This window comes from Lutzomyia longipalpis, chromosome 1 (assembly GCF_024334085.1).
Source record: "Lutzomyia longipalpis isolate SR_M1_2022 chromosome 1, ASM2433408v1".
NCBI lineage: Eukaryota > Metazoa > Arthropoda > Insecta > Diptera > Psychodidae > Lutzomyia > Lutzomyia longipalpis.
The window spans coordinates 12836954-13990386 of NC_074707.1; the positions used below are offsets into that span (position 1 = coordinate 12836954).

At 35.1% G+C, this 1153433-nt stretch overlaps 91 protein-coding genes, 5 long non-coding RNA genes and 1 other non-coding gene across 216 annotated transcripts in view; 50 read left to right on the forward strand and 47 right to left on the reverse strand.

Moving 5' to 3' along the window:
* LOC129788750 (uncharacterized) overlaps positions 1–4130 on the forward strand; it is a 4752-nt gene extending 622 nt beyond the window's left edge. The window contains exons 2-10 of one of the 2 annotated variants that reach the window (XM_055825075.1): positions 803–1181; positions 1241–1558; positions 1630–1790; positions 1875–2073; positions 2361–2552; positions 2610–3152; positions 3217–3434; positions 3492–3745; positions 3809–4130. In XM_055825075.1, the coding sequence (XP_055681050.1) occupies positions 803–1181; positions 1241–1558; positions 1630–1790; positions 1875–2073; positions 2361–2552; positions 2610–3152; positions 3217–3434; positions 3492–3745; positions 3809–3976 (2432 nt within the window). In that variant the 3' untranslated portion in view covers positions 3977–4130. The remainder of the gene's footprint in view (positions 1–802; positions 1182–1240; positions 1559–1629; positions 1791–1874; positions 2074–2360; positions 2553–2609; positions 3153–3216; positions 3435–3491; positions 3746–3808) is intronic. The other variant, XM_055825084.1, reaches the window with a different exon arrangement.
* A 237-nt stretch (positions 4131–4367) lies between these two features.
* On the reverse strand, positions 4368–6553 carry LOC129790661 (cardio acceleratory peptide 2b). Of its 2 annotated transcripts, none has more exons than XM_055828286.1 (4): positions 6299–6553; positions 5406–5531; positions 5108–5314; positions 4368–4855 (listed from the first exon to the last, which is right to left on the reverse strand). In XM_055828286.1, the coding sequence occupies exons 1-4, from the start codon at positions 6387–6389 to the stop codon at positions 4740–4742; spliced, it is 540 nt and encodes a 179-aa protein (XP_055684261.1). In that variant the 5' UTR covers positions 6390–6553; the 3' UTR covers positions 4368–4739. The 2 variants fall into 2 exon arrangements, with proteins under 2 accessions (XP_055684261.1, XP_055684268.1); XM_055828293.1 differs by having other exon boundaries at positions 4767–4855; positions 5086–5314; positions 6299–6535.
* Positions 6554–7990: 1437 nt separating this feature from the next.
* Positions 7991–13663, reverse strand: LOC129790669 (transient receptor potential protein). The gene is made up of 17 exons (XM_055828306.1): positions 12906–13663; positions 12729–12824; positions 12521–12663; positions 11782–11983; positions 11486–11662; positions 11175–11409; positions 10810–11108; positions 10472–10712; positions 10266–10389; positions 10013–10208; positions 9785–9949; positions 9503–9725; positions 9120–9282; positions 8896–9059; positions 8627–8814; positions 8435–8560; positions 7991–8367 (listed from the first exon to the last, which is right to left on the reverse strand). Exons 1-17 carry the CDS (start codon positions 13236–13238, stop codon positions 8179–8181), a joined length of 3264 nt encoding a protein of 1087 aa, XP_055684281.1. The 5' UTR covers positions 13239–13663; the 3' UTR covers positions 7991–8178.
* A 1030-nt stretch (positions 13664–14693) lies between these two features.
* LOC129790673 (uncharacterized) lies at positions 14694–16524 on the forward strand. Of its 3 annotated transcripts, none has more exons than XM_055828332.1 (3): positions 14694–14917; positions 15439–15554; positions 16114–16524. In XM_055828332.1, the coding sequence occupies exons 2-3, from the start codon at positions 15452–15454 to the stop codon at positions 16446–16448; spliced, it is 438 nt and encodes a 145-aa protein (XP_055684307.1). In that variant the 5' UTR covers positions 14694–14917; positions 15439–15451; the 3' UTR covers positions 16449–16524. The 3 variants fall into 3 exon arrangements, with proteins under 3 accessions (XP_055684307.1, XP_055684316.1, XP_055684296.1); XM_055828341.1 differs by having other exon boundaries at positions 14694–14910; XM_055828321.1 differs by lacking the exon at positions 14694–14917 and adding an exon at positions 14925–15177.
* Positions 16525–17253: 729 nt separating this feature from the next.
* On the forward strand, positions 17254–24952 carry LOC129790685 (uncharacterized). Of its 2 annotated transcripts, none has more exons than XM_055828353.1 (9): positions 17254–17653; positions 17732–17811; positions 18060–18301; positions 18404–18552; positions 20758–20990; positions 21187–21327; positions 23499–23583; positions 23689–24246; positions 24312–24952. In XM_055828353.1, exons 1-9 carry the CDS (start codon positions 17583–17585, stop codon positions 24562–24564), a joined length of 1812 nt encoding a protein of 603 aa, XP_055684328.1. In that variant the 5' UTR covers positions 17254–17582; the 3' UTR covers positions 24565–24952. The 2 variants fall into 2 exon arrangements, with proteins under 2 accessions (XP_055684328.1, XP_055684336.1); XM_055828361.1 differs by having other exon boundaries at positions 17271–17653; positions 18060–18223.
* A 2-nt stretch (positions 24953–24954) lies between these two features.
* Positions 24955–26712, reverse strand: LOC129790702 (basic salivary proline-rich protein 4-like). Its single transcript, XM_055828373.1, has 2 exons — positions 26475–26712; positions 24955–26409 (listed from the first exon to the last, which is right to left on the reverse strand). The coding sequence occupies exons 1-2, from the start codon at positions 26626–26628 to the stop codon at positions 25052–25054; spliced, it is 1512 nt and encodes a 503-aa protein (XP_055684348.1). The 5' UTR covers positions 26629–26712; the 3' UTR covers positions 24955–25051.
* A 43-nt stretch (positions 26713–26755) lies between these two features.
* LOC129796780 (uncharacterized) lies at positions 26756–29982 on the reverse strand. Its single transcript, XM_055838860.1, has 3 exons — positions 29779–29982; positions 29487–29710; positions 26756–29422 (listed from the first exon to the last, which is right to left on the reverse strand). Exons 1-3 carry the CDS (start codon positions 29871–29873, stop codon positions 26913–26915), a joined length of 2829 nt encoding a protein of 942 aa, XP_055694835.1. The 5' UTR covers positions 29874–29982; the 3' UTR covers positions 26756–26912.
* Positions 29983–30361: 379 nt separating this feature from the next.
* On the forward strand, positions 30362–32892 carry LOC129788193 (probable ATP-dependent RNA helicase DDX43). Its single transcript, XM_055824255.1, has 3 exons — positions 30362–30499; positions 30635–32287; positions 32358–32892. The coding sequence occupies exons 2-3, from the start codon at positions 30654–30656 to the stop codon at positions 32653–32655; spliced, it is 1932 nt and encodes a 643-aa protein (XP_055680230.1). The 5' UTR covers positions 30362–30499; positions 30635–30653; the 3' UTR covers positions 32656–32892.
* A 64-nt stretch (positions 32893–32956) lies between these two features.
* LOC129788194 (pharyngeal muscle protein 2) lies at positions 32957–37191 on the forward strand. Its single transcript, XM_055824257.1, has 7 exons — positions 32957–33286; positions 33684–33835; positions 33911–34304; positions 34368–35018; positions 35420–35649; positions 36817–36967; positions 37038–37191. Exons 1-7 carry the CDS (start codon positions 33182–33184, stop codon positions 37068–37070), a joined length of 1716 nt encoding a protein of 571 aa, XP_055680232.1. The 5' UTR covers positions 32957–33181; the 3' UTR covers positions 37071–37191.
* Positions 37192–37521: 330 nt separating this feature from the next.
* LOC129788195 (uncharacterized) lies at positions 37522–38986 on the forward strand. The gene is made up of 4 exons (XM_055824258.1): positions 37522–37903; positions 37974–38160; positions 38413–38435; positions 38512–38986. Exons 1-4 carry the CDS (start codon positions 37730–37732, stop codon positions 38926–38928), a joined length of 801 nt encoding a protein of 266 aa, XP_055680233.1. The 5' UTR covers positions 37522–37729; the 3' UTR covers positions 38929–38986.
* A 185-nt stretch (positions 38987–39171) lies between these two features.
* On the forward strand, positions 39172–40844 carry LOC129796841 (uncharacterized). Its single transcript, XM_055838960.1, has 4 exons — positions 39172–39439; positions 39981–40238; positions 40311–40363; positions 40440–40844. The coding sequence occupies exons 1-4, from the start codon at positions 39257–39259 to the stop codon at positions 40627–40629; spliced, it is 684 nt and encodes a 227-aa protein (XP_055694935.1). The 5' UTR covers positions 39172–39256; the 3' UTR covers positions 40630–40844.
* Positions 40728–43537, forward strand: LOC129796822 (PDZ and LIM domain protein 5). Of its 4 annotated transcripts, none has more exons than XM_055838949.1 (5): positions 40728–41171; positions 42135–42286; positions 42837–42949; positions 43027–43121; positions 43237–43537. In XM_055838949.1, the coding sequence occupies exons 1-5, from the start codon at positions 41037–41039 to the stop codon at positions 43366–43368; spliced, it is 627 nt and encodes a 208-aa protein (XP_055694924.1). In that variant the 5' UTR covers positions 40728–41036; the 3' UTR covers positions 43369–43537. The 4 variants fall into 4 exon arrangements, with proteins under 4 accessions (XP_055694924.1, XP_055694896.1, XP_055694905.1 ...); XM_055838930.1 differs by lacking the exon at positions 40728–41171 and adding an exon at positions 41418–41638 and having other exon boundaries at positions 41877–42286; XM_055838940.1 differs by lacking the exon at positions 40728–41171 and adding an exon at positions 41418–41529 and having other exon boundaries at positions 41877–42286.
* On the forward strand, positions 43237–44592 carry LOC129796851 (uncharacterized). The gene is made up of 2 exons (XM_055838972.1): positions 43237–44378; positions 44435–44592. Exons 1-2 carry the CDS (start codon positions 43825–43827, stop codon positions 44502–44504), a joined length of 624 nt encoding a protein of 207 aa, XP_055694947.1. The 5' UTR covers positions 43237–43824; the 3' UTR covers positions 44505–44592.
* A 2402-nt stretch (positions 44593–46994) lies between these two features.
* On the reverse strand, positions 46995–47818 carry LOC129786859 (protein D3-like). The gene is made up of 2 exons (XM_055822108.1): positions 47291–47818; positions 46995–47225 (listed from the first exon to the last, which is right to left on the reverse strand). Exons 1-2 carry the CDS (start codon positions 47773–47775, stop codon positions 47087–47089), a joined length of 624 nt encoding a protein of 207 aa, XP_055678083.1. The 5' UTR covers positions 47776–47818; the 3' UTR covers positions 46995–47086.
* Positions 47819–48601: 783 nt separating this feature from the next.
* LOC129786860 (protein D3-like) lies at positions 48602–49552 on the reverse strand. The gene is made up of 3 exons (XM_055822109.1): positions 49311–49552; positions 48906–49249; positions 48602–48828 (listed from the first exon to the last, which is right to left on the reverse strand). Exons 1-3 carry the CDS (start codon positions 49455–49457, stop codon positions 48690–48692), a joined length of 630 nt encoding a protein of 209 aa, XP_055678084.1. The 5' UTR covers positions 49458–49552; the 3' UTR covers positions 48602–48689.
* A 2396-nt stretch (positions 49553–51948) lies between these two features.
* LOC129796787 (proteasome subunit alpha type-6-like) lies at positions 51949–53014 on the forward strand. Its single transcript, XM_055838873.1, has 3 exons — positions 51949–52134; positions 52222–52398; positions 52468–53014. Exons 1-3 carry the CDS (start codon positions 52059–52061, stop codon positions 52953–52955), a joined length of 741 nt encoding a protein of 246 aa, XP_055694848.1. The 5' UTR covers positions 51949–52058; the 3' UTR covers positions 52956–53014.
* Positions 52996–53560, reverse strand: LOC129796796 (probable small nuclear ribonucleoprotein Sm D2). Its single transcript, XM_055838885.1, has 2 exons — positions 53424–53560; positions 52996–53353 (listed from the first exon to the last, which is right to left on the reverse strand). Coding segments are annotated over exons 1-2 (360 nt in total). The 5' UTR covers positions 53426–53560.
* A 310-nt stretch (positions 53561–53870) lies between these two features.
* LOC129786919 (attractin-like protein 1) lies at positions 53871–65561 on the forward strand. Its single transcript, XM_055822176.1, has 8 exons — positions 53871–54167; positions 54336–54557; positions 54897–55202; positions 57290–58893; positions 58964–59936; positions 60000–60213; positions 60302–60383; positions 62017–65561. Exons 1-8 carry the CDS (start codon positions 53941–53943, stop codon positions 62169–62171), a joined length of 3783 nt encoding a protein of 1260 aa, XP_055678151.1. The 5' UTR covers positions 53871–53940; the 3' UTR covers positions 62172–65561.
* Positions 65562–69195: 3634 nt separating this feature from the next.
* LOC129786804 (uncharacterized) lies at positions 69196–97107 on the forward strand. The gene is made up of 10 exons (XM_055822044.1): positions 69196–69683; positions 85666–85814; positions 90532–91302; positions 92221–92445; positions 92808–92890; positions 92960–93398; positions 93468–94661; positions 94753–95103; positions 95317–95841; positions 95914–97107. The coding sequence occupies exons 2-10, from the start codon at positions 85715–85717 to the stop codon at positions 96840–96842; spliced, it is 4617 nt and encodes a 1538-aa protein (XP_055678019.1). The 5' UTR covers positions 69196–69683; positions 85666–85714; the 3' UTR covers positions 96843–97107.
* A 399-nt stretch (positions 97108–97506) lies between these two features.
* Positions 97507–113270, forward strand: LOC129786805 (serine/threonine-protein phosphatase 2A 56 kDa regulatory subunit epsilon isoform). Of its 4 annotated transcripts, none has more exons than XM_055822049.1 (8): positions 97507–98116; positions 103149–104459; positions 104588–104787; positions 106036–106230; positions 106331–106521; positions 106590–106923; positions 108353–108582; positions 108715–113270. In XM_055822049.1, the coding sequence occupies exons 2-8, from the start codon at positions 104321–104323 to the stop codon at positions 109013–109015; spliced, it is 1590 nt and encodes a 529-aa protein (XP_055678024.1). In that variant the 5' UTR covers positions 97507–98116; positions 103149–104320; the 3' UTR covers positions 109016–113270. The 4 variants fall into 4 exon arrangements, with proteins under 4 accessions (XP_055678024.1, XP_055678023.1, XP_055678022.1 ...); XM_055822048.1 differs by having other exon boundaries at positions 97508–98116; positions 103146–104459; XM_055822047.1 differs by lacking the exon at positions 97507–98116 and adding an exon at positions 98213–99000 and having other exon boundaries at positions 103146–104459.
* Positions 113271–114202: 932 nt separating this feature from the next.
* LOC129786922 (gustatory receptor 23a-like) lies at positions 114203–118559 on the forward strand. The gene is made up of 3 exons (XM_055822179.1): positions 114203–114458; positions 114758–115173; positions 118335–118559. The coding sequence occupies exons 1-3, from the start codon at positions 114203–114205 to the stop codon at positions 118557–118559; spliced, it is 897 nt and encodes a 298-aa protein (XP_055678154.1).
* A 34-nt stretch (positions 118560–118593) lies between these two features.
* LOC129786850 (elongation of very long chain fatty acids protein 7) lies at positions 118594–138161 on the reverse strand. The gene is made up of 7 exons (XM_055822099.1): positions 137544–138161; positions 137398–137483; positions 124420–124560; positions 120789–121140; positions 119700–119836; positions 119458–119613; positions 118594–119374 (listed from the first exon to the last, which is right to left on the reverse strand). The coding sequence occupies exons 3-7, from the start codon at positions 124558–124560 to the stop codon at positions 119180–119182; spliced, it is 981 nt and encodes a 326-aa protein (XP_055678074.1). The 5' UTR covers positions 137398–137483; positions 137544–138161; the 3' UTR covers positions 118594–119179.
* An 8298-nt stretch (positions 138162–146459) lies between these two features.
* Positions 146460–149640, forward strand: LOC129786853 (integrator complex subunit 5). The gene is made up of 2 exons (XM_055822100.1): positions 146460–149162; positions 149236–149640. The coding sequence occupies exons 1-2, from the start codon at positions 146559–146561 to the stop codon at positions 149497–149499; spliced, it is 2868 nt and encodes a 955-aa protein (XP_055678075.1). The 5' UTR covers positions 146460–146558; the 3' UTR covers positions 149500–149640.
* On the reverse strand, positions 149520–151357 carry LOC129786854 (serine/threonine-protein kinase stk11). The gene is made up of 4 exons (XM_055822101.1): positions 150908–151357; positions 150117–150811; positions 149896–150059; positions 149520–149815 (listed from the first exon to the last, which is right to left on the reverse strand). The coding sequence occupies exons 1-4, from the start codon at positions 151232–151234 to the stop codon at positions 149664–149666; spliced, it is 1338 nt and encodes a 445-aa protein (XP_055678076.1). The 5' UTR covers positions 151235–151357; the 3' UTR covers positions 149520–149663.
* Positions 151358–152179: 822 nt separating this feature from the next.
* Positions 152180–160905, reverse strand: LOC129786855 (elongation of very long chain fatty acids protein AAEL008004). 2 transcript variants are annotated; one of them, XM_055822102.1, is made up of 7 exons: positions 160634–160718; positions 159958–160418; positions 159331–159521; positions 158219–158299; positions 157174–157336; positions 156951–157087; positions 152180–153137 (listed from the first exon to the last, which is right to left on the reverse strand). In XM_055822102.1, exons 2-7 carry the CDS (start codon positions 160067–160069, stop codon positions 152961–152963), a joined length of 861 nt encoding a protein of 286 aa, XP_055678077.1. In that variant the 5' UTR covers positions 160070–160418; positions 160634–160718; the 3' UTR covers positions 152180–152960. The 2 variants fall into 2 exon arrangements, with proteins under 2 accessions (XP_055678077.1, XP_055678079.1); XM_055822104.1 differs by having other exon boundaries at positions 159958–160905.
* Positions 160906–173850: 12945 nt separating this feature from the next.
* Positions 173851–190643, forward strand: LOC129786857 (elongation of very long chain fatty acids protein AAEL008004). Its single transcript, XM_055822106.1, has 5 exons — positions 173851–174420; positions 187574–187763; positions 187971–188439; positions 188541–188643; positions 189211–190643. Exons 2-5 carry the CDS (start codon positions 187703–187705, stop codon positions 189502–189504), a joined length of 927 nt encoding a protein of 308 aa, XP_055678081.1. The 5' UTR covers positions 173851–174420; positions 187574–187702; the 3' UTR covers positions 189505–190643.
* On the forward strand, positions 176922–178660 carry LOC129786924 (uncharacterized). The gene is made up of 2 exons (XM_055822180.1): positions 176922–178496; positions 178583–178660. The coding sequence occupies exons 1-2, from the start codon at positions 176922–176924 to the stop codon at positions 178658–178660; spliced, it is 1653 nt and encodes a 550-aa protein (XP_055678155.1).
* On the reverse strand, positions 190121–193824 carry LOC129786856 (elongation of very long chain fatty acids protein 7-like). Its single transcript, XM_055822105.1, has 5 exons — positions 193615–193824; positions 192565–192817; positions 192395–192481; positions 191141–191283; positions 190121–191029 (listed from the first exon to the last, which is right to left on the reverse strand). Exons 2-5 carry the CDS (start codon positions 192811–192813, stop codon positions 190573–190575), a joined length of 936 nt encoding a protein of 311 aa, XP_055678080.1. The 5' UTR covers positions 192814–192817; positions 193615–193824; the 3' UTR covers positions 190121–190572.
* Positions 193825–196607: 2783 nt separating this feature from the next.
* Positions 196608–198756, reverse strand: LOC129786326 (elongation of very long chain fatty acids protein 7-like). The gene is made up of 3 exons (XM_055821254.1): positions 198567–198756; positions 198156–198484; positions 196608–197087 (listed from the first exon to the last, which is right to left on the reverse strand). The coding sequence occupies exons 1-3, from the start codon at positions 198625–198627 to the stop codon at positions 196617–196619; spliced, it is 861 nt and encodes a 286-aa protein (XP_055677229.1). The 5' UTR covers positions 198628–198756; the 3' UTR covers positions 196608–196616.
* LOC129786322 (elongation of very long chain fatty acids protein AAEL008004-like) lies at positions 198727–201663 on the reverse strand. The gene is made up of 4 exons (XM_055821252.1): positions 200646–201663; positions 199929–200037; positions 199283–199854; positions 198727–199196 (listed from the first exon to the last, which is right to left on the reverse strand). The coding sequence occupies exons 2-4, from the start codon at positions 199987–199989 to the stop codon at positions 198900–198902; spliced, it is 930 nt and encodes a 309-aa protein (XP_055677227.1). The 5' UTR covers positions 199990–200037; positions 200646–201663; the 3' UTR covers positions 198727–198899.
* Positions 201664–202912: 1249 nt separating this feature from the next.
* Positions 202913–203983, reverse strand: LOC129786328 (calcineurin B homologous protein 1-like). The gene is made up of 2 exons (XM_055821256.1): positions 203792–203983; positions 202913–203591 (listed from the first exon to the last, which is right to left on the reverse strand). The coding sequence occupies exons 1-2, from the start codon at positions 203856–203858 to the stop codon at positions 203092–203094; spliced, it is 567 nt and encodes a 188-aa protein (XP_055677231.1). The 5' UTR covers positions 203859–203983; the 3' UTR covers positions 202913–203091.
* Positions 203984–204092: 109 nt separating this feature from the next.
* LOC129786320 (putative RNA-binding protein EEED8.10) lies at positions 204093–206548 on the forward strand. Its single transcript, XM_055821250.1, has 5 exons — positions 204093–204355; positions 204427–204497; positions 204562–206004; positions 206070–206232; positions 206297–206548. Exons 1-5 carry the CDS (start codon positions 204271–204273, stop codon positions 206353–206355), a joined length of 1821 nt encoding a protein of 606 aa, XP_055677225.1. The 5' UTR covers positions 204093–204270; the 3' UTR covers positions 206356–206548.
* Positions 206545–211362, reverse strand: LOC129786321 (heterogeneous nuclear ribonucleoprotein M). The gene is made up of 5 exons (XM_055821251.1): positions 210503–211362; positions 210041–210167; positions 207946–208776; positions 207740–207875; positions 206545–207004 (listed from the first exon to the last, which is right to left on the reverse strand). The coding sequence occupies exons 1-5, from the start codon at positions 211024–211026 to the stop codon at positions 206949–206951; spliced, it is 1674 nt and encodes a 557-aa protein (XP_055677226.1). The 5' UTR covers positions 211027–211362; the 3' UTR covers positions 206545–206948.
* Positions 211363–211426: 64 nt separating this feature from the next.
* LOC129786318 (elongator complex protein 1) lies at positions 211427–217625 on the forward strand. The gene is made up of 5 exons (XM_055821247.1): positions 211427–212395; positions 212459–212712; positions 212769–215271; positions 217076–217160; positions 217361–217625. The coding sequence occupies exons 1-5, from the start codon at positions 211535–211537 to the stop codon at positions 217423–217425; spliced, it is 3768 nt and encodes a 1255-aa protein (XP_055677222.1). The 5' UTR covers positions 211427–211534; the 3' UTR covers positions 217426–217625.
* A 985-nt stretch (positions 217626–218610) lies between these two features.
* On the reverse strand, positions 218611–220380 carry LOC129786329 (uncharacterized). Its single transcript, XR_008750111.1, has 2 exons — positions 220264–220380; positions 218611–220183 (listed from the first exon to the last, which is right to left on the reverse strand). It is a non-coding gene; the product is annotated as an uncharacterized LOC129786329 (long non-coding RNA).
* LOC129786319 (receptor-type tyrosine-protein phosphatase zeta) lies at positions 220276–235102 on the forward strand. Of its 2 annotated transcripts, none has more exons than XM_055821249.1 (7): positions 220276–220796; positions 229682–230079; positions 231215–232961; positions 233045–233215; positions 233284–233426; positions 233675–234268; positions 234342–235102. In XM_055821249.1, exons 2-7 carry the CDS (start codon positions 229724–229726, stop codon positions 234574–234576), a joined length of 3246 nt encoding a protein of 1081 aa, XP_055677224.1. In that variant the 5' UTR covers positions 220276–220796; positions 229682–229723; the 3' UTR covers positions 234577–235102. The 2 variants fall into 2 exon arrangements, with proteins under 2 accessions (XP_055677224.1, XP_055677223.1); XM_055821248.1 differs by lacking the exon at positions 220276–220796 and adding an exon at positions 222729–222937.
* Positions 234987–235961, reverse strand: LOC129786327 (heme oxygenase 2). The gene is made up of 2 exons (XM_055821255.1): positions 235752–235961; positions 234987–235647 (listed from the first exon to the last, which is right to left on the reverse strand). The coding sequence occupies exons 1-2, from the start codon at positions 235849–235851 to the stop codon at positions 235040–235042; spliced, it is 708 nt and encodes a 235-aa protein (XP_055677230.1). The 5' UTR covers positions 235852–235961; the 3' UTR covers positions 234987–235039.
* A 78-nt stretch (positions 235962–236039) lies between these two features.
* On the forward strand, positions 236040–237231 carry LOC129786323 (putative tRNA (cytidine(32)/guanosine(34)-2'-O)-methyltransferase). Its single transcript, XM_055821253.1, has 4 exons — positions 236040–236224; positions 236285–236536; positions 236600–236809; positions 236868–237231. Exons 1-4 carry the CDS (start codon positions 236104–236106, stop codon positions 237203–237205), a joined length of 921 nt encoding a protein of 306 aa, XP_055677228.1. The 5' UTR covers positions 236040–236103; the 3' UTR covers positions 237206–237231.
* Positions 237232–239290: 2059 nt separating this feature from the next.
* Positions 239291–245273, reverse strand: LOC129786330 (uncharacterized). Its single transcript, XR_008750112.1, has 3 exons — positions 244895–245273; positions 244752–244822; positions 239291–241012 (listed from the first exon to the last, which is right to left on the reverse strand). It is a non-coding gene; the product is annotated as an uncharacterized LOC129786330 (long non-coding RNA).
* A 1055-nt stretch (positions 245274–246328) lies between these two features.
* Positions 246329–248066, forward strand: LOC129786334 (uncharacterized). Its single transcript, XM_055821261.1, has 2 exons — positions 246329–246526; positions 246593–248066. The coding sequence occupies exon 2, from the start codon at positions 246607–246609 to the stop codon at positions 247927–247929; it is 1323 nt and encodes a 440-aa protein (XP_055677236.1). The 5' UTR covers positions 246329–246526; positions 246593–246606; the 3' UTR covers positions 247930–248066.
* Positions 248022–249720, reverse strand: LOC129786333 (putative GTP-binding protein 6). Its single transcript, XM_055821260.1, has one exon. The coding sequence runs from the start codon at positions 249718–249720 to the stop codon at positions 248119–248121; it is 1602 nt and encodes a 533-aa protein (XP_055677235.1). The 3' UTR covers positions 248022–248118.
* On the reverse strand, positions 249720–250043 carry LOC129786338 (transmembrane protein 141). Its single transcript, XM_055821265.1, has one exon. The coding sequence runs from the start codon at positions 250041–250043 to the stop codon at positions 249720–249722; it is 324 nt and encodes a 107-aa protein (XP_055677240.1).
* Positions 250044–250200: 157 nt separating this feature from the next.
* Positions 250201–263451, reverse strand: LOC129786331 (DNA-dependent protein kinase catalytic subunit-like). Its single transcript, XM_055821257.1, has 7 exons — positions 263319–263451; positions 263072–263247; positions 261789–261957; positions 259776–261716; positions 251805–259712; positions 250619–251740; positions 250201–250560 (listed from the first exon to the last, which is right to left on the reverse strand). Exons 1-7 carry the CDS (start codon positions 263449–263451, stop codon positions 250268–250270), a joined length of 11742 nt encoding a protein of 3913 aa, XP_055677232.1. The 3' UTR covers positions 250201–250267.
* A 285-nt stretch (positions 263452–263736) lies between these two features.
* On the forward strand, positions 263737–265010 carry LOC129786337 (UMP-CMP kinase). Its single transcript, XM_055821264.1, has 2 exons — positions 263737–264105; positions 264169–265010. Exons 1-2 carry the CDS (start codon positions 263737–263739, stop codon positions 264511–264513), a joined length of 714 nt encoding a protein of 237 aa, XP_055677239.1. The 3' UTR covers positions 264514–265010.
* On the reverse strand, positions 264968–272733 carry LOC129786335 (tRNA (adenine(58)-N(1))-methyltransferase catalytic subunit TRMT61A). Of its 2 annotated transcripts, XM_055821263.1 has the most exons (5): positions 272193–272733; positions 271967–272123; positions 271624–271896; positions 267329–267498; positions 264968–265294 (listed from the first exon to the last, which is right to left on the reverse strand). In XM_055821263.1, exons 1-5 carry the CDS (start codon positions 272388–272390, stop codon positions 265157–265159), a joined length of 936 nt encoding a protein of 311 aa, XP_055677238.1. In that variant the 5' UTR covers positions 272391–272733; the 3' UTR covers positions 264968–265156. The 2 variants fall into 2 exon arrangements, with proteins under 2 accessions (XP_055677238.1, XP_055677237.1); XM_055821262.1 differs by lacking the exon at positions 264968–265294 and having other exon boundaries at positions 266472–267498; positions 272193–272490.
* A 324-nt stretch (positions 272734–273057) lies between these two features.
* LOC129786332 (PAS domain-containing protein cky-1) lies at positions 273058–330571 on the reverse strand. 2 transcript variants are annotated; one of them, XM_055821259.1, is made up of 11 exons: positions 330553–330571; positions 325283–325480; positions 313349–313530; positions 306154–306215; positions 299772–299861; positions 291609–291827; positions 289462–289646; positions 283571–283677; positions 280750–280903; positions 273825–274765; positions 273058–273721 (listed from the first exon to the last, which is right to left on the reverse strand). In XM_055821259.1, exons 2-11 carry the CDS (start codon positions 325291–325293, stop codon positions 273693–273695), a joined length of 1980 nt encoding a protein of 659 aa, XP_055677234.1. In that variant the 5' UTR covers positions 325294–325480; positions 330553–330571; the 3' UTR covers positions 273058–273692. The 2 variants fall into 2 exon arrangements, with proteins under 2 accessions (XP_055677234.1, XP_055677233.1); XM_055821258.1 differs by lacking the exon at positions 330553–330571 and adding an exon at positions 328705–329164.
* A 1515-nt stretch (positions 330572–332086) lies between these two features.
* On the reverse strand, positions 332087–334408 carry LOC129796772 (MOB kinase activator-like 1). Its single transcript, XM_055838848.1, has 3 exons — positions 334218–334408; positions 333739–333905; positions 332087–333669 (listed from the first exon to the last, which is right to left on the reverse strand). The coding sequence occupies exons 1-3, from the start codon at positions 334229–334231 to the stop codon at positions 333185–333187; spliced, it is 666 nt and encodes a 221-aa protein (XP_055694823.1). The 5' UTR covers positions 334232–334408; the 3' UTR covers positions 332087–333184.
* A 1344-nt stretch (positions 334409–335752) lies between these two features.
* Positions 335753–342849, reverse strand: LOC129785822 (1-acyl-sn-glycerol-3-phosphate acyltransferase alpha). Its single transcript, XM_055824435.1, has 2 exons — positions 342495–342849; positions 335753–337528 (listed from the first exon to the last, which is right to left on the reverse strand). Exons 1-2 carry the CDS (start codon positions 342674–342676, stop codon positions 336850–336852), a joined length of 861 nt encoding a protein of 286 aa, XP_055680410.1. The 5' UTR covers positions 342677–342849; the 3' UTR covers positions 335753–336849.
* A 485-nt stretch (positions 342850–343334) lies between these two features.
* Positions 343335–344192, forward strand: LOC129788198 (NADH dehydrogenase [ubiquinone] 1 beta subcomplex subunit 8, mitochondrial). Its single transcript, XM_055824261.1, has 3 exons — positions 343335–343500; positions 343603–343823; positions 343899–344192. Exons 1-3 carry the CDS (start codon positions 343419–343421, stop codon positions 344112–344114), a joined length of 519 nt encoding a protein of 172 aa, XP_055680236.1. The 5' UTR covers positions 343335–343418; the 3' UTR covers positions 344115–344192.
* Positions 344153–356599, reverse strand: LOC129788197 (actin-histidine N-methyltransferase). The gene is made up of 3 exons (XM_055824260.1): positions 355674–356599; positions 344831–345091; positions 344153–344767 (listed from the first exon to the last, which is right to left on the reverse strand). Exons 1-3 carry the CDS (start codon positions 356408–356410, stop codon positions 344290–344292), a joined length of 1476 nt encoding a protein of 491 aa, XP_055680235.1. The 5' UTR covers positions 356411–356599; the 3' UTR covers positions 344153–344289.
* LOC129788196 (uncharacterized) lies at positions 349028–355647 on the forward strand. Its single transcript, XM_055824259.1, has 3 exons — positions 349028–349508; positions 351771–352720; positions 353418–355647. Exons 1-3 carry the CDS (start codon positions 349269–349271, stop codon positions 355009–355011), a joined length of 2784 nt encoding a protein of 927 aa, XP_055680234.1. The 5' UTR covers positions 349028–349268; the 3' UTR covers positions 355012–355647.
* LOC129788199 (28S ribosomal protein S10, mitochondrial) lies at positions 356585–357389 on the forward strand. The gene is made up of 3 exons (XM_055824262.1): positions 356585–356670; positions 356733–356974; positions 357042–357389. Exons 1-3 carry the CDS (start codon positions 356668–356670, stop codon positions 357298–357300), a joined length of 504 nt encoding a protein of 167 aa, XP_055680237.1. The 5' UTR covers positions 356585–356667; the 3' UTR covers positions 357301–357389.
* Positions 357390–358769: 1380 nt separating this feature from the next.
* LOC129788200 (uncharacterized) lies at positions 358770–361377 on the forward strand. The gene has a single exon (XM_055824264.1). It carries the CDS (start codon positions 358974–358976, stop codon positions 359853–359855), a length of 882 nt encoding a protein of 293 aa, XP_055680239.1. The 5' UTR covers positions 358770–358973; the 3' UTR covers positions 359856–361377.
* A 328-nt stretch (positions 361378–361705) lies between these two features.
* LOC129788201 (Kv channel-interacting protein 1) lies at positions 361706–385169 on the reverse strand. 2 transcript variants are annotated; one of them, XM_055824265.1, is made up of 6 exons: positions 384835–385169; positions 367824–368188; positions 366295–366364; positions 365654–365724; positions 363689–363883; positions 361706–363464 (listed from the first exon to the last, which is right to left on the reverse strand). In XM_055824265.1, exons 2-6 carry the CDS (start codon positions 367977–367979, stop codon positions 363336–363338), a joined length of 621 nt encoding a protein of 206 aa, XP_055680240.1. In that variant the 5' UTR covers positions 367980–368188; positions 384835–385169; the 3' UTR covers positions 361706–363335. The 2 variants fall into 2 exon arrangements, with proteins under 2 accessions (XP_055680240.1, XP_055680241.1); XM_055824266.1 differs by having other exon boundaries at positions 362842–363464; positions 385099–385166.
* Positions 385170–387069: 1900 nt separating this feature from the next.
* Positions 387070–408466, reverse strand: LOC129788202 (protein neuralized). The gene is made up of 3 exons (XM_055824267.1): positions 408161–408466; positions 391218–392722; positions 387070–388451 (listed from the first exon to the last, which is right to left on the reverse strand). Exons 1-3 carry the CDS (start codon positions 408189–408191, stop codon positions 388194–388196), a joined length of 1794 nt encoding a protein of 597 aa, XP_055680242.1. The 5' UTR covers positions 408192–408466; the 3' UTR covers positions 387070–388193.
* Positions 408467–408665: 199 nt separating this feature from the next.
* Positions 408666–410205, forward strand: LOC129791092 (ADP-ribosylhydrolase ARH3-like). The gene is made up of 2 exons (XM_055829037.1): positions 408666–409566; positions 409628–410205. The coding sequence occupies exons 1-2, from the start codon at positions 408896–408898 to the stop codon at positions 410013–410015; spliced, it is 1059 nt and encodes a 352-aa protein (XP_055685012.1). The 5' UTR covers positions 408666–408895; the 3' UTR covers positions 410016–410205.
* Positions 410206–416215: 6010 nt separating this feature from the next.
* Positions 416216–427457, reverse strand: LOC129791020 (RING finger protein 44). 3 transcript variants are annotated; one of them, XM_055828929.1, is made up of 7 exons: positions 427073–427457; positions 423016–423289; positions 420120–420210; positions 419359–420039; positions 418343–418886; positions 416705–416817; positions 416216–416609 (listed from the first exon to the last, which is right to left on the reverse strand). In XM_055828929.1, the coding sequence occupies exons 2-7, from the start codon at positions 423171–423173 to the stop codon at positions 416541–416543; spliced, it is 1656 nt and encodes a 551-aa protein (XP_055684904.1). In that variant the 5' UTR covers positions 423174–423289; positions 427073–427457; the 3' UTR covers positions 416216–416540. The 3 variants fall into 3 exon arrangements, with proteins under 3 accessions (XP_055684904.1, XP_055684896.1, XP_055684887.1); XM_055828921.1 differs by having other exon boundaries at positions 426886–427457; XM_055828912.1 differs by having other exon boundaries at positions 426741–427226.
* A 664-nt stretch (positions 427458–428121) lies between these two features.
* On the forward strand, positions 428122–431541 carry LOC129791130 (uncharacterized). Of its 2 annotated transcripts, XR_008750669.1 has the most exons (3): positions 428122–428493; positions 428608–430206; positions 430490–431541. XR_008750669.1 is itself a non-coding variant. In XM_055829094.1 (2 exons), the coding sequence occupies exon 2, from the start codon at positions 429507–429509 to the stop codon at positions 430035–430037; it is 531 nt and encodes a 176-aa protein (XP_055685069.1). In that variant the 5' UTR covers positions 428159–428493; positions 428608–429506; the 3' UTR covers positions 430038–431541. The 2 variants fall into 2 exon arrangements, 1 of the variants encoding a protein (XP_055685069.1); XM_055829094.1 differs by having other exon boundaries at positions 428159–428493; positions 428608–431541.
* Positions 431542–437575: 6034 nt separating this feature from the next.
* LOC129791035 (T-complex protein 1 subunit eta) lies at positions 437576–442307 on the reverse strand. The gene is made up of 4 exons (XM_055828943.1): positions 442166–442307; positions 440665–441877; positions 440409–440597; positions 437576–437982 (listed from the first exon to the last, which is right to left on the reverse strand). The coding sequence occupies exons 1-4, from the start codon at positions 442166–442168 to the stop codon at positions 437753–437755; spliced, it is 1635 nt and encodes a 544-aa protein (XP_055684918.1). The 5' UTR covers positions 442169–442307; the 3' UTR covers positions 437576–437752.
* Positions 442308–442376: 69 nt separating this feature from the next.
* Positions 442377–444604, reverse strand: LOC129790985 (techylectin-5B-like). The gene is made up of 3 exons (XM_055828847.1): positions 444494–444604; positions 443953–444296; positions 442377–443890 (listed from the first exon to the last, which is right to left on the reverse strand). The coding sequence occupies exons 1-3, from the start codon at positions 444503–444505 to the stop codon at positions 442531–442533; spliced, it is 1716 nt and encodes a 571-aa protein (XP_055684822.1). The 5' UTR covers positions 444506–444604; the 3' UTR covers positions 442377–442530.
* A 280-nt stretch (positions 444605–444884) lies between these two features.
* On the forward strand, positions 444885–453627 carry LOC129791043 (serine/threonine-protein kinase PAK 2). The gene is made up of 2 exons (XM_055828954.1): positions 444885–445986; positions 451506–453627. Exons 1-2 carry the CDS (start codon positions 445261–445263, stop codon positions 452316–452318), a joined length of 1539 nt encoding a protein of 512 aa, XP_055684929.1. The 5' UTR covers positions 444885–445260; the 3' UTR covers positions 452319–453627.
* Positions 453628–461079: 7452 nt separating this feature from the next.
* On the forward strand, positions 461080–462974 carry LOC129791114 (uncharacterized). Its single transcript, XM_055829068.1, has 2 exons — positions 461080–461137; positions 461391–462974. Exon 2 carries the CDS (start codon positions 461441–461443, stop codon positions 462365–462367), a length of 927 nt encoding a protein of 308 aa, XP_055685043.1. The 5' UTR covers positions 461080–461137; positions 461391–461440; the 3' UTR covers positions 462368–462974.
* A 751-nt stretch (positions 462975–463725) lies between these two features.
* Positions 463726–478135, forward strand: LOC129791102 (uncharacterized). 3 transcript variants are annotated; one of them, XR_008750667.1, is made up of 4 exons: positions 463726–463869; positions 463944–464384; positions 465397–465916; positions 478117–478135. XR_008750667.1 is itself a non-coding variant. In XM_055829048.1 (3 exons), exons 1-3 carry the CDS (start codon positions 463791–463793, stop codon positions 465861–465863), a joined length of 987 nt encoding a protein of 328 aa, XP_055685023.1. In that variant the 5' UTR covers positions 463726–463790; the 3' UTR covers positions 465864–466809. The 3 variants fall into 3 exon arrangements, 1 of the variants encoding a protein (XP_055685023.1); XR_008750666.1 differs by lacking the exon at positions 478117–478135 and adding an exon at positions 465999–466806; XM_055829048.1 differs by lacking the exon at positions 478117–478135 and having other exon boundaries at positions 465397–466809.
* LOC129791061 (uncharacterized) lies at positions 473157–497564 on the reverse strand. Of its 5 annotated transcripts, none has more exons than XM_055828986.1 (5): positions 497046–497564; positions 491855–492235; positions 485202–485324; positions 475817–476772; positions 473157–473868 (listed from the first exon to the last, which is right to left on the reverse strand). In XM_055828986.1, exons 2-5 carry the CDS (start codon positions 491901–491903, stop codon positions 473599–473601), a joined length of 1398 nt encoding a protein of 465 aa, XP_055684961.1. In that variant the 5' UTR covers positions 491904–492235; positions 497046–497564; the 3' UTR covers positions 473157–473598. The 5 variants fall into 5 exon arrangements, with proteins under 5 accessions (XP_055684961.1, XP_055684951.1, XP_055684968.1 ...); XM_055828976.1 differs by having other exon boundaries at positions 491855–492258; XM_055828993.1 differs by having other exon boundaries at positions 491855–492258; positions 497008–497564.
* Positions 497565–498770: 1206 nt separating this feature from the next.
* LOC129790994 (BOS complex subunit NCLN) lies at positions 498771–503509 on the reverse strand. The gene is made up of 5 exons (XM_055828860.1): positions 503034–503509; positions 502833–502911; positions 501822–502761; positions 499204–499535; positions 498771–499133 (listed from the first exon to the last, which is right to left on the reverse strand). The coding sequence occupies exons 1-5, from the start codon at positions 503200–503202 to the stop codon at positions 498992–498994; spliced, it is 1662 nt and encodes a 553-aa protein (XP_055684835.1). The 5' UTR covers positions 503203–503509; the 3' UTR covers positions 498771–498991.
* A 1370-nt stretch (positions 503510–504879) lies between these two features.
* Positions 504880–509440, reverse strand: LOC129790969 (uncharacterized). 2 transcript variants are annotated; one of them, XM_055828838.1, is made up of 8 exons: positions 509325–509440; positions 508853–509108; positions 508596–508775; positions 507741–508538; positions 505576–506488; positions 505337–505482; positions 505162–505252; positions 504880–505090 (listed from the first exon to the last, which is right to left on the reverse strand). In XM_055828838.1, coding segments are annotated over exons 1-8 (2457 nt in total). In that variant the 5' UTR covers positions 509327–509440; the 3' UTR covers positions 504880–505019. The 2 variants fall into 2 exon arrangements, with proteins under 2 accessions (XP_055684813.1, XP_055684807.1); XM_055828832.1 differs by having other exon boundaries at positions 507741–508775.
* Positions 509441–509484: 44 nt separating this feature from the next.
* On the forward strand, positions 509485–511546 carry LOC129791053 (regulator of chromosome condensation-like). Its single transcript, XM_055828964.1, has 4 exons — positions 509485–509668; positions 509894–509989; positions 510046–510712; positions 510775–511546. Exons 1-4 carry the CDS (start codon positions 509524–509526, stop codon positions 511376–511378), a joined length of 1512 nt encoding a protein of 503 aa, XP_055684939.1. The 5' UTR covers positions 509485–509523; the 3' UTR covers positions 511379–511546.
* A 1807-nt stretch (positions 511547–513353) lies between these two features.
* LOC129790859 (A disintegrin and metalloproteinase with thrombospondin motifs 20) lies at positions 513354–577883 on the forward strand. 10 transcript variants are annotated; one of them, XM_055828704.1, is made up of 25 exons: positions 513354–513429; positions 515496–515963; positions 527273–527580; positions 546957–547193; positions 547721–547863; positions 548244–548384; positions 555091–555268; positions 560262–560452; positions 560545–560650; positions 561949–562189; positions 564383–564535; positions 568036–568186; positions 568995–569179; positions 569267–569514; positions 569594–569667; positions 569747–569852; positions 570090–570777; positions 570892–571105; positions 572310–572480; positions 572897–573040; positions 573827–574354; positions 574432–574647; positions 574736–574900; positions 574966–575726; positions 575793–577883. In XM_055828704.1, exons 3-24 carry the CDS (start codon positions 527376–527378, stop codon positions 575683–575685), a joined length of 5205 nt encoding a protein of 1734 aa, XP_055684679.1. In that variant the 5' UTR covers positions 513354–513429; positions 515496–515963; positions 527273–527375; the 3' UTR covers positions 575686–575726; positions 575793–577883. The 10 variants fall into 10 exon arrangements, with proteins under 10 accessions (XP_055684679.1, XP_055684671.1, XP_055684688.1 ...); XM_055828696.1 differs by having other exon boundaries at positions 513388–514203; XM_055828713.1 differs by having other exon boundaries at positions 513388–513524.
* Positions 577884–579208: 1325 nt separating this feature from the next.
* On the forward strand, positions 579209–589994 carry LOC129791000 (organic cation transporter protein-like). 4 transcript variants are annotated; one of them, XM_055828899.1, is made up of 5 exons: positions 579890–580712; positions 580844–581074; positions 588464–589134; positions 589198–589615; positions 589684–589994. In XM_055828899.1, exons 2-5 carry the CDS (start codon positions 580958–580960, stop codon positions 589903–589905), a joined length of 1428 nt encoding a protein of 475 aa, XP_055684874.1. In that variant the 5' UTR covers positions 579890–580712; positions 580844–580957; the 3' UTR covers positions 589906–589994. The 4 variants fall into 4 exon arrangements, with proteins under 4 accessions (XP_055684849.1, XP_055684874.1, XP_055684857.1 ...); XM_055828882.1 differs by lacking the exons at positions 579890–580712; positions 580844–581074 and adding exons at positions 583881–583964; positions 584058–584239; XM_055828874.1 differs by having other exon boundaries at positions 579209–581074.
* Positions 589995–590311: 317 nt separating this feature from the next.
* LOC129791087 (pachytene checkpoint protein 2 homolog) lies at positions 590312–592094 on the forward strand. Its single transcript, XM_055829024.1, has 5 exons — positions 590312–590500; positions 590556–590805; positions 590866–590979; positions 591052–591403; positions 591477–592094. The coding sequence occupies exons 1-5, from the start codon at positions 590409–590411 to the stop codon at positions 591983–591985; spliced, it is 1317 nt and encodes a 438-aa protein (XP_055684999.1). The 5' UTR covers positions 590312–590408; the 3' UTR covers positions 591986–592094.
* A 297-nt stretch (positions 592095–592391) lies between these two features.
* LOC129786925 (uncharacterized) lies at positions 592392–593457 on the forward strand. The gene is made up of 2 exons (XM_055822181.1): positions 592392–592764; positions 592832–593457. Exons 1-2 carry the CDS (start codon positions 592392–592394, stop codon positions 593455–593457), a joined length of 999 nt encoding a protein of 332 aa, XP_055678156.1.
* A 5310-nt stretch (positions 593458–598767) lies between these two features.
* On the forward strand, positions 598768–602699 carry LOC129791123 (uncharacterized). Its single transcript, XM_055829080.1, has 2 exons — positions 598768–599672; positions 602312–602699. Exons 1-2 carry the CDS (start codon positions 598803–598805, stop codon positions 602321–602323), a joined length of 882 nt encoding a protein of 293 aa, XP_055685055.1. The 5' UTR covers positions 598768–598802; the 3' UTR covers positions 602324–602699.
* A 3351-nt stretch (positions 602700–606050) lies between these two features.
* LOC129790914 (RIMS-binding protein 2) lies at positions 606051–639997 on the reverse strand. Of its 9 annotated transcripts, none has more exons than XM_055828774.1 (20): positions 638534–639996; positions 632951–633058; positions 630014–630112; positions 629432–629593; positions 628477–628836; positions 625372–625864; positions 625008–625128; positions 624730–624875; positions 624289–624483; positions 622830–623020; positions 622492–622738; positions 622237–622391; positions 621408–621669; positions 620366–620628; positions 618529–618690; positions 616426–616911; positions 616055–616321; positions 615478–615790; positions 613199–613266; positions 606051–608651 (listed from the first exon to the last, which is right to left on the reverse strand). In XM_055828774.1, exons 2-20 carry the CDS (start codon positions 633053–633055, stop codon positions 607971–607973), a joined length of 4776 nt encoding a protein of 1591 aa, XP_055684749.1. In that variant the 5' UTR covers positions 633056–633058; positions 638534–639996; the 3' UTR covers positions 606051–607970. The 9 variants fall into 9 exon arrangements, with proteins under 9 accessions (XP_055684749.1, XP_055684758.1, XP_055684741.1 ...); XM_055828783.1 differs by having other exon boundaries at positions 628519–628836; positions 629411–629593; XM_055828766.1 differs by having other exon boundaries at positions 620366–620622; positions 629411–629593.
* A 4417-nt stretch (positions 639998–644414) lies between these two features.
* LOC129791137 (uncharacterized) lies at positions 644415–653243 on the reverse strand. Of its 13 annotated transcripts, none has more exons than XM_055829160.1 (6): positions 652560–653207; positions 650440–650596; positions 650094–650285; positions 649333–649524; positions 648774–649194; positions 644415–645185 (listed from the first exon to the last, which is right to left on the reverse strand). In XM_055829160.1, the coding sequence occupies exons 3-6, from the start codon at positions 650183–650185 to the stop codon at positions 644973–644975; spliced, it is 918 nt and encodes a 305-aa protein (XP_055685135.1). In that variant the 5' UTR covers positions 650186–650285; positions 650440–650596; positions 652560–653207; the 3' UTR covers positions 644415–644972. The 13 variants fall into 13 exon arrangements, with proteins under 13 accessions (XP_055685135.1, XP_055685100.1, XP_055685199.1 ...); XM_055829125.1 differs by lacking the exon at positions 650440–650596 and adding an exon at positions 652140–652295 and having other exon boundaries at positions 652395–653207; XM_055829224.1 differs by having other exon boundaries at positions 650375–650458; positions 653164–653192.
* A 4994-nt stretch (positions 653244–658237) lies between these two features.
* LOC129791184 (alpha-tocopherol transfer protein-like) lies at positions 658238–665385 on the forward strand. Its single transcript, XM_055829236.1, has 5 exons — positions 658238–658509; positions 662987–663134; positions 663254–663399; positions 664525–664646; positions 664728–665385. Exons 2-5 carry the CDS (start codon positions 663006–663008, stop codon positions 665210–665212), a joined length of 882 nt encoding a protein of 293 aa, XP_055685211.1. The 5' UTR covers positions 658238–658509; positions 662987–663005; the 3' UTR covers positions 665213–665385.
* A 1266-nt stretch (positions 665386–666651) lies between these two features.
* LOC129791197 (vacuolar protein sorting-associated protein 37B) lies at positions 666652–667626 on the forward strand. Its single transcript, XM_055829262.1, has 3 exons — positions 666652–666896; positions 666984–667155; positions 667218–667626. The coding sequence occupies exons 1-3, from the start codon at positions 666780–666782 to the stop codon at positions 667538–667540; spliced, it is 612 nt and encodes a 203-aa protein (XP_055685237.1). The 5' UTR covers positions 666652–666779; the 3' UTR covers positions 667541–667626.
* On the reverse strand, positions 667583–668476 carry LOC129791190 (dnaJ homolog subfamily C member 30, mitochondrial). The gene is made up of 2 exons (XM_055829250.1): positions 668087–668476; positions 667583–668028 (listed from the first exon to the last, which is right to left on the reverse strand). The coding sequence occupies exons 1-2, from the start codon at positions 668373–668375 to the stop codon at positions 667637–667639; spliced, it is 681 nt and encodes a 226-aa protein (XP_055685225.1). The 5' UTR covers positions 668376–668476; the 3' UTR covers positions 667583–667636.
* Positions 668477–668559: 83 nt separating this feature from the next.
* Positions 668560–669725, reverse strand: LOC129791210 (probable 18S rRNA (guanine-N(7))-methyltransferase). Its single transcript, XM_055829282.1, has 4 exons — positions 669582–669725; positions 669479–669516; positions 669234–669412; positions 668560–669172 (listed from the first exon to the last, which is right to left on the reverse strand). Exons 1-4 carry the CDS (start codon positions 669618–669620, stop codon positions 668601–668603), a joined length of 828 nt encoding a protein of 275 aa, XP_055685257.1. The 5' UTR covers positions 669621–669725; the 3' UTR covers positions 668560–668600.
* A 164-nt stretch (positions 669726–669889) lies between these two features.
* Positions 669890–675103, reverse strand: LOC129791203 (protein unc-45 homolog B). The gene is made up of 2 exons (XM_055829275.1): positions 673549–675103; positions 669890–671680 (listed from the first exon to the last, which is right to left on the reverse strand). The coding sequence occupies exons 1-2, from the start codon at positions 674701–674703 to the stop codon at positions 669980–669982; spliced, it is 2856 nt and encodes a 951-aa protein (XP_055685250.1). The 5' UTR covers positions 674704–675103; the 3' UTR covers positions 669890–669979.
* Positions 675104–675353: 250 nt separating this feature from the next.
* On the reverse strand, positions 675354–676502 carry LOC129791220 (cytochrome c oxidase assembly factor 7 homolog). The gene is made up of 3 exons (XM_055829292.1): positions 676302–676502; positions 676029–676201; positions 675354–675953 (listed from the first exon to the last, which is right to left on the reverse strand). Exons 1-3 carry the CDS (start codon positions 676399–676401, stop codon positions 675492–675494), a joined length of 735 nt encoding a protein of 244 aa, XP_055685267.1. The 5' UTR covers positions 676402–676502; the 3' UTR covers positions 675354–675491.
* An 11695-nt stretch (positions 676503–688197) lies between these two features.
* LOC129791230 (uncharacterized) lies at positions 688198–707428 on the reverse strand. Its single transcript, XM_055829302.1, has 2 exons — positions 705866–707428; positions 688198–688730 (listed from the first exon to the last, which is right to left on the reverse strand). The coding sequence occupies exons 1-2, from the start codon at positions 706630–706632 to the stop codon at positions 688508–688510; spliced, it is 990 nt and encodes a 329-aa protein (XP_055685277.1). The 5' UTR covers positions 706633–707428; the 3' UTR covers positions 688198–688507.
* Positions 707429–708485: 1057 nt separating this feature from the next.
* On the forward strand, positions 708486–708647 carry LOC129788217 (U1 spliceosomal RNA). Its single transcript, XR_008750330.1, has one exon. It is a non-coding gene; the product is annotated as a U1 spliceosomal RNA (small nuclear RNA).
* A 17710-nt stretch (positions 708648–726357) lies between these two features.
* Positions 726358–824889, reverse strand: LOC129791433 (TLD domain-containing protein 2). Of its 41 annotated transcripts, none has more exons than XM_055829616.1 (21): positions 788473–788640; positions 785052–785449; positions 784514–784818; positions 759978–760040; positions 757275–757378; positions 756694–756740; positions 756380–756602; positions 753074–753733; positions 751713–751839; positions 750860–751322; positions 750644–750777; positions 749230–749390; positions 748432–748467; positions 747166–747328; positions 746005–746140; positions 745843–745902; positions 745281–745358; positions 729864–729985; positions 729586–729745; positions 728568–728737; positions 726358–728502 (listed from the first exon to the last, which is right to left on the reverse strand). In XM_055829616.1, exons 2-21 carry the CDS (start codon positions 785328–785330, stop codon positions 728367–728369), a joined length of 3627 nt encoding a protein of 1208 aa, XP_055685591.1. In that variant the 5' UTR covers positions 785331–785449; positions 788473–788640; the 3' UTR covers positions 726358–728366. The 41 variants fall into 41 exon arrangements, with proteins under 41 accessions (XP_055685591.1, XP_055685582.1, XP_055685607.1 ...); XM_055829607.1 differs by having other exon boundaries at positions 785052–785452; XM_055829632.1 differs by having other exon boundaries at positions 750860–751304; positions 785052–785452; positions 788473–788639.
* On the forward strand, positions 758003–758952 carry LOC129792821 (mitochondrial fission 1 protein-like). Its single transcript, XM_055832195.1, has one exon. It carries the CDS (start codon positions 758099–758101, stop codon positions 758543–758545), a length of 447 nt encoding a protein of 148 aa, XP_055688170.1. The 5' UTR covers positions 758003–758098; the 3' UTR covers positions 758546–758952.
* LOC129792896 (uncharacterized) lies at positions 775011–777695 on the reverse strand. Of its 2 annotated transcripts, XR_008750853.1 has the most exons (4): positions 775855–776660; positions 775384–775557; positions 775208–775309; positions 775011–775145 (listed from the first exon to the last, which is right to left on the reverse strand). It is a non-coding gene; the product is annotated as an uncharacterized LOC129792896 (long non-coding RNA). The 2 variants fall into 2 exon arrangements; XR_008750852.1 differs by having other exon boundaries at positions 775384–777695.
* A 1181-nt stretch (positions 824890–826070) lies between the features above and the next one.
* Positions 826071–827610, forward strand: LOC129792564 (zinc finger protein 239-like). Of its 2 annotated transcripts, XM_055831752.1 has the most exons (3): positions 826071–826353; positions 826579–826985; positions 827070–827610. In XM_055831752.1, the coding sequence occupies exons 1-3, from the start codon at positions 826175–826177 to the stop codon at positions 827423–827425; spliced, it is 942 nt and encodes a 313-aa protein (XP_055687727.1). In that variant the 5' UTR covers positions 826071–826174; the 3' UTR covers positions 827426–827610. The 2 variants fall into 2 exon arrangements, with proteins under 2 accessions (XP_055687727.1, XP_055687717.1); XM_055831742.1 differs by having other exon boundaries at positions 826077–826353; positions 826579–827610.
* A 1759-nt stretch (positions 827611–829369) lies between these two features.
* Positions 829370–832052, forward strand: LOC129792735 (uncharacterized). 2 transcript variants are annotated; one of them, XM_055832089.1, is made up of 4 exons: positions 829430–829529; positions 830116–830502; positions 830807–830859; positions 831546–832052. In XM_055832089.1, the coding sequence occupies exons 2-4, from the start codon at positions 830341–830343 to the stop codon at positions 831961–831963; spliced, it is 633 nt and encodes a 210-aa protein (XP_055688064.1). In that variant the 5' UTR covers positions 829430–829529; positions 830116–830340; the 3' UTR covers positions 831964–832052. The 2 variants fall into 2 exon arrangements, with proteins under 2 accessions (XP_055688057.1, XP_055688064.1); XM_055832082.1 differs by having other exon boundaries at positions 829370–830502.
* A 1209-nt stretch (positions 832053–833261) lies between these two features.
* On the forward strand, positions 833262–834107 carry LOC129792728 (uncharacterized). The gene has a single exon (XM_055832069.1). It carries the CDS (start codon positions 833384–833386, stop codon positions 834020–834022), a length of 639 nt encoding a protein of 212 aa, XP_055688044.1. The 5' UTR covers positions 833262–833383; the 3' UTR covers positions 834023–834107.
* Positions 834108–838063: 3956 nt separating this feature from the next.
* Positions 838064–856389, reverse strand: LOC129791398 (TATA-binding protein-associated factor 172). Its single transcript, XM_055829556.1, has 6 exons — positions 856044–856389; positions 855438–855530; positions 850923–852431; positions 843557–846319; positions 839056–839613; positions 838064–838976 (listed from the first exon to the last, which is right to left on the reverse strand). Exons 2-6 carry the CDS (start codon positions 855446–855448, stop codon positions 838304–838306), a joined length of 5514 nt encoding a protein of 1837 aa, XP_055685531.1. The 5' UTR covers positions 855449–855530; positions 856044–856389; the 3' UTR covers positions 838064–838303.
* Positions 856390–856776: 387 nt separating this feature from the next.
* Positions 856777–953105, forward strand: LOC129791356 (unconventional myosin-XVIIIa-like). Of its 6 annotated transcripts, none has more exons than XM_055829507.1 (21): positions 856777–857706; positions 866300–866551; positions 870156–870857; positions 871625–871762; positions 897087–897455; positions 908540–908726; positions 909012–909178; positions 910689–911001; positions 911202–911500; positions 911702–912553; positions 912645–912833; positions 935055–935189; positions 935338–935565; positions 945167–945363; positions 945702–945870; positions 946020–946298; positions 946773–946958; positions 947092–948050; positions 950933–951127; positions 951200–951361; positions 951594–953105. In XM_055829507.1, the coding sequence occupies exons 1-21, from the start codon at positions 857575–857577 to the stop codon at positions 951658–951660; spliced, it is 6177 nt and encodes a 2058-aa protein (XP_055685482.1). In that variant the 5' UTR covers positions 856777–857574; the 3' UTR covers positions 951661–953105. The 6 variants fall into 6 exon arrangements, with proteins under 6 accessions (XP_055685482.1, XP_055685476.1, XP_055685490.1 ...); XM_055829501.1 differs by having other exon boundaries at positions 856781–857706; positions 866294–866551; XM_055829515.1 differs by lacking the exons at positions 856777–857706; positions 866300–866551; positions 870156–870857; positions 871625–871762 and adding an exon at positions 877564–883857.
* An 8494-nt stretch (positions 953106–961599) lies between these two features.
* On the forward strand, positions 961600–987546 carry LOC129791404 (NACHT and WD repeat domain-containing protein 2). Its single transcript, XM_055829570.1, has 8 exons — positions 961600–963094; positions 965889–965977; positions 973933–974123; positions 974208–975300; positions 976782–977419; positions 977682–978939; positions 982192–983964; positions 986571–987546. Exons 1-7 carry the CDS (start codon positions 962992–962994, stop codon positions 983926–983928), a joined length of 5109 nt encoding a protein of 1702 aa, XP_055685545.1. The 5' UTR covers positions 961600–962991; the 3' UTR covers positions 983929–983964; positions 986571–987546.
* LOC129791388 (protein mini spindles) lies at positions 986656–1015065 on the reverse strand. The gene is made up of 10 exons (XM_055829549.1): positions 1014894–1015065; positions 1012191–1012518; positions 1007993–1010193; positions 1006437–1007697; positions 1005742–1006340; positions 994627–995731; positions 991722–991931; positions 991425–991637; positions 987946–988080; positions 986656–987852 (listed from the first exon to the last, which is right to left on the reverse strand). Exons 2-10 carry the CDS (start codon positions 1012452–1012454, stop codon positions 987775–987777), a joined length of 6066 nt encoding a protein of 2021 aa, XP_055685524.1. The 5' UTR covers positions 1012455–1012518; positions 1014894–1015065; the 3' UTR covers positions 986656–987774.
* Positions 1015066–1033593: 18528 nt separating this feature from the next.
* Positions 1033594–1034048, reverse strand: LOC129792913 (uncharacterized). Its single transcript, XR_008750855.1, has 3 exons — positions 1033960–1034048; positions 1033758–1033782; positions 1033594–1033671 (listed from the first exon to the last, which is right to left on the reverse strand). It is a non-coding gene; the product is annotated as an uncharacterized LOC129792913 (long non-coding RNA).
* Positions 1034049–1049929: 15881 nt separating this feature from the next.
* On the forward strand, positions 1049930–1055533 carry LOC129792532 (hyaluronidase Tab y 2.0101-like). Of its 2 annotated transcripts, XM_055831669.1 has the most exons (9): positions 1049931–1050055; positions 1050128–1050922; positions 1052403–1052507; positions 1052797–1052975; positions 1053064–1053203; positions 1053290–1053462; positions 1054636–1054843; positions 1054953–1055038; positions 1055133–1055533. In XM_055831669.1, the coding sequence occupies exons 2-9, from the start codon at positions 1050816–1050818 to the stop codon at positions 1055245–1055247; spliced, it is 1113 nt and encodes a 370-aa protein (XP_055687644.1). In that variant the 5' UTR covers positions 1049931–1050055; positions 1050128–1050815; the 3' UTR covers positions 1055248–1055533. The 2 variants fall into 2 exon arrangements, with proteins under 2 accessions (XP_055687636.1, XP_055687644.1); XM_055831661.1 differs by having other exon boundaries at positions 1049930–1050922.
* A 23518-nt stretch (positions 1055534–1079051) lies between these two features.
* LOC129792354 (uncharacterized) lies at positions 1079052–1105747 on the forward strand. 9 transcript variants are annotated; one of them, XM_055831302.1, is made up of 8 exons: positions 1079052–1079668; positions 1087937–1088538; positions 1091628–1091958; positions 1094092–1094206; positions 1094292–1094517; positions 1100149–1100332; positions 1101187–1101323; positions 1104618–1105747. In XM_055831302.1, exons 2-8 carry the CDS (start codon positions 1088361–1088363, stop codon positions 1104776–1104778), a joined length of 1332 nt encoding a protein of 443 aa, XP_055687277.1. In that variant the 5' UTR covers positions 1079052–1079668; positions 1087937–1088360; the 3' UTR covers positions 1104779–1105747. The 9 variants fall into 9 exon arrangements, with proteins under 9 accessions (XP_055687277.1, XP_055687337.1, XP_055687266.1 ...); XM_055831362.1 differs by having other exon boundaries at positions 1104621–1105747; XM_055831291.1 differs by having other exon boundaries at positions 1088006–1088538.
* Positions 1105748–1112457: 6710 nt separating this feature from the next.
* LOC129792905 (uncharacterized) lies at positions 1112458–1114363 on the forward strand. Its single transcript, XR_008750854.1, has 2 exons — positions 1112458–1113488; positions 1113580–1114363. It is a non-coding gene; the product is annotated as an uncharacterized LOC129792905 (long non-coding RNA).
* Positions 1114364–1147863: 33500 nt separating this feature from the next.
* Positions 1147864–1153433, reverse strand: part of LOC129791330 (uncharacterized) — a 14868-nt gene continuing 9298 nt past the window's right edge. The window contains exons 1-7 of one of the 5 annotated variants that reach the window (XM_055829472.1): positions 1149893–1152154; positions 1149603–1149779; positions 1149209–1149527; positions 1148967–1149098; positions 1148742–1148887; positions 1148437–1148661; positions 1147864–1148264 (exon numbers count right to left, since the gene is read on the reverse strand). In XM_055829472.1, the coding sequence (XP_055685447.1) occupies positions 1150357–1151976 (1620 nt within the window). In that variant the 5' untranslated portion in view covers positions 1151977–1152154 and the 3' untranslated portion in view covers positions 1147864–1148264; positions 1148437–1148661; positions 1148742–1148887; ... (2 more) ...; positions 1149603–1149779; positions 1149893–1150356. Of the gene's footprint in view, positions 1149528–1149602 lie in introns of those variants that run through there. The other 4 variants (XM_055829463.1, XM_055829490.1, XM_055829481.1 and 1 more) reach the window with 4 other exon arrangements.

Sequence of the window (1153433 nt, forward strand, 5' to 3'; positions counted from 1 at the left end):
CACTAATTTTGATGCAGTTGGGAATTTATGGCATCCAAATGTAGGGCAATTTCAGCTTTTCGCCTATATGAGTGATTATTCACCATTTTTGTGGTTTGATTTACCTAATTAATTTTATCTGCTAGAACCACTATAAATGGGATTTCCCAGACTATGGTAACGTTTGTAAAACATTGATCAAACTATGGGAGTTGTTATAGCAGTAAAAGTACCCCCATATATGTATATCATAAAAGTTCAAAGCTCTATCATAGGAAAATAGATATTATCTTGTAGTTTGGGGAAATGCTTTGCATGTTCTTATGCTAATTCTTTCTTCTACATACCCTTGTTCAGAAGCGTGTTTTATGTATTTTATAACATAATCATGCAAAGAAAGATAAGATATTATAAATTGACAAAAGGAACTAAAAATATTTTCAAGACAAAAAAGAAGTGAAGAAAATAGAGTACAAAAATAAATTTTAAGCTACAAAAAATTCTAAGGGTATCAAGGGTTGTTGTCTGTTTATTTCCTGTAAACAATTCAAGAATATTTAATCAATAGTGAATCAATTTTTAGTCTATGAACGGTTTGGTTTACCAACCTCTTCATTCATAATGTTGAGCATTTTCGACACAAACCTACTACTATCACGGAAGTCAATTAGATTTGGAATTTACGTTTATTTTGACAAACAAACAACATTCTTCGTGTCGAATTGCAAACATTTTATTTTACTATGAGGTCGTGAACTCCATTCTTGCATTTTGTTTTAACTTTAGTGAGCATTTAAAAATATATTTTGATTTATTTTTCTAGGCACTAATTTAAATGGCAACACACTCCATGGATCAGAACAAGAAATTAATTTGGAGGATTTTTTCTGGACTGGATCTGGAGACGGACCACCAGCTTATCTGCGAAAGTCCTCAAGTGATTCAGGACCAACCCAAGTACGACATACTTTCATTAAAACATCTACCGTCCTGGCTACTGTCTACATTGATGGTTATGCAGAAACCGAGGGGGATCCTCTTTGTGTATTTGATTGCTCCGCCGAGGATACTTCCTCTGTGAATTATTCCCCAACAGACCGAAGGTATTGGTTGCTAACGGTTGTAGCGGGATTTTTTGGTAAAAGAGATTTCAAGATGATCGAAGAAAAGCTGGCTAAACTCTACAGACTTGCCTTTTCTCGGTGAGATCAATTACAAATATAAATGAAAGAGAATTATTTAAATTTTCATTTTTTTTTAGTCAACAAGCTCGACACCTTGGAATAACAAATTCAACAACACAGCTACCAATTGAAAGGAATTACCGAAGAAAACGTGAATTGAAAGATACAAATTTGTCCATATCACCAACAAAAACTCTTCAAGATGAAGCAAAATTTACTACTGATCCTCAACTAAAGGCAAATCTAACTATGAAAAATAATACAAAAAATTTCTACAGAACTTCTGATCAATCTGGGCAAAGGACAGTTAGGGTAGTAATTCATAATTTCACCCAATGGACGGAGTATGAGCTGAAAAATGCAGAAAACCTGGTGGATTACATGAATGAGAGACGGTAAGAATTTCTGGAAGTTATACATATTTAAAGACATCTTATGTTAAAAGTTAAATCTCAATTTTTTTCAGAGGCAACAGTGTTCCTCTTTCAAATCAGACCGAGTTCATTTACACGGTATTCGTGGGTCAGAAGCCCGTACTAGCGGTTACAGCAGCTGATGATATGAAATTAGTGTCTCAGCAGGAAATGGTGAAAGTGATGGAGAATGATGTGTATACGAAAGCTGAGCGTGAGTTTGTTTGCAAAAGTTAAAATTTTGACTACTCATGAAATGTTTGCACTACAATTTCCCCAATATGTGATTTCTTTCTAGCTTACCTGAAGGAACCCTTAGCCACACCCCTAATCCCCTCAATTTTAGTGAATGGCAGTTCGAACATTTTCCAAGTTGCTACTGAAAATCCAATTATGTTTGCAATTATTTGCACGTCGTTTTTCCTCCTCATAATTCTCCTAATAAGCCTTGTGCTAATGACGAGAGCTAAAAGAAAGCGGAGTGCCGAAGTTCGCAGGTGAGAAACATTCAAAATGTGTGGGGGAATTTAAGGGGAGGGCACGGTGTTAGTGTAAACATTTTACTACTTCGTCACACATTCCTTTGCACTTTTTCTGCACACCATTGACTGACTTACCTGCAGGATATTTAGAAATTGCTATTTATTTAAGAGCGGAACTGATGATGTTAACGATGACCTGCTGAATAATGAATTTTATTTGCAAAAAAAAGTTCTTTAGTGAAACAAATTAATTTCAACATTCTAATAGATTATTAAAATGTACTTTTTTTTTTTAATTTCAGACTCGCTACTCAAGCATTAATATCGCAGAATAGCACACCAACTGAACACATGCATTCATCTCATCAACGAGTGATTGGAATAGATAACTTTGGATTCCAGAAGTCATCTCAGTTTGGCAATGGACAAAAATTGGAAAAGGGCAAACCACCCACAATTCTATTCCCATTGCCACCATCATCACCGACAAGCAGGTATTTTATAGCATGAATTATTAATTTAAGGGGAGTTTAGTTGATTAATTATCGTAGCTCCACGTCAGATTCGTCAATCTACTATCCTAAGAGGAAGTCTCACATGGATATCCAAGATGTCCTCGAAGAGAAGTCAGCGTCTCTCTTCAACAAAAAGAGTGTTAAGGTGATTGATAGCAAGGATGGGCAGGAGCATAGTGATCACATGTATGCGACAATTTCAAAATGTCAGTCGAGCAAGAAGAACAAATACAAGAGCAGGAAGAACCGTTTGCCGGACAATAGAGTTGGCTCAATAAATGATGCTGGTGTCCAGACATCACCTACATCGTCAGATCGTAGTGAAACCACCTACGCCTTGCCCTCACACAACGAAGATTACAACCCCGCTCACTACTACAGTGAGAAGTATGCTAAAAGTGAGATGTATCCGGAACACCTAAAGTCAGAAGACTTTGAAGTGGCTAGTTCGGTATTTGATTCACCCAATGAAGCCATAAACCGAGAAATTCTCAGAGTCCTGCAAAAGGGGGAGAAGTCACCCGGCAGCGGAAGTATTGGGTCCTACCTCAGTATGGCTTCTGTTAAAAGTTTTCCAAAGTAAAATTTTACAATTTTATTTTTATTTTGAAACATTTTTTAAGTAATAAATTTTTACTTAAAGATGCAGTGCTCCAGAACCTCTTAGTCGCATCCTGGAACCAGTTACAGTGACACATTTTGACATGTATGACGCTGAAGAAAGGATGAAGGCTGAAAATGGATCAAATGGTTTACCAGAAGATATTCAATTGATTAGAAGTCACAGCGATGGAACTGATCCAGGTGTAACAGGACCAATTGTTTGGGAAATACACAAAAAAGAAGTTCAGAGAAAGAAAGGTATTTAGCATGTCCTTAAATAAGTTATTATTGTGATAAATTTATTTTTTTTAATAGCAAATGCTACAAGAAAAGATACCGAAGATGGAGATTCCATGCCTAATGTTAGTCTGATGAAACCAGGTGGAGCTAAAATGGAAAATCGAGGAAAATCAGCTACAGTAACGAGTGAGAATGAATTATTTCACCACAATACGTCAGACCTTATGAGGCCAGTTACTGCGAGTATTCCTCAGTCTACGATTACGGAAGAAGCATCACCCCCTACACCTTCGAAAAAAGCCTGGAGCAGCACAACACCATCTCCTTTGGTAATTATTAGTTATTGGTAGAAGTGGAAATGATTGAATTAATTTAAAATTTAAATTTTCCAGGTACGACCTCTCAGTGCTGGACCTTTCCATCGACCTCCTGCGCCAGTGGTTGATGTAGCGAGAGTCTTAGCGCCACAGGAAGCTGATAAAACGAATCTGTCATCGGCTCCTCTTATCGAGGCCATACAGAATGAACTCAAGAAATTTAACAGAGGAGATAACAATTAAACACAAAGCATAATTTCTATAAACGTGCGGAATTTTAAAAGATCCAAACATACGATATCTATCTAAAAATAACCATATGTAAATAAAATAATATCATATCATACATCAATTTTATTTATTTAAATATAGGTATAAAATAAATCCAAATAAACGATATTAATTTAAACTAAAACATCAATAAAAAAATTAAGTAGGTATTTGTAGAGATATGAAAAAGAAACATAAATTCATTAAAAAAAAAGAATTTGTAGTGTAAAAGTAGTATTTTTAGTATCTAATACCAATTTGTGACGAAGTTTAGATAAATCATAGAATGTATAACTTTTGTATGTAATTTTCATTTGATAAAGAGAAATAAATTGAATCGAGGATCAACAAAACAAATCGAGAATCTTATGCATTTTTGCATTTATTTGCCAATATACATATTTTATACATAGTTAACAAATATTAGTTTTGATGCAGAATTAATACGTTTATTGCAACTCTTCAGCACAATAAGTAAGAACTTCATCAATACAATAATAAGTTTCAATAACTTTTAAACATTCCATATACAATTAGAATTACAAAAAAATGTCTGATTTGCTAATCCATCGCAATAAGACTTTAAATCTTTTTTTATAAAAACTTCTTTTTTTTTTTCAAAGAAATTTTCACCAGCCTTGATGATTTAAGATCTCATTGTCAGAAATAAATTCATTAAAGTGTTTTCTTTTTATTTATACAGTGAGAAGAGGTTTTCTTTTGGTAATTAATCAACTTAACTGAAGCTCTTTAAATTCGGTTGAAAGGGTAGTAGTTCGTAGTATTCTGTGCTCTCTAGCTCATCGCTTTCACGTCCCAGTCGAGGTGTATAAATATCATGGCGGCTCTTTACTGTAGAAAAAAAATTGTACATTTATTCGAATTTTTGTCCTAATTTAAATAAATAAAAAGCCATTTAGCGGATGGATTTGGAACAACTTCGGAAAACTTATCTCGCCTCTATGATTCATAGAGGTTTTCATAAATTTTCCGAAGTTGCATTTTAGTAAGATTTGAAAAATTTTCTTTCCATATGGAGAAGAAGCCAGAAGCATTTTAGATATTTTCCATCAAACATTCACCTTTACACCTTGTTTTGTTCACCTTGGATTGTGTCGTCATGTTCGGGACTACGTTTCTGAATTCGTCCCAGACGTGGTCCAAACCAAAGTCCACCATTTGCTCCAACACCTCCTGTCCGTTTACCATATTCTTCCCTGGCAACTTTTGACCACAATGTACCAGTCCTGGATCGCCCTACTCGTGGGAATGGGATCAAACCTTGGCGTTTCATCTCGTATTTTGGTATGTCTAAAACCAGATGATTTTATTTGCATAAAATTTCCTTCTTTCCCTTCATACGAAAAATTGTGAAAAATAATTTAAAAATTTTCAAAAATACCGTAGTCTTCTAATGAATTAATCATTGCGTCGTAGGCAATCATTTCAGGATCGGATCTGCCAACTCTTGGGAAAGGAAAGAGACCCATATTTCCAGATCGTCTTGGCTTCGACTCCTCAATGTCGGCTTTTAGAGAATAATATTTTTTTTATTATTAAATATAATTTTTCCTCTACTCTAATTCTAATCCCGCTTAATCTAGAACTTTTCAATAAAAAAAATTAAATAATATGCTAACAAATATTCAGATCAATTTATTCATCATTGATTTTTCTGATACATATAAAAAAAAATAAATATTTAACAACTGTGCAAAGTAGACAAAATTATCCAATTTAACGGTTAAAGAAAGATGATGAAAATGAAACTATTATTATCAGCAAAACTTTGAACAATATAGTTTTTTAAACTTAATTTAACTCTAAAAATTTTGCATTTTCACAAAAAATATAATTTATTAAAAAATATATATTTTCTCTCAATTCACTTACAGTTTTGTAATCACATTTTACAGTTTGTAAAATTCTTCAAACAAATACTTAAAATTCTTTTTGAATATTTCTCACAACTTTTTAAACCAAGTCACGTCAATTATGAATACCTTTAAACCAACAGATTTTTTTTAAACTTTGAATAAAAAAAAGGTTATCAAATGCCTTTTCAGAAAAAAAATCAAAAGAACTCTTTTTCTTCCATATGGTTCTTTGCACAAAAAAATATATTTTGGTGACTCACGAAAATCATCATTCTGGGAAAAGACTTTAGAATATTTTAATTTCTACTTAATTTGCTATTTTCACATAATATTTAGCAAATTTTAAACTTTTTAAGCACAAACTGTAGGTAAAGAATTTTTTCACTTTTAGCTTTGATTTTATTAAGAACATACTCACCATCAGCTGCCGTAGCTAGATGCATAGGCAGAAGAATGCAGAAAATTGTGTAGAGAATAATGAGTTCAATTCCAGATGCTGATCGAGCCATTGTACCCAATTTGTATTTTTTTATAAAAGGGGTTAAAAAGGGTCACTGTTTTCCACCAAAAGTACAATCACTGCTTATCCAAAAGAGTGGAGTGTGAAACACAAAGTGTAGCACTTTTTCTCCTTCAGGTGTTGCTTTATCTGATGAAAAGCTACAAGTCGTTTGTTGTTGCCGCCACAGTACTTGAGCTTTTATATCATCCCGCGGGAAAATGTTGTCTAGGTATTTACGGTATTACGCTTGCGTAGTTTCCATCCTGTGGAGGTACCACGAACCCCGCTGCACCGGCCAACGTCACAAAGGAGTGAGGACATAACACAATTTGCGCTAAAATCACATTCATTCTTTTCTTTCTCTCCCATGTTGTATATACAGGACAAATATGATCTTATATCCATTTAAATCCACTGTGTAGGATGGTAAGTATCATTATACACGGTGTGATATGATGGCAAAAAAGTAGCATATTTGTAGGGAAAGGACAAAGCTCCATATGGCATATGGCAGTGTGGGTCGGAAAAAATTTAATTTTGTCCATCTTCTTTCACACATGGAGACAAGGAGGTATCTAAAAATATCTGAGGAATGGCCAATTTATGCAAATCTTATCAGGGTTGGTAACTTCCCATTGATTGAGGCCACACACGGCGATGCACAATGTCTATTCATGGCTCCATTATGTACCTCCATGGTTTGCCCATTCTTAAAGATGACGCCATCTTATTTTACACCCACTAATTTCTCCAAGTCAAAGATCAAGAAATTAAAACAAATTATTTTTATCTCAATTTCATAAAATCTGCATATTTCAAGAGCCATAAAAAATATTTTAATTCTAAAATAATATTTTATTAGGTGTAATCAAATTATTTAATTCTCCTCCGCAAAGCTCTCTCAAATTCCCAGAAAAACTCTTTACTGACCTTTTTCCAAAAGCATTTATCATCCGTCATTTATTAGGATAATCGCAATTTATCAAGTGTAGGTGCAAATGTCCTTATTTGGGTGTGAATTGATACATCAGTCCGAAATATCGGGAAGTGAAATCCACCGAGAGAGTTTTATCCTTTTCGCAAAGGAGAAGAGAGCGTAAAGTTGAGAATGTCGGACGAATGATTAAATGGGGGATGGAACACCAGAGATACCAACAACTGGGCGTAAAAGTACTTTTTCTAAATTAAGCTTTTAAATTGTGTTTGTTTCGAATGCCTTGATGACGACACATCCTTTCAATTTATCCCCATCAGTTTGATCTGACTCACAGGAGGGGAGATGACGTGGGATTAGTTTGCGAGGACTCAAAGATTCCTTGAGAAAGAGATTTTTATTTATACTTTAAAATGCTCCGAAAGAAACATGTTTGCCATTAAAAATGTAAGAGATTTCTTCATCGATATGTCTCGAACTTTTCAAGCACATCCGCATTTACCACACACTCACATGGTACGAATACCATTGGAGTTGGAGAAGAATCTTTTGTCTACAAATCTTTCTGCCAACGCACGAAAGCGGGTGGTAATCTCACCTAATCGGAAAAGTTATTCGTGTCCCTCCAATTTGGGGTAGTATCATCGGGAAAGTGCGATTAAAAATACATTCACTCACACCTTTCGAGCAAAGATATCTCAAACAAGCATTTATTGTATGTTGAAATGTGCTTAACCACATCGAATCAATATAATCTTTCTCTACTCCTTCGTCAAACATACAATTGTCATGTTATTTAGTTTAACTGCGAATATAATAATAAACAGCCAAATAAACTTTATCAAAGTAAGTATATAACACTTTAAATCCATCCTGAAGCACTTTGACCTGCGAAAAAAGATTTTCCCTTTGAGGTTGAAGGTTTGGCTTTCGGTGTACTTGATGAGTTTTCCTGTAATCCCTTCACATCTAAGGTTGAAAATTCAGTTTCATTCCCGGTCACAGCGGAAGAGTCACTTTTGGGTGTATTTTCCTCTTCTTTCGCAGAAGGCTAAATGGTATAAAAATAGAATATTTGATATCAAAAATTAATTCTTAATATTATCATAAATTCTTACATTGCACTCTGGTGGTTTTTCAATTGGATTTTTAAGAATGGGCTTGATACGAATTTTTCTCTGGCTCTGTTGATTACTTGAATTTCCCGAATCATTTTCTTTTTTTGATGAGGATTGTTCATTTTCCTGTAAGAATAGATTTTATTTTTTTTTTATCATTTACTTTTGTACCTTTATATGCACAAATTTTACCTCCTCATTTCCCTTATTTTTGTCTAAATTTTCTTCAGAATGTAATTTTTCTGTAACTTGTGAGAGCTCCGAAATTTTTTCTAATTCCTTAGATTTACCCTCTCCATCTTTCTGCATTGCCTTCGACATAAATTTTACATAAGCAACACGAGTTTTTGGCGTAACGTCCGATAATTTGGGATTAATTTCTGAAAAATAAATTCGACAAATTAATATAAAATCTCTGACTGGAGACACGTGACGGTTAAGAGGGGAATTAATTTATTTACCGAGAATTTTTTCAGTGTCCATAGACATGCCTTTGTCAGCATTTTCCATAATATGCCGCCTGAAGCTGCTCTTACTTCGTCTCATTTGGAAATTCTGAGCATTTCCAATTGGATCTCTTGCAGCAGCACCACTGGACACCACAGCGTTCCAATCTTTTCCACTTCTATAATTTTTTTCATTTACAATATATTTTAATAACTAAAAAATATTCAAAACTACTTACGATCTCTTCTCCCCCTTTCCTCCGATTGCTTTGGCAATCTGAGTGAAGACATCCTTTGGTCCTTGACTCGAGTTGAGGCATTCACTTAATAGCCCTTCGACAAATCCGATTTGGAAATCTTTTAAAATCCTCCTTTCTAAGACACGTCCTTTTTTCCCAGCAACTAATTAGCTCGCATTAGGTGTTTCAAAGCAGCAAAAATGGAGAAAACAAATAAAATTTCATTAGATATACTTTGAAGCTATTAAAAAGGATGTCTCGTATGTGAGATTAAAGAAATTTTCAGCCTGCCCTTTCTCTCCTTTTTAATTGAATTAATGAATTTAATTTTTAAAATTTCAAACAAACAACATAACATGGGAGAGTATAGAGAAAAAACTCACTTGCAGAATCCTTTGGGTCAATTCTTGGAGTTTTCATTCCATTCTTATGCAAGATATCAATTAATTCATAGCGGAAGCTGTTGATATCCTGTCTTATTTCCATAACATCATCTTCGGTAATACCAAAATCATCACGTTTCCTCTGTTCTGCCGTCACATACCGACGGACAAGTAAACGCATAACGTTATCATGACGCTTTTGTACCTTCTCTCGAGATTTTTTCTGGAATAAAATGTAATTGATTAATTGATTCTGGATTGTATGTAAAAGCAATAGTTTACAATTATGCTCCTTGTGGTTCGTGGTTTCTTCATTAATCCAAAGAATCGGAACACGATTTTGAGTGAAGGGATTAAATTGAATGGAGGTGGCAATGTTGATCCATCCTCAAAATAGCTCATCCATAGCTGAGTACGTGCAAATTTCCATTCAACATCAGCTCGTTCCTGCAACATAATTAACGATTTATATGCTGACGATGGCACTACTAAATTTTAAGTTAAACTTACAGAAATAATCTGATAGGAATTGCTCATCATTGCAATTAGCATATTCAGCAGGACTATGATATTGATGACACTGTAGGAACCGAACATAAGAAGTGCCCAAAATCGTGTAAAGCTCTTAATTCCCTGTAGCTCAAATGCCATTAAATCAACCAATCCAAATGATGCCCAAAAGAGAGATTGAGATGTTTCAAATAAACTGAAAGAGAATCAAATATGAGAAATACAATTTAATTTAAAATTATTTTCGTATTACTTTGCAAATCTTCTCCAGATAGAACAAGCTTTCTCATGATTATCAAAATCAGGAATTTCCGCCGAAAGGTGGTAACATTTATTCTTTTCCAAATCAGCATAGTACCACATTAATTGATTTAAACCTGAATTTTAAAATAATAATTATGTATATGAAAAAAATAAATTCTGAGACTGAAGTAAATGTTAATATCAATTGATTCTCACCACATCCGAAGGCAAAGAGCACAAGTGTGTAGATAAAGAAGAATTTAATGATGTCGATAATCATTCTTCCGAGTGACACTTGTAGGGGACCCAAATGAGGATTAATTGAGAAAATGTGAACTAATTTGAGAAAGGAGAAAATCATCCCTGCTGCAAAAGCCCCTTCAGATATAAGCATCGGGTCAAAAGGGTCCCATTGCTCTCGTGGATACCACGGATTGAGTCCAGCTTTTGCGTCTTTCTTTTAATAAATAAAAATTAATATTTTTTTTATTAATTCGAATTCAAAAATAATTTATAAATTATGTTGGGCAAATGTATGTATTTTATATTATTACCTGTACTGTGTACCAAGATGAAAATCTCAAACTAATCCACATGACGTAGAAGACATTCGAAATGAAATCCACGATATTCCACAAGTCTTGAACGTAATCAACCAAACCACCTTCCCATAGAGCTTTCATTTCTCCGTAGATGAGACTGATGACGTAGAGAATGACGAAGCATTCGATAAAACCTGGCATTGCTCCACGTTCGTGTTTCTTCCATTCATTGAGAAGCGAAAGAAGCCATGGAGTGCCGATAAGTTCGAGAATTAAATATTCCACCCGCTGCGAAGCTAATCCCAGAAGAACTGCAAAGAATCACAGGAATTATGTTTATATTCGTATCACATAACTCTATTAGGCGAGAAACTCACGGAGGAAGAAAGCGTAACTCGATGAATGGCATATGAACTTCACAAAAGGTTTCTTCATAAATTTGCCCATTTGCGAATTTGGGGCGAGCATATAGATTACGCTGTAAACGGGAAACATTGCTCCTAGTTTCATAACTTGCATTAACTGCCCCACCATCCCCTTGCGTCGAAAGCCAGGGAGTCCTTCATACCAAATAGCCGCTAGAAGTTGCTGGACATTGGGATGAGCGACAAACTTGTGGAGAAAATTTAAAGAAAATATCCTTGATAGTTTTCTTACAGTGTATTATTTTTTTTTAAGTTAATCTCACCTGCTTTTCTTTGTACTTGATTGCTAATTTAAGACGTTCCAGTGTTTGTCTTTCCCCAGGCTCCCAATTCTCATTACCCAATGCCCCATTGAAATTGAGCATAATTTCCAATTCATGCGAAGTTCTAGTGTGATCCAATAGACTTGTCGAGAACTCCTGGCAATTTTTTCTCATATTCTAAAGAAAGAAAAAAAAGAAGAGGATTTTTATTTCTGCGTGAAAAAAACTCCCACAGAGCCTGTGAGGAAAAAATAAAAATCCTTCGCGCCGAAATGGTGTATTAAATGAATCCCTACATTGTATTCCATGCGGAATTCCGTCTCCATTCGACTTAGGCGTCTCAGTTCCCATGACAATTCAAATGTAGTCAAAATAGGATCTCGAGAACTCAACGCTATAAGAGAACTGGAAGACAAGGCCTTGTATGCATTTATCCTTGACTGCGAATGCCTGAGAGAATCTTTCTCGCTGGAAATCACGCACTCATCACAGCCACACCTGAAAGAAGATTAAAATGTAGATACAATTTAATTAAATATATTTTTTACGCCTCCCTTTTAGCTGGTATTTAATAATACCATGGAGGATGCTGAGCAGAAAAAAATGCAGCATATATGATTTTGATTAAATATACCTATACCTACTGCAAAGTAGCGAATGTAATGAGGTTTTATGGTAGAAGATGATACCTATCAGGAGTTACATTGTGGTATCCAATTAACACGTACTATTGTACAATGTGTAAACAAATATGCGTGTTAAACTCAACGAATAGTGCAAGTTTCTAAGCAAACACCTTCCATTCTACAATATTCAATTCAGGGAGCATTGTAGAGGTCAAATGAGATTAATACAAAATTTAATTTTATAACATTCAATGATGATGCTTATATTAAAGGTACATATAAAGTTATAAAGGTGTAGCTATTTTAACAATGTTAAATAAATTATTGAAAGAGGAAGAAACTTTTCATTGAAAATTCCCTGAGAAATTGTTGAAAAAGTTTCCCTTTAACATAAAAAAACATAAATTACCTAACATCATGTGGGACGGGCAGTGTTGCCCCCCTATCAAGAAGTAGTTTGAGAATTTCATAGTTGTTCTTGTGGGCAGCCAGAATAAGAGGTGTGATGTCTGCTGTAAAAGTGCTCGTAGCTTGATTCACTGCCTCCCAGCTCTGGTGAATTAAAGAACAAGATTTAAACTCAGGGGAGAAGGACCCACAAAATCAATTAGGCTTACATAGGGCGTGCCAGGTTTGTGATGTTCCTCCTCCCACAGAAGTAAAGTTTCCACTCCTTCGACATATTCCTCTGATATAGCATGAAGGAGAGCATCCTGGAATTTTTATTAAATGTTGATTTTTTTGGTGATTTTGATGTAAATTCCTACATTAAAAAAATTAAAGAATGATCGTACCTTTACTTCAATACCCTCACTTAGAAGCAATTTTATAAGATCAATATTTTCATTTTCAATGGCTGATATGAGGGCTGTTCGCATAAGAGGATCCACGCAGTTGATATTGAACTCATCAGGTTGATTTTTGTATTGTTCAATAATATTCTGCACAGTAACCGTGTCTCCCCTTTCAGCACTTAGAAGAAATTTCTTCTCTGCTGGTGTTAATTGTAAATCTTGAACATCAATTTCTGCATCACGACTGCAGAAATTGATAAAATCCTCATTAGATTTCTCCTCAACTGATGTGGATTTAACGAGTTCTTCCCTTGACTCCGATATTCGCTTCATTGTGATAATGCGCGCGTATATGGTGTCCTATCGAGCTGATTTGTAACATGAAACTTCACTTTCAACCTCCTCTAACACAACATTTATACTAATTTAATTAATTTTATCGATTGTCTATTTTTAAACATCCACATTATGCACTGTCCAATTTGCATCGACTAAAAAAAACAGGTGGAGCCGAAACGCGAGGAAGAATAACTTTATTCCTTTGAGATTAATTAATCACAATCCCCCTAATTACATACTATTTCCATCACATTCACTGTCACATCTCTATTTTACACAAAAAGAGACTTTTCCTATTTAAACGAGGAAATTTATTTGCAAATTTTTCACTTTTTAGGATTTGGAAAATTCAGCTCTCAAAAATCCTGCAAATTTTTCCAAGAATTTTGTCCGTCCATCGTAACTGACCAAAAAGAACTGAGTGGCACATTGAGGAACGTTTCGAATGACACCCACTAATCATATTAGTGGATGGCATATTTGTATATATTACATAAGACAAATCCAGAAGACCTTCTTCAGCAAATATGTAAACAAGGGCGAAGTATTTGGATTATAGAGTTCATTCGTCTGGTCTAGTGAGTCGTCTGCTTTACGCAAATTGATTATTTTCTACGGATAATGCGTTACACTTTTTAGAATTATCATTTAAATATTTTAGGGACAGAGAAATAAATTTATTTTAATTTTCAAATCTTAAGAATTATGTTAATTGTCTAATAAATTGCAAAGAATATTTATTTTCCGATTAAAACACGTGAAGAAATGATTTTTTAATGATTAAGAAAATTTTCTCACAGTGTTTCACAATATTTTCCTCGACCGCTGCTCCCTATGTTGAAAACACGTGCTTAGAAATAAAAGCAAAGCAAAATAGTATGAAAGAAAAAATCCTTATTATCCAGAAGACATGGTAATAAGTGTAGCACATGTGCACCGTGAGGAATCATTAGTCCGTCGCGGCGGTTCAAAAAGTCGCGTGCTTGCCGAGTTTAAAATTAGCCAGAAACTAAAAATAGGCCTTTGACAAAGAAGTATGTGAATAATATACGCTTTTTGCTGAAAAATTTCGTCTCACAGCTATCTCCACGGAATGCAAAATGTGCAAGATTTTCCTTCTCAGAATAATGCACCCATATGTAATCCATTACCTACGCAGATTATTTTACCTCTTTGTAGAGAGGAAATGCGTACAATCGCAATATATTTTTTTTATACATAAAGATCTTAGATTAAATTAGTATTTTACTAAATTAAATAAATAAAATGGTTTCCTCTTTGTTATGTTGGTGCTTTAATGTTTTGCGTGCTCATTATATACCTAATTCAAAGCTCATTTTCGTGACAATTTGTATCTGTATGTCCTGCGTACGTGAATATATTTATAAATACATATATCTGTTTCTGGCGAGCACGCTCTCAATATAACTCTAATATCTTCTTACAAACAGTCGCTTCGTAGAACTATGGTGAGCCGGCGAAAAGCGCGCTTCACATAGAATTTTCGCATTAACTTAATTCTCTCTGCTCGTCTATTTGCTCGCAAATATTCCAAATATCATCATATTCAATCAATTAGTTTACTCTCACCGTGTCATGGATAGTTTCAGTGCAAATCCCTGCGCCTGTGTACGAATAATCTGTTAATCTCTCGAAGCCACATCAAGTTGAGTGTAATAAAATACATAATTTCTCAATGAGTAACCATTTTGGTGTGCCTTCAAATCTGTGCTGCAAAAAAAAGTTTTCTCGTCAATTTGAAAACGCAAAAATCAATCAATGAAATGTTATATTTATTTCAAATTGACCGCTTTTAAAATCTATTAATCCAAAGCCTAATTAATCATAAAAAAACTAATTATTCCCTAAAAGTGCTACAAAGATGAAGATGAACTCAATAAATTTTTATTGGTGAACTAAAAATAAATTTGAGGTGTAAACATGTATTTAGGTGTATAGATAAATATTTCTACTAAATTTTCTTTTTTTTTAATATACATATATTCTGCCACTAAAATTATCCTCCTCTGAACATATCGGAGTGATTTATGAATACATACATATTCTTCTCAATGTGATTACTCCATACTAATATAAATATACCGCATGATTCGTTGTTGTTCTTGCAAGAATAGAACATTAGGAAATAGTGTTGAGAGCAACGTTTTTTTCTAACGATGCAACGAATTTTAAGCTATCAAACGGCAATGAGCATGAGGGCAACAAGTGGTCGAGAGGCACGAGAGTACATCACAAAGAGGATATGCATTAGTTTCGTGTTCAGTATTGGATTTTTTACCCTAATTGCAGGTAAATTTATAAGCCAAAGTTCTCAAATAAATTATGAAAAATTTAATATGAATTTTAATTAATCATATTTATTTAAATTGTTATGAGGAAAAAAATGAGCCTAAATCTTCCTTATTAGTTGAGCTTTCCGTTTTTGGACACAGAAGTTGAATATTCTTTAAAGTTTTAATTGAAAATGCAAGAAATTTTATAACAATTCTTATTGGAAACTTTTCGAATCTCTTGTACGTGTCGAAAAAGTATAAATATTAGAAAATTTATATCCGACAAAGCATTGCAATTAAATGCAGGGAACAAAAAATTATTCTCCTTCATACCGAAATTTCTTCTGTAATATACACAAAATAATTTTAATACTTTTTTCAATTGAACCAGTTAAAATTAATTGATAGAATTTCAATTAAAAGAATCGTTCTCACTCAAAATAAAGATGAGAATCGAAAGAATTTTCAGCACACCTAATTCAAATTAAGCTCAATGAATGAAGTTTATGTACAATGTAATTTTCCACAAAGAAAGCCAAATGTTCTTACAATTTTCTCGTGTAATTTATCTGCAGGGTTTTTGCTTGGAAAATTCACAACAGATCGGCAGTACTACATAAAACGTTTACGAGAAGCAGATGTATCAGCCGTAAAGGAGCTCGAGCACACATTGGAAGACCTCTATGGCACCGCCAGAAACATCACAGTTTATCAGTCGACTCTCCTTCAGCCCAATTCGAATGCCAGACTCTGGGAGACCTACATAAAATGTGGCTGCCTGTTGCAGAAGAACGCCGATTTTGATGAGAAAGTGAGCAATTTCGTTGAGAATCTCATCAATGCACACATAAAAAGTTTCACCGATTGCCTTAAAATTTTGGATGAACTTTTGCATACAATCGATGACTGATGTAATGAAGAAAAAATGTATTTTTTTTAAACACAAAGAAATATCCCGGGATTTTTAAAGTAAATTTTTAAAGAAATTTGAAAGTTTTTCTTTTTTGGATTGTTTTTAGGATATCTCCTATTGATAGTACGCAGCGGATTTATTCCTCCAAAAAGGCTCCAAAGAATATTTTAACTTATCCCCCACATAATACTTCCGCAATTAAACCTTAAAGAAAAGCTTTTTCCCAACCCTAAAGAAAACTTTTTATTTTATTTTTAGTTTTATTAAAAAAAAAAAAAACATAATTTTCAAAATAGTGGTGCGTTTCTTCACTTTTTCAGCTTCTGGAAAGCTTTTCTTAAATTTTCCTGCGCTTTCTCGCGTGGAAAATGCAGTTTTTAGGGTATTTTCTTACATTCATTTATTTTTCTTTCTTCTGATGCAATTTTCCGGCTAATTCTACTCATGAGGAAGGTAACATTGGTGTCGAAGAACGCGCATTTTGGGAAATTTCTCATTTTTCGGGAAAATTTGATGAAAATGTTCGTTAATTTTCTAACGGTAATTTTAAATTAAATCATCGGCCGTTGCGAATTTTCAAATATTTTTACCAGAATTGATTTTTTTGAATTGGCGATGCCAATCGACGCGGCGTTGCCTTCTAAGCACGATAAACCCAATTTTTACTGAAAAAATTGCTGGGAAATACGAGAAAATCGCGAAAAACCGGCCGTGCGAGCGAGACAGTAATAGTAATGTGTGAATGAGAGAATCGGGAAAATCAAGGTGAGATGGCACGTACGCAATATCCATTCGTCTCGCTTCCTCGTCAACCAACAGCGCCCGTATCTTGCAGCGGACACTTGGACAATTTTCGTTTGTTTTGCTGTGTCGTCTTTTTTAGTCTAAAAAAGTCTCTTTAGTTTAATTTTAATCTTCAGAACATTCCGTGTTTGCCCAAGAACTGAACGACATCGGATGTGCCGTGAAATATTTGTGGGATCACAAGAAAAGCGCCAGTGAAGTGTGAGAACAAAAAAAAGTTACCTTCACAGCAAAGTTCGGATGCGTTTTTGTTGAATTGAAAATGAAATGGGTGTAAATTAAATTAGAGGACGCAAAATTGCTAAAGTGGTGCTACTTCTCTGCTGAATGGTATTCATTGGGAAGGAAAATGAGAGGAGTTTTCGCGATGTAAATCGACGGGTTTTGAGGATGGACAGGTGAGTGTGTGGGGGCGGGGATCAGGTGAGCTGGCATTTAATAATTCTTGTGTTGTTGCACCTCTGTTGTGTTTGCAGGAAGAACAAGATCACAAATAAGATTGCGGAGGAGAAGGAGGGTGAGGGTGGCGGCAAGGTGATGGATAAAAATGAAAGTGGTGAGTAATTCTTAAAGAGTAGAGACGACCTTATTCCGCAAGCGAAAGCCATAAAAAAGTCGTGCACATCGCGCACCGGAAATCACAACAAACGCGCGTTTCGTTGCACATCAATACTTTTTTCGCGGTGGGTTTCCATGGATTACGCCAAACATGTTTTCATGCTCTCAACAATGCCATTCCTCACCAAGTTCCCTCCTAGTCACATGATTTACAGCCAGTCTGGTGTTGTGGGTGCGTTCTTGCAGGTGCTGCCAATTGTCTGGGGAAGCGCAAAAAGGGCTCCAGGACGCGTCAGGGGGCATCAACATCAACGAGGAGCTGCACAAATTGGAGCCTGGATAAGTGGTTGGAGAATTGTATGCACCCCGACAGTGGAATCTCCAATTCTTCACCATCAGCAGCTGGATCGGTAATACGCGAGAACAATTCTTCACCAAGAATTTTTCCCACAATGTCCCAGGTGTATGCTGCTAATGCCTACGAACCGGTACTTTGCACAGTGAAGATGTCTTTCCCCACCTCCGTGAGAAAAGACGCGATTTAATTCACATTTTTCTTTCTTTCTCTCTTAATGCATCTCCCCCGCCAGGTGTACAACCATACACCTCTCAGCTACTCCACACCAGACACTTCTGCGCTGAAGAATGGACCCGGCAGTCCTCCAAGTGAGCACGACCGAGAGAATGCCCCAAAGTTGCCGGAGAACCTCCAGGGGGCGGCGGACATGGAGAAGAACAGGTGAGCCTTATTTTATATTATTCATTCGCGCTGTGATCGCGCGCTTCAGTGGCTACGCGAGAAAGTCAGTTGAGGCGCAATATCGATTGATTTTTCCCACCTTTCCCAAACGGAAATCCATCATATTGTCGCGTGCTTTTGGGTGCTTCTTCCTGCCAAATGGTGGGAGATATCGCTGGCGGGTAGAATTTATTGATTCTCCTCTAAGGCAAAAATGACTCTCTTATCGATTTAATTAGACACCGTGGCCCATGGAGAAATCTATCTTGACAGTGGAATACTCACAGTCGCCCGCTCAAGGTTGTTTCTATCATAATCAACTTCTTCTTCAAGTGTGTAGTGATTTTATTTCAATTCAAAATATCCTCAAAATGTTATTTCGTGAAATATTCCCAAAGATTCTGCAGCAAAAAATTAAGATTCCTGTGAAATCAGTGAAGAAAGAGGATTTTAGGATAGTCAAAAAGGTGAAAAGGATCAAGCAAAGTGCCTGAATTTTGAAACCTTTAACGAAAAATTCTTATCAGGTCATGATAACCTCGCGCAAGCTCTAATCAAAGCCAATTAGTGATTAGAATTATCAAACAAGTGACGAAACTAAAAGATTCTTCTTCACGCGCCAGGATACTTAAAATAGCAAATCGATAAAATCAAATGTTATCTCTTTCATTTATTAATCCTTAGTCGTCATTGTTATGTGAAATGTGTAAGAGATTTTAACGATTTTCAAGGGAATTTCCCATTGCAAAAGTGATCTAGAAAGGAACTGAATTTAGAATTTTTTCCTCATAAAGTTCTCAACAAGGAAGGGTACAGAAATTAAGTCAAACTCTTCCTTTTCATTAAAACACAGCACAAGGTTTAGAGCTTTAGTCATAATTGTTACGTGTTTTTTTTTACACTCACAGATAAATCGAATAAATACCAGCAATTATTTAATTTAGGTGAATTGTGCAATACCGTGTTGATTTTTTTTCAATTTAATTGCAAACACATTATTAATTGATGGTTTGGTGGGGCTGTAAGTTCTGCAGAACTGTGCGAGTGAAATCTGAAAAATTATTGGCGCCACTATTAAATTGCAAACCATCTTTTGCTTTATTAATCAAAATAACTAAAAAGGAATTAAAAATATTTTAATTAGAAAATGCAATTAGAAAATTCAAATGAAAGACGTGCATAAAGTAAAAAGTCTCTGCATTGGTATCGCGCGCAAATTAGCATACAATAGTTAACGTTTATCTGTATTGTTTGTTTTCTCTACATAAAAATATACTACTAAAATCAATTTTTAAATCTTTTATGTTATTTTTATGATAAAACTAATAAAATTGAATATTATTTAAAACCAAAATTTTATAGATTATCAAGGTTAAAATACATCTGCGTGTACATAAAAACCAAAAAATATTGGTATGAAATGTTTAATGACCTTTCAAGTGCCATTCCCCACTAAAATTCATTTAAAGCACCCGCTTTTTTCAAGGTCAGCAAAATATTTTTTATAGTTTGAATTTTTTCTGTTAAATTTCATGATTCTAGGCCAAAAAAATACAATTGAAATTTCATATTATTCAAAAGTAAAAATCGCCATTGACTATGTAGGTGTAACTGCTTGTTAGAAAAGGTAGATTAATGGGAAACAAAACTCTGTGCTTGAATTTATTCATGAAAGCATCTTCAATTTAACATTTTGTGCGAGTTTTTTCGTTGTTTCGTGGGGTTTTTGTATGTGAAATGTGGATCGCTAAAGAATTAATGGTTCAAACAATTCAAAAGAGGATTAGACTTTCAAATGCCTTTCATGGATAGTTCTGTTGAATTAAGACTTTTGAGAAGAAATTTAAGGACATTTTATAAACTTTTAGCTTACGAAAATATTCAATTTGTTCTAATAAAAGAAAGAGAACAAAAATGAGCATAAAAATTCCCCAAACACTCAACAATTCTTTTTAGCATCAACTAAACCATTTCATATCGCACGACCTCATGTTAATTCCAAAAATCTGTTGCAAATTTACGTAAAGAAGAGGGGGGAGGGCTTCGTATACAACATCAAAGTAAAGTGGAGGATTTATGTGCGAGATAGAGTCTAAAGGTGTGAGGATTGTGTTAGCAGTGGTGGAGTTAATGGATTTATTTTCCTTCACGTGAACGCAACTATTTTTACACACCAAAAAAAAATTTCTCGTTGCTTCATTGCAGATTCAGCGATTTAGGGATGACAAGTATGTCGGACAATGACTCCAAGGAGCGTGATGAGGAGGACGAATTGAGTCCCACAAGCTCAAGAGATCTCTCCAATAATACAAATACCCGACCACAGATTGATGGGGCAACGGCAAAAGATGGAAAACTTCTCGTGACGCTCTTGGAGCAGATATCTCTACTTCACGATACAAATGCAAAAATCTGCCGAAATTTGCATGAGACGAAAGGTGAGATGAAATTGATATTTTTCTTCTTCTTGACGCTTTTCTCCTTGAGTTTTATCCATATTTTATGTATTTCTTCTCTATTTATCTCTTTTGTGTTTTTCCCACAACATTTCGGAGACTTTGCAGCGTGTGTGTGTTGTGTTTTATTATTATACTATTTTATATACGATCTTTTCTTCCCGATTTGATCATTCAGTTGAGATTGAGGCTTTGAAACATGCACCTAATTGGAATCTACGTCACCGTAGAGATAGTAGCGTTAGTGGATTTAGCACCCACAGTCAACCATTGGGTTATGTCTTTGGCACACACAGTCCAGCACCAACGTATCACTCAGGTATTTTTTATATTGTTGTTGTTTGACTCTGAAAAAAATTTTTACCATTATTTCCATGCCTTTTTTGGGAGGCGTTTCACAGTGTGTAGTGTGTGTGTGTGTATGAGTTCATTTCCCACGATAAAAGTCACAGATCAAAGCAAAAATGACCCACGCATCGTAAAAAAAATTCATGCTACAATCTCCACTCTCAAAGAAGATACAAAAACGGCGCAATTTCACACAAGAACAAAACTGTGATCATCATTTACACAGATAATGCATGGAATGAAGACATTTTCCCCAAGATTTGAAAGTCAAATATCATAAATATTACCTACATTTATGCGAGCTTACGAATGACGGAACAAGATTTGATCTTATGGAGATTTTTTTCGTAGTTGCTAAATTCACAATTTAACGGAACAAATTGAATTAATACTTAATCTAATTTATAAATTCTATCTTATGGATTAAATTTACTAATTGTGCCGTCAATGCAAATTTTTTCTTTCAATCATTTCAACACACTTTTGTGCTCAATATGAGGAATTTTTTTTTCAAGCTTTAGCAATTCGTTTTGTGGATTCATTGAAAATTCATTTTCATTGAAATTTTGTGCACTTTAACCATTTTATTGTATTAAGTTTTCACTGGGATTGCCATTGCAATGTGAAGCTACAACATATACAAAGTTAGCACATAGATTGAAGATAAAAATTTACATGCACTGCGAGAGAGTTTTTGATTGATTTTGAGCTTTGATGATCACATTTATTTTGTCTCAAAAAAAATATATGAAAGGAAAATCATACAATGTATGGGGTAGAAAGATGCTTTCAAGCAATTAATTCATCAGCGCATCATGTTTTAAAATGATGAGGAACACTCCATTGCATCTCAAAGATGGGTTTTATAATTTATTTTGGAGTCTTGGGAAAGCGGTAAACTTGTGAATGTAACAAATTGTTATTGCCTAAAATATTGTATTACATTATATGAAGGTTTTAATGATATTAATGCATTAATTCATTCATCAAGGGAACTTACTGCATTGAATTAGTCATGTTTGCACCATACAGTACCCACAGAAAGTTCCGGATCAAGTGAATGTTGAAAAAAACAACAACTCATGCAGAATTAAATTCTTTTTAAGGAAATCTTGGATTGATTTATTGAATAGAATTTTATGTTTTTCCAAAGAGTAAAGCAACAGGAACGTGATAAAGTAAAACTCTCAAAGAAAAGAGCTTAAAGACTATTATTTAGTACACTCAGAAATGTTTTTATGTTGACTTTAAGGCCCTAAAAGTGGCATTAAAAGTTTTAATTTTCCGGAAAGTAAAAAAGAATTCGGTTAAAGGAGAAGTTTTAAAAGTTTTTAAAAGAAATTTTAAATCCTGTGAATATCAGACCTAAAATTAAAATATTCCTTAAGGAGTTTATTCGTTTCTATATGAGGAAACCTCTCGTTTGAAGAAGTAATAAGATCTCTTTAAAAAGGATCAAAAATTGAATAAAAATTGTCAGAAACTTCTTATTTTTCATTAAAATCAACGACGATGTATTTTAGCTGTGTTTTTTTAAGCTTCGTCTCTTTGTGGGTGTTTTTTATGAAGTGACGTCATTGTTTGCATTTTTGGGCAAATCATTGCCGCCTTTTCACCGCGTTTATTTTAGTGGAAAATGAGAAAACTCTTTGGGGATTTCATATTCTCTTTCTATTCTTTAAAAAATTATCCGTATATCCGGATTAATCTTTAAAATGAAAACTTTTTTCCATTTTCTTGTACAGAAGCACATAGACTCCTTTAGAATTTTGGCTCAGTTTGCTCATTTAATAGTAAAAAACATTTCATAAATATTGGGGGAGCTCTTATAATTCTTATCTCAAAGACTTCCGTTCCAGCCTCGTGCATTTCTTCTTTAAGTAAAACCAAAAAAAATCAAATAAGAGTCAGTTTTATTTAAAAGCAAAAAAGAAAGCATTTTGGACCTTTTTTGTAGAGGAAAAGAAAAGATCTTTGTGATGCAAAATTGCGCCATCCATCCCAGACGATTTTTTTTAAAGTGAGAAATGAAGATTGTAAAATGAAATTCCGATGGGGAGATTAGTTTTTTTTGTCTAAAAGAGTGAGAGTGTTAACAAAATGTTTACGCGCGTTGGTTCACGCTTTTGTTGTTTCCGCCAGGTATGTACACACCAGGAATGGTGACTGATGTCATCCGTGAGGTTCGCGATGGTGCACGGATACGTGAAGAGGCCATGATTCATAAGTGAGTGGAAAAATGATTTCTCCAAAGCAAAAAAAAAAATTAGATTAAAATAATTTAATTTGCAAATAATATCAAAAATGTTTCTTTTTTTCTTCTTGTGCACAGAGTGAAATCCATGCTTGAGGAGAACTCGTGGGCTATGAGTGAGATGAAGATCAAAATGATGATGGAAATGGAGGAACTGAAGCGAGAGGTGCAGCATTTGAGGTCGGATAAGAAGGAATTGAGCAATAAGGTGGTGAAGATGGAGAATGAAATTGAAGCATTGCGGACAATGGTGAATAGTCATCCGGCAAAGCAGCAGCAGAAGAGCAACAATTCGGTCGAAGGGGAGAAGCATTTACTGAATAATTCACACGTAAACTACGGCGTGATTAAGCAGGAAGAGGGAGAATTCTACGAGGTGGATATTGTTAGTTCTCCGGGGAAGAAGTATTCGCCCGTCTATGAGAATCGTGTCGCGAAGCCTGTGACGGTGAATGCGGATCAGAATCGCTTCTACACACCCCAGGTGCTCAATAATGGTAGCAATCGTCCGCTGGATGTGACGAAGAATTTTTCATCGGGACATTTGGTGCAGCAGGAGAAGGATACGCTGGAGCTCAGGCGAGAGCTGCAGGATGCAATTGCGGGGAAGAAGAATGCAGAGAAAAGAATTCTCGAGTAATGAGTGAATAACAAATCTTTCAATTTAATAGAATTTTAAAATAAATTTCTCTTTAACCTAGCTTGGAGCGTACTGTGGCAAATTTGCAGAAAGGAACCCCTTCGCGCTCAAGTCCTCCAACAGACGGTTCACCGGACATCACGACAAATTCCAGCACAGCTAAAAGTGCCGAAAGGCATTCATCACACGTAAAAATTGATCTTGAATCACCAATTAGCAGCAAGAATTCCACAATTATTCCAATTGCCTCGCAAATTCAGAGTGTCGTTCCAAAGGGGAAAGTTTGTCTCACGGGGATGGTAACGGATCTTTAGGGAAAAACACACACACAGACACACCCCCCCCCAAACACAAATCCTCACCCTCGAATAATTCCAAAATTAAAAACAATTCGAATAACTGGAAAAGGGTTGGAGATGGAAAATTCGTGCCATTTTGTCTTTTTTTTTTTTTTACTTAAAAGGAAGAAGAAAATTCTTGATTTTTTTTCTTCACATAATTCACATTCACACGACATTTTTTCACGTACAACTCATTGATGTACTTTTATTTTAATTTCTAAAAACTAATATTTATATTAACGCAAACATAATTATAGTGCCTTTAATTATTATATTGCCTTCACATAAAATGGAGCGAGAAAAGTGAATAAGAAATATTTTTGACTTCTTTTGGGAAATATAGAACATTACGTAAGAAAAAGATTTTTTTTTACTCATCTCCGTTTGTTTTATTCGAAAAGTCTCATTCAGAAAACAATCTTCAAGCAATTCTAGAACTGAAAAATTAATTAAAAGTTTGTCATTGGAGTTTGAGGGAAATTGCTCTGAAAAGCGCCGATTGGAGATCTCGAAAATTGTCAGGAGTGAGTTTGGCCTTTTTCACCTGCTGAGATACACTCTTGAAGAAGAAATCAACTTCTCCGAAATCAATGTTTGACTGATCGGGGATGTTTTGTCCAGGACGTGGCTCATTCGATGGTCCAGCGTGGCTGAAAGAGTTCATCTGCGGAGGGGATGGCTGCATTGGTGGTCTGTTCTCATTGAAGGATGGTGGAATGGGTGGTCCATTGCCAAAGAAGGGTTGATGCGGCGGCCCCGGTAGTCCTGGTCCTCCATTCCCAAAGGGATTCATCTGAGGTGGTCCAAAATGTGGATCGTGTGGAGGTGGACCATTCCCAAATGGATTCATTTGAGATGGTACAAAATGAGGATTCTGTGGAGGTGGACCATTTCCGAAGAAATTCATCGATGGAGGCTGCAGTGGAGGAGCAAATTGATCATTCCCAAAGGGATTCATCTCGGGAGGTCGAAACGGTGGCCCTTGTGAAGGTGGGCCATTATTCCCAAAACAATTCATCTGAGGAGGTTGAAATGGTGGCTCATGTGGAGGAATACCATTCCCGAAGAAATTTATTGGTGCTTGGGGCTGAAATGGTTCATTCGGTCCATTCCTGTAGGGGTTCCTCGGAGGTGAGAAGTTCCTCGGTGGAGAAAAGTTCCTCTGAGGATTGTTTTGACCACAATTTCTGAATATCGCAGGTGGCTCTTCCCAAGCTCGTGGTGGGGAATTCGTTTGTCGTGTCATCCGAATGGGAATTGGTTTGGTTTGCTCAATTTTGGGTGCTTGATGTTGAGGATTCTTCGGCCGAGTCTGATCTCGACGTGACTGAGCTTGTGAAGAAGATGCGGGTTCAAATACCTCAAGACTCGGATCTGGAGCAGCAATTTGTCCCTGCCATATTTTTGGCGGTGCTACGCTGCTTCCGGAACCACTAAATGATGACTGTGGTCCTCCTCTTAGTTTTCCACGAGCTGCTTGGAATTCTTCCTGTTTCACTTTAGCCTTGGCTTTTCTGACTTCAGCCCTTTGCCTTATTCTCTCCACCTTTTCGGCTTTTCTCTCCTTCCTTGTTTTTTGCTCTTCCACAATTCCAGCTTCTATATTTCTCTGCTTTACAAAGTGCTTCATTGTCATCTTTACGCGTTTAATGGCTCTCGGTAGGTGAATGTGATCCTTGTAGAAGTTCACCATGTCATAGAAGTACCTAAACTCCTTCATTGGATACCCATCCACTACCAATTCCGGATGCTTCTTCATGGCATAATGTTGACCAAATTCAAAGTACAAATTCCTATACGTTGTCTTGCAGTCTTCTCCTGCAAAGGATTAAGGAACATCCCGTAAATTCTCAAGGAAATTAAAGAAAAAAAGAGGTTCTTACCATTCCTCCCCATTCTGTTCCCAATATCTTCCCATGCTAAATCATTGAATTTATCGTGAAAGAACAGCTTGTGCGTTCGATCAAAGAGAATGGGATAGTCCTGCACAATCCTTATTATCTGCTGATTAAAATCTCCAGGATAATTCCTTTGCATCCTTAAAACTTTTTATATTTTGTAAGTCTTGTTTTGTAAGTTCCGGAAAATCAAAACAAACTAATCCGGCTGTCAAACTCTTACAGCGAAAGATGTCAGAAATGGATTTTGGAGGGAAAATAAAAGATTTTATTCCAGAAAAATAAAAATTCCATTTATTAAGATTTTTACTTCAAAGATGATTCATAAATTCAATAGTTATTTAACACGAAGAAGATCTCTTAAATCAGGATAAAATCCTTTGTCAATAAATTCAGAACACTTCATTGGAAATCTTTGAGTTTTTAGAACTTCCTGCCACGATGAATTGGCTTCCTGCCTTGCTTATTGGTTGCGTTTGGTCCATCCCTGTCATCATAGTAGCGCCTTATATCATAATACAGCTCACACACAGCTCGAATCAGCAGAAGCCTGTGCTGGACGTCATGAGAAACATCTTGAGATGCAAAAATATCGCTATCAATCATTTCTCTCTCCACCAACATGGAAATCCTCTTTGACTTCTTCTCTGCATCAAATCCATAAGTGTTGATCATTCTCTCAGTTAGCCAGCAGATCTCTTCAATTGCCTTATTTGGGTACTTAATTGTCTGCCACTTCTTCTGCCACATAATACGGTAGCCATGGTATGAGCCAGTTAGGGCTGAACCGCAATCCAAGCATTTGAGTTTATTTCGAAGCAAATGCCCAATGAATCCTCCAATGTAGCGCATAACATTCTTCCTGTACTCACTCGCCTTTGGTAGCCTGAAGAGTGCCTCAAAGTTGTCCCAGAAGTCATTAGTTGGACTCTCCTCCGCAGGCAGTTCGACGCATCTTGTTGAAAATTTGAAGTATCTGTCGGAATAATTGATGGCTTTTGCTGCTTTAGTTGTTTGCGCGTGAAGGGCACTGAACCAATCAGCTGGAACGATTTCTCCACTCTTTCTATCCCTCCTCAGCCAATGCACTGAGAGATCCTTGTAGTTGTTGTAGAACTTCCTGATGCGTACAAAGTAAGTATTTGATCGGCCAATCGAAAAGAGCAATTCGAGCGGATCCTTCGTGAAGCTGTCCAAACGAATGAACGGCAGACCATGCTCATGAACAGCATTAACGTAGATTATCGGGAGACTCCTCAGAGCAAATACCAATCCAATGAATCCCGTATTCTGCTGCGATTTCAGCAAACGCACGCCCTTTCGCAAACGCATGGAACGAATGTACGTGCACACCGTAATGATGAATGCTTGAATTGCCATTGAATTCTCTGAAGAGAAAATCTTCTCTCCATTCCAACGGCCATTGAGGAGCTCCATTGATTGAGCAATGATACGCACGAAATTTGCCGTAGCACACGCTCCCTTAAACTCAGGCAATTTTAGTTTGTCCTCAAAGTATTCAAGGGCATCCGCAACGGATTTGTGCATGGTGTAGACGGCAAGTTTTGTCTGAATCTTCTTCCTTGTGAGGTACATTTGTGCCGCACGAGTCTTCTTGCACAACTCCGCACCCTCCTTCTCCTGAAGCTTCAACAGATTATCCAAGTACATCCATTCAATCTCATTTCCATCCCCATCAATGAATGGACCGTAGTGTTGAAAGGAAAATCTTATGATTTCCAACACATCTGCCGGATCCGGGAAGAATACCATTTCCTGGTCCAAAAGGGAAAAATTGCTCTTAGCATGGGGGTACTGGAACTTGCATCCGAGTGCTGTAAAAGCAGGAATATTTTCGTCCAATGGCATTGTTACTCCTGTCACCTTTACACCCGTCTTCAGCAGGAGTATGGTGCAAATTTCAATCAAATTCGCGACAATTTCTTTATCTGAGCCCATTTCATCGCAGGCCAGGAATCCAAGGGGAATCTTCCATCGTTTGGTCACGCTTGAAGCGATAAAAACAAAAACTCTCTTAACAACGCACATATCATCATCAAGACTACCCTGTCCGAAGTTGATGTACTCCAATTCATCACAGGCCATCTTGTCGTGCTCAACGCGCAATTCGTCAAAGAGAATGTGGACAAACACTTGCGTTGGAGATGATTTTTGTTCAGCAGCGATAGCTTCGAAGGACTCCTTACTGAATCCCGGCATGAAGTCATTGGTAACATACCAACCTGCTACAATTGCCTTTGGTGGTACAACACCATATTTCTTCTCCGCGTAGTCATATCCCCGTGGGGCGTAGTAGTTGAGGAACACGGCAAACTTCTCCATTTCTTCATCATAATCTTCTGAATCTTCTGAGTACTGTGGCAGTGGGGAGGAAGTATCATCGGGGAAGTACTCAAACATCATTCTTGAATTGTAGTCAATCAGATTCTCCTGGGAGAGTTCACTAATCAAGTCTTCAGCGCTGATTTCTGGTTTCTCCATTGCGGAAGCATTTGATGCTCCTTTTGTCTGTTCCTGCTGATTCTTTTCCGAGTCAGAAGGAATCCCTGAGGGTGGGAAGTTTGCACTTAAAAGTGGAGCTTCAATAGATGCCCCTTCATCGCTGCAATCCATCAACTCATCGGACTCATATTCTGAGGAAAGTGTCTCATCGTTACGTGTCATGATTGGAAGATTAGCAAAATCAAGGAGATCCATGGGAAAATCAGGTGGAAAGACCCGAAGAAGCGGAACTTCAGGCAATTCCGATCTGTCACTATCAGAATCAGTCGAATCACTGCCTTCACTACTTGAGGAAGTAAAAATAGCCACTGATTTTGCAAAAGGATTATTCCTGGGGCACGTTACTTTTGGCGTGCTGTTTGTGAGGAAGTTTGGGAGCTTGAAGGGCTCGTCCTCGATATCAATCCAATCTGTTGAAATTAGCAAAAAATTACGAAAGTAGAACAAAGAAAATTAAAGACTTCAGATACCCACCATCATCTGACATGTCATGATCTTCATCATTTGCAGCTGCTGCTCCTCGATTGATCTGGAATGGCTTTGGAACAGCACCTGGACGCAGTTTTCTAGATCTGGGGTAGAAGCTTTCCTTCGCAAAGTGTCCACCGCAAACTCGTCCACTCATATTATCAGCGTTTATATCCATTCCCAGATGATATAGCCACCTTATGGTCAATACTGTGTCGTTCAAGGGCATTCTACAGACCAATTAAAAGAAGGATTCATCAGCTTCCGGACATTTCTGCGAAGTTTTTTTTTGGCTTACCTGTGGAAGCTTACTTTGGTTCTTCCAGCTCTCTTGAATCCACTTGTCCTGGTCCAACATCCAGGTACTACGCATTTCCTTACTCTACCATTCATTTTCACTCGTTTTCGTTTCCAAAAAACGCTTTTTATTTAAATTTTCGCAAGAATTTTGAAGATTTCTTCGAGATCACAAAGCAAGCCGGAAGAATGAAGAAAATTGAACATGGCGTCGTCAACCCGGTGGAAAATACTTCACGTTCGATCAAAAGTCATTACACGTAAGTAGTACGTAAGAGATTTATCCTTGATATTTTTATGCTTTTTATGCATTTTTCCTTGCTTTTCTTTGTTTTTTTTGCGTTTTCTTTCTCACCTCAAATTGAATTTTCCGTCTTCAATTTTCTATGCCCAGTCAAACAGTGCCAGAATCGCAGAAAAATTAACTTAAGTAAAAAAAGAACAATATTTTCTTTCTTTAGAAAAACCGGAAAAACCAGAGAAAATCAATTTTTAGTTTAATTTTGTTTAATTTCCGTTACCAATATTTTTCTCGGTAAAAAAATTCTCATACAAAATTAGTACTCACCTAGTACGGAAATAGTACCATAAGTTCTCTTCAACTGTCCAGCCGGGATGTGTAGTTTCGCGGAATAAGCAAAAAGAAAAAATTGGAGGACTCTGAGAAAAAATTCCCTGACACTGCAGTTAAAAGACGTGATCACATTGGAGACTAAACTACCGTAAGTTCTGAATAAAGAGATTATCAAACTAAATCAAAATTGGCCTTGGAAGAGGAGTTTTATTATCATGCAGACAGTCGCCCCATAGTCCATAACCTGACTTTAAGATCACATTTTATCCTTTTGGGTTTCTAGATTTAACAGAAAAAGAAAGATGGCTGGGAACTGGAGGGGAGAAGGGAAGCAAGACTTCCGTGGGCAACCTGGAAGGGTTTTCACAGCCAAACGACCAATGCAGCACGATGGGGAGCCCTTCCGGATGGAGATTCAGAGCGGCTGTACGGGACGCGTGATTGGTCGTGGTGGCTCAAAGATCCGAGAAATTCAGGATCAGTGCAATGTTCACCTGCGCGTGGATAAAACGACAATGGATTCGGGAGTTGTTGTGGTGGAGATTCAAGGGGATGCGTCTGGGATTGATATGGCAAAGAGGATGATAAATGATGTTGTCAATGAGCACAGCAATCAACAGGAGAATGGCCAGAGAATGAGGCAGGATCGGAATTTTGGTGACAATCGCCGTGATCGTCCACAAAAGAGCTACTACAACGGTGGGTCAGACAGGCAGGCTCAATTTCAAGATGCCCCACAGAATGCTCCCCAGCAGGACTTTCAGCTCATTGACTGGAATTCAGTGAATGAGGCACAGGATAAACTCCAGAAGGAGAAGCTGAAGACACTCCCGCCGCTCATTAAGCAATTCTACGAAGAGCATCCCGAAGTCAGTAGTCTCACCTCGGACCAGATTATAGAATTCCGGAAGAGTAACAACAACATTATGGTTGATCGGACTTTTGCCAAAGATTCCAGCGATAATGTTGACATTCCGAAGCCAATCTTCAAGTTTGAGCACTGTTTCTCCGCCTATCCGGATATTATGGAGGAGATTAAGAAGCAGGGCTTCGAGAAGCCGTCTCCCATCCAATGTCAGGCTTGGCCAATTCTCATGAGTGGCGAAGATCTCATTGGGATCGCTCAGACTGGGAGTGGCAAAACGCTGGCCTTTCTCCTGCCCGGTATGATTCACACTGAACTCCAGCCGATTCCCCGGAGCGAACGGGGGGGTCCCAATGTGCTGGTCATGGCGCCCACGCGTGAACTTGCACTTCAGATCCGTGATGAAGTGGCAAAGTATCACTTCCGCGGCATGAAGTCCGTCTGCGTGTACGGTGGTGGGAGTACCAAGGAGCAAATTCAGACAGTGGAGAGAGGTGTGGAGATTGTCATTGCCACACCGGGCAGATTGAATGATTTGGTGGCCAGGGGTACCATTGATGTCAGCTCCATCACTTACCTCGTTCTCGACGAAGCTGACCGGATGCTGGACATGGGCTTTGAACCGCAAATTCGTAAGATACTCCTGGACGTTCGCCCCGATCGACAGACAATCATGACAAGCGCCACATGGCCACCGGGAGTACGTCGTCTGGCACAGAGCTACATGAATAATCCCATTCAGGTCTACGTGGGCACATTGGATCTCGCTGCGGTGCATTCAGTCAGTCAGAATGTGGAGATTGTAGATGAGAATGAGAAGTATGATAGAATTCAGCAATTTGTACAGGATATGACGCCAAAAGACAAGGCAATTATCTTTTGTGGCAAGAAAGCTCGCGCAGATGAACTGGCCAGTGAGCTCTGTATGGTTGGCTACAATTGTCAAGTTATTCACGGAGATAGGGAGCAAGCGGATCGCGAGAGAGCGGTTCAGGACATCAAATCGGGCTATGTAAGGATCCTCGTGGCGACCGATGTTGCATCTCGTGGACTTGATATTGAGGACATTACGTGAGTACCTTTACTTCCAGCCTTTTAGATTCATTTTAATCAAGACTTTCTTTTTAATTTCTCCCTTTAGGCATGTCGTCAATTATGATTTCCCCAAGAATATGGAGGAATACGTCCATCGTGTTGGGAGAACCGGTCGTGCAGGACGCACGGGTACCTCACTGTCCCTCCTAACGAGGAAGGATTGGGGTTCAGCTGCAGAATTGATAAAGATTCTCGAGGAAGCTGATCAGGATGTACCCGATGAGCTACGCTCAATGGCAGATCGTTTTAGTGCAATGAAGGAGCGCAGGGATAATGAGAGGGCTGCCGCCTATGGTGGGGGTGGGGGTGGCGATAGGAGGTCTCAAGGACGTCGTTACAACTAAACGACGATGTATTAAAAAAAAAAAGAAATCTCATGTGTTCCATTTTCCGCATTCGTGCGAAAAATGTTCCAAAAATTAATTTAAACATTAAGATATTTTTTTTCTATATTTTTTTCATGAAATTCTCTGAATTTATATTTTTTCTTTATACTACTTTCTAAAAAAGCCTGTGATCCCCAATGAAGGCACACATGGTACAAAAAGAACTGAATTAATTAATAAAATGGCAAATTAAAAGAGGATGGATTTTCCCTTCGAAGAGCGCATGCCTTTGACCGTGACGATCGCGTGAAGCTCTCTCTCTAAAATAAATCGATCGTTTGAGAGGACTGCGAGTGGATCGATTGCGAAGAATTAAATACCAATCGGTCGCTAAGCTGTTCGTGTCCAAAGAGTAATTGTGCCAAATTCTTTGGCCATCCCTCCGTGGTGGTTGGAAGGAAACGAAAAGAAGTGAATGTGCTTCGGTGGAAGGGTGATCTTCAAGTGATCTTGCAAGTTTTCTGTTTGTTTGGAAAAGTGCACGATGATGACGGTGATTGATCTCAAATTTTCAAAGTTCAACGACACCCCGTGGGGTTTTCGTCTCACTGGAGGAGCGGATTTTGACTTTCCTCTCACTGTAATAAAAGTTAGTTGAGAAAAGGGGTCATTTACAAACACTTTGGGGCTTTTCTTTTCTATTAAATTTATTTTAAAGCAAAAAGTGTTTGAAATTAAATGAGTCTGACATTTTTGTGGCGAATGATCAATGGCATTTACACAATTAATCTACATTTTGTGTGAATTTCAACAACAGAATCAACCTCTAAAAATCAGTTCAAACACACAGAGTTTTCGAACGATGTGACACCCATTTTGATAAAGATATCACTTGCATCGCGCAAATGATCTCAAATTCTAAATTCTTTTGCATTCATAGACACTAAATTGCTTTACTGCATCGATGTTTTAAACTTCTCACTTGTACAATATAAAATGTATTTTTGTATTTGTTGTTTAACTCTCTATTTTCGTTTGCCAAAAAGGTGACCGAAGGCAGTTTGGCGGCACAGGCAGGAATGCAACTTGGTGATGTCGTTGTCCGTATCAACGACACTCCCGCGAGCAATTTAACGCATTTGGAAGCCCACAATGTACTCCTTGCTGCTGGGAATAATTTTATGCTCGGCATCCAGAGGTTTAACCCATGCAAAGCCACTTAATCCTGTCTGTCTCATTTCCAGCTAAAATTTCCCTCCGTTTTTCCTTCCAGAGAGATTGAGAATGTAGCCCCACAGGTTGCTGCAGAAAATCCTCCAACTGTTGCACCACAGCAAACAATTAATGAACCAATCATCGAGGAACCAGCTGAAGAGGCAGCAACGGAGGAGAAGACAATGGATATTGCAGTGACTGATGATCAAATTGCCGAAGTCATCTCCAGTGAGGCTGAAGTGTTGAAGGATCACAATGTTATTGGGGTGAATTTCAATAAAATCATGCCACAAGCCATGGCACTGAAGACAAGTGAAGTCTTCAAGACACTCAATGCAGAAGCAGTTAAAACGAAGGAGGATAAAATTCAGGAGGAACGCAAATGGACAACTTTCCTCCAGAAACCAAATCGTCCTATCCCCAAATCCAAATGGGACATTGAACAGGAGAAGGTGATGAAGAACTTCCTTTTTCCGTTAAAATTTTCCAATATTTGAATAAAGTTTTCTTTGCAGAGAGTACCCTACAAGGTGAGAATTGTAAAGCAACCAAAACCAAAAATTGCTCCTGATCGAGTTCCAACACCAACTCCAGCCCAGGAGGAACCGACTAAGAATCAACCCACGGAGGAAGCAAAAACGGAAGAACCAACTAATCATACAGAAGCGGAGGTTGAAGAAGCTCAGCAGGAAAATAATGAAGAAGAGGAGGTGAATGAAGAAGAATTGGTAACTTCAACTGCTGACAATGAAGTTCCGGATTTGGAGGAGCCGCATCAGGAGCAACCGGAAAATCCTGATGAAATGCCGAGAGAAGTTGAGGAAAAGCTTATAGAAGTTCAACGACAATTGATGTCACTCTCAAATCTACCGCACGCCATTAAAAGCACATTGGATGCAGTTACAGAGCAATTGTCGAAAATTGTGCCAATTGAGAAGGACGAGCCAGAAGCTGAAGAAGCCCCTCAAACTGAAATTCAAGAAGAACATGTTGCAGAAGATGAGAGACATCATGCAGCGGAAGATCAGGAAGTTTCTGATATTTGTGGAGAAAATGAAGAACAGCAGCAACATGAGAATCAGGAGGTGAATAACAATGAAAGTTACCATCCGGATGATCAAGAAATCATGGATGACATAAGAAAGAATATTGCAGACAAGGGTCAAGTAAGTTAAAAAAAAAAAGCCTGAAAGTTTTTTGAGCAAAATTAAGGAACTGACTTAAAACGTGAATTAATTTTAAGCGCTTCAATGTTGCTGGAAAATGGAAAATTCGTTCCTTCCGCTTCGACGTAAAATTTTCAGATGATGAACTTTTCATGTAAAATTCCCTTTTTGCAGTCAAGAATTTTCTTCTTTTTTTTTGCTTTATATGCTGCAATTAACATTTTACTTCTTCTCCATTTATTTTGAATATAGTTTGTGAAATGAAAAAGCTTCGATGACTAAAATTTTCTCGATTTCCTCTCTACATTTTATTCTACGTGCATATTTTTGGATTTTTTTTTCTTTTGTTCGCCTCTTTTTTTGCCCTTTTAATGCTGTGTGATTTATGTTGGAATTTGCAGGAATCGGAGGAGGAAATGGAGCAACAGCAGCGCCTTATTCGTGATCGAACCCCCAAAATACCACCAAAGCAGAAATTAACGTCTGCATTTGGTCCACTTGTGCCGCAGGAAAGGCCAATCTTTCTCCCCGGTGGACGCAAGTGGCGCAAACCGAAAGATGCCTTCAACGATGAATTCATAGCGGAAGTTCTCAGCTCCCAGGCGGAACTCATTGTTGGCACAACTCTTGGGTAATTGCGCAATCATTGCAATTGAATTTATCTTCAATTCGTGCAATCACAAATTGTTCAATTCACATTGGCGCCCATTTCTTTTTTACAATCAAACGCAATAGCGCCATACATTCGTACCCATTTGCCATTTATACATATCATGCCTTTTTCCAGGAGCACGTTCGAAAGTCCTCTTCTGCCGTACGACAACAGGTTGTAGCATCATTGAAATTTCACTTAATCTGTAGAGAAATATTCTCCGCACAAAATATTAAATTTTATCATTCATTCAGTGTGTCATCGTATGTGGGCAAAGAAAACCACAGGGCATTTAGTAAATAATTGAATCCTGTGTTCTTTATTTCTTAATTTATCCATTATTGTTCTCATTATTAACCAAGATAAATTAATATAGAGGTAATTTGTTATTACATTTATATCTAATTTTTCAATTTATCTTTTACTAAAAAAATTAAGAACAGAATGAGATTTTTGGTAAGTAATGAATTGTAGAAGAAAAAGTGATAGAAACTTGGAACTTTTCCAGGAGTTTTCCTGAAGGAATAGGATTCTAAATCGATCATTTTTTGAACAATTTTCTTTTAACGGTAGATCAAATTTTTTTTAACTTTCCCTGAATCTTTGTCTTAATGAAAATGATGAAAATTGGAAATCGTTGAAAGTCAAAATTTAAAGCTTCTAGGAAGAGCTTTTTCAATAAAAATTCTTTGACAATAAAATTCATTTACTTGATTTATTTATTAAAGAAAATAAAATTAAAAAAGCTGTGTCTGAAAGAAACACAGCTAAAATTGCTTCCAAATGGAAGGACGGCCTAAAGATCACTAAAGATTTTCCTAAATGGAAAATTTCTATCTTTATGGACAAATTATCGTTTAATCAAATTTAAAAAAAAAGCTTTGCTCTTAAAACTCTTAAAAAAAATTAAATCAGAAGCAAGTAGTATTCCGATTTAGGCTTTCCTCCCCTAAGTAAGATCTCAAGAAAAGTTCTTGAGACGTGAGGGCTTGTTGGCTGAAAGAAAAGTGAGTCAATTTCTGTGAAAGCATTTTATTCATTGTCATTAATTGGAATGCAGTGTTTTCATTTACTTTACCTTGAAACCCAATCTATTTCGGGAGAGATGGGAGAATAGAAATAACAATTGTATGATTTATCGTACAGGGTGAACTTCCTCAAGTATCAGAAGCCCGAGAAGAAAGTCGATCTGAGTGGGAGTGAGGTTTACAGAATGATCCACTGCATGGATAAGGTGCCAGCTCATGGAATTGCAGCACGACCCGAAAAGGTCTTCACAGCTGAAGATGTCCATCGCGTAAGAATTTCCTGAAATCTTAATAAAAAATACAAGAAAAGTCCTAAAAAGATTTTTTTTAATTTTCCAGTCCTCCTCGCCTCTTGCAAACTGTGGCCAGTAGGATGCTGACGAAGAAGGGGTTGCAGTTGATTTAAAATTGCGTGCGGTATTGTTTGATTGTTCTTTTTTTGTAACACTTAGCACTCATTATAAAATTAAAATAATTGATAAACGTGGGGTAAGCAAATTGTTCTTAATGTCCTGTCCTTGTGTGTCGTTCACTTCGGTATACTGACGCCAAATTGATCATGAGTTTATGTACCTACCTATTATTTTTATTTAGAAGCATCTTTATATAAAAATAAATCATTCAACAATTAATTAATTTAGATACATTTGAATGACGACGTTGATGGATAAATTTGGTATAAACCATATTTAGAAGTTTGATTCAGTGGAATTGTCTTTTGATGATTCAGATTTTATGGATAGAAGTTATCAATGAGCCAGGAAAGTGGTGATGAATCCAAATCATGAGGATTTGTTCGTCTCTGGCTAAAGCACGTGCCATTGAGGCATCGTCACTTAATCACATTCTAATTGCTTTCCCACTGGCTAATTGTAGCCACATCCTTGACGATTACGTGGTTGATTGAAATTGATAAATAGCCAGCGATTGCGATCTCCACGCTCAATTAGCTTTCAATCGAGTAACGTGCAGGACACGGTAGCAAATTGAAAGGAATTAATTAAAAAGTGCATCAGAAGTTGACGAGGAAGATGGGTGTGGATAACTTTAGGAGGCTCTTTGCGGGAAAGTTCGGAGAATCACTGGGGAATTTGGAAACGAAAGAAAAGAGGCCCTACCACCCATTTCTCTATGTCGAAGTTCTGCGTGCCTTTTGCACATTCGTCAATGGCAATGAAGCCCTTGCCCCTCTCACAGTGATCGGAGTGAGTGATTGTGGATGATACGGAAAAATCTAAAGAGTGATGTCTTATGCAAAAAAAATCCTTTATTCAGGTCAGGCGAGGGGGACTACCAACACACGAAGGAATCTACGATGATGATATTATTGTGAAGGTTAACGATATTCCAGTGAAGGGCATGAAACTGAGAGAGGTCCAGATGATGGTGCGGAAATCTGGGCGATTTGTTAAAGTCCTCGTGAAAGACTCAAATGACGATGCCCTCAGTGAACAGTTAAGAAGTGAGTTAAAAAACTAAAAAAAAAAATATTAATAAAAAAAAACATTTTTAACGTAATTTTAAGAAGAATTTTGATAAAGCTCTCTTTAATATATTGGAAGCTTTTCTTCAATTTTCTTTTAGGAGTGAGAATGTCTTGTTGATAGCATTTTAAATAGAATTTAGAGATTCATTAAAATAGCCATCAAATGAATTAAATTTAAAAAGAAATCTAGAATTATTTTTCAATAATTTTCTTTTATTGGTATTTCAGACCAAAACAGAAGAAAAGCAGCCGTAAGTTTTCTCATAAAATCAATTACCATTTCCAAGATGAATTGATCGAATTTTCTTATCTTTTCCTTTATTTTAGTGCGATTGGGAGAGTGTGTTTCCATGGAATGATGTCGAAAAGCCCATTTATCACGAATCAAACTGCTACATGGTCCCCAGTCAAGCTATAGAGCGAATGATGAGAGCCCACGAGCTGGCAATGGTGATTGAGGAACAACGACAAGAGGCAGAACTCAGGCGAATTGCAGAAATAATGCGACAAACGGAAAAGGAAAAACAGGATGCTGAAGCAGCGGCAGAAGACACCATCATAGAATCACCACCTCCTGAAATTATAAGACTAGATGAAGTTTTCGAAACGATATTCTACCTGCAAAAACGCGAACCCTGCTCCTGCGAACATGTTACCTATCTCGTCTATAAAATCCAACTACCCGAAGGAAGTGAAGATATTAGTGAAAAACTCATCAAAAAACACGTACAATTCGCAGAATAATTTTCTTTTTTTAATTTACAAAAAATTTCCTCAATAAAAATAAGGCCATTTTCTTAAACGTTTCCGTTTTTCTCTTTACCATGATTACTTAACAGCATTCACAATTGATTCGCAATCAATAGCCAAAATTTATTTAGAGAATGATTCGCGAGTGAATTCTTTGATCTTGCCTCTCGCAGCACATCACCTTGAGGTAGTAGAGATTTGTCACGTGTGAGAATGAGGAGAGTAAATAAAAAGCCACAAATCCACTTGCAATCGGATCAATAAGTTGGCGATCGAGTCGCAGAACTCGTCAGGTTGTCTCATCCACGTAGTCACAATCGCGATGGTGATCGAGGAGAAAAGTGGTGCCCATCTAGTGCCTCCAGCATTCGAGAATGTGGAGTACGTGATGAGGATTACCTACACACTCTCAACGGATAGAAGGACCATGTCCTTTGTGGATTACCTCTGGGGGATTGAAGTTACGGGTGGTGTTGATCAATATGAACCTCTCACAATAATCAGTGTAAGTAGTATCGTGTCGTGTTGAAGCATTTGTGCTGAAAGAAATTGCAACAATGAAAGAATAAAGAATGTGAATGAGAAAAAAATCAAGTGAGAACCTTTCTAAAAATGGAACAAGTTTAAATTGTTAATGGGATCATCTGCATAATATTCTTCCACCTGATGATGCAATCAAATGAATGAAAAATAATCCATTCAGTTGAAACGATAATTGAAAATAGATTAAATTAATGAAGATTCTGCTCATTGTGCTGGAGGTGCCAGACAACCAGGCGTCTCCATTGTGATGTTTGACTTCATGTGCTTTTAAGGGAAAATGGAGACGCCGGGTTAAAGCAAAAATAACGATATTAACACTAAATTCCGACTAAATTCAATGCAAAAATGATCATAATGCGAATCACCAGGCGTCTCCATCGTAATTTACAATTATTGGTAGTAAAAGTCGAAGCTTTAGATTACCAGGCGCCTCCATTGCATGCAAAATGTGGCGTTTACACAAAACTTTTAATTAAAATTTTATTTCCAAATTTTTTGAGCAGGTCAGGCAGGGAGGTTTAGCCCACAAGGCAGGCATTCAAGTGAATGATACCATCATGAAGATCAACAACACCTCAGCGGACAAATTGACCCTAATGGAGGCACAGCAATTAATAAGAAAATCCGGAAGATCAGTTCGGATCATCGTACAGGGTGATGACAACAGTGAGAGTGACTTTGGCGCCGAAGATGAATACACAGTGAACTTTTGGTTTACACCTCCGATTAAGCACAGAGGAGCGACATCCAACTTTTCAATAGTAAAAGCTTTTCACTTTCAAGCTTTTTTTGATTGGAAAAAAGTCAAAGAAGAAAATTTTTCTTTATTTTAGGGAAAAATTCCCGATGTCTTCCCATGGAATGATCGCCGAAAACCAATATACAAGTTAGAGGAGAAGAAAACGATGATTTAGTTTGTGGCGAGAAAATGCTATTTGATTTTCCTTGGGATTCTTTTTCAGGGAATCCAATTGCTACCTTGTGCCCAGCATTTATGTGGAACGAATGAGGCGAACGTCAGCCAATAGGACGATCATAAAGTCTCTCGAGGAGAAAATAGCAATCCAGCACAGTGAGATTAACACGAGGACGGAACCCAGTGATATTTACTATGAATTAGAAGATCTACCCCACTCGTCTCGCACTGCGTAGTGCACCACGCACCTCATCGTGACAAATTCGTCGGTCACCGCCATCGGATTCATGCCTTGTTGCACTGCAAACTATTAATTGAATGGATATTGACGATCAGTTCGGTTTGGTAATCTCAGGCAAGATCATCGTGGCGTGTTGATTAACATTGTAAAGGATCCCCCGATTGTTTCCCATATAAAGTGATTGCGAAGAAATAAAAATATTTTTTCTGATTTAAATTTTTTTATTTAGTGAAATTGAAAAACTTTTGAATCATTTAGAATAATATTTCAGCACATCATCATTGCTGGCAAATTAATGTGGTGATTGTTGGTGATCAAAATTTAAAAGAAGCTATTAACGCAAAGTGTCGGTTATAAATAAATTGCAATTTCGTACTACAAATCGCTAAATAGGTCAACGACATGCCGGAAGGGAAATGTTTTTCAATTAATCTCGAGGATTGCAATGTGCAGGACAATGATTGTGCCAAAGAACCCAAATGGGGCTTCCAGATAACCGGTGGAGCTGACTTTGGGATGCCAATAACAATTTTTCAAGTAAGTTTTCAACCTCAGAAATAACACACAAAATGCAAATAAAAAATAGTGTGTGTGGAAAATCACAGCCGATTTCCTCGTGGTGTTGAGAAAATGCCTGTTGAGGGGGGGTTTTGTATTTCATTTCCACACAACCAACACAAACATTTGCAAATGAGAATATTTACAAACTGGGCGGGGAAATTTGCCTCTGTTGTGATCACTTGAGCTATTGTCGGCTGTTTTAATTTAGATTTGGTTCAGAAGTTCACAAAACGATTCCCTGCACACATCAATTGTTTTCCCGTGGATCTCATTTATTGTAATTATATCGTCTCAATAGTTTGAGTATCTTTTTTTTTCTTCTATCACCAGAGTAGTGGGTCAATTTTGTATATAAAACGATTTATTTTATATAAATAGTGATAAAACAGTAAATATTCACAAATTAATACATTTTTTTCTCTAGTTAAGCGTGGTATTTTGTGGTAAATTATTTTAATGTGAAAAAAATCAATTAATCCACATTTTATCATATTTGATGCGCAAAAGAAGATTTTCTTAACATTTTCTTGTAGCACATAGAAACATTCATTTATCCTGGCACACCCACTACATCTCAATGCACACATTAATAATGTTTGAAGAAAAAAATTAAATAAAAAAAGGGTTTTCTTTTGCGTGTGATGTGAATTTAATATCTGTGTCTTTTTTCTCTCATTGAAGGTGACTAAATAAAAACTCTCTTGCACCCATTATCACTGTGTGTAATCCATTTAGTGTATGTGTTACTAAGCACCGTACTGATATAAGGGGAACATTTGTAATAAAATGGATAACGAAGCATCGCAGAAGGTTCCTCCGCCCTTCTATAAGGCACCCGCGAAGAAAACTTACAATTATGAATTTCCTGAGAAGGATCGGGAGATTAAAGTCATTCAGCATCGTTTCACACCTCGCACTGCCTCTACTTCCTCTTCACAGGTCACAGAAGGAGGTCAGGCCAGTCAGGTGGGATTAAAGTTGGGCGACACTATTACCAAGATCAATAACGTGGATACATCCGAAATGACGCTGGCTGAGGCTCATGCGAAAATTGAGGGCGCGGAACAAGGAGTAAAGCTTTCTGTTGTGAGGTAATTTTGTAATATTTTTTTTATTAAAAAAAAACTGTTGAAAGAACAAAGTTCTGAATGATAAGAATTGGTCGCTTGTTTTTTATTTAAAAATTATTTTATGATTTTAATAAAGCATCAATGCTTCAAAATTTACAAAACGTCTCAAAAACCTTCTTGCAATTTTTCAAAAATAAAAGCTTTTTTTCAATTCTGGTAAATATTATTTTAAGCTTTTGCCATATATTTTGTGGAGATTAATGGCTTGTACTCTCGTTAACCATCATAATTTTGTTTTTACGCTACAATCTGGTATTTTGCTTGTTAAAAGCAACAACATGTTGAAAAGCCCAAGAGTAATATTGCTCTTTTATCACAGAACAGACTAAAAATATCTCAAGAGTCTGGCATTGGGCATCATCCATAAACCACACTTTGAAATAAAAGATCCGCAATTGTTTGCTTGAAACATTATTCCTTCTTCATTATAAATTTTAATTAATTTATTCGCAAACAATTGCCTTTGAAGTTTTATCCTCAAAAAGAATTTTATTTAATTTATTTTCTTAAGTTTCGAAGACGATGAGGAGAAAGTAGCGGAGGAACGGCAAGTGGTGCTGAAGGCGAAGAAAGAGGCTGAAGGTCCGAGAAAATTATCTGTGGTGGATCTGGAAAAGCCAAAAGGTCAGATAGGTGGTTGATTGAGTGAGAGTGGGAGCACCATGTGGTTAAACAATGTGTCCTTATTGATCCCCCCACAGAGAAAACTTGGATACCACAGCCTGAAAGAAAAGTCTGGCATCCAATCGTGTGGCAGCAACCTCCGCCACCCGTTGCACAAGAAAACTATGGCCCAGTAATTGATAAATTAACCACCACTGTTTTTAATCTTTTTTGTGTTCCACCGTGTATTCCTAACCGATCGTTTTCTGTCTTCTTTTTCCGCTCTCTTCTCGGCATCTTCCTTTCAGGATGCGCCACACAAGAGGATCGTCCGCAACATCCGGCGTCTGCTCAACGAAACCGAAGATCAGCCCGAGGAACGTTGGAAACATATTGAAAATATGCTTTTGGCCCTCCCCACGGCCTCTAAAACCAATTGATCTGCGATGGGCTAATTATTTTAGATTTTAAAAGCAATATAAAATATTCAATGTCCTTTCTTGAGCTTCACACAAATTTACTCCAATTCAGTTTCAGAAAAATTACTTACTACTCTACCTAAATACCTGTTTATCTAGTCTATTAAAAGTTTGTTTTAAAATGGAAAAATGAGCATTTCTTTACTCATACTTTTTATCTCATTGAACCTGTTCCATTCATACATGTAGGTGCTTGTTATACAAAAGAGAAAATTTTTCGAAAATTATTTGTTGAAAAATTTACGTATTTTCTTAATTACGTAATTTTATCAAATTAATTAGATATTCTATTTTAGAGAAGATGCTACACAAATTATAATTTACCAATTTAAATTATTTTCCATTGTTAAAAAATATAAACTTATTTGAAATTAAAAATTGATAATATTTTTTTAATCTTGTAATTGATTTCGAAAAATGTTCTCAAAAACCAAATCTACCCGTAGTTTTTTCTCAAATTGTTGTACCCCTTCCTCAGGCCCCACACTTGAAGATCAATTGCGTGCAATGCAGAAACGCTTGGCGGAGATTGCCGCAATCCCCATCCAGATCCAAGCTACCCTGGAAAATGTCACGAAGACCATGGAGAAGCTCCTCCCGCCAGAACAATCTCCAGAAGTCCTGAGTGAGGATGAAAGTGATTATGGGTACGAGGAGATTGAGCAGTACGATGACTCATATCGCTTTGATCAGAACGAGAATGAGGACACAGCATCCGATAGAACTGAAGATGCTGTTGTTGATGAACTGGATGACTCAGAAGATTATGTTGAGGAAGAACAGGCTGTCGTTTCCTCGGCATCTGTCTCCGAGATTTGCGACAATGAGCCAGAGTCGGGATGTGTTTCAGCAACGCCAGAAGATCGTTCGGAGGGAGTATGGAGCTCCTGGCCGTGGTCTGAGCCAGCTAAGGTTGTGCCTCGGAGATCTAACTGCCATTTAGTACCACGGACAAGCATGATTAAAAATCGGTAAGAACTTTGGGATTTAATTTTGATCAAATTTAATTGAAATTTATATTTTTTAGGATAAAACAACTCAACGAGAAGCAAGTTTTAGCGCCATACACGAGAAATGAACAAAACGTGGGAAATTGAATTTATTCTTGATCACCTTTTTGGCGCCTTATTGTTTAACATTCAAGTTTTTTTTGTTGAGAAAATAAAATAAGAATTAAAAGACAAATCTTTATGTTTATGAAGCAAATTAAATTTAAAATAGTATATTAGCGACAATTTTCCTGCATTGATGATACATTATATACTCTTTATCATGAAACATTCAATCATAAATCAATCAAAAAAAAAAACTTCATAATGTTTTTATGCCTGTAAATTACTTAATAGCCTGTGAGTTTGTGAGCACGTGCTTGCGTTTTTTTTTTACAATTTTTCTGCTACTTCACTTAATTCCCTTTTAACATATAAAATTTTCAATGTTTACCTACAAATAACTTTCTACCATATTAATTTCAAATGCATAAAAATAAATAAATCCATTATTTAATGTGTCAGAGTGTCATGACATTTCAACGTAGCTATATTGATTGAATTAATAATTTGCAATACCTACACTTTGCTTATATTTATATAATAAATCCAAATGAGCTTTCTTTCACTTACGTATGCCCTACCTTCATTAAAAATGTTTTAAGTATAGTAACATTTTTTTAATTTTTTAGCTGTGATTCTTTCTTCAAAGAAGCACAGCTTCTGTGTACACTCAAAAATGCAAAGTCGTCAGATCGGGCTCAAACTTGGGATGAGCACGAATTATGGTCCCTACATTCCAAAAAACGTTGGCGCCAAAAATTGTTCCGGCCGGCCGGCCGTCCGTCCGTCCGGAACCTTTCGCTTAATTACAAGAGAACGGTGATAGATAGAGACTTGCGGTCAACGGCAAAGTTCATATATCGGGTGGAAGACATCCGATTATGAGGTTAAATCCAACCCCCCACCCCCGCGACCGCCATTTTGAATAACTGTCAAATTTTGTTTTCGCTATATCTCAGCCCCTGTAATAGCTAAAAATCTGAAATTTTTATATGTTGTAGGGGCCATCAAGACCTTTCAAACGATACCTCATTTTCGAAAATCGGCCAAGCCGTTTAGCCAATATGGCCGTCACAATTTTTCATCGAAAATCGGGCATAACTCGAGAACGGCTTGGCCGATTTTGATCAACTCGGGCTCAAATGAAAGATATTAACGAGCCCTACAACTGCTCGGAACATTTCAAGTTCAAAAAATGACCGCAAGTGGCGCTAAAATCGAAAACAAAATTTTCGATGAGTTTTCGATGAATATCTCGAACATCGCTTTATAGAATTGCTTCATATTTTGATATGTTATAGTTGGCTATAATATCTTTCATCATGCCGAAAATGAAGAAAATCTATGTAGCCGTTCCGGAGATATCGCGTTTTAAAGTTAACATGTCATATCTTGAGTTGCATAAGACCAACGCCCCGCGAAGCGGGGCGTTTTATATATACATATATAAAAGTAAAGTAAAATATATATAAATGCATAGATATACACATTATATATACATATAAAAATGCAAAGATAAATATTAAATAAAAATATAGCATGGATGGAACAGTATAAAGCGAAAGAACGGTAAGTAAAACTTACGGGCTGTGATTCTTTCTTTGTCAGTGAAATGTGAAGATGGCTGAAAATTGAGGATGAGCAAATTTTGAGGAGAGACTTACTCGTGAGCCGAATCACAGCCAACGCCCGCCACGATTAAGGCTTTCTTCAAAACTGCGCGTTGGCTGTGATTCGGCTCGCGAGTAAGTCTCTCCTCAAAATTTGCTCATCCTCAATTTTCAGCCATCTTCACATTTCACTGACAAAGAAAGAATCACAGCCAGTAAGTTTTACTTACCGTTCTTTCGCTTTATACTGTTCCATCCATGCTATATTTTTATTTAATATTTATCTTTGCATTTTTATATGTATAATGTGTATATCTATGCATTTTTTAAATTATGCAACTAAAGGAGATAAAGATGATTGAGTATAAAAAATGCGTTTAATAATATTTTATAATTTCGCGTTTAAAATCCCTAAAAGAAGACGTGAAAGAAAATAAAAAAAAGAAATAGAATTTATTTTTCATTTCTTTTTATTTTTCAAAAATAAATTTTTCATTAAAATAATTAACAATAAATCTTCATTATAAACCGATAATTTGCATAAAATTTTATATTTATTAAAAATATTCATTATCTAGATAATTGCAGTGCATTAATGCATTATTTAGTGCATTTAAAGATCCAAAAGTGATTCAATTCGTGATTATTTAATGCCCAAGAGGCAAGTACGATGTTTTTACAATGTATGAACATAAATCACATTGTTAGACAGATTTATTATTATTATTATTACAACTATGCATTTCTAAAATACTTCACAAAATGATATATTTACTAATAACTGTGTTTGAAACAATTAAACCAATTAACTCAAATTAACACTTTAAATTATATAACACAAAAACTTATAATTTTAACTGCTTTCTTACCTTATTTTCTATCCAATTGTTTTCTTTAAAAAAAATTATTTCCAGGAGAAAGAAAATTTCCTTTTTTTTTAGTTTTCTTTATTCTATTAGGAAAATATTAAAATTTATCATCTTATCAAACCCAACGAAGCAATTTTTCAGATGTTCTCTAATTTTCCTGAAATTGAGCAGCTAAGATTGGAACATAGTCATCGTACTGTGCCTGATAGAAGTTCCCACCAATAAGATGAAGCGAATATTTTTCAGAGAAATCTTGTGATGAGAAAAATATACGATTTTTCACACTCCTGAAAAAAAAACTCAAAAATTAAATAAATGCAAAAATAAGAAATATTCAATTTTTGCTTTTTACCGCATGTCTGATTTTTCCTCATGAGAAAAATCAATTTTTTCTGGTTGCATGAATACCAAGAAAATGTACCGATGTAAATCCGTATTCTTAGGTGGGCCTGACCCAATGTATTCAGCTATTGTTTCACCTTCATCTAAATTACTTCCGGGAATATTAACCACCATCCAGTGCTTAATTTCACCAAGTCTTCGATCTTTCCTGCTTGGTGCATCCGGATCCGTCATAATTAGGGTGTAGTAATTATCAGGATTTGCATTCCAAGTTACGGAAGGTGGGTCCTTGACGTCCGTTGGTGTCAGTTCCTCGCCATAGTTTACTTCCAATCCACTTGGATATTTTACACCGACCTCAATTAAATTTTTAGGAACTTCCGTGAAAACGTCAGGAACAATTTCGAAGGATTGAAATTTTTGGGCAACATTGTCCTCAGCAAAGATTGTAGATAGTAGAAGAGATAGAGCTAACAAAATGTTAATTCTCATCATTGTTCTATAAGCAACTAATTTTCTCACTTTTCCGATCACAGTGTTATTCTTAATGAAAAATTGCATTGGTTTATATATAAATTTTCCGCGGATGGTATATTTCGTTAGAGGAAATCAGACAAACACGCAGATTAAGATTAAATTATATGGATGGTACAATTTGAAATTAAAGATAAATTTTAATGGGAATTTAATAATTAGGTGGGTGCTGTGTTTTTTTTTGCATAACGTTGTTTATGTTATAAAAGTTCAGAAGAAACAGGAAGGCATTTCAGTACAAATGAATTTATATTAAAAATAAAAATATGGTTAGTTTTTAATGCAAATATTTAAAATTTAAGAAATTTTAATGAGATAAATCATATTCTATAAAACAATATTTTAGATAACCTCCGTTACGCTGAACACAAATTAATAAGAAGAATAAAAAAATACATTTCTTCCGTCCTAAAACGTAACAATAAAAAGTGATTATATCCAATGCAATAATATTAGATTTATGAAAGAGTAGGTATGAAGTATTTTTACTGCTGCTGATCAAATTACCTCAACCTTGCTTTATTTTATAATTGCACAATGGAAAAAAAAACTCCCTACAGTTTGTAAAAATTTATTGTTAAACTTTTAATAAATTACCTTGAAGAAATTAAGACAATATCGAAAAACAACAAATCATGAATAAAAAATGGTTATACAAAATTTATTTCATGTAATGCGGTGGAGATGTTAATATGTTTCTGTAACATTTTCTTTAAACTCTAATTTATTCGTACATGCTCAAAAACATGGTAAAGAACAAAAACTAAATGATGTGTAGAGTTATATATAATTTCGCAATCAATTTTATTTATTTTATATTTCGCACATAATGCAAATAAATGTACAATTTCATTGTATAAGAAATCATTTAATATTTACTCTGAAGACAGTTGTGCGTGCAGTGTTGGAACGTAATCATCGTACTGGGCCTCGTAGAAATTACCCGCAAATAGCTCAAATGAGTATTTCCCAGCAAATTTACTCGCGGAAAACTTTGGACGTCCAGCACGGCTTCTGTATCATAGGAAAATTCACAAATTAATACCTCATAATAATTTTTTTTTCATTTCATTCATCATGTATATGATTACTTGTTGGAAGTTTTCTGCTCCGCGGAGAAATCGACCTTTCCAGATGGTTGTTTGTACACGAGGAAGACGTAGCGATGGAGACCGGTTCCCTTGGGTGGGCCCGATCCAATATATTCGGCAATTGTCTCACCTTCAGCTACGCGATTTCCCGGGATGTTTCCCACGGTCCAGTGCTTAAATTCGCGGAATGTGGGTTCCTTTCGACTCGGTGCATCCGGATCCGTCATGATGAGAGTGTAGTAGTCGTCTGGATTAGCATCCCAGGTCACATAGGGAATGTCTTTCACATCCGTTGGTGTGAGTTCATTGCCAAAGTTCACTTCCACGCCACTTGGATATTTTATCTGTAAAAAAATTAATTTGCTGTGAAATATATAAAGTATATAATATATTGTTCATTTTCACCTCTATTGGTTTATTTGGAGCACTTGCCACTACATCAGGGACGACCTCGGACGATTGAAACTTTCCCGCGACATTGTCATCGGCAAAAACTGCCGAAATAGAAATAATAATAAAAAAAAATAGAAGAAAATTTTTAAGATGGTACATGATTGGAAGATGCGACTTGTTGTGCAGAGAGTCACCAATGCAATGATGAAAAGTCGAATAATTCCTACTCTACAGGTTGATGAGGTTGATGACGATGACGAAGCGCACACGCAAACATAAAAGAGAAAATCCAAGGTAAGAGAACTTTGTAAAATACTCACTAAATGATTCGTTGAATTACGGGCATCAAGGTATTTTTTTTTCTCGTACACAATTACTTTGTTTTTTGTTTTTCCTCCCAACCCTTCTTTTCTAGCCACACAGCCCTAGGGCTTGGCACCTTTTCTCTCTGCGTATGGACAACCCCTCACTAATTTATCCCCGTTCTAAAAAATTGTAATCCCACAGGTACCATACAACCTAAGAAGGAGCTTTCCATGGTTTTGCTCTGGAGGTTGGTTATCGACGCTAAGTCGGCCATGGCCGCAGGTGAGAGTTTTCCATCGCAGATGAATAAATAAATAATCTAATCTAATCTAATTAAAATTTCTTTAGGTGTTCTTTTGAAAATATTATTTTATTTTAAATTTACAAGAAAATTAATTTGTAAAAAATGTCATACTTTTAGGAAAATTTAGGTGTTTGAATCGATCATTAGCATAATATTGGAAACTCTCAATATCAATAAGCGGGATGAAGAAGATCAAAAAGCTGAATCGCGCATCATCATTAAACAAGTTGGTGCTTTTAAAACTCTTATGTACACATCAATAAAAAAGTTTACAATGCTACAAGCATTTTACTTTTTTTATGTAATTGACAAATATATTTCAAGAGGATTGAAATAAAATGAAGAGAAGCTGATCAATTAATTCGATAACTTGTGTTACATACCTACGCTACTTATGTACGGTCCCAACACTAAGCACTGTGTTTGATGAGCAATAGAACATAAAATTAGAACTAATTTATCATTAACTGGATTTTTCCCTTTAATTAAAGATATTTACAAAATAATGTAAAATTAAGAATCTAAAATACGCACGAAAAATCACTTTTTTGGTAAAATCACACACTCTATGTTAATCCAAGTCGAGTACGTAGTCCAGGAACAGATTCATCCCATCCGGCAAAAAAGAAATTCCCCGCCACAGGTCTTCCAAGTTCGTATTTCCGAACAAAATTGTTTATGCGGAAAAAGGGCCTAAAGTTGAAATCTCTACTTGAGGTGTAGGGCTCGTTAAAGTTAATTGGGCCCCAGGGCTGTTCGTAAACCAAGAAGATGTATCGATGCAAGCCACTACCAACTGGAGGAGCACTGCCCACATAGTCTGCAATCACTGTGCCCCTGGATACATCATTCCCAGGAATATTTCCAATCATCCAGTGCTTCACTTCACTAACTTCTCCAGCATCGGGATCAATCATGATGAGCGTATGGAAGGTGTTTTTATTCCTCGGTTCCCATTTCACAATTGGATTTGATCTCACAAATCGGGGCTGTGTCAACGTGCCCAAATTCACATTCACCCCACTTGGATAGTTTACCTAAAAACACAGCACAAAATTATAATCAATCTTCAACAAAGATTTTAAACAGATTAAGCACCTCAACTATCCTATTTGGGGCATACGGGATAATATTAGGCACAATCCTGTAATTCCTAAAGGCCTGGGCAACTGGGGTAACCGGGCCAACCGTGGGATTGGAAATGGTGAAATAGTTATTTCCACCAAGAAGTGAATTTAGCTGGTTAACTGGCACATTTGTTATATTTGGAGTATTCTGAATTAGGTAAAGAGATCCAAGTAAGAATAAGTACTGCATTTTTGCTCAGTAAATCGTTATAAACTGATTGTTTTTGGTGGATAGACGATATTTTTATATGTAGTTTATTGCTTCACTATACGAGTGGGTGGGTGGGCGTGGGGATTAAAAATTATTGATTTGGAACAATGTCTTCACGGTCTTCGGGAAAAACAAGGTGCGAAATAGTTTGTTATTATAGAATAGAATAAAATCTTACCTTGAAAATTTTCTTATGAGTTTTAGTTCAAGTCATTTAATTAATAGATAATCTATAATTAAACTATTGAGTCCGTTTAAGGCGGTTGTAATGCTCAATATGGCGGTGGCGTGGCGTCCTTTTCGTTTTCTAAAGATCAAGACTACTAACGAGCCTAAAATTTTGTTACTTTTATTGTTATATCTTGATCTTACAATTTTAATCTTATTTAATTAGATTTCTTAGAAATTTTTCAGAAAAACAAAAAATCGCATTTTTATGAAAAAAAATTTATTGTTCGTTAAATTCAAATAATGTCTCGAGACTTGTCCTGCTAGTTGTTCCGAGACATAACGAGATAAATTCCAGGAAATTATCGTAAATCTGGACTTCTGTTTATTTTTTTATAATTCAGGGACCGCAGTAACCGGAAGTGCGCTCTAGAAACCTCAAAAATGCGTGTTTTGCTAAAAATTGACAGAAAAACAAAAAAAATAATTTTTGGAAAATAAATTATTGTCCGTTAAAAGTACAACTTGCATGCTAGCGAAGGCAGCTAACAAGATAAGAGCAACATAACCCAAGATTTTATTGTTTTCTCCTGAGCAATTATTTTCGGTATTTTTGTGAAGAAACAGGAAAATCCAAGTGAAAAATGTCTCGCGGAAGTTCAGCAGGATACGATAGGCATATTACAATCTTCTCTCCTGAAGGGCGATTGTACCAAGTTGGTAAGAAGTGCAAAATATGATTATTTATCCCTGACGAGGTTAGGAATTCCCCGAATGACTATGCCAAATTTTATGTATTCTTCCCAGAATATGCATTTAAGGCCATTAATCAGGAAGGATTGACTTCTGTGGCACTCAAGGGGAAGGATGTGGCTGTTGTGGCTACGGAGAAGAAGGTCCCGGATAAGTTGGTTGATCCCAAAACCATAACTCATCTCTACCGGATCACGAAGAATATTGGATGCGTCATGACTGGGAGGATTGGTAAGGAATTCCTATTGGTTTGGAGACATTTTGTGGAATATTGGGAGTAACTGGATGATTTTGTTGCAGCTGATAGCAAGTCTCAGGTGCAGAGGGCTCGCTATGAGGCAGCCAATTGGCGCTATAAATACGATTATGACATTCCGGTAGATGTTCTGTGTCGCCGGATTGCGGATATCAATCAAGTTTACACCCAGAACGCTGAGATGCGTCCTCTCGGGTGCAGCATGATTCTCATCTCGTATGATGATGAGCAGGGTCCGTGTGTTTACAAGACCGATCCCGCTGGTTATTACTGTGGCTACCGTGCGGTCTCTGTGGGTGTCAAGCAGACCGAGGCCAACAGCTTCCTGGAGAAGAAGTTGAAGAAGAAGACGGACTTTGGGGTGGATGAGGCCATTCAGCTGGCTATTACATGCCTCTCCACAGTCCTCACGGCGGATTTTAAGCCGTCCGGGATTGAAGTGGGTGTCGTAACAAAGGATAACCCAGAATTCAAGATTCTCACGGAAGATGAAATTGATATCCATTTGACGGCAATTTCCGAGAAAGATTAAGATTTTTTGTACGATTTCTTTTATTATGATAAATACAAAATTATTTGCCCGCCACGGTAGCCAATGGATTTCTCAGGACGAGAATAACTGAGTCTCCGCGGAGGAACATTTTTGAGATGAAGCGATCCTTATTCACGGGCTTTACTTTCTTCTTTCCTTTGCCGGTCCGGGGAACTTCCGTCCACATTTCTTTCACATTTTCAAGGACCATGTTGCAATGCCGGTCGAATGCTTTTACGCGTCCCAGAAGCTTCTTGTTGTTGCGGCAGTTTATGAGTACCTGAGTGTTGTTCTTCACAGATTGCGTGAGCACAGAAAGGGGCCCCGTGTTGAATTCCTCCTCCTCCTGCCGGGCCAACTCTTCCGGGGTTAGTTCAGATTTCGGCTTAGCCAGTGCCCTTTGTGGATACAATTTTATGTTAATACTCTTTCTGTGTATTGTTTATTAGTTAATCTAGTCTTACTTACATGATTTATTGTGAAAAATGCGAGAAAATCGAAGAGGAATTTTCCAAAAAACGCCACAAACGTTTTGTTTGTTTTCTAGAGACGCACAAGAAACATTTCAACACACACTTCCATAAAACTCATGCACACCAACTCATTTTTTGTATACAAAAACGAGTTTTGTTGCATCAACAAAGGGGTTCATCAACATTGTAAATAAAGTACGAATGTTTGATTATTTTTATAAGTTAATTTTAAGTTTTCTTTCCTCTAAAAAAAACTATTTGTTTTTTTAGTTTAATTTGACCAAAGATATTAATGAAAAAATGTTGTTTTCTTTGCGTATACAAAAATAAATAAAACACTCAATTTTCAATTGAAAACCTCTTGCAGAAGAAACACATGTTTTTAGGGGATGCAGCAAACGTGAAACATTTCCTATGCACGTACGTACACAGGGTTTAGTTGTGTGCGTGTTAATACGTGTCAGTGTGCGTGAAGTCAAAATGTTTCTGTCAAAATAATAAAAATTCGGGGGATGTTTCAATTTATCTATTTAGCAAAATATCGGCGAAAATGGGTCTGGCTCTCTCCCGTGGTGCTCCTAGTGGTGACCCTGTTCGTGGAAGTGTCCACAAAGTGCAGTGAACACGACGAAGACCCCAATGGCTCCTGCATGAATGGCGGATTCTGCAGGAATGGGACTTGCGTGTGTCCGGAGGGCTGGCAGGGTTCAGAGTGCCAGTTTTGCGGTGGAAAAGTCAGGTAAAATATCCTCTCTTCATCCTCAAGTCGTGGACAGTGTGAATTAGTTGAATCCGGGCGTGTGGGAGTGGACAGAGTGTCACACATTTGGGGGCGATCGATAGTCTTTGACTTCTTTGTGTTCCACTTTTACCCCATGCTAATCCCCAATTCCTTCTTATCCAACAGACTCACCCAACCCTGGGGCAACATCCACGACGGCATCGGCAACTACTCGATCGGTGTAAAGTGCAGCTGGCTGATTGATGCCCGCGACCACGGTGTGACGGCCTCCCGCAGGCCATCGAGCATCCGGATCCACCTGGAGGAGTTTGCCACGGAGTGTGGATGGGACCATCTCTATGTGTACGATGGCGATAGTGTGGAGTCCCCGTTACTAGCTGTGTTCAGGTGGGCATCGCCAAACTGTAAATTTTGCCAGGTTGAAGGTATATTCTCTCCATAGCATGGAGAGTCAGGTGATTCATATTGACACATTTTCCACACACCGAGTCTATATTATGTACCTCCCATAGAAATATGCTAATCTTCGATATCGAGTGGTTTGCCTCTCGTTTAAGAAGAGAATGAAAAAAAAATCAGCTGCAATTATTTTTTTTTCTAATTAATTTATTGAATAACAAATGGGCATATAAATATAAATATTTCTCTACAAACTCCATGACCGTGGACAGATATTTTGAGATAATCATCTTATGCGTTGTTACTTCTTATCGTTCTCACTTTCAGTGGCCTCATGTACAAGCAAAACTTCTCAATTCGTCGCGTTCCGGACGTGGTGGCGCACTCGGGATCCGCCCTGTTGCACTTTTTCAGTGACGACGCATACAATATGTCGGGCTTCAATATTTCCTACAAGATAAACGGATGTCCCACCACTGATTCGCATCTCGTGTGCTCCGGACATGGTTTCTGCGACGAGGGAATTTGCAATTGTGATGCTTTTTATATTGGATCCGCCTGTAATGTGCCAATTTGTCCAAGCAACTGTTCCGCCCACCTTGGCCAGGGGGTCTGTGATCGAGAAGGTCATGCGTGAGTATTCTTCTTTTATTTTTTTTAAATTTATCCTGAAACAAAACTCTTTGAACCATTAAATGAAGAATTCAGCTGTCTAATCATTCGACTCAATGAAGCATTGAGAATTATCTAAAAGGTTCAATTAAATAAAAAGATACTGAGAAGTCACCTATGAGGGTTATTATCTGGTCATAAAAGAAATCTTTCGTGATAAACGAATTAACAATAAAATACTAATTTGCAATGCATTTTTCAAAAAGCTCCTTATCGGTGCATTTTCTTTTATCTTTAAATAAATATCATATGTTAGCATAAGGTATGAAAGAAGCCATAAATGGGGTTAAATAAATCACTATACAAAGCGGATTGCGAGACGAGACGAAGTTAAACGAAAGCCTTTAATTACTCTGCTTAAGCCTCTTTCAGGAAGTTAAAAAAAAAAAACAGAAAAATAATTTATAGTAAGAGTGACCTTGAAATACCCCTACTGTCGTGCATTTCGAATGTGTTTACCTCTTTCCTCAGGCTTATGAAGAATATTTGAGGGGGATAAATTGTTAAAAACACGTTTCTTCTTATTTACGACGAACGCGGAAATTTTGATGATATCACGCATTCAAATCAGTCTCTTCTACTAATATTTTTACTGTAAAAGAAATAGCAGAAAAAAGACCTTAAAAAACTATTAGATGAAATGCTCCAGAAGTTTTTCATTAAACCAGAAATATCCAATTCCAAGAACAACACACATAGCCATTTTGTCCCATTACTGGGGTTGGCTTCTCACACACAAATTTTGGCTTTTGATTTTAATGACCGGCTGCCGACCTGACGTCAACCTCAGAGAGGCATTTTTGTTGCATTGTGACTTTGTGTTAGGAATATTCCTCATTCATAAGTTTTTATCACAAGCAACGGTGCAGAGCAGTCAATATCAGTTCAAGAGTTGCCCCTCGTTGTAATATTGCACTGGTGGGAACGAGTGGGGGCATTCCTGACCGAATGAGATCTTTTTTCATATCTGCATTACAGCCAATCGAACACCACTGAGCCTCGAACCCGCCGACCCTCCCAGGGACAGAGCAAACGGACACTGGGACCGTCTGCTTTGCCACTGCTCTACTGGGCCGACCTATCCAATTCCAAGAAGATACATGTTTTTTGTTTGCATTCCCATTTTGAGAGTTCTCAAGAAGGAATAACAATATAACATGAATAATAACCACTAACAGCGATTAAAGAATTATTACTAATTGTTATTTTATTAACATTTAATAACAAAATTTCCTTATGATTGATTTTTTTTGACGAAAACAAGTTAAAACTATTCGTTGAATCATTCAAATTTATTGTTGATTGCAAATCAATTTTCCTTTCACACATTTTTGTGACCTCTTCTCTTGCTATTTTGCTAAAATTAGTATACAATATTTCAATATAAACATTTTGCTAAATCACAAATTTATCGTCTATTGCGTTTTAAGCTCCAGTTTGGCATTTTTTTTTTATCATTTGAATGTGAATTTGATGGTAAAATGTTTAATGTTGAACTTTGGAAGACTTTTCTCGTGCTAAGAGATCAATAAAATGAAGTTTTTTTTGGAGCATAATAGCAAAAATATTTTCAGCAAAAGGAAAAGAAATTCTTTTATAACTCTCTTCTAATGTTCTTCTTGGGTTATGTATGAAGGAACGGTGATGAATCAAGCTTGTTTTTTGTATTATCTTGATTGCATGTTGTACGAAAGCCACGTGAATTCATTCATTTTAATTAATTCATGTTAAACCAGTAATTTGGGGAATTTAAAGAAAAAAAAAACAGAAAACTAAGAACTTCCTCTAGTTTTTCCATTACTCTCTAACATTTTCAATATACTGTTACACCCAGAAAACTGTTGACTCTTCAGTTGGGAATTTTAATTGGGTATGACCGCTGCGAACTTGCGGACTGACCTAATAAATTCCCTTGTTAGAAAATTTATTTGCATTGCAAGAAAAAGTTGGCACTCTCCTATTTTTTTTTTGGATGTGGGTTTGTTTCGCTCCCCTGGAGATGTTCCCTCTAGCCCTTTGCTTAGCATTGTTTAAATGAATTGTTGCAGATGTTCGTGCAATGCTGGATTTGCAGGGAGCGATTGCTCTCAGCTGGAATCACTCGGGTTCTTTGATACGGTTGAACCAGATTTCGCCCCGGAAGGTAGTGCCTCGCATGGGGCAGCTGTTTGGCGCGATACACTCCACATAATTTCCGGAGAGAGCTACGGGCGTGGTCAGTTGCTGACAATGTATGATTTCAATGGGAATGTATGGGAGACGGCTCATGTGGAGGGAACAAATTATCCCGAAATGCGCTATGGGGCCTCAACGGTGATGTATGGGGATAAGATCTTTATGTATGGGGGTGTAATTGGCCACAAGGGGGTGTGCGGGGAGTTGTGGGCATTCGATGTGAGTGCACGCAGCTGGGAGAATATCACCGTGAAGATTGATCAGTGCAATGCAACGTACGCCATGTGTGGTCCCCTAAAGTCAGCGGGGCACACAGCGACGCTCATACCGGGCTATGATAATGGGAAGAAGGGCAATTATCAGTACATGGTGGTCATTTTTGGGCATTCACCGCAATTTGGGTACCTCAACACGGTGCAAGAGTACAATTTTGGCACGCGTGAGTGGAAAATTGTCACAACACGAGGATTCCCGGTGAAAGGTGGCTACGGACACAGTGCCAGCTATGACTGGCTGACGGAGAAGATCTACGTCTACGGTGGGATTGTGTCTGAGAGTGAAAGCAATCAATTGCTAAGCAATAAACTCTACAGCTATGAACCATTCACGAGAACATGGACACTCCTCACGGCTGCATCGACGGCGAGATTCCTCCATACGGCGAATTTCATCTCACCGGGTCTCATGATGGTATTCGGGGGGAACACCCACAATGATACGTCACACAGCTTCGGTGCCAAATGCTATAGTCGCGAATTAATGGTGTACGATGTGATTTGCGATTCATGGCACATTCAGCGGATGCCAGAGGAATTGCGTACTGATCTCGCACGTTTTGGCCATTCGGCGGTGATGTTTGAGAAATCCCTCTACATCTACGGGGGTTTCGACGGGCAAATGATTGGGGATATGCTAAAGTACACACCTGGCAATTGTCATAGTCTCCAGAAGCCGGAGGCGTGTCTCAATACACGTCCCGGGGTGAAGTGCGTGTGGGACATTCAGAAATCCAAATGTCATGCTGTTGCGGATGTGCAGAAAACCGTTGTCTTCAGCCGAGATCAGGATGTCTACATAACCTGCCCCGAAGTGAGTCGCATTAAGATGACGCAGCAACATCTTCATGATGCTGAGCGATGCGGAGAGCTGAATGATTGCCAGAGTTGCGTATCAACGTCATTTGGATGCACGTACTGCGGTGGAGGGGCATGTACGAAGGATAAATGCCGTGAACCATTGCTCGATGGGAATGCATCGATTCCCGTGAAGGAGATTGATCAGTGTGTACGAGATCCCAATCCTGTTTGCCTGCAATTGCATGGATGTCAAGCATGTACGGCTAATACGCAGTGCCATTGGGATTACGAAGCGAGTAGGTGCAAAGCGGCTGGGAATCGTACAGCTAATGATATTGTCGATACCCTACCGTGTCCACCGGCATGCGCTGCCCTCACGAGCTGTGAAAATTGCACGCAAGGTAGGTTAATTGAGTGTGAGTCATTAATTATAGATAAGGAAATTAAAGTTTTTGTCTCTTTCGCTTTTAGGTGAATGTATCTGGTGCCAAAATGAACAGAGGTGCGTGGATAAAAATGCCTACACAGCTAGTTTCCCGTACGGGCAGTGTCGAGAGTGGACTACATTGTCCAGCAAATGTAGGGCTGCTGTGTCCGGAAAGTCACAATGTGGCTTCTACCGGACATGTTCACAGTGTAGGGATGATCCAGCATGCGGATGGTGCGATGATGGGTCACGCACGGGTTTGGGTAAATGTCTCCCAGGGGGTGATAGTGGACCTCAGGAGGAGATGGAATGTCCAGCACATCGTTGGCACTTTACACACTGCCCCAGCTGCCAGTGCAATGGGCACAGCACCTGCTTAGATGGTCATGTGTGTCGTCAACCCTGTGGCAATCTCACCACAGGTCCTCATTGCGATAAATGCCGTACTGGCTATTGGGGCAACCCCGTCAATGGGGGCACATGTCAGAAGTGCGAATGCAACGGACAAGCAACGCACTGCAACAGTGAGACGGGCAAGTGCTATTGCAGCACAAAAGGTCTCGCGGGGGATCATTGTGAGAAGTGTGATGCAACAAATCACTACCATGGGGATCCAAGCAAGGGTAGCTGCTACTACGATCTCACAATTGACTACCAATTCACATTTAATCTCTCCAAGAAGGATGATCGACACTTTACACAAATAAACTTTCGCAATTCCCCCATGAAGTCAGACGTGGATGCTGACTTTACCATCATCTGCAGCGTCCCGGCGAAAATGAACATCACAATCCGTACGGCTGGAGGTCCGGAAAAACCCCTTATTACCGGTGTCAATTGCTCCACATTCCGGCATCGCTTCTCAAAGACAGAACATCTCTTTGGTGTGGAGGACAATGTGACCCTAACAACGTTCTATGTGTACGTGTATGAATTTCAACCGCCACTTTGGATTCAAATAGCTTTCTCGCAGTATCCTAAATTGAATCTTCAGCAATTTTTCATCACATTTTCCACGTAAGGATTTTTTTTGCTTTGTTTTATTTGATTTTTGGTTTAAAAGCTAAACTTCTTCTGCAGTTGTTTTCTTCTCCTTCTCCTGATGGCGGCTATTCTGTGGAAGATAAAGCAAAAGTACGATATGTTTAGGAGGCGGCAGAGGTTATTTGTTGAGATGGAGCAAATGGCTTCGCGTCCCTTTAGCCAAGTTATTGTGGAGATTGAAAACAGGGATTACAATGAACTCTCCCCGGCCGTTGAAACCATTGCGACTGTGCCGAAGAAGCGAAAAAAGGTAAAGAGATTTGTGAGAAGAGCCAAGCCTGCCAAAAGCTTATCCTTCATTTGATGACATTTCTTCTTTCAACTTTTCTCTCCTCCAGGACGCACCAAGTCCAATCGCCCTAGAGCCATGCAGCGGCAATAGAGCTGCGGTTCTTTCACTTCTAGTCCGGCTACCGACAGGTGAGTGAAAGTTTCTTTCATTGTTTCTAATTTGATGCAGGAAATGCGCGCAAACATTGCGAAAAGATGTTAATTATTTTAAGCAATATTCTCGCTGGTTTAAATTGTGCAAAATTTCAGTGCTTCCAATTTGAAATTTCGTTCACTTTCATATCCGACTCTAGGTCTTTTTTTTTCTAACTTTTAATATATTTTCGTGGTCTATGGAGTAATGTTGTGGTGTTGATGATCTAAAAGTGACTCATTGCGGTTGTGTGCTTAATTAATTCTACTTTGGGGAGTTGCGAGATTTAGATCGCAATCAAAACTTGTACACACTTATGGTTTATTCATGAAAATAACATTTTCGGATGCAGTCCCACGTAGAGAAAAAAGCGAAAAATTATTTTGCAGCATTTATTTCACGTGTTTATGATAATTTTATTCTTTTAGTTTGAAATTAAAACTCTCCTTGCAAATTCAAAAGGGGAGGGAGTAAGAAGAATTTAAGGAGCAAAGACTCAATGTGAAACATTCTCAAAGTGGAGAATTTCAAATTCTATACCCTTTATATTTTCTAAAAAAGAAAACTCGCAGTGAATGAATTTAACAAAGTGCGCCAAATTTCTTAGAATTATTACTTTAATTAACGAGGAGATTAATCATCAAACCCTATCGTATCATAAGAATTCTAATCTTGAATTCAGCTTTCGCGATATTCTTTGAAACTTGACGCTGTATCGTTTATTCGAGAAATAAGAAATAAATTAGAAGCTCCCAAAAAGGCTAATTCATGACTTTAGATTTCTTTGAATTTCTTAAATAATTTTGCTCAAAGGTTAAGTTCTAATTGTTAAAGAAGAGAGTTAAACCACAAAAAACAGACGTTTACTCCAATGAGATTCAAGGAAAATTATATTACCTTAAAAACTAAATAAAACTTCAACATTTATGGCTTTTAAGGGCCTTCTTATGTCCTTTTTTTTCTCTTTCCTTACAATCTTCATCACTTCTAACGTTCAACAAATAATTTGCCCTACAATGCCCTTCAGAGACTTACTAAATGCTTTAATCCTAGAGATACAGAGGCTTATTAAAAGCTTTCAATTTCAAGCAGAAATCTCCAATCTTTCCAACGCAACGATATCAATTTATTAACACACTCGCTATATTTCTAATACCACACAATTACCATATCTGATTTTATTTTTATTGCAAAGACTCTACGGTGTAAATACGCATAATTTTCACGATAATAATCTCATGTGGGAATAACAAGTTTTTAGATGAAAGTGAACCAAATTTCGTTGGTTTTTTTTTCTTTTTCTTGGAAAAAAAAGTAAATTGTAGAGATTTCTTGATTGTAAGAAAGCATTTATCATTGCGGCCAAGCGAAATTTCTTTTTAAAAGCCTAAAATAGCTTTAAGAAAAAAATGTGTGCAGTGTGAATTAAGTTTTCTATCTCTGCTGGGTAATTTAAAGTGTGTGTGATTAATATTAAAGAGTAGAAGTTGTTTTGTTTGGTGGGTGAACTTGAACGAGTTTTTTTTTGTCTTGAAAAGAAATACGAAAGTCAAATTTTTCCCATGCGATGCCCAAATTGTTGTGTTTCTCTTCCCAAATTCTTAACTCGTGAATAAATCTTATTGGAAGGTGGCCATCAACATGCTCCGCCAGGGCAGGTGGCTGGATTGGCGGTGGCAAGTGCTCTTGTGACTCTCGGCAATCCACGAAGGCCATCCATTGAGCACCCCAAGGAGCCTAAAGCTAAACGAAAACAGAGTCAACATCCAGACAGTTGTATATAAAAAATATATATTATATATATTTAAAAAAAATGAGAAAGAAAAAAAAAGAGGGACAGAGTGTTTTATGCAAAATATTTTAACAAAAAAAAAAGATTGCGATTATGATATCTAAGAAGAACACAAAATCTCTGCCGAAGGAGATAGAGAAGAAAAAAAGAAAAAAAAATGTGTGTGTGAATGTGCAACTAAAGTGGAAAGATTGATATATACATATATATTTAGTTTAACAATACTTATATAGGATTTTTTTTGAATCTTATGAAAAGAACTTCAAACTCTTATAAGTCTATATTTAGATACAAAATACCTAAATACTAAATAACTATCAATTACACAATATTCCCACATATTTAACCATCTAACAAAAGGTATATAAATATATTTTTTAATAAAATTGTGCTACTAGAACAACAACAAGAAATATTAGGAAAAAACAAATCAAATTGAGAGTAGGTTTTCTGCAGACGATGTAGTAAACGAAAAGACATTTTACTGCTGCCACTGATTAAAAAAAAGTTATGTAATAGAAAAACAAATTAATGAAAAAAACTGATAAAATAATATTTACTCCCATTTTTGCCCTTCCAATGTGTGTTTTAAAGGGTTTTATTTTCTCATTTTTTTTTAAAAATATATTTTGTTTAATAAATTCACGGAAGATTAAACAGATACACACACAATTCACGTTTCAAAGTGAAGAGAATATTCTAACAATTATAAAAAAAATAAAATTTATTAAAGAGACGTGAAATTTGTGAGAGAAAATAACTACAATGTAAAACATTTTTAGATAAAAAAAAATACTCAAGAATTTTAATTTTTAATTTAATGTGATAGTATTAGATTTGTAGGGTTTTTAAAAAAAATCGTCATATGGCAAGAAAGGAAGGTAAAAAGAAATATATTGTGCTAAAATCTGCAGCATCTAATATGAATTTTCCTCCACAGGGTGGCATAGTTGGATTGATTATTTTGTAAACTTAGAGACTTTTTGTGCTTTAGTTTTAAACGTATTGCGTAATTCCCGTGATTAATGATCTCTGACATTTTCTGATCGCAATGTTTTTTTTTTCAGTTATATTTCAAAAAATAAAAATTCTTAACGTCGTTTCAAATATAATACCCTCTTCATCAGGTAGGGGAGGGCGGGGCTAATAAAGTCACTTAAGGGTTTGGAAAAAGCTCAAAATATCATATTTCCTAGCTAGATAGAACAAAATGATCTGAGAAAGAGTTATAGAGCAGTAAATTTCCTAAAGAAATGAGCTATACATTTCGCTTTATCTGTTTGGGAAATATGATATTTTGAGCTTTTTCTAAACCCTTAAGTGACTTTTTTAACCCCGGTCTCCCCTACCTATTAATTATGGAAAATTATGCAGAGGGAATTGAGATATAAAAATTATAAAAGTAATAAAATAAATAAATCATTTATTACGGTGCAAATTGTAATATATTTACACAAAAGAAACTACTAATTTATTTGATTCTCACCACAGAATAAATTTGTGGGTAATGCAAGTGCTTTTATGCTTTGATAGTCATTGATACTAACTCATTAAAATTCATGAATTAAATTTCATGGCATAGAAATATTGTTTATTTCATAAAAGACTTTTAATAATTCTTATTATTTTATTATTCTGAAATTTTGTGGATACCTAGCAGTGCCACCCTGTATTATCCATACCCCTACATACAGTGGGACCCCAGTACAACGACGGCTTGGTTGAACTACTCTCGCGCATTGAAAATAATGAGTGTGAAGAGTATTTCCGAGTGGTCGTTGTACTGAGGTCCCACTGTATTTTATTATTTGCCCATAGGTATGATTATTAAATTTAATTTTTAATAGCTGCATTTTTAATGCTTTTATCATCACTACTATACTTAATACTATAAATATTTTTGCACATTCTGTGCAATATAATTTTATATTTTTTGCTGTTTTTTTTGTTTGTCATGCAGATAGGAATTATAGTTTTATTTTATGACATGAGAAAAGAAATGAAAATGATAAACAAAATGGTATTTGATTGGAAAGTTAGGTGGTATGTAATATCTGTATTAGGTAAAGAAAGAAAATGTGGTTGAGAAGTATGCCGGAAAAGGAAATAATCATGTGGAAAAAGGGTACTTAGGAGTTAAAAGAGAATTAAATGAAAAATAAATGATAATGTGTGAGAAAACAAGAGAAAATATTGTGTAAAAAATAATACAGATAAAGGCTGAATAAGTAAGAATTTTCACAAAAAATGTACGTGAGAAGGAGAAAATTTATATACCAGAGTATAAAATAGGTATAGTGTTGTCCCTCGTATAAAAAAAAATACAAAAGGCTTGGTCAACGTATTTCTCTGCATATTTTTTGCTCAAAACAACTGAAAGACCCTCTGCAAGATGCCTCAGACACGAATATTGTGTTTACCCTGTGAGATTGCTTTAAGACGAGCTGATTTTTTTAGAAGAAAATTTTTCTATATTGGGAAATGCAGGAAAAAATGGGATGAAAATGTGAGGAAAAAATCCCGAGAAATTTTTAAAAGTCTCTCAAATGTAAAATATAAACAGAGTTCGTGTCTGGAACATCTTGAAAGCTCTGTGAGTAGTAAATCGAGTAAATCTCACAGTAAAGAAGTAAAAAACAGAATGTGGATAAAAAGTCATTTCAATTGAGTCAGGTGAGTTTGGAGATTTGATGAGAAATAGTTTGTACGATATAATTAATTAATTAAACAAAGAGAAAAATCAATTGTTTGCCATAGTGCTTGTCTTCTTTTAATAGATTTGTTACTACTCCATTTTATGACCTCCCTTGCATATCAACTTGTTGGTCATTCTGTCTCTAAAGGAAAGTTCCCATTTGCATAAATTTGTACGCAATGGGAACTTTATTAGTTTGAACAGAATTCAGTTAACAGTCACAAAGTGTTCATGCAAAATATTTTCTTACAAAATAATTTTCAAACTAAAATGCATTTTTGTTACACTCCTCATGATTTTTTTTTAAATAATTCTAATATTGTGTAGGTAATACCCTTTTTTTAATCTCTGAGTATTAGGATTTTATGTATTTTTTTTACAATATTAGATGAGTGACTATTTTTACGTTATTAATTGGTTTTAGTTTTTTTTATGAAAAAAAAAATTCGGCAACTATATTTTTATACCGGAAAGGTCTTTTATTCTTTTATTATATTAATTTTTTTGTAAATATTGTGTTTTTTTAGGAGTAAAAAGATATTTTTTTACGTTTATTCAATGCATTATTAGGCAAAATAAATCATTACACATTAAACAACATTAATGAGAAAAAAAATGTAAATAGACATTACAATAAAAGGAGGAATCAGTTGGAAAATGATAATAAAAGCATGATTCTTTATCATATTTTTTGTGTTTTCCTTTTCACTTAAGAACGAGAATTTTATACAAAAAAAATCTTTTTTGGGATCTCTTCATGAGCTTCAATATTCATTCAAGACGACGTAAAGAAAGTTTGTTGAGTGAGTGAAGAAAAAAAAATCCATTAGTTACTAAATCCAAAATGCTATTAGATAGGCATTGCATTTGGAATGCAATTCACGAGCTTGTCTGCTAAAATGTTGGATATTGAGAAAACATTTTTTATCCATTTATCTTGTGCGTTTATACATTGATGTACACTTTAGTATATTTTATAGCTCTCTAATGAACAATAATTATGCAACAATTCATAGAGAAAAAAAGTGTGTGAGTGTGTGGCAAAATTATGAAAGCGTGACTCTCGTGTTGTTATGGATTTGGTATGTTGACGACAAAAAATGAGTGAAGAAGTGCACAACAGAAGAATTGTTCTACACACCCAGTCAGCCTATTAATAATATCGTCTCATAGAGACTTTTATTTTCTAAAAAAAAACACCTTCCATCTTAATTGGCTCTCCGCGGACAATACGTTGTCGCTTGTGCAACAATTTCCATGTGAAGGTTAAACTGAGCGATATGATGGTGATACATCGCATATTAAACCTCATTGGGAAGGCATGGGTGAGGAAAAAAAAATATGTTGTCACTCTATTTGATGGTTAATTCCATTGACTGATCGCACCATCAAGGAAACGACGTGTGTGCTCATTTTATCACTTTTGGATTTTCCCGCCAAAAGTATTCTCGCCCCCAATATCCTGTTACAATTTCGAAGAAGCGTGTAAAGCACACAAAAAATTGTAATCTTAATATATAAAGCTGAAAAGTTTGTTTGTCTGTCTGTGGCACATGAACTCCACCTAAACCGCTGGGCCGATCTTGATGAAATTTGGTATGGGGGTACAGGGGGTCAATACGAGTTGCAAGCGCTATATGGGATTCCGCCCCAACCCCCCTTTGTAGCGCCCCCACAGAAAAACTGATTTTTCCCATTTTCTACCTGCTGAATGGTCAGATAACGGGATTTTTTTATTTTTAGAATTTTTCGGGGTACCGTATTATTCATCCCCCCTATTAATATACGCCCCCCTTTTATAGCTTAAAATGGTGATTGCTCACACGTGATTGGGGGCTCGGGTTGACTAGTTGCTAATATTTACTCACGCGGTGTGCTTTCATGCGCGGGAGACAAACTTATACAACACCACGTACAAATCGAGGAATAGGGCTTCTATTGCACCCTGAACAGTGGATGTAATGAACATTAAATAGAAAGGAAAGTAATCGCTCCGGAAAATCCATTTTCATCATGCTCTGCATTTGAGAAAGGAAAGCTATGCGATGGGGTCTCTAGCAGGAAGCCACATTATGAAGATGAAGTAACAACAATGAAGCACCGTTGCGGCGTTTGGTTGAAATTGGAACACGGTATAAACATCTGAAATTCCCCGGAAAGCGAGAAGGGGCCAGCAATGAGTTTAATACCCGGATAAGGTACAAAAAGGTGAATAAATAAAATCTCAGAGACCTGCGAGTGAGCATAAAATTAATTTTAAGAGCCACTTGCAATGTTTCTTTACCACATTTTGAATTTAGTAGGAGAAGAAAAAAAATGAGAGGCAAAGAAATCGACCGAAAACACTCTCAACTCTTCCAATCGGGAAGTTATATGTTATAGACGTATTGGATTAGTAACCTCAAGAATTTTTTAATTCAACACTTCCTCATGTAATGTAATAGCAAATTAAAGTGAGGAATTTTTTTTTCTTGAGTAGGAAAAATTGTCTTTCTAATTGTAGGAAAAAATTCAAATTGATAAGGAAAGTTATACATTTTAAACACGAGGAATTTTCATTTATTAACAGCTGGAAAAATAGATGAGAAATGATTTTTAAAGACAAAATTCAAACTAATATAGAATAATAATAAAAAAAATATTTTGAATTTAATTAATTTGTCTTTTATTTCTTTGACCTTTGTGTCACTCATTGCTCCACTATCTACTCAATCAATGCAATGGGGAGCTTTTTGTTTAATATATAGGTTACAGTAAAGAGTACATAAAAAATATTTAATTGCAATTAGTTGTAATAAGCATAACATGAATGTTTCAATTGAGTGATAATAATGTACCTATATATTCATTTATTCATTACCGGATTCACCTCGCTTTTTACGAAAAAAAAATAGCCGTAATTCCCACTCTGGCGGAGTTGGTGAATGAGAAAGTCGGTCGACGATGCACAGCTCGATGTTCGTGAGAATTTTTGGGGCCAACATGGCTAAACTATACCACAAATTGCTTCTCGATACGGGTAAGTGTATCGAGTGTCCCCCAAAAAGTTATTCTCTTTTGTTTTTATGATCACCCGTTGAAACATCCTCTTCCACGGCAGCCTCTAAAATGCCCTTATATTGCAAAAGAACAAAAAGAATGATGAAGAAAAAAATCAAAAAGGCAATTCATGCGAACTTATACTGAAACGACTGAAACATACTGATCCAGATATTAATATGTTTATGATGAATTTATTTATATACGAATCCTCTCCACGAGTAAACAATTTCAAATGAATTTGTGGAAATTTTCTATTTTATTTGTTTAACACTTTTATAATAATAATAATAATGATATTTAACACTTTTATGTTGTATTTCTTTTGTCTTTTCCATCGTTGATGGAACATTCTTCATTATTGAGATGAATGGAGGAATGAAAGCCAAGTGACGAATGTTTGCACGCGGTTGTGCTCGAGAGAAGACGGACTTCCGTTTAGCACAGATTGAGCAACACTTTTCGGGGCGCGGACTCTCGCTCGGATGACGTTATCGTGAAATGTGCAGGCATTTCGAGAATCCACAAGACCAAAAGGAGAACTCCGCGGGTACCGAAACGCCGGCATTCATCATCTTCGCGCCACTCCACATTTCTCAATCTACCTCCGCGAGTGCTGAGAGCAAATATAAGTATACATTTGCACTCGGAAAAATTGATGTGTGAAGCCTGTTTTTTAGGACTTGATGTAAGCCTAATATATAAGGCCTTTGGAGATAAAGGTAAAGTTTATAGATTTAGAAGTATAATGATTTTTTATCTCATGTCTTAATGGCTAGGCTATCTTAAAGAAAGCAATTTAATTTTTAAGTTTCCATAATTTTTCTTTTTTGCATAAAAATCTAACTTTTTCAAAAAAAAATCTCAAACAAAGATTCAGATTATGATTATATTAAATCTAGGATTGGTTTGAATATAGAAATTTTCCTGGAACTTTAATAATAATTTAATTAATCTTTTTACAAAATCGGACAATCAGGAACTTTTTATAATGATCAAAAGAAGCCTGCTTAGTCAGAAACCAAAAGACAAGACATCAAAATCAACACTTTTCTTTAATTTATTCCTATCTCTTTTTTTCCGGAGTGTACTCGCGTTGTTATAGTCCATCTGTGAGAGCCCAAGACACGACTTACCGGACCCCACCAAGAGCCACCGACGACGTCACTCTTGGAAGTCCAACTTTTTCTGGCATCATCAAGTTGTATGAGCTTGCCAGGGCTGTAGCGATGGTGACGAGGAGAAACCGAAGCGACTGCCTCCCAGAAATGAATGTGTGAAATACGAGCAATACCAACTTCGCAGTTAGTTGAATTTCGCTGCTTCACGGGGAAACATGCTCAAGAGCACCGCGAGATTTTCCAGTTCACCAGTATTAGTTCCACACCTCAATTGAGAGCGTTCCGCGCGCATAAGAGACACATTTTCCTTGGGTGGTGATTTTGTGTGACCTCTCCCTGTTCAGTGCTACATCCTCATCAGATGTTTTTTTGTGATACCCAACCAACACCACATGTGCTTTCCAGTGATATAGGAATTTTCCTATTTGGGGTGCTTTTGTAAAAAAAAAATTACAAGTGATACGAATTTTACCGAAGAGGAATTTTCTCGGCAAAGCCAGGTGATCTTTTAAAGTGACTCAGTTTGGATTATCCCATTCACTTTAGCCATATCTCGAGGATACACAGTACGAGATCACACAGCTAATCAGCATTTGGATATTTTATTTTTTGGATTAAGTTAGAAATCGGGGCAGTTTTTCCATTTTCGGTGAGTTGTTCGTTCAATCTATGTTAATATATGAGCTTATGTACCACATATGTATATATGTAGCTATGGCAAATGATCTCAAAAAAAAAGTTTTTTTTTGAGCACACATACCCTGAATACCTCAAGTTGAGATTTCGATTGAATATCGTATCGAAAGGTGTTAAATCACGTACGATTAAAAAAACGCACAGACGAGTTTCACTTTGTTGCCCGTATGACCGATGCAAGAGAAACGTCTCCTCAACTTGAATTGCTATTGGGCCTGAAATGGCCTGAAAGCGAGCCCAAAGTCATTGAATTTTTCTTTAAAAATTATATTTATAAAACATCATTACCATACAATGAGGCACTGATGAAAGTCGTCGTTAGAATCAATCCCGCCACGATGACACCATTGTATCGAGTCACAATTTTTCTCTTCTCCCTCGTAAGCAACCAGAATTAAAATTCTCCGCATCAGTACAAATAATACATACATATATGGCATAATGATAGGGCTCAAGAGTGTTATGATCTGCCGTTGTGATGAAAAAAACAACACTCCAACAAACCAACAATTGACGGTGATTCTTTTGGAATTCTCTGAAATTTCGTGGATTTCTCTCCCACCCACAAAAAAAGAAGCGAGAAAATTGCAGAAAAAAGGCAAATTCATCGCAATTCAAGACACGCGAAACGTCTCTTGGGTAGCACCATTCGCATATATAAATTTTGATATTTGCTTACGATTGTGATTTAAATATTTTTTAGGCTTGGCTTTTGGGAAGATTGAAATTTCAGAAAACTTAGGAAATTTTTTAATATAAAGCTATTAAAAATTATATAGTTTTCTTTCAGTCCCGCGTGTCTGATTTGGTTTAAGAGTTTTCTCAAAGGTGATTTATAGCCCTTTGTTTATCCTCTGTCAATCTATGCTGCGAGAAAAACATAAACTGGTCAGAGAAAATTCAGCATGAATTGAAGAAAATCGTTTTTCCTACTTAATGATAATTTAAATGCGAAAATTATAGCATAAATTGCTGAATAATATTGGAAAATATCTTACAGATAGCGTAGCTAGGTACCTACCTATATAATTAAACTCCTTGAAAGATTCGCTTGAATTTTTGTTTTATGAAAAAAATTTTAAAAGAAATTTTGAAAACATAAAATTTCTAAAAGTTTCTAATGTTAAAATTTTAATTACAAAGCTAATATTGAAAAAAAAAAAACAATTCACCTAAATGATTTTGATGACAATGCGTTATCGTAACCTATTGTAGAAAATTATTAGGAGAAGAAAACAATGCCCTTAGTTGTTTATGTGAGGTTGAACAATAAAAATTAGTGGCAAATAGGTATGAAATTAATTTCAATACATTATAATTAATAATTAATTTCACTGCAATTAATATTTACCACTTACAAAAAATTATGAAATATTGTCTTTCATCTCCAATAGAGTTACGTTTTCTCTTTATGTGCAAATCAGTATTGTCTGGAGAAAATTAATATATTGGAAAATCCCCCGATAGAAATTGCATTTAATTACGTATTCATATTTAAATTTAGAGAAAGAGAAAAAAAAGTTAGTGACCTCTTTCTGCAATTAAAACTTTTGTATCCAAGCGGTTCAATGGTTTCTTGTAATATAGAAAATTTCAAGAAATTTGCAATACCTTCGAAAAATTTTGCATTTATAGAGTGGACTTTTTAGCATTTTACTGGAATCGCAAACCACTTGTATGGTTAAACAAAAAAAGAGACGAACGCTAAAAGCCTGCAAACAATTTTATGTAACTGGAGGCGGTGAATTCTGTTTTTAGCGAGGAGTTATTATTTTTTTCTTGTATTAATTTTTATTGTTTGCTCACCGAGAAAAAGAGTGTGCATTTCGTGATTCTTTTCTCTTTGGCAATTTTGATGCTTCAGGTGGCGTCCGCGAGAGACCCCACAGAAGAGGGAGACGGGGTGGTAAAGTACCTATGTAGCCCATCTTTCGTGCAAAATTCCACAAAATGAGGTAATCAATGAAAATGTTCCGACATGGATGATTATTTAAAACGATATGGCTGATCAAATTTCAGCTCAAAAAAGGTATAATCAGACGTGTACCTATTATTATTTTGCTGATGAATTGGGTGTGTTTGCGCAAAAAAATAAAACGATATAAGGGTGAAACGAGATTGCAGAAAATGGTATCCGCGTGTTCTTGTGGCACGCTGGTATAAGAAAATATTTTAATGAAATGCATGATTTATATTTTGTTGCAAACGCGGTGCCAATTAAAATAAATCAGCAAATTGAATTTATGGGGATGTGTGCAGAATTCGAAATAAATGCCGGGCGATTGTGCCCGGTGAGATGAACCTTTAGCACCTGACTTTTCAGCAGCAGCACCTCTTTCGCAGTCTTTTTATCGCATCACCCGTGTCCATTGACTATATGCCTTTGGATGGAGAGACAGAAAACTTTTACAGTTACGCGATGTGCAAAAATCACCACAAAGCTATATATATCCGCAAGATCCTTAAAAGGAAAGTTGATCTCATCTCCTTACTTTGAAGCTTGTTGGCATTTGGGAATTTTGCTTCAGGTGAAACTTGCGGTGTTTTTGCTCAATTTTAATTTAAAATTCCAAAATAAATAAACTCAACTATTTGTTCTTTCTCTTATTTTAGGTAAGTTTGACAAGAATAAAATTTGTTTTCGGGAAATTATTGAGAATTAATGATAATTAAATTCAGAAGCTTTTTATAGGGAATCTTGAAATTAAATTGTTTCTTTATCACAATTTATTCTCTATTTTGAGAAAATATTCTTCATGATCCTATTCCCAAGATTTTGTAGGAGTTTCTCTAAAACACGCAAGTTTTCCCAGAGACTTCAGTGTATCACAGTAAATTTATTTTCTAAATATTTTAAATTCTTCAAATAAAATATGAAGCTTCAAATAGAATAATTACTCCATTGCTCTTATAACTCTGTAACCCACAAAAAAGAGCATCTTTTTTCGCACTCTACCAGCCAATCATCATTGCTAAAGATGCCGGGAAGTTTTGCACGCAATTCCAACAATAGCATGGGTATATGAGAGAAAAATGCTGTATTGTCACAACTTTCATTTATTATACACAGAGTACATTGCCATTGACCTCCCGGATACTGTCTTTCTCTCCTCCCAATTTCCATGCATATGCGACAAGAATCTCCATCCGGGTCTTGGCACCTCGTGTGTGGATAATTGAGAAGGAAGTCTGTGTCACAATTGCATAAATACCATCACAAAAATATTATATCCACACTCACTCCGGAGTGACGATCTATGCAAAAATGTTTGCACACGAGGAGATAAACATGGTCCAAATAGTGATCACTCCGGCATTTGATTATATAGTACCATTTTACTATTTCTTTGCACTTCATTGTATACATATGTACATATGTCTATATATCATCCAATCTACTACATGTGATTCATGTCTTTCGTGGCACTGTCTTTTGCCCAGAGTGCGTGGAGAAAAACAAACACATGGCTGTTGGGTATGTAAAGTGGGCTTTAAGCCATCGAAGGCCTACTTTCTTTCTCCATCGCGTACAACTCTTGGCTCATGCTCTTTCTTGTATTTCAAACTTCGTCACTACACTATACGCTATGGGGTACATCAACCATGATTTTCCATGAAACATTCAGATATTAAATGGTTATTCATCTCACGAAAGAATCAGAGACGGATTTCTGGGGTTCTGTACTTCCCATGGACAATGTGTCTCTCTCCATGGATGATAAAACTCTTCTGCCATTGAGATTCTCAACACGAAGAATAGAATGTGAATTGTTTACAACCATTCTAATTAAATGAGGTCTTTTCTACTTCAAATTCACTTTATTCTTTCATTCTATCTTCTGGGTCTTTCTCAGGGGCCTGACATGGGCTCTATTTCCATAGGAATTCAGTGATCCCTAGGTATCCCTCGACTTTCGAGAAATGTGTCACCCAGAAAAATGCCTCAATCTGAAAAATTCTACCATCACTGGATAGATAATTTAATATTCTATCGATTGAGGAAGTTTGGTGGGTGGCACATTCCTATTAATGCACTAATATTGACTTTAAAAATTTCAATGCACTTTTTAGAAAAAAATCACGACATTTTCTTCCTTGGTGACAACCGCGCCATCTATCGGTTAGCACTTTAAACGACGCCACGTATATTTTGTCCCTTTTTTCAACGGCTAAATCAAAAAAAAAGTTTAGGTTATGTCGTCCGCGTCCGTCGCGTTTGTTGTTAGATTGATGATATTTATTTCTCCGCTGTGATGAGGTGTTATATAAAATCATGTGCAAACAGCTCGCGAAGCACAAAAAGCACAACTAAAGTGACATACCACAGGTGAGTACAATGAAAAAAATTCAGCTTGATGTTTGTTTATTTTTTTAAAAAATAGTTCCCGGAATGGTTGAATATGTTCCTGGTCAATGCCATAAGTGGCTGGAAGTTGTGCAGTCACCTATTCCATTGTATCAGGAAGTGTCTAAGGATTCTTAGAAAGATGCTTTTCAACACCCGGCTGATCCTTGAATTCCAATTAGGGAGTTTACGACAATACTACCCTGAATTGCAGAGAAGCATTCTCTGAATCTGTCCGGGTGTAACTTTAAAGTTTCTATAACTATTCTAATTTCTCATTCAAGCATGTGACATAGAATATTTTGAAAAAATGATGAGATTTTTCCACAATTTTATTACATCTTCAAGTTTTTGGGAGAAATTTTCATCCGGGAGTTTTTGTGGCAAATTCCGGGAGTAAATATGTATAAAATAATTGTGAAAACTTTTGAGGGTTTGAAAACTATAGAGAAATTTTTCCTTTTCTCAATCTTTATTCTTCGTAGATGTCAAAGATTTTACGAAATCCTTTTCAAGATATTCAGAAATGGAAAACAGACTTTTCCGGGAGCTCAATTTTTTAAATCGATTTATGTGTATTTATTTATTTTTTTTTTTAGATTTCCAGCCGCTCCAGGTAGACGAGCGCAATGGAAAAGCATTCTGAATCTCGATGACGCAACAGTTGACAACCCTAATGCAACTATTTGCTCCGACCATTTCCCTGAAGATGCATTTTATTATAAAAGGGATTCTCGACGAAGAATCAAGAAATTACTTCGCCAAAATTCTTCTCCACAAAGTCTAATAGTATAAACCTTTTCTTAAAACTTTTTTCAAAATATTTTTTAAAATACTGTTTACAAATCAATCTCATGTTTAGAAACCCCACATAAGTCAACAAGGATGTTTAAGCACCGTCAATCCAGAATTTGCAATGGAAGTTGCAGAATTATCAATGGAAGTTGTAGAATCATCAAGGGAAGTTCAGGATGAAGATACAGACAATGATCTAAATGAGCACGTATTTGAAATGCACAACGTCCCTGAATCCCAGGATTCTTTTCCTCTACAAGAAGTAGGTTAATTAAAATTTTAACGTTGCTACAAAAATCTCCACAATATAATTTTGTGATTTTTAGGAGTCCCACAACAGTCAGCATGCTTCACCAAAGAACGTAAATCCAGAGTTGGGACCACGTCTCACTTTGCAATTATCAACGAGCTTAACGGGTATTCAGGATGAAGATATTGATGAGGATCTGGATAAAAATATATTATACTATACATTCCAAGAAGCCTTCAACTTTCCTGAATCCCAGGATTCTTCATTTCTGCAAGCATTGAACGATGTAAGAAAATTTCTATATTGCTCTATAAAAAACTCCATTACATAATTATGTGACTTTTAGGAATCACACAGAAGGCAACATACTTCACCAAACGTAGATCCAGAATTGGGACTATCATTTACTTCCCAATCAATGGAAGTTCAGAATGAAGATATTGATGAGGATTCCGATAAAAATGTATTGGATTATTCATATCTGCAAGAAGTGCTGAACGATGTAAGTATATTAAAAATTTTAACATCGTATTTTGGATTCGAGCTAGACGCAATTTTATTCAACTTTTCTTCTAATTCTCCATCTTTTTTTAAAATTAATTTGAACTGTGAATGAATTTTTAAAATTTATTTGCAATTGTTTTTTATGCTATTTTTTCTTTAATTTCCTAATTTCACCAAGGCACAGGTGATGTTTTGTAAACACCATTAGTTCTAGGATAACATTGTTTTGTTTGATTAATTAGGGATTCAAATTAATGATTCTTTTGATCTTTAAGGGGGGTCTCTTTTGAGAGCTGATGAAATTTAATGTTTTTATTTTTCTTAAGGTTTTTCTTAAACTTGGTTTTCAAATGTTGGTCACAGTTGAAGACTTATTATTGAAGAATAAGAAAATCACTTTCCGCCATTTTAGGTCCGACGCCATCTTGAGATTTTCCTCAAAACACAAAGGTAGGTTTTTCTCAGGATCTACTGGATGGATTTTGATGGGGTAAAAAGCAAATGAAAGAGGAAATACCAATGCAGATTTTGATGTATCAGAATTTTGAATTTTCATTCTGGAGCTGAGAAAAGTGGGAAAACGTCAAAAACTTGTGAACAAAAGTCACATTTTTCCACTTTTCTCAGCCCCAGAATGGAAATTCAAAATTCTGGTACATCAAAATCTGCATTGGTATTTCCTCTTTCATTTGCTTTTTACCCCATCAAAATCCATCCAGTAGATCCTGAGAAAAACCTACCTTTGTGTTTTAAGCCAGTTCTGTGGAAAAGTTGGAAAATCACAAGATGGCGTCGGACCTAAAATGGCGGAAAGTGATTTTCTTACACTTCAATAATTAGGCTACAAATGTAACCAACATCGGAAAACCAAGTTTAAGAAAAACCCCAAAAATTGCATAATTAAATATGTGTAAATTCAAACAATTTTCCCAAGAGACCCCCCTTAAAGTATAATATTTAAAATCCAAAGCTTCTCTAATTTTTGCCAAATTGTCTTTTAAACTTTTCATTTAACTTTTGTTCTATGTTGTTAAGTACCGTACACATATTACAGTGGGAATCCATACCCATACCCACTGTATATCACATTCGGATGGTGATCGCTTGCACAAAATCGTGTACATTATAATAAAGATATTAACCAAATTAATAACACTTAGTGAATCAAGGGTCATATCGATAACAAAACTGCCATATGAAAAATTAAAACACATACATACATACATATATTGGAGTTTCATCATTGAGAACAATTTATAAATAATTATCTTCAATACAATTATTGCCCCACAGAGGCTAGTGGAGATAGTGTGCATTAAGATCTTCAATTATTATAAAATGTCTGTGAAGTTAATGTAAAAGAAATTATGAGACAAAATATTTAAACGAGAGTTAGGTGGAATATATAGATTACCATTAACTCTTTCATCCTCTCTAGCTTCCACATACTAAATCTCATGCTTTTTGCGAATTTTTGAATTTCGCGTTAAAAATGTATGAAAATGGTTTCTTCTCTTTGCAAATTTTTCTTTTGGGATTGTTAATTGGCCCCAATCTACTTATAAATCATCATAATTTTCTCTACAATTCTCATGGAGCGAAGCGACAATTTACCTCGTTTATATATTTATTTATTTCTTGTAATGAATGGACCTTTCACATCATCCTATAATTAAAAATGAGGGGAGGTCTCAAGTCGACTTTATTCAAAAAGTTTTATTAATTTTTCCGTCCCCTCCGTTTATAAGAGAAAAGAAATAGAAATATGTTGGTTTCGTCTATTTGGTAATTTGAATGTATCTGAACATATTTAAAATAATTCTTTGTAATAATTCAATTGTTCTTGAATGATTGGATAAGAATAATCTCCATCATTGTTTGCCACAGTATTCAATTCATACATGGTATTTATGAACACTTAATTCTATTAATAAAAATTTAACTCTTTCTAAAGATATTTTGAATTTCGGTGACTTAAATTTTATTAAATTAGTTTTTGATCATTCTAAACATGTTGGACACACACATTCAAATTGAATTTTTGGAAAATAATAATAATTTTCATAACATCTGTTTTTTTTAATACTTTCCTAAACAATACCCATTTGCTTTCATTTAGTTTTTTCTTTGGTAATAAATTTCTGACTCTAAAAATTATTTCAGCAATACACGGAATCTAATTATCAAGTCCTAAAGGACACTGTTAAGACGCTGTGCAATCAGGTTGCTGCTCTAAAAAGGGAGAAGAAGAATTTGCAACTTAAGCTAAGACGCAGAGATCAAATGATCTCCAAACTGAAAGAGGCTTTGAAAAATGCAGAAAGGGAAATGAAGGAAATGAAAAATTTTACAAATTTCGAGAAACTTTCCGGTGCTGCAAAAGCTCTTATAGAGCGACTCTTGTCTGAGCATAATTTGCCTTACAATGAAGAACTAAAAAAGTTTGCTGTACTCATGCATTTCCTCTCGCCAAGAGCATATGGGTATTTTTTTTTTATCTTAAAAAGCTTATTGAATGGTTTTTAATGTAAGTTATTTGAATATATTTTTAGGGAATTGAGGGAACAGTTGAGAAGTGTAAATGGCTGCCCCATACTTCCACACCCACGTACCATTTGCAGATGGTATTCCAATTTGCATTGTGAACCGGGGTTCACCCCTGATTCGTTGAGAACGGTGAAAGAGTTGGTAGAGAGAGAACACGCTGCCGGAAAGCATGTGATCTGTCAGCTTTCGTACGACGAAATCCATGTGTATTCGCGTATTGATATCATTAATGGCCTAAAGTATGGTCACCCAATTGCCGGTAATATGGGTTCGGCACCAGAGCCAAAAGCCAGAGAATGTCTGGTGTTTATGCTTTGTTCTCTCGACTTAAGCTGGAAGTTGCCACTTGGTTATTTCCCTCTCATTGGCATCGAAGCTGAAGAAAAGTCCCGTTTGATAGAACAAGCGATTTATATATCGCAAGAAGCCGGAGTACAGGTGATTGGCGTGACCTTCGATGGAGCAAAAACGAACTTTTCCGCCATGCAGCGATTTCACTCAGATTTGTCTATCGATCAAGTGTCATATGAAATTAAACTCACTCCAGAGGATCATGAGTCAATGGAAGGAATTCCTACTCCATCAGTTTCTTCTGGTGACACGGACAGGATATTCATATATCCTGATCCGTGCCACATGATTAAACTTATAAGGAATACAATATCAAAGTATGACCTTATCGATTCTGATGGCGGAAAAATTCAGTTCAGTTTTATTGAAAAACTGTATGACTTCCAAAAAAGCGAAGCACTGGGTTTGTCGTTTGGCAACAAACTGAAAGAACAACATATTCTTTTTTCGAAGAAAATAATGAATGTACGCCTGGCAGTCCAATTGCTGAGCAAAAGTACAGCAGATGCACTCGACCACTGTCGAATGATTGGGGCACCCGGATTTGAGAATAGTGAACCCACTGCGAAATGTATTCGTATGATTGATACTGCATTTGATATATGTAACTCCCGCAGTATCTCTGAAAACTGGTAAAATTTCATTTTCTTTAAAATTTTATAAGTAAAAAGTATATTAAGAATTTAATTAAAGCTGAAAAAATGTATTTAACAGTTTCAAAAGCAGTATACATTCTGGGAATATCGAAGTGATCAAGCAATTTGCTCGGGAATTCGCGACGTACATAAATTGTCTAAAGATTGTTAAGGGTCGGAGAGAACAAAAAATTGGCGACTCTGTAAACAAAACAGGATTCATTGGATTGCGAACGTGCATAATCAATCTACCCCAAATGTATGAAGTGATCAAGAACCATGTACAAGAGCAAGGTCTCAGCACCTACGCCCTAAACCAGGACCACCTGGAGGTTTTCTTCGGATGCATCAGAACCAGGTTGGGAGCAAACACAAATCCAAGTGTTTATCAATTCATGTCAGCCTATAAGAGGCTCATCACATACGTGCAACTAAGAGCCAATGAGAAAGGAAATTGTGCAGCTCTAGTTAACGTGAATGTCCTCTCTATTAGCTGCCAACAAAACCTCATGTCTTTGAATAAGGTACGGGAGAAAAATTTTTTTAAAGATTTTTTTTTATATAATTTGATTATAAGAAAATACAAATACTCATATAATATGTACATTTATTTTTTTGATTTTCTCTTTTTAAATCTTAATCAAAGTCAACAGGATTTAATATTAAAAATTAATAATATTTTCTATAAAAATTTATACTTACATTAAAGGGAAGATATTTTTTTTTAAGAACTTTTAGCGAATGACATTATATGTGTGTTATATAAAAAATAGATGCAAATTGTTAACCCTGATTACTAACACAGATTACTAACAAAGAATTTTCCTTTTTGACTTTGAGAGCCTAAAAATGACATTAAAAAGTTAATTAACTAAAATAAATTTTAATTGAGAATGAACTTTTCTAGACAATTTGGGCAATCTGGGTTAAATTCACATTTTAGTTACACTCCAGTGCCGCTTTTTCCCTTCATTAAATAGTATATTTTTAATTGAAATTAAAAAGGTCACCACTGAAGAACAAGAGGAAAATCAAAAGACAAATGAGGAAGACGAATTGGAGTCCCGTGTAAGCAATCTTCGTATTCCTGATGATTGCTTTTCAAGCTCAATGCAAACAATTCTCGAGTACATGAGTACTGAACTTCTTCAGCACATTTTAAAAAATCTCAAATGTTCCTCGTGTCGGAGTGAGATCACTGGGGAAATAAATAAGGAAAGCCTTGCTTACCGAAAACACGGCATGGAGTGGCAGCACCCATCAAAATTCTTCATGGATGTCTGTAAAACTGCTGAATGGGAATTTGAGAGGATGATTGCTAAAGACACAGAAGAAGAACAAGAAGAAGATGTAATTACTGTCGAAAATTTTCGAGTCGAAAAACTCCTCATTTGTCTCCTTGAGGCGTTCCAATTTTACATTTTCGAAGAAAATATGGAACATTTTCAAAATGTTCCAGATCACTTCACCAATTTGATTCTTCTTATTGGAAATCTTTTTGGAAAAATGAGGTTTAATCAAGCAATGGAAATTATAAATGCAAAATCATCCGACCGAAACGTTTTGCACAGGCTACTACATTTTAAAAATATGTGATGAGTTACTTTAATGAACGTACAAAAAATGTGTCCATAATATGTAACTGATAAAACCGATAAAACGAAGAAAAAAAAATGATTTATAAAAAAAGTGAATTTGAACAAAACTTAGAGAATTATTTCATGCTAAAAAAAAATCAATTCAATTTTCAAATTTCTGTATTTTTTCAAATTGCTGTGTCATTTCTCTCAATTTTTTAAGAATAAGAATATGATAAAACGAAGAAAAAATTAAAGCATGAAAGCGTGGCAAAACGAAGAAAAAAAATGATTTATAAAAAAAGTGAATTTGAACAAAACTTAGAGAATTATTTCATGCTAAAAAAAAATCAATTCAATTTTCAAATTTCTGTATTTTTTCAAATTGCTGTGTCATTTCTCTCAATTTTTTAAGAATAAGAATATGATAAAACGAAGAAAAAATTAAAGCATGAAAGCGTGGCAAAACGAAGAAAAAAATGATTTATAAAAAAAGTGAATTTGAACAAAACTTAGAGAATTATTTCATGCTAAAAAAAAATCAATTCAATTTTCAAATTTCTGTGTTATTTCTCTCAATTTTTTAAAAACAAGAATATGATAAAACGAAGAAAAAAATTAAATTAAATATTTTTTTAAATAACTCCTTTATAAATATCGAAATGTTGACGTACCAATATTTATATGCTTTAAGTAAAGATATTTACTCTACCGTATTTTAATTTAAGATTTGAGATTAAGATATATTTTGGTCTTTTGTGAGCCAATGATGAAGATTCATCTTTATATCAAAAGGATCATTCGAGGAGTTGAATGTTTTATGAAGTTCGTTCTAACCGTTCTAACTGACCTTGCCACTTTAGAATGTTTCAAGCATAATTTTGAGGTTGGGTATAAGTTTTTTTTATTTTCTGTGATGTAAAATGAAACTATAGAACATATTTTTTTCTCATCTACAATTTTCTACCTATGGCGTGATTCTTACTTATTAGTTGGTGTCCTACTTCGTGGCCAACACCAAGTATTTTTATTAAATTTTTAATTTTTGAAGGCTTTTATTACAATTTCTACCTTAGGAAGTTAATACCTATGTATATACTTGTTGCAGTCATTTAAATTTCCGTCTTTTTCACAATATAAACAATAAATAAATAAATTTTACCAAATTATTAAATTTTGTTTTTTTTTTTTAATAAGGAAGACTAGGGTTGAGTTAATTATCATATAGAAAATAAGTTTAGTAGCCTTTTGAAATAATTCATGGTCTTGAAATATAATGGAAAAATCATGGGAATTCATTTGATGCATGCCTTTTCTGTAGTATCCTTTGCAAACCACGGTGCTTAATCTTGATCAGAAAGATTTTAGAAAGTATATTGAAACTCAAAGGTTTTGCGGTTTTGTTCAATATATTATTGCCCTTATCGATGTTGGAATACAAAAAACTATAATGGCGTTCAATAAATATATTCATTCAGTTTCTGTAAAATGATTCATGAATTAGAGCTTCGTAACAAAAAAATTAGTAATTCAATTTCAGCCTGACTTACAAAATAATGAATTTAAACGCATTTCCCGTATTGAGAATTTCCTCGCCAACTCTTCCCGTGCTGGATCTCGATGCTTTGACTTTCTTAGAGGATTTGCCGTAGAAAACATGGATTTTACCACTCCAAGATCTTCGTCGAAAAATGTACTAGTAGGGCCGTTTCTGCAAATGCGATGTGCGAATACGTTTGCAGGAATTGAAGAAACTCGTGAAAAAATGTTCATCCTTGGAACTTTCTTCTTAATCTGTCCATGTAAATGAATCACTGACTGATCACAAGCAGGAACAATTTTGGTAATTTTTACAGTCTCGTAAAGGTGTATCAATAATTCTTTTTCAAATTCATCTACAAAACACTTGACGGGGAGATCGTTCTTGATTCCAATGAGAAAACCCTCAAATCTATGGGCTGGATCGGCTGAAGCAGCGTGAATGGGCCCTGTTCTTATTGTTGCTGTAACAATTTATTTCATGAGAAATTAACGATTGCTCTGCATTTTTTGATCTTGGAGATTGAAAATTGAGGAAGACACCTCTGTAGTCTTACCCGTCCCATGAAATCTCTTAGATTCATCCTTCTATACTGTGATTTCGGTGATTTCCATGATACACTCTTGATTGGAGCTCTCAAAGTCCAATCTTTGCACTATTCCCGGACAAGGATGCTGTGTACTGTGGATAATTGTCCATTGCGTTGTTCTCTTATTTATTTTGCAGAATATCTATTTTCCTGCCACTCGAGTCCTGCCTATGTGAAATTTCCGGGCTCTCTGGTGGTGATCAACCGCCTTGTATGATTTTTCTGAAGTATTTTTTTGCACTTTCTTTTAAAAACTACACAATTTTTATCTAAAATCACTTTCTCTTACCCAAATTACCGGTCTTTATCACTTGGGGACGATAAAATAATTTAAAACTAAATAAATTAATTAAATATTCTCGATTCCGGACGTTTTAGTGGAAATGTAAACAAATTTTGAGGTTATGTTAAAATTTCGGCGGTGCTAACCAATAGATGGCGCTGTTGAATGATAGCAGAATTTTCCTGCAAATCGTCCGCCATTAATTTGCTGAGTTCGGGTAAGAAGGGACTTTGTCAGGCCCCTGGTCTTTCTAAATAAAATATATGTATGCCTGTAGCTCGATATATATTAAAATCATTCCATGAAGATCCGGGAGCAAAAGGTTGGAACATTTCTTATGGATGTTGAAGTATAAAAAGCTTTTTTTATAATAAATTCTTTGAAAACTTGTGATTGTCATTTATCAGTCTTATCATAGTTTTCTCTTAAGCATGGAAATTTTTCCACTTTATCAAAATTTATTTTGTTTTATTGAATTATCAATTTTAAGATACCTACACAAATATTTTTTTAGAGCGTAGCATTGGTGCCGAAACTTATTTTTTCAGCTTGTCATAATTACAAAATTCCCCAGAATATTTGGATCAATTGCAATCATTGCTCTGTCTAAATAATTTTGCAATTAACCCAGAATCATTAATAAAAAAATTATGGGGAAATTTGTATTGATAACTAAAAAAACACACACACTGAAAACAAATCAACCTTCAACTTAATTCTAGATAATTGCTAAACATTCTTTTTCTCGAGGGGAGTTTGAATGAAAAAAAAAGTAATGAGAGAGACTAGTTCGGGTTATATAATTCATTCATCGGTGGAGACATTATCAGCTCACAGAGGAATTTAAAAGCAAAACTCGACATTGAATACAAAGTCAGTTCTTTTTTTTTTCAACAATGCCTATACCTTTAGGAAAATTTACACAAGACTTTGCTCACACAATCATTCTCTTATTTATGATAAAACGATAAAACCTCTTGGTAGACTATTTTTAACAAATAGTGATTTCACTGACGGAATTTTTTTTAAATATTAGATTGTAAAACAAACAATTCGCGGTGAGAGATTATTGACAATAAAATATTTGACTCAAGGTGTACATAGCGTTTGTTCAATAAGTATACAAGCCAGACAAATCAATGGATTTTTTTTTCATATAAGTTATACTCAAGTTTTTTTTGCATATTTCTGATGTTTTTGGCTGTTCTTTGTTAATTGTTAACGCTAATCATGAAATGGGTACAATTCTTTGGAGTTTCCTCTTTGAATTTAGTTTTGTGAGAAAATGCCGATTAGGGCTAAGTTTCAGAATGATTAGCAATTAGATTTTTGTTAAAAGCTTTCCATAAGTATGTACCTTTATTGTACAGACTGTGCTTTTATTAGACACAGCATATTCTTTATGTTTCTTTTCCTTCACCAATTCATAGCATATTACGAAAAAAGAAAGAAAAATTTCATAATATGGATAAGAAAGAAATCAAAAATATATTTATTTTATATTGCTCACCGAATAAAAAGAGATAAATAATAAATGTCGATTGCTCCAACGGTTATTAGGAGAAAATTTTTATATAAACTCACATTACGTTCTCTGCGCGAATAAAAACAAAATAATTTCCGGATTTATGGTTGAAGAGACACCAAAATTGGGTAGGGCTTTGTTGAAATTCGCTACTAAAAGATTATTTTTTTCTTTCTTAAGATCTGCAAACTGTCTACAAAAATTTATTGCGACACCATCTAAAATGACCTCAAGCCCCTCAGGCTTTGTTCAAAAAAATCTTGTGAGGTTTTCTGCATTTTTATCCGTCTGCTTTGTCAATTTTAGACGCGTTATGTTCTTAAAACAATAAATTGCAAGAAATGTGTCTATTTATGGGTTTTTGTCAAGATTAAAATTCCCACCCGCTTGGAAAACAGTCAATTCAAATTTTCAATAAAACTTTTGTTCTTTTACTACAAGAAACGGAAAAGCGATAAATTTTCTCTTGAAAGAAAATTCATTTTTCAAGCAGAAAATATATTTGTTAAAGGATGGTTTTCTGAATGGCAAATAGAACAAATAATCTTGCAAATTAAGCACGGAGAAATATATTAGAAATCCTATGGAATAGGTAAATAAATGGTAAATAATGGTAAATGTTCTTTTAATGTTTATAATGATGATAACAGAGTGATCACGATGTGTTTAGCCTCAAATAGATTGCCATGTCACCGCAATTATTGCGTTCTCATAGTTTAGTAGAGCTATGTACCGAAGTCGGATACAAAATTGAACCTTGCATAATGTAATTCTCACGGTCGAAATACAAAGTGGAACTTTTATCGTCATCTTACCAAATGTTTGTGTTTTGTCGCTCTTCCATCTCAAAACGGAATCACTAATTTCTCAATTTGTGTGGTTACTACACATAATTTTTTCCTTAAGCGCGAGTGTTGGCATTTTGTCATATATGTATGTATGTATGTAAAGGTAAGAAGGGCATATTATAATTTCTTATCTTATGTTGTTCCAGTTTAAACAACATCTGCACCATACCTATGGAATTATTGTGAGGAAAAAAGATGGCCCGTTATGATACCAATTGGAAAATAGGTGCATTACTTCTTATTGTTTTCGTCATTTTCACGGAATTACCTGTTGATGGAGTTGCAGGCAGCAGAGGTGAGTGAAATTACAATTGTAATAAATTGCGTCTGTATGTACCTAATTCCAATGCTGAAAAAAATGTTCAGGAGAATGTTTAATTATACATAGTGAAATGCGATGAACAAATTCGCAATGCAACTTTCGATAAATCGCTGATTAGGAAAACCTCCGCCTTTCTTACCAACAAGTTTTTTTTGCATAAAATCTCCAACTATTACTTTGCGCATACAAAACTTTTTCCTCTACCTAAATTACAAAATTATGCATGCTGATTAAAAAGAAATTACGGAAGATTAAATTCCCATAAAGTCACGTTGTCGCGGATGTAAAACATCGCATCTTGTATGGGATGAGTGAATGATGACAATAAATGCTTGGTGAGAAAAAAAAATTCCACGTCAACTTGAGAGAAATTAAATGAAAAAAGACAACTTTTGTATAATTAGAAAATGTGTAAAAAACGACAGATACATAACATTATTGCATCGCAAGATATTTCAATTTCTCCACATAAAAGCCATTTCATGAGTTTATTCACTCGCACCCATTATAGATAGGTAGTTAATCAATATTGAAGTCTTCGGCCATGGAAAATCCATCATCTATCGTGCCTTTTATTCAGTCTACAACAAATGCTTATAGTTACGTGTTTTTTCTTTCTTTTTTTTTTTTCAACAAATAATGTATTGACGAGGAAATTTCTCCTATTGATAAATTGCATTGCGCTTTAATTTTTAGTTATGCTTTTGTCAAGTTGATTTATATAAGTGATGGGAAATTATTTCACAAAAGGTAATTTTGTTTCAAAATTATAAATAATTTGTAAAATTTTCAATAACGATTATTTATGAATATGAAAAATGAAAGATTTCGCTACAAGTTTTTGAACAAAGTTTTCAATTAATTGCTTTTACTTTACATTATCAAATAAGTTGAAATATTACATATAAATTGCTCGCGTACATCATTATATTGAAAATCCCTCGCAATGTGATGAGAATTCCTGAATAATTTGCACAAGGCGACTTTTGCAACAATGCATTGCAGAGAAAATGCAAAAAAAAATGATTTGATAATTTAACGCAAGCAGCAAAAAATGTCAAGCACGAAATCTCATGCCATAAGAGTCTCGAAAATTATTTATTCATCAAAGAAAACTATACAACAGCCTTCACATTCCAAATGGGCAATGAGTCAAGACTTTTCACGTCACCACAACAATCGTTTAGCGTCCGAAGATGGACCTGGAAAAAATTCGTATAGAGCTTTTATTGAAATCACATCATGTATTACCATATAATGATCATAGATTCTCACAAATGCCAACAACTACTGAATAAAGCATCTCTTAAATTCTCTTGTGAATTTATACAATTTAATTTTTCATTTCATTTCTTTCACCAGACATTACTGCGTAGAAATTGTGATTTTTGGTGGAAAGTGTTGACCTCCCTAAGACCTAGTTTAATTGTTCTCACTATTTTCGCAATTTTTCACATTTTTTCAAAAAAAAATTTTTTGTGAAAATTTTCACTTTTCTCGCCCAATTGAGATGAGAGTGAAACAAGAAATGGCCTACAATACTTTTATGTAGGCTTATGCTTGAAGAAACTCTCTTTTCATCTGTAAATGTACAAAATAAACTCTTCGTGAATTTGTCTATGAGCACGCACCATATATCACAGAATTTACATTTTACAAAATATCTCTTCCATTCAAAGACACACCTTTATTTTGCATCTACAAATCCATACCTTTTCGATGATATGTAAACATGTTGGAGCATAAGGCAATAAGGCGAGAGATTCAGTGACATTGAGCTTTGAGAAGATACTTTGTGGATAAACACACAATCTGACCTTTGAGTATTAAACTGAATAATCTTATTAACCCTAAAATAATAGTTAAAGAGAAAAAATCTCCTGTTTAAAAAAACGTCCAGACATTGTAAGATGTTATGTAATTTAAAAGATATGCTTCCATTGAGCTTTTAAAAAAAGTTGCAGACTTGTAGTTTAAGAGAGCTTCACTATACCTTTCTATTGACGTTGTTGTTAACTGTCCAAGAGTACACACCTGTATGTACCAACTGCCTATCCATATTTCAAAACTCAATGGTATCTTAATGATCGTGATGCTGCAAAGTACCAAATTGAATTTGCATCAAAATAGAGAAAGAAAGAAAAAAGAAAGTAAAAGCTTTTTCTCCTGAGAGTAGGATGATGATTTTTCTCTAAATTTTCATGCTTCAAATGTGTGCAACGCAAAAAGAAACTGTTGAATTTCCAGTTTCTAATTTTGTTTGCTCGCACTTGTTGTTTCATCACAGAGACTCTAACACATCTGAGATCATAATCTAAAAAGACATTTTGCAATGGACACCTGAGTAATGAAATTATATTAGCATGACTTACAAAGTGAAGGGTGTTCTAGAGAGCAATGTGTTTGCGTATCATCTTGTTCGTATATTTGGAAATTAGTATATGAAAAACATTTGCAAATGCAAGGTGTATTCAAAATCAATGCATATTTGCCAATTTTTTCCGTGCATTTTGCAAAAATTTACTTTTCTCAAAATATTTATTTACCTGTTGCTATTTTTTTTATATAAGAGTTGCTAAATTGGAAAGTCGCAGCAAAACAACTCAAAGTCCACGCATGTTGATTTTTTCTTTGATATAAAATTTAATTAACACTCCACGACAATCATTGTTTAATAAATTGTCAACTGTTTAATTTGCTTTCAATTAATTACAAAAAAAAGTTTCAAAATTGATCTTGTTTTCTTAAAAATATCTTGTATTACCAGGATGGGTACCTTGAGACAGCTCAATTATTCCTGCAGTCAGGAAAATAATATTGTTTGACCCTCTGTCTAAATCTTTTCAATTTTATTTACAAAAACATGATGATCAATAATTTTGTGAGATTGCCGACAATCGATCTAAAGATGTAGGAGGTTTAAAAAAAAAGCCAATAAGAGCAGAAGATCGCATCCACCACATTATTATGAGCACACAAACAAATATTTAAAGAGCCGTTTCACTTATATGTTGATTTCCTAAAGTCTGAAAATCTTAAGATATCTTGTCCTCCTTTTACTTTATGTACAACTATTTAAACAAAAAATAAACCTCATTCTTCCGCAAAAAAGCGTTCTCTGGAGTGACTGAGAATTTTCTCTATTCGATTGTAAAATATTAGTTGAATACAAATATTTCCAATGCAAAAAAAAACTGTTGAGACTGCAATTATTTGCTCATTATTTCCCAATAAAACGCTTTGTTTCCACCCCCTCCTTCCAGCATGTGGAGTGGAGACATTTTGCTGAAAAAAACGAGAGAACTGCATGAAATAATTTTAACAAAAGTCGAGATATGAAATGCTGTGGAACGTCGTCAGTTCCGCCTGTTGTTTGCTCAATAAGACAGAAAATGGTTTGAAAAGAATTTTTACATAAATGGTGCAAAAATATGCGACTCTTGCTGATGGTGCACATTCTACATACATACATATGTACATGAAATGCAATTAATTTACAATTGTATTAACAATTTAATTTTAATGTTGAAGCATTTTGTATTGAAACCAAACCACAAGATTCCGCGATGGCTTGATGATTTTGCCGCGCAATCTCCTTTGCTTGCGCTTCTCTTCGCGCATAAGATATGTATACAAAATAATAAAAGATGTATAATCCGTTATTCCAGGTTGTGTGTCAGTCGGTCAGTTAGTTGCTGAAGAGATGTAGTATAATAAATAAAATATAATACCATTTTAGCGTTCAAATTGACGGCGATAAAGCAAACTACTGCTATACTTTTGCACGAGAAACTAATGAGAAGAAGTGAATGATGGAGGAAAATGCAAAAATAGAGAATGGGAGGATTTCTGCGTGTTGTATACCATCCACCACATTCTATTCTTCTGCATAATCCGTGGTGCTGCCAACACGGAGCTGCTTAACAATGCAATCGTGCCATAAAGACGTTATTGTATAAATTGAACTACAAAATTGATCTACAAAATCGATCACGTGCTCTCTCACGATCAATCCCAAATAGGCAAAATATTTTGCTCGGAGGAAAATATTTAATTTTGCAGAAAAAAAGAGTGGGAGATGGTAGAAAAAAAGAATTCTACAATGCAATATAAAACATTGAAGGTGGAATATCTTCCCACATTATATTTTTAAGAATTCTTCTCACATAACCATCTGTCTTATTCTTTTCAAATGAATTCGATATTTTCATTTTCTCCTCCTTCCATTGTTCTTAACTAAAACAAACATATTAATTTTCTGCAGAAAATATTATACTGAAGGTCTTACTATTTAGGTTACGCACAGATGTGCACCGAAAAAAAAACTTTTTTTTTTGCATTTTCAAAGAGACACACATTAATTAAAAAGTTTAAGAAAAATGAAATCGCATAATTTTAGTTCTTAATTTTCAGTGGAAGTATTTATTTCTTGTTGATTTTCTCACGCAAAATTTTGTGTGTGTGTTTTTAAATTTATTGCAACTCCCACAATCACATGTCAGTCAAAATTAATTTAAGAGCAAAGATATTGTTTAATTCTTTTCCTTAGCATTTGTTTTAATCTCTAACAATTCTTGGATTTAAAACGCAAAAAAAAATTTCTTGACCTGATGAAGATCACAAAAGTAATCGAAATGTTTCAAATCTGATTTAAAAGCAAATAAACTACTTGATCTCGATTTTTTTGCAGATCTCTTAACCGCATGCCAGCACCTGAGGCGAGCAGAGTCACGTCGATCCCGAAGCCTTGGTGATCAGGGATCAAAAACAGTTCGAGTACCCAGATGCACGGAAGCTGGTGCTTTTGAACCAGTTCAGTGTTCCAACGACATCAACAACACAGAATGTTGGTGTGTAGATGAGTACGGAGTTGAAATCGTGGGCACACGACGGGCAAAGGAGGAAGATGTGAATTGTTCGGCAGTTGGTGATCAGTGTCCAGCATCCTCGTGCCGGATGTACTGTCCAGCGGGATTCGCGCGTGATGCCCGCAGTGGGTGTTCAGTGTGTCAGTGTCGTGACCCATGTGAGGGTATCACATGCCCTGGTTCACTTTCGTGCCACCCACAAGAAGTGCAGTGTAGCACAGAACCATGCCCACCGGTGCCCACGTGCAAGAAGGCACGAAGTCTCTCCGAAATGTGCCCTGTGGGTCAGCCATTGAGTATCGCGGGAACCATTCGGCCGTTCCTCTGTGGCACCGATCCCGGTAAGCCCACGTGCCCACCGCTCTACAAGTGCCTTGTGCAGCTGGGCAATGACTACGGGGTGTGTTGTCCAGCATCGCTCAAGTATGAGAAACCTGGACAATGTCCGGATGTTGAGCATCAGGAAATTTCTCCAGCAGCTGGGCTTGTGTGTGGGATTCCATGTGGGCATGATTTGGAATGCCCTCAGCTCCAGAAGTGCTGCCAAACAAGTGGATGTGGGACAAATTGCCAACAACCATTTAACGTAACTGGTGAGTTCTAATTTGTTAATATGGTTAATATAATTTGAAAAAAAATCAATATCATGATTTGGAAAAAAATAGAAATTTTTTCCAATTTATTTATAAGAATGTTAATTGGAAAATGAAACTTTTTCCCTAATGAGGTGTTTCGCATTTACAAAAGTTTTATAAATCAGTAGAAGAAAAAATTATAAGAAATTGCGAGCTTGGTGCGTTTTTTTTTCTTCATGAATTTCATGACCAAAGTCAAATTTCTTCACCGCGTGCATCCAATTTGTGGAAAATAACAGAAAATCGGCATGTTCCTCTTTGAACTCGATGTGCGTTTTGTGGTGAGAAAACACATACATTTTATTGATCAAAATTATCGATAATTATTGTATTTTATTTCCAATAATGTACAATTTTGGTTGCAGATTTCAATCACATTTCCTATTCCGCGTATTACATGCTGAAAACATTGCACGGAGTCGCGGTGCGTTAAAATATTTCTGGAAATCAATGTTTAAAGGCAATTAAAATACAATTTGAATTTCTATTTTGTCATTTAGAATTTATTATGTACCACCTAACACCAATATGTTTTGTCCACAATGGTACAAATTGATGCATATACCTTGTTAGCTGACTAAATTACTATTATTTGCCATGAGAAATTACGTTGAGTGCCAGAGAGCGCGAAGAAAATCCAACATCCAACATTGATTTTGCAGTTGGGGGGAATTGCAAAGAAATCCGCAAATTTTTAGTACGCAGCAAGATCCATAAGAAAATTTCACCGCAATTGATAGTAATTCCCTCATACGGCTAATGTAGCCTCGTGCACATGGAGAAAGTTCGATTGCAAAAGGCGCAAAATCAGTGAAATGTGGCAGAGGATTGCTTATATTTGAGCTGATTGTGAGAATTGCTCGAAATTTATTGCAGCGTGCCATCAAGCGAGAATGCTATCGGAGTTGCTGTCTGTGAATGAACGCGAGGGGAAAGGTTACATTCCGCAGTGCGATGGACCCGGTGGACTCTTCTCCTCCAAGCAGTGCTCCCGCAATGGGCTTGTCTGTTGGTGTGTTGACACCAAATCTGGGCACAAGATTAAGGGTACCATGGGGGCGGCGACCCTCGTTGACTGTGAAGGTGCTGAGAATCTCATTGGTGAGCATTTCATTCTAAAATAATTTTCTAATTGCGAGAATGCTTCACTTTTGTATCAAATATGTGCGATCGCGTGATATTAAAAGATCTGAAAAAATGATCATGAGATCGCAAAAAGATCTGTATGCAAGACTTGATTTTAGGGAGCAAGATCGCCTGATCTTTTATTGATATTGTGAAAGATCGCCTAACGATCTCAATGAATTTTTAATGATCGTAAAGTTGAGATCGCTTAATTAATTAATTTTATATACAAAGATCGCATCATGCATCAAGGAAGAATAATTTTCAGAGATCGCATTAGGCAATAAATTAAGATCAACTGATTTTTTTAAATTAAATTTATTTTACTAAATTTTTAGCGCGATCTTCTGGACGGAGCGTGGACGCTCCTCAAGGATGCGATCACAACATCTGTGCTGCTGTTTGTGAATACGGATTTAAGGTATCTACCACACAAAATTTCTCCGGAGATTTTCAAGAACTCTTTTCTATAAAACCATATTCCTCGTAGAATGATCACAATGGCTGTCCCACGTGCGAATGTTCGGAACCATGCGAGGGCTACCGCTGTCCGATGGGCTCTCATTGTGAAGTAGCCAAAGATCCAGATTGCGTATCGGGATCATCGCTTTGTGCCTCTGAACCAATTTGCAAACCTGATCTGGTGTATTCAAATCCCTGCGAAGAAGGTACACCATTGGCTGACAATGTAACCGGTGAAGTTTTCTTCTGCCGCATGGATTCTATCAATACGGAAGACTTCCAAACACAATCCTTCTTCGATACAGTCCCAGAAGAAAACTACGGGCGTGCTATGACTAATTTCATTGCATGCCCACGTGACTACCAATGCACCAAATTGCACAAGGAGACAAATAATGTGTGCTGCCCACAAACCCTTCAGGCATCGGCGTCTAAAGAAGAGATTCAGATTGATAGACAGCAGACAAGTAAGTCTTCTTCAGAAAAATTCTTTTATCTAATCTTCAATGAACAAACATGAAAATGTTCTTTTCCAGTGTGTGAGTATCTTCGAGATTTCTCAGATCGAATGGAAGGTACGGAGGAAGGCATGGTAATGGCCCTTCCGAGTCCACGTTGCGACAAGGAAGGCATGTACCTCCCACGACAGTGCGCTCCGAAGAAGATGAAGGTGACCCTTGCGGAGCAGAAGCGTCTTCTGGAGGAACGCAATGTACGCCAAATGAAGATGCTCCTCTCGCGTCCAAGGAGAAGTTCATCCATTGAAGACGTGAAGGTCGTTAACATGGACCAAGCAACAGAATCTCTACGTGCTCTGCAGGATCTCAATATAAGGAATCTCGTGGATTTCCTGCGGCAGAAAATTCTCAATCCTGCCACACATCCCGAGGAGCTCTATTTCGCTGAAATGATTCTCAATAATCAGGACATGGGTCTCGAAGGACGTACAGCCAAAGTGATTGATTTCTCACAACCAAAATCACAGGCAGTGGCGGATGAGAAGAATCTCTTCAGCTTTGAGAAGCCCAAAAGGAAGCCAACTCCACCCGCTGCTGAAAATCAATTGGTTGAGATGGAAGTTGAGGAGTGCTGGTGTGTTGATGGGTTTGGAACGGAGATCCCCAGAACAAGGGGTCTCAATACTACGCAGGAAGAATGTGAGAATCTACGAGAGACACTGGAATGCCTAGATCTGACCTGTCGAATGGGATGTGAATATGGATTCATCTTGGATTCAGATTCACGTTGCCCATCGTGTCAGTGTAGGGATCCCTGCGACAATATTCAGTGTCCTGAGCATCAGGAATGCCGAACTGTAGATGTTTCCTGCGATGGTGAGTACTGCCCGCCTGTTCCAGCTTGTCTTCCACGAAAACCCGGCCAGTGCCCATTCCTCGTTCCACCGGGCAATGATGATGCCTGTGAGTATGAATGCCGGTCGGATTCTCATTGCGATGGCACCAAACGGTGCTGCTCCAACGGATGTGGTACTCAGTGCGTTGAACCACAACTGAAGACTGCCTGTCAGCACCTCCAGTCAATCCAACTTCATCAATCAATCGAACTGGGCATCCCGGCACGACAGAAATACATTGCTCAGTGTGATGAACGCAATGGTAGCTGGAAGGCGGTTCAGTGTGGCCCGGATGGGGTTTGCTGGTGCGTGGACAGTTTGGGCAACGAACGAAGTGGAACCAGAACAAATAATTCACAGCCCAATTGTGATGGTGGTAAGTCAAATGTCTCAAGAAATAAATTATTTAATCAATAGTTTCGCATGATTGCGCAAAAATATTAAAGCTCCAAACAATATTTTTGCAGAACCCATAACCGAGTGCCCCCTCTACAAATGTGCAACAAACTGTGAGCATGGCAATCTGCTGGACAGCAATGGATGCAGCACGTGCGATTGTCGAGATCCATGCTCGGAGATCTCCTGCCCGAATGGCGAGAAGTGCAATCTTGTTCAGGTGGAGTGTATTGATACACCCTGTCCGAGGATGCCCATCTGCGTACCCTTCATGGACAGCGTGTGCATCGAAGGGGAACCACTGAGGCAGAACGGGCAGGAGATCACATGTGGGCCACAGTCTGCTGGTGAATCCTGTCCCTCCACGCACGTTTGTCAGATCAATCCGCTCAACAATAAGGGTGTTTGCTGCGGAAAACAACGTAAGCCCAAATCCCTTGTTGACTCATTCTGGCTCTTCCTGCACACACTTTCCCCGCAAAACTTTACCCCAACTCTACTCAATTTTAACTTTCTTTAATTTCTTTTTGCACATCTAATAAAACACCTACAGACTGAATTTTTTTTTCTTTCTTCTTACAAAAAAGTTAAAAGATTTCTTTAAAGGATTTTTAAAATTTAATAATAATTTTCAGGTGATGTTTGCTTTGAGAGCTTAGAACCAGGATGTTTAGATACAGACAAGGATGAGAATAATTCAAGTCATGTCCATCGATGGACTTTCAATACCCGGCTCAACAAATGCGTCTCCATCAAATCCACAACTCCTTGTCAGAGCAAGAATCTCTTCCACAATGAAAATGCCTGCAAAGCAGTCTGTCCAGCTCTGACCCAGTGTGAACGTTTACGGCTGAAGAACTCCTTAGCAGCCAGGAGAACTGGTGGTCAGACACTATCTTGGTTCCAGCCACGATGTGATCCGGATACAGGAAGCTGGAGTCCTGTGCAGTGCCTCGGGAAGCCGGTATCAGCTGAGACGCCCAAGGGTAGGGCTTTCAGGGTGGATGTTCCCAGTCAAGATGATTTGGGAATTGGAGTATGTTGGTGTGCTGATAAGAAAGGAGCACCCCTGAGGGGATCGCTAACAAGAAATAATGAACCAATTTGCAATCATCGACAAGCCAGAAGGAGGATGAATGACGATGAACTGCAGGATCCAGGTAAGAAGAAAAAAAGTTAAATTTACCAGATCTTGTAATTCTGATCTTAATCATTGAACTCTTCCCTTTCAGTAATGGAGGAACTTATCCGTCAGATGACCATCCTTGTGGAAGATAATCTCGTGGAAGACGAGGCAGAGATCACGACTGAGAGTCTGCTGAAGCACATTTCAACAACTTTGGCGCTCAATGATAGAATTCTGCACAAATCCACAACATCAAATCCACGCCAGGAGCGACTTTCCAGCACTCGTCATCTCGTGGCATCCTCCACTAGATGCGAAGCCCTGAAACAGAGCGCCCCGTTCCCCGTGGCGTGTGACACTGAAGGTGGATTTGCACCGATGCAGTGCAACGGTGAGATTTGCTGGTGCGTTGATGCTGCAGGGAATCAACTTCCAATGTCCAGCACATTCAAATTGGGAACAAAGCAGTGTGTCTACACACCCATTGATCTCGTTGCCATTGAGTTGCATCTCAATAATCCCGAGAAGCGAATGTACAGCAATGTATACGAAATCCTCCGGGATGAGCTGACTCAGCTTCTGGGCGACACTCCAGACAATTTGCGTGTGCACGAAAACACCGATGGGAGCATAATGGTCAAATTTGATCTGACGGGCATCCGGAAGATTGACGAGGCATTCGCAATTGAGGAGATGGTCAAGCAGAGCAATCTCCTCCTTGTTGGCGGTGAATTGCGACCGGACATTACGTTGTCGCGATTCCTGCATCGCAATAGCAATCTGCCAGTTCCTCAGCCCGCATCGGGAATTCCGGAGACCACCTTCCAGACAATTGTCTTCATCATGGCCACCGCTTCGGCCTTCCTGGTCAGTGTCTTTGTCATCTTTGTGATGCTCAAACGTGGCCGAAGTAAGAATAAGCAATTCCACGGCGACAAGTTTACAATGGGGGATAAGTACCTGGACTACGGATCCCCAATCTTCGTACTCGCCGCCAAAGAGCAGCAGGACGCTAACAAATTCATGTCCAAGTAGTGCTTCCCAGATTTGTGCAGAGAGATCTTTTTTTTTTCGGAGAAAAATTGTCCAATTGTGAATTTTGTACATAAATTTTGTGAAAATGTAAGGACGCCTTGAGGTTTAATGTTGATAATTAAGTTTAAAATTAAAATGTGATACCAATCTTTTATTCTATTTGGGAGGATTCTTTCGGTGGTGGAGTCTTTATTTTATTTATTTTAAATTCTTCCACTTAGCTAGCTTTTTTAGCTTTTCAAATAAATCAATCAATATTAAAAAATCGCGTTAATATTTTTTTACTGTTTTTAATTTTTTACTTTGAGAGTTTGCGCGGGAAATATTGGCGCCTTTTTTTTACGAATGTTCGCCATTGTGGCGAAATTTTCTCAAACCGCCAAAATTATTGTATTATTTTGAACTAAAAGTTTTCGTTGATAAAAATCCGTTGCGGTGAAAATTTCGGGAAACTAGCTATTCTAAACGCGATAAAATCAATAAATTGCGCAAAGGAAAGCTGAAAATTGGAGAAATGAAAGAAAAATTAACAAACCGCCTACATTTTCCGGTGGAGCACAACAGTTTGTCACTATAAGTGTCTCATTACGTATCAGGACACTTCCAATATTGTGTACCAAGAACGGGGACATGGAGAAATTTTGTGAAACGCAACAAGAGAATCAGAGAAACCCAAATGAAACATTGCCATAAAAAACATGAATGGCTTCTAAGCAAAATCGATTTTGCTAAAAAGTGATTTTGCAGGTAGTGGAAAGTGAAAAAGTCGCGAAAATTGCATATAATCGGTGCATAGTGTGCCCTATTTGTGGAATTTGCTTGTGTTCGCATAGAAGTGCATTGGGTTGCAGGTGAAAAGAGTGTCGGAAGTTTCGCGAGTACGCCCGCCATTGAGAAAATGGTTTAAGCAATTTTTGTTTTTCAATTCTGACAGTTTCCAGTGTCCGCGGATTGCCCATAATTGCGTTTCAACGTACTAAAAGAGGACTTTTGGTGACAAAATTGCAAGTGCGGAAAAGCATATATTGCGCAGAAGAGATATATCGTGTTCCCAAGTTAAATCTGGAAGAGATTGTATTTTTGGAAATTATTACACATTTGAGATTTTTCTTCATCATATTGGAATAAGTCGGCGGACGGAGAGAAAGAGAGTGGAAAAGAGAGAAATTCTCTTTCACGGGCGTCATCATGTTTCATTGTGTATGAGAGTGAAAACATGTGTTTCATAGCGGTACGAAACACGGAGGAAACATCTTTCTACTTGCCACTTTATGGTGAGCTGAAAAAAAAAATTATTCTATTTTTTTTTTGCAGAAATTTTGGAAAATTATTAATCAGAGTGAATTTTCCAAAGTATATGTAGTCATTGCTGGCAATAATATTGATGTGAACTATGAGTAAATGGGTGTGTGTGAGGAATGTTTCATAGTACACCACAGGAGCAAATGGCATGTTTCTCAATCGTTTTCCAAAAACATGAATGAAAATTTTTGCATTAGTAGTAGTGTGGGGGAGCCACCGAGAAAAAACCCAAAGAAAAATTCCCAATGAAAAAAATCACCTGGGCCCCACTGTGGACTTAGCAGCGCTCCGGGAGTTTCGTGACAAAGTGCCGTGTGTGATGAAAGACGGTGTTCTCATGAGAAATTGCCCTTTTTCCCCGACCCAGTGACTCTGGCGGAGTGTTTCTTTCTCAACAACGCAAAATTGTTCCCCGAGGGTTCTCTCTAGCGGAAGAAGATTACTTCAACGCCAAGTACTTGACGCAGCACACGGGTCTCTATGTGAAAAAAAGAAGAGTTACGAGATCGGCGGAATCCGCGAGAGTGTGTGGCCACCCTCTCCAGTAGTCTCCACAGTACAGTAGTTTAGTTGACGAGGAGTGAAGAAAAGTGTGTGGCAAATATTCATTTTGTGCCACAAGAAGAGACTTTGTGTTGCGAAGATGCCTAAAGTGGCGAGGAAGTGCCCCTGACATCGGTTTGAAAGACATCAAGAAGCACTCATCAGGGGGGGCAGACTGCGATTTTCCGGAGGGAATATGCAAATGACACACTCACAGTGGCTCCCATCACGAATGGAGTCGCCATTTTGGTGAATTTATTTACATATTTCCGACAAGAAAATCCATTAAACTCCATTTGCTGCTCTTCCTCGGGTAACTATCATCGATGGGAAAGTTGTGTAATCATCCGATGGTTATGAGTATTTGTGCAGAAAGCTGATGAATTGTGTTAGATCTGTGTGACCCTGATCACTTATTTGTCATGAGACACCTTTGAGGTTATGGGCACGGGCAATCTATCTCCCCGCGACACCTGCTCCCATTGAGCCTTCGGGGTCCCTCTGTCGTGGCCCTTTTGCGTGATTAGGTGCTGTATGTTTGCAGGTGAGGTGGACAGAATGGGAAGGTGCGTGTGTTTTGTTAAAAAAAAAGTGCGTCTGTTGCAAAAGAATGGGTACACCTGTTCTCTCATCAATTTCCCCGGAGGTCTCTTGTGCCCACATCTCAACTATTGGGGAGGAGGAGCGTTACCTTTAAATAGATGCAAAAATTCAGCCCAATACTTATTGGTTTTTTTTGTTTGTCGACAACCGTAGCTATTATTATTACTTTTTATTTTGCAGAAGAGAAGTGCAGGAAAAATCGATTTCACTCCACAAATTGAATTCTCTGTATCCAGCAATAAAAAAATTGTAATATTAACTTTAGCAAGATTTCCGCCTTCTCCACAAAAGAGAGTTTGTTTTTTATTGGAAAATTGGGTAATCCAGAGAAGATTGCCCGAAATATTTAATCACCAAGTCGACCTCCATTTGCACAGTTTTTCATCCTTCAATTATCACATGAGAAAAGAAGATGAGAATTGAGACGTTGAGATGCATAATTGATAGTGTGAATTATATTTCGCGATGATGTTTACTTTGTCATCTCGCCTAAGGCACTCTATAGATGCTGACCGCCCAAGTCCACTGCCGAGCGGCTTTTATGAACGAAAATACGATGAACGAGAGTGAAAATTTCACACACAAATGCAAAAAGTCGTGTAAAAAAAAAGAAAAATATTTAGATTTTTTTTTCTTCAAAATAGTTTAGCACAAGGAAATCAGAAGAATTTTTCTTTAAGCAAGAAAATTCAAAACTGATTAAATCAATCAGAATACAAACAGTATGAGTATGCAAATGGAAATGTCTCTAAAGTTCTTCGCGGCAACTAGAAACTAATAAGTTATATTTCCATGAACCTGTCAAACAGGCAGGATTTTCATCTGACTGAGTTACGAATGACTTCTTCCAATAGGAAACTTAATAAAAAGAAAAGTAGGAAAGGAGTACAATATGCCACTCACTCTTGCTTTTGTCAACAGTGAGAAAGTATTTGACACTGAAGGATAGACTAGAGACATTCACAAAGTTCCTTTAAAAGACTGCTTAAGACTCTGGAAGGAATTTTTAAATGGCTCAAGGGAAAGAACTTTGTCTTTAATAAAGAGGTTCTTGGCATTTATGGAAGCTTTTGTATTAAACTTCTCTGTTTTTTTTCGTAAGGTATTCTTATGTTTCATCCAATATAAAAGCCAAAAAAGGATCATTGAATTCATTTTTAGTCAAAAATAAAAATAAATCTTCATATTACTTTATCAAATTTTAAGAATTGGTTTTCACAGTTAAAAAAAAGGTTCTTTTAATATTAAAAAAAAATCTCCTAAACTACCTGAAAATCACGTAATGTTACATTGAAATTAATTCTCGATTTCATTTGTGAACAAGCTGTCGATTCCATAACTCAATCAATAAAATAAATTCTCTCAAATAAAAGATTTATACACGGAAAAAAATGAATAGCCAAGGTAGACACAAAAAATATGTTTCCCAGCTATTTGGCGTTAGAATATAATAATGTCCAGGGTAAAAATGAATTATGTCTCTCCCAGGCATTTGAAATTTCTAGCTCAGAAATTTTAGAGAAAAATCAAAACATTAAAAAATTAGGTTATGTGATGGTGTTGTTGACTTTCTCTGAAGAAGTGCAATTTTCCTGTGGACCCATTTACAATAATATCTCATGATTTGTCGGAAAATCTCACAGTTTTCTCGGTGACTTATGAAAATGACCATGTTTATATGTGTATTGGGAAAAAAATGACAAAATTTGTGAGGCAGTTAAAATTCTTTTGTAGCCGAGACTGGAACTATAAGTGGCTCAAGTACAAATTATGCGTGGCAGAGACATATAAGAATTTCTGGCTTGGATATATGTCAATTTCTGTACCGTACAACTTTTTTTTTTCCGTGTAACAGAAGGTTTTAACACTTGGAGGACCCAGCATTTGGCACAACGCGGAGGATCAAATTGGTAATAAGTACCAGTTGATAAAATATGCTCAATAATTAATTATTAATCAGTTTATTGAACAAGGATCGATAGTTTCACTAATTCTCAATCTCCTTCAAGCATTCCTGCATCTAATTACTAAATATTTAATTGAGAAAATCGTCAGTGAAAAAAAAATTGCGTAGAATCGATGCAAAATTGCCAATTCAAACGATTTTTTTAGCTACAATTTTACATAATTTATTATTGCGCCTAAATCATCACAAACTTTGATTCTTCAAGTAACTTTTTAGTCACTTCCGGCAATAAAATTAGTCCCATTAATTATTTTAGACTGAGGAAAAGTGAACAAGAGTACTTTATTTGGGAAATATGGGGAAACATAACCTCAAAACAATGGCAAAAATGTATGGGATTTTGACTGGTAGTTATTACCAATTTGATCCTCCGCGTTGGATTCTGACTTTGACCTCAATTATCTTCCAAAAAGAAAGCTTTTCTCGGGATTTTCTTTCTGCTATATTAAAGTAAATAAAATTCCCTACACATAGATGCTAAATTCATCGAGATAGGTCCAATAGATTTTATTCTGTGACGATTTTAAGGTTCCAATTGGTAGCAATTACCAGTAAAGTCCTCCGAGTGTTAAAGGCTCCAACAGATGGACGAGAAATTCCTCGTGCGGTGCGGTGCGGCGAGGATTTCGTGGCCCATCGTCGCTTCGGATTGGCCGAAAAACGTTCTCGCACGGTGCGGTGAGAGTGCGTGAGCCATCTCTCGCTTCTGATTGGCCGAAAACCTCGCCGCACCGCACCGCACGAGGAATTTCTCGTCCATCTGTTGGAGCCTTAATTCAAAGGAATATTTTCTGATAATGAATTTCCTCGATTTCATTATTGCATTCATCTCTTATAATATGGAACATTTTTAATTTCCATAGATTATAGTTATGCTCACTCAAATACTTTTTCACATCCTGACGTTAAAAATTTAATCTAAATAATTAAAAAAAAATCATTTAAAAGATATCTAAAAATGTTTTGCAATTACATTCTGAAAAAAAAGTGCTAAATTCCTCTATAGCTGACCTGAAGCAATTTCTTTTCTGACTCCAGCATTTTTGCCATCTGGTACTTTCTGTGTTAACAAGTTGTAGAAGAAGGAGCAACGAAAAAAAAAATCTCTAGATAAAATAAATGGCAAGAAGATGAGGAAATTGAGTTAAATAAAAGAAAGGGGTGAGTGAAGAAATTGAGCTCGTTTGTGACCTAAAAGAAAAGCAAGAGACAAGGAAATTTGAATAAAGTATATTGTAGTGCTAGTGCGTGTTATGTACTCGGAAGCAATATTTAGTGTACAATGTGGTTATATTTTGTAAATTGAATTTAGTTTGTACTATAATGCTTAAAATTGCAGAGAGAGAGGTTTGTGAGAGAGTGTGCGAAAGGAGTGTGTAACTAAATCGGGGGCGATTAATTTTATAACGTCTTTGTATATTTCAATCAACTCTGCTTAAATATTTAAGTGGATTGCTTGGCAGTTTGTGTGTTTGAATATATATTTTTTCTCTCTTCTCTCCTTTTTTCTTGTGGCGCTTTTCGCGAGAAAGTCTGATTTTCCCATACTAGATAAACATTCTCGGGTGCGAATTTTCGGGGGTAGGCTGTATGTAGATTAAATTTGCCGCCATAGAACAGAGAAGAATGAGCGAGAGATGTAAGAAGAATGATAGAGAGAATGTGTAGAAAAAAAAGGAAAAGAGACACGCTGACCGATAATCAATAGTATAAATTGACAATCATGAGTGCAAATTGTGTGTAAATTTTTCTGTACATAAGATAATATTTTTTTTCACTATGTATTTAATTTATTTTTCGATGGTTTTTCTTTGCATTAAACTCAACTGATTAGTTTTTCTCTTATTTATCTTTCTCGCTCTCTGGGGGTATTTTTTTCGGACTACCAGCAGGATTGGAAGATTAATCAGTTGGACGACGCCTGAAGGAGATTAATAAGTTTCCGATATCCTTTTTCGACACGGACACAACTGTGTAAGAAGACAAGAACAAAACAAACAAAAAAAAGTGCACAATATATCGCAATTGTAGCCGTCATTTTTGCTGAGCACACTTCACATAAATGCATCGCAATAATAATATAGTGTGGCAGATCTCTTCATCATCAACAAATAGTTGAGTTTCGTTGGACACCATCGAAAGTTGTGTATGTGTGTTGTTGTGAGATCTTTTTCTCTTTTGATATCAAAAATCTCCCCCTCTTCTCAACTACTCTCGAAGCGATATTGTCCTCCCGCGCTGTAGGGAGTGACGATTGGCGAAGAAAGTGTATTACATACAAAATACATAACACTCATAATATAATCTGTTAAAGACACAACTAGAGCAGCGGCGATAGAAAGGACGCCGTGGACACCGTGTCAGTTGTGTGCAATAGTAGCGAGAGTTTTATAATTAATAATAAAATACGGAATAAAATCAAGAAAGAAAAAGATAAAGCAAAAGCAAGGACGTCCGAATGGTGCATTGACGAGGAAATCTGTAAAAAAAAAGAAAATCTGTTGCTGTGGGAAAGATAGTTGTGCTGTAATATCCTGTGAATGTGTCACTGAGAGTTAAAGCAAAAATAGTTTTGTGCGAAATAATTTCGAGAAACGAAAGAAGAACATTTACTCCAAGAAAAAACAAAGTGAAAGAGTGAAGAAATTTATTCGATTCTTGATATTTTTCGTTTATCATAGACGCACGTTTAATTGTTTTCAAACAAACAAAGAGAAAAAGTAAGAAAAAAATTGTGTCCTTTATCCCTTTTTTATTCTTTCTATCATTCACAAACAAAAATCCTTCCCAAAAAAAAGTTGTTTGCAAATAGCAAGAAAAAAAAGTCCAACCACCACAAAAATCACAAAATTGTCGTTCAAATAAGTGTCACATATGTAAAAAAGAAAGAAAAAAAAAACAATTTCTGTGTGTGTCCAAAGCAAAATCCTCTTAACTGTTGCTCTATATTATATTTTTTCGTGTTGATAGTAAAGAAAAAAAATTAAAGAAAAAAATATAATAAATAATAACCTAACAATAACGTTATTGCGAAAAAAAATATCAATATCAATCGCACGGAAAAATGTCGTCGGGAACATTTGTTGATCGAATTGATCCATTTGCAAAACGATCGCTCAAGAAGAAAAGCAAAAAGTCTCAGGGATCGTCGAGATATCGGAATTCTCAGGATGTAGAGCTACAGCAACTTCCACAATTGAAAGGTAATAATTACATATTGAAGTGTTATCATTGATAAGACAAACAAACTAGGTATATAGCTACAAAACACATTTTGTCCAGAAAAGATGATTTATTGATGTCATTATATTCTCTCGTGCTCATCCCACAGTGGATTGCTCGAGTATGGAGCAGGAGGAGCTTTTTATACGAAAGTTGCGGCAATGTTGTGTGTCCTTTGACTTTATGGATCCCGTGGCGGATTTGAAGGGGAAGGAAATCAAAAGAGCCGCCCTCAATGATCTGTCCACATACATTATCCATGGCAGAGGTGTCCTGACAGAGGCTGTGTATCCAGAAATTATACGAATGGTAAAAATTGTTTATTTTTCTTTGCACTTTTGCTACAAAGTTACAAGTTTAGTTGCTTTTGGGTGAGTTTTGAGAAAGCAAAATTAAGCGAAATAATTAAATTTTAATAAATATTTTACCTTTTCATGAAAATGTTAGAAAGCTTTCAATTTTTGGTTTGAAAACTGATTAAAAGTTTCTGAGTTACCTTAATTTCTCAACCTTAATCTACCTTTTATCTAAATGAAATAACAGCAGAATTAGAACAAAGAATAAGATGAAATGTTAAATATTGAGTATGTCCAACACCTTCATGCAATATTTTGCATTTTGAATGGTTAATATTTGATTTTTAACCATTTTGGAACTAAATCAAAACACAAATGAAAACAAAACAGCCGCAAAATAAAACTGAGAGACTTCTTATCTACAAAGTTGAGATTTAAACCAACAATGTAATGACATACTTAACATTTTTAGGCAGATAAATTTGTAGGAGTTGAAGGAGGTACAAGAAAAGGTGAAGAAATTGAGAGACAAATGCTTAAGATTTTTTATTGACCTGATATCATAATAAAATTCGATAGCTCGCTCTCCTTTTCTTTTATATTTATCTGCTAAATAGTTTATTATAAAACCTAATTTTTGTCATGGAGATTTTTTTTCGTTCTGAGAATCTGCATTCGTGTTATCGTATTTATTGATATATTTTCATTGCTATAAATACCTAATATTTTATGTTATCTATAGTATTTATATGATAGTTAAATCATTCAACGTGTATGAGAATTGAGTGTTACTATAACATATCTCTTTCTCGATAGAGTACAATGTCATGTAGTATAGAGGAGAATGTAAAGCAAAAATTGCAGTATGGGGTCTTTTCTGTTCTGTTCTGTTCTTTTTTTGCTTTGTCGAAAATGGAAAAAATAAGATGTGCTACTAATAAAGATAAAGAACGAATTGCTGTGTGCTGTCTTCTCTCTCCCGAAGAAAAAAAAATCACAGAAAACTTGAAAAGTTATTAAGTATAGTGGCGTTCTCTTTCTCACTTTCATACCATGAACATGATTAATGGGTTTTAAATTAAATAAATATAAATCGTGCGGCAAAAATATTCTTTACATAGGTGTATACTACGTGTAAAAGAATTATTTAATTTATAATTCTTGAAGATTTTTTGAAATTCAAAATTTACTTCTTTTTCACGCCTTTTTATTTTAATTTTGGAAGTCTCTAATGAATTTTGATGTCTTTTTCTCTTGCCAGATTTCGTGTAATTTGTTTCGTACACTGCCACCAAGTGAGAATCCAGACTTTGATCCGGAAGAGGACGATCCAACATTAGAAGCATCTTGGCCACATCTTCAGTTGGTCTATGAGGTCTTCTTGCGATTTCTCGAATCACAAGATTTTCAAGCGACTATTGGGAAGAAAGTGATTGATCAAAAGTTTGTTCTTCAAGTGAGTATCACTACATAAGAAAATAAAAGAAGATATACCTACTTCACAGAGACATGTGTAAATGATATCCTATTGTACTTTTTGCGGTGTTTTTTTGCAGCTACTTGAGCTATTTGATTCAGAAGATCCACGAGAGCGTGATTTTTTAAAGACGGTTCTCCATCGAATTTACGGGAAATTTCTAGGACTGCGAGCATTCATCAGGAAACAAATAAATAACATATTTTTGCGCTTTATTTATGAAACAGAACATTTCAATGGGGTCGGTGAATTACTGGAAATACTGGGAAGGTATAACAGATGAAAGCATCCTTCGTTATTCAGTTTTTTTTTAATCATCTTATCTCGTATTTTTGCAGCATTATCAATGGATTCGCTTTGCCGTTGAAGGCTGAGCATAAACAATTTTTAGTGAAAGTACTACTGCCACTCCATAAGGTGAAGTGCTTATCACTGTACCATGCACAGCTGGCGTACTGTGTGGTTCAGTTTCTGGAAAAGGATGCCTCACTCACGGAACCAGTGGTTCGGGGTTTATTGAAATTTTGGCCAAAGACCTGCTCGCAGAAGGAAGTGATGTTTCTCGGTGAAATTGAAGAGATTCTCGATGTCATAGAACCACCACAATTTGTCAAGATTCAAGAGCCACTCTTTCGACAGATTGCTAAATGTGTTTCCAGTCCACATTTTCAAGTAAGTTTTTTTTTCATTTTATTTTCTTCCTTTAATCTGTAGTTATTTAAAAATGAGGGAGGAGGTACTCTTTTAACATGAAATTGCTCTGGGGATTAATTTGGAAAATTATTGTGGGAACGTGATGATTATGTTGTGGTGGTACAGCATGTATCACTTCAGGTGTCTCAGTAACAGATATTCAAGTTAAAATGCATTTAATTTCAATGAAAGACTCTTTAAAGTTTAATGATTTTGTGGTGTTGAAAAGCATTTAACCTCTAGGCCGCCAAGCGGGGTCGTTGAACGACCCCAGCCCTATATTTCGTGCTATAACTTAATAAATATAAAAGATACCATTCCCATCTTTTGGAAATAAGTTCTTTGGTTATCTGAGGAGGTTGTGTAAAAATTTCAGCTCAATCCGTCCACCACAAGAAAAGTTATTAAGGAAAATGTAGAAGAAGGGAATTCAAAAATTGGTGTAACGGCCATGCTGCGGAAAATTTCTTAGAATGAAGTTAGTCACATCATAAATCATATGGTTGAAGAGGGTTGAAGGGTTGTGTTTACTTTCTCACTTTACCATCTCAGTGTCAGAATTATCGCGAATAAGTAACATAAACAACATAAAACATAATTAGAAGCATATAAATGTGCAAAACAATAAAGAATATTCGAGAAATATTGCCATTTATGACGGTGCGGGAAGTGAGGGGAATGTGGGGAAGTAGTGAAAAAAAATAGCAGTTGCGGTCAACTTCGTGGCAAATTTCTCACGAAGAAAGTGTGAAAAATGAGTGAAAAATATTTTTCCCTAATATCTTCTTCTGCGTGTTTCCGGGTGGCGAATTTGTGATGCAAGGGACAAGAGGACTATATAAGGAGTCTAAAGGTAGTGACCCGACAGTTCCCGGTTTTATAGTTTATGAGAAAATCGACTTCCTTCTTGGGGTCGTTCAACGACCCCACCTTGGCGCTCTAAGGAAGCTCCAAGGTCTTGGCGGCCAGCAGGTTAAATAAAATGAAAGATTTATTGTTTTTAATCCAACCCATTTTACTTTAATTTCCACACTAGGAAATTTTTTTTTGGTAATCTTCACTGCATAAAATTGACAAAGGAAAATTCTTATTTAAAGAAAAGTCGAATAGATTCGGTTAGAGGACGAATTTAAGAACTTTTTATGTGAAATTTAAAGAATATTAGTTGACTTATTTAGCCAAATGAAGTGCAACTATGCTTAAAAACCGTAAAAACTAGGAAATTTAAATTCTCCAAGATATAGAATTTAAATGAAAAATTCTAAATATTAAATTATTAGAATTTTTCTAAAAAGACACCTGAACAGGAGCACCGCATAAAGCGTTTAGGGAGAGAGAAAACATTTTAGAATTAAGAGATAAAAATAAACATATTATAGGAAAATTGCATGTAATTTGTTTTTGGCAGGTTGCAGAGAGAGCGTTATATTTCTGGAACAATGAATATGCAATGTCGCTAATTGAGGAAAATAATGCTGTCATAATGCCAATAATGTTTCCGGCACTGTACCGGATCAGCAAAGAGCACTGGAATCAGACGATTGTGGCTCTAGTCTATAATGTACTAAAGACTTTCATGGAAATGAATTCGAAGCTATTTGATGAGCTAACGGCAAGCTATAAAGCTGAACGACAGAAGTAAGATAATTTTGTGCGTTTATATTTCTCTCTGCAAAAGTTATTGCAATATAACTTCCACAAATATTTGTTTTAATGCATCTTGTGTGTGTGTGCGTCTTTTTGATGCGCCGTTTTTGGATTTTTGTTTAGGGAGAAGAAACGAGAGCGGGAACGTGAAGAGTTGTGGAAGAAGTTGCATGAATTGGAGAATAATCGTTCAAGTAGTAAAACATCACTGAAGAGTGATGCAAACAGTGAATTGCTCACACAGCAAACAAACAATATGACGGGAAATTTAAGTAATGCCACAAATTCAACACTAATGTCATCGTTATCGGGCAATGCGCCATCATCGGGAGGTACTGGGGTATCTGACAAGGTGTCCGCCACATCAGGTGGGTCGAGTGTCTCATCGGCCACCAATTCACTAACATCGGCAGCGAGCAAGTGATGCACTGATTGACCTTAATATAATCATAAATCACATACTTCTAGTTCACATGATGTTACTGCTAATGCTCCCAGTAATAGGAAGAAGACAAAATCATTTCTGCATAGAATCATATAACAAATTTTACCATAAATTAAAGAAGAAAAAAAAATGAAAAATCTACTCCAAAATTCGCTCACACATTGTTTCCTTTTCTTTTGAAAAAAAAAATTATAAATATATTAACAAAAAAAATTAAATACAAAACAAAATAAAGTCGACAGCATATTCAAGGATTTATCCCCAAAATAAATAGTAAAAAACAATAAATTAATAAAGCGTTGAAAAAAACTAAAACAAAAATAGTAATTTCAGGAGTGGAAACATACAACAGGTGACTATTGAATTTCGCTTGTGAAATGCCGAAATATTAGATAAAAAAAAGAAATATCTCTAGTGCTACACGATAAAACATTAATACAAAAAAAAAGAAAATATAATTTAAATAAAAAAAAATTAGCGAGAAAGTGAAAAAAGTAACAATAAGTGAATGAAAAATATTAAAAAAGAATGAAAGTAAAAAAAATATTACCTGCTGCTGTCGTCTCATTCAATAATTAGCCCAATATTATCGATATAAATGATGAAAAAAAAAAGAATAAATCATAAAAAATAACAAAACATTAATGCATAAAATAACAAAGAGAAAAATAAAAGGTTTTAGATGATTATATTGTCGTGACAGAATGAATAAAAAATATGGAACATAATGTAAATGTTAGGGTAACCATAAGTAACATATAGAAGAAGAAAAAAAATGAGAAAAAGAGCAAAAAAAATTGAGATGACAAAATATCTTCATTTTATTATTTTACTTAAAAAAGCAAACCCAAAAATTAGTTTTTTTTTGTTTTTCTTTGCCGTAAAATTGACTTTTGATAAGAAGATTTAAAAATAATAAACAAAAAGTAATGGACAAAATATCAAAGGTGATAGAAAGTTGTGTATGCTAGAAAAATAAAAAAAAAATCACACGCATGTATTTCAATTTTTAAACAAGATAATGATGAAGAAAAAATGCAAAAATAGTTGTTAAGTCAGCAATACTATAGGAGGAAGCTCCCCACTGCTTTCTTAGTAATGATGACTCAAATATTCAAATGTATTTTTTAAAAGAAAATGAAAGTGAAAGAAATAATTTTATACGGCTAGTCATAGGGTGGATGAGGTAAAAAAAAAAACAGAGAGAGAGTTAAACGTCGTAGGGTGCAGTTTTAATGTGAAATAATCCCCCAAAATAATATTCTTTCTTAAAAAAAAAAAAAACTAAATAAAATAAATCTAAAACCATCCCATCCCATTTCGTGGCTTTACGGGGAAGTAAATTTGTAAAGAAAAAAAATCTATAGAAATGATTTTGAGAATATTTGACAAGATAAAATATTTTAAATGGATTTTCTTAAACGCTTTTTATATTTAATATGAAAATGTGTAAATAAAAATTGTATACTAACTCTTTTTCATTTCGGACTTAAAAAACAGTTGACAAAAAGAATTTTTTTCGAGACTTTGAGGAAAACACGTAATAATTTTGAAACTTTTGAGGAATTTTTTGATTTATTACGGTCATTTTGATTTTCTTTTGCTTAAGATTTAATTAGAATTTCTTTCAATCTAAATTCCCTAAATTATTTTAAACACGTTGATTTTTTTTTAAACCGGAGAACTTTCCAATAAACATTACACATACAATATGAAGGAAAAGTAATAATTCAATGAATCAAATGAACATTTTCCAGTGATCAGACTTTCTGTTCAGAAATTTTATCATTGAGTATCTATACGATAAAGTTTTATTAGGTAGCGTAAAATTTTTACAACTAATTTTTCAAAATTATAAGTGAAAGGCAATAAACGCTAATTGTTGCAAAAGTTTTAATTCTTTCACCTAAAGTTTCTAGTTTTTCTTCCAAACCATATGCTCAAACCGGAGTATTTTAATTCAATGAAAATACTACTTATTATTATATCTCTAAATTAGTAAAAGTTTGCAAAATTAAATATTCTCTCATGTATTCGTTGGAAAAATTAATATTTTCCTTTCAAATGAAGATGAAAGTGTTTTCCCCCAAAGCAATCCCCATATCCATGATTCTCTAATTTTCCATTAAATACAAAATCTATAAAGAAGAAAAAATCATAAGTAATCGGAAAAAAGTAGAGTAGTATTCATAAAATGACTACATGAAAATTAGCGTTTAAGGATATTGTTGTTTTGTTTGACAAAAGTTAGAATTAAACAAAAAATGAAGAAATTAGATGGAATCCAAAAAATAACCGATAAAAAATATAATATTAAAAAAATTATTTTTTAATTTTCACAAAACACTATTTTTGCGTAAAAATATTTCAATAAAAAATAATAGAAATTGGTTGATCAAGTGAATGCCAAGGAAAAAAAAACATTTTTGTATTTTAGTATTTTTGATATAGAAAATCGATAGATTCTTCTTTTTAAATAAATAAAAACATCTAATAATTTTGTGACTGAAATTTAGAAATATATTATAAAAAATGGAAAAGAACAAATTTATAAAAGAAAAAATTCCATTTTCGCAATTTAGGCGAAAATTTGGGATAGAATGTAAGTCAAACTAGCAACACACACACACACACATTTAGGTCACTAAATAAAAAAAAAGAAGAATTTTGAAAAATAAAAAATAATCACATGATGGAAAGAAAATAAGAATTTTTAAACTGACTGTTCGTTTCGTTTTGTTTTCTCTATAAAAAAAAAGATAATTTTTTTTAATAAAGAGAATCAATTTATTTACATTTTATTTTCACATCTTATTTATTTAACTGTATAATGAGCAAAGAGCTGGCGTTAATTGTAGGGATAATTTTAAAGTTTAAATGATAAAAAAAGGTTTAAAAAAATTAAAAAATAAAGTGGCACACTCAATAATTTGCTATTGAATAAAAATGAAAAATATTCAAAAAAAAAAATAATGGGTGAATTAATAAAAAATATTTACTGAAAAAAAGAATTACGCTAAAAAAGGAAAAGATAAGAATTAGTGTGAAAGGGTGGGGCTACTTGAATTCTGTATAGAAGAACATGTGACTTGTATAAAATATTAAAAAAAAGTAATTTAAGATGAGAAATTAAAGAGCATACGTTAGAAAGTAGATTTTGCTGAAAAAAATATTTTTCTGCATTTTCTTTTCGTTTCTTTCATGAATTTCAGTTTCCGTGTCCGTTCACCAAATGAACAAAAATTATATTGTAATATGTAAAATGAAGATCACTCCTAAGAAGAAAAAAATGAAGAAAAGAAAAAAAGCTAGACCTTAAAAATATTTGTATAGTAATTGAATGAAAGATAAAAAAAAAAGTTGAGGAGAAAGGAAGAAGAAATATAACCTATTATGAAAAAAATGGTAATGTATCTATATTATGTAACGCTGATATGAGAAAAAAATAACTAATTATGTATTTAAAGAAAAAAATCATAAAAATCGTGAAAAAACTGAGAAAAAATGGATAAGTGGAAAAAATAAATATAAAAGAATGTTTTGTAAATTTCTAAGAATTTTTAAAACTTGTTAACTTCAAATTAATGCAAGAAAAAAATGTAACAAAATTGTTTTCTCTTTATTTTTTCCTTTCTTTTTCATAGCTGAGACGAGTATGTGGTGGTGAGGAGAAGAGGAAGAAAAATGTGTAGAGAAAGATAAAAAAAAATGCGTAACAAAATGATTAAGAGAATACCTTTGTTAATAACTAATATTAATCTATTGCTACATACATATATATTTTCTATATAATTAAGTACCTCCACATAACACCTAAATTAAAAGAAAATGAAAGAAAAAAAAGCATAATAGGCAGAGGATCGGAGGAGATTTAAAGAAGAAAAAAAAACGTGAGGGTGAGACATAAAATAAGAAAATTAACAATAAAAGAGCGAAAGAGAAAATGTTGGATATGAGTAAACATGAGCATAAGTTATAACAGAAAAAAATGATTTATAATTTTCTTGAAGATTAAAAATTGCATCAATGGAAAATAAAAGAAAATGCATATTTACGTGAAATTAGAGGAATCATTTTAACGGCACCAACATTAATATTTTCTTTTGATGGAAAACATGATAAAACACGGGACAAAATATGATAAAAAAAGAATAAATTGTGTGTTGAATGATGATACATAAGGAAAAAGAATATAAATATATCTATATATAAAAAATAAAAATATTTAAAAGAATTTTTTTTTCTTATTTCATCAATTCCCAATTTTGCTGAGACAATAATTTAAATTAATCTATTTCTGCTGGCTCAGGTTGGAATGGAACTTTAAGGACTAAAAGAATATATATTTTTAGAATCAGCCAGGTGTTCTTAGGTCATCTTTTAAGTTAAATTTCTTTAAGATTGTTTAATAACATAAAGACAATTATTCCACTTTAAACAAATTCTAATCCTTAATTTTCTTTATTCTTATCTACAAATTTTTCTCAAAATTGATCTAGTAAATTATTTACGATAAATGTAAATATGAGTCTCGGTCCATTCAATCCCTTTCAAAAAATTTTCTACTGACTGAAAATTAGGGATTTTTTTTCCTGGACATGGTATTTAATAGAGAAATTGAATAGCTAAGAAGATTCCATGAAAAAAAAAAAACAATTACTACCCGAAATTTTTTCCAGGTGTATCATAAATGCGCCGAAAATTTGAAATGGAAATCTTAAAAGGACATAATGCGCAAAACTTGTTCTAATTAGCCAAAATAGAACCCTTCCAGTTCTTCTAGAAATTATTAAATAGTAAAATTGCTTATGTAAGAAGTCTGACATTTTCTGAATTTGTGGGAAAACTGAATTTCACAGAATTCCCACGCTTTTCTCGAATATTTTATTATTATAATTTAATAATTAAAAATAACTAAAAGTGCTCCAATTTTGAAACATGCCCCAAATATTGTGCACAACGTCCTTTCGACAACAACCCGGGTGAACAGAAAAACGTCCTTTGACTACACATTTTATTCAATTTGGGGTCAATTTAATTAAGATTCTCCTGACTGATACCTTCGTTCGGTATAATATCTCTTGATTTATTCATGGTGCAATTGTGATGGACAAAGGAAGGTCCTTTTGTGTGCCAAGCACAGAAGTTACTGAATCATACGAAAGAATGGATTTACTTTCTGCAATTCAACTCAGTATTGGGATTCAGTGCGCAATTGGGGTATCTCCCTTTATTGTGAGGAAGAATCATGGGGTTGTTGTGGCCAATAAATTCACCATTATTCCGGGAATTTCACTATTTCTCTTCAACATTGTCTCAGTGTATTTTGGATCACAAATTGATATTGAAACTCAAGCAGGATCGGCAATGTTCGATAGGACACTATCAACAGGATCAGTTTTGGCTTTGACCATGATTTTGGGTGGAGTTTGCCAAATGCTCGCTTATTTATTCACCTTCTTCATTGCATTTTTTTACCGACATAATTTTGTGAAATTTTATCGAAAACTTCTCAAGATTGGCGAAAAAATGAAAGAACTTGATATTCCAATGGATTTTCGACACATCTATAGGTAAATACTATAAGATTTTCCTTAACATCTTATTTGATATCTTAGTAAGATTTTTTTTATAATAGGCAACATTTGGGAATAATTATTGCCCTCGTGGTGTACCACATAATGCAGACAATTTTTGGTATATTCATTATTTGGGGATCAGCCGAACAAATCCACATGGCTTTTTCTTTCACACTGGTTTACGTGTCCAATGCCCTATCGGCCAAAGACTTCATAATGGTCTGCCAGGTGGTAACTCATCACTTCCGGTGCTTACAAAAAGTTCTCAAGGAGGCCCACTTGGAGCACGATGAACTTCCGCATCGACTTGAGACCTTCTACATCATTCACAGTGATCTCTGTGATTGCTTCGACCTGATAACCGAGAACTTTGGCGCACGTGAGATGTCCAACATTCTCTCTGATTTCATCTTTATGACCTCGCAGCTCTTTTTCGCGTTTTGGTCCGCCAATGCCTTCCAGTTTGTGTACGTTATATTCGACTTGATCGCTATATTGCTACCGAGATGCCTCAAAGTTTTCTACGTCATGTACAGTGGTGAGGAATTAATTAGAACAGTAAGTATTGCGTTGATCTTTCCTTTTTATTATCAAAACTTTATTTTTTTTATCATTTAAATTTTCCGCTAAAGAGGTAAATTTTCCGTGTGTCGCCCTCCCCAATGACATGACTGAAAAACAAGGTGAAGATTAAATGTTTATGCCGGAGTCTCTCTCAATAATTCGTTTATTTCTTATTAGAGACTCAAAGCTAAAAAAGCTCTTTAGCTTTTCAGCTCAAATTATTATGGGGAGTTTATGTTGAATTGTCGATTTTGAAAAGGGAATAACTTGTATTATTTTTGTTTATTTTTTTCGAATCGCATCTTTAAAATGTTAAGAATTAATAATTTTTGCGACGGAATGTAAAAATATTTAACACAAAAAAAAATTAGGCAAGAGAAGGAAAAATAATTTTTTAATAATAGGTTAAAGCTATTTTTTAGCTAAACTATTCACATCTAATGTGAATTATTTACAAACATCATGATTTATCACAAATTATGATGTTTTCTTTTTTCAACCGTTTGTTTTGTTTAATTAGTATAATGAAGACTTTTCAAGAAATGATTAGTAGATATTTATTTTTAATATCTTTAGAACTTACTCATCTATTTGATACTCAGGAGATTATTGAATAATATTGGTTATTTATTTAGCAATTTATTCCATTAAAATTCATTGAGACGAATTTTTTTAGTAGGTACATTATTTCAGTAATTTATGAACCTTCAAGATAAAGACAGAATAATAAAATTTTCATTAACGAAATTACTAAATTTAACGCTTAAAAACATTAATTAGATGGTATTAACGGATCTTCTGTAAAGAAAATTTTAAAAATGATTTAAAGAGAGGATAAAAAAATGAAATATGAATTAACTTCTTTTTTTTTCAACTTTAAATTCAAAATAAATTAAATACAACCTCCTTAAATATTTTCTTCTTATAATTATGGTGACAACAATAAAGTCTCAGCTTTTCTTATAAAAAAATTCTAGTTGCTATCTAAATTGTTGTCCAAAAATCTATAAATAAACGAAAATACAAACACCAGCATAAAAATTTTTGCATAATTTTGGCTATGTTTTTTTTTCTTAATCATTGTCTCCTAATATGTGATTTAGTAGTAATTCAAATATTAAGCCAAAAACGAGAGAAGATTTGCATAAAAATATAGAAGGAGCTTTGATTGGGGCTTTTTCATCGTTACTGCTTAAGTCCTTCATACGATTTTATAAAGATACACCCCATAAGGGGAATTCACGTGATTTACTCGAAAGTCTATTCTCTATCTCCGAATCTACTCCCATATTTGAGAGAAAAAAAATTTGGCAAAACATGCAAATGAATCCAAATTCATAGCTCTTGAACCTGTCTCCTCATGTATTCTCTGACCGTCGTGTTTTGCTTTTGATTTATGATCATAACCACCTGCCCCATAGAGCACGAATTTTCATATATTGCAAACAAGAGCAACAAAAAATATGCTATACAACGTGCTCCATGTTGGGAGGCAGAAAAAAAGTAAAGTGAAATATATATATAAATGTATAGATATATACATTATATATACATATAAAAATGCAAAGATAAATATATATAAACTGCAAAGATAAAAATTAAAAATAGCATGGATGGAACAGTATAAAGCGAAAGAACGGTAAGTAAAACTTACGGGCTGTGATTCTTTCTTTGTCAGTGAAATGTGAAATTGACGGAAAATTGGGGATGGGCAAATTTTGAGGAAGGCTTTCTCGCGCACCGAATCACAGCCAACGCGCAGATATTTTGTGAAATGCCTTAATCGTGGGCGTTGGCTGTGATTCGGTGCGCGAGAAAGCCTTCCTCAAAATTTGCCCATCCCCAATTTTCCGTCAATTTCACATTTCACTGACAAAGAAAGAATCACAGCCCGTAAGTTTTACTTACCGTTCTTTCGCTTTATACTGTTCCATCCATGCTATATTTAATTTTTATCTTTGCAGTTTATATATATTTATCGTGGGCGTTGGCTGTGATTCGGTACGCGAGAAAGCCTTCCTCAAAATTTGCCCATCCCCAATTTATCAATTTCACATTTCACTGACAAAGAAAGAATCACAGCCCGTAAGTTTTACTTACCGTTCTTTCGCTTTATACTGTTCCATCCATGCTATATTTAATTTTTATCTTTGCAGTTTATATATATTTATCTTTGCATTTTTATATGTATATATAATGTATATATCTATACATTTATATATATATTTCACTTTACTTTTATATGTGTATATATAAAACGCCCCGCTTCGCGGGGCGTTAGTCATGCAACTCAAGATATGACATGTTAACTTTAAAACGCGATATCTCCGGAACGGCTACATAGATTTTCTTCATTTTTGGCATGGTGGTAGATATTATAGCCAACTATAACATATCAAAATATGAAGCAATTCTATAAAGCGGTGCTCGAGATATTCATCGAAAACTCATCGAAAATTTTGTTTTCGATTTTAGCGCCACTTGCGGTCATTTTTTGAACTTGCAATGTTCCGAGCAGTTGTAGGGCTCGTTAATATCTTTCATTTGACCCCGGGTTGATCAAAATCGGTCAAGCCGTTCTCAAGTTATGGCCGATTTTCGATGAAAAATTGTGGCGGCCATATTGGCTAAACGGCTTGGCCGATTTTCAAAAATGAGGTATCGTTGGAAAGGTCTTGATGGCCCCTACAACATATAAAAATTTCAGCCCTCTAGCTATAATAGCGGCTGAGATATAGCGAAAACAAAATTTGGGGGTTATTCAAAATGGCGGACGGGGGGGTGGGGGAGTGGATTTGACCTCATAATCGGATTTCTTCCACCCGATATTTAAACTTTGCCGTTGACCGCAAGTCTCTATCTACTACCGTTCTCTCGCAATATACCTTTATACTCCGGCCGGACGGACGGACGGACGGACGGAACAATTTTTGGCGCATACGTTTTTTGGAATGTAGGGACCCTAATTCGTGCTCATCCCGAGTTTGAGCCCGATCTGACGACTTTGCATTTTTGAGTGTACACAGAAGCTGTGCTTCTTTAAAGAAAGAATCACAGCTAAAAGAAGATTGCGAGATTGTGCTTAAATAGTGTGGTCATTGTAGGGTATGTGTACTCTTTGGGGTCATATTTTAACTGTGATATTCTTTTTGTAGGCACATACGACCTCCAAGATGCTGGAAAAGCTCGACGGGCCTTTCAAGAGAGCGGAATTCCACGACTTGGCCCACAATTTCGCCCTGCAGGTGCTCCATTTGCAAGATTTGGACATTACAGCGAAGAATTTCTTCTCGCTCCGTCTCACTTTTCTCTTCACTCTCTGCTCCGCGTGCGTGATGTACTTCATAGTTCTCATTCAGTTCCAATTGCGCGAAAACTGAACCACCCGGCGCCCCACTGCAAACACATTTGGGATGTCTTGAAAAAAAATTCGTATAAAATTTATTTTAAACCCACAATATTTTTTGTACATGCACACACATAAAATAGTTCAAGAATATATAATTTCAATGAAATTCCATATTACTATTTTACAAATTATATACTTTTGTTTTCTTTCTCATAGAAACACCTATACAAAAAGGATAAAGGGAAAAAAGCATGAGGATACGTCTGCTTGCTTTCTAAAACACAATCGATTTTTTTTCGAGGGTTTTTCTCTATAAATTCTTAGAAAATTCCCCAAGAACTTTGCTTCGCATTCGTGTTCTTTTCTTCGGGCAATATATTATTGAGAAGATCCTCATTTAAATTCATTATAATTCCAAATAAAAACCTAACCGCAAACATCGATTAATTCTAACGGAGAGATTAATGTGTACCTTACAAAGTACTACAAATAATATCCTTAGCTAGAGGAAACTATTTATCTTATTGGATAAATGCGAGAATGTTTTACAAACTCCCGCACTGAAAGTATACAAAACATTTTCTCTTCAATTCTTTAGTCTCTCACTTTTTTTTTCAAAATTGGAAATTGGTGGTACGAAGTGTTGGTATATCAGTTGATATTAACAGGCTGGCAAATCCAATTATTGGAGGAACCCACAAAAACTCGTTGCCGCGTCGTTGAGTAGCTATCCTCAACCGTGCCGGGATTCTCATACATCTGCGTTTTCCCATTCATCTGCTTCGCATTCCCATTTTCATTGATTTCCTTCTTTTGCGCAATCAGCCGCTTCTGCTCGGCGTCCTTCTGCAGCAAAAAAATTTACATATTGAAAAACAAATTAATTTCTGCTTAGATGATTTTCTCTTTTCCTTCCCTAATCAACATACTTGTTTCTTAGTGTAAGCCTGCCTGTAGAATCCAGAGAACAGGAAGTAGAACATAACAGCGTGTGCGCCAATAAAGTAAGCGAAGGCAATTGGATAATTGCAATCATTCTTGAAGAGAAGCTGGAACGCATGAACCATCACCAAAATGAATTGAATCTGCGAAAAAAAAATTCATTCTCATAAATCCATTGCGGAGGTGTGAAGCATGTGAAGAAAGACAGAAAAAAAAGAGATTCACTGACCATCTGAAGAACGGTCAAATACTTCTTCCACCAGAGATATTTCTGCACTTTAGGTCCCATCGCTGCGAGCATGTAGTACGTGTACATGACGATGTGAACGAAAGTATTGAGGAAACCAAAGAAGGAGCTGTGACCACCTGGAAGTAAACGGATTTTCTTTGTAAAATCTCTTTTTTTTTATACAAAGAGAAGCTGAATTATGAGCATTTTTTCGGCCTCTTGTACCTTGTCTTGTGCAATTCACATAAATTAAGGCAGAAATTCCCATTAGGCTTTTAAAATTTCATGAAAAGTTTCTATGGATTTTAAGTTGTTAAGAAAAAAGCTTTGGAAGCTTTTATTCGAATATCTAGTGAATAAGAAAAATGAAAAATTCTCAATTGAAAATGATAAAAATTCAGAAATGAAAATATAAAAGAAAATTCGAGCGCTTTTGGTAATTTTTGAGAATATTTTGCGTTTTCGTTTATTAAAAAATAATAAGAAAAGGATCTTTGCAGTATTTTAGGTTTTGTTGAAAAAAATATTGAAATGATTAAAAGTATCATTTTGGACAATTTTTTTTTATTATTACGGGTTCCATCAATTCAGATGATTTCCCTTGGACAATTTTGTACTGCAGAATTTCCGTTATAGGAAAATCCTTCTTAATCTCTATTTAACCAAGATTTGTCCTTAATTTATACGCTTATTATTTTTTACGTCGTTGTCCTAAGCACCAGTTTGCAAAAGGCATAATAAAAATTTTATTCGTTCATTTTATTTTTTACATCGTTGAATTTGAAAACATAGGTTTGTAAATGGCATAAAAAGCTTTTATTTTCGGAAGATTCGAATGAATTCTGTTCAAGAGAATTAATAACTTTTTGTACAAAATTTGAATAATTTTAGGAATTCACTTTCCAGGTAATTTTGTAGTTAGACTTGCTAAACCTTATTAAAAATCTTGTTCAAATCTGGATCAATTTTTTATCAAATTTTCATTCTATGTTTTTTTTTCAATGAAATTTAAATCCCAATGTTGCCGAAATTATCGCGCGCGCCCAACACAGCGGTTGGTGTTAAAATGTATAATATATTAAATCTTACCTGGAGTAAATTTGACGCCCCACCAGACGGACACGGGCATAATTCCGTGATGAATCACATGGAGTGTGGACACTTGATCATACCGTTTGCGCATCACAAAGAAGAGTGTGTCGAAGAATTCCGTGAATTTGGAGAAGTAGTACCACCAGCATCCTCGTGCCATCCTAAGTGCTATGGGGCTCGTTGAGTAGTCAACTGGTTGACACCGGTAGCTGTAGTCCGTGAGCCATCCTGTTACGCATGCTTCGTAGAATAGCCATGTGCTGAACACCACCTGAATGGCATTGTAGATGATGAGGACGCTGCGCAATTGAAATGGTTTCCTATTTTCCATCAGCCGTGGGCCCAGGACCTGCAGCAACAGAAGAACATTAACAGTGGATAATAGCGAGGAAATTACGACATTTATGTGCCACAGTTATACAAGTTCAGTGAATGATGCAGAGAAATTTGTTGTTTTTCTTTTCAGTGAAAGGCACGCGTTGTATATTAATATTCTCTTTCATTCTGTATATATTTTCACATTAGTGAAATAAATATAATACAAATACAGACACACACAAAAATGCATATAAAATGAAATAAAAAAATTTTGGGTGAAGACAAGAGCTCCACTTTTTGGCCAGCTGACGTTATAATGCTCCATCCAAATTGATTTTTTTTATGTAATGAAAGCTCAGCTGTATATAATGTAGGTATACATACATACCTTGACCAAATACAAAAATAATGGTAAAACTTTCTGAATGGAGTTGTAAAGCTAAAGTGAATACAGACACTAGTCAAAATATTACACCCACATATTTTTGTTGCTTTTCATTATCGGGCGTAGAAATCTAAATTAAATTAAAATTGGAAAATTCATTGAAATTCCCTTGAATTCGTTTTGCACGTGAACTATATATTTCAATAAAAATGATTAGAATTTAATAAGAATTGTTTTATCTAAATCGCATTTGAATTTCTATTTTTTATTCTTCTTCTCCTTACAATATTTCTCTTTAAATTCTCTGCGCCAATCAGCCAACAAATCATTTTAGTTCATCTAAGGAAACCTTTACTCAATTAATTTGGAAAAATCAACATATAAAAAATACTATGTATATAGAAGATTGATTTGTTTAATGCTCGTTGGTGTAACGTAATTTTAAGAGCACAAGTTTTTTAAAGGTTGCTCCCTTATTTTCTCCATATATTGGTTTACTAAAATTAGTTATATAATTTAAATTTTAGCATCAATTAAAACAAAAATTGTATTTTTTGACTCTTTAATAAAAGCTAAAAATAAACTAACAACAAAAAATGATTTAAAGAAAAATTAAATAAAATAAAGAACAGATGTTAAAGTATGTAGGTTAAAAGCTACATACTAATAAAAATTCAGAGCTTTAACGAAATAAAAAAGTTTTGTAGTTAGATTATAATTAAAATATTAATGCAAAATTTAAATTTGTCATACCTCAGTTTCTATTCGAGATACAAACAAGATAAAAAGTAAAAAGAATCATAGAAATTTAACAAAATAGTTTACATTTGGCGGATGAAACTGAAAAGACTTTACTCCATTTTCTCACATCAACGCGACATCTCGAGGATGAGGATTTTCTTCATCATCCACGCATAAAAAATTCGTCTGCATTGCATTCGCATGTAGACATTGTGGAATCTCCCATATATTGCTTTTAAGTGTAATTGCATTATTTCTTTTAACAACATTCTCTCACGGATTATTATTTTTTGCCTGATGATGAGGGAAACCTTGTTCTCGAAATGTCGCATTTAAGTGGACTTGTGAAAAATTGGGAAATAAAAAAAACCCTTTGCTTACTTATTTATTTTTATGTTTAATTTTTGAAATATGTGGAATCGGATTTGTCCTAATTTGTTTCAAAAATACATCTTATTATTTAGTTGGTATACCACAATCGTGGCATACCAAGTATTGTAATCATCGGAAAAACCGACCACCTCAGATCGGGCTCAAACTTCGTATAAGCACGTTTTAGACATCCCACATTACGAAAATGGTGGTGGAAAATTTTTGATCCGGCCGGCCTGCCGTCCGGTGGCCCAAACTTTGGCTTATAGCTCAAGAACAGTAACAGATAGAGACTTCCGGTTTGAAGTTTTCTATAGAAATGTGGGTGTAAAATTTCATTTTTTCGCATTTTTAAAATCCAAGATGGCCGCCGTCCGCCATTTTGAACTATCGTCAACCACTTCCCTTATAGTTAGAGGTCTGAAATTTTAGTATGTTTTAGTGCTCAGTGAGACGTTTTCATCGATAACTCATACTTGAAAATCGGTCAAGCCGTTTAGCAAATATGGCGGTTTAAAGCAAAAAGTGATATTTCAATATAACTAGAGAACGGCTTGACCGATTTTGACCATCTTGGTATCAAATGAAAGGTATTGAAAAGCCCTACAACTGTCTAGAACATTTCAAGTTCCAGAAATGTCCGCAAGAGGCGCTAAAATCGAAAACAAAAATTGCCTAACTTAAAGGGGCAATATCTCCGAACATCTGTTATCGTTTTCCTTTAAATTTTGATATGTTGTAGCCTGACTCAATATCTATCACCAGTCCGAAAATGAAGAAAATCTATGTCGCCGTTTAGAAGATATAGCCATTTGAAAATTTCTGGAATTTGAAAAGTTCTAAGAGCTATATCTCCTGCACTGCTTGACCGATTTTGCTCATCTTAGTATCAAATTAAAGGGTTTACAAAACTCTACAACTTTTTAGAACATCAGAAACCTCTAGAATCATTCCCTGAGGACAAAAAGTGCAAAAAACTGTTTTGATCAAACAAATAACCGCCATTTTGTGTTCTGGAGGTGACCTTGAAATGTATCGAAATATATGTCAGATTATAGCTTATTTCAATAGCTTTCCATAACTAGTCAAGAAATTTCTGTAGGTCTAATAGAACTAAAGATATAATCATTTTAATCTGTCAAATTGCTAAATTTTACAAAAAATAGACTTTGCCTACTAATACTACTCACAAATTAAATTACAACGCATAGACTGACCCATCCGCGTTGTGGTATACCAACTCTAATAACTGGACGCGTTATGATTGACTTTAACAGTGAAACAATAAGAAAGGAATAGAATATTTTCTTTATGTTAATATCACCATTGTTATATCAAAAACTTTACTCTATTGAATTTGAGTTATTTCCCCGAAAAAATTCTAGGAATTCACATTTTATCATAAATTACAGTAATTTATTCATTGAGATACTAATTTATTAGGTATGTTTATATGAATAGTTCGGGTATAAATATATTTGACTAGTGACTGTAATTGATGGGTAGTACGAGAAGAATGCAATCGTGAAGAGATTACATGAAATTTTGATGGGAAATGCATCGTGGTCCAAGGTGGCAAGACAAAGTGAAAGGATTCTGGATGAACTTGATGTCATGGCGAAAGTGAGAGGAATGCCAAAAAATGGTGCAGCTTTTGCAGCGTTCATTGAGACGTGCATTGCCATTTTGGATGCAGAAGGGCTCGAAATGGCATTCCTCGCAAGGACACACGGGTGAAAGACATTCTGCATGGGTTCAAGAGCTCATCTTAAGCACACCATACCAGCATTAAACAATATACGCATGACTTACCTTAACGAAATATGCATAGGAGAGACTTATTGCAATTGTGGGAAATGGAGAACTCATGAGGGGCCAGTCTTTGGTGCGTGGATCGGATTTGTTGTCCATGAGATCTCTGTATCCATCGTAGATTGATTGTAGGAATGACATCTGAAAGTGAAAAGGCAGACACGTGAGTTTAATGGTCGGCATCTTGCATTGATAATTTTTTTCTCTCCATGTCATCATGGGACAGCGTGAAAAATTTATGTGACCTTCCGAGACGCACCTAACGGATCTCACAGCATCTCATCGTTATATTATGCAACATTTTTTTTTGGGTTTGAATTATGTCGCTTAGAGAAATGGGGAGACCGTTCCAACTCTCTCTGGCTACTCCGATTAATTTTCTCATCATTTATTCTTTTCAGGAAAATTAAATTTTGAAAAGATCGGAGGATGAAGATTTTCATTTAAGATTTTCCTCAAGTATGATTCGAATTTTCAAAACATATACCTACCCATAATATATTGTTTTCTTTTCAAGACCATTAGCCTGACTATTTTGACTCCACTGCAAATTAATTGGTTCATTGATGGTTTGTGGGAAAGAGGTGGCAAAATTCTCACACCAAGTTGTTATTGTTTTTTTGCCATATACTCATTAGAAATGCAAATGATTTCCACGCGGTTCAAATAGGGAGTTCAATGCGGGGTTCTCGTCGCGGAATTCAACATAATATGAGTGTCAATTTACTGCACTTTTCCTGAATCATGACCACAAATACACTTAGAGCGTAAATGTGAAAAAAAAAATCCCATTAAAACTAAAGCTGGTGACCTTTAGTTATAAAAACTTGTCCGCATAAAGTCCAGAGAACGTCATATACCGTGTTTTCCAAGCCACACCACAATCACTAATTGAGCATATTGCACGCAGACCTGACCCACTGTTCTTGTCCAATTTGTCAGTGAAAAATTTGACGAGCACCTCACATTTGGCAGCGAATGCCTCCCCAATCTCTCTTCCTAATGGTTCCTCTTGTCTCCAATTTGTCACGTGCAAAAAGCTCGAGTATGACGAGATTATTCAAATACCACACAAGGAAAAAAAATAAATATATTTTGTAATATCTTTTAGGAGATTTGGCACTATGAGTTATTTAGCATCCCAGCTTGTGGAGGTTGGGAAAGAAGCCTCGCATTCGATGATTGGATCTTCTCACCATTTTATTAGCACGTAAGACCTTGAACTTTTCCCTCGTTTGCTGGACGAAGCTCACATAAAGGAATTTATTTATTTATTATAATCAAGGTATATCGAGAAATTTCATTGTAACTTTTACACACCCATAATGGTGTGATAACATTTTATCCTCACATTTTTGTGGCATTTGAAACAAAACAAAAATTGTACATTTATGGAAAATTATTAATCGTTGGAAATTATTAATGATTCACCGAAAAAAAATCCCATCACACCCTCGCACTCAGAGGCAGAGCTGAGAAAGTTTTGTTTTTAACAGAATTTCATCTTAATCATGCGAAGGGAAAATTCCTCCAGGATTTACCTCATAATCAGCGTAACGTATAAAATAGCTTAAAGTAATGAATCTGTTTATTAAAAATTATCACGTGTATGTACACGAGACTCTTATTTACGTGGTAGACTCGAAGAATTCCGCACATCATTGTAGCAATTGCCTAATTTCATATAACCTGCCGACTTTCCACGTTCATTGAAAAGCTTGAATATAATTTATTTTTCAATTTATTTTTGTACGAATTCTCGAAATAAAATTTAAGGAAAATCGTTATAACTTAACAACATCGTTAATTTTTAAGTTTTCACGGAATCATTTTATGCGGTCACAGGAGTTAAAGAAAAATGTACTGGTAAGCTGACCAAGCTTACGAGAGCTGTGTTTCTTTCAGTGTACCAATTTTGTGAGAGCAAACTAGAGCGTAAATTAATTTAAATACGCGCAAAGTCGGGAAAAGTTGAAAAGTCATTCCTCAAGAAATCTTTAAAACGCCATATCTCGAGAACGGATCCATAGATTTTCATAAATTTTTTTTTGTTTGAAAGGTATTGAAGTCAGCTATAACATATCGAAAAATGAAAAAAATTTATGTCGCCATTTTCGAAAAATTCGAGTTCGAAATTTTCGAAAACTTTGTTTTTGACTTTAGCGCCTCTTGCGGTCATTTCTCGAAGTTGCAATGTTCTAGACATTTGTAGGGTTTCTCGAAACCTTTCATTTGCGCTTGAGTTGATCAAGATCGGACTTGTAGAACCCGAGATATGACATGTCAAAGTTGGAAGGCTATATCTCAAGAACGGATCCATAGATTTTCTTCATTTTTGGCATGAAGCTAGATAATATGGTCAGCTACAACATATCAAAAAATGAAAAAAATTTATGTCGCCGTTTTCGAGATATTAATCGAAAACTCTTCGAAAATTTTGTTTTTGATTTTTGGCCCCCTAGCGGCCACTTTTGAAACTTCGGATGTTCTAGAGAGTTGTAGGGTTTGTTGAGATCTTTCATTTGACCCCGGATTGATCAAAATCGGTCAAGCCGTTATCGAGTTATGGTCGATTTACGATGAAAAATTGTGGCGGCCATATTGACTAAACGGCTTGACCGATTTTCGAAAATGTGGTATCGTTGGAAAGGTATTGATAGCCCCTACAACATATCAAAATTTCAGATTTTTACCTATTACAGGGGCTGAGATATAGCGAAAACAAAATTTTGAGGTTATTCAAAATGGCGGACGGAGGGGTGGGGGGGTGTATTTGACCTCATAATCGGACGTCTTCCAGCCGATATATAAACTTTGCCGTTTACCGCAAGTCTCTATCTATCACCGTTCTCTCGCAATTTAGCGTTATACTCCGGCCGGCCGGACGGCCGGCCGGCCGGCCGGAAAAAAAAATTTTTGGCGCATACGTTTTTTGGAATGTGGGGACCCTAATTCGTGCTCATCCCAAGTTTGAGCCCGATCTGACGACTTTCGATTTTGCTCGGTACACAAAAGCTGTGTCTGAAAGAAACACAGCTAAAATCCATTAAAATGATGATTAGGAGATTGAACTTGTAGAAAATTGAGATGAATTTTAATTACATTTCTTTGTTTACATAGAAAACAAGTAAATACATTAAATATAAGATTTTTCTCAGTGCACATAATGTATCATGTGTCAATAACAACTCAATGTAAAAATAAAAATAAGAAAATAGTAATTAATTTATTTTTCGAGAGTTACTTTCCGTTCACCCCTAGGGGAGGGGAGATTGCCCAATTTAGACTTGTGATAATTTTAAAGAGAATGGAAAAAATTGAATAACAATAAAAACCAATATTTTTATATTTAATGCCATTTTAACGTTCATTTAATACCCTAATTTTGACCATAATTCTTTGAGTTTGAAATCTAATTAATAATAGATCAAAAAAATAAATAAATAAAACCAAATTGTCCAAATTAGACTCTACTGCCCTATATAAACCAGTTTAAATAATATGGTAAAAAATTCTAAAAACAAATCTTTTTAGGCATAATACTACCACTTTGTACAACATAAAAAACATCAGATTATGCACAAAACTAAAAATAACTTCACCAAGGATTATTATGGAGAAAAAATTGCACCCATAAATGTTATGCAAATTGTTATTTATTGTGTTGTTCCTCATCTTGGGACAAACGCTTGATGGATGGTACCCAATAAATTATGGAAGGGGTTGTACGTGTAATTGAATTATGTTTGCAAAAGGCAAAAAAAAGGTTTATATTGTTTTATAGGCAAAATACGGCGTGGTAGGTAGCAAGAGTAGGCATTATCAGTAGTGTATAGTTTTTCGGCATTTAAAATGCAACACGCAAAGCAAAATATGTCTAAAAAGTGAGTGACGCGATATTTATGCCGATTGCATGCGATTCTGAGTGATTTGTTGGAATCTTTCGGGTGGTATTTCATGAACGAATTGAAAACAAAAAGTAATAGGAAATATGGCTCGTCTAGTTTAATTCACCAATATGTAGTCGATAAATGAAAAATAATAGTAAGGCAGGTACCTCTCGCATACGCATTATCTATCAATTTGTATGCGCGGACCAATGGAAATCATATGGTGCTAATTTGAGCGAAACATATCGCAACATTCAATGCTATTCCAATATAGGAGCAATGGGGGCGACTGGTGGACGAGGGAGCAACACCACCGATTTATTATTGTCCATTATTATCAAATATTTTTGTTTTCAACAATACCATTTTGGTCTACCAGTTCAAATTACGAAATTCAAGTACAACTCTATTTGAACATATGAGGATGAATACATATTGATTTAGCAATGAAAATCTTTTTTTTTCTAACACGTCGATCGCCTTTACTATGCCTTCCCCGCGAAAACTCAGCAAGTAAACTTCCACAGAAGCATAAATTCACATTTTTTTCCATGCTTAATGTGCAAATTGTTTGTTAACATAGCGTATGGGCATATTAAAAAATTTACACCTTTGAGAAAATGGGCAAAGTAAATTTGCAGGAAGCTCTTCACTAGCATACGCACGTTTTCAAGATATCATAAAACAATACACCATCCAAGAAACTTAAGATTGTTGCAAAAATGTAGTATATAGGTATATAATTTCAGGAAGTTTCCAGTAGGGGAAGAAAATCTATAGCACATTTGATATTTTCAGTAAAATGACTTTTCCTGCATTGGGAAGGTTAATCTGATGCAAACTGGAGAATATATAAGAATCACATTACCGGCATTTACACCTAATTGAATAATGAATTTGTTCTAGTGATTAGTATATTATACAAGTATGTAATGTGCGTCACACATTTTCTTCAAGTGAGCTTTCAAATTGTTTTTTAACTTTGTTGAATTTTATTATGAAAATTAAAATGTAAATTCTCAATAACTTCATTATTGTACATTGCAACCTAGTTCTGTGGAACATGTTTTTTTTTAGAATTTGAAAAAAAAATCTTCCACGAGTATCATTGATTTGTGGATGATAATGAAAACGAGGCGTATCAAATCTAGATTTTGTTTCCGCCATTAATGTAGATGAGATGAAATTAAAATAATCTAATAGATTCTTAAGATAAATTAGTAGTTTTTCTAGGAATTCTACTTTTATGATCTACACTTTACTTCGCAATATCATTTTTAATAGAATTAAAACCTCTTTAAGATTATTACCTTTTTTAGATACTGCGCTAAATGTAGGATGTTAAATTTTTTTAAACGATCGTGGAGGAAGTTGTTAGAATATTCGAAAAAGCAATTATCAAGAAAATTGCTGGTTTGCATGAAAAGAAATACATCTTATTACCTTCCATTTGACCATAATCTTTTCAAGATTTTTCCAACAAAAAATGTAATAAAGATTCGTTTATTCGTTTCTCCCAAATTGTCGAAGGAAAACTAAATCATTAATTGTTCTAAAAAACTATGCAAACTAATTGGGTTAACTAATTAAAGTCTACCAATAATGATCATGCTCTATTCACTAATTGTAAGTAGAGCTTTGAGGAATATTTTAAAGCTCAATGATGCTGACAAAGAATATTTTACATTGCTGAATGTATGAACCTCTTAATCACTTATGGTACACTAATAACTAACCCAATTCATAAGATAAATTAATAACACAACATTGTGGAATGTAAATGTTGCATTGGTCAGTGATTTGCAGAAATTATTTTCAATATACAATCAGATAATAGAATTTAGTAGAGGTAAATGCGAGATAATCGCAAAAGTTATTTTCCATTAACAAAATGGATTTAAATTGCCTTTAAAACAAAAAGGGGTGGTGGGAGCTTCAGGTAATGTTGCTGCTTTCGACAATCTCATGTAATGCAATTAGCATCGACGCCGAAGAAATCAAGGCTATCTTCAGTGTTGGAAATGAAGAAAAAAGAAGAAAATGAAATTGCCAGAGAGCTTTCGGAAGATCATTCCATTGTTGCGGGACTGTGGAATGTGTCCCCACAATGAATATCACATGCTATTGTTAGTCCGGGTAGCCGCATGGAGAACATTGACCCGCTCTAATGATAGATAGGTGATTGCGCAGAATTACCACTAAATGGCATGTCCCCCTATTTTATGTTTCGGTTCAGCCCAATTGCATAAAATCTCCACCAAGTTCGTTATGCAATATTGCACTTGAGGAGAGCTTTCATTGCATTACAGCCACATGTAGCCGTGTCTAATTGCCATCACCATCTAGAGGTGGCTCTTATGGTGTGGATGGCAGTGGCAGGTTTTCTTGCAGAGAGACCCATTTGGATTTCCACCTTGAACTGAACAAGAAGTTGCTTGCGCGACCACTGATCTCTGAACCAAACAGGTGGAGACATATCCATCCACATTGTATTGGGAGCTTTTCAAAGACACGCAAGCTTACGCTGTGCACATTCTTCTGCAACAATTAAGCTTGGAACACCCACGGATTTGATGAATAGATCTTTTGTCCCATCTCCACATAGACCATCATTATGATTGGATGTTTTTTTTTTTAATTTTCTTCTTTTAAATATCTGTATACATATAACGCATGTATATAACGCATCCATATATAACACATCAATAGAGACGAAATGTCTTCAGTTGTATCACTGTTAAATAACCAAACGGACTCATCATCAGCATTTATATGAGACAATTTAAAAAAAAAAGCTCTCAAGAAGCAATAAAAATGTGAATGTTATGAATTTATTCAAAGAGAAGCTTGAAAAGGCAATTGATACATATTCTTTCACATATTTTACTCGAGTTTGCATAACGATGCACAAGAATTTGGATCGGCAGCCTGTGGGGCATTCAAGAAAAACGACACGGTTGGAAATGAAAGAGAAAAACCCGCCAGAGACCTTGATTTTAAGTACATCCATTGCATGTAAATTGCGTAATTCCAATATAAGGAATATTGAACAGAGAAGAAAAGGTGCGCTATTTTGTACAATAATCTCTGTCCATCGTTCAAGTGAAAATTTGATTATTTGATTATATTGCTATGTTTGAATACCAATCAACATGATGATAATGATAACTCTGCACGCATGCCCGCTTTATATGCAAATGCCCGATACATTTTTTTTGTTTATTTTTTCGCGGCATTTATACTGGATTTTTGGCAATGTAAACAACAGAGATACAAGATACTGGAATACCATTAAGATTATTTTCATTTTTATTGATGATTTTCTTGGGGAAGGACAACCTCATGCCACAAAAAAAAATTGTGAGTAAATTTTTGCATATAATAACTGCTTTTTTTCACTCTCGTACTATTTTCCCCCCATTAAGCATTTTTTAGCATGAACAATTTTCGGTGCAAAAGTCGTATTGTGGTGTTTTTTGTAAAATAAAACAACACTCATGAGCAATTCTTTGTATACAACATCGATTGGTATTTTCACGTGAAAAAAAATAAACACTCTAAAATCTAATTTAATATACGAACATGATCTTGACCTCACGCTAAAATTGTGAGTTTAGTGGAGATGTAAAAAAAAAACTTCTCCCATCTACTAATCTTGGTAACATTTTGAGGCAATCAGTGTCAAAATTTCGTTATTGGCATTATTGACCATAAAATAGCCACTTAATTAATCTGTCAACCATAAATTTCCAATTGCCCGCCAGCATAAATTAGGGCGGAACATTTGTTTTAAGTTCTCGTCATCAAGTTTAAGTGCATCTGTCTTTTCTAGCTACACAACCATTAAAAACTCTCCAGCTACAAGCAATTTATGCCTTGCGAAAGTTTCAATTGCCTCCCCTTGTGTGTGCTAATTCAACAATCATAAATTTACCTGGCGGATGAAATTAGTGTCAGAAGTTTGCTTAGGAATGAAACATTTAAATATGCACACTTTTCTTTTCCGTCTTCCATCTATCTCAACTTTGCAATTTGCCGAAGAATAATTAAATTTGTACATTAATTTTACAGTGAATTGCAAAAGTCACTTTAAGGGCATTTTCTTGCAGAAAACATTTATCTGTGTGCCACTTTTCCTGTGGCTTTTTTCATTAAGAAAGATCTCTAATGTACACTAGGAGATCATCGCGCATTTTCATGAGATTTGGATACTATTTAATTGCATTTTGCCACATGCAGGTAAAACACGTAAAAGTAGATAATAGATAGTATTCTCTTTACAAAAAGTATTTTTAATTAATACATACTGTGAAAATGTACACGTGATTTCCTAAAATATCAAGTAAAAAATCTTTATTATAAAACTTTAAAAAGATTTATTTTGTCTGTTGTTTTAATAAAAAGCTATTTTCTTATATTATTAAATTTTTAGGGTCGATAAAAAACTAGTAGTGGAACAAAGTATTTTAATAGCTCGTCTAGTTTATGCTAAGACCTTTTTGCAATATTTAATTATATCTTTTAAGATGATAATAAATTAACACAAAATACCTAAAAAAACGATTAAAGTAATTCAAAACCCATAACGACCACTTATACATTCTTCATATCTTGCGAAATTCTTTCAAATTCATCCAAATTCTCCAACGAAGATTCAAAGCTATAAAAGTCATATTAATATTAAAATGGAAAATTTTGAAGTTAGGTATTGAATAACATGCATTATGCATCCCTGTCTCACAGAAAAATATCAGAAAGATTAGTTAGTTTATCCTTGATCAACAAAAACGATTCTAATTAACATTTTATAATGACAAAAAATCGAAACTTAATTCATTTCAAGGTATATTCTTTCCACTAAATCAAAGACAAATAATGACAAATGATGAGTTATTGAGATTGAAGAAAAACCACAAAAAGATCCATTAAAAAAAAACTGTCGGCAAATAATTTCTTAAGAATAAGGCTAAGAAAAGAAGGGCAAATGAACCCTACAGTGAAGTCTTGAAGCACAGCTTTGTAAGATTTATGCGTTAAAAGAAAACTTACATTTATCAACATCTACATCTCCATCTTAATTTTTCTCGGAGTTTTCAGACAACATAAAGCTATAAGGCCATTCTACGTAATTCCACTGTACGGTATTCAATTGAGAACTTACATACACGAAAGTTTCAAATAACTTCCTCGGAGCACTTTATATGTACAAAAAATGTATTTTCTCTTTCCGCTCGATAATGATTTTGATATTGATATTGATTTTGTGATTGATAGAGTTCAATGGTGATTTACTTTAAAACAATTAAATTGGTATATAATACGCGTGCAACCCAATTTCATATGACTAAGCCACGGTTTTGTTAGACAACAGTTGAAATGGCATAAAAAATCAAGTTCAAAATAATAAGCCACTAACTAATTGCATACCACCAATAATGCCGTACATTACGTATTATGAATTAAATGGAAATTATTATACACATAATACGATAGTACATAGCGGAGTATAACCATGTGGGAAAAAAGTGCAAGTGTATTGTGTTAAAAAAGAGGGGAATTTTGCAGGAAAGTCCACGATCGCGTGTGATTGTGTGAAATTCAGAAGTGAGTCGCGATCGTGTCCTCAAAACACATTAAATAAAAATTAGTTTGTTGCAATGGTAAGCAAAAATTTATATGTTTATAAGCATATTTACTACCTTTTCCTTGCAGCCAAAGTCATTTTCTCTTTTCTTGGCGATCATGCACAATTTGGGTGTTTTGCTTCAAAAGATCACCCACACACACGGGAATGAGGTGCAACACGGAGGGAAGAAGAAACTTTTTGGGAGATCATGATGGAGCTTTTGCAAGAATTCCCGCCTATTGGCAATAACTTTTAAAATTTATCAACTGACCCATCATGATCTTTGAATCTTCTTCACAAATGGCTAAATTCTAAAATGCCAAGTCTATAATAAAGTTTTAAGAAAAGTGCAAAGATTATGGTGCAGGTAATGCACTTAAATGCAGTCCCCTCTGGAAGTGACATGGAAATTGCACAATATTTTTCATTCATACTTAAAAACAAATAGCAAAGAAGTTTAGTTGCAACATAATTATCATTTGGAAAAATTCTTTTTCTTAACAACAATAAAATGTGCAACAAAAATTTTTTTTTTACAATTGTATGTGCAATTTTGTAATAACCCCACTGACTTTGCGGTGTATTAGGCTCCATATGAGCATGTGAGGCTCTTTTTTGGAACCCCCGAAGGAGTATTGTTGTGAAAAATTGTATATTTATCATCGCCGTGGAATTGTAGCGTGGCTAATAAATACAAAATTTATAATACAAAAAAAAAACTCCGGTGGAATTAAGTGAGCAGACTGAAAAAAGACAAACCCACGCGCGAATCATTTATTGTATAATATGCGAGAATGTTCATTCAAATTTCTGATAGTGCTCAAGTGACAGGTGGAAAGTAATTTCCTCGCGAATTCTTCAAGCTCTCATCTGTAAGAAAGTTCGTTCCCTAGGAATGAGGTGTAAGGAACGAGTTTTAATAGTTCTCCCCATGCAACGTTGGGAATCCCAGATTATCTTGAGTGACGTCGCAAAAATCTGCAGAAAACGATATAATGGCACAACGAACTCCGCGCAACCTCTGGATAATGCAACTTTTCTCTTTCAGTAATTATTATTCCATCCTATCCACACGGAATTCGCCTGATATAGGCTCCGGGAGAGATTCCGGTTTCTTCTCTTTTGTCACTCCCCGAATAAAAAAGCATGAATATTTATAGGGATTCGCAAGAGAAATCACCTTCTTATTGAATGCCCACAACATATATTCACACTAACCACCATTTAGATTGGATTCTGAGATATGTATAATAGAATTTCTTTTTACAAATTCCACAATAAAAAACATTTTATGATTTAGTATGAATGTGCTGAAGTGATGAGCCGACAAGATGAGAATGAGAATTATTTTTTCTCAATCAAGACTTCTTATTTGATGGCAAAGATGATTTTTTTTTAAACATCCCAAGGATTAGATTTCTGATGCAACTTTGAATAAGATGTAGTCAAATCAGCTTTTCAGAAACTATAAACTACAGAAAAAGTATATCCCTATGTTAGTCTTAATCTTCTTATTCTTAATCGATTTCTTGAGATTTGTGATTCATTTAAATCTCCAACTCTCTACAAAACTGTTATTTTCAAAGCAGAAAAGCTCTAAAAAGTTTTATTGTTTTTAGAGCCTTGTGCAGCTTTTGCAAATCTCCAAGAAAAAGTTGTAAAAAGAAGCACGACAAAGGGTCGTTATTATTTTAATTAGTTCGATTTTTTAGTGTCGCGTGGAGGTGAATTTAGTTAGAAAAAAATGTCGATCAAGGAATATTCCCAACGTATTTTCATTTTCTCAAAAAGAGACAATAACACATTCCCACTGCAAGACCTTTGCTGTAGGTATAATTGCTTTTAATGAGGATTCTACATGAGACTTGTTTCTTCTTATATAGCATTTTACATTCGGTGTAAACGTGAATAAATATGAGCTTTTCTTTTAAACAAAAAAAATCATTCTCGCTGTTCTAAGTCCCAAAGAGCTGTTCCCATCGACACTATTGAGAATAAATTTTACAATTTATGACCTCGTCTATAAGTTTCGTTGTGAGGAAGTCTGGAGGTTAGTGAAATTTCGCGTCTCTGTGGGAGATACGCAAAAAATAGTAAGGTGCTCAGAATCACGATGAATATTGAGAACCTTCCATATGAGTATGTCTTTGATGATTAGAACAAATAATACCTACTCAATAAACTGAAATACGTTTAACTTACATCCTAAGTACACTCTTCTTTCCTGCCCTCCGTTTTGCATTTCCCGCCAAACATCTCAAATATCCACCTGTGTGACGCGATCGGGTATTTTTTGTGCCATCAATAGCTAAATAAACTCGTTCAAATTTATTAAAATACACAACAATGTACATGACTAGAAAGAGACATATTATGTTTAAGATTTTTTTGCGTCAAAATCACAAATTTCTATATAGCCCGCGTATTACGTCATTTTCCCATTTTGCGCCAAAAGAATTCACAGATTTTTTCTGGGGTGCACAACGTGATCTTCCTTTCAAGATTGTAAATTTGTCAATGCCCATTTTTTATCAACAAAATATTTTTATTTTCCAGACAAAAATTTTTGGAAATATGTCAGTAGTATAAACTCCTACACTCCGCCCTGGCTGAAATCTTCGAAGATGACCATAATTAAGATTTTCGTAAGAGGATTTAGGAGGATTACAAAAATGAAAAAAAAGTTTAATAGGTATTAAGGAGTAGACATAAATGTTTGGGCAACAGTTTCCGAATTTAACGAATTTCAATAATAAAAAAAAGCTCTCTGTGAAGTTTGGTGTAGTTAATTAATAATTCGAATGCCAAATAATTATATTTACACGTTTGTTTAGCGTAAGAAAACAAGTTTCTTTGTTGCTCTAAGGCAAACTTAAGTATGGTATTTTTCTATATAATCTCTCACATTTCTTACTTTTTTTTTTAATAAACAAAAGTGATCATCATCGAAATGTCCACAAGTGGCCAAAAAAGTAACATTCGCAACTGCAATTCACTTTTTAGTTTTCAGTTATGGTAAAATAATTATTTATTGCATTTTATATAACTGGTGTTATATGACACTGCACCGCGTAAAAATACATACTACCTTACTGTACCAAAGAGATATAGGATGGGGGATTGATCATTCTCTTTCTATTTATTGTAACTTTTATTGTGTAGTAGATTGTGCTGTGAGATCGCTAATTTACGTGGAATAGCCTCGCTACCTGTGGTTACCTTGAAATTGTAATGAAAAGTGACCAGAACTACATACTTTGGGGGACATGAGGGAACTTTACGCATATCCCGTAAGTCAGTGTGTATTTAAGTAAATGGACAAATGTTTCAAAATCCAACTTCTTTTTTTCCCCACATATCATCCATCATGTGGCAATTGAGATCATATTGATCATTTCCACACGTATAGACGATCCCGCCCCTTTGAAACTTTTAATGGAAACACTTTTTTGGGTGACTTACCTTTATTTAATTTTATATATAGTGTAAGATTTTGGTATCGACTGGTCAACAAGGTGCTGCTGTTGAAAACCGTCTTGTGGGGTCTTCTGCAAATTTTTGAAATAATAAATCTCAGCCCGTACGCACTGTAGTCCGATTTTTTGCACTTGAACCAATATTTGTATGTGGTGTACAGGAGTTTACTTTTTGCTTTGCTCTCGTTTAGAAACTTTACTGTAAAATGTGTATTGTCCTCAAAAGGCGACCAATAGTAGAGTCAATGGGTATCATGAATCAACATAAGATCACCAAGAATATATTTCCATTCATAACAAGAGTCCCTCAGTAGATTAACGTCATACCGTAAATTTCCACTGCAATTTTTTTATACTCTCTTAATTTATTCTCAAACAATCTTCGTCTTATTGTCCATCAATTCCAACGATCATATTGTTTTACTATTTTTTTATATTCTTTTAATTATAACTTGATCGCCTCCACCACACAATTTTTTTTATTTTATTAAAAGTTCCGTGGGAAAATTTTCCTTTTCGAAAAAATTTTCTTCTCGCGAAAGTTAATTTCACTTTAAACTGACAAAAATTGTATGGTATTATCTCACACTTTTTCAAGAAAATTCCAGTGAATAAGATCACTTTCGGTTTATATCCGAAACAACTATCACTTTTTCCTTGCAGAAGATTTACTTTTTATTCTTCGCGGGAGGGAAGCTTGAGGAAAGAAACTTGTGTCCGCACTGTGTCGCGGTCGGTACCGTAATGAACAACTTTTAAGTCAGCGAATAAACTTTAAGGTGCTTATGACGCGACCGATCGCGATCGCCGTGTGCACTATGTACACATATAGCAAAACTCTCGATCGCCATACGATCGACTCTCCACTTGATTCACACATCTTCGAAAAATGATTTTGCGAAACCTTTGGTCAATGATGATTGTTTACTTTTCTTCCCACCACATGTGTATTTTATGTATAAATATTAATTTTATGCTATATACTGAAAAAAAATGTGTGAAGATGGAGCTCTTATCCAAAATTAGCGCTAATTTTTCTTTCTTTCAATGCCTTCCCCATTGTACATTATCGTGCTCTTCGCGCTTCACTTTTTTCGGTGGATGCTGGGAGTATTACTTAATTTTATAAGCAAAGTGAACTGGAGTACACTGTAATGCTAAAATATGAGTCCAAAAGTAGACTGAGGTCAAAGGTTTTTGCTGAATATCTGAGAGTGGGGTGAAAATTAAGAAATTATAGAGGGGCCTGGGGGAATTTGAGCACTTTTGCTTGATGGACTGTATATATTGGTATCTTGCGGCATTATAAAGGATATTTCTCAATCAAACTTGGAAAATTTGGTGACATACAACTTTTCCATACAATTTTCCTAAAGAAAAAGATTTTTCTTTCAATATTCCTGAATATTTGCACAAGATAATCTTATAGCTTGGCTGTATTTTCAAGTCCTATTTGAGTAGTAAAAAAACAAATAAAAATTGTAAACAAATATTTTTCACAAATGATTAAAGTCATTATGATCAATACGAATCGATTTAGTTAGTAAATAACAAAATTCAATCAATTTATCAAATTCTATTTGGTAATAAAATGTCACTGGGTCAAACGGAAAATTTATTTTAGTTAGTTAATAAATAATATTTTATTACACTGCATTAGTAGAATTTAAAATAGGATTTCCAATTTTAATTTTTTCTGATGAATATTGAATATCCAGTCATCAAAACGTTTATTTAACTGACCAAATAGTCTTTTACAAATCCCCCAAAAATATTTAAGAAAAACCAACTTTTTCTTTGTTAAATATATACGCATTACAGTGAGATCACAGTGTGATTACAAGTTGATTAGAATATTGTGTCTCGTTATAAGTTTTAATAGAACTTCTCAAGCAGATAAATTAAGTAGAATTTTATACATAATTTCACAATTGACCTTGTTGAATTTAACCTTTCTCGGCCGAATATTCGGCACAATATGTAGTACGATGCCTCACTGTAAATTGGAATTCAAATCGATCAATTGCAATAAAATTTCCTCCCTGGTAGAAGCTCATTCGAGTTGCAATAAAATAAAAAGTAATTGCCCCAAAGTGTAGGTATACTGAAAAACTTCTTACCGTCCTATATGCGGTGAAAGGTGTTTTACAGTCCAAAACAGTGGGTACTTGTTAAATTTCTTCGTTTCTTTTTGCACCTCAAGGTAACCTGCTGCAGACTTGTTAATGCAAATCATTCATTTAAAAATCAATCTTCCAAGAATTTTCCATTTTAAAAGGGAAGTTTTGCAAAGAATCATTGGCTTTTATTGTTTTGAACATCCGCTGCTTATCAAAAAAATTAAAAAAAAAATATGATGTAAGCTTCAAAGCACACAAAATTATGAATATGCATGGCAATAACTCATAGACTTGTGGCTCAATAGGAAGCATCAAAACCTACCTATGCAATTTGTCTTTGAATTTGTGTAATTAATTATGTGCAAGCGTAATTAAAAAAAATGAAATTCAAAAGAAGCAACAGATATCATCTAGTTTTCGGTTCGAAAGGTCAAGAGGAACATGAAGAATTAATTGCATTTGATGATTATCCTTCAACTCTGAATATATTTTTTTATTGTTTCCCTACATTATGCGTTGCAATTTGCAATACAAAATTACATTGAGTAATGCTAATTGTTTCTGTCAATCAAGCCTGTTTTGTCTCCAGATTATTTATATAAAAATAAAAATAATTATAAAAAGATATAAAAGTTATGCCAGGCTTCCAAATTTCACATTTATCCGCGAAAATGGCCTTGCGCTCCTAAGAATCTTGCACTGACGCATTGTTGATTCTACCAGAAATAAATTCTTCTTCAGCCAAAGCTCCGGCTCACCTTTAAGCAATTTCTGTGCAGATTATACATTTTATTGAGCACAATAATAGTGCAAGTATAATTAACATGTTGCACATAGTATCCCATTTGCAGTTTCGTTGGAGACTATGTGAGCAAAAATTCACTATACCATCGAACAGGTTTAATTTGTGCCAAGATGAAGAAAAAAAAAGTTCATCAGCAATTCTGATCATATGCAGCAAATAAATTTTACAATTCAATTTGATTATCTGGGATACTAAATGCTCTAACTAGAGCCTTTGCATGCTTCATCCATTTATTACAAATTGTAGGTAATTAATTTCAGTGAAATAATGACTATTAATCAACCTGTATACCTGTTTATTAAATTAGTATAAGATCTCTTCCATTCCATAAATAGTGCTACAAATTCCTTATTGTTCTGTAAAAAGACGAAAGGTGCACCCCTTTACTTTGTTAATCGTTAAACTAAGCTAGAGAGTTGGGAAATTCTAAAGTAAAGATTATGAAAATATAAAAACTGCCTAGAAATTTTTTGGCCAGTAAGTTTTTAAATTTAAAAAAAACTGAACAAGACAATTTTGCTTTCTCTGAAATTGAAGATCATTAGTTAATTACTTGAAATATAGCTTTTATAACATATGTACTGCAAAAAAGACAAGTTCTCTCTCCTTAATTACATCCTTTGCTATCAGTTTGTTGCTAGACAAATTCATTTTAATTAAATATTTTCTATCTAAAGAAATTTATATTGAGTATTAATGCAATTTATAAAAAAAACGGATAATAATCATAAAATTTAGGTATGAACTACAATTACTTTTAATTTGTTATGATAATTTGGCTATAATATTAAAAATCGTAAAACATTCTCATCTTTATTACATCCTTAATTATTCATTTTTCCGATGAAACTTCTTAAGTTTTTTTTAATGCATCGTGTTTTACATCTAATTTCAAGTTTCGTAAAAGGTTCAAAATTAGTCATAAAGTTCTACAAAACCAACAATTAGTCTCAAATTGTAATAACATTTAATTGCTCCCAGTTCTTGCATAAAAGTTCTTGATGAGATTTTTAGGAGAACTGACTTTTTTGGAGATATTTTTAGTAAATTAAATTATGAAGCTACAAAAATAGGAAAATAATTTCTCAGATGTCCTTCAATTTTTCTTAAATCTTTGCAATATTTTTCTGTCATTGCTTTTTCCTTAATTTAAGCCAGCACTTCCCGTATAGAATCGTCCTAATCGTTTTGTATCCAGGAAATTGAAATATACCACGCACATTTTCTAATTTACTGCATGCGCTAAATAAATTTTAAAAGTAGGTAATTAGATGTTCACAAACTTATGTATAAAAGGAAAACCGTTTAATTGAATATTGAGTAAAATAGGAATAATAGGATCATTAGTCGACTCATTCTTATGGTAATTCAAATTTAACCCATACGCGGGTTGTCTCGCACCGAGGGTAATGACCACAAAGGTCAAACGAATAAATTTGTTTTTTTGGTCATTGTATTGAAAATTTGGAAATTTACAATTACATACTATACACCCAATTTGGAGTTTTATGTGCCAATAAAGGTCTTTCCTTTTTTTTTACCCACTTCCGCCACAGAATTGGGCAAAAAGCACTGAAAACTCTTAAATATCAGGGTGATTTTAGGGAATTTCACTTTACTGAATTCGCATCATGGTCACTGTCACCCAAAATGTGGGTGGTTAATTGATTTTTATTCTACTTGTTGTGTCACCTGCAATGGGCATTTTTTATTTATTTATTGCTGTTGCCCCACGAAAAAAGGGGAAACACTAAGCAAGAACGGACAATGAACTTGGAGGAGGTAAATATTTTGTATAGCGTAATTTCCCATGCAAGAGAATACATCGCAAACGAAAGATCAATAACAAAACATGAAAAGAAATATTTGGAGAGCAAAAAAATTGAGCGATGGTCGCATTAGTGGAGTCCTCTTTAAAATGCAATATTTTTTTCCAAAGAGATGTTAATTAATTCAAATTAAAATGCATAAACACATCCACGTCGATTCCATTCGTGGCCACCACAATAGTTTAATAAATAAAGGTTTCAAAAAAGCGCCAAAAGCTTCATGTCCTTAACACACTCTATATAGGTTAGCTTTTTCGTATGCTAAAAAAACTTTAACAAACACGTCGAGATGATTTTATTATCTCCAAATGGAAAAACAGCGGTGTTTCGCGATCGGAGAACAATCATTGTAATTTTTCTCATTTTCACAATTATAGTAATTAATCAAATTGATCACGAAAATCAATGCCCCTGAAATTTATTAACAAATACTGCTTAGTTTTTTTTACACATAGAGAAAATGCGTTAAAAGCAGTTTAGTGGGTATAGTCTTGTGTTGCCACAGAAGATGCGAAGTCTTTATTTATGTTGTGGCGTGAGATAATGCGTGGGATCTCTCAGAGTGTAAATAAATACATATGTATGCTATGTATTGGAAAATAAGTTTACTTCCTCAATATAAGAGAGCATTGAGAAAAGCTCCACAGAAAGAGAATGTTGTATAAAGTGCAAATATATCCGTTGCAACGCTCCAGGTGTGTCCTTAGAGGTATGGTGTCATTTTCTTTCTTGCACGCGCAATTTCCTCATACTTCGTGCAACCCAAATAAATGTGCTAAAAGATCTTTGTCATCCTTCCTAATCATTTGAACCTCTACCACACAATTATGGGCAAAAAAATTTAAGGTAGAAAAAGTCGTCAATTTGCGCAAGAGAATGAAGAATTACGTTTTTACAAAATTTACCATTCTGCCTGTTCATTGCAAACACATGATTTAAATTCTTTCTCATTATTGGGAAAGTGACGCAAATCACAGCAGATTCTCGCATTAGACATCCACGCAGGTCCAGAGTTTAACTTTTTTTGGTACAAAAAAATTAAGCCATTCATAAAGATAATTGTACGACGGGAACTTTGACCAAAGAACGTGGCTTTGTTGTAGAATTTTCTTTCAAATGTTTGGCATTAGAAATCGAAAGAATCACAGCTAAAAAAAATCTTTCATTCAATAACTCAAGTATGTCTGAGAGTAGAACGTCAAAAAAGGAAAAGAATAAGTGGGTATACTTTGGAGGAATACTTGAGTTTTTTCAACCCATCACAAATGATCCAATCGAAAGCTGTAAGTTCTCACTTTGCGAATAAATCTTTGATGGTTACCATGCAACTATGTATAAGCTGTATTTTACAGTAGTCGCCGTAAAAACTCCTAAAAGAATTAGTACTTCAAATTTTCTGCCTCGATTGGTTAGTCTGTAACGCAAGATGCGTAGAAGAAGGCGCCAAATTATATAATTTTCAAACAATAAAAAAATGAAGTCACTCAAATTAATTGAATTCATTAAAAATCTTCAATCATACAGTGAGATCACGCACTACAGCGTCCTCCGCACATTAGCAGACGAAAAGTAGTTTTGTTGTATTTTAGACAAAGCTTTAAGCTCTTTATAGTCACTGTAACGTCACGCAGTAAGTTCATACCACCTACACCATTTTAGGCTGTACTACGAGTCTCTACTGTGGGCACGAAGCGATGAAATGATTTGCACTAAAATAATTTCACGGGTTTCACTTACAAGAAGATTGCATCAGTGCTGAAATGATGTGTGATCTCGGTTTTCACGGTTACTGACTGGCACAGCTGGTCTTGCAAAATTTTAATGATATTTTTGTCTCTTTTAATCCTCTCGGTGTCCTTAAAAATAATTTTCAATTTGTTACAAAATTTATCTTGAAAATAAATCACACATTTGTTTCTTTTTTATCACCTGTAATTTTTACGATGTAATTAAATAAAGGTAGGTATTATTCGTAAATTAAAGAAATATGTTGGGGTTAATGTAATTGATTGAAAAATATATTGAAACTATTTTTTATTTCAATAAAATATCATAAGAAGTATCAAAAGACGTCAGGCATAATGAAAAGCGGAAAATTTTCTAACAAATAGTCGTGATGACATATTTGCAGCAATTTCTCAAGAACTCTGGAAATTAATTCAACTAAATCTGTAACAACATTTAATCTCATAAATTTATAAAATTCTTTGAAAATCCCTCAGTTTATTTTTTTTTCGCGTTTGCTAGCTTTTAGCGGCGGATACTATTGATGACAATAGGATTGTCCCAACTCTTTTTTTTTCAGAAAAACTATAAAATACGAATTATTTGTCTTTTGAACAACCAAAAAATCCCAATCTATTTATTTCTTATGAGAGAGGGAACCATTTATCATAGAAGATCGTCTTTTATGTGTGATGATGTGTGCAAAAAAAGCTTCGTCAGCATGAGCAACACTTTGAGATACCATCGAGGGTATAGTTTAGAAGAGGAGCCACACTTCTAGAAGTATCCAGAGGCGTTCTTTTTTTTCTCTTCATCATTATGTTGCTCATTTTGGTATTGCAGAAAGGTGCTAAAAAAGTAGTATTGATGAAAGGAATTCTGCATGTTTTCTCTTGCGGTGTTTAACCGCGGGACAAACGGATTGCAAATTTGCCATTGAAAGTATTAGGTACATATGTAATTTACAAACATATAACAGACAGCCAAGAATGTTTGCCTTATCCCCTCTGTATTTGACCTTTTCATTAAATCTTCTTCAGTTTTTTTTTTTTTTTTTTTCATTCATTCATCTTAAAAACAAGTCCAAAATTATCAATAAAAGAAAAATATTTGCATATTTCCACACATTTTCCTTTTAATCATTCTTCATGAATAAAATTTCGTTACTTTTTAGGATTTTAATTAGCAACTTTTTGTACATACTTGGCAAAAATTTCATCAACACACCGCCACCAAAGCACCCGATTTATGTGCATTCCGTCTAAGCAAAGAAAACTAATAAATTGGTCATTCACGTGTATTAATTTGTCAATAGTATTCATGTTTTTTCCCTCTTTTTTTCTTTTACAAATTTGTATTTCCCCATGAAAATAGATTGAATGATTTTTTACACCTCTCCTCATGTGGAAATTTCTAATTTGCTATTTTCAAAAAAATTATGCTGAACTTATTTGTTTTTCCTATTTAAAAGACAATACGAGACAACAATAGAATTTTATCAAGTAGCCGAAACGGAACCAAAAGGTCTTCCATTTAGAATTCTAAAAGGAATTCTGCAGCAAAAAAAACTAATTTATGACTTTCATTAGCACTTGCTTAATTTTTTGGTTATTCATCAAACTTGTGCGAGAATTTATTAAATTTATGAATAAAAGAATTGATTAGAGAACTTTTTAGCAAAAAATGAATTTGCGAATAATGGAATGATGTTGTCATATTTTCTTTTTTGCCATTGCGAATATTTTTCTCTATTTTATATTCGTCTAATTTAATAATTATGTATTTTTTTAATGTCCTGTAAAATCACTTTTTTACTCAAGTTAGAAAAAGACGCAGTAGCGGGAAAAATCAGCTTTCTCCGTCAAAAAATTGCGATTATTTATTTTTCCCCATGATTGGGTTCTGAGGTAATAATTTTCCTAGCTAGGTTCGACGACATGTAAAGTTTTTTTTTGGTTTTCCGCAAAAGAAAAATTTTATGCATTTTTTTTACTACTTTTTGAATTTGGCGCCCGAAATATAGTTCCAAAAGCAACCACCGCTACTTTTTGGCACTGTTGGTTAAGGAGAAAATGAGACGGATGCATTTCACCGCTAACCGTCTCCTTCACACATTCAGTTTTTCGCAATTTTCACGCGTTTTCCGCCAAATTTTCCGGAGAAATTGTGTTTTTTGTGACCAGGAAAAGAGTTTTGAATTTTTGGCATCATTGGTTTGAAAAGTTCGCGAAAATCCATTTCCGGAAAAAAAGTGCGTGTAAAATCCCCAACCGTCAAAAATTTCGAATTTTTAATTTCAACCGTCAAAATTTCAGCCGACCCCAATTTCTGCACAGAGGGGCTCCCCGGGGTTCCTGGAGCATCTGGAAGTGCTCCAGGAACCCCAAAAATTTGTTTTATGTCCAAAAAATTGGTGGAAAAACAAGACAAATCGCATTTTTGGAATAGAAATTTTATTTTTCCGTTAAATACAAAACCATCCTTTGTAGCGAACATGTTTCACTAAAACTTTATGATTTAATTTTTTCACTCAAAAGATGGCGTGCGAAAGTTTCATCGATTTACGCATGTGTGACGTCATTGTGTCAAAATATCAAAATATTTACGATAAATTTTTTGTGTTTTCTTGGAGAATTTTTAGTAATTTTCTCAAATTCCGGCATAAAAAATGATTAAACAACCTATTTTGGTGGAGCTGCAGTATTTTGTGAATGCAGTGGCCAACATCCAACGTGGGATTGGCCCGGAAATCACGGATCAACTGGTAAAATGCAGCTTGACAATCTTCCAAGATTTGCCGGCTGCTCGGGATGCAGTCCTGGAGTACTTTGCCTTGGTCTTTGACAAATCCCTCGGCAACTACATCTCCTTCATTGAGAAGGATGCCAATGGGGCACCTCCCGTTGAGCCAGCAATTGTGGATATTCAGGAAGCACTGGAGAAGCTTGTCAGCAGCGGCACACCCGCCTGGGCACCGCTACTCTCCACATGGAGCCTCAAATTGCTTGGTCAGCTGTCTGAGAAGCATGGCCGTGGGCGTGATAGCATGAATATAACTGCAACGTGCAACTTTTGGATGAATTCCAGCGCAATGAAGGCACTTCTGGGACTATCTGCCAGCTGTTTCGCCAAGCTGAATAATGACGAATCAGAATCATGCATTGGAATCCTCCTGGCTACATTTGTGTCGCACACACCTCATTTTGATTGGGTTGTAGCTCGCCTTGGGGGCTGTTTTCCACTGAAGGTCATCTCAAAGATTCTCCAGTGTGGCCTGAAAGCTTTCTCGGGGAACTTCAACAACACCCTCGACTCCGAAGTTGGCATTCTGGGGTATCTATCGATGGCACATGAGAGAGATTTGAATATCGCACTGAGAGAAATGTTTGAAGCTGTGCTGTATCCAAAAACTCAGGGATCACTCACACCAAACCTGCACACAATACCGTACCTCATTCATCTCTCTCGGATGTCGGAGATTCTCCTCCAGCCAATCATCAATGTCTTCCTGGACACGTTTAAGGAGACCCTAATACCCAATCTTGTATACCAGAGCATGCATTTCCCATCGAACTACAATGTACGTGAAATCTTCATCCTTTTAACTGATCTGGCCACGCAGGTGGGACACAATGGTATCAGAGTTATCCTCACTTTGGCACGTATGGCGGAAACTTATTCGTGGTGCCATGAACTTCTTGAGCACATCCTCCTGAAGCTGGAGATGAATGTACTTGACGACAGGAAATGCCCCCTTCTCACAAATCTCACCAATGAAGCATCACAGAAGATTCTCTGGGCTTCCTGCAGAAGTGACAATGCCGTCGAACATCAGACTGTTGTACGACTTATCCTATTGATTTCCTCACGGGCTCCCTACATCTATCACTACACAATTGCAGAACTTCTCACAACACGAGCTGATACGTGTCCCAATGGAATGGGAGCTCTGGCTAGGATTTTGGGAGGAACTCTTGGTACTCAGGAGTACCCAACAGTGGATCCGGGACTGGAGATTTCCCTCGAGGCCATTTCAATTGCCAACAAACGTCGTACTGCAGAAGATTACGCCCAGAATGTCACAATTCTGAGGAATCTTCAGCATATAGTGGCATTTGAGAAGAGCGGAGAAAGTGTTCATCTAAAGGGTCAACCAATGAGTGGTGCTATTCAACGGAATGCCTCCAAACTCCTGTCAATCCTCTTCAATCTAATCAATCAAATAGTTCCGGAAACTGAATCCGGAACCCCATTTAAATTTGAGGAGAAATCCTCTGAACCCGTGGAGAAGAAACCCAAGAAAGATGCAGATTTCATGATGAAGGAAAAACAGAGAATTGCAGAAGCTGTAAAGGAACAAATTCACCTCATTGTAACTCTTCTGGATGACTTGGACATTGGAGCGAAAGATTCTCTTCTCGGGATGGCGGAGATACTGAATTTGGCTCAAATGACCGTGAAGTACTTCTTCTGGAATCTCACTGAGAGTGATTCAATTGCACGATGCAGAGCTATGAATAGATGTTTTAGTCTCTTGACGAAACAATGCTCCTGCCGGAAAGCTGCCCGAACAGCTGCCCTGAGAGACCTACTTGATGGAGCTTTATTCACATATCGCAATCTCTTTGGGGCTCACCCAAATCCGCCACCAAAGAACAACGTGGTTAGAGATGAAAGCTTGATGTCTCTCAATCAGAAACAGAGATTTAGTGCAATCGCCAGCAGGATTTCTCTGCATGCAGGAGTGATTGGGAATGGTTTGAAGACAGAGACAAGGATAACTGGCTACCCACAGTCGGAGATTCAGAAGCTCCTTCTGGATGCAATTATGGCATGTTGCCAGGATAATGAGCACACTAATGTCATTGATGGCTTCTCTACGGTTTCCCTGCTCTTGGTGGAGATGATCTCTCCGGACATCATGTACAACGGATTTCCATGGCCTGATGAGGATTTTACGAAGGTTACAATGGAGAGAGATCTCCAGATTAGGCGAATTTTCAACAATTCCCCTATTTTGTGGTCCATCCTGGGACTTGTGGGCACATACCGACCGGCCCTGTGCTATGCCTCAGTGCTCCTGAGGGCCCTGTGTGCCACTGTGCTCAATCAGTGGCGGGCAAAGTCAGTGGAAAAGCCATTCCAATCGGTAAATAATCCCGAATTGATCTTTGTCACCCTCAAGCTACTTGAGGTGATGGCCCTGGGCCAGCTCCTACCCCCACCGCTCAGCTATTTGCACGTTGTGATTGAATACTTTGAGCCATTTGAGGTCAGTACGAAAAGGTCAAACTAATTTATAATAGTTAATAAGTAAAATATTCTTTTTTCCTACATTTTTTTAGGTTGTTCTACTTCTAAAGGATTGCGTGTGGAACTACATGAAGGACCACGTCCCATCGCCATGCCTCTTCAAGTTCGACAGTACCGGCTTCCATTGGCGCAATCCTGAAACAGCTAAACCCCCCGCGCAGTTTGTTGACCCGCTGCGATTTATAATGCTTAAGCGCCTCCCACTACTTGGGAGTCTCTATCATCAAATGTTTGTCCTTCCGGAAATGGTTAACAATGGTGGTGGAAGTGAGACAAAGACTGCGACGGAGGCATAAACAGACACACAAAGGGGATCTTTTAAATATTTTTTTTAATTGTATTTTATCCTTTGTTTCCTTTTTACTAATTCAATTTCACGAGGATATTTTGCAATGACGAAAATAATACGGATAAACAAACGAGCATCACTCACAAAATTTCTAATATAAATGATCAACTCTCACGATGGACGACAGCTGGTCAATTTGCGCACGGAAATGCATGAAACTGTCTTCCGTGGGCGCTTCTTTGTTGTGCTACTGCCACCGCTAACACTTCCGTGCTTCGATTTGGTTGCACTTCTATGGGCTGCAGCTTGTTTTGCAAGTTGCTCTACACACAATAGGGGTGGGTGGGGTAGTGTTTGAAAATTGAGATATGAACAAAGAATTTGGCAATTGGGATAAACTTACGATTTAAATCGTGCTCCGTGAAGTAGACATCCTCATTGTCACGATCGGTGGCATAATGATAAGCTTCTAGATAAGGCAGTACTGTGGAACGTCGTAATTCATCCCCTTTGAGTGGTGGGAATGGGATTGGGGGCCCAGTCTTCTCAGGAGCTCCAATAAACCATCTAAAATTCATCATTTTATAGAAAGGAAAATGTGTTTTTTATGGGTATTTCACTCACGGATGGTTGCGAATTTGTGGCAATGTGAATCGATGTTGGGGATCTGCCTGAAGCATTCCTAGGATAAGTGTAGTCAGGTGCTTGTCCAATTTGTACAACGATTCTGGTGGCTCCCACTGTGACTTGCCAATATTCTCCAGCAGCCTGTAGATATTGTCACCCTCGAATGGGTACTGGCCCGTTGTGATATTGTAGAGAGTCACCCCGCTACTCCAGATGTCCACCTTGAAGCCGGCAAAGGACTCCTGCCCATTGGCAATTTCAGGCGGCTGGAATGCCGGAGAACCCTGACCCGTTGTGCACGTGTCGTCATCAGCAAAGGTCTCGAGCGCTTCTGCCACACCAAAGTCCGAAATTTTTAGTGTGTGATCCAGCGTAAGTAGCAAATTCCCGGGTTTGATGTCCTTGTGAATCACCCCACAGCCGTGGAGGTATTCCAGCCCATTGAGAAGTTGCACAAAGTAGCGGTGTGCCTGAAAGAGGGGTAGTCGCTTCTCCGGAGCTGAATCTAGCATCTCCTGCAGGCCCCCAACGCAGTACTCCATAATCAAATACATCTTCTGCTTCTCCTCGTTGTACAACACATCCAGGAGTTCGATCACATTCTTATGTTTGAGATTGCGCAGCAACTGAATCTCCCGCCTGACATTCTGTTCACCATTTGGGATGCGTCGGAGCTTCCGTTTTGTCAGAATCTGTAAAAAGAAGAAAATGGGGGAAAATTCTCATTTCCACGCAAAAAAAATCATCCGGACAATGAGAAGAAAAAAAAGCTCCACCCATTTACGCACCTTCACAGCTCGTCGACTGAGTGTCTCAGAATCCAGAACCTCCTTCACCTTCCCGTAGGATCCCTCACCCAAAACATCCCCCATCACGTACTTCCCAACCATTTTGCAGCTCTTCTTCTTTGCCTGGTAGATAATCTCGGCGCTGTCCACGCGATTGAAGAACATATTTGCGGCATCGATACTCAGCGAGAGGTCCAGCTTATCGATATCATCGTCATCCAACCAAGTGACCGGAGCTCCGGAAGTGACTTCCGGACCAAGTCTCCGGTCATCCTCCTTCCTCTTCCGCGTGTCCTGGTAGATGAAATCCTCGTGCATGGAATCCATAACTTGTCCTAAAACATTTATTTACACAAACCACACATTTTGTTTTTCATTGAATAACAAAAACTAAACATTTTGACAAGAAATTCACGCACACACACACCAAAATGCAAAGTCGCGCGCACACAACCAACTTTCAACACTACTTGAGAAAAGTTTTGGAACATAGAAAACATAATTCCTCAAAATTATTTCTTTTAAGCTAATTAAGAGATTTATTGTTAATTAATATCACGTGTATAATTTTATTTTAATCAAATGAGACAGCACCTATTAATTAATATCCAAATTTTAATACTAAAAACATAAAAACACTAAAAACAAATTATTTATTTTTGCATGTACCAAAACTATGGAGGATAGTGTAAAAAACAAAACGCGAATAAAACTTTTTGTTAAACGAATAATTTGAATTCAGAGAAAAACCTAACGTAATTTATCCAAGGGGCACGTCACGTGATTTTCGACGATGCTTTTTGAACTTTAACGGACTTTTTTTTGCTTTTTCAAAAATGAGACTTTTTCAATTTTTAATAGACGTAACCGACGTAACACACATTTTTGGGGCCCCTGGAGCATCTTAGGGGTGCTCCAGGGGCCCTCGAGGAGCCTCTGTGCAGAAAGAAATTGGGGCTCGCAATTTGTTAAAAAAAAGTATAATAAAATTTCTAAATTGTGAACCATAAGTCTAGAAAAACAGAAAAATAAGACAATTTTCTTATAAATAACGTTAGTTTTATTCAATAATAATATAATATATCTTATAGTTAAACAATAAAAGTATTGTTTTGTTACATTTTATAATATTTACATGCATATCAAGATTTACAAATTTTAATTCTTAATTACACAAAATTATTATATTTACAAAAATTATTCTAAATATTTCTTTATAGGATAGAGTATGTAAATCGCTGAAAGATTTTTTCTTGTGTAATTATAAAAGTATTTCTTTTTTTTATTGAAAGAATTGGTAGTACAATTTTGGACTTTTTGTTTATCTATTTTATATTTCTTTACTAATTTAAAATCTTCTCATGCAATTGTTACAATAAATTTTAATTTAAAAACCTTCTCAAAAGAAAATAAAAAAGTTTCTTATTTTTATGATTTTTAAAATAATTTTTAGAAAAAAAACATAAAAATATAACAATTTTTAACAAAATGACACAGCAGAATAATATGTATAAAAATATAATGTTTTGTCTGCACAACGATATTTTTATTATTTTTTTCTTGTTTCTAAAACATTCTGTAAAAATATTTTATTTTTTGTAAATAAATAGTGCAATCCCTAATTTTAGAACATTATTCTTTTCAACATTTTTTTCCATTATTGTGCAGGCAATTCATTATTTTCAATCATTTTTCTTAATTCTTTTTAAAGGTAGGTATTCTTAAATCCTTTTTTTTATATTAAAAGAAAAAAAATAAATACATTTTTATCTTCAATTTTCACAATAGGCTCAAATAATTTTCTAAAAATAAATTAATATAAAATACATTATTTTTACCTTTTCCTTTTTTTCAACAAATATGTAGTCCAAAATTGCACTTTCACAAAAAATATACAAAAAGTATAAGACTAGGCACAATTTATACTGCAAAGTCGTTGATTTTTTTTTTCATTTTGCGAAATTGAGAATGATAAAAAAAGATTTGACGATTTTTTATGCCTTAAAACTATTTTATTTACAATTCACTTACAAACTGTTAAAAAGTCTTTGAGTTATTCTAATTTCTTGGCAAGACTTCTCTGTTTGTTGTAGTTCTGGATGTAGAAGTTCATGAAGAGGACGAAGAAGATGGATGCATTGAGGAGGAGCAGAGCCGAGATGACGGGTGGAAATTGGCAGTCGGACACGAGGGCACGGATTGTGTGGGCAATGCAGAGAATAAATTGTGCCTGAAAAATGAAAATGGAGAAAAACTCTTAAAAAGAAAATACGGAAATAATTAATCAGCAAGCACAGCTCCCCTTCCTTTATAATTTCTTTGAGTAAGAACTTGTAGAATTTCATATTATGATATATGTAGGTATGTACATAATGTAAGGTATGTAAATGATGTAGGTCACAATTTCTGTGCTACGGTGCGCATTTCCACTACCGTGTTGTAGAGCCAACGGCGTGCAATTGAACCCAAAGAGCGAGAGAACCTGACTGGTTTCAAATGAAAGTCAAAGTGTTTTTACCGCGAAAAGTAGATAATTGCAAAAAGTAAATGCCTGTTTTCAGAGATGTGAGAAATATATCGCATTTGGTGTGCCTCTTGTGTATATTGCAAATTTCGTAATGTTCTGCCTTTTGCTTATGAAGCAGAAAGAGGCAATAATTTAATTGATTTCAAATGCAAAAGCTCGTTCATTTTTTTTCTCTCTCTCTCCCTCTCAATTTCAGTGTGCAGCAAAAATTTAACTACCTATATACGCTTGCATATGTATGTACATATATTAAATCACAGCTCCAACATAAAAGCGATTGAGACAAGACAAATTCGCGTAGCACTTCTTGTGCACCATATTTACGGGAAATTCAACATTATACGCACACATTTCCACTACTTCTTATGCCATTTTCCATTCACATCCCCACTAAATTATATTCTACATGGGTTAGGTTGGTTAGGCACCATATATCTGCTATATATAAATATTTTTTAATACACACAAAAAAATCGAATGGTGTGGATAATTTCGCCAGTTGCCCTATTTTTCCACAAGAATAAAAATACAAGGCAATCATCTATAAGCTTAAATACAATGCACAAAACATATAATTCCAATATGCCTGCACCTTCGCAGCATTGCACTTTCTAATGCAAAAAAAAGCAACAACCAAGTGCAAACATAAACAGCGAGACGTGAACTTTCGATGATATAATCAGACACTTTGCAACTTCTCTTGAATGTCTAGTCCACGAGTGGCATGCACGGTAAAAGTGTTCTTGTAATATCCAACGCGCTTATTTTCTCGTTGTATGATCATTTCATTCAATACACCATGAGATTATATAATTCCTGAACTTTCCGTTGTCTCTTGACTTTGAATATCCCCAACATCTTATGCAACATATTGTTGGAAATATAAAGTTTATGGTTTATCAGTTCATTGCCACCTTTCGCCGAAAATAAACATATATAATAAACACAATCGCATTCCAGCTGATTTTTACCGCGTATAGAAATGCAAGAAAGACACAGAGAAATGATGTAAAAAGAATGTCTGAAGAATTTGTAAGATGACCTTTTGTGCAACGAGAGATGCAACACCGTGCACCTTTGTCAATGGGTGCAGTGAAAATGTTTAAGTGCATAGCAAAGCACGGCAGTTTCTATACAAAGAATTTTCCGGAAACCGGTTCCAACACCAAGCTCTCAACACCAACATAATCTCAGGATAGGAAAAGGTAAAAAGCTCAAAAAGTTGCAGACTATTCCACGAAAGACCGTATTGCTGATATTTCTATTGCAGAATTTATTAAGATAAAATTTAATTTCTTCATGTGATTTGTGAGAAGTTGAATGTGAAAGGCTTTGCATTAGACAGAGATTGCATTGCAATTGGTTTAAAAGTTTATGTGAAAAGCTTTTTTTTAGCAACATCAAGTTATGATTGAAAATTAAATAAAAGTTGATGAAGCTTTTGAGGCAAAAGAAGTGAAAATTTATGTATTTTAAAAGTCCGCATGGCGAAAAAAAGCTCAGAGAACCCGAAAGTTCTAATAAAAATTAAAAACGTATAATGCGGAAAAATGGAGGTTTAATTCGAATTCTAGCTTATTTAGATATTGAGATACTTTTTTTAGAAGTAAATTAGAAATATTATTTCATTGAGAGAAGTATCACAAAACTCTAAAGAAAATCTTTTTATAGAATTTTATATAAATTTTCATGATCCCATAAAATTTAATAATGTTAATAATAATCAAGAAATAAAACAGTATTTTCCTCAAGTTAGTAGTAGACAGACATACCTATTGCAATTTCTAATATAAAATGTCATGTCTGTGTGATAATAGAAGAATTTTTAGAATAAGAATTGCTAGTGATCTTTAATCTTTAGAATCTTATTAACGCATTTATTAACATTTAGCATAACCTTAGACCAGTTTAAAGTCATGGGAAATATTTTCCGCAAGAGCTTTATTGTTTTAAGTGTTTCACTGTTTTTTTATCTATAATTTTTCTGTCTCTGTACATTTTATAACTTGTTTTAATTACAGGAGCATTGTAGATTCATCTAAGAATCATTTTTTAATTTGAATGCAAAAAAAATTGATGAAAAAACAGTAATTCATTCTGAAAATCATTTTATAGCTTTTCCTCAAATTGCTTGCAAAGAAGCATCAGGTGAGCTCATAAAATAGGGTTAATTAATGATTGAAAGAATACTTAATTCGAGTCAATTACACATCATTATTATTCTAGTCTTATTTAAATTAATCACATTAGTTATCACATCTTTAATAAAAAAAAAGTTTATTGCTTTAATGTTTATTTGTCATTTAACGCATTTGCAGCAACATTTCTTTACATAGGCAACGATGCTTTGCATGGTTGTACATTGAAAAGCTCTAATAGATGAAAACGAAATTTTGCTGCATGGAAGCAAAAATGGGGTCAATTGACGGAGAGTAAAACTTAGCGAGCAAGATTTGTGCTTTTGCGAGTTTTTATGTATATACAAAAGCATCTCACCTGTGCATGTGGCGACTTCCTTCCAAAACAACTAAATACATCGAATACAGTTCTACCGACATTTGCTACAAAATACTACCATGATACAGTATGTTTCGCAAACATTAACTTTTTGTACATTATAGAAAAGCGAGAATTGAGCATTTTCACGCGGCGCAGAGGGAAACTGGTTGGTTGAACATCGTTTAGATTGAAAAATCAAGTTTCTGTGTTTTTGCACAATTGCATCTGTATGGTGCGCGCATATTTTTGTTCTTTCCATACTACACATTTCTAATTGCGACTACTTAACTTAAATGCTTCACGAGACAGTATATTGTCACCAAGTTGTGTGTGCTTTCGATGAAACTATGTAGGATGAACTTTGGTATGTGGAAGCTTTTTTCTTGAACAAGAATTGTAAAGCATTCCCTTCTTTTTTTTTTGTTACCATATTCGTTTCACTAAACGATATTTCACAGAGATAAAAATTAAACTAAAACACCTATTAAATGGTTCGCGTGTGAAAATTAAAAGAAAAAAAACGTCTGCAAAGTGTTTTGTAATGCTCAATGAAGAGGAAAATATGGTGCGTAAAAAGAATTATGACTAATTACAATTATTTGTGCTTAGAATTATTTTTTGGGTGAAATATGGATAAGTAAAAGCTCAGCAAAAAGCTTATTTTGAATACATGCATTTTTTTCAACTTGCTATATGAGAACTTTCCGAAAATATCTCGAATTTATAAATGTAATACATAATAACGAAAATATTTCAGAGTGATGGTAAACAATGAATTAAAATCTCATTTTAGTTGTTTAACCCCCAGCAATCAAATACAATTTGTCTACATGTGAAAACAAATTATCTTCCCATCAGGATGATTCAGGCTCATGGAGTGGTTTAGAATATTCTGGGTTCATTTTTCTGAACTTTGAGCTTCATTGATTACCATGAAAATCAAAATTCCACGCCAGAGATCGGGGATAATTAAAGAAAAAAAAGATTCTGCCAAAGACAAAGAAATATTTTACTCACAATTTGAAGTTCCGTCATGTATTTCTTCCACCATAGGAATTTTTGGTACTGTGCCCCCATAGCGGCTACCATGTAGTAAAAGTACATGCAAACATGGACGAAATTGTTGAGAATGTTGGGAAATGTGGCGTTTCCACCTAAAGAAATAAAACAGAAAAACATTTTTTTTTGTTAAGAAGAACTACATAGTATAAAAAATAATTAATTAATTAAAATATCTTACCGGCTAAAAATCTAACTAGGATAAAAGCTTCAATGGGCGTCAAGGAGTGATGGTAGAGATGCAGCCAGGTCACTTGGGATTTTTTCTTTCGCAACACAAAAAATATTGTGTCCGCGAATTCGGATAATTTCGACAGGTAGTAGATGTAGCAGAGATTTAGCATCTATAAAACAGGTGGGTAGAGTTGAAAAGCAAGAGAGATGGCGTGTGAGAAAAAAAATTAGATTAGATTGGTGACAAAAATATATTAACGAAATAAAATTCAATAAAAAGGCCAATTTAGTGCATACATTTTTATGAGTGATGTGCTGTCATATAAATTTCAAAATGTTTTTACCCATGAGTTTTACAAACGACACTATTGCACCTCCAATGTGGCTAAAATGTGAAAATAATATTGCAAAATATTCACTAGTGTTACCCTTCAGATTTACAAGACTTGTTAACACCCAAAAAGACATGATCGCTTTTCAATAGGATCAATGTCACATTTATGTATGCACACCGAATTTGTGTGTGTGCCAAAAGTGATATTTCATATTAATAGACTACATTATAATCGTCTCTAAACACTTTTATTGCACAATCGGTCAAAAAGTAAAATAAAAATGCTATTTATTCCCCAACAAATTTGACTTTGCCGTGAACTCAATACGAAGCCAACCGTTTCATGAGACTTCCACACCATTGGATGCTACCCGAAGAGACTTTTCGCATTTACTACACAAATGCATAGAATATTAGTAGAAAAAAAACCCATTGAATACTCATAAAGTCGGGGAAAAAAGCTCACAGAGAGCATCTCACATTTTAAGACGATTTATTTTCTGTCTTTCACCCTAGCAATTGTATTTTTCCAACAATTACATGGAATTTTCATCAATTCATCAAATCTTTCTCGGGGTGTTAATTGTAGGTATGGTCTTCCACCACCAGTAATAAGCACTATTTTTCAATTGCAATCTCTAAAAGAATTATTTACTACAGATCAAGGAAAAAAATTACACCGCATTCTGAAGGTTACAAAATAAATTAAAAATTTTACCCGTCTCGATTGTTGACTGTCCGAGTAATCCACCGTCTGACACCTGAGGTTGTAATCAAAGAGCCACCCCGACATTAAATGCTGCGAAAAAGAATACAGAAAGGATCAACAAAGGTTTCTAAAATGTGATTGGATTTTGTAGGCAAAAGTAAAAAATGAAATAATATGCTTCAAATATTTCACTCTAAACTTTCGAACATTTCAATGAAACTTTCAATTGTAACAACCAATTTAGGGCAGCTTATGATCCTAGAATTCGTGATATTTTCTTGGTGTTTTGGAGGGTCAAAGAGAGGATAATTTAAGAATACAAAACATTTTTTTTTATAAATTTTAAGTTTTGTGATTTTCTACTCTCGAAAAAAGGATTTTTTTCAACGAGGATAAGTCCTGGAAAGGATTTTGTCTAACTATTTTGTGTGTTTAGAATCAATTTCGTACGATATATCAAACAAAACTATAGAGAAGCTTTTCTGAAGCTTTAAAAAAAATAACACAAAACATTGTAAATTTGTTTCTATTGAAAAATCTCAACGAAGCATGGACTCATAAAATAATTAGCACCTCTACATAAACATTAAAACATTATGAGTGTACTAAATGAAGCCAATTGATTATTAACTTGTCATAAATTAATTTAGCTACAAAAAAAACACGTGTGAACCTTTTTTTTGGACATATAATCACCGTATACACTTGTCGAAGATAATGTAAAAATAATAGGTATCTAATCAAATAAAATTAATACAGAATTCTCACCATTTTATGCTGGAAAGTCTAATTCGTTCATGTTCTTTTAAATTTGTTGTTTTTGCAATTCAATAAACCAACAAAAGTTTAAAAATTACATTTTGCAAAAATTATTTAATGATCTGCAATTTTCAGACAATTGAAAGTTTCTCGAAATTTCAATACCCCAATTGCCCAAAATGTTCGTTCAATTTGCAAAGATTAGTTCCACAAAACGTACAATTTTCCTTGCTCTCGGTGCGTTGTAAATGCTTTTTATACATACACAGGAAATTCCATGATATATTGAAAAATAATGGTGCAAAAATTAATCAGCAAAAATGTGAATAATGAAAAATTATTACATTATTGCTTTACCTTACCTCATAAAACATATATCCACTTAGGAGAACTTGGCAGGCATTATAGTAAATGAGTGTGTTTTTGAGTTGGAGCGGTTTCCTGTCTCGCATGTAGAGTGGTCCAATGATGAGTACGTAGGCTAGGTAGGCCACTACAAGGGCTAGGGTTGGCAGTGGATTGTCCATCAGGGGATACCCTTTGGCTCTATCATCTACCACGTGGCCAAAGAAAAGAAGAAAAGAAAAAAATTGTTCACTGTTAATATTTCTCTTTTACAATTTTTTTTCTCATCTTTCCACCTTCACTGCGTCGCGTTATGCAATATTGATGATGTTGTAAGAGAGAGAGAAAAAAATATTCCACAGTCTTCTCATGAATCTCATTTCTGCACAAATTGCAGTCAAGTTCAATATCACATTTTTTTGTGCCATTTCAAACTTGAATCTTGGAAATGAGAAAATATCCCATAAATATTCATAACTTCTTAATTTCCTTTAAATAACATCAAAATACTGACACGAAATCACCACCTTATGCCAATTAAGCTATATGGAAAACCTACTAACAAAAATATGTGTGTGTTAATGCAATTAATTGATGAAATTAATTAAGACGGGAAAATTAAATTTTTTTTTCGTTGATTTTACCTGCAAATTCCTCCTCTACTATCGTCCAGTAGCGCATCAGGAGTCCCGTCCAATTGTTCGTTGTATGGGAATTGAATTCATCCATGGCGATCTTGACAAAGCCAGACGCCATGGCGTATTCCGTGAGGTTATCAATTTTGGCGGTTTAAAAAAACTACTTCACAATCACAAATATATTTACCACCGAGGAAACTTTCAATTTCCCCGTGAAAACTTCTTCTATATCGCACAAAACACAAATTTCAATTTTTTTAACGTAGAAATCTCACTGGGGAAGAGATTTTGATTTCACAAAAACTTCCCAAAAATTTCCACTTTCGCGACACTTCACTTTTCTTGGATACCTTGTGTGGGTCCAACCACTTGGACAGCAGGTGTGTTGATTGTAAAAAAAAATATTTTTCCCACTCTGTCATGAATACATGCTGGCCATAAAGTCCTGATGATGATGCAGATTTATTCTGTGCGGAATGCAGAATAAAGAATTATAAAATGAAAATATTGTGGTTGTTATGCAAATTCTTAAAACTTGTTGCTGCTCTTGCCGAGGAATTTGTTATAAAAATGTCTCGTGCAAAATACTGTGTGGTATAGTGAGCCCCCCGAAAAAGTCAGCACTGAGTAATTCAAGTGATATTGTCACCGGGAAATCTGAAAAGAAACTGATGCAAGCTACCTAGAGTGGTTTAGACTTGAGCCACTCGCTCCACCAAAGTGAATCTCCCCACAGAGATCGGAACTTTGTACACGGGAAAATAGAGTCAGCAAACTCCCACTTGTCTTTTGCCTAAACGTTCACTTCTCGCTTTATCATTCGCAAACATACACACACACACACATACGGCGCCACATAAAGCTCAATCGGCAAAAGCTCACGAAAGCTGCGCGACCACCCAGTTGAGCGTGGAGTTAATCTGAAAAATCTTTTCCCAAGTAATACCGTTTCCGTCGATGGCGACTGAACAACTACTAAATGAAAATACCTTCTTGCCTCCCAACTTGACTTGTTTGATTGCCTCATATTGAATTTGCCATACCGACTAGCATATATACGGCACAACTTATGTATATCGAAAAAGAAAATGTGCACACGTCGCGTCCAAGCGCTTAATCGACGTCCTTGGCGAACTTTTACATCGAATTTGTGTAATTTTCACTATTAAAGTCACCTTTTTTTCATAACTCTTCTCAAATCTTTTGTTCACTTTTCCCATTATTGTGCTGGTAGTGGTGGGATCTACTTCACCCTGGCCAACACACAAGACATATTTTTTAACTATATATTACCCATAAACTTCCTTGCTGAAATTATTCTTCATTGAAAAAAAATGTACAAATTGTCGCAACAAGGTGGAGATTTAATGATACAAACAGATTTTTGATTTTTAAGCATTTAATTGCCGATAGTGGCGGAATGTTAGGCAACACGTATGGTTCTTAGAGGGGAAGGCCTCAAAATTGGGCCAAGAGATTTTTATGGAAGATTGCAGGAAATTGCCAAAGTCTTTTTTTAGTGGGAAAATAAATCTCTCTCTCTCTCTCGGAGATTGAGTTGAAAGTTCACAGAACACAAAATATATGGAAATGCTGCAATTTAGAAGGGGCTAAAAGTTTTCTATATAGCAATTTCAGATTGAACGATTGAACTTTTCCCAATCACTGCAATTTGTAAGACAAAATCTATTGCATAATTTCATTGGAAAATCTATATGTATGTAAAATGCTTTCCAATGAATTCAAGAAAATCAACTAAATGAATAAATTATGGAGATTGTAGACGATGTGGACCATTTTGTGTGTCCTCGAATTTTTTAGGGGTTTTATCTACGCATGATTTCTGCTTTGAGTGAAAAATAAAATTCAAGTGAATGTAAATTTATAAAAACCACGTCCTCATTTTTAATCTAAAATCGAAATTAGTTAAAGCATATTTGATAAAAGTTTACAATTAAAAAAAAAAGATTTTTCGTGTTTGTTGACTTTTCTGTTTGAACTTTTGGAAAATTGTGTGAACTTTACATTAGGTATAAATTGATTTTGCGTAAAACAGTGCATTATTATTGTTTATTTTCATTCAAGCCCATATTTTTTGCAATTCTTCACAATTCTTTGTGCTTACTTGGCACTTCCTCAATGTGATGATTAAAAGCTTACATTAAATTTATTCAATTTTTTTTGCAAAGTGTGGAGACACTCTCGCGATAGAATGTCACTTATAATGTAGTTGACCGTTCAAGGAAGAACAATTTGAATGCGATGACTCTATGATGGAAATTTTATTTGACCTTTCTTTTTCACAAGACAATTTCTATGATGGTCAATCTCATCTCACGATTTATCCAACGGATTTGACATTGACCAATTATGTAAAAGATCATGAGGTTTTTGAATAAAACTTCCGAGATTGGCACCTGTTTATACGTGGCGTGGTGATGGAATATAAGCGCATTTTTTTGCAAAATCACATAAATAATGTTGATGAAATGAGCGGGAGGAGTGTATAAGTAATTCTTTTGTACGGAGGCACACTCCAATTATGGTTAATGGAGAATTATGCATAGTACAATAAAATCGTGCAAAATCTCATCCAGAAAAAGTCAGAAATTGTGTAAATAAGACACGAATAGTATAAAGTGAATTTTTATTCTTACAATTCATTCATCTTAAATATCAACACTTGCCCTCGGATCTATTGTTGGGTAAGAAAATGAAAAAAAAAGTTATATTTTGGTGGTAGAAACGTTATAAAAGAGTGACAAGTTTATCGTTACGAAATTCATCTTTAATGTAAAGTTCACGTAAATTAAGATCCGCACTTGAGTGACGACGACTATGCTCACAATAAATATGCTATCGCATGACGAATTTCGACATGTATACACATAAATATAATAATACATAGAGCTGAGTGAGAAGAAAAGAATATTATGTATTTAAAAAGTGACACTAGAGTTTAATTATAACAAGGTTGAAGTGAATGAGTGCAAAATTATTTTGTTATTGTTTTTATTAAGAATGTGTAGCAATTATTTTCTTCTTTTTTTTCGCAAAAAAAATCTACACATATATGTACTTAACACCGGTCATACATTGCAATTTTTCGTCTTAAAACTATATATTATTAATTCCCCTACCTCATTATGATGCTATCATTGCCAATTGCCAATTTTTTTTAGTTTGCAATATGCAAACTTTACACCGATTTTCTATTACCTTGAATATCTTTCGCATACATGGTGTTAAGTACAAAACGCCCTGTATTTGCTCAAACAAAATTACTATTTTGATGCGTTGCCTAATCGAGTCTAGACGGTACATGTGTGAGTTTGTGAACAAAAAACCCATAACCTATCGCATTTAATTTAATAACCAATATATGATATCGTGTATTGATCGATATTAATTGTGGTGTTTATAACACATGCATTGAATTTCATTTTCACATATCACGCGATAAAATAAAATATCTATTTCACACATAAAAATAAGTTAATACAACAAAATTAGAGTAATTGGTCTTTCCTGTCGGAATTTTCTCACTAATTTCTCAGGCTAGTGCTTCTCAAAAAAAGAGCATTGAGCATTTTGACGGTTGCTCAAAATCTTTTGTCGGTCAAACTCCAACTTGCAGTACAATAAAAGATCAAATTCCACGCGGAGATTTAGCGATCGCCCCAAGGGGCTTTTCAAAACTAACAAAATAAATACACAAGTAAAACAAGCTTTAGCTCTCCAACAGTACCCAAGGCTAAGAATAATCCAATAAGCATTTTAACAATAAGAAATCATCAGGAGAAGGAAATAAAAGGGCATTCATTGCCTTGAAGAGATGTTAAATTTTTTACATTGAAAATTATTTTGGAAAAATTAAAACATTTTTTTTTTATAATTCACATCAGAAAAGTCAAGAACAGTAAAATATTAAATTTAGATAATAAAATATAATTTTTGTTTGCATCAAAGAAACTAACGTAAGTTTTATCAATAACATACCCCCAAAAAACGTTCCCTTCCTTAGTGAGCATTGAAATCTTTCATTTAGTGTACAAAAATTATGTTGTATGGCTACACTCAAATAGCACAAATAGTGCAAACAACCTGCTTGTTGAATTAAAAAGCAAACATTTAGGTCTTTCCTCCACAATCACTCACACCATCGTGTTGACAACTTTTGCTTTCAAAGTTTCAGCTCTCATATGATCATCATAATAAACCGTCTTTGCGGCATGGTGGGAATCAAAAAGGCAATCTTTCACAAGGATATGCGGTGTGACCATGAAGAAAATAAAAGTCTTATGGGGAACCACCTCTGAAGAAGATCGCGCTCTCTATGGAAATTTTTCTCTCAAAGAGTGTGTGATCATTAAGGAGATCATTAAGGGTGATTGCACAATTTGTATGCTGAACAATTTGACACATTCTTGCAAAGGAGGAAATTACAGTTGTTTGCATTACGGCAGAGTCGTAAAAGGTGTGTAATTGAACAAGATCACTTTCTGCATTGCATTCATTTGCCGGTGTATCATAATTGTCTGGGTGGTACGATGATGTTGCTGATGACGAGGAAAGTGGGTCAGGGCTGATATATTGGAATTGCTACTGATCATAATGCGAGAGTGGCTATAAATCAGCATCACATTACTTCCAATTTTATGGAATTTTTTTTCTCTTCCCTCCACATCTATGACAAACTGATTGATATGAGCTGATAATTTGGGGATTAAAAGTCGTCTAAATGTTGATCACGCGCTTTTGCGCGTATAGTTTGGTAAGATGGGACGTGTGCAGTTGACATGGTATATACCGCTAAGAAAATTGCTGCGGTGAAATTCCACTGAAGGACGCAATGCTGTGCAATGTTTTCATATAATAATTCTTATCTCTTTGCTCGTGTTTTGCATTTATAGTGAGAAGTTGCAACTATCACTAATCGCTTTTTGAAATTAATACAATGTATAAATTTGTTACTATCTATTCATTTATCCGGATGCAACCTAAGCTGTAGATACATGATAACTATAAAATTCTATCAAATTATTCTCTGTCATAAATCACTCTGCTTCCAGATCTTTATGGGAAATTCGTGTATGAGTGCAATAATGTAAGCATCAGACGAAGTTGCAAATGTTGTTTTCACTACACTACTGACAATGCTACCGTTGCAGGTGCAAGTGAATAGATCATACGTGCATCGTGATTTTTTCCCAACTGGACACTTGAATGAATATTTCGATTGTGATGTTTTCAATGTGGTATAAAAGATCGTGATCTTCAGAGCCATTCAGCACATTAAAGCTGACGAACTACACGTAATGTTCTGACATGGTGGTATAAGCTTTGATGACGACGCTAGGAGGAAATTACAAAACAACCATATATCGGCTTAATATCTCCCCATCTTTAATGTACACATTAATTAATAATTAATGTGTAATTTCTACTTAGATTATTTGTTAGCCACTTCATTTCTATGTACGTTCTTTTTTGTTCCAATATACACCAAATCAGCGATCAAGCGTCAATGGGAAATTTTTCTGCGGTATTTTGCGATTCCGGATCCTGGATTATTATGTATGTTTGTTGTTGTTAAAATACAAACTGAGGGAAGACCATCATTTGCACTACCAATATGCACCTTTCATTGACTTTATTGCCGAATTGCCCAAATTGAAGGCCATGATCGGTGGTCTTGAGCCGAAAAATGCAAGGCAATTATGTATTGCATTTCACAATATACTTATTAAAACATTAAATCACTGAGAGAAAATATTTTTGTGTAATTACATAAAAATTGTGACTAATTTAATAAACTTTAGAAGAACAGAGCTTTTTTACATTTATAATTTTTCAAGAAAAACAACCACTAATGAAGAAAAGAAATGATTTTTAAAAGCTCTCAAAGCTCAAAAAAAAACACAAAATATTTTTATTTTGGGCTGTTTTAATTTTATTCAAATTTTAAATAATTTTTTGACAAAACCTCAACATCTTTTTTGATGATTTGATCCAAAGTTCCCCTCAGTATATTTTATTATTATTTATTTTCTGGTTATGCGTGAAAGTGTTACTCGAAGTGTTTACATTTTGGACCTATCTCAATGTATAGAGCAAAAATTTCAACTTGTCACAGCCTCATCGTCTTTTGGCTCAGACATTCAATAAAAATATTAATCGTACGTGTGGTGCAGAGTGGAAGTATGTGAATGGGGCAATGAAGCCATAAGACGCCACCGCGTGATGCAATTGCACAATTTTCCTGCGTGGAAACTTGCACGAAAGAGTTGTCTTTGGCGGATACTTCTGCACATATAATGCGCGATGTCCCTCCCCAATCTATATACACACTTTTGCAGCAAAAAAATCAAACACACCATTCCCCGAAGAAATAGATGATTGAGAAGTTGCAACACACCTTTTTCAGGGGCTATATATCGTCAAAATCATTTCAATATCACACACGAAGGAATTTCACTTTCATCTTTCACCGTTTTGTCGTCGCAAAAGAAGGTTAAAGATGTTTTGTCATAATTTTGTTGTGAGGAAAAAATTTTCAAAAAATTTTTGCGGCTTTTTGGCACAAGCACTTGATGCTAACAGCATCAGGTACAGTCAAAAACTGAATCTCTGGAGTTGAGAGCCTCCTAAATGGGCTCCATCAAGTGGACCTCAGGTGAGCTTTTTCGGACCTGTGTACACCGTACAATACCTTAGCAATTGTAGAAGATTACGGCATGAAAACTCGTTGTCCTTGCTATGCAATAAAAGTAATTTTACATAGCATTCCACATGGGTTAGTACTTGTGTGGTGAATTGAAAGTATGTGCAGCATTTCTAAATATTTGCACACTTTTACCATGGGCAAGATGCGATGTGTTATAGGAGGTACAACCCAACAGTGTGCGATGTTCCTCGTAAATCCCCAGAGTGTGCGAAATCTTCAAGATTATGATCACAAGTCCGTTTATGTGTCGTTATATATTTAAATGTTTTTTTTTTCTCTTTGAATTTTAGGGGGCGACACCAATTTGAAAGTGAATGCGCGTATAGCCCCCCATATTGCAGGAGGTATATACGGATTAAATTAAAAATTTTCCCCCAAAAATCTCTCACATTCCCAATACCGAAGGATAAGTGGTACGGTCAATTGGAGCCAAATGCAATCGAATATGTCGCATCGGGGTGATTGCACAATATTCCGCCGAAATGCTGTTGAACTTCATGCTTCAAGTTCAATTTTTGTGAAATGCCCATTTCGTTATATTTTGGGTGTTTTATGGAAATATTCGGGTTTTTTCATTGCCAATTCGTTGGCATAATGCGAAAGAAACTTAAAATTGTTCCATTTTCGTGACGGTGTCAGTTTGATAGAGATTAGATCCGTCAAGTAGAAAAAAAAAACACTATAAAACAGATATCACGTAATTAAAAATGTATACATAGTGTGTGATTTAAAACTATTTAAAATATAATTAATTTATTCAAAATTATTATGTCTTCGAAGGTTTTCCCGCGCAGAGATTACCTTGATTGTGGTGTCTCCACGGGCAAGATAAAGTCCACAAAAATTTCTCAATAATATTCCAAAAATTATTCAAATTTCCCGTCATTTGGAATGACACTGAATTTGAGTGAGACGTTGCATCATTTGAAACTTGAAAATTTTCAATCTAAAGCCGATGACCATCTCAATCTCATGTTTACTGGCTCTTAAGAAAATTTACAATCGTATCACTAATTAATCATTTTTTTTAAAAGCATATGGCATTGATTTATTGTCACCTATTAGGGGGAAATGGGGCAATTTGTTAGTTTTTTGGGAGAAACATTTTCCTGATTTTCCTGAAAATATTTGAGTTTTCTCATGACGACTATCTTATAGGAAATTTTCCGGGCTACAACTTTGTCTCAGACGATTTTTCTCTATCTCAACGGGAAAATGCATTTTCAGGCCATTTTCCAAACCCTTCCACATTTGCCTGTTTCAAAAATCATGGGGCAAAATGTTAGTTTGCGTTTTTTGGCCTTAAATTTCAATTTTATGAATTTATTTCATCTAGACACTATAAAAGCAATTGATAATAAGGTATTTGCGTAACAATTAGAAATTTTTTTTAATAAAAAAAATACAAAAAATAAAAAAAATGAAAAATTTATGAAATTGCACTTTTTATTTTTTAAATAATTTTATATTAGTAATAGAGAGTAATATAACATGCTAAATTATAAGTATTAAGTGTGCCGACTGGAAAAAAATAAAATAAATAAACAAAAAAATAGTTAACAGCCTTAAAAACGGTTTCTAACATTTTGCCCCAAGGGGTACTTTTTACTATCAGTGTTATACGGGAAAACCCGGAAAATTTTTTCGGAAAATTTAGACTAAATTCGTGTTCAGCAATAGTTACTCTATCAAAAAATGCATTTGGATCAAAAAAATTACACAGAAATACGCCAAAATACGATATTGAAATGAAAGGTCAAAGTAACTTTGAAATTCGAAAAATTTGTTTTTTAAATAAATCCCAAAATATTAGATCAATTAATATAAAACTTTATAGGCTTAGTTAGAGTTATAAAAGGTACCTTTTGACTAAATTAGAACAATTACGAAATAATATTTACTGAGATATTGGAGATGTGTGGTCTTGATTTTCTAACATTTTGCCCCATTTCCCCCTATGCAAAAATGTATATCACAAAAATATATAACATTAGATCCAATTACAATTACTTAACTAACAATAGTTTCGCCCAAAGCTACTGGACACCTCGAGGTCCATCTAAGTCATTCACCCCGAAAGAACTATTACATTTTTCCTTGTTTTTTATTTCTTTCCTCTAAAGCACTTTGGGGACTTTTTGGTATTCTCAATAACATCTACTTGAAATAATGAGAATCATTATAGAGATCGCAATATATTCAAAAGCTTACGGGGAATTTATCTTTTTAGTTAAATCCGATAAAAGGTGGGCATTAAAAACATTAAAGGTGTACACAAAGTGATTGATTTTTGAAAAAAAATGAGAGGTGTATTGCCGGTGAATGAACAAAAAAAATCTGCAATTATTAAAACGTGTCTATGAAGGTTGCATGAAAAAGTCGCGTATTACCGCATTATCCATTTTTTTTGCGCATTAGAGTCAATGTACAATAAATTATTGTAAAAATCGCACAAGAATATCTACTATGTTATACGCACACAAAGGTGGTGTTGAGTAATTCTATCAAAATCTTCTTTAGCAATGTTTTGGCATAGAGGATTGAAAATTTCAAAGGGGTTTTGAAATATTTCATTGAGGTCACCACTAGATATCTTGATCTCCTATTTTTTTGTAAAAAATAAATAAAATATATTTCCTACTGAGAAATTTTGTTGCCTTTGTGTCTTCATCATTGATTTATCTCAAGATATGAAAATGGTAATATTTTTTCATTAAATGATCGTTTTTTTTTGGCATAAAAAAGATATATGGTGTCTGTCGAAAGCTCAGAAGCAATGTCATATTTTACATAATGCTATAATATATAAAAATATTAAACAGATTTTCATTATGTTCAATTTTAAATCATGAGCATGAAAAATTCAATAAAAATTCATGAAAGAAATTTTCAGTTAATTTTATAGAATCTTAAGAATTTTATTTCACTTGAAAGTTGAAATTTAAAACTATTAAACTTCGCTGAATAGAAATTCATTAATTTAAAATACTACGAAAATTAATTTCCATCGTGCTACTTTATTAGTCATAGCTCAATTAAATCACACTTTGAGGTGGTTGAATGGATATTTAATATCAAATAAAAGAAAAAAACATTCAAATCTTTTTTTTTATAAAATCAGCAATGAATGGATCTTTCAGTGGCACATCATCAAGTTTACGAAAATAATAAATTGAACTTGTAGTCTAATTAGAAATCTTATTGTTCGAATTTTTCATTGAAGCTCGTCAACGTCAAATATGATGGCTTTTCATTTCATTGTTATAATGAAAAATGCGTCGAAAGTATTTTTTGTCCAACTTTATGCTTTATGGATTTCTTGAAATTAATCTTTTTTGAATCTAAATGATTTCTTTTGATTTTTAAATTGAAAATTTTCACAATATAAGAAAAATCTTCGAATTGTTTTTTTCTCAATCTTGATTAACCAAAGCATATATTATTAACAGTAAAATAGTGCTTCTCACTGTTGTGCATCTATGTTTTGAGCAATATAACATGTGATTTGCTTCACTTAGCTCAGGTGTGATTGACAGGCTGCACAAAGTATTTTTGCTTATAAGAACTTTACAGCATGTTGTACATCAGGTAAAGTGGTGAATTCATGTATTTCTTTCAATTGCTCATATTTTATTAATTTTGCAAGAAAACTGACAAATACCGAAAGACCTCCAACCAATCATTGAATTAATATTTCTATACGTCGACATTGAAAGACGGAACTTGGGCGGTGAAGAATAAGAAATTAGGAAAAGCTCACTAAGCGACAGTATCGCCCTTCATATTCTATTTTTCATAAAGGTTAGAGGAAGATTATGATAGAGGCATAAAATAATGTACTGGAAATTGGTTATAAATCTGCGCGAGAGAGAGCTTTTTTTTCTAGAAAATATGTAATCAAATTGTGACGAATGAAAATTTAAGAAATTCTCGAAAAAAGCTCACTAAATGCTACCTACAATTCCATTTTGCATACGTCGCGGCGCTTATGCGATGTTATGTATCTTGTGGGAAATGGGTTGATTCGTTCGGCAATGAATGAAGAAAGTTCATTCAGCAGCACAAAAGAAACGGAGAGGTCTTTATATTTTTTGGCACTACACATTAAATGTAATGAGCTTTGGAGTATTTGTACTGAAAAACTCAATAATTTCATCCACTAGGCGACTCTTTTAACAAAGTCTTAGAGTGTCAAGCAGACGATGGCACAATACACCACCATATTAATGGGACACGACCTTCACTACGCATTGCTGATGGTGTATGTTGCAAGTAGTTTCAGTGCTTTTATCTTCTGTAGTGTACTTAAAAGACTAGTCAGAAGCACATAGTAAATTCAACATACCATCGCGTACAAGTATCTGCAGAAAGGTGCAACTAATCAAAGAGACTAATCACCCCGGCACATTTTCCACAATCTAATTTTCCACAAACAAACATCATCCCCATATTATTTACAAAACATACAAATACATACTATACAAATGATGTGTATAATTTCCAATTTGTCCCTCTATTCAATCTCATTGATTAGAGAGTTTGGTAATTGAATAATTTGCCGCCAAAAAATTCAATTCTTCATGGCATTTGTGGCACTTTTTTTTGCCACCACACTAATTGCTTTCTATGAATCATCATTATGAAGGTGTTAATTCAATCACACGAAAAGTTGCATTCCACTGAAGTATTCAGAAAATTCATGCCATTTTCATCACAACATACCCCCCACATAGTCATAAAAAAATGTATGTACTTTAGTAATTTGTATTGTTAGAAGTCACCTGAAAATTTCCTTATTGTCACGCAATAAAAATTCAACGTAATTGCAAGAGATTCTCTTTTTTTTTCGTCTATGGAACCATATTATTAAGTGTGAAACGATTAAAAGTCTCTAAAGCATATTTTTGCGTCTCAAGGAGGCAAAGTCAGATCCATCTTATCGTCCAAAATCTGCGTTTTTTTCTGCGAAGTTCAGCGTCTTTTAAATCTGGTTTTTCCTTTGCTATGATGATGGGTCTACGGACTTTGTTCGCATCGTTCATCATTTCAAAATAATAATCTTCCGAAGCTCTGTTGTTTTATTGATGAAACTCGCAACAGGTGCGTGGAATTGACAGGTATAGGTACTATAAAACACTAACTCGTTAATTTGACTATCATGTAACAATTGATGGTTACATTGAATATCAAAATTTTCTATTAGGCAACCTGTAGGATTTTTTTGTTTTAATTATGACATAATACATAAATTACGTCAATTCATGATAAAGAGCTTTTATCCAGAAATATCCTTTCATTCCTTCAAAATTAACTTTATAATGTTTTTTTTACATTTTCTAGTGATTTTTCTGACAGAAATTCAGATTTATGATATTTTCAGTATTTTTTTTAAATCCTCTTCCTTTCAAGAGATGCTTGAGCTTCCAAACCATTCCCAAAGACTTTGGCCGCATGTCTCCTTCCTAATATAATTGAAAGTAATTTTATTAATTTAATAAAAAGTATTCTAGCCGGCTTTTCTTGCCCTACGGGTACCTGTTGACCCTGTAAAGGTTACAACTTCATTTCTGTCTGTCATAAGCTTTTGATGAGCAAGAAAATCAAAATTACATGAAATTCCCACTGGCAATGTGCGAGGAAACAGCGAACTACAACTACCTTTGCTCCTTCTTCAAAAATTTTCTTTTTGCCTTTGTGCTTAATATACGTGAGCTTTCGTATGACGCAAATAGGTATTCCATATATCTTTTTTTGGTAAGAAACAGCCAATCTGCAGGAAGTCTTGCAAAAAAAAGTTAAAATACATCATGGAGAATTGATTCAGCCATCATCTCCAATAATATATTAATTTTAAAAGATGCTCCTAACAAAAAGTATGATTTTATCACATCACGTTGCTTCGCGGGGCTTTGTAAAAAGCCCAACCTCTTGCAAGGCAGCTTCTTGCTAAAATTCCAATTTCGCATGTATACGCAATATGATCGCTGTGGTGAGTGAAGAATAGGAGAGAATCTCAATGGAAATTAATGTTTTCTCCATAGATTGGAATTTATTATAGAAATTCCCTCTGTGGACTTTTTTTATCTGCGAATTAATAGCAATTTAATCGAAAGCACCAATTGTCGCCAGATGTTATTAATGGGTCAACTTTTGAGTCCGCGCATGTAAATCAGCTATTAATATATGTATTAGCAATTTGCCATATACAATCAATAATATATCTTGATTGGATATTGATTAGATTTTTTGCACTAGTGTGGTGGATATGTGCTTGGGGATCATTTGAGAAAAATAAAGTTGGATTGTGCAATGGGGAATTGGATCAAAACTCAATGGATTGCGCATATGCAATCACACCCATTCGGATGGACAAAGTCTTCTGCCAATAGCTTAAGGTCATCTTGAGTACATAGTGTCTCTCAAAATACAAGTCAAATCATCCAAAAAATGGTGTTAAGTTCATCATAACGCTTGTGTACCTTTTACGTAATGTGAGCATTAACCTCTTTCACTTTGCCGTTTTGCTTATGCGCGGTATTATAATGTTGATCGGCTGGTGGCTCTTTTCATGTTCTTTTCACAATACCTATGCACTCTATTGATCTTTTTTTTTGGGTATACATACGTTGGCATAGTATGGCGAAAGTTTAACTTGCAACTTGGCATTGAAAAAAGCAGCAATGATGCAATTACGCAGACCCTTCTTAGATGATGACCAAATAGCTGGTATCAAAATACATTTTTTTGGGTCTAGGGTGAAAATTTCCATATATAATTTCTGTCAGACTGCAATCAACAAGCAAAAATGGGTGAGCAAAAATAAGTTGAGATTTGCAATAAATTGCCAGTGGCACCGAAAATGTGCAAAACCATAGCGACATTCTCATGTGATTTTGCAAACGCATCCTCTCTGCAATATCATTGTTAATGCTTTTGCTCTTGAAATTAGCAATTGTAATGGGAAAATTTTCATGCCATTGACAAGAGGTGTCGAAAAATGTGTGCGACACCCTCTCATGAAAGCACCCGAATTAAAATCCCCCACATTCACCACCATATAACAATTTTATTGATTCCCCGCGTGAGTGAGAGAGTATTTGTGGCGCACACCCCACCCGTGGGTGACTCGAAAGCTCTTCGTGTGGAGCTTGGAGCTTTTCGTTTCAGCGACTGCACATTCTCTCCATAGTTACAATCTAATACCTCCCAACCAAAGTCTTTTTGGATATACACACGACCCAGACGCACTCGGTTGTTCAGTTCCTCGCGAGATTCGGGAAAACTCAGACGCTCTTTCGGAAGCACCACCTCTCTTTTTTCTGCCACCCATCATTTGTATATGGATTTGCTACAATTTGGCCGCACTCGAGCAAAGCCATACAGCTGAAGCATAGAAGAAGAAAAAATTAAAAACCGAGCTGTTTTGTTTGATTGATGTGGCGAAGATTTGAGTAAAGAGCACCGAGAGAGGAAAAAGGCCTTATATCATAGCAATTCATCTATAAAAGAAATCAATTTCTGCCAAGTTGTTGTTCCATCAAATTTCGGATATAAATGAAACTGTGCAGTTGCCCGACACACCACGGCAGAGGAAAGCTCTCAAATTAGTGTGGAAAGTGAAGAACAATTTACGAGGTTTTTTGGCTTATATAATTTGTGATAAGTTTTAGAAAGAAGAAAAAAAGAGAAAAGTGCAAGTCGCACGGAGAAATTGGAATAAAAATCATTTGGACTGGCATTCAGTGAGTATCATCCCTTCACTTTTTTTTTGTACAACTTTTAGGGCGAATCATAAAACATGGAATTATCGCTAAAATTATATGTGTGAATACGAGAAAAAATTCTCACAACGATGTGTCTATCGATCTGCTAGGCAGATTGTCTCCCATTTCCCCACATTTCCCACGTTATTTAAAATCACTTATTATAACGATTAAATTGCACAAATTAAATTTATTGTTGCATGCTGCAAAGTATTACCATTAAGAATTCTTCAATTAGAACTAATAATATAATTTAATTTAATAACACAAGAAAAAGAAACATATTTTGGCAATTAAGAAAAATATTTATTTTTGAACTTCAAGAAAATGTAACAAATTCTTGGTAATGTAGAATATTTAATCCACATTTCAAAATAATTTATTGATAAGAAATATTTTTGTTCAAAGCAAACCAAGCCAAGTTAAACTAGTTATGTACAATTTTCAATTAATTACTTTTCTCGCGCCTCTCTCTCGCGGTTTCTGTGATTGGCGACCTTTCAAAAGAAAGGAACTCCACCTGCGGGAAAATCAGGTTTTTGACCCAATTAGGATGGTTTTGAAAACTTCTGGAATAAGAAAGGTCGACACATAAGTGAATCATTTGTGTGTACATAAGAAATTTTACTTGTTACTAACTACACCGTAAATATTTTGTATATAGAAACATGAAATGCGTGTAAATCGCACTTTCAATGACCCCTAAAATTCTCGTTGCGGAAAAAAAAGAATTACTATTGAAATAACTTTTACTTTGTATGTTCTGTTCACGCCGCATGACAAGTATCGGCGCACGACTCCCAAACTTTTTTGCTATAAAAAAGTTTGGGATGACGTGGCGGAATGGGAGAAAAGAAAGTAATGTCAGATTGTTGGGTGAAAATAAAATTCTTGTCTTTGGTGCAAAATTAATTCTAATTAAACATTTTATACAGTCCGCTGCTAAATTTGCTTATTCTTTTCTTTGCCACACGTGTGCCCGTAATTGTAGAAGTGGCAAATATTCAATCAAACTACTGAATACGTGAAAATTCGTGTTTGTTGTGGCGCAGTGCAATTTCCCACGAGGCCGGAAATCAAAATTTTTTTGGGCCTCCAATCCGGAGCATTCATTTATACTAACTCTGCGTATATCTGCAGGTGGGATATTTGCTGCCGGACGAAGAGACGACGCTTACTCCCTTAAAGTTGTGGGACCATTTATACTAACTCTGCGTATATCTGCAGGTGGGATATTTGCTGCCGGACGAAGAGACGACGCTTACTCCCTTAAAGTTGTGGGACCATCTATACTAACTCTGCGTATATCTGCAGGTGGGATATTTGCTGCCGGACGAAGAGACGACGCTTACTCCCTTAAAGTTGTGGGACCATTTATACTAACTCTGCGTATATCTGCAGGTGGGATATTTGCTGCCGGACGAAGAGACGACGCTTACTCCCTTAAAGTTGTGGGACCATCTATACTAACTCTGCGTATATCTGCAGGTGGGATATTTGCTGCCGGACGAAGAGACGACGCTTACTCCCTTAAAGTTGTGGGACCATTTATACTAACTCTGCGTATATCTGCAGGTGGGATATTTGCTGCCGGACGAAGAGACGACGCTTACTCCCTTAAAGTTGTGGGACCATCTATACTAACTCTGCGTATATCTGCAGGTGGGATATTTGCTGCCGGACGAAGAGACGACGCTTACTCCCTTAAAGTTGTGGGACCATTTATACTAACTCTGCGTATATCTGCAGGTGGGATATTTGCTGCCGGACGAAGAGACGACGCTTACTCCCTTAAAGTTGTGGGACCATTTATACTAACTCTGCGTATATCTGCAGGTGGGATATTTGCTGCCGGACGAAGAGACGACGCTTACTCCCTTAAAGTTGTGGGACCATTTATACTAACTCTGCGTATATCTGCAGGTGGGATATTTGCTGCCGGACGAAGAGACGACGCTTACTCCCTTAAAGTTGTGGGACCATCTATACTAACTCTGCGTATATCTGCAGGTGGGATATTTGCTGCCGGACGAAGAGACGACGCTTACTCCCTTAAAGTTGTGGGACCATCTATACTAACTCTGCGTATATCTGCAGGTGGGATATTTGCTGCCGGACGAAGAGACGACGCTTACTCCCTTAAAGTTGTGGGACCATCTATACTAACTCTGCGTATATCTGCAGGTGGGATATTTGCTGCCGGACGAAGAGACGACGCTTACTCCCTTAAAGTTGTGGGACCATCTATACTAACTCTGCGTATATCTGCAGGTGCGTAAGAATTTTCACCCAACATTTTTTGGTCCTTCGAGCCGGAGTCTGGCGTTCAAGATTTTCGGTTCCGTACCGTTTGCTTTGGAGTTGCATCTAGCCCATTTTTGGCAACACGAGTATTGAAACAGTTGGCAAGTGATGAGGGAGAAAATTATCCAAATGCTGCAGAAGCAATCATCAATCATTTTTATGTGGATGATGGATTGATGTCGGTAGATACCGTTGAGGAGGCTTTTCAGCTGAAGGAGGAATTAAAGGAGATTTTCCGCAAGGCCGGAATGACCTTGGCAAAATTCAAGTCCAATTGTGCGGAAGTCATACAGGACGAATGTGACTCTGATGTGGAAGCAATGGATGTATTGGAGGAAGAATCAAAAACCTTGGGTGTGCTGTGGCATCCTAAAGCTGATACATTCCAGTACAGAACTGCCAAATTCGATGAAACACTTCCGGTTACGAAACATTCTATCTTGTCGGAGACGGCACGCATATACGATCCCTGTGGGTTCATAGGACCTATCATTACCACAGCAAAGTTAATCTTCCAGGAAACTTGGTTTAGGAAAGTGGATTGGCATGACAAAGTTCCTGAAGACCTCAAAGTGCGGTGGTTGGAGTTCATGTCTGATTTGGAGCACATTGGTGAAATAAAAATCCCACGATGCATTTCGCCCCTCCAATCGGTGAGTCGTCGTGAATTGCACATATTTTGTGACGCCAGCAAAAGAGCTTACGGAGCAGTAGTGTATGTGGTAAGCTCAGACGATAGTGGGAATCGATCTTCACGTATGTTGACATCAAAATCCAGAGTCTCACCCTATGATGACAAAAACAACCTCAACTTAGAGCTTATTGAGCAGTGTTCAGAGGAATCTTCAGAACAGCTCACCATTCCAAGAGCAGAACTGTGTGGTGCAGTTATGGCCGTGGAGCTGGCTGGTGTGGTGGCAACTGCCCTCCACATTGAGGACTGTTTTTTTTGGACTGATGCCACGGTGATCTTGTGTCAAATTCACAACCCCAAACCTCGGCAAGACATATTTGTCAAAAGGAGAGTTCGCGAGATACTGGCTGGGTCGGAAGCTTCACAATGGAGGCACGTCTCTACAACACAGAATCCAGCGGATCTTTTGTCCCGAGGTGCAACCGTCAGGCAGTTAGCAGAATCTTCTCTTTGGTGGACAGGGCCAAGTTGGCTGTGCAACGACCCACTAGATTGGAACAAGCCATTTATCCCAAGTGAATGTTCACTTTCTGGGAGAATTAGACAGATTCCACAGGCTGCCATACAGTCAGTCAGTTCACAGCGGACAGAGGATGGAGCGGAGAATACATCAGTATATCAAACGCTGCTACAGAACATCAGCTCGATCACAAGGATGAAGCGAACCCTAGCATGGGTTATTAGGGCGTGCCAATTCTTCAGAGAGCGAAGGCATCGAACAACTCGTAGCGTAACAGCACAACGAAAGGCTTGTCTAAGCACAACGGAATTGCGAAATGCGGAAACCTACATCATTAGGTGGGCTCAGCAAGAAGCATTCGGAGATTTATTCAAGGCTATACAACGAGGAAAACTGGAGACTACGCCAAAGCTACAATCGCTAAGGAAACTTCGACCGTTTATCGACAGTGACAACATCTTGAGAGTTGGAGGCCGTCTGGCTAGATCACATGAGAACTTTGATGTGAAACACCCCAAATTACTCCCCAAAGGAAGACTCTCTGAGCTCATCATTCGAAGAAGTCATGTTGAATTGTTGCACGCTGGACCGCAGCTGGTGCTCTCTGTGTTGAGGTTGAAATATTGGCCAATCGGAGGGAGAAACGTAGTAAGGAAGATCGTTCGAGAGTGTGTCACTTGTAGGAGGGTGAGAGCGCCTACTATGCAACAACTGATGGGGGAGCTACCCACACCCAGAGTACATCATGTGAGAGCCTTTAGAGAAACTGGAGTGGATCTCACAGGTCACATTTACATAAAACGCGCTCCAAGAAGTCCCATCATGGAGAAAGTATATGTTGTTGTTTACGTATGCATGAGCTCAAAGGCTGTGCACTTGGAGCTCATCTCATCCCTTTCTTCAGACTCATTCATTGCCTCATTCAGGAGGTTTGTCGGCCGCAGGGGCTTGCCGCAGAGGGTGTATAGTGACAATGGCTCGAACTTCACGGGTGCAGACAAAGAATTAAAACTACTCTTGCAAAGTCAAAGGTTTCAAGACAAAGTCATCGACTACGCCAGTGGTCTTGAGGTTGAGTGGCATTTCAACGCTCCAGCGGCTCCCAGCCACGGGGGACTATGGGAAGCAGCAGTTCGGTCATTTAAACATCATTTTAGACGCATCGTAGGAACAGCCAACCTTACATATGAAGAACTGATGACCGTATTAATACAGATTGAAGCAGTACTTAACAGTAGGCCATTAATCTCAATCACCGAGGATCCCAGTGATCCTGCTGCACTCACTCCGGGGCATTTTCTCGGCACTAGACCCCCAGTTCAGTTGCCTGATCCCACATTACAACATTTGAAGATGAATACACTCAGTCGGTGGCAGCATTGTCAAAGGATTCAGCAGGATTTTGCCAACCGATGGAAACGAGAATATCTGTCAACATTACAAATTAGACAAAAATGGGACAAAAAGCATCCAAATGTGGAGGTTGGCGATGTAGTTTTGCTGATGGATGAAGATGCGGCATCGACGCAGTGGCCCATGGGAATAGTGGAATCGGTACAGCCGGGAAGAGACGGATTGGTCAGAGTTGCCACGGTCAGGACCAATAAGGGCACCTACATGCGCCCTATCTTGAAACTGGTTACATTGGTAAAAGAGGAAACACAAGAGGAAAATTGTAAGTGATTTATTTGCAAGATTTTGAAGTAGACTTGGTGGAGGTGTATTTTCTATAATTTCAAAATATGTTAAAATCGAAAATTAATTAAGGTTGATTGATAATTAAGAATATTATTTAGAATTGTCATGAAGAATTATGTAATTGAAGAATAATGAGAAACTTCGATCCCTTCACGTGTGGCAATGAAGGGGGAGAAATGTTCACGCCGCATGACAAGTATCGGCGCACGACTCCCAAACTTTTTTGCTATAAAAAAGTTTGGGATGACGTGGCGGAATGGGAGAAAAGAAAGTAATGTCAGATTGTTGGGTGAAAATAAAATTCTTGTCTTTGGTGCAAAATTAATTCTAATTAAACATTTTATACAGTCCGCTGCTAAATTTGCTTATTCTTTTCTTTGCCACACGTGTGCCCGTAATTGTAGAAGTGGCAAATATTCAATCAAACTACTGAATACGTGAAAATTCGTGTTTGTTGTGGCGCAGTGCAATTTCCCACGAGGCCGGAAATCAAAATTTTTTTGGGCCTCCAATCCGGAGCATTCATTTATACTAACTCTGCGTATATCTGCAGGTGGGATATTTGCTGCCGGACGAAGAGACGACGCTTACTCCCTTAAAGTTGTGGGACCATTTATACTAACTCTGCGTATATCTGCAGGTGGGATATTTGCTGCCGGACGAAGAGACGACGCTTACTCCCTTAAAGTTGTGGGACCATCTATACTAACTCTGCGTATATCTGCAGGTGGGATATTTGCTGCCGGACGAAGAGACGACGCTTACTCCCTTAAAGTTGTGGGACCATTTATACTAACTCTGCGTATATCTGCAGGTGGGATATTTGCTGCCGGACGAAGAGACGACGCTTACTCCCTTAAAGTTGTGGGACCATCTATACTAACTCTGCGTATATCTGCAGGTGGGATATTTGCTGCCGGACGAAGAGACGACGCTTACTCCCTTAAAGTTGTGGGACCATTTATACTAACTCTGCGTATATCTGCAGGTGGGATATTTGCTGCCGGACGAAGAGACGACGCTTACTCCCTTAAAGTTGTGGGACCATCTATACTAACTCTGCGTATATCTGCAGGTGGGATATTTGCTGCCGGACGAAGAGACGACGCTTACTCCCTTAAAGTTGTGGGACCATTTATACTAACTCTGCGTATATCTGCAGGTGGGATATTTGCTGCCGGACGAAGAGACGACGCTTACTCCCTTAAAGTTGTGGGACCATTTATACTAACTCTGCGTATATCTGCAGGTGGGATATTTGCTGCCGGACGAAGAGACGACGCTTACTCCCTTAAAGTTGTGGGACCATTTATACTAACTCTGCGTATATCTGCAGGTGGGATATTTGCTGCCGGACGAAGAGACGACGCTTACTCCCTTAAAGTTGTGGGACCATCTATACTAACTCTGCGTATATCTGCAGGTGGGATATTTGCTGCCGGACGAAGAGACGACGCTTACTCCCTTAAAGTTGTGGGACCATCTATACTAACTCTGCGTATATCTGCAGGTGGGATATTTGCTGCCGGACGAAGAGACGACGCTTACTCCCTTAAAGTTGTGGGACCATCTATACTAACTCTGCGTATATCTGCAGGTGGGATATTTGCTGCCGGACGAAGAGACGACGCTTACTCCCTTAAAGTTGTGGGACCATCTATACTAACTCTGCGTATATCTGCAGGTGCGTAAGAATTTTCACCCAACATGTTCTAAAGCGTCTAAAGCAGACATTTAAGTATTTACAAAACAGGACCGCGTCCGGTTTTTTAAGCTGAGATTTTTCTCTTTTCTTTGTAATAAAATGAATTAAAAGAAAATGTTATTGAATAAGATTTTTGAGTGTGATAAATGTGATAACTGCAATAACAATAAAATATATTTTTTGCGATAGTGTATCAAATAAAATTATTACTACAAAAGATATATCCATATAAATTTATTGATATATTCAAACAGATTCCTTTTAATTTTATTAAAGAAAAAACAAAAAAAGAAGGTAGTCATTTTATGATTTATCTTCCAAGCAGATACCGACAAATAAGAATGTTTTTTAGAAGATCTGTGTATATTTAGTTATTTTATTTAATACATTGTTTTGTCTTAAAAATTTTTCAGACAAATAATTTAAAACATCTAGAAAAAATTTAAGAATTAATCTTCGTTAAAACGTTCCTGAACTATGGGGGGCATAGTAGGTAATCATGTATTTTTTCGTGCCTTTCTTTTCTTCCAAAAGAGAAAATAACAGCTTATCAAGATTTCTCTAAAACTTTTTTATTGACTGTTCCTTCTTCAAAACAGTTTATGTGTATTTCATATTGTTTGAAAACATAAAAGTTTTCTACTCTTCTTTTCAATTTTTTTTTAAATTATATATTTTGTTTTTTAATAACCCAAACCATACTGAAGTGGCACGAACAATATTTTTTGCGCATATTCTACCACGTAAAAAAATGATTGAGGAATTCTATATCAAGTGCTAACCATCTATCATTATCTTTCTCAATCCAATCCATCAAACGATTGTCCGAAAAGAACCTGTTTGGCATGCTGACGATTTAGGAATGCTATGTAAAATGTTTTGCTCTTATGTCGCGCGAAGAAACAAACAAGTGTATTTTCAATCTGTAGGATCATTTGATTGGCAAGTATCAGTTCTTCCTTTTTTAGCGCAAAAATTCTTTGCTTAAAAAATATTCTAGACGGTACGAAATTGCGCTCAAAAAGTTGGCAGATTAATTTACCAAGTTGTTTTTGCTTGAAAAAAACCTTGATTTTATATAAATAGTAATTACATTTAATTTGAATTATAATTTAATTGTAAAGTATATCCTGTTTTTTCTGGGAATTTCTGTTGAGCTCGTTCAACAATGAGAAAATCCTGTGGGGCAAGAATCAACCAATATTGAGCCGTGAGAATTTTCCAATTACCACCAATGAGCCCGTAATCAATGTTAGGAAATTTTTAGTTGAATTCCTAAACAATAAAATGCACCATTGACAGCTTCTTTTGAAATGGAAATCCCACATTAAAATACCAATAACTGCTCCTATATTGCTTCAAGATGATTTACATTGTTGCTCGTGTTTTCTTGATTATGCCGGTATCTCAGCGCGTGCGATTCACTTAATAATAAAATCTTGTTGATATTTTTTTCTTCTAAATTTCAGCCCACGCAAGTATCGCAATTTTTGTGGATATTTCACAAAAATTTTCCGGTATCTCACATAAATTTTATGCCATATTCAATGTCGCGACATTGATGGTGACTCAATGCGACTTCTCTTTTTCATTTTGATATTTTTATTAATTTGCCATCAACGAGAGCTTTTTGGGTTTTCCGTCGTTTTCATGGAGATATATAAATATTTGAAGTAAAGAGAATAAATTTTCTTTCGCAATATAGCCATTGTAGTCGGGCTTTTGTAATGCGTATATACAAAGAAAAAAAATAATAAAGAAGTTATGTGGATTAATCCTTCAACCATAGGAATAATAAATATACTAAGGTATATGTATTTTAATTCAAAAACATCAAAAGTGTGAATAGGAAGTTTCACTTGGATAATTAAAATAATTTAGTATAAAAGAGTGTTATCTAAGACAATCTCAACAATATAACCATTAACTCCCAAAAGCATTTTTTGTCAATGACGCAATGCAAAATCTCAAGATAAATGCACAAAATCACAAAATTACTCAGCCACGAGCTCGACATCTTAAAATACCAAGAAAAATATATTGTGCCTTGTAGATTTTTTCAAAATTAAATTATTTATGCATTATTCAAGGTCAAATAACGTACTCTTCTGCCAAGAAAAGTAAAAGTGTGGCATAGAGATTTATAGTAAAAATATTTGATCTTGGCAAATGTTTAAGAAAAAAACTTAATCATTGGAACATTGTAATTATATATGCAAGATATTGAGAAAATCTTTCCATATCAAATATTCAATGAAAACCCAAAGCAAATGAATTCTCATAATATTTTATTCAAATTAACTTTTTTTTATTAAATATTTCGGTGTGAATGGGTTGATAAATAAACATTTTGTTTACACTAAAAATAGCACTGTCAATATTTCTCATTACCAAAGAATAATATTTCTATACTTATTTTCGGTAGTTATAAACCATTAGAACGTGTTCAACCATACAAAAGACATCATTAATTTTATTAATGATTGACTAAATATTAATATTCAATTATGATAAACATAATTGTCATTTATAACAAATTGCTATAAGAAAATTCTTTTAAAACGCCCTCCTGGCTAGAGCAAATTTTTATTCTTGGAATTATTTAGATGATAAAAAAACCAACAGCTGTGAGATAATTTTGTCAATTAGCGAAGCAAAAAAAGGAATACGAACAATTATATAAATAATTCAAATGCTCATTGAATTTAACAAGTTCTATTCTAAAGGTAAAGTGTAATCTGTAATCAATCGACAGAGCGCGCAGAGTTCTTTGGTAAATTGCACCTTATGCCAAATATGTGGATCGTTGTTTTGATTATTATGTACAAAGTGACATATAAATGTTAAATTAAAATGCAAACCCATTGACCTTCAAGCTTAATATGTATGTTTCTAATCAGGAAAAAATACGGTACCGTAATTCTAAAATAATGGGCATATTTCGTAACAAATTAGCTAGCTAATCAGAAGGTAATCTTTTTATTTGAAAATTAATAAACTTCCTTAACAATGCAGATGAGAGATAGAAACATCCATCTCACTGATTTCGAGGAAGGTTTTTTTTTTTAAAATAAAGTCTTATGGAATAGAAGTATTGTTATGTCTAGTCTTATGAGCAACCTTCATTGCATTTTTAGTTGTTTTCTTAAACCAAGCACGTACATTTAACTTCAACCATCTTCTTTATATTAAACATAATTTACTCTAAGACTTACGGCGGAAATACACAGTGCACTTAAGATCTACCAATTTTTTAACGATCAAAAATTAACTTATAATTGAGGAACTGACATTTCATATTCATACATAAGACTTAAGTTTAGTTTTTGTCTTAATTTAAGAGTTGTGTAATAAAAATAATTTATATTTTTCATATAACTGAAATATATAAGCAAATTTTGATAATTCTTTTTATTAAAAAAAAAAGTATTTTGTGAAAATTTTCAAACACTACAAAATACCTATATAATCTTCTATCCAATTTGTCTAACCACAAAAAATCATTTACCATATTATTGAAGTTCAATTCAAAGTTGGTGTTGCTTCATTAGACGTAACCTTGACTTAATAGTTAATACAATAAAATACGATGAGCACACAGAAAATTGACTTAAACTTCTTGCACGATGGAAAGGTGTATGTGTATATAGAATGTGGTAATCCACTACAAGAAATACTTTGATCGACGGATTATGCAAGTTTTTCCGTAAGTGGTGTTTGTATACAGTCGCCCATAGATCCGTAAATTTGCAAATATTAGCAAAAATTTCATAAACACTGCCACTGGCCATTAAAACATCTCCTCAACTCATCTGCCATGAATTCTCAAACACCTTCTCAACTATATAATTAGCACTTATTGGTGCATTGCAAAAGTTTATAGACACGTGTTAGAAAATAATGTGTTAATTTGCTAAAGACAAGAGGATGATGTTAAATTAGTTTTTCTTTATTGTGTGAAAATGTAAGGGCCAATGCTCCTTAAGTTTTAAACAAATATATTCGAAAATTAAACGACAATTTGGTTTCTTAAAAAAATATCTCTTTTAGGAGCGTTTTCTAACAACATTTGAATCTAAATAGAGCATAAGAACTCTCAAATATTTTTCAGTACACAAATAAAAGAAAATGTCTGAGGAAACTTGTTTTTCCAGAAAGCAGAGCAAGTTTCCCACTTAATCTCACTTTCCATGACCAAAAATTTAAACACAATCATTGCTTTTTAGTTAGTAAATTGAAGGTTCTATATATTTAAAGGAAATTCTCAAATATTATTTTTCAAAGAAAAGAGAAACAGTTCGCATGACTTTGTCTTTACCGTTTCAATATTTTGCGTGCAAGGACTATATTTTTTGACAAAAGAAAATGTGCGCCAATTTGAGCCAATTATTCGCTTCAGAGCACCATCACTCCACGGTTGTGATTCTTTAAAGAATTTCTTTGACGGTAAAATAATGGGCAATTGAATTGGTTGAAACAAACAATAATAACTAAAGCATATTACCAAGTCAACACTGAGAATTCTGTGAACTAATTAATTAGCAAAATAGCAACAGTAATTCATTTACGTGAGAAGTCTCTTTGTCTAATTTTTCAACCTTCTCTATAGATTATAAGTAAGGCATATTGAAGGGTCTCTCCATTAATAAGCTCACAGAAAATCCACACATATTTTTTTGCAAAATTGCAAGAATTTTAAACATTGTGCTTTGAGCAATGAGTTTTTTTTCTTCAATTTAAAAACAAACCGTATTTGCGTGTTAGAGGCACGCGTTCCTCAGTGGAAAGGAACTAATTTAAAGATTACAAATCGATATTACATTATACCTTCATAAATTAAGTGATGGATGGTTTGATGGAGAAATAATCTACATAATGTGCTTATATTATATTATTTCTTCTGTGTCGATGATATTTCATGAAATTTTAATTAATAACTAATTAGCAATTCTGGCTATAAAATTTTTAATATTAATTCTTCCATGTTGGGAATTGCAAAATTACATTTTGCGTTCTGTGGAAAAGAACATACCAACTTGACTAAATGGAAACGTTTCAGTGGAAAAGGAATAAGCATTTAGTTCTTGCTGAAATAGAAAATGAAAGCCCCTTGACAGCCAAACACAGGGATAAAATTTATAGCATTTATTGCCAAAATTGAAATTAAAATCCATAAATTGCTATTTCATGTATCAACATAAAATTTGAGATGGCTTATAAATTACAATTTAATTGAATTAAACCTACTTTTAGTAAATTAATTGACTCATAATAACCTTGATGGGACAAACAAAATAAATTGTAAATAATTTAAATATGAAAGTTTTATTGCCCTTTAACAGTTTTCAATTAAAAGAATTAATGTTTTAGGCAATATTGTAGTTTTTATATATTTAGAAAACTCATATGAAATCATTAGTTCGTAAGAATGTAACACGAAGTAAGCGTAAAAGAATTAATGTTTTAAGGAACCCAGAATTAATTTGTAAACTGACACTAAGAAAGCTTACAAAAACTAACTTTTACTGTGTCTTATTACTACCAGATTTATATTACGTTTATCATGATGAGTTCCCTATTTTTTTTTCTTACCAAAACTCACACAGTTCAGTGGCAGAATTTTATTGCTAAAGATCTAACAAACTAATGGCGATTTAGGCACTTTCTTATGGGAAAGTGTGAATAATGATGACTCAGTGATTTGTTACAGAAAGCAAACATTAAAGCTTCGGAGTCGAAGTACATTTATAGACTCACTTTAAACCCTATAAAATAAAATGATTAGATAAATTACCTATATAATTTTAATTCAATTCCTTATTAAGTAATTAAAGTAAATGATCTCTTATCATTATTAAGGAAACGATTTTAACAATATTCTTTGCATTAATTCCGACACGCCTCTTGGAGACTAAAATATTTATGCTAAAGCATAAGTTACAATCAGCCACAGACTGTGCATAAATAAATCCCTTTGACTTTTAAGTCTTTTCCAAGAATTTATTTTTATTGAGCAGATTCGCAAGATATCCGGGTACAAATTCTAACAAAAAAAATCTCCCAGCTAGAAATGATTTCCATGGTTCACGAGATATCTCCCAATGAGGTGAATAAGTTATTGACATGCAAAACACGTTTTTTATATCAAAAAAAAATATTCCGAGATCTTAGAGCAAACACCATTCTAATTTTATATAATTATCATAAGAATTATGTATAATAATATGAATAAATATTTCAACTGGTTTCCATATTTCTATCTTCTTTTCAGGTTTTTCTGAATGAACACTTAAAGTCAATTCAAACATCTCTTCCGCACACATTTAGCGTAAAAAGCAACGAAGCTAAGATTAGATATTAGAATTGGCGCGTGTTTAGTAAAAAATCTCAATATAGGAAAATGTCTCTCTACGACAATAGATTCACCAAATACTGGGATTTCCTCTTCACTGAATTGGCCGGTAAGTGTCTCTATATACCTACATTACGCAACATTGTGCTGTGTGAGCATACTTTCCTCATTTGAGGCAATTATGTTCAAATAAGCATGCTTTTAGGATTGAGAAAACTACTCTGTGTTTACGCACATTGCTTGAAATTATATATTTAGTTAAATTTTTCTGGTAAATTGGTGGTAATTTTGGTGATCTTTTGCCCTTCGCCAACAGATCATCGGACAAATCATTGGCCACTTATATCGTCACCCGTGCCTGGATTAACAATTTTGGGATTATACCTATACTTTGTGGGCTCATGGGGGCCCAAATATATGGCCAATAGGAAACCATTTAAGCTTGAACGGACTCTTGTGCTTTACAATTTCTTCCAAGTCATAGTTAGTACTTATTTATTCGTGGAGGGACTCGATGGTGCCTGGCTAACGAAATACAACTGGCGATGTGAGCCAGTGGATTTTTCAGAAACTGAAGAAGCCATGAGAGTGGCCAGAGGGTGCTATTTCTATTTCTTAGCCAAAATTTCCGAACTCCTCGACACGGTGTTCTTCGTGCTGCGAAAGAAGGAGCGACAAATTAGCTTCCTCCACATGTACCATCACACTGTGATGCCCATGATTTCCTGGGGAGCCACAAAATACTATCCCGGTGGACATGGAACTTTCATCGGTGTGATAAATTCGTGAGTTAATTATCTTTGAAATCACCATCAACTTTTACTCACTTTCATTTGTCTTCTATTTCTTTTTTTTTTTTTTGCTGCTGCTGCCTCCAACAACATAGGTTTGTGCACATAGTTATGTATTCGTACTATTTATTCGCTGCCATGGGACCCCAATTCCAGAAATACCTCTGGTGGAAGAAGTACATCACCAAACTTCAAATGGTGAGTAAATTAAATCAAATTAAAATGTATTAAAGTGTCGTTAGAGGCTATAGACCGATGGAATTATGATGTGATCGTAACCGCATGATTTTTTTTTAATTTTATTATTCGTAAAAGAAATCTAATAAATTGGTCTACTTGTTTTTATTTGATAGATTTCTATGTACACAGGAATAAACGATTGAATTGAAATGATATATGAAAGTTTAAACAATTATGAAAAGATTTTATTAAATTGCGCGTCCATAAAAATTTATTGATTTTAAGATTGATTTTTGTATTTTGTAAAACAAAAAAACTACATTTTGGAACTATTTAGATTAATTCTTTTACCACAATATTTTCTTTTAATTCATAAAATTATACTTCAGTTCAATTGCCCCTCCCTCTTCACTTTACTTTGAAATTTTTTTCTATGCTTTTATATCATAATCTAAAATAGTAGAGTGTCGGTTTTACAAGCGTATTGAGTGCTTCTGAAAGCAACTTTGTCCAGCTCTCAATGCTATCTTGTTCTCTCTGTGAGCGACAAAATAAGTAATTAATTTTTTGTGCCTCTCCACACAGATCCAATTCTGCATAGCCTTCCTCCACTCTGCCCAACTCTTGTACACAGACTGCGGCTATCCACGGTGGTCGGTGTGCTTCACGCTCCCAAATGCGATTTTCTTCTACATGTTATTCAATGATTTCGCCCAGAAGACGTACAAGAAGCCACGAGACCCACCATCGAGGGATCAGAATGGCAATGCCAATGGTAGTCTCTGTGCAAATGGTGATACACTCAAGTGTGTTCAGATGAATGGTAGTTGTGAGAAAACTCACTGCAATGGTGCTACTGATAAAGAAAAGACGAACTAACTTTTTTTCTCTAAACTATGTATAATTAACAGTCCTCCATATCGATGGCATTTTTTCCTTATGTGTCGCCAGAGATAAAATTCATTGAATAGTCGTATCGTATTCAGGAATTTTTTTTACCATCATTATTTTAATATAATTATAATAATTTACAATCATATAAAATATTTTTTTGCTGCCTTAAATGCGAATGACACCCACATGGTCAATTTACTGTGCGGCTTAAATTTTTTTCGACATTTACCTGTTAAGCGTCTAATATTAAAATATGATTTATGTATAATTAATGTTAGGTGAATAGTTTTTTTTTATTGTGTGTAAGAGAACTTCAAATGTGGCCTTTCATTTACATGCGCCTAAAACTTCCTAACCATTTGAGATCTTTTTGTTTTACCTTCGAGACCTTTCTCTTTCGGCGAAAACAACACCCAGCATAGAAAATTTAGAGTTCAATGATACTTTTGCAATGGATCTTTTCGTTTAGGGTCAAAGAAATTCATTAACACTCACCTTGGTTTTGCCCGCAGTGGGCATTTTTTTTTTTGGCTACAGTCTAAATCACATATAGATGCTGCACAACATCACGAATTTATCATAATAAAAATTTACCAATAGATTTCCATTTGGAATTTTTAGTGCTCAAATTTTATTATACAAGATAGATGAAGATTGACAAGAGAATTGTTAAAAAAAAAACTACAATGTATAACAAAGAAAATTGAAAGGAAAATGGTTTGGAAAGTAAAGATAGAATATTTATATAATCAGGTTGTGTTTATATAGTGTGATATACTGTCAATTAACCTAAGGAATTGTTAAATATATTATACATTAAATTTCTCCAAACAGCAGTAAAATTTAAAAGAAAAAATTAAAGAGAATGCTCTAACAATTTAAGATTGCTTAAACAAATAAGAAGTGCAGGGAGAATGAAAAACCAAAACGAGAATAATAATTTATTTCACTGGAGAAAAACTCTAAAAAATACAGATCACTTTACAAAATACAACATTATAATAATTACCTAACGATTATTAAAATATTATTTAAGGTAAAATAACAATTAATTTAAAGTACTTTTTGGTTACCATTTTTAACTATCATACTTTGTAAATAAACTTTCTTCTCATTCTGATCAATCATTTCTTTGAGTTGCGAGAGTTGTGCAATAGAATTGGAATTGTTATATTTATTAGTAGCTGATGAATCTTTGTAGTGCTTCTTGTTGTACTCCTTCCGGTAGAAATCGCCAAAGAGGTAGAGGAATATGACGACATTGGTTATGAAGAAGAATGTGTGAGAACGCGGCAATTTGCTGTCCATAATTGCAATGATCGTCAGGTAGAAGAGCATCACGCAGAATTGTGCCAACTGGAGGGTCGTCAAATATTTCTTCCACCACAGGAATCTCTGGTACTTTGGTCCCATTGCAGAAAGCATGTAATAGAAGTACATGACAATGTGTACGAATGAGTTCAGGAAGCCAATAAGAAGAAATTGCGGCCCTGACAGGTATTTTAGGTACCTATGTCCATGGGAGAAAGTTTAGAAATCATGATCATAGTTTTACAATATTCGCATCACAAGAGATTATCAATCAAAATCAAAATACAAACACTGATATTGTAATACATACCACCATGACCCAAGAGCCGTCATTGAATGATGATACACATGAAGGAAGGAGATTTGATTCTGCTTCTTCCGCAAAACAAAAAATACCGTGTCCAAAAGTTCAATAAGCTTCGAGAAGAAGTACCACCAAGATGATCGCCATGCCTTACGAAAAGAGATACATATGCTTGAGTCATGATTTGCTCAATCAATAAATTCAACAAATTAAATGCTTTCTCCCGGGGGTAAAAGCATTTTTTAGGGTCACATAAATTTTAACAAATTGAAAATGTCAAGACCTTATCATTACTTTATTTTTGGAAGAAAATAAAACACAGATCAATTATAATGTCAATTTAAAATATACCTACACTCACCATTAATTTTTAAAAGCTTTGTTGAAATTTGGTTTTGTGAGTTAAACTAAATAATGTACTGGCATGCAAAAGTTGTATATCACCGCAGTAAAACATACATTTATTTGTAAACTTGAAACGTTTAACAAATTAGAAGTTCAATTTGAAAGTCAGGAAAGTCATTTGAAGATATATTTATGAGGTAGTGAATTATCCACATAAAAAGAGGTGTTGTGCGGAAACTACCCCGAGTAATCACAAGCACTTCAATTCTTGAATATTTTTTTTCAAATTTAAATAAAAGAGACAAAGACAAAAGATATAGTTCAAAACTGGGATTTTTCTTTGGAAATATTTTGGCTTTTTTAACGCTCATCTGAAATGGATGAAATTTGTCTCATTATCTTAACTTACGATTTTACGTTATTTTACACAAGTTTTAATATTTTTTCTACTAATCAAAGGTCTGACTAAAAGATTATGTAGCCCACCTTCTTCGCTTTCTTTATACTTTACATAAAGTTACACAATAGAATAAAATTATATTTATAATGAAAATGAAAATTCTTTTTATTAATACCCCCCTCCTTGACCCCCGAGGCGTTTTAAATCGAAGTTTATGACTAATTTTATTATTAATTTACCCTTTAAGAAGCATTAATTTTAATGCGATTAGACACCTTAAGTTCCGCATCTTACAATAATACGCCTTGTTAATTAATCATTAAATTTTAATGATTAATTTACTTGTAAACAATAGGTGTTAGATAATACTTTTAACAAAAAATTAATAGATTTTTTAACTTTTGAAACTTTTTATTTTGAGTTCTTTCTGGACCTAAATGTCAAAGACTCTATTAATTTTAATTTAATTAAATAACATGATACTAAATTCGAAGGAAAAAAAGAAGATCACTTACCGTATGAACTAGATCACGATCATTAGGAATAGGTATTCCAACGGCAAACTTGAAAATCTCTAGGATACTATTTTCCACATTAAATGCCTGCAAATGCGCGAAAATTGTCACAAATAATTAATTGAGATGGTACTTCATGTTAATTTGAATTTCGAGGTTGTATAGTGAACCTGTAAGCAGAGCCATGTTGAGAAGATCACTTGGTAGAAATTGTAAAAGACTAGAAGTTTCTGCATGTTGTATGGTTTTCGTGATTCCATTAGATATGGTCCAAGTTTGAGAACAAAATACAGGTAGACAAGAACAATTCCAATTACGGGGAAAGGTGATCGCATGAAGAGCCAATTGTCGATTTCCGGATCAATTCCAATGATTATTTCATCATATTTCGATTTAATATCTCCAATGATGGTAGTCATGATTCTGTGAAGATTTTTTTGTACACTCTTCATGATATTTCTCACTTTAATATCATAAAAAAACAAAAATTCACGAGTAACAGGGACTTAATGAATAGGGGAAAAGGAGACTACTTCTTACATTCTGATCACTTTTTTCATCTTCCAAACTATTCTGATCACTGATTTTTTAATTCAAATTAATTAAATATTTTTTTTATTTAAATCTCTTTAAAAAATCATATCAAATGGTAATTACTGATTAAAATATTCTAGCCGAATTTAGAAAATTAAATATACAACAAAACATTTAACATTTAACCCCAATGCACCTCAATACAGCCGCAAAAAAAGAAGCTCAAAACTTTTTACAAACATATTGCACACCTCAGAAAATGGCAAAATCTTAAGAGCTATAAAATATGGTAAATAAATCACACCAATCACATGCTAAATAAACATTGAAGCGCGACGACGAATGATGGTAAATTTCTTTGTATTTCTGCCCTTATTTTGCTTCTTTTCTGTCCACCATCAAATGCGAATTTCTCCACCATGTATGTTGAGAACAATAATGATCAGAGACAAATATATACCTACTCGCAATTTATTGTTAGGACTTTTTTTTCATCTTTCACTCCATTATGAGGTGCATATTTGTCTAATTTTATGCCTGAGAGGTGAAAGTCGAACAGAACAAAAGGTATCTCTCAATATGGTAGCGAAGAAATAATTAATTTTCTCTCCTTTCCCCCCGCTGCATTAAATCTTCCCGCCATTTTTTCACTTTGATTTTCCTATTTAATGTGATAAGGGAATTACCTCTTTAGGGATTTGAAAGAAAGAATAAACTCCACAATATTTGAAAATTGAATAAATTTGAATTCTCACGCCGAGGGTGAGAAATGCGATCACACACAGCACACAGTTAACAATGGCTCAAATGTAAAAGGAGATCTTGCTCGCGCGATGTTGATCGGACGACGATCCAGCACCAACTGATAAGAATTGGTCGTGGTCTCAAGTACCCACAGAGAGTCTTGGGTTTTTGGTTTTCTCATGTAATGCAAAATTAATGGAGTGTTGTTCGGAGAGCAATTGACATACTTTGCCCCCTTCATACTGAAATGCACTTTCTTCGGTTGTGTCAAGTGCGATTTTTTGTCCTCCCCGTGTGCCATGAACTCAGCATAGGGGTGGGAGTTCCTCAATTGCATACAACTCATTTGCAACGATCGCATGTGAATAAAAAGATTTATGAAATATCGATCATTTCAATAGAGATACAACTATATGTGCAATTTATTGGGCTTAGATGTGCAGCAATATAGCACTGATTTTGAATGGAAGAAATGGAAATCCATCAACACTTTGTGTCACACTTCATCATTGTTGTCGCAGGTAGGTCTTGAAGAGTTCCGTTACGTTTCTATCACCACGCAAAGCCAGGTGTAAGTACACTCGATTATTCCTTGGTGTAGTGGTTTTTCTCACATACTCCACCATTATGCACATTTCTTGGATTTTTCGCAACCAAAAGTGATTATCAGCGTCATTTCTCATTAATCAGTTTTACGTGTCATTTGTATGCAAAATATTTTTGTAAAATTATCCCCACTTGCGCTTCTTTCGCTTTCCTTTCTTATTATTTTTTTCTTAAGTGCTGTAGGCTCCATAAAATGTGGCTAAACATTTTTTTTTCTTTTTGAATTTATAGATTAATTAGTACGAGCTAATTTAACTACATACTTTTTTAAACTTAAAAATAGGTAAAAAAGTATTTTTTTATAGGTTACATCCACGCGTAAGATTCTATTTGTTACAAAAATACAATAATAACACGTGATTTGCCTAATTGCCTAATAAGTCTTGATGTCACAAACAAATTGAGTTAAGGAAATAATAATAGTTGGAATTCTATGTATATGTATATGAAATACATAGTATGACTTTTACCACTTTTACATATATTTGTCAAATATTGTTAATAGATTTTTTCGCTTTTTATTTTATTTAAAATTAACGATCTTTGCAAAACAGATCTTATGCTTTAGTAGAACCGGAAATATTATCTACAGAAAATTTCCCATACATATAATTAATAAAATAACAACGCATAAACTGCATAAACATTTTGGAATACCAACAATTCCCAATGTTGCACTCTATTGCTGGCTTTATTTTAAATTAGTCGCAGTTTTTTGGGATTAATAAAATCTTCTTCCATATTCAGTTTACGATTCTTTCGGTTTGTAAAAATTTTGTGGCATTGAATTTTTTAAATATCCACAAAAACGGTTATTCAATGTTAAAAGTTACTAAGAAATTAAACAGACGTTTAGTTTTTAGTTCGAGTTAATAAAAGTTTATGAACATACATATATCAGTCGGTAGAACAATGTACAAACCATAAAGCAGATTGTGATAAAAAAAATTACTTAGAATTCATTCTAAGTGAGCAAACTATCGGAAAATTATACTATTCTACTTTTTTCAGAAATTAATTTATATTATGTCCAAGGTTTAAAATTAAGATGGTTATCTGCTTAAAATGATTTTAATTGTATCTTAAATGATTTACTGGAAATACAATTAAATAGACATAACTTTAGCTTTAAAAAAACTCGTTTAACTTAGCTCCACGTGCTTTAATTTCTTCCCCAATTGCTTAGCACTTTTGGCAAAAGCAAAACATTTTAAAAATCGTTAAATTTAACGAAAATTCTTAGAAAATTGTACAAAAACGAAACAGCGGGAAGTTCTAAATATCAAAAAAAATTTGATTTTACTGATTATAGAAAGATTCTAGTTAAACCCTTTTACAAGTCAACTTCTCATTTTCACACATTAAATAATATCCAAAATTAAAATATTTCGTTTTCTTTTTAACAAGCAAATAAAAAGGAAATCATTTAGTGGGATGGACCCACTGAAATTAACTTAAAAACCAGCACAAAAAAAAACAAAAAAAAATCCTCTGATTGCAATAAAACATCAATATAAGAAACCTGTCTTGAAATCATATCAAAGAAACACGCATTGGTTTTTTATTGAAATTACTACAGCACGACTTTTGCCAAAAACCACTGATTTACCTCCTGAGGAAATTGAGTGAAAATTATGAGGGAATAATTTATACGAATATGAGAATATTTCATTACTCTCTTTTCACCATATTTGACACATTATTAAAAAAAAGAACTTGCGCGGTGGTCAAAGAAAACAAATCACGCAAAGGAGTATATTGTTGGTGTTGTAAATTTTCATTCACGATGGGTGCTTTGTCATTGAAAGTACCCAACCTTTGACCAATAGTCGCACGTCCTATAAGATCCTCTTGGAGACACCTGAATAAATATAAAATATACCGCACTTTGGCATGATCAGAAGCAGTCAACTTTCACTACAATTAAAATGCGATTTTTCTGCACCAAACCCAAAAAAAATATATGACGACCAACAGCAATGAAGGGCGCACACGCTCTTGATCTTTTGGCTGTGTGTATTTGCCATCATCCCAGCGGATCTTCATTGGGTGCGCGGGTAAAAGATGATGAACATCGGCGAAATTGCAATTTTTCACTTTTTACGACTCTTCATAGCGATGCTATCGCGCCATGGGTCTGATTTCGCGCGAAAACTTTTTTTAGGGTCATCCACGCACCAACCAAGAGGCATTTATACAATATTAACTCAACGGAAGTGCATTGAATGCAAAAGCTCAACGGATGGTAATGGCACAGACGAATTACTTTGTCGCAATAACATTACGACCAATTAGGAATTAGACGTAAAATCAGGTTAAATAGATACTATTTGATGTATTATATTTCTTTTATTGGGTCGAGGTGTTGCACAGGTTGCACGGTGACTTGGGACTTTGCCGCGCGTTCTTGTGGCTTCTTCCGGATGTACTCGCGGTAGTAGAAATCGGCAAATAGGCAGAACATAAAGAGATTCTGTGGCACAAGGATGAGAATGGGGAAACGCGGGAAGCCACAGTCGCCAGCAATGAGGACCATCCAGTGGGCGAAGATGCAAAAGAACTGGATAATCTGGAGCTGAGTCAAATACTTCTTCCACCACACGCTCCCTTTGTAGCGTGGATTTATCGCCGTGAGGAGGTAGTAGAAATACATAATGATGTGAACAAGACAATTGATACTGCCCATGAAAGCCCCATGTCCACCCGGAAGGTACTTGACCGAGTGCCAGGCCAGGAGTTGCATTCCCGTGTGGTGGTAGACATGAAGGAATGTCACTTGATTCTGTTTCTTCCGCAATACAAAGAATACCTGCATTTGATTAAAAGAGAAATGAAAAAAACAATGTAATGGCGGAATTTCAAAATTTTCTAATAGAGTAATGAATAAAAGCTACTTCTTCATATTTTATCCAGCGATGTTCTTGGAAATATATTAGCTTAATTAGTTTTTTCGTGCAAAAGTTGCATTAAAAAGATTTGAATAAAGTTTAAAATTCTCTGTTTTATAAAATTTAAAATTATTAATATATTTATTAAACAAAATTATAAAAGTATGAATTGTGATAAAAATTAATACGCCATGTATAATGTACACCAACTAATTCTATCTATAGCTTTTACTTGTAAAAACCTGGTGCTAGCGCAAGAAAAGAATTTTTTTACGTAGTTATTTACGTAACAAAATGAATAAAAGATTGAAAATATTAGTGAGTCAAACGGGGTAAATAGGATTGCTTCTTTATGAATGAATGACTTAATGATCCAATAAAATTCCTTTAAGTAAATAAAAAAGTTAAAAAGCAAGATCTCCTTAATCTACTAATCTATTATTTAATTAAATATTTAATCAGATTTTTTATTTTAATTTTTTGGTCGATTTTTTTTTTAAATTTTAAATATTGAATAAAAATCGAATACATTATTTTGCCTCTATTAATACTTCTAAATAAAAAAAAACAAAGAGCTTTTCTTTACTTTTACTTCTTTCTTTCATAAATAATAAAAAGCTCCTAAAGTTCTTTTCCTATATGAAACTAACATCTTCTTATGTATAAAGTTACGATATAAGAAAATTATATAGTTTTTTAAAGATTTTCTTGAAAAGGAAAAAGTCTTAATTAATCATTAATTAAATTTCACTCACCTATTATAATTTTAAAAAAAAAGGAAAGAATCATAACAAGGTCAGAACTTATTGGAATTTAAAAATCTTTTTTTGTTCATCAACTAGGAGAAAAAACCTACCACTTTGTATAACCTAAAGTTAATTAATTTAATTTGATAATGCTTTTCATAAAATATATAAAGATATATGTATATAAAGTTATTTAAAAATTAACGTTTAAAATTATATGAATTAAAGAAAATCAGCACTTACAGTATCAAGAAGATCCAAATTCTTTAGAAGATAGTACGTGTAGAATCCCTTAGCAATAGCAATGGCCCTTTCAGAATTGGAATAGTCTACCGGTTCACAGAGTAAACTGTAGCCTGCAAAGTAGCAGAGTCGTAGGCTGTCGAGCAGTAAATTCGTACAGAGTACAATTTGCGCTGAATTGTATGCTATCATGATGTATCTGAGATTAAATGGTTTTCGCTTCTCCATGAAGCGTGGTCCCCACTTAAGGACCAATTGCAAATATAGCAGGAGCACAGCAATCGTGGGGAAGGGATTCTTCATCATGGGCCAGGGGTAGACTCTCGGATCTAAATTCAGAAAGTTGAGGATCGAATATAAATAATTCCATCATGAGCACTTTAAGCACATCACAAGAAATCACAAACTCACCGCTGACTTCATCATTGAAATAGACATAGAGTTCAAAGATTTTTCTCACAACGTACGCCATATTTTGTCACAGAACACCTCGCACTTTAAAAAAAAAAACAGCTAAAAGAGGACCCCAATGGACTGGGCGAACAAAGTGTGATCGATAGACTGATCCCTAAGAGTGTTCACCACTTATTTATTCCATACTGACTCGCATTGTTAAAGAGTTGTACACAAGGGGTTAATTAGAATTGGTAAATAGATCGCAATATAATGTGTATTAATGGAATATAAGTGCTGAATTGGGAGGCTAAAAAAAGCATTTCTCGCGTGAACTTTCGCAATGAAATTTCATTCACTTTTTCCGTAATCTTTTGCAATCCCATTGCTCTCTGCATTCCCATGGCTTACATTCATTGCATCCAGGTAGGAGTCAATGCTTCCATTTAGTAGCTTATGAGATTTACTTCCGGTATGTGGTTGATCAGCAGGAGTGGATGGCTTGATGTATGCCTTTATGTAGAAGTCCCCAAACATGGCGAGCATAAAGATATTTTGGGGTAACATAAAATACGCCGTGAACTGTGGGAAGCCGCAATCGATGAAGAAGAGAACCAAGAAGTGTAGTGTGAGTATGAAGAACTGGATCTGCCGAATTCAATAAAAATCATCTTCAAGTGAAATCAGTCACAATAAAGACATTATCAAATTCCACGCATACCCCACTGACTTACCAATTGAAGCTGCGTGATGTGCTTCTTCCACCAGATATTGTTCTTATACTTGGAGTCGAAAGATGAGAGCAGGTAGTACGTGTACATGGCAACATGGACAAATGAATTGAGTATTCCGACCGTGACACCATGTCCCCCCGGAAGGTATTTAACCCCAATCCATGTGAGAAGGAGCATCCCACCGTGGTGGTAGACATGTAGGAAGGTCACCTGATTATCCTTTTTGCGCAAAATAAAGAATACCGTATCGAGGAGATCGAGAATCTTCGTAAGGAAGTAAATGTAGCTCATCTTTACAAGGTGCATCGGATATGGTGTTCTGGAGTAATCCATTGGCTGACACAGCCAATTATGCTTCATTGGTATCAATACAGACATAGCTGATATGAACATGTAAGAGCATACAGCAATTTGTGCCACATTAAATACAATGAGTATTCGCTCCAGATTGAAGGGCTTTCGCTTCTCCATGTATTTTGGGCCCCACTTCAGTACAAAGTAGAGGTAAAAGATGAGCAGCAGCAACACTTTCAATGGATTCTTCATTAATGGGTAATCCAATGCACGAGGATCTGCAATACAAAATAAACATCCACTCTTGCTACCTTTTCACTTTTTCTTCAATACGGTGTGATTTTTTAATTACCACTTATTTCGTCATTTAAATAATGATACACTTCAGCTATTCTTCCGATTACAACAGCCATTTTTTTTTCTTTTGAATTTGAGAATTTTTCAGATGGTTCGGTTTTGATCTAAAAATTAAAATATTTTAGTATTTACTAAATGATCAGAATGATCTTCGCGGAATGATCTCTTCTTTTGCAATGAAATTTATTAACAAAAATCACAGCTAAAATGGGGTATTAAATAATTTATTATTGAATGAACAAGAAATATGTTCTATAAATAAAAACGTACAGAAACAGTAGAGAACAAAAATGTAATGATAAAAATTCATTTTATAATGATAAATTAGTTCTTAATTAAAAATTTATTTCATTCTTATTTTACATTTTAGTTGATTAGTGAGCTTTGAGTTATTTTAAGAAGCTTGATTTGATCCAGAGTGATTAAGAGATGGAAAATAGAATATTTTCTCCACTCACTTCTACCATAGGGAAAGAAACTAAAAATGAAATCTATTAATTATTTTCTTTGCCAAAAGTTTATGCAAAGGATGGCGGGGATTGCGTATTTGACCAATTTGACCCCAAAAATAGTTCAAGGCAAATTTCACAATGATTCTCTTTAGTGCCTTTATAAAAATAAATTTCACAAATATTAACAAAAAATAGAGATTCTTTTTAATAAAAGATTTAAACATATTTCAAATTATTTTTAGAATTTGCCCATTAATTACTTTTTTGGCTTTTTTTCTCAATCTCTCAGTTAACTTAAGGTTCCAGGTTTTCTTTTTATAGTTCACTCTATCCGCACAATTTATTCTTGTACAATGCTTCCCAAATGAGCACTGAATTAAGACTAACGCAATAGTGCCAGAAATTGTGGAGTTTTTGGAAATAGTTGTCGATAAAAATGTAAATGATGACTTATTTATTTACAAACACCTCATTTTTTTGTCTTTTTAGTGGTAAATAAATTCTTTCTTTCGCACTTTTTTGGTCGCTCCGTTTTAAATGAATGTCGTCGCGTTTCCTGGGTGCGAAAGAAGTAACCATGAATTGCACATAAATCAAAGCATATGTATGTAAAGAAAAAAAGAATGCGGTATGTATGAGATATTTTGGCAGGGAATGGGCAGTAAATTTTGCAACTTGGAACGTCCGTGATGCCCGAGATGATCTCGTGTGTGGGGACCAAAGCGATGGGGGTATTGGGGATAATTTTTGGGTCATCACCAATCAGTTGTGCGTATAATTTAGTGAAAATTTGTATTATTCCTCCGCATTGCTTTTTTTCGCTGAATTGCGATTTTCACTTTCTGAATCGCTCTTGGGGCTGCTGAGGCCACTTTTTTTTGTCTTTCTTAACCATCTTTGCCATCTTACTGTGGTGTGTCTTCTTGTATATATATAAATTTAATGATCCCCGCGCATAAGAAGAGGCTCACATATAAATTTCATATAATACCTGAATTAGTGTCATCAGTTCTTTAACACACTGCACATCCGAGAATGTGTAGTGCCATGGGAATTTAATTAATCAATCAATCACAGGCTGCAAAAATATATATTTGCCTTGCAACGATGTATCGCACATTATTATTTTTTGGAATAAACAGACAAAATTGCATTGAAAGCCCCTCCGCAAACACTCAATAATTCATTTTGCACAGAATAATATTTAAATAGTGAATTGCAAATTTATCAATCATTCAGACTTTATGAACTTGACGAAGATGATGATGCTGGGGGCTTTATGCAAATGCACAAGAAGATGGTTTTCACAATAATGGAAAATATTTTTTTAAGAGGAATAATACTTTCTTATTTTATGATTTTTTTGTACAATATATGCTCATTCTTAATTTCCCAGATTTTCTTTTTAATTGAAGATTTTTCTCTATGGAAGCTTCAGAGATGCCAATGTTTAAAATTCAAAGGAGTTTTGAGCTAAATATTTTTAAAACATTTTTTATCAGCTTAAAAAGCCTCAAAACCAATTTTTTTAAAAAAAATTCTTTTCTTTTCAATAAAATTTAATTTTTATACAGAAGATCTCCGTCAAACCTTTTTTATTGACCAACATTTCGATGCTAATAAGATCTTTCTTAGTTCATTAAATGTTATTTTGCCAACACCTGCAATGATAAAAAGATTGCTGTGAGAAGAACAAACATTCAAAATATTTTGCATGTTCCATAAAAACGATAACATTGAGCAATTTGTACATAACATTTTATTACATTTTGTCAGTTGAATTAATTTCTTTTAGCTCATTTTAACTTTTTCTTGGAAGTCGTTTTTCTTGATAAATTTCAATGATTTGTCCAAATTTCACAATCACATATTTCCATTGCTCTATTTTTCCTACTTATATTAATCCGCATGTCATAAAAATCATTTTCTCAATAGGTAGTAGAGGGGGTAGAGATGAATAATTAATAAGGCAACATAATACATAAATTTTCTATTTCTCGAAGAGATTTAATAAACAGATTTGCCCTATTTTATGGACTTTTATTACGAAATTTATTCACAGTTGGATTAACATTTTGTTTGAAAGATTGTTCTTCATAAACTCAGGCGCAGTTTATAATTAATGGGAGGGGTTACTTACCCTCATTGCTCTAAGAAATTAATGTTTTAAAGGATTTTAAGAAGGGATAAATATAAGAAATGTTTGAGAAAGATTTTATCGATCTAAATGAAGGAAGAATATAACAAATAAAAATCATTTCTAAGGAATGAAATCGAAATCGTGGCTAGGAAATCGGCATCCTTTGAAAAATTTTCTCAAGAAAATTTATTAATATTTTCGGGTATATAGCCCCTTTAAATTTTATTCGTAAAAGGAACTATACATACGTGCGCTTCTCAGGTGAGTGAGCACTGCAAAAAATTACTTTCCGTGCCCATTGTAGATGTATTGAAGCAACACTTGTAGTGTGGCTTTCAAGATTATCAAATAGCGGTATTTATTACACAACGACTTAAAGCTTGAAAATGTCTTAAAACCCCTTTATTACATTTTTTAAATCTTTTCTTCGTGCGATAAGATAAAACTTTTTTTTTCTGTGAAAGAAAATTAACTACTTGACAATTTATACATTGTTTAACATATTGTTCAGCACAGCACATGTATAATAAAATAAACAACAAAAAACAGCTAAATTGGGTTTTTCTTTAGCTAAGAAAGATGATGGATAGTTTTCTTTCGACGTCAGTGCGCGATAGAGCTGTGCAGAAGTCATCAAAAGTTATGGAGCCACTTCCTGAGCGATCAGCCTCAACAATTGTTCGCTCAACAATGGACATTAACTGATCCTGTTCAATGTTTTCACCCACCATCATCTGCAGGATGCTGACAAGCTCCTCACGTGAGATCACATCATCATCATCGAGATCGTACATCTTGAATGCGAACCTCAATTTATCCTCTCTGCTGTTGAGCTTGATCTTGTTGGCTTTAGGGGGCCTGAAGCGTGCCAAGACATTCATGAATTGCCGGAAATTGACCCGATCATCGTGACTATCGATGAAGAATGCGTGGACAATGCGATCACAAATGGGATTGATGGCCAACTCTGGGATGCGTAAGAAATCTTCACGTGAGAGTGTGCCACAGTCTCCACGATCGAGTGATGTAAAACGCGAAAACAGGCGTTCTATTTGATTAGGTGTAACTGCGAAGGTGAATTGCATTTAAGTAGAGCAAATATTTTATTTTTCCAATGCGTGGAAAACATCCACATTAAACTTGATAAGCTTTTTATGTTTGTTCGAGCTATTGCGAAACAATTAACATTTTGTTGGGGAAAATTAGGAAAATTCACATATAAAAGGTTGTGGGAGGTGAGGAAAAATTGTAAAAGGGAAAACTCACATCCTGTCTCCTCCTGAATCTCCCGGATATCCTCTGGCCGTAGAATGAGTGATGATTTATTTCCCATTCCGTGGAAGTTGACAGCACAGCAGCAACAACAACAACTTGGCAAGAAGAGGTCTTTTCGGTGCCACTTTCACGTGCGAACTCTCTGAAATTTCTTCTCTGCAGTTCCACCAAAAAATATTTCTTCGTGTGTTGGAAACGTCGCGGAATGAAATAACTAATTCCGCTGGTGCGCCCCTGGTGTGGCGGGAAGGAACTAAGAAAAAAGTAGCGCGAACGAAGAATACTTTGCAGAATTGATTCAGAGGGCGCTCGGCACATTACGATTTCGCGAATGAGTTTTGGGCCAGCTGGGTTTGTGTAATAAAAAAAAAGAGAAAGAAAAGAAAACTGTCACAATTTTTCCACACATTTCGCTTTGAGAACAAAAATCATTGAATTTATTGAGTTTTTCCCGCATTTCCGAAAGGAAAATGTTGAAATCACGTGCCAGTAGTTCCAATCATAAGAAATACCATGCAAAACCACAGCCAAAGGTTGAAGAAATCACTGAAGATGGTACGTCCTGAGAGGGAAGCGCTGTGACAAAAAAGTCCAAAGATGTTCTAATAATAAAATTTTTCTTCCAGAAATCGCACAATTCGTCACGGAGGACGGACTTCCAATTTATACGCTGTACGTGAGTGGCTTCAAGAACTACGTGAGTTTGAGGAAATAAATAGGAGATTGTTGGGTTTTTATGGACATTTCTTTTCTTTTTGCAGCTGCACCCCGTAACGGTTCAAACACTAATGCACAGCTTCCAAGCTGATGGACCAATAAAGAAGGTCGTTATTCACGATGCAAAGGTACCCTATGCCTTTGTAACGTTTGCAGATGTGAAGAGTGCCCTCATGGCGAAGCGAACACACCATTTCTTCAATGGGAAGAAACTCATCCTCCGTCCGGCAGATAGTTGGCATCAGCCGGAAGATAATCGTGAAGCGTCTGAGAGTGAAGAAGAAATCGACATGTACCAGTCGATACTGAAGCTCAATGATGACTGTCTCTACTGCGTCCTGTCGTACTTCAATCTCCGCGAATTAATTGTAATTGAAAAGGTATGCCGGAGGTTCCAGGCTGTTGTACAGCGCATCTACAAAACCTACAGGACGCTGGATTTCGATAAGCTCGCCGATACGAGTCAACTCACACTGATGGAGGTGCGAAATATCACCCGGCGAATGGGTGCACATGTGGTCACATTGAAAGCCACCGCAACGTCATTCCGGACCATCAATCCGCGCATAATTGTCACAATTCTGCGGCACTGCCGCAATCTCCAGAGTATCCACCTCGAGGGCTTCAATATGAGCAGCATGCTAGCCCTGCGGGAGCTTTCGCAGACCTGTGGAAATCTGAAGGTCTTCCAATTGCCCAATTGCAGTGTAACAGATGAAATTGTGACGTGCCTGCACAATGCGAGGGAACTGGAGACGTTGAGTTTGGCCGAGAATTCGGGCATCATTGGGAAATGTCTCACGGGTCTGAGGAAGATCAAGGAGATTAATTTGAGCAGCTGCCCGAATCTTCAACCATCCTACTTTATGCAGTTCTGTGAACGCAATCCCGAACTGAAGAGCCTAAATATAATTCGCTGTGATAAAATCAATCACATCTGCCTGGAAACAATGGCGAGGCATCTCAAGAGTCTCGAAAGTCTCATGATATGCAATTCCTATGCGAGTGTCACCCCTGCGGATTACGTGGTGCTCGTGGATATGCCCAATTTGACACATCTCCAGATCAGCTACAATAATTACCTCAATGTGGACACATTCCTCGCGAAACTCGCTGATCTCAATCGCCTGGATTATCTGGACATTTCGGGGGGTCACATTACGCGGAACACCCTGCGGGCACTCACAAACTTCCGGAAGTTGCGTGTGCTGAAGCTGAACTACAAGATTGAGTGCGTGGATGACACACTGGCGCAAATTTCATCCAATGAAACCATCCAGGAGCTTCACATTGTCAGCTGTACCAGTATCACCAATGAGGGTTTAGTTGCCTTCATCCGTAAATGCCGGCAACTGAGGCACATCAACATGTCCGGATGCTACGGCATCACCAATGATCTCGTCATCAACATCCTCCCCCATCTTGCTGAGAGGCCGGAAATTCTCGAGCTTGTCGTTGGGGGTACACAGATCACGATCGGCGTTGAGGTGAGCATTTCTCTTTTTTTCTTTGACTTCCCCAATTTTTAATTTAATCTTCCGGAACATTTCAGGAGCACGTGAATGCCCATGAGAATCCAAAGCTCAAGCTTGATTACACGAACACCGCAGAAGCCTTCGGGGCGATTGATATCTGGGAAGACATGCTCTACGGAGATGATCTGCTGGACATGGAAGATATCGACGATGAAGACTTAGATGATGATGCTTATGCATGTGAGTTAAGCCCTCCCCTGACTACAATTAGAAGCATTTCCCTGACAAATTCTCTCCTTTTCAGTCTTCCACTATGAAAATGGCTACGACTCCGAATTTGATGAGGATGAACTTTTTGTCTAGGAGACACCCTTAAAAATACTTTTCTTTTGGATCAACTACAGGACGCAAAAAATGCGAATTCCTCTGAAATTTAAAGTTCTTTTCCCTTGATTTTTTTTCCTTTTTCTTCTTCAATTAATGAATCTCGAATTTTGCGATTTCTTTTGTAGGAGTCATGAGAATATTTTGAATAAATTAAACTCTGTGAAATGCACTATGTTATATTTTATTAATTTATTGAATTCATTCAATACATTTTGTTTTTTATTCTGTGTAGACTTGTAGCAAATTCGCACATTAGTTTTGTTTTTTTAGAAAAAAATCTCTCCTGCCTGAATTATGCCATCCTTAAGGAAATTCTCATCAAATGAAAGCTAAATCATCCATAATAAAACTTGTGGGTGTGTGGAGGTAAAAAAAAATGACGGAGAGGAGCAAAGAAGACGCGAACTTTGTTACCATTTTTTCTTTTGGAAGCTGCAATCAAAATTTGTTAAACGAGAGTGGAGACAATAAAAAGGATCCCCGCGAAATGAAGAAGAGTAAAATGGACAATAATCTATAAAATCTCACTAATCCTAAGCTTTTTTTGCGTGAAGAGACACGCCATTAATCTAAAAGAACGACACGTAGACCAATTGATTGTCGAAGCGAGCTCCATCCATCAATTCTGCAAAGAAAAAAGAAAGAAATTTCATTACATTTTGCTATCTATTTCAAGCTTATAAATCAAATTGTTAGATATTTTCTAGATTTCTCGCTAATCGTTGTTATTTTAGGAATGCTTTATTGAACACGTGATGCGACTGAATGCAGTTCAGTTTTCGTGCCAAAACATTTTTTGGGTTTAGTTTATCACGTGAATTTGCAAGAAAATATAAATTTTCTGCAAATATTTGCAAAGAAAATGGGGATACATAAATAAGCTTATTTGATAGGTTGTGCAGAAGACAGAAATAAATTCAAGGATAAACGTGTCAAGATTCAAGATTAACGTGTCAAGGAAAAGATTTTTTTATTAACCCTGTAAGGTCCACAATCGTTCTAGCTAGTTGATTGAACTAAAAATAATTTTTATGGGTTCCTTTTGAGCTCAAATAAGACATTTTTGGCAAAAAAAAATCCCAACTCAAAAATTTTCGTTTTTTCGTCCTTCCTGATCCTGTGAGTCCTTGAGGATGTCCTTTTGTGGTCATAAAATGATCAGGGATTGTAAAGACATAGTCCTGTACCAATTTGGACTCAATATTCATAAAATAACTATAGAAAATGAAACATTTTCAAAATTCAGCCTTTGGGTCAGTGTATGACCCAATGGACCTTAAAGGATTAAATTAGTTGGTATTCCACTTCATGGCCAACACCAAGTATTTTATAAAGGTCATTATAAGTATTATGTACTTACTGATGGCCAATTCAGCGTCACGTTCCTTGGAGAAGCGCACAACTCCTGTGTCCTGTCCGCGAATTTCCGCAAATTTCACCTCTCCAATGTCACGGAATTTGTCACGAAGGGTTTGCCATGTGCACGATGGTGGAAGCTACAAATTTAAAATTAATATTTTCATTCAAATAAATTCCCCTCAAAAACAAAGAAACAAACAAACTCACATTCTTGATGACAATCGTATCGGATTTCCGCAAATTACTCAAACTGCTGGAATTCTGTGCGCTGAAACTATTGGTGGTACCGCGACTTGAGAAATCATCCTGTGGCTGTGTGCTGTAATTGCGAACGGGACCTGAGCCGCCCAAATCGAAATCTCGACCACCGGGATTTGAGCCACCGCCAGCATTGCCCGAATTGCCGAATGCATTGGAATTGGCAAAGGTGTTGGTGTTGAAGGTGGACTGACTCTGACCGAGGTTCTCAGACAGCAAGCCTAGACCAGCGACACTTTGCAAGTTGGCCGCAGCCGATGTGAGGAGTGGATTCGACAGGGCCCCCGATAGATTACTCAAGTTGACAACATTACTCAGAGCTGCCAAATTTGAACTCAAACCGCTGAGACTATTATTGGGCACAGGACCCAGTAGACTCGACGGCCCATTGAGATTATTTGGCGGTGCAACGGGCACCGGAGCATTATTCTGTTGCGACTGATTCTGTTGCTGCTGCGAACTTGGCAAATTCCTCGCAACATCCCGCAGTGGTTCCCCATTGGGACCCAAACCAATCCCAAGACCCTTGAGACCTTCGGGCAATTTGATACCCTCATTCTTATCCGGTACACGATCCAAGCGAACAGTCATCCTACGATCATACAACATTTGGCGATCCAACATGGAAATAGCCTGAACCGCCTCAACCGGATGATCGTATTCAACAACGGCAAAACCACGACTGTTACCATCTTTATCTGTTGATAAATCAACACTCACAACGCGACCAGCGAGCTTGAACACCTGCTTCAATTTCTTCGCGTCAACCTTGTAGTCCAACTGCAAATGCAAAAGAAAAGATGGAAAAAAAGAGCAAAATCCAATCAATTAGCGAAAGTTCGTCTTTTTGTTTCTTTTTTTTGTTTGGTAAAATCTTGAGGAATTGCTTTAGCATAAAATATCTAGAATACGCAAAAAAATAAGTCCTGGCTTTGTAAACTTTCTTCAGAGAATGGTTATGAATCAACACACTTAACATTTAAAGAACATCCAACACCAATTTCTTTTCAATCGAATTGTTGTCAAACAAATAATGCTCCAATTTATTTGTAAAGAAGCTACCACATAGATTTGTTCTTACCAACTTACCATGAAAATTCAAATTCCTGCCTTAGAGGTGAACCAATTTCTTTTTTATTTGAATTCTTTAAATCACAATCGAACTTGATACAGAATAAAGAATCATTATAAGCCTGGATTAAGGCCATAATTTATATTCTTGAAAACACTCTTCTAACCAAAAGAATATTTTTCTGATCAAAAGATTAGATCCTGATTACAGCATTGACTTGATTCTTCAAACATAAAAACCAGAAAATGTTAAGTATTAGATTCGAGTTAGGTTCATAACGCCTGAAATCTTCAATGTCACAGATCATCGATATAAGTATTCAAACCTTTTCAAAGATCAATATAAATTTCAAGCTTCTTGACACAGAATTTAGGCCTGACTCTCCTAACTGGTTTATCATCAAACTAATAAACTTCATATAAGGACTTACATTCCAACTAAAGTCAGAAGAATCCTAATTTACTGATAGCTGATTTAGAACATAGGAAAAGCTAGGACTGAATTCGAACTGAATGAAACGAACGGCTTTTGAGTTCTTGACAAGCCTGAGGCAACACCTGTTGACTAATTTCACTAATTCTCACCAAGATTAGTTTAACGTAAGGCATACAAAGTGTCCAGCTTAGTGCTAAGTCTTATTCTCAAATCTAAGATAGTTTCCTTATTAAGACCTCTTTGATCTTCTTGTTGTAAATCAGTCAAAACTCTTTATCCTATCAAAATCTGAAAGCAACTAAGTTAGAAACAAAAAAAAACCGCTTTTATTAATTCCTAAAAGTAAATCGAAGAAAGAAAACTGCAATATCTTGGAACAGAGCATAAGATTTTGAGACTTTCATAAAATAAAACAATTCCAGCGGACAAGACAAGCAAATCCACCAAAAATCTTAAACGCCAGATCTTTTTTCTTTTAAAAAACACTACAATACAGCAAGGAGGAAGAAAATGTGCTTTTAGACGAATAATACTCACATTGGCAACAAAGACTTTAGTGTGGAGTGGTCCAAATATTCCCAAACCTTCCAAGAAAGACGTGCTCAAACCATAAGTGTTGTAGGGCCCGTCGTAATCGTTGCCGTGACTGCTACTGTGACGAGGCCTAGATTTTGGACAAAGAGCCGTTCGTCAGTGATTTATTAAAGATTTGATCAAGTTTAAGATGGAAATTTTGCAATGATTCGCATTATTTTCTTTAGGACATAAGGGCCCTTCCTCTACGATGTGAAGACATCCGGATGATCTCTTTTTTTTTTTCAACGTAAAAAAAAGATTCAAAGCATCCAGTTGACACCAAAAAGATGGAATTTTCTGGCCAGAACTTCAACAATCCCATAGAGGAAGAGAGCACCACGAGAGGCAGGCAATTTTCAAAGGGGATGGGAGGAGTGTAAAGACAAATAAAAGAAAATGTGATTTCTGATCTCATCAAACCACCTGTCATCGTCACGATCTCGGCGATAGTCGTTTCCGCCGCCACCGCCACCTCCGCCGCCTCTTGCGCTTCCGCCACCTCCTCCACCGCCGCCACCACCACCACCCGGACGAACAACCCGCCCATACTCATCACGCTCATCCCCGTAGTCCTCCTTGACTACCAAGTGCCTACCGCTAATCTCATACCGATTGAGCTTCTCTAGAGCCTTGGCCACGCAGTCGTTTGTCTTGAATTCCACAATGCCGCACCCACGCGGCTTATTATTCTCATCATTGAAGAGCTCAACGAAATTCACATCCCCCACAATGTCCCGGCAGAGGTCCTTGAGATCCTGCCAGCGATACTCGTACGGAATGTTGGACACATAAATGCGATTGGATGCACTCCGGCGTTCGCGACTCCGGTCCCGGCCATTGGCGTCGCCTCCGGAATTTGCATCCGAGAAGCGGCTCTGACGCCGGCTACGATCCCTATCACGCTCACGATCCCGAGGGGACATCTGCGAATCCTTCCGATCAGTCATATCTCACGTCAATTTTCACACAAAGTGGAAAGAAGTCTTCTTTTGCCTTTGCACGCACCAAGTAGCGCCCCAATCAATACGAATCCCCAATATGGCCGAATTTTCACAGAACAACAATCCCTTTCTGCAGACCTCAATACCAAACCCAGAGATACTTCGCGAATTGCAGCACAGAGAGCGGATGTCAGACTACGTAGAGGAGAACTCTGAGTGGAGGAAAATGCACTTTTCACAGAATTTTCTTTACAAATTGTTTGCGCGTCACTTTTTTTTGCTTTCGCTCAAAGAAAAATTCGCAATGGCTGACACACACCCAGCTGACACACCTGCTGATATCGAACGAATGCATTACGAAGGTGGGCAATAGTTTCAGTACGAACGATAGTCGGAGTACCAAAATAAAAACTTTGTGTTCTACCGGGACAGGCCCACATGTTTTTGCGGAATTTTTATTTATCTTCTTGAGTTTTCTAATAAATTGTTTTAGTGAAGAAATTGTAGAGAGATAATGCGAAATCTCACATTATTGTGCAAAGAAACCCACGCTGGGGAAAGAAATCGTGCAGAAGATGAAAACGAAGATGCAGACCTGCCACGCGCTGGATGGTTCTTCTGGGAGAGCAGGTACTACTGTGGAGGTCAGGAAGATGGGATGTTCTCCATTGAGAAGGATGGCAAGTCATCTGGGAGTCTTTTCCCACTGGAAGATCTTCTATCAGTTGAACACCTCCAGCGCAGTGGAGAACTCTGCATTGCCAAGAAATCCGGAGATATTCTTCTCTGGGATCCCCAGAGTGAGAGATTGGAAGATGTTGGATCATGCGGAGAAAGTATAGGAGAAATGAGCTGGAGCCCTGATCAGGAGATTGCTGTCTTTGCCACTGAATCCAGTAAGATCATTGTGATGGATTCCCTTTTTGACATCATCGAGGAAGTTAATCTGCTGGACAGTAGCTTCGGTGATAGTGAGTTTGTGGTCTTGGGATGGGGTAAGAAGGAGACCCAATTTCACGGTTCAGCAGGCAAGAAAGCCGCCCAGAAGAAGGAAATCACAGACTTACCAGCAAATTCCCTTCCGGAAGATGAGAAAATTGACTCAAAGATTAACATTGTCTGGAGAGGAGATGGAGAGTATTTTGCCGTAAATTTCCTCAGAGATAGTCAACGTTTATTCAAAGTATTCAGCCGCGATGGAAAGCTCCAGTATACGTCGGAAAAATGCCTAGGATTGGAGGGTGCAATAGCTTGGAAGCCATCTGGGCTGTGGATTGCTGTTCCTCAGAATCTCCCTGATAAATATGTCATTGCGCTTTTTGAGAAGAATGGCCTACGCCATCGTGAGCTCTGTCTTCCCTTCAAGAGAGAAAATGTAAAAACTTATTTCGAGAATCTCGAGTTTTCTTTTTATTAATTTCCTTCTATTCTCTTGCAGGAAATTGTCCAAGCTCTCAAATGGAGCAATGATTCTACAATCCTGGCCATTCTTACTTCTTCTTTAGCACCTTTATTTCCGGGTAGTGAAGAACAAACGAGTATTTATTTGTACACAATGGGAAACTATCATTGGTATCTAAAGCAGTGTCTCACCTTTTCCTCTCCCGTTTGGATGTTTGACTGGGATTCTTCAGTCTACGAATGCAAATCTCTATATGTCCTCAGAGATACAGGATCTACGCACATTTACAGGTAAGATTCTTTTAGGAAAATTCATTTTTAAAATTAAATTAAATTGATTTTTTCAGATGGAGCTACGATGTAAATTGTTCTGCTGGTCAAACGGATCAAGATGAATCACTTGTAGGAGTTATTGAGGGAAAAAATGTCTTGTTGACAAACTTCCGGGGTGTTGTTGTTCCTCCACCAATGTGTGCCTTCACACTGACATGTCCGGACTATATAAACTACGTGGGATTCATTCAGCATCCCGCCAATCCCTGTGACAGTAATAAATTCTTCACAGTGACGAATCAGAATCTCCTGACCATCTATGAGTGCTCATTTACGGACGGTCCGTCTCCAGTGCGCCACATAGAGGGATGCAAGGAAGTTGAATGTTTGATCTTTGAAAATAGCTTTCATGGACATAATTTATTCCATTGGCTCACTGAAGAACTCTTGATTGTTGACTCTCCAACGAAGAATAACAAATCCCGCTTGATTTTAATGCGAAAGTATAAAATTATGTGGGACACTGTGGATGAGATTAAACTAAATAATCTTGCTACAGGGATAACGTCGTGCGATGGAAATTCCCTCATTGTATCCTTGTTGAACAAAAGCGTCTTGAAAGTAAAGATATCGAATGGAAAATTTGCCGGGTGTGAGGAATTCTATTCCCTTCCGGAATTCTGTGAGAAAACAGTCTCAGTGAAGATTGGTGCCGAAGAGAAGATTTTCTCACTACAAACCCGCCAAATGCTCTACTTGAATGGCGATAAATTCCAACAGGACGTTACATCCTTCGCCGTAGCTCATCCATTCCTCCTGTACACAACTGTGGACGAGCTGAGGATCATCAATTTGACCAACATGAATGTGGATACTGTGAGGAAGACCGAAAGAGGAGCCAGGATCGTCGCAATTGTCCCCAAACACGATAGAACAGTGCTGCAGATGCCACGTGGGAATTTAGAAGCAATCCAACCACGAGCACTCACCCTCCTGATTATTGGAGATTTGCTGCACAAAAATCAATACAGGAAGGCCTATGAAATTCTCCGTAAACAACGGATTAATCTCAATTTAATTGTCGATCACAATCCGAAGGAATTCTTTGAGAAGATCGATGTTTTTCTCAATGAGATTAGCAACCCATCTTGGTTGAATCTCTTCCTAACAGACCTCCAAAATGAAGATGTAACCACAACAATCTACGAAGGATCATACCGAATGCTGAAGGTACGAGAATATCCCGAGAATTACACGATAGAAGGGAAAGTAGAGAGGATTTGTGAGGAAATGTGTAAGAAAATGCAGAGTAGGAATGAAAAGCACCTGCTTCTACCAATTATAACGAGTTTCGTGAAAAGAAAGGACATTGAGAGTGCACTGAGAGTTATTTGCGAGATTAGGAATGCAGAGAAGGCCAATGGAGGACATTTGGGGGATTTTTCTGAATCTGAAGACGCCCTAAACTATCTCCTGTACTTGGTGGATGTTAACAAATTGTACGACATTGCTCTGGGAATGTATGACTTCAGATTGGTTTTGTTTGTCGCTGAAAAATCCCAGAAAGATCCCAAAGAGTATATTTCCTACCTCAATGATCTCAATCAATTGGATGAGTACTACAGACGTTTCAAGATTGATTTTCACCTCAAACGGTATGAAAAGGCGCTGGAAAATATCTCAAAGTGTGAAGGGAAATTCGATGAATGCCTCAAGCTTGTAAAGGATCGGCATCTCCATGCAAAAGCTCTCACACTCTTCCCATCAAACTCGGAGGAATACAAGAGTATTGCTAAAGCCTATGCAGATCATTTGCGCTACAGAGGATTTCTCGAGGAAGCCAGCTTGATGTATGAACGTGCTGGGAATTTAGATGAAGCCATTCAGACAGCCAAGAACACAATGGACTTCAATCGAAGCCTGTCGCTAAAGATGAGTTCAGGAGTGGCAGATGAGGAGCTCAAGGAGTTCGTACACAGCCTCATACCCGCTATGATTGAGAATGGGAAATACAGAGAAGCGGCGGATCTCATAAAGGTTCACATTAAAGACTCACAGCAAGTGATTGAGACACTTCTCGAGGGAAAATTGTACATGGCAGCAATTTATGAGTGGAACGAATGCAAAGGCAGTGATTGCACACGGGATTACATACAGGGGCATTTGCGGAGCTACACAGAGGTGCTAATGGATTGCATGAGAAACGACAGAATGCAATTTGTGAGTTACAAAACGCGCCTCAGTGTGGTACGTAAGAAGCGCACGGAAGAGCCAGAAGAGGAGGATCCCAATCATTTTGATGATTGTGATTTGTACTCGGACACAACGAGTGTCATCAGTACGAAGCACACGGGGAGCTCTAGGGGATCGTCCAAGACGCACAAGTCTAGCAAAAGCCGACGAAAGCACAAGAGGAAGCTCTACAGTCTCAAGGAGGGGAATCCCTTTGAAGACATTGCCCTCATCGATGCACTCCACAATTTGGCCATCAAATGCTTTGGGCAGCAGCAGCACATAAAGGAGATTTGCAAAGCAACAATTATGCTGAATATCGATGAAATGGGGAAGCAACTACAGGTGAATATAACTTGCGCACATTATTAACAGAACGGGATAACTAATCAATCGCCAATTCATTAATATTTGTGCCTAATTGTGTAGTAGAAATTTTCTCTCATCTCTTTGCAATAAGACGCATTCATTGCTAAAAAGAAAAAAATCTTCTTCATAGATAAAAGAGAACTTTAACGTTGCTATAAGAATACAAAAGAAGTTAATCATCAATTGAGCTAAATTTACAAAATATTTTCTCTTCATTTGCGAGAGCTTAGAAGAGATATTTATTCTTAATATATCATTAATCATTCTAGATGGATATTCTATGAATTTTATTTATAAAAGTTTATTGAAAAGAAGTTTACTCGATTTTATACAGGAAAACCTTTTGTTTGTGGAATGAATCGAAATACGCGTGATTTTGTGGCAAATCCAAACAAAAATAATTCGTCAAATTGAATTTCCATTTCTCACTGAGATGTGTTGGAAAGACAAACAAAAGATTTACTCAAAAATGCAAACAATGACGTCACTATTATGATTTTTGTCCCTTTTAATGCAGAAAATAAAAATACGTCGCAAAATCATCGATGAAAAATTAGCATGCATCAAACACAAAAAAATCCCGATGTTGACGTCATTATTTACATTTTTGGGCTAATTTTTGCGATTTTTTTCAGTTCATTTCAGTGGAAAATGAGAAATATCTTTAAGGATATCTTATTCTTTGCCTATTCCTTGCCCAAGAAAACTAATAAGAAGACAGATTTTCGGTCGTTTTTAGGCTAATTATTTTTTTATTCTTTGCCGACGTTTCGGACTGTATGAGTCGTTCCTCAGGGCATCCAATCACGCGGTTAATGTTAATTATTTTGATGCCTTGAGGAAGGAATCATACAGTCCGAAACGTCGTAGAAGAATAAAAAATAATAACCTAAAAACAACCGAAAATCCATCTTAATTTCTTGAATAATAATTTACGGTCAATCACATCACTGATTCCTTGTTGTTCTTTGTTGGATCATTGTATGATCCAATGAACGCGAAAGGGTTAACTAGCTATTGTTTAAGCTGTTTAAAAACTTATCACTATTTTATTAATAGAAAAAACAACAAGTTTTTATTTCGAAATAGGCTGTCTTCCTGTGATTTATTAATGATTTATTGCAAAATGCTTTTGATTAACTTTCATTTGTTCATTTTAAAAAAAAGGTAAAGGGTTAGGATTTTATGGGGCTTTTTATTCAATATCGCCCGCAGTTTTTGTGTGGAGTGAAGTTCTATTGAACTCACTTTGATTTTGTGTGACTGTTTTTTGTGCGATTTTATTTTTTTTGTGTGTGCACTTCTCTGTGCACACATTATTTTGTGCGAAAGAGAGGAATGGGAAGGAAACCGGTATTAGGAAACGCTTGGCCAAGGAAAGGTAGAAAATCTACCCAGCAGGGAATCGAACCCGCTTCGTAGCGATATTGGGTATGATCAAATCGGAGCGTTAACCGATTGACCTACCGCCACCCTGTGTTCATTTTAATGAAGTACATACTTTTGGAATTCCTCTGTTTATTATAAAACTACTTAAGCTGCATTCAGCATTGATTTATAAACATAAGCAATTTAAAAAAAAATCCAATTTCTCAATAATTTTGCTAATTCTAATCAAGATTATAAAAAAATGAGATTATTTGTGCATTTTTATGCAATAAATCGTAATAAATCACATAAAATTTGATTTAATGTGAATTACAAAGAAAAAAATGATTGATATGAATCTGCAAGTGTTGGCGCAATAAAGGGTTAACGCAGTTTTTCTTGTCTATTGCAGCACTGCTACAAGAACTTGCTGCACACCATTGAACTATCACTGGATGAAATTTGGATTCCGAATGATATACGTTTTGAAATTGTGGGTATGTAATTGAAAAATTTTCACTTTAAAATGCCTTCTAAATTCTCCGCGAAAAAGCTTCTTACTCACCAGGCTGCCAATTGAGCCAAGACGAAAGTTTGCACATAAAAAAAACTTACCGCGCTCTATTTTCTTGTCCGTAGCCAGCGGGCAGTATATTGCATAATATCATTTCTTTTTCTTTTCTTTTTGCAATTTCAGAACCCCACAAGAGGATAAAGCCACACCTAACACAGATTAACTGGGAGTATGAAATATTTAAGTGAGTTAATTTAATTCACATTTTAAGATTGATTTTTTTTCTGTCTTTATGGTGAATTTGTAAGATATAATTTTTGTTTTATTGTTGCAATATTGCAATAGAAATATGTATGTAATTCACTGTACAAAAGAGGGGCTGAAATGCCATCCTTCTTCCCGTGGAGATGTGAACAAAATAATCTGAATATATAATTGTAATATAAAATAGTTTTTTAATTGCAATTCCGCACAATAATATTTAGATGAAATTACAGAGTGGAAGAATAAATTGTAAATGATGATGAACTTTTCTGCCACAATTAAATTACAAAGTGTTGGAGGAATTCAACGATCATTCCTCCAACATTTTCTTGTCATTGATCCCCGCACAGCATGATGATTTCTTTCTCAAGCTGGGAGTGGCCCAGCAAGATGGAGAAAAAAATTGATTTTTTCACGCATGTAAATGTATCTATGCTATCTGTAAGTGATTGTTCCGCAATCCATAATTACACTCTGGTTAACACACAATGCAACAAACACCTCACAGCACTCGGAAGCTGCTGCAGAAGTTGCGCGAAAGTTGCCGCGGAAAAAATCGACGTTTTTTTCTTCATCTGCCGAGTTGTTGTTCTCTCGATGGTGCGGACTTCAATTTTCTATTACCCACTGATCCACAGAATTTAGATTGTTGATTACGAAAAAGGTTTTTTTTTTAGAGAAAAAAGAAAGAAGTTCAACATTTTAGGTGATGATTAGACCGTGAAACATGTACCATTGCCTCGCAAAAATGCAATTAAATTTCGTGTAGGTAACAAGAGAGTTTTTTTACATCCAATATAACCAATAAAGGTGCACAATGGCATGAATATCGAGGAAGTTTTGACGTGTAAAGTGCAATTTCGTGCAAAATCTGGGGGCATTTTTCACCAAAGCGAAAAGTTACCTAATTTGCCGTGAAATAATCCAACGATATTGATCAACAATATTGTGCACCCATTGGGGTCTATCGAAGAGTAGAGCATGGAGGAGTAATTTCTCTTAATTCGATTTAAAATTCATGCAAACCACACATTTCGTGCCATTCACAAATTGCGGGCCAGGGTGTAAAAGTACAACTCTCAAACTCCAAAGAAGACATTGCGAGTGTGCTGCTAATCTTTTGCACTTAGCAGAAGCTTAAACATAATTTAAATTGACACAGAGAGTAGTTTCTTAAGCTAAAACATTTATTCTTCTTTCTCCATTTGAGAAAGTAATTTCTTCTTTAATTGAGAAACATGAAAATTCGTTTATATTCTCTTGTACAGAATGCATTGCAGCTATTTACAACCTTTCTACAAACGTAGAGCAGAGTGAAAGACACGGTCAACTTTCATATTAAATATATAGCAAGTTATTATAAAAAGTTATAGAAAGAACTTTCATCGTGTTGTTTTCTTAATGAAACTTGAGAAAGTCTACAAAGAATTTTTAAAAATAAATTTTAAATGATTTTATAAAATAAATTATAAATGAATATGAGGCCTACAGAACATTAAAGATTCCTATTTCTAGTTTCATTTTCTGAATCAACTGAATGACCAGTTTGTCGACTGATTCCATTTCTATATTTTACTTTATCAAGAGCTCGCAGCTCTTGCAATCGCACCCAAGAAACGCCTCTATAAATTCCCAACAAATTCTTACTAAACTCTGTGGAATTTCCTGCAAAAAAATAAACATATGGCATTTTCAGTTTGATAAGAAAATCAATTGAAACGCATGAAGAGTATTATCCGAAAGACCTCTCAACAACATTTCCCATTCATCTCAAGATGATTTATGGCAATAAAATGGAACTTAATGAAAAATTGCATGAAAAGGACCGTTAATGAAATTGATAGATGGATATCTTTTTTTTTTTTTGAAAAACTATCGCAATTGTGTGTCACTAAATTACTCTGTGTGAGAGGAAAATCTTATGGTAGTTTTGATTGTTTGGTGTCACCCAGAAACACCAAAACCACGAGACCATTTAACGGAGTTCAATAAAAAAAATCATTTGCCCACCAATTTGTAATAAAAATTTCACTAATAATTATTTTTTCAGATCTAATATTTCCTTCCACGCTTCTTCTTTTTATTGCATCCCATTACAGGAGACTGGGGCCCTGTGAGTGTTTTTGTGAAGACTCATTTGTGAATTTCTCATTAATTGTATCCTCTTATTTAATCAAGCTTTTCAAGCCAAAAAAAAAGTTCAGTTTTTCAATAAAAAAAATCTATTTTTAAAATTAAATTTTTTCCATGGTTTTAATAAAGCTATGCTAAACAAACTTAAAAACAATTCAATTTTGAAAAAAAATACAACTCATCCCCGCAGTTCTTCAAAAACTTAGAATTTCACTTGAGTCAGATTCTGGCTAACCATTCAAGTCGATTTTCAGGTGTTAAAATTCGCGAGAAATCCTTTTAAAATAATTCTCAAAATATATTATTTTTTTAATTGCATTGTGAGAATCAATCATCCCCAGTCTTCCCTATAAAATATTTTTACTGTGTTTCTCACAATTTACTCGCAATATTACCATCCATTATATTTGCCGCTCGATATAATTTTTCTCTCTTCGCTGTATGGTCTAGTAAGAAAAGTAATTTTGTTTTTATGACCCATTTGGGGTCCTTTAAAGACGCAAAACATTTCCGTTGAATTTTAAATATTTTGTCCACTACCAGCCACTTCTTTCGCACATCTTACAAACCATCTCACTCCCATGGACGGCTGGTGAGTGGTGGGAGTTTCTGGAGAGAAATACGAGAGAGAGAGAAGTTGGTGGAAGCGAGAGAGGGAACATTTCAGCGTGAGTATGAATGAAGAATACCTATAGAGAGTTGTGTAGTGAGATTTGCTAGCTTCGAGACTTCTCCGTAGACCTGCGGCAGTGTTCAACAGTTCATTCTCCAGCAGTGAGTCGCGCAATTGGATTGTAACTAACAGAGTGGTCGGTTGTGTTGCCTCCGCGAGTGGCCTTTCGACTTTACACACAGGCTGCACATTTTCCCACTTAATTGTGCCACAAGCTAATCCCACAATAGAACAGTGAATCAGTGATAAGAAATAAATATCTACTAAAAAAAAGGAACAGAGTGTGGTGGTGCTGTGAATAAAATAATTAAGGAGCGGGGGTGTTATTAATATTATTGGAAAATTAACACTGCACGTCATCACGTTCACTTTTGGATACCCCCCAGACCTTCAGCAGGAAATTCCAAAGCGCCATGGCAAATTGGAGAATTTATTGAAATTTTCTCGCGAATTTGTGTGGGGGAATAGTGTGAGAACACAGAGAAACAACCCTTAGGCAGTTGATCAGCTATTCCAGACGCATTGCTGGAGCAACACCTTCCACTAAAGGTAATAAGTTTATCTGACATAGTGACTCTCTAAATAAACCTTCTTTCTTCATACATAGCGCGCAGTCTTTTACGTAAAAACAGTTCAATTCACTACATCTCCACACACCAGGTGAGATGGTGTGTGCCCGGTATTTCTCAAATTATACAGCACACACATCCGCCAGGTAGAGTAGGTACAGTCTGGTCTCGCAGTACAGCCTCAAATCGTAGAGATCGAAATTCTCATAATTCATAAGAATGAAAGATTTGCAAAAAAAAATCTTATTTATTTGACTAAAAGCTCATTTCTTTACCCCAAGAAAGCTTTTGGGCCAATAAGTAGTTGCTCTCAATACTCCACAATTTATTTTAGCTTTACTGCGAAAGCCCACTGTAAATGATTGACCAACAAATATCATCATCTGTGTGTATGTGCATCAGACATTTTATGTAAGCACCTTCGCGAGGTGTATAATGAAACTTCCTGAATCGCACAAAATCAGAATTATATTTATTAAAAAAAAAAAGCTGCCTCCATTTGAGCATCTACATTGCAAAATTTTTCACACCACTTCCCTTCTCTTGAGCAATGAAAAAAACTTAAAAACAATCCATAAAATCTCTCAAGAAAACGATACAAAAACAACCCAATATTTGAAAAGAAAAAAAAAAACTCTTCGCCATGCGATTTATTGGAAAATAAAATAAGCTCGTGCCCGAAAAATATTCCAAAAATGGCAAAGAGGGCCAGATGATGATTTGCATGCAAAACGGATAGACCTTGAATAACTCGTTTCAAGTTTATCACTCTTCTTGCAAATATAGTGTTTGATTGATTTTGCATTTAAAAGTCGCTACAAAGTCATTAAAAGTATATAATGTGTGTACATATAGCTTTCATTATTTGAGTGAAGTTCACATGAATTGCCCGATAAAGTTCTCGCTTTTGCACTGAGAAAAAAAGTTTTGCAGAAAGGGCTCAATGTGATGGGTGAAGGTAAAATTCTCAAGGAGCTATTGAGCCTTGAAGGAGTTGGCAGTTTTATTTTTAGGAGTATCGCTGAATTAGTCACCTGTAAAGTATCATCTCCAACAGGTGTGACAGCATCATTCCAAGAATCAAACGATGACCCAAGAATCTTCTTTGTTAATCTTTTAACGGTTTTAACAAAAGGAGAAATATTTTGATCTGTCTCTCTCGTCTTTCTTTGCAATATCATGACGTGGCAATAAAATTAATATGCTTTAGTAATCTTTGTGATTTTAAATTTAACTCTATCAGATTAATTTAATAAATAAGAAAATAATAAAAAAAGAATTTAAAACATTGTATTAATTGTATTAGAAAAAACATTTCAAATAAAAATTATCTGAAGTAAATTTTTATTTTTAATTAAATTTCTCATATGACGGTTAAAAAAAGTCTCAAAAATGCTTTGAAGAAAAATTTCTAATGAAAATATATTTTCTCAGCAACAGTCGTGTTGTTAAAAATCAGCATAAAACATGTTTTCTTATGATTTGACAAAAGTATACTTCCTTGTTGGTTAAGTTTGTAAAATAGACGAATTTATTCTTTAAAAAATACAGTGATGTTCTCAATAAGAACATCACTAGTTTTTCTTATACTTTTTCTTAACAAAAACTTAGCAGACACTTAGGAAATTCTTTTTCAGTTTCTTCGGGTGTTTGACACAGAGCATCTAGAATACTCTTAGAACATTAATTTAAAGACGACAATTCGAAAGAATTTTACTCTTTCATCAGGTATTTGAACAAATAGGGAAAGCTTTTAATTCAATTTCTCGTTGAACAAATAATTTCAAGTCGAGCTTTCTTCTACATTTTTTAAAATTCAATTCAATCAATCATTGTGCAAGGTATAAGTACGTAATTATCGTATTTTCTTGCACACCAAATGAGAATTTCCACGGTAAATTTGCAGTGTATTGGCGCAAGGGAAACCTTCGATAACGTTTGAGGCATTGAAGGCAATGAAATGGTGTGATAAACGATCTTTTAGCAGAGCGCGCGTTATCGGGAAAATAGAAAATAAAACGGGCAATGTTTCATTTGTAAATGACTTTTTGTGTTGTTTAATAGCACCTGTTCGATGACGCCTTAAGTGTGTGCCAGTAATGAGTAAGATGTTGCGTGGAGGTAAGCTTACCACTCTTGCTAATATTTTCCACTCGATAGAGTGCTGGGGAGAACAGTTAGAGAGAAATTCGAATAATATTTTTTTTGATACAAATGTGGATCAGCAGGAGGTTAAGTATGTGACCCAAAAATGATGAGGGTGAAGCGAAAATGTAGTGTAGCTTGACCCAATATTTATTCATATGGGCAAAAGTTCTAGATGAGTGGCTCGCATAGTAAAGTATATGTAGCAGAAGTTGGCACAAATATGTATGTAGAACATTATTTATGATCCTGGAATGTTTATCAATTTGTTGTCTTATCAACCAACAGCGGTGATCTCGTTGAGGCAGAAAAAAAGAAGAGTTTAGTGCGCTGAAAGTGTGAATGTTCTGGTAAATAGCGAAGTGAAACCTCCTTTGAGCTTACGTGAGACACATTTACTAAATCATCCAAAAAGTGACGGAGGCATTGTGAAACGTCTCAATGAGTCACTATTTTTTCCATTCTTTCTCTCTCTATACCTCTACGCACATTTTTTACGCGGTGTGCAAATCAACGAGCATTCCCCGTGCCGATGAGAAGCGTGGGAATAATCGAAAGCATTTACTCGTGTTATCAAAAAATATATTTTCCTATGCAAAATTATAACACAAGCTTCATTACACTTTTTTCTCTCAAGTCAAATAGATGCCACGAGTGCCACACTATTTGTTGTATTAAATCATACAATTATCGTATTCTTTTCCCGGGCGTAGGAATATATCTCACCGTCTGGGTGCTCCGGCAATTTGTCTCAATATCACATTTTTTTCTTCTCATATTTTCCTTCATTTTTACTTCCCAACAGCAACACACAATACCCCACCAACAAAGCCATACAGTTTGTCTACCCATGCTCAAGAATAATGGTATGCGGTGTATGAAATTTATTTTGTATTTTTACTTTTATTTGGATTTTATTTATGAAAGAATAAAGAGAAGAAAAAAAAACCTTTCTTCAGTGAAAAACTCTTTGGGTGTGCATGTAATGCAATTAGAGTCAAGTCAATTATACGCAAAATTTCAATTACAATTAATTTCTCAATTACATGGAGCCACACATAATACCTTGCGCTTTCAAGGAACGAGAAAATAGCGTAATATTTATTGTCTAATAATAGTGCCATGTGCGCCATAAGTGTGGTCATTAAACCCATCACAATTATTGTTTATTTTTCGCACTTTAGTGTTCTATTAGCCAAATTAATTCTCATCAATTCCTTAGTAAAAGATGAGAATTCCCTGACAATTTCTTGTAAAAATTTAAATGCTAATTTCAATTGTCCCCAATAAATCGACTAATTTTATGAGAGAGAATTGTTTTTTTTTACGGAGAAATCCATAAATTTTACTTAAAATGATGTTCGAGGAGCATGTTCTTGTTTTCATGGCAGAAAAAATTCTTTTTGGGAAAAATCGGTTAGTTTTTTTAAGCTTGATCCTGATTTTTCTCAAAGTCTTTGTTAAATGTCTGCACCAGAAAATCATCAATGAGCCATTAACTTAATGGAACATTTACAATTCCATTTCGAAAACTATAAAATTAGACACCGTGTAAAGACATGAGTTGGGTCACCTCTTTCGTTTCTTGATTTCATGCCAAAGTTCTCATTTAATTTGAAGGATAATAAGTTTTTTGATCTTTTATTTTCTGTAATCTAGAATGGATTTTCCTTAGTGTTTGAGAATGCTTTAAAAAAAAGCTCTCCAAAGCCAAATCTTCATGGAAAACTATTTTTTCATTCATTTTATTTTATTGATTAAAAAAAAAAGAATTTCGTAATAGATAAAATGGAATCATCACCTGGAAAAAAAAATAAAGTGATTTTACTTAACTTTAACTAGGCACAATAAAATAAGCCCGCAGAATAATTTATATGTATTTTTTTCTGCAATTTGAAAAAAAAACCTAAATTCAATTATCAATAGCATATTGCCTCACGAACTTTTTGTTTCCATGTTGGGAAGAATATATAAAGCAATTTTCGACTTGAAAGAAGGAAAAAAAACCAACAATGGAAAAGAGCTCTTGTACTGGACGAGCTGTTAAATGGCAAATTACATAAACGTAAATCAGATAAATACTTCTTGGGGAAACTTTTATTAGGACATGCGGAGCTTAAACATTGTTTATTTATATTAGCAAAAGAATGGGTTCTACATACTTTGTGAATTTGTTTTGGTATGAAAATTGTTAGTGAAAGACATTAATTTGAATTTTCTCCGTTGTTTGGTGGTGAAAAGAGCTGTACGTACATTATATATTTTGCAGTGAATTGCGTGAAATGTTGGGCTCTTTCTACACTATTTCCTCTAATACCACATCTAATGCAAATTAAAGTATTTGCTCTTTGGGTCGAAGAACCGCCAACCAGCATTGTTGATTTGTACATGTGGACAAAAATTTCTCTCATACATTTTGCGCTGTTATACAACGAGAGGGCAACTAAATGGGTCACAAAAGTACGCGAAAAGACATAAATTTTGTTTGCAAGAAATCCTTCTTGTTCTTGCGTCTTCCTCACCTATACCAATCTCTCAAAACTACCTCGAGAATGCAGGTCACGCTCTAGAAAGTCTCAGCCATCATCCAAATCTTTCATATATAGCAGCCATACCGTCATCAACTGTTAGGAAAGATAACTCAATATTTACAGTTTTTCCACTCTATGATGCAGTTTGCATATAATGCTGCACAAATGTAGCTTAAGTGCTGTATTTTCTCCCATGTAGAACTTCTTGATTGCTCTAAGAGAACATTCTCTTGGTGCAGCATTATTTGTCATTATGATCACTCAGTGAAGTTACTGAATATGAAGGAAATGTACAATTGCAGCACAATATAATTGTGCAATAAAAAAAAAACCTCTCGCTACGATGTGATGCGCTCCGGTTGCACACGTGGTGTGTCTTTGAGTGATTGCATGTCTTTAATTTTCTGACGGCGGTGATGGGACCATTTATGAGGGCATCGCGGTTGAGGCATCCGAATTCAGTTCATTGTCATGCCTATTTTAGTCTACACACAGTTCAAAGTGAAAACACCGATTTATTTACCTTGATTTGTGTGCCACTGCACGACCTATACCTGAGGATATTCCATGTTATCGCAATGTCTTCTTCTTTTTTTTTGTTAAAGGGGGGCCTCCGCGCAATGGAAATTGAAACCAAAAAGTTGGTTGACAGTGGCACAGACACGCTAACATTTATTGTCGAAGAACCAAACATTCTAATTTATTCGCACTGCGCACAATCGCATTTATATTCCAAAAAGAACTACTTAAAACGCAAAGAACATTCCTAAGAGAATACCTGTGGTGCTTTTTAGACAAAGCGCAATATGGTAAGATTTTAAATGCTCACGAGATTCAAGTGGAGAATATTTATGTAGCGGCAAAAAAAAAGCATTTTATCTATCCATGTTTCTCCTCTACATGCTTTGCATGGCGTCGTTATATTTGCATAACTTGCATAACATTCTAAGTGTTGGAAAAAAGAGAGAAAGAAAAATTATTCTTGATAGCTTTAAAAGGTAAGTTTTGTATTAATTTAGAGCTAATAAACTCTAGACTAGAAGGCAGAATAAAAATTTTGTACTCTAATGTAGAGAAACTACGTCCATTTAATGATTTCATTTATATTAATTTTTTCATGTTAAGAATTCAATTCAATTCAAAGCTATAGAGTTTTTTTTTCTTGTAAGCTATCAAAAAACTCACTCCAAATGCAATTTTCTTGATATCCAGCATTAAGACAAGTAATAGCCCATTCCGCTCATTCTCTCAAAAGCAATTGCGAAATTATGAGCTTTTCAAACCAGATTTTTATTGCATAGCTGGGTGTACTGAGAAAGAACAAACTTTTACGTTAAACAATGCGCAAATCTGGATTACAGTAGAATAAAACTCTTTCTTACAACATGACCTCGTGTTATCGCACGTCTCTATTATATGTACATAGTAAGTTAACCCTCTTTAGAACAGCTTAATAGTTTTCCATGAAATAATCTCGGTACGTGGTAAGGTGGCAATGTCCAAAAAGTAACTTTTAGCCTTGTTACATAAAATTGTACTTGAGTATAAATTTCATCACACTGTAAGTGCCTAAATAAACCCAAAAGTAGTGTGACAAATGCGGTAGGTCAATGAAACTGCTCGTACCTAATTGAAATTAAAAAGAAAACCAACTTGGTGTTGAAGAAAATTGCACAAAGAATATTTTTTTCTTGAGAAAAAAGACACTCCCTTGGAAAGTTTTAGAAATTATTTTTATGGGTGTAGAGTGTTTGCTAAGTAGAAATCAAAGAAAAAAATTGAACCACATTATTTCTCCCCAAACATTGAGTCATTCTTTAAATAAAAAATTAATTAATTTTTATGAAAATATGGATTCACTGTATAATATTCCTCATACACACCATATTTATTGATTCAACAAGAAAACGCCTCTTAAATTCGTCATTGAATTAAATTTCTCTCTCTCGTGGATTTATCTATCAAGTTTTTGTCTGTCTCACACGCCACTGACGAGAAAAATTGTCGATGGAATTATATTCATAGAGTCGTGAGATAAAAACGGGGTGGATATTTTCTATCACACGCAATATGGGAATTACTAACAGTTGCATCGAAGATTGTTTCTTTCTTTTTTTTTCTTCCATTACATACCTCGCTGTTACATCAAATCAATTCTTTTTCAACTTACGATGAACTCAAAGAAACTCAATCAACCGTAAAGATTTGAATCTCAAAAAGCTTCAGGGAATTTCTTTTTTTTTTTTTGGAAGAGATCTTTGGGTGATTCCTCGTGCATGATTTTAATTATAATGTAACCTGATTTTTCTGTCCCGTAATCTTTATGTGAGAGATTATGTGGACCGATAAGAAGGTTTGAGTTTGATTGTAGCATAATAAGAAAATTTTCTAATCTCATCCATTTCAATTTGTTACTTTCTTACAAACTCTCAGTTTCTCTTGGTGAACGCGCCTGACATGTGTTATTAATTTATTAATCACGCAAGTAGTCACAGAAAATACCCTTATTCATGGATTTTGAAGAAAATACAAAGCAGACTTATGTACATTGCACAGAATGCGTTAGTTTAGGTGTCTCAATAAATTCTTCTTAATTTTAATTAATATTCTAATGAAACCTTTTTGATTTCTAATAATTTTTCAATGGCACAAGGTGAATATATAAGCCATGAATAGCGGTAAAGAACATCAGAATAGACTCACCCTAACTAAATTATATTTATTTCTCAAATTAGTCCATGAATAATAAATTCAAGTTAGTGTCACTAAAAGGAGCGTAAAACTTGTGAATAAATAAATCACATGACATATATTTTCAATCCCATTTTTTCCTTTTCAATTGAAATCAAGTCAATCAATTGCTTTAGCATTAAGTGAATCACCGTGAATAACTTTGTTGTGCTTACCTAATTTACATATTTGCCTATACATAATATTTGTGAAACGGAATTAACGGACAAAAGTGTAATCAATTTCAAATGTATAGCTAAAAAAAAATTCTCGACGTAGAAGAACCTTCTAGGAAAAGTATAGAATTAACCTTCACATGAGCAGAGATAGTGGGAGGGATTCATTTGTGCTTATAGCGTGCAGTGCTTTGTAGCAATTTTCATGTGTACCCTGAATAAATTTTCCGATATGAATTTATATGCAAAGACTAAATATACTGCCTTACATTTATTGTTTCTCCTCCTATAAGTGAATAATGGATTCTTCTATACGGCGTGCACGTTGTCCCATCAATATCGTTCAAAGTCACGGCAATCAAGGTGAATTTGCACGTAAAATGCGCGGCTTTTCCGAAGAATCATATTGCTGCGAAAAAATCCCCTCTCACCATATTTGATTAAGATTTAGTATGTACCATGTCTTTGTTTACCGCCAAAAAAAAATATTCATGATCAACGCTATGTGTTTGCCAAATTCACATATATCACGGACTCTAGCAGACATGAAATTTACAAAAACTGCTCGCCAGTTGAAAATCATTGTCACGCTTAAGACAAAAAATTGGAAATCTCGTTGGTTTACATTTACAGCGTGTCCCAGTGCAATTGTCTAATTAATATGGAAATTACCCTCTTTTACAAAATTAGTATGACACATAATTATGATAATAATAGAAGGAAAAGCTTCAGAGGAAGCTAAAGAATGATTTATGTTTTCTTGTATAATTCCGCAGCTCTGATAAAAACTTTTGCAACTAACGAAAAACTTGTGAAAGTTTTTAAATTCAGATGACTAATCTCTTAGTTTTTAATGTAAGTCATTCATTAGAATTAGGTTTCTGTCTGTAATAAACTTCTTACTTACTAAACAACTAACAAGGAAAGCCAAACATAATTAAGAAATTAAAAAGTTTTTTGGGACGGAAATTAAATTCACTAATGAGCGTTTTTACCGGGACACCCTCTACGTACGTTTATTCTGCTTCTAATAATATACCTTTTTGCTAATTAAATTTGAATTGCGTCGCTCGAATGAAAATCCTTGGCTCATATTTATTGCAAAACATCTTTGGAAGATTATCCAGCAATGAGTCGCGCTTTGTGTGTACGCACATGTTTGAATTGAAAAAGGAGAGACCCTCGGAGTTAATGAATAAAGTGGATCATTCAAAACACTTTGTGTCACAATCAAAATTGAATTTAACGAAATCATTTGTATTCCGCATGGCGATCTTTTTTAGAGACCATTTCGTTGGCATGTAGAGACGCAGTAGCGACCCACGATGATCCATCGCAATCGACGTCGAAGTAATTGTGCTCCATTATGGATCTCACTTTTCGCATTTATTCACATGGTGGCACTTCTTGCGAGTGGTGCCACTATCAAAAGAGAAATCGTACCTCCCGTGACCACAACTGAAGCACCACCGAATGCATCAGATGCTGCCCGCGGGGCCATCAATAGCAACTCCACCAACGATGCAATTTCACCGGAGGACGCACCAGAAGCTGCGACGGCATCCAAGGTGGACGCACCACTGAGTGGCGGTGAATTGGAAAATGTGGAAATTGTCAATGGGAGTGCAACGGAAGCATTACCCAACACTACAGACAAACCATTTGTCTTTGACTTGAGCAGGTAATTAGAGAATCATGCGGATGGAAAAAAAATGAAAGATCATTAAGTTGGGAGTGAAAATCAAGCCGTCTCATGGAGCTATGTATTGGATTTCACATATGGGTGCTTGAACTCGCGCATAGAAACAAATCCGTTTATGACTTTTATGCTTTTCTTCTTTGTCCGAAAGGGGCAATTTCTAACATAAATCTTTCGATTGGAGAAATTATCTCTCACAAAATACTTTTACATGATGTTTTCCAGATCATACAACTCTCTGATGAGAGTTGTATGATTTTTTTTCATTTTATATTTAATATTTATATGAATTTGTTTGTTTATTCGTGACAAGATGTAATTGTTCCATGCACTGTTGAAAATCGGATAAAAAATTAAATAAATCGGATTTATATTATGAATTACTGCATTATTGTTCAAATTAAATTAATTTATGGAACTACGTAAAGATAAACTAATGAAAACATCGCAAAAGCTTGTTTTTTTAATTGAAGAGCAGGTTTATACTATTTTAAGAACTTTTAAATATCTGCTAAATATTTAAATGCTTCTTCTGCTCTTTAGCTCTTTTAATTTAATTAACACTGATTAAATTCTTCATTTTCTTTTTCAATAATAAAATCTCCAGAGAAACAATTTTGAATTTAATTAAAAGAAATATGAGAGAAATAAAATCATTTAATGATGTCTCAATCAAATTTCAACAACATTCCAAATGGTTGAAATAAAAAAAATGTTAGCTCCTGCATAATTTATGGTTAAATGCATTTATGAAGGAATTGCAAAAAAAATAAAACGATTTACATGAAAATCTTTCAAGCATTGAAACTTCATCAAAATTACTCACGAAGGTGGAAAAACCATGCAAAATTGCTCCAAGACAATTTTTATGCTCCAAATTTATAAAAATAAATCAGTGTAAAACAACTTTCTTTGTCTTTCAGACAATGAACAGTTTTTTTCTAAGCAGACAAAAAAAACTTTTGATGCTTTTTTCTTCAAGGAAAATATTTTAAGGAATTTTTATTGCTTTTAGTATGAGAGAGATTCAAAGAATGTTTTGCTTTGAAGGGGGCAATTAAGAGACTTAAGAGAGATGAATTTAGTCATGTAGAGCTAATATAAATTTAATTGTTAGGTACACATCACCATATGGAGAAAATACAATTAGCCCTACGAAGAGAGAAACGTTGGATGGCTTGGACGGTGATAAAAGTGAGATGAAGTCCAGTGATGCCGATGAGAAGGATTATGAGAAAATGTTTGGTGAGATGGAACTCACAACACCATCTTCACCGGAGTTTGATGAACTCCACAAGATGTATCGCACGGACAAGGTGGATGTCGGTGGGCACGATGTGAGTGATGAAGAAAGTGTGGCGGCTACAACGGAAAACAATTATTTGGCGGCTAATCTGGTGTTGGGGGTCACTGAAGCGAATAACAATGGGAGCAGCGAGAAAAATTCATCTCTCTACTACAACAATGGGGAAATAGAGACCAAAAACTACGACATAAGTACCAATGAGCTGAAGAAGAATGACGCCAATGCGACCAAGGATGGTGAAAAGAGGGCCAAGTACCTCAGACCCACGACGCAGCACCGGGCGGCGATAATCAGTGCCGAGGGACACGATGTGGCCCCCACAGAGGAATCGGATATGAATCTCAACATACCCAATACGGCGGAAGTGTGGGCTCTGGCGGGTATGAAGAGTGTCGAACACATGAAAAGTAAATTCAATCAATTCGCCAATAAAACATCGGAGAGCCTCACCGATGCGAATGGCGTCAATACCACGTCGGCTACGAAGTTACTGGCTGACTGGACGGAAATTATGAAGAATAATGAATTCAGCAATAATTCAGCAGTGTTGAGTGGTGATCTTGAGGGAAAAATGGCAAAGAATGGAAGTGAAACGACACCAGAGCAACTTGCGGGTGAGAACAATGTGATCTCTGTACTCATGACGACACAGCAGCCGGAAAGTCCAGCACGAGAGACCCCTGAGAATGTCATCGAGAGACGCGTGATGAGTACCGTGGAGGCCACAACAACAGCCAAAGAAAGTCCAAGCGAGACAATGGGCGATTTAGAAAAATTGCCAAGTGTACTGAATGATGATTTACTGGAGCGCCGGGAAAGTGTTGGCAGTGAAATGAGTGAAAGTACCCCATCAACAGGTAGCACCATTGATGAGACCACCACTGAGCTCGCCGCTACCACGGCTGAAAGTGACAATTTAGCCACAACCACTGCTCTCTATTCCGAAGATGGAAATACGGATGCTGAATATGTCACAAATGATATTACAAATCCAATGACCACCGCTGCGGCCAGCACGGTGGATGATCACGATGCTTCCACGCCCGAGCGTCTATCGAGTGAAGAACCCAAGAGAACAACAAAGGCTCTGCCAAATGAGGACAGTCATACGACCATCTCCAATGCATTACCCACAGCTAGTCCAACAGAACAATCAGACATCAATCAATCCACAGCTGAAGACACCACGGCCAGCGATTCAGTGGATGGGGAAACGACGAAAGCAATTGAGGTGACCACGGACAAAGGCACCGTGACAACGGAAAGTTCAACGGAACAAAATGAGCAAATTAAATCGACTGCAGATTCCACTGATCTCAATAATAACGTACCGTACCTGCCCTTTCCCACATCCAATCGAAACATAGGATTCACCTCAGATGAGCCTCTATTCGACTCAACGGCCAGCATTGAGCAGAAACTCACAACAATCGCACCCACAGCTACGGCTCAAGACAGCGATGCGGCACCCGAAGAAGAAACCGATGTGAATACCATAATTGCAGCCACAGTTAGTGTAATTGTGGTTATCGGTGTGATCATCTTAGTTGGATTTTTGGTAATTACATCCACACATCCGCCATGCTAATCCATCCAAACTCAATTCCCTCTTTTTCTCTCTCTTTTTTTGCGATGTTGTAGTATGTTCTCCGGAAGAGACAGAAGCAATTAACGTACGGACAAAGGTGCAGGCCTGTTGGATTGGACGCCTACAGCTTGGACAATGTTTCGGTGTACAATAGTGTTCGAAGGAAGGGAAATAATCTCCGGCTGTCCAAAAGATCCTACGGCAATTCTGCTTTTGAAGATCCAGTGAGTTTCTTGGGATGCTTGATTGGGGAATTTTTGAGGAAGTTCTCTAATGAATTGATTCTTTGCAGGGTCTTCGGTGCAATTTACTAACAATCCTAGCACTTGACACATTCGTCCAGGATAAGGATAAAATTTACGAAGAATTCAAAGAGATTCCCTTGGTTACAGCAAGAGTGGACGAAGTACCTCAAGGGTGCGAAGATAAGAATAGGTAAAGTTCTTTTTTTATGATTATTTTTTCGATCTCCTAAAATAATTAGAGGGCCTACAATACCCCATTTGCCCTTTATGAACTTTTTTTAAATTCTACGCATTCCACTGAAAGATGCCTTATTAATTTTTTACTTTAAATCCTTGGCTTTAAATTTATATGCTCATTACTAATTCCGGTTAAGATAATTTCTCACCAAAAATAAATTCTTATCACACCTGAAATCTTTTTTTTTCTGCTTCTCACAGATACGCCAACGTTGTCCCATTGCCAGAGACGCGTGTTCACCTGAAACAACTGAATGGTGACGAAAAGACCGAATATATCAATGCGAACTTCGTAAAGGGTCCCAAGGATCCCTCAAACTACTACATTGCCTGTCAAGCTCCAATGGATAATACCATCATTGACTTTTGGCGCATGATTTGGGAACAGAGCTCAAGGGTGATCATTATGGCGACAGATTTAACGGAGAATGGCATTGAAAAGTGCGCCGAATACCTGCCTCCATCTTCAGTGTTGGACTGCAATAGGATCTTCGGGGATTACCATGTGACATTGAAGAATCGCGAAGTGAAGGACAAGTATGCCGTATCGACGATTCATCTCAAGAATGCATCAACAAAGACATGGCGTGAGATTATGCACTTCTGGTATCAATGGCCCGAAAGTGGGATGCCAACGGATGAATCGAGTGTTATAGCAATGCTACTTGAGGCACGGACGTACCTGAAGTCGCCTCTTCCGGAACAAAGTGAAGACACTGCGAGTGATGCGGTTGAGGAGGTGAAAAGTAATGGTGATGTGGATAAAAGTAAATCCCTCCAAAGGACGACACAAGGGTGAGTTTGCTAGCAAAATATTCTTTTCAATCTGTATGGGCTAAATACTTCCTTTTTTTTGTTTAACTTTTAGACCATTGACTGTTCACTGTTCCCCCGGCACTGGCCGAACAGGCACACTCATTGCCTGTGATATAGCTTTAAGGACACTCGAAGCCCCCGCCAGATCAGTGGATCTCCCACAGATCGTCTACTATGTGCGCCGTGGTCGAGCCAGTGCGATCCGGACGCAAGATCAATATGAATTTATCTACAGAGTGGCGAATGCCTATGCGACCAAACTCACGAGTCCTGCCCAAGAAAACTGAGAGAGAATCATGCCTTCAAGATGGGGACCTTTATGTGATAATCAAGCAACTTTAAAATAATAGAGAAAGAAAAATATTCTTCAAAATAGAGATTATTGCAATGAATTCGCTGTGTAGCAAAATACTGAGAGAGGCCTTAGGTCATTGTGGTACTATACATTATACAAAAATGTTAATTAATTATTTTTGTGTCTCCCATTGCTGACGCATATTTTTTGTATATATAATAATTAATATTATAAAATCATTTTGTTAGCAAAATTGTGTGTAAATACTGTTTAAATTGACAAGAACTCATTTGTTAGAAAAATTATATAATATTTTTTTGTTAAAGGGAAAAACAAGAGAATATTTTCCACCAAAAAATTTAGCAATCTCTTCCACGCAGCAATGATTAAAATAAAAGAGAATTATATACTTTTCTAAATCACTTTATATTTGTTGCATTAAAATTATGTAATTACTACGTGGTAAAGACTTTGTATATGAGATAGAATATGAATAGAAGACAAGAAAAACGAAGAAACTTTCGCAAATTTACCTTATTCACATCTTTTGCCGTTCTTATGATGCTGTTGTTGTACTGGAAGACCTTTTCACTTTCCTCAATGAGCAAACTCTTTGTTTCATCGCTGAAATTCTGCGCCAGTTGATCAATTAAATGTCTCATTCTTGTCTTTAGCTCATGAATAGGTGTGCCTCCAAAATCCGTCACAGCCATTCCCTCACCACCTTCCGCTGAGCTGAAATTCTTCGCCAAGCGTCGTTTTTTCTGCAAAATCTGCCCACCCGATAGGAGTCCCATGTACAGGTGGTACACATAGGCAACCAGGAGGGTGGGATTGCGCTCTTTCAAACTCTGCAAGTGCTCAATGTACTTCACAACTTCCTTCCGTGGTTCATAGGTCTTTTCCCAATCTTTTCCAAGGTAGAACGATAAATCCTTTTCGAAAGCAACACGTCGGTGGAATACTCCCGGAAGAATGGTCTCCGGGACATTTTGCTCGAGAAATTTGAAGACTTCATAGAAAATGAGTAACCCATCTGCCCACACAGAATCATCAGACAAAGCTACAAAGTAATAAAGACTTCCGATCAGTGGTGAACGTGACAAAAGGAAATTCATGCCGGGAACAAAGGAAATCTCTCAATAATTGTGGCGCAAAAAAACTCACCGAAAGCCAATTTTGCATTCACAAGTGCATCACTTATGCTGTGAATATTCCTCGTTGCTTTGCGCATTTGTTTAGTAAATGACACCTCATTATCACCCATTGTTCACTGATTAGAAATGCAAAATGCAAGAATTTCCACAACAATTTCTAGGAATGTTTTTCAAAACAACAGAGAATCAGCTGATTTGACAAACCGTTCGTTTGATCAATGCGAAGATGTCAAATATGCCTAACATTTGCAGTCTCTGCGCATTTAGTGGACTTATTGGTTTGTCCATAGAAAATCCGTGTAAATATTGGACAAACCAATATTTTGTAAGAATCGCGTGGATTTGCGGAAATTATTGCAAAAATGGGAAAAACATCAAAAGACAAGCGAGATATTTACTACCGGTTGGCAAAGGAGGAAGGATGGCGTGCAAGGAGTGCTTTCAAGCTCCTGCAAATTGATGACACATTCCATATCCTCAATGGTATAAGAAAAATTAACAAAATTATCTTCAAATTAATAACCAAGAATTGTTTTTGCGTAGGAGTCACTCGGGCTGTTGATCTCTGTGCTGCCCCTGGAAGCTGGAGTCAAGTGCTCTCGCGAAGATTGTACGAAGGACGAGAGGAGAGTGCTGATGTGAAGATCATAGCAGTGGATTTGCAAGCTATGGCAGCTCTGCCGGGAGTTACCCAAATTCAGGGAGACATCACCAAGCTGAGTACAGCACAGGCCATCATTGATCACTTTGGGGACAAGAAAGCTGAACTTGTCGTTTGTGATGGAGCTCCTGATGGTGAATACCTCAGCATTTATGGCTTTTTATGGGGAATCTTTGCATTTTTTCGATAATTTTCAGTCACTGGACTTCACGACATTGATGAGTACATCCAATCTCAACTTCTCTTGGCTGCTCTCAGCATCACGACGCATGTTCTAGCACAAGGGGGAACATTTGTGGCTAAGATATTTCGTGGGAAGGACACAACACTCCTGTACTCCCAACTGGATATTTTCTTTGATTCAGTCTCCATTACAAAACCCCAAAGTTCACGGAATTCCAGCCTGGGTAGGTTTTTTTTTTTGATAAAATCTCCAGTTTACTGATTTTCCGTAAATTTTTCCAGAGGCCTTCGTTGTGTGCAAGAAGTACAACCCACCAGAAGGTTTCGTTCCGCAGATGATTAATCCCATGATTGACAACGTGAAGCTCCTGACTGAACAGACTGAATCGCAGGTTAATAAGAAGCTGATCCCATTCATTGTATCCGGGGATTTGCGGCATAACTACGACTCTGACATGTCCTACAATCTCTCCGTGAATACAGATGGACAGTATGAATGGAAGGATGCTGTTCAGAAGCCCATTTGTCCACCTTATGAAGAGATTATTGAAATGACAAGAACAGTATCGCTGAAAAATGCTGCAATTGTGAAACCAGGCCAGAAAGGCAATGAGAAATAAATTTTCTTTTTTTCCAATATAAAAAACAGTTAATTTATTCTTTATCGTCCATTCACCTACTGCCGTATATTTGGCGCTAATTTCTTCTAATTTTTCCATAATTTTCCATTCTAATTTGATCTTGATAAAATTTTGTTTTGGGGGTAGAGGGAATCAATAAGAGTTACAAGCGCTATATGGGATTCCGCCCCAACCCCCTTTATAGCGCCCCCACAGAAAATTTAATTTTTCCCATTTTCTAGCTGCTGAAGGGTCAGAAAAGGTGATTTTTTTTTATTTTAAAAAGACCCTATAGACGTGTATTGATGATTTTAAAGTCTACTTATCCCTCAACCACCGCCTCTCAAAATATTTTTATACTTTATACGCATACTTCGGCTGTACAATAGTTATTGCTTAATTTTTAACATTATTAATTTATCTTTTCTTGACATTCTTATTATATACTTCAGTTGTAAAATATTTTACATACCTATTAAGATGAACATTTTCAGTATTTTTCTTTGTTTTAACCATATACTTCGTTTGCAAAATAAGATCAGTGAAAGTATAAATAAAGTTTTTATGATATCGCATGATGCGGGATGAGATGATATTATTGATACTTTTTTATTTATGCCATTCTGCCATTGTACCACACATTATGCTTATGCCTAGCCCTTTGATCCATTTATGCCAATTATCATAATTTATTTTTTATGCCATTTCATTGAATTAGTTTTTTTTAACTATTTTTTTCATTTCTCTGAAATTTATTTTTTGATTTTTTTTTCGAGTTCGATTATGTTATTGCCTTTTGAGATTTATATTTGAAGAAATCGTGCCAAGAAGAAAATATCAGAAGAAGAAATCATGCCACCTTACAACTTAAAAATAAATTTGCTCACACATGATTGGGGGCTCGGGTTGACTAGTGCACTGTATTCCCTTGACTTTTCCACGTGGAATTTTTCCGCGTGTTTAACACTCGGAGGACCGGGCAATTTTCACTTACGCGGAGGATGAAATTGGACAGAATGACCAACGGTTTTTTTTTCAAATATTTCAAGGAAATATGGAAGATTGCATTTGCAAAATAACTATGCGTGCATATTTTATTCAATTAATGGGGGGATTTATTGCGTTTCGCGCAAATTTTGGATGAAAAAATATTATAATGGAAGATTGAATTCGATAGACAATCTGAAATATTGGTTTTTATGGGTGCGCTGAAACCACTTATCAATCTCAAAAGAAAACAATTTATGGAGGCTACCTGAAGGGTTTTTTTTAGATTAATCCTTGTATTTGCTTATTTTAAGTATTGAATTTTCCGGAGTTTTTATGTAAAAAAAAAGTAAACAACACTTTGACAATTGTGCAAAAGAGTATTTCGACGTGCCCGAAGATTATGAACCATATTCCTATCTTTTAACACAGGAGTATGGTTCATAATCTTCGGGCGCGTCGATTTTTTTCGAAAAAAAACCGTTGGTCACGGTGACCATTTTCATCCTCCGCGTATATTTTCGACTTTGATCTTAATTATCTTTTAAAAAGCAAAATATTTTCCGGATTTTCTTTAGCCTAACTTAAAGTAATTGAAATTCCCTACACATAGACGTGGTATTTATCACGATAGGTTCAATACATTTTAATCTATCACGATTTAAAAACTCGAAATGGACACGGTGTCCACATAAATCCTCTAAGTGTTAATGTGATTTTTCCGCATTCATAATTACGCAGAATTTCCTAATTTACTTTTGGCGGTCTTTTCTACTTATTTTTCCATGGAAAATATTTTGGCATAGACACTCTGAAGGCAAGAAAGGATGCAACCTGCTGAGTAAACCTTATTTATTGTTTTATTAGGGTCTCGACTCGAGTTCTCGAAATGTTCTTGAAAAAGGCATGCCTTAGGTACATGGGTTTTTTTATATGCACATAAAGCCTTATTTTTTCTACCTTCCCATTGTACCCTTAAAAATTTTGCGCTCAACACTCGTCTAAGTATTTCACAAAATTCAGTTCTTTGTGAGATGTTCAACTGAAAGGAAGACAAAGTAGATTTTGTGATATGTACGTTAAGTAAAAGAATGTGAATCTTTAAAAAAAATTTATTACAAAACTTTTATGACAATTTAGTACAAAAATAACTTTGGACATTATAATCGAAAAATAATAGTTATACGAAAATCACCCAGTTCACCCCATCTTCCCCTATCAAACAAATTTTTCAGTTGGCAATTTTGAGTTCGTGCGTTCGCGTCCTAAAGCATTTTCAACATTTTCATCAAATTAATTGGTTTAAATTCCCTTTTATTAAAGTTTTTGGGTGGAATTTGATTAATTAAACTAAGGTGCGGAAGTCGCAAAAAGGATTTCTACGATACTTCGTTCTTATTGGAGAGAAAAAGTATTTTTTCTGATTACTTTGGAGGTTAGTATTAATTCTGCTTTCTTTTTTCTTTGAGACGTATGAAGATTTTACAAACTGCCTTATGTTTTCCACAGTTTAAGCCGTCAGAATGGAGACACGATCCAGCAAGAGGCGTAGATTGGAGCGGAGAAACTCAATGTATTCCTTGAACACTGATTGTCTGTGCCTCATCTTCAGCTTCCTCAACGCACGGGAGCTGCTTATGATGGAAAAAGTTTGCAAGTGGTTCAAAGAAACCGCCATGATGACGTACAGAAGCATCCGGGTGCTGGACTACACTTCATTCGGCGGACCGATTCATTTGGACAAGTATTATTCAACTCAGCCTCAACTACCGGAAGCTACAAATATTGCTCGACGGGTTGGCCAATACGCCCACACGCTGAAACTCCATTCCTTACCATTTTGCAAGAGCGGCCCATATATACCGAAATTCATTGTCTTCTTCAAGAATTTGCAGACCATTGATTTAGACTTTTATCCGTTTTTTTTTATGGATAGAACATTCACGCATGATCTCTCAATGGTTTGCAGAGAGGTTAAAGTTGCAAAAATTAGATGTTTAAATGACAGACTCTTGTTGTATGTGCTCAAGATCAATCAATTGGAAGCACTCGATTTATCCGGGAATGTTTATATTGAAGGAAGGTTTTTCAGAGAACTGCAGGATATTCAGAAGATTAATCTGTATAATTGCGGCCGATTGAATCCTAGATTGTTTAAGAAATTTTGTGTTGCAAATCCTCAACTGAGAGCCCTACACATTGGGCGCTGTACTTCACTAGATAGGACGTGCATCCAGGCCGTTGCAGCAAACTTGAAGAACTTGGAAAAACTCACAGTTTCCAGCTATTACCCAAATATAACGAAGGAAGATTTTCTTGAGCTGGCGAAATTATCGAAGATCACACATTTGGAAATTATGCTAGTAGAATCGTTCGATTTAGACCAATTCCTTCTGGAAATCACGTCACGCAATCGATTGGAGCACTTGAGCATTAGGCAACTCAATTGTGGGGTACTGCCCAATGTTCTTAGAAACTTGACGGGCATCAAGAAGCTGGACATCAGCCAAATTTATATCGACGACACCATATTGAGCTACATTCCCTGCACTGAGACTCTACAGGAGCTTCATTTGGCCTTACCGCGTGCTAAGAGCATTACTTCCAGCGGTCTTACGTATCTGATCCAGAAATTTAAATCCATTCGATTCATCGACATTACGGGATGCACAGACGTGGATAAAAGTTTCATTCCCCGGATTTTGCCACATCTAAAGGGTAGATCACATATGCTGGAAATTGTTGTGAAGGACACTCTAATTTCAAAGAATGAATGTAGGAAGATGATCCTCCCGAATAATCTGAGGCTTATGTGGAAATCTAGAAGAAAAGAATAGAATACAAAGGGATGGTTTAACTTCAATTATGTGAAACAAATTGAATTTGTTGAGAATGTCCGATATATTAATAAATAAATTAACTTTATGAATGTATGAAGAATTCTCGAATCTCGATCAATCTCGACCGATTCCCAAGAAACACTTTAATTTGTTTTTATATTAATAAGTCGATCCGGATGATGAGAAATGAATTGATTGAAAAGCTAATTAAATGAATTAAATGTAGTTTCGATTGCAAGTGGAATTTTGTAAATTTATTATTACTACTTACTACTAAACATCATTTAAAAGGAGGTTCAATGATTTTCTGATTAATAAGTTTTCAAGGGCTCCTCGGCACTTGCGGAAAACGCACTTGCGGACTTGGCTGATTTTACGACACTTGCGGACAGAGAAAGCTACCTGGGTACGAAAGGGATTTACCCTAGACATATGCGGACTCCGGAGGGTAGGTAGAATTTTGAGCATCGACAAATTTGCCACTTGCGAACAGTATGCGGCCAACAAAAGGGGCCTTCTGTATGTGTGTGATCCGAAGGCGCAGTGTGGGTTGTGAAAACTTTAAAAATTAGCTAATCGTTCATTAATTCAAAATTCTTCAAAACGATTTTTCTTTTACGATTTTTAGCTCTCCATGCCCCTGCCCCAAGGGGTGTTTATCTGAATGAAAATCTTCGGATTATTCGCTAAAAATTCGGATGATTCGCCAAGATTCAGATTATTCGCCTAGATTCGATTGATTCGGCAATATTCGGTTTATTTGTTAAGATTCGTCTATATTTTTGATGCACAAATATTACTTTTTAGGCAAAAAACTATAGCTTTTAAACATTTCGCGTATTATAGACGTACCTAAATATATTTGTTTGAAGTTTTTAAACTTGGTTTCAAATTTAGAACGATTTTTTAAAAATAAGGGTGTCCAAATCGTCGTAAAATTCGATTCCCTAAGTTCGGGTTCAAATTGTGCTTAATAGCACATTTTATAAGTCACATATTTGCGTAGTAGAACTGCTTTTTTGGCCTGTAGGCTGTCCAGCTTTGTGTTCTTATAACTGTTAGTTTTCAACCAACTATTGAATTTTTTAACTATGGAGTTTTTGTAACTACGGAGTTTTCAACCAACTATGGAGATTTTTAACTATTGAGTTTTATAACTATGGAGTTTTCAACCAACTATTGAGTTTTTATAACTATTGAGTTTTCAACCAACTATTGAGTTTTTATAACTATTGAGTTTTCAACCAACTATTGAGTTTTTATAACTATTGAGTTTTTATAACTATTGAGTTTTTTAACTATGGAGTTTTTGTAACTGTGGAGTTTTATAACTATTGAGTTTTATAACTATGGAGTTTTCAACCAACTATTGAGTTTTTATAACTATGGAGTTTTTTAACTGTGGAGTTTTTGTAACTATTGAGTTTTTATAACTATTGAGTTTTTATAACTATTGAGTTTTTCAACTATGGAGTTTTTTAACTGTGGAGTTTTTGTAACTATTGAGTTTTATAACTATTGAGTTTTATAACTATGGAGTTTTCAACCAACTATTGAGTTTTATAACTATTGAGTTTTATAGCTATGGAGTTTTTGTAACTGTGGAGTTTTTCAACTATTGAGTTTTATAACTATGGAGTTTTTAACTATGGAGTTTTTGTAACTGTGGAGTTTTTCAACTATTGAGTTTTATAACTATTGAGTTTTAGCTGTGTTTCTTTCAGACACAGCTTTTGTGTACCGAACAAAATCGAAAGTCGTCAGATCGGGCTCAAACTTGGGATGAGCACGAATTAGGGTCCCCACATTCCAAAAAACGTATGCGCCAAAAAATTTTTTGTCCGGCCGGCCGTCCGGATTCTAAACTTAAATTGCAAGAGAACGGTGATAGATAGAGACTTGCGGTAAACGGCAAAGTTTAAATATCGACCTGAAGAAATCCGATTATGAGGTCAAATCCACCCCCCCACCCCTCCGTCCGCCATTTTGGATAACCTCAAAATTTTGTTTTCGCTATATCTCAGCCCCTATTATAGCTAGAGGTCTGAAATTTTGATATGTTGTAGGGGCCATCAAGAGCTTTCCAACGATACCTCATTTTCGAAAATCGGTCAAGCCGTTTAGTCAATATGGCCGCCACAATTTTTCATCGAAAATCGACCATAACTCGAAAACGGCTTGACCGATTTTGATCAACCCGGGGTCAAATGAAAGATCTCAACAAACCCTACAACTCTCTAGAACATCCGAAGTTTCAAAAGTGACCGCTAGGGGGCCAAAAATCAAAAACAAAATTTTCGATTAGTTTTCGATGAATGTCTCGAAAACGACGACATAAATTTTTTTTCATTTTTTCATATGTTGTAGCTGACCATATTATCTAGCTTCATGCCAAAAATGAAGAAAATCTATGTCGCCGTTCTCGAGATATAGCCTTCCAAAGTTGGCATGTCATATCTCGGGTTCTACAAGTCCGATCTTGATCAACTCAAGTGCAAATGAAAGGTTTCGAGAAACCCTACAAATGTCTAGAACATTGCAACTTCGAAAAATGACCGCAAGAGGCGCTAAAATCGAAAACAAAGTTTTCGAAAATTTCGAACTCGAATTTTTCGAAAATGGCGACATAAATTTTTTTCATTTTTCGATATGTTATAGCTGAATTCGAGACCTTTAAAACAAAAAAAAATTTATGAAAATCTATGGATCCCCGTTCTCGAGATATAGCCTTCTAAAGATTTCTTAGGGTATGACTTTTCTACTTTTCCCGACTTTGCGCGTATTTAAATTAATTTGCGTTCTAGTTTGCTCTCACAAAATTGGTACACTGAAAGAAACACAGCTCCCGTAAGCTTGGTCAGCTTACCAGTACATTTTAACTATTGAGTTTTTTAACTAACAGTTATAAGAACAAAAAGCTGGACGGCCTACAGGCCAGAAAAGCAGTTCTACTACGCAAATATGTGACTTATAAAATGTGCTATTAAGCACAATTTGAACCCGAACTTAGGGAATCGAATTTTACGACGATTTGGACACCCTTATTTTTAAAAAATCGTTCTAAATTTGAAACCAAGTTTAAAAACTTCAAACAAATATATTTAGGTACGTCTATAATACGCGAATTGTTTAAAAGCTATAGTTTTTTGCCTAAAAAGTAATATTTGTGCATCAAAAATATAGACGAATCTTAACAAATAAACCGAATATTGGCGAATCAATCGAATCTAGGCGAATAATCTGAATCTTGGCGAATCATCCGAATTTTTAGCGAATAATCCGAAGATTTTCATTCAGATAAACACCCCTTGGGGCAGGGGCATGGAGAGCTAAAAATCGTAAAAGAAAAATCGTTTTGAAGAATTTTGAATTAATGAACGATTAGCTAATTTTTAAAGTTTTCACAACCCACACTGCGCCTTCGGATCACACACATACAGAAGGCCCCTTTTGTTGGCCGCATACTGTTCGCAAGTGGCAAATTTGTCGATGCTCAAAATTCTACCTACCCTCCGGAGTCCGCATATGTCTAGGGTAAATCCCTTTCGTACCCAGGTAGCTTTCTCTGTCCGCAAGTGTCGTAAAATCAGCCAAGTCCGCAAGTGCGTTGTCCGCAAGTGCCGAGGCACCTTTTCAAGTTTATGAATTAAGGGTCATGCAGTTAATATCAAGGACAAAAATCTTTATGTATTCCTTCAAATTCCTGTGTAAATACGCACCTGGTGGAATATCCAGAGACAATTAATGTATTGATCTCAAAGGAAGAAAATAGAAGAAGTTGATCACACACCTGGTGGAATAGAGATAATTAATAAATTGATCTTCAAAGGAAGAAAAGGAAGTTGTGGCACTGTTCACACACCTGTGGATTGCAAGGTTTCCGGCTAGATTGGCCAAAAATTTCCTTTGTTCTCTGGAGTTGATGAAATTCCCTTTTCCTGAGTTTTCCCCTTCAGGTGATGTTCCTTTGCCTTCGATAGCATTCACAATCACTTCCATACACTGAATTATTCTTAAAAATGCCCTTTAATGCACAAATTACTTTATCTTATCAATTAAATTGAAAGACAAAATTTGGCATGACTGATGATTTTTTAATTGCCCAATTACAAGTCGATTTACGGTATTTTCTTCGACCATTGCTTAAATTGCATAACTTTCAATTTAATGCTAATTTCTGAACAATTCCTTTGTTCTATTTATTAATGAAACACTGTGAAGTTGAATTGATTTTGTTTATTGAATTTAGATTTCGTTTCTGATGAAGGACAAAAGATCATTAACCTCTAGGCCGCCAAGCGGGGTCGTTGAACGACCCCAGCCCTATATTTCGTGCTATAACTTAATAAATATAAAAGATACCATTCCCATCTTTTGGAAATAAGTTCCTTGGTTATCTGAGGAGGTTGTGTAAAAATTTCAGCTCAATCCGTCCACCACAAGAAAAGTTATTAAGGAAAATGTAGAAGAAGGGAATTCAAAAATTGGTGTAACGGCCTTGCTGCGGAAAATTTCTTAGAATGAAGTTAGTCACATCATAAATCATATGGTTGAAGGGGGTTGAAGGGTTGTGTTTACTTTTTCACTTTACCTTCTCAGTGTCAGAATTATCGCGAATAAGTGACATAAACAACATAAAACATAATTAGAAGCATATAAATGTGCAAAACAATAAAGAATATTCGAGAAATATTGCCATTTATCATGGTGCGGGAAGTGAGGGGAATGTGGGGAAGTAGTGAAAAAAAATAGCAGTTGCGGTCAACTTCGTGGCAAATTTCTCACGAAGAAAGTGTGAAAAATGAGTGAAAAATGTTTTTCCCTAATATTTTCTTCTGCGTGTTTCCGGGTGGCGAATTTGTGATGCAAGGGGCAAGAGGACTATATAAGGAGTCTAAAGGTAGTGACCCGACAGTTCCCGGTTTTATAGTTTATGAGAAAATCGACTTCCTTCTTGGGGTCGTTCAACGACCCCACCTTGGCGCTCTAAGGAAGCTCCAAGGTCTTGGCGGCCAGCAGGTTAAAAAAAAAAACTTCATCAATTTTGGGAAAATTACCAAGCTACACAGAAAATAAAAGTTCGTAGCATTGTTCGTCAAATTTCGTGAAAGGTTGGTAACTCCGAGGGTAACTCCAATGCTTTTACATGGGAAAATTCACCTACAGGTTCGTAAAATGGGGCCTCACTCCCAGGGAGATTAACGGAGTTACGAACCTTTCACGAAATTTGACGAACAATGCTACGAACTTTTATTTTCTGAGATACCCCAACTTCCCCTATCCAATAACAGTTTTTCAGTTTGCATTTTGAGTTCTTAGCGTCTGCCTGCGGCGTCCAAAGAGAGTTCTTAAATTTAATAAGTTTGTATTGTTTTTTGAGAAAGTTTGTGAGGGGAATTTGATTTGTGAGAATAATTTGGCCGACACACAAATATTCCTCTATAATTTTTTTCCTCTCGGGAGAGAAAAAGGACTTTTCCTGACTACTTTTGAGGTTAGCATTTGTTTTGTGTTTTTTCTTTCTTTGAAGATTTTATAAACTTCTCAATATATTACTTAGATTGAGCCCTCAGAATGGAGACACGATCAAGCAAGAGGCGTAAATTGGAGCGGGTTGAACCACAGGATCCAGAGATGTTGAGAAACTCAATTTTTGTTTTGAACAATTATTGTCTGTATCACATCTTCAGCTTCCTCAATGTCCGGGAACTCCTGGTGATGGAAAAAGTTTGCAAGTGGTTCAAGGAAGCCGCTATGGTTACATACAGGAGCATCCGTGTGCTGGACTACAGTGAATTACGCTCTTTGAAGATTGGTGATGATAAGCAACTTGAACTCCGTCTTCCAGAAGCCACAAAGATTGCTCGACGTGTTGGCCGATACGTCCATACTCTCAAGCTTTCTTGCTATTCAATCAGCATGAGAAACGAATATCCACCGAGAGTTTTTATGCTCTTCAAGAACTTGCAGACGATTGAAATGCAATTTTTCGATATTCGCAATGAGGAACGAATGGTGCATGAACTTTCAGTGGCTTTCGAAGGGGTTAAAGTCGCTAAAATTTCTCTTTTGGATGATCAAGTTTTGATGTCCTTGTTCAAGATCAATCAATTAGAAGCACTCGATGTGTCCTTAAATTATTCTATTGAAGGAAAGTTCTTGGCAGGAATGAAGAAAATTCAGAAGATTAATCTGTCTAATTGCCTGCGTTTGAATCGTACACTGTTTAAGGAATTCTGTAATGAGAATCCTCAGCTGAAAGGCCTAAACATTGAACACTGCACTTCACTCGATAGGAGTTGCATTCAGGCTGTTGCAGCAAACCTGGAGAATTTGGAAGAACTTGCAATTTCCGACACCTACATTGACATTACGGAGGAAGATTTTCTTAAGCTGGCGAAGTTACCAAAAATCAAACATTTGGAAGTTAAACGTGTACGTGGATTAGATTTCAACAAATTCCTTCTGGAAATAACAACACGCAACCGATTGGAGGGCTTGAACATTCATCAAGTGAAGTGGTTGTCTGCCCTACCTAATATTCTTAAAAATCTGACGAACATCAAAGTGCTGGACATCAGCGACATTTGTTGCTTCGACTTCTTATTGAGCTACTTTCCTTGCACAGAGACACTGCAGGAGCTCTACATGAGCGACAACACATACATTTCCTCAGAGAGTGTTAAGCGGATAATCCTGAGAAGCAAATCCATTCGATTCATCGACATTTCGGGATGCGCAGAAGTGGACGGAAGTTTCATTCCCCAGATTTTGCCACATCTAAAGGGTAGATCACATATGCTGGAAATTGTTGTGAAGGACACTCTAATTTCAAAGGATGAATGTGAGAAGATGATCCTTCCGAATAATCTGAGGCTTATGTGGAAGTATGATTAAACATTGCAAAATGCGGGGATGTTTTATGAATGATCTCTTAGTTACTTCATAACTATTTAAAAAAAAAAAAGTTAAGAAAAAAAAACTTTATATTTTTGTTCTAGTTCCTATTTTATTAAATAAAATTCTGAATTAAAGTTGATTACATTATTATTAAAATCTTTATTCTTTCAACTATTACACAATTTTCTAGACTAACTTCTTCCTTCCCTTCAGGAAATGATGTTTAAACTGCTGAAATGTCGAATCAGCGATGACAACGTGCAATCTCAAGTACTGACTATCCTCGAGATCAGCTTCCGTGTCTACAACAGTTGCATTCTTGTACAACCACGAAACTTCTTCTCCACCCATTGAAGCTCTTATTGTAATGTGAGATCTTTTCGTTCGCTGCAGAATGATCTTCTCAATGGTATCCAGAAGATCTCTCACACCTTCCAATGTTTGAGATGAAATGAGATGCATATCCTGATGTTTGGACACTTCTCTCGCATCAGAAGGTAGTTTATCCACTTTATTCCCCACATTTATGATGTTATCCAGTTCATGGTCTTCCCCAAATTTCTCCACAAGTTCCCGAAGAGTTGTCTCCACGTGCTTTCTCTGCTCTGTGCAATTCCCGTGGGAAATATCTTGAACGTGGAGAATTACATCCGCTAGCATAACATCCTCTAGGGTAGAGATGAAACACTCTAGCAATTCCGTTGGAATATCAGACATAAAACCAACTGTATCCATAAAGATCACCTCAAGTTTGCAGGGAAGTTGTCCTGCATGAGCAGTCACATCCAGGGTGGCGAAGAGTTGATCTCTTGGTTGGAGGGAAACCTCTCTCGTGAGCGCCTTGATGAGGGATGTCTTGCCGGCATTTGTGTATCCAACAACGGCAATTACCGGGAAATTCCGGGCCTGTCTTTTCTTCCTCAGCAACTTCCTTTGCCCCCTGATGCTCTCAAGAGCCTTCTTGAGTTTCCTCTCACGATCACTCAGTAGTATCCTCTGGGACTCCGACAGCACCAAATCATCCAACTTCCCCACACTGGCATTCTTTGGACGTGTTTGCCCCCAAATGTAGGGTATCTCCGCCATAGCAACTTGTAGCTTTGCCTCCGCCGTTGTGGCGTGAAGTCTCAAGATTTGGATGACCATTGAATACCGATCGAGGATGGGGAGATTAAAGGTAGTCTCTAGCAGCCTCTTCTGTGTCCCATAGAGTACGCCTTTGCTTATGAAAATCCGCGTGATTGGCTTCCCGGAAGCTCTAAGTTTGCTAATGATGGATTTTATCTCTTCAATTTTTCCCCTACCGAAGAGGGTTTTCTTGCTGAAGCTCTCCAGGGGTACCTTCATTGTGTGCTCCACCTGCCACTTTGGCACTGATCGCACGAGAGCTTCTGCCTCCTCAACCATCAGATCTGGGGATGTTGTTGCCCTCTGAGGACCCCATTTGATGTACGGTTGAATGAGAAGAATATGCTGCTCATTGAGGATGTTCTTTGTGATATGAAGAGCACTGCTGGCGATGAAATTGTACTCCTCATCCTTGTCAATAAGTTTCTCATCAAATTCCACTTCCGCCGTCAAGTCTTCCTCCGTACGCTCTTCAGGCATTTGACGTCCTTTCTTGTGGCTGCCACCCTTTACGCCTGACATTGTGTACTTTAGCCTCTTCGGGATGACTTCCTGCTGATGCACTATTGCCCATTTTTTGGAGGATCCTCGAAGGATTCGAGGAAACTGTAGGAGGAAGCTGGAACCTCTGCAGGATTGCTTGACAATCGATCGCAGCATTATTCTTCCGTGAATCCTTCAGATTTCCCAAGAGCCGTATGCTTCTCCTCAAAAGCCAACCAAGCTGCCTGGCAGGATTTCGTCCTATCCTTGGTTACTTTGTACGCCACACCCACTCCCACGAGTGATGAGGTGAGAATAAAGACGTTGGACTTGTAGGGTAGTTGCTTCTGCAGGAGTTTTTGCAAGAAGTACGTCCCGGAGAAGGTAAAACCAAAAGCAGATAATCCCGTGAAGAGGGTTCTTGTCATGCACTCCAGATATGAGCCAAAGCCCGGATGTTTGTCCTTCTGTTGATTTTTAAGGGCTTTGATGTCATTCATTTCACTACACAACTATGATCTCGCATGAGATCACCTTGCTAAACTGTCTTATTGCTGTGTCTTTTTTGCAGCAAAAATTAACCAACATAACCTCAAAAAACAGTTGAAGGCAAAGCCCGGCAAACAGGCCCATACTTGGGAGAAAGTTTTTAGGGAGAAAAGAAAATTACTTTATTACAAAAAAATGTTAAAATGAAAGAATAAAAATAGGAAATTTATAAAAATTAAATCCATGGGAGAAAGTAGAGGTAGCTTGCACCAAGAATCGCGGGATCCGTGGCCAGATCGAGTAGGCACGACACTTGCTGGTCAATGGAAAGATTTGAATCCGGAAGTTTGGCCCGAATATTCGTCTCCTCATCTCCTCGCAGGATATTTTTGTACCCATCTAGATATGCTCCCTCCTTGGCAACCACAGACATATCCAACTCCTCCTCAATTAGTGCTCTTGGATTCCATCCCTGTAGCTTCTTCTCTGCAATCTTAATTCTCCTATTGCTGTTCCACTGTGCAATTTCTGAAAATAAAATGAAAAAAATAAATAGATGTTTGGCAAATTTTCCTTTTTTTTATACCATTTGGCGAGATGTTGTCTGCTTCTTTCCTCAAAGCAGCCATCCAGTTAACTGTGGGTTCCTGGATGAAGACTGCCATGCAAGCCATGATTGATTTACTGCACATATTGAAGGATCTCAGGGCGTGAATCATGCACTTCTTCATGAGGCCAGATTCCCCGAATGGGCTCATCACATTCACGAGCTTCGGTGTGAGACGGAAGGGAATCATTTCCGGGACAGATAGATTGATTGTGGCTCCACCGAAGACAACACCAAAGTCAATCCCAACAACAAAGCCATTTTGTGTGTTCAAGAGCAAATTCCCCAAATGTCTGTCACCAATGCCCAGAATCCAGTGGGCAATGCTCATTGTGGCTAAACTCTTGACAAAGTTGTTGCGCAGCACGAAAAAGCACTCGGGTGAGACACTAATGTCCCACAGAGCTTTCCGGACTAAATCCTCCGGGATCTTTCGCTGCAATTCCATGAATTTCTTCCTAATCCTCCTACGGGGATTTTGTGTCACCATATTCCCATAGTCCGAATACAGTTGACCCTCAGTGATGGAGAAGTATCGCTTAAATTCCCCCAAAACTCCACCCAAAATCTTATCAAGCTGCCCCTGTGGAAGGGATCTCTGGATGAAATTCTTCATAATGGCCGTACCATGTACCCACGTTGTCATGCCACATTGCTGAGACACCGGGATAATTTGGTATGTTTGAATGAAGAGATTGTGATTCCTGCACTGCTCATCCGAATGCAAATGCTCCGACATCAGGTGCAGCAATTGCTGAATTCTCTGATCCTGCCGCAAGTCTTCTCCATACTTCACGAGGTACTCATGTGCTTTCCCATCAGTTCCTGTCACAGTCAACTTCATAGGTTTCCGGAGGGATGGGAATACCTGAAGTTTCGAATGGAATCGCGCAATTTTGGTGTGGTGCTGCACTATTGGCTTCACATCGCCCGTATACTGCCCCGGAAGTTCCAAATTCATATTCTCCGCAGCATTGCAGTGTGCCATCCACGGGCAGAGTTTTTCCATGTCAATACTTTCATGCATTTCCAGACCAATCTCATTCTTCAGTGTCTTTATCATTCCTCTCACTTTATTCACGATCTCCGTTGTGGTTGTTTCTGTGGAGGGAAGAATATTATATTTCATTTTCTCACCTTTTGCTTCTCATTCTCATCTACTCACCATTCCGGAGATCCTTGATGGGTTGATGGAATTTCTCAATTTGCCTGAAGGCACTTCCCTGGAGATTCTCCGTGTTCTCGCAGAAGACAATCCTCAAAATTTCATTAATTTCCCTTATTTTGGCATTCATCGTCATTCCCTGCGTCACAAGATTGTTGGAAAAGTTCGTGAGATGCGTGGAGAGCATTACTTTTGGGAGGCAGAGGCACGACAGGGCTGATACAAAGCGTTCCGTTGCGGGATTGTGAATTAAATTGAGAATCTCTGTCACCACCTTTCGATTGGGCAACGGATGATGCTGAGAGGCCACGTATTGGCTGTAGGAGAGCTTGAAGGAGTAAACAATGGCAGCTGGGTAAGCTTTAGCAAGACGCACGAGGATCCTATCGAGGATGCAGGAAGCGGCAAAATTGAATCTAGCCAGAATTTGTGGAATCCAACTGATAAACATCCATTCGGGCACTTTTATGCTTTCCTGCATAAAGAGAGTCGCATTTTTGGAATCTCCCGTGAGACTCATCCTGTCGAGCATTGATGGGAAGAGTGTTCGTGCTTCCTTGGAACCGTGTCGCATACCACGGAAGACGCAAATAATGAAATTATATTCCAATTTCTCCGAGGCGCGTTCCTCAAGGCGATTGTAGCAGAATGTAGCCATGCGGTAGTAGGCATCCCCAAGAATCTTTGACGTTGCCAGCGATGAAGATGAATCGGAGATTTCTTCTGCCACGACAACATTCTTCCTCAGCAACGGCAAAATTTGCTCCTCGAGGCGCAAACTGAGATCTGTTGAATTGCTCTTGGGGGTTAGATTGTGAATTATCTCCTTCTGCTCATCATCAATGCGAACCTTCGGGACGCACGTGGAGACTTTCTTGAGAAGATCAATCATCTCATTGTAAATATGAAGCCTCAATTCAGGAGTGTACTCCTTGAATGTGTCCACTGTGATGATCTTGTTGATTTCCACCGAAGACTGGAGGTAGGCATCGAAGGCTTCCGCTGGATTTCGAGTCTCAATCTTGAGATTTCTGAGCTTGCATTTAGCCACTTGAACTTTAACACTCTTCTCAATTTCCTCCACATGAAGACTCTGCAGAGATTGCAGCGTACACGATGCCAAATTGAGATTTCTCTGCTGAATTGCTGTATTGAAGAGCTTCAGCTTCATCTCCGTTATGCATTCATTCACATTGGGGTACTCCCTTCTCAGGATCCCCCCAAAAAATGTTCGATATGCAATGAGAAAGTCCCACATGAGGAGGGAATCATTCGAGTTGACCCGGGAGTCTCTCCACTGTTCAATCAAACCCTCAACTCGTCCACTTTTCTCACCATCACTCAGGAGAATCTCAATGCAGCGATGAATTTCAGCTACACGTCGCAAATTGAAGAGCTTCTCGGAACGCAATTTATCCGACAGAATACTTAGGTGTCCCCATTCGGAGAGGAAGTAGATGAAATTGTGCTCAGACAGCACCCGGGCTGAGCGATAGTCCTCATTTGCAACTTGAAACATGATCAACTCTTCGGAAAAGTTCATCTTGAGTACATTTGCTTTCTCGGGGATTCTCAACCATCCATCCAGGACCTCCACAAAGTCCTGGCATTCACTCTTCTCCTCCAGCATAAGGCGCATGTTTGCCTTCATGAGGCACGGCAGAAGATTCTCATGATCCCAATCATCTGTCCACAATTCCTCCCAATTTGTCTCATCATCATCACCCGTGACAATTTGATTCCTCCCCACTGTTGCCAATTCTGACCACTTTCCCATTTTTGTGTAGCAATTGTAGAGGGATTCATAGCAGAAATTCTGCTCAATCTGCTTATCTGACTCCAGAAGACTTATATAGACCTTTTGGGCTGTTGTAAGATCACCTCGAGCCTCGCAATCTAGTGCCCGTGTCAACCGGGAATCCGTTTGGAGTTTATCGGCGAAAATTCCCCAAACCATGTCATTCTCGGAGATATTTTGATACAATTCCGCCAACTTCACCCACATGTTTGTCTTTAGGTCGTCGTTCGTGATCGCCTGCGTGGAGAGGATGTTCAAGCAGCATTCAATGTAGAGTGCTGCACAGGGAATCATATTGCTGGCAATTGAGGAGATGGCAACCGTATCCGGGGAGAAGTTGAAAAGCAGTGGATCACTCAGAGCCACCTCCATGAAGGTGGCAAAGACAATTGCCTCACAATTCTTCGACACGTTGAGGATGGCACTGATGGAGGAACTTACGGATTCTTGGAAAGTTTTCGCATGATCCGGATTGTGGGTTATTATGCCCGTGTAGAGAGAGATGAACATATGCCGCGCAACTATAGCATCCTTCTTTGCAAGTGCCTGCAGAGGTAGAAGAAGGGCCAAGCCATTGATAAGGAGATCAGGGAAATCTCCAAATCTATATCGTCGAAAGAGCACAACTTCATTCTCTTTTGCACGTCTCGTATTGATGCGCTTCTGACTCTCAAAGTTCTTCCTCTCAATCACCTTTAGCGCATGCTCCTTGTGCACCTTCTCCTTGTCCCGGATAAAGCGTTTCCGGAGATTCCCCTGCGGTGGCTTCAATGCACCACTCTCCGGTGCTCCATGAACATGCCTCGACTGCCTGTCCAGCATTTGTGGTGGAAGTGAAAATAGGAGTGAACTCCCCGTGCTGAGGGAGAATGTTTCTGGGATCTTTGTGATCGCTGTGGGTTCCTGTGTTGGTTGGAAAAACCCCTCACTAGCCGTTGCTTTGAGCATCTGTCCCATTTGCAGGGAACTCCCCACAATCACCTGTCGTTGCTGGGATTCAACAAAAAGTGGCATCGTGGCGTGATTTGACTTTGATCTCCAGCTCACATTGATCTCATACTCCTGTAGCTTGTGATCATTTTCCATTTGATTAATGAACAGCTGATCCTTGGAATTTGCATTGTGTACAGGAAGATCCAGGAGGAGTTGAGTAGCGTACTCAAGGAAATGCTTCTCAGCCTTTGGATCGTAGAGTTCCTTCAGGATTGCTAGAAATCTCTCAGAGAGCTTCTGTGAGAGATTCCTCTCGTTTGACCAGAAGGTAAAAATGCGATTCTGAATGTCAGTATCTGCATCCGATAGCCCATTTAGGAGAGCAGCTAGGAATTTCCTGTACACCTCCGTCTCACATTCATCACGCTCCTTGAAGATCTGCACGATATTTATGAGGATTTCGTACATTAGATCGCGACATTCGACATTCCTGTTATCAACAAAAGCCAAAAGATCGTCTGAGAGTTGAGCAATTTCCCCACCAGTCATACTCTTTGTTGCCTTATTGATCATGTGCAGCCCTAGAAGTTGATTTTCAGTCGCCTTGAGAATGTCCCGAATGCCCAGAGTGATCAATTCCCTGAAGATTGTGTTGCCGTAAGTTTCCATCCCGCTGAGAAACATCTCCAGGCAAATTTTCTTCTTCGTCCCATAAGTATTGGGAGCCAGATGTCCAATTATCACCATGAAAGGCTCCAGAATTTTGGGGAAATTCTTCTGAACCCCGTAGAGGATATAAATGAATTTTTCCTCACTGCTTCGCTTGATCATTTCAATCTTCTGCTTCAGCTCCAACGAACACTGATCATCTTCAATTTCCCCTTCGGGATTTATGTGCTTCAGGCACATTCCCAGCAAATGCGCTGCAGACTGATAGATGATTTTGTAGTCATTGTCGAGGCACACAAAGAGAGCTTTTATGTAATTTATCTTAATAGTATCCCCCCAAGGGATGATTCCACTCGACAGAACAATTGCATTCAATTGAAGTCCACAAATGTTCTCCTTGGAATCCTTGCTGCCATTTCGATTGACAAGATCATAGAGAATTTGTCTCGGGATCTGCACAAAATCCCTCCATTGGTGTATTAGGCGATTAATGAGATCCAGATTGAGCTTGAAGATCTCCGTCCGGGTATGGTAGCAGTTTCGCATGAGAAAGCCCAACAAGCGCGATGCGGAGTTTTTTGTATGATCGTTTGGCTTGTAGATTTCACCCCATTCGAGAATAAGAGCCACGAGGTCGGTTATGAAGGAATTGAGGGTACTTCCGGCGCATTCATCCACGATGAATTCCATTAATGGTTCCATGAGGACGCAGCAGTAATACTTGAAGACACTGCGGCAATTGTCGACGAGTTTGCAGAGAAAAATCCTCACATTCTTGTGCTGCTGCTTACTCTCAATGGCATTCGCTATGTATTCCACCCACAGTGGGGCTGTTCTCCTCGTGGATGGATCTGCGGGAATTGGGGTGATTTGCTCGTCGAACATGTGATTTATCAAAGCGCACAGAGTCGCCATTAATTCGTGCCTGTTGATATCATCATTCTCCAGCTGAACACTCGCAAATTCCACCTGATCATCCTCTCGTCTGGCCACATCTTCAGCACTTCGAATTGCCGCATGAGTGAAATCAAATTTCGTCACTTCCTGACTCAGGGATGACATGAAGACATTGTTTGTGTGGGAAAACTTGAGATATTCTCCTTCATTTTTGCGCGCTAAACGCTTTATGGACACCATGAGATCCCTCACTTTGGGATAATCAGGGAATTCCTGCTCTAGATTGCTGTACAAATTCTCATCTTTGCAATTGATGATCCTCTGCCAGATGAATTCGCTCTTTGAAGGTTCCTCCTTGAACAGCAACCCATCGTAGAACTTTAACTCTTTCTGCGTATTGCTAACAATTATGCAGAGAGCAGAATACGCATTGCATTGGTACTTCCTGTAGAATTCTGCTGCTGTTGCGTCATCCGTGAGGAAGATTTCCGATCGCACCTTAAAGGCTTTCTTTGTTAGATGTTTCACAATGTCCGTTCCTGGCGTTCCCATTAGGGCAAAGCTAACGGGCGTGAGAAGATCCCTTGGAAGCATACTGAAGAGACTCTCAATCATCTCATATGCTCCAGCACGACTTACCAGAGCCTGTTCAACGGCCCATCCCCTGCCAGTCATACCAAAGCTCGTATCAGACATTTCCACAACTTTCTTGATGTTCTTCTCGTAAAATGTCACAAGAGCTACTTTTCTGCATGCTCTGATCATGGTCTTGAGGAATCTACGACTAACAACAAGACGGATATTCGGTTCCAACTGTGTGTTACTGAATACATCAAATGCGACCTGCAGACACTCAACCTGATTATTAACCGTCAAGTGCTGAACATACTTCTCCAGATGAATCTTAATCTCGTACTCCATGATGTGCTTCCTATCCCCAGCAGTTGCATCAATAATAAATTTGAGGAGGATCGGCGATTGTGATGCAACTAGTGCCTCCAGGATGGTCCTGAAGGTCACAACGAGGCTTGCACGTTCCATACTTTCAGCTTTGAATTCTGAAGAGATGAGCGGCAGATGAGCTGCTTGGAAGCTGTGAAGAGCTGCTGTCAGCTTCTCATTAATCGCATCATTTGGTCCCGTGATTATGGGTAGAAGTTCAAGTGCGTGGATTTTTACCTCCTTCGAGACGTCCTTGTTGGAGATTAAACTAAGAATCCACATCTCCAAATCCGGAAGCTTCTTCATAAGCTCCCACAGTTGATACGGACTAATCATGGCGATGTTGGAAATGAGTTCAATTTTGTGCAAATCAGCTAATTTGTAAGAAGTTTTCCACACATCAAAAACCTGGCACAAGGTGGGCCAGGAAGTTATGAAGGTGTCCACAAGGATTTTCCCATTGCTCCTCTCTTCGACTTTTGTGAAGATAAATTTGCACATTTCAACAATTAGGCGACAAACTGTTAGAAGATTCGACACGGAGGCTTTTCTTATGATGTGATCAAGACAAAGTTCAGCATGACTGACAAAATTCGTGAGAACCTGCTCACGGTAGACTTCAAGGAAGTACTCTCCCTGCTTTATAAAGCCCTTCTCTGAGGTATTGATACTTTTAAGTTGGACGTCATTGAAGAGAAAGTCCAGAACTTTCACAAGAGTGTCTGACGCATGGAATGCTATGCCAAGGAGTAGTCTAATATAGTCCCTGACCTCCTTCGACATGACTGTTGTATACAGATCCTCACCCTTCTTTGTACTTAACGTCTTGAAAAGCTTCAAAATGAGCACATTAATGGAAGCATTGAAGAATCGTTGAGCAGATGCGCTCAACGTAACATACTTGCAGACAATTTGAATGCCCTTTGCTGTCCGGATGTCTGCAGTGCTGACAGAATTCCCCAAAACAACCTCATCGACTTTATCTGTGACTCTCTTCAATCCCTCCGTCAATTCTTTCTCAATCTCAATTGTAATTTGCTGACTAAATTCCCTCGGAGTGTCCCTCCTGAGACGCATCAGGCACATTTCAGTCCTCATTGGGAGTCCCTCCTCGAGTCCTGTATGACGAAAATCCAATCCCAACTCCTGTGGCTGGAAAATTACGTCTACGATGAATTTTACAATCTTACTCTCAGTTCTCCAGAAACTTCTGGGAAAATCCTGAGAACAAAATTGGAGGACTTTTGTGAGGAAATCCATCAACTTCACCGACAGTTGCGCCTTTGCACTAGCTATTTGCAACATAACTTCCCCACTGAGCAGGCTATCAGCAACATTTTGTCCCTCAGTGAAAACCTCAATTTTGAGCAGCTGAAGGATCTCAAAGTCAGTCTTCCAGCAAATATTTTCCAAGTAGTAATCAATAGCATAGAAAATCTTGCTCTTCTTCACAATCTCTCTGGGTTGAGTGATTAAATCTCCACCAAGGAGCCAAATTTGATTGTCCAAATCAGTTATGAGACTCAGAATGAAATCATAAATGAGCTGCATGGGGAAAGGCTCTTTTGGCCCGATGTGCTTCAAGTCTGGATGCATTGCAATACCAACGTTGTCTACATTTCCCTCACAAATTGCCAGAATCTCATCATTTTTCACACAATCTGAAAGGAATTTCTTCACAGACGCATACTCCTTTACCTGCGGAGCGATCTTCATGAAGATCTCTGTACATTTATCCCGATAGACTTTACTATGAGATCCACATTCGTGGAAAATCCACAGAGCGAGATGCTTCAGTGTTGCCTCCTCGAGTACTTTTGGTTTGATCCTCTCCTCATTTGCAGTGACAAAGAGATCGCTTCTCTCGCAAAGAACCCTCACAATGTGATCGAGAGCAATGGAAGCTTGATCAATGGCCATATCTTCATTCTGGGTCCTGCTGGACTTCATGCAAAGTCGCAAATTTGTGCAGAACAAGTAGGCAATTTTAATCCAATACCGTTTGAGGAAGTTCTCATCCTCCCTGAGGATCCTGTAGAGATTATTGAAGGCCAGCGATGCCCCCAATCGGTGGTAAACATCAAAGTTCCAACAATAAAACTCCAATTGTGTGACAATCTTGATTAAATTGGTCGGGAAGGGGTTCTGATGATCCTGCGGACTCTGCTTCAGTGTCCACGATACAAATTCCCGAAGGCAACGTGCAGCCAAATCACGTACAGCAGCATTGGCTGGGTGAGAGAGATTCTCCATAATTGCATCGAGCAATTCATTAATCCCATCTTGATTTGGCTTTGCCTTGTAGTGCATTATCTGCATGAGAAGTGGCTCAAACATCTGCTGAACAGCAACATCGGAATCACATCCCAAATAGATGAGTTGTCTCCACATTTCCTTCCAAATTATCGAACTACGCACCGGAATTCCAATCATGTACAGCACAATCCCATGAAGAAGCTCACAAGCGCTGATCTTTACTTTGCGATCGCTCGAAGAGAGCGCAAGTTGGAAGATGCGCGGCAGTAGTGGGTCCAAGCAGACTATTGGCGACACGTCGGTGCAGTGAATTTTGAGCTTTATGCTACTATCTGTGTCCCATTTTGTGAGATTTGTTGCCATGTGCTTCTTATTGTTGAGCAAATACAGGCACAATTCGGGTTCAATGAAACCTAAAAAAAAAAGAATTTTCATTTATTAACAAATTCCTGAGATTTTGAAGAAGAAGGACTCACCGATAAAATCATAAATCCTCTTCTGGAACTTCAGCAGCTCACTATCAGTGTCAACATGACGGAAATTCTTCTGGATTTTCCGACGATTCTGATGACGTACAATCTCAACACTCAGCGTTGATGGATTGGAGAAACCCTTACTCTGTAGGAAGACATCAAGGCACGGCAGGACACTCTCAAGGATCTCCTTCACTTCATCACTCCCCTGATTCCGTTTGATAATCTTAAAGAGAACGGTGAGAGCTCTATTTGCCAGCCAGAGAATACTCTTGCCAATATCAAAAGCCATCTTTAGGATTTCCCTCAAATCCTTCAGGAGTGTCTCTGCGATCTCCATTGGAATATTGAGAATTGCCTGAAAGCAAGCAATTTGCAATTCCCCCGATGTGAATTGAGCACGATGGATGAGGAGTTCCATCGAGTAGGTGACAATGCTGTGTGTCTCAAAGCGTTCTCTCATGTGATCTTTCTCAAAGAACTTAATCTTCTCCGCCACGCTCAAAACGAGCTCCAGGAGCTTCGAAAAACCACTCACAAGTGGATATTTCTGCATATTAATGAGGATCAAAGAGCAGAACTCCTGAATCCACGGCTGGAAGTTCTCTCGATGATGATCCACCGTCTGTGCACCCACAACGTCGCGGAATAAATCGACAAGATTGAAGAAAATGTTAAAATCATTGGGAACAACGGGTGTGAGATCGATGTTTGGATCGCAGAATGTGAATTCCTCATCTTTGCCATTTTCATCCTTATACGTGCGCTTTTTTGTCTGCAAATTGAGTTTCTTTATGATCCCAATTGTGGCCGCTATGAAGTTCTCGTAGAAACTTTCGGAGACTTTTGTGTAGTGAAGGCGTTTTCCCGCACTGAAGATCCCCTTCCAGAGAGGCAGGTAGTTTCTGTATGTAATATTCTCCTTCCAATCCTGCTCATTCTCATCCCTGAATGCATCGTAGATCAATTTGTGGGAACACGTCCAAATAACACCCTGCTTCGTGACTTTCTCGAGGACATCATTGAAGATTGTTCCCTCGAGCTGGGAAAGGTTCACGCAGGTGTTCAGGAGAGCTTTAATTGTGACCTCATGATGGGCCGATGAGAGAAAATGGAAGTCTTCTATAAATTTAATCATCATCCTCTCAAGGGAATCAATTTGGTAGCGCGAGATCACTGGCATGTGAGCCATTATTTGACTCAGAGACTCCATAAAGTCCGCCATATGTTCCATGTGCTCGCGTTTGTTAATCTTCTCAGTGAAGTACGAATGATCCGTGGCCTGGATAACAAGATTCAGGAGATCTTCCATCTGTTCAGCTGACACAATTGCCTTGCAAGGACCCGCCATGAGACCAAATCCTTGAATTGCAATCCGGATCTCATGTGGTTGTGCATTTGACATTCTCAGCACACTCATGAAGTACTTAAAGTAGAACTGCAGCACTTCCACATCCTCTGGCCTGGATCTCTCAATCAGTGTTGCTGCGTGTTGCTTGTGAACAGCATTGATGGCATTTATGGCGATCCTTCGATCCTCGTAGGTGAACTGCAACCACTTCTGCAGTGCCTCATGCCAGTACTTGTAGTCCCGGATTAGCTGTTCAGCCAGCAGTTTTGTGTGCGACGTGAGAAGGAGCATGGCACTCCTGAAGAGCGCCTTCTCCCGAATATCCCCAACTTCCGACAACTCCTTTACGCATTTGTAGATGTAGTCGCACTCCTTCGTGGCATCCTCTCCACTGGGAGGGAAGTTAATCAGGAAGCAATTGAGACCATCAATAGCTCCCGCAACGGTTCCCAAGGAAATCTTATCCTTCTTCACCAACAATCGGTCGAGTGTCTTGAAAATTGCTTTGTGGAAACGCTCCTGGTACACCCCAAGCATATGATGGGCAAAATCCTTGCATATTAATCCCACCACCTCAAAGGTCAACTGATGCACTGGACAAAGCCAAACAAACAAGAAATCAATCAACTTCACAAACCAATGAGAAAAGCTTCAAAAGTTCTCACATCTTGCTGCTGGATCACTTTCGTTGAAAATACGAAAGAGCTTCTCGAGAACGGTGGGAAAGTCAATGGAATCACAGAGCTTCTTGAGGAACAATTCCTGGATTATCTGCATGCAGAATTCCTTCTCTCTAGCGCTCACATTTACAGCAATGAGATATTTCGTTGTGTACTAAAATAAAAGTATTTTTTGGGGATTCTCGAAGACTCTGGCTCTGGCCAGAGTTGATGTGTAACTTCTTCACTTTTTTTTTAAGGAATTAAAGGGGCAAGAATATAAAAAAAAATCTGGAAATCTCTCCCAGCTCCATGAGCTTCCTTTTCTTCATAGTTTTCCGAATATTTATTCAAAACAGCTTAATTGAAAAATGTACGGGTAAGCTGACCAAGCTTACGGGAGCTGTGTTTCTTTCAGTGTACCAATTTTGTGAGAGCAAACTAGAACGCGAATTTGTTTAAATACATGCAAAATCGGGAAAAGTTGAAAAGTCATCCCCCAAGAAATCTTTAAAATGCCATATCTCGAGAACGGCGACATAGATTTTCTTCATTTTTGGCATGGAGCTAGATAATATGGTCAGCTATAACATATCAAAAAATGAAGCAAATCGATAATGGCGTTTTCGAGATATTCATCGAAAACTCATCGAAAATTTTGTTTTTGATTTTTGGCCCCCTAGCGGTCACTTTTGAAACTTCGTATGTTCTAGAGAGTTGTAGGGTTTGTTGAGATCTTTCATTTGACCCCGGGTTGATCAAAATCGGTCAAGCCGTTTTCGAGTTATGGTCGATTTTCGATAAAAAATTGTGGCGGCTATATTGACTAAACGGCTTGACCGATTTTCGAAAATGAGGTATCGTTGGAAAGGTATTGATGGCCCCTACAACATATCAAAATTTCAGACCTCTAGCTATAATAGCGGCTGAGATATAGCGAAAACAAAATTTTGAGGTTAATCAAAATGGCGGACGGAGGGGTGGGGGGGTGGATTTGACCTCATAATCGGATTTCTTCAGGTCGATATTTAAACTTTGCCGTTTACCGCAAGTCTCTATCTATCACCGTTCTCTTGCAATTTAAGTTTATGATCCGGCCGGACGGACGGCCGGCCGGAAAAAATTTTTTTTGGCGCATACGTTTTTTGGAATGTGGGGACCCTAATTCGTGCTCGTCCCAAGTTTGAGCCCGATCTGACGACTTTCGATTTTGCTCGGTACACAAAAGCTGTGTCTGAAAGAAACACAGCTAAATGTTCTTTGAAAGAAGATAAGGAAAGGAGACTCACCTGAATCACAGAAGTGACATATCTCGTCATTTTCCCAGGATATTCCCGGATGATCTTCAGATGCAACTGAAAGATCTCAATGTTGCATTGCTTGAACAATTTATCATACTGGATGGTTTGAGACAGGAGGGCGATTGTTCCACGATCTACATTGAATATTGTATCGATGGCGAGTTCTACACAAAGAAGACATTAAAAAGAAAGGAAATAAGCAAGAAATAATGAAAATCAAGATTATTTTTCATACCAATTTCAGAATTGGTGAGAGCTTCATCGAAACAACCGGACAAATTTTGGATATAATTTGAGGCTTCTTTGGGACGTTGTCCGTCAATTTTTCTCTTCAAAAGAGATAGTGTGGTGTTCAATTTATCATTCATTTCACTTTGGATTGCATTAAATGATTTAAATTCACGAAAATCACGAAAAACACCCGGAGGAAAATTCTTCAAAACACTGTTGTGAAATTCTTCGTAAAATTGACAGAGCGCGCAAATCCGAACACTGCGCTGTCTACTTCGATTTACCTTCGGACACTTCCGCCAGGTATTCGGAGACGTTCGGTGATGAATTTTGACAGGCGACCTTCGAATTTTTTGTGAAATCAAAAATCTAGGCGAGAAACGAGAGAAAAAGTGGATTTTTAGTGCAAATCCATCGTATTTATGTTAGATAATTTGTTACGTTTAAGTTCAGTGATTGGTCGATTTGCTCAGAAAGGGCAGGTGCGAATATTAAGTAAATTATCCGTGGAAAACAGTGCTAAAAGTTGCCGGGGAAAAATGAGTTTGCCAAAGCCCAACATTGTGTTTGTTTTGGGTGCTCCCGGATCCGGAAAAGGCACCCAATGTGAGAAAATTGTAAAAAATTTCGGCTACGTGCACCTCTCGGCGGGAGACTTGCTGCGTGAGGAGCGCAGCCGGGAGGGTTCTGAGTACGGGGAACTCATTGAGAACTACATCCGGAATGGAAAGATTGTGCCTGTGGATGTGACCTGTGCCCTCCTCGAAAATGCCATGACCCAGAACATGAAGGTACCGATAAGAAGTCTTTGAGGCGAAAAAATGTGTTTCTTATGCTTTTGGTTTGGCTTTCAGGTGAGCGGGAAGGATAGTTTTCTCATTGATGGCTTCCCACGGAATCAGGACAATCTGGATGGGTGGCAACGGAGGATGTCTGAGAAGGTGAATTTGAAATTTGTCATTGTATTCAATTGCCCGGAGGAAGCTTGCGTTGAGCGCTGCATAAATCGTGGCAAGAGCGGGAGCAATCGCTCAGACGACAACATTGAGAGCCTCAAGAAGAGATTCGACACCTTCATCAATGACTCTCTACCCATCATTAATCACTACAAGGAGCAAAATCTGGTCCGTGAAGTGGATGCTACCAAGAATCCTGATGAAGTATTTGAGGATGTTAAAGTTCTTTTTGCTGACAAGTAGAACAAAAATGTTGAGAGAGAGAGAGAGAGCTGAGCATTGAGGGATTTCTTTATTGATTTTTCTCTATTTTCCAACATTAATTTTTTAAGTTTTTTTTTTTTAAGAGAAAAGTTATTCTAATAAGTTTTGTGTGAGAACATTTTGACCTTGCGCTTGAAGAAGAATTCTAAATTGGCTTTATTAAAAAATTTTCTCTCCTAATTTAAAGCCAAATTAAATGAGAGAATTGTTTTTCTTTAATTTGGTATTGCATTTATTTACCAAAAATATTAAATTATTCTCTTTTTTTAAGCAAGTCTTTTGATATTTCTAAAAGAATGTTCTTAAAAGAATTTTTTACTTAAGAAAATTTGAAGAAAAATCAATAAATCCCTCAATGTGAAAACCAAAAAAAATTAAATCTTTATAGAGGAGGTAAAGGTTAAAAGTGCATGGGTACTTTAAAGATATCAACTTAATGTTAATAAATGTATTGTCATTCCGAAAAGAATATAAAATTTATTTTCCTTCCCCCCCCCCCCTAAACAAATAGAACAAAAGGAATTCTTTCTAGAATTTATGTAAAAATAAAAAGAAAATTTTGCTTGCTCATGTAAAGAATATAATACAATTACATGCAATAATAGATCTAACATAATTATTGTTATCTCTTTGGCGGGTACGTGGCAAATGTGAGGAACCCCGTGTGGCCAGGAAGGTTTTGTGGATGAGTCGTTGTTACAATTTTCCGCATCTCCTGAGGATTTCCCTGCGTCTTTTCCTCATTCTCTCCTTCCGTCTTCTATGTGGATTGAAAGCAAAGAAAAACATTTAGATTTCGTATTCTTCAGCACACAAGTCCGCTGTGATTTGCATATAATCGCTAACACGGGGTGAATTAGTCTTCAAAGTAGCTGACAGAGCCAATAAATTTTGCAGATAGACACACACTTGGTATTATTTATTCAATGTTAAACATTTTACTATAATTTTGATGTCATCATCCAAAGAAGATGCGAATAAAAAATCCGCGAGTTCAATGGCAAAAAAAATTCTGGTTCGACTTTATGGCTTTTAAAATGCCATTAACGCATCCATTAATATTGATGCGATTATTGAATTTCATCCCCATATAATTTTATGCAAGTTATGTATTATAATATATTTTAATCCACCGCTAAAACATTGATGAATTTGTTCGAGATAAGTTAGCGAATGTTTTCGCTTTTGCCATACTCCATTTATCAATTTTTGTTTTGAAAATATTTACAACACGCCAAAGAAAAAAAAAAAGAATTTCTCCTTCTCTTGACAAATTTTTCACGCAATATTTTGCCATAAAAATGCAGTTTGGTGATTTCCTCCGCATGGCCTGTAAATCCCAATGTTTGTGCAGCACTATAAAACTCCAGTGAGCATGTCATTTTACCTGCCCCAGCGCGGATTTTTTTCTCTTTCTCCAACTTCCCACATATGTATGTGGTTAGGAGAAGAAGATCTCCCCGCGCGCAGCATCTCAGCATGGTGCAAGATAGATCGTTTATTATTCTTCCAAGCAAATTTCACTTGCAATCACGTTCTATGACCTGGGAGACCATCACAGATCATCTTGCAATATTCGCACATAAATCTTTCAGCTATATATTGGCGAGGACTGTGTGTCTCGCGATATACCATCGATATGCAACCCATTTGAGGAAAAATCATATTTTCTGTGCATTTTCTGGGCGTTATTCCATCAATGTGAGACACTAATTAGCTGCTTGGGTGATTAATGGATTTACAGACGTGGATAGCAGTGCAGAAAAATCAAAAGCAATTGATTAAAATAACACGATAGGCTGCAAAACAGAGAGCGGGGGAGTCCACGAAAGGAAATGTTATTTCACAGCAAATAGATCAAATGTGACATTTTTTTCCTTTTCAGTAAATCCTATTCATCCCATTAAAGCACTATTAAATGATTATTATTTATGTGATTTTTTCTTAATTTATTAAATATTGTTTATTGATGTATTTCCCTTTTTTGTGAAAGTTGAATTGTAAATATCTTTTATGATCGATGTGATCCACTTTGAAAATCATGAAAATTAACCCGCAGTGGCATAGCTATAAAGAGGGTGTTTGGATGTCTTTAAATACCCTAAAAGTTTAAATAGCTCCAGGTTAAAAATTACATAAAATACCTTTTCTTAACCTTTAAAATGTTTAAAAAGTAATGTCAAACGAAAGACAAAACTTTAAAAAAAGTTAGACTAAAATATCAAACGTGAGAATATAATAGTCAAACTCTAGACATTAAATTTCAAAAATTAGGCTTAAAACGTCACGCGTTATCATGAACGTCAAATGTCAAAAAAAACGTCAAATGTTAAAAAAAAACGTCAAACGTTAGAAATTAAACTTCAAAAATTAGACATAAAACATCACAAGTTAGAATATCAAACCTTATAAGATAAACGTTGAATATTAGAAATTAAACGTCAGAGTAAACGTTAAACGTTTAAAAAGGAACGTCAAAAGAGATAATATTTTTATCAAAACTCCTTAGTATAGATTTCTAGCTGTGCTCTTGTTATCAAGGGCCTTCAACCCTCTACTGTGCTATGCTGATTATTGAACTGTGGGACAAAACTATTTAATTATCAAAAAGAATAACAAGGAAATACTTTCATTTTCTCTGATAGCAAAAGTGTTTATGTTGTAAAGCAAAATTCTTTCCCCAATAACAGCCGACATGCTGTGAGTGTGCACAGAGTGTCCAAATGAGCAAAGGGGATTCCCTTTTTGTACGGTATGTTGCAAAAGTAATGGAGACAGCAATAAAGTCTCTTACCTTATGTTTAACAAAGTCCAGCTCCAACACCGGAATATGCCTTGTCTTCACAATACTCTCCATATGTATGATCTCCATAGTTTGTATTTCAGCAAATTTATGCGTGTCGAGTGCCTCGCAGCAGCGCTGTGATTGCTCAATGCACGGTGAGAACGAGCAAAATCTGCCACCTGAAATTCAATAAATAACCGCATCAAATTGACTTTTTGTGTCAACAAATCGTATTCAATTGTACGAGACAACGGAGGGAATTTGTGATTAAATGGCGCACAAACAACTGATTGGAATTTATCAATAAAATTATACCACATTAGTAAGTGGATGTGTGGGAGAATATGAGGTGGTGCGAAGATGGAAGGCCAATGCCTAATGCATACACTACACATGTTGCCCCGGATGGAGAGAAGAGTCTCTGTGCTGAGCTGCACCATTTGACCGTGTGCAACATCAAAAGTTATCATGTGAAATGCGCCAATGTGCAACAAACAAACGACAGTGCGCGCGAATAAATGTGGTGTCGTCAATTCAGTGCCCATTTCTCCTAATCAAATAAATTAGCATAATTGCACGCGGTAAAGTGGAAAATGGACAATATACTATAACACCTTTCTGCCTACTCTCCAGCACACACATCAACTATGTCTCTCTAACCACGTATAGGAACCCAATTTTATCTATTAACGTGTGCACAGAAGTGTTCAATTTATCTCTTTACGAGAGATTCCCAACATTGTATTGATGTTGTTATCTCCTTACAATGCAAAACTCCCAACAGTGTGGACAAGAGTGAGATGCGCAGTGGAAACTGCAACACGTGAGAAGTTGTGTATACAAAGTGATTTGAAAGATTTACCAGCTACCAATTGATTTCACTTCAATATACTTTTGTCCATCAGCACCCAGAGAAGTGGACAATTTACTTTGAGGTGTTGTGGAGCTTCTTTGCCAACATTGAATCAAAGTTCCTTTTAAGTTTCTTCTTTTCTGTGTTCCTTTGCTTCTCTTGAGAATCTTCATTAATTGATTAAGGATATTATAATCTGAATTAATGGAAAATTTAATTTGTCCTGGCACTGATGAAGGTCCTACGAGACTACGAGATGTCAAAATCTCAAGAAATACGTTATATATGAGTGAATTCAAATAAAATTTCAAAGAAGACAAAATCAGGATTTCTTTGAAGAATCTTCTTCAAAGAATTTCCTTTCAATATAATTTTTAACATAATCCATGGGAATAGAGGCAATTCTGTCTGTTTTGCAAATTCTTACGACCCACAACCCCACAAATTCACCATTTAAAATACAGTCGACAATGAGCAAAGTACTCAAAGGAAACACAGCACAGACCACTGCAGCTCTGGGAAGAAGCTCCCAAAACAAACGTACCTCTTTCTACCATCACTCTTTTTCATGCAATTGAAGAAGAGTGTGTACGACAAGACACAGCACTCCACAAACTTATTAGTATAGAAAGATATAGTCACATGCGGAGGGAATCATCAATAGAAACGAAGCAATGCTGCTGCTGAGCAGGCAGGAAAAAAAAGAGTCAACTCTTGGAACTACTTCCCAATGCCCCTTATGTCCCCACATATAGCAAAAGTGCCGAAGTATTCTTGCAATTGCAAGTCAATTTTGTGCCGACAGACAGTCTGCTGGGGAGAGAGAACTTCCAACATTTTCGCATTAGTTAACAGTATCCCGAATATGGACGGAGTTGTTGAGCAAATTAGCGTAAACGGAAATTTACAGCCATACCGCAGGAACGATGTGGATTTTTCTTATGTATTTTGGATTCTCTCAAGCTCTCATCGTAATCAAAAAGATATTTTGTGTAAAGTAATTTCATTTAAATGCCCATTGAAAAGTTCTTTGGAGGTTTATTAAAATTGCAATAGTTGATTTTTCTAATTGACAAAGATTGAATTTAGGAATGACCGAGCTATGGTTTACTCGTTAATTAAGAATGTTGGAAGAAATTTAATATTGTATTCTATTTCTTAAAATTCTTTATTCTAGAATTGTAATTAATTTTTTTCTGAAAAGTTTTCAGAAAGAAAAGAATTGTTTTTTTTATTATTCCTGGGAGTCCCAGAGTCTTTAACCCTTTCCACGTGAAACATGGCTCTCCTTTTATCACGATACTTAATTTATCGATGCTCTCAGAGGACATTTCTTAGGAAAAAAGTCTTTTTTGGCCTCTTTTGTGTGAATTTAATGTATTTCTAACTTAAAAAAAAAAACAATTAAATTCATAAAAAAATTGAGGAAATAAAATTTTTCACGTTTGGGTCTACGTATGACCCAAAGAACACGAAAGGGTAAATTGTATGGGTGACATCCCATATAGTTCTTTCACCTAATTCTTTTAGGACAAGCTAAGAAAACAATTTAGGATTGAAAAAATTAAGAAATCGCAGCCCAAACAGGCTGCAAAAATTGACATCGGTGGGAATCGAACCTATCAACGCTTCCGTAGAGACTGAAAGGAGCCAAACGTTGCGACTAGAACCACACGGCTATCAAGGTTCTTCAAATTTTCAGAACATATAAAAAATTCTTGAAAGAAAACAAAACAAAATAAATTGATTCTATTACAATCTTCATTGATGATGTTCTCATAACTCCTTAAAATTAATTAATAATAATAATAAAACTTTGAAAAAAAAAAATAGAACAAGAATATTTAGCAAGAATACACGTGTAAAAAAAATAAAAGAATGGACTTTCACTCTAAATCTGAAAACGTGCGAATGTGCAATGAATGTGCAATGAGGAATAATAGGAGCACGATTAGGAATTAATTGCAAAATAAACTGCAGAAATCTCAATGAGGTGACAAGATGAGTTTGTTCACACATTATAATGACTGAATGAATGAATGTGGAAAAGAACTTTTATGTGTGACTAAAAAAGGGTAGACAAGTATGGGCACAAGGCAGCTAGTCACAAGAGATGCCGTCTGCCTCATTCTTCCGTTGCTGTGAGGTGAAAAGAGAAAAGTTGAAAGATACAAACAAATACAGTAAAAAATGTGCAATAAATTTTCAATCAAGCGCGCACCACGCTTTGAGAAACCGCCTCAATCCAATGTGTGTGACATGACGCATTTACAAGCCGTTTTAATAATGTGCACTATCAATGGTGATGCTGCTGTATTGCCTGGAAATCACATTGGGATGCTTGAGTGGAACAACTCATCGCGGATTTTGCTCACTTTGGAGTTTGTCTGGGATTTTCAGATGGGATTCCGCTAATTGAACACACTTTGCTTTTTTTTCCCTTTTCTTCTTCATTTAGCATAGATGGGCAACACTCCCACAATCCTTTCTCTGCTAAATTAATCTCCTCGTGTAGTGTTGCGGGAATAGAGGGTGCGAGGGAGGGAGCATGGGCAAAAAGCATATTTACATTAAAGCAACGTCAACATAACTCCCCGCATAGATGATAATAAATTATTTCACGGCAACTGGCACACGAGAGCAATATTCTGAATTAAATGTCGCTCTCTGTGTTACACGCGAGTGCTCAATTTATGATCCATTTAGAGATTGATTCTGCAATCACTTTTCAATAGCGTTGCGAATTTTATTAAATGCCTACCATACGGATGGTCGGGGAATGAAAAAGACATGCAAAATTGTTAAAATCCTTCAAAGGAGGAGTTGACAAAGGTTTCTCTCTCTGCTTCGCTACTCTGTGGTGGCTGAAGAAATTGTCTCTTGACGCTCTCTTTTTCATACGTACAGAGCGCTTATTCTTTGTACAATTCTCATTGACTTTTATATATAAAAGTTTTTCCATTGCTGCTGGTGCTACTAAATTGCTTTCAGCACAAAAATATATTCATACAATTCCAATAAATTTGTATTAGACTTCTGGTTGACTTTTGTAAAATTTGTTTGCTTCCGATAACCAATAAAATTATGTTGGTTGATTCAATCAACAAGTGATGTATGAGCAAGAGGTATTGAATTTATATTTTCAATCTATTCTACTCCCTTGACTCTTTATCATGTTAGAAAATTAGATTCTTAATCATTTGATTTTTTAAATAGGTAACGATTTAGTCTAAGAAATTAACATTTTTTATTAAATTTCAACGATCGTTCATTGACTGTGTTTTCAATTGTGGGGGAAATATCAAGGTAAGTCTGAGAGAAGACAGAATGGTACAACCTTACCGACCAAATAGCAATACAATACGCAAAGTAGGAGCAATTTGATATTTTGCTTGATCGCAAGCATAATTTTTCATGCTTATTTCATGTTCAACTAATTGGCCCTTCTTACCTGAATTCTTGAAAGCTTTGACAGCATGCGGCACCGCTAGCCAAGGTGCTGGAAGATCCAAAAAGACAGCATCGACGGCCCCATTGAGTGCTTCCGTGAATCCATTAGTACACACATCTCTGTGGTAAACTGTCACAAAATCACCAATTCCGTGCTGCTGGAATTCCTCCCGTGCCATTTGGGCTCGCACCTCGTGGAAGTCGAAGGTGTGCAAGTGTCCGGTGCTCTTGACAGCTCGAATGAGGGAGTGTGAGAGGGAGCCGCTCCCAGTTCCTTACAAAAGAGAACATTAATAAGCACAATATTGCCATGGATGTTTAGCAATTCTTCTTGTCAATTCTACCTGATTCGATCACTACACTTCCTGGTTTAATTTCCAGCTGGTACACAATCATACTGATGTCCGCTGTGTAGATAATTTGCGTTCTATGAGGAAGGGTGAGGGTCCACAGTTCCGGGCTCGGTTGTAAAACATACGCCCACCCCTTTGTCAATTTTACCTACAAATTCACGGGGAAATGCTCAGATTTTATTTCTGAATGAGAAATTTGATCAATGACTATTCCTACCTTCGATCCGTACTCCTTTCCAACTAAACTTATCAATTTGAGGGCCCCAAATTGCGTTTGGAAAACATTGTCCACGAGTTTCCCATCCTTGTTTGTTAATTTTGCCGTCACTTGAACTGCGTGCATGTTATTTATCGATAAATACAGGATGACCGTGTCATTTTCCTCCACAACACTCTTCGTACCAGCGAAGCTCATCTTATTAACTGCACTGCAGGAAAATTGCACCACGATTTGAGGAGGAGATTAATTAAAATTAATAAAATTTAGCAAACACTTGCGATGCGAATGAGAACGCGTGGTCAATGTTTACAAAACAGAAAAATTTAGAGGTTATGTACAACAAAAGAAAAATCTTCCTAACGGAAATATTTAAATTTTTTGAATTTACAGTTCGTTTTTAACTCGTATTTATTATTATTTTTTAATTGCAGTACATTGGCAGTAAATTGCAGAAGATAGCGTAAATGAAACAAAATTATCAAAAGCCAAACTAAAGTTTATGGATCCTTCTTATATTTGAAATAATTAAATTATATTTCTGAAATTTATTACAGTCAGGTATTGGTTAACGTCGCATGGGATAAACTCCTCTCACCCATTAATAATAATAAGTGGAAAGAGTATTTCCCATTAATAATAATAAGTGGAAAGAGTATTTCCCATGCGACGTTAACCAATACCTGACTGTAAAGATTTTAAGAATATTTTTTTACTTACCTTATAAAAATGTTACTGGCTTTTCTGGAAATCTTTCATGTTTTTGGAGATCGAGAAGGGCATTTAATCAGTTACCCAGTCCAGAGAGTTTCCTTGTTTTATGCAGTAACTAAAAAATTTTACAAGAAAACTAAAGAAAAGACAATTTTCTTCTTCATAAATTATATTTTACTTTTATCTTTTATATGTATATTTCCATGTACAAAAATTGCAATACATTATTACACTATTAAGAAATATTTCTGAAATATGTTCCAATGATATTAATAAAAAAACATGAGTTGTGTCACGATTTAGCAATGTATACTGACAAAAATGCACTCTCAAGTGCAATAAATTTTTCAGAGAAATAAAAATTTCATTTACTAAAATTAACTACACTTTTAGAGTTTTATTTTTATTTTTTGGAAAAAAATACATAAAACTTATGCATAATGTCCTTTAGGAACATGGAAACCACAAGAATGTAAAAATATACACAATTTTATTGCTCTACTTTTGCACAATCAGTTTATTTATTTTTTCAATGAATTAATTGATAACACGCGAATATAATAAATAATTTATTGCAATCATAAATTGCACACGAACTAGTCATTCTCTCAAAGTTTCCATTTCACATTTTTTTTAATAGAAAAAAAAGAAAGAGACTATCTACTTAAAAAATATTATCTTTCGTATGATTTTAAAGTCCCTGGAAGACTATTCTGTTGATATGCAAGTCCACAACGGGAGGACCTGTTACTGGACGGAGATACTTAATTTTTCCTCAAGGGGAGATCACGAAGATCGTCGTTGTTTCCGTGAATCTGTGAAGGAAAAGGAGATTAATCATTTTTAATTTGGATTGAGAGCCAATTGGAATTTTTAAATTTTAAGAAAATTTAACAGAGATTTAAAGCAGTTAATTACCTGCATTGGTGTCGTTGTCTTCTTTTCTTTCGGGTGGCTGCATGGGCAACAGGTGCGAATGATCTGATGGCCAATGGGCGATCTGCAGTGGTACGGCCAGCGGCACAGGCACAGCAATCCCACAGTCAACTGGCACAAATTGCTCCGGTACCCAGTCGAAGCTAAACGTATGGCTATGGGGTGGTGCCGTTGCGCTCGTTGGCGTCGGCGGTGTCGTCGTGAGATAGGGACTCAGTTCTTGGTGTGCAATGTCGGGTACTTTTTGGGCTGTTTCCGACCACGGTGGACTCGGATTCCACTGTTCCATGAAGTCCGGTGAGTCCACTGGTGGGGCTTTTGTGAACAATCTCGGCCTCGGGATTGCGGACGTGCTGAGAATAACCGTCTGACCTGTAAAGCCATTCTCTGCACCCCCATGGCTCTGGAGCTCCATCATTGTGCTCTCGGGGGAGTCCTCGTCGGGAATGTAGAGAGGCTCAAGGCGCCCAATGGCCCTTCGTTTGCTCGGCGGTGTACTGGAACGATGGCTTGCACTGCCGCGACTGCTGCAACGAATTTCGGCGGGCGGTGTGGCTTGGCTGTAGTCAACGGGTTGAGTGTCAAAGCGGTGGTAGGTGTAGGTTTTGTAGTAGTCCCCAGGAAGACCCGGCGGGGTTTGATGGTGACTCGGTGGGGCACCATTGTGGTGGTGACTTATGACTGATGGTGAACCCTGATGCGGACCTACCCCAATTGGCGAATGGTAGCCATAGGGTACGTGGTGCGGTGAGGAGTGGTGCGTGAGCGTCGGCTGAATTGTGGGTGGTGGATGGTGGTAGTATGGCGTTGTTGACGGTACCCGCGGCGGTCCTTCGAATGGCAATCCAAACTGAATCTTCGACTGCACGGAGTAGTAGTGATAGAGCCATGAATTTGCCAGCATCACTGAAGCCTCACGATCGCTATGATGAGCAGGGTGCGGTGGAGATGGGAAAGAGAGAGATTTATGAATTTAATATTTACCCCGGCGATTATATTGAGATGCTCTATAAATTGATGTTTACACAAGCATTATCGACATCGGCGGCAGCGGATGCAATCTCATCGGCGCTTTTCTTCATGACCATGAAGGATAGCGAGCATGAACGATCGCACCAGATACATATGTAAACATGATCTATGAATTGAAATATCAGTAGATGGACATGCAGAGATTCTCACTCTCTTGCAACATCCTCCCCCACCCTCCATCCCATGCAGCATAAAATCCCATAACGCACCCAAGAAATTTCTTTCGCATGCGCACACAGACCTTAATCAAAATTAGTTGTGGTCTTGCGAGGATCAGTGATCGAAACGCGCGATCGGAAATGTACATGAGCGCCAGCGTATGAGTCTGCAACAAAATACCGAAAGGGAAGATAAAAAAAAGAAGGAATATTATTGATCGATTGCCCATACATCAGAGAGTAATCAAGGTATTTCTATGATTATATTTCTCATTCCGTCTCACAGACTCCCAGCACGGGAAGACTCTTTTGCTGATCCTACATGGGCACCCGCCATGTGACTCATGACTCTCCTCCGACATTGCAAATCGATTCACATGCAAGAGGATCTCCCCATATAGCTTCGTGTTTTAAACCACGCGTTCTCACATAAATAATATGGACCACCAATACTGGTGAAGGAAGAGATACCAACTTGATATGCAATCTTTAATTGATAACTTCCATCCACTTTCCTCGCTCAAATTGTATGCAGCAACGTATCAGCGCTGCAATAGACCATGCCGACACATGGCAAATCAACATTGAATATTCAGGATTATTTAATGAGACACTAACAGCTTTTCGCACGATTATACATAATACAATCTCGGCGGTTGCATGCTCTTTTGCATTGATACCGCGCGTTTTACACTGCAGGTTAAAGGTATGAGAGTAATGGGAATATGTTAAACATAATAATTTCAATAATTTTACTTTTAAAAGTAATTTTTATTAAATTTTTCATTTTTATTAATAAATATAAAATCATCACAAATTATTTAAGAAAGTTTCCCACAATTTTATTAAAGGACTTTTGCATTGAAAGCATCTAAACTTTGGAATTTAATTTCAACAAATCAAATTCAATCCAAGAATAGAGTTAAAATACACAAAGGAGAATTTTTTAGGTATCGTGTGACACCTTTTTGTTAAAATAACTTCTCAGTTTTCAGCCATAAATGGCTTTTTCTTTGGCACAACGAAGGTGACGAATTACCTTGCTGGCAAATCCTATTACCAACAACATAATGATACCGCGAGATAGTTTCTCGCAATGCTATGGTGTCTGCTGCTACAATACTATCGCTGGTTTGCTTCACATCTTTTGTAAGAAGGTATTTTCTTCCCCTACAACACATCCCAACCAATTCCAGCATCATTTAAATTGAGGTAATTAATAACTTTAGCATTATATGGTACAATGTGAATCGCTTTTTGTTGGCATATAGAGGAGCTTTTGAAAGCATTTTCCTGCGCGAGTTCATGGTGTTAAACGTGAGAAAATTATTTACATAGCGCAAGAATTGCACATGTAGTTCTCAATCCTCATGCACGCGGCCCCTTGCGATGCTCGCGCTAAGCGGAAGGTGTGTTTGAGGTATGATTGCCGCGAAGAAGTGAATGCGCGCATGCAAGTGAGCAGTTAGAGACGGACAAAATACTCCGTTTTACCCCGCTTGCAATCCATGGATCACATAAAACACACTCATGGGGAAGATCTGCCTCTCTTGTGAGGAATTCCTCAGGCTCCCCTCTTCTTCTTCTTTTTTTCCTCTTTCTCCCTTTTTGGCCCTTTTTTTAACTTTGGGGGGAAATCATTCTCTGCGGAGCTCCGCATCCACCTTCCTTCTCACACAGGTCGCGTCGAGACCACACTTTTATTTTTTCCAGGGAGGCCTTCTTCTCTGCTTCTGCCCGCACATACCACATACATATAGGTATATATTTGTGCAAGGGCCAAGTAATGTCCGCCGCGTGTGCTCTGCGCGAAATATTTGCATAATTTCTGCCCAAAGCCCAAACAGTGGGTCAAAGGCCGAGAAGACCGTATGCCACATTTAAATTCAAGCAAAAAACCCACTCCACCACCGCTTCCTTGGGAGGAAACACCTCCGCAGATAGAGTAACAACATTGAACTATGATATGCGCCACGAGATTGTAATCCGTGTGTCTAGTTTGTTGGTGAATTTAAAATAACCGATGAAAGTTTTGTTGCAATCTTAATAGCAATCAACAGCAAAAGATTTCATTCTAAATTTTCCTCAATTAAAGATTTTCAAGATAAGAGTTTTCATTGGAAGAATTATTAGAAGAAGGAGCATGATTGATTAATTAGAGTAATAAAGTGGAGACACCGGGTTGATACCAGGCACCTACCTTCATCTCGACTTATTGTTCTTTCTAGAAGAGAAAATTAGTAATACTTTTATCCTTTTAGTTTATTTTTATCTCTTTTGAATAAACCCTTGATTAAAAAACATTTAAATGGAGATGCCGGGTGACTACCTGGCGCCTTCATTTTCTTCTCAACTTAGCTTAATTTTAGCTTTAAAGCTAACGTTTATTCTCTCACTGCGACGTTTCACTTTGTTTAAAGCAAACTACCAAAAAGCTTTCAAAAGTATAAGATGCTATAAATGTTCACAGAAAAATATCCCGAGTCAGTGATTATTTGCCAAGAAAAACAATGATATGATTTAATGTTTAACAACCACAGTTCCACGTTTTTTATAAATGCAAATATTTTCACGGAATTGCGATTGGATTTGCAATCAATCCAACATTTTTTGTCTGTAATATTGCGATCGCGTTACGTTTTTAATTCATCCTTCGTCCCACCCGTATGCGTGGCTGCACCAAAAGAGCGTACGCAACGAAGAACATTCCAATGAAATTACATGCAATGAGGATTGAAAACGAAATGAGAAAATTACGCACTTAACCCAATCAGATGGTTGAATTCTTATTTGCCAGCTTATTTTTGTACACCAACCATCTTAAGCAGCCCTACCACTACTTTTCTGTTGTCAATTCGTGGATTGGTATGCTGATCTCGCATTTGTGTAACGTCGTACGTAGCTTAGCTAGCCCCTAACACTATCGAAGAAAAAAAATCAAAAGAACCTCTAAATGGGCAATTATAGAAATTAGCCATGGACAGCTATTAGATTTATTGCATTTAAGATGTTTCCTCTTAATCGACATTTTTTCCTCCTCCTCCTTCTTTTTGGTATTTCTCCAACAAGACGATTTGTTCGAGGAATTTGTAAAACCTCCACTTCTTGCACCCCAACAACCACGGGCATGCAGTTTGTCGCGGTGGAAAGTTGTGGCAAAGAGGATATTTTGTTTCGAGAATACCTGAGCGCCAATTTCCTCGCATGTGGCTCACTAAATTAACAATGCTCAACTGCCGAAGAGATCGAAGGGCAGGAGGCAGCATCTCACTCAATGCTAATGGAGATTGCAAAGCGAGGATCGTTCTCATTTTCCTGTTTTTCGATATTTCACAGTGATACTCCCAAAGTATTCCACATTTTATATCTACATACAACACACATTACAAATGGTGCACCGGAATGACCGCATGTGAGGATGCAGCATAAATGTATATAATATTGCGAGTAAATCAGGGGAGGAAGATGAAGCATGTGGCCGTAGGAATATATATGTATATTTAAGTATTTATAATAAAATTGTAAAATGTAAACAGCCGGATGGTCAGAGCGCGGCCATTTGATGTTGCAAAATGTGCTAAATAGGCGGTGAGAAGAAAAAATTGATTGCATCTAACCAATCCATAATTCTTCTAGTCGAATTAGTGGGACATACCATCAGATTATAACAATAAATAAAGAGTTATTAATATATTTGAGATGCATGTGGCGTGCATGGCAGAAATTGTTTGGCGATGCAACGAGCCAAACGAAACAAGTGGAAGAGAAATATAATAACCCGCAGACGACGAGTCGGGGATGGACTCGCGAAATCTTCTTCAGCATTATTATGAGAATTTTCATATACATATAGATATCTGTATTCTGCGGTGGAACCACACCGTCCTCCTTCTACCACAGTCATCATCCAATATAATCATCAACGGTTAGGCGGTAAGGTGTAATTCTTATCATCTGACCATCATCTTTCTTTCTCTTCCCCAGTGTGTACACATTAAGTTTCCATCCACTAAATGCGCATCAAGTTGGGTGAGGGAATCGTGGAATATTTTGTTGTTTGTATTTGCAAAGAAAAGCATTAACACTTTTTTTTTCCAACATCAGCAGACAATTTTCACAATTTATCTAGATGAAAATAGTCATGCGGCATTTTTCTCGTATTAATGAAACTTTGTCGGGTTTTTGAGCATAGAAGTTTTGCATTTTTAGCTGTGTTTCTTTCAGACACAGCTTTTGTGTACCGAGCAAAATCGAAAGTCGTCAGATCGGGCTCAAACTTGGGATGAGCACGAATTAAGGTCCCCACATTCCAAAAAACGTATGCGCCAAAAAAATTTTTTTCCGGCCGGCCGGCCGGCCGGCCGGCCGTCCGGAACCTTTTGCTAAATTACAAGAGAACGGTAATAGATAGAGACTTGCGGTAAACGGCAAAGTTTAAAAGTCGACTGGAAGACGTCAGATTATGACGTCAAATTTTACCCCCCACCCCCGCGTCCGCCATTTTGAATAACCTCAAAATTTTGTTTTCGCTATATCTCAGCCGCTATTATAGCTAGAGAGCTGAAATTTTGATATGTTGTAGGGGCCATCAAGAGCTTTCCAACGATACCTCATTTTCGAAAATCGGTCAAGCCGTTTAGTCAATATGGCCGTCACAATTTTTCATCGAAAATCGACCATAACTCGAAAACGGCTTGACCGATTTTGATCAACCCGGGCTCAAATGAAAGATCTCAACAAACCCTACAACTCTCTAGAACATCCGAAGTTTCAAAAGTGACCGCTAGAGGGCCAAAAATCAAAAACAAAATTTTCGATGAGTTTTCGATGAATATCTCGAAAACGACGACATAAATTTTTTTCATTTTTTGATATGTTGTAGCTGACCATATTATCTAGCTTCATGCCAAAAATGAAGAAAATCTATGGATCCGTTCTCGAGATATAGCCTTCCAAAGTTGGCATGTCATATCTCGGGTTCTACATGTCCGATCTTGATCAACTCAAGCGCAAATGAAAGGTTTCGTGAAACCCTACAAATGTCTAGAACATTACAACTTCGAAAAATGTCCGCAAGAGGCGCTAAAATCGAAAACAAAGTTTTCGAAAATTTCGAACTCGAATTTTTCGAAAATGGCGACATAAATTTTTTTCATTTTTCGATATGTTATAGCTGACTTCAAGACCTTTCAAACAAAAAAAAATTTATGAAAATCTATGGATCCGTTCTCGAGATATGGCCTTCTAAAAATTTATTAGCGTATGACTTTAATACTATTCCAGACTTTGCGCGTATTTAAATTAATTCGCGTTCTAGTTTGCTCTCACAAAATTGGTACACTGAAAGAAACACAGCTCCCGTAAGCTTGGTCAGCTTACCAGTACATTTTGCATTTAAATAACGTTTCGATTTTTTTGAAAGATTCATCAGGCTTCCTCCCAAGGTATTGAAAGTTATAGGTCAATCAGAAATGCTTGAATATTCTCGGAAAAGTTTTAAGTAACATAAAAGCATAAAAATCATGATGTCTTTAGAAATATTGTTAAGAAATTTTATGTTATCAGTAGAACTCAGAAATCTAGTAAAAGAAACTCTTATTCTAAGAATCGAAAGAGCCAAAACTGATACTTTTAGATCATATGTTTACATAATATAATTATTTCCAATAATTTTTCAAAAGAATGGAAGGAATTAAGGAATTAAATTTAGGACTTACCTTAAAACCTGATTTGTACAAACTATGACTGGTTGCTGATTAGAATCCTGCCCATCGCGCACCTGTAGTACACAGTGGACCCATATAAAGTCTCCTGATCGCCTCTGCATTTGCACTAGAAGAATTCCAGAACGATCTTGTTCTGATTGTGTTACTGCATCGTGGAAAAATTCATGAAAGGAGGTAAAAGTGAGAAAAGCATCATGAGAAAATCGTATATTTATAACACTTCAAAAAGGACTGTGAGAGAAATTCCCAACACATAATTGGAAATATATTTACACAGAAAAACACGAGAAAAACTAATTTTATTTGTCCGCAAGGCTTAAATTGTTATTAAAAGATGAAATAGAGAATGATTGAGTAAAATTATTTCACTCCCTGTCTGCTCAATAATCCCTTCCTTATATTCTCCTACCACTTATATGTATCTTGTTAAGTAATTTTACTGATATGGAATGCACATTACTTCCACAGGGGGTTGATCATTGATAGAAATCCGTGAATATTAGCTGTGTTTCTTTCAGACACAGCTTTTGTGTACCGAGCAAAATCGAAAGTCGTCAGATCGGGCTCAAACTTGGGATGAGCACGAATTAGGGTCCCCACATTCCAAAAAACGTATGCGCCAAAAATTTTTTTTCCGGCCGGCCGTCCGGCCGTCCGGCCGTCCGTCCGTCCGGAGTATAACGCTAAATTGCAAGAGAACGGTAATAGATAGAGACTTGCGGTAAACGGCAAAGTTTAAAAGTCGACTGGAAGACGTCCGATTATGACGTCAAAATTTACCCCCCACCCCCGCGTCCGCCATTTTGAATAACCTCAAAATTTTGTTTTCGCTATATCTCAGCCCCTGTAATAGCTAAAAATCTGAAATTTTGATATGTTGTAGGGGCCATCAAGAGCTTTCCAACGATACCTCATTTTCGAAAATCGGTCAAGCCGTTTAGTCAATATGGCCGCCACAATTTTTCATCGAAAATCGACCATAACTCGAAAACGGCTTGACCGATTTTGATCAACCGGGATCAAATGAAAGATCTCAACAAACCCTACAACTCTCTAGAACATCCGAAGTTTCAAAAGTGACCGCTAGAGGGCCAAAAATCAAAAACAAAATTTTCGATGAGTTTTCGATGAATATCTCAAAAACGGCGACATAAATTTTTTTCATTTTTTGATATGTTGTAGCTGACTATATTATCTAGCTCCATGCCAAAAATGAAGAAAATCTATGGATCCGTTTTCGAGATATAGCCTTCCAAAGTTGGCATGTCATATCTCGGGTTCTACATGTTCGATCTTGATCAACTCAAGCGCAAATGAAAGGTTTCGAGAAACCCTACAAATGTCTAGAACATTGCAACTTCGAGAAATGACCGCAAGAGGCGCTAAAGTCAAAAACAAAGTTTTCGAAAATTTCGAACTCGAATTTTTCGAAAATGGCGACATAAATTTTTTTCATTTTTCGATATGTTATAGCTGACTTCAAGACCTTTCAAACAAAAAAAAATTTATGAAAATCTATGGATCCGTTCTCGAGATATGGCGTTTTAAAGATTTCTTGAGGAATGACTTTTCAACTTTTCCCGACTTTGTGCGTATTTAAATTAATTCGCGTTCTAGTTTGCTCTCACAAAATTGGTACACTGAAAGAAACCCAGCTCCCGTAAGCTTGGTCAGCTTACCAGTACATTTTTAATTTTAAAGAGAAATTAATCTTTTAGCAATATAAACCAAACGGAAGAAATGTGGGAGTGTTATTGAACCATATTGCCTTTTAATTACAAAAAGCTCCTTATAGCTTAAATAGAAAAAGCTAAGAAAAATTAAAAGAACATAATTTTGTTAACGTTTTCTTAAAGATCATTCATCCCGTAAAAGGTTAAAAAAGTGAATTTTATAGGTAAATTGTGAATGATCAGCCCCTAGATTAAACATTTTACTCGTACACCATCATTCTACTGTTTTTGTGCCATGAACATTTATGTCTGAAATCTTCTCCTGGTAAAATGTAGAGTGGAAACGATGGGAACCAAAACATAAATACCCCTATTACTCACGCTTTTATATCAAAAGCCCGTTGGGGGCTACCGAATTAAGTGTGTTGTGGTTGCGATGGAGGGCACACAAAAAAGTAGCTTTTCTTTTGCCCATTCCCTCGTAAATTCTTCAAAAATTCCATACCCATAGAGAGCTCATTCACAAAGTTGCAATTTCAATCAAGACATTAACATTCGCCCATATATCTGCTTATAGAACATCTCGGAAGCCTTTGAGCCTATGTATGTGGCTATCATTATATAATTGCATTGATTAACAAGATATTTAGTACAAGATCATTACTTGAATTGGAAGGATGAGTTAGCGCAACTGGGTAGAAAAAAAATCACGCTTCTCCCGGGGTTTGATATGATGGTGGAATGAGCAAAGATGGGATGGACAGAGTTGGAGTAAAGTCAGTTTAAGCGCCTTACTAATTAAAACATGATCCTTTTGATGTTTCAATCATGTCTTGATGAAAATTGTTTGAAAAGCCGCTAATTTACTCCTTTTCCCCCCACATCTCCCTCCACAATTTATTAATGCAATGTTTATAATGCGATGGTAATACACTCGTTTCTCATAGATCTTTCGAGGGCGGGGAACACTTCGATCATATGTATGAACGTAGAGATCATATATGATCACATGTATGAAATTTGTATGGATTAATTTATAAGACTTAATGTATTAGGGCTAAAGAAATCTACTTTTTCTCGATATCAATCTAAATGGCAGGAATACCTTCCAAAAAAAAAACATTTCAAAATGTACTTACTTAGCCTATGCTTAGCCTGTGCCTCTCTCGTGCTATCCCAATGTAGGAGATGATACCACGATATACCCTGAAGTTCCGATCTATTGTAGCCTAAATGGAATTCCCCACTGGAAGGAAAGAAAGAGAGGAAGAATATTGCTTGAGAAATTAAGTCATTAATTAATTCATTTTGATCACTTAATGGATGTGTGTGACAGAAATAATAATATTGATCAATAGAAATCATTGGGTATGCCATGTGCATGCCACTTGGAGTCACGCGTCTCTTATATATTCACAAAACGGATTCCCTCGTATAAGCCATCCCTCTCTCTGTATAGAATTCTCTTTTGCTACCTATATTTATTTTCCAACTTCTTTTCCACATACGAATTTTAGGAAGAACATCAAAGTCGTGATAAATAAATTTGACAGAATGTTGCTACTCCCGCGCGTACAATATTGATTTGCCTTTTTATTGACAACAATGATGATACATCTCACGGGACATGCCACAGTATATTTACCCAGAATATGAAAGCAAATCGTCATTTCACATTCAGAGTGACTTCATAAAAGTCACTCCATTTTTCAAACCACTCCACACTGCGCAAAGCTCATGACAGCTATTTGCGCTGAAAGTGTACGGATATCGTGTGGCGAACGACTCGAATTTATCCCCCTCGACACGGCTTAGCAATGCATAAATCCATAAATATGCAGCATTTTTCTACCTTCTTTTTTTCCATGTGTGATATATTCCTTTGGGGAGGGTGAAGCTCTCGAGAGTAGTCAAGGAGACAAACAGAAGAACATGCTGGGCATTTCATTGTATGCAAAATTGGACACCGTTTATTCCCGTGGAAAACACAGAAAAAAACGAAAAATTTGTGAACATGAGAAAGAAGCAATTCAAGGAGCCTCGCTCACATGTTTTTATGCACTATATATCCCTCCATCTATGTTTGCTTATACCCTCACCTCCATCCCCCTCCTATAAATACCTCGTAAAAGACGCAAAAGGTATTTTGCATTGGTATGTTGCCCTACATACAAAAAGTAATTTTAGTGCTCTCTCCTAAACATTTTATAGCATTATCATGCAATACTTTCCAATCAGGGTGAGATATTTGCATTTTTATATGTAGAAAAGATAGTGAAAAGTGTGAAAAGTAAATTCATGGTATCAATGCCTTCCAATTTGATGTGAAATAAAAAGAAAATCTGAATCGCGGTCTTCCTCAGGGTAATTCTCTCTGTGATAATTGGTTCTTAAATAAATGATGAAAAATTCGTAAGTTCAAGCACTATTTCGTAATGAAATTTCTCTTGACATTTTGAACTCAATAAATTGGCAAAAGAGCTAAATTTTCTCTTGACATTCAAACCCTGCATAATGTGTAGCATAGAAAATCTTGTGAGAAAATGCTCTGAAGGTGCAATGAAACCCCTTTTATGTTTGAGTGTCTCACCTCGAGACCTTATGACTGTATTATCTTGGTCAATTTATTTATTTCCAAGCTGTATATTTCCATGGAAAAGGACTATTGGGTGTATTAAAAATAAAATATTTTTGTTTTCTCATTCAATTTTTTTTTGTACATACGATGACACTGTACTTAGCACAATGTATTCACCGTGGCAATATAGAGATGGCATTAAAATTGTGAGAGAGTCGAAAAGGAATCTTTTTGTGAAAATTTACATAATCCACTAATCCACTCCTGAGATCACACAGTCTTGCTATACATATGCTGAGGTGGAGAGCAAAATGCAGCACACATTTCACATAATTCTCATTCCCTTCTCAGTCCGTTTTCTTTATTTTTTTTTCTTCCTTGCGCGCACCTCCATCGCTCCTCATACCGATTGTGATATTGGTTGTTGCTGCTGTAACGAAACGGCGCCTCTTCATTGATAGCATTTTGTGGATCCCTCGGCTGCACTTCCCAAGTGTGCTTCACAAAATGTATCACCCATACCACATAGCATATACAACAGCATATTTATACGTTTGCACATTTATTGCAATAAAAAGCATTGCATATTGGCAACTTTGGAGGGATATGTGCGAGAGCTCCCAAGGAGAACTTTATATTGCATTTTAAATTCGCACATTTGCATACATGTGGCTAGTTATGTGTATGTACATAGTATGGTTATATTTAAATGTCCCCTGGCTCGTGTGCTTTTATGGCAAATAGTTCCAACTCTTCAATATATTCAATATACTATATTGTATAAAATTCTATAAAGTCATATCATTGTTGTGTGTGGAAGGTGTGGGTGATATACGGAGGAAGCTCCAATGAAATGAAAAAAAAAACCTACGGCGGGGTTACGTAAGTTTAAATGCAGACCTCTTTTAGATTTTGTGCTTTTGCCACCAAAGGAAGAGGAGCGATGCTTTTGGGCACCCGCGACGCTCAATACGGCCCCAGAGGAGATGTAGGTGTTTTATTTTATTTATTTTTTCTATTAAAATAGAAACACAGTGTGCAAGAGGGAATGAGAGTGTAAGAAAGAGGAGACGAAGAATAAGAAAAACAGTAAAGTACACTAAACAATAGGAATGAATCTTCGATGACACAGTATATATAAAATATAGAAATATATCTCAAAAGCTATATTGCATTTTGGTAGATCGTAGAGCAGAGAAAGACCCATGAGAATCAGAAGTAGAGTACCTAATATTGCTCTTGGTGGGAATACATTTTTTTTAAATTTTATATTTGAGGAAATTGCACATCTCACCGGAATCCACATAATATAGCACCGTAGTATGCAATTATTTCATTTTTCACCCACCACCCAACACCATCAGCGGCAAAAACGTGCCACTCTTGTACAAGTTTGCTTATACATACATTGGAGGTGCAAAAGGGGAAAGCAAGAAGCAAAAAATCAACATCAACACTTTGCACGCCGCAGTCTAATTAGTAATTTCTGGTATTAAAACAAATATACGAATTAATGTGTTTAAACACGAAAGACATTTTTTTGCCTCGAGTCCACTTTAAATCAGATATCACAGAATGGTATACATTATATTTGCTATATATACCATAGTATGTGCAACATACATATACCGATGCTCTGAGCATTCGGAGAATTCCAAATCCAGATGAGTCACACAAATGCGGATTTCTCCAGCACCTATTGGACACTTTGGTAGTGTGTTCACGCTTTGGCGCCACGTAAATTTATTTCGATGCGGATCCGATGCAGTTTGCAACTACCTTTGCTCTTGCTACTTCTCCTTCTAGATTTTTTACGCGCAATACTTTTACAAAGAAACTAATTTGCGTTAAATTTTCTTGATTTTTTAAAGATTTGTTCAAAAACAAAATTATATAATTCACTCGTTTTATACGACAAAAGTAGGGATAAGCAACGATCTGTTTCTAAATTAATTGTATGAATCTTGATTCTTTTAATAAAATAGTTAAAATTGATTTAAGTTTTTAATCTCTCTAATTTTATTTGAACTTGCTTTTCTTGCTGATGTGGAGATCAACTATCTCTAACACTTAATCTAGTTTTTTTTGTTTTTAAAGTTATACTAAAACCGCACTAAAATTTATTGATTCCTTCTCAAACTCAAAAAAACAACGACTAATTTTCCTTCCTTAATTTATATTATACACAGAACAAAAATTTTAAAACTAAATTAATAAAAGCAGTTCTTATGAAAATAAACGGTTGACAACCTGTCGACTGGGCAGGATAATAGTAAAAGGTATGCAATGGTAGACCTGCAACACCATATTGAATTGGCTGTCCATCATCCAGTCAATTTTTCGCATTTGTGTCAATTCCATCTCTTGCACTTTCCTGTTTTTCATGAAAAATGAGATCTCATAGCATAAACCTCTCTAAATGGCGCTTAAATAATGAATATAGAACGCAAAGTGATATATAGGGGCATGCTAAACGTCTCATTATTCACTGACAAGAAACTGCATGCCCATATTCTGTGAGTCTTGTGGGGTTCTCTTTTATCAGAAAAGACAAATTTCCCTTTTCTCCCATCCATCTAGTCTCGTGAAATATACATCAAATCTCAAACACTCCACATATCTATCTAAAGAAATGTTGCTTAATATACATACATTTCTTTAGCGTGTCCAAAAGGGAAAAACAATTGACTGTGAAGCACAAGGCACATACAGTCACTCGTAATGGAAGTGACTCTGAAATAGAAGAAAAGGCGTTGTGATCGTTGACCGTTTGTGTGGTGAAGAGTGCGGACAGATCATGCCAAACGTTGATGAATCGATCGCGATCAGATTAAAATCGAAACTCCTAATCGCGTTGATCGGCTCGCCCAAGATTAAAGTACATATACAAAATTGAATTTCTGCTACGGTGCTGATCTGCTATATCGGTAGGTTATATTCTTTTATATATGTTTGGCGCGATGCCCTACGGGGTAGGTGGGATGATATTGAACGATATTGGTTCACTTTATCCAATCGATTCGTTCTATGTTGAAAGTCTTTGATATCATCCGCTCAATTCATCCACGTTATACAATGTAAAATATGAATTAATTTCTGAAGGAAGTTATCTAGAGAAAAAAATCAATATAGAGACATATAGTACATTTTTTTCTTTCTCTCTCCAAACTTTATCTCTTTTCCCTCGGCGCCGACAAAAAGTACCTCTACTACATATATATAATTCTTACATCTTTTAGTATGGAGAGAAAGACAAGCGGAATGCGGGATAAATCTATCCAAAATTAATTGTCATCTTTCCTGCCCACAATAGGAAACTTGCCCTGACATACATACCGCGAAGCCCATCTTGTTCAAACAAACTTAATTGCTGTGGGGTCATCGTATAAGTTAAGTAGAATCCACAAAGTTGCTATCATTGAACATAGCACATTGATATATTCAATTTGTAATATCTCTATTGCTCATATAGACAAAAAAAAAACACCACAAGATCCTCCGAAATGATCACAGCCCACAGATATAATATATCTCTTCTATGCCAAGAAACCTCAAAATAACGTCCAAGAGTGAGAGATTTTTTTCTTTTCTCCTTTATACTCGCGCTAAAATATTTCAAATTCCAATAGGTACTAAATTAAGTTGTGTGTACCCCGCAAAAGGGTATGAATATTGAAAGAATTTCACGTGGAGGACATTATACATTATGATAATGCCCGGGAGCATTTTGTGATATGTATAACACAAACATATAATTTATGTGGCGCACCCTCCAAAAGGGTGTTTCTTCCAATGGTGCTGTTCTTCCTCCTTCCATCCTTTTGACTCGATGGAAAATAAATTACCACACGTTATGCCGCGTACTTAATTGTTTCTTTGTGGTGTACACTGCACATGGCTGTGTGGCTTTTGTCAATAGGATAGAGAAAAAAAAAACCTCGACGCTACCACCCACAATATAGCCGCCAATGTGACACTGCATTTTACAAATTTAGAGAGAATTCAATCTGGGTGAGCATGATCACCTGAATCACGTGGATGTATCAATTAATTCAAATGCTTTTAACAACGTGAAAGACAATATTACGGTGACGTAATGGAGTAAAGTTAGTATATATGGTTGACAATATGTTAATCCTGCTTTGTGCAATTTTGAAAGAAAAATTGCAATTTTCCCAAATATTTCTCTAATTTTCATTACCTATTTTTAAAATCCTTTTAATCCTTTAATTTTTAAAAGCTCATCTCATAAGTAGAACTTTGACTGAATTATTTAAGAAAGTTTTCCTTATTTTTTAAGGAACTTATTAGATTTTTGCCACTAATTCAAAACTTTTAAATTTTCAGATATAAAATGAAAATTTAAATATTATTTTAAAGAACTGCCAATGCATCTGTTTTAACACTCCTAACACACACACACCTTAAGATGATAAAAAAATTGCAACTTACTTCTTATCTATGAGGACAATTTTCATGTCCATGGAGTGGATGGTGGTGAAGACATTTGTGGCTCCCTGAACGACACATTCTCTGGTCTCTGGCATGGCAATGGGTGTGCATGTGGCCAAAAAGACTGGCTCATTTCGACTACACAGCGGCAGGAACGACAAATAATGGCCCTGAACTAAAACCACCTGAAAGAATTGTGTAAGAAAAACAAATTTTTATTATTTTAGAATTACATAGAATTGCATCGAATGATGATCAACATGGGGATTTTTTTTTGTATGCATAAAATTAATTATTAGCAACTGTGTGTATTTATATGGCAAAAATTATGTTTTATAGTGATTACATGCAATGTGGAAAAACAAATTATAGATTTATATTCTGCACATTCATATAAATAAATATTATATAGAAACATGTACATTTTGTTAGCAACATGCATCTCACGGTACACGGTCAATTGTGAAATATTATTTTAGAGAAATAGAGAGACAGATCTTCGCGAATATTTAAGCAGTCAGCATTCAATAGAACAAGAGAGAACAATCTGCAATTATCTTACGATCAAACCCATCAAGGACATTATTAATGCTTACATATCCAATAAAATGCTATGTTTTGAATTTGATACAGTGTGACGTAATCATTAAGTTTAATTCTCCACCATCATCCGCGTATGGGACTACAGCAGATTGTGTTGAGTACATTTTGTGCGATAGAAAATGAATATTCATTATGTGGGAGACTTTCGAACAAGAAATCAGTCAATTAGCATTACCAATTAAAGGGGTGTATGCAATTCTTTTTTTTTCTCAGCATATTTTGTCGTATATGTATATTGAATTAGGTGTAGGCATTTAATAGGAGGGGGTGTCTGTGGTGTGCGAAGAAGACTCAAGTGGCAGAACCATTGGTAATTTACTCATCACTTTGACGAGGCAGAAAAAAGGGTGAATAGTGCAAGCGAGTAAAAAGAAGTGAAATAAATTGCATAGCGTAAGAGCGCGACATCACCGTCGACGTTGCTGTTGTCTCCTCTTGGTTTTATTTTCATTTAATCAGTCATTTATTTTGCATTCGCTTCACCGTATTTCACCGTCGAGTGCCATATATCTTTATTGACACTGTGACTTTAGTGTGCTTATCTGATTTGACGAACATTTCATATACATCCGTATAATATAGCCCTAGAGTATTATTGGATAATGAACACTTGAATCGTTTATATGCACATATTTTAATGAAATTTAAAACAATCTAATGAAATGTGAACCAAGTGTGGACGCCAACAGCTGACTAATTGAAATAAATTCATCGACTGTATCAGGATGCCAAATCCCCCTTCATATTATGCATAATTTGGATTCTCTCTTGACTTCTTTTTCATTCTTTCTCTCCCTCTCTCAATACGGATCCTTTTAGTTTGTATAGGTAGGTAGGTACATATACATATAGGTATATTATATATTTTATTTACTAGTTCATCTCAATATAGCTCACTTTGGTGAGACTGCGAACGCGGATTATAAAGGGACTGTATTGGGCTCGTTTTACTTCCCTCACCTTCTTGTCTTCTCTTCACCCAATATAAGGTAGACTGTGTATACCTACATCGGCTGCACTTCTTAGTGCTAATCAAGACTGAAAATCAGGAGGGAAAAAAGAGAATGAAAAAACTACACGTGTGTGTCAAAGTGGGAGTGGAAATAATTGAAGAAAATGTAATAGTGATTTTTAAAGACCGTATCTCTCACCGTTGACGAAGTCGAAATATAGCGGGTGAACTTGGCCATGGATGCCATGCATACTGATAACACACAGACAACACTCAAAATGTGTTTTTTTTTCTTTTAAATCATTTTCTTCCTTTGAAAATTCTTGGGTAGAAGGGTTTCAAAAGACTTTAAATCTAGAATAATTTTTTAAAGCTTAATTTTGAGAGCTATAAATCGTGGATTTTTAGAATAAGATCAACTTTGTTCAATCGAATTTAGATAATACGAGCAATGATTTCACAGCACTTTTATCGTAAAGTAAAGCAAACATTGCCAAATGCAACATTGTTATGTTATACAAAATCAATGTAAGATCGAAAGATTAAAAGACAGATTGTTGAATTGAATAAAATAAAAATGATTTACACGAACCTTTTGATCGCCAAATCGCATTTGGCGCCTAGCATTGCGACTAACATTCATACGACATAGGAACATACGTTGCTCACCCTCGAGATGCGAGGGCGATGCTGGGTGATGAGATCCAGTCTGCTGTGCTGGCACGCTGCGCCCCAACTCGGCCTGAATAGATCCATGGTCTTGCTTATCGATTATGTCATAGACAGAATCGCCGTGAATGAGAAGATCTTCCTGAAAATAAATAGTACCATAAGATAAATTTAGCTGAACCCTCGACGTGATTTATAATTTTAGCCTTATAAACTCCCCACACCGTCCGGTATTACCGAGTGGGATTTTCCCTTTTTTCGCACTAAAAACCACGAGAAAATTTCCTGTGTACATATAACGTTTAATACGCGAATGGCGAGCAACGGCAATAAGACAATGATGATTCTGGTAGCGCACCACGAGGAGAGACGCTATCGCTTTGACCATTTGCTAATAACCTCCCAGTTTTCTTTGTGTAGTTGCTGTTATTATGCCCTTATGTAAATCGCTCATTTTTTTGCGACTTATGCAGAGTCTCTTGGGAATATAATGTGTTTGGGCTATAAGGAGGTAAAAGAGCCCAAAAGAGTGCGAGATAAAAAAACGACACAAAATAACCCACATGAGTGCCTTTTTTACTGCATTCTCCTTCATGGTTTTCAAAGGTAAACATATAGGTATAATATAGCAGTGAGCACTTCAAAAACAAGTCGCTAAAGCTATCTGCTTTCTGGGCCACTATCATAAGCTTCTTGTGCACATTTTTATCAATTTGTGCCTTCATTGTCTCTCCGCGGGATTATTTGGTGTTGTGCAATTTTACAACTTGAGCGATAAATACATATTTTACTTCAACGTTTCTTTTTGCAGTTTATTTCAACATTGAAAAGAATTTACGTCTTTTTCTACCCTCAGAAAAAAGCATCTTTATTTCACTTGTGTGTAGCACAATACATGATTTGCGAGCTTGGGATAACTAATAAGACTATTTTTAAGTTGCTCAATAAAAATCAAAATAATTTGAATCATAACGAGATCATTTTGGGACTAATCGAAAATTGAATTTTCAACTACGAAGACTAACCAAATACGAGAAAATGAATAAAAGATTTAACTTTCAACTAAAAGAAATCATAGTTCATAACCGCATTGCTAGTTTACTTATTTTAATGTTCAATTTTATGGGAATTTATGCATCCATTGCGTACATAAAAAAACCTTTAGACTGGTTTAAATTTAAACGCACAAAACCATTCGAATTATTCCGAGTGTAGCCTACCCAATATTTTAACATCGATTCCCCTCATTCATTGTCCATCCTGCAATCTCTCGACAATACAAATAATATCTTCTAAATGGTATCCTATACACGGTGTTACAGTGACATTGTTCTCTCCTTATACACATTGCATTTGCCATTTATGGGCTAATGTTAGCGCCTCTGTGAGTCAAATACCATGATGCCCATTTGCTCATTGTTCTTGCCCAACCACGTCAACATAAGATATTTTACAACGCCACCATAGCGTAGGAAATTCCTTACGATGAGCCACAGATCATAAAGTAGCAAAACTAGGTAAATCAGATAATAAAATCTAATCACATTGTTGAACACTCTCAATACTCAAGTGGCAATGTATGCAATTTTATAAACTTGATTGTCAATGTGTATAAATCTACATAAATACCAACTTTTGTCAGTGAAGAAATTTTTTTGATATATCTCCACAACATAATTTTGATATCTATTAAATATATATACTACATAGGTAGTACTGGCAGAGTTTGTTTGCAGTGTACATATTTTTTTTGTTTGGAACCAAACAATATCGAGGGCTGCATTGTAAAACCGGCTAAGTCGGTGTGAGCTCCGAACCGACTTAGCCGGTTTTACAATGCAGCCCTCGATATATTTTATTGTATGTCACCCAAGGTTTTATAAATCTTCAAATGTTAGCTGTATTGATGATTTTTATTTGATTTCGCAAAGATAGATCCACATGTGATGTGCATTTTGTTGAAGCGCACAAGATCCCAATCTTCTAATGTGCTTTCAGAAGGACATGAAGAAATTAAAATGCACAGTCAGTGGTGATTTATAATTATGTGTGGAAAATGATGGTGTAGCCCAAAGCTATATTTTGGCATGGAACGACACATTAAATTGATAAAATGAAATGTAAATACAACTGGAAATGAGAGATTTATTGGTAAAATCATATTTTGTGAGTGGGTAGCTTTTAGTGCAATTGAGTGAAACATGACACTGACAAATGTTTTGTGTACATGAAGAAGTGTGTTGTCTTATAGGACTGTGTCACTTTGGAAAAAAGAACAATAATTGAACTTAAAAGTCCGTTTACACGTTCCACCACACCACTTTCTGAGGCAATTAATTTTCCTGGCACCTAGTTTCCCACTCTCATGTGCTCCACACACAGCTCCAAACCAAACAGTGACCATTTCACACTCCTCGTAAATGCTCAATGAATCACGCGTGCAAAAGAACCCATGAAGCATTTAGAAGTCTCTAACAATTTTCTGCAAAACACTCTCTGAGTCTCTGGCGATATATTGGGTGGTCTCGTCCAGTGATTGTAATTAAACGTAGACTTTTACATTGAACCTTGTCAACAAATTGACCTCGACCTGTACTATAGAGGAGTGAATTAGATAGAAAATCTCACAATGTAAATACATTAGGTGAGTCCTTTGTGTCACGATAAACAAACTCACCTAAATGGGAGTGTTGAGTTTATCAATGGAGTGCTTATAGACAGTTTACAAAATCTATACTTAATATATTTTTAAAGCTCTTAAGCTTGTGAGAACTTTCTCTAAAGCTTATATCTAAAAAAAAACTCCCCAAGTTGAACTTGATCCTAAAATTTTTTACATACTGAGATGGAGACGCCTAGTTCTACCCGGCGTCTCCATTGCAATTTAGGATTTAAGTTAGAAATGAAATTTTAAAACTTTTAATGATAATTTTAAAGTAAACCACAAATCTAAAAAAAAATTTAAAAAACCATCGAAGATTTTAGGCATCTCAATTCCATGCCCCAATTCATTCATCCACTCACACACCTCATGTTAATAATAATAAAAATTGCGCCCATTAGCAAAGAGAAATTTAGATAATTTCTTTTCTTCTTCAAACTCACATTTTAACTGCGTGTAGGTCTCCCATGGGGAACAAAAAGAGAATTCAAATTATGAGTATATCTAATATGCTAATAGAATTAATATAGTGCCAAAATATTCCTAAAATGTTTTCTTAATCCATTGAAAATTCCAAGCAATATTTTGTGCCATAATCTATGAGCCTACAGCCAGAAAATATTAAATTTTCTATCGCTAAGCGTCTCTAATTGCTCTAATGGACCAAATTGTCATCTCAATCTTTCGTTGTAACTGTACAATTTATATCATCTCTTATATATAATTTTGAATAGGTGTTGTATGTATATATACATAGATGTAAAAACACATCAACAAAATTTTTGGTGTTTGTCATATTCAAGTTATTCAAGTGATTCATAAAGAAAATAGTTTTGAAAAATAAAAACAGCTGAAAAACAAGGAAACGCAATGCAAGGCTTTAGGAGGTGTTTGCATTAAAAATTCGCAATATGCGCGTAATTGGCAAAATATCTCGGATATTCCCAGTTTTTAAAAATATTTTGTATTCCCAAATTGTTATCAATTTTATCTAAAGTAGATTGAAATTATGTTTTGCATAGAATCTCAAAAAATAATTTTAAAAACTGTCCAAATTTCTAAATTAAAATTAAGCTTCGTGATTAGCTCTGAAAAATTGTTTCTCTTTCAAATAAGAAATATTGAAACACTTTCTTTTAAATCTTTTATTGAGAGTTCACAATAAAAGTTCCAATTCATGTCTTGCTTGTATAAAAAATATTTTTGTCTCCTGCAGTGATTCAGAACAAATCGATTGAAGAGAATTTATCTAGTCCTCTCTTTTGATATGACAATCAAAATTGAAATGAATACACTTGGAGAAAAATTTGGGTTTCTTTCGATGGTCAAAGGGAATGCTTTTTGTGATCTATTGAATTGCATAACCAACAAATCTTTGGTGATATATTCGCCTCTTCATCTCGCGTTGTTGATGAGTTAAGCAGAAGACGCACGTACTCCTGTGAGAACACAAAATTAGGAGGATACATTCAACAAGAGAAGAACGCATTGTATTGCGGACAATGATATGAATGCGAGGTATCTCAGAAAAGGCATACACATGACATGATCTCTCACCATCGCAGTAATTACATATTTACACCGGCCATATCAAGACGATGCGGTGGAAACGGTGGGAATAACAACGTTCCTTGCGAGCACATAATTTCTCGTTCTGTTTGGCTTTTGGGTGGAAAATTTGCCAGACTCGCTGAGCACGAGCATTGCGATAATCTGTCGGTTAATAGAGTGCAAAGAGGAATATTGCTATTTATCTGACCAATTGTCAAAATTCCATCATATTAGATCAGTATGTTTCCATCCCCCTTTCGGGTGGTCTTCAGCCAATGCAGAAAGTAATGTAATTATAGTTCTTTGATGTCATAATAAAGATACGTTTGATTGTAATTGCCTAAGTAGTGGGTGGATTGTGATTGATGACGTTTGCAATCTCGTAATCATACTAATCGTCAAGTTACGTGCTTGAGATATCTATTCACATACATATTTTGTAGTACTCGCGAAGAAATACAGCAAAAAATATTTATTCGATGAATTTAAAAGGTATTTTTTAATCCTAAAAAATAAACAAAAAGCTGTTTTGAATTAGAAAAAAAAAGAAAATTAATTTTTAATCCTCCTTTGTGACAATTTCATACATTAGCTCTGCTTTCGTTGCAAAATTTATTGAGTAGCTCTTTAAGCTTTAATCTAAAAACAAAAACTTGATGAACATATCTATCTAGCCATCACTTTGTCGTCATTTTGCTAAAAACATTTTGATAGAGTAACAACAATGGAATTTCGAGGGATTGCTTCCCATTGTCATGGAGCTTAACCCATCCAAAATAGTCTATTGACATGACGTGCCAAGAGTTTTCATAGCCAATTTAGCAAGAAGTCCCATCACTTTAAAAGAAAATTATCTCTTATGGGTTTATGCAAAAATTCCATAGCATCTTAGAGGTGATGGGGGAGTGAGCAAAAAAAAATAAAACTAGTGTGCGCACAACTGGCAATATATTTTAGAAAAATACAATCTTCATCTTAATCTTCAAATTCAGTAAGTGATGTAAATAATTGACGCGATTATTTTAATCTTGTACATAATGTGGCCCCGGGTGAAAATAAATATGAAAAATTTGAGGAGTGTAAGGCATTAATACGTTGTGAAATACATCTCTACTGCTTTTTGTCCAAGACACTGAGAAAATGATAAATTAAAGAGAGGCACCGCTTAATAAGCAATATTGTTTTTTTTTCTTTTCTCATCTCACCACACCAACTACAAAAAAAAGTTTTAGCAGAAGCTTTTTTTTCTTGGATATATAAACTATCTTTCAATGTCAACTCCGCAAAAGGAGGGGTATATTATTTTTAGACACAAAAATCACTTAAAGTATTATAGTTGATAAAAATGTCTCAGAATATAATTTATACTACATATACCTATATAGTGCTTGATCTCTGTTGTTGCGGAGAACATTCATTCTTCACAAACGGAAATACCAACGTTTGGGAAAATTCTTTTAGAGGTTGCGCATCAAAAATTTTCTCGCTAATTGATTCGTGAGCGTTACACTTTTGCTTATGATACACCCAGAACATTAATAAAAATTGGTGAAATGTGCGAGATGTAAAAGCATTCTCAGTGCGTAATCTTTTAGCTGCTCTATACCTACTATCCTCTATGATAAAGTACAAATAGGAAAGTAATCTTGTGTGTTGATATGATGTATTAAATTTGTTAGCTGAAACTTGGGCGAGAAAGACTGACAGGAGGCGGGTAGCCTCGGATTTTCGTCGGCTGATGACTTCTGTGAGATAAATTGAGCCCAATAATGAATCTTATATAACATACAAATACTACTAGTCTATAAAAAATAGATATATGTATGAAATATGCATTTAATTAATGGACTTCCAAACCCCCTTTCATCATTAGCTTTGCGCGCGGGTTTCAGGCTATATACACACACACCATCTACACACCAAAATGTATAAGAGAAAAAGAGATTGATCCATAACCGTGAATACAATTTACGACCATTTAAAAATCATTTTTCAACACGCAACATTATTTAGTATCCTAACAAATTTTTGCTTTCTACGTATGCGAGTATCTGCTTTGCAAGTTATAAATGCACTTAATTCATTTAATGCTAATAAATAATAATGTGGTGAACAATTGATTTTATGCAAAAAGGTAATTCCACATGAAATATTATCCCATAAATAAATCACTTTATCGATTGGTGATATTGATAAAGTGAGCTTTTAGCCAAGGACACACCCGCATTAGCATAAAGTGGTGAGACATTAGGCTAATTTTGCTCATGATTGTCATGCGATTTATTTGCAGAATGTTTGAATTATGCGCGATTGGGGTGTTATCAGAAAAAGAACATCAGCACGAAAAAAAAAATACGAAGGCGCTTTTATGAGACGCGACAATGTATGAATTTGCTGTGGCATCTCAGGTTGGATTAATTGGATAAGCAGCATATTGTCAAATATACTACTGTTTTGTATGGCACCGCATTTACTAGGTATATGTTGCTGCTCTCTGCAAGCGTACCCTTGGACTATATGGGCAACTTATTGGTTACTCACTATTTATTTATGGGACGTGCTGTAGCCATAAATCTCTGGTGAACATTCGGCAGCACAGTCACATTTCATATTGCATGAGTGAATAAAGTGTTCAGCAGTTTAACAATTCTAATATGCTCCACCATCAGAACCGTGTAATTGACCATCAGGCCAAGCGCAATACACAACTGAGCTTTATGGGAATTACTAAAAAAAAAAAGTATCACTTGTAAGCATGTTGCCAGCAATTTGAGATGGGTGCAAAAAAGAAAAAAAAAGAAAAGAAAAGAGAGAGATTATGCTCTTGCAGCCATATAATTGCTACCATTATCAATACGCGGCTGAATTAAATAAATAATGTATCATCGCAGCGAGATACTAACGAGTGTCCGGCAGAGAGGTAACACATTTTTTAACATCTCTCCCGCAAGGGGCCCTAATGTGGTTAGACATACTTGTTAATACAGCACTCCTCGTCCAACAGATGCATTGTATATGGCACATCATTGTTCCAAAAGGTGTGCGTTTATATTCCCATATGGGATCAGTCTTTTAACACCATATCCAAAGTATCTGTCTGCATGACATATCTGTGTCCATCTCTGTCCAGTGTCTTGCTGTGCAATAAAGTGCTAAAATGTTAAATGGATCTGCCTCACCCTGACTTTCGCACAAGGCACCATCGCGTACGCGGATCTTGGTGCGAGCATATACGTTTAAATTTACTCCATTCCCTTTTTACACATTGTGTGATCCCCAACTCCTCATACCATTTCCGCGCACCGCGTGCGTAAAGCCCATATTCATATCACAAAATATCTCCCAGGTGTTGATCAATTTGCATATTAATATCTCCTTTGCGTCCATCATGGTTATACCTCGCAATTCATTCAACTCTTTTTCGCATCTTCTCCACGGAACCGTATGTGGTCTCATGCGCGGTCTTTTATTAGATTTATCCCTCATTTGTTTCCACCGCAAGAAGATAATTGTCCCAGGGGATGATACAATGTGGGATTCCTTCAAAATATACATGTCACGGGCTCAATGCCACAATGCTCGTGGAATTTGCCGTGGAAAGTGCGTAAATGTTATCATACAAGATTTTTTCTTTAATTTAAGGCTTCATTTAAAGCTATTTAAGGATTCTCAGTATTTTTTTGAGCTAATTTAGCTCCTTGAAATTATGTTTAATCGTAGGTTCAAGATAAGATTCCTTAGCAAATTATTATTATAGGAATTTCCCTACTAAGAAAACTTCCTACTTTCTCAAGGAAATTCACGAAATAGACGCTTACACTAATTCTTATCTAATTTTGCAAACTGTTATGTAAAAGAACAAGAAAAACTTACCATGGAATGTCCTAAATATTCCGCAGCATTGTCAGATATGTACAGCAATTTACCATTTTGTGTTAACATCATTAAAAAGCCAGATAAAGCCTGGAAGGAAAAAAAGAAAAGTTGTGAGCCACATTGCAAAGCTTCCATGAGGCATGGGTGAAAATATTTTCACACGAACTCTTTTAGTGCATTAACAGGCGGCCACCAGAAGCCATATACAAAAAAAAGTTTTCAATTCGTCAAATCTCATGATTGGATTAGCGTATAACGCTTGCCTGACTTTTTAGAGATGTATGTATGATAGCATTTTGTGTATATATAACATATAGTGCAAACTATGTAAGTCAGACAAAACATGCCCAATATATCGGTGTAAATTCTTCAGAAGATTGCGCCTCTTACTCTCATACAAATGCTCCGAGAGAACACCGTGGTGTATTTTGGCTGAATGATGGACACAATGGACGTGAGAAAATGTCATTTGGTGTGAGCAAAAATATATATCCACCTTGTGGGATGTAATTTGGAAATAAAATTAAAGTCCGGTGTCGGAGTCGTCACATCGTCATCCGCCCTGCGGTCAGGTATCATCTCAATTTCAATTCGCCTTTCTTCGTATGCACCACAGAGAGCATAAAATATAAATATTTCCACATACATCATTTGACCTATAATTGACTTAGTGACGCGCTCCAGATGTCCAATCTTTAGCATTCGTGCGTCTATCTGTCTGTCGGTGTGACGTGGTCTTGGGCAGGGCGAACATGTGGAATTGATGTATTTTATGGTATAATTGGGAGAACATTAAATGCGCTCCAATCATGGTACAAGAGTAAATAAATAAATATAAAATTGCGAAGGGAACGCTGTAATAACAGCAACCACATATGCACAATTTTCTCTCTTTTTTTGTGTTAAAATATAAATATATACACAGACATTTGATTTATGTTGTTAATTTGTGCGTGATATATTGGCACAAAACACTAATCCATATATTTCGCGTGGCGATCGCTTCACTTCCAGGGCCCTCGCGGATCGACAATCATAAAAGGAGACTTCAACTTGAAAATATACTTTCTACATATATACGGTTCATAACACAAATATTACAAAGTGTAAGACGAGTATAATCATGAATTATGACTATTACCTCACCAAGAATCCAATGTACCAAGCAATTTTGTGTTTACCGCAGCAGGAAAAAGGGAAGAAAGATAAAACTCTCGTTCAAGTGGAAAAGTTATCACTTTGATTTCATTGGATGGATATGATCGATACACAGGGTTAAAATAAAATATTTTTCTCCTCTCTCCCATAAATTCCATTCACCCCATCATCAATTAAATTGATCCCTTATCGCAACTAAGCTCCAATTATCTCCCCGTGGAAAAAAGAAAGAAAACTTCTCTGGTGATTGAAATTGTTGTGGGAACATTCAAGGTTCCGCGATGATTTACATGCCTCTGTGACTGATTACTGAAACCCTAATTGTGTGCAATTATTCTGCATTAATTCATTTTGTTTGTGTACTCCTCCATACACTCTTCCCGAACTAAACCATCTTATTTTGTGCTTTTTTGCCACATCGCAAAATAATTCTCGTCAAGGCGGCATCGCAGAAATAACTCAAATAAAAAAATCCCCAACACATGGAAAACGGTGTGAAAGATGCTATTCAGTTTCTTATGGGGCTCAGCTACGAGTTAAGACACACACGAAAAAAAACTACTAGTCTTATCGGTATTCAGTATAAAATTCTGGCATGTTTTAGGTTAAGTGCCACATATCATGCAACATTTGGAGCTGAAGAGGTTCGCTTCTCAAAACAACCATAATCGCAAAACACTCTCCGAATGCATCATGCCCATAAACTATTAATATTAAACGGCATCACAAAAAGCAATGTGCTCAAGAAAGCTTACTGATAATTCCCTCTCTGCCAACCGCTGAGCTATGAAATTATACCAAAGCTTAAGCCATGTACATATTTGGAAGATACTGCTTATTTAATTTTTCTTTCTTTTTCTAAATTTGATATATATACATAGGTAGGTATAACATAAATACAAAGTATAAAAAATCCTCCATGCTATTTTGTCAGGTTCGTCGCTTTATAAGCATTGAAATCTTTTGTATTTTCTATTAAGAATAATATTGTAAAATATAAATTACGCAAGGAGAAGTTTTTTTTGTTGTTCAATTATTACTTTCAGGAACCTAATTTCTATCCAAAATTTCTCCTATTGCGTTACTAACTAGGTTACTAATTAAAATCTTGTTAACAGTATATTATAAGGTGTAGCATAAATTGATTTTCATTAAATTTGCCGTTTGCCAAGTAAATTAACATTCATTTGAGTAGTCGTCGAAGTCATAGTTTAATGGTGTAAAATTTGTATGACACTTTTCTCTGACTAAAAGGATATTTTAAGAAGATCAATATTAAAGAAATTAACATTACAAGCAACGAACCCGAAGATGTAAACGAAGAAAAATTGAAAGGAAAAATCACTTCAAGTTGAATAAATCTTCATTGCGTGCACAGTGATCATTCAATTGGGTGGATGAAGTTTTTTTTTTAATTTCACATTGCAATCGAGCTCAGCAGAAGATTCCTTTTGCTCTATGCATAATTGGACCCTCATTGTCTCAAAACCTCTAATTGCATTGAGTGAAATTACATTAAAACTATCATTGTAACCATCCTGATGGACATTGTATGTGTCTTGAGACGAATTTGCGGAGAAGAATTAAAGCTTAGAGACGCAATTGAAAAGGGAAAATCTTTTCCATTGTGGCCTCTTCGATACTCCTATATATATACGCAAAATGCTTAATTCTTCTCCCTTGGTATACTTTGATTGTTAAATTGTCCAATTAACTATGCGTGCAGTGTTTATCGAACTAAAGCTGTGCACCTCTTAGGTGAATAAGAACCTATCGAGCTCTATTTTTGTCCGTTTCTCCTATGTGATAAATAAATTTACATATACCAGGGCTTACAAAGTAGTAGGTATAGATTCATTCTGAAAGCCCAAAGAGATGTGAATTCGCATATCCGATGGGAGTAAAGGAAGTGTCTGTTGCGGTGCATTTTGCCAAGCGAGAAAAAGGAAGGTATGGAAGAAAAAGAAGAAAATTGCATGATGTATTTGAACTGTATTGGGTATAACAATAGGAATAGAAGCAACCCAAACGACAGAGTGGAGCTAATTCGCCTTCGATGGCTCCAAGACAACATCGAATGAGATCTCCTCTCTTTAAAAGCGTGGAAACTGGGTCAAACTCACTGGCAAAAGCCAGACAACACGAGACTATTTGGATGTTTGCTATATACATACACTCTTCCTTCGCCATACTCACTCTCAGTCACGAATATAGTTCAATCTGTTTTCAATCACCGGTAATAGAGTTGTTCACTCTGGACAGAATAAAAATGCTTATTGATTCTTAAAATATAAAATTAATGCAACCTTCAGAGCAATCCTTTGACTTTTTTTTTACATATGATTGCATCCAAAATACTAAACCGCAAATGTATACCTTTTGGAACACATTAATAAATAAATATATGTGTACTTTACATCAATAAAAAGCATAAGTAATGCATGGATATATGAAGAAAAAAATCATGGTCTCTAACCTATTGAGAAGAGGTGAAGAAAAATCTTTAACGAAAAGTTCGACGAGTGTATGAACGGACACTTCATAAGTGAAAAGAGTGGCCTTTAAAACCTACAAGAGCATCCATAAAAGGATCGAGGTTCAGTACTTTATATTTTTGCCTCTATATAGATATATTCATTTTTAGCACATAAAGCGCAGACATTAGATTTTGAAATGATAAATCATAATGTTTCTTGTTTGAAGTCAACCATTATTTATTGCTTGTAATATTAGCCTCACAAAACTCGAACGCCTATATTTTGCTCAATGGAAAAGTGCCGGTGAACTCTTTTAGTCAGAGCATCTAACATCACTTTGGAACATTCTTCCATATGTACATGTGTTACGTTATATGCAGTATAATTTGAGTAAAAAGTGTTTTTATGGCGGCTCCGATACATGCTTTTTGTCGCTTCGCATCGCAACATTGAACAATATTATATTAATTTCACCCTCCCTCTCTGGTAAATTCTCGCATACATACAGCAAAGTGCACGTCACCTCGAGGCAATGCTTTTCAGCTTGAAAGTCAGATTGTCATCGAATGAGTGCATAAGTAAGGAAAGAATTAATTAAGAATTTTTCCAAAAAACTACTAATTGGCATCCAAATTTGGCTAACTTCATTTTCTAATCATAATCAACAGCTCCATTAAAATAGCTATATGAGAAACCTTCAGGGTTTATAAAAGGAAATGCTAGTGGAGAACAATAAACTCTATGTATTCCCAAAAATGTATTTGTGGTAAAACCCACGACCTCCCTTTGCTGTACAATGAATGTTAACCTGCTCAACACATAATATTTTTCTTTATAAAATTTTCTTTCAATTTTTCCCGGTGAAATTTTAGAAATTAAGGATTTTGAGGGACCTGCATTTGACAACATTTTACATAAACATAAAATTATGTGATCACACAGCCATTCGTTAAGATTTTGTTGGTATATATTGGTATATTTCAGGTATTTCCTAATTGATTGCATCATAATAAGTTAAAATTTATTGAATTTTTGTGGTATATTCTTTAACCAAATTGGTGTTGGAAATCAAACAGATCGCCTTACTTAATTGAGTTCAAAAGGGTCTAGCTAAACTCTCTCAGAAGCTCTTGTGGCCACAAAAACTATCCGATGGTGTAGAAATTGCTATATAACATTTGGTATGAGACGAAAAAAGTGTTACAATATATCACTGAGAAATCAAAATTATATACACATAGTATATCATATATGTGGGTGATTTTGCGCATTGCGAAATTGAAATATGGAAGCCATGGCAAAGTGATTCGATGACTAAGACCCCCTTTAACAAAATATATCGTAAGCTGATCGCGATCAATTTTACTATTATATTCTCTCGAAATGGTCTCCGTAGATGTGAGAGGTAAGAAATGGCAATGTTTTTATACAATATTTAAGATAAAGCAATAAAAATAAATAGTACGACATTTGGCAAACGAGAGATGAATAAAATGTTGCAACAATGTGAAATATGACAATTTGCAGATGAAATTTCTCATGAGGGCACAGAGAATTTGATTTCTCACGCAGAAAAAGAAATGCTAAAGATGTGTGGGTTAAAGAGAGCATAGAATTAATTGGAAGCTGCATAAAATGTTGTTTCACAGCCGTTTTCGCAAAATCACTACCCAATGAGTGCACATATAGAGATGTGCAGCAACGGATGCAAGTTGAGAGTATTTCTAGTTCGCGATAAATTCTGGAGTTTACTAGTTGGGATGCTGCGAAACGCATAAACAACACCACATAACTTCCAAGGAAGTGCAGTGTTTTATACCACTGATAACTTTGTCTACATACATTACGCACACTCAAAATATTAAACAAATTATCACACCGAGATCACCGCCGATGATATATGCGAAGACGTGGCTTGCATACGCCAGTTCGTGAGAACTCAGCTTTATCTTATGCGCGCGCCACTCTCAGTTGGATCAAATCTTGACCTTATAGCGTATGGTATATAATACAGCATCACTTCTTCCACCAGCCTTTATACTCCACATACAGAGATACCTCACGAGGAGGCAATCGTGTGGTGGCAAACACACATGGAGTATATGGACTTTAGCGAAAACCCCAACAAGCTTCCTCTGTACGCTATAGTCCCCTCTTTGCGTATACACGGCCCTCCCGCATAACCAAATAGAAGCGAAAAAAAATCATCTCTTTCTACCTTTCGCACTCTAACCTACTTTTCTGAACCATATTGGATGATTAATTTTGGTTGAAAATCACATGAATTTGTGGTTAGAAAATGAGAAAAATCAATATATTCTGAATATCAAACAGACGAAATTATTATTGAAAATTATATACACATTGGTTATGTAAAATATGAGATATGTATACATTCCATCAACCGCAGTCAATACCATCGATGAAAATGTTCTTTCCTTCCTCCGTATTGAGTAAATTGATTTTAAGTTTATTAGCTGGGATAGAGCAATTTTGAAGACATATCCCAATCGAATGTCATTACGTACATACAGTTATGTTCATTATGAATTTTTATGTAATACTAATTTTGTGGTATTAACAAATTACTATGCTAATGCGGGTGGGCTTATTAAGAAGAAATCTAAGGATTTATCAAAGTCGTTCTTCATTCACTTTAAAATGTATTTCAACAAGAAATGATAGAAGTTAAAAGAAGGATGGCTTTTTAAGTGAAATTTATATGTAAAGGAAATTCCTCTTACCTTAGAAAATCCTATATTTGGCGTTGGAGCTTGATGATGTGAAATATCGTGTCTCTTGAACACTGCAAAAGAAAGGGAAAATTATTATATTACATTCCTTTTTCAAGAAAATATAAAATTTCCATTATCATGATATTTTAACACTAAACATCAGTACAATAGAAAAGGAAAAGAAGTCGTCCCAAAGTGCTAACTGTTAGTATTTAAAGATGCTGATTGACATTAGAATTTGGGATTAGGAAAGTAAAAAAAAACGATTTCTCCAAAAAAAAATCGAAAAATATATAAGTAAAAATTCAGATTTGGGAGTAATTTTGTGATTCACACATCTTTGTGTAGCATCTTCGTCACCATTCAGCTGTTTATCCAAGTCATTTTTTTTACGGGGAGAGCAATGATTCCGTGAGCATTGACTTCCTGTTGAATAAATGTCTCATGTGATTAAGTGTCTCACATCTTTCTTCTTGCGGGCTCCAGTTCTAATATTCATTGTTCGGCACAAATAGAGCCGTGTGATATTTTTCTCCCCAATAAGTACCAAAAAAGAGTATAACATTACAAAGGTAAATGTTTGAAAATGTATGTGGCGCCTCAGGTTAAATAAGATGCGTCTATCTGTGGACCAAAAATTGCCTGGATAGACATTTAAATATAATATGCAAGCTCATTATCAAAATTTTCACACACAGAGCCCAAAACATCACACGCGGAGAATTGTTCAAATAAACAATGTTGATGAGTGTCTCTAAATAACTTTGTCTCTTCCTTGCTTTTTAACTATATTTATAAAGCTTCATATACGCGACATGGCACTTTTGTCTATCGATTCTCTGACATTTGATTTAATTAACAATACATGCCTAATGATCAAGTAAGATTTAATTGTTTGCCTTTTCAATTTCGTCCGTGTGTCTGGAAATGTTTGTAATTCAATAAATGAATTTTTTTGTCTTAAATATCTATAAATTTATTTTAATTACAAAAGTAAATGTGAAAAATAAATGAGTGAATAGATAGTTTCGCTATTATTTCATTTTAGACACAAATTTCAAGGCAACGTCTGCCGCTGCCGCGTTCAGTTTAAACTCAAGAAGATTTCCTATCATAAAACATTTTGTGCAATATGCTGTATCCATTGTCAAAAGTTAGCATTGAGCGGGAAAATTGTTAAATATTTCTTCCTTTGAAACTATATTCGCACAATAAAATTTAATTATTGACAACTTCCTTATTTTGAAAGGGCAATACACCATTCCCAATTACGACGAGATGGTAGTTAATCTCGTTGATCAAAATGTATGAAAGGGTGGGGCCCATAATTTCATCCAACATCACAAAAACTTATGTACCATATCCTCCTATATTGATCTGAAAAAGCCAAATGGGGACGCTATCGCGGATGATGTGTGTGCTTTTAGTAGGTAACCATCTTATGTACATTTAATTTCTCCATTTGTCCGCCATTCAGACCATATCTATACCTACATTTATCCAACATATATTGTGGTGCCATACGAATCTCACAAGAGAGCAGAGGGCTTGTCGTAAACGCGCTGTTCATTCATTATATAATTGTTTCTCACGCTTAATGCGCAAACAGTTTAGTGGGTGTTTAGTAACAAAAATCCCATTTATCATGTAGCCATCATTCATCTTGTGGGTCCAGTTCCTCTCTCAGGAGGGAGAGATAGAGATTCCACGGTGATACATTTTACAATTGCATAAGACTAATGAAGAAATTAAAAGGTTCTCCATTGATTGGATATGTATTGTACATAGTAAGCTCAATTTCAATTTACGATTGTGCACACCATTGTTCATTCTCTCGTCGATAAGTTATACACACCATGGGGTATTTTATGTGGCTGGTAGTGCCTCCACTCAGACAATTTGAATATACTATCTCAAGTTAAATTTTCGATACAGCATCAAACTTATTAAGTTTCACCAATAAAGATAAATAGTAACACTGTAGCCTTAGAGAAAATGCACATGTTGCGGATAATAAATGTGGAATATTACTATATGTACAATATTAATTGATATAAACCAACCTAACCAGCTTGGTTTTGCATGATTTCAATGGCCTTGATGTCCTTATTTAAGAGTTCAGGGGCAATTATTATTCTATTTTTTGAAAAACTTTATTTAACTATTTTCCCGCCATATTTTTTGTAAGAATTTTCTCTCATTGATTGAGAAATTCTAATTTATGTTTTGCAAAATATTTGTGTAAGCCTGAGGAAGAAGAAAATCCGCGATCTCGAAACGTCGCAATAGAATAAATCCGAAAAATTAAAAATTAAAGTCTGTCCCTGTCTCATTCTTATCTGAAAGTAGCTTTTAATGAATTCTTGCCAACTTCTTCCCTATTTACATATTAATTTTGGAATGTCGATTTTTTTCTTCAACTGTGAGAGGGTGCAATTTGTGAAATTAATTCAATTTACGCATTCAATCATCGAATTGACTCCACATGATGTACCTTCTCCGAAAATCCCTCCTTTACCAGACGAAAGAATAAAAGTGGGTGTGCTAGATTAATTGAAAATGACTTGTTATATTTCTTGTGTTCACCTCAAAATTAATACCTTTTGCTAGTGGCAGACACATTTCTTGTTATGCTTTACTATGTTGAAGATTTTTCTTTTCCCCGCCATGTGATAACAATCAATCCTAGCCTATAAATTCATCACTATTTTACGTTTAAAATGTATAATTGTATTCTTTTGTATTAATAGATGGTTTCTTCACAACATTTATACATTTTTTTGTGTGTGTCGTCTTTTTTGTTTCCTCTTGCTCTCCACCAACCTCTCGAGGAAGTCTTCTTTTTGCTATTACGAAACCAATCGAAGGTGCGAATGGAACATATCATCGAAAAGATATTATGGAGAGAAGGTGCGCAAGAGGTAAGCTGAGAAATCATTGTTGTGTTCTAATACTTAACATAAATCAAGATTCAATCATCATATCCACATTCTTTTAGTGTTTAAGCTTTAAAATTTCATATGCACACAGTCTGTACAAAATATGTGAGAAACGAGATTGGTTCCATCAGATCACATTCGACAAACCAATCAAATTGGAAGGCTATCCTTGTAATTATTGACATGTAAAATTGAATTGTATGTGAAGTAATTACCAATAATTGTGGTATGTCAGATAACATTTGCAATTATTCGCATATATTCCACATCTTTGAGTTGAGAACACACCTCTCTAAACGCCAAGAGACTCCGCAGCTTGATATTATAGAGGAGATCACTCGCCACAGTGCACGTTGCGTTGGTACATCAATGATTCATACAAGACAAGGTCGTTTCCTCTTCACCAACATTATCAAAGTTTCCCCCCGAAAAAAACGAGAGCCGCGAAACAAAAACATGAAAAATGTTTTTGTAAATCAATTTTCTTCACACACTTTCATTGCCCCCCGAAAAAAAAACCCCAAAGACCCACCCATATTTCCCATTCTAAAATGTACCTATATTAGAGCGGTGAAAATTGTATTCAGTTTTGATGAAGACGAATGATGGTATCCTCACCATGTGTTGCGAACCCGTCCATTTCCATTGAGTGTATTGCCATTTCGCAACTGAATTCAGAGGAGTTTGTGATCATGAAAAAGCTCGCTCTTGGTGCTTTTCGTCTCTCAAATCATCATCACGTGGCACACACAAGATGTATTTGAGCACGAGATCGGCACAGCTTTTTGTAATGAATGACCATAAACTGCAGCAACTATGACTAATTTCCACATTTCTTGTGCCACACTTTCAAACAAATGATCATTACCTTTCAGCCCTTGAGTGCTTAGACAAGAAGTGTGTGTAATTTATAGTTTTGCACGTACTTCCCAATTCTAATTGATAATTTTACTCCTTTTGATTCAATTTACCACTAATGAGCGACCTTACTTGCACAACATCACCGACATCACCATATTTCGAGCTCTTGATGATTATTTTAGGGAGTTTCTTATTTCTTGATTTTCATTTTCTAATGTCCTTGTAAGTTTTTGAAAGAAAACTTTATTTCCTTCCTTACAGGTAATAACTTAGCATTTAGAGGTCGAAATAATTTCGAGGGTTGGAAAATACACTATACTAAGTCGAGTTAGTATAGTATATTTTTAACGCATTTTTCGATAGCTTTTGATGTCCTTCATCTTCCCTCAAAAGGACAAATTCGAATATTTGTTCCCTACAAAGTTACAGCGAAAACTGTAAAAAATTTTACATAAGAAGCAATGTAAATCTCAAACTTCAAATCGCTCTCCTGAAAATCAACAAAAATGAGTTAGTATAGTATATTTTCCAACCCTCGATTTATAGAAAAAAACTTTTTGAGAAAAAAAACAAAATTGTCTAATTCTTATCCGTTTTTTCGCATTACATTATTCTTTTCATCAGATCTAAAAATTCAAAAATGAAATTTGTTTAAAAAAAAAACTCAACAACTTTGAGAAATACAGAAAAAAAAATATTTTTCTGCTCTAAAAATATTATAGTATGGTCCATTTCCATAGATATTTCATTAGAGCATTTCTTTTGTGCCATGACTTTCCTCACTGTGTACTTTACCGATTATAGACTTTCGAGTCAACACCAGTAGCTTTTACAAGTACAATTAAACTTGTGGGGGATTGAAAAGAGATTTCAGTATGTGTACCATAAGAGCCAAAGTAAATATTAGTTGGAATAGAAAGAAAGACAAATAATGGAGTAAAGGGAAACACGATGTTCCTTCGCATTTGGGGACTCTTCTATATGATTTTTCATTGAGTAAAATGAAATAGAAAAATAAACATAAAATATCAATATGAGGGCATACACAATATATATGTAGGTATATATATAATTGCTCGCCTGGAACTCCGAAAAGCGCATTCGTGTATACCAAATGAATTTGAACTGTGAAACAGATTCCGGTTCAAGGGAAGCGTTAACATGAATGTTTGTCCGAAGCCGAAATATACTTTTTTAATACATAATACAAACGTTCTCTAAATTGGACCACACAATCTGTGTATCTGCTCTCTTCCTCACAAAATTCATATTACACACTATTCTTAAAAGCCATATTAACTTTCATCTGGTGCTACATATTATATGTACATACATTTCAGGTAGGACACACTGTTTCTTCTAAAGCTATAATATGTGTGTAGGGTTTTCTTTTACGCCTCTTTTTTCCCGTCTATTTCCACCACTTCAGCACACATAGGCCAAGACTTAAATAAATAAAACGCATGTACGGTTCTTGAAATGAGTTACCAATCAAATTAGAGTATACTTGCTAATCGAAGAAATTTATGTAGCGCACAGTGTGTTCATTTTGTGATCTAGAACAAGTTTTAATTGCCATTCGTCTGTTGGTGTGTTTTACCAAACACTTTTTCGTTCATTTATACTTTGAAATCCATGCATTAGACGTTATATTGTGTAGGGGTATATAAAATAATAATAATTAGATCGCCTAAGTTTATGATATTGCACAGTTGAGTCGCCAAAGTGTTATATTTTCTTGAGAAAGATCTCTCCTTTCCTTTCCATCGTTTGCCATTTTTGTCTGGCAAGATTGGCTATATTGCCTTTCGAAAAGTTTTGCCATGAATGAATGTGAAACTCGATACTCATTTGTTTCATTTGTATTCAGCAGCATCTTCAGGACGCGTGCACGATTCATTAATTTACCTCTGATACATTTTACGGAAGATAAACATGGAACGTGGGTGTGATAGTATCGTGTCACTGACCCCATGTGCTGATCTTGTAGATTACTCTCGATGGAAATAACTCTTTTTATATCACATAAAATACATTATGTACCTACTTTAAAATGTATAATGTTTTTGCAGCCTATTATATAAAATTTATTACTTTATTTATACGTGCATAACCCCAACGTGTTTAAAAAATATTTACCAAGCACGTTTATATATTTCAAAAGTATGGAAACCTCAAGTTCACAATTGATTAAGGAAAGAAAATATTAACCCAAATACGCGTAAGATATTTTTTAATTTTCGCGAAGTTTTCTTCAAAATTTCTAGAAAAGTCAATTCTCAACAAATTTTCTTGAAAGTTCCACTAAAAAATAAAACTCGTCTATTAATCAATTCTATCTATTAAGCAAAATAACTAAAAAGGATTTATCAGAATTTACTACAATTAAAAGAAAATCTCTAGCAAGACTTTCTACAGAAATTGTACTAAAATTCTACATTATGCTAATGAGTGATTTAAAAAAAAATTATTCTCCTACTTGCGAGCACTCTGCGAAAGAGCTTTGGCTTTTAACGTTAAATTCACATCCTCTTCGTGTTACACATATTGGTGGAAAAAAGGTGAAGAAAAAAAAGCATTGGATTCATAACATCTCAATATGGGCAATATTTTGACTTGCGATAGGAGATAAGCGATTGTAAGGCTGGAATTGATGAGAGTTGCGATGGGAGAACAATGTTGGGAAGGAGGGTGTAATCTTTCTGAATTGTTGCGCACTCAATAAATTTATCATTATGAAGAGGATTTTATCCTTCTTATACAAAAAAGGGCACTTGAGGAAGGTTTAATTGTTTGGAATACTTTTTTTTTCACTTCAACCTTGTATTTACCGCACCTGCACTATTGTTCTTCGACATCATTTAACCTGAGGTCTCAATTCTAGAGTGAAACCCACCAACCACCGCGTGGATGTGGATGAAGAGAAAATACAGAAATCTAAATATAGAGCTGGGGCAGGGAGTGAAAAAAAAATTAGAAGCGTAAAAGACAAGAAGCTTAGAATTGATGGGGGCTATATACAAAGTTGAAATGTGTGAAAATTCTCTTTTCCGTAAAAATAGCAAAATGTGCGAATTTTAACCACAACTCTCTAATCACCAAATTGACCTGGGTAATTAATAGTTTACATTGCTGCTGCTATAGAAGCCGTTTATTTAGTAGGTATGGTACGCAGTTTGTAGTTCTATATTGGAAACTTATTACCATGTGATAAATACCTACATAATGTAGGTATCTATAAATACCTATATATGGTATATAGATAAATATTCTAACGATATTGTTCTAAAAATATCATACAGTTATTTGTTGGCAAAACCCCTTTCGCACTTTGTACAAGAAAATTTTTCTTTTTAAAGTGAAAAAAAGCTCAGTTTTGCACAATCACAAAAGACAAAACTCACCTTGTTGAAAATAATTGGCTTTTCGGACATACACACAGACCAGTGCCATGAGCTGCAGCTGCGACAATCTTTGTCTCGTGGACTGAGGTAATGGGAGGAGATCCCGCAAGTTGGCAATCTCTGCATTTATGAGATCCCTGCGAAGCTTGGAGGCACCTTTCGTTGATTTGTTGGCGTCAAATCTGAAAATTAGAAAATGATTTAACAACAAAAAAACAAAGATTAATGGGACTTCATTGGACTCAACGATAAAACACTATTAATCACAATTAGAATTTCCCATAGGTATGTATATGTATACCATCTAATATTTTCTAATAACACAAGAGATTGGTACAAAAGAATTAAAACACAATCATGTGTCAATTAATCAATTTGTGATCACTTACAATGCTGATTCTTGATAGGAAAATATTAATTTTATTCTTCTTGAAGAAAGGACAATTGCAATATGTTCTCATACTGTTAAGTGGAGTGATTTTTACCCAGGCTCTATAATAAATCTAATCAAAATCTTATTAAGAGCGCCTACAGGAGTTAACTGAAATGCTGAATAATTTTTCGATCTAAAATTAAAAACAAAGCTTAAGGAAAAACTTTGAAGAATTTCAAAAACCATAGATCACAAAATTTCCCTCGATCCATGCTTGGATGTATACATAGCAAAGCGATTCAACAAGATGATCATTATATCCCGAATAGACGACATGTGAGACGCGGATGGTGAAGTCAATAATCATGAAGCCCATTTTGCAATTCCAGTACGTACCATTTTGATCGCATTTGTCTCGCTACTGAACTATAAAATAGATTAAATGCCGATGTACATGGGGTACTGCTAATGGTCAAAATAATTAACCCAATTTTCAGCATAACAAGAATCGCATACCACCCAGTCTGTCTGGGTGATTATCTATTTCTGAGAACACCAGAAACTTTCTGTTTTTGGGCGATGGGAGATAATGCCATGAGAGCATCTCCCTCATTGGTGAGCTTGCGCTCCTCACAACATTCATTTAATTCATGTTAATTCAAACTAAATACCCATATATACATAACATTATATTGGGTATCCCCCCATATAGAGATTTTACAATGCAGATTATTGCCGTGGAAAATATAGCGTTCAGCTGTGTATATGTATGCAAAGTTAAACACGCCATCTTGATCATGACCTGCACCATTATCGATCGTGATTGCCGTACACCACAAAATGCAGTGAATCCCATCGCGCTGTGGTACACATGAACCCACACCTCGTGGTGATGACTCTTCTCCTACTGACACCTCGCCAATATATATGCGTTTTTGTATAAATCATTTACTTATTTGCAAATCCGCACATTCTCTTTGTGTGGCAGAACAGCACCCATTTCTCTCCCCACAATGGACTTTGTTGTTCACACATTGCCCACACTATACTACGCTAGCCATCATTATGCCATCATTGATTATTGATTTGCATTCAGGAATTGACTACCTGCGAAATTCCCTTTGATTAGTATTATTCACACTTGTGAGAGATATGTTGCAAAATGCAAGCGAAAATTGTTTCCAGAAGCTCTATTGGCGCGCAAACAAACTGATAGCGCTTCCGATAAATTGTTCTCAGAAATTTCCTCGCCGCCACATTCTTCCAATATAATATAAAATTATGAGAATCAATGAAAATTGTATAAATGGTAGGTCAGTTCTGCCGCGAGATTCTGCACAGCGATATTTTTCCCGCGACAGCATTAGCGTGCCTTTCTGCTGAGGAGGTGAAGGGCATACACCCGAAGAGAGGCCAGGAGAGTTGCGCATTCCATTTAGATACATTTAAGATGATTGGAAAAATTAAGGCCCACCTGGCTACCACCATAGTGAGCATCATAAACAATTTGGTACGAAGATGTGGCTCCAAAAAATGGGTCAAAGCATAAAGCGAAGCATAAAGTTTCTGTATGTACGCTATGTGCATTCATTTGATTCACTCTCTTAAACATTTATCAGTTCTTGTAGAGCTACTTAATTTACATTGAAAAACTACATATTTAGGGAATATGATCAAATTCTAAACTCGACAGGAACCAAAATGTTTGACTTCAAACTTTAAAACTTCTTGTTTTAAAATTGCTCTTAAAATTCCAATTTGATTATTCCTTATTTAGACAAATTCTTTAAGATTTTATTTCCATAATTTTATATCTGGATCTATATATATTTATTACACAGCATATTATGTATATATGTATGAATATTTTATAGATAGGAAGACACACTTAAGTAAAATCTCCCATCAGAGCACGTGTCCATATACGCGGGTGGAATTATGGGAAGAAAATTGAGCATAGAGAACCTGTGAATTAGTACCCCTTAGAGGAGCATTGAAATTATTTCACGTCAAGAAAGGTAAATGAATAATAAATATGACTTATTTCACGGGGAAAATCATATAATGGTGTTAAGTTTGTTGGAGATGAATCACAGTGCAAGTGATGATAGTCACTGATTGCGGGCAATATTCGCGCGTTGATAATGGGCCTGATCGTTCGCATCAAAAGCACCAGACACATCCTATATATGTTAGGTTGTGAAGGAAAATGATTGCGATGGTGGTCTCAAATTCGCCCACGCTTTCCCCCCGCGGTGTGGTTATGTGTGATGTCTGAGACTCCGTGCCGACGACTTGGCTGTTTGGAGGCTAATGCAAGGCGATGGAGTGTGTTGAGAGTTGAGGGTAATGATTAAATAGGGCGTCAATTAAGTGAAAACATGGACATTAAGGTTAAGTATGGGCAAAAATAAAAGTGTAGTCGCGTCCATTAATGCTACATATATATGTGAGTTTGTGTATAACTCTTGTAACTCGCGAGGATGGAACATCTCTCGGAGAATGCACAACAATCCTCGAAGAGAGCGCGCATCATCAACCTGGCAAAGAAGTGTTAACTGCAATGCAATGTGAACATGGGGTTTTTGCCAATGCTTCTTCTTTTTTTCTTTCATTTTGCAAAATTGCCCACAATTCAGAGCTCGTTGACGATGATCATCAAAATTTAATTTGTATATATGCGCAAATGTGAGTGCGAATGAATTAACCCTCAGCGCAGAAGGGAGAGATAATTGTAACTAAAATCACCTAAATAGCGTGCAAATTGTGAAAAATATAGCGCTATAACAAGTGAGAGAGATATTTTAAAGGATGAAATTAGAGACAATATTTCTCCATGTAAACTGTACCAATTATCATGACATCACATCGTCTCATTCAATTTCAACCAATTTATGAAGCCAACAACATGTGCGTTGTTGTGCACTTCCCGACAGAATCTGATTACAAATCCACGAAAGGATATTTTATCTCGACAAAATAGCCGTACATTGAATTTATTTTAAAAGTTATAATTTACAAAATAGACCATTTTCCTCTCTCATTGGAATTATGTCTATTTGTGTGTAGATATCAATCGCGAGATATCTTCACCGTCAATAGAAAATATACTATATTCATACACACATGATATGCTACATATATACATATTCGAGATTATATTTTTCTTATTCTACTTTCTGCAAACGCCCATCATCATTTCATCTCGCATTTCGCTCGTTTGGCGGTGAGGCACAATCCAAATTCATTCTGTTCCCACGATACTGACAGAAGAGTAACAGTGCAACTCCACAGCTAAAACCATCAAACATTCTCTACCACATACATCACTCACAAGATTACCTCTGCACCGATCTCCAGGTGAAAACCCACAACACAGATGAAATGCCATCTCGCATAATTGCATTTGAAGAGAAGGAGGGTTTCTTTCATAATCATAGCTAATTTGTTTACTTATCACCAAAAATCTTTTCTTGCGTCTCTCTCTTAGGCAAATTCGGGTCCAATTCTTTACTTCTGCATCCAAATTATTTACTTAGAAGAATAAATAGGTAAATAAAATTATTTACTTCTTTTTCTTTTCTAAATATTCCGCAAAATTTTACAAACTTTTACAAATTATTTAACGAAAAAAATCGAATAAGAGCTAAGATTTTATTTAAAATCTAAGCAAACTTAAAAAATAAACAACATGTAAAACTTTTGAACGAAAGAAAATTGTTGGAAAATCGGTCATGGTTTAATAAGAGCAAAAATAATTCTTCTTTGAATTGATCACTGAATAATTTCATAAGGAATCTTCACTCATAAAAAATTGTTCAAAAAAAATTAATGCAATTGCATCGATTTAATCTGAGATCTCCGCAGAGATTTCATGTCGGTTCGAAGAACATTAAGTCGAACAAAAAACGACGAAAGAAAGAATTTTTATCCATAATATGTGAGTATGTAACGACCTTACTTGTAAACAGCATAAAACATAAAAATTCATACACAGCAAGAGTCAGAGCAATGATACATTTGATGGACGCTAGAATTACACCTACTGATTGGCAATGTAATTATGGTGGTATGAGATACATAAGTCAGAATTGCCAAATAGTAGCCCAGAGCAAATAAATTAAAAGCCCCATACAGGTAGCGAATGGGATGAGAAAATTGTTATTCTTGGTGTCTGGTAAAGTATTTAGTGGTGCGTTTAATTTCAATTCTTGGGATTTGATGGTGCTTCTCAATATAATTTTTCTCCGTTTTTTCTTCCTCCCCCTCATGGTTCCCTTTCACGGACTCACCGAGGGGTTTAATGAAAAAAATAAATAAAACAGCAACACCCAAAGAGACCGATGTGCCGATTTGTTGCCGACAGTGCCTTTGAGATTGATTTATAGAACGCAATATTGATTCATACATATAAAAATATTATATAGGTATTGTGGAAAGAATTTAATCCATCTTTAAGTAATTTTATGTGTAATATGTAATGCAGCAGGAATCTTCTTATATGTAAGTCAGGGAAAATTAAAGTTCTGTATCATCTTCCTTTTCTTATGCGCGGAGGAGCAATGCAATGCGTAATTATATATTCATAGCCCTCCCTGCAACGGTCAATTATTTGCATACCTATAACGAAAATTGCATGTGCATTAACGCAAATTTTCACACACAGCTTATACCTGAAAATCTTGGTCAAGAATGCCGAAGATTGGCATTTAGTGTGATGGCTTGCTGTGTGTATGTGTATGAGTTTGTACGCGAAATGTATTGATGAAGGTGGGAAAAAAGAATAATACATCTCACAGGCAGTTCATCTACCCACAAAATTGTCGAAAATGCCCTAAAACCGTTTTTGCCGCAATTGCCCACAAGAAAATCTCGAGGAGTGTACGGGTGAGTGGTGTGTGCATGAAGAAGTGTCTGGTATGGTGGAGGCCAGCATAAATGCGCGCGATATACCTGTGTGTGGCGCGGTGGGTAAATTTGCGCTCTTCACTGGTATTTTGAGGAGAAAAGATGCCCCGTCCAGCGATCAAAAGTCTCTAATCCTGATTAAATACGGCTACATTACATGATATGAGACCGAGGGAACGGCAGAACAACATAATGGTTGCGTTGATGACTGAGGATTGACGAAACATACCATCTCATACCCATCGTGGCTAAGTCCGCTACCCGTGTTACCCGCCGTTCGACAAGCCCACTGGTAACAAAAGATCATCAGCAGCCAGTCAGTGTGTAATTTGATGCAATCGGTATATAGCAGCAATTTCCATATCTTCGATAATGTTTTTCGGCCTTTCAATATATACATTCATACATACCTACTATACCATACATAATACATCGTACATCACATACGATATATGATGGAGGGATACCGTGGATGCACTTTCGCATGTGGGGGACTACATGCATACATATGTATGTATATACATATATGCGGTATCACTTTAGGCACCACCGGCATCAAACTGATGCAACTAATTGTCTTTAGAAAGAGAGATGTTCAATTTTCAATAAATGGAAAAGTAATACAGCGATTTGTCTACTTTTTTCCTCGCTTTCGGCCATGTTATCAAACTGTGAGTAAATAGATTAGACCTCATTCCCATGGATTTCGCATGGGAGATTCTCCGCTGCCGCCTTCTGGAATGCCAGCCTATAATTTCCCCGCATGATCTTTCCTCTGGTTTTGGTTAAGGAGAGATGCCCTTGACGATCATGTGCCTCAAACACCACATGGTGACGTACTCCTTTGGGGACAACAAACTTCAAACCATCTGCAGTTTTCCGGAATACTCTTCCCCTTCTCAGAGCATAATTCCTCTCGATATCCCACTTCTGAATTTTAGTCAATGAAAAATAGTATACTCACAAATAGTTAGAGTGACTGTGATAGTCAACCCTTTTTCAGCATCTCAGCACCTCTCAGCTCTGTGGCTTACGAGAGAATGCCCATGCATGATAAGCACCGCTAGGGCAATGCTTATCTCCTATCACAGCCCTCTTCAACACACACATACATACATACACAGACCATGGCTCGGGGTAATTTTTTCGGCCTTTTGGTCTCAATGCCTACAAAATGGAAAAGTAATACAGCGATTTGTCTACTTTTTTCCTCGCTTTCGGCCATGTTATCAAACTGTGAGTAAATAGATTAGACCTCATTCCCATGGATTTCGCATGGGAGATTCTCCGCTGCCGCCTTCTGGAATGCCAGCCTATAATTTCCCCGCATGATCTTTCCTCTGCTCCCACTATTATGGAGTAGGTACACTCAACTTTGAAGAAAGGACATGTACAATGAAGGCAAATTTGTAGAAATCAGCATAATAAGAACATTAGCAACAATGCTTATTTTGTGCATTCCAGCAGCTATTCCAGTCAACGAATTTCTGGCTATGTACTTGCAAATATTTCATCAAAAATGTAAATTGAATAATTGAATGCAATTGTGTTCCGCTAAGGAAGAATAGGATTGTTTCGTTTTAAGAAAATTAAATATATTCTTTATATTAAAATTTTGTTTGAAAAGGAATTTCCACCCTTTCGTAATTGGAGTTTTGCAAAACAGCCGTTCTCAAATATTCTTCTATTCAGCTGTTATAATAAAATTAATTAATTAATTAAAGGATAAAGAAGAATAATTTCTCCATTTCTTCTATACTCTTAAGTCAATCTCAAGAATATTTTGCATTCAGTCTCTACTGCCAGCTCACATTATATCAAAATTTGAATCAATTAAAATTCTCCAAAAAAATCCATTAAAGTATGAAAAATGCGAATTAGAGGTTTCATCTGAAATTCAATCACCGCTCTTCACGGCGCTCTTGTCATAACGACTTTGTTCATTCGGCAAAATACTATTAGTATTCATGAATGGCTCTACTATTGGTAGCACGCGGCAGCGTACGATGGCTATTCTTCATTGTTTGAAGCACGCGCTGATTGTTTACTTCTTGACGAAAAAAAAACAACTATTTGCTGGTCTAAAACCAACATCACGCACTGAGATTGAATAAAAAAGCCCAACTCAACCCAATATTTCTTCGTAGGGGGGTTAATCGGGGTTAATAAATTCTTTAACTTCAATTCAGCCCCTATGGGTCTGTGTGGGAATTATTTGGGGAAAAAATTCCTCAAATTCTTCAAGTGACATACATAAAAGGAATACCTCGCGAGAAAAATGTAAAATTATCTTGCAAAATTCCCAAGTGGATGGCGGCTCTTTAACCTTGTTAGAATCGTTAGAATGCATAGAGATGGAGGTGGAAATAATTATATTGTTGGGAGAAAATCATGAGAATTGAGAGCTGTTATGATCGATATGCAAACAATTAGAGGAATTCCATTTATGAAAAATAAGATAGATGAAAATGAGTGATCATTTTTTGGAGGATCTCTCTATAGAGTAGAGACGAAGATTCCCACGTGGTCGCCCCATTGGTTTTTATTCTTGTGAATTTCAAGAACAACAAACAAAACAATTCGATGATTTGCTTTTGAGTCGACACACATTGTATAAATTTCCAACCTAGAGTCGGTAATGTTCAGATCTTTTTTTACTACGAGCCAGCACAATTTTTTTTTATCAATCTTCTCCATCTTTAATATCTTTACTGTCAATCTATATGGCCAATAGTTATTTGTTATTGTCAAATTCGTTCATATCGGCGCATTTACCGAAAAAGAATTCACCGACTATATAGCGGCTGCCCCGTGAGTGTGCTTCGAACACTTTGTCCGGGCAGCTCTCACTCCTTTCTGTGCGCCTCGCTCGTGTGACCAGCTGACTAGTCAAGTCTCAATTCTTGGGTGATCATACAATAAAATCTATTGAGAATCATCAGAATTCTTGAAATATTGCATTTCATTTCATAATTTTCATGCAGATTTTTTGAAAAACAAATTCTTTCCTAAAATCGATAACTCAAAACCGTAAGGACTAGATTTTTCGTAAATTATATAGCTTTTTAATAAAGTTCAACACATAAAATAGATTTTAATTTTACTGAGAAAGTTGTCTCTGAAAGCGGTTTCATGAATGACATTCATCAGGTCCAAACAAAAGTTTAAAAAAATAATTAGAAAATTAAATAATCATGAGAAAAAATAATCAAAAGAAAAGAAAAGAAAATCCTGTCCAAAAATTTTCATGAAAGCTTTCAAATATATATGAAATTTTCTGCCAATCACGGGATTCCCTCACTCTCTGGACGAAGCTGATCGTCTTCCTCATGGCACACGGTACGCACTCAATCGAACATCACATGGTGGCGCGTACAACTCAGCTGCGCGCCCCGGCAACCAGAGATTCTCATACCTCTCCGCAGCTTCACGGTGTGTGAAATATACAAGAAAAACGGCGAAATGATTGGTGAGCAATAGGAGAATGAAGACATCTCTCAACTCTTTGAATTACCACGAATTATGACGGCTCACATAGCGATCGGGATATTTATACAACTTATACAATGTGAGTATCGAAGTATTCCACAATTCCCCGGGTACAACTGGGTGATAAATGGCCAAATGAGCGCGTCAATTCTCTGTGCCATGACGTCATGTGTCATACGTCGAAAATCAATTAGCTTGGTATATTAATAGGTAACAATTTATAAGACGTATCAATCTCAGCGGCATACACACAATGCCCCCCTCCAAGCTACGATAGTGTTCATAGTTTCACTCTATTAAACTTATCCATCATTCACAAACTACATACATTTTAATCAATATGTGTCTTCTCATTGCTTCACATTGTTAGATATTGAGAGACTTCTTATACGCGGAGCTTTACTCTCTATCTATCTCTATAGAGGAATGAAGAAATTGTAGATGAAAAATAAATATGTAGGTAGAGTCAACGACAAATCAAATATAGATGCTGCTGAAACAATGTTAGAATATATACTAGAATATCTTCCTCACATTCCACATCCATGCCTGGAGAATGCAGTTTCTTAAAGTTCTTTTTAACACAATTTTCAATTTGTTGACACTGAGAATTAGATGACTCCACAGTCATTTTTCTGCTCCCGGAATAATTAACACACATGTGTGAAGACAAATGTAGTCGTAAAAACTATTTAAACTTGATGCAAACCAAAAAAAAAAAGAAAGAAGAATAAATAGATTCCTAGTCCTCAAACAATTTCAAAAGAATTTGTCCCATTTCTCTTTTTTTTCTTTTAAGATTCATTGCTTAAAAGTTCGCGCCTGGAGTGCCAAACAACTTAACGGTTCAAGCCGATCGATTAAAGGTTGACAGCCTGAGGAATTTCATTAGGAATTGTTTTTTTTTGTCATAAGAAAAAGATATTAAATGCTCAAGTTAAGAATAAAGAAATTTTGTCTTAAAGTAGAGCAAAAGAAAAATAATTTAAGAAAAATCTTTTCAAAAATGCATAAAGTTTGTAAGTGAAACAAGGAAAAAGCTCAATGTCAGAAAAAAAACAGTTAAAAGCTACTTAATTACCATTATCAAGAAAAAGTAATTTTCTCTCAAATCATGAGTATAAATTCAATATAAATCCTAATTATTGGAAGAAGTTAAATGACAAACTCTTACTTTCATATACTCTACGAAAGAATTATGCAATAGATGGTCCCTTTATCTTAGCATAATGTTGCGTATGGTATGAAAATTAATTAAAATAATCGACACGTTGTATCACACATTGTGTTAGCTACTTCGGCTGTGTGTGCAATAAAACGAAAGCTCGATCGATCTCTTGGGGGACTTGAGGATCCTTTTTTCCCATTGCACATTGCCTTTTGGTTTTACATTGAAAGACATATTTACGGTCTCATTAATATTCTTCTCTAATTAATTAATTACCTCCGCGACGAAAAGGATGAATGTGTGGTAAACAAGAGTTTACATTTTATTCCACTAAACCTCCTATATGTATTTTGTTTGAAAATGTATTTATTGGCACATGGGTATGTGTTTAAAATGTTTCTACATGGCGAGAGACTCAGGAAAATATCTCTTCATCTCTTCTTCAAAACATACTCTGTGTGTGCCATGGAGCAACATAGTGGTGGATACTGGGAAGACTTTTTGCACTCTTGCGTGGTCTTTTTGGGGATATCCTCAAAGAAGTGAGTGAGAAGAGGGAGAGTCTCAGTGCGCCCTCACGGTGCTGATATGGCCAAAAGATGACAATCAAATTAACATGGGACACTCTTTCAAGGGGAAAATTCGTAGATTGGAAATAATTAGACATGGGACAAATATGCGCGAAAGAAGCTCAACAACATAAAGCTCCTATCGATTATTTGGCTAAGAGAATTTTTTGAAACTCCATGGCGTATTGCTAAAAGGATGGTGTACTTGTGCAGAGATTTTTGCCTCATGAGAGATTCATCTTGTTCAATAATTTCGCAGAAAATAAGGCGAGAGATTGGGGGGAAGACAAATAAATAAGGCAAAAGAGCCCGAGTGTATGATTATCAGATAAAGGTGTGCTATTAATTTGGTGCAATATTGGACATTGGAGAAGAGGAAAAAGAAAACCAAAACATGCGGAGACTTGCAAGAAAACTCTTCTTTTTTTTTTCACTAAAGTACAAAATCCCCACATTAAACCCTCTTTATCGTCCCTCCTTTCCCTCCGTAGAAAGGGAAAGAAAAACAGTATCAATGTTATATGAGAAACTAGGAACTGCTAATTAAAAAGATGTAGTGAAATAATTGAGAATTTTGATCCAGAGGCAGAGATAGGGCATGGGTATATGAAGCAAGGTTATTTATGAACTCACAATTTTCTTCAATATATGCTTTTCTCGCGTACACTATGGCCCCCTTGTACCATATAGTATACCTTCCTTCCCTCCCACCGCAACAGCTTCCCTTATTTTTCCATCCCACATCACATACCTACATATACATATGTGTGCAAGAATGGGCCCCCAAGGCTGAAGAGAATATGCTTTTAAAATACCATAATTTTTGCATTATCAACTGTGAATGACTCTTGGCAGAGAGAGAGAGAGACACACACCACAGTGTGTATATTATAAATCAAGAATGGGCAACCTCCTAAAGTGCCCAACCGCATATCATTCATTTGCATACAATTTAAACTCATCATTAATGGATTGTATCCCGTCAACGTCCACCGATACGTCTTTGTTTCACTTTGACTTTACGTGAAAAGCTCTTCACGTGTATTTTGTCAAGAAGTTGTCCAATTCTTCTCTCGCACTCCACAATGTCTTTTCCCTCCTTTAATATATTCCCTTTTAGACTTATCAATTTTAATGATGCATTTCGTCAAAATATGAAGTCAAAGTGAATAAATGGTTCTTAGATAGATGTCGGACTTTTGGTGGCTCAACGAAATTTCGTCATTTTCACTGCTGTGTATTTATGGTGAAATGTTAATTTGCCACAAATGTTCTTCAACCCGTGAGTGTGGCTTCTACTTTTAGAAAAAGAATTTTAATATCCAAGATTTGACCTTGTGGAACCGTTAGAATTGTTTGAATTCCTTTACTAATTTTAGATCATAAAAAATATCTTTTATGCAATTCGGTATTAATATTAGTCATACCTGGTAAACATCTTGAAGGGAATTTTGCAGAATCCGATGCTGATGCTGAAGATTTTTTTTTTTTGCAATTGGACGAAGGTTCAACTCAGGATGCTCTCAGAATGTGAAAGAATTTGATAAAAACTAGTCATATTTGGAAAACACGAGAAAGTTTTCCAATTTATGATAAATCCAAAAGAACAAGCACAGCTAGAATGTCTGAAAAAAAAAGAGAAAATATTTCTTTAAAACGTAGTCTTCATGTTGAATTTGAATTGAATTGAATTTATTTTGGCATGCCCTATGGAACTACATGAGAACCTTAATGGACTATACAAAGAAATTTTACAATGTATTATTTACAATGTTCAGAGTAAATTAGGAAGTCTCTCTTTGAATTACTTTCTTCGCGGGTTTTAGTAAAGATTTCAAAGAGTTTCATGAATTGCAAAAAAAAGATTTTTCTTTTAAATTGTTTTACGAAAGAATTAAAATTTCCCTCACGAGGACCTCTAAAAATTCCTAAAGCAAAATCAATTCCGAATAGTTTTAAATAAGAATTTCTTTCACTACTTCCTCTCGATAGAGTGAAAGAAGTCACAATAGAACGTGAATTGGTATTCCTTTGGGGAATTTTTATAGTCTCTCTCTGGGTACCTCGTTGTTGCGTTCTCCTTCACCATCCCGCGCGGAATGTCGTTTTGGGGATGGGAATTATATGCACCGCGAAGTGAGATGAGTAGAGAGTGAAGAAGCCTTTTTTGTGGAAAACAATACTCCTTGGGAATTGTCATTGATTGTTAAAATGTGCGGGAGGCTCAACATCTTCGCATATACCACTCTCATGGGTATGCCAAAGCGACGGGGGGTCTCTCGACAATAATTCGACCTGCTTCCCAGTTTCTGTGTTTATCGTGTATACCCCCCCAACAACTATTCCAATTTCAATTGATTGTTTCACTTCGTGTTCGATTCTTTGTTTTGAATTATTTATGCAATGGAAAATGAAATACATACATGCATATATAAGAAATGCATTTAAACGTCCGTACCATACCGTCTTATAGGTATAATGCTATATAATGTATGTATATAATGAACCTTTCCACTTGATCCTTTTTATCACATTATACCTACAATGTAGTAATATTCTTCCTACAGGCCTCTATAGCTTCCACTGAAACTCTTCTTGATCAAAAAAAAAAGAAAGAAAATCTTGCCCAATAGGTCCTAGAAAAGCGATAGATTCTTTTTTTTTCATTGAGTCTTAGAAATCAAAAGAATTGAGTCTTAATTGAAGGAGTGAGATATGATGAGAAAATTCACAAATAGGAGCATAAAAGAATTTGTCAAGGACTCGTTTTTCCCTCTATTATTATCAGATACATATATAAAACATTTATATATAGATACCCACAAATTGTGTGGAATAGAAGAGACATTATTTATGCACATATATTAACAATATTGCACACAAAATGCACAGTCTCCCGGTGAAATTGCTGTGGAAGCAGGAGAACATTCTTGGTACAGTTCTACGCGGGAGGTACGGTGTTTTATGAAATATTACCGATTGTCCAGAACAAAAGAGAGTATTATGATATTAAATAGAATAAAAAGAAAAAGTGGAATAAAGCCCTCTCTTGTGCATTCTCTCCGTCATCATTGTTCCTTATTTTCACTTTTTACATCTCCCAACCACAAGACTTTAATATTCAATGTGAAAACAATCAGTGAAACTATTGTTAATTGTTGCCAACAACCTAATTGCGCACCCCCATTTTTCACCACTACATCAACAATTCAACAGCAAAACCTATTCCTATTATTTCTTTATGCTAAAATGAAAAAAAAAAGTCTTTCTTTTCATTTACATATCCTTGTTCTCAACAAAAGATGTTTATACAGTAAATATTATATTAAAATAATAACTCTGAGGGTACGGTAGTATTGTAGAGATAAGTATAAAAAGCTCTTTAATTTTTATTCAAGGTTTCACAAAAATAAACAGCATAAATACTTTATCGTTTTTCAAAAGATAAATTATTTCGTGAAAAAAAAATAAATTTTAGGAACCTGTTCACTTTTCTAGACAATTGAAAGTCAGACTTTGCAAGAATTTCAATCTAGGCAAATTCTGATTAAGTAGTGCTAACGCTTAGTAGGGAAACGTGGCCCAATTCAGACCTCCAAATGTCCACGCAGTTTGAGAAAAAATGATATAAAACACAGCTAATAAAAAGCGATATTCTTAATTTTGGTACCATCTTGCTCTTTATACTCCCATAACTCTTATTTTATCAGTTTTAAGTAATATAGCGGATTGAGAAAATCCGTAAGAGATTCGATTTGGCCACGTTCCCCTACAATTTGAAGATGAAAACTAATTATTAGGCACTAAAATTAATTTAAAATACATAAGGTTAATTTTTACTTAACCCTTTCACGACTTCCATCTATGGAGCACAAGTAGGTTAAAATAGGCTCTAAAGTAATGCTTTTGGCATTAATAATTAAATTCTTCTAACGTTTTTTTGAAGATGATCAGGATATCAATATTTTCACGGTTTAACTTTTCTCGTTAAATGAATTATCTTGATCAAAAGTGACAAAAGATTAACAACTTTTCGAATCTTTAGGTTCAACTCAGGGTTCAACTAAAACTTGACGTCAATAAATTTGAAATCATAAATTAGTGAGTAATAATTTTCATAAATCCAAGAAAAAAGAATGGAAGTTTTTTCAACTAATTAAAGCAAATTTGGCATGCTAAAATGACTAATTAGTTGTGCTTTCTAATTAGAAATATGGAATAGAGGGTAGCCCAAATAAGAGTTTGGGTTTTTGTAAAAGTATTTTTAACGAAACGATAATTCACATGTTTTAGGAAATAATCATAATATTTCTTAATGTTATACAAAAATGTTCTTTTATTAAGAAAACGACGAACAATCATACAAACTTGAGTATTTCTAGTGAGATTTTTAGATTAATTTTGAAACAAGAAATTTAAATACCTTAAATTAAAAACTTTGAAATGTTCTAAATTCTCACACAATTTTTTTTGCAAATGAAAAAAAAAACTTTTTTGAAAAAAAAATTGAAAGATCGTCACAAATTCTACAACATCCAGTTAACAAAGAGTACACAACGGAATTTGCAACATGATTATGATCGTGGAGGGAAAGTACCTAATTGAGCAATTTTCATACATCGATTGTGCAATAATAGATGCTAATAAGGGGTAATATAAAAATTTATCTTATTTTAACTTTATTAAAATTCGTCTAAAGTATTCAAAAAAAATATGATAATTGAAGACGTAATTTATCTTTTTTCTATAGGTATTGCACAAGTTTTTTTTCTAATAACCGCAACATTTTTCACAAATTTGAGATCACTTTTTATAGATTTTTTTAAAAAAAATTTTGTGCAAAAATTACCTTATTTATTAATTACTAATCCAGTTTTAAACATAAATGCACAGAATTTTATTGCAATAATATCCATTTGCTCACAGAATAATTTTTTATTTCACTAACAATCAGTTTCTTAAAACTTTCCTTTCTTTTATCCTTTCTGCGGGAAAATAATTTAAATCACAAAAAAACAACTTTTAGGAAATATGGAAATGTTTTAAAGGCTCATTTGAGAAAAAATTCGTTGAGATCACACACGCACACCTGTTGTATTAATTAAGTAAATGCGAAAGAAAACTGCCACTAAAACTCGCTTGTATCGCGGTGTCTATTAAATAATTAAAATGATATTGTTAATCACGGAATTGTGCGATAAGTCCAGCATGTTTTCCCTCTGAGATGATCACGTAATGCTATTGGTGATCTTTCACACGTGAAGCACTTCTTAACGCTACTGCTGCTCTTAGCCGACTGGCGCGAAGCACTTGATCGCCTCATGCCCAATAGTACGAAGAGTCAAGAGCGTAAGAAGAAGGCATGGACAGAGACTTGAGAGAGGTGGATTTTTAACCATACACATTATAGCAATTGTCTGGGGAGCTTTTTGAATAATAGTGGGGCTCATGTGGAGTTATAAATGGTTGTCTCACTCCAACCAAGTCTCGCCTCGATCTCAGTAAAAGAGTTTTGATCTCGCGCACTATTTTTTTGAGCTTTTTACAATGAATTTTGGAGCTTTAAAAATTTTCTCCACTTGTCGCTGATTCCACACACAACCCTCTCAACATACAACCCATTGGGTCGGTCCAAGACATCGTGCGGGAAATCACTTTCACGCCAAGAAAATTATAATGTCTCAATCACGCGATAAGAATTGGTTTGGGATTTACTTGGAATAAGTGCGTGAAGGCAACTCTTGTGCAGATCTCGTACAATACAAACAAATCGTGAGATCACTTGAGCTATTCTCCTTTTAAATTAAACCCGCAATTTTCTCTAATTGCCCCGCACAACAGAAGAAGATTCTAATTCTTCCCACGATCCTCATTTCCCCGGCAAGATCACCCCAAATTCCAGCATATTTGCACAAGAAAGCCCTATCCATCTAATAAAATTTACCTTCTTGCGCGCTTCCCATTTCTTTCCTTTTATTTGTCATTTCTCCAATTCCGCCGCCAGACCCAATGTGACCATTTTCGGAATGAGACAACACGATTATGGGCGGATCGCGTGTGTTCCAATAGCCTAACGTCCTCTCGTTTATTGGTGGCTTGCGCTAAGTAAAGAAATTATTTTCAATCCACCACACCGCACTGCCTTTATGACTTTAGCAAATTATTGAGCGTCGTTAAAGAATATTTAACCCGGCAATTTTTATCAATTATTAATACATTTATATGTACATATGGGATGCACTCTATGGTTGCTGCTGCTACAAAGTGAATTTAAAATGCATGTGGTATCATATTGATTTGGAGGACTTTGTTGGAATCTGTGAGAAGCTTTAACGCGAGAGACACATTTTCATTATGTACACATGCTTGAGAAATAATTGAGAGATATAAAGCAATTAAGAGAATGGTATATTGTTAATTATGTTGTTGTGATCAGAAAGGAATTTAGCCATTAACCTGGTATTTGAGGAATAATTTAAAATTATTTAGCTAGAGGGGCAAAAATCACATTTATATAGGGGAGAATGCTCCAAATGAGATGCTTTAGATTTGATGAATTGAATGTAAGTGAAATATTAATTTTTTTTATTAAAAAATATTTTTAGAAAAGTCTCATTACTTCCCAATAAGGCTAGATCTTTGATCAAACAAATATGTTGACGTGTACAAAAGTGCACAAAAAAGGAATAATACTCACGAATTTTCATTTCTGGTATATGATGAATAATCCTGAAAAGAATCGAAATAAAATTAAATTTATCGTTCTTCCTCATACTCCTCTTAGAATTTTTAATGAAAAAGCTTGTATTCATTTCGATAAACCAAAAAGTATGTTTAAAAAATTGATCCTAAAACAATTCAAAATAAAGCTTTTATTAGATTTTATGACGTTGATTAAAGGGAAAAATATTCACGAAAGAAAACCACAATAAAAGGAAAAGTTTTTGACCTCTTGCTATGCTTTCTCTGAATGAGTTTCCTCTGGATTTTCTAATTTTTCCCCCTCAGAAACTACCAGAAACAATCTCCATGAAAGCATCCTTATTTAATTCCTTGCAGTAGATTTTTTTGGATTAACAGCATTAATAAAAAAAAATTGCATTAAAAATGCGTCAATATTATCAGGGTTGATGAGAAGAAAAACTGGTGTGAAAGTGTTCTGCTTCTGTCAGTAATCCTTTGTATTTTTTAACAATTTTAATAGGTATACTTTAAATTTGCTGCAATTAAAAAACTAAAAACACCTAAAAGAACTTTTGGTGTCCTTTCAAACTAAAGATATAATTTTTATGCGAAGAATATCGATTTATTTTACTATCTTGGCGGTATTCTATTGTGCAGCTTTATACATGATGTAAAAGCTATGCTGTTATATAAAGGTTAGAAGTGTTTTTTTTGTAGTTAGCAAAAGAATTATAATAAAATGCAGATATCGAGGGTTGGAAAATATACTATACTAACTCATTTTTGTTGATTTTCAGGAGAGCGATTTGAAGTTTGAGATTTACATTGCTTCTTATGTAAAACTTTTTACAGTTATCGCTGTAACTTTGTAGGGAACAAATATTCGAATTTGTCCTTTTGAGGGAAGATGAAGGACATCAAAAGCTATCGAAAAATGCGTTAAAAATATACTATACTAACTCGACTTAGTATAGTGTATTTTCCAACCCTCGATATAAATAGGGGAGACTTTAATGATTTCTTAGTTTGTTTTAGAATTCTCTGTAAATCTCGAAAAAACGATTTTCGTAATTTTTTTTAGAACTGTCGTTTTCCTTATATTCTGTTTGTTCTGAGGATGAATTTTCTGATTAATTACCGTGATAGTATCTAAAAAGATTTTCAGGGAATGTTTGTATCCATTATGAAGCTTTTTGCCTTTTTGCTTATATTTCTAAAGCGCTTTATCAAGGAATTCAGCCCCTGAAAAGAATTCTGTCTAAATTTTTGCATTATTCAGTAATTGAATTCTATGCCACCCCCCTCCCTCTTCTACGCTCCTCTCTGTATAAATTACCATTTATCGAAATCTGTTTCATATCGCATTTTTCTTCAATTTATTTCCTTCACTGAATTTGATAAGTCACACCACATATACGAACCTGAGTCGCTAAAACAGTTGTCCAGACCGACGGAGTTTTGGCGGGAATTTATCGTTCAATTAACCTTTTTCCTTCTTTAAATTAATTAAAAAGAAATTAATAGTCAAAGAAAAAACGCTCATGGAATTTATTATAAGCAAATAGTTTATTTTCAAGTATACACAAAAATCTAATAAGAAAGTTATTCTTACTATTCCCAAAAACGAAGCATCTTGAACGAGAAATTCACATTTTGGAAGTAACAAGAAGTCTCTAACTTAATGCAGGTGGTAAAAAATAGGACACATAAAATTGCGAAAGAAATAAATTCTTTTGACGTTTTTTTTTTTGCAAATATCCTCTACAAATCGAGTCTATCGAATGCTAAAAAATCTACGTGGATTTATGAGAATATTTCACGTGGAAAATGTATTCAAAATATTTCCGATCTCTGTACAATTTTTTTCACCATCTTTCGAGGGCAACGATATACATTTAATTGTCCTCTCAAAATGTCCTTTTTATCTCTCTATCTCTCTGTATCTCGAAGATAAGGCAACTCTCTGTGACTCGACATTTGATGGTTTTATTTTTCTCTTTTAAATGTTGGAAGATTAATTTTTAATTTTAAAAATTTTCAGCAATTTTTTCGTGATGTTTCTCTCGATTTACACATATTTTTTTTTCGAGAGATTTTGGCTATTAAACGTATTTTCTTTTAAAAAGAAGAAAAGTTGAACCTTTTGTCATGATAAGTTTCAGCTTATTAGAGGCGAAAAGCGACTGGTGCACCTTTATTAAAATTTCTTTGTCCTAAAAATTTCTTAAACGCCAATATGTTAATCAATTTTTTTTTCATTCCTACCCCCACCCACACGCGCGCACGCGAAAAATCCTCCTGATACGCCAGCAGCAGGCAGATACAGTGATTGCTCATCCTGGAACCTCTCACCGTTTCTATATGTACAAAAATATCTCTCTCGCCAATTTTATAAAGCGCGTTCGATTGCGTCAAACATTCTTAATTTTAGCTACCCTGTTTGATTGAGTCTGATTGAGAAACACAAATCACTTTTCACCCAAGAAAGTCAAAATAAAGTCAAAAAGAAGTTTTCTTTTTTCTTTCTCTTCAATAAATTGTGGAATCTTCTATAAAATAGTGTTTTATATGTATTTTATGAAAAAGAAAAATGATAATATCTAAATGTACCTTAAATAAGATATTTTATAGAGATGATGAAAGCTCTACATTTGCCTCCCAGTACCATCTTTTGCTGTTAATTTATCAATTAACTCCTGCAGGGGTGCAAGTTCGCGCCGGTCGATTAGATTGAACTCCTGCACGAAGAAGATAAAGTGCTTGAAGGATGTATTGAGGTGTGCCTCCTCGCCCAGTCGTACCACTTCCGAGAAATGCTGATGGTAGATGTGGGCATACACGCGGAATAGTCGCTTAAGTATCGTCTTGGCGATGGTCAGAAAATTCTTTGGGAAGGGAACTCCAATTTTCGATGGGAAGAGCGTCTCGTCGTCCAGCTGATCCTGCACCCACGTCATCAGGTAGTCTATATATTTGGGGGCACTGCACTTTATTGGCTTCTTCACCGTCTGCCCATCTGCCCAGTGGTATTCGTATTTGGGACCCGCCGACATCACCCCACAATTCTCTTCCGTACAAAATTCCGTCACAGTCCCGTAAAGCATGTTGATTTGATTGAAGAAATCCACAGCTGTGTCAAAGATTATTATTCTTTAATTCTTTCCTCACTACTACTTACTAGTAGTCTTCAACTACTTACTGTTAACAGCCACCCATTCATTGAGATCCTCGCCATCTGGAAGTGCTACAGCATTACGGAGATTGCCAGATCCCAGAGTTGCTGCAGCATGCTTCATCAAGTCATACTGATGTGTCCCCTCGGGAATGTTCTTTTTCGGCTTAAAAGTCTTACTGGATCTGCTTCCGCTTTGAGAATAAATACAAAAACCATGTAACACTTTTCCACCCGGAAAAAAAGCTCTTTCTTGGGGACTTCCGCAAAATTTGCACTAGTCTGCACTGCTCTAGGCTAGAGTGCTTTTGTTAGCATTTCCCCATAGCCCCGTCTGCATGTCAAACAAACCACCCTGGCTCACATGTACCACCCAGCACTAATCACCCCACTCCTAGAACACCTGAACATCACACCTGAGGAGACCCAGAGCCAGAAAACGCCGGAAATCCCTCCAAATAGTAGGTAATTGGGGAAAAGTGAAAAATGATCTTTTGGGAACTTACAACAAGAAACTCATGACTTTCCAACACCGACACTGTAGCTCCTTAATCAGGCGATGAAGATGTGCCCCCGAGGTACCCTTAAAATCTATAAAAATTCTAGAAATTCGCAATTTTTAAAAATTATTGTAATTTTTGCGTGAAGAACAAAAAAATTACTCCACTCAATGTTTCCTTTACGTTTCACATAATCCGCGAAACACATGCATTGAGAAACATATGTTTTGTGATGAACCGAAAATTTTGGACGGCTGCTGATTGATTTTCCAAAAATGCGATTTTTCTTGTTTTTCCGCCAATTTTCTTGTCACAAAAGACATTTTTGGGGATCCTGGAGCACCTGGGTATAGTTCTGGGTCCTCGAATTATGAAAAAAAGAATGTTTCCCGATTTAGTGTAATGTCCTTGAGTTGTCTCAGGACAACTAGCAGGACAAGCCTCGAGACATGCGGATTCTCCTATTTGAATTTAACGGACAAATAATTTATTTTCTAAAAAATGCGATTTTCTTGTTTTTTCCGCCAATTTTTGCCACAAAACGTATTTTTGGGACTCCTGGAGCACTTGCGGAAGCTCCAGGGGCCCCGGGGAGACCCTTTTCGCGGAATTTGGGGCCGGCTGAAATTTTGACGGTTGGGGATTTTACACGACTCTCATTTCCCGGAAATGGATTTTCGCGAACTTTTTGAATTTTTGATGCCAATCGACGCGGCGTCGGCGTCTAAGCAAGAAAAACCCATTTTTTCGTGAAAATTCAGCGGAAAACGCGAGAAAATTGCGAAAAATTGAGTGTGTGAGCGAGATGACATGAAGTTATTTAGGCAATGTATATAGTGGTCTCACTCACACCGATAGTTTTCTCATTGGAAATGTCTGTTGCAGAGAAAATCATTGGACAAGTCCTGCAAATGTCCTTAAAATATCCTTTACCTGCAATTTGAAAGTTAAAACCGTTAAAAAACGTTAAATTCTTTCTGTTTTTACGGTTTTTACTAATTTTATGCAATAAATAAAAAATTAAAGCAGCACAAAAGGGGCTTTTAGTTAAAGTTCAACAGTCCCTAAATTCTGCAGCTTTCTCTCGTTTCGGCCCTACAAAATCGATACCATTCATGAAATAATTTATTATTTAACTACTCTGGCTTTTTTCCCGAAACGATGTGCAAACAATCTCAAGTAAATAAAATCCCTTTTCAGCACAAACAACAAGATCCATTGAGGGCCCTCATTGTCTTCTTGTCCAGACAATGAACTTCTTTTATTTTTAGAGCTTTCTCCGTCAAAATCGATGGGTGGCGTTTCATTTTTAGACTTTTTTGATGAAAACTTGGAGGTTGTTCTCGTCAACATATAAATTTTTAATGATTTTCCAACCAGATTAACCGCAATAGTGCAAATTATTTCACCTTGTACTTCATTTAGTTGGTCTCTCAAATACCGGTGCAATTACCTACACTGCAGTGTGTGATCTCCTTTTACGCACGTCGCCGTTACAATCCAAAATGCATAAATTACGTTGAAAATATTAATTAAAAGACTTTTTTTCAGAGATATAATTTTAATATACAATATTTTTCTTTAAATTTTAAACAAAATAATAAAATTATATACCAAAAATTAGACTAAAATTCTCTCCTCTCTTTGGCTCTACGACAAAAATAAAATTGGGAAATGTACAAAATAAAACATTTTTTGGTGTTTACATAATAATAATACCTACACTTGAAACTCCAATTGGAGTTTTAATTCTTTCTTGTTTTGTAAACCAAATATAAATGTGACATCAATTTAATTTTACTATTTGGATAATGAGTGAGTGTGTCGTGGCGCTATTTGGTGAAGCTCTTTTCTAATGATAAAAATGTGGTAATAAAAAGAAAATTAAGAATTACTTTTTTGGAATGTGCAATGAGAATTATTTGGGGTTTATTTAGTACACTAAAACTGTTAAAATTAATCCTTTTACAAGAGGATCATCCTTTCTTTCCTTTTGTTAAGTAATTTATGGCAACTATTCATCAAATGCAAGAAATATACTTTTTTTGTATTTCCTACCTTTCTCTACGTAAATAATAATGATAAATTTTTTGTTATTATTTCAACATTTTTTGTTGTGGCAAAGAGTAAGGGCATAATGTTACATGTTTATGGGCACTATTTCTCCAATAAATTTGGCAATTTAATACTTATTATTTAGGCCAAATAGCTGAGAATTAACTATAAATTAAACTAAATTTCTCAACAAAAAAAAATCACATTTTTTCTACGTCTTATTTTGTCTCTGCCCTAAAGTGATAGAGCTCTTTCAAAAACATTCCATGAGATAAGTAAAAGAATTTTTTTTCTGCTTCTATTATAACGAAGCAACAGCTAACATGTGTAATTGCGATGAGTATTAAAATTCATAATATAGACAGAAAAATTCTCCTACTAATCTCATGCCCTCATTCAAACAATATTATTACGTAAAATAGAACATAAAGCAAATTTGATAATTTGAAAAATAGATCAATCAATTAATTCAACTGATTGGAGAAATATTGCCTGCATGCAATATCACCGAATATTTTCACTGGTAATTATTAGAAATTTTTTTTTAACTTTATCTTCTTGAGGTAAAATGCAGAATGTATACTCAATTGATTGCCTTTTCAACTTTCTTCTCAATCCCCGAGATCTTGGATTTCATGAATTTTGCACTAATCTCCGCTGTTGTCTCAACGTAGACATCCTTCATGAGCCCCTTTGTTTTCTCCATGAGGGCATCAATGTCCTTCGTTGTCATGCCCGCCGTAGAGATTGGAGGTAGTGTTGTTATAATAACTTCCCCATTGTCAAAGATCTTTTTCTTGCTATCAATGAATGGTGTGTAGGAGCTAAAGATCACCGGCATTATGGGGATTTGCTCAGAGATTGCAATGTGAAAGGCCCCCTTTTTGAATGCATGAATATCATTTGTATTCCGTCTTGTACCCTCAGGGAAGATCCACAATTTAACACGTTCACGTTTGAGGTAGTCACCCACGCTATTGAGAATTGTGCGCGATTTATCGCTACTCTTGCGATCGATAAAAATTAAACCACCTAGCCATGAAGATAGACCAAAGGGCCACACGTAGAAGAGCTCCTTCTTGGCCACAACTGTGCACTTATCCATGACATCCCAAATGTCCAGCATCCCGAGAACGTCCAAGGATGACTGATGATTTGCCACAATCACAAAAGGTTTATCCTGACTTATGTACTCTTCTCCCCGCAGGGTCCATTTGATTCCAATTATCTTCGATATGGGACGGCAAAATAGACCACCAATCCTGCAAAGAAAGAGTTTTTTGTTAATAAATTTTCGTTATGTTTTTGGCTTTGAAAAGTTTTGAAATAACACCAGCAAAAAAGCTGGGAAATTATTGAGATTAAACATTCTTGACCTATTTATTTTCATTAACAGTTGACGAAATTATAAACTACTTATTTAGAATCTATGTGCAATTAAAATATTCACTACAAAGTAACTTAAGGGGGTTCTCTTTTGAGAGTTGATGAAATTAAATGTTTTTATTTTTCTTGGGGTTTTCAAGTTTTAGTCACATTTAAAGACTTTATTATTAAAGAGTAAGAAAATCACTTTCCGTCATCTTGTAATTTTCTTGAAAACACAAAAGTAAGTTTTTCTCAAAATCTACCGGATGGGTTTTGATGGGGTAAAAAGCAAATGAAAGAGGAAATACCAATGCAGATTTTGATGTACCAGAATTTTGAATCTCCCACCTGGGGCTGAGAAAATTGGAAAAATGTCAAAAATATCTGAACTAAAGTCACATTTTTCCATTTTTCTCAGCCCCAGAATGGAAATTCAAAATTCTGATACATCAAAGTCTGCATTGGAATTTCCACTTTCATTTACTTTTGACCCCATCAAAATCCATCCAGTAGATCCTGAGAAAAACCTACTTTTGTGTTTTAGGACAGTTCTGTGGAAAAGTCGGAAAATCAAGTTTAAGAAACACTCCAAGAAAAATTTAAACATTAAAAATATGTCAATTCCAACAATTTTCCCAAGAGACCCCCCTTAAACATTCTTGACATATTTATTTTCATTAACAGTTGACGAAATTGTAAACTACTTAGTTAGGATCTATGTGCAATTAAAATATTCATTACAAAGTAAGTAAGTAAAACCACTTTTGTCAATGATTGAAAGATTGCAACACGCAATGCGATTCTCAAACTTGGCACACAGTAGCAATAAAAGTAAGATTAATAATTCTGGTGCAAAGTACTTATGTATGTATGTTGCACCTTCAGGTTAAACAGAAGCGGTTTGCCTAATTTTTTCTGCACATTCACCTAATCAAAATCAAACAAGATCAAATTTTATGGTCAATCAAAGTGCGGTCAATGGTTACGAGTTTTTTTTTGCATTTGGTTGAAAATAAGAAATTCCACTCAATATAAATAAAAAATTATCACGCGAATTATGTACAAAAAAAAACCCAAATATTGATAAAGAAAACACCATTGTGAGGAAATTCAGAGAAAGCACTTTAATTGCTGGAAATGTTGAGACTTTTGTTGTCGGTGTTATCATTTCTTCTACGCAATGGGATCAGAGTACAAGTTTTAAGCAAAAATCATACGGACGCTAAATGCGGGAAGGTTCATCTGCCCGCGAAAAGCCACCAAAACCCCGATAAGACGTTGGATAGGACAGACGTCTGACTTAAAATATTGGCCTTCGTTCAGCATTTTTTTTCTTTCTTGAATCAGTAACCGAATACGTGACCTTTATTATTATGGAAAATATTAGCAGGAACTTGACATAATAATCATGCTTAATTTCCCCCCTTAATCCATGTGAGAAAAAAAAAGGGAATTGATAAGAGACTGACTTTTGAGAGACGCACAATTGATATTGATTTTGAAAAGTCATAATGTTACCATGTATCGTCGTCGACACAACAATGGCACAAAAGTGTCGCAAAAGTCTTAGCCACTCTTTATTAATTAGAGAAGGATTAACTTTATATTGTTACGATAACATGCCGCAACTGTAGAGAACTAAAAATCAAAAACACGCCGCAACTAAACTAATATAATCTCCCATATTTACATTACATTGTCAATGGCGCAAAAAATCGAGTTTAATGTTGTTTTCTTTCTCAGAGATTCCTTTTACGAATAAAAACATTCTTATCAGGAGCTTCCTCTTTTTCTCTTATCTGTATAAACATAATTTTTGTAGGCATTAAACTCACACCTCTCTCTATTAAATAATGACTTTTTTTATCAAAACATTACATTGAATAAAATCTATGAGATAAATCGTAAGATTTCACTAATAGTGTCAGCCGGTCAATGGAATAGTAACATGCCTTTTTATACTCCTAATTTTAATTTAATTGGATCTGTTAATTTTTGGCAAGAATGTTTTGCAAGTGAGTAATATAAAGCATTTTATATCGCAATTAAATTGATGACTGTAACAGAGAAAATATAAAATTTAAAGCAGGATTAAAATAATTAAGAAAAAGTTCTATTTAAAAAAATTGCAAAACATGAAACAATTTATTTTATTACAGTCTTGAAAAAAGAATAGAGGAGACTGGTGTTAAATGAAGAATTGTTGAATTACTTTTATCAGAAACTGAAAAAAATATTTTATTGATTTTCTCAACTTGTATACAGGTGAAACATTTTGCCTAAAGTTCATTGGTATTTTTAACCTTCACCTATCACGGATATTCAAAGACAAATCTAATATTAGTACCTACTTTTTATTGACAAATAGCGTGAAATTCTTTTATAGACAATAATTTTTTAATAGCTTGCAATGTACCTTTTATAAAGTATTTTATTGCAAAGAGGGAAGAACTGTTTGATAGAGAATAAAAGATATAAAAGAACATCAATTTAATGGCTCGAAATACATTGTATTGTTCCCTTTTAAAATTTTTATACATGGGAATTAAATAAAATAGTATAGGTAGTTAGTTTGTACTTCAATTAATTTTTTGCGATGTAACTTATTTTAACATGCAAATTTTCAGTTATAAATTGTTTCAAAGCCAGAACTCTCGTTACTAGATCTTTAAGGTTTTTTTTTATTTAAAGCGTTAGAATAAGCATCGCAGTTAAAAAAAAAAAGAAATCCAAACGTTAAATATTTCAAAAAATGCATCAAACGTAAGAAAGAGAAAGTAAAAGTCAAAAAGAAAACGTCAATCGTTAGAATGGCACAAACCAATTTGTAACAAAATTGACTTATTTAAATAAAGTAGCCGTATAGTTTATCTAATTAATATTTTAACTTTGATTCCTAAGTGATTTTTTATCGATACATTTTTTTTTATAATAAAAAATGCTTTATGTTTGAAAAAAAAACCTTCTCTACAACGGATTTCTTTATGATTATTCTATGATTCATTTAAATTATTTTAATTCATGCAACAAAATGCAAAATATTGATGAATTTATTTTATTAAAATTTACAATTTAATGAATTTTTATTCATTGAAATTGAGAAACAAAGTTCTTTTAGAAAATGTATTTCAATAAAAAAAAACAATCATATTGCCCCTCTTTACCCTATTACACAACACATACTACATAGAGGTTGGAAGGAAAAAGTTGATGCGAATCTATCATCCCATCTGCGGTATCCTCATTACGCTCCATAAAAGCTCGTGAATAAAATATCCCTTAAACACACATGCGAAATATTTTGGTGAGCTTTTAGGCTTGTGGGAGGGGGTGAGTTCCTCCATTAAAAATGTAGCCATAGAGACCTTTTGAATGTCACGGCTCTGGGGATTTTTTAGCCAGCAGCAAACCTTGGATTTATTTTTATAACATGCTACATATTCCTCCTTCTGCGCTATGTTTTGTGCCCCAATCGAAAATTTATCTCTCTCGCTGCTTTTTTTTACGTGATTCCCTCGCTGCACTTGAATTCCCGCCATATGCAGCATAAATTGATTGATAAATCTCGGTCAAAACGTGTGTATTGACGAATGGTTTTGCAGCAAAATTGCAGTTTTATTTTTGAATTCAATGATGTTTTTCCGCATATGGGATATTTACGATGTTTAATTGAAAAGCTCAAAATACGTGCCATCCGTGCCACAGATTGAAAGAGTTTTTTTTAGTTCACCTCCTCTTCATTGGCTGCTTTTAATTTACGTGAGAATTTTATTGACTGAATTTACGAATATCTTAAGCGCATAATTCATGGCAACAATTGAACATGAGATCGGCACAGGTGATTGATCCGTGTTTTGTGTTGCTAAATGTTGCATAATCATGAGACGTGCAACCACCAACTGATCGAGCCCCAAAACCAACCAGACTGATACCGCGTGGGCAGCAAAATCTAATCAGCTGTGTGTGAGGATTTTCCTCAAAGCTGGCTGGATTTTCACAAACAATACTTGGAAGGACAGATAGCATCGTTTTGTTGTTGCATCAAAAGAGATTTCTTAAAGCCCCCAACTTCCGTGTGTGTTGCGGCTAAAGTCTCGCGGTTTAGCTGACTAAACTGACTGTGAGAGAGCATAATGCAGATGGAAAAAAAATGAAATATCATGTGGGTGGAGGGTATATTGAGTTGAGGGAGTGATAAGGAGTTGCTATACGTTTGTGAATGTCAGTTAATATAAATAATAAAGAAAGGCGTCTAAATTTATAACAAACCACCGGACGCGGACAATTGAGTTTTAATTTTCACTTAAGATGAACAATACGTGCAGCAGCAGCAGCATAAAGTGAATTTAGAAGACCCACAATGCTGTGACGATTCAGTCTTTTTTTTTCATAAATACAAACAGACTGCAGTATGTAAACAAATATTGTATGTTCTTAGTAAATAGAAGAATGTGCATTTAATCTCCAGACCTATATACGATATTAATAGTAACTGCAATGTTCTAATTTGCAATTTTGCACTCAAGATTAACGATTTTTTAGGGCCTTTGCACACAGAAAAAATTTTCGTATTAGTAAAATTGCGAGTGGAAAACTCGCAGTTTGACTCACACTGTCTAATCGCTGCTTGCAACAACTAATATCGTATCAATATAGGTCTTATTTGGGTTTGCAAGCAGAACATTAGCAAATGCGAGTGAAAACACTCGCAACAACTACTCGCATTTTTGGACTTTATTTTTCTGTGTGTAAAAAATAATCAATGCAGGGTTGAATTTTTTTAAGGGTGCTCTCGATGGGGGTTGACAGAAAGAATGATTTTTTTTGCCCTTCTTTTTTTCCAGGAAGGACATTTCTTACTTTAAATTCCGCACATTCCACGGTCTGCACATGAAGACTGGCCAGAGGATTGCTGCATTGACTGTGATCCCGACGCAGTAAACCGTGAATTTTGTGTAGTAGCGAAATCGAGCACTACTCTCGTACAGGATCGGCAGCAGGAGCAGCAGTGCCAGGATAATTAATTGAAAGTACGACGTCATGTTTTCACCTTTATTTTTTTATTTTCACCTTATTATCACAATGAATGTACACTGCATGCAAAAATATGAAAATTTATATTATTTTTCCACCCGAAATTTTCTTCTTATAAAAAGAAAAATCGAACTGCGCCGGGCGGCAGACGAGTGTGTACTCACTCCCTCTCTGCTGAGCGAAGAGAGGAGAAGAAAAAATATAGTACGTGCGGTATGCGTAATTTTGGGATATGCGATTGCATGTTTCGACTTTTCTACGTTATTTTAATTTTAACGGACAGTAAAATTGATTTTCCAAAAATGTGGATTTTCTAGTTTTCCCGCCAATTTTTAGGCCACAAAATACATTTTTGAGGCTCATAGGACCCTTATGGGTGCTCCAACGCCTTCGCGGAGCTGCTCAGTGCAGAAATTCGGACCCACTAAAATTTTGGCGGTTTTTTTTCCAGAATGGATTTTCGCAAACTTTCAGCATTTTTAATGTTAATCGCCGCGGCATCGCTTCCTAATCGCAAAAAACTACTTTCGGTGGGAAAATTATACGGAAAATGCGAGAAAACTGCGAAAAACTGAGTGTGACATCCTTGGAGTTTCATACGACTTGAATGAATTTCCGCGGAGATTTGGAACCACATGTATACTGGGTTGATATGGATGTCGAAATGACGTCCGGCCCTGTTAAAAATAAAAAGAAGAAGAAAAACGACATGTATTGACATTTTTTGTGAAAATTTAGTGAAAAAAAAATATGGCTCTTTTTCGTGGTGCAAAATTAGTTTGCAATTTAGCCCGGGCTCATCCGGCAAGTCTCATTGTTCCTGTGCGAAATCGTGAGTACCTTTTGCATATGATGCCATAGAATTCCGGAGACAATTTTGCCCTGAAAATGTTTACGTAATTTTGTTGTCATTTTTGACGGATTGCCTACGCAGATTGGAACAAGGACTTCAAGCCAGGAAAGTATCCCACCACCGAGGAAGAGCGTCTTGCTGCTGCCAAGAAGTACAACTTGCACCCGGACGATTATCAGCCATACCCGGATGATGGAGAGGGCTACGGTGACTACCCGAAGCTTCCGGATGTGCCAGTGGAGATGAAGGATCCTCACTATCCGTATGACTTTCCTGAGCTCAAGAGGAATTTCAATGAGCCTGTAAGTTAAAAACAATACGTCATGTGAAGTGAATTAAACAAACTAATGATGAAGGTATCTTGTTGATCTGTCCAGGTGCACATTGACTACACACTGTGGAGTGAGGATCGATTTGGGTACTCTGAAAAGCCACGTTTCACCCTTAAATACCAACTTTTCGTCTTTACCGGCATCATGGCGAGCTGCTTTGCCGTCTACTACCTCCTGGAGGACTACAAGGGCTTCCTGCCGGTAGTCCCGAAGCAATATCCAGGTGAAGGAAAAGTCCACTACACATTTGAGTCGAAATAGTCAATGAAACAGATTCATGTGTATAGGAAAGAAGCTTCTGTTAATAAATATAATCTTTAATTTTTAAAATCCATAAAATATTGCCCTTTAGGCCAATTTGCGCATAAATATGTACCACAAGGTAGGGGGGGGGGGATTATATTGAAGCACTTATTTTGATACCAACTGTGGCTCTTTAGCTCTTTACTCTCTGCTGCACATACTCAAGTGCATCGTGGAGTATTTGCTTCTCTCCAATACGAAATTGCAGCAAAATACCACGAATGTGCCCCAATTTGGAGCCATTCTGCATCGCCAAATCATCCTCGAGGGTTGTTGGGAACGTTCTCAGCAGCAGAGTGAGACGAGTCTCGAGGAATTTCCACGTTTTCATCTCCAATGCAGTATCCAAGGCACAGTCGGCATGAAGAAGATCCGTGGCTTTATCGCTGGCCAGCCAGTGATCCAATTGCTCCTTATTCATATTGAATACACGCACAAAGCCCAGCAATTCAGGTGAAATGAATTTTGGTGCCGGCAGGAGATTCAGCTCTCCCGAAACCACAATATTGAGCTTCTTCAGCAAATCCGTTCGCTCATTCACAAGTTGATCCATTGAGCTCAAACCCAGACGAATGGGCACCGTGTCGTGCTCATTTTTGGCATAAACAAAGCTGCAAAGAAACATATTTTTTAAAGAATTTATTTGAGGGATTTCATAGCAGAAAAAAACTCACCCATTGTGCATTAGAAAGTCAGCATTAGATCTTGGGCCGTAGAAGATGAAAATCTGCTCACCACGTTGACATTTCCTCAGCAAGGAGCTCTCAATGCACTCAGTTTCGGGATTGTAGACCGTTGTGATGCTCCCCTGAGCATGATTGGCCATATCCCAGAGTGGAATCAGTGTAGGGCTCATCTGAGTTTGCGTCTCACCCTTATCCGTAAAGTCCATGGGAACGAGATTTTGGCGTGTCATGACTGTTGAAACTGCCCAACTGCCGGAAAGGAAAGGGACAGAGAGCAGAGAAAGGTGAATTGAAGCATTTCTTCCGACATTTTACTCGCATTATTTATAGATAAAAAATAAAAAAAAATAAATTTATTACAACATTGTGAGAAAAACAAGTTGTTTCGGGAAATGAATAATTAATTTTCAGTGTATTCATAATTTGGTCTAATTGGCGACAAAGATTGCTTGCTCCCTTCATTTTTCCCAGCAAACTCTGGGCATTAAAAATCAAAGAAAATTAGCCATGATGCCCATGATGCCATTAATCAACGTGACGAGACAAACTGTTGTAGGTACCCTATAGTTTAGCGAGTGTATAAAATATTTGCCCACGTACAGTCAATCATTTATTATAACAAGCATTATTCTGCTGACGATTTGATTGATTTTCCATAATTCATTTCCTAACCACTCTTTAGTAACTTATCCAACCATTAGAGCTGCAAAAAGAGCTTTGCATAAAAAAACATACACATTGTCGATGTAAAGAAAATGTTTGTGGCGATTGCATTTGAAGAAGAAGCAAACGAAATTTCTCACGACGCTCATTTTCATAAAAAGCATGTCCAAGATAATCACATATATAGCTCGTATATGGCTCATAATTTATCTCTTTTTTTAGAAGAGCACACAAAATATGTACGCTATTAGTTCACTTCTAAATGATCTTTTGAAATGCAATGCACACCTTATGTAAGGACTTTAAAGACTTTGTTTTCACCTAGCAAAATTAACCATTTTTCCCCCTTTAAAAATTTCCCAACAAAAGTGTGAAATTTTGTACCAAATTTCAGTTCAACTCCATACAGTCTTTAAAAGAAACTTTGGAAAATTAGTGAAATTCTTTTAGTTTTGTGAATTGAGTTGTCTTACAAATAAAATGATTAACAATAAATTCGTTTTTTTTTAAATGACGACTTAAGAGTTTATTATAGTTTTACTTTCAATGGAAAGAGACTTTCGATGGCTCTTTTATCTGAACTACAAATCACATAAGCAGCTAATTTACGAGTTTGCCGAATAAACTTCATGTTAATTTCAACATTTTTACTTTCGATTGTTGTATCGATAAAATTATCAGTGAATGGTAATTTTCACAAATAACTTAACATGTTATTCGAAACACTTAAAATTTTTAAAATAAATTGGTGGAAGAGAACAAAGAGGTTCCAAAGTCCAATAACTTAAATTTTCTTCTCTCACTATTTTTTTTTATTAAACAAATTAATGTCTTAGCTAAAGGAGTTCATTCATCGATGCATGAAAAACTTTATTCGAGAAAATAATTGAGATTAGCGGAATTTTGAAGAAGGCCAAACAGGAATAACAAATTCCCGAAAAACTTCCCATTATCTCACCGGGCTCAGCTAGAAAAGTTAGCAAACATTTGACCAAAAATGTTACAAATGACGTCACAATTGATTTTTTTTTGTTTCTTTCAATGCATGAATGAATCATTATCGCTAATAATTTATTGATGAGTTTCAACAAGATATTTTTATTTTCATGAAATGAAAGAAAGAAACCTACAATTGTGACTTCATTATTTGCATTTTTAAGCAAATCTTTGTCTGCTTTTCCCAGCTGATCCCAGTGAATATTGCGATGTTTCTTTGGCGATTTTCTTTATTGTTTTCACGCTTTGCAAGACTGAGTACCCGGTTTGACATCTCTAATCAAAAATTTCCCATGGAGAAATGAATAAACTTCTTTAATTTGATTTAATTTAAATTATATTTTGGTTGGATTAAGATTTTTAATAATTTTCTTAATTGATTTTGATTAAATTTTGATTAAATTAAAAGAAGATGTCCTTTCCATCTCCTAAATTCGAACTTTTGATTTCAGATTCTGTATTCAAAAAAAAACTTTTAATTAAACTGATTAAATTCCCTTTTTAATTGAAATTTCACAAAGCATAAAGCCCATTATGGAAGACCAATCGATGCAATCGATGTCTCTAAGAAATCAAAAGTGATCCATCAAACTGAAAGCAACATCCAAAAAAAACGGTGAATTTTGTGGATCACTTTGTTCGTGTTTTGACGAGATACCTTTACAGATGAGATTAAGCAAGAAGATGGAGAGGTGAAAAAAAAAAACCAATCACATCACGCTATATATATGTAAGTTTTCTCAATATTCTGCGGTGAATTACAATAATTTTAGCGAGAGATTATCGATACAAACACAACCAAAGGTGCAGAGAGAAAATTTCACTTTCTTAAAATGTTTTTTCGCAGCATTTTTAAACTCATTCAAATTTATGCATAAGGAGATAAATAATTTTATATGCTTCAATAAATTATATGGAAATAACTTTGCGACGTTGCATTAAATTGAATTCTCTCGGCTGAAATAATAGGTATATGTGTAATAAAAAGAAAAAGAGTTCCGACCATGACCATGAATTTCAAGCATTATCGCACACAATCTTTCTTTTTTTCGCGTCACATGAAAAAGGAAATGCATGAGCAAATGAAAATTGATTATTTCTCTCTTTTTTTTTTCTTTACTCTTTCCACCAATAAAGATCTCTTTTCGCCGATCGTATATACAGCGATCTTTCGCACATTAATTGCATATTTGCCCTATATATAAACTAACAAACAAACAAAAAAATACCGTGGTAATGCAATAACCACGCACAAAACTCTCAAAATGTCACGATAAATCTCACCATGGAGATTTATTCGCTGGATCTTTTCATTGAAAGTTGTAATTTTGTGGTATTTCCTCCGCAATTTGTTATTTAGAAATTTCATTTTCTATGCGGATACCGAGAGTTTGCACCAATTTTCTTATATTCTTCAGTGCTGCAGTGTTGCAGCTGAAGTTTAGTTTTACATTGAAATGTTAAGAAAATGTTAGGAAAATAAATTTTGTTTAAAACTCTTTTAAAAAACTAGTTTCTTGCAAATCTTGATTTACATAAGAAGAAAAAATGAATTTGTCAATGAATAAACTTCTTTCTTCATCGGCCAAGCGGTTTTGCGAGTGTTCAATTAGTAAAACACACACAGATTGTTTTTTTTTTTTCATAAAAGGTCAAAACAGAAAAGAAAACATTTATCCACGTGGGGAATTTCTTGTTTTTATGGAATGACCGATTTCTGAATTAATTAATTCACTTCGGAAATGCTTTAGTTCATCTAATTAGACGTTAATACGTTTCAAAATGTGAATGAATCATCGCGATCCATCTCGAGATTTCCATACGCTTACCACGAATTTTTTTTCAATAAAAAAATCTCTTGAAAATTAACCTATTGAATTGATTTGAATCATAATTCATTTTAAATTCACAATAATAGGTATCAAATCAATGAAATACTTTTTTGTTTAGAGGAAAATACCACCTCTGGGTTCGATGCTTATCGAAAATGAGTGTCATTCCATCCTTCTCTGTTACTCATGAAAAATTTAACGTGTATTGTGTGCCCCCCTTTCACTTTTGTGATAGCAAATTTTCAATTTTCAAAAAATTTAATAGTTTTCTAATTTATTCTTTAGTCTCTCTTTCTTTTCTCTAAATCATTTGCAATCTAATTGGAGGAAAAATTTAAATAATTTTCTTTCTTGCCCAGCATCTCAAATGCTGCGTAAAGATTTTTTTCGCACAATACGCTGCGAGTTTAGAGCGTTTAGAGGAGGAGCTAATTAGCTTAAAGATGGAAATTGGATTTTCTTTAATTTACCGACTAAACATTATGTGTTATGCGGAGGAAAATAAAATGTTGCATTTTTTGCAGAAGAACAAATACATTTTTAATATATTTGCAATGAACGACCCAATACTATATAGAGAAATCATCTTGTGAAAATATATGCGCGGCGATGGAAATTTCATTGCTCTTGGTCAGTGTAGCAACTTCTCCCTCCTACTTTCTTCGTATAAACCATCGAAGAAATTTGCCGCGATGAGACTTTACATCTCTTTACCATTGAGCTCTTTTCCAGTCCATTCACAGCCTCGTTGGGTATCGCACACACCGTTCATTTTCATTTGCAAAAGTGAGCAACTTGTTTTTTTCTTCATGCTACCATTCCGAGTTTGTGCGCAGTGTTAATCCAACAACGGATGTGAGTGGTACACAATTAAATTAACTGCTGCGGTGCGTTTTTTTACTCCAAGAAAAGAAAATCCTCACGCAGAGTGCTTCATGAGGATGATGAGAATTTTCAGTGAAAAGATGAAAGTGATTTCCTGCCTAGTGTTAGTAGCAATTTTATCCATTAAGTGCAAAATATCAGTGGCATCCCCTCAATATTCAAATGAGCACATTTTGGAGAATGCACCACATCACGAGGATTACAACGATCCAGCACTTCGTGCATCCTATGACCGGAGTTTTGAGCCAATTATCATCTCAAATGAGAGGCTCTCTGATGCTCAACATCAAGTAAGTACTCTACACTACACACAGCTCTGCAACACGACACATATTGAAATTGTAATCTTTTCTTTTTTTTAATAATGTTTGAAAAAGATCATTGTTATGAAATGGTGTAGACACATTACCAACATTGCAATTCTCACGCTTTATCTCTCACAATCTATATATTTTTATTTAAAGTGGATGTAAAAGAGAGAAAAAAAAATTGTGAATAAAAAAAGCTTTGCACGAATTTCGTTTAGCATTTGAAAGTGTGGAAAAGCCTTTTCTTTTACAATTTTATAGTGAACTCTCTTTTTTTTCTTCTTCTTCTCCTTTTATATAGACAACAATTATATTCTTTCCTCTGTGAAAATGATTAATTGAATAATTACCTCCATGATCTTTCTGTGTTATTGGAGTTTGGATTACTTTACGCAAAATCTGCATTTTGTTTTCAAGCAAGAGAGTATAGGTACATTAGTTTTGTTTCAAATTATGTACTCACACACAACAAAAAGACCTATTCAAGGTGTTTTTCCACGGGGGAATTTAAACCATTTTAAACATTGAAAAATAAGCACGAAATGTTGATTTGAGATTTTTATTAATTTCTTCGAGGTGATCCTTTAAAGAAATTGAAAAATCATGATCCTAAGACCAAGAGTATTGTTTTAAGGGTTGATTGAAGCTCTTCTGCAACGAATGTTATTTAAAATATTGTTAATTTAAACTTAATTGAGCTAATTGTCATATATTCGATTAACCAAACTGATCAATAAGACGTTATTGTATCTAACACACTAACAATTATTAGTCTCATGAATTTACAAAATAAAGGAAGAAAACTTATAGGGTTATCACTTAATCATACTCATGGAGAGTTTAGGAAATTCTAAGCCCTTAGAAACCTAGGTCTGATAACCCCAATAGCCTTGATTAGGAAGTATTTTTTAAACAGCTTGAAAATTCATATTTTTAATATAATTTAACACATCGCTTTATTATCAATTAATAATTTTAAATCTGCTTAGAAATTTTTAACCTTTCCGTAAAATTGAACAGAGAGAACCGAGTATATTTCTTCGTTTTATGTACTTCCTAATTTCCCAATCTTTCACGGTTCATTTTAATTTTCTTTCTAAGTTCTCGCAGTGTGAAAATTTAACAGCGTGGGAAAATTATGCTGTACCTATTTTTAAAAATCTCTAAAATCCCAAAAATACTTTTAACAAAACAATAAACTGACCCATAAATTATACGACAGGAAAACTATTTGCTTTTTAGTACCTATTTATTCCTATTTTCGCCGGTAAATTAACTACGAAAATACTTAGCAATTCAAAGAGATGCATAAAAAAGTGTTTGATGATGAAGAAGTAAAAAAAAAAGTAATTTCAGAATTACTAACTATTTCATTCACTGTAATTTTATTAATATAATCTATGTGAATTTGAAAATCATCTAATACATAAGAGAAACTCTTCATCAAAAAAAAACTAAAAGAAAAGAAAGAATTATCATACAAAAGGGCACATGTTTTCCTCCTTTTGGACACAAATTACATACAACAAACATTTCTTTTTCATACCACAATTAATCATTCCTCATGCATAATATGCGATGGTACAGCGCTGTAAGAGAGGAAATTTTGCGCTTCTCACTTTTTTTCGTACATTATTTTGAGACGATTATCTCGTGGGTACAAAAAGTGAAAATGTGATCCAAAAACAAGCTCCTGAGTACAAGACAAAGTAGAATAAATCAATGTTATTAATTATGTACATTGAATTTGGATGAGATCTTGAATCTCTTTTTTTTCCTTCTTTTTTTCGCAACCACAAAATATAAATTTAAACCACACACCACACTTGTTTGTTGAATATATTTTAGCATGCATAATATGTATATGAAAAAAATATATAAGAAGAAATATAAACTTTCTGTGCAATTTCAATTAATTGAGAAGGTATTCAATGCAAGAAAATTTCTCTTTGCGCGATGGAAACCTAGTTTTTATCTCATCATTACTTGACTTTGACTTGTACGTCGAAGAAACTTTATACAACTCTGTAATACTTCCACCATGCTTATATTTTCAATCACCACCCAGTGGCAATGGTTGATGATGATAAGAAAATCTGGTTTTTCTTACCAACAGCCATCTCTTGGTGCATTTAATATACCATTTCATCAACATTGACCCAGCTTCGTTCACACTCAATGTCTTATTTTCCAAACTACTAATTAAGTGAATTTTCTCTTCCTTTTTCCTTCTTCCACCCAAAGGCATGGCGTCAGGTGGTCACAACACAAAATCCGGAAGAGGAGTACCTCACAACGACACCTGTAGATGTAGAGGAGTTCCGGAAAAGACGAAGACGACCCGGACGGAGGAGAAAAAAGAGACCAAATAGTAATTTCCTGTACACAACAACCACAGAAATTCCAGATGTGCGGCAATACCAACGCCGTCCCACGTCTGAGACCTTCAGTGATTCCGATGATAATTACGGTGCTACGGGGCACGATGTGATGGGGAGTGCACCCCCAGAATTTGATAGTATTCGCGATAAATCGTACAGAAAGCCATATTCAGTAGCAAAGAAAGAGGAACAGGGTAGCAACGATGGTGTGGCGGATTTGAAGCACATCTTGAAGCAAGCTGGAGAAAGTTTGAGCCTGAGTGAAATTCTGCAGCAGAAAAATCTATCTCTGTCTGATTTCCTAAACAGGAAACCAACAGCATTAGCAATTCTTGCTCAACCAACACAACCAGTCCAGCAATTTCCACGGCGGCTTCCTCACGTCGACACGAAGAATCGACGCATTGCCCCATCACCCGCAGCACAATCACCCGCCCCATCATCTGCCGACAATGCAACAGACACCTCAATGGAAACCATGATCACGGGTGATGATGATGAGAAGGCAAACAAGAGATTTCCAATGTATATGCTAGAAATGCCCAAGATTCACGATGGTGGGTACAATTTGACGCGGGATACTACGAAATCGCAACAGATACCAACAATTTCGACAGCTCCTGAAGGATTCAAGCATAACCGCCTGCCAACGCGTGAGGAAAGAATTAAACCCATCAAAGAAGTTGTTTCTGGCATTCGACCCGATTTCGCCAATACCAACATCAGATCGCACAATGCTAAATTCCCCACGAAAACAACGCTGCCTCCTCCTGAGCTTCCAAGTTCCAGCACAACGTCGAGACCTTCCCAGAGGTGAGAGTGATTTTATTTATTTTTTTCTTTTTAAGAATTTCCTCTCAGAGTTTGCTTTCATTTGATACTAAAAGATTTATATTAAATGGGTCAACATTTGCCCTGGAAAATTATGTAAAAAATAATTGAAATATATTTAAGTAGATGAAGATTTAATTTAATTTTTAATTCAATTGAAATATATTTCAATGGAAAAATGATTTAAATCTCTATAAAACTTAATTAATTGTTAAATAGAATAGCATTTTTAATTACACGCATTAACACGTGCAAACATTCCAAAAAAAAACCCATTCCGCAAATTTTTATCATTTTCACGAGTTATTTATTTAGGTGATTAATGTTGCAACATTTTATGATTGTATAAACATGATAGGCTAAAGATCAATCATGACCATCATGACTAATTATGAAGGAAAATTGGACGCGAACTCTACTGCACAATCTTGTGTACATCATTAAAAAGTACAATATAATACCGATTTCCCATTCACTTTTCCTCTTACTTTATGCATCTTACTACAATATTTTCTCAAGCCATCTCCTCAAGCAATACAAGAATTTCCGAAAGAATTTGCAGATGTGACGTAATAGATGTACAATTGTGCAATTCTTCGGGCCTTTAGAATGTACCTCCTTCCTTTGAATTTTTGAATATTTTATGCAAAATTAAATAAAAAAATTTCATAATCCACAGATGGAAGCCACCGCCGTATGATGGGAAAGTAATCTCAAAATTCAATGAACGCCGCACATCAACTTCTCAACCGGAAATTTATGCTGAAGAAGCTTCGACGGAGAATCACCCAGAAATTCATTCAACACCCACAACAACAACAACAACAACAGCCAGCAATTACATCACACCCGGGAGGAAACAAATTGCAATGCGCGACTACCGGAATCGAATGAATTTGAGACCAAAATTGAGGATTGCCATAAAGACCACCCCCAAGACAACCACTGAGGAGACAATAATTGAGGCAGTGAAGGAAGAACCGGAGGAAGAGCCGCAAACAACGGAGATGGCCAGAGAATTTGTCACTGCTTCACCAACTGAAGCGGAAATTAGTGGAAAATTGCTCGTGGTGAATCATACGGAACCTGAGACATTCAATATAATTGAGGAGAGTGATCAGCTGGAGAGGCTGGAGAAGGCAGACAAGGAGGAAGAGACAAAAGAGGAGTCAAGACTCAAGGAACTCCCCGATGAGATTATCCAGTCCAACACAGCACGATCTGATAGTATTTTTGAGGCAGATATCATTGAGAGGGTGATCCAGAACACTCAGAGAGCCCTCGTGGGATCCGGGCAGACGCGGGATTTAATGAAAATGGACGTGACTGAGAGTAATCCATCACTGTTTGCCGACATCTCATCCGAAAGTACTGTGGATGAGAAAACAGAATTGATGGAGTTACTCGGTGATCGCAGAAGTGGTGCACGTCTCGCCAAGATCCTTGCACAGCGCAATATGACAATAAATGAATTGATAGATCACAGAGAGAGGGGCTCGAGTCAAGTTCACCTCGCTGAGATCTTCCACAATCGCACCCTGGCACGCAATTTGCATCATCCACGCCTTCGTCCGGAAAAATTGGAGATCGTTACGACCTTTGAGAACTTTCCCCACTTCAGTTTTGCCAATCTACGAAGTGTTAAACCAGATGATATTAAAACAGACTCCCAGGGTTCCAGCTATTTTGCCTCCATCATCAATGTGAAGCCCACTGATGATACAAAAACACCCAAAGCTAATCCCCGGGCGAGTGGCTACCCGACAAACTTTAATCCCTACGACACCTCCACGCCTGAGAAGGAATCCGCCGCCCCATCTTCTCGCGTTTCTCCAGCAAATGCAAATTACGCCGATGATGGGGATATAATTGAAAAGGAAATTGCGAGGATAAATAATCAGCTGGATTTGGAGATTGAGCAACAACATGCGGTCAATAGGAAGAATATTGTCAATGCCTATTTGACGTCGGGTGTACGATCAGCCATTGTGGCCAGTTCCTGCATCGTGGCGGGATCTGTAATGATCTTCATCATTATCTTCGCCACATGCCGCTGGAGGCAGAGGCGCAACCGGAAGCTAAACTACTCAGACAGCTTCAGTGGAACACGTGGACGACTGCCAATTCTCAAGAGACAAACCTCAAGACGCGCCTCAAATCCCCCGGAATACCTTCACACAGAGCCACGACTCAGTAAGCTCAATACAATGGATTCCATGTCAGGAGATGTTCATGATTATCTCTATGATGCTATGAGAAAGGGTTATCCCTGATAAGATTCCACGTGTACCCAAATTTGATCAGGTGATGGGATTTATGAGGGCATTAAGTGCTGTGTTGAGTGGGCAAATTCAAGTTTAATTGAGAAAATCTAACGTGCAGAGTAAGATCAAAATTATTTGAGAGGTCATCAAGCTTTGAAGAGAGTTCAATAAATTTTGGTGGAGGATTTTTTAGACAAATTAAATTAAATTTTAAACCAAAAAATATAAATTTTAGATAAGATTTTAAGATATTTGGGGTTTTTGCTCTCTTAAATTAAAAGGGCAATAGATCAACCTGAAAAGAAAAAAAAAGCTGACCTCTCATCAATTTTCCTACTTTTCCAATCAATTTACGATCCAATAAATTTCTCTGTTAGAATTGATTCTTGAGAAAATTATATATTTTTGATAAGAATGATAAAACTCTGCATGCTGTGTTCATTGGCTACTCAACACTCTGCTCATCACTGAAATCATGCATGTGGGAAAGAATGTTAATATCAGAAACCGAGTGCAATATCCAAACTAAAAAAGAAAAAAAGCTGAGAGATGAATTCTTGGGACAGTCTTGAAGAGATTGTGGATGACCAATCCTTGCCTAATGTTTTTTGCTAATAAATTATTATCATTTTTTTTTGTACAAAACGTGGCATTTTCAATTGCTTACTCACCAGTAGAGATCAAAGGAGAATCTCTCCTTGAGTGTCAGCAGCGTAGCATCGAAGGCATCCTCCTTGATGTTATCAATGTACTTCCGGATAAAGGCATACTGGCGAGCGATGTTCTTGCACTGCGCCAGTACTCCGGGCATTGCACTGCTTCCCTTTAGTTCCTGCATCTCATTGACTGAGAAGTTCATAACGGTGGAATACTTCTCCGGAAGGATGTCCAGGTAGGGCTTCCACGAGCTGTTGGGATTGAGTTTCTCCACAAGCAGCCAAAAGGCCAGCTTTATGTTGGACATGGATTGAATCATTGGCATCTCCGACATCATCGGGGCAATCGCTGTGTTCACATTATCCAAGCCCATTAGCATTTTCTTCGGGATGCGTATGAAGATGGCTCCCTCCTCTTGATCTTTGGTCGCCTCCAGACCCATCCCATAGCCGGGGAACTCAGATATCGTGACCCCTTCGAACTCCGCACCATTCTCGCGTGCCCAGTTGCAGAAAGCCTCAATGCATTGACTACGATTTTTGCTGCCTGCACTCTTTACTTTCAGCTCCGCCTCAATGGCCTGGACGCGGTCCAACAGCGATCGAATTTCCACGTATTGTGACCATTGTTCCGATAAATTCGTGGTTGTTTTGAAGCCATGGCTAATGAGTGTGTCGACCAGAGCATTCAATTCATTCCTCTTATTTGCCGGCAACTTTTTCGCTTGATTCCTCTTCTGACCCTTTCCCATCTTTCACGCCACGCACTGCAATGCCTTCTCACGATGATTTCCTCACGCCACTTTTACACCCAAATCACGGAATATTCCTCAAAAATGTCTTTTTGGTTTATTTTTAGATGAGAAATTTTCACAATTTACGGTATTTTTTTGCTCCACGATATGTTTTGCTATGCTACATCAATGTTTCATTGATGTTTCATAAGTCTGTTGTTGTTGGTTAATTTTTTCCAATTTTCTCTCAAATTTTCCTAGTTTTCTCATAAAAAATGGTAAGAAATCCACAAAATCCTTTTAAAATTCCATAAAGAAAAGGCTCGTTCTGTTGTTGCAGCAATCGGTCAGGAGAATCCTTCCTTCTGTGCGTCCAATCATCCGGCAATCATCATCTTTCCATGCGGCACCCAATCCGGAACAGAAGACTGCCGATGAGTTGCTGACCAATCAACCAGAATTGGATAAATTGTACTCAAAACTAGAAATTGAACTGAGAGGAGTTGATCCCGCAGTGCTGAAGAGTTATTCGTGGTTTGCAACCACAGCAGCTCAACATCTTGGGATTGAAGTTGGAAAATGGTTAGTTTGTGCAATCTTGTTTGATAACTGAGTTTGCTGATAGATGATTTTTCTTCCTTCCCTACAGCTGGGCAGAGAAGAGACCTTACCACGATCGGATGGTCTTGCTCAGAAGTGTCCACATTTTCAAGAAGCATCGAGTTCAGTATGAGATGCGAACGTATTTTCGCCATTTGAACTTCCACAAACTCACAGGATCAACACTGGACACATTTCTGGAGTACATTGAACGAAATATCCCCGAAGGAGTGGCACTGAAAGCTACAAAAGTTGAGGTACAGCAGCTACCGGAACACCTGACTACGCCACCGACGCTTAAAGAGTAAAAAGTAGTGAGTTTTTTATTCAAGATTTATTCGTTTATAAAATCGTAAATGTAGGAAATTTATTGCTATAAAGAAAATAGTTAAAGAGACGTGGAAGCTTTAAATTCTATACTGAACGGTAATGAGGATGTCGTTGAGGAGTCTACGACTGGAATGGAGGAGCACCCGGATAAAGTTGACAAAGGGTTGCTGATTGAATGTGAGGACGCGATATTCAGACTGATCACGATATAGCCTCATGATTGATGTCTCTATCCGGAGGGCTCTCTTGGCCAACAAATACCATTCCCTGATTGCTCTCTCTGTGAGTGGAGCCTGTGGCAGGTTGTAGGTTTCTTGGAAGAGTTTAACTTCGCGTATCAGCCGTTGGGCATTCCTCTCAATCTGCTTGATTTCCTCCGTGAAGCGTCTCACTAATCTCACATCAGCTCCTGCAGGAGCTTCAATAGTTTGAACTAAATCCAAAAATTTCACATTCACCGTTGAGACATTCTGTCCATCACAAATCCATCCGCCGAAGTAAGAACTGATGAGAATTAAAGTCACAATTTTCATAAACATTTCTTATTAATTAACAATTTAATTTAATGCAATTCCTTTAGTGGTTTTGCTCTCAAGAAGAATTGAATGAAAATTGAAAGGTGATGCTCTCTTCAACTTGATTTTATACGCCAGACGAAAAGTATGTCAGAACATTAGAAATTCTTGTAAAGAATATTTCAATAGTTTGGCATTGAGGAAAATTATGCGGCATTCTTCACCTTGTGCACAAATAAAAAATTAATTAGATAGCGAGAAAATCATAAATTATCTCATAGCTATACTCATTCGCTTATCATTCAACACCTTCAGCACAGTAGGTATAGATCCAATAGCCAAAACAATGGGCAGGTGCGACAGGTGAAATGGTGAAATGCACGAATAATTTTTAAAAGAATGAATTTGGCTTTAAAAGTTTTATTTTATTTTGGATATCTCTGAGTCTTTTCTGAGGTAATTTATCATAAAAAATAGAAAGAAAATTAAATAAGTACATCACTGATTTTTGTTTGATTAGATCGATTAAAATAATTAACAATGTTTTCCCACAATAAGTCATGCTACTGAATAAAATAATATGTTTTGTAGGGGAGATTGTGCTAAATCAGACCTTCAGCGATCAATTTATTAAGTTTTCTTTATAATATTTTAGTTTAAAAACTATTATATAGGACATTTTTATGCAAAAGATAAGCGTTTAATCTTTCTTTAAAAATCAAGTTTTATTAAAACCTAAATGGCTCTGATTCAGTCTTTCCTCCCTTAGAATTTGAATTAATGTAAATGCTAAATTATAGAGTAGGAATATAATTATTTTATTTAATAATTATAACGATCGTATTTTGAGAAATCTTTCTTTCTACAATTGAAAAGAGTTTAGTCTTCTTGCAAAGCTGAAAAAAAGAAGATTTTAAGTCTTTGTAGAGAAAATAAGAAATTTGTCATTTCAATTGCAATCTAATAATGATTGAGACTTTAGAATTAAATTCATCGTCTACTGCAGATAAATCTATCTCACCTGATATGACTGAGCTTATCATCCTGCTTGTATAGTTGCTTCGGGGGAGACAGCGCAGTGAGAATAAGTGGCTGTGAAAGTTAAGAGCTGTGTGTATATAATCCCTTGCAGTGCAATGAATGTGTTTCAAATCACTCTAATTCTATCAACTATACTTAAAATCTCCTCGGGGGGATCCATAAAAAATCTCAGTGAACACTTTAGGTCCATGTCCATGGAGAGGCAGGAGCAGAAGACGATGGAGGAGGCACTTTTGATATTTTTCGAAGAATTCCGGTGCCGCATGCGAATGGAGATGGTAGATCTTAATCTCCCAACACTGGATCCATTCACCGAGGATTTTATGGATGTTGAATTGGATCATGAACTGGGCCATGTCACGGGAGTCCTGTCGAATCTCCGAATTGATGGATTATCGGATTTTGTGGTGAATGATTTGGAATTTAATTTTGAGAAGCTCGACTTATGGATAGATGCTACGCTACCGCGACTTTCGCTGGCGGGATGGTATGACATTGATGGGGAACTTGGTGGATTATTGCCAATATTTGGTCATGGAAATTTTTCCATTGTCCTGGCGGAAATGCATGTAAGCATGAATGCAACAATAGGGTACGATGGTTTTGATGTTGTATGGGAAATGCCCGAATTTCAAATGGACTTTCATTTGGGCGCTTTAACCACAGCCATTGAAAATTTGTTCAATGATGACGAACTCGCGGACTTCTTCAATTTAGCATTCACAACATTGGGCAGCGAAATTGTTGATGTGATGTTTCCGGAAATTGAGCCACAAATTGCCGATATGGCCAAACAGATGACGCCTGAAATGCTAAATGGAGTGACCATTGATGAATTTTTGGACATTATCTTCCTCATTGAGCCCTTTTTCCCCGATTTACCAGACGATGAAATTTGTGAATATGAAATTAACTACCCCAAAGTAATGGAAAATGCCCCAAAATCAATGGAAATAAGACATGGAGGTGCAATGTAATTTCAATTTAATGATAGGATTTATGTACTTAATATTCTTACAACCATTATTATTATTTTTTTCTTCATACTCTTTTTTTTTTAATTTTGTTCTCAGATTATGCAATTTATATATAAATCTAATAATGTAATGATCAATTTTGGAAGAAAAATAAATGTTGTTTTTTTTACATAAACTCCTTCTATAAGATTATTTAGGACATATTTTATTTTCTTTTTTTTCCATCAACTCAAGACTAATAGTAACCAGTCTAAATGAGAAATTATGGTATTAAGTCTAAAATAAATTAATTATTCTATACAATATTGAGATATTAGTTTAGTAAAAAAAATTCACATTATGTTTAAAGAAATACAAATAGTGCTAAAGATTCGATTCGTATAATTTTTAAAATTTGTAAAATGAAGTTTAAAATCTAAAAGCTTTCTAAAAATGTTTTTTTTTTCTCTAAATTTCGTTTCATAATTCACGTCAATTCTTTTTTTTAATTTATTATTAATTACAATAGATTCTAGCAATTGAATTTCATTTCTTTTTTTTTAATTCATTAAATAAATGATTTTTACAATGTTTTTTTTTTATTCCATAAATATAAATATTCTCCCATTTTTTTATTAAATTGTGTTAACCAGAATTCTTTTTTTTTTCCTTCATGTTACATTTTTTTGGTGGACGTTGTTGCAAAAAATTTTCTTTCACTCCCTCCACAACATGGCGGGGAATTGGTGAATATTTAAAATAGCGTGTGTTGTCTTCATCTCACGTAAATATATAAATATACCATGGTTCGTCGGAATTGTAATGTAAAATATTAAATTTTTTTTATACTTTTGGTGGGGAGTATTGTGGTAAATTTTTTTTCTTTCATCTAATCTCCATCTTTGTTTGATAAGTATGGCAAAGCTTTCTACCGTTGTACAGGTACATTTAAAAATTTATTGGGAAACAATTTTTTGTATAGGGTTGTTCACAAAAGTTGCAAAATCGTCATTACTTTTCAATATTTTCATATTTTGATCGAAGAAGAATTTTGATATAAATTTTAATTATTCATGAAGTTTTTCATTGCATTTCTGGGCAAATCTCTTCTCAGAAAGTTGTTCGTCTACAAATTTTTTTCACGTCTAGTAAAATATTTTCCAAAGGTGTCATAAAAGCCTCAAAATGAATAAACTCCCTTCTCAATTCTCTTAACAAAAATCGAAATTTTTACATACCAATATTCTGTTCTCTTTTATATAAAATTTTAAAATAAGTTGCAAGTTTTGCTACTAAACCCCTGTGTTTTGTGACTCTATGCAATGGTAGATAATTTTCAAAATTTGTGAGAATATATTTTTTTTGACTGTGTTTATTCTTTTTGTTGTTGTATCCAAAGCCTGTATTTAAGTTCCTTTTTTATGTAGAAATTTCTTTTCTGTGGGATTTTATACGCGAGTATATTGTAAAAATGTTGTTTCAAATACATATTATTTATGTATGTTATATACACATCTCATGAAGATCCGAATTGAAAAATAAATATTACATTATTTCAATGATTGATCATCTTAAAATTTAAAAAGTATATGATATGACGAAACTCAAATTGATAATTTTCATTTTTTTTTGTCTAAATGAGTTTCTTCGTGGGAACAATATTATTGCACAATATTTTTAGTTTTCTTAATTATATCACTCACAAGAAGAATTTAAAATGATTTTCTTTTACTAAAATGCCCTGTGGAAGCTTTATTCTTTGTTGTTGCTCCTTATGTATGTAAAATATACATTATACATACATTTATGTTTTACATTGAACATGTTATTTTTTTTTAAATTTGTTTTACAAGATCTTAAAGAAGGTTTCTCTTTCTTTTTTTTCTTCTCTATTTTTGTTTTTATCTATTTATGCTAATTTTATTATTCTTTATGTTGGCTTTGTTGAGTCGAAGATGATGATTTGCAAATTTTATCTGCACCACTTTGAAAAATATTTTTTAACAAGATTTTTAATGAAATTTCTCTTTGATTTTCTATTAAATAAATAGGTAATATGTATTATTTTCTTTTAATTAGTGGTGCTGTAAATAATAAAAATAAATTTAAATGTTTCAGAGATTTTTTTCTTGGTACCTTTTTTTACCTGTCATTCGTGATAATTTTCTTTTATTTTACATTTAAAAGAAATAGTTTTCAAAAGTGAAAAAAAGGACATGGGTTGGGAATCTACCTATAAAATCTATGTATAGAAATACATGCATATAGTTTAAATTTCAAAAATGTTTTTCATTTCCTAATCATTTCACATGAAAATTGCATTTGATATATGATTCTAAAATGCAAAAAAGGTATTTATTTAAAAAATATTTCCTGTGTTATAAAATTGCACTTTGGCTTTGATTTAGGAGTTTGTCTATTTTTTTCTACATAAAAGAGTTTTTTTTTTTTGAAAATTAATTTTCTCTCAAATTTAAATAAATATTTTTATGGCAGAAGCACTTTTATAGGGTAGACATTTAATGTTTTTTTTTGTGCTGTGGATAAATAAAATTAAATGAGACAACTGAAACAATTTTGAAGTTATCAATAAATAAAGTTCATTAATCATGCAGAATGGTTGTAATATTACCTATAATATATTTTACATGTAGATTAATTTTTAATGGCAATTAGTTATATTCCAAGAGTACATGGAACATCGTTTTATCTGAAAAATTCATTATAGGTAGTGTTGGTTTTTTTTACAATAAAAAATGCCCACTTGAATATTATTTTTTTATACACATTGTTCCAAATTGGAACAAATTTAACCATTGACAATATTTTATTTTTTGCTGTTTTTTTTTCTCTATATACGCTATTTTTTGTATTTCAAACATTCATGTTATTTTTATGCCCGTTTTTCCGGAATCGTGTTCATTTTATGCAAAAAATTGAAGTCATATTTTAATGTCTTAACGTTTTACACCATATTGTTTGTTGGTAACATATAAAGTTATTGCTGAACATTTAATGTTCGATAATTAATATAAAATCATTTTTGGGGTTTTGTAAGTTTTACAAATTCTCCTCCCACTCATCCACATCTACATAATACTTTGTTGTTTTTATTTATTTATTTTTTATTTCTTTGGTTCCCATTGGGGAAGGGAGACAAGGACAGTGAGAAAAAATTATAAATTAAAAATTAAATTTAAATAGAAAAAGAAGTATTTATCATAATGTCAATAATCATTTCACCTAATAAGCGTATCTAATTCATGTTTCTTGCATTTGATTTCTCCCATCTACTTGTAATTTATAAGAGAAATTGTCCAATAGTCACAGTTTTGATTACAAAGATATAACATTTTTCTTTCTCTTAAATTGAAGGGCTGAAAATGAAGACTATGTACTTTTGTTCTTAATTTTACATTTTCATATAATAAAGAAAATTTACAGATCAATTAGAGAGACGGAATCTTTAAATTTATTGCTGACGAGATGCTCAGGCAATCGTCAAAGTCCTGTATCGAACATTTGCAGTGATTTCGTAACAAGATCATCTTTCAAGCAAGCTTCCAGGAATTCCTCAATTGTTATCACACCATCCTGATTCAGGTCCAACTTTCGGAAAACTCTATCAACCTAATGGTAAGAATTAGTGTTGGGTTGTTAATTTAACTAATTCCATTTTCTTTCCATTATTAAAGACATAAACTTTTCTAGTTAGTTCAAGATATTATTTCTTTTCTCTTAGCCCCCCATCCCTACATATCCTTTCTGTATATTCTTTCAGTAAGGAGCTGAAGTTTTTAATTATAAATTTTAGGGTATAATAATTTTGAAGTTAAAGAATATTTTTATTATACCTGATCTCTCGCCTTCCTGTCGTCTTCTGGCTGGTGTGCTCTTCTACCCATTAGCTCATGCACTGCTTGCACCACTTCACCCAATTCATTCCGACTAATACACCCATCTCCATTCAAATCATAAAGTTTAAAAGTCCATCTCAATCTCTCATAAACTGAACCCCGCAGTAAAGTTGATAATGTTACTAACAAATCCTGCATGTGGGGAGAAGAAAAAAAAAACAACGAGAAAAATGAGAGATAATGTACAGTACAATAACCACTTGTGATATTTATTATTCATCCGTGAAAATATGACGGAGCATGCCTTCATAATGATACTAATAATAATTTATCATTTAATAAGAAAAATGAATGAATGAAATTGTTGAAAAAAAAGAATTGAAAAAAATAGCGCTATTGAAAAGATTTTCAGTAAATAATGTAATATATTATATTAAGGAGCCAGTAGGTATGGTATTTCAATGTGAAAATTTAGCCATTGTGTTGAGGACAATGGTTCCAAATGGTACACAGTGTATGCAATGTTTGAAATTATTTCATTTAAATATAGGTACTATATGTATGTGTATATTAAACACAGGAATTCTTCCCTTTTCCATTATTATCCTTAAAAATCGATTTCATGGTCTCTCCTCTTGTTCTGTGAATTCGACAATTTTTCTGCAAATTCATTCCACAACTATTTGTCTTCCATCAGCTAAAGTATTTGCGTGAGATTTTGCCCTCATCACCAATTCATCTACAAAATATTTTCTCAAAATTCATCTACTTGTTATCTACGTAGGAGCCATTCTGATTTAACTTTTCTAATCTAATTCAAAAAGGAAAGTTTATAGATATGGAAAACTACATATATGGATTATGTTTTTAATCTACTATAACTTTTGCAAACTAGAAATAATATTATTAGAATGAATAATAAATTCATTGAATATTATGTAGACTAAGGCTCAACTTAAAGCTTCTAATTGTAAGTAAGTAATAAATAATATATTGTTTTAACTCTTTCTGCGTAAGAGGTGTGAACGGTATAAGATCATCTTAAAAATATTATATTCATAAAAAAAGTAGGTATGTTCTAAAAATTTAATTCTATTTTTTTATAATTGGTTTGGGATAAGCAGTCTATAAGTAAAAACACTAATTTCACGCCTTAATATCAGACGATTCAAATCTATTTAATTTAATAAAATAAAAGGAATTATCCTTAAATTTCCACATTAGAAGATCAAAGTAAAGATAGAAATTCTCATTAATTTATTATTTCATTACATAATGCTTCTGACGCTTGAAAAAGCTTTTACAAAGCTGAATTATTTTATGAACTTTAATTGAATTTCAAAGTCACAATTTTGCCAATTTTCCATTAATTTAAGCCGTAGTTTTAACTTCAATTTATGTAAATTTGAAGTTAATACCTATACACGTGGAATAATTGAATTATCTAGTTTGAATGGGTGAAAATTTTGAATCTAAAAAATATATTTTTCCACTCTTTTATGACAATGAAATGCTTAAATTGAAATATATTGGGTCATTTTTGTAACAACATCGTTTAGTGGGAGTTTTATGAGAGTTCCCCCAAATGTTTTAACTGCATCGAGCTTGAGAAAAAGAATGTCTATAAAAATTTTGAGAATTTCTATATCTTTAGTATGATCATCAATATTTTAAGTAGGTTATATATTAAATTGTTTAACTATTATTTATATTCTCATAAAATGCTTTAATATTTGAATATTTAAAAAAACCTACTTTATAAAATATTAATTATGTATATTTTAAATTAATATCTTTTACAATACCAGCTTTTTTATTTGAGTTTTTGTGAAGAAAGTCGCGCCTGAGATGTTTAATTTTTATTGAACACACACAGCAATGTTATTTTATTGTAAGTTAAATGATTGTTCTGTTCTTTTGAAACATATTAAACAAAATTAGAAGTTTTATCGTTCAACTTACCCGAAAGCTAATTGCTCCGTTGCAGTTAACATCGAATGCTTTGAACACGTAATGGGCATAAAGGCTGGAATCTGAAATATATAATTGATATTTTAGAAGCAACACTGCCTGCTAAATTATAACTTGGACTTGTGGCTTCAATTATTCCGTCATTTAGCGCATTAGGGACTTTTACAAGAGAGAAATGAGCAATAGAGTGGAGGGGATGGGGAACTTTATGCTCAAATCATATTTAATGTGTCTTAATTGTTTTAAAGATTATTTGAGAGTGTTAAAGTATAGGGTGGAAAATTACTTAAAGACTTCTCTTTACATTCATTTACAATGCCCTCTAAAAAAACATAAAGTGATAAATTGATGTAATGTAGTTTTTAAAATCATTCAATAAAAAATTAAAAATATACCCAACCAGCATAAATTGCAGAAATATGTATGTATGGTTCGTAAAAAAAAGAGCCTTTGAAGTATAAATTTTGTGAAAATTGATTGGTAATTGTGAATATTTAATGAGAGAAAATGAGATTAAAATTTACATAGCAAATGAAGTAGAATTGGGAAGGTGTGAAAATTCTCTTGTTTGTTTCAATATATTTTTCAAAAAAAGAAATTAGTGTACAAAAAGCTTGATGAGTGATACTTACTGCCATGTGGAAAAAATTTTGCGTAAATGTCTTTGAAACAGTCTTCATGTACAACACCTTCTGGACACTCCTGTGGTGGCGAAATAAGACATGAAAAAGGAGAGAAAGAACAAAAATATTAACATAAAAAATCTAAATTTAGAATGATTATGTTGTGAAGGTTTCAAAATAATTCTGAATTTTTTTTTCTTGCTGTTATCGATATAATTGAACTGCCTTTGTGTGACTGGCTCGTTTAATAAACTATCAATTTCGTCTATTTTTGAGCGCCAACAAGGGGGGATATTAATAATTCTCACTGTGGTTTACACTTTTACGTGCGATTGTAAAAATCACTCGAGGAATGAATTTCAGGGGAGTGAATCCAATAGAGCCACACACCGCTTTGAAATGCAAAACAATTTAATGTACACACATTTTTCACAGCCAAAAGAGATTAATAGAAGGATTAATGATTGTTATTTTCTCAATGGCTTCAAAATTTTTTTTATTGAACAGATGAGCAATCTTTTATTTAATTTTTCTTATAGGAACTTTCGCTATTATGAGCTTTATGATTTAATTTGCATTTGCAATGATTAAGCACCTGTCTTTAAAAAGAAATTTAATGACATTTTAACATTAAAATTCTGATGGTTTATTTGTCTCTTCTAAAAAAATATTTTAAAACTGTTATGAAATTTTTTCCCGTGTTCGAGTGCTCTTGACAGTCCTGGTACATAAAAAAATGACGATCAACAAAAATTATTTAATTAGATTTGACCCGAGTTTTTCTCGTTTATATGAAAATATATAAAAGTGATAGGTAGCAAAAAAAACATATTTTGTGCAATTTATTAAATAAATTCATATTGAGCAAATTCTATTGATTAAAGAATAACTTGTCAATTTAATTATTCCCACCTTTGCTACAATAAAAACACTTCATATTATGTACGTATACCACTTTTACCACCTAATAATGTATATATAAGTAGGTATGTAGTTTATGGTGTATTATGGAGCATAATTGCATGCAATTACATATAAGTACGGCAAGTATACGTTACAAATACAGGGTGAGCCATCTTAATTGCAGTTCCTCTTCCCAAAATCTTAATATTTCGTTCAGTTAGCAAGCTTAGAAAAGTTCCAAAACTATTGCTTATCTATCTTCCCCTTACGATCTCGCAATTGATCTTCATCAGTCGTCTTGCCTATTTTTTTAACTGGGGATTGTCGTCTCCTCTACCTTTTTTATACTCATATAAACATAAATGTTTTCAGTGAACTTTTACTAATTTTAATTTTCGTTTTGTGTTTGTACGTTTTAAGATTTAAACTTTTCTAAACTTTCTAAATTTTCTTAGAGCAAAAAGAGCAAAGAATCAATGGCTTTAGCTACCCCCTCTACCTACACCCTGTATTATATGTATAGCAGGCTATACGAATGTGTGTAATAAGTTTTTCCTTTCCATAATAATGTTCTTGTCATAAAAATAGTTAGCATGATAGGGGTTGTTCTAATGTATATTCACAAGGATACTCACTGTTTTAAATCCTCTGTACATCACTCGGATTTCCTGTCTCGTAAACTTTGTTTGCCGACAGAGATCCTCGAGCGCAACGGGAATTGGCTTTGGAACACGTGTTGGCTCAAGTTCATACACCACCTCCTCCAGAGGGCTATCAGGTGGTGTGGCCATGGTTTAATTGTGCAAAAAACACAACCCCTTGTGTGGTCTTCTCGACCACAGGAGATGTTCCAGATTGACAAAATGTTTCACAACAAGCAACGGTTGAGTCAATTTTGTTCCTTACAGTACACCAATATGAAGAACATTCTCCCACGAACGAGAGCTTTTGGGTTCCTTTACCGAGTCATCATTGCCCTCTTGTGCGGCACACACTCTGCCTGCAATGTAAACATGAAACTTTTGTCAGGCACACTTTAGAGAGCATTACAAATCCTGGACTACTTCCAAAAATCTCTCCACATTATTAACACACATATAGTATCAGGAAACTTAATAAAAAATCAATTTTCACCACACGCAAAAAAAGCAATAAAAATTTTCCATACGATTTAATGGGAATTTCCTGCCAGAGTCTCTTTTGGAGGCATTTATTTTCAACTTATATTTGTCCAAAAAAAAAGCTGGCACAATCTGCATAATCTACATTGTAGTTTTATATGTAGTAATGCTCATTGCCCTATCCTGGAGTACGAATGAGAAGACTTTTAGTGTTGTTGGCCAATCTTCAAGTGTTTCATAAAGTTTTGTAAATTAATCAGTGAATTCTCACAAAGTCTGTATATATATAGATTCCAAGAAATGAAAATTCCTTTGCCAACTAAATATTTTGGGGAAAATGTTTCCTTGTAATTTACTCCCTTTGTTGTTTATGAAGAAAATCAACAACAATTTGGAAAGGAATGGGAAAACTTTAAAATTATCTAGCTTTGATAATGGTTAATTTTATCCAACTTTTCTTAATTTGTTTGCCAAAGTTGTATAAGATGATACTGAAACTGTTCTGGTACTTGAACAGAAACTAACAGTGAAATATTCTTATATGCACTGATGGGTAACGTTGAAAAAGCTCAATAATGGTATTTTGTGTGAAAATACAGGAAAAGGGGAGTACGAAGGATCCAAATTTTCCCCTTAACACCTTCAAGATTCCAGTAATTCTAAGAGCTTTAAAGAATTTTCTTAAATTGGTCTTAGCATAATTTCAACTTCTTTTATTATATGTTAATTAAATGTGGAATAAGAATATAATTAATTCAATTACACAATGATCTCACAATTTAATTTAAAATGACCTAGAAATTAGAATTTATTTGAAAATCAAATGTCTTTTTGGAATATCCTTCGGGCAACGCGGAAACTTTTATATATAGAACGTTTTCCCAGGTGAAAAGCTTCTCAAAATGTAATGCTAAAACGTGGCGCGAATTTTGTCGACTGAATGCATTAATTTTCTCTATGCGTACTGCATCGCATAAATCGATCGATAAATAAATGCCCTTGAAGTTAATAAAAAAAAACTAAATCGTTCCGCTTTAATATTATCACTTCCACGCGATTTAAAGTATATATATGTTATTGTGAAAGCATGTAAATAGCTTCATGCTAATTTGCAAACTGAAATTTTACATGATTCTACATAATGATTATATACACGATACCTATACATTATACATTTAACACTTGAATTGAGGAAAAATGTCAAAATTGCCAACTTGCAAAAAAAAAAAAAAAAAAAAAGAGGCAAAATTGTTTGAAAATTGAATTCTGCGGAAGGGGTGAAAGTGAAAGGCAAATTAACCTTGGAAGATGCATCATTTTTTTTTTCCTCTCAAAACCATATTCATTCAGTTACGTTGTGCATCTCGTTCTGAACACACGTGTTTTTCAAGTGCGCTACGAATTTTTCAAATATTTCTTGAGTTTAATAGTAATTTTTCTGAATTTTATTTTGAATTAAGTTTTCCTAGTATATAAGGAGTTGAATTCTATAAATTATTTTGTCTTTCGAGGCGGTTTGGGGTACCTTTAAGGGAGTTTTTTGGGGGGAAAATTGTGGGATTTTGGGTTGATAGAATTACGAAGTGCTGCAAGTGAATTAGTGTGGAAAAGAAACGTGTTATTAGGCGTAGTCGTATTGGTTCGACCATCCGATTTAACGGGTGTTCGACAAAGCCTCGTGAAAGTATGGGTGACGATAGCGATGGCAGGGAGAGTGAGCCGAATGGGGCGCAGTCGGCAAATGATTCAGTTTCTAGTGCTTCTGGGGCTCCTGGGCCTGCCGGGGAAGCCTCAAACGCATCCGCAGCTTCCAATGAAACGCTACCTTTGGGAAATCGCATTCGATTTTATGCTCCTAATGCAAAAGGGCCGTATGTTGTGTACTTTAGAGGGAATGAGGGACAGTCAGTGAATCAAATTTCATTGGCTAAGAAAATGTACGCGAAATACAAGAGTATCATCGAAGTGCGCAAGATCTTCTCTGATAAGATAAAAGTCACTCTCTCAAACATTGCGGAAGCCAATTTGATGCCGTTGGACAAAGATTTTGCTCCCCTGAGGGTTTATATCTTGGCTAAAGAAGTAGAAATTGACGGCGTGGTTATTTTGGACTTGGATGAGTCGGAGCAAGTAATCAGGGGGGGCGTTGGTAAGCTCAAGGACGCGGTAAATGTCCAGATCAGAATCTTGGATGTTTTCAGGATGAATAAGAAGAAAGTGACCGAAGTTTATTCGGCGGAAGGGCCATCAAGTTCCTCTAGTGCAATGGCTGTAGATAGAAAAGTTGAGTGGGTTCCTGCGAAGGCGGTAAGGGTCACCTTTCAAGGCAACATTCTACCTGATTACATTGCGGTTGATGGGTTGGTTGTTACTGTTCACGCATACAGTGACAAGGTCATGTTCTGCACAAAGTGTTTGCGATACGGACACACTGTAAAATATTGTGGTAATAAGACTCGCTGCAAGAAATGTGGCTTGGTTCATGAGAATCAAGCGGCAAATTGTGCTGGTACAAATTTCACGTGTCCAAACTGCAAAGAATCTTTTCCAAATGCAAGCCACGTGTGCAAGGCAAGAGCTCTTCACGTTGAAAAATCGATTAAGAACATGAAAGTCAGGCACAATGTGTCCTTTTCTCAGGTGGTTCAAGGGTCCCAAGGTCTTAAGCGTGATCGAAATTCAAATATGTTTGATGCTATTTCGGATCTCGAAGATGATGTTTCGGACTCAGACTCCGAGTGGGACTTTCCTTCAATGGAAAGGGCTGCTGAGCTCAATAAGAAAAAGGTTAAGAGGCCGAAAAGTGCTTTCGATAAGGCGCGTTTGTCACAGAAACAGTTTCACCGAAAGAAGTTGGCTGAACAAGAAGGTAGAAAGGGGGGTACAGGGGTTGATTCTAGTCAATCTCAAGCAGCTCAAGTGAATGAGGGTCGGAAGAAAACTTCGAAAAAGGCAAAGAAAGACAAGACCGGTAATTCCGATGGTAATCCTGGGTGGGATGGTTGGAAAGGCATTCTGTTAATGATTCTTCATTCTTTCGGGGTGAAGGAGGATATTATAGCGTGTTTTGAAAATTTTGTTTTTCCTCTTGCCGATAAGTTTCTCCCGTGGTTGATGCCCAAGTTGACCAAAATGGTTGAGTCCGACGAAGAAGACGAAGAAGATGTCTAGTTCAACCCCACACACGGTTAAAATACTCCAATGGAATTGTAATGGTGTCCGCTCTAAGATAGAAGATTTAATTGTTATATGTAATGATCTAGATGTTGGCGTAGTTGCTTTACAAGAAACCAAATTGTTGCAGGGTGCTTTTAGACTTGGTGGTTATGACATTGTCAGGAAGGATAGAACTGCTAGGGGTGGGGGAGTACTTTTGGCCGTAAGATCTAACTTAACATACACACGTGTTAACATAGCCTCAGATATCGGTGGAGATTGTGTTTGTATTGACTTGACGCTAAGCGGTAGAATACTTCGCATCTTTTCGTTGTATTCTACCAACGATCATAGAATAAATGCTCGTGATTTCAATAGATTGTTAAATGAAAATCATAATTTGAACGCCGTGGTTCTAGGTGACTTTAATGCTCATGGGAGTATGTGGGGTTCTAATACAACTGACGCCAATGGAATTATTTTGGAAGAGTGGATAGAAAAGACTAATTTAGTTGTGCTAAATGACGGCAGGTGCACCAGAATTGGTTGCCCTCCGATCTCTCCAAGTATTCTAGATTTATCATTGGTGTCTCAAACACTTGCAATTGATTGTCAGTGGGATTTGTATGAAAACACTGTAGGAAGCGATCACTTCCCAATAATAATTCATATTTCCAGCCGCCAGGAAGGATCTAATGAATCCAATGATGATAACATTTTAGATAGTTTAAATTTTTCATATATTGACTGGCGCAAGTTTAATGTTGAATTTGAAGCAGGTGTGGCGGAAATTGAGGTGCTACCCGATAGCGAAGAAAAATACGAGAAATTCGTTGAGAACATATTATCTTCTGTCAGAGCTTCTGGCACACTTCGACGTCAAGACAATGGCAAGAGAGACAAACCATGGTTTGATCAAGCATGTAAAAGATTGTGGGCATTGAGAAAAGAAGCATTTCAAAAATTCTCCAGAACTGGTGACCGCGCGTCATTTTTGGCATATACAAGAATTAATGCTGCAACGAAAAAACTTTTGAGACGCAAGCGGATTGATAATTGGAGAGATAGATGCTCAGAATTCTCTAGTACTACTTCTTTATGCGAAATGTGGAATTTAGCCAGGTCTTTCAGGGGTGTGTCAAGGCAAAAACAGGGTACGTTCAGAGACGAATGGGCAGAGCAGTTCGCAGATAGGTTAGCACCTCCATTTGTAGCCAAACCGCAAGTCTTCTTTGTGCCGGAATCCCACGGTAGTGACAATAACCCTTTAACTGGTCAATTTAATTTAGAAGAACTCGTTTGCGGCATTAAGTCAATTAAAAATCGTTCACCAGGAACCGATAATATCCGAGCATTGTACCTAAAGAAATTGTCAAGACGAGGGGTTGAGGTTTTGCTAAGTCTATTCAATTTTTTCTGGAAATCATGCACAATCCCCACCAAGTGGAATGAATCAAAAGTCATTGCAATTCCCAAACCGAATAAAGATAAGTCAGATCCTAAAAACTATCGGCCGATTAGTCTGCTATCTATAGTAAGAAAACTTTACGAAAAGCTAATTTTGACTAGGCTACAAAATTGGCTTGAGGGTCAGAACGTAATTCCAAAATCCCAGTTTGGTTTTTGTAGAGGCCGAGGTACTCATAATTGCATCGCCGCTCTGAGTTCTAAAGTCGAGCTTGCTTTCCAAAACAAAAAGGCTCTTGGGTGTGTTTTCCTTGACGTGATGTCAGCCTACGATCATGTTAAGATAGATATACTGTGTCTCAGCTTGAGGATTCTGGGACTCCCTGGGGGAGTTGTAGCAGCAATTTATAGCCTGTTAGTATACAGAGAACTATTGATTGTTAACAATTCCAGAATAGTGGCAAGAAGAGTTGGATGGATGGGTCTCCCTCAGGGTTCTGTACTTTCCCCCACATTGTATAATGTTTACATACAGGACATTGAACGTTTTGTACCTCAAGATTGTTTTATACTCCAGTATGCTGACGATGTAGTTTTGGGAATTGAGAGTTCAGACACAGAAATTATCCAGAGAAAGTTGGTTGATGGATGCAGGTCCTTGGGTGCGTTTTATGACAGTGTAGGTCTAAATATTTCCACTGAAAAATCTGAAGTTATGGTTTTCGCCAAATCTCACAGGGAGAAGGCGGTAAGCGTTGAGTACAGAGGAGTTATGCTGCCTCAGGTTAATACATTCAGATATTTGGGAGTTATTTTTGATCGTAAATGTCGTTTTGCTGCGCACTGTCGTGAAGTAGTATCTAGGAGTGCTTTGCGTCTAAACTTCCTTAGAGCGGTAGCAGGTATGTCATGGGGCGCTCACCCGAGATTGATGTTAATTATCTTTAAAACCGTCATTCGCCCGATTCTCGAGTACGGCTGTTTTGCTTTTGCCGGAGCGGCTGAGTGTCATCTGATAAAACTGAAACGTGTACAGTGGAAAGCTATACGTATATGTTTCAGTTTAATGCAGAGTACCCACACACAAGCCGTTGAGGTAATTGCTGGGATATTGCCCTTAAATATTCGGTACGAGATGCTTATTGGGCGAATGATATCGAGAGCGCGGGTGATTCAAGAAGAACTGTGGCAGGATATGTATGCAATTGTGAGAAAACGTCCTTCCAGCAGAATTGCACGGTATGCGCAAAATGCAGACGAATTAGTTCTACGCAGTAACGATTCCGAGGAAGCAATGTCAGTTGTAGTGTACAAGCAGGCAATGGAGGTTTGGCAGGCAGATTGGGAAGCAAGTGATCTTGGTAGATTCTGCTTCTCGATTCTACCTAAGGTGTCGGACTCACCATGGTTCTCTAAATTGCAGTTCATGTGTAGAAGGGAAATAGTCTTGATCAGCCGTATCGTTAGTAACCACTATAGGCTAAATGCGCACCTCGCAAGATTTGAAATTGTGGCCCAGTCGCTGTGCACTGATTGTTCTACGTATATGGACGTAGATCATGTATTGTTCCACTGTGGTGTATCGTCCTCTGGTCGAGCAGATTTGTTGTATAGTTGCGCGGGAATTCAATATTCCAGGGATTTGTGCGCACTATCAATACAGGAAAAGTCGGTTAGGGCGCTAAGAGCAATTGATCGTTTTGTTCAGGATAATAACCTCTGTATTTAGTCTAGTGTTCGTTACGTGTGTAGTCGTTTTATGTCTCCCTGTTTCCCCTGTGTTTTTTTTTTTTTTTTTTTTTTTTTTTTTGCTGTCAGTGCGCCTATTGTTTAGAGTACTGGCAGGCTAAGTAGCCATTGCGGCAATGCCTCGGTCCGAAATCAACTCTACGAGTTGAGGACCTGAGGGGTGGAGGTGGGTAAAAAAAAAAAAAAAAAAAACCATATTCATTGAAAAAAATCGCCAAATGGAGTGGAAATTAAAAAGTTTCCATTTATCCGTTTGGAGGAAATTATATATAGCGCGTGCATGATGATATTGGGAAAATTTATGGTGACTTTTTCTCTTTAACACGTCTTTTGTGGTTAGTGTGGTTTTCACCCCCCATCATGCCCCGTATAGGAGGGTGTGAGAAGAAATGGTGCTAATACGAGAACAGAGACTTTCCACTAACATGAAAGTACAAGGCTTGGCACAGAAGGGGGGCAGAAAAAAAAACGAAAGTGTGGAAGAGGAGAAAAGAAACATTCTTAGGGGCGAATCGATTCATCAATCAAAAATAAATAAAATTATTATCTTAGCAGAAAAATCTTAACGATACCACATAATCAATGGTATTCGTGGCTAAAAATACTTATATATTTCACATAGTTTTGCAAAGGGCGAAGAGAACCAAATAGCATTGGACCCCAAACAACGAGTATATGTATGGCAAAGTGGTTGATACGGATCTACCAAGTGTCAACGTTTCCTCATAATCATTTACCACTACAGTATACAGTCCGCCGGATATTGTATATGTAGTATTCCGTATGTATATATAGTACACATATGTAGCTATTTGGGAGACCCCCGGAAATACTGCAAAGTACATTTTCTTACAACATAATCATGCAATAGCAATAAATATAGTGGCAATGTGACCTCTGGTTCTCTGTCGTGGCAACGCAATTTCTTCTTCAAAATCCAACCAACTTCTTATGTTTATAAGGTGGATTTTTTTTCTTGTATTTAGGACCGAGCATTTAAAGAGATTTTCACTTGTGCTGAGGTGTCGTAAAAAAAGCTACAGCTACAAGTTTTGTAAGAAATAAAATCAATACAGTGCTCCCCCCCTGACTTGTTTTAGCACATACCAAGGATGTAGAATAGCACTCTGTATTTATACTTCTTTAATCATTTTGTACTCCCTCATTTCCCCCAAAATACATTATTATGTAGTGTTGTGGAATAGTGTATATAGTTCCACTATACTCTGCTCTATCGCTATATACACAGCAAAGTTAGTTAAATGAAGCGATGAGGGTGATGACTCAAAATCGCCCTACATTTTGCCATTATAGCGTGAATTGCAGTTATTGTGCCATGTACTGACAAATCGAATTTTCTGGTTTGTCAAAATAACAATAATCGGCTTTTAGTACCAAAGGGGTTAATTGTTTTAAATTAAGAACTCTCCCTCATTTGGGAAATAGTACGATTAGTATGTTAATTTATATTACATACATATCTATATAATGCATGTGGTATTTAATTAGTTGGTAGGTATTTTTAAATGCATCAATTTGTTGATAATGGATGAAACTTTTAAAAAATCAAGCAGTTAGAATACTCCATGAAATTTTGCAATAATGGGAGAGCACGCTGTATGATCTGTTAGTAAGCTTCGCAAATGCTTTTATATACGACGTTTCGAAAGTTTTATTCCCCCTTCATCAGGTCTACCAGAGGGGATAAAAAGGTGGTGGTCCTTATGTATATTATTTTGTTAATTTAAAATATTAAAAATTATGAGATAAAAAAATTAAAATCAACCCTTAAACATGTATTAAAGGCAAAATTGTTTCAAACTTTTAAAGATTTGATGAAGAGGGAATAAAAGCTCTCGAAAAATCATTATATAGGTAATGCAAAGCTCCTACATATAATACATCGTTTACTCCTACATCACTGAACTTTACCCGACCATCTCTGAGAACATTAAAAATTTGTAATAAAATTAAAACCTGACAAAAAAATTACAGATCTTTAATCTCTGAGTGTAAAATATGAAAAAAGGTAAAATGGAAAAGGTCAGAAAAATTAGGAAGTGCTCGGCATCATCACATATGGTCTAACACAGGCACTTTTGCCAGCTTGCAACAACTTGGGCAGCAATTAAATGCTCGACAAATAATAAAGCATCGCTTCAGCAAAAAGTTTGGCACATTTAATTATGTATTTAACCCCTTAAAACTTAGACCACAGAAAACCATTAAAAATTAAATGCCAAAATAATTTTCTTGCAATTAAAGTCAAAAGAATTTCTACCTTATTTTGCTTGCTATACTAAATTTTATTTTAGCATTATTCTCTCATATTTATTCACATTTCGCATGTATTCCTACGCAATGGGTAGATATTTTTATTGATCAGATAAGATAATTAATCACTGATATAAAAAAAACCTTTAGTGAAATGTGTCATCAAAGTTGTGATATTTGGTGATTTCATTACTAACACGGGGGATTTAATATCCCTCCACTGTATGGTTTAGTTTATAAACTTCTCTGTGTTTTGGGATTTAGGTTTGGCACGAAATTTATATTTATCCTTCATGCAATACAAACGTGTAGTAAATATTTTTCGAAAAAAAAAAATCCGCGAAAAAAAATATTCACTCTGGGAAAAGCAAATCAATAATAAAGTTTGGCGCTCGCAGCACATTTGGGACACATAGTGTTTTGGGAATGGTTTCGGGAATGTTGCTTTTACACCCAACACAGGAATTTTATGAACGTTTTTTTTAGGCTAAAAATTATTAATTTGTGGAAGTTTCTTTATTTGTTTCTGTTGACGAACACACCTAGAACTGAATAGAAAATAAAAAGAATTCTTCTTTTTTGTGCTCTAACTTTTCGCTATCAAATGGACAAATCTTTTCCGTACAAACCAACACGTCATCGCTTTCAAGCACTGGATTTTGTTGCCATTGGAATTTAAATTGAAAGATATCACGAAAGACTTTTTCCTTGATTTTCACCCCATTTTATTCTACACGCTTACACGTATTTTCGTTGTTAAATTCGTATATGCGCCACTCTTCACACTGTCATTACTTTTTCCCGTGGAATTACGCAAGGACCCTCCACGTGGTATAATTATTTATTGTATATATATGTAATTTTAATGATATCTTGAATTTATATTTTAAGTATTTTTCCTCAAATTTGCATTTGGAATATTTTACAGCATATCTCTGACGTGGCTCAAGGATTTCCGCAAAGCTTTTATATTTTAATTTTCATAAAAAAAGAGATTGAAAATATTTTTCACAAGATTTTATTTTCATTGACCATCAAAAAGTGATGACTTTGCATAAATATCGGCCGATAAAATTTGCTTGAGTAACATCATCAGACTCCCTCTGTATCAAATGATATGTTATTGCAAATGAATGTTCTTGGTGATAATTACATAAACTTTCTTGTGCGCCAATTAATTGAAACATCTCAATGTTTTGGCACTTTGTACAAAATCCAAATAAAATATTTGTAATGAGATGTGAAGGAAAATCTCACATTTTGCTGTATAAATATATTATTAAAGGCTGCGTATTTTATAAACTTATCGAGATTCACTTGAATTGTTTATCTTTGTGTAATTAATTATGCGATTTGATCGGTGAGATTGGTGGAGTATATTAAATATTTGTTGCATATGCGTCACGTTTTCATTATTATCAAATTATCTCTAGGCAGGATAAGATGGGTGAAGGTGTGAGTTAATCAATTTCATCAATTTAGATAAAATATTTTTTGTCACTTAACGAGGGCTACATTGTAATAACGGCTAAGTCGGCTAACTTTGTATGGGCTCCGAACCGACTTAGCCGTTTTTACAATGTAGCCCTCGCTATGCTGCAGCGGGAGGTGTTATAGGAAAAATTCTAAGAAGTAGTTTTATATGAAATTTTCTACCTTACAATGTTCTCTCAGAAAACTTTGGCCTCTTCTAGAATTTTGAAATAAAAATTTCTAAAAAATTTCGAACAAAAAAATTCTAGACCATCATGGTTAAAAATTTATATTAAAAAAGAAAGCAAAGTAATTCCTTAATCCCTTTTCAACCTGGCAAAAATACTAATTTTCCATGTAAATGGTAAAATGAATTATTTTCTTCTCTATCTTAATCATCTAAAAACGAACCAACATCATTGCAAGATTTTTCTTGTAAAAAAGAATTTCATAAAATTGCTTGTAAGGAATTTCATTAGGCAGGTACGTTGATTAAATTTTTAAACATCTTGCATGATTCTATTAAAGCGAAGAAAGTTTCGGTAAAAATAAGAAAGGAAAATATATGCCAAAGATCTAACAAGATAAGACATTCTTATAGTTAAGAAAAACCCACAAAAAACTTTGGAGTTTTTTTTATAAATGAAGATTAATTTATGAACTTAAACTTTATGCTTCAGAAAAGTTTCGTGACATAGACTATTATTCTTGGTTTTGATAAATTCTCTTGTTTTGCTTGAATAGCAACTCAACAAAATAACAAACAATTTTACAATGATAGGTCCACGAAGACCTGAGGATTTGACCACAGGACAACCACGATAAAAATTTAATTGTATGAGGCATAAAATATTAACACACGAGGAAACCCACGGCTCTTTCCACAAGATTGTATTATTGTTTTGCATTGCTTAAAATTCGTGAATACTTTATGACTGTTTTCATTTAAAATTTCAACATAATCATAAAAAGGATTTTTTTGCAATGAAAGTTAAGTTTTAATGTATACAATTTTTGGGAAGTGCATCTCTAATTTGGCAAGTCTCAACAACAAGAGAGTGGAGACAACATGCAAAGTTTCTTTTTTTTTATTCACATTATTTGCTGTATGTATAATTGTGTACTGAGAGAACGAGCATGGACAATTAAATTGTCCCCTTAATGTTCCTCCCAATTGTTAGTTTCTCATACAATACCCCCCAATGCAATTTAAGAGATTTCAGGAATTTACAACATAATTTCTGCATGAAGTTCTCTCATAAAAACAGAATTTTTATTATACGAATCTGTGAACAACACTGTTGGAAAATAAACTTTTCTTCTCTATGTATAGTGTACAAAAAAAAACTAAATTCACTGGACTCCCTCTATCTCTCTGTCGAAAAAAAAACTTTGAATTTCAGCAATGGCTTGTAACATCCTTCCAGGAAGTTTCATTGGCATTGGTGTGAGGATGCTGGCAAGAATTTTAGGAAAAAAAATTTATTATGTCTGTGGTTCATTTTCCAAGTGGAGAGCCCCTATAGGAGGGCAACATGGTGGGAGAGAAATATTCAACAGGAATTTGTATAAATCTTCACACAGAAAAGGCTTTCTGTTACTCTTGGGAGTATTTTGGTGTATGTGACATGAAATTTAAGGCCCTCTTAAGCACTTTCGCCTTCTTCCGTAGGAAATGTGGAAAGATTTTTTTCTCACGCTAACTCAATAAGATTTATGATAAATTCTCGCCATCTTAATAAATAAAAAATTAGATTTGTATTTCGGATATTACACTCGAAATTTAAATTGCTGCTATATGTACGGCAGACTTGCATTATTATCCTTCGTTATGCAGATTGATGTAATAAAAAAATTGAGTTGGAAATAAATATATTATTAAGAGAAATATCATGCAATTTGCTAAAATTATCTTTATATTTTATTTCATGAAGAATAAATTAATAAATCGTATTTCATTTTCTCAAGAATGAAAAGAAAAGTTAAAGATGTTAAAGATTCCTATAGGGGCGCATTAAAGACCGGCCTACATTTTTGGGATGAATAAACGAGAAAATTAAATGAAAATGAAAATGTTTCCAGAAGGATAATTAAAAAGTTTTCCATGTCTGGTGCACACAGAGGTTTGAAGACGAATTAATTAATTCTGCTGAGTTGAATTGCAGAAAACTATTCTCAGAAAAAAAGTTACATTTTATCCTCTCGAAACTCAAGGATTTTCCTGAATGAAAAACAGCCTTTATTTATCATGTACAATTTGTAGGAACTCTTGCAAAAAGGACCTAAAAATACATTCATTTTTGGTTGCCAGATTTGACTCTTGACGTTCATTCGGGATAAAAATCAATGAATGGGATAGTCGAAGGAGGTCTATTATTGTAAAAACTCTTGAAAATTTTATAGTTTCAAAGACATTTACATGGGGTATAGTGTGATTGATTTTAGGAAAATATAGGAGAGCATGAGGGTAAAATGGAACTGAATGATATTGGAAAAGTTTTTTGCTGTTAGGAAAATCAATTAGGGGAATAGCGAGATCAAAGGGTCAAAAATGAATAAAAAATTCGTAAAGAAACTAAATATTTTCCATTAGAATTAGTTTGGAAAAGTCAGCAAATATTTGCCTAAAAATGCACACAATGACATAAATATTGTTCTTTCAATAATAATATCTTTCATTGAATCAATCATCTATGAATTTTTTTATCGTTTAACGTTGTTTCTTATGCATCATGAATTAAAAGAGACAAAAATTTCAATTATGACGTCATTGTTTGCATTTTTGGGCAAATCTTTACCTCAACCGATTCTACAAAAATGAGCCTATCCCGATAATTTCTTTGAATAAGGATTTCTCACACACATAAACGAATAAACTCCTTTAGTAACGACCCTTTTTAAAGTTAGGAAGTGTTTAGTTGCTAAAAATATGTCTCTTCTACCCTCTCTCCGTAGTTTTATTTATCTGATCCAGTAGCACCACTAAGATAGCATTATAATATTAATTTCTATCCACAAATACGTTATATAGTATATCTATCGCATCTCAAAACAAGAGCAAAGCTATCTGGAGTTGGTGAATTAATTAGTAGACGATTCAGTGCATTGTTAGCACCATAAAAGTATTATATGGTATGTAAGTATAAACATTTTCCCCACATCAAGGAGCACACACATATAGTGATATCTTGGCAGAAATTGAACAAATAGAGACATTATATCTGGGTATGGAGAACCTCTGTGCTCTCTTTGCGACGACGCCATAAGTGTTGAGGGATATATGATTTTTATGTCATTCATTAATATTGGAATCGAAAATTGAACATGAGACACGGAAGCACCTGTTGGAAAATTATTCTCATGCGATTCAGCGCTATATATAATGTGGTTCAATGATGGGATATTGTGTGAATATGTAATATTTGCCACTGGGATCTACCTGTGCGCCTATATAGCCTACCGTTTTTGGGATTGTGTGTGACCCCATTGGGGAGGGTGTGTGTGGAGATAAAACACTGTAATTCATATGGTTGTTGGGGGAAAAAAGGGATTTGCGCTGACACAATTTCATTATCACATTTTTGACATCAACACGCTTTTAGTGGGCAAGGCTAGAATGGCATTCAAAATACATATAGAAGAAGTAGAGAGAAAAAAAATAATTGTGAGGAAACAGTGAGATATAACGTGATTTTGTTTCCTTCACTATAAGCTAATAATAGGCACTCCCATCGATTAAAAAAGTGACCTTGTACACCAGGATGAATATGCTGCGAAAAGTAGGAAGACTATTAGTAGTTATAATTAGCATAAATATGAAACTAATCCTGTTATGATTTTTTTAGAGTTTGTTACTTAAATTTTTTTATGCCATTTTCACTGCAAAAGGTAATACGATTGTTGCATGCACAAGGGGTGGTGTTACCTGGGCACTACAGGTAGCTACGTTGGTATTGATAATTGGTTAAAGTTCTCATTAATATTGCTAATAAAATGCTCAACTTTCATTACGTGTTTTGAATAAATATTTTGAGATCAAATTGTTTTCACGCGAGCTTTAGATTTTTGGAGAAATTCCAACCACCCCCATCGTCTTGTGGTCATCAGTCAACCTCTCTCATTAAAGCAGATCTTGTTGTGCGAGAAAATAATCTTCACATCGTTAAGTAAATGCTGGAAAGGTCTGTGTCCTGCAGTGATGGGAAAAAAAGGGCTTGAATGTTGTTCTTATTTGATTAATGTTTTATTTAGGGGGTGGAGATTGAGGTAAAGTTAATCCCTTCATGTGGTTCAAGGAAGCTCAGGAAAAATGCATTTTCTATTTACATTCAATCGTGTGGTTTGAGAGAAAATTATAGGGCAGGAAGTTTCTCATAAAATTGTTCTATTTTGAATTTTGCGTCATTCTATAGGACAAGAAGGTTCTACGGAAATTAATTTATCTATAAGTTAACTATATTGAATATCCATGCAGTCCCTGCATCTTGCTATTTAAAAAAAAATCATTCAGTATTTTAGAATGGATTAATGGTTTTGTGTCTATGGCTCAAGACCAGCAGCTGATAAAATTTTTAATATTTTAAAGTTAGTCTAAGATTCTTAAACCTAGCTGAAGATTTCTTAAACTAGGCTTACGTTTTTCAAACTTGGTTTAAGCCAGGCTCGACCTGAGTCTTTTTTTTAATATATAAAATAAATATATACCGAAGCTGAATGCATTTATGGATGACTTTAACGCATTTAAACAGCGGAAAAGGGTCAAGCGCATAGATCTTAATCGTTTTCGAGTAGAGAAATTTGTAAAAATCAACACAATTTTTTTTTAATTCCGATTCAGCTTGATCTAACCGTTTATTCTTAAAAGTTTAATCTTATAAACTTAAACCCAACCTAAAAGAGCTAGGTCTAGCCTAAAATGCTTAAGCCTGGTTTAAAAAATTTAATTCTGACTTAAAAAACTTAGGCATAGCAAAACTTGGGCCTAACTTTAAAAGCTTAATTGAATTACATCCCAAAACTGCATTCTTTGTTCATAAACGTGCTAATAAGTAAATTAAACTATCGCCTTTGTCGCATTTTAAGGCTCATCATCACTTTTTAAAAACTCTCAAACTATTGACGTCAATCATGAAGCCTCGCGTATATTACATAAACATATAAATTGTCCTTAACTCACGAGAAAGTCCTTGTTATCAATCTCCAAGTAATTAATTCAACTTACAAGATATTAATAAATCGATAAAATATTAGACAAAATTGTAAATCTGCCCGCTCTAACATCCACAAACTATTCCTAATTCGCGTGTTTTATTTTTCACTCTTGCAGAAAATTCCTCTATACATATGAAGAGAGCAAAGCGAGTCACAAAAAATCACGATAAATCTCTCCAGGGTGATTTTTCCATCACTTGTGTTTTTTGCATTTAATTTCACTGCGCTCCGGCTATCTGGCACATAATATTCAATTTCGCTTAGTTTGGTGATCAAAGGATGAAAAAAAAGGGGATGGAAATCAATTAATTTCTTTCTCTCTTTGGGGGTGAAAGAAAAAAAGAACTTTGACACATCTTTCATGGTGCACCTTTTGCGCCCAGAGGGGTGGTGCTTTTTTTTTAGGTGTTGGGGGTGGTGGGTGTGAGCTCTAGGATGTTGCGAAAAGTTAGTAAGAAAAAGAAAATAAAAGGTACAAAAAGAGAGGAAATTGATTAAAGCTAAAGGGTGTTGGTGGGAGTGAAAATTTTCACTTTATACAGGATGATTGCATACAGGTGGGGGTGGTAACGGCGTGGGATTGCGATTATGCTTTTCCCTTTTGACGAGCACAGTACACACACACACCGACATCCCTCACTCAGCAGAATGACTGCATGATGAATTTTCTCCCTGACCCACTCGCAAACGATTCTCCAATTCTCCTCTATGATACGAATCATTGTATATTGTATAGGAGGAGATTCACCAGTACTGAGATTTCTAATCAATACTTCTCACTTTTAGCGAGCTTCTTGCATTTTTATGCGTGCCTCACAGTGGTGGTGAGCTTCCCATGGAGGGGAAAAATGTATCTCTGCGTCCTTACGATAAGCAATCGCACGTCTTTGGCGAAGGGTTTTTCGGTGTATGTAATACTTAAAGTCGCCCACCGCCCCCCCAAATGGAAGAAACGGGTATGGCACAGCTACTATATACATAAATACATGTTCATGTACAAGGGGTGACCAACCCCGGGAAAGGGAGTTGCTAAACGCCAAGATATGCGGGAAGAAAAATTAAGTGTTGGACCCCAGTGAATAGTGGCTGTTTGGGAGTCCCGGGAGAAGGTACAAAAAGGAAAACAATATTTTCCACACAAACACATCCACACACACACTCGGGGGAAGATTCAGAAAAAAGAAAAGAAAAAGGAAAAACATTCACACGAAAAAAAAAGTAGAAGGTATTTAAGTAATAAAGAAATGTTATATACTCTTTGCGACTCTTGGTGGGCGAGGAGGGTCAGATGAATTCGCGGATGAGACGAAAATTTTGAGCCAGGCAGCGCGAAGATGATGATGATGAGAAGAAGGAAAAAAAACAAGAAGAGATGATCTTTTCTATTCGTAAACGATGTGAATTTACGAGTGGCTGTGAGAGCGTACTGTTCCACCCAAACTTAGGAAATTTTTCGTGCGTTGTGAAATGAAAATGAGGAAAAAGTAGAGGAGGAAAAAAAACTTATAGTGACACGCACACGGAATGTTGAAATAATTTGTTCTCGCTTTTTTATGTTCCGGACGAGTGGAAAATCCAACACTGACTGAAAACTTTTGCTGGGAAAAGCCGAGAAAATTTTCCCCGGACGACACACGGAATCCGGCGAAAATTTGCACAGCAGCTGCGCAAATAGCATCACCGTGATTGTGAATTAAAATGTAACATCCCACATCCCAAACAGCGTTCCTTTCGGCGCGATAGCACCACTAAGCTATTACAGCTCGGTGTGCCAGTGCTGCAGGAAAAACTGCCCGTATTCACGAAAAACCTGTAAATTCAATCAATAATTAATGATGGGTATCCCATGCCCATCCACCACACTGCTTAAGGATTAAATTTCTCAAAGATTCTCCTCAAATATTTACACCCCAATTCTACATAATTTTTATCCACAAAATAGATGAGAAGTATGTAGAATTTCCCATGAAATTGATAAGCCGGAATGATAACCGAAATATGCTATATACATAGGTAATGCGCTTTTTATGTGTGTGCGCTGTGAGCCGCTTCAAAAGCAACGGTCTACCCATTGGGCGGGAATTTCAAATTGGATTTTAAACTACCAACAGAAAATCAGAAAATCCCACAACCCCCCAGGAAAGTAAATACATTTATTGGTGGGAGATTGTGGGAAATTTATAAAAAATCCCTCATACATCGCGCAGTACATCACCTTGCAATTCAACTCAATTACCACCTTTCACTTTACGACAGGTGCAAATTATTATCCAATTCCTCCCCATAGAGAGTGAGCATACATAGCATCGATTGACTTTGATGGGAAGCGCAGTGGGGATTCCATTTGGTGCGAGAGCTTTTTGCATCTAAAAATTCTGCAGACAAGTATTTTTCAATTCATTCATATATTGGTGGTTACAAGTTTATCACTTTACATGCAAAAATTGAAATAAAAAAATGGAAAAATTGTTGCATAGTCTAATGGAAATGAAAATACTTTTCTTTCCTATATTATTTTTCCATGAGGGAAGTCAGTTGAAAAAGAAGTGCATCCATATTTCCCAACGACGTTTCAACTTTATTAAAATTTATATCATTTTTTGTCTTATTTGTTTCGAAAGTCAGAATATTCAAAATATATTCATATATTTTTCCAAAGTTCTTAGAAGAAAAATAAAGCACTTGGGAATAAATCATTATTTTCTTGCAAAAGGAATTCCATTAGATGAAGCTTTTAAAAGTTTCTTTGAAAGGAATTTATTTGCATCTGTATGGGAAAACGATTAGTTCCAGGAAATAAATTGTCAATGTACGTCAATTTTCCTGAGAATGTCAACAGTGACGTCATTATTGAATTTTTCAACATTAAAAAAGAAATGTTAGATATTTGACTAAATTATCTTTAACCAAAGACAAGACAAACGTTAGAATAAACGTCAGATTTTATTTAAAAAAAAATCAATCATTAGAAAAGAAATGTCAATTGTCAAAAAAACAAACGTCAAACGTTAAAATTAAAACAATTCTCATTCCAAACACCTTTTTAAATAAATTTAAAGAAATTATTCTCTAAGAATACCTCCTTGAATGAATTTCTGGCTATGCTCCTGATATGGATACTTACACACATTAGAACACAGAAAAAAACCATAATGATGACGTCATTGTTTCAATTTTTAAGCAAATCTTTATTACGGTTTTTTTTCTGCAGCCTGCAGAACAGATGCCACCTTTAACAAATTTGAACCTAATCCCAACCATTCTCAGTGGAAGATGAAAAGTTCCTCTACCGATTCCTCATATTAACCTGTTGTCCCATACAAAAACGAATAAACTCCTTTTCCTCATTCGATTTTCAAAAACTCTCATCCAAAACACATATTTCAACGCGTCACGGTGCGATGCTGCTGCTGCATTTCCTGCTGAATCGATGAACTCTTTCCGGGCTTTGCCAATGTGGAGGATAAATCAAGCAATAAAAAGGCACGAATTGATGCATAATTCAATGTTTTTATTCCATCTTGAGAGAGATTTATTTCGCTATTTTTTCTTCTTCAACATAAACGGAAGATTGAATCGATATTGAAATCGATGCAGCTACAACATCCATTTTTTTGAAAGAAAAAAAATCATTGAGATTCCAACTTACTGGCCACGTTAGGAATTTCTTTCTTTTATTTTTTTTTTTTTGGCAGAAGTATAACATCTCTACTATGTGTGTGTTTAAATTGTATTAAAATTTGGCATGTTAATTCCTTATGCTATTTCTTCATCATTTATTTTTTTACTTTAAATGCAACGTTTTTTTTGTCCTCTAGCTTATAATGTACTAAATATTGTTTTGTTGTATGTAAATAACAGATGTTATGCTAAAAAATAATAATTATATACTTTGGTCAAGTAGAAAGAAAATAAAATATCAAAGTGGGGGAAGATTAAAAGGTTAAAAGAGAGTGAAGTAAGATCTTTTGTGTTAAAATTTTGAAGAGAGCTTTTTGCGTTGTAAGTTTTTGTGCAAAATAAATAAAAATAATACATTTTTTTGTAATATAAACTATATGTACAGATCAGTCAGTTATAATTTATTTTTTTCCTTTTTTTTCGCTCATCTCTCATGCAAATTTTCGCCATTCAGCATTCTTTCTTTCCAATGATGACTTTTCCATTGAATTCTGCGGAAAAGTTAATTTTCTTTTATACAATGAATGTAAAATATACAAATTGTCACACATCATGAAAAAAACTTAATAAGGACAATATGGTCATGATAAATTGGATAATTCGTACGTTTGTGATGTTATAGTTATATCATTTTATATCATGAACATCATTGAAAATTGCTGTGCAAGTGCCTTTTATCCTAACCGCCTAAGTTTTGTTCTTAAGTGGCCACATTAGAGCCATTCATAAGTGGGTTTAATATCGCCAATGTTTGTGATGCTTTTCCCAAGCACCGCATCTCCTCGGGACACGTAATGTCCATTCAAGAAACAACACGAGATTCCCCATTTTGTGTTAATGCTATTTTGCTTGTTGGGTATATTTTACAAGTGGACTAATTCGTGGTCACACCGTCAAGTGTACGTACACCCCTTGCGTTCACACCGCTCCATATCATGACTTGTATGTCCTGATGACGTCATGGATTACCGCCCGGCAAAGTGGGCAGTGTCCACCGCCAATACCGCGCCACTGCTGGACAGCACACTCATAGCACATGCACATATGACCGCACATGTAGAGAACTGAGTCAATGGGATGCTCATAGCAGATGGTGCACTCTGTGCCAGCTCCACTAGGTCCACTTGCTCCCTCTTGTTGCCAATTGGCAGCGATTGAATTGACATGGTTGGACGATGACACTGAGTAGGGCTGCGAAAAAAAAAAGAGGGAAATAACACTATAAATCTTCACTTTCTTTTTGCTCATTTTCTTTTTGGGTGGTCCTCTCCTCATACTACCTACATCTATCTCTACAAGCACTCTGCAAAACATTTATTGTATCGTGATAAATTTTCGCAATTTTCTCTCTATATTCAAAGCTTCCCAACCTCCCCACATCCAACCCACAGACTTAAGCTTCTAAAGAGATTTTCTTTTAGTAGAGTTTTCTTAAAGGAATTTATGCAACGACATATGAAGGATGATCCTCTATCGCAGAACAATTTTAACCCATCTCATCTTGTAGGGGAACATAAAAAATAGAAGAATCGCGAGAGAAACTCCCCAATATCCACTGGGATCACATAGAAAAGTGTAGTGATAGAACAGTCCGGGAAAACATAACTTCAATTTGGGAACAACATTTAAATGAATAGGAGGAACTCCATTGTGTTCGACCAGCGTGGCATCGGGACCTCTTGAGCTTCTTTATAACCTTCCCAACCTTTCCTGCCTACCCGGATGAAGATTTGAATGATTTTTGCTTCACTTCTGTCTTTCCGGACTTCCCGTCGTTGAGTTTTTTTTTTCTTCTTGGAGTGCGACTCAACGACGGGAAGTCCGGAAAGACAGAAGTGAAGCAAAAATCATTCAAATCTTCATCCGGGTAGGCAGGAAAGGTTGGGAAGGTTATAAAGAAGCTCAAGAGGTCCCGATGCCACGCTGGTCGAACACAATGGAGTTCCTCCTATTCATTTAAATGTTGTTCCCAAATTGAGGTTATGTTTTCCCGGACTGTACTTTCACTGCACTTTTCGATGTGATCCCAGTGGATATTGGGGAGTTTCTCTCGCGATTCTTCTATTTTTTATGTTCCCCTACAAGATGAGATGGGTTAAAATTGTTCTGCGATAGAGGATCATCCTTCATATGTCGTTGCATAAATTCCTTTTCATGTATTTTTCGATTGTTTGAAAGATTTTTCTTTAGGATGTAAGAAAAAAATGATTTTTGACGTTTCGATTTGATTGAGGCCTTCTTCAGGGCACAGAATCGACTTAGAAAAGAAGAGTCTTCACGGTTATTTTGCTTTGAATTTTATATTGATAAACAAATCATTGGAGAAAACAATTTTAATATATATTATATTTTAGAGAATCAAACAAAGATAAGAAATCGCAAAAAAATGTTTTTTCTTCTACCTCACATAGAAAAAAAAGCCGGCAAAGATTTCCAGCAAAATGCAGAAATATTCGCGGCTATTACTCATTTTGTCCGTTTAAATGTTTCACAAAACATTCGCGACAATGTTTCATAGCGAAAAATTCATCGACGAAACATGATCGCGAATGTTTCGAAACATTCAAAGAGATAAAACGTTCAATTTGTGAGAAATCTTTGCCGGATTTTATTCTATGTGATCCCAGAAGAAAATTGTAAGTTTTTTGCGATTTATTCTTAATTTTTAATTCTCTAAAATATAGTGCAGGTCAAATTATTTTCTGCAATGAAATCAAAAATCTATATCAAAATCAAAAATCTTTTCCTTTTAACCCTTTCAAAGGATATTCCAAAATTCATTTCTCTTGCTTCTAGTCTAAGTGTTCCAATCCATTAGTGCATCAACATGGGTAGAGAAAGCAAAAAGAACAATCCCTTAACGTTTAATTTTAATCACAACTCAAGCATTTGGATCTCAACCCATCTCATTTATCTTCAATACGGATTCCAATGTGCAATTCACGATGGAACTGGGTTAATTCAACTGGACAATCAATATCAAATTCATTTCATCTGTCTAGAAGATTTTAGTTTCAACTGAGAAATAACTCTTTAAATTGCTTATTTTTTCCCTCCAACACACACCAAAAAGAACCAACAATTTATATTTTTACAGCAAAATTTTGAAATGGTGGGTATTTGTCTGTAAATTACTTTCCAGAACATTTGGTGGAAATAAAGAAAAACAAAAAGAATATATAACTGTGGTCTTGAGAAAATAATAGAGATGTTCACAGTGCGTAATTGATTACCAAGAGTCGCCACAACAGACTGCACGGAGCAACCGGAGCGACCATTACAACCGACATTTTGCTAATTAAAAGCATTCTCGTGTGCATTAAGTCACAAAGTCCCGAAATATATGAAAGTAATTAAAAAGAAATTGAAGTATATTTCATAAAGTAGCACTGCTAGTTCGCAATTTGTGGTCAGAGAGAAAGAATAAGAACCAAATGCTTCAATAAACATAACAATTTGTATCTCATAAATCACTTCTTTTTAAATTAAAATCATAAAAAGTAAAACTTTAAAGCTTTCCAAAGCTTTCTCAAAATAAATAATTAAGCTCATTCAAGATTTATTATCAAGCTATAAAGCCAAATGGACCATCTTTCATCAAAATATTTGGAGGATGTGTTCTTTCAGAGAGCTTTATTGCACACTACTGCATTAATATCCTTATTTTTAGTCACACCAAAATGTGATTCGTTACGTGATAGTGTTCACACGAAAAAAATGAAGAGGAATTTCCTTTAAAAATATCCGAATTGCATTTAAAAAAAGAGGAAGCTCTCCGGATAAGGAACATGGCATACATCCAAAATTCATTCATATACTTCTACAGCATGCAAAATTTGTGATGTGCATCACCGTGGAAATTTGGATGGATCAGGGAGGAGATTTATAGCCAAAGTGTGAAAATCCTTATAGGTCAAGTGGAGAGAGTAGTAAGGTTTAGGGATTTGTGAAACTCACCTCAATGTACGTGGCATTGCTTTGGGTTGAAAGGAGGGTTGAGCTGGGCATTCGTGGGGACAATTGTTGATTTGTAAGCACATCTGGTGGTAGATTGACCACAAGAACAGCTCCCCGTGGCTGCAATTGAATCATTTCCCGCGTTGGTGGGACACTGATTACCCGACTAGCCGATGTGCATGGTACTGGCATGAGTTTACGCTGCTCCACTTGACTACTCCCATGACTACTGATGCTGTTCATTGACTCCGAATTCGGCAGTTGCACCTGAAGGCGACGCGGAGAGGCATTTGGTTGACTCTGGGGCATGAGGGCGGGTTGAACGGCCACTGTGGCTGTTGGAATTTGTGGTGGTGGAGATGGTGGTGGAAGACTCATCACCCGGACACTCTGTGTGGACCCATAGACATCCAGAAAGGCATAGAGTTCCAGACTCTGATCCACGTGCATCACCACCGACGGTGGTCCCCCGTTCTTGCTTATCGTCACCTCACCCTTGACAGTGACACAGAAGGTGATTTCATCACCACGATTTGGCGTAGAGGCAATATCCTTACTCACAACCCAATACTCAGGTCGATCGAGCAGGAGATCCGAATCATCGGGCAGATCTGTGGGCATCAGTGTGGCCGGATCGCACGATGTTAGTCCCAGAGCGAGAGCACCAACGTACATTGTTTCAGTCCTAAGAACTTGTACAATGAGAATTTCCCCGATTCTAAGTGGACGGGCTGTGAACACATATCCCTGACAGAATTCCGTATCCATTCGCGATGCCACACACCGATCCATCGAAAGCCGTATGTTGCGCCCCTTTGTTCGGTGAAAGGGCACCGGCACGAGTGTCGTACCCGCAGGTGGTGTAAAGCGAATTGGTGGTAGAATCTCATCCGTACTCCCCTGCACCGAGAGTGCTTGCATATTTGGCATAATCCTCTCAACTTCGGCATCTGGAAGTGAGTGTCGTGGCTGATAACGGTGATTTATGTAATTTCTCGAATCAAGAAACTCAATGGCCGTACAATTCCCATAGATATCCACAATTGTCCACAGGGGATTCCTTGTTTCAATGCCCGGTATAAAGACACCCTTCTCCTCCCCATTAATGCCAAAGTGCACATCCCCCGAGGCTGTGACGTAGTAAAAGAGAATATTATCACGTTCGCAGTAGCTCTCATTGAGCGCCTTCACCCAGTATCCCGGTTTATTGGTCAAATCCGGACAGGCATATTTGGGAAGTCCATACCGCAGTGTCATTGGGTCGTTGTATGTAAAACCAAAACGTATGACACCACTCCAGTTATTCGATATTTCATTGAATTTAATGCAAACACGCTCATTCACCCGCACAGGACGTGAGCTAAATGTGATGCCTTTGCAAAAGCTCTCATGACGTCGTGCCACACGGCGCTCATTTGAAATCCGAATATTCTCCCCATGTACCTGATGGAAGGTCAGCGGTGGAAGATTATTGGGACTTGGACATGGGACAGCACTTCGTGTTGCTAAAAAGAAATCAAAAGAAAGAAATATTCCTTTTAGCAATATTTTCTCAAAGAACATCCTCTAAAAGAAGTTTTTGTGAATCCAATAAAAATTCTCTTTATGCTTGAAAATCCTCTTCCAAGGATTTTTCTTGTGTTTCATTTTCTTGAGTTACAATTCTTTTCTTAGAACATAGTGTGGCATTATAGAATTTCACTCTCCCTCTACGAATTCTCTATTATTATTCTTTACGATTCCACGTACCATCGCAATCACATCAGCCCGGTCTCACGGAGCAATTTGAGGTCTTTTCTGGAAGGGAAACATCTGCTTGCCACATGCTCTCTCATCGTGAGTACCAAAAGATGAGCGACTCAAAATAGCATTTACCCTACCCCTCCCTTGTAGCCGAAGGACCTCAAAATGCCTCAAAATTCTCATACACACAGCAGCGCTCATTTCTGAGAGATCTTCACCAAAATTCTCCTACCCCTCAAAAAAAGATGGAAAGGTAAAAATGGGCAGATGAGCCAGATGTTCACATAATGCACCAATAGGTAGGACCTAAACAACAGGGGACACACATGGGAAAACAAGAGGTACCATTGAAATGCATTCTCTCTCCCTCGTGCTCAACATCTTTTCAGAGACTTTCTTTCTGCATTTTCCACCCGAAGAGAATCAATTTTTATCTTTTGTCACAAACAGCTGGCTCACATATTGGAGATAAAAATAAAATCGAGACACCCCTCATACAAAAAATTCTTACTATGGGAAAACATATTCAATTATATCTGGAAAAGTTAGAAAGTTCTTGGAAATAGAAGTTAAATTTAAACAAAAATGTCCCCGCAATGTGAATTTAACTGACAAATTTTGGTGGGGGCATGTCTCCCGCTTTGACACGGAGTATACAGTAATGAGCGACAGTGTTCAGAAGAGAAATCTTGAGAAATCTAATGATGCCAGAAAAAGTGTTTTAGGAAAATTATTTTAATATTATTTTAATGTATTTATGCATGTTTGAACAATTTTGCCGATGTATAATATTTCATAGATACTGAAATATAAAAAAAAAGAATCGGATTTTCCATTTCCGTTTGAGATCTGCTAGAAAAATATGAAATCTGTTAACAAAAAAAAAATTCTGTGTCTTTGAAAATGCATAAAGTCCTATTACCTCACACTACATAAAATCCAATTAACTATCAGAAAATTAAAGTCAATCATAACGCGTCCAGTTATTAGAGTTGGTATACCACAACGCGGATGGGTCAGTCTATGCGTTGTAATTTAATTTGTGAGTAGTATTAGTAGGCAAAGTCGATTTTTTTGTAAAATTTAGCAATTTGACAGATTAAAATGCTAATATCTTAAGTTCTATTAGACCCACAGAAATTTCTTGATTAGTTATGGAAAGGTCTTGAAATAAGCTATAATTTGACATATATCTCAATGATTTTCAAGGTCACCTCTAGAACACAAAATGGCGGATTTTTGTTTCACAAAAAGAGTTTTTCGCATTTTTCGTCCTGAAGGAATGATTCTAGAGGTTTCTGATGTTCCAAGAAGTTGTAGAGTTTTGCAAAACCTTTAATTTGATACTAAATTGAGCCAAATCGGACAGACCGTTCAAGAGATATGGCTCTTAGAACTTTTCAAATTCAAGAATTTTTCAAATGGCCATATCTTCTAAACGGCGACATAGATTTTCTTTATTTTCGGACTGGTGAAAGATATTGAGTCAGGCTATAACATATTAAAATTTAAAGGAAATCTATAACAGATGTTGGGAGATATTACCCCTTAAAGTTAGGCAATTTTTGTTTTTGTTTTTAGCGCCTCTTGCGGATGTTTTTGAAACTTGGAATGTTCTAGGCAGTTGTAGGGCTTCTTGAAACCTTTCATTTGATACCAAGATGGCCAAAATCGGTCAAGCCGTTCTTGAGTTATATCGAAAAAACTCTTTTTGCTTTAGGCCGCCATATTTGCTAAACGGCTTGACCGATTTTCAAGTATGAATTATCGATGAAAACGTCTCACTGAGCACTACAACATACTAAAATTTCAGACCTCTAGCTATAAGGGAAGTGGTTGACGGTATTTCAAAATGGCGGACGGCGGCCATCTTGGATTTTGAAAATGCGAAAAAATGAAATTTTACACCCACATTTCTATAAAAAACTTCAAACCGAAAGTCTCTATCTGTTACCGTTCTCGAATTATAAGGCAAAGTTTGGACGACCGGAAGGCCGGCCGGAAGGCCGGCCGGCAGGCCGGCCGGATCAAAAATTTTCCACCACCATTTTCGTAATGTGGGAAGTCTAAAACGTGCTCATACCAAGTTTGAGCCCGATCTGAGGGGGTCGGTTTTTCCGACGATTACAATACTTGGTATGCCACGATTGTGGTATACCAACTAATTATTTCCTTTTCATTGAATTTCAAAATTTCAAAATTCTCTAAAAAGTTTTAAAGTTTCTCTCACAGATCTTAATTTCAAACGCAAAAGCTTCCCAAGGTTAATAAAAACTTTTAATTTTCCTGAACATGAGAGCTTTCCAAAACTTATAAATTTCTAAGTTTTAGTGCAAAGAAAACAGCAATTTTAATATAAATTTAAATAAAATGAATCAATTTATGTCCATCACCGTTCTTTTGCCAAAAATTTTGCTACATTAAACTTTCATGTGAGACCATTTCGAGGTAAAATAGCGCGTGAACGAAGAGAAATATGTATATAGAAAGTAGAAAGCATAAATGATGATTTTTTTTGGCAAGATAGCTAAAGGAAATGTAGCATAGTCATAATACGTATATAAATTGACATGTTGAGAGGGAATTAAGAAATTCTCTGCTAAATTCCATTTCTCATTTCCCCACAAAGAAGTCTCTCTTCCTCCCAAAAAGGATTATAATCTCTCTCTTTGACACCATCGCACATAAAAGTTTGAGTGTCGCATATAAAAAGTTTTTCCCATCGTCTTTTTTTTGATGAGGAAAATCTCTCTCTTTTTGGGAGACTTAATCGCATTTGACTTGGATATATACATTTAGCTGTGTTAAAAATGTAGAGAACCGGAGAACTGCACATCTGCGTATGTAATTTTCAAGATAATGTCAATGGGGGATTGTGTGGTTTGCAATACCCTCGAGAAATTCTACACACTTTATCGCATATTCCATATTAATAGGAAAACTCACCCTTAGAGAGTTGAATTTTCATCAAGTGGGGGAGTGTGTATCTTATTCATTATACCCATAACACACACACTGTTTATCCGCTTCAGGAGGAATGTAGTCATGTCATTCCAAGGACAATCCCTCCTCGTAAACCACAATAAACTTGTCGGGAGATTAATCCTACACGGACTAACCGCGAGGATATTTCTCTCACTCTCAACATACAATATGCAACGTCACAGCGCGCAAAATAGTGCGACTATGAGGCTTTACAATATGGCTAGGAATTCCATATGTGTGTAGTATTTCGTGCCTCTTCAATTATTCACTCGCCATCCCAATCAAAGGGTTCAAAGTCGTGCAGATATTTTCTACGAAATTCAATTGCTAACAACGCCACTTCTTTAAGGGGGGTTCTCATCTTTCGCTCTGTCGAACCTGCAGATGTATCCATATGCCTTACAACTTATTATTTATTATGGTTGAAAGAACAAAGAATATATTATCTTCATTTTGAATAATTATTTACGCTCATATACTACGTGTTAAATTTTTCCTCATACTATTACATACCTACATACAACACCATCTCTACACTTGAGAAATCATATATATTTTCAACGCTCAAGTGATGGACAAAACTCTCTTGTATTTTTTTTTCTTCAGCCAAACCACAAAAATTATTATATAAAACTATGGTTTTATAAAGTTTTTTTTTGGGTTGCCCCCATATACATATATTCTCTAGAGAGAAAAAAAATATACTGGTGTACATGAGGCTTTTATCAACAGGAAAAGCGACATTGAGTTCAGCAGACCCAACAGCTGCAACTTCCCTCAGCATTTGTTCACCAATATCCTGTTTTGAGAGAAACGAGGGGTTCGAAAAATGTAATGTGCACAAACACACACACACACGTGGGATAAACCCCTCGAATAACGAGGGGTGAAAATGTCTAAAATGGAAAAATGTGTTTTCAAACGTCCCTTTTCATGCACCCTGAAAGATCAACGTACAAAATTTTCATTTTGCAATTTCAGAGAGAATTATTCCACATCGTATGAATTATAGATGAATGAGATTTCCCTGAAGAATTTACCCCCTCTGAGATTTTGCAAAAGAAGTGTTATCTCATGCTGCGAAATGATGAGGAAAAAAGGGGAAAATTAGTTGCACAAAATAAAATTGAACCGAATTACACACAGATGAAATGAATTTTGCAAAATTTAATGATTTGCTGAAAAGAAAGCAATCATTGTGCTAACAATTCAAAAAAGTGTGGTATTCTCAATAACGTGTATTTTTATCTCAAATCATCAGTGCGAAATAATAATTAATTTTATTGGAATATTAAGTCAGCATTTTTTAGCAATTAGTTCTATTCTGTCAGCAGATTCTTCTGTTCTGTGAGAAAATACTTTAATACTTTTAGCAAAAGATTGTAATCTGTAAGCAGAATCTTTTATTCTGTAAGCAGGTTGTTTTATTTTGTCAGCATTTTTTTTTATTATTGCAGCAGATTTCTTAATTCTGTTAGCAAGTTCTTCTATTCTCTGAGATTATACTTTTAATTTTTAACAAGCAGTTTAATTCTGTAAGCGGATTTCTCTATTCTGTCAGCAGATTCATCTATTCTGTAAGCAAATTAATCTTTTCTGTCAGCAAACTATTATATTTTGTCAGCAGATTCTTCTATTCTGTAATTATTTTTTACAATTCGATCACCAAAAAATTCCTTTTATGATTTTTTTTATTTTGCTCTGCGAACTTTTCTCAGAGATTCGAAAGAACTAAAAGAGAGATTTTAAGAATTCATGCTGAATTTACCTCTCTCTCAATTTCATTTAAAATTATCTACAAAGATCTTTCACGTTATCTTCTTCTTCCGCCAATTTTCCTTTCCAATATATTTCAACATCTTTTAGTTTTCTTTCCAACTTGTGGATCATTTTATATTGTATAAAAGTTCTCTATGGAAAATGGAAAGAAACAAGTAAAATATGCTGTGAACATGACCATGAAGTGCTTAAAAAGAATTTCGTGAATATCGTGGTGAGGAAAATAAAATAATACACATTTGTGAATTAAGGAGTTAACTTCCCCGGAGAAATACATGAAGCAGAACTTTGAATTTCCTGTAATTCTTCTTGAATTTCTCTCCGACATTCTTCATGCAACAGTGAATTTGTGCATTTTTTGTCTCTCACTCACGTACATATACCTTCCTGCAATAAGCTGCAATGGGGATGACGAACGATTTTTCTTTCTGTGAATATATCAAAGCCATGAGCGCGCGTATTAAATTGCATACACATATATTGAATTGTAATATGAAATTGTGATTGAAGTAAATTGAAAGAGAAAAAAAGAAAATATGCGAGATGAGTGAAGAAGTTGAATATATCCGAGGAGTTGGACACGAATTTTCAGCAAATTCCCACGGTTCAGATTTCATCATATAACAACCAATATTAGAGAATGCAAGAAGCGAAGACGGAAAAGGTCAAAAAGTGAACGCTCACATGGGGCCCCATCGCGAGAAGCACTACGGTGGGAAATGCGTCAATTTTCTCTCTCCATCGTGTCGTACAGACCTCATGCACAGCCACACTTGCAAAAATTATTTTATACCTATATGCCTCTTTAGTGTCTCACAACGTGTTTTTGTTGCGAATTAGAAATATATAAATATCGCGCGATGTTTCCATTTATTGCATTATTATGAATGAAGTTTTCTCCCCTTTGGATGATGAAGAATTCAATATAAAATTCTTCGTCTCCGTGAGTATCTCACATCATCGTACACACATTGCCCGAGGGACAGGTCTCATAAGAAATTTGATAAAAAAAGAATTCACGACAGCGTGGATTGGGACGAAAACAATTGAATAATGGAACGTTTTAATTTAAATCGTGACTTGAAAAGAATAATACTGTGTGATTGTCCTAGAGCGAGAGAGAGAGACTTTCTACATTTTAAATGCATTTTTGGTGCAATCAACGCAAAGTACACGAAAGGATTGATTAATGTTGTATTGGAAGATTTTTCAATGAAAAGATTCAATACAATGGGTTTGGTAATGAATTTTTGATTTTAGAAAAATCTCCTCTAAACACACTAAAAGCCATTAATATTCATTAAGAAGAATGCATTGTTCAAATGATCTGACAACTTGGAATTTTTTTTCAACAAAATACTAAAGTAGTGAGTGAATAGTTGAAAGAGATAAAACTCACAATTTTATCAAACTTTTAACTAATACTATGAATATTTTTTTCTTTATACAGCCACGGTCTGTTTGAGGCTAAAAGCTTTGGGAGCTTATGATTCTCAGATCGGAGTTTTAATAAAGAAAACCGGAAGTAACATGTAACATACTTAACTTTGGAATTACAATAAAGATTAAAAAGCATCCAAATTAGGCAAATAGAATAAATTCTCGTACATAAGAATAACGATCTAAAATAGCTTTGGAATCTCTATGGGAAAATACTTTCCATGTTAAACATGCTAAAAAGCACAATAAAGAGACCCATACAAGAAGTTAAAATGGCTCACAACACTATCTTCGTGACTAGCCAGGTGTAATTGTTTAAATTTCAAAAATTACCACGCTCTAAATGCTCTCTTGTGAAAAACATCACCCAGTTGATATTTTGTAACAAATACCAATAAAAGTCAAACCGAGAAGTAATTCATTTCTCTACATTACCAATAATCTCATCTTTACTCAAGATCATCATTCCCTCTTCTAAACACTGCGCGTCACCCACTTCTCCTTCTTCGTATTTGTCGTGTCTCTTTTCTCTCTAATATATACATGAAAAACTATCTATAGACCAATTAACTATGGCAAAAGATTCCCACGGCAGCAAAACGGTTTACATCAAAAGAAAGCTTATGGTGTATTTGTGTTTGCAGCATTAGTGTTGCAATTGCCAAGAGGAAAAGACGATGAGATATGCAATAAATCATTGTTTTTTCCTTAGAATTTGTTTTTTAATCTTCTCAATTGATTTTGACAATATTTATTTTAAGAAATAAAACTTCTTTGTAAATACTAACCTAATCCCATGCGCAATTTGATTTTCTTAAGAAGTTTCATCTTTCGCTGAGTTTGTGGTACATAGAGATCCATATTTTTGCATGAGCACGGTGCTGGTCCACCACTTCTGCACGCCTCCGCTAGCTCATTCTTATTCTTGTGAACACTTGATAAACCCATTGCTTCTTACACTTTTTGACTATATATTATTTTCTTTTTTTATTGTTGAACTCTTTTCCCAATTTTATCAGAAAGCACCAATTTTTTTTATTTAAATTTATTCTTCGTTTGATTTATACGCGAGAAACTTGGAATGAATTTGTTAATAAATTCCTGTCGTTTTTTTTTTTGGTAATTAAAGTCAATTCATTTCCTCGAAACTATTTTGGAAACTACACAACTTCCTCTTTGGACAAAAAGGCGTTGCATGAACTTATGGTTCCCCCGGCGGATCCGCAACAACCCACAACCACTCGCGACAGTGTCTCTCAACAAACTGATGCCAAGACCCTATGAAGTGAGTGTGATTTGTGTGATACTCCAAAGCACACAGAATAAGCCGAGCGTCGAATACCACTCAACTCCCTTCCCATCATTTCTTCATCGTGGTCTCTTCTCCTTCTTCTTCAATGGTTTTACTACGCCACATACAACATGTGAACCGTGCTAAAAGTATGCAGACACACGCAATTTTTACAAATATATATACAAAACCCCAAAACTATCATTGAGTATACATATATGTATAATACAGTTGGTTAGGTGATAGCATAAATTTCCATGGAAATTGATTTAAATTGAATTTAATCGAATATCCAGAGATATCGCAAATTTAATTCAATATATAGAATTTTTATTGGGAGAATAATGGGTTTATTTTTAAAAGCAGAAAAATCTCGAATATATTTTGAATTTGACAAATAAATCCACATCAAATGCTTTTTGGAACGATTAGAAAGGTGTTAGAATGACAGTAGATGCTAGAAAAAAATCTGACTATCTGTGAGATTCGAACTCACAATCTTAATGTACCAAGAATAAATTATAAATTGACGCGTTTTTAACCACTGTACCACCAAAAGAAACATTTGAGAAATGGAAAGATTAAATTTTTCTTATTAATTTATGATTTTTCAGTGTGAAATATTTAATTTTCCTCAAGAACACTTTCTTTTTAACAGACTGTACTACTCACAATTGACTGCCCCGCAATTCCATTGGCTCGAAGCTGCAGAGAAATAATTAGGATAAATTGCTTCTTCACCCTAAATTGAACCGTCTCTATACTAAAGTCTAATTGAAGCAACCAAACTATTCCCCCAATCATCGTTTGGGGCACCTCTTCTGCATAAAATCAAGGATTATCATTCCTTATCATGCAACCCAAACATTCCTATATCGATCAAATATATAGCAGAGTGTGTGTGCACGGCTGATAAAGGGCACTGGCAGCTGTTACTCCAAAACAATTAATACCCTCTCAAGCTGCTGCCACGCGCCTGTAGCCAATGGCAGAGTAGATATTTGGGGTCTGTTTCATCATTCAGCCGGCAGCTTGCATGACGTTTTTTTTTTACACCACACGTCTTCTTCTCCTCTCTCACTTCCCTCTTGGGACGCGTATATTTCTGATCATTGGCAAAAGGAAATACATACGACAGACTTAGCTTTGCGTTCCATAAGGCAGATGTATCCACATTGGCGCATTAATGCGTCAATGATGATGGAAATGGGGAGCGCATACCCAATGTGTGCCTTTTCTTAATTGGATCAATTCATTTCACTTCGCGCGCACCCAGGGCAATGAATTCTTAAAGATGTTTTCAACTTGAAGAAAGTGGACAAATTATATTTTAAATGCATGACCAAAAAGTAAACCTTCCACGCGAAAAAAAGCTGGACACTATCACAGATGCCTTGTTAATGAAAATCATTAAAAATCGGAAAAGGTGCTTGCAAAATGTGGCACACCTTTGTTCTTCTGGCATGTCCAAATGGACACTGCAAAATACTTCTTAAGGAGGAAATTGAATTCTTTTCAAGTATTTCCTTTGTGATTCTTTTGGTAAATGAAACTCTTCTCAAGAAGTTTTTCTTGGGAGATCTCATTAAAAAAATGACACTGATACCACCCATTCATGTTAGACCATTGTGGATTATTACGGAAAGGGTTAGGTGATGATTTTCTCAGGGGTTTTAGTTGCAAAAGGAATGAAAGATCCTTTTAATGTGTTAAGGATTTCGCATAGATTACTGCTGTATATCCTAATCTTCCTTTACGCATTTCTCCTTTGAATGTTTCTCTAATTAGAAATATCTAACATAAATGCAAAGGGGTTTTGGGTTAATCCTTTCTGCTGAACCCTAACGGTCAAAAAGGACTTGACATGTAATTTGGCGTTCTGAGAATTTCTTTGAGGAATTTAATTAGAAGTCTTGAGGTCTTTTACCACCTGATTTTACTGGAGCACAGTTTGGGAGTTAAGTGATTCAAATCATGCCTTATTTCTTATCCAAAACTGTCCGTCATTCAAATAAATCAAAATTCTAAATTACCTACATTATTTATGATCTCAAAAATCAACATAAAGATCTAAAAGCAAGAAACTGGAAAATTGGTTCATGTTTAAAAAAAATTACTTTGAAAGAAATCTTTTTTATTTAAAATTCCTAATTTCTCTGCATCTTTTACAGAAGATTTTACAATTTTTTTCATAGTCAATAAACTTCTAAAAGTAACTTCTAAGGCGGTTAACAACCGAGCCTTTGGGTTATTGCTTTTCTCAGTAATGAACAATGAAAGCGATTTATTGCAATTATTATTTTTTTATTATTAAATAAATATATTTAATATTAGACAATCAACCAATATAAGTGTTTATTAGAGCACAACAAGCAGCTCCGGCAAACCCAAAATATATGTTTATAACCTTTTTTCAAATTACATTAAACATAATATATTGTGTCACGTGCCGGTATGAGTGCATAACATTAATGAGTTTCGGAGTATGCTTCCACCTCATTTTAGGCTCAATAAATTTCATTGTTTTAAATTTGTACCAACGACAAATTGAACAATACCTTATTATTTTGAGATGTTCTGTGCTATTAAATTAATTCATTTAGCTAAATGCGCCCACGTGAGATGAGTTCAAATGGAGGTGTAATATTCTGTGAGAAATTTTTGCATAAAATTAATTTTTGTGCAGACTCTCGCTTTTAACACCTCAGGCTTAGTGGGTGACTTTTTTACAAAAACCAAAAATTCTCACGTTCACTACAAAAATGGGAAAATCGAGATGAAAAGGAATTTTTTTCTATACCAGCATATGCCTTTTCTGACATCTGTCCTTTGGACCGGATTCACAAAAAGCGTATCCATTTATTAACAACACGCCATATAGTGGATGTTACATAAGAAATGTGGGAAGTCTTTTGTAATGTTTTCAGTGATTTTTTAGAGTTTTTTTTTCAAAAATAAATAAATCCATTTATGTGCAAAACTAATTTTGAATCTCCATGATGAATAAAGAACACGTTTCTATCAATTATATAGCCTCACTCTTGAGTAGGTTAACATTTAACCTGTATTTGTCCATAAATTTTATTTTATTGATTTTTTGGAGTAGGAAAAACGCAACATTTTTGCAATCAGCGACGTTTCGAATAATTTCGAGTAATTTCGAAACGTCGCTGATTGTAAAAAATGATGAGTTTTTCTTACCTCTTCTCCACCATTTTTCCGGGGAATTTTCATTAAAAAAATACATTTAAAGACTTCCATTAAAAAATATTTTTTCAAGTAAAAATTTATCTAAACTTTTATCACAAAAAACTTTCATTTCATATAAATAGACCCAATGAGGTGTGTATATTATGTACAAAAATTTGTATTTTCTATATCTCCTCTTTCTCTTTCATTCGCTCCCCTCAATGCACCGTCGTCGGTTCCATAATAGAGTCTCATATATAGAGGGCAAAAAGCACACTGAATTGATCTCTTGCTTAGGTAAAAAGTCTCTCCCAGAGCATAGGTATAATAGTGGGAGAAAGAGAAAACATAGGGTATGAGGGAAACAAGACCATAGGTATAGTAGAAAATGCCATGTAAATAGAAAGCATACAAAGAGGAGATAGTGAAGGTTCCTTCAGTGCATTGCCTTACAAATCTCTCTACCTCCACCATCTATTTAATGGTTCCTTCAGCAATCTGTGAGATTTAAGATTCTTCGAAATAGTTGAGGGATGACACGACATAGAGAAATATTGGTGTATTTGTGGGATTGAGTTTCAGTGCGATCTGTAGCACAGATGAGATTTTCTTCAAACACACATCACCAAAAATTTCTTTTCATTACATCTCCTTCATCTCTCTCCTATTTACTTTATTTATGACCCAAATGATTTTCTTGCATTATTCAATCAAAACTTCCGTACACTTGCATTTCTTGCACAAGAATAATATATCTTGAGGCTGTATGATTTTTGTTCAAAGCGGACGTATATAAAATAAATTTATATTATAAATAAATATTTAAATGTTAGAGGATGTTGCTAAAAAGAAACTTACTCTTCCTCCTCGGTCGTCGTCTCTGATACACTGATGATGTGTTTCGTCTACGATATATTTTCACTTGAATATGAATTGAGTTCATTTTGGGACAGAAAATGAGAAGCTTTTAGAAGAGAAAAAAAAGAGCCACAAATTTGTCATTCAACTGGCAAACTTGTTGATTCTCAAGATATCTTATAATGCTTCTTTCCCATACAATTAGCCGCTATTTCCGGTCACCAGTAACTTTGCGCGCGCTCTTTCTCCCAAGGCGATTTTTTCTTCTACTTCTTTCTTCAAAATAGGAATCCTATAGGTCTCACGGGATGTAATCAAAAGATTTTCCCCCTTTCGTCTATGCTGCCTGTGCGTGGCGCGTTTTCTAGGTATGTTTTCGAAATCAAAAATGAAAATCACGTCTATTTTACAGCAACGTTCCAGCAACACTGGGACTGTGTGGTAGCATGAGTGAGAAGACAGGGCACATGATTTCATTCTTTGTTCGCTCCAATATAAACTCTCACAACCACCAGCCTTTGAGGCACTCTTGCGTGGTGTGGCCTCTCTTGTGCGATCAACAAATGCTCCCAACATTTTTCAGAATAAAAGCCACCAAGAAATTATGTATACCATAATCACATGATACTTACATCAGCAAACTCAAAATGTTGGTAATAATTTTTATGAATTCCCCCTTTTGCCCCATTCTACGGGGAAGTTGTATGTACGTACATATACATAAGGAAACTTATATTCTCATACCGCAATTTCCCCGTCTCACTCTTTCCGAGGAAATGAGCCAAATATTTGCAAAAAGCGCTTCTCTATTTGTTGATCAAACATTTTAGATGGCACTTTGCCTTTTTTTTCGCCCATCGTAACCATTTTTTGGTCATTTCGTCTTCAGCTGTGTTCATGAAATCCCCACACAGAAGAACATTAATTCATTAGCATGGCCTCTACCCAAAACTGCCTCCGCAAATCAAACATCATTTTTTCTCATTCATAATATTAGCAATAAAATCTAATGTCCTTTGTCACATGAAACTCAATTATTGCCCAATCTCCTCATTTTTGGCTTTATTGCCCTGAAGAAAAGGATATTATCGTGCTGCTATATTGATTAAGAAATAATTACAATCGCCTTCTGTCCAAAAACAATCCAAAATGCAAGAAATAGCCCTCATCTGCTTCATTTCTCTTGGACGTCTCACAACATTCATTGGCAGGATAATTCATTGGAATTTCATGAGCTCGGCACCTGCCACGATGTAGTTGCATCTGTTTCTTTACGAATCATTTCGAGTGTTAATTTGAGGAGAGCTCGCAAGATGCATTTAGATTTCTTTGAGTAATTATGAGGAAGACTTTTAGAAATCTTGGATTTGATTTAGGAAAGAATACAAAAAAAGGAACCATGGCCAGCAGCTGGCTAAATTCCTTTGAGAAATGTGTCTTTGTATTCTTTCCTTATGTCTTTTTATCAACATTTCTTGGAGTTTTTTTGTTGTTGAGGAAAGTGATGTGATAAGAAGAAACTATAAATTCTGTTGCTGAGACATGAATTTTTTTAGTTTTAAGAATATAAGTCAAACTACAAAGAATCCTTTAAAAGACCTATATTCATTTTATAATAAAAAATTCTATAAGAGAATGCAACAAAAAACTATTTTGATACGAAAGATTATCAATAAAAGGGACCTTGGAAAAATTGTAGTTAAAATTCAGACTAATAAGAAAAGCGTGAAAATTGTCAAAAATTTAAAGGGCATGAAAAATTGCAAGTTTTCGCGTTTCAGGGTAGTTTTAGAACGTTTCGAAGGTTTCATTCCCTTTTCATCAGGCATGTAAAATAGACGGAAAACTTTTGTCATAAATTACAATAATAAAACTAATTATTAAGCAAAGGAACGTTCAATCTTTATTAATTTACTTTCACAGAAAATATCTTGCCTTTCTCAAACAATTGTATTTTTTTTTGAAAGAAAACAAATAATGCCCTTCTTGGACATCATTACATCAAAATTATGTTGCACATAATCTCATAAATGTTCCATATTTCCACTAAATCTTCTATTCCTTTTCTCATTATTAATATCTCGACTATTTGTTTTCAAATTACCAAACAACATTAATTATTTTAATTGCTCTTCTCGAGTGATGAAGAATTTCTAACTCAAATAGATCGCGATCATAATTCCCCGAGACTATACTTGACTTCTTCTGTATGTTTGGGTGTAAGCTGCTGGGTAAACTCTATCAGCAACCGATGAGTCATAAAAAGCAATAATTGAAAATTTACGAGACTTTTCCCAAACAAGCAAGTTAATGCTTTTTCCGCCAATTTTCTTCTCAATGCTGTGGGAAGAATATAATCGGATAAATTGGAAAACTTTACAATTGCCCAACCATTTCGATTGGAAAAGTTGAGTTTGCTGAAAATTTTTTTCTTGTTATAATTGCAAAGAAATGTTAATCGGCACATTGCGGGGGGTGAAGTGAGAGGAGAAAAGAGGGGGGGATCTTCGTACCCTACAAGTGTGGCAAACTGACATTGTCTGTGGTGGCATTTTATGCATGCAATGCTGAGGCCAACATATAAAGGCATCATCTGCTCACTTGCACCTTTTGTTGGCAAATGGCTAAGTTTTGTAATTTGGCGATGGTCACCTGCTTTATCTTCTTCTGTGTACCTTCGAGAGTGCGGTGCACCGAATATTTCTCATCTACAATATAATATACATATATATTGATTTATGTAGGCCCGGGAGAAATGAGCCCCGAACGCCGTATGCTGTGGCTTTCCCTCTAGCAGATGCTCAATCATTTCCTTCTATATCAATTTGGGGTGGAGTCTCACATTGGGACAAAAGGTGCGCATCCCCCAATTTTTTTTCCATGAACTGTTTCTTGTCAAGGATGATCAGGAGGATTAGAAAACCGGTTCACGACGTGGGGGAGCCAAAGGGGGGAGAAGGCTTCTTGTGATTTGCCATTTCATTGAAGATCGTCTCGTTTGGATTCCCATCATGCACAGAGTTCCGGTGATGTACGGCAAAAATAAACAATCTCGTACGCTTCATGACTACACCCATACGATTCCTCATCACCACCAGAGTGATATGAGAGAGATTCTCGCCTCTCTCGTCTCATTGATGTATTATGGATTACCGTATTCCCATCGCGTTTCCGTCGCCCGCAGAAACTAGTAGAGCGGCGCCAAGACTCTCTCGGGCCACACTGGCTCCAATGATGAAGTTGAGTCAGGAGAAGCAACAAAAAAATCACCCTTCCCGCAGCAACTTATTTCTCACAAATTACTTGACGAAAGACCATAATTGCTCTCAAGAATGTTAGATAACAAATAGTTTTTTTCTCTCTTTGCCTCCACCACAGTTATGTTGTGATAAAATTTCCAGCTATTGAATGTCTTTTAGTGCGTGATAGGATGGGAATTTTGTGTGCAAAGGCACGTGGATGGCAAGCCCAATAAATGGCAATTTATAGGAAGATGAACTCATGGAGAAGCAGTTGAGGAGACTCACGGAAGTTGCGGGATGCTGCAAAAACAACTGACTCAGCGGTCTCTGCCAGCTTTCTCAAACAACTTCCCGAGTTCAATAGCTTCTCAATTTATTTGCATTGTAGTTTCCAAGATAAAAATAAAAATTCTTACTTGTTTTGTTGGTTGATATTCGAGTTCCCATTTTTCTCCCAAATTTTTTGCAGATGCACTTCCTTGTTCCTGGACAATGTTTCTCAGTGAAACTCCCTTTACATGACTCCCACGGTGAGGTGATGCTTCAAACTGACTCCGAGAAGGGTTTATCACATTCCAAATATCTCTTAAAATCTATTTAATCACTATTTAGATAAATTTTTTAAAGAAAATCCCTATTTTTACATCATTTTTCTCAACATTTCACTTTTCTTTGACGGCAAATTCTGACATTCCGGTTGTCAACAGAACAATGAATAAAATACACCAAAATGACAGGAAGTAAAATAATTTGTAATAAAATCTTGGAAATGTATTAATTTAATTTAAATTAACCATTAACCTTCAATTTATTCTAAAAATCATGGATAAAAGAAAATGAATTAAAATAATTAATATTGAAGGTAAAACACGCCCTAAAATAGCGATGTAAAAAAGTTGAAATGTGTAAATTACATGAAGTACGCGTAGAAAATTAGCACTGGGTGATTTAACCAAAATTACGTGTTTATGTTTTCGTAAACGAAAACTACATTTTCAAGAAAATAGTTTCATATTTTTGCATATAAATACAATTTGTCAGTGCAACTCTTTCATAGAGAGGAAGTCACCTGTGCCACCTGGCTGTGCTGCGACAAGAACAAAAGTTTTCGGGAAACACAATTCCTCCGCAAATTCTTCCCACGCACATTCATGAAACTATCCGCAAAAATAATGGAACAAGGACTTCTGACGTCGAAATTCCGCGGGACACTGCAAGGAGCACTCATTGGGGACTGCTGTGGATCGCCGTATGAAGGAGAACCAATGGAGGATGGCACAAAAATTGTACTCAGAAAGTTTCTGCAGAAACTCTCCGGACCGTACTTCACAGCCCCCTACAAACCCTACACGGATGACACGGCTATGACCATTTCCGTGGCAGAAGAGCTCATTGAGAATAAGGGCGTGGACCAAACTAGGCTGGCACGACGTTTTGTTCAGCGCTACTTTGCAGCCCCCAATCGAGGCTACGGCGGCGGAGCCATGGAGCTCTTTGCAAAACTCCGTAGCTCTCGATTTGAGAACATCACCCAACTGGCGAGGAATCAATTTGGAGGCAGAGGATCATTTGGCAATGGGGCTGCAATGAGGGTGTCACCAGTACCACTATTCTGCGTTGGCAATGAATCAGAGATGGTGGAATTGGTGAAGAAACAAGCAGAGATCACACACAGCCACAAGCTGGGTATCAATGGAGCCATTCTGCAGGCACTGGCCATTCATCAGAGTCTCAATCTCAATCCCATGAAACCCATTGATACGCAGCAATTTGTGGAGGATCTCATAAGGAAAATGAAGTCAGTGGAAAAGGATGAAGATGAGTAAGTTCCTGGTATTTTAATTGAAGAAAGTTTTTTTTTATAATAAATTTCTTCATTTTAGCATTGAGACGAGAAATCCTGAACCATACCACGATCAATTGAAGGAGATCACCAGCCTCTTGGGGAAGACAGAGCCCAGCGATGAGGCCGTCCTCAATGGACTCGGCCACAGCGTTGCGGCTCTCTATTCCGTCCCAACTGCCATCTACTGTTTCCTCCGCAGTCTCTCAGAAATTGAGAGTATCCCCGCGGAGAATCCCTTCATGCGCTGCCTGGAGTACTCCATCTCTCTAGGCGGTGACACAGACACCATCGCCAGCATGGCATGTGCAATCTCTGGCGCCTTCTACGGTGAATCCATCATCCCGGCCTCACTACTCAAGCACTGCGAGGCCTCCGAAGAGATTACCGGCCTCGCGGATGCCCTCAATAAGGCTATCCGCGAGTAGCATCCTCTGTGCCTTCTGGGTACTCCGAATGTGTGAGTACTCTCTTCCTCCTCCGGCAGTAGATGCCACAGAATGCCACCAATGTAGTTGGGATTGTGTGTGTGTCCAGTAGGAGCATCGTGATGACTGTTGGTACATTTTAAGATGTTGACATTGCTAAGGAAGAATAAAGGAACTGTTGTCTTATAAATTAAAATGAGTTTTACTTTTATACGCAAAAAGAAATTCTTGAAACCTTTTATTTGAGTCCAATTTGATTAAAATCGGTCAAGCCGTTCTCGAGATATATTGGCTTTAGGCAGCCATATTTGCTAAACGGCTTGACCGATTTTCAAGTATATGAGTTATCGATGAAAACAGCTTTTCACGGTAGAATGTGGAAGATCTCTTCGATGATTTCTTATTCTTTTTTTAGTTCTATATTCGGTTGGTTTATCGATTGAGAGATTTCCTCCATAGAATGCGGGTAAACTCCTTTGAGAAGCGCAATAAAATCAAATGAATCATTTTTTACTCTATTGCTGTAGTGTTTTATTTCTACATCTCTTACAAGAAAAATCTATTACATGTATATTATTCTGTTTTTTTTTTCTTTTGGCAAATATGCAAACACGATATATTCTAAAAAATATTAAGAAATTAAAAACAATGCGACGCTATATGAAAAGAAAGAATATTAATAATCCTGATTTTTCTTATTACTGATTCCTTTATCCACTTACACCCAAAAAAAATCGTTTTCCTCTTGTTCCTTTTATTTATTAAATTTTCATAATTATATTAGAAGACTGAAGGATGTGTTAATATAATTATTTTTATGTTATATTGCTTCTTTTTGATTCATTTTAGTTGTTTCTTTTCTTTGTTTTTATGTTTTTTTTAGTATTAAATATAGTGTTATTTTATTTCGACTTTTTTCTTTCTACTTGTTTTACATGCATTTTAATGTGTGTTACTTCTTCATGACGCAATTTAGGAAAGGATTTTATTTTTTTTTTACGTTAAAAAATGATGAGCAAAATGTTGTGCATCTTCTTGCTTCGTCGATTTGATTGCTGCTCCCACTCAAAAATTTTTCTTTTAATTTGATAAAGGTAAATCGTCAGCATTTACCTTTCTTGTCTTTTTTTTTGCAAGGATTTTCCATTCAATTCTGCTCTAAATTTTCTACTGAATTTATTTTCTTATTTAGAGTGGGGAGGATTTTTTTTTATTTAAAACAAAAATCTATTCCTTCATTAACTTTAAAATTTGAAAAATTCAGACATTTCAGGGTTCTTTCCTTTTAAGTTTTTTCATTCTTCTATAAAAGGAAGTGTGACACATTTACAAATTACAATTAATTTTTCTTTATGTTTCGTAATCATCTACTTTTCACTCGACTAGAGCTGCACAAAGTTATACACTATTTTTCATTTAATATACGGAGATGTAATAATTGTTGACTGAGGTACAAAAGCGGTTGACACTATAATGATAAAATGTTATGCTAATACAAGAGGTGATCCTTTCTTTTGCATTTTTCTTTCTTCCTCAAATGTTTTTCCTCAACATCTTGTCCGTCATATCAACAAAATGTGGCCACATGAAATTGTACAATGTATAAAAGGCACATCTCACACACGTTTCTAAGGTAATTTAATAATTAATATTAAAAAATCCAATGAAAAAATCTCAAGCCGAAAAATTGGTTAACGCCATGAAACTGCACTATGTGTGCAGGAGAAAAGAGGGTGGTCTAGTCAAGGTGTTTATTCGCACATGCAGAAAACAAATTCCAAGAAAATAAATTTCTTTTTATATTGCACGATTATCCCCATAGAACTATTTAGTTTAGGACCAAGGAAAATGTTTTCAAATTTATTCTATTTTAATTTACTTTTGTAAATAAAAAATATCTTCTGAATTTTCTTTATTTGCTTAAAAATGTCTGTGAATGGCCGAAGAATTGGTGCATGATTTTTTTTTTAACTATATTCATGATCTTTTATTTCGCCAAGATAGTTTAAAATTTTTGCCTTTAAGTCATTTCCAGTTTTTACTGAAAAAAGGGAAAAAAGCCTATTCCAAATCAATTTTTTAAAGTTAGACCCTGAAGAAGGCAATTCTTCCAAAACGTCGCTGGATAACGCGTAAGCTATGCTTGATTTACATTAACCCTTCCAAGTCCATTGGATCATACGCTAACCCAAAACTCAATCTTGAAAATATTTCATTTTATATAGTTATTTTTCTTAAATATTAAGTCCAAATTAGTAAAATACAATGTCTTTACTATCCCTGATCATTTTGTGCCTACAAAAGGACATCCCTAAGGACTTACAGGAACAGAAAGGACAAAAAACTGAAAATTTTTTAGTTGATTTTTTGCCAAAAATGTCTTATTGAGCTCAAAGGAACCCACAAAAATTATTTTTAGTTTAACCTCTAGGCTGCCAAGCGGGGTCGTTGAACGACCCCAGCCCTATATTTCGTGCTATAACTTAATAAATATAAAAGTTAGCGTTCCCATCTTTTGGAAATAAGTTCTTTGGTTATCTGAGGAGGTTGTGTAAAAATTTCAGCTCAATCCGTCCACCACAAGAAAAGTTATTAAGGAAAATGTAGAAGAAGGGAATTCAAAAATTGGTGTAACGGCCATGCTGCGGAAAATTTCTTAGAATGAAGTTAGTCACATCAAAAATCATATGGTTGAAGGGTTGTGTTTACTTTCTCACTTTACCTTTTCAGTGTCAGAATTATCGCGAATAAGTAACATAAACAACATAAAACATAATTAGAAGCATATAAATGTGCAAAACAATAAAGAATATTCGAGAAATATTGCCATTTAACACGGTGCGGGAAGTGAGGGGAATGTGGGGAAAAGTGAAAAAAATAGCAGTTGCGGTCAACTTCGTGGCAAATTTCTCACGAAGAAAGTGTGAAAAATGAGTGAAAAATGTTTTTCCCTAATATCTTCTTCTGCGTGTTTCCGGGTGGCGAATTTGTGATGCAAGGGGCAAGAGGACTATATAAGGAGTCTAAAGGTAGTGACCCGACAGTTCCCGGTTTTATAGTTTATGAGAAAATCGACTTCCTTCTTGGGGTCGTTCAACGACCCCACCTTGGCGCTCTAAGGAAGCTCCAAGGTCTTGGCGGCCAGCAGGTTAATCAGCTAGCTAGATTGATAACGGTCCTGAAAACGTTAATTCAACTCTCTGTCAATAATATCTAAGAAAACTAACGATGAGAATTGTCTAAAAATTATTTTTCTTTAATACTTTAGCAATTGATCAACGATCATTTTTCAGCCTCATGTTTAAGTACTTTTAATTCATTCAAATGAGGTTCTAACACCGTTGAATTTCTTTCTAATTCCCTCTGGATGATCAAATATGGTCTATTTAAGACTTGGATGACTTTCTGGTGGCTAATTCGATTTTTTAAGACGTCCAAATCACAAAATAAAATTAATTTAACATATCGCAGGAAATTTTATCATTACTCTACTATTTTGTTTAAGAAATTTATTAAAAATGATCAATTTTCGCTTATGACGAATTCATAAAATAAAAAAAGAATAAGTCCTATAAAACAATAAAAAATAAATCATAAAATATCAAAAAATAAAGACTTAGTCATTGAAATTCAAATAATTCTTGACCACATTTTCAATTCTAAAAAATCAGATTTTTTTTAACTTGAAAATGAATTTCAGAACATCTTAACCAGACCATCCTCTTCCATATAATTTCAAGTGCAAGAAATATTTTTTTCTTCAACACCATCACTTCGTTTTATATTACAGAATAGGAAGAATGTATCAGTTGCACAATCTCGTACTTCACTACAGTTTACTATACGAAGTACCATGATTAAGTAAATACAAGTTTTAATCTCCATTACGCTATTGATTTTCATTTTCTTTTTAAAGTTAATACACGAGAAAATGTACCGAGAGCAGCAGCAAAGAGAGTAAAAAAAAATACCATAAAAATATAGAGAAGACAGCCCAGAAATTAAGAAGACAAACAAGTTGATAAAAGCACAAAAAAATAAACACAAAGTTTGTTAATTTTTCTATATTAAAAAAAAAAAGAAAACAATGTTGCAAGTTTTTGTTTATATTTTTTGATTTCCTAGAAAAAATATAATAATATAAATTTTGGAAATAACACAAATTCTATGAAATAAATTGCAATAACTAAATATTTGATAAAATAGTGCTAAAAAAAATACAGCAGAGGGTTGTTTTTTTTTCAATTAATAATAAACATAAGTAATAACTAAAAGTGAAATATAATATAACATTAAAGATTAAAGCTATTAAAATGAGATTACCAATGAAATTTGATAATTATTTTCCCACTTGATTTGTTAATTCTTCGCAAATCTTTGTTTAACAAATATATTTTGTTAAGAATTACCAAATTACACAAAAAAAATTAATTGAAAAAAAAAGTATAATAATAATGGAACTAAATCTAAACTAGTAAATGTCTCTCAATGTAACCCAAAAGAACAAAAGCTTCATACCATTGTAATTTTATTCACATGATAAAATGTCATTTTTTTAGAAAGGTGAAAAAACTAATAAAACTTACACACTACACCTCGTCCACAGTGTTAGAAAAGCGTTTTTCTTGGGGAGAAAAAAAGTATTATATACGTACAAAAAAATTATCACCCACAGTTAATATATTTTGCAATTTTTTGTTTATTTTTTTAGGAGCTTATTTACTTTATGTAATGTTTTTTTTTTGCAAAATATAATGGTGGCTCTATTCATGCAATTTATTGCCCTTATTTGCAGAAATTTCTTATTTTTAAAAATAATTCATTTAAAAGTAGATTTTGATAAGATCAGCTGTAGCGGTAGGTTTTTTTTTCCTTTTTAATTTTACTTAATTGTGATTTTTCTTTCACTGTAAATTCTTTCATTTTTTTTCTCTTTTTAAGACAGTTAGATTCTCTCTTTCTTACGATATAATGGCACATTTATCTCAACTTAAATAAATTGATATGGATTTGGATATTTTATGCAAAGCAAAAAGTTGGTAGAAAAGTTTATTTTTTAATGAGGTTCTGTATTTCAAATGAAGAAGAATTTATTATTAAGATTAAATAAAAGCTACAGTTTGAATGAAATATAAGTTTTAATTTCAATAAGAATTTTAAATTGATTTAAAGCTCAAAAAAAGAACGAATGAGTTAAAATATTTCCTAAAGGAAAAGAGCCTATTCAAGCTTATATGCTTTAAATGTTTCAAAATATTAGCGACAATGTTTTGTTGATGATTTTTTCTATATGAAACATTGTTGCGAATGTTTCATTGATTAGTTTGTCACTATGAAACATCGCGGCAAATGTTTTGAAACATTTAAAGGAACAAAATGGGTAATGGCCGCACATGTCTTTACGTTTTATGGGAAATCTTTGTCGGCTTTTCTCACCCATCTAAGCATGAATAGACTCCTTTATATTTCAATTTAATTCAAAAGTCAAGCCTTCTATTTGGTATTGATTAAAATAAAATATTATATATTGAAATTAACTGAAATACAGAACAACTCCTCTCTAAAAAAATATATCTTAAATGGAAAGGAGGATGGCACTGAAAATAGACCCTTAAATATTTTATTTTCCTTTTAACGATCACACGCAAAATTTTGATAGTTAAGTTTCCCCATTTTTTTTTTAGATTATTTTCTCTCACATTATCCCCTTCTAAGTTTCTGCGTTAAATGTAAAATTGCAAAAATACTGAAGCCCTATGTTTAACCACATTTTCTTTTAATTTCTTCACTAAATCTAAGTTTTTATTTATTTTTTTAATTTAATGCCTAATTTTGGAGTTGTTTTCTCATTCCCACATAGAGATTGTTTTCTTCTTAATTTTACAAAACACATAAAACAACAAATTTTACACATTTCTGACACATTACGAGATTATATGATTTTTTTTTGTTCGATTATGATATTAAAAATTTTCAGTGGTGCTTTTTCACTCTGTTTAAATGTATTTTTTAAATTTATTTTTATTTCGTGTCTAATTATTGAAAAAAAATCTTTCTTTTAAACACTCATTAAATGACAGGACAGCTCTCAAATGGAAAAAAAAAACTAAAAATCCCTTATGCTTCATTAATAATTTTTTGTTTGTTTAATTACAATTATTATAAATCACCCACATCATGCAACACACTTTAGTCAAAAATTACTTAAAGATATTACTTTTATTTTTCTTTTTAAACTCACGCTTTGTTTTTTAGAGTGTTCATGCAGGAAATTTAGACTTTGTTCTATACATTATATTCTTCTTTAATTATATAAGAATAAATTGATGGCAGGAGAAGAAAACAGACTTTGCTTGTTTTTTTTTTGAAGTTATATAAATTTGCGCTGTGTGTACAAACTAACGGACAATTTTCTTTTAATAGAGCTCCAACTGAATTTTTTATTTTTATATTAAATCCCATTTTTTACTGAATTTTTTTAGTGTATGAAATATATATATTTTAAACCATTTTATTTTTCAAAATTTATTGCTCTTCACTGCTTTCGAAATAATCTGAAGCATTACCACGACAAATAGGGCACGTTCGATTTGACTGTTTGGAAGAAAACATTCAAGGGCATGAGTATCAATACAAAAATGAGTCAAAAAGAATAAATTTGAGGACGAAGAAAATATAAAATTACTTACTCTCAGCCATTTGTCAACACATTTAGCATGGAATTCATGAGAACACGGCAGAACTCGCAGCATTTGGCGCGCCTCGAAATCACACATACACACAACACACGATGTTTGGTCACCTATTCCGGGGAAGAAATAATAAAAAAAGAAAAGAATTATATTATCGCATTGCAGAGAGAAGAAACAGCAAATTTTGACTTTGAAATTGTTTTACAACCCTCGCCTAATGGGTCGGCAAATGATAAAAGGGACACCCCGAAAGGTCCCAAAAATCCCTTACGACCTGTACCGTTAAGTACCGTTCTTTCTTTTCGAGGAGAAAGTAAAAGGAACTCTTACAAAGTTAATCTCTCGTACAAATACTTACAAGAACTACAATAATATAAATTTGAAGAGAAAAACATTCTTTTCTACTCACTTTGAATTTTCTTTGTTATTTTTTCATTCAGGAATTTGTAATTTCTAAATTGAAATAATGTGGGACTTTCCATTCCTAAAAGAAGATAAATTATGACGTAAAAATAACAGAAATTCTATCAGAAAATGTTTTTTTTTAATAACAGGGGCGTAGCCAGAGATCTATTCAAGAGTTTTTTTTTAAGAAAACTCTATCTGTTAATAAAAGAACACGTAAAATGGATTAGATTAAAAAGAACGTTTTAGGAATTAAAAGATTTATAAAGATAGAGATTATAAAACCATATTTTACCATATATCTTTCAGCTAGCTGATTTTAACAATTCGTTTATTAAATTCTAACTTTTGACATTCTTTTCTTAACAATTCAGTGTAGTTACATTTGACAATAATAATTGACATTTAGAACGTTTGATGTTTCAATTCAACGTTAAATAATTTTTTTTCTAATGTTTGACATTTCTTTCCTAACGATTGATATCTGTTCTGACGTTTAACGTTATTCTTTCAACGTTTAATATTTTATTTCTAATGTTCTATGATTCAATTATAAAGTTTGACGTTTTTTTCCTAGCACACACTTCTTTTCTAATTCTTGACGCTTTCATTACAACTTTGACGTTTCTTTACCAATGTTTGACATTTCTTTTTTGTTATCTTTGACATTTTTTTATAATTAAAAATTTCTTTTTTAACATTGAACGTTTTTTTTAACGGCTCAATAAAATCCTTTTCTTGTAATTTTAGGCCTGGCCGGAATTACTTTCTTTTGACCTCTGAAGATAACCAAAAAAAACCATGAACTGCCCGATTTTTGGGCGGTGTTCGGACACCCAAACATCCTCCCTGACTACGCCACTGTTCAATAAAAATTCCTGAGGTATTTTGTAGATTTTCAGATCCTTAAGAATTTTTAAAAGCTTTTTTATATTAATTTTCTCATCATTTGGATTATTTGGATTTAAAAATAATTATTAGGGTCTAAAGGGGCTAAAAGTAAAGAAATAAATGGGGCTTAATGAATCAAAATGCTGAATTAATACGAAACGAATGAGCCACGAATTAAAACGAATCCCAGCGAAGAGTTTAAATATTCTAAAAAATCGAATTTAATTTCATTTTCCCGGCAGTTTTTCCCAGAGAATTTCCGACCTCCCCAATAAAATTTTCAACAGTTTTCAAATAAAATAAAAATCGAAATTCTAAAAAATAAAAAAAAAAACTCACCTGTGTGTGTTTCAGCATTAAATTTATAGCTGGGAAGCTGATCAATTTCAGGCCTAGCCAGACCCCGTGGCTTTGCCTCGCCAAGACGCTCAGCCAAACTGAGTAGCGCCTCATAGTTCTCCGTCTCGGGTGAGTCAGGTGAATTGAGCTCGGGCTGCCCGTACGGCGACAGTGGGAACATAGCGAGGAAATTGAGCAGAAAGCCCGAATAGGTGGACGTTGCTTGCAGTGGCATTGCAGTCTGGTGGGATCCCAGCGGTTGGTGCTGGATTGTATGTCGATGGGCATGTGGATGTGAAATTGGTTGTGGTGACCAGTGGAGGCGTGTGTAGTTGCGCCGCGGCGGGGCAATTGAGCGCCTCGCTGTGCGATGTAGCAATTCAATTTGCTGATGTGATCGATTCTCCGTGGAAATGAAAATTGGCGGCGGCGGAGAAACTTGGGCCATTTGCGATGAGGAATGTATATGATGTGCCGCTGCCAGGGGTGTCACATGCATCTGCGTTTGATGATCCATTGGATCGAGAGTGATCCCATCCGGTCGCTTTATCATGAAAATATTTAATTTCATTCAATTTCCTTTAAAAAAAATTATTCTTTAGCCAAGAATAACACGGAAATTCCGAAGAATTTTAAAAAAGCAGAAAGTGATAAAAGGTAATTGATTTTCATAGCATCGCTTTAGGGGAAGTGGTCTGAAAACGGCCTTTAGCATATTATACAATCGTATAATATAAATTTAGACAACATACAAATATGTTGTTACGTTTTACGATGCGATAAAACTCGCAAGTGTCGTAAAAAAGCACCAGAGTTATCTCAACGAGATATGGACAACTATTTAGTGGGCAATTGAAAATGTAATCGCAACAAAATACACCGATTAATATCAATTGCACAAGAGAAACTATAATAGTGATAATTCGCACAAAATGTGGCTTAAATTCTTCCGCCTTTAGTGGTGGGATGTTAATTTTTTTTTCTGGTTGTTTTATAATAGAACTTTTGACACTCACCTGCTGCGGAATATGCGGGTGTTGGTAGTGGGGTTGCTGGGGGACAGCCATGGGAGCTGTTGTTGATGCAAAACCACCAAAATGGTGATGATGATGGTGATGGTGGTTACCAATTCCGCAGGACTGCGCAAAGGGCGGCGGTGGCGGTGAATACATGCACTGGGGAATGTGGGGTGGGGGTGAGCAAACGGAGATATGGGGGGTTGTCGAGTAGGTCCACAGTGGTTCGTGGCGCAGCGGCAGACTCACGGGCACTTGATTGATGTCCACCATAAGTGGCGGTGGTTGGTGCTGCGGTGACGGTGCCTGCTGAAAAAGTGACGGAAGGGAGTCCCATGCACGTTGCTGATCACGCAATCGTGCCCGCCGTATTGGCGGTGAACCCTGCTGCCCCATTTGCGATTGCTGCTGACTCCGCGGTGATCTATGGTGCTCCCATACAGCCGGTGGGGATTGTGACGGCATCCGCGAGACACGTCGTCGCTTCCGCGATGGACTATCGGATTTAATGCTATTGTCCGGGCAGTAGGAGTTCTGATGTTGATTCTGATAGTGATGATGGGGACTTATTCGATCCCTATTTGAATTTCTCGCCATTGCCCCACCACCAGCACCACCATCAACTGAACGTGCATCGATATGTAGGTCTGCACTGCGAGAACTCTGCTGATCGTAATGATTCTACGAAGACAAATTCAACAAGAAAGAAAAATCTAATAAATTCCTTTCCTACTCTGTAAATGCAAAAGGAAAGCTTTTACCGAATGACGCTGGTGGTCTAGTGATGCGGCACCCATTGTATGTCGCCGATCAGACATTCCCATGCGTCTATCCGATTGACTAGGTCCAGCACTAGAATTTATAAATAGTTTTATGCAATAAATTCCTGAAAAACATTTTTTTTAATTAAAACTAAAAGAATGATGAATTTGAAGGCATTTTCTTAAGCATTCAACCAAAATTGAGCCCTAAAACGACGCATTTCACATCAACTAACCCAAATTTCCTTTTTTCTTATTCATAAAAAAAACCCTCACTCAGGTAGAATTTTTAAAACATTCCTCTATTAGACTAAAACTTGAATTATAATTTAAAAAATATGTTAAAGAATTTTTTTTCAACTTTGTAAGAGTCCCACTTGGGACCCTCTGCAGACCGTGTTTTGTACCACTTGTAGAGAACCCAAAACCCAACCCCCTGCTTGGCATAAGAGTTAGACAAGCATGAAAAAAAAACGTTGAAACAAAGAAAAATTATCTTACATTTCCATTTCACTGATACTAAACATTTTTTTGGCACTAAAAATCGTTCGGAAAATATAAAAATTTCTTCATAAACTATCAAAAAACTTCACTAAAAATCCCCACAAATGAGGATTGTGGTAGGAGCAATTGAAACCAAGCCAAACTACACCAGACAATGCACATTTTTCCACCAGGGGTTAAGGCTTCGTGAGCACACAAGAAAGCCGTGCACCGTTGCATCCAGCAAAACTAAAAGTGTGAGAGGCTAGTAGAAGTGAAGAAAACTTTTTATGGGACTCCTCGAGGAGTAGCAAGGAGTCACACAACTACATTTGTACTCTTCTGTGAGAAATTCCAAAAGTCTACAATGCTGCAGTTGTATAGCAGCACATATTTTGGTAGATTGTTGAAGATTGAGGATCAAATGATTTTTTTTTCTTTCAGGGAGAGAAACGATGCCCTTTGAGGCAAATCGCAAAAGTACCTACTACTACTACCTACATTAATGCATACAGGGCATGGTGTTTATTTTTCATCTCATATTCCTCGCTGCATCTGAATTCCTTTTGGTTTTTTCTCTCACATTTTCTATGTATTTGAAATCTCAAAAGCATATTGCAATAAATAATAAGGAAAAAAATATATTGAAAATGGTTGTCGATGGTGAGAAGCAGGTACTTTTGGTCCCTCTATTTCTCTCTATAAGGACTCTTGCGTCGGCTGCAGGGTGTTACGAAAAATCTACAAAGATTTTTATGTATTCTTATTAAAGAAAATTTGCCTTTGAAATAATTGAAATATTAAAGAAAAATAATGAATATTTTTTTTCCATTTTTTTTTAAAAGCTTCTGATTTTTTTGGAGAAAATTAAAAATTCTTTAAAGAGTTGTTAACTTGTGTACAAAGGAGTTTAGTAATTTAAAGGCTATAACTATTAATAAAAAATATATAAGTTAAATTCACTATAAAGCCTTATTAAGTCCGTTTCCTAAGTCAGACTTTATTCTATTAGGTCAGGGTTAAGTTTTTTTAGGGTCAAGCTTCCAAAGTTTTAAGATGAAAACAAACTAAATTGCAGCTTAATGCATTTTTAGATTCAGCCAAAATTCAGCTTAACTTAATTTTTAAAATCTTAAACTCGGTCTAAAACCAAAAGTTTGACTTAAACACTCAGATCTATCTTAAAAATTTAAACAAGATCTATAAAATTAAAACCTGGTTAGGTAACTAAAGTCTAACCTAAAAACTTAAACCTGGTTTTAAAAAATTAAAGCTTAACTTAAAAAAAAAACTAAAATCGATTTAGAAAAACTTAAGCCTAGCTAAATAAAGTTAAGTTTAGGTTAAAAAGCTTATGTTCAGCTTGAAAAACTTAGCCCTGAGGTACTTAAAACGGCTTAGGCTGAGATTTGTTGAACGAAACTTAATAATAATATAATAAATAATATTTTGGCGCTACGTCCCATATAGGAACAGGGCCGGCCGCCCTATATGATGTTGTTGTTCTCCTTGCGGAGAAGTAGTGGGCTGCCTTGCTAGATACTACCACGTGTGGGCCATTTTACGGATAGGAGTGTATCAATCTCCTGATCCAACCGGTCAACGTGATCTAATTGCACGTTGGCGGATGGGGCGCGTTGCCGGGTTCTGTATTCGAACCGGCGACCTTTGGATGCGCACTCAAGCGCTCTATCCACTGCACCCCAGGCCCACTTGAAAAACTTAGCCCTGAGGTACTTAAAACGGCTTAGGCTGAGATTTGTTGAACGAAACTTAAGCCTGACTTAATAAACTTAAAGCACATTGAGCCTACATCCGTTTCACGGAGTCTGGGTAAAGTTAAAACCAAACCTAATAAGATTTCAAGATAAAATATAAATAAATAAAAGACTTGAAAGTTCTCTCTGATTGGTAAATAAGCATCTGAGTCAAATTTTTCTACACGATATAACACTGCTCTTATGCAAACTTGAACTGAATTAGACACATAAAACAATTGCAAAGGATACAACGTTCAAAACTCGTTTGAAAATAATATAACCACGCCCTTTCGTTTGCTCAAGAGTATCTTAAAATAATTAAACTCCTTTATTTTTTGTAAGAATAAATTAATTAACATCTGTAAATATGAGGTTTAATCCGCAGCCTCAATAAACTTAAATAAATTCTAATGCAGGCATCGAAAATAAGAAAATTCATTAACACAATGGGAAGTCTTTGGACTTGATTAAAAATTAGGAGTCCCCTCACGAAATCCTACTCAATTTCAATGTATAATTGTGATTACATATAACGTAGTTTTCGAGCTCAATGAACAAAGCGAGTGAGGAAATGATCCAGTTGTGCCAGTGCAAAGGCACATGCCTGGAAAAATGAAAAGAATATTTTTGAAAAAAAAAAATCATTGTCTTACCCGTGATTGTAGCACGGCTCCATGTCTTTATACCACTGGCCATGACTATGGTTACGTTGCGAGTGGGGGTGGGAAGAGAAAGGTATTCTGGAACGATTTCGAGGTGCAGCCCCACGTGAATATGGACGCCTCGATGATCCCGTGTGGTTGGAATTCATTTTTTTTTTGGTTTCCTTGTTTTGTTGACTCTACGCGTTTTTTTTTCTCCACAGTGCGTTGCTTCTCTCGCTATTTCTCCTTTATTCTGTAGCTGTTAAACCACCCGCTTAGACAACTACATGAAAATAGAGAAAAAAAGAGAAGCATAATTGAGAAAAAAAATTGCGTAAGTGACAAAAAAGTATGAATCTGCGTGATTGTTCAGTGGAAAAGCCAGCAGGAGCTTTTCAACTATAGTATATGTTGTATAAATTAAATTCAATTCTATTTTGCTCTTGGAAGATTACACATTTGCATCGAAATACCACACAAAACGTTACACACTCTCTTGTTTTGTTACTCATTCAACACGCAATTCTGTATTTTGCGCTCAAGTGAAAGTATATCTCGTTCCTCACTGATTTGGCGCCACGGCCAATATGACGGACTTTTTTTTCCATCATGAATTTCACATTTTGCATCATGAAGAAGATTTTGCACAAAAAAAAACTGAAAATTGCAGGAAAAAGACATCCCCAAAAATCACCACAAACAACTCACAAAGAAAGATCACAAAATCATCCTTCAGCATTTTCACGAAAAAAACTCCACAAACCATGAGATTTTCTTCATGCTTCAACTCCACGGTTTTCTTGTCTGCACTCCGAAAAAAAAATAAACTCTTTTATGCTACACTTCTCCTTGGGAAATCACGACGATTGTAGCCAGCAAAATATATTTTACCAACGGATCGCATAACTCCAACATTTTTCTCCCATCCAATTCGCCTCTCGCTCTGTGTTCTTTGACTCGTGTCTTAAGGTTGTCTCGCAGTTTTTTTTTCGTCTTCATTTTGCGTCACAAAATCCAAGACAAAAAGAGACATTCACACATACACACATTTTCGCGATCTTGATGAAGTTTTTGCATTGAATTTTCAATTTTATGTTATGACTATATGTTGAAGAAAAAAAAAAGATATCATAAATTTTCAGCAACTCAACAGCGGTACAAAAGCTTCACAAGTTTTGATGTTATTCCTTCCTCAAAAGAAACAAGAAGAATAAAAATTTCCACGGTTTGGATATTTGTGCAAAAATATCACGAAAATGAAATAACTCCCCCCACCCATTCGTAATGAACAATAAATATTTGGAGAATTTTAGCAAGCAGTTTTGAGCGGCAAACTAAAAGTCTCAAGAGCAGAGGGAAGAAGAAAATAATCCGGAATATAAAAATTTATAACACGGCAAATATTGTGTTTTCTATGAAAATTTTTAATTTATTTTTTAAAATTGCTATTATGTAGAGAAGGTTATCAAAGCACTTTAATATGTTGAAGGAGAGTGTTGAGCTTTTGTGGGATATTTTTCAATTTTTTTTTTACTACTTATCAGCACCTCAAAACCCAATTTAGGTGTGGATTATTTTTGATGGTAGATTAATTTTTGCCACAATTTTTTTTCTTCTCTTAAATGCGGTTTCATAATGAGAAAATAAAAGTCAATTACAGACTATTTTTTTAAATTTATTATTTCATTATGATTTATGTTTGTCTAATTCGGTCAATTTTAATATTAGTTAGTGAAATGAAATTAGGTGTTAAATAAAACAGAATTTTTGTTATAGAGATTGAGAATTAATAGTCTCTGGAATTCTGGTGATCATAGAGAATATAATTTTCATGACACTTCGTAGACAAATTTTGTGTTTCATAAGGCATAAGGATGTTTTGGTTAAAAAAAATAGTTAAATGAACTAGATTTTTTCTGCAGGTTATCAGCAGATAATCTACTGACTTGTCTGCTAATAAACTATTGATATTACAAAGGCAAAGTAAAATTTTCCAAGTACAGTTACTATTTGTTACGCCTCGCGTAAAAAAACATTTTCAGTTTATTATAATAGTATTCAAGGTGATAACACTTGGAGGACCGAGGTTTCTAACCTCAAAAATTTGACCTTTATTTTCTCTTAAAAAAATGTTTTTCCAAGTTATCTTTCGACGAACTTAAAGTAATATATTTTCCCTACACACAGATGTAGGAATTATAACGATATTTTTAAGAAATTTTATTATTTGACGATTTAAAAAAAATGTCAAATTGGCCACTTTGGCCAGCAAAATCCTCCAAGGGTTAAATAGATTTCTAGCTACGCCCCTGGGGCGTAAAGAAATGATTAACAAGTCTTATACTCATTATACTAGACCTGAATATGTTAAAAGTAACACCAAGGTCAAAAAACCCTGAATTTTACAAAATGCCCCGTACGACGTTACAATGGTTACAACTCTAGCTAGAGCAATATCTTTGAAGCTTTGAGACCCTTTAAATCAATTTCATTCACCAAAATTTCTCTAAAATTTCTGATACTTTCGACGCTTTAAACTTAAATTTTAAGCAATCACAGTGTAGGTTGAACTCACAGAAATACTTTACTAAATCCTTTTGATTTAAAGCGAAGCTCCCATAATCTTCCTCCCACCTGAATAATATTGTTTACAGTATATTGAATAAAAAAAAAAAGTGTTTTCTTCGCGAATTCTTGAAGCCACTCTCTGTGTGCCAATTGCTTTCTCGCACAAGCCAAAAAGCCCACAAATTGTCTCTGCGTGAAATTTCACGAAAAAAAATTAAGTGTGCTGCCCATACTTTCACAACAAATCAACTATACTTTTGGGCCCATGGGCAGCGGAATTTCAACTTCTGGAGACAATCTTGGGTACTTTTAGACTTTCCGGAACTTCCAAACTTCCTGGTTGATTTTCCACGAAAGGAGAGTTTTTCACTTCATTTGACCCTCGGGGAAGTTTGCTTTTGGGGGGTTTAACCCGAGAAGGAGGAAGTTTTGATTTTTTTTTTTGAATATTTTACAAAAGATCTTTTGAGAAGATTTTTTTTATTAATAAATCCGAAGTAATAGAGAGGAGAGAAAAAATTAATAAATGAGTAAAATAGCGATTAGAGTGGTTTGTTGATTTGCCAGCCAAGCTGCGAGGCTCCTCGTACAGCGAATTATAAAAACAGCTGAGATTGTTCGTGTGCTGTGAGATTTTTTCTTAGAGCCAGGGTCGCCATTTTCTGGATTTAAATTGTGTGTGGTACACAAAAATGCCTTTATCTCGGTTGCTGTGGGTGCTGCGAGAGTGGGCATTAAGGTAATTTATGCTTTAATGCATTGATGATGCTGAAAATCGAAAATTTCGCTATTGATCCATTTCACCTCTGGGCGACGTGAAATCACTTTCTTTGGACGCCTCTCGCTCTGGCTGGAGTTGGTTTTGATACGAAACGAAATAAACATCAAAAGCCAAACCCCACCCCATTTTTTTGCACACAGCGCCATTTGCTGACTTCTGAGGGACTTCCGGGAGTTGTGTGGAGCCTCAAGTGGGCTCCATTGTACTGTGATACGACAATGTGTGGCGAAATGATGGTTTTGTGGTGATTTTGCGAAAAATAAAGGTATTTTTTCTGTGGCAGCTGGCGACGAGACTTTGCCATCGAAATCCCACACATTCATTCACACACACACACTTGTGCTCTTTTTACGTCGTTTATGTACATTCATGAATCAAAACTTACGTTTTGCTCCTCGAAATGTAGTGGCACAATACAATTACAATTTTTTACAAACTCCACAAATGGCGATTTTCATTGATTCCCCCGTTCTTTTTCACAAATAAAACACAAAAATATATTTTTCATGAGGATTTTCCCCCAAACTTACTGAGTTTTCTCTCTTCTCCCCAAGAATGTCCATGGAAATATGCCACTAAATTCCAAGGAGCCTCTTCCCATGCACGCACACACACACTTGCACTTTAACAATATTGATCGCTACTGAGACGTTGTTAATTTCCTCATCAATTTTCACACATTTCCGCATTAGAAAACCATCAAAATCTATCACAAACCTCACTAGAAAGCACTAATGAGCATTTTTAGACACTTTTCAGCACACACTCTGCCAGTTTTTCCACTGAAAATGCCCAAAATTGCAAGACCACTTTTCCTTGCCTCTTTGTGTGTTACTAATTCTTCTTCTTCTTAACATACACAAGTAAACTTCCACCATACAGTGAGGGCCCAGTTAACAAAATCAATTCGTTCGATGGAAAAACATTTTTTTTATACAAGAGTCGTGGATTGAACAAAGAGGATGTTGAATTTCTTAAGATTTTGTGATTGATATTCAATGCAATAATCGCAATAAAGAGACGTGAATTAAATTCATTTTGTAGAAATAATAAAGCGAATCCTCACTGTACACGGAACGTCATGCGTGTTGTATTTAATTAGGGCGTCCAATATTGTGATGTTATGTTTTTCGCAGAACGATCACGGTGAATTGGGGAGCATTAATCGTGGGAACAAAAGATTTTCCGAGGAGATTTATAATAATTCCGAGAAATTCCTATAAGAAATTCGTCAGAATTTCATAGTAAGGGCGGCTCATCGCTGCATTTCTTGGAACTGGTGTTCCACGTGTCCTGTGACAAAGCTGGAACTGAAGTAAAGTTTTTGTAAGTATTATTTTTTACGTGTTTCGTTTTAAAGAATTATTAAGTTTTCTTCTTTAAACATAGTAAAAGTTATTAAGAGGTAGTCATTTTTTTTAAAATTAAGTTGTGTAGAAAGAATATAGTGTAATTAATATTAGGAGTTCTAATTTTTTTTATATTATTTAAATCAATAAAAAAAATTAGTGGAAAAGTTTGAAAATGAGTCATAAAAAGAATAAAAATTTTTTTTCTAAAAAATTGATTTAGCCAACTTACTCAATTCTTTATGAATGAATTTATGAATCTTATGAATGAAATTAATTCATAAAATTCGTTTTAACTTCAGCAGAAATAAAAACCTAAATATTCCACTTTTCATGTCCAACCCGTGATATCCCAAGACAACGACGATAAAATATTTGTCTTATGAAATGTCTTATAGTTTTCCACCAAGACAACACGGTTAGTGGGTTAGGTAAGAGTTATTGGATGCAGCATAAATTTTTCTTTTCCAGTCAGACGGACGTATAGCTGCAAGGAGGACGTAATGTCGGAGAGCTGAGAAAAGCGCTTCAATTTTTGAAAGCTGTTACAGTAGGAGAAGAAAGAAGAAAAAGATCAAAGTGTGGCTATATTGTGAATGGTAGCATATAAGTTATCGCATAAGGAGAAAATCTTTGCCAAAAAAAGTGCAAAGGACGCAGCAGAAATTTGATGGTTACTAATTGTGATGCATTGTAATTAATAATTGATCGAATTTCCTGTTCTGTACTAAATAATCCAAGTGAAGAAAAAATAGTGATTGAGGACATTTCCATTGCTTGGAGGTGAAGGTAAAAAAAAAAGCAGCAAAATCATTTTTACTACGCAATTTATCGATTTTCTTTGTGTTTGAAGTTGTGGCGGCCATTATTCGGATTTCTTTTTTTTCTCTCTTTTCATTCAAGCACCGTGACGTATCCAAAAGAAAAAAAAAACTTGTGATACGCAAAAGACTTTTCAACCACCTTCGAGGGTCTTTTAGCATTGAGACTGTGTTTCGGTGGATTGAAAATTTAATTTTGGACAGGACAATAGTGAAAAATTTGTGAGAAAGTTTCACAAAAGAAGGTCATTTTTCCTTTTTGCAAAGAAAATTTCTCTTTGCCCCCACCCCCGTGACACGGATCGTAGTACAGTTTTACGCCGCTGCGTTGCGCTAATGCGCACAGTTAGGGAAAACAGTGTGTATGACAGGGACAGTCATTTGATGTCAATGAAAGAGACAGGGACGGATACATGTTTTGGTAGTGAAAAACAAAGTCACCGAAATACTACGAACAATATCTTCGGCAACTATCGGAGGTGTTTTGTTCTGTGATAAAAAAAAACAACAAAATAAAATAAATTTTGGTAACCCAACGCTTTTTATCACAAAAGTTATTGTATAAAAATCGTGTGATCCAACAAGACCACATTTGGCCATCCTCCGCGGGAGACCACATCAATTTTTATGCAAATATCTCTTTGACATCAAATTCACCATACAACAGCATAAAAGGAAGGAGAACATCACTTCAAGTTTAGAGAAGAAGAAGGAAAAAAAAACGTTGTATACACACAACACATTGCATTTTTATCCAATAAGCCACAAAGAAAATACAACAACAACATTTAATACCACAAGAGGAGTTTTAGTGATTTAAGGGAGAAAGGAGCTGCGATACATTTACACAACACGTTCACGTGCGGCAATTCCGAGGATTTTTCATTGTGGAGAATTGCCGTGAAAAAAGAAAGACTACTGAAGAGTACAAAAGGTGCCAGGGTTTGTGAGACGAAGCCAGAAGCTGGAGAAGAAGAAAAAATGACGAATTCGCAGAATAGGCCAAGTGGAGGGAGTCGCTACAGTGGCGGAGGGCAATTCAGCCCACCGCAGCATGGCCACAATCATCACCATCCAAAGACACCGGGTAGTGGTGCAGCGGTGTCGACATCGCCAAATGGTGGCGCCCACAGCAAGGGTGGTAGTGCACGAAAATCACGGAGTCAACGGTCACCGAGCGGCGTAACGTACTTCTCAAGTCACACAACGCTCTTCTTCACACCCGTGAAGACCAAGAATCCGACCAACCATGGTCTGTCTGTGACACCGACCGGTCATCATCAGATGAGCTCATCGCCACCCAATTTGTCCCATTTTGCTGGTAGCAAGTGCTACGAAGCCCCAGCCCCTACGGCCCTTCCACGGCCACCTGACCACTGGAAATTGCCCGCGGGCAAGGGACCCCAGAAAACCACCATCACCCCCGCAAAATCCTGCGGTGGTGCCCTGAGCGATGGCAAGAGTGACATTTTCTCGCACAATCTCAAGCTATTGCTCAATATAAAGGCCTAACGGGATGCATCGGAAGTGTAAAGAGAGAGCCAATAAGGACAAATTCGTCAAGCTATATGGACACGATTTGTAGCAAAATGGATAAAAGAAAAAAACGTGAGCTTTAGATTGTAAGGAATGATGTGAATTGAAGCTATAAGAAGGCGACAAGAGTGCAGCCGTTTGACAAGTAATTATTTTTATTTCTGTTCAATTACTATTTTTTTCTTTTTTTTATATATAAAATTTATAACTACTTTAGTCCTGTTTACCATTCAAAGATTTTTTTTCTGTTCAAATTTTTTTCTAATAGTATTTTTCAATGAAAGAAAAAATATCAAAATGGATTTTACGTTCAGTGATTGTGACAAATTACCGAGCGAAAAAGCCATTAAATAAAATAAAATACTATTATTTAATAATTTGAAATGGATAACAATTTACCTATAAATATACATTTTATATTTGTCCAGAGGAAATTTTTTAAAACAACCCCAGAAGCATTACTTGGATGGAGATGGATGGAAGGAAAAAAAATATCGTTTTGTATTGAAAATTGAGCAATTTTTCCCTCTTAAATGAATATTTCAAAGATCAATTTTTTTTAACACAAAATTTCTTGCACAAATGACTTGTAAAATTCAACATAGTACGTGTAGTTTTATCAATAAGTCAACTTATTGATTTTACATACATTTATCCCCATATTATTTATTATTTTGTACAACATTCAAACATTGTGTTTATATTTAAATTTCACATTTTGAAAAGAAAAAAGTTTCTGGATGAAAAAAATTCTGTAATTTGTCAATCAATTGGATCAGAATTAGACGATTTTTATATAAATATAGAAAGAATTAAAAAAAAAAACAGTCAACACGAAACGAATACTATTTTTCTTGTCATTTTAATATTTAAAAAAAAACAAATATAATACTTCACCAGTGTGCTTTTTGAGAAAGAACAACAATCTTCGACAACCCATATTAGTGTTTCTTGCAATGGATGTTATTCTTTGAGTTATGCAAAACCACCTTATTTGATTATAAAGAGAAAAAATTAATGAAGAAAAATAGTGTCAGTATTTGAAGTGAATTTTGATATTGAAAAAAAGGGTATCTCACAAATAAAACTAGTTGATCCTGTGATAATTGTATAACTTTAATAAGGACGACTTGTAACTTTACATTTGAAGGAGAAGAAAAAAAGAGTTTGGCTGGAGGTATATTGGATAGCAAAAAGGAAGAAGATAGTCCTGGGTGCATGAAAGAAGGGAAAAAAATGGGAAGCAACAGAGCTTTCAATTTTCTTTAATTTTTTTCTATCATTGAACTTGATTCTAAAGTCAAACTTGAAATTTTTTATCTTGAAAAAGCATTTAAAAGAATGTATCAAAACATGATTTAAAGATTTTAAAGTTTTTGACTTTAGAACTAGGTTCGCTTATTTCCCACTGAAAATTTTTAAACCATTTCTATTGTAGAATATTTAGTGGAATTAAATACAACACCTATAGAAAATAAAACCAATTCACCAATTAGAGGGATTTTGTACGATCTTTTATTTAAAATTAATTTTTTTTATTGGAAAGTAGTTATTGAAATTAGTAAAAAAAAACAATCAGAATATTATAAATTGTTCCTGAAATTAGAATTTAATTTTTAAAAATTGCATTAGTTTACAATACGCTGACAGACGTAACAAAATGTCAAAGTTTTTGTTGTATTTTTGCATTTTGATGACTAAATTTAATACGCAATGAACATTAAAATGTTCATAAAATTGGATTACTATAATCAAGTTCTATTGAAGAAATGTCAAACATATAGCTAAACATTGACATTAGTCAAACGGAATACTTGTCAGCGTATTGACAGCTATGAACACAATGCATTTGTGAATGTGTTCATAGCAGTCAACGCAACGCATATCAGCATAAAAATTGTATGGCAGCTGCTGAAACAATTGTTTAAACAAGTTGTTAAAACAGTGTTTCTTAGCATATGTTTTGACAGTTGAAAATGCAAAGCTTGTCAATGTATTGACAGCTGTCAACGCAACTCTTGTCAATATTTTGACAGCTGTCGTCGCAACGCTTATCAATGCGTTGCTAAAAATAAATCACAATAAAAAAACAAACAATTGCTTTTCAAAATCTCTCTTATGTGAAATAATAAATTTAAATAAAGGTATACTGCATTTATAATGATCGTAGATTTTCACAAAATTTAACCACTTAAATGTGACGCAAAAATAGTTTTTAAAGAAACAAAAAAAAATCCGTAGTATTCAACATTCCACGCAAGAAAATATATCTTCAGTATAAAAAGCATATTTTGTGGAAAAATTAAACAGCTACGCTCTTATTTTTGCCATCTTTTGAAAACACTGATGAAACACTAATACGCATTCTCGAAGGATTTTCAAGTTTTATTTTAAAAATAATTGTCATTTTAATTTTTTCGGTGGATTTAGCAAAATATAGAATCATTGAGAGTAAAAATAAAAAGTAAATTAAACAAAAAGAACAATCGTAAATACATTAGATATCACACAACCGCCCAATTAAAACATACCACAAGTGTGACCAATTCTATTGGATGAATTTGTAAGATCGGAGAAAGTCAAACTTTGAAAAAAAAAGTAAAGAGTCCTTGTAGAGATCGCGATTAAATCTAATGGTAAAAAAACCTATTTTAAAGAACTAAAAAAAACAGTACAAAGATAGAAAAATAAATGATGGTAAATTGGTATGATGAATTTGGGAAGGAAGTAACTGAAGATAAAGAAAACCCACTCGATTTCAATAAATATTGTAATAAGAATTTTAATAAGTAAAAAAAAAAAATGAAAATCAATTACAATAAATAGTGAAGTGAAGGGACAAAAAAGGAAGGTAAAGAAGAAAAAATTACAAGTTGCCATCGAGAAACTTACTGACATTCTTCGCCAAAAAATTCAATATTCTAATGAATAAGAGTTAAAAAAGGAAAGAAGAGAATGACATAAAAAAAAGAATTAATGTTTGCTTCAATACCTAAAACTTTGATGAAATATTAAATTTTGAAGATAAACAAATTGGCTTGTTAAGCATAATAAGAATTTTTGAAGAATTATAATTTTTTTTTGAAAAAGAGCCACAGGTAAATTCAAATTTTATATCGCGCGTTTTTACTTTGAAAAATTTTCAATTTTATAAAGAAAAATATTTGTTTTTTTTTCTCTTCTTAAATTAAATTTAAAAAAAAAGCTTTACGTTAACGGAAGAATGGTATATTGTAAAATATATACTGATGCATTCAAATAAATAAATAAAATAAATTTGAGTTTACTTCTGGCCTTATAAAGAAAGAGTAAAGTGAAGATGATGAAACTTAGTGAACCCTAAAGATAGTTTTACAAGAGATGAGCGGAGGATAATTTCAAAATAGTTTTTAAGGATAATAAGGTGATATGACTACAATGTAAAAGGAAGAATTTTTATTTTATAATGTCTTCCACGAAAAAAATTTGTCAACATTTTTGTAAGCAGGAAGACACCACACAATACAAGTGTGCAAGATGTGATGCTACAGAAGATAAAAATCAGTCATACATTTTGAGAAATCAATGAGTTCATGATTTTTCTGAATTTTTATCATCATACAAAATCGTAAAAAATTAACATCAAAATGGAGATTAAAGATAAGATAAAACATCCATAATTTTCTTTAATTCTTCTCGAAAATTCAGAAGATAAAATCAAAAACAAATGAAGCATTGATTTTTCAATTTTTAATAAAATAAAATAAAAAAACAAAGATGAAAGAAAAATAAAGAGGCGGTAATGAAAGTTTTAAAAATCATAAACATTAAAAAAAAATACATTTCAAATGGTGTTTTAAATGTGATTTGAAAATCCGTGTAAAATTTATAATATTCAGAACAAAAAACAATGGTAAATGTAAAGAAATCCGTGTATAAAACTTAAATAGAAATTCTCAGCCAAAAATTACTGTAGAAAATGTAAATTAAACAAAAAAAATTGAAGATTACTCAAAAAAAAAAATTCATGCAATAGTTAAACAATTTTTCATTTTAAATCAGAGATTTATTAATAAAAAAAATGCAATGTATTTTTTTATTTGTTGTGCTCATCAAATTGTTTAGAATTTTTATTTTATCTTTTCCATGATATTTTTTTATTGATACGAGCTTTTATTAAAATTACATTTTTAAGAAAATTTTACAATAGAAAGTTATTATCAAGAAAATTACCTGTAGATCATTGAAATGTAATTTTTCATCAATATTTGAAAAGAAAAAACTAATATAATTAAGATTAATTTTTTTTGGCTATAGATTATTCTAAATTTCCACCAAAATTTTCAATTTTTTTATTTAATCTAATAAGCTTATTTTATCAAAATCGATGAGCGTCAATTAAGATTGAATTTTGTCAAACACTAAAAATAATAAAATCAATTTCATTGAACAAGATGGAAACAAGTAAAATAGAAATTAAAGAAAAAACATGAAGATTGAGAAATATGTGATTATACCTACAGATTAAATGGAGAAAACAATGATTTTCAATGTGAAAACACACAAAATTACAGTATAAGTTTAAGGAAAAAAAAAACATATTTACTTTCATAAAAGACAAGAAAAAAAGGAACAAAAAAAAAAGAAAAATATCCTACAAATATCACTTACCCTATTCCCTTTCCCTATATTCCTATCCATTCCGCGGGATCTGAACGATCCCCAAAAAGATCGATAGAGAGTTGCAATGAATATAACTATATTTGAGTGTCCCAAACTGGGGGGACCAAAAATAAGCCAAATACAACACAAAGAGCGATGACGAGAAGAACAAAGAAGACTACAAAATCGTCCGAAAGAATAAAAGGGTAAGGTCGAAAGGTAAGAAGTAGGTAGGTACGGAATTTTCATTTCAGACAAAGAAGCAATTTTGAGAGGAATGAACTCCTTTCATCCAAACCGGAGCACCCACAGAAGAGAGGCAAACCATGTTGGGGGCATATATCTACAAAAAGAAATCACCATCCCGTACATAACATATGGAAATTATTGGTATTCCTCTCTCCGACTTTCTTCACAGCCCACGGCATCGAATGTTTACCTCTGTGGCTTTCATAATAAAAAATCCACGATTTTTTTCTTCATTCCTCTTTTTTCAATTTCAGAGAGATGAAGCAACAACACACAAACTAAACGAGCTGAACTGCAGAGCCTTTGAAGTTGAATTTAAATTGCGTTTTAAAAATTTATTCACGAAAATTGGGGTTTTTTTATGGGTGGCGTAAGTTCCAAAGATTTCAATCTTAGGTTCATTTTTTATTTAAATGTTGAACGGGGGAAAATTATTTGCATTTCAATAAAAAAAACTAATGAAAAAAAAGAAAATTCCAATGGCAAAAAATAAGAATTTTCAATTTTTTCCTTAAAGTTTAAACATATTTTTGGCTGAAAACAGTTTTTCGCATTTTCTGGCTCTCGTGTTGATTTTAGAGCAAATCTGAATGGATTTTTGGGTCATCCCGTACCCGCAGGTTCGTCGATGAGCCTGATCGATATGTACCAAAGGGAAGTTTCAATTGCAAAAAATAAGAATTTTCAATTTTTTCCTTAAAGTTTAGACTTAATTTTGGCTGAAAACAGTTTTTCGCATTTTCTGGCTCTCCTGTTGATTTTAGAGCAAATCTGAATGGATTTTTGGGTCATCCCGTACCCGCAGGTTCGTCGATGAGCCTGATCGATATGTACCAAAGGGAAGTTTCAATTGCAAAAAATAAGAATTTTCAATTTTTTCCTTAAAGTTTAGACTTAATTTTGGCTGAAAACAGTTTTTCGCATTTTCTGGCTCTCCTGTTGATTTTAGAGCAAATCTGAATGGATTTTTGGATCATCCCGTACCCGCAGGTTCGTCGATGAGCCTGATCGATATGTACCAAAGGGAAGTTTCAATTGCAAAAAATAAGAATTTTCAATTTTTTCCTTAAAGTTTAGACTTAATTTTGGCTGAAAACAGTTTTTCGCATTTTCTGGCTCTCCTGTTGATTTTAGAGCAAATCTGAATGGATTTTTGGGTCATCCCGTACCCGCAGGTTCGTCGATGAGCCTGATCGATATGTACCAAAGGGAAGTTTCAATTGCAAAAAATAAGAATTTTCAATTTTTTCCTTAAAGTTTAAACTTTTTTTTTTTTGCTGAAAACGGTTTTTTGCATTTTGTCGGGTCTGTACTGACAATAAGTTTTATTTTATGTGGAAAAGTTTTCCTATTCAATTTATCTGCCTGATGAGGAAGGAATAAAGCCTTCGGAACGTCACAGACAACATTATGTTTGAGAAACTGCTTGAGGTCGTAAACCGTGCCCTCCCACACTGTAATATTTGTTAACAAAAATCAAAGATTAATTTATTAAAAGTTTAATAGTTAAATGGATTTTTAATGCTTCTTTCTTTGAAGATTTGTCTTTATTGGATTTTAGAAATTGTAGAATTTCATTAATTCTTCTTCAAACGTCTATGTACATGTTAAACTGAATTAATTGTATATTAAAAGGTTTCACTGTAAAGCCTATTAATCCGAGTTGTTTTTTCTATTTTCGGAAAATCAATTTCCCAACTCAACTTGCTTTTTCACACCACGCGCATAAATATCTAATAGACGTTACCCTACACGAATGACTTGCTGGAGGAATAAATTAAAAAGAGTTTGTTTAGCAGGTATTATGAATAAAAAATGGGGAAATTGTTGAAGAAACAGGTTTATTCGCGACTTTATTCTCTTTACTTTTAGCAGAGAGATCATCCGTTGACGCTGAAATTGACCTTCTAAAGTTGGGCGTACAAAAGCACAAAAATTTACGACGTATTTTTGCAATTTCCTTCCCGTTTGTGTCTTATTATTTCACATTTAATTGCAAGAGAACTTGCCTATTGAATTAATTGATTTATTGAGGATTTGCGGAAAATTGCGAAATTTGCAAAAATTGGGAGCGGGAATTGCCGCAGAAAAGTCGCGAATTTCAATTCTTTATATTTCACAATTTTGTGTCTCTTAATCATTGAGAGAAATCACTAGAATTTAACCATTTAAATCATTTAAATATTTCACGGAGGTTTATTTTGATGAAATCCCAAAAAAAAAAACGGTTGAATCAACGATACACAGCGCGCCCCATGAATATTTAAGCAGCTCTGACTCACGCGAGAGGTGATGATTGGTGAAATGCCTTCGCAAAGATTGGCGAAATAGTGATTTGAAAAACTAATCGACCTATAAAAGAGTTTACAAAGAGACCTCTCTGTGCACGCTAACCCAAAGAATCTTGCACAACGCTGCGCCGATTTGCAACATTCCCTCCATGGAGTATTGTTTAGTAGATTTAGAAGGAAGTTCCATGTTCTGCTTTTTCCAATTCTAAACACATTCATAATAAACAACAACAGTGGAAAACAGAAGCAATGCAACAAATCATTGTCCCACACCCGGAAGTATTTATCATGGATTTCAGCGCATGACTCTTCCAAATAAAACAAGACAAAAACTCTGGTTAATTTTCTTTTTTAATCTGTGTAAAATGCAAGACAGCAAAAATGTTATGTTTCATTTTGAAAACATTTTAGGAAAAGTGGATCAATGCAAAAAATAATTATAATATGATTCTGTGTAGTAGATGGAAAGCAATGAGAAGCAATTCCTTTGTTTTTTTGTTGTTGTTGAGTTTACATCATGGGACGTCCCATGCCTCTGCCCATTGGCATTCCACCAGCCTGTGGTGCCTCTCCCTGCGACTTTGGGCTCTTAATGGTCTCATCCACCGACAGGATCATCGTTGCCGCCTCACATGCTGCTGTGAGGGCGTTCACCTTCACAATTGACGGCTCCCACACGCAAGCCTCGAAATTGTCCGAAATGTGCTCCTTCTGAATGTCCACACCGTACCAGCAATGTCCTGAACAGGAAGAAAAAGCAGGAGGTTGTTTAATAAATTCATGGAAAATTCCACAAATTTATATTTAGAAACATCTCATATCAATTTTTTTTTCTTAATTGTTTCCCTTCTTTTCGCTACAAAAAAGAAGAGTTAAATAACATTTGATCCCAGTTTTTTGTTTGTTTGAAACAGATCTCTAAATATGGGAATTGAATATAAAATTTATATAACAGAAACCGCCAGAGACGCCAGAAGAGGTGATAAAAGCTCTGTTTATAAGACTCACAGTTCATCACAGAAGATTGAGTGACAAAAAACAATAATTTTCTGTTTACAAATTCGCTAAATAATCAAAAGAATAGTGATACGAATATGATCAAGTGTGCTGAATTGATAGTTTTTCATTTTCTGTAAACTAAAGCAGTTTTGTGAATTATTTTATTTTTTTTAAATTGCTTTGATTCTGTCAAAAATCTTTTCTTTTGTTACTGTTCAACATATTCAAGAATTGTAAGATTTTGGTATTTTGAAAAAAAAAAATTAAAACTTTGGCAGATTGTTCTTAAGACAGATTTTTGGAACAGAAAATCTTCAAATTTATTTTTATTTTATGGAATTAGAACGATTTTAGACGCCATCATTTTCAAAATCTTACATTTTTTTCTAGTTAGAAGAAAAGATTTTTTTTTCTAAAATCTACCCCATAATTTATCTCTCTAAGAAATCTGGGAATCGATTCTTCTCTTGAAAAGGAATTTTAAGATTTTTGATATTCTGAGTAAAATATTGCATTTCTGACATTCTGTTTTATACCTTAAATTGTGTTAAAGGAAAAATACTTTTTATGAATTTAGAAAGCAAACGTTTTTTCTTTTCAAACTGTCAAAATCTTACAAAAAAAGAAAAGATTTCTGATGGAATCGAACCCTTAATCGTTTTTCTTTTAATTCATCTCTTTTAGTTTCCTATTAAAATCGTTGACCGATTGAAAACAAAATTTTCAGGAATGATATTTCTTGACCAAAGAAATTGTTCAGAGTCTATCAGGAATTTTAAGGTTATGCACTTCTTGAGATATTTTGAAGGCCTTGTGGCTTGAAAAAGGCTGGGGTCGTAAAGCTTTAAAAAAAAAAAAGATATTTTGATGTAAAGATTTTTCAAGATTGCTCATTAACTTTAAGAAAATTAATCCGATTCTAATCAAAATATTTTCTAAATTTTCATTCTCCTTCAAAAATGATTTCCACAAATTTTTATCAAAATCAGTCACGTGAATTTTTCACAATAAATTAAAATGTGTTAAGATGTTTGAAAAAAAAAAGGGCGTCATTTTTCATAACATAAATATTGATTAAACCCCATTTTACAAAATTTTCTACTCAATGAAAATGAGTTATTTTTACTAAATAGAATATTTAATTGAAATAAAGAATAGCCAAGCTTATTCAATGAAGAACAAAATTAAGTTCCCTAAAGAAATTCTATGTGTTGTAAAAGTGACAACGAACAGAAATGGGTTAACTACAAGAATATTTTGTTGTAGGGGAGACCGGGGTAAAAAAAGTCAATTTGCATAAATCCTTATCTGCAGGATTCCCCAAGGACAAGAAAATTTCCTCAATAGGTCATTCTTATAGGAAATTTCCTTGCCTACAACTTTGTCTCAGACCACTTTTCTCTATCTCCCCGGGAAATATGAGTTTTCGAGCTTTTCCTAAACCCTTCCGCTTCTGACTTTTTTTAAACGCGGCGGGTAAATATAGTCACCAGTTGGCTAAATAAAGTCGGTCGAATTTTCCGACATTTCCAATGATTTTCCACCTGAGAGATTGATAGTAGTTGATAGCTAAACTTCTCACCTTTTGATCCGCGACAAGGAATTTCACTTTTATACGCACTAAAACAGAGAATTTTGCGATTTTCTCAATCACGCCATTTTGCAACAAATGGATAGAAAATATGTCGAAAATTTCGAACTCCCATATGATTTACATGGGTTGACCCGATCTACCCCAAGGGGTATGTTTTGATTCAAATAATTGTTCAGAAAAATCATTAAAAGTTAATGAAAAATACACCTTGGCAACGTTTTCTGAAGTAACCCAGCTAGTGAGAAAAATTATCAGATTGGAAAATTGCTGAAGGAAAACTTCGGAAAACTCGTTTTTCTCAATACGCAAAAGTTTGGGAAATGGGCCAAAAATTTATTTTCTTTTTTAACTCCCAAAGTACTGATCACATAACCTCCAAATTACTGTCAAAAATTGTAGGTGTATAGGGCTTTCCACCCTAATTTTTTCCGATTTTTTCGATTTATAACTTGGAAGAAATTGGCATTTGAAAATTCGAAAATGACTCTTTTTACCCCGGTCTCCCCTATAAATTTTTTTTCTTTTTATTCCAAGAATTTTGGTTAAATAAAAAGTTAAAAATAAAAAGCTTACCTTGAGCATGTTTCTGGCGCAATTTGTTGAGAATGTTGGTGGCATCGAAGCCAGCATTGTCGCATAGTTGTCTAGGAATAACTTCTAGGGCCTTGGCAATGGCTCCAATGAGCAGCTGTTCCTTCCCAGCAATGGTGCGCGAATAATCCCGCAGCATCTTGGAGAGTTCCATTTCAATAGCTCCACCACCTTTGAAAAAAATATTTCATTTTAATTCTTTTTACTTCTCAAAGAAAGATTCTAAAGGGGATCTTACCTGCTACAACAGCATCATTCTTGATTGTACGCCTTACAATCATGATTGCATCGTGAAGGGATCTTTCAGTCTCCTCAAGGAACTGCTCAGCTCCTCCGCGAAGGATGAGTGTGCAGGTCTTAGCATTGGGACATCCCTGGAAGATGTTGAAGCGCTCCCCGCCAATTTGACGTTCCTCAAAGTACTCGCACGTCCCCAGATTTGATTCAACAAGATCGTGAACTGTGGTCAAGACAGCTCCACCGCAGGCCTTCAGTGTCCTCCTGAGATCCTCTTCGGGGACACGTCCAGCACAGAACATATCCCTGTCGGCAAAATACTGTGTAGCCACATCCCCAATGGGCAACTTCGAAAGGACAACATTCGCACCGGAAGCATGAATCTTCGCCAATTTATCGTACAGAATCTGCCATTCGGCATCAACGATCTTCTGGTACTCCTGCACATTATCCACGCGAATCTCAGCATTGGAACGCTCAGCTTTGAGCTCCAATTCGATGTTGAGGAGAGCAATTTTGCAATTCTTGTAGGATTTCGGTTGCATTTCAAATCCAGCGTAGGAGAAGGTCTTCTTGAAGGCCACACCACTCACGAGAAGGGAATCCTCGAGGGCTCCCCCGCTGACCTTCTTAATTCCAATCATATCAAGCGGAAGGAGATCGTCCAGTTGCAGCACAGCATCAACAACCATATTGGAGAAGAAGTCCTTCTGCTGATGAATCAACTTTGAACTCATCGCTGTGGCGGCACATTTTGTCAGCAAAGCACGATGCTCAGCCTCGTTGCTCTTCTCAATCTTCACTGCCAACTCGGAGATTTTGTCAACGCACAACTGAAGGGCTTTCCTGACGGCCTTGATGATAATCCGCGGATGAACGCCTTCTTCAACGAAGGGTTTCACCTGCTTGAGGAATTCTCCTGCCAGGAGGACTACACTCGTGGTTCCATCGCCCACTTCGGCATCCTGCGACTTGGCAATGTCCACAAGGGTACGAGCAGCTGGATGTACAATATCCAGGAGCTTCATAATTGTGGCTCCGTCATTGGAAATAGTCGCCTTGCCACCGTTCACGATCAATTTGTCCATTCCACGGGGACCCAGAGTGGTCCGGACAGCATCCACGACCGCCTGACAGGCATTTATGTTTGAGATCAGCTGTGGTTTACCCTGAGACGTGTCTGTGCCTTCTTTCAGGAGAACAATTTGGGGTTGCTGTGAAGAAAATAATCCAGAAATTTCCATCAATTGAGGTTATGTTTATCCGGCAAGCGTAATTTTAGCAAAAATCACATATTAGCCAATCTGTGTCTATAAACAGGAACAAATCGATAAAATCTTCAAGAATAATAAAGATTTTTAATAGATTTATTGGAAATTAAAACGATATTGGGGAAAAACAAAGGAGGCACATGACTTTCTGAATATCCACGTTTTTGAGATTTTTTCAGTGTTTTGACTCAATGTTTGAGTATTTTCACGTTTATTGCTGATAAATCTTACCATTTTGTATTAAAATACTTTTAAATTCACTGGGAAATAAGAATTATTTGAGAAAAACCGCACAGATCACAGAAAAATTGTGACGGGAAAAATAAATCACGATTTTCTCCGAGACACGGGCGGGACTCAACGAATCGTCAATATTTTAACGAAGTTATCTCGGTTTGTTTTTTTTTGTTCAAAATTAACGGTTTAAAAAAAATTTATGATCTTTTGTGATAAATTGATTTTTATTTGTTTTATTTCCATTTTCTAAAAATATAATTTTTGACAACAATTAGTTAACAAATTCGCTGAATTTCTTTCAATTTTCCAAAACGGCCAACAAAATTGAACAGTCCTTTTGAGAAAGTGCTTGAGGCTTTTTAGGGATCTTCATCAAAAATGATCGTTTTATTGGCATTTGTTTCATCTTCCCAACGTGTAGCATTTTGCGAACGATTTCTTATAAGCATTTTTGAGGATTTCAGTGAGTAATTCCCAAGCCAGTGCTCCCAGAGAATTCCTGTAAAATGGCCACTTCTTGGGTCACTGTGGTACCGTCCATTGAGATTAGATTCCCCACAACCACGAAACCACCATCCACTGCCAAATGTTAGAGCACAAGGTAAAAGGACTCCGCTGGTTTTATCATTGTTCCTGTCGTAGGTACTAAATGGTTGGAGATTGTGATAGAGGAGGGAATCTGGAACAATTCCGCGATAGCCATTAGTTTCAAGATGATACATGGAGTCCTCTGGTGCAACGTAGAATGTCTGATATTCTGCCCAGACGGTATTTCCTTCGAAGTCTTCCAATTCCACTCGAAGTTCCTGATCAGCTTCATTAGTGAGTTTATGAATAAAATCATTTCCAAACCAAAATTCACTCTCAAGATTGCCAAATCCATTCCTATAGTCTTCCCATGATCTGTTAAAGTTCTCATTTGTTGGGAAATCTCCTCGTCTCTGGATAACCGTCCAAGCTGGTCCGCTTGTTGCAAATTCACAAAGTCTTTTATTGAATAATTTTCCATTTTCATTTGGCTGATCAAAGAGACCAAAATGGTAGACACCATTCTTTCGTCCTTCGAGTTTATGGCAGGATGATAAGTAAGGTTGCCGAAATTCATCTTTCATTGGTCCATCATTTTTCCTCACCAATACATCAGAATTTGTGCTATTTCTTGCTGTACAAACACTCTTCATCTCATCATGATTATCTGCAATGGTTTTTTGTATCTTGTAGAGAATTTCCTCAAATCTATCAAAGCCCGATTGAATAGAACTAATTAGATCTTCAATTTTCTCATCAATCTGCTTGAAGCTTAGAACGCTATCAGCGTCCTTTGCATCATTTATCCCATTTGACACGCTTTTTCCAACGGTTTCTAATCCACTTAGAATGTTGTCCAATTTCTTCATGATATTCTTGTAATTTTGCACGACTTGTTTCATTTCTTTATTCTCACTTTCCACTGATCCTTGAATTTTCGTAGGATCTCTCGGAACGTTTTGATTGACAATTCTCTCGAATGATTTCATTTGATTTTCAATATTTGATAAATTTTTCATCATTTTCTCCAATTGTGAATCATTTTTCACATGTGGATTCTTGAAATGATACAAAATTGAAAGCATTTCGTGCATTTTCTCATTTAAAATGTCAACTTTTTCAAAAATATGATTTGTTTTGAATTCAAAGTCAGATACGATCTTTTCCAATGGAAAACCATTTTCTTGAGTTCTGAAAAATTGGTGTAAAATCTTAAAGTTTTTATACAAAATGTGGATTTATAGTTTACTCACTGTTTTAGTAAATCAATTTTCTTATCCATTGCCTTCATGTGATCTGACCACGCATTTATGTGATGCTGCAGAATGTACCAATTTTGCGTTTTCTCTTGGAGTGTTTTAATATTGGCATCCAAACTGGATGTTTGAGTGAAAATTTGCATTAATTTCGGTTCAAGATTGTGCAGGTACATTGTATTTATGCTTTCTATTGCTGTTTGTATTGATTGCATTGATGTTTGTAGGAGATGAAGGTCCACATTCTTATAAACACTTTCCTTGGAAAGATCTTCATTTTCAACTTTTTGTTCACCCATAAGAATTTTAATGGTGATGAGAAGTGCGAAAAGCACAATGAACTAGAAACGAAAAGAATGGGCAAAGAAATTTTGAAAATGTAAATATTTATACGAATTAATATGGGGAATGCGTATTAATAGGTTGTTAGGGGGAAATATTGATTATAAATTGATTTATTTTTGGATTTAACTATTTTTGGATCATTCTTTCTTTGCTATATCAATGTATTCACTTTTATTTGGATTTATATTTATACCTTCTTAGACATTGTTTGAAGTACTATGTCGATCTTTAGAATTATATTAAAAATGCAAAAAGTTTTGGGATCAACCGCACAAAAACATCCGCCTTTGTCGGAGAAATAATTCACACTGGGCTATAAATAAAACGTTTAGTGAGAAGAACAATTCTACAGCTTTTCTTTGATCTTTTCTTTTATTTGTTGAGTTTTGTGGAAGAATTTAAAAATTCTTTTTCAAGAAATACATTAATAAAAAACAATTTAAAATTAAATCTCAAAAGATTTACAGTAAAAAATATAATTTTAATAAATTTAATAAGGACTTGAGGAGTTTTGCAATGAAACCATGGAATTCTTGTCAGTTTCAACGAATGTTTTTGAAATTTGACGAAAGAACGAAAGTAAAAGTGACTTTTGGACGAAGAGAAAAATTTTCGTCGGATTCGTCATTCCTCTTTTTTTTGGTTTTGTGTCTTCCTTTTTTTCTGCAAATAAAGGGCTCAAATGAGCCACTCCTGTCGGTTTTTCAATGCAAAAAGCCATCCTTGTGCATTTACATTAATTCCCCGTACGAGGACTATGTGCTTTACATGGGAATAAAGTGCTAAAAGAGTGAGTGAAAAAAATTTGTGAGGAAAGTCTGCAAGAGGGACGTGGTGGAGCTGAAACTGAAGACTTTATCATTCAGAGCTGTGGGAATTTTTGGTGTATTTGTTCCCTCCCCGATATTGGCGTTGTGTGTGGAAAAGTGCAACATTTCGGGCAGCGAGCATTGAGGGAAAATGTCGCTGTTCAACATATTCGGGAGCAACAAGAAGGGTCAATCGAAGGATGGCGCCAGCAAAGGCGGAGCCCTCAACATTGGAACACCCACAAATGTCGTTCATGGGGTGCACGTTAGCAAGAATCACCTCACGGGGGACCTCGAGGGTCTCCCCAAGCAGTGGCAGAAGGTTCTCAATGCCCTCATTACGCAGGATGAGCAGCAAGAGAACCCAGACGCCGTGTATCAAGCATTGAAATTCTACAATTATTCCATAAAGAAGAAGGACCAAACAGAACCATTCAAGCCATTCATCACGGAGGAGGCTATTGTGGAGGAATCAGCTGAAATTGATAAGTACATGAATAAGAATGTCCAGCACCCTAGTGCTGATTCCCTGGGTGGGAAGAGTAGCAGCGATGAAAGCTACTCATCCGACACACCACCACCACTCCCGGAGAAACGCCCAATAACGTCCCTGCCGAAGCCCAAACTCCTTCCCAAGCCAAAAGTAAAATTACCCGTCCCGGCCAAGATACACAGTAACTTCGACAACGTCCAGGATCTTTCGCAAATTAGCCACATAGAGCAACCAGAGTCCAATATTGACGATGGGCTCATCCTCCGGGCAAAGGATAAGGATGCCATGAAACGCATCCCCAAGACGGATGAGCAGGTTTACAGTGAACTCCGGAGCATCTGCAATCTTAATGATCCCACGGAGAGATATGAAACGAAATTAGAGGTAAGCTGAAGGAGTTTATGTGTTTCTGTATGGGAAAAAAAAGGATGAGAAATTGTCATTTTCCACTACTTTGGATCACTTTGGTAAAACTGGAAGAGATTTTTGTCTAAAAACGTAATTATATCTTCCAGACTCTCTTCACTTTCACTATAGAATTTCTACTGAAGAATCAATCATCTTGCCGTTAGAAGTTTAGCTCTGATTCTTCTGCAATTTCAAGCATTTGCAATTTCCCTTTCAGTGTTTTGCAAAATTCTTTTCAAATTAATAAATCTGCTGAATCATTTTTTTTTACTGAATGTTATTTCCTAAGAAAAATAATTCGCTTTGCCGGCTTTCTTTTTATCCTCCCAAAAATATAGATAATGATTCAGAAATTCAATGCGCCTTCACGGAAATAAAGATAAATTTCCCCGTGATTGTCAACGTAGAATTTTTTTATAAAGTGCTTTCCTTCGTTTTTCTTTTTCAGTAATGATCTGTAAAGTAGAACAGTGCTTTTAGTATATACATAATTTCAAATCTATCACCCATTCAGCTGTCTGAAGATTTTCTCATAATTAAATTAATTGCGCATGAAAAGGCTGTAGCAGCAGTAAAAACTCTAAAAGTATTATTTTATGAGTTTTAGTCTAAAGAGAAAATTCTCAATTGAATGATTTCCGTAGCACTGCAGCATTGAAGATGATAATGTTTCAATTTTAATATATTAATTTTATATAACTTCTGATCGTGACCCGTAAAAGTATACATACATGGCTCTTGTGTGATAATTTTAAAGAAGCCATTGGGAAGCGTAATTGATTAATTAAATGAGATACAGCCACGGAGTTGAGTAAATTATAGGGGAGAACATTTGCTCATGAAGTGGTGACTGTCGTCTTCCACTCTGTGGTTTGTGCGCGAGCCCGGAAGTTGTGGAAGAAATGCCATAATACTCCCCAAATATCGCCCGCCTTCCCCGGAGTGGAAGACTCCATATTACGTGGTCCATTGTTTCGAGATAAGACCAATTTGCCGGGGCTTTATTGGGGGCTCAGTGTTATGAACACGAAAGTGATGTCAATCGTGAAAATTGGAAGCAAAATTACTCCACTTTCGGCAGATAGGCAGCCACGTCATTCAGCCCTCTGCAATTCAATAATAAAAAAAAATTCTGGCCGTCAGATAAGCGTGATAAGATAAATGGAATTTTTTTCTGCGATGGGTCGCCAGTCGTGCGATTTAGTTTTTTTTTTTTGGCAAGAACCTTCAGAAGAGATCAGAAAAAATAATTCTTCGTGAGAACTCAGGAATGAATTCTCATGCTTTTTTCTCCCTGTGTTCTAGCTAATTCACACTGTCTCTGTTTCCATGCGAGTGCAGCAGAGATTGTGCGGCTTTTTATGCTAAAAATACAGCAATATGTCAAATAAATTCCCCCATTTTCGAGTGCAAGTGCAACATATAAGTAGAAAAAGAGCTTCTTTCCGGGGCAATTATAGACACGCAATGTGGAGTTTTCTCCCGCGATGGGTCTCCTCATTTCCCGTGTATATAATTAAAGTGGGAGTACATATGAATGAGATTTTTGTCCTCAGAGATTTCAAGTTTAAACTTCTTTTTTATGTTATTTATACATACTTAATTTATTATTTACTTTTGAAAATTTTATTGAGAACATTGAGAAGGTCAAGATTAAGTTGGTGAAGCAAAGGGTCTTTGAAGAAAGCTCAAAAAATCACAATTTTTTATACAGACAGAGCAAAGAAACAGCTGGCAAAATTTTGCCTGAAAATGCAAAGATTGATGTCATTATTGTGTTTTTTCTGTATCTTTGAAGCATTCTTGCTCCTGGTGCTTATGCTTCATTGAAGATCTTTGACAAGGTTTTCTTTTTTAATTTTCATGAATTGAAATAGTTCTTAAAATTTTTTTTTGCTAGTTTAGACCTAGCCTGCTTTTAATTATTAAAACTATAAGAGCTTTATCTTATTAGACAATTGTAAGGTAAATTGTGTAGCACCTTAAAAAATGCCGAACCTTAGTTCCTTTAGGTCAGACTTTTAAGATGCTTTCAGACTCAGTTTAGCCAGATCTAACCTTGAAACCTTAAAAGTCTGACCCTAAAAAAACTTATTCTATTCTAAAACGAAGGTCTTGCTTTTGCTTAAAAATCTTAAGACTGACTTTAAAAACTTAAACCTTGTTTGAAGAAAACTGTAGTCTAGCTTAAAGAAGTTTATTCTGGTTTAGAAAAACTCAAATCTGAATTAAGACGATTTTCTTTTAGCTAAAAAAAATCGAAATTTCATAGAGCCTATTTCAATTTCCTATTTTTTTTTAGTTTTTTGATTCTTCCGAAAATTAAAGCAAAAAAAAAATTAAATCAGTATGATCCGGAGAAATTCATCCTAAACCCGCAGCCCGGAGATCATACTCCGAAACTCGAAGTCTCCGGGGGTGGGATTCACTACTCAGTCGGGCTTAAAAATTTAAGTTGGTTTTAAGGTTTTAAGTCAGTTTTTTAAGTCTGACTTAGAATTTGTAAGTTGGTCTTAAATTAACAGATTGCATATTTTTCAATAAATTTTACAAATTTTGATGTTTGGAGATTGTCAGATGCACTTTTTAGAAATCAAAAATTGAAAAGCGTAGGTACTTACTTGCTGATTTTAAAGTGCAGGAACAATGAAATTTAGAAGATATGTCGCAATCTGCATATGTGATCTAATCTGACCTAAAAACAAGACCGATTTACAAATTTTAAGTCAGACTTAAAAAAAAACTGACTTAAAACCTTTAGACCGACTTAAATTTTTAAGCCCGACTGAGTGAAACCTGGTTAAACCCCTAGAGGTGGTAGCCCTATGCTAGATTCCTAGCAATCCTTAAAAGGCTATAACAGCTAAGAAAAAAAAATGACAATTTCTTCAAGTTACCTGGCTTATCTTAACGCATCTTTGTATTTAATCAGTTTGTGTCTGCATTCACTTTTTTTTTTTTAATAAAAATTATAAAAATATTTTTGTCACCATTATCACAACAATCAATTCAGTTGTGTTGATTTTTTTGTGGATGATATTGAATTTTGAGGAATTTTTATTAATATTTATGAGTCACTTTGCTTTCTGGTTGCTATTTAGTTGTGGCGTGAGAGAGAGGGAGAGAGAGAAGGAAAACCTTGTGGAATTAAATAGAAGAGGTGAAACCTGAATGAGGTTTCGTGTTGTCTCTCTACGTGTTGTAGCCTTATGGGCTCATCAGAAGCTCAATGTTTTGTATTATGTTCAGCAACAAAATGTATTAACATGGTGTATTGCTAAAAAAAAATAATGTAAAAGGGGAAGATTAACCAAAGTCATTAATTATATTAAAAGTTGAAGGGAAATGCAATACAATAATAAAAATGTACATGGTAAGTTTCACTTACGGGCTGTGATTCTTCCTTTAGAGGCCAAGTTAAATATTATGTAAATGCAAAGTCTAATAGTTAGCTGCAGAGTATGGATTAATCATAAAAGGGAATGTACTGGTAAGTTTCACTTACGGGCTGTGATTCTTCCTTCAGAGGTCAGTCTGAGTGTGATATTTGATATAAGTTTGGTGGTGCAAACTCTGGGGGAAGGCTAACTCGCGCATTGGCTGTGATTCGTGGCGCGAGTCATCCTTCCCCAGAGTTTGCACCACCAAACTTATATCAAATATCACACTCAGACTGACCTCTGAAGGAAGAATCACAGCCCGTAAGTGAAACTTACCAGTACATTCCCTTTTATGATTAATCCATACTCTGCAGCTAACTATTAGACTTTGCATTTACATAATATTTAACTTGGCCTCTAAAGGAAGAATCACAGCCCGTAAGTGAAACTTACCATGTACATTCCCTTTTCTCCTTAATCTGTACCATGTAGCTATATATATTTATATTTTACCGTTATATTTTACTTTGCATTTACATTTATATTTATATACCTTATATATAAGGCGCCCCGCTTCGCGGGGCGCCAAATAGTTAGCGTACTAATTAAACGTGCAACTATATATATTTATATTTTACCGTTATATTTTACTTTACATTTATATTTATATACCTTATATATAAGGCGCCCCGCTTCGCGGGGCGCCTAAGAATTTGCGTATTAATTAAATAAAATATTAAAACCATTATATCTCCTGAACGGCTCCATAGATTTTCTTAAATGACCTATCGTTGGAAAGGTATTCGTGCTCATTTGACCTCAGCTATAACATACTGAAATTTTAAAGAAATGCATAGTACAGTTTTTGAGATATTTAGACCTTAAAATTTTGGATATACAAAATATTGACTTTAGCGCCACTTGCGGTCATTTCTCGAAGTTGCTATGTTCTAGTCATTTGTAGGGTTTCACAAAACTTTTCATTTGCGCTTGATTTGATCAAAATCGGACATGTATATCCCAAGATATGAGATGCCAATTTTGGAAGGCCATATCTCAGGAACGGCGACATAGATTTTCTTCATTTTTGGCATGGAGCTAGATAATATAGTCAGCTACAATATACTAAAATTTCATCCAAATCTATCGTACAGTTTCCGAGATATTCATCGAAAACTAATCTAAAATTTTGTTTTTGATTTTTGGCCCCCTAGCGGTCTTTTTTGAAACTTTCGATGTTCTAGAGAGTTGTAGGGTTTGTTGAGAGCTTTCATTTGACCCCGGGTTGATCAAAATCGGTCAAGCCGTTTTCGAGGTATGGTCGATTTTCGATGAAAAATTGTGGCGGCCATATTGACTAAACGGCTTGACCGATTTTCGAAAATAAGGTATCGTTGGAAAGGTCTTGATGGCCCCTACAACATATCAAAATTTCAGATTTTTAGCTATAACAGGAGCTGAGATATAGTAAAAACAAAATTTAGGGGTATTCCAAAATGGCGGACGCGGGGGTGGGGGGGTTTATTTGACTTCATAATCGGATGTCTTCCACCCGATATATGAACTTTGCCGTTGACCGCAAGTCTCTATCTATTACCGTTCTCTTGTTATTAAGCCTTATACGACGGACGGACGGACGGCCGGACGGACGGCCGGACGGCCGGCCGGAAAAATTTTTTGGAGCATACGTTTTTTGGAATGAGGGGACCCTAATTCGTGCTCATACCAAGTTTGAGCCCGATCGGACAACATTGCATTTTAGGTGGTACACAGAAGCTGTGCTATTCTTTTCTTCGAAAGAATCACAGCTAATAACGTTGGTATACGCAATTATTGCATAAAAAAAGCTTCTGTCTGGCATATTTTATTTATTGTGGAAAATTCATTTTCCGGAAATGTGAGAAATTTAGGAAATTTATCGCTGAAATACATCAAAAGTACTTGAATGTTGCTCAATTTAGTTCAATTTGTTAAGATAAGAATGTGAAAATGTTACTATATTTTAGTCTAGAAGGGTATTGTGGTGCCCATTGTCTACTTACGAGAGATTATTCACAAGTAGAGTTATATGGGGACTTAGTCATCCAGTATTTTCTCACTTTTCTCTCTGTTTAGGTTGGCAAAGGAGCTTCCGGTGTGGTTTTCATTGCATTGGATTTGGAGACAGAGCAGAAGGTGGCAATAAAGACGATTGATTTGAAGAGTCAAACATCGAAAGAGCTCATTCTCAATGAGATTCGTGTGCTTAAGGATTTCAATCACAAAAACCTCGTTAATTTCCTAGATGCGTACTTTTTGGAACCGGAGAATCAGCTCTGGGTGGTGCTGGAGTACATGGATGGGGGTCCACTTACGGACGTTGTCACGGAGACGGTGATGAAGGAACGCCAAATAGCTGCGGTGTGTCGGGAAGTTTTGAATGCCATCACTTTCCTACACTCACGTGGGATCATTCATCGAGACATTAAATCCGACAACATCCTCCTTGGTATGGATGGGAGTGTTAAAGTGACGGATTTTGGATTTTGTGCCAATATCGAGGGAGATGAGAAGCGTCAAACGATGGTGGGTACACCGTATTGGATGGCACCGGAAGTTGTGACGCGTAAGCAGTATGGGAAGAAGGTGGATATCTGGTCGATTGGTATAATGGCAATTGAGATGATTGAAGGGCAGCCGCCGTATCTCAACTCAGCTCCCCTGAGGGCTCTCTACCTCATTGCAGCTAATGGGCGGCCTGAGATTAAGAGTTGGGATAAATTGTCGCAAAATCTACAGGATTTCCTGGATCGTTGTCTCCAAGTTGAGGTAGATCGACGTGCATCGGCGGAAGAGCTGCTGCGGCATCCCTTCCTCGATGATTGCATGGAACTCCGTACGCTCACGCCACTCATAAAGGCCGCACGACGAATCCTCAAGAGGGATTAGTTGTGATACACGGCAGCATTTCTTCTCTACAATACGTCGAACTATGTATTGAGTGCCTTTGGAACGAATCATTCTTTGTGAATTTTACTAAAAAAAAAACCAACACCATGCATCACGATTTTTTGTTTCTCTGTCGTCATTCACTTAATTTTCCCAATTTTGTGGGCAATAAAATGCATTTTCCCAAAAGGAATTTATTTTGTGAAATTTGTAAAAATTTAATTAGGAGTTTATTAAAAATAAAAACTCCCCCATTTAGGCTGTAAAATCAATCAAAATAAACATTCAACGATGACGGGGAAATTGGAAAAAATGCTGCATTGTGTAATTCGAGAGTATTTCAGAACAAATATCTCCACATTCCGCACTCTAATATTGGTTCTTCCTCCACAATATCGCAACACTGAGGGAAATATTTTTGAAATTAATGTTTTTTGATAAAAAAAATTGTCATACATATTAAAAAGAAAATTAATTATACAAAAAAAGTCTTAAATATTCAACAAATTTTGCACAAATTTCAGTATTTTGATAAAAAATAAAATTTCGATGAATGTGCAGTTTTATCACAAAGAAAAAAAAATAGTAAAAAGAAAAAATTTCACGACAATTTACTATGAAAAGCTTAGAATATAGATTTAAAGAGAAAAAAATGATTTTAAGATTTATCGCATAAGATGACTTATTGAGAAATGAAATTATTGTGTTTTAGAGATTAAGTGAGAGCTTAGAGCTTCATTACATTATATACACAATGAGATAGTGGCCAGACAATTGATTTTTTTCTTTCCCCTTCCCCCTCATTCTATATTGTATAGTTAAATAATTTTTCCTTCCCCACCAAAAGTGATATTTTTTCCAAAAAGTGATTTTTGTGTGAAAAATAATTACTTTTTTATTTTCTTATTAAATAAATTGAAAAATCATCGAGTTTTTTCAAAGGTCAGCAATTTAAAAAGAAAAATGTAGTGAGAAAGTATAAAATAATATAATAAATAAAATGCAATTACACACAGAGAAAAATAAATTGAAGGGAAATTAAGAAGAGAAAATCCAAAAGTCTGATAAAAAAGGGTTTACATGCAAATTTTTTTGCTCTAAGAATACAATTCCAAATGAATATATTTTGATATAAATGAGGAATTATATACCTTTTTAATCTTTATATACAATTTTGAGCACAAGATAAAATTGTTTTGAGATGAGAAAAAAACAATTGAGGACAGATTTTTTTTTGTAAATATAAAAATTGATGTGTTATTTGTAAATTTTTAAAATGAAATTACTTCAAATAAATATTAAAATGAAATATTTTGCAGTTTTTTTTGGCGGAGTTTGTTTTTATTGATATTTAGGGGAAGACGGGGTAATTTGACCACTTTGGTGGTTTTTGGGATATATCAAGCAAGTATCGTAGTATGAAGAAAAGCAAATATACCTATTTTGTAGGAAATTTTCTGGCCTACAACTTCCTCATATAACACTTTTCTCTATCTTGATGAGAAATGAGTGAATATTTCATTTTTCTAGACTCTTTAAAAGTGGCCAAATTACCCCCAAGCACGGGTAATAAATTATTAAATATGAAAATTTTTGGACAATAAAAAAATTTATTTTTCCGATTATTTTACTAGAAGATAGGATACTTGTCTAAGATTCATTTTTAGTAATTTGCCAGATAAAAATATTTATCAGAGCCTCAAACTTAAACATTTTTGAGAACCATAAACGAGCATAAACAAAGAGAGGCCATTTTTCAAATTTTCGTAAATTTCTTTTTTTAGCTAAAATTTTTTATCCTACTTTGCTTACAATCGTTAATAAATCATTAAAAGGCACAACTGTAATGAATAAATTAAATGTGCGTCGGAATAAAGTGCCGGAAAAACTTAGGTAGCCAAATTACCCCACTCCGATTTTCCGGATAAAACCATTTCCACAGGATAATCTGTTTGAGATATCGGAAAATTGATGTCACTAACGTGTTTATGAGGGATCAATGGCCCTTAGTAACGTATAAACTAACATTTAAGCGTTAAAAAATATATGAAAATGACGAACTCCTAAAATGCCAAAAGCACAATGAAAAAAAAAAAAGATTTTTATCAAATAAAAGAAAATCTAATTAACAAATTTTCCTCAAACTGGGTACGATTGGTTATCTCTATAGGGAGTAGGTATATACTGTGAAGAAAAGAATTTTCTAGCATTTGAGATAATGCCATATTTTTAGAAATCAAAAGTGATCAAATTACCCCGTCTTCCCCTACGTAATTCCCCGAAATATTGGAAAATTAATAAATGAATTTAATCAATTTCAATAAAATATATTAAATTAATTTTAAATGAGCACATTTGTAACGTTTTCCACTCTTTCTCACGTGTTTTATCATCACTGTTGTACAAGTGATTTACTCCCAGAGCTTGTGTAGACGATTATGCTCGGGGAAATTGACCGTAAATGCGTGTTTTTGTACAGCGCGCCGAAGTTTGTTTCCTCTGTGCAGTCATTGTTTCTACCATGGCACTTAATGCGCTTCCCATAAATTGCCCACAAATGTGTAATCAATGTTATACGTGATAGTGAAAATTGTATTTTTTTCTCTCTCCTCTCATTGATCACTGCGCATGTTGTTAATGATGGTAAACGCGTGCCCGAGGATGGGGAGCACAAAAGAAAATGGATTTGATGGTCAAGATCAAGTAATTTTGGTGATCTTCACTATGAGGTACCACGCGTACAGGAAAAAAAGACGTCAAATGAAAGAAATATGATTTAGGAATTGAAAGCTGTATAATGAAAGTAAAATTTGCGATCGCGATGGGGGCAAATGGGTAAAGCATACAAAAAAGACACCGACAAATTCCTTGTCGTTTGGCAATTAATGGAATTAGCAATTGTCCATTATGGGAAAAACTATTGCAATTTTCTTATTTAGAGTGAGTTTTAGCGAATAATATCAGAGTGCAGTGATCACTTTCACTCCGATCATTGTCCCAATATTTCTTCGATTCAATTTTATATTTAATTCTTCTCAATGCATTGAGATCATTGAGATCACTTAAAAGATCACTGAAGAATAAATCTCTCGATGATTGCAAAAATAATTTGAGTTTAGCAGCAAAAAAGAAAGGTTTGAAAATTATGTGAATTGGGGGCGTGGTTTATAGAATCTTTTAACAAATTAACTCCTGTTGAAAATCTGCTTGATCTTTCTTGAATCTCTTAATGATCCTCTGCAATATTTCCCCTACTTTGTGTATAAAACATTTTCCAGGCACAAAAATGAATATATTCCTTTTCTCTGCCATGAATTACATATCCTCAATATCTGATAAGTGGGATATATTTTATAATTCCTCCCCATTCAACGTTTGAAATGATCTCCGGGTGATTTTTTTTGGCAAATTGAGTAAATTCGTGAAATGATGTAAGTGCTGTGAAAAATTACCTTTTATATCCGCAATTTATTTGTGAATGATAAAAGAAAGAAACCCCAACTTTGATCGAATTCAAAGCAAAAAGAATCGCTCCAGATGGGAAGAGTTGTTGCCTCTAATTTATTTCCTCAATTTCACTGTATTGCGGTGAAAAAAAGAGATCACTCACCATCAAAACATATGTTTTATCTTGATGAACACAAAAGTGCTCTTTAGTCTTCATTTCAATGATTTTTGATTTAAAGCAAGTGAAATAGACATCTTATGCTTGCAAAATGTTAATGATTCCATCTCTGAAAAATGAATTAAAAAACCTCACTACATTCAAGAGGGGTGGGGAGGGACGCGATGGAGAGATTCCAATTTTTTTTGGTTAATGGAAAATGATTTTCTTCTTACGTTTGGAACTATTTGAGCATAATTCACAGCTTGAGGCATACAGAAGATTTAGTATATTTTTTGTTCATGAAAACTTTCTCGTTCTCTTCATGAAATTATTCCAGCGCATGTTTTATGATTGCAACTGAATTGCCTTAAATTTGGCATTCATTGAGCATTTTTTAATATGTACAAAAAAAAAGGTTTTTTGACTTCACTTTGAATTAGATCATTTGTATGATTATTGACTTTACGTGGAGCATTTTGGGCTGAAAAATCAAATTTTTAAGTGAAAATATTCATAAAATATTCACTGAATTGGGAAATTTTTGTAGATTTTTCTCAAGATAATTTTCATTTAATTTATCTTTAGGGGAAGATTATGGTAATAATTCAAAATAAATTTTACTGAATTAATTACGGACTAAACTTCCTATAATATTTTGGAATTCTTTTTAATTAATTAGGTGTGTAAATTAAATTTCAAATATTCTTAAATGCTCTTACTTAATCCAGATTTGTCCAGGAACTTTTTTTCACGAAGTTTACCTACAAAATTGTAAAATACCTGACAATGAGATACCAATTGTCATAGCCAGGTACTACGATTCAGACTTATGGGGTGGGTCCGTCCGTACGACCCCATGGCCCACGAGTAACTGAGCCAACCGTACTACGGTGGTTGGGAGAGAGAGTCACCTTAAGACTCCCGCCAACCCCACACACATAAGCCAATCTGTCCTATACCATGACAGTTAGTACCAGCGGTACTACATTCGGCCATTCCTGACTTTTGTGACGTCCTCGGCACAAGCTAGGAAAAGCAAGACAGATTGACCGAATTTTCCCGTGATCTTCGACCAGTATACTTCGCAATGAATGCGATAACAACTGCGGTCCTTTGTATAGAGTACAAGTCTGTATTAGACAACAACTCTTTGCACAAACTGAAGATCATATCAAAATGTTCCAGTGGAACCTCTTCCGACCAGTATACTTCGCAATGAATGCGATAACAACTGGGTTTATGTGTTCTAGAGTGCAAGCCCGGCACAGTGGACAACAACTCTATAGACAACTGGAAGAATATATCAATTGTTCCTAATGGAACCGTACCTGGTAGTCCAAGTACACAAGGGTTCTGTTTGATTTAGTACGCCAGTGCACATGACACAAAATCATCACACCCATGAACCTACAGAAGGTTCTCTCAACACAGCTTTCGCCATGTTACTTGTTTCTCATGGAACATATGTCTAGACTTAGCTTACCCAGTTCCAGGAACCGTAAGCTCGTTCCATAGAGACTAGTGTCTCCGAGAAACCATTCGCCGTATGACTAACTGGATTGATGTTAATCAATACGACATTTCAGGTTTTCAACGTAACAGGCCCACCATGCAAGCATGATGCCTCTCCGCGAAAACCTCGTCATGCTTTATCTACACCAGTATCATTTACTCACAGACTCATGATTTGTCTCTCTATACCATCCGATCAACGAAGACTCATGAATGTTGTCTTTAGTATTAACTGGTTGCATAGATACATGACCTGAATGTCTTGTCTAGCTTACAATGCGTCCATTGATCGCCCAGACTACATTCCTATTCATCCATTCTACCATATCTACTGAGACATCAGGTTGGTTCTATGGATGCTTGAAGAGCCAGTTTATCACAGTATTTCTACTGATCACATAAACATAGTGAATTGCTCTTCCGTGTGCACAGGCACCTTTCTCTTCTCCTGATACCTCACTATGCAAAACCATAATTCCAGAGAACTTCTCTTCGCCCAGGTATCCTCAAATGCTATGGAAAACATCGCTCAGAAGAGAACCTACACTTTTGACCCAAAGCCATCTATCAGTTTCACCACAATTCATACTTCACAGTGAAACAACTCCTCCCTGTACACAAGAACATTACTCTTTTCCTTTTGATACCCTATTGTACACAAAAACAATAAAATCAGAAGACTTCCTTCTTCTCAGGTATCTAGTGCTTCAGTAACATCTACCAGCAGAGGATCATCGCTCATCACATTACGCCTCTTGTCAGCTCTTGCCACCTTGTCACGCTATAATTACATATGCCTCTCGGCCTACCTTGACCTTGTGGAACCCCTGACTTAACAACCTTCTAGAACACTTCATCCTTCCAACTGGATAATCTATCATACAATGAGAGACTACAATCCAATTCTCCCTCCATTCGCTGAAGAATACTTCCCTTCGAGAAGGTTCCTTTCTCAGAAAACTCTTGATCGCTTTCGCCGATCCTCTATTCTTCTTCTTTTTTTTTTTATTATTTCAAATTATTACTCCTACGACTTCATCGAATCTGGCCACGTTTCCGCACGTATATGTTCCGGTGTATCTCAACGGATTATGCCAAATTTTCACCTATTGCTTGAAAATTTTTTTTTCTACTGGGACTTCCGCATAAATTCTTATGCAATTCTCCATCTTTCCCACTCCACATAAACAAAATTTTCAATAAGGAGTAAAACAAACATTAGTTTTAATTCATTCGTTTTTTTTTCATCTCGATGAAAGAAAACTTGCAATTTAGTTTCAATCATTTTTTTTTCCAATAATCGGGCTCCATCTAAAAGATGATTTCTCGCCCAATTTTGCAACTCTTAATGAATTGCTAAATCAAGGAATATTTATTCCTAAACATTTGCAAGACAATCTTGCCATTAAATTCTCTTAAAATACCATATTTATACATAAACATAAATTACCACATTAAGAGAATATCAGGGGTTGAAAAGCGCTTTTCAGGGTTAATAATTCAAATACCATGGTATAAAACATTAAAATTCAAGATTCCAAATTCGGAGAATACCACTCTCCTACCAAGAGAAAATACTTGCGATTTTCCTTCTTATACTTCTCATGCATTGCTGCATATGCTCCTTTTCGCCGCACCATCACGCGTGTCAGGGCCGCCGCACGATGCTTCGTTGGTGTGTGTGTGTGTGTCACCTTATCGCGACGAGCTGCTTCTGCTGCCTGACTCTCTGCAGCACACCCAAACGCAGCTCCTTGCGCACGCCGCTTGTCACTCACCACACACACACACGCACACACACTAGTATCGTTAAACGGCACTTTCTCTTTTGTCCAATTGCGTCGTGAAAAGACGCAATTTCTTACACTCGCGACACTTTTTTCCTTTGCGAAAACGTTTTTCGCATCGAAGGAAATCACGACGCGACTTCCCATGCCCCGAAAAAGCCCCACGAAGGACTTTTTTCCGCGCTCATTTCGCGTCTGGCAAACACAAAAATTGCCAAAATGTCACTTTCTCGACGCGACTTTCTCGGCTTTTCCGACGCGTTTTCCCACAACACGACACTTTTCCGGACAAGAAAACTAAGAACGGCACTCACGGGTGCCCCAACGCGGTTTGTCCACGCCACAAAAGTCCCAAACGATGGACTTTTTTCCGCGAATTCCATGCGGTGACGTCAAAGAGACGCCATGGAATTTTTCACTCGCGAATTTCACCTTTTTTATCACTTTTTCACGCGTTCCACTTCCGCGAACGTTATTTGGGCTGATCCCACTTCTGAAATGTAAAATACCTGACAATGAGATACCAATTGTCATAGCCAGGTACTACGATTCAGACTTATGGGGTGGGTCCGTCCGTACGACCCCATGGCCCACGAGTAACTGAGCCAACCGTACTACGGTGGTTGGGAGAGAGAGTCACCTTAAGACTCCCGCCAACCCCACACACATAAGCCAATCTGTCCTATACCATGACAGTTAGTACCAGCGGTACTACAAAATGGTCTGGAAAAGACAATTCTCAAGCAAAATTCTTGAAATTCCGCGTAAAAAGTTCTTAATCTTTTCTACTAAATGTGAGGAAATTTATATAAATTCTAAGTTTCCTTTTGATCTAATAGGTAATAAATTCAGAAAATAGATCAATTTTTTAATAATTTTCATGAGTCGTTGTAAAATACATAAATTTTGCTATTGGCATTGCTAAAACACTTTAAAAATTTTCGTTGAAAACATTACAAAAACCACGCATAAGAAATTAGCGCAATTCATCAGATAAACTTCATTTATAACATGGTTTTATGGCGTTGTAAATAAGATATTTTCTTTTGTATTTTGCACACATATTTCCATTTAAAATGGAAAACATATCTCTCTCTCTCTTTGAAATATTGCGAATTTTAATTTGTTTTTAGATCACTAACATTCCTAGACTTTGTCTGACTTTTAAGACGATTTAAGTACAAGAATTTAACAGCATAACGCCAACATAAAAATGATTAACCCGTTCAAATTCATTTTTAATTTATTTTATGTATTTTTTGCAGTTTTTTCTCAGTAAAGAAAACCTAAGCGGTTACTTTTTAGAAATTAATTTAACTGCATTCCAAGCACCTTCTTCAACATATATTTTATTACATATGTAGTTTGGTTGTTTTTATTTGAATGCTCATTTAGAGATTTATGTTTGTGATTAAATTTTGCAAAAGATTCCTTCTTGCAAAAGTCGAAAAATGATTTAAATTTGTAATGAGGAGGTAAAATGTGATAATGTCTGGTGTTAAAATGTAGATGATGATTGATGCACGTTCATCTGCTGCGTGTAATCTCTCCGTGATTGCGTTTTAAGGAAATTCTTCAGGAAATGTTCGCGCAGTTTTCGTTGAAATTTTTCACGCTTCTTGGTGTCTCTGTTGATGCCACTTTTTTGTCTCTATTACCCCATTTAAAAGCCGCATATTAACAATGGAAATTAGAAGGCAACGTGTGTGTAGCTAAAATTGTCTGACCGATTGATCTGCGATTAGTGGCTGTGGTGGGTTAACTTGTATACATATCGCGCGAAAGATAGGTGGCTTGTGGAGCCCCCTCGAGAGAGCATTGCTCTGCATATAAAAGTGAACGTGATCTCCAGAGTGAGCATCAGTATTTTGCAGATTGTGGCGCAAGTAAGAGCTCGCGGGGAGATACAGTTGGTGAGTACTCATCAATTTCGATTTTCACAAACGAAAGTGATATTTTGCGCATAAAACTTGGGATTATGCATAATTTCCCTTCTTGACCGTCTGTGTGATCATTTGAAAATTTATAGTGTTTGAGTGTCGTGAAAGTGATCTTTCGATTTCTCCCGCCATTGTTGGTGCGCAAAAGCACTTGCAGTGAGAAAATCCTTTTAACTCTTTTTCCACTTTTTTTCTTCTCTTCCATCCCCCAACTTCGTGCTGATAGATTGCTGATACATTTTGTGTAAAAGAAAAGAAGAATTTGAAAGCAACAAGATGAGGGTCACAACACTCTTGAGTATTGTGCTGTGCCTGGTTGTAGCTGTATCTGCACGATCACACCACAAAGCGTCGAAGAAGAAGGACTACGAGTACGACTACAGTGGTGACTATGCAGGGAACAATCATGCATCATACTCATCTGTTGCTGAAAGTCATGGAGCTTCTGCCAAATCAGGCTACAGTGCAGGCAGTGGATTGCGATCAATCGCCCAGGGATCGGCGGATCAAGCTAATTCAGCAGTGGCGAATCAACATGCAGCCGCCAAGCAAGCAGCCTTCGTTGCGAAGAATACCCTGGCACAGCAGGCAGTTCAGGCGTCAGCTACGGCACAGGCTGCACTTGCAGGCAAGCAGGTTCTACTGCAGGGTTTGGAGCAACAGAGCATAGAGGCACATCAGGCACTTGATAGTGAAATCCAGCAGCTGCAGCAGGCTAAGAGATCCGCAAAAGCAGCCCAGCAATCAGCTCAGCAGGCTCTCAATCATGTTGCTGTCCTCACGGCTGCTCTCAACAATGCCCAGTCGAGTTCGGATCACGCACAACAGGCTGCTACAGAAGCTGCTGCAGAGCTTGCATCCCAAACAGCAATGGTTGGTACTGCAAAGGCACGCCTTGAGTCCATTGAGGAGCAACTTCATGCAGCCAGGATTGATTTTGAAGCTACACAGGCGGCTGCTGCAAAGGCTGCTGCTTCAGCACAAGAAGCCCAAAATAATGCTGCTGAGGCTGCTATTCATGCCCAAGTTCACACACATGACAGCATTGGGCATGGTTCCGACACCAGTGATCACCAAATTGAAGATGTTGCCACAAATCACAACTACGGTGAATTTCAGCCATCATCGCCATCCCATTCGCAGCATTCGCATCAAGACGCCACATCGTATCAGCAGCAACAACAGTACCTGGCTGGTTACTAGCAAAACCACCCCCACCCTCCCCAAATTCGCCTCATCTAGTATTATATTTTATTATTTATTTTGCATAGAAGAGAAAGAAAAAAAGAAACCCCAAGAGTCTGTTGAACTCAAGCTAAACAGGTGCAATACTCCATCGTGATGAAAGCTCTCCTTTAAATAATTTTTACCTTTATTTCTTTACAACGGAAACCAAAAAAAAATCAATCACCCAGTTAGTTTCTACATTTATCTCCCACTTTTCATCCTCTCATACCGCATCTTTTCTCTTTCCTCGCCATTTCTCTCTCTCAAGGCAGCATCCCATGGCCAAGATCTTCATCTCACACGAGGTCTGCGCGGTAAAACTGGTATTAAGTACTTTCGACTTATTCATCATCATTTATTGTAAATCACTTCACATAAACACTTTTACTTTCGCATGTTCGCATTTATTGATTGTTGTAGGTAAATAGAGAATATTGTGTAGTAAATATATAGAACAATTGAATAGACTTAATGAGTTTAGTGATCATAAGATGCTTCTCTTTTTTTTTTATTAATAGATTGTTACCATCTGTGAAGAGTTGGAAAAAGAAATGATATAATAAAATACAAATTAAAAAAAAAATGATTGAAAGTCTGATTTTATTTTTATGCTCATGTTTTCCCTAAAAGCTTTTTTTTATGGTTTTTCTTTTTAGATTTTTATAACAAAGCTTGGAGAAGACAGGGTTTTTAGAATTTAGATCCAGAACAGGACAATAGAACACATCAAATGGAACAATTACTGCTTTCATTTGAGTCCTTTTTGATATAAAGTAAGTGAATAGAGCATTATTTATGGTCGTTTTATTTATTTCTTTAAACGCCATTTTGATTTTTTTAAAGGACGCTCAAAATCATCCAAGAGATCTAAATTATTAGGAAGTGTTTCTGATGTAATTCAAGTAATTAATTTTTAATTCTAAATTGAACAATAGTTCCCTAGTTTCTCTATAAAATTAACTCAACGCCATTTTGATTTTCCCAATGGACGCTTAATGCAAAATCTTCTATATAATAGAATTCTAGCTATTCGAGAGTTGTATTCTGATTTATATTCTATTTTTGCATTTATTTTGGACTTCAAGAAACTTTTTTTTAATCATAAATACAAATTATATTTTTTCAAAATGGCGATTTGAGACCTTTATGGGTTTTTTTAGGTTATTTAATTTGTTTGGAAAAAATTATGTAAAGAAAAATAATTTTGGCGGGAAAATTATCCCGATTTATCAAAGACTTTTCCTCAGACAATTTTATATTTCTCCACCCCACTCATGCTATGTGGATAAAATATCCAACTTGATAAAATGTGTCGTAGGAGAATCCACAGGTTATCCCAGGTGTTGCGCTAAGGGGGAGATGTTTTTTTCTCAAAATTTGTTTTGATTTTTGTGAAAAGATGAATTTATTTTCATTTTTATTATTGTATTTCATTTTAATTGACTTCTTCTGGAATATTTCCTGCAGCTATGCACGATGTAAGTGAATCATTTTACTATTTCTCTGAGGGATTTGTGAATTTTTGTTTTGTGATAAATCTGCTGCGTTTCAGACCAACTCAATCACAACAAAGTCTGCCCCTCGAGCAAATTGACCAAGATTTATCAATTTATATCAAAACCGGATCCCCTGACAACCACCCCGTCGCGGGCGACCAATGTGAGGTACACGTGGAACACCTGGAAGAGTGTTCGGGATTCGGATGATTGCTCCTTCAAGGTGCAGACAAGTGGGGGTGGGGGAATCTACATTGTAATCACACGTCTGCACCTCCGGCAGAACCCGTCTAGTCGAATCTGTACGGATTTCCTGCGGATTCGCTTCAGCAATGGCACCAAAACGGACAGAATTTGCGGACGAATTACACCCCAGGACGTTGCTACCTTCACCGACTCCGGAGGGGATGTTAAACTGTACCTGGTCATTGCGAATCACATCCCCCTGGAGACAAATGAGACGCTGGAGATTGACATCGTTTTCACGGAATACTTTGGTGAGTCAGTCAGACAAATTATAATTTCCTAGTGCGTCACGGAAAAGTTCAGCATCTCTGTGAATCATGAACTGAATTTACCTTGAAGAAGATTATTTTTTAGAGTTCTCTTAATTGGATAAACTTCTTAATTGGGGTGCTTGGGGGTCGTCAGGGGTTGTTGCTCTTTGCCTTTGATATTTAATCTGCAAAGCTGTTGGGAGGAGCTGCGGGAGTGAAATGTGAAGGAGAAATGTAGATTTTCTTTATCAGAAATCGTTTTTATTTTATTTATTTAGCTGTTTTTTTTTATTGATTTCTTTTAAAGAATTTATAAGAGTAGATATCGAATTAATTAAATGTTCAATTTAATCTTTATTTTTCAAAGGAATTTTCAGAACAATAAGTTTGTTAAGCAATGTGGAGGATTTTTTTTGGGGAAGAAACTCTGCATCTTTTAATCGATATAATGAGTTCTGTTTGTATGAATGTACGTGCATTTTTGCGCCTTTCCCCAAACATATTTTGGCTATATAACATAGCTACATACAGTACGCTACATAACAGCTGAAAACAAAAGAATAGAATCATAAAAGTCCTTCAAACTTTTTACAAAAATCCTTGTCCATCATTTTGATATTTCCTTTTATTCTCTCACGTGCGAATTTCACTTGTTCTAATTTTTTTTCAACTGTTTTTTATTAATTTAAAAATTCTAGAGAGCCTCAATTTTGCTCTCAACTGTATGTTGTACATAGAGAGAAAAGTTTCCTTCTGTATGAAACAATTTATATGCAGATTTAATTAAATTTTGTGCAGAAAAATTGGAATGGGGTGGAAAAGAGTTATTGCTTCGTGTTATGTGTAAAAAAAAATCATACATGGGAGGTCTGTTGTCCTTGTTATTTATCTATCCTGCACATTCGGTTGTTATTTACGGTTTGTGGAAAATAATAAAGTAAAAAGGATTAAAGTTTAAAATTATTTTAAAGAGAAATATTCAAAAAAAATATTTTTTGATTTATTTCTTCAGGATGTAAAGGCGACTTCGCCACCGAATTTCAATGCGAATTAGGAAAGTGCATTCACAAAGCCTTTTTAAATGATGGCACCAACAACTGCCCTACACCGCACTGCCTTGACGAGGAGATTGGGTGCCTCAGTCATCCGGATATGGAGGCACATGATGCACGGGCATCGAAGAAAGTGATTGTTGGTGGTGTAATTAGTGCAGTAGTCGTGCTCATTGGTTTCACCATCTGCATCCTGGCCATTTGCAAGTTTTCCGCCTGCATGAAGGGCCCCCGAAGACCAACGAATCTCTACGAGACGACCCAGCACAGACAGCCACGTGTCGAGGTGCAAGAATTAAGTGCAATTGGAAACATATCAGACACAGGGCTTCCAGCACCAAGTGCTCCTGCGGCATTTGTTATTGAGGACCAGAATAAGGATCCACCGCCGCCATCGTATGAATCTCTCTTCCCCGACAGAAGTTAGCGCGTCCTAATTACTCAGAAAACACACACAAAGCGCCTGGTAGAGACAGAGAGGTATTTATGCATTTTCACACCCATTTGCAAGAGTTATTATACCACGAAATTTTCTCACTATATTAACCACATTGGTTGGTAGTGCTCTAGGTGTACGAGATAGGCGATCAAATAATGATGTAAATAGTACTTAATAATATTACGCATCGATATCATCAGTGATGTGCCTTTCCACGAACAAATTTTTTTTACACACATCAAACACCTTAAAATTGCGGTGGAATGTGCGAAATTTGCGCACGCACAGGGTGAGGTTGGGATGGGAAAAAGAGGGAAAGTCACGCAAGTATGGTAAAATGTGTACATTGAAGTGTTCTTCAATGTAGTAGCAAATTGCTTTTTGAGGTAATTCCCTCACGCGATTTTATTTCAATATTCTATCAATAATTTATTCTCAAAAAAAAAGTTTATTTTAAATGGATTTTCCACATTTTCTCAATGTGATTCAAAAAAAATGTACTGGTAAGCTGACCAAGCTTACGAGAGCTGTGTTTCTTTCAGTGTACCAATTTTGTGAGAGCAAACTAGAACGCAAATTAATTTAAATACGCGCAAAGTCGGGAGAAGTTGAAAAGTCATCCCCCAAGAAATCTTTAAAACGCCATATCTCGGGAACGGATCCATAGATTTTCGAGTTTGAGCTATCGTTGGAAAGGTCTTAACCTCAACTATAATATATTAAAATATGAAGTAAATCGATAATGGCATTTTCGAAATATTCGAGTTCGAAATTTTCGAAAATTTTGATTTTGACTTTAGCGCCTCTCGCGGTCATTTCTCGAACTTGCAATGTTCCAGACATTTGTAGGGCTTCACGAAACCTTTCATTTGCACTTGAGTTGATCAAAATCGGACTTGTAGAAACCGAGATATGACATGCCAACTTTGGAAGGCTCTATCTCGAGAACGGAGACATAGATTTTCTTCATTTTTGGCATGGAGCTAGATAATATGGTCAGCTATAACATATCAAAAAATGAAGCAAATCGATAATGGCGTTTTCGAGATATTCATCGAAAACTAATCGAAAATTTTGTTTTTGATTTTTGGCCCTCTAGCGGTCACTTTTGAAACTTCTGATGTTCTAGAGAGTTATAGGGTTTGTTGAGAGCTTTCATTTGAGCCCGGGTTGATCAAAATCGGTCAAGTCGTTTTCGAGTTATGGTCGATTTTCGATGAAAAATTGTGGCGGCCATATTGACTAAACGGCTTGACCGATTTTCGAAAATGAGGTATCGTTGGAAAGCTCTTGATGTCCCCTACAACATATAAAAATTTCAGATTCTTAGCTATTACAGGGGCTGAGATATAGCGAAAACAAAATTTTGAGGTTATCCAAAATGGCGGACGCGGGGGTGGGGGGTAAAATTTGACATCATAATCGGATGTCTTCCAGTCGATATTTAAACTTTGCCATTTACCGCAAGTCTCTATCTATTACCGTTCTCTTGCAATTTAGCGTTATGTTCCGGACGGCCGGAAGGACGGCCGGACGGACGGCCGGACGGACGGCCGGACGGACGGCCGGCCGGAAAAAAATTTTTTTGGCGCATACGTTTTTTGGAATGTGGGGACCCTAATTCGTGCTCATCCCAAGTTTGAGCCCGATCTGACGACTTTCGATTTTGCCCGGTACACAAAAGCTGTGTCTGAAAGAAACACAGCTAAAACATTAATACCTACTAAAATTCCGTTAGTATACGGCTTTTAATGTATTTTATATTTTATAGTATTATACAACTTAAATATTGAGCATTATTGTTGCTTTTAAAATAAAAAGAAATTAAGTAGATAATAAAGAATTTTTTTTACACAGAGTCTCATGAAAAAAATGAACAAAATTATGCTCTCAAATGATGATGGTTTCATATTAAATAAATGATCTATCAAACCTTTATGTCTTATTAGGGATAAACATAATTTAAGCTCATTTTCAGAAGTGATTTGTAATTTATTCGTATACGCTTTAAACAGCATAATGTTAAAGACCTAAAAGAAGTGATGAGAAAGATAATAATTTAAAGCAGGAACGTGCCCATTGCAGCGAATTGCGAGCTTTCCTGTGCTAAATGTTTATTTAAAGACAAATATGATTGAATGCAATCAAAATGATGATTCCCACACGCAAATAGAGAATGTGCACTTGCCTACAATTTATTCTGAAACAATAAAAAGGCAAACACGGATGTCTATTTTCAGAATAGAATGCTATTCGCTGTAACACGTTCTGTTTTATAGTTTAAAATAAAAAAAAAAAAATTCTTTTGGATCTTGAATAAAGCTCCTAATTGATATAATTTTTAAATTAGAAGTTAGAATATGGAATGAAAACACAGCTGTGCTTTATATCTCGAACTTTCTACTTAATTTTAGTTCTTTTATTATTAGTTTCTTAAAATTCTGAGACTGGCTGAAAATATTGAAAGATGATTTTGCAATTAATCTGATAGATGTAGAATTTTGTTTTGATTTTAAAATTTAATTTAAAAATATACTCATACAATTTATTTTCTTTATTTTTTAGTAGATTTATGACAATTTATGTTCCAAAAATAAAGAAAGACTCACAGAACAGTTTATGCCATGAAGAATGCCTAGTTAGTTTCACTTTAAAGAGTCTTCAAGAAATAAATGTGACCTTAACATAATTTATTAAATCGTAAAAAGCTTCTTGATCAAAATATATATTTAGAAAAAAGCTCTCTTTTCTAAAAGCTCTACCTTCCTAACTTTCAACATTAAAGTTCTAGGGCTAATGCTCAATGCAAAAAAAATTATAAAATATATTTAAAAAAATGAAGTTAGAGCATGTTTTTCTAAAATCATCTTTCAATACATACTTTAAGCAAATATCTAAAACTCTTAATGGCTCTGAACAGACGGCGGCGACTTTTGGTTGACGTCTCCGCGAGGTAACTTTTTTAACATTAGGAGGTCACTTTTTTGCGCAAAGTAACTTTTTTTTGTGTGCAAAAAAGTTAGAAATATGGGAAAATGCATTGAAGTGCCCCCGGAGGGCTTCGCATATGCTCTTAATGCATTTTCTAGGCGAAAACTTGCACAATTCTGTTTTTTTGTCACAAAAATCCGATTCATGGGAATCTATTCCGAGAATAATTTTCTATCCGTGAGAATCATTTTCTATCCGTGAAAATCAATTCCTATCCGTGAGAGTCTATTCCTATCCGTGATGATAAAAAGTATCCGTGACGCCTAAAATTGCATCCGTGACGCTAAAAATGTATCCATGATGATAAATTTTCTATCCGTGAGAATCATTTTCTATCCGTGAGAAAAAATTTCTATCCGTGAGAATAATTTTCTATCCGTGACAGTCATTTTCTATCCGTGAGAATAAACTTATATCCGTGAGAATCTAAAAAGTATCCGTGACGCTAAAAAATGTGTCCGTGACGCTAAAAAATTGTATTCGTTACGCCTGAAAATGTATAAGTGATGATAAAATGTATCCGTGACGCCTAAAATTGCATCCGTGACGCTAAAAATGTATCCATGATGATAAATTTTCTATTCGTGAGAATCATTTTCTATCCGTGAGAAAAATTTCCATCCGTGAGAATAATTTTCTATCCGTGACAGTCATTTTCTATCCGTGAGAGGCTATTCCTATCCGTGATGATAAAAAGTATCCGTGACGCTAAAAAATGTATCTGTGACGCTAAAAAATGTATTCGTGACGCCTGAAAATGTATAAGTGATGATAAAATGTATCCGTGACGCCTAAAATTGCATCCGTGACGCTAAAAATGTATCCATGATGATAAATTTTCTATTCGTGAGAATCATTTTCTATCCGTGAGAAAAATTTCCATCCGTGAGAATAATTTTCTATCCGTGACAGTCATTTTCTATCCGTGAGAGGCTATTCCTATCCGTGATGATAAAAAGTATCCGTGACGCTAAAAAATGTGTCCGTGAGAATCTACTCCTATCCGTGAGAAAAAATTTCTATCCGTGAGAACCTATTCATATCCGTATAAAACCTATTACTATCCATGAGAATAAACTTCTATCCGTGAGAATAATTTTCTATCCGTGAGAATCATTTTCTATCCGTGACAGTCATTTTCTTTCCGTGAGAATCTATCCCTATCCGTGACGCTAAAAAATGTATCCGTGACGCTAAAAATTCTATCCGTGACTAAAAATTTTATCCGTGACTAAAAATTCTATCCGTGAGGATCAATTTCTATCCGTGAGAATCTATTCCTATCCGTGACGCTAAAAAATGTATCCGTGACGCTAAAAAATGTATCCGTGACGCTAAAAAATGTATTCGTGACGCCTGAAAATGTATACGTGATGATAAAATGTATCCGTGACGCTAAAAATGTATCCATGGTGATAAATTTTCTATCCGTGAAAATCATATCCTATCCGTGAAAATCTATTCCTATCCGTGAGAAAAATTTTGTATCCGTGAGTATCATTTTGTATATGTAAGAAAAATTTTCTATCCGTGAGAATAAACTTCTATCCGTGAGAACAAACTTCTATCCGTGAGAATCTATTCCTATCCGTGAGAATCATATCCTATCCGAGAGAATCTATTCCTATCTATTGCTTTGCGCAAAAAAGTCATCTTCAAGTGTCAAAAAAGTACCTCGCGAAGACGTCAACCAAAAGTCACCGTCGTCTGTTCAGAGCCAATCGGTATTGAATTACCGAAATGTCATTCAGCCTATGGGGTAGATTCTGATAAAAATCTTTTCTTTTCTTTCCTTACAATTCGTCAGTTATAATATTTTTGGTATTCTGGTAAAAATCTTAAAAGATTATGACCTTTTATTTCTTTCTTTAAACGGGTTTCTGAATGAAAATTCCTTTTCTAGGACTCTTTTGAAGTTCTTTCAGACTGTTTTCTGGAACAACTTGTTATTTGTTTTACTTTTATAATAAAAAAAACTCTATTTATCAAAATCCTTCAAAAAACTTTTAAGTTCCTAGAAAAGAAAATAAAAGATTTTTATCAAAATCTACTCTTATACATATTTAAAATTTTCACAATATGATTGAATAAATAGATTGAATAAGAATGATTTTTAGAACCTTTTTTTTGTTATTATTATTTTCTCTTTTTTTGTTTTTATAAATTCCAATTATTTTTAATTAAAAAGTAAATAAAAGCTCAATAATCTTTTGTATGAAAATTGCAATGGAATTTTTTAAAGAACGTTATAATCTTAAGCCAAACTAATATGCCATTAACATGCTAGCATAAAACAAAGCCTTAGAAATATTTTCATATATTTTAAGATAACCACCAAAGTATAACACTTTTCTTTAATATAAGTTTTCTTTATAAGCAATTAGTGCTATGTTGTATTACTTACATAAACATTATGTATTAAAATATTGGGCCATTTTGGAAAACGATTGAATTTTATGATTTCTCCTATTTTGCAAATGCTGCAATTTTATTTTTATTAAAAGTTCTTCAATAAATATTCCACCGCAATTTTTTTTCTTTCATCAAACTTTCACGAAATATAATCGCATAAAAAATGTACTTTACAATCTCACAAACACAAAAAATACAGCAGAATGGAGCAGAATGTAAATGAAACGCCCATCACTGGATATCACCCTGAAACTATATTACATAGATTTAGTGTAATTTTGACGGAATTTATTTAAAAGAGAAAAAAATACAAGGATTCATTAGCATAATGCGAAAATTCTTTGTTTTTACCCAATCAACGTCCACGCTGTCCACTTTCATGACCCCCGTGATCAATTTTGTGTGGAATTAAGTTTGTTGTTTCAGTGACGCTTTGCGAATAAAATAGACTGTGAAATATGACTGGTAATTTATTTTTCCTATGTCAACCAATTATAATTTTCATTTTCACCACGTCGTTTTTATTTTCACTTTTTATTGTCATTCCTTGATATTTTTTTTTCGGGGGGAGCAATTTGTTGAATCACAAACTTGTGCAGAGAAGTAGCTAAAAAATCACCATCATTCGTCGTGATGTTTGTCTTTTCACAAAATATCCCCCTCGTAAGATCTCCCGCCCAAAAAAAACGCACTAATATCATTTGCCGGAGAGCACAATTTGCGGGGCTTTGCGGGGGAATTTCTCTGTGGGTTTTTCATATCACTCGCGTTTAGCGTTTTTTCTACCTGTTGTGTGTGTCACAAGGCAACGGAGCTTTCACCTTCCGCGAGGTATAAAACTTGTAAAATGTACAGCAAATCGAACAAAAAGACCAAAGTTATTAAATCAACTTAATCTCTCGTTCAGGTTGAGGAGGGTACATTGTGGACAGTTTTGCTTAGATTGAAGCCACATGCAAAAAAAAACCAGCAAGAAGAAATTCCTTCCCACTTAATTTTCAATATGTAATTAATATTCTTTCTGGGGATTTACGCGTGATTGCCGTTGATTGTGCGGGGAAAGCTTTCCACAATGCTCCATATTTTGAAGAATTAGAAAATTTTATGGTCTTTTTTGTTGGACAATTTTTTTTTGCAAATACATACACGATTTTGTGAAAATCAGAAAGGCGCGAATTTCCCTTTGAAAATAATCTTCTGCGTGTGAAATCTCTGAATATCTTGGGCCCTTTCTTTAATTAGCGTAATTAACACAGTGTTGAGTGTTTTGTAAATTAAAAAATTTAACCTAGATATGCTCGGGAATTGTTAAAATTTGCTCGAATTGGGTTTCAAAATTGTCTATAAGAGTCAATTTTCAACTGGAATTCTTGAAATTTTATTAGAAGAATTCTAAAACTATTTCCTTAATTGAATCTATTCGACTTTTGTGAAAATAAAAATACTCTTTATGCTATTTTAATGCTTTCAAAGTTAACAAAGAAAATTTTCCGAATTATGCTAAATATATTACGTTCAATAGACAAATCTGGGTTCAAAATAGGCTTCATATTTACTCAAATAAAGTCCCTTAAACTTTCAGGATAACTCAATCAGAATTCTAAGGATTCTAAGTGTTCCGAAAAAAAATTATTTTCCTTCTTCCTTAGAATTGATTCCTCTTCTGCAAATATTTTCACCACGAAGTAGATTTTCAATAAATTTCCACAAAACTATTTGAATAATCCCCGCATGTGTGAATGGAATTTGAATGAATTGGAATTTAAGTGAATGGAATTTGGCAAGCAGAGAGCCTGTTGATATAGCAATGTCTCTGAAAAGCTGCAAAAAGCTGTACTTTATGACTTGTCCAAAAAATTCCCGCATGAAAATCCAACATAATGTTTTCACTTTTAATGTATTACACATACATACACCAACTATCGTCTCACCTCCATTTCAAATTTATGTTTAATGAGGGAAATAATCTCTGGTAGAGCAAAAGTGGAGAAAATTCTCTCAATGATGATTGTATAAAAAAAGCTTTATAAATTACAGTGCGTAATTTTTTTTTTGAGGGAAAGTCATAGGAATTACAATTAAAATTATACAATTAAATTACTTCATTATACACACAAAAAAATTAAATAAATAGACGAATCGATATTGAAAGAAAAACAATAAACTCTGTACAAAATTCTAAACATTAAAGCTTCTCAATATCAAGTCGTCTATTCTGGCAGGAAAAATTTGTAAAAGAAATCTAGAAATTATCTATCTAAATCTAAATTGCTAGGCACTATCAGTTTCTTTTTTTCGATGTAATGTAATCATTTATAAATTAGGTTGCTGGAGCAACTGAATTTTTCAGTGCTTCAATATCGACAGATGGACTATTTTTGTAGTTTGTTGAGAAGAAGGTGAGAGCTTTCATGAGTTGGTAGCTCTTTGACACGGGTATGTTGCTGTCGTAGAGTGTTCGGCTCATTTTGCAATCAACATAGAACCACCAATTGCACTTGAGGATCGATTGATCGAACAGGGTACTCTCGGGGCAGAGGAAGGATTTCATAATTAGGCCATCATCGGTGAGAGCGCAAACATGAAAGACCTGAAAGAAAGAAGAATGCATGAGAATTAAAAGAAAATAATTAATTAGAAAAAAATCTCCCAAAAGAGTGTCAATCGTATCCAAAGATTCTTCAGAGCGATTGATCCATCAGATAAATGCAGCAACCGCAGCAACTTATTCAGAAGCCCATCATTAAGCACTCTTAATATCCCATAGCGGCTTCTTTTAGATTTATTCACAAAATATATTGATTTTTTTTTATAATTAAAGCATCAAGCAGTGAAATGTCCACTCACAACTTCAAACTAAACACTCTATTAGCGCCTTTAGTTTTTTCGTCAAAGCACTTAGCATCTTCCAAGTTTTGAAAGGCAATATTTTTTTGTATCTCCTCCCAACTCTTCCTCATGCAAAAGACTTGCATAATGTGGACAAATTAAAAGAAAAAATAAAGAGAAATAATAGCTCAGAGAGTTACGACCAATCGTAAATCCTAAACATCTCACATTCAGAATTTATTTATGACAAATTAAACTTCCAAAAAATCCGTATTTTTATGATAAGTAAATCCGGAAAGATGCACGATAAATCCTCTTAGGTGGCAGTTAGAAGAAACAACAGCAAAAAACCTGCGTGGGAAACTTGCTAAAAAACTTTATTTTAACCTCTTTACGTCCCACTTTTGCGTGTAAAAATTTGCAGCTTTTGAATAAAATGGCAGTTAACATATTTCTCGAAATAATAATTAAAAGAAAAAAAACTAAATGGGGGTACATTAATTTTAACAAATAAATGGGCCATAAATGATATTTAATGTAATTCTTGGGAGTGCCTCACGGTAGATGATTTGATTGAATATTTTTCTGACTGATAGATCATCTAAGGAAATTTTTCGCGGTCATTATGTTAATAAATTTGTTATCTGATGTTGCTAATTTTTGTCACCACTTTTCGTTCTTGTAATTTATGTTTTGAAAAGATCAATGGGTTCGATGCTTAAATATAATTTACAGCTATAGTTGAAAATACGCGTGCCACACATTAGCCAAAAAAAAAACTTGAGATTCTTTTAATTAACTCTTGTAGAATTTTATGACTTTCAAGGGTCAGTAGGGGAACGAGAATGATTTACTGTTGACAGGAAATATTAAATTTCACCTCTGAAAGCTGTGAGCTTTCCATTAACTTTAAAGCTCTAACAGATCGTGAATTTTCTTTGATAGGAAATAAATTTTAACCTAGTTATGTCTATGAATGAAAATTCTCAAAATTCCGTACAAGAAGTTCTAAAATTCTATTTCAGATTGAATTTTATAGAATTTTGTGTGTAAATTAAAACGTTTTATTGTCATTCTTATGCACTTAAAGTCAATAAAGGAGCATTTTTTAACAGAGGCTCATCACATTTTGTCCAGAACTGATGAGGTTCATATTGGGCATTATTCAACGATCAGGAAACTCTTGAAATCTTTGAAATTTTTACTGAAATTTAAAGATTTCAAGCGATTTTCAAGGGTTTCTTGGTGCCAAATATTAGAATCTACGGAGCTTCATTAGAAATGTATTAAAATTATATTTAATTTGTCGCTAGTCAGCAGTTCTTTGGTGAAAATTACATAAATATTATTTTAATACATTTCTAGTTAAACTATCAGTTCCTAATATATGGCAAAAATCCTGAAAGGTTCAATTTCATCTTGTGAGCTTAATATAGTACAATGGGCAAATATGGGTTAACTCTTTAAGGACCGATTCGGTTTTTGAAAATACTTTATTTTGGCAAATTAAATTTCATTTATTGAGCCAGAATCAATGCAAGATTATGCCTTTCTTTTAAGATCAACAAAAAACCCAAAAATTAAAAAATCAAGATTTTTTTGCCAAAAATTTGAGCTTAAAAACAACTCTAAAAATTATTATTTTTTCATTCTGCCCGCTAGAATCATTACGGTTTTCAAAGGGTTAATCAATAAATTTTATTTCTTACCATACATCCCAAATTTTCATCAGCATACAGCCCCGGGAAATGCTTCTGATCGCCACAGTGGAAGGACGTGTGAGGGAGCTCAACGCGCGTCGTGAAGTTATCATCGAAATTTTTGTCATACCCCACAGGGTAGTACTCCTTGGGGGCATTCATGACTTTGTGACCTACATGGCTGGGCCTCTTGTGGGTGGGTGGTCGTCTTGTTGTCGTTGTCGTCGTCGTTGTTGTAGTGGTGGTTGATGTTCTAAGGCGGCTATTCTCGAGGGCGATTTTCTGTTCTAGAGCCATTTGGTATTCCCTCTGCCGGATGGCGGCCTGAATTGCTTCCACACTCACATTGGCCACAGCCGCGAGCTCTTCGACAGTGTGCCCCATGAGGTCAACTTTGGGTCGCGCGGTGGGCAGGGCGATGTCGATGCTCTTGTGACTTTCCTCTTTGATTGCCTGAGCGAAGATGGTGTTCTTCTTATTCACATCGTACTTTCGATCAACTTGACTCTCGGGCGAGAGTCTCGTCGGCATGTGGAGTGTCTGAAAGGCCGGTATGGTGTATAAATCGGAATTAATGAGGTTGTCTCGGATGGATGTGAAGTTCTGCTCCGGTAGTTGGTATGTCTTCTTCGTGAGTGACGCACTGGACAGGCGGTCGGGCTTCTCATCAGCACGCGGGATGGGCTTGAAGGCTGGAACACCTAGTGGTAGGGACATGGCTTCCGTCATGTGCCCGGGTTTCTTGGGATTCAGCACACGGGTCATGTCCTGCAGACTGGGTCGTGCTATTAGAGCTTGTGGTCGACTCAGCTGAATTGGTGGTGGTGACTGCACGGGTAGTTGCTTCGCACCGGGAAGTACTCCAAGCATTGCTGGCATTTGGCGGGCATTGGCCGATCGTCGCTTATTGCCCTCGAGCGCACCCAAACTCTGCTCGAAGCCAACATCATCTCCAAAACTCAAACCTGTTGGGGATTTTTTTGTGTTAAATTCCCCAAAAGGAAGAAATGTGGAAAAGAAAGAAAAGACATTGAGTAAGAAGATTTATTAGAACCCAACACCAAAAATAGAATGTTCAAGATTTTGTGCATTGTGTGCTGTGTTGATGGACCTGACCTCTTTTTCTCACAAAACTATGCCATCTTGTGTTCTGTTCCAGATCTTTTTTTGTCTTATTTCTCATGCAATGAACTCTTCTGTGTGGTTATTGCAAAAGCGCAAATGGGATCAATGTACAAAATATCCAATTCCATATACATTCAAGGTTCCTCGAGGGCATTAAATTCACCTGACGAATCTTTTTTTTTCCATGTCCCCCTCTCTTCTCACCTTCATGTGGCAGTTTTACAAATTAATTAGTATATTAAAATTTTAGAGAGTATGGCCTATGATGAAATGCTTGTTATTGTTGATGTATCAACTGCAATTACCGTGAAAATCACTCATGCCCCATGGTCTCTCTCGTATATTTATATTTTCTCCAAAGAAAAACATTCCATCCATACACAAGATTTATTTAAATTAATGAAAAAAAACCTTTCAAGATGACACTCGTTTGGCTTTACCGCAACAAAATCACCATTAAAGTGACGAAGAATTGCAAATTTTAAATAATTAGTAATTCACGCGAAAAAAAAGCACTTAAAGAGACAAAAATATAGTAAAGGTACAACATAGGTGAGAAATAAAAGTCAGAGGTTAATTTGGTGAACTGAAAAAAGGCCAAAAGTTGGGAAAATTGCAATGAAGAAATTGTGGTTGAACAAAAAAACCCCAAAGTATTACTTTATTATAGCTTATTGTGTGAAGAAGGCGCAATGAGTGAAGAGGTGAGATCTTTCGTGACTTCTTGACGTACCTATACATACATTTTATTGCTTTTGACCATCGACTACAAAATAGTTAATTAATAAAGAAAAAAAAAGAAAACCAATCGCTTTTCAATAAAATTTCATTGCGTTATATACAAATTTCATATTATTTGCTCTCTATCATAAAAATTTCACATAGCGTGAGCGCAAAGTTCGTCTTTTATGAAATTAAATTTTCACCACAGTGTGGGAAAGGATTTTTTTCTATGTAAGTAGTCGAAATTTACGGGCAAAAGATCATTTTTTTTAAAAGCTACAAAGCTCAGAGGGAAATTAATCTCTTTCTGAGGGGAACTACGTAAAATTATTCCACAGATTTGATGTAATTTTCTGGCACCTTTTAGGTCTTACAATTCAGTGAAATTGTATATTATAAATTTCCTCTATTATCGCACTTATTAACCATTAACTTTGTTGCACCCTGTATCCCCGCCACAGTTCATTTTCGAATTTCTGAGGGTTCCAGCTGGGAATTGGAACATCTCTCACTCTCTTCCCTGATGACCGTCGACCAGATAGGCAGCAAAATGGGTTGTGCAGTCTTAAATTTTTGTATTATATAATTTTTAAGTGAATTTTGTAAATATTTCTCATTTTGCTTCTATATTGTAAATATGTAAGTAATCTCACAGAATTTTCTCTATTTTCCCACGCGGGATCACCATAGTAGGGTGATCTGGCGCCCAATTTTTATATTTTTCAATTATAAACCGCGTGGAAATATTTGTAAAATTATTCTTTGAATTATTGTAAATAAATTGTATATAAGTGGAAATTCAATTTTTTGTTAATTTTCCTAATTTTCTCGAGTTTCCACTATCATGGGATTTTTAATCGTCACATTTGGCGCCCAACTAGAGGCTTTAACCACCATAATTTTCATGCTTTTTTCCGCCTTCGCTAGCAGGCAAATTTTTGAATTTTAATAATTTTTCATTTTGAGATCAAATTTTGTGCATTTTGCAGCACAAAATTATTTTCTTATCTAAAATTTCCGTTTTCAAACCGGTTTCGATTGCTCTCTCACAATCGAACATTATTCTCAATTAATTTCTTTTTGAGAGAGTAAAGCAAATGAGTGAGAGAGTGAGAGGATTTTTGTTACAGCTTGTCTCTTGATCTAGAGCGCTCTAGCAAGTATTATTTTTCCCTCTCTGCGTAATTTCTCTACGCAACTCTATACTCTACTCTATTTTGCTCTACATCGATATCCAATCTATGTTTCTCTCTTAATTGCTCTTTACTAATTTTATATCTTGGAGTCTTATAATTCTTCCTCTCTACATTTTTTATGTCATCCAATTCCCTAATTTTTTCTCTTTTCCTCATAAATATTTTTCCTTTCTCAACATTTTTACAATGGCAGAGTACAAAAAGTCAATTGGAGATAGATTTTCTGCCTTTAGAGCACTTCTTAAGGAATCCAAACCGATTTTTTCCTCATGCTATTGAGAGCCATAAATGATTGAGATCGTTAATTATGTAAATATTATGCAAAATATACACGATCCTACTTGGAAGGATTGTGAATCACACAAAAGATTTTAAATCAAATTAATTTAAATTTAATTTCTCATTCGCTGGATATTTTTCTGATTTTTCAAGATCAATTTTATAAATGGTATGATCTATTTTGTAGATTTGGATGTTCTTTTCCCGAATTTACATTCTGTCGATTTGGATGTTCCTTTCCCAAATTCACAGTCCCTCGTTTGGCCGGCGAGAAATATTTTTGATCTGCATTTGTGATCTTGAGCAGTTTCTATGCGGGGAGAATTTCTTATTTTCTTGATTGGATTTAATATCTTAAATATTTATTATTATTTTTATTTTTCTTAAATTTATCTTGAGTGTCGGACATACGGATCTACATTCGATAAAGTATATTTTATTTGACTACCGTATTTTCTGTGGTATTGCTCGTTTTCAAATTTTTCCACTTAACGCATTTCACCGTGGTATCGATTATGGCCACTGGCTAAATTCCTAACCCTCCGCAGCCATAGCTGCATATGCTATTTCGCTGGGCGAGGCTATGCAGGCAAGATCGGCATAATTTTGTGTATATTGAATATTGGTCGCCGCACCACAGTACATGGCACAAAGACGGAGTAGCGTAGGAGCCAAACAGGGAATAATGGAAAACCATTTTCCCAGGGGAATGCGGTGAGGGGATAGTTTGGAAGCAGGATCATTGCTACGGGGATATTGTCAAGTAGAGTATCGCCTTCGGATGTATTTCTTTATCTTCGATCATTTAAGTGCAATTTAAGACATCTTTTTTCTACGATTTTTCTTATAAAAAAGAATTCGTAATATTTATTATTTCTTCCATCTTCCTTGAGTGGGTGTTAATAGTTGAATATGGGGTAGAATTTTCAGAGTGGACGCACAATGAGTTTTCTCCCCCGTGTACTATTTCTCCAATAATTTTTATTTCTCCCTTCATAGTTTTAAGAATATGCAGATGAAATATTCTCTTTGATAATTTTTTTGTTTTCATTTATTCTAATGAAGTTCTAGATCTAAAACAATTTGTTGATTTTCTTTTTTATTTTTTTTATGGATATTATGGCGTAATATCGGGCAGGATTTTCAGAGAGTGCAATTGAATTTCCTTTCCTTTATCCTATATTTCCTATTCCCTTTTCCCCAAGTCAAGACTCTTTTTTCTTTTTCTCTTTTTTCTTTTTTTTAAGTATTAGATATTGTTGCACCCTGTATCCCCGCCACAGTTCATTTTCGAATTTCTGAGGGTTCCAGCTGGGAATTGGAACATCTCTCACTCTCTTCCCTGATGACCGTCGACCAGATAGGCAGCAAAATGGGTTGTGCAGTCTTAAATTTTTGTATTATATAATTTTTAAGTGAATTTTGTAAATATTTCTCATTTTGCTTCTATATTGTAAATATGTAAGTAATCTCACAGAATTTTCTCTATTTTCCCACGCGGGATCACCATAGTAGGGTGATCTGGCGCCCAATTTTTATATTTTTCAATTATAAACCGCGTGGAAATATTTGTAAAATTATTCTTTGAATTATTGTAAATAAATTGTATATAAGTGGAAATTCAATTTTTTGTTAATTTTCCTAATTTTCTCGAGTTTCCACTATCATGGGATTTTTAATCGTCACAACTTTTTGATTTATAAACTCAATGTAAATATAAATTGCGTAAGCTAATTGGAATTTACGAAAGTAACACGAGTCTTGATGTGAGATTTTAATGTTTTACACACTTTTGGAAAAGACGAACAAAAGGTCTCGCTATAATTTTTTTTTATTAGATTTGAGAGATAAATTTTAAATTATATAGAATTCTAATAATTTAGAAAATATAAAAAATCGTTGTACTTTGTACATGTTTTTTTAATTTACAGTCAGCAACTCAATTTTGCATTGCAAATACATAATTTTCTCATTTTGAGTCGTATAATATATATTTTATTAAGCAGATAGGTATTTAGTTTAATTTATAAAATTACATAAGGTATAGAACGAGCACGATCAATAGTCTCTATTGATTACCTTGTTTCTTAAATTACCATGAAGTATTCCACTACGCAAGGTGACGATTTAGTATAACAAAACAGCTTTAGCGCCACCCGCTTTTTTGCAACATAAAAGCATAAAAAATATATAAAAAGTCGCCATAAAAATGTAGGTGACATCAAAAAAGAAGATGACATTTTTCTCATGTTTTATCAATAGGTCATAAAGAGCTTTAAAGAGGTGTGTGCCTCTCTGGCTTTATGCCCGAATTACCTAATTTAAAGCACCTCTAACATTGTAGAAAGATCATCATCAGATACATCTTAACATGTATTTTAATGTCTACAAAATGTTGTGGAAATTGTCACCCATTTTTTTTTATTACGAACATTTTTATTAGACACTTTTCTTTCGTGTTTATGCGCAAATAAATCACTACCTGGTTTGGTACCTATTCGTTTTTTTTGGTTCATTTTCTTCATTAAATATGCATCATAATGTGCGTTTGTGATTACATAAAATTGTACATTGAAGAGTAAGTTTAATATTTTCTCATTATCTCGAGATTAAGGTACATAATAATAGTCAATTCCTTAAACTCCAAAAGCACTCAGAAAATATTCACATTTTGAGATAACTTCAAGTGGATGCAACACTCTTCATCTTCAATTAATATCTTCACAAAATGATACATAAAAACGTCTTCTCTGAATCTTTTATGCGCGTATGTTCAAGTGGAAGTACACATTATGAGAACAATAAATAAGAAAGAAAAAAAAACGATGAAAGGTATTTCTACAAATAAAATCTTCTTTATGCTCCGATTATTAAAAAATATATTTCCGGGTCTTGTTTTTGCACTAGAAGGGTATAAACTTTCTTATAATATTGATCAGCTAATAGAGCAGTTCTTCTTTGCATAAAATAAATTCAGCAAATATACCTCTCAAAGCTCTCAAAAGATTTTAACGTGTATTTTTTTAATTTAATAAATTACGTTGAATAGTGTCAAGTACCTCCGTCGAGAGGCTCTCGTAAGTCTTTCTGGTGCTCTTCAGCAAATATCTCGACAATGTTAATATTTTACACTACACACCAATATAAACAGAAAGAAATAGTTGTAAGAACAGGTGATAATTTCTGTGTTGTAAAATACGCGGGGTTACAGCATAAAATCGTTTTCATGTTGAGAAATACTGTGAGTACGGCGAAGGTGTTGTGTCAAAGTTCTTTACTTTGTTCTTAACCTTCTTAACAGAAGCTAAACAGAGCTTTTGAAGGGGTCCGGTCTATCAAAAATCTTCTATTCTTCTATTTAAATTCAATCCAATTAAATTCAATATTTTAAATACATCGACAAGTTTGTTCTTTTCTTTAGTCGTATTGCAAAAGAACAAATTTCAGAATTCTTTTAAAATATTTCTGAAAAATATGTCTGAAGATAGAATGATTCAAAAACTCTAACTGTATAAATCTTAAAAGAACTTTAAAGTAGAAAAAAAACTTTGAAAGAATCGAATTAAAATTTTAATTTCTGCTATTAGTTGGTATACCACAATCGTGGCATACCAAGTATTTTTATAAGAAAAGGAATTTATGCGTTTTTGCGTGAGGTAATTCATCAGTCGATTAAATAATTCTGATACGTGTAATATTGAAATAATGAAAAATACGAAATTGCCTATCTATCTGATTTCCTTTAGGTTCAGCTGGGAAAACCGGGAAGAAAATTGACTAAAAATGTAAATATTGACGTCACGAAAATACATAGCGTCTTCATCTTTAAGTTTTGTAAGTTTTCAAACAAAAAAGTAAACTAATGGGTTAAAACTAAATAAAAAAATTAATCTTGTGCAAATTATTGGAATAAACGACGAACTTCTTGAATAACTCGATTATACATATTACATATTGTATTTGTATATTGTGAACAATGTTTACGTGAAAGGAACCGGCCACTCTTTCTCTGGCGTGGCAAGAAAAAAAATAAAGATATTTCCCTCTTTAACGAATGAAATTTGGACAACGGTATATGTATATGTAGTATCACACTCATCGGCATCCTTTCACTGTGAGAAGAAAACCTGCAAGAAGGCCATCGTGTGGCCACCGTGTAGCTTGGAAAAAGAAAAAGATAATGTGGTCACTTTGCAATTGAGAAATAACAAGTGAAATAATTCCAGTATACACCTATATATCTGCCCTATTATTATCGCAACTGTTAACCCATGTTTTGGTAAATGAATTACTCTCATTTTTTCAATTCTTCGTAATTTCACAGCACTTCATCTCATTGTTTAAAGCGCAAAGAGGTGACTATAGAAAAGCTCATGATAGGCTGGCAAACGAGACAATTGGCTAATGTCGCACGTGATAGATGCTTCTTGGAGATTATCTCTCTTCTTCTCCTTAGGAAGTTTGAGAAAGTAAATGCCACTGATGGGTATTATTAATTATGATGGAAAAAAATTTCTAATGCGTTTTCGTCGCCAAATGAAAAGTGAATTTCCCTGTATGTATTTTGTAATGATCATTTATGCTTTTCATTACTATTGGATAACACAATCATGCTAAATAACATCATCATATGCAGAGGGAAAATTCCCTAACCCAATTAGTTAGTATTTTGTGCAAGACTTCATCAGTTGGAGGAATGATGATGAGTCAATTTTAATTACATCGCCTCAACAAATTCATATATAGACAATAGTTGCAGAATGCAAGAGATCTTTTGCATCTTTTATTATGATTACAGGCAATGCAAAAAAAAATCTCACGAGCTTTATGGTTTTGTTCTTTTCAACGATATTCGGATGAAATTGTAATGATGAGGTACTTTACTAATTAAATCACTAACTTAATGATATCAAGAGAGTTGAATGTATAAAGAAAATTCAATAAAAAAGATTTTATGCTAAAAGACTTCAAAATTTGTCTCAAATATACTCAAGCTCGAAAACGTAACGAGATGTTATGGAAGATCTATGTGATTAGGCTCGCTGGTTAATTTGCTGAAAGCGATATGCTAATCCACATTTTATGGGAATCTAATAAAATGACTCACTACAGAGGAGAAAATTACGTATAGTGGACCTTAAATGGATCACCGCGGCGGAGCTTTAGAAATATTTACACAACTTTAGGCTTATCATGAAGCGTTTGCATTATACTTTAACGGTTTTAATCTAAATTTTAGGTAGTACTGAATTCACTCATTAATGGTAATTCATTGCAGTTTAATTGCAGATTTAAAATGGAATTGAAAAACCTCAAAAAGATATAATTAATTAGGGCAAGTTGTTGGTTTTTTATGCTAGACAAAATATGTTTATAAAACTTTTATGGCAAAGAAAACAGAATATTTGTCTAAATGATGGAAAAGTTAGAAGATTTTAAACATTTTAAGCTAAATGTGATAACCCCTTAATATTACGTAAATTGGTCATAAGAGAAAATCATCTATGACCTTATAATCACTTTGATGGCATTTTCTTAAAAAAAATTTTAAAAATTCAAACTCCGAACTTTCAGGTAGTTAAATAGAAAAGCATCACATTTGTGCTTGAAATCTATGAGATAATTAAATGATTGATTAAAGGAATTTTACGCACTCTTTTAATTACGTGAAGTTTCCCTTTCATTCAATAAAATTAAATGATAAAATGATTTAATCTAACGCTACAGGATGAACCATAAATTCAAGCATAACGCCCATATCGCCGAATTCGCATTCAAAAAATATCTTTGGAGAAATTTTCTGCGATACTAGTCACAGATTGATTTTAATGAGGTTTGGCGTTTCAATAAATTTTAGTATTTTATAACCGCAAAAATTATTAAATTTAACATCCTCTTAAGCCTAATTAATGTGAAATGAAAATTGTGAAATTTGCAGTGTGTGTGTGTGATCACATTGTGCTATAGTCATGTGTAATAAATCTTTGTGGGAATTTATTGGATGTATGAGAAAATATTGAGCATAGCTTTTAGTGTTAAAGAAGAAGAAAACTAAAAGAAAATTCATTTACCTAACCCAAAGTGCGCCTTCAAACCACCGAGATTCCTCACCCGGAACAATCCAGACTTTTTGAAGGCGCAATTAACAACAATACCAAAATCTGTCTCTAGAACACATGTACCATGGGCCGTGCCTAGAAGATATAAGAAATGAAAAAAAAGGTCAAGAGCCTTTTTCTTTGACGACAAAATTCCATTTGACCTCCCGCAAAAGTAACGATTCATTAAGTCTCTAACAACAGAGTGTGACATAAACTCTCTAATATAATCTCTGTGCATAATCCTTCTATTTCGATGTCGTTTTTTTTTCTTTAAATCTATACTCATTTGAATATATCGCAAACATTCGATCAAAATAAAATCAATCAATGGGTTTTTTTTGAGCGGTGAGAAAACATGAATTATGTCTATTTGCCTGTGAAGAAGCTAAATATTTTTCTTTTTTTCAATGCGTTGATGAGCTATTTCAAAATCCTCGCACAATGTCCAACTGTGAGTGATTCTCCTGCGAACGGGGATTAAATATTCACCATTCTTACGTTGTTGAACCATAAAAGATTGGTTGGTGATAAAAAGTCTTGCCGATGGTGGTGTATTTTGTTTGCATAGCGTTTGGTGGAAGAATTTCGATTTTTCGGCTCTTGTTTCACTGACCGCTTGACCCAAATTGGTGCCCACACGACACTGTATCATGCTTAAACGGCGAGACGGTCAAAACCAATTGCTCACCTACAAAATTTTGTACGTTACCGCGTGATACAAAACTTTTTACTCTTTGGATATTCACACAGATAGGCATCTCTGTGGGAATTTCTTGGATGTAAAAGTGAGAAATTTAGACGAATAGCCAATTTTTTGAACCCCACACCGCGTGGTCTGTTTTTTTTTGTCCTCGTCTTTTTCTTTTTATTCAAACCATATAAAGATTTTCCTTCCCGCAGAGATCTCGAGATATATACTTTTGTAATTTGGTAGATAAACTCTTTATTTAGTTGAAAGTGGACACCAAGAATGCGTCACAGTCTTCGGTGAAAAAAAAAAGAAATCTCTTCGATTCAAAGCCAATTTGCAGTAATTCGCCAGAAAAATCCTATCGCATTGATTTTTATGAAGACGTTTGCAATTTAACACACCAAAATTTCTGTATGGCAATAGCCACAAAAAGAGATTGATGGAAAGATTTCGCTGAGGATATTTACACAGTGCGAAGCCATCATACATGTGGCCATATATGTCGATATGAGATGAAAATTAAATATTGCTGTAACATAATTCATTTGGTATTCATCACATTGTATGATTTGGTATGAAGGGAAAATTGTTGGCAAATAGCTAACTAATTAACACGCACATTCGAATATCTGATTACTATTGCATGAAGCTTCATGCAGCTTCTTTTCCATTTTATTGTCTTTTGAGAAAAAATTGCTTCTACCTAATTCTTTTTTATTGTACAGATTCTCACTTTGCTGACAAATATTAAAACAGCTCTGTAACCTCGCGGTGGAGTTGATGTGATTGATGGGAATATTGCATAAAATGCCTCAAAGTAAAAATGTTGTGACAAGAAATACATGCGGAAGGAGTTATGGATGGTGCGGGCGGTCCCTTCGCAAAGAGGCTGGGAATTATCAATTGATTACTTTTCACACGAAAGATCTATGACAAAAAATAATTGATGATCAGCAAGAAAGATTCGTTGAAGAAACTTTAATTGTTTGAAAACCATATAACTATGTCTTGTTTGATTTGATGCTTTTTTTTAGTTTTTGTGATTTAGAAGCTTGTTTAAAAATAGTTTTTTGAATATATCATAAAACCAAACATAATTTTCCTCATTAAAGCAAATAAAATTCTTTTGAATTTCTTTTTTAAAGTTCTTTAACTTTGTATTGTTTATTTGAAAGAAAGTAAATGAAATTCTGACACATTTTCGGATCTTCTTCAGTTGAACGTTTATGTTTAAAATTCCTTCTTGATTTTCCATTTGCTTTGTTAAATTTACAAAGATTAATTTTCCATCGAAGAGCATATTTTACAGACTCATTTTAAACCGGAGGTGAAGCTATCCGAAAAAAACCATTTTTTGATCGAGAAATCTGGAAAGATACAGAAGCGTCTAATCAGAGTCAAATTAGAAGCATTAATTTGTGAGTTAGATGAACTAATCATCATAAATTCACTCTGAATTGGAAATATTGTGATGTAAATTATCAAATTGACTTTTAGAACCTCATTCTGTGAGTAAAACACGATTTTTCATTCAACTTTCTTTTTCTTTACTTTAGTTTCTGGCTGCGAAATGACTTTGAAAGATCTTTTTTTCGGTTGCTTCTTGTTAGCAAATGAAACATGCTGTAAGAATCTGGGAAAAAAGTATTATAAATCAAAGAGGTTTTAATTTAGAAAATAATGGAAATTGGGATAAAAAATCTGTTCTAGATTTTTGTGGTTTAGAATCAAAGCCAATAAATTGCTATAAGTGTCATCTAACATTTTTTTCTAAGAAAGGCTAATTTATTCAATTAATTTTCCCCAAATTGCATTTTGATTGTCTTATCTTGCTTTTTAAATAAAATGAGTAATTTTAAGATGTTTTTTTGAGTAGGAAAATTTGTATATAATCCCTGAACAATCCCACATTATAATCTCTTCTGTTATGCATTGACAATTTGAATAAATTTATGCAATAATAGCATAAAAATGTGTGAAGTTAATATGTAAATAAATAGAGCAATTTTTTCAAGCTTTAAAATTAATCCATTGTCATGTAGCAGCCAAAAATGTATAATAAGAAAAAAAAAAAAGACTTTTTTTACGCGCAATGTGACCCTGATACTATAATTCCAATTTGTAAGATTATATTGTTTTATTTCAACATTTATCTCTCGATCTTCATAATATTCGCGGAGATATTTGGGAGAAATTTGAACTGAATTCCATGGTATGAGCTAATGGAAGTCTTCAGTCAAAATATAAAATTAATTGGCAATCTAGAAGATTATCAAATGGATAACTTAGCATTTTCATTGGGATGAGATTAATTAAATTTGTTCCACAATATTTGAATAAATTCCTCGAGCATTAATCCTTTTTTCTCTTACCCAATCAGTAGCGAGCGTGAGACAAATTTTGACATTTTATAGAAATGTGATCTCGAAATTGAAATCCATCCCACTTTTTCCATCACTAACGCAACTAATAGACTTTAATTAAATGTTTGTGACGGCAAAGAAGAAGGCAGAAAAAAATGAGTTGAAAGAAAGCTGCTGATTTTGCATCAGACACACACACAACAGCGTGTTTCACCTCGTTGACATTTTCATCTTCGAAAAATGTTCAATTTATGTTACGCTAATTTTTCTTTTATTCATTTTCTTCTATATACATATTTTAATGGTATCCGTTGCCACACTCAAATTGTTACAGAAAAAGGCAAAACCTTTGGCAATCTCGCACCAAATGAAATAAATTTATTGGCTATGGAGTCACAAAAATTGATTTATGTGGGATAAAATGCGAAAAAGGGGCGCCGACGGTTTCTATCGCCTTTGAATCTTGCAAACCAATTATCTAATTTCCTCCTAATTTACAGCGATCATACGGGTTAGCTCCTATATTCGTGTATGCTGCGTAATGACCTTTTACAGTGGTAATCTGCATAAAGTCTTTTTGAATCTTAACTTCGGGAATTATGTTCTCAAAAGCAACAAAGTAAAATTATCGAGGATGCTAAATATTGTACCCACTTGCAATAAATCTACGTTAAGAAATACATACAGTGAAGTAAAAAGAAATAATTTATTACTTATTGATTGAGATTAGATGATTACAAATTTCAAAATAAATTGCTTCTTATTGAGATATTTTTTCAAAGAGGACTTTCATTTAAAAAATTATCAAAAGTTGAATATAAACATACTTATAAAAAATAATCCTTGATACTTTATAAATCGTATAAATACAACTCTCAATAAATTACCAAATCGTTTAATTTGTAAAGAAAAAAATCAACTAAAAAAAGTATAAAAGAGTCATTGAGTTTTTCAGTGAACCCAATACTTTGAGGACTTTTTTTTCACTCCCAACAGTTGCAACTACTTTGCGTTTTCTTCACTTTTGGGATAAATGCCATACGGGGATGGAGCTAAGAGAGATGAGTGGGTATTGTTATAGAAAATAGTTATTAATTCATTCACTACGATTGAAAGTTAGCAAACGGATAGAAGAGACAATTCAATTAAAGAACAATCTGAAGATAAAAAAAATCTATGATACAAAAGACTCGGCCGCTATTTTTTTGTACAGAAAAATATTTACAAAATTTATGCAAAATTAACTCATGAATTTTGTACAAGGCAGAAAAAAAATTGTAGAGTGTTATTTTTCCACCGCAAAGGTGATCACTTTCAATTTTTGGTCATTTCGAAATATTATATAGGTGTTCATTCAGAGATTTTTATTAAAATTGCAAGATGAAGAAAAAAAAACTTAAAACACTTTCGATTTTTTATTTCAACGAATATGTCAATTCAATGGCTTGTGGATGGTTTGGAAAAAAGAGTCAAAGTCTTGAGAAAGAATGCAGAAAAAGGCAATTCCGCACACGCAGAAATTGTGCGAGGATTGAAGCTGTTTTGAAATGCGTTTGTATATTTCCAAAATAATCACGCGGAGCGAGAAGCACAAAAGCAAAATACTTGAGATTGTTTTACACATCTGGTCGTCTTTCATCTTCAGTATAGCATGGAATATATAAGAATATATGGAGAAGATGAAAAAATGTTTATAAAATATTTCAGACATGTCCTAGTTTTCTTGCAATATCAATAGTTAAGCATGCGAAACGGGAAAAAATGCAGCGATGCTACATCAAAAACGAAAGATTTCAATTCATTTTATACTCCACACACCAATGATTCCGGACTTTTTTCGATGTGAGCTTCTGCAGCTTATTTTGCTCTGTACCTCGTTTTCCTATTAGTAGGTATAAACTTCACTGGATGCACGCCAGTTTTGAGGATTTTTTTTTGCTCACACACCCATTTTTTTGGATATTCACGAACTATTTTGCGGAAATAGCCAAAGAGACTTCAGCTATACATCTTCTTTTCCACACGTGTAATTTATCGTTTATGTTGTATGTTTAAAAGATAAAGACGCTTTACCTTCATTAATTTTTAATCGACTGCTATTCGGCTACTGAATATACGTATAAAAGGTGTCTCAATGCGGTTGAAATGCGAAAATATAATTTAAAGTATTTTTCAATGATTGATTCATCAACTTCAATTTATAATTAATGCTTTTGTTGTGTAATAACGATTTTTTTAATACATCAAAGTAAGACAAGAAGGTAAATAAATCATTTATTATTTAAATTATTAATCTTCTACGAAAAGATTAATAAATGAAAAAAATAGAAGTTCTGAAATTAAAAATATTCTGAATTATTGTCTAAGTATTGACCAATATTGGCTCAACTATTCACCAGCAAAATTACGCAATTTTTGATCAATATTATGTCGAATTAAAAAATGAAGATTCAAATGTAGAAAATAAGAAATCACCAAACAGATTTACCATTTTTCACTAGCAAGGTTAGGTAAAGATTTGTTCAAAAATTCAAAGAATTACGTCATTGTGCTTTTATCACTTTTATACCATGAAACATATTAACTATTGCTTCGTTAATAAGTTTTGATGAGATTTTTATGCTTCATGCATTAGAAAATACAAAATTACAATAATGACGTCATTGCTTGTATTTTTGAACAAATATTTACCGGCTTTTTCCAAGAGTTCTCAAAGGAAAATAAGGCGTCTCCTTGATGATTTCTTACTCTATTTTGAACCTCTATAAGATTACGTATGTCCTGATTATTTTCCTTGAATGAGGAGTTCTCACATGAACGATGAATGAGCTCCTTTTTGTCCAAATTCTCTGAGACTTTTTTGAATTTTTTAAAGGACAATTTAGACACTCTCTGCACATTTGAGTAGCACATTTAAGAATTTTCCATGAGGCATAAGAATAACCAGGCTAATATATTTTAATTAATTTCTCCAATTTCTACGTTTAACACGCACCACCCTATAAGACGCAGACACAGTTAAAAACCCATTGAGAGAAGAAGCCGAAGAAGCTAATAATTTACAGCAAGATAGATAAAAAAGATTCAAAGAGACAGTCTTTGGTTTCAAACAGGGGGTATCCGACTCTTGCCACTCGCGGTGCACTTCCTGCCACTTTTTCATTGCCACTCTTGCCACTCTTGCCACTCGCGGTGCAGTCTCGCGGTACATTCTAAGCATAGTCGGTTACCCCCTGGTTTCAAATATACACAACAACATTACTATCGCGTAGTACTTAACAGTTCTTTGCATGTTTTGCGATAATTAAAATTAGCTCTACATTAGTCTATGTCACATTCTGTTGATTAGACGGGGAGGTTTGTATACAGAAATAAATATGTATATAAAGAGGTATTTATTGCTATTAAGATCTACTTCCTCAGGCTATATTTTGCAAAAAAAAAGAAGAAAAAAGCATAATTATTTTGACTTTTTTGGTTAATTCATTCTCTTGTCTCGCAATAAAAGTTTCCGAGGTAAAGAGAAAAATGTTTTTGGGAAAAAGGTCTGACTTTATGCATATACTCACTTGCAACACAAATGACCACCAATAGGCAGGTGAATTGTACAAATTTCATTATTATTTTTTCCAAGTGTCGAAGCTGCAATCTACACAAATTTTTCACTCGATTTGCTCACTGTGTTCTCACTGTCTTACACAAAAGTGCAATTTTATTTTCAAGGTGAAAATGAGGTTGATTTTCAGCTTTTTCCATCTAATTGCTCAAAAATATGGAATGTTTTCACTTCATTGCCACTGTGAGTGTCTCCGGATGATGCTTTCCTCTCGCTGACTAATTGGAAAGGAGCATCGCGTTCACTTCTTTCTCCTCCGCCTCCAGAGCAGATGAATCGCGCACTTTATAATTCACTTTGCAATTTTGCAAAAATACTCTATATGCGAGTTGCTCTAAAACCAACAAAAAAAGAGACCTGAAAATAAAATACATAGCAATTTGCATTTAGAAATTGCAATTGATATCAACGACACCTAATTGTATATATGCTGTGTTATGCTGTGGCATTATGTGGAGCTCAATGGGGGTACCACGAAGAGCCACAGAGCAAGACACGAGTTTTTATTCCTTCTACTTTTTTTTTTGTCTTCACCTGTGAGCACCTTTCGTGTCGACGGCAATGTTAGTTTAATTGACCGAGAAAAAAAGTACAAGAAAAAATGCCCAGAGATTCTAACAACGCGTTGAGTTCAAGGTGTGGTTTCTCCCCATTCAGAACTCGCAGCAATTAAAATATCATTGAGACTTTGCTGTCTCTGGTGCAACAGTTATATGCCATGGATTCCTTTAAGAAAAATGTATCTTCTCGTTCACTTAGACAGAACACATTCAAATAGTCATTTGATATGCTAAATTTCCCATCTAAACTTTATTCTTTTCACACAAAAAAAATCTTTTACTTAACATTTTCTTTAATCTCTACCCACATTCAACTTTCTAAAGCATAAATACGTGCAATTTCCTCTTTCCCAAAACTATCAAAGGTCGCGTCATGAATATTATAAATTTTTAATTAAGTAACCTTCAATGAAGGTTGGTGGTACTTGAATTTGTTTTTTAAATTGTATAATTTTCACTTTCATTTGCAAATATCATAATTTTTGAAGCTTGAAATAGTTGGATATAACTTTAATTTAAACTTAATGCAATGTTGAATAATTTTAATGGGGGACTCCGCACGTTTTACTAAATGAGATTTTCTTGTAAAAATCAAATATTGCAAATTAGTCAGCATTAACATGAAAGGCGCGCTATAAAGTTACTCAATTCATTTTCGTATAAATATTTAGTGAAAAACACTGGACAGTACGTAAAGATAAATGTTAGTAAGTTTTTGAATTTTTTGCATTAAAAAAAAATCGTGCCCTTGGCAATCAATTTGATTAATTTTGTTAAAACTCACTAAATATGAATAATTTTCTATCAATAAATTTGATTGAGGGTGTTTTAATTAAAAAGTTAAAGAATTTTAGAATCATACTGTATGCAATGCAAGAAAGAAATAAGGTAAGGAATGGCTCGATTATTTTGGAGACTTGGCAGGTTTTATAGGCGATTTTTGAATTAATTTTGAAATAATAAATAAAAAATATTATTTTTTAAATTCTCTTTAAATGATCAAATATTGGGCTTTATTCAGCGACCAAGAAATATTTTAAATCTTTGGATTTTGTTTTTTATTTTCGAATTTTTTTAATGGGCCCTTAAACTTATTTTATTTGTTTCCAAAGCGTCCAAGTTTTAACTAGAATGAAAATAAGGTGTCGATTCTGATAAAAATCTTTTCTTTTCTAATAAAAACTTAAAAGTAGTTGTGAGATTTTGACAAATGGTGTTTTTTAAATTATTCTATTGTCGTTGGATTAAAGAAACATTCCAGAAAACATTCTGAATAATGGCCGCCCAAAGTGTTTAGTTTAGTCTCTATGTTTTTCTAGTTGTTATAATTTTGTACTTGGTTGTGTCGGTCAAAAATGAACTCTAATGTTCGCTAGACCTACCATGGTTTATGGGGGGGTATAAAAAAAAAAAAAAAAACATTCTGAATAATGGCCGCCCAAAGTGTTTAGTTTAGTCTCTATGTTTTTCTAGTTGTTATAATTTTGTACTTGGTTGTGTCGGTCAAAAATGAACTCTAATGTTCGCTAGACCTACCATGGTTTATGGGGGGGTATAAAAAAAAAAAAAACATTCTGAAAGATTTTTAAAGAGTTCTGGAAAATTATTTTTTTTTAAAACCCGATTGAAGAAAGAAATAAAATGTTAAAATCTTACAGATTTTTCCAGAATACCAAAAATATTACAACTGACGAATTGTAAGAAAAGATAAGAAAAGATTTATATTTACCCATAAATCTAATTTTTAGGATTCATGAAAAGGGCAGTTTACAACTGAATTTTGCTCTCAGATAGACGCTAAAGAAATTATTTAAAAAATGTTAAATTCTCACCCTCACAGAGACAATTATTTAAAAGAATTTTCAACAATCTACAGAAAAATATTATGCAAAAGAAATGAAAGAAAAAAGTATTTTTTTCTTATTAGATGCAAAATTATGATCATCCGTCCTTTTTCCGCTGAACAAACGTACATTATATTGTTAACAATAATATAAGAAAGTTTTTTCTTGCACTTTTTCTTCATGGTGATCTCAATAATCTTATACCAAGAATTCTGTTTTTGTACTAAATAACTCCGCAAATGCAGAAGTTATAGTTTTTTTTCGACGCCCCAGAGCATCGTCCACTCATTTCTTTAGTTTTTTTCCATCACTGAAAGAATGGTATCTTGGAAGCCGTTGGGAAAGTTGATTAATTTACGATGACTGCTAATAAATCTGTGTTAAATCATAACTTTCCAAATACAAAGAAGACTTTGCGCTTTAATAGCTTTTTGTCACGTCGGAGGAGGAGGAGGTGGGAAAGAAAATAAGTCAGGATCTAATTAGTTGGTGTTCCACTTCGTGGCCAACACCAAGTATTGTAATCGTCGGATTTTCCGACCACCTCAGATCGGGCTCAAACTTGGTATGAGCACGTTTCAGACAACCCACATTCCAAAAATGGTGGTGGAAAATTTTTGATCCGGCCGGCCTGCCGGCCGGCCGGCCGGCCGGCCGGTCGCCCAAACTTTGCCTTATAGCTCGAGAACGGTAACAGATAGAGACTTCAGGTTTGAAGTTTTCTAGAGAAATGTAGGTGTAAAATTTCATATTTTTACATTTTTAAAATCCAAGATGGCCGCCGTCCGCCATTTTGAAACACCGTCAACCAGTTCCCTTATAGCTAGAGGTCTGAAATTTTAGTATGATGTAGAGCTCAGTGAGACGTTTTCATCAATAATTCATACTTGAAAATCGGTCAAGCCGTTTAGCAAATATGGCGGCTCAAAGCAAAAAGTGTTTTTTCGATATAACTCGAGAACGGCTTGACCGATTTTGACCATCTTGGTATCAAATGAAAGGTATTGAGAAGCCCTACAACTGTCTAGAACATTCCAAGTTTCAAAAATATCCGCAAGAGGCGCTAAAATCAAAAACAAAAATTGCATAACTTTAAGGGGCTATATCTCCGAATTGCCATCATCGATTTCCTTTAAATTTTGATATGTTGTAGCCTGACTCAATATCTTTCATCAGTCCGAAAATGAAGAAATTCTATGTCGCCGTTTAGAAGATATAGCCATTTGAAAAATTCTTACATTTGAAAAGTTCTAAGAGCCATATCTCTTGAACCGCTTGTCCGATTTTGCTCAATTTGGTATCAAATTAAAGGTTTTGCAATTATCTACAACTTTCTAGAACATCAGAAACCTCTAAAGCCATTCCTTGAGGACGAAAAATGCGAAAAACTCTTTGTGAAACAAAAATCCGCCATTTTGTGTTCTAGAGGTGACCTTGAAAATCATTGAGATATATGTCAAATTATAGCTTATTTCAAGATCTTTCCAAAACTAGTCACGAAATTTCTGTAGGTTTTATAGAACTAGAGATATGTCTATTTTTATGCATCAAATTGCTGAATTTCACAAAAAAATTCAACTTTGCCTAATAGTTACTGCTCAAAAATCAATTTTAACGCATAAATAAACTTTTCCACGTTGTGGGACACCAACTCTTATAACTGGACGCGTTATGATTGACTTTTTTTTCAATTCAAAATTAGCTACAAAAAATATTTGGATTGTTTGTTGTACGAAATAAATCATATTTTATGACAAGGGGACGGTATAGACACAATGTTGCAATATGTCTCAGGAAAGGTAGATTAACAATAACTACGCACATTTCAGTCAACTAATAACAAAATATTTTTGTCAATGACCTTTCTTGGTTTCTGGGGGAGACCTCAAGTTTGCTTTTAAACACAATATTCATAGAGCAATGATTTTTTTTCACTCCATCTCCCTCTATTTATGAATTTTTATGTTATGAAATGTGTGGAGTTTCTATGTGAAATCATTGCATTGAAAATGTATTTCAAGCGTGCATTTTTTTGCTCTATCAATTTATGGGCAACAACAATTATATTGCTACTTGTGGAAGAATGAAATCAATCGGCTTTTTCCTATGATTTCAATATATCTTCTATTTTAATATGGGGCCTTTTTTCGAGCTTAATATTATTCATAAATTGTGACACACACGGCAAAGCATTAACCCACATTAAGTGTGGTTTGTATGTATCTGCATGCCACACAAGAGCCTCACTGAGTTCACTCACAAGGCGTCCAAATACCCGGATTTATCAGAAGAAAGTGTGAAATCTTTTTTTTAAACATGCACGCTGGAAAAAATCACAAACTTTTTTTTTGAGTCACCAATTCAGGATGTTTTCACACTCTTATATAAAAAAAAAATACAAAAGAGGGAGAGAAAAAATCTTTATCTATCCACAAGAAAAAGAAAAATCACAAATTTCACGCAAAAGGTGCTTCAAGAGAAGTTTTCTTGAATCCAAAAAAATAAATCAAATGGTGATCGCATAAGAGATCTTTGAAATTTAATTTTTTTCACTCCCAAAAATACGCCGAACGAATGATCAATGTGCAATTGTGCTTTTAATTGAGCGCCAAATTGTAACGAGATCAAAAAATACGAATTCTGTTTCACTTTCGAAAAACATTGAAAATTTTCTACACCAGCCCCCCATGAGAAATCCACACCGGAGTTTTATGTGCTGAGAAACTCGCAAAAGCAGCACCTTTTTTTTTCTTCTCGCTTCTTGCAGAGATTTTTGCCAAACACGTTGAAAACTTTCGCACAGAATACACCATACACGTGCTTCCTTGTGGAGCTTTTACAGCCGTTCACTCGTTTAAAATTTATTTGCTATATATGAAATATCCTGTTTTTGAAAGAAACTAAAGTGGGTATTGATAGAGTGCAATTTTGTGTGCAATACTGCTCTTGTCCACTCGCTAAGTGCACACGCAAAGTCACTTGCTCCGCCGCGGAAGGTCGTTTACACACTGACGGTGAATGAGCAAGAAAACAGCGGCGATCATTAAACTTCTTTCGATGGTGCGGCTTACTGACTGACTGGCACACTCCAAGTCTCGCTCATTTCTCCCTCCTCACGCCAGAGAGCCATGGAGACTGGATTAGCTTGAGATATAGGTACTATATACGATATATTCATTGACTTGGACGGAGAGCTATGAGATTATCTGGAAAATGAATGTCTATACAGAGAATGTCTCAACCTAGGTGTTCTTATAAGACTTTTCTTTAAAGATTTTGAATATAGCTTTCAATTTTACATCTAGCGACGTTTTGATATTGTTTAGAAAGTTGTTTTAAATAGTTTTCTTTTGAATTTTCAAGTTGAGTCAATATAGAGACTTTTCTGAGATATAGAAAACGGAGAAATTCAGTTAAACTGATAAAAGGGATGGTCAGGTTATTTTGGAAAGTCTACAGAAACAAAATGGCCAAAATGTGAGATGAGAATTTTAAATAATTTTTTTGAGCACAAAAATTTATTTTCAAAATTGAAAATACTGAATTCTTATCAGTATTTGGACATTTAACGAGAGTGCAAGCCAATTTCTAATTCTTTGTTTCAAAATTAGCTCTTAAACCGCTCTTGAAAGTCCCCGAGTTTCCAAAATAACAAAATTCCAATAAAAAAATGCTGGTTTTGGCATTTTGGATAAGACCTAGAACCCCTAGAACGCCTAAATCTTCCACCTAAGTAATTGATTAAAGGGTTAAAATGATAAAGGTCTAATCGAGGAAAGAATCAACTAATTTAACTAGTTAAACGTTTAATTAATCGATCTTTTGTTAAACAAAACTGTTTAATCAGCTTGATTGGTTAAACGGTTAATTATCCTATTAGGTTCTTAGCCTATTGCTAATTCGTCCATCTTGTTAAAAAAGATTTTTTCAATTTATTAGTCGATCTTGATAAAACAAAATTAGTTGATCAGTTAATCGAATTAATTAATAGATCATTGTTAAACAAAATTGTTTGATCGATTGGTTAAATGAACAATTGTCCGATAAATTAGATTATCTTATCAGGCAATCAGTTTGTTGATCATTGTAACGATATTCGATTAAATAATCGATTTTGGTTAAAATAATCCTTAATCGGTTAAACGAATAATAATTCAATCACGGCTAAACAAAACATTAAGCAATCAGCTATTCAATTAATCACTTTTCCGATCAATAAGTTTTTTTTCTTACTTTAAATTCAAAACACCTTGACTGCAGCACTCTGTACAAGGAACACTTAGATGAATAAAATGTAAAGCGCTTAAATACATATATTTATACAAGTTTGAGCCGACAGAGTGAGCTAATAAAATGGGATCTTTAATGGGATTACCTGAGGTCCATTAGACTGCAAAAAATCCTCTCTGACACACCTAAATTGTTTTTTTTGTGAAGCTTGATCCACTTGATTAAAAAAACCTTGTTTTCTCAACTAAATTGGATGAAATTTATTGTAATAATGCCTGATTATGACTTCTTTTTTTTTTGTGTGATTAACCCGACCACATGGGAAATGATACCTGATTCATTTTCTTCTTGATGATTTCCTCTGTAAAAATTGGCGGGAATATCCAAACACCGTGTGGAACTAATCAATTGGCTCGTCACATTTTGGGGAGCTTGAGGTTGGGCCCATGAGCTAACTCAATTAATTTTAACTTTGCTAGTATTCCACTTGCATATAACACCGTAGAGTATTGGAAAGTAAATAATGATGCAGTAAATGGCACCCAAATAGGCAGCTATCAGGAAGGTGAGGAATAGATCAAACACAGCTGGTTTGACACTGCAGAAAGAGTTGAGTTTTAAGGAAAATTCATTCGCATAAAAAAGATAAAAAGAAAATAGAGACAAACCTGTAGATATTGAGAAGACCTTCTTGTCCTTCGTAGAGCATAAAATCAGGCTCCCTAACATCAGGCTTCTCGTACGTTTGCTTGACATTCTTGAGATATTTGTTAAATGCATTCTTTAGGTCATTATTCTGAAGGGTTGACTTGATGTTGAGCCAGGGCTTTAGGGAATTCTGCGTCACAGCCATTGATCCCGTAAAAATTTCCGCCTCATTGAGATTGTAAATGTAGCTAGCGAGTGATTCAGCTAGAATTTTTGTATAAGTTTCGAGTACTTCAAGACTAGATGGATTTGTGTCTGTAAAAATGGTTGTTCGCAGAGGATCTTTGTGACTCTGCAGAGAAAGAAAAAAAACCAAAACTTCTCTATATAATACTTTCTCTGTAAAATAAACAAATTAAAATTTGTGAGAAAAACCCATCGAATGAAATAAACTTCAAGGTTTAGCTGAAAACTTGTAAATGGTAGTTTTGCAAAAGAGAAAAATCAAAGTCTGACAATGAAGTGAAATATTTCAATATAATTCACCCAAATTTGCAAAATGAAGGTTAATAATCACACCGTAATGTGACTCTTTGCTCTCTTAAAAAAATTCATTAATGAACCAAAAAACCAAAAAACATTTTTTTTGGGTTTGGTTTTATCGGTTCAAGACCCTGAACTGCAGGTAATTTTTCTTTTTACAATCTTACATAAGATATATCATTTTTTCAGCTCATCACAATAAAGAAAAATCGGTAAGAAAAGTATTTAGTCCACAACCCCAAAAATCAGTACAACCAGCATTCTTTTGCCAACAAAAGACCTTTAATAACACTCGAATGAGGCTTTGATGATGAATCTTAAGTTATGAATTTATTTAAGGTCACCTCATTATTCTTCAATCACTTTTCTTTCACTCTTCTCTCTCTTGTTCAATCACTTGATGAAATCAAAGATGTGGTTAACCACGAGATGTACATAAAAGAGAGGTAAGATAAAAAAAAATGATGATCATGAGTTGTCCATCAAAGTTATTGAGCAATGAGAACCAAGAGAAAGAGAGAGAGAGAGATAAGAATGGAATTGAGAAGATTTTACATCTTATTAAAGGGCCATACACGAAAATCTCTTTTAGTTGGTGCTTTAAGAAAACAGTTTTTGTTTAAATTTAACCCTTTGGGGACATCTGAACCCCTAAAGGCATCCAATTGACTGTTCTCTTATGAAAAATTCTATAAAAAAGCTGATAGAATTTGTAGATTTCCAAAAAAAAGTGTTAAATAGAGATTTTTTTAGACTAATGGGCCTTATTCAGCGACCGTCGAGGTCAGGAAAGGTCAGGTCTTTATCGAGGTTAGGAAAAAACTAAAAAGTTGGAATAGAAACGTCAAACGTTACAAAACACCTGTCAAATATTGGGCCTTATTCAGCGATCAAGAAACCCTTGAAATTCGCTTTAAATCTTGAAATTTCAGTACAAAATTCAAAGATTTCAAGGGTTTTTTGGTCGCTGAATAAGGCCCAATATTTGACAGGTGTTTTGTAACGTTTGACGTTTCTATTTCAGCTTTTGAATTTTTTCCTAACCTACAAACTTATCTTTTCAAAGTTTGACGTATCTTTACATTCAATTGACATTTCTTTTTTAACGTTTTGCGTTTCTTTTCAATTAATTGATATTTCTCTTCTACCGTTTGATGATTTTTTTTCAAACATTTGTCATTTCTTTTTTAACGTTTGACTTTTTCTTATTACATCGATTTTTCCTAACCTAATTATTTTTTTTTTCAAAGTTTGACGTATCTTTACATGCGATTGACATTTTTTCTAACGTTTTTCGTTGCTTTTCCGTCCTTTGACATTTTTCTTCTAACGTTTCTTTTTTTTTTTTTTAATGTTTTTCGTTTATTTTCAAACGATTGATGTTTATTTTAGAATAAAAAATCAACTACTTTTTGATTTTTTAATGTAATTTTCAGTTTAGAAATCCCTGAATAATTTTTCTACTCATAAAGAAACCTCAAAGCTCCCTGAAGTTTTAGGGTGCTTAGAAACTCATACATCCTCCCTAGCTACTAACTATCTTATTAGTGTAGTTTTGTTACCCAGAGGTGTTACAAATCCCCAACACCTCCCCTCTCAGCCTAGTGCTGTTTATGCGTAAGAGGACTCTCTCTTCTCCCGTAGAGCACCGGTAGGAGTACCTTTCCTCTGATGGAGTCTGACCGTCTTGGTTGGTACAAACGTCGTACGATTCTCCGTGGAATCAATTGAGTAGTTCGCGATTGGGGTCGGTGCGAGGGAGATGAGGCGGGGCGAGAGTCCTCATGTTTCTAAGCCCCAAGTCGCGATTCTTCATTAGGCATTTAAAGGCATAAGGGGAAAAATAGTTTGGAAAATTTACTGAAAATGCATCAAAATTGCAGCCCAGAAAATTTGCTAAATTTTAAGGAAATTTTGGGTAAAAATTTCTCCCCATATTTGTCCTAAATATCTACAAAATTTCCATTCAAGACTTTTAAAAAATATTTAAATTAATTTTTTAGCCTTTTTTAGCTTATCAGAGAGTCTGTGAGAATTTTTTTTTCATTCTTATCTAAATGGGTCAAAGAGAGAGAAAAAAAAATGAGAAACTCACCTTGAGACTAGAAAGTGTAAATGCCGGCATTCGTTTCATACTGAATCTTTCATGCTCCCACGCTAGAATGAGATCAGCTAGATTGATTTTCTTGTGAACACCCTCCACGGTGACATTCCCAAACCGCTGTGCGGCTATTTTGAGGTGTTTGTAGAAATTATTCATGTGTGTCCCCTCCTTTGGTGGCTTTGACACGTGCATGAACAACGTGGCGGCATCCCCCTGGCCAATGGCATCGAGACAGAGGACAAATTCGGCATTTTGTATTGCCACATTTTCATCCACATTCGTATCCAGCCACTTCTTCATGCCCTGGAAATTGAGGAGACTCCCCGATTCGGAGAGGAGGAACATTATGCGGTACTTTGGTGCCGTGGACATGGTGCTGTGGAGTTTACTCATCAAGTCCATGAGGGTGAGAAAGACGGCCACATCGAGATTGGCGAGGTGCTCATTGAGGAGCCCAAATGTGTCCAGGTGGGATGTGATGATGATGAGAGGGAGTTTTGGGTTAATCTCAACGGTATTCCGGTTGGCATCTCCGGAAGGTTTATGCATTCCCATGGACGATGGTACCAGCTCTCCCTGAATTATGGGGATTTTGCTCTGCTTATTGGGCGAATGACTCGCACCGGAGACAACAGTTTGATACCCATTGGCTGAGATTGAGCTCAAGATCTCCGTCAAGGCGGATTCACGTTGCCCTGGCTTTGCATTTGAATTGGCTGTCACCTCTTTTATGATACCCTCCAAATTCCCGTTGTACGTAGAGAAGTAGACTGGGATGGATACTTCCTGAGCCATCATTGCCTGCTCCAGTAGGAGGATATGTTGTCTATCATCCACCGATAGACTTCCAATGTCTTCCGGTAGAAGGACAATCAGCCCACCGGCTTTTGCTCGTATCTCCCGGAATTGATCAATTGTCATGTCTTGAAGTCTGTGGAATGAGAAATTTTGCTTTCAATAATTACAGGAGAAAAGCCTCTAATTGGATTGTGGAGTACTTACCGCGTCAGTACACAGTGCCTCGAAGTTGCCCAGGTGTAGAGGGATTTTGCTTCTAAATTTAGCACAGAAGCCCTACATCCTGCAATGACAATTTTTTTCACTCTAATTAACAACAAAACCTCACTTTTCCATGCCTCCGGAAAATCCACTAATACCCCCCATCCAGGCAACCTGGAAGATTCCTAAGGGTAAATTACTTACCGTAGGGTGTTCCATGAACATCAAATTGTGCCATTCGCTGGACTGAGAATTCACTGGAGGCCAGGACGGGATTGGAGGAGCAGATGATGAGGATGGGCAGCGTAAAGAGGAGGTAGTACGGAAGGCCCCCACGGAAGATATCCGCAAAATTGTCAGCTTCCTCAAACATTTCGGCACGGCAGGATCTTCCAAATAAATCCAAGGAATACCTCGTAGTGCTTGTACCTCGCGAGAAATGTGATCCACGTGATAAAATCAACAAATCAGAAAAATTCACTTTTCACCCGGATGACGTTTCAGCTATGCTCGCACTCTTTATATTGGCACAGCTTATGTAATTGATAAAAAAAAAACTTCAAACAAAATTATTTCTTTCAAGTCTTAGAAATTTTTGCCCGATTTGGAATGAAACTTTCTATTCTATTGTAGGTATTTAAACTTATAATTTTAAATAATAAATAAAGTTAGAAATTGAGCCATAGAAGAAAGGGAACTACTTTTTCTGTCTGATAGCGACGTTTCGACCATTTTTATTTTCTTCTTCAGGCTCTAGAGAAGTTTGAAAAGAGAAAGTTTTTATGTTTTCGTAAAAAAAATTAATAAAACCGTGTCATTTTAAATTAACCTTATGGAGAATCAGGTATTTCTAACCTCAAACTTAAAAATTATTTTCCCTCAAAAAGGAAATATTTTTCCAAGTTTTATTACAACGAATTTGAAGTAATTGAACTAACCTATTTAATGAATATAGAAGTTGTCAAAATAAGTTGATATGAATTTCATTTTTTGGCGATTTAAAAAAAAAATTAAATTGGCCACAATTGCCAGAAAAATCCTCCAAGGGTTAAGAGGGGGTGAAGATAATAAAAACAAGAACGTCCAGAGGTTAACATGTTCTCTGCAATTTTATTGATCTAAATGCATTTTTGGATAGAGTAACTAATAGCTAAATACGAATCTAATCTGAATTAGAAGAACACTGATAGTAAAAAGTACCCCTTGGGGCAAAATGGTGGATTTTTCTGTTTTTTTTTTTAAACTTTTTAAATTTTTCCTTAATCAGTATAACTATTACATACAATTTAGGATGTTTGATCACTCACCAATTACCAATTTTTATAAACTAAAAAAAAAACAAAATAGACAATTTCTTAATTTTAACTTTTTTTTATCTATTTTTTTTTTTATAAAACACAAATGGAACACAAATCTCTCATTCTCGATAGATATTATAGTGTCTTGCTAAAATAATTTAATTAAATTAAGACTAGCGATCAAAAAACGCAATTAACCATTTTACCCCAGGGTTGGGGTAAAACGGTGAAAGTGCAAGGGTTTGGAAAATGGGCTAAAAATGCATTTTCCCGTTGAGATAGAGAGAAATTGTCTGAGACAAAGTTGTTGCCCGGAAAATTTCCTATAAGATAGTCATCGTGGGAAAACTCAAACATTTCCACGGAAATCAGGAAAGATTATCTCCCAAAAAATCACCATTTTACCCCAGGTTCCCCTAAGAAGGTAAAAGACTTCATTTTCTTTTTATGAAACGAAAGAAAAAACCCTCCGTAAGAGGTCAGCTTACCGGCGCATATACAATTTACTTTGACAGCTTACCATCTTTTCAAATTTTTCCGTTAATTCCGAGTTTTTCTTTCATGTGGAAAATATAAAATTAAAGCGAATATTTGCACAATTTATGAGAATAATCCTCCTTCGGTCGATTAAATCCCAAAAAGAACCCAAAAATAGGGGAAACTCCGGCAAGTGGGTAATGAAAAAATTTCAGAAAATCCATAAAATGCGAATTTATCAAGATCGAAGTCTTCACATTAAAAAAAAAAACTTATTTCCAATGTGTTTGAGGCATCGTTTTTTATTGTTATTAATTCTTTTTATCGAAAATAAATTCTATTTCACTTCAATTTGAAAAAAAAATCAGCAATAAATTTGAAATTTTCCGGGAGATCAAAGGAGGAATTTTTTTTTTCATGGAAGCAACATGTAAAAGACTTCTCCCAAGCCACTCCTGTTTATGCATTTTGCATAGTATTTCTGACCTGTTGAAAGTAAGAAGAAAAATTAGTAAAGACTAATCTTTTTTTTTAGATAAAAAGAATATGAAATTTACCTTCATTAAGAAACAAAACATCCCCTTTATTTACCACACTGCGTATCTTGTCCACTCTGAATTTAAATTGACCTTCAAACACTTGGAACATCTGGAAATAATTGAAAAGAAAAATTTATTAATTTATTGTTTAATTTATTCACGGAAATAAAAGAAAAAAAAAACAAATACTTACACAACGGCCCTCCATGAGAGTGCAGGATGGCTTCTTTGTCCCAGGTTCAAATACCATGTATCCGACTTTGTCATGACCGGTGCCCCTGTATGTTCGAATACCGGGAAGATTGCTTTCTGTCTCATAGTAATCAATCCTTTGTCGCTCTGTGAAGAAAAAAAAAAAAACAATTAAATCTCTTTTAGCTCCTTTAGCCCAAAAGGTCCAAGAAATCGGCACTAAACTTTGCAAAAACTCACCATAGTCATGCACACAGTAGAGAACAATATCATCCAACGTTCTCTTAGGGTTACTCCCTGATGGACCCGCGCAATCCTCTGTATTCGCAACCGGTACTTCCTCACACGCTTCTTCGTTTCGCTCTTCATTCAGCATTCTGCCCGTCGTTGGCTCCACTTCCTGCTCACCAGCATCCACCTGAGGCTCAACCCCTTCCATTGCTTCATCCTCTCTCTCCTCATTGTCCCTCCGTTGCTTCCCTTGCGCCCTCTTCTGTGCTTTCTCCCGCTCCCGCGCCTTCTTTTGCGTCTTCTCCTTCTGTGTCTGCTTCTTCTCCCAAATCATCGTGAAATCACCGCGCAAATCCGGCGTATCATCCGTACCCATTCGTACATAGCGCTTCCTGAGCGACACGTTCTCATTGTATGTCTTGACAACCAACGGCTTCACATTGTGTATCTTCATCCACGGGGCCATTGGTGCATACCGTGTCCGTGTGGACCTCCGTAGAGTTGGCTTCTCTTGCACCGCATCCTCTTCAATCTCTTCAATCTCTGCTACTGGACGCTTTCGCTTATTCCCCACCACCTTCTTCTTCCTCCCATCCTTTGTTGATTCCTTTTCTGTGGATTTATCCGATGCAAGTAATTTCTCAACTTCCGTACGATCAATGACAATATTGCACGTGAGAAGTTGACTCGGACCTGGTATGGGGGGAACTTCATCAATCACCTCCTCATCCTGTACCGCATTCACCGGCTGATCACCACTTGATCGACTTGATGACGTCGCGCAACTCTCATTTGAGTCTTCGTCATCATTTTGGGTGCTCTGTGAGTAGAGTTTACGCCGGGAAGTGCCCAGAGATCGTGAAACGGATGTACGTACGGATTTCTCAATGTCAATCTGCCTCTGAAGGGGTGAATCGATTTTCTGTAAAAACAATTTTTTCTTAATAAATATTTCTCATCTAGAAGAAAAAATGTACTGGTAAGCTGACCAAGCTTACGAGAGCTGTGTTTCTTTCAGTGTACCAATTTTGTGAGAGCAAACTAGAATGCGAATTAGTTTAAATACATGCAAAATCGGGAAAAGTTGAAAAGTCATCCCCCAAGAAATATTTAAAACGCCATATCTCGGGAACGGCTCCATAGATTTTCGAGTTTGAGCTATCGTTGGAAAGGTCTTAACCTCAACTATAATATATTAAAATATGAAGTAAATCGATAATGGCATTTTCGAAATATTCGAGTTCGAAATTTTCGAAAATTTTGATTTTGACTTTAGCGCCTCTCGCGGTAATTTTTCGAAGCTGTAATTTTCTAGACATTTGTAGGGCTTCACAAAACCTTTCATTTGCACTTGAGTTGATCAAAATCGGACTTGTAGAACCCGAGATATGACATGCCAACTTTGGAAGGCTATATCTCGAGAACGGAGACATAGATTTTCTTCATTTTTGGCATGGAGCTAGATAATATGGTCAGCTATAACATATCAAAAAATGAAGCAAATCGATAATGGCGTTTTCGAGATATTAATCGAAAACTCATCGAAAATTTTGTTTTTCATTTTTGGCCCCCTAGCGGTCACTTTTGAAACTTCGGATGTTCTAGAGAGTTGTAGGGTTTGTTGAGATCTTTCATTTGACCCCGGGTTGATCAAAATCGGTCAAGCCGTTTTCGAGTTATGGTCGATTTTCTATGAAAAATTGTGGCAGCCATATTGGCTAAACGGCTTGACCGATTTTCGAAAATGAGGTATCGTTGGAAAGGTCTTGATGGCCCCTACAACATATAAAAATTTCAGCCCTTTAGCTATAATAGCGGCTGAGATATAGCGAAAACAAAATTTTGAGGTTATTCAAAATGGCGGACGGGGGGGGGGGGGGGGGTGGGGGGGTGGATTTGACCTCATAATCGGATTTCTTCAGGTCGATATTTAAACTTTGCCGTTTACCGCAAGTCTCTATCTATCACCGTTCTCTTGCAATTTAAGTTTATGATCCGGCCGGACGGACGGCCGGCCGGAAAAAAACTTATTTTTGGCGCATACGTTTTTTGGAATGTGGGGACCCTAATTCGTGCTCATCCCAAGTTTGAGCCCGATCTGACGACTTTCGATTTTGCTCGGTACACAAAAGCTGTGTCTGAAAGAAACATAGCTAAAATCATTCCCAACTCACCTTGGGTCGCTTCTTTCGGCCCTTGGCAGGAGGAGCTTTGAAGGTACTGGACAATTCCGTCCTATTGGGAAGTGTTTGCTGAGTCTGAGTACGATGGAGCGTTGCAGAAGAGATATTCTCGTGAATTTCTTCCTGAATTCTCGCTGGAATGGCGGTGTTCTGCCGACGTTGGGAAACAATCCGAGATGTCTGGGAGCTTGCATCAATAAAACCCGAAGAGAGGTTATTCTGTCTTGCATTCTCTTGCGTGACTTCCTTCTCCGGCATTGGGGCTTCATTCCTCCCACCATCGTACACGATTGTATCATTATCTGACCAATCTTCGAGGATGGACATGAGATTGTTCTTCGTCCCGTGTGTGCTTTTGCGAGAATTCACACGAATTGGGGTTTCCGTGATGGATATTTCCATTCTCTGTGACTCACGGATTGTCCGGGGATGTGATGTGTTAACAATGGTACGATTATCTTCGGGAGCAACGCCATGATCTTCCTCGGGATCGGATGATGGTCCTGGATGTTCTTCATATTCAGGAGAATCCTCATCATCGGATATCAGGCTTATAACATCTTCCACATTCGGTGAGGGCTCCTTACTCTTGCGCAAATCCTTTGTAAATGTGAGATTTTGCAACTCATTCCCCGCAGCGCTATTAAGTTCAGCAACACTACGAACCTTCAGCTGAGCTGAACCATCAGCTCCAAAAATATGCGCAAGTGTCCTCTCCAGGTCATCATTTTCAACTGGAGGATATTCCGGAGATCGCGGCTGATTGGGGTTTCGCATTGAGGCGCTAGCCTGTGGAGTGAGGCCTTGGGATGGTACTATTTCAGGCACATTTCCCGGAATACTCACATTGTGGCATTCTGACACATCCGGACGCCATGGTCCCTCATCCACCTCATTCGGGTGGAATGACACCCTTTTCGCTGAGCTACTTCGGGATCCATGAGTGGTGTTGTTTTTATCAATTTTTGAATTCCGACAAATTATGCCTTTGACATTTGCATACGGAGTGCTGCATACTGCTGGTTCCTACAAATAAACAAAGAAAAATCTCATTATTATCTCGTTAAGGATGCCCAGCAAGGAGATAAAAAAGAAAAACTTACGAAACGAGAAGAAATCGTTGTTCCGGAATTAAATGATAGGGGTGGGGGTGTCGGCGTGGCTCTAGCTGGAGCTCGACTACTCTTCGACTTCCTCTGTATCACCCGAACAGACACATCCTGACTATCTGGGGTATCTTCAAAGTTGAAAAGTCTCTGTTGTGGCTGATTTGGCTTCTTCGACATGAGGTATTCAGCCAAATTCCTTCCGGAATTTTCAAAGACTTCCATGTCAATATAATTGCTGCCGGTCGTGACCCTAAAATGAACAAAAACAATCAACAATTAATTTATTTTCACTACCTTAGCCTTAGAATGCAGAAAATACATTATTTCCACTGAATTTTCCCAATTTTCTTAACTTTGCAACGTTTTCTTATGATTTTTTAGAGACTTTTTTTGTTTGATTTTGTCTCCAACTTGCCTACTCTGTTTTCCCCTCTAAAATTACTTTTTACACCAAAATTTTACTCACATGGCGCAGCAGCTTTCCTTGTACGTTGTTTCCACACAAATTTCAGTTATTTCTCACTTATTTTCACGTGGAAAACTCAATTTTCTTTCATCCCAATTATTGACAGCTCAAATATTTTGTGACGTAGTTTATTTGAACTGAAAAAATCCAGTTTTGACCGTTACGACGCTTTCGGAGAAATTCGACTAATTTCACTTCAATGATTTCATTCCACAAATTCCACAACGATACCACACAGCCTGTAAACTCATCTCATTCAACTTCATTCCAAACCATCTCTCCAACATTTCACGTGAATTTTCGTGTTCTATTTTCTCTGTTTTTCCGCGATTTACAAGCAAAAGGTAAGTTTGGGAAATTCAATAAATGACTCAAATAACTCGACGGCAATTGAAATAATTTAATTGAGAAGAAAATTCCATATTCCCGCTGTGGCTGTGGGAAACATAACCTCAATAAATTGGTTTTTTGGTGGGATTCCTGGCATTATTAGTTTTATTTAATTATTGAGATTTCTGTAAGTTTCTTAGGCATTGCATTAATATCTTGTTAAATTTCACCTTCAAAAGACTCCCCAATGGTTGGCGGCAGGAAAAAGAAGGCTGTGGAAGATAAAAAGAATGAGCCAGAACCGAAGAAAGGGCGCTTTCCCGGCGTGAAGAAATGTGAGTATGTTTTAATAATTTTGTTGAATTTTCCTAATTTTCTGGGGGCTTTTCAGTGGAACTTCCCCTACCGGAGAGACCGAAAGTGAAGGGAAATGTTCTGGCGTGCGGGCAGAATGATGTGGGACAGTTGGGTCTTGGAGAAGATGTTCAGGAGAAAACTCGTCCGGCTCTTGTGGGTGGATTGAAGAATGTCGTAGATGTACGTGCTGGCGGGATGCATTCGCTCTGTCTAACGGCTACAGGAGAAGTATGGTCATTCGGATGCAATGACGAGGGAGCCCTGGGGCGTGATACATCCGAGGAGGGTTCAGAAATGATTCCCGGACGTGTTAAATTGCCGGAGAAGTGCTTAAAAATCTCCGCCGGAGATTCCCATTCAGCGTGCCTTCTGGAAAGTGGACACGTATACGCGTGGGGTTCATTTAGGGATTCCCACGGTAGTATGGGCCTCACACTCGAGGGCAATAAGCGTGAACCCATCGCCCTTCTGCCTGATGTGCTTGTCGCAGACATCGCCTCCGGGGCTGATCATCTGGTCATCCTCGCAAGTGAAGGGAAAATCTACACGGTGGGTTGTGCCGAGCAGGGACAACTCGGCCGTGTGTCGAACCGAACGGCATCCGGGGAATCACGTCGCGGGAAGAAGGACTTGCTGATGCCCGAGGCTGTGGTATCACTCAAAACTAGACTCATTGAGGCTATATGGACAACAAATTTTGCGTAAGTTTATCTAATTTCTAATTAAGATTTAAAAAAAAATTAATAATTTGCAATTCCTGCAGCACTTTCTACCAGGACCATGCAACAAAGGGCATTTATGCTTTCGGTCTGAACAACTACAATCAACTGGCTATGCCCGAAAAGTTGCGAAAAAGGACGTTGCTTTACACTCCAACTCGCACAGAGATTAGCAATGTGAAAGACTTGAGTGGCGGACAGCATCATACACTGGTTGTTAAAGATGATAATCAGTGTCATGTGATTGGGCGCAAGGAATACGGAAGACTTGGGTTGGGTGAAAAGACGGACGATGCAGTAGAATTGACACAAATCACTGAGCTGCAAAAGTATTCAATTGCTGCCGTCAGCTGTGGCGATTCTCAGAGCTTTGCCCTCACCACGGACGGGAAGGTCTTTGGCTGGGGCATGGGGAGCAGCCATCAGCTCGGCTTGGGCTCAGACACGGACGTTTTTGTGCCCACCCAGCTAACCGGGCAACAGGTGTTGGGTAAGAAAGTCCTACGGGTGGATAGTGGAGGGCAACACACAATCTTCCTCGTTGAGGATTCCACTGCCAAGGCGTCAGGAGACACCGCAAGTGTGCCAGTCGAGAAGCGCAATGGCACAGCTGAGGGCTCCAAGGCAAAAAAGGGTAGCAAGAAGTAGGAAAGGTATCACGAATTATAATTTAATTTTCCTTTTTGAGTTTTTTTGTTCAATAATTTTCTCTATCAAATATGAAGTTTGATTTTTTTCTTTCCCGAATTATTAAGTCATTATTTCCCAAAGTGTGAAATAAAAAAAAAACGTAGTTAAACTGCCTTTGGGCGAAAATTTTGTGTTTTTCTTCTTTTGACTTATTTCCATTTAATCGTCTGATCCAGCGAGGCTCAATTTAAGGACATTCCTTAAATTCCTTCTTGGAGATTTTTGAATTTTTAACATCTTGAAAGTTCTTTAAAAAAAAGTTATTAAAATTGAGAGAAGTTATTGAGATTTTGATGATTTTCTATTGGCAAAAAAAATCTAGCTCTCCCCGTTAACTAGAGGAACGTGAGACTGAATTTCCAGTCTTTTCACGTGAATTAATTGAACTTTAAACGTTTGTCTGTTCAGAAATTTTTTTGATTTTGTTCTCTGTAAAATTTTAAGATTGGACAGTTTATCCAGAAAACTTAATTTATATTATCTCAGAAATTCTAACGTTTGACTATTTATCCAGAATATTAAAAAAGTTCTTATCCCAGATTTTCTGAATTTTATATTTCAAATTTTTCATCTGATAAAATTAAATAATTTTTGTTATCTCTGAAATTCTTACAATTGATTGTTTACCCGTATAATTCTAACGTATTACGTTTAACGTTAATAAAAAAAAGAAATTAATTTTAAACAATTTATTATAAAAGTTCTGAGTCTTCTAAGGTTCAACGTTCTATTTTTATTTATAAAATATTTTATTTTAATTGTTTGAACGTTATTTTACTTATTCAGAAATTTCTCTAACTTAGCTCTCTGCAAATTTTAAGATTGGACAGTTTATCTAGAAAATTTCATTTATATTATCTCATAATAAAAAAGTTCTTATCCCTGAAATTCTTTTGATGTTTCACCTGATAAAAAAATTAAACATTATCCCCAAAATTCTTACGTTTGATTGTTTATCCGGTTTATCCATAAAATCCTTACGTTGGGACTTTGAGCTTTGTAAGGTTCTAAAGTTTTATCTTTATTCCTAAAATTTCATAAAATATTTTATTTAAAAATGTTTTCTTAAAAAAAAATCTGACGTCCTTTGGGTGAAGGAATGGGGTTAAAAAAAGAAATTAACGTTTTTTAGCCTTAAAATCGCATTTTTTGTGTTATCCTAAAAATTTCATCATTTAACTGTTTTATCCGACTGTGTGAATTAAAAAGAAGAACGCTCTTTTATCCCTAAAACTTTATTTTTCGTTTTATCCAAGAGGTAATACGTTTTATTTTTTATTGAACTTTTTATTTATTATCCTGCTTGTTATTCAAAATCGCCAAAACAACCTTTGACGTTTTATCCGTGATATTTATCCTTTGTTTTATCCAAAGGGTTCTAACGTTTGACTTATTACCTTCAAAAATTAAAAAAAAAAATTTATTTTATTCTAATGTTTGACATGAAATTTTAATTTTGATATTTTATTATCTTTTAATCTTAAAATTATTTACATAAAAATATATTTTCATTACAAATTATAATTCCATTTACTTTTAACAAACTTTTTTGCAAACTTATCTTTTCTGTAATATCTTGATTTTCATAAAAACTACAGAAACCTGAAAAAAATATTGAATTTAGAATATTTTTAAAATGAAAAACAAAAGCATAAAAGATCATAAAATATTTTAAAATAAAATTAATTTAATTAAAAGCTCCCCAAGTCGGCTCTGTGGTGAATTTTTCTTCCGAAAAGAGCGCCTCAAGCGATTGATTGCGTTGAAATTTTGTGAAATTTTTGTCGCACAAGATGCGTGCTGAGAGACAAGCGCACCAGCATCACAGCGGCGCTGTTCAATGACCATGGCTATTCGACACTATCACAGCGATTGACTTCTTTTCTCTCTCGAAAAACTATTCGTCAGTCTCTCCGTTGATTCTCAAGCAACCACACAAGTGCTTCCCGCGCGCCAGCTTCCACGGCAGTTTCGCGCGAGCTTTTCTTGCGTGAGGTGGCTATTTGGATGTAAGAGGGATTTTTCTCAAGTTTTGTGCCCCATCTCTTCTCCACCACGATCGTGGCTAATTTTGTCTCTGCATCGCGAATTTTTTATTCTTTGGGTAAATTCGCACATTTTCGAGAGAGAGAGAGTGTGGCTTCAATCGCGCACAACTTGATCGGACGCGCTAGTCTTGGAGTTGGTGCTTTTTGTAGAATTTTTCAGCTACATATAGTAGATGAATGGGAGAGTATGATTTTTTTTTCGGGAGGCGGCGAAACGTATCGGTGAGGAAGAAAAACTGACGAGTCTGCCTTCGCGACTGAACTGTGAGCACATTTGGAATATTCTTTCAGTTGCGAGTCAGCCGTTGTATCAGGTCGGTGGTTTCGTGCGCGGGAACCAAGAGGCAGTTTTCGTGGCACATTAAAAATCCGGGATAACCGTTTTTCTCCTCAATCCTGTGGCAATCAGGCTTTTTCTTTCTTTCTGGAAAATCTCCCATAAGGAGGATTCATTTAAGTTTGATTTATTTCGTTCTTTCGAGGAATTTTCTTTAGTGGCATTGAAGGAGTTTCTTTTTCTGGTGTAGTTCAAGAAAGTATCTCCTCAATTTTCTGCTCATCGAGCAGAATTGGTGGAAAAGTTTGCGCGAGTATTCCTCGATTTTTTTTTGTATTTAAAAAAAGAGTTTTAGCTCAAGAAACGGTGTGCGAAATATGCTTAGTACGTTTATTTGTTGAGTCAATACATACGAAAAATTGATTGTTTTATCGAGACGATTTGTGGCACAAATGAAGGTGAATTGATTTTAGCGCTTGTGAAAAATGATGAGCCGGGCAATGTAATTTTATACATATTCATGTTCAGGAGAGCGCGTTGTAGCCCCAAAATGTGGGACAAAAAGTGAAATAATTGAAGGATTTTTTGGAAATTTTTCGTGGAAAATTTTTGAAATTTGTAAATGGTTTTAAAAGTTTCTAGAGAATTTTTTCTTAAAAGTATTTTAAATAATTAGATAAAATATTAAAGCAGTGAAAAGTCTTTAAAGAATAGAAAAGATTAAATTAATTTTTAAGAAATTATTTAGAACGTTTAGAACTACAGGAAGGAATATCGGTTTAGCTAACCCTTTTCTTCAGTTTATCAGTTTAAGTAAATCTTCGCAGCTTTTCTTTAAAAAATATCTTTGCGAATTCTTTAAAAGTTGTTACGACTAAAAAAAAAATTGGGAAAATTTGATTTCATTGAGGATTTATTATAAAAAAAACTCTAAAAATAATTTATTAGATCATTTTTAATAGAATCGTTTATTTTTAACATTAAAAGATTTTTTTTAAATCTTAAAATAAAATTATGAATGGGAGATTTTTATGAATTTTTCTGGGGTTTTTCCTTGAGATTAAAAAAAAATGTTAAGGTAAAATTTTTCTCATTTTGCATACAGTCAATTGAATTTGTCGATTTCGGTACTTATGTATCATTTTGTGAGATAATTTCATAAACGTTTTTGCCATTCATCCAAATTTTCGCGGTAATTCACACATTCGCAGATGTTTAGTACATAAGAGTGCTAGCGAGGCGAGCCAAAAAAGATGATAGAGATGTTGGAGACGTCTCGATTGTGCTACATTATATACATTACTAGTCAACCCGAGCCCCCAATCACGTGTGAGCAAACTCCATTTTAAGCTATAAAAGGGGGGCGTATATTAATAGGGGGGAAGAATAATACGGTACCCTGAAAAATTCTAAAAATAAAAAAATCCCGTTATCTGACCCTTCAGCAGGTAGAAAATGGGAAAAAACAATTTTTCTGTGGGGGCGCTATAAAGGGGGGGTGGGGCGGAATCCCATATAGCGCTTGCAACTCGTATTGACCCCCTCTACCCCCATACCAAATTTCATTAAGATCGGCCCAGCCGTTTAGGAGGAGTTCATGTGCCACAGACAGACAAACATTTCAGCTTTATATATTAAGATGCTAAATATTTGCTTCTAGGAGCCAATATTATCAATAAATTTCTTTCTCACTTTTCTCAATTTAATTCTTCTTTTTCTCTCTCTGTTTCATATGAAATGGAATTTACAGAGGCAAGTACTCTGTCTTATCAGCGCACAAGGAGAATATTCGCGAGAATTATAATATAATTTTTTGAAAGTTTCGGTGGAAAAAAAAGTGGTGAATTTTCGTTGATTTCTTCGGAAAAGCGTCCTCCGTTGAGATTGCACAAGTTGTGTTCATTTGCATAATTATTTTCTTGTTGTAATATAAAACGAAAGAGACATTTGTGCTGTTTGAGACCGAAAAAATGCATTGTAGTGCCTTTTTGAAATTGAATTGTCAGTAAAAAAGTATGATGCAGACGGTTAATGCTTCAGATCAGTCAGTGTACTGTCGCAAAATCTCATGGTGTAGTATTCGTTGTGTGGTACAAAAAGTGCGGATTATCATTTGATTGCACTGCAAGCGCCAGGACAAGCATCAACAACTGATAAGATTACTCAAGTGGTCAAGATAGTGTTGGTCAGCAATTAAACGTGTTCTCAGACACAGCCTGTAAGTATTGTCAGTATATATAGTTACTTAACGTTTATTTTATAAATTAATTTCGAATACTTGAAGAAATTATGTCAATCTGTGTTCGTGTCCACCTGCGAGTAATTTTCTCAAGAGGCAATCAGTTTGGCTTTCTTGGCACATTCACCATTTTCAAGTGGAAAAGCCAACATAAATCATATTAAGTAAATATATATCATTTGACTCCTTTGCACTTCCATTCATTCGCTCAAACTTGTGATCTAGAAATTGCCACTATTTTTCACTCTTATGAAGAGCACGAAGAGCTGAGTGTTGTATAGAGAATTAAATTACACGCCTACATCCTGAGACAGATAAAACATCCAACGGTAGCATGGGTGTTTGGAAAACACTTCATAATATGAAGGGCGTTTTGCTTTAGGATTTTGTAAAAAATTCTCACCTTTTTCACAAAATGTATGGAGGAAGTCTCTAAAATTTGGAACACCTTTTTGGTTATTAATCTTTTTATGGAAGTTATGGAATGATGAAAGATTTGAGAAGAGAGTGATGGAGAAGCTTTCATTTTTTATTTAGTTAAATGTTTGAGTGAAAAAAATATCGTTAGATTTACTTTTGATTAGAATATTCTGATAATCATTTTCTTAGAACTTTAAGATGTAAAACAGTTTTGCAATAAATTTTCTTGATTGTGGCGTCTTTACGATCTTTTCAATTTTCCCCTTTGCTTGAATTTTGACAGCCGAAAATTAATGAAATAATCCGAAGTTCGAGTTTGACTTAAAATTAAAGATTTGAATATTATTCGTTAAATCCATGAGTCATTCTTCACAATTTAAAGCCCAAGAAAATCTCCGAGAGATTTTCTTAAAATATCATTTGTCGTTTAACATTAAAACAATTTTATTTTCAAAATTCTATCCATGAACTTTTCTTCTGTGGAGCACAAGTCGAAGGATAGTAAGCATGATGGTGCATATGGTCCAATCATTGCCCCAATAAACTAATAAATTTAGCGGGTTAGACATGAATTTTTAGCGATCTTTTGCTAAACCAGACATTTTACACGAAAACCATAAAAATTTAATGCTCTCAATCAAATTGTATTAATTTTTTTTTCTCTCTTTTCACTTCCCCCAATCGAAGGTGATCCCCGCAAGATGTACAATAAAAGAGCAACAGAATATAGTGTTTGTCTTCCGCCTAATCAAAATATTTGGTTAAAGAAGATTATTTATTGCAATCTTCTTTCATTCGCGGAGATTGTAATTAATAGAATTTCCTTGACTTTTCTTTGATTAACAAGCGGATTATTTGAAATCAGAATATTTAAATTAAAAGTTTCTCAGAGTTTTTTTTAGCATAAAATATAAATTTATAAAATAGCTCATGGTATATAGGGAAGATATTCCCGAAAAGGAGAAAAAAATCCGAGACTCGTTCGAGACAGAATCAGCAAAAAAAATCCCAGAGTGGTTGAATGCATAAATTTCGTGGTGATTATAACGATTTCTGAGAATAGTCTGGTGTGTCTTGATGTGAAAATAGAGGCACCGAATGCCATGGGAAGGAATTGATTTGAAATATCACAATTTGATGATGCATTCGGACCTACCAGCCATTGCCCCTAAAGGTCAGCTCTGTGTATTCACTCCACTTTCTCCATGTGACTTATTATATTCCAAGGAAGATCTCTTTTATCAGTTTCTAAATTTATTAGCCCGGTGAACTGAGCAAACACAAGATAATAAGCATCTCCACGTGGTAACAGTCCAATTATGTACTGAAGATTACAAAAGAAGATAATAAAGTGTTTTAAAGGCAAATTGTTGATAAACTAAATGATTCTTATGTCGTATGACTTTTTTTTCTGGGGAGACACAGACTTTCTGCAAATGAAATAATTTTGCAAATGCCGAACCGGACTTTAAAAGAAGCGTCTTTGCAGTTTATTTTATGTAGGCTGTGGTAATTAACACTAAGACTGCAGTAGACGCAATTTAGGGAGCAATTTTGGACAAAATAAAAGACAAAATATTTTGAAAATACAAAATATTTTGACATTAAATGTAATTTTGCACAAAATATTTCTCTAAAACTTTTGTCAATCTCTCCACAAAAGAAATTTTTGCAATTTTAGGTACAATAAAAGGTGAAATATTTTGAAAAACGGAAAAATTTTGACGTTTAATGCAATTTTAGACAAAAGACAATAGATTTTTTGTGTCAATCTTTTGACAATCTTGTGAGAACGTCTCCACAAAAGATTTTTACAGGAGAATTGTAATTTTGCACAAAATAATTTATACATTACACAAGAAATATTTTGTTTTACAAGCATCTCGTCGAGGTGCTTTTATAAAATCAAAATCTTTTGTCAAACTGGTGTTTACGCGTTGCATTTTTTTAGAGTTTTCTATCATGTTTCTCGAAATAGCAATGGATAATAATGCAATTTCGGTTAATTGTGAAGCTTTGTGCAAATGGAATTTGTGGAATGATATGAAATTCTGCCAATTTAGCTGTGTCCATTTTCCCTTTTCGCGGTGTTGGGCAAAAATGTTATGGAGAATTTCTGTGTCTCCGGCAAAAATTTGGGAGACCGCTGACAAATTCTAACCCTATATAATCAGGATTTTGGGTCAGAGAACGAAATATATTAGGGCTAATTAATTCAATAAATATGAGTCAATCAATTCATGTAAACCAATCATATCAGAGTGACTCATTAACATTTTCTTGGTGTAATGAAAATCGAACTGATGAGCTAAAAGCCAGATGGTTTTTTGATCTTCCCAACATCCTTAGGGTACCAAATAGACTACACGCATGCTTGACTTAATTTCCCTAAAAATTAATTCAATTCAGATTGTTCAATTGCCCCAATCGTAAACATAACCTAATAGGAATGTTATCTTCTTCTTATTTTTTCCATCTGAAACTCTCCACTCGAAAGAAAAAACACGTCACAAAAGACGACAAAATATATCAAAAGTCTCCTAAAAGATATTTTATTCAAAATTGCTCTTCATAAAATGTCTTTTGTAGACTTCACAAAAGACAAAATATATTTTATTTTGTCCAAAATTGCTCCCTTAGTCTTTTCGAACCTACAAGATATTTTTAGACAAGAAAATCATCAGTAGCTTTGAGGAGCTTTGCCTTAACCACGGTATGCTCATTTGTGTAAAATTATGATTCGTCGCGGGTTTGTTTTGGCACACACTATACAATATAATTTGTGCAATTATCCTCCCTCTTCGTTGAGTGCGAAATGACCAGAGAAAACGCGCGAAGCACGATGAAGGAAAATTTTCCATCAATTGATTCGCAAGAATGCTCAACTGGAGGGATTTAATGCTTCGACGATACGCCTTTTTTGTGTCTTACCTATTCCTCAATCGCCTCCAAATGCTCCCACGATGCTCACCTCTGCTGTCTGCATTGGTCTACCTGCCCGATGACCCAGCGGTTGGTCAGTTATTTTAAATAACTAATTTGATAATAGATCCAGATGTTATCGCTGTAAATTGAAGAATTTTTCACGCAGCAGGAGGAGCAGTTTGGGTTTAATTTTCTCGATGTCTCGCGAGGGTGGCATATAATATGAAAGCCCATAGCGGTCATCAGCATAAGATCTTCATTATCTTTGTGAGGTGATGGTGGAATGAATGTGGGATGCAGTGCAATAGATGCGCAATGGGGGGAATTGTATGGAGAAAGGATGCACCACACATTGGAAAGGAAGGTCAAATGGTACATAACACAGAGTTGATTGGCCTTCCCAATGGCTCCTTCACCCCACGTATATTGAATTCTGTGGTCCAGCTCCGCAAGTATAGAGGTACACTAAAATAGACGATCAACTCGTGGTTTTGATAATCTCACCACGAACGTGCCGAAGAACGCGAGGATGTTTGTTTTAATACAAAAATTGCAGACATTGAGCACATGAGCTCGGCGATAACTTTAGGAGGCGCACTATTGAGGAATCAATGAACCCGCATATGGAAGTTACTGCAGTATAAACATGCAGTAAGAGACTGTGTTTATACAATTAATAGTTATTCTCGAGTAAGTTTAGGAGAGACACTAAAATGCAATAAAGACTGCGGACAATCTTTATTTTAGCCATAATGATAATGTTTTTTTATGTTGCCTTTTAGAGAAAACCCACCAGAAGATTGTATTGATAAGGGAAGAGATGAGGGTCCATAAAGAAACCCATTGTGGTCCATTTTTCTCTCTTTTTTTTTCTTTTAATTTAAAGGGAATATATACGTTTTTTTTGCAAGCAAAAATTAAATTTGTGATTCAAAAATTAATTAGATTATCATAGCATAAATTTTTATGCTCATCTGTCATGTATTATTGAAAGAAAAATGATTTAAAATTACTTCCAAAGCTTCTTTTGTTATGAAAAAGTCTAAAGGAGTATAAGCCTCCTAAATACAACCAATTTTTTTTTTTAAATTATTGTAAAGAATCAGCAAAGAAAGTGAGATCACTTCCACACTTTTCTTGAGTCTTTGACTATTCCCTAAAATATTTGTAAAAGCCAAAATTTGGTTACATGCATGGGACTAAGCCCTTGTACTCTGCATAAGATTCTTTTAGGAGATTTGTATCACCTTTCAATACGATCTTTGTTTTCAAATAAACTAAAATTGAACATTACGGAGGGCGATGCACAAAGATCAAGCTGATACAAGGCTGTCGTCGTGTCAGCTTGTGCGGCGTCTTGAGCTCCTAATCCCTCCCCATCCTCTAGATTGTTAAAGTTTAAGTTTAGTCTCAAACACTCCTTGTGTGATTTATAGTGAAATGAACTGACAAAGAAATTTTGCAGCTTTTACGAGAAATTTGTTTATAGTGACAGAACATATGGCAGTTTTTAGTACTATATAGACCTAAAAAAGATCACTACACCCATCGTCTATTGTGCCTGGTTTTTCTTTTTCGGCAGTCAAAGCAAATGCGTGAAATAATTAAATTCCACTGAGATTTTTGGCCTATTGTTGCCGAAGGGAGAATGTTTGTTCATTTTCCTCCACGTGGGGCCACGTGCATTCAATCACGAATTTCCAAACACACCGACAAGAGTAAATATGGCGAGAAATGAGAGTTTATCACCCCCACAGATGATGGGGCAATAGTTCACATTGCTCTATTTTGTGTAGCATTAATTTTTCTATGCGTGTAACAGCTTTCAATGGAAGACATTTTGAGCTATTTTGTTGAATTGGGAGGTAATTTGCAGTTCAAGAAAAAATGATTAATAGTTCTTCAAAAAAAATGGGGTGAATTGAATAGAATTAAATGAGATGAAAGCAGCTTTCTTTCTTCTCCAAGCTCCCAAAAGAAAATCGATAAAGACTTATGATTTATTGCATTTAAACTCAGTGGATTAATGCTCAATTTACACCATAATCCCATAATACTATTCATCCCATTTCTTCATATTTCTTCCTTTAAAAATATTTTTTTTATCATTTATTACTTCTTATGGAATTGCAGTAAATTTATAAATTCAGAAAATTAATATTAATCCCAATTTCCTTCGTTTAAATCCAAAAAGATCCAGTCTTTGCTTTTTCATAAACATCAATTGAAGATTGCAAGATGGGTAGAGTCTAAATTTAACCATGTTGAGATCTATTCTCTCGCGTCAAAACATTTAATGGCAATATCTTTGATTACCGCCCAAATGACTCACTGTCTAACAATCTGCAGAACATAGTGCGGGGCATTCTGAGACAGGGGACTTAATTACCGGGATATTAGGATTTTTTTCTTGCTTCGTGAACCTCCATCAATCACAAGGTAATCCGACACTAGAAGGTACCTCACGCGAGGAGTTGCATATGCGGATCTCTTCCCGGGCATTTCGGGGTATGTTGCAACAAGTTGCGGGAGATTCTTTTGATTTCGCACCACAACTGTGTACATAAGAAGCCGAGGAGCTGGGGCGCTGCCTTGTATGCCTCCTCTGTGCTAGTTTATTTAATTTCTTTTTTGGTAACTATTTCCAACACTATTTCAAACAAATGTTTCCGGGTGAAGTTGTTTTATGTATCTGACAAGTTGCTTAGTCTCTATATGCGTTGCTTCTTCGCTCATCTATTTGGCCATCGAGATCTTTTTTAAGGCATCTGCTCCAGGGGCTTAAACAAAAATTGCCGCGAGAATTCGGCCTTTGGCTTAGTTGGAAAAGTATCTGCGAGCAAGTGAGCCCACGCACGAGCATTGGGGGATCATTAAGTATGAGATTGAGGCCAAATTGAGTTGTGTTTTAATTAGTCCCCATAATTGCTGAAAGTGTGATGAATGATAGGATCTCACAAGTCAATAAAATCTGAAATGGTGATGAAGTGGATTTGTCTGTGAGGCGTGTGTCCAGTTAAGACATCACACCACAGCTGCCCCATATGTACCCCAAAAAATTGAGATGCCCACTTTTTGATGGTCCTGCTTCGCATATCACGGAAATTAATCAAGTCATATCGTTTGAAGATGCTTTCTGGTCCATTTCACGCGCACGCTCTTCTTTGAGAAATTTCATGGGCAATTCTCGAGTTGAGATCATTTTCTCAAATGACGGGGAAGTTCATTGAACAGACTTTTCCATGCCACAGAGACACATGTGGTGAACTTCTGAGTAAGAATAGTAAGAAGAAGAAAAAAAGGAGACCCTGTGTGTGACTGATTGATGTCAAAGACCGACTTGCGATGCCGCGCATTGAATTCCTCCAACACATGAAGAAAATCCATCAATGGTCAGGCATTTGCGAATTTTGCGCCAAGCACGTCTCGACTGGCTCCATTTGTTTGGCAAATTCTATTCACAAATTCCTCGAGCATGGGCCAAGGGGTGGGGTGGGGAGAATTATGTTAATTTATGGTCTCAGTTAATTTTTTTTTGAGTCTATCGCACACACTCCTCGTTTTTTGCCTCTGCTCCCCATTGACATTGTATACATTTTGGGTGTGACACAGAGGAAGAAGAGGTTCCCCCCTTTTTGTCTCATTCCGCTTTCACGCAGTCTTCCTTCGGCGCGGCTAAAAAGAATTGATTTTCAAATCGATTTTGCTGCTCAATTCACTCTCCTCACCAAACTGTCTCCCGCACCCTCCTTCCTGACCACTTAAATTGATCACACAGACCACCGGTATAATTACTATAATTCAATAATAGTCTAATTGGTTATCTATAAAACTAAAATACATTCCAATACCATGTTGAAATGTTTTATAGAGTTGCTTTTTAGACGGACACTTTTTTTTCTTCTTTGTATTTGATTGGGCTCACATGAAAAGCATAAAAATGATTAGTCGTTAAGAAGGGTTTACTAATCGTCAATCTCTTAAACTATTCGTCATTTTTTTTTTAAATGGGGATAAAAACCAATTTGGGAAAATTAAAGGTCATACAAGATTTTTGGATTAGAAAATTTTAGATTATGAATTGATTCTTTGATTAAAAAACAATTGCACATGAAGTAATTTTATGGTGAAGAATAATTGTAATAAATTTAATTATTTAGTAGAGATTGAGGCTAGTTCAGTCAGTCAAAAATTTTTAAATTATAATTTTTATCAAATTATTAATCGTGATGTATTAAGAAATTTTTCTTTTCACCTGAAAATCATAAAATCTTGATATATAAAATTAACTTAATTGCCTCCCATATCCTCTAGGTACATTTTAATATTAAATCATTCAAAATTCTAGCTGATAAACCTCTCAAAAAATGCATTGACCATATTTTTAAGTAAAAATTGCTTATAGGTATCGTTTATACATAATTTTATGTGTTTGCTGTGCAAAAATCTCTGTTCTACTTCTTTTATGGAAATCTCTAAAAGTCATTCTCAATTAGAGTGTTATGCTGCTGCAATTTTCTCTTATAGTTGAGAATTCAAAATAAACTTCAGCAGAGAGCATTCTGCTGCACACCTCAAGTGGACGTTGAGCATAGAATCACGTGTGAATCATTAATAAAATGCTATTCGTGTCTCTCACAAATGTTCTTTTTTTCGTCATCCTCCTGCAATCGCATTTAGCAATCGTACAAATATCTAAAAGAGAAGTCCAAAAATAATTAATTACCAATTAATTGCATTCACGATGTGTAATTTAAGAGGGACAAAAAATTGTACATCTCGCTCCTCAAATACCCCCGAGAAAGAATTGCGTGACGCCGGAGATGCCGCGATGATCGCCAATGGTGGGCTAATGGGATTAGAATTGCTGAAATTTTCTATAAGTGCTAAATGATGGTAAAATAATGAATGAAATGTGCAATTAGCGAGGGAGAAGTGTGTTTTTGCTATTTGGTGATTTTATCTTTGCTGAGACTTCCTTAGCGCACGGCGGTGCCTCAGCTGGTGGATCACTCGTCTTTGACTCTTGTGGGACCGTTTTGGGATCCTCTGTGTGGTTAATTTTTTCACTCTCCACCTCCGAGACAGGTTTCTTTTGCTCCTCAAGAGATGAATGATGTGAAGAAATATTTCTCAGCAGAAGATTAAAGGAATTTTTGTCAAAGTTGTCTTATTGCTTTGTAAACTCGGGATCCGCGAGAGGGTGGCAGGGAAATTGGACTTTCGATGAGTCTGGGCAAAAATAAAAGTGTCGGCGTCAAACTGTGCGAAGCTCGATGCACTATACCCATTGATATTTGATGTGATCTTCGCATTTAATCGTACCCAAGCAAAAATAAACTATGATATTTGATTGCTTTTCAACTCAAACTCTCCGAAGAATCTTCTACAAGACGATGTCTTAGGGAACCGGTTTACGTATTTGAATTCATTGTGGTTTCTTCTCACCGAAATCTTCACCTTCCGCGCACGTCCAGCAATAGATGAGTTGAAGATGTAATAGCATAGAAAAATGAAATAAGAAAAAAAAACTCGATCTTGTCTTATAATTGATTGTTAAATGATTTCAGTTGTTATGACAAAAATGTAATTTATCTACCACAATCTGCGTCACCATTAATTTTCAAGAACTATACAAGAGATTTAATCTGATCGATGAGATCTTCGATTGATCTTGCTGGATCTCTTATATGGCTTTCCTCATCAAATGAATTTCTAATTGTTTTTTTGTTGTTGGACAAACAGAAAAGAGGCTTCAAGGTTTTGTAATTGAGTTCAAAATCAAGAAGAACCTTGAACTGGGAAATCTTTTAGCGATCCCGATGAAAGAATTAAAGATGTGTATACGCACCAATGAGTTGCGAGCTTCTGCATAAAAATCCACTTTACCATTCAATTGGCGAATCACTCATCTCATAACACGCGCTGCCACAGCTATTGGAATTAATCACAATATTGCTTAGAATTTGAATTGGAGGGTATCACAATGTTGTATTCCAAAGTGTCTCATCTCAATGAAAACATTTTGAATTTAGAAGCAAAAATGATGAATACTGAAAGTCAAGGTTCGGCTTATTCTGACCACTCAGACGATGGAGCATCATTTCTATGTTAATCAATTCGCAGCGATAGTGATAAAATTTAATTCATCCAAAAGGCATGATTATGCAAAATTCCGCAAATTACATTATAAATTACCTCACACCGTTAAAACGAATTAACAATCACGGTTTATTTTGATAGCTGTGATAGAGACAACATAATAAATTTAACCCTCTTTTTAGTCACATTCTTGCTAAATATTCTTCCACTCTGCTAACGAGGATGCTTTCAGTCGAATATTCAACTTTCCACTAACACTTTCGAACATCACGAAAATTCTTTAAAAAAATGCGGAAGAGAATTTTTTATAAAATATTTTACTTTCTCATTAAAAATATTAAAGTTTATCATAAAATACATTAATTTTTTAAATTATTCAAAAAAAAATCTTAAAATTTCAATTATTCGAAGAAGAATATTCGCTTGAAACAAAGACGTTATGTATAGTTGCTAAAGATCAACGTCCCTCATCCACATAAGATCTCTCTATTTAGGCATAAGAATTAATAAAGTGAAAAAACCAAAAGTTGTTGATGCTGTTAATCGTTATTAATGGATGCGCCATGAAATTTCAGTAGAAACGAAGCGATTGTAATTAATTCATCAATTTAACTCAATTGCCAAAAAAACATGTTTCTTTTCAAAGATTCAGGAAGTCTCTGGCTGTACGAAGGGGATTCTGTGCCAGTCTCTCGATGAAATGTGTCATGAATTCACATTGGATGTGACTTGTGACAAATTGCCTCGCGATCGGTCTTCTATCATTCTTTTCTTTCAATTTGAAAGGAGGGAAAAATCCTTCAAGAGGCCTATACAATTCCGCTGGGTGCTGAAGTGGAGGGAAAAAAATCAATATGGGATCACGAGATCAATGGAGGATTTAGGAAGTGTTTGTGGGCCTATACCAAACAGACGCTGTGTGTTGTGTAAGCGCCAATTAAAATATGAACTTCTTGAATATTATTGAATATTATGAAGGGAATTGCTGTCGATGTCGTGTACGCAGAATATTTTACGAAATCACAATGTCTCGGGCTATTTTGGCCAAGAGAGTGACAACACTCACAGAAAAGCGCTGAAAAGCCGTGTGGGGGGGAGGACCCACGATCGGCATTCAACTCACATTTGGTGTCGAATATCGACAAATAGTTGGACAGATATAATATGAGAAATTAACATAAAGTGACTAATAGGCAATTTCAATGTGGTATATTCTTCATCTCACAATCGTGATCGTATATTGATGCAAAATTGGAAATTAATGATCTCTTCTTGGGCAAGTGAGTGATCGAGCTGATCGATTTGGTGGGAAATATTTGGGGAGTTTTCTCAATCGATGCAAAATAAACACGCCCTTCGAATTTACGATGATGGGATTAACAGACATCATGATCTTCGGCTTAATGTCCCATTATGGCTTTTAATCCCATTAGTGTCACCTCAAACGTTCATTTTGTATTGAGGAGGCTCACACCAGTAGCGCTTGATCACAATGAAATGCAATATTTGTATGCCTCAGCGTGTGAGCATACCTTCCTAATATTTCCTAATTATTATTATTATATTATGTATTATATTCTCCTCCCAGCGAGGCATCTAATATTGACATATGTTTGGTAATTTCCATATGTCCAAAATATTATTCATAAATAAATTTTAGTCATGCAAGATAATATCGTGAATGCTGTGAAGATCGAGAGATTAGTTGGTGTACCACACATATTTTCATTTTGGTTGATTTCTATTTGAGACAAGAGAGGTGTTTCCTTCCATCAACAGCTTTCGCATGATATGGCGTGAGGTGTAGACAATGTGCTAATTAATTCGATCTTCAATTTCAGATCACCCCACACGGCTGCGGCGATCTCCTCACTGCCTCCACTAAATTCTTTTCACAATTGACGAGACACACTTGAAGGGCCGCACGAGTATTGTGATCTCAAGATGACAACGCGCTGGAGACAGAAAGTCACATTTGCAGCAGCCGTGGTACTTCTCATTGTAGCACTGGGCTTGGGGATTTTCGTATGGACAGCCGTCTCGAATGGGATCTTCACGCCACGCACCGCCAGCATTAGGCATAGGATAAATATCAGTGACAATCAGGAGTCTTCCAATGGGAATAGGAGCTCTCTCAATGTGATTAGAGGTATGTCATTTATTTTAATCTCTTTTCCTCCTCCTCGTTGGATTATGCACCATAATATTCTGCAAAATACGCAAGATCCCATTTATAATCCTCTGTGGAGGCTTTTTTGTGTGAAAATTTCGAGGAAATGAATACAATCGTCGAAGCATTTATGACATTGAAAATATATAAAACACGGACTTATTTTTAGACGCCACCGCACTTCGGGACAAGGCAGAATTTTCCAATTTTAATTTCATATTACTCTCTCAGCTGGTAAATGCAGAAGAAGCCCACCCAGGAAATTGTTTTTCTTTTCTACATTCGCTTTTTTTTTAGTTTCCAGTAAAATGTTTTTTTAACCCGTTATTCTCAGAAGTTTTTTGAATTTATTTCTAGTCTGATTTACAAATTTTCTAGAAAAGTTAATTCTGAAGAAAAATTCTTGAAATTTAACATAAGCAGTTTTTCTTTTAGACGCATCTGTTGTCTTTTAGGAATTGTTTCCTAAATTTTATTTATCCTTCGAAGATAATTTTCACGAATTTTCATCAAAATTTTTTCAGTAGATTTTTAGCTGTGATTCTTTTTTTTTAGGATAAAAGAAAATGTGAGTTTATGTTTCTTGTTAAAAAAAGGGTTTTCAATCCTTTCTAAAAAAAACTTCTACTGAATTGAGAGAAGGATTTTCTCATGTGTATTATAAACGTGACAAGAAATGGGTTAACTCTTATGTTCGCTAAACAAAACACACCAAAACGTTCAAAAGTTTCTCATCTAAAGCATCCACTGTAAAATGTCTTCTCATCGCGTGTTCTCTGTGCTTCTGATTTTCGAATTATAACATTTTATTTTTGGGTGAACTCTGCGTCTTTTCGCATCTTATTTCCTCTACAGCTAGTAGAAAAAAAAGAGATGTTCCAATATATCAATACGCAATGTGCAGATATAAGCCATTTGAGATTCCCATGATGCGTAACTACTTGAGAGAAAATTGAGGATGAAAAAAAAGAGAGAAAAAGGCAAACATCATGACAAATTCAAGGTTTTTTTCGGCGCGAGTTGGATGTTCAATTGTGTAGCAAAAATTTATTTTTTGTGTATTGAAATTGAATTAAAAGTATTTCTTGAGAAGACCATTAAAGATCAAAGGGTTCACCCACCAAGTAATTCCGCATTGGGGAGCCATGAGGTGATCAAGATGGGGATCTGCCGGCGCTTTAGGGCTATTCCTATAAAGTTTATTTATTCACTGACCGTTCAATTCACCGCACAGATAAATATTATCATTTTATTGTACCACATTGGGAGGAAGAGAGACTTACAAAATATTTTTTTTATCCCTCCACACCCCGTTTATGTACCTACTTCATTACATATTGACTACACGGTGGTACTCGCGGAGATTCTTCAGAGACTAAGTTACAAATCGCCAGAAGAGCAACAATATTGTAAATTTGTCCAATTGAATGATTTTATGTAGAAGATAAAAAAATGAAGTTTCACTTGTGCTGCGTGGTACTTCTTTTTTCGCCATTTTCATCTTCTTGGTGAATTTAATTTATTCACAAAACTCGCGACATTAATAACTGTCTGTCTAGACTATAAATTGCATTGGCTTCATTAAGGCAACTTATGCACATGCCTCACATACTGATCAATGAAATTATTGAGATAGCAGTAATTCACCAATTCAACCAAAACAATATAAAATGTATGAGAGTTCTCCATCATTCCTTGGCGTTCATTGAATAAAGTTCTCATGCTGAATTGCATTCTATTTAATTGAAATTCAATTTCCACCTAAAAAGGAGTTGGCACAAAAAAAACCTGCAAATCACCAGAATCCCAATTTTTGAGTTTAAAAACCTCATATTTCATGGAAAGAAACATTTTACGTTTTCCTCGGCAGAAAAGCTCAATTTTCATAATTTTCATTCACTCATTTCTGCACACTTTGCGCATCGCACATTGCTAAACAATGAAGTTCCTCTTCTTACCATTTGGAGAAAAGTGAATTTGTATACACAAAATTTCTTTGCTTCCATTTAGTCGAAAAGAGATCATATTTTGTGTGTATATACGAAGTGCTGCGCGTCAATTGAAGTCAATGAACTGAAGGACCCGCCGCAAGGAATGATCATAATTTGATACAAATGCTGGGTTATTGCCATGACAGGCACCGAAAATAAATTATAATTCAGTTGGCGCATCCCAAATAGTTTGCAAAGAGATGTGGAGAAGGAGAAATGAAAGAGATCATTGAACCATTTTCGATATGAATCACGAATCGGCAGGGCATCACGGCCCGCAAAAAAGGATATTATTCTTTTAGTTTAGCGTGCTTTCTTTACGTGGTATTTTTCTACGTCATTAATTCGTATTTTTGGTGGCAAAATAATTAGGAAAAATAAATGAAATGAGAGACTATTTAGAGGTAAATTAATTACAAATAAGGAAGTAATGGGAGGTATTAAATTATGTGAATAGCATTGAGAGAAATAATAAAAACTGCTGGGTCAATAAAAAATCCATTAATTAAATATTAGGTACATACCCAGTTCAAACAAAATTTTAGTTCATTGAAAAAAAATAATTTAAATTCATTTCAAAGTGGTTCATTGAATTCGCTTATCTAATATTCTACATCAAAGGAGTTTATTCATTTTTATGCTCTCTGCTTGAAATTTTCATTTTTTGTTTTTAATAAACTTTCCACCCACTTTACAATTTTTTCTCAAAATTAATGAATTTACAAAAAATGTTACCTTGTGTGATGTAAAAAATAATCAATGGAGTATCGAATGGTTAAAAAATTCACGATCGTGTTTTTGGGCATTATTTCGATTTACCATTGGATGTTACGTGAAGGGCTGGAACTGAGAAGATGCCTCTGGCATATTTTTCAATATTTTTTTTTCCAACAACATAATGTTTGTCTCTCACGAAGAAATTGCACACACCACGCACTTATGGGCTATGTGAGGTGATTTTGCGAAAACAATCTTGCAAGTACATAATTTATGCGTTGAGAATAATGAATCAAGTTCTTTTGGGGCGATCGTGGGATCTCGAAGAGGCGCTCGATTTGCCTCTTTGCGCACCATGTCGTGTATTTTTCTAGCGTGTGGGATTTGATCATGATGATGCTATCTAGATAAAATGTGCCAATTTTAATTTACAATTTTCTTCCATGTATGATGAAGATGATCGATGACAGTGTCCATTACGGTGCCCTAGAGGTTTCTCACATACAAATTGGCAATTATTCAAAGAAAATTCACCACCCATTCACGGCGATGAGAATGACGAGGAAGTTACCAGAGTGAGATCAAGATCATTGTGATCACTGGGCGTGATGGCGAAAGGGGGGCCCCACGTACGCATAGCGAGATTGTCCATTGCGATCGTGATCTAATATTGGCTCAAGTCCAATGAGCCAACGTATATAAATCTCATTAAGTTTAAATGCAAAATGAAATTGTCTATTCCGCTCCGTTTAAAATTCCCCTCTCTCTCTGTCACACTTTTGCATGTTCCTATATGCTCTATATGTTATCAGATTACGAAAATAATTAACGCTAATCTAATGTATGCTGAACTGAATGGCACTCTGCATAGTCTTGACCTCTGACAATGATTTATTTTGATTTCCGTTATTAGTGTTGATGCCAACGCGCCACAAGTTCATATCACAACTATTTTTGATGGGTGTGAAAAGAAACACATTACACTTAGAACTTTTAATTTGATTTAATCAATTAACTTTGCTTTGTAACTACGTCAGACTCTGTGCTTTATGTTTGTTTTAATAATATGTATTTTTTTCTCTAATTTTCCGGCATTTTTATTAGAAAAGACATGAAGATAAGGTCGATTTTTTTGGTGTAAAGTCTCGTTATTTTTTGAAGTCCCGACAGTGTGATTATATAGTAAACATTTTATTAAAATAACTCTATGAGAGATTAATAAAATTGAAAAGACTGATTAGTTATCCAAAAAAAAATTCACTGCCACGAAGAAAGTGACCCAGATCATGTAATTGTCGTGAACACAACATTATGTGCTAAAAGTGGATCTTTTTAGCCATCGAAAGAACATTTTTCTTTTGCCTAGTGCTGAAAAGTTGCCTGGAAGAAGTAAAATAAAAAAAAGAAGACAAAGAGCAACGACTACACAAAGTTTAGTAAAGTAGTCTATAGAGTAGCAAAGCGCGAGGAGCGATTGTATGTATGGCGCGAGAAAAAAAAATGTAAATGGCGGCAAATGTTTGGTTTAAATAAAATTTTATTTATCATTATAATTTGCAGATGCTATGCGAAAGAGTGCGAAATAGAGTTCTATTGATATGGCTTTCCTCTCACATTGGGTTGCTTAGAAGAAAAAGTAAATGAGGTCTGTAAAAAGTGCCGGCAAACATATGTTAACAAAGTGGAACGATTACCATTTTTTTTGCTTTATTTACTGCCGATCTAATTGAATACATAGCAAAAGTTCGCTGTCATTATGCTTTTGGAGTAAAAATGTGATTTGAATTTTTTCTCCTTCAATTTCTTAAATTTTTATTTTAGAGAAATTTGCAAAAAAAAAGTTTTTTGAAACGTTTCTAGCATACTTTGTGATTTATGCTACGTCTGCGGTGTCTACCTCTGTTCCCGTAGCTGTCGTCTGTGACATTTTTATTAGCTCACACAGAGTTCTTCGTGCGATTTAATTTTATGAATTTAACAGAATGAATCATGGCGAGTATCACGTATGAATGATCGTGGGATTTTCTCTTGGCGACCAAGATTGTCGTACAGGTAGTAGCAAATGCACAATTATATACACACAAATTTTCACTCTGATAAGTATCTCTCTCACCTGTAACCAGAAGTTATTTTTATATAAATTCTAAGACTCAACGCGTGCCTGCTATATACCTACTTCTTTTATTGAATGTCTCTATTAAAATGTAGGTACATAGCGTGCATGACCTATGTAGGTAACTTAAAATTTAAAGAAAATTATATAGAAAACTTACAAATGTTACCTATGTATGTATATAACACACGCGTAATCAAATGACGCTCAAAGAGAACCATAAACCATTGAGGATGAACTTGGATTAAGCCAGCAGGTGCGAAAGTGCGATAAAAGTGTCCTCTTTCATGAAGTCACCGTCTGAATGATAATAATGGGGAGACTTTTGTTTGTATACATATAAAGTTAGCAGATCTTATGTAGTACACATGATTTTGCAAATTTCTAAAAACAGTCTTTTAGCTCCATCCAAAGTCGTGCTATATTTTCCTCAATGTGTACACAATTTTGAAAATAGATCGGAACCAAGAGGAAAACACGGGAGAGAATGCATTGCAGTATGTGCATAATTTTGTGAATAGCTTGAAGATTAGAACGGAAATATCATTTCTAAATATGCTTAGAGGCAAAATTAAAATATACATTATGTGTGCAAAATCTATGCATGCGCTAAACTTTGGGGGCTATGTTCATGAATTTTGCAAAAATCTCCAATCTGCCGAATAATTTCTGGCACATGATCAAATCAGTTTTTTTCTTCTTCTTGTATGTAATGATGGCATAAATAGAGGGGCTTGACTTGAGATCGACCGTGTTTATGGAGCATGTGCTGAAGAGTACAAGTCTGGATGTCACACTGCCGGCTACAGCACTTCCTCAGCAAACTCTCAAACGTTTTAAATATAAATTTTATACAAGCGTGTGCACAACTTTTTCCCAATGGCACATTCACATTGGCAGAAATACTTAAATTTTTGACGAGTGTGGTTGAATTTTCTTGTGCGGGAGCTTCACCGCAGAATTGCTCCACTTGAGAGTTTATATTTTGAACTTGATGGACAGTCGGAAAAAGTCACTGCGATATTTTCCACATAAATATTTGGAGAAATAAGACAAGAAGTTCTCAATGTTGACATTAAAATTTTTAATTTATTTTATCCTTCAGTAAAATGTCGGATTTCTCAGTCATGCAGATCATAAAGGAGATCATTTCCGAGTAGTCAGACGTTATATGACAGCGGTTGACCTTATGATCCTTATGTTCTGTACATGTACAGTACATATTTGCTATGTATGCTACCAAAAAGATTGTCCAAATCGGATTTACAGTTTGAATAATATAAAACTAATTTATTGTTTGTCGCATTTGGATGGGCAGTGCCTGTTGTATGCAAATAAGGCAAAATTTCTGCAAAAATCATTAGGTTAAATTTTCATTTGAATACTTGCGATATGAGTGAGTCACTGTATTTTAAGAAGATTCCATTCTTTTCTTTTTAATTCCAATAAATCGTTCAATCAGCATTTTTTTTTAAATTTAAACTCTTAGAAGAATCTATTTGTATTCTAATGCTGAGACCAGAGTCAAGGACCTAGAAGATGTGTTACGCGCGGGGTCTTTTAATCTAATGAAGTTTTATTGAGAGAATTGTGTGATTTATTTAGTTGATAATCCTGCGCTCGTAGATCTTTCAATTAGAACGAGACAAATTTTTATTAACTCTTTTAATCACTCAAAATGATCGTGGGGTGGCTTTGTGGGATGGCGCATGCGATGGCATTTGCATAATTGGCCCAATGTCGCCAATTGTGGGCAAAGAGAAAAGACAAAAACCCAGCAAAGTGATCGCAGAAAGGAGCGCGCGAGGGAGATGATCGGAGAATGAAGTTTGTGACCATTTGTGAAAAATAAATTTCAATTAGTAAGAAGGCCGCAGCGTGCGATCTCACTCTTATGTGCGCTTGAAAATGTATATTGAGCGACAATCTTGGTCGTTGATCCCATCAATTTGACTCAATATACTCATAATGCTTGATTTCTTTTTTTTTGCGCCAGTTCGGACCTATAAAGAATTGACATTTTCACAGATTTTTCCTCTTGCGTCGCTGGGTGAGATGAGATATTTCACCCATGAGCGAGTGATTTGTTCGACTCTGAAGATCATTGTTCACACATTAACCCGCGTGCGGGCACGTTGGGAAAATCTTTCACTACTATCGTTTCAAGTCGTCCGGGATGAAAATAGCCTGGCGCTTGCGAAAATAGCATTCTTGACTCACATTGATTCTCAATGTTCTGAAAATTCGGCGGATAGTGTCTAGAAGAGTTTGCGAATTTTCTAAATTTTCCTCTTGGTAGCCGCGATGTACATATGTAAGAGAGAGAAAACATTCAAAATTCGCGAGAAAGAAATCCTCCCCTTAAAAAATTTAATTTCGGCTGTTGGTATGGATTTAGAACATTGCATAACTCATGTATACATTATGTACTACGCGAAATGGTCATTTGCCCGAAGTTAAAAATAGCACCACGTTTTTTTACACATAAAGATCCAACAGACCGATACAAAGTGTTTACAGTGTGCCATTTTTTGCCACCATTTCTCCCCGTAAATTTCACGAGAAAACCCCACATAAGAAATTTTCATTTGGGATTGTTTAGTAAAATTCTCATGTCTGAATAGAAAACATATAATAAATCTCTACTTCTGTGAGATATCTCGCGGCGGACTGTTTAAGGTACGCGATCGCGTTCTTGAACTATACGAAATATTGGATTTTCAAATATGATCATAGAGGAGAACTCTATATCGCGAAAAAACGATGCAATAAATTTTTCGCGTGCGAGGGATTGATTTTTGAGCATTGGAGCTGGTAAAAAAACATGCAAATTTAGAGTTCAATGATCACCGTGTGTGGCAGGAAGTAAAAAAAATCTGATCAAAATGTAGGCAGAGTATTGGCAGAATGATTGTCAATTTTGTGTTTGATCTACAAAAGTAATGATGTGGAAAAATGGATGTAGAACTCGTTCATGATTCTTATGTCAACACTACAAGAAGTAATTTGTTAACTGAATATAAAAAATTACCCATAATATTTTTTATTTTAAACTGCATAATGTTACGACATAATGTTTACGAAGAAAACTTCTTCGACCAAATCACATAAAGTACAATCATTCACCATGTCATTGCGTTGTGATGCTTAATTTAACAATGCTGAATTAAAATATTTTATTTTCATTTAATCGTTTTATTTAAAACAGCAAAGAGAGAAGAGACAACATTATTTATCAATAAATTAGCGGAACATTATTTATAAATAAATTAACTTTTTCTTCATCCTTTGCAAATCTCTTTTTCAATTAACCTGTAAGTCCTTAAAATTGGTCTCAATTTTAAATTTCTTTTCTTAGATGTTGAAAAGTTTCTTTTACTGTACACACACTTAAAAAGGAATATGAATGTAAACTTCCAGACTGCTCAAAAAATGAATTTAAAACTAAAACATGAAAATTTATGCGTTTTGTCGAATTAAAATCCCATTTAATTTTTACACACCATTTATTCGGGTATTAATAAGTCGTTGCAGGATATATGATAACTTGTTGCATTTGGGCCTGTGCTGCATTTAACATTGAATTTTGAACCACTTGTCACGCAGTTACTCATCAAAATAAAATCTGCATAGTCTGGTGGTCCGTCTGATGGACATGGATAAATCGTACGTCTGGCGATGGCAAGGAACTGAAGAGGGTTGTAGAAGTTGATCATTTTAAATATTGTATATACGCAGTCAAGTGTCAAGAGCACGTTTCGCTCGCGGCATCCTCCACACTCTTTACCATTAATCTGATCAACTCGGACACTCTGGCAGTGTTGTGTTTATTGATGATTGGACCATTGTTCCAACTACTCCGACTTGTGAAAACAATTTGTGGGCAATTTATTTTCAATGGATATTAAATAGACTTGAAGTATTATCGCAAATCAATGAATTTAGCACTCACTTCTTCTCAAACAATGCAGATCTCCATGGGATGCTGGTATACAAATACGTTGCTTCACTCGAAACTTTATGAAAATGTGTAGTACAAGTATCTCATCTACTGCTCCCAAAAATTAAACATTATGCCCCATTGTAAACTAATTGAAAAAGATTTTGAGAAAACATGCTCTACATACATGTTGCCAAAATAAAAGACATAAATATAAGAAGGAAAAAAAGAGAATAATGTTGATGGTAGTACTTGTTTAAGAGCATAACCAAGGGGTGTTCTTAATGGAATTATTTGGATCTTTATGTATATTCAAATAATAGACAGGTTGACTTTAGGTAGTTTTTAGTCTTAAAAAATAATTAAAGGGTAGATTCAACCCTAAAGAGTTGTAAAATCAAGCCCTAAAAGAACTAATTTGAAGCATTAGAAGTACTAAATTTAATCCTAAAAAGTACTAAATTGAAGCATGAAAAGTACTAAAAATTTGTTTTTTTTTTTTAGCAAGGGAAGTTAATATAAGGGAAGTTTCCGAATTATTTACCAATATTCAGATGAAAAAAAACAAAATATTCAGCAGATAAACACCCCTTGGACAGAAACTCAGTTTGTCTATATGTACTTCTGAACGAACTTACAGTCATAACGTGATATTTAGAACAACCTCTTTAGTATTTTCCATAAAACAATTCATCTATGGTTTGCTTCATACTATCAGACTCTGCTGGCTCTCTATCTTCTGTACACCCTCTTTAACAATCCTTGATAACATCAGTTTCTTTTGATGTTATCACGAATCATGATGTTATCATGCTATCATGATGCTAAATTTGCTTCCTTTTCTGTCATATTCTCCAATATCATTGTCCTCATGTTTTGTTTTCTCTCGCTATAGTCTTCTCTTTTATTGTACATTACTTTTTTATTTTATACCCTCAAAACGTAGAAATTATTATTTTAGCAGACAATCTCAACATTAGTAGACCCGGAATTAGGTGAGAAATAAAAGCGAGATAAGTTTCTTAACGTATACAATATGACCTGATATTATATATGTAATACACATAATGTATATAGGGGAAGATGGGGCTACATGCTTTGATTTTTCAAAATTACATTTTACCACTTGGCTTGGGAAGCTCAAAATGAATAAACTCCTTTATGAAAAAATTTCTCAATAAAATAGGTATCTAAAAGTCATGAACTTTTAGCTGAATCATGAATTTGGTGATAGACAACAATGACTTTTCACAGCGTCATATACCTGTTAATTTTCGCTGAATATGCCCTAATAAATTTATTAGAGTGATGTCATTCAATATACTGCCACAATTTTGAGGGAAATTTCCGGAAAAATTATCTTGTGAGTCAAATTCAATTTGTTCAACGATTATTGGTTTAATTCTTTTCATTTAATTAAGATTTAATACTTCTTTATCATACACCCCCTTATCAGTATATGTCTCTTAAATTTAAGACGTTTCTTACACATAAACACTGCTTTATGAGGCAATTATGCAATACATAGAGACGGCTAAAGTTGAAGGTAACATACAATCGTTCAAGTGCGCGATAGCATGTGCATATATTTTGTGTCTTCCACGTCTTTTTTTTTCGTAGTTGATTCTTCGCGACTGTATGGGGAGAAAGTGAAATCGCGTCTGAGACTGATAATGCGCTGTCAAAAGTGTTGAAATCGTCCGTCATGTGCTTTCATGAGAACAAAAGTGATGCTCATATCAGGGTCATTAATCGGACATAAAATTAATGCTCTGCTAATTAAGCAAATCAAATAAAAACCTAATGGGAATTTTATACATAAGGCCACGGTTCTGGATATGTTTTGTATATTCCAATATATTTCCCATCTCGTGTTTCCGATCGTGTAATGTTCAAATAAAAAAAAATATTGAAGCCATTGATAAGGTTTCCATTTGCCATTTGCCGCGGTTAATGAACCCCAATGTATCCTTCCACAGCCACTCTTGTGTTTCCGATGTTGCGCGGAAGATACTTTTACCAACAACACTGCTTATGGATTGGAGAGGAGACGATGAGAATAAGGGCACACGCAAAAGGGATCTCGCACTCTCTTATATGGGGAGCAATTGATACGAGTTTATTTTATATGGGAATGGAATGTATATATATGGAGCCACAACTGGCGCCAGACAATGATTAAAATCCCCCATTTGGAGGAATCTTTTTCACAGTGCGCGTAGGAAAAATGTGATTTCCTCCTTTTTCTCACATTCGTCTCCAATTCATGTATCTCACCACTTGCTATGTTGTCCCATGTCCAAGAGATGCATTGTGATGAAATCTCTGCCAGAAATTATTGGATTTTTCAAGGATTCGCAGTTTTGTTCTTTTTTTTTCTTTAAATAAATTCACAATTCTTTAGGCAAAGCATAGTGGATGAAATATAGCCTGTCGTATGGCTGAGTTGTGCTGGCTTCAACCCAGCTGGGGTATAAAGTGCATAGCATACATAATCAAAAGCACATAAAATTCCATTTACCTAATAAAAATAGTTATACATGCAATCTCATCCAATAACTTACCCCCATCGCCTGCATGTAGCATTCAATGCCTCTATGTGGGACCCATAAAGTTCCTTCGGGTTGATTTGAGGGTGGGATTGTCTCTCAATTAACTATCATGGGAGTGCCTCAATGAATTTTTATGTTGCGCTAGAAAAGTAGGTACTAACTAACTATGTCCATTGTCGTAATTTATCCCTTTTGTCCGTACAGCCTTACGGTGGAGCAGAGCCATTTTTTTGGTACATTGCGCTGTACAAAACTAGAATTATTCATAAGTTGGATTTTGTTGGGATGTGCTGAAAGAAGAACAACAATAAAATAGAGTGTACTTGTGCGGGGAAATAAAAGAAATAGAGCCTTTTTTCCCAATTTATCATGTCAGAGGAAATCCAACAAAAATGAAGGAGATGGAGTGGAAGGAGGAGTTCTTTGTTTCACATGCGGTCTTCCTAGGACGCAACCATGGAGAATTCTCGGGATGATGGTGCACTGATAGTAATCCTCTCTGGCAGACGAGGGCTTTTTTTGCTCCATTGATTGTGGAGAATTATGATGTTGTTTCTTGCGTGTTAAAATCTTCACCCACTTGGCGTCGTTTCTTCTTCTTTTTTTATTCTTATTCCCTCCTTATCCCCAGCACTCGCACTCAACACTGTTATGAAAGGAATTATTAAGAAATGATCAAAATACCCCAATGGTGGAGGAATGTGGCAGATAAATGGATGAATTTATGACCATTGTCGTAGTTCTTGTTGAATAAATTTTCCCCGCGCGACTTGAGACTTATCTCTTTTTGATTAATTCGGTGCGGGTAATTATCCTTGCGCGTTCGCTCCCATAGACTAATCACCACTCTGGAGGAATTTTAATATATTTTTTAAGTAATTTATCTCACTATAGGGTGCGCCTAAAGAAGAAAAAAATAATAAAAAAGATGTCCCTCTGCGTCACACGTTAGTTGTTTTAATGTCTCAATTTCTTTGCCAGCAGATTGTGCTACAATAAAAATGCAAATGAAGCACTGACTGTCTAACTTGTTGCAGGAAATTGATTTACTCCAACAAAAAGCGCAAGTTAATCGTGTTCTCTGGCAGATCGTGTGATGCGGCGGAATCTTATCTTATGATCATCAGATATGCATTTTATTATTATTGACACAATAATGCAACTATATATTTTTCCGAGTCTCCCATAAGCAGCACACTTAACTAGTCAAGCTACTAGAGATGATGAAGAACCTTCGGCAGCGAGCGCAGTGTCTCACTGTGGCATGTTTATGACAACCACTATCTGACCCCTTTGTACTCAAAGTACGAACTTTTAATTCTACGACATATTTTAAACAAATTTACAACATTTTATTACCTAAAAATTGATCATATTGCAGAATATATTGGATTTGATTGTAATACTCACATGTTTTCGAAGCAAACACAATTATTATGAAACTCAGCATGGGAGCTCATTAGAATGCCAAGTGAAATTTGTATTTAAATTCAGTTTCATGATCAATGCAATGAATTTATAAGAAGTCTAGCAAACTTTACTATTTACTGCAGAAAAACCCATAAAGTTGGCGCTGATGGCATTCTTTCTCACAGTCTACTAAATCTTACCTCTACAGGGACTTGCAAAAATGTTAATCTGCCCAAAATCGATTATTTTAGAGGTTCAGATTATCTTAAATTCAAACAAAATTTTCTATGAGCTTTTGACTTTGCTTGGAGCTTTCATCAGATATGGTCAAGCGTTGGAAAAAGCATTTTCTAGTCCCCAATGGACACGTGGAAATATTTTTCTCACACTTAACCACTGACAAAAGCTCCGAAAGGATACAAAAACTCCGAGAAATCGATAGGAAAAAGGCGAGGAAATTTTCCTATCAACAAAACTCTCAAAAAATTGAAATTCATGTGCAATGAAAATTCAGCAATATCTTCCCAGTTCTTCATATAATGATATATTGCAAAAATATTATATTTTTCCAAGTTCCCCCAAAGTTCTTGATTTCTTTTGAGAAATATAGCTAAATGCATTAAATGGTTTATCTCCATTTCTACCAGTGTACCCAAATATTTATTCACATGTTTAATGCACTCACATAATGTTTTACAATGGCGTGCTTTCCCCACAAAGAATCCAAATAATGTCAATGGGGATCTTTTGTTCAGGGCATTTATGTCTCAATTACCCCGAAAGTCGTTTGTTTATGAGATCAACTCACCCGGCAGATGAAGGTCGGAAGAGATCGCGACGATCGCGGTGCAATTAAATGGTCACGACATTTAGCATTGACTTCGAATTTGGCTGCAGTCAGACACCAAATCTCCCAAAAAGATTTATTTCCCCCGCGAAATCTTATTGTTCAGCAAGCGAAGCCTTATGCAAAGTATCGACGAGAGGACTCAAAGCATATTCTGGCAGAGAGCATAAAACGGGTTTAAATGCGTAGGTTGGACTTGTTGTTAGAAATAAAAAGTCCTCTCAATTGGAATCCAACACTGCTGCAGAAATTCCATAAAATTTATGGTTGCCTCCGCTGATGGTTCGTGATAAGAAAAATGTCGCACGTTGCACTTGGAGGGAACTCACGAGTTCTTTGATGGGAAAAATGAAGCAACTGTGAGTCTATTAAATTATAAAATTGTCGCCAAATTGACAGTTGAAGGAAAACCATGTCTTCTCGCACTAAACAAATAATAAAAAGTAAAATATTAACAAGCAGAAAGTCCATTTATGGATGCTTTATGTAGATTTTACAAGTGTTCTAGGAACATGTTTCCATTCATGAGAATTCTAAATTAATTGCTCGCAAGAATTCACCGGTACGGAAGAGTAAAAGCTAAAAGGAGAATCACCGCACCGTGCACTGATTTCTAATATATAACTCCATGTAACCTTCCACCCCTTTCTATGCCAATTGCAAGGACTATGTGCAATTTTCAAATAATACATAAATGTCAGAAATATCCAGCAAACACCGTAAATTCGTCCAACTAATTTCATTTGCGTTCTTGAAAATCACACAAACCGCGAGTTTTCTCTTCCAACAACTTCTCGGAAGTATTTTTTTGTCTAATAATCATGTACACGCCTTGTTTCCCATAAGAGACGTTCTCCATGCACTAATTTTACGGCCACTTAGCTTGTTAAATCAGTGACAAACTCATACACAGACCATGTGAGACATTAAAAGCGCGAGAGGGATCATAAAAGTGTTGGGGAAGAGGAAAATATTGGAGCAAAATGCAATTTATGCATCACAAACATGAAACATGAAAGATCTTTAATTGCAGAAGAGACACCCACTGGAAAATATCGCAAAACTTTATAATTTCTATATTCAAGTTTTAAGTACATAAGATATGGGTGTAAGGAGCTTTCATTGCTGAAGAAATCATGCATTAAATTTGCGACTTACATGAAAAGTAATTTAGTTTGTGTTTTATGATTTCTTTGTATGTTAAAAATTTGATATCTTTCATATATATAAAGATAAACTTATTATATATAACAAGCTTTAAAGTTTTATTTATGCTTTTGCTCATTTTACATTTTAATGCACCTAATACATAACAGATCATAATGTTTTAAATTAAACTATTGATATTTCTCGTAGGCCGTACTATGCGGGGTAAGTTGAATCATTTAGGTGCATTAGTATTAAAATTAATGAGCTGCTGAACTACTTAAAATTAGATACGTAACATCATTTTTAAAATAATCCGAGATATGAATTGTCCAATTTATTTCTAAAGCTCTGATCTGAACTAAAAACAAAGATCTAAAAAAAAGGAAAAGCTCTTATAAATCAAACAAATACATATATCGCTATGTATGTTATATATATAAAACACCAGGTGCATTTCCTAAGAATGCTTATTGTCTTTCTATCTTGATAGCTTATCGTTGTGGCATTGACCGAAATTAATTTCTCACGGTACGTTCAAAGAGTTTATGTACCTTTTACAGTACATACTGGGGTGTCGTTTAACTTTTATGAATAAACTAGATTTGTCGTGGATTTTTTGTCAATGAAGTTTTATGACAACATTTCTCTCGAAATTAACATTGCAGAGTCATCACTATCTGTTTTTAAGGAGTCTTTGTTTCGCGCCTTTTGTGTATAGCTCGGTGTTTGCATAAATTCTAAGAATGCAAAGCGCACATTTGAAATTCTTGGAGGCAACAGATAAAATTATCTTCTAAGTTTGTTTTAAAGTTATACTTTTACTTGCGGGGCTTTTTATTTGGCTCTCTTTATGGGAAACACGTGAGAACTTTTTACGAAACGTGATACGGAATTTATAACACATGCGCAAGTTTGTTTTTCAACTCAAAATGAATTTTCTTTGTTAAATGCTGTTGTCTTTGTCACTCCTGACTGCATTTCCTGATGGGTATCCATGTATGTTATAGGAAAAAACATACTTAATGCGGTGAACAAAGATCATTTATGATGTATGTTGAACAATATTTAAATATTATTAAAGTATTTGGTGTGCTATTTTATTCAATGACTGTTAAATTCATTCATCATTCTCCGGGGGGAAGACTTTGGGAGACACATGAGGAGTGCTGTGGAATGTTTTTTGATGTGAGAATTCGTAGAAGGGGCATATGGAAATATAAATGGAAATGACGGGTGGATAGGAAATGGAATAAAATGTGTCAGCATTAGCTATATGTCGGAACAGACAAATCCCAAGTTTATCGGGAAATGAAAATATGAGGAGGAGAGCATTTTCATGTGAAATACGAGGAATTGTCCGCTTTTAAAATTGTGCTGAGAAAGTACGGCGCGGAGTTAATAATAATTGTTGTGTGTGCACATTCGCATTTCGCTCGAAAATCAGCTCCCATGGAGGCGGTGATCATTGTTTGCTTTTGTCTTGCCTTCCTCAAGATCAAGTTCAAGATCATTTCACACACACTGCAAAATGCTCGTCATCAATCAAAAGATCTCTCGCGACGAGGCACATGGTGCAATCTTGATTGGCAATTGATAAATTGAATTGCTGGCTTAATGGTCGAGATGAGTGTCTGACTCTGAGATTTCTGCTAAAGAGAGGAAGTAAGCGTTTCATCTAACGCAGAATCGTGTCTGGTTAATGTGCGGGTGCAGAAAAGCACCACAAGATGAAGTCAAGGAAGGTCAGATGAGTTTGGCCACTGAACTTGGGTCAGAGAACACTGTCTGCGCTGACTGAGCAAATCCTCAATGAAGCATGGCGTCTCAATAGTTGTGTGCGCGGTTTCGTATATCCTCGCATGGCAATTCACGTGTGAAAATTAGAGAGGTACTCTCACACCCATTCTGCATGGACGAGGAAATTCCCAGAAGGTATACGGCCTGACCTTCCTCGCATGTGTGTGCATTTCTTTGACCACAAGACAAACATTCGCGGGTTCTTTGTTCAATTTTGCGGAAACTTTCGATTCTGTCGAGACGATCTCAAGAAGGATTTTTCAATTATCACTGCACCATCTAAATATGTACATTCAATTTTGCCTGCTTCGCTGCATAAAGTTTTTCTTTTTGCACCAACCTTGAGTCTCCATCACACCTCCCTCTGAATTGTTTGGGTAGTGATGTGCATAAGAATATAGAAAGAACTTTGTGGGCTTACCTTTTAAGCCTTTCAAGTCTTTTCTCAATAAAACGTACCGATATTTTCCGTTATATATTTATTGGAAAAATAAAAGAATTTAAAGTTAAGAAAATAGTAATCATCGATGCTGCTGGGTGGTTAATCGTTAAAATCATACTCTTAAAGCAATCAAGCATTAAAAATAAAAGCCATAAAAAGCAGCAACATAGTAAAGATTCAAAAGCGAGATTCATATAAAAAAAGAGCTCAATAAGAGATGCAAGAGTGTTGTGTTTACATTTATAATTAGTGTGTAGCTTCAGCAGCTACCTTGGGTTTGGGATGTTGCAAGAAGTAATATAAATATTAGTTGGTGCTGCACTTGAACTGAGGTTCTTGTATCAATAAGTACCATTATAGTGCGCAGCGCACAATGGTGCGGAACCTTTTCCAAAAAAATCTCTGTGCAATTTTTAACCTCCCAAAAAGATGATGAATAGCCTGTGGTGTGGTGCAAGAGAGTAAAAATTTTCTTCACACTTCTTAATGATTAATGGTGGCGAAAGAAAAAGCGACTCACCAAAGTTTATGAGAAGAATTTTGAGAGATTCTTCGGCACAATCGAGGAGACTCGCTTCCTACATGTTTGGTAGGATGATTTGTTGCGGATCAGTTATGATAATTTCCCAGAGACTTCACCATCTGTGCCTCATTTGTTGCATTGCGTAAATTAAATTGCAACGCCGTGTAACGATGTGAAAATTATTTGTTCAGTTTGATACATTGAGAAATTTAACTAAACATTGTGCATTTTAAAGAGATAAAATATCGCACTTTGTATGATTTATCGGGCAAGTCAGGAAACGATGAGGCCTCATTTGTGCACGTTTTTGTGAAATAAATTACAAACCACGGAGCAATGATGTGAAAGAAAATCAATTTACACATTTACGAATTGGGTAGTCCACGCTACCAGCCGTGATGTGCTTCCTGTTGTACATACCTACCTACCTATACTTTGCAATGAAACATTGTATCGCAAAAGGTGTTCTCTTCGTCTGCGACATGCATATAATTTCAATAAATTTCCAAGAACACATTGGTTCTTGACACACCAAAAAGGTAATTGCTTTGCATTTTAGTGTGGAATGTAGAGGAATTTGTAAATCGTGAGCTGTGGTCGGAAAATCTGATTATAAGCCTCTTCTAATCATTTATTGCAATCAACTTAAGGAACAATTAAAATGCATTAAATGAATTTTTCAAATGCAAAAAATATCTAATAACTACTAAGCCCGATCTTGCAAATGAATTTTAATTGCTTTTGGGACTACCTCTCCATTTATTATGAAGTCTCAAAGAGAAGTTGTTGCGTGATAATCACAGATATTGTATTTTATTGAAATTATATTTTATTGATTTTGTATAAACAAAATTTAAAGAAGTTTTGTGGAGTATTGGCTTTTCTAGACATCTTTTAAGACTTTGCGAAAGATTCAAAAAAAGTTCTGAGAGTATTTCGGGCTAAGAACATAAGAAGCATAAATTCTGAAAGGAAAACATCATCCAGCGAATTTTCCTTGGCCGTCGAACTTGCACCTTTTAACGTATTTATGCTAATGGGTGTGTAAAAATGGTGAAAGATTATTATTCAAAAATATGATAAATACATTTTTGATATGGAAAATCTAAAAGGTTTTCATTTGGAATTCTTGCAATCATCTATACGCATTCGTGATCAAACGGTTGCTCATATTCATTTGAATGGGGGAAGGTGCAACGACTGTTTGGCAATCATTAGCTGTATGAGAATCGAATCTTGACATTTTAAGCTAATTAATCTTGAGCAATTCATGTCCTCAATTGTGCTGATGTGGTCATTCATTCATAATGTACGAATGAATTTTCCCACATACAACACACAAGATTCTGGAGGCAATTGATGAAGTGAATTTTATGGGTGTATTTCAACATTCCCTTTTGCACATCAATGACCATTCACAGTGCCCCTTCCGCAGCCACCCATCAAAGGGTCTCCAAATTGGCCACAATCAACAATTAATGGCAAATAGTAATAAAAAAGTGGGTAATTACTGAAAATGTACATAATAATTCGAGTTTTATGATTCCCTTCACGCGCGAAGACTCGCTCCACGGAGCATTGTAATACAAGACAGATGGACATGACGATAGCGATAATTGAACGTTTAGTACCAACTACGAAACTAGTAATTATGTCAATCAAACATTATCATAAATATCTTTCGTGGTGTGCGTAGTTTGTGAGGGAAAGGAGGTTCTCTTTTGCACGTACCACTGATCTCATGAATACACAACAAAATTTATTGCTGCCATGCAAGTTCTGCAGAGGTGCATAATTCAATTAATTTTTGCATTTTAAGTACAAACTTGTTATACATTATTCTATAATTTATTTTTATATTTTCTCTCCTACAGATTCCTCTAATCACCACCATTTACAATCATCATCATCATCATCCACGGCATCGCCATTAAAAGAATTGGATTCCACGGAGAAGCCACCTGACATCGACCAATCGCACTTTGACTACGAAAATATTCCAATGAGCAATTTGGAGTATGTGAAACCGTCGAAAATTCACACTCAACCCCTCCATGCAGATGATCTGCTGTACGAGTCCAAGAATCAAGAGACTGCAACGAGTAACATAGGTGAGTACCCGGAGACATTTGCATGGGATTGCAAAAGGGAGCAACTATACTGATATTTCTCTCTCAATTCATTTAATATTTTACTTTATTGGCACATCTCGTAAAATGTCTGATATGGGGCAGAGATAGAGTCATTTAGACTGCATCAGCATTCTTGGGTTAAGTTAAAAGTGATAGGAGTCAGAGAGCAATTGCATGACTTAATTAAATCAGAAAAGTTGCTTTGGTAAAGGGTCAATAAATTCACCAACTTATTTACAATGTGGAATTGTTTATTTACATAGGGGTGGGCTGGCGGGGAGTTTATTGATTTTGATAAAATAATTTCTTTTGTTTCCTTTATTCCCTCATACTCCTTTTCTCTATTACCATGTAATTAATTTATTTTCCACGAAGCTTTCCTGAAGCTTTTGTGAGATTTTTTTCTCAATTTTTTTAAAATAATTTTAAACCTTCATATATTAATTTTAAAATTGTAAAATCTCATGATAAATTCCATGCAACAATGTTTCTGATTTTTCTTGCAGAAAATCATCGAATAACCGGACACTTTCGTAATAAATCGAGTCGAATATGGGACCCACATCCACAATATGAGATTGATGCCTTTGGTCTTCATATGCATTTAATCCTGTACCAGGCTGCCAACTTCATTCACAATGACCTAAAGGTGAGGAAAAGCAAAAGTGATTGGCTTCTTTGGAGGCCAATTCATTAGTTTTCAATTCAGTGGCACGTTATCATCACCTAATCGATATAGCCATTCACTTGCCAATATAATTGACTCTCGAGTATATGAGAGAATTCTCTGGCACAATCTGATAGTGTATGTGACTCAGTGATTTATTCTACTGTGAGGCATTCAGCTACTCAATGAATGCGCAAACATTGATGAATGAAGTGTCTGGCTTCCCATTCATTGGTGCATAGTGTCGAACAATGTTTTAACATTCGTACCATCATACCAGTTATGCTGGATTGGTTGGCAAATGCTGCAAAAGCATCAAAATTATTCAAAAATAAAATTTATGTTTGTTTCTTGCGCAACAGGTGACGCACATCTGGCCCAATGAGACATTACGGCGGAAGGTGGATCACAAGGATTACGAGAGGATACAGGGATGCTTCTACCGGGGGCACATCCGTGGTGATGAGAAGTCCTTTGTGTCGGTGAACCTCTGCGACGGAATGGTAAGCATTTTTTTCATTTTATCTTGCTTTTGCCCCATTGCACACATTGCCCCAGCGGAGTGAATAACATTTTGAGAAATTATTTGAATTCCTCTCGGTTTAAAATGTTTGTTTTTGTATGAAAATGTGTTGGCACATACCTTGCATTCACAATTATTTTCGAGATAAATACATGCCGAATTGACACAGACAATTTGTAAACTCCTGCGGGACTGGTTCAACAATATTTAAATTTACATAACGTGCGGAATTGTACAAATTGCCCATAGATAGCTGACGTATAATCCCCATATTTTGCACTTTTTATTGCTACACATTGCACAAAATTAATGCTATTGGTTTAATCGCAAAATGTGCTACAATGTCTGTTAGATAAAACCATTTTGGAGCGACGTCTCGTTCGATTAAGGATTGCATGTTAGACTTTTCGATTGAAAATTTACTTTTTTTCATCCTTATTCTATTGGGGGCTCAACATCTGCTTTTTGCACATTTTTCCATATCCTTGACCCAATTTCTACATCCATCGTACATTGATTTCTCACCGAAAGTGTGCAAAACGCCTCCGCATTCCATGTGGCCGCAAAATTTAGAGAATTAAATTCAATGTTTTATTGCCCCCTGTTTCGCTACCACGGCTATTTTGGCGTGAAGATATTCGGGAAAAGAAAAAAAAATCTTAATTGTTTCTCATTCTTCGTAAAATGTATTAGGAATATTCATTTTGTTCTTTTGGAATTACGTTTTCTTTTGAGTTTCAAAGGAGCTTTAGAAGGAACAAGCCTTTGCTTCGTTTCGTAGATCAAACTTTCTTTATTAATTCATTTTATTTTATCGTTAGAAAATTGTAGAATCAGTATTTTGGATTAATTAAGGAGAATAAAGAGGATTTATTTCCTTTTGCACCTGGTGCGAAAGCTCTTCCTTTCAATCAGAAAATTTTTTTTTAAAATTTTTTCACGCATTGAATATAAATAATGCATTTCCGGAGGAAATAAGAAAAAGAAATGATAAAAAAAATAAATATAAATTTATCTGGTCCAAAAATATAATCGTATTGCAAAATTTTGGAAGTCTTTTGCACAACTGAGCGTTAACAGCTTAGCAACATCGAATGTGATCGCGCCTAATACAAAGTAGATTTATTGTAGCCGGCAAATTGAGGATGAAAATAGAAGATAGCCAGAAGGAAAGTTGCGTGAAAATAGATGGAGTTTATGGGGCAAGAGCGAGAGAGAGAGAGAAACCCCAAAATTTCCTGATGTGAAAAAATATATAGTATGAGAGAAATTAAGAGGGCATGAGAAGTGTTGGGATCGTGGTGATATTTACATAAATAAATGCTAGACATTCTCTTTGATCCTCACCTGAATATCTCGCCGCAAATGATATTACATCCACACGTGAGGGAGAGCTTTGAGCGAAGAAAAAAAAATCAAAAGATTTCTTTTCCGTATTTTAATTTAGCTCAATGTGCTTATTTTTCTACCACGCTATGTTGTGAGTGTCTGGAGGTAAAGATTTTGCTCGGGGTCCATAGATTTACATTTGGATCCCCCGAAATCTCAATATGTAAGTGTTTTCCTCACTCTCAGGAATTTCCACCGTGTGAATTCTTTTCATGGTTGTTGAGCAATTAATTTTCCCATGGGTGTGTGTTTTCGTGAATTGTCCACTTTGACGTCAAATATAATGGGAATTCCGCGCATTCTCCACACAATAAGTTATATTGAAGATTCCTTTAAAAAACCAGACGCTAAGATAATTCCTCCTGAGAGTTGAAACACACTCCTCCCCCAAATTAGCTAAAGTTATTTGCAAAAGTTTCTTCTTTTTCCTGTTTTTCACTCACAGACAATATGTTTGAAAGAGCGATTCTCGCGCATCAGCAATATTCCGAAGAAAAGGATAATCATAAGGGCAATCAATCTTTGGAGACAACTCAATTTTTGAGCTGCCACGACGTCTCCGCATCATTTCAAGATAATAAAAATGAATGGGTCTTTTGTTATTGCTTTTAGTCTTGACTATTTGATAGAGAATAGGCCAGTCGGGACTGTTAGAATAAAAAGAAAACTTCTAAATTAATCCTTTTGTTTTTTCCTTAACATAATAGCTTTTGCTGTTTGTTCCATTTGAAGCTATGAATTTGTTTGAATCTTCTTCTTTTGAGTCTCTTTTCATACGATATTTTTCGATTTTCATAAAGTATTGCAAATGTCCTGCAAAGGCAAACAGTTAAATTTTTAAAATTAATCTTTAATATTACATAAATAAAATCTTTAAAAAAGGAATCGAATTAGTTACATAAGGGCTTCGGAAAAGCTCTGAAAAATCGCATTTTATCCAAGAAAATATCCTTAACAACTCCTTCTATTAAAAACTTCAACTAATCCTGCAAGAGAGGCCATAGAAATTATTTTATTCGCTTGAATATTAACAAGCATTTCCATGTTTTCCCTCGTTTCCTCTTATTTTGACGCACACAAAATGATTCCAATTAATAAAGTTTAATTGCTGAAATATACGTATACAAGGAATAGCTAATAGAAAAAAAAATGCGGAAGAAAAGAATTAAGAAGATTTTCTGACTAAATGAAAAATAAATTTAATCTTTGGCAACGTGGTGTAGAGGTTCTCAATGTGTTATGTTTAAAATGTAGACAAGTGCGTATTAATTTCAAGGTTCACTCCATTCAATTTAATGACAACAACCACTTTAGCACAACGCGAAAGTGAAGAATTTATATATTAAAAGATAAAGTTTATCAGTTTCATTTTAAAACATAATGCTAATTAATCCCACTACTTGTCGTCTCTGCCGTCTTTGCGAATCTCATTGCAACAGAAAGATTAATACCCAAAAGAAATTGCAAAAGATGGATGCCACTTCATGCCGTATGGAGATATTGAGAGTGGCATTTTCTAAACACTTTGGTGCAATTTGCCACTGTACGCGTTGTTTGAATAAAGCATTTAATTGCATCTGCCTATCGAATGGTGAATTTCATTGAACTATTGTTTCGCGAAGGACATCCTCAGGCATTGTACTATATGTAATGTGCAATACTATGCAGAGCAGAGAAGATATGCGAGAATGGGATGAGAGATCGCGAGAGTAGAGGGCAATAAATGTCTGCGATTATTATTTATAGACATCGTAAAGATATCTATTAATGAATTTCCTAACCACTGTGTGTTCTCCATGCAAGACAACCGGGCAGTGCAAAGTGGATTTGCCGCCTCGAAGTGAACACTCGACTTCCTCCATGCTATATACATTGTTTTTTTATTTAACGTTCAGACAAATTATGAAATTAAGCTGCGAAACATAAATTTATCCGATGAAGCGTGTCGATGGCGAGTAGGGCTATTATCAGTGCCCTATGCGAAAAATAAAAATAAGAAGGATGAATGAATGATTTATGTGGTATAGATATAATAGTAAGATCTCAATGCAAATTGTTTCCCATGCGACCTATCCCTACAATTGAGTTACTGAATTGATTGCCTTCTGGCCGGCAAAGTTCATCACCTCTTTCACGGGAAAAGAGGTGCAACAAATCACGTATAGAAGCAATAAAAGGTCATTTTCTACATTTACACCGGAGGCTCCGTTTAGCGTCAATTTACGATGCCTCTGTGCGTTAGCCACTCGTAAAAGTTTATATACGGAAACCTCTGCGGAGTCTCAATTTACAACCCAAAACCCATAATTCTGCACGATGGCCAAAGAGAAATTGTGCAACATCAGCGATAACAAGGCAGAACGGAAGGCAAAGGCAAAAAAAACATCGCACCATTGACTCCCTGCGTACGACGCACATTAACAGAACAATTGTTAAACATTCTTCATGAAAATTACTTAATCACCTCGTGAAAATCTACATATTTTAAAATAAACATTGGGTATGTTTGCATGTGTTTTTCGGTGCATTTGCGTGGCAAACAATTGCACATTGTGGCTCTTTTTTTCTTCCTTTGGTCATGAAATTTCTGAAAAGTGCCACCGTAGGGATTTTTAGTCATCGGATAGCACGTACGTACATACCGTAGCTATATATCTCGGATTCCTAGAATATATGGGATTAGAGAGTTAATAGAACTTTTTGCAAGGACCTATGTATTTCTCTTAAAATAATCTCCAAAGCTCTTCCATTGAATGGCAATGATCTTGCGGCAGAATATAACTTTATAGTAATGAATAAATTTAAAATTTAATATCGTTAAACGATTTTGTCAGCCTTTTAGTCGCTCCGCTGAGACAGATTATATTAATTTAAATTATGCTGTGCAACAGTTTCAATATGTTGGGAATTGCAATGAAAATTTCTCTGTGACAGACACCGAGTGGGTAGGAAAATGGGCGTGCGAGGAGTCTCTCAGTCATTCTGGAGGCCCACAATTTGTTGAACTTTAATGCAATGAATGAGACAAGATTTCAATTTAATTCGCATAATGCATTTTTTCTTACAGCCGCACACTCATCTCCTCGCATGGCCTTGTCCCTCAATTGCTTGCTCAGGAGTGAAAAAAAAATGTATTTTTGCAATTAAAGTTGAAATGGTTGAAAGTACTTATGCTAATGTTTATGAGCTTTTTGGCATAAATAGGAGGGAAAAATTCTCTTGTGGAAATTCTAACGAGATAACTCATGAACTAACTTTAGAATCTTTCGATTATTTTATGTGAAACTGTAATGAAGTGTAAACAGTTTTATGCACTAAAAGTATGTAGAGAGGAATTTAGCAGAGCATTTTTTTTATTTTCATGCTTCTACCCAAGCGTGGGTTAACAATGTATTTTAATAAAGTATGTACAGCATGTTGTGGAAAAATATGTGAATGAGGTTGGAGTGAGAAGATGCAAGTCCGCACATTTGCAATTAATTAATATGCCATCGTCAATCAATTTGGTATATAAAAATAATTTATGCTAATGATTCGTTTTTCAAATTTGCTACAAAATACATTTCACACCGCGAGATATAATTTATAATTAGACATGGAGAATTTTCATGCGAAATTCGCAAGAAAAGTTCAAAATTTATGTCCACCACGTGCAAAAATATTCAAAAGTCGAACACTAATGTTAATTTGGTTTTGGGGGAAAAACATACAAGCTAACGAGACAGCATTCAAGCGGATATCCCAAAATTGATTTTCCGCTCTTTGCGAAAACGTTGCTTTTTATTTCAATTTCATCAAATCTTTCCTCATAAGATTTACGGGATGTTTATCTACTATTTTTCCCTTTTTAGCTGTGATTCTTTCTTCAAAGAAGCACAGCTTCTGTGTACACTCTAAAATGCAAAGTCGTCAGATCGGGCTCAAACTTGGGATGAGCACGAATTAGGGTCCCCACATTCCAAAAAACGGTGGCGCCAAAAATCTGTCCGGCCGTCCGGCCGTCCGTCCGTCCGGCCGGAATATAACGCTATATTGCAAGAGAACGGTAATAGATAGAGACTTGCGGTCAACGGCAAAGTTCATATATCGGGTGAAAGACATCCGATTATGACGTCAAATCCAACCCCCCACCCCTGCGTCCGCCATTTTGAATAACCTCTAAATTTTGTTTTCGCTATATCTCAGGCCCTATTATAGCTAGAGGTCTGAAATTTTGGTATGTTGTAGGGCTCATCAAGACCTTTCCAACGATACCTCATTTTCAAAAATCGGCCAAGCCGTTTAGTCAATATGGCCGTCGCAAATTTTCATCGAAAATCCATCATAACTCGAGAACGGCTCGACCGATTTTGATCAACTCGGGCTCAAATTAAAGATCTCAACAAGCCCTACAACTTTGTAGAACATTGGAAGTTTTAGAAATGACCGCTAGGGGGCTAAAAATTAAAAACAAAATTTTCGATTAGTTTTCAATGAATATCTCGAGCATGGCTTTATAGAATTGGTTCATATTTTGATATGTTATAGCTGACTATAATACCTAACACCATGCCAAAAATGAAGAAAATCTATGTAGCCGTTCCGGAGATATCGCTTTTTAAAGTTTAGGTGTCATGTCTTAAGTTATTTAAGTCTAGCGCCCCGCGAAGCGGGGCGTTTTATATATACATATACAAAAGTAAACTAAAATATAAATAAATGCATAAATATATACATTATATATACATATAAAAATGCAAAGATAAATATATATAAACTGCAAAGATAAAAATTAAATATAGCATGGATGGAACAGTATAAAGCGAAAGAACGGTAAGTAAAACTTACGGGCTGTGATTCTTTCTTTGTCAGTGAAATGTGAAGATGGCTGAAAATTGAGGATGGGCAAATTTTGAGTAGGGCTTTCTCGCGTACCGAATCACAGCCAACGCCCACGATTAAGGCTTTTCATATAATTTCTTCGCGTTGGCTGTGATTCGGTGCGCGAGAAAGCCCTACTCAAAATTTGCCCATCCTCAATTTTCAGCCATCTTCACATTTCACTGACAAAGAAAGAATCACAGCCCGTAAGTTTTACTTACCGTTCTTTCGCTTTATACTGTTCCATCCATGCTATATTTAATTTTTATCTTTGCAGTTTATATATATTTATCTTTGCATTTTTATATGTATATATAATGTATATATTTATGCATTTATTTATATTTTAGTTTACTTTTGTATATGTATATTTTCTATAAGCCTCTTATTCACTAAGAAATCGCATCTAAATCTTTTTTTCTGATGCTCTGTTACAGAGAGGACACATCCGAACATCATCCGGCTCATTCTTCATACAACCCGTGGAAAAGTATACCAGCGAAAATGAAAATATTCTTCATGTTGTCTACAGATTGCCCATTAACATGCGACCACATGATGAACTGGAATCAATTGAGGAAAATTCAAGCAATTCTGCATTTGAAAATATTGCTGGTAAGTTTTTTTTCAAATATTTTTTAATCACAAAAGCTTTCAGTCCAAGCTTTCGAAAAAATCATTAAAATAACGATCTTTTTCATTAAAAGGATTTTTCTTATTTTTGTTGCTGTTAAATTAATTTAGAAGGGGGTTTCCTTTAAATTAAACATTCAATCTTAACCTAAATATGATATAAAATAAAATTTAAACTTCAATAGGGGTCAAAATGATTGGCTATTTCGAAATTTATTCAAACAAGACTCTTATGAGTTTTCCAGGTATTTTCAATTCTTAATTTAAAATGCATTATTGCAATCCATTAGAGCTCATTGATCTCTTATAGCGCATTCTCCTCATATCACCTTTATGCTCAATTAATCCACCCATTGTGAGTTACTTTTGTGGCACAGTGTGGGGCAATTCAAGTGCAAATGTCACACAATTTGCGCCTCAAGAAAGGCCATGCAAGTCATCTTGGGTGACAAAAGAAGCCAAGCCTTGACTTGCAATTAAATTATTCTTTTACGATAGAGAGACTTGAATGGAGAGTCCGGTACGCGGAGGATTTTCTTCAGGTGTTAACAAAAATTCATTTGTCATCCAGGGGGCTCCCACGGTGAACTTGTACCGTAATTGCGCGGTGCACTCATAAATCTCTGTCGAGTTCTTGAGAATTTTTGTGCCCAAAATACATGTGTTCAATCTTGATGGGTTATACGGGGGAAAAAAAGAAGGTATAAACATGGAGAGTTTAAATTATATTTCTACTGGTTTTTGCAATCGTTTTTCCATTGTGAAGAAGTTAATATAGAATTTCCGGTTCTCATGTAATGTTGACTTTTGATCTTCAGCGAACGTCCTTGCGCCTTGCGTCATCTTTCACACAAAAACTCTGTCATCTCGCGGAATTTAATCATCGCACTCACTTGAGCCACACACAAATTTTCGCACAGGGGAAATAATGTCCAAATATTGACCAAGAACATTACAGTGCTTCTTATTTCACGTGATGACAAAGTTGGGGGCATACAAAACGGGGAAATGAATTGAAAAAATAAATGGAATTTAGGAGTGGGTCTTCTTTTAAATTAAAAAGCTTTTACCTAAAATGATGATGAAAAAAAAGCGAGACGTCGTTGGAAAGTATAAATAACGTGCATTTTCGTTGAAAAAATAAACAGTGGATGGAGCAAAGCTCTGGCAAATTGATTTGTGGGACTATAGAGATTTATAAATGTGATTTTTTTCGCCACACACTGCAAACTGTGTGAACGACACATGAACAAGGTAATCACGTTTTCTGCGAGATATGATCAGGTGCGAGAGTTGAAATCTCTTGAGGTATAGTGTGCGATGTCTCAATAATTTGACTCTTTGGCTGTGAAAGAAATATTGAAGTTAAAACTATCTTGAGATTATTGATTGACATTCAGGAGGTATTTATGGGTGGAAAAAAGAGACTCTCGATATTTCTTCATTTTGCGCGCGCGACATCATTGACAAAATCTCGCGGATGCTGTGATCTCATCCAAAAGGCAGTAGATCAGGCGATATTCGAGAGCACGAATTTCGTGGCAGATGGTGGGCTCCTCGAGCGCGCCCCGCGTAGACACCGAGGCATCGATCGAGCGAGTGAAGTGGAGGAAAGAAAAAAATATTTTGTGCAAGGTGCTCAGGAAAGAGGCAGAAACCACAGAATTTATAGGCAATAATGGTTTATGTACATACGCATCAAATACCGCGCGTGTAAACATTCCTGGCGGCTCGGTTCCAAACTCACCATCGCACGGAGGCCCGCGAAGAGTATGGGGAAAAAGGTCATCCGCGTATGTAAATATAGCAAAGTGATTTTTAACAAATATGTATTTATAACGAGTTTTTCTCGATCGGAAGCACATGAGTGGTGTGTCTCGTGTTGGCAATTGTGGGCTATACGAACAGAGTGGCGGCACTGCGCCACAATGTCTAGGAGTTGCGAGCATTTAAGAAGCTTTGATTCCATTAAAGAATCTTATATAGGCACAGTTTTTTTTGCAATCTCTGCTTTCCCTCCCAATGATCGACCACTCGATCCGAGCATTGCGAGACTCCGTGGAACGCGCGCTTTTTGTCTGTCCCTCACATATCGAGAGATCTTGAGTGTCTCTGCATCTGAATCTCTTCTTCAGTGCTCTCGAGGGTTTTAAGATTTCTCAAGTTGCGCGTTCGATATTTAATTTTGTGCGGTATCCCGCCAAAAAAAACCCGATCTCTGAATTGCTTAAAGCATTAGACGTTAATTTATTGGAAGGATCACCATAATTCAAAAGTCTAATCTGATGGACGGTTGCGAATTTTTTTACGAGGCATTCGGTGGAATATAATCGGACGTTTATGCCATTGACATTGACTAAGAAACTTACGTAATAAGACCAAATACAGTTGAATGAAGAAAGGAAGATTTTTGCACACTACTCAGTGGGGCTTTTAAGGTGGAAATCACCGTGAAATCCAATACACAAAAACAGTGCGGACATTCACACGTTTTATTGAAGCACCATAACTATTATTTAAAATTCACCATTAGAAAAGCGAGGGGTTTATCAGAATTTTAAATTGAAAATTACCTATTGATAGAGGAATCTGGGGTTAGTTGTTAATGTTGTTTTATTTCCAAAGTTGATACGTTTCCCAAGTTGGTATGCTCAGCAATTTCACATTGTTGACTTTACGAGCAAACAAATAGCTTTTAAAAGTATTTTATTTTTTTTTTACTAAAGCTGAATAGGCTCGGTTATATGGAGGAGTTTCAGAACTACTTAGGTGAAATTTAAAGAATTTTGTTTGAGAGTTGAATTTTCTAGATTTTGTGAAAATTTCAAATAATCCTATGTCATCGATAAAATATAGTTCATTGAGCATTTTCTAAAGCTTTCAATTTTTAACTTTTACACAAAATTTTTAAAAAAATATTTTTTGCTACATTTTCATTTAAATTAAATGAGTTAAAAAATAGTTTATGTATACATAAGCCTTTCCATAAACCCCTTTTAAGTTTTGAAATTCGATCGTTATAGGAATAAAATAGACACCTAGTGAGAAAAGAGCCTTAAAAAATTATATTTAGCAACAATGTTGTGGTGATTCCATGCAAATTGGCTCATTTGCCAAAAAATGTTGCCTTTCCAGTGCGTGCGAATACAATTTGCATTAAAATTAACTATTAATAAAAATAAGAAAATGTGTTGGTTTTCCGCTTCTCACAGCGAGGGTATTTTAAATAATATGCTAAAGCTTTTTTTTTTATTTTGAAAATTTTGGAATATGGTCAAAGACATTGTGGATAAATTACCTGTGTATGTTGGTATAGAGATGAACGCACACATTATTCTACCAAAATGGAATTTATTTGAGTATTCACGTTACATAATTCAACGAATTTTTGGGTGAATGAATCAATTAGCAGTTTTTCGAGGAGTGTGACTCGGTTGGTCAGAAAACTTAATAAGATTCATGTCTGTCGGCATTGAAAGTGAGAATTACAAATGACTCTTGAGTTCCATTAGAGTGAAATCCAACATATTTGACCACTCTATCACACGGTGTCTGACTTTTTCGTGCATAGAATTGATGAGAAAATGAAATCTTTAATGTACACACAGGGCAAAAGTTTTAGGGTGTGCGACTACATATTGCTTGTGGAAGGACCTACCTCAATGTGTATTATATACATATTGTGCTAAGTTGCGTGCTCCAGATGGCAAAAATTTCCATTCCTACAAAGCGAAAGAGTTTCAAATTCATTTAGTCTTCTCGATGGAAATTGTGTTTCTATTTGATTAAATAATCTCACCGACAAATCCACCAGACTGACTCTCCTTCGTGTGACATTAATTGGCATAGATTTCTAAATGTTTTAGCAAAATGATTCCCATTGGGGCGGACTAATGAGAAATCAATGGGTGAGGTGAGAGAGGTGATTAAACATAATGCAATTAATCACATTGACCCGCTTGAAATGCTCATCTGCTCTGTGGCTGTACTAATCGATGGGCCTCACCCATTAGTAAATACCACTCCAATGCCATACCAGCGTACTAAATCGATAATGATTTCCTCTCGAGATGGTCTTTTGGATCTTAAACTTTTCAGATGGTTCAACCTCTCTGTGAGAAATTTACAAAGATATGCTCCACGCATTTTTTTCTTCTTTTTTTTACCATTGCCCCAGCACTCCATCATGCATTCGGGGGCCCCTCTCTCCTTGTCGAAATTCCATCTCATGGCGGTGATTGACATCGCGGTTTCGGGGAAGGTGGATGTCTCACCAGCAGTAGTACGACATTAAAGCCTTCAATTTAGTGCATCACGAAATTGTCAGTTTTTCGACATTAACAAGACGGCGCTTTTGCCATTACGCTAAATTAAGGTTTCTCGGAATTTTTGCATAATTTTCATTATTTTTCAATTATATTTCATTTTCTGTGGAAACTTCTTTCATCACATGCAACTTCCTTATTTATTTAAATTAAATTTCTTATTATGTTATGTGTTGAAAAAATAAGAAAATGTATTTAGAAACGTAGATGACGTAGAACAATAAATTAGATTTTTCCCAATAATTCATACCTGAGGAAGGATATACTAATCTCCGAAAAGTTAATAATTAAAACTAAAAAAAAAAATATTCAGCGTAATAGTCTATGCTATATTTGTTCATTGATCATGCATAAAAAAAATTTATAGAAAAGACGTCGAATTAAATATAAATCCAACCCCCAATTGAATTTAAAAAAAAAAACAGCAAAAAAGCATTACCTATGGCTCTTGTAAAAAAAAGGAATTTAATTTTTATAAATTCTCCGCTTGAAATGCATCATCAAAAGAGCAGTGGACATTAATCGATAAAGTGATGCTCTTGGGAGATAATTGCTGTTCGTGTTTCAATTCTCATGTCATTTTTTTCTCATCAACTGGGATAATTGATAATAAAAGTATATATATTTTTCTCTTTCGTGTGATATTTCAGACACACCCAGCGGCGATGAGGATTTAGTATCTTCGAGAGAATCGGGGGCGCACGTAAGAAGGAAGCGAAGTCATCAAAGCGTAATGCCCCACAATGAGTACACGATGGAGGTTCTTGTGGCGGTGGACAAGAAGATGCAGGAATACCATGGGGATGCAATTCAGGAATACGTTCTGACACTCATGTCCATTGTGAGTTGATTGATTCGCCGCCAATGGTGTGATCACTGTGAGAAATCTTAATTGATTTTCTTAATGACTTTCCTCTTTTTCTGCAAGAAAAGGTGTCGAGCATCTTCTCGGATGCCAGCATTGGAAATTCCCTGAATGTCGCCGTGGTACACATTCTCCTGCTAAAGCATGATCTCGTATTGAACTCCAATCACATAGGTATGTTATTTACTGTATGATGTTGATCTTTTTGATATAATCTCCCGCGGTACTATATACATTTTTTAATTGAGCAATTAGATACGTAAATAGAGATTTCAGGGACACAAAATTCAATTGAAAGTAAATGTGGGTCATGCAAAAAAAGTTTAATATGTTTTTGCCCTAAAATTAGCAAACATTACTACGCATCTCCAATTGAAGTTAAATGGTTTGCACAGAAAGGAAAAATCTAATAATCTAATCGGTGTGATCAGCAAACCAAGTGGATAATCACAACCACATTCCTTATGTTTTTAAATGTACACAAGATCATTCATTGTGGATGCGTGTGGCGTACTTTTTTATATTATCCCGCACCACAGGACGGTCAATTTTCAGATCTAAAGTGATTTGTTTGATGGCGTGTAGAAGTGGATTTATTAATCAGAGCCAGGGTGTTGCAGCAATTATTCACTTTGTGTGCAAATATTGCATTTTATCCGTATTAAACTGATGGACTCTCCTGGGGTATTGAGGTGCGCAGAGGGAGAACGGTGTGTTCCAATGTAATAAGCACTCTTGGCTACTTTTATTATACGTGTCGAAATTACTCATTTATTCTTACTGTATAATATTCGAATTACTGAAGAATTCACCCAATCACGGTTAATAATACGATGGAAAATAAATATTAGGTGTCTGTCGAGGTAAAAGGAAAGGTTAATTGTTAAGAACCTCTCAATGGGGGCGCCTGGTTGGTGTAAATACCTACAGTGAGTGTACTTCAACTTGGCACATTATCCCGATAACTGCTGATTAATTAAATTGAGATAATATTTCTGTTTATTAATTAAAAGACAATCCATGATTATTGCGCTGGAAACATTGTCTCAATTCCTGTTTTTCTTACAATACATTCCTTTTAATTAAATTGGATTTCTTTGTGGAATTTATCTTTGTTACTTTGTTGACAAATAAAATATTTCTTGAAAATAATATTTAGAATGAAATATACTACAAAACAAATTATTTTAAACAAACCACGTATTTATAGTAAGTTTCGTGTAATTTATAATAATCACTCCAAGTTCTTACCTTTTATGTTAGTTCTTTTAATTTTCCTTTTGCCCCTCGCTCTCTTTTCCGTATCGTGTCAAAAGAAGTGATTTTATTGGTGTGTGTTTAGAGAGCAAACATGCACCAATAAATAAATTAAAGGGGGTTACAATTAATTACGAGCAACAAGTTCGTGTTGTACGTTGATTTGGGGAATCAATCTACTAAACGTGTTGCATTTCTTGTGTGTGACTCCCCAGGTGTCTCGGCGTCCAGCATGTTGGCGGAATTTTGCAAATTGAAACAGCGCTATCACAACTTTCAGCACGATACCGCCCTCCTCTTGACTCGCGAACAGATTTGCCGGAACGCCAATGAGACCAAATGCGACACTCTCGGCTTGGCGGAACTTGGGACCATGTGCCGAACGACATCTTGCTCTCTGGTGCAGGACAATGGATTGTCAGCGGCATTCACAATAGCCCATGAATTGGGTCATGTGTAAGTGAAATTAACTTGCATTTTCATTGCATTTATAGATTACATACATACATATATAGCAAACTTCTTTGTTATCGAACAACAATTTGTTCGCGTTCAATCGACACGTCATCTCATTCCATGATTTGTTCAACATATTGGGGAGACCCCCACATATATCCAGAGGAAATTGACGATAATTAGTGCAAGCATTAACGCCTCCAAATTTGTCATATGAATTTCTGTGATTGCTCATACATAGATATTGATGGCCTATTGAATTTTCTCGCGAGCATTCGCTGCTCCCCTTTTTATTTGAACGTGTTTGGATTTCGCAAATAAACGTCCCATGCAAGAAATTGATTCTATTATGACTCACCGTATCTCTGGCGTCAATCTCTCACTCAGATGGACATTGAGATTGTGGGAGCTATGCTAAAATAAAGGCGACAGGGTGAATCTTCACCATTGGGTGGAATTTATTTCCTGGCCTTTGTAATGCCACACACAGTCACGTTCTGTAGCACATAAATCACACTCTCTTTCACGCTTCCTTCTATCTATTCCACCACAAGACAAGACACTTTTATGTGCCCAATGAACGCGTGATGTCATTCGCAAGAGACCTTGATGATGTCTCTTCTTGTGGTTCAATTCATTCAACCCCCAATACATTGATGTGTGAAAGTGAAAATCATTTTCAAACGTAAATCAATATTTTATAGAATTTACGCCTGGTGGTACCAGGCGTCTCCATCGTGATTAATAAAATGTATAAAAGTTAAGAAAGGAAAAGCGTAGTCAATCCCGGAAAAAGCTCTCGTTAGTAAATCATTAATCTATGTAGGTCTTTATATGAGATTCAGTTGTGCTACTGATATTTTGTAGCACTATAGACAAGGCATTTGGACATGAAGATTGACTCTATTTGGTGTTCTGACTTAATTCCATTCATTGATGATGAATATTTTTTTTCTTTGATTTATTGTAATAGAAGGCATTTCGCAGAATAATCCATCCATCCATACCATTTTTGGTGTCTCGATGATGGAAGCCTAAATGCTTCAATTTTGGTATATGGATAGTATTTTCTACAATAAAATATTATTGTAAATGCTTTTCTAGCTAAGGGGGTGACACATCAATTTGTATTTTGCGCACAAATTAGAGCTCATTCTATGCCGTTAAACTTAAAAAGCGCACATAAAGAAAAACTTAATCGTCTTTTGTCGATGCTTAAAAGTCTTTGTCGCGAGTCTTTGTGGGGCATTGGGTATCCGAAGGAGAGAAGGAACACGCTAGAATTTCAACACTCGATAATTTTCTATTTATTGCTTTATGGGTGTGAAATATATAAAATTTATGATCAATTTTGACCATAAATTGGGGGAATAATTCATACAAAACTGTCGCTTTATCCTCCTCACCACACTATACCAATTTACATTATCGCGCCTCCGAAAATGAAAAGGGTATAGAGCGCGATGTTGCGAGAGATTAAAGTAAAGCAGAAGCCGCCAAAGAAGCAATCTTGGACCACTTTTCCGCCCACCTGAAAACTCCACACAGTGTGGAGTGGCGCGTCAACAATGATTGAATTAAAGTTTCCTCACTCATCGTGGAGTATTTAATTTGCAAAAATCTCGTTTTTTTTTATTCTTCCTCCAACCCATGTTTCGCCTTTCTTTGTCCACACACAATTTGTGACCAATAAAACATCTTCGCATAGCTTTCATATGCAAATGACCAACCGAAATGTGTTGTTTCTTGTCGTTTATCATGGGAGCATGATACTTAAATCCTCTTGTATGTATTTCACTTCTGCGATTCCGCATACGAGACATGAAGACCATAACGCAAATTACTCTTATGGTGGTTGTCTCTCATACATATGTTTAACCCAATGTGAGAGAAGGATTTTGGAGACTGGAAGCAATGGCAAATGTTGTTAAGTGGATCAAAAGTGTCTTGTTTTGAGATTAAGATGAACATTCAAATTAATTCCCTACTCTTTAATGTCTTCTTTCATTTCTGGCATTACGCTGAAGGGGATTATTTGGTGTCTTTTTGGAGCACGAAAAAAAGCTCTTTCATTTTTTTTTTCAAACGCTTAAAGGTTGTTCAAATTAATTTTATAAAATTAACGGAAATTCATTTAAATGTTGGAATGGATTTTCCTTTTGTTAAAATTCTTTTTCTTAATTTTCTTTACAGATTAAGTATGCCACACGACGATGATCCCAAGTGTGGCAAATTCCATGGACCAAAGAAGCATAAGGATTTCATTATGTCACGTATGTTGGATCACAATACTCACCCGTGGGCCTGGTCTGACTGCTCACGGCACTTTATCACGGAATATCTCGAGTGAGTATCTCTTGCTTTTTTCTATGTTTCCCCGCAATCATGCCATGCGAGCATTTCAGCCGACCAGACGAGGCCAGACAGACAGTTGGGCAGCCACTTGTGGTGCGGATTGTGGGTTTTATGCAAAGAAATGGCATTAATATGCGCCGATTGATGGTGTCTGTCAGCAGATGGTATATATGCTACTAAATCTCATTAATGCATGAAGCGTTTAATGGCAAATTACCCAGGACTTTTATTGATTTTCCATAAAATTTATTTTAAAATACTCTCGTGCATCTATTAAAGCCTCGCAAACGTGGGATCACTATCGCGGGATTTTCATTTGCGCTATTTTAACTCCTCACCAGAAACATTCTCCTCCACGGTTGGCGTTCTTCGTTCACATCGATGTTCATTTTGGTGGATGGTTGGGTTCTTTTGAAATAGCCATGTAGCCCCCAATGAGTGCAAGTGAATTATGGCAAATGTGAGTGATTTGTAATGTATGGAAATGGTTGAATGGTGTAGAAATCGCGTAATAAAATGCTCACATTTTGTCAGGCTTATTTCAAAATAACCAGAATTAAATAATAAAAGTGTATTTTCCCATTAATTGTGGGCTTTTCTGCCTCTGGGTGCAAATGACTTCAGTGTGGTGTGCTGCCTTCATTTTCAATCCCAATAAATATCCCGCGCATGAGGTGCCAGAATTTACTTAATGCATTTTGCTTTATTATATTTTATTCTTTTTTCCATCGCCCGCAAATCCCTTGAGGAAATTCTTTTAGCAGCCACAGCATGCAAGAGAGATTGTGAAGTAATCCTCTTGTGACCCAAACATCTCCAAAGTCCTCGACATTTTTTTTTTAATAAAAACTGTGCGCCATGAAATCCTCTCACGAATGAATTATGGCTAGAAATAACTTTTCCACCCAGAGCTATTTAGAATGTTTTATATTTGAGAAGACATTTAAGTGGTGTATTAGTCAATAAAATTGGTAGAATTTTTTTTCCCACGAGAATATCAGATGTCTTCAGTGCACTTGAGCTATGCTGAAAATGAATAAAAGATGCTGGATATTTTTTTTTCAAAATGTTGATACAACAATACCTGTTCGATCAAAAAACTTTCTTCGCCAGTATTTATCCACGCATTGTGTTCTCACAGACGCTCTTTCATGCCCTTTTTTCCCCTACCTCATGACTTTTCCTCATTGCAATCTGATTATGTTGTCTCCCCAATGCATTCTCTCCATTCTTTTCGTACCCAACTCGTTCAGCGACATTTTATTGATAAATATACAATTTAGCATTTTAAATTTCTTGCAAAATGCAATGTCTTTGTGAGACATTGTTGTCGAAGAGGAGACGCGATAAAAAGGGATTCAATTGCGCGATCGTATCAGATATCGCGCATATAATTTCCAAAAAAAGAGCCACAGCAAATAAGCTTGAGTGATCATCGATGAAAATTTCTGCCCACCCACATGGAGGCTGATCATTCTGACATTTCAATGGGAAAGTAATAAATCTCTCATTTCCTCCATAAATCCTCCTTTTATATACCTCTTGTCTGCGGTATTGAAAGTATTTTGAAAGCATCCATGCAAAAATGTTTGTGTGCAGAGAATTTTAATCACCAAGATCCCTTTTACATTTTTTTTGCATTCTTCCCGGAGTATTTTTACCTCATTGACTTTTAAAATATTCAAGTATTTAGGCTTTAAAAGAGCTACAGCATTTTGCTTGTTTTTCCAGAAAACTTCAATTGTCTCTGTTATGCCATAAATTTCATTTTATTTGCCATGAAAACAATGCAATTGAAAAATTATGTGGGGAGGTAAAAAACCGAAGAAAATTCCTCTTTGGGATACTTATACCATAGTAAGAAATTCATGGGTTGATGCTGAGAAAATTAATGAGAAAAAATACAAGAAAATGAAAAGAAATCAATAATTTGTTGAAAATATTTTTGCCATACGATATATATATTTTTTGCAATAAATTATTTTAATGACCAATTCAGTTTTATGGCTAATTAATAAAAAACTAATAAATTATAGAAATTATTAATTCATTATTCCTTCATGTATTTTATTAATCATTTGAATTTAAAGCAGCATAATTTTCCATCACAACATTTCTCTTTCTTTCAAAAAGTAAAATGATGTCTTCCCACAAATCTTTTATACGGAAATTTAAACAAATCCAGTTAAGAAAATATCAAGCTTTTCTCTTTTTTGATTAATTAAAAAATAGATTCTAAGGAAATCCATGGAAATTAATTAAAAAATATCTTCAAATACAAACTAAAGAAACTCAAGGAATTTTTCTTTATAAGAATTTAAATCTTTTTTTTTATCAGAAACATACTAACCCAGATTCATCGTCAAAACATTAAAAAGCAATTTTCAAACATTATCTAAATACTTTTCTCAATTCTTCTAGCCATATGATGAAATGGCTTTTACATGTAATCTACCTAATAATTTTTTTCTTGACACATTTCATGTAATCTCAAATTTGGTCGTGGCAACTTTTTCTCCCTCTGAACGAAATATCTTATGCCAGCAATTGAAGGAATTAATTAAATCTTCAACTTTCTTTATTGCTCGAATGTGGATTTGCAATGCTGAAAATGTTGTCAATTGGATAAAATTGCAAGAATGAAAAAAATTGAGTCACTTATCGTTGTGATCTTGTATAGCTGCTGTAGCCACTGAGGAGAGGAAAAAAAAGATCTCGCGGTGTCTGTCCGCCACAAAAATCACGTCTGGGTTATTAATCAACTTTTGACAGCCTCTTGGGGAATCATTAATTTTAATGTAGCACAGTTTCCAATATGAAATTTGATGTGTACACAACAGTGGGTTTTGTCCTGGTAGCGCAAAAAGCCTTATCACTTGCACAATGCCAAAATCCAATTGAGGTTTCACCTTATTTTGTGATGTTGTGACTGCTGGACATGGCTCTACGCATTTTTGTGTTGAGGCTTTATCAAAATAAATGGTTCGTTGTTTGGCGCGGCTTGGGTGAGTAAACAAATATAATTGTTGGCTAGTTTGAGTGGTTGAATTTTTCTGAAGAGTGTTGATTTGGAATTTCTTACCGTGCTACAATGATCTTTATTTTTCTATTTGAGAGACCTCCATCAATAATAATAATTTTATGTGCGGTGGAATCTAATTAATCGTAATTATGTTACTAAAGTGATTCATTGATGGGTTTGTCATTGATCTCAAAATCTAATTTTATAACACAACAACGTGGTGAAAAGACAAGTTTCGATAATTAATACGTTGTTTTTATATCCCCATTGAGAGACGCCTTCTCATACATAAAACGACGTGGCATACACCGCGTGAAGATGTTTGAATTAGTAGATGGTGTCTGGCCGGCTGATCTATGCCGCAATGCATCAAACATGTTTAGAGGAAAAAAAAAGAGAATTTTTATGTAAAATGTATAACACTCCTCGGTGCAATTTTGTTAATGGAAATTTAATTTATTCTTGACAGAAACAACCACGGATATTGCATGAAGAACAAACCGGAGCGAGATATGATTGAGCCTACCAGCGGCATGGCTAGGCTGGCTGGGGAGAAATTTACACAAGATCAGCAATGCGCCTTGGTATTTGGGCCAGGCACAAAGATTTGCTCCTACATGGTGAGTATACGATGATCTTTCTGCCCATCAATTTACTACACCACTCTTCGTTGTCTCTAAATTGATTTTACTGCACAGCAAGACTCCCTTGCGTACTGGTCGTCTTTTCCCTCCGAACAATCAACCATTTCTTGACCCATTCCCAATTGACCAATGAATTTTATCACGCAAGATTCAAATTCAGATCAATTTATTCAATGTTTTCCCACATCTGTGCAGGAGATATGTAAATTTGGTATAACATCAACACCCAGAGTTCACTCCTGTAGAGCTATAGCTGGGTGCGATGCTTTACAAAATGTCTTTTTTATCTCTTCTCAATATATTGCTTTCATCGATGTTACATACAGTGCCATACAAGTAATTTGAGTTCGTTTATTTTATAGCATAACAAATTTTAGGGCTTTTTGATTGAGCCTTTACATTCTCTTATCATTTGAAGGGATTGTATTGTTTATTGGTCTGATATGCCAAATTAATTAAAAACAATCAGTTAATTCTGCTTAACATTGTGTATAAAAAAAAGATGTTCTTAAGATCAAGATTATTGTGAAAATTTCAAAAAATTACTGGAAAATCTGTGTTAATTCTTCTTTCAATTTAATAGACAAAAAAATCCGAAAATTTTCTCTCAGATTGATCTTCATAATCAAAAGATTTGAATTCAAGGATCAATTAATGAGAATTAACAATTCCTCAATTTTTTAATTAATTTATTCCCTCTCATTGTGAATGCCCAAATTTTCCTCACTCTGCTGGAGAATTTTCTCATTATCTCTCCTCCTGTTTCTCATGCAAATCCCCAAAGCCCGTCTGCAGCTCCCTGTGGTGCACGGCGAGTGATACGGATGAGCAGGGTTGTCGCACGCAGGCCATGCCATGGGCGGATGGCACGTCGTGTGGTCCAGATAAGTGGTGTCAGAAGGCTCACTGTGTTCATCGCAACAGGAGTGCCCTGAAGCCGGTGGATGGTGGCTGGGGACCATGGAGCTCGTGAGTGAATTTGAAATGAGAAAAAAATGCCGCTGACACGATCAATTAAATCTCTGCTGTTTGCCCCATTACATCTCCATTCTGCAGGTACAGCGAATGCAGCCGTTCCTGTGGTGGTGGTGCGCAGTTCATTACACGCGAATGCAATTCGCCTGAGCCAACAAATGGTGGAAAGTACTGCGTGGGTGCGAGGATTGAGTACAAATCGTGCAACACCCACAACTGTCCACCGGGATCACTGGATGCCAGGGAGGAGCAGTGTCGGGAGCTGGATAACAACAATTTTGACATTGTTGGTATTCACAAGAATGTGAAATGGGTACCAAAATACGGAGGTAAGGCAATAAGTCCAATAAAAAAAATGTTATGCAACAATCTGTGAAAAGCTTTTAAGCATTTCCTATCAATTCGCAGTCTCACCTGCTGACGAGTGCAAATTGTATTGTAGAGTTCATAAGACCAATCATTATTTTCTTCTTAAAGATAAGGTGAGATTTTTGCCCAAATGACGTGCATGGCTTTGAGGAGACTATCATGTGATGGGAAATTCTGTGTGTGTGGTTTCAGGTGAAAGATGGAACCCCATGTTCATCGCAGAGCTTCAACAAGTGCATCAATGGAATATGTCGCCCCGCTGGATGCGATAATGTTCTCAACTCAAAAGCAGTCTTGGGTTTGGCACTAATTAACTATTTGCAACCGGAAGGGGTGTATAGCTAATGTCGTCATTCAGCAACTTTTTCTGGAACTTCCTTCTCTTTCTCCTTCTGTCTTTTTTTTCTAAATTTTCTCTTCACAGAAGCAGCCAAAGATGCTATAGTTATACACCCCCTACGCGCCACAAACATCCCACTTCCTCTTTCATTCACAAAACTATCTCTTCTTTTTCTCTCAATAATTAACTTTACAGATAAATGTGGGATTTGCAAAGGGAAGAACGACACATGCGAAGATGTCTTTGGATCACTGAGTCATCAGCACTTCTCCGAAAATATCAGCAATCGATCGACGTTCTACTATCGAGTCACAACGATCCCCAAAGGATCGACGAATATCGAGATAACACAGCCTGGATATGGGGATGATCACAACTACATTGCCCTGATGGACGATCAGGGAAATTATTTGCTAAATGGAGAAAATCTCATAACACAATACCCCAAGACATTTGCCTACGCTGGCGTTACATTGGACTACAATGGAGCATATTCAGCCACAGAGCGCGTAAATTCAACATACGCGCGTCACTTGGAGCGTGATCTCATTGTGGAGGTCCTCTCAGTCCGTCCAATGGACCGGGAAATTAGTCAAAATCTCATTCAGTATTCATATTCAGCACCAAAGGCACCGTACCGTGTCGAGAAGAGCATTCCACAGGTCACATCCACCCCACTGTACAATCACCATCGAAATGTGATCCACTACGAGTGGAGGATGGGTGACTGGAACCGATGCAATCAGCTGTGCATTGGCCAGCAATCTAGGTCAGCAGTCTGCATTCAAATGGACACCAATACAATCGTTTCTGCAAATTACTGCCATGCTCAGCAAAAACCACAGGATGAGTATGAAGTGTGCAACACCGATTGTCGCCTAGAGTGAGTATCTTGTCCTCAACTATTTTTGCATTAATCATCAAATTCTTCCAGGAATTTATCACATTGAAAATTCCCAATGTCTTTTTTTCTTCTTCTTGGAATGCATCTTCTTAGTTGGGAACTCACAAAGTCAGATTGCTCAAAATCATGCGGGGATGGTGTTCGAACACTCAAATATATCTGCATCCAAGTCTACGTGCAATCATCGCAAAAGCATATCGTGGAAGAGTCTCATTGTCAGCACATGCCGAAGCCATCGACAATCACGTACGAAACTTGCCAAGGAGATTGTAAAGATGCCACGTGGACGTACGGTGGATGGGAACCGGTAAGAATTTTGTTTTTTTTTTGCATAAGAAAAAAGTTTCGCGTTTTCCTAAAATATTTTCTTCTATGTGGAGGAAATTGAGACATATAAAATCACTTTTAGGCAATGAAAGTGATTAGGGGAGAGCGGGGTTAAAAAAGTCACTTAAGGGTTTAGAAAAAGCTCAAAATATCATATTTCCCAAACAGATAAAGCGAAATGTATAGCTCAATTCTTTAGGATATTTCTTGCCCTACAACTCTTTCTCAGATCATTTTGTTCTATCTAGCTAGGAAATATGATATTTTAAGCTTTTTCCAAACCCTTAAGTGACTTTATTAGCCCCGCCCTCCCCTATAAGGTGAAATGATTAACGTGGTTGTGCCATAGATTCTGTAGAAGATAATTCTATCACCTAGAGTTTTCTTCTTACCTTTACGTTTGAACATTTTTTTAGGATCTAAGTTTTATGGAATTTTTTATTTAATTTAAATTTAAAAAAATAGTTTTTGGGATTATTTCTGTAAAGTAGTTATAGTTATTATGAAACCGCTTCAAAAATACATAATTGCTTAAAAGATTCCTTTTTCTTTTTTCTAATCTTTGGTGATATTGCTGAGTGAGAAAGTTATAAAAATCTTGAAAATTCTCTCTTTTTGTGTTTTCTTCATCTTCTTTCTTTCTCAGTTTCTTTTAAGTAATATAATGTGGAGCTTTCGTAGTGAAAATTATAAAGCTTTAAATCTTAGACAAGAAAATTATGGCACAGCCACGATTAACTTCGAAACAAGATCATAAAATCCTTCATTTGAAAATAAAATGTTATTTAAAAAAAAAACTTCCAATACGGATCTGTGAGAAAATTTAATATTTTTCTCACATTAAAATGAAAATGTTTTTATCAGTGTGATGTTCATTAACGCTTTAATCATTTATCTCTGTGACTTGAAGTTCTGGCGGAAGTACATTATATATACCAAGTTACCCCTCCTAACTCCATTTGCCACGCACATAATTATTGATTTTTTGTACAAAATTCATCAACTGTGAAATACCTTCCTCCGATCATATAGAAGAAAATTTGATCCCTTTGTAAATATTATCCCTTAAATCCCATAAATATTAAAGAAAAGTAAAAAAAAAAAGAAAAAAAAGAAACATTATCCTCTGTGTGTACAAAATGCTTCTCTCTGGACACTAATCATTTGTGGAAATAAACAAATAGTGCACGGAAACATGTGGAGGCGGATTGCAAAACCGATCAGCGACATGCTTATCACACATTGGTGGGTTTCCCATTGATGATAGCTACTGTAGAAATTTGGCCAAGGAAGATACGGTACGGAAATGCAATATAGAATCATGTCCGGAGTGGGCTTACGGGGAGGAGACACCGGTAAGAAATACTTTTCATTCTATGCCATACTCATTAATTGAGAAATGCACCCACGAAAAAAAATCATTCATTGGCCTTTATATGTGCAAAATTTTTTAATTGGCTTGCAGCTGTTTTTTTCTGTGTATTTCTTATCATTTTATCATGCGCCAAACAAAATCCATCATGTACACCTTTCTGTGGATCAGTGAGCTTTTTTGGTTTAAAAAAATGTTAATTTGAAAAAAATTATTGTAAAAAAAAAATCATCATGAGAGCTTTCTGTAAATGTTGACTATTTTTTTATTGCAGGTTTATTATTATTTTTCTCTTCCAAATTATTATTTCAACCCCCTCTCTAGATTTTCCGTAGAGGGATGATCTCGTTTGCTAAGTTGTGAATGTTCTCACTACTATTAATTTCATTATGATTTCAGTGTTCTGTTACCTGTGGTGAAGGCACAAGAACCGCAGTTATTTACTGCAAGCAAAATAATGCGATCGTCAATAGTGTTCTATGTCGAACTCCTCGTCCAGTTGCTGTGTATACGAATTGTACAATGCCTCCGTGTGCTGTGAAGGTATTCTTTCCCACGCAGGGACCCTTGCTTTTCATCCTTCCTGTTCATGATCCATTCTTTTAGCCAACACTGCGAGCTTTTTGCGATTTCTTTTTCTTGATTTCTTTCTATTTTTGATTTGTCTGTGGATTATTCTCTATTTAATGATTTTTAAGAGTTTGTTCAGGAAACTAAAAAACTTATGGCAAAAAATATGAACTATTAATTTTTCAAGAAAAAAAATGCAAAATGATTTTTTTTGCATGAGCTTGAAAGCTCTGTAAATTCTAAGCTTTTTTTTTTAAAAATAATATTAATCTTATTTGTCTGAAGCTTTTATTCTGGCGAAACAAGAAAAAACTTCTTTTGAATTTGCCAGAAATAAAGAAAAGAAATTCAGAGCTTTTGATTAAATTATTTTTAAACAAATATGGAGGCGTCTGGTTTTACCCGGCGCCTCCATTTCCTTTGTAAATCAACTAAAAATCATGGAATTGATAGACAACTGAAAATTTAAGATCCATCGCTTCTATTTCTTCTAAACACTAACTAGGTGTTAAATTAATGATGCCCAGTACCCGGCGCCTCCACTTGCCTTAAAATATATGTTTTTCTTTCACTTATGTCCATATCATGAAAGTAAATTTTAAAACAATCCCCACAAATTTTTTAAAGATATCAAGATTTTCCAAAAGTTTAACATTTTCTCTTTTACAAAATAAATTATTTCTTGAGAAAAAACTCATTTTAAACTAATTTTATTAAGGAAATCAATTAAAAGGGCTTAACTATGAATATTTTTTAAAGGTTTTGGACACATCTACGGTTAGCTATTTCAACTACGATCCCCCTTTCTATGGCCATCGAAGGGAGATGTATGAGGTCCAAAATGCAAGGCCATCTTCTACGCCAAGAAGTCTCTCCAGGGGATTAGTCCCGACAACGACAACAACAACCACCTTGGCTCCAATTATAAAGCTTTATCAGTGGCGTGCTAGTCTCTGGGGTCAGTGTTCTGTTTCCTGTGGCAGCGGTGGGATTCGCGTGCGAAATGTGAGGTGTTCCCTCAAGTCAGAGTCTGGTTACGAGTATGTGGCTGATACATTCTGCGATCCAGCACGAAAGCCAGTTACTCAATCTAGGTGTTCAGACATTCGATGCCCTGAGTGGAACTTTGGGATTTGGAGTGATTGCGGGGATGATTGTACACGGCGAAGGCATGTTATTTGCCAGGATCATCGAGGGCAGGTTGATGATAAATTCTGTCCTGCCAGTCTGAGGCCAGCACACAAGGAGAATTGCTGTCACTACCGATGGAGGAGCGTCTGGTCGACGGTTAGTCTCATATAACAAAGAATTTTTCATAAAACCTTCAGAAAATTATGCTCTTTTCTATGTTTTCTTGTTTTTAGTGTTCTGCAACTTGTGGTCATGGCATTCAGACGAGACAGAGGGTTTGCATGCGATTGATGCCACGATCGAAATCCAATCCTCGACCTATAAAGACTGGTAAACGCGTTGATCATCGCTACTGTACACCATCCGGTGCAGTTGTGACGTTCAAGAGACCAACCAAGCCGTGCAAGAAACTCTGCGACTTCCGATGGGAAACATCCCCGTGGTCAAAGGTGTGTATCATTCATTTCAATTCAATTTTTTCTTCATATTTTGGAGATAAAAAATGTAATTTTTTGTAAAAAAAAAATCAATATTTAGTGCACTGCTGGCTGTGGAACAGGGATCACCATGAGGAATGTAACTTGCACAAATGGCAGGATAGTTTCTCCAAGTGAATGCAGTGGAATCACACCAAAGCCAGTGAGTGTGAAATACTGCGAAGGAAGGAGTCATTGCTCATGGAAGCTCACGAAAGCAAAGAATGTAAGTTTGAATGATTTTTTTTATTGAACGTTCCCAAGAAATAATCGAATTGTTTGTTTCTTCAGTGTACGTGCGGTGGGTACATGAAGAGAAGGTCCATCTGTATGGACACACTGAGAAATATGCGATCAAATAGCTGCCCCCATAGCGATCGCCCACCGATAAAACATCGCTGCCAACCACCACCAAATTGTTCCTGTCGCAGTATTCAGCATCACACGGGCACGCGGAGTGATGGGGAGTACATGGTGAATGTGCGAGGGCGTGAAGTGAGTATTTACTGCCATCGGATGAATACAACAACACCACGGGAGTATCTCACGCTCAAGATGGGTTCCACGGAGAACTACTCCATGTATTATGAGAAACGCTCGAAGGATAGATCACAGTGCCCCGATAGCATACACCACATGTTCACGGATGAGACAATCCCATCGGGGGTTACGCGATACAGCAAGGTACGCCTGAATCTGCACACTCTTCAGGTGATCAACGACGATTTCGCCTTCACCCACACATCTGGACACACGCAGCCCTTCGCATCGGCCGGGGACTGCTTCAGCATCACAGGGCGCTGTCCGAAGGGGGTGTTCTCCGTGAATCTCGAGGGTACGGGATTTAGAATACGACCGACTACACAGTGGGAGACCAAAGGACAAAATTCCGCCATAATTTTCCATCAAAATCTCGAGCCACCGTACTTCAAAGTCATCGCCAGGTGTGGTGGCTACTGTGGCAATTGCTTCTCATCCAAGAATCAAACACTGTCCCTAGATGTTCTGTAGAATCTTGTCTCCAGCTCATCCTGACTTTTTATCATTGTAAGGTAAAGAATATTTTTTTATTTTAAAAGCTTGATTGAAGATTTGATATAAAAGTTTTTTTTTTTCAGAAGCTTCTTCCATAGTCTTCACACGGAAGGAGTGCTTTTATCATTGATCTATTGGCTGCTCCATTTTCCGGAGTGGTAGATTCAATGATGGGTGAAACCTACTCACACAGTAATTTTGCCATAACCCGGATACTGGCTAGAAAAGCACACGACTACCGGATGATGGGTCATGCGACGGGGGAGTGTGCAAAGGGAAAACACATCGTCCAATCAACAGTTTTCTTCTACTCAATCGCATCCCTGTGAAATGTGCATTTCCGGTGTGAAACTTTCCTACGTCAGTCTGTGGGTACGCTTTGATGTAAATTCGGTAATTTCTTATTATAGATGAGGAATATACATAATTAATAAGATATAAGCTTTATTATAAAAAAAAAATGCGTTATTTATACATTTTGTGATATGTCTTTTTTTCACATGAGAGACGAAATTTTATAATTAACTGTATTAGTGAGAAAACATTAAAAAAAAAACAAGAAATTGGAAGCAGAAAAAATGGGGAAAATTTTTATGAAAATTGGAAAAAAGTACAAAACAATTAATTTAAGAATGAAAAAAAGATTTTTTCAGTTATTCATGGAGGTGTAAAAAACAATTTAAATACTTCCGCCATATTTTTTAGAAAAATTTTGTGGAGAAAAATAATATAAGAAATTGTTCCGGCTTATTGTTTGAAAGGATCTGAAATCAAAATTTTATTTATTGGATTTTTTTCTACATTATTCTACACCTAATGAGCACTTGAATAAAAAAATAAATTTTTCAAAAAGTTGATTACAAATTTTTAAAAAACAAAACCTGAAGAATTATTTTCGTATTGCTCTTGGGACACCCTATGTAACTCGAATTAAAATACTCAACTTCCACGAAAAAATATTAAGCTGCCGTGTTAAGAGATATTTTTAAAGAAAATCTAAAATATACTTTGAGAGACCAATATACTAAATGAAACTCATAAAACGTAAAAGATTCTTCCCATTTTCCTTATTGTCTTTTTTACCCTTTTTACACATTAAAAATATTTGAAAAAATATCTTCAAATGTGTAACGTAAAAAATGTAATAATTTTTATATAAATGATTACGTTCAATAACTGCCGTATTTTATTAAGTCCAGAATTAATATGAATTTTTTCTAGTAGAATAAATTGTATTCTTTAAACGAAGCGGAAGGAGATTTTTAGAAAAGAAGTTAAAATTACAAAAAAAAATGTTTAAAAAAAAGTTCGCCCACAGTTAAGTCTTTCTTATGTTTCAGCAGCTAATTTATTGATCTAAAAAAATGCATTTATGTTTTTTTTATTAGAGAAAAATTACCCCAAAGGAAATTACGCGAACATACCCTTGAGATCTCCTTTTTTATGATTTTACTATATTGAAGAAGAAACATCCCCATTATGTTTTTCAATACAACCAGTGCCTGATTTTTCTGTGGGAACACATCGCAATTTCTCGTATAGTGGGCGCACAATAAAGCCGAATAATTTTCAGTCAACACAGAAAAAGGAAATTGTGAAAAAAGTAGCGATAATAGTGCTTTTTGTAAAATTGTAATAATTAACGTATTTATCCATTAGATTTATTTTATTATAAATTAATTAAGAAAATATATTTTTAGCTTTTAGTGAAGCTTTAAGTCAGTAGAACAATTTTGCACAAGCATTCATCAATTCAATTTTCTTTCATTTCAAAAGTTATGTGCAATTTTATGCTGAGAATGAAGTGAGTTTTAATCATTTCTAATTCAACATAATTTAATTGGTTCGCAATTTACAGCACTGGAATCTCATAAAGATTTATAGAGAGTATATAAAATGTAAAATTTGCTCTGTACTCCGTATACATCTCTCATCCATGACATTAAATTAAATAATATCGATACATTGTGCTTGTTGATGGATGTTTGAGGTGAAATTTTGATAGAAAAAATTGGGGAGAAGTTTGGGGACTTTTCTGTATTTTTTTGAATGTGAAAAATACATAAATTCAGAAAGGAACGAAGGGAAACTTCTCTCAATCGTATATGTAGTGTAGATGAATGTAATATTAATAGTATTTGAGTAAAAAATCAATAAAAAATATTTAAAATGAACATTTTACTTTTATTTTCTTGCCCAACATTGGAGACATCACTCGTTGTTTTTTTTAACCCTTTAACGTCTAACGTGAAACATAAAAACATTGAAACATGCGCTTTTTTATCGCGATTTTTATTCTATCAATTTTTTTAGAGGACTTTTCTCACTCAGAACGTCTTCTTTGACCCCTTATGCGTGAATTTGATGCATTTGTAACATGGAAAAACAATTACATTCATAAATTATTGAAAAAATAAAATGTTTCACGTTTGGGTCAGCGTATGACCCAAAAAAACTTTAGGTAAAGGTTAACTTATTAATTTTAGGAGAGGGCGGCCTTATTCTTACTTATGAAAAATTTTCAATTATTTATTTTCCAGTCCTTCCGATCTTTCAATGAACATCTAAAAATTATATAAATCAAGATTGTTGAGGAGAAATGTATAAATTAGCTTTGTTTGTCTTCAACATTCTCAAGGTGATGTATTATTGTTTCAAAGCATTTGTGCATGAAATATGTGTGAGCTTTTATCGCAAGGAACTATTCAATCTCATAGAGTTCTAACTAACCGCCACACCACAGATTTGTCAATAAAATAAAATAACTTTTTTTCATTGTTTATGTAGAACCGTTCATTTTTTTCTCTGAATATTTAAATATCCCAGAAGACATTGAAAAGAAAATTCTAGTAGTAAATCAGTTTTTTTTTAATATCCCTTGACCAATATTTATGGTTTTCGAGAAAAGTCGCGAGTAAATAGAAACTTGAGATTTATTTTGTTGTCATATCTAAGCAAAAAGTTCAACACCCAGAAAATGCTGAGACACTGAGAAAAAAAATTAAAAGAGATACCGAGCGATTTTTATGCTTTTTATTGTGCTACTATGGCTACAACGTTGAAATCTAGAAAAAAATCAGTATCCTGATGATCCTGATATTTTTTCCTAACATCTTTTTATCACTTCGTTTCACTCTGCATTTGGTAGGGGAGACCGGGGTTAAAAAAGTCACTTAAGGGTTTAGAAAAAGCTCAAAATATCATATTTCCCAAATAAATAAAGCGAAATGTATAGTTCATTTCTTTAGGAAATTTACTGCCCTACAACTCTCTCTCAGATCATTTTGTTCTATCTAGCTAGGAAATATGATTTTTTAGGTTTTTTCCAAACCCTTAAGTGACTTTATTAGCCCCGCACTCCCCTATTTGCTATTTTTTGTCTTTTTCTCTGAAGGGGAATTACAAAAGATTTCAGGATTCTTTTTTCCCCAAAAAACGTAAGAACCATTAAGAAATAAGAAAGAATTCTTTTTTCCTAGGAAATATTGAAAAATTTTCTCATTCAAATATTGAGATTTTAGTGATTTTCTTCTCATTTTTGTGCATAATTCACATAATTCAACATTCATGTAAATACTCAAAGCGCTCAAACCTTAATTTTTCTTTTTCATTCATTCTCAAGCATTCTCAAGTTAGAATATAAAATCTCCCATAAAGAAAGATTCTGAGTTCTGACGCCAATTCTGACTCACTAACACCGCACATTGTCTCGGTTGAAAATCACGATTAGGGCTGACACCAACTTTGATTGTTTGGAGACAATTAAAAGAAATTAGTCGGGCTGGAAAATTGTTTTCTCACAGCAGAAAGCACTTTTACAAGAGATTCCCTTGTATTGCAATAAATCCACCGCAGAAAAGTGCTTTGAGTTAAATGAACCACGTCGTAAATAACATACGACAGCATCAAAGGACAGAGCTGCAATTTGATAACATTATTCTCCCATGAAAAAATATTATTAATAATGTTTCGTGATTAATCTCTCTCTCAACGTGAAGCTTTTTTTTGTTGTATTTGAAATTCTCTCATGCTTCGAATAGAAGAGAAGATTGGAGGGAAAAAAATAATAAATAAAAAGAGAAGATTTTCTTCGTGGGATTTTCCCTGAATTCACTCCTGAACATTATCATTTCCCCATGCTCATCTCCACATGGGACACTTTTTTGTGTGCCACTCCAAAGAGGGGGAGTTATCATTTTTTTTTCTACTCAACACATTGGAGATTTTTTTTGCTGTGCAACATCGTGAATTGAATTTTATTAGTAAGCACGCGATTTTAGATCTCTGTCGTTGAGAGTCATCTCCACTGAGAACAAATCATCTCATTTCTCTCTGGCTCTTCCGCAAAAGGTGATCGTTTGTGCTCCTAAGCTTTTCCGCTGCCGGGCTTTTTCCACGCACGCAAAGTGCTGCCAGTTATTTTATATCGAAAAAAAAATTCGCTTTCTGCCCCAATCACCTGTGACCCGGACTGTGTGGCAAAAAAAATTTAAATATTTGGTGAGGTACAGCCATATAGTGGTGGAATGATAAACGATTGTGTGACAACAAAACGTTCCACGAAGAGCCTTGCAGAGACATAATACACAAATTGTTTGCCAGTGGATTTTAGTGATAAAAAAGCATTATCCGCCTTTTAATTACATACTCGCAAATCTGTCTCTTGGAGTCTCCTGACCTCTCATTGCATGATCTCTGGGGTGAAAAAGTGGTGAAGTCAGAGGAAAAATAAGTATTTTGTAGCATCTTCATGGGTTCGGTGGTCGTTGCAAATGCGTAAAGTGAAGTAAATGTGAACAAAAAGAGGAAGAAAATTCGCAGCTTGAGACGCTAAAAAATTGACTACAAGTAGCTGATACATTGAGAAAATCTGTAAAGCATTCGTGATCTCGTTACCTTGACATTGGTGCTTGTCGTGTGCATGCAAAGTGCCGCCAAGTAGAATTCTCTCGGTGAAAACCACGCGAGCTTTTTTTTTTTGCACGGAAATAGAATCAGTGAGAGTGAGAGCCAGGAAATGCCCGATGTGGATAGAATGCTTGAAAAGTGTGGCGACTTTGGGCGCTACCAATTTTTCTTGCTCTCCCTCTTTGCCGTGGTCAATGTACTCACATCCTGGCACTACTATTCCCAGACAATAATAAGTGTTGTCCCCGATCACTGGTGCTCTACCGAAGCCACCCAGAATCTCTCAATTAGCCAACTGAGGGAGGTTTTCTCCACCTACGATGATCCATTTTGCTCCCGAATGGTCAATGAGGAATTCTTTCCCAACATCTGGATGGAGGGACATTCCGAAAGGCGACGACAGTGCGAGGAGTGGATCTATGATCGAGACTATGGGTACCAGAGCATGACGAGTGATGTAGGTTTATGCTAACTAAAAAAAAAGGAAAGAAGTAACTTTTCACATTTTCATTTTCATCGAATTAATGGGAATAGAAAACAGTGGTGTGGCCAGAAAGGATGTTTAGTTGATTATAGAAGTTAAATTGTGGTTCAGATTTTTTCCTTTCATGGTTAAAATAAATCATTCTGTTCTACATAAAAAATTCCAAAGAAAAATGTTAGGAAAAATCGTTAAAAAACTAAAAATTTTTTTTTATTATTTTTTTTTAAAAACTTCATCACCTTCATCCCCTTCATCACTATGGCAAAAAAATATCACAGTGCTCAACAACGAGAGTTATATGCACTGTTTAAGAAAAAAATTTAAAAAAAAATCTTAAATCACTCAATTGTATAATTGTTACTTTTTCTTGTGCTAAAAGCACATTTATTTCATACAGAATTCACGAAGCTCGCCGGTTTTAACCTAGGGGAACATTTTGGGCATTTTTTTTACATAAATTCATTTTGGGAGCCATGTTTGATTCTACTCACTCTATTTTTTGTCTTCACATTAGTCATTAACCTCTAGCTTCGTTCCTTCCTACGCATCAGGCTTTTCCTACAACATTAATTCTTCTATTAGTTTATACTACTTTACCTTTACTTACTAAATTGCTTTACCTTAAGTTTCTTCTTGTAAATTTTTCCACAAAATTCAATCAAACAATCAAACAAGCTCCTCTCAACTCCACTTCTCATGACCGAATGGCTTCCCTATGCTTCTTCTTATTTTTTCTTACATTGTTCTTCTTCTTCTTATTCAAAAATATTTCATGTTTAACTTAAATTCTAACATTTCTCCCCCACGGTGCGTGAAGCACCCACATCGAGGGGTACAATTTTTGCAACTGGACGCCGGTATGTTCCTTTTGACGTCTGTACCTCCACAGTACGTACTCGTCCATCTGCACCTGGCATCACGTCTACTATACGGCCCAACGGCCAATGCCCTCTTGCTTCTCTTTCATCACTGATCAACACTACATCTCCGATTTGAATGGGTTGCTGCTTCTCGTTCCACTTTGACCTTCGTGCTAGTTCAGGGAGATATTCCCTAGTCCACCGTTGCCAGAACATGTCCGCGAGCCGTTGAGATTTTCTCCAAGGGCGTCGAGAAATCATATCTGCATCCGAAAACTCCCCAAGTGGATTTAGCTCTCTCTCATGGCCGTGGATCAGCTGATTTGGCGTGAGAGCAGTCTCGTCTTGTGGATCGATCGATACAAACGTCAAGGGTCTGTTGTTCATCATGTATTCAATCTCCGTGAACAGTGTCTTGAGGATCTCATCTGTCGGAGTACGCTCCTTCAAAATCACATCCAGAACCCGTTTTACCGTCCCAATCAGGCGTTCCCAACTACCCCCCATATGCGGAGCGGCGGGTGTGATGAAATGAAATTTCACTCTCTCTTTCAACAAATACTCACGGATCTGCTCATCGTCAATTGCTTCCACGGCTTTGCGCATCTCCACGGAAGCTCCACGCAAATTGGTTCCATTGTCACAGTAAATTTTCTCAATGGGTCCACGGCGATCCATGAATCGTCGGATTGCCATAATGGCACTGCTGGTGGTCAGACTGTGGGCAATTTCCAAGTGCACAGCTCTACTAGCCAAGCAAGTAAAGATGACACCCCAGCGCTTCTCTCTACGACGGCCTACAGCCACATTGAATGGCCCAAAATAGTCCATTCCGGTGTTAACAAACACAAAACGACTTTCTGTAACACGCACGGGAGGTAGCGGAGCCATCTCCGGCACACGGGGGCGCGCTCGACGATTCTTGCAATACTGACAGTCTGTCCATGAACTTCGCACTGTAGCTCTCATCTGTGGTATGTAGTATCTCTGTCTCAGGGAGTTCAAGACTTGCTCACGCCCATTGTGTCTGTGCTTAAGATGCGCATCCATCACTATCAACTTTGTCACATAATGTTTTGGGGGAAGTATGATGGGAAGTCTCCCCGGAAATGGACTGTTAATCAAACGGGACTGCATGCGTAGAACACCATCAGTATCACGGCTTGGTGACAGACCGTGAAGTAGGCTCTTCTTGTCTGTTCTTTCCTCCATTGCATAACCTCTCTGAGCCTCTTTGATCCACTCCGTTTCAGCCCATGCAATGTCTTCCACATCAATACGTGGGGGCTCCCCCACGTTATTCTCTCCACGGATTCTCTTTTCACGACACTTTTTGAGCCATAGCATAGCACAAACTTTCACTCGCGCAGTTGCTCTCAGCAAACGCCACCAACTGGAGAATCTCATTTCGTCCGGAAGTAGGGGATTCCGAACAATCTCGCTCACTTTTGCTACCACTGGCAGCATCTCAGAATCATCACTATCTATTCCCTGTGTTGTTTCACTTGGCCACTCACTTTCGTCACTTTTGAGAAATTCGGGTCCGCAGAACCACATGGAATTCGAAGAAAAGTCACAATTATTAGCCCTGGTGGCCAAATCAGCTGGGTTTTGTTTTGACGGCACCCACTTCCAAGATTGTACACAACTGTCCTCTTCGATCTCAGCCAAACGATGTGCCACGAACGGCTTAAACCTTCGGGTGTCACTGCGGATCCATGACAGTACTGTCATCGAGTCTGACCAATAAATCACTCTATCAATGGGCATCTCTAGAGTGTCTTTCACAGTTTTGCCCAATCGCGTATTCAAAACTGCCGCTTGCAGCTCCAGACGTGGAATTGTCAACTTTTTGATCGGGGCTACGCGAGCACGAGCCGTCACAAAGGCCACATCTACTCCCTCTGGATGAATAAATCGCAAGTAGGCCACAGCTGCAAATGCTTTCTCACTCGCATCTCCAAACAGATGAAGTTCTATCGCTTCTGCACGGATACGATTTGGTGAGTAGTGACGTGGCACGCGTACTTTCTCAATCTCTTTCAATTCTACCACGAACTTCTTCCACTGATTGAACAATTCGCCGCTAATTTCAGTGTCCCATCCAATCTTTGCTCGACAAATCTCCTGGAGTATCATCTTTCCCTTCACTACAAACATGGCAATAAATCCCAAAGGATCGAATATCGACATGATGAGCCGAAGGGCTTCTCGCATCGTGGGTGTCTTTTCTCCAGAGAGAATATCGGGTGGTACACGGTGGAAATTCGTAGAAAAGGTAAACACGTCTTCGACTTTCATCCATTGCATACCGAGCACCCTTTCTACCGAACTGTCCTCAAATTTTACCGCAGCTGGGCTGAGATAATCTGCTGGAAGTCCCTCCAACACTTTCTCATCGTTGGCGCACCAATTTACCATCTGGAAACCTGCTGCACCGAGCACTTCAATGATGTTCTGTACTAGCTCTTTTGCTTCCTCCAGGGTGTCGCAAGTTCCAAGGTAATCGTCACAATACATGTGATAGAGAATTTCCCAGACAGCTGCCGGATACTTCTCCCTGAACGCTTCAGCGTTAACATTCTTCACGTACCCGGCGAGAGTAGGCGAGCAGCTAGAGCCAAATGTCAACACAGTTAGCTTATACTCACGTGGTTCGCCTTCTCTGTCCATTCCTCTCCACAAGATCCTCTGGTGATTTTGCTCTACCAGCCTCACTTTCACACGGTGGAACATTTCCCGTATGTCACCAACGAATGCATACTTTCCCCTCCGGAAATTCATGAGAATCGCCGGAAGTGGAATCAAAAGATCTGGACCCTTCATAACAAAGTCATTCTGTGAAAATCCATGTGATTTTGCTGCACAATCATACACTATCCGGGCTTTGTTCTTCATCGGATTCACTACAGGAAAATGTGGGAGGTACCACACTTTCTGTTCCGGTAGTTTCTTATCTTCGTCGGTAAGTGGCTGCAAATATCCCTTCTGAATATGCTCCGACATCTTTTCACAGTACACTTGGGCTAGATCCGGATCTCTGTCCAGCTTTTGCTCAAGCTTAAGCAAGCGACTCATCGCAGCTGGGCGGGACAATGGTACCTCAGGAGGCTGTCCATCTTTCCACAGAAGACCTACTTCGTATCTACCATCTTCAGTCTTCTTTGTGGTCGACTCCATAATCTTCAAGCACTTCTTATCTTCTCTAGACACTGCATTTTCGACCATGTGCTTCACACCAAAGTCCTCGGTAGTAAATGACTGCTTGACCATATTGTAAATCTCATCTACTCTCTCGATTGCAGTGCACGCATACTCCACGGGTGTTGGCGGACCGCGTCCAGTTCTACCCATGGCTATCCATCCAAGCCACGTCCTGATCAAATAGGGTGCATTCCAAGCACCGTGGATGACTTCTCTAGCGGTGATTAGCGCCACGTTATCCACTCCAATGAGAATCTCAGGTTCGGCATCGTACATGGGCTCAACAGGACGTTGGGACATGTATCGCCAGTCTTGCGCAAGAGCTGTCACATCTGTGGTCTGTTTCGGCAAAGACATTGCAACTACGGTGCGGGCACCCTTCACTGTAAATTCTTTTGCGCGATCAAACGTTCCTTTTACCCTGAATTCCACCATTTGAGAATCATTCTCACTCTGTGACGCTGCATTCGCTCCCTGGTACACTAGTGGCATCACCGGCCCGGACAAACCCATCTTCCTCGCCAAACTGGCCTTGATCATCGTGATTGAGGATCCATCGTCTAGGAAGGCGAATGTCTTGAATGTCCCATGAGGCCCCGTCACAAACACGGGGATGATTTTCATGAGAATCGTATTTGCTGAAGCCGAATACATTGTGGTGTTCACTTGAGGCACTACTTCATTTGGCGGAGCAGTTGAAGGAGCTGGAGTAGGTTGTGGTCTCTCTGTCGGCGTGTGTAGAAGTTCATGATGCTTCCTTCCACAACCATCTATCGAACACCTTGTCTTTCGTCGGCATTCTGCTACTGGATGTCCCTTCATTAGGCACAAAAAGCACAGACTTCTATTCATAATCAACTTGCGACGATCTTCGAGCGCCGCTTGCACTAGATGTGGACAATTATTTGCGAAGTGGCCTTCCTCATCGCAAATATTGCACGTCTTCTTCTTCACTTCTGATGTCGTCATCACTTTCTGCTTTCTTCCGTCCTTCTGATTTTTCTGATTCGGCTTCCCTTTCTCTGGTGCTTTCCCAGTAGACAACTTATCTCTGGATTGGATGATGCGCTTCATTGCGGCCTCAGCCTTCTTGTTCAGGAACTTCACTAGCACATCCAAATCTCCGAACCCACCACTTGTATCTGTTTCTGACCACTGGATCTTCATATTTGTAGGAAGCTTCTCGACAATTTCCCAAATCAAATGGGGATTTTCTTTGTAACTTGTTCGCCCCATAATCTCCAAGGATGCCATCAGATTCTCCACTGCACTCGCAAACTTCATCACTGATTCAGGGTCCTCTTCTCTAACTGCAGGAAGCTCCCTGACCTTCTCGAGCATAGACATCACAAGGAATTCGGGACGCCCAAATCTCTTCTCAAGTACATCAAGGATACGCGGTACATTCTTGCTGTCGTACAAAAGGAATTGCACGGCTTCTCTTGCGTCACCCTTGAGGCACTTGTCCAATCGCGTAATATCTTCTGTGGGTGTAAAGGCACATGCAGCAGAGGTGCTTCGCCACCAATTGATGAAGCCTGGCCATTCACGGAAGCTTCCGTCGAATTGCTTCACCTCTCTCGTCAACGTCTGTCGTGCCATAAACATCTGCATGTCTGACACGTACCTCTCTGTCGGCCTGGGAACTTCTGGAACAACTGGGGCTGGCTGTTCTTCCAGCTGAGGCTTCTCTTCTAACTGGGGCCCCTCTTGCACTTTCCCAACCGGCTCATCATCATCAAAATCATCGTCGACTCTATACGCCACCACGGGAGTCTTTTTGTGGGGAATCGGTGTGGAGGTCTTCATGTGAAGGTTTTCCATGGCCTTTTGCTTCTCTAGCTGCGCAAGACGCAACTTCATTCTTGTCTCTGTGATCTCCAAGTCTAGTATACTCTTCTCCACAGGTACCATCTTAAGCTCTTGCTCATTCTCTTTGCCAATGGACTCCTCCGTAAATCCCCGAAACTTCTCATCTTTTGGCGGAGACTCCTGTCCCGCCGTCTCACCTTTGTTCTCACCTCCCGGGGGCGTCCTCAACATCTTCGCACAATAATAACTCCCAAATAGAGTTAAAAGAATGTTACTTTTTCTTGTGCTAAAAGCACATTTATTTCATACAGAATTCACGAAGCTCGCCGGTTTTAACCTAGGGGAACATTTTGGGCATTTTTTTTACATAAATTCATTTTGGGAGCCATGTTTGATTCTACTCACTCTATTTTTTGTCTTCACATTAGTCATTAACCTCTAGCTTCGTTCCTTCCTACGCATCAGGCTTTTCCTACAACATTAATTCTTCTATTAGTTTATACTACTTTACCTTTACTTACTAAATTGCTTTACCTTAAGTTTCTTCTTGTAAATTTTTCCACAAAATTCAATCAAACAATCAAACAAGCTCCTCTCAACTCCACTTCTCATGACCGAATGGCTTCCCTATGCTTCTTCTTATTTTTTCTTACATTGTTCTTCTTCTTCTTATTCAAAAATATTTCATGTTTAACTTAAATTCTAACAATAATTTTTGGCTAAGCTTTTCATTTAGATTATTTTACATTTCTTGAAGATGAACCTTTAAAAATTAAAAATTATTGACTAAAACTTAAATTTTTCTCAACGATGAATTTGCTTTAAAATCTTGTAGAAATTGAAAACAAATATTTTTTAATCTGCTTGAAAAGGGGAAAGTTCTGTCTCTCGCAACGATTAATTCTAAGTACAAGCAAAGGGTAAATTCGCCTGACAAAGTATTTGCATTAAAAAATATTTTTTTCGATTATGAAATGAATTTAAATTGAAAGTAATTTCATTGTAAATTAAGTAAAAAATTAATCAAATTTTAAAGGAAGTGAGAACTTTAATAAAACAGAATTTTTAAATTAATTCACTCTATACATGAAGATGGAGGCGCCTGGTAATCACCGGGCGTCTCCATTTCATAATACTGGAAAGATTGAAACCATCATTTTTAAATTAATATAGTTGATTATGGTTTATTTAATTTTAATTACGTACAATTTACAATTCCAAGTAATGGTTAGGAAAATGAGAAAAGCGTGAAAAGTCAAAAAAAAACGTCCGCCTCATAATAAAAAGAATACTTTTTTTTGCTTATAACGAATAAAGCACGTGATTATTTTATTGCTTATCATTCAATTAATTTGCATGTGTTTTGAAATCTTTTTTTTTCCGGAGAGAGTTTTTTTTTAATCAATATAGAATTGATATTCATGATTTTATGTAATTTGCAATTAATTTTTATTAATTTCCTTTTTTTTTTTTTTACTATTTTCAGTTAAACTGGGTTTGCGAATCAGCGTGGAAATCGACGTTAGGGCAGTCAGTTTACTTCATTGGATCAGTTGTTGGGACGCTGATCTTTGGGATTCTAGCTGATAAAATTGGGCGATTGCCTATTCTTGTTATAGCCAATTGTGCCGCTCTTCTGGGCAATGGAGCAACAATCTTCTCAACATCCGTGCCTTCCTTTTGCATTTGCCGCTTCATATCTGGCCTCGCAACGGACAGCAATTTCGTGATGATGTACATCCTGGTGATGGAATACATCCGTCCATCGATGCGTACCTTTGGGCTGAATATCTGCATCGGCATTTTCTACTGTTTAGGCTCAATGGTGACACCGTGGATTGCTGTGGCCGTTGGCAATTGGAAGGTCTTCCTCATGGTGACATCTCTGCCCATCGCAATCATTCCTGGCTTCTATTTCATCCTCCCCGAAAGTGTTCATTGGCTGATATCAAAGGGAAACGTTGAGGGTGCCATCAGTTGCTTCCGTCGTGTGGCAGCCTTCAATAGGAAGCATATTGATGAACAGATGATTCGGGACTTCAGGAATGAATGCATCAATCAGTCAACTGGATGTGAGAAGAAATATCAGGCGAATCTCTTTGATTTATTCAAAACACCTCGATTGCGACGGAACACATTTATCCTGTTTTTCAAATCGTTAGTAAGGCTTTTGATCCTAAACTCCATATGATGTGGCAGTGAGGAAGATTTTCTTTCCAGGATGGTCATAACACTTTGCTACGATTCCATCTCGAGGAACGTCGAAGGACTGGGCCTGTCGCCCTTTATCCTCTTCTCTCTCAGTGCAACAGCCATCTTCCCCGCATGTCTTGTCCTCTGGGCACTCCAGGATAAGATTGGACGCAAAGCAATGGCATCGAGTTCTCTCCTTATTAGTGGGATCTTCACCACGTGCACTGGAATAATTTTGGCTTATCAGAAAAATTCCGCCACAATGTCCGTTGCACTCCTGGCCACTCTTGCTGTTATCGGGAGGTTCGGTGTCACGGTAGCGTACAACTCTAGTGCTCAATATGCAACAGAGTTGATTCCCACGTGTGTAAGAGCACAGGGAGTGAGTGCTGTTCACGTGGCAGGATATGCTGTAACATTCTTCAGCACATTCATCCTCTACTTGGTAATAAGCAGCATTAATTCTTTTTTTCTTTAACAATTCACTAACAACATTTGGAATTTTTTCTTCAGGCACATTACTTCAAGCCACTACCTTCCTTAATTCTCGGAGGATTGTCTCTAGCAGGAGCCTTGCTGTGCCTCTTCCTCCCGGAAACTCTCAATCGAACCATTCCCGCTACAATTGAAGAAGGTGAACGATTCGGCATCGGCGAACGTTTCTTCCATTTCTCATGCTTTGAGAAATCTTCCACTTCCGACAATACGAGCACTGTTACAACATTAGACACATAACACATTGTTTAGGTGATTAAAAGTATTTTATTAATCTGGGATTTTAATTCTTAATAAAAAGAAAATCAAGAATATAACGACAAAACGTTACAACATAGAATTTAAATTTAAATTCAACAAAGGGCGTCTGTGAAACATTTCTTGTTTCTTTCCACGCGCCAAAAATTATGCAAATCTTTTTATGAAAATTATCAGTTTTTGTTGTGTTTTCCTTATTTTTTTTGCGTAAAAAGAGTATTTTCTGCACGAAAATGAACCAAATAAGCGGAGGAAAGTTCAGGGAAGACGGAAAATGTCAAGAAAAGCCATAAAAATTAAGAAAGGAAATAGAAAACAGCCTCTTCCGACATGTCTTAAGAATATCCATAGCTCTTATCCACATAGCGGGACAAAATTTTAAAGGGAACTGAGATTATAACCTCAAAAACATTATTTGAAAGAAAAAACGTACACAACGTAAAAATTTTTATTTATTTTCATTATTTTAGTGAAATTTAGAGAAAATGCTGCACCTTTTTACGGGTAAGAGTGAAAATAATACAATGGAGTGCGATAAAAAGGAAAAGATAGAGGTGGAAATGCAATTATACGAAGGGTAAGATTAAGAAATTGTTTAGAAAACATTCAATTGACAAAGCTGTTTTTTGCAGAAGAGTTTTGAAGAGCCCAGATATTCTCCAGGAACTGAAGGATCGTGTAATTAAATTCCTTGTAAACTGTAGAGAAGCATGGAAAGCCAATAGGATAATTTACGGAAAGGATCTCGATGATAAAGTGGTTGAATCACATGTCCAGAGCATTGTTGTTGGCAATCAGATTCCACCGGATGCATCTCCGGAGGATTTAGAATTTTTCTGCTATGTCGCAAAGTCTCACGGTCCGGAAGCTGAGCCATTGAGCGTAAGTTTAATGATTAGAAAACATAGAAAATGGAATTTATGTAAAATTGATTGTTTGCAGGGCGGTGAGAATGATTCCAATGATGTGACTGCATCAAATCACTGGATTCTTCCTTGTACGGATTTTGTAGGACTCTGGGAGAATCTTATTTACGAGGATGGCATCAAGGAGCACGTAAGCTTCCTCCTCAATTGCTTTTCCTTCCTCATAAACTAATCTTTCGCATGTTACCTGTATTTTTTTTAGATACTCAACTACGTGGAAACTTCAATGACCTTTGCAGAAAAACAAATTAATTCAAATATAATTTGCTGCAATCGCATTGTACTGCTCCATGGACCTCCGGGAATGGGAAAGACAAGCCTGTGTAGGGCTGTAGCACAGAAAATTTCAATTAGATTCCAGGATAAATACCAATACATTCACTTGGTTGAGATTAATAGTCACAGTCTCTTCTCCAAATGGTTCTCCGAGAGTGGGAAGCTCGTGCAGCAACTCTTCACGCAGCTGCGTGAGATTGTTGAGAATCCCTCGTCGATGGTATGCATCCTGATTGATGAGATTGAATCTGTGGCTTTTGCTCGGACATCCCTTTCAAGTAACTAATATTTTAAATAGCCGGAAGTTAATGAAAAGAATCCTAATACATAATGTAAAATTCTCTCCCACAGACAATGAGCCAAGTGATTCCGTTCGTGCTGTGAATGCTGTCCTCACACAACTCGATCAAATTCGGAAATATAATAATGTTGTTATCCTCGCCACTTCCAATCTCACTGGAAACATTGATGTGGCTTTCTTGGATCGTGCTGACATTAAGCAATTCATTGGATCACCCACAGAACGTGCCATTGCCCTCATCTATCAAACAATCCTCCATGAATTGGTACGTGTTGGTCTTGTAGTTCCGGATGAAGCTTCCGGATATTTGATGAATGAATTGAATGAGTATCATTTACACAAAGACTTCATGAAGCTATGCAGGCTTAGTCAGGGAATTAGTGGGCGTACCCTGAGAAAGATCCCAATGCTGGCACATGCCTATTTTATTGATCATCGCGGTAAGAACCATCGCAGGGGGATCTCATTGACTGAGTTTATCGCTGCAATGTGCTGTGCGATAGTGAAGCATACAGAGGATACGGAAATGGTGAATAAACCAGGAAATCTCGGAAACTGATCTACGTTCTTCTCATCGCCTCTAGCTTGTTGAAAATGCATTTAAATAAGTAACATTGATTTCCACTATTTTTTGACTGAGAAATAAAATGTGCCAGAATATAAAGAAATTGTTTTTTTTCTAATGTTCTTGTGGCTGTGTACTAGCCTAGCAGGCTAAGTTGCTATTGTGGCAATTAGCCTAGTTAGCAATCGTTGCTATTTTACAAAAATTTACTTGTTAATTTAAAAATATCCCAATACAAGTTTTCCATCAAGCTTTAAAGCACATCGTCATTCATGAAAAAAACCAGCAACCAGCATGCGCAGAAATGATTAAAAAATCCTTCCTTTGCTGTATAAAAAGGAAGAAAATTTCAATGTTCAAACCAGTTGATGTGCTACAGTTGTCCTGAAAGCTTCCAACAATGAATAAAGCTTTTGATCAGGAATTTCGTGAATTCTTCGCAAAAGTACATCAAGAGAATTTCGTGAATAGTGATGTGAAAAAAATCTATCGACCCCTTGTGATTTACTTGAGATGGAGAATTTTCCGAAAGTACACCGCGATTTTCTTTTTCATTGGAATATTGTGGGCACTCGTGCAAGTTACGGTGATCAATTGGAATTTAGTGGCAGTTGGGAGACTCTTTTTAATTAAATTACTTCCCTTCTGGAATTGGACGCATTTGCACAATGCAAAATGTTTAATTGACTACCCAATTGCTTTGGCGCCAAATGCAGATGACCACGTGGTGGGTGATAAGTACCAATTTGATTGTTCTGTATGCGAAAATATAGGTAGGTTTTCACATCCATTTAATGCGGGAAATATATATGAGTGAGGGCATTTCGCATTTAATTCTAGATACAATCTATACAACACGAGATTTGGATTATACAAACTTAAGTGAAGAGTTCTTGGAGAGGGGTCTTCCAGTCCTCCTGATGGATTCCCACACAGCCTGGCCTGAGGACAATTTTACGCAACACCTGCTCACACTGGAGCCCCTAATGGAATCAACTCCGTGCGAAATGAGTTCCAATTTAATTGTGCGTCGTCTGGCAAATTTGCAGGAGCTCATTGAACGCATTCAGCGAATGGAAAAGCATTCGTGGTTCCTTCACTTCCACAATTGCGATTTTCCCGCAGTCAAAGCCACGCGATTGATTGCACCACGTCCATTATTCTTTCCACCACACCTGGAACCAGCATACTCCTCGTGGATTCTCATGTCTCACAAATACGACCATCCAGCACCCAAAGAAATCACCCTCGATGGCATTGTGCTGGTGCGACAATTGCAGGGACGTGGTGTGTTTCGTCTCAGTGGCAGAGGGAAGTGTCTGGAGGAATGTGGGAAGTACACAGTGGAAGTTAAGAGTGGCGAGGCGCTTCTCTTTACCACGGATCTCTGGGAATTTTCTTACTTCCCAAATGAAGGTCCCACAAAGTCCGTTAGCTTCATCACAGAAACGCATTTTGAAGTGTAAAGCTAAGAGGGGCTTTAAGTTATTCTTCAGTGCTTCTTCTATTTCTTTTACTACCTTTACTATTCACGTTAAAAAAAATCAAAAGCTTGAAAATGAAATGGAGAGCTTTTGAAAGTTCATCTTATTTTTTTTACAAAGTTTAAATACCCAACAAACAAAATAGGTTCTATAGTATTCTCACTGAATACTTCAAGTAAAATTTATAAAACCATGAATTTCCTAGAGAACGCTTGTAGATAGCTCATATAAGTCTCTCAGACCATTATGAGCCAATCTGGCGCACTAATAAGGGCCTACAAGAGTTCTCTAGGTTTATCCTATAACAGTCTTATAACTATCTACAATAAATATTATAAGAAAATGAAATACTTATTAGTGCCGTCTTGTAATACACTATGAGAAACTTATAGCACTGCTTATAGGAACGTTATAAAACTTACGAAAAAAATCGTAAAAATTTTAAAAAAAGATTTTTAATTATTATTTTTTTTCCAATTTTCTATTTTCTATATTATTTTGATTTTTTTTATACATATTTCGTATTTATCCCAAGGAGCACGCCGGCGACTCTAGCCATTTTGGATAACCATACAACTATCCATATGGTGTCAACTCACGGAGTGTGCCACGACTGAAGTACAATTTCTAATATTTTGAAGAATTAAAAATATTTGGCAATTTTTTTTGATTAGTTTTAGTTAATATATGATGTAGCAGATGTATTCAGATTAAAATAATTGTAAATTAGCTAAAATTAACAAAATCAGTCGTGATCAGTCTGCTCCACGCCTCAATTTTGGTGCCAACACAGAGTCGTGGCTACGCGTGAATTTTGGTTCCAACAAAAATCGGAGCTTACGCATCAATTTTGGTGCCAACACAGAGTCGTAGCTACGCCTGAATTTTGGTTCCAACACAGAGTCGTAGCTACGCCTCAATTTTGGTACCAACACAGAGTCGTGGCTACGCGTGAATTTTGGTTCCAACAAAAATCGGAGCTTACGCATCAATTTTGGTGCCAACACAGAGTCGTGGCTACGCGTGAATTTTGGTACCAAAAAATTTCAGAGTCTTCGGCTCACTTTTGGTTCCAAAAAAAAGGCGTGGCACGCGTGAATTTTGGTTTTAAGTTAATATCAGAACACGTGGTTTTAGAAATCATAAAATATTTAAATCATTTTCAGAATATTAATCCATAATTAATATTTTATTGATAGTTTTCTAAATTTATGTTAAAATTTAATCAAATTCTGAATTTATAATGTATTTTAAAATAATTTTGTATCATAACCTATTCTTGGATGTATCCGGGAAGATGTTCTCCGGACAAGCGACGGACTGTAAACAATCCAAAATCTTTGATAAATTACAATTTTCCACAAAAGATAGACAAAAGAAATCATTGAAACATATTTTAAGGATTCAATTGAGTATCATTGAACATAATTTTATGCTCTTTTTGGTATCAAAATCGCTATTTATTAAGATTTTCTTGAAATTAAATAATTTTGGAAGGATTGTTTATGTGATTCTGTCATTTTTTGGGTATGACCACCCTATTTTTAGAACACATGATTCAAAATTTAACTAAAAAGCCACCCAAATAATATAATAAAGAATTATTAGTTTAAATGAAATATAAAAACTATTCTTTTAATACCAACATAAAAACACTATCTCATTTCGCAAAAATGTCATTATTAATTTAATGAATTTAATATAATCATTTGATTTGAATAATTATAAAGTTTCCTAATATTAGGTACAAATATTTTTAATTATTTTTACCTACATAAGATTTAGTTAGCAAATGGGTCCTGTAATAAAAACTAGATATCTACCTGATTGTTCTTAAAATTTTCATTGAAAAAGTTTTAAAACATGTAATCCTTTTACAATATGAGAGATACTTTTGGGTTTTTCGAAGAATTAGTAATTAACACATTTTTCTTCTGAGGGAACAATAATGCAGCCCAAAGAAAAGACCTCCCAATTTCAGGTAGATTTTTAATAATTCTGATTTTTTTTCAATTATCATTTTTAATGCTGAATACAAGATGTGTTTCCCAATGATTTCTTAGAGCAAATGCGTCAGCAACATAAAATATGCTCTTATGTGCTGAAGAAAATTGTACTGAAATGCAAAGCTTTTTCATGTATTCGACGAATGGTTGTCTTTTTGAGGTTACTTTTAGCTACACGTGGCATGGATATTTTATAAAATTTTATTTCTTGAAAACTAAAGCGATTTATGCCATTTTAATAATGTTTCTAGCATAAGAAACATAATGCAATGTTATATTAAATAAGCATAATGATGTGGGTATAATTTTAATTTTTTTAATTGTCTAATTTTTCAAAGAAATATTAATTTTTATGAAATGAGAAGGTCATTTATGACTCTTCTAATCTATATCCTATCTGAAAATCAATCTCGCATATGTTTTTCACGCGTGAAAACGCGCGAATTTTTCATTGTGAATATTATTGCCAAGACGAGATATTTTTGCCGAAGTATCTCCATGAAATTTGGCCATTTGCCTCCCGGTGAGGCAAAATAGAAAAGGGAACACTATCGTAAAAGGAGAACATTAGGTAGATAAAATAATGTGTTTGTGAGAAAAAAAGATAGAAAGAAAGAAGTGAGTGAGAGGGAAAGAGAAAAAAAATGTCAAAAATTTTGCCTACATGTAGGAGATTTTTCAGTCGTGGCAGAGGCTGTTTCCAGACACCATACGGATATCCCTATGGTATTCCCAAATTTAGGCGTAAAATTTTACCTGCTATGGAGCCACGACCCGATTTTGGGTACCAAATTTTTCCCAATACCATCATATATGGTGCACCATACGGTGCCTGAGCGGGAATCCCGCGCGGAATACATTTTGGCCGAAATGGAATACGGCCGGGAACCGCCGTGCTCTTTGGGATATATCATATTATTTTGTGATTATATATTATATGATTAATTCATCAGTAGACCCGAAGACCTTAGGGAGGGGTGGGGAGGGAAAAAAAAAATGATTAATTCATAGGTATGTAATTGATGAACATATGTCTTGGATAACTTCCTCTGCATCCCGGGAACATATCTGAAAGAGTTAAGAATACACACATATCTTGCCAGGCAAATGTGTGAATTTCGTATTTAACAAAACTCCTTAGAATTTATTTCTACCGAAGTATACGGGATATTTGGTACACTTTTATACTCGTAGAACATTATGGGAACTCTTTAGAACCTTCTGAGAATTGAATTCTTATAACGATCTAGTTAGCTCCTCAAAAATGCTCTCTATTAAAATTTCGCATCTCCCTTGAGAAAGTATTGTACGTACGCGACAAATTTACTTTTTCATGTGAAAAATTGCCTTTCTCAGCTACCATACTTTTGCATGGTAGAGGCGATATGTCAATGCTAATTAAATACGAGAAAAAATATTTTCTTTTTTTTTCTTTGAAAAATCAACTAGATGATGTATTGTTGCGCATATGTATTAGATCGATTAGATCTCAAAAAATAATTTATATTTAGCAATGAAAATATAACTTTAATAATAATTTTTCATTAAGGGAGAAAGAGGTTTCATAAAAATCCTATAAGCAGTTCTATAAAATTCTTATTGCATGCTATAAGCATTCTTTTAAGTATATTTATCTTATAATACCCCATTATGAAACATATTTTCTTGTAGATTATTGGTTCTATATGGATAGGCTGTAGGCTTTTATAAGAAGACATTATTGGAATTATTTTCCTGAGAACAAAAGACTCATATCGAAGTCCTATAGAGAACTACAATCATGGCTTATAAGAGCAAAATTCTAGTAGAACATATAGCCTATTTAATCCCTTTATAAGACAAAAAGTTCTGTGTTACACCATTATAACACCTTTTTAGAACTTTTAGTCTTTTAAGCCAAATGAAATGTTTGTTGGGTAAAATGAGTTTTTTGTTGGAAAATTTGGAAAATCAAAGGGTATTCATGAATTTCTCTTGAAAATTATCAAATTTTTAATAATTTAATTAATTAATTTCATAGAAAAATCATGAAACAAAGAGATAATGTTAAAGTTTGTTGTGAAGTGAACTTTCCAGCTTTCTAATGGAATAAACTTTTTCTTTAAAAAGAATTTGGAAGAAGATCTTCTAAAAATACTTAGGCAATTATGAACTAGTGCTATTTCTAATTTTAATTTTGTTTTTGTAAATTAAAAAGCTTTTAAAACTTTTTTTTTAAGATTACATTACATACAACTTCAAAGAAAACTCATAAAAATGTTCATCAATTTTGAGGATTTCAAGATGCTTTGAAAAGGGGATAATTGAGCATAATAAATCATTTGATTTTGTAAACCTAGTTGAGCCAAGTTTTTTTTTTAAGAATGTTAGGAAAATCTTCCTTTAAAGTGATTTTAAAAAAAAAATTCTCTACTAATATTCTAGAGAATTTTCGCAAAATTTTTATTTTTCTTTATACGAATCTCTTCATTTTGGGATATTTTAAAAAACGGATTTTCGGTCTTATTCTCGGCTAATTAAATTTTATTTCCGGCCAACGTTTCGGACTATTTTAGTCCTTCCTCAGGGCATCTCTTCATTTTTTTTATAAAATAAAAAACTCTACAAAGTAAAGAAAGATTGTTGGGTGTGTAGTACAACGGCGACATTTAGAATAAAATTCAATACTTAAAAAAGCACCTTCTTAATAAATTCATCCACTCCAGATTTTTAACCAAATGAAGAAGATTTATTTAAGAAGCAATACTCCTTAAGGGACTTTAATGCCACAGAAAACGAAGATGATTTTCAACCTAGAAAAAGAAATTGCAGACTTTTGTGAGAGGAGGTTAATCTTGTCTTTATGTTAAGTATTAATTTTGTCCTGAATGTTGTAATTGGAAGTATCACTGTAAAGGAGGAGGATTAGGTGAAAAGTCGTGTGAATTGATGAGAGAGAAATATTTTATTTTATCATATAGTTATTTTTATTTTAATTATAATGGTATTTCTTGTTCGTAATTTCATCATCATTTTCTTTTTTTCATTGGTGCTGTACAGAGATACACGGGATGGTGATCCATCAGCATTCTTTATACCATATCTGTGAGTTTTAAATACACTCGATGGGGGTGGTGATGCACTATATATATGACTTCCGGAGGGCATTTCTGGGCGAGACAACTAAAGAGGCGCGCTTCTGTTCAATACGAAAGTGATTCTGTTCTTCTTTTTTTGCGAAAATTGGCGATAAATGGCAAACAAATAATTTTCTTTTCTTTCATAAAAGAAACCTCCATCAAGTTTGTTTTTCCGGCCTGTGAACAAAGAAAAGTATTCAAGATGAGTTCCCTGATCGGCAGTATAGAATCTTTTGTGCCAGGAGACAATTTTAAGAACTTTCGCGACCGATTGGAGAGTCTCCTGAGTGTCAACAAAATCACGGAGGAAGATCAGAGGAAAAATCTCGCGATCACGCTAATGGGAGCAACTGCGTACGATACCTTGGTTACACTTTTATCACCCAAGACGCCCAGCGAAGTTACCTACAAGAAAATCATGGAGACGCTGTTGAATCATTATGAGGTGAAAAATAACGTCATTGCCGAGAGATGTCAGTTTCATATGCGCAACCGCAAAGACGGCGAGTCGGTGAATGATTACATTGTGGAAATCAAGGCCATGGCAGACAAATGCGAGTTTGGAGCATTCCTGGAGGAGGCTCTACGGGATAGACTGGTCAGTGGAATCAATGATCAAGTGCTGCAACAGAAGCTGATCCTCCAGAGTAATCTCACATGGGAGAGAGCAAAGGAAACATCCATCATCGAATTCCGTACACGGCGGAATGTTCAGGAAATGGGACAAGCGATCGGAGGAGTCAATCTGATGAGCAAACAATCCGCCCACGCGAAGCGTCAGTCATCAGGTGGACATCAACGTCATCGTAGTCGTCACAGGGAAGGCGCAAAAGGACAAGAGAATCGATCTTCAGCTCCAAGTGGTGCTTCATGTGACAAATGTGGACTTCAGCACGCTCAAGGTCAATGCAAAGCTGCGAAGAGCAACTGCAGGATGTGCGGGAAGAAGGGCCATTGGGCTGCGATGTGCCGCTCCGGGAAGACGCTGACGTCGCTCCATGCAACAACAATGGATAGTTTTAACCCCATGTATTTGAAGCTCAACGTAGATGGTCAGGATACGAAGTTTGAGGTAGATACAGGTGCGGTGTGTACGGTGATGGGCTGTGATGTGTATGAGAATTTTTTCTCCCATCGGCAACTGATGCCCACACAGATGAGATTCTCCTCAGCCAGCGGAGACCCAGTATTAGTCCGAGGAGTAATATTGGTAAGTACCTGTGATAACCAACTTCCCATTTACGTAATTGAATGCAAAGAAGGTACAATTCCGTTGCTCGGGAGAGACTGGATGGATCGTTTATTTCCGCGGTGGCAAGAAAAACTTCGCGATGCATTTTCATTAAACGCTCTTCAAGCAGATAAGAGGGAAATTGTTGATGAAATTAAGCGAAAATTTCCGCGGGTTTGTGAGACAAATGATAAAAATCCGATTAAACGATTCAAAGCTTCAATTCATCTCCAGGAGAACGCGAAACCAATTTTTTATAAATCGCGAGTAGTACCGTTCAAGGTTAGGGATCAGGTAGCCAATGAGCTAGATAGATTAGCTGCGGATGATATTATTGAGCCAGTACAGCACAGCGTATGGGCCAGTCCTCTCGTAATTGTGCCCAAGGGGAACGACAAAATTCGGCTTTGTGTAGATTTCAAAGTAACGATTAATAAGTACGTTCTGAAGGAGCACTATCCGCTGCCCAGTGTTGATGATCTTTTTGCCCAACTGTCTGAGGGAAAAGTTTTTTGCACGATAGACTTGCAAGGGGCATATCAGCAGTTGGAGGTTGAGGAAAATTCACGCGAATTTTTGACGATCAACACGATCAAGGGTTTATATCGATTCAAGAGATTGCCATTCGGGGTCTCATCAGCCCCAAGCATTTTCCAATCGTTTATGGACCAGATTTTGGCAGGGATTAAGGGGGTGGTCGTATACCTGGATGATATCCTCATCTTTGGGAAAGATGAGAAGAGCGTAAAAGAGACATTGTGGGTTGTATTGGGGAAGCTCGATGAGCTCAACGTAAAGATAAACGTTGATAAATGCACATTTGTCGCGAGTTCGATCAAGTTTTTGGGTCAGATTATTTCCGAGGGGAAGATTAGTCCAAATCCGGATAAGTTAAGGGCATTAGAGAATGCGCCGCGACCAGAAACGTTGAAACAGCTACAGGCATTCTTGGGTTTAGTTAATTACTACGCCAAGTACATTCCAAATCTCGCGGACAAGCTTCGTCCTCTCTACGATTTGCTTCAAGAGAGAAATCGGGAGGGAGAGAAACTGATGTGGAGACAGACCCACACAGATTGTTTCGAAAAGTGCAAGAAATTGTTAAAAGGTGAGTCGATACTCATGCTTTATGACCCCAAATTACCATTGATCATCTCTGCAGATGCATCACCCTACGGTCTAGGCGCGGTTTTGTCGCACGTTTGTAGTAATGGTGCTGAAAAGCCAATTTACTTCGCGTCTAGGACTTTGTCTGAAACAGAGAAACGTTACGCTCAGCTAGATCGTGAGGCAGCAGCAATAATTTTCGCGATTCGAAAATTCTATAAATTCATTTACGGGCGCAAATTTGTGATCTACACAGATCACCAACCTTTGATTTCGATTTTCAATGAGAAAAACCTCGCGTCCGCGGTGCTATCCCCACGGATGTTAAGATGGCAGGGTTTAGTGGCATCAATGGATTGTGAAATTAAATTCCGTCCGGGAAAATTGCAGGGAAATTGCGATGGTCTATCAAGACTACCCATTGATGACCCAGAATTAGAGCCAGAAGAGATAAAGATTAATGCTTTCCGTTGCGAGAACGACCCCATTGACTTTAAGATTGTGAGAGCTGCGTCGCTAACTGACCGCGAGCTAATAAATTTAAAGCACCAGATTATCGCTGGATGGCCAGAAAATCCAGCGGGGTTGTCAGAAACCCTCAGGTTTTATTGGAGGTTTCGTCACTCGCTGACCGTAGAAGATGATTGCGTGTATTACGGGTTCAGAATTTTGATTCCACGGAAATTGCGTCGTAAGGTTTTACATCTTCTACATGAAACGCATGTAGGGATTGTACGAATGAAGATGATGGCTCGTTCACTCCTTTGGTGGAGGGGTATTGATAGCGATATTGAAAAGTTTGCAAGTCAATGTGAGGAGTGCTGCGTTACAGCCCGAAGGAATAAGTCAAATACAATTCCATGGAAGGAGGCAAATGCTCCTTTTGAAAGAATTCATTTGGATTTCTTTCATTTCGCGGGTAAAGAGGTACTTATCATGGTAGATAGTTACAGCAAATGGCTGGAATTGGTTCTCATGAGGGGTACTAACGCAGAAAAAGTCAATGAAGCACTCGATGAGATTTTCGCGCGAATGGGAAGACCCAAAGAAGTGGTTTCGGACAACGGTCCACCCTTCAATTCAAGTAAATTTCACGATTTTTGCCACCAACGAAGTATCGAAGTCCTGAAGAGTCCTCCTTACCATCCACAGAGTAACGGAATTTGTGAGAGAGCGGTTCAGACAGTTAAGAATTCTTTGAAAAAGGAGTTGGTTAACACAGGTACAGATTCATTCAATTTGCAAAAAGTCATGCGTGAATTTCTTGCGCGTTACAATCACACCCCATCTACCGTCACATCAGCGACTCCGGCAGAGTTAGTATATAATTTTGTGCCAAGAACAAAATATAACAATGTCAATCCTCATTTCAGGGTAGTGCCTAAGCTTAAGTCAGATCTGAAGAATAAGGATAAGAAAGTACATTTTAAGTTGCCGGAGCAAAAGTTCAAAGTTAATGATTCAATTTTTTACCGAGTGGAAGATAAGAATTCAGTTAAGTGGATCCCGGGCAGAGTCATTAAGGTTCTAAGTAGGATTAGATACCAAATTGTTGTTGAGAACAGAATTTTGCAAGCCCATGAGGATCAGTTGAAGGTGAACAACACACCTATTCATCCAAGATGTCGCATAATTTTTCATAAAAAGGAGGAAATGGAAAGTGATGACGATGAGACGACTCTAAATTCAGAAAGTTTTGATACCGCGAAGTCTGAATCATATTCGTCAGACTCAGATCAGCCCCCAAGGCAAGACTCTCATCCTCGCTCGATTCCACGGAGGTCATACAGAATTAGAAGTTAAGTAAATGAAGTATCATGTAAATGTTAGCCTTGAAGAAAAATGTAAATACTCAGTTAAGGTCTAGTTCTTTTTAAAAGGGGGAAGTAGATGTTATGTATAACATAAATCATGTATGCCAACAGTGAGATTTAACAATAAATGTTGGTAGCCCTCCTTCTATCGCGACGCTCAACCGAAACCTTTCGGGGCAGTCGAGCTCGGGCTACCGACGAGAGCACACGCAACACACAGTCTTTTCATATACCATATTTGATGATGGATCACAAAACCCTGATGTATGTTGCAGGGTATTTTTTTTTCTATTTTAGTACGAATTTCTCTTTTAAAATTAACATGATGACCATATTCTTGACATAAACTGTCCGCATTTTTTTTATACAACAATCTCTTGCATCTAATCAACTTGCCCATTACATTACTTGTTCAATTTTTCTCATTTTTTTAAGCTAGTTTATACTTAAAATCAGTAAAACAATTTGTCAGCCTAAGTTTTTTTTTATAATTACACATGTTTTACAAAGTCAAGCATAAAGTCATCAATTACAATTTTTTTAAATTTATATTTTTTGGGTTTTACTTCAATATTCTCTATATATTTTTTTCATTCTTTTCACTTTTCTTTACCATAGTTTATAGTTTTTTTTAGTGTAATAAGTAGTTTTTTTTGTGTTTCTTTTTGTGTTTTACGCCAACTTTCTGTGTGATGGTCAATATATCGCTCTAAATTCTTTCAATTTCTCTTTTTGTTTTGTTCAAAGACACTTCCTCTTGCTAAATGTCCCGGTTGTTTTTTATTCAATTCAAGGATCATTTTATTTTTTACAGAAAACTTAATAAATTCATATAGGATGTTTTTATCACTAAAATTTCTTTCAATTTCCATCATTACAATTACTTAATTTATTTCTCATTTTTTTCTTTACAAAGAAGAATTACAATGAATGATTTTTTTTTTGAGAAAAGAATGAGAAATGTTGGAAAAACAATTCATTTTTCTTAATTAAAATATAAGAAATATTTTTCTTCTTGTTGCAGGGACTTTTGTTTTTTAAATATTAAATGAGATTTTTTTTTAAATAAATCCACCGCAGAAGAGACATTTGCAAAAATGTAGAAGATTTTATTTTTTTGTGAAAGGTTTAGAGGAAAGTTGTTTTTTTTTGTTAATTTTTCTTAATAAATTTTGCATTTTGCGTAGGAGCCGATAGCGAGGGGTTACTATATAGTAATTTTATAAATATACTTTTTTTTTAAATATATATATATAATTCATCTTGTCCATTAGTTTACGTGGAAGGGTGATGTCTTGGGGATTGGGTTTGATCTCTACAATCTCCTCACACTATCATATTTTTTTGTATTTTAATCATCCTCATTAAATAGTTTTAGGGTGTGGTCGCGGGGTACTTTTGATATGTCCGCGTATAAAACGATTTGAATAACAATGAAATATATATTTGTAATTAATATACTTTATTTCACCTTTTTTTTCTTATACTCTCTTTTTTTAATCATCTCTTTTTTTTCTTTAATATAATTATATTGAAGTGATGCAGCCATGCACAATCAATTGGAAAGATCACAATAGTTTATTTTATATTCCCAATTTTCTTCTTTTTTTTTTAATCTCTTAATCAAATTATTCATCGTAAAATGTACAAAACCTAACTAATTTTTTTTGTATGTACTCTGAAGATTTTAGGGAGGGAGTAGGTGTCTAAAGGGGACGCTGAATTATAATTAATATTTATGTTAAAAGTGTGGGAGATGGGGGTATGTTTGAAAAGAGTTTACGAGGAGCTATTTCAATATAAAAAGCACTTAAAGGGATGTCAAAAGGACTCTCAAAGGGGGAATATACAAATGAACTGGCTGATCAATCCGCGCGTCAAACATTCAGAAGGCACCGAACTGAATTTTTCCTAGTTATTCTTTTATAATTTTTTTTCACCTTTTCTATACCTCATTTCTCTCTCTCATACGCTTCACATCCTGTGGAATTCCATAACAATTTATATAATGTTAACAGACAATTTAGATTTTGTGAATAAATTTTGGCTTTGCAGTGAGCTGACGTGAAACTTTTACGGTGTATAGGTAAAAGTATATAGGTAGTTTTAAGTGGTGTGGTGTGTGATTAAAAAGTTTGGTTCCCGTGGATGGCACTGAAGGTCATAAATATTCATATTTTGGTTAGTTTTTTTGGGGATTAAATATGCTTCTATTGTGTTTACTATTAAACAAACTAAAGATTAACATAAAATTATAATCTTTTAACTTATTTAAAATTAGTAAACTTAAGTTTAAAAGATGTCTTAGTTTTGTTTTATAAAAGAAATATAATTTTTCGATAAAAAGTTTATGAAAAGTAATAAAATCATTTAAGAATTTAGCATATTTTCCCAAAAATAATTCTAATTAGAATTATTGTGCCAGAAATTTTAGGAAGAGGGCGAGGTATTTATCAATTAAACCTTTTCATTTGTTTAGTCGTGTACTATGTATTATGAAAATTTTATGAAGATTAAATATGGATATTTTTCTTAAGGATGTGTCATCTGCATATTTTAGTATAGGTAGTTCATAAAGATTTGTTTTCGCGTGTAATCATATTCAAATATTCTAGACTTGACAGAAAAGAAGCATAAATGGATTTTTTAAATTTATATATTTTTTAGAGATTTTGTTTCAAAGTGTTGTTTTTTTCTCAAGAGATTTTCAAGTGAATTTTTCTGGTTCTACATTTTTTTTTGGGAGAGGGGGGAAAGGATATCACTTAATTACTGAAGTTTCACAACAACTTTCATCTCCACTATATATATTTCTTCAAATTTATGTTTTTCATGTTATTTAAGATGTAAATATTTGATAGACTTTTATTGCAATGTAATTCAATAAAACATATTAATAAAATATTTTATCATATATAGCTTTGTGATTCTTATCTTTTTTTTCATCCATTCTCCGTAAGATATTTTTTTGTTATTGTACTTGAGCTGCTTTTATTTTTTTTTATTCTTTATTTTATTTCAACATGATCCATAATAATGAGCTTATGCGTAATGTGAAAAAGAATTTTCATATTTTTTTTTCTTCGTAAATTATTTAGTATAGAAATGATGATTATCTTAATAAAATGTCGAAATTGTAGTAATATTGTCAGATATTTTTTTTCTTGTGGTTCTATGACAATTTCTCATTTTTCTTTATACTTTCTCATTATAATCATTTTATATACATGTAAGTCAACATTTTTTTTGGATTCAATACAGTATATTATTTTTTTAATGTTATTTTTATGTTTAAATATTTTCTTTTTTTTGCCATGTGTTTTCATTACACCTTCATCTTTTTTTTTTCCTTTTAGCTCTCCTAAAACTTACTTCAAACCCAAATACGCAACTCTCCAACTCTGAGACTTTTCATTTTGCACGTTATGGTTATCTCACCGTTCCAGCCAGCCATGTGATGGGAGAGAGGGGGAGGCGATGTTCAAAATTGTGAAATTGTTAAATGATAACACTCATGTGGAAAATTGCTAGTTGAGAGAATAAAAAGAAAAATTCCTCCATTCTCGCGATTTTCATAGGCAACACAATAAATTTTAACCGTATTTGGTGAACAATACTGATATGTTCTGCTTGCGCTCCTTCTCTTTAAGAATACGCATCTCATCCGTTTCTCTCTTCTTTTATGGGTAAAAAAATGAAAGATTTTCAAATCTATATAAAAGACCTACCAACTAGCAATTTTACTTGTTTTTTTTTCTTTTTAAAATACAAATCTCATCCACTTTTCTTCCTATTCATGATACTCTTTTTTTTTAATATATGTATTAAATTACATTTAGCTGAAAGTTTTACATAACATCCTTCATTTTATTGGTTTTTCATCCTTGCGTGGTTTCTATGGACAGGATTTTTTTTTTTCATATCATTTACCTACTTTTCAATTTTTTTGTTATTTTTCTTTTAAACTGCATTTTGAAGTTTTAATTTTTTCTTGGTGTATTTCGTAATATTTATTGCAAGCAGAAATTTGTGATTTTGATTACATAATACAGATATACTTGAGAATGTTGGTTTCATCTTGTTTTCTTTCCTATTCTTTCTTTTTTTCTATCTTCTGCAGACAGTGCTTTATAGCAATTCAAACACCTAATTATACAATGTTTGAGGCTCATAATTCTTTTTTCTCGCATCATATTTAAATAATTCCTATAACATATTATCACCAATAGAAGACGATCTAGAGGAACAAAATACACTACTGTTCAAAAATATACCCAAAAGTAACGAAAATGTTTCTGCTGATTTTTTGTCAAAAATTACGTATATCTTACTATTTATTCCACTTGTGAATTTCAATTGATCCCAGTAACCATTAAAGTGATTAAAGTAGGAGGGTTTCAATACGATAAGAATCAATTTTTCTTCAATTTAAGAAGAAATTCTTGTAGGATCCGCGTATACAGTTAGTTCTAAAAATTTGAATTTTAGCGAAAATAATATCGAATTTTTTGTCATTTTTTAAAAAAGAGGAGCTTTTCATTCAATTATCGGTGTTTAAGCTTTCGTAGGAAAAATTTCTATATAAAACTTTTCACAAAAAACCATGAGAAATGTTAACAGCTTTCCATTCGGGTCTCATTTCTTAAAGAAGGATCGTTTTCTTAATCGTCTCGTTCGTTGATTTGGTAATTCTTTTTTATTATAAATTCACAAGTAGAATAATTTTAGTAGGTGGAGCGATTGAGCATATTTGTTCCAAATGTGGAATCAATGTGATAAAATTTCCTCTCAAATAAATTAAGAATTAGTTCTTTTCGTACATTTTTGAACTTTAGTGTAGGTGGAGCGGCACAGAAAAGACCTTGGATTGGGGGAAGGGAGGGAAAGTAGAGGCAAAATGGGTGCAAGAATGCTATAAATTAGCTAGGATAGTGGATATATTGGCGCAGTTAGGATAGTTTTTGGGGGAGAAGCTTCAGAATACAAGAAAGGAATTAATAGGAATCCGCTCAGAAGCAGAAATAATGTGCGTAAGATCATTATCGTAATCGTCATTATTATCGTCATTAAGAATTTTGTTATAATTTCTATTATCAATATGAATCAATATCAACAACGGTATCAGTAACAACAAGAACAACGATGTGTCGTCGCGTCCAGCTACGTGGCGTGGGCACATCATATCGAGACGATTAACTAGTAAACGGGGCGGTCGGGGTTATTTACCGCCAAGACCGAATTTCATGAAAATCAGTTCTTTGCCTTTGGACAGGATATCGCCACCGGGTGCCGTGATCTCATTGAGCTTTTGCATGAGATTCGGACCCTGCTGCCCCGGCATCGCCTGCCCCGGCATCGCCCCCTGCTGCGGCTGCTGGGCGCCCTGGAGGCCACCACCGAAGGCACCCATTCCGCCACCCATTGCACCACCCATCTGGCCCGCTGGTTGCCCACCAAATGGCTGCTGAGTCATCCCTGGCTGCGGGACAACTTGTGGCCCCTTTGGTGGTTGCTTGTTGAACAAACCACCCGTGGCTGCATTTGTTGCGCCCGAGAATAAGCTGGACGCCGTCGAGAACATCCCACCCGTTTGGGGTGCACTCGTTGTGGTCGCAGGATACTGTTGCTGTTGCTGCTGTTGCTGTTGTTGCATCATCATCGGCTGTTGCTGCATACCTCCCATCCCCATACCCATCTGCTGCTGTCCCATCTGCTGCTGCCCCATCTGCTGTTGTCCCATCTGTTGCTGCCCCATCGGCTGCTGCCCCATCTGTTGCTGCCCCATCTGTTGCTGGCCCATCTGCTGCTGTCCTGGCTGCTGCATCTTCTGCTGCCCCGGTTGCTGTTGCATATTAATACCGATCGCGCGACCGATCATCCCTCCTTTCCCCTGCATCCCCTAAAAAGCGCAGCCACGTTAATTCGACAAGACCCACCAACCCACTGCATATTCTTTCTTTTTTTTTGCACTAACATCTTGTTTTTCTTTTATTCTTCTTTAATAAAAAAAAGTAACATTCAAAATCTAAACTAGTATGCAGGAAGTTTTCATGTTTAGAAAAATATTGTATTAAAACAAAACAAATAAAACCCAAAATGTTTAAAAAGTGAATGAGAAGGGTAAAATGACAGAAAAAATGTTTAATCTTGTTCGAAATTAATAAAATGTTCATTGATCCGGAAGATGTGGAAAATTTTATTACTTTGCTTACTTCCTTTGAAATTGCAAAAATTAATTACTTACATATTTTTATATTTAACAATTTTTAATTAACAAATAAAAAACTTTTTTTTTTAATAGAAAGACAATTTTTTTGTTTAATTCTGCCTAAAGAATGATATCCATGCAAACCGAAAACTTGAAATTTGAAAAAAACATAAAATGTTTGTTATTATGTATTTCCCACATAATATAATTTTTCCACATCTCCTTTTCAATTTAAAACAAAAAAATGTGATTTGTTTCTTTCTAAAAACAAAAAATCTCTATAATCTTGTTTGAATTTAATTCTCTAACCGACTGAATACTTTAATTTTACGTCAGCTATTTTTTTTATAATTCAAATATCCAAAATTTGTGATTATTAACTTTATGTATAAGCTCAACATTGCATTTTAGTAGAAGAGGAAGAATGTAGTAATCATTCTTTACTATCTAAGAAAAAATCTATTGGTTTTTCCACCGTTATGTACAAACTACATTTAACCAAAAAAAAACGGTTAAATAGACAAAAAATATTGTTTTTTTTAAGCTAGATGATAAAATGAATTGAAATTGGCAAATGAGTGGAAAGATTAATTATTTTTCATAAAGAATAAAATGGAAATATGAAACGAACATTACATTTTGAAATAATATACCAATCAAACCACAAATATATAAGAATTAATTATTGATTAGTTAAAAAACCTTAGAGAAAACATTTGAAAAAAATTTGCATTATGTTGAATTGAAAAGTTTTAATGATTATTTTCATTTCGGGAATACAATTTCAACTTTGCAAACTTTTATTAGGTACACTTGCTTTGAATGGAAATTAAACATTGAACATAAAATTAAATTGAAGATTTTGTTTCGCTGATATCGTATTCTCTAATTTTCTTCCCACAGAATAAAAGCATAAAAAATTCTTTAAAAGAACTTTTTAATAAACGAGATAACGCATAAAATAGAAATAAAAAAATATTTTTGAAAATATTCAAGTCGATTTTTTTTAATTCACAAAATTGAAATTGCCATCCGAATTTTTGATGATGACTTATTTCAAAAATGGTATCACAAAAATTGAACAAAACACTTAAATAACAAACACACTTGAGCGAGTTAGAACACTCATAGAAATGAAATTGATAGGAATAGAAAAGTTTGTTTTTTCGTCACTAAATTAACCATAATTAGTGAGGAAAAAGACATTTATTCTAAATAGAACACTGTTAACCACAAGAAGAAACGTAAGATTTATTTTGAGAAAATAGAAGATAGAAATTAAACTACAAACATGCACTGGTCGTATTTAAAAGTAGGTTTATCTCTTTTTTAGGGATTTTTGCAATTTGTATGTTCGGAGGTTTGTTCTGTTTTAAATGTAAAATTTATTTTTGAAATGTCTTTCTTTTCTTTTAATTCTCTGCAAGGTGTGGGAAGTTTTGCATTTATTTTTTTTTATTCTAGAGGCGTTCACTATGATGGAGCATATAGTGTTTGTAAATGTTTCCAGAAAAGTAATGAGGAAATTTTCAAAAAAGAGAATTTTGTCTCTAAGATAATTATAATGATTGTTTGTAAAACAATAAATTCCAAAATTAATTTTATAACACAACATTAAAGTTCCAAAACGGTCCATAAACGAAGTAATATACACAGGAAAATTCTATCGCAATCATCGGAAATGGGCTGATGCTATACACAGAAAAAGAGGGGATTCTATATGCATATTTTAGTGGTTATAGGGGAGACCGGGGTAAAAATAGTCAATTTGCGTAAATCCTTATCTGCAGGATTCCCCAAGGACAAGAAAATTTCCTCAATAGGTAATTCTTATAGGAAATTTCCTTGCCTACAACTTTGTCTCAGACCACTTTTCTCTATCTCCCCGGGAAATATGAGTTTTCGAGCTTTTCCTAAACCCTTCCGCTTCTGACTTTTTTTAAACGCGGCGGGTAAATATAGTCACCAGTTGGCTAAATAAAGTCGATCGAATTTTCCGACATTTCCAATGATTTTCCATCGGAGAGATTGATAGTAGTTGATAGCTAAACTTCTCACCTTTTGATCCGCGACAAGGAATTTCACTTTTATACACACTAAAACAGAGAATTTTGCGATTTTCTCAAACACGCCATTTTGCAACAAATGAATAGAAAATATGCCCAAAAATTCGATCTCCCATATGATTTACATGGGATGACTAGATCTACCCCAAGGGGTATGTTTTGATTCAAAAAATTGTAGAGAAAAATCATTAAAAGTTAGTGAAAAATACACCTTGGCAACGTTTTCTGCACTAATCCAGCTAGTGAGAAAAATTATCAGATGGGAAAACTGCTGAAGGAAATGTTCGGAAAACGCGTTTTTCTCAATACGCAAAAGTTTGGGAAATGGGCCAAAAATCTATTTTCATTTTTAACTCCTAAAGTACTGATCGGATAACCTCCAAATTACTGTCAAAAATTATAGGTTGGTAGGGCTTTGCACCCTAATTTTTTCCGATTTTTCCGATTTATATTTTGGGAGAAATTGGCATTTGAAAATTCCAAAATGACTATTTTTACCCCGGTCTCCCCTACTGACTATTTTTTTTTCAAATTCACTCATGTATGGGAATTGGTTTTTTTTTTTATAAAACTCTAAACAAGTATGGGAATCACAAAAAATCTTTCAAAGAAAATCATCATCAAATATTGGTAGCAAAACCAAAAAATAAAAATAAAGAACAAACAATCAAAGTCAATCCTTCAATTATCTCGCATTTAACATTTGACAGAAAATAATCCAATCAATAAACTCACGAATTGAGCTTATAAATCATTCCCATTCTAAACTATAGCCATTCAAGACAACTTTTGAAAGAATGTTTCTGAAGTGGTTTATGTGATTACTGATGAAGAATTTTTTTTAGTTCGTTTTCCTTGTTTTTTTTTTTGCTTCTGTGGAAAGCAGAAGAAGAACTTTCAGTTCTGCCCCACTCAACAAAAAATCTAAGCGCAATTGGTTCCTATTTTTAAACTTTTACAGCAGCAGTAAACAGTATGATTGTACTATAATGTAGTTTAAACTTTTACAGATCTTCTTATGATGCGAAACACATCCTCTAATTTCCAGTATAATGTTGTACAAATTATATTCTTTTTCGTTTATTGTCTCTCTTCTAATTAGAAATAATTTACAATAGAGAGAACGTTAGAAAAATAATTAAAAGAGAAGTATAAGGTAGAATATATTAAATACCTTACTAGCATCTGAGTTGTGATACTAATAAATCTGTTTAAGAAACATTTTGAACAAAAACACTAAAAATAAAATTTTTATCATTTATTATATTAAACAAAATTAATTTTTATTAAAAGAAAAATTCTAGTTTTTTGTGTAGGTACATTATAAAAGAAAAAGAGGACGTGCTCTTTGAATTATTTTGCATAGATCTGTAAATGAATTTAATTAGGCTAAAAATATGTAACTAATTTTGCGAATTTAATCTAAATTCTAAATTCGTCTAATTTGTAGATAAAATAGCTACTGACAGAAATGATCGCATTTAAATTTATAGCTATTTCGATCATTTTCTCATATTGAGTTTTCTTTTTTATATTTATAAAATAAAGAAATATAATATTAAAAAATATGGCGTGAATGATGATTTATTCCAAAAATTGTGGTGAGCAAACAAATTGAACTTAAAGTAAATTGTAATAACAAAGATAACTTTCTAAAGAAGTATAGTAAACTATTATTTCTTTAACATTACAGCAGCGATCAGTCGGCGAGTTTTGAAAAAAACAGAACTAACAAAAAGTGAAAAATAAAATTAAAGTAAATAAAGAACTCTTCTCATTGCAACTAAATGTAATGCAATTTGAATTTGCATCCGCTTTAGCAATTGCAATATTTGAATTATGTTTAAAGAAAAATATTATTAAAAAAAATATTTTGAAAACTATTGTTTAACAAATTTTTTTATGTACTTTATGTGCTACAAATTTATGAGTGGGCAGGTGGGTGTGTTTCTCGATTTTTTCTTTTCTTCAATTCTATTTCGCGTATTAATTTTTAAAGCTCATTTTTTATGTCGAATTAATAATTTAGAGAAATCTTTTTTTCTTTAATATTTAGAAATTAAAAAATTACAAAATGAGCTTTTTTTTCGACTCAATAAATACAAATCATTGCCAAAAATACCAAATTCAGTCGCAAATTTTTAAGTTAGCTTCCTTTAAGTAGTTAGTTACCTGCGTTTGGTGATCGGGGGCAGGGTGGCCCGTGGTGTCTAACAGTGTAGGGGAAGTAGGGCGAGCATCTAGCAACAAACAACATGAAGACTTGACATTTACCACAGCAGAGCAATTTGCGTCTAAAGGCGTTCGGCAAGATCTCCCCAAATGCCGACCCTACTCCATTTTAATTTACAATTTATCACTTATCATCTCCATTTTCCTTTTTTTTTGTACAATTCTTATATTTTTTTTTTATCAACTTGTACTTCACTTTAACTCTTCATTTTCTGCATCATATGTGCATGTGAAGCTCTTTGTTGTTTTTTTTTTATTTTAAATCAAGTTTCAAGATCATAACAGATTTACAGCAAAAAAGATCAATCTCTATCATCTCGTGGAGAAAACTATCATTTATAGGAAATTGTATGTGAACAAAGAAAATCAGGTATAGGGTGTACAAAATTGCTTTAGGAATCCCTTGCCTTCGCGCCCTAAACACGCTGATAGTGAGTATTACAAAAGACAAGATAGAAAGAGCTTTTTTTAAGTGGTGCGCACACTGAAACATTTAAAGCATCCGGCTTAAATTGATTCCTTCCTTTTTTTCAAATTTCTTCTTAAATATTCAATTTTCGTTGCTTTTTTTGTTTTGTTTTCTCATATAGGTAAAATAAAAATTAAAAATAAGAATATATGTCATGTTTAAATAAGGAAAACATGATAAAGTCAGATATGGAAAAGAAGAGAGGTTCAGTAGTTGAATTCCCAAAATACGATTTTTTTTCATTAGAATCAATAGAAAAGAAAGATTATGCAATTTTGAAGTTCTTTTCTTTTATGGTTCATTCATTTACTTCAAGGTTTAAGTAGATTCACTAATTCGAAAAATAATATTAAATTTTTTATAGTTTTTTGCAAAAAGGCCTGATTGAACAATTTTTATTAAATGAGGATCACCTCTCATCAATTCAGTGCGTTACAAAAACGCTATGTCCACATGATTCAAGATTGAAAAATAAAATGTAAATAAAATCATAATAAACTTTAATTCTTATTAAAGCATATTTAGGAATAGTTTAAAAATGATCCAATTAAGGATCTCGGATCCCCGTGTTTTCTAAAGCTAGATTTTAAAATTATTTTAACCTAACTATCTCTTAATAGGAACTCAATTCGTTTTTTAAGTGCTCGAAATGTTTTTAAAAATTTTCGAAAAAAAACCATAGGTTCAGTGCCTCCATATTCAATTAATTCATTTAGAACCCGTAAGCTTTTTACTTTATATAATTTTCAATATTACTGCTGTGCTTCTACGTGTTTTTTGACTTTAGAAAAGAATTTAAAAAATATACATTAGTTAGGTACTTGTACCAAAATAACCTGAGTGAATGCACATGCCTGCCTCGGTGGCCAAAGGCGAGTGATTTATCCGCAAAAATTCATTGAGAAAAATTAGTGCTGCATCAGCACGCAGTTGGATACGAAAGTTGTGCTGTGCTTTTCATTCAAAATTAAAGCAAATCCCCAACCGACCTGTGATACAATTTATTCTTTTACAAGTTGAGTTTAAAGAGAAACGAAAAAAGCAACAGCCAGTGAAATGACTTTAAATGCAATTTTATATCACTATGGCGTGGCCATTGCGAATTGTTTATAATAAAAAAAAATAAATAATAAAATATTTTGAGAAATTTTTTTCTTGTAGTGCCCTAAACCCAAATTCTATGAATGATAAAATAAATTAAATAATGTCTTTGCTTAGGAATTCAGGGAATTCATGTGAACATAGCATTAGAATAAATAAAAATGTTATTTACAGAGTATGACGTCTGTGAACATTAAAAAATCATTAGGTACTACATTTATAATATTAATTTGATGATGTTTCGTGATAGAATGTTACTATCTCTCTAGAGAAATATTGTTAGATTATATATATGTAATGTTAGATACGATATAAAAATGGCAAAATGATTCATTCAGTGAGACTCATTGAGCAAAAGAACCCAAACTATTGATTAATAATGATATTGAATGCCTCTGAGGGTGCTAAAAGAGTCTTTCATAGTAAATCTCATTACATTTTTTTTTCAGGTGATTACTTTCAAACATATTTCTTTTTATATGTACAACTGTATGAAATAATGGGATATTCGTCACGAAAATGCTTATCTTTAGATATTTTTTTTTTCTTATTTGCTTTTAGAGATTTTTTTTATCATGAACTTCGTGTTTTTAGCATTAAGAATTCATTCAGTTTTTTTTTTATGGGGAAGATGCGAGATGGGACATACCTTTTCGCATTTGCTGACCACGCTGATTAACACCCACTGGTCCCATGTTCATGTTGTCCCGCGGTGGAGGCGGTGGTCCCCGGGCACCTGGTCCCGATCCACCGGGTACAGCCGCTCTGCCACCGCGATTGTTCATGCCGCCCCGACCCATTCCGCCGGATGCCATTTGATTATTGTACTGCTCGGGTGCCTCGGCAAGGAAGTTGGACGGCACGAGGCCACGCACCCCGTCCAATTCACCCATGTAGAAGCCATCCTCATCCATTTCGCCGTACACGAGGACGACGTCGCCAGTCTTGAAACTGAGCTCCACCTGCAGTTGGGTGCGACAAAAAGACGGGGTAGAGCCACATAAGTTCACAACCATTTGCCACTACTGTGCTCTTTTGCAAAATGGACGAGTCTTCAATGTCTTTTGTGGTAATCTCTGTGCTGTCTTGTCTATATATGTCTTTTTTTGCTATTTATATTAATCTCTACAGTGGTCCAGTGTGTTATTTTTTTTTTAGGATGAGGGTGTTCTATGCACAATACAATCCTCCTGCAATCCAACATCCACATCTTTCTAGGGACTCACCTCGGCATCAACATTGGGACTGAGCTCTTGTGGATCATAGTCATACAGTGCAATCATTCTCTTCACCGACGACGTGGCGTAAATGTCACCCCAGCGATCTCGACTCACACCACGGACACTCTGTGTTGTCCCAGTGGTTAGTGGCGCACCTCCTTGGGCCCCCACTTGACCTTCCTCAATTTCCGTCACCATATTGTGTGGTACATAGCCACGACGGCCACGCAATTCACCCCAATAGAATCCATCCGGGTCCTTGTCACCATACACCTACGGGGCAGGGGAAAGCACATGATATTTCCTTCGTGACTGGATGCACCCGTATAGATAAATAAAATTTTTTGACTACATCCCATTCCATCACCATCACTCACTTTAATCGTATCACCCTCTTGGAATGGCAGTTCCTCCTCGCACGAATCCGGATTGGGGCTCATTGTGCTGGGATCGTAGTCGAACATTGCCATAAAGAAGCGTGCCTTCTTCATTTGTTGCTGCTGCTGTGACATCTGACCACGTCCCTGTGCCATTCCAACACGTTGCTGCTGCTGTGGTTGCTGTGACATCTGACCCATTTGGCCCATCTGACCCATCTGACCCATTTGGCCCATCTGACCCATTTGGCCCATTTGACCCATTTGACCCATTTGGCCAATTTGCCCCATTTGACCCCTCTGTTGGGCACTACCCGTTGATGGGCCCCCGTAGAAGGGTTGCTGCTGCTGCTGCTGTTGCATCTGTTGCGGATGTTGCGGACGCTGTCCCATCTGTTGATGCGACTGCTGATTTGGACCCATTCCCGGATTTTGTGGTCGCACTCTATCGGCGGGGTTGCGGGACAACGGATTTGTTTGATATCCCTTCACATGAAATATGTATATAACATTTGGTCAGTTGTTTTTTATCAACACACAACACCAACAACAACATCTTCTTTATATGTATGTACATTACAGGTCAAACACTTTTTCAGACATGAACATTTACAGGACAGTGGCACATGAAGAGTTTTTGTGGTCTAAAAGACAGGAGTATTGATTTCTATTTTTTCTGTTTTTTTTTTAATTGAATTTTTTTAAATTGTGAATATGTGAAAATCTTTCTGATTTTTAGATAAAGAAAAACATACTTTTTGAGTGAATATGATAGATTTATGTTTAAAAAAATATTTGTTTTTAACTTTTTTAATCTTAAGAAAAAGTCAAATTGAGAGAAAGTTTTTCACATATTCTTGTCGAATATTTTTTTTTATTATTTTTTTTTCATCTCAATACATTTGTACAGAGATTGTTTTTTTTATTTTTAATACTCCTGTTTATACAGAAATAGAGAGAAAAGACAGTTGTGGCAGACATGTTTTCTTTTAAGAGCAGAAGAAGAAATGTTCATTCAGCACATAATGTTAGAAAATTTTCCATCGAATGCTTATTAAGAAAATGTATAGATATGTATATAATAAAAATTACATAGAGTGTATGGATATGTATCAATATGTTAAATTGAGTTTTTAATGAAATTATGTAGGTTTCATGTAATAATTTACTTAATACTAATTTTATGTTTTTTTTTTATTGAAAATCTAAGGTTCAACCTTCTTATCACATTTTGTGGATTTCCATTTTTTTTATTTCTTATTGCCCTAATTCTGTCTCTATTATGTAATGTAGATATTTTCAGTGTACAATGAAGATTTTTTATCAGTCTCAATTTTGACTTTTTCTGCATTATTTTCAATTCATTTATTTTTCAGAAGATAATTTTATGTTTTGGTCAATGTTTAAGCTTAATTAAAATTATGTATTCTAACCTGGGAGAAAATCTTTCACAATTAGGGCACCTTTTTTTTTACTAACAGCTTTAAAATTTGAGAACAAAAAAAAACCAAAACAATTTATCCACATAATTTGATTTTATGTTGGTACTACACATATTTTAGGAACAATATTTTCCATATAACATTTTTTCTAGTATTTTATGTGTGGGTTTGTGTAGATAAAAGCTTATAATTTTAGCAATATATATACTTAAAGTAGGAAATGAGAAGATGAATAGAGAGATAGCACCCAAGAAATTGTTAAAGAGTCCACATAGGTTACAAGAGTGCATGAGAATAGAAGATTTTGTACATAAAGTTATACAGAGCGGTGTTCCACAATCTAGAGACAAAATGTTTTAAATAATACAGAGCACAGCATACATATATAAATTAATTTAATTTATTCATGAGTTAAATGAGGAGTAGAGTTAGGCACTCGTAGAGTTGTGTTTAAACATGGAGTGAGTTTTCTTTTCAAATTTTTAATCACGATGATTTTCTTTTTTTTTGTAACGTGAACATGAAATACAAAATTAACAGCGATCTATCGCAAAAGTACGTCACATTTAAATTATATGTTTTATAGAGGTGAAAATACGGAGACTAACTAAATTTATTTTCTTTTTTTTAATTCTGTTTTTAAGAAAACAGAACATCTAACCTGTTGCTGTGGCTGATGTGCTGCAGGGGCACTCCGTCGGCGCCCCGTCTCTTGATATTCACTATCATCACTTACATAAGTTGTATCCCCTGGTCCATCTTTAGTGATTTCAATGGCAGGTATTCCACCACCACTACCACCACGAACTTGCTGACTACCCTGCTGTTTATGCAATTTTATAGCATTTTCATTTATCATTTTTTGTTCTACATTTAATTTTCCAAACTTTTTTGGAGTATGAAAAAATGTTTGGAGGAAGTATGTTATGTATGCTACTATGTTGTTGATTTTGCATAATTCAAAAATTATTCTACCTCTCAACTGTAAAACCACCCCAAATGCTTTCTGTTTTTGCTAAAAAGCAACAAAGTTTTCTTCACCTTAATCCCGATTGAACACATAAAGTACATTATCTGATATTACATAATCTTTGCTACACTAAAAGTTATGTTTTTAGTGTTTTTAGGAAATTCCTTTAAAAAAAACTATTTTAAATAGAAATAGGTGAATCAAAATACAAAAAAAAATATATATAAGGAATATTTAGGGCAAGCGTGTTAAAAAAATATTGAAAAACTTCAACATTTTCAGCAAGCATAAAAGTCTAAGAAATTCTGTTGCTTTTTATCAAAGAAAGATACAGCATTGAAGGGAGTAAATAGAATTAATAATGAGCTAAATATTATTATTAAGTAAAATTGCTAAATCTATATTAATGTTATGTAAGTGATAAAATTTTTAAGGAAAATCTTAATTTTACAAACTAAGACATGCAGGGAAGTGTAACTGTGATGTAAGATGTAGTGTGAGAAGCAAAATATCGTAGTTGTAACAAAAAAATTGTTTTTTACCTTTTCTCAATAAAAAGGTTTGAATAAAGTTTTTATAAAATTTTTTACCAAAATTTACGTTGTAGCTATAATTTATATGGCATTATATGTACAAAATGTATGTATATATGTATGTATATTGTAGATATTTGTAGTTTTTTAATTAATTTTATGAATTTGAATCTCAAGATTCGATATGTTGTTGTTAGATAAGAAATCCGATTTTTTCTTAAACTAAATTAAATCAAAATGTGTTATTGACAAAAAGTTGTGCTTTCGTTACTTACATTATTAAAAATGAAAGAAAAAATATCTGTATTCTACAGAATTAATGAAATATGATAAAAGAATACTAATTAATACAAAATGAACGCGATGATTTAATTTATTTTTACGTTTCTATAAATCAAAAATGGTTTTCCTGGAAATTCTTTTCAGAGTCTTTGAAAAATAGAATTAACCAGAAATGTATTAGAATTGTAAAAAAAATCCTTTAATGTATTTCCACGATTATTTTAAAGCTTTATTTCAAGTTTTAAATCAACTTTAGTAAAAAAAATAAAGCTGGGGACCGAAATATAACTTTAACTCAGCAACAATTGCAGCTTTAATATCGTGAAAATACATCAGTTTAATATATATTTCATGATGTTAAATGTTGAAAAAATATTAAAGGACTCGAATTTTCAAACATTTTTGTTCAAATAGAATGCAAAGTTTTCTTTTTCTTGAATGAATGCCAATAAACTTTTGGGAGTCAATATATATTTTTATTTGTAGACTGTAGATTTTTTGTAGTAGTTAGTCAGACCATGTGCTAGGCATTGTGTATAGCTGAATATTTTCTCTTGCTTAAAAAAGAAGTTTTGTAAAAATTTGTTCCATGTGTGGGTGGAATTGGTAGTTCTTTTTTTTTCATTAAATATTCCTTAATGTGTTTTGTTAAAGGGGGAGATTGTTGATTGTACGAGTAAAAGGGGAAAAATTCTAGGGTTTTCTCCACTCACCATTAATCCATGTTGCTGATGCATTGAGCCGGGAAAAACCTCCTTGTCACTCAAATTCTCGTCATGCTCTATGACTTGTTGCTGTTGCTGTGTCATTGGCATTTGCTGATTCATTTGCATTTGCCCGGGATTCTGTTGCTGCATCATTCCTGGCTGCTGTGGCTGCTGTTGCTGCTGACCTGGCCGCTGGCTACGCATATGTGGCGGAATTCCGGTGTGTGGTGCGTGTTGTGCACGATTTCGCGCTGCATTTCGAACTACATCTTGTGTATAATTTAATCCATTTTCAGTATTGGTTTCATCATATCCGAAGCCAATATTTTTTATACAAATGAAACAAAAGAAAATTATAAATTAAACATTATACCTGATAATGGCAATGCGGATGGAAAGGTGTGGATGATTGGGATGTGGTTACAAAAAAAAATCCAATTAATTTTATTTGGGGTTTTCTTTATTCTCTTTTTTATGAAGGGATAAATTGAATTGGAAATTGGGAATTCGGAAAATTATATTAATGTTCATTTCACATTAATATTAAGTAGGTAATGTCAAAGAAAAAACACCTTAACATGTTTACAACATTTTGAGAAAAAAAATAAGAGTTAGAAGAGCCACAGAGATTAGAAGAACATAATGAGAGATAATACATATTCTAAACTCCATGAAGAAAGGACATTAAAGTCAAAAATTACCTGTTTTTATTGAACAACAAATTGAAGTCACTTTTAAAGATAGTTTTATGTTTTTTTTTGTTAAACAATTAGCAGCACACAGAAAGAGAGAGTCAATTGAATGAGAAAAGCTTCTTGATAAGAGGATAGGAAAGATCACACAACTACCATTATCGAGATAAAAATAAAAATAAAATACTTTCCCAATAAAATAAAAAAATTAAGAAAATATTAAATTAATAAAAATTATAATCAATTCATAAAAAAATAAAAATCTAAGATAGAATAGTAAAAAATTAAATAAAAATTCCACGACAAGTTTACAACGGCTTCGTCATTGAGATAGAGTAAAATTGGTAAATATTTACTTGGAATTGCTGTTGGCTGACTATCGGACGACTGTGAGTCTCTAGATTTGGTACGAACGGTGACAGCTTTTGGATTCAGTCCCACTAGCTTTCCTATATCTATTAATGCATGATCACCCGTTGGTGAGTCCACATCAGTGACTTTCTTTCCATCCGCGTACACGGCATATCCTGTCACGGGACCAGACGATGGTGGTCTCGAGACAGGTTGCCATGTCACGAGGAGAGTTCCGTCCTGTGGACCAGCTTCAACTTGTATTTCCTGAAAGTGACCACGCTTCATTTATTATATGAGTCAGTATTTACCTTTTAGGAACTTTTCGGTATAGTTAGGTTACGATATGTATAGAGATTATATCCTTATACCCACTTTTCATTTTTATTTAGATCAAGAACTTGATCAAAAACTATTCAAATATCTTTGAAACTTTTTTTAAAAATAAATCTTTAGAAATTTAAAATTAAAGTTTTCATTCTTTTAGTGTGATTTTGCTACTATTTCAAAAATGAAAAGTGAGCTTTTGGATTTTTCAATTTGAATTTCCAAGCAATATTATCCTTTTATAATTAAATTGAATCCTTAAATTAAATATTTTTCAAATCTTTTATTCATTTCAATTAAGATTCTTTATTCAGAGCTGAAAAAAGATTACGTAATTCCCCTTCCGAAAATCTCTGAATAATTTAAAGTGAAAATCAATTTTGAATTAATTTACAATTAAAAGAAACTCTGGATTAGGAAATTGAAGACAGAATAATTTATTGATTGGAAATTTTGATAGAGAAGACTTTTAATAAAAGAAGGATATTATAGGGTAAAAATACTTACTTGTGGTGGATCTGGCAGTCCTTTAGCTAATGTGCGAAAATCTGTATAAGCACCAGGAGCTTCCTCTGGTGGCGGAGCCGGAGGTGGATTTTGGCCAGGAGCTCGCAAATGCTTTGCCCTCACTGTTACCCTATACTGGGTACTTGGTGCCAAGCCTTAACCATTAAACAAGAAAAAAAAAAGTAGGATTAGTTAGGAGCAAATGTATACAATTAAATTGGATAAAATGGGATGCAGAAGTCAGGAGATGTTTACCGGTAATTGTGTGCCTGTAGACACCGGGCTTAACAGTTCGGACCTCGACATTATTTACACAGACTACGTGTTGATGATTGGAATTGGCTGGAAGCCATGATATGACCGCTGATGAGCAGGTAATGTTGCTGGCTCGAACTGCCGATGGACCTAGATGAGATGTGTCACGGCCAATGATCATGGTGCATGCGGCATCACGTGAAGTACGTCTATTCTGTGTTACGGAGCGTACACTAATTCTGTGTGGCTGCATAGTGTTAAATGGGATTGTTTTGAGTTCATTTTTGCATCAAATTAAATTCCAATGGGGTTTGTGACGAGATACTGGGTGCACTTACCCGTGTTGAATCAACACCCTCAACAAGAGCACGAGTTCGCTCATTAGCTTTCACAGTCACCTTGAGAACCCCATCCACGTAGACATGGTAGCTTTCTATCTGATTGTATCCTGCCGGTTCTGGCATTGACCACCCAATGAGGACACTCTTGTTCAACTGGCGCTCCAGCGTTAGGTGTCTAGGTGCAGGAACTAGCACGGAGAACATTAAGTCAGCTGCTGAGATGGTTAAATAAGTAATGTTCGCGAGATTCTGCTAAGTGACACCAAGTTCTTTAACACCCATTTTCCATTTAAATTGTTTTTATACACACCAACATTGGGCCATTTGTTAGAACAGAAATTTTAAAATTTTCTCTTTTTTTTTCAACAAATTCTTTTGATTTTACAGAATATAGAAGGCATCAGCAAGCAGAATCCACTCAATACTTTTCTAATACGCCATAAATAAAGAAAAGGAATTAAGAAATAACATTTAGAGAATTGAGAATTATTTTTTATGTGATATCCTGTAGTTTTGAAAACAAAAAATATATGTAAATGAAGAATAGATAAATTCAACCCACATCCAACACGAGAGCTTTTTAATACTTAAAGTAATACCAACTACAGAATATCACATTAATCCAACTATAATTCACAGTGTATGTGTTTTAATAGGAAAAACAGCGGAAACTATGTAGTATGCGATAAGCTACCGTGGCAGTTTTTTTCGAAATGGCTGCAGGATTTTTTTTGCATTAACGTTGATTAGAATACGTGTATAATATTTTATTAAAATTCTAAACTTGCGTGTATTTAATTTATAAGAAATGTTTTATGCAAATTTGCTTATCCAAGGTAATATTTTCTCATTATTTTCTTATTTGCCGTGATTTGTACAAAATTAAGATAAAATGTATTTTAAACTTTTCCTATATCAGAGTAAAGAGTCATAAAAAATACTCTATAATATTTTTTAATATGAAAATATTTAGAAAACCTTTAAGAAAATTATAAGGTATTTTATGAAATGTTAGTTTTATTTACATTACATACATTCGTAAGTATTATATATTTAAGAAAAAAAGAAAAAGGATCAATATGCATGCAATACCATAAATATCACAGCTTCACGACAAGAATATGTTTTATTTATGTAATCCTAAAATTTAAACTATGTACACACGTTTTATGTAAATAAATCCATTGTTTTATACAAATTAATGAAAGATAGGAAATTTCATTAATTCACCTTAAATATCAACAATACATTGACATTCTTTTTAAAGAAAATTTTTGAGCTTTAATAATTTAAATACACTGTGAATTTTAGTTTTAACTCTTTCTTTTTGGTTTAATAAATATCAGGACTCTTGGAATCCTTGTGCGAGGAGATTGAGATGTGCGAAGACATAAATAAACATCTTTAGTAGTCCAAAGAGCAATCATTTTATTTACAAATAGAAATTTCTCCTTACCTGTGTCAGCCTCATCTTCCATTTGGTCTGTTCCAAGATCACCATGAGTCTCACTTAGCCTTGCCATATCCTCCGAAGTGTGGGTCATCAGTGGGTTATTTGGTGGTAACGGAGCCGGATCTAAAGGCACCGGGGCATCATCGGCATCCCTTAGTGTTGTCACTACAGCCTGATGGAACTCCAATAAATCATCGCCTAAGAAACAAAAGCACCAATAAATATTTTACAAGAAAGTATCTCTAGCAATTTAGCAGCAATTATAGCATTTAGGTGAAAAGATTAAAAAAAAAAGGAGTAAGTATGGTTTGAAAAGTGTTTGAAGTAAAATGATAAACAGAGAAAGATTCTAAAATTGATTTTTATTAATAATGTATAATGTATATAAGAAGAAAACACATAGAGAGAAAAAGAGAAAATTGAAATATTTGAATATGAATGTACCAATTAAACGCTGAACAAATGACGCTGACACCAAACCGCGACGACCATCTAGCAATTCAGCATCATAGTACCCACTCTGTGGCTCTCCACTTCCCCATACAAGAAGATAGTCCCCAGCACAGAGTGTTAATTCTCCTTCCGAATCACTGGAATCACGCAAAGTAATATCGAAAAGGAAACAAACACAATTGATTGCCAAAAAAATAATTATTTGCAAATTAAACATTCAAATAAAATAAATCATAAAACAAAATTGTTCAAAAAAAATGTGTCCTTACTCTGGTGGATCATAAGGGAATCGTGCAATAAAAACGCAGCATCTCCCCTTCCCTGGTATGTCCAGCATGTCAACCTGTGGCTCTCCCGTCCCATTTAAAGCTAAGAAGCCATGCTGCCGACCTGTGTTGCAGAAGCCCAAATTGAAAGAACAATTTAACAAGGAGAACGCTTTCCCAACGAACGAAATCACACAGAGAACGGAATGACAAAAAAAAATAAGGAAACTTTCGAATTTGACAAATGCACAACTTTAAATTGGATCCAATGAAATGACCTCCTTTCATTTTGCAACTTGTGATTTTGTTGAAAAATTAAATTGACCATTGAGCAAAGTATGTATGTACAAAGTTGATGACCACTTACTGTCCATATCAAGTCCACCGAGGCGCGAAAGTGGCCGCTGGGTGTGCATGAACGTTGGATTGACACCATCGAGTCCTGAGTAGGTGTCTATGCCCCAAGATGGTGGTGGTATCGGTGAGCACGGGGTCCCTGCACGATTCCCATAGCGTCCTAAGCCCAAGTCAATTTCATCGAGTGATTTCAGCTTCATGGCGCCAGAAGTAAGCAACGGATTTGTGTATGTTGAGTAGGAGGATGTGTTGTAGCCACCAAGACCCGAAGATAGTGACGTCCCTCCGAGTCCTGCGAGACCACTTGTGCCAATGAGACTCGTGGATGCGGCTCCCGTGAGACCAGCAGCACCCAAAACTGAGCCAACACCCGCTGAGCCCACTGTCGTACCATACGTATATGACGATGCACCCGGCGCTCCGCTCAGGCCCAGCGTGTAGCTCGCAGAACCCGATGGTAGCGAATACGAATTGTGAAGTGATAGGACGGGCATTGTGGTACTCTGCAGAATGAACGGGGAAGGCAAAGTTATGTGAGTTAAAACCGGGGTAGTAGCCTACATTTTTCTTTCTTTTTTTTTGTCTGGTGCACTGTTTGAAAAATAAAATGTGAGACAGTAGGCATTGTATCAGGGTGTGTATTATATATATGAAAAAGACAAATTGGGATGCTGCAGTGAATAAGAAAATCTTGGCACAGAAAACCCATAATGGAAGCAATATTAAACTGGAGAATTATAGAACGACGTTATGAATCGTCGGTGAAAATTGATGGGATTTTTTATAGCACTTCCCTCATCATTTCACTCTCAATTTGTTGTTTCCTACATCGTCTGCGAAGTTTTCTTTTTAGACCTAAAGATATTACTTTTTTGAAACAATTAAATATTTTAGTGTGGACTTTGGATTATTATTTTATCTATTTCTTAATTTTTAATTCCTGAAATTGATTTAAATGATTAACTTTTCTTAGTTCTAGATAAGAGTTCTCTAAAGCTCAGAGCTTGCAGACCCTTTTCCTAAAACCACCCACAGGAAGACTTTGAATGATTAGATTTTCAATATAGATACAATGGGCTACAATATACTAATGGATATGTTGGGGCACTACTGTATCCTTTTGCTTCCCTTATCTCTTATTTCCCTCCAATAACTATATTAGTTTTTAATAATACAAAAGTCATTTTTACAGTATAATTGCATAGAATAAAATATGAATTTCATGTTTTATATTATAAATCTGTCTGCCTGAAGCATTAATACAATTTATGCTGAATCAATTTCAAAAGCACTTCGTGGATATATGCAATGTTTTTTATTACGAAACCTTTAAGAGCAATTTAATAATGAATAAAATACGTTATAAATCCATATTGATTTGTAACAAATGGGAGCTTTGCTAATTCAATCATATAAGACTTAATATATAAACTGAATATCTCAGATTTTCATGGACCTTACATACAGGTGTACAATGTTCAAATAATTCCTGTAGCAAATAAACTGACAAGGTTTCTCTCAAATTCGATTAGATTTTATTGTAAGGAATTATGATTTTAATAAATTTTTTCGAATAAAAATTCTAGCGTTCTTCACTATAATATAAAATCTTTGGTTTGTTGTTTAAATTTCAGGATTCAATTGCTTGACCGCGGCCTCAAATATTCCATGAATGAGGGCCTTTTTCGCATTGGGTGGGTGGGTGGCGAAAAAAAAAATCTTTGGAAATTTCAATTCTGATAAACTCAATTTATTTTATTAAAAGATCAAATTAGTGAGCTCAGTAGGATTCTATTTGTTCTATAATTTTCGTTGTTAGAAAAAAATTACATATTGTATACACATATTATATCAACATAAAATATAAAACTTTATTTTGAGTAAAAAAAATGCGAAAGCATAAAAATTGGCGTGAGTCCCCGCATTGTAGATACTTTCATTGAATTAATTTAAAAAAAATCCTCATTAGGTAAAAGCAAAAACAGTATTATATATTAATTATTGTTTAGATATAGGTCAATAATAGGCAATTTTTTCAAGCCATATCGTTTTGATAATACACCCAAAATAAAAAAAAGTGATTTAAAATCCAATTTTAATTTAAAATGAAAAAAGTTAAATATGTAATGATTTTATTAATTCGTATGCGTATCCAATTTTCTCCCAAACTGTGAATACAATTCAATGATTTCAGTGTTCAATTTACACGTTTTAATGGCATAAAGATAACCCATGTGAAATGCTTTTGTTGAATAAAAAATGTATTTTTTTTCTATATTAGCTGTGGTTTTCATTTTATATTTTTTAGCCATCCTATAAAAAACCAAAGCTGTGCTCATTCTATGTAAAAAAAAATTGCAGTCTAAACATAAATGATTTCTTAAAAATTTTGAATGAAGCATTGTAATCTCTTCAATTCATCATACAGCAGTAATCGTATTGCTGATCCCATTTCACAATAATGAGTACTTGGCTGCGGACATACGAATTGAAACGGTTTTGGCACAAAAACTTCTTCAATTTTCTTTTCCTCTTTCACTATTTTATGGTTACATCTCTTCGTCTTGGCCTATGACTTTGCTACTGTAAAATACTGCCTTGGATTCTATCCAAAATGCGTACACAGAGTTCTAAATTATTTTATGTACATACATCGGTGGTTGTGAAATATACCAAGCTAAGCTTTTTTTTGGTTCATTTTTTATACAGAACTTGTGAAACTCTCAATTCTAAAGAATATAAAAAAATCTAACTATATTACTAGGTTGTTACTTAGCATAGTATACTTCTCAAACAGCGATATACATATTACTGCATTATATATTTTTCTACGCTATATGAATGAGAGGATGAGGGAGTGCCTCTATTTGGTGAATGAGAAAGATTTGGGTTGAGAAGAGAGAAATTTTCGAAAAAATAAAGAAGGGTGAATGATGTACCAGTGTTGATGGATATCTAGGCTAAAAGATTACATTTTAGATGTGAAAATAAAATGACTTACGAGTGAAAAATCATAAAACTGAAAACTAAAAGAATGTCTACAGGTGACACTGCAATTATGAGTAGCAACCAATTTTGTGTTTAGGTGGGGGCTGGTGTCTTGTGAAACGCGCACCTGACATAGGGGTGGCATAGTGCTAATTGGATGTGCCCTGACCGGCAGTGGCGAAACATTGGCTCCCGGGAACGATGTAGCCGATGGTCCTCCAACTCCTGCAGCGGCGGCAGCTGCCGAGCCCGCGGCCGCGGCACTACTAAGTATCCCATCAGTTGTGGTCAGTGCATGGCTACTTGTGCTTGATGTGATGACTGCCGCGTATGAGGAAGCGCCCGCGCCCCCAGTCAGCGATGATATGCTCGTTGGACACAGGCTTGAGGATATCCCGGCGCCTAGTGATGTGGGTGGCGCTCCAATTGTCGAAGCGCCAGGACCCGTGGTACGGGGATGTTCTAATTCAGCTAGTATACGATTGTCCTAAAATTGGTGGAAAGGCAAGGACGCGGCGATATGAGTTATAAGGATGAAGTCTGTACGAGATCTATACAGAGACATGGAGGAGAGACAAACAGGACAACGGCTAATTGAACAATTCCGTCAACATTATCAATTTGTTATCACGAATTAGATAAAAATAACAATTCTCTTATGGTTTTTTCTCCATCTGTTCTTTTGTTCTGTTCACACTGTGCGTGTCTGATGGTCTATTTTGGTATCATCTGATTTCTGCACATATCAATTTACATATATAACATATATCCTCGTATTATGTCCATTGTTAATTTCTTTTAACTGAATGAGAGAATCCCATTATCCTTTCTGTCCACATGGAGCGTCCTCACAGCACACCATGTGGGCGTTTGAATTTTGGGCATTCGCTCTCTTTCACATTTGGAAAAGAATGTAAGACGGATTTCTCAATGATAGAAAGTCAAAAATATATAATATGGAATTTTGTGTCCTTTGTGGGTAAATAATGTATCTTTTGGTATTAAGATTTAAAGTTATAATGAAATTGAATAAAATGTCTGTTTAACAGAGTTACACATACATTAGCAATTGATAAACGTGCCTGTTCGATCTTTGCCATTATTCTATCTATTTCTGAACCCGAAGTTGGGGCCCATGTTACAGTGGCGGGTGGTACAGTCACTTGTGGTCGTCCCGATTTGGATTTAATTGCAGCAGATAGTTCTAATTGGAGTTCTTCGCATCTTACAGTTTCTAGCGCAGCCTATAAAATTAGGTGGTACAAGATATGAATTTTTTCAACATTTTCTCACAAGACAAAATAACAAAACTAATATTCAATAGCATAGTTTAAATGCATTATGTAACAAACATTAAAATATACAGTTTCCATCTTAAATACAAAACTAATAAAAAATATTCCACATAACATCTCAATACTGCGGATGATAAATATATGTATGATTAACAAAAAAATATAATGGAGAGTGCTCAGGAAGGATAAGGGAGGGAGTTTTTGAAAATTAGAATTAATCCAATTTAGTATAGTAAAGGGAATAGAAAAAAAAACATATAGTGTGAGCAGGACTATGAAGGATTGATAGTAGTATTGAGAGTATGCAAGTTTTGCTTTTGTTCTCTTGATTAGATTTTTTTTTACATTCAAAACAGCGACATCACACACCTTCTTTTCCAATTCTCGAGCTTTTGATTGTAAAGCATCGAGAGGCTCCACCGTTCTCGACAAACCAGATGTCATTCCTCGCAGCTGTGCCAGAGCTTCCTGAAATACACCATGCCATCCTATATCAGTTACCTGAGCTTCAACCATATAATTTTCATTTTACAGTACCACGACAAAAATAGTGAAACATCTTTGTTTTCTCTTCTAAGTACCTAAACATGGAAAAACTTTTAGGAACCTATTTGAAACCTATCTTTTTTGCAGTCCGGTTTCCACTAAAAAATAATCTAGTTTTAGTTGATAAATCGGTTGAAAATTTCTTTTTCTTCAAGAATTGTGATGATCCATAAATATTTTAAAAGTTAGATGATAGAAAATTCCTAGAGGTTAGTTTTAGTTAGTTCAAATCTATATATTTTCTTTTCTAAATTATTTAGAAAAATAAAGAGAAGTATCTAAGATTGATGATCGAATTGATGTTCTAAAGATTATGTATCTTCTATCTAAACATATTTCTCTGATAATTATTTTGTGTTATATTAAACACTTATTATTAAATTATTTGAAAACTTTATTTATGAAAATGGATATGATTTGTTATTTCTGATAAGTTAATTTTCATTCCTTTATTCCTGCAAATGCTCCACTAATTTTGTCGCTGACTTGCATCAATCTTATTCTCTTAAAATCTATCAAATATATATGATGAAACACTGTTACACGGAACACCAATAAAAACGGACAAAAATACATCTATTCGGATTTGAACGAAATGAATTTTTTTGTGACATACACATATAAATTTTGAGAATATAATGAGTTAATTGGATGATAGAAACCGAAACTAAAGAAAAATGTCAAATGCAAAATGCAGTCGGATGCAACAAGACCATCTAAGATAAGATTTTCAATGATATATGAGACACATTTAGAAAAAGAAAATACGATTAAATGAGTTTCAGGATTTGCAGAAATTTATATTTAGATTGGAAGATTTGGTTGCATATTATGTATCTATTGTAAGGAAATATTCAATAAGTAGGTATATGGAGTAGAGATAGTTAATTTATTTGATAAACAAGGAACCTTGTTCCGTGCACTATAATATTCTCTCTTTTTTTTCTAAATCTATATAGCAATTTTTTATTCTTTGTCCACATTGCAAAATTAAAACCTTCCCAGAACTATCATATTTAGCATAGGTAAATATTTATAATTTCATACGATTGCATGTTAAACAGAATTATATTTTCACTGATATGATTTGTTATGTACTTTTTTCTACCACATTTTTCTCCAACCCTCCAATAATGTGCCGATGAAGGACTAATTGAAAATTCCACAAAGTAGGAAACGCGAACAAATACATCAATTTTAAGAGTGAACAATGAACCCCAAAGACACATTTCATGTTCTCATTCCACCCACATTGAAAATGTATTCTCATGGTCATTATGCTCATAACTAACTAATTGAGGTCAATTTAAAAAAAACCTACACTTTACTTTTTTTTCTAGTATATTTTACTCAAATATACTTAACACTATATAGAATTGCTGATATTCTATCGATTTTCATTAGAAACAAAAATAAATTTTAATAAAATTATATTTATCATTAATTTGTAGAAAATTATTTTTTTTGTAACCCTTTAACATTTACAGAAGGATAGATTTCTGTTTTACAACAATCAACTATGTCAACTTGATGAATCTTATATTTTAAAGAATTTCATGTCATTCTATTCTTAACAGAATTGCATAAAATTATTTAAAAAAAAATTAAGACATCAAAACATAGATCAAATATTCCACTTAATTTGTTAAGCTTTCAAAAATCTCTGTCTTTAATGAGGGTATGCACTTAATACATGACTTTTTAATACGTAGTTTGAGATGCATTGCCCTTGTTTAATGCTATAATGATTCATTAGCTCTATTAACCCACATAAACTCATTAGATTTCATTAAAATTGTAAGGTTAGCAGGATTTAATATCCCTCTGAGGTCGAATTTTAGCGCTCACAGTATCATGTACCAAGCATAACATTTAGCAGAATACACGATTAGTTTATTTACCATTCCACATGAAATTAACATGAGTGATTGTTCAGAAAGGGGTTAAAGTGAAAAGAGAAGCATTGTTTTTTTTTTAAGTAAAATTCTCTTTTCCTGCATCACGTTATGCGAACAATATACAGGGTGGCCAGGAAATTAGGGCATGATTTTAACCGCGAATAACTTTTGCTTGGATTGAGATATCTGAAAACTTCTGCCGCCAAAAGATGCGTAAACTCAAAAAGTTTTATTTGCTTTTTATTTCAAGTCGATATCTTAAAAATTGGAGCCGCTAGAGCAAAAAATGTAAAAGTTACCATTTGTATGGAAAACGATGAAATATTCTGGATTTCATGTCTGTTGATTTTCTCAAAATCCATTAAAAAGATCCAAAGATCATTAAACAATTGAATATTTGACTAAATTTGAATTAAAGAAACCTTTCCTGACTTTATGCGACCAAATATTCAAACATTTTAAGAATATTTTTGAGTTAAAGCAGATATTGTCATCATGGGCAATTCAGCGTTAATTTGACATGAAAAGCAGTATATTTTTCATCGACAAAACGCTTCTTTTCACATTTTTTGCTCTAGCGGCTCCAATTTTTAAGATATCGACTTGAAATAAAAAGCAAATAAAACTTTTTGAGTTTACGCATCTTTTGGCAGCAGACGTTTTCAGATATCTCAATCCAAGCAAAAGTTATTCGCGGTTAAAATCATGCCCTAATTTCCTGGCCACCCTGTATATAGAGAAAACACGGTGAGCTTTATGCACAATATGTATTGAAAAAGGATAGAGCAAAAAGAGAGTATACACATTGAGAGCGAATGTAGCAATTGTGAGAAAAATGATAAAAATATAAAATCGAATATACCTGATGTGCTCTTTCAGCTTCAGCCCGTCGAGCTTCCGCCTCCCGCAATTGTAAACTGAGTGAGTCCAACATTGCGTCAGACACCCCAAGGGTGTCGTAAGACATCGTCTGAAATTCATACATACATTGTTATTACAATCTAATTGTCATAATTATCATTTCAGTTACACATGATTAAAGGATTCACTTCAAGAGCGTAAAAATTATTAAATAAGAGAATAGATTAGGTACGTATAATTTGAAGGATGAGAAATGATATAATCTGTATGTCTCACAATTTATCAATTAACTAACATTTCGAAATTAAAGTCGCATTTAAATAGCAAAATCTTTCAATTTGATTAATTAGAAAAACTATTTTAATAGTTTTTGAAAATTTCTCTGACAAATCTAATTATTTATTAAGGTTTATTTTCTTTATCAGTTTTAAAAGCATTTTATCAGAAAACCCAAAAAAATCGTAAAAATAAAAATTTCGTTAATACCTATCTAATTAAAAATAAAATAATAATCTGATATAGATTTAAAATCACAGCTAAAAATATGCTCAAGTTAAATTTAAATACGAAATTCCACAAAACAAATCCAAGAAGCGAAATCAGTTCTCTTTCATGTTTAGTGCTTTTACATGTAACACACCCCCATGATTATTTATTTAAATTGCAGATTTACCACTTTATTGAAGGGTCACCAAAAGGGAAGAAAGGCCAAACATTTATATATTTTATTCCCTCAATTGCTTCAATATTAACAAATGGTTGTAGTAGCTTCCCCTTTGCTCACTCAATTCATACAATAAATTCATATGTATATGTATATAATCATGTATAACACATACAAATCATACATGTTAGTTTACACGCAAAGGGATAAAGTAGTGAAGCCGGTATAGCTTTAATATGTATAGTATAAGGTCAGAAAAGTAAACAATCATGCCCCTCAAAAGATCTATAAGTGTATATATTTTGAATTCGTACATAGAATTATATATTAAAGTATTTATATACGTAAATAAAAATGCCATTTTTTGTACATAATATAAAAAACCTGAAATATGCTAAAAATAAATAGTTTATTTCACTCAATGAAACTGATAAAGTATCGATAGAGCTTTTTCTATTTCTATCATCTTCTCTTTTATATACTTTGCTGAAAGATTATGAAGTTGTATTTTTGCCTATGTGCATTACATTGAACACATTGAATTAACTGTTACCTAAAGAGCGCTAGTATATTGTTTATTTTATGAAAAAAAAGAGACTAATAAACCTAAAGCTCAAAGCTTTTTTACCATAAGCGCTAATCTGCAGTGGAAATTAAAAATTTATTCATTCATTGAAAACTCTTTTATCTATAAAAATGTAGTTCGTGGAAAAAAATTATATCTACATAAAAAGTATAAAAAGGCTTGACTGGAAAATAAAAAAAAGTAAATTGAAAAAGGACCAAAAAAGGATGGTCACAGATTGGTGTCCATTGCATTTTATTTGAAATAGACAAAAAAATGCGAACACTTGACAACCACTATGTATTTATTATTCAATTTGAAGTTTTTCATGTTTTAATTAAATTTTTTTTCTAAATACAAAGTTTTCAGTGACAAATTAAAATGTCGTTAATAGATTTTTAACTTCAATTCTGATTGTATTGCTATATCAATGCTGCAATCGTTCTCTCTATAGTATCAACAAATCTAAACTAGTTTTAAAGTAAATTTAAAAAGACGAAAAAATAAATAAAATAAAAAAGTTCGTTGTTAATCACAAAAGAGTAATAAACCCATTGAAACCATTGGAATGGTTAAGCCACACTATTGCCAATTTAGAAGCTTTCTCAAAGCAATTGAAAACAAGCAATTATGTATCGGTCATGTATTGTCTATACATATGATATGTTTTTATATAAATTGGCAACTGCGCACAGATATTTTACTATAAATTTCGACAAAGTGCACATAATGGTGAATTGTACATCAATTTTAGAATGAAAATTTAATTTTGTGGCAAATTATGGTTAATAAATATATAAATAAGTGTATATACTACAAAGGGGTAGGAAATTATGGCAAAAAATGTACAAAATGAAAGAAATAATAAAAAAATCACTTTCCCAAGAGAACTTTGAACCTTTCTAAGAGTTTAACTTTCTATCTCAACTAAAATTGAATAGGATAAAAATTCTTACAATAATCTAAGCATTAATGAAAAAGAATATATACCGAATCTGCAGCAATACTCATATATTGTACTATAGCTAATTTTTTTTTTTAATTCTGTGGATTTAATTGTCTGCGATGGTCTAAAGAAAAAAAGGTCGAGAAGTTGGAGGAAGTCGAAGGTGAAAAAGTGGGTTACCACGACAAACCTATTATTATAAATTTAAACCCACGTCTTCCTTTTTAGTGAATTAACAAACTTGTTCAAAAGATGATCAAAAATACACGAAAGAAGAGAAAAGGCTCTGTCAAATGGCAAGAATCAGTACGTCCCAACTCCAACTGAATTAAAGATTTCAATTAGTAGCGTTCTATATATCAGATAGGAATAAAAAAATCTTAAAATTCACGATGTAATTCCAATGATTTCTGCTTTAGTGAATTGAACAAAAGTTGGAATAAAATTGTAATACATCAGCATAGATTAATTAATAGAACAAAAATCTGTGATACTGACTAATCGGCGAATTTAGTGGAAATGCATAATTTTGAAAAATACTTTTGATGAAATAAAATAATTATGTATACCCTGTATGCTGCCCAACGCGCATAAAAAATACCTCATTCATGAAAATACTATAATTTTATTGGGGAGACTGGGATTGAATGAGCAAAGCAGTGGCTAAGGAAATGCTCATGAAACACATTTTCCATTGAAAGAGTAAATTAGTCTTCAGAGAGTAGTGCAGAAAAAGAAATTTTGCTATGAACGTTCTATTTAGAATTTTGTATTATACTCTCCGCACTATGAAACCACCAGAAACTACTCAAAATAATTTTATATAAATTTACCATTTCCCCCCTATTTTCCCATGTATAAAGAGTTTGGCATAATAAACATAAAGCTGAACAAAATACGTGTTTAAATATGAATGCGATATTATTATGTATTTATGATAATGTCTATGTATTTTAATTTATTTGCAATCTATGTATGTTTGTGAATTGTATGTACATTGTATTGCACATAATTTCCATAGTACGCACAATGTATGTATATATGTACTGTACATCTTTAAATTATTTTAAATGATATACCGCATATCATTGACCAAAAGTGGAAAAACTTTTTCATTTCTAAAATGAATAAAAATAGCACAATGACAAAAATAATATCATGCTGTGAAACTTCTTACTTGATAATTAGGCAAAATGTTTCAATATAGTGATAAAAAAAGTACCTACATGAGACTACATTAGAGTAAATGTATGGGGATGAAGTGAATATTATATGTACATACTTCTTGCTCACATTATAAGTTAGATTCATGCAGTAGGTACAATGTAGAATATATGAGAGGGAGAGTAAATAGGAAAATTAATCACGACCCTCAACTCCCAAATACACACTCACTGAAAGCACCTCTATAATGTGCTAATTAGAATCTATATATACCTACTATATATACGTACATGTGTATTGTGTGCAAAAGTGGTCGTGTGGAAAAGTCTCTTGCTTACTGTATGCGTGAAAATTTTAGCTCAAAAGCAATTTTTTTTTCACGATAAGCACATAACTATTTTTTTTTCCTTTATATACCTTCGCAATTCTAAGAATAAAAAAAATTAATTTAATATTGGTATATCATGTGCAAGTCAAATGATTAAAAGGAAAAGAAAATTTATTATTTTCTGCTAGCATAAAAGCTTTTCCTGTTAAACTTTCTCTATTCCTGCATAGGTCTATTTATATGCGTTCTAAAAATAGAAGAAAGTTAAAATAGCAAAGTCATAACATTATTTGATTATAAAACTTAAATTATATGTAATTTAGAATAAATGGAATAAAAATATGTATTTATATTTAATGAGGTACGTACATAATTAAATTGTTGAGTACAGTAGCATAAAATTGGAAAGACTTTCTCAGAAAAACAGTAATTAAAAGAAAGAACCTATCGCGTATCTATAGAGATTCTAACTATAGGTCAAAAGAACACGACAAAGGAATCTTTGAGGGAAAATTGCTAAATCTTAAGGTATCTTAAGGTTGATTCTTATGAGAAGCTAATTAGTAACTGATGATTAAAGAAAGGAAACAGAATCAAATGATTATGATAAACAGGATAAAAAAAACGATTTTATTTAATTTTCTTTATTATTGAAATAATATTTATACCGATTGAATAAAATCTAATTATTGCAAAATTATTCCTTCATATAATTTGCTGGACTTTTATCCATAGGTATGTAAAATCGAATTTATGTAATTAATACTGCAGTAGATTATAGGCTATATATTGCCAGTACACCGTTAATACATGGGAAAATAATTAGTATATACCTGCTATTTAGGGAGTACTATATACTTTAAACCATTCACCTCTGAGTGAAGGACGTTATATACATTATATCATTGTCTATGTCTATCTAACTATCTATACTTTTCCGAGTCAGAAAATATCATTTACTGGGAATATTTTCAATTTCCTGAAGAAATTATTTAAATAGGGATGTAATTCTTTAATGAAGTAGAACGAGAAGTTTCCCCTGGCCAAATTGTAAGAGTAATTGTAAAGGGGATAAAATCTGAAATTTTGTGTACAATTTTTGTAAAATTTTAGAGCTTTTGTGAACTTACTGTGGGCCCTAAATATCTCTTATATGAAACTCCTAAATTAAACAAAAAATATTATTTATCGAACATTTAAGATGAGAGCAAACTGTGTATGTTTGTTGAGAATAATCTTCCATAATTTGATTTCCAATAAATTACATTTTTACAAGATTTTAGTTTAAATTACATTTTGAAGCTGAGATAGTTTTAAATGAGATGTAAATAAATTTGCCCCATCAGATCACCCCATTGCACGGTAATGAAATTAAAGATATGATTTTGTGGTGCTTAATCAATTTCAATTTCCCTAACTATTTTTATATTTTCCCCCAATCTCAATGTCAATTGATTTTCATTGTATCATACTCTTTCAAACAACTATTGTTGGCGAAACTATCCCCTAATGTCGGGTAATTCATGATACCACCATTACCCTTTTATCACATAATGTAGGTAGGTATACACTTATTTAGAAAAATTCTATAAAAATCCTTCACTCACATACTTTGTTTAAAAGCGACACCATCATTAAGTACTCGTCGTGCTCCAAAATTATACATTCATATCTCTCCGTTACCAACAACTAAATGATAGATACCATATAGATCGGATGAACATTCACTGATATATTAGTGACAGAAGGGAAATTTTTCTCATTATCACTTTGTGATTTGGTTCTCCCTGAATCAAGTTTATAGCAATGCCTGACAATGTACATATATTACATATCAGTAAGAGTAGGTGTTAAAATGAGTAACTGCGATAATGTAATGCACAGGTAAAAGGGAAAAGTAGGAAAAGTAGCACAAACCTCTCAAGAGAAACCGGAAAATTTATATCATCTTCGTTGATGAAGGGATGGGACAATGGAGCTCCATATTATCCAATTTTGATGAACATTTTTTTTTCCTTTCCTTCACACTCACACACACATACACGCAGAAACACTGGATAAATTGCAAATTATGGAGGAAATTGCACAGAAGAAAAACCAATGGCTTTTCTCACACCAAACTTTTGCACGCTAAAATTCTTTTGCGATGATGGTGATGTGAATTCTGTGGGGAAAGTGATGGATTTTCCTTCACTTTTCCAACACTCCTGCAGCTGGACTATTGGATATGACTTACACCGTCGTCGAATCTATATAACTCCTTTTTCACTTCTGCTTCCTCCAAAGTTCTTGGAAGCTCGACTTTTTTTGTCTCCCTTTCCCTGAACTTTTGCCCCACAAGACGCGCTTTTGGGGGCAACTTTTTTCTTCACTTTTTTTTTCCTGGCAATGAACAACCCTTGATGGAAGATGCGAAAATAAAAACCCAGGAAAATTATCCAGCACAATTCACATTTGCACACTTTTTCCACTGAAATTGTCTTCTTCCTTTTTTTGCAAATTTAAGCTCTTGTTACTTGCAGCGGGGGGCTCAGAGAGATGAGAAATCTGCCACTTTTCCTTCACTTTTTTTCCACTCACTTTTCTTTTTCACAGCATTCAATGGGAAATGGTGAAACCGCACTTTTTGCACAAGTTTTTTGTATTCCGTGGACCGTTGGGTGTTCCTGCGGGAACGTTGAATGCAATTTTCTTGTGGAACTTAGCGTGTGAATTACAAATCTAGAAAACGGTCCACCCGCCCCAAATTGGGTCACTACCCGCTGCTGTTGTAGAATACTATGGATGACGATGGTGGAGCATCGATTGGTGCCTATCACTGTGGGCTCTTACGCAAGTGCGACGGAATACCAGGGCCGGAAACGATGAGCGATGAATGGCGAAAGCTCGGAGTCTGCGAACTGTGGGGCACGACAGCGACCCTGGAGACGCCGGCGCAGTTGGGATAGTTCCGAGGGAAAATGACGGGCACCTCCGGTTGCTCATGTCACATATAAATGCACACAGAGGGTGATCTGAGTCAACACACCAACTCCCGGATAAAAGCTCCACTAGATAGCACAGCTTTCTTGAACGCCCTGCACCCGATACAGATGTACGAATCCACTTCGCGTAGATACACCATTCTTTCGGTACTCCCCGCAAAAATTCACGGGTTGATACCACACGGATGATGGTAGAGTCTGTGGAGCGGCTCAGCCACCGAAAAAAGCTCAAGAAATTACAGAGGACTCCCTCAACATGGCTCACCACTTACCGTGTGTGTGCATGTGTGTGTACGTGAATGTATGTATATATGAGAAGCACCACGATGTCTATAGGTTGAATGAAGTGTCGCATACATAGCGAAAAGCACACGCTATAGCACGAAAGCTCCAATGATGACGACTTTTTCCATTTTTGCCATTCCACCAACAACTATAACTCCATTGTACATAGTGCTGTGAGTGAATGGGGAACACCACCTCACCGGACTCTGGGGGTGGGCTGCGTTGAGCGATACTGAAAAGAAATAATACGATGGCACAAGTTAATCAAATCTCATCCATATAGACAATAATTACACTACACTGCGACGAAATGACAAACGCAGATTACATTTCATGAAAACTTTTTCTTAATTAAACTTTACCAAATTATGTATTATACTATTTAAAACTACGTATAACATAAAAAACCGCAGTGTGACTAAAAAAAGATGAAAATAACTTTAATTTGGGTTAAGTAGTAAGTTAGTATAAAATTTAAATATCTTCACCTATTAAAAAATTAAAATCAGCTCTATAATAATTATAATGATTTACTGAGAATGATATTGATAGATTTATTATAATATTTATTAAAAAATATTCATATCTCCATAACTTTAAGAAAAGTTGAAGTAAAATGGCCCAAACATTCTTCAACCACACAAGCCCTGAAAAAAATTTGAACAATATTTTTTTATGTCTTGTTAGTGTTCTCGCTATGCTCTGAGAAACCAAGCAAAATTGTATGCCATAAGATTTGAAAGAATTGGTTTATGCTGGCTTTTCCAAAGGCTGCCAAGAAGAGTCAAAATGCATTCATAAATAATGTTGAAAAAAATCGATTTTCTTGTAGACACAAAATTCAAATAGCTGCATTTGCAAATAAACAAAAGTCGTTTTATAAGAAGCAGCACAATATAGAATCATAAAATATGTACCTATACATAACGGAGTGGGGATGTTTAAACTCAAATTCTATGCTCCCACATAACACAACACAACTATTGAAACCATAAACATTGAAATCACAGAATTTGAACGAAATTCTAGAAATTTAAGTTTGAAATTCTAAGAAAAATTAAATTTTCTGTAAAAATTACAATATTAGAGAGAACATACATTTGATCTCTGACATATAATAAGTAAGCTTTGATTGTGAATTATATGCCTATTGGTTAAAATGAAGCAATAATGAATGCTGCAAAATCAAATTAAGCATCGAATTCTCAGAATCTTAAATTAAAGAATATAAACAAATGGATTTTACAGAAATGATTAAAAAAATCTTCTGATTCAATTAAATAGAAAAATTTTAATTTTGTTTTTCAACATTTCTTTTGAATTGATTTTCGATACATTTTTGTGTCAACAGCTATGTAAAAAAAATCCAAACGCCTCTCGAGCAATATCGAAAATCTTTTTTATTGATTGGTTAGTCCCTATTGCAAAATGCGCCTAATAAAATTTAATAAAAACATATTGAAATTTTTCTCGTTAGAAATTAATCCAACCAAAATTATTTGTTAAAAAACGATTGAAAATTCAGGTTAATTCGTCGAAGGAACATTTAAATTTATCACAATTTGCAGGAAAAACTTTCTTTACTACCACTAAAACATCCTCTCTGTGCTGAACGGGATAATTCACCCCCAAACCTAAAATTGAAAAATCCCACATGATTACATCGTGGGTGGTTCTGACTGAGAGGGGATATTCATAGTGTGGTGGCTTTATTGATATCACACTTTAAATTACTAAATCGATTTCTATGGGTGTATAGCATATAGTCATATGTATGTATATATGAAATTTTGAGTGCGAACATTTATAGGTATCATTGCGATAAAGTTACCTTATATTCAACACCGAAATTTCCCTTATTCTATTTATATCGCTTCTCCAAAATGCACAAAAGGAAAAACCCATTTTCAGTATAGTGAGTTTTTCTCTCTTATTTTCCCCCCATACACATACATTTTCTCCTCATTTTCCAACGAGACCCAGATCACCCCACAAATTCCTACCGTGTGCACATAATATGGAGAGATGAAGAATTTTTCTTTTCTCTATGTACATAAAAACTCCCACGATCGGATGATTTCCCAGTATTGGGAACTTTCCATGGACTTTTTCGCATTCATACGTCACACAGACACGAAAACGAAAAAGCTCAATACATTATTGTACTCTCTCACCGTAATATGGTACAATGGGGTGATTATATATTTTCGCGTAGTCCGACTAAATGCAAGTGCGCATGATTTTTGGGAACTCATTTTCTCTCTACCCCCACACACAGCAGTGTCTTCAGGAGCTTTCGTGACGTCACTCCACACATCCACACCACACCGCAGCTATACGAGGAGGACAAAATCTATTAAAGATGCTTTCTTTTTCGCTTTCCAAAATCCTCCTTCATGATTCGCCTGCATTTTTCTTACTTTAATTATTTTTCTTAACAGTACATTACCTTCTGCAAACTGTATGAATATTTCTTCTTTAAAAATTTAATTTACATACTATGTATACAATATTATACCTACCCTCATACACTTCAAGTGAATTTCTAAGAAAAAGTGGGTGTTTTCGTGAAATTTTATTTACTGGCATAAAATTCCTGTTGCTACACAGAGACTTTGGAGATGACCTCTGACTTATGCCCGTCACTCGTACTGACCCCTAAATGGCAACAATAAATATCATCCCTTTTGTACTATGAGCACGAAGCGTTAGTACAAAAAGGAAACATAGGACATGGTGTGCAGGAAAAAAAATTCCTACACAATGCCTTTTTCCTCGAAGTACTGATAACTGCGCGTGGGAGTTACTATCAACCATATCTTCCAACTCCTTTAAACAATTAATTTTCTTGTCTGTTTTTTTCTGCTGAAATTCCTTTATTCTGTTTATTCGTAACATAATGAATAACAAGGACAGAAATTTATTATTATTAATAAATTTTAATATGAAAATTTAAAAAAAAATGTTTACTTGACCAAGAAATGAGATCCGAGAATTATGGTTTGAGGCCAGTTTAAAACAAAAAAAACTGTTTTAGTTACAATAATATCCAAAATTTTCGTGTTTAGAAAAAGATTTTTTTTCGCCACCCTCCCACCCGAATTAGAAAATCTGTAGTCAAAGGGGACTACTGGACTGCAGTCAAGAAAATTTCGGCAAATCATACCTGTAGAAATTTCAAAATTACTGGACCATTCCTTAAAAAAAAATAAATCTTGAATGTAGAATGTGATTCGAATTTTATGAATAAAATTTGTAATATAGAACTAACATTTTTTTTTTTTGAATTCAAAAACGAACCTGCATACAAACCTGTATCCGGCTATATTCTCACAGGAAAATTTATCGGTACACCTGTAGCCAAGAGAAGTCGGTCATGATCAGCATAATATGAGAATTAATATAATTTAAAAGGTTAAAAAGTTTTAAAGTGTTTATTTTGGTTTTTACTATGTTATTTTTTCACGCGCTTTTTTAAATTTTTTGTTAATCTTATGGTCTTCGTTACGGGATAAAGCTTTCGACTTCTTCCAAGCCTTTTTCAGTGGCTATAGAGAAGGCTTTTTTCCGAAAAAGATTTTCTATGCTATTTTTTTTTAAAGATTCCTTCAAATTACTAAATTACTGTTTGAATGAAAATTCCTGGAATATTCTTAAAATATTTTCATGAATATTTCCTCTCATACTGTAGCGGAAAAGAGGCGGGAAACAAAGTATTAAACTTGGATAACTCTGCCCCATCTTCCCCTATATAAAAATAATTCTTCAGTCGGAATTTTCTATGCATTTCTATGCATATACATCAATAGGTAGGCCCACATGCCATTTAAAATTCCACCAATGCATTTAATTAGAGGTGACGTGACTAAATAACAGTGTTGAATTTTGTTAATATTTCATCATTATGCCAGGGAAATGGTGTTTGGATGCCGTGATAGGGCCTCATAAGGGGGTGTGAGGAAAGTTTCATTCGCGTTGACAGGCACACACACACAGGGTTGTGTGCATCCCTAAGTGGCTTTCACATAAATTCCCACATTCCAATTTAATGCACCCTGACAGCTTTCAAATCAATTAATGTGTCCGTCTCAAATAATACCTACATACCTCATGGAAAATTAATCATAAATAGGTATATATTTGACCTTAATTATTGCCTAGATATAGGTTATTATTAGGTTTCTCAGTCTATTTATTAAAACCAAATTTGATTTAAAACAACACAAGTTTTGAGTATTGATTTTCCTATTAAATACCTACATATCTGTGAGGATGCAAAAGAGAGATTTAATTTTATGTTGTTTTATTAAAATGAATAAAGGTCACTTGTTGCAAAAAATAACAAATTGTTGGATAGGCCACAAATGAAAATTCAAAACTAGCTTTTGATTAAAATTGTCCACCACTTAGGGCGTGAAATTACGCTACTAGAGAAATAATTTAGTGCTCAATTCCCGCAACATACATACAATTTCATTGGCACAGTGGTATGGAAAAATTTTAATTAAATTTGCAATAAATTATCTATATACGGTATAAAATGACAATCTATATTTTATTTGAAATTAAATTATATATAACAAACAACTTATTGATAGCATTGTGTTATCACTTATCCGAAACCATTTAATTTAGCATGTAGACAATCTCCTCTCGTTGACTCAAATTAATCCTCTCTCGATGTAAAACCATTGCAGTTTGTTAAAAAAAAATGGTTTTAAATGTTGGCTGCGCTCTGTGTCGTTGGTTGTAGCCTTTTGAAATTTAACAATTAATCTTCATGGTTGTAGCTCCTTTTTTTGTTTCATTAATTATTTACACGAAGGGATAGGAGAATTTTTCCAGAGGGGCGGAGGGGATGTGGACCATAAAATACGGGCGATGTTTTTAGTTGGAAAAACGTTATACACAGTCACAAAAATTCGATGACTATCACTATGTAACATCCACGGAATTCAATTAAATTTGTGTCATGTGGGTGTCTGACTGTGTGTTTTGCTACTCTATGCCTTTTTATTCATCTCCCGTGAAAATAAATTCTCTCTTTAGCTTCGACGAAATACAGGAGCGCAACAAAAGGCCAGGCTTCAGTCAATTTCGAGTGCTCTGAAAGCTTTCACAGGTGGTTGTCTCACGTTATTCACTTTATTATTATTGTCACTCGTCGATGTGCTCTTTTTCTCTTTTGGTTTCTCCTTCAGATGCGAAGTATCCAGCAGCCAATCTCTGTACTCTGTTTCAATATGACGTCTCTGATCCTTATGATACTTCTCCAGTGTATTGAGGGGACCACCGTAGTCCTGAAATGAGGAAGAGAAGCAGAAAGTAGAAAAAAACTGAATAAAAGAAACTTTGTAGAGATATGCATTCATGGTCAATTTCATGCAGACTAGACATCAGGCTAAGTGATTATGTACATACATATGTACATATTTAACACTAAAAACCCGTTGTTGTATTTACCTAACCCATTCGTCATACATAGAGGATTTCAGAGAGCATAAAGTTATATATTAACATACAGAGAAATAAAATCTTTTAGGTCTCGTTTAAAAATTTCCACACTTTCCTTGAAAATTCATAATGTACACGAATGGTGAGAGCATGGAAATCATAATATAGGTACATAGTTCTATGCCAACGGTAACATCAGTGCGGTTTTCCTCACTCACCATTTTTTCTCATCCTTATGCAATATTCATTTGTTATTTATGGGCCAAGACAACACTGAATCACAAATTGATATTTACTGAGAATTTTTCCTATTCTTCCTGTTCTTTGTACACCACTAAAATTGCTAACCCCCCGCCCTTGGGCTCCTTTTTCTGCTTTGCACACGAGAAAGTTGCTCGATCCGCCACCATACTCATAATAACAACGTAATACGATGGAGAAATGCTCAAAGTGGATAATTTGAATGAGATGTCGCTTCATATCATTTTCTATATGACATTGCTTCTTATATCTTCGCTTAATTCTTACAATGTAATTCTTGGAAAATTGAATGTAGGACTTATAGATTTTCTCCATTGGGCAACATGGAGACAGAGCGCCATGTTCTGGGATTGAAGACAAGGAGTTTTTAGAAGTATATAAGGAAAGAAAAAAACCAATAAAACTTTGATAGCGAGGCGGAATATTTTAAAACATATCGAAGATATTGCAAGAAAACACGATACAATGTTGAGGAAAGTCATTTGAGAAGTTTAGTAAAACAAAATACTTTATGATAATCCCAAAGAGATTTATCTGCAAGATCTGCTGAATATTTTCTGAGCTGATAAAAAGGGATTCTGATGCAAATTAATTTAAAAAGCTTATGATGCAATGAAATTTAGTTTCCGGCTCATTAAGTCTCCGCGCCCGTTATCAGAAATTAGGTTTGTATTTTTAAACAACCTAAAAAAAATATATTTTCTTTTGTAGGTACTCCTAAAAAGAAAACTTCTGTTGCGATTTCTTTCTCACAGCAATTATCAAACAACCTCTTGTTTTCTGTTTCACCACACAGCTCGAAACCCTCTTGAGAAGACACACAGAAAATCACTCCAAAAATAGAGTACTATACACTCCACAATAACCATATCCAATCGTGGATAGTTTGTTCCTCAAGTTTCGAGGGCGCATTCATCACATGCATTCACAATCGGTTGAGGGAGGGTGGCAAAAGTATTGAAGTGAGAATTAATAAAAGCACCAAAGTTCTTCCTAACTTTTGCTCTTTTTCTTCCATCATCATCCTGTGGGCACAGCGAGAGATGTAGCGATGATGCTATACCAAGTGCAGATTTATATGTAGCACCACTTATAGGAAGAAATATATAAATAGGTCTTGCTACATTTTATTGATTTTGCAGGAGGAAAATCTAATTCGATATTCGATAGCAGGGCTTGAGAACATTCCATCCATGAGTCAATTGATGGCTTTTTATGGGTCCCCTCAAAAGACCTAACCCCCGGTATATATGTTATGTACCGTCACAAATGTCGACTTTGGCGATAAAGGCACCACACCTGAATGGCACCCCATTTGCCCGTCCTACCTCACCCGATCCAAGCCCTACATCCCACATGGACCTTATATGCAAAATACACCACCCACTCATCCTCCTGATAAAAAAGGAGCAGCACTGAAAATTTTCAACAGAGATAATTTATATCCATCAATCAAGTAAATAAGGTAGCAAATTGTGCAGATTCCGCCAATAAAGCGGTGAGAATATAGCCTCAAACACTGACGAAAAAAAAACATAGAGCAATGGGGCGCAAAGTGGGAGGAAAAAGTGTTCAAGTTCCACACCTCTGAACGGTATGGCACGATATCATTTCGAAATGTGGGACTGCGAACTGTGAAAAAGAGGTCAATGGTTCTGTGTAGCGACGACATGCATTGCATGAAAAGTATGTATTTCTCCCTCCCTGCCCAAATGGGTCCCACACTTCTCCATGCACACCTCCAACAGCTCTGACCATTGTGGTTGAGAATTCCCTAGCGCGCGTGGGTGTGATGTGAATCATTTAGTATTTGGTACCCGAAATACGCCATCAAATCAAAACATTGGTCATTTTTGATAAATGATTCCTACACTCCATTCACATTCATTATCAAAATGATAAATGTTTTGGGGGTTGGATTTCAAATTCAAAATTCAATGGATTTATTTTTACAAATTAATTTTTTTCGCTGTACTTTATAATTTTTTTTTGGAATTTTTATTAAGAAAGGATTTTCTCAGACTCATAATATTGAGATAGTTTTGAACAAATTCTATCAAATAAAAATATAGATAAGAAGGTAGTAAATTAAATGATTTCACGAATAATGAAGTAGATAAATGCCGAATTTTAAAACTACAAAATACTTAAGCAAAATGAACATCATGTTAGTTCACTCATGCATAACGCTTTGTGAATCAATTAAAATTAAATTAATAGAAGAAAATTAAGTAAACAAAATCCTATAGAAAAGCTTTGTCTTACATCCTGAAATTAAATTTGTAATAAATTAATAAATAGATATTTTCTTAACGAGAAAGATGCTTAACGAATTTAAGAAACTTTTGATATTTTCTGGTTTTTGTCTGATAAATGATTATCAACTTTTAACAGAATACCAAATGCGTATATGGTTGGAAAAAACCTCACTGTATGAAAGTTTTCTGTTGGATTCTCAGGTTAAGAAGAAAATCTTATTACTTTCGTTTTCGGTTAGTAGTTGACCTGAAGTCGTTTTACGTGAGAAGATTTATTTCTTTATCAGGTAAGAAGGAGACTGTAGAGCATTGAAATTGTCAGTGAACCAGTAAAAGCAGCGTGTAAGGAAACTTGGAGCTTTTCTGGGTCAATAGTCAGTAGTTCGTTTTTATCAAAATGTTCTCATCAAACTTCTTTTCTTTAATGTCGTCTATTTCTGATTTAGTTTTTATTTAGAGAATTTAAATCAATTTTAAAATATTTTCACAGAATAAAATTTAATGTTTTTTAGTTCAATTTCACGCTCAGGTAGGTATAGAATATTTAATATTTTGCGCTCTAAATTTTGTACTTTGCTAGATATTTTATAAATGAAGTATATAGTTCGTCCTGCATAATCCACCCACAATCCGGACATTTTTATCGATGTTTAAAGTGGGAAGCACATATAGGAAAAGGGGTTTTCATGACATTTATGACTTTATGATTTCCATATATCACAAAATACCTCAGGGCTAGGAAAAAGATGGAAGATCAAAAAGTAAAAATTGCAACAGAGTTTATACATGAAATGTACTAAACGTATACACATATTTATGCACGTGCCCACATTCATTCAACATTCAATGGGTGAATACGTAAGCGATAAATCTATGGGTACAGATTGACCATCAAGATTGAAAATAAATTCTCACCTCAGGCAGGAGTGACAGAGGGAGTACGTCGACGGGTCCTTTCGGTGTGAAATGCAACAAATTCAGGAGCTCAGATTTGATGAGTGGCTTCACTAATGCCATTATTTGATTTATGAAGCTTGCCGTGTGAATCACATAGATCTTCTTCAGGCGCACCGGATGCGCTTCCTGGATGTACTGCATAAATGTTCGCAGCGGCCCTAATTGTATTTTGGTGAGGTGTCCCAATTTGAGTCCCTTCATGTCGAACACAACCACATAGCCCTCCACTATGCCATCCTCACTTATTTGCACATCATTGAACATACAAAATGCCTTCACAGCATTCCCAAAGTGCACTTTTGCCGGATCCGTATCGGCGAGTCGGTAGTATATTACTTTGTAGCCTTCTCGCGTCTTTATTGGCATCGATGCCATGTGCCTGTTGTCATTCATTTATCCACCAGTCAATGTACCACAGCATCAGATTGATGATTTCGAGAAGAAACCAATTATTTTTACATGCACTTACATAATTTCCTTAAATATATAGGTATAAATATATATAGCTTTTACATACGTTATATCGAAGACACTCTGTATGGCTTTGTCTTGCATATCACGATTCTCAAATATATCTACCGATGATGCTCGGATTTGGCAGTACTTCTGCAGGGCACGTTTGGCGTCATCCATCACCCAAAGGCATGCATGGAGAAACAAATATGAATGATCCTTCGTGTATGCTGGAAACCTAGGTTGCTGTTTCATCCTATAAGGAAGAAAATAAAAATTGCTTCTAATTTTAAAACTGATATAAAATTTTCTAAAGCAATTTTAGCTGTGATTGTTTTTTATTAAAGAATTTCTGGGATTTAATTGATTCTGAGTAATTTAAAGACACAACCTTGATACTTTGTATCATGTGTACTATTTATTTGAATTAAAAACAGCAATTAAAAGAGATAATAAAACTAAATAATTTCCTAAAAATTGTTTTTGCAATATGTTAAGGTATTTTGTAGGTAATATCTTTTATTTTTAAAAATAAGAAATAAAATTAAAATAACCACTTAGTAACAAAGATAACGTACATGTAGATATATGTACCTATACATATTTTTAATCTACTTTATTAAAATTACATAACATCTTCGTGAATATATAAAGTGTATTGAATCTCTTTGAATGGAATTTTAATTCCATTTCCACACCATTTGATACGAATAACACATTAAATGCAATTTAACTCGGTTTTTCAACTCTTTCGCACACAACAAATTGCTCTAAATTACTACACCGAAGTATATATATCTTGAAAACAGCATCACATGAACTTACCATTCATATAGTTCATCCACATCCTTAACTTTATCTTTTGGCACTTTATCCAATAGCGACCGGTCCTTGAAGGGATGATTCATTTGCGTCATTTTCACTGTTTTTCCCTTTACTAATTAAAGTTCTTTATAAAAAAATTTACTAATATTGTCAGACGTTGTCCTCTAGATTCTTTCGACTCTCTTCACCACACTAAATTAACCAATGTCAATGTTATGATTGAAGCAGCAATTTTTTCATCTTATTTGTGTTGATTAAATAAAAATCATAAAAATTATCACCATGGTCGGGCGTATTATTGAAAATTATGCAAAAAAGCATTAATATTCATCCTCATTTAATTTACCATTTACACCATAAACTGTCTGCAATTAAAATATCCACATAAATTTGACAACAACAAGATAAAGTTGTCTTTTTTCCTGTTTTCTCTCTCTCATCAAAAATTATTTGTGATACAGCAAGTTACAGCGATGAAATCAGCACTTTTTTTGTATGCACCTCTAAATTAACAATATGTAGTTAACTTATTTGTTTTATGACATGTTGAAAAATTTCTCATTTTACTGGAGGTTCAAAAAACATATATTGAGGTAGAAGGTAGTAATAAAAGGCCTAACGTTACTGCAATAAAAAGGATATTTTTACCTTTAAGTAGCACATTAAGCATTTGAGGCGAAAACTACTTTAAAATTAAGGTATTCTGTTCAATTAATGAGAACTACAATCGATACTCGACATAATGGATGAATTCAAAAAAAATCATCAAAACGGTTTAATATACATAATAATATGTACCTGTATTATGTACATAAGAATATAAATATGTAATTTCTCTAGCCGGTTAACAAAACGAATACGAACAATAAAACTCAATACATGTTAGTTAAAATTGCGAAAAATGGATTTCACAAAATGCGTTTTCATCGTCAGTTTTTTCTTCTTCTTCAAATATATATTGTATATAGGTACACGTATTATATACAACCACAATCATCAATCAAGGTATAATTTTGTAGACTCATTAGTCAAAAAAAAAATATTGTTAAGCTCTCATAACACTCGAATGAAAGAGTGAATGTATTGAGAAAGATAGACTCTATCACGGTGGAGATATAGCATAGAGCTTAAAGTAGAAAGTTTCACTTGAGATTGCTGCAGTGACAGAGGAGCTTGTAAAAAAATTTTACGTACTATACCTCTGTTCTCTTAGGCAATGGACACGAAGAAAATTCATAGAGATTTTAATCTTTGGGTGAATGTATAAATGCAGCATAGCGAGGTGAGGTGATAAAAAAATCAGTGAATACGTGGTAAGAGTAAGGAAGAATTTTGCAATCTAAGGCAAAGGAATGGTATAATTAAATTTAATTGTTTACGCCTGAAATTAACACTTTTAATTTGTCCACATTGCACACGTAAAGGAGTGTATGATTGGCGATTTTCTTCACCTCAATCTTCTGCCCTTTAGCCCCGAAAGTGCATTCAATTCCCAAGCATTTCACAACTCAATGACTCTTTGAATGCTAATTTGCATTGTTAGAGGTTCTTGAGACTTTCAATTACCACAATTTCAGCATTGCACGTATTTTTTCTTAATAATAGAAATTATTTTTTCCGATGGTAATCTATGGAATACATGTCGTGCTGCTTAGTAGGATGGAAAAATGCAGATCAAGACCAAATGAAAAGGAATAGTTTTGTCTTTTTTGTGAATGCATTCTGAATTTTCCGGCATTGATAGTTTTTCTTTTGTTCAAAGAAGTATTCTATTTTTTAAATTATTTTGCTCCTCGCAAAATATTCAATTTGTGAATTGAAATAATCTCTTAAAATTCTTTTTTAAAGTTTTGATAAGAAGATTATTTTGTTTAATGAAAATCAATTAAGAATTTTTAAAAAAGGAATATCAAAAAATTCATGAAATTGACATTATTTAATTATTATAAGAATTTGGACTAATAATAATATGTAGGATATCTATAAAGATAATCTTAGCAAATCTAGTTTTTTGCCTGAATTATTTACTCTTTGTAGTATTATTACCTTTGATCTGGAACCAGAGGCAAGTTTTGAATACATAAGGAATGTAAAAAACTATTCGTTCCGTGATGGAACTCTCTTTTTTCTGCAGATTTTTCATGTTTCAATGCCACGCGCATTTTTTGTGCACCCACAGCATGATTATTGAGCAACAGAGCACTTAAGAAAAATTTAGAGAAAAAATTGCTTAAACCAGAAAGATGTCAATAAATAAATCCAATATAATGCTGGGAGTTGGAAATTATAAATTATACATACAGGGTGAAGAAAAACCGGATTTTTATTAAAGATTTTGGGCGTACAATCAGCAGATTGCCAAATATGCGCCAAAAAGATGTGAGAGAGAAGACGAGAGAAGAAGTACAATGGGTCAAAGTCGCGTATACGCTTTTTTTCAACTTCTTTCACACAAAATATATATACCTGAGTGTCTTAGTGTACACACTCTATAAGGTTTATTTTGTTTTCGATTGCGGAATATAAGAAATTCACAAGTTTACTTTCCCGTAAAAATCGCTGCTTCCAATCTAACACATTATTATTGCTTCTTCAGTAAATATTTCTTCAAATAGGCTTCACTTCTCTCTTCAATCATACGATTTTTATTTCATTGCCCTCACTCTTTTATGCACTAATAACACAATTTCTGATATACAACTTGGCACATTTAATTTATATATTTACTTTAATATATAAATAATTGCACTTTATTGATATTTTCTTATGTAGTATATGTAGTTCTCTGGAATGAGCAAGTCCCAAGAAGTTAAATCACTTTGCTACTTGACGACGTTTTGAGTTTGAACAACTTTCTTAATTTAAATTAAAAGAAAGGTTTCAATATCTAAACTGAATAGAGCTAACAAAAACTTTAAAATAATTTTTCCAAGAATTAAATCTAACTAAACTAAAAAGTATTTGTCACTTTAGGATTAAAAAAGTTGAATTTTTCTTTTGAAAATATTACTAAAAAAATTTCTTTTTTTCCTCCTCTTAAGCAACTTATCGGACCACGAGCAGAAACCACCTGTATGATTGAACGTACTCTGCGAAACTGAGCGCAAATACAGCGTTATAAAAGTGAAAATGCTTTTGTGGTACGCGCTGGTTTCAATGTCCATTCCATCGTGCCTTATAAATGGGTATAAAATAAAATTCTCATACCCACACTACCAATTATAATACATACATGGTGTCTGCTGCAAAGAATAAAAAGTTAACATATATAATAATGCCAGAAGACATCGTCTTCACCTGAACCCTCCGTGACACTTTTATTTTCAATCTACATAGGCATTCAGTCAGTACGCAGGTTGCCATCAGCACTTGGATCACGTTTCATTGGGTAAGTAGCAAATTGACTAATGGATGTATCTATAAGAATCATTTCCCATGCAAATTTCCATTGCAAAACATTATTTATGGTGCGCTATGGCAAAATGAAAAGAAATAGGAAAAGCTCCGCTTCTATTATTCATTCACATGTGTATACCAAACCATCAATATGTGAACTACATTTTGCAAATACATATATATGTATATTTACACAAGACCAGGCGACATTTATCGCAAAATTACGTAAAGTGCAATTGCACGGCGCGAGTGAAATTCAAATGCAAAGAGGAAGAAGTGCAGCACAACTAATTTGCAGTATACATAGCTCTATTATATGTATAATATTTAGAGAGTAAAATCAATCTGTATTTTCATGTGAAAACCAGAAAAACGACTTTTCAATTAAATACCTCTCAATATTGCATTAGACGTCTTGAGATGAAGTAAATTCCTGCTTTGCAATTGCAAAAGAACGTGGTAAAAAGAGACAATTTTAAGCGCTTGGTTGTATGATGAAATCAACGCTTAAAAAGGTAAAAACCTGTAGAAAATATGCCTATAAAAGTCTGTTTATGAAAGCTTTCGTTAAAACATTCCTCGCATTTTCAAGATAATGCATTTTTTAACACGATTAAGAGATTGAGTAGAGATTATTGGTGTAAGAGCTTTTTACTATCTAATAAAAAAACAAGTGTTTGCAGAAGTTATAAAAAAGAGATTTTCCTAAAAAAGCATGAATAAGTAGGCAAGAGGATATAAAAGTTTCTCAAAATTATTTTTTTATCAAAAATATTTCGGATTTTTTTTTATCAAAAGAAAACTTTCAGAAAAGTTTCCTTTCAGAGAGTGAAAATTTGTTCAAGAATGTTTAATAAAGATTTTTACAAAGTTTCAAGTATTCTATATAAATTAGATAGTTCACATTCCTATTCTGGAAAGCTAAGATGCTAAAAGCTCAAGAAGAAAATTCTGATTTTCTTAAGTCCTAATCGATGATAAATAAATCTAATGAAAAAACTCATCAGAAGCTCATAAAGCAATTCAATTTAAAAAAATTATTTACACACTAAAACAAATCAAATAAATCACTAAACGGAAGTGGACTGAATCTACATAGTATGTATTTTGTCCTCATATGAAATTGCGACTCTCATTCTGGGAATGCTGTGCATTTCTGGCTAATGTTGAATCTTCACATATGCAATTATTTCAAGTGGAAATAGATTGGATTTGTGTATCACGCTGTGGAAATAAATAATTTATGAGGTGATAACTTTCTTGGTGAGTTTGTGTTTGCTCACGTTCCAGCCATGGTGTGGGGTAATTTCCGTCGATGCTACTTGAAATGGTGGAAAATCTCTTTGGTGGCAGATGAAAGATATTAGAAGAGAAAGGCTGATTTAAATTCCGATGAAGTTCAAGGAAGCTTCCTTTTCTTGGCGACATTTCTTATCATCACACAAACTAACATCATTTTCAACATTCTGACTCACAAAAAATATTCCACAAAATTCTCTTCTATTTCGCCACTACAACTTTCATCAACCCCATTGTATATAGCAATTTATACTGCCTATATGTACTTATCTCGAAGATATATGTCTAATCGTCCGAATGACCTCTTTGGGGACAAATTTGCTATACATACATATATAGAATTAAATGCTAAAATTCTCTAGTAGGGAGCTACTTATTTGCTAACATAGAATTTATTTTATCGATACAAAGGATCAGATGTCAGAAGGTGAAAACAGTTGCACCATGCTAAATAATTTATTTGTCACAAAATTTAGCATAAAAGAGAATGCAGCAGGTACAAAATATGTACTGTACATATTATAGTATGCATGAAGAGTAAATAAAAGCTTTAAACAAAATGTACATAAATTTCTAAAGTATTGCATCCAGTTCATGCCATTTTATCAACTTAATCTCAACTATCCAAAACTTATAAAGATATTTTTACCAATTTTTAAAAGAAAAATTATTTTAAAATTTCCATATATCCCTATCCATTTCCATAATACAAATTCAAAGCTACGAGAATCTCAAATCGATTTTCATAGTAAAACGTGCACATGAAGATTTCTTTCTTTTTTCAATTAACTTTCCCAACAGAAATTTCCGTGTAGAAAATTCATTTTCCTTTTTCTGTTTTGCACCTTCTTTCTCTTACATTTTTTCCATCCACGAAATTCATATCGCACCGATAAAATCAATGTTGAATATATTTATACATAGGTGGAGTATATATACAAAGTATTTGTTAGGATAAAAATAAATATTTATCGTGTTGATATTATTTGCAATTACCCTTTGCCCGGCTTTTTGTTTTTGGTTTTGGTTTTTTTTACGAACTCCCCATCCCCCATTGGTGCCATGTTGCGTCCCCATTGGAGAGAGAAAAAGGTGTACGAAGAGAGGAGGTTTGTTGAGAGAACGAAAGAACTTACATAGGTATGTTATAACAATATGAATGTGTGGCGGAAAAGTCGATAAATTTCCTACATAAATAATTCATAAGTATTTATAACGGCATAAAGTGGTGTTCTCAACACAACAAAATAGCCAAAATACCATGAATTTTGGATTGTCTTGCTATCTCCACACAAACTCTATGCGTCCCGAGTTATGGTTTCAACAACATTTTCACCACAACTTCTCCGCAATGGCGCCAACTTTTAAAATTGCCCCATCGATAAAAACTATTTGTACGCGAATAAGTCTGAATTTTGGCGTTAACTACACGATACAGTAGATTCCATACACAACGACGTGTATTTTTCCAACCTTTTTTGCTCGTTTTATGAAATTACTTAAGACCAGCGACGGTGCTACATTAATATTTATGTTTCTGTGTTCAGAGAATTTGTTGAAATATTTCGCTATTGCTAGATGTTTAGTTAATAAATTGAATTGTTAATTAATTGAAAGGTCTGTTTGTTGGTAATCTTCGTGTCTGTACAGCTATACAAATCTACACCGTTTAACCGATTGCGATGAAATTTGGTACAGAGGCTCCTTATATCAGGCGCTTTCGAGTGGCTGTATTCATTTTCCCCCCAAAGCCCCCCTTCAGATAGCCCCCATATAACTCTCATGTATTTTTTGCGAATTTTTGAATTTGGCGCCGGAAATGTTGTATGAAAATGATTTCTTCTCTTTGAATTTTTTTTTTGGGATTGATAAGTTGCCCTAATCTACTTTTAAAGCTTCACAATTTATTTTCTCTAAAATTTGCGCGAAGCGCAACAAATCCCCGCGAAGCGGGGCGAGGTAAATTGGAGCGAAGCGACAATTTACCTCGTAAAATAATAAAAAAAAAAATAAATCTGAACATTTTTGTCGTTATGTAGGGAATCCACAGTAGTTACTACTCTAGCACACTCAATGTATCTACATATTACTACATATTCCCTTCCCCTCTCTTATTATGCTCTATTGTATGTATGCTCCATGCTCTCATCATCATATAATTCACATTCACACAGATTTACTACTTATTGGACAGTCCAAAAAATCATTGCAGAGATTTTTTATATGAAACTCTCTGCATTAATCCGATATTTTTTTATTGAATGCATTTTTTATTATCCCATGAAAAAGTCTTTCTTCATCTTCCTGCTTATTTAATGTACCTTTTGATTGTTACAAACCCACTCAAATGTGCCGCAATTATCTATTCGAAATTCCCTGGAGCAATGATTTGAGAAGGAGAAATAAATTATTATTTATATTATTATTCTATTTTCAAGTTATGTACATTAAGTTGTCATGATTACGTATGAACATCGTTTTCTTATTTTATATTCAAAAATTTATCACAATAAAAATACATATATTCATTGAACAAATAGCCTACAATTACGTCATTATATATATATTTTTTTTAAAGATTCTTTAACAATTGTTTAAGCCTATTGCATAATAATAGATTTTTTCTGATTGACTTTTGAACTTTAGACCTAAGAAAATGGTACATTTTGAGGATAAATAAATTCGTTACAATTTCAAGGAAAAGCGTGAATATGAGAAAAATCGGCACGACAAAGATGAATCGACTAAAAACTATGTACAAGGGAAACCCAATTTATCATTTCATAGGGTTTTACAAGGTCGAACATTGTTAAATCTCCGATTTTATTGTATTCGAATGAAAAAAAAAACATCCTTAAAAGCTCTTATATATAGTTTTTAAATTTAATATAGAGCTTAACTGAAAGAAATAATTTTGTCTCTTTCTTTTTTTATAAATTCTTTTTATCAATCCTTCAAAAATTTATTAATTTTTTTTAGCATCAAATTAATTTATTTTTAACTTCCTAACTCACACGATAATGAAAGCTTGAGAGCTTTTCATGTGAAACAGGATGCTTTTCTCTTCTCTTTGAATAATTTTTTACTTTTAGCTGTGATTCTTTTTTCCTTCTATTTTTATATTTTTTTCTGCAAAAAATCTTGTAAATGAAAGTATCACTTTCTCATTATCACAGTTATCTTTCTCTTGCAAAAACATATTTACAAATAGAAGAAATATTTAATTCCATATAGTTAATACCGTAAACAAATATTTACGTCAACTCCTATTTAATTCTTAATGAATGAACATCAAGGTAGACAAGTATATAACAGACATTTCTCCCTCTTTGAATTATGCTTGATATGTGTTGTATATCTAAAAATTACAGTATAGACGAACATTCAACTCAGCAATATCACTATCTTTCATTTACTTTATTTAATAACACACGTATGTAACTCTTTTTCAGTTGGACGCGACACTCCGCTGAGAGAGGAGCATAGTGCTGAAGTGCTGAATTCACCTTGTTTCCACCTTTATTAGTTTTTTTTCTCATACTGCATCTTCCTTCATATTTTACTACGCAATTTTTCTTCATTTTTTGTGCATACAAAAAAGCTCTAAAGTTTTCACCTTCGTGCAACTAATCAGTTCCAAAATATAGTTGTGCTGAGGTTACCAAAAAAAAAACAAGAATTATTCACAAAAGAACAGAAAATACTACCATCTAATAATTTCGTGAGTATATATAATTTTATGCAATCATCATTTCGAAAAGAGATAAAAAATGTGATAAACTTAAAGTCAAATAGTGATATGTAGTTGACGGAATGTTGAAAAAAAAATTTGATTGTTTAAGAAGAATATTTTGGAAAATTTTCCTAAAAGCAATTAGTGGTGTTTTGTGGAGAGAATAAAATTCCTACAAGTTTGCAGCAGTGTGTCAGTTGAAAAAACGTACATAATATTCATGAGATATTGACGACAATCTTCCTGCCGACCTTTTGTCACCGCCGCACATGAACAAGTGCTACACGTTGAGATTTTCCGCAATAAAAGGAACACCTTCCAGAGTTTGTGAATGTTCATTATGAAAAAAAAGTCAAGAAAATGACGATTTAATCTTCCAAGACTTAGTGGGGCTTTCATATTTCTCCCAGAGAAGCTTTTATCTTATCGTTTTTTCGATTGGCAAGAAGTATATTATTGATTGGATCACTCTATATACGGAGATAACCACTCAATCTAATACATTTCTCCACACTTGTATGACTAAACAGAAAATAGCTACAGCTCTACTGAAATGTTTGAACGTACTTGAAAAGCTATGTATTTAAAGAAGTATACATAATAATTTACCCTCGAAAGTGAATTATTAATGTCAGCGATGATAATCGCCTTTTTCTATCGTCAATTGCACAGGGCAAAGGTGAAGGAGAATTGGGAAAGAAATTAAATCTTACGAATCACCTGTTGTTTTTACACATCCCCCCACAGGTGTATATCCGTTGTATGACTTAATTAAGAGAAATTAATAAGATATACAAACGGATATATACATTTTTTTTCTCTCCTTCAAACAAAAACCAGATTCCAAACTATCACGATGTTTTACTCACCTCTTCTAATAAATTCGTATTATGCAAGAGAAACGTTTGGGTAAAAGTGTGGCTTGTGGCACAAAATTAATCTCAAGACCACATGCATGTTTTTAGTCGTGATTTGGATTAAAGATGTTGTGCAATTATAAAATTTAGTGGATTTTTAAACCTTAACCTTGTTCGCCATATGAGTATTGCTCTTTTACAGCTGCTATTTTGCCTATTCTTATGTAATTTCTCAGTAGTATTTTATTCTGTTTAATAAAAAAAATATGTATAAACAAAAAAGCTTAATTATCTTGCTAAAAATAGATAAAAAAAAGACTTCAATTATTTCATCAATTTTAAAGATTCACTTGTTGGGTTAATTAAGCTAAGTACTTTAAGGAAGTCTTTGATTAGGAGAACCCGGGGCTAGTTATTATATTTTTGGTGGAAATAATTTTCTAAGATGAAAAGTTTTTTTTTCAATTGAAAGCTCAGCTTTTATGCTTTCCAGCAACGTTTGGACTTTATTGACATCATCAGGCTCTATTTTACGAAGAAAATTGCTTGGAAAGTACAATTTAATTTGGCGGGAAAATGCAAAAAACAATAATTGTAAAACTAATTTTAATTGCAACTATTTTTAAATAAAATTTTCCATAAAACTTTAAACTGAACGATTTTTTTATATAAGCCCCTTTGGGTCAGATATCAATGTTGTGCCAAAAATTTACCCTAACTCAATAAATACATTGGACTGATTGAGAGATTTCAACCACACACAATTGAAATTATTTGTTGGGAAAACATTCAAATTAGCAACAAAAACATATTTTCCTTTATATAAACCAAAAGTGTTTGAACAAATTGCACCAAACATTGAACGTTTGGTGAGGTCAGTGAAGACAAACTACATAGTGAATAAATTGGGGAGATTAGCGATTATTGATTTAGCACAGATAAAGCTGTGTGCGACTTTTTCCTTGAGTGTACAAAATAGCCCCAGTTTCCTCTATGTAATAATTTTTATCTATATTGCCACAATTGAATCTTTCAAAAGAGAGGCAAAATATAGTCAACACGCATTCCAAAACATTTAAATTTGTTTCCCCGATTTTATTTTTAACTTCACTTCTGATTCCCAACTCATAAATACTAAAAATTGTTAACATCCGGAAAAATTTGATGCATAAAAACACGATATAGTGTAAACTTCAAAAATAAATATTCCCAAAACGAATATTTCAGTGAAGAGAGCTTTTTTGCGCTTGTGGCCCTCGTGGCACAAAAATACTTCTCACCATCTGAACTTTTTTCTCTATCGCTAATTGAAGCTCTAATTAAATAATTTAAAATTTTTTGATCATTTCACGTAAACCATTACTTTCGCCCACGATATATAGGAATCCTACTTAAAAGTGATAAATATTTTACGTAAAAGTGAAGCTTCATGAAATATGCATTTGAGTTTTTTTTTGAATTCTGTGAATTAAATATGATCTCAGATTCCATATAGGTACAAAGAGTTTCGTGATTTTGAAATGCTTACTTTCATTTTCATTTGCTACAAACTCAATTACCGGGAGTTTTATAAGCAATAAATAAGCAATAAAGTTGTGCTTGCTATCCTCACTGATAAAATGCATTGAAGCACCTGAAAATGCACTCTAATGGCTCTTCCTCTGGGTCTCTCTATAAATATGCCAAAACAAGTACATACTTTATAAATTTCCAGGAAATATTATCCAATTTTGCTATGATAGTGCAGACGAGGGGGAAATTAGTCAGTCAAGAAGAGCCAGAAAGCACAGAAAAAAATTCATTTCGCCCTGAGATTGAGCAAAACAGTCCGAGAGAAATATAATAGAAGGATAATAAATTTCTTAGAAAATTGTTCTATTTAGAATTCTGCGGGATACCCCAAGGCTTTGAATCTGCTGAAATTATTTTATTCAAATTGGCAACTCATCCCCCCCTCGTAGCCGCCCAAATCATTTTGGTCAATAGATTTTCTTCCATATCAATTCACATAATAAAACAAGTAGACCTCCTGGTGATATAGGAGGTATTTTATATTATTGTATATGTTGGACGTTTCAAGATTTCAATGGCACTCAAGTCAAGTGTCCAGCACTAAGTGGTGTGTACGTTGTCACTTTATTTGCATTTTATGACCTAATATTTTCTTTCTTTGCGCTACGCTATACTTGACCATTTAGTAGCCTATAAAGAAATAACAACTAATGCATATTTATTGCAAATTTTCACTAAATCTGGAAGACTTTCATGGTTCCCCGCCCTAATTGGGTCGCTGAAAGAAAATTCACATTGATCAGCGTATTATTTTGCAGCGTGGGCAGTGGAGGATTTTTAATATTTTTTTATAGACTCATCAATACGTTCAATTGACATAATCTATTACGTACGCATTTTCATTACGACAAAAGGTGTTGTAAATTGTATTGAAACAGTTTTTTTTGCGTATAAAAGAAACACACAATGTCATATTGAGAGACCTTTTCTCTATGTATTCATCTCTAATATTCACTCTTTCTTTCAAAGTAATTTACTTAAAATAAATATAATAGGTTTTTTGGTAAGTTTGGTAAATGTGGAAAATTATTTTCAGGGAATTTCTTTAAATTTTCCTTTAAATATCTTTCTAAAAGATTTAAATTAGTTAATAGTACTTTCTGGTGAACATTAATGTCTATGACAATTTATTTAGGGAACAAAACTTGTCTTGAAAGATTTTTCTTTATATGGTAGCTGTAAGATATCTCTGGTATATTTTCAAAGAAAAACTTCTTTTTATATAAAACTATTTTTTATAAGTATTGTAGGTGCCTTAAACTTAAGCAAAAAAAAAAAAAGAAAATCTTTTTAAAAGAAAATAAACATAATTGGTAATAAAATCTATACCTATATAAATAACTTTAAATAAAAAGTGATAATTTACATTTTTTTTTTGATAATTCCTGAACTATAACTTCAAAGGAAAAAAGTTCTAATAGATATCAAATGTATCAAATAAATAAAAACTTTATATAAATATGAACCGTTTTCTTAAGCTTAAAAAAAAATCAAATTTGTCTTATAAAGTTCTAAATTTCAATTTTAAAAAAATAAGGTGTTTTAGGTAGGTATTAGTTAGTATTTTAATATATAAGAGGTTTTTTGAAAGCAAGTTTAGAAAAGCTTCGGAAGACTGATTAACTTTGAAAAGAAAAATGTTAGTTTTTGAAAATATTATTAAACAGAAAATCGAAGTAAAAATCGTCTTAAATACATTACATTGAAGCATGTTATATAGGTACTACCCCAGACTACTATTACGATACTTTTAGAACAACCCACAAAGTACGAAATGTCGGAACAGACAAGTTTCCGTGTCTCTTGCCGTGATTTTCTTTTATACTCTCTTGAATTATATAATCATCCAAGTAATTAATATAAACATGTGAATTGATGTAGAAAACCCTATGATGCTGTGTTAGAGCTATTCTCAATATTACATACATGTACCTACATATGTCTATAACTAAACTTTCTCATCATTTTTCTTTTCATGGAATTTCTCATATACCTCCAACAAACAATTCCCTACAAACACACATTATGCGGTGAAGTACTAGCCGAGGATTTCAAATGGCGCTTGTAGACTTGGAATACGATCTCGATGAGGCTCTCAAGCGTGAAAATCTCTCAAGAGATGATTTAAGCAAATTGAGAGAACCACCAATTCCAGGCGTTCCCACCAACATAACAGACAAACAGGTAAATGTTGTAAAGATTATTAAATGGGTGAAAACAAAAACACCTTTCGAGGACGTTCTGTGTGAAGTGAGAAACTCTATGTCACCACAAACTAACATAATCTTATATTTACTTTTCAGTTAGCCCACTTCTTAAATGCCTGCGGCAAAGTTGAGGAAGCACGCAAAGTTATTAAAATCTACTATGAGGCAAGAAAAAATTCCCCCGAACTCTTTTCCGGACGAGATCCCAATCGAAATGAAGTGCAGAAGTGTCTGCAGAGTCAGTAAGTTCAGTCTTTTATAATGGTAGTGAGGTGTTATTTTTTAGGAAGTTTTATGGCGAACTTGAAAGCTCTCATTTAGAAAAAAAATAAGGGAAAGGGCTTTATACACATTACCAAGATCACGAATCTTTTTTTTTATGAATGCCACAGCAGGTTTTGGAAACTTTTTATAGAAGCATTAAGGAGCTTTTAATTCTGAAAATTCTCTTGAGCATGAGAAAAAGCAAAATTCAGAAGCTTTTTCCGTGATGACAGAAACGTGAATTTTTTTTACATATTCTTAAAAATAATTTAAAAATAATGAAAGTAAATAATCCTACCGGCTACGGTGGCTTTGGATTTTATATACATACATACATCCAAAGTATATACATGTGTATATATACTTATTTACACGACTTAATGAAAAATAAATAAAATTATATGGAAACAAGTTATTATCACATTAATACAAAAATATCTTTGTGACAAATGCAATAAAACTTAAGTATTTTCAATTTAATTTTAGATTTTTAATTAAGAAAATAATTATAAATGACGTTAAAAGTATAATTTTTTTTTAATTAATCCACAATTTTAGCAAGACTTTTTTAAATGCAAAAATTATTTTTAATCTCATTTGTTAAAAGCTAAAATATGATGTAACATATTTTGTAGAATAAGATAAATATTGGACAAGTAATGGAAAAACCCAAATAGTGGCTTTTATTTATCATGTGGACACCACATTAATTTTTTATTGTAAACTTTTTTTGTAAGACAAAAAAACTAATTATTCACAAATATTTATTGCGATAGATAGACAATGTGATTTTCATATAAGAAATATACGGAAATATATGGCTTTGAATCAAGAGAAGGTTGGGTAATTCTGCACATAATAAACTTTATGAAGGATTATTCTTACAGGAAAGGAGTTTATTCATTTTCATGCTCATGTCAAATTATTCTCTTAACCTGATTAAAAAAAAATTATTTAGGATTAAATTTTCAAGGAAAGCTAAAGACCAGTGAAAACCACGCCTCTATCGTATTTTTCTTTTCCTTTCATTTTGAAGCATATGCGTCATTGCCTCAATCAAAAATATTTTGGATGAAATAAATCAATCTTACCTTTTTTTCCAGGGACTACTTCTACTTGCCATTGAATCCACAAGGCTACCATGTAGTCTTCCATCGTCTGTCCGACTACAAAATATCCAGCTACCACTTTGAGAATGCCATAAGGACGTACTTTATGTTGGTAGGTTAGTATAAACCGGAGCCAATTTTTTAAAGCTTTTAATCTAATTTAATCTAATTCATAACTTTTTAAAATTATTTGCCAGATACCTGCCTCAGCAAACAGGGACCACGACCTGGAATTATTTTCCTGTTTGACATGAAAGGAGTCTCTCTGGGTCATCTGACGCGAGTTCGTATCTCAACAATACGGAAATTCTTTCACTACGTTCAGGAAGGACTACCTGCGAAATTATCCGCCATCCACGTGCTCAACGTGGTATCCTTCTTTGACAAAGTCCTAGCACTCATAAAGCCTTTCATGAAGGCTGAGATACTCAAAGTACTCCATTTGCACACATCAGACTTGAAGATGGAGGAATTCTATGAGAAGTATATTCCACGGAGTTGCCTCCCATCTGACTTTGGTGGGGACTGCCCATCTGTTGCAGAAATGCACGAAGCCTTCACGAAAGAACTCCTAGGAATGAAGGACTACTTCTTGTCCGACGATAGAATGATCTATGGGGACGAAAAAGTTGAGAAGGCAGAAGAAGTTGAACATAAGTTCACAAAATTGGAGATTGATTAGCAATTTGAAATTGTGAGCATAAACATATTCGAGGGCCAAATATATAGATAAATATTTTTGTATATTGCGGGTTAATGTTACCATTTGTTTCTACTATGTATAGTGCACTTTTTATGATGATTCCATGTACACAAAAACGATTTTAACGTATGAAAATAAAGTATTTTGTACGAGTTTTTATTGAACTTTTTTTTTACATTTAGCTCTGATTTTTTAAAGAAAATTAATGTGGTTAATGGCGTCGTCTCAAAGTTTAATGGGTTATTTAATTGCTTCTTATAATTATATAGTTTATCGCGTGATTTTTCGTGTCATTTAAGTTTTTACTATAACTGAACTTACGTAGATTGTCTGGTTTTAATGAAAATATTCTAAAGAACTGGCTTTGTTGTTTTTAACCTTTTTAACCCTTGTTTTGGTTTAATACTATAAGAAGCCTCAAAATGAATAAACTCTTTTGACTCTTTTACAAAATCTGCTAATGTTGGGGGGGGGGGGTTAATAAGAGGATGATTTTTAGGAAATATCAAAGCATTAGACTTGAAAATCTACTAGAAAATGATTTATTAATAGATTACTTACTAAATTTAAATACATAATTAAAATATTCAGAAAACAAAAGATTTTGAAAAAACTTACAGTATTTTGAAAATATTTTAACCATACCGAAAATATATTTTTCCTGTAATTCTGAAAATAGTTTTCAAGATAGCCGCCCAATATCTATATAATAAAGAAAGGTCTGTCTATAATTTCGTTCTTGTACAGCTATGCATTTCTACACCGTTGGTCCGATCGCGATGAAATTTGGTACAGAGACACCAGGCAGTTTTCACCAACGCCATTCATTTTCCCCCCAGAGCCCCCCTTCGTAGCGCCCCCATACAAAATTCATGCTTTTTTTTAACTACTTTTTGAAATTGGCGCCATTTTTGAAAGAGAAAATGAGATGGATGCATTTTCCTGCTCTCCGTCTCCCTCACACTTTCAGTTTTTCGGGATTTCTCGCGTTTTCCGCCGAATTTTCCGGGAAAATTGTGTTTTTTGTGACCAGGAAGCGACGCCGCGTCGATTGGCATTGCTGTTTTGAAAAGTTCGCGAAAATCCATTTCCGGGAAAAAAAAGTGCCTGTAAAATCCCCAACCGTCAAAATTTCGAATTTTTAATTCCAACCGTCAAAATTTCTGCCAGCCCTTATTTCCGCACAGAGGGGCTCCCCGGGGGCTCAGGAGCATCTGTAAGTGCCCCAGAAGCCCAAAAAAAATGCGTTTTATGCCCACAAATATGGGAAAAAACACGGAAATCACGAATTTTGTCGAAATGCAAAAAAAAATTCGTTTAGTTCAAATTTTATTATTTTCATGTCCAATTGTCACAAAAGACGTCCCGTTGTGGTTCATGACACGTGGAATAAACAGTCACGCCGTTCTCTGTGAGAAGAGGAATTCTCTTTCTGCTTCACTTTTGACACCCAGCTGACTCATTCAGATAAAAATTGTTTTGTGTTTTGCAATTTGTGATAAAATTTCAGTTTCTGTGCCGAAATAAGTTGTGGAACGCCTTCAAAATGACCATGAATATTTACATGTCTCAAATATCACAACTTCTAACGTACATGAGCTCAGATGAGCTAAAGGATCTCCTGAACAGCGACGATAAAATCGATGACCGTGTGAATGATGCCGTGAGTTTGATTGTTTATTCTCAATTTCCCAAGATATCAATTATCTTTTCACACGAATAAGATAAATAAACAAACTTTTGCTTGCAGACAAAGAGTCTGGAGAAGGAAAAGGAAGAGATTATGCTGGAGAATCGCTTGAAGGCAGAAGAGAATCTTGGACGAGAACCTCATTTGATTGAACTCCGTGGGCGAGTGAATGATCTTTCTCAGGAGGGGAAGTCCCTCTACGAGACAGTGGAACAGAAGCTCAGTGAAATAAGTGAGTTGCCAGGAAATCCTGAATAAGGAATAAAGTCAGTAATTTCGGGATTTTTTCCACAGAATCCAAATCAGGCAGTATGTCTCAAGATACTGCCCTTGCTCTCCTCCAGACAGCTGCTGCTGAGAGTGAGGAAGAGTCCGAGGGTATTGTTAAGCAGTTCATGGACAACGAGATTAACGTGGATAGCTTTCTCGAGGCATTCCAGGCAGCCCGGAAGACGATGCACCTACGGAAACTCAAAGCAGACAAAATGTCTGATTTGATGAGGAATAGTGGGCCAAATACGGCTGGATTTGGGTATCCCGGTTACCCAGTAGCGGGATCTGTGCCATACCCAACGGGTCCTATGCCTATGCCGATGCCAGGATTCCGACACTTCTAGGAAGTTTGCCATCCTTCCACATTATTTTTATATAGAACAAAATAAGCTAAAATAATCTCTATTGAAGAAGTATTTACATCAATTAACTAGATTGTTTCATTCATTTTTCCCGGGAGTTTTCGGCTTATCCCGGGACACCCTATCATGCTTGGACTCCTCATAATTAGCATACATAATGAGCACAGCTAGAACAAGTCCACTAAACAGGAGAATCTCCATGTGGTTGTAACTTTTTGATTTACCCGAATCTGACATTTTCTTCTCATACTTTGCCTTTGCCTTCTGGTTCCGATTCAGAGAGGCTCCATAGTGCTCCCTGGACCACATGTCAAAGTCATAAATGGGGGCCCCACTGTCCGGAACTTGGGACTTCTTGAAGCGAGATTTGTAGAATTTTGTTTGCGCATCGTCTTCGGGACGAACTTCCGTTGGACTCTTGAACTCCGCTTCCTGTGCTCCAGGAGCACCGCGGGCGGTGTGAAGGATTCCTGGAAAGTTTTTTTCTTATTAGAATTCCACAAGAAAAGCAACATTAAAAAGTAAAACCTTTATCGTAGAGCTTTCTTAGCCGAAAAGTTCCCAGAACTTCGTAGGCCGCAGTGATGTCCCTGAATTTCGTGGCTGCCTCTTCACTTCCCTTATTCTTGTCCGGATGGTACATCATCGAAAGCTTATAGTAGGCTGCCTTGATATCATTCTGAGTAGCTTTGGGGGTGAGCCCCAGTACATCGTAGTGATTTTTTGCATTTGCTCGAAGATCTCTCGACGTGAGGGATATACAACGAGCGGAGATGGGAATCTGCGTTGGGTTCAGATTAAGGCATTTTCTAAACATTACACTATCACACTGAGGGCAGGAGACACATTAATTTTCCCGAGGAAACCTCATTTGCCCCAAAATCTTTCCAACCAAAACGAAAAACCTTGAGAGGATAAAGTGAGGTTAGAAGCATTATGTCACAGACATTGAATTTTGCAACGGCTGTCCGGAAGTCAAAAAACGAAAATTAAACTTCCTGGACTTTGCAGATCATTTTATTATGCGTAGAAAAACAATTAATTAGAAGCGATCGGGACGTTTCCTTCCGGTGTATTTTGTATCATTGCGCGTTTCCTTTCCTTGACGTCTTCGACGTTCCTTTTTGGCCAGAATCCAATCTCGACTCTTCTTCAGTGGTTTCCCTCGGGAATTTTTAACCATTTCACGTTTCTTCGCATAATCAACGTGATCTGATCCACCTTCAGTCCCAAGAGCCTGAGGTAGCTGAACAATCCCACCAGTCATGAGAACGAGGAAGTATTTCTTGGCTTTTGCGGAATTTGGATAATCCACCACCAGACCTCCCATAAATCCTGCCTTCATCGCCTGTGATGTCACCAATTCAATTTGATCTGCATTCTCAGGGTAGAACTGGAACACAGCTCTGGCACTTCGTGTAAGGGAAGCAAAAAGTGTGCTGAAGAATTTGTAGAGCCTCTTCTGGGGATTGTGACTCTTCTTGTCGGCATTGCACAGCCACTGAAGGGCAGAGATTGAAATAGCTCCATCAAAGGTACCCGCTTTGAATGGAACCCCCTGACCCATGTCGCTCAGCACGAGATCACCTTCAACTTCCCTCTCAACGGCAACGTCTAAAATTCAAAATTAATTCGTTAAGAAGATTTCCAGTGTCCTGGTCAAATCTGCAAATACCCAGCATAGCTTGAGCAATATCTATCCCAATCCAGATGTGTCCCTGATCCTCGAGAACACTCCCCGAAAGCCCAGAGCCACATCCAATATCCAAAATCATATGTGTCTCATCTTCCGGAAGCGCCAGGAGCTCCAATGCTCGCTCACACATTTGTACCTGGATGTCAATGATGCGAGTACTATAAGAGAGTTTAGAAAATCCTCAAGGAATGAACAAACAATAAGAATTTATCCAGGAAACTTACTTGTTTGTGTACTTCCTGGCTTCTTCTTCATTGTAAAACTGAAAGGGATTTTTCAGATGTCTTTTTAAGCTTTTTGCATTGTTAGAACATTTTGTTTACTTACAATTTCCGGTGGAGCGAGATGCTCTGGTCTTCTCGCCATGGTCTTCTCTTGGAATTTTCTTTGTTTTTCCTGCTAAATTGTAATTTTTCTTGTCCACAAAATAAACACTGTTCTTGTTTTGGTTAACCCATGTGATTTATTGAGGTTATGTTTAATGTTTTGCTACGTTTTTTTAGGTAATTTTCTATGTTTTTCCGTTTATATTTTCAAATCTCTTCATCAGATTTTCCAGCAATTTTCCTAATTTAAAGAATTTAAATTATTTTTAAGCTTAAAATTAGTTTTTAAATTAAAAAATGAATCAAAAATTGAATCATAAATACTTTATTAAAAACAATAATTAAAAATTTAAGATTTTTGCCACGCAAAATTGTTTTAAAGGCCGCGAGGGTGGTAATCTAACTTTCCTCCAGAAGTCTCTCCTGTCGCTGACGTTCTTCCTCCTCCTTGAAGACATCCGGAATTGGGGGAGGTCGTGGAGGTTCATCTGATTTCTCAATGAGTTTGTACTTTTCAGCAGCTTTGAGGCATTCCTGTGCCACCTCCCGTGCCTTTGCCCGAGTATCGTCCGGAAGCTGCGACAGACCCATGAGGAGCTCCATAATGTCCGTGTCGAAGAGCTTCTGGGCAATTTCCTTGCCGGAATTGATCATATTGTGTATACACACAACTCCACGATGCTGAACCTTCGGACTGGGATTAGCCACCCACGTATGCAGGACATCGAGCCAGGATTGCGTATCGAAGATCTTCTCACAGCACTTGGTGCTGGAAGATGTGAGAATTGCAAGTGCCCCGGAAGCTGCAACGGCTGTTTCCTCATCTTCATCCTCACTCAGCAAAGCTAAGAATTTAATTTTGTCATTGTTCCCCTCGTGCATCTTCACCACATCCGGTGACATGACCAGATTGCAGATGCACTGTGCTGCTGCTCGACGAAGCATCAAATGATCCTCCATGAGGTACATCTCAATGCGCGACAAGCCCATTTCGCGGATAATCCTCTGGCGTACTGTCTCACTCTGCGAAGCAAGATTGCAGAGAGCCATCATTGCTTCGAAATTCTCCAGCGCCGTGCAATCAGGGTGGAGTTGATTGAGCAACGGACGCACCACTTCCAGTGATCTCTGCCCCGGAAAAGCTACTTCGGGATTTATCGTGATCCCAATGCGTGAGAGAGCCTGAGCAGCCTGACGTTTACCCTTTGCTGTTCCCTGGAGAGCAAGTGGGAGAAGAACTTTGGCCCCACCGTGCTGCACCACCTTCCCCCGGACTTCCTGCTGCCCACACATTGCGTTGAAAACTCTCGCAATTAGTTCCTTGGAGTTGTCGCTGTCTGTCTTGGAGAGAGCCACGAGGGCTGTTGTGATTCCCTCATTGGCCAGGATAATTACACGTTTGCTCACAAAATCCGGATCATCCAGCTCGTGCTCCTCCGGTATGTGATGCTTTGCAAACTTTGCCAATTCCAGCATTTCCGGAAGGATCTCCTGAGTCTCGTAGGCATTGCAGAGATTAACAAAAGTCGTCACAACGCCATACAGAACGCTCTGATCTTCACCCTTTGTCAGCTCGATGAGTGCCTGAATTGCCGGACGATCTTCAATGAGTTTCTCCTTCACTTCTGCATCCAGTGTGAGGTAGGAGAGACCCTCAGCAGCCCATTTCCGTATATCCTTATCCTTTCCGGGCTTTATGAGGAATCTCCTACACGCCTCGGCGAGTTTCTTCGTTGATCCATCGGCAAAGGGTCGAATGGAGGCATCCAAACCACCCGAACTGCCCAATTTGCATAGCCCCACAAGGGCACGAACTTTAATTGCTTCATTCTTGGACGCATAGAGCTTCTTGAGGATATCTATGCCTTGATTTATGATTGATTTTGCTTTATCCTTCTTCGATGCAGCCGCTACGAGGCATTCACAGGCAACTTTCTGCTGCAGCGGATCCTCCTCCATTGATGCCATTGCGAGAATCATCTGCAGGATACCCTCACGGGAGACGATTGTATTGCCCACGTCGAGTGGTCCAAGGAGCAGGGATGTTATAGCCACTGTTACACGAACTTTTGACTCCAAATCCGGAGCTAAGAGTTTGTCCTGTAAAAGGAAAATAAAGTCAATCATAACACGTCCAGTTATAAGAGTTGGTATACCACAACGCGGAGGGGTCAGTCTATGCGTTGTAATTTAACCTGCTGGCCGCCAAGACCTTGGAGCTTCCTTAGAGCGCCAAGGTGGGGTCGTTGAACGACCCCAAGAAGGAAGTCGATTTTCTCATAAACTATAAAACTGGGAACTGTCGGGTCACTACCTTTAGACTCCTTATATAGTCCTCTTGCCCCTTGCATCACAAATTCGCCACCCGGAAACACGCTGAAGAAGATATTAGGGAAAAACATTTTTCACTCATTTTTCACACTTTCTTCGTGAGAAATTTGCCACGAAGTTGACCGCAACTGCTATTTTTTTCACTACTTCCCCACATTCCCCTCACTTCCCGCACCGTAATAAATGGCAATATTTCTCGAATATTCCTAATTGTTTTGCACATTTATATGCTTCTAATTATGTTTTATGTTGTTTATGTTACTTATTCGCGATAATTCTGACACTGAGATGGTAAAGTGAGAAAGTAAACACAACCCTTCAACCCCCTTCAACCATATGATTTATAATGTGACTAACTTCATTCTAAGAAATTTTCCGCAGCATGGCCGTTACACCAATTTTTGAATTCCCTTCTTCTACATTTTCCTCAATAACTTTTCTTGTGGTGGTCGGATTGAGCTGAAATTTTTACACAACCTCCTCAGATAACCAAAGAACTTATTTCCAAAAGATGGGAATGGTATCTTTTATATTCATTAAGTTATAGCACGAAATATAGGGCTGGGGTCGTTCAACGACCCCGCTTGGCGGCCTAGAGGTTAATTTGTGAGATAGGCAAAGTCGATTTTTTGTAAAATTTAGCAATTTTACAGATTAAAATGCTTATATTTTAAGTTCTATTAGACCTACAGAAATTTTGTGACTAGTTATGGAAAGGTATTGAAATAAGCTATAATCTGACATACATTTTGAAACATTTCAATGTCACCTTTAGAACACAAAATGGCGGATTTTTGTTTCACCAAAACAGTATATTGCACTTTTTGTCCTCAAGAAATGATTCTAGAGGGTTCTAATGTTCTAGAAAGTTATAGAAAATTGCAAAACCTTTAATTTGATACAAAGTTGAGCTAAATCGGACAAGCCGTTCAATAGATATGGCTATTAGAACTTTTCAATTCGAGAATTTTTCAAATGGCTATATCTTCCAAAAGGCGACATAGATTTTCTTCATTTTCGGGCTAATAAAAGATATTGAGTCAGGCAACAACATACCAAAATTTAAGGGATTTACCTAATGGGGATTCGGAGATATTGCCCCTTAAGTTTAGGCAATTTTTGTTTTTGATTTTAGCGCCTCTTGTGGTCATTTCTGAAACTCAGAATGTTTAAGACAGTTGTAGAGCTTCTCAATACCTTTCATTTGATACCAAGTAGGTCAAAATCGGTCAAGCCGTTCTCGAGTTATATCGAAAAAACACTTATTGCTTTAGGTCGCCATATTTGCTAAACGGTTTGACCGATTTTCAAATATGAGTTATCTATGAAAATGTCTCACTGAGCTCTACAACATACTAAAATTTCAGACCTCTAGCTATAAGGGAAGTGGTTGACGATAGTTCAAAATGGTGGACGGCGGCCATCTTGGATTTTGAAAATGTCAAAAAATAAAATTTTTCTCCCACATTTCTATAGAAAACTTCAAACCCTTGTTTCTATCTGTTACCATTTTCGTAATGTGGGATGTCTAAAACTTACTCATACCAAGTTTGAGCCCAATCTGAGGTGGTCGGTTTTTTCGACGATTACAATACTTGAAGTGGAACACCAACTAATTGAGTTTACAAAGAACTTACCTTTACGTACTCATCAATCTGAGCGAGGAACTTCTCCCTGGCTGCATCGTAGTACATGTTTTCGTAGACCCTGGCCAGGCACACGGCAGCAATCGTCCGGGATGATGGTGTGATGTTCATGGCGCTCTCGTATTTGTACTCTTCCAGCTCACTGCAGATGTCCATGAGGCGCCAGAGTCCCTTCAGCTCCACCAACCTTTCTGCCCATGAGAGTGCTGTGTGGTGGATGTTGCGTGTAATGAGTTGCACGATGGCATCCCTGGCGAGACCAGTAATGGTGGGATTTGTGACGGAGTACAGAAGGCACGACAGGAGGGTATCAATCTCCTTCTGATGCTCATCACAGAGCGCCTTAATGGGCTTGCTGTCGAGTTTATTCTCCATGCCCGAGAAGGTATTGAGGATTGTTTGCATACAGTGCTGGGCAGCATTGACACGTTCCTCCAGGGGACTGTCGAGAATCTCCAGGAACCATGGAATACCAACTTCCTTGAGAACACCCTGAGTTCTCTCGACGGATTTATTGCAAATCTCCCCGATTGTTCTGATGCCACTCAGGATGATCTCCGTGTTCTTCTCGACCTTCAACAGTCGCTGAATCCTCCCATAAATGCCATCTTTGAAGAGAATATCCGCAGCCACTGGCTCCCTGGCCAAAACGTGGATGTTATTCATTGCCGTGATCCTCTTGTCCGTGGGTTGGGTGAAATCAAATGCCAGCTGCACCATCTGAGTCACCTTGTTGGAGGTCAGATTGTGCTGTGTTACCCGGTCCTGAACAATCCCATGGAGGCGCTCCAGGAGCTGCTGAAGTGCTTTGTTATTTGGGTCAGCATTCCATGCATCTCGTGCACATTTGTACGCCTCCTCGAACTTCTCCAGCCCCTCAAGAGCTTGTGCCCTGCGAAATAGTGCCTTTGGATCACTCGGTGTGATCTTCAGGGCTTCCTTGCAATCCTTATCAGCACTCTCAAAGTGCGACGTCTTCAGGAAGCAGGCAGCGCGATTTTTGTAGAAAACCGACAAATCCTTGTGATTCTCCCCGCCAATCTTGATGGCCTGCGTGTACTCCGAGATAGCTGTCTCCCAATCACCAGCTTTGAATGCCTCATTCCCCTTCTCCTTGCAACTGAGAGCTTCATCAATTAATTCCATTTTTTTCTAACCAAACTTTCACACGTTTTTCGTTGAGAAAATTGTTAAAGACTGCAGGAAAATCGGCACACTTTCTCGCTAAATACTGCACTAACGACGAAGAATAGAAAATTCTGGATTATTCGGTGTTTTCGGGAAGGAAAATCCTCGGGAAAATCTATTTTTAATTTCGGCTGCCGGGGCGTAACGAAGCAAAATTTTTCCCCTTTTTCAAACACTTTTCACGGCCATTTAATTGAAATTTAAAAGAAAAATACTTTTAAATGTAAATTTAGCTTAATTAGAGGTCAAAATACTTTTTTTTAATGAGAAAATACTGAATAAATTGAGAATTTAGCGATACATTCGTGGAGAAAATAAAATAATAATAAATTAACTGTCAAAAAAAATGAATCACAACAAAAGTTAACCCATTTTTGTTTGAGATAAAAAAAACATAGAATTTCAAAAAATATCTGTTGAAACATAGAAATAATATTTTCTTATCTTATTGGTAGAGCCTGATATTTAGCCATTTAATTGGTAAGTAATTCAAATTATCAATAAAATAACGATCTATAAACGCCTAAAGAAGGAACGAAGACAGAATCCCATAAACCCTGCTTTCCTCGTGATCGGTCAAGCAGTTTTTCGGTTCAAATGCATAAAACTTTCAATAGAATAGATTTTTTTCTTGAACAAATTTGACTATATTTACATGACTTTTCAAGGGTCTGCAGCAATTTTTTTTTCTAAAGTCTTCTCTGTGGAACGTGCGCAGGTGTAGGCAAGATGCGGAATAAGGGCTACTACGTGTTGACACCTTGCTGGAATTCCAGTGATGCCTGCTGCTTAACTTCATCCTGCATCTCCAGAGCCATTTTCTTGTACTTTTCAGCTCGCTCCTCATTCTTCTCAATGCCATCCCCTCTCGCATACATTTGGCTTAAATTCGCGCATGCATACATATTCTTTAACTCGCAGGCTTTGTAGGCATACTCAAAGGCCCTCTTCATGTCCTTGGCAATGATGAATTTGCCCGTTTTAGCCGTGGCATCGGCTTGAGTTTGAACACCGGAAATGTGCATCCCTGAGAGATAGAAACACGCCGTGGCATTGTTCATTTCGCAGCTCTTCTTGAGGTTCTCAAATGCCTTCGGGATGTCACGTTTTATTTCCTTTGGGAGTGACTGGGAGACAAGGAGAAGACCCGCATGGAGGCAGCTATCAGCATCACTTAAGCTGCATCCCTTCTCATAGTATTTATAGGCCTGTTGTGAGGGGAAATTCTTCATTAAATATCCATCTTTTTTTTTAAGTATTTTTTGCAAAGAAATTTAACATACCCTGAGGGGATCTCCTTTACTCCCACTTTCACCTTTCCCTACAAAACTATAGTGGCCGTACTTGAGGCAAGATCTCGCATAGCCGTAGTCATCACAGTTCGACCGGTACACCTTACCGGCTTTCTCAAAGTCCTTCTTTATACCCTCCAAATAATCTCCGAGCAGGTGACAAACTAAGAAAAAAATCACAAAAGAAAAAAATAATTAATTAAACAGCTGATTTGGGGAATTCCGGATGCCCGCAGGCGCCGCATTGTTATGTCACGTACTCACCTTCTGATTTCTTTTCAGAAAAACACCCAAATCTATATTCTATTCCCAAATTCTCAATGTATTCCTTCACTTCACTTTCATCTTTGAGATTGTAGCCCATTGTCCTGGTTTTGATCACCACAGGTGGTTAGAAAATGCTTAAAATTATTTTTAAAAACATACAGTTTCTTTTTGCAAAACATAAAAGTGAGGTTGGAATGTAACCTCAAAAAAACATCGAATGGCTTTAGCGCCCTCTTTTGTAGTATTTTTTTAGGCGGGATGTTGAAAATCTCTTTATGCTATGGACGCCATGTTTGTTGTTTAGAGAGCGTCCTATAAAATTAGGAATGTTTTTAGGATTAATTGAGTAGATGATTGATAGTTTTTAGTTTCTTTGATTTCCTACGTCTTAAGAATGTCAGGAAATCCAGGAAATTGATTAATCCACCGCACCGGCTTTAAGGAATGATAATATTTTTTTTTAATAAAAAAAAAGTTTATGAATGAACTACGAGCTTTCATCTCATGCAGTTTTTTTTAGATATTTTGGATATTTTAAAGGTAAGTTTTTTTTATTAAAACTAAATCATTTTCTTTAAGATAACAAGAATGCATCATCAAGCTTTTGGTCGAGCTGGTCAAGCTTTCATGATTTTTATGCCAAACTTATAAAATTTTCCTTTAAAAATACAAACTCCTTTAGGCGCCAAGATGTTTCCAATTTCATTTGTCAATCCAATACAATTTTTTCTCAATGAAAAAAAAACTCTTTTGCTTGTAAAATGATCTATTGGTGTGCAATAACACAAGACAAATCAGATTGCAGTCGTTGCGTAATTTGTTGATATTCAATTTCTTTGATTAACTTACCTTGCATTGATCTTTCTGTGCCACATTGGTTTCACATGATACCAACTCCTCATGAATTATATCTGTGTCGCCGACATATTAGATCGATTACGTTGTGGCACAAAAATCAGCAAAAATTGTGGTCACTCGTTAGCTGCTAATTAGCATTTTTATTGCGAGAGCCATATATCTCATTTTATTTTAAGACATGTCTACACTCATATTTCTTCACATATCACTTTCTCAGTGGGCAAAACATGAATAATGTTCGATGAATTAAATGACCTTTCTTCTTTTATCTTTTTTCTTGGGTTGCCGTGAAGGTTTTTGCTGAAAAAGGCTTGAGAATATTTTCAAGAAGCTTAAAAAATTTTCATTTTTTAACATTATGCAGATTATGTGTTATAAAAAATATATTATTTCAATGAAATATACTTTAAAAATAATATAATTAGGTATACAAGCTTTTTTTTTTAGATACACACCTACATGCCTATGTATGCTATGTATGTATGTATTAAAGACCTTTAAAACCATGAGAAATGGCAACAGAACAATGTTCTTTATCACACAATTCCACTTTATTAATTTCATCTCTTTTACTTGGATATTTTATTTGTTTAACTATAATATTTTTTCTCTTGTTCATGGAAGATGATGAAGAAAAAAATCTGAAGCAAATAGAAAGCCAAAGAGAAAGATCATTCAATGTGATTTTCTGTGCTCACACACATGCGGTGGATGACGAGCACGAGCAATATTTAAACATTAATCGTAATAATGCTTACAACACATTCATAAATGAAATGCAATAAAATATGAATGTAGACAGTCAAACATTCATTTAATTCAATTAAAACTCCTCTCGGGCTCACCTCTTTGATGAGCTTCCATGATTTTATTTCTATGGGAAATGGGGGGATTTTTTTTACTCCATCATCCAAACTCTTTTCTCTAACTCTATCCGCTATTCGTGAAAGCCAACAATGTTGCAAGTCTTGCAAGTAATTCCATGTGGAAGACATTACTGACACTCTGTGATAAACGGCTGATGAATTGAGAAATAATTAATAATAAATTGCGTCCTGTATTTCCTATTTGATTGCGTACCTGCAATTGATACTTTTATCCACTTTTAACGTTGAGATTTTTTTTTAAATTCTGTGTGATTCTGGTAAAGAATTTATTTAGAATTAACCCTCATATTGCCATGAGGGGTAGGTGAGTGGCCACAGAACTATATTATGTGTAATTGCAAACCAATATTGTAGGAATTAGTTCCTTGGGTTCTTTGAAAACATTGTGTGAAAATTTCCTGTCGATCTGACCACCAGAAAAAAAGTTTTAACAAAAATGTAAAAATTGGGAATTCAAAAATTTGTGTAACGGTCAAATGTCTGTAATTCTTATTTTCATGAATTTTTCCATTTTCTCCTATATGAATACACTCACAATTTACTTGACTTTTTAATCTCAATGTCTAAAGAGCAAAAACAAGAATTTTAAGCTGCCAAAATACGAATATTTACTTAAAAAAAACCTCTTTGTTTAGATAAAAAATGTTCAGAAAATCTCGAAAATTCTTTAAAATCCAATTTAATTTTTTTTGCTGTAAATGTACAAAAGTTATCTTAGATTTGCTCAAGAAGTCTACAAAAGCTCACTTGACCGAAAGATTTTCTTTAATGTGCGAAAAAATGCTCGTGATTGATTATAGCGTACAGAAGGTTAACGCAAGAGTAAATCTTTAGCATAAATGAAGCATTTTTACACCTCGTTATCAAGCATAATGTCTTAGAAGTTTCGTAAAAAATCTACAAAAGTATAAGAGTTTTATATCTAAAAATCTTTTAATCTCCATCAAAATTATCTACAAATCCGATATATGTAGGTATATAGAAACATTAGAAAGGTATATAAATTTATTGATGGCAAAATTCCCATCTTTCATCAGCAAAGTCCACAGTTATCGCCATTTTCACTTGCAATGATGGATGCAAAGTGAAAAGTGCATACATTTCGCACATCATAAAAATATACATTCACCTTTCACTGCATTGTCACGACGCAGGTGAGACACCTCCCCTTCAGTGGACCTATCTTTCCCAGGAGTTGTATTTAAAAGAAACAACAGCAACAAAAAACTCTCCCATATTAGCATCGTCTCCCGCGTGTATGATTATGTCGCGGGACTTTTATCTATCATTTACCAAAAATAAAAAAAAACACAAGACATAGATGTAGCTGAATGCATTTTCGTGATCACAGCATAAGAGCGCACGACGGTGAGCTAAATGGGCGAGAAGGCGGGAAAGTGGATGGGAATTGAGTCACGCGCTTTCACAATCGGATATCCGACACATTGCTAGTCTATTGCTAATGTGATTTATACTTTTCAATTCAGACACACCGGCTGCGAGTATTTTTATATAGACAAAAATTTCTTTTTTTTTCTCACTGACCAACAAGAGAAATTCTTTCATCTCTATACATGGTGGATGCGGCACAGACTGAGCGAGAGGAGAAAAATAGGAAATCTCAATGTTTATTTGCAAATGAAATAACTCTGTGTATGGAAGATGCTTCCACACCAAACAAAGTGAGGATTCCCACGAAAAGTTTCTATATAATACCGCGCATATAACATTTTGTAGAATTTTCATTGTCACATATTTTCACCATACGTTGAGTCTCGTAGAAGAAAATATGCGGGAGATCGTGAAAGCGGTTAGGTTCCCCCAGAAGAAAGGTACAGCAGTGAGAGAAAATTTCTGTGATTCTCCCATCTTTGATAAATAGAAAATAATTTATAATTACTTTTCTCCCACATCCCCATACATCGCATGTGGATCTCATTATATGTGCGAGGTGTATTGTATCATATGCAATTCTATTCACTCTACATTTTGTATTTGTTTACACAACAGAATTATCACGCGCGCACCGGAGACAATCCCACTTTTTGAGAGACAAGTGTCTCTAGGTCACTTGGCTATATATACCTTTATGTGCTATATGTATGTTGGTAAAACTGTAGGTGGAATAATGGTGGAAGATGAACGTTTTGCATAAAGAGAGAAATTTAAATAAATCGGTGATACTTATTTCCCTGTGAATACATTGAAAAAACTTAATCAAAATATAGGATTAATTTTCCAAACAGACTTCCTATTTTCCACTGGGATTAGCCGGAAAAAATCAGCAAAGATTTGCCTAAAAATTAAAACAATGACGTCACTGTAGTATGTTTTATCTCCTAAAATTCATGAAACATTCGCTCTAATGTTTCGTCGATGAGTTTTGAAAGTATTTTTATTAATTTGCTTGTTCAATTTTCCATTTAGAAATGATTTTCTTGTAATTCTATCTCAATTTTATTCGAAATGAAAATACCTATTTCGAAAAATCCTTAAAAGGTATCTTTTGTTTAAATTCACCAATGAAACATCAACACAAATGTTTCATTAAATTAAAAGATAAATAAAAAAAACAATTGTAACGTCATTATCTATATTTTCAGGCAAATCTTTTCCGAAGCTTAAGAGCTTATTAGAGGAAAATGATAAATCTTTGGTGATTTTTCCTTTCATATTTTATTTTTGCGAAATTAATCATATTCCAATTGTGTCTTTGAAATTTGTACTTTAAGAAAGTTTTTCAAGTAAAGAAACTAATAAAGTCCTTCACAAACTTTTTAATTAGACGTTTTTCTAAAGGAGTCTATTAATTTTTACGCTGCTGTCTAAAAATCATTTGAAAATTGATCATAATTAAACCTCAGAAGAGCTTTTTTTCTACATAAATTCTGCAACTTTTAAAATTTAAAAATGTATGAAAATCGATAGAATTATGCATACTAACCTTTCAATTAATTTTTCCAAAGTTCTTACCTTTTCGGAGATTCAGCCTTTATAGTAGGTAAAATTTTCCAAATTTCTATCTTCTTTTGTGCAATATGGATAAACGTTTTGGTAAAATAATGAAGAAAAAATCACGAAAAAACCCAAGAATTGAAGAACAAGAAAGCAGCACATTTTGTAACGAGTACATCACGAAATGATGCGATATTCGTGAAAGCCCTCTGGTATGTATATAGAGAAGAGATTCATCTCACCTTCCTGCGGATTTCATCGCATATGTGCACAAAGTTTCCTATCCATGCTCGGATGTGTGACAAATTTATTTGATCGTGGATTCCCAATCGTGCTGTATTTGGCATCTTTTAGCTATTCCACCAACCTGACCATGACATTGGCACTGGCCAGAGAGATCGCCTTCTCCTCCGCGGGCGTGCCACACATACAACTCCATACCATCTGATCTTTCTCTCTCAGCATCGCAGGAGGGAGTGCCACAGTGTACCGTCGACGAAAGTACTCGGTACATGGTAAATTGCAAAATTCAGAGAACATTTCACGTGTTTGATGCACAAATTGCAATCCAACACCTTATTTCTATTTTGCCACACAGACTCATGCTGAGGGAATTTATGGTCAATATCATAATAATAAAAAAATTCTTTCATCTCCCTGGGAAAAGTGTCTAGTTCAGTTAGTTATTAATTAATAAATATAAGATAGAAAAGTATGCAGATTAAGTAAGATAGAAAAAAAGTTGAAATTTCTTCCAAGTTCATAATTGAGATTTTCCATAGTCTTTCGCATTTTTTTCTCGTATTGAATGTACAATTCTTTCATCACCTTTTCCTGATCATATTTTCCATTTGTATTGTGTCTGGTTAAATGATAGAGAAGCACCAGGAACTGATCCATTAAGTGGAGTAATTTTGTATTAAAAAAAATTTTCTTTTCTTTCCTCAACTCAAAGAGCATAATAATGATAAACTCTGTTGTCTTTTTCTGTGGGAATATTTTGCATAATTAAAGTTTTTTTTTTACGGAAAATGTAGGATTAACAATAAATATTTGATTGAGAAAAACTTTATATAATAAAAATTGGTGTTCGCCACGAAGTGGAACACCAACTAATATTCAGGAGTTTTTTTTTTTCAAAATAAAATTTAAAGGTAGTTAATTTACTTCAAATGAAGAATAAGAAAGAAATTAAATTAAATTTGTAATGAAATTTCATTCTTAAAAATTTTCAAGTTGATCACCACAGAATTAGTCATGATTTATATGAAATTTCTTCTATTCAATGGTTTTATTCAAGAAACGTCTCATTAACATTAAAAAATTATAATTTCTATGCATGAATCTTTTTTTTATTCTTCAAAAAACCATGCGAACAATGAGAACTGCATAATAACTTTCTTTTATGAAAAATTATCCATTTATTTCACAAATTATCCATTTCATGCTCATATTTATGATATGGAACACCTAAAAAAATGAAAGTAAAATATTTATTAATATACTTAATGGGAGTTGCGGTATTTGATAAGAATTTCAATGAGTGCCAAATGATTCAAGTTTATTGCAAAACTAATACCTCCGTATAGTTAATGACTTACTAGTAATTTTGTTAGCATGAATGCTTTACAAAATTTTGCCCCTAACTTTGAGTTTTCTTTAAGAAAAAAAATTATCATAAAAGTTTTCCATTGAAATGAAAATAGAAACTTTCATTCGCAATATGGTTTACCTGTCCAACGCAATAGATGAAAAGGAAAATAAATGTGATTTATGTGACAAAAGATAAGTGTTTGAAAATGCTGGGAGAAATGTGCTGTGAATGAAAGAAAATTTAATTTTGATTATTTTTTTTCTCCTTTTGGCGAAATGGCAGACTTGAAAGAAATAAAAAAGAGTGGAAGTTGAAGGAAAAATAAAAGAGCCAAAGCACTTCGGGTGAAATGAAACCTGCTCCGTGGAGATCTTGTGAGATGGAACAACTTATGAACTTCTTGGGCAACTTTCTTTTAACACCCTGCGGCAATATATCGCTAAACTGTGAGCGTGCAAATGCTACGGCATTGCGATTATTCTGCAATCATGAAGAAACTGACCACTTGACTCAGTTTTGCCTTTTTGCACTTGCGAGTGCGACTTTTGCGGAAAAATTTTTGCAATTGAGGGGGTAATCGTCTGCATGAAAAATGTGTCTTCAGTCAGGAAAATAAAGGTTGGATTATAACCTATTATTTAGAGATTAAAGTTTAGAGCTACAAGTTTAAAAATATTATTTAAAACGCAAAAATGTAAGAAGTTCTCGGATTTTTGTATTTATCAGGCCATTAAATTAAAATAAAAAGAAAAATTATGACATCAATTTAATTTTCTTAAGAAATTGATGCACTCTTATCTGTAAAAGATACCTCACGTTATTGTATCCCGATAGCCCCATACTACTTGTTTAAATAAAATCAAACATTAAATTATGAGGGCAAAAATTATGTTCAATATGTATCACAATAACAATTATTGTATATTAAAAAAAACCATATAAATCATAGAACTTAATTTCATCTGATGATTACCCCCTTGATTATGTATTTGCACTCATGTAGTGTATTTATCACCCTGTGGAGTCTGCCAGTATGAGATGATGCGCTGACGGTGTAAATTAGTGGATCTCGAGGAATTTTATTCTAATTGATGTCACACGGTTAAAAATTTGCGCTATATGGCAAAAGGAAACTTTCACTGTGACTCTGTATGAGTGATGTTATTGATGATCACGACGAGGAGACTCGTTGGAGCCGTGAATTTTTCACCATGATGGCCTTTTTATTGTCCCCTCCGCCAATTTCCTTGCGCATGATGGAAGTATGGATGGATGGTTCAAACTCACACGGGCCAAGTCCTCGGCGTATATGAGATTTTGTGTGGTGGGTACCTCTTTGGCCAAAAGTGAGAAAGAGTCGAAAGATGTTTATAGTCGATGGAACATCAACATAGCAATTTTCCCCATCAGCAATTTGTGAACTGTACACACAGTTTTAATAAATCTCTGTTACTTCCTCGTTGCGTGTGCATCTATTGAATTTTCGCTAAATTATTAATGGCTCGAGATTTTTATCACATAAATATCTAAGAGCTAAGCGATTACATGTTACTGTTAGTTATATTGCAATGGTTTTTCAAGTGCTTACAAATCACAGGTTGAATGGCAACGGGAGGAACACAAGAGAGGAGGCATTTCCACGGAGGAGAAAGAACGCCACACACTGAGAGATATGCTGAACTTTTTCTTTTTTCTATTCTTTATTTCTTAACTCAATGTTCTTTATATATATTTAGAATCTTCTGTTTTCTCTGCTTAGCTGATGTGATTTTTTCCTCCCCACATTAGGTATTTTTCCTCCGCTATATTTGCCAATCGGATTTGTCTGGGATCCAGTAGAGGAACCTTGGCCGTAGAAACGGATTCAGGTGGTGTCCGTTAAAAATCTTATATTCAAATAATCCCAAGCAACATAATTTCCCACCGTTATATGCTGGACATATGCTATTCCTCTCTGTCGTCCGTACCGCATGATAGTGCCCCCGGTGCTACATGCTCACTTGTCTACACACGTGAACCCCCAAAGAATGAACAGAGTGACTAATTTGCTCAACGGAGCTTGTTAAATGATTAGGTAATGCAAGCAAAAAAGACTTCAAAATTGCAACTATGTTGTATATGCCATGAATGCCACCACACAAAAAAAGACTCTCTCGCTGTATTAATTGGATAAAAGAGCTGATATGGAAGAAAAAACCACAATAATGTCGATTGGAGTAATCGTTGTAAAGTGATTTTAATTGGAATTCATACAAAAAAGTGAAATTTCGCATTAGAAATGTTTTCGTGAAGAGGCACCGAAGCTCAATGGCCACAACTTGTGGTGTTTTGTGGTTTTCTCAAAGTGTTATGTCTCCTATAAATATTGTAGAAAAAATAGTTTGTAGAATATAAAAAGTACAACATTTACTTATTTAAGCATCAATAAATTACAAGGGGTGTTTATCTGAATGAAAATCTTATAATGAGCTTTAATTCATCATTTTTAACACTTGGAGGATTTGTTGGTTGCTGTGGCGAATTCGATTTTAAAATCGACCCAAAAATTACTTTTTAACTTGAAGGGAATATAAGTTAAGTACCTACTTCAAGTTATTCGAAAGAAAATGTGGAAAAGCGTTTTATTTTTGAGAGAAAATTAAGGATAAAATTTAAGGTGAAACATATCGATCTTAGAAATGTTAAAAAATTATTATTTTCTGTGCATTCAAACATCTTTATATTGCATTTTTTTATGAATGGCGAATGTGGTTAATAAAGAACGTCGATTAGTGCGAAATTTTCATCACTTACGCGCAATCAATTAATCATGAAGTGGTTCGTCAAAAAAAGTGTGTAAATGGCGGTATTTTGATTAACTAAAAAAAAACTAAATAAAACACATGGTGAAACATTTGAGGTGGAAAATATCGAGAGCGAGAGGCAATATCGATATGAAAAGATAATTGATGTTTAGCAATGCAGGTTCAATGTTAATAACTTGAATTTGCTATTAGACATCTCTGCAGTTATTACATTAAATTTAGTACATTCATCTACATGTAAATTCACGATGGTGTTTCTCAAGAAGAGCACCAACATTCGCATATTGACTTTTTTACCTTCTTCTCTGATTTATATTTCGCATTTTTTCTCACATGGTGGGTAGTATATAAAATGTACACAATATCGACACATCGTGTTCTGCGTGTACGCGAACTCCCTGATGTATAAAATGCGATAAATGAACATAACCCAGTTCTGATCACATTCAAGTGATAGTGGTCCACATTTTAAAATTAAAACACATTCGCAGTCACTCAACTAGTTTTCACGGCATCTCACATCTTTTTCATGCAACATTCATCATATACAAACTCTCAAACACCGAAAAAAATTCAATCAATTTTGATTTCCTTTCAACTTTCTATACATGTCGGGGCACTTCTTTGGCCATCCTATCGACAATTCATTTTCATCAGACACGACGCACACGACGCTCTCCGTCGTCGCGGCAATGACAAAAACGCCCGCAAATTTTTCAGAGGATTAATTAGCAATCAAAAATTTCCCATAAGGATTAGTTTTTATTTTGAACTTCGAATTAGAAAATATTAAATAATAATCATTGATTAAAGATTCATCAATGAATTGAATGTGAGAAAAAATCTAATAGGAGAAGAATTAATTCCTATAATCCACAAAAAAATATTTTTCTCTCGATCTCTATGCAAAAAAATGTCCGTTGTTCATTAATTCTCCAAGATAGACATTCAAAATTAAAAAATGAACAAACTAAAGTTTGAATGAAAGTGAAAGAGAATACACTGAGAGGAAAAGTTGATACAGTTAGCCAATCACTTCTTTCTCAATGCTTTGGTGCAAAAGAAGAGAAAAGAAACATATATTCAAAATGCCTCCATTTCAATACAATCTTCATATTACAATGAAATTGATCTCTGGGTTGTCAACAATGAATAGATTCCTCTTACCGCCCTAAATATTAATCAAAAGATTTTATAATTTCTTATGATTTAGTTTTTATCTTTTGTAATCAAAAGTATACGAATGATAAATTAATTTGGAAGATTTATGAAAAATGATGCTGAAGATGTATTTGAAATTTAAGAAGTTTAACAGTACATGACGTCACTCTTTGCATTTATTGGAAAAAAAAATAAAATGTGAAGTTTCTTTAGGAATTTGTTATTCTTTTTTTGGTCCTCTATAAAATTAACCGTGTTCAGATTGTCGAATAATTATTTTTTTCATTTATCAGAGACTAAAATCCTTTATTTTCGTAATTGCAAACATTCTTGCATAGTTTAGGGATTAAAAAATCAAGACTTAGAAAAAATGCTAATTAACCGTTGATGATTCAAAGTTACTTTAAGGAATTTTAATAGCTGCAAAAACTCTTCATCTTTCTTAGAATTAAAGATCAGTTTCATTATCATCAATTGATATTATTCTTCACGTTGAAACTTCTTACATATTGTGTCAATAAAAAAGAAATGCATTTTGAGAAAGTTAAATTATCATTTCATAAAAGATGAGCCCATGAATGGAATGTTGCTATAAAACACCCAAAAGGATTTAGATGGAATTGAAATTGAGAAAATACGCGTCAAAGTAAAAATTTCTTTGTGCGGCCTAATCGTTGGCAGTCAGAGTGAAGATGTTGGTAATTAAATATTAGTTCTCGCGGCAGTTTCTCTTTTATGTATACTTTGTTTTTTTTTCACCAGGAGGGAGGTAGAAGATGAATTCACCTAAATGGTGAGATGATTTTTCATTTGAATTGCCTAATAGAATTAACTTTTTGGATGAACATAAAGGCACCACTGAATGGATCATATGCATTTTGATCTTCATTGTATTAGGAGGCTCACGATTTCCATTTTAGCGGTTTGTTGGTTTTTTTTTGGACAAAAAAGGTAATTCGTAGCAGAAACACAGCAGAGTCGAAAAAAAAGAGCGATGAATTTTGTTTTGATTTACCTAATTAATTTCATAATCATGGGAGAAATTCTGTGTGTCGGCGGAAATCAATGGAGGTTTATATTCAATGCGATCATCACTTTCATTTCCTCGATCGTTTGGCTCTGGTGAACGACTGTCCGAATTACGGTTTTGCAAATGAGGCTCCATTTTTGGATCACAGCCACGCCGTGTTACACAATATCGCGGTTGTCTAATTTTGTCCTCACCTCTCTGTGACCTCACCTGGGTGATTGGCAAATATGGAGCTCGCACATGTTAATGAGGGGATGCTTTATGCATATTAAATGCGATGTTCCTGACATTTTATTTTATCTTCAAACATCAACGCGCGCGAATTTCAATTGCGTCAAATGAGTGTTAATTGATTGCCCGATCCTCACTCCCTGCTTTTTCTCACACCTTCCTCCTCTAAATCGAACAACTCCTTGAGATGGCTTTCACAGCTTTACACTCATCAAGTAACAAATGGTGGGACTTGTGATGAATAATTTCAATATTTAATATTTGCTTTACCTTTTTTCTTCTCTCAATGTTTAGTCGCGCAAAGCCTTTTCACTTGACGCACTGTACCCACCACCAAACACCGTGTCACTGCATTTCAAATAATTACTCGCTCTTCTCACTCTTTCATCACTATATTTGTAATATACAATTTCATATTTATATAATACATTTACATAGTTTTTTCCTCATCTCTCTCTAAACACTATATTTTATAATTTGAATAGGTATACCAGTCCATGTCTCATCTCTAACCATTTTCGATGTCTTTTCGTCAAAAAAAATTATCGTAAATTAAGATAACTAATTTATGCTTGGAAATTGTAATTTGTTTAGAGGATTGTCCTAATTTCATAAAAGAAATTCAACACCTATAAACATTATACAATGGAAGAAAAAAAGAAAACCTCTTACTTTGAATTTCTTTATACAACTTGAACTGTGGCAAATGCACTAAAGGTGACTTTCTTGGGAAATTCAGGACCCGCAGATGAGTTTCCCCTGGTTTTGATCACAGGCTTCAAGGGAGCTCGTGGCTTTGATGACATCAATCCTGCCGATGCTGCGAACTCACGCAATTTTTGCGATAATCCCGATGATTTATTCGTTGAATGAGTTACTTGTGGCAATGTTGATGGCGTTATGTACCTGTTGATGATGCAAAAAAAAACAACCATCAGTACATGACAACGAGGGCTGTAAGGTAATAAGTTTTTTTTTTCTTCCTAGAATTCTGTATCATGCTACAAAATTATAATGAAATTGAAAATTATGAGTGATGTGGAAAATCATTGCCCCTAATGACACTGAAATGATTGCCGAAAAAAATGAAAGCAGTGTGTTTGAAACTCATTCCAATATAATTGAGTTTCTGTTGAAACTGAAGGCTTGGGGTCAGGGAAAATGAAAGTGATCTGTAGCAGAAGAATTCTCATTATCGAAAAGAAACCTTGAACTGATATTTCCAATGGAATTTTGTAATTTTTTCGCCCTCATGCGGGTTTGAAAATTATCAGGTAAATTAGTTTGGAAAATCCATTTTTCTCTTGAGAATTTCTTGAATGGATTTTCCCATAAAAATGCTCGTGATTAGATATTTTTTCAGCAATGCTTTAGAATACGGAAAATCAATTCAAATAGTATGTATGTAGGTATGTATAACAAGTGCTCCAGAGTCCAGACAATTGTACAAAATATTTATTTATCACATATTTGTTTTACTACAAGATCCGTGTAGTGTTTACAATGTTTCCATCTCATTGTTAAATGTTGGTCACGATTGAGCAAATAAACTCTAATTGTATTTATTCTCAACTCCTATAGGAGGTGCGAGAGTAAAACAAATCCATCGAGGGTGGTAACTGGACTAGAAAATTGCTTGACTCAAATACTCATTGAGCCCGCAGAAACATGAAAATTTGCATAAGTTTTTTTCATTAGCATGCGCCAGGGCTTGTGCCCATGTAATTAATTGATAAATTAGATGGGCAATTAGAGTAAGGTGAGCATAGAGGTAATCAGCAGCACAAATTTGGCTGAGGGGAAGGGGGGAAGTCCGTATGAAAGAAAATTTTCGCACTATGTAATGTATTGCAAATTTCCGTGCAAAAATGACGGAAGCTTTTACTTTCTTCGCCTTATTGCACAAAAATTAATATAATATTGTTCATTTAATTGCCATTTCACTTACACTTCGTCTATACGAAGTGCAGTGGAAGTGAGGAGGTAATAAATTTTTTGACAATTTATAATTAAATTTACCTGCGTCTCGCGCGGAATGCCGTAATGACCGTATCGAAGTTGATTAATGTCCAACAAAGTATGACGTGCGATTGTGCGCTCACACTAAGAATAATAAAAGTAAAAGCTTCGTCTCTAAATTGCTGCTTATTCCACACGAAGACAAGAATTTTTACATGCTTTAAAGTGTCGTTTTTTCTGTGTCTTAATTATATTTTTCATCGACACAAAAAACTGTAATTCTCGTTGTACTTTGTACATTTTGTATGAACAAGTGTTTTGGAAAAATTCGTAACGGCGCACTTGATGGTGCGTGGAAAGTTCTATGATGTGCTTGGAAAAAATCCAAAGCACTTCTTCCTCAAGGGGAGGAAGATCGCAAAAATAAAAGAAAATTTAGCGAAGACACGTGATCTTGAGAAGGTGTTATTTATAGATTTTTAATGTATCTGGCAATTAATTTACTAGATCATACAGTTGGGGTGAGATAATTCTTGAGATTTGTCACGATTGAAATTTTAATTATCCCACAGAGGTGGATAATTGTGGGCTGTGGAGAGCACATTCTCCCTGGCAATGATTTATTTATGGAGATCTCCAGCATCTCAGGTACATAAGTCGCAATGGTAATAACAAGGCTCATGATGCACGTCGAAATATCACCTTTAAGAGGTGCTTGCCACACATACCATAACTGTGTAATTTAGCACTCATCGAGATAATAACCATTAGACGCTTGAGTTTTGACTCTGCACACAGATTCTCAGCGGCATCAGCGAAAGTCTCATCAAAAACTCCCCACAAGAGATGAAGTTTGAATTAATGAGAGACGACTTTTGCTTAATCATAGAGTAGCTCCAGTGGTTTGAAAGGAAAATGTCACAAGGAATTTTCCACTTAATGGGGAGTTAATAAATTTTCATAAATTGGGATGTAATTTGTGTGATTACCCACTGGAATGAGGAAGTATATCACATTAGAGGAATAGCTGAACAATTATATAAATTACACATAAAAGAGGATCGAAATGAGAGGCAATGCAATGTTAAATGAACCCGTACATATATAATAGAAGGGAAGAAGTTACAAAGTAAATAAATTTCTTTTATATTGGTGGAACTCCTAATCGCTTTATTTGCTGTCAATTTGTATCATTTTATTGCTTTCTGTTTACATTAATGGCCCTAATCTTGTGGTGAAAAAGACATAATATATGAATAGTTTACAAGATGATATATAACGGTAAGCAATGTTGGTACATAATGTTGGATCCTTAAAAAAAATATTCTTTTCTTTTCCTTAAATTGAAAAAATATATATAAATCTTAAGGATCATATAGAAATGAAGAAAACTATGCACAATGTATGGAGAATGGTTTCGAAAAAAAGAAAAAAAGACCAGTCTGCGAATCTTAGGGCGAGTTAGCTTTTCTGCAAAGCACCAATATGATGAAAAAATAGATTTTGTTTTTTTTTATAATTAAAATTGAGTAATATAAATTCGTACATGTAATTGGGGGTGCGTAGGGCATGTTTGTAAAAATGATCTGCCAGTCACAGAGCATATTTAAAACTCTTGACAAGCTGTGGCAAGAGGTATAGAAAGGAGGTGTTATTGTACCTTTCTTCAAGTTAATTGGTCTTATGTGATGTGAGTTGCGCAATTTTCAATTTTTATTTTTTTTTCATTCCGTATTTCATCAGTTGGAAATGTCATCCACCTTATCCATTTTTGAACAATAAAATTGGTGAATGTTGGGCTGAGAATTGAAAGTCCGCGCAGCTATATTCGCGAATTCATAACAAAAAGTTCGCGGAGTGATAAAAGTTTCCAAAAGAAAAAAAAATCTTTTTAATCACTCAGAGAAAGCGATATATAGTGTACATTATAGGATGCTCTGGCAGATTAATGAACTTTGGCGTCCAGAGATCGGTCATGTGCGGTATATATGGTGTAATTGCAGGTGGGATGGAAAATACGGCTAATGTTTGGGGCAATGGACTCTCAGGTGAATTTCTTTTCACAATAAATAAAGTTGTAAAGAATGAACGAAGAATGGTGTGTGTTGTCGATATTGTTGTGTCTATTTGGTGACAGATTCCATGCTGAGGAGGGAGATTTATGTGTAACGTTAAGTGAGCAAATCGATTTTCAATGGCCAAAGCCGCACATATTGCATGGAATGTTTCGCGGAAATTATTGCCATGTTGTTAACAATATTGTGATGGTGCAAAGAAGATGCTGTATGGAAAGCAATATGGTGGTAGTTCTGGAGAATGGACTCAACTGGAGAATATGGGAATTTCTAATGTGAAATAAATGATCCGACAGAATTTTCTGAGAGAGACTTCTTCTGCAGCAATTGCACAATGTTTTGTGTAAGATCATCCAGGGTGAAGACTCCCAAGATGATGTACATACATACCGCGATATTATGTATGTACATAGCTATATCATAGACATGGTGGTAATATATAAATTATATAAGGATTGGTATACCTACTGGAGTGATTATATTGACCAACATGGAATTGAAGGGAATTTAATAATGCGAAAGAAACCCGCCAATTCAGCATGACAGTTATTTCCTCTCGCGGAGACTCTCCTCACTCTCATTCACGGTGAAATGCCCGTTATTGGAAGGGTACCATACCGCATCTGTCCGCGTAAATCTCAACAAGAATATTTAACATGATCCCGCCAAAAGAGGCGGAGGCACATTCCGCGTTATACATGAATTTTTAAATACCAACAGAAGTCACTTATGTTGCTGCAAAAGATAGAATGGAAAGACAAAAAAATGAGCCGTAAATCACGAATAGATCGAGATCTTGAATCATGCTCTCGCACAATTTATCGATCCGTCATCTGTTCACGGTGTCGTGTGGAACAGGTGAAGGTGCGCACGAGAGGCGCCCATTCAATTGAGAAACCTCTAATAAAGTGCCGCGAATGGAAGTCATTTCTCTTTCAGTGATTTAACACTTTTTTCCCATTCGGGGGCGGCTGGTTGCACAAAATTGCACACATATTGGGAAGGAAGTGACACAGAAAGTCCCCAATGGCGCTGTTGGTGATAAATTAGTGAAAGAGACCTCTTACAACATACCCAGGCCTGATTAAAAATTGTCCACAAAAGACTTTCCGTTTTATGCAATCGCCGCAGACTCCCTCGAGTTTCATTTTTAGCATCATAAAAGAACTTAAATTCATTATTCATGTTATTTCCTTTCGCTAAAAGTTCAATAAGGGATGGGAGAGCGTAACTTGCATTGCAAATAAAGTCTGTCTATATGAAGAAAATTTAATTTAACAGCTCGTGCTTTAATTATCGCTCTCATTAAAATTATTATCTTTTATGTGCAGAAAATTTTGATGAAAGAGATACACAATAATACATTCAGATGTTGTACCTACATATATAATTATTACTTTGGTTGGTAGTAGATAAATTGAAGTGAATATATGACTTTATGTTAATCTCCTAGGGTCAGGGAAATGTTAGGCGAAAGTTTTATCGCGAAATTCTACTTTTAATAATTTTATGTTTAAGATTTCTTCTTTTCCTGTGATTATATTTCATAAATTGATTTCTCTTAAACAAATATTTTGGCTAAATTTTTAAATAAAATCCGAAATTGAAAAAAAACTTGTGCGAAATTATTCAAAATTATTCGCTTTACGGATCTAGCTTCTTTTCTTTTTATTTCATTGAAATCTTTTACAATATTAGATTAAGGATAATATATTCTAGGATTCTAGGATCTAGAATTTTTCCAAGGAATATTACCAGATTATTATTTTTGAATTTATTTAAATATTCGTATTATGTCTTAAACATCGTTAATACACAACAGTTTAACCAAAGATGTTTAATGAAAATTTGTGAAAATTCTCACCATATACAGACTTTGGTAAAACCTACATCCTGTTACTTTGTTTATCCAATGTTATCCCAAGACATGGTCTAAAAGTCAAGGCGTTTACTGAATCAATATTAAGAAAATATTAATCAATACGAGACTTCTTCTGTTTAAATGCGAAATAAATGAAAACATCGCTGAATAACGTCAGCTTCTTGAAAATCATACGATTCTCATGCCCAAGTAAATACTTTATTGAAGAAATCCTCAAAGTCACTTTATTACTCTTGTGGTTTTTTCGTTTTTCTTTGCAAAATCAATATTTTGGACGGAGTGTTGTTTTCTTAAATTACGTACAACGACTGAAAAATGTCTAAAATTTCACTTTCAAGGCAAATATTGCGATTTTAAAATTCTTAAGATGGCATTTAATAATAATTTTGTGGGAATAACATTCCACGATGTTTGGAGAAATAAATTCGTGCCATTATATAGCAAGAATGTAACCGCAATAATCACCATAGGTATTAAACATAAATGGACATAAATCTGATCAATAGACTAACTGTTTTTGCTCTTTTTAGACATAGTGGTGCATTTAATCACAAAAAGAAATTGCAGAGAATGTAGAACATAAACGGAATTTTTCAAGCATTTCCCACGAAAATCCAAAAACTTCGGGGCTCTCTTGAATTCTTATGTTATGTATGTTTTCAGCAAAAATATATAAACTCCAAAGACCAATGTTGGAAATTTTATTGACACGCGAACAAGGCAAAAAGTCATTAGTAATTCATTAATCTCAAACGATCGTACACCGCTTTTAGAAAGTCCTCTCTCCCTTGGCGATAAAATAAAAAGAATTTGCCATTCACGAATCGTCGTTGCAAGAGGTGGGTTGAATGACACCACTTGTGAAGCCCTATTAGTCAAAGTCAAGTCCCCCCTTTCACACATCTCCTCCCCCGTTGTGGGCAAAAGTTCTCGCGAGATGTTCGATCGAATGCCTCGGGTCCAAACAACTGTAACACTTTCACTTTCGCACAGAAGAAATGCTCTGGAAGGTTTATTTAATAAATGAAAAAAAGAGAAGAACAAAAGTGGAAAAAAATCCATCTTATGAGTTTACCAATTTATGGGTTGTTCAGTGGGTGGATTATAGGAAAAATCATTAATTTTTATGCTCTCAGGTGTGGATTTTTATTTCACGTTGTGTGCCACGGAAGTTGGGTTAATTGGTGAGAATGCAGAAAGGGTGAAGAAAAAAATAGGCAAGCAATTGGACTCCAATAAGCATCTCACTGGCAGACAGAAATATGTCTCAGGGGCAAAGAAGGTGGAATTGAAAATTAGCTCATTGTTGTACTCCGCCTCTTGCACTTGATTATACACACTACACAGCCTCCTCATACGTTTGAGTCTCGATGGTCTCGATCGAACGGAGACGCATCATCCAGCGTAATCTTGTGATTCGATTAAAAAGAGCAATACCACGCAAAAGGGTGAAGGCAGTGGATGGGGTTGCAGATGCCAGAGAAGAGGGGGCAAGGAGATTAAATTGAAATGAGCCACAGAAGGAATTTCTCATGGGCTTCATCCTTCGAGAAGGTCGTCCACCACGACTCTTCAAGGATGATCCATTTTTAGAATGCCCTTCCTATGAAATTGCACCACAAGAACACAACAACAATATCCGATTAAAATTCCTCAATGGATTTATTCTCGAACAAGTCTAATGTCTCGCTGAATCATGTCTCTTGTGGTGCCACACACCATTAGCGCAATATATTTAAATCAAAATGGTAACATGTGAAAAAAAAAAGAAGCATCATCGTCTCTATGCGTAGGCAATGCGACAGAATTTCTTGAAAAATTCATTCCACATTAAGAGCAAAAAGACTTGGAGGAAAAAAAAAAGAATAGAAAATAGAGTGTCAGTTCTTATACGAAATTAAGTTATCTTTCTCCTGTGTGTGATTTTCCCAAAAAAAAGTGCCCATTTTTTTATTCTTTCACTCAAATTTTGATTCACGCCAGGTAATTTTATAGCTCACAGTGTTGAGACATATTTCAACAATTAAATTACCGTTCTTCCTCTTTCACTCCCATCGGCAATATAAATAGCAAAGAAATTCCTGTGGAGACACTTGACATATTTTGGGAAGACACTGCGACATTTTAACTGTTTTGCTGCGGTCAAAAAAAGCCACAATTTTGCGAAATTTCCAACCATTTGATTTTTTTTTTATAAATGCCATTTTATTCTACATCTCTAACAGCTATATTGTCAGCAACTAACAGATTTTTTGGATGACAAAGGTGAAAGAATATTCGAGAAGTGGGAGAAAGTTTTGTGGAAAAATGTGTTTTTGATATAATCTCAAGCAAAATCTTAAAGAAGTTTATTAATTTTTTTATTGTTGAGGCTCTTATGAAATACTTCGAAGATACAGCTTATACGAAAAAAATAATATTGTAAATTATCAAACATTCAAAAATTTTAAGACTATATTTTTTCTTAAAATTTTCCCATTGATTAATTAAAGTGATTCCAAGAGAAATTTTAGATAAAAAAAATCTATAAAACACGTCACATATTTTAGGAATAACCCGATGCTCTCCTATTAACATTTTTAAAGCTTCATTGATATATTGCTACATTATTCTAAATATTGACGAATAAATTAAATTTTCTCGTTTCAGAAAAATCCAACGATGAAATAAAATAAATCATCTTCCAATGTAGAAAAAAAATGATTTCAAATAATTTTTGAAATCATTTCTTTTCAAAAATTTCATTTTCTTTTCGAAATCAATTCTTCTTTTCGACTGTGATTTTAAATTTGCATGACCGTGGGATTCCTTAAGGACTCAACAAGCAAAAAGTATATATTTCTAGGGATCTAATACTGATATCCAATCTCATTTCTTTTCTGAGAAATCTTTTAAAAAAAATTGAAGAAACTTTTAAATTTCTGTCCCTAAATCTCAAAATGCGTAGTTTTGACAAATGTTTTAATTTCCTAAATTAAATTTTCAAAAAAAATGTAAAGATATTTATCTTCCGGTACACATTCTCTCTACGCTAATCCATTCATCCATTTCTGCACGTGTCCAGAGACTCTCCCATGGAAGTCGTTATGAATCATTTTGTGAGAAAAATGATTCAAAAGCACCTCGAGGTATGGGAGCTTGTGAGCCCGCAAGTGGCTTTTTGGTGGCAAGTGCTAATTTGCATGATGATTGCAGAGACAAGATGTGGAATGAAACTCGTTCGCATGGTGGAAAATATGTTCAAGTTTAGTTGTGAATCTCCATGGGATGAAATTTATGTGAATGCCACTTGCACGCCCTTCCTGTGAGCAATGAATCCTTCATTTGATTATTTAAATACGCAGGCACATGGAGAGAGAGAAGAATTAACGGATACCATGGGTTCTATTGTGGTAAGATGCTGTGTGAGAGAATTTCTCGAACCCATAGTGCATTGGGTAAAAGGATGGTGGTACAAAGAAAAAGAATATTATATGTTATGTATATGTATACGGAAGGGAATGAAGAGATCATCAATCATGAACCGAAAACACCAGAGAGCATGTAATCTTCATTCGGTGTGGCTCTCTGTGTCTTCTTCGCCTGTGGAATTATTAAATGTTACTAATAAACGTTGCGATGAGTAATGATTCGGGAAGAGAAACTTGTGTGCACCCAGCATCCCGAGGCGCGGACATACACTCACCGTGTTTGGGGGAAAAAATTAATTAAAATTATTTTTGTTTAAAATGCATAGCAGCATAATGAAATGACGATGGTTGGGAGCATTCAATGAGGGAGGCGGGAACAACAAAAAGGAGCTGCAAAAGACATTCTTCCCGGGAGTTGATAATAATTTTCCCTTCTCCCATGGCAGACAACATCAAGTTAAATTCTTCCCCATTGTTCATTTATCAAAGAAAACATTTCTGCACGGTCTCGTCTCTCTATCTAGCCAAAGTGGCGCAAAAAGCTCCGTGCTGATGCTCAATGAATGTGGGTGTTCTACATTTTGGTGTGACTGCGACGTGTGAGACTCAATGTGCACCATAAAAAAGATGAAATAATACGATTGTGATGAATTATTATTTAGATTGAAGAAGAAGTCTAGAATTACAACCGAAAAAAAAATAATCTCAGGTATATCACTACAAACAATTTAAATGTGGCGCTTGGTGGGAAGATGGAAATATTTGGAAATGTTCCACACTTTCTTTGAATCAACTTTATAATCAATTAAATACTCTGCGCGAAGACCACACTCCGGGGAAGTGGCGGAGTCATGGGAAAGTACAAACAGTACGCATTTTTTTCCCTTCACCTACATTAAATAAGATTTCTTTTAATTACTATTGACAAGATGATGAGCACCTTCTTATTTTCTTCTCTTTGAACACAGCTCTTGCCGCAAGAAGTTGCACGAACATTGTAAAATGGAATTGGGAGGATCGGGAAATTTATGTGTGAGCATACTCGTTGTGTTTGCTTTCTAATTCTTAATTTAAGGATATTTTTTTTAATAAATAATAATTATGTACAATACAACCTATGTAATGTAGGAAGAGAATGATTATTTGTTACACCACAAAAAAAACTCGTGAATTCTGGAAATTTTTCGTTAATTTAGAAATTCTCAGAATTATTTCTCTGGTGTAATATTTTGCCCGGATGGGGCTGAATTTTCCAATATCAATTAGAAGCAAAATAAGATAAAATTTATCTTCAAGAAAATGCAAAAGAAAGAAAAATTTCCTCTTTAACTGAGAAATTTCTCAATAAAAATCCTTTAAAAAAATTAAAAAAAAACACAAAAAAACATTCATAATTGAAAAGAAGAATATTGCTCAAGAAGGTAACAACAGCTAGCTAAAAGCCGGAGCAAGATAAACCTTTTCCGGGAATGCCCATTAGAACTAAATAGCAAAGGTTTTTTTTTGCAACAAATACCTATATATAGGAATATTTCTCGGTACATATTCAGGCTTTCATGCTCAGTGAAAATCAAACCTGAAAACTCAATGTGTTGTAGCAAAGTGAATTATGTATGGCAATATTGTTTTATCACCATGAAGGTATCTCTCTTCTCTCGGCCTGGGAATGAGTGCCATCAAGATATCACCATCCTCATGGGAGATACTTAATTGTCTCTCTCCACACAATTAGAATTAAACATGCACGAAACATAATCGGAGAAATTATAATTTAATCACTTTGCCGCGTTTTTGTTTGTTTTCAATTTTTTTGTGTGGACTGTGGACCATTCCTCGACCTCACCGCGCGCACACCCGGCTACCGTGTGCACTTCCTCACATAGGTGTGTTCTATGGGCATCTCATTCGTGTGGTGGGCATTGTTGGGTGGCATGGGATGCACACACAATTATTAGGCATCATTAAGAGCCTCATCTCGAAGTGAATTTTTAATGATGAAGGTCTCAATGGAATTTTATGTTGAATGCATTTAACCCAGTTCAAAAACCATCTGTATATGAATAATGTTGGCTTTCCAACTTTTGTGATGGCACAAAACACATCATTGTACCATCGGTAGAGACAATTGATCCATCCACAATTCATGGTCTCATCATTAGCATCTCGCGCGCCTACCGCCGAGGTCTTCGCCGAGATTTTCCAACCAGCAAGAAGCTCGACAAACAAATTACATACAATTTTGTGGGAATGAGACACAAGGCGTATCACTTCAAATGCAATTCACTTGCAATTGGATGCAATAAGATGCACACAAATGTTGCGTGCAGACATCATCAGTCGCGCTGCGTGCAATCAAGGTGCCATCGCAGGTTGGTGAGGAAAAAGTACGTTAATTACCATACAAATATTAATTCGATTTCATTATACCACGTCTTCTTATCCCACCTCAAATCTCCCTCTCTCATCTTATAGTGTTAAGTCGTGGACAGAAAGGAGAGACACACTTTTTGCGTGATATTTTTTTTTTGCTGCTGCTGCTGCAATTGAATACTTGGAAATTTACTTAAACTCTTGTTTTTTTAAGGCACTAATAGAATCTGTGGATTCCGAAGGTTTTTTTTTATTCCTCTTCTGCATTGTATTCCTTATAACATGTTTATGCGTTTTTCTTCGAAATAAAGTAAAGATATATGTATGTTTGAAGGAATTGTGAGTTGCTAAAGGAGTTTATGTATTTTACAGCCTACATGGTATCTTCAGATGATATCAGACACGGAAAACTATAATAAAGATTCATTAATGATTGAAGATAAGTCTGACAAAAATTTATATTATAATTGTCTGATATCTGCTAGGAAAAATCTCATAGGATTTTCTTAGGAAGTGCAGAAACCACGCCCCTATTGAATTTTTTAATGCAGCAAAAAAAGAATCAAAAGAAACTAGTACAGAAATAGATAAAAGTAAAAAAATAAATTTTGAAGACACAAAAAAACATTCTCACTGGAAATTTTTCCTTAAAATTTTCTCCATTGGATAAGAATTGTTTAGGTTCATAATTTTAAATTATGCTCGTCTGCTCATAGAAATTACTACTAGCTTTCACTCTCAGTTAATTGAAAAATGTATAGTTAACCCAGATTTGCCTATATTGCAATTTTATTTGTTTTTGAGCATAAAAAATTAACATAAGTTTTTATTTTTATAAAAGTTTAATGGATTCAGTTAATAAAAGGGTTTATTTTAAAATATTTTGAATGAAATTCCAAGAATTTAGGTTGAAAATTGACTATTCTAGATAATTTCGATATCAGACTCCACGAAAATCTCAAAATATTCCTGGGAAATCCCTAAATCTGGGTTAAGCTAATACCATTCAAAACTAATCCCTAAAATGAATTAGGAATGATCGTCTCACATGATAAAATTTCAAAATCAATCATAACAAATAAATATTTGTCTTGGGTGAACTAGTCTAAACTAAATCTCTGTGTCAGGTTTAACCTTAACTTGTCTCATTAGTGAAGGAAAATATGATGGTCACGATTTTCTTGTGAATGAATTGTTGGATTTTCTCCAACCAATTTCTACCATCATCTTTATTGTATTATCCATCTGCGAAATGCAATTAATATTAATGTGTGAATTTTAAAAGAAAACTGTGAGTGTGGCAGAAGAATGGGTAGATCATGGGTTGTATAATGACAATGAGCTTTGATCATCTTGTGATCGCACAGGGGACGCGTGTTGCCTTTTTGCGTTCTTTAAATACAACCTGCAAACATATTCGCCTATATATATTTGTGATTGTGTGTCATTTTCTTGGAAAATTATCTGAGAACATCGCAGACGCGGAAATTAATTCAAAATGGAGAGAACTAGAACTAGCACACATAGTTTCTGTTTTTTTTTCATCTTTATCCACAGATGCCACTTAGAATGCCCTTAAGCGATGGCTTGTGGATGCAATCATCCCACTTGCATATGGAGCCTACAATGATTAGGGGTCTCACTAGGTTCACTCTCGCGGTAAAGTGAATGAAGCTGCTCTGAAAGGTGTTTATAGTGTCGGAAATGGGTCTTTTTTTACTCTCTCTCTCTCTCTCTACTTCCCAGCCGACACCTCTAGGCTGTAGTTTTTTTTTCGGGCTCCTCAATAAAAGCAATAATATCGAGTAATTAGCAAAGTCATAAACAGACACTTTGAGAGTTACTTTAAGTGATGGGTATTGCTGGCGGTTGGTGCCTGACTTTTCAATCTACACTCTCCGCGGGACGCTTGTACTTTCCTCGGACAATTTGCCCAAGAATTTTCTTCACAGCCGCCACACATGTACCGTGTTCTTGGCTAATTATTATGAACTACTGTGACTAATTTGATCATTAAAATGTCTCTTTTTCGCATAGCCATGAGGTGCAATTTTAATTGTGCACCGCTTCGTGGATTCAGGGTGGATTTGGCGGAAGATGCGGGGTAGGAGACAACAGGTAGGTAAGGTATTAGAGAAAGAGAGTGAGTTGAGAAAAAGGTGAAATGAGAGATGGGAATTGAGCAAAAGTGGCTCTAAAATGATTGCACAAGACGCTCATGGTGAGTCAATCTCCTACATGTATGCCTGGGATATGTGCTGCACATATACAACGATTCTAGGTGAACTTGATGCTGCTGAAGAGGTGAAATTGTTTCGTTGAACTTGCTGCTTTGGCGGTTGTGCTTGTCGACACCCGAGACATGTGAAGCCGAGCACAGAGGAATGCTATCCCCGCACCCAGGTGCGGACCGGGATTTTGTGCATAAAACGCGAGCAAAAGCATATAGTTATAAGATGATATGGTGAGATGGTAATGAGAGATTTTCACTTGCGGGTCCAAATGCTCTTGCAGATCACTCTTATATGGTGTACCACCGCGAGTGGTGCTCTCGCGGAATATCCGCATTTGGTTGGCGGCAGCGGGGGGTGTGTTGTGGTGCAAATAAAACGGTTAGCGATAGTGAATGAACGAGGTGAGAAGGAGAGAATGGAGCAAAAAAAAAGGTACGCAACTGGATATTTTACAGTTGTGCGCCTTGTTCAATAACTTAATGGCTCACATAGGTATGGGGAGACCCATCGCTACAATTAACTTCCATTTCATTGGACTTGTGCCGAGGAGTCTCCCACCGTGCAACACCATCTGGCACGCAGCATTGATGGATAAATTAGCGGATTCTACCATGGGGGCAGGGTTTTCGTCATCCACCAAACACTCTGCATTTGCGGAGCCACATTCCGAAAAAAGCCACCTCTGGGAGCCCTCGAGAGACACACCATCATCCATAAATGTGCAACATTGTGCAACCACCATAGAAGCTCGTTCTCTCCTCACTGGATTGTCGTTAGGAATCCAAAACTACTTGGTATTTTTGCACAGCCCATAAACTTCTTCTCTGTTTACCAGCCAATTTTCCCACCAGAACAGGCTTCTTTTCTTGTACCCATGATGTTTATGAATATTTTCCCTCATTTCATTAAATGTATCAATTTTAAGAGAGATTTACCACTAAAATCAAATATGTACTTCATGTCTCCTTCATGTAAAGTACCACCATCATCGCTACAAGCACTTGGAATTTTAAAATGGAAAAATGGAAAAAAAGCTTGCATTTTCTTGTTAGATTTTATAATTCTTTTCTTATACACCCACCTACCCTTTTAAACGCTAAGTTCGGTAAGATAATTAAAAAAGAGAGTTAATTTGCTAATTAATTCTTTGCCGGAATTTATTGAAATATTTTTAAGAGTTACGAAGGAAGGTAATTCAGTGGCAAAAATATGTTTATTCATTTTAAGAATCATTGTGATTAATTTATATACAAAAGGAGCATAAATAAGATGTATTAGGGGTGTGGCTTTTTCTATTTTAAATGATATTTGAACCGGAGAAAATAATTTTTTCGCATATTAAAAAAATATAGATTTCTTGAGATATTTTTGAGCTTTTCGTTTCAGATTTATGAGCTTTCTAAACTTGATTTTTATTACGGATATATCAGTTCTAAATATGTATCATATTTAAACATATAATACAATGTAAGAAAATGTTCTCTTAATTTTTAGAATTTTGAATATTTTCACATAAATTGAAATATGAGCTTTTTATGGTCGTGAATAGCACACAAAGCTTGGGAAAAAGCCACTATCCGTATTATGTAAGAATTATGAATTCAGTTTCCCCATCCTGTATTATGTAGTACACATATTTATGATTTATGGGGATATTAGGTATTAAGGGTTTTCATGTGAGCTGAAATAGCATAAATCAAAGCTTTATGCAATTTATGGAGACACGTTCAATTAGAATGAGTCTTAAGTAGTCTTACAATGTTTCTAAGACAAAATTAGATTTTTTGTTGCTTTAAAAATTTAAGAAAATGTTTCTAAAGAGATTGAGGGTTGTTTTTGTTAAAACTTTTAATAAAACGAAGGACATTTAAAAGTCAAATTAAAACTTAACTACAATAATATAAAGAAAAGGACCATGATTGTAGTTTTATAGAGGTTTAGGATTACCTTAATAGTTTTTTTTTTAATTTTCTCATAAATTTCAATTTATCTAAATGTTCAGTAATATTCACTCATTCACACATAAAAAAAGAATCTTTCAGTAAGAGACCTATTAACAAGACCCCTCTTTATAGTATTAAAGCGTTTAAGTTTATCTCAATACATAATTTTCTTAAAACCGTCTGTGCTTTCGCGATGTGAAAAACTCTCAAGGTTTGATCTTTTCGCGTACAAGCTCTTGGCTACAAGCTGTGAGGTGGACAAGTGCGGTATTTCTGCAGGAGGAGCCCCAAAGAGAAGTGACAGAGTCAAAGAAGTCAGTGTTGCGTATATTAAAAGTAACTGTCCTTGATTGGCTTACTGGCCTTTTGGCACTTGCGATAGCGTACTCCCCGTATAAGACCAGCGGGTGCGTGGCATGGAGATGAGTCGAAGATGTGTGGAATTTTTAATTAATTGACCATTTGATGATATTCTCACAGTGATTGTGAATGTCAGGAATTCACCTTGAATTCACTTCTTGTGCTGCTACACACCGAAAGCCACCAAAAATTCCAAATAGCAAAAATCAATAACATTTCGTGAGTTCTTCACATTATTACAAAATTATATCTCTGTGCATAAAATAGGATGCTCTTGCCACTGGCCACCAGCTTCCCCATTTCACAAATTGTTTCTTGATGGTGTTAAGGTCGAGAATTCAGCAGGTTGCATTGCCGATCGTGGGACTATGATCACGATTTTTCAGACGCTAAGCATATCATTGGTATTGACTTTCACTAACTAATAAAGCCAGTGGGCTTTAAAGCGCTAATCCGGTGTTTGTGGAAAAAAAAAGCTCTGACGGTCGGAAAGCCATTTTTTGCTTGTAATTTCTTCCAGAAATTGTTTATGGACAACACGCGAAGAGAATTGCGGAGATTTTACACTGAGGTGATGTTGGAAAAGTAAACAAGACTTTTGGGAGAATCCAGAAACAGGTAAATACCGCGAGTTTGCCAATTTGAGTAACGCGTTTCAACATATGACGTGCAAATGAGGGAACAAAGTTACGCAAAAAAGCACACACTCTGTCGCCATAGTCAGAAAAAATGTGTTTAACATGAAAAAATAATGAATTTATCCTTTGCAATATTAACTATTTAATGAAGGTACGTACATATGTAACGTATATAGACATGTTAACGTAGAAATGAAAAGGATCATGTTTTAACATAAAAGAGAAAATAACAAAAGTAAATAGAAAAAGTTGTTTAATCTTTCATAAGTTGTAAAAGCTCAAAAGGCTCAAAATGTAGGTATTACGGATATGAATTAAAGACTTTTAATCCTAGTCTGAGGATAATATCGCCCAGACCTTAAAATTTAGGAATTAAACAATGTATATCAATCAAAATATGTGAACATTTCGTTTGAATTTTATTTTATTTTAAAATAAAGTCAATTAAAATGCTGTTAAATAAATTTTAAATAATCTTGTTGTTAAAAAAGATATTTTTAAAATTAATTTTATTAAAATAAGGAAAATAAGATAGTCACTTATTTCAAACTTTGTACATATACTTAATTTTAACCCTTTCCTAAATGAATTATGTTGCTAAGTAAATTCTATACACCCTAGGTCCCTGACTCTCATTCCAGACTTTGCTTTCTAATTTAAAAAATCCATAAGAGATCCTATCCGCCCCATTTTGCATTTTCATTCAAATCAAGAATGAACATCTAAAATATTTTTATCTATTTTCAAAGACCTTGTAAAAAATTTAAACAGTAAGTGGACTTCCTTTCTGTAAAATCTTAATATTCGGACTGAGATATCGATATGCGATCTATGAGTTTATTTTGTAATAATTATTGTGTGATGATAATGCCAAAGTTCATAAAATACATACGGAGTGTGTGGCGGATTCAGGGGGACACAAAGTGCGAAGTGAATGGTGGAACATCATTTTTCAGTTTCTTAATAGAAAAATTCTAATGAAATGCACAAGAAATAAATACTTGTTTCGCGTCTAAATTATGCAAAATTATTCAGAGACGAGACTGGTCTTCTGTGAACGAATCAAGAAGAGCTGAAAAAAGCTCTCAAAAATATGTCTTCACATTGGGTATGGATGAAATTTGTGGGGCCGCGGGTGATTTCTATGAGAGAGGCTCATGTGACACTCACCGTCTGGTTTGCCTGGGAATTGACTGTGTCCAGCAGACTGGAACTGGATGTGCCTTGGTATTTGGTTTCATTGTGGTGTATTGCTGACGATGGCTGGGCTGCTGCCAGAGCTGGAGCTCCCTCAGGGAATGGGTGCTCGTGACTCCGGGCGGGAAGAGCGAGAACATACTATTGGCGGGCTTAATGTGCCTCTGATGGTGGTAGTTCCTGCTTGGGTCCACCTGCACCCGCACAAATTTTCCCGCCAACACATCGCCGGCATTTCGTTCTGCCAGTGCCATATCCATGTTCACCGGCACAAGATCCCGCGGTGTCCGTACGGCGTCGACGGAGTGTGAGCGTGGATTTATCGTACCCGGTGGCAGGGGTGCTCGCGTCTTGGCACGCCGGAAGCGTTCTACTTTCTGCGGGGGACCTGCCCGTGGAATGGCCACACTGTCGCCACCAGATGTGGCACTTTTAGAGGTTGTCGGCTCCGCGGATGCCGGTGCTGAGGATGAATTAGCACTGGCCCTCAGTTCAGCCTCAATCTCACCCTGGAGACAGATGATACTCGCCGGTTGGCTGTAATCGATATTCCGCCGTGCTATTTGCGTGTGCGTTACACCATCACGGTCGGTGCGCTGCAAGATATCAAAGGCCGGTGTGGATGCCTGTAGTTCGGAATCGGTTGAAATGCGATCAGGGTCACTCTCGAATCCTTCATCCAACGAACGCGTGGGACTGAGGATTGGCTTAGTACGTGCGATATCCAGCTTTGTATCCATGCTGGGTCACACAGCATCCATGTAATTGAAATTTTCAATTTTTTTTTAAATTCTCTCGATTCTTATTGTGTGTGGTTTTTCCGCGGCTTTTTTTCTTAAACTTCTCTAAGCCGCACACCTCACCAATGAAAGTTCCACCAACTAAACAGTGTGAGAGAGAAGCTGTGCGCAATGGAGGGAAAAAAAAGTGCAGAAAGTCTCGACGGTTCAACTTAAAAATTTATTGTCTCTCACTCTTTCTTTCGCAGTATTAATTTTCAATATCAATTAACACAGCCGAAAGGTAAAGTCGGAGAAGAAGAAAGACCGTCGAAAGTGGCACGTTGAATTCACCAAAAATGGGCACAAATTTGCCATAAATAAAATTATTTCTCGCTCCTATATCTTTCTCCGAAAAAAAAAGAGTTAATCCAAAATGCACTGCGCTATCGTTTTCACCCAACAAATCCGCACGAGATTTATTACACTTTAATCCATAATGGTCATCTCATCACGCACAGTTTCACCGCGCAAAGAAAATTCCTTCAGGGAAACCTTTCATCAACACATCATAGTCTCATTGTAATAAAGGAAAGAAAAATTCCACATTGAGGAACGATATTTTTTGTATTATTTGTAGCACTGTGGGTGATCTCAATTGTAATGTGAGAACAGGTGCAGAGAAATCAACAAAGTGCCTCACTCGAGTGATCGCCAAGCACTGACTCACTGGCATGGAGTTGGATGGTTGGAAAGCCACACAAGACTGTTTCAGGTGACTTCTCCAACTTCCATCTCCACACACGGTAACATTTGTGGCTCTCTCTCGCTCACCCGGGAGCCCCCTCTGCCACCTGCCCAGAAGCCGGGCACGTACGAGATGAAAAAGAAACCATCGAAACACTTCGGTGTTCACCTTTCTTTTTGATGATGCTGATGATGATGATTTGAGGATTTTATCGTGATATACGAAGGTACGCTCAAATCACACTTAACGATGTGAAAAGTGCCTGGTACTGCATAGCGAGAATGAAATTTCATTCATAAAGTGAAGCTTCCATTTGGAGCTTTTGTGCTTTTTTGTATGTAATTTTTTGTTGTGATTACACCGACAAACTTGTGCAGCAACGATAGCGGGTGTAATTAATCACATTAGGAGGGAAGTTTTAATTTAACAGGTTGCTAATTACTAATTAGTATTTTTGATATTTTTCGATTAATATATGAAAGAGGAGTAGGAAATTTTTGAATATTAATTCCTTTGATAATTTAAAGCAGTATAAAATATGAATAAAGCCTGTGGGAAACGAATGTTTTTAATGATTTTATTCAGGAGCATTGAAAAGTAATGCAAAAAGAACTTTTATTTCAAGACAGAGAAAAGGGTGTACCGAAAAGAAAACTACAGAGCTTTAAAATTCGCAAAAAAAATTTTTTTTTTGAACACTTATTGATGAAAATATTTTTAAAACATTTGCAGGGAAACGTAAAGATGTTAGAAGTCAGGCAACGTCTTCACTTTTACGTAATAGATTAGGATTAACTGCAGACTTATCCTTAAACTTTAAATTTATTTTTTTTTTGTATTTTTGGAATAAGTAAATAGTTGTTCTGCCTTTTACGTTTACTCCGAATTTCCTTACGCATCTCTTGAAATTTTAATATAGGTTGGCCCACGCTAACAGAGAAAGAAGCCAACTGTTTCCTAGAAAAAGATTAGTTAATTAGTTTAAAAATTATGATACATCTTCTCATAAAATATTAACATAATAAATAAGAAAAAAATCTTCTCATTTTACCTCTCTAAGCGTATACTTCATGAACAAAGCACTTCAATTGAGGGTAGACTTTTGAAGTTATTTGTGAAATCAAGCATACTTACCTGGCGTAGGGGTTACCATGATCACTAAGGTGGTTCCCCCGAGGTGAGACCTGGCCATTGCACTTCGGTCGGGTTGACCCTTGCGATTATCCCTAATGTGGATAACTCGTACGCGAAATTTTTGAAAGCCGGGACTGCGTACGCGCTGTCCCGATTTAATAAACTCATGTATGTAGCTCCTCCTGGAACATCTAAAACTGATTTCTTAAATTTTTTTTTTTTGTTTTATTAATCTCAGTCCTTTTTTATTACGAGATTTCTAATAAAACAAAAAGATTTTAATAAAAATTTACATTGAAATTCTCAATTTTTTTAAAAATTAATTTGAATTAAAATAAAAAGTGAACCTCAACTCCTTCGTTAGAAATTCACTAAAGAACAAGGCAGATCTGTAGGTATATACTTAACTTGCTAATTAACCATTTAGAGATTAAAATCGATAAAAAAGCAAAATTTCCGTCAGAGAACATGCTTTTTGGGAAGGCAGAAATGTCTCAATTTAGGTGGAGAATGGTAAAAAAAAAATTAATTATGCAAGAACATCTTCGAAAAGGTGATCTTGAAAATCTATTTTGTGACAAGTGAGACCGTGTAGTAGCATCTCATTTTGGATTAATGAGCCTATGTGGCATTGAAAAATATGCAAAATTTTAGCACTCGTTTTCAGTGGCAAGGGATGTTTTATCGTATTAAAATTCCACATGGAATTTCCCTTTCTTTATTACTTTATAAATCTTCGAGATCAGCTTTAAGAAAAAAATCCAAGAAATAAATCCAATGAGAAATAACCACGAAAAAACCCTTTCCCACGATTTTTTGCTTTCTTTGAGAAACATTTTAGAGTTTCTCTTATAATTGATATATTTATTTTTTAAGAGCTAATGTTTTTTAAAAAGTTTTTTTTTATGCAATCAACTCTCATTTTCAGTTATCTCTCTGCGGACTGCGAATCAGAGGCAGGCGGAGAGAGAGGTTTAAATTGAGGAAATTCACGTTGAATTGATTTTTCGTGGGCGGCTCTCTTTTCGCACAAAAATTTCGATTTCTATTCAATTACAGTGGCAACGAATCCATTGATAATAGCGATCGGTTTTTTGCCTTCTTCTCCGCGTACCATGGGATTTTGCAACACTTTCTACCACCATAAATAACAGGGTTTTCTATTTTCATCTCTTGGTTGAATTCGGACAGTTGTCCAATTCATTGGACGCTTTATACAAACGATGAAATATTATGGAATTATAATAAATATTTAATGAAAGTGGCATTTTGTGTATGATGAGATATATTTATGTGCGATAAAAGTAAAAAGACAAGAATTGCACACACCATGGATTTTGGGGGGAGGGAAAAAAATAAGCCTTGATGACTTTAGTAGAGATTGCAGCAGATAGCAAGTGACACAATTTCGGCAATATTTGATTAAATATTTAACAAAGATTAGTATTTCAGTTTGTCATTTGGAAATCATATATTCCATCTTCATTCACTTCTTCTTTGCTTTTCAATTTTTTTTTAAATTTAAATTTACATTTCAAATTTATTGAACATACTGCTGCGTATTTTGCCTCATCTCCGGTCACTCCTCTCGCATATACCTACTTAATATTTCGTCTTACACCACGAAAAACAAGCCTCACACAGCGAATTGTTGCAAATTTGATTAATTTTTATTTATTTTTTGCAGAAAAGAGACGCAAAAAACGAGTGTAGTGGTGACGTGAAAAATTGCCCGTGGAGCTTTTGACATCGACCTACATCATTTGGATTTTAATTACTTTCTTTTCGTGCAGTTTCCTCGCGATTTTTTTTCTTGCTGTTCACCTAGCAATAAATACAGCACCAAACTCAATAACGAAATGATTCTTCGGCATTCACAACAAGATGCGCAAGAGCGACTTGCTAAACTGGCTTTCATTCACTTCTACTTCCTCATTCACCATCCCACCAAATTGGTCAACCTCTAATACCCCATCAAATGCCTCTCACAGCAATCACCGAACTCCTGAAAATTTAAGATGCGGCACCGGAGAGGTTCACATTTGATCATTTATCGCAACATCTCGCACAAGTTTTCCCCTCCGCAACAGCCTCCCTGCGGGAGCCATGAGACACACAGAGTAGGTAGAAGCGAGACCCCGCGTGGATTCCCAGTGAAAATTGTTAACAACTCTGGGAATGTCATGTTGTGCTCCTCATTTCCTTTTCCACGGTGTTGTCACTTAACAGCAAAAGAAGTGGATGAGGAGCCCATGTGCTTGCGTTGGTTCTTATTCTTACACCACAAAACACTTTCTTGTAGAAATTCTTAGTATAGCACAAGATTTGCACCATTCAATGACTAATAAGATTTATTTAGCTTTTACTTAAAAGGGAAAACAGAAATGTTAAATTCCGATTTAGACCAGTTTAAGTACTTCCAAAAGTTTCTAAATTTTATTCTGATTTAAGAAAAATAAGATGTTTAAAAAATTTGGTGTTTTAAAGGTGGCGGTTTTCAATTGAAATTAGAGGAAAATTTTTAACTTTCGGAAAAATCGAGTAAACTGTAAACTTAAGTGTTTACACCTATTTTAGACCACTTTAAGTATTAGTTGGTGTTCCACTTCGTGGCCAACACCAAATATTGTAATCGTCGGAAAAACCGACCACCTCAGATCGGGCTCAAACTTGGTATGAGCACGTTTTAGACATCCCACATTACGAAAATGGTGGTGGAAAAAAAATGTTCCGGCCGGCCGGCCTCTGGCCCACACTTTGCCTTGTAACTCGAGAACGGTAGGAGGTAGAGACTTCCGGTTTGAAGTTTCCTATAGAAATGTGGGTGTAAAATTTCATTTTTTCGCATTTTCGAAATCCAAGATGGCCGCCGTCCGCCATTTTGAACTACTGTCAACCACTTCCCTTATAGCTAGAGGTCTGAAATTTTAGTATGTTGTAGAGCTCGGTGAGACGTTTTCATCGATAACTCATACTTGAAAATCGGTCAAGCAGTTTAGCAAATATGGCGGCCTAAAGCAAAATGTGTTTTTTCAATATATCTCGAGAACGGCTTGACCGATTTTGGCCATCTTGGTATCAAATGAAAGGTATTGCGAAGCCCTACAACTGTCTAAAACATTTCAAGTTTCAAAAACATCCGCAAGAGGAGCTAAATTCAAAAACAAAAATTGCCTAACTTTAAGGGGCAATATCTCCGAATCCCCATTAGGCAAATCTTTTAAATTTTGATATGTTGTAGCCTGACTCAATATCTCTCACCAGTCCGAAAATGAAGAAATTCTATGTCGCCGTTTAGAAGATATGGCCATTTGAAAAATTCTTGAATTTGAAAAGTTCTAAGAGCCATATCTCTTGAACGGCTTATCCGATTTTGTTCAATTTGGTATCAAATTAAAGGTTTTGCAAAACTCTACAACTTTCGAGAACATCAGAAACCTCTAGAACCACTTCTTCGAGACAAAAAACGCCAAAAACTGTTTTAGTAAAACAAAAAGCCGCCATTTTGTGTTCTAGAGGTGACCTTGAAAGTCATTGAGATATATATCAAATTATAGCTTGTTTCAAGACCTTTCCAAAAATAGTCAAGAAATATCTGTAGGTCCTATAGAACCAGAGATATGACCATTTTTATCCATTAAATTACTGAATTTCACCAAAAAAATCAACTTTTCCTATTAATTCTGCTCACAAATCGCATTACAACGCATAAACAAACTTCTACACGTTGTGGGACACCAACTCTTATAACTGGACGCGTTATGATTGACTTTCCTAAAGTTTCTATATTTTATTCCGAGAATTGAAGACCTAGAATTTTTGAGTCCTAATGTTAGCGGATTTCGTTTAAAATCAAAGGAAATTCCTTAATTTTTACAAAAAGTCGCATTTTAAGGATTTAGACATATTTTTGACCAGTTTAATCATTTGTAAAAGTTTGCAAATTTAATTCCAAGAACAGAACACCTAAAATTTTTTAGATAATTTTGTGTTTAAATGGTACCGGTTTACATTTAAAGAATAAAGCATATTCCTTAATTTTACAAAAACTCCAAATAAGTCGCATTTTAAGGGTTTAGACCTATCTTAGATCAGTTTAACTACTTTTAGAAGTTGGGAAATTTAATTCCAAGAAAAAAATTTTTGAAAAATTTTCAGTTCTAATGGTGCCGAATTTTGATAAAAATTAATAAAAAATCCTTTATTTACAGAATGTCTCAGTTTAAATTTCCTAAATTTCGAATGTCTTTTCCACATAGATAATTTTTTTTTAATAAATATCTCTGCATCAAAATCTAAAGAAGAGATTTTTTTTCCAAAAGAACAATAATCGGCCAATTATCTCAGCGGAAAGTTGGCCTAAGATGCCACTCATCGATGTTTTGCAAGCTGATGATTTTCCCAACCGCTCTTTGCCATAATCTACCTCATTTTGCAGATGCAATTACAGAGAATTTTTTTGTTGATAATTTACCGCAGTGAAATTGAACAATGCCGGAGATGTTTTATTGCTGAAATTTCTGTCTTCAAAAAATATTATTGATGTGTGTATGTTTTCAGGTGTTTTGCGGTTGCGCACTGTTTAACGTTTCAGCACGAAAATTGCTCAATTGACGTCGGGAATTGTTCTGTCTTATTCTCTTTTAATCAGCACAAATAAACACACATATCCATTAATCACGAGATAAATGTTGATTTGGGTGTTGGAGTTTTCCTTCACAGAGAAACAGGTGGAAAATGTTTGTATAAGTGAAAAATATTTGTCAAAGAAATGGGGTCGCTTGAATGAACTATGGACTCGTATAGGTTTGAAATGAATTTTTTTAAAGAAAACTTTTTGTCTGTTATTTTGCAGAAGCTGTTGTAAAAGAATTTAAAATAAAAAAATAAATTCGCGGAAAAAGCGTGGAGAACGTGGAGAGAAAATGGTCAATAAAATTCCTACTCGAGCGCAGATTTTAATATACTTCCTCTTTATTGCACAGCACACACTCAAAATTACATAAAGCGTTTACTTCAAAAATTTATTATTCAGAAATGTTACATATTAAATGCATTATTTATAGATGAGATTCATTTTCATTTTCTTTACATTTTTGAAGTTTATACTTTGTCGATTGCGGCCTCTTTGCACAGCCGCAATTGACCACTTTTACTCACGAATTATTCAAAAATTTCACCTAAACTTCTTGTAGTTTTAGCACATTTGTCGAGGTTCAAAATGTTAAATCACGTTTTGAGTCATAATTTCCATCTCGTGTTACACCGCATAAATTTTCTTGATTTACTTTTTCATTTCAGATGATAACACTTTGGAGGAATTTCTTGCGCAATTTTCCACGATCGAAGATTAGACGCATTACAAGTTTTTTGAGTAGGAAGAGTTGGTTTAAAAGAGTTGTATACCTCACTGTTTTACTTTTTTTAGTCTCTTCTTAATGTATGATAATTTGTTAGTATGTGGATGTCCACTAAGTGACATTTAATGTTGCCTTTTAATTGCTTGATATAAAAGTGTTTATGATTTATGGGGAAAAAAGTATTTCTCGAGGGAAAATTGTGGGGAAAAAAACAATGGAAAAAATAGGAACTATTAAGTGAGAGTTGAGGTGTCTTAGAAAATGTCTCTGGAATTCTCTTCTTTTCATACTTTTTGCACGATCTATTACGACTAGATAAGTAGATGTAATTTGCAAGGGGGCTTTGCGTACAATATGTGAAGACTTTTGTTAAAAAAAAGCTATTAAAACTGATTAATGAATATCCATTAGATTTTTAAAATAAAATGTGATGCAGTCGTTGAAAAAAAATTCAATTTTTCCAAAGACTGCAAAAAAATCCACAAAAATTCAACTAAAATGAATCAAAAACGTCCATCCTTAGATTGCAAAATGATATACCCCTGATGGAATCTATTGCAATTTTCTTATGGTGAGCAATTAATGCGTGGCACTTTGGTATAATAAAACTCTCACAGCCTCAGGGTGAATTTTACCCAAGTGCCAGGTGAAATGTGATGAAAAATGTCTCTCCGTTGAGAAAAACGTCAAACACTCAATAGCCGGAACTTTTACTGCGCGCTGGCTGCATCGTGGACAAATGAGCTGGGGGAATGATTAGAAAATTGTCACACATTTTGATGTAATCACCATGCGGCTTGCATGGGAATATACGCTGTGCACAGGTGAGGTGATCGCGAGATGACGCGCGAGGAAACCGTTGAGCGATGTGCAAGATGAACGGTGAAAAGCGTCGCATGTGCGTACTTCCTGGGTGGAAGAAAAATCCACAACAGCGGTAAACGGGATCATAAGACGATGCACATAGTATGTACAAGAAGTTGGAGAGAAAAGTGCATAATGAAAGTGAAATTGATGCAGCGGATAAAATTGCATAATTCCGCGCGGTATTATTTAAATTGCCAATCGAGCAAACACCTTCTGCCCGGCTATGAGGAAGACTCTTTCCATGTGAAAACAAATCATTTTCATCCATTAACCGAAATTGTCCGACCCATTGGTCAATCTCACCACCAGAAGAGGACGCGGCATCGCGCAAAGCCTATGAGTTATGAGTTTTCTTATGCAATAGATTATAAAATTCACTTTTAGCGAGTCAATCAAAATGTGGGATCTCTCTACCTCACTTGAAAATGCGTCTTCTCTTGCACCTGATTCAACTAAATGGATTTTTTCTTTACATTCACTCATTGTAAATCAAATATATGCTAAACGAAGGTACTAAATATGCTATATATATAGGCACTGTAATATAAAGGTTTAATGTTCGGATCATGCTAAATGTTTGTAGAGATTTCAATTTCTGCCGTTTATGAGCCAAGTGGAAAAATCATTTATTTATTCAATTAATCTTTAGTTAGTAGAGGACCTAAATTTTTTTAATAAATAGAATAGCTCAAAAAGGAATAGAAAACTTCCCAAAGTTAAATTGATTAATTACGCAATTTTTGCTTAATCTAGAATTTTTATTGGGACATAGCGGAATAATTTTCTTATATAAAGGAAAAATTGGGAAATGATTAAAGAATCTCAATCGTCTTCACAAATAATGTTCCCAATCTTTCAATTATATTCAGCAGAATTGAGAACATTCTGAGAATAATTCCCAAATTGCCAATTGAACTTATTTAATAAAATTCAGCAGTACGATTAACCTTGATACAGCACAAACAGACTTGAGAGGAGTGCGCCAATAATTGAAATTCAAAGATATTCCCGTCATGACTTATTTGAACGGTTTTAAATAATCCCGTGAATTACTTGTAAATTAACTCAGCTATATCATCACAACAAGGTGTGTTTCACCTGCATTTGAGTGTTACATGAAAGTGGGATTTGAACCAAAATCGTGAATAGTTTGCTAATGATTTTCTACACAGTGTGTGTGTGTCTTCTCACCTCCAAAAAATCTCATTTTAATGACATAATTTGCCAATGCGTTAAGGGGGGTCTCTTGGGAAATCTGTTAGAATTTACACATTTTTAATGTTGTCATTTTCTTGGGGTTTTTCTTAAACTTGGATATCCGATGATGGTTACATTTGTAGCCTAGTTATCGAAGTGTAAGAAAATCACTTTTCGCCATTTTAGGTGCGACGCCATCTTGTGATTTTCCGACTTTTCCGCAGAACTGCCCTAAAACACAAAGGTAGGTTTTTCTCAGGATCTACTGGATGGATTTTGATGGGGTCAAAAGCAAATGAAAGAGGACATACCCGTGCAGATTTTGATGTACCAGAATTTTGAATTTCCATTCTGGGGCTGAGAAAAGTCGAAAAACGTCAAAAATAACTGAAAAAAGTCACATTTTTTCACTTTTCTCAGCCCCAGAGTGGAAATTCAAAATTCTGGTACATCAAAATTTGCACTGGTATTTCCTCTTTCATTTGCTTTTGACCCCATCAAAATCCATCCAGTAGATCCTGAGAAAAACCTACCTTTGTGTTTTGAGGAAAATCTCAAGATGGCGCCGCATCTAAGATGGCGGAAAGTGATTTTCTTACTCTTTAATGATAAGTCTTTAAATGTCACCAACACTTGAAAACCGAGTTTAAGAAAAACCCCAAGAAAAATTAAAATATTTAATTTCACCAGCTCTCAAAAGAGACCCCCCTTAATACGACAAATAAGGAGTTTGTCAGCTCTCCCGCGCCCAACTCTATAAGCACGTACGGTACAAAAATAGAAGTGAAAAGAGATAATATGCTTGGAAAATTTGCATATTATAAAATATTAATTTTTTTGAGTTAAAAAATATTTGATTTTGGGATGAGATAATCGTACACACCAACTATGCGGTAGAGTAGCAAAAAAAGGAAGTTAGTGTGGTGAGTTCCATGGCAAATATACTTCGCGGCACACACTTGCCACTGGACGGTGAAGTACTCTCCTCATTTTGTCAAGTTTGAGTGTTTTGGGAATTTGTCGTTGTTGTTTTTTGCAAAAAGAAAATTTCTATAACATTTTAATATTTACCTACATCTGATATTTGTTCAAGTCAGGGGCGTAGCCAGAGCCAAATTTTAGGGGGGGTTTTTACTTTTGAAATTGTACGACGGGGGGGGGTAGAAATTCCTTCTTCTTCATTTTTAATTGAACAGCTTTTAAACTCCTTCAAGATTCATATAGCCAAAATGGTTACAAACTTTTGATTTCATTTTTTGTAAGAACAAAATGTTCTCACAGTACCGATCATTAGGTAAAATTCATTAGTCATACTATCTTAAGATGTCAAAGAATATCATAAATTTTCTTAAAAAACTTTTTTTTTTTTAGGAATTTCTCAAGTTTTCTTAAGAAAAATTTGAATTTTTTTTAATGAAAATATAGAATTTCCTTAGTTTTCACAATCAAAACTTAGAATTTCTTTAATCAGGCTGATTCGGTTCAAATTCATATTTTACGAAGACTTCCGGATTGTTTTCAGGCAGGTAAATTAGTAAAAATCATCGAATAACATGCATTTCGCTCGATTCAAACTGATTTAAAAAATCTTAAGTCTTCAGTTTTGTTAAATTTTTTTAAAAGTTTTCTTAAGATTCCTTAAGTTGGCTTAAAATTTGGTAAGAAAAATCTAAAGAATCTTATTTTTTTCCTAAGAAATCTTAAGTTTTCTTAAGCGAAACTTAAGATCTTTTTGGTAAATTGAGGAAAATGCATATTTGTGATGATTTTTACGAATTTCAATGCCTCAAGACGATCAGAAAATGTCATTGAAAAATGCATTTTGCTCAATTTACTTAAGAAATCTTAAGTTTCGTTTAAGAAAGCTTAAAAATCTTAAATTTTTCTTACGATCTTAAGTTTTTTCTTAAGGATTCGTAAGAAATTTTTTTGAAAACTTAACACATTCTTAAAAAAAAATTTTAAAAAAAATCTTAAGAAAATCTAAGTATTTCTTGAGAAAACTTAAGTCTGTGTAACTAATGAATTTCATCCAATATCAAATGGATTTTGAGTGACTCTTTGCAAAAAATAAATAAATAAAATTTTTTGATCAGTGAATCAGAAAATGAAAATTTTTGTGGCTAATAATAGTATTTTGGTAGCTCTTAACTCTTGTTGTTTTTTTCTTTTAGACATTTATTGATTTTAAGATTAAAGAAAATGAGAAAAAACGATCCCAAAATCGAAAATTTTAGCGATTTTTCTGATACTTGGTCACACTGTTCTTGAGTTAATTTGGCTCGAGGGGGGGGTTATAACCCCCAAAACCCCCCCCTCGCTACGCCCCTGGTTCAAGTGCAACACCTTGGGAGCATTTTGGTGGAGCGATAACACTGACATACTTTTTGAGTGCTATTTTTTGAATTTTTAGAATGATATAATTTGCTTAAAATATTTAAGTAAATATCATTTAAGGTTGACTCATGTTAGCACAACCATCTTCATTTATTAGAGCATTTTAAGGCATTTCTTTGTACAAATTGTGATCTTTTTTAAGAATTCTATTTCATCAAAGAAAAATCGTGTTCTCATAAAATACACAAAAAGATAAATGTTATATGGGGAGAAAGAAAGAAACTTTCAAGACCCTTTCTCAACTATCAGCACTACAGCTTTGATTGCCTCTTGCATTCTCGTTAATGGGCATGTAAATTAAAATTCTTCTCTAATGTCTCAATGCATGATGTATAAATTTCCACTCATTCTTCTGCATTTATTGACATCTCAGTTGTGTTGTTTTTCTTCATCAAAGAAAAGCATCTCATAATAAATTCCATATATGAGTGAATAAATATCACGTAAAAGTCAAAATGCAGAATCTCGCACTTAAATGATGTGAGAATTAATAAATGGAAAAAATGAGTGGAAATAAAATGTGAGGAAAAAACCAGTATCTTCAAAGTCACCCCGAAATACGGCGGCGGGATTGAATTTATTGCGTTTCGGGAAGATGATGCGCGCACAGAAAGAAAAAAAGAAGAGTCGCACAAGCTTGAAAATGACGCAAAAATGGTCAATTTTTGCCACACAATACAAGAATTGCACGAGTTGAGCATTTTCGCACGCGGCACCTGCATAGTCCACAGGAGATTTGTGAAGAAGAGTGGAATGAACCTTCTGTTGCAGAGTGATTTTTCACAAAATGCTTTTCACATCATTCTCATAACTGTGCTCAAGAATATGTGAATGAAAAATCAATTTTATTCTCTCAATGTTCTCCGCACCGTTTTACCTTTTCATTTTTTCGGCAACATGCTGAACGTGAAAATCCGCAATAACTGCACTCAATCGCTATCATCACAATACCTACATTGTTCACTGTGCGAGATGCTCACAGTGGTAGTTGTCCGGAAGTCATTGAATAATGGTGATTATATTGAGCTATTGGACCGCTGATCTGGGAGTTCTTAAGGAAATCTTTTGTATTGTTAAATTAAATAATTTTTGTTGAATAAAAGCCAAGATGGAAAACTTTAAAATTTTTAAATGTCTTTTACTTTTTGTATTTTTAAATTTAATTCTCCTAAATGGACAAAACGCGGTTCATTAAGAGAAATCTTAGTGGTTAATCCCTTAAAGAACGTAAGAATTCTAGCGAGTGGAATGACGTGAAAATAATTATTGAAATTTTCGATTTTTTTGTTCTTTTTCGTCCTGTGGATTCTTGGAGATGTACAATAAGATGTAATCTCAAGACGCTCAGGTTTTTGCTCAATTTAATGGAAATTTAATAGCTAAAATTATGCATTTTCAAAAAAATTAGGAGGAAAATGTTCCATTGGTCCTTAAAGAAACGTTACTGATCCATTTTTAAATTCAAAAGTTTTCACATATTTATAAGAAAGAATCTTTAAAAAACTATAAATTATATACATATGTAAGTTTTCTCTATCTCACTTTGATCATAAAAAAATACTAAATAGTATTTTTAAAAGACACTACATGGTGGGAATAAGAATTTTATCGATTTTAGACTTAAATTTTAAGATGAATTTCACCCCTTAAAAAGTTTAAAAATTAAATTAAGATAGGTACCTTAATGTCAGGCCCTGTACACGACTCAATTAGTTGGTGTTCCACTTCGTGGCCAACACCAAGTATTGTAATCGTCGGAAAAACCGACCACCTCAGATCGGGCTCAAACTTGGTATGAGCACGTTTTAGACATCCCACATTACGAAAATGGTGGTGGAAAATTTTTGATCCGGCCGGCCTGCCGGCCGGTGGTCCAAACTTTACCTTATATCTCCAGAACGGTAACAGATAGAGACTTCGGGTTTGAAGTTTTCTATAGAAATGTGGGTGTAAAATTTCATTTTTTTGCATTTTCAGAATTCAAAATGGCCGCCGTTCGCCATTTTGAAACACCGTCAATCAGTTCCCTTATAGCTAGAGGTCTGAAATTTTAGTATGTTGTAGTGCTCAGTGAGACGTTTTCATCGATAACTCATACTTGAAAATCGGTCAAGCCGTTTAGCAAATATGGCGACCTAAAGCAAAAAGTGTTTTTTCGATATAACTTGAGAACGGCTTGACCGATTTTGACGATCTTGGCATCAAATGAAAGGTTTCAAGAAGCCCTACAACTATCTAGAACATTTCAAGTTCCAAAAATTGCCGCAAGAAGCGCTAAAATCAAAAACAAAAATTGCCTAACTTTAAGGGGCTATATCTCCGAACATCTGTTATAGATTTCCTTTAAATTTTGATATGTTGTAGCCTGACTCAATATCTGTCACCAGTCCGAAAATGAAGAAAATCTATGTCGCCGTTTAGAAGATATGACTATTTGAAAAATTCTTGAATTTGAAAAGTTCTAAGAGTCATATCTCTTGAACGGTCTGTCCGATTTTGCTCAATTTGGTATCAAATTAAAGGTTTTGCAATTATCTGCAACTTTCTAGAACATCAAAAACCTCTAGAACCATTCCTTCATGACGAAAATTGCGAAAAACTCTTTTTGTGAAGCAAAAATCCGCCACTTTGTGTTCTAGAGGTGACCTTGAAAATCATTGAGATATATGTCAAATTATAGCTTATTTCAAGACCTTTCCAAAACTAATCACGAAATTTCTGTAGGTGTTATAGAACTAGAGATATGACCATTTTTATGCATCAAATTGCTGATTTTCACAAAAAAAATAAACTTTGCCTACTAATATTGCTCACAAATAGTATTTCAACGCATAAACAAACTTCTACACGTTGTGGGACACCAACTCTTATAACTGGACGCGTTATGATTGACTTTTTGTATGGAATTCTTTGGTACAAAATGAAGTTGGACTGCGCTTTTTTTTAATGACTGTTTCAATCTCAAATTCGTTTGTACCATTAAATTCTACAACTAATAACCTATGAAATGACAGATTCTCAGCGTGCGATCAGGATTCTAAATGTCAAAAAATCAAAATTTTATTATCAAAGGCGAAAATTTCCCATACAAAAAGTGAGCCATTTTTGCTCTTCAACTTCATAAAAAAGTGGACCGTGTACACGGCCTGCTTATTGTGGTTTAACTGAATCCAAAAATGAGCTTTTAAAAATCTTTTATTCTATAAAATATCTGTAATTTCTAGAAATGCATCATCATGATTCTCATAAAGATATAAAAAATTATAATAAATTTCTTTAAATTAAATAATTTAAATTTAATAAAAATCATTCATTTTTTGTGAATAACCCTGCCTGCACAGCACTGTAATGACAATAAGTACATAAGTATATAAGCACTGTAATGACCGAGATGGAAAAGAAAAATACATTCCTCTCACTCTGGCATTTTGTGTAGGTGAGTTTTTTTAGTGTGTGCTTGAAATGTTTGTTTGTAGTTGTGCGGAAAAATTTTTGAATATATTTTTTTCTTGGAAAAACTCATTTTGCGACTTGGGCCTACGCTGGAAATGCTTAGTGGGCCCCGAGGAGCTTCAGTAAAAATTTGGGCGCGAAATTCGCCGGATTAAAGAAAACCATTTTGTACGACTTTTTCTGGCGGAAATGAGAGTTTTGAACTGGGGACGCCAATCGACGCGGCGTCGCTTTCTGGTCACAAAAAAGGTAATTTCGCTGGGAAATTCGGCGAGATACTTGAACAGACGCGAAATCCTTTCTTTATTATATAGATGAGCGAGCTGAGTGAGTCTACTCTCAAAAGACCAACAAAAATCATCGCGGAAAATCCGAAGAATTGTATAATTTCCTTTCCAACAGAGACGATGAAGAAAAAAAAGAAGTAAAACGCAAGTGTGAGTAATTTTTTATGTAACATGTGTTTATTGTATTTTTCTTGTTTAATTATTCCATTATATCTGACTCATCTACAATCAAATACATAAATATCATAGTTATTTTTTTCATTACTCTTCATCTATCATCTAAAACTGCATTTTTCATTTCTTCCATTTTTTTAATGTACTGCGCACTAAAACTTCAATGAATATTTCAATGGTTATTACTTCTTATTTCTCATCAAAGTGGTTTAATAATATATTTTACTCTGTGTTTACTCATTTTCACTTCTTGTTCCTCTTGTATTGTTTGTTTTTCATTAATGTTTGTTTTGAATTAAATGCCGGAGAATCTAAAAGCAATCTTCCACGTGATTTTCTTCTTCAGTTTTTTTTCTTCAAATGTAAGAAATCAAAATTTATACAGATAGAGGAAAAGAAATAATTCAAAATTGCTTCATTTTGTCATCTCTTTCCATTTTTTTTGCCTTAAACATATTTTTATTTTTTTTTAGTATGTATTTGCATTGAATTCCTTTCGAGAGGAGTTAGAATAGGATTTTAAAGTCGCACCGTTTCATCTTCTTCATCAATTTATAATTTATAGAAAAATTATTTTGACCTGGTCAAAATTGTGTCTTTGTTTTTGCAAAAATTGGTTTCTTTTAAAAATTGAATGATTTTCATTTTTTTTCGTCGTTCTTACAAAAAATCTTGAAAATTGAATAAGTTCTTCAGAAAATTCTTCCAAACGCTTCTCCACCATATGAGGGGGTATTTATTTCTCACAAAAAGGGATATGGTTGTTTTTATCAATAGAGATATTTACATTTAGTACATTCACTGATTAATAATAATAGAATATTCTTTTTTTTTCATTATTATTGTGTTCTGTACTAACACTATATTTTTTTGTGTAGGATAAGCACATTTTACAAGATCTCGTTTTTTTTCTTCTTCTTCTATTCTCAACAGACAAAGCTGTGTTTTCCACAAAGCATTTTTTGTCATTCTTTTAGGTTCTTAAATTTTTCTTATGTTTTGCAAAAGAATTTTGATGCATTTTCATGGAGGACTTCTTAAGCACTTTCTCTGAAATCTTAATAGCTCGCTTAAAAGTCTTAAATTGGCTTTAAAAATACTTGAAAACCTCTGAAGGCCTCCTATTTAAAAGGAAAATCTGTTCAAATTGTCATTTTCAGACAGTAAGCTTGAAGATGACAATAAAGTCGGAACGTCGCTGTTTTGCATAAAAATGATAGAAATTGATTTCTTTTTTTTTCTAGCTATTTTCTAAGATTTTCTTCTACAAACAACTTTGAAAACTCATTAAAATCAAAATGATAGTAATGATTAGGTCTAGAAAGCTCAGATCTAAACCAATACTCAGGCAATTTTACTTAAGAGGATCAAAACCTTTTCGTTTAACCAGTTTTACTGCTAAATACGGTTGAGAAGTTTTTTTTAAGTCAGGCTCGGTTTAAATCGGGAATGAATGACTTTAGGACGATTTTTTACGAATTTTGATACGTTAAGATGGCTAAATACATAGGTATTTTAATCGTCTTTTGGTATCCAAATTGGTAAAGATCACCACCAAATGCATTCAGTTCCAATGCAGCTTAACCAATTTTGAAAAACTTAAAAGCTTGACTTTAAGAAACTTAAGGTCGTCTCAAAAACTCGACTAAACCGAATTACACCCAAAGCCAAGAAAGAAGAGCTGAGCATAGTTTTAGTACAATGGGAAAATCTGGATAATTTTTTATGGATTTTTATTTGTGGACCTTTAACACTTAATCTCCAAATCCTGAAAGCTTTCTTACTTCTCTGTAAGTTCGAAAGAGGAAACATGATGTTCCCTCTAATCCTTTCACAGGTAAAATTTCAAGATCTAACGCTTGAAGCTGTAGTGCAAAAAGCCTCTAAAGCCTAGAAAAATTTTCATACTGTTCAGTCCATCAATAAAATCTGCTTCAAAATCCTTTTGCTCTTCTCCAAAAAGGGATCAAATTGTCTGCAAAAAATCTATCTCTATTTTGTTTTCACACAAAAAGAAGCACCCTAATAAATGTGCGAGTGGATTAATCCAATCTTGGCAGCATATTATCAAATTTTATTCATTTTCTCATTCAGGGTGCTACACTAATAAAATTCTATTAATACGCCGAAGTGCCTCCACACGTGTAATCCTCGATATAGGACGATCAAAATGATCAAATGTGGAGTTGCATCTTCGTGGGAGAGGAGCATTTTTCAACAATATATTGTTTTACTTCTTTTTAATACTCATATTAAGTGTTATTGTGTCACTTTTTGTTAATTTAATTGTATTGTTTTGTTTGCTAAAGCCATCCAATATTTATTTAATCTCCTTTTTTGGCAAAAAGTGTCTTCTATTTTTTTTTTGTTTTGCATTTCTCCACTACATAACAAATGTCTCATTTATAATGGATAAATCCAGTCTACGATATTAATTGACAGAAGTTACATAATTAATTCATCTTTCTCCTTTATCAATTTTACTTTTAATTAATATTTAGTGGTGTGTGGCAATTCAATGATGTGATTTTTTTCTTTTAATATTCATCCTTTTTTTTAATATAATAATATATTCAAATATATATAGCTTATTTTTTAAAAAGGTTATTTACAAATCGAACACGCCACTTTGAGGTCTTCCTCCGGCAAATTGCCCCATTTTATTTTACTAATATAAATATTCTATGGGATGAGCGCAATTTACCCCTACAAAATGCTCTATTAATGGGTCTTTCTCTGCCTATATATATTTATATGCAGCAGCAACAGCAAGAGGTTTATCAAAAACCAACGAGTGCACCAAAAACTACAAATATAGTCAACAATATTTGTGTGAAATCTTCTTGCTAATGTTTTATGCAAAATATTTATGTGAATGCATTGGAGGAATCCTTTCTTAGCGTGGCTGTTCGACTTTGAGGCCAATAATACTCTTTTTTTCAATATGGGTTTTTTTTTCATAAAGATTTCGCACGTATTTCTCTCTAAAATTACGTTTTTTTTTCTTACTTAAAACTTTTACATTTTTTTCATTTAATTTATTCTGCTGCTTTTTTTTGTAAAATATTTCTATAATTTTTCTAGTAATTTTCTGATTAATATGTTTTCTTTTTTTTTAATATAAATTTGGTCTGTTTCGCATTTTTCATTAATATAGCTTTTCAACACCATTTCTTTTTAAATCTTCTTTTAACCATCACTTTATAATTTTTTTTCTTCTTTGCGGAGTTTTTAGATGTTTGATTGCAGTTTTTCACATTATTTTGTTGAGTTTTTTTTTAAGGATTTATTTGTCATTCAGTTGTCTTCAATATATAGTTTCAGCGTGGGAATTTTTATTATTATATTTTCATCCACTTTCGTTGTGATGTGTTTTTCACTTGATAAAAAAATAGATTCTCAAATTCTTTCTTATAGAGATATTCCAACAAACACATTTTTCCATTATCAAAAACAAAAACACATAAATATGCTTTTATTGCTACAACACAGAAGTGCATGTTGAAAGAAAAAGATTCCCTTTAAGAAATCCTTTCTAGAGTGCCTAAGTGTGTGTGCTTTCCAGTTCACTACATACAAGTTCAGCAGTCTATTTGTTATTAATCTTTTCAAGAAAATGCCTCAAACAGATTTTGAAAAAAATATTCGAAAGGTTGAGAATTTCATCCTTAAGAAATTTAATTTAATTAATTATTTAATTTTTTATTTATTTAAAAGTATCTTATATAATTAAAAAGCTGCAACATAAAAATCATTTAATTAAAATGTTTGATCTCTAATTTTCTGAAACATATTCCTATCTCTTAACATAAGAGTTTGGTTCTTAGGTTCACAATAATTGAGCCTTTTTAAAAAATTTAAATTTTTACTATTAAATCAAAATTATAATTTTGTGAAGAATTAATTTCTGTTCAGAAAATCGCTGATTGAACTCTAAAATAAAAAAAAATGTAAAAAAAAGAGAAAAAATCAATTAAGAAAATTCTATAAAAAAAGACAAAAAAATATATCGCAAATTATTTGTTAAAAGCACTCTTTGTAATAAAAAAAAACATTGTTAGCACAAAACAAAAAAACTTACCATAAAATGTGTTTGAAAAAAATCTAAATAAATTTGAAAAAAATCAAATAAAATGTAGGTATATATTTTTATTTATTACAAACTGTTGATTATGACAGATAAAAATCATATTTTTAGTTTATTTTAAATTAGGTATTCATAATAATATTATAGATACTTTTTAGTAACAAGGATAAATAAAGCTCAATGATTAAGAGACTAAAAGGTAAAAAACATTAAGAGATAGTTCATGTTTAAAATTTATTTTAACCCATTTCTGAGAAATTTGATTTTTTTTGGCATTTCCAAAGCGTTTCCTGGAATAGTACATTTTCTGAGATCTTATGAATGTTTCATTAGATTTGATCCTAGAACCCAAGAAATAGATCCTAGAAACCCAGCAGAAATGGGCTAAAAACAGCTTTAGAATTTTTTCTTTTCAAATATAGTTTTTAAAAAATCTGATTGAGGCTCAATTTTGCATTTTTTTATCCACAAAAAAATCTTTAATTGTGTTGATAGGAACTATCAAAAATTATTAATTTCAAAAGAAAAAAAAAGAAATCTACAGTGTGGGTGAAATGTTTTATCCATTAATTTATAATTTGTGTGAAAGTCTATCTATTGAAACTCCCTCTAAAAATGACACACTGAAACAATTTAATAGCTACTTGTGCATCTTATGTCGTTCAACCTTCCACTACAAGCATATAGCAAATTTGCAATGAAAAGCGCAAATTATTTTCATTTTATTTGTTTTTTTTTTGCACCAACAGTGATGGAGTTTTAATGCGAAATAAATCATATTGCTGTGCCAATTCTAAGTATAGTAGATTACACAAAATACTACAATTTAATGCAATAAGTTAGCATTATGGACAGATAGTATTTTTTCATTTTCTTTAATTATTTTCTTCCTGTGGTTTAATGTATTTTTAAGAGTTTCATCTTTACTAATTAACTTTATTAACGTTTGTTTTAGCGAATTTTCTTGTCCTCAAATTGACCAAAAATATATCTTTACAATTTTTTTGCACCTCACAATTTTAATCTTTTCTAATTCATCGCAGAGCTTAGGAATACACAATCAGCTTATTTTTTTTAGAAAATATTTTTTCTCGGGGGGTTAAAATGTATTTTTTTATATTCTCAATTTTCTTCTTTAAATCAGATTAAGCTTTCACATTTTGTTGTTTTTTTTTTTACTAATTTGGGTTGTTTAAATGGGGGAGGAATCCCTGAAAAATTTTCATCATCATCACTTGTATGTTTTTGTTGTTGTTGTTGCTGTTATCTTGTCTAATGTTTAAACATCACAATATTTCACACCACTTTCTGATAATTTACTTTCTTATTTTCAGTTTTTGTAGCAATTTAGAAAAAATAACTTTGTGGATATTTTACCATCTCTTTTTGCAAAATTTCTCACCTTTTTTGCCACACTTTGCCTAATTCTATCTTGTTTTTTTTTTCCTTTATAATAACTTTTGCCTTTGTCTAGTAACATTCTGAATAGTTTTACTACATTTTTTTTCATCTTCTGTTGTCTTGCTTCTAAACGCAATTTATATATCACATACATTTATAAAAAATATATTAATATTTCAATTAAAAAATATACTATTAACATATTTTCTTTTCCTTTCCATCGACGCTTTTTTTTCAAATCAATCTTGCATCCATTTTTTCACTTTCCCATTCCAAAATCCCACTGAATCTCACCCCCAATCGATACTCACGCACAAAGCCATATCTTCCAGAAAGACCCCCCTTTACACTCTCAGAAATACTTACAAATACGACTTTCCTTAGTAACTATCATGAATATCTTTTTTGTTTCATTTATTTTATACAACTTAAATATTGAATCTTAAAAATATTTTTTTCATCATTTAATTATTTGCAAAAGAAATGTTTGTGTGTTTGTGTAAATTAATGATAGAGTTTTCGGAGAGAAAATTAATGATTTTATGACTCACTAAAAATTAATGAATTAAAATGAATGTGTATTGTTTTTTATAAATTATAAATAAAAATAAAAGAAAATATTTATAAAACTACAATTAAACTGACATTCTTTAAACAAATGCCCAGCATTCAAGTGTTTTAACAACAAAATCCTCCTGCGGCGCTAATGGCTCATTCCCATACGTCGAACAATGCTGCGATCGCCCCTGATTGAGATCACCATCGAGCCACAGCCCGAAAATGCCACTAAAATTCCAAAGTTTACCAATAAAATAAAATTGCCTAAAGTCTTTAATAGAAAAGTAACTTACTCTCCAGCACCTATCGACAGACTCTCAGGGTTGCCCTTAATGAAATACAAATTTTCACCTGTCCAGTGAAAAACTTTGAAACTGGGATTAAATTTGTACAATAAAGATTCGCCGGTGCCATAGAAATGATCCGAAACATGCAGGGAACACGAAGTCAGAGCCCCAAACACCTAAGATGGAAATATATTAAATAAAATGATTAAACATTTACTTCTTTATAAAACTTTTCGTGAGCTTTGATCACGTCTTGAAAATTCAAATTTTATTGTAGAGTATAGAATTAGAAAAATATACATATATTTGGAAGAAATAACCAGATTTTAGCATGTATATTTAACCCCTATTTGCACGTTGTAGATTTCAGTATATTCGATAAGTTTTATTTGTTGACTTATAGATCATAAATAAAAATGACATAAAAAGTTTTTCTTTTTTTTAATAAAAATTAAATAAATTCGGTTTAAGAAAATGTTTTACAACTTCTTACGCAAAATTTCAAGAACTTTAGGGATAGATTCTGATAATAATCTATTCTTTTCTTTTCAAACAACTTAAAAGTAGTTGTAAAATTGTGACAGATAGAGTTTTTAAATCGTTCTGTTGTCGTTCTATAAAAGGAAAACAAAGAATTAATTGTTCCAGAAAACAGTCAGAAAGAACTTTAAAGAACCCTGGAAAACTAATTTTCTTTCAGAAACCCATTTAAAGAAAGAAATAAAATGTCAAAATCTTATAAGATATTTTCCAGAATACTAAAAATCTTATAACTGCCGAATCGTAAAGAAAGAAAAGAAAATATTTGTATTAGAAACTACCCCTTAGTTAAGAATAGACTTTTCTTGACAAAGAATTTAAAACAAGTTTTTTTTTATAAAAATTAAAAAAAAACTCTGAGAATGGGCCTAATTCAGCGACCAATATACCCTTGAAATTCGCTTGAAATCCTGAAATTTCAGTAAAAAAATTCAAAGATTTCAAGGGTTTTGAATTAAAAATTAGGATTTTAAAAGGAACTTACATTATTTCCTGTGTCTTGTATCACGATCAGTATTGGACTTTCGAGTCTGTGCATTTTCCTATAGAGAGAGTTAAGTGAGAAACCATGTTGTGAAGTACTAAAGACCAATGACCACGAATATCCTTCGGCACGTGCTGGAAGGTGGCCGCATAATTTTTCCCTGATAAAAAAGAAATTAAAAAGTTTTTATTAAGAGCTAGAATTCTCAAAGCTATAGAAACCAAGAATTTCCTTCATAATCACGTCAAATTATTTGAGAAGTTTTTAAGAGCACTCACCTGTGTTCTTCTGTTAGAATTTCAGTTTGTCCAACAAGATCCGGAATTGGGAAGTCAAGATCAAATGAGCCACCTGGAAATAATGCTGATTTTCGATAGTCATCCGCACTCATGGACAGCACCTGTTTTTTTTTCGGACAGTAAAGAAACATTTTAGAAAGAATTCATTTCAGCCTTTTTTCATTATATGTTTACGATATTTATTTAAAAAAAAAACTAACATCGAAATAAATATTTAAACTAAAATTAAAAAAAAAAAGAAAATCTACAATCATGTTGGAAAATTACAAAATAACAAGTGAAACTAAAAGGAGTGAAAATTGATAAAACTATTACAGAAGATAATTTAAAACCAAATTGACAATTTTGAAAAATGCTCTCTTATCGTTCACATTTTGTTTTGCACATAAAACATATATTAATGTATATCAATGTCCTATTATGTTGTTTAAAAAACAATTTTGTTTTGTGATGTTTTTTTTTAATGAGTTTTCAATGTTTTTTCTTTTATTTTTTTTCTGTTCTAATGTGTACTTAACATTCTCTTTTCTTGTTGTTTAACATTGTTCTATGCATGTGTCTTAATGTAAGAAATTTTCCTTAATAAATGTGTAATAGCTATAACATATAGTAATATTAATTTGTGTGTTATAATTATGTACACAGATAATGCCATTAAATGTTAATTGTTTCAATACATCTACAAGACAATTATTACTTTCTGGCCTAATAATATTTATTGCGACAATTTGAAAAACTAATATCAAGTTTAAGGTGATAAACAAGTTTTTTCCACAACTAAAGCCAACATTCAAGTTCGAGAATTTGAAATGAAAGATAAAAAAATTAAATCAAAAGAAAGAAAAAAAAGGTGAAGGACAATCTAAGAATAAAAAAAATCAACGCAAATTTTCATTTTCTCACGTAATCCTCAAAATTATAGGAAAAATACACAAAAGAACCAAAAAAGATTAATCTTGGTAATCCCATTGAATGATTTTGTCGTCAATTTTATATGCTTTGAGTTTTTCTCTGTTGAGTATTTTGTGTCATGGTTTCTTCCCCTATTATTGCACTCCTCTTTGCTTTTATTTCATCACTAGTCAACCCGAGCCCCCAATCATGTGTGAGCAAACTCCATTTTAAGTTATAAAAGGGGGCGTATATTAGTAGGGGGGATGAATAATACGGTACCCCGAAAAATTTTTAAAATAAAAAATTCCCGTTATCTGACCCTTCAGCAGGTAGAAAATGGGAAAAAATCAATTTTTCCGTGGGGGCGCTATAATGGGGGGTTGGGGCGGAATCCCATATAGCGCTTGCAACTCGTATTGGCCCCCTCTACCCCCATACTAAATTTCATCAAGATCGGCCCAGCCGTTTTGGAGGAGTTCATGTGCCACAGACAGACAAACATTTCAGCTTTATATATTAAGATATTGGATTTGGTTGTTAACTATAAAATTGTTGATTTCTTTCACAGCATAAGCAGGTATGTAGATGAGATGAAGAAATATTATATCCGGAATGAATCAACTTTTGATACTTTATATAGACATTTTCCTATGTCCATAATTTGTTTGTTTTTATGTTGCAATGAGAATCTAATATGAATTCCTTTACACACTACTGGTTTGTCTGTGAGCTAATATTATTCCAAAGCTCATAAGAAACATCGAGAAAATCAAGGACAATATTGTATATTTTTCAGTAAATTTATATAAAAAGAAAACCACAGAAAACGAATTAAATTTCCAGATGAAATATAAAATTTCACATAATAAACTGACTGAAAGTCATAAAAGAACTTTCGGGTTATTTTTTGTAAATAACTCCTCAGTATTTAAGCTTTTATGCTTTTAATAATTAAGCTTTTAATAATGAAATAAAATGCAATAAAACAGCTTCTGTTTGGCCATTTCGTCTTCAACAACTTTTAAATGTTATTTCATCGTCAACACTGTGATCAAATATCAACACACAAAGTGAAATACAATATTAATATTGGATCACTAGTGGAATTTTCCGGAAAGCTCCATTTTATTTGATCTATGTGTAATGCCTTTTGAATGCACGTAATTAGCATCAATCACGCGCTACGACCTCCCTTTGCGGGGACACACAATTCTCTCGTCAAAAAGGAAACAAATGATGAGACACAAATCAACCTAATTGATTGTCATGAATTGTGATTAAAATCACAAAATTCAACATCTTCTGATAAACACAATTTTAGTTCAATATAGAAACTATTGAATTAAGTAATAAGTAATATTTTTAAATCACCTCCTGTCCCAGCATAGGATTGAGTAGTTCACACATTTTGCCAATTTGCCAAATGTCTCACTTGCGATGGTTAAATAAATTTCCCTTTTAATTTGAAAGATGTGAAATAAATTCCACTCAATATAGTCTTATATGTATCTCTCTCAAAATTTAAATTGAAAGCAATTGAATATGTTGATCACTCATTGACACCCTTTGTTTATGCTTTCAGAATATGTACACGAGAACATATAATATATATTAAGCCTTTGTATAGTGTTTCACCCAGAATTTCGCGACAAACACTCTTGTTGATTTGCTTGTGATCTTTGCGAACGCGTAAATAGAACTAACAGATCACGTCTGCAATCTGACTGAGAACCTCTTCCCTCGGTTCCACGTACAATTAACGTTGAAACGCAAATTATATTCATACACTTTATTCACTCCACAATGCCCTCCTGTATTGCTTTTTGCTATGATGTGTATACAAAATAAGGTGGGAGAGAGAAAAATAATGAAAAATAATAAATCTCCAGTGTGATTGCACACAGGTGACTATACTCAACTACATCACACAGCCTCCCATTGCGCGAGATTCCTCCATCTCACTCCCTACCACATCACACATCTCAATAAGATATATCTTTTAATACAGAGTTTTTCCGAGAAAATGTTGTTATCACATCTCTGTCGCGCAATCTCAACCACACCGAGAATGATATGTTGATGACATCGAGGAAGAATGCCTTCGCTTGACTATTAAAATATATATCATCTAGATTAAATTTGTATAACCAAATGCCAACCCGATATTCCTATATTTTTTTTACTTTCAGGCATTTCAGCTAAAAATATATTTTATTTTCCTTATCACCTGGAGACAAAAGATGCGAAAAAATTCTTTGATAAAAGATAAATAAAAAAAATTCATAAAGTGAGTTCATCTCGCATTTCAAGTAGGTTAATCCCTCAAACATAATGCCAACTTTTGCGTGTGGGGAATTATGAAAAAAATAACTCATTTACTACCCCATTTGTACCTGAGATTTTTCCTTTGTATTAGTAGCAAAAGTAGGTTTTTTATTCACACACACATCATGGCATATTTATACATTCACGTGAAATCTAAAGTGTGCTCTCAGGAGATTATGAGATTAATAAAGTTCTAAATTTAAATGCAAAAACAATGGGATTTTATCTGTGAGATCTTCTTTGGAGGAAAGTCTATTGCACTAGGAGACAGTATTTTAAATATTTTATTTACCAAATGCAAATTTAATATTTAATTGTACATATTTAGATTAACCCTTTCATGACAATTTTCAGTGAAATGAATTTTATTAAATTAACTTTAAATTTTCAATTGAAAAAAAAATAGAATTTGCAATAAAGGGGTCCATTCTGGCAAAAATCTTTTCTTTCGGACTTTTAGAACTTGAAAATATTTGTCAAATTTTGACATTTATTGCTTTTAAGAACATTCTATTGTTATGCAATAAAAGAAAAACAAACGACTTTCTTTTCCAGAAAACTTTCAAAAAAATTCTTTTAAGATTTATAGAGAAATATTGTTTACTTTTAACATGGTTATACGATTATAGAAAAATACAAGCTGTCAAAATCTTTTAATATTTTTTACAGAATACCCAAAATCTTGCATCTCTCGAATTAAAAGAAAAAGAAAAGATTTTTTTACAGAATCGATGCATAAATTTAAAATATTCGGTAAAAAAAATCAGTTTAAATTGGTTTAATAAAACCAACTTTCGAAAGGTATTCAGTGATCAAAACCCACAAAACCACATCTTTTTAATTATGCTTACCTCATTAATTTCCCGAGAATTAAATTTAAAAGCACTTTAGCATCTTTTTTCGCTTATCATTATTATATGTAGTAGTTACCTTTTTTTGATAATTATAAGTTTTTATTTTCATAAAAAAAACTACCTAATGAAATATTTTAAAGCTTCAATTAAGTACGAACTAATTGGATAGTTACACGAAATTTTTAATTTTTGCTCTCCATTTCTTTTCTAGAATAGCTTTATTCTAAAATAGATTCAGAAAAAAAGTCAATCATAACGCGTCCAGTTATAAGAGTTGGTATACCACAACGCGGATGGGTCAGTCTATGCGTTGTAATTTAATTTCTGAGTTGTATTAGTAGGCAAAACTGATTTTTTGTGTGAAAATCAGTAATTTGATGGATAAAAATGGTCATATCTCTGGTTCTATAAGACCTACAGAAATTTCTTGACTAATTTTGGAAAGGTATTAAAACAGGCTATAAATTGACAAAAATTTTAATAATTTTCAAGGTCACCTCCAGAACACAAAATGGCGGATTTTTGTTTCACCAAAACAGTTTTTGGCATTTTTTATCCTGAAGGAATAGTTCTAGAGATTTCTGATGTTCTAGAAAGTTGTAGATAATTGTAAAACCTTTAATTTGATACCAAGTTGAGCGAAATCGGACAAGCAGTTCAGGAGATATAGCTCTTAGAACTTTTCAAATTCAAGAATTTTTAAAATGGCCATATCTTCTAAACGGCGACATAGAATTTCTTCATTTTTGGACTGGTACAAGATTATTAGTCAGGCTACAACATATCAAAATTTAAAAGATTTGCCTAATGGGGATTCGGAGATATTGCCCCTTAAAGTTAGGCAATTTTTGTTTTTGATTTTAGCGCCTCTTGCGGATGTTTTTGGAACTTGGAATGTTCTAAACAGTTGTAGGGCTTCTTGAAACCTTTCATTTGATATCAAGATGATCAAAATCGGTCAAGCCGTTCTCGAGATATATCGAAAAAACACTTTTTGCTTTAGGCCGCCATATTTGCTAAACCGCTTGACCGATTTTCAAGTATGAATTATCGATGAAAACGTCTCACTGAGCTCTACAACATACTAAAATTTCAGACCTCTAGCTATAAAGGAAGTGGTTGACGCTATTTCAAAATGGCGAACGGCGGCCATCTTGGATTTCGAAAATGCAAAAAAATGAAATTTTACACCCACATTTCTATAGAAAACTTCAAACCCAAAGCCTCTATCTGTTACCGTACTCAAGCTATAAGGCAAAGTTTAGAGTCCCGGACGGCAGGCCGGACGGCAGGCCGGAAGGCAGGCCGGCCGGATCAAAAATTTTCCACCACCATTTTTGGAATGTGGGTTGTCTGAAACGTGCTCATACCAAGTTTGAGCCCGATCTGAGGTGGTCGGTTTTTCCGACGATTACAATACTTGGTATGCCACGATTGTGGTATACCAACTAATTGAAAAAAACAGACCCTATAATTTTGTTCGTGAGTGTAAAACGCCACAAAAGGTAACAACGCTGACACATTTCTAAAAATTCTCTTTGTATGATAGATGTCTCGTGACGGTGAAGGCCAAAAAATTCAAAAGCGAATTTGTCGTATAAATAAAAATGCGAAAACCACCAGACATGAAAAATTGATTTGATTTGCAAAACAAGTGGATTGATTATTTTCGCAGCACAAATTTAATTACATTTATATCCAACCACATACAACGCAATCCATCGGCTTAGATACTGCACGTGTCAAACATCACATCTACAGCCTTATTTCATTTGATTTTGAGTTTTTTTTTTAATATTGAATGCAAAATAATAAATTCAGTGAGAGGGCATAATTGGTTCAACCTCGTTTTGAGAATTTCAAATGAATCATTTTTTTTAAAACAAAAATAAATCTATGTGTGTAGTCATACTTTATGTTGTCTGCATAAAAATAAAAACAAAAATATATATAGAAAATGGTAGATATATCTTTTATGATTGAATATAAAACGATGACCACGTGCATGTTTGTTTGCAATTGAGATTGATTGCAGATAACATCTATATTGAGTTTAAAAAACAAATTGTGAGATTTTATTTATATTAAAAATAAATAACTACCGTAGAATGTTTACATCGTGGTTTTCGCCTTTTTATCAATTTATCGTAATTTGTTTGGTCAGTTTTTTATTCGATTTTTTTTCAATGATTGTGGATGAGTTGTGGTTTTGTGGACATTATCAGTAGGTGGTGTATATGTATATAATACTACCGAATTGAGATTGGTTGAAGCTCCTCCATATTCTTGGTGTGCTTCATATGAAACAACATGAGTTTCGCTGAGTGGTGGTGTTGGTGATCGAATTTTTCCAATTCGGCGAAATCTTAATAAAGTCTGCCACCTAATGGGTAGCTGTGGACCCCATTTTCGTACCACAGCATACAGCACAGCACTACCCAAAACAGCTATATAGAACCACATATTATTCTACACTTCAACCCTCTCAATTTTACACACAATTTCCTAAAATTTCGTGCTTGAGTAGACCACGATTGATTACGTGATCAATATTCAACGTCGGCGGTTAGAAACTGACTGTCAAATGAAGTCATGAGGAGAGGAAAAAAACTTCGATAATTCCCTCATTATATCGACGGTTGCGGAGAATATATATTTTTGTGTGTATGAAGGGGAAAGCACGTGAGTTTATTAACATTTATCTACAACCACTTTTCACACTACCATTGTACGTGTGCCTTTGGGTCTTGTGAGATTATTTCAAAAGGCAAAAAAAGATTGTCTTCCCACCATCAACAACCGGTATGAGTGGGATCACGTCTCACATATAGTACACACAACACTGAAAAATCAACAACTTGACCGAAGTGAAAGACAACGACGCACACAACACACACAGAACGCGGTGTGATGTCGATAAACTCTTATTTAGCAACTAAATGTGAAACACACATGCCCCATTTAAAGTCGCGTACTAATATTTAATTTAGTGTGTGTAAATGCAAAGACAGATCTTTGCCAAAAATATTCAAGCACCTTTTCTTTGATAGATCAATGTCTTTGGTATGGAACTTTACGTATTACGGTATCACTATCTTTAATCAAATAACGTCTAACATTTTATTTTAAGTTTGATCCAGAAGAAAATGCATGCAATGTACGAATTAATCTTTATATTCATTTTTAATCCCAGTTAGAAATCACCTAGACTTATCATCGCGATTAGTAAGCCACATAGAAATGCATACTCGAAAAGAGATTACAGTGGGACCCCAGTACAACGACCACTCGGATGTACTCTTCACACTCATTATTTTCAATGCGAGAGAGTAGTTCAACCAAGCCGTCGTTGTACTGGGGTCCCACTGTACCAATAAACCAAACATGTGAGATTTTTTGAGCTTTGACCACTTTGAGATTTTCTTAATTTTTTCAGAGCTTTAAAAAGCCATACTAATTAAGACACTCAGAAGGTTTGAAAGATCAGGAATACCGTATAAGTCATTGAATAAGAAAAGATCTCCGATAAAAGAATCGGATAAAAAAAAATTTAATAATAGGGGAGAGCGGGGTTAAAAAAGTCACTTAAGGGTTTAGAAAAAGCTCAAAATATAATATTTCCCAAATAGATAAAGCGAAATGTATTGCTCAATTCTTTAGGAAAGGATGTTATGCACAATACAAGGGCGAAGTACCTAATTGAAGGAAACGCAGAAAACAATTTTAACCCACCCAGTCTTGTAGGGAATCAAAAAAGGATAAAGAATCGCCAAAAATATTCACCATTTTCCACTGGGGTCACAACGAAAAAAGGCAATAAAGTTTTGTAAAAATTCAAAAAAATTGGCCGCCATTCGCCATTTTGTTCATTTCAATGCATGAATCATATGTTTCAATGCTTCGTCATGAGCTTGTCTATGAGAGTTTGACATTTCATTCATTTTTTTTTTGGAAAAAATAAAAAAAATTGCGTATTTTTTAGTTTAATTATCGTGGTAAATGTGTTTTACGTGTTGATCGAGAGTGATTTTTATATCTGAATACCTGAAGGATGAATTCCCGCACAGCTTGTGACCGTCTCAGCGAGCACATCTCTCGTTACAAAACAAAGCAATCCAAAAACAATGGTCGTGGATCGTCTTGAAGATGACTTTTTCACGAATTGAGAGATCCTCTGCGCTGGAATCCTTTGCGTTTCACACCACCACGACGGACAAGACGATGGATTGCTTGGTTTTGTGATTCCCTAGATGTTATCATGCAAAACCTTACGATGTTTCTTGGCACACCCTTTCCCAAGACCTTTTCCACGACCAATGATGTGCTCGCTGAGACGGTCACAAACTGTGCGGGAATTCATCCTTCAGGTATTCAAATATAAAAATCACTCTTGAACAACACGTAAAACACATTCACCACGATAATTAAACTAAAAAATACGCAATTTTTTTTATTTTCTCCAAAAAAAATGAATGAAATGTCAAACTCCCATCGACAAGCTCATGACGAAGCATTGAAACATCTGCTTGATGCATTGAAAGAGACAAAATGGCGAATGGCGGTCAATTTTTTTTGAATTTTTACAAAACTTTATTGCCTTTTTTCGTTGTGACCCCAGTGGAAAATAGTGAATATTTTTGGCGATTCTTTATCCTTTTTTGATTCCCTACAAGACTGGGTAGGTTAAAATTGTTTTCTGCGTTTCCTTCAATTAGGTACTTCGCCCATATCAAGCGCATGGGCTCCTTTACTGCCCTACAACTCATTCTCAGATCATTTTGTTCTATCTAGCTAGGAAATATGATATTTTAGGCTTTTTCCAAACCCTTAAATGACTTTATTAGCCCCGCCCTCCCCTATCCAAAACCAAAAATATTTTTCAGAAAAAGGATTTGGTTAAGTCTAACGTTTCGAGTCATAAATAAAGTTTCATCAGGGCTTGAAAATTATTCTATCGAGATCTGATTTCTTGCATTAGCCTATTAGCCTCTTGATTCTCCCCTTTTCATAAATTAACCACCTCTACACCTATTTTCCAACTATGCATCAACTACAAACAACTTTTAGTTCAATCTTTATAAAAATAAATGCAACACATTTGCATGTGCAGTCTGCACTGCAACAAAGTATTTTATGTGATTTTTCTATGAGCGTTTTTATTTTCCTCACAATACGCTGCTCCCATGTACTTCTCTCGTTGAATACAAATGCATTGAGCTAACAAATTTCATGTGAGTCAATAAGAAGTTGAAAAAAAAACTGAAAGTATGATGCCACACATTTTTTTCTTTCTCAAATCAATCGATCATGGAAATGTGAGTCAGTGCATCAATTTGAGCAGACTTTTCGCGCTCTCATAGATTCCGTTTGGGTTGCGCGCGAGTATTTCAGCACAATTTGCATTTTCAAATCGCAATATTGGTGTGATGATTAGCAACTTATCTTTTCACCAAACTCTTTATTTTGCACATTTCACTATTATATAAACAAATATTGCTTTCATGCAAAAGATTCTACAGAGACACGGTGTCATGGAGGGTCACGAAAACTTTCCGTAGGTAGTAGCAGTAGAAAGTCACACGTAATGGAATGTGTGAAAATATGACTAATGCTATCACACTTCCAACATATTTTTTCAATTAATACATCTTCTATATATGTAGGTAGATATACATACAATGCATTAGAGGTCAATTTCTGGAAATCACCGAAAATTTTAGAATTTTTTCCTGTATATGACTCAATGGTAAAAAAAACCAAGCAAAAACGGAAAAATGAGCGACCACCACTTGTGTACTCACTTTCCGGCAGTGATATGAAGAAAAAAATTCCGCTTTAACCGGTATATCAATTAAATAGAGTGAAAAGAGAGTGAGATTTCAATTGGATAATTTGTCAATTTGATATCGCGAAAAAAGATCTTGCAAAAAAATCAGCAATTGCTAAACGCATAATTTCCTGTTCTATTTACATTTATGTATGTATGTAGGTACCTCTAAGTAAGAGGTGTGGAAGTTTTTTGTTTTATATATTTCTATGTAGGCATTTAAAATTTTGTGGAACAACATCTTAAGCTGCATTAAAAAGAAATAGGTAAAGTATTTATCAAATTATGTTATTTTTTTTTCAACGTTAGATTAGAGAAGAAGAAGTTTATTCATTTTGATGTTCACGTAATGTAATTAAAAGATACACATCAAACACGGAAATGGTAGCAAAGAATCGTAAAACTTTCACGAAAAGCTCTAAAACTTTGTTTAAAATTTTTCCACTGGGATTGGATGAAAAAGAAAAAGAAGATTTGCCCAAAATAGAATAAACCACGCCCCCATTGCTTATTATTTTGAATTTTTACGTTTGAAAGAAGGGTATTAGTTGACATTAATGATATAAAATACTTATTACAAATCACAGATAATCCTAATAAAAATTTAGCAAATTTGCTTAGCTTTTCTTTTGCATTTAAACTTCTGTGCAATATTATTTAGTGACTGCGAATGATTTAACAAATTATATTATGAAGGTCTCAAAATGAATGACCTCCTTTCAGAGTAAAATATCACTGTTAGGCAGAAAATGAAGATGGATAAAATTAGAATATAATTCAGTTTCAAATTTAAACAATTACCTTTATTTTTTATTATCAATAAAATTTCTTTTGCGAAAAAAAAGGAAAAATTTAAATCAATCACGTGTATTTAATCACAATAAATAATAGAGCACTTCTAACTAATTAAACACTCTTTTTCCTGCGTTTTCCTTCATTTTAGCACCATGATTATAGTCTATACTTAATCCACTTCAATACACAATGAATAATGCTATTTGTGCTGAAGTTCAAAACTTTTCAATTTCCCAAATATATGGTGGTGGTGACATTTTGGATCGTGATCTATTCACGGGGAAATGTTATATTTTAGACACGATTCGGAAATCAACAATTGCAGTGAAATTGAAAATGTACCTGTGACAGTAAATAAATATATATTGTGTAGTTACAAGAACTTTTTTTTACTGCGGAAAACCCAAAAATAGACTGCAACAATATTTGGCTTCATTCACTAGAAAATTCTTTTTTTTTTCTCCCCGAGATTGGAATCTATTCAATTTATTTCTGGCCTATATGTGTGATATCCACAAAATTCTCTGAAAATATTTTTATTTTGCACATCAAACTTAATTTCACTCACCGTTGTGGACAAGTGGATTTGGGGAAAAATCAACGTATATTGAGGCAATTTAAATATATGAAGTGAATATTTGAACGGAATTTGTGAGATAACACGAGAGAGAGAAAAAAATCACTTGATACACACCTTCGTTTTTAAATATTTGAGAAATCTCATAGTTCTTGTCTGCTTTTTGGTTTTCTGACTCGTGATCTGTGTTTTCGACATGATGAGCTTTGAAACTATTTTTGCAAAAGCCAGCACACAAAATTGAGCTTATTTTCGACACACTGAAATTCTCTTTTAGTATTTTTAAACACCAACCGGCAATAATATTTCTGTTTTGTGGGGACTGTTCACTTCGCTGTTTAATTATTTAATAACATTTATTTTAAACCAAAGTAAAATGGTTTGTTTATTGAAATATCAACTTCTCTGCGAAAGAGAATGCCGTAAGGCACACTTGGGTACACTTTGCAAAGAAAAAAGTTCAACAAATAGAGCTCAGCTCAGCTGCGGGTTCACGATTCTCTGCAATTGGCACTGATTGAATTGGATGATACAGAAAGAACCACGACTAAATAGCGATTGATCACCAATTGGTTCAGTCGCATCTTTTTCCTTTTTTTTCTCTTCTTCTATTTTTGATATCAACCCCACACACCACAAAATACGATGTTGAACTGTTCCTGGCTCACTCTAAACTGCCATACAACCAGCTTCTTTCGCCCAATTACAGTATCGTCCCCGCAGTGTGCTCCACCACACCATTCCATGTCCCATTCACCATATGGTCAGACGCATCAGTGAGTCAAGTCAAGATTGACGACTCTCGGACACGGTTTGTTTATATTGGACTAACATGTCATCATTGTTCGCAATTCCGTTCACTCCATTTTGCTCCAAATAAAAACAATTTTCTAGAAACTAATTTGTCGTCCCCGTCACATTCGTCATTACACCTAATGTATGATGATATTCCCCAAGCAATTCACACCGCTTTTACTGGCTTTGTGCGCTTCCAAATTCTTCAGGTGAATTTAATAAAATCTGACGAAACGCCTCTCAATTATTATTGTCGTCAAAACTATTTTAGACTTTTTAATTTCATCACATATGGAAATCATTTCACGTGAGACAATCTATTGCTGAAAGTTTTTGTTTTCTTCACAAGAAGGAGTCTTAATGCAAATTTATTATTATATTATACGTTCGCATTCATTTGACTATGGAATGTTAAAGAGGTGGTAAATAAAAACCTCTAGAGCTTGGAATTTTACCCACATAGAGAAATTTTTGCCATGGACAACCTGCTGGAAGATTTCTATATGTTGTTATACATTTTTATAAATCTTTAATAGAAATTTTTATTTCCAAAAGCTCTTTTTCTGGCTTCATTTTGAAACTGAAGAGGAATATAAATTGATCACAAGACTGTAGCGGTTCGAATAAATTGCAGTGGTTGTTTGAAAAGTTTTTATAAAATCCACGTGTAAGAAGAAATCCTAGGGAAGTTCTTGAAATTCCATTTTAACTATTTATTAGGTGAATCATCAAGTGATTAAGCATTTGTCAGAAAACACAAAAAAACAGAAAGTATCTCAAGGTTGATCTGAAGCTTCACAATGTTAATTAATTTCTTCAAATACGTTTCATTTTAAGCTTTGCATCAAAGCCCTTTTGAATCTCAATAAAGAAAATCAGGAGATTTTATTTCAGAATGATTCTCAAGATTTAAAAATTCTAATGAGATTGAGAACTTTTAAGGAAAGCTTTAAAGAATTAAGAACAAAATGGAGAATTGAAATTAGTTTCATTATAAAGAACCGAAGGAAAATTTCATTCAACATTTTAAATTTAATTTCTAAGTCTGGAAACTCTGGAAATCCCATTTTCTACAACAAAAAATTTCTTCTTGAAAGCCAATATGAATTAAGGTAAAGTAGCCTCATATGAGGCATACAGATCTATCCAGAAGTTTATTCTAAGTAAGATTTTTATTAGAAAATAAAATATTTTTGGTCTTTTTTTTATATTTCTTTTATATAAATTTAGTCGAAGTTTATTGCTTTCGAATTAGAAGCTTTTCTTTTAATTTCTTATGATTATTTTCTAAAGAAAATTTTGCATTTGTATAAGAATTAAATTTCATTAATATTTTGCAAGAACATTGTTTGTTTGAACAGTCAAAAGAGAACGCCAAAGAAAACAAGAATGAGAAAAAATACTTTCACTAAAGTTATCCCATATTAGGCATGACGACCCTATATTCAAGGCTCACTAAAAAGAAAGTCTTCCTATAAGCCATATATAGTAAAATTTTCCCTTCTTTGCTCAAGGTGACCTTCGAGGAATTACCTACAGTATGATTGACAAAACTTTCAGAACAACCAACTTATGCTATTATCTTTGTATTTATAAAAGTTCAAGGCTTTGGTTTTTGCACTCGTGCCATTATTTTAAATATAAAGTAGAAATAAAACTGGTCTAGCGAGACAGTGGAACTCGCCACAATCTTCATTCCACCGCAATGGGCAATCGTATTAATTGGACACACAGGAAATGAATCTCCCACCCACAGCATTCAGGCAAAAGTGTTCTCCATTGATGCCAGAAGCAACAAAATGCTGTAATGTACTACAGTTTGATATGATAATACGTAAATATACTCCGCTATTGTCGTCCCGTGATCAAATTTAGTTCATTTATTTTTGCTGAAATTGTCAACATGTTTTTTTTTCCTTTAATTTCTTCGTGAGACTCAAAAAATTGTACAAAAGGTGATGAGACTATTTGGCATCTGATAGACATTGTACTTCATTTCCTTCTATTTTATCATATAAATAAAAGCATAATCAGGAGCGCACCAGATGGTATTTAATGAAGAATTTCAAATCATGAATTTCATGAAGATTTTCATGACGTTTATGCGGTTAAATAAAATTTATTATAAAATTTTTATGTTCTCTACCGAAGACTCATAAAAGATGAAATGAAAACTGTACAAAAAACACGAGAAACTTTCTCAGCTTTAGCAATAATTTTCCTATTCGCAATCACGCCTCGTATAGTTTTCCACGAAGAAAACATTTAAAGTTTAAAGTCCGTCTACCCCTAAATTAAAGTTTCATTTGAAGTAATAATTTTTTTTCATAGAGTGTAACAATGTTTTAAGATTTTTCTTTTCATTTTAATAAATTTGTTTTCTTTTGCAGTGAAGTTTATGTTTTTGAGAATTTTGAGAATTTTTGAAAATCATAAACAATACAAAAGAAAGAAAATTTAATAAGTGCATCAATATGCTAAACAACAAACCTAATAACAAATTTATATGGAGATCCTTCCTCTCAATTTATGTACAATGTAGGTATATAAATTTTTGATTAGGTAATGAATTCTTAATTTTGTGAGGAAAGATCTCTCAGTGTTCTTTCTATAAATATGTCTGCATTGGCACAAATATTTCTCGCACTGTGCAGAAATTATAAATTTTAATAGAAAAGTAAAGAAAGTAAGAAAATTTATAGTACAAAGAAAATTAAGAAAAAAATAAGAAATTGAGCCAATTTTTGATCAAATTCAACTCCTATTGGAAATAATAAAACAGAAAAAGAAAAAAAAAGGTTGAAGAAGCTTACACAATTAAAAGTGAAATTAAAAAAAAAGTAGTAATAAATGCTTTAGAGCCAATTAATACTTATTTAGAAGGTAATTTTCAAACAACTAAATTGATATAATAAAAAGAAAATAACGAAATTGTGCAAATCTAGTACAAATAACACTTCCAAATATTACGAATGATTTAATAAATATTTATTATAACGTTGGATGATTGATTCTCAAATGAGGCGAATTTGATGAATTTGATAAAATAATTTGGATGTGTGAGAGAGAAAAATAAACAGACGATTGATGGAGTCTCATGAGAAAAGATTTTATGTAAATAAAATGTGAGAGATGCTCTTTTTTTGCAATATTTATCATCTGATTTGAGATGAGATTTTTTATCACGAAATTTTCTACGTTTTATATTATTTTTTTTCGACTCAAGTCAACAAAATATCAAGCTTGCTCTTATGAAATAAATATTTAGAAAAAAAATCACTGCAAAATATTTTCTGCTGGGATTCGACTAAATTTTTATTTGTCCTAACCTCCACACCCTCCAAATCGTTGGATCCTGTTTGACTTTTGATAATATTGAAGATTTTAACGTAGGGCGCCTTAAGCAGCTGATTTATAAGAATTCATAAGAAATAATTTAATTAATAGAATTCACTTTTATGTTTTTTTTGCATAGATTAATACTAAAATAAATAAACTTAACTAAATAAAATATATAATATTATTAATTATTCTTAATGTTATAAATTTTTATATATTTTTCTAAAAATAAACTCATTTTTTTAATGTACGAAAAATCTCCATTGAGATTTAACATTCATTTTCCTCTCTTGCACTTAAAATTCCTGATTTATATTCATTTTAATTGGTTTGCACATATTTTTTTTTATGTTTATTTTCTTTATGCTCTTTCTCATACTTCATCGCCTTGCATCCAACACATTGCCCTCAATCTTATTTAACAACTATATAATTATAACTATATATATTCACTTTACTATAAAGCGATTATCAGGTTCATTGTTATTTATACTTAATATTAAATTAGCAAAATAAAATTGAGAGGAGATTAAATAAACTTCTGGCACTTACCTCCCATGACTCTCGCGTTAATTCAGCAATGTCCTCACCGTCACTATTCACTCGACCCTCCTGTTTTTTGTGAGATGAAAAGAAAAAGTCAAAAAATCATTTTACAATATTGCTCAGGCCGTGAGTGAGAGATTCACGTGTGGAGAGTTTATAAAAATTTACCTTGGAAACACCTCCTTGAGCCCATTCGGTGTCGTGCTGAATGAGTTCGTATCCACGTTCAGCAACTTTCTCCTCATTCAATTCACCATACAAATGCGGAACCCAGGAATTCAAAAATCGAAACAGTTCATCGACACTGCGAATAGAATACAAATGAGTATGTGAACAATTTCGTATATAGAGCAGTGATTTCTTTGGCATTTGGCAGTGCTTTTTCATTGGGGGATTTTTCAGCAATAAAATTCATACTTTTTGCAACTAAATAAAGTTTATTTTTACTGAGGGAAATGGCCTAATTTTGTATACAAAAAGAAAAGTTTTTGGTGGGAAAAGTGTGATGGAAAATTTTGTATTCATTCTAATATATTTTCTAAAAAGAAATTTGAATAATTTCTGATAAAGATACCTTTTTAAAAATATTTGCGCAATTTTTTATTAATGTTTTAATGTTTTTTTTTAACTTTGTAGCAAAATTCTAAAAGAAAAAGTTATGCAGAATAAAAGTTTCTTGGAAAAACTTTATGAAGAACACTCGAGAAAATTTTAATGATGGGAAACTTTAATTTGTTCAATTTAATGTTTGTAAAATGAACAAAAATTAACTGAAACTTTCACATTGACTAAACAATGAGAGAGTCATAATTTTCAAAGAATTTTCCAGAAAAAAAAGATCTCGTTTTTACATTCTTCTTCAATATTTCTTTTACGTCAATATTCGAACTTTCCCGAAGCACCTGAATTGTCAATTGGTTAATCACAGGCATAACGCATTGATTTAACTAAATTTCCCCATTTCCCGCAGAGTTGAAAAGTCCAAACTATTGACTGGAAGTTAAAATTGGAAAAGAATTTTTTTCAGAGAACCCCCATAGACTTCAAGGCTGCTCTTCAATTATTAAATATCTAGATCATCTGCTTATTTGAAGGACTTTTTCCGTATCTTGTGCAAAAATAATCTTGATTCAGAAGGTTAATCTTGAAAAAAAAATTATCTAGCAAATTCAATAGAGAAATCAAGATTATAAAAAATTATTTACGAAAGAAATTAAAATTCAAGAGAAAGAATTCCAGAATCAAGAGCAAGAGTTCAAGAATCATGAATCAAGTTCTTATTTAGCAAATTGCTCAATAGATTGTAGCAAAATCACGTATAGAACTCACCGATTCTTCGGAATACTGAACCAATATTCGGGCCGCAATTTATTCTTGCCATATGACATGACCGAGGTGGGTAGGGGCACGGATTTGCCCATTGGTCTTCCCATTCTCAATCTCAAATACAATGGTGGATCCGGACAGGCACGAGCTGGTCGTGGAATTAATTCTGCAAATAAAAAATGTGAGAAAATTAAGAGAAAAATTAGTCAGATCCCATGAAATGTGTCTCATGAGGAAAATCCTTCAGAATATTTCACACACAAGAGATGGAAGAATTTGCATAGTTTTGCTTAACACGTTAATCCATGAAGAGGACAAAAAAAAGAGACAATCATTCATAGATCACATTTCTATGAATTGTAAAAATGTTTCATTGGAAAAGTCATACAATTCTGTTTTCTCTTCTCCACCATCAAAAGCCATTTCACCACAAAAACGTCTAAAGCGAAGCTCACAGATTTGTTTTTTAATTAAGAACAGAAAAAAAATAGAAAACTAAAACAACAATTCGATGACACAGATTACTCACCAAAAAACAGTATGGATCAAAAATAAAGCTCTAAAATCAAACGAATATACTATATATATTTCTAAAACAAAGCTCTGCATATCAAACCTGACAAAAAAATGTTTACAAGAGAAGGTAGAAATAGGTACCAAAATGAGAGCGATGGTGTCATATTCACTTTTTTTTTGTTTTGGGAAAGACAATTAAATAAATTTAATTTACCATCACATGATGACCAGTTTTTTTGGGATGGAAACTCAAATTAGAAAGACAAATGAAATTATCATATGGGGTGATTAACAGTGATGTTATATATAGAGCAAAATGTGTGAATTTTCATTTTAATGTTTTCTGTTGTACAAGAGTGAATTTTATGACTTACAAGGAAATTATAAAAAATTTGCATTAACTTGCACAATATTGAGTTTTTAAAAAATTAAATGATAAACACGCACACACGTCAAATGAACAGACAGAACGGTAGGTAGGTAGACAGAAATAAAAAGGTATGATGTCACTATGGAAATGTTTCCACAAAAAAAAACATGAGAAAGAAATTAAAGAAAATATTGTGTTTTGATGCCAAAAAGACGGAAGTTAAAAAAAGATTAGTGAATTAGATTTGAAGGATAAAAAAATCAAGAAAAAATAGACAAACACTCTTGACCACGTTTAGTATTAAAAAAAAAAGAATATAGAGAAAAAATGTATAGTCTTTTTGTTTATTTTTGGTAGTGATGCAAAAGACACGAAAGACCTACCAAGTTGTTCAAGTTGTGGAAACAACGGAGCCCTCACTAGAAGATGGCATTGTGCTTTAATTAGTTTATCATTCCTCTTAACAGTTAAAAAAAAAGTTTTGTGTTTTTATAATAATTAAGAAGATAAATCTCAGAAAGAAAAAGAACATAAATGAGACGAAAAAACAATGAAATAACCATAATGCAAAAATTCTAAGAAAAAAGTAACAATATTCTAAAAAAAATATGTAAAGAATAACATAAAAATTAAATCTTAAATTACAAAATTAAATTTTTTATCGATTCAAATGCACCCAATGTGGTTCTAATTCTAATTTCAAGTTATTTTTCTTTATTCAAGAAAGAACGCAATAAGAAAATTATGGGAATTGCGCGCAAAATGAGAGCAAAAAATGGTACAAAAAAATAAGCATTGAAATTGCAATTACAACCACATTTTCCCAAAGAAATTTACATTGCACTTCAATCGACTTTCAAAACTATATAGTAAAATTAATATATATTATCATGGTGCAGCATCTAATGAGCTGTGCACATTGCATCTAAAAGTTCATCAAGTTAATCATTTCATTTGATATTATTGACATTTTCGTGGAAAGAAAATAAAATAAAAAGAAAAACAGACAATCATAATCTCTGAACTCTGAACAATTTTTTTCGTATCAAGAAAACGTTTATAGAACAACTAACAAACTTTAAAAATCCATAATTTTCAAACTGAAACTCCGCGCTAAGTGTGCAAAAATTTATATAAAAATATATAAAAGAAGAAATAAAATTTGCATTTGAACAACTTACTGTCGAAGCTGACAAAAAGTTCCGGCATATCGTCAATTGAAACCATTGATCGGTAGTCCAATTTGGGTGGTGGTGCCTTGCTGGATTTGTGAGATGATGGATGCGAAGAAGATTCCGAAGAGCTGGGACTTGGTCGAATGAATGTTCCAATGGATGAACGTCTAAATGGGAAATAGAGAGAATAAAATATTTTTTTTTAGCAAACATTTTATTCTACGCAAAGAGATAATTTTTACAACAAGATGGGAATTTCGGAATACAACATTATTTCTCTAGCATTTTATTTACATTCAAATAGAGGTGTAACACAAAGTGACACAGAGAAGTTTACATAATACACTGATGGACAAGTAAATAGAGCTAAATCTGCAATATGCTGGGAATTTTCTTGATTATTTTGTTAATTTTTTTGAATGTTTTTTGTAGGAGTATTTTTCTCCTTCCGGAGGCGTCAATATATTGGATGCGAGTTTAAAAGAAATTCTGCAAAGATTCAGTAAAGAATTCTTCAATTAATTTTTTTTCAGTTAATATTTCTCGATTTGTACCATTTTTAGGCCAGAAAAAGCAAAAGAAAATTCTCAAATTTTCAAATTTATTCAATTCTAAATTTTGTAGACTTTTATCTTCTTCTTCAGGTTCATAAAAATGTTATTTTTTTTTTAATTAAAGAGCCGATTTTAGCAAAAAAAAAACATTTCTTTTCTTATCAATAAAAATCTCTTAAAATAAGAGCCAACAACAACTTGCAGAGGTAGCTCCATTTCTATGTCCACAATTGTATTCTTATAGATGGAAAAGTAAAAACCACTGAGAGATTTATTTAAATAAAAAAAAAAACAAGTTTCATAAATTACTGAAAACATTCATCATCAATAATTAATGTCCTTACCCGGGGGTATTTTGCCCCTCGTGTGGTGTCAATGGGGGCACTGGGGAGCCCCCAGAATCTTCGGATGGTGTTTTCGATAGGAATAAATTGCCACCCAATTCCGAAACTAACGTTATTGGGGAACTAAAATATTTTCATGTCGCCGTACACGCGATATTTTTTTTTGTTTATTTGTGTATGGAATAAAATTCGAGAGAATTTGCAAAGATATTTGTTTTTTCATATTGATTTTGGTGTGATGAATGAAAAGAAAAAGTGTTTTATTGTGTGTGGGAGGGAAGAAAATTCAATCCATTGGTAGCATAAAAAATTTTGCAAAAAGGTTCTCATCAATTATTTTGAACGAAAACAACGGATATTTAGTTTTGTTTGATAACATTATTATTTTTTTTTAATTATTTATTATAGGAAAAGTTAGAGAGAGAGTGATGATTTTGTGGGGTGAAAGGTTACCCCATAAGTGCAATAAATAATATTTGTATGTGGAATATATTGGAATGTAATGGAATTATCTCATCTTACCTGGAGAATACTTTGGAGAATACACTCTGATTGGAGTCTCCGGTATTGGGTGCTGATTCAATTGATTCAGACTTATTTCCTTCACCCGTGAGCCCCTCAACCCACGCCAGGGGGTACGACAGTCGTTTCAGCATCTGCAAATGAGTTTGAAGGGGGGAAGTGAGATTGATAAGTCCCGTGTGTGCGTAATTCAATATAAGGCTATTTGCAATCAACCTTGTTCTTCTTATCACCACCCATCTTGTCAGTGGCCTGATGCTCACTATCTTCAACACTGAAGCTCACACTCGATGTTTTCTTCCTGCCACCTTGATCGAGATTACCCGCAGTGGCTGTCGATTGGGCGCTGAGGGTCATTTGTGCAGATTTCGGGGGGCTATCGCTGAAGTGGGTCGCCGCAATCGTAAGTGGTGGCACCCAATCGGAACTGAGAACAATATCCGCATCGCTGTACACCTTCTTCGTGGGTATCTGCTGTACAGGTGGCAATGGCAGTGAAATGGGATCACGTATATCAATCCCCGAATCATGGCACGATAGCTTCACAAGTTGCTGATCCTCATCATCCGGTTGACTAATCACCGGTGGTGCCTGTGGCATTGATGCCACAGTCTCGAGACTCTCTTCGGCAACATCCTCCTCATCTTCCTGAGATCTTTGACTAATGGAATGACAATTTCTACATTTTTTGATTCATTTGCCCAACACAATGTGGACGAGGAAGAAAAACAAAAACAATTAACCACCGATTAAAAGAAATCTTCTTTTCCCAACTCTTTAAAATTGAAACCCCCCAAAAATACATAGTGGAGTTAGTAGCAACTTTCTACGTCATAAATTACCCCCAATTATTGCGCACATGCAATGCCGATTAAAGCCATTCTCCACGCCGTTCGGTAAAAAAATATAAAATGTAATAAAAATTAATATCAAATTCGGTGTTAGTTTTTTTTCATTTTTCTTCACTCCTCTCAAGATTTCTTTGTCCAAGGAAAGAACTGTGGGAGTTTTTATAATTTGGAAAGCATTTTTTCTTCTACAAATAAAATGTCTTCCCCTCCCTACTTACCTATCTTTACTCGGGATAGCCCAATGTTGATCCAAAAGACTCTTTCTACGCTCTTCCAATGTCTTCATTTCACTCGTCATCATGTCGAGGGTTTTCTCATCGCTTGTCTCACCTTTCTGTTCGTCAGCTGAAATGGGAAAAAATTCCCAGAAAATATTAAATTACAGCTAAATCTGCTAATTTATCACAACAAAAGGAAGTAAATGGTTCACGAAAGCTTTTCTTGCAAATTTAATTATAAATTCGCAAGACTGCAATTTTTATTTAATTCTAGTTCTCGGCCGACTCATAAAAAATTCTTTTAAGAGACAAGAAAGGGTTAATTTATGTAATTTAAGAGATTGATAATAATTTAAATAATAACACTGAGCTAATATTTAATTAAAGTATGGAATGAAAAGATTAATCACAATGTCATCGTCTGTATTTATTTAAACAAATAATTTAATAATACAGTGTTGATATTCAATTAAGAGAACTTTAAGAGAGAAAAAAGTAGAAAAATTTTCCTCACAGTGATGATCTTCATTTTGATTTTATCATTCTTTTACAGCCACACGTAGCCAACATATTACCATAATTATCAAGAATTCATTTAGATAACATTGACACAACCTAATTGACCTAATAATTTCAAAAAAATAAAGAAAAAGGAAAATTATTCTTTAAAACTAATTTATTTTCTTATCACAATTTTCTTTTGAAAAAAAAAAAAAAGATTTTCAAAGAAAGAAATTAAAAGAAAATTTAATTAGTTTTTTTTTGAATAAATTAAATTATTCAAAAAGTACGTCGGAGTTGAAAGTTCTTTCGTTATGAAAGCACTTTGTTCTTTTTTCCAATCTCGAATGGAAGCTGAAAAAATGTTTCCATTCAGAAGTACATTTTCCTAAATTAAAAAATAAATTAAACTAAATAATAAAAATTTATAACAAGTTTTGTTTTGTGCTTGACTTTCTACTCTAGCAAACATCGGAAAGAATTATTTTCTTTTCCTTCAGATTTATTCAATTGCTAGAAATAATTAGTTAAAGCTCCTTTTATCACCCCGCGATACAATAAGAGTTGCAATTATAATAATCATATCAACAATTGTAAATAAAAAAGCAAACAAATATAGCACGTTATATATTTTTATCTTTTCCACTGAAAAAAAAAATAAAACTTTACTCCGGATCTCGTAGAAATTCTTTTTCAGTATGAGAAGCAATTAAGATAAGGCAATGAAAACATATTTGCCAGGAACAAAAAAACCTAACTACGACACCTCTGATATGAAAACGAAGAAGCACGAGGCATGTGTGGTGTGGTAGATATTAAAATTGAACTTTAGAGATTTTGTTGACTTTGCATAAACTTACATTTGGTCTCTTTGGCTTCTGCAGCTGCTGCTGTTCCCGCCTTATCCAGGCAATCGCGTGTGGTCTCACGGAATTCAGCAAGTGTCGCTGCATGCTGGAGATTTGTCGGTGTCACGAGATCACGTTCAAATGCTTTCGGGAAGGCATCACCTTCACGTCCATTGCTACTACAGACACTCTCTTGATCATCACACCCCTCCACGGAGCCCACACCCAATTCCGGGAATGTTTCATCCTTCACAAGGAGGGAATCCTTCCCCGGTGAATGGGTGCTCTCGTAGCGACTTATCTGGGGCTTTGGGTAATACACCTCGGGTTTATCATTGCTCTGCTCATTGCCCACGCGCATGTGGGCGATATCGTGAAAGATTGCCGCATTAACCACGAGATCCATGGGGGCAATGACACCATAGCTTTCGGGTCCATGCTCAATTACCAATGGATCGGACACATTGGGATCGAACATGACGGCATTGGGTGTCACGAGAAGGACACCACCGACAACCCCTTGGCCATCGGTTATGTGTCTCACGTTTATTTTGAGGAATCTCTGCGTTATCACCGGATCATCCTCATTGTGCTGCCCTTGCACATTTGGCGAGGATACTCGCTCAATGTGCCCGGGTTTTGGTGATCCAGGTCGTAGACCATCGAGAAGTTCTGCAGAATAAATTAAAGTTTATTAATTTAATTTTGTTTATGTTTTAAAATATTTTATTTGAAAAATTTCCTTATTTTCTTTTTATTTTTTAAATATTGAAATTTTCTGGATAACTTCTTAACCCCATTCAGCTGATATTTTTTGCTAAAAAAATCTAGACAATCTTGATAATTTTTTAGGATCAACAAACCCTTTGAAAAAACTAAAAGAGACTCATAATATTTAAGCATAGTTTATTACATGAATCATTAAGCACCTGTTTGATTAATTTGTCTAATAAAGAATATTAATAAAAATCATCTCAAATAATTAAATCGTTTTCCGGTAAAAATCAGAGATCATAAAATAAAAATAGAATTTTCTCCGCAGAAAAGAATTTTGCACGATCGCAATTCATAATAAAATCACATGATAAATTGGCGTAGAAAATTCTCCAAGCACAACGTAATTAAACATCATACAGTACAATCTTTTGGGTGACAAATCAATGCAGAAACAAAACTAACAATTTTTATGGCTGTTCAATTATAAATCAATCGATAGTGGATACTTTGCCCTTCACACCATGAATAGTTTAGTAACCACGCGTTCCCACAGTTCAATATTATTGATGTTTTCACGCAGGAGGAAAAGCAAATAGTGTAATGAAACAGGTGGATTTTATCGATGAGCTCATAATAAGTTTATTCCCAAATTATTTTGTTTTTTATGAATTAAATCGATTAAATCTCACCGCCGGTCTTTTTGAATACTGCTGTAAACATTACGAATCCATCTAAGGCACATCCGTGAAGGAAAACTGATAATTTTGATCACAATTGCACTGAGAAATTGCGTAAAAAACAACGCAAAGACCACCAACTTATTTCAACAACTTGCAAGTGTTCAGAGCCATAAGTACGTGGTGTATTGGTATTTTATGGTATGTTGTACGATCTGACAGTGACTCCTCTGACAACATACACCGAAAGCAACAACACCGACACATCTCAACTATATTTTATGATTTTAATATTTTAACGATGAAAGATTATTTATTTCAACATTTATTTTGTTTGAAAATTTTGTTCTTATAAAATTCTTTTAAATTCTCTATTCCAAAGAAGAGATTTCAGTGCTAAAACAGCATAAGAGCAGCGATAACTTCGAATTGATCGAACGGTCGAGTCTCAAATTCAAAAAGCAAAAATGTTTCATCGCGTTGAAGTAAAACGCACGAGGAAAATATACAGTACATGAAATAATTATTTAATCAGACGATGGAAAAATATTAAATTGCAATTTTCTGCAACAAAAAGACATTCTAATAATACTTTAAATTACAGTAGTGTCACGTAGAGAAGCCTTTGGTTTTTAAATGTAAAGAAAAGTGAGAAAATCATGTAAGAAAATGTAGTTTTGAATAAACCTTTAACGATAAAAAAACCGTTAAAGCAATGATATATAATTAAGCTTTCTTTTAAAAGCTCAATCATTATTCATAAAATTTTATTTTAATTAAAAATTTGTGATAAGTGGGTGTAAAAAGATTTTAGAAAGGTTTTCAATTTTTAGCTGAATTTTCAAGTATTAAAATATGGTAAAAAATAAAACAGAAGCTAATGTAACAGTCATGAAATTTCTTAATTGTTTTCTTCAGACTTGTGACTTAATTAAACAAATCTTTGCTTTAAAGGTTCTTTCCGTTCTTTTCTGAGAATAAAGAAATTCTTTAAAGCAAACTTTTCTGATTCAGAAGTCTTTGTTAAGCATCTGATAAGATGAAAAATCAACTGGCAATTAATTTTATCAGAGATTCATAAGAGAATGAATTATCAAAGTATTTCAGTTCTCTGAATCATTAATTTCTCATTTTAAGAATAATAAAAGATCTCAAAAAAAAATATTATTTATTACACACTGTAGCGCCCGACTCACTATCCAGCGAATATTAACCTAGCTCATAGAGTGAGTACCCTTAGATTGGCGGTAACTGTAACGGCTGCCCTTCCCTCGGCAACGGCTTCTGCCCCCAGGTTACAAACCCTCAATAGGTGAGAGAGAATACGAGAATCCTCAAGAGAACGTAGGAGAGCACTGAGAGAGTAATTATATGAGAGTGGTAAAGAGGGACGATGAGAGTAGAGTCAGTCGGAGCTCAGCCTTGTGCGGGTATGGCTGCAAGCTCAAAGTGCTCTTAGGGTTAGTTCGAGGACGAGGGTGGAGGTTACTGTGGGGAGTTGACCAAAGCCCTGTGGCGCCCCCTATTCAGGGCGCCACAACACAAAAAAATTATTCGTATTAGTCGAATACGAGTGAAATATTCGCACATATCTGCAGTTTGAGTCGCACTGTCTAATGTAAACAATATAGGAAATACTCGTCATTAACGAATGAGAGTGGCCCACTCACGAAAATTGACAGTTTCACTACGATTTTTGGTCAAAATTTATCTGTGTGTAGGCAACAAGTTAAGTTCATAGCTGAGATTTTTCCCTGCTTTGTTTCTTCAAACAAAGATTGATAAACTAAATAAAATATATGAAGAAGAATCTTCCAGAAATTCCTTAAGTTAATAATTTCGAGAATGTCGAAAGGTACTTTAACATTCCCATTTTAAAATAGCCTGCCCGTACTTAATTATTGAGATTATTTTTATTTCTTACCTTTCTCCTCGTGTAAATCATCTGTGGATTTTCCTGTCGGACTAGATTTCCCAGATGCCGTGGAACCTTCACCAGCACTCTCAGCGATAGCTGATTTATCAGGAACCAATAGCTGCTGTCCTGGGTAGATGAATGAGCTCACCAGCCTGTTGAGCTTCGATAATTCAGAGGGTGTCGTATCAAATCGTGCTGCCACTGAAGTCAGAGTATCTCGATCGCCAACCTGAGATGAAGATGAATTGCCCACGTTTAGCAAATTTAAAGAGCTAAAAAGTCTTCAATATTCAACGTGCAAAATTGGAAATTTTACTCACTGTATAAGTTGTTGTAGGAATTGGTGGAGCTTTCTTTCTTTCAGCATCTACAATAGAGGTTAAGATAGGACAGTGTATTAGTTATATTTATGTACACATTCCCTTATCACAATGTGACTTTTCACATGAACAAAAAAGCACATGGTTACTCGTATGTGAAGCACATTTAGGCTTGTCCCGATAGTCGAATATTTCGTAATCTTCACTCAAATTAATTGATTCGGTATTGAGGAGAAAATAAATGAGATAATCCCTGTGGCGTCTGAATATAAAAATTTGCCTTTCGTCATTCGTCATGGTCAAACGAGTACTGATGCTCAGTAGTGTTGAATGTGGCGACAAAAGGGCAATATGAGATTACAACCGAGTTTGAGAGATTCCAGTCAGAAGTGCTTAGAAGTGCGAAATGTGATATCGTTTGCAGATTATTACTTCTATATATTTTGTTACTCTCTCTCTCTCTCTTTCTAATTTTGTCTTTTTATCGCCTATATAGATATGAATGCATTTCCTCTTTTTTATTACTTTATACATAGTACATAGGTAGTTATTTCAATTAATTTAATTAATATATACTTTACCTCTTGATAAGCGCTCTACGCTATCAATTCTGCCCTCCACCTTCGATTTGAGAGAGTCCAAATCAAATGGAGCCAAACCATGATCCACACTCCTTGATTTACTCCTGCAGAGAAGAAAAGAGAAAAGCACAAAATACAGGTAAGTATCGGAGCTTTTGGGTAGACTGATTAAATTACTTAGATATGCGAAAAGCCCCTTAGGTAAAAAAAAACATATTTATAAAAATTTATTTATCCCCTTTCATGGTCCAATACACAACACACCGCATTGAACGCCTTTTATCTCACAAATCGCGTCCACCTTACCTTTAAGCAAAACCCTTCTTGCCATGTTGATTAAATTGAATTTATGCCAAGGACGAGAATACACAATTTTCCAAGATAAAGGAATTGATTTTCAAGAGCGCATGCAAATATTTTAGAGTACACAGATAAAATGAATTCGTAAAAAGTTCGTCAAATTTCTTGTGAGGTTCGTGAATTTCCCATGCATTTATATGGGGAAGTTCACCTCCAGGTTCGTAAAATTGGGTTTCAGCTCCTTTTGGAGGTAAAAGTTTGTAAGAATCCACCTCCAAAGTTCGTAATTCTCATTTTACCTCCAAAGTATGTCATTTTCACCTCCAAGTTTGTAGAAGGTTTGTAAGTTTGTTCTATAGGAGTTTTCGGAGTTTTCAGCTGTTTTCTCACTTTAACCTCGAAAAATCGTATAACCATCTCTCTTACTCTCTAATACGCCAACAAATTGAATATTCCACTTTGTCAAAGTTTTTTTTTTACCTTTCCTACCTTCCAATTGTGTAATTTATCCAGTGTGGTTAACAATGGAAGAGATCTTAAATGAAATTGTCCCACCTGAGAAATTGGAGAAATTCGAGAAGAAGTACCAGCAGGAATCGGAGGAGCAGAATGTGACATACAAGACACAATTTGAGTATGCTTGGTGCCTGGTGAGGAGCAATTATGGGGCAGACATCAAGAAGGGAATCATCTTGTTGGAGAATCTGGCAACGAGACATCCGAAGGGGAAGAGGGACTACATCTACTACCTCGCCACGGGGCATACGCGTATCCGGGAGTACACAGTTGCCCTAAAGTACGTCCGGAGCTTCCTGCAGATTGAACCAAATAACCAGCAAGTCATCACATTGGAGCAGATCATCAAGAAGAAGATGCAACGTGACGGAATGATTGGTGTTGCCGTGGCCGGAGGGGCTGCCCTGGTTATCGGTGGGATCCTCGGTCTGGAATTCGCCATGGCAAAGAAATGATACGCACCAAAAATTCCATCAAAGAAGTCATAGAAGCTAAATTTTCCCTGCAAAACTCTTTCTTCGATCGAATGATAAGAATGATAAGAGATATAATGTAAAAAGTATTAGAGAGAGAAAAGGATATTTCAATGTTTTTTTTTTAAATGTTCAATTGAAATTAATGAAGCTGTAATTAGTAATTAAATACTGATCACTTATGTCGAATATTCCTTAAATATTTTTTAATCTTCTTTTAACTGTTATTCTTTCTTAAATAAAGCAATAAACTTCTGTGCCTACTTTAAAATGCAAAATCTTCATATCGGGCTCATACTGGGAATGAGCATGAATTAGGGTCCCCATATTCCAAGAAACGTATACACCAAAAATCTATCTGTGAATTCGTAACCTTCGCTAAAATGCAAGAGAACGGAAATAAAGATATGCAGCTAACGGCTGTACAGGGACGAAATTCTTATATTATTTTACAGATATACAGATCTCATCATTCAGGAAATATCCTTGGGATTCATATACTTTTTGCAGGTTAACTCCTTCATTATTTTGCAGAATAATTTTTAGGGAAGGACGGTCCCATTTCACAAAATTCAGGCATGAAGAGCCGCTTAAACTGTCAGATACATTAACAGATCCTTCTTGCTGTGCGTTGATTAGCTGACTTTTCCACTCGCTCAGTTTTTTTTCGAAATAATGATCTTTGATACCCCACTGGCAAGAGATCGTCCACATCCTTAATTGTCATATCCCGAAGGCGATTAAAAATAAAGGAAAAATATAAAAGAAAATCGGGTAACGCGATTTTTACGATTTTTCGAGGTTAAAGTGAGAAAACAGCTGAAAACTCCGAAAACTCCTATAGAACAAACTTACAAACCTTCTACAAACTTGGAGGTGAAAATGACATACTTTGGAGGTAAAATGAGAATTACGAACTTTGGAGGTGGATTCTTACAAACTTTTACCTCCAAAAGGAGCTGAAACCCAATTTTACGAACCTGGAGGTGAACTTCCCCATATAAATGCATGGGAAATTCACGAACCTCACAAGAAATTTGACGAACTTTTTACGAATTCATTTTATCTGTGTACATTGCGATTCCAAAAAAAGGTATAATACACAACGTGTATTTCCTAAAAATTGAGATACTCCCTCCCCCCAGAAAAGAAAACATCGTGCTCAATTTCTTTTGCGAAAATAAACAGAATAAACATCGCAAATGAAATGGAAAGTAGAGACGCAAGAAATAAAAATAAATCTGCAAATTTTTTTTGGCAAAGCGTGTTTGTGTTGTAATTATAAAAAATTATAATTAGGTCATGAACACACGGTTGACAACGTCATATTATGGTGCAAAATAATAAAAAGAATTTATCTAATATGTGCTAAAAATCACACACGGTGTACAGGCCATTAGCAAAGGAAACTTACCGAAAGACTGGACCTCCAGTACGTGATAAAATATCAACATCAGCTTGACTTGATCTACGAGACCTATTGCAATGTGCAAATCACACACAAAAGATGGTGAAGGAAAAAAATAAAATAAAAAAGGTAAATAGCAAACTCAGAAAGATGCAAAAAGAAAGAAAAAAATAAAATTTGCAAAAAATATTGTGCAAATGGTGAAAATGAAATTTATGCATGAATCTTATGGAAAATTGCAAGCAAAATTTGTAGCGATAAGAATGTTATAAATGAGTATGAACTATATATTTTAGATAAAATGACAAAACACACATTTAACTATGAAAGCTTTCAAAAGTTTATATGATAAAATTGTATGTAGAATAAATGTGCTATTGTGTTTGCATTTCAGGTGGAGTTTATTGTGGAGTAAAAGCTCAAACATAAATTTATTTTGAAAATATACTGCAGAGGTGATGAAAATATTTATAATTAAAATCGTTAAATTTTCTTTTAAAATATATAATTAAACATTATAATGAAAATATCCAATAGAGCTTAAAAGCTTTTATCTTAATAACTTTTCATACTTCTGAGTAAGTTGTTATTTTAACATATTTTTTTCTGAAATAATAATTGAGACTGCGGCAGGTAAATTCATAGATCTCTCTCAATATAGAGATAAAGCCAATCTCAAATAAAACTTGTCAAGTTTGCATAATAAACTTAAAAAGTTACCACTAAGAATTTCCACGTTGTTAGTACAAATATGACCTAGTTTTCTATTTCTATATATAAACTTTTAATCACATCTTGTCAGTTTTATAAAGAAAATTATATGGAGGAGAACAACCCCTATCGGGGAGAGGACCATTTCCACCAAATAGCACTTTTACCGAGTTAACCCGGTATATCCAATCGATAAGTACTTTTTGATAAGAAAGCACACGATTAACCTGAGGCCACACAAATAAAATGAGGTAAAAGGAACAAATGTGTGTGGGTCATGAAATTGATCATGATTATGTGTCTATTCTAGAAATTCTCTGACTAATGGCTTACCAGTAACCGGCCTTCTTTTTAAATTTCGACAATTGTGTCTCTAGAACCATGTTTTACGCGTTAATTTTTCCTTTGCCTAAAAAGCAATTTATCCTTGTCCTCCAATTGATTGCAATTCCAACAAAGTCGCACAAAATATCTCTTTCCTCTCTCAATTATATAGGTATACCAAAATACGACACGTTTTGCGTTTTTCCCACACAAACCTACAGCAGAGTTACATGAAATATAAGAGCAAATTCTCATTATAGTTTTGAATCTTCTGCAGACACGTCTTCCTTATCAGGAGACAAATAGAAATGTATATATAGGAATGTGTACGATATGAGAAGTCGTGACGCTAAGAATTTATGACGCATATACCATTGAGAAATGAATTTATTTTTAGTGACATAAATTTCTCCTTTTTACTGTTTACATTGCATGATCTCAAAAGATCTCTCAATGCTAATTTCACTTTCACATTCAACCGTATATGCCGTATTATCTATCTATGTAAGTAATTAAACAATCTCATATAGAAAGAAGAATAAAATGTTGTTTATAGAGACTCATCGTATTCAATTGAGTGTGACTCAAAGTAATTTAAACTTCTATTTTGCGATTTTATTCTTTTCTCTTTAAACTTCCAATACTTCTTTAATTTGCTTCTTTTTCCTCAACACATTTATGGGAAAAGCCAGTGCCCGCGTCCAACGGAAGAATATAACCTTCACGAGTGCACGTGACTATTTTCATTTCTCTCTATTTCTTCTCTCGCTGTGTAATTTTTTCCTCACATCTCTTTGCAAGGAAAACAATTCAAAAGAGTATTAACACTTTTTTTTAATCCCATTTTCCATCTGCGCCGTGCAAAAATTCAACCTTCCACCTAAGTTATCATCAAATATTAAACAAACCCCGCACAAGCGTCGAATATAACGTGACGACTATTGAAAGAGACTCTATATATGGCGCAAAATGTAACAGACAATTGAATAAATAGTGTCTCTCTATTCCGGGAAAATATACTTTTCCAGCATTTTTCACATTATTATACTTTATTTTATCCGAGCAATTATTTGATCCGTTGAATAACAAAATTCCTCTTCTTAGTTAAACACCACACACCGGTGCTTTGACAATTTATTAAAATATTTGGCGACACTCGTGAATTTTTTTTAACACCTCAATGAAAGGCACAATTGTTTTATTATTGATAATTGTATCAATAAAATGATAAAAAAGAAAAAAAAGAATGTGAAAGAAGAACGTAATTTTATGGGAAAATTCCTTTAAATTTTCCCCCAACACGGAGGTACAAAGTATTTTAAATTGAGGTCATTATGCAGAAAAACATGTACATTAGGTTGAGTACTTAGGAATTCCGTTGTACGGTCAATTGAATTTGTTTTGGAGACACACGGACACACCTATAATTTTTTTTCTGTTAGAACATCACTCACGTAACTCCTATTCCATTTCCAAATCTAATAAAAGTTCATTTGATAAACAACGAGCAGTGCGCATTTGCTGAAAGCTCCTGACAAACTGATCGAATGAGGTCTGCGTGTACGATGGGTAGAAAAAAAAAATTTCATACATAATGTAATCTTTTAGCGATTTCATGGTATAAGAAAAACCTGACATCTTATCACTTCATTAGTCTACGCTTCTACCGTTTCTTCCACCACTCTACCTGTGAGAGAGTTTATTTATGGTGTGGTGAGACATTGGTATGAGCCACATGTGGCTAAAAATGTAAATAATATTAGCAAGTATCTGTGTGACTGTGTGCAATTTCAATTGGAAATTGCATGAGGTAAATAATAAAGCTAGAAAAAAATGTGCAAACCCACGCAATTTTGCAATATTCAACACACATAGCCTTCTCGCTTTTCTTAACATTCCTTCCTCCTAACTATTTAAATGTACACAAATGAGCTTTCAAAGCTCCCCCACTACCACCCCTTTCCAGGTATACACCGTAATCAATAGATTAACGTGACACTTTCGAAGAATCATAAATCTCTTTCCATCGAATCAACACACCAACCTCAAGTATAAACTTCTTGGGGAGTTTGTTGTGAAACTGAAACTGATAGCAATGACACTGGAGAAACTTTTTATGCCAGTGCTGCAGAGACTAATCGTTTACATAAATAAACTATATACATACATACGTATGTATGCACTGTTAAAAATACTTCAGCTTTTTTAACTGAAAATTTCGGTCTCGATCTTCCACTGTTTTACTTTGGTCAAAAATTTTGTTTTTTTGACCAATTTTTTTGGTCAATATTTGACCATTTTTTTTTCATCGAGAGTATTTTGACTAATTTATTTGGTCGAAGATACTTAACCATTTTTTCATCGATTTTGACCAATTCATATGGTTAAAACACTCACGCAAAAGGCTTTAACTGAATTATTTTGTCAATTTAATTGAAGTTCATCGGTCGTTTTGACAAATTCAAATAGTTGAAACACTCCGGCTAGGTGATTTAACTGAATTATTTAGTCAATTTCACTGAAATAGTTCGGTCATTTTGACCATTTAAAATGGTTCAAGCGGTCCTGCAATGTCACTTAACTGAATTATTCAGTCAATTTTACTAAAGCATTTCGGTCGTTTCGACGAAATAAAATGGTGGAAGAGCTTCGCAGAATGAAATTTAACTAAATTATTCCGTACTTCAGTCTTTTTGACAAATCAATACAGTGGAAGATCGGGACTGAATTATTTGGTCTCGGTCTTCCACTGTAGTACTTCAGTCTTTTTGACAAATTAATACAGTGGAAGATCAGGACTGAATTATTTGGTCTCGGTCTTCCAATGTAGTACTTCAGTCTTTTTGACAAATTAATACAGTGGAAGATCAGGACTGAATTATTTGGTCTCGGTCTTCCAATGTAGTACTTCAGTCTTTTTGACAAATTAATACAGTGGAAGATCGGGACTGAATTATTTGGTCTCGGTCTTCCAATGTAGTACTTCAGTCTTTTTGACAAATTAATACAGTGGAAGATCGGGACTGAATTATTTGGTCTCGGTCTTCCAATGTAGTACTTCAGTCTTTTTGACAAATTAATACAGTGGAAGATCGGGACTGAATTATTTGGTCTCGGTCTTCCAATGTAGTACTTCAGTCTTTTTGACAAATTAATACAGTGGAAGATCGGGACTGAATTATTTGGTCTCGGTCTTCCACTGTAGTACTTCAGTCTTTTTGACAAATTAATACAGTGGAAGATCGGGACTGAATTATTTGGTCTCGGTCTTCCACTGTAGTACTTCAGTCTTTTTGACAAATTAATACAGTGGAAGATCGGGACTGAATTATTTGGTCTCGGTCTTCCAATGTAGTACTTCAGTCTTTTTGACAAATTAATACAGTGGAAGATCAGGACTGAATTATTTGGTCTCGGTCTTCCAATGTAGTACTTCAGTCTTTTTGACAAATTAATACAGTGGAAGATCAGGACTGAATTATTTGGTCTCGGTCTTCCAATGTAGTACTTCAGTCTTTTTGACAAATTAATACAGTGGAAGATCAGGACTGAATTATTTGGTCTCGGTCTTCCAATGTACTACTTCAGTCTTTTTGACAAATTAATACAGTGGAAGATCAGGACTGAATTATTTGATCTCGGTCTTCCAATGTAGTACTTCAGTCTTTTTGACAAATTAATACAGTGGAAGATCGGGACTGAATTATTTGGTCTCGGTCTTCCAATGTAGTACTTCAGTCTTTTTGACAAATTAATACAGTGGAAGATCGGGACTGAATTATTTGGTCTCGGTCTTCCACTGTAGTACTTCAGTCTTTTTGACAAATTAATACAGTGGAAGATCAGGACTGAATTATTTGGTCTCGGTCTTCCACTGTAGTACTTCAGTCTTTTTGACAAATTAATACAGTGGAAGATCGGGACTGAATTATTTGGTCTCGGTCTTCCACTGTAGTACTTCAGTCTTTTTGACAAATTAATACAGTGGAAGATCGGGACTGAATTATTTGGTCTCGGTCTTCCACTGTAGTACTTCAGTCTTTTTGACAAATTAATACAGTGGAAGATCGGGACTGAATTATTTGGTCTCGGTCTTCCAATGTAGTACTTCAGACTTTTTGACAAATTAATACAGTGGAAGATCAGGACTGAATTATTTGGTCTCGGTCTTCCAATGTAGTACTTCAGTCTTTTTGACAAATTAATACAGTGGAAGATCGGGACTGAATTATTTGGTCTCGGTCTTCCACTGTAGTACTTCAGTCTTTTTGACCAATTAATACAGTGGAAGATATTTGACCATTTTTTTCAGTGAAGGGGTGATTTAACAAATTTCTTTGGTAAGTGATATTAAACAGTTTGATTCAGTGAAGGAGTACATATTTTGTCCAATTCAAATGATTGGTACGCTTTAACTGAATTATTTTATCAATTTTACTGAAGTTTATAGGTCGTTTCGACCAATTCATATGGTTGAAGCACTCAGGCAATACGTTTTAACTGAATTATTTGATTAATTTTACTGAAGTTCATCGGCCGTTTTGACCAATTCAAATAGTTACAGCATTTTCGCAATGTCATTTAACTGAATTATTCAGTCAATTTTACTGAAGTACTTCGGCTTTTCTGAATTCCACTCTAAAATGCAAAATCTTCAGATCTAACTTAAATTTGGGATGAGTCACGTTAACAGGATTTTTAATAAAAAAAAAAACAAAATTAAAAAAAAATATTTCTTTTATTTTCTCTTAAAGCATTTTCCTTTCTCTTTTACAATACCCATTAATACTTTAAATGAAAGAGGCTTTTCAATTAAAGACTGAGTTAAAGAAAAAGAATTCTTTTTTTATTCCCTTTTAGAGGATAAGGGAAATTATTTGATCAAAATAACAAAAGTCATTTGGTTAAAAGACAATAAAATCTAAATAAAATTATTAAAAAGGCCAAAAAAATTGTCAAAAATACAGAAATTCTTCGGTCAAAAGTCATGAAGTAACTCAAGTAACTGAAGTTATTTGATCAAAATAACAAAAGTCATTTTGTTAAAAGACAATAAAAGCTGAATAAAATTATTAAAAAGGCCAAAAAAATTGTCAAAAATACAGAAATTCTTCGGTCAAAAGTCATGAAGTAACTCAAGTAACTGAAGTTATTTGATCAAAATAACAAAAGTCATTTTGTTAAAAGACAATAAAATCTAAATAAAATTATTAAAAAGGCCAAAAAAATTGTCAAAAATACAGAAATTCTTCGGTCAAAAGTCATGAAGTAACTCAAGTAACTGAAGTTATTTGATCAAAATAACAAAGTCCGATACACTAGTCTGTATAAGGAATTTAATAAATTATTATTATTATTATTATCAAAATAACAAAAGTCATTTGGTTAAAAGACAATAAAAGCTGAATAAAATTATTAAAAAGGCCAAAAAAAATTGTCAAAAATACAGAAATTCTTCGGTCAAAAGTCATGAAGTAACTCAAGTAACTGAAGTTATTTGATCAAAATAACAAAAGTCATTTGGTTAAAAGACAATAAAAGCTGAATAGAATTATTAAAAAGGCCAAAAAAAATTGTCAAAAATACAGAAATTCTTCGGTCAAAAGTCATGAAGTAACTCAAGTAACTGAAGTTATTTGATCAAAATAACAAAAGTCATTTGGTTAAAAGACAATAAAAGCTGAATAGAATTATTAAAAAGGCCAAAAAAAATTGTCAAAAATACAGAAATTCTTCGGTCAAAAGTCATGAAGTAACTCAAGTAACTGAAGTTATTTGGTCGAAATTACAAAGTCATTTTGTTAAAAGACAATAAAAGCTGAATAAAATTATTAAAAAGGCCAAAAAAAATTGTCAAAAATACAGAAATTCTTCGGTCAAAGGTCATGAAGTAACTCAAGTAACTGAAGTTATTTGATCAAAATAACAAAAGTCATTTGGTTAAAAGACAATAAAAGCTGAATAGAATTATTAAAAAGGCCAAAAAAAATTGTCAAAAATACAGAAATTCTTCGGTCAAAAGTCATGAAGTAACTCAAGTAACTGAAGTTATTTGATCAAAATAACAAAAGTCGTTTGGTTAAAAGACAATAAAAGCTGAATAGAATTATTAAAAAGGCCAAAAAAAATTGTCAAAAATACAGAAATTCTTCGGTCAAAGGTCATGAAGTAACTCAAGTAACAGAATTTATTTGGTCGAAATAACAAAGTCATTTGGTTAAAAGACAATAAAAGCTGAATAAAATTATTAAAAAGGCCAAAAAAATTGTCAAAAATACAGAAATTCTTCGGTCAAAGGTCATGAAGTAACTGAAGTTATTTGATCGAAATAACAAAAGTCATTTGGTTAAAAGACAATAAAAGCTGAATAAAATTATTAAAAAGGCCAAAAAAAATTGTCAAAAATACAGAAATTCTTCGGTCAAAGGTCATGAAGTAACTCAAGTAACAGAATTTATTTGGTCGAAAAACCAAAGATCTTTGGTTAAAAGACAATAAAAGCTGAATAAAATTATTAAAAGGGCCAAAAAAAAATTGTCAAAAATACAGAAATTCTTCGGTCAAAAGTCATGAAGTAACTCAAGTAACTGAAGTTATTTGATCAAAATAACAAAAGTCATTTTGTTAAAAGACAATAAAAGCTGAATAAAATTATTAAAAAGGCCAAAAAAAATTGTCAAAAATACAGAAATTCTTTGGTCAAAAGTCGTAAAGCAACTCAAGTAACAGAATTTATTTGGTTGAAATAACAAAGTCATTTGGTTAAAAGACAATAAAAGCTGAATAAAATTATTAAAAAGGCCAAAAAAAATTGTCAAAAATACAGAAATTCTTCGGTCAAAAGTCATGAAGTAACTCAAGTAACAGAATTTATTTGGTCGAAATAACAAAGTCATTTGGTTAAAAGACAATAAAAGCTGAATAAAATTATTAAAAAGGCCAAAAAAAATTGTCAAAAATACAGAAATTCTTCGGTCAAAAGTCATGAAGTAACTCAAGTAACAGAATTTATTTGGTTGAAAAAACAAAGTCATTTGGTTAAAAGACAATAAAAGCTGAATAAAATTATTAAAAAGGCCAAAAAAAATTGTCAAAAATACAGAAATTCTTCGGTCAAAGGTCATGAAGTAACTCAAGTAACAGAATTTATTTGGTCGAAATAACAAAGTCATTTGGTTAAAAGACAATAAAGGCTGAATAAAATTATTAAAAAGGCCAAAAAAAATTGTCAAAAATACAGAAATTCTTCGGTCAAAAGTCATGAAGTAACTCAAGTAACTGAAGTTATTTGATCAAAATAACAAAAGTCATTTTGTTAAAAGACAATAAAAGCTGAATAAAATTATTAAAAAGGCCAAAAAAAATTGTCAAAAATACAGAAATTCTTCGGTCAAAGGTCATGAAGTAACTCAAGTAACAGAATTTATTTGGTCGAAATAACAAAGTCATTTGGTTAAAAGACAATAAAAGCTGAATAAAATTATTAAAAAGGCCAAAAAAAATTGTCAAAAATACAGAAATTCTTCGGTCAAAGGTCATGAAGTAACTCAAGTAACAGAATTTATTTGGTCGAAATAACAAAGTCATTTGGTTAAAAGACAATAAAAGCTGAATAAAATTATTAAAAAGGCCAAAAAAAATTGTCAAAAATACAGAAATTCTTCGGTCAAAAGTCATGAAGTAACTCAAGTAACTGAAGTTATTTGATCAAAATAACAAAAGTCATTTTGTTAAAAGACAATAAAAGCTGAATAAAATTATTAAAAAGGCCAAAAAAAATTGTCAAAAATACAGAAATTCTTCGGTCAAAGGTCATGAAGTAACTCAAGTAACAGAATTTATTTGGTCGAAATAACAAAGTCATTTGGTTAAAAGACAATAAAGGCTGAATAAAATTATTAAAAAGGCCAAAAAAAATTGTCAAAAATACAGAAATTCTTCGGTCAAAGGTCATGAAGTAACTCAAGTAACAGAATTTATTTGGTCGAAATAACAAAGTCATTTGGTTAAAAGACAATAAAAGCTGAATAAAATTATTAAAAAGGCCAAAAAAAATTGTCAAAAATACAGAAATTCTTCGGTCAAAGGTCATGAAGTAACTCAAGTAACAGAATTTATTTGGTCGAAATAACAAAGTCATTTGGTTAAAAGACAATAAAAGCTGAATAAAATTATTAAAAAGGCCAAAAAAAATTGTCAAAAATACAGAAATTCTTCGGTCAAAAGTCATGAAGTAACTCAAGTAACTGAAGTTATTTGATCAAAATAACAAAAGTCATTTTGTTAAAAGACAATAAAAGCTGAATAAAATTATTAAAAAGGCCAAAAAAAATTGTCAAAAATACAGAAATTCTTCGGTCAAAGGTCATGAAGTAACTCAAGTAACTGAAGTTATTTGATCAAAATAACAAAAGTCGTTTGATTAAAAGACAATAAAAGCTGAATAGAATTATTAAAAAGGCCAAAAAAAATTGTCAAAAATACAGAAATTCTTCGGTCAAAGGTCATGAAGTAACTCAAGTAACAGAATTTATTTGGTCGAAATAACAAAGTCATTTGGTTAAAAGACAATAAAGGCTGAATAAAATTATTAAAAAGGCCAAAAAAAATTGTCAAAAATACAGAAATTCTTCGGTCAAAAGTCATGAAGTAACTCAAGTAACTGAAGTTATTTGATCAAAATAACAAAAGTCATTTGGTTAAAAGACAATAAAAGCTGAATAAAATTATTAAAAAGGTCAAAAAAAATTGTCAAAAATACAGAAATTCTTCGGTCAAAGGTCATGAAGTAACTCAAGTAACAGAATTTATTTGGTCGAAATAACAAAGTCATTTGGTTAAAAGACAATAAAAGCTGAATAAAATTATTAAAAAGGCCAAAAAAAATTGTCAAAAATACAGAAATTCTTCGGTCAAAAGTCATGAAGTAACTCAAGTAACAGAATTTATTTGGTCGAAAAACCAAAGATCTTTGGTTAAAAGACAATAAAAGCTGAATAAAATTATTAAAAAGGCCAAAAAAAAATTGTCAAAAATACAGAAATTCTTCGGTCAAAAGTTATGAAGTAACTCAAGTAACTGAAGTTATTTGATCAAAATAACAAAAGTCATTTTGTTAAAAGACAATAAAAGCTGAATAAAATTATTAAAAAGGCCAAAAAAAATTGTCAAAAATACAGAAATTCTTCGGTCAAAAGTCATGAAGTAACTCAAGTAACTGAAGTTATTTGATCAATATAACAAAGTCATTTTGTTAAAAGACAATAAAAGCTGAATAAAATTATTAAAAAGGCCAAAAAAAATTGTCAAAAATACAGAAATTCTTCGGTCAAAGGTCATGAAGCAACTCAAGTAACTGAAGTTATTTGGTCGAAATTACAAAGTCATTTGGTTAAAAGACAATAAAAGCTGAATAAAATTATTAAAAAGGCCAAAAAAATTGTCAAAAATACAGAAATTCTTCGGTCAAAAGTCATGAAGTAACTCAAGTAACTGAAGTTATTTGGTCGAAATTACAAAGTCATTTTGTTAAAAGACAATAAAAGCTGAATAAAATTATTAAAAAGGCCAAAAAAAATTGTCAAAAATACAGAAATTCTTCGGTCAAAGGTCATGAAGTAACTCAAGTAACTGAAGTTATTTGATCAAAATAACAAAAGTCATTTGGTTAAAAGACAATAAAAGCTGAATAGAATTATTAAAAAGGCCAAAAAAAATTGTCAAAAATACAGAAATTCTTCGGTCAAAAGTCATGAAGTAACTCAAGTAACTGAAGTTATTTGATCAAAATAACAAAAGTCGTTTGGTTAAAAGACAATAAAAGCTGAATAGAATTATTAAAAAGGCCAAAAAAAATTGTCAAAAATACAGAAATTCTTCGGTCAAAGGTCATGAAGTAACTCAAGTAACAGAATTTATTTGGTCGAAATAACAAAGTCATTTGGTTAAAAGACAATAAAGGCTGAATAAAATTATTAAAAAGGCCAAAAAAAATTGTCAAAAATACAGAAATTCTTCGGTCAAAAGTCATGAAGTAACTCAAGTAACTGAAGTTATTTGATCAAAATAACAAAAGTCATTTGGTTAAAAGACAATAAAAGCTGAATAAAATTATTAAAAAGGCCAAAAAAAATTGTCAAAAATACAGAAATTCTTCGGTCAAAAGTCATGAAGCAACTCAAGTAACAGAATTTATTTGGTCGAAATTACTAAATCATTTGATTAAAAGATATAAAAAGTTGAATTAAATAGTCAAAAAAGAAAATGGAATTAATAAAAAAAAAAACAAAAGTTATTAAGACTGCGCTCGATTTTTTCTCCCAAATGAGGTAGATTCTAGCAAAAATATTTTCTTTTCGTTTCTTACAATTCGTGAGTTACAAGGTTTTTTGACATTTTCACAAAAAGCTTCTAAAATTTTAAGGTCTAAAAAGTTTTACATCTAGACCAAGTAGCCGAGACACATTTTACGTCATAATAGAAAAGGAAAGATTTTGGTATTCTGGCTGAAATTTTAGCTGTGTTTCTTTCAGACACAGCTTTTGTGTACCGAGCAAAATCGAAAGTCGTCAGATCGGGCTCAAACTTGGGATGAGCACGAATTAGGGTCCCCACATTCCAAAAAACGTATGCGCCAAAAAAATTTTTTTTCCGGCCGGCCGGCCGTCCGGCCGGAGTACAATGCTAAATTGCGAGAGAACGGTGATAGATAGAGACTTGTGGTAAACGGCAAAGTTTAAATATCGACTGGAAGACATCCGATTATGACGTCAAATTTTACCCCCCTCCCCCCCGTCCGCCATTTTGAATAACCTCAAAATTTTGTTTTCGCTATATCTCAGCCCCTGTAATAGCTAAAAATCTGAAATTTTTTTATGTTGTAGGGGACATCAAGAGCTTTCCAACGATACCTCATTTTCGAAAATCGGTCAAGCCGTTTAGTCAATATGGCCGCCAAAATTTTTCATCGAAAATCGACCATAACTCGAAAACGGCTTGACCGATTTCGATCAACCCGGGCTTAAATGAAAGCTCTCAACAAACCCTACAACTCTCTAGAACATACGAAGTTTCAAAAGTGACTGCTAGGGGGCCAAAAATCGAAAACAAAATTTTCGATTAGTTTTCGATAAATATCTCGAAAACGGCGACATAATTTTTTTTTCATTTTTTTATATTGGAAGGTGAGGTGGACGTACCTGGAGAAATATAGGGCGTTAGTTGTGGCTTCCGGGTCGAAGCGACCGGATTTCCAGCATTGAAAAATCTCCTTCCACTTCACAACTTCAATATTTATTTAAATTAACAAAGAATATAAGAGAATTAATAATATAATTGAGAATTTTGCTTCACTGCGTTGGCGTGCATGTCGTGTCTATTGCGCGCTTTTTGGGAGAGTATATGACAGGTTTTTGACCGTTGATAGGTGGCGCGCGACCATTCCCGATTCGTGCCGAAATGTGCCTTTGGCGCGGATCCATATATGTTATAGCTGACCATATTATCTAGCTCCATGCCAAAAATGAAGAAAATCTATGGATTCGTTTTCGAGATATAGCCTTTCAAAGTTGGCATGTCATATCTCGGGTTCTACAAGTCCGATCTTTATCAACTCAAGCGCAAATGAAAGGTTGAAATGATTTTTTTTACAAAATCATATGATTTGTAAGGATCTGTCGAGGTGCCTTTTCAATTTTTTGTGAGTTTTTTATCCATAGAAATATTATTTAGTGTCAACGTATAGACCATATTGACGATTATTCTACATGAATTTGAGTATTTGGATTTGTTTCAGGATATTTTATGTGGAAAAATATTGAATTTTTTGTGAATTATGTTTTGAAAGACCACATGAGACATTTCCATAGATTAAAAAGCAGTCTGTTTTAGAATATGAAAAAGGGTTTGATTCCGAATATTCTGGATTCGCTTCTACCTGCCAGGAGCATCTGGGATTTGAAGTCAAATTCCTGTGCTTCTGCGCTCAAAGGCCAAGGAACGGACAAGGCCACAGTTGTTCGGAAAAATACCCCTGTTATATTTGGACCAAAATCTCAGTAAATCTTTTTAACCCTTGGAGGATTTTGCTGACAAAAGTAGCCAATTCGACTTTTTTCAATCGTCATAGAATTAAAATCTATTCATATTTCGTGATGAATTCTACATTGGTGTATAGGGGAGTTTTATTACTTCAAGATCATGTAAAGAAAATTAGGAAATGTACTGGTAAGCTGACCAAGCTAACGAGAGCTGTGTTTCTTTCAGTGTATTAATTTTGTGAGAGCAAACTTAGAACGCGAATTAATTTAAATACGCGTAAAGTCGGGAAAAGTTGAAAAGTCATGTCTTGAAGTCAGCTATAACATATCGAAAAACGAAAAAAAATTATGTCGCCATTTTCAAAAAATTCGAGTTCGAAATTTTCGAAAGTTTTGTTTTCGATTTTAGCGTCTCTTGCGGTCATTTCTCGAAGTTGCAATGTTCTAGACATTTGTAGAGTTTCACGAAACCTTTCATTTGCGCTTGAGTTGATCAACATCGGACTTGTAGAACCCGAGATATGACATGCCAACTTTGGAAGGCTATATCTCGAGAACGGATCCATAGATTTTCTGCATTTTTGGCATGGAGCCTAGATAATATAGTCAGCTACAATATATCAAAAAATTTAAAAAAAAATTTTTTTGTGATGAAATTTACCCTTATCATATTCGGCTTTAAAGTAGCCCCAAAGAATGAGATTCCACGAGAGCCTAGAAGAGAGAGGGAGGGGAAGAAAAACAGCATAGGTCACCTCAGGATCTGTTTATTTTTAAGAATAAGTGTGGCATAAATTCTGAAGAATAATCCCAGGTAAGAGTTAGGGCAGCCTCCGGAAAAGCAATGGAGCTACCTTCCGGATCTATTATTCCGCCGTGAATCACTTCGTGATGAATCTCCTTGGGATGCAGCAGTGGGCATTGATTTCTTCACCAGTGTGGGAGATGACCAAAGCTTGGTCTATCCGGGTACGACCTCGTGGCTCCTGATGGGGATGAGCCTCCCTGGAGCGAGGCACTGGGCAGGAAGTGGACGATAAATGACTCCAATATGGTAGATCATCATCCAAGACATCCTTCGATTCGGGCCCACTAGATTCTCCGACAGATTTTCTGGTGATTGGGGATTTTGTGAGATCTCTCCTCACGCCCTGGATCCCGGTGTGACTTAAGTCAATTGACATCCTTCCTGGCTCGACACTGCCACAAACGCTCCTCTCAGACTGGGGGCTCGTGGAACCGGGGTATTTCTTCTGCCTTCTAGGTGGCTGGCTACCAGCAGCTCCTCTTCTTCTAAGTGTGGAGCTCATGGAATCCGAGGCACTTCTGCAGTCACTTCCCGCACTTATATAGGGTTTTGGGGGTAAAACTTTGAGGTTATGACCTCTCCTCCCCATCAAAAACTAGCTGCCGAATTTCTGCAGAAAAATTCGAAAGCACTAAAGGTATTCTGAACACGTGTTCTTTAGAAATTCTTTAGAAATTTTGTATGGCGCTGGGACACTTTTTCTGCAGAATATTTCCGCAGTTTTCTGAAAAAATTCACCAATCTGTTATACCGTTGAAATTCGTTTTGAATTTAAAAAAAGCGTTTTTTTTTGCAAATTGCTTCGCGGGGATTTGTTGCGCTTCGCGCAAATTTTGGAGAAAAAAATTGTGATGGTTTATAAGTAAAAAAAAATAGGGCCACTCATTAAACCCAAAGAAAAAAATTTGCAAAGAGAAGAAATCATTTTCAAGCAACATTTCCGGCGCCAAATTTAAAAATTCGCAAAAAATGCATGAATTTTATATGGGGGCTACCTAAAGGGGGGCTTTGGGGGGAAAATGAATACGGCCACTCGAAACAGACTGATATAAGGAGCGTCTGTACCAAATTTCATCGCAATCGGTCAAACGGTGTAGATTTGTATAGCCGAACACGACGGAAGATTACCAACAAACAGACCTTTATTATATAGATTTATTTAATATTTTTAAAATTTACAAAAAAATATTGAAAAAATATATCCGGCGTTGCCTTTTCCTTCTCCTGCTGTCTCCTTCGATGCTGGGCGGCTTTTCAGATGATCTCTCCTCTTCACCTTTGTGACTTCCGGGACTTTAAAAAATAAAAGAAAATCTTAGGAAAAAGTATTCTAAATATTTTTTCATCTTTCTCACCTTCCATTTCCGGAAAATTATGTTGCATAAAGTTGTGTAAGACCGGATCCCAGAAATTGAGGACTGAAGCCAGGCACGGACAGTTTTGTGCTTCAAACGGATCTAAAATATGGAAAAAAAAGTTTAGAATAATAATGAATTTTTTGAAAAAATACGAATCAGAAGAATTAACATACATTTCCGCATTTTGGAATGTTGTCAAAAATTAAAGCAAAAGCGGGCAGGGCATCCGGGTAGAGCATTCAGGCAGGCCATGCGGGTAGGGGTCCAGGCAGGGCTTCCTGAATAGGGCATCCGGGTAAGGCTTCCGGGCTGGTCATCCTGGGCACTGATTGTGTTCCAAAAACGATCTGAAATACCTATAGTAAAAATTGATAAATTGTTCTTTTTTTTTCTTGTTTACAAAAGTTTTTGTTTTTATATCTTGAGAAAATTAATTTAAAAAAAAAAAGAAAAATCAATTTCGGGCTCTTTTTTTGCAATGAAGAATTTTTAGATCAAAATAATTAATTTTTTTCTCATTGTTTTCTATCAATTTCATCAATCTGATGCTACTAAAACATTCCACAAAAGATATTTGTGAAATCTAGTAGGATCAAAAAGATAAAATTACCCAAATTAATTAAGAAAATTGTAAAATTACTTACCGCATCTCTTCTGCGTGAATTTTCCATCATTTTTGCACTCTCAAACCACAAAGTCTCAAATTGACGAATTTTTGAAGAAAACCGCGGAAATTTTCTGCACCCACGCCGAACGCTCCCAAAGCGAGATAAATCCACCCGAATGAAAAAATAAACTGCGGACAAAATTTTAGCTGCCGACCGACCTCGAAACATATTTTTGATGGGTCCTATCTTCTTCTTCATCTTAATCTCTTTCGGCATTTCGCCGTGTTTCGTTTCATTTGAATTCATAATAACCGTTTGTTTATTTCCGGTAATTTTATTTCTCCCAAAAATCGTAACAATATGTCGCCGTTTTCGAGATATTCATCGAAAACTCATCGAAAATTTTGTTTTCGTTTTTTGGCCCTCTAGCGGTCACTTTTGAAACTTCGGATGTTCTAGAGAGTTGTAGGGTATGTTGAGAGCTTGATGTCCCCTACAACATATCAAAATTTCAGATTTTTAGATATCTGAGATATAGGCAAAACCGGTTTATAGGTATTGGTTTATAGGTTTAGCCGCAAGTCTCTATCTATCACAGTTCCCTCGCAATTTAGTGTTATACTGCAGACGGCCGGCCGGCCGGAAAAAAATTTTTTTGGCGCATACGTTTTTTGGAATGTGGGGACCCTAATTTGTGCTCATCCCAAGTTTGAGCCCGATCTGACGACTTTCGATTTTGCTCGGTACACAAAAAGCTGTGTCTGAAAGAAACACAGCGAAAATATAGAAATTCTGCGGTCAAAATTCATGAAGCAACTCAAGTAACAGAAATTATTTGGTCAAAAGAACAAAAGTCCTTTGATTAAAAGATAATAAAGCTGAATAAAATTATTAAAAAAGCAATTTGAAATTGTCAAAAACACAGAAATTTTCCAGTCAAAGTTAATAAGGTAGCCCAAGTAACTGAAGTTATTTGGTTAAAATAACAAAAGTTGTTTGGTTAAAAGACAATAAAGCTGAATAAAATTATTAAAAAAGCAATTTGAAATTGTCAAAAACACAAAAATTTTCCAGTCAAAGTTAATAAGGTAGCCCAAGTAACTGAAGTTATTTGGTTAAAATAACAAAAGTTGTTTGGATAAAAGACAATAAAGCTGAATAAAATTATTAAAAAAGCAATTTGAAATTGTAAAAAACACAAAAATTTTCCAGTCAAAGTTAATAAGGTAGCCCAAGTAACTGAAGTTATTTGGTTAAAATAACAAAAGTTGTTTGGTTAAAAGATAAAAAAGCCGAATCAAATAGTCAAAAAAGAAAATATAATTGATCAGAAAAGGAAAAGTTTTTCATTTATATAATATTATAAAAGAATTAATTAATTCAAATAAAAGAAATGCTCAGTGACTGAATGACATGTCAAAACTTGTTTGATTTGTAGAAAAACGAATATATATATAATATATTTGCACCACTCACCCATTCGGATTTAACCAATCATTTCAGTCAACGTACTCACAAAGGAAAACAAAATGGCTTCGTTTTTTTCACTCACAACGCAATATCTCAATTTTAGTGCTAAAACTTGCTAATTTCATTACAATAGCACTTGAAAACTCTTAAATAATCACTCATGAAGGATTTTCATTACTTTTACACTATTTTTTCACAGTTTTTCACTCCATAATTACAAAGAAATCAGGAGAAAACAGAACGCTGTCAAAAACTTCCATCAATCTGCTTTAACTGAATGCTTCGGTTGAGGAATGGAATTTTCCAGAACACGCCAAAGTATTTAACCTTTGTACTTCAGCTAAACATATCATTAACCAAACTAACATATCTCTATTAACGATGATTGCAAGTTAAAGAAGTGAAAAAAGGAAAATATAAAATAGCATTCGGAAAACAATTTGGTAGACAAAAGATAATAAAGCTGAATAAAATTATTAAAAAAGCAATTTGAAATTGTCAAAAACACAAAAATTTTCCAGTCAAAGTTAATAAGGTAGCCCAAGTAACTGAAGTTATTTGGTTAAAATAACAAAAGTTGTTTGGATAAAAGACAATAAAGCTGAATAAAATTATTAAAAAAGCAATTTGAAATTGTAAAAAACACAAAAATTTTCCAGTCAAAGTTAATAAGGTAGCCCAAGTAACTGAAGTTATTTGGTTAAAATAACAAAAGTTGTTTGGATAAAAGACAAAAAACCGAATCAAATAGTCAAAAAAGAAAATATAATTGATCAGAAAAGGAAAAGTTTTTCATTTATATAATATTATAACAGAATTAATTAATTCAAATAAAAGAAATGCTCAGTGACTGAATGACATGTCAAAACTTGTTTGATTTGTAGAAAAACGATTATATATAATATATTTGTACCACTCACCCATTCGGATTTAACCAATCATTTCAGTCAACGTACTCACAAAGGAAAACAAAATGGCTTCGTTTTTTTTTTCACTCACAACGCAATATCTCAATTTTAGTGCTAAAACTTGCTAATTTCATTACAATAGCACTTGAAAACTCTTAAATAATCACTCATGAAGGATTTTCATTACTTTTACACTATTTTTTCACAGTTTTTCACTCCATAATTACAAAGAAATCAGGAGAAAACAGAACGCTGTCAAAAACTTCCGTCAATCTGCTTTAACTGAATGCTTCGGTTGAGGAATGGAATTTTCCAGAACACACCAAAGTATTTAACCTTTTTACTTCAGCTAATAACTCATTAACCAATAACAGAATCATTTCTGTCATTTTGTTAATAATTTAATATATTAAATACTGATGTTAATTAGTAAATATATCAAAATTAGGCAGTCAAAATAATAAAAGCTCATTTGCCAAAATAACTTGGGATACTTTACTAACTTTGACAGAGTAACTTGTGTTTCTGACAATTTTAAATTGCTTTTTTAATAATTTGATTCAGCTTTGTTGTCTTTAAACCAAATGACTTTTGTTCTTTTGACCAAATAACTTCAGTTACATGGGTAACTTTATTAACTTTGACCGAAGAATTTATGTATTTTTGACAATTTTTTTGGCCTTTTTAATAATTTTATTCAGCTTTTATTGTCTTTTAACCAAATGACTTTGTTTTTTCAACCAAATAAATTCTGTTACTTGAGTTGCTTTACGACTTTTGACCAAAGAATTTCTGTATTTTTGACAATTTTTTTTGGCCTTTTTAATAATTTTATTCAGCTTTTATTGTCTTTTAACCAAATGACTTTGTTATTTCGACCAAATAAATTCTGTTACTTGAGTTACTTCATGACTTTTGACCGAAGAATTTCTGTATTTTTGACAATTTTTTTTGGCCTTTTTAATAATTTTATTCAGCTTTTATTGTCTTTTAACCAAATGACTTTGTTATTTCGACCAAATAAATTCTGTTACTTGAGTTGCTTCATGACCTTTGACCGAAGAATTTCTGTATTTTTGACAATTTTTTTTGGCCTTTTTAATAATTTTATTCAGCTTTTATTGTCTTTTAACCAAATGACTTTGTTTTTTCAACCAAATAAATTCTGTTACTTGAGTTGCTTTACGACTTTTGACCAAAGAATTTCGGTATTTTTGACAATTTTTTTTGGCCTTTTTAATAATTTTATTCAGCTTTTATTGTCTTTTAACCAAATGACTTTGTTTTTTCAACCAAATAAATTCTGTTACTTGAGTTGCTTTACGACTTTTGACCAAAGAATTTCTGTATTTTTGACAATTTTTTTTGGCCTTTTTAATAATTCTATTCAGCTTTTATTGTCTTTTAACCAAACGACTTTTGTTCTTTTGACCAAATAACTTCAGTTACATGGGTTACTTTATTAACTTTGACTGAATAATTTCTGTGTTTTTGACAATTTCAAATTCCTTTTTTAACAATTTTATTCTGCTTTATTATTATTTTTTGAATAATTTTTGTTATTTTAACCAATTAACTCCTGTGTTTTTTTTTAATATGCATTATTACTGTGTCACTAAATAATTTGTGACATTTTAGGATATTTTAAACCGTTCAGTTGGTTGACAAACTACGACAGTAAAAAAAATGAGAACATATGAAAAGATATCGCAGAATTATGTTGTCATTGGATCATTTCTGTTCTTCTGACCATTTTGAATCTTCATCACTTTTTACTCACTGAATAATTTTTTCTCTTATGACTAATAAAATTAGCTTTTTTTATGAAACTGAATAGCTTCTGTTATTGTAATTGATTAACTTCTGCTAAATTAGCTGTTTCAGTTTACTGCAATATCCGATAACTAACTAGCTTCAGCTTTTTTAAAAATTTTGAATTGGTTATTTTTCATGAAATCGAATAACTTCTGCTATTGTAAATGGTTAACCAAATAGCTTCAGCTTTTTTAAAAAATTTGAATTGGTTATTTTTCATGAAACCGAATAACTTCTGCTATTGTAATTGATTAACTTCTGCTAAATTAGCTGTTCCAGTTTGGTACAGTATCCGATAACCAAATAGCTTCAGCTTTTTTAAAAAAATTGAATTGGTTATTTTTCATGAAACCGAACAACTTCTGCTATTGTAACTGATTAACTTCTGCTAAATTGGCTATTCCAGTTTGGTACAGTATCCGATAACCAAATAGCTTCAGCTTTTTTAAAAAAATTGAATTGGTTATTTTTCATGAAACCGAATAACTTCTGCTATTGTAACTGATTAACTTCTGCTAAATTAGCTGTTTCAGTTTGGTACAGTATCCGATAACTAAATAGCTTCAGCTTTTTTAAAAAATTGAATTGGTTATTTTTCATGAAACCGAATAACTTCTGCTATTGTAATTGATTAACTTCTGCTAAATTAGCTGTTTCAGTTTGGTACAGTATCCGATAACTAAATAGCTTCAGCTTTTTTAAAAAATTGAATTGGTTATTTTTCATAAAACCGAATAACTTCTGCTATTGTAACTGATTAACTTCTGCTAAATTAGCTGGTCCAGTTTGGTACAGTATCCGATAACCAAATAGCTTCAGCTTTTTTAAAAAATTTGAATTGGTTATTTTTCATGAAACCGAATAACTTCTGCTATTGTAATTGATTAACTTCTGCTAAATTAGCTGTTTCAGTTTGGTACAGTATCCGATAACTAAATAGCTTCAGCTTTTTTAAAAAATTGAATTGGTTATTTTTCATGAAACCGAATAACTTCTGCTATTGTAACTGATTAACTTCTGCTAAATTAGCTGGTCCAGTTTGGTACAGTATCCGATAACCAAATAGCTTCAGCTTTTTTAAAAAATTTGAATTGGTTATTTTTCATGAAACCAAATAACTTCTGCTAAATTGGCTGTTTGAGTTTGGTACAGTATTCGATAACCAAATAGCTTCAGCCTTTTTAAAAATTTGAATTGGTTATTTTTCATGAAACCGAATAACTTCTGCTATTGTAACTGATTAACTTCTGCTAAATTAGCTGTTTTAGTTTGGTACAGTATTCGATAACCAAATAGCTTCAGCCTTTTTAAAAATTTGAATTGGTTATTTTTCATGAAACCGAATAACTTCTGCTATTGTAACTGATTAACTTCTGCTAAATTAGCTGTTCCATTTTGCCTATAATATTAATTCACTGATTAACTTCAGCTTTTTTGACGATTTAAATTAGCATTTTTTCCTGACACTAAATAACTTCTGTTATTGTAACTGATTACTCTTTTGTTAAATTAGCTGTTTCAATTTGTTTATAGCATTAATTCACTGAATAACTTCAACTTTTTTGACGATTTAAATTCGCATTTTTTCCTGACACTAAATGACTTCTGTTATGGTAACTGATTAACTTTTGCTAAATTAGCTGTTCCAATTTGCCTATAATATTAATTCACTGAATAACTTCAACTTTCTTGACTATTTCATTCTGTTATTTTAACCAAACAACTTCTGTTCTTTTGACTTTCGCTGTTTTGTGACCGAATGACTTCAGTCATTTTTACTAAATGGTTCAGTCATTTTAACCATTTACATTGGTCTTTCTTTCTTTCATTGTTCAACTTCAGTCAATATAACCTAATAAATCGGTTATAAAAACTGAAATAATTTGGCTAAAATGCCATATGACAGATTGATTTGGTCAATTTGACCAATTTTTTTTTAAGAGTGTGTACACAAGAAAAGAGTCAAGAAACAGGTCAAATAAGATGCAAAAGAAACGTCATTTTCTTATCAAAAGCTTTACAATGCAGGAAGAGCAAAAAAGCACGTCCTCACGTGTTAATTGCGCAATAAACGCAAACAATATAGTTTTAATTTGACCCACTATAAAAGTTGCATCACCCCAAAGCAGATAATGATGTGCATATTTACAAAAAAAATCACTTTTTACGAGACAACCACACTGATGTTCAAATTTACGACACTGCTGCGTAAATTTCCCACGACTCCACAATGCTTCTGTGGCTACAGTGTGTGACATTTTGAATGCACAGTTATTTTAAATAAATAAAAATTATGTGGTGAACTTTTACAAAAATAGGAGGAATTGTGATGAATTTCTTTGTAGAAATAAATTGTAAAAAGCTCTAAGATGATTTTTTCTTGAGCTCTAAAGCACAGAAAGCTAATAAGCTTTGACAGATAAGTTTCTTTAAAATCATTCTGTTTTTTAGCTGTGATTTTTTCTTCAGAAATTTTTAATTGAGCTTTAAAGCACAGTACACTACAAAACTTTGACAGATTAGTTTATATAAAAATCGTGCTTTTTTAAATCACGTCTCGTGAATTTTAAGTGAGGGTTCAGAAAAATTTAATTTGGGTTTTAACATAAGAGTTCTATAAACGAACATGTAGCACCCGACTCACTATCCAGCGAATATTAACCTAGCTCATAGAGTGAGTACCCTTAGATTGGCGGTAACTGTAACGGCTGCCCTTCCCTCGGCAACGGCTACTGCCCCCAGGTTACAAACCCTCAAATAGGTGAGAGAGAATACGAGAATCCTCAAGAGAACGTAGGAGAGCACTGAGAGAGTAATTATAGGAGAGTGGTAAAGAGGGATGATGAGAGTAGAGTTAGTCGAAGCTCAGCCTTGTGCGGGTATGGCTGCGCAGTGAAAGTGCTCTGTAGATTTAGTTGAGGACTACGAGGGTGGAGGTTACTGGGGGAGTTGACCAAAGCCCTGTGGCGCCCCCTATTCAGGGCGCCACAAACATTTATTCTATTCCTTTAATTAATTATTGGAAATTTCCATTATGGAGCAATAATAAAGGACTCTCGGGGGTAGACAATGGGAAAGCGCTTTTATGGATGAGACTGTAATCAAGAATATTGTACAATACATGAGAAATAACCCAAAGTTATAACCAAATTCCGTTTATAAATTATTGTAGGACATTGTGAAAGATTCAAGAAAAGTGTGGTAATTTCCCGGGAGAGCACTCGAAAATGTACGAATTTTCCAACTTAATTTCCGATTAAATTTATAATGGAGATCTGCATGAAGTCTTTTTAATAATTTATATAGTTTAACAAAGAAAATGAGAAACAAATAAAGACAAAGCTTAGATATTTTTCTATTTTATTTTAAATTAGATGACATATAAGCTCTATCCTGTAATCGTTAATTCAACCTTCTCTTCCTTTCATTGTTACCAACTTCGAAAATACCTCAAAATACCGTATTTATCCCAAAAAAAAAAAATGTTTCCTCGAGCAATTATATTTCCCTTTTGCTTCTTTAGGGATGTAATTTCAACCATTGAGACTTTTCCTTGCTACTGAAACTCCCTTTTAGCGCAACAGATATTACCTCAATTGAGACATTCAATATTTAAAAGTCAATTTTTAACACAAGGTGCTTCCGATTTAGGTGTCAGTTATTCAGATTGTACCGAATAATATATAAACTGACAAACCTTAAGAGAGCTTAATTGCACTGATGTATTGTAATCTGATACAATCTGTAAGCCAAGTTGCCTTAATTATGTTGTTGAGAATTTATAGCGCACTTAATACAATATTCCAAGTACACGAATTATAGTGAAATGATTAATGTTTATTTATTGGAAGTGGAATAATAAATATTACGAAGACAGTAAGGTGAATTCTTATCACATAAAAAATACACAGAACAGTGGGGTTCTAAAATGTCGGGAATTTCTATGTAAATAGAATACAAACTATATGTATAGACATTATTCAAATTGCATGAAGAATATATTTCAATTTAAATCATTTAGCATTTCATGTGGGAATTCTCATTGACTCACGGTGTATGCCCAACATTTTAGACATTATACCGTAAATTGCACACATTTGCACCTGGCTTTTTTGTAGAGTGAGTCGGAGCGAGTGTGAGAGAGTGAGTTGGGAAAAGGTGATCCCTCCGTCACTGTGTAAATGTGTACGCATGTAAATCCTACTCACGTCTAGAATGGCTGTAAATTTAATTATGAGCTTCAGATATGTGTGAAAGTGAATGAATTGGATGAAAATAAGGTGAATAACACTTTGTTGCACCACAACCAAATTAACTATGCGACCAATCACCGCTCATTAGACTTCAAGAAAGCCTTCATATCCACCGGATTTCGCAACTTTCAAGTCTTCAGCACAAGTTTTTTTTGTTCGTTCGTTGATGTTTCAAATGGTAGGTGTGTTAGGAGGAGAAGCATTAATCAAATGTGGCATTGCCTTCAAATTGTTACATTTTGCTCTAACCTCTGCTTGAGATTTTCCGGCTTGAGAATATTCCACCAGGAGTGTCTTTTTTCGCGTCGCGCATAGCCAATGGGTAGCTCATCTTCCGCTGCAACTTCATTGTCATCCAAGGTTGGTGGTAGGCCAACCTTTCGGCGACGACGCTCAAATTTTGCCTGCCACGATGAGCGTCGATGTCGCCTTCCGGGAAGTTCAGCTTGAAGATAATTCCCATTTTCCGCATTAGTCACCCCATTCTCTCCCCCATCAGCACTGCCATCCTTTAGTCGTCCAATTGATGGCATTTCACCGAATTGATCCTTATTCTGTTGACAAACATCATGTGAGAAATGATTCTTCAATTCACATATCGATGGGAGGAATTTGTGCAGTTAATTGAATACAAATCAATTCACTCGAGGCACGCATAAAATGTATATAATACAGCATGTGCGACGAGTTGTTGGGAACTTCCAACAATCAATCAGAGATGAGAAATTGTGAATGAATATTTCGAAGCTGATGTAATGTAAGAAATTTCTTTTGTATGCTTAGCTACCTTCTGACCACCATCACGTCGTCCCAAGAATGCTACAGCAATGGAGCTGCGTCTCTTGGTGCTGGGCTTCTCCGTATTATTATTGCTAGGTACGGGATTTCGCCCGAGCAATCCAACAACCAGGGATGAGCGTCGTGGTGGTTTTGGTGGTATTCCATTGTCGGGTTTCTCCTCTGTCGGTGTCGTGGATTCCTCCTCGAGTGACACAAGAGTTGGTATCGAACTTGTGCTCCAATCTTTCCGGGAGCGGTACTTTCCCGCCGATAGTACACTCGTCATATTTTTTTCTTAAACCTTTTTTCCTCTATCAAAAATTTTCACACGACACTGATAAAATTTTCAATGTCTCTGGGATTTTTTTTCTTTGCCTTATCCAATCTATGGCTCACGTCATTAACCTGCTGTCAGGTAAGATAGGTATTGTATTTTATACAGGAAAATTTCTCTCAGTCAAACCTGATACAATCATCATCATAAAACTGTGATCACTCAAGTGCAAGTGTTGATTCACCGTGACTCCAAAAATATCATCTATTGACCCAATAAATTTACGGATTACCAGTCAATATTTTCTTCTTCAAAATATACCAAAAATAACATTGACTGTGACTCAAGACCTATTTGATAAGAAAACCGCAGCTGAGAGTCGCTAATCGCGCTTGTTTTTTAATTAACTCGCCTGGTAAACATGAAAAAATGCAAGAAAATTCTCAATACAAATTTTTCTTCTCAATGAATAGCTACCATTGAAAATGAAGCATAATTGCAGACTCACGTAGTGAAACACATTCTACAAATTAATTGCAATTTACACCATTTTTTTAATAGCTATTCGGTGTGATTTTTATATAGGTACATACAACACTTTGGTCACTGGTTGTGGTTTTCTCTCTTAAATAAGATATTCACGTAGACAAGAGCCACCAAGTGGGGCGTATAAAATGTGAAGAAAACGGAAGGAAACTTGCGGTGTCAACTTTCATAATGTGCTCTGCTGAGATTGAAATTTAAATGGAAATTGCGCGATTTTTCTCTCAGACAGCGAGTAAACCTTTTCACATTCAACTTCAAATATTCACTACACCTCACGACTCCCTTCTGTTCATTTAAAAATTCATATTACAATTAATACGGAGAAAAAAAAACTGCGTCGTGCCTCGTCGACCTAAGATATGAATGTCTGATAAGACATGTGATTATTCCTCGTGCACTGGTTTACCCATAGCAGCAGAAAATCGGCTTCAAAAAGAAGAAAAGATACGGATAAACGGCAATATTGATATTAATTCCAATTTTCCGCCCATGATACAATTTAATGCTAATTGCTACTCGTACCTACACTGCTCCTACACTGTCCCTTGCATTCATTCAACTTAACCTCCCACCAATAAACAATGCAGTTGCCGACTTCTGCACAATAATTGCAATATAATCCATTCGCGAAAGAGCTCAATAAATAAAATTGCCATATAGGGGGGGATTTAAGAGAAATGTGAATTATTTCACATTAATATGGCGAGTTTACAATTTAATGTGAATTAACTGATTTATTTTCCAATAAACAACAATTATGCAACAAATCATTTTATTGAGAACTTTAGAAAATGCATTGTGGAGTTATAGAGGTAAAAATAAAGTTACACTCAAGTGCAAAATTCGCTCAATAACGAGATTTTTTTCTGGTTTTACAGAATTATTTAAAGAAGCTTAGATTCTTTAGAAAATCTTTCCCTAATCATTAATGACGAGGAATAATTTCTTTTACAAGTTCTCCATGAAATCTCGTTAATGGTTAATCTGAAGTAATATTGAAAGCTTCTCAGAAATTTTTTTTGAGATTTGTATCTAATTTTAATTCTAAATAATAATAATTTCAATAATATTTTATAGATTTTTTGTACTTAAAAAGCTTTAAATTTTGCTCCAAATGAATTTAAATGAAAACATTTAATTTGAATAATTTGAAGCTTTTAATGAGCTTTTATATGAAAATACATATGTATATAAAATATGAAATATATTTGTTCAATTTTTGTACATGAGCAATTTGAAACTAATTATAGAAATATTTTTAATTCTGACCCATTTTTTTCACATAAAACTAACTAACTTTTAATTTACAAAATTTCGCCCATCACTGTATGCTATGTAGCCAATGTTTGTAGTGCTTTTAGTAATTTTTGAAAACGGATTACAATGAAAACTGCATTTTGTGTCGCAGAGTAATTTAATATGTGGCGATTATTGTAACTCTTCATTCAACATTTCCACGGCAGATTTAAATGGAATTGTGAAATTTATTTCAACATGGCAAACAATTAACATACCCCTCTTGATAAAATCATTAAATGTGCACTTTTGAGCGGAAGTGCAGTAACCCAAATTGAATATTTATCGGTGAAAATAATAATTCCACAGGCAAGTCATCAACACTTTCCCTTGAAAATTATACCCACAACGCACGGCTCTATATTTTCCTTCTTTTTTTGCGACTTAATCAACACCATGGTGAACTCTCACAAATCCTTGATTAGAATTAGATGAAGTAAGAAAAAATAAACTCTAATTAAAAAACGTCTGATGATTGTATCAGGGAGATTGTTCAATTAGTCAACATTGTGCGTTTAGAGCATGACAAAAAAAGCTTCTCAAGAAAAATGCTTCTGAAAGTCCTTATATTTCCCAAGTGATGCAATGTTAGCAACATTATTTTGTAGCACTTTGCAGAAGTTGATTCACATTCCAGTTCAATGGCTTGTTCGCGCATTCAAATCTTGCAGCACGTTTTCTCACTCTCAAACGACATCATTTCCTTTCTCTCATTCCTAACTTCTTTTTTTTCTTATTCATTAATGCTTCTTCAGCATCACTTGGTAACGGAGAATTTCTTCGTTTTTTTTTCACCTTCTTCACCATTGCATTCCATTTTGTTGGATTTATTTATTAAAAAAAAAATAACCGAGATGGAACTTTCAAAAAGGAATTTTCCTTTGTGACACAATTTTCTGATAGAGTTTAAAATAAAAGTTTTTGAAAAAAAAAATAGTCTCCCCAACTAATAGATGGAGAGAAGCATTATTTTGTGGTTAAATTGCTATACGAAAATAGGTTCTCGTGATATAATTCTTCTTTTGTGAAACTTTCATCAATCAACAACACGAAAATGGAACACAGAGTGGAAGTGGGAAGACCACGATGTATCATTGGGGATTTTTGTGCTAAATTCACGTGCTTTATGCGAGCCACAGCAAAAAAAATTGCGAGAAAATGGATTTTTTTGTCTATTGCAAAAATACTTCAGTGAGCAATTGAAGTTTCTCAGAGGTAAGAAAAAGTTTTCAGTTCTTTTTTGGAGTAATTGTAGCGAGAAAAAGAGGTTCAAGAGTAGTTTCTCCTGAACCACGATTGGGCTTAATTAAACCTTTTTTTTTATTTATAGAAGAGAGAAATTTCTCAGTAAATGGCACTTGTGTGAACAATTGATTAGAACCACCAGAGAACACAACTTGATCATTGATCCAATGATCTGGAAAGTAGCGTGGAAAAAAATTGCGCGCGCGTCTCGTTGGAATTTCAATTGAAAACTGAGCGCGACGCATCGATCGCGGTTGATCGCGACTCCCCAGAGTTGACGGTATGTTGCTGCAAAAGAGAGTGTTTCCTCTGTACTCACAGAGTCTGCCTCAATATAGTCAGTTTGCCTGTACTATACACGAAAAATATCAAGGTATTTGTGGTGCCTTTTTGCCAAGTGTTGGTAATCACACATTTGAAGAAAACAACTTTCAATTCGATTGTATGAGATCGTTGGTTTTAGTCAAGTCCAAAAGAAAAAAATATATATTTGTAAGAAAATTCAAGTGGGGAAAAAGATAATGTTGCATGTGAGAAAATTTTTTTGTTTTATATCCCACCGCTTTTTGGCGCAATTCGCCAAATTTTATCGCGCTTTCTGCCACAGTTAGCAGTTTTTGCCAAAAAAAACGCGATCGCAAATTTGTAAAAATAGCTCCCGTCAAGAGATAAAATATATACACAAAATTTTTGAACACATTACCGATTCTGAGGTTACATACATACATCATAATTATACTCTCTTGGACAAACGCAAGGTCATGAAACGGTTCCTTCCTCTCTTAGCGCACAGAGTTGTTGTTTTTTTATTACCATAAAAAAAGTAATTCCTAGTCTGTGATTTTAATAAAAGATGTACATAATTGATTAATGATGGATAGCATGGTGTAAAATATGTGAATAAACAAAGTATTGGTGGTTCAATAGAGAAATTCACATGGGTATGTGACTTTTGGCACGTAAATATTCATCGGAGATGTTTCAAGTTGTGTGTCTTTATTAGAAAAGAAGAAAAAAAATCTATTTTTTCCCACCTAGCCTATGCCGGTGAATGTCTCCAAAAGAAAATCATCATCCGCATTGAGCATGTAATGCAACAAAGCGTTTTGTTATTATTCTTTCTGCATACAATTACAGAGATTTATAAGTAATTTTATACGCGTGGTTGACATTTAGGTTTCCGCCTTTTGAGATAATAGCAATAAAATCCTACTGGTGGCATATTTTTCTCAATAAAACTCACGACATGGTAAAATGTTAAGGCTTGAAAAACATTGCGAAAGGTGGAGAAAATCCGTTTACAGCAATGTGCAAAATATAACCAGTAGTCGTTATCAGGAACTTAACTTTTGTGAGTTGATTTTTAAATGAAGGAGTTTATTTATTTTTTTCAATAATTACCCCAGGTACGGAAAATAGGGGAGGGCAGGGCTAATTAAGTCACTTAAGGGTTTGGAAAAAGCCTAAAATATCATATTTCCTAGCTAGATACAATAAAATGATCTGAGAAAGAGTTATAGGGCAGTAAATTTCCTAAAGAAATGAGCTATACATTTTGCTTTATCTATTTGAGAAATATGATATTTTGAGCTTTTTCTAAACTCTTAAGTGACTTTTTTAACCCCGCTCTCCCCTATTGTGAAGAATTTTATAACATTAAAACAAGGGGCTTAAATTAAATTATTTCCCATTAGAACCAGTTGGAAAATCTCTGTTTTAGACCTGATAAAAAGGGAATATAGCTCTCGATAGAGTCCTCCGACATCACTGAATTTCACTTTTTCGCGTGAAGAAATATTTTTCAAAAGACTTTCCCAAAAATTATAAATTTAATATTTATTTTACATAAATATTAATCCATAGAAGAAACTTCTACAAAACCTTTAGAAACTGTTACAAAACTTTTAGGAACTTTTAAAAGTTTCACGTTGCAAGCTCAAAATGAATACTAAAAAGTTCTTTTTTGTAGGTCAAAAAATCAAAAGCTCAATAAAGGACAAACTTTGGAAAACTTTATAAATTATTGTCCTAAAAGCTATGAAAAGCTCTGCCACTTTGAATCTCAATTCCTTTGAATTTCCTTTTTTATGTAATGAAAGGATTTCAGTTTATATAACAAATAATAATAAATAAAAAGCAAAGCTTTTGCAGAAAATTAAGTAAGAATCTAAATTTTTATTTCATCACAATTTTTTAGCTTTATTCTTGTTCCTTATCATTTCAATTAGTAATTTTTCTTTTTGATTTTTAATAAATTCTTCAGAGCTTTATTAAGTTTTAACAGTTTTTACATAGAATAGAAAGAAAGTATTAGAATAAACACTTTGTTAACTTTAATACTGCCTCTGATTTACTTTCAAACTAAAGTTTTGAAGCTTTTATACAGATTTACGATCACAAAGAAAATTAGGGGTACAAAACTACCCCACTCTGCGCTATTTCCTAATTCATGCATCAGAGATGTATTTGATTGAATTCATTTAAATTTAAAATACCTCAAATTACAATGTTTATAGACTTTTTTCCAAGAATTGAGACTAAACCGGATTGAAAGCAAAATAGACGACCAAACCCATTACAATATTAGGTGTCAGTGCGGTGATAATTCGTGGTGGCAGGGTAAAGTCCCAAAAGAGAATATTTGCATAAAAACCCAAATATTTATGCTTTTTGCTTGGATTTAACCAGTTTATCAAGTTTGTATGAATTAGAATAAGTTAAATATAGATTTAATTTGTTATATAGAACATTCTCGCACTCAAGTGTAAGCTCTGAGGTGGAAGGAAAAGGTGTCTCAAAGCACCTTCCTTTTAAATCGGAAAATTTCAAGACAAATGTGGTGATAATTATGATTTAGTTATTTCATCGGCGCTAGACGTAAAAGACATATATTTCTATAAAGTCATAAAGTTTAAATATTAAGTACGTGCCATATAGGAATAACAATGTTCCACGATATAAAATAAAATAAAAAAAGATAAATTATAATCTCGTTCAATGAATATTAAAATGTATTTATCTATATATGAAATCAATAAATATATTGCTATATATTCTTGAATGACCTCCTCATCAATTCTGCCTCTTCGCCCAGGTTAAAATACAGAGAGACAAACAATATAATACACGCATATCAAGGTTCAATAGAAACAGAGTGGAGGCATGCTGGATGGAGGAGAAAAATCTCGTGAGATCATTCCTTCTGTTACAGTAAAACCACCTTGGTAATGACCATTTGAACTAGCCGAGTCCCCTCTATATACATAGAAATAACACGCGAGGGAAGGTTAAATACAACTAATCTGAAACTTAAGCCACTATATTACATATTTGTATCACCATTAAATTCACGGAGGTCAATACTGAGTAATTTCTGTAATTTTATTTTTATCGCATAATTATTCTTCCACACGGAGTTGGTAAAGTAATGTACATCTTAATGATGCTAAAAAGTTGAATGGAATTTTTTTTTGTTTCGCTCAAAAATTCTCACTGAGAAATCCCCTAAAATTATACGAGCTCACCGCGATGTTTCTCATTTTATTTGGGCCAAAGAGAAAATCCGGCAGAATTTCATGAAAGAACATCCTTAACTGACAAAAAAGTAAGTCTCAAAATCTTTGACTCACATTGTTATTTATACAACAATCTTACAACAATTCTACAAAACCTTGCTTCATTGACAATTTCACGACCAACTCCATTTTAGAATATTGGAATTGCATAACTTTTAAAGTATCGCGTTTTGTCTCGATGCCAGTTTGGCTCGAAAGTATGAGCTTTTTTTTGCCGCCTCATTGGGCCAAAAGTTCGTTACTTTTTTCTTTTTAATTTATGTTGCATGTTGTAGGGTCTCTAGTTAATTGCGAACTGGCAGCTGAGACAACCTTGTAAACTTCACTTGCCTTCTGTCGTCAATCAATGCAATTTTTCTCGACAGGGTTAAGGATCTGGAAGTGTCACAGTGCATATTTTGGTCATTGATCCGAGTGGATGACCAAAACATATTTATGTACAATGTGTGCACTTTTAGCAATTCAGTGAGAGATCAATAGCGTTCACTGGGTGATGGGGGTTTTGTCCGCTAAATGGCACCAAAATGAAGGACATCGTGTCTCCTCGTATTCAACGCAATACGACCATATCATAATTTTTAGCATCTTCCCAGAGAAATCTAGTGAATTTATGAGCAATTTCCGCTGGTGTGCCAAAAAAAACGTTACAAAATGCATTTATGGTTTTATTTATAAAATCTGTCTTTGGCGCCATCGTACACTTGTAAGAATTTGCAATGAACGTCTTCGTGCTGTACAATAGAAAGTTCATGCATTGAAATGGAATGTTATTGCGAAGAAAAAGTATTGAGCTAATACTCGAAGAATTTATGAAATTTCAGAATTAAAAAAAAAGAAATAATAAAATTGGAGAATTTCCTTTTTTCACAAATATGTGCAAATAATAAAAATATCTTGTCTTGTTTAAAACCAATTTCAACCAATTTTATTTGGTTTACTCTACTGAATCGTATTTTCTTAAGCTTATTGTACACAAGTACCAAATTTAACAATTGACTGATATATTAGTCTCAGCCAATTTTAACCAGTTCAGCTGTGACAAAAAGAAATGAGATGAGGACTCTTAGAGATAATAAGAATTTTTTCTTTTCAAAAAATGATTAGATATTTCGCATTTGCCTTGATATTTCAGGGAAAAATATAGATAATTTTCTTATTATATATAGTAGTCGTTTTCGTTTATGTAATTTAAAAATACTTAAGCTTGTGGAGGAATACATAAAACGAATATTATTAGTAATTTGAATTCCGCTAAAAGAACGATTATTTGTTTTATTTTCATGAAAAAAGATTGAAAAATTAAAATACTTAATCAATAATAAATCAACCAATTGAATGTTCATTGCAGATTATCCTGATTATCACAATTGTAGAGTAGAGTAGCTTGAATATATTAGTTGGTGTTCCACTTCGTGGCCAACACCAAGTATTGTAATCGTCGGATTTTCCGACCACCTCAGATCGGGCTCAAACTTGGTATGAGCACGTTTTAGACATCCCACATTACGAAAATGGTGGTGGAAAATTTTTGATCCGGCCGGCCTGCCGGTTATCCTGCCGGTGGTCGTCATTTTGCCTTATAATTCGAGAACGGTAACAGATAGAGACTTCGGGTTTGAAGTTTTCTATAGAAATGTGGGTGTAAAATTTCATTTTTTCGCATTTTCAAAATCCAAGATGGCCGCCGTCCGCCATTTTGAAATACTGTCAACCACTTTCCTTACAGCTAGAGGTCTGAAATTTTAGTATGTTGTAGAGCTCAGTGAGACGTTTTCATCGACTATTCATACTTGAAAATCGGTCAAGCGGTTTAGCAAATATGGCGGTCTTAAGCAAAAAGTGTTTTTTCGATATAACTCGAGAACGGCTTGACCGATTTTGATCATCTTGGTATCAAATGAAAGGTTTCAAGAAGCCCTACAACTGCGTAGAACATTCCAAGTTCCAAAAACATCCGCAAGAGGCGCTAAAATCAAAAACAAAAATTGCCTAACTTTAAGGGGCAATATCTCCGAATCCCCATTATCGATTTCTTTTAAATTTTGATATGTTGTAGCCTGACTCAATATCTTTCATCAGTCCGAAAATGAAGAAAATCTATGTCGCCATTTAGAAGATATTGTCATTTGAAAAATTCTTGAATTTGAAAAGTTCTAAGAGCCATATCTCTTGAACGAGTTGTCCGATTTTGCTCATCTTAGTATCAAATTAAAGGTTTTGCAAAACTCTACAACTTTCTAGAACATTAGAATCCTGTAGAACCATTCCTTCAGAACAAAAAATGCGATAAACTGTTTCGGTAAAACAAAAATCCGCCATTTTGTGTTCTGGAGGTGACCTTGAAAATTATTGAAATTCATGTCAATTTTTAGCATGTTTTAATACCTTTCCAAAACTAATCAAGAAATTTCTGTAGGTCTTATAGAACCAGAGATATGACCATTTTTATCCATCAAATTGCCGAATTTTACAAAAAAATCAAATTTGTCTACTAATTCTGCTCACAAATCGCATTACAACGCATAAACAAACTTCTACACGTGTGGGACACCAACTCTAATAACTGGACGCGTTATGATTGACTTTTGTATAGGAATTTACCTAATTCACCATGAAATATCACCAATATTGCGTGATATTCAATTTCCTGTCAATATATTGATTTCAATGCAAAATTCACGCGAAAGAGTAATAGTAGTACGAAAGTATAGTAAAAGAGTAACATATATAAATCAAATTATATATAACTATGTACGCATAGGCTAGACATATACCAGTCCCCGTTCAATAAACACAAATATAGGAGCACATTGCTTTAAAAATAGATGCGGATCTAGTGATTAATAAAATAATATTATTGAAAAAATAATAAATCTACAATAATATTCATAAAATATATATTTTTAATAAACATCAAGCTGTGCAAGAAAATGCCATAAATTCACATTGCACAATGTGACAATGTGCTGTTGATTTTTCAACGAGCACCACAATTTTTCGCTATGAGGAGAGTCTCGTGAGTTATGTTGGGTGCAAAAGTAGTTCACCTCACTATGGGTTATCGAGAAAAATTGAAAATTTTTTTTAACACAAGCAGAAAAAGATTGCTTTTTGCTGAATGCTCCGCGACATGTCAATTAAAATTTTCTCTCTCTCTCTACGTGGTTTGCAATATTTGCAATATGAGATCAAAAGACTCACGACTTGTGGGTACGTTGGCGAAAAAAAATGTACTGGTAAGCTGACCAAGCTTACGGGAGCTGTGTTTCTTTCAGTGTACCAATTTTGTGAGAGCAAACTAGAACGCGAATTAATTTAAATACGCGCAAAGTCGGGAAAAGTTGAAAAGTCATACCCTAAGAAATGTTTGGAAGGCCATATCTCGAGAACGGATCCATAGATTATCATAAATTTTTTTTTGTTTGAAAGATCTTGAAGTCAGCTATAACATATCGAAAAATGAAAAAAATTTGTGTCGCCATTTTCGAAAAATTCGAGTTCGAAATTTTCGAAAACTTTGTTTTCGATTTTAGCGCCTCTTGCGGTCATTTCTCGAAGTTGCAATGTTCTAGACATTTGTAGGGTTTCACGAAACCTTTCATTTGCGCTTGAGTTGATCAAGATCGGACTTGTAGAACCCGAGATATGACATGCCAACTTTGGAAGGCTATATCTCGAGAACGGATCCATAGATTTTCTTCATTTTTGGCATGAAGCTAGATAATATGGTCAGCTACAACATATCAAAAAATGAAAAAAATTTATGTCGCCGTTTTCGAGATATTCATCGAAAACTAATCGAAAATTTTGTTTTCGATTTTTGGCCCCCTAGCGGTCACTTTTGAAACTTCCGATGTTCTAGAGAGTTGTAGGGTTTGTTGAGATCTTTCATTTGACCCCGGGTTGATCAAAATCGGTCAAGCCGTTTTCGAGTTATGGTCGATTTTCGATGAAAAATTGTGGCGGCCATATTGACTAAACGGCTTGACCGATTTTCGAAAATGAGGTATCGTTGGAAAGCTCTTGATGGCCCCTACAACATATCAAAATTTCAGTCCTCTAGCTATAATAGCGGCTGAGATATAGCGAAAACAAAATTTTGAGGTTATTCAAAATGGCGGACGGGGGGGTGGGGGGTAAAATTTGACGTCATAATCGGACGTCTTCCAGTCGACTTTTAAACTTTGCCGTTTACCGCAAGTCTCTATCTGTTACCATTCTCTTGCAATTTATGGTTGAACTACGGCGGACGGCCGGACGGCCGGACGGCCAGACGGCCGGACGGCCGGAAAAAAAAATTTTTGGCGCATACGTTTTTTGGAATGTGGGGACCCTAATTCGTGCTCATCCCAAGTTTGAGCCCGATCTGACGACTTTCGATTTTGCTCGGTACACAAAAGCTGTGTCTGAAAGAAACACAGCTAAAATGTTGTAAATGCCAGGTCATAATTGCATTTTATGAAAATTCATGCAAAAATGATGCTTTCGGCGCTACAATCGATCATGTTGCAAAGCAACAGCATTTTCCGGAGAACATGGGACGCGAATGATACATAAGTGAGACATATGCATTTGGGTCAGTGTCACTTTAAGACTTCTCTCTCAACAATTCACCTGGAGAAATTTTTTTTTCTAACTTTTCCAACATATCATTTATATTGTATAATCTGTAGAAAAATTATAATATTCTCTGAATAAAGCTGAGTTGGAGAAAATGTCAGAGAATCCATGTCTGTTTATTAGTTTCCATTTAGTTAAAGAAAATTAATTACAAAACTCTTCGATTGAGGCCCTGAATATTGAGTAAAGTTTGGTCTCCTTCCAAATTCGGTTATTTTTCACGCAGTCAATCGTAAGTTCAGCATAAAATGAAGCAAAAAAGCCATAAATACTGGATGTGTAGAAGGTCTTGGATCGAGAGAAAATTGTCACATGATCTATATTAATTATTATCATTCAAAAACTGAAGCGTACCATTACTTTATTTGCAAAATAAATTAATAACTAAGTCTTGTCCCCTAATGGTATGTCATTATTTTGCATTAACCTATTAAAAGTAATGTCTTTTAATTTTAAAAATAAAAAAAGTAATCTCGTCAATTTTCTCATAGATCAAGAATTTTAATTACAAACACTCTATCATATCGCTTTTCTCCGCGTTGTAATTAATTCACAAACCAAATTTGGCAGAGTAATTTGTCTTTCACTTTTCCATTGGAAGGATTAATACAAACATCATTGAAAAAATATTATGGGAAAAGCAATTGGTGGTCACAATTGATATGATTTTGAAGCACTTTGTGATTGATGATGGGGAATCACGTGAAATTCAATCTAGTTCATTATTTTCACTTAGACTCTTCTCTGATACAGAGAATCTATAGCAACTGGAGAATGCGATTTGTCTTTGTATGTTACATATATAGAGCATAAATCGAGAGTACATAGTGGATGCACTTCACCTCAGAGAATGTCGCACTGATTGTTTGCAATGAAGGGCAAGTGGCGTATGTCAAATTAATTACATATATTCACACTTTATTGTCTCCCCCCATTTGTCGATTAATCAAAACAATATTTAAATGCTTCACCATAAGATTCAATCTATTGATTTGTTTATGACCCATCTCTTCGCGTATTCTCTTTTGATACGACTTTAGCTATTTGCACGTCTCACTTGAGAATATAATTTAACCCAAAATTGCTATGTGACTGGAATTACTAATTTTCTTGACACCACGTAAACAATTTTCTTCAACCCCAAACCCCTTTCCTCTCCGCCCTACTCCCTATTTATGCTTCAAAACAACCAGGGATGAATTTGTTTGTCGTATTTTCCAAAACCAAATTCAATTTCTCCGCACTTTTCCCGAAATTCGATCGCGTATACCACCAAGCTCGAAAACCACATAAACGTTACGAACCAACAAACATGCAATACAGTAATGAAATTTCCACAAAAAGTGATTGAAAATAAATATTAAATTCCACATAGAGTGGTGCAGCGATTAATGCTAATCTATTACTTATAGGTACAATAATAAGGAAACCACAAACAAGTGGTTTAAATACGCAATGTAAACTGAAACATTACCGCAACGTCAAGTACCACAAATAATGGTCAATTGAACCCTATATATCGTAGATTAAAAAAAATGTAATAAAAGTAAATATTTTTAAACTAAACCGATTAAAGTGATAGTATTGAAATATCTACACCTACATGTAATTACACATGTATATATAATTGTTTACATTGTGAGAAGATAAATTCTCAGAAGAGTTTTGTAAATAAGAAAAGAGTAAATGTTGCCAAGAAATGTGAATCAGCAAAAAAAAACTGAGACTTTGTTTTAAATCTTTGGTTAAAACAAAAATAAGCATGTGTTCGTGAAGTGCTAAAAATTGCACAGAAAAGGAGATTATTCATTTTGAGGCTTTCAAAAAACCAGGCTTAAATTTTTTGGGATAGGCTTAAGCTTATTAAACTTGGTTTTTTTTAACCGGTTGCAAGTATTTTGAGCTAGGCCAAAATTTCTTACACAGGCTTAAATTTTCAAGTCAGGCTAAAATATTAGACCTAAGTGTTTTAAGCTAGACCTACTTTTATTTCAGATAACCGTAGGGGAGACCGGGGTAAAAAAAGTCAAATTGCATAAATCCTTATCTGCAGGATTCCCCAAGGACAAGAAAATTTCCTCAATAGGTCATTCTTATAGGAAATTTCCTTGCCTACAACTTTGTCTCAGACCACTTTTCTCTATCTCCACGGGAAATATGAGTTTTCGAGCTTTTCCTAAACCCTTCCGCTTCTGACTTTTTTTAAACGCGGCGGGTAAATATAGTCACCAGTTGGCTAAATAAAGTCGCTGGAATTTTCCGACATTTCCAATGATTTTCCACCTGGGAGATTGATAGTAGTTGATAGCTAAACTTTTCACCTTTTGATCCGCGACAAGGAATTTCACTTTTATACGCACTAAAACAGGGAATTTTGCGATTTTCTCAATCACGCCATTTTGCAACAAATGGATAGAAAATATGTCAAAAATTTCGATCTCCCATATGATTTACATGGGTTGACCCGATCTACCCCAAGGGGTATGTTTTGATTCAAATAATTATACAGAAAAATCATTAAAAGTTAGTGAAAAATACACCTTGGCAATGTTTTCTGTAGTAACCCAGCTAGTGAGAAAAATACTTGGTATGCCACGATTGTGGTATACCAACTAATTATCAGATTGGAAAATTGCTGAAGGAAAACTTCGGAAAACGCGTTTTTCTCAATACGCAAAAGTTTGGGAAATGGGCCAAAAATCTATTTTCATTTTTAACTCCTAAAGTACTGATCGGATAACCTCCAAATTACTGTCAAAAATTATAGGTTGGTAAGGCTTTGCACCCTAATTTTTTTCGATTTTTCCGATTTATATTTTGGGAGAAATTGGCATTTGAAAATTCGAAAATGACTATTTTTACCCCGGTTTCCCCTAATATTTTTTGGCAAAGCTTGAGTTTTTTTTGAACTAGGCTTAAGTTTCTTAAGCCACGTTAAAGTTATTCTGTAATCTGGCTTTTTACAAAAAATTAAAGAAAATTAAATGATGACGATAAAGCATATGCTTCATGCTTAAAGAAAACTAACTCTGCAATGGAGCCGTGCAGTTTTTGCATTTTTATGCAAATCTTTATGAATTATTTTCAACCTATTCTAATGGAAAATCAGTTTGACTTTTCATTAGCATTTTACGATCATCTTGAATATTTTCCATTATTTTATGGAAACCACACTGTGAATAAACATCTTTTTGCAATTTCTGTTATGTTTTTGAATATAGAACAGTTCAATTTATCAAAAAGGTATTGCAAATGTTTACGTGGACGAACATTTCGTGGAAAATTCATTGAAATGTCACAAAATCCGAATGATACAACGCATTAATCTTCGTTGAACCGTATATTGATAGAAAATCCATCAAACTGATGTATAACACTTTTGGCATCAAAACTACAAATTATTCATGGTTGAAATGTTAAATTAATTATTCATTAATATGTTGAATAATTTCAGAATATGCGTTGTCCTTGAAACTTAGGGCCCGACACTTGCATTTTATAGAGATTAAATAAAAATTAATTCCTACAGCCACACCCAAAAAAAAAAAAGAGTCTCACTGTATAATCTTTGCAAATGGGCTGGTAAGAATGCCTTTATTTGCACAATGCAAATATTTTTTAAATAAATACATTCATTACATAGATAGAGAAAGGATGAAATTGCAAATTACTTTGACTATAAATCTGAGAAGGTTTCAATTCTTTTTATAAACGTTGTGTTGTTGCAAAAAAATGTGTTGTTGTGAGCAAAATAAACATGTTATTCGCAATTTGCAAAACCATTTCATTCATGTAGAGGTACATAGTGTAGGTACATGTTTTAGTGGTGAAGCGAAAGAATTTTTTGGCACAATTTTTCACTTCATTGCACAATATTCATTCATCAGACAGTGATTTAATGCTCAACAACAAGTGGTTCTGTGGAGTTAGTCGACCGAAACTAATAATTGCAGGAGAAATAATTAAAATGACACACCTATCAATTTGCGCGGTGGCTTTTTTTCTTTTAATGTGTCTATCAAGTTCAAAGTCATTTTCTTTTGTATCAACAAAACACCTTTTACCAATTTTATACGCTCATCGAGAATATTTTCTCTCTGCATGAACTTTTATGGATTTGTCAAAAATAGAAGCTTTGAACAAAGTTTAAATTAAGAATTCATGTAGGAAACTCTAAGCCATAATGATTTTGCAATTTTGGAATATGAGGATTTTTATTTATAAAATTTTCTACAGTGCTTTGGGTACATAATGGCATTACCATTTTTATTGGTACCCGCGCGACACTGGTTGAATACTAAAGAGAGACCCGACGAGTTTGTATAAATTTCAATTTAGCACCCAAACACGCTTTAATTGAACGGAAATAGAGGCGGTAGTCCAAAAATGTTGTCACAAATATTCACCTTTTTGTAATTAATTTGAAGCACGCACCTCATTTTGTAAATTACGCTTCATTTTACTTTTAATTGCACTCTCAATTGGAAAATTATCACTAACTTTTGTCATTATTATATAGCCCATAGTATGTCCATATAAACAAACCCTGAAGTAATGGAAACCAAATTAATCAGCATGATATTATGGATGGAATTTCCTTATTTAAGTCAATAATTAACGCTCTAATAGTCCCATTTTGCCATTGCAAATTGTCAACAGATGCATCACAGGGGAGGGAAAGGGAAATATATAAAGTTTAATTTGTAATTCTAATCTAACAGCAAGTCTAGATTTAAACTTTAAAGTCATTCAATCTTAATCGATGTCAACCCATTCAGTGAATTGTCAATACCACAACCTATGAGTTTACCAATGAGATTATATTCATACACTTTTAACGCGCAACTCTCACAATTCCCCATTTTCAAACCTTGGTTTATACTCTTTTATGTTTTTCTTTTTTTTTAAGATCAATCTGTGAATGGAGAGTATAAATTTATTATTATTTTCTCTATAAAATACACGTGGAAATTGCTTTTATTTATGATTAATGGGCTTTATGTTGTCGCAACAATTAATACCTCAAGATCAACTTGAAATCCTCCTTTTATGTGTAGGTTTACATATAAGATGTTATTGAACTTTGGATTATTTTTTTTTGTATATATAAGTAGGTACTTGTAGGTAGACATGAAGCCCTCTTGAGAAAAAAATCCTTGCATTTTTTTCACTGAATGTCTCTGAATTGTGAAAATATATTCAACAGAGAGGCACAGCGAGATGAAAATATGGATCATCATTTTTCATCACCTTCCATATAACATATCGTCGCATGGAAGGAATATTGAGTTCTCTTTAAGTAATGATCCACTTGCACAAACACCATAAAGTCAAGGTTGCCTCATTTTAATTGGAATAAGCGAACAATTTCAAGAAATAATTGCGTCAATTTATCGAAGATGTGTGCAAAAGTGACATTGATAGGGTGAAATTATTTTGTATATAATACATCTTTTCGAAATTACATGGAAATTTGTATATATCATCGTACTATTTTCTCACTAAACATTTGCATAAAAAATATTTAATATAGATCATCACAAGGAAAAAAACGAATCTAATGCAAATAGTGTGTCTGACATTAAGAAAAATCCACTTTAAACTACATTATTTAGAGAAGTTCGTCATGCAAGTACAATTTGCAGATATGTGTAGGAAATATTGTGACATTATACCACGGAAATTCTTGGAAAACACATGGAATAATGGAAAGAATAAATCAATAAAATCTTCTGCTTAACAATTTTCTGTTAAAAAGTTCTTAAAACATTTATTGGAAACTTAAAAATTTTAACTTGGATTAGCCTATTATGATGCTTTAAAAGAAAAACAACATAACACAGTCAAAGCTTAAGAAAGCTCTTGAGAAAAGCTTTCAACTGGTCTTTTTCTTTATTTACTTTGAGTGCATAAGATTTGTATAAAAAGTTTTTATATTAAGAACTTTCTTAAGGGACTAAAAATTAAAAAAAAAATCCTGGGCAATTCGGGTTAACTTTTCCTTCAAAATGATTTTTTAAAAGCAAAAAAAAAAGAAATGAAAAGTTTTTTAATTGACAAAAACTTCCAGTTTATTCATAAAAGAATCTTTTTCTATGGAAGAAGATCGTTTTAGAACGCTTCCCTTTTATTAAACTCTGATTGTATTGTTTAATTTTTTTTAAGTAACTTATAAAAGAGTTTTTAAATTAAGTAGGTATGTAGAACACAGAAGTGATCCACGCACGAGGTTGATTCTGTCAAATTTCTCCTCTTTTCTTCTATTTTGAAAGGTGTTTTAAGATTTCGATATTTGTTTGGTAATTTGAAAGCATTTTAAAAAATTTCCATAAAAGAAAATTTATGAACAAAAAATCTTAAAAATCTTGGAGAAAGGTTAAAAAGGTTCTATAAAAGTTTCTCTTAAAAAAAAATACATTAAAATCTTTTATAAAGGCTGCAAAGGCCAATGTAGGCTTTCTTCTATATACATTTAATCTTTGATTCTTTCTTTTTTTCTTCATTTTTTAACAACTTTAACGCAAAACTCATTCAAATAAATACTATAAATTCATTTTTTCAAAGACAAAAAATTAATAACATTTCCTACGCACATCTGTCAATTAAACATGTTAAAAGGTTTTCTTTTTCGTTGAAAAATTTCAGAGTATTACGAATGATAATGAAGAAAATTGTGCTAAATTGAAGACAATTGCATGAAGATAACTTTTCATCCCCTTTATTGAGGCATTTTGTGTTAAATAGAATTGTGCTTATTAACTGTGTTTGTGGTGTGTAAAGTCAATTGAATGATTAGTACTTAAAAGGTATTCACAGTGCTGACTAAAACGTGCGATTAATATATTGACAATTCGCCCAACTACATGATGATTCAATAGTGGGTGGATGGAACTTACTGCCAGGTGAAACTGCCGGTAATGCCTTCTTTCAATCGATCGCGAAGTGATCGCTGTCTACTGGGCCCCGAACCAGCACTAAGTGGCGGTAGGGTGGGACTGCCTCGATGCTGTGGTGGTGCACTTGAGATGGATATTGTAGTGGGACTACCCGAAACGGGGGTACCCGTGCTGCCGGAAATACTTGAGATTGATGCATCACTACCCATATGGTGGTAGTGATGTGAGGCTGAGGGTATTGCTGCTGATTTGCATGCACCCCTTTGGTGTTTCACTGAATTTTCACGCGAAGGTGTTGCCATTGCACCCCTTTTTGCCTCTCAAAGACAACACACGCGCAATTTCGACGAATTGCAATTTCCAAGAAAATATTGAGGCTTTGCAAATTTTTTATTTTGCAAAATTTGTCGTGCCTCTAAATGCAATTATTTCTCCCCTTTGCAACCCAACCCTTTTGACTCACCCCTAATTGAGGTGATCACGTGTAAAGGAACCGTTTAATTGAAAAACAAGCTCTTGCTCTTTTTTTTTTAAAACAAAAATTAGCACTGTGTAATTGCACCTGTTTTTAATTGAATCCTCTAATTGCACACAATATCGGTGTCTCTTTTATTTTACAATTCTCCCCATTTGATATTTAGTTTACGTTCCACCTGCGCTCATCTAATGCATCTTGTTTCACATTTAAAACTGAAAAACTGTTTTTCATTTCATTAACAAAAAATACAAATAGTGCAACACTTTTTGTTTGAAAAATTGCTCCATACACTTATCACATTGATTTTGGATAGAATCTTTATACAGAGTGAAATGAAATTAAATAGGGAAAATTTGGAACTTTTTTTTCTGGAAAATTCCCTATTTAGTTTCAAATAAAAAAAAGATTATAGCACAGATTTTCTTTGAAAATAAAAGAAGCAAAAATTTTCTTATAAAGCGCAACAGCAAAAAAAGAACAATTAGGTAGAATTCGTAAAGCAGCAAGGAAAATTTTGTAAAGGAGAGAATTTGAGTTTATTTTTTTAGAATAAATTTCTTTTTTTGATGCCAATCACCGACCTGCAAATAAAATAGAAAACACAAAACAAATTACTAGAAAATATATCACAATATTGGATGGGGAGGAAGTAATGTTGAAGCTTTGCTGGGTTTTTTCTTATAGAGAAAAAGCACATCTATCTTTGTACACGTATCTTAATTAATTGGACATAAATAATAATATAGGGAATGGTTCTAAATAGAAATTTTTTAAGAGAAATTCCAATTAAAATATTTCCAAATTCATTGGGGCTTTCATTACCTCTGCAAGCATCTGGAAAGTTTTCACCCTTGTTCAGAAATATAGAATATGTTCTTAAAAAAAACCCTTCTAAGGGTAAGATTTAAAAGCATTATGCATAAGGTTTTGTAATAAAATTCTTCATACATATTATCAAGAATTACTTTCTTAAAGATATAATTTTCAATGCGGAAATTATGTTTAATTTCCTTGTTTTCCTAAGACTTTGTTTTTTTTTCAAAAAAAAATTTACAATTGAATCAAATTCAAAAATAAAATGAAATTCTTCGAAGCAATATTTGAAAGGTCATTGAAGCGTTGTCTATCAACTGTTTTATTTTCCATTTTGTTTCTATTTATAATTATTTTGAATTTTTAAAGTCTTGTCACACGGAATGCTTAGAATTCTGCTTAACATAGCAGAAAAGAATGATAAGAAAAATATTTCTCGTTTTTCTTTCTTACAGATAATTTCCCCAGAGAAAGAATTTCTATCATATTGCTGGATGATACCTATATGTACGTACATAATTTTTGTGAATTTTCGTGTGAAACATGTCCCTCCTATTTGTTGTTTCCTTTCATGTATGACACAATTCATGTGAGCTTTCGTCCCGCATCTCCGCACATTTTGGCATTATATGGGAGCTCGTGTCTTCACCCCCCCACAAATCCCAGACTCCTCTCAAAATTCCATCAGTCACATCCTTCCACCCATCTGACACTCTTATGTATATACACAGTTCACCCATCCATTATAGAAGCTTCAAGGGCGTTCCTGCTCATTGTCGTTGTCAGTATTACATGCCTATACATTCACACAGAGAAACACTTTCAAATAATATACATATATGACACACTCTTCTGGGTAGTCTCTTCCTCGTAATGTGAAAGATGTCTTCCAGATCCTTTCTTCGATTTTCTCCCAACACATCCTTCCCCTTCAAATACCCCCTTCATGTGTGTTACACAACTCACATCTCTTATGGAAAACATCCTCAAAATAACATTCACTTGCACATTTTATTGAATACGACACAAATGTCCGTCTCTGTGTCAATCAATATTGTAAAATTTATAATAAAATAAAAATAATCACGATGCTTTGTATGGAAAAACGGAAATTACATCGTCAATGAAGTGGAAGTTCAACTTCAAGTCCAGAATATGTAATTTCAATATGTATAGTACATCATAATGTAATAAAAGGACATAACCCGAAAGTGATATGATCTGTTTCGTCTCTTAATTTCCTCAGGCACAATTCTAATGACAATCAATGTATCTATATATGAGATGGCAATAGCTTTTGCGGGCCATACTGGGGTAATTTGATGTGCCTTTGAGGGTTATTAGGGAGCTTTACTGTTATTTTTCTTCTTTGCAAAACAACACACTCTGTGTATATAATTAGGATTTCTTCATTGCGTGCTTATGAGCTTTCAATCATTAGTCCAACAGACAGTAGGATACAGTGAAAGTATACAAAGCTTAAGCAATATTTCTATTTATTTATGCCTGAAAAAGTCCTTTAAATCCACAAGAAGTGGAAAATATATCCTTCGGTTACTAAAGTCGTGAGCTTTAAGTTCTTTTTTGTAGAAGAAAATGAGAAAACTGATAAATTGTATTAATTTTACTTGAGAAAGTCGATTAGGACAAAGCTCCATAACTAAATAGAGCAATTAAGGTTAATATTGACAATACATCAGGCTACTGACACTGACTAATTTGACTAACTGAAATATTACTATTAGCACGAGATTTATTGCGCACAATACCTCTATTTTCCACCCACTAAAACCTCCCCTAAAAAAACTTTCAAATTTTCCTAACAACCCCCGAAAGTGGATGGAATTTTAGATGATAAAATTTAATGGAAAATATTGCTGGAAAACTTCACCATATACCTGGGAAAAGTGACACAAAAAAAGTTTATATAGTTTAAAACAAAAATGGAAAATATTTCCCGATATTTCCTGTTTAAAACCAAAAGCTGCCAAAAGCTTAGGCAAAAAGTTATTTTGCACAATATCGACGTAAAATCAATAGATTTCTCACCCAATAATTCCACAATTTTTTCGTATTTGACTTTTACTATTTTACCTTTTACCGTCAAGCTTTTGCACAGAAAAAATCTATTTACTACATGTTGAACAAAAATGGTACGAATATAAGGGATTTTCCATTGTATCCCTTTTCCTTTCTTCTATATAGAATACATACATACTTGAAGACTAGTGTGACGGGAAGCTTTCTCAAGAAACGGTTTTATTTGGAAAGTAAAAGCTCACTTTTTGTTACAAGTGTTAAAGTGACTTTTAAGGGTAGAAAATGTGAAAAATGAGGGAAAATGGATGGAAAATTCTGACTAAATAAATGTAAAAATATAAAGATTGTCTTATTTCTTCCTTTTTTTATTAATTCCTTCACTTATTAATGTACCTGCATGTGTATAGGCATAGGCTCTTTAATAAATTGGTATATATTTCAGGTGAATGATTGATGGGTTTGTGGTCGATTGAGATACCTTTCTCCCATTAATTTGCAACAGCTATGCGATTTAATGTAGGTAGGTATGTGTAGTCGACAAAGAGGCCTAATGCGCATAAAGAATATTAAAATAATCCCAGTAGGACGAAATTACATGAAAATCATCAATAATGTGTGTATAAATATCCCCTGAAGAATAACATCGATATAGACACACAATACACGTTGCTACAACATCCCGAAAAATGTTACTTATTTTTTCTCGTTGGCAGGAAAATTTCCTTAGAGAATTTTTCCATAAAAAGCAATGACATTTCAAATTTAGACTTGCTTTTTTCATACACGTCACCAATAGGCAAATAAATCATCGCGGAAGTAAATTGTGTTATGCCTGGCAAGTTTTATCTACTAAATTTTCATCACATGAAATTATCATGAAATATAAATCCACTTATATCGGAACAATGTTTTAGAATACCCAAAAGACTCCCAAAGAATATATACTCCTTGCTCAGCAACGTGCATCAACAAACCAAGTCACACAATTCTCAAGGGTGTCCTCAGTTGTCCCTTCTTTTTTACCCTATCCTTCGCTCGACATCTCCATGCAATATCTTTCGCAGACTTTTCCATTTCTCACTTGAATGTGCCACCAAAACTTTACATATATGACAAACATTTACAAAACTGAGAAATTTTGTGAATATTTGCTATCAAAACACGTGTCAATTTATTCATTTCCCACCCACTCTCAAGTATAAAATACGAATTTTCAGTTGTACCCTAAGCTGGAGAAATATTCTTGTGTGTAGAATAACCAAATATAGCAGCATCGCAGTTCTAACAAAATTATGTCAACGAAGTCTAAAATAAAATGTTTAGCATTTGCAGATTAAATTAACCTAATATTCATGGGTTGAATTTAATTTACCCAGATACTTTCATTTACATTCCATTTTTTTTTACATATTTTAATGACCAGGATATATTTTCTGCTGTATAATTTTGTTGTTGGTCGTATATTCCATCCCATGGTAAATGTATCATGGGACTGAAACGTAATTTCTCTTGCTCATCGTTGGTCGTACTGAAAATTTTTAAATTTATAAGGAACTCACGAGAAAATAATGTACCAGGTATGTTGTAAAATTGAGCAAGCATAAAAATAGAAATTTTTCTATTAATTTTCATTTAAATAAATTAAATTGAAACGGATTTTCTTAGAAATATTTTACATTAAGCTCAAAAATATAGGATCAAATTTCTTAAAAAGAATGAATAAATCTATCTAAGATCTAAAAAAAGGTTTAATTGTTTTCCTTTCTTTTAATAAACAAGTTGTTAAAATACCTAAACTAACTTAACTCAATAAAAATTCTTCGAAAAAAAAATTCGAAACGAAGAATTTTGGAGGAAAACATTTCTATTTATTTATAAACCTTTTAATACAATTTAATAAATTCTAAATTACATCTCCTTGCTAATTTTCCCTAATTGGATCTTTCAATTTTCAAAGGATGAAAGATATCCCCACTGAGGCTCTCTCAAACTCACCCTGAGCCTTTTAGCAAATATTGATATTTCAGATCAGGACACAAAAAAAGCTCTCATAAAGCTCATAAAATCCATTCTGAAACATTCTTGTGGTTTACCATCATTCAGAATTATAATATCATTTTAACGCGACAGTTAAAACACTATACAATACATGCCATGTTGAGGAAAAAACGACAGTGTGCTGTAAATAAATATGGGGTAAACATACGGTGAGTTTATTCATATTTGAAATATGTATACATAGCATTTCTGCAAGCTCACGTTCTCCCCATACATATATCATGAAAATTCTAAATTGCCATCTTCTCCACTTTTATGTTACGTAAGCGTATTGAATTATTTTTTTCCCTGCAATTGATTGCAAATATTTAGGTCACTTCCCGCTCCCGTTCTATTGGTTGGATGTAAACCCACCCTTAACACAGTTGTTGATGCTGCGTGAGTTTACAGTGTTATCCATTATCATCCCGCTAATCATCCCCGTCATCGCTATGGCGTCATTAAATTATGATGGTGAAGGAATTATACAGCAATTTATGGCTGGATAAATCATTGAATTTCATCCCCGAGAGCAGTTCTATGTTGCTGTTCAACTGGGGAGGGCGAAACGTTACATATACCCCACCCTTCCGCCCCTACGGCAAAAGAACATGGAGAGGATGTTCTTGGGGCAGGATGATGGATATGCAATGGAGGAAAAAAAGAGACACAATGGACAGCAATCTGACATAGAAACGCGCAATTATCATTGAGAAGAAGAGGAATTCATTCCAAAGCATCACGCAAAAAAATGAGCATAAAAACAAGAGAGCTCACATTCGGCCCAATTTCACTTATCGACAAAATCCCATTCTGGCAAATTACACCTGAATATCCAGCCGCTTCTTTGAGGGGTTGTTTGGTAAAATGACTTGTGAAATTTTAACGATTTCACTCACACAAATCATCATTCACATAACACATTATATACCTACATTATTACATATTTCCCTCATCACCCCTATCCAGAATCAATTTTGCAAAAAATATCGATTCATTCTGCCTTCAAGAGGTAAAATTTTATTTAATGCCAAACCATATTCACATAATTTATCATGAAAATAAATTACAACACTGAGACTTTTGGAAAATTCCTGCCATATCCATGGAGAATACAATTTATATTTATAAAATACATAAAAATGATATTATGTGGCAAAAGTTAATTTGTGAGTGTGTATATTCTACCGTAATTTATGGTTCTCCTTAAGCAGCTTACATTGGAGCATAAAGGTGAATATATCCAATTAAATTGAGATGAGGCAAGCTTAATCAACGCTACATGTAACGAAAAAAATATTTTCCTTTAATAAATTTTAAGAATTAAATATTTAAAAGGTTCCTAATTTAATTTTATTGAAGAATATTAAATTAATTGAATAGAACTGTAAGATCAATTAAAAATTTTCATGAGCTTTTGTGTAAAATAATTCCTCAATATTTTAATTTAATTTTGTAACGTTCGTTTTTCTGAAATTTTAAAATTATCCGAGTTGATAGAATGACGATTGTGGGAACATCTAACATCTGTGATTGCGTTCGTGTTTGTCTCTATACGATCAATTTTTCTTGTTCGCTAATTCAGTTGTGATTCGACCTTTAAAGTGTCCCCACGCCGGAAGGCTACTGGTTGGAAAACGTGCAGCCCACGAGGCTCACCTTGGCCATAGGACCCGTGCATCCGCAGGGCCCTCGCAATCCTGCACCGTCGGAAGAAGAACCTTTTCCTGCATTGCATCGAGAGAGACGAGGAGGGATGAAGACTCCGGGAAGGAAAATCTTGTACACCGCCTCGTGCTGACACCACACCTCTTGATGACGGAAGCGGAAACCCACCACCGTGTGGAAGGTCGTATTGGCTCTCCGAAGGACCTTTATGCAGATCGCCAGCCAGCGAATCATACAAATTGTATCACGTAAATACTTATTGTTGTCTGTCTCCTTCTAAAATCTATAAGGCGCCCAAAAATCTTTTTCTATTAAAATAACGTAACTTCAAACTTCACCCTTGTTGCTAAATTTGCTTTATCATAATGTAAAATTCTAAAATTTAAATTAAATTCAGACTTGAAATAAATTCATTCTTTAACCCACAAACCACTGCGTTTCAGTGGCGACCAACAAGGGCTCGAACATTAAATTAACCCGCGATTAACCTTAATTTTGTCTACCTCCTGAGCTTGTTGGCATTCTAAATTAAATCTGTTTAAATTCTAATTATATTTAGAGCATTTTGAGGACGAAAGAAAAGAACATTGTGGCAAGTTCTTTTCCCTCAAACCTCTCGTAAAATTGTGTTCTAGGACGAATAAAGAAGTTGAAACGACCAAGGTCGACAGGCTTCTTTCCTTAAACACATTTCCTTTGCATTTTCTAAATTATTTGCAATTTTCTTTAATTCCCTTTAAATTAAAATCTTTCTAATTAATTTCCAAACTTTTCTAGAAAATTCTATCATTTCCTGTAAAACAGTAAGAAGGAGAATTTATGTTTTATGTTTTATGTGTTGAATCATTCTTGACAAAATAATTTTGGCTAAATTTTATAAAATTCACAAAATATGCCAAGTGCACTTTGGGTTTAACAGTACTTATCTCTTTGGCACAAAAGAGATTAATTTCTTTCTCCATACATATATTGAACTTGAAATATATAATATAGAGATCATCATTTGACTTTGAAAAAAAAAAGACTTAATTCTTTTCAATAGAATTCAATTTTGTGCACTTGCTTTATCTCTCTTTCCAATTTTGATAAATAGGAATTTTCGAGCAATTTATTTTTTTTTTTTTTTTTTTGTGGATTGCAATCTATTCTCTTTGCATCACTTTGCTCATTTATAAAGAGTATTCACTTAGTGGCGTAAAGTTGCTTACGCAAGCGATCTTGTATAATTTTGATCAACAAGATCGTACTTTCTCGCGAGCAATTGAATTGAGACAAAACATCGAAGCATCTGGATCAGGAAAAGGACATCTGCGATACCATCAAGGATATTTCATCAAATCCACGTGTCTCTTTCTCTTGCATAGCGCGAAAGTCTTTGCATCAAAATCATCTTGAATGATTCTGTCTTATGTGTTTCGTATGTCCCACATGCTATCACATCTACAAATATCTATGATTTTCTCGATCATTTTTGTTTCTGCTAAAATTTAATTTTTGCCAAAATACTCCTCTTTCTATAACTTTAATATTTTTCTTGGATTAAGTGCAATTAAATTCATCTGCTGGAGACATCTTGCAAGCTCCAGAACTTATTGTTTAAATTTATATTGGTGGATACCACGAAAAAGAATATCAAATCAGACTATTTTTTTCTTTATTTGTTTAAAAAGTAATTTTAAATGCTCATCGCGATCTCTTAGAGGGGCTTTCTCATAGAGTTGTAACTTTGGATTGCTCCTAATGGAGCGTATAGCTTAGGCGTTCCTATAGTTGCTTCTCTCTCTGCTGTGTTTATACAGACTATGGTGAATGTACTTGAATATCCTTCCGGAGGGAATTCTCGTACCTATCATTTCCTTGACGCACTCTACCTTTATGCTGACAGGAAAATTTTCTTATCGTCGTGTCTAGATTTTTCACATTATTGGTAGGAAATAAATGCGCAATTATTTTCAAGCCGATAGAAAATTTCTTTTGATACTTCGTGTTGCTTACCCAAATCTCCTCGGGGCTTTTGAACCTGATGGATTTTCGTTATGTGATCTACTTTCCTTCCAGAGAATACACATACTCTCTCTTGAGTGCTTCTCGTTGGGATTCGTGGGGAACTACGCGATACTTTAATCTATCTAACCCCCTTGGACTATGCGGGAACTTATTTCACCAAATAGTCACCTAAACAACCTCTAATTGATTTGCACTATCTCCTATTCTATCTATTCTAACTTTAATTCTAAATTTATACCTTTATGTTTCTCTCAGTGCTAATCTTGTGGGTGATTTAAATGTTGAAAAAGGGATAATGGATATTCTGAGCGGACTGGGAGTGAAGTGTTGGGAATGCGAATATAAAAATTAAAGATTTAAAAATATTATGAACAGTGAGAATATACACCGAAGATCCTTACGGTTGTGGATTAATGGGGCCTCGTTGAAGTGGCATTCATTTGAACTCCGTGGGAAAATGGGTGCTCTGAAGATCGACGCTGCAGATTTTCATCTCGCTGGTTGAAATCTTACTCGCTCTCCTAATTGCGGCACCTTCCCAATCATAATTTTGCAAAAACATAGCAATCAATAATTTATTGAGACCGCTAAAAACCATCCTTTCCTATCCTTGAGACAATAAATATCCCACCTGCTATGAGTAAATTAACTTTTCTTGAATGCAATTCTGATTGTTCGGGATTCGATTCATCATGATAAACAATTTGAGGATTGTACATGGTTTCGTTTCTAGTGATTTCCTATCTGAGACGGCAAACATCGCCGCAGTTCCGAAGACTTTCGTTCGCGCATGGAGATGTAGGTGCGTACCGCGTCTCGCGATCCTTGCGTGCTGACTCCTGATCCCACGGGTGGTATCGTCATTGGATTCCCATACAGGCGATCTAAGACCTTAACTGCAACGGGAGTAATAGGCTCTCCTTGTGAAGTCCATTGACTATCCGTAGGGACAATTTGTTTCTATCCGCAGTCATAATAAGGCGACACCCCAGAAAGCCACAAAAGGTGAAAATACCAAATAGGTGTAGGGCTGCCGGGTTAGCTGGACTGGTCTGGAGACTTGGGAGGTTGGGACCGGGCGCAATGCTCGAGGTGTGTGCGGTCTTTGGACTTGTAGGATTAGAAGGTCTTAAATTTTGAAACTCACATTAAGAACTATGAAAATAGAAATCTGCGAAATCGCCTGTACGTGAACCCTTTGCGATATTCTCCCACGGAGATGGTGTCGGTTCAATAGGGTTAACAGACAACGTCGTACATGCTATCTTATTCGCGTGTGAGATTTTCGAGAATTGACCATGTCTTGGAGAAGTAAGAACCTGATCCGCAAGCCTAGAACAACTCATACAAACTTACGCGCCGTCTTAAATGGAAAAGATGTGGAAAACACCACCAACCTTATACAGATTGCATAAAAGAAAACAAATGTCATTACCTTCCTTTGCCTTTCCTAATATACCGTGAGAGAGAGGATTTCATGCCCGTGAAATGGAGAGGAAGTGAAAATCCTAGATGAGTGGTACCTTCTTGGGAATTCACAGGGACGTCATCGCGACCTGACCCTTCCACAAGAAAACCGAGGGCTTACATGAAATCCTATATTATACAATGTCTCTATTTGGTTGAAGGATTTCTATTCAATTCTATTTTGCAAAGTGAAATTAAGTCTGCACAAATGAGAGAACATAATCGGTTTGCTTTCCTTTGATAATTTTCTACTTAACACCCTTTTGGTGAATGAATCGAGTCTATTGATTCGAAGTCAGTTCCTTTGCTGACATTGCACGGAATCTTCTACATAGACTCACTTTCGATTCATTTTGGCAGAAGTGGACGGAAACTCGCTTACTTACTGGGTAGTACAGGGTTGAAACTGAAGTAAACCATTGTTCACTAGTATTCATGGTAAGGGGGGCTTGAAGTCTACATACTGTAACAGCTAAGGTGGTGCGGGGGGTTAAAAGCATAAAGGCAATGCTACTAAATTAACCGTCCCTACACATCTGCTACTTAATGCCTAGTAAAGATCTCGGAGATCTATTGTGCTGTACAATGGACACTACATCCTTGGGATTTACTTGGGTATCTTTTGTTTAAAAGGAGAGAGCATGTGCTTCTGGTTTATCGGATTGCTACAGATCGTCTTTAAAAGTAATTTCTACACCTGTCGTGGTAATTATTTGATCTATCGGCATCTTTTATCCCGGCTAGCTTTTCTATATAATTCTATTCTAATTCGTATATTCTATAGTCTGATCTGATCACGTCTTTGGTAATCTCACCGTTTTTCTTCTCTTCTTTTGTTAATGCACTATCCCTTAATCTTAATTTTAACTTTTCTAAAAGAGTAACTAAAAGCTCTTTTCTTTTTTTCTATTTTTTTTTCTTTTGAGTAACTATGAGGAGATGTAACGTTCGTTTTTCTGAAATTTTAAAATTATCCGAGTTGATAGAATGACGATTGTGGGAACATCTAACATCTGTGATTGCGTTCGTGTTTGTCTCTATACGATCAATTTTTCTTGTTCGCTAATTCAGTTGTGATTCGACCTTTAAAGTGTCCCCACGCCGGAAGGCTACTGGTTGGAAAACGTGCAGCCCACGAGGCTCACCTTGGCCATAGGACCCGTGCATCCGCAGGGCCCTCGCAATCCTGCACCGTCGGAAGAAGAACCTTTTCCTGCATTGCATCGAGAGAGACGAGGAGGGATGAAGACTCCGGGAAGGAAAATCTTGTACACCGCCTCGTGCTGACACCACACCTCTTGATGACGGAAGCGGAAACCCACCACCGTGTGGAAGGTCGTATTGGCTCTCCGAAGGACCTTTATGCAGATCGCCAGCCAGCGAATCATACAAATTGTATCACGTAAATACTTATTGTTGTCTGTCTCCTTCTAAAATCTATAAGGCGCCCAAAAATCTTTTTCTATTAAAATAACGTAACTTCAAACTTCACCCTTGTTGCTAAATTTGCTTTATCATAATGTAAAATTCTAAAATTTAAATTAAATTCAGACTTGAAATAAATTCATTCTTTAACCCACAAACCACTGCGTTTCAATTTGTTGAGCTTTTTGATATCGATTAAGAACAAATTTTTTTCCATGTTAAAAAGATTAAGCAAAAAAAAGCAGCATAGCGTCGAAACATCTTGAAAGGAGCTTTATATATTTAAGTAGCAGTGAATTAAAAGGTTCTTTTTTATGGCACATCACTGAATTTCGCGCACAATTTCGTAAACATTAATTGCTTTTTAATTACCTATAAAAAGATTTTGCAGAAAAATACCCTGAAACATACTTTAGCATTGAACTTTCTGGTGCCGCCTGAAAAGCTTCTTCGTCTTTTCGCCACACATAATTCCTCCCTCATACACTAAACTCGCACCCACCATTGTATTTGATGTTGGAAACATAAGAAATTCTTAATGATGTCGACTTGAGAATCATGAATAATTATACGAGAAAATTTGAAGCAATTTATGCACAATTTAGTAAAACATTTCAGACAATGTTCTCCACTTATGCTTTCTCGCATTTTTTTTTCAAGCTTACAACATACGTACAACATATTATTATCCTTATTGGTGGCAAGCAAGAAAAGCTCTCGCACAGAACATTCATTCTATCGATCGCATAAATGCTTTGCATTTCTTGTTCCAGAGATTTTTAGTATATAATTTTATAGGATAAACATGGAGGAAGAGAGAGAGACGGAAAGGAAAAGGACGGAAGGCGAGGAAAAGGAAACAAAAAAGAATGAAAAAAGTTTACAGGAACATGGTATAAATTGAAATGACCTGCACAAGTGTTACAAAAGTGATACAGTAGAGCGGAAAAGGAAAAGTCTTACCGAAATGTTGAATGTGTGTACAAAGCGTCAAGTGATTATACATTGCACACGGGGTGGGAGGAGGCCATGTTAGAGTATAATTCTTGAATTATAACTCCAGAGCGGAATTTTTGGGAGCCACATGAGCATTTCTGCAAACCCGCACAAAAGCACCCTTAGCACCACTTCAAATTCATTATTGCTCCAACATTGTTATGCCCTCTTTCTAAAATTTCACCCACCATGTGGAATGTGTGTGCTTTTAATTATATCTCCCATATTACATACATATGTATGTAGGTACACTATACCAACAACATGGAAAATTCTCTCATCGTATAGCCACATTTCCTCATGTATGAGAAAGTGGCGACAATGTTTGAAAAACACCACCACCCCCCGTACAGCCGGTATATTTTGAATGTCGCATTTAAAGTTGATAAGAACGTGACTTCCCTCCTATATTTTCATATGCATATTTTCAAACGCCCATCGTACCCCTTTTTCACCAACCCTCACACTGTCCCACCAGTCTACACATTCATATATGATTACATTTCCTAAATTACTATCGCATGACCCACATCGAAAGTGTACAAGTTAGATGATGTGAGCGGAAATTTATTGAAAATCATTTCTTGATTAGTATATTCAAGGACTTTTCATCAACTTCCATTGATGGTGTCGCGATAGAAACCCATTGATTGAAGTTTAAACGATCCCCTTTCATTCGGAGTATCGACATAAAATGGCCAGCAAACTTCCATTGTTTGCGCAAAATATATTCAAAGCTTTATTTTATCAAAATATAATAACAGTATTTATGAAAGAAAATGGGGTAATTAGATTCATATCATGTATGTAGTAATTTTCGGAACTTTTAATTGGATTTGAAACCACAAAATTAAATTTGAGATTTAGTAGATCATTAAATTCATGCTTAGAGTGTTTACATGATAAGAATTCCTCATGATAAAGCAAATAGCCACATAACTCTGCAGGAATGTGGCCAGAAAATCCAGAAGACTAAGCAAAAATATGTTTTAGGATTTTTAAATTTTGAAGACCTTTTTTGAAGACCTTGAAAATGTGTTCAAAAGCCTTTTGACATTTCTCTTCTAAGATTTGACATTTTCCTTTTAACATTTGATGTTAGTTTTTACGTTTGACGATACTTTTCAAAGTTTGGTATTTTTTTCTTAGCTTTGACGTTTGTTTTCTTAAATATGGCGTTTCTATTAACATTTGACGTTCACTTGAAGTCTGATAATTTGCTATGCTTTGTCATTTTTCTTTATAACTTTGACATTTATTTTTTAACGTTCCACGATTCTTTTCCAACTGTGGCGTTACTTAGCTTTTGAGGTTTTTCTTTAGATTTAAACGTTTCCGTTTTTAGTATCTCCGTTCCTTTTCCCTACTTTTGACGTTTCTTGTATTACAATTTGACATTTTATCCTAATTTTGGCATTTCATTTATCAGCTTTTGATATTTACTGATTGGATTTTGACGTATCATATATTAGCCTTTGAATTTTCTTATCTCTTGACGTACAACTTAACATTTGATATTTTGTTAAAAAGCTTGATATTTTTTAAAAAGTCTGAAGTTTCGTATCTAACGTTAAATTTTTTTCTAACTTTTAAAGTTTTTTAACAGAATTTGAAAATTCGTTTTTTTATTTTTATTTGATTTTCAATAAAAAAAAATATTTTTACCACTAAGGAAAAGCCTGAGTTTACTGAATTTTAAGAAGTACTTAAACCCCCAAAATGCTCTTACTAGCTACGCCCCTATAATTCTATTACCTATTTTCTTTAAAGAAGTTTGAAAAGAATATCTTTTTCTTGAAAATATATTTCTTAATTTTGTGTGGAAATTCTCTTTAGAAAAATAAGTAGGTTGATCTAACTTTCAATCTTAAACAGTGACTGACAAAGAGGAAAAATAATCAAAGGCTGCCGTATTACATATCCAATGAAGTATTATATACACTAACTAAATATATAGGTAGTAGAATAGTTTGTACAAGTGTTGATTGGGGCAACGATAACTAAGGACAGTGAAGAGGAGGACGTGAGCACATGGAAATTTTCCACACGATTCTTTTTAATGACAAACAGCTCATACGGCTAATAATAATTAATCCTAAATATAATAATTATGCTCACATTATACATATCTCGCGTTAGTAATCCCTTTTCCGTTTCTTCTAATTACCGAATTTTCTCACGACGTGTGTCGTGTTTATGGAAAAGAAGTAGAGGTACCTACTAAAATGTGGAACACTCATTACAATTTTATTATCTCATTGAGGCAAAAGAAGGGAAGTCAGTCGTGTGTAAAAGCAGTACATACCTGTATGTACTTATTTCTCACCTCATTTGATATAGTGATGTACATAATAATAATTTTGCATGAAGTTATGGGAATTGTGTGGGTGATTTGTGGTAAAAGAAATTCTTGAAAGCACACACTATATGGCTTTCTTTTCATCCGCATTGTTTAGTGATTGATATACCACATGGGGTTGACAGTCTGAAGAATTAGTTTGTGTGTATCGTAAATGTAAAAGGTGAATAAGTTATAAATGGGTCGCGGTGAATATTGGACTATGTATGTTGCTATCATGGTTTGGGGTACATACATAGCGATACCTACGTGTACATAAAAGTTACGGATAGGTGAATAGAACTATCTTAAATAATTTATACAACCATTGATCACGAGATAGCGGTGTCACAAGTAAATCGATTAAAAATGGGTTTTGCGCGAGGATTTATTCATTTGAAAAGGTCAAAAGGTCACTGGGGTAATTTTCCATATACCTATAAGTTTTTTGTGTGTGTACCATCCACAAAAGATTTGTAATTTTCCTATGAATGAATGGAATTCCTCGCGTGAAGACTTTTTTCCTTAGAAGTAGCTTCGAAAAATGCTGTAGGAAATTGAGAAGGGCGGGGTGGTTAAAAAAAAAGCAGCACTGTAGGAAATATGATATTTTATGGGTCATCGAAGGAAACAGGATTTTCTACTCTGAGTTTATTCGAATTTAAGACATATGCTGATGGGAAAAGATGAGCAGAAAGGCAGTGAAAAGTTCTCAAGGGGAGGTGTTTTCTTAACATTACACCAGCACCACCAACACTGATAAAAAACAAGATATTTCAGAACCCTCATTGTATGTATTTTTTATTCCTCAAAAAAAAAATGAAAGATGTTGATTTTTTTTAAAAATAATTTTGACTCGTTTTTTTTCACCTCGACGTATTTCTATTTATCAAAGGATATAAGAAGCATCCTTGAGAGCTTTTTTGTGGTCTCTCGCAAATGTAAACATTGAAGTCAGACAGGAATAAGGATATCTCGATTGAACCTCTCAACGGAGGAAAAATGTGTCACGCATATGCCAGCGGAGAGATGAAGTTAAATATTTATTCTGCTTTTGCATAAATTTTATAATTCATGTAGCACACAAATACATAATTTTTTGCTCCTTCGAAAGGAGCAATGAAAGCACCGTGTAAGGGATGAGTGAGAGAAAAAAAAGGTTCGTGTGGAGATTCCATTTTAAGCACAAAATTCTCATTCAGTCCCATAGGCAACATACATACATATAGGTTTGACTCTGTTGAAGAGGAAATATCTGTGAAAATGAGGAGTGATGTGGAAAATGAGGAGAAATTGAATGATTTAAAATGCAAATGACATGTATTGGAAGCTCCCGAGCACTCCAAAATTGTGTATTGTCGTGGTTTTATTACGCTTGGTTGATCCTTCACTGTTATCCACATATACATTCTCTTGTGTGTGCCTTTTACCCTCTTCACATTGAAAATCTTTTCCCCATTTTAGAATTCTACTGCAAACACACTTCCCATATACAGAGCTATACACCATTTTAATCTTATATACGTACAATTTTAACTTCTCAATTATCTCTTTTAATAATAGCGCTAACAATATTCTCATAAGGGCAATTAGTTGGTGTTCCACTTCGTGGCCAACACCAAGTATTGTAATCGTCGGAAAAACCGACCACCTCAGATCGGGCTCAAACTTGGTATGAGCACGTTTTAGACATCCCACATTTCGAAAATGGTGGTGGAAAATTTTTGATCCGGCCGGCCTGCCGTCCTGCCGTCCTGCCGTCCGGGACTCTAAACTTTGCCTTATAGCTCGAGAACGGTAACAGTTAGAGACTTCGGGTTTGAAGCTTTCTATAGAAATGTGGGTGTAAAATTTCATTTTTTCGCATTTTCAAAATCCAAGATGGCCGCCGTCCGCCATTTTGAACTACCATCAATCACTTCCCTTATAGCTAGAGGTCTGAAATTTTAGTATGTTGTAGTGCTCAGTGAGATGTTTTCATCAACAAATCATACTTGAAAATCGGTCAAGCGGTTTAGCAAATATGGCGGCCTAAAGCAAAAAGTGTTTTTTCGATATAACTCGAGAACGGCTTGACCGATTTTGACCATCTTGGTATCAAATGAAAGATACTGAGAAGCCCTACAAATGTCTAGAACATTTCAAGTTCCAAAAATATCCGCAAGAGGCGCTAAAATCAAAAACAAAAATTTCCTAACTTTAAGGGGCAATATCTCCGAATCCCGATCATCGATTTCCTTTAAATTTTGATATGTTGTAGCCTGACTCAATATCTGTCACCAGTCCAAAAATGAAGAAAATCTATGTCGCCGTTTAGAAGATATGACCATTTGAAAAATTCTTGAATTTGTATAGTTCTAAGAGCCATATCTTCTGCACTGCTTGACCGATTTTGCTCAACTTGGTATCAAATTAAAGGTTTTGCAAAACTCTACAACTTTCTAGAACATCAGAAATCTCTAAAACCATTCCTTCAGGACAAAAAAGGCCAAAAAGTGTTTTGGTAAATCAAAATGCCGCCATTTTGTGTTCTGGAGGTGACCTTGAAAATTATTGAAATTTATGTCAATTTTTAGCCTGTGTTAATACCTTTCCAAAACTAGTCAATAAATTTCTGTAGGTTTTACAGAACCAGAGATATAACCATTTTTATCCATCATATTGTCGAATTTTACAAAAAAAATCTTTGTCTACTAATTCTGCTCACAAATCGCATTACAACGCATAAACAAACTTCTACACGTTGTGGGACACCAACTCTTATAACTGGACGCGTTATGATTGACTTGTGCTACGAATGGGATGGTAAAAAGATGCTTTCTCACACAAAGTCGGAAATCACGCGGAATATTGTACTTCGGGGTGGAAACATTTCCCTACAAAATTGATGAAATTTTCTCATGGTAATGACTTTTTCAGCTGTGATTCCATTCCAAGAATTCACCACGCGTGTATACAGTAGTTATGTAGCTTTAAAGAGGCTGAGAGTATTTAATGTTTCTTTTTCAGCAATAACATTTCCTTTCCCATTCGTGAAATGAGACATAATATTTATCTTGCTTTTTGTGCTACATATAATTATTTTGTTTTTTTATTCTTAACAGTTCCTTCCTTTTATGGGAAGTTCAAAAAATTCTTTTTTTTAAATTGTTAACCCTGTGTAGTTCCAGGCTTAGAAAATTACGAAATTGGGCAAAAGGGGTCAGTGAGAGACCTTAAATTATATTAATATCAATATTTATTTTGTAACACAGATCGAGAACCATAAATTCTGATAGTTTTAATAAGAATAATCAAAAGGAGTTTAGGAATTTTTAAAGCCGGATTTCCAGTTAAATTTTTCATTTAAAATTGAAGTTTTGGACCACATAATTCCTTTCGAAGCTGGTATTAAATGAATTAATTTCAATCACAGCAGAAAACAAAAAATCTTCACATTAATAACATAAATCATCCTCTTTTACACTCATCGCAAAACCAAATTCGAGAAAATAATCGAGTTGACACAAAACCTTAGAAAGGATTAAAAAAAACTAAAACCGTCAAAAGACTATTTCAATATCAGTTGAGTAAAAAAGAATGATAAAGATTTGTTTAAAAATGTAAAAAATGACGTCACTAATGTTTGTTTCATTTAATTCTTTGCTGAATATTCTAAACTGTTCCTAAAAAAAAAGTTTTTGTGATGATATTTTAATCGTTTTTGACTCTCAAGAGATTAGACGTATTCCAATTATTTCTGCCTAAAAGAGATTCTAAAATAAACTTGTTGGATCGATTTAAAATTTCTATACAATTTTTTTAAAGCAAGGAGTCAATCACATACCTCTCTCGGCGTACTAAAGGTTAAAAAAAAAAAAGCTTCCACTTCCATGCGCGATGGGATTAAAAAAATGTCTTATCTCATCCGGTGAACTTTAAAATTAAATCCGATAGGATTCATACTGGAATTGGGACCTTCGCCAATTTGATTTATGGAAAGGTATATGGCACCCTTGTCCAAACCGTCGAATCCAATTAAGACATTCTGAACTTTACTACAGTAGAGGTATGAGGGGGTAAAGTGAAATAAATTCAATGTTTTCTGGATATTTTTAGAGACTGTGTGCGCCCCTTTTTATCTCATACACGCATCTCACACCGGTCACGGGGATTGTGTGCAAATAGAAAGGTCATCTTGGAGAATGTGAAACCTCTCGAGTCCTCTTCTTAACCCATTCTAATAATACCCAAGGACGGTATGTGTGTGTCTCCATCGCTGTAGGGTCTCCATTGAGAAGGGGCTGAGGGGCAGATTCTGTGTGCCCTGGGTTGAGAGTGAAAGAAGCGCAAATTGAATAATTATTTACTCATTGTCGCCGATAAATCTGATATATTTCCCCAGGAAGGATGGCTCGCCAGTCGAGACAGAGGATATTACTAATTAATTTAGTGTCACATTCTCCGCACAAGAAAATTGGATAAACACAGAAAAATCGCTGCACAGAGGAAATTGCTTAATTATTTTCTCCATATACAATTCTCACTGTTCTTAACGTGCCCACCTTGGTCGCCTGTCGCGGTTAAAATTAAAATTTAACTCAATTTAGCGCGCAAGGAGATTAAGACGAGGAGATTCGCTTACAATGCTCATGGAATTAATTAATAATATAAATTTAGAGAGAGCACGAAGAGGACACACTGTGGGACATCTTCCTGGGTGCTTTAGGTGAAACTTTCATTTCTTTGCAGCATCCTCCCTCAAGTTCAAGGCTTCTGGCGAAATCGTGCGAGGTGAATTTTATGTGGGGATGGTTGGGTTGGGTTGGGAGGAGGGTGGGTGGCACGAGGCCCTTAAGGTAGGGCCTGTCTCAAGCACACACACACAGCACATAATTATTAAAGCCGAGAACACGACTCAAAAACAGCATTCAACCACTAGCAATTTATAACCCTTCCATTCCCTATAATTCATCCAGTCTCTCTCTCTCTCTCTCGTCTTCTTCTCACAGAGTTGCTATCGTTATATACAATACCATGGTTATGTGTAGATTGTGCTTTCAATTTGAAGGCCATCCGCTCCTCTCATCCAGAAGAGTAGGGTGGCTCCCAAATGGGGTGGCTTCGTAGAAATTCAAGGCAGAACAGGGGGGTTTTGTATGAAGGATGGGTGGGTGGGTGGCTAGAGAGGCAAACATTTAGTATAGAAGAGAGTACAAGGGGGGATGTAAGGAGGGGATCTGGAGTATGCTATGTATGTACATATACATGGTAGGTACTCTCAAAAGGGAATCTTCGTCTCAATGATTCGCCTCCTTTTTAGGATGGGGGGAAAGTGTAGTATTATATGGGAGTAAAAAGCCCAACCCCAATATTGTGTCGAAGGCAAAAGAACGCAAAACAATTCTGACATCTTGACGTCGCTGTGAAATTATTGATTGTTGGATTTCCTTCAAAATCCCACCATACCCAGTGGATTTGATGCTACACATAGAATTTGGATGCTATATCACCTCCAAGAAGTTGCCACATATATAGCACAGCTACAACAAGGTGAAGCAGCAACATCCAGTGTTTTTCCAGGAAAACAAAAAACGAGGAATTCTCCGATAAGGGAGAGCGTGTGGTTCATGGCAAGAGTGCAAATTGGAGACCTCTGGGGGCACAAGATAATGCCCCCACAGTGGGTGATCCCAAAAAGTTGCCAATTGCATCTTGCAATCAACAAAACAGGGCAGGAGAAGTTGGTCAAAAAGGAAAAATCTCCCACACCCAAAAACTCCGAGTCCTTCACGAAAATTCCTCCATGATTTTCTCCGCACAATGCACAAATTTTCCACTGAAGGTTTTTTCCAGGCGCAAAAAAAGCAGGAAAATTACTCATAGGGGGGAAAATACCAAGATTTTCTTCACTTACATTTTTCAGATTGATGTTTGCAAACACTTTGGGAAGTTCATGAAAACAATAATATAGAAAATTTCCTTCACTTTTCCGTGGATTTCAACTTCACGAGATGCACTCACTTTTCGCATTACTGAAAATACGCAACTTGTATGGAAATATTTTCCCCAAAACAGGAGGAGAAAGACTTTCCCCGTGAGGAAAAATCGCTACGCGCCGAAGTGAAAGCATATTCGAAATTGCAAGTTGATCCAATTCACCCCAATTGCATTGTTTATTAGCATTTTCGAAGAGTTTCATTCATGTTTCTCACAAATACCTTCGTCTCACTCTGGCATTTTTTAGTTGTGCGGAAAAACTTTTAAAAAAAATTAACCCTTGGAATGCGGAGCGGGGTCGTTGAACGACCCCAGCGCTATATTTCGTGTTATATCTTCATAAATATAAAAGATACCATTCCCATCTTTTGAAAATAAGTTCTTTGGTTATCTGAGAAGGTTGTGTAAAAATTTCAGCTCAATCCGACCACCACAAGAAAAGTTATTAAGGAAAATGTAGAAGAAGGGAATTCAAAAATTGATGTAACGGCCATGCTGCGGAAAATTTTTTAGAATGAAGTTAGTCACATCATAAATCATATGGTTGAAGGGGGTTGAAGGGTTGTGTTTACTTTTTCACTTTACCTTCTCAGTGTCAGAATTATCGCGAATAAGTGACATAAACAACATAAAACATAATTAGAAGCATATAAATCTGCAAAACAATAAAGAATATTCTAGAAATATTGCCATTTATCACGGTGCGGGAAGTGAGGGGAATGTGGGGAAGTAGTGAAAAAAAATAGCAGTTGCAGTCAACTTCGTGGCAAATTTCTCACGAAAAAGTGTGAAAAATGAGTGAAAAAAAGTTTTTCCCTAATATCTTCTTCTGCGTGTTTCCGGGTGGCGAATTTGTGATGCAAGGGGCAAGAGGACTATATAAGGAATCTATAGGCACTAACCCGACAACTCCAGGTTGTATAATTTGGGAGAAAATTGGCCTTCTTTTTGGGGTCGTTCAACGACCCCACCTTCGCATTCTACGTAACTACCAAGGCCTCCGCATTCCAAAAGTTAATTTTCCCGGGAAAAACGCACTTTTGGGGCACCAAAAATTGTCGTGAATGTTCAAGGGGGATTCGGGGAGCTTTAGTAAAAATTTTGGGCGCGAAATTCGCTGGATTTTTGGCGGGATTTGCACGCCAATTTTTGGCGCGGATTTTGAGAGTTTTAACCTGGGGATGCCAATTGACGCGGTGTCGCTTCCTGATAATAAAAATCACAATTTCCCGTGAAAATTCGATGGAAAACGCGAGAAAATTGCGAAAAACCTTCCGTGCGAGTGAGAGGAATCGCGGTGAAATAGCACGTCATCTGTCTCATTTCCTCCTAGCCAACAGTGCCAATAATATACCAGTGGCGGCTTTTGGAACTAATGTGAAAAATGTTTTGTCAAACAAGAAAAAAAGAAAACAAAGTTTTTTTAAACAATGGAGGCGTCCAATCTCAAGGAATTTCCTGGCACAATTAAAGTGGAACCCGATCTGCACCTCAATAGTTACTACTCACATCCAGATTTGGGGGATTTAAAGCCGCAGGTGCAGGGCTTTTACTCTGGAATCGCCCACAGTTTCCTACCGGAAGCCATTAAGGTTCCACCGCCTTCGAGGTAGGTCTACCTCGCTAGACCCCACCTGAACATCCTGCTGCTTCTTCTGCAGTTCTGGTTTTATTGTTCAGGCGCCGAATAGACTTACGACTTTTTCTTGTTTCGCCCTCGATATCCTCTTTGAAGGAACAAAAAATTGACAAAAAAACGCCACAAACTAGAAAGGAGCTAAAATTGAGAATTTTTGCAATTTTACTCAATTAAATGATATTTTTACAATTTCAGCACAAATAATCGCAATCATCCAACGTTCTTCCCCATCTGCCAGCAAAATATATCCATCCCGATACCTCCGGACGTTTACAAAACTCTCCCAGGATCATCACGGTCGCCTTCGACAAATTCAACACTGTCCCCTCCAGCACCGCCTCCCAAGGAAAAGCCTTACCAGTGCAAGGTGTGCCCGAAGAAGTTCTCATCCCCGGAATACCTAAAGGTTCACTTCCGGATTCACACAGGGGAAAAGCCCTATCAGTGCAAATACCAATCCTGTCTCAAGCGTTTCACCCAACAATCCGGACTAAATTCCCACCTAAGGACGCACTCGGGTGAGAAACCCTTCGCCTGTACGCTGTGCGAAAAGCGCTTTTCGCAGAAAATCAACATGCAGCTGCACCTGAGGAAACACTCAGGTATAAAACCCTTCCTGTGTCATATCTGCCAGAAGGCTTTCTACTCACCAGAGTGTCTCAAGATTCACTACCGTACACACACAGGAGAAAAGCCCTACGAGTGCAAGTACCCCAATTGCCAGAAGAGATTCACCCAGCAATCCGGGCTCATATCGCACCAGAGAACACACTCCGGGGAGAAGCCGTTTGCGTGCGATTTGTGCGACAAGCGCTTCTCGCAGAAGATCAACCTGCAAATTCACGTGCGAAAGCACTCGGGCATCAAGCCATTTCAGTGCCAATACTGCCAGAAGGCATTCTACTCACCAGAGTGCCTGAAGATACACACGAGGATCCACACGGGAGAGAAGCCCTTTGAGTGCGCCATCTGCCAGAAGCGCTTCATTCAGCAATCCAGCCTCAATAGTCACATCCGGAAGCATGCTGGTGATGATCTATGAAATGGGTACATCAAACAGCGCCACAAACATGATCAAAATTTGTAATTTTAGAATCATCCGGAGAAGCAGGACTTTCTCTTTTAATTTCTCTATATTTCATTTCATGAAATACAACATAATGAACACTCTACGGTGCAAACTTATAATGAATTTATTTGAAATTAAATATCTTTTATTTAGTATAATTTACTCGTGTTTTATTTGACGAATCTTTGTTGAGGAAACTTATGTCCTTTTCAGCTTCTTCAGCTGGAATTGTAACGTCTTTCTGCTACAGGAAACCTTGACATTGACTATTTTTATTAAAATTATGTGATAAGATATAATATACAAGATGCTAGACAGTTTTATAAGTTTTATCCACAAACTGCATAAATTTTAACAAGATTGTCTTTTGACCAAACATTTCAAAAGATTCTATCAAAAAAGTATCAAAATCTGACATGTATGTTACAAAATATTTTTTTGCGAGCAGAATTTGTATTGATTAATTCTTGTGTAAGATATTCTTCACGGCTTTAAAATTTCCAAGAGAAATCCTTATAAGAAAATATTTGTTAATTGTTCAAACTTTAACAAATTCGTTAGAACATAAATCATCGACATCTTGTTATTACTGCTTGCTGATCCTGTTCCCTTTTCTGAAGTTGCTGCTCTAATGATGCTGCCATTGATGCTGCTGTGTTTGATATTGCAGCTTTTGATACTGCACCTTCTTTTGATACTTCTACTGCGTTTGATACTGTTACTTCTGATGTTGCTGCTGTTACAGCTTCTGACTTTTCAGTTTCTTAATCTGCTGCTTCCTGATTCTTACGCTACTGTTATAACTCTTGATAATTAATTCTTCTAATGCTGCTCTTTTCTCTAACGTTACTATTTCTGATACCTTTGTTGCATATCTAATGCAGTTGCATCTGATGTTACTGCTGTTGCAGTTTATGATTTTCCTGTTTCTTACGATGCTGCTTCTGGTGCTGCTCTGCTGATGATGCAGCATCTGATTCTTCCACTGCTGATGCTAGTTTTGTTGTTACTGCTGTTGCAGCCTTATCGTCTAATGCTGCTGCTTCCTATGATGATGTGTTGCTGATGTTGTTATTTCTGCTGGTGTTGCAACTCCTGTTTTGGATGCTACACTGCTTCTTTTGTTGTGCAATGAACTTATAATGCTGCTAAAATTAATCAATAACTGAAGATAAATTAAGTTTAAAAAAATTAATTTATTTCTTGGGATTCTACAAACTCTTTAGTAGAAATTGAACTACTCTCTGACTAAACTGAGCAGTAGATTTTACTTCAAAGAATTTTATGTAATCTTGAAAATAAACCCTATAAAATTAGTTTCTTGTTAATCTAGGGATAGAATTATCACGCTCAGATTTGACCTAATTCTCTTCATATTTGTGTGTTTAAAGTGTTTATTGCCGGAAAGGATTAATAACATATCAAGCTTATAAGCTTTGAATGACGTAAATCTTACCCTGAAGAGTTTAGTTTAATTTTAAGATTAAAACTTAAATAGAAATTCTTATATTAAAATTCTTCGGTTATTTTTTAAATGTTTTAAGCGATTGCGAATTTTTAAATCAGGAACAAAAGGTCAAATTAAGCATAGCCAAAATAAGCTATCGTACAATCATCATTGAATTCTATTTCGTAGACGCTTATCTTTCTTTCTTTTTATATAACAATTCTAAGAAAGCTTGAGTTCTTTTTCCTTAAATTTTAATAGCTCTATCAGGTCTATCTTTGGCTATTTTATTGCACCACTTGTCTTATCTTTAATTAATATCACTATACGTATTATTCTATATAAGCGTTAATGGCGTCAACGCATCTTCTTTATTGTTTTTTCTCCTTACAAATCAATGCTTACAATTAATAAAATCATTATCAATGATGACAATATATTCCCCAACTACTCGCAATCGCATTTATTTCAAGACAATCAGTGCGACAATTATTGTTTTATGAAATGCAGTTACAACGTTTTATTGTTCTTCAGCAGGTGGAAGTGCTCATAAATGTTGGTTTCACGGCCACAACAGCCCTTTGTAATTTATTATGAGATTAATCAATCACAAAAACCCCTTAAATTCAGGTAAGATCGCATAAATATACTGTTATCGCGATAGAAGTCAAATCCCTTGAGACTTGATCAAGAGACGCGGGAGTATGAGTTTGTGTGACCTTTGATAGAGCAATTGGAATCTTCTTGTGATGAATTTCTTAAAAAAAAATTAGAAAAATCTAAAAATTTATACAGGTGTATGGCCTACATTTCCTGCAAAGGTATATAAAGAAATTTCAAAGCAAATGGAATATTTTTGTGGATGAAAAACAACACACACCGATCGTGATCTCAAAATTGAAGAAATATATTGAGAAGATATGAAAATTGGTGTGTTGTTGTCATTAAAAAGAAAGAAACAAAAAAAAACCACAAAATTTCTTTACGGTGCGGAATTATCATCATATCCGGATCGTGTAAAGACTTAGTCAAATATAAGCTTTTAGTAGGAAAGAACGCAAAAAAAATAAAACAAATAGGTCTCCGAGTGTGGTCTTGTAAAAAAGAATTATAGGTGTAAAATAATTCGCAAAATAGCACCAATTTCGGTCTCTTCTCACAAATTTAATTCTATAAATTACCCCGCGCGCTCCATTCAACAACTATATTGAGGAAGATAGGAGTAACTGATAAGGGAAAAGTGGTTCTTATCGGGTGCGAGAGAAAACGACCATCAATGAATTGAAAGAAGAAGAGAGGTATGCTTTTGTCAGTTATAAGGAGGTATCAAGCGTCTCCAGACCTCAGTTCATATTTGGGAATCTAGCCGAATTTGCAAAACAAATCTCACCGCGTGCAAAGTGAATTAAAAAATAAAAAAGAAGAAAATAGAAGAAGAAAGATGAAAGTCTGTGTTGTTGCTGTTTTTGCCATCATTGGGATTTTGGAAGTTTCTGGCCATGGAATGCTCATGAACCCGGTTAATCGTGGATCCCGGTGGCGTGTTGATTCCTCCGCAACACCTGATTACAACGACAATGGAAATTTTTGTGGAGGATTCTATGTGAGTTTTTTTTTATTAGTGATCAAGACGATCAAGACGATCAAGATCAGTTGAAGAGAATGTAGAATTTAATCTTGTTCTTGCCAAAGATCAAGAATAGAACAAATTCTGCATTTTCTTCATATTTTAAGAAAGATTTTCCGATCTTTCTTTTAAATTTAATAAAATTTAAATAAAACTTTGTTAGAATAAAAGGAAAATTAGGGAAATTAAGGAAGAATCTTTTGATGTTGTGCTCTTTGTTCATGAATAATTTTTAAAACATTTTGTTAAGTCTTTTCTTATTGTCCAACTTATTTTCTAGGTTCAACACAGTTTGAATGGAGGACATTGCGGTCTATGTGGGGATGATTACAGGTAATTTTGAGAATTTTCTGTAATCCTGTTGATCATTTTAATTTTTTCATTGATGTAGGGGAGTCTCGGGTTATTTGTTACATATTTATTAAGTTTAATTATGTTAGTTTTGAGATGATGCTGTAATAATAAGGACTATTAAATATTAGATTAAATATTAAATATTAAATTAACTATTAAATTAAAATTAAATATTCTTTTTCTTGTGATCTTAATTTTTTTCTTTATTTATTTTTAAATACTTTGATTTGTAATTTTTACTATCAGGAAATGGGGATAGAACTTTCACTCCTAAAAGAAAAATTTAACTTCATTTTTAGTCAAAAGACTGTATAAATTAGCAGGATTCTATGTAGCAATAATCTGCCCAATTAATGATAACTTTCATAAGGAAAATAGCAAAGTTTTCATGAAAAATTCTTTTTAGAAGTAATTATAAAGGCTTTTAATTAAATTGCATAAAATTTTTAATATTTAATGAAAACTTATAAGAACTAACTAAAAGTTTAATTTATTCAAAAAATTTTAAAGCGAATTCTATAAAAGTCGAAGTGTCGTTGGATTAGTAATTTAAAAATTAAGATCAAAAAGAAAATTCTTATATTTTCAACTCCTAAATATGAATCTTTGATGCAAATTTCTCCAGTTGCACCTAAAATGTATTTTTTTCTTCTTAAAAAAAAAAGGAATCCAACTCCTCGTGAACACGAGCATGGTGGAAAATATGGTCAAGGAGTGATTGTGGCAAGCTATCAGAGAGGAGCAACAATCCCTGTTTCCGTGCAGATCACAGCCAATCATTTGGGCTACTTCTACTTCAACCTCTGCAATCTTGACACCTACGGACGTGAATCTGAGGCCTGCTTTGCGCAGTATTCCCTCAAAACTTCATCAGCATCAAACAAATACTACCTGAACTCCGCAGCAGTTGGATTCTACAACTTCACAATCACCCTCCCAGCGGGGGTCTCGTGCAAACACTGCGTCCTCCAGTGGACGTACAATGTTGGCAACAATTGGGGATACTGCGATGATGGTTCCGGTGCCCTTGGATGTGGACCACAGGAGAACTTCCGCACGTGCTCAGACATTTCCATCAATTAGATTTTCCACCACCTGCAACAAGACTGTGTGTGCCAATTTCATGTGTTCCTATGCCCAGTATTCACCAATAAAATAATTGTACATATAAAGGCGCATTTTGTCTTCTCTGCGGAGGGAATTTTTCCGACACAGACGATTGCTTTATAATCTTCAAATTCGCAGAATTGTTCTTATATAGCCTCTTTATGTCACCTGAGGGGGTAACGCCTCCAATTTATGACCACAATTTCCCACCCAAAAAAAAACAGCGCAAAATTTTTACGCATCATATCCCAACAATGATAAGAAAACTTCTTGAAAGGGGTCATTATCTGGCAAAGAGTTGTGTTGTGAAATGCTTCAAAATATGTACTTAATTTTAGTCGCAACATTTGGCTGAAATTTGATCAACATTTGACTAAATTTCGGAAAAAAATTTTATCAAATTTCTTGAGCTTAAATAATTTTATTTTTAGTTTAATCGTTTTTTCATGTGAATTAATTGGCTTATAATTGATTCGGTCGTCTTTATCTGATATCCCTGATATCACAAATAAGTAGAATTGATGCTCTTCCAGATTTGACCATAGCATAGATTTCTTGAAACTTGTCAAGGAATTGAGTAACTAACTTGGGGTTAAGCAATTTGATTCGATTTCGGATAAACAGGACTCAATAAATTTTAATTGAGCATGATTGAATCCACTTTGAAGATCGAAATAAGAACGTCTCAGAATCAGGAGTTGCTGAAAATTTTAAAGTTTTGAAGGAAATTTTTAAGTTTATTTTATTTATTTATTTAATTAGTGAAGGGGATGCCATCATTGCTGATGATTCCCCTAAAAAATGTTTAAGTAAAACACAATTTTAAATAAAACAATTATGATTCTAAAAGAATTAGCTTAACATTGCAACATTTTTGTTAATTTTGAATTTATTAAAAAAATTAATTTACAATTAAAAATTTTCACATCAAAATTTGATTTTAAATAAATTCTTAACTCTAAAAGATGTTGAAATAACAAAAAGTACTGGAGAGTAATAAAATTAATTAAACAGATCCTAAGAATTGGATATCAAAAGCACAAAATGGAGCATTTTTTCTTCTTCCTTATTTTCCATGAAAGACAACAGAAAATTGATTTCAAAATTCGTTGCTGATCCGAAAAATTCTGAAGATTTTTTTTTCGTTAATCAATGATGAGATTTTAATGAGTTTCAGTAGCTAATCTCAACGTGTTAGTCACATTCCATGACGCCTTATCACGACCGTTGCCTTTGTTAATCCCTGCAGAGATAGATACCCGTGATTTTACTCATCATCGAACTGGCGACTTAAAGACCTGAGCCCCTGAGGAAAATTTCAGTCTCCATTTCGCGCTGGACGGTGCCTCTGCTACCCTCGTGCAATCCCTGGAATATAGAAATATTTTGCTGCATCATGAAGTCCGTAGTTCTTGTGATTGTTCTTGTGTGTGGAAGTAAATTTGTCGAAGGATATGCAATTGAGCGGCAAGGTGTGGAATCCGGATGGCCACCGGTAACGGATAATCCGGGGGGTGGTGCAGTGATCCCCGATTGGCCACCACCGAGTGAAGCACCACCAGGTGGATCGCCACCACTTCCCGACTGGCCACCAACTAGTGAAGCTCCAGGGACACCTCCTACGCAGCCACCTGTGGAAACGACAACAACCGGAGTTATTCCTGATTGGCCACCAACAAGTGAAGCTCCTGGTCCTGGAACTACAACCACAACAGGCATCATCCCCGACTGGCCCCCAACGAGTGAACCTCCTTTAACTCCTCCACCACCACCAACGACCACAACGGGCATCATACCAGATTGGCCACCAACGAGCGAGGCTCCTGGAGCTCCTCCACCTACAACAACACCAGGATCACCGCCACCAACTACATTGTTCCCCACGACTGCTTCACCACCAACCCCTCCGCCCACAACGACAATTTCAACGGATCCTACGTCACCTACAATGCCTGATCCACTACCGGACACCACCACGCAAGTCACGATGACCCCATCAACTCCTTCACCACCCCCATTTGACACCCAACTTTAAAATAAAGATTGAATAAAATATAGCAGCTTAATTTGTATTATTTTATGAACAAATGGTTTATGAATTAAAAGAAAAATTATTAAAATCTTTTTTTTTTTTCAAGAAGAAATTCATTGATAAAATCTCCAAAAATCAACTTTGAGGCAGGTCACATGTTTGTGAGAAAATTTCAATGAAGAAATCACAAATCAGACTTCACCTCTTTATCAGTTTATCAATTTTCCAGGTCCAACAGATTCGACAGATATCAAAAATAGAAGAAATATTATTTTTAAAACACTCAATAAAAGATTTCTTAAGATTCTGGAATTTTAACAATTTAAGTTTAGTCACAAAAATACTCTGGATAGTTGTTTTTATCAGCCTCAAGTTAAACTTTCAGACTGTTCTGACTAGTCTGGACTGGAATTTTCTCCTATCAATACATCTTAAGAAAAAATTAAGTAATTAAAAATTCCTTAAGGAAAATTGCACAATAGATAAAAGAAATTAAATAGGAATAAAAAATGGTTCTTATCAGATTAAAAAGAAAGTTCCACAAGCAGAGCGTTTAAAGCTTTCGTAAGTCCGAGTGATTGTTTATTAGAATTTATGGAAGGTGGGGTAAAATGAGTCATTTCCTGGAAATCCAATTTTTTCCAAACTTTTTAATCTTCTATCCACAAAATATCTATCGAATAGGGGAAAAACATTCTTACTGCAGCTTTGCAACATCCGCAGTTAAGTCTTTGATTTTCTGTGAGGGAAATTCGTCGGAATAGCGATCGGGAGGGTAAGAAAAATGCAGCTTTTTTGCAAAAATAATTGCAAAAAAAAGTGTTTTTCTTGCCCTTTCCCGACCACTTTTCCGACGAATTTTCCTCACATAAATCGTCATGAAAATGTTGTTTGAAATTCCTAGAAAACGGCATTTTTTAAGCATATTTCCTTTGATTAAAAATAACGTAAGCTTATGAAAATTCTCAGTAAAGTGATATAGTCTGATTACGGATTTCTTATCAAGTTTGCAATATCTTTGATTGTTTTATTTCTATTTCTATGCAACTGCCATCAGAATGTATGGGGGGGAAAGACGATTAATTAATATAATTTTATTAATTAATAATTAATTTTATTTAATTTTATTTTACTAATCAATTTTATAATGTATTTTTTGTCTTATAAGCTAAAATATGGTATGAGAGGGACTACAATGTTTTGGAGTGGGAGTTGGGAAATGGGAACAGTTGGCTCGGGAAAATTGGTTGGCGGGAGATTTAAATGTAAATGTAAATGTCTTATTCTTTCTTCTTGTTACTTCTTTATTTTCTTTATTTTCTTTTTGTCGTCACAGATACATTTTTAGCGTCACGGATACATTTTTTGTCGTCGCGGATAGATTTTATTAGCGTCACGGATACATTATTAGCGTCACGGATAGATTTTATTAGCGTCACGGATAGATTTTTAACGTCACGGATACATTTTTTGTCGTCACGGATACATTATTAGAGCCACGGATGCATTTTTAACGTCACGGATACATTTTAAACGTCACGGATGCACTTTTAACGTCACGGATACATTTTAAACGTCACGGATAGATTTTTTTTGCGTCACGGATACATTTTAAACGTCACAGATACATTTTTAGCGTCACGGATACATTTTATTAGCGTCACGGATACATTTTGAACGTCACGGATAGATTTTTAACGTCACGGATATATTTTTTGTCGTCACGGATACATTATTAGCGTCACGGATGCACTTTTAACGTCACGGATGCATTTTTAACGTCACGGATACATTTTCTAGCGTCACGGATAGATTTTTAACGTCACTGATAGATTTTTTTTGCGTCACGGATACATTTTTAACGTCACGGATACATTTTTTGTCGTCGCGGATAGATTTTATTAGCGTCACGGATACATTTTTAACGTCACGGATATATTTTTTGTCGTCACGGATACATTATTAGCGTCACGGATGCACTTTTAACGTCACGGATACATTTTAAACGTCACGGATGCACTTTTAACGTCACGGATACATTTTAAACGTCACTGATAGATTTTTTTTGCGTCACGGATACATTTTTAACGTCACGGATAGTTTTTTTTTGCGTCACGGATACATTTATTAGCGTCAAGGATACATTTTGAACGTCACGGATAGATTTTTAACGTCACGGATATATTTTTTGTTGTCACGGATACATTATTAGCGTCACGGATGCACTTTTTGTAAAATACCTGACAATGAGATACCAATTGTCATAGCCAGGTACTACGATTCAGACTTATGGGGTGGGTCCGTCCGTACGACCCCATGGTCCACGAGCAACTGAGCCAACCGTACTACGGTGGTTGGGAGAGAGAGTCACCTTAAGACTCCCGCCAACCCCACACACATAAGCCAATCTGTCCTATACCATGACAGTTAGTACCAGCGGTACTACATTCGGCCATTCCTGACTTTTGTGACGTCCTCGGCACAAGCTAGGAAAAGCAAGACAGATTGACCGAATTTTCCCGTGATCTTCGACCAGTATACTTCGCAATGAATGCGATAACAACTGCGGTCCTTTGTATAGAGTACAAGTCTATATTAGACAACAACTCTATTCACAAACTGAAGATCATATCAAATTGTTCCTAATGGAACCGTACCTACATTGTTAACGTCACGGATACATTTTTAGCGTCACGGATACATTTTTTGTCGTCACGGATACATTTTGAATGTCACGGATACATTTTTTAACGTCACGGATAGATTTTATTAGCGTCACGGATACATTTTTTGTCGCCACGGATAGATTTTTAACGTCACGGATACATTATTAGCGTCACGGATACATTTTAAACGTCATGGATGCATTTTTAACGTCACGGATAGATTTTGAACGTCACGGATACATTTTTTAACGTCACGGATAGATTTTTAACGTCACGGATACATTTTTTAGCGTCACGGATACATTTTGAACGTCACGGATGCATTTTTAACGTCACGGATACATTTTCTAGCGTCACGGATAGATTTTTAACGTCACGGATACATTTTTAACGTCACGAATAGATTTTTAACGTCACGGATAGATTTTATTAGCGTCACGGATACATTTTTTGTCGTCACGGATACATTTTGAATGTCACGGATGCACTTTTAACGTCACGGATACATTATTAGCGTCACGGATACATTTTACAATTACATACAATTCTATGGACCCCATAGAATTTTTCGCAAAATAAGCAAATTCTTTCAGTCAAATGAGCATTATTAGACTCCTTGGCATTTCCTAAGAAGTCTTTTGTCCATAGAACACAAAAATATGTTTTAAATAGATTTTTTAATGATTTTTTGGGGTTAAAAATCGTCTAGAAAGAAACAAACAGTAACAAAAAGAGAATAAAATGGCCGTTACGCCAATTTTTGAATTCCCTCTTCTTACATTTTTGTTAATAACTTTTTTTCTGGTGGTCGGATCGACCTGAAATTTTTACAGAATCTTCTCAGATAACCAAGGAACTTATTCCCAAAAGATCGGTTCTAAATCTTTGAGAATTAGGACGTAATAGCTGGAAATAGGACTCTGGGGTCAGTCACCTACCCCTCATGGCAATGCGAGAATGGCGAGAGTTAAATAACTTAAATTTAAATATTATAAATTGAAATAAAAAACTTTATAAAATAAGAAAAATAAAATGTCGTTTTATTATCAAATTCATTTTTATTTAGTAATTATTTTGGACTTTAAAGTTTAAAAATAAATAGAAAAAGAACAAAAATTCAAACTAACTTTCTAAAAATGTGTGAAGGGAAAAAAATAGAACCAAACTGCCTTTAAACGTAAAAAGATCATTCCTCTATTAATTCTTTCATTCACCTCCATGTCATTCTGGGAATTTGCTGCCAGATAAGAACCTCCTCTTGAAGCAACAGTTCTGTACTCCCCCGAGCGAACAACGTCATCCCAATCAGCAAATAATGGCAAATAACGTGTCCGTCCATTCATCAAAATGTGGAGCAAATAGTAAAACTTATTGTGGATTTACTTTTGTATTTCTTTTTTTATTTTCTTCTTTTCATTAATAAGGACAAATGACGTGTCAATTGTCTCTAAAAGGAAAAAAAACTCAAAATTCTACAAAAAAATTGATTCATCAAACTACAAAACTACTCCGCATATTTTTGGAGTTTTTTTTTAACGCAAATACACACACATATTAAATTTGTAGGATATAAAAGACAAATGGAAGTTTTCTTAATCAATGAAAATGGTCACAACTCTCATTTCTTCAACCTCTCGAGGAATTGTGTTAGATCATACTCCTCCTCGTACTCACGATCCTCCCACAGTTCCGGAAGTGTCTCGAGGACTGTCTTCATTGACACACGATCCCCGGAAGTCTTCCTGTCGGCTGCGGGGGCTTTCTGATCGGTTAATTTGAACAAATCCAACAGCTGATCCGTCCCCATGGTCTCCATACTCGCATTCTCATTGCTAACCACCGTATTTGCCGTGAGAAGCTTGAACTTCTGCAGGCACATGATCTTCTCCTCCAAACTCTTGCGCGTTATCAATCGATACACATTCACAACCTTCCGCTGCCCAATACGATGTGCCCGATCCATTGCCTGAAGATCCTTCATTGGGTTCCAATCGTGCTCAACAAAGATCACCGTGTCGGCTCCTGTGAGATTTAGCCCCAATCCACCCACGAGTGTTGTCAGGAGGAGAACATCAATACTCGGATCACTATTGAACTTTGTCACAATCTCATGACGACTCCCAGCCGGAACTGTCCCATCAAGACGCAAATACGATACAGCTGGAAGATGTTTCTTCAACAGATCATTCTCCACAATGTCCAACATTGCCTTTGATTGGCAGAAGATCAGAGCACGATGCTGATTAATGGATACATCCCAATTCCCAATACCGCAGTCAATAAGGAGTTGTCTGAATCAAGGAAATTTCAAGAAAAAAATAAACAAAGATCAAGAAAAAAACCTTTAAAAAAATGAAAGAAAAAACTCACTTTAGCGCTGGAAGTTTAGCCGAATGCTCAATATCATTGAGGGTCCCATTGCTCTTGGCCAGTTCCATTTGAATCTTCCCGAATTCCGGATGATTAGCATTGAGAACAAGCTTCGGATGATTGCAGACATTCTGCAGGTAGCGTAGTGCCTGGAAGACATGCGGACGCTTCTGTGCACCTTCAGCACTAATACCATCAATGCAATCCTGCAGTTCAGCATTAAAGTGCGTCTTACTAAAGTCCTCGTACAGCCTCTCCTGCAGTGGACTTAGTTCGCACAGTAAATCCTGCGTGATCTTCGGCGGCAAATCCGTGAGAACGTCTTCCTTAATGCGACGCAGCAGGAAGGGCAAAACTTGCCGATGGAGGGCTTCCATGGCAAGAGCACCGGCTTCCTGCTCCTTCGGGGAACTCTTTGCATCGCGACTCGCAAGAATTGGTCGTGAAAAACGTGCAACGAATTGTTTTTCCGTACCAAGAAAACCCGGCATGAGGAAATCAAAGAGAGACCACAATTCCAGGACATTGTTCTGTATTGGTGTTCCCGAGAGAATCAGTCTGCAACGGGAGATAAGAAGGATTTTCTTAAGGTCCTTTAAGGAAAGATTTAAACGATTTATCTGTATGAAATTATTCGGATCTTCGGAAATATTCGCGATTTTTTTTATAAAATATTCGGATCTGAAGTCTAAAACATATTTAATTAAGTTTCAAAAGGACTAAATGCAAGCTGTGTATTCAACCCGAAACATGGTAAATTCAAGCCTAATAAAAAAGACTAAATTCAAGCATAGAAATATTTTTTTTTTCAATCCTAAAAGTTAGATTGAAGAATAAAAGCTTTAAAAAATGTACTGGTAAGCTGACCAAGCTTACGGGAGCTGTGTTTCTTTCAGTGTACCAATTTTGTGAGAGCAAACCTAAACGCGAATTAATTTAAATACGCGCAAAGTCGGGAAAAGTTGAAAAGTCATACTCTAAGAAATGTTTGGAAAGCCATATCTCGAGAACGGATCCATAGATTTTCATAAATTTTTTTTTGTTTGAAAGGTCTTGAAGTCAGCTATAACATATCGAAAAATGAAAAAAATTTATGTCGCCATTTTCGAAAAATTCGAGTTCGAAATTTTCGAAAACTTTGTTTTCGATTTTAGCGCCTCTTGCGGTGATTTCTCGAAGTTGCAATGTTCTAGACATTTGTAGGGTTTCACGAAACCTCTCATTTGCGCTTGAGTTGATCAAGATCGGACTTGTAGAACCCGAAATATGACATGCCAACTTTGGAAGGCTATATCTCGAGAACGGATCCATAGATTTTCTTCATTTTCGGCATGAAGCTAGATAATATGGTCAGCTACAACATATCAAAAAATGAAAAAAATTTATGTCGCCGTTTTCGAGATATTCATCGAAAACTAATCGAAAATTTTGTTTTCGATTTTTGGCCCCCTAGCGGTTACTTTTGAAACTTCTGATGTTCTAGAGAGTTGTAGGGTTTGTTGAGATCTTTCATTTGACCTCGAGTTGATCAAAATCGGTCAAGCCGTTTTCGAGTTATGGTCGATTTTCGATGAAAAATTGTGGCGGCCATATTGACTAAACGCCTTGACCGATTTTCGAAAATGAGGCATCGTTGGAAAGGTCTTGATGGCTCCTACAACATATCAAAATTTCAGCCCTCTAGCTATAATAGCGGCTGAGATATAGTGAAAACAAAATTTTGAGGTTATTCAAAATGGCGGACGGAGGGGTGGGGGGGTGGATTTGACATCATAATCGGATTTCTTCAGGTCGATATTTAAACTTTGCCGTTTACCGCAAGTCTCTATCTATCACCGTTCTCTTGCAATTTAAGTTTATGATCCGGCCGGACGGCCGGACGGACGGACGGCCGGACGGACGGCCGGCCGGAAAAAAATTTTTTTGGCGCATACGTTTTTTGGAATGTGGGGACCCTAATTCGTGCTCATCCCAAGTTTGAGCCCGATCTGACGACTTTCGATTTTGCTCGGTACACAAAAGCTGTGTCTGAAAGAAACACAGCTAAAATTTAATTGATGCCTAGAAAGGTAATAAAGTAGGGTAAATTCAAGCTGAGAAGTAGTAAGTTCTACCAAAATCGTGGTAATTTCAAGCCTAGAAAAGCCGTCTTCAATCTATAGAAGCTTAAAACTTTTTTATCCGAGTCTAAAAGGGATTAAAATTGAATCGTAAAAGTATAGTAAATTCAAGCTGAAAAATAGTAAATTTAACCCGAAATATGGTAAATTCAAGCCTAATAAAAAAGACAAAATTCAAGCATAAAAATATTTCTCTTTCAATCCTAAAACAGTCAGAGATTGAAGAATAAAAGCTTAAAAAACATTAAATTCTTGCCTAGAAAGGGCAAAAGTAATAGTAACTTCAAGCTGAAAAGTAGTAAGTTCAATCAAAAACGTGGTAATTTCAACCCTAAATAAAAGCTTAAAAAATATTAAATTCATTCCTAAAAAAAAGATCAAAAAGTATATCAAAGAGCAGAGTCTTAAATCTAAAAAAGCTTAAATTTTCTTTTAAGTCTAAAAAGGACTAAAATTGAATACTAAAAGTAATGAATTCAAACTGAAAAGTAGTAAATTCAACTTGATACGTGCTAAATTCAAACCTAAAAGTATTATTTGTTTTGCAACCCTAAAAAAGCAAAGGTGATGTGATCGACCGTAAATAATTATTAAAAAAAAATAAGAAGGCGGATTTTCGGTCGTTTTTAGGTTAATTGTTTTTTTTTTATTTTCTTGCCGACGTTTCGGATCGGACTTTATGAGTCCTTCCACAGGGTATCAAATCAATAAAAACATTAACCGCGTCAAAACCGCGACATTCACAACGCTTGCTCTCCTTCTCTTCATCGCTAGTGGCCAATCTGTACTAGTATACGGCTGTGACGCAGTTCATGTTAATTGATTTGATGCCCTGAAGAAGGACTCATACAGTCCGAAACGTCGGCAAAAAAAAATTAGCCTACAAACGACCGAAAATCCGTCTTCTTATTTACTAAAAAAGCAGAATCTTCCATCTCAAAACGCTTAAAAAAATTTAATCAAAGCCAAAAAAGTAGTAAATTCAAGCCCAAAGAGGTTATTTTTCGATTTTTATTCGGTTTCATGTTAGTCGGGTGTTTAGAACCCTCGGAATATTCGAATGATTAGCCATAATAGTCAAAATATTCGTCAGATAAACACCCCTTGAGGAATCGAATTATTATTATCAACAAAATCTTGATTTTAGATCAGAAAAAAAAAACTAAAGAAACTTTAAGAAATGTACTGGTAAGCTGACCAAGCTTACGAGAGCTGTGTTTCTTTCAGTGTACCAATTTTGTGAGAGCAAACTAGAACGCAAATTCATTTAAATACGCGCAAAGTCGGGAAAAGTTGAAAAGTCATCCCGCAAGAAATCTTTAAAACGCCATATCTCGGGAACGGCTCCATAGATTTTCGAGTTTGAGCTATCGTTGGAAAGGTCTTAACCTCAACTATCATATATTAAAATATGAAGTCAATCGATAATAGCATTTTCGAAATATTCGAGTTCGAAATTTTCGAAAATTTTTATTTTGACTTTAGCGCCTCTCGCGGTCATTTTTCGAAGTTGCAATGTTCTAGACATTTGTAGAGCTTCACGAAACCTTTCATTTGCGCTTGAGTTGATCAAGATCGGACTTGTAGAACCCGAGATATGACATGCCAACTTTGGAAGGCTATATCTCGAGAACGGAGACATAGATTTTCTTCATTTTTGGCATGGAGCTAGATAATATAGTCAGCTATAACATATCAAAAAATGAAGCAAATCGATAATGGCGTTTTCGAGATATTAATCGAAAACTCATCGAAAATTTTGTTTTTGATTTTTGGCCCCCTAGCGGTCACTTTTGAAACTTCGGATGTTCTGGAGAGTTGTAGGGTTTGTTGAGATCTTTCATTTGACCCCGGGTTGATCAAAATCGGTCAAGCCGTTTTCGAGTTATGGTCGATTTTCGATGAAAAATTGTGGCAACCATATTGGCTAAACGGCTTGACCGATTTTCGAAAATGAGGTATCGTTGGAAAGGTATTGATGGCCCCTACAACATATAAAAATTTCAGATTTTTAGCTATTACAGGGGCTGAGATATAGCGAAAACAAAATTTTGAGGTTATTCAAAATGGCGGACGGAGGGGTGGGGGGGTGGATTTGACCTCATAATCGGATGTCTTCCGGTCGATATTTAAACTTTGCCGTTGACCGCAAGTCTCTATCTATTACCGTTCTCTTGTAATTTAGCAAAAGGTTCCGGACGGACGGACGGCCGGCCGGAAAAAAATTTTTGGCGCATACGTTTTTTGGAATGTGGGGACCCTAATTCGTGCTCATCCCAAGTTTGAGCCCGATCTGACGACTTTCGATTTTGCTCGGTACACAAAAGCTGTGTCTGAAAGAAACACAGCTAAAATCTCCTTAAAAAGGACAAATGCCTCACCTGTGATTAGCAACAAGCTGCTTAATGGCTTTTGAGCACTTAGTCTTGCCATTCTTGATGACATGCCCCTCATCCAGTACGCAGTAATTCCAATTGATCTTCCCGAAGAAATCAATATCCTTCCGGACAATATCATACGAAGCCACCACAAGATTGTGACTGCTCATCTTGAGTCTCAACCGCTCCCTATCAACGGGCAGGCCAACATAGTGCAGGGGCTTGAGGATCTTATTCGGGAGGAATTTGCTGAATTCATACACCCAATGCCCCGTAAGTGTTGGTGGGCAGATCACAATTGATGGGATTGCGGGGAGTTTATCAATTGCTCGCTGTTTGTGATCCCCAGCAAGGATACAAATGGTCTGGAGTGTCTTCCCCAGGCCCATGTCATCGCACAGGATCCCATGGAGTTTGTATTTGTTCAGGAACCACAGCCAATTGACACCAGCTTGCTGATAGCTTCGTAGTTCAGCTTTGACTTCAGGCGGAACACGGTAGTCTGGGATTGTTTTGGGTGTGAAGAGATACTCAAGGAATTCCTTGTCACGCATCTTCCTCTCCCTGAGCTCCGCGCTGAGTGTTGGGAGATCAGGCGTTGAGCCATCGAGTGGCATTAGTTGGATGAGGGTGGCAAAGCAATGCGTTGAGATGAGACGAACAGATTGATCGGGATCACTCATCCGTCCCAGAAGTGGGACAACAAGGAGGACCACGTAGGGAACAATTTGGAACTGTAGCTTGTTCACAATGTTCACAATCACCTCAATTGCTCCTTGGCGATCAATTACACTCTCTATGGCATTGAGAAGTGGAATCACCGTCTCCATGAGCAAACCCATAACTTTGGCTGAATTCACGGAGGCAAATGTGGCCAAACAGCGTGCCACCATGTGCCTAATGGCCTTCAGGGGGTGCCCAATGAGGAGAGACATCTTTGGCAGAAGAAGATCAAACAATTCGTCCTGAAGTGTGGCGTGGAGATGCGGGAAAGCCACTTCAATCACCTGCAGGGACGTCATTAGTTCCCCCATCAATTCCTCCGTCAATCGCACCGTTAGCCACATCTTGGACACATCTTTGGTCAATTTATCCCTCATAAAGTCCGTCATTAATTCCCAAATTCGCGGAATTTTCCCCTTAAGCTCCACCCCGAAGTACCGACAGATCTCCACAATGGCAAATGTTGCTCCAATCCTCTGGATACGATTGACTTTCTTCTGCGGATCTTCAGCTTCACGCATCTCCTCCAGCGTAACCTCTGACACAGCTGGTGGTCTCCCTGGGCCTCGTGGTGCCTGGCCATTCTGCACGGTGAGCGCCTTCTCTTGATTAGACAGCGTCAAGATCCCCATATACCCATCGGCGCATTTATTCTTCTCATACGCTTCCGGAGGGATTGCAATTTTCGGCGTAAAATCCGCATCAGTCTTGAGTAGTGCTCCCAAATTGGTAATAATCTTATTATTCGGGCAGGGATTCCGTGTGATAATCTCATCCAACAAACGTACGAGGTACTGCGCTGAAAGTTGCTGCATTATCTCCACCTCTTCACGCTTCAGCGACTCCATAAGGGGCTTTATCACCGGATTCAACCTCTCCGGGAGACAATTCAGACACACCACAGCTCCCGCCAAGGCAGCCTGAGTCGTTAGATTGAAAGTATTTTGTTCAGTGCTCGTTTGCACGCAAGACGCCTGCAGAGCCTTCCGTCGATTCTCCAGCATTTCCGCAACTTTCGGCTTCAGCCCGCGATTCTGCTGCAAATTCTCCGTGAGTGTCGTCGCAAGGGCGTGAATTTGTTCGAGTGTGAGTACTTTGAGTCCATCGTATTCAACAACTGGCACTTTGTATTGCTTAAGTGTAGCAAGGAAGTCACGTGAATCCTGCAGGAGACGCGTAAAGAGTATTCCAACTTCATCGTAGTAGATGCATTCATTGAGGCATGCTTTGAGCTTTTCACGCACCATCTCCGGCCCCGGGCGGATTTGCACATCCTCCAGGGCCCAAAAACTAATAACCATGGCACTAATTGATCTCTGCAACGCAGAACGGGATGTTAAATGTCCCAAAAGGACTTTTGAGTAGCACGTCACGGGGCTCTCCATGTCTTCCGTGTACGTTATTCCCGGAGCTGGGAGAACGAGGAATTTCGACAGAAGCCCCAGCATCCTGCACGCTTTGTACCTTGCTCGATCAACATTCTTCTCTCTCACATCCTGCGGTACAGTCTCCGTACCACCCAAGTAGACCTTCTGCTGCAAATTCAACGTTGACTCCGATGGATCCATCAAACTCCCACGATTTCCACGCTTCTCACGACCACTCTGCATCTTCACATGAATCAAACTCCCCGGATCAAAAGCCAGCCGCGACGGTTGCATGGCTAAGCACAACCAAGACGCAACAAAGGGACACGTTGCATGCAGGAGCGCCGACAAATCCGCATTCACCACCAAATTCTCCCAAACTTTCTCCGCTAAACTCTGCACATCCTCCACGTGCTCAATCAAAACTCTCTGATAAATATGCCTCAGAGCTTCCTGCAGTAAATTCCAATCCCAATACTTCACGCCGATATTTAAATTCAATTCCATCTTAGTGGCATCTCCTTTCTCATTCTTCATCATCCCAACAGATTTTCCTGCATTTGGGACAACTTGAGTGAGAGTCTTGAGGGTGAGAAGCGTCGAACGACGCACAGAACTGGAGCTGTGACTAAGAAAAGGCCACAAACGCGGCACAAGGACAGACATTGACTCCATTCTACAAAGAAATGAAAAAAAAAGTAAAATGTTGCGTGCTTTAAAAAATTCCTTCACAATAGAAAAGCTGCGTAATTCTATTTTCTAAAAGAGAGATAGAAGCTCATAAAACATTCTCGTGAGCAAACATTGTTCTAGAGACAAAGTAGAAAATGATAATATAATTGTTGCAATAATTTGCATTAGAACAAAGAATTTGTTCTATGATTTCATAAATATTCTTTGTGATCATTTCACTTTATTTAGAATAAAAAAAATTATTTTTTTGCATAAGCAAATAAACATTTTTGTAATGTTTGATTATTTTCTTTTTTTATCTTTTCAAAGCTTAAAGTTTTTTGGAATTCTGAAGTTTTTGTGGTTTTCAGAACGATTGACTTTCTTTTCTAAGGAGGTTTAATGTATATTTTAACGATTTTTTTTCTAAATTTTGAAATTTCTTTTCTAACGTTTGACGTTTCTTAATTTATGTTGGAGTTTTTTTCGTTTAACGTTTTCTTTTCTAATGTTTGACGAATCTTTTATTGATGTTTTGAATTTTTTAAAAAATATTTCACATGTCTTTTCTAACGTGTTTAATATTTTTTACCAACTCCGATGCTATATTTTAAAACGACGATTTCCCTATTTCTTTACTCATTTTTAACATTTTATTTCTATTGATTGACGTATTTTTTCTAACATGTTTGACGTTTCTTTTTGTTAACGATTTGACGTGTCTTTTTCAAAGCGTTTGACATTTCTAAAGCTTTGACATTTTTTTTTATATTTTCAACGTTTAATTTAAAATTTTGATGTTTATTTTCTTCCTTTTTATGCTAATTTTATTTTTCTAACGTTTTACGCTCGTTCTACTTTTCTAACGTTTTAATCACCTTTTACAAATGCTTGATGCTCTTTTTTCTAACACTACAGAATTCTTCTTCTTCTTCTTCTTCTTTTTAAATTTCTCAGGGCCGGCTACAGAATTCTAATTTTATTGTGTTTGACGCTACTTTATCCAATGTTTGACATTATGTTTCCTAAGAATTGACGTTTAATTTGAAAACAATGACTTTTCTAACATTTTACGTTAATTTCGAAGTTTTACATTTATTCTACAATTTGACGTTTCTTTTCTTAATTTTGACTTTGAAAAAAACGTCAATAATTACTATAGACCAGCCGGGTAAACTTTTTCTACACGTCTATGTTTAGACGTCGCGTAAAAAATACATTTCTGTGTATTTTTACCGCTGAAAGGGGTAAATTAAAACAAAGTTAAGCAGCACAGATTGAGAATTTTTAATGTTCTGTTTTCCCACATCAGTGATCCAAATTCAAAATTCCTCAAAGTGATCCAAATATTTTATCAGCGACTGTAAATTCATGACGATCGTGTTATTTTTCCGCTAATAATTTAGCGACTATCTTAAGTGCATCAGTAAATTCACCATTTTGCGGTATATAAAAAAAAGTTTAGCGCTTTTTGTAGTCGCTACAAACTACTTGTAAAATTACGCAAAAACATCAATTTTCCCCCAACCCGACCTATTTTCTCACAATTTTAAATGAATTAAATATTCATAAAATAAAAATTTATTTCAGTCTGACTTTTGCTCTTTGTATAAAGAATATTCTTGCAGTGATAAATAAGGCAATAAAATATTTTTTATATTGCAATTAAATAATACATTTATTTTAATATTAAATATTCATTTTTATACATAAAGCAGAAAATCTGTTCTTCCGTCAATCATTTGTATTGCTAATTTTTCCCCTGTTAATCACTTTATGCAAATTAATGTAAAAATTGCAACAATTTTCTCCACACCACGTGCGCAGGAATTTCATTGATCTCTCTTTCTCATATTTTATTTTTTGTGTGTGAAATTGATCGCAAAAATTGATATATTTAGCAATTTATTACACCCTGTAATTAAAATTTTTCCTTTTGTTCACATTCTCAAGCGGAAATTGTGAGTGATCGTGTGTTCTCCACTATAACTCGAATTTATTATTAATTGATGATAATTAAACAACTACATATTGGGTCTGTTTGTATGAAATGATCACTTTACATGCATTTCACTTTACAGACATTTCATAATCAATGACTAAACGCTTATTAAATTTATCTACATTGCGCGTAGGGGTGGAGATAAAAGGAGAAATGTAAGCTTGTGGGCGTGAAAGAAAGTACCAATAATAAAGTCAATCATAACGCGTCCAGTTATTAGAGTTGGTATACCACAACGCGGATGGGTCAGTCTATGCGTTGTAATTTAATTTGTGAGTTGTATTAGTAGGCAAAGTCGATTTTTTGTAAAATTTAGCAATTTGACAGATTAAAATGCTTATATCTTAAGTTCTATTAGACCTACAGAAATTTCTTGACTAATTATGGAAAGGTCTTGAAATAAGCTATAATCTGACATATATTTCGATACATTTCAAGGTCACCTCTAGAACACAAAATGGCGGCTTTTTGTTTTACAAAAACAGTTTTTGGCATTTTTCGTCATCAAGAAATGGTTCTAGAGGTTTATGTTGTTCTAGAAAGTTGTAGAGTTTTGCAAAACCTTTAATTTGATACCAAATTGAGCAAAATCGGACAGACCCTTCAAAAGATATGGCTCTTAGAACTTTTCAAATTCAAGAATTTTTCAAATGGCTATATCTTCTAAACGGCGACATAGATTTTCTTCATTTTTGGACTGGTGCAAGATTATTAGTCCTGCTACAACATATCAAAATTTAAAAGATTTGCCTAATGGGGATTCGGAGATATTGCCCCTTAAAGTTAGGCAATTTTTGTTTTTGATTTTAGCGCCTCTTGCGGATGTTTTTGAAACTCGAAATGTTCTAAACAGTTGTAGGGCTTCTCAATACCTTTCATTTGATACCAAGATGGTCAAAATCGGTCAAGCCGTTCTCGAGTTATATCGAAAAAACACTTTTTGCTTTAGACCGCCATATTTGCTAAACCGCTTGACCGATTGTCAAGTATGAATTGTTGATGAAAACGTCTCACTGAGCTATACAACATACTAAAATTTCAGACCTCTAACTATAAGGGAAGTGGTTGACAATATTCCAAAATGGCAGATGGCGGCCATCTTGGATTTCGAAAATGCGAAAAAAAGAAAATTTACACCCACATTTCTATAGAAAACTTCAAACCGGAAGTCTCTATCTGTTACCGTTCTCGACTTATAAGGCAAAGTTTGGGCGACCGGCCGGCAGGCCGGCCGGATCAAAAATTTTCCACCACCATTTTCGTAATGTGGGATGTCCAAAACGTACTCATGCCAAGTTTGAGCCCGATCCGAGGTGGTCGGTTTTTCCAATGATTACAATACTTGGTATGCCACGATTGTGGTATACCAACTAATAAATAAATGTAAAAGTCAATCATAACGCGTCCAGTTATAAGAGTTGGTGTCCCACAACGTATAGAAGTTAGTTTATGCGTTATAATACGATTTGTGATCAGTATTAGTAGGCAAAGTTGATTTTTTTTTGTAAAATTCAGTAATTTGATGCATAAAAATGGTCATATCTCAAGTTCTATAAAACCTACAGAAATTTCTTGAGTAGTTTTGCAAAGGTATTAAAACAGGCTATAAATTGACATAAATTTCAATAATTTTCAAGGTCACCTCCAGAACACAAAATGGCGGATTTTTGTTTTGCGAAAACAGTTTTTGGCATTTTTTGTTCCGAAGGAATAGTTCGAGAGGTTTCTGATGTTCTAGAAAGTTGTAGAGTTTTGCAAAACCTTTAATTTGATACTAAGATGAGCAAAATCGGACAAGCAGTTCAGGAGATATGGCTCTTAGAACTTTTCAAATTCAAGAATTTTTTAAATGGCCATATCTTCTAAACGGCGACATAGATTTTCTTCATTTTCGGACTGGTGAAAGATATTGAGTCAGGTTACAACATATCAAAATTTAAAAGATTTGCCTAATGGGGATTCGGGGATATTGCCCCTTAAAGTTAGACAATTTTTGTTTTTAATTTTAGCGCCTCTTGCGGCCATTTTTGGAACTTTAAATGTTCTAGACATTTGTAAGGCTTCTTGAAACCTTTCATTTGAGCTTGAATTGGTAAAAATCGGTCAAGCCGTTTTCAAGTTATATCGAAAAAACACTTTTTGATTTGGGCCACCATATTTGCTAAACGGCTTGACCGATTTTCAAGTATGAATTGTCGATGAAAACGTCTCACTGAGCTCTACAACATACTAAAATTTCAGACCTCTAGCTGTAAGGGAAGTGGTTGACAGTATTTCAAAATGGCGGATGGCGGCCATCTTGGATTTTGAAAATGCGAAAAAATGAAATTTTACACCCACATTTCTATAGAAAACTTCAAACCGGAAGTCTCTATCTGTTACCGTTCTTGAGATATAAGGCAAAGTTTGGCGCACCGGCCGGCAGGACGGCCGGCCGGCCGGATCAAAAATTTTCCACCACCATTTTCGTAATGTGGGATGTCTAAAACGTGCTCATACCAAGTTTGAGCCCGATCCGAGGTGGTCGGTTTTTCCGACGATTACAATACTTGATATGCCACGATTGTGGTATACCAACTAATAAATAAATGTAAAATTAACTTACTGTATCCAACTGGAAGCATTGGGAAGACTCAGTATTGCTGCTAGGAGTCCCATGAAGCTATTACTGGCACTTGTAAGTTCATCTTGATCCAGAAGTAGATCCCAGAGCATTTTAACAATTCGCGACACTTCCATCGGTTTGAGGAGTTTAGGTAACCACGAAGCAATTGGGATGAGGGTAGCAGCTGCCACAGCACCCACATCATCCTCCTGATCAAATAAACCCATGAGGATGTCATTTATGAGAGCCGGAAGAATGTCCTGCAGCAAATCTTCACGCACAACGAGCAAATACTTAATTCCAAGAAGTCCACCATGTCTCACTTCCCATTCCTCATGCTTCATCATCCGCACAAGGATATCCACGGTGGATTGGATCCTTTCCTGCGGGATTTGCTTCAGCAGCGTACCCAGAACTTGAGCACAGGTCTCCCTAACTGGAGCAATCACTTGATCCGAAACAAAATCCCCAAATCTATCGAGAGCCAGGACACAGAGAAGGCGCAAAACGGCGTCCTCGAGCCAACGATTGTGTGCCTCGAGCATTGCCTGCGGACTCATCCCGGATACCTTCCCGGCATTCTCAGAGTGTGCCTTGAAGAGCTCCCGCAGGGCTGTAGCGGCACCATGACGTGTCTCCCAGCGTGGATTGAAGAGATCAGTGTAGAGTTTGTGGCAAAATGCCTCAAAGGGCCATGCTGTTGCATCTCCCCATGAACCCGTTGCATCCGGAACGGGACCATAGCTGTACACTATTGGACTTTCAGCTGCACTCTCTTTTGCCTTCTTCTTTTCCGGTGGTTCTCCCGATGACGAATCCAAGGATCCTCCACCATTTGTCGAATTACTACGACCATACGTTCCAGCAAGAAAACTCTGCCTAGCCTTGCGCTTTGCACGATTCTTCTCGCGACAACTGAGACTAGATGTGGCATTATTCCCACCAGCTCCACTGCCACTACTCCCACTTAGAACATCCTCCACAGGCATCAGTCTTGCTTTTGACTCACTCGGTCCTGCTGCCTCCAAACGCACATCATCGAGCGTCACCAATTCCTCCAGGGCAATACCAAATTGATCACCTTTGGCAAACCCCAGCTTCTCCCGGATAATCTCACGTTGCATCATAAGGCGCTCCTTGCTATTCCTCTCACTATCATCCTGATAGTCGAATTCATTCCCCTCCGAACCCATTAGGCGTCCACTACTCAGGAGAATGTTCACCAAGTCAAACGTGGCAAACTGCAGCTGCCCCCCATTGACCTTCACATCCTCCACCGTCCCGGGAATGGGATGAAATTGCGGCACATTGTTGAGGATCGCCTCAACGGTCTGTGCAGCTGCAATTCTCGTATCCCACGATGTGTTATTCATGTAAACAATCACCCTATTGAGGAGATTATGCAACTCATGCGGATGCAACCGTTGCACCTCCCCAATTTGCTTTGCAGCCGTCCTCCGGGTAACAGCTGATGATCCCGATTCCAACAGGATAAACAAACGATCGAGTCTGGTTATGAGAGAAGAATCATAAATTTCAACCAAATCTCCCTCCCATTACGTATTTCTGTTCGAGAAATGTGCCACTCCTTGACCTTTTCAAACACTTGGAGTGCATAATCAACCTACGAAAAAAAATGTACATCAACTTTGTCGTTATAGCAACTCACACATTTTATCAGCAACGAACATTGCTCCCCTCCTTCAACATGGACATATTGCAGGCGAGTAAGTTGGAGGGATTATTCGTGTGCAAAATTATATCTAATCAATAATTTATAACAAAATATTTTCTTAGAAGTCTATCTCTTAAAAAAATATTACTCCGAAAAGGAAATTTAATAGGAATTTTTGCTCTATCTCTAAGTTTACATAAACAACATAAACAATTTTTTAACAGATATAGAATTTTTCCACTTAAATAAATTGTTTGTTTTATGGATCAATAAAATCAATAAACTTTTAAAATGTTATGCTGTATAGCAACACAGATCCGATGATTCTTCAACAGCTGCAATATTGCAATAATAATGCTGATTAGTCTTTAATCTTTTAATGAATAATTATATTTGAATCCTAAAAAATGTGCCAAAGACGCATTTTTCCACGTTTTCTGATATCCGATCGTGACTGTGGTGTTCTTCCCAACATCGTCATCAGTTTTGTTTGTTATTTTACATTAATTCCAGCATTTCCTCTGTTTCTAATGTGGTTTTAAGTTTCTTTACGAAACATGATCTTTTCTACACGAATTCCCTTCATTCCTGATGATTCTTCAGTTCTTTTAAAAGTTCATTTTGTTTCTTTTCATTCTGTTAAAAAACAGGTTCATTGCAGATTACATAGTTCTAAACTTAAGCTCCTGCTTGACTTCATTCAGCTAGGAGGTTACACTCCTTACGGAAACGTAGAAAGATACGGAGAAGAGATCGAGCGAAGTTTGCCGAGCGGTCGGCACGAAGAAAAAAAAATTTGATTTCCAAAGAGTTATTAACCATTTTTCTAAATTTTACTCTTATTTAGCGATTTTTCGCATATTTCGTGAAAATTGTACGTGGAAAGTGGTGAAAATACATAGAAAATGATAATATCTATCGAATCCATCATAGAACACCCAAAAAAGGTAAGTTTGAACGAAAATTAGCCAAAAATAGGTGCATTTTAGAAAAAACATCTCTTCTGAAAAGTAGCGATTTGAGAATGGTTCATAATCTTCGGGCACGTCGAGATATTCAGAAGAAGTTTTGTAACTTTTTTTTCATTTGCTTTACTTTATCACATGAGCAAACAACGCTTAGGATTTTATAAGATCTTCAGGATCATGTGATGTAGGAAAACCACTTTTTAAAAATTGAAAAACAAAGTTAAAATTTAGCTAAAGGAAAACTTCAAATTTTTGGCTGCGGTATTAGGGATCATTTCTGTGTTTTAGTGTCGTAAGAAATCCAGCGGGTGGAATGACGTGAAAATATTTTTTGGGACTTTCTTTAAGCTCAGATTAGACATTTTTGACGAAAAATACGATTTTTTAATATTTGGTTTTTCTTCCTTTTGTGATCTTATAATGTTTGGGGTGACCGCGATTGTAGTCGCTTTCAATCCACTACAGTTAAAGTAAGCTTATTGTAGAGGATCTTATAATGTTCAGGAACCATAAAAACATCGTCCTGCATTGATTTTGGCTCAATAAATAAAAATTAACTATGTACCCAAAATTAGGCATTTTCAAAATCGAGCTATGGATCGAAAACGTCCCATTGGTCGTTAAGGGTTAATCCAGGCTGATTTAAAGAAACTGTTTCGGAGCTTTCGACGTTATTTGCACGTCTTCCTTAACGGATAGTTTTGTCAAAAGAATCAATCAATGTTCTGGAAGATTTTTTTCTTGTTTCTTTTTGCCTTTGTTCACGAGCATTTTAATGATAAAATCGTTTTAAAAAGGATGTAAAGAACACCATAGTCCTCCAAATGCGTCAGCCTACGGTATGTAATGTAGATCAGTCCAAATGAATCCTTACAATTTTAGTCAGAGCTTTCAACGCTTCTTTGCGTCTTTTTTTCATAGTGATCAATCGTCGTATGTTGTTCCTTTGCTTTTGGCAAATAATTGAGGCTTAGATTCAGATTCAGATTTTATTTGAGGTGAATGCGTATAGTCGTTTTCATCCCACTGCGATCTGTAAGGTCTATTGTGGAAAGGTTCTCGGTTCTTAATCATCGGCTTAACTCAGAGTTTGTTAGATGAAGACTCATTGAATGGAATAGTTCCTTCATAATTATGGTTTTGTCGTCAATATGTGATTATCTCTTTGATCCTGAGAGGTGTTTAACTCCAGTGGTTCCTCCTGATCATCACATTCGGATCGCCATTATGTTGCAGCACATTCCAAGTTCCTCCCTGAATAACTCAGAAAGAAATATCTGATTAATCAGCACTTAATCAATGAAATTCAACACCCCCCACGAGTTTTTAATCTAACCACCCCACAAATACAATTCCATCCTACATATACATAATAGTTTAATTCCTAAACTAGATCATATTTAATGTGATTGTGTATTTTTTCTTCCATTTATCGCTCTCCAACTTCTCGAGTGATGAATGAATGAAAAAAATCTCCTAACTCAGCAATAAGTCATTTCTCTGGGTCTCGCGAGATTTCAACATTCTACACGAAGCTAAAAAACAAGTTTAGCTCCATGTTTATTGATGTACTGATTAAACAGGCAAAATGAAATATTTGAGACAAAAATATGCCCAGCTCCCTCTCGAAAATGAGAGACAAATGTGTGAAAAAATAGAAAGTACCTGCGTTGATGTCTTCTCTCACTTATTTAAATAAAATGCTGCACTTGGAAAATCAATAAAAATGGGGGAGAGAAAGACTAAAGAGCTAAAGAAGGAAAAAATAGTTGCAATTAACACGTTGATGTACATTTTTTTGTTTTTTTTTTGTGTGTGGAGACGCTCCTCGAACAAATGTGTAAATAAAAATGTTTTTTTTTTCTATTTTACCGTGAAGTCATCTTTTGTGTTTTTGATGATGGTTCCTTCCTCTTTAGCTGACCAGAGATGAATCTTTCTTGAAGTGCGACAGCTCCAGATTTTCTGGGGGAACCAAATGAAAAGGAAAGTGAATGAATTACAAGATTATGTACAACGTGGCACGAGGTCAGTGAATTTACAACATAATATAAAAGTTATTTAATTAAATTTAATATACCAAACAACTTTTAATTTTTCAACCAAATGGATATTTAAGTATCCACCTGTGTATTTATTTCCAAATATTTATTAGTCTCTAATTGAATAAATAAAGACAAACATTGAGAGATAAACATTTTTACAAAAAAAATCTTTGAAGATCAAGAAAACTTTTGGTTTATTTTTAAAAATTCATATTTCGCGCCATTCATTTTCGAATTTCGAACATGTCTCAGTGTGCGTGTGAATTATGACGTGTGATGCACCAAAGGGGAAGAAAAAATGGAGAAAATTGCCGAGGTAATTTTATTTTTAAAATCCACCAATTTCCACGGCGAAAACTCACAAAATCTCAATGAAAATACCCCCAAACGTAGGGTAAAGGTCAAAGGGATCCACTGCAGAGGTAAAACTTACAGAAATTCAATGAATAATTGACGAAAAGTGAACTTTTCTCTAGGTCACGGAAGACTTTCATTGTGCTGCCTCGTTTTAACGGTCACTTTTTGGGCACTTTTTCACACAGCCGGTGCTCCTTTTATGCTCCACCAGCACAGGGGCGCACCTGGGCACACGAATGCAATTCACTTTTTCAGCCGAACACTGGGACTCCGGCCCCACACGGGGCTTCTCAAATTTGGGAAATGGCTCACTTTCTGGAAGATCATCTCGGCTTCAATTCACATTTTATACTGACACTCTTTCCGAGGCGGCCTCGCGATTTAAGGCGAAGGCACCATTTTCACGCACACCCCTGCAAAACCACGCATACCTTTATGTATTTTGTATACAAATACGCAGCATATTTCATGAATATGGGGAAACAAGCATATGTTTCATGCTTGTTTCAAAGGAATATGCATGTCCCTGAATAACCTTCAATACTCTCCCTTCATTTGATGCTGAAATTGACTGCTTTATGCTTCTTTTGGTTGATTTTTATGCTTTTTTCACTTTAAATTTCAATGTTTATGAATTAGTTATGCTAATTTTATAGAGAAATAATGATAAATTTTTTTTTGAGAAATTGCAGCATATTTTGGGACAACCTACTTGAAACATCATTGCATAAAATTCATGAAACAACTCATCAAAAAAGGAAAAAAAAGTGTCTCGGCTAGTGAAACATCCAACATGTTTCAAATAAGACAGTCAGATTGTGAAAACAAGAAGAAGAAGAAGAAGTTGATAGAAAAACAGTTTTTGTGATTTGTGACGAGAGCGCGGATCGAGGCGGATTTTCTAAAGCAATTTTTCTATTTTCCTCATTGTCCACAGTGTTTATCAAAACCATCAAAACCCATTTATCGGGCAAAACACTCCCTTTTTTCTGAGTGACTCACAGTGCGTGCAAAAATTCGGACAAGACTTTCGTGGGGAGAAAATATTGTTTTTATTGTGAGTGGAATAGAGAAGAAAAAAAAATTTGTGCTCTCCTAATGTCGTCTGGAAAGTGATTTGTGAACAAGAAAATCCACGTAAGAAGAGTATTTCGTGCTGCACTCCAGCATACGAAAAATCGTGGCAAATTTGTAAGCAGAGAGTGGCCCTCAGCATCTGCTCTATTGAGCACGAAAGTAGCTCTTCGTGTGACTTTTGCTTCCGGAAGTCTTCTCTGTGGTGCACAAGAGAGGCGACTTCTCACCCACACCGAGGTGTTCCCATTGTTTTCACGCGAAGAAAAGAAAAACAAGAGAATTTGCTCAAGGAGGAGGTTGTGAAAAGAGGCTGATTTTGGGGAGTGAAAATTTGGCGGTGTTGAGTGGCCGCGGCCCCAGACAATGGCCGGATACCGTTGCACCGAATAGTTCTGACTGAATTGCCCAAAATAGTGAATAACTGTTCCCTATAGCGCACACCTCTTTTCCCGAAGAAGAAGTGAAAAAATAAATCTCTCCGGGAATCGTCTGCAGAGAGCCCTCCCAGAACAACCGCGCGCAATCCCATCATGCTGAACTTCATCAAGAAGGGAAAACCGGATAAGGATGAGAAGGAGCGGCGGAAGCGTGAGAAGAAAAAGGAGGCAAAACTCGCTGGCGGGGGCAGCATCTCCACGGAGGATCTGCTGCGCCTTGACGAGGTGAGTGCGTGAGATGATTTGCTGCGTATTGAGAGAAAATGGTATGCACACAAGGTGGCTTTTTAATGACCGCAATTGAAACGAGTTTCGCGGCTCACAAACACTGTTAGATTTGTCTTTTGCTGCGAGACATTCCCACCTCTCGCCTATCTGTCTTATCAACACTCATTCTGGGGTTCGCACCTGCCTCCAGGGGCAGCCTTGCTCCGGGAAGATATTGATTTGCCCGTCCCGTTGTACCATTCATGCGCGTTATCTTATCACATACTCTGTGCCAGGTTCACGGCGGAGGAAAAAATCCCCAAATGAGACATTTCCTCCATGCCCAGGCTCAACGTATTGCAAACAAATATTTGCGAAGAATTTACTGCAGCAAATACTCTTATCGCGGGATGTGATAACCAAGCTTTGGAGCTCTGACTGAAGACTTTTTCGACTTTTGATTATTCAATGGGAATTTGTGATTTTTCAATACCACGCAGAGCTGTGAAGCGCGGAATTGAGTAATTTGCAAGAGACGCCAAAGCATAAATTTATTAGGCTAGTAGGGGGTTCCACTTTTGATTAAATTCGCGCCGAATTCACCGTGAATATTTAACAAGAGAGACGAATACTAATTGATTAATTATTTTAGTGGTAAATTCCTTTAGAAAGTGTCCTAAGGAAATTAGTTTCAAATGGTCACGTTATTTTGGAAACTCGGGGACTTTCAAGAGCGATTTTCAAGCCAATTTTGAAACCAAAAATTCGAAATTTGCTTGCACTCTTGTTAAATGGCCAAATATTGATAAGAATTCAGTATTTTTAATTTAGAAAATAAATTTTTGTGCTCAAAAAAATTATTTGAAATTCTCACATTTTGGCCATTTTGTTCCTGTAGAGTTTCCAAAATAACGTGACCATCCCTTAGTTTAGTGCAGAAAAGGGAAATGAATTTGTTTTTTGTTTATTTTTATTTATTTTTTATATTTGTTTTAATTTTTTTTTCAAATGTATTATACAGTTTGAAAAACCTTAAAAAAATAAAGCAAAACGTCGTTTTATATTTATATTTTATCAAGCATAAACAACTTTCTAAATACTTAATTAATAATCACAATTTACCTTAAGTTCTTGTTAATAAAATGTAGCACTTGAATTATAAGTTTGTCATTCTTAATCTTCTTAATGTAAAAAAGAAATGCATTTTTTGAACAAATAAAAAGTTTTAAAAATATAAATTGATTTATTTTCATCATTTTATTCTAAACACATTGGGTGAAATTCTTTAATTAGACAAACTTAAGATTCCTGAAGAAAGACATGAAGTTTCATAAGATTCTTAAAGTTTTCTGAAGAATGCCGTAAGTTTTCATAAGTTTTCTTAAGATTCTTTAAGAAAAAACTTGAAATTTCTTAATAAAAATTTAAGATTTCTTAAGCGAAAGTTCAGATTTCTAAAGTAAATTGAGCTAATTCGATGCCCGAAGGCGATCAGAATGAAATCATTGAAAAATGTGCATTTAGCACGATTCAGCCTGACTGAAGAAATCTTAAGGTACGCTCAAGAAAATTTAAAAATCAAATTTTTCTTAGGAAATCCTAAAGTTTTTTTTTTTAAAGAATCTTAAGAAATCGTAAGAAAACTTTTATAATCTTAAGAAAATTTAAGTCTTAAGGAATCTTAAGTCTGTCTAAATAGTGAATTTTACCCATTGTTGCCAATTTAACGCTTTTGCTTTTTCTTTACCGTAAAAAATATCAGGTTAGCGTTCTTTTGACATTAACCCGGCTGGCAAATTGGGTACTTTAATCATTTAATTATTTGCCAAACTAAGGATTTTTTTACGTTTTATTCAAGAATTTTTTTTTCAATTTTCAAATTAGAAAATGAAATAGTTCAGGAAAGAGTCTGGATTGAAGAGCTTTAAAATAATATAATAATATATTTTAATGTAATTATCATATATTAACACCTTTACGGTAATTTCCTTTTTTATCGCAATCATAAATTGTGTTTTATTTGTAACGATTTTGTACAAGAAAATATTTTTATTTCGTAATAAAAATTTCAAGATAAAATAATAATAGGGGAGGGCGGGGCTAATAAAGTCACTTAAGGGTTTTAGAAAAAGTCTAAAATATCATATTTCCTAGCTAGATAGAACAAAATGATCTGAGAAAGGGTTGTAGGGCAGTAAATTTCCTAAAGAAATGAGCTAAACATTTCGTTTTATCCATTTGGGAAATATGATATTTTGAGCTTTTTCTAAACCCTTAAGTGACTTTTTTAAACCCGCTCTCCCCTAACGTTGGCGTATTTTAATGGATCAGCTGGGTAAAAATTTTCTACTTATGACAATTTGTTACACGTCGCGTAGAAAAATAAATTCCCAGCGTTATATTCAAAAAGAAACCATTAAATACATTAATTTCACTGAATATAATATAAAATGCCTTCTTGTAGAGAAGCCCTATTCCTCCTTACAATTTCTCAATGACTTTCCAAGAAAGTTTCTGCAAAAACTCCTATCATATTACTCCATGAATGTAATGTAGTTTAACTGCACATGAATGTGGTATTAATATTCAGATCAGTCTTTAGGGATCAATTCATGACTAATACAGTCCTGAATACGTGATAATCACATTAATGTAAATATTTAGTCATGATCAATAATTTTGCTGATGAGACTATAAGATCGAGGGCGATTCATCTTTGGGTTGAAATGTCAGGGAACTTGTGACCTCTGAAAAATTGCTTGGCTATTGACACAAAGAGCGATTATGTATGATGATACGTGATTTATAGGTTTTGTGCTTTTGAAGTTTTTTTCTTTTTGGCGGAGAATAAATTTTCGAGAAAAGTTAGAGTCCAAGATGAGGAGAGAGGGAGGGAGGTAGGAATGTGCGAATCCAGTGGGAAGGTGTTGTGAAAATAATTGTTGTTGTGACAGTAATCAACATAGCCCGCATTCCTGGTGGTTTGAAAGAGAAGAGGCACATTTGGAGGGAGGTGAATGGTCACTTTGAATGCACAACGCAATCTGGAGTGCTGGAAGGCCCAATTAAATTCCTCCGCGTTCACGGGAGGGAGCACCTAGAGCTGGTGACATGATCCCGCAGTATCCGTTGGATATGCTGCTGTGGTGGTGAGGACGGGCGGGAGAGTGGCATGGAACGGTATTTGCTTCTGGTGAATTACGTCACGAAGGCGCGCACATGAAGCTATGTGTGGTGTCCAGCAAATTGCGCGATGTGAACGGTGTGATGAAAACAAAAATCGTACGGAGAAAAAACAATACTGTGGGCAGAGCTATACTGTTGCTCTTGCTTTTCTTGAAACGAGAAATCAAAGCGAGAGACCCACATAGTTTAGTATGGTTCACTCTCCAACAAAACCAGCGTGCAAAAGAAGTCTCCGGAGGCAGCTGGGCTCTCAAATAAGGGGGAGAAGGCGTTCGGCCAAAGTGAGAGTATACACACCATACGATCAAAATGTCCCGCATTGTACAGAAAGAACAGCCACACTGTAAATAGATAAATACAAAAAAAAAACTTAGAGGAGATAGTGACGACGTCAATGTTTAAGCATCGAGGGGGAGGCAATGGTGTGTACTATATGGTAGAAGAGAAGGCAAAAAAAAAGTAAAATAATGCAGGTTCATGTCACGATCGCGCAAGAAAATGTTCAAAAGCCAAGAAGAGAGAGAAATGAAATAGATGGCAGAGAGACATGAAGTTAAAGTGGAGTATGTGAACAGAAGATGGTTTAAAAGAGAAGATGAAGCTTCATTTGAATCAATTGCTCTTCTAACCTTTTGGAATTTAACATAATTCAGGAAAAATGAACAAAATGTTTTTGAGAAATTAAATTAGACGTTGCGGAAAGAAAAGGTTTCACATGTGTGAAAGAATAAAAAAAATTGTATGAAAACTGATGATCTTTTGAAGTCAAGTTTAAAGGAAATCATAAGATGTGTATTTTGTAAATATTTATTTTTCAATTTTTGCATGAAAATAAAACATTTATGAAAATGCAAAACAGATTTTTTTTATTTTGTACTGTTGTCTACTGGAAAAAATGGGATAGAATTGTAAGAAAAGCATAAGCTTGGAAAGCATTGTACTTTTACTTAGGTTCTCTTTTTCCACAGAGCATATGTTTCATCTGACAATCTATTCACATTTCAGCAGAACAGAAAAGTCAATCATAACGCGTTCAGTTATAGGATTTAGTATACCGCAACGTGTAAAAGTTTGTTTATGTGTTATTTGATTTTTTGTGTGAAATTAATGTTCGCTTGATTTGATTTATTGAGAGTTATGTAGTTTAATTTCAATAAAAAAAAACGAATTGTCAATACTTTTTCAACGAACGGTAGCTTCTTCTTTTGTTCGTTAGTCTTGTGTCAAACTAGATGACGGAAGATTGGCGTGAAGTGTCAGTGCAGTCATACCATACACTGACACTGTTTTATTTGTTCTCTCGAGAACTGCTGCTCTGTATCCTTCGGTCACTTCACTCTCCAGTCTATTCCATAACAAAGTTGCCTCAGCCAAATTGCATTCGTCCCTTTGAGTTTTATTTATCAACGTGGAGATCGAGTGCAGCTTACTTAGCAGCACGTTCACTTTGTCCCTCAAGTCTTCATCTGCAAGCTCTGCAATAATAGTGGAGTTTTCAATCCCGAAATGGTATTTCCCTTCAACAAATGCTGAATGAAAAAAGTAGAATTAAAATAACGAGTGCTACATTGTAAAAAAGGCTAAGTCGGTTCAGAGCTCACACCGACTTAGCCGGTTTTACAATGCAGTCCTTAATAAATCATTTATGCAGCAATGAAACATATGCTTCGTGTATAGAATGCAAAACTAATTTTTCAAAATTTCAGCATCACATGTAGGTTCAATTTTAAGGCTAGATTGTTTGCAAAACATTTGAATTTCCTTCAAAGATTGGCTTAGGTTTTAGATAGTTCCTGTCCATAATATAATTGAATAGTTCCAAGCTTGAAACTCATTCGCATTCATCAGAACTTTAATGTCAGATGGTGAAATTCTGGCTTGATTCGTTTCTTGTCCTGTTGAAGTTTTTATGCTGGACCTTAGATTTTTAAGCTAACTTTCTTTAAGCTAGGTTTTATATACTTTAGGCTAAATCTATGTTTTTTAGGCGAAGCTTAAGCTTCTTAAGCCAAGCTAGGTCTTTTTAAGTTAAGCTAGTTAATTCAGACTCATTTGATGTTTAATGATAATTCTGCTCAGAAAAAGTCAGAAACTATTCTTGATTTTTTATTAAGGTTGAAAACTATTCACATTCTTCAAAAAGTAAATTTTATTCATTTAGATTGACTTACCTGGAACAGAACTTAATCCATAAGTTTGATGTTTATTAGACAAATGATCGGGAAAATTGGATCTAATTGTGCAAGACCTTGGAAAAATGACTTAAACAATTTTCTTTATGAAAACATAAAAATAGGTTGAAAAAAAAGTAATAGAACGAAAATTAAAAAAAAAATGTTGATACGTTAGAAGCAATCGTTTATAATTCAGACCAAAAATGTAACAGTCACGACTTCCATATTTTCACGATGAAGATTTTCATTTGAAAGATTTTGTTTTCTCAAAAAATTCTCACATTTCCAAAATACTATCACACATTCTTGAATACAAAAAAAGTAGAACCCTCATGAAGAAGAGAATTTGTTTATTATGCAAAATTTCTCTTACATAATTTATGTAATCTTCACAGACATAAATATTCATTTAGGTGTCTCAAAAGTGCTAAATGCTATAAACCTCTTGTGCACTATAAAAAACGCGATGTAAAAAAAAATGGGCGAGTATTTTCTTTCAATTCTCACACTACATAAACACATATGAGACGATGTGGTTGAATTTTCATAGTTTTGCTTCCTTCTGTGAGCTTATTATGTTTATGTACGTACATAAAAATCATTTGAATTTGTAGAAAAGTCTGATAAATAGGTAAAATTACAGATTTTGAGAGTTTTTCTTAAAGCAACGGTTTTGCTTTTTTTTATTCTGAAGGAATAAATTAAATTTAGTGACTCTCTCAAGTTTTTCTGTGAATTTTTGTGTGGTTTCCTCCCTCGTAATGTTAGACGAAAAAAAAAGAAAAAGAAAATTAGCATTGAAATAGGAAAAGAAAAGAAAGCTCACCGCACAGCTAAAAATAAGGGGGGAGAATTCAAGCTTCTGGGAACGTTTGGTGTGTCTGGAACGACAGACACAATTTATTGATTATGTTTCTTTGGGATTTCACATATTAAAGAATATACAGCATAATACAGTTCATGCCAGAGAGGAATAGAAGAAAATAAGAAAAAGCCTTTGGACAGCTCTGTTATGAGATATTGAAGAATTTTAATTAAAAACACAGCTTTTGTATATTTATCTATCATAGTATGTATTAATTAGTGTTCCCCGAGAAGATAAAAGTGCGATATTTTTCCTTATCTTTCCATCAAGCATTGATTTTGTTTGCTGCATAAAATTATATTTTCTATTCTCTTCATCATTCAACACAGAGGAAAAAAAAAGTTTGTAAATTGTGATTTTCTGTGTCACACACAAGAAGATGGATAGCATTTCAATGCCATAAATTATGTTGATGTGGCGGGGAACAAAAGCACGACACACGAAAGAAGGGAAATATGCTGAAAATGCTATCCATGCTAGTTCCACTTTCATTTTCACTTCCTGCTGTGTTTGTACTGTATCTGCCTTCCAATTGTGTTCTTATATTGTTGAGTTTTTCGTATCAACAATTGCAATTTTTAATGTATAAACAGAGTTTGAAGAAGAAAAAAAATATGAGGAAAAACATACACACAATTCTCAGTTGATGTTATGCAATTTTAAAAACAAGTCAGTGCGAGTGAAATAGCTCGTATTGCGTCTATCGCATTTAGGTTTTAATTTACAGATTAGGATCTTTAAGGGTTGCTTTAGTTCATTGATATCAAAAATTATTTTTTTAAATACTATAAATACCGGAAAAAGCCTTTAACTTGTGAAGGATGATGTTTTTAGATTTTTTTTTATTTTCAAAGATGTTGAAAATTGATTAAAAACGACTTTACAAAAATTTTTAAACGTGTGATTTTTTTTTCTAAAGTTTGATGTTATTTTTTTCTTAATGTTTGACAATTATGTTTAACATTTGGCGTTTCTTTTATAACTTTGACGTATTTTCCAGCATTTGATGTTTAGTTTTTTCCGTTTGACAGAATTGTTACAATTTAACATTATTTTTGACTTTGACATTTCTTTTCCAACGTCTAACGTTCGTTTTAGTGTCAAACGTTTCTTTTCTATATTTATATTTTTTCTTAGCGTTTTAAAATATTTTTTTTATATTCATAAATATAATTTTCAGCAAAAAAAATATTTTTTTTAACTTGGTTCATTGAAGCACTAACGCATATGCTTCAAACACAAAGAAATAGTAGGGGTAACTGGGGTAAAATAGTGAATTTGAAAAAAAATAAAAATTAATAACTCAAGAATCAGTGAGAGCTAATTTGTCTAATTTTGTCAGTAGTTGCATTTTATACCCCTGCCTAAACCTAGAAAGTTTCATAATAATTGATCCAATATTTTGGCTTTTATTTGAAAAACAAATTTTTCGAACCTCAAAGTTACTCTGACCACTCAACTACAAATTCAGTTTTGGCAAAATTCTCTGCAATATTTTTGATCCAAATGCATTTTTAGATAGAGTAACTATTGCTAAACACGAATCTAATCTGAATTTTCCGAGTTTTCCCGTAAAACACTGATAGTAAAAAGTACTGCTTGGGGCAAAATTGTGAATTTGGTGTTTTTTTAAAATAACTTTTTAAATTTTTGAAAAAATAATTTCCCCTAATTAGTATAACTATTATATACAATTTGGGATGTTTAATCACTTACTATTACAAATTTTTATAAACTAAAAAAAAAAATAAAAAAGCAATTTCTTAAATTTAACGTTTTTTTAATTTTTTGTAATTTTTTTATTAAAAAAAAGTTTTAATTGGTACACAAATCTCTCATTCTCAATAAATATTATAGTGCCTTGCTAAAATAATTTCATTAAATTAAGATTAGCGAACAAAAAACTCAATTAACCGTTTTACCCCAGGATTTTTGGAACAGGCAAATTTGGAAGGGCTTGGAAAATGGCCTGAAAAAGCATTTTCCCATTGAGATAGAGAAATATCGTCTGAGATAAAGTTGTAGCCCGGAAAATTTCCTATAAGATAGTTCTCATGGAAAATCTCCTTAATATTTCCATGGAACTCAGGAAAAATTATCTCACAAAAATTCACCGAATTACCCCAGTTTCCCCTACAACTTGGCAATTTCGAACAAATTCTTTTCAGTGTTTTAAAGTCAAATAAAATGGATATTTCATACATGACGACCACATGTGCTCTGTTTTTTCTCTCATTACAATAATAATAATAAAAAAATATTTGTATTGAGCTTATTTGTTGCATTTGCATAAATCATATGGTTTTTGCTGTGTGTATGTTGTAAAGCATACACATGGAGAGAATTTTAATGGTTTATTTATATGATCTCTTCTGCATAGTTACAGGTCCGGCGATCATTGAAAATTCGCGGAAGGCGAAAGGAGAAGGAAAAATTACCGAGTGGAATAACAGCTGACTACAGTGCGGAATTCTTTGCACAATTGGATATTGATCGTGGTGTTGAGATGGATCGTGGTACTGAAGAAGTGTTGGCCACAGCAAATACCACAATTGATAACAATGGGTATTCGCACAGGCAAATTGCGTACAACATTTCGCAGTCGGACAGCTCAGAAAATTCCCTACAGTCGCTCAAAGTAAGTATGACGGAGAGAGAGAGAGAAGAATGTGTATGATGGTGTATCAATGATATGCCTAATTTGATGGAGAGCAATTTTCGATTGAAAATTTAATTATTAAAATAGTTTTCAAGAAAGTAATTTTTCAATATTAAATCGACCTCAAGTTGCAAATTGCTATATACAAAACAATAATGCACATTTCATTTCTAAACTAACTCCATACTCATTGCTCGGCATTTAGAGGAGAAATAACAAAATTGCACAAGATATAACTGAAAAGTCCATTTAGAAAGTAGAAACAATGGATTGTTTATTAGTTTTATGCATCTTATACAAATGAATACAAATTCTCCGCAATTATGGACAACACGGTGTGATGCCATGAGCACTTTAATCAAATGATTTATTACTATTTATTATTGTGCAAAATTCTCCAATATAAAATAAGGCGTAGAACTTTCTCACATGTCTCTGATGGAGAAAAATGCGCCAAAAAACTTTTTTTTTGTAACTTTTTTGTGTGCATTTTATGTGTACCATGTAAATTTCAATAGACAGGATATGTTGAAAATTGAAATTTATTTATTCGGCATTCTCTTGTTGAAAGACTTGCGGATTTGCTTTTAAAGTTTCAATGGTTTTCTTTTTTTTTTCTAAAAGTTACTCCATTTTTCAAATATTTTCACAGATGTTTGAGAATTTTTTCTTGTATGTCATTGCATAAATTATTCGATCGTGCTTTACTAATTCTAGAGTGTTCGGTTCAGAAACATTGTTTACGCACCTTTTAGTTTATCTGAATGCAAGGCAGTGTTTTGAAAATAATCTTTGATCATCGAGGGCTAAACTGTAAAAACGGCTAACTTTTCTTGATAAACGGAAATAGTCGTTTTTACAATTTAGCCCTCGATTTTTGAAATTATTTTTGGGAATAGTGATAAAAAAGGACGTAGTTTTTACTTGATTCTTCTGCCATATTTGCCACAGGGTCCCTATCTTAAATAAACATGCTTGGAAGAAAGTAAAAATCGTTTTTTTTTTCAAACTCAAAATTCTGAAACATACACATGATTGAAATTATGTGATACGTAGTAGCGCACTTAATTCGTGAAAGATAAAATTAGTTAGAAAATAAAATTATATTTTATTTTGTGAACAGAAATGTTTATAAGATCATTCTAATTGATCAATTAAGGCTTCAAAGGAATAACGTGATAAGCGTCTATGATATTCATTTGGTGTTTATCTCGTTATTCCTTTAGAGCCTCACCCATTAACTCACACAATAAATTCAGAAGTAAATTCACTTTAAGGCGAATTTAACTGTAAGGCGCTTTTGGGACGTCTGAGAATCGCACAGGCGTCAGAATGTCAGGTCAGCGTCGGGATAAATAAACCTTCCAGTCCCCCGACCGAAGACAAACGATATTTCAATGAGATAAAATTCCATAATTTAATTCATTACCCCAAAATGTAATGATTTGATTCACGTATAGTATGTAAAGGAACTATTTTATGCAACATGTGTAATAAAATCAAACATGTGTGCTGTTGAGATGAGATAATCTACACTGAAAAAACAGTTTGTGCTTCGACTGTCGGTTTTACTACTTTTCTAAGTACCAATTAAGTTGAAAAAGCACCACTTTATTTCTCAAATATCTATATAGAGGCGCTGCTGGTTATATTTTCACACAATATCGCTTTTTTTCAAAAACCGATTATTCAACTGAAACTTCTTCTTCTTTTTTTTCTTAGTTTTAGGTTATATTTGTTAAACAATAATACAAAATGTGTGGTGTTTTCCTGAAATTCGGCTCTTCCTGGGGATTAGGAACTTCATTTTTTGCTTCTTCAGGGGTTGAGATGATTTTCCTCAATTTTCATGAGAAAAGAAAAAAAGAGGAAGATTCTATATCGATATTGAATATCGATATCGATAATATCTTAAAAATCAAAAAAAGGAAGAAGAAGAATTTTGGTGCTTATCCAAGTACAAAATAAGCAGTAAAATGTCGAATTTGGTACTTGAAAAGTTAAAATTCTTTCAGTGTATAGAAGGGAAAAGAAACTACATGTTTCTGATAAAGTTGTTCACTTATCAAGGTTGAATGATTGCTCTTGGAGTAAAAAAAAAATGTGTAAATGATTTCAATGATGGAGAAAATTAAGAGCACAATATCGCGATGAAATGTTTGTTGGATTTCCTATAAATTCCAACAAACTGACAATTTGTAAGATTAAGTTGGAAATATTTTTTTATTTACAGTTAAAAAGTATTTCTTGAGAAGATTTATTTTGACAGTACGTGCTGTGTTTTTCTTACCTTTTAATTCTGTACCGTGCAATGAATGAATTAAATGAGAATAAAATATAGGTTGAAAAAAAGAAGAGATGAGGTGAATGATTGGAGATTCACTTTTTCATTGAGTTACACTTTTCATTTAACGCTCTAATTGTGTTTGGTATTAAAAAAAAACGAACTATGAAGGAACTGTGAAAGATGAAATGAAACAAAAAAGATTAAAATTCAGTGTGAACAAAATAACAATAGCAATGTGTCAAAGGAGTAAATTTTTTTTGGCACGAAAAGCGTTCCAATGATGATAAATGGCACATAATTATTTATATGTGGTAGAGAAATGTGATATTTAACATGTACGGCTGTACCGCAGCTTCTCCTTTTTCAGAATGACTTTCTTGGTTTTCTTTACAATTTTGCAAAAGGTCTTCTCAGAGTGGTAGGAAACTATCGCTGAATGTATGATAGTTGGATAGTTTAACCCAAAAGTAATGAGACTGTGGGAGAAATTCACTGCTAAGTCCGGTTAAAATTTCTTAAGGCAGGTTAAAGTTTTCTTAAACAAGGCCTAAGTTTTTTATGTTAAATCTAAGTTCTTTAATCTAGACTAAAGTTTTTTAAGCATGGCCTTAGTTTACTTAAATCTGCCCTAAGTTTTCTAAGCTAGATCTACATTTTGGAGTTAAGCTTAACCAGACTTTTACGATTTTGAATTGATCAAAGTATTTGTCTAACCGTTATTACGTATACGATTTAGTAAAAATCATCAAAAAATGCATTCCGAATTAAGTCTGATCTAACCATAAAACCATAAAGTCTGACCTTAAAAAATAACCTAAAAAACTGAATTTAGGTTTAAGAAATTAAGTTTGATTTAAGGAGAAAAACTAAACCAGATTTGGTTGAAATTTCACACTAAGAGACGCTTATCTCTAAAGATTTTGATAATATTTTTCTTTATAATTTTTTCTTTAAAAGAAATTTAAAAATAAATATTTTTATCATAATAAAACAATAAAGATTATTGATTTTTTAGATATTAAAATTACACGGAAAAAGTAGAAATGATAATAAATTTCCAAGAAGTAAAAAGCAGCAAGAGCAGTAAAGACTTTAATCTGTTTATTTTTGAGGCAATCCAAGTGTTTGTCGATAAAAATAAGAAAATTGCGTCACACGATGAGCACACACAAATTGATGAGATTCAAGAGAATTTTCAGTGGAAATAAAAATATTATTATTTGAAATGACAAAATTAAATTGTCCTTCTTATTAACAGGGTGGTTCATGGAATAAAATGTTTTCTTTTCGTTTCAGTCACGATTTCTCCCGCCAGTTCCGCCAAAGCCACCAAAACGAGGAATTCTCAAGGGGCCACGAATAAATGTGGCGTCAACCATTGAGGAGACACCCAACATTCCATCACCAGATTCTTCATCGATTCTCATGAGGAATACGCTGCAGAATGAAGTGATTACGTACCATAATGTCCCGCTGAAGGGCTTTGCGGGGAATGGTGGTGACAATCAGTCGAATTCATCAATGATGAATACCCTTCACATCATAACATCACCATCACCGAGTGCAGAAAGTTTGACCGATACGACGACAAATTCATCCTTTGCCACACCACCGTTCTCCCTGAGCCCTGTTGGGGAATCTCAGGGCTTCCACAGGTGGTCCCGTGTGCAGGCATTCGAAGAGCTAAGTCTCCCCCTGCCACCGATTAAGCTTGTTAATCTACCGCCACCGAGAGAATTGGTGATTAAGCGCCAGAAGACACCACGCAATGATTTTGGTTTTAGCTTACGCAAAGCCATCTGTCTCGATCGTTCCGCTTCCCTGTTTTCACCTGTATTCAGACCGGTGATCTTTGCGGAACCCGGTGCACAGGGAAATGCCACGGGACTCCTGCCTGGTGATAGACTCATCAAAGTGAATGGCGTTTCCGTTGAGGATTTGCCGCGGGAGACAATAATTGAGATGATCCGCAATAGTGGCGAAAGTGTGACTGTTCAGGTAAAATTTTTTCCTCAAACAATTTTGTAGGAATTTTATTTCAAATGGAATTTGTTGATTGTCCCCATCATAAAGGTATTTATTTGACATAATTTCTCCGTGAGAGATTTAGGAATGTAATTTTAAAGTTATTTGGTTTGTTGGGAAATTAAATAAAAAAACACAATTGATTATTTCTTGTGAATTTTAGATAAAAGAATTGTTTTAGGAGACTTAAAATTAATTTTGGGAAATCACGAAGGAGGAAATGAACCATTTAATTTAAATTCTTTCATTTGATTAATTTGTTTTGGATTCTTTAGACTTTGCAGAAGTTGCTTTAAAGAATTTTTGCAATCTTTGCTGAAATTAATTTTGATTCGGCGATTCCAGAAGCAGTTAATGAATGATTTGAAAAGGCAAATTTTCAGTTGGATATTTGATTAATTAATTTTTATTTAAAAACTGACGTTTTGGACTGTAGAAGTCTTTCCTCAGAGCCAACAGCATTTAAAATAAAATCATAAGATTCAAACATTAATTTTCAAATATTCTAAGCATTGAGGAAGGACCCCTATTGTCTGAAACGTTAGTTTTTAAATGAAAATTAATTGACCAAGTTAAATAAATTAAGTAATTAACTGAAAATCTGAAAATTTTTAAACTTTCCAGCAATTCATGGTTGCTTGTTTAATAATTAAAATATTTTTCTAATAAAATAAATAAGAAAATCTTCAAAGAAATTGAGTACTTTTCGATCAGCCCAATTTAATCGCACGCAATTTCAGGTGCAACCAGTTGGAGAATTGGTGGAGCTTTCTCGGCGTTGCATGACCAATTCCAGCGATGAAACTGATCGTGTGGGAACAAGTGTGTCCAACTGCAACACCCTGAGACGGAGTGCTTCAAAAAGATTCAAAAGCGAGGTGAGTTTGTTAATTTTGCGTCTTTTGAGTGAGATTTAGGGTGAAATTAGTCACGCAGTTGGGTTAAAAAAAAGCTCTGAAATCAAACATTTCTGCAAAATTGCGCCAAATAGTGATGGAAAAAGCGTATTTGGTTGGATTTGATTCATAAAAATTTTTTTTTGGTTTAACAATATTTTAAGATTTTTAAGGTAAAAAAAAACAAAATAAATTATTTAAAGCAAGTTAACCTAGACTACCACAGTGTCCCCTATTTTAGTTGAAGCATTTTTAATTAAAAAATGAATGAAAAAGAAGGAAATGAAAGAAATCAATTTAAACAATATCGTATAAAATACACAAAACTAGTCGTATGAGACTAATGCTTCATGCAATCAGTTTTACGACTAAAACCAGTTGCATTGTACGAAATTCAATTTTCTGCTTTCTAACAGTTTTTCCTGATTGATGAAAATAGTTATTTTTTCCCCAAATCTGCCTCAATTCTCCAGGATTACAAAAAAAAAAACTTCAAATTCGTCTTTTTTTATCAACACTTAAAACATTTTCAATTGTAAACGTTTTTTCTTTGACTTTTTTTTACCAACTATTGGAAAGAGAAAAGGTACAAAAAAATAACTAATTGCTTTTGTATTCACCTCACATTTTTTTCAATTCCTCAAGCAATACGATGGGGTATTTGTAAATGCATTATAATTACGACAAAGAAGTGATTGTTGGAAATTTTAAACAATTCAATAGTTTGATAGGTAGATGGGGGGAGATTGAAGAGAGAGAAAAAAGTAGCCTAAAGGAGAGACTTTTTGTTGGGTGCAAGTGTCAGTTGGGATGTGAAAAGATGATGGGCAAATAATCAAATGCGGCATCGTTCAAAAGCATATACATAGATTGAAAATATTGGAAAATACCCAACTAATAGTAATTTAGAATTTAATTGCTTATTGATTGCATTGAAAGTAGTTCTAAAATGTTCTTCTCTCCTATACATTTAGAGAAGAATCTTTTATTGCAGAATTCCCCATATAACTTACAATGTTTCCCCTTATGCGATGGTGTTTATGTCCTAACAAGTTTTCAACAACATAGATTTGTTGGAAGGTGTTATCAAAAGTGAATTTAACAGCACATTTTAATGCATTCCACCTGTCGTCGTCGTTGGTTGCTTTTGTCCACTAAAAAAGGTGTTTTTTCCACCATCAGAGAAGGAGTAAAATGCAATCTCTTACAGCATTTTGAGAGCCTTTAACTAATAAACTCACAACATGTTATAGGAGAAATATTTATTGCCATGTGAAATGTGCAGTGTGTGATTTTTTTCGGGTAATTACTGCAGCTTTTCCAATGAGAATTTATTGAAACTCTTATCAGTTACGACTTAATGGAAAAGTGTTAAGGATATTGCATTTTAATTTGTACTTTGAATTTCTTAGTTTTTCTCATATCATGATTTTTCCATTCAACTTTCAAAATGTACAAATTTATCGCATTCTAAAATTGAGTTGATGGAAAACCAGCTGGTTTTCGTGTTTTTCATTTTTTCTCACAATTTAAACGACAGCGTGTGTACAATATTAATTACTATGCACATGGCTTTTGTATTTGGAATTAAATGTCCGAAAAGTTATTATTCGTATATAGAGAATTTTGTTCAAGATGTTCCAGACACAGTGTTTTTGTTTTCTTTTAAAAGATTTGTTTGAAGATAAACTACATTTTTATCTGCCTACTTTCTGCAGAAGAAATACTGATTTGTTTGAAGATGAATTCCATTTCTGTCTGCAGATTATCTGCAAATGAAATATTGGGGTCGATTCTGTCAAAAATCTTTTCTTTTTTTATAAATTAAAAGTTGTTGTAAGATTTTGACAGTTGGTGTTTTCAAATCGCTTTTTTGTATTTCCGTTAAATGAAAAATAAATGATTTATTGTTCCAGAAAGCAGCCGGAATGATCTTTAAAGAAACCTGGAAAAGCATTTTTTTTTAAAGACAATTAACACATGGATGATCGAGGATTCTAATCTCAAAATTTTGACCTTCATTTTCTCGCAGAAAAAAAACATTTTTCCAAGTTTTCTTTCGACGATCTTTAAGTAATGAAACTTTCCTAGACATAGATGTAGAATTTATCGCGAAATATTAAATAGATTTTTATTCTGTGGCGATTGAAAAAAGTCTAATTGGCCACTTTGGCGAGCAAAATCCTCCAAGGGTTAATGAAAGGATCAAATGTCAAAATCTTGTAAGATTTTTCATAGAATACTAAAAATCTTATAACTGACAAATTGTTACCAAAGAAATGAAAAGATTTTTAACAGAATCGACCCCACTGTTTAAATAAAAATAAATAAAATTTTTTCAGCATGTCTGGAACACCTTGGAATATTCTGCACATACCACCCTCTCTTTTGAATAAAATTTTGTAAAATTCAACGGGTGGCAAACAATTTAGTGTGTAACAACAAAACATTGCTAAAGTCATAATAAATTTCCCCGTATACCCCATGTTGTACTTGCTTACACACACAAGTTATTCATAAATATAAAATTTTGCCGGCAAAATATTGCAATATATGAAGAATTTAGTTCATATTAATTGAGAGTTTGGGAAGTTTTGTGACTTGCCGTGTAGGTGGTTTTATTTCTCATTTTAACTTGATTCCATGTATCAATTATGTAGGCGAACTAGAAAATTAGAATGAATAGCACTATTTAATCTCCTTGTATTCATACGTATACATTTATGACTCGACAATTGACTTAAATATGAGGAGTTCTTGTGCATAGTTTTTTCTTTATTTTCCGCATAAATATATCTTATCTCTGTGCTGAAGTAGAATTTCCTTGTGCCACTGACTGAAGTTTAAATCGGTGGGTTTTTGTATGGATAGTTAGTGGATATGATGAATCAATTAGGATGGTGCTGTATTTTATACGTTCAGCTCGTTGTGATTTCAATGGGGGAGTGGAATAGTGTTATTAATTCATTTTAATGTTGTTTCTTGTTATATAATAACGAATAATTTTGCTATGCTGCAATTTTGTTTGAATTTTATAATTTTTTCTTTATAATAAGTCAAAGATTAAGTTCATATCTGTTCGGAAAACTTATGAAATAATATAATATTTGAACTTGGCGCGCACGCGAAGTGGTGAATTCGAGTGGTTAAAATATAGAATGTGGTGAAAAAGGGATAATTTGGCGGCAAAAATGACAGATCGGATCTAGAATTCAAGGTGTACGGATGCAAACGTGCTTGCTCCGTAATAGAGTGTAATTAATCGCGTAAAATACGTAAATTTCGCGAACAATCTATAACTTGTGGAGCTTATTCTGGCAAAAATATTTTCTTTTCTATCTATTTCGTCTTACAAGGGATTTTGTAAGATTTGGCATTCCCACAAAAATTTCTTTTTCATTCTTTTATAGTAACACATACACAAACCTCCGAAATTAGAACAGGAAAACAGATGTCGCTGTTAAAATTTAAGTTTTATCAAACGAAGTGAAACCGAAGATAGACGAAGTGAAATAAGTTTATGTAAATAAAGAAAAAGAGGTTAAAATTAAGTGAATTTATCAACACAAAACAATCGATTATTCTGGAATTTTGGTAATATTTTATGTTTCCCCGCATATTGCTATTTCTTTTTTTACAAAGTAAAATAAAAGGAAGTTTTTTTCGTTTTTATTCTAGATTTCGGTGAAAAAATTGTTATAAATTAAAATCATCTATATATACCCGGACTACTCCTAGGCAGAATGAATACAGGGGCACTCGTTTCGGATTCTGACGTCTGTTTGCGGAAATTTAAATTCTTCGAGCCAAATCCAGAGCCTCCTGAAATAAAGTTCTTTTTCATACTCTAACAATTTGATTTTAATTGTTTGGTAAATGTCCTTTAATGCATGTGAAGACACGGCATATGCCTCATGTTCATCCACTGAATCTAATAAATCATCAATTGGCAAATGGAAACGGAATTTAGATCAAATATTTTCTGCTAGGAAATATCTCTAGAAAGTAACTACGTTTATTGGCGTAAATGACGAAAAATGGTCAATTCTTTTCCACATAATTCACATTATTTTTGTGTTAAAAACAACGTAAAACAATTCTAAACACTCAGATTTATGTAGAATAATCGTCAATGTAGTCAATTGCTGCCAACAATGACGATGAATCATGTTTCTATAGACACAAAACTCGCAAAAAGATTGAAAAAGCACCTCGGCAGGTCCTTATAAAACATATGATTTTGTAAGATTTTCTTACAAGTTATAATAAAAAATTCGGCCGGAATACCAAAACCTTTTCTTTTCTATTATAGCAAAAATGTTTCTCGCGACGTGGTCTAAAAGTTGAACTGTGAAACTTTTTAGATCTTACAAATTTATAAGTTTTTTTTGTGAGAATGCCAAAAAACCTTATAACTCACGAATTGTAAGAAAAGAAAAGAAAATATTTTTGCCAGAATTAGCCCCTTGTCTTTATTTTTATAAGAATTTGTAAAGATTCGATTAAGGAATTCGAAAAAAAAAATAAAGAATATGATGAGACCAAATATCTCCTAAAAATATTTCTAAAATAAACAATTTCTAGAATCTTCAAAAATAAATCAAAAACAACAATTTTTAGTAAAAATAAGTTCCCCAAATTAGTAATAATTTCTTCTCCAATCAAGTCTAAACTAACTCTTTCCCCCACAATTTTTTTGCCATGTTTTTTTTTCGTTTCTTTCAGCACAATGCGAAATATTTGGGCATTTGTCTTACGTTTTTTTTTGTCATTGTCCAAGACATCAAATTTGTCGGTAGAAAAATTGTTTAACGATGTCATTAGAGATTTTACATTAGATAGCCGATCATTTCCACATTTAACGACTAATCAGCGATTAATAAAAAAAAAGAATTGATGGTGCAATAAAAGAATTGACCGAAAAGAGGCAATACGATGGCGTACGTAAAAAAAAGCAAAGATTTGATTTGCAAAGTTTGCGCCAAGATGAGATGGGTGTTTTATAGAGACACATCAAAAAAGTAAACTAAAGAAGTCAAGAAACCCACACAAATGATAAAGTGACTTGATCTTTGTTTGCTTGATCAGTTTGGTCAAGAGTTTAAAGTGAATTGATTGATTAATGTGGGAAATAAAGCGTTATGGGGTTAAAGAGAGAAAAAAGCAAACTACATAAATTGCTATATTGATTGTAATCAATAAAATGCTAAATATAGCAAAATGTGGTGATATTTAATTATGCTACCGTGAATTGTGTCTCATGTCTCTTGAGGGTCTTTCTGTAACGCTAAAAATGGAGTTAGAAAGGTCATTAGACTGGTCTTTTTTTATCTTTGCTATATTAGTTTTATTGTGACTCATCACAAAATTACTTTCCTTTTCCTCATGGCGTATATGCAAGGTATTTTGATATTATTACTTACATATAGCTTCTCTTTTATTTATTTTTCATCGTGCATTTATATGTATATAGTTATGTGTACACGAATTGTGTGCGAAGAAGGGAAGAAACAATTTAATTTGTCGCTCTCAATCACAGTGATGATCGTGCAATCAGTTTTGTATAGTGATGAAAATAAATATATAATAAAATATATATATGTAGGAATATATATTGCAAAAAAAAAACTTTATGGAAAAGGTAGATGAGTGAGGAAATACAAGATAGAGGGAGAGAGAGTAGAAGCATGAAAAAAAAAGAATAAAAGAGTGTTTAAATTCTGACGGGAAGAACGTGGCTTGTCTATTTCAAGAAAATGTATATTTCCAGCCAATCTCGCGATGTGGTATTGCGGATCGCTTTTGCCCCAGAGATCTCATGGGTAAATACAAAATAAACTCCATAGCTTCGATGCATTCGTGTCGCGATCAACAGTCTCAGTTCAAAGTGAACGGTGCGACAGATCAGTCGCGATCGCGCGCAAACAGTTGATCTTTCGGGGAGTTTTTGTTTGTTGCTGAGCATAAAAGCATTGAAAAAATAACATTGGAAAGAACAGTTTTTCCTATTGGAAACGATACTTCATCACCCAGCAAGCAACTTTGTGGTGTTCCCTACCAAATACAACGTTAAAATTTATAATAAGTTTCTACAACATTGTCAAACAAAACTCAATATACTTGGGCTTATTTGTTGGTGAATTGTTTCCGAATGGTGAAAAAAAGAAGTTAATAAGTGATTGCAATCAGTTTCAAAAATTTATCGTTCAGTGAAATATTTTTGATGTAATTCACCCATTGTATTTACGGATTTGTCTTTTGACTTTTGGAGTTGTTTTGGGTTGGACAGGACATTTTGAGAGATTTATCTATCGAATTAGCAAACTCACACACAGTATCGAAAAATCTCCTTCATTTCTGATTTGTTCAAAAAAATAAATAGAGTTGTGAAACATTTTATTTCATATGGCATGTCTATGTTAGATTTTGCAATTGTCACATCTGGTGAGGGAGTGAGAGAGAGACCTGTGCTGAAGCTTTTGGAGGCAAAAACGAAAAAAAAATATTAAATACATACAAAATGTTTATTTTCAATTTAAACTTAAATAAGCATAACATGGGTGACACACAAATTGCCATCTAATGCATCGATTTAATGCAATTGATTTGCCATTCCACCCGCTTTACGCGCAATGATCTTACCACATAACAATTTCAAGCTGGATGGATTTGAATAAGTATTAGATATTCTCAGAAGAGCCAATTAATTGTTTATTCATCTAGCAAAATGATCATTTCTTTCTTCTCCTTCTTCATTGTGGATGTACTTTAGCTATATATATTATATAGCACGAAATATCACTTTTATGAATACTAATTTAAATATTTGCGGTTACTATATACAATTCTCTTCAGTCGTTATCGTTCAATATTGCGTGGATATAAAGTGAGAAGAAGAGCTGATGAGTCTCTTCGTTTATTTTTTTTTCCTTCGACTAGAGCTCACATTTTATTTGTTAACACTTTAAAAATCACTCAAGAAATTGTCAAATTGAAGAGATTTTTGAAGAGATTCTGCAAAAAATGTTGAAGGAGAAGAAAAAAAATTCATTTGAAATTTATACATTTTTTGAGATAGACATTTTGTGTAAAAGTTTATTTATGCGGCTTGTTGGTTTTCTTTGTGAAATGACAAGGGCTCTGGAGACCACGCACAACCAATCCCATCTCACCCAAGTTCTCTACGAGATCAATTTCACTAAAAATTTGCATTTTTGTAGTGCAATATTATGCTGCGAGAGTTGTTGTGTAAAATGTGTGTGATGTGTGTACGGATATTGCATATTATTTACAAAATACAATATTTGGTTAAAAAATATACATTATGCACAGGGTTAACCGCTGATTTTGTCGTTTTTGAGAATTATTTTTAATGGTTTAATCATTTTATTTTTTATATAAAAGAATTTTTATGAGATTCTAGAAGAATGAATCTATTATTTTCTTTTAAAAAAAGAAGCATTTTGAGATATGACAAACGAAATAATTTTATTACCAAAAGATGTTTATTCATTTTGATGCGCTAAAAGAAACAATCATAGATCCGAAAGGTTCAAAAGCTTCATAAAACGTTAAAGAAATTTTCCATTTTCCACAAGAATCATCCGAAAATACTCGAGCTTTAAATTCAAAAACCACGCCTCCTTTGTATTTAGTTCCGTATTTTAGTACATGAAGCATATGCTTTGTAATCATGTAAGACTACAGATTATCTAAATTAGGCGGGAGAGAGGCGAAGATTAAAGCATATGCTTCATTAATTCAATAATGATTTATTAATTAATTTAACGCATGGTAAGAAATTCTTGAACTGTATAGTTATCGTTATCATCCATTCAAGCGATTGCGCATATGCTTTATGCATAAAAATAACCAAAGTAAGATACAATTAGGGGCGTGGTTTAAGTATTTTTGAGCTATAGTTAATCTGAAAATACTGAAAAAAAATTGTTGCTTGGATTTTCTTGAATTGTTTTATGATATTCTGGCAACATTTTCTGTGGCTTTGATTATGTATCTTTTATTGATGCTACGCGAGTCTCAAAATGAATAAACTCATTTGAAAATCATGTAACAAATCCAAAATTCGCTGGAAATTGAAAAAACCCAAACTATTCCTAAAGAATTCTTTTCTAAGAACTCCTTTTGATTTTATGAGACATAAATTACTGTGAATAACCCTATGTTTGCAGACTTTTCTGTCTGAAAAAAAAACTGTGCGTGGTAGACTTTAAATGTTTAAAGCTTAAATGATTATTAGCTAATAAGACACACACACCTTCGAGATTTTAATGACCTCTTAATATTTAACATAAATTTCCAAGCACATATACTGAACAGTTTTTTTTGGGAGAAGAAAGAGATGAAGAGAGTGTGAAAAAGGGCTTTACCTAATTCCTAAATCGCGCGGCTCAATGGCTTAAAAAGCCACCAAGAGAATTTATTATGGTTAATTGATCACTTGCCGTGTGTGGAATAGAGTGCAAAATATACATAATAAAGAGAATTATGAGAAGATTGAAAGATCGTCTTGAGAAAGATTTTTATGAGGACACTTGCATCAATTTCCCATTCATCCTACACACGAAGCATAATACATAACAAACACACATAGACATTTTATTGCCTCATTTCATCCTATGCAATTACTCATTGATCTCTGACAAAGTAATTGAGAAAATAACTCCTAACATAACTGTCTAAAGACGTGCACGTAATGAAGCGTCAAAATTTTCGCACAAAATTGTTTGTTTGGTGGATTTAGACGAACCTACCTATATAAGAAAAAAATTGGCTTTTGTTATTCAAGTTGTTTTGGTGCTGAAACGACGAACCATATTTTGCGAAATTGAATACATAAAATTTATACTCCAAATAAATTCGAAGTATTGAGTGAGAGAAAAAGGCGATTCAGTGGAAGTTTTTCTTTTAAAAAAGTACATGCTAAAAAAACACATGTTCTGCGACACACTTTAACCAAGGTTAGATTGCTTGTGTTGTCTTATACAGAGAAAAAAAAAAAAGAAAAACATCCACACTCTGGAGATGCACGAGAGGAGGATCTTATAACATAAAAAATGGCATATTAATTTTTACCATCTCTTGCTTCTTCTTTTTCCTTTTTAATTGTTCATGCAAATTGCACATTGGAGGTGTGTGAGAGTGTGGCTTTTGAGAATGAGAATTCACAGCATATAATAAGGTGGTTCTGTGTGGCATTCAAAAGTGGAGTTAAAGAGAGAGAAAAATTGATAAAAGATGGCAAAATTAGATTTTTGCGACAGGTTTCTTACACTCAAAAAAATCATTTTGCTTTTTTGTGTATTCTTTTTGGGATTCTCATTCATTAAAAGAACTTAAGAAACTTCAACAGGGGCGTAATCAGAGAGGGTTTTTTGGTATCTAAAAAATCTCTAAAAGTTCAGAAAGTTCAGGTAATTCTTGAAAGGGTCAAATGAAAATATTTTCCTATTTATAAATGACATTAAAATAATTTAGAAAGAGAATTTTCAAAAAAAAAATAGAAATATCAGAATAAACTAAATGTTAAATCTTATATGGAAATGTCAAAAGTCGGAAAAGTTACGTTTAAGATTTAAAAAAAGAACGTCAAAAGTAAAGAAGTGTCAGACGTTAAAAGTAATGTTATAGATTAGAGAATTGTCAAACAAACGTCTAACGTTTGTCAAATGTCAAAGAGCAACATCAATCATTTCAAACGTCAAATTTTAAAAATTATTAAATGTTGGAAAATAAAGTCTCAAACGTTAAAAAAGATCGTTCCTGGGCTTTAAGAATATTTCAGAAAGAAGATTTCTAGACTTAGCTGCTTTCACAGTTTAGTCCTAAATACATAGGTAGGTAGGTAGATCGTAAAGAGCTCAACACTTCAAATTCACAAAGTTATGAAATTTCTTGAATGTCTTTCTTCTGTTTTTAATTGCATACAAAATATTCGAGAAACGTTTAATTTTTCAATTTCATTTCATCGATAAATTGCATTCTTTTCGGTTTAAAAAACAAGGAGAAGACTAAAAAATATACATATTTGTCATTTCTTTTCTTTTTCATTTCTGCTTGTCTTTCTTAACTTTTTTTATTTTTGCATTTCAAAGTGATAAATATACCTACCAAACGCCAAAAAAATGCAATTCCCAAAAGCACCGTCGTAAATTTTTATTGTTTTTCGTAACTAATGGCAATATTATGTGCAATATTTTTGGTACAATAATTGATTAATCGTTTTTGCTTTATCTAAATTAGTTTTGAGAGAAGGAAAAAGATGCGAAAATTTTGGACTTTCTCGTGCCATTATGTGTTTATGTGGATTTTTTTGTTTGAAATAAATTAATCATTTGAGACTTTGTAATTTTAGGTGAATGTGTGTCTAATTGAATATGAAAGATCACTCATAGGGTACCTATTTGTATAATAAACATAAAGTACCTCTTTTGGGTTGAGAGAGGTTGATCACACTTTATAAAATTTACAATATAACAAAGTATAAAATATTTATGAAATGCAAATTCACAGTAATACTGAATGGTAGAAAGTCTACTTAATGTGTAAATCATAAACATTACACTTTTGTGCTTTAAGGAAAAAGTCAGTGTTAAAGAATTTATTAATATCAGAGTGGAAGTGACATGAGTTGCAAAGTCTGTATGAAAATGTCTGTTTGGAGATACATTTCTCATAAAATTTTAGGGGGAGGGTGGGTGAAAATGTAGATATGCTGTGGTGTGAAGGAGATCTTATTTAAGTTAGTTGTGTATGGTAAATGGGAGAACCTGTGGTGCTGCATAATATTTTGAAAATGCAATATTAAAATACTTGTGTGAAATTTTATGTCAACCACTTGTTGGTTGTGATTAGTTTAAGAGTGTTGCTTTTATAGAGTAAAAAGTCATCCACTTCTTTCACCATCTCCAACAAACTCAAAGGCAAATTCAACACCATTCAGGTGTTCAAGTTGTCAACCCACAGAACACGCTGTATATTACTTACTATACTCTCCCACCCGCGCATTATCATTGAATTGATGAAGGAATTTTTGTGTAACATACCTTGCATATAATTCTCTTTTACATCTCCCAAAGAGACTTTTTTTTTTCTTATTCACCTTACACTGAACCACACAAAATGCGGTATTTCGATATTGTGTGTGCGTGTGCATAAAGTGCGCGAGATCATTTCGCAAGAAGAATGTTTTTTTTTATGCAATATCTCTTAAAAGTGAGAAAATTTTTCAATTAAACCACCTGACGCATCTGATGGAAAGAGAAGACTGTTGCTTTGTCGGAAGGATTGGAAGAAGAAATTAGTTATATTTCTCATCAATGAACCGTGTGTGGTGAAGGTGTGTGTACAAGGATTAAGTGGTTGCAATGGCAGTACATCATGTGCAAAAATCATTTGAACAGTCCCTTCGTTCATCGTCACCCTATTCCAGCCTCTTGCCACCAAATATTCTCAAACCGGAAATCCACAAAGGATGCACCGGCAAAGCACATGCATGTGGAACGTTGAAAATGATGCGGAATGGTGTGGCGAAAGGGAAATTTGTCAATGGGCAGGGAAATAGGAAGAATAGCCTAAGTTCAGAGACTGTGAGTGACAGTGGCTCAGAGATATCGTCACAGAATTCCTTCAATGGAACAAATGGGACCCGCCGGCGGAATGATAGTGTCTCGGGGACGAAGGTAGAAGCGGCTAGAAGTCGTTTGTACAGTGATGGTGACAAGGAGGATTGTGACAAAGTGGATTGCACACCATCGACTTTCAATCGCCTCCAACACAGTCAGAGCTTTCGGGTGACATCGTCGCGCAATGGAAGTATAAAGCCCCCGTGGCAGAATGTGTATGGAAAGCAATCCTCACCAACAATCCCATCGCTCCTTACCCAACCACGACAGAATGGCGGCGTGGTACGGAGTTGTAGTTTCAACAGTCGATACCGAAGCTCCTTCCGGCGACGCAACGATACCGTCCAATGGGCACAGGCATGGGAAAAATCATTCACTCAACGGGGAGATGGTGGAGTTTACAAAACCCTGGACAAAATCAAATTAAATCAGGTACATTGCAGTGTCTCATGGCAATCTTACTTCCAGTTTCTCATATACATACTTAACTATTTATATCGTATTGTGATCTCCTTTATTACCTCATTAGCATGATATTATGTGAAACATTATGTTCTTCCAAGAGCACAAAACGATATAAATATAAAATGCGGAGAAAAGAATTACTCAACAAGTTGTATTGAGATCAATAATGTTCCAGGAACTCAACAATTTTGCTGTTAATTCAATTTTCAGTGAGTCGAGAAAGAAAATATGACTCTGAACACTTCATTAAAGCACGTGCGTGGGGTCTTTCCTTACTTCTCTTTTTTTTCTTTTCCTTTTATGTCATTCACTTTCATTGACTTATGTGGATAGAGCGATGATTAGTAGTCAATAATTACTTTATTTTACTGTTTTTCCATCTGATTTAATTTTAAGCCTTTTAGGCTTATTTGTATTTTGTACTGTACACTGTAAAATTAAATAGTGGAAAAAAGGAGTTTATTCATACTGTTGCTCATTTTTATGATCATCAAAAATAATAAAGGTATTAAAAGATAACTTCTAAGTCATTCTTTTAAATCTACTTTTAACGTTTTATATTATTTCTACCTTTTAATCTTTTATAAAATAGATTTCCTTAAATCACTGATACATAGAGCATATGCGTCAATGCTTCAATAGAAGATCTCTTTGTAATTTTTCATAAACGAGCTTTTATTCTTTTATTTCCTTAAAAAAAAATAGATGTATAAAAATGCTTTATGCGTAAAAACTACTTAAATCTTATAAAGAGGTTGTGGAAAATAGAAAATCTGTTTGGATTCTCCTTCTACTATTTTTTTTTTCCCAAATTCTCTAAATTTTCTGTATCATTTTTGAGTCTTTTATTATCATAAGAGCATCGAAATGAATAACTTCCGTTAGCCAGAGAATAACTAAAAATTCCATAAAGGTAAAACTTTCCTATGAGACATTTTTTGGTCCTTGACGAAGGGCTAATAGAATACTCATTAAGCTTGAGAAACTTTTCTATTTTATTACCGGATCATCAATGCATTTTATATTGCGTAATAAATTTTTATTGTGAATTTTTGAGTTCATCAAAAATTCTATCCACATGCCTCTTGGTGTTTAGCTGAAAGAATAGATCAGCTGGATTTGTCAATGGATTTGGGAAATGGAAACAGTTAGTGAAATACTTATAAAGCTTTTATGTATATATGTAGTTAAGAAAATATCTACCTATCTATGTAATGTTGCATGCAACTCAATAGGCTGGGGATTTTCCAATCAAACACACCACCATATTTACCCACTGCTGGGCGACAAATTTAATTAAAATATACAACATTAATGCTGAAAACGATCACGTGTGTTGCGATTGATCTACAAAGAACCGAAGACATGCGGGAATGTCTCATCATCCGTTTTCGATGCGTTCACCGCGTAAATTATGCAAATACGATGGATATATCTGGGAGCAATAATGCATTAATGACTTTTAATTATGAAATGTGCCGTATAAAATGAAAAATCACGTTGATAATCATGGATAAAGTTGAATTATATACTCTTACCACACATTGCTCGATGGAAGGGAAATTTTAGCTGTGTTTCTTTCAGACACAGCTTTTGTGTACCGAGCAAAATCGAAAGTCGTCAGATCGGGCTCAAACTTGGGATGAGCACGAATTAGGGTCCCCACATTCCAAAAAACGTATGCGCCAAAAAAAAATTTTTTCCGGCCGGCCGTCCGTCCGTCCGGCCGGATCATAAACTTAAATTGCAAGAGAACCGTAATAGATAGAGACTTGCGGTAAACGGCAAAGTTTAAATATCGACATGAAGAAATCCGATTATGACGTCAAATCCACCCCCCCACCCCCGCGTCCGCCATTTTGAATAACCTCAAAATTTTGTTTTCGCTATATCTCAGCCGCTATTATAGCTAGAGGTATGAAATTTTGATATGTTGTAGGGGCCATCAAGACCTTTCCAACGATACCTCATTTTCGAAAATCGGTCAAGCCGTTTAGTCAATATGGCCGCCACAATTTTTCATCGAAAATCGACCATAACTCGAAAACGGCTTGACCGATTTTGATCAACCCGGGCTCAAATGAAAGATCTCAACAAACCCTACAACTCTTCAGAACATCCGAAGTTTCAAAAGTGACCGCTAGGGGGCCAAAAATCAAAAACAAAATTTTCGATGAGTTTTCGATGAATATCTCGAAAACGCCATTATCGATTTGCTTCATTTTTCGATATGTTATAGCTGACTTCAAGACCTTTCAAACAAAAAAAAATTTATGAAAATCTATGGATCCGTTCTCGAGATATGGCCTTCCAAACATTTCTTAGGGTATGACTTTTCAACTTTTCCCGACTTTGCGCGTATTTAAATTAATTTGCGTTCTAGTTTGCTCTCACAAAATTGGTACACTGAAAGAAACACAGCTCTCGTAAGCTTGGTCAGCTTACCAGTACATTTCTATTTGGTTCTCTTTTCTTTTTGCATTAACATCAAACACATTTTCTCAATCTTCTGTTCTATATAATTTGCAAAATAATAAATAAGATGGTAAGAAGTAAAAAAAAAAAAAGATCATGCGAATTCATTGAAGATGCTATGACGGAAAAAATAGATGATGAGAGATGGAGGTTGAAGAAAAGAAAAGAAAAAAAGAATGGTGTGCGGTAAAAATAAAAGCATACGGTGTGATACATTATAATTAAATTGGCTATCGCTTAAATACAATTTTCTGTGTCACTATCTTATGAGACGATCATGTTGTTGCATTAGAAGTAAATATAATTATATATTAGTATTATAATTTATGGTGTGACAACACGTGAGATGGACTTTTCTTGATAAAAAGCCATGATCTTTTGTTTTCTCTATATACTTTGATTGTGTGTATGTACAATTTTCAAACGAAACGCAACTCGATGAAGAAATAAAAACACAAAGCGTGGGTGGGAGAATTTATGCGACTACAGAGGTAGACAATTAATGCTTGATTATTGATTTTCTACGCTCCATGGGCATCATTAGGGGGGAAGCGATTGTAAAAGCAGAAAAAAATTAACTATGATTTTTGTCACTAATTGAATCATGAAACATTCGAGGAAAAAAAAGTCTGAGCATCGTGAAAACCTTGAAGAGAGACTCCCTCCTGTCTTTCTCCGGTGAATAGAGCCCCAAAATGGGTTGTTAGGTGAACAAATAGGTAACTATTATGAATCATTTTGTGAAATTATTTGGGATGTATAATGAGTGTAAGGCCCAACCTGCTTTAATGGTGTTTTTTTTGCATAAGCTGTGAGAAGGAAAAAGGTGTGCTCTCTTGGAGTTTTTCTTCTTGCAATTTATTAGATAAATAAGATTATTCTTTTTTTTTTTTTTGCAATACACCTATATATTTAACTTGTTTTTTACATATAATTTGAAAATTAGTTCTTGAAACAGTTTTAATGATTTAATTGTTACTCCCTGATGAGAAAGTCTTTCACTCATTTGAGAAAGACAAGGTGAGATAAATCATCAGAAGCGCAGTTGTATCGTTGCGAGATGTTTGAAAAATTTTCACACAAAAGCGGATTAGGAAGATTAATTTCTTTGGCAAATGGTTATTAGGAGTTTATCCGAAATCATTAATAAATTAAGAATTGAAAGAAAGAAAAAAATAATACTATTCATTGATTGCAATTTACATAAATTAAATAAAACCATAATCTATGTGTGTGTGTGTCTTTTCGGGGCAATTCTTTTAAGATAAAAGAGAAGTAAATTAATTCAACCTGAAAATTGTTATGAACTGTTAATAACTATAAAGTAGATAAGAGTGGAAATAAGGTTGATATGTATTTTTATGGGAATTTTGTGTGCGGCATCATGCAGAGAGATAGTCAATTCACAAATTCAAATCATCTAGATGAAGGTGATGATGTTTCAAGATAACCTAAACTACATGGATATAAATTGTATTTACATTTTACACTACCTACTCAACAGGAAAAGAAAAAAAGCACGAGTTTTAATTGAAAATTCGGGAAAAAGATTAATTTTGATTGTCGGTTGATATTTAACTGATGGCCTATTTCTCAAAGTTTCATTTCTTTCTTGAGTATTTTGTTTAAGAAAATTAATTATTTTATACTAAAAGTCTTTTAGTTTTCTGCTATTTCCTTAATTTCTTCAATTTTATTCCACAATTTGTCATTATTTATCAAAGAAATTCTCAAAATAAAATAAAAACAAACAATATCGTCTTTCTATCTTCTAGAATATCTTGACAAAACTCTTGGAAACATTGTAATAGATGAGAAGAAAAAATAAGCAATATGTAAGGGAGAGAGAAGAAAAGAGAAATGCGAAGAACAAGACTATGCCCGCGGGAATTTGTAAACTTTCCTTGTGCCATATAAATGGATTCGTGAATGTTTGGTTGTCCACGGAAAAATATAAATCTTGATAAATTAATATACTTAATGTATGATCACAATATTATGTAGATGATGCGCTGTGAAGAAAAGCAGACATAAAACTCTTCATCTGCCATCTTTAACCCAAAAGATCTCAACATAGGTTGGGCTCGATTGATTGCTCACATAAAATGAATTGATTTTGAGTTGGAATTGATGCAACTTTGGCATATTTTATCATATTTATGGGTGTAATATTGCATAAAAAATATATTTCTTCCTCTCTTACCCTCTTAAGTTTGTTCATAAATAAAAGCTTGTTTAATTTTAGATGCATTGCATAAAATATTTTCGTGGGATTGCCGATAAATTTAACGCAAAGACAGGTGAAATTTCATTTAATTTTCCAGAAAGAGCGATGAAATATTGCTAAAATTAATCAAAGAAATTCTTTTAATTGAAATTTCAATAAAGAAAAGATCTTTTTTTATTTTAAATATTGAATTGTGTGGCAACTTTGGAATAATAGCATTGCAAATAATCTACAGTGCGAGACAAAATATATGAGAAGTAAACAAGAAAAGAAATGTGTATACACGATAAAAGAGAGACACAATTTTTAAATTTGATTTGCAAATAAATTAGACTGTCAGTGGAGTTTATAAAAAGTTCCATGTGAACACATATTGAGTTTGATTTTTCATCTTGCATATTGGTGTAGAAAAGGGTGTTCCACACCCGATATTTTGCACGTGTCCGTCAATTTATGCATCAATTAGCGGATAAAGTCTCATGGAATGGGGTAAAATAATAGATGTTGCAATGCCGACGAATAATGGCGTCAAAGGAAAATTTTTGCGATATGCTTCTCTCTGTCCTAAATTCGTGATTTAGTGTATCTCCATATTGTTTGGTGTATTTCCTTCACAGCTCCCAAAGATGTCTATGTATGTATCACAATAAGAGGAGATTATACTATGTGTAGCAATTTATGACGATCGTGAAGGTGTTACACTGCAATTAGTTTCAACACCTACAATAAACGACGACTCACCGTTTAATTTTCATAGTATCTAATTATTTTTAACATAGCCTGTTTTATGTATGTATGTAGGTATATTCACGATGGATAAGAAAATGTAGTCCAAATGTTAGATTGCAGCGTGAATATTAAATTGTCGATTGTGATATTTTCTCCGGGTAATACCATTTTTTTCCATTAGCATCATAACACAGACTTACATTAGAAGCTTCTGTGTGGTATTACATTGCCGCAGATGATAGTTGTGGAAAGAGAAAACTATGTTCATAAGTTTTTAGAGAGAGAGATATTTGGACTTTATGCATATACTAGTGATCTATTTCTGTAAGGCATAAAGCAAATAGCATGAAAACTATTTAAACACACTGGCAGCCAGAAGAGATTTCTGGAGTGAAACATTTGTTGTTTCAAATCACATTTAATTTGTCGTGCTTTTTTTCTCCAACATCCAACTGGGGAGCATCCACAGTGCAAAAGAGCATTAGGTGATGCATTAGCATAAAATTTCTATATGAATTTGCTTATGGCTACATGAATTGAACGTATTCTTATGTATAATTTTTTTGTCTGGAATATGTTTATAATTTTGCCTAGGAATTTGTTGAAGATTTGTGATATATCTTTTTTCTCCGGCTCCTGTGCCGGAAATATAGGAATAATTGGAAAATTCTGAGTTGAAATGTGAAGTTATGTTCACTTTTCACTTTCTAGATGTAATTCCAAGCTCTAACCATAGATTTAGGTCTCTTTCGTTTTTCCAATTTGATCGCAGTTGAAAATCAAAAATCTACGTGAATTTCCCACTTTAAAAATAAATAATCTCTTTTCTAAAACTTTTTTTAACAAGAATTGTTACTTCAGCAAAAGAATGAATGAATGAATGAAAATTTATTGTAATCTGGCCAATTGGCCAATATACAGTGCCGAGAAAAATAATAGGACCACCAATATAGGTTTTAAATGTACCCTTGACTTCAATCGCCAATATCTCAGGCTGTGGGGGACAGATTTTGAAAAGTGGCATAGATTCGGAAAGCTACATTCATCCCCTTTCCAACGATGGTAGATTTTCGAAAATCGGCCCATCCGTTCAGTTTTGGTAGATGATTGAACAAAAAGTGGCATTTTTAGTATGGGTCTACTTGAACGACTGTCAAAAATCAGCCCCTCAACCGATTTTGATCACCCCGGCAGTTTTGGACAGGGGAAGAATGTAGCTTTCAGAGTTTTTTGAAATTTTGAAAATTGGACACCCAGAAAAAAAGTTAGACGGGTTTTTGTGAGTGGTCCGATTTTCAAAATTTCAAAAAACTCTGAAAGCTACATTCTTCCCCTGTCCAAAACTGCCGGGGTGATCAAAATCGGTTGAGGGGCTGATTTTTGACAGTCGTTCAAGTAGACCCATACTAAAAATGCCACTTTTTGTTCAATCATCTACCAAAACTGAACGGATGGGCCTATTTTCGAAAATCTACCATCGTTGGAAAGGGGATGAATGTAGCTTTCCGAATCTATGCCACTTTTCAAAATCTGTCCCCCACAGCCTGAGATATTGACGATTGAAGTCAGGGGTACATTTAAAACCTATATTGGTGGTCCTATTATTTTTCTCGACACTGTATGTACATAAACTGTGGTACATAATATATAACTTTTAATTTCAAATCTCCTTCAAATCTCTACTACGAATAAAGCACCTATCTCTTTATTTTTTTCTCTTACAAAAACTTTTACATTCTTTTATCTGTCTCAGCTTGGAGTTTAAGGGCTTCCATTCACCTTTTCTTCGATGAAGAAGCAGACCAAATAATTGATCGAAAAACATCTTCAAATCGCGTCTTTTTCTAGAGTTTTTTGTAGTTCTTGGTTTTTCTGTGGTTCTTGATTTTAGGGTTTTTTTTTCTTTTTCACCTTCTCACTAAAATATTATCTCTTATGTCTCTCTTTATCTCTTATCATTTATATTTCTCTTATTTTATCATCACTCGTTTCTATATTTCTTTGTAATGTGTCGAAACTGAAGAGGGCACTTCGATCTCCGGAACTTAGAATCCGCAGCGCAGCAATGGACCCCCACGTGGAGCCAGATTTCACGTCCAATTCATATTTATAAATTCCTTCCCAGATTTATGTATATTGCTTCTAGATTTTCTACTCTTAAAGAAGAAAATGAAGCAATTTTCACTTCAAGTAAACTGATAGAAGAGCCCCCAACAGAACAGGGTCTGCGGGAGCCCCACAAAAAGAACGTCCACTCACTCCAAATATCCAATTGCAACTGCTTCAGCAAAAGAACTTTAATTTTTCTATTTTGTCTCACCTTTAATTTTTGCATCCTTACATTTTGTTTGGCATCATTTGGTACTTTTACTCACTTTTATCAGCCCGCACTGGGCTCGCACAGATGAGATGATACTGAAAATACTAGGGTGGTGTGAAAGAGGAAGAGGAAATGAGTACAAGTCGCAACTATTTTTGAACAATATCCACTAATTTATTTTAATTTTTTACACTTCTCTAACTGTGAGAAGTAAATTTATGACAAAACTCCATTTCGCTTCCACCTCATATACTGTTGAAATGCTGATAATCGCTTTGTGCGAGTTGATGGATAAAAGTAACAGTGGCATGGTTAGAGGAGAATCTTTAAATTTCTCATGGTGGTCTCGCACAAGTCGTTTAAGAAAAACAAAAACCTATATAATGCCGAAAAAAAGTGAGTATATATGTGAAGTTTATCTCTAAAAGTGGCAAAGATATGGGGAGATCGACTAATTTGCTTCTCAGTTTGCGCTTCTAATTGAATAGTGCTGTTAATCTTCTGCAGAAAGTGATGACGAATCTAATTTTACACAGACTTGGAGCTTCGTATACTTCCGTCTTGGATGATGATTCCGTGTTTGTATTTGACTTGGCACAGAGAGACGCCTGGACAGAAAAAAAGACACAATAAATTGAATGAACTCTCGACGAACTTTACTGTGAAATGTCTTCACTATTAATTCCTATTTGTTACACACTTTCGCCTAAAAAAGGCATATTAAAGCTTTCTGAAGTTTATTTGCGAGATAATGTGGTGTAATTAGGTTGTTTATTTTTATTAAATAACCCCCTTAATTGTGAACTGTTTTGAGGCATTAGTTGTTCATCTTTTTTTCTTATTTTTATATAAGATTCAATTTGCTTCTTGGCATTTTTTTTCGTACAACAATTACTCAGGTTTATACTAATTGCTCCCAAAAATTTTGATGTTCATTACATTTTACAGTGTACCATTATGAGGGGCATCTTTGAAGCTTATTTTTAACTTTTCTACATCTTTATTAATTATTTTTTGATACTCAGCCTTTAAGTAAGTTCTTGGGCGTATTTTTAGCTATAAAACGGATAAACAAAAATTAATTGGAAACTAAAAGCAAATAAATATAATATAAGGGATGGTCACGTTATATTGGAAACTCGGGGACTTTCAAGAGCGATTTTCAAGCCAATTTTTAAACCAAAATTTTGAAATCTGCTTGCACTCTTGTTAAATGGCCAAATACTGATAAGAATTCAGTATTTTTGATTTAGAAAATAAATTTTTGTGCTCAAAAAATTTATTTGAAATTCTCACATTTTGGCCATTTTGTTCCTGTAGAGTTTCCAAAATAACGTGACCATCCCTTAGGTACATTTACCCCATATGATGGTAGCTATTTAAAAATTACGCAAGCTTTAATAAAACTTTTAATGAGGCCCCGCATAAAACAAGCATAATATCTTTTGATATATATTTTTATAATCACCTTTTTTTATTGATTTCTCATGGAGAAATATGTTCTAAATTCATAATGAAGATTGCATTATGAGTGAGAGATTGGAGCCAGTTTCCCCAAATGTTTTTCGTTCGTGCATTCAGTCCTAATTCCATCAGAGATGATTTTTTAAAAATCTATTTTTAAATGATTGCCATGGAGTCTCGCTAAATTGGTGATTTAAACGCCGAAACAGAATGAATTTTCTCACTTTTATTCCTTTCAAAGGTTGTATTTTTGATGATTTACAACTATCAAAATAAATTATAATTCATTTTTTTATTATGCAAAAGATTTTATTTATGTGATCTTTTGAAAGAAATAGGGAAAGAATGCTAAAGGGTGAAAAAATAAATTAAATTAATACACATGAGTTTATTTGAGAGGAATTTTTGGTATTTAACATTTGACTTCTCACTTTCAATTTCAATATTTATTTATTGGAATTGCAAAGTTGAATTTTTACAAGGTGAAAAGCATTTCTTTTTTTCCTAAGGTTGTCTTTTTTTCCCTCTTTGACAAAGCTCAATAACTCTTTTCACGCCTCTTGGTCTTTCCTGAGACACTCAAACAATGCATCAAATAAAGTATTACACATCAATTACGGTGTGTAAATAGCTAAAGGTTTTTTTTTATAATACATTTTGGCCTTTTAGGCTGTAACCAGAGGGAGACACGTATTATGTATGTATAAGAAAATTATTGAAATTTATTGAGAAGAGAAAAGGGAAAAAAGTTCAACGAAAAAAAAGAGATTGAATATAATTTAGCATGTGTCAATTTGTTAATTTCCTAACATTAATATAAAAGTGCATTCAAAGGCGCTTTATTAAATTGCCTATTAAAGTGCTATAAAGCTGTCATGTGTGATATTTTTCGTGATTGAAATGCCCAATTCCTTGCGAAATTTGACTCATTTATTGACCATCTGGGTGACTTGCTTTATTCTCATTTTTATAACTTACACATGTGAAAATGATGGGCTCTTGGAGCATGTTGAGGTTTATTTTTTTCTTTCATCGGTATTTTGCTTGATTTTTTCTGTGTTATTCACATGGGGACGAAAATTACACGAAGCAAACGAAAAGTTACTACGTTGATAGCTTCGTCACAGAAACACTGCTTGGTTTTTAGTCGTAAAAGAGCTCAGAAAAGAAACAAAAGCCTTAAAAGTACTAAATTTAAGCCGGGAGTGTACTAAAATCATACCAAAAGAGTACTAAATTCAAGCTTAAAAAAGTTATACGGTTTATAGCCATATAGAAGCTCAAATTAAAGCATAGAAAGACTGAAAAGTATACTCAATTTAAGCTGAAAATTTTTAAATTCAAGCCAAAAAGCTACTTAATTAAAGCATAAGAAAGTTGTGCAATTTTTAGTTCTCAAGAAACTCAGATTGAGGAGTAAAAACCCAAAAAGTTTTATAATAAAAGCCCAAAAAAGTACTTAAAGTTTCAAATAAGGAATAATTCTTGGTGAACTTTTCCGAAATATCTTTATTTAAATAAGCTTTTTTGGGAATTTGGCCCCTTCCTTAGGTATCTACAAAAAAGGGAAATTCTGAGGATCTTAATTTGCCAAAGAAGGAAAAAAAATATTTACGAGATATTTAATAAAATAAATAAAATTTTCACTTTTTAGCTGTGATTCTTTCGAAGAAAAGAATAGCACAGCTTCTGTGTACCACCTAAAATGCAAAGTCGTCAGATCGGGCTCAAACTCGGGATGAGCACGAATTAGGGTCTCCACATTCTAAAAAACGTATGTCAAAAAAAATTCTTCCGGCCGTCCGGCCGTCCGGCCCTCCGGCCCTCCGGCCGGCCGGAGTTTGATGCTAAATTGCAAGAGAACGGTAATAGATAGAGACTTGCGGTAAAAGGCAAAGTTAGTATATCGACCTGATGTCGTCTGATGGTGAGGTCAAATCCACCCCCCCGCCCCCCCGTCCGCCATTTTGGAACACCCCTAAATTTTGTTTTCGCTATATCTCAGGCCCTATTATAGCTAGAGGTCTGAAATTTTGATATGTTGTAGGGGCAATCAAGACCTTTCCAACGATACCTCATTTTCGAAAATCGGCCAAGCCGTTTAGCCAATATGGCCGCCACAATTTTTCATCGAAAATCGGCCATAACTCGAGAACGGCTTGACCGATTTTGATCAACTCGGGCTCAAATGAAAGCTCTCAACAAACCCTACAACTCTCTAGAACATCAGAAGTTCCAAAAGTGACCGCTAGGGGGCCAAAAATCAAAAACAAAATTTTCGATGAGTTTTCGATGAATATCTCGCAAACTACACGATGCATTTTCTTCAAATTTTAATATGTTATAGTTGACTATATTATCTACCACCATGCCAAAAATGAAGAAAATTTATGTCACCGTTCTCGAGATATAGGCTTCCAAAGTTAGCATGTCATATCTCGGGTTCTACAGGTCCGATTTTGATCAACTCAAGCGCAAATGAAAGGTTTCGTGAAGCCCTACAAATGTCTAGAACATTGCAATTTCGAGAAATGACCGCAAGAGACGCTAAAGTCAATATTTTGCATATGCAAAATTTTTAAGTCTAAATATTTCAAATACTGTACTATGCATTTCGTTAAAATCTCAGTATGTTATAGCTGAGGTCAAGACCTTTCCAACAACAGGTTATTTAAAAAAATCTATGGAGCCGTTCAGGAGATATAAGGGTTTTAATTTTTTATTTAATTAATACGCAAATTCTTAGGCGCCCCGCGAAGCGGGGCGCCTTATATATAAGGTATATGAATATAAATGCAAAGTAAAATATAACTATATATATTTGCATGTTTAATTAGTACGCTAACTAATTGGCGCCCCGCGAAGCGGGGCGCCTTATATATAAGGTATATAAATATAAATGTAAATGCAAAGTAAAATATAACGGTAAAATATAAATATATATAGCTACATGGTACAGATTAAGGAGAAAAGGGAATGTACTGGTAAGTTTCACTTACGGGCTGTGATTCTTCCTTCAGAGGCCAAGTTAAATATATGTAAATGCAAAGTCTAATAGATAGCTGCAGAGTATGGATTAATCAGAAAAGGGAATGTACTGGTAAGTTTCACTTACGGGCTGTGATTCTTCCTTCAGTGATCAGTCTAAGTGTGATATTTGATATAAGTTTGGTGGTGCAAACTCTGGGGGAAGGCTAACTCGCGCATTGGCTGTGATTCGTGGCGCGAGTCATCCTTCCCCAGAGTTTGCACCACCAAACTTATATCAAATATCACACTTAGACTGATCACTGAAGGAAGAATCACAGCCCGTAAGTGAAACTTACCAGTACATTCCCTTTTCTCCTTAATCTGTACCATGTAGCTATATATATTTATATTTTACCGTTATATTTTACTTTGCATTTACATTTATATTTATATACCTTATATATATTTCTGTGAGTATGAGCTTTCATAATGAATCTATATAAATATATATTTTATAATTTGCTGAAATAATTACGCAGATTTAGAACCTTTTTTCAGGATCTTAATTTCTTTCTTCTTTCTTTTCTTTTCAATTAAAAAAAATTCAAGATCTTGGATTCTTGACTCCTAAAACACAAACCATTAACAAATATTTTGAGGAAAAAATAAAAATATTTCAAGCATTTTTCTCACGAGAAAATACATCATAAAAATGAGATTTCATCCACTTTTGTTTTCATGCAAATGAATTGTTGTACCGTAATGTAACTAAAGGGGATTTTATGCGATCTTTATCTGAATTAAGTACAAAATTGTCAATGAAAAAATCGAAATATGGTTATATTGAATTAAAGTTGAGAGAGTAAGAGCAGAAAAAAGGAGCATAATAATAAAGGTGTTATTGTGAAAGACTGCGTGTACCCTAAATGATACAATTATAGAGTTATTTTATGCTCTTTTCACATTGCAAACTTACTTATTTTTTTTTGCGTTTACTTGTTCTCATTTTAGACCAAAACAGAGGGTGACGATGGTCCATGGACGACAACAAATGGTGAAAGTGTATGGTTGGTACACCGTGGTGGCTTCTGTGCTGCCACACGATTCTTGCAGAAGAATCAAAGCGAGAGCAATGGGAAGGTTCTCATTGAATTGCAACACAGTGGTGAGCAATTGCATGTGGATGAAGATGACATTGAGAAGGCGAATCCGTCGAAATTGGATCTCGTTGAGGATATTTGTCAACTGAAGCATCTCAATGAGGCATCTGTGTTGCATTGTATACGTCAGAGATATGCCAGCAACCTCATTCACACCAAAGCGGGACCCACTTTGATGGTGGTCAATCCCATGGCTCCATTGTCTCTCTATTCAGAAAAGGTATGTTTTGAATTTTATTGATAGTCTCATTTTTTATTTTTTCCGATTCACTGTATTTGGTTAATTCCTATAAATTCTTCACAATATTGTGAACATTGTGAAGTATTTTCTTCAAAACTATTTTATGTATGTTATGTTGGTACGTTTATTTAGCCACAAAAGGAGTCTATGTTTGAGTCAATTGACAGTGGAAAAAAAATGAGCAATCCATCAATACAAATATGTTTTGCGATAATATTTATGAGGTATATTTCTTCCCCCGATCTCTCTAAACATGATGTGGGAACCATCGCGGTGTGTACTGACTGTGTATGTGAGGGGGATTGATAGAAAGAAAATGGTGCAATTTATTATGAAATTATTATTGGCAAGTGTCTCCGGGCAATTTTTCACTTTTCTGCATTGGATGAAAAATTATGATTAAATAATTGTCTTCTTTTGGCATTTCAAAATTGCCCTGGTGCAGCATTATAATAAAATAAACACGCACGAATATATCTTTTGGGTTGTGCGCGGTGAAGTTGAAAAGGAAGTTGTTTTTTCTATAAGCAATGTGAAGTACAAATTTTCCAATTTTATTGCAATAGCCAATCATCAATAGATGGTTATGCTAGTAAAGAATGGGAAACTCCTTAATTCCCATCATTCGATAAGCCAATCAATGAGATAATTTGTGCACATATGGGACACACCTCTGCCCTATGTTTTTTTTGCATTAACACTACTACCCAACAACATAACACACTCCTTGTTGAATTTATAAATCCGCTTTAAGCATAATTTTCTTGTTACAATGATTGTTCTGTGTGAAATGAATCATCTAATTGTTGTTTTGTCATTTTTGCATTCCTCGCAATTTCCTGCAAATGATATCTCATTTTTATTTCACAGTAATGCAAATAAAGTAAAATAAATACTTTGAATTAGAATTTATAATGCAAAATTAGCAGAGCGTTTATTTTAAAACGTTCTCAGTTAATGTCTTTGAAAGAAAAATCATGGACTCAAAAAAGAATATTGAGAAAATTGAAAAATTCTGAAAAATAATTCGTTTTTCAATGAAAATTTTATAATTTAAAAAGTCCTGACAAAGGTAAATTTTTTAAAAGTATTTTTCAGCTTTTAAAAGCTTTTTTGAAAGTTTTTTTTTTGTGGTGTGTCGCGAACAAGTTTTTCGGTGCTTTTTCATTGGAAAAAAAATAAAATTGAATGTTGCAAAGGAGTTTAATCATTTTAGTTCTTTTTATTATGTCTTAAATATATATATATATAAATAGACTAGGGAAATTTTGTGGAAGATTCAATAGTTCTTGAAACATTCAATAGTTCTTAAATTGGAGTAAATATTAAAAAATCATTCTCTCTGAATTTTTTCTAGCACGTAAAGCATATGCTTCAGAGTAGAGACCGAAGTCGATGGACTTTTCGTCGACAACGACTTGATGCAAAGTTTGCATCGACTTCGACGACTAAGTCGAGTTAGTCAGTCGAGCATAAGTCGACGACGACTCAACGACTTAGTCGACTTATAGAGGAAAATTACACAAAATTTTTTATACAGAGCATAAAGTTTATAATTAAATATTTAGCTGTGTTTCTTTCAGACACAGCTTTTGTGTACCGAGCAAAATCGAAAGTCGTCAGATCGGGCTCAAACTTGGGATGAGCACGAATTAGGGTCCCCACATTCCAAAAAACGTATGCGCCAAAATTTTTTTTTCCGGCCGGCCGTCCGGCCGGACCATAAACCTAAATTGCAAGAGAACGGTAAGAGATAGAGACTTGCGGTAAACGGCAAAGTTTAAATATCGACCGGAAGACATCCGATTATGAGGTCAAATCCACCCCCCCACCCCCCCGTCCGCCATTTTGAATAACCTCAAAATTTTGTTTTCGCTATATCTCAGCCGCTATTATAGCTAGAGGGCTGAAATTTTGATATGTTGTAGGGGCCATCAGTTTCATTTTAAACATTATTTTTGTGTTCTAAAGTAGTCAATATATACTTCTTTGAGTGTATCAAGAGGTCTATTGAGCTCATTTCACGGCAAGAATTTTCTTATTTTGCGAAAAATTCAATACTTTTGAGGCAGTATTAAGAATTTTCAATTAATTTAAATGTTTAATTTGTTTTTTTTATTACATTTTTTTTGGAATGTTCAGGAGCTTTTTTTGGATTCTATTTTTTTTACCCTAGAGAATGGCATAATGAAGCTCTGAAAGCTCTAGAAATAGGTTTTTCTTAAATTTGCACAAAACTCCGAAGAGAGTTACAATGAAGCTCATAAGGAAGCTTTTAATAAAAAATATATTTCTGAAAGAATGAGTATGATCATAATATTTATTTAATATGCTTTTAGCCAAATTAAGGAGTACCAAATTTTGTATGGGAAGAGTTATTCGATGAAACAATCAAATTTCGCATAATTAAAAAAAAAAGAATAAAAATAATAAGATATTCTGGATTTTGTCGGCAGACAAAATCCTGGTTATAATAAGATATTCTGGATTTTGTCGGCAGACAAAATCCTGGTTATAATAAGATATTCTGGATTTTGTCGGCAGACAAAATCCCGGTTATAATAAGATATTCTGGATTTTGTCGGCAGACAAAATCCTGGTTATAATAAGATATTCTGGATTTTGTCGGCAGACAAAATCCTGGTTATATTAAGATATTCTGGATTTTGTCGGCAGACAAAATCCTGGTTATAATAAGATATTCTGGATTTTGTCGGCAGACAAAATCCTGGTTATAATAAGATATTCTGGATTTTGTCGGCAGACAAAATCCAGGTTATATTAAGATATTCTGGATTTTGTCGGCAGACAAAATCCTGGTTATAATAAGATATTCTGGATTTTGTCGGCAGACAAAATCCTGGTTATAATAAGATATTCTGGATTTTGTCGGCAGACAAAATCCTGGTTATAATAAGATATTCTGGATTTTGTCGGCAGACAAAATCATGGTTATAATAAGATATTCTGGATTTTGTCGGCAGACAAAATCCTGGTTATAATAAGATATTCTGGATTTTGTCGGCAGACAAAATCCAGGTTATATTAAGATATTCTGGATTTTGTCGGCAGACAAAATCCTGGTTATAATAAGATATTCTGGATTTTGTCGGCAGACAAAATCCTGGTTATAATAAGATATTCTGGATTTTGTCGGCAGACAAAATCCAGGTTATATTAAGATATTCTGGATTTTGTCGGCAGACAAAATCCTGGTTATAATAAGATATTCTGGATTTTGTCGGCAGACAAAATCCTGGTTATAATAAGATATTCTGGATTTTGTCGGCAGACAAAATCATGGTTATAATAAGATATTCTGGATTTTGTCGGCAGACAAAATCCAGGTAATATTAAGATATTCTGGATTTTGTCGGCAGACAAAATCCTGGTTATAATAAGATATTCTGGATTTTGTCGGCAGACAAAATCCTGGTTATAATAAGATATTCTGGATTTTGTCGGCAGACAAAATCCTGGTTATAATAAGATATTCTGGATTTTGTCGGCAGACAAAATCCTGGTTATAATAAGATATTCTGGCGCTCAATTAAATATTATTTTAACACATTTAGAGTGAAACTCCAGTTCAAATATTTTACAGAAGTTGTAACGTTTCTTTGTTAGAAAAGGATTAAGAAAGATTGTTTCTTCGTCAACTGTTACGCGTTTGGCATTAACTTTTTATAAAATGTTGTATTTCGGTCTCACCTGGGAATACACGTTTGATTAGTTTTAAAGGCTACAGGATATCTCAGGCTCTGTCGCCAAATTTCCGCAGGTGCACAGGAATAAGAACACTGTGTTTCCAAACCCAGAAATACACAAAAGTATTTATTTCAAATATAAAATTAATTTTTAACAAGAGAATAAATCGCCGTGCGTGTTGACGTTGCACGTATAGAAAAAGTGTGCTCACCTCGTGGTAGTGACTTGGCGTATCCGGTGGATCATTTTGAGATGAGCCACTACGAGGTGAATGGCGCTAGTCGCGCATCCCGCTACAGGGCGGGAATTCTAAACATCCACATAACACCTCCCCCCTAAGGAGCGGAAGGTCCATCCTGACGATCCTCTCGGTTCTTGAAACGCTCGCTGATCCTGTACGGTCGTGCACGCAAGCGACGGTACAATGGTGTAGGTGGAGCTGGACGCTCAAGTTCCGGGGAATGATCTGGAGTAGCTGGATTATCCTCAACATCCTCACTTTGTCCCGCGTTGCTTCTTTCAGGAGTAGTCACTGTGTCCTCATAAGGCGTCGTAGCAGAATCCTCAGTGTCCGAACTAATAGTGATAGCAGATTGCGGTGGATTGCTTTGCAGTGACATACGCGGAGATGGTTGTGGGGGTGTAACTCGTGGCGGCGTTGCACGAGAAGGGCCAGCTATTGGTGATTGAACTTCGGCAGGTGGATCTTTCGGTGTCTTTTGTGGAGTTCGAGAAGGCTGTGGAAGTACAGGAGTCTCAGAAGCACTCGATCTACGTGAAGATTCTGGCTGTGGCGAGTGTTGAGGCTGTACTTGAGAGAGTAATGGCACGGAAGAGGGTGCAAAAATTGGCAAATCAGACGATGATGTATCAGCAGGTGTGTCTGGCGTCTCACTAAAACGGCGCTTGAGTTGATTCACATGAGACCTGATGATGAGTCCATCACTGAGCCGCACATTGTAAGTAACCGTCCCACGACGTTCAATGATTTTGCCAGGAACCCACTTCCATTTACCTCCTTGTGCAAATTTCTTCGCATAGATCTCCTCCCCCTTCGAGAAGGAACTTTGTTTCGTGCCATGCTTCTTATTGTAATCTCTCTCCATCTTCTCATTGCGTTGCAGGGGCTCCTTGGGACGCTCTTTCAGGAGATCAAAGATTGTACGTACCTTGCGGCCATACATAACTTCTGATGGAGATTTCCCTGCAGGCGCGTAATCATTGGGAGTCACACGGTAGTTGGCCAGAAATCTCTGAAGTGCCGTGTCTATTTTCTGCGCAGATTGCTTTTCCAGGGAACGCTTAAGAGTATCCACTAGACGTTCGCACTGCCCATTGCTTGCTGGGGAGTAGGGGCAGGTGCGAATATGCTGTATTCCGTTGAGACGACAAAACTCTTGAAAGTCATCGCTGACAAATTGCGTCCCATTATCACTAACGATGACTTCCGGAAGACCATGTCGGGCAAAAACTTCCACAAGCTTCTGAATGGTGATAGTTGTTGTCGTTGAAGATGTACGGAATACTTCTGGCCATTTCGAATAAGCGTCGATGACGAGCAGAAAATAGTCTCCCTTGTACTTGGCGTAGTCCAAGTGTATCCGTTGCCATGGGCCAGTGGACAACGGCCATGATGCAAGATTGGTCTTGACAGGGGACCGGGATGCGGTGGCACAATCGGAGCAGTGGCGCACTTTCGTCTCAACATCTTCATCCAAGCCTGGCCAAAAGACGTAACTGCGGGCCAAGGCTTTCATGCGTGACATGCCAGGGTGCGCCTCGTGAAGCTGTGCGATAATCTTGCTCCGGAATGTCTCTGGTACCACCACACGGTCCCTGTAAAAGACACAATCTTTAATAATTGACAAAGCATCACGTATCTTGAAATAACGAGCTACTTCCCGAGATTTGATGGACTTCTGGGAATGCGGCCATCCACCCTTGATGTATCCAATCAACAATTGTAGGTCCCTTGAGGCAGCGGTAGCGTCCTTGATCATTTGAAAATTCACAGGCAGTTGGGTGGTCACTTCCTGGACTACCACGTTGTCGTACTCCTCATCGAGAATTTGTGCAATGATCACCTCATCATCAGGTTGCCGGTGATTGTTGATAAGCCTGGACAATACGTCAGCATGCCCAAAACTGGTGGTGGATGTGTATTTGATGGTGAAATCGTATCCCAAGAGTATGAGGGCCCATCTCTGGAGACGATTCGCGGTGTGAACCGGTATGCCCTTTTTGCTACCAAAAATGGACAGTAGGGGCTTATGGTCGGTTAAGAGCGTGAAGTTCCGGCCATAAATGAAACGGTGGAATTTCTTTACAGCGAAAATAATCCCAAGCGCTTCTTTCTCAATCTGGCTGTACCCCATTTCTGCGTCTGTCATCTTGCGGGAGGCATGGTAGAATGCCTTCAATGTACCATCGGGATATTCATGGTATGCCACGCAGCCCATAGCGTGTGATGAAGCATCCGAAGCTATGGTGATAGGCAGATGAGGGTCGTAGTGCGTAAGCAGCAGATCGGAAGTCAGAATTTCCTTGAAGCGAATAAAAGCTTTCTGACATTGTTGAGTCCATTTCCATCTAGCATTCTTCTTGAGGAGGTCGTCCATTGGTTTGCGTAGTTCACTCATGCCCTTCACAAACTTTCCCCAAAATTGAATTGCCCCCAGAAAGCTACGTAGTTCCTGGACATTTTTCGGAGCAGGCATCCGTTTAATAGCGTCACATTTGTCCGGATATTTCTCAAGGCGGACACGGAAGTTGAAATCCTTCAAACGTTGAAAAACGGTTTTGAGTGTCGAGAAATGTGCTTCTGGGGACGAACTTGTGACACAGATATCGTCGAAATAGCATATCACATCCGGTATTCCTTGGAGCATGCGCTCAACCACCTCTTGAAAAATTCCGGGCGCGCTTTTGATGCCAGGTGGGAGGCGATTGAACCGGAAAAGTCCTCGGGGAGTGTGAATAGTGAGTAGATTGCTCGACTCAATATCCATGGGCACTTGTAGATATGCATCGGACAAGTCGATGTGGCTGAAAACGCTCTTGTTTGACAAGCGGCTGAATAAGCTATCAGGGTCGGGAATAGGATAGTTATTCATTTCAATCGACTCATTGAGGCCACTTGAATAATCGCCACATATCCGGATTGTTCCATTTGATTTGCGTGCCACGACGATGGGTGCGGCCCATGGGGAATATTCGACTGGAGTAATAATCCCTGATGACTGCAGACGCTGCAGTTCTTCGTCTACCACTGGCAGCATATGAAAAGCAACCGGACGCTTTGGGCGAAAAATGGGCTTTGCGTTGGGTTTCAGGTGGATGGAAGCAGTGATGCGTGTACATTTCCCGATCTCACGTCCAAAAACTCCCGGAAAAGATTCCCGGATCTCCTTGACAGCGCTCGCAGTGTCAAATTCTCCTTGGACAGCGTGGCAGTAGGCACTCGGTGCTACATCCCAAAGACCGAGTTCAGCGATCCACTCGATTCCGAACAAATTCGACGTTCGTCCACCAACGACCATACAACGCCCACGAATTTTCTTCCCACGGAGTACGACATCACAATCAAATTCGCCGAGTATGGGCATCCGATTGGACTGAGCATCCGTAACGTTCATGGATGACTCTCTGAGAAGAGGCTTTCCGAGCTCCTCCCAAGTACTCCTTGATACCAACGAAACATCCGCGGCGCAATCCAATTGGAACTCGATAAGACGCCCATTGATCCGCGGTGTTAGAAATTTTCTACCCCTCGGGTGAGGAGCATAAACTACGTTGGTGTTTGCTGATGATTTCTTCTTCTTGAAAAACTTCTTCTTGCCCTTCCCAGTGCTTCCTCCGTTGTCCTGAGTACGTTGAGGTGGGCAGTAGCCCGACTTGTGGCCGATTTTCCCACAATCTTTGCATTTTGTATTGGTGTGGGTACAGTCACGCACCCAATGCATGTCGCCACACAGATAGCATGGACGTGAGGGGCGATCAGATTGTGAGTTGGTGGACTTACGGGTCTTCTGGAGAGCACTGACATTTGCAGGGGTGATATCCAGGCGGGCATCCTTCTTCATATTCGAGAGTCGCTGAGCTTCGTCGATCAAAAACTCCACGTTGATCCTGTCGGCGGGCTCAGTTTCAAGGCGTGTCAGCAGCTGTTCCCTTACAAAGATATGTTTGTCACTTTGTATGCTGATACAGAAAATCAAGGCCTTGAACTGATCCGCTGTGCACTCAGCTAATCTAAAATCCTCGCAGATGCTGTTCACAAGCCCTCCATGTGTGGCCCAGTCGACGGATTCCTTCATCACGAATTGCAGACATTTGCGACGTGTACTGAAGAGAGATTCCCCTTTTCCAAAGAGCTTTGTGAGTCTCTGGACGGTGTCATCGAAGGGAATCGTGGCTGGGTCGACGGGGCGCAGAAGATTGGAATATCTCGCGTAAGCTGCGTTATCCAGTCTGCGCAGGAGGAGTCTTACTCGCCCTGGATCATCGAGATTGCGACCATCCTCGAGAAATGTGGATTTGTATCTGCCATACCACACATCGAAGGTCATATTGTTTTCCGGAGCATAGGTAAAGGGCGTAATTGAGCGCGCCAAAGCATCAACGGAGACTTCGGAGGCCCCATGACCTTCCGTTTTGACGGCTCCGCTTAACCTCATGTCGATCATCCGGTTGATGGCATCAGTGAGCTCCGCAAAAATCTCGTGGTTCGACATCTCGTTCGCCAGTGTTGTATTTCGGTCTCACCTGGGAATACACGTTTGATTAGTTTTAAAGGCTACAGGATATCTCAGGCTCTGTCGCCAGTGTTGTATTTCGGTCTCACCTGGGAATACACGTTTGATTAGTTTTAAAGGCTACAGGATATCTCAGGCTCTGTCGCCAAATTTCCGCAGGTGCACAGGAATAAGAACACTGTGTTTCCAAACCCAGAAATACACAAAAGTATTTATTTCAAATATAAAATTAATTTTTAACAAGAGAATAAATCGCCGTGCGTGTTGACGTTGCACGTATAGAAAAAGTGTGCTCACCTCGTGGTAGTGACTTGGCGTATCCGGTGGATCATTTTGAGATGAGCCACTACGAGGTGAATGGCGCTAGTCGCGCATCCCGCTACAGGGCGGGAATTCTAAACATCCACATAACATAAAATAAGTTGAAAAGAAAAAAAAAATATTTTCTCTTCAAAGTGCACTTTGCGCTTAAAATTAACTTATTATAAAAAAGTTTTTTTAGAGGTAAATTGTATTTTTAAATCATAAGAAATTTTGAGGTTTTTCATAAATTAAAAAACTAAAAATGATCAAATTATTATTATTTTTTGAGCACTAGTCGACTTTGAGTCGACTTGAGATCGACTACGACGACTTACGACTAGTCGACAAAATTGATCAACGACGACGACTCAAGAAAATCCATCGACTAGTCACTAGTCGCGACTTCAACTCGACTAACTTCGGTCTCTACTTCAGAGCTCAATTAATCTGTTCGCAACCGTTAAATCCCGAATTTAAATTAATTGAATTGTTTATTTACTTTTAGAAATACATTGATTGAGAAATTTCGTCTAAGATCATCATTAGTATAAAATATCGTGAATAGAATATTGAATGTTTTAACGCTTCTAAGCTTCTTACGGATGCGAAAGGGTTAATGAAATATAAGGATTTTTTTTTATAATAAATTAAGTTTATAAAAATTAATGGAAAAAGAATCCAAAGGTCAGAGGAAAAAATGGATTTGAGCACTGACGCATATGCTTTACATTAAAAATACAATGATATACAATGAGGGCGTGATTTTTGTTTTTTTTTTATGCAAATGCAAATTTTCCCATTTATCCCCTTTATCTTTTCAAGAATTTGTGGGAACTTTTTAATAATATTTTCTGAGTTTATTGGTTTGAATTTTTGATTAATTAAAATTAAAACCATAAAAGCCTAAAAATGAATAAACTCCTTCACCAAAAGATTTTATTCTCTAATAAATCTTTAAACAAATAAATAACAGAAGAATAAATAAAATATGACAAAAATGCAAAAATAAATCTCGTAAAATTGTTTAATGATTAACAGCTATCAATCAACTTCCTATTCCGGAATTGTGATAATTTTTAATTGATTTTTAATTGATTATTGACATTTTTATCACTCACAATTAACTCAATTTCAGCACAATTTTCCACACGTGCTACTTCACCAACTCCAAATTCGTTTCAGTCAGTTTAAGAATCAATAAAGTAGATTACCGAAGTGATATTAATACGTTATAGTTTATGGATTTTTAAACAATTTTGTGTTTTATGATTTTTCAACGCGTTTGTTGACCTTTATGGAAATTCTAATAGAGTTTTTCAGAAGTCAGTGTGCTAATAGAAAATTGTTGGCCAAAAATGTTCTTGAACCTATAATGTAGAGAGAAATAGCATAAATCTTTCAAAATTTCGCAATATAATTTCAATTATGGTGTAGTAGCGTATAGCTATTGTACATTACCAACATATTCCTATCGCAATTTACGCAAATTGATCTTACAAACCTTGCCAGGAGTGTTGATGAATGAATGTAACGAAAAAAAAATATTGAAAAAATAGGAAGGAATTTTTGAGTAATTCTCACATTATGTATACTATGCACATTGCATTGCATTATATTTCATGCCGTTTCCCGATATCAAATCAATGGAATCTCTATAATGTATAATTGTCATATTATTAGTTTCTCTCCTCGCGCATATGTACTTAAATTTATTTATTGATTGTCCGTATAGATTGTATATGTGGAAATTTTTTTTGCCTAGGAGGTGTAATGTGAGATGGAATGCAAAATAATATACTTAATTGCAAATTGTTAGTACACCACAAGGTGATTTCTGGGCATTTGCATTTCATTTTTATTGGTTACATCTCCAATCAGTTTGGGATGGGGTGCGCACACATCTTTCGACAGCATCCTAAGGTATCTTTAACTCGTATACTTTATGATGTGTGACGAGGTGCACGATTGAAGAAATATACTATATTGACATAAGATTTGCATTTGATAGTTTATTGTTGTTAGGTGGAACGTGTTTGGATATTTTATTCGTATGATTTTATATGCAGATTTTTTCTTTTGCTGTGAAAAAGAATTATGATACAAGTTGCAGCATTATTGGCTTTGGGGGTTACCGAAAAAGCTCCATTGGCGTTTTATTCGTTAAATTCAAAAGTTTTTCCACATTATAAGGCGACGTTTGGAGTGAACAAACAAAGAGATCAACCTAATATTTTAATTAAATTATTTCTATTAATAAAACTGCGATTAAATATGGTGTCTCTTGGATTATTCCAATAGGTGGTATCAATGTTTCGTGGATGTAAGACTGAGGATATGCCTCCGCATGTGTATTCATTGGCACAAACCGCCTACAGGACAATGCTTGAGACGCGACGTGACCAAAGTTTAATATTTATGGGACGTTCCGGTTCCGGGAAGACAACAAGCTTTAAACACGCACTGTACTATTTGGCTCTGGCTGCAGGTAAATAATATTTCGATCACATTATTGATGAGATTATTTCCTATCGCGTTCTTTCCATAAGATGTTATGTTGTTGTCTTATAAAATGCAAAAATGGTGAAGAGGAGGAAATTCGATAATCATGCAAGATGGTGATCGATGATTTGAGAGACAAGCAAGAAGACGCGATAGCAGGGGGAGATCTGTATAATGCTAAAGTCGTGATTTTTAGTGCCCCCCACACTAACAATGACTTTCTTTTTTTTTCTTCATCTTCTTGTTTTAACTTCGCAAAAAAAACTTGTAGGTTCTGTGAACAAATTACTGACTGCTGAAAAGGTGAACGCAATAAATACAATTTTAGAGGCATTTGGTAATGCAAAGACCTGCATGAATTCAAATGCAACGAGATTTACCCAGATCCTCAGTCTCGATTTTGATCACAGTGGGCAAATTGCGTCGGCATCTGTACAGGTATGTCGTTATTAATTGTCCCAATAAGCATATTGGTGGTGTATAATTCACATTTAAACTATGTACATATGCCCATTACTTAGACACTATTGCACTGTGCTCCACCTTCTTCTGGAGGAGACGCGGTGTGATTAATTAATAAGTCTCATGTACGCCTTTATTATTAATTTTCGTTTATTTACGATTGAAAAGTCTTTAAAAACATTTAAAATTGAACCGAAGATATATATTTATTTACCCTTAATTTGAGAGAGAGATAGAATAATTGCCATAGAGTCGTAAAGTATAATTATACCCCTGTAATTCAATTAGAGCATTATTTGCAATGATTTTAGTGCAATTTTCACTTTAAAGGAGTCTATTCATTTTTGTTGGAAGATATAGGCTTAAAAAAAATTAAATATTTATTTACAAAGTTAAAATTTTTATGAATAAATAAGATTTTGGGGTAGATTCTGATAAAAATGTTTTCTTTTCTTCTCTAACTGAAAAGTTGCTGTAAGATGTTGACAGATGGAGCTTTTTAATCTTTCTGTTATCGTTTTATAAAAGAAAAACAAAGAATGAGTTGTTCCAGAAAACAATTAGAAACAACTTTAAAGAGCCCTAGAAAATTAATTTTCTTTCAGAAACCCGTTTGAAAAAAGAAATAAAATATCAAAATCTTATAATATTTTTCCCAGAATACCAAAAGTCTTAAAACTGACAAATTGTAAGAAAAGAAAAGATTTTTATCAGAATCTATCCCTTTATTGAATTTAAAAGTAATAAAACGTCTTTATGCTGTGTTAGAAGATCTTCACGTTTTTTTTTAATTCTAACGTTTGATAAGTATTTTATATTGCTTGAAGTTTCTTTTCTAACGACTGACGTTTTTATTCTCCAACGATTGATGATTCTTAGGACGAATCGTTAATTCTTAATTGATTGACATTTATTTACAAATTTTCTTTATTTCTTTCCTAATATTTGAAGTTATATTTCTAACGTTTGACGTTTCTTTTCGAACTTTTAGTGCTTTTATAGCATTTCAAAATTTATGTATATTTTTTTCATGTAATTTTGAGCCTTGAAATTTTTTTTTATTTGACTTTCAAGAATAATCGTGAGCTCTTTGAACATTTTTAGAATGTTTAGACACACAATCACTCTCTCTGGCTAATTCTCTGGTGGCTAAGAAGCATTGAAGCATATGTTTTATGCAGTAGATTAAAAATTTTACAACAGAGGCGTGGTTTTTCTTGTTTTTTCCCTAATTGATTTTAATTTTGAAAATGAATAATCTTTCTGATTTTTCTTTAATGATTTTTTGATTCTCGATAAGATTTTTAATATCTTTTTAATATCATTGAATTAATATCCCGAAAATAGCAAAAGTGAATAGTCTCCTTCATTTTAAAAACAAAGAGAATTTATCCAAAATAAATTTCTTACAAATTCCACGTGAATGTGTAATTAATATGGAGCTTTGGTGTGTTGTTGGTTTTTCTTCATCTTGCTGTGTCTATAGGTGCTACTTCTTGAACGTAATCGCTGTGGGAGACGCAATGGAAGTGACTGCACATTTCATGTTTTGACGAGATTACTTGCCGGAGCCGAGGGGAGTCTCCAGAAGGAGTTGCATTTGGACAATGTATCATCCGATGAGGGTAATCCGTTTGTCAATTTGCCACAGAAATTGGAGGATAGGCAGAAGGCATCGACGGAATTTGTGAGATTAGTTCAGGCATTTGCCATGCTCAATGTTGAGGCATCATCTGTAAAAGCTCTATGGCACGTTTTGGCAGCGATTTATCATTTGGGTGTGGCGGGTGTTACCAAGAGTGAGTGCTTTGTAATACAATCATTATTATTATTATTGAAGCAAGAAAATTCTCTTGCATTTAAAATTGACGCACTTTCAGTGGGTGATCACACACAGATCATGCATTAATGGATGATTTTCGATTTCTTTTTCATTTCTTTTATTTGTTGTTGCTGTCTTCCTCGTGTCTCTCGCGCACATACCTTGTGATGCATTTAGTTGGGGTTGGTGCCACAGCAAGGACACAATTTGCCAATCCATCTGCAGCGCGGAGAGCTGCAACATTGTTGGGAATATCCATGGAAGATCTTACGAGTGCCGCTTTTCAGAGTGGCAGCAGTAGTCCAGCAAGATCGCCCACAGACAGTGCTGATGCCTCATGGGATGGTTTGGAGGCACTTATAGTGGGATTGTACTCAGAAACGATGGCGGCTGTTGTGAGTCTCGTAAATAAAGCCATTTCGACGTCAGCACACACAATTGCATCAATCTTATTGCTTGATTCACCAGGATTTCAGGTGAGTCTTCTTTTTTTTCTTCTTTGTGCAATTTTCTTTTCTTTTTTTTATTAACACGTTCAATTGCCAATAAATTTTGCGATTGGAATGGGGGAGAGAGAATAATTTGTTGGAAGTTTTTTTTTTTCTTTAAATATCACGGGGAAGAAATCTTTTAACTTTGCAAAGAGAATAAAAAGAATTTTTTTCTGTGTTGTGAAGAATCCTGCAAGTTGTGGCCAACAAGCTGGTGCAACATTGTCGGATTTACGCCACAACTACCTGCAAGAACGTCTCCAATTGCTTTTCCATCACGTAACATTGGTAGCACCGCGTGATCGGTATGCCCAGGAATTGGTGGAACTCGATGGGGAGGGTGTTCCGGAGGCGAATCCCGCGCAGTTGGTATCGCTAATCGACAAAGCGCCACAGAGTCATGTTGTGCGAACATCTCAGCGTGATCTTCGCGAACAAGATCGTCGTGGGTTGCTGTGGCTCCTCGATGAGGAATCAATTTACCCCAATTCAAATGATGATTCATTCTATGAGCGTTTGTTCAATCACTACGGTGATCGTGAGCATCAGAACTTACTGAGACGTGCCGGGGGGACACGTCAATTCATTTTGCAGCACCTACAGGGAACAAATCCCGTGCTGTACTCCGCCACGGGATGGTTGAAGGCTTCCAAGGAGCATCCGGCAACAAAGGCAGCCACAACATTGCTACAAGATAGCTCAAAGGAGGACATTAGTCGTCTATTTATTTCGGCATTTGGTCGTGGCAATGGGGCTGTATTTTGTGGCTCAATTGCTGGCATGGAGGGATCACAGTCACTACGACGTGTCTCGAGTATTCGGAGATCCTTCACAACGGCGGGAGTGAAGAGGAATTCACTAATGCTCCAAGTGAAGTTCACCGTTGATGGCATCATTGATACTTTCCGGCGGACTGGCACGCACTTTGTGCACTGTTTCATGTTGCAGCATAATGCTGGCATAACGTCAGCCAGCAGTCAGACCAGTCCGCAGCACACGAGTGAAGACATTGTCAATATTCCACTTGTTAGGAGTCAGGTAAGCTAATTGAAAATCATCCACAGTGACAAGGGGGGCTATGTTGCGATGAGAAAATATTAATGTTGAATGTTTTATGTGCGCGCCACAGCTGAGAGGATCACAAATTCTCGAAGCAGCCCGATTGCATCGTCTTGGTTTCCCAGAGTCAGTGCCTCTGCACGAGTTTATTCGTCGCTTTGGCCTCCTTGGGGATGTTCAGGTGAAAGATCAAACAGTCGAGCAGATTCTGTCATCAAATGAGATTGATTCGTCGACATATCGAATTGGACCGAGTCAGGTGAGCCACACGCTTTATTTATATAATAAACTAAGTTGTAAGTTTATTAAATGGGTGTTGTGTAGTTGCCTCATTGCGTCCAATTATTAATTAATTTGCATAATTATTCAACTTATTACCGCCAGAGATTTCATCAACTATATACAAATTGTGTTTATATTCTAAAGAACAAATTCTTCATTATCTATTGAATTAATTACCATTCGTGTTTATTTATCCACTAGAAAATTGTTAAATCAAATTACATACTAAGGTAGCATTTAATTTGCGGCATTTTTTATGCACCACCAGGTGAGCAAAGAGATTTTCCTCTATCAAGAAAATTGGGGTCGTTTTTTTCTTCAATTAAGGGGGGTCTCTTTTGAGAAATTATTAAAATAAATGCTTTTATTTTCTTAAGGTTTATCTTAAACTTGGTTTTCCGGTGTTGGCCACATTTAAAGACTTATTATTGAAGAGTAAGAAAATCACTTTCCGCCATCTTTTGTGCGACGCCATCTTGTGATTTTCCTCAAAACACAAAGGTAGGTTTTTCTCAGGATCTACTGGATGGATTTTGATGGAATAAAAAGAAAATGAAAGAGGAATTACCCATGAAGATTTTGATGTACCAGAATTTTGAATGTCCATTCTGGAGCTGAGAAAAGTGGAAAAATGTGACTGTTCACATTTTTTTTAACGTTTTTCCATTTTTTTCAGTCCCAGAATGGAAATTCAAAATTCTGGTACATCAAAATCTGCATTGATATTTCCACTTTCATTTGCTTTTTACCCCATCAAAATCCATCCAGTAGATCCTGAGAAAAACCTACCTTTGTGTGTTTGAGGAAAATCACAAGATGGCGGAAAGTGATTTTCTTACTCTTCAAAAATAAGTCTTTAAATATGGCCAACACCAAAAATCCAAGTTTAAGAAAAATTAAACAGTTTAATTTCACCTGCTCTCAAAAGAGACCCCCCTTAATCCAATAAATCTTTCAATATAACTGGAATTTAATTGAATTTCCTTTTGCTTTTCCGGTTTAATTTCTTTGAAAATTTAATTTTTTTTAAATCTATCAACAAATAATTTAAGATATAAAATTGGTTAAATTTTAGAAACTAAGACTCCATACACGATGAATAAGACTCTTTGAAATAAATAAAATTTATAGTAGTTTAACGCCAAAATGTAGGCAAAGTGAAATTTCAAAATCAGAGCGTTAAAAACAATCGCACAGCTGACTTACAAAACATAGGAAAAATATGTGAAAGATTTTATTTAATTCATTCTTCACTTTTACATGCATTTATTAAAATAAAATGCAGAAAAATGTGTAGGGGAGACCGGGGTAAAAATAGTCATTTTGGAATTTTCAAATGCCAATTTCTCCCAAAATATAAATCGGAAAAATCGGAAAAAATTAGGGTGCAAAGCCCTACCAACCTATAATTTTTGACAGTAATTTGGAGGTTATCCGATCAGTACTTTAGGAGTTAAAAATGAAAATAGATTTTTGGCCCATTTCCCAAACTTTTGCGTATTGAGAAAAACGCGTTTTCCGAAGTTTTCCTTCAGCAATTTTCCAATCTGATAATTTTTCTCACTAGCTGGGTTACTACAGAAAACGTTGCCAAGGTGTATTCTTCAATAACTTTTAATGATTTTTCTGTACAATTATTTGAATCAAAACATACCCCTTGGGGTAGATCTAGTCATCCCATGTAAATCATATGGGAGATCGAAATTTTTGGCATATTTTCTATTCATTTGTTGCAAAATGACGTGATTGAGAAAATCGCAAAATTCTCTGTTTTAGTGCGTATAAAAGTGAAATTCCTTGTCGTGAATCAAAAGGTGAGAAGTTTAGCTATCAACTACTATCAATCTCTCAGGTGGAAAATCATTAGAAATGTCGGAAAATTCGACCGACTTTATTTAGCCTACTGGTGACTATATTTACCCGCCGCGTTTAAAAAAAGTCAGAAGCGGAAGGGTTTTGGAAAAGCTCGAAAACTCATATTTCCCGTGGAGATAGAGAAAAGTGGTCTGAGACAAAGTTGTAGGCCAGGAAATTTCCTATAAGAATGACATATCGAGGAAATTTTCTTGCCCTTGGGGAATCTTGCAGATAAGGATTTATGCAAATTGACTATTTTTACCCCGGTCTCCCCTATAAATAATTGCTACTTAATTTAGATTGTAAAATATTTTTTCTTTTTACACATTTCCTCATCCATGGAATATTAATTGTGCGTTTGTTCCATTGAACTGAATTCTCACTCAATTTCCTGCTGCAGTCGTGGAAATATTTTTTGGGCAATGAGTGAGAGAGAACAAGTTGAATTTATTGAAAGTAAATCCTCGCAACGAGATCAGCATATAAAAATTATGTGCTTTGCTAATGAATTAATCACTTTATTATTAGAGAAGAAAAAATATATGTGCACATTATTGGGAAATCGGCACAATATTTTTTTTCTATAATAATTCTCGCTAAAATACATAATTAGTTTTTAATTGAAATTTCGTTCAATGAACTCGCGCAAATGAAAAGAAGAAGAGCAAAATGGCACAGTTTTCACAGCGCGCACAGTATTAGTTATAAGCCTACGAGCATTATTATGTTTATAACAATTTGTCCCCAAAACGTGGTGGATGAATGCGGTATAGGAAGAAGATATTATAAAACTTTCCCCAAAAAACTAAAGAGCCAAAAAATGTGAACTTTTAATGCTTGTGTGAGCTATAAATATTAGTTAGTGACCGATTGGAAATGTGTGCCAAATATTAATATAATGTGACTTGTGTGTCACATAACAATGGGCTCAAATATTTTTTAAGCTTTATCTCAAACTGTTTAGTGTCACAAATAGAATACCAATTAACACGGTATAGAGGGGAAAAGATAACTTTCATGTAGCAATGATCGCTGGGTCAATAGCATTTAATAAGTATCTGTCGATGTGTTTGCAGCAACACTGCAAGCTCTTCGATGTTGTGGCGCTTTATTTTCACATCCAAATCTGGCAAATGGCCATATTTTATGCACACAGGATTTCTTTTCCATACACAAAGAGGAAGAATTTATTAAATAATTCGACATATGATGGGGAATTTTTGTTTAAAAATAAATCGTTACAAAATCGCGAGATTTATGGGTGATTTATTTTTTTGCAGCATCAAAGCAAATTCGCAATTTGCTGCGAATTTACGTTTAAAAAAAAATACTTCGCCTAAATAAAACATTGAAAAATATAAATGGAATGGTTTAAAAATAAAGTTTTCGCACATTTAATTATATAATTTTCATCATATAACGTCCATAGTGATAAAATGTCTGTTAGATAGAGAGAAAAGGAGAAAAACTATTCCACCTGCAGCAATTTAGGAGTTAAATAAATTGAGATGTATCGTAAATTTGTGACGATAAATTACGAATTTTTCCAATCTGCAGAATCTTCCAACCACTCTCCCTCTCACATTCCACTGAGAAAGCATTTATGGTTATAATATAAATTTTTGTGTTGCTGTGGGAAAACATTAAATTGACAGTAAAACCTCCGCTTAACGTGGAATGAAATTAATCTTTTATTTTGGAAAGATTTGTTTAAAGACTTTCTTTGTATAATTCTTCGTTTTACGGCTATTGGATTCATTAAGGATCTTTAACTGCCTTTGGAGATTTTTTAAAAAAGAATTTAGAATTTTTTTTATTCCTGTTGGAAATTATTTAATGAGTAAAAGATAAAATCGGTCATTGACAAATTTTCTAGGATAAGGTTTTCTTCAGATTCTGTCAGGATGTGAATTTTTAGACTCTATGATTATTCTAGAGTTCTTATCAATCACGAAAAGAAGGATGTTTTCAAAAAGGGATATGATTTTCCGGTAACTAACATGGCTTCTTCACATTATTTTGATGATTTTTTCGTTTCGGGAGTTTCACTGAAAATTCAGGAAGTAAATAAATGAAGAATTGTGAATAGTTTTGAAGACTTTGAGGCCTGCTTTGAGGCTATTATTTTATTTTTCAGCACTTCAAGTCTCAAAACATGCTTAAAGAAAGGTTGAGTCATCTTTAGCCTACATCCATTTATAGACATAATATGTTTCTTTCCGAGATTTGAATATCTTGGGAAATACTGGATCTTTAAGGACCGCGATCAATCTAGCGAGCTGATTGAACTAAAAATAATTTTTGGGGGTTCCTTTGAGCTCAAATAGGATATTTTTGGCAAAAAATCCCAACTCAAAGATTTATGGTTTTTCGTCCTTCCTGATCCTGTGAGTCCTTGGGGATGTCCTTTTGTAGTCATAAAATGATCAGGGATTGTAAAGACATAGTTTTGTACTAATTTGGACTCAGTATTCATAAAATAACTACATATACAAAATGAAACATTTTCAATATCGAGTCTTTTGGTCAGCGTATGACTCAATGGTCCTTCAAGGGTTAAAGTACATATTTTTTGTGTACCCAAATAGTCCGTATTTAATTATCAAAGAAAAAGTGCAAAAGAAAAACATCAACAGTTTTAGAATCTCATAAAAAAAATTAAAAAAAAAAAAGAAACGTAAATCGGGGACTGTCTGTAAAATGCCATCTTCTCAATTTAATTGCATCCAATCATTCTGATATCGGCGTGAAGCTTCTTAAGTAGAGATTTTATTGATGATTCTCCACTCATTTGGAGTTTCACTCTTTTACAATCATTTCTTGGTGATTTTTATTCCATATTTATGCATTGCAAAAATTCCACGTGATAATAATAAAAGTTTCCAAAGGATAGTGCTAATGTTGGGGAAGAGAAAAAAAAACAGAAAGAAATTACACACAATTTTCATACATTGTTTTTAAGAGGTCAACTAACTGTCTGTGCGTATGATACAATGTGGGTTTGGATTTCAATAAAATATCGTCTTACATTGCTAATGCTTCAGTTTTAATCGTTCCTTCCTGTTTTTTGTTGTTACAGCAGAAAAAAATGAATTTCATAGACTTTTTTTCAATCTTCGCGCATTGCATTGACTTGGATATATGATCATTCATTGCATTTGCATAAATTTTGCATAAAATTTTATTATGGATGCTGTGCAAATTAATATGACTACATTCAATGGGGTTTAATGTAAAAATTATTAATTGGTTGTGATTTTTCAAATAGCCACTTTGTTTATTTCCCTGTGAATATAGAAGCATTTCATTTAGCGAGATATATCTCTTTGCATTTACAAGTGGATAAATGTTTATGTCACCTGTGCATCCAAGAAGATTAAGAAGGAAAGATATCGGTGGGACAAAATGTGAAAGTAAAATTTCTTCGTAATCTCGATTTATCCACTTTTAGTCTTATGTCGGTATCAATTTACTTTATATAGGTACAGTATATGGAATTGGGTGGTGCAAAAGAGACTGATTAAAAGATGATGAAACTCATCATGAAACATTATTGTGTAGAGTTATGTGGCTTTTAAATTCAGGTCTAAATTCTAAGAGATTCTAAGGGGATTTTTCTTGATTTGATAGACATAAAAATTTAGTTTAAAAAAAATCTTCATTATTGGGGTCTAAAAAAAGGCAAAAAAATACAAGAAAATATAACAAATATTTAAAATATATTTTCAGAAATATTCTCTTTAATGTTTTTATAAACTTAAAGCACTTGATTTCTAAATTTTTCTTACGTAAAACCTGCCCGCAATCTCTTTTATCAAACAGACTGTATTTTACTATATTTCTATTTTGTATAATTGCATCCATACTATCGATTAAAACTATTAAATGGTCATCAAACGTTTAATATGTTTGGAAGCTTGTTTGGCATTTTATAAGGAAATATTATTTTGTTATATAGAAAATGCGAAATGACGGAGATAGAAATCGTCTTCTTCTGCAGACGGTTGGTCATATTTCGGTGTATAGATTTTGCACTTCTTCAGGGCAATCCACTCGATAAATCTTCCGATTAATTTCATTCATTGCAGGCGTACGATCGTCATAAATTAACTACCGGTGTATTGGTTGAGTGAATAAGTCGCCAAGGTAGTAATTTCGATTTATTGCAAATAATATTCTCCAACTATGCACATACAATCCCTCCGTCCAACAACAATGTGAAGATAAATTAATAATATTTTGCAATAAGAGTTGTTTTGACTTCTCGTTAAAAAAAATAGTTTTGTGATTAATTAGAAGGGACTAAAGTTCAATGGGTCTTTTATGATTAATTAATTACAAAAAGGTATTAATTAAATAAATAATTTTCTTCGAATCATTTCATTGTGTTAAGTGGAAAACTCAATGAGGAAATGGAATAAAAAAAATATAATTCAGTATAATAATAACGAATTTTCCACATGGATTGGAACATGCGCTTTTATTTCATTTCTGGGTGAGAGTGTTGAAAAAAAAAATATAAAGATAATTAAGATAATTCAAAATAAATAGTTTAAAGCAAAAGGGCGTAAAATGTTGATGTGTTGTCGATTAATATGCGTGTCCGAGTGATCCGAGATAAAAAGAAAAAAGACGGTAATATCCACAAAAGAATAAAAATTCATAAAGTGAAAACGATGATGAATTGAAATTCCCATTTCTTCTTATGTTGTCAATTTTATAACACACATTAAATGCCTCGTGTGTGTGACTTTCTTGTAAAAATTTCTTGTGAAGTTGCAGAAGATGTTTTTTTTTCTTTAAATAATTTTTTTGTGAAGTGCAACAAAAATATAAAAGACAAATGGAATTGAAGTGAAATGGTAGCTTTTCTCTCTCTTTAAAAATATTCTCTGAAGAATGCAGGTGCCATAAAGACGTGAGAAGTTTTTTTTTTCAGTGTGCCTCTCTCGAAGGAAAAAATGCAAGACTTTTTTGCACATAAGGGGTCAAATATTTCTTTATCTTTTGCACTATTTTTTATGTTACAAAGAAAATAATAAAAATGTTATTTTATCATAAATTTTTTTAAAGGGCATTAATGTGCTCGAGAGGATTGATCAGAGTTAAGTACCTGTTAAAACTACTTCACTTACACTTTCTTTTTCCTATAAAAAAAACAGAAGTTTAATGAGATGAGAAATTACTCAATGATTTACTAATGAGTTTTTACTAAATTATTTAATGATTTTCGTTAAATAAAACGATTAAAATTATATTGAAATGCATAAAGAATTGCACTAAAATTAAAAGAAGATTTTCTGATTAGGAGAGATCAGTGGCTAGGGTGGTTAGAACTCTTCTTCTTTTCTTGATCGCATAATACTTAGTATCCAATTCACCCTCTTTCTTTTCCCTAAGTCAGGAAAACTGAGAAAAAAATTGATTTATCTTTGATTTTGCTTTCAAACCGTTCAGGTTTAGCTGAGCAAAAAAAATCTAAAGTTCACCACCTCAATTAATTAGTCGGTGATGTCTCAATTTTTGCACTGAGCGACTAATAAAGTTTAGTTAATTAAGATGTGAGATTGCATAATTTCCGCGAACTGGAATGAAGGAAGTATTTAGTACTTCTGTATCACACTGATCGTAAATTTCATATTCAATAGCCTCATGTATTAATACACTACATAGCAGCATATATATGTTGGTACTATGTATAAAGGTAGATATATTGACATGTAGTCCTGTTGAATATTTATCGATGGCAAATAGTGTGGTCAATTTGGTCTAAGGAATGCTCTCTCTCCCTCTCTTCTTTTCACTCTACCTCATTTAGGAGGACTCACAGAGAGTTTAACCATTAGATAAAATGTTTGTTAATGAATATTCATTTAACAAAGAAGGAAAAAAAAACGAGTGTAGAAGAGGAAAATTGTTGGAAAAGACCAAACATTGAGATAGTTTAAAAGAGAGGTATATAGAAAAAGAGACCTCCATGAAATTGGTTAGAGAGCATTCTTTAAATGTTATATACTTCTTACTATGTACATTTTCTTCATAGAGAAGATTTTTTTCTTCTTGGTTTTTTTTTCATGAACCAAACCCAACTCCTTCCTTGAAATTCTCTTTCTCTTTCCACCAATAATATGAATATTCTCTTGTTTGTTATTTACAATGAAAAAGAGTAAAATAATGTGTATCTGGAAGTGAAATCTTGTTTCTGAATCCCTTTTGACTTTTTCTTCACTTCATTACACTTCTTTAGCCATAGCCACGATGTTGGAGATTCATAGCTTGACTCGCGCAAGTTCAATGGTACCTTGGAACCAGTATTATTTATATATATTTGAGATATTATACTACAAACGCACAATGTTTTGATATTGTATAGGGTGAAACCGCAGAGACATAGACGGATTAGACAAGGAATTGCGAATAGACACCAATGCTGTCGCTTTTTTTTTCTTCTTACGCTTCTCTCCCTTTATACACCGTCAATTGATCATTGATTGATCATTTGGCGGATCAAACGATTGCTTTTTATGTGGATACAGGTGAATGCAAAAGTAATGGGATTTGGATTGTGTGGTTACTCTGTAAGGGCTCAGTGAATAATAAAAACGGATAGATTTGTGAAGAATAAAAAATAAAAAAAATCGCGAAAATTCGAGTTTTAAACATTGCGTTCATTGAGTTATTCGCTGACTCAAAAATTTCATTTTCTCGAATTCAAAATAAATTTAATTATTTCTCTAAGTTGGAAATACGTTAAGAATAGGATACGTAGAAAAGGCCAGAGAAGACGTTTTGACCTCGAAATGTTCTTTAAGAGCTTGAAGAGCATACACAGAATATGTAAATATTGTGATAAAAAGATCGAATGTTTCTATTTGTATACATTTCATGCCAAGGGGTGTTTATCTGGACAAAATTATTCGGATCTTCGGAAATATTCGGTTTATTCACTAATATTCGGATAATTCGCCAAGGAAATTAAGGAAATATAAGTCTAAGATTAAAAATGTTAAATTCAAGCATAAAAACGCTTAAATCAAACCGAAAGGTAGTAATTTCAAGCCCAAGAGTTCTAAATTTAAGCTAAAAAGTTGTAAATTCAACCCCAAAAAAAGAATAAATTTAAGCCAATTTGGTTTTCAGTCCCAAAACTGCTCAGATTGAGGAATAAAATTTATTTTAAAAAATTATAAAAGCCAAAAAAGGACTAGGTTCAAACCGAAAACTAGTAAATTTAACCCAAAAAAGACTAAATTCAAACCAAAAATTCCTAATAACGTTTTTGGATATTTTTTCGGTTTTGAGTTTATCGATTTTTGGCAAACGATGTTCATGTGAAACCAAATATTCAATATTATATTAAATAGTAATCAATTCTCATAAATCTGATACTGTTTTTAAGTCAATGATAGGCCCTTATTTTTCCATAATTTTCTACATTTAAAGTCTTAATAAATTTAACTAATAGTTAATTTAAAAAGACACTAGAAAGTTAGAATTGGGCCTCATTTCCCTAACTAATAAATGATCAAATAATTTTTCAGATCTTCAGAAATATTCGGATGATTCGCTTAAAAAGTCAAAATATTCGCCAGTTAAACACCCCTTGTTTCATGCGGACATGAAAGGGTTAAAAAATTCATTTGAATTTAAGAAATCATTTCTAACTTTCTCAGTGTCTCAACTGGGAGATTAAGTTTTAAACATAATTTTATGTAATAGCATTTTCTACATAGACAAAGATTAAATAAATGGATCACTTTCTGAAAAATATTACTACCATAAAATCCTTCACGAAACCTAACTATAAAAGTCTCATTACTTTTGCGTACCGCAACGATGAAGAAAATTTTCTTTTCTTTCGTTCTTAAAAAAGGTGAGATGTGAAGCTGATTGACGATGTAACAGGAAAAACAAAATTCAAAGTGGGGGCAAATGGTGAATAAAAAAAAAGATATATATTTTTGCTATTTATGAATCATTTTTATGTCGAGGAGAGAAAGTAGTGATCATGGTGTGATCGTCATTAAAAATCATTAGCTTTTTTTCTGCACGATTATATTTAGCACGAGTTTTTTTTGTTTCTTTGCCATATTGATTTTATGATGCGCCACAAAAGCATTTCATTGAAAAATTTGTTTGTTTTGGAAATGAATTTTTTTCCTTAAGCTATTAAATATAATAAATTCTTCGATATATTTGATTTTTGCGCTGTAGTGCAATAAAGTGTGGAATTACACAGGATGGCACTATTTCATGTCGTTTTGACATGTTAAATAATCAATTATTGCGGGGAAGTGAAAAAGAAACTTTATTTTATTTAAAAAATTGACATTTTGTGTGTGGATTCACTGTCGCTATGTTGAATTTCTTATGCAAAAAAAGATGAAAAGAGATGAATCAGGAGGAGGTTATTTGATAGGAGATTATTGCATTTTAATGTAGAGAGGTCGTAAAGTTGATCATCTACATGATTTTCTTTTTTTTTAAGCACCATACCTATCATATTTAATATGTACATACATTATAGTGCTTCATTCTATGTTGCTACAAAGAAGTTCAATCACTTCTACTTTTTTTTTTCTCCTTTTACCTTCGTCTTTACAATCAAGTTGCAAGAACAACCTTCTGATTTTTTACCATATTCAGTGTAGGATTTCTCTATAGGAGGAAGTAATCGAGAATGGAATACATACATCGTGTATTACAAAAGTTGCTATTTATAGATATTTTACACACTATATATCGACGTTCTTGGACGAAATTTCTTTCTTCTTTTATTTTTATTTCAATTTTTTTTTTTACAAAATACAAAATCGTAAATTGAATGAATGATTTATATGCCACAGAGAAATTTCACTGTGATTCAAAAATTTTCAATCATTTTTGCACGTACATTCTTCTTCTTGCGGTGTGACCGCAAAAGTGTTTACCATGTCTCCAATGGAAAAAGTCTCTCAATATGTGGTCACTTGTAAGTGAAACTGTACGAGCTTTCAATTCCACTGGCAAACGCGCAATAGATGCATACTTAGCGAGAGATTGTCGTTTTTTTCCCTATCCAATGCATCATATATAAAATGTTGTTCCCTATGAGTATTGAGGGGGTCATCATTTTGTACATAAAAATTATTGTTGGGACCTTAAAGTTGTTGTCCAATTTATCCTTAATTGGGTCAAATTGGTGAAGGAATTTAGTTGGTCCAATTTGCTTATTTAAATCTTATGGGAATTTTAGTTTTCTGTCCAAATTGATTTTAATGTCATTCTTTTTTTTTTGACAAACTTAAGACATAAGTCTAGAATTTTATTGAATAGAAAAAATCGTAATTTTAGCATTGAATCTGTGGGAGTATAGAGAAAGGTTAAAATAGGGTCTCTATTACATGAATGAAACGAGTCAAAAATATTTGCAATTCTGTGAAAAATGTGTCGATTTTTTAAAACATTTTAATACCCTGAAGAAGATCCTTTTGACGACCGAAATTTCGCCGATGATGTGAAAATAAATTATAATTTTTCCAAAAAACCTTTTTTCTTTTTATTGTTTAGTTTTGTAATAATAATTTTCCCCCCAAAAAATTTAATCTATATACTATTCAAAATAACTTTGCACTTAAGCCTTGCCTACAGATAAAACGAATTTAAGATTAATTTAATAATGTTTGCAAATGAAATGTAAATGAATAAGAAAAAGAATCTGGGGATGAGACCTTTGATTGGCTGATGAATTCGGACAGGGCGTTTTTATTGGTTATCGTTCACCTATTAGGGTGGAGTCTTGATGCAAAGTTAATTTAAATTAAATTAAAATATATTTTTTCGATAAATTTTAATACAAAAAAATAGAAGAACAGGAATTCTAAAAGAAAACAAGACACCTAAGAACATAAGAAGCCTCAGAAAAATGTACATGGTAAGTTTCACTTACGGGCTGTGATTCTTCCTTCAGAGGCCAAGTTAAATATATGTAAATGCAAAGTCTAATAGATAGCTGCAGAGTATGGATTAATAAGAAAAGGGAATGTACTGGTAAGTTTCACTTACGGGCTGTGATTCTTCCTTCAGTGATCAGTCTAAGTGTGATATTTGATATAAGTTTGGTGGTGCAAACTCTGGGGGAAGGCTAACTCGCGCATTGGCTGTGATTCGTGGCGCGAGTCATCCTTCCCCAGAGTTTGCACCACCAAACTTATATCAAATATCACACTTAGACTGATCACTGAAGGAAGAATCACAGCCCGTAAGTGAAACTTACCAGTACATTCCCTTTTCTTATTAATCCATACTCTGCAGCTATCTATTAGACTTTGCATTTACATATATTTAACTTGGCCTCTGAAGGAAGAATCACAGCCCGTAAGTGAAACTTACCATGTACATTCCCTTTTCTGCTTAATCTATACTTTGCAGCTATATATACATTTTACCGTTATATTTTACTTTGCATTTATATTTATATACTTTATATACGTTATATATAAGGCGCCCCGCTTCGCGGGGCGCCAGAAGGTTACTGTCTTAATTTGCATTTATATTTATATACCTTATATATAAGGCGCCCCGCTTCGCGGGGCGCCAAAGGGTTACTGTCCTACTTTGCATTTATATTTTCTAAATAATCTTATGTACTTAACTCACTTAGCCATAATGTTATATTAAATTTTAATTGTCCATATCTCCTAAACGGTTCGATAGATTTTCTTATATGACCCATCGTTGGAAAGGTCTTGATATAAGCTATAACATACTGAAGTTCAATCAAAATTTATGATCTAGTTTTCGAAAACTTAAGGTTCGAAGTTTTCGAAAATTTTGTTTTTGATTTTAGCGCCTTTTGCGGTCATTTCTCGAAGTTGCAATGTTCTAGACATTTGTAGGGTTTTAAAAAACCTTTCATTTGCGCTTGAGTTGATCAAAATCGGACTAGTAGAACCCGAGATATTTAATACTAACTTTAGAGCGCTATATCTCCGGAACGGCTCGATAGATTTTCTTGAATGACATATCGTTGGAAAGGTCTTAACCTCAACTATAACATACTAAAATTTAATCAAAATTTATGATTTAGTTTTCGAGATATTCATCGAAAACTAATCGAAATTTTTGTTTTTAATTTTTGGCCCTCTAGTGGTCACTTTTGAAACTTCGGATGTTCTAGAGAGTTGTAGGGCTTGTTGAGAGCTTTCATTTGACCCCGGGTTGATCAAGATCGGTCAAGCCGTTCTCGAGTTATAGCCGATTTTCAATAAAAATTTGTGACGGCCATATTGACTAAACGGCTCGACCGATTTTCAAAAATAAGGTATCGTTGGAAAGGTCTTGATGGCCCCTATAACATATCAAAATTTCAGACCTCTAGCTATAATAGGGGCTGAGATATAGCGAAAACAAAATTTAGGGGTGTTCCAAAATGGCGGACGTAAGGGTGGGGGGTAAAATTTGACATCATAATCGGATGTCTTCCTGTCGATATATAAACTTTGCCGTTTACCGCAAGTCTCTATCTATCACCGTTCTCTCACAATTTAGTGTTGTACTACGGACGGACGGACGGCCGGCCGGCCGGCCGGCCGGACGGACGGAAAAGTTTTTTGGAGCATACGTTTTTTGAAATGTGGGAACCCTAATTCGTGCTCATACCAAGTTTGAGCCCGATCGGACAACATTGCATTTTAGGTGGTAGACAGAAGCTGTGCTATTCTTTTCTTCGAAAGAATCACAGCTAAAATCAATAAGATAAATAATTTCTCAGTGATTACCCCCTTTTGGTGTGTACTTGATCGTGGAGAGTGCAGAGAACGAAGTGAATTTGCCGGTGTGTTGCGTCGAAAATTGTGAATAAATGCCGATGCAAAGGGAAACGTTTATGCTTTAAGAATGGCAAGAGGGAGGGGAAAGATGTTGCCGAAGGAGGATGCTGGATGTTGCGCTAAGTTTGGTGTGTGTGCCGATAATGCAATTTATGTGCAATGAGAATCACACTCTGAATTTACCAGCAGTACGATCATCTCTTTTACTCTGTCCGATGGTACCTGTTTCACCTCCATGTTGGCTCTCTTCAATGCGGGGTAATGCCACTTGGTCGTGGCAAAGAGAGCTCCATCGAGGAATAGCAACAAGTGTTCAAGTCAGTGCCTCACCATCGCTGCCACGGAGCTGTTTGGCTTTCTCGTCTCTTTCTCGGATGGTTGTTGTGTTGTGTTTGAACACTTTACAAGAGAAACAATACCAACAAAATGGGATTCAAAGTGATTTCGTGTGTTGACTACTCAATGGATAGATAGTGTGGCTTTCGTGCATTAATTCGATACACTCTGATAGAGTGGTTCAACATAATTTTTTTTTGTGTGTGAATATCTCTTTCTTCATTTTCTAATCAATAAAATATGGATTTGGAAATGAATGGGGGAGATTAAAAGTGCAATTTAAAATCACGAATTTTTCATTTGAAAGAAAATCCTCAAAATATAATTTATTCGTAATGCAAATTGTATCACTTTGTGTGGATGTTTATACAATTTTCTGATTTATTGCTCTTAAATGTCTTATGCAGCAGCACTTGATCTTGCTTTTATATGGAAGCTTCCTGGAAAAGTGATCGCGCAAGATCAAGACGCGAAAAAAGAACGAAGAAAAAGTATAACAAAATTTATTTTCGAAATGCAATGTAGAGCAACCTTTATTGTTGTCGATCGGAAGTTTATTTTTTTTATTTTGCCTTTCTGTACATTTTTTCCGTGCTTCTTCGACAATAATTAAATGCATTTTATGCACATATGTTGTTCACCTGTTTAATCGTGGTGCAATGGGCGCGTTTTCAATCTTCACAAGGTACAGCCAAAAGTCGTGAAATTCTCGAAGGAAATGAAGAAGAAAAAAAAAGTAAAATGAAGAGAAGAGAGATCACATGGGGCGCGAGGGTCGTACAAGAAGGAGAGACATAAAACGGTATATTTTCGCGAAACGTGTTCCAATATATGATCGTTTTTTTTCTTCTTCTTTAACTTTTATATATTTTGTCTTATAACTGATACTTTTCATTTTTGGGAAGTTTATGTGACAATCATCTCAATCAGAATGGCTTCAATGTAATTGCCGTTACTTGTGTTATTTTAATAATAACCCACAACACTAATTGGTTACATGATGATTGTTATTAAATTCCCTTATCTTCTCTTCCTTGTGTACCAAGTGGGTTTTTTTTCTTAATTCTTTTTGCGCCATGTCTGTCCATTCATGACAAAAATGTGAATGTCGAGACAATTTAATGGGCAACGCGATCATAAAAGAGTGGTCAGAAAATCGTAACATACACCGCAAAATTGCATTGATATTATAAAATGCTGTTAATGGTGTACTTTGGGGTGATGAAAGTGATACTTAAAAGCTATTACGAATACCTATATATTTTTGAGGTGGATTTCTTTGGGGAGAAATGTTGTGATAGTGAAATGTGATGTTAAGTAATGCGGGTGTTATTTTTTTTTTGGAATTTATTAGGAGCAGTGTACTCAAAAAAATAAAATAAAATAAAATAAAGCTAAATGTGCGTGCTCTACAAAAAAAAAAGTAATTAGTGATGAACGTTCTAGTTATTGCTCAAAACACGATATAAGATCCACTGAAACATCTTCGGAGTTATGCATAAAAATAAGACAAGACGATTGAACATAGAGAGAAGAATTGAATGATCGTTGGAGGGAGAGAATATTTAATTGTACACACAGTGATTGAGTTCATTTGTTGGTTTGAGAAACAAAAAAGGCAGGGGGAGAGCAAAATAAAATAGAGAAAAAAATTGTAAATGATGGATCCGCCTCGTAAATCGAACGGTATGCAGAAACTCTATACGAAGATCATTCATAAGATCGAAGATTTTCCGCCCAAGATACACGCAAAGTTGCACAAGACATCGTCAAAGTATCACGTTCAAGCGTCATCTCCTGGTGCTCCTCGGCAACCTAAACGGTACTATCACCATCATCAGCAACATCAATTGGTGGCGTCGCAGCAACAAGTACACGGGGCGTCTGGAAGTGGTGATCGTAGACCCGAGAGACCCGTGCGGAGGACTAAGACATCCTCGCGGAACTACGAGAATGTCATTGTATCGCGTCCGCATCATCAGCAAACAAGCAAATGCTACCTCAGTGATTGTGAGGATGATGATGATGCTGAGGTGCAAATTGTAAATCCCGTCCTTTCGCTAGAGGATGAAATTTTCGAAGAACTCGAAAAGGTGGCACACGATGAGGCTAAATTGAATGCAGTTTTGCAGAATTTTGACAAAATTCTCGCTGATTTCAACAATCACGCACAGAAGGATGTAAAAGAGGCAAAGGTAGTGCAGAAGGATACCCCGAAAAAGGGTGAAAAGCAAAAGGAAACAACCCCTAAGGAGAAACCATCGAAAATCCCACAACCACCGCAAGGATTGCAAAAATCCAAAACATGCAGCATTATTGAATCTCGGTGCATTCTCAAGAAAACCTTCTCAGATAGCTGTGAACTTGGCAATGTGGATCGCATAAAGGTCAACTGTAGCCTCGATGGGCAAATGAATTTGTACAATCAAGCCACGAGGAGTCTATGGAATTTGCAGGATTTTGAGGAATTTGCAAAAAGTGGTGCCGAAGAATCCATTAAGTCCGAGACAAATTTACCTGAAAAGTGCAGTGAAAGTGGCAAGGGGAAAAATTATAATACCTACAAAGTTAAACCAGGTAGTAGTAAGTTGAGTGAGACACAGCTGAAGGGGTCAACGGCTGGTCTGAGTAAATCTGTATCCCAAATAAATCACGAAGGGCGAGGGGCGGTGACAAAGAAACCCCAGGAGGGTGCGAAGCAAAAAAGCCAATTTGCAAGGGCAAAGAGTGTGTGGGAATTGGGAAATACCCAAAGTCATCCGAATCAGTTGCGTCGTACCATTTCCAATAGTCGCATACCCGTGAAAATGTCATCGATCCCTTCACTGAAGTCACCTTCTGGGCCAGAGGCGAAAAGCGATAGTATTCCCACGAAGAAGGTGATTAAAGTATCAACGAGTGGTTGTCAGCAATTGTCGGCCACGGCAAAAGTCACGGCGGTGGTGAAGTGTCGTGAGAAGAGTGTAGAGCCCCAAACTGGAGCCATTAGCAAGAAATCCAATGTGACGACAAATTCACTCAGCAGGTCACAGAAGACTGCCCAAAAGGTGACTAAAGGCACACACTCGGAGGCACATACCAAGTCCACTGGTCAGCATGCACGGACACAGCGAAAACGTGAGACTGATGTGTTGCTGGACAAGTGCCTGGAGAGGGGTCAGGCGATTCTGAAGAAGGTTGAGGCATTTGGGAATGCAACAAAGTATTCATCTGATACAATTTTGGCATCTGTGCGACAATTAAGTGAAGCTGAGCGAAAGGGTGATGTTGTCGATGGCATCGTAATGACATCCCATGCACGAGAATCACTTGCCAAGACAGCCCAATTGGCCACTGTAAAATCTCGTAGCTTAAATCCCATGAATGATGGCACAAAGCGTGGTGGTGGAACATCCGGTACATGCGGGGGAAAATCCCCACGAAATACATCGCGAGATTATGCAGTGAGTGAGGGGAAACGTGGCGTCGACAGGAGTAATATATCGAATGTGGAGGGTCATCAATTGGTGGAAAAATGCGACATGACCGTGGCAATGGGGAAAAATGAGAAGCCACCGATGCACTTTGCGCAAGAGAAGAGTGTCGCCTATCCACGATTGGAGTCATGTAAAATAATACCACCGGTTCTGGGACCGTCTCAGCACGCGAAGGTTCTCGTGTGCATGAAGTCAATACAGAATCTACGTGATACACTACCACCCCCGCCGCCACCACCTGTTGCCCCCCAGAAAGCCGTGGATACGGAAAAGGTCACGACGGAGGAGTCAACGCTTGATCTTAGGCATGAAAAGGAGTACCAGAGTGACTGTAGTGATGATTCCGGACATATTTCCAATGAGAATGAGGAGGTACTCAAAACACCACCGATTGATAGTGATTCCATGTCACAGCAGCCGGACGACTCGTTGGAAATTAAAGCTCCCACGGGAAGGATTAGTGAGCATCTACTGGAAAAATTTGAACCAAAGGTAGCCAAAGTGGATAATGGGAAGGTGTCTGACGGGGCAGTGGGCATCAAAGTGGCCGAAATGAACAATTGGAACATAATGAAGTCCACCATGGCATGTCGGGAGCAATCAACTGAGGTACACACAGAATCATTCTCTCACACCACGTCTTACCAGACTTTTTTAAATTTATTCTTTTTCTTTTTCCACACACTGCATTTGTCTCGGTGCTTCTTGCACTGCCACACTTTACAGTCTGTTCATTAGGGTAGAACTGAAAATTCAAAGAAAAATAATTAAGTTTATGAAATTATTTTAATTGTTATGAAAATTTTATTTAGGACGAACTGGAGTTTAATAAAAGTCCTAAATATTATATTTCCCAATTAAATTGAGGATTTTGGTTGAAAAACAAGTTTTAAGATGAAGAATTTCATATAGGAATAATTTATGTTGAATTAAAATTGGAAAAGCTTATCCATGTCAAATAAAAATCTTTAAGAAAAATTAAAATATATTATGGGAATAACGGAATTTTATGATACAATCGTTAAGGATGACATTTTGGATTTCTTAACCCTTGTCTTTATTAGTCTTGGTTCCCCATTGATTTTGATAAATCGATGTGTTCGATTTGGAATAAAGAATAAGTAGATCTCAAGATGGTGTACGATATTTTTCTCAAAACGGATTAGTGCAAATTCAACAGTAAAATTAAAGCTAAAATAGCACAGGAAACTATAAGTACTTTACTGAATCATCTGAAAAATTATCACGAAAGAAATTTTTATACAATTTTAATAAAATACATACATAATACCTTCCTAAAATAGATAACTTTTTATTATACAATACTGATCGAATTCTGATTCATCAAAATCGGTTAACAATAATCTATTAAAATAAATCAGAGATGTACATTTATAAATAAAAATTTATCAAAATCATCTTTTAACCGATTTTGATGAATATCGATTTTGATAAATATCATAACCATAGCAAAGTAACAGAGTAACTACATTAAAAATTGATGACGTTCTGTTGGTTTTTTTTTTATATTACGCGCTCTTCCTTTTCGAACAAACTGCAACTTCCTCTTGAAAAGTTAAACCCCCCGTCTGGGCAGAAGAATTTAATCCTCTGTGTGGCTCGAAGCACAACAAATATTTAAATGACGATGAATGTATGAAAGATCAGTGAATGGTTGCATCTCTATGTGCGCCCGTTGTGGTGCATCCCAAAAAAGGGCAGTGGAGCAATGTGGTTAATGGGGATACGAGAGAGCCATAAGAAAAATCACTTTGCATTTAAATAACGGTTCAAACTGCATGATACATTCTCATTGAGATGTTGATGAAGAAGACTAATAAGCTGAAAAGCTTTTAGGCTTTTTTTTTTCTTCTTCTTTATTATTATTTAGACACTTTGTGCATTTACTTTTTCCATTACTCTTCCTATTATTTGACATTATGGGTACGTTTTTAGCTCAAAAGAAATATTGCTTTTTTATTTACACATTCATTTTGTACTTCAACAATGAACTGAAAGTAAAATCTTGACTTTTTATTCTTCTTCTTATCTCATACCGGAGGATATTGTATTATGTAGTTTTCTCTTAGTTCGGTGAAGGAAAAAAAAACAAAGATTTGTCTCCATGGGAAGGAAGAGATGAAGAATAACATTCTAACAGATCGCTGTGTAAATTGTCTCATGGTAATTTACATTAATTTCTCGGTAGAATGACATTGCTCTTAAGACCTTTTCTCCGTTTTATCGGTAAATTGGGAAGAAGATGATCGCATGAGATGAATTCTAAACTGCCTTCTTCTCATGTCTTCTTCAAGTGTGACACAGCACATAATCTTTTTTGTGGGAGTTTTTGTGAAAATTGAGAAGTTTTGAGGAGGGAATTCATAGAGTAAAGAAGTATTAGTTTGGAATATAAGAAGGGATTTATTTTATGGGTTAAATCGGTTAAATCGATGCTCAAATTTCATGTTTAAATATTATTAATGAATGAGAAAATCTTTTTTATTCTTTCAAGTTTTTATTTAAAATCAGAAATAATACTTTACACAGTAACTCAATTAAAACATCAGAAATGGTACAACTGTTTTGGACAAAAGAAACTAATACTTTAGAAGTTAAAATTCACGTTCAAGCAATGCTAAGCACCAAACATGCCCTATATTCAACACAATATTTTCTTCTGGACATTTTATAAATTTTGGGCGGAACAGTATCATTTAGCTATGAATAATTCACAAGAAATGGTAATTCTACCTCTGCCCTATCGCATGAAATAAATTTAGAGACTATCCCTACCTTGGACCCTACGTGTTTAAGATTTAAACACTCGATAAGTTGTGTGAGAATTTGACTTTTTTTCTTTAAGAAGAAAAAAAGTAATTTTAAAGATTTTCATGGGCAGTAAAATGCAATTTCTTCTCGAAGAACGTTCAGAGAGGAAGGAGCTTCGCGGTAAAGAAGCCATTAGGAAATTCTTGCATGCCATCCCAACAAACATTTCATTTGGCTTAAAAGACTAAAAGTTCTAAAAAGGCGTTATAATGGTGTAACACAGAACTTTTTGTCTTATAAAGGGATTAAATAGGCTATATATTCTACTAGAATTTTGCTCTTATAAGCCATGATTGTAGTTCTCTATAGGACTTCGATATGAGTCATTTGTTCTCAGGAAAATAATTCCAATAGTCTCTTCTTATAAAAGCCTACAGCCTATCCATATAGAACCAATAATCTACAAGAAAATATGTTTCATAATGGGGTATTATAAGATAAATATACTTAAAAGAATGCTTATAGCATGCAATAAGAATTTTATAGAACTGCTTATAGGATTTTTATGAAACCTCTTTCTCCCTTAATGAAAAATTATTATTAAAGTTATATTTTCATTGCTAAATATAAATTATTTTTTGAGATCTAATCGATCTAATACATATGCGCAACAATACATCATCTAGTTGATTTTTCAAAGAAAAAAAAAAGAAAATATTTTTTCTCGTATTTAATTAGCATTGACATATCGCCTCTACCATGCAAAAGTATGGTAGCTGAGAAAGGCAATTTTTCACATGAAAAAGTAAATTTGTCGCGTACGTACAATACTTTCTCAAGGGAGATGCGAAATTTTAATAGAGAGCATTTTTGAGGAGCTAACTAGATCGTTATAAGAATTCAATTCTCAGAAGGTTCTAAAGAGTTCCCATAATGTTCTACGAGTATAAAAGTGTACCAAATATCCCGTATACTTCGGTAGAAATAAATTCTAAGGAGTTTTGTTAAATACGAAATTCACACACTTGCCTGGCAAGATATGTGTGTATTCTCAACTCTTTCAGATATGTTCCCGGAATGCAGAGGAAGTTATCCAAGACATATGTTCATCAATTATACATACCTATGAATTAATCATATAATATAATAACAAAATAATTTAATATATAAATACGAAATATGTATTAAAAAAATCAAAATAATATAGAAAATAGAAAATTGGAAAAAAAATAATAATTAAAAATCTTTTTTAAAATTTTTACGAATTTTTTCGTAAGTTTTATAACGTTCCTATAAGCAGTGCTATAAGTTTCTCATAGTGTATTACAAGACGGCACTAATAAGTATTTCATTTTCTTATAATATTTATTGTAGATAGTTATAAGACTGTTATAGGATAAACCTAGAGAACTCTTGTAGGCCCTTATTAGTGCGCCAGATTGGCTCATAATGGTCTGAGAGACTTATATGAGCTATCTACAAGCGTTCTCTAGGAAATTCATGGTTTTATAAATTTTACTTGAAGTATTCAGTGAGAATACTATAGAACCTATTTTGTTTGTTGGGCATGTTATATTAGAAAGGCGTGCAAGAGACTCGTTGTGCTGTGGAGACTAAAGAAATTCTATACTGTACCAATTAACATTTACCTTTTATGTACGTCTGATAACAACTTTGGTATGTTTATTAAAAGACACATGAAGTGGATTATTTTTTTTTCAGTATAATGAATTTTAATTGAGTGTTTCCATATTTGGCAAACAGTGGCTGAGGTGAAAAGAAGTTTTTGAATAAGAAATTTAAGAGAAAAAAAAATGAAACACAATATGAGGCAACTAATGAAGCAAAATAACCCACTAAGAATAAATTCAATAGATTCAATTTGATGAGAAAATTATTTTTAATGCTGTTTTTTTGTGTTTTTCTCTCTCTAATTTCATTATATAGGTACTCTTCCGTTCGGGTGTTCTGGGTCAGCTTGAGGCGAAACGCGATGAATTGCTGTCTGACCGCATCATTCAATTCCAATCGTACTGCCGTGGCTATCTGGCCAGACGAAGAGTTGCCCATAGAAGAGTTCAGGTGGGTTGATTTTACCTCTTTTGTGGAGAATGATGATGATGCTCTTTTATTTCTATACGAAAATTCATTTCTCTCCTAAAACTTTCATCTATGCTTAACACATAAATGCTTAAGAAATACATAAAAGAAAAATATTTAAATACAACAGGAATTGGCCGTAAGGTGTATCCAGCGAAATGTCCGGGCATTCCTTATGGTCCGTGACTGGCCGTGGTGGCGCCTTCTGGTACGAGTGACCCCATTGCTCAATGTACATCGCACGGAGGAGCAATTGAAAGCGGCCAACGATGAATTGCAGACGCTCAAAGCGAAATTGGACAAAATCGAGACAGAACGAGCTACACTCAAGGCAGAAAATGAGAAATTAGAGGCCAAGGTTAGTGTTCTCTTTTGATCTGATCTTTTCTCCTTTCTTGTGTGGTGCAGATTTGACTCTTAAGCTTCAACATGTTGAATTATAATGTCTTGTTGTGGATGCTGTGTATGTGCCGTTGGGTGGTTTTCTCACTCAACGCCATGGTGATATCGTGTGGTGTGAGATAGAATTTTTGCACTCTCGCCTGTGATAAAAAAAAATCCGGTGTGATTACCCACTGTGAGAGTAATCTCCTCGATCCTAAATGAAAAGATTTCTTTTTTATTTTATTCGTGACAGAAATTATGGTCAACCCAGTCATTTGGGTTGAAATGTCTGGTATTTCGGAAGGAAATACTTTTTAAGATAGGAACTCTTGTAGCAAAATCAAATAAACTTTGAGGACTTTTTAAAGAATTTTTTCTCAAGATTTTTCTAAAAAAGAAAGAAAATAAAATCAAAAAGGGTTTCAAAATGAATAAACTCCTTCGAAAGTCAATCATAACGCGTCCAGTTATAAGAGTTGGTGTCCCACAACGTGTAGAAGTTTGTTTATGCGTTGTAATGCGATTTGTGAGCAGAATTAGTAGGCAAAGTTGATTTTTTTTCGTGAAATTCAGTAATTTGATGCAAAAAAATTGTCATATCTCTGGTTCTATAACACCTACAGTAACTTCTTGACTAGTTATGGAAAGGTCTTAAAATAAGCTAGAATATGGGATAAATTTTGATACTTTTCAAGGTCACCTCTAGAACACAAAATGGCGGCTTTTTGTTTTACTAAAACAGTTTTTGGCATTTTTCGTCTTCAAGAAATGGTTCTAGATGTTTCTAGTGTTCTAGAAAGTTATAGAGAAATTCAAAACCTTTAATTTGATACCAAGTTGAGCGAAATCGGACAAGCGATTCAAGAGATATGGCTCTTAGAACTTTTCAAATTCAAGAATTTTTCAAATGGCTATATCTTCTAAACGGCGACATAGATTTTCTTCATTTTCGGACTGGTGAAAGATATTGAGTTAGGCTACAACATATCAAAATTTAAAAGAAATCGATAATGGGGATTCGGAGATATTGCCCCTTAAAGTTAGGCAATTTTTGTTTTTGATTTTAGCGCCTCTTGCGGATGTTTTTGAAACTTGAAATGTTCTAGACAGTTGTAGGGCTTCGCAATACCTTTCATTTGATACCAAGATGGTCAAAATCGGTCAAGCCGTTCTCGAGATATATCGAAAAAACACTTTTTGCTTTAGGCCGCCATATTTGCTAAACCGCTTGACCAATTTTCAAGTATGAATTATCGATGAAAATGTCTTACTGAGCTCTACAACATACTAAAATTTCAGACCTCTAACTATAAGGGAAGTGGTTGACAGTAGTTCAAAATGGCGGACGGCGGCCATCTTGGATTTTGAAAATGCGAAAAAATGAAATTTTACACCCACATTTCTATAGAAAACTTCAAACCGGAAGTCTCTATCTCTTGCCGTTCTCGAGCTATAAGACAAAGTTTAGCGCACCGGCCGGCAGGCCGGCCGGATCAAAAATTTTCCACCACCATTTTTGGAACGTGGGTTGTCTGAAACGTGCTCATACCAAGTTTGAACCCGATCTGAGGTGGTCGGTTTTTCCGGCGATTACAATACTTGGTGTTGGCCACGAAGTGGAACACCAACTAATAAGGTACTGCGGATGCCGGACATTTCATATTTATCCACTTTTCAACATACCCCCCACGATTTTATTTATCGACGGCATCGTCTCTCGCAAATGTTTGAATATTTGGGAGGATTTAAATATTTAGCAATAAATGTGAAAACATTGAGATGAGAGAAAATGAATATTAATTGAAGGCATTTACTTTTTTTTTTTTTTTTTTTTTTTTTTTTTTTTTTTGGCAATTTCACAATGAGTGTGAAAAAGATAGAGAAGTAGAAAGTTTCAAATACACCTCATAATAGTATAATTGATTGTGCAAATATCATGGACAAATTTTTTGAGCGAAAAGAATTATGATAATTGAAGTGTGTACATTTGCGGGCACGAGGCTGTATGATGAGGCAGGTGGGATGGAAGAAGAGGAGGAAAAAATAATGAAAGGTGAAAGAAATAATTTTCTAAAACAATAATTTGCCGTTGACCCCATTCTTGGGTTATTTTCTCAATTCAATTTCTATATAACCAGTTGACGCGGAGTTGCACCTTCTCTCGTCTTTTCATCTCTCAAAATGATGCGATCATCGTGGGAAATTATCTCATTCATCTATTCTGTGCAATCTCTAATCGCTCCACACTCATGGTGAATCCATCAAACTATATATTGGGTTGATTGAATAGTTTGTGAGCTTTATGGGATCGCAAAGTCTTTAAAAATCAAATTATATCCGTTTTATTGGCTCTCTGATTTTACAAAACGGGCGTCAAATTCAAATAAAAAAAATTGAAGAAGACGCAAAAAAAGCTTCGAGAGGTGATATAATAAAAAGAAGATTTCCATTTTATTGTAGGTATTTTTTTTAATAAATTCTAATATGGATAAAAGTCGTAGAATTTATTTATTTTCCATGAACTTAAGATTACTTAAATCAGAAAATACTTCAGGATATTTTTCAGAGAGATCTCTTTAGAAGTTTCGGAGATTTTATTCTCCTTCCTCAGGCTTAAATTCCTTTGGTAACATTCTATATTTCCTTTAAAATTTAACAGTTTAAATTCTAAATAAAACAACTAAAATTATTTTGAAAGATTAAAAAAAAAAAAAAAAAAAAGCAAACGAATTTCCCGAAAAACTCAACAACGATGAATGAAAAAAGATTTGCAAATAACACTGCGTTATTATGAAAAGAAACCTAGGGTCTCCACCCACACAAATCTTTTCTTTTGAAAGTATTTTTATGGAGGCAAATTGCTGAATTTGTTCTCCCCATGCCCCCTTTTTTGTTCTTATGCCACAAAATTTCGCTTATTGTATTGTAGTTAATATGTTAAATACAGATTGTGAATAAAGTGCTCAAAAAAAAAAAAAAGAAAAAAAAAATTATGAAAAGAGAAACGATCGAGAAGGTGTTTTATTGTAATAAAAATATACCCAAAAATTGTGAGAGAGAAGTACACATCTCTTGAGAAAAGAAAAGAAAAACGTGCACAACAAAGCCTTGGAGAAAGACCTACCTCCACTATAAAGAGATTGACTTTAATTGCCACTTGAAATTGTATATTCGATTTTTTCAAGAGATGCTGGCTCAAATTACTTTACATTGTTGTCAATGTTGTCAAAATACACTTGCTATTTTGCCTCCAACCAAAAGTTTCTTTGAAAATCAGACAGAATACCAAAGCAATTGAGGAGAAGAGTGGTAATTTTCCTTGAGAGTCTCTCTCTCTGAGTCAAGTGTCTTTCTCTTCTCGAAAAAGTGAATGCAATATATCTCCTCTGGTTTTACGATGGACCATTTTCACTTTTATTAGTGATCACCGTGTCTCAATTAAAAGACAATTTTCACGTGTACCATGTCCCGCGTGTGTTAATTGTGAGAGACTTTGCTACACAGCCCCAGAGTCTATATACCTTTACAATACCTACCTAAGATAATTTAAAATAAATTGAATTGATGAGTGACGGTTAAAAATGATCTGATGTGCTACAAAAATGAGATGACAAGGGGAGAATTTCACAAAAACCCATATAGTGAAATTTTGCAAATTGAAATATCCACCACGCTCAAGATTTATGGGTTTAAATGCTTAAAATGCAAAACTGGCAATAAATTTGCGATTTAAATTAATATAACTAATGACTCAATTAAGTAATGAAGTTGCTTTATGGTATGGGAAAAAATTGAGATTAAATTTTACGAGTTAAGTTGAGAGAAAATGGTTGAGCTTGAAGAAATTTATGTTTATATATTTGCCTAAAACTCCTAAGGAATTATAAATATTTCATTGCAATTTTTTATTATGGTTAATAATATCAATGAAAAAATGCATGAATTGTTGAACTTTTCATCTTAGGATTAGATGTATTTACTTTCAAATGGCTGTATGAGCTTTTTCAGTGAGCTTTTATTTTTATAGGTATTCATCTACATAATTATTTGAATATTTAAAAAAAAAAATCAGACAGTATTCTGTAGAATCCTCAAATTTATTACATCGTCCTTTAGTTACTCATTCGCGACGTTTTGATTTATTTTAAATTATTTTTAGGCTCCTTAAATTTCAGAGCAAGCAAAGTTTCTAAACTATGTATGGAGCTTTAGTATACTTTTATGGGAGCAACAAGTAAACTTTCTTCTGTTCATTCAACTTCAATTTGATCTCTTTAAACACCAAAAAATTCCACAAACATTCAAAAATTCACAAAAATACAAAAAAAGCTTCATTGTGATTATTTAAGAATTTTTTTCAAAGCTTTTTTGCATGTTTTAAATGAAAAGGAAAGTGTGTAAATTTCATTTAATTATCCCGTTTGCCCGACACGAAATGGTCAACACGCAAAAATGTTTAAATTGCATTTTCAAATTATAATATCTATAAATCTTTTAGCGCGAGGAAGAATCTGTAGAAAATTTGTTTTTCTTCCATCCACACACAATTTGTTGTTTCCTCCTACTTCCCCGGCGACATTTTACAAAATATTTTGAGTCAAAAAGCAAAAAAAGAAAAAAGTTGTTGTTAAAAATGATGATGGTCGCAGTGAACCACATCTTGGGTGTCTATTATTGTATCCATCCATCAGTGTGCGCACTCTTGCCTCATATTGTATGTATGTAGCGTGAGGAGATCGTGCAAAACGCGTCGCGATGCCTGTTGCTGTCGTCAGTTTTGGTTGCCAAAAGAAATTAAAGTTTTTGACTTTTTTTACCTCCTTTTTCTTCCTCGTTCGCATAAGAGGATTCTTTTTTTTTCTTGCTTTTTCTCTAACGTGAGGAGGATTCATTAGGAGAGCTTTCGAGGGGAAACAAACAGGAAAATAAAAGAAAGAAAAGAAGGAAAAGCACGACGTGAGGAAAAGACACGAAGAATTAAAATGCCAAGTGAAACACGCATACGCAGAGTTGACACACAGATTCATTCTGTCTTATTCTTAAAGTTGGATGGTGGATGTAGGAGATAGAATGAAGATTCAGTTTCAACTTGAATTCTGCCGCGAATGAAGCACTTCCGACTCGACGATCACGATAGAATGGTCAACTGGTGTGAAATTATAACTTTGCAAATAAACGAATAGTATTTTGGGTCTGGTTCTCGTGTGCACTGTGGGCGCCATAGCACGCGCATAAAAGATTATTTTGGGATTTATTTTAGTTTAAGCGTATGCTTAGGACACTTGACGCAAAAAGCCACTGTGCGCGGATCAATTTAATGGGTGAATGTGGATCAGTTTGTGTGAAAGAGTAGTGATCAATTGCCAATTGCACAACCGAAACATCAAGACTGCCTGCATTTGTTGGGAGGGATTACACCACAGCATCCCCCTTGTGAATTTTATGAATGTAGGATTTGTGCGGCAATGTGGCACCAATTTTGTGTTTTGTGACTTATCACGACAATGTGATTTGAATTGGGGCTTACAAAGAGAGAAAGAGGGGAAGTTTCAAGTGCCAAAATGCGATATAGAAATCCCCCCACAGTTGATGGTTAAAAGTCTTCACACGCATTTTGATTCATTGTGAGATTTTGCTGTGATTTTGTGAGTGAAGAGTGGAAATTTTCACGAGGACTCTTCCGGAGGAATTGTGCGTACACACGGAAATGCCACTCAGCCCGTCACAATCACAGAAGATCAATGGAATACCCTCAAGTCCGCGAATTAGTTTCCCAACTAATGGTTTACCTATTGGGTTGGGATCAATTGGGCAAGCAAGGAAGCGATACGTTGGGGAGGAATTCCCAAAACGCATTGCAATTCGTCCTATGCAGCCCACTGAGAAAGCCCCAAGGGCGATCAATGGGAAAGTGGGGTCACTTGCAGCAGCACGACCACCATTGCCACAGATAAAGGTCCCAAAGATTGTTTCCCCGACTCCGGGGAAGTTAACCGTGAAGGGGTTATCAGGGAAGAATGGATTGCTGGAACCAGCTCCGAAAGTTCTAAATCCCAACTATCGACCCCTCGAGAATGGGGTGAAGAAGCAACAACGTGCCCTTGAGGCAACTCTAACTGTCCCAGTTACTCCATCATCATCAAGTGGAAGCATTTCCAGGGATTCCTCATGTATCAGTTTGACCATTTCACGTTCCCCAAGCCCATGTTCAACACGTAGTGGCGTGAGTTCGAGATCAAGTATTGGGGATACATCGTACAGTCATGGGTTGTCCCCTCGTCGGGTCTTCCCGCAGACTTACACAGGGATCGAGAGGAGCTTGAGTGAGAAAGAATTCCGAAATCTGGAACAATCTCCAGTGGTATTCGATGCGAATATGTCTTTTGTTCTTGGGTGCACAAAGCAGAGTGTTAGGCAATCTTTTCGTCCATCACCAGCGCATACGGATGCTGATACAGCTTCGAATTATTTGAGTAGTCGCATCCAAGATTTTCTCAAAAGAACCGATCATGTTATGGAAGAATGGGCAGCCCTGGGGAAGAAGTCATCGTGTGACGATGACACGATCAGCCTTATTGAGCGCCAAAGGGAGCACAATCGCCAAATGAATGGTGTTGGACGCTCGAGGAGTGTTACCAATATTATGATTAAAGGATATCAAATTCTCAAATCTGACAAATTACCACCAACGAGCAGTAGATCAAATTCCCTGGCCCGTGACTTTTCCGATACGGACACAATTATCGACGATGATGAGGTAAAAATACTCCCCTGGAGCTATATAAATCACACAAAGAAATAAAGAAAAAAAACAGCACAAGAAGAAATTTATTCTGACCCCAATTTACTCGTGACCATGACCATAGAGAGAATGTTGAGCTGTGTATGTATCGCTTTGACAAAATTCTTTGCAAAAAAAAAGAGATTTTGCAGTGAGAAATTCTAAATGTTTTGTGAAAATAAATTGCAATGTAAGATTGTGCTCTTGTTCTGGGTCAAAATACCGCGGGGATTTTTATTTTTAAACACATTTTCACTCTCTCGTGGGTGAAAATTGAAAAGATAGATCACCCACTGTCAATTTTTTTTTGCTTCTTGTTGTATCCCATAACACCTCTCTTTATCTTCCAACTAAATGCTCCTCCATTGAGCAAGAGAGGCATTTGTGCGTGTTCATCAACGCGGAAATTTATGAAATATTTCAAAATACAAAATTCCTTTTGTGATATGAAGAATGGAAAGAATTTATCTGTTTTTTTTTTGTATTTGGAATTTCAATTCCCGAGAGATTTATGGGAATGTTTTCATTTTAATTATTTATTGAAGAAAAAAAAAATGTAGTGTTATCATTTAATTATATATACGGTAGGCCATAGATTTTCATCGGTCTAATAATATTACAACAAATTTTATTGGAGAAAAGACAGTTATCAGAGAAATTTTCAATGTACAATATATGGATTAGGTAATTTTCGGTGTATTAATTAACACAATTAAGGTTTTTGCAAAAAAGCAAATTAAAATTTTTAGTGCGAATTGTTTGTTAAAGTTGTTCCTTTTTTTTTGAAGAAGAAAATAATAACGCTACGGATTTCTTCATCAAAAGACAGTGATGAGATAAAAGTATATTGTTCACGATGATGAAGAAAGTAACAAAAAGAAATTCCTTGAAGCTAATTTTTTGAAAACATTTCGCAAATTCTGCGAATTTTCTTTGAATTTCGTTAAGTTTTCTTTGTTATTACAGCAGAAAATGAATTTTAGGGTATTTTAGACAGTGAAAATTATTAAAAAAACAAATAATAAACTGATGGGAGATTTTCGAATATATTTAACAATATAGCAAATAATTGACGATAGATTTTGGGATAAAAAAAAATGGAAAAGAAATTCGTACAAGAAGGGTTCGGTTTTGTATCATCAGAATCTACCTCTAAATTAAACAGCTAAAAGCGAGAAAATCAGGGTCATTTTTTGGGAATTAAGCGAAGTACAGGGGGATGCCCAACCCCGAGAAATCAGTACTTTTCGTGAGGCAGCGGTTTCTTCCGATCAAAAGAAGGGATCAGCTTGCACAATTCCACTTGCAATCGAAAGTACATTTAATTAGCTTTCGATTGTTCCCTATCTCATCACCGAAATAACATTATTAATATAAAAAAAGTTAAAGTGTTTCTCGGGAATCGGTCGAGATTGAGCGAGATTTGAGAATTCCTCATACATTTTGGTCAACAAAAAGTGACTTTTCTTCACTGAAAATGAGGTTAAACCATCCCCTTGGCGAAGTATAACAATTTATTAAAGCTTAAGAAATTTTCTTGATAGTTTTGTTTTCAACTTTCATTAATAAAATAATCCTGGTTCTGATTGAAATGTTTAAATTTTGGGAGCTTTCTTTGTATGCTGCGAATAAAATTTTTTATAAACCAAAACTTAGTCAATAATGAGCTCAAAAAAAAAAGGGAAAATGATGACTGTTGGATTATTTTCAGATGAAAGAAGAAATTCTTTACGAAATATCATGATTCTAAGCTTTCGTTTTCATCTTCACTGATCTTTTGAGTCCTTGAAAATGTCTTTTTATGCCTTTTCAAAGATTTAGAATTGTAATCATGCAAATATTATTTATTTGTAAAAATTAACAAATTTCTAAGAAAAGGTGAAAAAGTATTCGGAACGAAACACTAAATTCATTATTAACCCATAAGGACATCAACTTATTCGATGACAAAGTGAATTGAATGAAAATAATTTTATTAAATTAAATTTGAACTCAAAAATGTAATTTTTAGTAGAAATTCGAATTTTTATTTGTTTTTCATTCTTTCTGGTTTCAAGACTCCTTGGAGAAATTTTTGTTTAATCTAAAAATATTCAAGGAAATGAGAAATTTGATAAGAGAAAACTTTTAATTTATCTTTGAAGGATTGATTTACAGGAAATGATCCATATTTTAACCCACCTTTCCCTAATTTAAAAATAGCAACAACTAAAGAAAACTTAATAACGAATAAAGGGAGCGAAAGAGAGAATTAATTTTATTCTTTAATTAAATTAATCACACCTCTATAGAAAGGAAGAATCCCAAAAATAAACTTTTTTTGAGCTTTGAATTTTCAATGAAATTTTCAAACCTCACAAATCGTCACAATTTATTGGTTTTATCTATCTTACTAAAAAAATAAATAAATGTATAAATATTGCATAAGACTTTCTATCTAAATGACCGGGAGAATAAATTACTTGTGTGGTAAGATCTTGATGCAAATTAGTCCGGAAAGCTGGTGAAATGGAAAAGGGGGAACTTGATGCATAAATGAAATTTAATAAATGATATCGTTCTGTATGATTGAGATTGCTCTCCCATAGTCTCCTCTCTACTACATAAATATACCTATACGAAATGTTATGTCATATGGAAATGCGTGTATAGAGACAGTATTTGATTTGCACGAATGAGACACATCACAGTGTTGGTTTGGAATGATGCCAAGCTGTGTAAAATATTGGCTTTTATCGCGATGTTTATGTATGTTTCATATTTTTTTGTTAATTTTATTTTACAATCACTGCAGCTGTCGGAAATGACTGTGGACTTGGCGGAGGAACGTTCAACGGCTAATTTGGCCAGTGAACGTCTCGAGGCTGAGGCTGCGGAACGTTTGAAATTGGAAAAGGAACTCCAGGAGCAACATGGGAAGATTCGTACATTGCAGGAGACGTCTGAGAAATTGGAAATGGAGCTTATTTGTGCCAAATCCGATCTCAATGGGTAAATATCGATGTTCTTGAGATTTTGCTGCGAGATGATTGATTTATTTACTGCTCAATTGGAAGAGCATATAGAAGAACTTCTTGGGCGGGCTTTGGGAAGTCGAGGGAAACATGAGGTTTATGTTATATTAGACGGGGGGTTTTTTTTTTCTTGGGGAATTGAGCAAAAATTTTCCAGTCTAATTCCTACATTGCGGAAGGCATGAGAAGAGAGAGAAAAAATGAGAGATGATCTTTGAGATGAAATTCCGGCATAATTCTCAATGATTTAGTAAAGCTTGTGATTTGCAATAAGCAGCAAAGTTTTATACATATATCTCTGTTATTGATTGATAGTATCTCGGAGGATGAGGATGGCGATAATGATGATGGTGCTGGTGGTGTCTACAAGTTGAAATACGAACGTGTTGCACGTGAACTTGAATTCACCAAGAGGCGACTACAGACGCAGCACGAGCACGACTTGGAGCAATTAGTGGGATTGAAGAAACAACTGGAAAAGAAAGTGAGTGATGAAGTGCAATGTGTGCAAGCGATGTGATTCCGTGGAAATTGGAGGAAGTTGTGTGTGCCAAGATGTTTGCAGTTTGCAAAACCATTAAAATGCACTTTAATCGCTCATTTTTTTTGTTTGTGCTTTCTGCGTTTCCTTAGCTGGCTGATGCATATGAGGAGGTGGAGGAGCAACGACAAGTTGTTGGGCAGTGGAAGCGAAAGGCACAGAAGATGACGAATGAGATGAATGACTTGCGTATGTTACTCGATGAGCAAAATAGTCGCAATAATTTGCTTGAGAAGCGTCAACGGAAGTTTGATTCGGAGTGCCAGAGTCTCCAGGAGGGGGCAAGGCAGGAGAAGCAGGCAAAGGATCGTTTGGGACGTGAAAAGGACATTCTTATTGCTGAAAAGTTCACACTGGAACAAACTTTGGGGGTGAGTTCATTGATTTTTAAAGTTACCCTTCCATTACAGAGGAAAGCTCTCGCTCCTGTTTTAAATAAAATAAAATTTCATACAAGAAATGTATTTTTCTCAATCTTCTTTGTGAAGAAAAATTCCTCTTCAAGATTTTTCATTGAAAAATAAGTTTTCTTTTATGTTATTGGAACACCTCCTCAACATAAACATGTATTGTGAAAATTATTTGGCAGTCAAAAACAGTCAACTTGCTATCTTATCAGTTAGTTTAAACAATAATTATTTGATAACTACACTCAACCGTAACACACAACTGTTGCCTCCACACAGTAAATCCAGATGTTTAGTGTTGGCTCAAACAATTGGAGCAATTAGCAGTGTCTTCTTCACTTTACACCGCGTGTTCCCAGACCTTCTGTTTTGTCTGAAAATCCCTCCAAAACCCTCCAAAAAAATTAAACAAATCTCCTAATAATGCTGAGCTTTCAGGATACGCGCCTTGAGTTAGAGCTCAAGGAGGAGAAATTGGCCTCACTGCAGCGTGAATTGGAGGAGATGACATTCGGTGGTGGAACTGAGGAGGAGGTTGCACAACTCAAACGTTCCAAGCTGGAATTGGAGCGTAGGAATAAGGAGCAAGAGGAGGAACTCGATGAAATGGCAGGACAAGTTCAGGTGAGTTCTCAATCTCTTCGGGTAATTTCCAATTAATTTTCACGCGATAGAATCGTCTGAATGAGTTTTATCTGTTGTATACAATCGCTAAACAAAAAATGAATTTATCGTGTCCAATTCATCGCGTATATAGCTGTTGGAACAAGCGAAATTACGATTGGAAATGACTTTGGAGACAATGCGAAAGGAGGCACGAAGGGAGGCGCAGCAGCGTGATGATGAGCTCGAGGAGGCACGTGGGGCGTCGTATAAGAAAATAAAAGCACTCGAGTGTCAGTTGGAGACTGAGCACGAGGAGAGGACACTCCTTGTGCGGGAGAAGCATGAGCTTGAGAGGAGATTGGCGGCAGCGGCGGAGCAAGATAGAGCCGACAGAGCTGCCGAGGAGTCAGCCATTCAGAAGCTAAAGAGGGATTTACGAAAGTACAAGGCACTCCTGAAGGATGCCCAATCACAGTTGGAACGTGCCAAGGCTGACAGTCCCGGGAAGATACTCATTCGGCAGTTGAGGAATCAAATTGAGGATGCCGAAGCGGCGCGTACAATTGCCGTGAAGGCCCGTCAGACGGCCGAAGCGGAATTAACGGATCTCCAATCACTTCTCGAGGAGACCCAGCGTGCAAAGAGTGATGCCGAAGAGAAGGCAAGTCAGGCGCATCGAGATCGATCGGAACTTCAGGCACAAATTGAGGAGAATGAGGAAGAAATGGGTGAACTCATGAAGAAGTACACGGCTACGGTGAAGCAACTCAATACGGAACAAATGGCATCATCGGAGTATGAAATAAAGATTAGCGAACTCGAAGCTGAGAAGAATTCGCTCAAAGAACAAATTGCCGAACTCACAGCAAGGGTGGAGAATGTGGAGAATATGAGTGATCCCTCGGCGAGTTTACTTACAAAACGTCTCGAATTGCGCACGAAGGAGCTCGAGTCGAAGCTTGAACTTGAGCAGGCGACAAAGGCACGCATTGAGGTGCAGTGCAATCGACACAAGGATGGTATGGAGAAACTCCAGCAGGAGATTAATCTTTTGCGTGCCAAGGAGATGCAATCCCAGGAAGCACTTAAGAAATCTCAAAAGACTTTACGGTGAGTTTGAAATTAGTTGGTATACCACAATCGTGGCATACCAAGTATTGTAATCGTCGGAAAAACCGACCACCTCAGATCGGGCTCAAACTTGGTATAAGCACGTTTTAGACATCCCACATTAAGAAAATGGTGGTGGAAAATTTTTGATCCGGCCGGCCTGCCGTCCCGCCGGCCGGTGCGCCAAACTTTGCCTTATAACTTTTAAACGACAAGAGATAGAAACTTCGGGTTTGAAGTTTCCTATAGACATGTGGGTGTAAAATTTCATTTTTTCGCATTTTCAAAATCCAAGATGGCCGCCATCCGTCATATTGAACTACTGTCAACCAGTTTCCTTATAGATAGAGGTCTGAAATTTTAGTATGTTGTAGAGCTCAATGAGACATTTTCATCGATAATTCATACTTGAAAATCGGTCAAGCCGTTTAGCAAATATGGCCGCCTAAAGCAAAAAGTGTTTTTTCGATATACAGTACCCCCAGAAAGTTTCCGAACAAAAAATTTTGAGGCGTTTTTGCAATGCTCTGTTTGAGGCCTCATATCTTAGCTTGTAAAAGTCCGATTTGAGTAAACTTTTTTTTAAATTGTGGGTATAATAGTCCTCTATCACCGTGATGTATGTGATCCAATTCGGATAAAAAAAATTTTTTTAATACTAAAATATGTAAACCCGACATTTTTTATTTTTGCAAATTTTGACTTCTGGGTTCACTCGGCTACATCTCGAGAACCCCGTGATCGATTTTCATGAAACTTTTTTTAAATTGTAGCCCCATATGTCCTCTAACTCTATGCCAAATTTCAGAATTTTCCCATTTGTAGTTTTTCCTTGGCATGAAAATTAGTGAACCCATGTGTAAAGCGCATCAAATTAAATATACGAAAATGGAAAAAATAGAAAAATAGCACCATGGAAATTTTTTTATCACTATAGGTGTGTTGTTAGTCATTCAATAAAACCACCCCAATAGTATAAAAAAAAATAATATTTTAGGCTGAAAAAGGTGATAAAGGTCCGACGATCTTAGGGTAAGAGCGTCTGTGGTTTAGTGGATAGGGCGTGGTATTCTTATTGCAAACATCGATAGTTCAAATCCCCCACCGTGAACATTAATTATTTCTTTTTTTTTTCTTTTTTCCATTAATTTTCATTACTTTTATATTTTAATTAATAAAATTAACATTTATTTTCATCTGAAAAGCATTGAAAACTCCCCGCAAGGTCATCAGATGCCTACAATTTGAAGAATTTTTCCACCCTATACATTTTCCGGCAATCTTTCCCAAAGTGAAGTGATTTTTCAAGTGTTAAATACTTGAGTGAAATGTGGAAATTTCCAGAAGCGAAAAGAAAGCATTTCACTAGAAAAACTGCCTAAAAAAATACCTTTCCATAACTAGTCAAGAAATTTCTGTAGGTGTTATAGAACTTAAGATATAAGCATTTTAATCTGTCAAATTGCTGAATTTCATATGAATTTCATAAAATAAAAAAATGAAATAAAATAATATAAAAAAACGAGGTAAATTGTCGCTTCGCTCCAATTTACCTCGCCCCGCTTCGCGGGGAATTCTTGCGCTTCGCGCAAATTTTAGATGGAGAAAGGAATTGTGATGAATTGAAATATATTTAATGGAAGATTTATTCGTTGGTAAAAACCGCCTGGTATCAGGAGACTCTGTACCAAATTTCATCGCGATCGGACCAACGGTGTAGAAATGCATAGATGAATAGGAACGAAATTTTAGAGAGACCTTTCTTTATTATATAGATAATAATTAAAATTTTCCCCTTGGATCAAAGCCTTCCTTCCTTTCCAATTCGCTTATGTACGCTTTGACTTTTAGTTCGTACGCACGGACTCGGTCCTCGTATGGACCTTTAGTTTCCAGGACTGCCTCTGCCAATTCAATGGCGTGGTCACGTTGATCGAAAAAATCCTTCGAATTCATTCTTAGTTATTATTTTCCGGTGTTTTTTTTGGAAATTTGTTATTTTTATCTGAACTCCACTTATTTTTGGCGCCAAATTGCAGATTTTCATTAGATAATAAACAGTATTTAACTTTGATTTTGATTTTTAAATTAGTAATTTGAATAACAAACAAGATAAAGCTTTAAGAGTTTGAGTGTCTTTTGGTAGAAGAAATTTTTATTTTTAATGATCCTACAAAGGGTGTTAGGCGGCTGATTGAATCCTTATTCTTTGATTTATTTTTTCCTAAAATTCCTAAAATTAAAAAAAGTCAGAATTTGACTTGTTTTCATTGAAAATAAAAATCTCTAGGGCTTTATAATGCTTTATTATTCAATTTTAAAGAAAAAATACATTAATGACGTCATTCTATGCATTTTTGGATAGATTTATCCTTACTTTCTTCACTAATCTCTGTGGAAAATAAGAATTCATACTCTTCGGTGATTTCTTATCCTTTTTTTCTAGATTCTTTACAAAATTGCGCGTATTCTGATTGATTTCACGAATAAACAAATTTTCCCATTTGGAAACGAATGAGTTCCTTTATACCCTAATTATTTTACATAATATTCTCTACAGTGATGATCACTAAAATAGAGCCAATACTTTTCTAAATTTTCCGACGATAAATACGAAATTTTATGAACAATTTAGAACTCTCCTTATCAGTATATGTTTTCAAAAACATAAAAAGCCCATCCCTGTCTCTAAAATAAATTCAATTTATTGGAAGTTTTTGGTAAATGTAATTTCAAGACAATCCATCAAAGAAAATCCACAAAAGATTACGAACATTTAATGAGTTTTCTTCAAGGTTTTCACAGTAGAGTTTTACTTCCTATGTTCGTTGCTTGAGAAAAGAACTAGATTACAAAGTTTTCTATCTAAAATAATTTTGCAGAGAACTTCGGGAAGAGTTGCATACAGTGTCAAATCGAGAGCAGGAGAGTATGGTGAAGCGGAAGGACTTGGAGAAGAGACTCGAGACGGTTGAGTCTGAATGTGCCAGTTCAAAGAATGATCTACGACTGGCCCTGCTGAGAATTGCGGATCTGCAGACGGCAATGGAGGAGGGAGATGAAGATCCATCTGATAGGTTAGTAGGAAAAGTAAAAATTTTGATGATTTTTTGGATATTTAAAATTTGATCTTTGATCCTTTTTTTTAGTGATCAAGACAGTGATAGCTCAGATGATTCTCTGAGTGATTTGGAGCAACGACTTAATCCAATTCGGCCAAGACTCACAACACGAATTGCTGCCAAGGAAACAAATGGCGTGGCGGATGATGCCCTTGTTATCCGTGAAGGGAGATCAGACAACGGACCAAGGTAAATTCATAACAATTTTCACTTTTCTTTCTTCTCGCAGTTGCTTTAATTTTTTTTTATTAAAGATTATTTTGCGGCATTCAAATGAACCTTTTTCTAGCTTTCATCTAACCCTCCTTCTAGCTATTTTCGTTGCATTTCAGCTTGGTTTTTCCATCTTTCTCTTTTTGCCAATTTTACTAACATTAAAGTAAATGTTAATTGAATGAGAAACAGTTTCTTCTTATTGTAGGATTTCTGTTGCCTTGTCACCATCGTCATCAACATCCCATGGAAATGGTGACACGTCGTATGCTTAGGAGAAAGGACTCTATTAATCGTATATATAATAATAAACAAATATATTTGACGTACAATAGAAGAAAAGAAAATCGTTTAAACTTTTTTTTTCTATTTTACGTACTTTGGTAGAATTATTATATATATTACTTAAACAAGAAAAAAATGCAACCAAGTATATAAAAATAATATATAATGAAATTTTATTGTAGTTTTTTTCACGTATATATTTATTAGAACCTTGTATCAATATATTAGGTCTCTCCATATCGCCTCTCAATGCTTATGAACAATTTTCTTTTTTTTATTATTACAAAAGAAAAAAAAAAGAAAAAAAGTCTTAACTATTATATTGAAAATATTGAGTATAACTTGTTAATAATTTTATTTAAATTTATGTAAATTCTATAAATATTGTAAAATTTTTACGCTCAACACTATATTTAATTACATCTCTTCAAATTCATTCTTTTTATTTTTTAATTTACAAAAATCCGTCAATTGTTTTTTTTTTCTTTAATTAAATTTAGTAGAATATTTTTCTTTTTTTCAAAGATGGGAAAGATGTTTTGTTTTTTCTTAGAAGGAAGGACAATCCGAAGAAAAGGGCGGGGTAGTGAATTGTGAAAAGGAAAGCAGTGCGTGTCAAAACAACGAAAACAATCCGGCTCATTGCATAATATTGATTGCAAATGAATAAAGAAAAAAAATGTACAAAACGTTGTGAAAATAAAACCCCAAAAAAGAGCTCTTTTTCTTTAACGTTGCTGTATTGTTAAGAAAAATTGAAGCTCAATTTTTATACGAAAAAATAGGAAAAAAAGCTGAGATAACAACACTACTAGTCCTTTCGTTGTGCGAAACATTTATTTTTTGTTTGCTTTTAAACACATCAAACACCATCATCAACTTCAGCTCCATTTACATAGTTATTGACACGTTTAACAAAGAATTAAAAAAAAAAGAAAAGAAGAAAAGTTAAAGTGAAAGAAGAATTATTAATTGAAAAATTAATTAATTCAAAATCATCATTCATATCAAGGCGAGAATGTGTGTTGTTTACTGCAAAAGGTATTTGTTGAATTTCTCGTCTTTTTAATTAAACAAAAAATATTAATTTAAATTTTTTAGCACCATTTATACGTTTTTGGCGTTTCAATGTGACAAGAAAATTAAAATTTAAAAACTTAATAAAAAATATTTGATAATGTAGCGAGAAAAATAATAACTGTATAATCATTAGCTTATTAATTAATGAAAGAAAATTATACAAGATGAAATATTATGGTAAAAAAAGCATAAACCTAATATTGAATGTAGTTTAAATTAATTATTACAAAAAAAATGTTATGTATAATCCCATTAATTTCATCCTCCTTTCCCTTTTCACCAAACTTCCACATACAAATGGTTTTTCTTTTTCTGAGAAGAAAAATAATAAATCAAAAAATAATAATATATAAAATCTTGCTATTAATATATTATTGTATTAATATGAAAAATTGTGCTTGTTTTTGCTGCGCTGCCTCCTTAAAAATGTGCCTCCTAAAAATAAAGGCTTTTTGATGGCTTCTCAACACTTTTAAGGACTCATCGAGCTTTTTACTTTACACCAAATATTTTTTGTAACAATTCTTTTTCTCCAAAAAGCCGGAATCATCCAATCCAGAACACTTTGAGTGATAAACTTCTTGCATTAAACTGACTTTGTACCTTATTTTCTCTCGCCTATTGACCGTAAGCTCAGGCCACAGACGTCCTCACTCTCTGACATATTGTTTTAAATTCGATTTTTCGTGAAAATAATAAATTATTTAATCCGATTTTTTCATAGGCTAAGATTCTACCTGAAAAGGTTGGATATCTTGCGTTCGAATTTCCAACGATATAAGGATGTATGTGAATACCTTTAAAGATAGGTAGGACAACGATTAGAACAATTCTCTCTCACTCTGTAACTCTATGCGCAATCTCACCTTTAAAGATAGTGGTAGAGCAATGGTTAAGGTATTGTTACGAGATTGGGGTACCGTCAGGACGATCAGGACATTTGGGGTAAAAGCCACAACACATTTATTTCCATGGTGTCCACATTTATTTGTCATGCACTGTATAACGGCCGGTCATTCAAATATTCCTCCAATCGCGCCGTCTCACACACCAAGTGTTACGTGAGGCATCAAAGTCCCAACGGTTCCTGTTGGATGTGAGAAGTGGGGATCGGCGATAAAAGAGCGCACCATGCTAAACGGTGCCTCTTTGTGCCAACTGAGAGGCGACTTACGTGCGTGCGTGAGTGGTAGGGCTTCGCTGGGGCTTCCACATGATGTTGGAGGGTTCCATTTCCTTCTACGTGGCGTCTAGGGGGCGTCGAGGGGACGTAACCCTCGAAATCCACGCGGGCATCCGGGCGTCGTTAGTGGCCAATGGGGACATCTCAAAGTCGAGCCACGAGGGTGGTGGCCAGGCGACGCATCTCTTGGGGGAGTGCCAGGTCGCACGGGGGCGCTTCCAGCCTCGATGGCGAAAGGGACGTCCGGAGGTTGTACGAAGAGCGTCGGTTGGGACGTCGTAGCGGTTCCTCGGGGACGCCGGGAGTTTGAGGCGTCTCCACGGCGAACAGACGCACTGGGAAGCGTCATAGGAAGGAATTGGGTCCTCTTCCTGGCGAGTACATAGCTCGGGGACGCCACCACAGCCCCACGGGGGCACACACTGCACAAAGTTGTAGCTTGGGCACTCTCACTTGGCACAAAGAGGCACCGTTTAGCATGGTGCGCTCTTTTATCGCCGATCCCCACTTCTCACATCCAACAGGAACCGTTGGGACTTTGATGCCTCACGTAACAGTATATCCAATTTATCTCTCCCTTTAATTCCTCCCACAATAATCCGCTCACCTGTACCAATTCTATGATTAGACAATTTGCGTATGGTTTTTTCACACAATCAGCACACGAGGTAAACTGTTTCTGGTGATCTTCAATGGTATGAGGGTGTGTGATCAATTATGCGGTTCCACCGCTGGAGATTTAAATGGTCATTTAAACCAAACGGTTTTTATAACAAGTGAAATGGATGTTAGAATTCAATATTTCATAGATTTTATAAAGGAGGTAAAGGGAAATTAAATAAAAAATATTCTTCAGCATTTCCCGATGCTCAATGGCACGGGAACAAAGGATAATCCTTCGAAGATAAAAAGAGTTTTCTCTGTCCGGTGAGCGCCAGAAAAAGAGATCGTGATAATCCTTCATTTATTACAATATCTAAGAGAGTATTAAACCTCAGTTCATCCGGAAACGTCGAAATTCTCATGATTTAATGCAAATGTAGAAAATGAAAACATATTGATTTAATTTCGACGCTTCCGGATGAAGTGAGGTTCAGTCCCATTAGAAAAAAAATAATTGCTGTACGAGCAAAACGATGAGTTTTTTGAATTGAGCGTTGGTATTTTCGCGTTGGCGTTGTCTGCGAAATCGTTGAGATATTCAAGGCAACATATTTCCCTTAGAACATGAATTAGATTGTGAATATTGGACTATGTAGTAACGTGAGTATCATTTGCCTTTGTGAAAAAATTCAAGGGGAGATCTAAGACCAAAGTCTTTCCGGAAGCGTTGGCCAAGGAGACGGTGAATCAGCCCAAACATATCCTTATTCAATTTTGGTTGACGCTTCCGAAAAGACTTTGATCTTACATTTTCTTATGATCAATTTCCGTCGTTTTCAATACAGGCATCTTCTGTTCTCATTCGAAACCTACATAAACGCTAATGTTTTGTTGTAGTCCTTTCGTCGCAGTTCAATTTCTCTTGGGTCCAATCCTTCCGTTTTGAATTGTTCAATTCTCCTCAATTTGTCCTCCTTCAGTTTCTTCACTATTTATTCACTTCACGTCACGCCGCGGATTCATTTCACTTCTGAATTGTAGGATTATTTTTTAATTAAATTCCTGATAGGATCTGACGGAAATTGTACAATAATTTGTGGAGAAATAGGAATAATCTCCTTGCCTGACGCTACCGAAAGAATTATTCCTATTTCTCCACATACTGTAGGCGTTAATTTTTTTTATTAATACTGAGAGTGACTGTGATAGCCAACCCTCTTTCAGCGTACTGGTCCTCTCGGCATCAAGGCTCACGAGAGAATGACCAACGCATGATAAGCACCGCTAGGGCAATGCTTATCTACTATCACAGCCCTCTCCCAACGAGATACATTCAAACATATACGGTAATTAGACCATGGCTCGGGATAATATTTTTGGCCTTCGGTCTCAATGCCTACAATTCGGCCAGCCCTGACATTGTTGCCGTCCCTTGGCAACGTCATGAGTCTAGGGTGGCATGTATGGCAGTTCAAATGTTGGCATTAGGGTCCTCACTAATGCCTTAACTAACTAACTTCTACTAGGGTCCTCACTAGCAGATCGCACTAGTTCCAAACTAATGCTTTCCTCAATTTTCCATCAACTAGGGTCCACCCTAGGAGTTAACATTAGGGTCCACACTAATGTATTAGTCACTCACGTTATCTACGAGCGTCTACCAAAAGATTGCATTAGTTTCTCTTGTGGCTAATGCTGACCACTTCGTCTACTAGGGTCCACACTAATAGATCGCATTGGACTCCTGCCAATGCCTTGGCCATATCCACTAGGGTCCACACTAGTAGATCACATTAGGGTCCACACTAATGTCTTAGCCAATATCCCTCATCCACTAGGGTCCACACTAGCAGATTGCAGTGGAATATCACCAATGCTTTGGCCATCATTCGCTAGGGTCCACACTAGCGGGTTGCATTAGGGTCCTCACTAACGCATTGGCCAACTTCTCATGCTCTCTAGTACCTATTGCCAACTGCTGTTGTCACAATTTATTTTCGTCATTATCTCCTTTTACCATCAGCACTGTACTACTTGGTGCCAATCATGACAAAATTGATGACCGTAGCAGAATCTTTCAGATTATCCCTCATCACATAGGAGTCATCCTAACTTTTAGGCTTCATTGATGACTCTCCTGTACATTCCGACAATCAATTACTATGCCAGAGCATGAGGTCTACGAATGCTACATTTTCTGTACTTCACCACAGGAGTGGATTCTATCTTTCAGCCGGTTTGCGACACGTACTATTCGATTCCCACTCCGATTAGCTGACAGTTTTCCCCACGAGTGCTTGAAGACCAAATCTACTAGATTAAACTTTTCTAGTATGAACCGTCTTCCTCCTTGCCCATTTGGGTATCTACCAGAGATGTCTTGAATTTCTCCTTAATCGTCAGCTACTCATTTCTCTCCCAGAGCGGCAATAAAACTCATCGAGCCTCATCTGATCCCAGTCGTAGTATTTGTCACTACGTGTCTTCCTGGAGGAAACTGACATTCTCTTTATCTCTAATGTCAAGGAACTCATGCGGCCATTCGATTTGCCATCATTGCCCTCTGCTCTCTTCTTTTGAGCTGATTCAGTTTCTGTCTGATGTTCAAGAGTCCCTTTTGCTCATATTTGAACTCTTATGTCCCTTGGTATTGACCACCATGCTTCTTTTGTAACAGCTCTTCGACACAGAATGCATGTTAATTCCCAAGCATTAGTTCATAATTCCGTACATAAGCACATGAGACTCCATCCATGATGCTTGACGACACAGAAACTGACCGCTTACTTCTCAATCAGCTGCTATTTCTCGGAGAAATATTCTCTGCTGTCTTGACCACTTTCTACAGTTTTAATGCTTCAGGGAGCTTGGATTCACTCTCCACTTTCCACACAGCTCCTTGTTCCACTACGCTATTTTTTTTTCTCGCTGAACACACATAAGTTGAGCCTTTCAGGGTTCTGGACATAATCCTCCTCCCTCACATAGTCGCATAGGGCTTTAGAGTTGGTAGGTCACTTAATTTAAGCAACTCTAATTTAGAAGACTTCCTATTTGACAATGGATACTGTTGTGGTCAAATCCTCACCAAACACGCATCTTGGTCATCTGCAGCGTACATTTAGACCTCTTCCCGGACTTTCTTATCTTCGGTGAGCTTCTCCGTTCACGTGCATTCATTGCATCCTCCCTATCCTTGCCCTTCTCACCTTGCACAGACAAAGGATGCACACAACCTACTTGAACATCCAAATCGACCCAGTGATATATCTGCACTTGACTCCTGACCATTAAGATATCATACGCCGCACCTCACAAGTATAGCTACACCACTTGTGGAACTCCCAATGGTCTTCATCCCAGGAGATCTACTGCTTGGCAATCCTATTTCATCTTGTTTTATTTTCCTACGAGGAATCGCGGTTAAGATGACATGGTCATATAATGAGGCGTCCAGAAAACCACCTAGTGAGGAGGATGCTGCACCCAAGCGAAAAACGCAGTAAGTCAGGTAGCCCATCTACCACTTGGTTATCCACAGTAAAAAGGAACATGAGTTCTAGAAACCTCAAAGAAGAGACGACCCAGAATCGAAGAGCTTGGCGATATTTTACAATGAGGGCCAACCCCATTTAGGGAAAAGTGGACATGTTTGTTGTTTCCTACAAAGTCTCTGTCTATGGTCTGTTCTCATCTGAGTGCGAACACAACGTTCAAAGCACCAATGGTCCACTCGCCACTGCTGTAGTCATCAGTGAGAGAATACCGCCACTACTGATGTAGCGAAAATGCTGCAATATCTAATTGCCATGCACTGTTCTCACAGCTTAATTTTACTTCATCATCCAATGATGCTACTGTTGCGGCGTCTTTCCTTACTCCATTACAGATTCTCGCCAATACACTGCTGTGCTGCTAGATCATCATGTTACTTGGAACATAATCCACAGGTCGGGTCGGGAATAGCTATGGTGTTTCGTGAACACTAGTCTCTCCTCATTTAAAGTTGCGAGTTTACTTCACAACGAGATCAACTTAATCCATGATGACAACATCTAGTCAACTACGAGGTTTTCTTTTTTTTTTATCACTGCCGATTCTCTTTTACCTCAGCGTCTGCATCGAACGTCTTAGCCTCATCGACACATATCTGGGATCCTATATGGTCGAGGCTTTTTTTTTCCAACCATTTAACACACATTGTCCGCGACCTTTTCATTCAGCATTGCTCACCTCTGGAATAGCTGCTATTGTGTAGTTGGATTCAGTTTTCCTGCTCTGTGAGTGGCATCTGATGATTTGATTTTATTCGGACACTTGTGAGACACGAAGTTGACCGTCATGGCAACGTCTTCCTCGGATGAGTGTGAGTCATCCCGTACTCTTCATCTGTGCCTATTAAAAGCTCATTTACTTTTCTGTCTCAGTTAACGTTTGAGACTATCTCCCGTGCTCTTCGTGAATTCCTATTGGATATCTGACATCTCTTGGGTGGCTTGCATGAACTCCGCTCTATTCTCTTATCAGATTGGGAGTTACGATTCGCTATACCTAACACCGTGACTTAAATAATACATCTCTAATCTACTCATTTGCGAGTACATCATATCGTCTAATGAAGTGGACTAATAAAGTGTATCCCGCACTTTCGTGACCACCGATACCTCATAAGAGTGCATTCATAATCACCCTAAACTTCCCCCACCTTAAGTTTTGTACTCAAGATGCTTTATGGGGTTAGTGATTATTAATCGACTTAACTAATATTTCATGGTCAGTCTTATCATCTACTAGGGTCCACACTAGTAGTCCACATTGGATCTGTGACCAATGTTCTGACCAGTTAGCCCACCACCAATCATAAATATGATTGAGATATACTCAACATTATAATAAAAGCTTGGGGAATTCTTACAAAACCTAATTCGCCAAAATGATTATTCTTGGCTTTACACTAGATTTTCCCCTTAAATAATTAAGTCACATACCTTTATTTCGATGAACTTAACTTAATTTTGCTTCCGTCGTCGTTCCTTATTCTGGTGGCTCTGTAGGGAACCCTGTTGATCGTCTTGCAGCAATTTTCAGCTGCTCCGCCTCGTTAGACTCAAAACAAGGCTGCTCATTAGCCACCTGAAGAATCTGGAACGCCCGTCACCTGCAAATAAAACTTGCCACCTAATTTTACTAATCTTGTATTTTTTTGACATGGATTTTCCCGCAGACAATCTGCAAAATCCTTCCTACAAGATCAATCAAATGTTATACACACACACATTCAATTGGGGCCCTCAATCACACACCAAAATTGGCACACTAGATCATTTAGTTAATAAAATTGGCTTGTTAGAGCCGTATACTTCACCAAATTTTCCTTGTGGTCCCAACCACCATCTTCCTGTTGATCCGTCTGCCTGTCAGTGACATGCATCACCAGATGACGCACCACGACCATACTGCTGCTTCGGGAAGGACGAGTACTTTCTTCGCTGATCGTCTCTCTAACTCCGCAGCTCCCGCCGTGATGCCTTCTCGTTCACCCACCGACGTTTTCCGGCACTCAATGGAACATTTATATACTCCGGATGCTGGTATGGTTGATCTCCCTGCGATTGAGCAGCGCTGATCTCTTCCTCTTCTCCACTGCTGGCATCCTACATTGCTCAATCCTGACGAACGCCACCCTTCTCTTGAACTTCCCGTGCACAACACACATGCCTTGGGAATTTTCAAGTTGGACTCAATCTCCTTCGCACAGCGCGGCACTGTGTCATCGCACACATGCCTTGGGAACTTTCAAGTTGGACTCAATCTCCTTCGCACAGCGCGGCACTGTGTCATCGCAGTCATCCACACTCTCCTGTTGAGTAAGCTTGAGTAGCTTCGTGAAGCCCGGATCAGTCGTGAAGACCACTCCATAGACATTTGGAGCTCCATCAAGCGATCACACGTCTCGCAGGGTATCGATAAAGCCAACACCTTTAGCTGTGTCCCATTCTAATGGTTCCTTTTCCGGAACTCAGAGCTGCTGTTTGTTATGGGAATTTTCTCCAAGAAGCCTTCCACGATGCAAATTATACTCCCGACACAATACGATTCTACTCCACGGCATATCCGGAACGGTGGAATCCCTCATCTTTCAGTGGGGTTGTTTGGAGAAAATTTGCTGCACTAAATCACTTAATTCACACCAGCTGTCCACTTGATCTTCACTATCCACATTGTCGCATCCCCAGAGGATCCAGTTGGGCCATTTATTGAAGAAAAATGTACTGAGAACATCTCACAACACATTATTCACACTTCAAAGTTGTTTTTGGATTTGATCTTGCTTTTCTTTTCCCCGTTGGACGGCTTTTCACCGATTTTCTTTACCCTCACATGATGGCTCTCTAACATCCTGTCGCATCTCCTAAGGCATTCATGCCCGCCAAATGCCCTTTTAGGCACATGATGTGCGCACCATCCTTAAAATTAAAAGAGCAGCCACATTATGAGGGACTCCTTCACAGCCCAGATAATCCTTTGATGCATTTTGTACCCCTAGTCCGCGACCAGGCGCTGATCAGCATCTTCTCGTGCCTCATTTGACGCCCCCGTTCTCATTTTTTTCCTCTACCGACATGTCGAGACATGTCGTAACTCAACACGTGCGGGTTTTCCTATGCAATTGGCGATTTTTTTCACTTTTCTCCCATCTTATCGCCTGGGGACACATTTAGGAGACTCTGTGGCCCATTCAGAGTTCAGAGGATCCCCATTGTTCACAACACCACATTTATGGAGCACTCAGACACCTCCCCACAGTCACGAAACTTTTCCGGGGGTTGAAGACACTTTTCTTTTATTTTAAAACCCACTTCTATGGATACAATTTGGTTGTATCCCACTTCTGAATTTGTAGGCGTTAATTTTTTTTATTAATACTGAGAGTGACTGTGATAGCCAACCCTCTTTCAGCGTACTGGTCCTCTCGGCATCAAGGCTCACGAGAGAATGACCAACGCATGATAAGCACCGCTAGGGCAATGCTTATCTACTATCACAGCCCTCTCCCAACGAGATACATTCAAACATATACGGTAATTAGACCATGGCTCGGGATAATATTTTTGGCCTTCGGTCTCAATGCCTACAATACTAATTAAATCTTTTAATAATTCTTATCTTCCTTTTCTTCCATGTTTCAGTGAAAAATTCACTGAAAAAAATAGATAATAATAATTTTAAATTAAATAAAATGTTGTTACCTTTTGAAGATATATCGTAAATGAATTAGAATTGCAATGCCTAATTGTAGCCCAGAGATATGCCCACTGCCCAGCAAGAATCCAATAAATTATCTTTTGAAGATATTTCGGAAAGGAATAAGAATAAATTTAGCCACTTCCACAGCCCACAAATTAAATAAATAATCTTACAAAATAAAACCAATCACAGTCCGATACACTAGCTTGTATATGGATCTGAATAAATTATTATTATTAAAACCAATCACCTTTACTTTCGTTCTGTATTTTCTTATTATCTATAAGTTCTTTTCTGAACTTGTTGTACTGTTACTCTTAGGATTGATTCAGCTGATGATTCAGTCATGACGATTTAAAGTTTGTGAAAAATCGACAAAATATCGTTAGACGATTTCATGAGATCTCATCAATTAAAAAGAATGGTATCTAATTAACATTCTTTTTCATAACACAGGAGACTTATCAACTTTTTTCTGGCGAGTTTTCAAAATTCTTAATTTTTTTTAGCTGCAGTTTGATTGCAAAAGGTATTTTTAGTTGCAATGTGTATCTATTTTGCTTCAATAGGAATGTTCTGATATTAAAATTTGCAATCAGAACTCTCTGACAGAACAGCATCATTACTTATATATAATCTAGTCAGAACCTTAAAAAAAAATAAAACGTTTTCAAGAAAAAAAAGCTTCTTCAAAACTATAAAGTAAGTATTTGTACCTATTTATTCTTTCAATTCTTTAACTAATATTCCTTTCACCTTTATCCTTTTTATCACATTTCGTGGATAGAATTTCACGCTCGTGTGAAGTTTTTTCGAGAGACAAGATCGACATGCAACGAACTGCTCATTTCCAGAGACGCCCTTCCGACCAATGGAGTCGCGAAAAGCATCGAGGATGGGCGTCCCGGCGTTTAATGCACCTAAATTCCACCATCTATATACAGTGGAGTGGTGATGGATAAACCTAAGCGAAACAAATCACGTCTATCGATTTAACAAATTTCGCGGGATATTAAATAGAGGCGGCAGCCAAGGATTCACCTCAGTCGATGTCAAGAAATCCTGGAAAAAGCATATTTGGGGAAAAGAAGTGAACAAAAATCCCCCAAGAAGCCAAAAAAAAGTGAAAAAGTGCAGAAATTTTGCATTTTTTAACGTGATCTTCACGAGAATTTGAGGTATTCCGGTGTGAATTCATCCTGGCAGAATGGATGACCGCACGATTGATCACATTTTTGCCGGGTCGCTGGAACATTTACCGCCAGTGAGCTCAAAAATTGTGCGCATTTTCACAAGTTCGACCTTCACGGGTGAGTATATGTTTTGCAATGCTCTTGGGCCCCCCTATATAGTGCTACCGCCCCCACTGATAAATCAATACTTTCTTCACTTTGGCTGCAACTATTTCAAGGCTAAGTGTACATATTCCATCAGGCCGTGAAATAGCAAAAATTCACCCCATTTTGTTTTTTTTTTGTTTTGAGTTCCTCTGGAAAATTGGGGAAAAGGAAAATTTTTCAGGAATGAGAACTGACCTCATTTTCCACTATTTATCATTAAACAAAAATGCTAAAAGAGAAAGTTTCTCTATGTCGTCTCGTATTGATTTTATTGAAATTAATTTTTTGGAAAATAATAAGGCGGGAAAGCTTTTGATATCAGTTGAATTTGAATTGGGAAAATTGGGGAAGGTGTTGAAAGGAGAATTTATCGTTGATTAACGTTTTTTTTCCTTCAGTTATTGTTCCATTTAAATTGTAGGAAAGAAAGAGCTTTTTAAGCTATTTTTTAAGGATACAATAAGCTTAAAGAAAGTGATTAAAATTATCTTTTTAAAGATTAAGAATAAACCTTTAGAGCTTTTAGATATTTTCTGTCAATTGCTCGCTTTTCATTAAAGCTCTTATAAATTCAAAAATTTGTCTAAAAGAATGTTAAAAATAGGAATTACGTCTATAATAAAAATTAAGCGATGAACGCTCAATTTTGCAACTAAAGTTTGTAAAGAAAGTCCTAATTTTTGAAAAAATCTAACTTCCATTTCTCAAAATTTATTCGTTTCCAAAGGAGGTTATTCGTACTAATATGAGTCAGTTAACTCCCTCAGAAGAGCACGAGGTACAAATATAATCTAGAAGAGTAACAAAAATAAGAAGTAACTAAAGACATTTATTATTTTTCACTGGGATCAACTGAGGAAAACCAACAAGTTTGTTTAAAAAAATGCAAAAATGACGCATGAAATGAAGCAAATGCTGAAAACGCAAATGCGTCAATGCTTCATAGATGAGTGAAATGGTATTTTTATTTATATTTCGTGTATCAAAAGAAATTTAAAAAAAAAATTTTGACGTCATTTACTGCATTTTTTAGCAAACATCTGGCGCTTTCTTATACCTTTTTGATTCTCTATGAGATTAGTAGGAAAACGTGGCCCAATTCCGACCTCCAAAGGTCCGCGGAGAATGAGAAAAAAATGGTATAAAATAAATAGCAATATTCTTAACCCTCCGTATACTGTGAGGGGTAGGTGACCGATCCCAGAGCTATATTTTGAATAATTGCGGCTTAGTTATTAGAGGTATAGAACCAAGCTTCTGGAAATAAGTTCCTTGGTTATCTGAGAAGATTGTGTATAAATTTGAGGTCAATCCGACCACCAGAAAAAAGTTATTAACAAAAATGTAAGAAGAGGGAAATCAAAAATTGGTGTAACCGTCAAATTTATTCCAGTTTTCTTCCATTGTCACTCTTTGTCTCTTTCTAGAAGATTCTAACCTCAAAAAAATCATTACAAAAATCATCCAAAAATCCATTGAAAAGTTTATTTTTGTGTTCTAAAATGGACAAAAGACTTCTTAGGGAGTACCAAGGAGACTATTAAATCTCATTTGACTGAAAGAATTTGCTTATTTGCGAGGATTTCTATGGGGTCGATCAGCTCCCCCAATAGTAATGCGCGTGAGTATTTTGGTCACAGTATATATGGAGGGTTAAATTTGGTACCATTTTAAAGCCCATTTAATGCTCTTTTAACTTCAATAACTTTCTACATTTAAAGTTTTATCAGTTTTAAGTAATAGCGGATTGAAAAAGGCTTTAAAAGGTCCGAATTGGGCCACGTTCCCCTAAGTATTGTTACTTCTCAATTGTTCCTTCAAAACATTAGTTTTTCCATATAAAAAAGGATTAAACTCCTTTCGTAAATAAATACCTATTAATTTTTTCTGGTTTTACATGTTAATCTTCGATATAAAAAAAAACTTTACCTTCATTTTCAGGAGTTCATTGTCCCTTCTTTTAATTTATTCTCAGCTCGATTTTCAATTAATTTCACCTGCATAAAATAAGTTCTCCGAAGGTGTCTATTTCACTTTTATTCCATGACTTTCTTTCTTTATATTATACTAAAACCTGTTAAATTTGATCTGCTCAGCGTGAAAGATTAATTTAAAGTTCATGATTATCCCATAGACAAGATTTATTGCATTTCATAATAAACATCAACGAAAAAAAAACTCCCATTTCCACGTGTTTTATCGTTGATTTCGATGAAAGTTAAAATGTATATAATTGCAATTAAATAGTTAAAAGCACCGTAAAAGTCGTCTCGATGACGCGATGAAGATGATAAATTTCATAATGTGTGTAAAATATGCAATTTCCACCTTTATATGGAAGGTATGGATGGATGCTATCTATGGTGGCGCCTCGTGTGAAATTGGCAGAAAAGAGGTGAGAATTTTCGCAGGTGCAATTTGCAGCCAAAGTGAAAGCTCTCAAAAAAAGCCAATTAATTCCTCATTCACAATCAATTACAAGGAATAAACGAAAAATGATTAAAGGGGCCATTCGCGGGGAAAAAAATTCCAATTGGTATTTGGATAATTGCAATTTATTTAGCTCTTTCACGTCATTAGGCACGCTCGGTAGGTGATTTAGTGCTGCGTCTTTTGCGGTAAATTTGTTTCGTGTGTGGGTGGTGAATTGGGCCTCCGCCCAGAGTCAATTGACCCAGATTTTGGGGTCGAAATTTGTAGGAGTTGTAAATATGTAAATTCCCTTAAATTTCTCGTTGCTTTCCCTCCTTCTCAAACCCTGCAGATACGACAATGGAAAGGAATACCCTGATGGCAAAATGTTATCCCCGCATTAAGGACTACTGCAGAGAGAAGCACGGATTGGAATTTCAGGTGAGTTTAGCATGGCAAATATTTTCTTTCTTGTAAACCTGTAAATCACCCACACCACCCCCCCCCCCCCCTTCTTGTGGCTTTTTGTGTTGCTTCCTCACAGGGCGCAATTATCAAATTTCTCGGTGCTGTTTGCCATTCCGCAGGGGGGAAGTCGTCCAGGTGAGGGCGATATGTAGAGGAATTGGCTCATGGCACGAAATGGTGGTCTGGACATGTGCTCAAACGGAGCCAGCAGAGCCCCCCCTGTAGTGTGGCACGCTCTTGATGTGAAAATTGTCAATGTGCCATCGCGCAATGTTCCATGCCATTGAGCACGGGGGTATGCAATTTATATGATTTACGAACTCTCAGCATGGCGAAGAAGTCACATCCGGGGGCTCCACGCCTTGTGTGGGTCACGCTACTCACAGCTCATTCCGCGCGCCAATTTGCTCGCATTCCGTGACATTCCGCATAAGAATTACTTAATTCTTTCAATATCAGAGTCCCGCATACAGTGTGGTTTCAGTTAAAATTAAAAGAATTTTCCCTTCTTTTGAGGTCAAATTAAATCCAAAAAGGAACCATTTCCCTAATAAAATTCCATTGATAAGGGCTTGATCCCTGATATGTGAATTTATGTTTCATTAAAAACATTTTCATTGTGTATTAAAAGATTTAATGCGGAACCCTACTGTATGGGAAATTGGAGCTTTTACCGTGGAAGCATTTTGGGAAGTTGGCAGACACGGGTGTTTATGAGTGACGGAAAGTATTTTGGATTTGTATATTAAGCAAAAAAAAGGGCAAAGTGGAACTTTGAAATTGGATTGCATGCTGAAAAACCTAATTTTAAACTCACCAACTTCAAAACTAGTTTTGCAGGAGTAAAAATGATGTATCCACTACACAATTTTGGAGTATTTTATGTCAGAAATATGTACAATGTATCTTGCAAAATTTGTTGTTTCTTTTTATGCGACTCTTCTATTTTGAAATTCATCTAGGAAAAAGGGGTGTCATGTTAATTGCGTACGTTAACCATGCGTACGTTACCTTTTTCAAATACATTGCGTACGTAATTAAAAAAACAATTAAAGACCAATAAAAAAGGTCACTACCTGCACCAACAGGTCAACTTACAAACAAAATGAAACATACTGTTCGGAAAACTTATGAAATAAAATAATATTTGAATTTGGCGCGCACTCGAAGTGGTGAATTCGTGTGGTGAAAATAGAGAATGTAGGGAAAAAAGAATGATTTGGCGGCAAAAATGACAGATCGGTTTTGGAAGGCAAGGAATACGGATGCAAACGTGCCTGCTCCGTAATAAAGTGTAATTTATCGCGTATAATTCGGGGAATTTCGCGAACACATACCATTTTCAGCAACATTGCACCACGTCAATATTATTCAATTTTCACCACGACACTCAGCAGTTGCAGACATTTCCTTAAGTCATTAGTATTCCCGAATTCCTCCAATATTTTTCCGATCTGCTCATCCAGCCTCACATATGTTTTCCTCCGTTTGCTGCCACTTTTTCCCAACTCGGCGGACTTTAACATGTGGGACGTGTTGACTGCATTTTCCTTTAGCCACTGCACTAGCATAATTACATTGGGCTGCTTCTTCGCAATTCCAAATCGCAGATTTGTTGACAAATCCTTAGATCTCCTTTTGAACAGACTATTCGTGGAGATTTGCGCTCTGCGCGAAGAAATTAGTTTAACTTTATATAAAATATCAACTAATCGAGATAAGGAAATAAATAAATAAATTTTAAGCATGAGTACGACAAGTAGTTTTTTGCCAGATTATCAGAAATGCAAATCGTCGCTGGTCGCTACTTTTGTCGTATAAAAAAGCATTTTATACGACAAAAGTAGCGACAAGCGAAGAAATATTTCAATGAAACTTATCTTTAATTTCTATCTATATAATAAAGAAAGGATTTCGTTCCTGTACAGCTATGCATTTCTACACCGTTGGTCCGATCGTGATGAAATTTGGTACAGAGACTCCTGATATCAGGCGGTTTTTACCAACGGCATTCATTTTCCCCCCAGAGCCCCCCTTCATATAGCCCCCATATAGAATACATGCTTTTTTGACTACTTTTTGAATTCGGCGCCATAAATGTTGTGTGAAATTCACTTTTTCTCTTTGAAATATCTGTTGGAGGTTTTGCATGGCCCATCTTCTATATAATAAAGAAAGGATTTCGTTCCTGTACAGCTATGCATTTCTACACCGTTGGTCCGATCGTGATGAAATTTGGTACAGAGACTCCTGATATCAGGCGGTTTTTACCAACGGCATTCATTTTCCCCCCAGAGCCCCCCTTCATATAGCCCCCATATAGAATACATGCTTTTTTGACTACTTTTTGAATTCGGCGCCATAAATGTTGTGTGAAATTCACTTTTTCTCTTTGAAATATCTGTTGGAGGTTTTGCATGGCCCATCTTCTATATAATAAAGAAAGGATTTCGTTCCTGTACAGCTATGCATTTCTACACCGTTGGTCCGATCGTGATGAAATTTGGTACAGAGACTCCTGATATCAGGCGGTTTTTACCAACGGCATTCATTTTCCCCCCAGAGCCCCCCTTCATATAGCCCCCATATAGAATACATGCTTTTTTGACTACTTTTTGAATTCGGCGCCATAAATGTTGTGTGAAATTCACTTTTTCTCTTTGAAATATCTGTTGGAGGTTTTGCATGGCCCATCTTCTATATAATAAAGAAAGGATTTCGTTCCTGTACAGCTATGCATTTCTACACCGTTGGTCCGATCGTGATGAAATTTGGTACAGAGACTACTGATACCAGGCGGTTTTTACCAACGACATTCATTTTCCCCCCAGAGCCCCCCTTCATATAGCCCCCATATAGAATACATGCTTTTTTGACTACTTTTTGAATTCGGCGCCATAAATGTTGTGTGAAATTCACTTTTTCTCTTTGAAATATCTGTTGGAGGTTTTGCATGGCCCATCTTCTATATAATAAAGAAAGGATTTCGTTCCTGTACAGCTATGCATTTCTACACCGTTGGTCCGATCGTGATGAAATTTGGTACAGAGACTCCTGATATCAGGCGGTTTTTACCAACGGCATTCATTTTCCCCCCAGAGCCCCCCTTCATATAGCCCCCATATAGAATACATGCTTTTTTGACTACTTTTTGAATTCGGCGCCATAAATGTTGTGTGAAATTCACTTTTTCTCTTTGAAATATCTGTTGGAGGTTTTGCATGGCCCATCTTCTATATAATAAAGAAAGGATTTCGTTCCTGTACAGCTATGCATTTCTACACCGTTGGTCCGATCGTGATGAAATTTGGTACAGAGACTCCTGATATCAGGCGGTTTTTACCAACGGCATTCATTTTCCCCCCAGAGCCCCCCTTCATATAGCCCCCATATAGAATACATGCTTTTTTGACTACTTTTTGAATTCGGCGCCATAAATGGTGTGTGAAATTCACTTTTTCCCTTTGAAATATCTGTTGGAGGTTTTTGCGTGGCCCATCTATATAATAAAGAAAGGTCTCTCTAAAATTTCGTTCCTGTTCATCTATACATTTCTACACCGTTGGTCCGTCGTGATGAAATTTGGTACAGAGACTCCTGATACCAGGCGGTTTTTACCAACGAATAAATCTTCCATTAAATATATTTCAATTCATCACAATTCCTTTCTCCCTCTAAAATTTGCGCGAAGCGCAAAAATTCCCCGCGAAGCGGGGCGAGGTAAATTGGAGCGAAGCGACAATTTACCTCGTACTTTTTATAATGTTTATATCACACTTATTATTCACGAAAAGCTTAAGGAATACCAGCATTCTTAGTTTTGCCATCAGATAGAGAATAATAAAGTGCTTGGGCTTCCCATGTTGCGTGGAGCTAAATCAAATTTAGCCAATTTAGTATGATTGAAAGAGTCATTCCTGGTCGATCCTTAAATTAGTCTCTATGACATTTAAAGTGTCCATGTTTGGCCAGCTTCAAAAACACAATGCAAAATTAATGATATCCGGAAAAGAAATTTTGCCAAAATTGATTAATCAATCGCACAAATTCTGTGTTTCGAGGACTGCATTTTAAAACCGGCTATCGGAATTTTGTCGATTTTAACTTTTTACATAATATAGGGGAGACCGGGGTAAAAATAGTCAATTTGCATAAATCCTTATCTGCAGGATTCCCCAAGGGCAAGAAAATTTCCTCGATAGGTCATTCTTATAGGAAATTTCCTGGCCTACAACTTTGTCTCAGACCACTTTTCTCTATCTCCACGGGAAATATGAGTTTTCGAGCTTTTCCAAAACCCTTCCGCTTCTGACTTTTTTTAAACGCGGCGGGTAAATATAGTCACCAGTAGGCTAAATAAAGTCGGTCGAATTTTCCGACATTTCCAATGATTTTCCAACTGAGAGATTGATAGTAGTTGATAGCTAAACTTCTCACCTTTTGATCCGCGACAAGGAATTTCACTTTTATACGCACTAAAACAGAGAATTTTGCGATTTTCTCAATCACGTCATTTTGCAACAAATGGATGGAAAATATGCCAAGAATTTCGATCTCCCATATGATTTACATGGGATGACTAGATCTACCCCAAGAGGTATGTTTTGATTCAAAAAATTGTAGAGAAAAATCATTAAAAGTTATTGAAGAATACACCTTGGCAACATTTTCTGAAGTAACCCAGCTAGTGAGAAAAATTATCAGATTGGAAAATTGCTGAAGGAAAAGTTCGGAAAACGCGTTTTTCTCAATACGCAAAAGTTTGGGAAATGGGCCAAAAATCTATTTTTATTTTTAACTCCTAAAGTACTGATCGGATAACCTCCAAATTACTGTCAAAAATTATAGGTTGGTAAGGCTTTGCACCCTAATTTTTTCCGATTTTTCCGATTTATATTTTGGGAGAAATTGGCATTTGAAAATTCCAAAATGACTATTTTTACCCCGGTCTCCCCTAGATATATTTTTTCTAGCTGAATCGACTGCTGTGATTAAAATGTAATAATTTTGACTAATTATGCATTATTTTAAGGTTTTTCCTTATTTTCTTACTCCTTCTTACATTTATAAACTCACCACTGAAATATAAATAAAACGAAATGTAATATTGTAATGTAATATATCACAGAAAGTTCATCACAGTGGGAAGGTGCTTTGCAAGCTTATCACAGAATTTGGCGCGAAGTGAGATTGCGGGATCCATCGCTGCTTAAGCTTAAGATGCTTCTTTCAATGTTCGTGAACACCAAAAATTCTGTTTTTTTCAGTGAGGAACACCGAAAGAAGCAGCTTAAGAATACTGTGCTGTGTACTCACCTGAGGAGAATTGTAGTTGTGATTATTAAAATAATTCCCTTTCTTTTTGGAGGTGACCGGAAGGCCTTTTTGCTATATGCACTGTTTTTTAATTTCAAGTCTATGTTAGATAGAAAGGAAATTTAAGGATTACAATACATAATTTTATTAGAAATACTTTATTACAATTAAATTAAAACTTGCTGGAAGGTATCATTAAGAACATAGTGCGCGAAATTAAATTAGGTTCACTATGTTTTTGCTATTTTTTGATCATTTGACTGGGAAAAATTTAAAAAGGGAAGAGTTGAAAAACATAGTGAACCTAATTCAATTTCGCGCATTGTAGATCCTAACGAAATGAAATAAAAAAAAATACCTTGAACAGAAACTTATTCATCTTGCCACTTTTGGTCGACACAATTACAACATTGTTGTACAATGCTGTAAGACGGTCCATGGTCTTTTGGACGTGAGGGCCAAATTTCCCGTCCTTTGTATTTTCCCTCAGGTAAATGAAGACGTGCGGGAGGAGCTTGCCTGAGGCTGTGATCGAATACTGCACGGTATAACTATGTGATACCTTGTTAAGGTCCCCAAGGCATACCTAATTAAAAAAAATATCAAAATAAAAAAAAATAAGATTAATGATGAAATTAATTTTTTTTATTATAATTTAATTATGAGATGTAAGGATTAATAAATAATAATAGGGAAGACCGGGGTAAAAATAGTCAATTTGCATAAATCCTTATCTGCAGGATTCCCCAAGGGCAAGAAAATTTCCTCGATAGGTCATTCTTATAGGAAATTTCCTTGCCTACAACTTTGTCTCAGACCACTTTTCTCTATCTCCACGGGAAATATGAGTTTTCGAGCTTTTCCTAAACCCTTCCGCTTCTGACTTTTTTTAGACGCGGCGGGTAAATATAGTCACCAGTTGGCTAAATAAAGTCGGTCGAATTTTCCGACATTTCCAATGATTTTCCAACTGAGAGATTGATAGTAGTTGATAGCTAAACTTCTCACCTTTTGATTCACGACAAGGAATTTCACTTTTATACGCACTAAAACAGAGAATTTTGCGATTTTCTCAAACACGCCATTTTGCAACAAATGAATAGAAAATATGCCAAAAATTTCGATCTCCCATATGATTTACATGGGATGACTAGATCTACCCCAAGGGGTATGTTTTGATTCAAATAATTGTTCAGAAAAATCATTAAAAGTTATTGAAAAATACACCTTGGCAACGTTTTCTGAAGTAACCCAGCTAGTGAGAAAAATTATCAGATTGGAAAATTGCTGAAGGAAAAGTTCGGAAAACGCGTTTTTCTCAATACGCAAAAGTTTGGGAAATGGGCCAAAAATTTATTTTCTTTTTTAACTCCCAAAGTACTGATCACATAACCTCCAAATTACTGTCAAAAATTATAGGTTGGTAGGGCTTTCCACCAGAATTTTTTCCGATTTTTCCGATTACAGTCATACCCCGCATAATCAAGTCGAGGTTATACTCTTCTTACGCATTAAAATTAATGGGTGAGAAGAGTATAACCTCGACTTGATTATGCGGGGTATGACTGTAATAACTTCGGAGAAATTGGCATTTGAAAATTCGAAAATGACTTTTTTTACCCCGGTCTCCCCTATGTTTTTGCTATTTTTTGATCATTTGACTGGGAAAAATTTAAAAAGGGAAGAGTTGAAAAACATAGTGAACCTAATTCAATTTCGCGCATTGTAAATCCAAAAGTTATTTGTATATTACATTAACGAGGTAAATCCTTTTGCTTTTCGGAGATTTGTTGCGTGGAAATAAGAAAAATACCTTGAACAGAAACTTGTTCATCTTGCCACTTTTGGTGGACACAATTACAACATTGTTGTACAATGCTGTAAGGCAGTCCATGGTCTTTTGGACGTGAGGGCCAAATTTCCCGTCTTTTGTGTTTTCCCTCAGACAAATGAAGACGTGCGGGAAGAGCTTGCCTGAGGCTGTGATGGAATACTGCACGGTATAGCTGTGTGATACCTTATTAAGGTCCCCAAGGCATACCTAATTAAAAAAAAATAGCAAAATAAAAAAAAATAAGATTAATGATGAAATTAATTTTTTTATTATAATTTAATTGAGAGATGTAAGGATTAATTAAAGAATAGAACCTACTAATGTATAAATGATGAATTTTATCAAAATCTTGTGTTTTGAACCTGGCGTAAGACAATTTTCTTTGTTTTTCCGGTCGTCGCCACTGAGGAAGGCCCGGATAGGGGTTGAAAGTTTTGGGAAGTAAGTCTTTCATTTGGACGAAATTTTCTACCCCTGGCGACGACCGGAAAAACAAAGAAAATTTATCGAAATCAAAAATAACCAACAAAGCGGGACATTTTTAGATCTATCAAATGCGATTTTTGGCACAGCTAAATCTTATCGTATCGACTTCATTTTTATCCCTTTTCTGCGACGAAATGAGTTAGATATGAGAAACATTTCAAAGGCAAACTTAAAGTTAATTTATTTTTATTCTTTTTATTAAATTAATTTAATTCATGTTTTAAATTTACAAAATTTAGAATAAAAATCTTTTAAAATTATTCTTTTCATTTTACACTTTTCCCAAAAATAGGTGGTTGACATGAGATGGGGTGTACGTGATGAAGCCACAGATGATCACATGACAACGGAGCTGTGCATGAGGGAGATCCAGAATTGCCAGCGTTTGTCTATGGGTCCGAATTTTGTTGTCTTCCTGGGTCAGAAGTATGGCTATCGTCCTATTCCAACACTCATTCTTTCCTCTGAACTTCTCCTGATTAGGTAAAAAAAGACAAAAAATCCTTCAATTTATGCTCAAATGGGATGAGAATGAAGGGAAGAAATTCACTGAGAATTCTCTTTTAGGGAAGAACTGGTCTCTATGGGCATTGATGTCATTTTACTGGACACGTGGTACAAGAAGGACAGCAATGCTGTGCCACCAATCTCCGTCCTTCAGCCCATTTCGTCAATTCTCATCAATTTCAACAACAAACGCGTCCCCAAACTCCAGGCTGAGGATCAGGCAATCTGGTGGGATACCCTCACGAAGATGCAGAAGCTCTTCCGCAAAGCCACAGCCTCCCTGCACGCAGCTGGGAAGCTGGACAAGGATCAGATGCACAACTACTTCATGTCTGTGACTGAGCGTGAGGTCATCAATGGGATTCTCAATGTGAAGAACACGAAGAATCACTGCTTGGCCTATGTGCGGTACATAAACAATATAAATCTGCAGAATCTCAAGAAGGCCGGTCTCTTTGTGGACATCATCAATCGCAGCTTGGACACTGAGGCGTGCAAACTCCTGGCCAATTTGCGCGATGAACGACTCCCGAATAAAATTGAGACGACAAACATGCAGAAGTACACAGTGGAGTGGATTGGGCGGGAGGGATTGGACACGGAGACGCATGAGGAGTACTTGAATCACTTCATCTCCCACTTCTACAAGAACATCATCAAGCTCGTGGATCGTGCCATGCGCAAGGAGGACTCAAGTGCTCAAGGGCAGATCGTGACGGAAATCCTCCAGCACCTGCATGCGTGCAATAATGCCGACAAAGTTTTCTATGGGCGTGAGGAGGAGTTGGCACACATCAAGGGCTACATGCTCGGGGATTCGGAGAAGCCGCTCGTGCTGTACGGCGAGGGTGGGTGCGGGAAGACGTCGTTGCTGGCCAAGAGTGCGTCGCTCTTTATGAAGGAATGGTTCAAGGATGCCAAGCCCATTAGTATTATTCGCTTCCTGGGCACGACACCGGATTCCAGTGCTCTTACACCCACACTCATTTCCATTTGCCAGCAAATCTCCTACAACTACATGCTTCCCTTTGAGAGTATTCCTGATGATTTAGTGCCTCTCACGGCACACTTTAAGCAGCTCCTCACGTACGCAAGTCCAGCTCAACCCCTCACACTCTTCCTGGATTCTGTGGATCAGCTCACAGGAGCTCAGGTGAGTGATTTTCTTGCGATTTATGTGCACAGAGAAGCTTTATTTTCTGTGCCATCAAGATTGATGATTCATGAGCTTTAGAAGACTTGAAGAAAAAGTTCAAGAAGTCTCTTAAAAGAGCTTCAAGGGCTCTGAGAAATTGCTTTGGAAACTTTAAAAAAATGGAGTTCCAGAAGTTTTTTTTTAAAATTAATTTAGATACTCCACAAACAAGCAAAAAGCTTTAAAGAAAGTTTTAAAAAGTATTAACGAGCTTTATAAGGTTTTATAGAAATTATATAGAAAAAAAATTATAAGCTCACTCAGAAAGCTTGAGAAACTCCCTAAAATACATTAAAATTCATTAAAAGCTTAAAATTATATCTAAAAAACTTTAAAAGTTGTAGAAAAGCTTATAAAACTATCTAAAAAAAAATTTAGAGAATATTTATAAAAGCATTAGCAATTCTAACAAACTTTAAAAACCAAAAGCTTAATATATTTTAAAGCTTTAAAATTTTCCCAGAAAATGCCCTTTAAGAAACATTTAGATGCTTTCTAGAAAAGCTCTAGATGCTTATTAAAAGAGCTTTAATTTATTTGATACAACTTTAGGTTTTCGTTAAGCTTTTAAAGATGTTTGAAAAGGTTTTAAAGTCTGACAAAATATCTTTAGAAGTTATCAAAAATCTTTAAAAGCTTTACAGAACTTTGAATACTTTGAAATATCTGCATTTCCCAAATCATTGCAATCAGTCTTAACCCTTTAACGTCCAACGTGAAACATAAAAACATTGAAACATGCGCTCTTTTATCGCGATTTTTATTCTATGAATTTTTTTAGAGGACTTTTCTCACTCAGAACGTCTTCTTTGACCCCTTATGCGTGAATTTGATGCATTTGTAACATGGAAAAACAATTACATTCATAAATAATTGAAAAACTAAAATGTTTCACGTTTGGGTCAGCGTATGACCCAAAAAACCTTAAAGGGTTAAAGACCTTGAGAAGCTTACTAAAATGGGTTAAAATTCATAGTAGAGTTTAAAGGTTTAATTACAATACATTGAAGTTCAAGATTTTCCTGAGCTTAGCAAATATAACAATATACAAAAAAACGCGTTGGAAGCTTCCAAAAAGAGTTTAAGAGGATCTAAATAAAACTTTAGAAGCTTTCAAAAATGCTTCAGAGGCTTTTCTAAAAAGCTTTAAAAGGTCTAGTAGAAGACTTAATTTCTTTGAAAGAAAAGAGGCATTTTCTGCCTGAAATTTTATAAGCCTTTGTAATAAATATTTATCTTAAAAAGATATAAAAGCATCTTAATTTCATAGTTTCTTTAAGCTTAAATGATTAAATTAAGAAAAAGTTTTCTGTGTGGACTCGATCGAAATTCAATCAACAAAAAAGGCTCTTAAGCTTTCAGAAAATACTTTATTTCTTGAAAAAAATTTACATTCTTCAAAGCTCAATTTTTGAGTTAATTTTTTATCACATTGACAGGATGCAAATAAAGTCTCCTGGTTGCCCACACGCATCCCTCCCAATTGCAAAATCATCGTTTCCTGCGCCAATGAGGAATCCAACCCAACGGTTTCCCGCGAATACCACATCCTGCGTCGAATGATTGATGTTGAGGAGAATTTCGTGGAGGTGCGAGCTCTGGGCGAAGAGCTGGCGATGAATGTCATCCGGATGTGGATGAAGACAGCCTGCCGGGATCTCAACAACTACCAATGGCGCCTTGTGGCGAATGCCATTGCAAAGTGCTCCCTGCCCATTTTCGTGAAGCTCGTCTTTGCTGAGATTTGTCGCTGGCGCAGCTACACACGTCCACAGGACACCCACTTGGCGTCCACAGTCATGGACAGCATTATGATGCTCTTTGAGCGAATTGAAAAGCAACACGGGAGGATTCTTGTCTTCCATGCTCTGGCTTACATTACAGCCTCCAAATCGGGATTGTCGGAGAGTGAGGTTGAGGATCTCATTTCACTGGATGATCGTGTGCTTGATGATGTCTTTCAGTACCATTTGCCACCTGTCCGGAGGATTCCTCCGCTCCTGTGGACGAGAATTCGCAATGATTTGCCGAATTACTTGAGTGAGAGGGAAGCTGATGGGGTCAGTGTGATGAATTGGTTAGTATAGTCAGGGTTTGTATTCTCTAAGAGTGAAAAACTCTCGTGATAAACTCCCGAAGATTTTTTGCGGGGAAAAAGTGAAGAAAACTTCACGTAAGCGTGATCATATGCATCCGTGATAAACTCTCGTAAGATTTTCCCGATTTTCACATTTCTTTTAAAGCGCTATAGCCTTAAGGAGTTTATCACGGGAGTTTTTCACTCTTATAGAATTAATGCTCAGGGCTTCCTGTCAAACTTTCTCTCTTCTTCTTTGCAGGTACCATCGTCAGTTCAGGGATACAGCACGTGAGAGGTACTTCAAGAACATGAATATGGCCATGTACTTTCACTCTTCCATTGCGGATTATTACCTCGGAATTTGGGGTGGAGGGAATCCCAAACCTTTCAAATTTACCGAAATTCAACGACATCGTTTTGGGCTAACGGAGAAAGAGGGCTCAGCCGACAGAAAGGTCCCCGTGCAGCCACTTGTTTTCTACAATAAAGACGGGAAAGTGTCGCGATATAATCTCCGGAAGTTCGGTGAGCTTCCCTTCCATTTGGTGCGATCACGTCGCTTCACAGATCTCTATGAGAATGTCCTTTTCAACTACGACTGGCTCCATGCGAAGCTCTCTTCGTGCCCACTTCAAGCAGTTTTGGCTGATTTTGAGGATGCTTCAACGAATATTGACGACAAGGATGCACGACGTGAGTTGATGCTCGTGGCTGATGCTCTACGCTTGGGAGGCGCTATCCTCGCTGTTTACCCCAACATGCTGGCGCCACAGCTCATTGGACGCCTGTTGCCAGAAATTGGTGGGAATCCGAATATTAAGATGTTGCTGCATGCTTGTGATCGCAGTGGACCCAAAGATTGCTCCCTCATCCCTCTCAATCACTGTCTCCACACTCCCGGAGGACCTCTCAAGTATTCCCTGGAGGGTCATCAATTTGCCGTATTTGCCTTCGTCCTCACCAGCGACTATCGCTACATGGTCTCCATCTCCACGCGCTTCATCACCTGGGATCTCTCCACTTCGGATCTCACGCGTGACGTCAATCCCGGCATCGAGGGCATCATGCAGCAACTTGTTCTGTCGCCGGATAACAAATGGGCCGGTGCCTACACGAATAACAACCAATCAGTCCTCCTGAACATGCTCTCGAGTGAATTTGTCATCATTGATAATCCCTTTGAGGCAAAGGATCAAGTGACAGGGGTTTACCTCCTCAATCAGAATCTCTTCATTCACACAAAGCTCAAATGGGCGCGCTTTGATATGCGCGGGAATCTTCAGGAGAAATTCGATGCTGTGAATGTAACGGAAGACTGGGAGATCCTTCTGATGGAATTCTACTCAATCAATGAATACCACGTTGTGTATTGGACGGGGCAGATAAGTAATGAAAAGTTGCGTTTTGACACCTTCCGGGAGGAGAAGACAATTCCACCGGTTAATTTCCACAGCGCCATGGCTATGAATCGCGATAGGACAGCTCTCTATTGCTGCAGCAATGATAATAACTATCAGGTTGGTTCTGTCAGTTCTCAATTGTTTTACCTTCTCTTGGGGTTCCTTATTAGTTGGTATACCACAATCTTGGCCAACACCAAGTATTGTAATCATCGGAAAAACCGACCACCTCAGATCAGGCTCAAACTTGGTATGAGCACGTTTTGGACATCCCACATTTTTTCACATTTTAAAAATCCAAGATGGCCGCCGTCCGCCATTTTGAAACACCGTCAACCAGTTCCCTCCCTTATAGCCAGAGGTCTGAAATTTTAGTATGTTGTAGGGCTCAGTGAGACGTTTTCATCAACAATTCATACTTGAAAATCGGTCAAGCCGTTTAACAAATATGGCGGTCTAAAGCAAAATGGGTTTTTTCGGTGTAGCTTGAAAACGGCTTGACCGATTTTGATCAACTCAGACTCAAATGAAAGGTTTCGAGAAGCCCTACAAATGTCCAGAACATTTCAAGTTCCAAAAACATCCGCAAGAAGCGCTAGGATCAAAAAGAAAAATTGCCTAACTTCAATGGGCATTATCTCCGAATCTCCGAAGTAATACAGTCAGTAATACAGTAATACAATCAATAATACAATCAGTAATACAGTAATATAGTAATACAGTAATACGATCAGTAATACAGTAATACGATCAGTAATACAGTAATACAATCACTAATACAGTAATATAGTAATACAGTCAGTAATACAGTAATACAGTGAGTAATACAGTCAGTAATACAGTAATACAATCAGTAATACAGTCAGTAATACAGTAATACAATCAATAATACAATCACTAATACAGTAATATAGTAATACAGTCAGTAATACAGTAATACAGTGAGTAATACAGTCAGTAATACAGTAATACAATCAGTAATACAGTCAGTAATACAGTAATACAATCAATAATACAATCAGTAATACAGTAATATAGTAATACAGTCAGTAATACAGTAATACAGTGAGTAATACAGTCAGTAATACAGTAATACAATCAGTAATACAGTAATACAATCAATAATACAATCAGTAATACAGTAATATAGTAATACAGTCAGTAATACAGTAATACAGTGAGTAATACAGTCAGTAATACAGTAATACAATCAGTAATACAGTAATACAGTGAGTAATACAGTCAGTAATACAGTAATACAATCAAAATCATACAATCAATACAGTCAGTAATACAGTGAGTAATACAGTAATATAGTAATACAGTCAGTAATACAGTGAGTAATACAGTCAGTAATACAGTAATATAGAAATACTGTCAGTAATACAGTGAGTAATACAGTAATACATTAATATAGTAATACAGTCAGTAATACAGTCAGTAATACAGTAATACAATCAATAATACAATCAGTAATACAGTAATATAGTAATACAGTCAGTAATACAGTCAGTAATACAGTAATACAGTCAGTAATACAGTAATACAGTAATACAGTCAGTAATGCAGTGAGTAATACAGTAATACAATCAGTAATACAGTAATACAGTAATACGATCAGTAATACAGTAATACAATCACTAATACAGTAATATAGTAATACAGTCAGTAATACAGTAATACAGTGAGTAATACAGTAATACAATCAGTAATACAGTCAGTAATACAGTAATACAATCAATAATACAATCAGTAATAGAGTAATATAGTAATACAGTCAGTAATACAGTAATACAGTGAGTAATACAGTAATACAGTCAGTAATACAGTGAGTAATACAGTAATACAATCAGTAATACAGTAATACGATCAGTAATACAGTAATACAATCACTAATACAGTAATATAGTAATACAGTGAGTAATACAGTCAGTAATACAGTAATATAGTCAGTAATACAGTGAGTAATACAGTCAGTAATACAATCAGTAATACAGTCAGTAATACAGTGAGTAATACAGTAATACAGTCAGTAATACAGTGAGTACAGTCAGTAATACAGTGAGTAATACAGTAATACATTAATATAGTAATACAGTCAGTAATACAGTAATACAGTCAGTAATACAGTCAGTAATACAGTGAGTAATACAGTCAGTAATACAATCAGTAATACAGTAATACAGTCAGTAATACAGTAATACAATCAGTAATACAGTCAGTAATACAGTGAGTAATACAGTAATACAGTCAGTAATACAGTAATACAATCAGTAATACAGTAATACAATCAGTAATACAATCAGTAATACAGTAATACAATCAGTAATACAGTGAGTAATACAGTAATACAGTCAGTAATACAGTAATACAATCAGTAATACAGTCAGTAATACAGTGAGTAATACAGTAATACAGTCAGTAATACAGTAATACAGTCAGTAATACAGTAATACAATCAGTAATACAGTAATACAATCAGTAATACAATCAGTAATACAGTAATACAATCAGTAATACAGTGAGTAATACAGTCAGTAATACAGTGAGTAATACAGTAATACAGTCAGTAATACAGTAATACAATCAGTAATACAGTAATACAATCAGTAATACAGTCAGTAATACAGTAATACAGTAATACAGTCAGTAATACAGTGAGTAATAGAGTAATACAGTAATACAATCAGTAATACAGTAATACAGTAATGCAGTAATACCAGTATAAACGCCACAATTCGCCACATTTCGCCACCAAAGCGCCACAATTCGACACATAAACGCCACAATCCGCCACATAAACGCAACAATTCGATTGTGGCGAAATGTGGCGGATTGTGGCGCTTTGGTGGCGTTTATGTGGCGGATTGTGGCGTTTATGTGGCGCTTTGGTGGCGTTTATGTGGCGAATTCGCAAAAACTGCATGAGAGTTATATGGATGCTACCTGAAGGGGGGCTTTGGGGGGAAAATGAATACAGCCACTCGAAACCGCCTGTTATAAGGAGCCTCTGTACCAAATTTCATCACGATCGGTCAAACGGTGTAGATTTGTGTAGCCGAACACGACTGATTACCAACAAACAGACCTTTCTTTATTATATAGAAGATATGTCACATTATAGCTTATTTCAAGACCTTTCCAAAACTAGTCAAGAAATTTCTGTAGGTCCTATAGAACTTGAGATATGAGCATTTTTATCTTTCAAATTGATGAATTTCATAAAAAAAATCAACTTTGTCTACTAATACTACTCACAAATTAAATTACAATGCATAGACTGACCCATCCACGTTGTGGTATACCAACTCTTATAACTGGACGCGTTATGATTGATTTTAATTTATTTTTCTCATCTACTTCCAATAGGTAACAGCCTATCGTTTGCAGGATGAATGGCAGGAAGAAATTTCCCTGGCACGGTATGAGAATGATGAGAAGGAGATGTTGCTGCAGCTGAAGCTCGATCAGCACGATCGAATGCTCCTCGGGACAGCCGGGAAGGGTTTCGTGATTTGGGATCTCGATCCGGATAATCCCATTTCACCGGATGCCCTCTACTTGGCTTTGCCGCATGGGGTGCGCAACATCACAACGCGCATGATGCAATCAAACTCGGTGATGGTGAGTAGTCAGCTGAACTACGCCGTTGCGGGGGTGCGGAAGAATCTCTACGTGTGGTGCCTGGAATCGCGGCAACTCATGAAGATCCTCGATGCTCACTTTGGGCGAATAATTCAACTGGAGGCGCTGACAATTGGGAATTGGAACAGCGTGATCACCTCCAGTATTGATCGGAGTGTTAAAGTGTGGAATATTAACAATATTTTCGAACAGGTGCACGTAATTGATCGGCATGAATTGCAAATTGACAGCATTAGTTTGTCGCAGGAGACGGATTTTGCCGTCACTGTGACGAGGGGATGCGTCGGGGTGTGGGACATTCGTCAGGGGCGTCTTCTGGCCAAACTGGCGGACTCACCTCTTGGCGCCATTGTCACGCACTCCGAGATCACGCCCGATGGACGGTATATTCTGTCCTCGGAAACGGGGAAGATTCTCATTTGGAATCGTGTCTCGGAGCAAGTTCTCTTCCGTGACGATCAACCGGGTATTCAGCAGATCACCTTCCTCGAGGCTGGTGAGAAATTCCTCACAGTTTCCTGCCCGAATATAAACAGCACAGAAGATCAGAATAAGCTCACGGGCATTGCAACGGTGCGAACGATCCCTGATGGACAGATTCAGTTCACTTTTGACTTCCCCGTGCGCATGATTCCGGGAATTCCTTTCCGTTGCGCAGTTATTACGGCCGATGGGGCGCATATTGTGGTTGCAACCACGGATAAGGGCAACAAGGACGCCATTGGGGTGTACAGTGCCACCAATGGGGCTCACATACAGAAGATCACCCTCAAGGGGTGCAACATCAAGGAGATCCTCTCCCTCGTTCCGCTTCCACACAAACCCAACCAAGTTGCCGTGATCTCCACAGAGAAGGGCAGTGTGATTGACATCAAAACTAAGCGACATGTGCGATCAGTGCCCAAATGGCAGGGAAGTTGCACCAAAGATGGGAAATTCGGCCTCTACGCTCCCTCAAGGGGCGGCCTGGAGCTTCTGGAACTCCGCAAAGGCACAACCGTGAAGACTTTCATCCCCAAAGTAGCCGAAGGGGTCTTCACGGTGATCTGCATGTTCACAGACACAGATGAGTACGTCCTCTACTACCACAGTGGGAAGAAAACTCTCCGTGTCTTCCGTGCTTCAGACACAGAAATGATCGCCAACTACAGACTCCAAGCTGAATTGACGGCCATTCGGAGTACAAAAGATGGGCGAGGGGTTGTTCTTGGCACAGTTGATGGGTGCCTGTCTGTTCTGGCCATTGCTGATCCCACTCTTCCGGAAACGCTGGAGTACCTCAAGAATTTGCCCTCGCGAGATGAGGAGTGGAAGAAGAAACTCGCACGCATCAAGGCACGTACGCGATTCAAGGCAGCCATCAGGATTGCGAGGATCTCAACGCGATTCGCTAAGCACACGGGTGATCGTGAGAGTGTCTTCGGTGATATTGATACCATATCGGAATTCAATGATGACTAAGAGAGCTGATGTAAAGCTCCTGAAAAGTTCTTACAGGTAAACTGAAAAGGAAAATGATTTAAAAAAAAAGCTTCTATTTGAAAAATTTATAGGGACAAAAAATATAAGAGTGACGTCATTATTTGCATTTTTGGGCATATTTTTAAAGACTTTTTATAGCTTAATTTTAATTTGAACTGCAATTTTTTTTAAACAGTCTTCTTAAGAAAACTTGAGATTTTTTTCTTTTAAAAAAACTGTTTAAAATGATGGCGGTTCAAATCAAAATTAAGCAATGAAAAAAAAAAACAGTTAAAATTTGCCCAAAAATGCAACTAATGACGTCACTATTATAATTTTTGTCCCTATGAATTGTATTGAAACATTGGACCCTATTTTGCGATCATGAAATCTTTAAAATTTCAAGGATTTCAAGGATCTTGGTCGCAGAATAGGATCCATTATGTGATGAAAATGACAAAGAATTCAAGTAGGTAGGCCAGAATTAATGTTCTTGTGAATTTATAAAGGAATCTCTATGTCTCAATTGTGATTGAAATGGAATTTTTTCAAAAATCATTAATGAAACATTGGCGCTCATGTTTTACGTAATTGAACAGACCTAAACTAATAGTAACTAATATTCTTGGGCTTTTGTTTAATTTATCTTGTAAGTTTAGGGAATTAAGAGAATTCTGATTTTTTTCTTAAAATGAAGTTATTACACAGATACCTACATAGAAACAGATTCCTTCAAAGTATTTGTTTTTAAACAAAAAATCTTAATTTTAATTCAAAGATTAGGGGTCAAAATTATTTACAGAAGTGATGGCGTCTTCAAGACTTGTACCTTCTTTAGACCTGAAAAAGTAACTTTAGTCCTGTGGTTGAGCCAAGGGGATGGTTTAACCTCATTTTCAGTGAAGAAAAGTCACTTTTTGTTGAACAAAATGTATGAGGAATTCTCGAATCTCGCTCAATCTCGACCGATTCCCGAGAAACACTTTAACTTTTTTTATATTAATAATGTTATTTCGATGATGAGAAGGGATCAATCGAAAGCTAATTAAATGTACTTTCGATTGCAAGTGGAATTGTGCAAATTGATCGCATATTTTGATCGGAAGAACTTGCTGCCTCACTAAAAGTACTGATTTCTCGGGGTTGGGCATCCCCTTGGGTTGAGCTAAGTAGGATGTTTGTTGGATGTCTAACAGCCTTAAAAAAGTTAGACTGAGGTTTCCACTGTTCAAGGTTAAAAGTCAATCATAACGCGTCCAGTTATAAGAGTTGGTGTCCCACAACGTATAGAAGTTTGTTTATGCGTTGTAATACTATTTGTGAGCAGTATTAGTAGGCAAAGGTGATTTTTTTGTGAACTTCAGTAATTGTATGCAAAAAATCGTTATATCTCTGGTTCTATAAGGCCTACAGAAATTTCTTGACTAGTTATGGAAAGGTATTGAAATAAGCTATAATCTGACATATATTTCGATACATTTCAAGGTCACCACTAGAACACAAAATGGCGGATTTTTGTTTCACTAAAACAGTTTTTGGCATTTTTTATCCTGAAGAAATAGTTCTAGAGATTTCTGATGTTCTAGAAAGTTGTAGAGTTTTGCAAAACCTTTACTTTGATACCAAGTTGAGCAAAATCGGACAAGCAGTTCAGGAGATATGGCTCTTAGAACTTTTCAAAATCTAGAATTTTTCAAATGGCCATATCTTCTAAACGGCGACATAGAATTTCTTCATTTTCGGACTGGTGAAAGATATTGAGTCAGGCTACAACATTTCAAATTTTAACGGAAATCGATAATGGGGATTAGGAGATATTGCCCCTTAAAGTTAGGCAATTTTTGTTTTTGATTTTAGCGCCTCTTGCGGATGTTTTTGGAACTTGAAATGTTCTAGACAGTTGTAGGGCTTCTTGAAACCTTTCATTTGATACCAAGATGATCAAAATCGGTCAAGCCGTTCTCGAGTTATATTGAAAAAAACACTTTTTGCTTTAGGCCGCCATATTTGCTAAACCGCTTGACCGATTTTCAAGTATGAATTGTCGATGAAAACGTCTCACTGAGCTCTACAACATACTAAAATTTCAGACCTCTAGCTGTAAGGGAAGTGGTTGACGGTATTTCAAAATGGCGGACGGCGGCCATCTTGGATTTTGAAAATGCGAAAAATTGAAATTTTACATCCACATTTCTATAGAAAACTTCAAACCCGAAGTCTCTATCTTTTACCGTTCTCGAGATATAAGGCAAAGTTTAGAGTCCCGGACGGCAGGCCGGCCGGATCAAAAATTTTCCACCACCATTTTCGTAATGTGGGATGTCTAAAACGTGCTCATACCAAGTTTGAGCCCGATCTGAGGTGGTCGGTTTTTCCGACGATTACAATACTTGGTGTTGGCCACGAAGTGGAACACCAACTAAGTAACTAGAAAAATTAAAAAAAGCAATTTTTAAGTATTTAAAATGTAAATTGCTGTTACAAATCCATTTTTAGCATTCCTTAAATTGAAAAAAAAAAAAAAACTTAAAACATCCCATTAAATAGATCTCTGTCTAAGTCTAAGCTCTGCTAAAATAATGAAGAATTCCTTAAAAATAATCTCTAAATTAAATTCTAATTCTTACCTTTTATCCTTGCAGGTCTAACGAGGAATCTTCCAAGGACATGAAATATCTCCACAAATTAAAAAAAAAATAATTCCAAAAATAAATAAAAAGAAAAAAGCAATTTTAAAAATCATATTTAATAAAAAATTGAATAATCACTTCTACTAGTAAAATTTTATTACTACATCCTTCTGATATTATTCTTCTCCTAAAACTTTCCGCTCATTATTGTTAGTTTCAGAAAAAAAGGTTTTCTAATTCTTTTTTTTTGCTTCTATTTTTTTTTATTTTCTCATTAAACTACTCATGATCATTAAATAGAATATATAATATTTGTTACTTAGATTTTAATAGTAAAGTCAGTGTTTTTAGTATGAATAGTTATTGTTTTTTTTTCTTCTTTTCTTTTTCTTAATACACATTTTTGAAAAATTCTGGAGGACTCTTATGCGGAGGGAGGTAAACATAACGAACTTGTATGATCATAATAAAAACACAAAAAATGGAAAAATGGGTGTGTGTGTGTGGAATTAACATTACACCAACATTATTATACGCGTAATATAAAGTATAATATAGAAGTCGTGAAGTGTCACAAAATTGCTCAAGAAAATTTTTCAGGTGATCTCTTTTTTTTTTTTAATATATAAATATTATACCTTTTCTTTATAATTTAGTCTCAATAAACATTTACTACACGATTCATTTTTCTTTTTTTTTTTACCACCATCTTCACACTTTTTTGCAACACAAATTGGTCGTAGGTTTCAATCAACAATACAACTAAAGGATTTTCTTTATTTCATTTTTAAAGGTTTTTTCTTCTTTCAATAAATTAATATTCTTTCTTTAAATTTAACAATGAAGATTTAGAGAGAAAAATGTGTTTATATCATAGATTTTATTATATAGAGTAAATGTGTGTCTTGTGTAGAGAAATAAAACTAAAGCAGAGACACAATAAATGCAATTTAGAGATTTTTTCTTGTTGTTAAAAAAAAAAGATAAAGATATTTTGAATAAAAAAAATGTGAATCAGTATTTCAATTCTTGGGATACGCAGCAATTCTCACATTTAAGAAGAAACGAACTTGTATTTATATTCAAACTCCTAAAGAAACAAATTAAAAAAATTAAATAAAATGTAATTGAAAATATTAATTCTGGTTTTCTTTTTTCATGCCCAACTCGCTTAAACAAAAAAAAAATAAAAGATCTATTTCTGTGTTCTCTTCCTCTACTTGGGTTGACGTATTTGGGCTAATTTCTGCTGGAGCAATTCAAGACGATTTGATGAAATTGGTTCTGGCTTCATCTGCGCGCCCGAAAGTAAATTATTTCAAAAAGAATTTAGAATTATATTTTTTCTCTGTCTGAGAAAATCAATGAAAACAAGAAAAATACTCACTTCCTTCTTCAGAAGAGACAGCGTCGATTTACCACCAAATTGCTGATTCACATTCAAATTCTCATCAGCTGCCTTATTATCGAGCAGAGGAGTTCCATCGTAATTGGTACTCGATGCCCCTCCTCGAGATTTCACCTGAGGGAGAGATAAAGAGGGAGAATTTGTTGGTAATAATTCTTAAAAATCATTGATATTGAAAGGTTAATTATCTCATTTTTGAGAATCATGTTTCCTCTTTATTTTTTTTAACCCTTTCACGACGGATTTTTTACCCAAGATTTGCCCATTTATACAATATTTTTTACACACGAAACTTTTTTGTTGACTTTTATCGCATAAAAATTACATAAAAGGTTTTTTTTCTTCGAAAAATCAAAAGAATTCGGTAAAAGTAAGAGTTTAGACCATCACGTGAGAATTTTAGATCATTTTTAAGACTATTTTAAAGTTAAATTTCATGAAGATTTAAAAAATTACTGGGTCTTAATTAAGGAGTATACGCGTTTTCTATAGAGAAAATCATGAAGAGGATCAAAAAGAAATAATAAGTCATCGAAGAAAAATTTTATTCTTCACAGGGGTCAGCTGAGAATAACCGCCATAAAGCTCAAAAAAGGCAAACAATGACGTCACAAAGTTACTTTTTGTCTCTTTTAATCCATAAAGCATCAATTTTTAATCAAAAATCATTGACGAAGAATTAGCAGGAATGTTTTCTACAGCAAGAGACAAAAAATCACAACTATGACTTCAATGTTAAATTTTTTTGGCAAAACTTTCCCATTTTCAGTGAACAAAAGTGAGTTGAATTGATGGAGTCAATCAGATTGATTAAAAAATGATAAATTGATTAATAAAAAAATTGAGTAAATCAATTAATTGATCAATTATTGACCGTGCATATTGACCCATATCAGATCAATTCTCATTGCTCAGTAATTGACTCAATATACAGAGACATACATTGACTCAATGCTGAATGTCAATATTGAGTAAATTTTAATTCAATCTACTTTTAATCATGAATTGATCCATTTTATTGACAAAATATATTTTTTAAATATTTTTTTTACTCGTCTGATCCCAAGAGAAAATTGAATCTTTCATTGATGAATCAGTTTTCCTTAACAAAACGAGTAATGTCCTTTCAAGGAAAACTGTTTTCTTCAGATTACTAATTTTTTTTCTATATTTTTTAAATTTGAAATTTTAGAACTTGTAAAATAATGAAATATAAAAAAAGCCATAATTTTTAGGCTTCTGAAACCATCTTTAAATTCTTAAATCTTTAATCTAAACTTGAAATGCAATGTAGGGGTAACTGGGGTAAAATGGTGAATCGGGAAAAAAATTAAATTCAATATCTCATGAAATACTTTGTTCTAATCATTCGTATTCAGTTAACAGGTACTTCTTACACCTCTTAATAATCCCAGAAAGCTTTAGTTATGTAGAACGAATACTTTGGATTTTATTGAGGAAAATAATTTTCCGATGTCTAAAGTTACTTTTACCACCTTACCATATTTCAATTCTTACCATCTTATTCTGTGTAATAAATTATGAAAATGCATTTTTTCAATAAAGCAATTATTGCTGAACACAAACCTATTCTGATTTTTCCCAGAAATTTTCCGAGTTTTCTATTATAAAGTTTTCACTAAATTGTAGCACTTGGGGCAAGACGGTGAATACTTTTTGGGGTAAAATGGTGAAAAATTTGCCTCCTTCCACTCATATAGTGTTTTCTCTTTCTACAATCTATTTTACTGTTGACGCGTAATTGAATAATCGCCCAACATTTTCGCCCTTCAAAATCAATGTTTTTATTCCATTCAATTCTTCACAGATAATATGTATTAGGTAGATTAGGTAATATAAACAATTAATTAACTCGAAATAATGTTTTTTTTTGTAATTTTTCTTAAAAAATTTCTCCTTGTTAAATAAATTATTATATTGATTTTGCTACCAAAGTAGCTACGAGTATGAAATTCCTTGTCCGCTGGGTTTTTGTTGCACACAGATCTGACGGGAAGTTGTAGAAAACAAACAAATGGAGGTGCTTTTCCACAAATTTTGTGTTTTATCAATTTTATAGAACTAAAAAGTGAATAATCATTACGATACGAAGTGAAATCTCTCAATCGAAACAGGTATGTTTATCCCAGAGCAAATCAATAACCTCTCAGACATGGATTTTCAAAGAAAAACGCATTTGAAAATCATTCACCATTTTACCCCAAGATTTTTGGAACATGCAAATGTGGAAGGGTTTGGAAAATGGCCTGAAAAAGCATTTTCCCGTTGAGATAGAGAGAAATCGTCTGATACAAAGTTGTAGCCCGGAAAATTTGCTATAAGATAGTTGTCATGGGAAATCTCAAATATTTCCACGGAACTCAGGAAAAATTATCTCCCAAAAATTCACCGAATTACCCCAGGTTCCCCTATTTTTTAAATATTTTTTTACTCGTCTGATCCCAAGAGAAAATTGAATCTTTCATTGATGAATCAGTTTTCCTTAATAAAACGAGTAATGTCCTTTCAAGGAAAACTGTTTTCTTTAGATTACTAATTTATTTTTTTTTCTATATTTTTTAAATTTGAAATTTTAGAACTTTTTCTATTGAAACTTTACAGTTCTCATGGAAATAAAAAAATATTTATAAAAAATTATATTTTTTCAATAAATTGAGTTCAATGAAATATAAAAATAAAAAAGCCATAATTTTTAAGCTTCTGAAACCATCTTTAAATTCTTAAATCTTTAATCTAAACTTGAAATGCAATGTATGCAAGAATTCAAGATCATACAATTTCAATTTAAAAACTCAAACGAAGTTTTCTAAAAATAAAAATAAAATTAAATAAAATATTCTTAAAAGACTAAAATGAAATTTTTTACCTTTCGCAATAAATGGAAAACTGTTAAAATTAAGTATCTGGGCTTAATTTTCTTTAGCCCTAATTTAATTTGTTTTTTAAAGTTCTTAAAAATTTCTTTATTTTTTTTTTCTATCTTTCAAAGTCCATTAAGTCATAAATTAATTTCATAAAGTAAGAAATTTTTGTTTTGAAATTAACTAAAATACTGGGCATGATTTTAATCAGTCAGAAAGGAGCAAACGTGCATCACTACACTATATTTTCCCTCTTTAAACTAAGGGACTTTCAAACTCGAGTAACCTTAAGAGCAATTTTTGAGACATTTTTTGAATAAAATTAAAAATTTTCTTGCATAAAGAATAATTAAAAGAATTATTTATAATTTCTCACATTTTGGCCATTCTCTTCATGTGAAATTTTCATCAACATTGGGCCTTATTCAGCGACCAACAAACCCTTAAAATCTTTGAATTTTGTACTGAAATTTCAAAATTTTCAAGCGATTTTCAAGGGTTTCTTGGTCGCTAAAGAAAGCCCATTATTTGACTAAAACAATAATAAAAGAAAGAAAGAAAATTTTTTCAACTCACCTTCATGCTATTCAACTTCTCCAGCCAGTAGTCCGAATTGAAGCTATTGACATTTGTATCAGTTGTTGATGAGATATTTTGAGAAATATTATCTCCTCCCGCCGTTGCACTTCGCTGCCGCTCAATTTCCGCCAGACCATCTTCAATGTATTTCTGGAACGTCGGACTGGCACCTTTGAGGAATGGTACGACATCCACTTCGGGATTTTTTAGCTGTTTTTCAACATCAAAAGATTTATGTTAATTAAATTAATAATTCTTCCTCCTCAAAGAGATTTCAGTCTGTTAAGTTTGTACCTTAAAATCATAGAGCATCGCTATGCCCTCCTTGCTGGTTTGCGTGTCGGAAATGAGCTTGAAAATGCAGGAAATTGAGTCGTGCATTTGTTTCGTCATTCGCTGTTTTTGATCTTTCACCCCGCCCTGCTGTTGCTGCTGACTCCCACGCTGTGGTGAGACTAAATTTGAATTTCCATTCGTTGGATTTCCACTCGAACTGCCGTCTTTCTGCAAAAAAAAAAAAAACAAATAATTATTTTAAAAATGTACTGGTAAGCTGATCAAGCTTACGAGAGCTGTGTTTCTCTCAGTGTACCAATTTTGTGAGAGCAAACTAGAACGCGAATTAATTTAAATACGCGCAAAGTCGGGAAGAGTAGAAAAGTCATACCCTAAGAAATCTTTAGAAGGCCATATCTCGAGAACGGATCCATAGATTTTCGAGTTTGAGCTATCGTTGAAAAGGTATTAACCTCAACTATAACATATTAAAATATGAAGTAAATCGATAATGGCATTTAAGAAATATTCGAGTTCGAAATTTTCGAAAATTTTAATTTTGACTTTAGCGCCTCTTGTGGTCATTTCTCGAAATTGCAATGTTCTAGACATTTGTAGGGTTTCACGAAACCTTTCATTTGCGCTTGTGTTGATCAAAATCGGACTAGTAGAACCCGAGATATGACATGTCAAAGTTGGAACTCAATATTTTCAAAATGGCGAGATAATTTTTAAAGGATGTCATGCACAATACAAGGGCGAAGTACCTAATTGAAGGAAACGCAGAAAACAATTTTAACCCACCCAGTCTTGTAGGGAATCAAAAAAGGATAAAGAATCGCCAAAAATATTCACCATTTTCCACTGGGGTCACAGCGAAAAAAGGCAATAAAGTTTTGTAAAAATTCAAAAAAATTGGCCGCCATTCGCCATTTTGTTCATTTCAATGCATGAATCATATGTTTCAATGCTTCGTCAATATGAGCTTGTCGATGAGAGTTTGACATTTCATTTTTTTTGGGAGAAAATAAAAAAAATCGCGTATTTTTTAATTTAATTATCGTGGTAAATGTGTTTTACGTGTTGTTCAAGAGTGATTTTTATATCTGAATACCTGAAGGATGAATTCCCGAACAGTTTGTGACCGTCTCAGCGAGCACATCTCTCGTTACAAAACAAAACAATCCAAAAACAATGGTCGTGGATCGTCTTGAAGATGACTTTTTCACGAATCGAGAGATCCTCTGCGCTGGAATCCTTTGCGTTTCACACCACCACGACAGACAAGACGATGGATTGCTGGTTTTGTGATTCCCTGGATGATGTCACGCAAAACCATACGATGTTTCTTGGCACCACCTTTCCCAAGACCTTTTCCACGACCAATGATGTGCTCGCTGAGACGGTCACAGGCTGTGCGGGAATTCTTTTTTCAGGTATTCAGATATAAAAATCACTCAATCAACACGAAAAACACATTTACCACGATAATTAAACTAAAAAATACGCAATTTTTTTTATTTTCTCCCAAAAAAAATGAAATGTCAAACTCTCATCGACAAGCTCATATTGACGAAGCATTGAAACATATGATTCATGCATTGAAATGAACAAAATGGCGAATGGCGGTCAATTTTTTTGAATTTTTACAAAACTTTATTGCCTTTTTTCGTTGTGACCCCAGTGGAAAATGGTGAATATTTTTGGCGATTCTTTATCCTTTTTTGATTCCCTACAAGACTGGGTGGGTTAAAATTGTTTTCTGCGTTTCCTTCAATTAGGTACTTCGCCCTTGTATTGTGCATGACATCCTTTTTTTTTTTTATAAATAGATGTTATAGTAGACTATAATACATCAAAAAATGAAGGAAATCGATAATGGCGTTTTCGAGATATTTATCGAAAACTCATCGAAAATTTTGTTTTTGATTTTTGGCCCCCTAGCGGTCTTTTTTGAAACTTCTGATGTTCTAGAGAGTTGTAGGGTTTGTTGAGAGCTTTCATTTGAGCCCGGGTTGATCAAAATCGGTCAAGCCGTTTTCGAGTTATGGTCGATTTTCGATGAAAAATTGTGGCGGCCATATTGACTAAACAGCTCGACCGATTTTTGAAAATGAGGTATCGTTGGAAAGGTATTGATGGCCCCTACAACATATCAAAATTTCAGATTTTTAGCTATTACAGGGGTTGAGATATAGCGAAAACAAAATTTTGAGGTTATTCTAAATGGCGACATAAATTTTTTAATTTTTTTTTATAAATAGATGTTATAGTAGGCTATAACATATCAAAAAATGAAAAAAAATTATGTCGCCGTTTTCGAGATATTCATCGAAAACTCATCGAAAATTTTGTTTTTGATTTTTAGCCCCCTAGCGGTCATTTTTGAAACTTCGGATGTTCTAGAGAGTTGTAGGGTTTGGTGAAAGCTTTCATTTCAGCCCGAATTGATCAAAATCGGTCAAGCCGTTTTCGAGTTATGGTCGATTTTCAATGAAAAATTGTGGCAGCCATATTGACTAAACGGCATGACCGATTTTCGAAAATGATGTATCGTTGGAAAGGTCTTGATGGCCCCTACAACATATCAAAATTTCAGATTTTTAGCTATTACAGGGGTTGAGATATAGCGAAAACAAAATTTTGAGGTTATTCAAAATGGCGGACGCGGTGGTGGGGGGGTGGATATGACCTCATAATCGGATGTCTTCCGGTCGATATTTAAACTTTGCCGTTCTCTCGCAATTTAGCGATTGATTCCGGACGGCCGGACGGCTGGCTGAAAAAAAATTCCCACCCTAATTCGTGCTCATCCCAAGTTTGTGCCCAATCTGACGACTTTCGATTTTGCTCGGTACACAAAAGCTGTGTCTGAAAGAAACACAACTAAAAAAATCAAAAAGAAAAGAGAAGAAGAACTCACTTTGAGTATTCGAATGAGATAGGCATAGAGTTCAGAATGGGAGGGAATTTTGTTGAGATGCTGTAAAATGGCATTGCCTTTGACCTTTGCCATATTGTGAATGATCGTCTTGATTGTCCGCAAGGGTGTGTCCGATGGTCTCTGGTGCCACCATGCACTCGGCAGGGCAACCATGAATTCATGCACTTCCAGGAGGACAGCATCGTAGTCCAGTTCACTCGAACGCTCGGGGATAACTTTAACATTCCGCCAAATACACTTCATGAGGAGATCCGTGAATTTGGGCAATCCCGTGCTGGAGCAGGTTTCCTTGAGTAGCCGAATGAGGGCGCAGTTTTGATTTGTAAAGTTCGTCCTGTCGAGTATTTTGAGACAAATCCCATTGAGGACCTTCATGTAGTTCCCATCACCACTATTTGCCAACTTTTGGTCCGTCATCAACCCAAGGAGCATCGACATGACATTCTTCACGTGCATCACACTCAAATTCTTCCCCAATTGCTTGGAATTGAAGAAGGAGAACATACTCGACAGCAGTGGTTGGTACATAATGACCGATTCTGCAATTGGTTGTTGCGAAAGATTCTGGAATTGCTTGAGAATGCTCTGAATGTACATCTCCTCGTAGTCCCGCAGCACAGCCTGTTGCTCGGGATTGGCAATAATGTCATTCAACTCATTTATAGCCGCTCTCGCCGTCAGGGAATCCGGTGAACCAACAGCACAGACAATTCTGACTAGATTCGGATCCAACTTTGGCAGCGTATCCGCCAAATTTGGGCCCACCGTTGATGTTGGTTGATTCCTCTGTGGACTGTAGGCACTCCCAATACGTGATGGTTGCTGCGACTGTGGCGGACTCATTGTGTAGTTGCTGTACATTGCCGGATTATTCGTCATCAACTTCTGCAGCTTATCCATCGGGTAGCCAACACCATCACGCGTGACAATCTTCAGGGGACTATCGAGGAAGCCCACATCAATCTTCGGTGGCTCCTTCCACTGCATCTGTTCCACCTTCACCCAACCCTTCTCAATGTCAGCAATCACCTCGGGATCCAGCCGGAAAGGTCCGGAAGGTTTACACGGTTGAGATTCAAATGTCCTGCAATAAGGATATGAGGAAATTTAATTCATTTTTCTGGTCTTTTTCTTTATGATTTATTTGTAAAATAAATTTAAATATAAATTCTAATTTAAAATTAATTAAATTAACCCTTTCAGGTCCAATGGGTCATACGCTGATCCAAAGACTCAATTTTGAAAATATTTCATTTTGTATAGTTCATTTTTAAATATTGAGTTCAAATTAGTATAAGACTATGTCTTTACAATCCATGATTATTTTATGACCACAAAGGACATCCCCAAGGACTCACAGGATCAGGAAGGACGAAAAACCGAAAATTTTTTAGTTATGATTTTTTGCTAAAAATATCTTATTTGAGCTCAAAGAAACCCATAAGAATTATTTTTAGTTTAATCAGATCTCTAGATTGATCGCGGACCTGAAGGGTTAACATAAAGTATTGAATAGTCTGCAATCTTAAATCGTCGATCTATCTGCTGGTAAAAGATCAGCAGGTTTAATTCACCTTTGGAAATTAATAAATTAGTTTTTGGGCCATATTCAGCGACCAAGAAATCCTTCAAATTTCAATAATTTCTTCTAAAATTTCAACAATTTGAAGGATTTCTTGGTCGCAGAATAGGGCTCATTGCTAAAAAAAAACAATGTCCCGTGAAACTGATAAACAGACAGCTCCTTAACTGAAGAGCAATTTAAATGTAAAACCAATGCAATTTTAGGGAGATAAAGATGGAAAATTGAATTATTTTGCATCCCAGAATTGCTCCTTAAAAACGAATCCTTTCATGGACCCGGCATTACTATAAAGAAAAATTATTATTCTTTTAAACAAAAAAATGATAAAATAACAGAATTCCAAAGGAAATGAACAGAAAATAATGACTGACCAAGAAAGATTAACAACTTTAGTGATTTCCAAATAAAACAGTTTAAGAAAGGTGAGAAAGCAACCGGGACAAAAAGAGAGTTAAGGCCTAACCATAGCCTTATTCAAAAATAAAACGTATTTTTGTCGGATCTTTCACTCGGACTTTCATCAAATTATTTAGCGCTATCAGAGTAAAGATCCGACAAAAATGCGTTTTATTAAGTAAAGCTAAGGCTAGGCCTTTAGGTACTATTAAGGTCTCTTATAGTTGAAAGAACTGATCTGATCTGAGAACAGAGAACTGATTCTTTTCGAATATATTTCACCAACTTCAACTTATTCTGGACACAATGTCAGACAACTGAGTGTTAAAATTGGCAAATAAATAATTCTGTTTCTCTACCAAATCTGACTATCTGATCACCGTTTCAGTGATGATGCTTTAAGGTGGTATAAATCATGTGAATTATTTCCCTGTTGAGATGAGTTTTTGAGAGCCTCAAAGACAACTTTCGACCGTTCCGATTATGACTTAATGTCTTAGTTAACCCAAGGAATTTTCAAGTTTATAGACTTGGTTGTATTCTCAACCCATCGATTCACAAATATTTCAAGATTGTTGCAAAATAAAACATTTACTAAAGAAAATTTGGAACACCAATAAAAGAAAGGAAAATTGGTGATATTTTATTATTTTTTTAATTGTAGTTGTTAGTGAAGTGAACCTAATGATTTTATTTCGATGTTTCCCTTAAAGAAGATGTTCAAAGAAGTTCATTGTAGAAAATTCAGAAAGATTCAAGAAAACTAGAAAAATTGAAACATAGAAAACTCTATGAGATCTCATTCTTCCAATCAGGATGACATTAAATGAAAATGCGATAAGTTTTCGTTTCAATGAGAAACTTGTGATCGTCCTATTCGTTACAGGAAAAAGGCGTCTAAATCTGTGACATAAATGAATCTTACTTTTAAAAAGTTAAAGGAAGAACCAGGTATACGGCATTCAGACAACTTCCCTGGATGAAATCAAGACCACATTGAATCCTTTCATAATTATGAATCGGAAAACTAGATCAACAGGAAATCCTTGAGTTTCTGTGGCTGAAGGAAAATCGGAAAAGCAGTTGCATAAGAAAGAAATTCATTGCCAAGTTTATGGCCAAAAAGTAGTTTTTTTTCTTATGTGACTGCTTTTCCGATCTTCCTTCAACAATCCAATAGCCAAAAACGTATGGGAATTCGTCTACGGTTGGATTACAATTCGGATGAATTAAAGCAACTGCGTAGGAGCGATAGACGGTAAACATATCAAAGTCCTAGCACAATATTTGAAATCTTAAAGTAAACAAAAATTATGATTGCTTTGAGACATAGAAGGTCAGAACACAAATTTATAGAAATACGAAGTGGTCGGTCACTAATTACCAAACATTCCAGCTATTTCCTCAGTGCGAGTTTATAAAGTTGTTCAATAGGGATGCAAAAATGGTGAGAAAATATAAGAGAAAAACCCAGAGAATCTCCCTTGTCTTACTCAGACAAGCACTTGTTACAATTAAAACCCAAAAAGTGTCTGTGAAATTCACCATTTTATTCCAGGTTCCCCTATAACCAGTGCAATTTTAGGGAGATAAAAGTGGAAAATTAAAGTATTTTGCATTTTCCGTGTAAATAAATTCGCACTTAGTCCTCTTTAAAATGCCTTTATTATCAAACTAATTGATTTCGAGGCGACAAAAGAAGTTCTGAAATGTGACGAAATCAAGGATTAAGTGCGGATTTATATACAGGGAATAATCCATTTGAGAACCCGAACTTGTTATTCTCTTAAACAAAAAAAAATGTTGTAATAACATAATTCCAAAGGAAAATACCATAAAGGAATGACTGGTGCAGAAAGATCTATAATTCCAGAGATTTTTTTGAGATAGAAACAGTTTATGAATGGTGAGAAAGCAACTGGGGCAAAAAGAAAGTTAGTTATAGCCTAGTCTCAAAAAGACGTATTTTTGTCGGATCTTTCACTCGGACTTTATCAAATTATGCAGCTCCGAGTAAAAGATCCGACAAAAACACGTTTTCTTAGTAAAGCTCTGGCTAGGCCTTTAGGTACCATTAATGTCTCTTATAGTTGAAAAAACTGATCTTACAACAGTACAGGTGCCATTCTTTTTTTTTATATCTCACCGACTTCAACTTATTCTGGACACAGTATGAGACAATTGAGTCTTAAAATTGACTAATATCTAATTCTGTTTTTATTCCGGATATCATTAAAGGTAACTAAACAAGTGGTGATGCCTTAAGATGGTATCGATCTTGTCGGATCATGTGTGTTGTTCTCTAATTGGGATGAGTTTTCCAGTGCTACAAAGACGACTTACGATCGTTCAGACTGAGACTTAATGTTTTAGTTAAACCAAGGAGTTTATAAAGTTATAAAACGGCATTGGTTGTATTCTCAACCCATCAATTCAGAAATATTTCAATCTTTTTCAAACAAAAATTTGCGAAAGAAGATATCGGAACGTCAATAAACGCAATAACAGAGTACCCAACAAACCATTGATAGTTGCCTAAACGTTGCGCGGAGTTACATTTACTACAATGCAACCATGCCTAACGGTATATATCTGCGTTGCCTCGAAGTAGATGGTCAATAGATATCTGCGTTGCCGCAACTAGTAATCTCAACGTTGCAAAACTCTGAAATATCCTTTCCCGTATACCGTCTCGCAACTAAAATTTTTTGAAACAAAAATGTTTCAAAAAATATTTCAAAACATTCCGCTGTCATAAATGGAGGGAAATATGGTACACACTCATAATAATCATATGGCGTCCATATTCCCATCATAATAAATGACAAACTCTAATGGATAATTTATATTATTTAATAATAGAGTTTTTAGATTTTTTCCAAATGAAAAAAAATATGCCATGCGGCTCTACCGTCATGAAATCGCCTCAAAGGAACTTAAATGATGCTCCCATCTCAATTTTCTTAATTTTTTTTACCGAAAATTATTTTTTTTTAGGGGTCAAAAATTTAATTTTTTTAAATTAATTATTTAAACTCAAGTAATGCACCCAACTATCCCTAAAAAAGCCTTCCCACGTCATTTTGGGCCCCCAATTGCTCGGAATAATGAAATAAAAATCAACTTTTTTATGCCGTCGGCCATGTTAGACATTTTTTGCAACTCTGAGGCAACGATGCGACAACCTTTGCAACAACGTTGTAAAATGATTCAGTAGCAACCCACCAGGGCGGCGCTAGTTTTGCTGTTTGTAAACATAAATGAAAGAGACAGACTCATTTTTTTCTATTCCACTCTCTGTCTGTTTTGGGTTATTTCTGTGCGGTGAAAGGCGCAACATAGGCACAAAACGTGCTTGGGTTGCGCCGACATACCCTGATGCAACGTTTAAGCAACTAAATAAATTATATTTAATAAAATTAATAATTTTTGATAAATTATCAATAAAAAATAATTATTTTAGGGATAAGTAATGCATAAAACTCATTTAGAGTCCAAAAAAACTTCAATTTCAAGGATAATTTGTTCTTTTTCGAAATTTTATTGCAACTAGTGCAACGTTGATATATACTTTCCTGCAACTATTTTTAAGGTGATTTTTTCAAAGTTAATTATTTTGCTTAAAATTGAGATTTTAGTGTGTTTTTAGGTCAATTATTCTTTGAGAAGTTGTAGAAAAGACTTTAGAACGCAAAAACACTTAAATTTTTCAAGTTATTGGAATAATAAAGAAAATCTTGCAACTTTGGCAACATCGCGATAAAGTATACTACATCGTTTTCCATGCAACCATATTCGCAACTTTAGCAACTAAGAAGTAAACTCTCTTGCAACGTTGCTTCAGAGTTTCCAAAGTTAAAGTTGCAAGGTGTTTGCTGGGTATTATGTAAAAAAGAATGTAAAATGTAAAAAACTGCCCAACTCTCATTACTTCTAGAGCTGTGTTTAACATATTGGCTAAAAACCGATAAATAATCAAGTGCGGAAGACGTAAACGGTAGTCATTGAAAAGAGTGGCTCAAATTCAAAAGTTTTTCGCCACTCGTCATTGTTTACAAAAATTAAAATTTTGGAAAAATTTTTAATCAAATAAAACTGGTTTTGTTTAATGTAATTTTTTTTAAATCAAAAAAATTGAAAATGAAGCCAATATTTTTTTTTCGATGCTTCCAACAAAGAAGATGCTCAAAAAAGTCTTCATAATCCTGAATATGAATTGTAGAAAATTCTGAAAGAATCGAGGAAACAAGAAAAATTGAAACCCAAAACACAGCAATGAGATCCATTCTTCTAATCAGAATGACATTAAATGAAAATGCGATGAGTTTTAGTTACAATGAGAAACTTGTGATCATCCTATTCATTATAGGAAAAAGGCGTCTAAATCTGTTTGACGTAACAGTTAAAGGAAAAAGCAGGTACATATATGGCGTCCAAACAACTTCCCTGCAAGGAAACCAGGATCATATTGAGTCCTTCTTTTATAATTATGAATCGTAAAACTAGATCAACAGGAAATCCTTGAGTTTCTGTGGTTGAAGGAAAATCGGAAAAGCAGTTGCACAAGAAAGAAATTCATTGCCAAGTTTATGGCAGAAAAGTAGTTTTTTTTTTTCTTATGTGACTGCTTTTCCGATCTTGCTTCAACAATCAAATAGTCAATAAAATTTAAGAAATAAAGTCTTATACTGCTGGATAACAATTCGGATGAATTAAAGCAACTGCGTAGGTGCCATAGACGGCAAACACTGCAAAGTCCTAGAAAAATATTTGAAATCTTAAAGTAAACAAAAATTACGATTGCTTTGAGAGAACAAATGCCAGAACATAAACTTATAGTACGTATTAGTCAGTCACTAATTAATTTTACAATAAAATTAAAATAAGGACAGTTTTATTCAAATGGATGTATGCTTCTGGCTTGTATAAACTAATAAGTTTACGTTGGTAAACAGCAAAAAAGAATTTTTCCGCGGACTTTTTGAAACAGTTGAAATTTTAGGCAGCTCTCACTCCTCTCGGGAGAACATAGATATAAGAGCTTCTATTTATCCTCTTCCTGTTTATTCTCTGATTGAAATTCTCACCTGCAAAAATATACGCAATAATCTTAACTAAATTACAAGTAATGACTTTCCGAAAGAGACTACTCAAAGTATACCATAATTGGTTTACATTTCTTCCAGCGTCTAGTCTTTGGCAGACTAAACGCTGGAAGAAATGTAAATGACTCCACAACAAGATATAGCAAAAAGGTCAAATTAATGAAATATTTTGTAAAATTTCCTTTCTTTTTTTTGTAGAAAATGCCAAGAAGAACAGTTGATCACAAAGATTTTATTTTAAGGTCATGAGACAATCATAAAATCAGCCTAGAAAATTTTTCAATTACACGAGAATGACCAAAGATCAGTTTTAGTTTTTTGTTTGTTTCTTCTTCAGAACCAAAAAATGCATCAATTGCAAGTAATGTTAAAATTAACATGAGATCACATTCGTTCAATCAGAATGTCATCGAGCGAGAACATATGTATATGTATATCTCTCTTATTTATGTGAAACTTGTAATCATCCTATTCTTGACAGAGAAAAGATGTCTAAATCTGTTTGATGTTTTAAAATCTTTAACTTTTCCCCATGAACCAAGATCACTTGGAAATTTTTCATAATTATAAATTGGAGTACAAGGAAAAAAGGCATCATCAAAGAAAAATCCAAACTGTTGGATAACAATTCGGTTGAATGAAAGTAATTGTATGGGATGCAATCGATGGAAAACACTGCAAAAAAATTCTAGAACAATATTTGAAATCTTAAAGTAAACAAAAATTACGATTTTTTTGGGACATAGGCGATTTGAAGAATATTATTTTAAGCACATGATCTATTGCAAGACTAGCCTACAAAATTCTATAACTACACGACAATGACCGAAGATCAGTTTTAGAATTTATTATACAGACTAATGTTTCTTCTTTAGAACCAAAGCATGCATCAATTGCCAGATATGTTAAAACTAAAATGAGATCACAATCGTTCAATCAGAATGTAGTCGAAAGATGACATTTCCCGGTACGACGTGAAACGTGACCAACCTATTCTTGATAGAGAAAAGACATCTATATTTGTATGATGGTTTTAAATCTTTCTGACAAGAAGTTAGAGAAATACACAAAAAATCTGTCAGTCTAACTTTTCCCCATGAATCAAGATCACCTAAAAATTTTTCAAAATTATGAATCGAAAAACTAAGCTCACATGGAAAGAAAGCATTAACCATGAAAAATCATGAGTTACTTGTATTGACAATTACAGCAAAAATAAGTCCAAACTGTTGGATAACAATTCGGTCGAATTAAAGCAAATGTATAGGTGCCATAGATGGGAAACACTGCAAAAAAATTCTAGAACAATATTTGAAATCTTGAAGCCATAAAAAATGAAATGAGAATAAGGAATGATAAAGTGTATGTACCTAACTTCATTTCTTTTGAAGATGACAAAATTAAAAAAGCGAAAACTAATTTTGCTTTATTGTTTAATCTTTCTACGAACTTGTTAAAATGTAATGAATAAGTGGAAAAGACAGTTTTCAATGTGCAATACAATACTTCTTGTGCAATCCAGACACCGGACAAATATCCGTGCTTCCAGATGAGTAAAATGGACGAAAATTGGATGTAAGATCTTAGAGCAAGGAAACAATGTTTACGAACAACTACGGAAGATACGACACATGACAACATTAAAAACTTAGTTTGGTAAAATTATTAAGATATGTAGGGGAGAGCGGGGCTAATAAAGTCACTTAAGGGTTTAGAAAAAGCCTAAAATATCATATTTCCTAGCTAGATAGAACAAAATGATCTGAGAAAGAGTTGTAGGGCAGTAAATTTCCTAGAGAAATGAGCTATACATTTCGCTTTATGTGTTTGGGAAATATGATATTTTGAGCTTTTTCTAAACCCTTAAGTGACTTTATTAGCCCCGCCCTCCCCTACCTATTCTAAGCTGAAAATGAAGCATTTCAAAGTTATAATCATTGAGTTTTATTTGTGGAAACTATTGCTTATTGCGGCTCGCATAAATTCCATTCTCCCTTGAAAGAGGCATAGTTCCAGACGAACAGCTCGGTTTTAGGGCAAACCATTCTACTCACCAACTAGCTAGAGTGAGCTCATTTAAAAAAAAAACTTTTCAACAAGAAGACAACAGGAATGCTTGTCTTAGATTTGGAGAAATATTTCGACAGCATATGGCATGACGCCTTAAATCAAGTAAGTGGAAACTATTGCAATCTCTTTGTTCTTGGAAAAATCCCGAAGACTAAGTTGTAAAAACGGTCAAGTTTGTTGATCAACTTCTAGCTTGACCTGATCGTTTTTACAACTTACAGTGCTATTCGAAAATGTATGAAAAATTTCAAAGACTTTGAATTTTGTAATTTTCAACAAAATTCAAAACTTTGCTATTCGAGATTCTATGAATTGTGAAAGTGAAATGTCAAAATTAAGAAATTTCAACTGGTCTAAAGAAAATTCATAAATTCGTATTCGAGATCGTCTGAATTATGAAATTTGAGCTGTCAAATTCTTTGAAATTATGAAAAATTTCAAAGGTCCTCTGGAGGTGCTTTGAATTTTGTGGATTTGATTATTGAGAGAGAAATACGTGAATTAAAATGCTCAAATCTTATCTCTCACGTGTATTATAGGTTGTAATGATGTAAAAAATCGAGAGGAAAGACGAAATAATGCGAGAATGACCTAAATTGTTGAAAAAATTCCATTATTCGATAATCAATTAATTTATTTTAAAAATTGATTTTAACATGATTACTATTTGAATTAGAGCTCTGATTGTTCCGGAATGTGATAGAACCGATGTCGATGGATGTGCCCCGGCATAAGACCAATCTTGCAGCGATCAGGTGCAAATCCCCGGACAATTGGGTCCCACAAGTCGTGACTTATCCTGCCGCAGAAGGGCATGCTTCTCGCGTACCATGTCCTGCCGCGGGATACCCTCCTTAATGTAGACTATCAGAGAAATTTCACCTTCGAGAGCTTCAAAAATTGCTTTTGCAGCATGCGGAGGTGGCACATAGATTAGGAACCGTTGCTTCGCAATTTGTTGCCTCTTTTGCTTCCTTCATCCTATTGAAGATGGGAAGATTTAGATGAGTCTTTCCTCCTTTTCCTGGCGACATTCCGCCAAACATCTTCGTCCCATACTCAATGGCCTGCTTACCATGGAAGCTATCCTGCCCACCCGTGAGTCCCGTGAATCCCTGAAAGATAACGCGAGGCTCTCCCGTAAGGATTAAATTCGTCCGGAAGAGTTTTCGGGAGAAGAGAAATAGGTTATGTTTACTGATCTTAAATTCGCGTACCACAAAACCATATTTTCACCTACCTTCACTTTCTTCCACAGAAATTTTCACAAAAACGTGTATTTTAACGATCATTGGGATGTTTTTCCGTACATTTTCCGACTTTTCTTGCTGAACCACGCACCTCCGCACTTTCTTTCAAACACAAAATTATGAAATTTGACATTAGACCAGCTTTGAATTCTTTCAATTTTCAACATGGTCTAAGCTTCAAAATCCAAAGAATTTTCGGATAGCAAATTTAGTATTTTTGTTGATTTTGAAAAATTTCAAGTTATGAAATGTGTTTATTTTCCGAATAGCACTGTTAGTCTTCAGTATTTCTTAACCGTTTATTCACCCAATTATTTGACTACACCTGTTAAATGAACTGAATACAGACAAAAAACATTTGATTGCAGAAGATCCTTTAAGAACATCTCAACAATCTTGAATCTCAACAATTCCCATGAAGTAAAGACCAACTAAGACTATTTAGAATAGGCACATAACAAACAAGGATAGATCTGTATTATTTTCAAGGAAAATAAAGAAAGGAGCTTACAAGAGCTTCTCTAAATGTGGAGCAGTTGAGTCTACATCAACAAGATGATTAAAATTGAAACCTCTCCTTTCCTCTGACTTCAAATATCGGTTTTGATTAGAAAATTTACATAGTCAAATAGGAAAGAATCCCTAAAAACGGAAACAATAATTAAGGAAGGTAAAGTTGTTGACTTACCTTATCAGCTGCGGTGGCTGCTCATCTTCCGGAGGTAGTTCCTCCTCACAAGGCAACTCTTCCGTTTCTCTAATCTCCTGCTGCGGTATTTGCTGAATGGTTTTACCAGCTGGAGCAACCTCCGGAGGTTTCAGCGCTCTCGTCTTCTTCATTCGCTTAATACGTTCATCGAGCATTGAGGAGTCCTTGTCGGAGATCTGCCCGATCATCTTGTAAACTTTGTCACCAGACAGGAAGTAGGCTTGCACAATGCAATTTAGAGCTGCATTACGAACGGAATTGTCTCTGTCTGAGATGTGTCTGGCTATTTCTTTGAGTGCTGCCTGTGGGGTTGGCTGACACACCGCCATCCCGTATGCCTCAATGAGGTAACCCAGTTCATCGAGACACTCCGTTCGTTGACGAGCATTCTTCGACTTTAGACCCTCCATGATGTACGTGGAGAGTTTTGTATACGGATAGACAAGGCAGATTTGTCGAAGGAGCGACCTCACGCCATTCCTTACGGCATCCTTTGGATCACCAATCTTTATCAGGAGATGCGGAATGAAGCTACTACCCTCATTCTCAGCCATCATGTACTCATTGTCAATAAGAACCTTCAAATGAAAGACATTTTATTTGTCAAAAGGATTTCTTTCTTTCTTTTTTTTTTCGGGTAAAAAGGATCTTTGGGGACAGATCGAGAGACTAACCTGAAACACCATACTTAGGTACTCAAGACCCTTGAGCAGCACCGAAGGATTTGTATCGTAGAATCTCAGCGAAATCCATTTGAGAATGAGATCAAGATTGCAAATGAGCGCCTTCTCATTCACGGGGAGATCCTCAATTAGGGAATCAATCACCTTGAGATGGTAGCGGAAGTCATCGTGAAACATATTAGCCATTAGCCCCTTGTTCACATTAGCCGTTGTCATTTGATCACGAAGCAATTCCGTGAACTCTTCACGTGGTTGCGTGAAGGTCCACTTCAACACTCTCAACTTTTGCTCATCAATCAACCTCTGATTCTTTGTGCTGTTGATGGCCAAAAGTGGCGATGTGTCGACATCTTCGTCCTTTTTGCGTGATGACGCTGCAGCTGGAGCCTTAGCATTGACCCCACCTGCTGGTTTGCCCACCTTCTGCCCCCCACCACGAACTGTCTTCACGGGATCATCAGCAATTGGGGCCTGTTGCTTCCCCTTTGGGAGCGGTTTGACGGGTAAATTGGGTCTGGCCTTATCCAGAGCTGCCTGAATGTCCTTCTTCGAGGCCGGTTTCTGCTTATCCAATGCCTTCAGCATCGTATCATACCCAACATGAATCATAATACCCAAAACAGCGTCATTTGCATTCTTCCTCACTTCAGCATTTCTATCGCAGATGTTTGCATACAAATAGGGGAGACATGCAACCAATTCATCCTTTGGAATGGATTTAACGGGTAAATCCGGAAGTTTCTCCGCTAACCATCCCCAGAGTTCTGTCTTCAGACCCGGACCACCCGTTTTGAGGGCCTCAGCAATCATTTCCCCTTCGAAGAACTCTTTGTACCCACACGTCTCCCCCCAAGTATTGATACAAGCAAGGCAGGCATTCCTTAGGAAGGACTTCATATCACCCAAACCATGAAGGAAACCCGGAAATAAGACACGAATATGCTGCTTACACGCTGGACCAATTGCCGTTGCGAGTTGCTCACAAATTGCCACGGCCATTTGGGCAATTTTTGCATTACTATCCACAATCCTGTGAGCTAGGGCCTGAGGCAGGTCCCCAATTGATGGCTTTATTAGTTTTGCATCAGCAATTATTCCCTGTAGCTTTATAAGGCCCTCATTGCGTGTCTTCCAATTCTTATCGGCCATCTCATTGAGAAGGGCCTCTGTGATCTGCGGGGAGATGTCAATGCGTGGCAAGAGGTCTGATGTTGATGTTACAGCAACCTCTTGGACGTCATCACCATCATCCCTGTCAAGGAGAAAAGTTCTTTTGTTAAATTCCCTTTGTCCTTTGCTCCTGGGCATGAATTCTCTAAGATTGAAAAACTCCCGTGATAAACTCCTGAAGGCTTTTGCGCTTTAAAAGAAACGTGAAAACCGGGAAAATCTTACGGGAGTTTATCACGGATGCATTATTTTCTTAAAGGATCAAGCTCACGTAAAGTTTTCTTCACTTTTTCCCTGCAAAAAGCCTTCGGGAGTTTATCACGAGAGTTTTTCACTCTTAGAGAATACAGCCCCTGGAAGAAAAAACCTAAACTTACTCATTGTCAGACAAAGATCCCTTGCTGGCACTCTTCTTCACCCCACGCGTTGGAACTGGTGGCCTCTGATCGCTGTTCTTCTCAAATTCCGCCATAATTTGCTGCTTAAGCGCCGGCTTTTCCCCCTCAAAAGCCACCACGAGGGATTGACCCATGAAGAGGTACATTGTCCCCAGTAGAGCTATCCCGGCTCCCCTAACAGCCGGATTGATACTCTGAACTGCCTTCCGGGCATCTTCAACGAGGAGTTTGGGGTTAATTTGCAGGCCAAACTCCCGCAGAGCCTGATTCACCCACACGAGAGATTCTTGCTGAACTTTTGGGGATTTCTGCTCAAAGGCAAAAGACATGACCTTCGAGACAACATACTCAAGTGTTATAGCCTCCGCAATGGCCGTCAAGGCAGCCGCAGCGGATGCATTACTCTTTGCATCGCCCAACTTTTCCGTAATATCATTCACCGCATAATCACACGTTGTCACCGTAATGGGCATCCTTTCGGCCACAGTTCGAATGATATCAAGACGATACTTGAGTACCTGAAAGTGGGTGTCCTTCAGTCCGGGCTTCTTCAACACAACACGCGTCAAAACCTGCGACACGCCGCTTTTTGCATCAATATCCCCAACAATCCCAATGAGGGATTCAACGGCACTCAAGCGTGTCTTCCAGTTCCCATCAGCAAGCCCGGAAAGGATATCCGGTGGTAGGAGTTCTGCCGCCTTCTCATCCACCTCATCCTGCGACAAATCCCGTTCACTGGGTAACATTTTTCCCGGAACTTTGGCCAAACTTCCGGATTTTGCCAAACCCCCACCAACTTTCTTCACCACGGGCTTCTTCCCACCCGCCGTGGCGGGTCTTGCCACGGGTTTAGGCTCCGTTGAACCCCCCTTGGGTGCTGCGGCGGATTTCAGGGGTGCCGTTGCGGGTCTCTCCTTCTTCGGACTACTTATCTTTATCACAATAACCGCCTTGTCGCAGCACTCCTTAATCTTATTCATTTTTAAGGCATCCACTTCCGTGAGGAATGGCGAAATATTCTTATCACCCACCAACTTCATTGCCGTCCCAATGGCTTCGGCTGAGGCATCACGCACCACTGGATCGGATTCATTGAGTGTCTTCAGCAGGGCTGTTAGGTACGCTTTAAGCAATTTCTTATTGAGAACCGTCGGGAGGGTTTTTGTAAAGGCGCGCGCCAGGAATGAGGCTGTCTCTGACTTCACACTGGGATTCTTATTATTCAACGCCTCCAGGATATCCTCCTGGATTGCATCCAAATTTGTCGATGGATAAATGGCATCAATTGCCTCCCGCAGTGCTGACACAACATTTGCTTTCTTTTCTTTGAATTTTTCGAGAATTGCCGCAATGCACACAACGGCATACGGAGAGAACTTCTTCCCTAAACCTTTCGCGAGTCCTGCTATGAGTTTCCCTGATAATGCAACAAGGACGACATTAGTATCCTTTGTTAGGATCTTCTTGAGAACCTTTATGAGTTCCCCATAATCACCGGATTCGAGTTTTGGATGCTGCACGAGCTTCTCAATGGACTCCAGAGCTTCTTTTCGCTCCTGCCACTTTTTCGATTCAACCTTCTCGTAGAAATCTTTTGGGATCTTCGACAGAATATCCACGGGATCCACCAAATCAAGTGGATCAACTTCACGACTCACATTTCCCTCATCACCCTCCTCCCCATCTTCCGCATCATCCGCGTGGGCGGCAGCTGCTGCAACAGCTGCCTTCTCCTGCTGCGACCGTAAATACCGCGTTGGTTCGGGTTTGTCATTTTTCATCTTCTCAAACTCCCCATCGAGCTCCTTCATCAGCACATCCGCAACGGATGTTAGTTGCGTCTTGAGTGCAGCACCGATCCACCGATAAATCTCAATTGTCAACACCTTCGCCTCATCGCGCACATTCTTATCCCGATCACTCAGCAAGGTGGCTATTTTCTTCACAATCGGCTTCACCGCAATCACCTTTGACCCGAATTCCCGGAGTGCCAGCGTCGTGGCGGCAATACACGCCGCACCTATTTTTGGATTCTTATTCTCCATCCCCTTTATCAATTCCTCCATCACCATTTCCTGCTTCTCAATCTCAATGTACATGAGAGATATTTGAACGGCAAGATCTTTTGTCTTTGCTTTAGGTGCTCCAATGCACTTGGACACAATGCCCGACATTACCTGCAAATTTTCGCGCCATTACAGAAAGAGAAATTTTTTATCTTCTTCTGCTTTTTGTGTGTGAATAGCATTTGCCAGGGAAATCACGCGTTAAATGATGGATTAATATAAATTAAAATATGTATTTGCTGCACATTTGCAATGTTTTTTAATCCACACACACACATTGCATTCTATGATATACCTGGATCTGCGTGGTTTGCTTTCTTATTTACAGTTAAAATTGTTTTAAATTAATGTGTGAGAGTGAGCGGAGAGAACAGAGGAAGAATATTCTGACCCATACGCCTCTTTATTTTCAGCATATTATTGCATAAACATCATGAGAACAGCACAACCGTGTTCTCACTGCCGTTGATGAGAATGTTTTAGGCCGGTAAAATCAAATGCAAGGAATGTGCAAAACATTTTAACCCTTCGTATGCCAAAGAGGGGGTATGTAGGTGGCTGACTTATCTACCTTGATTTGTTTTATAAGAATTTGTGTTTAGAGAGAATTAATTCTTTAATAATCTGTGAGAAGATTTACTTTAAAATTTCACGTTTATATGATCAATAAAAATTCATTAGGTAATGAAAATGATTAAAGAAATGAATTTTTAATTTTCTTCTTTTTTTTATATATAGAATAAGCCAAATTATTTATTTTCTTAATGAAATACTTTGTCTATAAAAATTAGTATGTCTTAATTCATAAACTTTTAGATTAAGTGATAATTGGTTGTTCTTTTTTAAACGATTAAATTAGATATTTGTTTTTTTAAGAATGACGTCATTTTTCACTTTCTTTTACATATTGCAAAAAAAAATCCATTGAACAAATTGATTTAATTTTTTTTCGGAACAGCCAAGGGGTTTTTATCCCGCGAATATTTTGGTTTTTTTTTAGTGAAGTATTCGAATATTTCCTAAGATCTGAATTTTCTTCCTCACATAAATATATTTTGGCTAAATGACTTAAAGATTTTTCTACTTGAATTTAAATAATTTTTTAAGCTTTAATTTTTTTCTTAAAGTTTTGTTTCTCAATCTGTGCTGCTGTAGGACAGAAAACCTAATATTTTTCGTCTTGAATTTAGTCTTTCTTTGAGCTGAATTCTGGCTTGAATTTACAACTCTTCGGCTTGAATTTACTACTTTTCGACTTGATTTAAGTCCTTTTTTCGTTTGAATTAAACATTTTTAGGTTTAGAACTAATACCTATTTAAATTTCTTTGGCGAATCATTTGAATATTAGCCAATAATTCGAATAATTTGTAAGATAGTTTTTTTGGAAATATTCTGGATTGGTGAGGGATAAATACTATTGTAATTTGTAATTAGACTGGACTTAGATTGCTCAACAGCTGCAAAGCTCTGCCATTCTTATCCTGGATTCCTTTGCATTTGTTTATTTTTGTAAAATTATATTCTATGTAAAAGGATTCCAGTTGAAATAAATATAATATTGGGATTAGCCAATTTACCCAAAAACGTATAAAATGACGTCACTTTAGTAATTTTTGTCTTTTTAAATATTCCGAAACGTGAACAGATTTTTTAGACTTTAAAAATAACAAAATAAAAACATATTTAGCCACATATTTGATAATCTTCAAAAAAAATTCTTCAGGGTCCCTCACGTACCCCTTATTGCTATGTGCGTGAGTGGATCGCACTTGGCGTACGGAGGGTTAATATGAATAGACTTTTAGAGCAAACATGCCGCAATTAAATCGAAAAATGAAAACAGACCTCTAATAGGGCGTGATAAGTGCCCACTCTTTGAGCTTTTAATAAATTTTATTGCAACAATTTGATAAAAAAGAAATTATGGTGGGTCTGTGTTAAAAGAAATTTAGTCTTGGTGGGTTGATTAGATTTACAAAAATAACTCCAGCGTGATTCTTTTCCTTTTCGAATTAGAGTTTGATAAAAAAAATCTTATTGGGATAAGCTGAAGAGATTTCCGATAAGTATGCTATTTATTTGGAAGGGATCAAAGCAAAGGACTTACCTCCCCAACAGTCCTGCTGGCAAAGCCGCAATTCTCAACAAAGGCCAATGTGGCCTCGAGGCCCTTCTCCTGTGCCATGACATTGCTGTCCACGACAAACTTCTTCACCAATCCGACAAATTTGTTCCATTCCGGTGACTTTTCATCATCAAATTCCCGGAAGAGTTTTGTCGCATCCTCATAGCCAGAGACACGAGCCTTCCACAGCTTGTGGACGCATCGTTCCTCAACGGGCAACTTCTTGAATTCCGTGTCCTCTTCCATTGCCCCACGCTGGAATTTCACACGGAGATGTCTGCTTCGAATTCACTGACACTCTGCTCCCGATCTGCCGGGTAAGTGGATACAGAAGGAAAATCTATTTTAGTCCACGAAATAACACTCTTTTGCCCAACCGAGTGCCCCAGAGTGAATGGATTGCGTTTCTCTGGCTCTCAAGGGAGCTTCACAGCCCGCGACTGCATCAGGCAGTGGCAATTTCGGAATACCAAAAAGTCTACTTCGCGAGAGGCATTAGAGGCGGTGTTAGGGTTGGGAGATTTCATTGAAACTTTCGGGAATATTTCAGTCATATATAAATCAAGATATTTTCTAATTCTTTTTTTTATTTCTTTAAAAAATTGTGAAATAGTTTGAAATTAATGGATTTTAAAAGATCTTTTATTTTTAAACATTCCGGGATAGGCAGTTCTAGGATCTAGCTTAGATGTTCTTAGATCAGTAACTGGTTTAGTTTTATCCAGGCTCGATTTTTTTTTATTTTTAAGTTACTTTGTGGTTCTATCTTTATTTCGATGTAGTAGAGCTTGAATAGAGTTTGCTTAAAACTTTATGAAGATCTAAGTTACTGAAGCCTAGACAAGAAGAACCGGAGATATGGCAAAATTTAGACTTAAGATTTAGACGGCCGACTTATCTAAAGGTCTTAAGCGATTACGCTTTAGCCGGACTAGCCATATTCAAAGTTTTTTTTTTTATTAACATTCGGAGGACTTTACTGGTAATTGCTACCAATTGGAACTTTAAAATCGTCACAAAATAAAATCTATTGGACTTATCTCGATGAATTTAGCATCTATGTGTAGGGAATTTTAATTACTTTAAGATAGCAGAAAGAAAATCTCGAGAAAAGTCTTTTCTTTGGAAGATAATTGAGGTCAAAGTCAGAATCCAACGTGGAGGATCAAATTGGTAATAAGTACCAGTCAAAATCTCATACTTTTTAGCCTTATTGTTAGTTTTGAGGTTATGCATCCCCATATTTCCCAAATAAAGTATTCTTGTTCACTTTTCCTCGGTGAAAATCATTAATATGGACTAATTTTATTACCGGAAGTGACTAAAAAGTTACTTGAAGAATCAAAGTTTGTGATGATTTAGGCGCAATAATAAATTAAGTAAAATTGTAGCTAAAAAAGTCATTTGAATTGGCAATTTTGCATAGATTCAACGCAATTTTTTTTTAGTGACGATTTTCTCAATTAAATATTTAGTAATTCGGTGCAGGAATGCTTGAAGTAGATTGAGAATTAGTAAAACTTTCGATCCTTGTTCAATAAACTGATTAATAATTAATTATTGAACATATTTTATCAACTGGTACTTATTACCAATTTGATCCTCCGCGTTGTGCCAAATGTTGGGTCCTCCAAGTGTTAATAGACTGATTCTAATTTATGCTCATTTGTGACTCCATTAGATTCTAAAAAGCTGTACAAATACAGTAAAGCTAAAAAGGAGAAAACTTTAAGACTGACGTATAAAAAATGAAGCTAAAAGCGTTAAAAAATTGTTGTAACGTAAAGAACATAACCCCAATTAAAAAAAACTTAATGAATGACTTCAAACATTAGGAAAAACATAAAAGAAAAATCTTACGCTCTGTCTTACTTTTAACGCATTCCTATATGATTCTTATAAGAATTCTTTTAGAATTAAGACACCTCAACGTGGGACTCCCAAAATGACTACTCCTTTAATTTGTAACGGAAAACTTAATTGAAATATTTGAAATTTTTAAAATTTCACCGAAACTTTGAGGCACAAACCGTGCAAGAGGATGGAAATAGTTGGACGGGGTTGCGCTTGCGAACGATTGAGACGAGATTTTAGGCCTAATTGGAATTTTCGTGGGTAATTGATCGCCAAACAATCGAGACATAAAAGCGAAATTGCCCCAACTTCCTGCTCTACATTATTTACTGTATTTACGCGACATTGAAGATTTTTCTTTGGACGCCGTCGCCATGCGCAGTGTCGTTGTTACCTCTGCACTAATTTTGCTTTATAGAATTGAGATTCTGATTCACCCGTCAATTGAGCAACTTCCTGGTTGGGCGAACCAGCTGCCCCCCAGAGGGGGTCCCTTTTCAATGTATTTTGCAGGTAAATTCGTCCCAATTTGGGAAGAGGAGAGTTCTGTTTGGCCGCCCAAGCGAGGGAGTTTTTATTATCGCGAGAAATGCGACGTATTTATGGCTTTCACGCGAGTTATTTGGGACGTCGCAGCAGGAACCTTTCTCACGGGCCCCAATTTGGCACAATTCTTTCAGAATCCGCAGCTTCGGCCTTATTTTATTGCACGAAAACACCGTCCTAACGGTTTTCTCCGTGGGGGCTTCAAACAAAAAATTCCACCAGACCCCGATGCAAGCCAATTTTCGCGGAGCCTTTTCCGCAATATCCACATGCATTTCCACCCACCTCTTGTAGCAAATCGACGTCTCACACAATTCACTGTTGAATTCCACAGCAATTTACAATTTTCCTCACAGCTACCACTCACAAATGTAATGCAAAATAACACCCGCCGATGATTTATCTTTCTTTTCTTGCGACTTTTTCTTCCCATCAAAACACAAATGCTGATTTCCACCTGAAATCTGTCACAATGTCTGCAGATTTTATGCGTAAGAAAGTGTAGATTGTCCATGAATATGTCGTATGAGATTCTCTGTCTTTTAACACTAAAGTTGAGTCTGAGAAATTGCCCACTAGATGGCTGAGAAGTAAAAAAGTTTGAAAATAGAAAATCGTTAACCGTCACACTTCGCATTCACAAAAATCTCAACTTTCGCGAAAATTGGGAAAGAAAAGCACTAATTGCATTAATTATTATAAAGTTTTCACATTGAAGAAGTTCTTTCGAGAATGTATTTTGATATCAATTTATATTGAATTTGTTAAAACTCATGGATGAGAATGAATTTCACGAAGTAATTTCATCGGAACATCCAATTAAAATGTATCCTCGGGCTTCACTTTAATTATATATAAATTTTTGCATTGAAATTTCGCGAGTTTTCCGGGATAAAAAGGGATCTTCAAAGTCTTCCCGCAACCTCATCGCAATGTCACACACTCGCACAGCAACAGCCGCGGAATGCTGTGTAAAGGACACGCAGAGGCGAGGAGGAAAAGAAGGAAATTATAATGGAATGGAACAAAAAAGGGGGAGGTATGCAGCAACCCCTAAATTTGAATATTTTCCCAACGACTACGGCTCTCGTGTGAGCCCCATTCGGAGGGTGTGACATAATTATTTTCAATGAGAGACAACATGTCCACAAGAAGACAAAGTGTGTGGCTCCATGGGCAATAAAAGTAATAGCCTAGTTTGCTGGAAAAAAAAATGTTGATACATAAAATGTAAAATGAGTCGGAAGGATGAAGCAAAGCAGAAAATTTAATTTCCTTCTGTGATTTTCTCTCTTTTTCACTTTGGCATTGCTTGGCATTTGTCAGGATGAGGCATCAGCATTAAAAGCCCAAGCATTTTCACCCAAAAATTGTGATAAGCCAAAAACCCCTCAAAAAAAAAGTCAGGCACAGGTACTTAAAACGTAAAGGTAAGGCTCAGTTTAATCTTAAATATTTGTGAGTGAGAGATAAATATTATTTAAGTCTCGTATACTAGATTGTAAAAACGGCTAGGTCTGTTCGAAATTCGATAAGAATTAGCAGATTTTACAATTTAGCAAGAGCATTAAGAAGACTTTAAATTGAATTGATGCAGTTCAAAGAAATACTTTTTAATGAAAATGAAAATCGAAAGAAAAGTCAAAGGGGGGTTTTTGGAAGCCTAAAAAATGGTTACGTATACGTCTATTGCGTATTTAACTTATGCGTGTTTAATTTAAGCATAAAAAGACTTAAATCAAGCAGAAAAGTAAGCCGAAGAGTACTAAATTCACCCCATAAAATAATACTAAATTCAAACCGTAAAATATTTCGTTTTCAGACCTCAAACAGCAAAAATTGAGGAAAAAATTAAAGACTACAAAAACTAAATTCAAATCTAAAAGAACTAAATTAGTGCTAAATGTAGTAAATTGAACCCCAAAAAAAAGATTAAATTCAAACCAAAGATTTCTAAATACGTTTTTGGATTTCTCTTTCGGTTTTGAGTCTTTATAGGTTTTTAGCAAAAGATGTTCCTGTGAAGAAAAATATTCAGATCTTCTAAAATATATTCGAATGATTCTCTAAAAAAAAACCAAAATATTCGCAAATTAAAAATCCCTTGGAAAAGCCATTTTGAGTTTCATGGAAGACTTTCTAAAAAAAAAAATAAGGCCGTTCTTACTCAACTAAAGCTAACCTAAGATAAGTAATTTTATGAACCCTCATTGCGGAATAACCGAAATTATTGATGGACTACGGTATTGTTATTAAAATTTTAGTTTTTTTACCAACTAAACTTATTAAAAGACTGAAAAGAAATTATCTCTTTTCTTGGAAAAATTTAATGAATTAACTAATTTGATTACTTACTTAACCGGCACTACAGCTGGTCTCCAGCCTTGGCCTGATCGAGGATCCTCCTCCACTGTCCCTATCCCGCGCCACTGTCCGCCAGTAACTAATTTGATTAATTTGATTAATTAATGAAAGTCATTTAGCTTTCATTTCATTATTAAGGATGTTTAAGTAAATATGTCATTAATTTTTTAATTTTTTAATTTTAATTTTTAGATTTATGATTTAAAAATTTTTATAAATGAAGGGAAAAAGAGACGGAGAGGAGATCCTTCCAAAGCGAAGATTTCTTTTTCTTCGTTTAGTAAAGAGTTTTATAATTTGCTTCAAAATATCATAGAATAAATTCCCTTAAAAAATAAATGGGCAGAAGTCTTTTATAAATTAGGAAATGGATCGAATGAGTAATTTGGTCGGAAGAGAGCGCCCCATGTTGCCTTTGATGCTTACTTTTTACTTAATTACTTTATAGCTCATTTTGTACTTTGTAGGAATTTTGTAGTAAAGTCTTGCAATGAATCTTTATTCTACAAGCTTGGGATAGAGCATGGAAAAGAAATGGCTATGTAAATTATTAAACATGGTAATTATGGTATACAATCCACTTTTCGCAAATGTGCAATGTAAGGATAATGATGCTAGAGGGTATAAAATGTGTAGTGGGAAGAAAAAGCCACGGCGTAAGGATTTGTTTTGTACATAACATTTGTGAAGTATACCGCAAAATTCTTAGAAGTTGCAGCATTTATTAAGATAATGGAGTGATGCAGTTGAAGCTTTTCTCATTATAGTACCTTAAGGTATAATTAAGAGCTTTTGATTTAATTTTAAGTAAAGTTTTACGTGATTTTAATTTACTTAAAGGAAAAGTAATCTATTGTTGAAGCAAAATATGCAAGAGTTCTGATAAAGAGAGCATCGCATTTTTCATGTTTAAATGATGACTGATGTGTTCAACTTTAGCAATAAACTTATGCAGTAAGTTCACGATAAAGGTATACTATTTATGGCATTTTAGGTAAAAATTCACCTGCGCTCGCTACAGCACACCTCTTCTGAGGAAAACGACGGAGCACTTTGGGCTGTCGTGTTTTCATTAAGCATAAATTATTACATAGATTTTATTTGACGCAAATTGCTTCATTCCGCAGATAAATTTTCCTAATTAATTGCGTAACAGAATTTAGCATTCAACATTAGTTGTCAAAGACACTAAAGCGGTAGCAAGGGGACTACATGGGGTGAAAATTTGTTCGCTTTTCGTTCAAGCAATAGTTTCTCATTCCCATGGATGGAGAAAGGGGAGAGAACTGTTTCAAATAACGATCCCCATTCACTTCATGACATTGCTTTGCCTCAGTACGGGAGGATTTAGTGGCTTTTGCAGGTTTGGCTCCTTGGGATCCGTGGTTGGGGGCGCGATGGGGAGTAAGTACCAATTGAATGTTCAGTGTTGTGCGTTTTCCAGCCAACACCGAAAATTCTAAGCACATCACATTTCACGACACTCTGCACGAATAACGTTGTGTAACTAATTTAGTTAAATCGATTCAATTACCGATTACTTTGGGGAAGCTGTCGAGAAGGCGCCACATTTTCCAGGCTCGTCAGCCCGTGGGGGTTGACAGCCCCCAAAGGGGTGACGTGATTTTCAGGAAATGAATAAACGAGTAGGATTTAGATGTGGCTTGGCGTGATGAACGTGAAGTTTCTTTTAGGGAGGGGAGTTTAGTGTTAATATGAGTTAAGATTTCATGATAAATAAGAGAAATGTGAGATTATTAACTAATAAGCTGTTTAATTTAAAAATTCTTCTATAATTTCCTTCCATTAAATTCCTTAAATCACTCACCTTAAACCACAAAAATATGCTGCAGAAGCCGAACATTGTTCTGCGTGTTTTTTAGCCACAGAATGCATTTGTCGGAAAATTCATTGGTTTCAAACAATTTGTGGCATGTAATGTCCCAATTCCTAATGTGGAGGTGTCGATAAAATTCAATAGTCAGTTGTTTGGCGCCTTAAATGGCTGCCCTAAAGTCTCTCCTACTCCCCCCAAATTTTTGTCCTAAATCTCTGACCAAGTATTGGTACTGTGCCAAAAGTGAAAATTTCAATTGAAAAAGATTCACTCTGGTTCCATGCCAAGCTTAACCCGTAATGTTTTACCTGACAGTCGATGGATGTTTGTAGGTGGATTTTTTTCCAGAGCTTTATGCTATGTATACTAAAAATTCCAAGTCATCAAAAATATAGTAAAAAATATATTAAAATGAGCTTTGATGTCCAAAGTAACATTTTTATCCAAAAAAAAAAAACATTTTTCATTAAGAAATGAGAACATACAAACAAGATGTTTGGTAACAGAACATTGTAGGGATGTTGATTTAGCCTTATTCATTGCTTTTCATTGATCATGAGGAAAAACTCCACAACATGTTAAAAGAAATGTTGCTTCTGCAAACGTACAATTCTGGTTTGGGATGCTGTAATGTCGTAGGTTGGTGTTTTCCAGCGGTCATCCCTAGAGGCGCCATGAAGCCACTTCCTTGGCCCTCAATGAGGGATTGTTGTTTGCCTACGACAAACAGGAAAGAATGTGAAACCACATCAATGTGGAATTGGGGAGACTTTAACTAACTTTGCTTGTCTTCTTTCTGGAGAAACATTCCCTCCCCCCTCCGCCTCCCCCAAAATTTGTACATATCGCGCTACGAGGTGGATGGAAGTCGTGGTACAGCTAAAGATGTGTACGGCAAGGCGAATGTAGTGCTTTAGGGCGAACATCTCAAACATAGAAGTTCCCTCCTTGTGCTATCTCTAGTGGCAGTGTACCTACCATCGTCAATAACATACATACATATAGGGAAGATGCCACGGGAATGACAGGGAGGTGGATGACTATGATGTTGAGGGCCCAGAGAAAAATTGAAGAAATTGACTTGTTATTCCTCTCAAGTTCGTTACGGAGCTTGTTGTGTTGATTCCCACACTCTTGTGGGGTGTATATATTTGAAATTGAGACGCCTGAGTGATGGGTATCCTTGAGGAGGAACCGCACCATCGAGATGAGGATAAATTCAGCATCATAATTCGATACATTGTGCCAATATACAAATAGCAATACTACACCATTCGCTCTCCCTCCGAATTTTTACTCCCAATTTGCTGTATTCCCGGCAGTTTGGGGAAGATGTATATGTACTCCCAGTGCTGATAGAAATTCCCCATTTGCCGCTTGAGGTGTACGCGTCCTGTGTAAAGGATTGCCAACATATAGGCTCCATTATCTAATTTGTTCATGCGGGAGCATCCTACTGCAGCTATATACCCACCCACAAAATTACTCCGCCATGTAATAAATAAATGATAAATTCTTGATATATAGAAAACATTCAACATGTTTATTCGGCAAATAAAGGAAGAGGCAGCTTTTACCATAATTGTGATTTGTGTTGAGAAAGCATACAAGATTTTACTCTCCTTGTGCACCCTGTCTGTACATAAGAACTGAACTTTGTTACACTATAAATTTCTCTCTGTACAAAGGAATAAACACCACAGACGATGTGAATGGGGAGGCAGTTATGCTTTTGCAGCTTGACGGTAATTTACTAAATACTGCCAATTTTGAAAATTTAATTTTACAAATATGAAATTAAACCCTTTCATGGTTGAAACGTTGTTTTCTTGTGAAACTAAATTGACGGATTTATTTTGGAACTGAATAAATGAGCTAAGTCAAGGAGCTTTTATGTTAGCATTTCTTTTTCCATCCGATTACGGGAAAATAACACAGATATGTATGTTTTGAATTTTTTGTTATTGAGAAATATTTGCAAAATCTAATTTAAAATTTTCTAGAGAAGCTAGCTCTTGACCAAAATCCTTCTTATTTCAAGGAGGAAGTTTTTAAACTCTTCTTTAAACCGGATTCATTTGATTTTTATAAAAATAAAAACAAATTACGCCTTTTTTATGCACTAAAAATCTATAAAGAACTTTAAAAGAATAGTGATAAATTAAGCAATTTCAAGGAATTGCTAGAGATCATATAGGACGACCTTATTGTCTAAAAAGGGATAAGACTGTGTAAAGACAAAACTTGTGTAAGCCTTACATGGTTCCCCGGGAATATGTATCCCAACTAATAACATTTTATGTCTTGCAAGAGTTATGAGTATGATAGCAACTTAATATTATTATCATAGTACATAAAACTATCTATATAATAAAGAAAGGCCTGTTTGTTGGTAATCGTCGTTCCGACTTTTCTATACAAATCCACACCGTTTGTCCGATCGCGATGAAATTTGGTACAGAGGCCCCTTATAACAGGCGGTTTCAGATGGCCGTATTCATTTTCCCCCCAAAGCCCCCCTTCAGGTAGCCCCCATAGAGATTTCATGCAGTTTTTGCAAATTTTTGAATCTGGCGCCTAAAGTGTTGTATGAAAATGATTTCTTCTCTTTCCGAAATTTTTCTCCGGGATTTATAAGTGGCCTCAATCAAACCATCACAATTTTTTTTCCTCTAAAATTTGCGCGAAGCGCAACAAATCCCCGCGAAGCGGGGCGAGGTAAATTGGAGCGAAGCGACAATTTACCTCGTGTAATACAATATAAACCGGCTACACTGAAGAGTCAGTTTGAATAATTTTCTACAGAATTCATCTTCAATTATCACAATAAATTCCGAGTAAAGGACTTCCATGTCCAACTAACTAAAATATGCATAAATACTTTTCCCTTATCTCTGACCTACTAAATTCTTGAGAAATATTCCAACCAAGGTTGATTACTTGAATTCCTTGAATTAGTAATATTCTCAAATTTACTTCGTCAAGTTCTTCTCACATAATCTGTAGTGTGGAAATCCTTTGGGATTTATTGTGAATTGAGTTGGATTTTTGATTGTAGAAAAGACGCACGTCTGGAGGATCTATTGCAAAGTTTAAAAGGTACCAATGAAGAAAGTCAATTTCTCACAGAGTTATCACTTTCTTGTGCAAGAACCAAGTTTATATGGCACTTTACATTATTTGTCCCATCCAAGATAACTTAATCCACACTTGGAACTTTACAATCCCACCCCCTCTGTACAACAGGGGAAAACTTATTTCTTTATTCCATATACAGAGATAAGTTAGATATGTGAGCTTTGTGCTCCCAGAGTTTTATCTATAAAAGGATAAAAAGGAATCTTTATGCAGTCATGTGTAGGAAATCAGTAGTATACTACATAGAGTATGAATAAACAGATTGTTTCATAAATCCTAAATGCCAAGAGATTTTCAACATTTTCCTAATTTTAATATTTTCTACTAAAAGTCCTAAAAGTAGATTTTATTAAGCAGAAACTTCTCACTAAATTTTCTCAAGGTATGCTCCTTTTTGAATTTAACTATTCCAATAAATATTTTAAGGAATTTCAAAACATATGTATATGAATGTATACGTACACGATATGTATAATGTAGCAAAATTTCATTTAGAGTAAATATTCCAACATAGACTAACAGCATGCCTAAGAAGCTGTGAGGCAGAAGCACGTAAAACTCATCGAGTGCGAGGAGAAAATAACTCTTTTAGGGAATTACATCTCAACCCCCTCAAGAATCTCCATTGCTAAAGTCAATGAATGAATGTTTGTGGGAAGTGAAATAGAATAGGTACATCTAATCCGGGATTTATGGAGATAAGACAAGAGAGATTTGTTCTTTTTGTAGTTTATCTGGGATTTCCATTAGACAGAGGAAAACTTAAATTGAGAAAAATTGATGTTATATACTCTTGGTGTCATTTGCACATGACTTTTATGTTAAAAAGCTTTCTTCATGTTTGTAGTTCAAGCTGTCTGATTTCCATTGTGACGCATGGTAATGAGTTCAAAGGAATAGTTTTTCTCTTGTTTTATTTTTCATCATATTTCTTTTGTCGCTTTATGGTAGGAAAAATGATCCTTGGATGTCCTTTGTCCTGAATATGACCAATCAGTTTAGTTGGTATTGTGGAAATTTATTAGGGTCATAGCCAACTTCTGAAAATGAGCGTTATTATGTTAAAAGTTTCGAATTTTTTAAATCAATAAAAAATGCAATTTTATGCTCTCTAACTTAAATTTTAAAAAAAAATCTAACAAAATTTCCTTAAGTCCATTTATTTAATTGGTTATTAAAATAGCACAACATATGGCTATTTATGTTGTAGAACATGAATTAGCATAAATGTTTACCTTTTATCACCACCTAGCTTTTCTTTGGGTGCAATTTAGCTTGTTTAATGGGTAAATATATATTAAATTGCATCAGTTGGATTTCGTAAAATCGTACAGCATGGACAACACAATTTTCCAAGCATCATATATCACTGCCTCCCATACGGGGGACATACACGCTCATGCCCAGGACTTTTGTATCATCAGCAATAAATTAAGTGGCGGCACACAACTTTAGTGCAGGAGTTACAAAAGAGCAGGCAATTTGCCACAAGGAAGTACTTTGTAGCAAGGTGAAAAAGGAATCTCTAATTGGGATATTTTTCACAGCTTGACCAATGAAGCGTCCAAAATATACACCTCATCCTTCACTGCTTAACCTCATAAAATATCCTGCAATGTGGAATTTTTGGCACAATATTTGGTTTTGTGTGGAGTAGCTTCCAGCATAAATGGTGCAAGTGGTGCAAAGGAAGAACATTGTTGTTGTGTAAATTTTCAGATAATATTTTGGTACAATTTAAATTAAGGGGAAAAGAGGTAGTACAGTGATGTTTCGTAGTATTACGTCTTTTCTTTTTTAGTTTCTGGTCGATTAATTGAAATTTTCTTGATTTCCTGATTTTGTTGGAACATTTACAAAGTTTTTTAAAAAATGGTCTAAGCGTTTAAATTAATATCATAATGAAAAATTTTTAATTTGCGTTTAATAAGTTTATTTTAATCGTGTAGTATGTGAAAAGAGAAATTTTACATTGTCTGGAAAAATCGGATTGAATAACTTATGAATAATTAATCTTGAGCAAATTTTAAGCATTTAATGAAAATCCGTGTGAGCTTTTTTCCTACCCTACGTGAGCTTTTTATACATATTTTTATGCTAATGTGAACTATACTTGCTTTTGTTCTTTAAATATGTTTTTTAATGTAAGGATTTCGTGAGTCTGAGAAGCAAATTTTTCCGAGAATTATCCGGAAGAGAAATGAGTGAGATGGAAATCAATGAATGAAGACTCTGTGGAAAGTTCTTTTGTGCTCAAGGATCATTAGCGTGATTGTGTTACGATGTGAACGTATATTAGAACAATTTAATGGTTCTCGTGGTCTGATGAGATCATCGATCTTGTATGTGGGTACCTTGAGATTCTTCCCAGAATTCCTGATATATTACTCTTATAGACGAATCTCCGCAAATTGATTGTCAAGCAGTTATGTGCTTATGTGGAATGCTGGTGCTAGATTCATTCTCCGCACAGCAGAGAATCCTCATGGGAGTGGATGTGGGATGCATTTTTGGCACTTCGCTGGAGTCCATTCAATTTTAACATCCACCTTTTGTGGGTGTTGGATGGAGTTCAAAAAGTACCACCACACTACTGGCTGGGTTAGTAAATGAGTTCACTTACACCCCGAGAACTATATAGAAGGAATTTCTCTATTGAATTTCTAAATAGAATTTCACACATTTGCAGTTGAATTGCAGTGACTACGGTTATAATTGAATTGCTACACATAGTGAGAATATTTATATTGTATGAAATTCTTCTATCTAACGTGGAAAGTTATGTATTATTTTTTTTTAATATTTTGTATTTCAAATATTTAATTTGTTGAATAAAATGAAAGCTCACCTGTATGAGCAGAGCAATTACGTTAAGAACACAGAAGATTGGTTGTAAATTGCGTGAAAATTCCATCGAGTTATTTTAGTCTTTTCCCATTTAAATAGGCCTTCCCAGTCTTCCCTTTCAAAGAATACAACACAAAATTCTGCCCAATGTAGAACGTGCTTCAGCTTTTATTACCCCAAAAGTACTATCATCGAAACTCTCGATTGTGTACCAGCGTAAATGATTCTTCTAGATATTTTCGATCGGAGCGAATAGAGAGACAATTTAACGAGAAGCTGCTGAAGTTATCAAGATTGAAATAATGTAAGAAAATTCTCACTCTGCGTGTCTGATTCCAGAGTAACTAATTAATGTTCCAAACGTGCCCTCATTTTATATAATTTTCGACAAGGACGCCAAAGGAGGTCGTTTTCATGAATTAGAGATACAGTGTCTATGGGGTTTGACAAAAGTTCCCCGAAATGGCGCAATGGAAGAGCGAATTGATGAGAATATGAGATGTTTGGGGGGTGCAATTCGTGTTCTTCAACACTTTTTGATGACTTCCCACCGACTATCAGATCATGATGGCATTATGGAACCTCCTTCATTTTATGACCTTACTTAATTTGTTGCACGATACGGCATCGTCTTTTGAAAATAATCACATAAAGTCTCTCTGTGCTCCGAAAGAAAAAAAAATGATGCATTGTAATGTTTTAATTTAACTTTTATTGCCTAGCATTGCTTGGTATTCCACACACGTGTCAATACCAAATATTCTTGGTAAAAAAATTAATCTTTGAATGAAAATTCTAGAAGAAAATTTTCCTTGGGCTAGCACGCTTGAAGAAGCAACTCCCACAACGTCTGCGTGTTATCGTTGCCTTTGAATCTTTTATTCACCCATTAAGGTTTAAGTATGAAAAGAAGTTGATTTAATCGCAGTCTTATCTGTGCGCTTAAGGAAATGTGAAAAAGTTCTAGAACTCTTTTCATTCTTTTCTCGGAAATAATATAAAGATTTTTATTTTAAATCAAAATATTTATTTGTTTCAAATTTAATTTATTTTTTAAAGGAAATCTCAATTTATACCAATAGACTTTAATTAAACTACATTTACTTTCTCTCTGAAGTAATATTGGTTTCACTATATATGTAGGTATGTAACTACCTATATTTTATTAATATTTACCTAAATGTGAATATTCTAACAATGTTTTCCCTTTACAGCATAAACGACGATATATTCAAATTCACATCATTAAATCAATTAAAATTTAATGTGTAAGGTACCTTATTATTGTAAGTTTAATTTCACTCTGTACAATAACTCTCTTCTCTACTTTAATATGGTTAAAATTGTTACCGTCATTCCACGACAAGTGCTTTTAGTTTGTGTATTTATTTCTACATAGAGGAGCTTTCGAGTGAAAACGTAACATTTGTAATTTCGCACTATGGTTTATCAACATACTTCAAAGTCCGCACTCTCTATTTTGCACATTGTTTTCGACTGTAGTGTTCAGTGAAAATGGTATTTTGAATTCCACCACAAAATTTTACAAAAGATCTTTGTTTTTTTTGAACATTACATGAAAGCAAATTTTGAATAAAAAAAAAGTTTTTTAAATTATAATTGATTTAATAGGTACTACCTACTTTTACAAAATATGAAATTTTCATTACAATCTAAAGAACATCCTCAAAGGGTTAAAAACTTATAAGCATATCTCAAATTAATGAAGAGCTATAAAATAACAACATGATAAAAAAACCTATATATAGATTTTTTTTTTCGAAGAAATGGGATAATGAAGATTCTCAAATGCGGAAAATTTTTCACAATCTCATCTGCAGAGTTATTTTATCTTGGCATCAATCATTCCCAATTAATTTACTTGTTGAGAATCCCTCTTAAAGCACAATCTCTTGGTACACAACAAGGTCTTTTGTGTAAAGTTTGACATTAGGGTGTGGGAAATGATAAATACTCAGCGATTTTTAAGTACTTCTATATGTATATTTACATCCGACGTATCCCATTTTATGTAAAATTCATATTATGGCGTCTTGAGTCTTGTAGTGGGTGGACACATTGTGGCGGAAGCGCATCATCCAATCCCCCCCCCCTCGTTCCCATAGATTGTATAACATTTGCTTTTCACTAAAATTTTCATATTCGCTTTTGGTGGATTTTCCTACATATAGCTAGATCGCCGTAACTGGCCCGTAGCCAAAAAGCGCCAAAAGCTGATGAAATTTTGAACTTTTTCCCCGAATTTACGTAATCCATACAGAGTGTTAGGAAATCACGCGAATAAGGGAGGGAATTGAAAGAAAAATCAATCATTTTCTATTGAGGATTATTTCTTTTTCTCTTTTTTTGTCTAATCACTCTGAATGTATGTACATAATTGTTACTGCGTTGTTCTGGAACATCCCCAAAAGTCAGGGATTAAGTACTACGACGGTGGGGAGAGTTTTGGCTACAGAAACCACGGAATGAGGCTAAAACCGTAGTCATCAAAATCCTCCGGCTTAATTAAGAAAATGGGTGGGATGTATGTAAATTGCTTGGGGAACTTAATGCAGGATTTTTGCAATGTTTGCTGTTGGGAAAATCAATGAGTTTAGCTTCGGCTGTACCTACTTCAATCTTTCTCTCTTTCCCCCATTCTCCCCTTAAGGGATTTCGCATAAATTTATTGGGCTTTGGAGCTGTAATTCTGTATCGATTTCATTCAATAAGGAAATTTTCTTCTGGGTTCCTTAAGATTCTTCGTTTTTTTTTTCTTCACCACAAACCCACCTCCCACGTTCAACGACATGATTACATAATATCCTACAATTTTTTTTTGTTTGGCCACCATCGTGATATTACACATCATTTGTAAATTTAAGCAAATAGGGCGAATAAATCAAAATTAATTATGCAAAAGACCTTGCTCAAAGTATCTTGCAGTTGGTTTTGCGTGCGAAATTTTAGGAGGGGAATTTGGGTCAATATTTGGTTCGTATTGAAATGTGAAATTGAGATTTTTCATTGATGTTTAGTTGACATTAATCTATTGTTCTTCAATGGATTTTGGCGTAAGATTATGATTTATTTATGAAACGGATATATTATTTAAAATTAATTTAATTTACAGAGAAATAATAAAAATTATAGTAATGAATAAATATTACGTGTGACATACATAGCAATTTAATTTAAATTTCTTAAAAAAACATAGAAATTGTGAAAAGAATGTGCTGCAATATTAAGAAAATTATCATTCAGTGGCACGAATGCGCCACAGTGTTGGTCTCTTCTCGGAAAATTAAATGTAAGAAGACAAAACATATGTAATTAAGCTCACTATATATATATACATACATATCTCTATGAAGGCATAGGCAAATATGTTGAGTGTTTCATCTTTTTCACGAGCAATTTGTAACTTTAGGAAAGCAGGTGGAAACGCCCAAATGCAAATGCATCGTCGAGTCGGTCGAGCCCCACGAAAATGTCGCAACGGAAGGGTAAGTATCTAGTGGAGAATGTTGTTAATGCATATCTTATTCTCATTTTTGTGTGGCATGCAAATTCCGTTCAGCCATTCGAATATATTGGGTGGGGGAGGTAAAAGTAAAAGCACCTAAATAGCAAAACACAGTCCGCCGAAATGCAAGGAAACTTTCTGCGTTGGACTCTGACCTATGAATTAATTCGTATTGTTTCTATTTTTCCTATATATTTTCCGCTCCACTATGCAATTTAGGAAGGATTAGATATTCCTTTTTTATAAAATCTGTGTTTTACATTTTTCAAGCTTTCGCTTTTGTGAGGGAAAATTCAAGTACTTTTTCGTGTAAAAGTTGCTTTGTTTATTCGGAAATGCAAAAATGCTTTTCTAGGTCGCCTTAATGACACCATCTCATGTCCCACATCAGTGAAATTTTAAAATTGGGCCGAAATAGTGGAAAATTTTGTTGTGACTTCTCAATGTCAAAATGTTCCACAAGTAATATTTCACATTATAATGCAAATTTATTAATTTTAACCTAAAATTTGACCAAAAAGATTTATTAAAAAAATATTTAAAAAGAATGCTTTTAATAAATAGCACAAATATTTTTAAATTGTCTTACCGTCGAATTAAAAAATTTGCTGGTAAAATTTCAAGCTATCACACCAAGAATCCTTCTTGTTGGATGCTAATTATTAATCCAAGAAAATTGAATGACAGACGCTCGAGTAGACAAAATGAGGACATTGTAATAAAAATGAACGAGTAATCGGTCTTGATGAGAGTAAAAAGAGAAAATGAGAATGAGAAATGCGCCAGTTAAAAACCCTTGGCCACTATGAAAAGTTGGTGAGTAATTTTTATGATTTCCCTAAATGTTGTGACACTTTAAGCATTGTTGCGGTTCTCACAGTATAAATCTTGGCATTATCTGTACAGCAAAGAGCAAAATCTGCTAAATAATAGATAAATTGACTCATCTTTTCATGCTGTTCGTTTGAAGAGCGCGTGACAAAAGGGAGCTTTCATTGAAGTGTTAGAAAAGCTCTTGCTTTTATCAATCCCTTTTTGAGGAATCCTAAAGGTATTTGAGAAATAATAAATGAGACCCCTAAAGGAGTATCTCCCACGCATTGAAAGATCAATGTGTACCTATATTTTCAATATTTTTTTATGTTATTGTTGGAGCATATAAAAGTGCGTGGAAAGATGAATCATATTGGAATTGTGGAAGATGAAGTAGAAAAAAGAAAACGAAACAGGAAATGATTCCTTGGGGCTGTTTTTTTTTTTCAGAGCAAATAAAATGTGCTGGAAGGTGAAAGTTGAGAAAAATGGAATTATGTGTCAAAAGTGCCTAACAATAGCGAGTTATTGGAAAAAGCTTTTCTTCTGTGTGGAACACATTCTATATATGTACGCAACGACACCCCTAACCCATCATGCAACCACCCTCGTATTTTTCGATTGATCAATTGCCGTGTCACGCTGATGTATCAATCCACCACATCCGGGCCTGTCTTTCATGCCATTTTTTCTTGCTCTTTTTCAGCTTTTTCTTTCAGCACCTTATAGGGTGATGTGATCCATGCTTAGGTGAAGTTATTCGACTTTTTTTTTTTTTATTTAAAGCAGTATCTCTGCTATCATAGCATGTGAGGGATGTAATGCCATTTCCGATGATGATTTGCCCATCCTTTGATACACAATACTTTTTTTTGCCATTCTTATTCTCTATGAATACTCCTTTTTTAGGGGGGGGGGGGGGGGGGGGTGTTTGTGGAGTTTATGTATGCAGGCATCAAAATACGATGATACCCACAGACCAAATATAGAGCTTACTACATATGAGGCTAAGGAGAAGCAAAGCTTTTAGGATCGCATGAATAAGAAGTCAACCATCGTCATTCCTCATGAAGCCACAGAAACCCTCTGGCAGGAGATGAGCACAGGAAACGAGAAACAAAACAAGGATACACAAGAGCTTAATACAGCACGACAGGATAAAATGCCATGTTAGAATGATAAGCGAAATTTACACCAAATATCCGAGAATTTATCAACGTTTTCGACATCTTCATCCCTCCTAAAACTTTCCTCTTCACATTCCATACTACATAACAAAAAAAGCGAAAATCCAATAATTCCATCTGATTTTTCTTCCAACTCAAGGTGCACAATCCCCAATTTAAGTTTTCCCATAATCGCTTTGAAGATTAAAGGAAAAAGAATCCTTCGCCTTTGAGAAGACACAACTTTTTCATTAAGCACCAAAAAGGAAAGTATTCCCCTCATAGTAGAGGGGGTAATATGTATAATGTATAATGCTATGTACTTGGTGCTATATATGGATATGAGACAAGTAAGAGGGATATCCTTCATAAATTGTCAAGTGGGCGTTGTGGATTGTCATAAAAGTCGCGGGTAAAAGCCGGGAGAGAAGAGAGCGAGTCCTATACGGATGAAAGGCGTGTCGGGAATGTAATACTCTGTCGCCGGAGGGATTTTTACTGTCGTCACCATGGGGGTCTCTCGTGGAAAACTTTTACACATCCAATTATACTGTATTTTAATATTTAAATTGCACACCATCTCTTCGGCATTCCCAACATCCCTCAGGCAAATTGTCCTTTGGCTGCCACCAACAGAGAAATAATTTTCAATTGAATTTCCATCTGGGCATTCCAATTATTTTACGCCTTTTAGGGCTAAATGGAATCTATAAATGGAAGAGTGGTGCAAAGAACGAATTTCCCAAGGATATTTTGTATTCAATTCAGTGAAAAATTGAATTTATATTGTCAGCAAAGTATCGTATTGTGCTTCTAATGTTTCGAATTATGTAGGTAGAAAGATAATTCCTTAAGGAGTTTATTCATTTTCATTCTTAGATTTTTTTATAAAAGTATTTTTCTTGCAGAAGTTTCAGTCTAACTTCTAAATAAGAAAACGATTTTTCAGGTAAAAACAGTTGAACGTAATTGCATTAGGTATATGTTTGAAGTATCTATATTTCAGCTGTTACACCTACTAATATTCAGGATATGAAAGGCCGATTGTTACAGAGAATATTTTAGTCTCCTAACCCTTTGGCTGTTTGACTCAACACTATTCATAAGATAGTTCAAAGCCACAGTTCAGGTTTCAATGTATTATGAAAGTTTCCATATATCGCCTGTTCTAATACGTATGGTAAATGCTATGTAATTATATATAGCATTCTATATTTTGCATTAAGATATATGATATACAATTACAAAGGTATTCAAATACATTCATAGGTATTCAAATAATTTAAAGTAACATTATGCATAATTTAATTTATCTACATACTTTAATCTTAATTTATATTTTCTCTCTTATTCCCTTAATTCATTAAATAAATTTTATTCTCAACACAACCGTAAAATTATCAAAGGAAAAGTTCTGAAAATTATTAATGAATTACCTATTTAAGAATAAATCGAGCAAAGAAGGATCCTTGACACTTTCTGAATAGGATTAATCACCTCACAACTTCCAATTAATGTCAAGATGTTTGGGAAAGTTCTATACATTGAATGGAAAAGCACTTCATGGCCGATGACCACTCAAAGTAACTTCTCTTCCCCTTGATATTGATCGCCCTATAAGAAGCTTTCAATTTGGCCTTAAACTTACAGTCAATAAACTTATGTATACATTTCTGGACTGGAGTATTTCTTTGTGATAAATTGCATAATGTTAGGTACTTTGTAGATCAAACACTATTGAAGAGTTCCAGAAAAAAATATTTTTTACTGAAAATTATATACAATTTTTAGAGAGATATGTGACAAAAAAATGATGCCAACTCTTTTGGGCTATCACGACCATATAATTCATTTTAACCCCCACAGACTTTTCATCCCCTCACCGCTCAAGCGAGAACATTCCATCAGTCACCACCCTCAAAATATTTAAAATTTTGTACACAGGTCACGTCTCATGGAATGTGAGGTGGCTTTAGAATCATCATTCGTCGCAATTCATAATTCTTTGGTGGGAAAATAAAAATTGCGTACAAGTGAAAGGAAAATACCTCAAAGTCCCAACAGAGTATCTCCATGGACTGTAAAATGATCTTTTAACCTACACCCCAACCTTCAGGTAAATTCATCCACAATGTCAGAATGAACTTTAAGCTTTCAGGAACTTTAAATAGAAATGTTGGAAATTAAACTAGATTTTATTTTCAAAGAGCGATATGTAGGAAAATTTAATTTATACTTAATTACTTAAAGATTTGTGATAGATATAGGGTTACTGCGAAGCATAATTGCAAGCAAATTATGCTTGAGCATGAATTTATATATTTTCAGTTTTATATTCTCCATTAGAAATATTCGAAAGGTGAGAAACATTGATTTTTATGATGTTGAAAAGTAAACCAGACCAACAATGGCCAAAGAATTGGACAATTTAAATGCAAAGGAAGTTCCCTTCTTAGAAGCAAAATTTACAATATAACTTTGTTATGTTTAGAACACCATGCTCTGTGAGGAATTCCACCGTATCGATGAAAGTTTCCCCATTTATTCCCTCCACTTCAACAACAAGCACCCCCCATGATGTTCTCAATCGGGAACTTTGGCACTCGCAAAGTGGCCACAGGGCGCCCCATGACATCGTGCGAAAATTGCTCGTAATCATTGATTAAGAGGACGGTGAGGCAAAAAAGCTTTCAATTCGTTTCTTCGCATCAGTCAATTATCTTGTTGATTAAGTGTCAATGGTGGGAAATAGGGTAGAAAATTTCACTTCAATTTCCGCAATTACATTGAAAAGTGTCTGTGTGCATTTTTCTGCTGCATTTCCCATTTATCATTCTCACCACTTCAATACCCCCACACAGACCTATAGTTTTGTGACTGATATATTCTGCTTCACAAATTGCTATATACCCCCATTGGATCAGGAATTGGAAACGCAATTTGATTGTTCTGCAAAATGGGATGGCAAATTGAGAGCATCCTTGTAATTTGTGCAATCTTACCTCCTCAATGGCCAAAATTGCAAATAATAGTTTATTGGAGACTCAATTTTGTTTGTGGAATTTAATATTTCTCTCTTTATTGACATACACGGTCATTGGTTTTTCATCCATCAAAATTTGTTTTAAAAAATTCTTAAATTTAGTATGACCTCTGTAAAATATCTTGAAGGTGAATAAAACAGAATATTCAAAGTAGGTCGAACAATTTATGTTTCTTTTGCAAATGGCTTGTGCGGAGTAACGAAACTTGGCGGTTTGGGATCAAATAGATATATAAGACAAGATGATATATATGTATGTAGCAAGCGTGGTAATCAGGATTGTAAAGTAGAAAAGCCGGAAAAATCTAACTGGGCAGCCGCCAGAAAGTCTGAAACAGGAGAAGAAGTAAAAAGGTCTTAATTTGATAAATGTGGTTTTTATGTACCTTAGATATATGGCAATTTTCCAACATACAGAAAACTTTTCTTCCTTTAAGGACCTGCAAAAAAATTTAAAAAGTTCAAATCTCATTGAAGGATATAAAAGCCAAACAAATATTTCAGAAGATATTGATCACTAAACATTTTTTTGCAGGGAAAAATGAGAACAGCATAATGTTGTAAATTTATTGTATAAAAAAAAGCTTATTGGGAAATGAAATTTATTCCGAACGTACCTTCTCTTTGGCGCTGTGTTTTACTCGAAATATCCAAAAGGGGTGGTTTTTTTTCGAGAATTTTTAATGATGTACAGATAAATATTTATTGGAAATTTTCTCTTTCATCGAACATTTTACATTTACGCGCGATGTGAGGTGGTAACAATTGAATTTTTTATCCAACACGCTCCATCTCGATGATGGGATCAAAATACAGCATAAGATAACAATAAGAAAAACATTTGCATACGACGCCTATTCGTGCGTCTTCAATTTCTTTCTGTGAGTTGTTATTGAGGTTATAAACACAACCTGTGTGCCAATTTTCATCGAAAAGAATTACACTGTGGATTACATTATGACGTATTTAGTTAGAAACTTATGTACGTTGCGTTTGATAAAGAGAAGAAATTTCCAATCAAATTATAGCTCATTTGGTCAAAATCAAAGCACTTGAATAAAAGTTTCTATGTATGTTTGTATATAACATTTTACGCACTTTGTATATTGAATGAAGTTGTTTGAATGAATTTGCGCGTAAATTCCTTGCCTTGAAATGTACCCTAAATCTCCTATTTATACATCTTTCCTTTTTTGTGTCCACTCAAAATTTGAAATGTAAATCCAGAGTGGCACTTTGGTACAAATAAAAGAAATCCAACCACGCAGAATTGTTGCCTCTCAATCACTATCACTGACAGTGAATTTGTATTATCAATATGCAAAGAATATGACAAGAGCAAGGTTCTATTTGAAAAGTTGATGGAGATAAATTTCCTGTGATTCATGTCGCATGACAAGAAGGCAGAAATTTTGTAGCTGAAGTGTTCCGTACTTGGAAAAGCTCACAGTATGAGATTTGTTATGTAGATATATTAGGCATATGTACCTTTATAGGCTTTTTGAATTTTCTAATATGTATGCAGGTATATACGAATTATTTTGTAATTGAAAATCTTAGATATTCTAATATAAATATTGCGAATATTGAAGTATTTCTTGATTTTCCCTATCGTTTACTAATTATTATAATATTTTTTTTAGCATTAAAATAATGTTTATTAAAAAAAAAGAAAATTTAAATGATTATTCTTACATTGTACATATTCCTATGTATTATGTATAAAGTATGTTCAATAAAATTTTATATATGTAGAAGTTCAGTATGGTTTACACCCGTATAAATAGATATGGTGAACATCTCTAAACTCCACAATGGAATGGTACTTGCATATGCTGTGAAAATACCATAGAAAAGTACAGAAATGTTGGCTTGTATTTTCATAGGGATGATGATAAAATTTCATTGCTTTTGTATCATACATGAAGCAGTTTCATGAACTAAAGTTGGACCAAAGGACTCTGCAGTTTTAAGCAATTGTGTGAGAGAGTTTAAAGATATAAAACAGTATAGTTCCGCAGTATTGTTTTAATTTTTGCTAGCACCTAATTAAATATTGAATAAATAATAATAATAATTTTTGCTATAACAAAAAATTATGACAAAAACGACATATGGGTAATTAAAAGCCTTTCCCATTTAGGTCCTATATTCACCTCTTTTCTCTTGATTTTAGTAAGTCAAAAAAAGGCGTCAATTTTCCATTTTATACGAAGCACAGCTTGGTAAGTTAAAGCTTAATGTTTAAGGAAAGATAAGCAGTATTTAGAAAATGAATTTAGTACCACTAACGCATAAAATATACAACATTTTCAAGCCTTTTCCTCCTTTTATACATAACGAGGTAAATTGTCGCTTCGCTCCAATTTACCTCGCCCCGCTTCGCGGGGATTTGTTGCGCTTCGCGCAAGTTTTAGAAAGAGAAAAATTGTGATGAAGCATGCACTTATCAATATCAAAAAAAAATGTAAAGGGAAAAAGTGAATTTCACACACCATTTATGGCGCCAATTTCAAAAAGTAGTCAAAAAAAAACATGAATTTTATATGGGGGCTATATGAAGGGGGGCTCTGGGGGGAAAATGAATGTCGTTGGTAAAAACCGCCTGGTATCAGGAGTCTCTGTACCAAATTTCATCGCGATCGGACCAACGGTGTAGAAATGCATAACTGAACAGACACCATATTTTAGAGAGACCTTTCTTTATTATATAGAAGAGAAGAAGAAGAAAGATGGGCCACACAAAACCTCCAACAGATATTTCAAAGGGAAAAAGTGAATTTCACACACCATTTATGGCGCCAATTTCAAAAAGTAGTCAAAAAAAAACATGAATTTTATATGGGGGCTATATGAAGGGGGGCTCTGGGGGGAAAATGAATGTCGTTGGTAAAAACCGCCTGGTATCAGGAGTCTCTGTACCAAATTTCATCGCGATCGGACCAACGGTGTAGAAATGCATAGATGAACAGGAACGAAATTTTAGAGAGACCTTTCTTTATTATATAGAAGAAGAAGAAGAAGATGGGCCACGCAAAAACCTCCAACAGATATTTCAAAGAGAAAAAGTGAATTTCACACAACATTTATGGCGCCGAATTCAAAAAGTAGTCAAAAAAGCATGAATTTTATATGGGGGCTATGTGAAGGGGGGCTCTGGGGGGAAAATGAATGTCGTTGGTAAAAACCGCCTGGTATCAGGAGTCTCTGTACCAAATTTCATCGCGATCGGACCAACGGTGTAGAAATGCATAGATGAACAGGAACGAAATTTTAGAGAGACCTTTCTTTATTATATAGATAAGTATGAACACACATACACCCCATTGCAAGATCAACAAATGAAATCACGAAATCTCATACAATGTATAAGACCGACGTGACAATACCGTTGCTATTTTATGACACTGCGGACTTTAGTATTACATTTCCCAGAAAAGTTGGAGATTCTTTGTAAAGAAGGCAAAACCGGGTGGGTATACAGAAGTACGTGACACTTTGCTATGCACCACAATGGAGGAAATTCCATCTCTCACCCCCTACAAATTACTTTCTGTCGTGTATTGAAGGGTGGTTTTCAATTGCATTTGGGCAAAGACGAAAGCACAGAATGATAAATGCGGAAAATATTTGCTCTCTGTATCTCAATACAATTTCCTGTCTCTTCCTATTTACACCAATCGTCTGTCTAAAACCCTTCCACCCACTTCGTGCACAATGCATTTGAATTTATTAACCCCTGTTGTGTTCGTCATTGCATGAAATTCAATCTGACTGTACACATAGTCCACGTGAATTCTCTTCTTCTTCTCTGCACACAGGTACCTACTTTACAAAATTTAGTGTATTTTTCCCCAATAAATTTTCAATTTATTTTCACCTCCAGAGGTGTTTGCCATTCTCTGGTGTTAGAGCTCTACACAGAATTGTATAATAATGTAGACGTTTGATTAACTACCCATTTCCAAAACATGAAGGAAAATCGAAATGATAGACTATATGTTACTTAAGAACATCATTAAAGAAACCTAACGCTTAGTTATTGAAAATCCTAAAGAATTTGAAGTTGCGCCAATAGAAATTTTCACCAAATTCCTGAAGACTTATTTGGCATTGAACTTTTTTTATGGATCCTTTTGCAATATGTATGTAATGTGTCGTGAAAATACGAAAAATACATAAAACTAGCTGACCTTAAAATGACAAAATCTATTTTCTTGGGGATGTACTTTGGGAAAATATTCGTTTGGTTTGGCTATAATTTTTTCGTAATGCCACCACCTCCTACCGACCCTATTCATCCTTAGAATAAATCAGGCATGACTACACACCACCCCCAAGCAGTTCACTTTAGTTAAGCAAATTCCACAAATTTCCTCTATACCATCCTGAATTGCATTATCCGGTGCACTTTTGAAGATGAGTTGAGAGGAAAAAGGGCTGTGTGAGATGAATGGTATAAAGTGAAAATCAATTTGCCGTAAAGGTTTGCTGCTCCCAATATATATAACTACCTAATATTTTCTTTATACAACTCACAACAGTTCAATGGTTTTCATAAGGAATTTCATTAGTGAAAGTCTGCGTAATCCAATTTCTGTGGAATTTAATTAAATTACAGGATCGTTTTATTTTTAAATATATTGCACACTTACGTGGAAAAGGTCTCTTTATTTCGGCTAAATTGTAAATTACATAAGACCAAGAGTTTTGAATTAGTTTTTGAGTTTTCGTCAGTGTTTAATCATAGATATTAAAATATATAATTTAAAACTGGACAGATGACATGTATGTAGGGGAGGACGGGGTAATTTGGCCACTTTGGCGGTTTTTGGGATATATCAAGCAAGTATGGTAGTATGAAGAAAACCAAATAGCCCTATTTTGTAGGAAATTTTCCGGCCTACAACTTTCCCATATAACACTTTTCTCTATCTCGATGAGAAATGGGTGAATTTTCCAATCTCCTGGACCCTTAGCTTAGTGTCCAAATTACCCCGAGCACGGGTAATTTGGACACTTTGGCGCACAAATTATTAAACATGAAAATTTTTGAACAATAAAAAAATTTATTTTTTCGATTATTTTTTTGGAAGATAGGTTATTTATCTAAGATTCATTTCCAGTAATTTGCCAGATAAAAATATTTAACAGAGCCTCAAACTTTAACATTTTCTGAACCATAAACGGGCAAAGTCTAAAAAAGGCCATTTTTCAAATTATCGTAAATTTCTTTTTTTAGATAAAATTTTTTTATCCTACTTTGCTTAATCTGTAAGAAAACATTAAAAGGCACAACCACAATAAATATCTTAAATGTGCGTCGGAAAATGTGCCGGAAAAACTCAAGTGGCCAAATTACCCTACTCCAATTTTCCGGAAAAAACCATTTCCACAGGAAAATCTGTTTGAGATATCGGAAAATGGATGTCACTATCGTGTTTATGATGGATTAATGACCCTTAATGGCTTAAAAGTTAATTTTTTAGTGTTAAAAATTTTTCGAAAATTACGTAGATTCAAAATGCCAAAAGCACTTGAAAAAGTGAAAAAAATATTTTTATCAAATAAAAGAAAATCTAATGATCGGATTTTCCTCAAACTTGGTACGATTGATTATCTCTATGGGGAGTATAAACTGTGGAGAAATGGATTTTCTAGCATTTACCATACTTGAGATATTCCCATTAATGACTTTGCCAAAGTGGCCAAATTACCCCGTCTTCCGTACATAGAAAATTTAATTGTGGTCAAAAAGTTTACTAGCGTATTTAGGAAAATAGAAATATAATATAAAATTAATTAATCTAATTAAAATTAAATTTAAAATATTACAAAGTAAACTTTGTTTTATCCGGAAAATTAGGTTTCATTTACGTCAAACATTATTGCAACTTTTACATGACTTCGAAGTTTTCTTTTTTTTTGAAAATGTGGCGTAGGAGGAGGAAAGCTTCCGACTGATGACAATTTTTTTTAAAATGATTTCTGTAAAAATGATAAATTAAAATTAGGGGATTTAAATAAAGTTTTTGAATTTTTAAATACTAGTGTCAAAACTAATAAAAAATAATTTCAATTTGTTTCTCTACTAATCTGCTAAACTAAGGGTTAAACGGGTTAAACTTTTCCACGTTTCACATAAATATATTGTTGTTTTTGTTTATTCAAATTGTAAATAAGTAAATTTTATAGGAATAGAGTTTTATTTATCTTTGAACCACTGAATTAGTATAGATAGTATACTGCAGTGCACTCTGCACCTGAATGAAAAAAAAGCAATTTGTCACAAGTGTTGAATTTATTGCAAATAAATATTTTCTTTCTTGTTTACACTTTTACCTGTGTTCTCCGAGCATCATGACATTTTTACATACACGTATGTAAATAAATAATGGTGACAAATTAAGTTTTTTTTGCATTCAGTGACATTTTATTTATTCAGGAAAAGTGTATGAAAAAAAACATGCAAAAAGCAAAATAAATATCATAATATCGTTTATTCAAGTAATATTTTTTGAGTAAACAAATTGAATGATCCATTGAGAGGAGAATAATATGCAACAGTTTGGTTACCATATACGAATTAAATAATATTTTTCATACATAGCATACAGCACATAACGAAAATATGTAAGAATAATATTTTAAAACTTTGAATATCAAACCCTTTTGATATTCAAAGTTAGATATTTTTAAAGGGTATCGAAGAAAAGCTGACAGAGATTCTTCTCGTTGAAATTGAGTCATTTTTATAAGTTGTGCAATTTTATGCATGAATTCATAAAAGATGATTGTCATAAAATCATTCAGATTTTTTTTTTTGCGAAGCTCGGTAAAAGAAATCATTGGTAAAATGAGTCATATAAAGAGAGCTTATTTCCATGTTCTTGAATATTGCAAATTCATATCTCTTCAACTATCTCCTCAATATGCATACCTAAGTAGTTGGTGCACATATTGAGAAATAATAGGTTGTCTCAGCATTTCTCATCTTCGAGCTGTATGCGAAAGGAATGAGCGAAAGAAGATTAAAATAAACTTGAAAAAAATTCATATCCCAACCTTTTTGGGATATTTTTTCCACACACGTGCCGAAAAGTTTTATACTTTGCTGACGATTTTGCTTTTCACGGAAGGTGGTGAAGAGGATTTTCAATAAGATACTTTGGTGAAAGGCCGTATAGGGGCTGAATTTAGGGCATTATTTCGATGGAATTGTTTTTTTATGTTAATTTTTTTATATTGTGTACTGGACGAAAATCTAAAATTGGAATAAGTTTTGGTGACTTTATTCTAATAATCAATAAAAAAAATACTTTATTGGATTTTTATGTACAAATATAGTAGGATTTAATTAGAAATATAGATGAATTAGAACTATACAGTGTCCATTGACATAAGCCATATTTTTTTTAAAAAGTGTTTATCTGCTGAATATTTTGATTTAATATAACACAGAGAAAAACTCTTTAAGCTTATGCAGGCCTATGTGCTATTAACTAGGGTAATATAAGTATAAACTAAACATTGTATAATAGCCTTTAACTAACTTACATTGCATGGAAGTTCTTAATTGGATTTCATTAGTAGAATAGCTTTATTATCCTGAACAACACTTATATTGTATACAGCAACATTAACAGAGTTCTATTTAAATAGAAACAAAATGGTGTTACGTTGGTGAATGGAGGGAAGAATTAATGCACAAGTATTGTTTATCATTGTGATATGATTATCTCGCTTCTGTTTTATGTAATAATGGATTTATACTCACTACTAAATAATGACTCTCCCTCAGTGTGAATACTTCTTCAGGATATATTTCAGTTTGTACATATTTGCATAATTAATTTGTATGTTTTCAGAGTATTTTGCAATGAGTCTACTATAGCTATGTATGTTTTGGTTCTTTATAGCTTAGAATATACTGCATTGTAATTTGCACTACATGCTATAAATAGTTGGCAAAAGAATACCTTAGGATGTGCTTACAAAATGCTTTTTATTGAATTCTCTTTCTCTGTTTACAACCCTTTTGTCTATCTTTGCTAAACGCATGTAACATATCCTGACCGAGTTAAAAGTAGCAGAAGGAATGAGATAATTGTGGTCCGTAGTAGTTTTTTTTTTTTTGAAGATGCATTGTACATTGCAGAGAAGATGCTAAAAGCAGAATGGAAATGGAAGCTTTTTCAGCAGAGTTGCAAGTACAATTTAACAATGTTCTTGATTTCCTGGAAAGAGTAACATACAGTAGTATTCTTTTTAAAGTAAATAGTGCATTGGTGTTGTTGGAATTTTGACAATGGATCTCTATTTATGTCATTTATGTACATCAATTTTACACCAAGAATATAAGAGATTTTATGTAAGACAGAATTCAGACGAATTATTGCTTAAAATACCTTCCGTGTGATTGCTTTAAAAATTGGAGCAAAGCGTTGACTTGTTACCTCTCGACGGCTCAGTTTCATTACCTATGTGGTGATTCATTACATTAAATAAATCGAATTAGGTCACATTAAATAATTAAACTCCTACGAAGTAATTTGACAATTAAAGGAAGTAATGGAGATAATTTAGGGTAGAGAAAGGCATAATTATTTTTTCAGAGAAATTCTGGGAAAACTACAAATTTTCAGTTCGTAGGTGAAACTATGAAAAGATACTTTTTTTAAATTATTTATAATCACTCATTAAAGAATTTTTTATCATTTCCATATTTCTTTATTTATAGACCGTTTCTTACAATATTTGGATTATCCTACTCACGAATATTCCTCCAGAAATTACCTAAAAATTTACTTTAAAAAGTTTTTAAAAGAATTTCGAAACAGTCTGCAAAAAAATTACAGACCCCAATAAATGTTTTTTAATTCATATTCGTTACTCTTTTGCAATTAAAAACAAATTCATGAAAGCTTTTATTATGAAAATATTGATTTTTTTAACAAAATATTAATGTACTTTAATGGATAATGATGATTGCAGCAATGACCAATGCATTATTTTGTGTTGTAGTTATTTTATTATTATATTTTTTAATTTATGATTTACAGGCTAAAAGCAAAAATAATAATGCATTCATTACATGCAGTTTCGTATATTTTGGGTAATTGAGCATCTGTAACACCATTATGAATTATTTACATGCGCATACATAGATACTCATTAAAATGAATATCTATTCAGTTTCAGTTGCAGCAATAATAAATGTCGGAAAATTCATGAAAGTTGGAATCTTAAAATTAGTTTACAACAAATGTTTGCTTTATATAGGTCACGGCTATAGGTAATTGGCTATACATATTTAAATATTTGTACATAAAATGTTTTTTTTTAACATTAAATTGAGCAAAGTTGGAAAAGAAAGAGGGTGTTATATAATATATGTACGTTATACAAAGAAGTTAAGAAAGTGTTAAAAAAAACAATTTTCCGGCAAAGATTGAGAAAAATTTTTTTCCACCACCATTTTCGTAATGTGGGATGTCCAAAACGTGCTCATACCAAGTTTGAGCCCGATCCGAGGTGGTCGGTTTCTCCGACGATTACAATACTTGGTATGCCACGATTGTGGTATACCAACTAATAGCCTAAAAGAATATTATAGAGGGCAAAAATTTTCATAAGTTTATTAAAAGTTAATTTCATGAATACTAAATTGTAGTCACTACAAAACATAATGAAAAAAGCAACTGAAAATCTAATTACAACAATAGGACACAAATGTTACCGTAGATTACAATCATTTTCATATTTCACTCTACAAACAAACGAAAAAAAAATGTGAAAGTTGAAGAAAAGTTGTGAAAAAGGAAATAGGAATGTAGACTTGCTTGTGGCGTGAATTTCCTCAGCAATAAAAATAATTTGTTCCTTAATGTTTTTCAAATAAGTTAAGCACACCCCCCGATGGTTTTTCCTTGTACTTGCGTGTCAGATTTATGTGCGACTTTCGAGGGTGCTGAATTGTTCATTGCGTAAAATTTGTCACATTGAGGTAGGGAGCAAGAAATGAATAACAATTAATAAGAGATTAGTGAAGAAAAAATCAAAAGGAAAACTTGTCAAAGTAATTTCTTTGTGTTTCCCCTGCGCGAGCTTTGGGGTATATTTGAGGAAAAAAATCTCGAAGTTTTGTGAGGAAAATTGACATTTATTTTCGTTTTCTTGTCACGTTTTATAGGGGAGCCGTAAAATAATTATAAAAGAAAAATGATGTTACAGGAAAATCTTAAGGTATGGAAATTTCTTCAAAGTTTTTTTTTGTCTGAAAATATTTTTAATGCTGCAAATATGTTGCGTGTTAACTTTGAAAACTGTTCATATTACCTTGGGAAAATATTAAAAAGCTCTCTTGAAAATATTTTTTTGTAAATTCCATGTGTTTATGGGAAGATTTAATTGATCAATAACTTCTCTGCAGAGATTTTCTTTCTCATTGTGAAATTACTCTTTCCACGAGTTAAAAGGCGGTTAAATCAAAATAAAAGGTGGGAAACCATGGTTGGAAAGGAAAATTAAGTACTTGGAAAATTAAGGGAAGCACATCAACAAAAAAGGTGAAAGAAACATTAGCAGAATAATTTGAAATTTCAACTGAAGCCAAACAATTTTCAAGCATTTCTCTTAATGAAGATTTCAACACAAAATTCCAGTATAGTGGCATTTTGCTATATAGGTACATAGGTATAGGGAATAGAAAAACCCCTCTATATGTAGTTGGATGGAATGCACCTTTCATAGTATTTTGCTGAATTCATAATACAAAACAATTCGTCATGAAACTCGTCACGTCGTAGCGAAGAAGTGCTTGCACAACAAAACTTAAGGAATTTTCTTTAGCGCACAAGCAGTTGACCTCCTTTGCAATGGGTGCCGAATTGTGAGAAAATTTTCATCCTCTCAGAATATGAGGATGGAAATCTGTGTGAGAGTGAGAATGGGAAAAGTTAAGGAAATTTAGATGAAAGTGTATAAAGTCTTTTGTGGGAATATCACATAAATCTGCTGCCCTTTTAAGTGCTCACACCCTCTCCACATGCGAAGATATAAAGTTCGGGTGTGAGAAACATCTGGGAAATCTCGATGAATTCACTTTTAGTACCACTACTCCAATCAATTTCCCTTATTTAGAGGCTTCTGATTTATCTTGGAGCTAATTTATTGTCACTTTTTTGCTAACTTTAATCTCCCCCTTTCAGTGCTTCCAGCTTCACAATGGATTTCTTTCGTCTCTTGGGAGTCGATGAAAAAGTCCACTAATTGTTTTCGTTCACTTTCAGTATGGTGCGAGAGTGAGCTTCCACATCAAGTCAAATCTCTGCCTTTCAGTCTTCAACCTTTTTACAAATCCCATTTGTAAATACAGATTTACATTCACAAAATCTTTTACAAATGATGATTTATGTTATGAAATCTATATAATGGATATATAAAATAAAATATTATGTACATCAGTGAAGAGGTTTGGAAACTTTTATATAAAGCATCTCATGGCAGACAATAGACTGAGATGGGGAGGGGGGTTGATGAGTAGTAAAAACAACTTGAAATTCATTTGGTATTAAGCTTGTGGGTGGACGTTGGAAGATCATTATCGGAAGTACATTTCCCATTGAAGCGAATATTATATATGTGTGTATCCACACTCTGCCAAAGAAAAATCGATGAAGCACTTTTAATTGCAGTTGGTAGCCCTAATGACTGAGTTTCTTCCTCTATGGCTCCTCCACATATTCCACATTTTCGTGTTTTTTTCTTCTTTTCCTGCAATTTGCTACAACATTTTCTTTTCCCTCCCTAGGGCATTTATTGAGGTCACCAGAGATGCTCTTAAAATGATGTACAAAAATTTTGTATACATACCACACTACACATATATATGCGGAATGCCATGAAGTTTCATTTGTATCAGGAATTGGTTTTCTTTATATGGAAAAATCTCATAGGAAAACGCGAAAAGATAAAAGCTCTGGGAATTTGTGTCTCACTGGAAAATGAAAGACAATTTTCCTTTTTGCTGCAAATGGAGAAATATTTTATTGACTTTTGTCATCATATAAACATATGTATGTAATGCTATACAGTACATATAAATCTTTTTACTATTTTATCCTTCTTTGTGATATCAATCCCATTTTAACTACCCGACTGCAGGAAGGGTATTATGTTTCAATAGTACGTTATGAATGTACATATATGTATGTATGCTTCTGGGCTTAGCATGTTAATGTATTCGTTTATATGAAATTTAAATCATTATACATATAGTTTTAAATTTCTTAGCAATTAAGAGAAATAAAAAAAATCAGAAATAGCTCGAAACGAAATGAAAAAAAATTTAAACAGTCGTGTAAGTAATAATTTTTTGAAACAAAAACGAAAATGCGAATTTCTATGTTGCAGCTACATACATACATTCTAAGTTCCCTCTTCACCTTGTTTCCCACATTTTTTCCATTCGGGTTCAGACAATTTTTTCTATTCGTCATTTGCGTTCAAGAGAGGAAACACCAAAATGGATTCTTATAGAGGCAAAAGAACTCCAATTACTCCCGCGATACCATCTCGTGGAACATTTTCCAAAAGAAATCTTCTCGTGCAAAAGCATCTTTGGGAATAATTAAGGGTAAAATTTAATAAAGAATGATGGAGATACTCTTCCAACTTATCTTGTTTTCTTTTGCCGACCATTTAACCTCCCCAACACTCGAACCAGACTTTGCTCCTTCGTCTGAGTTATCTCAGATGATAAAAGAGAAATGCAAATGGCGTCCAGAAAGAAAAAAAAATCACTAATTGTATGCCACACTGAATTATTTAACTTGTCATTTGACTAATTTGGTAAAGGTCAGCACACTAATTACATTTAATATGGATATGAAAAATCTATGTATGTTTGGTACCTACTTTTTGTGATATTTATGAAAATCTCGGACATTTCAAATAAAAGAAAAAAAAATGAAAAATTAGAAGGAGAAATATTTCAGTTTTTATGGCTTTGTAAATTTTTATAAAAGATTAATTAAAATTACTTTTAAAAGCTCTTTCTTGTAAAAAAAAAAGTTCCCGATTGATACACGCTGTGAGAAAAATAAATTGAACAATGCAATGATTCTGCAATAGAAACAAGATGTGGCTGATTGCATTGCAGCTATAACAAACTGAACAATATTTTCTTTTTTTTACATTTATCTTTCTTTGGAAAACAATTTGGAGTAGAGTTCCCCCGAAGCTAAAGGCTTTGGATTTTAATTTAGTTTAACCGTTCAGATGCTTCCATTGCACCCAAAGCTTTCCTCCGACCATTCAGAGCTTTTCGTGGTGGCCAGTTTTCGTCTGTTAGTAGTTGAGAAGTATTTTGGTAAATTTGTGCAAAAGGAAAAGAGAAGAAGGAACAAAAAAAAACTAAATCGTGCAGATAAAGAGCACTTAAATGGATCTCTTTTGGCATGAAGGATATATCTCCTTATCTTTGGGAACGGGATGAAATATTTATACATTGAATGAGCCCGAGGGGCTCAGCTTTATGGTGTTCAACACCAAGCATCTCACCCTTGAAAGGAGTATGCCCCCATTCGGAGATGAAATAGCAGAAGATGGAATATTTTCTCTCGATATTACGATCCATTCAACTACGAGAGAACAGAATCATTATAGTGGTAAATAGCATTGTGGAAGCAGCCCTTGCTACCCGCTTTCGACCAAGGCACATCCCCGAATTTGTCGCTTCAATGTTATAGTGGTGTTTCGACACGAGGATTACACAATTTGCCATAGGAGAGAGAGAAAGAGATTGAATCGGGGAACTATTTGTTGTAAGTAAATGCTTGTATATACTTTATATACATTCTTCTGATACTCAACTACTCACTGAAATAGCATCAAATAAAATTTCGGAGGACATTACAATGGTGGGTGGTTGAGATAAGAATGCTTTACGCATTATATGTATGAACGTATATATAGAACATACACTCTAATCTCAATTAGGTAGTACTATTAAACTGTTCATTGCGCATTTCTACAGACACTTCATGACGTACAACCATCATTTACTTTGCATTAGGGTGAGGTGAAAAATTCGTAAATCTCCTACAGACATGAAGGGCTACCATAAGTAGTCATTTTCTAATTCTAATTGCTTTCATTATGTTCACATCTACGCTATTGGCTGAAAGCGATTAAGGTGGTTAAAGCTTCAGATTTTTATTTCTTTATCTTTTTTTTATGCTGATAATCAGAATTTTTCTTGGTTACTCTACCTCTTCTAAGTCGTTTTTTAGTGGAGCTTTCAATACAACGTCAAATTAAACAAATATAGATATTTTCTCAAAATATAAAAGTGAGCTTTTCAAACAAAACTATTAATTTCCTTCAATACATGTAGATAAAAAATCAATTAGAGGTAACAGATTTTCAGGAAAACCCGAAAGATTTCATTCATGAAAATGGGAAATTATGTTTATTTTTGAAGGATCACGGAGAGAGTCAGAAAGTCATCTTGCGGAAATGTTTAGACTTTTCCCATGCGATTCTAATTAAAGTTGATTGTCAAGGTGTTTCGCTTGTTGGTGAATTTGATTTCATCCATCCCACTAAATTCCCAATTAGCGCCATCAAAAGCTAAGTACACACACACACACAACGTTTTACATCCTAGCCCCACCCCAAAAAAGCTTTCATGTCAAAGAAACACGCACGTATTAGGAAGACAAAACTCATCTCTTCCCACTCTTCAAGATGATTCCCTTTTCAGTGCGCGAGGATCATCATTCCACATTATCAAAATGTTGTGTGACATAAATGTCAAGATGTTTTCTTGTGTTAAATTTTCACCTGGAGGTGAAGGGCAAAAAAGGTGCGGATGAAAAGAAATTCACAGGAGGAGTGATTTGCCTTAAAATCATATACGAGGGATTTGATGTGAGCAAATACAGTTACGACCAAGGTGGAGGAGCGAATTTGATAAGTTCCCTTATAGCCATACGGGAGTCACAGGAGGATGTTCATGGTGAGAAATATTTGTACAGTGCCTCGTAATTTTGATGAGGTAAACTTTTCCAACGTTCTTTGGCACTTTCTTTGGGGTACTTTCTTCTGTGTGCAGAAAATTAATTGGGTCTGTTTGTCTCGGCAATTGGCGAACATTAAGCTCACAGAGCATAATATACATATGTGTGTACGTCATTCGAGTCAATGACAATCCTCTTAAATGAGAATCAGAGTTTTAAAGCACCACAAACCGCGCTGTATTGTCGAGAACATACAAGACCGCCGACGTCGTAAAGGCAACCCCTATGAGTCTCTTTCACGCGTCTCAGGGGGAAGCAATAACAATTTTACCCCCAACTACAAATAATGACAATAATGAGCACAGTACCAGTGAAGATTCTTACGGGCATTAGACTTTATAGGACGAACAGTGGAATATTAGAAAGAAGGAGAGTGCAAATCAGTCGAGATGCGTCTTAATTTTATCGCAAAGCTTCCACATTTTACTTATTTTGCGCCTTAGCTCTCAAGTCAGTATGTGTATCGGATGGTGAACTTTTCCACTTATTTCCCTTATAAATACCCAGAAAAATTATTTTCCTTTTTTCCACAATTTTTTCTTCCTTGGGAAAGAAAATTTCCTCGTAAGGATGACTGGAAAAATCTTGTGGATCTTACACCCCGAGGCAATTAATTACATTTATCTATTTTCGTCTCATGGTCTTGGCAAAGGAACTTTTTCTCAACATAGAATTCGGTAGTGATTATTTCAGTGGAAAAGTTTGCTGTTCCTCGGCAATTATTCTTATCATTATGCCTCATTATTGTGGTAAATTGCATTTATGGGAAGTCCATGGAAATCAGAGATTTTCTTCGACTTTTGGAAAATACTTTCCACGTGAATGTTAGAGGCGTAGACGGAAATTCAGTCAAGAAGATTATTTTAGACCTTTTTTTGAAATTAAAAATAAAATCTAAATACCTATCTAAAGACAATTTAAAAAAAAATTTAAGATTGAAGATTTTTTTATTCGTACATTTCTATTTCATAAAATATTTCTTAGAATTCAGTGGTTTCACTTTTTCTTCTCACCTGCATTTCATTAGAATAAATTTTGCAATTAAAATTTTTAATTCCTTCACTCTCATTTCATTAACTGACCATTTAAATATACATACCTACATAGTTTACCGCACTAATTTTTTAGTCAATCATGAATTTAATTCATTTGAAAAGCATTTAGGTGTGTTATTTAATTGATTAAAGTGCTCCGCGTGTAAATGATTAAAATCAACGCGGATGACTTCTCTTCACTTTTAGACTAATCTATGTGTGCAAATGGTTAATTTTATCTCGAATCTACCCACACAACATAATCACGTTCATTTCACTGACTATTCATTCGCGTAATGCGATGCAGTATGGCTATTGCAGCATGATGAGCATAAATCCATTTGAGACTCTATTATGTAACTTCATGTTTACAATTTTAATGCAATTATTCTAACACATCAACCTGCGTTAAAGTCCACATAGTTGAAAGGTAATTTTAATTGGCCACCTATCCGTGACGCTGTTAGTCAATTCAATTATATCGCATGTTGAGTATCACTTAACCGCATGAGAAGTATAAATGTTCATTTTGCAATTGGTCACTATATGCAATGGATCTTCGGTCGTGGAAAAGTTTATTTTATCAACAATTTCAGGTGTTTTTTGGGGTATTTCCCATTAAAGAAAAATAATTCTTATTTATTTTTTCTTCTTTGATTTGTTCACAGTGAAACAGTGTCAAAATTGGCCCGTGATTGTGCATAACCGACATTTACTTAACATAATTGAATGACATTAATAATGTTGAAACCTGTTTATTTTATTTCATTCTATTGTTTATCGATGTGTTGAGTGGCAGGTTTAAATAAAAAAAAGAGGTGTATTAATTTTCATTGAAGTCACCTGTTTGTTGGACTTTTTTTTTGCGCTTTCCCACTTGTGTCTCTTGCTTTTCGCGCGTAGTGTGTGGTTTTTTTACGGCGCGGAAATTAATCTGTCTCTCTTGTATTGAACTTGACAGAAAGGTGCTAAAGCTGCTGGTTGAAGCAAATCTCGCGAAGAGGGCACCTTGGTGTCTGCAAAATCACTCAATTAGCATATCATGTGTGTGCGGCTTCGTAGGGCCTTGAATCCCACACTTTCGGCACTCTTGTCTCTTCATATTGGGATCTAGTATTTGGAACATTTTTCCAACAGTTGCCAGTGTGATTTTCGAGTGAGGCTACAAGCAACTCAATTCTTTTCCCGTGCACTCCAATATATAAAAGGCGGTTCCACGATAAGAATTCGGGCCAGTTACGCGCTGTGTGGAAGGTTCTGCAGCACTGGAGGAATCACAACTTTGGTGCACTTCGGTAAATAAATGACGAGCACCTGTGAAGTCGACCAGTTTAGAGTTCTCACCTGTGTGCCGTGATGTTTGTGTCCAATTTTTGTGCGCGTTTGCTGTCCCCATCGCTCTATGGATATTTTCTTCTTCTCATCACCTTGCTAGACAACCCATTTGCAACAGCTTACATTCGGTAAAATTTTATGTGACGTTTTATGCGTTTTATGTATGTGAAAGTACATTTTTATGATTATGATTTTATCACAAGTGATATTGTTCTTGAAAACAAAACTAGTGCGGCTATTTGTTGTCTCCAAAAGGTCTGAAAATGTTTTATTTTTCCAAAAGAATAGATTTTGTGAAAAAAAAGATTAAAGTGGGCGATTGTGCTGATTTCTTGAATAAAGCAACATACTAATATCATCTTAATCCGGTCAAAAAGCTACACTGAAGTTTAATTAATTTACTTATAATACCTGTTGAAATAAACAAAATTAATGGGAAACGGGAGTAATGTTTTTATAGACTTCCTATTACATAACAATATAATATTCGTTTGTGTATTAAAACATTCAAAAAAATTAAAAAAATTTTTTTTAAATATAAAATTTAAAATTTTTTAAAATTTAAAATTAAAAAAATTTTTTTTTCCTAAATTATATTAAAAAAAAAAGTTTTTATTCATTTTTCAATGCATTTACAGTGCTATAAACCAACAATTTTATGATCTAGTCGCAGCTCATAAAATTAGTTTTTACTATTGAAGCTTTAAAGTTTAATAGTGGTATAAAAATTGTGGGTGTATTCAATAGGAAAACATAGAATCACAGCTAAATCGTAAAAATACAACAAAATATGTGCTTTAATTATGATTTATCTTTCCTTTTAACTTTCTCTGCGGTGTGACCAAAATACTCATGCGCATTTCGATAGGGTAGGTGAAAGACCCTTGGTACATTCTAAGAAGTTTTTTGTCTATTTTATAGCAAAGAAATAATTTTTGAACGGAATTTTTAAGGATGTTTTCAAAGATTTTGCTCATAATAACACCAGATAGAGCTCTAGGGTCGGTCACCTACCCCTTATAGCAATGCAAAAGTTAATTTCACTATAAATATTTATTTTTGTCGTGATTAGAACGATGTAAAACTATCTTTGACTCTTCTAATTGTTAGATTTATTAAAGGAACCATAAAATACAACTTCAAATGTTTTTTTGGCTTCTTAAGGGTTAATTTGATTAACACAAATTGTCTTAAAATTTTAGAGACGGGGAAAGGTAGGTTTAGATTTGAATTAAATCAGAAAAGATGATTTAAAAGAGATTTGAGCTCTTGATTGCTTTCCAGTTAATCTGTAGGTAAATTCTACATAAAACCCATATTATGGCACTTCCAAAAAAAGCATGTTATGTGTAGGTGGGTATGATTTGTTGGATTCCTTATAATCTATCATTGAGAAATAAATGCGAAAAAATGGATAAATTTCCTAAAAAACCAGTGATAATGAAATCATTCCTAAAATGTCCTTAGAGCTCGATATATTGCCAAAATGTCTATCATGCGGCACTTTGTTCCACTTTTCCCAATATATACTTGTTGTTTTTTTTGCGTGGTAACTTTTATATACATTTTTGCTAAACATTTGCTTTTGTTTGCTCTCACCACAAACAGTGTCTACTGGAACGTGCCAACTTTTATGTGCACCAAATATGGGATTAGCTTCACGGATGTTGAGAAGGAGTATGGTGTGATCCAGAATGTGAATGACACATTTCGGTAATGAAATTGGTCAGACTTCCTTTCTAAAAGTGAATTAATATGGAGGGAGATAACACCCAGGAAAAACTCATACACAAAAGAAAACACCATAAGAAAACAACATACATATATATTGACTTTTCCATGAGTTTTTTCTTCCTCCATTTACTAAAGAAGTCCAAAAGTTCTTTTCTTCTTGTCTTTATTGTTCTGTTAAATAAAAAAAAAGAACAAACAAGGAAAGAAGCAGAAGAAAGGGAAGAGTGTAACATGAGAAATTGATTGATAATGCTATTTCTTCTTGTAGCGGAAATGAAATTTCAATTCTCTACGATCCGGGAAACTTTCCTGCCTTGTTGGAAAATTCGTCGTCAGGACGATTGGTGAAGCGTAACGGTGGTGTTCCGCAAGAAGGCAACCTAGCTGAGCACTTGAAGATCTTCACAAAGCATTTGGATGAGTTGATACCCAATAAGGACTACGAAGGTTGCTCATCTCTCCTCAAATTCCCCCCTTAAAGACACATTTTCCAATTTCATTTAACTTTAATTAAAAAAAACTCTCATTTTGGTAGGTCTCGCCGTCATTGATTTCGAATCTTGGAGACCAGTTTTTCGTCAAAACTTTGGAACTTTGCAACCCTACAGGAATTTGTCAATTCGCATTGAGCGAGAGAAGCATCGTAATTGGTCACACCGGGAAATTGTTAGAGAAGTTGGTTATTTTTCTTCCCTATTAAATGGAATTAAGTCCAATTTTAAATTAGAAAAAGACCACTAAAATGTAACTTTTTTTTGCAGGCAACCAAAGTATTTGAAAATTCCGGAAGGAAGTTCATGGAACAAACTCTCAAAAAAGCCAAAGCGGCACGTCCTAATGCTTTGTGGGGCTACTATGCGTTCCCATATTGCTTCAATGGCAACTCCAGGGACCCACTTTCATGCTCAAACGAGGTGCAACAGGAAAATAATCGGTAAGTTTTAAATTAGTTGTGAGTTTGCTTGATATTTTAGTGAAAACAAAGAAAACCTTTTTACTATCTTATCACCCCAATAGAAAAAATACAAATTGGCCAAGGAAAAATGAAGCAATGAAATGATTTTTTTATTGTTGATTTTAGTGCTTTAATTTCCACGTTTTATCTATTTGTTTTGATTATTTTGGAATTAATTTTTGAAAAAAAAAAAAACGTAAAAATGCAAAACTTATACAATTTTCATTTTTTTTTATAAATTTTTATGATACAAAATTATAAATATCAATATTGTCGAAAATCGCGTATTTCTGATTAAAATTTAGTTTTAAATATTTTTTTTGTGGGAATAACTCTTTGGAAAATAAACGTAAAAATATATTTTCTATTAAAATAGCATAAAATGATCTATATTAATATCGACGTGCCCGAAGATTATGAACCATATTCCTATCTTTTAACACAGGAGTATGGTTCATAATCTTCGGGAGCGTCGATATAATAACGGTAAATTTCCATCTAAATGTCGTTGATTAACATTTAAAGTAATTTCTTAGAAGTTTGTAGAAAATTAATTCTAATGTAAGTACAAAAATATAGCAAATATAGCCCCAAGTTTTCCTGCTATGAATATTAATTTAGTTGTTGGAGAAAATATATTTATTCAACAAACATTTGTTTCTATTTAATGACCTAAGCAATTGAATTATCTCCAACACACATTAGACCCCAGTATGTTAAACAAGTTAGATATCATAAATCTTTCCAGCACCCACATACATAAAGAAAAGCTGAATTTGCAAATTTATTTACTAAAAAAAAGAAAAAAAATCTCTAAAAATTTGCAGAAAATGTTTATTTATCACAAAACATGAAAGTTGGCAGGAATTTTCTCAATTCATTCTTATTTAATCCCATTTTATGATTTCAATTGCTTTACTTGCAAAATTTATCAATCTGCTTATCTTGTATGGCACGAAATGTTTACTAACTTCATTCACGTATTTTATTTACATTTCGTGGGAATGCTCAAGTGTTAGCTCAAGTTCTAAGAAGTTGAGATTTTCTATAAACAAACATTTCACTTATACGGAAGTTTTCTGATGCGAGGGAGTTTTTGAAAATTGAAATCTCATCTCTTTTTTTTCAACTTGGGTATTTTGTGGTGTATAGAATAATGTGGCTCTTTGAGAATTCCGACGTCATCTTACCATCGGTTTACCTGACGGAAGCTTGGGCACCAAATATGCGGAAGAGTATCATAAAGGGTCGCGTTGGTGAGGCTAATCGTGTTGCAAGGGCCACGCATAAGCGGCCACGACCCCATGTACTTACGTACATTCGATACGCCTACACGGATACCTTGAACTTCCTCAGCCAGGTAGGTGAAGGGAAAAGCAAATGTGTGTCAAGTGTGTGTTGAATCTTATCGTGTGTGTCGTGAGACCATTTCGTGAGCAATAACCCAAAGTTGTGCAATACCTTTGCAGGGTGACTTGTATGACGCATTCAGTGTGATGGATCAGAAAAAGTCCGATGGTATTCTCTGGGGAAGCTCCTTTGACCTCAATTCACAGTGAGTTTACATTTAAACTTGTAGAGAGTAATCTCCTTTGTACTCCTATTCAATCACTTTTCTTTTTTTTTCTTTTCTTCACCCACGCACATAGAGCTAAATGCCGCAACTTCAGGAAATATCTCGAAGATCAATTGGGTCCCATTCTTCGACTTTTCACAAAACCAAAGTATTCAGTTCAGGGAATCATTCATCAACAATGGCATTGACGAGGAAGAAGCCCTGTGGGAAGTTTACCGAGACATTCCACAACTTCAACGTTGAATACGGTTATTTTATTAAAATTTAATTTCATTTAACATCATTTCATTTTCATCATTTACTCATCATATTCCACCCACTCAATGATGTGATTCCGCAATTTTCACATTAATTCATGAACATAACATACATACATTCATATACACTTCCATGAAAGAGAGAATTTAAAATATCCAAAACATCTGACTCGGTTGTTTGAGTTGAAATAAATAAATATTTTGAATTGATGGTGAATTGGGTTTTTCATATCGATTAATGAAAGAGTATTTTCCGCACATTGTTCCAGAAACACATTTTCCAAATGTCCAAAAAAATATCATCCAATTTCCCAAAAAGCCCAACATACATACATATACACAACCACTCAAAGAGGAAAACTTTGTGTCATGTGGAGAAATTTATTGAGAAAGTTCAACAAAACTATATGGTAATGTGGACTATTATATCATATCTCACTGACACGGCACTTCTTGCATTGAATTTGCAACTTAGAGGCGCAACTATATATAATAAACATCGCACCAAAATCATCTAAAGAGCTTTTTTTACTTAAAAAAAAAGTTCTAAGTAGGTCCAACGTAGAAGAATTTCTTAAGAAATCTTTTAAAGAAAATAAATTATTTATAGTTGCTTAATGTATCTCAGTGATATGTTATGAGCTTGAAAAAAAAGTTAAAGAAAAATATGTTTTAATGAATTTTGCACGATAAAATTGAAACTTGCTGACGAGCTAAAAAAACATATCATTTTATTGGAGCTTTGCAAAACTTAATGAAGTTTAATTTGCAAATTTTAAATATTTTGTGAATAAAAATCAAGGCCTTGATTCTGCTTGCGTCATGCCAGTGTGTGACGTGACGTTAATGAACTTGACTTTTAGTAGAACTACATAGAGCAAATTATATAATTTAAATACCTGGCTCAAAGTTAATTAAAACTTATCTCTATTTTTCTAATTTTGTTTATCAAAGCCAGTTTCTTTTTTTTAGATGCTTTCTTTGGATTTTTAAATATATTGATAACAGAAAAAACTTTAATTAAAATTAATTATTTTTTAATTAAAGCTAATTATAAATCAAAGCTTTTTGTCAGAAAATTCAAAAAATCTTTAAAAAAAATCTCAATTTATTTCATTGGAAAATTATAAAAATAATTTGAAATGATGGTATTTTCGGTTGGAAAATTCGATGAGAAATTTTCATGAAAAGCTCAACATTTTATCAGAATGATATGGTAGGTATGTAAAAGAGCCAGAAGAATGCTTTTGGGACTGCGAACCACAAAAAGGGCTCCGTGAAATAATTTTCCACAGACGCGAGCTTCATTTCCACTTAATAAAAATTCAGTGCACAGCTTGAAATGCCTTTTTCACCCTCTTTTACCTTCACACACGCCCCCACAATTGCTGTTGTGTCCGCATTTTGCTGTGATTTCTCTATTCTTGAGGATCCACCCGGAAGAACCGGTGTGTGCCAGGAGGAGAGAGAGAGCACGGGCAAAAAGAAAGTTCCAATGTGCGGGGTTGAGTAGCACCTTCATTTGTGCGGGCGGGTGTGCTATATAGGGTGTGTGTGCTCAAAGGTTGCCGGTGTGAAAGGGAGACCAATTTTGCATATTCAAATTTTATGCTAGAGGCGCACCCCCACAGATCCTGAACATGGATACAACATTGGTGCGATGCTGGGTGGAACAAGAGACATTATTTGCAAGATCAAAGATGTTTTTTTTGCCCTCTTCTCAGTTGGGTTCACTGAAGGAGTCGGGAATAAATGGCTTCACTGTCCAATCAACTTTGCCAGCTACAGGGAAGAAATCGATTCGCAGCATGGGATGATTAATAGATTTCATCTTCTTTTCCCTTTTTGGCATGATGCCCTTCGCGTGGGTGGACCCAACACATAGTGTTGTGACAAAAACCCAGGCAGCATTTCAATTTTCTCACAAGGAAGAAAAAAGGTTAAGTAGTTAATAGAAAATCTCTGAAGAGTATAAAATCCATACGGGGTGCGGGGGGAGGGCAGCCCCCGAAAAAAGGATGGCAAAGGATAGCAACTAACAATACCAAAGATAATGAAGTGGGCATTGAAAGGGAAGAAGAAAGGCCAAAGACGAATTGAATTATTTATTATTTCGCCGGGGAGGGAAAAAAAAAGAATACACGAGAAGAGATAATGACACAGAGGGACAAGGGATTTGTTGGGCATAGAGAGGAGCACATTGTATGTCTTTGGCGCCATCGGAGGCAATTAATTCTGGAATTGTATCCGGAAAATACACCAATTTTGTCATTTCCTCCGCCATTTATCTGCCCAATAAATTCATTAAATCACTGAAACGGAAAAGCTCTCTATATATTCTCTCGAAAATATTCCATGAACATTCTCCATACGATGTGTTCGGGGTAAATTAGGAAAAAACAGGGTTTTTATGTTAAAATTAGGAGAATTCATAATTTCAATCAAATTAATCAATCAATACGAAGTTCTAGTAAATGAGGTTAAAAGGACATTGTGCACAAAATATGTAGGGAAAAAAGACTGTAATGTTCAAATAATTAAATCATACAGGGCACATGAATAAATAAATAAAACATTTATCTAGACAGAAAGGTCATTTAAGCGCAACCACAGAACATTGTGATGAAAGAGTAATAATGTTTGAATTCCTTAAACGCGGAAGGATTTATAAATAAATTAGGGGAATTTTGAAAATATCCTTACGGTCATTGAATAATTTAAATAGTCTATAAAAAGCTCTCTTTTAAATAAACTTTATCAATGAATTTCTCTCGATGACTTACGTATTTCTTTAGGAGTGTTTTCAAAGGAAAAAAACTTTGAGAAATTGATATCAATCAATTTCTTAAAAAAAAAACGTACATATTTCCAACATAAACTTTTCCTCCGTCTTATAAGTATAAAGAACGAAAACAAAATGCACCGAGATATTTCTTTTAGGGAAAAAATGGAAAATTTAAACTAAATATTTGGAACACTAAATTTAAAGATGAATAAGAGAAAAATCCCTCATTTTCACGCAGGAGGAGGAGGATGAAAAAGGGGTAAGTGTGTAAGCAGAAAACTCATCAGTCTTCCAGAGAAAACCAAACTGTGCTGAAAGACTCCCAGGGGTGTTCTTTATAATTAACTTAAGTGCTTCACGAAATAAGAAACACAACCCCACGATATTTTCCACCCCACAACCGTGGGCACAGTTAAAATTAATAGGAAGAAGCTTTTCTTTGTTTGTGTATTTTATATACAATTTTGTAGCCTCCAGGTAGAATTTTCACCTGCGCGAGGAAAGTTGATTTGTCTGCAAAACTAAATTAATTAAAAAGTAAAAATACCCACAAGGCAGTTTTATTTGGGATTCACAATCCATCCCACGCAATTCCCCAACAGGTGAAGCAAACTTCTTTTTTTCGCGGGAACCAAAAGAGGGAGTCTTCTATGCCCGAAGTTTCATTTTGCTTGTTGCTCAGGATGCGAAATAATTTCATTTAGACAAATTAATAGGAAAACCCCAAACACCCACAACCCCCAAAAGCACTTTTTTCTCTCTCTCTGTATTCCTTCACCTTAAGACTTTTTGACCAAAAGAAAGTTGAGTGGAGCAATCTCTATACTTTGTAGAATTTCATACCCAATGAAATTTCTGCTCTAATGACTCTGACATTTGCATGTGCTTCACCGCTCCTTGCGAAGCTCTATATTTCCAAATTGGTATACTTATGTTTGGTCAAATATTGTATTTTCGCCATGTGTTTTACATAAATTTATGGTACATATCCTCGCAGTGATACATACTGGCAAAGAGTAAAAGTAGGAACATTGTTTCACATTCACGTCATTTCCACAAACACCATAACTTCCTCTTGCATAAGAGGCAAATGACGAATGGGGAATACAACTTTCGCAGGTAAATTTATGACGATATTCCCGTTAGTGGTTGTAAAAAGCAAAGAAGAAAATGTATATGTGTGCCATGATGTGAGCACTTGAGAAAGGTAAACGAATTTTACTCGACAAACTTTTCCATTTGCAAATAAAAAAAAACATTTCAAAAGTCATCGTAAAAGGTAGATATATTTTTTCTTCATTTTTTCTCATCCTATAAATTTTTATAATTTGCGATGCTATGAAATATTCATGGGAAAATGCATGGGGGCACAAATTTTCCATGTATTATGCTTATCACTTTTTCTTTTCAGAGATAAATCCTTCTTATAACTTTGGGATTTTATTTTAATTCTCTGCTACATACGCTATATTTATCAATCTTATTGTTTCGTAAAATAAGAAAGAAAAAAAAAAGGAATCTATTCATTTTTAGGGAAAGTAAAAAATCAGACATGAAAAGCTTTTTCAAAGAATTATAAAAGAAAATTAAAGAGAACCATTAATTTGCTTAAAATTAAATAAATAAAGGATTCCTTTCCTTTTAATCCTTGAATTTTTGTTATTAAGTAAGATTACGTGCAACTAAAAGCAAGTATTGATGAAGAAAAATTTTCCGAATAGAATCACCCGGATAAGTGAGAGTTGGTGTTAGCTTTTAGTATATGGCATTGATTTACCTCGCATATTCTTTTCCACAGCATGACTGTGTGTCGCGTGAAATATGGGTGGGATTGGCTATGGTGAAATGAAAAGGACCATAAATAAAATTTACTGCTTATAAGCCATAGGGGTAAGGCGTGTACCATCAGACGCACAAAAACCACCAACCCCTTCATCTTAATTTTAGCTGCGTGAAACATTGCGTGGGAACGAATGAAAAAACAATATTAAATTTTATTAAAACACCGAAAATTACAGTCTTATTTGCATTCTATGAAATAATATAAATTTCATATAGCCTCCTTTTTACGATTCAACTGAGCCATGCTCGTATTCGATATGGTTGGTGTGTGTATTTGGATTTATTCTGCACATTGTTAGCTTTGGGTTTTTATGCCCACAATAAATCCTCAATAAGTCCCGTCTTCTCGCATTTCTTGTCCCCTTTAAATCTATTCTAGTTGCTATCTCATAAGATTTGCTTATTTGTCTACTGCTGGAAGCCTTCATTCACGCGAACTCGTACTGGAAGATGTTCAGCGCGAGAGCTTTAAGCTCTGTGAATCCACTTCATTTTCTTGCGCTCTTTTCTTCCCATATCGCGCGAATGCCTCACACAAATGGGAAGAAAAAGCCACCACAACGTGCAATGACTGTGACATGTGTCTCCTCAGTAAACACAATTTTGTTCGCGCATAACGAGGTTTCTCCGGGAAACACCAGAGTCTGTGCTTATATACTCCGTCAATGCTGGGATTTATGGCAAAATGAAATCAAGACGAGTATGGAAAATAAAATACATTTGAAGGTAATAAGGCCCAAACAAAATCCTCCATCCATCTACTTTTGGTATAAAGAACTGACAATGGTGTACACCGCGAGGTATAAATCTTCCCAAATGTTGTATTTGCATACAACACACGCCAAATTGTATAGATAAAAAGTATATACCGCAGAATTTTGTACAGGTAAATTAGAGATTTGCACTTTTGCCCTCAAGAAACACGAAGAGGCATAAATTCTCAAAAAAAAATTTAGCTAAGCCTTAATCATCCCGTAATATACAGCAGAGATGTTATAAAAATGAGAAAATTTGTCGTGAGCTCATTGCTCTTACGTTTACGCACTTCAGGATTCTTTTTTATTGTTTTACGCTGAAAAAGAAATAATTTATGTTATAAGTCGCAATTAGGGCAATATTCACAAAGGAGTTTATTCATTTTGATGTAGGAATTATGTTTTTGATGAAATTAAAAGATTGGACTATAATTAAAAGTTTTCCAGAGCTCTATAAATTTCCACGATATCAGAATCTCCAGGCTCATTCCTTCATTCGCTTCGTGCAAATTTTAAAGAGGAAAAAAGTTGTGATGGTTTAAATTTTTATTTGTATATAGTCCCATATTGTGATGTATCACCGGGATATTAAACCCAATAAAATTCACATTCAAATTCAAATGGGCCACTTATCAAACCCAAAAGAAATATTGGCAAAGAGAAGAAATCATTTCCAAACAACATTTCTGGCGCTAAACATTTTCAGGCGTCACGGATGCATTTTTTGGTGTCACGGATACATTTTTTGTCGTCACGGATGCATTTTTTGGCGTCACGGATACATTTTTTGTCGTCACGGATATATTTTCAGGCGTCACGAATACATTTTTGACGTCACGGATACATTTTTGGCGTTACGGATACATTTTTTAGGGTCACGGATACATATTTGACGTCACGGATACATTTTAGGCGTCACGAATGCATTTTTTGGCGTCACGGATACATTTTTGGTCGTCACGGATGCATTTCCAGGCGTCACGGATACATTTTTGACGTCACGGATACATTCTTGGCGTCACGGATACATTTTTTAGCGTCACGGATACATATTTTACGTCACGGATACATTTTTGGCGTCACGGATACATTTTAGGCGTCACGAATGCATTTTTTTGGCGTCACGGATACATTTTTGGTCGTCACGGATGCATTTCCAGGCGTCACGGATACATTTTTGACGTCACGGATACATTTTTTAGCGTCACGGATACACATTTGGCGTCACGGATACATTCTTGGCGTCACGGATACATTTTTTAGCGTCACGGATACATATTTGACGTCACGGATACATTAATTAGCGTCACGGATACATTTTTGACGTCACGGATACATTTTTGGCGTCACGGATATAGTTTCAGGCGTCACGGATACATTTTTGACGTCACGGATACATTTTCAGGCGTCACGGATATATTTTCAGGCGTCACGGATACATTTTTTAGCGTCACGGATACATTTTTGGCGTTACGGATACATTTTTTAGGGTCACGGATACATATTTGACGTCACGGATACATTTTAGGCGTCACGAATGCATTTTTTGGCGTCACGGATACATTTTTGGTCGTCACGGATGCATTTCCAGGCGTCACGGATACATTTTTGACGTCACGGATACATTCTTGGCGTCACGGATACATTTTTTAGCGTCACGGATACATATTTGACGTCACGGATACATTTTTGGCGTCACGGATATAGTTTCAGGCGTCACGGATACATTCTTGGCGTCACGGATACATTTTTGACGTCACGGATACATTTTCAGGCGTCACGGATATATTTTCAGGCGTCACGGATACATTTTTTAGCGTCACGGATACATTTTTTGTCGTCACGGATACATATTTGACGTCACGGATACATTAATTAGCGTCACGAATACATTTTTTAGCGTTTCATTTTTGACGTCACGGATACATTAAAATGTATCCGCCTAAAGGCGACACGGATACATTTTTTAGCGTCACGGATGCATTTTTTGGCGTCACGAATGCATTTTTTGGCGTCACGTATAAATTTTCACGGATTCATTTTTGATCGTCATTCTTTTTTGATTTTCTGGAAGGAAAATTTTCAAATTCGCGTCATAAAAATTGATCAAAAATTACCAATTTTGCGTACCTATGATATATCATACAAAAAGTGAGGATGGGTTAAAGTAAATGTAGAAGGGTATTCGAAAAGAGAAATAACGGTCATGCTGCGGAGAATTTCTTAGAATAAATAAAGTAGTCACGTCATATCATGTGCTGGTAGTTTTTTTTATTTCTTCCTTTACTTTATCAGTGTCAAAATTATTGCGAACGACGTGGGGATTTGTTGCGCTTCGCGCAAATTTTAGAAAGAGAAAAATTGTGATGAACTTACCAATATAAAAAAAATTGTAAAGGGAAGAAGTGAATTTCACACAACATTTATGGCGCCGAATTCAAAAAGTAGTCAAAAAAGCATGAATTTTATATGGGGGCAACATGAAGGGGGGCTCTGGAGGGAAAATGAATGCCGTTGATAAAAACCGCCTGGTATCAGTAGACTCTGTACCAAATTTAATCACGATCGGACCAACGGTGTAGAAATGCATAGCTGAACAGGAACGAAATTATAGAGAGACCTTTCTTTATTATATAGATTATGTTTTTGTTGAAATTAAAAGATTGGACTATAATTAGTGGTTTTCCAAAGCTCTATAAATTTCCACGATATCAGAATCTCCAGGCTCATTCCTTGAGGTTCAAAAATGTCAAAAATTGAGGAAATCTTAAAACAAAACATCTTTGGAAATTTATTTTTATATTTTGAATGTTTATTAAATTTTCTTCAAATTCTCCGTACTTGAGAAATAGTTTCGTATTTAGAATTTTAAAGGCTATTCCTACCACAAATTGTCTCACAAATACATAGGTACATAAATAGTTCAGATTGGCTAGTAGATTTTATGGAAAATTCAAAATTTGCTTGACTCTAGAAAAAAAATTTAGAAATGAACAAACTCCTTTATTAGTTGGTGTTCCACTTCGTGGCCAACACCAAGTATTGTAATCGCCGGAAAAACCGACCATCTCAGATCGGGCTCAAACTTGGTATGAGCACGTTTCAGACAACCCACGTTCCAAAAATGGTGGTGGAAAATTTTTGATCCGGCCGGCCTGCCGGCCTGCCGGCCGGTGCGATATATTTTGCCTTATAGCTCAAGAACGGTAACAGATAGAGACTTCCGGTTTGAAGTTTTATATAGAAATGTGGGTGTAAAATTTCATTTTTTCGCATTTTCAAAATCCAAGATGGCCGCCGTCCGCCATTTTGAACTACTGTCAACCACTTCCCTTACAGCTAGAGGTCTGAAATTTTAGTATGTTGTAGAGCTCAGTGAGGCATTTTCATCAATAATTCATACTTGAAAATCGGTCAAGCGGTTTAGCAAATATGGCGGCCTAAAGCAAAAAGTGTTTTTTCGATATATCTCGAGAACGGCTTGACCGATTTTGACCATCTTGGTATCAAATGAAAGGTATTGCGAAGCCCTACAACTGTCTAGAACATTTCAAGTTTCAAAAACATCCGCAAGAGGCGCTAAAATCAAAAACAAAAATTGCCTAACTTTAAGGGGCAATATCTCCGAATCCCCATTATCGATTTCTTTTAAATTTTGATATGTTGTAGCCTGACTCAATATCTTACACCAGTCCAAAAATGAAGAAAATCTATGTCGCCGTTTAGAAGATATACCCATTTGAAAAATTCTTGAATTTGAAAAGTTCTAAGAGCCATATCTCTTGAACCGCTTGTCCGATTTTGCTCAACTTGGTATCAAATTAAAGGTTTTGCATTTCTCTATAACTTTCTAGAACACTAGAAACATGTAGAACCATTTCTTGAGGACGAAAAATGCGAAAAACTGTTTTAGTAAAACAAAAAGCCGCCATTTTGTGTTCTAGAGGTGACCTTGAAAAGTATCAAAATTTATCCCATATTCTAGCTTATTTTAAGACCTTTCCATAACTAGTCAAGAAGTTACTGTAGGTGTTATAGAACCAGAGATATGACAATTTTTTTGCATCAAATTACTGAATTTCACGAAAAAAAATCAACTTTGCCTACTAATTCTGCTCACAAATCGCATTACAACGCATAAACAAACTACACGTTGTGGGACACCAACTCTTATAACTGGACGCGTTATGATTGACTTTTAAACTACTTTCTTGTGAATTCTATTGTACATATTAGTTCTTAAAGGATTAAAAAGCACACACCCACCGCAACTTTTCCCCCAGTCTTTTGTGGACATCTCCATTGACTAATCATATTTGTGTAAAATTAAATTAATTTGCCATTCTTCCTTGGTGTTTTATTAGGGGAAAATACGGGTGGATTCAGAGGTAAAGCCACACAAAAGCTTTTCAGTGTCTTTCTGTGGCAAAAGACTTCTGTGTGTATGTTGTGTGTATAATTCAGATGAATGCGATGAGTAGAGATTTAATTTAATAGCAAATTGTGTGAATTCTCTTCTTAACTCGGGATGTGTTTGGTGGTAGGAACGTTCTTTTTTCTCTCTTGCTTTTCCCCACAACCCCCACATCACGTGTGGTGTTGGTGTGGTAAAGCAACGATAATAAATGGGAGATGGGAGAGGGCTTTAGGAGAACCACACTGAGGACATCCTGCACAGCGTGAATGAGGTGAAAATGTGGTTTTGAAAAATGAACTGTAGAGTGTATACATAGAGCTTAAATTCTGTTACCCAGATGCGGCACTGCGACATACAAAAGCACCAAAGTTTTCCTCTTTGTTGCAATTTAATCCTGAAATGTTTGGAATAGGAAAGTATTCAGAGAGGTATGAAGGAACGTACAAAAGACACAGGAGCGTACAAGAGTGATGATCTCACAGCGTTAAATATCATTTCCGTATTATACTAATTATAGTGAAGGTATATCGTGTGAAAAATTGACAAGAGAGACAGGAATCTCCTTTAGTTAAGTCTCCGTCGTCTTGATTAAGGCGATGTGAAAAATACGAAGAGAATTATCAGTGTGAATTTACTCATAAAAATTAAGTGTTTGTGCCGCGCGCGCGTTTGTGGAAACGTTCTGATTTCCTTTTTCATCGCCTTCATTCAACCCAGAATTTTCGGAGGGGGAAAACGGTGACGAACATGCCACAGAAATTTGTCCCCCACACACTCGACCTGCCCCATGGGGATGACTTTTCCCTCGTTGCTGCCGTCACTATTAATTTACCACCACGTCTCGGAGGATTTCTGTGGCTTTTGGTGAATTTTTTGTGTCGCCATGGCCTTGTGGGGAGACCCTGTGGGTACCACCACACCCCCCAAATACACCTTCAGCATCATAAACAACTCACAGAGGAAATGAGATTTTTGTCGCTTCCCCGCTATATACGATTCACCTGCGAGATTGAGCTTTCTCAACGCTTTCGCGCTTTTTTTCAGCTCTCTCTCTCTCCTTTCAGCACTCTCGATCTTCTTCGTCACCCCCAAACAGGAGCCACTTAAGCACACGCATTATTGCTATGTGTAGCCAGAGAGCGAACTCGCGGCTTTTCCACTTGATAACGAGAATTTATTTTATTCCATTTTAATTTAAATACCTCCATTTTCAGGTCTTTATTTATGTTTCTCACACATTCTGTGTGCTTAACTGGTGAAAAATTCATGAAAAATCTCTCGCAATCTTGGGGTGATTACTCAAATACTTTGTAGCAATTTTTTTTTCGTTAAATATTTACACTGTGTGCACATTAAAATTGGATCACTTTTGAATTGGAAATAAAATTGAATTGATGAAAAGTCATTGATATTGTGGAAATTAACATTTCTCAATGAAATTTTTATGTGAAAAACTAATAAGGAAAATTTCTTCAAAGAAACGGTTAATGGAAATTATTTCAAAATAAGTATAATAGTATTTGAATTGTCTTTAATTAATTAGCAAGCAAAGGATCTGATTTGGTTGAATTCAAAGTCATCAGCTTTCATTTTCAATTGGATTTTATTAGTTTTTCCAGAAATTTTCCAGAAAATAAGTATTTGGTTCAATAATTTGTTGAAAAAAATTGAAGAAGAAGTTTTTGGCATTTCTTGATCCTGTAGACTTGAAATTATAATGAAAAAGCTTACTTTTCTTGCAGTTGACTCCCCTTCTCTTCTACTTCTTCTTCTTTTCATGAAAGTGTTAGATTGTGCAAAGATTGGCATAGTATTCACTTTACAACAAAAAAAACTCTCAAGAGAATCTACAGAGATTTCACTTTTGGAGTTCTAAAAACTCTCGCAAACTCTTGTAAAGAAGCTTGTCCAGAGTTATTTGTCATGCTGAAATATCTCAAAATGCATCTCTTCGCAAATATATTTTTGTTTTTCTCGTATTTACGGGCCAGAAGAACACAAATATGAGAACCAAAAAAAAGAAGCCGCTTTGGCACAATTTTTATCTGAAATAGAACAAAATTTTTCATAAAACTCAGTCTGAATTTGACGAAGAAGTAAAAAATTCCAAAAACTTTTATTCTCTCCTCTTGACAATGCTCATTATTCATATTGCCCTATACGCTTCACTGCCATTACAGCCAGAGCAGTCCACCAGAATGATTCTTGCTCTCATAAAGAAATTTATACTCTGTCAACTCAATGCTTAACACATGGTTTTATATATTTTGTCCATCCTTTTTTTTTTTACTTTTTCCTCTCGGAAGCTTTTTTTCTGCTTCTTCGCTGTGCATTTTTTCCCGAACTGAAAAGCTAAATATTTTCTAGATTTTCTCTTTTGCAGCAGAATAAACTTTTATACATTGTAGTGGGACAAAAAGTGGAAACTGACACTCGCTTGTGACATCCTCCCTCTTTTGAAATCCCACCATTCCCCTTCGAGCACATATCCTCCATACAATAAGCCATTCTACGCGCACATTTCCCACAAAATGTAATGGGAAACGTTTAGGGGGAGGTGGAAAAGTGTCGTGTTGTTACAATTCGCATGTGGGTCAGCGATAAGACTTTAATATTACAATTTGCAAAACCTTCAAAGGTAATGGCAAATAGTTGTGGTCATTGCGTGCCATTAAAATCCCCCAAAATTCTTATTAGTACACAAAATGGTCATGCAATGTGCGTAAGCCTCTCTTTGGGGTTGAATTCTGCCTTCAAAATCCCCATTGATGCCAATGACGATTGATGCGAGGACACAACCATGGTTTGTATTCCAATCATCAATTAGGTAAAAAGGAGATATTTTATTTATGTCAAAGTACATAAATCAGGAGGTTTTCCAAAATAGCCGCAATTAATTTAATGAAACAATTCCCATGAACTTCGAAACTACCTACATATGTCATGTATATACATCGATTTTATTTAACCAATAAATTTCTAATGGACACTTTGAGTTAGTCATTTATCACATAAGGTATAGGTAAATCGTAAACATCGAAAAATTCAAATACACGCGTATTTACATATAAAGCACATGAAAGCTCTATTAGTTTATTAATGGACTATTACGTTTAAATAGTATAGAAAGGATTTCAGCTAAAATATGCAATGTTTTGCATGAATTAATTGTTGAGTATAGATTAGATTATTCAGATTATAAAATTAATATTGTTTAGTTCTGTCAAACAAAATACTTGTCCATCGCTTTAGTCGCATCAAAATTATTATGTTTGGCTTAATCAACTATACAGCATTTATTATTTCTATTTATCGATTTATGGGGTTTATTAGCTTCTACAAACAATTTCAGGCATTGTCGCATTGTGTTCATCATTAATCCATTGTGCTGTAATAATTTAAAGTTTATTAAATGATGCACAATGGAACATTTCAGTTGGTTCTGAATGACGAATTTCTCACGCATGTATTATAGCTTATATAACGAATATATCCTTCAATGCTTTGATAGCTTTGATATGGCTTATCCTTACCAAGCCACGATGTTTGGCAACGAATAATTGGGATAAGTTGGATTGTCATGTGATTCTGGTTTCGCTATGATTTGTCTCACAAATCGTATCCAATGAGCCGCACACTCAATGTTTGCCTCAGGCTTATTCATTCTCATCTTTTCTCTGACGATTATCGTGCTACGATTGATTCCACCTCCACTGAAATACGATTCTCCTATATATAGCACAAAGTGTGGAACGAGGAGGAGAGGAAGGATATAAATTTGTACTTGTACGGTATAGCAAAGAGCTGTATTGATAGACAGATTTAGACACTTCAGGGCTTGTCGGGGGAAATAATTCTTAAGGTGATACGAATGGTAGAGTGATAACAAAGCAAGTGCAATATATACACAGTGAGTACATGAATATGCTGAGTGTCTACTGAAATAATGATGAACGTCGCACTGCAGAAGGATTTATTCCACTATTTCGTTCTCATTTGTGCTACATACATACATATAGCATCGATTTTAGCTTCTCATCATCCTCCAGACATTAAATAACATATGACTCTCGCTAGCTTTCTACAGGATTCACCATGCCACATCCCATGAGGAATCTAACTTACATCTCAGGAAAGCAACCATCCAATGACTTGATGATATGAGTAATGAGTATACAGCGGGATCTCTTTTATTTTTCACACAGAGAATTTTGAAGTAGGAAAATTTTTAATTTTATGTAATTTTTAAAGCTGTTAGTTTTTGTTTTCTAGACTAGAATTTCCTGAGCAAATCTGAACTAATTTTTTCAATATACAAGATATACATATAATTGACTATATAATTCGACGTGCCCGAAGATTATGAACCATATTCCTATCTTTTAACACAGGAGTATGGTTCATAATCTTCGGAAGCGTCGAATTGTACTATGTACCTATATACGTACATAGGAAATCATATTTTGTCCTAATTTTATTTTTAAATAATTATGTAAATTATCATTTGTAAAATTAGTTATGTATCACTTTTGTAGATAATTTGGCAAATAAATATGTTTCCGCTTTATGGTTTTGTTTATGATAAATATTTATGTTGCATAAAGGTTATTTTATTGGTTAAATATAAAATGTAGGTGGGAATGATTGGGTCACTTTGCATTTATATAACTTTTGTATAGTTTTCCTGGAATAGTCATTGAATATCAATCCACCTCCATTTAGATTTTATAAATTCATTCATTTAATTTTTCATTCAAAGTTTTTTTTTTTTTGAAAATTATACCTACCTTAAACATTTTTACTAAAGCCTACGTTTTTACGGGTTTTACCTTTAAAATTTAATCACAATTGATTGAACAGGATTCCTTAAAAACTCCCATTCTAATATTTTCAAAAATTCTGTGAATGAGTTAAAAATTATAAGTAGGTATGTGGGTGGATATATGAAATATATAATGTTCAAGTAGGAAGAAACATTGTATACGCATGTAATCCGCCCACATGGGGGAAGACAATACAATAATCCACAATATGTAGGCAGCTTGTCAGATGTTCCACACATGTGAGTCAACTAAAATGAAAGATCTTGCCACTTTGAAGTCATGAAAGGTTTTAAGGTTTTTGTCCCCCACACGTCTGTTGCGGACAAATGCAATGTTTTCCAACTAATGTACAAACGAACTGCCATTTGATGGTAACACCTGAAAAGAAATACTGAACAAAAGGAAGGTTTTTATAGTTGTTTCGTTGCTCCCTTATTGTGCCATCACTGTTCGTTTGTGGTGTTTTTCACACTTATCTCGTAGCTTTACAGAGCTTTTTCTTCTGTGACAAAAACAAGCTTTAGAGTGCTAAAGGGTTACTGAGAAAAAAAAATACTTCTCCTGGCAAAAAGTATTTAAATATTTACGCCAAGAGCCAAATGAGGTCAGTCCGTCGACCCTGCAGGGATATTTCGCGAATCCACATCCGCATCTCATACCTATACTTTGTGATAACTTTCAGAGGAATACGGCATTTTCACTTCCCCCAAAGCTATGTGAGCTATGTTTGAATTTATTTCGATTCCACATTTTTTTTGTACCACCCTGTAAATAGTGAGCACCGATGCATTTTTTAATTAATTTTCCCAGCCTGTTGCCTCTAAATGTTCGCTTATCCGCTACGTAATAGCCATTGATGCTGGCTCATATCATACCGCGGAACAGGGAAATGAGCAAGCAGATATCCCACAAAACCGAATCTTTTGCCGCCCATTGAAAATCTCATGGAGTGTACGATAGTGGTTGGGAAATTGTGGTTATTGCGGTTGAACGAGTAAATTATCATTAACCTCCCTCTGGCTATATCAATTGCGAGACAATTAAAATCAGTATGGCAGAAGTAAAAACGAACATTTGGTGTATTCGTCCCTCATTACGAAAATTCAACTTAATTAAATTTCCTCTTAACGTTATTTCACTAATTTAATTGGGAACTAAAAGGAAATTGAGCAAAATTGGTGATTGATTGAATAGAAATACCTTCTTTTTCTCAATTGAATATTCGATCGTATTACATGATAGTTCCTCTATATCCCCATATTATGTATTAAACTACAATTTCCATCATTGGATGGATTATTATGGGAGAAGTAGAAGCAGTGAAAGTATAGAGCAATGAAAATATAAGCAATAAAATTCTTGTCTGAAGTTTCTTGAAGTGGGAGTAAAAAGAGTCATGATTTTCTGAAATTTTTCACTCAAATCACACTTTACAAAAGCTTTATTGCTTTTATCTTCTCACCCAAAATGTCTGAACTCCACCTTTTGGGAACACTCTTAGAGAGAAAAGTTTTGCAAAGAAATCAAAGACATTTACTTTTTACTTAAGGTTTTTTTGGCACCTATATACTTTGGTTGTGAGAAGAAAAGAAACGTGTTGAAATACAAGATTGTAATATCTATGTAGTTGAGCTTTCAAAGGATATTCTTAGTTAAAAAATTATGTAGAAAATAGATTCAATGGCAAAATTATGGAAATATGAGGAAAGGTATTAAAAACTTTAGTTGAAATGAAATCCTATTATCTCTTTGCCTTGGAGTATAGAAGGGAATTTATAAATAAAACAAATTAAAATGACATTTTTTTTACCGTAAAAAATCTCTCACAGAGCAGTTTTCCCTGCTCAAAGGGAAATGCATTTTCCCGAGCTTTTACTTGCTTGACAAACTTTACTTCAATCTCCCCTACTCTTGGGTTATTAAGCAAAGTATATGAATACGCAGACAAATAGGTGCTGTTGGACGTTTTATAGCATAATTTTCCAGGTTTTTAATAATTATTCTGCATGATAGAAAAAGGAAAAGTTTTACTGATAAAATAAAGCAGAGATTCATTATATAATTAAAAGGTCTTTATTTTGTGGTAAATCATTTCGGAAATTTGCAAGTTGTAAGATTCTTATCAAAAGGAATTTTTTTCACTTGATAGCTAAGACGTATTTTGTGCTATAAAAGAAAAGAAGATTACAGAATTTTTGCAAAAAAATGAAGCAAAAATATTAAATAATGAAAGTAGCACAAACTAATAATTCTTTAAACTATTGCAGCTATTATTATGTTATTCCTGTGTTATTCTGAACATATTTTGAGGATATAAATTATTCATTATTACATGTAAAATTTTATGGTATCGTTGTATCTAGGCTGCATAAAAAATATTTTTATAAAATTTCAAAATCATCTTCTTCATATATAATTTGTGGAATTTTCCTTTCAAATCTTACATGAGCTTTTCCCAATTTTCAAACCAGAATTTCCATGCTATATATTTGTGCGCGAAAAGTGTGAAATCCCCGTAAAATTGGCTCAAACAAATAAATTTACAAGACATTGCAGCAAATGTTTTGGGGGCTGAACCACTCAAACACAGGAAAAAGTAAAAAAAAAAGCACATGGTCGTAAAATTTCGTCCCTGAACGAAAATATTTACCAGGACGCTCCCATCCAGGCGTGTTTCCACGGGGTGGTGGGTTTCAGTTGCGGGAATCATCTCACCATTTATTGCTGGTGAAGTATTTGATTACAGACGAGTGACAAACACATAAAGCTCCCGAGTAAATTGAATGCCAAACATGATAACTCATCCCACTATCTCTGTGCGAATTCGGGGGAGGATGTTTGAGTGTGCATCTGGAGAAAATCAAATTTCCGATTGACTTCCCCCCTTTTTTTGAGGGTTTTTTTTCTCTTCGTACTCTGCCACACTTTCCCCACCAGTCCCCAAGCCACTCATATTGTTCTCCGGCGGACGGCGTGCAATTCCGAAGAAAGGTCTGCCACGGAGAAGCTATAAATTTATGGAGAATGAACCTCTGTGGAAATTGCTGAGGGGTGGCAAAAACTAACTGTTTGCTGTGTCGTCTTCCATGAGGAAATTGATGAAGGACACGAACGAGAGAAATTCTCTCTTTTGTGGTCCTTCTGTACTTTTTTGGGTGGGAAATTGGGGGCGGAAGAAAAGAGGAAAAAGGCACACCAAGACGCGTCAAGATCGAATCATTTTTCATTTGATTTCCACCATGCTTTATCAGCTACTAAATGCTCGGATTGTTGTTTCTCATGCTTTTCAGAGTGAAACACCGTTCGGTCGGACTCCTGATGTGTTTTTCTTAGCACCTCCACAGAGCACAGAATACACCCAAGAGGATTAGCAATTGCGGCGTGTGATATATCGTGTGCAATTTTTAAATATTAAATTTATTCATTGAGTTTTTCTTGGGAGCTGTTCAGAGCCATTTGGGAAAATCCCCAACTACCAATTTCTCACACACCAAAAGCTCCCCGCAATGTTTTTGCAGACGGTGCGCTAGAAAATTTCCCGGCGACAGATCGAAATGGACACCGGGTTATATATCTGCGTCTCCTTTTGCGAAATGAATCGTTTATTTTCTACTTTCATGCAGGGTAAACAGAAGTATACTCCCATAGCTGGCTCTCAGCCAGGAATTGCATTTCAAAAATTATTGTGTACATTCCAGGGCGGAAGGAACACCCCCAACCCCCCCCCCCCGTCATTTTGCTTCTAACTACTAACCCCCTTAGCGTATATATAAGTTTTACCATCGTGCGGTGACTCTCGATTGTTCAACAATAAATTCCATTGGATTGTTTCATGGGGTTAAAATACCAAGGGAATTCTCGGAATGTGATGGGTGTGTTGAAGAGGTGACGTACCTCCACCCACCCCGTTGGAGAAAGAGAATGGTTAAGTGAATTTGGAATGTAACAAAGAATCTTTCCAAAGTATCTTTCCTTGCCCATTGCCAGTGTGTGGGGATATTTGATTACAATTCACAAATAAATTAATGTTGATTTCAAGCGGGAAAATAGACTTTTCCTATCTCGTCCTTTTGTGACCACTTTTCCCTTTCACAATTGTTGTCTTTCCGCCACCCCCTTAAAGTCACCTCCCCATCCGCCACTACTATCGTATTTCCTGACCATAACAATGTCACCACAATGTCCTTCCAATTAAACCCCCAACCCCTTTCGTTCTCAATTGATCAAATATTTGTCCAGGAAATATCGAAATTTACTCTCGACACAAAAGCTCCTTTCCTCCCTCTTTGGCCCAAAGTTTTCACAATACATACCAAACGAAGAGCATTAATGGGGGGTGTATGGGGTGAAAATCAATGGGCGTGAAATTGTATGGTGGAGAGGATTTGATGTAATGGGGATTCTCAGTGTGGTACACACACATGAAGAAAACAATCCACTATGTGGGATACAAGAAAGAAAGAAAAAACACGACGGAAGTTTAATAAATTGAACACTGTGCTTGTGTTCAAAAAGAAAAGGTTGAATTTGTAATTAATGGCTGAACAAAACAACACAGGGTGTAAATGTTCGTAATATTTACCCAAGAGCATCATTTCAAGTTAAATTCTGCCGTATCACTCACACCAAACATATTTCTCCAAGTACTACCATATCTTCCAACTTTTTTAGCACCCCTCATGGGTTGAGTGATGGGATATAAAAGCAGATGTACAATTATTCAAAAGGGAGGTGCGAGAAAATAGCACACAAATAAGGATAAGAAATAAATCTTAAAGTTTTCCTTCTCGTCTGTTTATGCTGTTCACTGGCTTTCGCCCCATTGTTTGCTATCATCTTACTATAATAATTAAAGCTTACATTTTCAACAACTCTCTCGCTCACCCTTTCTCCTGCTGAACTCTCAATCCAACTAAAAAGAGCGGAAAATGTGGAAAACAATGTTTTGTTATTATTCACCAAAACGGCTGAGAGCATGGAATCATCCAAATGCTTTTATATGAATAGCATACCTACCCCAAGCAGGAGTTTCTTTTGAAGGGTAAAGAAAGAAACATTTCCAAAACCACTGACCCTATAAATGAGAAAGTTTTCCACAAAACATAATTTTTTTTTATTTGTTTTACACCATCTTAACTATTCATGCCACAAGATTGAGGAAGTATTATCTCGCAAAAAAAACCAAGGAAATCTAGCATGAAATTCGGGTCTAGTTCGTTACATTTTCATGGCACATATGAAAATAGGAAAATATAATTGTATTTCATTCGCAAAAAAAAATAAATCAGCACAATCAGAAAAGGGTTCTGGTCATTTTTGGGGGTGGGTGGAGAGGGAATATATTGTATAGGTTCGTGAAAAAAGGATATCAGGAAATGTTTACAAAAACCATGCAGCCGTCATAATTTGTTATGGTTACCCAACAAACTCTCAGGGTAAATAGGCTGTTAACAGCTTTATCCCTTGTTGCTTGTTGAAAAGAAAGAACTCTATTGAAGGAGAATCAGAAATTCTTCCTAAGCTTTTTAGGGAGTCAATTATGTCTCAATAAATGCGGAAAATCCCATAAAAGGATATTAAAAATTTTCTAAAACCATTAAAAGGTTTTTTGATAGATTAATAGATTGATAGATTGATTGAGATAGATACCATTAATCTCACCCTCAATCACTTTCTTGGAATCTTCCCCTTGAATAAATCTTCCATTCAACCCATCTTACTACTTTGTAAAATTTTCTTTGAAAGATATCCTCGCCCCTTCCCAAACAAACGAACAAAAGCCATCCACGTGGTATTTGTAATTGGAAAGTTTCCGGGGGGGACCTTCCTCAATGGGTCACTTTTGACCTTCTCGATCAGCTAATGGCTCCTCTATAGAACCTTTGGGGAGTTGAGCCATTCCTAAAATGGTCCATTTCTCTCCTTAAGACATACCATCCGGTCACAAAACATACCATAAATACAACAAGCAGAACACAATTAACCCAAAAGGCAGTATGTGGGATTGAATTTGTGGGCGGGAAGTATATCCTGGATACTTGTGGGTGAATTTAAACAACATCTCGGAAGTACATCCACATGAGCTAATGGATAAAGCCACAAGTTTTGACAATATGAATTATGTACAAGTTTATCAGGTTATCTTGTATGGAAAATTGAGTGTAGTGCGGCAATTAAACGATGGTTCCGTATGTTAATCCGCAGGGTAAAGTTGAGATTATTTGCCACAATAGGAAAATATATTGGAACAATTTGTGGCATTGCTATATATTTATGTCATTTTGTACACAATCTACTCCACATTGTTTAAATAAAATGAAGTAAAATTTGTTTGTAAACATTAATGTTAAAAGAAAATTCGGAATTAAAAAGTAAGAATTGATATTTATTCTATTATCAAAATATTTATAAAAAATATTAGTAGGTAGGGGAGGGCGGGGCTAATAAAGTCACTTAAGGGTTTGGAAAAAGCCTAAAATATCGTATTTCCTAGCTAGATAGAACAAAATGATCTGAGAAAGAGTTGTAGGGCAGTAAATTTTCTAAAGAAATGAGGGAAATATGATATTTTGAGCTTTTTCTAAACCCTTAAGTGACTTTTTTAACCCCGGTCTCCCCTACCTACCTAATTTAATTCAATTCGAAATTCGATCTATTAAATAATTTTTATAGAAAATAATAAAAAAAAATTAAACCGAAATAAATATTCGAGAAACTAACGTAAAAACGTAAGAGAATATAGGTATCGGCAGTACATATAAATAAGCGCCGTATATTTTCTTATTTTAGCTGTGTTTCTTTCAGACACAGCTTTTGTGTACCGAGCAAAATCGAAAGTCGTCAGATCGGGCTCAAACTTGGGATGAGCACGAATTAGGGTCCCCACATTCCAAAAAACGTATGCGGCAAAATTTTTTTTTCCGGCCGGCCGTGGCCGGCCGGACCATAAACTTAAATTGCAAGAGAACGGTAATAGATAGAGACTTGCGGTAAACGGCAAAGTTTAAATATCGACCTGAAGAAATCCGATTATGAGGTCAAATCCACCTCCCCACCCCCCCCCGTCCGCCATTTTGAATAACCTCAAAATTTTGTTTTCGCTATATCTCAGCCGCTATTATAGCTAGAAAGCTGAAATTTTGATATGTTGTAGGGGCCATCAAGAGCTTTCCAGCGATGCCTCATTTTCGAAAATCGGTCAAGCCGTTTAGTCAATATGGCCGCCACAATTTTTCATCGAAAATCGACCATAACTCGAAAACGGCTTGACCGATTTTGATCAACCCGGGGTCAAATGAAAGATCTCAACAAACCCTACAACTCTCTAAAACATCCGAAGTTTCAAAAGTGACCGCTAGGGGGCCAAAAATCAAAAACAAACTTTTCGATGAGTTTTCGATAAATATCTCGAAAACGGCGACATAATTTTTTTTCATTTTTTAATATGTTGTAGCTGACTATATTATCTAGCTGCATGCCAAAAATGAAAAAAATCTATGGATCCGTTCTCGAGATATAGCCTTCCAAAGTTGGCATGTCATATCTCGGGTTCTACAAGTCCGATCTTGATCAACTCAAGCGCAAATGAAAGGTTTCGTGAAACCCTACAAATGTATAGAACATTGCAACTTCGAGAAATGACCGCAAGAGGCGCTAAAGTCAAAAACAAAGTTTTCGAAAATTTCGAACTCGAATTTTTCGAAAATGGCGACATAAATTTTCTTTATTTTTCGATATGTTTTAGCTGACTTCAAGACCTTTCAAACAAAAAAAAATTTATGAAAATCTATGGATCCGTTCTCGAGATATGGCGTTTTAAAGTTTTCTTGGGGGATGACTTTTCAACTTTTCCCGACTTTGCGCGTATTTAAATGAATTTACGCTCTAGTTTGCTCTCACAAAATTGGTACACTGAAAGAAACACAGCACTCGTAAGCTTGGTCAGCTTACCAGTACATTTTATAATATATTTCTAGCAATGAAATTAAAGTTTAGATTGTGCTTACGTAATAGCCTAACAGCATTGAATTTTAAGATGCGTTGTGAAGAAAATTTAAATTATTTCCACCTTTACTTTATTAAATTTCTTAAATAATTACATTTCTCACAGCCTTTACAGCAATGGACTAATATTAATTTGAACAACATAGTTCAATCTGGAGATATTGAAGCTTTAATTCTCTAATAAATTATGAGCTGTTGTTCATGGAAGATTTCTAATTAATAAATCAAATTGTTTGGTGGTAATCTCATCATTAACTTCCATTAACTTAAAATTACATACATACCATGTATATATGTAGGAATATAAATTGAAAAAAAATCAATTCGTAACAATTGCAGAATAATTTGGAGCAGCACCACGAAAGATTGGGTGGAAGCATTGAATAATACTCACAGAGAGTGTCGTGAATGGTGATCAATGCGGCCATGTGGATGGAAAAAGGCAATTTTTATCAATCGTTGCGTTCATTGCTTATTCAAATCACGCCATAGCACTGGGGTCAGATAGATAAATTAATTAATTATCCCTACCCTGGTGTTTGGAACTTCCTCTATCTCTCACACTTTCGATAATTGACCGTAATTGTGGTGATTTCGTCCAGGGTTATGTAGGCATGCTACGCAAAGATCTCGATGGGTAGGGGATAATTACATTGGGGCTACGCGGGGAATTTCGCATGTTGCCAGTGAGGAGAGATTGCCTTTCAGCGAGAGAGTTGTAATGAGATTTGTCTTTGGAGTAATTCCAGGACTTTGAGCGTGCCCGCTCTTCATGGTTCTGTTCCTTGGTTGATGTCCAAAAGTCACTTGTGTGTTGGATAGAGAGGGTAGGTAGGTAGATATATATGTGTAGAGTGGTCAGGAAGCTGGCACACAACCCCCCTGACCTTCACACTATGCGCTGACGGACGACATGGGACTTGTAACTTGGGCTGTAGTACATCAATCGCCGCAGCAGTTAAGATGAGGTGCCACCCCAGGAAGGGGATTCCCACAGAGTGGGTGATTTTGTGTGTGTTCATGCGCACTACATGGCTGGCGGTTGAGAAACACATCCGCCACCCTCTGTGAGCATTTCACCATGAACAGTAGTCTGATAAAGTCATCGCCGTGCCGTAGAAGCAAAAGCTGAATCAGTGTGGATGTGGACATTCGCGCGAGAACACGCTTCCGGCTGATGTATACCAAGGCGAAGGATTCGCCGTTGTGGTGTGTTGTCGCATTACGTAAATTAAGGTGGAGTTCGCGACATAGTGATTGATGGTAAAAGTGAGAAGAATTGCCGACTAAAAGGACCAACCATACATAATTTCTGCTATTTGAACAAAATGGTGGGCCCACCACCCACTGAGCTGCCTGATTGATGGGTGACTCGTAAGAAAGCATCGTCTTCGGGAAAAGTGTGACAATGGTGTATGATGTGGTTTAAGAAAAGGATCGTGTGATTGAGGAACAAATAATGTGATTTATGATCTAGCTGTGCCAAGGCAAGTAGCTCACCGAGCCCCCAAAGTGTCCGTGTCGTTTTGGGCTCTCTGGATGGAACATTGACTACACCGTAGGTTGATTGAGGGATTTTGGCACAAATTAATTCAATTAAGCATCCATTTCCAGTGGTGATAATTTTGAATGGTTGGGATCCGCTCCAAATTCATTTGGATCCTCTCCACCCCATACAAATGACACCAGATATCGTGTGAGAGCGAACACCATAACTTTTTCTTCTGTATGTGTGTTTGGTGATATGCTTTATCCTTTTTGGGGTCACTTGCAATCTATATCCAAAGTACTTTGCATAATACTTCTGACACAGCCAAAATTTCAAATCAAGCCATTTCTACACTTCCACTGAAGCTCAACATACAACTCTAGCCTCGACTCTAGCTAACCCATGAATTACCTCCATCCATGACAAAAACGAGGAATGAGAGGGTGGGAATAATTTTTGGGGAAGGAAATCCCCCAAGAGACGGTAGCTTACACAACTCTTCTGCATTCTCCGCCATACCTCTACCCCGCATATCGCACTTTTGGGAATGATGATATCAGTGGTGGCGAAGAGTACCAAGAATTGAGTCCCAGAGAGTCTCAATATGAATAATAAAGAATGGATGTTTTTTTTCTTCCTTTCTTGCATGCTCCATCCTTTTTTTGCTATCGTGATTCTTTTGGCAGAAAGGGGGAGACCAAGAGGAGGGAGCCATGGGATGAAAAAGAAAAAAAAAGAGCGAAGCCTTTGGGAAAGAGAAATCCAAGTCCTTGATCTCGGTATGACCACAAAAGACATCCTGGGAGGATTTTTTTTCTATATGCGCGCCCTTCGTCTGGGGATGGAAAATACAACCACCACCACCCTCCGGAATATTGAGAAAACACAATTCTCCCCGAATATGGTATCCCGCACAAAAGAGTCCATTCCATGCGGCTCCTTCGGGTCTGATTTATCGATGAGGCAGCGAGAGAGCCCTTCGTCCATGCGGGGACTCTGATCGACTACTAGTGAAGCTGATAGGGCTCAATGGGGAGACAAATAAAAACCATTAGTGAATTCTTCTGGAACTGACATAATCCTATGGACAGTGATAAAGTGTCTGAATTTCGGTCGCGCGACTACAATTGTCGAAAGTTATAGCCACCACCCCATTTCCCGTATAAGTAGTTGGGGAAGGGGTTTGGGGAGATCGGTAATACAACTTGTCACCAATTCAAATTGTCATCCACCCCCCGATTCTTCCGCTCCATTCTGTTTCAGTAGGAATTTTTTTGACGAAAAAAAAAAGAAGAATGAGGGAAAATACATTTGAAATGTACGTCGCTCTGTTTCCGGTTCGTGATCGAAAGTTGCCTCAATAATCCTAGCAGACTATATAGGAAAAAATATAGGGGTTGGGGGGATGGAAAAAAACAGCACCACTCTGTCAATTTTATAGTCCATTTTTAGCTCAAGCCAGCTCAAGTCTCTAGAGTCACATTTCGCGTTTTCTCTTATAAAAATTTATTTTTCTTAGAAGTAGAAAAAAAGCACGTGTAAGTGAATTTCTTACACTTCGTGACTTTTGACTTCCTGCATGAAAATTTTGAGAATTCTATTCTATTTTAAGGTAAATGCAATTATTCTTATTATTATTTGAATAAAATAACAACTAATATTTTCTTCCGAGAAATATATATTATATCGAGGAAAAATATGGAAGAAAAGCTTTTTTTTTTAATAAATATCTCTCGAATATTTGACCTTTCTTGCAAATTGGCTGGCAGGGAAATATAAGAGAAGTTTTCAAATGTTTGTTTATCTACTTACTTAGGGCTCCAAGTGATGAACCATCTTCAATAGTCGGCATATTGACTTTTTTATCTTTTATTTTCGGGTATCTGAAGATGATTTCTCCGAATCGACATTTTATCTTAAAAATTTGTATTTATAAAATTTTCCTCGAAGGGAAAAGAAAATACTAGGCTAAGGAAATTGATAAATTGCATTATTCATAATTATAAATAAGTCGTTTCGAGTCTTTTGGATATTTTAACTCTTAAAATGCCAAAGGAAATTTCTTTACAACCTCAAGCTCTTTTAGCTCTCAATAAATTCTTTGTTAATTTAGAATTAGAAAAGAATAATAATAAAATATTGTTATATTAACCCCTATTCGTGCTTTGGTTTAATAATTTTCACCCAATTTTGATAGATTTTTATTTATCTATTTTTTTTTACTGTGAAAAAGTCACGATTTTCACATCATTGTTCAACTTCAATCTCTCAATTTAATCCCATGAAACCCATAAAACTATTTTTCATGCATTATTGTGCTGCCAAAAATTACATATAAAATCATTTTTCATGAAAATTTAAAATAAACACAAAATGCCTCAAAATATCGACGGTTAAATTTGTAAAATTGAGTACTTTTGGTGTGATTTATGTAGCACTCGATATTGAATACGATAATAATGCTTGAAGTTTATGACACATAATTTGTAAAGAAAAAAGAAAGTACAATTTATTTCATTAAATAATAGAGTCCCTCACTCATTCCTATAGGGACTATGTAAGATTTTAAACCTCAGAGTGATAAGGGTTAATAAAAAGACAATTTAAATATTATTAAAATAATGAAGATTTTGTCTATTAAATCAATTAAATCAATGAAATTCTCACTGAACATAAGGCAAACTAATTTCACTAACAAGTTTATTTTAGTGTATGATATGTATGTAATATTAGAACTTCTGCTTTTCGTATCTTTGATTTTCACAGAAGTCAGTACTCCCAAATATTACATTCCCATCGAACTTCTTATTACTATTATTTTTTCAACCATCACCCCTACGTATTTTGTGCTGCGAATTTTTATGTTGATTCCATATTGAATTGAGTATTTTATTGAGAAAGAGCAAGTGAAGAGTAACACCGGGGGTTGCTCCCTGTGGCACTTTTGATTGCAATATATACCTACAATAGCATAAAATACATTGCCAATTCTCCTGACTCCTCGCCGCAGCAATGCCATCACACAATCAAGCTATAAAGCATGAAAAATATTGCCATTCCACCACAGACACGAATATTTCGCAGCAAAATCATTCCCAGCATAGTTTTTCCCTCTCCCGCTGTTCAACCCTGACTTTTTTTTTGTATTTTCTATATTTGTAAAAAAAAAAAACTTACACCAAACGATGAAAGACAACACCACTTTAGATAGATAGGTAGGTAGCTAAATAAATGAAAACCAATGTGGTATAAATAAAAAAATACTCGACACTTTTTTTTGTAGGTCGTTTCATAAATAAGGAAAAACTTTCTCTTTGGGTTTTTCACCTCAATATGAAAAATATATTTTTGCAGAAAGTTTTGTACGGTGTTGTGTACATATTATTAATTCACTTGAACTCTGTATCAACACTTCATTGAGAAGGACACTTTAAATTTCTATCTAGGAAAATCTCAAATTTTCTTGAGAATGGATAAAATAACGAATTTTCTTTGATTCAATACAGTTTCAACTATTCATTTACTTACTTTTATCTTTCACTGCAATTATATTCTATACTCCACCGTACAAACCTCCTCAGGAATTCAACAATAGCATTACACAAGATCTCATCCCCCTGAAGTGACTTCGTCAAAAAATCCTGAAATACGATTGAGGAGATTCCCGTCGTTGCTGAAAAGTTTGTTTATAAACATCAAAGCATCCGCAGTATCATTAAAAATTAGAGCTTGAATACCCGAGGGGGAGGGTTGATGTGGAAAAAGGATGAGTGGAGACGTTGACAGGAACACACAAACATGACATCTCATGCCTGTCTCCCCCAATAAGTTGCGCAAAAGAGGATTTTGTGGCAGATATTCCATGGAAAATTGTTCACCTTCGAGGCTTCTTTTTTTGCACGCCCTTATCAAGTGACAGAAATTCCACCACGATTTCTTTCTTTTGCAGCTATGCCTTTTGCGTTCATTCAAGTGAAAATAATCACAGATAATATTTGAAATTCCAATAAATAGTACATGGGTATTTGTAGAATTTTTAAATATATTTAGAAAATTCTATGGCAGAAATAAAAGTGAAGTGTTTTCTAAATATTTCAGGACAGAAAAAGGATCAAATAAAATATTTAAAAAAATATGTTTGGTTATTTGTAAATCAGTGTTGAAATTATTTTAGAATTTCTCACAAAGAATTCTTACTTTTTTTTATTGAAATTTCGTTAGATTTTTAGATTTTTAGATTTATTGTTAAAAATTTATGTCTATGGAATAAATTCCACTTTTACACTATATAATCTTATATAGTTAGTCTTAATCTTAATAAGAGATTCTAAAGCTCTTTCTTTATTCAAGTTTTAATGAGCAAATCTAGATTAAAACTTGGCTTTGAAAATTCTTTATAACTAATATTTCACCAATAATTTATATTTTATCAATTCTTAAAGTATAAATCAGAAGATTTACAAAATTCCTTTTCAAAATTTCAAAGTATAAAAGAAACAATTTTCCAACAAATTATTATGCATAGTCGAGTATTGAAACGCATGAAGAATATTAATTCTAAAATGTGTCTAAGAAATCCCTGTAATTCATCAGTTTTAGTCCTTTTCGCTAAAGTTCTGTACACAACTGTTGATAAACTTTAACCCACGCTACATACCAAACATTTTGCTATTTCACAAACCCTCCGGAAGGATGGGTAAAATTTACACAAAAGTGGCAATTGATTTGGGGAAGAAGTGTGGTTCACCAAATATCTCACTTTCAGTTCAAATGTGGTCCAAATATTCTATGTGGTCTTGGTGAAAGTTTTCTCTCCCACACACACACAATGATTTCTTCCCAAAGTGGGCATAAATGTTTCCCGAATGGTGGGAGGGATTAATGAGAATTTCCACCCCAAAATTTCTCTTTTGGCATTTTTGCCATTTAGGCGTGAAAGTGCAAAAAATCTCCCCTCGTTTTTGGCTATCTTGTGGCAGGGAGCTTAACAAATTATCGCTGTGAGAAATTCAATAAAGTCCATACCAACAGGTTACCCATGTCCATCACTCAATGACGAAAAGCCTGAATGGTTAAGTAAATTTCTATTATTTTCATAAATTGACTCTCATTGGGAAGCATCATTTATTCAATAAAGAACATAAAGAATAAATGAATAATGAACAAAACTGGCATTTTAATAAATACTACCTTTATACAGGTATTCATATATTCTTGTCATGATCGCTTTAGGAGGTCCAAGAGGAAAAGCTAGAGTGTTATTCAGATGCGATTTGCAGTTTATTCCAAAGTTTCCAACCGGATTTAATTTCGTTTAACATTGAGTACCTCCTAGAAATGCATGAGATTCGATATTTCGATGTGTCTTTTCGGGGTATGTCCTGACATTATTTATAAACTTTATAGATTCCCTCCTATACTCCTTTGGGAAATTCTACGCCAATGCCATACATACATGTTGTGGCTCTCATAAATATTTCGCAAGAAGTTGTACTAAAAATTTCTACTAGATTAGATTTCTTGTTTGCAGATAATTCTTATAGAGAGAGAGAGAGAGCGAATACATGTATGCAAAGAATTTTCATAGTGTTTTAGCAGATTATATCTTTTGAATATTCATGTGCAAAATTTTAGCTATTTGAATACTAAAGTGAATTTAATACGAGACCACCCCCTACCAAGGCCCCCAAGACCAACTAAGGGATGGTCACGTTATTTTGGAAACTCTACAGGAACAAAATGGCCAAAATGTGAGAATTTCAAATAATTTTTTTGAGCACAAAAATTTATTTTCTAAATCGAAAGTACTGAATTCTTATCAGTATTTGGCCATTTAACAAGAGTGCAAGCGAATTTCGAATTTTTGGTTTCAAAATTAGCTTGGAAATCGCTCTTGAAAGTCCCCGAGTTTCCAAAATAACGTGACCATCCCTTATATTGCTTTCTGTATGAGATTGCACTAAAAGTCAAATGCATTTGCTAAAAGCTATCTAATGTTTATTTTATTTCTTCCTTCTTTTTCATTTTAAATTTCAACATAGAATCGAAATAATTTATTGATAAATTGCGAAGAAAATATCTTTGTACAAATTAAACATTATAAACATGTTTTAATAAAAGTGTAAATCTATGTCAAATATTATTATTTTATGCAAATGAATCAATTTGAATTATATAATCAAAATGTAATAGCACCTAATGCAATAATAATGGTAATTACATTAAGCATTTACAATTTTACTCTATATTTATTTATAAAGCTTTATTTTTAGAATTTGTTTCTGGCCTGCATTTTATTACTCATTTAATCAAATTAATGTGAAATAACAACTAATATTTAAACATGTATTGCCATTAACATTAAAAAATCATTTAATACATTAAAAACAAAATAAAATCCAAAAGCTCTCTGTAATAATATTTCCTCTTGCTTTTTATTTATAAATCTAAATGTATTTTAATTTATATTTTCCATTGAAATTACTGAGTTTCACATACAAACCTTTTGAATCTGGGAATCTCTGTAAAATTGTCTCATTTCTTAAGAGAAGAAAATTTTGTGGAAAAGAGAATTTCTTTGAGAAAATGTTGTCTTTATAGAGATCTTGACAATTCTCAACTTTGTCCTTTTTGATTCTCTATGTAGAAGAAAATTGAATATCTTCCTCGGTGGTAGATACCATGTGACAAATTGCATTACATTTTTGTTGTACGTTTTATGAAACTTTCTCCTTTACCTGATACAAATTGCATAAAGTGAATTGTTTTCAGAGACACAGGAGTGGTTTGGTGAGGATAGGAAGAGGAACAGTGCAATTAGTTAGATGTGATGTACATAGCAATTCCTTCCATATATATGTGCATAAAACATTTACCACCAAAATGATTACCAGCTCCAGTTTTCCTTCACTGCATTATACAGTTGAAATAATAATTCATTTGCATGGAATAACGTGCATGCACATAGGCGAAGAGCTCCTGTTTATGGGGGATGAATTCCCAGATGAGCTCGGTACCACGAATGGGGGGGGGGTGTGGGAAACTATGCAGAACAACATACTAATCAGTCGCGGGGAGCCACATTGAGGGTGCACGATGAAGTGGGTTTTGGAATTTTAGATAGGGTGTGGGCCGGAAACAATATAGTAAACTCCATAAATCGCACTAACAGTCCCATGTACTCATTCCAGGAAACTCACCAGCACAGAGGGCGTGCAACTAATAAAAAATTATGTGTTGTGGGAAATATAAGGAATTTTTTTAGAACTTTTCTTATCACCATCAGGCATTTATAACATTGCTCAGGAATTTGTAAAATTCCACAGTTGCAGCATTCTTAAGAAATTGTCTGCATTGGTGCACCTGTTGAAGAGAATAGGTTAAATATAGTCTTTTCTTCAATAAAAAAAATTCAACTTTTCAACATTTATAATAAACATGTCAAACGTTAGAAAAATTGTGTCACATCTTACACCTAACCTAGAAATCTAAAAATGTAAAACGTTTAAAAAGAAACGTTAAAAGCTTCAACGTTTGTCAAAGTTTATAATAAAAGCTATCAAGTACAAGAAAGCTTGAACCACAAATTTAACCCTTTCGTGTCCACGTGAAACATTGAAATATGCGCTTTTCTTATCACGATATTTATTCTGTGAATGCTTTCAGAGGACGTTTCGCAGTCAAAACGTCTTTTTTGGCCTCTTTTGCTTGAATTTGATGCATTTATAAATTGGAAAAGCAATTATAAATTCATAAAAATTTGGAGAAATAAAATGTTTCACGTTTGGGTCAGCGTATGACCCAATGGACGTGATGGGGTTAACCGATACTGAACAAGAACGAATACAACGAGATTCCATTATATTTGTCGATAAAAATGAAATACCTAAATTTCCCCAAAACAGATCTTCCCAATATGATAAAAATAATTCAAAATTTATCTTAAAAATCACATTTAAATTTCAAATAATTTTTAATGCTGAGTTTTGAAAAGCTCAAAGCTTTAATCTATTTCTATTTGATTATAATGATTATTGCTGATTTGCAACAGTTTCTACGATATATTCAAATTCATTTAATACTAGTATGTGGACTATTGCATAATCAACTGCATTAGGGGTGCAAAATTAATTCATTTATAATCAGAATTATGTATAGAATGTACTACCCTCTCCCAATCAAACATAATGGCTTTATATGTATGGATGTTTAGGTCATTTGAATGAGGTGGTTTGCATTTGGGGAATTTGCACACCCCTTCTCTGGCAAGATTAGTTTAATTGGCTGTGTGCAAGGAGTGGGTGGTAAAGTTATTGCCTGCTTTAAGGATAATACATAGTTCCAAACAACCTGGACTACTCGTGAAACTACTCATTTGCATTGAACTCCCTCTCGTGCATTCGTTATCAGAAGATATGAATGTGCATTATAATACGTTAAGTGACTCCAAAAAGGATCCGGTTGAATTCTTAAGGGGTTCTTCATGTTGTTTCCCTTTGTATAAAGAAAGTGATTTCTATAGCTTGACTTTCTGTGCTATATTATATAGAATATAATATACAATATTTTATACAGAAGGATTCTCAAGATAACTCACAAGAAGGTCGCGTAGCAGGAGACACACTCTGGTGAAAGTTCATTGAGTGGGTGAGAGTACTGTGAAAGACATAGCTTTTATCGCATGCAATTAAGAGGGTGATAAAGTGCACAGGGAGTGATTCAGATGTTTAGTGGCGGGAAAGCATCCCAAAGTGTTGTGCTGGTGTCACAGTGGCACGACGTGACTGGGCAAGTGCAGGTATAGAAGGTGATGTGGTTTGGGGGTGAGACATAGAGGAAATTGTGGTGGTAATGGTAAAAAATTCCTGAGAAATGATAGAGAGTCAGAGACGTAAGCGGCTTCATGTGCTGAGAGCAGTTAAATAGCAAAATGCATCGTCTCCATATTCTCAATTTCCTGCATTTGCTGATCACAATAGCGACCATGATGATGCAGAGTAGCGTGGCAAGCCATCAAGACGATACCCAGATTCACAGTCATGAAGATAGCAGCCAAATGACACGAAGTAAACAGGAAGAAGTGGAGGTACAGCAGCTCAATTTACCAGGTATGTACACAATAGCGCACCATCCTCGCATATTGAAGGAGATTTTTCCCATCGCGATAGCTATCGTGGGCAATCGACCCTGAAAAGGCAACCACACCCCGGTGTGGTAGTATAATTTATATGCAATTTATCGTGGATTTTCCTCACAATGAACTCCCTGAGAGGTTCCTCCTTTGCTCTCTTCAATGGTTAAACCCCGGAAGTGTATCTCTGTGCACTCTCTAGGAATTTTTCATTCCCATCCCCTCAAACTGCTGGGTGAGATGCCTATTGAGATTTCACAGTGTGGGTGCTTTCTGGCGCCGTTATCTGCTACCTCAGCAGCACACCAGGGAGTTGGTCAGATGCCAGGAGAGATTCACGATGACCCAATTGTCGGATAGTTACAATTCATAGGATTCCAAGTATTAGACGTTCAAAGATGATTTGTGAGAGAGCTTTTTAAACACCTATACGTCCAAAAAAAGCTTTTAAGTGTTTTTTTTTTGTAAAGTACCATTTATCAAAAAAGCTCTTTCAGTAAAGTTTAATGAAATTGACGAAACTTCTAAGAAATTCTTTATGTCTAAATAGGATAACAAATAAGCTTTCCTCAAAGCTTTTTCGTTGGAAAGGTCATTGCCAATTAAATCTATCGTGAAAACTCGATGAAAAAACGAGTTAGAAAAGTTCAGTACCTTTGAAAAACATATAAATGAAGCTTTTATGTAGAATTTGTGCTATTACTCGAACCTCAAAAGTTCAAAGATAATAAAAACAAACGATAAGATATTCCCGAAGATAGAACTTTCGCTACAAAGATTAAGAACAACATTAAAAATTAGGAACAATATCCTTTATGAAGCATAAAAAACCCAATTCAAGCTAAAGTTGCTTTTGTAAAAAATTTTATTTTCAGTAATGTAGTTTATACTTAATTTACGACCTAGAAAGAAAATAAATATTATCCAGGAAGCTGATTATATAGGAGCCAGTCTAGTATATAATAGTACATATAGGTAGGTACACTACCCTAAAAAAGTTTCCGGGCAAGGAAAAATGGGGTATTTTTGAAGGCAAATTTCAAGTGGCTATATCTCCGGCTGTGGTCAACCGATTTTCAAAAATTTATTAGTTTTGGAAAGGTACATTTCTCACCTTTCCAAAACTGGCAAATTTTTGAAAATCGGTAAATCCGTTATTTATTGGCAGCCATTTTGGTAAAGCTAGGAAGAAGCCTATTTTTCATGATTTCACAAATTTTGACTTTGACCTCTTGCATCTCGGCCGCTAGTGCACCGATTTTGATGAATAGATAGTCGTTGGAAAGGTAATTTAATTCCCTTTCCAGATCTGCTAAATTTTTGAAAATCGGTCAAGCGGTTTCGTTGTAACAGTCATTCTAGTGAACTACAGTGAAAAAATACACTTTTGACTATATCTCAGCTTAGAGTTGACCGATTTGGACAAACTCGGATTCAAATGGTAGCTAATAATGCCCTCTAACTTTCAAAAAAAATTTCATCCCGATCCGTCACGTGGTTCTTTTTTAATGTTTTTTTATGTGACCCCCTTATGTTACAAAAAGTGTACCCTAACTTCATTCGCTTCCCAGATTTTTTTATAAGTTACACCTGGCTCAGATTTCATCAGAATTAATAGAAGACATTATCATCTAACTTTTAAAAAAAATTCACTCAAATCCATCAAGGGGTTCTCCTGTAATGTCAATTTTTGTGAAGCTATGCGCGATTTTTGTGTTAAAAGTTGTCAATTTGACTTGAGCAATCCATCAGCTCTTGAGCGTGATTTGACTCAAATCCTTGTTAAATCGTCTTAAAAATGTTAGTAAAGATGTCCTGGACCTTATTTTGATTTGTTATCCCCATTTAATGAAAAAAAAAATTAGACGATTTTTCGCCCAAAATCTTAATATTACCAACCTCAAGAGCCACAATATGAGTATTAGCAGATTTCAAGTTAGGAATTTATTATTTTTATTTAGAATCAAATCCCATTGGCGTAACAATATAAAAGAAGGTTAAGGATGTTTGTACAAATATTTTAAATACAAATTGAGTCATGATTTAGTGGGGGGAGGGGGGGGGTATAACAGGTAAAAGACAAAAATCGCGCATAGCTTCACAAAAATTGACATTACAAGAGAATCCCTTGATGGATTTGAGTGAAATTTTTTTTAAAAGTTAGATGATAATGTCTTCTATTAATTCTGATGAAATTTGAGCCAAGTGTAACTTATAAAAAAATCTGGGAAGCGAATGAAGTTAGGGTACACTTTTTGTAACATAAGGGGGTCACATAAAAAAACATTAAAAAAGAACCACGTGACGGATCGGGATGAAATTTTTTTTGAAAGTTAGAGGGCATAATTAGCTACCATTTGAATCCGAGTTTGTCCAAATCTGTCAACCCTAAGCTGAGATATAGTCAAAAGTGTATTTTTTCACTATAGTTCACTAGAATGACTGTTACAACGGAACCGCTTGACCGATTTTCAAAAATTTAGCAGATCTGGAAAGGGAATTAAATTACCTTTCCAACGACTATCTATTCATCAAAATCGGTGCACTAGCGGCCGAGATGCAAGAGGTCAAAGTCAAAATTTGTGAAATCATGAAAAATAGGCTTTTTCCAAGCTTTACCAAATTGGCTGCCAATAAATAACGGATTAACCGATTTTCAAAAATTTGCCAGTTTTGGAAAGGTGAGAAATGTACCTTTCCAAAACTAATAAATTTTTGAAAATCGGTTGACCACAGCCGGAGATATAGTCACTTGAAATTTGCCTTCAAAAATACCCCATTTTTCCTTGCCCGGAAACTTTTTTAGGGTAGTGTATATGTATATTATCATGAGGCAAAAACAAAAATTCCCTTTTTTGCAATCCTTATTTCCATAACACGGATAGCGAGGAAGATCTTTGTGGTAGGGAAAAATTGAGGGAATTTAGTTGTTATTCGTTCCAAAGTTCGTTATAAAACTTGCTCTACAAAGTCCTTTTTTTTTATGTACGAGAGGGTATACTCCTTGTGACTTTGGGAAAACTTGGCGAAAACATTCACCATGGTGTGTTTCAACTTGCTTTCCAGACAACACCTCGACGATCGATTGGTTGTCGACGGCGGTCCCAGAGACGCCTCCGTCAACATCTATCGTGGTTCATGTGACCACCGAGGTGCCTACGGAGCCACCAAAGGTGACGACGACGAGAGAAATTTTTACGACAAAACCTCCACAGAAACTCCGTACAATACCGCCCCATCATCGTCATCATCCCGTGACGAATTCCAGCAGTACGGGGAATTCCTCAGCGAGCAGGAGTCCTCTTGGGCCACCCTTCAGGCCCGACCATCCCATTAACAATTTCATCTTCGACACACATTCATCCGCCTCCGGGAAGCACCATCATCATAGCGATAGGTGAGAATTTTCTTTTTATTCATTGCCAAAAACTCCACAGGGAGCTTAACACCCCCCATCCCCCGCACATTCACACCATGCGGAGGAAGGCGTGGAGTTTGGAAAGCCGATTTCCTTGGGATACAGTGGGTTTGGGAAAATTCATCTCATTTCGATGTGTGTCACATGGGAAATACGACCATGGTGGGGGCGAATTCGATTTCGTTCGCCTCTGTGGATATGGAATTGAATTAAATCTGTAATTAATTAAATTTTTAATTAGTAAAGCCCCAGATATTCACCAGGGCGCAACTGATATTGTGCAGATGCTAATGGATTTTCTTTACCAAACCAAAAAGTCCGAAGGACACAAAATTCATTTTCCACTTCATTTTCATCCTCCCTTCCCCCGGCCAACATTTTGATCTTTTCTGCTATCAATTTAATGGGAAAAGGAATTATGGTCTTTGCCCCAAATTGGACATCTTTTGCACGACGAGAAACTTTTTTTTTCTCACTTCCCCGGAGCTGTATATAAATTTTCCTTGCTTCCTCAATAAAATATCTCCTTAAGGTTGCGCGCCTCTCCATAGTTGAGCATTCCTAGGGGTGTACGTGAAAAAATATAAACCCTGTGATTACATAAGGCCACCTTAATTTTCTCTCTACTATCGTAGACAGAACTGTAGTTCTAAGGAAATTTTCCGACACTCGTCTGCACATAAGCATTAATCAGAACTGTGCTTTTCTTAATGTATTTTCAGGCACTCAATACGGGTTCTTAAAGTAGCTTTGCTGTATATTTCTTTAATTAAAGAATTAATCTTTAAGCAACAATGAGTATCTGAGTTAAGAAAATCAATGAAAAATGCTAGAAAAGTTCTAAATTCTTTACATGCAAAAAAAGGGTAATTTAGTATTTTCCTAATGAGAGTTCCGTAATAAATATGAAACTTTAAAGTTTTATCTCTCTTTGAAACTGTGTAGTGTCTGTTCTGTAGAGTATCCCCTTTCTGAGAAATTCTTGGTCAATATACCTTTGCAATGAAAAAGGATTCTGATGAATTTGCTTATTTATCGTGTGTGAAATTTCCTGGAAATGTAAATTCTGCACTCCACTTCAAAGTTTTCAAGTCATACAAAGTTCTCCTGAAAGTTTCCTTAAAACTCTTAGAGGGGCATTGATTTTCTTTGGTGTCAAAGACATGTATGCTAAATTGTGCAACTATTTAAGACACTTAAAATTTATTCTTAGAACTATACATCTTAAAGAATTAAAATATGTGTTGGAGACGAAGATTTCTGCAAGTTTTAGTTAATGATATTAAGTTCTGTTGAAAAGAGTGTCAACAAAATGAGTTGTAGAGCCCAATAAGACCCTGTCAGTGTTTTTCTTTGATAAATGATGAAAGAAAGAAATTTCTTTCATCATCATAATATTTCCCTATTTTTTTTCATTAGGATCTATCAAAAATCTATTTTTCTAACCGAAAAAAAATCACTTAATTTAAAAAAAAAAAAAAAGTAAATCCGATTTAGGCCATTCATAAACCGAAATCTCTCTGATGGTTTTTTCCAATATGATGTAAATTAATGATTTATTAATAATATTAAATAATCTGTAAATAAAAATTACTAGTTCCCTCCTTATTACGCTCCCGCAAATTAATAATAAATTTTTTAATCAAACATGGAAAACAAAAATGATTTTGCTTTTCGGGGAAAACATTTTGCTGCAGGGTTTTTGACGTTTTCTCGTGAAAAGCATAAAATTCGCAAATTTTCCAATTAACCCATGAGCACAAAATGAAAAAAAAAATCCACAGCAGCGTGCCTTTGGTGGATGAAATATTTTTTTTTACCATTTCACTTCTTGAACATCAGAACGTCAGAGACAATCTAGAGCAGTCTATTTAGCTTTTGATTCTCTTTGCCTATGGCAAGTGCTCGGATTAATAAATTGGATTGTCCTCTAATCTCTCTATACATGTGTGTACGTACATACGAGTGTTTGCGCTTTTTTTCTGTTATATATGTATGATGTATGTAGGTCAGTTATGTTGCGCAATCACGGCATTCAATCTTGTATCTATAGAGAGAGTGGAGAAAAAAATGGTAGCAACTCTATCTTTGTATGTTTACTATTGCATGAAGGTACGGACCCCACTTCGAGGACATAAAAACTGTGGGAAATGTCACCAACATCACCGTGCAGATCGGCAGCAGTGTGTATCTAAATTGCAGAATCAGCCTCCTCCAAGACAAAACGGTACGTGCCATGGAGGGTTCATGCCCTCCTCCTTCCTCGCATGTTATACACACGATGTGGCTGACGATTATGTGGTTATTCGCAGGTGTCGTGGGTGAGGCGACGTCTGGAGGTGGGTGAAGATGGGATGGAGTTGCTCACCGTTGGACATCACACATACAGCGGTGACCCTCGTTATACGGTCGATTTTCAGTATCCCAGCAATTGGCGCCTGAAAATCTCGCCAACACAGAAAATTGATGAGGGAACGTACGAATGTCAGATTTCCACCCACCCGCCAAGAGTCATACAAGTGAATTTGCATATTAATGGTAAGTCCATGCCACAATCTTCCTCGACACTGTCTCAATACACCATCCATATATAGCACTGTTTTACATTTTCGGGGGTAATATATGTATGTAATTTTTTTTTTGGGGAAGTGGGGTAAAACGGCAAGAAGGTCCAATTTTGGAGAAAACATTCGCCAAAACTGACCGCACGTATAAATGCAATTCTAGTTAGCAAGTAAATATGCTTTCTACGTAGAAAGTTTTTCACGTAATTGTGCGGACAAAATAAACAAGGAAATTTCTTGAAAAACTTCTATTTTATACTATTTTTAATGAGAGATAGATTTATGGTTCTAAATTTTTCAAGAAAGCTTTTTTCAGAGCTTTTGATATGTATGATTATCAGGAATAATGAGAACGATTCGATCAAATTTTAAAAATTGATTTTTTTTTGCAAAACAGGAACCAAAGTTAAAAGATTTAAGACCTCAATTTGAGCTTTCGACCTTAGTGATTGCAGAAAAGTTGCGCTTTCTTGCCTCCCCCTTTTGACCGCTTTTCCGACAAAAAAATATCCTCGGTTCCTTATATTTTTTTCAATTTTCTTTTTACTCTTAACGAATAATAAAAGATCCATATCAGATATCAAATCATAAAGTTTTAAGCCCTTATTTAGACCTACAAATGTATGAATTTTAATAAAAATCAATACTTGCTTTATAAACAAATAAATAGTGCCAGCTTTTCTCTATTTTCCTCAGTCAGTAAATCAATTTTATTTTACATAGAAAAACTTTATAATTTTCCTGCACTTTCACATTGTAATATTTCATTTTGGAGTTCAGCAGGCATATATTTCTGGCAGCCTCCAGAGTTTTAACTCCATGGGGCGTTGGAAAGAATTTCGGGGCAAATGGGGGCTTTATTAAAAGGCACCCCCCTTGTGTTTCTCACACTGATGGTCCCTAAGTGTAGAAATGGAAATATTATTTATTCACATTACACATGTAAACCATGTTACTGAAGGGAATTGTGTGCTTTTTCAGCTGGGTTTGCCACCGCCTCCCCTGCCACCCCCCTGCTGCCCCATACTCAACCAATGGTATTAGCATAAAAATTGAAAATTAACCACTCCACCATTTTAGTGTTTTCCCGACCTTTTAATTTTCATCCCAAACTGCGGCTACATCATACAGCTGTGCTTTTTCATTTTCCACCACTTTTCCCATGAGATATTTTAATGCAAGAATGCAAGAGTCTGAAATAAACATTTCATTTTCACGAATTCCAAGAACTTGAGCGGAGCCACACAGCAATGCCAAAACATATGAAATGGTTAAATGCTTCGCTGCAATGTGGTGCAAAAAAATCCTTAAATTCTCCTCCTTTAATTAATATTCATCCACGAGGGAGAAAATATACACACTGTGGCTTTTTTTCACGGTACACTGATGCATGAATTCATTTTTAATCAACACCATGGGGAGAAAAGGTGAAAGTGTGGGTGAAAATCGAGAGAAATATTGGGTGGTGGGAAGAACACCCAGGTCAACCTCTTAATTCATGTAGCTATGAGGGGTGAAGATAACGTATAAATTCCATATGCATTTTCCATACATGTAGGTAACGGTTATATCATATTCCGCCCATCAACCCCAAAACACACATGGATGCTCCTATATGGGGACGGAAATAATGCAAAAATTAATTTAAAATGCAAAAGAGTTGCTGATTTTTTTTGCACATCGTAACCCCTATTCTACTCCACACAATCTCATAGTGGAGTACTTGCACCCTGGCAGGATGTAGCAACCAGGGGACGAAGGGGGGGCTGGAAAAGAGACACATGGGAGTGAGCTGGCAGGTGGTGAATAAGCAAATTCTCAGGAGCTGTTAGGAGTTTATTTATGAAATATTCATTGCAATTCATACAAGGAAGTATAAAGGGAAAATAGAAGTGAAAATATACTGCATGACTTTTCACGCAACTAATAAATTAAATTGTTTCTAAATTTCAAATTATATATGTAGGTACCCAAAAATTTGTCAAGCCAAATATTTATGAATGCATAATAATAGTTAAATGATCCACAGAAATGAATGGAATACTTTTTAGAGAACTATTTTCTAATTTTCTAATAATCTGATGAAATTTTAAAATTTTGAAAATGAGCTTTTATGAATGAGGAAAATGGAAAAGCTCTCTACATTGTTATATGTATAGAAAATGTTTGAAAATGGAAAATATATACGAGGGTAATTTGCTAAATTTATTATATTGATGACATTCATGGGGAAAAAGTACTTTATAAAATTCAGGTATAACATGAAAAGGATTGCAAATCATCGTCTCTAAATTGAGTTGCTAAATTTGAAAAATCATACATAATGTGATTCCATATAGATTCCTCAAACCCCCCGCGTGGATAAAATGGAATAACAATATTGTATTGAGGTCTAAGTTTGTTCCGTGCGATTGCGATATATAATCGTCCTAATGTGGTGAGAGATGTGGAAATGCCGATGGAGAGAGAGAGACGAATTTTGGAGCCCCAAAAGAATGTCGCCGCCCGCCAAGTCATGCTAGACTCGCCATAATGTGAAATCGATATTTGCGCGGAATTGTTGGATGCCCGCATTTTTATCATATATGCGACTATATTGTCTTTTTTCATGAGATGGACATTTTTCACATGTGGCTTTTTTGACATTTTTTTTTTCATAGATTTGTTTTTTTTATGCCAAAAGTATTTATTTACTTGATTTTTTAACCCTTTGTGGGCTAGGCTTGCTAGAAAAGTCATAAATACTACAACTTAGACTTATTTTATATTTTACAAGGTCTCTGTTTAGAAATCAATTAAAGGTCCTTTAATCCTTGAAGTATTTTGCTGGCCACCGTGGCCAATTTGACCAATTTTATGTAGTCTCAAAATTAAAATCTTTTTAACATTTCGTGGCAAATTCTACATCTGTGTGTTTAGGGAAGTTCCATTACTTTAGGATCGTCGAAAAAATAAATTGGAAAAACATTTTCTTTTTAAGAGAAAATTAAGTCCAAAGATTTGTGGTTAGGAACCTTGATGCTCTAAGGGTTAATGCCCTAAGCACTAGTTTGCAAAGGGCAAAATAAAATTTTATTCTATTCTAAGGGTTAATTGTAAATTTTAAGTTTCTTACTAAATGTACGAAGATAGAATATTACAGGCCTTTTATAGGCAAATAAAATTAGCTAAATACTTATTATATTTGATTTCCCAACGAGAACTATTTTCCCAAATGTTGACTTTGTGGAAATAATTTCCAAAATATGTCGAAAGTAGCTGCCCTATTTTGGAAGGAAATCATCTTTCGTAATATATTCGGCATATTTCCTTATCAAGCAGCCCAATTTCTGCCCTATTTTTAAGGAAAAAAATTGGGCAGCCCAAGTGGAAGATATCTCGAAAAAGTTTCGACCCTCTTCCCAATAGGGAATTTGGTGTGGACAGTCTGTCGAAATTTTTCCTTCCTCCATTTCCTTAAATGTTGGGAAAAAATAAGGCCGCTTGTCGACTAATATTCGACATGCTTTCGACAATGTTCCCAATTTTTGCCCTATTTCTTCCCAATTTCTGCCCTTCTCTACATTTTTGATTTCATATTTTGTCAACAGATGGACTTTAAGGTGTAGAGGTTAATGAGCTCAATGGCGTACTTATTCGTGCGCGGCAAATCAAAAATTTACTTGCTAAAATTAAATTCGATTTATTAATTATCTGAGACTTTTGCATCCAAAATAAGTTGACCAACATGTTTCAGGATGTGTAAAGAAATTTTAAAAATACAAGGTTTTGGAAAATTTCATTTTTTAAGTGAAATTAAAATATTATCAAAAAATTAAATTTTTGTGAAATGCAATGGCATTTTATCGCCTATGGCAAATATTCCCGTCGGGAAAAGGGTGTGGCATGGTTTTCCAAAGACCAAGCGTCAGGATAAGTCGCAATATAAAAATATTAATATTTATTAATATCGTGTTCCATTTTGTCTTGGCATTTTATTGTTGTCATGTAAAATAACGCCATGGAGGCCCCAATATAATCATCTGATGTGTGAAAAGAGCAGAAGAATATAAAAATATGTTGTTTGAATTGAATATTATTGGGGAGAAAGAGACAAATAACGAGGAAATCAAGGCAGTACATGTCGACATGCTTTCGAAAATTTTCCCTATTTCTGCCCTAATTCGACGGTAGGTCGGAATATGGTCGGCCACGTTTCGACATCAGCTTCCCAATTGGGCAGAAATAGGGAAGATGCTTTCGACGAACTGTCGGCAGAAAAATTGGGATTTTTATTCCCCATTTTCGTCGAGGCGTCGAGATTTTGACCAATTCTTGACCTATCCCTGCCGACGGATTTACGAAAATTTTCCCTATTTTCAAGCGATTTCTCTCGTTGGGTTATTGTGGTTCTTTTATGGTTTTGTCAAAAATTGATTTATAACATGTAATGTGCTCATCACTGCTTAGAACTACATACTTATATAACATATTATGTATACATATACAATTTTTTGTTGGTCTTTTCAATCAGCCGTATTTTTTTTTCTAGACAACCCCATTCGTTTTTAGTGGTAGCGCGCGATTGCTCCAACTGACGGCAAATGTGTTCCACATTACATCGCAATCAATCGCTTAGTCACTCCCTTTCGCATGATTTCATCCTCTTTTCTGCCATTCCTCCGGCGAGCAGCAGAGTTGCTAACAATGACTAAATAACACGTGTGCCTTTCAAGGGGGGGGTTCAATGGGTTCAAGGAGGTTTTTCCAGAAGAAGAATCTTCGGGGAGAATCCTAACAACGATATTTCAGCATTTTTCAATAAACGATACCACTTCATGTTGAAGATGCACTTGATTCCTTCCCATTGCCATGTGTTCTCTTTGGTTCTCCTACCCTTTTATGTGTGTGTAGCACATTACACCATCATGTAGGGGATGGTAAAGAAGTACTTGAGAAAAATTTATGCACTTCTTCTCTTTGGATAAATCCTCTGACATTTTTCCCGACAAAATTTATTCATTTCATTTTCTTCATACCAAGAGATTAAGTGAATTTTTCTGAATATTTCAGTAGAAGATTATTTTGAATGGGGGCGAGGGGGTGAGAATTTTTGTGAAAAGAGGAAGATATATGGTGTACAGCTATTGTACTAAGATAGTGCAAGATTGTTCTTAAAAAGCACCATAAAGCTCTAAAGTCAGTAAAGAAGAAAGCACATTAAATATACAAATTATAGGTATCTGTGCATAAATTGGGTTTAATATGGGGAAATGTGTAGGAAGAAAGAAACGAAGAGTGTAATTAAACTTGAGATGCTTTATTAATCTTTTGTTTTTGAAGGGATTAACGCGGATTATAAAATCAGATTTATTATATAAACAAACTTCTTACCCCCATTGAAATTTTGTATTTTGCAACATTTTATCTTGAAGAAATAGCTCGTTTCAACATTATGATTAACCCATTTATGATACATTGTAAAATAGAGAAGAATGGATTAAAATGTTGCAATTTTCCTAAGAAATCGATCGAGATGACTACAAAAGAAATCCAAACACAATACCCCTCGTCCTTTAACGGGGTGAATAAATGAAGAGAAAGCTTAAATAACTAAATATTTCAGCTCCTGAAGTGATGATCATCGACGAAATGGGAGCACCACTTCAAGATAAATACTACGAGGTTGACTCGACAATACAACTCTCGTGTATTGTGCGCGCCATGAGGATGCCATCCAGCTTTCACTCCGTCTTCTGGACCCATGGGGATCGCATCCTGAATTACGACGTCACGAGAGGAGGAATAAGGTGAGCCATCAAATACTCATTTTTCATTTCTCACTTACTTTTCTCAACCCATTGACCCCGTACATGTGTGCTTGAGTGCAAAAATTCTCACACGGCCCCGAAAATTGCGATAAGGGTACCGCATCTCCATAGCGTCATTGCGGACGGAGATTGTCGTCGTAAAAATTTATAACAAATACATCATCCTTATGATTTTCACGCGAGAAATGATGAAGTACTTTCACAAGGGCTTTTCACACCCATTTCCTCATTGTGTCATATCTCTCTTATGGAAAAAAATCCTTGCAATATTAAAGTATGATGGAAATTTATTGACATTCATACCTTTCTGTGGTTTGAACATAAATATATGTATGTAGGTAACTAAAATTACAGAAAAAGTAGGTATAGGTATTATAATGCTACAATGCTGCTTCATCGCAGATTTTAATAATTGCTTAGAAGAGATAATTTTCAACCAGATTTCTTGAAATTTGCACAAGAAGTTTCCAAACTTTCTCTTTAACTAAATCCATTTGATTTATGAGAAAATAAATTTTTTTATGTTTTTTTTATGCACTCAAAATCAACAAGAAATCTTGGCTAAGGAATCTTAGAAGAAAATGAGTTAAGAGAGCTTTTAAATAATCCTTAATTTTCTTTTGTATTTCAAACAAACTCAATACCTAAATTTAATTAATTTTCTAAATCATGTAAATAATGATTACGTGTGCAAATTAACCCTAAACAATTCTGCAACCTCATGATGAAAATTAAGAATAATAAAAATACGTGATGAATGAAATTTTCAATTTTTCATTGAAATCTTCTGCACAAGAAAATGTTAAAAAAGAGTTTCCTTTTTTTCTTTTCAGTGTAAAGACTGATTTAATGGAAGGAGGCGCAAACTCCACCCTTTTTGTGGCCAGAGTAAATAAATCAGACTCTGGCAACTACACCTGTTCGATAAGCTCAGCTCAGTTCTACACGGTGACAGTTCATGTTCTAAATGGTAAGAATTGTACCTACATTCCAATAAATTTACATTTTACCTCACATCCATCACATCGATATAAAGAGGGGATAGTCTGAACTCTGGCACATTTCCATTCTCAATTTCTTTCGATTGTCCCGAGTTTCCGAAAAAGAGCTCCGTGTAACATTTGGCTTCTCGAGAGCGTTTGTATGGTAAATTTTAAATGCAAAACTTTCATATGGTGGATGGTGGGGAAGATAGCCCAGACAGAGATGCTTTTTGTATGCAAAAGGGTGTTAGATGAATTGGTAAATTGATGGCTTTTGGTTGGAGAATCCGCGAATGTGTTGTCACGAATGATAAAACGGACGGATTGCATGGATTTGTAAATTCGAATGATTCTTCAGTCATATCGTGGTGAAAATCCCCAAAGGAAATCAGCTCCTTCAACAGATTGCACGAGATTGGAATTCTCTATGTTCTCACACAGCTAAAGCCTTATTGAAAGAAAGAACATTGGCTCTTCGCCTTTTTTTTGCATTGAAAGCACTTGAAAAAGAAATAACGATGTTTGCGAGTTTTCTTCTCCTTTTTTTTGGGAGGGTTTATTTTAAGAATAAAGGGTATTGGTAGTAGCTTTCATGTAATCACTCTAGGGGAAATCGAAAACTGAAAATATTTGACATGAATTTTAAATATTGATTTGCGAATTAAAAATTGACTACCAATGAATCACGAATGTGGTTCTTGTTGGCAGGTTGTGGGACTTATAGGTTCCCCGCACAATATAACATATAAAGGTGGGTGGTGGGGCATTGTTAAGGAATGAATCTAAAAAAAAATAAAAGACGGATGGGGACAAAATGAGGGGGTGAAAAAATAAAAAGAGGGAATATAGGTATATACATAGAAATGAGATTGTGAGTACTATCATATAAAATTCTATTCAACTTTTCAATAATTCAGCACGGAAATTGTGTATTTAAAGTATGTGTGTGTGCGGGAAATTCTATTGCGAATTTTCGCACAGAACGCATCACATAAAATATGATAATTCATGTAAAATATTGTAAAGCATGGAAGTTTGTATGGGAGAGAAGACATGAAGGCACACGACCTGGCATTTTGGTGGTGCGGATTTGAAAATTGCGAGTAAAATCCCCGGGAAAAAAAGGAGGAAGTCAACAGAGAGGATCCAGGGAGATTGTTTGAGAATAAATATGTTTTTGGTGAGGAAATCTCATGAATTCCAAAACAATTTTCTGCACAATTTCATCCGCGCGACGTACGAATTATAAAATATGTCGCTTGCTCTTGAGTTTTCCACAAATCCAATTCACATTCATCATCCCACACTGTTTTTTCACCATCATTCCTCATTCCCTCGGGAAACTTACACGACATAGGTGGAAATTTTTTGGTGATAAATAATAAATTCAATGTCCCCAAAAATGGTTTATTGAAAATCAATTTTCTTTACCTTTTCTTTTGAATAATTTTTTTTTCAAATTAACGAAAAGTAACGGATATTTGCAAATTAGAAGTGTTTATCATTCCATCAGTTTCCAAACAGTTAAACAAGCTTTTTCTGTTAATTAAAAATAAAATCCAAGAAAATGCATTTGACATATTTTCATACAAAACAATATTTTTGCCAATAAATCTTTCGACAGTTTCTCACATTTCTTCTGACAAGTTTATTCCCATGTATATGACACATTTACATTCACAACTTTGCATGTTGTACGTACATGTAGAGGAGCTTTCACTTGGCATTTTCCGGGTGTAAACTCGTGAAAACTGCCAATTTAAGACAAATGCAAACTTTTGCATTGAAATGCACAGCACAACGATACAAAGTTGAATTGACGTGGAAAGTGAAAATGCTATTTTATTTGACTAGCTATGTTAAAAATAAATTGATGTACAGAAAAAGCTGACCTTTTAAAAATATATATAAGGAAGAATGAGGCATTGTGGGTTATATTTTTACTAACTTTTAATTTTAATAATTAGGTACTAATTAAAGATTTTTTTAATGTCTACATAATCATGAGGAGCTTCAAGAGCTTTCTCATGTTAAGCTTTTGCTAATTATTTATATGTAAACTTTGTGGTCAAGGGCCAAAAAGTTTTCTTTAATTTTTTTTTCAATTAAATTAGAAAGAAAATTATTACCACTCACCCCCCCCCATTCTCTCCTATTACATAGAAATAAATTCTCCTTTGTTTCCACCAAAATCTCAAACAATCTCAATAATATTATCACCATAGTATATGGAAAAGTAATGGATTATCTAAATAATTTCTAACCTCATAATTCTGGCATAATTTTGTCCTCCATTAACACCTATTAAGAGGTTCTGTAAATGTAAAGTTAATAAATAAAATATCAACCGTCCATAAATAGGATAAAAATCAAACAATGTTGTATCAACAACAAAAAATCTCCGAGCTTTCGTGGAAAGGTCTGTGCTGTCTTCACTCATTAATTTGACAAAAAAAAAGATTTATTAAAGTATTGGCAAGAGGAATTTTTGACGGGGGTTCAGCATTAAATATTCAAGCACTCCAATTCAATAGGGTGCCTTTTTCACACCGGAGCACCCATATTTCTTTCTATATAGCGGGGGGAAACTTTCACAGCAAAAAGCACACCATTTTTTCCCACACGGCTGGAAATGCATTGAGTCCTCATCCTGGGGAGGGCACGAAGGCTGTTAAAGGCGGTTGGTATGAGGGGGTGCGTGTTGCTTGTGAATTTTCCTCCTTCAAGTCTATTTATCGTTCCGCAAGGAAAATTTATGGGCAAAAAAGTAACTGGGAGTTAGGAATAAATCAAAATCTAAAGGAGCACTAATGAAATCACAGGCAAATATTATAATGAAGTATCTTGTGGGAAGGAATAAGGTAAACAGAAAAAAAATGATTTCAAGGGGCTACCAATTTATTTGGTAAATGTTCCTTTAATTTTATGTGCGAGAAAACATAAATTTTATGGGCAAAGGAATAGGAAAATTAGTCCTTTAAAGTAAAGAAAATAATTTTGAAAAATGCCATCAATCGCGCTTAAGTGGATTTTGCTTATTCACATTGGTTTCAATTAGTTAGAAACCTCCCCCAAAAGCTTCCCCCTAAAATTTTCCATTTATTTTGATAAGATTAATAACAAAAAAGGGCAACTTTCCACGATCCGCATGTTTTAAGGGAGGAGGGGGTGGGGAGCTCAAAAGTTCAATTTTGTCCTTGATTACACCTGGAAGAGACAACTTTTTTACACCCACCATCCCCAATATTCCTGTATACTCCAAGGAATTTACTTTGTTTCAGGAGAAAGCTACGCGGAATTGCATCACGGTACCGCCACAATTTCATTCCCACAGTGGAAATTTATCGGGTTTGTGTGCTTCGTTATTTGTCTCCTGACATCTTTTTACCCCTGGGGAGATGACATCCCACATGTGCTTTTCAAGTCCCGGATCAACAGATGAGGCGACGCCACCTCCCAAAAGTACTTCATCAATTTATAACTTACCCACACCCAGGGCAATTAAACTCTTGCAGCTAATATTCTAATTGATTCATTGTGAGATTTTGATTAAGAACAATGTAAAAAAAAACAAAACGTACTACCCCCCAAAAAACGAAAGGATTCCTTACAAATCCAGGAAACCTTTGTCACCCAAATATCGATTCCTTACGAAGTGGAATATTTGCAAAATTATCACATTTATACTATATATCTTCTTATCTCTAAAAAAAAAAAGCTCGAAATGAATTTTTTGGATGGTCCAAATGGCGAAGCTACGCGAAAATCATTAATGTGATGGTGATACTTAAAAATTTTCTTTAAAACAAAAAAAAACAATTTACATTCAAAATTTACATTTTGCTGAAATTTGTGGGTGAGAATTTTCCCAAGAAAAAAAACGGCCAGCAAGAAAATGTTTTGTGAAACGTTAATGGATTTGTGAATGATGGAAAAAGGAATTTTCAAAGTTACTAAATTTAACCCAGAGATCTATTTTAGTGAGTAAAAACAAATAATTAAAATTAACACAAAATAACAATTATATACTAATAGATAAGATATGGTGAAAGAATTGATTAAAAAATAGTATTGATTAATCCAAGACAAATGCACACACATTTAAGCGTTAAAGAAAGTAATTTAATTAAAAGGAAAATTGTACATAAGAGAGACGATATCTTAGACAAGATTTATTAATTTATAGTGAAAAAAGTTTAATGGACAGAGAAATATATATATACGAAAAGAGATTACGATATTACCTTTAAAATAGTTATTTACTAATGAAAAGGAAAAAAAATAAAATTATACTTTACTGTACATAAAAAAAACGAAAAAATTGAGGGAAAACACAACAACTTATAAATTTGGTGAGAAGTAGGATATTATATAAACAATAAAAAATGATGACAGGAATTTCACAAGGAAAGCTGTGTTGTTTCATTTGCAGACCCCCTCTTTTCCCTCTGAATTCCCCTTTACTTACTTCTTCTTCCTTTATAAGCTTTTATTGAACATCCAAAGAGCTTTTTCTGATGACAATAAAATTTTATCGCAAAATTTAGTACGACGGATTTTGCTAAAAGTTTTGCGTTTTAACTGAAAAGCTCCACAAACAAACATCTATTGCGATATAAAAGAGTTTTCATTTAAAGTCGCATATGATTGGGGAAAATGTATGGGAAATGAATTTTCTTTACTATTACCTCCTTTTAAGGACTTTCAAGGAAAGAAAGTGCTACTTATTGAATCTTTTATAGTCAAACTTTGACTCATTATTTAGCGTACTAAAGAGAAGTTTTCCGCAAAAAGATGAATAACTTCCGGAAAATCGTATAGAAGTAATTTTGATGAAGAATTACTTCAGGATTACCTGAATGGACCATTTTCAACTTCTTACCTTAACAACACCTGGATAATAAATTGATATTTTGTTTGGAAGTAGAATCAAAAATTAGTCAAAGTATTTTATCTTAATATATAAAGCTGAAATGTTTGTTTGTCTGTGGCACATGAACTCCTCCTAAACGGCTGGGCCGATCTGGATGAACTTTGGTATGGGGGTAGAGGGGGTCAATACGAGTTGCAAGCGCTATATGGGATTCCGCCCCAACCCCCCTTTATAGCGCCCCCACAGAAAAATTGATTTTTTCCCATTTTCTACCTGCTGAAGGGTCAGATAACGGGATTTTTTATTTTTAGAATTTCTCGGGGTACCGTATTATTCATCCCCCTTGACTAATATACGCCCCTCTTTTATAGCTTAAAATGGAGTTTGCTCACACGTGATTGGGGGCTAGGGTTTACTAGTTGACAATAAAACATAAATGAACGTGCTCTGAATATCATTCAATTGATGCCAATTAAAACTTTTGTGAAAATTCAGTCCACCTTTAAAGCTTCAGTATAACGAACACGAAACTTTTTTTATTTAATAATTAGAAAAGTTTCAAATGACAATTTTTAAACTTCTAGAATTTAATCTCTATTCTTGAGTGTTTTGTCAATTAAATTATTTTATCCAACCAATATTATATTTTGCTTTTTTTAATAACTCTAGCAAAGCAAAAACTTCATGCAATTTAATGGGAACGATTCAGAGTATTCAGAGCTTTTGAATTAATTTACAAAAAAATAAACGATTGAGAAATTTATTAAAGATAAAGTTTCTTTTAAGTGGTTAAACGACTAAAGGAATTTTCATTAAAAATCCTGAAAGGGGCCTAAAAGTCCGCGATGCGAATGAAAGCTTTTGATCATCATTCGGTCAATGATTTCGGGATATTAAAGTGACAATTGTCACTTTTAGCAGCGAGATGGAGAAACTCTTTTTGCATTGTATGTATTTTTCATCAAGGCATCCTTTTGTTGAAACAGGGAGAGATGGATTCACAATGACAAAGCTCCGAGTAGGAGGAAGAGGTAACTTAACAATTCAGATGAGGGGGCGGTAACCACACTGCCTTCGGTCAAAATAGCGTCTAGTTGGTGTGGCAAGAGATGAAAATACAGACATTAATCACACAAAATTTATTCATGCTTTATCTACATAAAATAACAAAATTTTGCTTTTTAGAGTGCTTGCGGTAAGTAAGATTCTCATGCAGACATCTGGTTTATCTTTCTTTTTGAAGAATTTAGAATTTTTCTTTACTTTTAACTATTTTCTTATGTTTAAAAATTATATTATCTATGTTTAAAGAAAATCATCATATTTATCAAGAGATTCAGAAAAAAAAACAATTTCCTCTAAATTTTTCTTTAAGAGACTCAATTCTTCGGATTAAGGGTAATTGTAAGAATTTATCAATTTTATTATCTACAATTGCTGCCACTCCCAAATGGCACATAGATCATGAAACCAAACAGAAAAAACTAGATAATTGAAAAAATGAAAGAATAATCCATTTTTCATGTAAATACAAGATCTGTGATTTTTCATTAGTACACCCACCCTAAATGGGAATAAAACGAGAAAATGGCATTGTGGCTCTAGCAGTGAATGAGGGTCATGAAAAAAACAGAGAAAAAGTCACTGAACAAATGTCCAGTAAGAGTGAGGAATGATGACGATGATGATAAAGTCAACGTTGACAAATTGACCCGCAAGGGATGGTCTTTAATAAAATAAAATAAAAAGAAATAAGCACGCGGAAGTTAATCCGCAGGGATGTACATAGCAGGAGCAGAAAAAAGGACATTGTGGGTGAGAGAAAATGATGGAGGACGAATGGGAGTAGAATTCCAGTGCAAATTCAATTCATTTAAATGTCAAAAGAGGATTCATTCTTCAAATAAATTGATCATCCCCAGCGGTGTGGCTTGGTGTGGCTTACCCCTGCGAGACGTGGTTGTCACAGAGAGTCGTGAAGGAAATTCAGGGGTGAAATTGAGGACACCACACCGGGCGTATTGGGGATAAATCGGAAAATCGCAAATATCCCCAGAAGCTTTCGCAATCACGTACCCAGTATCACATTTCCCAACTGGATAGCGATCTCACCTTTCGCTTCGCCACCTCCCCGCGCGTACCTGAGCTTTTTTCTCTCTCGCCCTTCTCTCTCGTTTTTTTTTTAGATGCGGCATTTCCTCCCCTGTACAACAAATTCTCGTCATTTGCTCACACGACACCATGTAAAATTGCGAAAATATTTTCCCATGTGAAGGCTGCCGTAGAAAAATATTTATTGGCGACCATCATCTTTCACGCATCAGAGAAAAGCTCTTCTCGGCGGTGTGAAGTTTACTTGTTCAGCTGAATTTTGGTGCGAAAAAAATGGATCAATTTCACCCCTAACGCATCAACACACTCAACAACAAAACCTTTCAACCAGTACACAGATATGGGAGCACCATTCTTCGGCGTACGAGGGGGGTTGTCATTGTCAAGATCACGGTACTACCGGAGGGCTCCCCGAGCAATTTCTCACAAATTGCTTCACAAATTTCACGCAAAGAAGACAAGGAAAGGCAAATCTCATAACATTACATGGAGTTGGCACTATTTGTCTACTGCTGAAGAGTTTATTATGGGATATAATAGAGATGGCTACAACCATTTATTTTCTACGAACATCCATTCCCATTGATCTTATAAGCTTTCGTTGGAGTTAGGTTAAAAAAAAAGTATAAAAATATCTAATTTTCCGACGTGAAGTGTAAATTATTTCTAATTTCAGACTTTTTTTAATGAGAAATTCTTACTTGAAAAATTAACAACGTTTCCTCAGAGCTTTCGATCATGTTTGGAGCTTTCATCACTTCTGAGGGATATTTTAAATTTTTTTTTACCAAAAATGTCTGTTTAACACGTCTATTCAAAGCTCTGAATGAGGTCTAAAGCTCTCGGAAATAATTATTTAATTATTCCACTAACAGAATAACTTTGAATTTAAAAAATAATCAAGAAATAAAAATGAATGAGAAGCTTATTCATATTTTACACCTCGCATCAACCCCAAAACCACAGATATCCTCTCTAATTTACCCCTCTGAATTTAAAAGAAAATCTTCTGGTTCGCAATTCGCTATATAAAGCAATGAACCTGAGAGTTCCCTTTCTTTCCTCATAATCTGGTGCAAATGGTTTGGAATGTAGGGTTGAAAATTTGTAAGCATGTTTTACGACAAGATCCCCATGGAAGAAATATGAGTACTCTTTACACCTAGTGACAAAGTTTAACACCCAACACGTCATTCAAAATGATGTGGTTGAAATGTATGGTACATCCCTCACTTCCACATAATGTGAGCTTGAGATCTGAGAGGGGTAAATCATTTTAGGTACAAAATGTTAAAATGTGGATGTTGCCTTTCAATGCTTTTCCGACAAAATTAAACGAATTCCCAAAACTTCTAAAGGGGGAGGAAATTATATTAGTTTGAGAACTTCTATACCGTCACATGGGGTGAGGTTGTGATTTTTTTCTTATTTTTTTTTTAGTTTAAAAGCTTTATTTTGCTGTAAAAATTGAATTTTTGCTTCTAAAAAAAATCATAAATTAAAGAGAATTTTCAGTAATTTGTTTTAAATAATTTAAAGCTTTTTCAAATGCTTTTTAGAGAAAAAGTTTAAAGGCCAAACTTGAACTTTCTTTTTTACAAAGTTTATAATAATATGGTAAATTATTTTTTTCTTATTTAATTTTACTTTTCTCCAGAATATTGCAGCATTTGTGAATTTGATTAGTATCTAAATTTAAAATTTTTATATGTATAAAAATCTATTTTTATTGAAGTGTATAACCCCAACGACTACACTGAATCTCGTGGATTTTACATAAAGCAAAAACTTGAAAAAATATTTCAAAGGTATCGATCTATATTGAGTATTCGTACATAAAAATATATATAAATACACAGTATACATAACAACAACTCTATTTTGTTATGATTTCCCCCTCGTTGAGTGCAAATCTCATGTCATCCAGCCTTTGATGGGGATTTTTCGTTTGCTGACAACTGCATCAGTACTCCATGTTCTCTAGTGCCATGAGCATGGATAAGTGGCTCTTGTCATTTCTCCCAAGAGCTATATATCTTGGTGAATGCATAGTGCGATGGATATATGATGGTGGGGTGCTTTAGTGGTATCGATTCAACATCAATAATTCACATTTCATGGGGACTTCAATCAATTTCCGTCGACAAAAATGAGATTGAGGCATCGATGCCAGGCAAAAAAAAAAGGGGGTAAAAAGCTTCTTGGGGATGTACGCTTTTCATCGCACACAGTGCCATCCTTCTGGGTTAATATTTCTCGCACACAGCTACTGGATGGGGTGAGGGTCAAATTCAATGAAATTTTTATAATCCACCCTCTTCAATGTCAAGACGCCGCATATACTACCATCGTGACATACGGAGGAGTACTCTGAGGGTGGAATAATGAAGATTCATGGATGCATTCGATGGCATATTTTGTATGTTGCTCAATTTCCCAGAGTTTTGGTATAAGTGGTGTGTAAAGAGAATTCCCCATAAATGCTTCACCCTGACTCACATCTCATTCTCCCGCACCCATCTTAAGAACGACAAACTTTTTTTTTTGCCTGTCCCAGATTCCTCGTAACTTTTTTAATAAATGGTGCGTCTCTATGTGAATTTCAATAAAAAAGTCTGCGGCCCGTGATGAGAAAATGCGTCTGAATTAATATTTTAACTCTATTAAAAGGGACCTTGGAGAGTGGCAAAAATTGGTCCGTGAAACCCATAAGACATCCCATGGGGGACAACCTAATTTTTCATTCATCTTTTTTTGTCTCCAGAGAAGCCTAATGTGCCTTCTGGTTGAAACATAATTGCTAATCCCACCATTTTGCTCACACCACCATATTACAGCTTCTTTCGTCTTTGTTATATAGCATCATCTTCTTGTTCCGGGCGCGTACTTTGCGTTGGTGGGATTGAGACAATGGGGTAAGCGACAACGCCACGGGGAAAATTTAAGAAGGGCGCTCCATTGAGAGAGTACTCAAAATTACTTTAATAAGATATTCTCAGGAGCTTTCAATAAATTTTAAAGGGGAGAAGGGGGCTATGTGAAAATTCAACACAGAACGTATAATATAGTAAACTTATTACTTGAAAGTTGCCTTCTTGAAAATTTTATTTCCTCATCCCCCCTTAAAAGGATTTTGTCGGAGAAAAGGCCTGAGGAACACTTTGTCTTCCACGCACAACAGAGCACAATAAATGCCGGAGGGGTGGATAATGGAAAATTATCCCAATAATATTTAAGCAAGATTGTCCATTGGACTGGGGAAGAAAATGAGGAATTACCCAGGAAGTTTCCACGTTGTACATATTAGCATAATAAGGATTTTTATTGCAAGATTTTTTTTATTCATAAATTTTTCTCATTTTCACTTTTGGAAATAAGTAATTTCCAATTAAATTGATACCGTTGTTTAACCTGGATGCATAATATACTCTATGAATAATGGGGAATTTCAAAGTATTTTATTTATAGAAAACACAGAAATTATTAATTATTTAATGTTTTTTCTTTTAATCTGTTGAATAATTGGTACCTACCTAATTGAATCAATTTAATTATTAAGTCTATTCATAAATTAATTAAGAGGCATTATTTATGTTCAAAATAAACCCCGAAGATATTCTTTTTCACCTGTTTATTCTCATTATGGCTTTTAATAGCACACGGAAATTTTATAAAAAATATATTTTTTTAAACATAGAATTTCATTTTAATTTCTTCAAAACATAATGCGTCCACCTCCGTGATTAAAAAAGTGAATCAAAAATCTCTTCCGGGGTGAAAATTTCTTTAATACAATTAGCTTCATAGAACCGTATAGACCTAAATAAAATCCATTAATTTTTCTACAAAAAACCAGTTCTTTTAAAAATTTATAGATACTTTGGAAAAGCCAACGAAATAATAAACTAAACACACGGAATTGTTGCATGAAATTTCGTTTACTATTGAGAGTATTTCTCAAGAAGAGCTACCAAATGGATAAAACATTGCTATAGAAGCAATGTGAGGGAAGTTTTGGGTGGGTACCAAGCAGAAAGCCACTTAAGTGAAAACGACTCTCACAGTTGCTATAAGCATCGAAGATGATGCTACTGAAATGCTCGTTATTAATTCATTTATACTCTGTAGAACAATGCTATGTGCCCCGGTAGAGAAACCCTTCTACCGTATTATATGTTGAGCTGTGGCACTATGTGTGTCAAGGGTTGGACTGCTCTGGGTGAAAGAGTGAGATGAGTCGTTAGCTCTATGCCGCTCATCAGGCACTCATAGGTTCAGTAGCCCACTGTTGCTCGTCCGATTCAGTTCGGGACCCGTTAGCTCTCTATTTAAGGGTAATTAATAGCCCCTGTAGGAATATCGTCCTACATATCAGAAGTGGGATAGGGTCCGCGTGTGCCACTGCGTGTGGAAAACCGTGAAAATCACGGCGCGAGTGAAAAAATAAGTGAAAATTGCGGCGTGGACGACGCAGAGGGCAGCGAGAACAACATGGCCGCCACCGTGTGGAAGAAAAATGCGGCGTAGAAGCAGCGAAAAGTGGCTAGATGAGACTGCGAAGACCATCGAGAAGCGCCCCAGCAACTGTGTGGAGGAGCACCCGGCGATGGAAGTAGCGCAAGTACCCCTGAGTGCCCCCCAGTAGAAGAAATAAAGAGAGAAAAAATTGAGGGAAATGTGTTCTTTAAGTTTTGACATTCATGACGAAATTCTGAGAAATTTTTGGAGATTCCAGAAATTTCCGTGTTAACCCTTTTGTGTATGCTCTGTGTGAATGGTGGCCACCCGCACAAAATAATTGTCTTGTCTTGTCTTGCAATGACATGTCGTAACAGGAATTCCTTTTCAGGCATTACATGATATTTTATGCTAAATTACATAGGAAAATCCATACATGAAAATGCAAAAAATGTTTAGAAGTGTTTCATGCGATAGTGAAATTAGCCGTGTTTCATGAAACAAGTTTCGACAAGATTGATGAAACACGAAATGTTTTTGTTGGAATTTGACCACATCGTGACATTTCGTTCGTGCCGATTAAATGCTCGGGTTTTGTGTCACATTTTGTTGTTTCATGTACGTCAAATAAGCATTCAAGGTATTTTGCGCATTTTGTGAGAAAATTCGAGGAAATTTCATTAAAATATCGCAAAGAAATTGCTGCAGAGTAAGTAAGAAGATAAAGAAGTGAGACAGCAGAAGATTTCAAAGATAAAAAAGTTAAGATTCTATGTGTAATTCAATTCTTTTAACTGTAGGAAACACAAAGTCGAGAAGGCAAAACAACACGGTTGCCATGCCCATGGGAACAAAGAAGCTAAGCGCAATAATCCAGCGATTTGATCCAGATTTACCGACTGCATTGACACAGAGGATTGGCTTGTAGAAGTTGAAAATGCGCGTTGATGATGGGAAGAGAGAGTGACAATTCTATGTGCATCCATGAGATTGAGAGGTCAGCTGAAAAATGGATCCATAGAGCCAAAGCGAGACTGGATAAGTGGGCAAAATTATGCAATGAATTGTTGCAATTCTTTCCTACCGTTGGGTATTTGAGGACATCATTGTTGACACAAACTTTTGAATCTCTCACACAACTTCTCCGCGTGCTAATTGATGCGGAACAAATCATTGAAACGTAGACGATTCCAAGCAAGACAGGCGCTATTCCAAGCGCAACTCTGGGTAGAATTCAGGCGATACCATCCGTACCACCATGGCAAGAAGAATGACAATGTGAAGCACACAAAGAAGCCAAAAAGGAGAATGAGTAGAAAAGCACCGAAGATCGACGAAGCTCTGAGAACTTTGCTACAGATGCAAGAAGCCCGGACCGTGAAAAATTATTTCCCTGAATAATAGATGAATTCCAAGTAGAGAAGATGATTCAAATGAATTTCGGGGAGGTACGAAAACAAAGTAGACGTGATTGATGTACCGGAATGAGAAGTTTACTAAAAAAAAAAAAAGAATCTTAGGCCTACTGAGTGTAAATCAATAAAAGAAATTAAAGAAATGTATTATTATTTATCCAAGATTTAATATATGTTTGAAGATAACTTAACGTTTACAGGAAGAAGTGAAATTCTGATCTCAAGGTAAGACTACTAAATAGAACGGAGAATAATTTCTTTGTCATTTTAGATTATGACCATACAACGAGGATGCAACAAAGAAGTTAAGGATTTAAAATATCGAATATTATATGCCCCGCTCAGACAGAAGCTATAAGCAATGAAGGAAGAGAATCTCAAGCGTACGACAGGAATTGAGGACTGGATAAATATTAAGGAAGGCTATGTGCCAAAGTCAAGCAATGGCTATGTGCCGCTTGAAAGCTGAGTGCGCTAAACCAAGGCTCCGCTCTGATACAGACTAGATGCAATGAAGGAAAGCAACCCGAAGTATATAATAGGAATTAAGAATTGGATAGAAGGAAGATAAATCGCTAATCGAGACGAGAGCCGAAGCAAGAAGACTTCGTCTTCACTAGCTGAGCCCCAGGCTTAGTTGCTTCACAGAGCTCATAGTACTATGTGTACTCTATCATGGAAAAAAGCAAGAGATTAAAGAAACAAGATGACAACAATGAAATATAGCGGAAAGAATCAGGATACTGGATTGACCATTCACTTCATCAATGAGGACATTGATCATATCAGGAAGGCCGAGATGTAGAACAATGCTATGTGCCCCGGTAGAGAAACCCTTCTACCGTATTATATGTTGAGCTGTGGCACTATGTGTGTCAAGGGTTGGACTGCTCTGGGTGAAAGAGTGAGATGAGTCGTTAGCTCTATGCCGCTCATCAGGCACTCATAGGTTCAGTAGCCCACTGTTGCTCGTCCGATTCAGTTCGGGACCCGTTAGCTCTCTATTTAAGGGTAATTAATAGCCCCTGTAGGAATATCGTCCTACAACTCTATGTTTTCATCTCTTCTTCTCCGTACTAAATCTGTTCAATTCCGTTCATATGGGAATGTCTATTTGCATTGATTACCACTAAATACCTTCGCAAGAGGAGCTTTAAAAGCTTATTCATCGTTAAAAGTATCATATCTACTGAAACGAAGGGGCAACTCGAGAGAGAGAGAGCAAAGCTGAGTACATTGAAGTGTATACATAAGAACAATTTCGGAAATGTTATCGATCGTTTAAGTCGCCATCAAGATTCAATCAATTTAATTCAAAAAATTACCCTAGTAAAAGGGACGTTTAGTACCGTACGGTTATTTTCAATGATTTTTTTTTCAAAATTCACCTCCCGCAATATCCGCGGCGGTACTTTTCGGGGAAAGTGAAGAAAACTTTTATTTCTCTGGCATCATTACCATTATTTTCATTTTATACCTTTCTCTGGGAAGCCTTTAACGACTTTTTCCTCACTCTTTACCATTTTGCTTATACTTTCCCTTTCAAGCTCCTCATCATCCCTTCCCGATGATCCCCATGGAGTACTTTCTTGGTTGCGTTTTTATTAAAACACTCTAAAAGGATTCAACCACGTGGCCTTAATGTGGAATATATACTTCCGGGTGGAGAAGCTGATTTTTCTCTCTTTCGTCGAAGAAGCTTTAAATAATGTACAATATGGGTTGTATATACCTACATAAAAAAATCCATGTGGTACGAAGGATTGGTCAGTTGAGTAGCTATGAAGTTGGTCGAGTGGGGATATGCCTGTTTTCCATAAAATATATACTTCGTGGAAAATCATCCGGATATTTATGTTATTTCAACATATGAATAAGATACCAAATATTCTGTGTTCTCCCCACCACAGCGACGTACAAGCATAAACTTTAAGATTCATCGTATGCTTTTTCATGAGGGTGGGTGTATGGGAGGTCATAGTGGGGTGGAATATTGAGTTGTGCTCTTGTGGAATCCTTTACTTGGAAAACACCAACAGACACTCCATTCTGCGAGACAGTGATGCGAATGTTTCTCTGATTTGCATTTATCTAAAAAGAAATTCATACCAGCTGAGTCTACGTGAGCCTCGTTGGTGGCTGAATAGATAAAACCACATAAGGAAAGAAATCCTCCGCAAGATGCAAAATGTCTTTTATTTCGTATTCTTCTTAACACGAATTTTTATTATACGTTGCTCCAGAATGTTCATCGTCAAATCCAAGAAGGATTTTTCTGTGGCAATCCTAGCGTAACGAATGCGCTTCCCATAGGACAATATATGCTCCACTCAACTCCGCATATGTATGGCATGGTACATAAAAGAGATCTCAAAGTAAGGTGAGGTGTGTGATGTACGTAAAATTTATAGAAAAAACAAGAAGGATGGGTAATGATTGCCTTCAATCTATGTCGAAAAGGATAAATCTTGAAGTACAATAGCTTTAGAATTAGGTATACTGTCACATGGGGTTACTTTGTTGGTTTTTTTCAAATAACTATTAATTTGCAAACGCATTTATAGAGAAAAAACTGCGATAATGACGCCATTGATTAATTTTTTTGGTAAATTTCTGATAACTTTTCCCAGCTGATTTTTGTGAAAAATGATAGATTTTTTATTCTTAAACACCCCCATAGAGAGATACGCCCCTGTTTCTTCTTCTTCTGCACTTTAACTTTGTACGGCTGTTGGATTCCTTCCGGATCCATATAGCCAGCCCCTGTTTAATAAGGATTTTTCTTAATCAGAGTGACTTAAGTCTTTCATTATATATAGAGTTATGCTCCATCCTCAGTAATGTTTTTAGCTCTGATTCAATCCTTGATTTATAGATTTTTTAAAATTAAAATACAAATAAAAATTGAACGATCCATAATTCTATTGTTAGAACAAAGAAGAAATCAAGAGCAAATATTAATATTTATTTATGCCATCCTTCCGTGTATAACATTCTTGTACAATATATAACGAAATATTAACAATAAATTTTGTCTCATCGTTTCTTTTCTTTCTTTTTTTTTTGAAGAATAATTTCATATTTGTCTATATCACCTAAGAGAATATTCTTTCATCTTTTAGTACCATCCCCGTTGCAGAAGTACAATAAAACGTCCAAAGAAGACACTCGTAGAAGCATAACACTCATATGTAATTTATTGTCATCGATTCACTCTGTGACTGGATGTTTTATCATTCAGTCCCAGTGCAGAGGAAGTCTATAAATTTCTCATCATTCTACTCATATTCCTTTGGCAAAACCCATCCTCTATGATGTTCTAAGGGTGTGTGTCGGACAGAGTTGTATGTCAACGTGGTGTAGAAAAAAAGAAGTCAAGTCTGGCTTTTCTATAAAGTATGTATGTATTGCCAATCCCAAATGCAGGAGGGAAGTCACATATCCACCCTCGTATGCACATGATTGTGGATATTTTTCCATCATGAGTGCTGAAATGGATTTCCATACGGGCGGATTGGTGGTGGGGAGAAAGTTGACTACCACTTAGCGGACATCCTGTTGTGGGTTGGAGTTTTCCATGAAATGGCGTGGGACACGTGTTAAATACACCGTAATCACCCTGCAACATCCACTGTCGCCGTGCTCAATAAGTGACTGCCATTTGTACGGATTTAAGTCCCTCATGGGGGGTGCTGATCGCAAGTTGGACACCGGGGGGTGGGAAGCACGCAAACACGACTCCCTGGGTGATTTATGGTGCTTCATTCGGGGCGCAGATCTCGTCCGTTTGGCCCATAAAACATTTTCATGATACGACAAGAGGCAGGTGCTGCTCAAATAAAATCAACACACATACACCCGGGCTACAACCCCCGATATGGAACTTCCTCCCCCTGTAGCATCAATGTGAATGACTTGTGTATCTTTTGCAACAACATTTGTGTACCAGGATGTGCGATAGAATGATCCCATCCGGGTCACTGTAGACCAGACAAGCTATATATATATTTCCACCCCTCCTTCCGTTGCTCACGGTGTATGTGCACATGAAAATTTCAATGTCGTCTACTCGTCACACGTTTACATTTGTCAATTAAAACACCGGACCCCATTCCGGGAATTCATTATTCAAGCAATGTGATACAATGTACATCAATTTTAATCAAATTCCTTCCACCAACGTGCCACTACCCAACAAAACCCGGAAGCTCATTGCGCCAATAGCACGGCGAACCAGGGGAGGGGTCTTGTGCAAAGACACGAAGTGCACTTTATTTCCTCATCCCCTCCTGTGTTCTCTTAAACAAACAATCCTTGTTACTTTTTCTACGAGCCCAAAGCTTATCTCCGTTCACCCTTCACCCATGCGTCCCCGGTAGTGTTCCCTCGAAAAAGGGTTGTGTGACAAAAACCCCCAAATAAATGTCCATGCTGCAATAATAGTAAAAAAGTTTTTAGTGATTTCATTTAATCACATCCCAGCCGCAGGACGTCACACAGTTCTCTCTCAGGATACATGGTTTGGGGGGGTGTGGTAGTGGGCTGCGTGGGTTGAAATATATAAAATAAACTTCCTACATATTCGTCCCCAACCGTTTGGGTATGGCACCGGCAGCATACCACACAGTTGTGGCCAGCATCAATTAACTGACTCCCCACATTCTGCATGGTCAGAGAATTGAGTTTATAGTTAGTTTAACTTTATATATGTATCACAAAATGTTATTTTTCATACACAAAAAAAAAACATTTAAAACAATTAATTTATTGAAATGGTAATTGGTGCAGCATTTTGCTTCTCTTGCGTGGGAGTATGCTTTATGTTTTTACTTCACATTTATGTTTTTGTCCATTTTACGACTAATTTACCTAATTCCATATTCCAATGAACCGGGAGATAAATGATTCCTCTCTTAGCCAGGCAGAAGGATTTACGGATGCACAAAAAGCTCAAAGTACGAGCTTCTGGTGTAATCCATTTTGCAGTGAGATCTCAATGTGATTTCCCAACTTCCACTGTCATTTACATAATTTCCCTCGATTCTTCCCACTTTAGCTTTAGCCATGAATTTCATTTTCTCATGTAATTGGTTCTCCGTAAATGATATTTCCACCAAAATCCTCCCCTGTCTTTGGAGACAACGTATCATTCTCGGAATAATTCTTTTAAGCTTCATTTATTCTCCCTTTACTCCGGAGAAAATTGTATTAAATGTTAGTTTAGAAAATTGAATTTCCACAAAAGGAAATGTAAAATTAATTTAGAAAAGTATCTCAATGTTCTCAGAAGTTCCATCATGTGTCTATCTCTTTCTTTTAAAGTCATAAATTTTTGTTTCTGTATGATGAACTCCTGGATAATGCTTTAAATTAAATTTATTTACACTTGACCTATGTCACCTGAACATAATGCGCATAAATTTATTGAGCAATTAATCACAGGTAATTAGCTATTTACTGAACTATAAATTCCCATGCATTATCCAATGTAAACGTGTGAATAAATATCACCTGCATTAAATTAAATCCATCCTATCATTGTGAGATTCAACAAACCGTATTAACATCATACAGTCAACAAGTTTTCATAAAAATAACATTAATGCACGGAACATGTGTGTTGGAGGAGTTGTAGTTCAAAAGCGCATAACAATGTAAGTGGAAATTTTGCATAAACTTTGTAAAACAATTTTTACCCACACTTGTAGTGCCAAATTATAAGGTAAAATGAACTTAAATGTAAATTTCACTAATAAACTTTATAATTCTATGCGGTTTATTTGTTCTAGAGATTAAGTTAGACAAGCATGAAAATACGCGTTATAACTGAAAATTATGTTTAGAGCATAAAATTGAAAATTAAGAAACAATTTTAATTTTCGTTTTGAATCAACCGAATTGGAATAGATTCGAATGTTTGTATAAAAAAAACTTAATTATTATTTCAATTTTGCCTGTATATTTTAAAATAAAATAAATTCAGTTTAAATTCACTAAATTTCTAATTTTTCTATGTCTATTGAAAGCATTTTTAATGATTTTTCATCACAATTGACGTTGTTTTTCATGAAAATAAAAGAAAATGCATATGCATGACACAGAATATTCTGTGTCATAAAATGATGCTATTGTGTTTTAAAATGTTAGCAATGATTTCAATCATTTATTAAAAATTTATCATTTTATGAAATTGAATTGGTATTTCGAGTAATCAGAAAAGAAAATAACCAACGGAATTCCCAAAAAAAATGTATGTACAATTAACAATAAAAATCTGTGCCAAAGGGGTGTATATCTGGTGAATATTTTGATTATTTTTCGCAAATTATTCGACTTATTGACAAAACATCTGAATATTTTCAAAACTTCGAATACTTTCATTCAGATAAACGTCCCTTAGTTTTTGGATAAACAGAAAATTTATCGGAAATGTGTTAATTTCATGCGGAATAATTCCTGGTTGGATACATTTAATTCTTTCAATGTAAAAGTAAAGAATTTCCTGGTAGAGAGATATGAATAATTTCCCATATCGAAATACATTTCCCGAATTTCCATGCGTTTCCCGTTCGGAAGGATTCTTGAATTTGTATGGCTTTTGTGTGGAAATATCATACATGAACTATACATGTAGGCCAAAAGGACTTACTACATGGACTACATATAGTACATAGTATGACTATCATATAGGGATTGTAGTTACACATATTGAATTTATCCCTATTTTTAGTGCTATATAAAAGAGGATTCTTTTGATGCAAGGGTTGACTTCCGTATCGAAGAAAAAGTAATACAAGGTTGACCTAAATATGAACCTAAAGATGAGCCTAAAATAAGTAATCACATATTTTATAGAGATGCCAAATATAAGGAATGGACCAATCTTAATCTTGCGATGAAAATAGAAGAAGGGCTCTTTTCGTATACAGTGAAAGACAGTGGCATTGAAATGCTTTAGACACCTTATTGAAATATGATGTGAAATCCGATCAAAATTGCTATTTGGGCTTCACAATGGGTGAGATGGGAGGAAAATACATGAGAGAAAATTTCAAGACATGCGATGCTCTCACAGTAAACATCAAAAAGGGTTTTCTTCTTGGTGTTCTGCCATTTTATGTATTTTGGGAATATAATAAATTTTTAGTGAGATATTTGAACTGACACATCCCACACAAAGTGAAGGATAACATAGTTTCCTCTGGCATTTCTTAACACCCGTACCCCAAACATTGTATACGGTGTGTGGTTTCATAAAAAAGAAATCTCAGCAAAAATGTCATCTTCAAAGAATGGATGGGTAAGTAAACTGGAGGGAATTTAATCTTTGGGATTTTTACTCAATGCATAAAAGGAAATTTTTGTGACTTCTTGGTAAATGTTGCAGTATATGTATGAATATTTGTGAATATTCTGCTGCTGGTGAGCTTTTCCGAGCTTTTCATAACCCCTTGCGTGATTAACTCTACTCCACTTATTCCTCTACACTGCGTACACTTCCCCATGTACTTCAATGAATTGTGTGTGTGTATTATAACATGCAATAGTTGTGCATATGAGACTATTTTTTCAATGTTCTAATCTGCATATTCTTTCTGATACATAGTTCTGTGACATGAAAGTATTAGATGCAAAAACAATAGCCATTGAAACATAAATTGCACGAGCTTTGTAAGAGATTTTTGGAAAAATAACAAATTCACATTGATAGAGAGCATCGCCTTTTGACTCCCTTTTCCCTCATACATTCCAATAGATATCTATGTGACCTAAAACCCCTAAAACGTACACAAAATCTGTGAAGTGATTCAAAAATTGTTGAATACATTTCCCCGTGATTCTATAAAGGTTGCGAACTCACATGTGAATGCTTTCCTATTGCCCACAAAAACAAAATACAAAGGAAATGCGAGGAAAAAAGCTCGCGTACGCGTCTCTCGAGGAAAAGCTCTCAAAAAAGCTGGGTATGTGTGTAATTTTTAGGTTTTGGGTTTTTCATCTGCGTGTTGTATATAATTGAATGAGGCGGCCAAAATGCGCTTGATATTCAGTTTCCACTCGATAAAAATTCAATGCATACATCTGCCAACTGCCGTCTACTTCACCCCACCCACGTACTCTTTCCTTTTTATATACATAGATAGCACACCCCGATGGAGGAGAATTTTTTTGTTTGTTGTTCTTATCATTGAAATTCATTCAGTGCACGATGTTGGGGGCTGAGATTCTCAATGTGAAGCCACAGGGGAGCTCGGTGGAATCCCCCATTAAACGGAGGCAAACACAAATGGCAAAGTTCTTTAAACTCTCCCCCCCCCAAACCTCTCACAGTAACAACCCTCTGCAGAGATTTTCCTTTCGGAGCCTCGAGGCTGTTCTGGAGCTTCTCACACCTTCCCCCTGACGAGGGTTGGCTTTTTTTCTCTCTCTCAGTTGTGTCCCCCAAAGAGTATCTCTTCCTGATACCGTGATTCTTCACTCCTTCAAATACACCCCCGCAAATGCCATTAGCTATCTCCCCATGCTGGCGACTTTAAATCATTATATGGCCCAAAATACCATGAAGAGGAAACTCATACCAGTGAGCTGTAAAAAAGGAAACTTTTTCCACTTCCACATCGTCCAATTGAAAATTCATCGGAAGTATAGAGAGAGATGGTGGTGGAGCGATAAAGTTTCCCACATCACGCCAGTGACACAGTAAGGGGTTTGGCTGATGTGAAATCACATATGCAAAACGATGGGATTTAGCTCTACCCACGACGATGATGCCATATGTTTGTCATGATGTAATACTTTCCCGTGAAGACAATTCGATTGGAAAATTCATACAAATTCACATGGGGTTCGTGTCATTTTTTCGACACTTTCCCACACCCACTTAAGTGATCATCCCCAAAGTGTGGGGGGTTACTCAAAGTGCGAAACTGTTTAACTTAAGAAGCTCGAAAGATAAAAGTTGCTAATATTTTTTCTTTCTTTCTTTCCATGTGATTTATATTTTTATTCGTTTCCTCAAAAGTTTTGAGCTTTTCCATGGAACAAATTCAACAAATAAAAATAAAATTTTAAATATAGCATTATAAGCTATTTAAGTTATTAATGAAAATTACCAAGCTACTATTCTTTAAAAGGATCTTCAAGAAAATCAGGTTAATCTAAATAGATAAAACGTTATAAAAAAATTATTGGTTATCCCAACTCTGATATCTTTGTAATGCGAACATACGTATTAGGTGTAGTTGGGTTAGTCTCACTGAAAATGAGATGCTTGATGAAGGGATTCCTTTGAAATGGAATTCTCCCAAAATTTCCATATTCTTGTCTCTCTTCAATCTCCCAATTGACGGAAACTTAAGTGGATTCGGTGTTCACTTCTGTGTGGTCGCAGAGGCCTCCTAACTCCTTCCTAAAACTAGAGCACCAGGGCTGAGATATATACCCTCAAACCCCTTGTGCGAACGAAGACACAGAAGAATGATTAATGGGATCTGCAGCAGCTGAATGTGTTGTTTGTAATTTCTATCGTCTGGACATTTTTCATCATTCCATCACAGTGGTGGCCATTTCCGACCCCAAAACCGGAAGAAAAGGACCGATGGCACACTTTTGTATGTGGTGGCAAAAAAAAGGGATATTTTTCTCTGTGTGCGATGGAGCCGTATTGGGAGCTTTTGCCGCATCCGGCGCCTTATTGAGCTACAAGAGCGCGACTTTCGCCCTTAGGCGAATTTATTAATATTGGCTCTTTTCGACATACCCCCCTGCCACCCAGACACCCGCAACATCCGTCGCCCTTGGGGCACAATTTATCGCTGTTACATGAGCAGAAATTGTAATTCAAACATTACGCGAGATTAACTTTATATCCATCCGGAGGTTCAATCTCCTGCGCCGTATACCCTCCCAAAAAGTGAGTGCTCTCACTGTACGAAAAACCCACCCACCCATCCCCAATTTAGGGGCGTGTGTGTGTTGCGTGCCGGTGGGTGCGAAAACCCAACCTAGAATTTAACTCGGGCTATAAAATCCGCAATATCAAAGTGTCATAAGTCATTTCGGGAAAATCTGCCTACGTATCGCCCATCCTGTCGAAATGAGAACTATATATGCGAATATATCGGAAGAATATATATATATGTATGTATGTGTCTACAATGCGAGGATTTTCTACAAAATGTACCACTAGAAACGTGCTTAGAATATCTCGACTCTTTGATATGTATATGTACTTAAATAATATCCAATTCGTTTCTATATTTTTTTCAAAAAAAATATATATGTAAAATACATATCATACCGCCGCTTAATACAGTGATTTCTCACTCTACGTGCATTTTCCACAGTAACAATACAATTCACACCATTTTGCCATGGAAATGTGATGAAATGGCCACACATGGGGCGATTTTAGGGTAGGCCACATCCATTGCCAATAAATTTCCCCACAATCCCCCTTCGAACGATGTATCAGGATTTTGCGGGGTGCGAAAGGAATGAATGGGCGCAGAAGAGCAAAAAGCATTGTTACACAAAATACCAACATTTCATGTCAATTTATTTGCTAACTACTTCCCTCCGTAACTACAATATCATATCATTTAACCAATCCCTTGTTTGTGAGATCATTTTACTACATATTTCATCACTTTACATTATCTATTTCCTGTTTTTCACTGTAATTTTGTGGAGTTAAATGAGTTAAAATTCAAAACAAATCAATCTGAAATCTCTGAAATGTTTTAATGGTTTTCCCTATACATATATAGGCGGCTGATTTTACTACTTACACGTCTTTTTTACAAACGACTTTAGATCTGTTAGAAAATGAGCTAGTTTTTCATTTTTATGAGTATTTAAATGCATCAAAATATCCTATAAGCATTTTCACAAAAACATGAATGACACGAACTAAACACATACAGCTATATAAAATATTTATCTTTTAATTATGATATTATCGGAAAAGCGAACATATTAAAAATAAATAATCTGTATTTATACGTATTTTTATGAATAAATGAAAAATAAATACAGCAAATGCTTTAATATCAGCAAAATTTACAAGTTTATTAAAAATATGCATCCTTGATTTTTTTCCCATTTGCAATTTTTATTATTTATTGAATAACAAGTAGTTATACATATCTATATGAATTAAAAAAAAATTAAAGACATATTTTGCTTTGAAAATAATGTTAACGCATCTCGTGAACTTTTTTTTGTTAAAAAAAATTAATTTTGTTATCATTGAATTAAAAACATGTGAATCAATAAAATTGTTATAAAACTGGAACGATGTGAAATAATAACACCTCCTCACCATTAATGTTTCATTCAGTCCTCATTACGTCAATATTTGAAAGCAATAATTTGTAAATGTGGCGCTTATGTATTTGTGCGGTGTCGATAGCTCCTCGTAATTTAATGCTGAATTATTAACGTAGCGGAAAAATCATTGATCATAGTCACACATTAGTAGAGAGCATCATTTTCTGTTACTGACATTTATTTTCATTAAAATAATCTTTCCCCACTCACCCAACGATCCGAAGGAATTTCTCCAATATACGTTGGAGCTTTTAGTCTGGATGCGAGAGCTTTTTGGACATAAATTAATTCAGAAGAAGATTTGGTTATGGATGCTACATAATAAATATTTCATTTGTACGTGTTTAGTGAGATGTAAAGCAAAAGATAGTGAAGTAATATTTCCCTTTAGTTCCCTTTAATCCTTTGAGCTCTTTCATGTACGAATATTTACACAATACCCCCTCACAAACATTATTTTAACATGACTAAATTCGAATATATAGTATATACATATATTTGCTAAAGCATTGCTTCCCAAGAAACATTTACCTTGGAATAATTCATAAGATCTTGACCTATTTGATGCGGAGGAGGAGGAGGATAATTAAACGTTCAAAGTTGCTGTGTGTCCTTTTACACATTTCCTATGCAGATGTAATTAGAATTTCGTCCCAAATCATCCGAATTAAAAATCAATTTAATGGGACATGAAATGTTCAATTTTTCTCCCGTCATGTGACACGCTATGGAAATTGCAAAAAATTTGCATAATGTTTTAATTAAAATCAGCAATACTGGGGAAGCTTACCCAGCTCTCTACTGTTTCAGTGGCTATAAATACTGTAAGATAGGTGGGGGTGGGGCTGCTGGAATGTAAAAAAAAAGTCACGCCTAGAGAAGAGAACATTTGAGGGGACGTGAGGTGGAGTATTTGACAAATGAAAAAGGAAAAGCGTGAATTTCGACTCATTAGCCATGTGTTGAAGGCTGGAAAAATTGCTCGAGTTTTTTTTGTCCGCATAACCGGGTTGATTTAGACTATGCTGAAGGTGATGCCATTAATTTCCTTCGTGATTAAATTCCTCATTTGCCTAAGACAGATGCATACAAATTATACAAATGTAATTCTACCCTTAAATAGCATCCTCCAAGCACTTCCTTGAGCAATTCACGTTCATATCAGTGAATTTAATTTCTTCCACTTATAGCTTTTCGTGCTATGTGTGCGGTATGAAAATGTAAAGAAAAAATATATTCAATGGGAAGTTGGATTAATGAGGTGAGAGATGAATAAATTTTCCACACTCTTGCAACAAATTTTCCCCAATTTATGCCGAGAGAAAATAAAAATAACCACTCATGCCAATAAAATGTCTTTTCGTGTAGGTGTAAGATTAATTCATTTGGAAAATGCTTAACACTCGGAGAAAAGATTATTTTATAGTTTTTTTTTTGCTTTCAAAAATACCTTTTGTGACAATTTAGTGGTGATAAATCTTACATTTGGTATGGAGTTGTGTTAAACGTTTACAAAGTTCTTGTTCCGAAAACTTATAAAAAATAATATTTGAATTTGGCGCGCACTCAAAGCGGTATAATAAATGTGGTGAATTCCAGTGGTGAAAATAGAGAATGTGGGGAAAAACAATGATTTGGCGGATGTAAACAAGTTTAATTTTCTTTTGGCTTATCTGGCTTATTAGGCCTAAGTTTTTAAGGACAAATAAAAGCCAAGTATTTTAAGCTAAGGCTAAGTTTTGTAAGCTAAGCCAAAGATTATTAGAACACATCTAAGTTTTAAAACTAGGTTTAAGCTTTGTTTAACTAGGCCTATGTTTTTCAAGCTATACCAAATTTTTAAACTAGGCCTGAGATTTTAAGTGCATGCTTTTTTGTATGTTTTTTTTAATGTATTTTGATAGGCAAGGACCGGTGCCTCGGCACTTGCGGAAAACGCACTTGCGGACTTGGCTGATTTTACGACACTTGCGGACAGAGAAGGCTACCTGGGTACGAAAGGGATTTACCCTAGACATATGCTGACTTCGGAGGGTAGGTAGAATTTTGAGCATCGACAAATTTGCCACTTGCGAACAGTATGCGGCCAGCAAAAGGGGCCTTCTGTATGTGTGTGATCCGAAGGCGCAGTGTGCCTTCAAAACGATTTTTCTTTTACGATTTTTAGCTCTCCATGCCCCTGCCCCAAGGGGTGTTTATCTGAATGAAAATCTTCGGATTATTCGCTAAAAATTCGGATGATTCGCCTAGATTCGATTGATTCGCCAATATTCGGTTTATTTGTTAAGATTCGGTAGATTCGTCTATATTTTTAATGCACAAATATTACTTTTTAGGCAAAAAACTATAGCTTTTAAACATTTCGCGTATTATAGACGTACCTAAATATATTTGTTTGAAGTTTTTAAACTTGGTTTCAAATTTAGAACGATTTTTTAAAAATAAGGGAGTCTCAAATCGTCGTAAAATTCGATTCCCTAAGTTCGGGTTCAAATTGTGCTTAATAGCACATTTTATAATTCACATATTTGCGTAGTAGAACTGCTTTTTTGGCCTGTAGGCCGTCCAGCTTTTTGTTGGTCAAGCATACTCATCATTTGTAGGAAAACTTCAAAGATATTCTGTGTTAGGTGGATTATATCAAAAAGTACACAGTTGCGAGGAAACTCCACAGATAAAAATACTCAACAGTTGGTTGAAAACTCCATAGTTATAAAAACTCAATAGTTATAAAAACTCCATAGTTAAAAAACTCCATAGTTATAAAAACTCAATAGTTTAAAAACTCAATAGTTGGTTGAAAACTCAATAGTTAAAAAACTCAATAGTTAAAAAACTCCATAGTTAAAAACTCCATAGTTAAAAAACTCAATAGTTGGTTGAAAACTCCATAGTTAAAAAAACTCAATAGTTGGTTGAAAACTCCATAGTTAAAAAACTCCATAGTTATAAAAACTCAATAGTTAAAAAACTCAATAGTTAAAAAACTCAATAGTTGGTTGAAAACTCCATAGTTAATAAACTCAATAGTTAAAAAAACTCAATAGTTATAAAAACTCAATAGTTAAAAAACTCAATAGTTAAAAAACTCAATAGTTATAAAACCTCAATAGTTGTGAGAAAACTCAATAGTTATAAAAACTCCATAGTTAAAAAAAGCTCAATAGTTGGTTGAAAACTCCATAGTTAAAAAAAGCTCAATAGTTGGTTGAAAACTCAATAGTTAAAAAACTCCATAGTTATAAAAACTCCATAGTTAATAAACTCAATAGTTAAAAAACTCAATAGTTATAAAACCTCAATAGTTGTGAGAAAACTCAATAGTTATAAAAACTCAATAGTTAAATGTACTGGTAAGCTGACCAAGCTTACGGGAGCTGTGTTTCTTTCAGTGTACCAATTTTGTGAGAGCAAACTAGAACGCGAATTAATTCAAATACGCGCAAAGTCGGGAAAAGTAGAAAAGTCATACCCTAAGAAATCTTTAGAAGGCCATATCTCGAGAACGGATCCATAGATTTTCATAAATTTTTTTTTGTTTTAAAGGTCTCGAAGTCAGCTATAACATATCGAAAAATGAAAAAAAATTATGTCGCCATTTTCGAAAAATTAGAGTTCGAAATTTTCGAAAACTTTGTTTTTGACTTTAGCGCCTCTTGCGGTCATTTCTCGAAGTTGCAATGTTCTAGACATTTGTAGGATTTCTCGAAACCTTTCATTTGCGCTTGAGTTGATCAAGATCGGACTTGTAGAACCCGAGATATGACATGCCAACTTTGGAAGGCTATATCTCGAGAACGGATCCATAGATTTTCTTCATTTTTGGCATGGAGCTAGATAATATAGTCATCTATAACATATCAAAAAATGAAAAAAAATTATGTCGTCGTTTTCGAGCTATTCATCGAAAACTCATCAAAAATTTTGTTTTTGATTTTTGGCCCCCTAGCGGTCACTTTTGAAACTTCGGATGTTCTAGAGAGTTGTAGGGTTTGTTGAGATCTTTCATTTGACCCCGGGTTGATCAAAATCGGTCATACTGTTCGCAAGTGGCAAATTTGTCGATGCTCAAAATTCTACCTACCCTCCGAAGTCCGCATATGTCTAGGGTAAATCCCTTTCGTACCCAGGTAGCCTTCTCTGTCCGCAAGTGTCGTAAAATCAGCCAAGTCCGCAAGTGCGTTTTCCGCAAGTGCCGAGGAGCCCAAGGACCGTCAGGAACATATTTTAATCCTATTTAAACTTCGTAATTGGTAAAAATGTATTCAGTTACGATTTACTCTATCTTTTTTGCTTAGGCTTCCATAAATTTTATCCTCATGTGTCCACTTTTAGTTTTCCAAATTTTTATTTATTTCAGTGTAATGAGATTCGGTTTTTATACCTCAGCGAATATGGCACACGTGTCGTATGTTTTTGGGGTAAAAGAAGTCGGAATACAGTTGGGAGAGAAACACGAGGAAGTCATGTGAAGTTAATGTTTCTATCACTAACTATTGGTGCCGGAAAGTCTGGAAAAGAGACAAAAATTGCAAATTTGATGGACATAGCGGTCATGGCATATTTCCAATTCAGAAAATTTAATTTGAAGCTCTCCTTACGCAAGAGACCCACCCCGAGCCCCCCACACAAAAGAAACACCCGCCCCCTGAAACTCTTGTCTTTTCACAGGAAAATCGATCTCGATCACTTGAGTAATTCATCAATTTGTCGAAATTTAATGGACAGACAATTGGAGGAATTCACAATTTAGGCTGTGATTGATGACATTACTTTGATATTGCTCCCATCTACCCAATTATATATTTTTTCTTTTCACTCCATACCACCCCATTGAAAATTCTTAGGGTGGTTTTTCAAGCATACCGAAGGTAAACATCATCAATTTTCAATGTGAATTTTTTACCCAAATATTTCCTCATCGGTTCATTATCCCTTCATCGGAGAGTCTCCCCCTTAAGAGTCTCTTCCTTAAGAATCTCCCATCTCCATTCCATTCCATTAGCAAGAAGCAAGGTCTTGTTGCGAGCACAAATCACAGTATAGATATTCCATATGGAAGACTATTACTTATCTCAAAGTGATGATTAAAATTCTATAAGAGTAACCCTCTATATGTGGAAGTTAAGTGAAAAGAAATGCGAGAAAATAATCACGAGAGCTGGGTGGGAAATATATTATGGGATTCCTAGTCCAAATTGATGTTTCATGAATTAACTTAGTGATGCGGAAGTGAAAGTTTACGCTTGATTTGTTCAATCGATTCTTATCCTGTTTGTGTGCCAAAAAATAAGGGAGGAAAATCTGCGATGAGGCCACGAGTTGTATTGTATTAGGGCATGTTTAGATGAAATAAAATACATACACGTCCCCAATTTCCTGCCTCCAATCGCTCCAATCACCCTTTCGGCAGCATCAAGCCTCCGAAGGTATTCATACGACGATTTGATATGTTGTCAGGCGGTATGCTACCCCGGCTCTCCTCCCTTACCCCCAAAACTCATGGAATTCATCCCAAAATGAAAGGCTTCAGTGTGAGAGACTTATTGATCAATTTCAATAGATTAATAATTTAATGGAGGGGAAAGGCATGAGTGAACCACCCCGTTTTGGCACTGGCACCTCACTGAAAAGTCACCCTCTCACCATACAAATTGGCAGGCATGGTACGAGATGCTCCATATAATGAACTTTTGAGAAATATCCATTCAAAAGAGTTACACACACATTGGCTTTACAAAACGATACGAGAAAGCTCCCCTCTGTTCTAAATGAAAATCTCCCTGATTTACGTTTGACACGGGAAAACTCACCCCCTAGGTAATTCTGTAATCTAACACGGAGTGTGTGAGAGGTAAATAATCGTGTTTATATTTGAATTGTGGATTATCTAGCTGAGATAAGTGAGCTATTTCAGGTAAACAATGTATTAATATTTAAGGACATTTTGATGAATAAACGTTACACAAACTATATACATATTTAAAGGAGCCCATGCAGCTCCCAAGGGCAAAGTACCTAATTGAAGGAAAGGCAGAAAACAATTTTAACCCACCCAGTCTTGTAGGGAATCAAAAAAGGATAAAGAATCGCCAAAAATATTCACCATTTTCCACTGGGGTCACAACGAAAAAAGGCAATAAAGTTTTGTAAAAATTCAAAAAAAATTGGCCGCCATTCGCCATTTTGTTCATTTCAATGCATGAAGCATATGTTTCAATGTTTCGTCATGAGCTTGTCGATGGGAGTTTGACATTTCATTCATTTTTTTTGGGAGAAAATAAAAAAAATTGCGTATTTTTTTGTTTAATTATCGTGGTAAATGTGTTTTACGTGTTGTTCCAGAGTGATTTTTATATCTGAATACCTGAAGGATGAATTCCCTCCCAGCTTGTGACCGTCTCAGCGAGCACATCTCTCGTTACAAAACAAAGCAATCCAAAAACATTGGTCGTGGATCGTCTTGAAGATGGCTTTTTCACGAATTGAGAGATCCTCTGCGCTGGAATCCTTTGCGTTTCACACTACCACGACGGACAAGACGATGGATTGCTGGTTTTGTGATTCCCTGGATGTTGTCACGCAAAACCTTACGATTTTTCTTGGCACCACCTTTCCCAAGACTTTTTTCAGGTATTCAAATATAAAAATCACTCTGGAACAACACGTAAAACACATTTACCACGATAATTAAACAAAAAAATACGCAATTTTTTTTTTATTTTCTCCCAAAAATAAATGAAATGTCAAACTGTCATCGACAAGCTCATATTGACGAAGCATTGAAACATATGCTTCATGCATTGAAATGAACAAAATGGCGAATGGCGGTCAATTTTTTTTTGAATTTTTACAAAACTTTATTGCCTTTTTTCGTTGTGACCCCAGTGGAAAATGGTGAATATTTTTGGCGATTCTTTATCCTTTTTTGATTCCCTACAAGACTGGGTGGGTTAAAATTGTTTTCTGCCTTTCCTTCAATTGTACTTCGCCCTTGGGAGCTGCATGGGCTCCTTTCCTTTGATAACTTTTCTTCAGAAACTTTTCAAGTGTTTTTCATTTATAAAATTCAATAGATATTAAGCACAAGGGAATAGAAGAAACGGAAAAAAACTTGAGGTTTGATTTTAAAGGAAAAGAACTAATATCTAGACCGTTGTCTGTTGAAATTAAATGACACCGCCCCTTGTCTCTCAATATGATTTGCCTGTCTGAATATCAATCTATTTCATCCCACAATATCGCATATTTTTCAACCCATTATCACATCCCCGAGACTGTGCATTATCTGTGTAGGTCATTGAATGTCATTTGCGGTGGAAAATGAAGGGAAAATAATCCCATCGTGACTTGATTTACGGGCAACGACGAAATGGGACTGTCGAATCTATGGGGAATTCGATATATCGATAGGGGGATGAATGTGCAAATGGATCATGTCCTTTGCTGAATGATCAGAATACAAGCGTAGAGAACAAAAGGCAAATATGTGTGTGAAATGCGTTCGTTTTTGAAGTGCGAAATATAAAGTAGAATTGGCGATTTAGTAAAAAGTATGTACATTTCACATGAATTGAGCTTTTATTTAAGCTTTCATTGCAACCATTCTCTTGAAATTCAGCGTATCGTGCCAAACTTTGAACATTCCTTCCCATCCTTTATGAATTTTAATTAACAAAAAATGTTCAATTCATTGCATAACAATACAATTCTCATAATAATAAAGTAGGTAATTAAAGATCACATTAATCTGCATAAATTTCATGAAAATGAATTTATTTGATTTAATCTCAAAAGCACAGGGATTTAAAAAAAAAAACTATTCATAGAATTTTGCAATGATTTTAATCAAACGAATTATTTGGTATTTGTTTGCGGTTTTCAGTTCTTTATTTACATAAATTAATCAGTAAACACTACTATTTCAAAATAAACAAAATGTTTTTCCTAAAAAAAATTGTAAATTTATCCAACAAATCGATATGAATGATTTTAGAAAAGCCATTGAACGTGGTCTTATGAAAATGTCATGCAAATTAACAAATTAGAAGTTTCTCAAAAGCGTTTTAATTATTAATAGTTTAATGGTGAAAGGCATTAAATATTCACGACATGTTAGTGCTGTCGACAGCTTACAATGGAAAATGTGGGAGCTTTTATTAATGTGTGAAAGAGAAGTATTAATTAACCAGCTGGTAAATAAGGTGGACTGCAACGAACATTATTTGAATTTTGCAAATGGAAAATTTCCCGTCATACGGAAAACATGGAGAAACCAATACAAAGGGTTATTATACTGCAGATAATAACAGCAATGAAAGGAGTAAATTCCGTGCAATTTTCATGAATTGACCGGATTATTAGACGTTATATGTTATAAGCCAATTGAAAGCGGTTTATTGATTGAATGATTATCTAAAGAATGTTTTTAAGCTAAAAGAAAAATTCTTTTCTTAATTTTGCATAGAATGTGTAAGAAAAATATTTAAGGATTTTTTTTAAATCAATTTTTATCAACATTTTGATTCAGATAAAATCCTTAAAGTTTGCATAAAATATACAAGAGAAAATGCAATTTTCCCAATTCGGCAAAAATAATGCTTACGCTGAACCTTAATATGATTTTAAATGTTCTCCCAAATGATTCTAGAATCCTTTAAATCTATATCACGTGCCACCTATATGGCATAGATTGTTCCACAAGCACTAAGAAGATTGTGAAAAATCTCACATCTTCACCTCGTATGCCACAGAGAAAGTTTTTCTCATTCAAATAAGGGAATTGTGAGAAAATCCTCCTTACGAAAAGGCGTGAGAAAATCTCATAAGGAGCTTCCATAAGTACATTTACTGGAAAATTAATTGAGAAAATGCACAAATGTGAGATTTGTTTTCCAGCATTACTTCCTCTTCCTAAATTCATCTTTCTTCTGAGATACTTTCTCATTATAATAATCCAAACAAGATCTTGTGAGGAATTATTCTCAACTTTATGACTGTTATATGTTGCTGAAATGTGAATTTCTCAAACTGAGATTTTCTTCATATTATTTTAGTAATATATTTTTACTTTCTCTCTCGTCTTTGTCAACGGAAACTCAATTTCAGAATGACTGTTGATTGAATTTTAAAAGCCCACAGAGCTTTCACAATAGATACATACATATATTATTTTCAGTATAACTATAGTAAAAAGCACGCAGTGAATTTCTTCATGAAATTGCTGTCCCCACAACTATTGCATGGGAAAACTAATTAAACTTTCATCGGTGTACAAAAAGTCTCTAAATGCCATGGACACCTTTTTCCGCTTCTTTTGCGCACTCAACCACTCCACCCCCTATATATCTATATGAGCTTTTAGCTCTCTGAGACTGTTGTAGAAAATTCCCTCCTTCATTAATTCTGGATCAAATGAAAATGAGTATCTTCCGAGAAAATTCCATTAAAGTTTCCTCCAGAATGATTTCCCGCATTTGTTTGGTTGTACATACCTTAGAGTGAATCAACAGCAGAGTATGAGCTGGAAAATTCATTTTAGGACTATGATGGAGATGGTAACAATGAAATAACCGTGTAGGAACAATATTTTATTTTATTTTAATTAATATTAATCTTGTGCTTTGAGAAAAGGGACTTAACTTTTTTTTAATCTTTAAGAAAAAATGTCCAGAAAGGTGGAAATGAGGGGTGGAGCATGTGTATATCAATATAATAAAGAAAGGATTTCGTGTCTGTACAGCTATACAAATCTACACCGTTTGACCGATCGTGATGAAATTTGGTACAGAGACTCCTTATATCAGGCGCTTTCGAGTGGCCGTATTCATTTTCCCCCCAAAGCCCCCCTTCAGGTAGCCCCCATATAAAAGTCATGCATTTTTTGCAAATTTTTGAATTTCGCGCCCGAAATGTTGTATGAAAATGATTTCTTCTCTTTGCAAATTTTATTTTCGGGACTGATAAGTTTTCCAAATATACTTATAAACCATCATAATTTTTTCTCTGTGAAATTTGCGCGAAGCGCAACAAATCCCCGCGAAGCGGGGCGAGGTAAATTGGAGCGAAGCGACAATTTACCTCGTATATATATATTTTTTAATTCCTTGCCCTAAACTTCCTGTTAATTTTTTTAAGCTTCCTATCAAAGTTCAATATGAAAATGCATTTTCCAGAGCTTCATCAAATCTCTTACGTGCTCCACCATAAAAATTCACTTCATGCCTTCTTGAGAACATTTAAAAATGATTGAAATATCTTTCCAGTTCTTACTTAAAGGGATATACGACGCTTTGAGCTCTTACTCGTTTTTATTATTTTTTTCAATAAATTTTCCATCGCAATTTTGCATTCAAATTTAAGCAGAAATACTTGGTGTTGGCCACGAAGTGGAACACCAACTATTAGAGAAATATGAGATGATTATTCCACGAAAAAAAAATTGAAAAGCTGAGAAAAACGATGAATGAGCATTGTTGAAAGTTTTATTAAACTTTGACTAAAAGAGGACTAGAATGAACGGATATTTCAGCTATATAGTCAGTTTGATAACCGTCCAAGTTGCTTTTTCACTTTGTTTTGTTCGTATATCAATTAAAATTTTCAAATGTTAATTTTAAACGTTAATTTGAAATTTTCTTTGTCCGTAATTTGCAATTCCATTTGTTTGCTAATGCTGTGTTGACAAGGAATTTTATAAAGAATATATTTTAAAATTTATTAAGCCTTTGAAGAGTGAAAAGATGTCGTTTTGTTATGTTACCTAAGAAATTATATTTATAGAACACAGCATAATTACAAGTGCTTTGTAAAATATAAAATAAAGGACCTAATTCAGCGACCAAGAAACCCTTGAAATCTTTGAATTTTGTACTGAAATTTCAAGATTTCAAGCGAATTTCAAGGGTTTCTTGGTCGCTGAATAAGGCCCAAAATTCATTCTTTGGTTTTTTTCCAATGACTTTTAGCAAAAAGCTCCAGAAACTAATAAAAAAACGATTTCACTAAAGATTCTATTTGTAAAAACAATTTCAATATATCAAATATTTAGGGGAGAGCGGGGTTAAAAAAGTCACTTAAGGGTTTAGAAAAAGCTCAAAATATCATATTTCCCAAATAGATAAAGCGAAATGTATAGCTCATTTCTTTAGGAAATTTACTGCCCTACAACTCTTTCTTAGATCATTTTGTTCTATCTAGCTAGGAAATATGATATTTTAAGCTTTTTCCAAACCCTTAAGTGACTTTATTAACCCCGCCCTCCCCTATGTATAATGTTCAACAAACATCTATGGTACTTGAATGGTTTTTCTTGCGATGATTGTTTGCAAAGTTCGCTCCTGTTGCACTTAATTTTTTGTATTTGCCTGAATTAGTTGGTATACCACAATCGTGGCATACCAAGTATTGTAATCGTTGGAAAAACCGACCCCCTCAGATCGGGCTCAAACTTGGTATGAGCACGTTTTAGACATCCCACATTACGAAAATGGTGGTGGAAAATTTTTGATCCGGCCGGCCTGCCGGCCCGGACTCCACATTTTGCCTTATAACTCAAGAGTGGTAACCGATAGAGACTTCCGGTTTGAAGTTTTCTATAGAAATGTGGGTGTAAAATTTCATTTTTTCGCATTTTCAAAATCCAAGATGGCCGCCGTCCGCCATTTTGAAATACCGTCGATCAGTTCCCTTAAAGCTAGAGATCTGAAATTTTAGTATGTTGTAGAGCTCAGTGAGATGTTTTCATCAACAAATCATACTTGAAAATCGGTCAAGCGATTTAGCAAATATGGCGGCCTAAAGCAAAAAGTGTTTTTTCGATATAACTCGAGAACGGCTTGACCGATTTTGACCATCTTGGTATCAAATGAAAGGTATTGAGAAGCCCTACAACTGTCTAGAACATTCCAAGTTCCAAAAATGGCCGCAAGAGGCGCTAAAAACAAAAACAAAAATTGCCTAACTTTAAGGGGCTATATCTCCCAACATCTGTTATCGTTTTCCTTTAAATTTTGATATGTTGTAGCCTGACTCAATATCTTTCATCAGTCCAAAAATGAAGAAATTCTATGTCACCGTTTAGAAGATATAGCCATTTGAAAAATTCTTGAATTTTAAAAGTTCTAAGAGTTATATCTCTTGAACGGATTGTCCGATTTTGCTCAATTTGGTATCAAATTAAAGGTTTTGCAATTCTCTACAACTTTCTGGAACATCAGAAACCTCTAAAACCATTCCTTGAGGACAAAAAGTCCAAAAAACTGTTTTGGTAGAACAAAAATCCGCAATTTTGTGTTCTGGAGGTGACCTTGAAATGTATCGAAATATATGTCAGATTATAGCTTATTTCAATACCTTTCCAAAACTAGTCAAGAAATTTCTGTATGTGCAATAGAACTTGAGATATAACCATTTTTGTCTTTCGAATTGATGAATTTCATAAAAAAAATCAACTTTGCCTACAAATACTACTTAAAAATTAAATTACAACGCATAGACTGACCCATCCGCGTTGTGGTATACCAACTTTAATAACTGGACGCGTTATGATTGACTTTCTACAAACATTTACAAAATATGTTTTTTTTTTTGCCTCAGTTTGTTTATAGAGAAGCTTTTCTCTGTCTCCTTTAGGAGATTATCTCACTTTATGTAACATCGCCCCACCGTGTGTGTGGGTATGAGTTGATTTATATCTCTTTTAAGCGTGACAAGAGAAAGTTTTCCACAAAGTCTTGAAAACTATTAGCAAACATTTCCAAATAATTTACCGCTTTTTTTCCTCTCATATATTTTCCAAAGTAAAACTTTCTTTGTACACAAAGAACTGCAAATTGGAAATGAAAAGCAAATCTAATGTCTGTAGACGAATCTCTTCATTTTCTCTTGTGTAAACAGAAAAGTTAATTATTCATTTTGAAAAACTTCTTAGTGTTTATTTGTAAATGTTTCAGACACACACACACACAACCGTAGAATATTAAGATAAACTGACGTTATAAAGCAATTCATTACACCATTTTAATTATCTAATTACATGGTGTCCCTCTTTACTCAACTACGTTTTTATTTAAAAAATAAATATTTCTCCTTTTAGCTGGGATTTTATCCTTTCACGAATTGCATCCTTTCATAAACCGCTTTCTATTTATTTGAACGTAAATTACTCTTTCAGCATTCACTCAATGTAAACTTATGAATAAGTGTTACAATTTCCAAATGAATGTCATGTTATGTATCTACTTAAGTTAAAGTATATGTTGTACATGTCAATATTTATCTCAATTAGGTAAATATGTAGATAAATAGAAAACTATACCACGCGAACCGCGATGTTAGATATTTCTCTAATTAATTATAATTGTTTTACATGATATCTAGCACTTGAAAAATAAAATAATTTGTAGCTGAAAATAAAATAAAGGGAGTCATTTTGAAGCAAATTACATGAACAATCTTAATTTTTATCACCCATTATTTGAATTTTCTTATAAATAATATGCATTTTTTTTATAAATCGCGAAAAACGGAAGAAAAAGCTTAAAGGAATCAACTTTCTTTCAGTTTGAAATTTGTAGGTATAATTTTTCATATTCTATGACAAGTTTTGAAAAATTTTGACAGTTCAATGCAGGATGTAAAAGAACTAAAATTATTAAAGAAATCCATGAAAACTTTTTAAATTTTTTTTCTGAAATATAAAAGATTTATTAGTTTGTATTGTATAGAAAGAATACTAAAAGAACGATTTAAAAAAAATTTAATTAAAATTTAGTTTTTTAATAGAATCGACCCACAAATCTGAAGCTTTTAATCCCAGTGAAGCTTTTTCTTTCAAGAAGCTTTTCATTTAATTTTCTTTTGTTTTACCTAATTTAAATAATTAAAATTTCCCAAAGAAAAACCTAATTTTTAAAGACGAAGAAGGCACCACATTAAATATTAGTAAATGAATCTTGTGGTGAATTTTGCTGAGGGAGAGAGTGGGAGTTCTTTTAAAAGGTCAAAAGATAGAAGTTAAGCATGTATCTCAAATAAAATACATGTGTATGTTAATTAAATGTTAATTGTGTGATAATACGAAATGAAAGAGATCCCATATGTGAAAGTTTTTGGGGAACAAATATGGACTTTTTAGGGGTGAAATGATGGGGCGTGAAAGTACCGCATGGGGTGAATGTGAAAAAGGGTTCGAAGGGCACCATATAGAGACGATTGTGTTGATTTTGGTATGATTAACATGAAGAGATATTTGTTTTAAATCCATTTCCCGGGGAATTCAGCAAACAACAATTGCGGATACATTCGACGAAACTTTGATTAGGTCCTGGATTAGGTAACATTTCGTGCGTTGGATTCACATTTGATAAGAGAATACGTAGGAGGTTTTACTTTTGATTAGACACCGACTCAATCCACTAAATGGAAATATTTGAAATTATTTAACGCAATATTCCACAAAGTGATGAAATTATTAGGAATTCATGACATTTGCACTGAATGAGAATATTATTTATTGACAGTGCAGCTGGTCTTTTCAATGGCTTCTCAATAACACGTTCTATTCGTTGAATGTCAATCAATATTCATAGAATAATCCAGGTATTTTCCAATTCAGCAAACAAACTGAGCAATTTGGCAATTACTCATGGTTACCATAAATTGAGGAAATTTTCATGACTCTTTCTACACCTTCTAAAGCTTCTCTCTGAAACACTTAATATGAGGAGCTTATTACAAAGTAGTGCGTATATAGCTTTTTGGTGGTAACAAAATAGCACACATTAACACCATTCTCTTTTACGACAAAACACTGTTGCCTTATTAGTGCCAAAATTATTCACAAAATGGCAAAATACCAAACACTTTGCAGCAGCTTTAAGTTTCTTTAGCAGCATCATAAAGGCACCCCCACCCCCTCCCACATCTATGACGGAGAAGGGAATGATGAACTAATGGATATTCATATTTCGTTCTCATTAGAATTTTCTCCTTGTTGACACGTCAATATCAACTATTTGGGCAAGTTTTCAGTAAACAAGTACACGTTCATGGCCAAAAATTCATCTTCCCCGATAATCGAAGCACATCTTCCGCAAAAACCTCAGCAAGAGATACTTCTCGGAGCATCATCAGATCAGCACGAAAAGTGGTCGGATATGGGTGGAAGGCTGAAAAAGAAAATTTCAAAAAGCACCAAAGTTTTTCCTTGACTTTCTAGCACGTTTTATACGATAAGGACATGTGGTGGGTGCGCAAAAAAAGCATGGAAAAGAAAATCTTTTACTTTGTATGAAAAAAAAGTGAGCAGGAGATGTAAAGGTGCTAGATGAAATAAAAATGATGTTAAAAGTTTGCATGCAAATCCGAAATTTCAAAGCTTGAGTCAAACTTTTAAATCCCCACGGCATTCATGGTGAGTGTAAATTTATTTTTTTTTATAAGAAACCGCTCTGTTGTTCTTGAATCTCAAAAAAACCTTCCAAAGAGCACCGACCAGTCATTTCGATCTCATTTCATTCCAAAGCTTCGAAAGCTTCGAAAGACTCTGAGAGAATGATAACAGAAAATTGCAGCAAAATGGCAAAGTTGAATTTATCAACTACTTAGACATTTCTAGAATATCAAAACTTACAAAAACAACCGGAGAGGTCCAGAGAATCTTCTTTATTGCATATATGAGTTGTCTTTAGTGCAGAATTTTACCTATATGTGCAGACAGGAATGCGAGAAGGAGGCAAACTTTCAGGCAAAACTTTCCAATTAATATAAGTGGAAGTTTCTTCATTACACACCATTTACTTGAATTTCCAATAAAATTAACTTGAGTTTCGCCTCATTCCAAACTCCAGCAAATGAATTCAATGGTAATTGATTGAGAAATTAATGAAAGCTTCGGTTTCAGAGATGTGTGGATGTTTTTGCATTAATGGTGTTGGTTTTGGAATAAGAAAAAAGACCCTTCTGTTCTAATTTCTGTAATTTCTTCTCCTGTGGAAATGCACGATTCAAAGGAGAATCATTTTGTGAGAGTTAGAGGAATCAATCAAAATCTCATCATCATTATAAAGAATTCTTATGCAGAAGCCACAGAAGGCATGTCCCCACCTGAAAAGTCGAGTGACTCGAGTGACTCCCATATGGTAAAGTGGGTAAAGTAGGTATTTTGAGTGAGGGTAGAGGTATGAGCCGATCATGGCGACACAATGAATAGAAATTTTTCTTTTATTTTTATTTCCAATTTTGAAAAGAAAAAAGAATTTCTTTATACGGATGAATTTTTAAAAAATCAATGCTTATTCAATGATAATCTAAGTTTTATCTATTAGCTGTGATTCTTTCTTCAAAGAAGCACAGCTTTTGTGTACACTCAAAAATGCAAAGTCGTCAGATCGGGCTCAAACTCGGGATGAGCACGAATTAGGGTCCTTACATTCCAAAAAACGTATGCGCCAAAAATCTGTCCGTTTGTCCGTCCGGCCGGCCGGAACCTTTTGCTTAATTACAAGAGAACGGTGATAGATAGAGACTTGCGGTCAACGGCAAAGTTCATATATCAGGTGGAGGACATCCGATTATGATGTCAAATCCAACCCCCCACCCCCACGTCCGCCATTTTGAATAACCCCCAAATTTTGTTTTCGCTATATCTCTAGCTAGAGGTCTGAAATTTTGATATGTTGTAGAGGCCATCAAGACCTTTCCAACAATACCTCATTTTTGAAAATCGGCCAAGCCATTTAGCCAATATGGCCGTCACAATTTTTCATCGAAAATCGACCATAACTCGAGAACGGCTTGACCGATTTTGATCAACCCGGGCTCAAATGAAAGATATTAATGAGCCCTACAACTTCTCGAAACATCGCAAGTTCAAAAAATGACCGCAAGCGGCGCTAAAATCGAAAACAAAATTTTCGATGAGTTTTCGATGAATATCTCGAGCACGGCTTTATAGAATTGCTTCATTTTTTGATCTATATAATAAAGAAAGGTCTGTTTGTTGGTAATCTTCCGTCGTGTTCGGCTATACAAATCTACACCGTTTGACCGATCGCGATGAAATTTGGTACAGAGGCTCCTTATAAAAGGCGGTTTCGAGTGGCCGTATCCATTTTCCCCCCGAAGCCCCCCTTCAGGTATCCCCCATATAACTCTCATGCAGTTTTTGCGAATTTTTGAATTTGGCGCCGGAAATGTTGTATGAAAATGATTTCTTCCCTTTGAATTTTTTTTTTTGAGATTGATGAGTGTGCCCAATCATACTTATAAATCATCACAATTTTTTCTCTCTAAAATTTGCGCGAAGCGCAAAACCCCCCGCGAAGCGGGGCGAGGAAAATTGGAGCGAAGCGACAATTTACCTCGTATGTTATAGTTGGCTATATTATCTTATATCATGCCAAAAATGAAGAAAATCTATGTAACCGTTCCGAAGATATCGCGTTTTAAGGTTAACATGTCATATCTTGAGTTGCACAAGACCAACGCCCCGCGAAGCGGGTCGTTTTATTTATACACATATAAAAGTAAAGTAAAATATATATATAAATGCATAGATATATACATTATATATACATATAAAAATGCAAAGATAAATATATATAAACTGCAAAGATAAAAATTAAATATAGCATGGATGGAACAGTATAAAGCGAAAGGACGGTAAGTAAAACTTACAGGCTGTGATTCATTCTTTGTCAGTGAATGTGAAAATGACTGAAAATTGGGGATGGTCAAATTTTGAGGAAGGCTTTCTCGCGTATCGAATCACAGCCAACGCCCACGATTAAGGCTTCTCACAAAATTTCTGCGCGTTGGCTGTGATTCGGTGCGCGAGAAAGCCTTCCTCTAAATTTGCCCATCCCCAATTTTCAGTCATTTTCACATTTCACTGACAAAGAATGAATCACAGCCTGTAAGTTTTACTTACCGTCCTTTCGCTTTATACTGTTCCATCCATGCTATATTTAATTTTTATCTTTGCAGTTTATATATATTTATCTTTGCATTTTTATATGTATATATAATGTATATATCTATGCATTTATTTTTTCCAGGTATTAGGGCATTTTTTTTAAAGAAATTCATTATTTAATGATATAGTTATAAATAGATATTATAAAGCTCAATTGAAAATCAATTTTTCAGTAAAAAAATAGTACGAATTTAAAAGAATGTTATGCGCATTTCAAGGAGTTAGTCCCCCGCATGTAACCAAAATTGGTTTTTAAATTATTGTAGGGGATCATTAAAGATTCAAAATAAGCGTGGTCATTTCCCGGAAAAGCGCTGGGAAACCTACGAATTTTCCGATTTTCTGTTTAACCTATGTTGATTTATTTCTCAATTTCTAGCAATTGTAGAATATTGCGATTGGTGTCAAATTAAAGCTATATTAATGCTTAATATTATATATTAAAACCATTTTCCAAAATGCACTAGAAGGTGAAAATTGGGAAAGATTTTCCGAACACGCATTTTTCTTTCGCCTCCCATTTCCACAATATTGCATGGGACCACCTGGAACATCCCTTATTTTGTAGCATTTTTAATTATCTTTCATTTGGTATAGCACTTGGTGGGGAAATCCGCTGGGAAAACTCGCTACAGAATGATTTTCCAAAATTAAGCACATTTTCGCATTGGAGAAAAAGAGATGGACAATTTTTTTCTAGGGGAACATTCTAGAAACATCAAAGAGGAGAAATCGGGACTAACTCCATGAAATGCGCATAACATTCTTTAAAATTGAAGGAAATTCGGAAGCAGTCATTGGGGAATCAGGTGCTTTTAGATAGAGGCGAAAACGTTGTTAATGCGATAAATATAAGCACCTGATTCCAAAGATTGCTTCTGAGTGTACTTCAACATAACTACCAATCAGTCGTTAATCGCGAACCAAATGAAATTTTAAATCGAAAAAAATATCCAACAGAGGAAAAGAAAAGCATAAAGAAGGTACAAAAAGCTATTTTCACATGCAAAATTATCGATTTTAATGTTTCGCGAATTGGATTTTTTTACAGTGTACCTGTTTTATTAATTCAAACTGATTCAACAGAGCCTAAATTCCCCAAAAAAAGTAGAATCTAATTTTTTCTTAACTCGTAAGGAAACTTTTTTTTTAGAAAATTGTATTACGAAATATCTCGCTCTTTTCTTGAGGGCTACAAAAATATAATTTATGTAAAATTACCCATTCCACCTCGCCTTTAGCTATAATTCTTGTTAATAACTCTTATGAATAATAATTTCAAATCCAAAATTCCAACATTGTTCCTTTTATTCAATAAACAAATTTTCTTCGCCTTGAATTTACTTTGCAACTCACATCTTTGGCTAAGTGGTTTCCAAGAGGTTGCGAAGGAATTAAATCCATAGGGATACATTATAATCTATTCCGTAGGAGCACATATGACATGACTTGACACACCTTCACTTTACCCCCAATACAGTTACTTACATCCCTCCGCTCTCTCTACCTTTTCAAAGAATTATTTTTCCCTTCATGCGACCTCTTTTGCCGTACAAACAGCCAGGGAAACGGCAAAAGAAGTTTTTCCATGGGATTCAGTTTACTTTCAAATGCCTTCTGTGCATATCAAATGTGAGTTTTTCCATTAATTTTCCAAGCACACACGCCCACACTACGGGGGTGACACACTTAAAAAGGACGATTGTACCAAAATTATTTCACTTGGAGTATGTGAAGAAAATTATCAAAATTCCTTGGTGGAGTGCATGTAAAGGTGCCGTAAAGTCTGCAAAAGTGCACATTGCAAAAAATTCACAGCACATACACGGCATTGAACAAGTCGTGTACTACACATAAGTATGTAGTGTATTCATAAACTATATAATGTAGGAGTAACTCCATGAGATGGCAATTGTCCAAACACCCTCTTTCCTGATATATCACCCGTTCAGGAAAAACTCACAAGATTTTCCCATCCTGACATGCTATCCACGGAGATTGTCAAGTTTCCAAAGTATCTTTGAATATACATATGCAATATATATAGGGGAAAATAATAAATTTTCTCTCCTTCATCATCAACACACTGGCTTCGGGTGTCCATTGATGTGATTTCTTTTGAGAAATAACAATGGTAAGGCACTTTTGCTTAAAGAATAATGATTCTTTTAAATTTCTAGAGATGAAATTTAATTAGGGTAGGTAATTAAATTTAATCTAATTTGAGCTTAGAGAAGCTTTTTAAATGGATGCTGTCATGTTGGATGAAATGAATTATTTTAAACTTTCAAAGCTTGAATGGCCATGCGAAAACAAACTTTCGAATGAGTTTTCGACATTAGATATAGTATCTTTCTCAGTAACTGGATGGAATAAAGAATTTTCCCAATTTTCCTCAATCAATAAATATGCAAAAAATAAGTAGGTATGGTAGGTGAACTAATTTTCAGCCCAAAAAGACGACTTCCTAATTTTTAAAAACACACAAAAGCTGTGATTCCAAAAGCGTCACAGCGGAATAAAATTTACAAAAATTTCTGCAGTAGAAGCAAACTTTTCGCACTTCTTCTCTCGATACAACGAGGAATGTTTGACCCAATTCTATCACTTTATTGTTTTCTCTTGTATCATCTCTGTGAGCTTTTTTTTTTATCATATTTCACTGTCTTATAACTTGAGCTAAAATGGAAGGACGTTTCGAGGAGTGAAAAAAATCTTCATAAAACTAATCGTCTACGTTATCCTTCATATATGTCCTTTCTTTGGGGGTTTGTATTTCAATCCGCCTGCCAAGAATCTTCGTCATCACAAGAAGTAATTTTGTCCTTGATTTTGTCCATTCTCTCCTTTCACGGGGGTTCTTAATTAGGAAATAAGGGGGTTATTTTCTCCATCATTTCACAGCTATCGCAATAGAAGCCTTTGTTGAAGCTCCATACACATAACGTAACATAGTTTTATGAATTTCATAGATATTGCATTTTGCACCCTTCCTGGGAACGAGAGGATTAAATTGATATTGAAGAAGAGGCAAATGAAAAGCTTCTATAATGAGAAATATTACGTACAAATGTTCTCTTTGGAAACAATCTTCATATGTACGGTGCTACCTCTCATTTGTTTCATTTTCCTCCTTTTTGGAAAATCTCTACACTATATATGTTTACTTCCAGAGAGACTCGTTGTATGTGTCCCATTAATGCATTATTAAATAAACTGGGAGTCCAAAAGTTTCACAACCTACAACAGGGAACAACGGCAAAAGTTTGTAAATAAACTCACTAAAGTACCGACAGTCGTTCTCTAATTTCTGGATATTTCTCCAACACTGCCCAGAATGTTCTTAATGAGCTGCAATGTGGGGCTTGTATATATTTATGAAACTTAATAGTTATCTTTCAAACATCACTAAATATCTTGTTAGAAATTTGTGCATAATAATGAAGAAGAAAATAATGTTCAACTTCTATGGAGCTGCATGTTTTTTATAGCTCTCTTTGGATGAATTTGAGAGCTATTATATGTACTATAAATTATATATGCACATAATTCATAACATAAAGTTTATTCAAACGATGAAATTCCTCATAAATGCCTTAAAATATTCCTTAACCGATAAAACTCCAAAAAACTTTATAACGAAATGCTTTTTATTTCAAAATTCATTCCTTAAATTTTTAATAAATTCAATCACTTTCGAGGATTTCAGTGGAATTAATTCAATTTCAGAAAGTCAAAGATTAGCAATAAAAAAGTCAATTTCCGCATGTTTAATGTTTTTGCATTTGTAAAACATACATACCGTGCAATACGCAATATATGTTGGTACAAGCAAAACATAACTCATAGTGCTTTTGGGGATCGGGGCGGTTTATTAAAGTATTCATGACTTGTGAAAGCTTTATCATCCCAAAAGCTTCACGCATAGCACGAGTCCTCGGGAACGGCATCCCCCAAACTGAATTGGCGGAATAAACAGTCCATTTTGGTATTAATTCCAGAGACGACGGCAGCAACATAAAACATGAGATACGGCATAAACATGACAGAAAAATAGAGAGGCGCGCAGAGCCAAAAGATGGAGAGAAAAATGTACTGGTAAGCTGACCAAGCTTACGGGAGCTGTGTTTCTTTCAGTGTACCAATTTTGTGAGAGCAAACTATAACGCGAATTAATTTAAATATGCGCAAAGTCGGGAAAAGTTGAAAAGTCATCCCCCAAGAAATCTTTAAAACGCAATATCTCGGGAACGGCTCCATAGATTTTCGAGTTTGAGTTATCGTTGGAAAGGTCTTAACCTCAACTATAACTATAAGCGCAATAAATCCACGCGAATTTGAATAATTTTTTTTGTATAGAATTTTCTTGGACAACATACTTTTTATTTTACTAATTTTTTGATACATTTGTAGGTTTAATTTGAAACATTAAGTAAGATTAAGTTAAGTCTAAATAATATATTTAAAAGAAATTCATTCTGCTAAGTATTGTCATATAAAATTTTGAGAGATAGGTTAACCCTTTCGTGCTCATTGGGTCATACCTAGATCCAAACGTGAAACTTTTTTTTCCTATTTTTTTTTAATGAATTTAATGGAATGAATGATTGAGCTGTTAAGGATCTCCAGAAATCCTTTTCCATCATGTTCAGCACTGAGATGGGTCTATGCATCAAAGCCACAGCTAGAATCAATGAGGAACTCCAGAGACTGCAATTATCCGGCATAATCTGACCAGTGGATTAATCAATATGGGCTGCACCTATTGTTGTCGTGAAGAAACAAAACGGCAAGATTAGGACTGTGGTGTCTATTCGACAGGGTTGAATGAGTCAGTAGAAACAAATCACCATCCCATTCTGGAGCCCAATCGCTTGTTCAGCACACTCTCAAACAAGCGAATTCTTACGCATGCGGATTTGTCTGATGCTTACCTTCAGATACCAGTGAATGAAGAGTCGAGTCAATTCCTGACACCCAACATTGAGTTTTCAGATTCAACAGGCTCCCTCCCGGAATCCTCAGCGTCCCTGTGATTTTTCAAGGCATTGTGGAGCGCTTCATGGAATACCAGTCGTCATGGTCTATTTTGATGACATTTGCGTCGCGAGTATCCTTCTGATGAACATTTCTCCACCCTCAAGAGAGTTTTTCTTCGTCTTCACGAGTGGAATTTTCATGTCAAGATAGGGAAATGTAAGTTCTTTGTTCCTCAAATCAAATTCCTCGGTGTACTTACAGATCAAGAAGGTCTTTGCCCAGACCCGGCGAAAATTGAAGCCATCGCCGAAGAATGTCAATGAATTGTTCAGCTACTTAGGCGCTATTCAATTCTGGGAGAAGTTCATTTCCTTGATGAGTGAGCTGCGTGTACTTCTGGATCATCTATTGCAAAAAAGGGGATTAAATAGTGATGGATACCAGAGTGTGAGGTATTTTTCCACAAAATCAAGAAGATACTCACCTCCAAGCTGCTCCTGACGCATTAAGATCCTCAACTTCCAAAGGTGGTCGCCTCAAAAGCTTCATCATATGCAATTGGATGTGTCGCAAATCACGAGTACCCGGACGACTATAGAAAAGCATTTTGCCATACCTGAAGGAAGTTGACGGACACGGAAAGTAAATAAAGAGGAGGTTGAGCATCGTCTACGCAGTGAAGAAATTTCTCCCATGTATCTATGGAAGAAATTTCACGCTACTCACCACGTGTCCATTTTTGGCTCGAAAAAAGGCATTCCTAATACACACAGTCAATCGACTTCAACAGTGATCACTCATTCTACTGGTTTATGACTTCCGGATCAAATACATGTCTGCGGATCAATTCGGGCATGTTGATGTACTCTCAAGGCTGATCTCATTTCCAGAGATGCCTACCAAGACGACGTTGTGGTGAATGGTGCAGCATCACAACTTCCCGTGAACTTCAAGTTGATTCAAAAAGCAACACAACCGTCTGCAATCTTCCAGGAAGCTCATTAAACTCACCGAGATCTTCGCTCGTTTTGGATTTTCGGAGACCCTGGTTAGAAACAATAGAACACAATTCGTCAATGAAATGTTCGCAAACTTTTGCAAGATGAATGGTATTACTCACCTGAGCATAACTCCGTAAACTTCCGTAAGTAATGGCCTGTAGAGCGCTTGTTGACACCCTCAAACGCTCACTCGAAAAGCAGAACAATTTCAATAGCTCCCGTGAAAAAAATCCCCTACTGAGAGTGTGTTGTTGTGGAAGCCACGCACTGTTTTTTTGATTTGCTGCGAAATTTGCCTGTGGAAACAATGCCCGGATTAATATAAAGATAGTGGATGAATAAAATAGACGCCACAGTGCAAAGAAACGTTCCTTCAAAAAAGGAGACGAGATATTCACAAAATACTCACCCAGTGGGAAGTTTAGCTGGACTAGAGGTGTCATCGTTGAACGACTCGGGTATGTCCAATGCAACATTCGGCTCACAAATGGCAACTTTATATGTTCGTACGACAATCAGCTGAAGCTCAGGTATACAGACACACCTGACGTATATCCATCTAACAATTCTTCTCGAAAATCCGACATTGTGTTGCCCTCTGACACGTTCCTCCCACTACAATTTGGCGCTACACTCACTTCACCACATGGGCCATCAAATTCCGCTGTCCCAATAATTTAAAAAGATGAAAATATTAATCTGAATAGACATTATTAAGTTAATTTACATTTACCTGTTGCATTGGTTCACACCTCTGTATGCTCGAACCCCCCCCCCCCAAATTTTCTAATTCCACGTGATGGATAGTTTTTCTAAATAATTTTTGGAATATTTTCCTTAGCTTTATTATTTAAAATTAAAAGTGTCATTTTACTAAATTGTAGGAAAAGGTAAAATTTCCCCTTCAACTAGTATTAGTTTTAGATGATTTCTCATGCGCATAATGTCATATTTTTGTTCACATGGATTTATTCCTAAGATATAACTAACTGCATTAGCAATAGCGAAAATTCCGCACATTATGTTATCTGGCTGTCTCATTACAGTATGAAATGTAACAAATTTTCTTAGTGGTTTCAGATGTGGGTGCAATGCGCCTAGAAGTCTTTCTGCTTCTCTATTTAGAATTTCACCATTCATGGAATCATAATAATTAATTCTATCGTTACCGTTATAAATCGCGAGTGTCCAATGTCCAATAAAATTTTCACGTCGATCATAACTAATTATAAACTGCAAATGTTTTTCATTTGGTTGAATTACTGGACATTTATCATTACCTTCATGATAATCGATAAATCCATACGTTGGATTAATTTTTCTATAATCGGGATAAGTTGCATGTAGAATATCCATAAAGCGATATATATGTTGCAATTCTACAAATTGATTTTGAAAACTTATATCTTCCACTTCCCACAAGTATTTGCCATTTTCATGTAAAATATTAGCTGGCCAATTTTGGTTTTCTACGTTATTAGTCACGTTACTATTTTCTGTGTTCATGGGCTTAGATTCAATTTCTTGAGAGAAAGTTTTACTTTTTACAGAATTTTTATCATCTGATGTATTTGTTAATGGCAAAATTTGAGTTATCTCCGAAGGTGGTAGTTCTGGAACATTATCTGTTTCATCGGGTGATTCACTTTCTTCTATTGATCCTACTGTACAATAAACAGGACGATGGTCAGAAAAATAACTATCATATATACCAGCAGTAAAATTATTTGACGGAATATTTGAAAAAACTATATCTATTTGACTATCATACTTCGTTGTGGATTGATCTGCATCCAAATTATTTTGCAAGCCATACTGGTTAAGGTAATTTAAAAATTTCTCATCCGTTTTATGTGAAGAGACATTAAAATTAAAGTCTCCAATGACAATAATTTGACTATATCTAGGTATTTTAGAAGAAACATTTTCAAATGATTCTTTAAATACATCAAAAGGAACTTTTGGAGATTTATATCCAGTAATAATATAAAAATTATTGTGATAGTTTTGATATTCAATAACAAAAAGACTTAAACTAAACTTTTTTGTGAGATCAGTTTTCACATCTTCCGTTAGTATTTTAACCATATCGTTATCTTCATCTCTTACGTAACAAAGGAGGCCTCCAATGTTTCTTATTGCATTATCTTGTCTATAAAGTACTTTATAATTTTTAAAACAGGGAACAGAAAAATTCTTAGTTGTTTTTGTTTCTGACAAAATTACAATGTTAAAATATTTATACCATGAATCACAATCAATGTCTTTGAAATGCTTGTGCAATGAAATAATATTGTGATAACAAATCTTTACTTTATTTTTATCAGACGTACGAATATCTTTAAATTGATCTTCAATAAATCTTTCGTTTCTAAGTACTTTAATCACTTCCTGTGCTTGTTTTGCCGAATTTGAAAAATTAGGTTGAACAAATTCACCAATTATATGCAATCCTTTGAGTGATTCTACTCTGCTAAGTCCTACATATACCATATCTATAGTTAGGCCCTCTCTTTTAGTGTAATCAATACAAATAGATTTATATGTTTGACCTTGGCTTTTGTGAATAGTTAGTGCTTCAGCTGGAATTAGCGGAAATTGTTTTCTAGCGACTGTAGAAGAGTTTTTGTTACTCAAATAGAAAGTAGCTGTATCTTTTTCAAGTGGAATCAAATTAGGTTGCAAATTATTTTCTTTTATATAATTTTGAAAACGTTGTTCCTTGGCACGAGTTTTTCCAACTCTCTCCGCAAAGAATTCTAGCCAAACAATTGATAACATTATTCGAGGAATCAAAAGTTATATGACGCAATACACCGGTAGCACCATTTACTAGACCGTCTTCAACATCCAAATTGCTTATTATCATGTACTTTATACCCAATTTCAATTGCAATTCATATACTAGTCCTCCTGTATCTGTTGGGGGTCTATTTTGAATATGTATAAGATTTTCCTTTTCCCGTTTTGAACTTGTAGCTTTGTTCTCTATTATTTTATCCTTTGCAGTTGATATATACAATTCTCCTGGAAAATTCGCAATTTTGCGTTCATTAAATGAATCTACATTTACACGTTTATAAAACAATCTAATTGCTTCATCAGGGACTTCACTAGGGTCTTTAACAGTTCTAGATTTAATCAATGCTATATCTTCCTGTGTCATACGCCCAGCGGCCAAATTATTCAAAGCTATTGTGAATTCCAAATCGTCTTTTTGACGCATTATTTCAGTCAATTCAAAGTATTTGAATTCGTCCCATAGAGGGTTTGAATTAAAAATATTAGCATTACTTTTAGTTGGTGGCTTATATATAGGTACGTCTTTCACTGGGTTTAGTTGATTTAGATCACCTACTATTATGACAGATTTTCCTCCAAAACTTCTATTGACTCCAAAAATTTGTCTCGAACGCATATCCATTTTTAGAAATGTATTAGATCCGACCATAGAAACTTCATCTACTATAATTAGTTTAACATCACGAAGTTTACAACGAATAGTATTTGCAACATCATCACTCAAACCAGTATTTGACTGATTTTGTGTAACTTGAAGAGCAAAGGCTCTATGAATAGTTGTACCATTTATCAAAAATGCCGCCATACCGCTTGGTGCACAAACCAAAACCTTCAAACTTTCTGGATTACCGTTTGGCATATTATCATAATGCGATGTAATCAATTGATACAAACAATTGATTACACGTGTTTTACCTACGCCCGCAGAGCCGGATAGAAATATTCGAATTGGCAAATTATTTGACGTAAAACATTTATATACATGCATTACAATCTGTCTTTGTTTTTCATTGAGTGACTGCAATTTTTCGAACAAACTATCTTTAGATATTCTTACTGGATTAACGAATTTATATGATTTATCTTTTGGATTATCAGTTTTTTGATCGGGGGGTAGAACATCAATTTCTTGAGATTTATGTATTGGA

Excerpts from the sequence above, each read along its gene's own strand:
- LOC129786919 (XM_055822176.1), top strand. The coding sequence starts at position 53,941 with ATGTTTCAATTTATCTATTTAGCAAAATATCGGCGAAAATGGGTCTGG. Across the intron at positions 54,168-54,335 it reads TTTTGCGGTGGAAAAGTCAG|ACTCACCCAACCCTGGGGCA; the intron begins GTAAAATATCCT and ends CTTATCCAACAG. Across the intron at positions 60,214-60,301 it reads TGCCGAAGAAGCGAAAAAAG|GACGCACCAAGTCCAATCGC; the intron begins GTAAAGAGATTT and ends TCTCTCCTCCAG.
- LOC129791087 (XM_055829024.1), top strand. The coding sequence starts at position 590,409 with ATGCTGCACCTTTTTACGGGTAAGAGTGAAAATAATACAATGGAGTGC. Across the intron at positions 590,501-590,555 it reads GAAATGCAATTATACGAAGG|AAGAGTTTTGAAGAGCCCAG; the intron begins GTAAGATTAAGA and ends TGTTTTTTGCAG. Across the intron at positions 590,806-590,865 it reads CGGAAGCTGAGCCATTGAGC|GGCGGTGAGAATGATTCCAA; the intron begins GTAAGTTTAATG and ends GATTGTTTGCAG.
- LOC129790969 (XM_055828832.1), bottom strand. Across the intron at positions 508,776-508,852 it reads CAACGATTTCTTCTCGTTTC|GAACCAGCAGTATGCAGCAC; the intron begins GTAAGTTTTTCT and ends GTTTATTTGTAG. Across the intron at positions 505,483-505,575 it reads CTACTGTGTGCATGACTATG|AGCGACAAAGGATTGATTAC; the intron begins GTGAGTTTTTGC and ends TTTTCTTCACAG.
- LOC129792728 (XM_055832069.1), top strand. The coding sequence starts at position 833,384 with ATGAAGTCCGTAGTTCTTGTGATTGTTCTTGTGTGTGGAAGTAAATTT.
- LOC129791203 (XM_055829275.1), bottom strand. The coding sequence starts at position 674,703 with ATGGAATTAATTGATGAAGCTCTCAGTTGCAAGGAGAAGGGGAATGAG. Across the intron at positions 671,681-673,548 it reads AGATTGATGAGTACGTAAAG|GACAAACTCTTAGCTCCGGA; the intron begins GTAAGTTCTTTG and ends TTCCTTTTACAG.
- LOC129791035 (XM_055828943.1), bottom strand. Across the intron at positions 440,598-440,664 it reads GAATGATGCTGTTGTAGCAG|GTGGTGGAGCTATTGAAATG; the intron begins GTAAGATCCCCT and ends TTTTTTTCAAAG. Across the intron at positions 437,983-440,408 it reads GCGCCAGAAACATGCTCAAG|GACATTGCTGGTACGGTGTG; the intron begins GTAAGCTTTTTA and ends CTTCCTGTTCAG.
- LOC129786337 (XM_055821264.1), top strand. The coding sequence starts at position 263,737 with ATGTTAGATAATTTGTTACGTTTAAGTTCAGTGATTGGTCGATTTGCT. Across the intron at positions 264,106-264,168 it reads CCATGACCCAGAACATGAAG|GTGAGCGGGAAGGATAGTTT; the intron begins GTACCGATAAGA and ends TTTGGCTTTCAG.
- LOC129786857 (XM_055822106.1), top strand. The coding sequence starts at position 187,703 with ATGTCTCTCTACGACAATAGATTCACCAAATACTGGGATTTCCTCTTC. Across the intron at positions 188,440-188,540 it reads TTCATCGGTGTGATAAATTC|GTTTGTGCACATAGTTATGT; the intron begins GTGAGTTAATTA and ends CCAACAACATAG. Across the intron at positions 188,644-189,210 it reads ACATCACCAAACTTCAAATG|ATCCAATTCTGCATAGCCTT; the intron begins GTGAGTAAATTA and ends CTCTCCACACAG.
- LOC129786327 (XM_055821255.1), bottom strand. The coding sequence starts at position 235,851 with ATGGGTGATAATGAGGTGTCATTTACTAAACAAATGCGCAAAGCAACG. Across the intron at positions 235,648-235,751 it reads GAATGCAAAATTGGCTTTCG|CTTTGTCTGATGATTCTGTG; the intron begins GTGAGTTTTTTT and ends ATTACTTTGTAG.
- LOC129786922 (XM_055822179.1), top strand. The coding sequence starts at position 114,203 with ATGGATTTACTTTCTGCAATTCAACTCAGTATTGGGATTCAGTGCGCA. Across the intron at positions 114,459-114,757 it reads GGCTTTGACCATGATTTTGG|CCGAACAAATCCACATGGCT; the intron begins GTGGAGTTTGCC and ends TTTGGGGATCAG. Across the intron at positions 115,174-118,334 it reads GTGAGGAATTAATTAGAACA|GCACATACGACCTCCAAGAT; the intron begins GTAAGTATTGCG and ends TTCTTTTTGTAG.
- LOC129786323 (XM_055821253.1), top strand. The coding sequence starts at position 236,104 with ATGGGAAAAACATCAAAAGACAAGCGAGATATTTACTACCGGTTGGCA. Across the intron at positions 236,537-236,599 it reads TTGTGATGGAGCTCCTGATG|TCACTGGACTTCACGACATT; the intron begins GTGAATACCTCA and ends GATAATTTTCAG. Across the intron at positions 236,810-236,867 it reads TTCACGGAATTCCAGCCTGG|AGGCCTTCGTTGTGTGCAAG; the intron begins GTAGGTTTTTTT and ends AAATTTTTCCAG.
- LOC129791388 (XM_055829549.1), bottom strand. The coding sequence starts at position 1,012,454 with ATGGAAGAGGACACGGAATTCAAGAAGTTGCCCGTTGAGGAACGATGC. Across the intron at positions 1,007,698-1,007,992 it reads GGATCTTTGTCTGACAATGA|GGATGATGGTGATGACGTCC; the intron begins GTAAGTTTAGGT and ends TCTCCTTGACAG. Across the intron at positions 988,081-991,424 it reads AGAAGTTGAATAGCATGAAG|GTGAAATCTCGAGGAGGGGC; the intron begins GTGAGTTGAAAA and ends TCTCTCCCTCAG.
- LOC129786331 (XM_055821257.1), bottom strand. The coding sequence starts at position 263,451 with ATGAATGATAAATTGAACACCACACTATCTCTTTTGAAGAGAAAAATT. Across the intron at positions 261,958-263,071 it reads ATGTCACTTCTGTGATTCAG|TACACAACGAAATATCTCAT; the intron begins GTGAGTCTCCTT and ends CTTTTATTTTAG. Across the intron at positions 251,741-251,804 it reads CATCAAGGATCTCCGGAATG|AAACAACCACAACGGAGATC; the intron begins GTGAGTAGATGA and ends TTCCCTCCACAG.
- LOC129786860 (XM_055822109.1), bottom strand. The coding sequence starts at position 49,457 with ATGTACCATCTTAAAAATTTTCTTCTATTTTTTTTTATTATTATTTCT. Across the intron at positions 49,250-49,310 it reads CTCCAAATAAACCAATAGAG|ATAAAATATCCAAGTGGCGT; the intron begins GTGAAAATGAAC and ends ATTTTTTTACAG. Across the intron at positions 48,829-48,905 it reads GAGCAGAAAACTTCCAACAA|AAGCCGTGCTGGACGTCCAA; the intron begins GTAATCATATAC and ends CCTATGATACAG.
- LOC129786805 (XM_055822049.1), top strand. The coding sequence starts at position 104,321 with ATGTCGTCGGGAACATTTGTTGATCGAATTGATCCATTTGCAAAACGA. Across the intron at positions 104,788-106,035 it reads ATCCAGAAATTATACGAATG|ATTTCGTGTAATTTGTTTCG; the intron begins GTAAAAATTGTT and ends TTCTCTTGCCAG. Across the intron at positions 108,583-108,714 it reads TATAAAGCTGAACGACAGAA|GGAGAAGAAACGAGAGCGGG; the intron begins GTAAGATAATTT and ends ATTTTTGTTTAG.
- LOC129790702 (XM_055828373.1), bottom strand. The coding sequence starts at position 26,628 with ATGCAAAGGAATTATCCTGGAGATTTTAATCAGCAGATAATAAGGATT. Across the intron at positions 26,410-26,474 it reads GAACAGAATGGGGAGGAATG|GAGAAGACTGCAAGACAACG; the intron begins GTAAGAACCTCT and ends AATCCTTTGCAG.
- LOC129786328 (XM_055821256.1), bottom strand. The coding sequence starts at position 203,858 with ATGGGAAATAAATCATCACTCATTCTACGGCCAGAGGATATCCGGGAG. Across the intron at positions 203,592-203,791 it reads GATTCAGGAGGAGACAGGAT|TTACACCTAATCAAATAGAA; the intron begins GTGAGTTTTCCC and ends TCACCTTCGCAG.
- LOC129791190 (XM_055829250.1), bottom strand. The coding sequence starts at position 668,375 with ATGTTTAGAAAATGCCTTAATCTGAACCCAACGCAGATTCCCATCTCC. Across the intron at positions 668,029-668,086 it reads AAGAAAGCTCTACGATAAAG|GAATCCTTCACACCGCCCGC; the intron begins GTTTTACTTTTT and ends AAAACTTTCCAG.
- LOC129796787 (XM_055838873.1), top strand. The coding sequence starts at position 52,059 with ATGTCTCGCGGAAGTTCAGCAGGATACGATAGGCATATTACAATCTTC. Across the intron at positions 52,135-52,221 it reads AGGGCGATTGTACCAAGTTG|AATATGCATTTAAGGCCATT; the intron begins GTAAGAAGTGCA and ends TATTCTTCCCAG. Across the intron at positions 52,399-52,467 it reads CGTCATGACTGGGAGGATTG|CTGATAGCAAGTCTCAGGTG; the intron begins GTAAGGAATTCC and ends ATTTTGTTGCAG.
- LOC129791404 (XM_055829570.1), top strand. The coding sequence starts at position 962,992 with ATGGATGACCGCACGATTGATCACATTTTTGCCGGGTCGCTGGAACAT. Across the intron at positions 963,095-965,888 it reads CACAAGTTCGACCTTCACGG|ATACGACAATGGAAAGGAAT; the intron begins GTGAGTATATGT and ends CAAACCCTGCAG. Across the intron at positions 975,301-976,781 it reads ATCAGCTCACAGGAGCTCAG|GATGCAAATAAAGTCTCCTG; the intron begins GTGAGTGATTTT and ends TCACATTGACAG.
- LOC129786322 (XM_055821252.1), bottom strand. The coding sequence starts at position 199,989 with ATGGCTGTTGTAATCGGAAGAATAGCTGAAGTGTATCATTATTTAAAT. Across the intron at positions 199,855-199,928 it reads TTTAAATGACGAAATAAGTG|ATCCTCGTGCATTGGATTAC; the intron begins GTAATTAAAAAA and ends TTTGTATTGCAG. Across the intron at positions 199,197-199,282 it reads ACATCACGCAGCTTCAATTG|ATCCAGTTCTTCATACTCAC; the intron begins GTAAGTCAGTGG and ends TGAATTCGGCAG.
- LOC129791020 (XM_055828929.1), bottom strand. The coding sequence starts at position 423,173 with ATGAATTCCAACCACACGGGATCATCGAGGCGTCCATATTCACGTGGG. Across the intron at positions 420,211-423,015 it reads GAGCCGTGCTACAATCACGG|TGCTGGACCTAGTCAATCGG; the intron begins GTAAGACAATGA and ends TATAAATTCTAG. Across the intron at positions 418,887-419,358 it reads ACCCGCATATTCCGCAGCAG|CGACCGGATGGGATCACTCT; the intron begins GTGAGTGTCAAA and ends TTCATGATAAAG.
- LOC129786318 (XM_055821247.1), top strand. The coding sequence starts at position 211,535 with ATGCGAAATCTCACATTATTGTGCAAAGAAACCCACGCTGGGGAAAGA. Across the intron at positions 215,272-217,075 it reads AAATGGGGAAGCAACTACAG|CACTGCTACAAGAACTTGCT; the intron begins GTGAATATAACT and ends TGTCTATTGCAG. Across the intron at positions 217,161-217,360 it reads TATACGTTTTGAAATTGTGG|AACCCCACAAGAGGATAAAG; the intron begins GTATGTAATTGA and ends TTGCAATTTCAG.
- LOC129786335 (XM_055821262.1), bottom strand. The coding sequence starts at position 272,390 with ATGAGCTTCGCTGGTACGAAGAGTGTTGTGGAGGAAAATGACACGGTC. Across the intron at positions 272,124-272,192 it reads GAAAGGAGTACGGATCGAAG|GTAAAATTGACAAAGGGGTG; the intron begins GTAGGAATAGTC and ends GTGAATTTGTAG. Across the intron at positions 271,897-271,966 it reads AAGTGTAGTGATCGAATCAG|GAACTGGGAGCGGCTCCCTC; the intron begins GTAGAATTGACA and ends CTCTTTTGTAAG.
- LOC129791220 (XM_055829292.1), bottom strand. The coding sequence starts at position 676,401 with ATGGGCTACAATCTCAAAGATGAAAGTGAAGTGAAGGAATACATTGAG. Across the intron at positions 676,202-676,301 it reads TTCTGAAAAGAAATCAGAAG|TTTGTCACCTGCTCGGAGAT; the intron begins GTGAGTACGTGA and ends TTTTTTTCTTAG. Across the intron at positions 675,954-676,028 it reads GTAAAGGAGATCCCCTCAGG|GCCTATAAATACTATGAGAA; the intron begins GTATGTTAAATT and ends CCCTCACAACAG.
- LOC129792821 (XM_055832195.1), top strand. The coding sequence starts at position 758,099 with ATGGAAGAGATCTTAAATGAAATTGTCCCACCTGAGAAATTGGAGAAA.
- LOC129791061 (XM_055828986.1), bottom strand. The coding sequence starts at position 491,903 with ATGAAATTTGTACAATTCACCTGCCTATTGGTGGTCATTTGTGTTGCA. Across the intron at positions 485,325-491,854 it reads GGTGGTCATTTGTGTTGCAA|GCACGGCCCATGGTACATGT; the intron begins GTGAGTATATGC and ends TATATCTTCTAG. Across the intron at positions 473,869-475,816 it reads ATGAAAATTTGGGATGTATG|GTCTTTCATGTTTGCGCTCT; the intron begins GTAAGAAATAAA and ends TCTTTCTTTCAG.
- LOC129785822 (XM_055824435.1), bottom strand. The coding sequence starts at position 342,676 with ATGACGTCGTACTTTCAATTAATTATCCTGGCACTGCTGCTCCTGCTG. Across the intron at positions 337,529-342,494 it reads TGGAATGTGCGGAATTTAAA|GATTGGTGGTCTATTTTGCC; the intron begins GTAAGAAATGTC and ends CTTTCTTTGCAG.
- LOC129786333 (XM_055821260.1), bottom strand. The coding sequence starts at position 249,720 with ATGCTGCGATCGATTGTCAAGCAATCCTGCAGAGGTTCCAGCTTCCTC.
- LOC129796851 (XM_055838972.1), top strand. The coding sequence starts at position 43,825 with ATGTTCTCAAAAACCAAATCTACCCGTAGTTTTTTCTCAAATTGTTGT. Across the intron at positions 44,379-44,434 it reads ACAAGCATGATTAAAAATCG|GATAAAACAACTCAACGAGA; the intron begins GTAAGAACTTTG and ends TATATTTTTTAG.
- LOC129792564 (XM_055831742.1), top strand. The coding sequence starts at position 826,175 with ATGGAGGCGTCCAATCTCAAGGAATTTCCTGGCACAATTAAAGTGGAA. Across the intron at positions 826,354-826,578 it reads AAGGTTCCACCGCCTTCGAG|CACAAATAATCGCAATCATC; the intron begins GTAGGTCTACCT and ends TTACAATTTCAG.
- LOC129790685 (XM_055828353.1), top strand. The coding sequence starts at position 17,583 with ATGGTATTCATTGGGAAGGAAAATGAGAGGAGTTTTCGCGATGTAAAT. Across the intron at positions 18,302-18,403 it reads CTGCTAATGCCTACGAACCG|GTGTACAACCATACACCTCT; the intron begins GTACTTTGCACA and ends CTCCCCCGCCAG. Across the intron at positions 18,553-20,757 it reads GCGGACATGGAGAAGAACAG|ATTCAGCGATTTAGGGATGA; the intron begins GTGAGCCTTATT and ends GCTTCATTGCAG.
- LOC129791433 (XM_055829616.1), bottom strand. The coding sequence starts at position 785,330 with ATGACGAGTGTACTATCGGCGGGAAAGTACCGCTCCCGGAAAGATTGG. Across the intron at positions 745,903-746,004 it reads CTCAAGGAGGTGTTTCCAAG|GAGGGTCGAGTGAATAGTGA; the intron begins GTAAATTTTTAT and ends CACAAAAAACAG. Across the intron at positions 729,746-729,863 it reads ATTCTAACAGAAGAACACAG|GGAAAAATTATGCGGCCACC; the intron begins GTGAGTGCTCTT and ends CTTTTTTATCAG.
- LOC129786332 (XM_055821259.1), bottom strand. Across the intron at positions 299,862-306,153 it reads CAAATATAGGATTTTCTAAG|GCTTTATCTGGCTTTTTAAT; the intron begins GTAAGAGGAATT and ends TTTTCCTTCCAG. Across the intron at positions 280,904-283,570 it reads ACAGGCTAAGCATAGGCTAA|TAACACAATCAGAACAAGAT; the intron begins GTAAGTACATTT and ends TCCACGATGCAG.
- LOC129790673 (XM_055828332.1), top strand. The coding sequence starts at position 15,452 with ATGAGCATGAGGGCAACAAGTGGTCGAGAGGCACGAGAGTACATCACA. Across the intron at positions 15,555-16,113 it reads ATTTTTTACCCTAATTGCAG|GGTTTTTGCTTGGAAAATTC; the intron begins GTAAATTTATAA and ends ATTTATCTGCAG.
- LOC129790914 (XM_055828758.1), bottom strand. The coding sequence starts at position 633,055 with ATGTCTTACGACACCCTTGGGGTGTCTGACGCAATGTTGGACTCACTC. Across the intron at positions 629,594-630,013 it reads CTCGAGAATTGGAAAAGAAG|GCTGCGCTAGAAACTGTAAG; the intron begins GTGTGTGATGTC and ends CTAATTTTATAG. Across the intron at positions 623,021-624,288 it reads GGAAGATGAGGCTGACACAG|TTCCTGCACCTAGACACCTA; the intron begins GTAAGGAGAAAT and ends TCTCCGTGCTAG.
- LOC129788202 (XM_055824267.1), bottom strand. The coding sequence starts at position 408,191 with ATGGGAACTCGAATATCAACCAACAAAACAA. Across the intron at positions 392,723-408,160 it reads AATATCAACCAACAAAACAA|CAACACGAAGTGCTGTCCCA; the intron begins GTAAGAATTTTT and ends ATTTCTTTTTAG. Across the intron at positions 388,452-391,217 it reads GCAATGCCACGTACATTGAG|CCCTACTCAGTGTCATCGTC; the intron begins GTGAGTTTCACA and ends TTTTTTTCGCAG.
- LOC129786320 (XM_055821250.1), top strand. The coding sequence starts at position 204,271 with ATGTTGAAATCACGTGCCAGTAGTTCCAATCATAAGAAATACCATGCA. Across the intron at positions 204,498-204,561 it reads TGAGTGGCTTCAAGAACTAC|CTGCACCCCGTAACGGTTCA; the intron begins GTGAGTTTGAGG and ends TTCTTTTTGCAG. Across the intron at positions 206,005-206,069 it reads AGATCACGATCGGCGTTGAG|GAGCACGTGAATGCCCATGA; the intron begins GTGAGCATTTCT and ends GGAACATTTCAG.
- LOC129790859 (XM_055828704.1), top strand. The coding sequence starts at position 527,376 with ATGACAACGCGCTGGAGACAGAAAGTCACATTTGCAGCAGCCGTGGTA. Across the intron at positions 548,385-555,090 it reads TGAACCTCTGCGACGGAATG|AGAGGACACATCCGAACATC; the intron begins GTAAGCATTTTT and ends GCTCTGTTACAG. Across the intron at positions 568,187-568,994 it reads CAAAGATTTGCTCCTACATG|CCCGTCTGCAGCTCCCTGTG; the intron begins GTGAGTATACGA and ends AAATCCCCAAAG.
- LOC129786804 (XM_055822044.1), top strand. The coding sequence starts at position 85,715 with ATGGCCCGTTATGATACCAATTGGAAAATAGGTGCATTACTTCTTATT. Across the intron at positions 93,399-93,467 it reads GATTGATAGACAGCAGACAA|TGTGTGAGTATCTTCGAGAT; the intron begins GTAAGTCTTCTT and ends GTTCTTTTCCAG. Across the intron at positions 94,662-94,752 it reads ACAGCCCAATTGTGATGGTG|AACCCATAACCGAGTGCCCC; the intron begins GTAAGTCAAATG and ends ATATTTTTGCAG.
- LOC129786338 (XM_055821265.1), bottom strand. The coding sequence starts at position 250,043 with ATGAATGACATCAAAGCCCTTAAAAATCAACAGAAGGACAAACATCCG.
- LOC129790985 (XM_055828847.1), bottom strand. Across the intron at positions 443,891-443,952 it reads AAAATTGATTTACTAAAACA|AACTCAAGAAAATGGTTTTC; the intron begins GTGAGTAAACTA and ends CCAATTTTTCAG.
- LOC129786856 (XM_055822105.1), bottom strand. The coding sequence starts at position 192,813 with ATGACTACCATCATTGGAGATATTAAATCGAAATATGATGAAATAATC. Across the intron at positions 192,482-192,564 it reads CAACATGGCTCTGCTTACAG|GCATTTAATGTGGAAAATAG; the intron begins GTTCACTATACA and ends GCGCATTTGCAG. Across the intron at positions 191,284-192,394 it reads ATCGTGATCTAGTTCATACG|GCATGGCGATCATCTTGGTG; the intron begins GTAAGTGATCTT and ends TCTTTTCGTAAG.
- LOC129791210 (XM_055829282.1), bottom strand. The coding sequence starts at position 669,620 with ATGGCGAGAAGACCAGAGCATCTCGCTCCACCGGAAATT. Across the intron at positions 669,517-669,581 it reads ATCTCGCTCCACCGGAAATT|TTTTACAATGAAGAAGAAGC; the intron begins GTAAGTAAACAA and ends AATCCCTTTCAG. Across the intron at positions 669,173-669,233 it reads TATTGCTCAAGCTATGCTGG|ACGTTGCCGTTGAGAGGGAA; the intron begins GTATTTGCAGAT and ends TTTGAATTTTAG.
- LOC129786855 (XM_055822104.1), bottom strand. The coding sequence starts at position 160,069 with ATGGCGTCTGGCTTTGTCAAGATCGCCATGGATGAATTCAATTCCCAT. Across the intron at positions 157,337-158,218 it reads ACAGTCAACAATCGAGACGG|ATGCTAAATCTCTGCTACAT; the intron begins GTAAAATTTTTA and ends CCTGTTTTATAG. Across the intron at positions 157,088-157,173 it reads CCTAGTTAGATTTTTAGCCG|GTGGAAACGCCACATTTCCC; the intron begins GTAAGATATTTT and ends TTATTTCTTTAG.
- LOC129786321 (XM_055821251.1), bottom strand. The coding sequence starts at position 211,026 with ATGACTGATCGGAAGGATTCGCAGATGTCCCCTCGGGATCGTGAGCGT. Across the intron at positions 208,777-210,040 it reads CTAAAGTCTTTGTTGCCAAT|TTGGACTACAAGGTTGACGC; the intron begins GTGAGTATTATT and ends TTGCATTTGCAG. Across the intron at positions 207,005-207,739 it reads TGACGCTGAATTGGCCATCA|AATTGATGGATGGAGCTCGC; the intron begins GTAAGTACATAA and ends TTTTCTTTGCAG.
- LOC129788199 (XM_055824262.1), top strand. Across the intron at positions 356,975-357,041 it reads GGGATTGAAGTTGGAAAATG|CTGGGCAGAGAAGAGACCTT; the intron begins GTTAGTTTGTGC and ends CCTTCCCTACAG.
- LOC129788193 (XM_055824255.1), top strand. The coding sequence starts at position 30,654 with ATGGCTGGGAACTGGAGGGGAGAAGGGAAGCAAGACTTCCGTGGGCAA. Across the intron at positions 32,288-32,357 it reads CTTGATATTGAGGACATTAC|GCATGTCGTCAATTATGATT; the intron begins GTGAGTACCTTT and ends TTCTCCCTTTAG.
- LOC129786334 (XM_055821261.1), top strand. The coding sequence starts at position 246,607 with ATGGAGACACGATCAAGCAAGAGGCGTAAATTGGAGCGGGTTGAACCA.
- LOC129788197 (XM_055824260.1), bottom strand. The coding sequence starts at position 356,410 with ATGGGAAAGGGTCAGAAGAGGAATCAAGCGAAAAAGTTGCCGGCAAAT. Across the intron at positions 345,092-355,673 it reads TTCTCCTTTGATCTCTACTG|TTGGGCAGTTTCAACAGTCA; the intron begins GTGAGTAAGCAA and ends CCTTTCCGGCAG. Across the intron at positions 344,768-344,830 it reads GACTTTCTAATGCACAATGG|CTTTGTTTATGCCAAAAATG; the intron begins GTGAGTTTTTTT and ends GTTTCTTTGCAG.
- LOC129788196 (XM_055824259.1), top strand. The coding sequence starts at position 349,269 with ATGAGGATGATGAGAATTTTCAGTGAAAAGATGAAAGTGATTTCCTGC. Across the intron at positions 349,509-351,770 it reads TCTCTGATGCTCAACATCAA|GCATGGCGTCAGGTGGTCAC; the intron begins GTAAGTACTCTA and ends TTCCACCCAAAG. Across the intron at positions 352,721-353,417 it reads ACGTCGAGACCTTCCCAGAG|ATGGAAGCCACCGCCGTATG; the intron begins GTGAGAGTGATT and ends CATAATCCACAG.
- LOC129786925 (XM_055822181.1), top strand. The coding sequence starts at position 592,392 with ATGAATAAAGCTTTTGATCAGGAATTTCGTGAATTCTTCGCAAAAGTA. Across the intron at positions 592,765-592,831 it reads TTCTGTATGCGAAAATATAG|ATACAATCTATACAACACGA; the intron begins GTAGGTTTTCAC and ends ATTTAATTCTAG.
- LOC129788198 (XM_055824261.1), top strand. The coding sequence starts at position 343,419 with ATGGCTCTTTTTCGTGGTGCAAAATTAGTTTGCAATTTAGCCCGGGCT. Across the intron at positions 343,501-343,602 it reads CATTGTTCCTGTGCGAAATC|ATTGGAACAAGGACTTCAAG; the intron begins GTGAGTACCTTT and ends TTGCCTACGCAG. Across the intron at positions 343,824-343,898 it reads AGAGGAATTTCAATGAGCCT|GTGCACATTGACTACACACT; the intron begins GTAAGTTAAAAA and ends TGATCTGTCCAG.
- LOC129791398 (XM_055829556.1), bottom strand. Across the intron at positions 846,320-850,922 it reads AATGCTTCCAGTTGGATACA|AATGGAGTCAATGTCTGTCC; the intron begins GTAAGTTAATTT and ends ATTTCTTTGTAG. Across the intron at positions 839,614-843,556 it reads CAGCTTGTTGCTAATCACAG|ACTGATTCTCTCGGGAACAC; the intron begins GTGAGGCATTTG and ends CTCCCGTTGCAG.
- LOC129791092 (XM_055829037.1), top strand. The coding sequence starts at position 408,896 with ATGAAACTATCCGCAAAAATAATGGAACAAGGACTTCTGACGTCGAAA. Across the intron at positions 409,567-409,627 it reads GTGGAAAAGGATGAAGATGA|CATTGAGACGAGAAATCCTG; the intron begins GTAAGTTCCTGG and ends TCTTCATTTTAG.
- LOC129788201 (XM_055824265.1), bottom strand. The coding sequence starts at position 367,979 with ATGGCCACACCACCTGATAGCCCTCTGGAGGAGGTGGTGTATGAACTT. Across the intron at positions 365,725-366,294 it reads AAAATTTTTTCCACATGGCA|ATTCCAGCCTTTATGCCCAT; the intron begins GTAAGTATCACT and ends TATATATTTCAG. Across the intron at positions 363,884-365,653 it reads ACGGAGCAATTAGCTTTCGG|GATTTGTTAGTAACATTATC; the intron begins GTAAGTTGAACG and ends CCCCACATGCAG.
- LOC129786850 (XM_055822099.1), bottom strand. The coding sequence starts at position 124,560 with ATGTCATTCCTACAATCAATCTACGATGGATACAGAGATCTCATGGAC. Across the intron at positions 121,141-124,419 it reads CCTATGCATATTTCGTTAAG|GTCCTGGGCCCACGGCTGAT; the intron begins GTAAGTCATGCG and ends CTGTTGCTGCAG. Across the intron at positions 119,837-120,788 it reads GGGCGTCAAATTTACTCCAG|GTGGTCACAGCTCCTTCTTT; the intron begins GTAAGATTTAAT and ends GTTTACTTCCAG.
- LOC129791114 (XM_055829068.1), top strand. The coding sequence starts at position 461,441 with ATGAGGGTCACAACACTCTTGAGTATTGTGCTGTGCCTGGTTGTAGCT.
- LOC129792532 (XM_055831661.1), top strand. The coding sequence starts at position 1,050,816 with ATGTTTGTGTCCAATTTTTGTGCGCGTTTGCTGTCCCCATCGCTCTAT. Across the intron at positions 1,053,204-1,053,289 it reads ACCGGGAAATTGTTAGAGAA|GCAACCAAAGTATTTGAAAA; the intron begins GTTGGTTATTTT and ends TTTTTTTTGCAG. Across the intron at positions 1,055,039-1,055,132 it reads TCCTTTGACCTCAATTCACA|AGCTAAATGCCGCAACTTCA; the intron begins GTGAGTTTACAT and ends CCACGCACATAG.
- LOC129792735 (XM_055832082.1), top strand. The coding sequence starts at position 830,341 with ATGAAAGTCTGTGTTGTTGCTGTTTTTGCCATCATTGGGATTTTGGAA. Across the intron at positions 830,503-830,806 it reads ATTTTTGTGGAGGATTCTAT|GTTCAACACAGTTTGAATGG; the intron begins GTGAGTTTTTTT and ends CTTATTTTCTAG. Across the intron at positions 830,860-831,545 it reads CTATGTGGGGATGATTACAG|GAATCCAACTCCTCGTGAAC; the intron begins GTAATTTTGAGA and ends TAAAAAAAAAAG.
- LOC129791184 (XM_055829236.1), top strand. The coding sequence starts at position 663,006 with ATGGCGCTTGTAGACTTGGAATACGATCTCGATGAGGCTCTCAAGCGT. Across the intron at positions 663,400-664,524 it reads CAGAAGTGTCTGCAGAGTCA|GGACTACTTCTACTTGCCAT; the intron begins GTAAGTTCAGTC and ends CTTTTTTTCCAG. Across the intron at positions 664,647-664,727 it reads GACGTACTTTATGTTGGTAG|ATACCTGCCTCAGCAAACAG; the intron begins GTTAGTATAAAC and ends ATTATTTGCCAG.
- LOC129792354 (XM_055831302.1), top strand. The coding sequence starts at position 1,088,361 with ATGCATCGTCTCCATATTCTCAATTTCCTGCATTTGCTGATCACAATA. Across the intron at positions 1,094,518-1,100,148 it reads AGTGAATTTGCATATTAATG|CTCCTGAAGTGATGATCATC; the intron begins GTAAGTCCATGC and ends TAAATATTTCAG. Across the intron at positions 1,100,333-1,101,186 it reads GTCACGAGAGGAGGAATAAG|TGTAAAGACTGATTTAATGG; the intron begins GTGAGCCATCAA and ends TTTTCTTTTCAG.
- LOC129786924 (XM_055822180.1), top strand. The coding sequence starts at position 176,922 with ATGTCGGTAGATACCGTTGAGGAGGCTTTTCAGCTGAAGGAGGAATTA. Across the intron at positions 178,497-178,582 it reads TGCACGCTGGACCGCAGCTG|GAGGGTGAGAGCGCCTACTA; the intron begins GTGCTCTCTGTG and ends TGTCACTTGTAG.
- LOC129791137 (XM_055829180.1), bottom strand. The coding sequence starts at position 650,185 with ATGACGCAAATGAATCATCCCTTCAAGGACCGGTCGCTATTGGATAAA. Across the intron at positions 649,195-649,332 it reads CAGAGTGTCTTCGATATAAC|GCACATGGCATCGATGCCAA; the intron begins GTATGTAAAAGC and ends GAATGACAACAG. Across the intron at positions 645,186-648,773 it reads CTCTGTCACTCCTGCCTGAG|GACTACGGTGGTCCCCTCAA; the intron begins GTGAGAATTTAT and ends TCCTCATTTCAG.
- LOC129786853 (XM_055822100.1), top strand. The coding sequence starts at position 146,559 with ATGATTAAACAACCTATTTTGGTGGAGCTGCAGTATTTTGTGAATGCA. Across the intron at positions 149,163-149,235 it reads AATACTTTGAGCCATTTGAG|GTTGTTCTACTTCTAAAGGA; the intron begins GTCAGTACGAAA and ends ACATTTTTTTAG.
- LOC129791123 (XM_055829080.1), top strand. The coding sequence starts at position 598,803 with ATGAGTTCCCTGATCGGCAGTATAGAATCTTTTGTGCCAGGAGACAAT.
- LOC129796822 (XM_055838921.1), top strand. The coding sequence starts at position 41,037 with ATGCCGGAAGGGAAATGTTTTTCAATTAATCTCGAGGATTGCAATGTG. Across the intron at positions 41,172-42,134 it reads TGCCAATAACAATTTTTCAA|GTCACAGAAGGAGGTCAGGC; the intron begins GTAAGTTTTCAA and ends TCCTCTTCACAG. Across the intron at positions 42,287-42,836 it reads GTAAAGCTTTCTGTTGTGAG|TTTCGAAGACGATGAGGAGA; the intron begins GTAATTTTGTAA and ends TATTTTCTTAAG.
- LOC129786854 (XM_055822101.1), bottom strand. The coding sequence starts at position 151,234 with ATGGATTCCATGCACGAGGATTTCATCTACCAGGACACGCGGAAGAGG. Across the intron at positions 150,060-150,116 it reads CCACAAATTCGCAACCATCC|ATGGTTTATTGGAGCTCCTG; the intron begins GTGAGTGAAATA and ends GATGAATTTTAG. Across the intron at positions 149,816-149,895 it reads CACGGAGCACGATTTAAATC|AGCAACTTGCAAAACAAGCT; the intron begins GTAAGTTTATCC and ends TATTGTGTGTAG.
- LOC129791356 (XM_055829501.1), top strand. The coding sequence starts at position 857,575 with ATGCTGAACTTCATCAAGAAGGGAAAACCGGATAAGGATGAGAAGGAG. Across the intron at positions 912,834-935,054 it reads ATCGAATTGGACCGAGTCAG|GTACTCTTCCGTTCGGGTGT; the intron begins GTGAGCCACACG and ends TTCATTATATAG. Across the intron at positions 946,299-946,772 it reads CACTGGAACAAACTTTGGGG|GATACGCGCCTTGAGTTAGA; the intron begins GTGAGTTCATTG and ends CTGAGCTTTCAG.
- LOC129791053 (XM_055828964.1), top strand. The coding sequence starts at position 509,524 with ATGATTTCATTCCACAAATTCCACAACGATACCACACAGCCTGTAAAC. Across the intron at positions 509,669-509,893 it reads CCGCGATTTACAAGCAAAAG|ACTCCCCAATGGTTGGCGGC; the intron begins GTAAGTTTGGGA and ends CACCTTCAAAAG. Across the intron at positions 510,713-510,774 it reads ATATGGACAACAAATTTTGC|CACTTTCTACCAGGACCATG; the intron begins GTAAGTTTATCT and ends CAATTCCTGCAG.
- LOC129786326 (XM_055821254.1), bottom strand. The coding sequence starts at position 198,627 with ATGGCGTACGTTGTGAGAAAAATCTTTGAACTCTATGTCTATTTCAAT. Across the intron at positions 198,485-198,566 it reads TTTCAATGATGAAGTCAGCG|ATCCGAGAGTCTACCCCTGG; the intron begins GTGAGTTTGTGA and ends TTCTGAATTTAG. Across the intron at positions 197,088-198,155 it reads ATTTGGATCTTCTTGATACT|GTATTCTTTGTATTGCGGAA; the intron begins GTAAGTGCTGAT and ends AATCAAATGCAG.
- LOC129791130 (XM_055829094.1), top strand. The coding sequence starts at position 429,507 with ATGACGAATTCGCAGAATAGGCCAAGTGGAGGGAGTCGCTACAGTGGC.
- LOC129790661 (XM_055828286.1), bottom strand. The coding sequence starts at position 6,389 with ATGGCTCGATCAGCATCTGGAATTGAACTCATTATTCTCTACACAATT. Across the intron at positions 5,315-5,405 it reads TAATTCATTAGAAGACTACG|ACATACCAAAATACGAGATG; the intron begins GTATTTTTGAAA and ends ATCTGGTTTTAG. Across the intron at positions 4,856-5,107 it reads ACATGACGACACAATCCAAG|TAAAGAGCCGCCATGATATT; the intron begins GTGAACAAAACA and ends TTTTTTCTACAG.
- LOC129786319 (XM_055821249.1), top strand. The coding sequence starts at position 229,724 with ATGATCCATCGCAATCGACGTCGAAGTAATTGTGCTCCATTATGGATC. Across the intron at positions 232,962-233,044 it reads TCATCTTAGTTGGATTTTTG|TATGTTCTCCGGAAGAGACA; the intron begins GTAATTACATCC and ends GCGATGTTGTAG. Across the intron at positions 233,427-233,674 it reads GGGTGCGAAGATAAGAATAG|ATACGCCAACGTTGTCCCAT; the intron begins GTAAAGTTCTTT and ends TGCTTCTCACAG.
- LOC129788194 (XM_055824257.1), top strand. The coding sequence starts at position 33,182 with ATGATGACGGTGATTGATCTCAAATTTTCAAAGTTCAACGACACCCCG. Across the intron at positions 33,287-33,683 it reads TTCCTCTCACTGTAATAAAA|GTGACCGAAGGCAGTTTGGC; the intron begins GTTAGTTGAGAA and ends TTTGCCAAAAAG. Across the intron at positions 34,305-34,367 it reads GGGACATTGAACAGGAGAAG|AGAGTACCCTACAAGGTGAG; the intron begins GTGATGAAGAAC and ends TTTTCTTTGCAG.
- LOC129796780 (XM_055838860.1), bottom strand. The coding sequence starts at position 29,873 with ATGAATGGTAGAGTAAGGAAATGCGTAGTACCTGGATGTTGGACCAGG. Across the intron at positions 29,711-29,778 it reads ACCAAAGTAAGCTTCCACAG|AATGCCCTTGAACGACACAG; the intron begins GTAAGCCAAAAA and ends ATTGGTCTGTAG. Across the intron at positions 29,423-29,486 it reads TCATGACATGTCAGATGATG|ATTGGATTGATATCGAGGAC; the intron begins GTGGGTATCTGA and ends TAATTTCAACAG.
- LOC129796841 (XM_055838960.1), top strand. The coding sequence starts at position 39,257 with ATGGTGATCGAGGAGAAAAGTGGTGCCCATCTAGTGCCTCCAGCATTC. Across the intron at positions 39,440-39,980 it reads AACCTCTCACAATAATCAGT|GTCAGGCAGGGAGGTTTAGC; the intron begins GTAAGTAGTATC and ends TTTTTTGAGCAG. Across the intron at positions 40,364-40,439 it reads CGCCGAAAACCAATATACAA|GGAATCCAATTGCTACCTTG; the intron begins GTTAGAGGAGAA and ends ATTCTTTTTCAG.
- LOC129796772 (XM_055838848.1), bottom strand. Across the intron at positions 333,670-333,738 it reads TGAATGGGTGGCTGTTAACA|CTGTGGATTTCTTCAATCAA; the intron begins GTAAGTAGTTGA and ends TCTTTGACACAG.
- LOC129788200 (XM_055824264.1), top strand. The coding sequence starts at position 358,974 with ATGAATGTGTTTCAAATCACTCTAATTCTATCAACTATACTTAAAATC.
- LOC129791230 (XM_055829302.1), bottom strand. The coding sequence starts at position 706,632 with ATGGATACAAAGCTGGATATCGCACGTACTAAGCCAATCCTCAGTCCC. Across the intron at positions 688,731-705,865 it reads ATTCCCAGGCAAACCAGACG|GTACATAACGCCATCAACAT; the intron begins GTGAGTGTCACA and ends CATCATCAACAG.
- LOC129791000 (XM_055828874.1), top strand. The coding sequence starts at position 580,727 with ATGCCCGATGTGGATAGAATGCTTGAAAAGTGTGGCGACTTTGGGCGC. Across the intron at positions 589,135-589,197 it reads TTTATCCTGTTTTTCAAATC|GATGGTCATAACACTTTGCT; the intron begins GTTAGTAAGGCT and ends TTTTCTTTCCAG. Across the intron at positions 589,616-589,683 it reads GCACATTCATCCTCTACTTG|GCACATTACTTCAAGCCACT; the intron begins GTAATAAGCAGC and ends TTTTTTCTTCAG.
- LOC129790669 (XM_055828306.1), bottom strand. The coding sequence starts at position 13,238 with ATGAAGCGAATATCGGAGTCAAGGGAAGAACTCGTTAAATCCACATCA. Across the intron at positions 11,663-11,781 it reads AATTCCGCATGGAATACAAT|AATATGAGAAAAAATTGCCA; the intron begins GTAGGGATTCAT and ends TTCTTTCTTTAG. Across the intron at positions 8,561-8,626 it reads AAAATAAGGGAAATGAGGAG|GAAAATGAACAATCCTCATC; the intron begins GTAAAATTTGTG and ends CTATTCTTACAG.
- LOC129790994 (XM_055828860.1), bottom strand. The coding sequence starts at position 503,202 with ATGTTTGAGGAAGCTGACAATTTTGCGGATATCTTCCGTGGGGGCCTT. Across the intron at positions 502,912-503,033 it reads TGTTCATGGAACACCCTACG|GATGTAGGGCTTCTGTGCTA; the intron begins GTAAGTAATTTA and ends TTGTCATTGCAG. Across the intron at positions 502,762-502,832 it reads AGGCACTGTGTACTGACGCG|ACTTCAAGACATGACAATTG; the intron begins GTAAGTACTCCA and ends CTCATTCCACAG.
- LOC129791197 (XM_055829262.1), top strand. The coding sequence starts at position 666,780 with ATGACCATGAATATTTACATGTCTCAAATATCACAACTTCTAACGTAC. Across the intron at positions 666,897-666,983 it reads ATGACCGTGTGAATGATGCC|ACAAAGAGTCTGGAGAAGGA; the intron begins GTGAGTTTGATT and ends TTTTGCTTGCAG. Across the intron at positions 667,156-667,217 it reads ACAGAAGCTCAGTGAAATAA|AATCCAAATCAGGCAGTATG; the intron begins GTGAGTTGCCAG and ends TTTTTTCCACAG.
- LOC129786859 (XM_055822108.1), bottom strand. The coding sequence starts at position 47,775 with ATGATGAGAATTAACATTTTGTTAGCTCTATCTCTTCTACTATCTACA. Across the intron at positions 47,226-47,290 it reads GAGGAAAAATCAGACATGCG|GAGTGTGAAAAATCGTATAT; the intron begins GTAAAAAGCAAA and ends TTTTTTTTTCAG.
- LOC129791043 (XM_055828954.1), top strand. The coding sequence starts at position 445,261 with ATGTCGCTGTTCAACATATTCGGGAGCAACAAGAAGGGTCAATCGAAG. Across the intron at positions 445,987-451,505 it reads GATATGAAACGAAATTAGAG|GTTGGCAAAGGAGCTTCCGG; the intron begins GTAAGCTGAAGG and ends CTCTCTGTTTAG.
- LOC129791102 (XM_055829048.1), top strand. The coding sequence starts at position 463,791 with ATGAATTTATTTTCATTTTTATTATTGTATTTCATTTTAATTGACTTC. Across the intron at positions 463,870-463,943 it reads TTCCTGCAGCTATGCACGAT|ACCAACTCAATCACAACAAA; the intron begins GTAAGTGAATCA and ends GCTGCGTTTCAG. Across the intron at positions 464,385-465,396 it reads CGTTTTCACGGAATACTTTG|GATGTAAAGGCGACTTCGCC; the intron begins GTGAGTCAGTCA and ends TTATTTCTTCAG.
- LOC129788195 (XM_055824258.1), top strand. The coding sequence starts at position 37,730 with ATGGGTGTGGATAACTTTAGGAGGCTCTTTGCGGGAAAGTTCGGAGAA. Across the intron at positions 38,161-38,412 it reads CCTCAGTGAACAGTTAAGAA|ACCAAAACAGAAGAAAAGCA; the intron begins GTGAGTTAAAAA and ends TTGGTATTTCAG. Across the intron at positions 38,436-38,511 it reads AAAACAGAAGAAAAGCAGCC|TGCGATTGGGAGAGTGTGTT; the intron begins GTAAGTTTTCTC and ends CCTTTATTTTAG.